At 41.8% G+C, this 1,144,752-nt stretch overlaps 1 protein-coding gene, 2 long non-coding RNA genes and 1 pseudogene across 6 annotated transcripts; 1 reads left to right on the top strand and 3 right to left on the bottom strand.

Moving 5' to 3' along the window:
• The first annotated feature begins 325,208 nt into the window (after positions 1 to 325,208).
• On the top strand, positions 325,209 to 956,465 carry MID1 (midline 1). Of its 4 annotated transcripts, none has more exons than XM_077480854.1 (10): positions 325,209 to 325,362; positions 779,877 to 780,595; positions 824,388 to 824,483; positions 856,852 to 856,959; positions 879,714 to 879,862; positions 884,796 to 884,923; positions 886,609 to 886,752; positions 918,113 to 918,274; positions 949,015 to 949,222; positions 950,656 to 956,465. In XM_077480854.1, exons 2-10 carry the CDS (start codon positions 779,933 to 779,935, stop codon positions 951,002 to 951,004), a joined length of 2,007 nt encoding a protein of 668 aa, XP_077336980.1. In that variant the 5' UTR covers positions 325,209 to 325,362; positions 779,877 to 779,932; the 3' UTR covers positions 951,005 to 956,465. The 4 variants fall into 4 exon arrangements, with proteins under 4 accessions (XP_077336980.1, XP_077336979.1, XP_077336977.1 ...); XM_077480853.1 differs by lacking the exon at positions 325,209 to 325,362 and adding an exon at positions 516,775 to 516,899; XM_077480851.1 differs by lacking the exon at positions 325,209 to 325,362 and adding an exon at positions 681,394 to 681,627.
• Positions 352,236 to 358,993, bottom strand: LOC143982276 (uncharacterized). Its single transcript, XR_013274425.1, has 2 exons — positions 358,814 to 358,993; positions 352,236 to 353,310 (listed from the first exon to the last, which is right to left on the bottom strand). It is a non-coding gene; the product is annotated as an uncharacterized LOC143982276 (long non-coding RNA).
• LOC143984297 (uncharacterized) lies at positions 584,140 to 584,842 on the bottom strand. The gene is made up of 2 exons (XR_013274780.1): positions 584,596 to 584,842; positions 584,140 to 584,495 (listed from the first exon to the last, which is right to left on the bottom strand). It is a non-coding gene; the product is annotated as an uncharacterized LOC143984297 (long non-coding RNA).
• A 135,824-nt stretch (positions 956,466 to 1,092,289) lies between the features above and the next one.
• On the bottom strand, positions 1,092,290 to 1,093,367 carry LOC143982273 (WASH complex subunit 3 pseudogene; annotated as a pseudogene).
• Between the last annotated feature and the right edge of the window lie 51,385 nt (positions 1,093,368 to 1,144,752).

Genomic DNA, 1,144,752 nt, shown 5'->3' with positions numbered 1-1,144,752 from the left:
AGCACCAGCCCTTCCCAGTTGTCTTTATCTAAACTACCAAATCACTCAGCCCTGCCCAGTTATCTTTATGGGTGTGAACACCCATGTGATCTGATTCATGTTCGAACTGACAGTTTGCAGTCCGATATGCGAACTGAAATGGGGGTGTCATTAACACTATATTGACACTCCCAGCAGTTCGCATATGGCAGTGTAAACTGCCATGCGAGTAAAGTGCAATGTGGGAGCCATCAGTGGATTCACAGGATTCCCGCATTGCACAAGTATGAACCAAGCCAGAAGGCCTCATTTACCATTGTGGTTCGACGTAGTAAAAAAAAAAAGGCAGTTGAACCATGTTTTTGTCACCTGCCACCCATGCCCCTAGGCTGCAAAGGCAGCTGTACAGAGGCATTGTGACGCTGCAAAAAGTGTCCCCCCCCCCCCATAAATACTGCCCTCTAAATGCTAGACCATATAAAGGGATTGGGCCATATTGCAACCACGTGTATTGCATGTACGGTGGTATTGGCTTTTAGGGGTTAAAACAGGCACTAAGGGCGTAACTTAACACCTCTTTGCTACCTGTTGAATGCCCCCTGAATAGTGATCCATCACAGATCGCTCTTCAGAGGGCAATGACAGTGTAAAGAAGCCCTAAATGCTTCAACAAAGCTGCTGAAAGCTCTGTAAAAAGTTGCAAAAGCTTGCTGTACACACAGCTTTATACAAGTCAAAGCCCATTTGAAAAGCTAATGCACAATTCATCCACAATTTGGGATTGGGTGATACATAGATCAAGTTAAAAAGTATAAAATGAAACATGTAAAATTACAAAGGGATATGGAAAAATGCAAAATGTGATTTTGTGCTAAACTTATACTAAAAAAACTGTGTTGTACGTGGATTTCAGCCTTGACCTTGTATTGTGATGCTCCATGAATAATTTATGCTATAAATAAAATGTATCTAAGCCTTATTTTTAGAAAGGAAGGAAAAAGTGTACACTAATGAAAGGAGTGTTATACTAAAGTAAGAAAAAGGTTGATGTTGCCAATGCATTTGTTACATCCATTAGAACAGGCATTTGTCAAAAGGAAACTGGTACATAATAAAAGATTTTACATTTGAGGTTTCATTTCTTGTAACAAATTATTGAATGAAAATGATAAAAATAGACCTAATTCATTAGTGTTTTCTAGGTTGTGCCTATGACCAGTACCAACATATACATACTTCACTTTGTGTCACTTCCCAATCTCCTCTAGCACTTTTTTGCCTTTTAGGAAGAAAATCTGTAAAGAGACAGACTAGTTGCTGGAACCTCTCTGCCAAATCATCAGCATCATTCCACAATTTTACATTGCCACCTAATGATGGCAAAAGAAGGCTGTAGGGGGTCTGAGATATCTACAGTGAAGAACTTATGCCTTGGCTAGGCATTTTGTCTATTGCACAGATGTATGCCTTTAAGTTAAAGTGCAGTTAGGTTTCAGCCACCATATTTAAGGACTAATAAACTGCAGTACATTACATATTTGTTTTTAGATATACTTTATTGGTTGTGAACAGTGGACATGCTATAGTGGACAAACTCTCACTCCTTATAAAACATGCCAAATATGGTGCAAAATGTTAGTCCCCAAAGTGCATTTAGGTAATGAAAGTGCTATATGTGAACAATAAGTCTGTGTCACATTCCATATATGGCCAAAATACTACATAATTTTATTTTAATCTTTGCCCAGGTGATATGCACTCCATCACGTGATCCTCAAAAACGTGCCCACTCATCAGAAGCCCAGAGACCTTTTTAGTTAATGAGCGCGTCAATGAGCGCTTGATGCCACCATAACTCCTTCCACTACTGTTTGGATATGCAGGAATACATCTCCTGTCATGTACCTGACTGGAGGCTCAGGTGACGAGAGGGCTTCCCCTGTGGCTAAGTGCAGAGTAATCCTAAAGGTGGTGACAGTGGGTGCTATGCCCAAAGATGCATGGGTTGCCTGAAGGTGAAGCTGCCTGATGATTCCAAATGTGAGGACACTCAAAAGCAGAGAAGTAGTCACAGCAGATGACTGTCTGGAGGTTCTGGCAGCTCTTGTCAGATGGTTAAGGTAGGAAGCAAGGTCAACAACCAGGCTGGGGGTCAAACACAGGAAGTTAGTCAGGATCAGAAGCACAGGATGTCAATCAGGAACAAGGCATAAGTAGGCCTGTGGGGCAAGCTGGGTTTAGAGCCAGAAGAGGAACCAGAGCAGGTCAGGGGTAAGCCGGGTCAGTAACATGTAATGAAGCAGAAGCATAAGGCACAGGATACAAGGCTGACGATACTCCAGCAATTTGTGAGAGGAGCTTCTGTACTTATATAGGCCGGTGCCAGCCCATGCACAAATTAGCATGGCCATATTGGATATTGGCATTTTTTGCCAGGTCTTCTCGGAATTCTTCCCTGACATCTCCTATCCTTAACATAAAAAGGAAGCATACAACAGCCTGGAGAAAGAATTCCTATACCAGGTCACTCCACATCTCCTCCAGATGAAATTAGGGACATACAATACCAGAAGAGAGGGCTGCATAGTGCAGTATATTTTATTAAAAGATAAGTGTAAAAAATGCCTCCTGTGTAAAGAAGTGAACAATAATGAAACAAAAAAGAATTTCATATTTTGGTATTTTAATGAGACACTTAATAATGTGCTTTGATTTTATTAAGACAAATTTTATTTTTTACTGTTAGGAAACAGCCAGAAAAAAAATTGACTCTTAATAATAAGATTATCTTGAGTAAAGGCCAGCAACACTCTATAGTTTATCAGGCTGTAATTAGAAAGGTACTATAACGTAAGGGTGTCAAGAGAGTCATCAACATTCATCACTGACAGCTTGCCAGTACCCTACACAAAAGGGCACCCATGTTGCTGAAAAGCAACACTCAGAATGTGATTCATGTCGTCTCGTTTGGCTTGCTGGCAGAAGTTAGATGTATGATGAAGTTACTTAACCTTTTCATTTGCACTCACTTATTTTTTACTGTGGAAAAACCATGCTGCAAATTAAAGGTTCTCTTTAAACAAGGGAGCACTTGATTGCCCTGATTTTTGAATGACTTGTTGAAATGTGCTAGCTGGTGCCAGCATGGTCTGTCAGGCATATTTTGTCAAATAACAGCATTTTACTCGGCTGTGATCACAATGAAAACTGATCCCGTACTTGCTTTTGACGATGGAATGTTAGAGACCTCTGAGAATTTTCAATCTGGAATGAGACAAATGAGAGTTTAAAGTCGCCCAGACCTTGTATCTGAGTGGGAAGATTGCATTAATCTTTACTGTCTCAGTGGCACTCAGCCATGAATTTTTGAACATGAGCCAAACCAGATTTAGACAAAAAAAAGGAGCAGTAACTGCTGCAACTATGTAATACAGGTGCCAAACAGTTGTGTGGTATATAAAGCACAGTTGAAAAAATGGTGTCATAAAACTATATGTGTCACATATTTCATGCTTGTGGAAGCATTAGCTGTCAGTGATGATTAAAAATGCATGTTATATTAAGAAAGAGACACTCCTTCCTCTAATTCTGCTCTAAGGGATCTTTTGTTTTTGCTTTGTCTACAGAAAACAAGTCTTCTGTCTAAATGTCACGTACCTGGTAGGAGAGCCCACAATGCAGGGAGCGGCTCCTCATAAGCCTCCGGCTCGAGAGCCCCTGGAAGTGGAGACAGGGGTTCAAGAGTTCGGAGGGCACAAGTGCCAAGCCGGGGTATGCAGCAGCAGAGATCCGCGAACAGCAGGCACAGGTGGTCAGGCTGGAACAGCGGGTAGCAGTCAGCGGGTACAGTAGGCACTGGCAATCAGGCAGGAACAGCGGGTACAGCAGGCACTGGCAGTCAGGCAGGAGCAGCGGGTAGCAGCAGACGAGATCGGGACCAAGCCAGGTCGGTATCAGACGGGCAGCAGAAGTACACAGGAGAAGGCAGAGACGTAGTCAGGCAGGCAGGAGGTCGGTGGCAGGCAGCAATCAAACGAAGTCGGGAACAGGCCGGGTACGGTAATCAGGAACAAGCAGACACAGATAGCAGAAGTCACAGGAAACGCTGTAGGCAGGACAGCAAGAAGGAACAGAAGCTGATTCCTTAAGTAGCCCTTTGGGCGCCAAGAACGGTCGCAGGACGAGTCTGCGTGCCCCCGCGGGTGACCGTGCTCCCGTTCATGACCCCGCGCACCCGCGTACGCCCGTTCACTTCGTTGGGCACCCGCGTGCGCTCGTTCGTGCCGACGCGCACCCGCGTGCGCCTGTTAGAATCTACATGCACTCGCGTGCGTTCGTTCGCGCTAACGCGCGTCTGAGGATACCGACGAGCTCTCCGTAAAGGAAACCTGCGGGCAGGTTTCCTATGTACGACCGGGACAACGGATCGACCGTGACATTGCCCCCCTCCAAGGGGCAGCCTCCGAATGCCCAACTGCGCCATCTTATCCGGATGAGACCTTTTGAAGACAAGGATTAGCCTCTTTGCATGTAAGTTAGATTCCGGTTCCCAGGAGTTTTCCTCAGGGCCATACCCCTTCCATTTGACTAGAAACTGAGTCTGATTCTGTCTTCTCCTGCAATCCAGAATGGATTCGACCTCGTATTCAATTTCTCCGTCGATCACCACAGGTTCCGGAGGGCTGGCATTCCAATTGGCAAAAGAGTCCGGGACTGTAGGTTTAAGTAAAGAAGCGTGAAAGACCGGGTGGATCCGGAATGACTCCGGAAGCTTCAATTCAAATGCCACGTCGTTCAGCTTTCTCACAATAGGGAATGGACCCACAAACTTTGGACCCAGCTTCTTGGATGGACAGGCCAACTTCAGGTTTAGGGTGGACAGCCAGACCTGATCCCCGACCTTGAGGTTGAGTTCCCCTCTTCTCTTCTTATCAAAGACCTCCTTGTTGTATTCCTGTGTCTTAGTCAAAGTCTCTTGTAGGAGTTTATTATTGGTTTCGAAGAAGTTGAGATCTTCCTGTACCGCCGGTACTGAACATTCAGGGAGGTTACTGGATAGAAAAAGCGGGTGAAAGCCAAAATTTGCGAAAAACGGAGATTGCTTAGTGGCGGAATGGATAGAGTTGTTATATGCAAATTTCGCTAGTGGTAAGAGCGAAGCCCAGTCATCTTGGGAAAAGGAAGAAAAGCAACATAGATATTGCTCCAGCGTTTGATTGGTTCTCTCAGTCTGGCCGTTGGTCTGAGGGTGGTAGGCCGAGGAAAAGCGAAGCTCAATTTTCAGGGCCCCACAGAGTGCTCTCCAGAACCTAGACGTAAACTGCACCCCCCTATCTGAAGTAATGCCGTGAAGTCTCACAACTTCCCTAATAAAAGTCTTAGCTGTCTCTGCGGCCGAAGGGGTGCCCTTCATAGGAAAAAAGTGGGCCATTTTGGTGAGCCTATCTACCACCACAAAGATCGTGGAGTAATCCTCAGAAGGTGGCAACTCCACGATAAAGTCCATGGAGATCATCCTCCATAGTCTATCCGGGACGGGCAGCGGTTTCAGCAGACCCCAAGCCTTTGATTTACTACCTTTATTCCGAATACACGTGGTGCATGCCTCCACATATTCCCTGCAATGCTTCTTCATCTGTGGCCACCAGAATGTACGTTGAAGCAAATCCATGGTTTTAAGTACCCCAAAGTGGCCGGCCAGCAGGTGGTCGTGGCAGGAGCTGAGGACCGAGACACGCACTTCTTGGGGGACGTAGATCCTGTCCTGGTGCCAAAGAAGACCATCTCTGGAAGTTAGTGGAGTGTCAGGTGGGAGGACCGGACCGCTGGAGGCTTGCTTAATTTGGGAGAGTAAATCTCCCTGAAGCAGGAGGAAGTTCCCTGAGGAGAGGATAGTGTCAGGAGATGAGGGACCCTCTGGTTCACTGTACATGCGGGATAGGGCATCGGGTTTAACATTCTTTGATCCCGGATGGTACGTGATATGAAACACGAATCTAGAGAAAAAGAGTGCCCACCTGGCCTGTCTTGGTTTCAGTCTTTTGGCAGTCTTAAGATACTCTAGATTTTTATGGTCGGTGTAGACCAGGATCGGGTGGGTGGCGCCCTCGAGGAGGTAGCGCCACTCCTAGAGTGCCGCCTTGATTGCCAGCAGTTCACGGTCACCGACATCGTAATTCCTCTCTGCCTCAGATAGTTTGCGGGAGAAGAAAGCGACCGGATGCAGGAGAGACTTAGGCCCCTGTCTCTGGGAAAGCACCGCCCCGACCGCAATTTCTGAGGCATCCACCTCCAGGATATAAGGCAGGGTCGAGTCGGGGTGCCTTAAGATCGAGGCTGATTTGAACAAGTCTTTCAGGGTCTTGAAAGCCTCTTGTGCCTTGGAAGTCCATTGAAACTTCTGACCCTGTTTGGTCAGTCCGGTGATGGGGGAAATGATGGAGGAGAATCCCTTGATTAATTTCCTGTAGAAATTGGCAAATCCTACGAATCATTGGACCCCTTTCTTATCAGAAGGAGCGGGCCAATCCAGGATAGCTGAAATTTTCTGGGGGTCCATCTCTATCCCCTTCACCGAAATAATCAGACCGAGGAATTGGATACTCTGCTGTTCAAAAATGCACTTCTCGGGCTTGGCCTACAGACCATGAAGACGGAGTCGGGTTAAGACATTCTTCACATGTTCCCGGTGCTCCGCTAAAGAAGAAGAAAAAATCAAGATATCGTCTAGATAAATTATCACAAACAAATCAAGGTAATCTCTGAAGATATCGTTTACAAAATGTTGGAATGTGGCAGGGGCATTGCACAAACCAAAGGGCATAACTAAATATTCGAAGTGCCCAAAACGAGTACGGAAGGCAGTCTTCCACTCATCGCCCCTACGTATGCGGACAAGGTTGTAGGCACCACGAAGGTCCAGTTTAGAGAATACTCCGGCTGACCCCAGTCTCTGAAATAGTTCGGGCACTAATGGTAAGGGATAGCGATTCTTTATTGTGACCTTGTTAAGTGCCCGGTAGTCCACACATGGGCGTAAGGAGTGGTCCTTTTTCTCGACGAAGAAGATCCCCGCGCCTGCCGAGGAGGTGGATGGTCGGATAAAACCCTTCTCCAAGTTATCGTCCAAATAGGTTTTCAGGGTCCCCAATTCAGTCTCAGATAAGGGAAAAATTCTTCCGAAGGGAATCTCTGCCCCAGGGAGCAATTCGATAGGGCAGTCATAAGGCCTATGTGGGGGTAGGGTCTCAGCGCCCTTCTTGCTAAATACGTCCAAGAAGTTATGGTAGTCCTTGGGCACAGCCTGTCGGACCTCAGCGTCCGTTTCTAAACAAAGCATCGAAGAAAAGTCCTTGTTGTCAACTGGGAAACAGTGCTGAAGACAGTAGGCAGAAGGGAACTCTATTCCTCCGGTGGACCAATTGATGTGTGGATTATGGGCCTTCAACCAGGGCATGCTGAGTATAACGGGGAAGAGAGGAGACTTAATGATGTCCAGACACAGAAGCTCCTGGTGAGTTCCAGCGACGATGGCAAGCAGTGGGGACATCTCCTGGGTCACTGGACCTGACTTAAGGATGGAACCATCGGCCAGATATATCGAAAGTCCTTTTACCCTAGGCCGAAGAGGGATGTCATTACTTAAGGCAAAGGACAAATCCATGAAGCCACTGCAAGCCCCGGAATCAATAATTGCGCTGGTTTTGACAGTCCTTCCTGAGAGCTGCAAAAGAAGAGGCACAGCCAGATGAGAGGTGTTACTAAGCAAGGCGGGGGAGGAAACAGGAGGAAGGAGAAGGCACTTACACAATTTGGCAGGGCAAGTGTGAACATAATGTCCCGGTTCTCCGCAATAAAGACAAAGATTGCCGGACCGGCGGCGTTGGCGTTCCTCAGGCATCAAAGATGGACGAAGTAGCCCCAGCTGCATGGGCTCTGAAGAATCTGGAGTGGGCGTAACAGGAGCAGGAGGAACCGGAGGGTTGGAACTTGGGACACGTGGCAACATCCAGACAGGGCGAGAAGTTGTGGAAGAACGCTCCAGGCGGCGTTCTCTTAGGCGTCTATCTATCTGGACAGAGAGGTCTATGAGTGCTTCTAGAGTTTCAGGGATGCCCACTCGAGCCAGTTCGTCTTTTAACGATTCAGAGAGGCCCATGCGAAACTGGTAGCGGAGGGCTGAGTTATTCCAGTCCGTGTCGGAGCTCCAGCGTCTGAACTCAGACACATAATCTTCCACGGGCCTGCGGCCTTGTTGGAGCGCATGCAGGGCTGCTTCTGCGGTGGCGGCAAGCTGGGGGTCCTCGTACAGCCGCGACATCGCTTGGAAGAAGGTATTCAAAGTATCCAGAGAGGGGGTCCTTCCGTTCCAGGAGACGATGCGCCCAGGCCTGGGGTTCATCTGTCAGTAGAGAAATGACGAACCCCACTTTGGTTGCCTCGAGAGAGAAAGTCCGTGGTTGTAGAGCAAAAAAGAGTTCGCAGGAGTTACGAAAGGCCCTGAATTTATTCCGGTTGCCGGAGAACCGTTCTGGAGTGGGGACCCTAGGTTCAGGCGGCATCATTACCACTGAAGGTGGAGCAGAGGGTCCGGAGACAGCTGGTGTTGAAGCAGATAGGGCCTGGACCTGTTCCTCCAGTCGGCCATAACCTTCCTGCAAGTTCTTCACGGCTTGGGTAAGGCCGGCTAAGTGGCGGCAAAGCTCGTCCATAGGGGAGGCTCCCTGCGTGGGCTCGGACATGGCTGTCCTGTACTGTCACGTACCTGGTAGGAGAGCCCAGAATGCAGGGAGCGGCTCCTCGTAAGCCTCCGGCTCGAGAGCCCCTGGAAGTGGAGACAGGGGTTCAAGAGTTCGGAGGGCACAAGTGCCAAGCCGGGGTATGCAGCAGCAGAGATCCGCGAACAGCAGGCACAGGTGGTCAGGCTGGAACAGCGGGTAGCAGTCAGCGGGTACAGCAGGCACTGGCAATCAGGCAGGAACAGCGGGTACAGCAGGCACTGGCAGTCAGGCAGGAGCAGCGGGTAGCAGCAGACGAGATCGGGAACAAGCCAGGTCGGTATCAGGCGGGCAGCAGAAGTACACAGGAGAAGGCAGAGACGTAGTCAGGCAGGCAGGAGGTCGGTGGCAGGCAGCAATCAAACGAAGTCGGGAACAGGCCAGGTACGGTAATCAGGAACAAGCAGACACAGATAGCAGAAGTCACAGGAAACGCTGTAGGCAGGACAGCAAGAAGGAACAGAAGCTGATTCCTTAAGTAGCCCTTTGGGCGCCAAGAACGGTCGCACGACGAGTCTGCATGCCCCCGCGGGTGACCGTGCTCCCGTTCGTGACCCCGCGCACCCGCGTACGCCCGTTCACTTCGTCGTGCACCCACGTGCGCCTGTTAGAATCGACATGCACTCGCGTGCGTTCGTTCGCGCGTCTGAGGATACCGACGAGCTCTCCGTAAAGGAAACCTGCGGGCAGGTTTCCTATGTACGACCGGGACAACGGATCGACCGTGACACTAAATCAGAATGTATCCAGGGGAATAAACAAAGAATCCTGTGCCATTATTAAACTGGCATTTTATGGCATGCACCAACATAACTAGGCAGATAGTCCTATTCCAGGTCTATCTGTGCCCCCGTGCCAATTTCTTTTACAGAACGAAATGGTCCAAATTAACAAAGGGACTGCTGAAGCATGCAGTAAAAAAACTACCACAGATCCCCACCAGGTCAAACCCGATGAATGGTATGCGAGTGTAAGCAGCTCCATTTTCTACGTTTAGAGGAGTGGTGCAAGCATTATGCATGCACCACTTTTTGGTAAATCCCCCCATAGTGTTTTAGTTTTTTTTTAGAACAAAATGTAAAATAAATCTGTTTAATGAAAATATTAATATCAATGTTTATTAAAGTAGTTGTAAAGTCTCAAGGTTTTTCATCTTAATGCATTCTATGCATTTAGATGTAAAACCTTCTGTGCTGCAGTTCCCTCCCACCAGACCCTCCTTTTTCTTACCTGAGCCTGATCCTTTTCAGCGATGTGCACGAGTACAGTGGCTCCAGCCGCTGTCTCTCTCCTCATTTGATGGAGTGATAGCAGCAGGAGCCATTGGTGCCCGCTGCTGTCAATCAAATCCAGTGACACGGGAGCCAGGGACGGGCCAATTTTCATATGACATCACAGCACACATCACAGACCTCTGACGAGGCATGCCCTGTACAACTAGCAGCTAGCTGATTGCAATGAGGAAACTTTCTCTGCACTTTAATTCCATCTTGCAGACATAAGAGGGCGCAGTAGCAGTATGTGTCATACACACTAGGAAAAAGGAAATGTATCCCATCCACCAGGAGAGGTTAAGTCCCAAGTCACCTGGTCAACTAAGTGATGCCAATTAGCAATAGAAGCGTGAAACAATACTGACAGCGATGATACTCAAACACAACGTCCCTACTGACATGGACGGCCTATCTTTGGATCCCATACAGAGATATCTCCTTAAGAAAGTGTGTGTCAGAAACCATGAAACAGACTGAGACAGAAGTACAATCAAATCACACTTGTTTATTAATAAAAATATAAAGGTAAATAGAAAAAAGCGTAGTCAAGCATAGCCAGAGTCCAGTAGCCAAATTGGGTAGTCAGTTAATCCAAAGTTCATTAACCAGATCGGGTAATCAGCCAGGCCAGAAGTCAGGGATCCAAGAAGAGCAACTGCAAGCAGGATAAGAAGCCAGGAGGGATGTCAGCAAGCCAGTCTTGAAACAAACAGCAGGAGATGGTTCCTTGTGATGTGACCAACACGAAGGCAAAGGGAAAAGTGATCTGGAAGGCTTTAAATAGGCAGGTCAGACGAGCATCACCTAGAACAGCTGGTAACTGTGGAAAGAGAAGAGAGCTGGCAATTAGCCGACAGCTGAACAGCCAGCCCAGAGGAGGAAGGGCTAAGCCAGCCCTGACAATGTGTTCTACTTCTGTGACACCACCACAAGGGATCCCCTCTTTTGTATGCAAACAATACACGGATGTGGAAACTTCTGTAAACACACAGCAATTCTCCTTCAGTGCACCCTTGTTTCCCATATGATGAACGCTAGCTACCACTAGGACTGTCACTAACAAGCCTTTTTATTTTGCACGTTAGGACTGTACCTCATTTGAGGCCAATAGCGGGTCTATCCCACATTCAGTCTATACAATAGTATCTTAAGTGCATATAGGGAGTGTGTATATTCCCAGGGGCACATAGGAAATACAGGTGTAGATGCTATAGATGAGAAACCATACTCGATATTACAAACCCATTTGGGCTATTGCATATACACCTGTATCCTATTAGCTTCTAATATGATCCGGATCTGTGTGCTATGACTTTGCTTTAATACTGGGGAAGGTTGTTACTCCATCACAGGATGGTACTGCGGGGGTCTTAAAGATAGAGCAGTGCCACATCCTATAGAACAATTTTAGATCAAAAAGCACATAAGGAGAAAAAATTGACTTTATAGGCACCAATTATAAAAATAACATAATTGTTTATTAAACGCAAGATACAAAAGGGAATTTTCATTAAAACTTTATTTTGCAAAGTCAATACATGCAAAACTGTGCTGTTGCTTTTACTCTCTAAAACAGCAGAAAAAATGATACCAAACATCATATTAATCCTGCAACAGTGTATGGAATGTAGTAACATGCTTGCTCTACATGTTTTGCATATGAATGCTTCATCTGGAGCTTAATAGCTGTTCTACAAAAGAGGAGGGGAGAGACATATAAGCATATACAAACACAAGAAACAATACATGATCTAACAAAGTACGTTGGTAGAGTGTTCCACATTTTTTAGCAGAATTCATTCAAAAGGTAAATATGCAGCTGATACCCATAAGTGTCAGGCAACCGGCGACTTAAGGTTGAACATGGGGGTGTGCCAGTTTCAAAAACAGAAAAAATAGGAAAAAGTAATAAATATTTGTAAAAAACAGCAAGGGTATATATCCCCATATCAAGGCGTCCATTATTTGAGAAAAGATAGTAAAGATAGCAGATTTAAAAAAAAAAAAAAAAAAAAAATAAACACAATTACTGCACAAAAGCATAAAAGCAGATGAGAGAAGATAGCAAATAGTATTATTGGCCAAAAGCCTACCTCTGCACATAGACCATACAGGAGCTATCTCATAGGTAGCCAGATAGTAGATAGTATTGATGTAATAATATAATGATGTAATAACTAACATAAACAGACCACACAGTGACCTAAAACACAGAAACATATGATAAAAAGGGATTAATATATAGTACCTAGTATTCATAATAAAAAGGACATAGAGGTGTTTGACACTTAGCTACTCTCACCTGTTAAATACATGAAAATGAATGAATCAAAGCCACCTGGTATCTTAGTTAAAGCAAAGAGACAGACAGTGTGTTGGGCTCCGGTAATTGGCCCTAACACGCACAGTTTTCTATCTAAAAACAATAAAGCTGAAACGAAACATGTATCCAATGACTGGGTCTGAAAGGCAAACAAACAGAGATATTGTAGCAATCTAGGAATTGGTAAGAACAAGTCCAAGAAGCAACAAAGTAGCTAAGATAGTCCTCATAGTAGATGAAGGGAATACACACCTTGACCTGCAGAAAATTTGTAAGCAACTGGAAGTAACAGACAACAACAAACCAACCAACTGCCTGTGAAGGATGCCATCTTGTATAACTAGACAGGGCTGCTCTATATATACACCCCAGACAGGTGTGTGACTGATTGCCACATCACCTGACTCAGCCATCACAAATGTGCACACCCACACCCCCTAGTGGCCAACAGCCAGAACTACCACTGATGGAAAAATCCCACTTAGAACAGATGTGAACCATCAAACACGGAGGGGACAACAAAAGGGGAGATAGTGGGGCAGAGGACAGTTGGCCTGTAAGATGACAAGAACAATTAGGGGGAGGAATGAAAGGAACCACAAGGGCTCCAACCACAATGCACCCCACCCCGCAATCACAGATTATATAAATACTGTATTGCCGCTTTCTGTCACAACCATCATACCACCATGTCACAGGGATCCGAAGCACAATACCAAGAGAATATCCAGTGCAGGCTTCTGGAACAAAAATCTATAAAATAAAAGTTAGATGTTATATATTCTAATATATAAAACATATATAAACCAGCAAGTAAATTACAAACTGCAATCAAATTGCGTGTTACAACAACAAACTCAATATAAATCTAAACCAGGCACATACAACTGCGGTAAGGCATTGGATGACACTCATATCATCAAAAATTGTATAATAAATCAAAGGTGGGGTACACCTATAACCAAAGATGATAAAAGGAAGGGGAAAAAAGGGGGGAATCGGGGACAAAAAAGAAAGAGGGGGGGGGAGAGAGGGACAGGAGGCATAGTAACAGCAAGAGACGTATATTCAAGTACCAAGATGGACACAAAAAAATATATAGTTGCCCCAGAGGTAGTACACTTAAAATAAGAGGAAAAATCTAGAAACGTCAAACTAGACCAAAATGAAATCAAGACAACAGTAATAAATCTTATACAAATGGGTTTGTATGATTGTACTTCATTGATGCCTGGCCAACAAGTGGCGTTCAGGCATTCAATCCATTTAGTCCCATGCTAAAGTATCCTCCCATCCCAGTCTCCCCCCTCCCCCGGATCCTGTGGGATAACTGCCAGGACAATGAACAAGGGCCATCATAGTGTCAAATCTGTGACATAAATCCAAATGCCTACTTATAGGGTTTAACATTTTTCCACTCCGGGGTAAAGTTGACAACATCAAGTCCTACGTGTGAAGGGTCGATGTGAAGGGCAGGGGAAAATTTGATGGTTGTGTCCCTAATACTGTCAAATGTGGATCAAGTGTACTTTTTTTACGTGGAACTCAGTGAAGGTGTAGGAGCATTAGGCTTCAAAAGTGTGGTGCTAGCTAAAGAACATGTGAAAGCTGAATCTTGTCAGGGCTGGCTTAGCCCTTCCTCCTCTGGGCTGGCCGCTCAGCTGTCGGCTAATTGCCAGCTCTCTTCTCTTTCCACAGTTACCAGCTGTTCCCGATGATACTCGTCTGACCTGCCTATTTAAAGCCTTCCTGTTCACTTTTTCATTTGCCTTTGCGTTGGTCACATCACAGGGAACCATCTCCTGCTGTTTGTTTCAAGACTGGCTAGCTGACATCCCTCCTGGCTTCTTATCCTGCTTGCTGTTGCTCTCCTTGGATCCCTGACTTCCGGCCTGGCTGATTACCCGATCTGGTTAATGAACTTTGGACTGACTGGCTACAGGACTCTGGCTATGCTTGACTATGCTTTTTTCTATTTACCTTTTTATTTTTATTAATGAACAAGTGTGATTTGGAATGGAGGGAAGATTGGGGGGGGGGGGGGAACAAAAGAAAAAAAGGGATTGATACATATAGTGGTATGGGATGTACGGCGCCAATTGCCACTAGTAGTTAAAGTAAAAAATATATACATTTATTTAATAATAAATAACCATCTAGTTACTTTTGATACATTGTATTTAATAAGAGCATTGGTTACTTTTTTCATACTACCAAACAAGCCATGTCTGCCTAATTAACTGTATGGATGCACCTGTTGGGCTTTCTCCAAGTGCACCCTTTCCTTTCCCTTTTTTTGTTATATGTGTATGGTTAGAGGGCAGACCACCTAACTGTGTTTTTGGCATTGGAGTTTTGTTACCCTTGCAAAACTTTACCCCCACACTTTTCGTATTGCACAGGTATGGAACTATACTCTTCTTAAATGCCCTAATGGAACTTTAAGTACCATAAAAGAGGCATTGCACAGGGTCATCCTTGATTAGAAGTATTGTTATTTTAGAGGTCAAATTCCTGAGCTCAGCTCAAAATGGCCTAATCTTAGGGCATTCCCACCAGATGTGGATAGCCTTGCTGCCCGCAGCAACATCTATTCAAGACTGAGGGGTATGCAATGGACCCTGTACCACCTAGACAGAAGTTTATAGTTTGTCTCCTGTATTTTAGTATTTATAGATGTATATACCAGTCTTAACATATTCAGTTTCTGTAAGTCTGTGAAGCCATGATCTAACACTCCCCAAAAAATCGAAGGCCTGTGGTGACACTACGTCTATTCAGCAATTTATAAGAGATAGAGAGCAAACCCCTATCCACTGGCTGTTTAGGCCATAGAGATTTAAAATGAGAGAGGTTCCGCCATTCTAATCCCCTGTAGGTGCAATGCAAAAATGCTGTAGTTGCTGATACTTCCAGATATCCATTGGAAACTCGCCATATTCCTCTCTAAGGATCCCCCATTACTCCTAAACTTGAGAAAACTCCATCAAATGAGCAGAGGGCACCATTGGCCTTCATCCTGGCTGAGGTTTTCCCATACAGGACCATGATCCAGCCTAGCATTTTGGTACCCTGGCCCACGGCGACCAGGATCTCCTCAAGAAATAATCAGTCTACTCTGTCAAATGCTTTCTCAGCATCTGTGGAAAGGAGTAGACTGGGCATTTGTATTTTTTGCCGGGTAACCCAGTGGATTAGATGCAGGGCTCTTATTGAGTTATCTCTGGCTTCCCGGCCCCTGATAAACCTGGTCTGATCAGGGCTTATCAAGGGACGGTAAATAAGGTTGCAACCTAGAAGCCAGTAATTTTGCTAGTATTTTAACCCCTTTCCAACTAGCCGCTGCAATTATACAGCGGCAGGATGGCTCCCCTGTGCGAGCTGTCATAGCTGTACATCGGCTCTTTAAGACGCTGTAGCAGGTGAACGTGTCCCAGGAGGCGCGATGATCACCGGGCACCTGCGTTCGCTCATGACAGAGCGAGAACCGGGATCTGTATGTGTAAACACACAAATCCCAGTTCTGTCAGGGTAGAGGAGAGAGATCGTGTGTTCCTACTGAGTAGGAACAATGATCTCTCTCCTCCCCTATTTAGCCACATTCCCCCCACAGTTAGCACACATGTAAGGAACACATTAAGCCCTTGATCGCCCCCTAGTGTTAACCCCTTCCCTACCAGTGATGTTCATACAGTAATCAGTGGCTATTTTTAGCTCTGATCGCTGTATAAATGTCACTGGTCCCAAAAAAGTGTCAAAAGTGTGCGATGTGTCCGTCACAATAAAAATCACAGATCACCGCCATTACTAGTAAAAAAATAATAATAAAAATGCTAAAAATCTATCCCCTTTTGTAGACGCTATAACTTTTGTGCAAACCAATCAATATACACTTATTGCGATTTTTTTTACCAATACATATCGGCCTAAACTGATGAAGACATTATTTTTTTAGTTTTTTTGGGGGGGGGGGGGGGTATTTATTATAGCAAAAAGTACAAAAGTGTTTTTTTTTTTCAAAATTGTCACTTTTTTTTTGTTTATAGCGTAAAAAATAAAAAACGCAGAGGTGATTAAATACAACCAAAAGAAAGCTCTATTTGTGGGGAAAAAAGGACATAAATTTTGTTTGGGTACAATGTCGCATGACTGCGCAATTGTCAGTTAAAACGACGCAGTGCCGTATCTCAAAAAATGGCCTGGTCAGGAAGGGGGTAAATTCTTCCAGGGTCTGATGTGGTTAATATCTAGATATTGGGTGGTAGCTTGTACATAATGTAGGGTCCTTACCCTCTTTGGGGATTACTGTTACATAAGCCATAAGAGCCTCTGGTAAAATATCATTATGTTTGGTCAGTGAATTGAAACAATCCCACACAGGCGGGAGTAGAAGCTGTGTAAATTTCCCATAGTATGTGCTATTAAATCCGTCTGTTCCAGGGCTATTCCCTTTAGGTAGGTTTTTAATAATATTCTCCAGTTCTTCCTGAGTTATTGGTTTCTCACAGGGAGCAACTAGGTCAGGAGATTTTGGATATGTTATCTCTGCCAAATACTGTATTTATTGGCGTATAACATGCACCTTTTCACCCTGAAAATCAGGTACAAATAGCGTGTGCGTGTTATACGCCAATATTTCAGTTTTAGCTGCCTCAGAGGGGACAGGGAGGGGCGGGACGTGTAGCGGCAGATTACATACAATGAGAATCTCCTGTTTACTTGTAGGGCTCTGTAATAGGAAGTCCCATCTCCTGGGCCGCCATTGGACCACTGTTCTGTCTATCATAGGAGATTCTAACTGTATGTAATCTGTTGGCGCTCATCCCGCCCCCCTCTCTGTCCCCTCTAGGCTGAAGATGGGCATCGATCAGGCTGCACTGATGGCAATGTTGAGGCTGCTGCTTTGAAGGCAATGGTGAGGTTACTGCATTGAAGGCAATGGTGAGGCTGCTGCATTGATGGCAATGGTGAGGCTGCTGCATTGATGGCAAGGGTGAGGCCGCTGCATTGAGGGCACTTGTGAGGCTGCATTGATGGGGACTGATGAGGCTTCATTGATGACACTTGTGAGGCTGCAGATGGGCATTAATCAGGCCGCATTGATGGCAATGGTGAGGCTGCAGATGGGCACTAACCTTTATTTTGCTTCAAAGTTTCTTATTTAAAACTTCCCTCTTAAAATAAATGTGCATGTTATACGCCCGTGTGTGTTATATGCTGATAAATACGGTAGCTTTAATCCTTTCCCTATGTTTTAAAGAAGCGTTTGGCGATCTATCTGGATTTAAGCAGTAAAGATTGCCCAGCTATTTTGGATGATTGAAAAACCTGTTGTCCATTCTGTAACACAAGCCAATGGACATGGCACTTCTCCTTTCTCTTTCTCAATACATTGGCCAACATTTTCCCAGGTTTGTTGCCACGTTCATAGAACCTATGAGCCCAGAACCTTAATCTTTTCTTAACCTGCTGGTCCAGGAACACCGACAATCTATTGCGTACCTCATCGAGGAGGCTCTCGATTTCAGAAGATTGGAAGCGTTTATGTACGTTTTCCATATATTGTATATCTGAAAGCAAACTGTATTTCCTCAGATTTTAGCTTCTTAAATCTCAAACCTTGTGAAAGCAGAACTCCTCTAATAACTGCTTTATGCCCTTTCCATATCACCCTTTGGGAAACCTTCTCTGTGTAGCTAATCTGAAAGTATGTTGTAATTGCTTCAGTGACTGCTCCCGAGGCCATAGGGTCATCCAAGATGTTGTCGTTCATGCGCCTGGTCCATTCCCTCTCCGTCCTATCGGGAGGTCTAATCATAATTGAGAACCGAGCATGACCCAACAACGTAATCTGTTCGATAGCTGCTCCTTCTAGCAGTACTAAATAAAACTGATCCAACCATAGCAAGCCAATTCTAGAATACATCTTGTGGACCTTAGAATAATAACTATAGTCTTTTGTAGACGTGTTAAGCAGCCTCCAGCAGTCAATTAAATGATTTGAATGCATAGCCTTGCGAAAACGGTTTAAGGCCATCTGGGATAGTGATGACCTTCCAGTCAATATATTCAGCTTTGGGTTGGGGCATAGGTTAAAGTCCCCTCAAGAAATCGTTGCTCCCGAAAAAACTGCAGTTTTTAAAACTTTTTTTTTGCATTGATGCATGTCCCCTGGGGCAGGACTCAGGTCCCCAAACACTTTTTATGACAATAACTTGCATATAAGCCTTTAAAATTAACACTTTTTATTTTTCATGTTAATGTCACACAGACTTTAATGGTGTTCCGGTGGCTTTCAAATTCACTCTGAACAACCAAAGTTCAGTCTGAACTTATGCTTGGGCCAAACCGTTCGGCCATACCTATAAAGGATTTTGGTATTATTATTCAAGCTTTACAGGTCTATGATTTAATATTTTGGACAGTCAGTGTATGTAATGTGTAGAAGAAAATATCTGTTGGGACCTTTTTATTTATCCAACCATTCACACCAAGGTATTGTGCTAAAGGGCCTTTTGAAAATTTCCTTCCCCAGCTAAGATACTCTATAGGCATTTTGATAAATACACTTAGGAAAATCAGTGTTTTTATCATAGCTGAGTTTTCCCTCTCTCCATAAGTGTTAGGCCTAGTCATAATTTATTTACTCACAGGGGCAATCTTAACATCCACCATTTCTCCAACAAAATCAATGAAGTAGGCTTTATATAACTCAGAGCTACAAACACAGACGCACATGATGAATCAAATGATTTAAGTCTCATAGGATTTATCTAAATCCTGTTACTTAAAGTGTCTGTATCTGTCTATAAAAATGTAATTACCGTGTACACAAAATCCATTGAACAGCAAGGAGCTGCCACTTAAAGACCATAAATGTGAGATGATCCTTTTCTCGCAGTTTTTTCAGTGTTTTATGGATGTTGGTAGGGGTGAAATCATGACATATGCACATATATTCAGTTAGTTTGGAACTGGGCCAGTTTTCAATTCTCACAGTAATATTTTGTTTTGCCATGACACCATTTAACAGGAAACCTGAGGGATGAAATCAGCCATACATCACCCCTTGCAGTGCTGTTATATTCACCCATGACAGTAAGCCACATAAAACAAACAAAACATTCATGGTGAAAACCAAAATCATGAGGTACTCACCTTCGAGGAGAACTGAGTAGCCAAGTTATGTTCATTTCATATTTATTTTAATTAAAGGGAGAGTGTACCTTCACTAAATATATATTTATCCACCCTACTTAGCCTTTCTGACTTAAACTACCTAGACCCTCTCAGCTTCTAACGTAATTGAATAGGATAGCCAGACCTAATGTTTACACCCTCAAAGACCTCAGTGAACCCTCATAAAATTGTATATGGCTGAGTTGGATCTATAAGTGAACCGTTCAATGTAGGGCAAAGGAAAAATTGTCATCTAATTAACTCTTCCCTCACCAGCAACATGTGCTCACCTTTTCTTTCTCCCATTTGCTGGGATCAAGGACAAAAAACTCTATGTAGGCTCCAAAGAAACTTATCAGAGCTTACACATAGCTATGGATTCTTTCCCTGATCCCACGTGACAGGACTGAGTCAATTATGTAGGCACCTAGCATTGTTACATGGAAGAGGGGTAGTGAGTCACATATTCACCTACAACTGGACGTGCCAGACATTTCTCCTCAGATTCAGTGGAAAAAAAAGAGAGATGCAAAAGCAAGAAGAGGGGAACATTTTGCTGGGGAGCGGGCTCATTAAAAGACCCTAGTTCCTGCATGGACAAAGAAAATAATCAATTTAACTTAAGCTTCAAGACCATGACTTATTTGCTACAAAGCACTTTGCTTAATTTACCAGTCATTTGAGAAATAACAGGATGGAGTTCAGAAGCTCTTAATATACACAGAAAACATTTTTAACATATTTGCAGCACCTATTGGTGCTCTTAATGGGTTTTATTCACTTATTTTTCTGTTTGACATCAAGTTTGTTTTTATTTTGTTTTAATTTCTATTTGGAAAAAAAAATCATACCATTTTGGAACATCTGGCAAACCAGCCCTTTTCTTGTGTTGTTTTTTATCCATTTAGCCAGTAACTATAATGAAGGTAATACTGTACTTTATTTGCTTGCTCTAATGAATGAAAATCCAGATCTTTCATTTTTAATAATTGCACAGCTAGATCATAATGTACAAAATCTTCATGATCATTGCCGATGAGGCAAAACAGGTATGTTTTGTCAGATAGGTGGCTTAACACCACTAATTTATCCTAATTTTATAAGACATACTGTAGGAGAAAAAACAATGAGTCTGTAACCAGAATATGTTTAATTTTGTAAGCATAATATACATTTCAAACAAAAGACATACGTAGATAGATAAGCTACACATAATCGGCTTAATAAACTTAATTTATTACTTAAGAGTAGATATTAGTAAAACGTTTTCCAGAAAATAGCAGCATATGACAGTAATATACCATCTGCTCAGAACAATGCACAGATAAGTAACTTGGCTTAAACAATGTATTTCAGCTTAAAAAAGAAAAAAATTACGCTAGGTGTGTGTGAAGAAAGTGAGTAAACAAAAAAAAGCAAAGGATATCCTGCAGCTAAGCACTATAACCCTGATATAGGGCACAAATAGATATAGATAAAGAAAAGAGTGCAGCGCTGGATAATTTGCTGATGAGCTAATGATACTAATATAACGGAATGAACATAAATGTGATATACAAAGTATACTATGTAAAGTGTCCTTAATATTCAAAAATACGAGTGAGAAAATATAAGTGAAAAAATATAAGTATGCAATAAAAATAGTCCATAAGTGATGGTGTTACTGCATAAAGCAGCAAAAAAAAGACGTGCCTTAAACACAAGGACAGTTCATGAGCGAAAGCATCCAAAACAAGGACATTTTCAAATGCAAAGCCCAGGCTATACATTACCACCACTTGTGCTGCCCATCACCTTACAGTAAACAATGGAGGCTTAGCAGAAAGCCAGAGACGGCCCTTATTTAGGGGGGTCAGACAAGGCTTAGTAGAACCGTAGGATCGCTGTTATGATCTCACGAACTTCCCACACAGGTGACCGGCCAACATCTGTGGAGAGGCTCATCCAAGGTGCACTTCCAAGGGCCATCAGTCAGTGTTCCCTTCCACAGATGGAGTGTGGACAAACGTTCCAGAGCCTTCCATGAGTGAGAAAAAATAAAAATGAGTTCGAACACGCAAACACCATTAAAGTATTTGGGACACGAACATGAATATTCAAAAATGCTAATTTTAAAGGCATACAGTGGTGTGAAAAAGTGTTTGCCCCCTTCCTCATTTCCTGTTCCTTTGCATGTTTGTCACACTTAAGTGTTTCGGAACATCAAACCAATTTAAACAATAGTCAAGGACAACACAAGTAAACACAAAATGCAATTTGTAAATGAAGGTGTTTATTATTAAAGGTGAAAAAAAATCCAAACCATCATGGCCCTGTGTGAAAAAGTGATTGCCCCCTAAACCTAATAACTGGTTGGGCCACCCTTAGCAGCAACAACTGCAACCAAGCGTTTGCGATACGTGCAATGAGGCTTTTACAGCGTCCTGGAGGAATTTTGGCCCACTCATCTTTGCAGAATTGTCCTAATTCAGTTACATTAGAGGGTTTTCGAGCATGAACGGCCTTTTTAAGGTCATACCACATCTCAATAGGATTCAGGTCAGGACTTTGGCTAGGCCACTCCAAAGTCTTCATTTTGTTCTTCTTCAGCCATTCGGTGGTGGACTTGCTGGTGTGTTTAGGATCATTGTCCTGCTGCAGCACCCAAGTTCGTTTCAGCTTGAGTACACGAACAGATGGTCGGACATTCTCCTTCAGGATCTCTTGGTAGACAGCAGAATTCATAGTTCCTTTTATCACGACAAGTCTTCCAGGTCCTGAAGCAGCAAAACAGCCCCAGACCATCACACTACCACCACCATATTTTACTGTTGGTATAATGTTCTTTTTATGAAATGCAGTGTTCCTTCTACGCCAGATATACTTGGACACACACCTTCCAAAGAGTTCCACTTTTGTCTCATCGGTCCACAGAATGTTGTCCCAAAAGTCTTGGGGATCATCAAGATGTATTGTGGAGAAATTGAGACGAGCTTTGATGTTCTTTTTGCTCAGCAGTGGTTTTCTCCTTGGAACTCTGCCATGCAGGCCATTTTTGCCCAGTCTTTTCCTGATGGTGGAGGCATGAACGCTGACCTTAACTGAGGCAAGTGAGGCCTGCAGTTCCTTGGACGTTGTTGTGGGGTCTTTTGTGACCTCTTCTACGCCAGATATACTTGGACACACACCTTCCAAAGAGTTCCACTTTTGTCTCATCGGTCCACAGAATGTTGTCCCAAAAGTCTTGGGGATCATCAAGATGTATTGTGGAGAAATTGAGACGAGCTTTGATGTTCTTTTTGCTCAGCAGTGGTTTTCTCCTTGGAACTCTGCCATGCAGGCCATTTTTGCCCAGTCTTTTCCTGATGGTGGAGGCATGAACACTGACCTTAACTGAGGCAAGTGAGGCCTGCAGTTCCTTGGACGTTGTTGTGGGGTCTTTGGGACCTCTTAGATGAGTCGTCGCTGCACTCTTGGGGTAATTTTGGGCGGCCGGCCACTCCTGGGAAGGTTCACCACTGTTCCATGTCTTCGCCATTTGTGGATAATGGCTCTCACTGTGGTTTGCTGGATTCCCAAAGCTTTGGAAATGGCTTTATAACCCTTTCCAGACTGATAGATCTCAATTACTTTCTTTCTCAATTGTTCCTGAATTTCTTTGGGTCTCGGCATGATGTGTAGCTTTTAAGGATCTTCTGGTGGACCTTACTGTGTCAAGCAGCTCCTATTTAAGTGATGCCTTGATTGTGAACAGGTGTGGCAATAATCAGGCCTGGGTGTGGCTATAGAAACTCAGGTGTGGACAACCACAGTTATAGTATGTTTTAACAAGGGGGGCAATCACTTTTTCACACAGGGCCATGATGGTTTGGATTTTTTTCACCTTTAATAATAAACACCTTCATTTACAAATTGCATTTTGTGTTTACTTGTGTTGTCCTTGACTATTGTTTAAATTGGTTTAATGTTCCGAAACACTTAAGTGTGACAAACATGCAAAGGAACAGGAAATGAGGAAGGGGGCAAACACTTTTTTCACACCACTGTATATGCAAGCTATTGTCATAAAAAGTGTTTGGGGACCTGGGTCCTGCCCCAGGGGACATGCATCAATGAAAAAAAAGTTTTAAAAACTGCAGTTTTTTTTCAGGAGCAGTGATTTTATTAATGCTTAAAGTGAAACAATAAAAGTGAAAAATTCCTTTAAATTTTGTATCTGGGGAGTGTCTATAGTATGCCTGTAAAGTGGAGCATGTTTCCCATGTTTAGAACAGTCCAAGAGCAAAATTATATTTCTAAAGGAAAAAATTTAATTTAAAACTACTCGCGGCTATAATAAATTGTCGGTCCCGGCAATATATATAAAACAGGGGAACCCCGAACCAAAATAAAAAAAATGCATGGGGCCCCCCCAAATTCCATACCAGGCCCTTCAGGTCTGGTATGGATATTAACAACTTACAGGCCGGACCATTTTGCTGGTCAAAGACCAGACCACTTTTTGCGATTCGGCACTGCGCTGCTTTAACTGACAATTGCGCGGTCGTTCGACGTGGCTCCCAAACAAAATTAACGTCCTTTTTTCCCCACAAATAGAGCTTTCTTTTGGTGGTATTTGATCACCCCTGCGGTTTTTATTTTTTGCACTATAAAGGTAAAAAGTCATTTAAAAGTACTCGTGGCTATAATGAATTGTCAGTCCCGTCAATACACATTAAAGTAATTGAAAAATGGCATGGAATTCCCCCACAGTCCATTACCAGACTCTTTAGGTCTGGTATGAATATTAAGAGGAACAACAAACCAAAATGTAAAAAAAAAATTGCATGGGGGTCCCCCAAATTCCATATCAGGCCCTTCAGGTCTGGTATGGATATTAAGGGAAACCCTGTGACAAAATTTAAAAAAAAAATGGGGTGTGGGGTCCACCTTAAAATCCATACCAGACCCTTATCTGAGCACGCAACCTGGCAGGCCACCGGAAAAGAGGGGTCGAGAGAGCGCCCCCCCTACTGAACCTTACCAGACCACATGCCCTCAACATGGGGAGGGTGCTTTGGGGTAGCCCCCCAAAACATTGTGTCCCCATGTTGATGTTGGACAAGAGCCTCATCCCCACAACTCTTGCCCGGTGGTTGTGGAGGTCTGCAGGGGGGCTTATCAGAATCTGGAAGCCCCCTTTAACAAGGGGACCCCCAGATCCTGGCCTCACCCCCATGTGAAATGGCAATGGGGTACAAATGTACCCCATTACCATTTCACAAAAAAAGTGTGAAAATGATAAAAATTACATGACAGCTTGGGATAAGTCCTTTATTAAAAAATAAAAATGTCCCACAAAGTCTTCTTCTTCTTTTGCTCCACCGACGGACCGAAAAAAAAAACGCGACTGACCTGCCTCCATGGGAGAATCCCGCTGTATGATGCATTTTCACTTTGACAATTCTTTTATAACTGAGGGCGGGGCCACACTGTGATGTTCCCAGGTGACCCCACCCCCTATGATGCACGGGGACTTCCCTATGGCTTCCCCGTAGTCAGAGGGGGCGGGGCCACCTGGTTACGTAAACAGGTGGCCCCTTTCCCCTCTGACGCCTGGGGAAGCCATTGGGAAGTCCTTGTGCATCAGAGGGGGCGGGGAGATTCGTTCCGTTAATGGGCAGGCTGAATGTAGCAAGTTGATCGATCAATCAACTTGGGTACAACATGCCTGCCAGCTTCTCTTGCGATTATACCAGCCGCTAGTGATAATCACTGTCTTTTCCTGCTGGGGATGGCTTCCCCTGCCCGCTCTGCCCAACCCCATGCCAATTAACTTATCCTTTCTCTCTTTTGAAGCTGTTATTTTTCTGATGATTTTGTTTTTATTCAAACTATTATTTTTTTAATTTTTCTAATTTTTATTTTGTTGCATTAAAAATGTGCAAAATTTAAGGAAAGGCCTTTAAAAAAAACTGCGTCTAGGAGTTGGGCTTTAACATTATAGTAACATATAGCTACAACAATATACCCCACATAAAGGGGTTAAAAAAATCCTAAAGAATTAGGTTGTAAATTATATAAGTGAAACTTTTTATCAGCAGTCTTAGCCCTTGTACACATGGTTGGACATTCCGATGGACAATGTCCGATAGGACCGTGTTGTCGGATAATCCGACAGTGTGTGGGCTCCATCGGACTGTTTCCGTCGGAGTATCCGACGGACCAAGTTTTCCAGCTGGGCTATAAAATTTTCCGACAACATGATCCGATCGGACTTTGTTCGATCATGTGTAGAGAATTGAATGAATGAATGAATGAAATACTTATATAGCGCACAATGCGAACTGAATGACCTCTAGGCGCTGTGGCGAGCTTTGATCGTCAGCTAAAAGAGGAAGGTCTTACGTTTTTTTCCTAAAAGCCAGGTGATTTTCTTCCAGACGGATGTCGATTGGTAGAGCATTCCATAGCCGGGGCCCTTGGACAGCGAATCTCCAATCTCCCTTGGATTTATACCGGGCTTTGGGCACGAGGAGGAGGTTTTTGTTAGCTGATCGAAGACTGCGGTTTGGTGTGTAATGATTTATTTTCTCCATAAGGTATTATGGAGCTTCTTTATGCACACATTTGTGGGTGAGGCAAAGGGTCTTGAACGTGATCCGATTTTTTACAGTTAGCCAAAGTAGGCTCCTCAGCGAAGGAGAGATGGATTCCCAGGGTTTTTTCCCTGTTATCAGCCTTGCCGCCATGTTTTGGATAAGTTGCAATCACGCAAGTTGATATTGAGGTAATCCTATGTAAAGCGAATTTGCGTAGTCCAATCGCGAATTGATGATTGTTCCAACTACCACTGCCTTGTCATTCTTTGGGATAAAAGGGATGAGCCTGCAAAGCATGTGCAGCAGATGGTGAGATCCCCTGACTACTGCTCCTATTTGCGCATCCATTGACATTTGTGCATCTAAAATAACCCCAAGACTCTTGGCTTTGGTTTTTGGGGGGATAGCCTGCCCAAAGACAGTTATTGGAGACCAGGGGGTTTTGGTTGCGGGTTTATGATTTGGGTGTAAGATAAGCAGCTCTGTTTTTGATTCGTTCAGTTGAAGGGAGTTGGTGGTCATCCAGTCCTCTATTGATTTGAGGCAATTTTCAAGTTGTTGTTGGTGATCTTTTTTTCCATTGATCCTTAAATAAAGTTGTTGTGTCGTCCGCGTAAGAGTGGAAGCAGAGGTCTTAGCATCTGATGATTTGGAGCAGTGGGCGGATGTAAATGTTAAAGAGAACGGGTGACAAAGAAGAGCCTTGAGGGACTCCGCAGGTGACTGCCCGAGATTTGGAAAAGTATTTTCCTAGTTTCAATGTCTGTGACCGAATTCCTAGGAAGGACGCGAACCATTGGAGATCTATGTCTTGGACTCCGGCTACTTCTGTGAGGCGGACGAGTAGAGTATTGTGATCTACTGTATCAAACGCTGCACTTAGGTCTAACAGTACGAGGAGACACGGATCGCCGTCATCTGCTGCTTCGAGGGCGTCATCCCAGATCTTCAGGAGTGCTGTTTCTGTTCCATGACCCAGGCGGAAGCCTGATTGCAGCGGGCCCAGGAGTTTGTTAGTATCCAGGTGGAGTTGTAGCTGATGTACTACTGCTTTCTCCATGATCTTGGAAATGGTATTGAGGCTTGTAATTGGCCTACGGTTGTTTGGGTCCTGAGGGTCCAGGTTTGGTTTTTTGAGTAGAGGTTTGACAATGCCTTGTTTGAGGATGCTGGGAACAATCCCTTCGATGAATGATCGGTTTATGAGGTGGGTTATGGTTGGAACCACAATGTTGGAGCATTCTTTCAGTAGTTTTGAGGGGATGATGTCAATAGGTGAGGTACTGTCACGCAGTTTATTAATGATGTTTTTTGTGGTGTCTGCGGTAATCGGGGATAGTGAAAATCTTGGCGGTTGCGGAGTGTTGGTGCAGACATCCTCTTTATGTGTTTGCTGGCTGAGGTCTGATGTTTTCTTCTGACAGATTGTTTCCCTGATGGATTTGACTTTATTGATGAAAAAATCCGACAGTTTGTCACAGTAATCCTGGGATTCACTTTCTGGGGGTTCTAGGCACACTGGATTCATTGATAGATTGACTAGATTAAACAGTTCCCGTGGTTGGTTTGCGTCCGTTGAGATTGTGTATGAGAAGTGGTCCTTTTTAGCTTTGAAGATTGATTTCCGATAATTCTCTGTGATACCTTTGTAGTTAAAGTGGTTTTCCTCGGTGGAATTTCTTCTCCATGTTCTTTCCGCTCTTCTGCATTCTTGCTTTAGTACGGAGAGGGAGCTATTAAACCATCCAGCATTTTTCTTCCTGATGAGTGCCCTGCGTTTTGGTGCTACAGAGTCTGCTGATTGCAGTAATGCCCTGTTCAGGGAGTTGAGTGTTTCCTCCGTAGAGTGGTTTAAGGTTATTGTAGATATCTTTTTGGACAGAGTGGTTTTGAAGGCTTCGGAGTACAGTTTTTTATGCGATCTGGTCCAGTGCATTGTTACAGGATTCCGTTTTGCGTTGGTGATGTTGGTAGCGATTTTGAATTTGATGGCGTGGTGATCCGTCCATGGCAGGGTTATGTTGTCAAGTATGTTGACGTCAATGTTCTGTTTGAAAATGAGGTCCAGGGTGTGTCCTGACCCATGCGTGGGAGTCTTTATCAGTTGCTGGAGACCCAGTTCTTCTAGTTGATTGATGCAGGCCGTCGCGATGGGGTCTTTGGGCTCGTTTGCCCAAAGGTTGAAATCTCCGAGTGCCAGGAAATTTTTGAATTTTAGGGTGTGCATTGCGAAGGATTCCGTGAGGGGTGAAAGAAGATTGGACTTTGGTCCCGATGGTCTGTAGCACAGTAGAATATGAATGGTGTCATGGGGAGTTGATTGAAGATGTAGCGTCAGGGTTTCCATAAAAGGCACTGGGTTCTGTGATGATGATTTAGTGAGATCCAGGTGAGCTTTAAAGATCACTGCTAGGCCTCCTCCTTTTTTCGTTATCCGGTGTTCGGTTAGGATCCTGTAGTTTTCTGGCACCAATTCGGTGAGGATGGTGTTGCAGTCAGAGGTTAACCAGCTTTCAGTGATGAAGAGGCAGTCTACATTGCTCTCAATGATGAAGTTGTGTACTTCCAGTCTATGTTTGACTGCAGACCTGGCGTTAATCAAGGCACACTCTAATTGTGGTGGTTGAGTAGATCTCTTCCTGCGGTCGGGAGTTGCTTGTCGTCCAGTTTTTAATAGTTGTTCTCTTTGAAGTATTTTTTGTATGGAAGAAGGCAATGTGGTGTTGAAGTTCCTTAGTCTGTGCAGAACTTCCGCTGAGTATTTGAAGTGGCACATGGTTTGTGGATGTGGTTGATGATACAATGGGCCTAAGGATGCTGATCCTGATCAGGGTCTTGACCCTGAGGAGGGGCTAGGTATCAGACTTGCCGCCGTGCTTGAGGCTATTAGCGCGCAAGTTGATCAGGGGATGCCTATATGAATGCGGAAGCAGTTGTTGTAATCGGTTGCTGGCTGTTCCGGCTACCTTTACTTGAGGTGAATATCCCTGCTCAGAAAATACGTCTGGCTGTGATCTGGAGTAGTCATCCTAGGGTAGAGTGAAAAAATGGAATGGAGGCCAGAGGTAGGGGTATGCTCACCTACGGTTGTTCCTGATTGTTCCAGAGGAAGGCGAAAAAAAACCCTGGCAGTAGCAGTCAATGTACCAGTGGGGCAAAAATTCCTTCCTGACCCCCGTAGGCGGTCAGACGGAGCCCCTGGAACAATCACTAGGGGGGGGAGTGGAGTGGAGGTGCGAGCTTACCTGGTCGCGGTGATCCCCGTTAACTGTCTGATTCCGGTGAATCTGGCTTGCTGTCAGCCTAACGTTTATGGAGAGTGGTCAGGTTGCCCTTTACAGTGGGATCTTTAAAATGGGGGGGGAGGATGGTGGTAGGATACATGTTTTTTGTTTTTTTGGTTCTTCCGCAGCCACCAGTCTAAGTGTGGCTAAATGCTTATCCCCTTTGGGTGGCTGCGGTGTGACACTTTAAGAGTTCTTGGAGATTTGCTGGAGAGCTGGGGAAATTAATGTTTTCCACTGAGAATGGGTGGACCAAGATGGCCGCCGACTAGGCCGGAACCCCGGGCTTTTCTAATTCCCGTCCCGGGGGCCCGGTCCTTATGACGGTAGGGGGCCGGGGGGGCCGCGCGGCGTGCGAGCCCCAAGTGCCGAGCTTCAGTACTGGTAAGGCGGCTGCCGGGTAATGACTGGGCCGGAGCCTCGGTGTAGCCTACCCGAGCGGGTGGCAGGCAGTCCGCAGTCTGCGGCCGCGGCGGAAGGTGAGGAGGTGGAAGGTGACTAGGGGGGTTGTTCCCAGCCCCCGTGTCCCTGTGCTGACTAGCCGGTGGGGTACTGGTAGAGTTGTGGTTGGTGGGCGCCCGGGGGAGAGCGGGGAGAGCCGAGGGAGGGGGAGAGAGGGGGGAGACTGGCTGAGCTGGCGCTGGGACGGAGCCTCTGGTGCATGTCTGCTCTGCTGCACGTCTGCTTTGCTCTCCGGTTCTGATCGGACAAAGTGCCACGCATGCTCAGATCAAATTCCTACACCAAAGCTATTGGCTACTAGCCTGAACGTAGCCCCGTCCTAACGAAATAACGTCATCACGTTAAGTACGATCGGATTTTCTAACAACTTTGTCCGACTGTGTGTATGCAACAGTTTCGGACAAAATCCATCAGACAAAATCCGACGGATTTGGTTGTCAGAATGTCCCACCGTGTGTACAAGGGCTTATTCAGTTCCTTAAACCAATGACAGGGCTGCATATGGCCCAAGAAAACATCAGTTGAGTATGCCTCATCAACAAACACTAACATATTACCTTTTGTATCTAATGACTAATGCATTTATCTACCCTCAAAACGGAACTGGATTTACTTTAAAGATATTCCCTAATATCCATGTTACTAATTATGTCCATGTTTATGAAATAGAATACTTTGAATATATATACAACGTTATCTCAGTAATCTTCTTGAAATATTTCAACAGCTTTTAATATTTTAAAGCTTCCATAAAACAGTTATAGCTGTTCTTGGCAGAGCATTAGATGGAGTAAGGCTGGCTATGCTGTTTTATTTACATTCGTTGCAGAGCTAGTTCCCCTTAAAGAAATTATTCATTAAAACTGTATATATGTCTGAACTAGATTTTCCTAAAATCTGTAAATTATTAATAATATTAAATGGATAAAGCTTGTGAGTCCTGGAATTTAACTTTGCAGACAAGGCCTCCCATGTGGAGCTGCATGATGCCAAGGTATGAATGACATCAGTATAAGTATGCAGTAGAATATTATATCTTTGTAAATATGTGTTCTTTTTAGTAAGAATACTTACACAACCTCTGAATGAAACATTAGTTACTGAATGACAAAATATTTTTTATGTAGGAGGAGAATATATGTAACATAATTCCTAGAACCTAAAGTGACCTTTTAGGCAAATTTAAAAACAAATTTAACTTTTATATTTGCCTGCAGACCAGAAAGGCAAACTTTATTTTAGTTTTGGATAGAGTGGGGATTTGTAAGTGGAAATTATACATTTTAGAGCTGTCATAAGAGCAAGAGGCATGTGGAAATCATCAATAATAAACAACAATAATAAACAAATATCAACTAGTAGAACTGTTCTGATGACTACTGTCTAAGATGAGAATTTCCCTCACTTTGGGAAGATTTCCTCTGGCCTCATCTGCAAGACAGGAAATATAGGGAAATCATCTGGTATGTAAGAGGAAAGGTTTGGAACTTTAGATGAGATGCATGATAACATGCACCACCATTCCTGAATCTACATGTATGGGGAGAGAGTTTGGGACTTTAAATGAAGAATAAAGTCAAGGGTAGCAGGCAGTCGGTGTAGAAAAAGTAAATTGTATTCTTCTACTACAGAAAATGTAGCAGTATTGCATACATAAAAGCATGGAGAAGCGTAGTATAGAAAACCCATGCTGGTATTCATTAATTCATGCTAAAAACAATTCTAGCACATTGCACATTACAATAATGGAAACTGTCCTTCACATCAAAGGATCACTTGGGATGACATGATGTAATATAGTCAGGAGTAAAATAATAAAACACGTTGAACAATCTGTGTAGTCATATAGCATCTGTGTATGCCCAATGCATTTCGTGGGTTAGTAACCATTCTTCAGGGGTGGATGCTTCAAGGGTCTATAATAAAATATAAATATACCAATGGTCTAATGATGTACCCAAAGAGAAGAACGATAGATGCAGAGGACAAAGGAAGCATTCCTTAAACACTCACGTTGGTTTGATGTGTGCGATCAGAGGGTGAGGGCTATTGAGAATGTCCATCATGGGAGCTGAGGTCACAAGACACATGGAAGAAGCAGAGAGCACTCTTGAAATCCCCAAGAAAATGTCCAAATGATAAAAAATGGGCGCCACATTCTGTGGATATAAATAAATTGTGTGAACTATTATGTAATAGTAGTAAAATAAATAGAACAAGCCTATTGCTCGGTAGAAAATAAACGGTGTATAGAAAGTGAGTGAGACCCAGAACTGTAATCATAAAGGTTATAAGCAGAGCTGGGAAATGAGTGGTGGTGTATTGTACATGTTTTTATTATTTTACTCTTGACTATATTACATCATGTCGTCCCAAGTGATCCTTTGGTGTGGAAGACAGTTTCAATTAATGTACTGTGCAATGTGCTATCATATTTTTTAACATGTATTAATGAATACCAGTATGGGTTTGCTATACTACACTTCTGATTTTGTATATGCAATACTGCTACATTTTCTGTTGTAGAAGAATACAATTTACTTTTTATATACCGGCTGCCTGCTAGCCTTGACTCCATTTCTCCCTATACATATCTTCTGGTATGTTACTGGCCTGGCTAGTAAAAACAGTCTTGTTCCAATTGTACTATTAGGAAAAAGACCGTAAAGCCAATTCTTTTTCCCTGGAAAAGGTAGCAACTAGGGATGAGTTTGGGTTGGTCTGAACTTGGAAGGACATTGTCACTCTCTGCTCCACATCTGCATAGTCACTCTCTGCTCCACATCTGCATATACACATAAGGCCAGTGATGCTCATGACATCATTGATCCATTAGGGTCACATGGCCATATTGGGTCAAAGTCAGTGTTCTAATATGGCCATATTAGGTACATAATATCACAAGCATCCTTGCCCCTTTGTGTAAGTGCAGCTGGAATTGAATGCCTTGGCTGTGGTTGACTGGATGGCAGTGGGTGGGAGTGACATCTTCTTTCAAGGTTCAGTCCAAGTTTGGACCAAACCCAAACTCATTCCCACTAGCAACCCTACAGGACACAGGCAACAAAAAAATTACCCGCTAGGAGTTTTACCAATTTCCTACTTTATGCAAAACTAAAAAAGTTTTGGTTAAACATACACTTTAATATTTAATACAGATTTGAATTAATTTAAGTGATTAAATGTACAGTTAATTATAACTGGTAGAAATAAATTAGGTTTCTATTTATAAGGTGCATTAATAGCCAACATAGAAAGACTTAAATTGATTATTTTAGGAGAGGTGAATGGCAGCACTTTGGGGCTTTAATGCTCTATAGCAGTGGTTCTCAACCTTTGTTCATTTGTATACCCCTTGGTATCCGTTTTACATAAACTCTACCTCTCGGCAACCCATTTTCTTAAACTGTACTCTTCATATTAGCAAAATGTTTATAGTTAACTCCTTCAAGTCCAGACTGTTTCACGCCCCTTCCAGTCCTTCAGATTTCAGTGCTGTCACACTGTTAATGACAATTACTCAGCCATGCAGCACTGTACCCAAATTCATTTTATTTAATTTGAGACAGATGGAGTTTTTTTTTTGGTGGCATTTAATCACCACTGGGTTTTTACATTTTTTGCTACATCAAGGAAAAAAGACCAAAACCGTTGATGAAAAACATGTATTTTTTGCTAATAATTCATCTTTCTTTATAAATTTAGCCCAAAATGTATTCGGCTACATTTCTTTGGTAAAAATAACCCGAATCCGTTTATAAGGGACCCAAAATCCAAAAAGCATCTTTGGGCTTTCAAGAAGCATTATTTAAGCTTCTAATTTCCTGACTACCTATTATATTTCTTGGGTCCCTAAAGTGTCAGGAAAGAAGAAACACCCACAAGATTAAAATTGAAATGTTTTGATATTTTACAGAAAATTTGTGGCAAATGTTTCACTCGGGCATGAAAACAGAAGTAAGTAATTTATTATGTGTGATGATGTATCTATGCTTCTTCTATATAGCCTTGAAATTACAAGTGGCAAATATACATTATTAGCGCAAACACCAGAGTTAAATGTTTAATGACAAACAAGGGAAAGAGGGAACGTTAGAATTATGCTTTCTGTCTGTATACTAGGTACTGTATACTAGGTACATGAAATACAATCAAATGGGGTTTTCTGGCATTGAGAGGCTTGATTACATTTTTATATGCTGCACTGTCTAAAATCTGCATTGGATGCTGTCTTAGCCCTTGTACACACGGTCGGACTTTCCGACGGAAAATGTCCGATCGGACCATGTTGTCGGATAATCCGACTGTGTGTGGGATCCATTGGACTGTTTCCGTCAGAATATCCGACGGACAAAGTTTTAGAGCTGGGCTATAAAACTTTCTGACAACATGATCTGATCGGACTTTGTCCGATTGTGTGTAGAGAATTTCGATCAGACAAAGTGCCACGCATGCTCAGATCAAATTCCTAGACCAAAGCTATTGGCTACTAGCCTGAACGTAGTCCCGTTGTAACGTAATAACGTCATCACGTTACGTACAATCGGATTTTCCGACAACTTTGTCCGACCGTGTGTATGCAACACAAGTTTCGGACAAAATCTGTTGGACAAAATCCGACGGATTTTGTTGTCAGAATGCCAGACCGTGTGTACAAGGGCTTAGAAAGAATGTATTTACATACAAGGACATAATTCATGTTGATATGAATATGAATTGTTGTGTGCCAGAGAACACAAAGGCTATTTTATGTAGATAAACTAAACCATGTCCACAATTTGCTGTGGCATCATGTAAGCTGGTACAAAAGAGCATTACAGCAGCATATTGAACAGATGTTCAGAATGTCAAGTACCCACTTAACGACTCATTTTCACTTCAAACATGCCAGACCTTACAGAGATAAGCTTGCCTTTTTATGGTCAGAGAATGTAAGATGAGCTATATCCCTTGCCATAGGTCTGCACATCCACATAATGCATCAGTCTCGGTTTTACATGAATAAGTAAGAAAGTATATGGGCTCCAGGAAGTTAAAAACACTAACATCATGGAGGTATTGTTCTTTTTAGGCCAATTCAGCATTTGGTACTATATACAGATCCCAGAGAATGTTTGCATTTTTTTTTACATCAGATAACTCTGTTAAACAAAACAGTTATACTTCAATGACTGAGGAAGAGTATGCATCCTGTCGAGATAACCCAGGGCTTTTAAAATTACATGCAAGAATATAATCCAATGCAGAACTTCATTCTGTATAAATTGCATATTGCAATAATCATTCCACTATGGCTCTGGTTTCTGTCTTGAAATGTAAATGGGTTTTAAAAATTCTGCTTTCACTGAGTACAATAAAAGAGCTCTCATATGTGATGTATTATGACAGCAAGGCTAGATTCACAGACAGTGTATATGTAGCAAATGTTTATAGTATATTTGGTGTTGCATCCACAATACTGCTTTTAGTATGTTAGTGTTGTATCTACAATACTGCAGGATTCAACCCAGATCCCACTAGGAATGGATATTCACAAAGTTTTGTCAGTGCGTGAAAAGTAATTTGTGCCAATTTCAGTAACGTGAATATTGGTGTGCTTTCTCGTGCAATCTTGCATGTCTATTTCAGATTGGTACAGATTGGCTACTACGCATATCAGCATGACACCTATGCAGCTGAGTTTAATGTCTTAGCGCTGCTTTGATATTCCAGGATGTCAGCTTGATTGTGCAGTTCCTGCTTCCTGTTTTTGAGTGTGATTGGCATTAGCTAAGATGGCTGTTAGTTCAATATTTCTTGCTGCACTCACCGTTACTGCTACAGTATTGCTTGAAGAAGAGGCTGAGGAAGAGAGGAGGAAGAGAAGATATTGGAATCATCCCATAATTGCTAATAGAGTACAGAGGGGTAAATTCTGGCTTATCTTCAATGACCACCGAGCCCATGAGGATATGTTTTTTCAGTACACCAGGATGTCTGTTAAAAGGTGAGTACATTAATTTTCTAAATTTTCCTACCTGTAATCCCCCCTCTACCATAACGCTGCAAACACCCAAAACGGTGCAAACATCCAAAATGCTGCAAACACTCAAACCGGTGCAAACGGACAAAACTGTTCAAATGTCCAAAATGCTGCAAATGCCCAAAACAGTGCAACCGCCCAAAACGGTGCAAATTGTCAAAACTATACAAATGACCAAAGTGCAGCAAATGTCAAAAACAGTGCAAACAACCCAAACGCAGCAAACGATCCAAACAGTGCAAATGGCAAAAACGGCGAAAATGGTTAAAACCATGCAAATGCCCAAAGCGCAAAAAACACCCAAAACAGTCAAAAGGATCAAAAACTATCCGAACGGTCAAAAACGGTCAAAACTATCCGATTTGCCAACATGGCCCAAATGGCCAAAACTGTCCAGATGTAAATTTTTGCAGAGATCACAATGTGTTGTTGTTTGTCTAATTTTGCTGTTGTTGCCCACGGAGTTTTGATGAATTGTTAGGCTTATTGAGCAGCAAGCTGCAGCACCAGAACACCTTCTTCAGGGTCAGTATCCCCCCAGTTGAACGCCTAATAATAACTTTAAGGTAAATGTATGTTTTTTGTTAATATGGCACCCCTTTTTTTGTTTTTGTTTGCTTTACTTCCTCCACACTGTACCAATTAAGTTCCTGAATTCTCTCTTGATCTGCCCTCCCCCCATCTTTATCCATGTTTGGTACCCATCTTTGGACTTTTAACTTTGCCCATCCTCATTTGAGCGATGCTGCTTTGGGTCCAGGAAGTTGTGTCTTTGTAAATGATTAAAGATCCTTCCTTCTTGAGCTCTTAAATGTTCCACGTGTTTAGGCATATTTTCCTTTTTTAGGTACAGTGAAACAACATGACATGTGAGGGGCCTTAATTAATTTCCTTATTTTCCCCTTTCAGATACTTTGCAACTGGCCATTCTCTGTAAAGTAAACATTTTGAATTCATGGTTGGTAAATCCACTGCCAGCTATATAGTCGAGGACACCTGTTCCATCATTTGGGATGTCCTGAAAAATATGGTCTTCAGGCAACCAACTTACGAAAATGGGCAAACTTTGTGGATGTGTTCTGGCAGCACTGTAGCTTCCCAAATTGTGTGGGTGCTCTGGATGGGAAATACATTTGTATTGTTAAGCCCGTTTCAAGTGGCAGTATTTTTGATAGTTATAAAAAAAAAATATTTTGTGTTGTTTGCTGTTGCCGATGCAAAATATCAGTTCATTTACATCAGGGGTCTCAAACTGGAGGCCCTCCAGCTGGTGCAATACTACAAGTCCCATCATGCCTCTGCCTGAGGGAGTCATGCTTGTAACTGTAAGCCTTACAATGCCTCATGGGACTTGTAGTTTCACAACAGCTGGAGGACCGCTAGTTTGAGACCCCTTATTTACATTGATATAGGGCAACCACACAGACTGGATCTACCAGACAGCAGTCCACTTTCCCTTTGTTTTTGTGGGCGATGAAGCCTTGGTATTTAATTATCGCCTCGCTAGGGCCAGGAAGGTGGTTGAATGTTCATTTGGCATCCTTGCCAACAAATGGTGTTTGCTACATGCACGAATACATCTGAACATGCAGCATGCAATCAATGCTGTCAAAGCAGCATGTGCTCTACATAATTTTATTAATTATTTATTAGCCTTTTTTTTTTTTACATTTTGGTTCAGGGTTCCCCTGTGGGGAAATTCCATGCCACTTTTATCAATGAACTTTTATGTGTATTGCCGGACTGACAATTCATTATAGCCGACGCTAGCAATGATACTTTTAAATTGCTTTTTTTCCTTTAGAAATGTCATTTTGCATTCAGACTGTTCTAAACACATGAAACATGCGCTACTTTACAGGCATACTATCCTTGGTCTTTTGGGAAAAGGAATCCCACTGAGAAAATATTTCGGCACTAATCCAATCTCGATCCAGCCAGCATTTTTCTTCCATTTGTCCTTGTAATCAGGATCATCATGGTTATAAAGATAAGTTCTGGGCCTGACCATATGGATAGGGACCTCGGTCTTTACCATTTCAACTCACTTGTTTGACCACTTCATGCTTTTTTCACACGGGGGAAGGTTTATATATTGACAGAGGGAGGGGTTGATTAGCAGACACAGGTCACTGGACCACTTCCTGATTTTAGGATGTGGGAAGGTTTGTGATTGATGAGAATAGGGAAGGTGTGGATTATCATACAGAGATGAGAAAACGCAAAGCACATCAAAAATGCACCACAAACTCATCAAAAATTCACCACTTGGGTTTCTGGCGCAGCTCCATTGAAGTCTATTACATGCAAAATGTAAACTGCAGTAGAAAGAAAAGTCCCCAACCCTTTCCAAAAAATGCAACAACGCAAAATGCACAGATGTGAACTAGTACCATAGAGAACAATGTTAAATGGACTGTAGTGTGTTTCTGCAAACTGCAAAATGCACTAAAAAAAGCATAGGTGTGAATGTAGGGTAAGTGAGATTTTTGGAGAGGCAGGCATGCTGATTGCATAGCTGTGGGCTGGATTCATGTTGGAGACGGCTCCACCCAACAAACAGGAGGTCTGTGCATGGGAGTCTCTAAGAGTCAGAGAGACTGCAGGGGGCAGCCAGAACGTGCATGTCTGCAGAAGGCAGATGTAGTCCATGACAGAGCAGCAAGGAGCTGATTGTGAGTAAGCTAAAAGAGAGCTTGATTGGAAGGAAACATTTGTGTGGAAACCCTGCTAGGGAAAATGCGAATGCACTTTATTGGGATTTTATGTAATAGACCACGTGTCACGGAGTGGCACAAAATTGTGAAGTGGAAGGAAAATGATAATTTTTTTTTACAAATAAATATGTGAAAAGTGTAGCACTATTTGTATTCAGCCCCCCTGAGTCAATACTTTGTAGAACCACCTTTCACTGCAATTACAGCTGCAAGTCATTTTGGGGATGTCTCTACCAGCTGCACATCTAGAGAGTGACATTTTTGCCCATTCTTCCTTGCAAAATCGATCAAGCTTTGTCAGACTGGATAGAGAGCGTCTATGAACAGCAATTTTCAAGTCTTTTTACAGATTCTCAATTGGATTTAGATCTGGACTTTGGCTGGGCCATTCTAACATATGAATATGCTTTGATCTAAACCATTCAATTATAGCACTGGCTGTATGTTTAGGGTCATTGTCCTGCTGGAAGGTCAACCTGGAAAAGGTTGGAAAAGAACCTGGGGGTCCTATTAGATGATAGGCTCAGGCCAAGCTGCTGCTAACAAAGCAAACAGAATATTGGCATGCATTAAAAAAGGGGAATTAATTTCAAAGATAGAACGATAATTCTCCCGCTCTACAAGACTCTGGTCCGGCCGCACCTAGAGTATGCTGTCCAATTCCGGACACCAGTCCTCAGGAAGGATGTACTGGAAATGGAGCGAGTACAAAGAAGGGCAACAAAGCTAATAAAGGGTCTAGAGGATATTAGAAAAAAAGGAAGAAAATCTGCGCTACAGTGAAAAAACCCCAAAATTGTATGTGATGCAGCAATTCAAATATATACCAAAAAATGCTATATACGTGTAAATTAGAATAAAAGAAAAAAGAGAACTGCGCAATCCCTAATATTTCATATTAGGATATAAATATCTCAACAGTGAAGCTCAAAAGTGCTCGATGTTACATAAAAAGTCAAAATTGAATACATTGACTACATGCAAAAAATAAACATATATGCAATGTCACCCATTAGTGTAAACATAGCCATATTAACATAAACACTAGATGTCAGTGATACTGGTGCCCAAAAAGGGACATACAGAAGGAAACTTTCAAAAGGAACAAATTACATAAATGATTGGTGCAACAATGTTATAAAGTCCTTGTGAATAAACTGAAAAAGCACCACGTGTCCAAGGTGATTGTCCAATCTCAAAACCTATGTTGACGTGAAGCAAATTGAGGTGCACCACCACCATACGGATAACAATGGCTCCTTACCAGATGCCCCAGTAAGGAGCGCTTTATCTTAAAATCAGGTCAGGGAATGCGTCAATCTTGAGTCATCCGAGACAGAAAACCCTTTGGAGCAGGACTCGAATATATTCCAACGGAAAAGCAAAAGGTCCACCGTAGGAAGGAAGAACACTCCAAATAGTGTAAAATCATTTATTAAAAGTAAACATAAAAAGAAGTGCACTTACAGAAGTAAATGGACACAGGGCATATCATCAATGGAAAAGCGTCGGCCGATCGCGAACTCCAAACAATATCCCGTTCTGTAGCAATTCTGTTGAGGCAAAAAGCGTGTCACGCCACCCAACGCGTTTCGTGAAAAGATCACGTCGTCCTGGGGGTCCGTATGGTGGTGGTGCACCTCAATTTGCTTCACGTCAACATAGGTTTTGAGATTGGACAATCACCTTGGACACGTGGTGCTTTTTCAGTTTATTCACAAGGACTTTATAACATTGTTGCACCAATCATTTATGTAATTTGTTCCCTTTGAAAATTTCCTTCTGTATGTCCCTTTTTGGGCACCAGTATCACTGACATCTAGTGTTTATGTTAATATGGCTATGTTTACACTAATGGGTGACATTGCATATATGTTTATTTTTTGCATGTAGTTAATGTATTCAATTTTGACTTTTTATGTAACATCGAGCACTTTTGAGCTTCACTGTTGAGATATTTATATCCTAATATGAAATATTAGGGATTGCGCAGTTCTCTTTTTTCTTTTATTCTAGAGGATATTAGTTATGAGGAAAGTTTGCGCACACTGAAGCTTGAGAGGGGATATGATTTCAATTTACAAATGCTGTACTGGTGACCCCACAATAGACATAAAACCTTTTCATGGAAGAGAGTTTAACAAGACTCATGGCCACTCATTAAAATGAGAAAAAATTAGGTTTAACCTTAAACTACGCAGATGGTTCTTTACTGTAAGAGCGGCAAGGATGTGGAATTCCCTTCCACAGGCAGTGGTCTCAGCGGGGGAGGGAGGGGGTCATCGATAGTTTCAAGAAACTATTAGATAAGCACCTAAACGACCACAACATACAGGGATATACAAGGTAATACTGACATCTAATCACACACATAGGTTGGACTTGATGGACTTTGATGTGTCTTTTTTTGACCTCACCTACTATGTAACCTCCACCCCAGTCTCAAGTCTTTTGCAGACTCTAAAGCCCCATACACACTATCGGATTTTCTGATGATTTTTTTTCCTTTAGATTTACCAAAACCATATAATATGAGGTCAAACCTTAGGAGTTTCAGTTTGTATGCAATCAGGCAGGCCCTTGCACTACATGGTTTTGGTAAATCTGAAGACAAAAATCAGCAGAAAATCTTATAGTGTGTATATGGGGCTTTACAGGTTTTCTTCTAAGATTGCCCTGTATTTGGCTCCATCCATCTTCCTATCAACTCTGACCAGCTTCCGTGTACCTGCTGAAGAAAAGCATCACCACAACATGATGCTGCCACCACCATGTTTTACGGTGGGGATGGTGTGTTCAGGGTGATGTGCAGTGTTAGTTTTCCACCACACATAGCGTTTTGCTTTTAGGCCAAAAAGTTCAATTTTAGTTTTATCTGACCAGAGTACCTTCTTCCACATGTTTGCTGAGTCCCCCACATGACTTCTCACGAAATGCAAACTGAACTTCTTATGGCGTTCTTTCAACAATGGCTTTCTTCTTGCCACTCCAAAAAAGGCCATATTTGTGGAGTGCACAACTAACAGTTGTCCTGTGGACACATTCTCCCACCTGAGCTGTGGATCTCTGCAGCTACTCTAGAGTTACCATGGGCCTCTTGGTTGCTTCTCTGATTAATGCTCCCCTTGCCTTGCCTGTAAGTTTAGGTTGACCACCATGTGTTGGTAGGTTTGAAGTTGTGCCATACTCCTTCCATTTTCGGAAGATAAATTGAACAGTGCTCTGTGAGATGTTGAAAGCTTGGGATATTTATTTATAACCTAACCCTGCTTTAAACTACTCCACAACTTTATCCCTGACCTGTCTGGTGTGTTTCTTGGCCTTCATAAAGCTGTTTATTCACTAAGGTTCTCTAACAAACCTCCTAGGACTTCACAGAACAGCTGTATTTATACTGAGATTAAATTATACACAGGTGGACACTGTGTACTTGTCAGGAAAGGTTCCCTCCGCTGGTAATATCAATCATTTGGCATGCAGTACTGCGATCCACCAGCAGGTGTCTCCTGCTGGAATCATGTCATCTTTGGTCCGCAGTACTGGTGTCCACCAGCGGAGGGATCCTGGCAGTATGGAGCAGGTATTGCCTTCTGCAGTCAGGCGTCACATGACTGACAGCAGCCATTATAAATACCCGGCAGGTGCACACACACTTCGCCTTGGTATTGTTCCTTGTGCCCTGACCTGCTGCTTGCGATCCTGATTCTGTACCTATTCCTGTGCCCTGAACCTGTGACCCGTGGTTCTTATCCTGTTTCCCTGTCCTGGTCCCTACCCTGTCCCACCTGTTACCAGTATCCCTGTCCTGCAGTCTGATCCGTCCATCCTCTCCCTGTCCTGTGTTTCTTACCCCATTTGCTGATCTCCCGTGTATGACCTTGGCCTGGCTTGTGACTCTGATTCTGGACTGCCCTTGTTTATCTGCTGATCTCCCTGTGTATGACCCTGGCCTGCCTATCGTTTACGGTCCTTGCATTTCCCATTTATTGTACATATCTGTCTGTTGTTGTTTGGGGGTCTTTGTTGGTTGGTTTATTGCACTGTGTGGTTGTATTTATATTATTCACTTTCTTTAATAAATCATATTTCACTTATACACGTTTGGGTTTCCTCTGTTGCAGTCCACACAGTTCTGGTCTTATCTGATACTTAACAGAATACCAAGGCCATCCCTGACCAGAAGTGGCTACACAGAGGAACCATCTTGGTTCAGGTTGCTTACAAAAATCAATTTAGAAGTGATTTGTTATTATGCTTTGTTGGCGTCTGAGAGTGGTGACTATCTCCGCCAGACATTGAAAGGGTGGACCAGTGATCAGCTGTGGGAAACCATTCGTTTAGCTCACTCCTGGGTTGATCAGGGCTGTATGTTTGGGGATGTTCAGCCGTTAATTCAAATCTGCACAGAGCTGGCCCTGCCCTGCATCCCAGGGGGCCAGGATGATTTTTCTCCCCCTTTCAGTATTAATCAAGTCACATCACTGGTATGGCTTCTGGAAGATGATTCCCCTTACTTTTTTGAGCATTACACAGCCTGTTCCCAACAGATGATAATAGAATGTGTTGATTCCGTACAATCCCTTGTCAGACAGGCAGTATGTAACCTGCAGTTTGTGCAACCACTACTTTTAGCATGGTCTGGTATTTTGCAATCAGCCACAGCCAGCCCACAACAAACCATCTCTGCTACCAAACACCTGCCTGCCCAAGAAACTCTTCCTCCATCACCTATGGCAACCTCAGTTTCAGCCCAGTATACTCTACTCCCCACCAAATATCAATACCCTGTTTCTTCCTGCTGCACATATCCTGCCTTTAATCCAACTGCCTCTTTCCCATGGCCCACTATCCCTCAAGAACTTCCCCCAGCCACTGTTACCTCTTCCCTGCCATATTCCAACCCTTCTCTCCAGTTTGCTTCATCCCCTACCTATAGATCTGCAGCTACCTACAGGCCTTCAGTAGCTAAATCTAAAAAGAGACGGAAGTTCTTTCCTACCCATTTGATCCTGCCAGTAACGCAACCTGCCTCCACATCAACCAACCTGCTCCAGCCAGACGCCTTGCAGCCTGATGTCCCGGCCTTCCAGCCAGACGCCTTGCAGCCTGATGTCCCGGCCTTCCAGCCAGACGCCTTGCAGCCTGATGTCCCGGCCTTCCAGCCAGACGCCTTGCAGCCTGATGTCCCGGCCTTCCAGCCAGACGCCTTGCAGCCTGATGTCCCGGCCTTCCAGCCAGACGCCTTGCAGCCTGATGTCCCGGCCTTCCAGCCAGACGCCTTGCAGCCTGATGTCCCGGCCTTCCAGCCAGACGCCTTGCAGCCTGATGTCCCGGCCTTCCAGCCAGACGCCTTGCAGCCTGATGTCCCGGCCTTCCAGCCAGACGCCTTGCAGCCTGATGTCCCGGCCTTCCAGCCGGCCTTCCAGTCTGATGTCTTGCAGTCTGATGTCCCGGCCTTCCAGTCTGATGTCTTGCAGTCTGATGTCCCGGCCTTCCAGTCTGATATCTTGCAGTCTGATGTCCCGGCCTTCCAGTCTGATGTCTTGCAGTCTGATGTCCCGGCCTTCCAGTCTGATATCTTGCAGTCTGATGTCCCGGCCTTCCAGTCTGATGTCTTGCAGTCTGATGTCCCGGCCTTCCAGTCTGATGTCTTGCAGTCTGATGCCCCGGCCTTCCAGTCTGATGTCTTGCAGTCTGATGTCCCGGCCTTCCAGTCTGATGTCTTGCAGTCTGATGTCCCGGCCTTCCGGGTCTGATGTCTTGCAGTCTGATGTCCCGGCCTTCCGGGTCTGATGTCTTGCAGTCTGATGTCCCGGCCTTCCAGTCTGATGTCTTGCAGTCTGATGTCCCGACCTTCCAGTCTGATGTCTTGCAGTCTGATATCCCGGCCTTCCAGTCTGATGTCTTGCAGTCTGATGTCCCGGCCTTTCAGTCCGATGCCTTCCAGTCTGATGCCCCGGCCTTCCAGTCTGATGCCTTCCAGTCTGATGCCCCGGCCTTCCAGTCTGATGCCTTCCAGTCTGATGTCCCGGCCTTCCAGTCTGATGCCTTCCAGTCTGATGTCCTGGGCTTCCAGTCTGATGCCTTCCAGTCTGATGTCCTGGCCTTCCAGTCTGATGCCTTCCAGTCTGATGTCCTGGCCTTCCAGTCTGATGTCCCGGCCTTGCAGTCTGATGCCTTGCAGTCTGATGTCCCGGCCTCGCAGTCTGATGTCCCGGCCTCGCAGTCTGATGTCCCGGCCTCGCAGTCTGATGTCCCGGCCTTGCAGTCCGATTCCTTCCAGTCTGATGTCCTGGCCTTGCAGTCCGATTCCTTCCAGTCTGATGTCCTGGCCTTGCAGTCCGATTCCTTCCAGTCTGATGTCCCGGCCTTGCAGTCCGATTCCTTCCAGTCTGATGTCCCGGCCTTGCAGTCCGATTCCTTCCAGCCTGATGTCCCGGCCTTGCAGTCCGATTCCTTCCAGCCTGATGTCCCGGCCTTGCAGTCCGACGCCTTCCAGTCTGATGTCCCGGCCTTGCAGTCCGACGCCTTCCAGTCTGATGTCCCGGCCTTGCAGTCCGACGCCTTCCAGTCTGATGTCCCGGCCTTGCAGTCCGACGCCTTCCAGTCTGATGTGCCTGCCTTCCAGCCTGACGTGCCGCTGCCCGCCTTCCAGCCTGACGTGCCGCTGCCCGCCTTCCAGCCTGACGTGCCGCTGCCCGCCTTCCAGCCTGACGTGCCGCTGCCCGCCTTCCAGCCTGACGTGTCATTGCCTGCCTTCCAGCCCGATGTGCCAGCTTCCCGGTCCGATGTGCTTCTGTCTGCTGCCCTGCTTGAAGTGCCCGTTACCCAACCTGATGTGACTTTGCTCATAGCCCAGCTTGACGCAATGGACTTTCCCCAGCAACTGCTAGTTGGAGCGTCCGGAGGTCGCTCCTTTGAGGGGGGGTACTGTCAGGAAAGGTTCCCTCCGCTGGTAATATCAATCATTTGGCATGCAGTACTGCGATCCACCAGCAGGTGTCTCCTGCTGGAATTATGTCATCTTTGGTCCGCAGTACTGGTGTCCACCAGCGGAGGGATCCTGGCAGTATGGAGCAGGTATTGCCTTCTGCAGTCAGGCGTCACATGACTGACAGCAGCCATTATAAATACCCAGCAGGTGCACACACACCTCGCCTTGGTATTGTTCCTTGTGCCCTGACCTGCTGCTTGTGATCCTGATTCTGTACCTATTCCTGTGCCCTGAACCTGTGACCCGTGGTTCTTATCCTGTTTCCCTGTCCTGGTCCCTACCCTGTCCCACCTGTTACCATTATCCCTGTCCTGCAGTCTGATCCGTCCATCCTCTCCCTGTCCTGTGTTTCTTACCCCATTTGCTGATCTCCCGTGTATGACCTTGGCCTGGCTTGTGACTCTGATTCTGGACTGCCCTTGTTTATCTGCTGATCTCCCTGTGTATGACCCTGGCCTGCCTATCGTTTACGGTCCTTGCATTTCCCATTTATTGTACATATCTGTCTGTTGTTGTTTGGGGGTCTTTGTTGGTTGGTTTATTGCACTGTGTGGTTGTATTTATATTATTCACTTTCTTTAATAAATCATATTTCACCTATACACGTTTGGGTTTCCTCTGTTGCAGTCCACACAGTTCTGGTCTTATCTGATATTTAACAGTACTAATTATGTGACTTCTCATGGCAATTGGTTCCACTGGATTTTAGTTAGGGGTATCAGAGTAAATAGATATTTATTTGTAAAAATAGGGAAAACCATTTATCATTTTCCTTCCACTTCACAATCATGTGCCACTTTTTGTTGGTCTATCACATAAAATCCCAATAAAATACATTCACGTTTTTGGTTGTACATGACAAGAGACAAAATGTGGAAAATTGCAATTGGTATGAATACTTTTTCAAGGCACTCTGTATGTGTGTGTGTGTGTGTGTGTGTGTGTGTGTATATATATTGACAGTAGGAGATGTTGTCACGGTAAAATTGGTAGTTTGGGGGACACAGGGTGTGCACATTTGCTTGGTGCAAGACTGCAGAGGATAGGTGTGGACTGGAGAAGACTGCTTTCACAGCTTTCTCCAGGTTTTGGTATTCTTTCACGGGGCTCTGTAGTTTGGAGGTTCCACAGTGTCTTGGGTGGGATGGAATCTCCAACTCTGTGTCCAGACATTGTAGATTACCAGCAGGGTGTTATAATGAGTGTATGAGAAGACCTCATGGCTCCCACACACATATACAGTGACTTGCAAAAGTATTCACCCCCTTGGCTTTTTACCTAGTTTGTTACATTACAGCCTTTAGTTCAATGTTTTTTTAAAAAAATCTAAATTATATGTTATGGATCAGAACACAATAGTCTAAGTTGGTGAAGTAAAATTTGAAAAATATATACGTAAAACTATTTTTCAAAAATAAAAAAATGATAATTGACATGTGCGTATGTATTCACCCCCTTTGTTATGAAGGCCATAAAAAGCTCTGGTGCAACTAATTACCTTCAGAAGTCACATAATTAATATACACACCTTTTTGAAAGGCCCCAGAGGCTGCAACATCTAAGCAAGAGGCACCACTGACCAAACACTGCCAGGAAGACCAAGGAACTCTCCAAACAAGTAAGGGACAATTTTATTGAAAAGTACAAGTACAAGGGTTAGGTTATAAAAAAATATCCAAATGTATGATGATCCATAGGAGCACCATCAAATCTATCATAACCAAATGTAAAGAACATGACACAACAGCAAACCTGCCAAGAGATGGCCACACAGCAAAAACTCACAGACCGGCAAGAAGGGCATTAATCAGAGAGGCAGCACAGAGACCTAAGGTAACCCTGTTGAAGCTGCAAATTCAATACAAAACCTGTGGTCAGACTTAACGATTGCTGTACACAAGTGCAAACCATCCAACTTAAAGGAGCTGGAGCAGTTTTGCAAGGAAGAATGGACAAAAATCCCAGTGGTAAGATGTGGCAAGCTCATAGAGACTTATAAAAAGGGGCTTGGAGTTGTGATAGCCACAAAAGGTGGATCTACAAAGTATTGACTTTAGGGGGGTGAATAGTTATGCACATTGACTTTTTCTGTTATTTTATCCTATTTTAAAAATGCCAAAGGGGTGAATTCTTTTGCAAGGCACTGTGTATGTTTATATGTATATATTATATAATATAAAAATACATATATACAGTATCTCACAAAAGTGAGTACACCCCTCACATTTTTGTAAATATTTTATTATATCTTTTCATGTGACAACACTGAAGAAATTACACTTTGCTACAATGTAAAGTAGTAAGTGTACAGCTTGTATAAATTAGCTGTCCCCTCAAAATAACTCAACACAGAGCCATTAATGTCTAACCCGCTGGCAAAAAAAGTGAGTACACCCCTAAGTGAAAATGGCCAAATTGGGCCCAATTAGCCATGTTCCCTCCCCGGTGTCATATGACTCATTAGTGTTACAAGGTCTCAGTTGTGAATGGGGAACAGGTGTGTTACATTTGGTGTTATCGCTCTCACTTTCTCATACTGGTCACTGTAAGTTCAAAATGGCATCTCATAGCAAAGAACTCTCTTAGGATCTGAAAACAATAATTGTTGCTCTACATAAAGTTGGCCTAGGCTATAAGATTGCCAAGACCCTGAAACTGAGATGCAGTACATGGCAAAGATCATACAGTGGTTTAACAGGGCAGGTTCCACTCAGAACAGGACTCGCCATTATCGACCAACTAAGTTGCATGCACGTGCTCAGCGTCATATCCAGAGGATGTCTTTGGGAAATAGACGTATGAGTGCTGCCAGCATTGCTGCAGAGGTTGAAGGTGTGGGGGGTCAGCATGTCAGTGCTCAGACCATATGCCGCACACTGCATCAAATTGGATGCTTGGCTGTTGTCCCAGAAGGAAGCCTCTTCTAAAGAGGATGCACAAGAAAGCCCGCAAACAGTTTGCTGTAGACAAGTAGACTAAGGACATGGATTACTGGAATAATGTCCTGTGGTCTGACTAGACCAAGATAAGCATATATGGTTCAGATGGTGTCAAGTGCGGGACAGCAACCAGGTGAGGAGTAGGGATGAGCTGAACACCCCCCTGTTCGGTTGGCACCAGAACATGTGAACAGGCAAAAAATTGGTTCGAACACCGTTAAAGTCTATGGGACACGAACATGAATAATCAAAAGTGCTATTTTTAAAGGCTTATATGCAAGTTATTGTCATAAAATGTGTTTGGGGACCTGGGTCCTGCCCCAGGGGACATGTATCAATGCAAAAAAAGTTTTAAAAATGTCATTTTTTTAGGGAGCAGTGATTTAAATAATGCTTAAAGTGAAACAATAAAAGTGTGATATTCCTTTAAATTTCGTACCTGGGGGTGTCTATAGTATGCCTGTAAAGGGACACATGTTTAACGTGTTTAGAACAGTCTGACAGCAAAATTACATTTCTAAAGGAAAAAAACGAATTTAAAACTACTCGCGGCTACAATGAATTGTTGGGTCCGACAATACACAGAACAGTGATAAAAACAGCATGGGGATTTCCCCACAGGGGAACCCCCAACCAAAATTTAGAAAAAAAATGTGTGAGAGTCCCCCAAAATTCCATACCAGGCCCTTCAGGTCTGGTATGGATATTAAGGGGAACCCTGCGCCAAAATAAAAAAAAATGGCGTGGGAGTCTTCCTCAAAATCCAAGGGTCTGGTATGGATTTTAAGGTGAACCTCGCACCAATTTTTTTTTTTTTAAATGGCGTGGGGTCCCCCCAAAAATCCATACCAGACCCTTATGTAAGCACGCAACCTGGCAGGCTGCAGGAGAAGAGGGACGAGGGCGTGCCCTCCCTCCTGAACCGTACCAGGCCACATGCCCTCAACATTGGGAGGGTGCTTTGAGGTAACCCCTCAAAGCACCTTGCCCCCCATGTTGATGGGGAGAAGGGCCTCATCCTCATAACCCTTTTCTGGTGGTTGTGGGGGTCTGCTGGCAGGGGGCTTATCGGAATCTGGAAGCCCCCTTTAATAAGGAGACCCCCAGATCCCGGCCTCTACCATTTCTCAAAAGTGTCAAAAATTTAAAAAATGACAAGAGCCAGTTTTTGACAATTCCTTTATTTAAAGTCTTCTTTCCATCTTCTTCAGGTCTTCTTCCTTCGTTGTTTCTTCCTCCATCTTCTTCTTCCTCCGATCCTCTGCTTCTTACTCCGGTGTTCTTGTCCGGCATATTCCTCCGCTGCGTCTTCTTCCCGGCTTTGTTTTTGGGCCGCTCTGCGTCCATGGGAGGATCCCACTGTGTGATGCTTCTCTTCTTCTGCCAGTTCTTATATAATGGAGGGTGGGGCCACCCGGTGATCCCGATCCCCTCTGACGCACGTGAACTTGACTGGGACTTCAATATGGCTTTCCCCGTGATGTCAGAGGGGACAGGGTCCCCCGTTACGTAACCCGTTAAAGGGGGCTTCCAGATTCTGATAAGTCCCCCGCCCGCAGACCCCACAACCACGGGCAAGGGTCGTGGGGATGAGGCCCTTCTCCCCATCAACATGGGGACCAGGTGCTTTGAGGGGCTACCTCAAAGCACCCTTCCAATGTTGAGGGCATGTGGCCTGGTATGGCTCAGGAGGGAGGGCGCTCTCTCGTCCCCTCCCTCTTCTCCTGTGGCCTGCCTTTAAAATGAGCACTTTTGATTTCTCCCATAGACTTTTAAAGGGTATTCCGGGACTTTCGAATTTGCCATGAACACCCAAAATTGTTGGCGAACTGGTGAACAGCCAATGTTTGACTAGAACATAAAGTTCATCCCTGGTGAGAAGTACAAAGACAAGTGTGTCTTGTCTACAGTCAAGCATGGTGGTGGGAGTGTCATGGTTTGGGGCTGCATGAGTGTTGCTGCCACTGGAGCGCTACAGTTCATTGAGGGAACCATGAATGCCAACATGTACTGTGACATACGGAAGCAGAGCATAATCCCCTCCCTTTGGAGACTGGGCCATAGGGCAGTATTCCAACATAACAACCTCAAACACACCTTCAAGATGACCACTGACTTGCTAAAGAAGCAAAGGGTAAAGGTAATGGACTGGCCAAGCATGCCTCCAGACCTAAACCCTATTGAGCAACTGTGGGGCACCCTTAAATGGAAGGTGGAGGAGCGCAAGGTCTCTAACATCCACCAGCCGCATGATGTCTTCATGTAGGAGTGGAAGAGGACTCCAGTGGCAACCTGTGAAGCTCTAATGAACTCCATGTCCAAGAGGGTTAAGGCAGTGCTGTAAAATAATGGTGGCCACACAAAATATTGACACTTTGGGCTTAATTTGGACACACTTTTGTTGACAGCAGTTTAGACATTAAACACTTCAACCCCAGAAGGATTTACCCCCTTCCTGACCAAGCCCTTTTTTTGCGATATGGCACTGTGTCACTTTAACTGACAATTGTGCGGTCGTGCGACGTACGCAAAATAGAGCTTTCTTTTGGTGGTATTTTAGTACCTCTGCGTTTTTTTATTTTTTGCACTATAAACATAAAAAGAGCGACAATAAGCGTATATTGATTGGTTTGCACAAAAGTAATCGCATCTACAAAATAGGGGATGGCATTTTTATTATTAACCGGTTCCCGACCAGCGCACGCCGATGTACGTCGGCAGAATGGCACGGGCAGGCATATTGGCGTACAGGTACTTCCAATCTTCAATGCCGCCCTGCCGGTCGTGACCCCCGTGAGTCCGGTTGCGGGTCCCGCAGACTCGATCGCCGCGGGCATACCCGCGATCGTCTCACGGGATGGCTGAATGGAGGAAATGCTGTGTAAACAGCATTTCAACAGCATTTCTCCATTCTGCCTAGCAACTAGTGACGCTGATCTCTGCTCCATGTGATTGGAGCAGAGATCAGCGTTCACTAAATGAAAGCCCAACCCCCCCACAGTTAGTAACACACCCCTAGGAACACTTAACCCGTACACTGCCACCCACTGGTTAACCCCTTCACTGCCAGTGTCATTTACACAGGAATCACTGCATTTATATAGCAGTGATTATTGTATAAATGATAATGGTTCCAAAAATGTGTCAAAAACGTCCGATGTGTCCGCCACAATGTCGCAGTCACAATAAAAATCGCTGATCGCCGCCATTACTAGTAAAAAAATAAATAATAAAAAATGATTAATAAAAATGCCATAAAACTATCCCTATTTTGTAAACGCTATAACTTTTGCGCAAACCAATCAATAATCGCTTATTGCGATTTTTTTTACCAAAAATATGTAGAAGAATACGTATCTGCCTAAACTGGGGAAAAAAATTTTTTTTATATATTTTTGGGGGATATTTATTATAACAAAAAGTAAAAAATAATGCGTTTTTTTTTAAATTGTCGCTCTATTTTTGTTTATAGCGCAAAAAATAAAAACCGCAGGGGTGATCAAATACCACCAAAAGAAAGCTCTATTTGTGGGAAAAAAAGGACATCAATTTTGTTTGGGAGCCACGTCACACGACCACGCAATTGTCAGTTAAAGCGACGCAGTGCCGAATCGCAAAAAGTGGTCTGGTCTTTGACCAGCAAAATGGTCCGGTCTGTAAGTGGTTAATTACATTTTTTTAATAATGGCGGCGATCTGTGATTTTTATCATGACTGTGAGTCCGCTAACCATCAATGAAAGAGTGAAGTCCGTCAAAGACGGAGTGAAGTACAGGTACGTGGTATTGCGCATCCGTGCCACTCAGCAAGTGGTTAATGGCTGTGTGTTGAGTTATTTTGAGGGGACAGCAAATTTAAACTATTATACAAGTTGTACACTTAATACTTTACATCGTAGCAAAGTGTATTTCTTCAGTGTTGTCACATGAAAAGATATAATAAAATATTTACAAAAATGTGAGGGGTGTACTCACTTTTGTGAGATACTGTATGTAGGTTTGAAGTTCTGTCCCTGAATTTTCTGATCAAGCATGCCTCTTCCAGGTTGGTGTGCCTCGGAGTATTAAAACCAGAAACAACTAAGTAACAAACATTTTCAGAGTTCAGCAATGGCAGTCTACATAATCTTCTTTGTATGTAGGTAAGGGTTAAAAGCCCTTCTGGGACATTTCACTTCACTTTGTGTGCCAGAGATGCAACAGGACATTAGAGGAAGTCTTCCAAAGTGAAGAAAATCCCCATGAAATTTCCCTTTACCTGTTCCGGGGACATCTTTAAACTGTTGAATTTCCTCATACTTTGTTTCTCGGCGACTATAGTCATCAGTATAAATACAGGAACTTACCTCCCCAATGGAGACACTGACAGCAATAAAAACTTGACAAAGTTTCCATTCCTTCCCCACTATATTTAAAACTAAAAAAAAAAAAAAGTTTTGCATAGATATATATTTTAATTTGCCCAGGTTCACACTATGAATTGCACAGGAACTCACTGACTATTCCTGTTCAATTCACATGCAATTTTGTGTGGTGCAATTTGAGCCCATTCATTGTGAATGGGCTCAAATCACACTAAAAGAAGTGCATGCACTATTATTGGAAATCCAGTGCAATCAGATTGAATGGTACTAAATTACTGGACTGGTGCGTTTGGAGTGTCGCTAACAATGACACCCACTGCAAATCGAACCTGCATTTTGAACGCATTCTGTGCGGGTTTTCTGTACTGCTTTCTAGTGTGAACTTAGCCTTATAGTAGGTGGTATGGGCTTTTTTTTTTACAGTATAAAGAGTGCTTAATTAAGGTGTTTTGGAATGGGACACATAGTCAGATTAAAACCAGAACTCTTTGGCCATTAGACTTTTGATATTACAATGTTTCCCTATCAGTTTCAAGAAGTGTGAAATCTGTGTGTAAGCGTTGCTGTAACAGTGCTGTCAGTATTAATATTCAGCAAACTCTGAAATATCTTTAAGATGAACTTACCACTATGCATTAGTTCACAGTCACCATATAGTGGAGTTACTAATTGTGACTGAGCCTTTGGTTTTTCAGGCCTACAATAAATCACACTACTTTTTCACAGTTGCGAAAGATACTGTCACAAGAATTAGTTTTAAATATATAACGCCAGTTAGAAGTCTTGTTAACTACTTAAGGATCAGCAAAGTTAAAGGATCAAAGCATTTTTTAGGTGTTGGAATTGTAACTGTGTATCTGACATTTACTTTTTTAATTTTTAGTTTATTTTTGTATTTTCAGAACAGACAGAGCTTTCTTTCAGTTTTATACAGCAAATACTAGTTTTTAAATTATGGTAAAAAAACACATGCATTTTGTGTGTTATTTCTGACCTGAAAAAAGGAGTATTTAATAGAACTGAATTGGAAGGTTCAACCGGAAGTAAGCGTAGTTTCCAGTTGACGTACTTGCCCCCGAAAATGAGAAAATGGCCGATTCCACTAAATAAACTATCAATCATAAATAAGTGTCATAGAAATAAGATAATTTATTATACCATCCGATATAAAGTGCTCAGTTCCATTCCGGTTACTGTGTATTACGAACGGGCACTACCAAGGAGTTTACATCCACGGTTACTAAACAGAAGTTCCTCATTAAACATTTTTGCACATGTGCAACTACCAATGTTGTATATTTAATCAACTGTCCATGCTCTAAACAGTGTGTCGGTCGTACTACGCGGTCCTTTTCTACCCGAGTGACTGAACATATTAACAAAATCAAAAGTGGTAGCATTAAACACACGGTTCCGAGACACTGCCGTCAATTTCACAACTGAGACCCTAGAGGTACTCAATTTCTGATTATAGACAAGTTTACTGCACCTTGGAGGGGAGGAACCAAAACGAGAGGTGGATCCAAACTTGAGACCTTCTGGATATACCAGTTACAGTCCCACCACCCATTCGGTATGAATGTTGAGTGGGACATAAACGCCTTCATAAATAGAGCATGATATAATACGAAAGATATGGACTAGGACCTCTGTAGATTGTTGACAGATAAAACTAAAGCGGATTAGTTATGGTCTATAGTTAGTGGTGAAGAAAGTTACATTTGTATACTTTTCATTATCTGTAGATAGTTCATGGATATGATAAAGAGGATTACTTATAGTTTAAAGCCAGTGGTGAATGAATCTTCATTTTATATACGTATTGTTTTAATACATATGTATTTTCATTTTTTTTTTTTTTTTCATTTTTTATCTATTCATATATTTCTATTTAAATATCAGAATTTTCTATGTATATGGATATTTTAGTTAGAGATAACTTATGATATTTGCGTTTTAATTAATACTGATGCTCTTTATAGTCATTGGAATTTATAATGATATGCATCTCTAACTTGTAATTTTCGCAATTTATTAACATATTTGAAAATGCCTCTGTTAGTGTATAAATGCGGGCGATATGACCCCAGTCTGAGTTGTTGACATCATAGTTGGAAATTACAGGCCGTGGTTTAGGCGTCCCCATTTTGTGCTCTTACGATGATGGCTTCCAGGTTCCCCTGGCTGAGTGTCAGCAAGGCGGGATCTTTATCTGTGTTGATAAAGTTCCTCCGGCGGAGACTTCCGGTTCCTTATGGTTGGTCCGGAAGTGACGTCGGGCTGAAAACAAAGCTTGGCTCCCCTTAGCGTTGCATCGGATGGAAGTGACGTCAGGACGCGATGCACTCTTGGTGTTTTGCTGATGCCCGTTCGTAATACACAGTAACCGGAGTGGAACTGAGCACTTTATATCGGATGGTATAATAAATTATCTTATTTCTATGACACTTATTTATGATTGATAGTTTATTTAGTGGAATCTTCCAATTTCTCATTTTCAGGGGCGAGTACGTCAACATTACATTTACATTTACTTCCGGTTGAACCTTACAATTCAGTTTGGGGTCACATTTAGTATTTAAGCGTGATACTGCGGTCGGTGGTCAATACCCCAGATGATGTCTTAGAGGATGAAATGCGTTGGGTCGACCTACCTACCGCATCAAGCTTGTCTCTGCGATTTAACTTTATGGCTAATTTTTATCTCCAAAAATTGTAGTGTTTTTAATCCCTTTTTTTATTAAATATTCCTTAATGTTATTACACTATGCAAGTTTTCGTATGATTTATTACATATGATCATATGGAGTTTTGATGAACATCCTGCTCCCGCCCACCACTCTGCCTTAAAGGGGAATACTGGTGAACCATTCGAAGTAGCAACCTGTCTGCATTACAAAGCTTTTGGTGACTTGTGAGGCGTATGCTTTTTCAGGTCTACCCATTTTGGTAAGCCTTACTCTTATGGGTGGTGGTACTGGCAAGGATTCGTTTGTGGCATTACAGAGTGTGAACACTTGAATATGTGGAATTATTCACTCTTTCACATGGACTTCTTTTTTCACAATCTATATGAATAATATATATGACTGTATATTACACTTTTGTGCACTTTATTATAATTTTGGCACTTTATTGAGTTTCTATTATTAAGTCGGTCTATGTTATACTAAATAAGTTAATAGGCACTGATGCACTTTATTGTGTTTAACGTATTATAGAGATTTTTCGTCGATAACTTGACACAAGTCACCGCAATGCCTGTTAGCGCAACATTTTTCCTTTTTCACCTTAATGCATTCTATTCATTAAGGTGAAAAACCTTCTGTGCTGCAGCTGACTCCCAGACCCCTCCCCTTTTCCTTACCTGAGCCCGATCCGAACCAGCGATGTGCATGAGCATCTCCCATTGCTGTCTCTATGCTCATTGGACAGATTGATAGCAGCAGGAGCGATTGGATGATAGCTGATTACCACCATTAGTAGTATAAACAAAACAAAAATTCCAATAGATATATACCATAGTTTGTAGATGCTATAACTTTCATGCAAACCAATCAATATACACTTATTGTGATTTTTTTTTTACCCGAAGACATGTATAAGAACATATTTTGACCTAAATCTATGAAGTAATTTGATTTTATTGGATATGTTTTATAACAGAAAGTAGAAAATATTGTTTCCTGGCAGACTCCATGGCAACAATGTGTGGTTAGCCCCACCTCCATAACTACCCTATAGTACACCTCTCCCATAAATCTTTGCTCTAGGCTGCTCCTTTTTTGTCCTCCTCCATAGGACCATCTTGTTGGTCCTCTACCTGAAGATGACTCCCCTACGATCAGGATCGGCAGAGCACCAGGCTATGTACCGTCGATAGGCCCTGACTGTTAAGCAGGGTATGGAGTGGATATGCGTAGTAGTAATGAAGATTTGAAGACCTGATTATCAGAGCGAGCACGGCCTGTTTGCCTATCGTCAGGGGCGTAACTACAGGGGGTGCAGCAGTCGCGACCGCAACTGGGCCCTGTGATGCAGGGGGCCCATACAGCCCCTTCTACATATGGCCGGCAGCAGCATAGGCAGCTAGGGGTACCAGTGCACCATGCACACGGGTGGCTGGAAGCCCAGCATGACATGTGTCCTCGGCCGGCTCCTCGGAGTACCCCCCTCCTGCTCCATGCATTGCCGCTCAGTCCGATGTCTGTGGGCAATCATAGCTCAGGCTGTGTAGTACACGCCCCACACTATATAAGGCCGGCAGCGAGGCGGCCTTGTGTAGTGTGTTGGCGTCTGAAGCAGTTAGTGGGTGTTCTGTGTACCTTCAACACAGTACACACTGATCGTTATCGGCCGATTTTCGATCTTGCTCTTCTGTAGTGGTTGTTGTCTGCTTGCCCTGACCGCAGTATACACCGCTATATTCACCTCACCTATATAGCTAGTGATCTATCTTTTATAATAGAGCTTGCAGTCAGTAGTGTTAGGAGCTTGTGCGTGTTGTCTGCGTGCTCTGTACCCAGTACACACCGCTATATCCACCTACATAGCTCTTCTCTATTTGAGCCCACTTGCCATCTGCAGGAGTTATTGGAAGTTGTGTGTGCCTCCAGTACAGCACAGTATACATCTGTATATACCCCTTTATCTCTGGTGTTCTATAATAAAGGCATCTGCAGGACTTAGTGGGTTTTTTGTGCCTCCAGCACAATATACACCTTTATCTACCCTTTATTACTGTTCTCTAATAGAGCCATCTGCAGGGCTTAGTGGGTGTTGTGTGACTCAATTACAGTATACCCCTTTATCTCTGGTGTTCTATAATAAAGGCATCTGCAGGAGTTAGTGGGTGTTGTGTGACTCCAGCACAATATACACCTGTATCTACCGTTTATTGCTGTTCTCTAATAGAGCCATCTGCAGGGCTTAGTGGGTGTTGTGTGACTCCATTACCCAACTCCCTTCAGGCCATTACCATGTCTGGAAGGCCAGCAAGGAGAGGCAGACAGGCGCGAGCCGATAAAAGAGGGCAAGCAGGCTCTGTGTCTAGAGACAACAGTGCTGGTCGTGGACGCGGTGCATTGTCATCAGCACATGGCCATGGGACACACTTGTCCTTCTTTTCGGCAGCTGGACATGTTCAACCGCAACATGCCAACGACTTGGTAGAGTGGATGACCAAGACCTCTTCATCCTCCTCATCCTCTCTCACCCAGTCTCAGGGTACTAGCAAAGCAGCTGCCAACGCATCGTCTTCCCTCCTCTCAATGTCATCATCAGTGACTCCTTCCCTAGACCCACCACGTCCTCCTGAGGAGTCTCCTGAACTCTTTGAGCACAGTGTTGGGTACATGCTCCAGGAGGATGCCCAGTGTTTTGTAGGCTCTGATGATGACACTCAGCTAGAGGAAGGCAATAGCGTGAGCGCAGAGAGAGGGGATGCCCAAGAAGGACAGCAATCTGGCAGTCATGTTCCACAAGCTGCAGCATACTACCAGGTTTGCTACAGCGATGAAAAGGGAAGGGATGATGAGGGCACTGACTCCACGTGGGTGCCTGGTAGGAGAGAGGAGGAGGAGGAGGAGGCACATGTCCAACGAGGCAGGATGCCCTCCGGGGGCCAGCTTAGGGGCAGCACACCGACTGAATCACACCGCAGAGCTCCGCCTGTGCAGGGCGCTGCCTCTGTGCGTTATTCTAAAAGTTCTTTGGTGTGGGCCTTTTTTGAGACGAGTGCATCAGATCGCACCGCTGCTATTTGCAACATATGTCTCAAGCGTATCTCACGTGGCCAAAACATCAGCCGCTTGGGCACCACATGCTTGACCAGACATATGTTGACCTGCCATGCAGCTCGTTGGCAAGCGTACCTCAAAGACCCACACCAAAGAACAAAGCGGACCTCTCCTTGCTCCTTATCAGCTGGCATCTCCAACCCCACTAGACCTTCAGTCCTCTCTGAAACCTGCTCTGAGAGGAATGAAGGTGTAGAATTAGGTGTCTCACAGCCAAGTGCTTCTGAGCACTCTGCTAGCAGTACACCCACGTCCGATTATAGCAGGCAAATGTCCCTGCCCCAGCTGCTGGACCGGCGAAAGAAGTTCACTCCCAGCCATCCACATGCCCAGCGGTTGAATGCTAGCTTGGCTAAATTGCTAGCACTTCAACTGCTGCCTTTTCAGTTGGTAGACTCAGCCCCCTTCCGTGAGTTTGTACAATGTGCGGTTCCTCAGTGGCAGGTCCCCAAACGCCACTTTTTCTCACGGAAGGCGATTCCGGCTCTCTACCGGCATGTGGAAGGCAATGTCCTTGCCTTGCTGGACAGGGTGGTCAGCGGTAAGGTGCATATTACTGCTGACTCATGGTCCAGCAGGCATGGACAGGGACGTTACCTGTCTTTCACGGCCCATTGGGTCACTCTTCTGGCAGCTGGGAAGGATGCAGGACAAGGTGCAGTAGTGTTGGAGGTTGTTCCGCCACCACGCCTCCAAAATGCTACTATTGGTTGTGACACACCTCTCTCCTCCACCCCCTCCTCTTCTCCTTCCTCCATGGCCTCTTCCAGTGCTCCGTAGGCGTTCCTGGGGCTACGCAAGTACGCAGGCAAAACGATGCCATGCCGTGCTTGCGCTGGTTTGTTTGGGGTGGATGTTTTGTCAGCTCTGCAGGGGCAGGCCGAGAGGTGGTTGACGCCATGCCAGCTTAAGCCAGGAATGGTGGTTTGTGACAATGGCACACACCTCCTCTCCGCCCTCCGACAGGGACAACTGACCCATGTGCCCTGTGTAGCTCACGTCCTTAACCTGGTGGTGCAGTGGTTCTTGGGCAGGTACCCCGGCTTACAGGATGTCCTGAAGCAGGCCAGGAAAGTCTGTGTGCATTTCCGCCGATCATTTAATGCCTGTGCTCGGCTGGCTGAGCTCCAAAAGGAGTTGAACCTGCCCAAGAACCGCCTTATATGTGACATGCCCACCAGGTGGAACTCAACGTTGGCCATGCTGCAGCGGCTGCACATGCAGCAGAGGGCCATCAATGAGTACCTGTGCGACTACGGCACCAGGACAGGGTCAGGGGAGCTCGGTTTTTTTCTCACCACGTCAGTGGGGCATGATCAGGGATGCATGCACTGTCCTGTCACCGTTTGAGGAGGCCACAAGGATGGTGAGCAGTGACAGTGCATGCATCAGTGACACTGTACCTCTTGTCCACCTCTTGGAGCATACGCCTCCTCGCCTCCTTGCCTCTCAAGGCCCCCTTTATCCAGACAGTGTTCCTGCTGTGCCACCCATCACACAGGAAGAGGATGAGGAGGGGGAAGAGGAGGAGGAGGATGATTGTGTCAGCATGGAGGTGGAGGCTGGCACTCAGCATCAGCAGCAGCAGTCTTGTAGGGATGATTTACAGTCCCAAGAAACACGTGGACTTGTACTTGGCTGGGAGGAGGTAGCTGCGGATCATGTTGCCCTTAGTGACCCAGAGGACTCCGGACCGAATGCCTCAGCTAACCTACGCTGCATGTCCTTCCTGATCCTGCAAAGCCTGCGGAAGGATCCTCGTATTCTTCGGATCAAGGAGAGGGACCATTACTGGCTGGCCACTCTCCTTGGTCCACGGTACAAGGGTAAGGTTGCCGACCTTATCTTGCCATCGCAGAGGGAGCAGAGGATGAGACATCTCCGGGAGGCCTTTCAGAAAGGTCTGTGCAACGCGTTCCCAGAGACTGGGAGGTTACAAACTCCTGGTCCTGGACAACGTGTTGCTGAGGCATCGGTCAGAAGTAGCGGTGGAGAAGGTGGCCGTCTGACTGATGCTTTCAGACAATTTTTTAGTCCGCAGCCCCAAGGTATGATCGGTTCCAGCAACCATCGCCAGCGTCTAATTTACATGGTGCAGGAATACCTAGGGGCAAGGTCAGACTTGGACACCTTTCCCACCGAAAATCCTCTGGCTTACTGGGTCTTGAGGATGGATCACTGGCCAGAGCTTGCACAGTATGCAATTGAGCTACTGGCCTGTCCTGCATCCAGCGTTCTTTCGGAACGCACCTTCAGTGCTGCTGGTGGCTTTGTTACCGATCACAGGGTGCGCCTGTCCACCGAATCAGTTGATCGACTGACCTTCATCAAGATGAATCAGTCTTGGATCACCCACAGCTACCAAGCACCTGAAGCTGATGTAACCGAATAATTTTTTTTGAAATATCACATCCCTTCAAGACTGCCTATGCTGATGCTGAGTGACTGTCCTGTTATGTTGATTGTCTATCCTCTTCCTCCTCCGCTGATATGTTGGAAGAACATTTCTGGTTCTGGGTGATGCCATCAGCCCCATTTTTAACAGGGGCGTTTAATTACAATTTTTGATGCAATGCTTTGCAGCAGGGCTAATTCCTGCAATAAAACTAGAGTATATGGGAGAGGTTGCAGTGTGGTGGCACCAGCACCAGTGCCTAAGGCCCAATTTTTCTGCCCCTGTTTAACAGGGGCGTTTAAGTACAATTTTTGATGCAATGCTTTGCAGCAGGGCTAATTCCTGCAATAAAACTAGAGTATATGGGAGAGGTTGCAGTGTGGTGGCACCAGTACCAGTGCCTAAGGCCCAATTTTTCTGCCCCTGTTTAACAGGGGCGTTTAAGTACAATTTTTGATGCAATGCTTTGCAGCAGGGCTAATTCCTGCAATAAAACTAGAGTATATGGGAGAGGTTACAGTGTGGTGGCACCAGCACCAGTGCCTAAGGCCCAATTTTTCTGCCCCTGTTTAACAGGGGCGTTTAAGCACAATTTTTGATGCAATGCTTTGCAGCAGGGCTAATTCCTGCAATAAAACTAGAGTATATGGGAGAGGTTGCAGTGTGGTGGCACCATCACCAGTGCCTAAAGCCCAATTTTTCTGCCCCTGTTTAACAGGGGCGTTTAATTACAATTTTTGATGCAATGCTTTGCAGCAGGGCTAATTCCTGCAATAAAACTAGAGTATATGGCAGAGGTTGCAGTGTCGTGGCACCAGCACCAGTGCCTAAGGCCCAATTTTTCTGCCCCTGTTTAACAGGGGCGTTTAAGTACAATTTTTGATGCAATGCTTTGCAGCAGGGCTAATTCCTGCAATAAAACTAGAGTATATGGGAGAGGTTGCAGTGTGGTGGCACCAGCACCAGTGCCTAAAGCCCAATTTTTCTGCCCCTGTTTAACAGGGGCGTTTAATTACAATTTTTGAGGCAATGCTTTTCAGCAGGGCTTATTCCTGCAATAAAACTAGAGTATATGGGAAAGGTTGCAGTGTCGTGGCACCAGCACCAGTGCCTAAGGCCCAATTTTTCTGCCCCTGTTTAACAGGGACATGTAATTACAATTCTTGATATAATATTTCACAGGAGGGCCCGTTCCTGTGCCCACCCAGAGTAACTGTGAGGACTTATAGTGTTGTGGCACCAGCACCACAACCACCAAAGGTCAATTTTTCTACCACTGTTCAACAATGACATGTAATTACAATTCTTGATATAATCGTTCACAGCAGGGTGCTCCAGCGCCCAGCAAGAGTCACTTTGAGGGCTTACAATGTTGTGGCAAAACCAACACCTTGTTCCGCTATTTCTGCAGCGCATATAGGGCAGGCCCCTACTTTCAAACATCCAACTTACAAACATCTCCTACTTGCAAACGGAAGGAGACAACAGCAAGTGAGATGAAAAAAGATGTACGACAAAACAAATTATACAGGGGTGATAACCCTTCCCTATGTTTTCCAAAAAGCTTAAAAATAGTTTTTTTGACTGGAGCTACACTTTAAAAATGTACCAGTTGAAAATTACAAACAGATTCAACTTAACACAACAAACCTACACAGTCCCTGTCTTGTTTGCACCGCCTGTATACTGCTGTTCTGAGTATATAGGGCCTGGGGGCCACACACATTTCCTTTTTTTAATATGGGTACGGGGTTCCCCTTAATATGCGTACAAGACCCAAAGGGGCTGATAATGGGCAGGGAGGGCTACCCATGCCATTTTTCTCAATGATTTTCAACCATATTGCAGGAACCAGATATAACATTAAAACCGCAAGCAGTTTTCAATGATGTTATTTCTGTTTAATGTCATTTTGTGCAGGGACTGTTCTAAACACGGGAAACACGTGGCACTTCACAGGCATACTACAGACACCCTCCAGGCACCATATTTAAAGGAATATTTCACTTTTTTTCACTTTAATCATCATTAAAATCAGTGCTCCCGCCAAAACGGCCATTTTTAAAAACATTTTAGGCATTGACCCATGTCCCCTGGGGCAGGAGCTAGGTCCCCAAACCCTTTTTAGGACAGTATCTTGCATATTAGCCGTTAAAATTAGCACTTTTAATTTCGAACGTTCGAGTCCCACAGACTTCAATGAGGTTATAAAGTTCGTTCGAATTTGGGGTCCGTTCGAAAGTTCTGGTGCGAACCGAACCGGGGGGTGTTCGGCTCATCCCTACTCCCGGGTAAACAAACTTTAAGCACACAGATGCAGTACAGCCCTGAGAGCTGGCTTTCCGGAAGACACTGCAGGCTTGTCTGCCAGCCCCCCTCCTCCCCCGTCATACACAGATGATGAAAGATCATGGGAGATATGATGATCGCCCGTCCAGCACACTGGATGGAGCCCAGGCCAACATGGATGAGTGCGAGCACCCCATCCCCCACACACCATTACATACCCCTCCATCTCTCCCTGGGGACAGGGACCCCTTCTCATGTGGGGACAGGGACCCCCACCTCCCCTGGGAACAGGGACCCCTTGTCACATGGGGACAGGGACCCCACCTCCCCTGGGAACAGGGACCCCTTCTCACCTGGGGGCAGTAACTTCATCTGCCCTGGAGAAAAGGACCTCATCTCTTCTGGGGACGGGGACCCCATCCTGCCTAGGGACAGTCCCCCAATGGGGCACCTAAAAATAAAATAAAAAAATAAAAAAAAAACTACTGATACCAGTGGTGGAACTACAGGGCTCACAAAGGTCATACCTGTGACCACGCCCTGGAGTTCCACCGTCGGACTCGGAGGGAAGGGCCATGGCTGGGGTTCAGGGGGGCCCTTCATGGTTTCTTGCATCGGGGCCCTGAAGGTTATAGTTACGCCACTGCCTATCGTTATCAGGTGGCCATTATCTGCTATAAAGTCTGATGCATGTATCTGTTCCTTCTGCCCTGATGATCGTAGGTATAGTGGTAAGATTTTAACCATATGCATGGCAGCAGTGTTTGTATGTTGTTTTGTACCTTGCTTTCCTTTTTTCCTCTACTGGTGTTCCTGTGCATGGTGCTGGTTCTTCCTGCGTTCCAGCTGCTACCCTCTCTCTTCTGGGTATCGGCGTGCGCTCTGCGCATGCGCGGACCTAAGACTAAGCCGAGGCTCGGTTCACACATGCGTGCGAATGTCTCATGTCTGACATGGTGGTGACACCATTCAGCACCACCTTTAAATTCTGGAGAGAGCCTACAGAGCCCCGGGAATGATTGTGGGCTCTGCAGTGACTTCCCTGGGCTTCTGGTGTGGCGTTCCAGGTGAGCACTGGCTCTATTGGGTGAGGGTAGGTTCCCTGCCAGGCAGCTGACTCCTATTTATCTCTGCAGTTTCCCCTGCTGATACCATGGATCCCTCATTGCCTCCTGGTGGCCAACCCTCTTGTAACAGGTATGTTTGTCGTTTATACCTTTCTGCCTGTTCAAGGGGGGAGAGAGTAGGGTATTAGGGCACCAGCTGATTCCTGTCTTCTCTTTTTCTGCTTTTCTTTTCTCACAGCCCTTCTAGGTCTGATCCACAACATAGTTCCCGTAAAGGGAGTGGGACTTCAAAGTCACACCACCAGCAATCTTCCTCCAGGTCCAGTCATCATAGATCTCCATCCAGATCCGAACAGCACAGTAGATATGAAGAGAAAGAGAGGGGCTAGGTGGGATTATTGGCGGTGCTATAGAAGTAGAAAAACTGTATAGTATAAAAATAGAGAAAGACTTTATTAAATATAATAGTAAAAAACAATAATAAAGGTAAATTCTAAATTTTGAAATCACAAATATCAATACCAGTACAGTAATAGAGAGTACAATGACCACAATCCGTCAATTAATTCAAATAAAAAATTCTTGGCTGTTCTGATGGAGTCCCGACATGTTTCGCCTAACAAAGGCTTCTTCAGGGGAGCCAGTAATTGACATGAGGTAGTTATAAAACAAGAAAAGAGATTCACTGTAAACAAAATACAACAAATTTAGTGAATTAGGTCTTGAGAAGGAAATGCAGCCCAGACTCTGAATGCGCTCACAAATTTCAAGAAATATTGTTAGGCTGAAAGAGCCAGTTATACATTAAAATGAGTAACTGTGCCTACCTATCTCCAAACAAGAGCCCCGCCCACACGATGCAATAGGGACGCCTTTAAAGCGTGGAGAGCGGACCAGTCCAAAAATCCCCAGATAGTGGCTGCAGGAGATAAATGGAACAGACAAATATCCACTATCATTAGAAATCATGGGGCCAAGAAGGGCTCCCGTAATCGATTTACCAAATTAAAGGAGATACCTGTGTAATTTATGGTTAAACGACAATGAAAGCCTACCTGAGCAAATTGGTATTTGGTGTGTCTCATGAGAGGAACAAATAACTGCAAGTAAGCAGGTCCAGAGTAGGATGTAATGTCAAGGTGTGGACCTAAATTATAATTCAATTAATAAGGAATTACCCTAGATAAGGCCAGTATATGCATGACAGAAGAAATAAATAAAATATATGGATGGATGAAATTATTCATAAAAAGATGGTTAAACTATGGTTTTAAGGTGGCATTATGCTCAAATTACTTAAATAGATTGCTAGAGAAACGCTTACCATGGACTGACAAAAGAGAGTAATTGCAGTGTTCCACTGGACTTAATACAAGCTCACACTGTGATTGAGGAGTTTGGCAATGGGCCGCAGCAAGCAGGTCAGTCAGCCAACGTGTGTAGAACCTATGGGTATCGATATGTAAAAAATAAGGAACAAAGGAACCCCAATAAAAAAAAGGGGAAAGAGGAATAGGTGTAGCTTAAGAGTAGGAAAAGAGCCATGGGCTGTGTGGATAGTCCATGTTCTTGTCAAAAAACCAACCTTTAAGACGAGATATCCACGCTGTAGTGTCTTGCAGGGCCGACACACCTGCAAAGTGGGTGTGCCTTTTATCTCCCAGACACTCGGCGTCAAATCAATGACGCCGGGTGAGAGCGGACGAAAATGCGCGACTGCGCATGCGTCCCGGGTGGTTGAGCCTACAATCCCCACAATGCACTGCGGCGGCGGCTCCGTAACCACGGAAACCCGAACGCCGCCATAGGCATATACAGAGATCGCGGAGATGGCAGCGTAGAGGTTCGCTATGCCTAGCAAACCGCTACCACTCAGTGACCACAACGGGACACAATGTTCTAACGAGGCAGCCTGCATTCAAACGGGTCGGGCTTCCACACAGCCCGACCCGTGCGTCCATGCAGGCACTAATACCGGAGATGAAGGAGACAGGTACGCTCCCACAAAAGGGTCCCTACCGGGAGGACGGGCTCAAAGAGGGAAGAAGTGTATGGCTAAAGAAACTAAAACAATTATAAAAAATTAAAACGCACTTATTGTTCAAAAGTAGATAGATGTTGGTAAAATAGGTAAGCGGGCAGGGTAATGGGCTGCATTTATAGACCAAATCCACAAGAATACAAAAACAAACAGTAGAAGGATAATGATATTGTGATCATATAATAAAGTATATAAGTAAAACTCTATGATACATATACAGAGGACAGTAAATTAATCATTTATAATAATAAATATAGCACAAAACTAAGTAGCAGAGAAATAGATAATAAACCACATTTAAAGGTATTTAAACATCCTTACAACAATGTAACACTATATAGTGGTCTTAAATAAACCAAATATTGATACAAGAATAAATGGACATGAATAATAAATGGACAAGAGGGTGAACCCATACACACATAAAAACATGCATTCACGCAATCGCACAATCAAACGAACAGACAGACACAAAAAATAAAAAAATAATAATAATTTTAAATATGGGGAATAGGGGAGAGGGATGCAGTCAATCATATAGCGTTTATGGAAAGCTGGTTCCAGAATTCATAGAGTGTGGATCAAATTCTAATGAAAATTCATTCTTGGGTTATGTAAATGCATAATTCTAAACACAGAGTAAAAAAACAGAGTTAATTAAAGAAAATGCTTATAGGTTATATATTCATTTAGGCCCGGGTTTTTTGTGGCCTCTAGAGTGTATATCCATTTTGTTTCGAGTTGCAGTAGGCGAGTATCGATTTCACCCCCTCGGGCATGAGGAGGTACATGCTCAAGGGCCGAAAAATATACAACATTGGGATCAAAGTTGTGAAAGATACCTATGTGTCTATTCAATGCTGTAGTACACAGTCGTTTAAGTAATGGTGACATATGGTCTCTGATCCGTTTAAAAAACGGACGCTTGGTTTTGCCAATATAGAAACATCCGCAGGAGCAGCTTGCAAGGTATACTATTCCTACGGTTTTGCATGTCACATTATATGTGATGGTGTGAAGAGACCCATCAGGTAATGTGGTATGTGATGATTTGGAGATGAACCGACAAACATCGCAGTGGCCACAAGGGTATGTGCCAGTGCGATTAGATTTAGTGGATTGCCGAATATCGAAGTGGCTTGTGACTAGTCGGTCTTTCATAGACTGGGACCTACGGTATGTAAGTTTGGGAAATGGTTTTATATATTTGTGGATTGTTTGATCCGCCAACAGTAAAGGCCAGTACTTAATAAGAATTTCTCTCATTTGGTTGTGTTGCCGGGAGTATTGCGTGATGATACGTAGGGGTGGATTGGAGGTAGACTTCGGTTTAGGATAAATTAGATCGTTTCTATTTAATTTAATCACTTGATTGTAAGTATGTTTAAGTAGTGATTTACTGTAACCACGTTGATTTAATCTAGTGGACAGATCCTTTGCAGCTAGTTGAAAATCAATATCTTGAGAGCAGTTTCGGCGAAGGCGTAAATATTGGCTGTAGGGAATGCTATTTAGAAGTGATCTGGGATGTGCACTTGCGGCGTGTAAGATGGTGTTGCCTGCTGAGGGCTTACGATAGAGAGATGAGTCAATTACACCCCTGTCATCTAATTTGATGCATAAGTCGAGGAAGTTAACCTGAGTCTGGCTGTACTCCATTGTAAATTTCAAATTAAATTGATTATTAGCCAAACCATCGAAGAACTCGTGTAGTTCGTCAAGGGTACCTATCCAAAGGATCAGGATATCATCAATATAGCGATGCCAACCCAGGATGAACTGACTCCAATCCTGGGGTTGGTCGCTAGAAAAAAATTTGTCGTTCCCACCCCCCCAGGTACAGATTGGCATAGGAAGGGGCACATTTGGTGCCCATTGCTACACCCTGTACCTGGAGGTAGTGGGAACGATCAAACATAAAAATATTATGAGTGAGGATGAACTCCAATAATTGGAGCACAAACCCATCATACGCTTCAGAGGTTGGTCCTCTTTCTCTCAGGAAAGAATGCATGACTTTAATGCCTGCAGTATGCGAAATAGAGTTGTAAAGACACTCCACATCTAGGGCAACCAGCCATGCATTCAGGGGAAGCTGTTTTCCATCCAAAATTCGTAGCAAGTCAATGGTGTCTTTTACATAGGAGGGCAAAGATAGTACATGCGGGAATAAATGTTTGTCGACTAATGCACTAGCGTTTTCGGTTAAACCCTGGCACCCCGACACAATGGGTCGACCTGGGGGGTTAACAAGAGATTTGTGCAGGTTTGGTAGCGAATAGAATGTAGGAATTTGTGGGTTTTTTACATTTAAATATTTCCACGTATTAAGGTCAATAATGCCCTGTCGATAGGCTCGAAAGATAAGTTGGTAATATTCCGTATTGAAGTTTTCAATGATGAGTTTAGATATCGAACGATACCATTCTTTATTGTTAAGGATGTCGAGGCACATTTTTTTGTATGCCTGGGCATCCATAACACACACATTACCCCCTTTGTCTGCAGGTTTTATAATCAAATCTGGATTACTCTGAAGATTTTGGAGTGCCTGACGATGTTTGAGAGAAAGATTATGAGGTTCTTGTACGTCTAGTTCAAGATTCTTAATCTCTGAGGTTAATTGGCTAACAAAGGCCCATATGTTGGGGTTACTTTGAAGCAGAGGGAAGGATTTGGATTTTAATTTAAATGTTGTTGAGGGAGGGAATAATACTCCCGGGACTAAAACTCGAGGTGTAGTTAAATCCAAAGACTGTTCATCCTCCGTGTTCCCCTCGTCCCACAGTGACATCAGGTCCTCCATGGCCTGAAGCTCACTGGACGAGAGTTCCACAGAGGAGATAATGGGGTTATTCGTTACTTGAGATTTGTCGTACATTACCTTAAACAAAAGGCGTCTAGCAAAAAGATGTATGTCCTTAACAAATTGAAACTTGTCTAAATTGGTTGATGGACAGAACGTAAGGCCTAATTTCAATATTTCAATCTGTTCCTTAGTTAGGGAGACCGAGGACAGGTTCACCACCTCGAGACCTAGTGCATTTGTGGATGAAGTAGTGAGGGTAGGTGTGATTTGGGTTCCGGGGTCTGAACTAAAAAAATAGGTGCGATACGAGGATCTGTGGATTGTGAATGGGGTGGAAACATGGAGGGGAGTGTCGGTTCACTCACTCTCCTAACTGAGGATCCAAGGTGAGTGATAGAAGGGTGTGAAATCGGTGCTGGAGTGCTCAGTGCAGGGTAAGTGGAAGGGTCTAAGGAAGTGCTGGGGCGTGACTGAATTATAGGCATAGGAGTAGAAACCTGTGTGCGGTGTGTTTTGGATGGAGCCGCGGTGAGTTGGTGTACCGTTCCCGTGGATCTGGGTGACGAGGTCGCGGACGTATCCAAACGGTCTCCCTTTCTTTTCTTAGGAATCCTGTCTTGGGTTAAATCTCTGTAAGATGTAGAAGTACTAGAAGAAAAAGAGACAACATTAGGAATAATAGTATCTGTTTGAGGAGCATTCGGAGTGTATGATCTTCTTTTAGAAGTAGTGTGATTGGGGTTTTGCCATTTATAGGCAAAATGATTTTCATAAGCTAATTTGTCCCTAAGGAATTTACGGTACCTTCCTTGACATTAATAATGTCCCGTGTATATTGTTCAAGATAAGAGCGTAAGTTATTCTCGCGCTGTGTGAAACGAATGGGGTTTTCTCATAAGCTGTTATCCTCATACCAAGAGGTGATCTGAAGATCAAGCTGTTCCAACTCCGATTCATATTGATCAATTAAGAGTGAAATCATTTGAAAGGAGCAAGATTGAAGATTGCTCTCCCAAGAATTTTTGAGTGAATCACTAGTTTTATTCATATTGGGGAAAATTTGGATTCTCAGACCCCAAGGAACAACTTGATGTTCTACATATTTTTCAAAATAGATTTTATGCCAATAAATCCTGGCTTTACGTTCTAAAAGGCGTTGTAATCTCAAGAAAGATCGATCCAGTTCCGCATCTGTAATATTTGCGTCTTTTCTAGAGGCCTGAACCTTTGTCATAAGACCATCCCATGCATTTCCACAAAAAGCTGCCATACCTTGACAAGACAAACAACACCTGCAGAGACGCAACAACACAATAGAAAAGAAGAGAGAGAAAAAAAAAAGAGAGAGTGAGTGAGTGAACCGACACTCCCCTCCATGTTTCCACCCCATTCACAATCCACAGATCCTCGTATCGCACCTATTTTTTTAGTTCAGACCCCGGAACCCAAATCACATCCACCCTCACTACTTCATCCACAAATGCACTAGGTCTCGAGGTGGTGAACCTGTCCTCGGTCTCCCTAACTAAGGAACAGATTGAAATATTGAAATTAGGCCTTACGTTCTGTCCATCAACCAATTTAGACAAGTTTCAATTTGTTAAGGACATACATCTTTTTGCTAGACGCCTTTTGTTTAAGGTAATGTACGACAAATCTCAAGTAACGAATAACCCCATTATCTCCTCTGTGGAACTCTCGTCCAGTGAGCTTCAGGCCATGGAGGACCTGATGTCACTGTGGGACGAGGGGAACACGGAGGATGAACAGTCTTTGGATTTAACTACACCTCGAGTTTTAGTCCCGGGAGTATTATTCCCTCCCTCAGCAACATTTAAATTAAAATCCAAATCCTTCCCTCTGCTTCAAAGTAACCCCAACATATGGGCCTTTGTTAGCCAATTAACCTCAGAGATTAAGAATCTTGAACTAGACGTACAAGAACCTCATAATCTTTCTCTCAAACATCGTCAGGCACTCCAAAATCTTCAGAGTAATCCAGATTTGATTATAAAACCTGCAGACAAAGGGGGTAATGTGTGTGTTATGGATGCCCAGGCATACAAAAAAATGTGCCTCGACATCCTTAACAATAAAGAATGGTATCGTTCGATATCTAAACTCATCATTGAAAACTTCAATACGGAATATTACCAACTTATCTTTCGAGCCTATCGACAGGGCATTATTGACCTTAATACGTGGAAATATTTAAATGTAAAAAACCCACAAATTCCTACATTCTATTCGCTACCAAAACTGCACAAATCTCTTGTTAACCCCCCAGGTCGACCCATTGTGTCGGGGTGCCAGGGTTTAACCGAAAACGCTAGTGCATTAGTCGACAAACATTTATTCCCGCATGTACTATCTTTGCCCTCCTATGTAAAAGACACCATTGACTTGCTACGAATTTTGGATGGAAAACAGCTTCCCCTGAATGCATGGCTGGTTGCCCTAGATGTGGAGTGTCTTTACAACTCTATTCCGCATACTGCGGGCATTAAAGTCATGCATTCTTTCCTGAGAGAAAGAGGACCAACCTCTGAAGCGTATGATGGGTTTGTGCTCCAATTATTGGAGTTCATCCTCACTCATAATATTTTTATGTTTGATCGTTCCCACTACCTCCAGGTACAGGGTGTAGCAATGGGCACCAAATGTGCCCCTTCCTATGCCAATCTGTACCTGGGGGGGTGGGAACGACAAATTTTTTTCTAGCGACCAACCCCAGGATTGGAGTCAGTTCATCCTGGGTTGGCATCGCTATATTGATTATATCCTGATCCGTTGGATAGGTACCCTTGACGAACTACACGAGTTCTTCGATGGTTTGGCTAATAATCAATTTAATTTGAAATTTACAATGGAGTACAGCCAGACTCAGGTTAACTTCCTCGACTTATGCATCAAATTAGACGACAGGGGTGTAATTGACTCATCTCTCTATCGTAAGCCCTCAGCAGGCAACACCATCTTACACGCTGCAAGTGCACATCCCAGATCACTTCTAAATAGCATTCCCTACAGCCAATATTTACGCCTTCGCCGAAACTGCTCTCAAGATATTGATTTTCAACTAGCTGCAAAGGATCTGTCCACTAGATTAAATCAACGTGGTTACAGTAAATCACTACTTAAACGTACTTACAATCAAGTGATTAAATTAAATAGAAACAATCTAATTTATCCTAAACCGAAGTCTACCTCCAATCCACCCCTATGTATCATCACGCAATACTCCCGTCAACACAACCAAATGAGAGAAATTCTTATTAAGTACTGGCCTTTACTGTTGGCGAATCAAACAATCCACAAATATATAAAACCATTTCCCCAACTTACATACCGTAGGTACCAGTCTATGAAAGACCGACTAGTCACAAGCTACTTCGATATTCGACAACCCACTAAATCTAATCGCACTGGCACATACCCTTGTGGCCACTGCGATGTTTGTCGGTTCATCTCCAAATCACCACATACCACATTACCTGATGGGTCTCTTCACACCATCACATATAATGTGACATGCAAAACCATAGAAATAGTATACCTTGCAAGCTGCTCCTGCGGATGTTTCTATATTGGCAAAACCAAGCGTCCGTTTTTTAAACGGATCAGAGACCATATGTCACCATTACTTAAACGACTGTGTACTACAGCATTGAATAGACACATAGGTATCTTTCACAACTTTGATCCCAATGTTGTATATTTTTCGGCCCTTGAGCATGTACCTCCTCATGCCCGAGGGGGTGAAATCGATACTCGCCTACTGCAACTCGAAACAAAATGGATATACACTCTAGAGGCCACAAAAAACCCGGGCCTAAATGAATATATAACCTATAAGCATTTTCTTTAATTAACTCTGTTTTTTTACTCTGTGTTTAGAATTATGCATTTACATAACCCAAGAATGAATTTTCATTAGAATTTGCACAAAGATCCACACTCTATGAATTCTGGAACCAGCTTTCCATAAACGCTATATGATTGACTGCATCCCTCTCCCCTATTCCCCATATTTAAAATTATTATTATTATTTTTTTTTGTGTCTGTCTGTTCGTTTGATTGTGCGATTGCGTGAATGCATGTTTTTATGTGTGTATGGGTTCACCCTCTTGTCCATTTATTATTCATGTCCATTTATTCTTGTATCAATATTTGGTTTATTTAAGACCACTATATAGTGTTACATTGTTGTAAGGATGTTTAAATATCTTTAAATGTGGTTTATTATCCATTTCTCTGCTACTTAGTTTTGTGCTATATTTATTATTATAAATGATTAATTTACTGTCCTCTGTATATGTATAATAGAGTTTTACTTATATACTTTATTATATGATCACAATATCATTATCCTTCTACTGTTTGTTTTTGTATTCTTGTGGATTTGGTCTATAAATGCAGCCCATTACCCTGCCCGCTTACCTATTTTACCAACATCTATCTACTTTTGAACAATAAGTGCGTTTTAATTTTTTATAATTGTTTTAGTTTCTTTAGCCATACACTTCTTCCCTCTTTGAGCCCGTCCTCCCGGTAGGGACCCTTTTGTGGGAGCGCACCTGTCTCCTTCATCTCCGGTATTAGTGCCTGCATGGACGCACGGGTCGGGCTGTGTGGAAGCCCGACCCGTTTGAATGCAGGCTGCCTCGTTAGAACATTGTGTCCCGTTGTGGTCACTGAGTGGTAGCGGTTTGCTAGGCATAGCGAACCTCTACGCTGCCATCTCCGCGATCTCCGTATATGCCTATGGCGGCATTCGGGTTTCCATGGTTACGGAGCCGCCGCCGCAGTGCATTGTGGGGATTGTAGGCTCAACCACCCGGGACGCATGCGCAGTCGTGCATTTTCGTCCGCTCTCACCCGGCGTCATTGATTTGACGCCGAGTGTCTGGGAGATAAAAGGCACACCCACTTTGCAGGTGTGTCGGCCCTGCAAGACACTACAGCGTGGATATCTCGTCTTAAAGGTTGGTTTTTTGACAAGAACATGGACTATCCACACAGCCCATGGCTCTTTTCCTACTCTTAAGCTACACCTATTCCTCTTTCCCCTTTTTTTATTGGGGTTCCTTTGTTCCTTATTTTTTACATATCGATACCCATAGGTTCTACACACGTTGGCTGACTGACCTGCTTGCTGCAGCCCATTGCCAAACTCCTCAATCACAGTGTGAGCTTGTATTAAGTCCAGTGGAACACTGCAATTACTCTCTTTTGTCAGTCCATGGTAAGCGTTTCTCTAGCGATCTATTTAAGTAATTTGAGCATAATGCCACCTTAAAACCATAGTTTAACCATCTTTTTATGAATAATTTCATCCATCCATATATTTTATTTATTTCTTCTGTCATGCATATACTGTCCTTATCTAGGGTAATTCCTTATTAATTTAATTATAATTTAGGTCCACACCTTGACATTACATCCTACTCTGGACCTGCTTACTTGCAGTTATTTGTTCCTCTCATGAGACACACCAAATACCAATTTGCTCAGGTAGGCTTTCATTGTCGTTTAACCATAAATTACACAGGTATCTCCTTTAATTTGGTAAATCGATTACGGGAGCCCTTCTTGGCCCCATGATTTCTAATGATAGTGGATATTTGTCTGTTCCATTTATCTCCTGCAGCCACTATCTGGGGATTTTTGGACTGGTCCGCTCTCCACGCTTTAAAGGCGTCCCTATTGCATCGTGTGGGCGGGGCTCTTGTTTGGAGATAGGTAGGCACAGTTACTCATTTTAATGTATAACTGGCTCTTTCAGCCTAACAATATTTCTTGAAATTTGTGAGCGCATTCAGAGTCTGGGCTGCATTTCCTTCTCAAGACCTAATTCACTAAATTTGTTGTATTTTGTTTACAGTGAATCTCTTTTCTTGTTTTATAACTACCTCATGTCAATTACTGGCTCCCCTGAAGAAGCCTTTGTTAGGCGAAACATGTCGGGACTCCATCAGAACAGCCAAGAATTTTTTATTTTAATTAATTGACGGATTGTGGTCATTGTACTCTCTATTACTGTACTGGTATTGATATTTGTGATTTCAAAATTTTGAATTTACCTTTATTATTGTTTTTTACTATTATATTTAATAAAGTCTTTTTCTATTTTTATACTATACAGTTTTTCTACTTCTATAGCACCGCAATAATCCCACCTAGCCCCTCTCTTTCTCTTCATTTGACATAATTGGGATGAGGTGCGCTGATACATTTTTGCCCGACCTGGCTCTCTCTCCTTTTCAGCACAGTAGATATCTTCCCCACCCACGCACATCTCGCTCTAGCAAGAGGCCAGAAAAATCATGTTGGGGGTGTAGGGCTCCTGTTCCAGTCCACAAATCCCTCTGTGATCACTGCTTCTCTAAAGCTGCAGATGAGAGGTATGGTATAGACCAGCTCCTTGAATCTATAGTAAGGCGAGTTGTGAGAGAATCTCTACAGGAGAGGGAGGCTCATCAGCCTTGCGATTCCCCACCAGAGCCATTATGCCCTACATTGGGAGAAGATCTGGCCCAAGAGACATGAGATTCTTCCCAGCCAAGTCATCCTTCCGCTCTTCTCTCAGACAGCGAATCAGATCTAGAAGATCCAGGAATGGGCTTTAAATATTCTTTGGTGAAAGCTGTGAGAGAAGTACTGAGTTGGGAAGACCCTGGTACTTCTCCTGAAAAGCAGAGAAAATGTTTCAAATGGCTCAATAAGCGTCAATATTTTCCCTTACTCTCTGAACTGGGTGGCATCATCTCTGATGAGTGGAGCAAGATGGATGAAAAGAGTTCCATGCAATCAAAAGTTCTGAAGTTTTTATCCTTTTAAGGAAGAAGATGTTAAACACCTTGAATCAGCTCCGTTGGTGGATGCAGCACTTATGAGATTAGTGAGATATGTAAATCTTCCTTTGGAATATACGGTTTCTTTTAACCACTTAAACCCCGGACCATTTGGCTGGCCAACGACCAGAGCTCTTTTCGCGATTTGGCACTGTGTCGCTTTAACCGAAAATTGTGCGGTCATGGGAAAACCATTCGTCTGTATGCTTTTCCGACGGACCAAAATCAATACAAGGGCAGCTATTGGCTACTGGCTATTGAACTTCTTTGCTAGTTCTGCCGCACGTCATTGCATTCTAAACGAATGGACTTTGGTGTGATCGTGTGTAGGCAAGTCCGTTTCAGTGGAACTCCGTCGGAAAGACCATCAGAGTTTATTCTGACAGAAAAAACGGTTGTGTGTATGCCGCATACACACGTAAGAGGTATCTCCAGTGAAGTGGCGAAAACTTCACCTATCCAGGAGATCAGGCTGGTGTCCGCCTTTCTTGGGGAGGCTTATATTGATGTTATTCTCCTGATGTTCCAGTTCATGTTGGTGGCTGTTTCAGCACGGCGTGCCTTATGGCTCTGTCCATGGTTGGCGGATCCAGCTTCCAAACAAGCTTAGTGCCGAATTCCCTGTGAGGGAAATTCTCTGTTTGGCAATAAGTTTGACAGTGCCATAACCTAGGCCACGGGTGGTAAATCAGGTTTCCTTCCGCAGGATCGGTGCTTACAGAACAAGAAACGCTCCTTTCCAAGGAGACAGAATTCTGATCACACCAGGGAAGAGTGCAGTTACAGGCCTGGTTGGGAGTTTAAGGTCTTGGAAATCCAGGCAGTCCTCCTTCAAAAAAACCCACAAAAGGTGGTTTCTCTGGCAAACAGGATTCCACTAAGTCCTTTTGAGATTGGGCCCGCTCAGCCATGCCAGGTGGGGGCTCATCTTCTCCACTTCTGGCATATCTGGGCGGCCTCAACCCAGGATTTCTGGACCGTCAAAATGGTCTCTTCCGGTCACACCTGGGTCTTCAACAGTACCCCAAGACTTAGATTCATTCCTACGACTTTTCCAGATTCAGAGAAGAAAAAGCAGGTCCTGTTAACTTACGTAAGCTGTTTATTGGATCAAGGCACATCCATCCCTGTTCTAGAGGGTTGGCGAGGCAGACATCTATTCTCCTCTGTTCATGATTCAGAAAAAAACAGGCACATGGAGACCAGTCATAGACTTGACCCATCTCAATTTCTTTATCCGAAAAGTTCAAAATGGAATCTCTGCTTACAATCCAACAGTCAGTGCATCCGGGAGATTGGTTGGTATCAGTTGATCTAAAATACGCCTACTTTCATGTTCCAGTGGCAGCGGACTTCCAGCAAATCCTCCGTTTTGCGGTAGGCAAACATCACCTTCAATTCACATGTCTCCCCTTCGGTCTAACAACGTCACCTCGTGTCTTTTCCAAGGTTCTACTATCTGTTGTTGCTCTTCTTTGGGTCAAAGGGGTTAGTCTCCACCACTATCTGGACAACCTTCTTCTCCTAGCTCAAGACAAAGATCAAATTTTAGAGCACAGAAGCCTAGTCATCTCCACCCTTCAAGAATTTTGGGGGCTCCTGAACAGCCACTATTCCCATGGTGAAGTGGGCACAATGGCACACACGGCCCTTCCAGAAAGGGTTCCTACATCAATGGAATTCTTTCAGCAAAAAAGCAAAAACCAGTGCACATACCTTACTCCAACCATGAAAGTTTCCCTCCTTTGGTGGCTTCAAGGGAAAAATCTGCGCAATTGCCTTTCAATCGTCCCTATCACATGGGTCATGATAACCTCAGATGCCAGCAATCGGGTCTGGGGCACACATTGATGGAAGTGGCTCCGGACAGAAGGAATTCCCCTTCTCTGGGGATTTTCTCCAACGTACTGCAACTGAGAGCCACCTTAGAAGCCCATGCCTTGCCTCCGGTACTGGTAATACTTCAATTTCTCCGGAGGCTCCGAACAGAGAGGGTGGAGATCATAGCAGTGATTTCTTTCTGGCTCAACAGGCCTTGGTTCCCTCTTTTAACACTCCTCAGTTATCGAGACCCAGTTCCACTACCTCTCAGGCCGGATCTACTATCTCAAGGCACAACTCTACACCCTTGTCCATCCTACCTACACCTCAAGGTTTGGTTTTTGAGAGGGGAAGGCTTGAAGCCCTAGGGTGCTTGGAAGAAGGCATTCTGACTCTTCTGAATGCCAGAAGAAAAAGCACTAATAGAGTATATGAACGGATATGGCCCAGGTTCACTGATCACACGTCTTCCAGATCGAATCCTTGTAACTCTCCAGCAGTCCAAGACATCCTGAGTTTTCTGCAAACAGGCTTGACCTGTCTCTAGCAGTAAGCTCTCTATGGGTGCAAGTATCAGCCATCTCGTCCTTCACAGGAGTTTCATGGGCAAATCATTCCCTTGTCTGGCAGTTCTTCAAGGGTGCTATCAGGCTTAGGCCTCAGAGGAAGCCAAGGTTTCCCAAATGGGACCTCCCACTTGTTCTGGATTTGCTCTCCAATCTTGGATCAGATCCTGACAAACCTCTTTCAGCAAAAGATCTCACACTCAAGTAGACTTTCCTGATAGCTGTGACTTCAGCCAAGAGGGATTCTGAAATTAGTAATTTAGGTTCAGAGAAGCTTTTTTTTTACTTTTTTTGCTGATAAAGCAGTGTTGATTCCCATGTTAGGGTCAAACCCTAAAGTGACCTCAGTCTTCCATGAAAATCAAGAGATTGTGCTTCCCACATTTAGGTCAACGGAAAATCAGGTTGTTCAGCCTCTTGATGTGGGCCACACTCTGAAGCAGTACCTGGAAGTCACTGCTCCCATCAGACAATCAGAGTTTCTTTTTATCCTCCTTCATGTAAAGGGATGCGGGCTTAAGTTAGAACCATCCCTGCTTGGATTATACAGACCATTCAAAGGGCTTACAGAGTAAAGGGCTTGGCTCCTCCCGAGGCAGTGACAGCTCACTCGACTTGGTGTATCTCGACCTCTTGGGCAGCTTCTTGGCATGTCGCTCCTGAAATCATCTGTGGAGCGGCCTCCTGGTCTTCTATTAACACATTTGTTTCTCACTACTGTGTTGAACCAGCTGCCTTGTCATCTATTAGTTTTGGTTTACAAATGTTGTCGATTGACAATGTTAAATAAATTTTGGTTTCTTTGCTCAACATTTTGCCCACCCGGGTGTGTATGGCGAGTTATTTCCCACACGTTGCTGCCATGGAGTCTGTCAGGAAAACTGAAAATTTCCTATCAAATACTTACCGTAATTTTCCTTTCCATGGCAGCAGGAGTTCCCTCCCAAATGACTGGAGTAGGCTAGTTACGGAACATGGATAGCAGCCTAGCACCAAAGATTTATGGGAGAGGTGTCCTTTAGGGTAGTTATGGGGGCGGGGCTAACCACGCGTTGCTGCCATGGAGTCTATCAGGAAAGTAAAAGTACGGTACGTAATTGATAAGAAATTTTCTGGGTTTTTTCCCCCAAATTTTCTGGCTTTTTTCGTTTTCTATAGCAAAAAATAAAAAACCCCAGTGGCCATTACCGTATTTTTCGGACTATAAGGCGCACCGGATTATAAGGCGCACTAGCAATGATCGGCTGCTAATGGGATATTTCCATATATAAGGCGCACCGGACTATAAGGCGCACTGGATTATAAGGTGCATTTAATGAAACAAAACTCTGATGCGGTACTGTAAGTCAAATTTTATTCAACTCTTTAGCAATAACCATAAAATGGTCTATAACAATAACTCTTAACACTGTTCAGTTAAATACAAAACCAGACACTCACTTTTTCACTTTATTCTTCAATAACTCTTAGCACTGTTCAGTTACCGGTGAATACCGTACAAAACCAGACACTCACTTTTTCACTTTATTCTTCTCCCGCAAATCCATCAAATTCTTCATCTTCAGTGTCTGAGTTTAACAATTGGGCGATTTCGGCATCAAGCACGCCCGTATCCCTCTCATCATTCTCATCAGTATCCGAGTCAGTCTCGTTGCTGTCATCGGTACCGGTACTTAGCTGTTCAGTGATAATTCCGGACTTCTTGAAAGCGCGGATTACACTGGTGACTGATACCTTCGCCCAGGCATCCACGATCCACTGGCAGATAGTGGCGTAACTCGCCCGGCGTTGCCTCCCTGTGTTGGTGAATGTGTGTTCGCCTTCTGTCATCCAATGCTCCCACGCAGCTCGCAATTTAACTTTAAATGACCTGTTGACACCTATATCTAGTGGCTGCAGTTCTTTGGTTAATCCACCCGGAATGATGGCAAGCACCGAATTAGTTTTCTTCACTTGGGCTTTGACAGTATCTGTCAGATGGGCGCGCATGGAGTCACAAACCAATAGGGATTAGGGTTCGTGGAAAAAGCCACCCGGTCTCTTGACATAAACCTCTCTCAGCCACTCACTCATCTTGTCCTCGTCCATCCAGCCCTTCGGGTTAGCCTTGATGATGATGCCAACCGGAAACTTTTCTTTTGGCAGAGTCCTCCTCTTGAAAATTACCATGGGTGGTAGTTTCTGGCCATTAGCCTGGCAACCGAGAACTACAGTGAAGGATGACTTCTCGTTTCCTGTAGTGCGTATAGATACCGTACTGGTCCCTGTTCTCTCGACAGTACGGTTTACAGGGATATCAAAGGTAAGGGGGACCTCGTCCATGTTGGTGATGTGCTCTGGCCGGATCTTCTGTTCATTGATCTTGTTCTTGCAGTAGGTATGGAAAATGGCCAGCTTTTCTTCGTAATCCTTTGGCAGTTGCTGTGACATAGTGGTTCTTGTACGGATAGAGAGATTCTGCCTTTTCATGAAACGGAAGCACCAAGAGGGACCTCCAAGAAAGTCGTTGATCTCCATGTCGCGTGCGATCGCTGTTGCTTTGAGTCGAATAGAGACAGTAGAGACACTTCTAACTGCGGTTCTCTGTTCAATAACCCACTGTTCAATTTTGTCCTCCAACTGTGGCCATCTTGCTTTGTTTCCTCGGAAACTCAGTTTGGTCTTCTTTACCTGGCGCAGGGCATCTTCTTGCTTCCTCCACTTCCGTACCATTGATTCATTAATGTTGAATTCTCTCGCAGCTACTCTATTTCCATGCTCTACTGCATGACTGATAGCCTTCAGTTTGAAATCCGCATCATAAGCATGTCTCTTAACAGGAGCCATTTTTGGGGCAGCGGGTATACCGTAGAAAATGAACGAATGAATGCGCACACCTCCTGACTAAGATGGCCGTAATGCCCAATCCAAGCAGTGCAGCTTCCTAGCTTTGGTAATCCCACGAAGCTGCACTGCTTGGATTGGGCATTACGGCCATCTTAGTCAGGAGGTGTGCGCATTCATTCGTTCATTTTCTACGGTATACCCGCTGCCCCAAAAATGGCTCCTGTTAAGAGACATGCTTACGAAGCGGATTTCAAACTCATCGCTATCAGTCACGCAGTAGAACAACCTGAGAGAGGTTTACGGTACGTCGGTTTACGGTAAGAGACCGGGTGGCTTTTTCCACAAATCTCCATCCCTATTGATCTGTGACTCCATGTGCGCCCATCTGACAGATACTGTCAAAGCCCAAGTGAAGAAAACTAATTCGGTGCTTGCCATCATTCCGGGTGCATTAACCAAAGAACTCCAGCGATGTCAACAGGTCATATATAAGGCGCACCGCATTATAAGGCGCACGGTCGATTTTGTGAGAAAATTTAGGCTTTTAAGTGCGCCTTATAGTCCGAAAAATACGGTAACTTTTTTTAAAAAAATGTGCAAAATGTTTTTAACAGTCTTTATTTCATTTGTAACTAACTTTGCAAAACTTTGCACCAGAAACAAAGGTATTGATATACAAACCCCTTTAGCAAAAAAAAAAAATTGTTCTGGTCCATAAGGGGTAGACATTTTCAAGAACTGAAAGTGGTTCTAAAGGCTCAAAGGTTTTTAAACATCATGCATTTTATGCATGAAGGTAAAAAACCTTCTCTGTACAGCATCCTCCCAGCCCCCCGTATAATACTTACCTATGCCCCATCTCCATTCAGCAATGGGCACAAGAGCCTCGGCTATCTGGGGACTCTCTCTCCTTATTGGTGGAGACATTGGCTACCGCTGCTGTCATTTACAGCCAGTGAGCAAATAACAAGAGAGGGGGCAAGGCCAAGCCATGGATGTGCATGTGAATGGACATGCAGAGCAGTGGCTCGAGAGTGCACCTGCTTGGGTGCCCCCATAGCAAAATGTTTCCTCTGGGGGCACTTGGCAGGAGGAAGGTTTTAGGAGCGCTGGCAGGGGATCCAAGAAGAGGAGGATCAGGCTGCTCTGTGCAAATCCAATGCACAGAGCAGGTAAGTATAACATGTTTGTTATTTTATTATTATTATTTTTTTTTTTTTTTACTGTAATATCACTGATTTCATTGGTGGCAACAGTAACAAAATTAAATCAAATTTTTAAGACAACGCTGTCCTTTTTGTGAGATGATTTGCACAAATAGTGTAAATGCACCCTATCATGTATTTAGTTATTTCTCGCATACATGATATTGCCATATATGTGTGCCTCATCCACTTGCTGCAAACATGGCAGGGGCACATAACCAAAGCATTGCATTCTTAAAGAAGCTTCAAAATTTCTGTCTGAAAATAGACCCCCTATACTGCCCAACACAAAGGTTTTATATTGTATTAGTTTAACCACTTTAAGATCAGGCCTATTTTTTCAAACTTGTTGTTTACAAGATAAAAATCATGTTTTTTTGCTAGAAAATTACTTAGAACCCCCAAACATTATATATATTTTTTCTAACACCCTAGAGAAAAAATGGCGGTGGTTGCAATATGTTTTGTCATACCACCACAGTGGTCTTACAAGCACACTTTTTAGGAAAAAATCACTTTTTTTAATTAAAAATTATGACAACGGTAAAGTTAGCCCAATGTTTTTTTTATATTGTGAAATATAATGTTACGCAGGTAAAATGAGACCTAGCTTGCCCGCTCGTGGAATGCCGACAAACTTTTAGCCTTAAAAATCTTCATATGCGAGATTTAAAAAAATCTACTGTTGCATGTTTTGAGTTACAGAGGAGGTCTAGGGCTAGGATTATTTTTACCGAGCTAACGATCGTGACGATACCTCACATGTGTGGTTTGAACACTGTTTTCACATGCAGGTGGTACTCACGTATGAGTCCGCTTCTGCACGTGAGCTCAGGCGGGTTTCATTTTTTTTTTCTTTTTTCTTTTACCTTTAATTTTTTTTTTTGTTTCACAAAACTTTTACCTTTAATTTTTACATTTTACACAGAAAAAAAAAAGTGTCACTTTTATTACTATTACAAGGAATGTAAACATCGACTTGTAATAGAAAAAAAAGCATGACAGGACCTCTTAAATATGAGATCTCCAATCTCGTATTTACACTATGCAATAAATGCAATGCAATAAAAAAAAAATAATGGAATTAACTATACATGGGGCGTGGCCAGCGCACAAGCTGAATGGAAGCTCTGTGAGAGAGCTCCATGACACAAACGGGCATATTAGCGACAATTCACAGCAAATATCGGTAAAAAAGATACGAACAGACGACGGAAGAGTTCCTGAATCCGAAGGTGATGTCGAAAAAGCGGAAAGACGAACGGAAAATGAAAAAACTAACGACATTCTCCTCTCAGTCAGCGGGAGGGAGAAAAAAAGATGGCGCAGATCCTCTCACAGCTGCTGTACCAGCAACTGCCTCCTCAGGGAGAGCGCACTGCACTGACATGCCTGATGCTGCTCTAGAAGAATCACCTCACAAAACACATCTGGAATCTCCTCATGAGGAAGATTGCCTCAGCCCTACATGTCGCAGCCCGGCTAAAACTCGTATCAAACTGGATTTCACAGGCCAGGAGGTAAGCCATAAAATACCTCATATTAGTCAAGATAACACAGTCATAACTCCTATAGCTTCGCCTATAGCCACATTCCCCACTAATAACCAGCCTATTCTGGACACCCAATTAAAATAAATGCTATTAACTTTACATACTTCGCTTCATACGGATATTTTACAACTCACAAATCAATTCTCCAAAGCAGTGAACTCCTTAGGTGAAAGAGTACACACTATTGAGAACTCTGGGAGACATGACCAATACTATTAATGACTTAATAGATGCTCATGAAGAAAATAAAGCTAAAAAAGAGTGCCTTAAATTTAAAATCGCAGAGTTAGAAGACCACTCAAGGAAGGACAATCTCAAAATCAGGGGTATCCCTGAAAATATACAGCAGTCTAATCTTAAAAAATATGCCACTGACTTATTCTCCAACTTGCTGCCAGCTATACCAGCCTTAGAGCTCACAATTGATCGTATCCATCGGATTCCGAAACCGTCATTTCTCCCTCCACAGATACCACGTGATGTACTACTTAGAGTACACTTCTACCATGTTAAAGAACAAATCCTATATAAAGTGCGACATCTAGGACAACTTCCACAACCATATAATACAATCCAGATTTATGCTGACTTGTCTAAACATACTCTAGATATGAGAAGACAACTTTCCACGATTACAAAAGCTCTGCGTAATCATAAAATTGAATACCGTTGGAAACAACCATCTAAACTACTGATACAGAAGAACGACACCTACCATACAATCACTTCTGTGGAACAAGGCATTAAGTTACTTCACGCATGGGGTATTATCCCCGAACCAACTCCACCTATCGGAGCTAAGAAGAATCCGGAGAAACTTACGCCACAATGGCATTAGCTTTCATTGACTAGATCCGGTCAAAATACAATCCTATCTATAGGAAACCGATCTATCAGCTTGCCCGCCGTGCTGTGCGATACTAAATCTTTGGAACAGCTGACCTTTGAACTAATTCCCCATTCTAATGTTGCAGTATAGATTGAAATGTTTACCACTGCAAGTTAAGTTTAATGTTTGGTTATATTTTTGTTTGTGCTTTTACTTTTATTTTTTTCTTCACAGTATCCTATACACAACTCATAGCATTCAAAGGGACAGGTATGTTGTGAACCTACAAAATTTGAATCAAAACTTTTCAGTCACTAAATTTTTGGACATTCATAGTCATTTCAGACTACAGATTGTTCACATGGAAGTAGAATTTAAAGCTATTATCAGGCTAGTATGTACTTACTTTTTCCATCTTATTAATATCCTTTTATGAGTATAAAGTTAATATCTTTAAATACTAATGGTCTTAACCATCCAGCAAAAAGAGCGTCGATGTGGCAAATGGCTAACACCCAGCGATGTCAAATATTGTGTATACAAGAAACCCATTTCAAAACAGGCGCTATTCCCACTTGCACCCATTAGAACTTTCCTCACATATTTACAGCATCAGGCCAACAGAAAAAAAGAGGAGTACTTATTGCCATACATCATTCAGTTAATTTTCAATTACATGAATCTATTGTAGATACCAATGGACGATACCTCATATTAAAATGTACCATTGATAATACACTTACTACATTGGTAAATGTGTATGCGCCTAATAAAAGGCAATCCCATTTTCTGAATGGCCTGATGAGAAAAATAGGTAAATGCCGAAAAGGTGCCTTAATAATTTGTGGAGACTTCAACACAATACATGAACAAGAACTAGACACTTCTAATCCCAAAACCAGAACCAACTGTGCACTTAAATGTTTTTTTGAATAAAAGCGATCTCTATGATGTATGGAGATGCCATCATCCTGGAGATCGTGAATACACATATCATTCCCTGGTACATAATACCTATACTCGTATCGATTATATTTTTACGGATAAGTGGTTATTGCAGCGGGTGAGGGAGTCTGACATTGCACCCATCACTTGGACTGATCATGCCCCAATTAGTATGACTATTCTACCTAAACACTCTCAAACGACCCATTTTCTATGGAGAACAAATGCATATCTTATCAAAATGCCTACCTATGCTACAGCTATACAAAACCAGATAACTGAATTCTTTAAATATAATGTGGGATCGGTGTCAGACTCCGCCACCCTATGGGGTGCTCATAAAGCATTTAGTAGGGGAATCCTAATGCAACTGAATGCTCAATTCAGGAAAAATAAAACGAAACTCATTGAAAAACTTACTGCTGACATTAAAGCATTGGATTCCCAAAACCAATCTCACCCATCACAACAACTGAAAACTAAACTACAAATATTACGACAGGAACTCAGAACGACTTTATTGGATACATTTGAAAAACATACTAGAAAACTTAAAGCTAAATATTACCATACTAGCAACAAAGCAGGAAAAAACATGGCACTTTGGATCAAAGGCAGATATTCCAAATCAAAGATTCCATATCTATACCACCCTATTACTAGAGAAAAATTGCAAGACCCCCAAGACATAGCGAATGCATTTAGCTGTTATTATAGTTCCCTTTACAATCTTAAAGATGATTCTCAAACTCCCACACCTACCCCAAAGATAATAAGTGATTTCTTAGATACTATTAGTCTCCCATCATTAACTACTGATCAAATCTCTGATCTCAACGTCCCATTTTCAGTGGAAGAAATTGCTAGAACTATAGACTCTCTGCCCAACAATAAATCTCCGGGCCCAGACAGAATGATAGGAGAATACTATAAATTACTTCGAGATATACTGGCTCCCCACTTATGCTCACTTTTTAACGAAGCGGCATCCAAATCAGAATTTCCGGCTGAGATGCTTCAGGCCTTGATCATAACACTGCCGAAACCAGGCAAAGATCCCAACGCTCCCCAAAATTTCAGACCGATTTCATTATTGAACACTGACATCAAAATATACGCCAAAGCAATTGCGAATCGACTGATGAACTACATACCAGACCTCATTCACAAAGATCAATCTGGCTTTACTAAAGGTCGACAATCTTCAGATGCAACAAGACGTCTGATTGATATTATACACTTCACTGAGAGACATCAAACGCCTTCTCTGCTCCTTTCTTTGGATGCAGAGAAGGCATTTGATAGGGTCCATTGGGGCTATTTACAGTCAGTGCTTTTAAAATTCGGCTTTCATGGAAATATTTTATCGGCAATTTTTGCACTGTATAAGGGCCCCTCAGCGAGAGTATACACAAATGATATGATGTCTAGGCCCTTTGCACCTCGAATGGAACACGACAAGGATGCCCCTTATCTCCTTTAATATTTAATTTAGCCATCGAACCTCTAGCAGAACGTATACGATCTGACACAAAATTATCTGGTATAAAAATTGGGCAAATAAATAATAAAATAAGTCTGTTCGCAGATGACATAGTGCTTATAGTGTCTGATCCTATTTCATCTCTCCCGAATCTCCAAAATATACTAACGACATTTGGAGCAGCATCATATTATAAAATAAATGAAACCAAGTCCCATATTTTAGACCTAGGATTAGATAACACAACCAGGCAGTTATTGTCTAATAAACCACTGGAAAGACGAGGGGATTTCTTACTTAGGAATCACTCTCACTAACAAAACAAAACAATTATTTAAAAAAAACTTTTTACCATTTAAGAAACATTTTGAAACAGATCTGACAACAGTAAGGCCGCGTACACACGCGCGGACTGTTCGCCCAACTTTGTCCGTCCAACAGTTTCGGCAAACAGTCCGCTCAAACTTAGCATGGACGGACATGGCCACACACGACGGACGAACAGTTTGCTGAAACCGTGCACGATGACGTGAACGGCACGTACGACGGGACGAAAAATACGACGTCATATACACTGCATTATAGCTTTCGGCGTGAAAATCCTTTCTGAGCATGCGCGCAACTTTGTTTGACGAACAAGCCTACACACGGGCGGACTGTTCGCTCAAACAAGGTTTCAGCGGACAGTTTTTCGGAAATTCCGAAAAACCTTGTCCGTCCAACTGTCCGCTGAAACTGTCCGCTGAAAGCCCACAGACGAGCGGACTGTCCGCCCAAACACTGTTCAGCGGACAAAGTTGGGCGAACAGTCCGCCCGTGTGTACGCGGCCTTAGTAAATTCGAATTTACATGGGCTGGTCGCCTGGCAGCTTTCAAAATGATGACCTTACCAAAATTATTATATCAACTCAGGTCCCTTCCAATATGTATCCCTAAATACTACTTGAAATCCTTACAAAGCAGTTTGGGAAAATATCTATGGAATGGCAAAAAATCCCGTTGCGCATACCATATACTAATTAAACATAGAAATATAGGTGGTGCGACCGTACCTGATCTACAGGATTATTATGACGCAACTCTTTTGACCCAATTCCAAGAATGGTTCTTGCCTACTCCTAAAACTTTATGGGGACAAATTGAGAAAGACATCACACGACTTAGTACTTAGTAGGAAAATTAAGTCCACAATTACAGCTCAATACCCACCAACGGTGAAAGCGACGCTACACTCTTGGCAGAGAATCATCACATACAAATGGGATAAAACTCCAATCACGGTGTTAAACCCTCCTCTAACAATCATACCAACATTAATTCCTGGCGTACAAATACATGACTGGAATTTGGGTCGGGATATCAAACTTGGTTCCTTCTTCCAACAGGGCTCATTAAAGTCTTTTTCTCAGTTAAGTAATGAATTACAGCTTCCGAATTCTGAGCGATCTACATATATTCAAATAGAAAAGTGTCTGCTACACAATCCACAACTCAGAGCTTCAATCCCGGTTAAAATATGGTCTTTCCTCAATAACCATGCCACCTCACAGAAAGGAGTAGCTACAATATACCCAATTCTAGGGGAAAAAAACATACCCAGCAAACTACCTTCCTTCCTTAAATGGGAACAAGATTTGGGGCAAGACTTTTCAATTAAACAATGAATGGCTTCCCTACGAAGCATATATAGGGCCACTGCATGTGTTACACTATGGGAATTGGCACAAAAAATTGTTCAAAGACAATACCTGACTCCACATATCCTAGCAAAATTCAAGGGGAACTCGTCACCTAATTGCTGGAGAAATTGTACCCAATTGCGGACCTTATTTCATATTATGTGGGACTGCCCAAGCTTACATAACTACTGGCAGGCAATCTCCCATTTACTCACTTCCGTAACAGGTATTGTCCTTCAACTTTCACCAGAACTAGCCATTCTGAATATGAATTTACATACGATTCCCAAACAATATCTTAAAGTAGTAACACATATACTTTTAGCTGCGAGACTATCCATAACTAGAAAATGGAAAACTGACTCTCTTCCTACTATGACAGAAGTTATAGAATTAACCCAACTCCACCACTCCTACGAATTGTTATTTCCTAATGACAAATCCCTATATATTAAGGAACAACAACTATGGGAACCTTGGAGTACATGGTACAAAAATTATACTTCCACAATTTAGATAATGCTGATTCTTTAATCATATAGAAGAAAGAACTCCTGTGCATTTTAATATTTTTTGGATGGCTTTAAAAATAATTTCATAACAAAGTGACAAATATATCACATGTCTGTTTATCTGAATTGAGCTGCGGAGTAAGAATAGATCTTTATTTTTCTTCATAAAAGATAACTACTGTGTTTGAATTTCCTTTAGGATGTTGGCCTAGGTACTCCAAGACACAGATAGATCCCTGTGAGGGGTGTCTTGGGGTCCAGAAGTGGCCATTATCCATATCGCTATTTATAAATCTTACAATAATTATATTACGGACTTTATTATACAAGTTCTAAGAGACTTACTCCTGTTCGAGTCCCTTTATGACTATGAATATTAGATACTTGGGAATACTACTTTATTCTTTATTGTGGACTATTTGTTTCTATGCTATATTGTGCTGAGAAAACCCTGTCACTACATTATACTGTGTTATGTTACTTTTATTACTATATATTATTTTTTTTTGGTTTTGTAACCCTTGTTGTAACTAACTCTGCTAAAAATCTCAATAAAAACATTTGAAAAGAGAAAAATAAATAAATAAATAAATAAATAATGAAATGTCATTTTGAAAAAATAAAATAAAAAATGTTGCTTTAAGAATTATGGGTGTAGGTGACGTTTTGACGTCGCTTCTGCCCTGCAATAATATAGAGACGGGTGGGGACCATCTTCCCCTCACTCATCTCCATACCTAACAGGAGACAGGACACGATCGCCTCCGCCGCTGCTGGCAGCTCCGGTAAGTGGCGGAGGGCATGGAGAGCGGTGGGAGGGAGACCACTTTTCTTTTTAAAGCGGACCGCCTGCTGAAGAAGTGGATACCGGAGTTATGGTAGCTAGCTGCTGCCATAACAACAATATCCCTCTTCAAATAGCCGATGTGTAACAACGGCAGGTGGTCTGTAAGTAGTTAAAATTCATCCTAATTTTACATATTTTTTTAAAAAAATGAACAAATCTGACATCTCAGAAGTTACAAGATGTTTACTGGTGTAAATTAGAAAAATTTATAACAAAATTGTAATTTAATAAAAAAAAAGAAGAATCTAACTACCCTGTAAAGGAAAGATGTATATATTTGCTTTATAAACCTTGAATAATAATAATAATAATATTTAACTGTTCTAAAAGCGCTTCGATCTAGTCATACAATCTGGTCCCAGCTTTGGCTTCAGCATAGAGGAGGGCCAGCCAACAATAGATTCCCCATAGTAAGGCAATAAGTGATGTCTCCACACAGGCTCTGTAGTTGTTTTTGGCAATCGCTCTTCTATATACACATCTTTCATTTACAGGGTAGTTATAATGGGGGTGGGAGTGGATTTAGTATTAGTTAGTTAGCTTTTGACCGAACCTCTACTTTAAGTTTTTTTTCTGCCAAACCTTAGTGTAGCTTCAATGACTATAATACAGAATAGAACACTGACATAATGGGCAGTAATAAAATAAAAAAGACAAATAAATGTATTGATAATACTGTTCTGTTGAAATGTGAAATGGGTCAAACTGACTCTCAACATGATCGGAAGGGTAAACCACTGAGGGTCACACAGAAGGGACAAGAATCTGACAACACACCAGTCTGGCATGCCTGGCTACGAGAATATCCATCACAATGATGGGCCAATAGAGAGGCGCAGGATGCTGGCTAAGAGTAAACTTTCCTAGCTCAAAGTTTGCATAAATTAGTTTTTCATTTTTTAGGGTTTTTTGTAGTTATTTGTCAGCACCTTTTACTCCCTCTAGTATAGGCATGATCAGTGGCGTAACTAGAACCTTCAGGGCCCCGATGCAAGAAACCATGAAGGGCCCCCCTGAACCCCAGCCATGGCCCTTCCCTCCGAGTCCGACGGTGGAACTCCAGGGCGTGGTCACAGGTATGACCTCTGTGAGCCCTGTAGTTCCACCACTGGTATCAGTAGTTTTTTTTTTATTTTTTTATTTTATTTTTAGGTGCCCCATTGGGGGACTGTCCCTAGGCAGGATGGGGTCCCCGTCCCCAGAAGAGATGAGGTCCCTTTCTCCAGGGCAGATGAAGTTACTGCCCCCAGGTGAGAAGGGGTCCCTGTTCCCAGGGGAGGTGGGGTCCCTGTCCCCATGTGACAAGGGGTCCCTGTTCCCAGGGGAGGTGGGGGTCCCTGTCCCCACGTGAGAAGGGGTCCCTGTTCCCAGGGAGAGATGGAGGGGTATGTAATGGTGTGTGGGGGATGGGGTGCTCGCACTCATCCATGTTGGCCTGGGCTCCATCCAGTGTGCTGGACGGGCGATCATCATATCTCCCATGATCTTTCATCATCTGTGTATGACGGGGGAGGAGGGGGGCTGGCAGACAAGCCTGCAGTGTCCTCCGGAAAGCCAGCTCTCATAGGGCTGCACTGCATCTGTGTGCTTAAAGTTTGTTTACCCGGGAGTAGGGATGAGCCGAACACCCCCCGGTTCGGTTCGCACCAGAACTTTCGAACGGACTCCAAATTCGAACGAACTTTATAACCTCATTGAAGTCTATGGGACTCGAACGTTCGAAATTAAAAGTGCTAATTTTAACGGCTAATATGCAAGATACTGTCCTAAAAAGGGTTTGGGGACCTGGCTCCTGCCCCAGGGGACATGGGTCAATGCCTAAAATGTTTTTAAAAATGGCCGTTTTGGCGGGAGCACTGATTTTAATGATGATTAAAGTGAAAAAAAAAAGTGAAATATTCCTTTAAATATGGTGCCTGGAGGGTGTCTGTAGTATGCCTGTGAAGTGCCAAGTGTTTCCCGTGTTTAGAACAGTCCCTGCACAAAATGACATTAAACAGAAATAACATCATTGAAAACTGCTTGCGGTTTTAATGTTATATCTGGTTCCTGCAATATGGTTGAAAATCATTGAGAAAAATGGCATGGGTAGCCCTCCCTGCCCATTATCAGCCCCTTTGGGTCTTGTACGCATATTAAGGGGAACCCCGTACCCATATTAAAAAAAGGAAATGTGTGTGGCCCCCAGGCCCTATATACTCAGAACAGCAGTATACAGGCGGTGCAAACAAGACAGGGACTGTGTAGGTTTGTTGTGTTAAGTTGAATCTGTTTGTAATTTTCAACTGGTAAATTTTTTTTTCAATACATTTTTATTAGTTTATAAAGGATATACAAAGGTGAGTGGTACAGGACATGTTGACATTTACAATTGTAATTAACAGTCAATGTAATAGAGGGAGGGAAGAGGGGAAAGGGAAAGAAAGGGTGAAAAAGAAACGGGTAAGTAGGTGGTTACATAAACAATAATGCAAATACTGGTTGCTACACAGGATACATCTTATCAGGGTTAAGATCTAGTTCACAGAATTCTTATATTTGTTGGTCCAAATTTTCCATTGCTTATCAAATAGATCGCACTTCAATGCATTTATGGCAAGAGCACGCTCTATAGTGTGGTGTTGGTTCACTATTCTAATCAGGTCAGAGATGTTTACCGTCATGGCAGTTTTCCAATCTTGTAATATCATGGATCTAGCAGAAAGAAGGATGTTGGAAATAACAATCCGCATATCATGCGGAAATTGTTCAATACCCATATGTAAAATTCCTAGGGATGGATTGGGGCGAGTGACAATACCCGTGAGCGATGTTATAAGTTGGAAAACTTGATTCCAGTAACTAACCAAGTTGGGACACTCCCAAAACATATGCAGTAGATGTCCTAGCTGTCCACAATTTCTCCAACATGTATTTTGGGCAGATGGAAAATTTTTTGCCAGTCTACACGGTGTGTATTGCCACCTGTTAATTATTCTAATAGTCATTGCCCAATGATTAATAGAACGGGAGGCTTTTTGGATTTCTCGAAATGTGGTTGTCCACTGATCATCTGTAAATGATTTCCCTAAATCCGTCTCCCATTTAGCAATCGGTTTTGTTTTCATAAAAGATTGTTTAGCATGTAGAAGGGAGTAAAAAAGCGAAATGCCTTTCCTGGTGGGGCGTTCTCGAGTTAAGAAGTTCCACGCACTGGATGGCATTGTTATAGTAGGGGGAGGGTTACGTTTTAGAAAATGTGCCACTTGGATACAAGTAAACTGGTACTTGTTGGGGAGATTGTATTGAGCCATAATCTGTGTGCTGGAAAGAGCTGTACCATTAGACAATAGGTCTTGGATGGCATGTATACCGTGGTTGGGGAACTGTTTTAGGGACAGCATAGGGATTTTATGCTCGAGCAGGCTAAGCGGAAATTTGTATTCCACAGCATTTTGAGAGTTATGGGTATGATGTATGAAGAACCTCCATGCTTGTAGGGAGGCTATAAGGGTGGGAGCCATGGAATGGAGAGCCCAGGGTTTCCAGACATCACTCGCGAGTAATGCCACTAGATCTGGTATTGGGGCTATATGCCTTTCCAGCTCAACCCAAGGTGGTGAATCTATAGTTTTGAACCAGTGTTGGAGTTGGTCCAGTCTAGATGCCCATAAATAATCAGAAACTTCAATCAGTCCTACTCCACCTACTCGGTTATGCGGAATCAGGTTGCTAGGAGAGCAGCAAGCTTTTTTACCATTCCATATGAATTTCCACAGAGTAGTAGACAAGGTTTTAAGGAAATGGGTTGGGATAGGTATAGGTATGGATCTGAACATATACAATATGAGAGGGAGAACTAACATCTTACATGCTGCCAATCTGCCAATCCAGGATAATTCGGTCTTGGCTATACATTTGAGCGTTTCATCTATCTTTAGAAGCAATGACTTAATATTGACGGAGACTAGAGTTTTCGTGGAATTAGTAATTGTTATACCTAAGTAGGGTATGCCATCTTCTTTCCATACATATGGAAGAGTGGTTTGAAGTTGGAGTTTGATACGTTTGTCAATTCCTAAATCTAGAATCAATGATTTGGCGAAGTTAACTTTATAGTACGAAATCTCACCAAAGTTTTTTAAAGTTTCATGGACTAAGGGGAGAGATCTGGTCGGGTTTGTCAGCATCAGTACAACGTCATCGGCAAACAGGTTAATAACGTGGTTACGAGATCCTAACACGTGTCCAGCAATATCGGCCTGGGATCTAATGGCCTCCGCCAGAGGCTCTATCATAAGGTTAAAAATGTTTGGAGATAATGGACACCCCTGACGAGTGCCATTAGAAATAGGGAAAGGTGTAGAAAGCATTCCAGCTGTTAAGACTTGGGCGGATGGATTGGAATATAAAGCCAACATTGCGTTAGAGATAAAACTTTGAAAGCCAAATTTTTGTAGAACTTCCTTCATATAACACCACTCCACCCTATCAAACGCCTTCTCTGCGTCTATGGAGAGCAGCAGAGAAGGAGTTTTAGTTAAATTAGCATAATGAACAATGTCAATAATACGTCTTGTAGCATCAGAAGTTTGTCTCCCCCTGATGAAGCCCATCTGGTCGCTTTTAATTAAAGAAGGCATAAACTCTGATAGTCTAAGGGCGATAAGTTTGGCGTAGATCTTTATATCTGTGTTCAGGAGAGAAATAGGTCTAAAATTACTAGGGGTAGTGGGATCTTTACCAGGTTTGGGTATAGTGGTCACGTATGCTTTTAACATTTCATTTGGAAAGGATGCTGAGTGTGCTGCCTGTGTGAACATCTTTTGGAGATATGTGGAAAGAATAGTGGAAAAGGTTTTAAAATATTCATTATTTAGTCCATCAGGACCTGGGGATTTCCCATGAGGGAGTGAAGTAATGACTGATGTTATTTCATGGTTTGTGAACGGTGAATTCAGCAATTCAAGCTGTGATTCGGAGAGTTTAGGGAGATCTAAATCTTTGAGAAAATGCTGTATTTTGGGAACAGTGGGTTGAGGAGTGTGGGGGTCGGTGTTAAGGTTGTAAAGCTCACTATAATATTGTGCAAATTGGTTTGCGATTTCTTGAGGATTGATTACTTTATGAAGGGATGTAGGGTGTATCAGATGGGAAATCCTAGTTTTGGTGCGTATTGCTCTAATCCTATTGGCAAGGTATTTACCTGCTCTATTCGCACAGGCATAGGTACGTAACTTCAAGCGTCTAAGGTAGAAATCATAGTTTTGGGCCAAGTGATCTCTCAATTTTTCTCTAAGAGAGGTTATTTGGGTAGTCCGCTGGTGAAAGGGAGATGCTTTGTTGAGGGTTTCTAAATTGTGGATATCGGAAGTAATGGAGTCTATGGTTGCAGTATACTTTTTTTTAGCTCTAGCTCCTAGCTGGATAAGGACGCCTCTAATAAACGCTTTGTGGGCGTTCCAGAGTGTGAAGGGACTCTCTACTGAATGTTCATTTTGTTGGAAATATGTTTTAAGGTTTTGAGAAATCAGTTCTTTGGTATCGGGGTCCTGTAGTAATCTAACACTGCAGCGCCAGATGGGTGAAGAGGGAGAGACACCCTTCTCATGAATAGAAAGTGATATGGCAGAATGGTCAGACCACGTAATATCATGTATCTCAGAGGATGAAACATTTTGTAAGGTCCATTGATCGGACAAAAAAAAAGTCTATTCTGGAATAAGACCCATGTACATGGGAAAAGAAGGTAAAGTCTTTTTCGTTGCCATGTGTGCATCGCCAGACGTCGTACAGTTTTTCAGAGTGCAGGATCGTATTTAGGCAGTTGTTGTTGTTGCGTTTAGCATTAGAAGTGTCAAGTTGTGGGTCGACAATTAGGTTAAAATCGCCACAAAGAATGAGACTGCCGTATTGGATAGGTTGTATTTTACGGAGTAGTCTATTTAAAAACCTAATCTGTCGGGTGTTTGGAGCATATAAAGATACAATGGTGTACGGTTTAGAATTAATATCACCCTGAAGAATAATATAGCGACCATTGTCGGCTGTGATGGATTTCTTGAGATGGAAGGAGACCGTGTCACGGATGGCAAGAAGGACACCTCCGCTTTTTTTATTCGGGTTATTTGCCAGGAATATATGTGGGTAGTTTTTATGTGTACATTTAGGATGGTTGTCCTGTTGAAAATGAGTTTCCTGTACACATAAAATATCCGCTTTTAATTTCTGAGCTTCTGTCCACAGCGAGTAGCGTTTCACAGGGTGGTTGAGGCCTTTGGCATTAATGGAAACAAAGGTAATGGTCATTTTTCAGGTAAGAAAAAAAGATGTGTAAGTGTACTCACAGAATCCTTCGAGAATTATTAGAGTCATCTGAGCTCCAGGAGATTGACAGAAGAGATGCCGCTATGGTATTTAGAGATGTAGTAGAACAGGGGATGAAGAGTCCATCACGTGTAGGTCCAGTGCTAATGGAACAAAGGGTGTAACCACAAAAATAAACAATAACATATAGAACAATAAAAATAGAATCATATAAGCGATCCATATGCAAACAAAGCTGCAAAAATGACAAATGTCAGGGGTAAGAACAAGGAAAGATGAAGAAATCCTTGTGCCCAGGGAGAGAACATATTTGTCAACGGTGTGTGATTATTTGCTGCCATCAGTGACATTTTTGGGGGCTCTTCTGTGTGAAACTACTTGCCACTCATCCGGAATAGGGCGTAGTTGTGTTGTAGGTGGTTCCAGAGGGTTTTGTTGTGGAAGTATGCCCCATTGACGCAGGAGTGCGATACCTTCAGCTAAAGTAGTAACTGTGTGCGTGGTACCATCATGTGAGATGGACAATTTCGCTGGATAACGCCATTTATGTGGTATATTGTGGTTGCGTAAGGCCTTAGTGATGGTTGCTAAGTTTCGGCGCAATTGCAGAGTATGTCTTGATAGGTCAGGGAGGAGGATCAATTCAGCATATTGAGATATGTTGTTGCCTCGAGTACGAAACGCAGTCATAATTTGTTCCTTGATATGATAGTAATGCATCTTGAGCAAAACATCCCGAGGGGTACCTTCAGGTAGAAATGCTGGCTTGGGGATTCTGTGAATCCTGTCAATGGTCAGTTCCTGAGGAGATAATGTGGGGATAATGGTGGAAAATAGCGTGTGTACATACTGCAGTAATTGGTTTGGAGGAATGGCTTCAGGAATACCTCTGATTTTAATATTGCACCTCCTAGAGCGGTCCTCAAGGTCTGCTACTTTACTCTTTAGCCATGTTATTTCTTCATCATGGGATTTGTGGGCCTCTACTAAAGTATTGAAAGAAGTTGTGCATTCCCCTATGTTACGTTCCATTTGGTCCACTCTATTACCTAGTGCCAATACTTCTCTATGGCAGTTAGTGATTTCTACAGTGAGGTCAGCTTGTATGGAGGCTTTGAGTGACATAAGCATCTCCTTAAGGACCGTATCTGAGACCGGTCGATCGGATGTGGGGTAGGCAGCAATCAGGTCAGATGCCGGTGGATGTATAGCGTGGCCTATGGGAGCGGATCCGTTTACCTCCATGTCCGCTCGGTTTACCTCAGGAGAAGATATCCGTTGCCTTTGTTTGGCTGGGCTTCTAGTCGTGGGGCTATTCGTTCCTGAGGAGGAGTCGCTGAGGGAAGTCGTTCGGAGGTGAGATTGTTGCGAGGCCTGCTCTTGATTTTCAGTCACGCACGAACCGGCGCCATTTTGTGAGATTCCGTGCGCCTTGAAAAGGTTCGGAAGTTTCCGCGGCGGTTGCTGACTCTTTCTATTTTTTGGCATCTTCGGTAGAAGCGAAGGTGTCTACTCTAGGTTATGGATAGGTTTATGTGGAAATATGTCACCAATGGAGTCGTTATAGAGTTGTTCTCTCCGGTGGTCGAACGGAGCTCTCAGCTCAAGCGTCCATCTTAGCGCTCGGTCGCCACGCCCCCCAACTGGTACATTTTTAAAGTGTAGCTCCAGTCAAAAAAACTATTTTTAAGCTTTTTGGAAAACATAGGGAAGGGTTATCACCCCTGTATAATTTGTTTTGTCGTACATCTTTTTTCATCTCACTTGCTGTTGTCTCCTTCCGTTTGCAAGTAGGAGATGTTTGTAAGTTGGATGTTTGAAAGTAGGGGCCTGCCCTATATGCGCTGCAGAAATAGCGGAACAAGGTGTTGGTTTTGCCACAAAATTGTAAGCCTCAAAGTGACTCTTGCTGGGCGCTGGAGCGCCCTGCTGTGAACGATTATATCAAGAATTGTAATTACATGTCATTGTTGAACAGTGGTAGAAAAATTGACCTTTGGTGGTTGTGGTGCTGGTGCCACAACACTATAAGTCCTCACAGTTACTCTGGGTGGGCACAGGAACGGGCCCTCCTGTGAAATATTATATCAAGAATTGTAATTACATGTCCCTGTTAAACAGGGGCAGAAAAATTGGGCCTTAGGCACTGGTGCTGGTGCCACGACACTGCAACCTCTCCCATATACTCTAGTTTTATTGCAGGAATAAGCCCTGCTGCAAAGCATTGCCTCAAAAATTGTAATTAAACGCCCCTGTTAAACAGGGGCAGAAAAATTGGGCTTTAGGCACTGGTGCTGGTGCCACCACACTGCAACCTCTCCCATATACTCTAGTTTTATTGCAGGAATTAGCCCTGCTGCAAAGCATTGCATCAAAAATTGTAATTAAACGCCCCTGTTAAACAGGGGCAGAAAAATTGGGCTTTAGGCACTGGTGATGGTGCCACCACACTGCAACCTCTCCCATATACTCTAGTTTTATTGCAGGAATTAGCCCTGCTGCAAAGCATTGCATCAAAAATTGTACTTAAACGCCCCTGTTAAACAGGGGCAGAAAAATTGGGCCTTAGGCACTGGTACTGGTGCCACCACACTGCAACCTCTCCCATATACTCTAGTTTTATTGCAGGAATTAGCCCTGCTGCAAAGCATTGCATCAAAAATTGTACTTAAACGCCCCTGTTAAACAGGGGCAGAAAAATTGGGCCTTAGGCACTGGTGCTGGTGCCACCACACTGCAACCTCTCCCATATACTCTAGTTTTATTGCAGGAATTAGCCCTGCTGCAAAGCATTGCATCAAAAATTGTACTTAAACGCCCCTGTTAAACAGGGGCAGAAAAATTGGGCCTTAGGCACTGGTGCTGGTGCCACCACACTGCAACCTCTCCCATATACTCTAGTTTTATTGCAGGAATTAGCCCTGCTGCAAAGCATTGCATCAAAAATTGTAATTAAACGCCCCTGTTAAACAGGGGCAGAAAAATGGGGCTGATGGCATCACCCAGAACCAGAAATGTTCTTCCAACATATCAGCGGAGGAGGAAGAGGATAGACAATCAACATAACAGGACAGTCACTCAGCATCAGCATAGGCAGTCTTGAAGGGATGTGATATTTCAAAAAAAATTATTCGGTTACATCAGCTTCAGGTGCTTGGTAGCTGTGGGTGATCCAAGACTGATTCATCTTGATGAAGGTCAGTCGATCAACTGATTCGGTGGACAGGCGCACCCTGTGATCGGTAACAAAGCCACCAGCAGCACTGAAGGTGCGTTCCGAAAGAACGCTGGATGCAGGACAGGCCAGTAGCTCAATTGCATACTGTGCAAGCTCTGGCCAGTGATCCATCCTCAAGACCCAGTAAGCCAGAGGATTTTCGGTGGGAAAGGTGTCCAAGTCTGACCTTGCCCCTAGGTATTCCTGCACCATGTAAATCAGACGTTGGCGATGGTTGCTGCGGGCTGCGGACTAAAAAATTGTCTGAAAGCATCAGTCAGACGGCCACCTTCTCCACCGCTCCTTCTGACCGATGCCTCAGCAACACGTTGTCCAGGACCAGGAGTTTGTAACCTCCCAGTCTCTGGGAACGCGTTGCACAGACCTTTCTGAAAGGCCTCCCGGAGATGTCTCATCCTCTGCTCCCTCTGCGATGGCAAGATAAGGTCGGCAACCTTACCCTTGTACCGTGGATCAAGGAGAGTGGCCAGCCAGTAATGGTCCCTCTCCTTGATCCGAAGAATACGAGGATCCTTCCGCAGGCTTTGCAGGATCAGGGAGGCCATGCAGCGTAGGTTAGCTGAGGCATTCGGTCCGGAGTCCTCTGGGTCACTAAGGGCAACATGATCCGCAGCTACCTCCTCCCAGCCAAGTACAAGTCCACGTGTTTCTTGGGACTGTAAATCATCCCTACAAGACTGCTGCTGCTGATGCTGAGTGCCAGCCTCCACCTCCATGCTGACACAATCATCCTCCTCCTCCTCTTCCCCCTCCTCATCCTCTTCCTGTGTGATGGGTGGCACAGCAGGAACACTGTCTGGATAAAGGGGGCCTTGAGAGGCAAGGAAGTCCTCCTCTTCCTGCCTCTGTTCTGCCTCAAGTGCCCTGTCCATTATTCCACGCAGCGTATGCTCCAAGAGGTGGACAAGAGGTACAGTGTCACTGATGCATGCACTGTCACTGCTCACCATCCTTGTGGCCTCCTCAAACGGTGACAGGACAGTGCATGCATCCCTGATCATGCCCCACTGACGTGGTGAGAAAAAAACCAAGCTCCCCTGACCCTGTCCTGGTGCCGTAGTCGCACAGGTACTCATTGATGGCCCTCTGCTGCATGTGCAGCCGCTGCAGCATGGCCAACGTTGAGTTCCACCTGGTGGGCATGTCACATATAAGGCGGTTCTTGGGCAGGTTCAACTCCTTTTGGAGCTCAGCCAGCCGAGCACAGGCATTAAATGATCGGTGGAAATGCACACAGACTTTCCTGGCCTGCTTCAGGACATCCTGTAAGCCGGGGTACCTGCCCAAGAACCGCTGCACCACCAGGTTAAGGACGTGAGCTACACAGGGCACATGGGTCAGTTGTCCCTGTCGGAGGGCGGAGAGGAGGTGTGTGCCATTGTCACAAACCACCATTCCTGGCTTAAGCTTTCATGGCGTCAACCACCTCTCGGCCTGCCCCTGCAGAGCTGACAAAACATCCACCCCAAACAAACCAGCGCAAGCACGGCATGGCATCGTTTTGCCTGCGTACTTGCGTAGCCCCAGGAACGCCTACGGAGCACTGGAAGAGGCCATGGAGGAAGGAAAAGAGGAGGGGGTGGAGGAGAGAGGTGTGTCACAACCAATAGTAGCATTTTGGAGGCGTGGTGGCGGAACAACCTCCAACACTACTGCACCTTGTCCTGCATCCTTCCCAGCTGCCAGAAGAGTGACCCAATGGGCCGTGAAAGACAGGTAACGTCCCTGTCCATGCCTGCTGGACCATGAGTCAGCAGTAATATGCACCTTACCGCTGACCACCCTGTCCAGCAAGGCAAGGACATTGCCTTCCACATGCCGGTAGAGAGCCGGAATCGCCTTCCGTGAGAAAAAGTGGCGTTTGGGGACCTGCCACTGAGGAACCGCACATTGTACAAACTCACGGAAGGGGGCTGAGTCTACCAACTGAAAAGGCAGCAGTTGAAGTGCTAGCAATTTAGCCAAGCTAGCATTCAACCGCTGGGCATGTGGATGGCTGGGAGTGAACTTCTTTCGCCGGTCCAGCAGCTGGGGCAGGGACATTTGCCTGCTATAATCGGACGTGGGTGTACTGCTAGCAGAGTGCTCGGAAGCACTTGGCTGTGAGACACCTAATTCTACACCTTCATTCCTCTCAGAGCAGGTTTCAGAGAGGACTGAAGGTCTAGTGGGGTTGGAGATGCCAGCTGATAAGGAGCAAGGAGAGGTCCGCTTTGTTCTTTGGTGTGGGTCTTTGAGGTACGCTTGCCAACGAGCTGCATGGCAGGTCAACATATGTCTGGTCAAGCATGTGGTGCCCAAGCGGCTGATGTTTTGGCCACGCGAGATACGCTTGAGACATATGTTGCAAATAGCAGCGGTGCGATCTGATGCACTCGTCTCAAAAAAGGCCCACACCAAAGAACTTTTAGAATAACGCACAGAGGCAGCGCCCTGCACAGGCGGAGCTCTGCGGTGTGATTCAGTCGGTGTGCTGCCCCTAAGCTGGCCCCCGGAGGGCATCCTGCCTCGTTGGACATGTGCCTCCTCCTCCTCTCTCCTACCAGGCACCCACGTGGAGTCAGTGCCCTCATCATCCCTTCCCTTTTCATCACTGTAGCAAACCTGGTAGTATGCTGCAGCTTGTGGAACATGACTGCCAGATTGCTGTCCTTCTTGGGCATCCCCTCTCTCTGCGCTCACGCTATTGCCTTCCTCTAGCTGAGTGTTATCATCAGAGCCTACAAAACACTGGGCATCCTCCTGGAGCATGTACCCAACACTGTGCTCAAAGAGTTCAGGAGACTCCTCAGGAGGACGTGGTGGGTCTAGGGAAGGAGTCACTGATGATGACATTGAGAGGAGGGAAGACGATGCGTTGGCAGCTGCTTTGCTAGTACCCTGAGACTGGGTGAGAGAGGATGAGGAGGATGAAGAGGGCTTGGTCATCCACTCTACCAAGTCATTGGCATGTTGCGGTTGAACATGTCCAGCTGCCGAAAAGAAGGACAAGTGTGTCCCATGGCCACGTGCTGATGACAATGCACCGCGTCCACGACCAGCACTGTTGTCTCTAGACACAGAGCCTGCTTGCCCTCTTTTATCGGCTTGCGCCTGTCTGCCTCTCCTTGCTGGCCTTCCAGACATGGTAATGGCCTGAAGGGAGTTGGGTAATGGAGTCACACAACACCCACTAAGCCCTGCAGATGGCTCTATTAGAGAACAGCAATAAACGGTAGATACAGGTGTATATTGTGCTGGAGTCACACAACACCCACTAACTCCTGCAGATGCCTTTATTATAGAACACCAGAGATAAAGGGGTATACTGTAATTGAGTCACACAACACCCACTAAGCCCTGCAGATGGCTCTATTAGAGAACAGTAATAAAGGGTAGATAAAGGTGTATATTGTGCTGGAGGCACAAAAAACCCACTAACTCCTGCAGATGCCTGTATTATAGAACACCAGAGATAAAGGGGTATATACAGATGTATACTGTGCTGTACTGGAGGCACACACAACTTCCAATAACTCCTGCAGATGGCAAGTGGGCTCAAATAGAGAAGAGCTATGTAGGTGGATATAGCGGTGTGTACTGGGTACAGAGCACGCAGACAGCACGCACAAGCTCCTAACACTACTGACTGCAAGCTCTATTATAAAAGATAGATCACTAGCTATATAGGTGAGGTGAATATAGCGGTGTATACTGCGGTCAGGGCAAGCAGACAACAACCACTACAGAAGAGCAAGATCGAAAATCGGCCGATAACGATCGGTGTGTACTGTGTTGAAGGTACACAGAACACCCACTAACTGCTTCAGACGCCAACACACTACACAAGGCCGCCTCGCTGGCGGCCTTATATAGTGTGGGGCGTGTACTACACAGCCTGAGCTATGATTGGCCACAGACATCGGACTGAGCGGCAATGCATGGAGCAGGAGGGGTGTACTCCGAGGAGCCGGCCGAGGACACATGTCATGCTGGGCTTCCAGCCACCCGTGTGCATGGTGCACTGGTACCCCTAGCTGCCTATGCTGCTGCCGGCCATATGTAGAAGGGGCTGCATGGGCCCCCTGCATCACAGGGCCCAGTTGCGGTCGCGACTGCTGCACCCCCTGTAGTTACGCCCCTGGGCATGATATCTAATTGCAACTATTCTCTGTTCGAAGTGTTTAGAAAGATGTATCTGTATAATTCAGTTTTTAAAAATAAACTGTTTTACTTTGACAGTAAAGTTCCTGTGTAAAAACGTAACTACTACTTTTTACCAAACAAAAATAAATTGAAAGTTGTTTTTTATATGTTCATAGGAGCCATTTTAGACTGTACTTATAAACTCTGTAGTTTGTGTCTGTGATTGCAAAGAAAGGGCTTCTAAATAAATAACAGCTTTGCTTGTTTTCTGCAATACTGAAGAACTAGAACTGCACACTTACTGTGTAAATGTAGTACAATGCCATTTAAGGGCCTTTTCCATCTCTGGTATTAAAACTTTATTTCTCTTCTATGAATTACATTTTCTAAAACTTGTTGCTGTAATGGAAGCCTATAATGCATGCTGTATATATTGCTTTTAGTACAAACATCTTTGCCAATCCAAGAATTTTAATTTAGGAAATTATATAGCAGTGGTTAGCAATGGGCAAATTGAATTCGATTTGCAGGCGCCTTCAGCAAACACGTCCAAAAATCTGAAACTTGCAAACTTTAATGCAAACCCCACTGAAGTCAATGGGAGGATAATCTTGAAAATAAATTCTCTTGATTTTTAAGGTTAATAGGCAAGGTAATGTCAAAAAAAGGTCATGGGGAGTGTGGAACTGCCCTGGGTGATATACACTAATGCAAAAATATCTGGTACCTTGAATATCTCCTAAACTTGCACCGTTTAGGAGCTATTTACTCTATCCACATGTGCCAACATCATCAGATGCACTGAAGAAATGGCTTGCCCGTGCCATTTCTTTAGCTGCTGAAGAAATGGCTCCCACGCGAATTAGTGGGAGTGACATCATTGCGGCTCCAGCCAATCACAGCGCCAGAGCCCTCAAACCCGGAAATAACTCCGAAGACTGAGATGTCGGCGTTCACAGCGGTGTACGGGGACCACTACACCAGCTTCGATCTAAGGTAAGTCTTTCACAATCAGCTAGTATGCGGAGCATACTAGCTCATCGTGCCTTTGTCTTGCAGTTTTTTTTTTTTTTTTATGGATTTACAACCACTTTAAAAACTTCAGAACTCCAGAAATCCTGTTCTCACCCCATGTGAAAGGATGAGTAGGACATAGTACATAGTACCCCTAGTTACTTATGAACCAAAATGAATCAAATTAAATACACACACTGTAATAAATTCCTTTAAACAAAAAACAAACACCCCCCCCCAAAAAAAAAAAACCAAAATTTAAATGTAAGTATTGGTACTGCATTGGAGTTAATGATGTCAGAGTGAGGACCTGTTGCATAGTAGAGTGGAAGACTGCCAGAATGTAGAAAAAAGGTAAGCATTGCAGCTTTTTACTCTAACTTTAAACTGAATGAGCAGTTAATCCTTGATATATAAATGTACAACTTACCAGTGCTTGGATTGTGAAACCAAAAATACTATATCTCCCTGTTAGAATGTAGTTGCTACTAGTAACAAACATCCACCAATTCACCCCGCTGACAGACTCCCAAACATCACTTACAGAGACAATGAACAGTCTTTTGCATTTTTTTTATTTTTTTTATTGGGGGTACAACTTGGTTGGGGAAAAGGGTATATGGGATGCCGACAGGATAGTTCATTTGCCATCATATTTTTAAGACTTCACACATTAGCACATAGTTAGAGCCAGAAGAGATGACGTGCATTTATTAACCACTTGCCGCCCGCCCTATAGGGAATTGACTGTGGCAAAGTGGTTTCAAAATCCTGATCGGACGTCATATGACGTGATCAGGATTATGAGCCGCTGCGCGCCCCCGGGGGCGCGCATCGCGGCGATCGTTGTTGCGGGGTGTCAGTCTGACACCTGGCAACTACGATCTCGGTAAAGAGTCTCCGACGGAGACTCTTTATCACGTGATCAGCCGTGTCCAATCACGGCTGATCACAGTGTAAATGGGAAGAGCCGGTGATCGGCTTTTCCTCACTCGCGTCTGTCAGACGCGAGTAGAGGAGAGCCGATCGGCTGCTCCTCTGACAGGGGGGTCTGTGCTGATCGATTATCAGCACAGCCCCCCCGAGGATGCCCACACTGGACCACCAGGGACGCCACCAGACCACAAGGGAAAAGGTAATCCTCCCTAGACCACCAGGGATGCCAGTCAGCACAATGGATGCCAATCAGTGCCCATAATAGATGCCAATCAGTGCCCACAATGGGCATCACTGATTGCCATGCATTATTATTTGGCACTGATTGGCATCCATTAGTACAGTATAACACCAATGCCGCCTATGAGTGCCCACCTGTGCCGCCTATGAGTGCCCACCTGTGCCGCCTATGAGTGCCCACCTGTGCAGCCTATCAGTGCCCACCCATGCCCATCTGTGCCTCCTATCCATGCCCATCTGTGCCGCCTATCCATGCCCCTCTGTGCCGCCTATCCATGCCCATCTGTGCCACCCATCCATGCCAATCCGTGCCGCCCATCCATGCCAATCCGTGCCAGCTATCAGTGCCAATTTGTGCCACCTATCAGTGTCCATCCGTGTCGCCCATCCATGTCGCCTATCAGTGCCGCCTATCAGTGCCACATATCAGTGTCCATCAATGCCACCTCATCAGTGCCACTTCATTGGTGCCACATCATTGGTGCCCATCAGTGCCGCCTTATCAGTGCCCATCAGTGTAGCCCCATCAGTGCCCATCAGTGAAGGAGAAAACATACTTATTTACAAAATTTTGAAACTGAAACAAAAAAAAAACATTTTTTTTTTCAAAATTTTCGGTATTTTTTTATTTGTAGCGCAAAAAATAAAAACCGTAGAGGTGATCAAATACCACCAAAAGAAAGCTCTATTTGTGGGAAAAAAATTATAAAAATTTCATTTGGGTACAGTGTAGCATGACCGCGCAATTGTCATTCAAAGTGCGATAGCGCTGAAAGCTTAAAATTGGTCTGGGCAGGAAGGTGTTTAAGTGCCCTGTATTGAAGTGGTTAATTGCTATGATCTTCCTCCTGCATCACCATGCAAACTGTTGCTCCTCCTCTGCTTAACTCCCGCAGACTATTGCTTCTATGCATTCCTCATCCATTACCATGTTCAGTGCTACTAGGCCAGAGGTCTGCAGCACCTCTCCCTGGAGGCCTAGTAGTTTAAAAGCACATGTTGTATGGTGGACTACTGTTCCCAGCCAGCCCAGCTTGCAAATCCTGTGCCCTCAGGTCACATCGATTTGACACATATGTCCATAATCTCTCCTCTGATCCAGGACTCCCCATCATTGACCGTGTAATGATGAAGACTTTGCTAATGACCGTGTAAAAGCAAAGTTCCCTCACAGACTTCCTGGCACATCCAGCCCTCCACTGTGGTACACCCACCGACCTTTCTCTGCCCTGAGTCCTTGATGGAGAACTTGACCGGACCATATGTTCTGACAGCTTCACGTGCCCCTCTGCTCCAGGAGTTATTTACCAATGACTATGTAATGGTAAAGATATTGCCAATTACCATGTAAAGTTCCTTCACAGCTCTCCCTGGGCCTCCTCCAGCGATCGGCGCACCCCCCCCCCCCCCCAGATGGGAGAGCCCTCCTGCTGCTGTCTAGTATTCCATCCTCCACTTCACTCAGCCAACAACTCCTCCCCAGTGGCAGGTTACCTCAGCTTATAGAGGAGGCCCACCCCCCCTCATTACCAGTTGGGGATTGGCCAGGGCTCCCACATGAACTACCTACCACTCCGGTCCCAGGTCCTGCCCTTCTTCCAGAACATTCTCCCTGGAAGCAGGAGAGGCACCTCTGAACTAAAGCAACTAAAGAACTGCTACACTAACCACTCCCAGCCCCCAGATCAAAATAGACAGGCCTAGTTTACAGCATAGGCCTGCCTTAATTTGCCTGTGCTGAGAGTCTCCTAGTAAAAATCCTATTACTAGCACCTACCTAATGGTAGATGGTGCTACATACACAAATACCAAAACAAATTGTGAAGAAAAATGTGTGCATAAACCACAATTAAAATATAATCATTCACAAAATGTGTGTAAAATAAGGCTGCTGCTTAGATAGGGTATATCCCCTTATATAAAACAAGATGCAATAGTTCAAAGTGCTGCCCTATTTAATTCATAGTATCTAAACGATATAAAAAAAAAGAAAGTTCAAACAATTGTGCAGTCTATAGTGAAGTTGTGCAAAGTTCTTCCAAAACAATAATTGTCACTGTACAGTACTCCCCTCCTCGCAGTTGTGGACTCTTAAATATGCTGTGAAGAGTCAAAATGTGACTGGGTGATGAATCTCTTGGGATTGCTGGGACTTGTATTCACTTTAATCTGTCGCTCCTCCATTGCATCGCCAGGAATCAGCAGGTTGTTGTATTCTCAAATAAAAGAAGGAATGTCAAGAGGGGCCCACATGTCCTAATTACATTTTATCGTGTGAATATTAAAATTTATTACACTTCAAATTAAAATTACTTAGGAAAGCACTAAAAAAAAACATGCCAGAAGTCGTGCGTGTGTTCCACTGGCCAGAAATGACGTTACGGGTTGTCTCCGTCCTCCCACAGAGCATCTTCAGGTCCCAAACAAACGCCCTGTGTTTGGGGTGTCCTTGACTGAACATTGACACCCGCTGCAGATTGCAACTGCAGTGCATTTTGAATGTGGTGCAGGAAATGCGCATGGAACAAAGATTTCCTGCACTGCATTCTGGTGGGAATCGGCACTCATTGCAGAATTCATCTTTAAGGAAGGCTCAGACAATGTGCTAGCATCTCTGTCTGTACTGTGTGTACAGAAATGCATATGTAATGTTGTTTTATTTTACAAAAATTATCCTTTAAGCTAAGGATTATGTGCATCTGTCAGACTACCACTTGTGGCACTGTAATTAAGAAATATTTTATGAGTAAAAGGACTGTGCATTTGTGTGCATTATACACTTCAAGTAGGCTCAAGTTCTGTTTAATCATTCCCCTTTAAGCCATTCCCACTGTAGAGTACAATCCGGTCAACTGTTTGCCACAGCAAGGCATTACCTTTCTATACCCCATGCTGCTCATAGTCCTTTACAATCCTAGCAACACTCCTGTACGGCTCTATTCACAATCAGAGCAAGGATAAAAGGATATTGACAGAGGCAGAGAACGCACAGGAAGGTTCCACAGTGTCATTGCATACTTCCTAGCCTATATAAAATGCAATTGGTGGATTCAGAGCTGCACAGTGGTGCTGAAACAACGTCTGGCATCTTCAGCACAGTGGCAATTGGATCCCAGCTGTATTAGACAATCTTGAAATCAATGGCTCATGTGCAAAAAACCTGGGGGGGGGGGGGGGGGCATTTGGCATCTTCACCCTGGTCACTGGGGTTGACCTGGCCGTAGAAATACTATACAGCCAGAAGTTTGGTTCTACAGGCAGAGTCTTTTATTTTTTGTCGGCCTGTCCAGCAGGTCCCCCAAAGGTCCATACCAGACCCTTATCTGAGCATGCAGCCCAGCCAGTCAGGAAAGGGAGTGGGTACGAGTGAGGGCCCCCCTCCTGAACTGTACCAGGCCGCGTGCCCTCAACATGGGGGGTGTGTGCTTTTGGGGAAGGCCCCCCCCACCCCAAAGCACCTTGTCTCCATGTTGATGAGGACAAGGACCTCTACCCGACAACCTTGGCCGTTGGTTGTCGGGGTCTGTGGGTGGGGGGCTTATCGGAATCAGGGAGCCCCCTTTAATAAGGGGCCCCCCAGATCCCGGCCCCCCACCCTATGTGAATGAGTATGGGGTACATAGTACCCCTACCCATTCACCTGGGGGAAAAAGTGTAAATAAAAAAACAGACAACACAGGTTTTTAAAGTAGTTTATTAGGCAGCTCCGGGGGTCTTCTTCTGACTTCGGGGGTCTTCTTGCCGGGCTCCTCTGCTATTTTCTGCTCTTTTGCTAGCGGAGGAGCCAGCTTTCTCCTTTGTCGTCGTCCGGGGGTCTTCTTCCAACTTCTGCTGGCTTTCCGACCTCTTCTCCCGCTCTTTGGTTCTTCCGTCGGGCTCCTCTGCTATCTTCTTCCAGCTCTTTTACTAGCGTTGGCCCAGTCTTCTTGTTTGTCGTCGCCGCCTTCTTCTTCCTTCTTCTCTTCTTCCGATGTTGACACGGCACTCTCTCCCGATGTGATGCCTGGGACACATTGCGTGGTGGCTTATATAGGCATAAGGGGCGGGGTTACCGGGTGATGTCACATGATGTCGCCGGGCAACGTGTCCCGGCATTACAGCCGGAGAGAGCATCTTGTCAATATCAGAAGAAGAGAAGAAGGAAGAAGACGGCTGCGACAAACGAGAAAACCGGGCCAATGCTAGTAAAAGAATAAAAAAAAATTAAATATTGAAAAATAATTTCTCAATTATTTACTGAATATCAGGTTACGGAAGACTTGCTTTTTTTCTATTACAATGTACACAAATCCCACTAGAGAGATATAAGAATTCAATGTTATGTCACTTGGTGAATGCAGCTAAAAGCTGCATCACCACCTGCTGGAAGGAGACAGGGGCACCTCGAATCTCGCAATGGCTAAATAAAGTAAGAAGAATTGGGATCATGGAAAAAACTGATCCCTATGTCTTCGGAGGAAAGGGAATCTATATCGCAAATTTGGGCTCTTTGGGAGTTATTTTTACAGTCAGATGAAGGGAAAAGATTGATTGGAGAGGAATTGGAGGAATAGACTAGTTGGTTAAGTGACGTGAGACTTATACTCCGGTGGGCTGGGGCGACGTACTTCCCTCCCCCTTTTTTTTTTTCTTTTTCTTTTTGGTTTTATAAGAACAAAAATAAGGGGCTCTGGAGTGGAGGGTTGCTATGGGGAATTGATAATGTTATTTGTTTGTCTATAAAATTGGCAGGAATGCATTATGTTTTTGTTTTCTAAAAGAATAAGTTTTGGTCAGAAAGTGGACTCTATGTAGTTTTATGTAAGCATTACTAATAACTCATGTTATGTATTCCTGCAAAGAAATAAAGAATATATAGTAAAAGAGCTGGAAGAAGATAGCGGAGGAGCCCGGCACAAGAACCGGAAAGCACAGAGAAGTCGGAAGAAGACCCCCAAAGTCGGAAGAAGGTCCCTGGAGGGCGATGACGATGAAGGAGAAAGTCGGACTCCTCCGCTAGCAAAAGAGTGGCAAAAGAGCGGAAGAGCCCAGCGAGAAGACCCCCGAAGTCAGAAGAAGACCCCCGGAGCTGCCTAATAAACTACTTTAAAAACCCGTGTTGTGTGTTTTTTTATTTACACTTTTTTTCCCAGGTGAATAGGTAGGGGTATGACATACCCCATGCTCATTCACATAGGGTGGGGGGCTGGGATCTGGGGGCCCCCTTATTAAAGGGGGCTCCCGGATTCCATTGGCCAGGGTTGTCGGGAAGAGGCCCTTGTCCTCATCAACATGGGGAGAAGGTGCTTTGGGGTGGGGGGGGCCGCAGGGCGCCGCCCTTCCCCAAAGCACCCACCCCCCCATCTTGAGGGTACGATTCAGGAAGGGGGCGCTCGCTCGTCCCCACCCCCTTTCCTGACCGGCCAGGCTGCGTGCTCAGATAAGGGTCTGGTATGGACTTTGGGGGGACCCCCCACACTGTTTTTTCTGCATTGGGGTTCCCCTTGAAATCCATACCAGGCAGCGGGGCTAGCAAGGTGTCAATCTCGCCGATGGAGGCGGCGACATTGACTTCCTTCGCTAGTCCCGTCATACCTGATGTCACTTTCAAAATGTGTGTGGGCAAGTCCGTTCATTTGGAAAGTCCAGCGGACCTCCGCCGGAAAGTCTGGTGGATTGTCCACCGGACAGCCTGATCATGTGTACGCAGCATTTAAGTGTACACAATGGGGTTCCGGGACTTAAGAGACCCCTATACCACAGCAAAGCCTGCATGGCCATTCTGGTTGCTATTGCTATAAAAAAAATGTGTTGCTGCATATAATATTGTAGTTTTGAAAATATTTGGATTTCTTAGCTGTAACACTATAAAACATGTGACTAATTTCTTACTTTAGCAGAACAGCATAATTAATTTCCTGTAACCTAAAACTCTCATTTTGATCTCAAACCTGATATGGGGATATTAGAGTTGAAATTTACTTTAGAACACTTATTTAAGTTTTTGTTTTAGATTAAAAAAAATAGAAACTCTTGCAATTTTTTAAAATATGGAACACGTTTTTTTCTCTAGTGAGAATAGCTCAAGATGGCATAAACTAAAATTATTCTCTTTACAACTAAAAGACTATACTGTATACAGTATATGTTATGAAACATATATAAAGCACAAGCAGAAAATGTAGCATTTAATAAACATTTCAATCTAGAGGCATGCATAGTCCTATTAGGCAACCAAAAAGCCAACTCAAAGAGGGCACACAAGATGGCATTGTTGCTTAGAATTGCATGGCAGCAGCTTAGCCTGGTCAGCCTGAAACAGAAAGTGCTGTTAAAAAAATGTTAAAGGTGATGTTTAAGTATGTCATTTTTTATATAGGTCCAGCTTGGACCAATGCAAGTATGTATGTGCCATACCTGTGGCATCCCCGTAGAAGCTGGAAATCACTGTAGTAGGCACAGCAACTATAGGGATCCCTACTAGATTACAGATCCTGTACTGGTTAGCTGCCCCACTGCTTACTCAATACAAGAGGTTACATTCCTTGCTTGACACGAGCACCAGTCAGAGAACACTTTGCATTTTCTCAATGCATGCAAAGTGTTCTCTTATTTGATGAAGTGAAGAGAGTGACATCGCCACCCCACCACTTCATCTCGTCCAAGCTGAGAATGTTTGACATTCATAGAGAAAATGCAAAGTGTTCCCTGAAGTGTCAATATGCAACAGGCAGCCACTCTGCACAAGGCCAGGGTCTAGCTGAGATCACTGTAGTAACGGTGCCTACTACATTGATTTCCAGCTTCCACGGTGATCAGCCAGGTATGGCACATAAATACTTACCTTGGTCCAAGCTGGGCCAATGTAACTGTGAAAAACCGCCATACCTAAATTTCAGCTTTAAGAAAAAGAATGAGGCATAAGATCAAACATACTGAACTTTGATTTCAGGTTTACTCTTTAACTAATGTGAAAGGAAAAACATGATTCTTCAAAACATTGGCAGATTCTTCTTGATTTTCAGCTCATTTGCTCATCTTGAGCTGTAACCCATAGCATACTGAGTTCATCCAAGTAACGAAATCCAGACAATTAAAGATTAGATGATTGTGAATTAGTTGGTGTTGGTTATTGCTCTCTACATGCTGTTATTTGCATTACCTTATATGCCTACTTAGATTTCAGGTTTAGTATTTATTGCTGAGGCTCATATAAACTGTATAAATGAAAGCTGGAAAATTCAAGTCTGTTGAAAAGCAGTATATTATTTCAATAGAAAAAAATGTTTAAAACCTTGCAATTAACCGCAAATCATATCAAAATACTTACCTTTTTTTACAGCATTTACTAGCAACTATTTAAAAAAAAAATGTATATGGAACAATTTAACAGCCGATAGAACGTGACTGTCACACTGAAATACTAATTTGAAAACACTGATGACATGATGATTTATTATTGCCTAAAGTGTAGTGTCTCGTGACAGATTTAACAGCCTATTACCGTTTTATATGTTTTCATGCCTTATTGTTTTTTAAGGAAATATAATTTCACAGGTGTGGTGATTTTGTGCACACACAAAGGACCTGTATACTTTATTATATGCTAGTGTGTTCTGAAAAAGAAAATTGCACATTATCATAATTCAAATATAACAAATGTTGATTCAGAGGGCAGTATAGCAGCAGTTGACAGACATTCAGAAAGCGCTATTGCTCTGTTTTTTTATTTTTAAATACTGTAGAAGTGTCTCCCATGGGACTTTCTGGCAGCCAACAAAATACATTTTTGCTGCCCAAAAAATTGGTAGTTAATCTACATTTTCATATGTATTAAAATAAAATTTTTGTACTTTTTGGTCACTCCCAGACAGTTGACCATCAGATTATCCTGTGTACAGTGTCTACGCCAGACATCTTTGGTGTATAGATGTCATTTTTAATCTTGTGTATGAAGAAAGCCTTTTTCCTTTTAATTATACTGTTCCAAAAATTATTCTTTTGGCTGCCAGAAAGTCCCATGGGAGACAATTCTAGTTCAAAGGGACGGAGCAGCCTGTGACTCACGAGACACTCACATCAACTCAATGTTTTTTATTTTTATACTTTTAAATTTCCAAAAATTGGAACATTATTAAACTGTGGGTCCGATCTGCAACTGCACACTCGGCTCTTGGTTGTGATGAGACCCTATTGAACTTGGTGGTCAAGCCTTTCAAACCTTGAGTTAAAAATGCTACAGCCCTGAAGTAAAGCATTGCATCTGCGGCAAGTGTATAGACCTGTCCAGCTGTAGTGTTACCATTTGGGTGGTCAGATGGGGGGGTGTAGGAGGGTAGGGTGTTGGGGTTGATAAAACCATAGCTCCGCTGCCTTTTTTTTACCACCTCTGGCTGCTCATTAAAAAAAAAAACTCTAATATTGTGTTTAATTTATGCAACGTACACACGACCGGACTTTCCTGCAGACTAGGTCCGATGGGATTAGTCCGTTGGACAATCCGATTGTGTGTGGGCTAGTCCGATGGTTTAAAAAAAGAAAATCAGACAGACCTAGAAATAGAACATGTTTCAAATCTATCCGATAGACTCAATTCTGACAAACTAAAAATCAGGAAACCGTTCGTCTTTGTGCTAGTCCGACGGACCAAATACGACGCAAGGGCAGCTATTGCCTACTGGCTATTAAACTTCCTTGTTTAGTCCCGTTTATGTCATCACGTTCAAAACAAACAGACTTTCGAACGGACTTAGTCCGTTTGTATGTGGCCAAGTCCTTTAGTTCGGAAAATCCGTCGGAACTCGGTGGAAAGCCCGTTGGGGAGACCGTCGGACCTAGTCTGCCGGAAAGTCTGGTTGTGTGTATGCGGTATTATAGCCATCTAAGGTTTAGACCATAACAAGGTTTTACTTTTATTTCATGGACAGGTCTAAAAGTTGTTATGATACAACAAAATTCAGTATTTCTGTGAGATTTTTACTTAGATAATATGTGCAGGCACTAACATTTTTTAGGATTCTTAAAGGAGAAGTAAGGTCAAAACTTTTTGGGGGGACTATGGAGTATGTACTAATCCAAAAATTTGTTTTTAAAATGTTCAGTTCAACAGGGATCAGTGAAAAATGAAAAATGTTAATTCTTCTAAACAGTCTGTCCAGGTGGTAGGTAAGCAACACTGACATTTTTCTGTACATGAAGACAATGCAATGACAGTTCGCCGCCAGGTTGTTTTTCTCTGTAAAAAACAACACTGAATTTACCTTAAACACATATCAGACCCTTACAGGTTTGGTAAGTATTTTGGGGGATATTTGAGGGCTCTTCATGGCATTTTTAACAAAAAAGAAGCCAGCAGTGAAATACCATAGCAGCAATTTAAAAGTGTTTGTTTTTATTTCTTTTTACGGTCCCTTTAGTACATGTACTAGCAATAAATCTTTCAGCAAGAATGTCAAAAAGAAAAAATGGCACGGTGCAACCCCCCAAATCCATACCAGACCCTTTGGATCTGGCACGGATTTTAACGTGAAATAAAACAAAGGTAAGCCCCCCCCCCCAAAAAAAAATTCCCTATTCTGAGCACACAGGGCTGAGCCACCCCTCCTGAACTTTGCTAGACCACATGCACTAAATATGAAAGGATGCCATGTTGATGAGCCTCTACCCCACAACCCTGACCCAGTGGTTGCGGGGACAACCCTGGCCCAGTGGTTGCGGGGACAACCCTGGGCCAGGGTTGTGGGGACAACCCTGGGCCAGGGTTGTGGGGATCTGTGGGCAGGGGGCTTCTCAAAATCTGGATGTTTCTTTTAACAAAAAGGGGCAACAAAATACTTCCACTCATGTCAATGAGTAAGGGGTACACAGTACCTCTACTCATTAAAAAAAAAGTAAACAGTAAATAAATTTGCTCAGTTGAAAGTGAAAGTAATGTAAATCCATGCTGACCCATTATGTAAGTCTATCATCAATGTCTGTTATCCATGTCATGTAGCCTCTTTTCAATTAAAAAGAATGGCATTGGCTGAAAGAAAAAACCCAACAACCCTTCATGACAATTGCCACTCATCGAATGACAGCTCTCCAAGCTGTATTTGGCAAAATAAGGGAAGGATGGAAATAGTGCCATGATGTCACCCCCTCATCCCTACTCCTTTGCTTACATGGCCAGGGACTCCCAGCAATGTAAGTGAATAGGCCAGGTGACATCAGTGGCTATAAGGGATGCGGCGGGTTCAGGCACATGCTGTTTCCTTCCCAACCATGGGCAGCAGGAAGCCCTAAACCTTTGGTGTTTGGACAATTATCCTAACAGCGAATGTACGTTAAACCTTACTGTTAAACAGACGTCAGAGCCAACCGAAGGAATGCACATTTCAACACCATTGCCACCTGCAAGGCAGTGGCTAAGCATTGTCAATCTGCAAGAGGAAGTCCTGTTACTAGATATAGACCATATATCTATTTATTTGACTCATATAGATATATTTTTTTGACTTGCCTTTTTTTTCTTATTCCTTTCAGCAGACCCTTATGGTTCAGGTTATTCTACCTTTTTCAGAAAATATAATTATTGGGGGTACCATTTCATCATCCATAGTAAGTAAAAATATTAGTCCCATGATGTATTCCCAAGAAAAGGATTTTACAGGTAAGCTGTATTCAAAAATCCTATTTTCTTGTTCATACATCACGGGACACAGAGCCTTCATTACATAGTGGGATGTCCCAAAGCAATGCTCAATTTGAGGGGAGGGAGACCCAAATCAGAAACATAGACCGCAAACGGACCAGAGGAACTAAACTGCAGCCTGCAGTACACTGCGCCCGAAGGCGGCATCCTCTTGAGCTCTTACATCCACCTGATAGAATCTAATGAATGTATGGACTGAAGAGCAAGTCACAGCCTTGCAGATCTGAGCCATGAAGGCCTGATGATGCACTGCCCAAGAAGCACTAACAGCCTGAAAAATAACCTGTCTAATCCATCTAGAAAGAGTGGATTTTGACGCTGCCTGGCCTTTTAGGGCCTTCTGGCAGGATGAATAAACAATCAGCCTTCCATATCTGAGCTGTTGCCTGCAGATAAATACTGACTGCTCTTACAACATTAAGAGTGTGTAAAGATTCTTCTTACGTGGACTGCGGATCTGGAAAAAAGAATGGTAGGATCACATCTTGATTCAAATGGAACCCTGAAACCACCTTGGGTAAGGACTGATGCTGACGCATCACTACTCTGTCGTTGTGAATAATCAAATATGGCTCTTTGCAAGAAAGAGCTGCTAACTCTGATACTCTCCTAGCAGAAGATATAGCTACCAAAAAGACCAACTTCTTAGTCAAAATAGCTAAAGAAGCATGGTGCAATGGTTCAAAAGGTTGTCCCTGTAATGCGGACAAAACCAAATTCAAATCCCATGGGCACACTAAGGTTTGACTGGCAGGTTTAAGCTCAGTGCCCCCTGAAAAAAGGCCCAGACAAGGGAATGTGAAGCAAGTGGCTTCTGAAAAAATACTGACAAAGCTAAAATTTGGACCTTGATAGTGCTCAAGGCCAATTTCATCTCTAGGCCTGACCAGAGAAAAGCCAGGATCCTGCCAATGACATACTTTCTAGGATGCCATCACACCAGGAAACATATGCCTTCCAGATTCTATAGTAAATAAGCCTGGAGGCTGGCTTTCTGGCATTAACCAGAGTGGAAAGAACTGAATCTGAGAGCCCACGTTTTTTTTAGAATGTGGGTCTCAGCAGCCAAACAGTCAAATTTAGACTTTGTAAAGCAGGATGGTATATTGGACCTTGTGAGTGTAGATCTGTCCGGAGTGAAAGGACCCAAGGTCCCCCTACTGCCATCTTTAAGATTTCTGCATACCAAGGTCATCTGGGCCAAGATGGAAATACTAAAGGGACCGATTTTGCTTCCCTTTTGACTCTCCTCAGGAAGGGGGGGGAAGGCATAGATTAGATTGTATGCGTATAATGAAGGTTGCACTAATTTTTGTTTGCTACAATGGTGTCTTATTTCCAAGGGCAAATAAAATACACCGATATGACTACCTTGCTAAAACTACAAACAACTAAAGCATTCCAACTCCAATGATCATATTAGAATTTATATGCAAAACTTGTGAAAAAAACATCCACAATAAATAAATAATTAAATAATTTCAATAGTGTGAAAAATATGTGAAAAAAAACCCTTGCTGCTTACTCTATAACATAAACAGTATATGTCACAATAGGTTCCAATATACCATCAATAATACAAGTGCTTAAAATATCTCCTGTAAGAAAAATTACAAGTGCTTAAATATCTCCTGTGGGAAAAAAAGTGTTGCGTGCATATAATACATAAATCTAAACAGTCTCCTCAGTGCTTAGAATTTTCTTGATAATGCTTCTATCTCCACTCAAAATGTCAGCTAGGGACAAAGACCAAGTGCTTCACCACCAACGGAAAGATTGGCCACTCACCAGACCTAGTCTGTGTTATCGCCTTTGGTTCATTTAAGGATAACCATTCCTTCACTGGTCACATCAATGGTTTCTCCCCAAGGAAAGTACTAATATGGCTCAAAAAGTCATGCAAAGGACCATCATAGTGTAGCAAGCAAATGCAAATTTATTTAAAATAACGTTTTAAAATCAATCAGATGTGCACTCACATGGACCAGTGCCCCAGCTGGCACTAAGCTTGTCCAGCAATGTACGTGGATGTGGGAAGCAACTTCTACCTCATCCTCCGTTCACAGGCTACAGTGGTGTCCCATGGATGCACAAATCTCTTCTTCCAAATCGCGGGGTTCAAACAGCCGCTACGCGTTTCACAAATAAATAATTGCGTCTTCAGGTGGCCACCTGAAGACGCAATTATTTATTTGTGAAACGTGTTTTTGCAACATCTGGAGGTCTGCTAATTGCATATCCCTGGCCTAGAGCTTGATGCTCCAGGGGATAGGGAAAGAGAATGTTTAAATGATGGCTGTTTACTCTTTTTAATTGGTAAAAGCATCGATTTACCACAGCAATCCTTTGGATGGATTTATCTAGATCCTCCCCAAATAAGCGCTCCCCTTTGAATGGGAATCCAGTTAAGTATTTCTTGCATGAAAGTTCAGCTGCCAATGCTTAAGCCACAGAGACCTGCGCATGTGCACTAACAGGAGAGACAAACGAGATGCTTTTTGGACTGAATCCAGAATGGCATCAATCATAAAACACAGAACTTGAGCAAGGTCTGCATAATTCTCTACTTTCTCACTGGGAAGGAGGTTAACTTGTTTCTTGAGGAATTGGCATAAACCTACAGCTCCAGCCATGGAAAAGGAGGCTTTTAATAAAGTTTCTAGCTTCTTATCAGTTGGATCCTTAAATACCTGAGCATTGCCCAGAGGACAGGTCATGTTTTATTCACACGAGAGACAGCCGCATCCATGGAGAAAACTGTTTATCGGGATGTCCCCAGTACTCATACAACAATTTATCCATTAAAGGTTGAATTGGAAAGGTAAAGGCAGTCTGTGGCATCTTTCTGACCCCAAGGAGGAAACAGAGGATGTGGAAGCCTCAGCAGAGGGCATCCTGAATGTAGTACGCACCAACTCAGTATAATACAGGACCTGCCTCTTGAGGTAAAAACTTTCTCCTTTTCCTCTGATTCATCTGACTGCTCTTGATCCCTATCCCTGGATAGGGATCTTTTCTCATAGCCAGAAGAATCATCTGAAAGAGAAACTGCAGCAGAGGGAGGGGATCTACCCCCTTTTATGCTATCTATTAAGGAAGCTGTAACAAAAATAATAATCCCTCATTCCAAACTTTCCAATGCAGCCTTAAGGGAGTCTTACTGCAATTACTGTTGTGCTAAAGTCTTGTAATATAAATATATGCTCAATACTGCACAACCTGATGTCGAGTAGGTGTCTTAGGTTTCTCTGGATCCGACCACTTTAGGATGCTTACTTCCTACAGCTCTGTGTCCATCTGCTTACAGGGCACTGGCGCTCTGGGCTTTTCAACATAGCCGCCTGGCACCTGTGCACTGGTGCCCCATGCACGATGCACATGCACGGCGCCGCAACCACGCTCCCTCTGTTCCCCTGCTAGAACTGTAAAAAGCACGCCCCCTGCATGAGCATGCGTAGGACCATCATGGAGGTGGCCGAGGATGAGGGGGAGAAAAGGACCACCATAGCAGACTGCGCAGGACCTTCAGGACTATGTGGAATCCCCCTTTATACATATTTGTGGCAGAGCCTGCAGCGGAGGAGGTGAGTGGCCCAGAGATCGGCTTCACTGAGTGTGTATCCTGGAAGGCATGTAAGTATATACCAGGTTTGCTCTTTACTCCCTCTAGTGGCAGAAACCATGTAAGACATACAACTACTCTCTGAAGAAATCCATAATATGCAATATATAGGATTAACTTCTCTTACCTGTCCCCGCCGCAGGAAATGCTGAGAACAGACAGTTTCCAGCCTGCATCCATCACAGCGGGTAGCGTTGTGCCAAACCTTCAGGGTTTTATGGGTTCCTACTCAGAGGAACCTCTTCCCTGGACCTGTAAAAGACTCTGCCAGAACTTTCGTGCCACTGTCTTAATAGTACAGCAAGCCTGGTTTTCCTAGTGCCCATTCTTCCAAGGTGAAACTTACAGGCAAAGCCTTGTTTCTTCGGATAACGAGGCCCGGGTACCATACCATCTTGGGAGTCAAAATATCGGCCCGAGATATGGATCCGGTCAGCATAGCCCCTAAGACCCCGTAGGGACCTGAAAAGAGCTTTTTTTATAGCACATGTTTTACGTGACCAACCACCTTAGACACTGGCGAAAAAACTGAGGTTCTCCCCAAATGGGAGGGGTTATATAGGGGAGGAATTCTCCTTAATTAGGGTTAACCAGTCTCCAACCACCGAAGATGCCTATCTAACCCACTATGTAATGAAGGCTCTGTGTCCCGTGATGTATGAACAAGAAATACTGTTATATTTGTTACTATCAGGTTCTCCAGGTAAAAACTGTGCAACGGATTCACAAAAAAATGATCTGCATAGGAAAGCTTTGTACAGCGAGACATTATGCCAACCATACTGAAAAAATAGATTTAAGGTTCACTTACACTTTAAGGAGTATCTGAGTTATGAATCAATTTGCTTATTTTTTTTAAGTTATAATTTTTGGTAAGATTGTTTATATAAATGACAGAAAGGCTACATATCGACTAAGACAAACGTAAAGTCTTTGTGACTTGGTCTAAAAGGCATTAATTTCAATAAATTTCCCATAAAAAGTGTGTTTGAAATTTACAAGAAAAATGTACCCATATCTTATTATTAACAGTAGTCCAAAATACACACTAGTAAATCTTTCATTTGACTCTCAGCGGTTTTAGAACATATTAGTAAGAAGGAACAGCTTAAGTATATTACATCAAATGCCTAGCTGAATATATTAATTTCATTTTTTTCAATAATGTATTTAGGCAGCAGCATTCACCCAGGAGTTTCATATTATGATGTTAATCAGCGACATTGGAATACTTGGAGATTTTACAGTATATGGCTTTGGAGAGTGTCAGGGGGCTCTCACTGCAACCAACTACCCACACATTATTCTTCCGCCTGTTGCTCTGTATATTATGCTTACCTAGTTTTATGTTGGGGGTCTATTTTTGGTAGGTATTGCATTTTACTAACCACAGGTTCCATTTTTTTCCCATTAAAGTTGAAATTCGGGTATGGCAAATTTTACATTGCTCCAGTCACATTGTTCCAACTTGGACCAATGTAGGTATGTATGTGCCATACCTGTGGAATTACCATGGAAGCTGGAAATCAGTGTAGTAGGCACCATTACTGCAGTGATTTCCAGTAGTTTCCAGGTCCTGCGGCAGCAATAGCATGTGATTTCTTTTTAGTTCTGCACTTGAAACTTAGCACTTAAAGTGGTTCTAAGGGCAAAAGTTTTTATTTTATTTTAATGTATTCCATGCATTAGGATAAAAAAACCTTCTGTGTGCAGCAGCCCCCCTCAGTCCCCATAATACTTACTTGAGCCCCATCTCAAACCAGCGATGTTGCACGATAGACTCGGCTTTCCGGAACTCTCCCTCCTCATTGGCTGTGAATGTAGCAGGCACCATTAGCTCCTGCTGCTCTCAATCAAAGTCAGTGAGCCAATGAGGAAAGAGAGGGAGCGGGGCCATGCTCCATGTCTGAATGCACACACAGAGCAGTGGCTCTGCTCGGGTGTCCCCATAACAAGCTACTTGCTGTGGAGGCAGGAGGAAGGGTCCAGGAGCACCAGTGAGGGACCTAAGAAGAGGAGAATCTGGGCTGATCTGTGCAAAACCACTGCACAGAGCAGGTAGGTATATCATATTTGTTCATTTTAAACAAAAAAACAAGACTTTAATATTACTTTAAGTGGACCTTAACAGAATGACTTTTTTTATTGTATTGATGTAAAGCATAAATATTTTTTTACATTTTTATTTTTTTTATTACTTGTTGCTGATGATCTTCTGCAGCCTCTGTGCACCCAATTTCTGTACACATGCATATACTCTAGTAATGGCTGTATTGCATTTCTCAGCGTGGGTTTCCTGTATGAACTTTGGCACTTACACAATGAGCTGTCCCCCCCTGGCTACTTTCACAAATTTATATTGAATTTAATTAAAGTGATTATTATTTTATCATTGTTCTGCAGCTATCTTATTCCAAACCCTCTGTTTTAGACTCCAGATCAAGAGGTGACAAGGTTACCAGGCAGAGACTGCAGCAGGCTGTTGTAGCTGGAAAAGCATTACTTATTTGCGATTGTATCCTCCTTTTATGGTAGGAAGAGCTGTCATCCATGGAACCAGTCCACATATATTTATCTTCATGACCTTTTCTTTCTCAGCAGTGCCACTAAAGCTGAACTTCAGGAAATGTAAAAACCCTCCTTTGCAGTGGGGCTGCACCCACACTACAATGGTTAACTGCTTGTTTATGTTTTGGCAACTTGGAAAAGCAATTCTGCTTACATCATCCTTCGCTCCTGCCGGCTTCTCTGGGGTGTTTGCCATAGCCTCTACTTCCCTGCATTCCAGCAAACGAATGTCCTCTGAAATCATTAAGATCAATGCAGGGAGCATAGCCCTTTATTGGACGTGAGGATCATGAGGAATTGTCTACCACATGAGCATGGGGTAGCGCCATCTGCCAATAGAGCAGATGATCAGGTAATTTAAAGAAATGCTATTCGGTCCCCTAGACACAAATAGGCAATTCATTCTTGTAGTGAGGGCACAACCCCACTGCAAGGGAGGATTTTTGGTTTTCTTAAGCTTTAAAATTGGCCATACATGGATTGAAATTTGGGCAGTTCAGCAGGGAGCAGATGGATGGATTTCGATACATGTGTGGACACCCTGATTGTACAGAAGTCGATCTATCAATCAACCTATACAACCTTCCTGTAGTTTTTTTTTCAAGATCAGTGCCACCAAATATAGCTAGCAACACTGATTATTGTGTTGTGATGGTGGGGAAAGCTCACTATTGTGAGAACACAATAGCACAATGGGAGTGATTCCCCCATCCACCTGGAATGTGTGGAAGGGGGAATCGGCACTTTTTTTTTTTACATTCAACCCACGGGATGAACGAAACAAAATGTATAATGTATGGCCTGCCTATACTGGATTTGGTGAAAAGCATGGCTTGCCTATATTGGACATGAGGATGGTGAGGAATTGTCTACCACATGAGCACGGGGGAACGCCGCATGGCTTGCCTATATTGGACATGAGGATGGTAAGGAATTGTCTACCACATGAGCATGGGGGAACACCGTCTGCCAGTAGAGCAGAGGATCAGGTAATTTAAAAAAAATGCTGTTCTGTCCCCTAGACATAAATGAGCAATTAACTCTTGTAGTGAGGGCACTGCAAGGGAGGATTTTTGGTTTCCTTGAGCTTTAAAACTGGCCAAGCATGGATTGAAATGTGGACGTTCAGCAGGGAGCAGACACATTTCAATCCCTGTGTGAGCACCCTGGTGATACAGAAGTTGATCTATCAATCAACCTATACAACCTTCCTCTAGGGTTTTTTCCAACAGATCAGTGCCACCAGATATAGCCAGCAACACTGATTATTATGTTTTGATGGTGGGGAAGACTCACCACCGTAAGAACACAATAGCACAATGGGAATGATTGCTCCATCCACCTCGAATGTGTGGAAGGGGGAATCGGCACATTTTTTTTACATTCAACCCACTAGTTGAACGAAAAAAAATGTATAATGTATGGCCTGCCTATACTGGATTTGGTAAAAAATACGGTTGTACATTGTATACAGTGTGCAATGTATGTCTTTTACATACTGTATACTATATAAAATTACATATTTATAACATTTAGAAAATGTAATTAGCAATTCAATTTACAATATAACCAGAAACAGTTTTGTAGACATTTTTTTATCATTTGAGCAGCATTTAAATTTGGTTAAAGGGTTCATTGAATTTAGAAACATGGTCTGAATTTTCCATTATATTGTGCACAGTTTTTCTTTTCAAAAATGGATAATATTGCTTTCTACAGTTCATGTCTCTTTGTAATGCTTCTATTTAGAAATATATTGTTCTTGAAAAGTGATGAAACACAGTTTTGTGACACACAGCATCGAGGGTTCTTGAGAACTATACTGCATCTTGACTATTAGGTTATCTTCAAATACTTGTGCTGTGTTCAATTAACATTCCTTATGGACGTTTAATGTTTATGTACTGCATACTGTTCAGATCCAAACTGTTTAGATCAAATGAATAGGAAATAATGACGAGTTCTGTATACTGGAACATTTCTGTGATAAAGTTTAACAACTGTGGTGTTGATGGACTCTTTTGGCACATGTAAGATGTGAACTGAGGATATATTTGTTATTTTAAAAAACAAGATGAAAGGATTGGCCTATACAACTAATTACTAATTGTATGGCACAGTTTTTCTCCATGAATCCAATACATCAGTGGCTGCATTATTGCTTGTAATTGTTATCTAAATAAATTAAGTCTGCAAATGCCACAATATATTACATAAATCATTTTTAATTGTTAAAGTATAACTCTAGCCAAGTCATTTTTGTTTGTTTCGGAAGTGAGAAAAGTTAGAATCTCTGTCAGGTATTTATTGCTGTATTGTATTGCTGTATTATTATTGTAGGAATGAGGTTCAGGCTTGCATTGTATTGTATTGCATTATTGTATTACATTTTATTGCTTATTATCATTGTAAGGATGATGTCAGGCTACCATATATTTTTGCTGAAACCCAAGGACTTGTGAAGTTTGAAAATAGCAAATTTTTGGCCAAAAACTTTCCAGGTTCACCGCTACCAGAAATAAGGAACAACCAATAATGCAGTGCATAGCCTTTGCTCCTGGTCAGGTGTGTCACGAAAAACATTATTTGTTGAAATGTATAACCCTTCCCCTTTCTATAAAAGGGTGGTCTCACAGCAGTGATATTGTCAGTGTGTGTTGGAACTGTTAGGGAGAGCTGTCAATTCTGTGCAGATGGTAGTGTAGCACTAACCCTCGAAGGAGCTGCTGCTAATTAATTGGGCCTGTACTCTATTTCCACCCCCCCAATGATTTGGCTCAACCCGCTTGACACAGCTGTGTAACAGTGTTGGTGTGAAACCCGATGATAAAAGACAATTGAATAGTCACAAATTATATGCACTTTACCTGTGTTGTCACCTGGGTATACACTGCTACACCTGTATGGAGAATGAACAAGCCTCACAACAGATTGTATCAAACCAAAAGATACGTTTACTAGAACAGGTTAAAACATCAAACACAAGAACCGTTATTGGTATACAATACAATAATAGTTATGAATGGCTATCACATGAGAGCTACCTGTATTTCTCCTGCAGGCGTGTCTCCAAGTGGGACTAATTCTCAGGAAAAAACCTCAGCACTGGGCACCTTCCCACTTCCAGTACACTGTGCAGACACTATGAGATCTGTAATGTGCTACATAGTATTTGACAGAATGATAAGACAGTATAATTAATCAATATTCCCCCTATGTCTCTAGTAGGTAATAACAACACTGTAAGGCCGTACAGTAAAGAATATAGTCTCTTATCTTCTTTTCTTCAGCTAGCCATTTATATTGCAGTACTTATAATCTGCAGGATTTCCCACCAGTAAAGCAGTGTAGAATAACATAAAGCAGTAACTTCAATTGTGCAAAGTATTTGTGATCTCCTTCCCTGGAAAGGAAGGAATGTACTTCCAGTGGCAGTTACGTGGCAATGAAATCAGCCTTGAGGCCTAGGTAAGTGTAACTCTATTGAACTGAACTGTTCCGTGGGACTACCGGTCTCAGCAATACCGTAAAGTTAGTCTAATTGTGTGTGAAGTGCAGTACAAAACTTCTGGGCAACAGCCCTCTCACCACACCAGGTTTGGATGCATGGATGCCTCCGCTCCACAAGATCTCAGTCCGTTTGCTGCAGCCACACCGTCATGCTGTTCTGTTTCACCAGATGACCGAGAGTCCTCAGTTACCTCCATCAAGGGTCTCTGTGAGATGTCTCTGAATCCTTTCTGATCCACAGAGCCCTGCAAGCAGGCCATGCGTTCCAGGAAAAAGAGAAAGAAAATGGCAGTGCGGGCCCTTTTATAGCCTACCCAGCATGCAGTTCAGCCACTCAGTATTCATGTGTAAGTGAGTGGGCCTTCTGGGTAAGTGAGTCCACTCTCAAGAAAAATGATTAAATCACTTCCTGTTAGGCTTTCCCTATGTTCTTGAAATAGAAAATAAACAATGCCTGTTTCACGTTTATACCACTAGAGGGAGCCAAATACAAATTTATAGCTATGTCCATTGTTTAGCATTACATAGCATTACAAGGCAAAAATACCAGTGCTACTGGTTTTCACTTAAAGGGTTACTTCACCTTTACCAAACAACTGCCTATGCAGGTAAAGGACATCTGTAGATACAAACAAACTGTGCAGTTTTGACCTGCCTTGTAGCTAGGATGATGCTAAGGCACTGCCAGCCAATTTAAACCCCCTCACATGCGTCCTCTCTCGCCTGTCTCAGTGGCTCTGAGTTCAGCGATGCTTCAATGGAGGAGCAAATGGACCACATATGTGCAGGGGTTTGAGAGCTTGCTCCTGTGATGATGAGGGGGAGCAGTAATGGCTGGGAGTGTCTTAACCATGTTCTAACCTATAGAAAAATCTAAGTCTTGCCATGCGCTCTTAACAGTACACTGGCTTCTTTTAGTGTTAAGCACTCTTCGGTACAACTATTTAAACCCTGTGGAAACTATGCCCGCTGTGTGTATGTCTATTCACAAATGCAGCACTATGGAAGTGGATACCAAATAGCCCCATTTAACTGAAAAAAACATTTAAAAAAAAGTCTTCTCCACCCTGATCTTCTATTTTGGTGTTTTATTTACTCAAAGGAGGTGGGGCCTTGCCAGTTATGTCCAGAATGAGTTCCAAAATGTAGAGAAATGCACAAACTAAAGTTGAACTCCTTTCAACATTAACCACTTGCCGACCGGTATAACGGTGGGAGGTTAGCTCTCCTGCAAGAGTTGCCATGAATCGCCATGCTGTATGGCGGCTCGCACAGGTGCAGTTGCAGGCGAGTATGCTCCGTCGTCGGTGTGCTCTCACTCCCGCTGCACACTGCAATGTCACAGCCCTGCTAAAAATTGCAGATCACCGCCTTTACTAGTAAAAACTATAAAAAATAAAAGTCCCTAAATCTATCCCATAGTTTTTAGCGCAAACCAATTAATATACACCTATTGTGATTTTTTTTAACCAAAAAATATGTAGAAGAATATATATCAGCCTAAACTGTTGAATAAATGTGTGTTTTTTATATATTTTTTGGCTATGAATTATAGCAAAAAGTTAAAAATGTATTTTTATTTTTTTCTAAATTGACGCTCTTTTTTTTGTTTATAGTGCAAAAAATAAACACCGCAGAGGAGATAAAATACCACCAAAAGAAAGCTCTGTTTGTGGGGAAAAAAGGACATAAATTTTGTTTGGGTACAACGTCGCCCAACCGTGCAATTGACAGTTAAAGCGATGCAGTGTCGTATTGCAAAAAATGGCCTGGTAATTAAGGGGGCAAATCCTTTTGGTCCTTAAGTAATTAAATCAGGTATGCCCAAAGTCCGGCTCGCGTTCTTTTTTCAAATGGCCCCACTGGTAATTTGGCTATATATATCTTTTGTGGCCCCCAACGAATCCCCGAGCGCTGCAGGGGCCACAAAAGATATATACCCATATTTATGTGTGTGTGTATGTGTGTGTGTGTATGTATGTATGTATATGTATGTTTGTGTGTGTGTGGGATGACAGAATACATACAATTAGAATTCTCTGTTTACACGGCGGCCTCTGTAATAGGAAGTCACATTTCCTGGGCTGCCATTGGACGACTGTTCTGTCTATCATAGGAGGCGGGACTTTGTATTAAAGCAGCAGCTGAGTAAACAGGAGAATCTCCTGTATGTAATCTGTTGGCACTCGTCCCACCCCCCTCCCTGTCCCCTTCGAGGCTGCAGATGGGCATCAATCAGGCTGCACTGATGGCAATGGTAAGGCTGCATTCATGTAATGGTGAGGCTGCATTCAAGGCTGCATTCATGCAATGGTGAGGCTGCATTTGAGGCTCCATTCATGCAATGGTGAGGCTACATTCATGCAATGGTGAGGCTGCATTTGAGGCTGCATTTATGCCAATGGTGAGGCTGCATTCATGGCACCTGTGAGGCTGCAGATGGGCACTGATTAGGCTGCATTGATGGGCACTGACCCTTATTTAGCTTCACAGTCCTTTATTTAAAATGTAGGTTGTTCCTGAAACTTCCCTCTTAAAGTGAAAAATACGGTATATCCAAACAACGCGCCCAAGCTCATCCTTGGTCCTGAGAGGTGCTCAGGGATTCGTCGGGGCCACAAAAGATACATATACATCCAAATAACTCATCTCTTCACCACACACAGCCACAAATGCAAGAGAATTTTAGTTGGACAGTGTATTAGTGCTCGGACGAACACACTTAAACTTTTTAATGGTTTAAAGAATGTCATCAAAATGGTCGGCCCTCATGCATGTTCACTTTATCAAATCTGTCCCTCTTTGAAAAAAGTTTGGACACCCCTGAGTTAATTTTATTCTAGCGCGACGACTTGCTACCACCATCTTCATTTGTTTGAATAATGTTGCTGAAGTAATCCAGACTCAAAGTTCCTATGAAGATTTGCTGAAGGGCAGCAGTTTCTGGTAAATAAGACCAATCACCAATGCTACCTCCCCTTAAATAGGGCAACTGGTCTTCTTACCACCCCCTTTAGTACTTAGACCTCAGTCTGTCTATCTTTCTCAAGGCCTCCTGCTCTCTAGCTCTCTCATTACCTCCTCCCATGCTCGTCTCCAGGACTTTTCCAGAGCCTCTCCAAGCCTATGGAACGCCTTACCCCAATCTGTCCATCTATCTCCTACTCGATTAGCTTTGAGACGATCCCTGAAAACCCTCCACTTTACAGAAGACTATCCTGCCCACACCTAACAACTGTATTTTCATTTTGTCCATCTGATCATCCCCCACAGCTACTACACTTTGTTCCACTTGACCCTCTTTTCTAGATTGTAAGCTCTAACAAGCAGAGCCCTCCTGTATTGTGTGTAATTGTACTATCTTCCCTGATGTTGTAAAGCATTGCGCAAACTGTTGCCGCTATATAAATCCTGTATAATTATAATAATAATCTTCTTAGTCTTTCCCCACCCAGAATCTTCCTACCAGTGGCAAAAGATTGCTGGAGATTAGATGAATCACAATGACCTCACAAGGAAATAAACAAGGAATTAAACTTGAAATTTCTAAATCACAGGAACTTTTAAAAGCTGAATTGTTGTTGCTGTACTTAAAGTGTTACTAAATTCATAACAGTAAAATCAGTCTGTATTTGCAGTTAAGCATGCTTGTTATTCTCTGTGGAACCTAAGGGGTTAATCCTCGAATTATGTAAAAAGGCTGTTTGATCCTGTCTTCTCTGATCCTCCCCCTCTTCCACTGACTCCTAATAATTTCCCTATAACACAGGGTCTATGGAGTCAGGCTGAACATGCTCAGTTTGGTGTGTATTGCTAGAGAAGTTTTTTTTTCTTGGGAGGATGCATGTGATCAACACAGGACCAATCAGCACTGTCCATTCAGAAGGTCAAGGGACTTGCGATCTCATAGCACAGTCAGAAATCTCCTCCTACAAGCTTTAACCAGTGCTTAACTGGACATTTATAGAAGTCACAAGACTGCTCTAACTTCTGATGAGCAAAAGGAAAATTGTATCATACTTACTGTAATTTTCCTTATCTGACAGGGTGGGTTCTACTTAACAAACCAAAATAATTATTTTATATATATTATATATATTTTATTAAATGGGACAGAAGACTGAACAGTCATTCCTCCGAAGCCCACTGATGACAAGGCACCAAGATCTATTCTGTAAAGGTTGAAAAGGTCTGCTGGGAAAAGCGTGCCACTTTCCTGTAGAATGAATCCATAGATGCTTTCAACTGGGCCGCCTAAGAAGCCTCAACCCCTCTGGAAGAGGATGCATCTTGCCACTGAAGGAGGCTCACGACCCATCTCCCATCTGCACAACCAATCTTGCTAAAGTCCAGGAGGCAACCTCTCTTCTTGGTGAATTCCAGCTGTAACAGTGAAAGACTTAACATATGAATCTGAAAAGAGCAATTGTGGACAGAAACTTCTTTCAAGCTCTGGGAATGACCAATTTGTGTGGTTTTCTTGCTTGAATGTCTGAAAAGTTAGGCAATGGACAGATGATTGATAGATGGCTGTCACTACCTCTGATATAAGCTGAACTACAGGATGCAGCTCTTCTGTAACAAAAGCAATATGCTTTCCTGAATCTCTAAGGGCTTGAAACTTAAACAGACTTCTGTTTGACGATTTGCGCCAAATACTGGTTAGTAAGCGGTGTCTTTAAACCGAACACTGCCCTGTTGATTTGAAATAAACCTCTACAGCATCAAAAGATTTTAATTGTGAAAGATTCTCTCTCATGGTTGATGAAACCTCCTGACTGTCTTCAAAATTGCAATCTAAAGAGCCTTCGGCCAAATTAACCCTTGTTATTGCTGACACCTGCAAAATCAAAAGAGTATAGGGTAAGGTTCATGTCCAAACTGACCTACAAGAAGACCAGAACAGCTGCCACCAGAGGTGCAGTAAGGATAATATCTTGCCATGCAAAATAGAAAAAAGACAAGCTTGTTCCAGATCTTGGCATAGAAGTTGTTAGTAGAGTGCCTTTTGCACCCCCAAAAGTAGCGCTCACTCTTGGAGTAACTCTGTAGAAAGCTAGGTTCTGCGGCTTCCCCTTCCTGCCATCATGCTTGACTCTCTGGACTGTGCACGTGTTAAGGTTAATCGACTTCTTTATTCTGAAGTAGATAGCCAGGAAGCACCAAGACTCCTATAGTCAGAATGGAGGGGTGGCCATGGCTACCATGCTCATTCTTGACAGCTTGAAGAAGAAATTCATTACGAGAGAAGTTGGGGAAAAACATATACTGTAGGCTTGATTGCAGTTTCATAGAGAAACTCAGCTTCTGTTCTCTCTGCTTTGGGGTGCGGAAACCAAGTCTGACCTTTTCTTAAATTGGCATTTGCTGTGATAAGCAAAGAAGTCTGTCTGTGGTAGGCCACCTGTTAACAAGCCTCCCCCTCATGCTCTGGCAAGCTTGTATGATGGACAGTATGTCTGTGTATTCCAATCCCCTAGGAGGTAAATTGCTAACAGAATTTGCTGGTGATCTTCCTACCCAGACATCCTGGGTTCTACCTCTCTCAATAAAATATTGCCGCAAGATCCTCCCTGGAACTGAAAATATGCAATTGCAAGCCTGTTGCTCACCGCAAGATGACTGGCCACCCTTGATTCTGTGTAGCAAGGTCAAAGTGATAAAAAAGGCTGCCTAACCTTCCAGCACTTTCGAGACTACCCTCCTTGTCTAGCAATCTCCACTTGCCTTGACCGACAGACCCTCGTAGTGTGCCTTTCAGGCTGTCTTGCCTATATGATTGATCACATTGACACTGACTATAGCTGCGCCGGATCCTGTTTCCTCCGTTGTAGTTGAAGCTGGCACAGGTGCCCATGCATCCAAGAAATCATCAGTATGAATGACATTATGTCTAGGAGGCTGAGACACCTAGAAGTCGTCCAGGAAGTAGAGGCATCTGACCTCAGAATTCTCCTCCTGACTGTCACCGTCCTTTTCTGATGGAAGCAACACAGAGGAACCAGTGGAGCCCCCACAGGCACTTTAACTGTTGAAAAGACAAAGTTGGCTTTTTTTTTTGTAGAAAGGAATGTCGCCCAGGTAGTGGCGAACCTGGAGACCCTGTTCTCCAAGAGGAACTGACACAGCACTAAAACCTCTGTGAACATTCTTGGAGATATTCATAGGCTAAAAGGTAGGCTGATAAAGCGGAGATGTGTCCACCAATCGCCAAATTTACTTTGGAATAAAAAAGAAAAGAAAACATTTTTGGGATGTAAAGATAAGAATCCTGATGATCTAGCGAAAGCCTCCAGCCATCTGCTGCAAGCGAATGCTCATCTCCAACCTCTGTGACCTACAAACAGGGGTGGGTAGGAAACCTACAATCTCTCCTGTGAGATGGGACCAGGACAGCCCCCCCCCCCCCGAATCTGAAGTGTCTAATGCCGTGTACATGTACACACAATCAGAATTATGGTCGGAAAAAGGTCTGATAGTTTCCCTGACGGAATTCCAATGGAATTCCGCTCAAGCTGTCTTGCATACACATGGTCACACCAAATTCTGATTGCCAAGAATGTGGTGGCATACAACATGTACGATGGGACTAGAAAAAGGAAGTTCAATACCAAGTAGCCAATAGCTTCCTTCTCGTAGTTGAATCTGAGCATGTGTGAGTTTTTGCACGTCGGAATTGCATACACACGATCGAAATTTTTTATTTTTTTGGAAGTTTTTCCATAGAGAAAATTGAGAACATGCTCTCATATTTTTGCTGGTGGGAATTCGGCCAGCTAAATTCCGATGAAGCATACACACAGTCGCATTTCACGATGAATAGCTCTCATCGGTCTTTTGCTGGCTAAAATTCCGATCGTGTGTATGCGTCAAAAGTATTGCAACCACCGTGGTTGCGGTGGATCTAGCAGCTCTGTGGGGGAGAAAAAGGTCCAGAGAAGGAATGATGAGGAATCCACCGAAGTGACTATGAGTGCCTATCCTCCAAGGATCTGCACAATACACTGTCCAGTAGCCCGTGAAGCGTGCCCACTGGGACTTACCTTAAAAGTCTGTGCATGCTCCCGGTAGAAGGGTTTTCATTTATGGACCTTATGAAAGGTTGCCCCTAGAGGAGCAGAACCTAGTGGGAGAAACTAATTTCTCCCTTTATTTATAATTTTTTAGTTTTTTTTACTTTCCTGCTTTTTGTTATGGGAGAAGAAAGGACCCCCTCCTGTCACTTCCGTCATGGCTGTCTCTGGTTTCATATCAGAGTTCTTGCACTATAAAGTGACTATTCCAATTTTGTTTCTAGGAAGCCAAACACAATCCCGGGTCTCAACCATAGCTACCCCTAGCCATAACTGAGTATAGCATTGACTTGGCCAGGCAACCTGAGAGAAGAACCCAAAGTACCCGTCACCCAGGTAAGGGCCACTGTTGAGTGGCAGGCCCTTCCTAGCCGCCACCCTAATGGACAACAGCTGATCCCACTGTAAATATGGATTTCATAGATGCTATATCCGCCTTGAATTAAACTAGTTTCCTAATGGAAAAGTGATTGCTCTTTGAAAGGGTAAATATGACTTTGTCTTTTAACCCATGTAATGGTCGTCATGACTGCCTGGATACACAGTTCTTTAAAAGGAAAACTGACACCAAGTAGCTCCAGATCTTCCTCTGGTGCAAGGGAGCTAAAATCCTTTGCAGGCTGCCCCGCCTCATCCAGAGAATTGAGAGGATGAGTGATCCATGTGGCAGGTTGTTCTGCTAGTGGCTAGACCTGCAACAAGGGGGCTGGCTAGCTAGAGTAATTACAGTGAGTTTAAAACAGAAGTTTTGTGCTACCTTATAAGTAATAAAGACATTGGGTATTACATGTCAGCTGCAAACTTCAACCAGGCTGACTTTACTCACCAGCCTCCTGACTGCACCACAGATCCTACTGGACTCTTGTTGGGGTGCTGGGTCTGGGAAAGAGGAGCTAAGATGTTTTCCTTGAAACCTCTGTCCTGAGTGGGAGCGGCATCTGAGCTATGCTTCTCTGAAGAACATCCGCCTTTCCCTGGCCTCTGGCGCTGGCCTTTCAAAGCGTGGCCACGCAGAGCTGAAGCAAATCAAAGAAATCCGCATGAGAGGGCATTCTTTTCATGAAAACTTACCGACACAGTGGCCCCCACCCTAACTGTTGAGGGTCTTTTGTATAGGTGGTGACTGATACCAAAACCATGGAGAAATGGGATGACCAGCTGAGAGACAGACAGCCGCAGAAAGCAGAGAAGAGGGAAGAATAGATAAGGCAATAGCGACTTTGCTTCTCTCTCTATTAATGTATATATATATATATATATATATATATATATATATATATATATATATATATATACACTCATATACATACTCTCTCCTTTCCTTTTTTTTTTAACAATATGCATGCATATATGAATACATGCACATACCACTCCATATAACACCCCCCCACATACATACATACATACATACATACATACATACATACATACTAACCAACATAAGAACACACACATATAGACACAAATAGGGATGAGCCGAACACCCCCCGGTTCGGTTCGCACCAGAACTTTCGAACGGACCGAAAATTTGTGCAAACTTTAGAACCCCATTGAAGTCTATGGGACTCTAACATTCAAAATAAGAAGTGCTAATTTTAATGGATATTATGCAAGATATTGTCCTAAAAAGGGTTTGGGGACCTGGCTCTTGCCCCAGGGGACATGGGTCAATGCCTAAAATGTTTTTAAAAAAGGCCATTTTTTCGGGAGCACTGATTTTAATGCCGATTAAAGTGAAAAAAAGTTAAATATTCCTTTAAATATCGTGCCTGGGGGTGTCTATAGTATGCCTGTGAAGTGCCACGTGTTTCCCGTTTTTAGAACAGTCCCTGCACAACAATACATTTAACGGAAAAAAAGTCATTTAAAACTGCTTGCGGTAATTTTATGTAATATCTGGTGCCGGCAATATGGATGAAAATCATTGAGAAAAATGGCATAGGTAACCCCCCCTGCCCATTACCAGCCCCTTTGGGTCTTGTACGGATATTAAGGGGAACCCCGTACCCATATTAAAAAAAGGAAAGTTGTGGGGCCCCCAGGCCCTATATACTCAGAAAAGCAGTATACAGGCGCTGCAAACAAGACAGGCACTGTGTAGGTTTGTTGTGTTAAGTAGAATCTGTTTGTAATTTTGAACTGGTACATTTTTAAAGTGTAGCTCCAGTCAAAAAATCTATTTTTAAGCTTTTTGAAAAACATAGGGAAGGGTTATCACCCCTGTATATTTTTTTTTGCCGTACGTTTTTTTTCATCTCACTTCCTGTTGTCTCCTTCCGTTTGCAAGTAGGAGACGTTTGTAAGTTGGATGTTTGAAAGCAGGGGCCTGCCCTATATGCTCTGCAGAAATGGCGGAAAAAGGTGTTGGTGTTGCCACAACACTGTAAGCCCTCAAAGCGACTCTTGGGGGGGCTGGAGCGCCCTGCTGTGAACGAGTATATCAAGATTTGTAATTACATGCCATTGTTGAATAGTGGTAGAAAAATTGGGCCTTTGGTGGTTGTGGTGGTGGTGCTGGTGCCACAACACTATATGTCCTCACAGTTAATCTCGGTGGGCACAGGAACGGGCCCTGCTGTGAAATATTATATCAAGAATTGTAATTACATGCCCCTGTTAAACAGGGGCTGAAAAATTGGGCCTCAGGCACTGCTTGCTGGTGCTACAACACTGCAACCTCTCCCAGATACTCTAGTTGGAGTGCAGGAATGAGCCCTGTTGCAAAGCATTGCATCAAGAATTGTATTACATGCCCCTGTTAAACAGGGGCTGAAAAATGTGCCCTATACACTGCAACCTCTACCATATACTCTAGTTGGAGTGCAGGAATGAGTCCTGCTGCAAAGCATTGCCTCAAAAATTGTAATTACACGCCCCTGTTAAACAGGGGCTGAAAAATTGGGCCTTAGGCACTGGTGCTGGTGCCATGACACTGCATCCTCTCCCATATACTCTAGTTGGAGTGCAGGAATGAGCCCTGCTGCAAAGCATTGCATCAAAAATTGTAATTACACGCCCCTGTTAAGCAGAGGCTGAAAAATTGGGCTGGTGGCATCACCCAGAACCAAAAATGTTCTTCCAAGATATCAGCGGAGGAGGAAGAGGATAGACAGTCAACATAACAGGACAGTCACTCAGCATCAGCATAGGCAGTCTTGAAGGGATGTGATATTTTTAAAAAAAAATATTCGGTTACATCAGTTTCAGGTGCTTGGTAGCTGGTGGTGATCCAAGACTGATTATCTTTATGAAGGTCAGTCGATCAACCGAGTCGGTGGACAGGCGCACCCTGTGATTGGTTACAAAGCCACCAGCAGCACTGAAGGTGCGTTCCGAAAGAACGCTGGATGCAGGACAGGCCAGTAGCTCAATTGCATACGGTGCAAGCTCTGGCCAGTGATCCATCCTCAAGACCCAGTAAGCCAGAGGATTTTCGGTGGGAAAGGTGTCCAAGTCTGACCTTGCCCCTAGGTATTCCTGCACCATGTAAATCAGACGCTGGCGATGGTTGCTGGAACCGATTATACCTTGGGGCTGCGGACTAAAAAATTGTCTGAACGCATTGGTCAGACGGCCACCTTCTCCACTGCTCCTTCTGACCGATGCCTCAGCAACACGTTGTCCAGGACCAGGAGTTTGCAACCTCCCAGTCTCTGGGAACGCGTTGCACAGACCTTTCTGCAAGGCCTCCCGGAGATGTCTCATCCTCTGCTCCCTCTGCGACAGCAAGATAAGGTCGGCAACCTTACCCTTGTACCGTGGATCAAGGAGAGTGGCCAGCCACTAATGGTCCCTCTCCTTGATCCGAAGAATACGAGGATCCTTCCGCAGGCTTTGCAGGATCAGGGAGGCCATGCAGTGTAGGTTAGCTGAGGCATTCGGTCCGGAGTCCTCTGGGTCACTAAGGACAACATGATCCACAGCTACCTCCTCCCAGCCACGTACAAGTCCACGGATTTCTTGGGACTGTAAATCATCCCTACAAGACTGCTGCTGCTGAGTGGCTCCACCTCCATGCTGACACAATCATCCTCCTCCTCCTCCTCCTCCTCCTCCTCTTCCTGTGTGATGGGTGGGACAGCAGGAACACTGTCTGGATAAAGGGGGCCTTGAGAGGCAAGGAAGTCCTCCTCTTCCTGCCTCTGTTCTGCCTCAAGTGCCCTGTCCATTATTCCATGCAGCGTATGCTCCGAAAGGTGGACAAGAGGTACAGTGTCACTGATGCATGCACTGTCACTGCTCACCATCCTTGTGGCCTCCTCAAACGGTGACAGGACAGTGCTTGCATCCCTGATCATGCCCCACTGGCGTGGTGAGAAAAAACCGAGCTCCCCTGACCCTGTCCTGGTGCCGTAGTTGCACAGGTACTGATTGATGGCCCTCTGCTGCATGTGCAGCCGCTGCAGCATGGCCAACGTTGAGTTTCCCCTGGTGGGCATGTCCCATATAAGGCGGTTCTTGGGCAGGTTCAACTCCTTTTGGAGCTCAGCCAGCTGAGCACTGGCATTAAATGATCGGCGGAAATGCACACAGACTTCCCTGGCCTGCTTCAGGACATCCTGTAAGCCTGGGTACCTGCCCAAGAACTGCTGCACCACCAGGTTAAGGACGTGAGCCACACAGGGCACATGGGTCAGTTGTCCCTGTCGGAGGGTGGAGAGGAGGTTGGTGCCATTGTCGCAAACCACCAATCCTGGCTTAAGCTGGTGTGGCGTCTACCACCTCTTGGCCTGCCCCTGCAGATCTGACAAAATATCTGCCCCAGTGTGGCTCCTGTCCCCCAAACAAACCAGCGCAAGCACGGCATGGCATTGTTTTTCCTGCGTACTTGCGTAGCCCCTGGAACGCCTACAGAGCACCGCTGGTTCCGAGGACAGAGCACTGGAAGAGGCCATGGAGGAAGAAGAAGAGGAGGGGGTGGAGGAGAGAGATGTGTCACAACCAGTAGTAGCATTTTGGAGGCGTGGTGGCGGAACAACCTCCAACACTACTGCACCTTGTCCTGCATCCTTCCCAGCTGCCAGAAGAGTGACCCAATGGGCCGTGAAAGACAGGTAACGTCCCTGTCCATGCCTGCTGGACCATGAATCAGCGGTAATATGCACCTTACCGTTGACCGCCCTGTCTAGCGAGGCAAAGAGATTGCCTTCCACATGCCGGTAGAGAGCCGGGCCTTCCGTGAGAAAAAGTGGCGTTTGGGCACCTGTCACTGAAGAACCACGTATTGCACAAACTCAAGGGAGGGGGACGAGTCTACCAACTGAAAAGGCAGCAGTTGAAGTGCTAGCAATTTAGCCAAGCTAACATTCAACCGCTGGGCATGTGGATGGCTGGGAGTGAACTTCTTTCTACGGTCCAGCAGCTTGGGCAAGGAAATTTGCCTGCTACAATCAGACATGGGTGTACTGCTAGCAGAGTGCCCGCAAGCACTTGGCTGTGAGACACCTAATTCTACACCTTCATTCCTCTCAGTGCAGGTTTCAGAGAGGACTAGTCTAGTGTGGTTGAAGATCCCAGCTGATGAGGAGCAAGGAGAGGTCCGCTTTGTTCTTTGGTGTGGGTCTTTGAGGTAAGTTTGCCAACGAGCTGCATGGCAGGTCAACATATGTCTGGTCAAGCATGTGGTGCCCAAGCGGCTGATGTTTTGGCCACGCGAGATACGCTTGAGACAGATGTTGAAAATAGCGGTGCGATCTGATGCACTCGTCTCAAAAAAGGCCCATACCAAAGAACTTTAAGAATAATGCGCAGAGGCAGCGCCCTGCACAGACGGAGCTCTGCGGTGTGATTCAGTGGGTGTGCTGCCCCTAATCTGGCCCCCGGAGGGCATCCTGCCTCATTTGAGATGTGCCTTCTCCTCCTCTCCTTCCAGGCACCCACGTGGAGTCAGTGCCCTCATCATCCCCTACCTCTTCATCACTGGAGCAAAACTGGTAGTATGCTGCCGCTTGTGGAACATGACTGCTAGATTGCTGTCTTTCTTGAGCATCCCCTCTCTCTGTGCTCACGCTACTGCCTTCCTCTAGCTGAGTATCATCATCAGAGCCTACAAAACACTGGGCATCCTCCTGGAGCATGTACCCATCACTGTGCTCAAAGAGTCCGGGGGACTCCTCAGGAGGACGTGGTGGGTCTAGGGAAGGAGTCACTAATGATGACATTGAGATGAGGGAAGAGGATGCGTTGGCAGCTGTTTTTCTAGTACCCTGAGCCTGGGTGAGAGAGGATAAGGAGGATGAAGAGGGCTTGGTCATCCACTCTACCAAGTCTTCGGCATGATGCGGCTCAACACGTCCAGCTGCCGAAAATAAGGACAAGCGTGTCCCATGGCCACGTGTTTATGACGATGCACCGCGTCCACGACCAGCACTGTCGTCTCTAGACACAGAGCTTGCTTGCCCTCTTTTATTGGCTCGCGCCTGTCTGCCTCTCCTTGTTGGCCTTCCAGACATGGTAATGGCCTGCAGGGAGATGGGAAAACCAGCAATTGAGTAGTGTATATTGTGCTGGCACACAACACCCACTAACTCCTGCAGATGTCTGTATGATAGAACACCAGCAATAACGGGTAGATACAGGTGTATACTGGGCTGGAGGCACACAACACCAACTAACGCCTGCAGATGCCTTTATTATAGAACACCAGCAATAAAGGTTAGATACAGGTGTATATTGTGCTGTGCTGGAGGCACACAACACCAAATAACTCCTGCAGATGCCTTTATTATAGAACACCAGAAATTAAAGGGTAGATACCGTTGTATACTGTGCTGTGCTGGAGGCACACAACACCAACAAATTCCTGCAGATGGCTAAATTAGAGAACAGCAATATAGATAGCTACAGGTGTATACTGCGCTGGAGGCACACAACACCAACTAACTCCTGCAGATGGCAGATGGCTCAATTAGAGAAGAGCAATATAGGAAGATACAGGTGTATACTGCTCTGAAGGCACACAGACAACGCCCACTAACTCCTGCAGATGGCAGATGGCTCAATTAGAGAAGAGCAATATAGGTAGATACAGGTGTATATTGCGCTGGAGGCACACAGCACCAACTAACTCCTGCAGATGGCAGATGGCTCAATTAGAGAACAGCAATAAAGGGTATATACAGGTATATACTGCGCTGAAGGCACACAGACAACACCCACTAACTCCTGCAGATGCCGGAACACTACACAAGGCCGCCGCGCTGGCGGCCTTATATAGTGTGGGGCGTGTACTACACAGCCTGAGCTATAATTGGCCACAGGCATCCTGCCTGTGGCCAATCATGGCTCTCCTCGCTGCCGGCGCTGTGATTGGCCAAGCATGTGGGGTCACAGTGCATGCTTGGCCAAACATGAGCCAGTAATGCACTGCGATGACGCAGTGCATTATGGGCTGTTCGCGCCAAATTCGTGTGGTGCTCACGGCCCACAGAGTTCTGGTTTCGCCAAACGGGCAAACAGCCGATGTTCGAGTCGAACATGTGTTCGACTCAAACACCAAGCTCATCCCTATACACAAACATATATATAGACATATATATATACACATAAATACATTCCCATAAATATATCCACACATCCCCACCTGCCCCAAACCTATACATACACAACCTACAAACATAAGCTATACCTAGAGACACATATCTCTGTGGACGATCCGAGAAAAAACAATAAATAAATAAATGCTGGAGCTATGGATAAGATCCTATTCACTGCCCGTTCACCTACACCTATCAGGGGCACCAAAACTATCTTCTTGAGAGAAAAGTCTCTTTCTTGGACCTTCCTCTCCATTAATAGCAAAAAGGCACAATTTGCCCCTAGTCAAAATGGCCGGCCAGTGCACATGTGCGAACCGGCGCGCTCTGACGATGTCACCGAGCCTGTCCCAGCATAGAAAAACAGAGCTGGACCTCCGCACTTGCTCTAAAGGGATGCTAGGACAGCAAGGAACAGAGAACCTGTTGAGGGGGAGTAATGTATCCAGAACAGTGTCACTGCAGTAGGAAAAGAACAGGAGGTGCAGAAAATGAGAAAAGACAGGAGACAAACAAAGGCTCCGAGGGCAAAGGTAAGAAGGATGCATAGTTGGCCTCCCCAAACCCAACAAGTGTTGCAGTCACCAACCTTAAATGCAGATTTCATTCCTAAAGAGGAAAAACTGCACAGCTCCATCAAAACCCATAGAAGGAGCTCCCAAGCTACTCTGGCGCCTTTAGCAGCCTGATACTGGGACTTCGCACTGGGAGAGACTTAACCCAGATGGCAGATGCCTGGAGGCAGAGGGGGGAACATAGTACTGCTTACTCTTCACTGGTATGTGGAGGTATGAGGACAAAAAGAAGAATGGGGCGGGACCTAACTAGCCTTTAATTTATGCTATTTCATTGGTCCTGAGGGAGGAGAGAAAGCCGGAGCCTATTATTAGTATGCTGCCATGGTGGCATCAGGAAAAGGTATTTATTTTTACTAAAATAATTGCATTTCCATGTTCTGTGTACTGTGGGAGACCAGATGTAGTGAATGCAGCGTCCTGAATGCGTCCTGAGTGTTTAGAACAATTTATGCAAAGTAGTTTAAGCAGACAGTTGATCCTGGAGTTCAGCTTTAATATTTCTTTAATTAGTGAACAAGTGTAGATGAAAAATACATTGTTTTCATGACTGAAGTGCTAACGATTTGTGAGTTTTAATTCTTACGCTGTGTTTAGTATTATTTAGTCATCCTTATTCCAAGTAACCTCAAAGTATGTTTATTTTACAATTTTCGACTTTGCTTTATATTTCTAGACTGACTGACATATTGTAATATAGGGAAAAATTAAAGCTGTCTCTAGACCCCTTGTCCAACAAATTAAACATAAAGAACATTTTGTTGAAGCATACAATTCAAGAACAAAAGGCTCATTTAAAAAGAGTCCTGGAAACTACCCAAACCAAAATGGCAGAGACCAGAGAGGTTAAGCAAAGTGCACAGTCAACCCTCAGAAGCCTTAATTAAAGTACCAACATCACCACATTAAAAACATGTAAATGTGTTACACATTTTTTTATTGGACAGATTTCTGGAACTATCAAAAGACTGTTGGTTCCAATTACATAGCTATACAATATTACCATTAGAAAAATATGTCTGACAGTCAGCCTTTATTATTATCTACTGTACATATCTGTCTGTCTGTATCATATATCTGCATTGTTCATTTTTCAGTCAGTCCGTCTCATTCCAAAACAAAAAGTTCACCTTCTGGAACTAAAATGTTAATATTGCTATTGCCGTGTATTTACCATTTTTATGTATAAATTGCCTTAAGTGAAGCTACATATTACAGACTGAACAAATTTTTTGTATTACACCATATTTTAAGTGTAAATGTAGATTTTAGTAAAATGTAATGAAATAAACTGAACTCAAGACTGTTAGAACCATAGAATGCTCTTTTACATTAGCATCAACTTTATCACAGAAGGAGTCATTATGGCCTGTACCTTGGTAACTAGTAATTGATATGAGGGCAACACTGGAAATACACATAGGTGTATGATAGCCAATTGGCTTTTAACTGCAGATTGTTCAATTAACCGCATGCCGACCAGCTGCCGCAGTTGCACTGCGGCAACATGGCTCGGCTGCACGAATCGCCGCCATGTTACGTCAGTAACATAGACGGCCACTAGGGGGCGCGCGTGTACCCCCTGCTCACCCACGGAGCCGATGCGAGTGCCCAGCGATCGCGATCACCGCCGGGCTGCCGCAAACGTTCGGACACACCGAGTACCGGGATCTGTGTCTGTAAACACACAGTTTCCGGTTCTCTGAGGGAACAAACAGATCGTCTGTTCATACAGAGTATGAACAGCGATCTGTCATCTTCCCTGCACAGTCCCACCCCCCCCCCTTCAGTTAGAACACACACTGGGACACAATTAACCCCTTCACTGCCCCCTATTAGTTAACCCCTTCACTGCCAGTGACATTTTTACAGTAATTAATGCGATTTTATAGCATTAATTGCTGTAAAAATGCCAATGGTCCCAAAAATGTGTCAAAATTGTCTGACATGTCTGCCATAATGTTGCAGTCCTGATAAAAATCGCAGATCACTGCCATTACTAGTTAAAAAAAAAAAATTAAATAAATAAGCCATAAAACTATCCCCTATTTTGCAGACGTTATAACTTTTGCACAAACCAATGAATATACGCTAATTGCGATTTTTTTTTTACAACTATGTAGAAGAATACATATCAGCCTCAACTAAGGAAAAAATTTTTTTTTATATATTTTTGGTGGATATTTATTACAGCAAAAAGTAAAAAATTTAGCTTTTTTTTCAAAATTGTCGCAATTTTTTAGTTTATAGCGCAAAAAATAAAAAACGCAGAGGCGATTAAATACCACCAAAAGAAAACTCTATTTGTGGGGAAAAAAGGACGTCAACTTTGTTTGGAAGCCACAATACACGACTACGCAATTATCAGTTAAAGCGACGCAGTGCCGAATCGCAAAAACTGCTCTGGTCTTTGGCCAGCCAAATGGTTCATGGCTGAAGTGGTTAAGCTGATTGGTTTCTATGCAGAGCTGCACCAGATTTTGCACTCTCCAGTTTTAGTAAATCAAGCTCATATATGACTTGTCTGGGGGATGCCAAAAAGTTGTACATGGTGTTAAAGAGCAGTGCAATTTTCAAGGACTGCTTCAGCAAAAGTGTATACTGGCAATGCATATTTGGCTGTGGAATTTATTTTTTTCTTGTACAATTAACTTGGGCTGCTGCTTACACATGACTATGGTAAGACAGATGCAAATTGAGCATTACCCTTAACCCTACCGTCTTTTCTGTACCAGACGACACCCTTTTTGGAGTAAAAATTGACCGTACCAGGCATTTGTTAACAATAACTAGGGATGAGCTTCGTGTTCGAGTCGAACGTACGTTCGACTCGAACATTGGCTGTTCGGGCGTTCGGCGAATTCCGAACATTTGGGCCGTTCGCGTCAAAATTCGAGTGACGCGCGCGCGGACCACAATGCACTGCGGTGGCGCAGTGCATTGCTGCCCCATGATTGGCCAAGCATGCACTGTGACCCCGCATGCTTGGCCAATCGCAGCGCCGGCAGCGAGGAGAGCCATGATTGGCCACAGGCATCCTGCCTGTGGCCAATCATAGCTCAGGCTGTGTAGTGCACGCCCCACACTATATAAGGCCGCCTTTGAGGCGGCTTCGTGTAGTGTGTTACTTAGCATCTGAAGCAGTGGGTGTTCTGTGTACCTTCAACACAGTACACACCAATCGTTTTTGGCTGATTTCCTATCTTGCTGCTGTGTAGTGGTTGTTGTCTGTGCCCTGACTGCAGTATACACCACTATATTCACCTCACCTATATAGCTAGTGATCTAGCTTTAACCACTTAACAACTGCCCATTGCCGATTAACGGCTTCAGGGGGGTTGTTTAACTCTGAGAGGCCGTTAATTAACGGCCTCCCAGAATTCTGCTCTCGCGTGCCCCGAGGTGTGCGCACTCGAGAGCATCCGTGACCGCCGGGTCGCATCACGGATCACGGTAAACGGCCGCTCATAGCGACCGTTTACCATGTGATTGCTCCGTCAAATGACGGAGTGATCACTTGGAAACAAACCGGCGTCATGTTATGACGCCTGTTCCTCCCTCCCCTCTCTGTACCGATCGGTACAGCGGAGGGGAAAGAGATCGGTGTCAGCAGCGATGTGGGCTGCATCTGCAGTGCCCACATCGCTGCTCACCGAATTTAACCCCTCAATTCCCTGCCAATACTCTGCAATACCAGTGCATACTCTGCAGTACCCTGCCATTACTCTGCAGTACCCCGCCATTACTCTGCAGTGCAGTACCCTGCCATTACTCTGCAGTGCAGTACCCTGCCATTACTCTGCAGTACCCCCATTACTCTGCAGTAACCCCCATTACTCTGCAGTACCCCCCAATACTCTGCAGTACCCGCCATTACTCTGCAGTACCCCCAATACTCTGCAGTACCCCCCAATACTCTGCAGTACCCGCCATTACTCTGCAGTACCCGCCATTACTCTGCAGTAACCCCCATTAACCTGCAGTACCCCCCAATACTCTGCAGTACCCGCCATTACTCTGCAGTACCCGCCATTACTCTGCAGTACCCCCAATACTCTGCAGTACCCTGCCATTACTCTGCAGTACCCCCCATTACTCTGCAGTAACCCCCATTACTCTGCAGTACCCCCCAATACTCTGCAGTACCCGCCATTACTCTGCAGTACCCGCCATTACTCTGCAGTACCCCCAATACTCTGCAGTACCCTGCCATTACTCTGTAGTACCCCCCAATACTCTGCAGTACCCTGCTATTAATCTGTAGTACCCCGCCAATACCCCGCCAATACTCTGTAATACCCTGCCATAAATTGCCATACCCAGCCATACTCAGAGATACCCAGCCATACTCGGTGATACCCTGAAATACCCAGCCATAGACGCCCCCCACCCCTCACCGCCCTCCGGTGCTTCTACCAACTCGCCAGTACGATCAAAGCCAGAATCTTTTTTTTATTTTTTATTTCAGGCTTCCCAGCCTAGAGGTGAGATGTGGGGTCATATTGACCCCCCAGATTTCACTGTAAAGAGGACCTGTCACCCCATATTCCTATTACAAGGGATGTTTACATTTCTTGTAATAGGAATAAAAGTGATCAAAAATATATTTTTGGGGAAAAAAATGTCAAACTAACATAAATAAAGTAAAATGAACAATAAAAAAATAAAATAAAAATTAAAGCGCCCATGTCCCCATGTGCTCGCATGTGCCACACATGTGAGGTATCGCCGAGAATGTTAGAGCGAGAGCAATAATTCTAGTCCTAGACCTCCTCTGCAACTCAAAACATGTAACCAGTAAAAAAAAAATTAAAGCGTCGCCTATGGGGATTTTTTAAGTAGCGACGTTTGGCGCCATTCCACGGGCATGTGCAATTTTGAAGAGTGACATGTTTGATATCTATTTACTCAGCATAACTTCATCTTTCACTTTATGCAAACATTGGGGTAACAAGTGGTTAATAATAGAGCTTGCAGTCAGTAGTGTTAGGAGATAGTGCGTGCTGTCTGCGTGCTCTGTACCCAGTACATACCGCTATAATATAGGGCAGGCCCCTACTTTCAAACATCCAACTTACAAACATCTCCTACTTGCAAACGCAAGGAGACAGCAGCAAGTAAGATGAAAAAAGATGGACGACAAAACAAATTATACAGGGGTGATAACCCTTCCCTATGTTTTCCAAAAAGCTTAAAGATAGTTTTTTTGACTGGAGCTACACTTTAAAAATGTACCGGTTGAAAATGACAAACAGATTCAACTTAACACAACAAACCTACACAGTCCCTGTCTTGTTTGCACCGCCTGTATACTGCTGTTCTGAGTATATAGGGCCTGGGGGCCACACGCATTTCCTTTTTTTAATATGGGTACGGGGGTTCCCCTTAATATGCGTACAAGACCCAAATAGGCTGGTAATGGGCAGGGAGGGCTACCCATGCCATGTTTCTCAATGATTTTCAACCATATTGCAGGAACCAGATATAACATTAAAACCGCAAGCAGTTTTAAATGGTGTTATTTCCGTTTAATGTCATTTTGTGCAGGGACTGTTCTAAACACGGGAAACACGTGGCACTTCACAGGCATACTACAGACACCCCCCAGGCACCATATTTAAAGGAATATTTCACTTTCTTTTTTTCACTTTAATCGTCATTAAAATCAGTGCTCCCGCCAAAACGGCAGTTTTTAAAACTTTTTTTTGCAGTGACCCATGTCCCCTGAGGCAGGAGGCAGGTCCCCAAACCCTTTTTAGGACACTATCTTGCATATTAGCCGTTAAAATTAGCACTTTCCAATTCGAACGTTCGAGTCCCATAGACTTCAATGGGGTTCTAACGTTCGTACCGAACGCGGGGGTCGTTCGGAAGTTCTGGTGCGAACCGAACCGGGGGGTGTTCGGCTCATCCCTAACAATAACCATAAACATTTTATTTATAAAAACAATAATCTCACAGATAGATATTAAACCAGGTTGCTAATCTTTGAAGGCACTGAAAGATCCCAATAGATTTTTAGTATCAGTGTGAACCCCAGTCGCAACACACCGACTCGAGGACAATACCAACTCTCCACCTTCCAATGCTGATTGCTAACTGGCATCTTATTAAGGACCCCATGCCATAGATGGTTCCCCACTATGCCATATCAGTATTCATTTTGCCGGGCTCCAAAGATCCCCAACTGCGATAGCACAAAGGTGGATGCCCCAAAAAAATACAGAGCTTTTTGTATTATATCCTGCAGGCCTAGAAACCAAAAATCAATGCCAAAAACCCCCCTCAAGTAATGACTAGTAACAACCTCCAAGTTCCAGTGCCTGACCACAAAACCACCACTATGTGCAATAAATCTGCCCACTTCCTGTTAGCCTTAATGCGGGCCTTGTTGATCTTCTCCACTGACCTAGCCCAGAGCCAGGAAGTACGGCTGACGATGTCTGACCATACAATGAGAGTATGGGGAAAATCCATGCGGATACAAAGGACAACACATTTAATGTCCCAAACCAATTACCACATAGACCAAACTCCTAAATCGTTGCCCCCAATGTGCAATACCAAGACATCAGGGGCTCTATCTAGACGGGTATATTTATGTATCTCAGGCAACATCCTGTTCCACAACATGTCGGGACCCCAATGGAACACACCACGGCCGCCTACCGAGGGACACCTAACTGGCGGCCGTTGGGCCGAACATGGGCCCGTTTAGCCCGGCCCAAAAAATAAAAGAATGTCACATGATCCACACGAGACCAGCCGCATCATCTGAAAAGAAAATACGGCAATATAGAAAGTAAAATAAAACAAACATGAAGAAAAGACACAGAAAAGACACAGAAAAAACAGCACATGACAAGCCCGACTGACCTAAACCAAATGAGAGCATATGTAAAGCTTGAATCGGTCAGATTACCATCGCCCAATGTGCTTTATAACTGAATTCTCAAATCCCCGCCGGGCAGCCTTAGTGGCAGCCCCAATGCATAAGGAATGAGAGGAATAAGCCAGGGGGTCATAACCCTCTGCCCCTAGACATCGGCTAAAAACCAAACCAAACTGAAACACAGATAAGGACAGCCCCTCTTGTGCACTAAAAGGGATGTCCCAACTGCTGGGCAAATGCCCAAATACACTTTAGCAGCAGCCACAGGGCAAATGGACGCCCCAGGAACCCTATATTCATGTACATACTTACCCTTCCCCAACCGGTCTATTTTCTACCGGTAAAGAAAGAGAGCCACCAAAGCACTTCCACAAAGAATGTCACCTACCAGAAGTCCCCCTTGAGCTGATCGAGAAGGGCTAACCAATTCCCCCTTCCTAAAAGCTCCATAGAAGGCCAATGTGAATGCCGCCCTAAACAAACAAACCTAGTAACTAGAATCACACACCAAACTCACCTGCAGAAGCAACTGCTGCAAAACGGAGCAAGTGACCGCCGCCCGCCCTGCTTCTAGGTCCCTTTTCTATACCCATTCAAGGCCTGCCTCACCATAAAAATGTTCATAAAATCTCAGGTCCCTGTTAACTTGAACCAAAAAGCTAATCCTGCTATCTTGTGATCCATCGCCAAAACTGACAAACCCTTCTCATGATTCAAGCAAATAAAATACAGCAACACTGTAACCACCCCCTCACCAGTTGCTTTACCTACCTGCTCCAACAGCCCAAACCACTACTGCCAAACCTTTTGTGACCCTGCTTTCTTAGAACAATTGCAGCTGCTGACCTCAACTGTTCTGTGTTTATAGTGTAGAGCAGCAATGGTGAACCTACAGCTGGCAAGCAGAGCCTTCTCTTTGGGCACGTGAGCCATAAGTCTCTGGATCGCTACCCCCGGCAGCTGAACTTCAGAAATGCTATTGCCAGTGCTCATGTTCGGAAATGCGTCGTGGCTCGTCCAATGATGCCATTGCACCCGACGCCGCACTCCAAGAGCGTTTCAGCCCTCTCTCCTGTATCTTTCTACACACACAGCTGGCTTCCAGACCTAGAAGAGCGGCGTCACCAGTGGCACAGTGCGCCATGTTGTTCCACAGGACCTTGGACTATATTATATGCCAATATCTGTCTACAAAAATGTAAGTTGCTCACCTATAATTATGTGTTTTACCACTTCAATACCAGGCACTTTCACCCCATTCCTGCCCAAGCCAATTTTCAGCTTTCAGCACTGTCACATTTTGAATAAAAATTGCACGGTCATGCAATGCTGTACCCAAACTACATTTTTATCATTTTGTTCCCACAAATAGAGCTTTCATTTGGTGGTATTTGATCACCACTGGGTTTTTTATTTTTTGCTAAACAAATAAAAATTTGGAAAATTGGAAATTCAGCAAAACATTTTATTCAAAATTTTGTAAATAAGTATGTTTTTTGCTTCATTGATGAGCAGTTGAGCACTGATGAGGCTGCACTGAGGAGGCAGTACTGATGGGCCCTGATGATGAGGCACTTCTAGGCAGCACTGATGGGCACTGATAGGTGGCACTGATATGTGGCACTGATGGGCACTGTTGGGAACTGATAGGTGGCACTGATGGGCACTCATGACCCCCTCTGTTAGGAGAGCAGCTGATCAACTCTCCTCTGCTCTCGCCTTGTCAGCACAAGTAAATAAGATTGTTTCAAGCATGTGATACTCCCTTAAACTTACCTGGGGAAATTAACAGGTGTGGGCAATATAAAAATCACACCTGAAAGCAGATAAAAAGGAGAGAAGTTCACTTAGTCTTTGCATTGTGTGTCTGCGTGTGCCCTTGAAACATGGACAACAGAAAGAGAAGAGAACTATCTGAGGACTTGAGAACCAAAATTGTGGAAAAATATCAACAATCTCAAGGTTACAAGTCCATTTTCAGAGATCTAGATTTGCCTTTGTCCACAGTGCGCAACGTTATCAAGAAATTTTCAACCCATGGCACTGTACCTAATCTCTCTGGGCGTGGACGGAAGAGAACAATTGATGAAAGGTTGCAATGCAGGATAGTGTGGATGGTGGATAAGCAGCCCCAAACAAGTTCCAAAGAAATTCAAGCTGTCCTGTAGGTTCAGGGAGCTTCAGTGTAGGCGTGAACTATCCATCAACATTTAAAATAAATTAAACGCTATCACAGGAGACCCAGGAGGACCCCACTGCTGATACAGAGACATAAAAAAACAAGACTACAGTTTGCCAAAATGTACTTGAATAAGCCAAAATCCTTCTGGGGAAATGTCTTGTGGACAGATGAGACCAAGATAGATCTTTTTGGTAAAGCACATCATTCTACTGTTTACCGAAAACAGAATGAGGCCTACAAAGAAAAGAACACAGTACCTACAGTTAAATATGGTGGAGGTTCAATGATGTTTTGGGGTTGTTTGGGTGCCTTGAATGTGTGCAAGGCATCATGAAATCTGAGGATTACCAAAGGATTTTGGGTCTCACTGTAAAGCTCAGTGAGAGAAAACTGGGTTTTCATCCGAGATCTTGCGTCTTCCAGCAGGACAATGACCCCAAACATACATCAAAAAGCACCCAGAAATGGTTGGCAACAAAGTGCTGGAGAGTTCTAAATTGGCCAGCAAGGAGTCCAGATCTAAATCCCATTGAACACCTGTGGAGAGATTTTAAAATTGCTGTTGGGAAAAGGTGCCATTCCAATATGAGAGACCTGGAGCAGTTTGCAAAGGAAGAGTGGTCCAAAATTGCAGGTGAGAGGTGTAAGAAGCTTATTGATAGTAATAGGAAGCGACTGATTTCAGTTATTTTTTCCAAAGCGTGTGCAACCAAATATTAAGTTAAGGGTGCCAACAATTTTGACCAACCCATTTTTGGACTTTTGTGTGACATTATGTCCAATTTGCTTTTTTCCCTCCTTTTTTTTGTGTTCCAATACACACAAAGGGAATAAACATGTGCATAGCAAAACATGTATTACTGCAATACTTTTCTGTGAGAAATACTTGATTTTCTGGAAACATTTCTGGGGTGCCAACAATTTCGCCATGACTGTATTTGTTTTTTTTAACTAAAGCCTCATTATTCATATTTAATTGCAGTGTTGGCACTTTGAAATAAATATATTAGTCTTGTGTTGCTGTTTGGGCACTCGGGCTCAAAAAGGTTTGCCATCACTGCTCTAGAGTATGTATTTCGCCAAGTTTCCAGAATGTTGCTTATTTTTGTGACTAAAAGCTTGGTCTGCTGAAGCTGTTTGTAAAAAAACATCTTCTACAAATGCCTTTTGATGGTGAATGCCTATTTTGGGAATCCTTTAAATAATAAATTAAATAAGTAATTGAGGAAGGGTACTCCAATGGCTGCTACCGCTACACAGCGAAAGTGAACTTTTCATTTCCCCCAGGCATCAATTTCAAAACCAATGCTTAGCATTTTCTTTCATTGCAAGCCCTTGACCCCTAAGCCCACCAAACCTGCCCAGATACCCTCCTTACAATAAAGGGGGCCCCCAACCCTCAGAGTTGGGGACAGCTTTTGGCATTCAAGTCAGTCTGGATCTGAAATATCTCAGAGCTGGGGGGAACTAAGTATAAGTAATTCACCTTATTCATCATCCCTTTGACAAAATTAGTATTTAACCTTTGCAGTGCGGAGTGGGGACTAAGGCGAGGGTTACTTTTTCTACAACCCAGAGTTCAGCTTTAATAATAATTACTTTTAGAATGCATGCAGTGTATATTCCTGAACTTGATTTGGCATCACAGGGCTAGATGGATAGAAATACAAATCCTCTCCAACAGTCCATGTCTTCTGATGCTCATGAGCTTGCCAAGCCAATGGTTGGTTCCTCTTTGGTCCCAAAAGCCTCCATTGTGTTTAGTTTTGCAGCATTAAATAACAACAGACTTCTAATCCAGACTGGTGCGCATGAGTTACCAAGCCGGTAACAGGTCTCTGTAGAACTGGACATCAATTAAATTATTACATATAATACATAGTATAATGTAAAACATCTGTGCAACTATTAGAAAATACATAAAAATAATACAATATATCATCAGCCATTATTGACATACTACACAAGTGTTTTCTGTGTTTTTTATTTGTAGAGAAGGCTGAAGAACAATATTTTAAAATAGATTTTAACTTTTCTAGGCTGCAAATGGCACAAAATGCCCCATGTTTGAAAGGTTTGTCAAAAAGAAGTGTACTTGTTTCTTCAAACACCCATATATTCTATAAGCTCAAGTATAGAGCATCTTAAAGTGGATGTAAACCCAGAAAAAATGTTTTAATGAAGGCTTGCACTTTGTATAGTATAGGATTTCATGTCATCTGTGTCCAGTCTTGCCATGAATAGTTAATCCAGCTCTGAGCAGTCATCTTATCTTTTTTCAGTGAGATAAAAATGGACAGACAGAGAAATAGGAGTCTGTTTCTCCCCCTTGCTGTGAGTGACAGGTGATTTACATATCTCATGCATGAGTCTGAGAGAGTCATTCTGTGTACTTCAGATCCCCTCCTCCTTTCTTCTCCAGCTCTCTCAGGATTGGTTGCTCCACACCTCAGCATGAGTGGGCATGCTGAAGTCATGTGGTGACTTTTCTGGATTTTGACTGGATGTGATCAGAGCAGAAGTTCAGTGTAAGAAATACACAGGAGAAAATGCATGTTGACAAGAGGAGTGTAGAGGTGGGCGGGGAGTCTACTGACATCACAACTACAACAGACCCACCCATGGAGTCTGCAGTTTTTCGGGTCTCATAACAGACAGAAGGGATACATTTGACAGCTAAGGATACATGCAGGAGGCATGTATATCCTTATAGATAACCACTATGGCAATAGTTTAGAAAGGATGAGAGTGGGTTTACATCTGCTTTAAGTGAAAGAGATTGATATATTTTTAAAGGAATATTTTCCTAGAGTTCAGGTATACTTCCTTGAGTTCAGGGTTCTTATAAATAAATAGATATTGATTTTTTTTTATATTCGCCTACGTGTCTTGGCTTAAATGTACCTCAGCTGTTACATTTCATTGGGGTCTTCCCAGTTCATCTGTCCCCATATTAGCCACATTTAGCTCGTCTCCCTATGTCTATCAACCTTATCATCTTTGCAGCTACAGGATATTATAATAGCCATTCCAATGATATGACACAAGTATAGACCTTTGATAAACAGAATGTAACATGATAGCACAAAAGATATTATTTTCATGTTATATTGTATTATTGGCTGCGGAATATGCCCATTCTGTTTTGTCCATTAACTGCTAACTGCTGCTTACTCATTTGACAGTGAAATGGTTACAATTGGACAATAGCTTTCACAGCGCTGGGCTATATTCACTGAGCAAAAAGAATGGAATGTAACCTCCATTAGAATTAGTTTCACTTAAAACTCACATCTTTTCATTCATCACAGTGGTTTGATTTATTGCATCTCTAGCCACAATTCCTGATATTTAAATACCTGCTAGTACTCATTCACATGCTCTGCTGTAAAAATGAGTAATGAATTCTAAAAAGAGCTTTTAGTGTCAGCCCCCAGATGAATTTTGTAATATATATTAACATTGTTGTCATACCTTTTAAACTAATTATTGAAACCACTTTTGTCCCCTGTTTCTACTATGGAATTGACTGTAAATTGCCTGCATATTTCCGTGCATTTGTCTAAACTTTGTAATGTTTTTTTTCTTTAATTACCATGACATGTAAATTGCTAACATTTGGCTTTTATTAACTTGTTTGCTAAATTTTGATCTGTATGGTGAGTACTGGGTAGTGCTGCAGTCAGAGCTGAATTTATACTTCCTATTCCCCTACAACAATTTTCTTGCACCCCCTTTCTACCCTAGTAAACCAGTTATCCTTAATATAACATATTCATAAATATTGAAATCACTACATTGCCACATCTGTAATTTTGAGGGCAGAAAAAGAACAACTCGAGATTCAGATTTTAAGGCCCCTTTCACACTGTCGGACCATTCAGGTCCACCTGTCAGTTTTGTCGGCGGACCTGAACGGGCGCTCCATGTTAGTCTATGGAGCGACGGATGTCAGTGGTGACATGTCCGCTGACATCCGACCTGGTCCGATCTGCTAAAATCAGATTGATGGCCCTACATTCGCATCTGTCCCTGGTGGATCCGGTGAGATCAGATGAAAATGGACATTGCAAGCAGCGGCACTCGACAAGCCCCTCCCCGCTCAGTGAGCAGAGAGGACCTGTCATCCGCCGGCTCAGTGGAGATCGGAGAGATCTCCCGCTGAACTGGCGGACTCTGGCGGACTCTGTGGCAGCTGACCCACCTGGTGTGAATGAGGCCTAAAGGCATTTTGGACCACATATATTTTATAAAAAAATATATTATATTTGTACATGCATAAAAACATGCAAAAACAAACCACAGAAACTAAAACATGTAATCACATATGCATAAGATTTAGGCCACAGCAGCCAAGTATTTTGTAGGATGTTTGTTACATTGTATCAAGTGAGTGAGCCCCTGTGCGTCAACGCATTTCCCTAGTTTGCTTCATCAGGACACATAAAGGGATAATGTAAATAAAGACAGTTCTCACTTGCCTGAATGTGAATACACATGCATACAAATTGGATCTCCCCAGACGGGCATCGGAGCAACAGGATAAGCCAGATGGTCTAAAACCCAACATAGTTTTATATGAGCATAAAGTTGGTATTCCAAAATTCTATATATATATATACACATATACTTCTCAAAACATCAGGGGAACAGCAAGCACTATAATAGATAAATATAAGTGGTGCTGCGCTTCTGCTGTGAAGGTGAAAGTTTTAGAGGGATCAAAAAAAAAAAATATATATATATATACCACTTCTAACGTAAATTAGAATTTGGTACCAAAATTACACAATACCTATAGTAACAATATAAATAATCCTAAAAATACCAGGAATCAATATATATATATATATATACAGTGCCTTGCGAAAGTATTCGGCCCCCTTGAACTTTTCAATCTTTTGCCACATTTCAGGCTTCAAACATAAAGATATAAAATTTTAATTTTTTGTGAAGAATCACCAACAAGTGGGACACAATTGTGAAGTGGAACGAAATCTATTAGATTTTTGAAACTTTTTAACTAATAAAAAAATGAAAAGTGGGGCGTGCAAAATTATTCGGCCCCCTTGCGTTAATACTTTGTAGAGCCACCTTTTGCTGCGATTACAGCTGCAAGTCGCTTGGGGTATGTCTCTATCAGTTTTGCACATCGAGAGACTGAAATTCTTGCCCATTCTTCCTTGCAAAACAGCTCGAGCTCAGTGAGGTTGGATGGAGAGCGTTTGTGAACAGCAGTTTTCAGCTCTTTCCACAGATTCTCGATTGGATTCAGGTCTGGACTTTGACTTGGCCATTCTAACACCTGGATACGTTTATTTGTGAACCATTCCTTTGTAGATTTTGCTGTATGTTTGGGATCATTGAAGATAAATATGCGTCCCAGTTTCAGGTCTTTTGCAGACTCCAACAGGTTTTCATCCAGAATGGTCCTGTATTTGGCTGCATCCATCTTTCCCTCAATTTTAACCATCTTCCCTGTCCCTGCTGAAGAAAAGCAGGCCCAAACCATGATGCTGCCACCACCATATTTGACAGTGGGGATGGTATGTTGAGTTGGATGAACTGTGTTGCTTTTACGCCAAACATATTGTTTTGCATTGTGGGCAAAAAGTTCGATTTTGGTTTCATCTGACCAGAGCACCTTCTTCCACATGTTTGGTGTGTCTCCCAGGTGGCTTGTGGCAAACTTTAGACGAGAATTTTTATTGATATCTTTGAGAAATGGCTTTCTTCTTGCCACTCTTCCATAAAGGCCAGATTTGTGCAGTGTACGACTGATTGTTGTCCTATGGACAGACTCTCCCACCTCAGCTGTAGTTCTCTGCAGTTCATCCAGAGTGATCATGGGCCTCTTGGCTGCATCTCTGATCAGTCTTCTCCTTGTCTGAGCTGAAAGTTTAGAGGGACGGCCAGGTCTTGGTAGATTTGCAGTGGTCTGATACTCCTTCCATTTCAAAATGATCGCTTGCACAGTGCTCCTTGGGATGTTTAAAGCTTGGGAAATCTTTTTGTATCCAAATCCAGCTTTAAACTTCTCCACAACAGTATTACGGACCTGCCTGGTGTGTTCCTTGGTCTTCATGATGCTCTCTGCGCTTTCAACAGAACCCAGAGACTATCACAGAGCAGGTGCATTTATACAGAGACTTGATTACACACAGGTGGATTCTATTTATCATCATCAGTCATTTAGGACAACATTGGATCATTCAGAGATCCTCGCTGAACTTCTGGAGTGAGTTTGCTGCACTGAAAGTAAAGGGGCCGAATAATTTTGCACGCACCACTTTTCAGTTTTTTATTTGCTAAAAAAGTTTAAATTATCCAATAGATTTCGTTCCACTTCACAATTGTGTCCCACTTGTTGGTGATTCTTCACAAAAAATTTAAATTTTATATCTTTATGTTTGAAGCCTGAAAAGTTCAAGGGGGCCGAATACTTTCGCAAGGCACTGTATCTCCCAATAAGTGCAAAGGAAACACAGTGTCACATAAAGTGCAAAAAGATTATATAGCAAACAATAAACAGTTATTGAGTTATTGCTAGAAGTTATTAATTCGTGCCAAGCCAAGTGCCAAAAACATCCAAGTGTTCACCAACCAGTGTGTGAATTCAACAATTACCTTACAGCTGTAAGGTTAAACAGCATGAATAGTAACTCCTGGAATGGATGGAGAGGAGGAGACACACAGACCACCGCCCAGTTCCTCTAATGGCAACCCACAATATCCGTGGTGGCTGGGGGAAGGTACTCAAAAAACAGACAGGGAGCCAGCCATAGTATAGTATTTTTTTTAAACCAGAATGATTTATTAAAAACACAGGCTACTCACAAATAAGAAGGAGGCAGTTGCAGATAAAAACAAACGCCGAGCGGTCCTCTCGTGCATGCTACGTCACTTCCGGTGTCCAATATCCCAGTTGAAGTCACGAGGTACGTGATGTAACGCGTAGGACAGCGGAAGTGACGTAGCACTCACGACAGGACCGTTCGGCGTTTGTTTTTATGTATTTGCTTTCTAATATTAAATGTTTTCAGTCTTTCAAGGTTAAATGACACCAAGCATTATTCAACCCAGGAGACTGGAAACATCCTGTGAGTGCTGAATGTCATTGAACCCACCCCCTGAGAGGGGGTGTCACAACAGAACACGGCATTCACATACAGTGATGTAGAGTGTGATACGGACACCATCATGCCTTCACCAATCTCTGCATTATTAAAGACTGCCCACCACTGAAGTAGGTCCAAAGAGGACCCTGGATGTCATCTGAGGCTGGGTTCAAATCTAAGCCATATGCGACAGACCAAAGAACGCACAGGGCTCCTCTGCAATTTGTACTGGAGTTGCTGCGGAGATGTGGGAACCGCCTCCATAGAGAACCAGTCACAATCTTCTGCTATGGAAAACCTGCATCCAATTCGCATAGGTGTGGACCCAGCCTGAAGCCATATAGAAAATGTAAGTATATAAAAACATAAAATATATCACCCGGGTTTCCAGGGTGTTTGGTGTTAGGGGAGCTCAGAGTTGGGATTTAAAGAGTAGGACAAACTGTGGCCAGACTATGTTAATATCTTGGTCCTGAGTATATTGATCCAAAGCGGGGAAACTTAAAAGGTAACTCCAACAAAACCTGGAAGCTGATTGGTTTCTATGCAGAGCTGAACCAGATTTTGCACACAGGACATGGTGAACCAAACAGCTAATACTTCACACCAGAAACAGGTGGTACTCTGCAACAAAGTTTGATAAAATCTCTGCAATGTATATAGAACACCCAGGGAGGATTGTTTTTCCTTTTTCTCAATAAAGTGGAGTTACTCTTTAAGTAACAAAAATGTGAAAACTGAAGGTGCAGTAAAAACAAGAACCCAACCAAGCTACCCCTGCAGGAATAGAAGCAGTCTGCAAGCTTCAGTTGTAGGGATGGGCCAAACACACCCCGGTTCAATTCGCCCTAGAACATACCGAACAGGCAAAATATTTGGCAGAACACACAAACACCATTAAAGTCTATGGGACATGAACATGAATAATCAAAAGTGCTCAAAAAGTATTTGGGGTATCAATGCAAAAAAAAAGTTTTAAAAATGTCAGTTTTTTTGAGAGCAGTGATTTTAACCACTTGCTTACTGGGCACTTAAACTCCCCTCCTGCCCAGACCAATTTTCAGCTTTCAGCGATCATGCTGTTTGAATGACGATTGCGCGGTCATATAACACTGTACCAAATGACATTTTTATCATTTTTTTCCCACAAATAGATGCAAAAAAATCATGTTTAATAGTTTGTTATAAAATTTTGTAAACAGGTAATTTTTCTCCTTCATTGAAATGCGCTGATGAGGCGGCCCTGGTGGGCACTGATAGGCTGCACTGGTGGGCATTGATAGGCACAGTTAAGGCGGCACTAATAGGCACAGATAAGGTGGCAACGATAGGCACAGATAAGGCAGTACTGATGGGCACAGATAAGGCGGCACTGATGGGCAAAGATAAGATGGCACTGATGGGTGGCACTGATGGGTGGCACAGATAGGCACTGATAGGTACCACTGATAGATGAGACTGATGGGCACTGATAGGTGGCACTGATAGGTGGCTCTGATAGGTGGCACTGCTGGGCACTGATGGGCATCACTAATAGGCACTGATGGGCATCACTAATAGGCACTGATGGGCACTGGTAGATGACACTGATGGGCACAGATATGTGGCACTGAGGTGGAGCACTGTTGAGGCAGATTGTGGGCACTGATAGGTGGCACTGTGGGCACTGATAGGTGGCACTGTGGGCACTGATGGGTGGCACGGATGGGTGTCACTATGGGCACTGATGGGTGTCACTATGGGCACTGATGGGTGGCACTTATGGGTGTATGGGCACTGGCAGGGGGCAGGTGGGCACTGATGCGCTGGCCCCAGCTCGCCATGATCGGGACTGAAGTCCCTCTCACGGCCGCCGGTGATTGGCTTTTTTTTCTCCTCGCGCTGTCAGCGTGAGGAGGAAAAATAGCTGATTACCGGCTCTGTTGTGTCACATGATCAGCTGTCATTGGCTGACAGCTGATCACGTGGTAAGGGGTCGGGGTCGACCCCTTTCTCCGATCTGTGATCAGGCGAGTCTCATAGACTCGCAGATCACAGGGCGCGCAGGCCGCTCGTGCACGGGACGATGTCAATAGACATAGACCGGCAAAGCAGGTCCGCGCTGTAGCCGTCATAGCGCGGATCTCAAGCGGCTAAGAATGCTTAAAGTGAAACAATAAAAGTGAAATATTTCTTTAAATTTCGTACCTGGGGGTGTCTATAGTATGCCTGTAAAGTGCCGCATTTTTCCCATGTTTAGAACAGTCCCTGCACAAAATGACATTTCTAAAGGAAAAAAAAGTCATTTAAAACTACTCTCGGCTATAATTAATTTTCTATGGGAGAAATCAAAAGTGCTAATTTTAAAGGCTTATATGCATGGTATTGTCATAAAAAGTGTAGTTTTAAATCATTTTTTTTCCTTTAGAAATTTCATTTTGTGCAGGGACTGTTCTAAACATGTGAAAAATTCGCCAATTTACAGGCATACTATAGACCAGTGTTTCTCAACTCCAGTCCTCAAGGCGCCCCAACAGGTCATGTTTTCAGGATTTCCCTCAGATGAAATGGCTGTGGTAATTACTAAGGCAGTGAAACTGATCAAATCACCTGTGCAAAATAATGGAAAGCCTCAAAAACATGAACTGTTGGGGTGCCTTGAGGACTGGAGTTGAGAAACACTGCTATTATTGTTTTACTTTAAGCATTATTAACCACTTCCCACCCGGCCAATGTATATATACGGCCGGGTGGGAGCCGCCTGCTCCTGATAGGACGTTCAGGAACGTCATTCAGGAGCAGCGGGATCGCGCGCGCGCGCGCGCGCCCGCGCAGCGGCGCGATCCCGATGTGCTCGTGTCACCCGGACACGGCACATCTCAGATCGGCAGGAGGGCTCTGTGATTGGCCCTCCTGATCACATGACGGCCGTGTCCAATCACGGCCGTCATGTGATGTAAACAAACAGCCGGTTGCTAGGCAATCGGCTCTCCTCTCCTCACACGGAAGTCACCGCTGAGAAGAGGAGAGCAGAACGCTGCAGCCGGCTGATGATCAGTGAGTATGGGCTGCTTTTCACAGCTTTTTACTCACTGATCATCAGTGTAGTGTAAACACACAACACACCACACAGTGAAAACACAGTCCCCACATATGTCCCCAAAACACACATGTCCCCAAAACATACATGTCCCCAAATAATAAAAACACATGTCCCTAAATAATAAAAACATGTCCCCCACATATGTCCCACTAAAATCACATGTCCCAATGATTATCTGCACACATATGTACGTGATCACCTGCACACATATGTACATGATCATTTGCGTACATATGTCCGTGATCACACAAACCAATTATTATACACTTAACGGAATTTTTTTTACCAAAAACATGTAGCAGAATACATTTTGGCTTAAATTTATGACAAAATTTGATTTTATTGGATTTCTTTTCAAATAGAAAAAAGAAAATATTGTTTTTTTCCCAAATTTCCGCTTTTTTTGCGCTTATATCGCAAAAAAAAAAAACGGAGTCGTGAATAAATAACACCAAAATAAAGCTCTATTTGTGCGAACAAAATGATAACAATTTCATTTGGGTACAGTGTAGCATGACCGCGCAATTGTCACTGAAAGCGCTAGAGCGCTGAAAGCTGAAAATTGGGCTGGGAAGGAAGGGGGTGAAAGTGCCCTGTATTGAAGTGGTTAAAATCACTGCTCCCAAAAAAACTGACGCTTTTAAAACTTTTTTTTTGCATTGATACCCCAAACACTTTTTATGACAGCATTATTAAAATCACTGGTCCCAAAAAAATGGCAGTTTTTAAAACTTTTTTTGCATTGATACATATTAACCCTTAAAATTATCACTTTTTATTTTTCATGTTAATGTCCCATAGACTTTAACGATGATCCGGCGGCTTTCGAATTTGCCCCGAACACAGTATATTGTTCGGTGTTCTGCAGAACACCCAAACAACCAAAGTTCGGCCCGAACTTATGCTCGGGCCGAACCGTTCCCCCATCCCTATTCAGTTGTACACATGAGTGTTTTACTGGCAGTAAGCAACACCCAATTATAGGTGTCTGTATAACACCCCTGGTAGCCCTAGTGCTACACACCTTTGCTGGCTATACAAAGTGGGTGTGGAGGAACTTGACTGGCTTGCAAAGAGTTCCGACCTCAACCCAATATAACACCTTTGGGATGAATTAGAGCAGATACTGAGAGCCAGGTCTTCTCGTCCAACATCAGTGCCTGACCTCACAAATGCGCTTCTGGAAGAATGGTCAAACATTCCCATAGACACACTCCTAAACCTTATGAACAGTCTTCTCAGAAGAGTTGAATCTGTTAGGCCGCGTACACACGCGCGGACTGTTCGCCCAACTTTGTCCGTCCAACAGTTTCGGCAAACAGTCCGCTCAAAATTAGCATGGACGGACATGGCCACACACGACGAACGAACAGTCCGCTGAAACCGTGCGCGATGACGTGAACGTGCCGTACGTCAAGACGAAAAATACGACGTCCTATACACTGCATTATAACTTTCGGCGTGTAAATCCTTTCTGAGCATGCGCGGAACTTAGTTTGTCGAACAAGCCTACACACGGGCGGACTGTTCGCTCAAACAAGGTTTCAGCGGACAGTTTTTCGGAATTTCCGAAAAACCTTGTCCGTCCAACTGTCCGCTGAAACTGTCCGCTGAAAGCCCACACACGAGCGGACTGTCCGCCCAAACACTGTTCAGCGGACAAGGTTGGGCGAACAGTCCGCCCGTGTGTACGCGGCCTTATAGCTGCAAAGGGTGGGTCAACTCAATATTGAACCCTAGGGACTAACACTGGGATGCCATTAAAATTCATGTGTGTGTAAGGGCAGGCATCCCAATAGTTTTTGTGATATAGTGTACATTGCAGTATTTGTATATTAAGATTTTCTTGATTTATGCAAAGTTTGTTAGAAAAGTGTAAGGCTTAATAGCAGTGCGTGGGTGGTTTTTGCCCAGTTGTGTCAAGTTATCCCACTGCATATATCTTTCCTCAGAAAAAGTTGTGAAATGTATGGCATGTCTATGGCTATTAATGGTGGCAGATTGATGTACAGTCTTGTCAGTTCAGGTCAGCACAAATTATAAATATATATGTTTAGTCATTGTAATGAGATTTTTTTTTTTTTTTAAATCTCTTAGGCCGCGTACACACGGGCGGACTGTCTGGCCAACTAAGTCCGTCAGACAATCCGACAGACAGTCCGTCCTACTTTTGAATGAACGGACTTCACCACACACGATGAACAGACAGTCCGCTGAAAGCTTGCCCGATGACGTGTACAGCACGTACGACGGGACTAGAAATACGACGTCCAATACACTGCAATGCAACCTTCGGCCGTGTAAATTCTTTCTGAGCATGCGCCATACTTAGTCCGTCCAACTAGCCTACTCACGAGCGGACTGTCCGCTGAAACCAAAGTTGGACGGACAATATTACGGAAATTCCGAAAGACTTAGTCCGCCAGACTGTCCGCTGAAAAAGTCCGCTGAAGCCCACACACGAGCGGACTGTCCGCTGAAACACGTTTCAGCGGACTAAGTTGGACAGACAGTCCGCCCGTGTGTACGCGGCCTTAATCTTTCAGATTCCTTTGTCACAACTTGCTGTTGCCCTCATGCAGAGCAGACAACAACTAGATAATTTTTTAAATACCTGCACTGGAATTTCCACAAATTACCTATCCTTGTGAAAAATTTCCAGCGTATAAACAGTTTAGTGTTCACCATTTTATTAACTAAAAACTTTATTGAGACAATATGAAAAATGCAAATGAAAAAGATAGTTGTATGACCTCCATGCTTATCCACTGGCTTTAATTCTTTCTAAGTAATCGCTTTGAACAAATATTCAGATTGGGAGTTCTGACTTTCTGATCTGTAAAGCTTTCTCTGTGACTTAAAGTAGTGAAGCCATAGAGAGCCAGGCAATTAACATTATCAAAAACAACAAGAGCAACAGCGGCAGCCTCCATACTTTTCTCAGTACAGGGTTCCCTTAAACAAAGAAACATAAACCATTCCGCAGTATCTTCCTTCTTGATCAATAAGATTAGATCATAAAAAAACCTTTTGGCAAGTGTATGGGTGAGCACATGATTGCACCATGACAGTTCCTGGCAAGGTATATAAAAATATCCCAATGATATTTTTCTTCTTAATTTATTCCTAAATGAAATTTTGCCTTTTTAAAACAATTTCATGCCAAATGTACTTTTTGCCTGTTTCTTTCATGCATATTCTGAAAAAAAAAATACACACTCTGTATTTAGTAGAAAAATAAGACAAGAAACACACCTTTATGTTCCCAGCTTAAACCAGACAGCATTGCTCCAAACCTCATTTACTTAGGCTTGAATGTGTTATGAACATCGACCAAGAATAATACAATTACAAGCAAAGCAGAGTATTTCTTAAGAATTTAAGATGTGCATGAATATTTTGCCTTCCACAAAAACATAACAAGTGCCAAAAGTGTAACATAAAAATACTACTTATATGGATTCATTTTACTGCTGTTAGAGTTCATGCTCCAAAGATGCCTGGTACTGGTTCCTGATGCTACATACTAAGGCGCAAATATATATGTTTATTTGCTGAGGAAATTCTCAATGAAAAAAATTCAATGTTTTACACTTAAAGTGATTGTATAGTCTTGCTTTGTTTCCTAAAAAAATAGCAAACATATTATACTTACCTGCTCTGGTTTTGCACAGAGCAACTCAAATCCTCCTCTTCTTGAGTCCCTCGTCTGTGGTCCTGGCCCCTCCCTCCTGTTCAGTGCCCCCACAGCAAGCAGCATGCTATGGGGCACCCAAGCCGAGTCACAGCTCTGTGAATCCATTCAGATATGGAGCCCTGACCTGGCCCCACCAACTCTCTCCCCTGTTTGGCTAGCTGACTTTCATAGTTTCATAGTTAGTAAGGTTGAATAAAGACACCAGTCCATCCAGTTCAACCTGAGTGAGTGTCTACAATTGTGCCTGTACATTGCACACTCACATTGGTCCCTACCCTCAAGGAGCCCACAATCCAAGGTCCCCATTCATATACTAGGGCCAATTTTGGACAGAAGTCAATTAACCTACCTGCATGTCTTTGGACTGTAGGAGGAAACCAGAGTACCTGGAGGAAGCCCACGCAGGCACAGGGAGAACATGCAAACTCCAGGCAGGTAGTGTCATGGTTAAGATTTGAACCAGCGACCCTTCTTACTGCTAGGTGAGAGTGCTAACCACTACACCACTGTGTCGCTCACTTTGATTGACAGCAGGAGCCAAAGGCGCCGCTACTGTGTCTCAGCCAATCAGAAAGGAGAATCTCAGATGGCTGAGACATTCGTAGACATTGCTGGACAGAGAGGAACCTCAGGTAAGTGTTAGGGGGGCTGCTGCACACAGAAAGCTTTTTAGCTTAATGCATAGAATGCATTAAAATAAAAAAACTTCTGCCTTTACAACCCCTTTAATAAGCAAGGCTGCTCAATAACTCTCAGTTGAGTATTACCTAGAAGTGGTGTAATTTGCTTGAAACAGGGCTGAGAAGCACATGGCATATGTTAAATTTCATATGAATATTTTATATGTATATTCCCAATCAACTCTAGACTTATTTTCACATGTTTACCACATTTACACATTTAACTATTTTGCTGGACAATATCCGTTGCTTACAGAGCTCAATAGCTAAGGCTCAGACTTACAATCACAATATATGTATTTGTTTAAAAAAAGAAAATGTATATGCTTCTTATACGGTAGTAGAAAAAAAAGAAAGCAACAGTTAAAAACCTTATTAACATAAACATTTTTTAAAAAACGGAAAATTTATGTCAAATACTTACCGTAATTTTCCTTTCCTGATGGACTCCATGGCAGCCTACGTGTGGGTTTAGTCCCGCCTCCATTACCCTATAGGACGACACTCCCATAAATCTTTGCTCCCTGCCACAGGCCGTGTTCGGTAACTAACCTACTCCAGCCATTTGGGAGGGAACTCCTGCTGCCATGGAGTCCATCAGGAAAGGAAAATTACGGTAAGTATTTGACATAAATTTTCCGTTTTCCTGACAGACTCCATGGCAGCCTACGTGTGGGAAATAACTCGCCAAGACACACCCGGGTGGGCAAAAATGCTGCTTAACAAAGATTTATTTGACACTGTCAACTGACAAAACTTTAACACCAAAATCAACTGAGGATAAGGCCGCTGGCTCAACACAATAATGAGACATAAAGGTGTGAATGGAAGACCACGAGGCTGCCCTGCATATCACGTCAGGGGCCACATGGCGAGAAGCCGCCCACGAGGTAGAAAGACTTCTGGTCGAGTGTGCCGTCACCGCCTGAGGAGGAGCCAAGCCCTTATCTCTGTATGCCCACTGGATTGCTTGAACTATCCATGCTGCGATTGCCCTGACTGATGCTCTAGTGCCCTTGTTCTTACCACAGAACAGAACGAACAGGAAGTCCGACTGCCGGAACGGAGCTGTAGCTTCCAAGTAGAGCTTTAAAGAGCTTCCAACGTCAAGAGGATGAATATCTGAGGAATCCGAGGATCTGAATAAGGGTAGAGAGATTTCTTGATTATTATGAAAGACTGAAGTGACCTTAGGGTTTGACCCTAACATTGGAACTAGGACCACTCTATCCGGAAAAAAGGTTAGAAAAGGCTCCTTGGCTCCCAGAGCTTGAATCTCCGAAACTCGTTTCGCTGAGGTGACCGCCACCAGGAACGTGGTTTTCAAGGTAAGTTCTCGGATGGAGAGATCCGTACTGAGCAGAGAAAAGAAGTCCAGGACTAGAGGAAGATCCCATTTGGGGAATCTGGGTTTCCTTTGGGGTCTCAATCTTACTGCACCCTTGAAAAACTGCTGAATGAGGGCGTGGCTGGCCCACTGAACCCCTGTAAAAGCGGAAATAGCTGAAACTTGAACCCGAAGGGAGCTAACTGATAAAGGTAAGTCCAAGCCAGATTGCAGGAACCCCAACACATCTTGAACTGTGGGTGAAACATAGGAACTGGTTCTGGAGGACACATAATAAACAAACTTGGCCCAGATTCGTTCATACACCTTATTAGTGCTTCTTCTCCTTGCACTTAGGAGAGTAGGAATGGCTTCCTTAGGACACCCTAGAGCTTCCAGCCTTCCCCTCTCAAGAACCAGACCTTCAACCGGAGCTGAGCCGGACATGGATGGAGAACCGACCCCTGGGAGAGAAGGTCCCGTCTGGACGGAAGAGGAACCGGGTCCCGAAAGCTGAGGAGGGATAGGAGAGGAAACCAGGGCCTGTTGGGCCAATACGGAATTATTGCCAATACTTCCACTCCTTCCCATCTGAGTCTCTTCAGAAATTGGAAGATGATTGGCGTTGGGGGAAAGGCATATGCCTTGTGGAATCGCCACTGCTCTGTTAGGGCATCTATCCCGTAGGCCTGCGGATCCTTGAACCTCGAATAGAACTTTGTTAGCTTCTTGTTGAAACGAGAGGCGAAAAGGTCCACTTCTGGAGACATCCCCAGGGATAGAACCCACTGAAACACCTCTTCGTGAAGGGTCCATTCGTTGTTGTCCAAGTGGACTCGTGATAGAAAGTCCGCCTGGACATTGAGGACTCCGGGTACATAGGCTGCTGTTAGGTTGGGCAGGTTCCTCTGAGCCCAATGCATTATTGGCTCCACTTCCTTCAGCAAAGACCGACTTCTGGTGCCCCCTTGCTTCCTCACGTATGCGACCGCAGTCGTATTGTCCAGCCTGAGGACTACGGATGCACCCACTATCAGATGTGGAAACGCCAACAGCGCTAGGAAGGCTGCTCGTAGTTCCAACACATTCGACACTATTCCCCGAGAGGGAAAGTCCCAAACGCCCTGGGCCACTTCCGAAAGACAATGTGCCCCCCAGCCTTTGTTGCTGGCATCTGATGTTACTGAGATCCATTTGATTGGCAGAAGAGAGTGACAATTCAGTAGATTCTCCCGACGAAGCCACCAAAGGAGGGAACCTCTCATGGTCTGAGTAACTACGATGGACTGAGCCTTTTCTCCCGACCATTGATGGAGAAACCCCACCTGAAAGGGGCGCATCCTCCATTGTGCCCACTTCACCATGGGTATAGTAGACACCATGGTGCCTATGATCTTTAGGCAATGAAGAGCACTGAGACGAGAAGAGGAGAGAGCTAGGTGGATCCTGTCTCGTATTACTGCAATTTTCTCCTCGGGCAGAGAGATGGTACCTCTTGCTGTGTTGAACAGGGCACCGAGGAACACGAGAGACTGCGTAGGAACCAACTGGCTCTTCTCTAAATTCAGGAGCCAACCGAATTCTTTGAGGGTTGCGATGACTTGATCCCTGTGGCTCAAGAGACAATCCTTGTCCTGAGCGAGAAGAAGCAGATTATCTAGATAATGATGAATCCGGATCTTTCTGATTCTCAACAAGGCTACGACTGCCAGAAGGACTTTCGAGAAAGTGCGAGGAGAGGTTGACAGACCGAAAGGAAGGCAAGTAAACTGTAAATGGAACTGGCCAATGGAAAAACGGAGAAACTGTTGGAACTCTGCAGCCACTGGGACGTGAAAATAGGCGTCTTTGAGGTCTATTGAGACAAGCCAGTCCCCTGGCTGCACTGATTGTTGGATCGTGGACAGCGTTTCCATTTTGAACTTCTCCTTTTTTATGTAGCGATTTAGACGCGTCAGGTCTATTACGGGTCTCCAAGTACCGTTCTTCTTCTGGACCAGGAAAAGAGGTGAATACATTCCCCTGCCGCGCTGGACATCTGGAACAGGAATAGCGGCGCCTTGATCCAACAAAGATTTTATGTAAGCTAGAAGAATTTGCCTTTTTTCTTCTGACTTTGGAATGGATGTGGGAACAAACTTGAGTTTGGGTACACTGCTGAATGTCCACGTGTGTCCGGAAGAAACCGTCTTGACGGTCCAAAAATCCTGGATCAAGGCCGCCCAAACGTGTCGAAAGTGGAACAAACGTGCTCCTACCCGGACCGCCTGGACGGGCTTGATCTCAAAAGGACTTAGTCGGCTCCTTTTCCCCCATTGAACTGCCTTTCGCAGACTTCTTGAGAGATGTCTGTCTGGACCTCCAAGATCTAGAAAATTCTCGTCCAGGCCTGTAAGTGCGCGCCTCCCTAGCACGATCTTGAACCTGCTTCCTAGGGAACGATCTTCTTTGACCCTGCAGGCGTCTATCCTGAGGAAGGAACCCCGACTTACCTCCAGTGGCTCGAGTTATGGCACTATCCAGCTTATTGCCAAAAAGGGAAGAACCATCAAAAGGAATACGGCACCAAACCTGCTTAGAAGCGGGATCGGCTAACCAAGGACGGAGCCAAAGGGCACGCTTGGCAGTTACAGAGGAGAGCATAACTCGAGCCACCAGACGGATAATGTCGATCGAGGCCTCTCCCAGGAAAGCTGAAGCCAGTCTCAATTCCTGAATGGGAGAACTCCTGGCCAGATCTTCAGAAACATTTCTGAGTGAATCGTCAACATTATTGGAACAAACTTCCATTGCTCTAGACAGAGCCGCTACAGCCAAAGCCGGCTTGCAGGCCATCCCGGCCGTAAGGTAGATCCGCTTTAGGTCAGAATCAATTCTTCTATCCAAAGCGTCCTTAAAAGAGACTGTGTCTTCCAGGGGAAGGGTAACATGTCTGCCCAATCGCATTACTGCTGCGTCCACTAGAGGAGGAGACTCCAAATTCTTAACTTCTTCTTCCTTGAAGGGATAAAGTCTCTGAATTTTAGATAGAAGAGAATTCTTTTTCTCTACCTTGCTCCACTCATCTGAAATCACTTCTCCCAGTTCTGAGAGGAAGGGGAAGCTAATACGCTCTTTCTTCAATTGTTTGAAAAATTTTCTTTGTTTTGCCGGGGCCACTACCGGCTCTTCCCAGCCCAGTGTTTCCTTAATGGCTTTGACCAAGGGAGGGAGCAGGGCAAAGTCAAAACCTGAACCAGACTCTTCCTCTTCAGATTCACTCTCTGAAAGGACAGCAGATGGATGGCTAGGCAGCGAGGAATCCCAAGTGTCCTGGGCCTGAGCATCCCTCCCTGGAGACCTTGGAGACTCTATGGGAGACAACTGGGGGGCTTCAAACTTCTTAAGACTGTCCTTAACCAATCTTTCCACCATAGACCTTAGCTGTTGGTCAGAGTCACTCCTTTCACCCGTCGCTTTGATATAACAGGCATCACAAAGGGACTTGTCAGCAGGAACCTGCGTCTTGCACCCCCAGCATACACCTTCAGCTACGTGACTTGGGTGAGCTGATGAAGGGCGGGAAGATTCCCGGCTACGGAGACTGGTTCTCGCAGGAGAATCATGTCGTCTGGACCTGGAAGAGGAATGCCGGCGGTGGGACTTAGACGAGTCACTTCCTCGGTGAGAACTTCGTCGTTGAGTAGACCTAGAAGGGCTGTAGAACAAACCAGCAGTGTTAGTGGAACATTCCCTAATGTTCCACTGCTTCCCTCCCCCCCCCCCCCGGTAGGTAACCCCAAAAGAAGTACCTTCTCCGAGAGGGCTGGCCACTAGCAGGCGGTGAGGCATCCCCAGGATCCATAGGGCTGGAGAAAGAAACAGCCTGATTTAAACACAGAAAAAACAGCTAAGGGGGCAGAGGAAAAACTGATCCCATAAAGACACATACCTTAACACTGAAGAAACAGAGCTCAGGAATGATGTTGCAGGCTTACAAAACATCCCAGGCATACTACCAGCTGTTTTCTGTTTTTAAATTCGCCGCCAAAGTGACGTCACGATTTTCGTCACTAAAACGCTAGTGCGCATGCGCGAAGCCCGCATCGCGCATGCGCGAACCAAGCCTCGTCCTCGCTCCGGTCTCGCGCATGCGCAGAACGACCGAAACAAGGAAGTAACTGGGCGGCTGGAACGCACGGAAACCAGCCGCCCAAACAGCCAGATACACCGCACGGCGCTGTATGGGGGAAACGAAGGGACACTGCAAACCTAAAAAGGAAAGCAACAACAAACAAATACAGGCTGCCATGGAAAGAAAACGGCTCACCACTCCAGAAGACGGACACCAGCCGAGGTAGGTCCCCACACACGCCGGACTTCAAGAGGAGGAGGGGGGGGGACGTTGGGGGCGAACAGTCACCTGCTAGTAGCAAGGTTCATGACTCAAACGCGGTTTCACCTGTCAGTGACTAGGCATACACCTCTTCAGCGCCTCTTCCATATGCCCCTTTTCCATACTCCGCTAGTAGCTAGAGCTTATCGGAAATGTGCGACTTCCAAGTCGCACGGCCGGTTCGTAACGTAGAAAAAAGTAAGTCTTCAGGGTAAAAAGACACATGTTAAGTCCTATGGAGGAGGACAAAAAAAGAACACGGCCTGTGGCAGGGAGCAAAGTTTTCAGTTCTCTGATTGGAGAATTGACAGATTCTCTGAGGGATCCTCAGAGTATGAACAGAGGATCTGTTAGCTTCCCTGCACAGTCCACATCCCCCTTCAGTTAGAAAACTTCCTAGGACACAAATTCACAGCCCCCTAGTGTTAACCCCTTCACTGCCAGTGGCAGTTTTACAGTAGTCAATGCATTTTTAATCGCAATGATCGCTGTATTAATGCCAATGGTCCCAAAAATGTGTCAAACTTGTCTGACGTGTCCGCCATAATGTCTCAGTCATGATAAAAATCTCTGATTGCTGCCATTACTAGTAAAAAAAAAAAAATGTAATAAAAATGCCATAAAACTATCCCCTATTTTGTAAACGCTATAACTTTTGCGCAAACAAATCAATAAACGCTTATTGCGATTTTTTTTACCAAAAATATGTAGAAGAATATGTATCGGCCTAAGCTGAGGAAAAAAATGTTTTTTTTATATATTTTTTGGGGATATTTATTATAGCAAAAAAGATATTTATTATAGAAAAAAATAATACGTTGTTTTTCAAAATTTACGCTCTTTTTTTGTTTATAGCGAAAAAAATAAAAACCGCAGAGGTGATCAAATACCACCAAAAGAAAGCTCTATTTGTGGGGAAAAATATACGTCAATTTTGTTTGGGAGCCATGTTGCACGACCACGCAATTGTCAGTTAAAACGACGCAGTGCCGAATCACAAAAAGTGCTCTGGTCTTTGGCCAGCCAAATGGTCCAGGGCTTGAGTGGTTAAAAAATTTGAAGGTTGCTTTTCCTTTATGAATAAGTAGTTACATTTCACTTTCAAGTGGTAGATCACTAGGTTTCTGTGGTAGCCAGTGTAGGCACTTTTTGCAGAGTAGGTGTGGTAGTATATCATTAAAGCGGAGGTCCACCCTAAAGTGGACCTTCCGCTCATCGGAACCCTCCCCCCCTCCGGTGCCACAATAGGCACCTTTCAGGGGGGAGGGGGGTGCCGTTACCTGGATAATCCAGGTAACTGCACCCACTTCCGGGATAGCTCTCTGCGGAAAGGGGCGTAACTTGATTCCCTCATCAACACTGACCGTGTTAATGGCGAAATCAAATGATTTCATCTATGGGCTGCCTTATGCCGTGTACACACGGTCGGACTTTCCGGCAGAAAAATTCAGACGGAATCTTTTCATCAGACATTCCGATCATGTGTGGGCCTCATCTGACTTTTTTTTTAAAAATTCTGACGAACCTAGAAATAAAACATATTTTAAATTAATTCCTATCGGGAAAACTGTTCGTCTGTATGCTGTTCCAACGGACCAAAAATGACTCATGGCCAGCTATGGGCTACTGGCTATTGAACTTCCTTTTTATAGTCCCATCATACGCGTTGTACATCACCATGTTCTAGACAATTGGACTTTGGTTTGATCGTGTGTAGGCAAGACCATTTCAGCGGAACTCCCTTGGAAAAACCGTCGTGTGTATGTGGCATTAACTGTAGTGGTGAGTCTGTACAGCCAATGCATATTCATTCATTTATATAGGCTGCCTGCATACAGCTAAGTGCAACGACAGAAAGTTAAACAAATGGCACTTCATGCTGTATGGGGCCGAGTGCCTGTGTGAATAAGCCCTTATACTATTTGTTCTGTGATCTCTGCTTCATGCTCAGTTCACCATCCATCCTATATTCTATAACACTAGATGTAACAGAAACTGTATGAAATCCAAAAACTAAAATGTATTTTTGTTCTTAGCTTTCCAATTTTTTTTATTTGGTGGCTGCATTTTTTTTTAAAAAAAGTCATGTGATCGTGACGCAACGCGTCAGGGAAGGAGCTGTGGTATTGCACTTGCTACTTCCGGTCGCGGCCGAGACCGGAAGTTCGGATTGTTGCTACATCTACTCGTTGTCATTTACTGAACTGTAAGTTACTATTGTTTGTTATTAAAATCGCTTTATTTGGATACTACACATGAGAGCCCCCTTGTCCTTCTGTTCTTTACTTATGTGAGAGGTGGAGAACCAGGGAAAGAAAAAGTCAGCTGGATACTAACCACTGGATGATTGTGGAGGAAATAGCTCTGGCTTTTAAATTGTGCTTCTGTATCAAGCATTGGAGGTGAGAGGCTGGGGAAACAGGTGGTGCACTGGCTTGGCACTGAATTGAATCACTGGATTAGTATACACTGCGGAAGGCACTTTTATGCATGGACTTTGTTTATAGCTCACAAAGCATCTGCACGAACGGGAATTTATGAACATTTATGATTTACAGATTCACTGTGTCTTTTAATATTGTTTTTTGCACATTGTTTATGCCCTCTGATTTTGCATTTTTCTTTTTGGGCATATATATATTATATGAGCACATTGATTATTGCAGCAATTACCTGAATTGTATTTATTTAATTGCATTTATTTAATTGCACTACTTGCACTTTGTGAGGTGATTCACACTCATTGCACTTTCTATATATATTTTTCAGTTTACTATTGATTAGTTATTTTTTTATGGTGAGCGCCGCAATTTATTTATTTATTGTTTCACTAGTAGTGTGGAGATCACTATTCTTGCAGGCTGCTTCCACACTTTAATATGATTTAAAATTTTTTTTTTTTTTTTTTTTCTTTTTGGTTTGTTACACTTAGATTAGTAAGGTGAAGCGCACTAGTACCCTCTAATATGCATTTTTTTTTATACTTTGTTTCCCTAATTTTCACCGGCTATTGCAAGTAAGTCTGTTATTTTTCAACATCCATTAATAGGCTGTCAGGCAAAATAGGCAGCTATGCCGTGTACAGAATGTACACACGAGCAGAATGTCCGACAGAAAAAGTCAGACGGAAGCTTTTCAGCCTATATCCTATCATGTGTATGCCTCATCAGACTTTTTTTTTTTTTTTTTTTTTCGAAAATTCTGACAGACCTAGCAATAGAACATGTTCTAAATATTTCCGACGGAACCAATTCTTATCTGGAAAACTGCTCGTCTGTATGCTGTTCCAACGGATCAAAAACGGCACATGCTCTGAAGCAAGTACGAGACGGAAGCTATTGGCTACTGGCTATTGAACTTCCTTTTTCTAGTCCCGGCATACGTGTTGTACTTCACTGCGTTCTTGACGATCGGACTTTGGTGTGATCGTGTGCACGCAAGACAGTTTCAGCTGAATTCCATCGGAGCACCTTCGGAAAAACCTTCAGAGTTTATTCCGACAGGAAAACTGATCATGTGTACAGGGCATAAGGGTGTTGAGACAACCATTTAACACTGACAGGGGTGCTTACAATGGGCATGTTGAATTAATTTATGTAAACCCTTTATGGCATGGGGAAATAATGTGTTTTCTCTAACTGCTTAAAAACGTTTTAGCTGGAGTTTGGCTTTAACCACATCAGCCCCGGAAGGATTTACCCCCTTAATGACAGGCCATTCTTTGCAATACGGCACTGCATTACTTTAATTAAGAATTGCATTTTCATGCGACACTGTACCCAAATAAAATCTGTGTCTACAAATAGAGCTTTCTTTTGGTGGTATTTGACCACCTCTGCACTTTTATTTTTGCGCTATAAACAAAAAAAATCTGCCAATTTTGAAAAAAAAAACAAGATTTTTTTACTTTTTGCTATAATACATATCCAATAAAAAAAAATGTATTCATCAGTTTAGGCCAGTATGTATTCTTCTACATATTTTTGGTAAAAAAAAAAAAAAAAGCAATAAGTGCATACCGATTGGTTTGCACAAAAGTTATATCCTCTATAAAATAGGGGATAGATTTATGGCATTTTTATTATTATTTTATTATTATTTTTTTTTACTAGTAATGACAGTGAGCAGCGATTTTTAGTGGGACTGCTACATTGTGGCAGACAGATCGGACACTTTTGGCACTTTTTTGGGACCAGTGGCAGATCCATGTTTATGCCTGCTTTTATCGTATTTTTTGTAAGTACTGATCCCCATGCGCAATAAATCGTTTTTATAACAGTACTTCACTATTAGTCCATCGTCTTCTTATTTTTGGGTGCCTGGTTATCTGGATGAGAGCCTCTATTTGGAAATCTGAAATCTGGAGTTTCGATGTTATCTGCCATTCCAGGATATCTCTTACAAGCCTGAAGTGACCCTCAGACTGAAAAGAAGGGAGTCGTTCCATTCCGGTGAGTGGGGACACTTAAGGGGGTGTTTTTGCACACCTGAAAGTCTATGAAGCAATTTGCACATTTTTCACTGTGGATTGATACTTTAGTCACATTCATTTGGACATGTATATTTATTTATTTTGTTTCACTTTTATTGTGTGTTGCGAGCGGTGTTAATCTTTATCCACATACCCACAATTAGGCTGAACTGGATGGACTGGCCTTTATTCAACCTTACCAACTACAGTATGTATTGTAACTATAAAAACCTGACAGGGGTTCTAACTTTTCCCTACAATATCAAAAAAAAAAAAATCATAGTGAATGTACTAAATGTTTGCAGGCCTCACATTAATAATCTACTAGCTCAGCTTACCTTGTATGTAACAATAGAAAAAGATGGTCATTTGAAATGTGTGCAGGCACGTATGCCCAAGTCAAAGGAGAGGAGAAGCTCCTTTAACGGTCCTCTCCATGAATGAAGTGGTCTGCATGTTCACTTTCTGTTTCAAATAGTTGTTGAAAGGTTAAATGTTTCAGTGCCACTTTTTGTTGGCTGTACAGATGGTCCCGTCTTGTGTTCTTTTGCCAAGAGGGAGGGGGAGGGGAAAGCCAAACCTGAGCTTATATATTTCTGTATCTGTGTTTACAATAAAGTTTCTTATGCTTTTTACCATCCTTTACTGTTTCCCGACTAGTGACTAGGTGGGCGATGGAACCTGGATAGCGGACAAGGGAAGCTGGCATGGCGGACATACTCTTTTGGGTCCATCACACATGGATCAGTGTCAGATAGCAACATTAGAACAATCAGTACCAGGGCTCTCTTAAAGCTGGGTTCAAAAGAATTGTAGTGGGCTACTATGGTAATAGTTCTACCACTGGTTAAAATCTAGGAAAAACTGAACTTTGATAGACAACATTAACACTAGTACTGTTTAGTTACACACGCTGCACAGCTAGCCTTTTCGAAATAAATCTGGGGCTCAGTGGAGTGTTTATTATTGTGACCAATTAAGCATCAAACTGAAAACTCCAGTTGTGGCTTTAATAATGAAGCCAACAAATTTCTATCTGTTTCTAATAGAAGTAAAAAAAAACATAAATTACACTAATCAGGCCTCTTTCCAAGGCAAATGTTACTGCCTCATTTTTCATCTGCTGGATGTTAAACACAGCAGTGCTGAATGTGCATAATGATGGATTTGGCCCAGATTATTTGGGTACACATGAATATTTTTCTTTATAATTTGCTGTGATTCATTAAATAAAGTAACATTGACTATCACATGGAAACATGTAATATAAATAGTAAAGTCTCACTAGCTTTGCAAAATCTTTAGAAAATATAAGTCTCTATGTGCAAATTTCACAGACAGGCTGAGCAATTGAACATTTTAACTAAAGAAATTTAATAAAATTCATACAGTGCTCATAACACATTGACGTATTAATCCTCAGGCAGATTACAGGTTCCTAATTACAATTACAACTGTAATAAAATGTACTTGATCCTGGAATACAAGCACTATGTAGGTAATACAAATGTAACAATACAAAGTGATTTACTTAAATTGTTGCAGATAGACTAAATTAGCATATCAGTTTAAAATGAAATCCATCTATAACCCTATAAATATATCAAATAGACTCCAGTTGAAAAGCATGTTTTAGTATGTGGGGGTATGTGTGTACAGGCAGGTGGGCTCTGCAAATTTATTGAAGTCTAACCCTTGTGACCTGATAGTAAAGACCTACCTGGGCAAGTTCGAACCTGAATATAGCAACAGTCGGGTGCAAAGTGAGTGCACTGCACACATATGGATATTTCCCAGAACAACACATTTGGGTTATATGTAGACATGTGCATTCGTTTTCGTCCGAATGCATTTTCGTCCGAATTTCAGCTATTTTCGTTTTCGTTTTGACAAACGATAACGAAAGCACAAAATCCAAAAAACGAAAGATCCGACATAAATAAATGCTTTATTTTCGTTTTCATTGTTACAACAGTTCGATATAGAATAGGAGATTCGACATGACTCTGACAATAACAATCTGTCTATAGAACCTGTGGTCGAATGTGCCTAACCTTACCTCTATTAGTCCAAGATTATATAGAGAAAATATTCAACAGAGAAAAAAGATTTGACAGAGAGAAAAGATTCTGCAAGTTACTGTCCTAAACAGTGTTTGGGGACCCGGGTCCTGCCCCAGGGGACATGTATCAATGCAAAAAAAAGTTTTAAAAACGGCCGTTTTTTCGGGAGCAGTGATTTTAATAATGATTAAAGTGAAACAATAAAAGTGTAATATCCCTTTAAATTTCGTAGGGGGGGGGGGTTGTCTATAGTATGCCTGTGAAGGGGCTCATGTTTCTGGTGCTTAGAACTGTCCCTGCACAAAGTGTCATTTATGCAGGAAAAAAGTCCTTTAAAATCACTCGCAGCTATTATGAATTGTCGGCTCCCATAATACAGAGAACACTCATTGAAAGTCATTGATAAAAAAATAAATAAATAAATAAATAAATAAATAAAAAAGTGTGGGGGTCCCCCAAATTCAATTACCGGGCCCTTCAGGTCTGGTATGGATATTAAGGGGAACCCTGCCTCAAATTTAAGAAAAAATTTGACGTGGGGTTCCCCCTAAATATCCATAACCAGACCCTTCAGGTCTGGTATAGATATTAAGGGGAACCCCGCGTCAAATAAAAAAAAAAATTGACGTGGGGTTCCCCCTAAAAATCCATACCAGACCCTTTATCCGAGCACGCAACCTGGCAGGCCGCAGGAAAAGAGGGGGGGACGAGAGCGGCCCCCCCTCCCTCCTGAACCGTACCAGGCCACATGCCCTCAACATTGGGAGGATGCTTTGGGGGTCTGTGACCCCTCAAAGCACCTTGAGGAATTTTTCAAAAGTGTGTTTGTTTTATTTAACAATTTTTTACACTTTCTTTGTGAAATGGTAGGGGTACTTTTGTACCCCCTTACCATTTCAAACAGGGGGGGCCGGGATCTGGGGGTCCCCTTGTTAAAGGGGGCTTCCAGATTCTGATAAGCCCCCCGCCCGCAGACCTCCACAACCACCGGCCACGGTTGTGGGGATGAGGCCCTTGTCCTCATCAACATGGGGACAAGGTGCTTTGAGGGGTCACAGACCCCCAAAGCATCCTCCCAATGTTGAGGGCATGTGGCCTGGTACGGTTCAGGAGGGAGGGGGGGCGCTCTCTCGTCCCCCCTCTTTTCCTGCGGCCTGCCAGGTTGCGTGCTCGGATAAAGGGTCTGGTATGGATTTTTAGGGGGAACCCCACGTCAATTTTTTTTTAATTTGACGCGGGGTTCCCCTTAATATCCATACCAGACCTGAAGGGTCTGGTTATGGATATTTAGGGGGAACCCCACGTCAAATTTTTTCTTAAATTTGACGCAGGGTTCCCCTTAATATCCATACCAGACCTGAAGGGCCTGGTAATTGAATTTGGGGGACCCCCACGCTTTTTTTTAATTTTTTTTTTTTTTTTTTTATCAATGACTTTCAATGAGTGTTCTCTGTATTACGGGAGCCGACAATTCATAATAGCTGCGAGAGATTTTAAAGGACTTTTTTCCTGCACAAATGACACTTTGTGCAGGGACAGTTCTAAGCACCAGAAACATGCGCCCCTTCACAGGCATACTATAGACAACCCCCCCCCCCCCCCCACGAAATTTAAAGGGATATTACACTTTTATTGTTTCACTTTAATCATTATTAAAATCACTGCTCCCAAAAAAACTGCCGTTTTTAAAACTTTTTTTTGCATTGATCCATGTCCCCTGGGGCAGGACCCGGGTCCCCAAACACTTTTTAGGACAGTAACTTGCAAATTAGGCTTTAAAATTAGCACTTTAGATTTTGAACGTTGGAGTCCCATAGACTTTAAGTATGCTATATACTAGCTCCGTCGAATCTTCTTTATACATTCGACAGACACCATAAGCCTTCAAAGACAGATTCGACCGTAATTCATGTGGATTTTCGGACGAATGCAATTTTTGAACGAAAAACGAAATAAATAAAAACGAATTTCGGGAGTAACTAAATAAATTAAGTTTTCGGACGAAAACGAAATTCCGAAACGAAATATTTTACTCTGCACATGTCTATTTATATGAGTCTATTGAGTGTTATTTGCCAGGACTCAAGTGCAGGGCTTACAACGCTCAAAAAAATAGAATTTAGGAATGCATATTCTTGCCCCCCCCCCCCCAAGTAGTACCTTTCACTTTTAATAACTTTAATATTCAACTTTTCCTCAAAAATTCCCCTTTTAACCTTAAACACCATAACAAATACATTTAACACCTAATGTAAAATTAAAGTGATAGTGAACTGAGGCTGTTGTAATAAAATAAAAAAAAACACCTGCAAGGCAATGGCATAATGTGCTATTGTGCATTACATACTAGCACATTTTGAAATATTCACCTGGAAACAAAGCCCTCCAGTACTGTGCTGTCACCGCTAAGAGGGCTGATATTTTCCCTCATTTTTCTTCCGGGATCGTATGCTCTGGCTTTGTGTTTGGCCAGAGCCGCAATGATGTCACTCCCGTGCATGTGCGAGGGAACTCTCGGTTCTGGCATGAACCTCTGAAGGTCAGGTAAGGTATGCTGGACTTTCAGAGTGCACGCGCCGGTGATGTAACTGTCTGCATCCAGGGTGAATATCTCTTAAACAATGTAGGAGATATTCATTTTACCTACAGGTAAGCCTTATTATAGTTTTTTTTTTACCTGTAGGTAAAAATGACGAAGTGAACGTTATGTCTAAACTGAATCGCACACAAGCACGACACTTCCAGATGAATGATTCTTGGCCATCCATAGAGACACTGTGTAATAAAACGGGCCCCTTTAAGCCAACCTTTTGGACTGCCGTTCAACTTAGACACTTTCTCCACTCTCTGCTGTCTCCACAGCAGTTTGATGAACCATTACCATTACAAACTCCTAACAAGGTGGTATCTAACCCCTCAAGCTTTACAGTCTTACTACCCGAACACTTCAGCACTTTGCTGGAGATTCCGGATGGAACAGGGCACACTGTTGCATGTATTTTGGTCATGTTCGAAGCTATCCTGTTTCTGGTCTACAGTTAGGACCATTACCCAATAGTTTACTGAGTACAATGTCCCTGATGATCCGGGCCTTCTTCCTTTTATATGTAAACACAATGTCCATTAAAAAGTACAAAAAATCTATTGTGTGTCATCTAGTAAATGCTGCCAGAGCCTGTATCCCACTCTGGTGGAAAAGCCAAACTCCACCATCGATAGCGTTGTGGATTCGTAAGGTGGGGGACGTTAGGAAAATGGAAGACCTGGTAATCACTGGGAGACAACAACAGGAAAAATTTCAAAAAACATGGTCTCTCTGGCACCAGTTCATCTTCACCCCCGAAGGTGTATCTCTTAGAACCTTGCAAGGTAACTAATGACCTGGCGTACGAAAAAGTTGGAGGCTGTCCTGAATCAACCAGAAGTTCCTTCCCTCTTCCCCCCCCCTTTTTTCCCTCATCCCTAAGAGTTCTTTCATTCCATTCTTGTTGGCCTCTAGCCTCGGGCGTTGGGATCTCACCCGGGGAAATGAGAAGCTGGTGTGAGAAGGAGACGAGAGGCAGAGGGGAATTAGGTTTGCAATGTTTACTCTGCTTTCAAACAGAGGATCCTCTACTTAAAAAGACTTTGGCCAACCAGCTATGGCTCAAGCTAGATCTTTCACTTGACTTATGTTAAGTATGTAATGTATAGAATATCTGCCTCTCCCTCAATTTGTATGACGAACTCACTATGTATTTCCCATCTTTCCCCCATTGTTTCCAACTTGTATGTCTATTGTTTTTTACACGCCTGTGTTGGGCACTGTTTAAATAAATAAAACTTATATTTGAAAAAAAAAATGATGAAGTGCGGTTTACTACCGCTTAAACATTGACCTACCCTAACATTTACCCTTTAACCTAACCCTCACAATTAAACTTCTAACATAGTATTCTAAGCAAACTCCTAACAGTTTACAGTTCTTAACCTTCCTTATTCTTAAGTGCAGTAGGGGAGAGTTGCATTTTTACTATCTTTGTCTCAACAGTAATGTCCTTTCCCCCTCACAGTAGATTCCTCTGCCCCTCTGCCGCCCCCCCCCCCCCCCCCCCCCCCCACAGTGTTGTCCTCTGCCCCCTTCACATCACCCTCCCAGTTTGTGTACTCTGCCTCTCTGCCCCCCAAAGCAGTGTCCTCTGCTTCCCCTCCTCCATGAAAGTAGTGTCATGTATCCCCCCAAAACAGTAGTGTCCTCTGCTCCCCTTCACACAGAAGTGTCCTTTGCCCCCCTCCATAGTGGACTTCTCTGCGCCTCTGCCTCCCTTCACTTCACCCTCCCAGTTTGTGTACTCGGCCTCTCTGCCCCCATAGCAGTGTCCACTGCCTCCCCTCCTCCATGAAAGTAGTGTCCTCTACCCCCTAACAGTAGTGTCCTCTGCTCCCTTTCACATAGAAGTGTCCTTTGCCCCCACAGTGGAGTCCTCTGCCCCTCTAACCCCCCCCCCCCCTACAGTAGTGTTTTCGCCCCCTTTACTTCACCCTTCCAGTTTGTGTGCCTCTCTTTCTCCCATCTCCCACGAAAGTAGTGTCCTTCATCCCCAAAACAGTAGTGTTCTCTCCCCCCTTCACATCACCCTCCCTGTAGTGTCCCCTGCCCCTCTATCCTCCATAGCAGTGCCTTCTGTCCCCATTCACATCACCCCCCACTGTAATGTCCTTGGTCCCCCAACAGCAGTGCCCCCCATAGTGTTCTCTACCCCTCTGCTCCCTGAAATCAGTGTTCTCTCCCCCCTCAAAGAAGTGTCCTTTCCCACCCAAAGCAGTGTCCTCTTTCTGTTTCACATCACCCCCCCCCCCCCCCCCCCCCACTATAGTGTCCTGCTCCTTCCAAAGCAGTGTCTTCTGTCCCCTTCACATCATTCTCCCCGTACACACAGTAGACATGTGCATTTGTTTTCGTCTGAATGCATTTTCGTCCGAATTTCAGGTATTTTCGTTTTCGTTTTGACAAACGATAACGAAAGCACAGAATCCGAAAAAACGAAAGATCCGAGATAAATAAATGCTTTATTTTCGTTTTCGTTGTTACAACAGTTCGATATAGAATAGGAGATTCGACGTGACTCTGACAATAACAATCTGTCTATAGAACCTGTGGTCGAATGTGCCTAACCTTACCTCTATTAGTCCAAGATTATATAGAGAAAATATTCGACAGAGAAAAAAGATTTGACAGAGATAAAAGATTCTGCAAGTTACTGTCCTAAAAAGTGTTTGGGGACCCAGGTCCTGCCCCAGGGGACATGTATCAATGCAAAAAAAAGTTTTTAAAAACTGAAGTTTTTTCAGGAGCAGTGATTTTAATAATGATTAAAGTGAAACAATAAAAGTGTAATATTCCTTTAAATTTAGTAGGGGGGGGGGGGGTGTCTATAGTATGCCTGTAAAGGGGTGCATGTTTCTGGTGCTTAGAACTGTCCCTGCACAAAGTGTCATTTATGCAGGAAAAAAAGTCCTTTAAAATCACTCGCAGCTATTATGAATTGTCGGCTCCCGTAATACAGAGAACACTCATTGAAAGTCATTGATAAAAAAATAAAAATAAATAAATAAATAAATAAAGCGTGGGGGTCCCCCAAATTCAATTACCAGGCCCTTCAGGTCTGGTATGGATATTAAGGGGAACCCTGCGTCAAATTTAAAAAAAATTGCTGTGGGATTCCCTCTAAATATCCATACCAGACCCTTCAGGTCTGGTATGGATATTAAGGGGAACCCCGCGTCAAAAAAAAAAATGTACGTGGGGGTCCCCCTAAAAATCCATACCAGACCCTTTATCCGAGCACGCAACCTGGCAGGCCGCAGGAAAAGAGGGGGGGATGAGAGAGCGACCCCTCCTCCCTCCTGAACCGTACCAGACCACATGCTAAACTAAATTATCACCTGATCTACCAAACCAGTACTGATTTTGTATGAAAAGTATTAACACATAAAATTATCAGTCCTGTGCTCAGAATTACCTGGGAATAAACAGGGTTACAATAAATAATGATCTGAGATAGCTCACACTGATGGGTCCTAGAATAGGTCTTCATGCACTGCATTGTTATGGTGTTATCCATTCATGAGATTAGTATGATGTTGACAAGCCATGTTCCTATTGGATACAGTGCAAAGAGGTTGTTTTTGCAGAGCTGAGACTTTTGCATTGTACATATAACGGCTGTGCTCATGTTTGTGTGCATGCTCATACTTTTAAGCATAGATGCTCATACTTGGAAGCATAGATGTATAACCAGGTATGCAGACATTTTCTGGTGCTTAGCAGCCTATTTAAACCAGAGGCCTGTCTAGTATAATTGCTGGACAGTCTTCAGCCTCAACTTGTGACTTATGTTTCTGTAAGCCTACTTGATCCTGTTACTGACCCAGCTCTGTATGACCACCTGCATAACTGTGTTATTCGTTCACAGCAATTAGCGAATGAACAAACTGCAAGTTCCATTTTGCACCAGGGCAGACGATTTGTTTAATTGACTACTAGGGTTCTGATGAGCAATCTCAAAGTTCATTCACACTTCCTTTAAAGGTGTTGTAAAGGCAGAAGTTTTTTTATCCTAATGCATCCCATGCATTTTTGTTGTTTGGGAAAGTCAAAAAAGCCAGCCGCATCTTTCTCAATTACAAGTTTATCAAACTCATCAGCAGTTTTGTCAACTCAAGCATCAATAAGTTGTCTAATAGCAAGTGAAATTTCAGGTCTGAAACCATACATTATCGTTTGAGTATATATCATACTACTCTCGGTGTGTGTGTGTGGTGAGTCCAGCTTCCTCTTTCCAAACCTTCCTAAAGAGTCTTATAAAAGTTTAGCAATCTTTATTACTTCCTTGTTTGCATAAAATTGCTGCAGATAATGATTTTTTTATCTTTCCACAACCGTCTTCCCACATTTTCTTTAATATTCCAGGGATAATTAGGTAAGGGATAATTAGCAGCTTTACCTGATAGGTCCCATGCAGAGGCGGACTGACAACACATGGGGCCCCCGGGCAATAGGAGATTATGGGGCCCCGGGCAATATGAGAAGATTATGGGGTCCCCGGGCAATAGGAGATTATGGGGACTCCAGGCAATAGATTATGGGGCCACACAGTATACACACACATACAGTATACACACACAGACACACAATATACACACACAGAATACACATACACACACTGAAAAGGTACTGGAGAGGCAGGGCAGCTATAATCTTGGGATTTTTTTTAAAAAACTGATTTTTACATACTGTCCCTGGTTTTATTGAGGCTGGAAACCCTGATGGGGCCCCTTAGTGGCATGGGGCCCTCGGGCAGTGGCCGAGTGCCCGAATGGTCAGTCCGCCCCTGGTCCCATGGTTTATCCAGAGTTTTAATATTTTTCCAATCCCAACCAACATCCAGGTCATAACCCAGTATGCCATCAATAATCGGCCTGTACTCTTCAATAGAACACTGTTTACCCATAGTCATTCTTTGCAGATAACTGACGGCAGCTGATGGGTTACAGAGCAGATCGGAACTGTGTCTGACTATATCATTTAGCTCCTGACCATCCATCCATTGGTTGTAATACAATGTCATTATCCATAACAATGTATGGGAACAAGCTTTTTGCAGCAGACGCAAGCATGGCCTGATCAGCCATGTCTGTGTGTATTGCTCTTCCTCCATCCCCAGACTGATCTCTCCTCTCAGCTCTGAGAGACCTGTCAGACTGAACTGGGAAATATGAACTTGCCCAGGGGTTCTCAATGCCGGTATTGATGTACGAATGCGCGCAGGATTGTGGCGCTGAGTGAGGCATGGTCATGACAACCTGTGACCTGGAGGCTCCATCCAGGACCAAGCAAAGCGGTTGATTACACGCAAGTAGTTGTATATTGTTGGCCAACCTATTTAAGTTACCGCTGTTTCTAAGCGGATGTCATGACCAGGCATGTACAAACGGCTTGATAATCTGTTAAGAGACTGTATTTCTCTGCCATCCATGTATGGGTCTATCCTATTGGAGATCTCCAAGTGATCACATAGCGGCATTGTTTATGACCCTCACAACCATACAAGCCCCAATGGCTATTGATTGGTCCATACTAATTGAGGATATCACCAGTATCACACGTGTGAATCCAGGACTATATTAGATATACATGGGGAGTGTGAGGTTCTTCTTTGTTGCATTGAATATTTTTCTGGCCAGGTTTCTATTCTATTCTATTCTTCACTTTTCCCTTTTTGGCTCGAGCTACTGGGGGGGGGGGGGGGGGGGGGGTTCGACACTGGCCCTAGATTGTAATATTAGTTTTATGCTCTTTTTCAGCTTTTTTGATGTGATCTTGGTATTCATACAGTTCACTAGCATTTTTGCAAGTTTGGGACCAGGGTCGGATCCCACTGCCATCCGGACGGTGTCTATATGTTATATGTTGTCTGTTAACACTATTTGTCTGTGTATTATATGTCCCCCCCCCCCCCCCCTTAGGCTAGTGCTTCGCCATGATTAATGAGAACCATTCATATATATATACATTTTTTGTAGGTTCTTTCAAGGTCGTCCTTTCACATAGTACATTTTACGTGTTTAGTGATATATTCATCAATCTGTATTTGGCAATGTTAGATAGCCAACATTTTTGTATAAAATAATTTTTGATATGGTTATATATTGGTGGTTGTTGTTCCTCAGTGATCCTCACTTTTCTTGGAGCTTACCCGCCTGTGGGAACCCACATTATTCTTTTTGTCAATGCTGTATTGGAGGTTAGAGGACAATTCCACCTATTTTCACTACACGACTACATCGACCATTCTTTCTTTCCCTTTTTTGTGTACAGACTGAACTGTAGTTCCTATTTTTATACTGTCTTCATGTCTGTGTGTTCTCACTGTGCGAACTGCTGTCTGCTGCTGAACTTTAGATAAATCTTCAGTATCATTTCTGTCCTGAATTTCTACCTGAGCTTGGAGTATACTGCATTTGGGAGTATAAAGTGTTTTGATCCTTTCTATCTCTTTCCTACAATCACGATACATTTCAGCCACTCTCCGCGACAAAGGAGACCCCATAGTGTGCAGAGAAAGAGCTGGAACCATGGCAACCCCTGACTGCACCAAAGAACGCGGGGTGGTAACTTGCAGCTCGATAAGTTCAGGAGTGGGGATCACAAGCTCTGAATCAACCTGTGAAGAGTCAGGTGACTGAACTTGATCAGGACTAGTCACCTGTCCTACTGGGGCTGGTGAAACCTCAGCTTTGGTAACCCGTTCCTCACCAGGGGGTGCTTGAGCCTGAGCAGCACACTGTGGTCTCTGCTGAAGCCTATGGCAGCAGTAACTTACCACTGCCATGGGGAACATATACCATATGGCTGGGGATCTGTCATTTTGCATGTTGTCGTGGTGGTAGAGCAACATCATCAAGCAGCAGATCACTATGGGGGAGGGGGGGGGGCGGGTCAGTTGTGTTTGATGCTGGATTTACAGTGCAATGCTGATGCTGGATGGTAAGGATTGTTTCCTGTTTAATTAGGATTTTTATTATAGTACTTTTTAATGTTTTTTTCCTATTTATCCCATATTCATTGTCCTGCGCAGGGCAGATATTTGGGGACTCCCTTATTGTAAATGGGGATTTAAGATTCCAGTAAGCCCACCCACCCGCAAAACCCCACACTGCATTTGGTGGACTGGATGTGTGGATGAGGCCCTTGTTACCTCAACATGGGGACAGGGTGCCTTGCCAGGTAGGGTAAGGTTAATCCACCCCCTTTCCCACTCCCTTTTTTGAAAGGTATGTGGCCTGCTGCAGTTCAGGGAGGGGAGGGGGAGTGTATGCATACTGCTCCTTTGCTGACCATCCAGACTGCATGATTTTTAAGGGGAAGTCCACAGTGGGGGGGGGGGGGGGGGGGGTTTAATGTGTACTGTTCATGTCCCTATTGTACACCGCTAGGGGCACATATACATACAGCAAATATGAGGACACATTTTGCAAGTATGCATTAATGTACTTTGTCCTAGAAAAATTGCAGAAATTAATGTTTAAATGGTGAGGCTATAATTTTGTTTTAAATAACCTATTGCATGTGAATGGCTTATGTACCATTCCATCTGTATTTATTTATTATGTCTTATATTTTGATACTTTTTTTTAAAGTTTGCATTCGGTAATTAATTTGCCATTAATATTTTAATTCTTTTTAATCCTTTATTCTCACCCAAGGTCTGAAGTTTACACTTTTGGTGCAGTGACATATTGGACTTAGCTTTTATTCCACTCAAAATGTATGTTTTATTATGTATTGCACCCATAGGATAGCAATTGTGTGGGATATTTGAGAAAATGGGAAGAGCATTACAGAAAGCACAAAGTATGCTTTAATAATGCTGATTCATGAGGATGTGGTTAGTTTTCAGTGTAAAAATGTAGAGGTAAGACAGGGCTGGCAAGCATATACAGTACATCGTATAAAGAAAGATGCAATATCCCATATCATCATATGTTCTGATGCTACTCTACTAAGGTCTGTTTCCTATAATAGTCATCTGTTTTACAGTTGTATAGGTCAATTTACTCAGCATCTTAAATAAGGCATTTAAGACTCTCCACCTTCATTAAAAGTGCATTAATTTAAATCAAATCATGTTCAGGCCCAGACTAGCTATTTGGCATCTCTGGTTTGCCCAGGAAGATTTGCATGTCTGAGAATAGTTGTGGACTGATGTGAGATGTGTGAACTGCTACTAATGATGCAACCTATTCTCTTCCTGCACCTGGATCTCTTTACTGTAGAGTGATGTTGGAAGGACAACAGCATGTAATGTAAAGTACTATATATATATATATATATATATATATATATATATATATATATATATATATATGTATATATATATATATATATATATATATATATATATATATATATATATATATGCATTATACCTATCTATACCAGTAGATGGCACTTTAGTATTATATTGTGTTACCTATGGTAAAGTAAATAGAGGAAGTACCATCTTTATTGTGTTATATGCATTTGTTTGTGTTCTCTTACTGTTCATGTTTCTAATGCTATAAGACATAATCTAACATCCTCCATAAAAGTAAAGCATACTGCTGTATCCAATAAGCTTCCAGTGCTTAATTAAAATACTCTGCATAATAGGTTATGGGCCCAGGCACAGCCAGCAAACCCAGAGCACCCAGTAGGCACTGTAGAGAATTCTGCAAGACAGTGAGTACAGTGCCCTGTACACTGTTCCCCTGTTTTCACTGTAAAAAGACCGGTCACTTAAAAAAGGACTGTTCTAGCTGGAAAACCAAGCAGTGAAAGCTAGAGCTAGCCACGAAAGAGTCAAAGCAATCACAAAGGAAATTTCAGACACATCACCGAATAGCACCTTTAAAGTGACACAGAGTGGCAAGCCACGCGACTGGTGCATAAACTCAAGAGCAAAAAGTCACATGACTAGTGATTAGACCTTCTTCACAAACAGTGTTAACAGTGCAAAAGACAATGTTTTCTTAGTAAATGGGAAAAGCATCACATCGGTAGGTAAGGGCCAGGGCTTTCTGAACTGCATTACACCACAAGGCAAGCAGAGTATTCTTGCAAAGAGTGTGCTGTATGTTCCAGAACTAGAATGCAGCCTTCTATCTGTGAAAGTCTTGCAAACAACGGTCTCACAGTTAAGTTCCAGGGTGATGAATGCACAATTCACAATGATAAGCGAATCCTCGCAAAAGGAAAATGGGATGATCATCTATATCATCTATACAGGCTCATCACCACAGACCAGCAAGCAAATATAGTATCTAATGACCTACACAACAAATGTATTGACTTATGGCACAGGAGGCTGAGGCACAGAAGAACAGAAGTTATACAGGACATTATAACGAGAGGCTTATCATTTGACAATAGCTCCTTGCAAAGTGCTCATGAAATGCAAGTGCTGTATTGAAGCAAAAGGCACACGTGCTCCCATTTCACAGGCTTCTCAAAGAAAAACTACCACCCCCTGTAGCTCATACACAGTGACGTATGTGGTCCAATGAAAACTCCCACGTCAGGCGGAAACATATATCTACTGAGTTTCATTGGCACACAACTACTTATCTGATGAAACACAAGGGATACCACCCCGCAAGCTGTCATGCACTGTCAAAAAACACAGCATACTTGAACCAACATCCTGGGAAGACGTATAAAAACTGCCAAAACATGATTCAATAACCTGCTAATAAATGGTGGTCAACTTAAAAATAACAGAGGGCTTCAAATGCAGTCCCTGACACTTCAAAAGGGCCACACAAATGTGTGTGTTGAGGTACAGTATATTGTGTGCAGTTAGGCAGCCTGTTCAAAATGAACAGGCAGTAATGCACCTCAACAACTGGAAATTTCAGTCCTGCTGCATTTTTTGAAGCATATCTCAATGCACACTAAAGAGGAAGTGAGCGTAAAATCAGTCCCATCATTGGTGCCATTGGCAGTAGTAGTAACCCAAGTATTGGTCAGTGGCTGCAATCACACCCATTAACTTTGGAGTCTGTTAAGGTAATATTTTTACCTAGCAATGGTGCCAGCGGAAGTAATAGTAACTCTTCACATTAGCAATTCAACTCTTCAATTGCAGCAATAATTAACCCCCAGCATGGATGTCAGTGGTCACAGTTAAACCACAAGTGTTGTTGTCAATGGACACAATAATATCCCGCAACAAGGGTGTCAGTGAATTCAGTAATAACCCCTAGTGTTTGTGTCAATGGATGCAATAATAATCCCCAGCATTGGTGTCAGTGGGAGCAATTATAACCACCAGCACTGATGACAGTGAACACAATACTAACCATCAGCATTGGTTTCAGTGGCAATAATAAAAAACCCTGGCTAGGGATGAGCCGAACACCCCCCCGGTTCGGTTCGCACCAGAACTTTCGAACGGACCGCAAATTCGTGCAAACTTTAGAACCCCATTGAAATCTATGGGACTCGAACGTTTGAAATAAAAAGTGCTAATTTTAATGGCTAATATGCAAGATGTTGTCCTAAAAAGGGATTGGGGACCTGGCTCCTGCCCCAGGGGACATGGGTCAATGCCTAAAATGTTTTTAAAAACTGACGTTTTTTTCGGGAGCACTGATTTTAATGACGATTAAAGTGAAAAAAAAGTGAAATATTCCTTTAAATATCGTGCCTGGGGGCGTCTATAGTATGCCTGTGAAGTGCCACATGTTTCCCGTGTTTAGAACAGTCCCTGCACAAAATTACATCTAACGAAAAAAAGCCATTTAAAACTGCTTGCGGTTTTAATGTAATATATAATGAAAATCATTGAGAAAAATGGCATGGGTAGCCCCCCTGCCCATTACCAGCCCCTTTGGGTCTTTTACGGATATTAAGGGGAACCCCGTAACCATATTAAATAAAGGAAAGACGTGGTGCCCCCAGGCCCTATATACTCAGAACAGCAGTATACAGGCAGTGCAAACAAGACAGGGACTGTGTAGGTTTGTTGTGTTAAGTAGAATCTGTTTGTAATTTTGAACTGGTACATTTTTAAAGTGTAGCTCCAGTCAAAAAATCTATTTTTAAGCTTTTTGGAAAACATAGATAAGGGTTATCACCCCTGTATAATTTGTTTTGCCTTCCGTCTTTTTTCATCTCACTTCCTGTTGCCTCCTTCCGTTTGCAAGTAGGAGACGTTTGTAAGTTGGATGTTTGAAAGTAGGGGCCTGCCCTATATGCTCTGCAGAAATGGCGGAACAAGGTTTTGGTGTTGCCACAACATTGTAAGCCCTCAAAGTGACTCTTGGTGGGCACTGGAGCGGCGTGCTGTGAATGATTATATCAAGAATTGTAATTACATGCCATTGTTGAACAGTGGTAGAAAAATTGGGCCTTTGGTGGTTGTGGTGCTGGTGCCACAACACTATAAGTCCTCACAGTTACTCTCGGTGGGCACAGGAATGGGCCCTGCTGTGAAATATTATATCAAGAATTGTAATTACATGCCCCTGTTGAACAGGGGCTGAAAAATTGGGCCTTAGGCACTGGTGCTGGTGCCACGACACTGCAACCTCTCCCATATACTCTACTTGTAGTGCAGGAATGAGCCTTGCTGCAAAGCATTGCATCAAAAATTGTAATTAAACGCCCCTGTTAAACAGGGGTTGAAAAATTGGGCTGGTGGCACTGGTGCTGGTGCCTCGACACTGCAACCTTTCCCATATACTCTAGTTGTAGTGCAGGAATGAGCCCTGCTGCAAAGCATTGCATCAAAAATTGTAATTAAACGCCCCTGTTAAACGGGCTGAAAAATTGGGCTGGTGGCACTGGTGCTGGTGCCACGACACTGCAACCTCTCCCATATACTCTAGTTGTAGTGCAAGAATGAGCCCTGCTGCAAAGCATTGCATCAAAACTTGTAATTAAACGCCCCTGTTAAACAGGGGTTGAAAAATTGGGCTGGTGGCACTGGTGACACGACACTGCAACCTCTCCCATATACTCTAGTTGTAGTGCAGGAATGAGCCCTGCCGCAAAGCATTGCATCAAAAGTTGTAATTACATGCCCCTGTTAAACAGGGGCTGAAAAATTGGGCCTTAGGCACCTCTCCCATATACTCTAGTTGTAGTGCAGGAATGAGCCCTGCTGCAAAGAATTGCATCAAAAATTGTAATTACATGCCCCTGTTAAACAGGGGCTGAAAAATTGGGCCTTAGGCACTGGTGCTGGTGCCACGACACTGCAACCTCTCCCATATACTCTAGTTGTAGTGCAGGAATGAGCCCTGCTGCAAAGCATTGCATCAAAACTTGTAATTGTAATTAAATGCCCCTGTTAAACAGGGGCAGAAAAATTGTGTTGTTGTGACAACGTGTTACTGAGGCATCGTCAGAAAGAGCGGTGGAGAAGGTGGCCGTCTGACCGATGCGTGGAGGCTGGCACTCAGCATCAGCAGCAGCAGCAGTCTTGTAGGGATGATTTACAGTCCCAAGAAACCCGTGGACTTGTACGTGGCTGGGAGGAGGTAGCTGCGGATCATGTTGTCCTGAGTGACCCAGAGGACTCCGAACCGAATGCCTCAGCTAATCTACGCTGCATGGCCTCCCTGATCCTGCAAAGCCTGCGGAAGGATCCTCATATTCTTCGGATCAAGGAGAGGGACCATTACTGGCTGGCCACTCTCCTTGATCCACGGTACAAGGGTAAGGTTGCCGACCTTATCTTGCCATCGCAGAGGGAGCAGAGGATGAGACATCTCCGGGAGGCCTTGCAGAAAGGTCTGTGCAACGCGTTCCCAGAGACTGGGAGGTTACAAACTCCTGGTCCTGGACAACGTGTTGCTGAGGCATTGGTCAGAAGGAGCGGTGGAGAAGGGGGCCGTCTGACTGATGCTTTCAGACAATTTTTTAGTCCGCAGCCCCAAGGTATGATAGGTTCCAGCAACCATCGCCAGCGTCTGATTTACATGGTGCAGGAATACCTTGGGGCAAGGTCAGACTTGGACACCTTTCCCACCGAAAATCCTCTGGCTTACTGGGTCTTGAGGATGGATCACTGGCTAGAGCTTGCACAGTATGCAATTGAGCTACTGGCCTGTCCTGCATCCAGCGTTCTTTCAGAACGCACCTTCAGTGCTGCTGGTGGCTTTGTTACTGATCACAGGGTGCGCCTGTCCACCGACTCGGTTGATCGACTGACCTTCATAAAGATGAATCAGTCTTGGATCACCCACAGCTACCAAGCACCTGAAGCTGATGTAACCGAATAATTTTTTTTTTTAAATATCACATCCCTTCAAGACTACCTATGCTGATGTTGAGTGACTGTCCTGTTATGTTGACTGTCTATCCTCTTCCTCCTCACAGACAACACCCACAAACTCCTGCAGATGGCTGAAAGCTCAATTACAGAAGAGCAATATAGCTATATAGGTGGATAATGGTGTATACTGCGCTCAGGACACACAGACAACACCCACAAAAATCTGCAGATGGCTGAAAGCTCAATTACAGAAGAGCAAGAATGCTAAATCGGTGGATAACGGACGGTGTATACTGCGTTGAAGGTACACAGAGAACACCCACTAACTCCTGCAGACACCAACACACTACACAAGGCTGCCGCGCTTGCGGCCTTATATAGTGTGGGGCGTGTACTACACAGCCTGAGCTATGATTGGCCACAGGCATCCTGCCTGTGGCCAATCATGGCTCTCCTCGCTGCCGGTGCTGTGATTGGCCAAGCATGCGGGGTCACAGTGCATGCTTGGCCAATCATGAGCCAGCAATGCACTGCGATGGCGCAGTGCATTGTGGGCCGTGAGTGCCACATGAATTTGGTGCGAACGGCCCACAGAGTTCTTGCTTCGCCGACTCGAACACCAAGCTCATCCCTATCCCTGGCAATGGGGTCAGTGGCAACAATAATAACCCTCGGCATTGGTGTCAGTGGACACAATAATATTCCCCAACAATGGTGTCAATGAATGCAGTAATAACCCTCAGCATTTATGTCAGTGGATGCAATAATAATCCCCAGCAGTGGTGTTGGTGGCGTTAATAAAAACCCTGGCATTGGGGTCAGTGGCAACAATAATAACCCTTTTGCATTGGTGTCATTGGTCATAATTAAAACCCCCGTCCAGTGGCAATAGTAATATCCCCCAACAATGCTGTCAGTGAATGCAGTATTAACCACCAGCATTTATGCCAGTGGATGCAATAATAATCCACAGCATTGGTGTCAGCAACTATAATAAAACCCCCTGACATCGGGGTCAGTGGCAACAATAATAATGTTGTGGGACATTTTTATTTTTTTATTTTTAATAAAGGACTTGTCCCAAAGTGTGTCTTGTGTTTTTTTTTAATTTTGACACTTTTTTGTGAAATGTTATGGGTACAATGTACCCGTTACCATTTAAAACAGGGCAAGGTTTGTGGGAATGAGGCCCTTGTCCCCATCAATATGGGGACAAGGTGCTTTGGGGGCTACCCCAAAGCACGCTCCCCATGTTGAGGGTATGTGGCCTGGTATGGTCCTGGAGGGGGGCTCTCTCGTCCCCCTCTCTTTTCCTGCGGCCTTCCAGTTTGCCTGCCCGGATAAGGGTCTGGTATGGATTTTTAGGGGGACCCATATGCCATTTTTGCCTATTTGGGGGTGTTCGGCCCATCCCAACTAATTAACACCCTTTTTCTTAAGAAAAGAAACAAATTAAAGACATTCTACCTGATGTTAACTTAAAATGTGTATTTGATATTCGCCTGTGTGCTAGTCTTTATAAGTAAACACATTATGTACATAGAAAGAAAAAAAAGAGCCCTATATCAGTTAATACTGAAAATTTGTCTGATTGGCCAGTAACCCATAACTAATACTAAAAAGATATGGCACGTTCAGATCGTCAAACATTACAAAACCCGTTTACAACGCACTCCTTGCACCTATGGGATAGGCTCAAAGGTCCGTTTAAACTAAACTCATCACACTACCCTTTATTATTGTTCATAGGCCATCCACTATTTCTCCCAGCCTGCATAAATCCTGATGCTTTTGCAACTTGGAAGCATCTTGGTTTGACCAGGCTAACCCCTTTGGTCTGGAGTAGAGAATTATTTCTCTACCTGCAGATATCTCACTTCTTTGCCTCACATTTACATGCCTCTACATGGTCATCTAGTATGACACTGCACAAAGTCTCTAATTCAGATCCCATACTCTATCATTTGTGGTAGTTGTAGTTGTACAACCACCTCATGACCATATCTTCCTGTCTCCTCACATATGCTACCTGCTGGACCAACAACCTGAATATCACTCTAGAGCAGGAAGATTGGGATGACATCTGGGCTACAAGGAATTCTTCGTCCCAAAACATGTTTGCTGTTGAGACTAACTATAAGGTACTCCTGTACTAGTATCTAGTTCCAAAAAGAATTGCTAAATACCTCCCGATCAACACTTCCACTTGCTTCTGGGGTTGTGATGAATGGGGCTCACATGTGCATATTTGGTGGACGTGCCCGGCCATGCAACAATTTTGGGCTGAAATCTTCAGAATTCTCTCCATCCTGATGAGTAGGCCAACCCCCCCCCCTGACCCTACTTTCGTCCTGCTAAATCCTTGGCCACTTGATCTCACAAATGTGCAATGGAAACTTGCTATCCACCTTTTTACAGCTCTTAAGCAGACCACAGTGAAGGAAATCTCCATCACTCTGCCCGGTAGAGACCAAAAATAGGGTCACCCAAGCTATGATCCACAGTAAGATCAAGGCAACTATTTTAGTTATGATCCCATGGTATTTAAAAATCTGGCAACCATGGGTAGACCATTTCCTCCCTTTGCATTTTGACTCTTTGCTCCTGGAACCCTAGGTTTGTGAAACCTGCTTCCAGAGCCGGATAAGCCCCATTCCCTGATGTGGAATAGACAGCCTCTTCTCTTCTCGTTCCCTTTCTCTGCTACTTCCCCTTTTTTTTATTCTCTTGCTGGCCTAAAGGCCCTTCTCCCCTTTCTATTTCTCACTTTTGACATTTATAATTTCTTCCTTTAATTTTATTCAGGACATGTGGTCAGGGTCCTATGTAGTACTCCTTTTGGGGTTCTCTCCACTGTTCACACTCTCTTTTTAATTTGTTATGTTATGGATATTTGTGCCACTTGTACTATGCGGAAAGCTTATTCTCCCCTCCATCCCTATTCTTCATCATCTACTGTTGTCACTTTTTATGCACCATTGCATTCAACGTATTACTTTGGCATCTGTACTGTCAATATGTATGAAGGCACTTTACGGTTGTATTACTTTACTATTGTGACTCTTGTCTAATGTTTGTTGTTACTTATTTTCAATAAAAAATATTGAACAAGAAAAGATATGGCTCATCTCCAGCTGTCAGGGCTGGGTTCAGTCCTTCATTCTCTGAGCTGGCCACTCAGCTGTCGGCTAATTGCCAACTCCCATCTATCCACAGTTACTCAGCTGTTGATGATATCCTGCTCATCAGTCCTGCCCACTTTAGCCGTTCAGTCCAGAGGAGCTCTGCCTTCCCCTTGGTCACATCACAGAAACTCTTGCGATCCTGTTCAAGACTTGCTTTTCTGACATCCCTTCTGGCTCCAGATCCTGCTTGGTGTTCCATTACATTGATCCCTGACTTCTGGCTTGGCTGACTATCCATTATGGTTACTGAACTTTGGCTATGTTTTGACTACGTTTGTTCTTTTTATTTTTATTATTAAACAAGTGTGATTTAACTGTACTATCTCGGCCTAATTTCATAGTTTCTGAAAGGATGTAGTAGTTATTTTTTGGCCAACTACAACCATTTACCATCACTTATATCTAATAACTAATCAGTGTTATTCACATATTGAGTGGATTAATAGGTGTTTTTTTACACATATACAGTGGTAAATTTCTAAAAGATTAGGTCTAAAATATCTAGTTGCTCTATCGTAAACCAGCTCTAGTATGTATGGGCATCTTAAAGCGGAGTCCCAGCCTGTACAAAAAAAAGGTCAGAATCTACAAATACTGTAGCTGTTAATGTTTAATATAAGAACACTTACCTGTCCAGGGTTCCAGTGATATGTCATCCATCGGCTTTGGGTGCAGGCGCCGGCATTGCAACTAATCGGTAGTAGTCCACGTGCAGGCCTGCATGAGTCTAAGCCTAGGAGTGGAGGAACCTACATTATAAGTGTAACCCACTGCACCAGACGTGCAGTTATACCTTAATGTGTGATCTCAGACAAACAAAACATGGTGTAGAAACAAATCCACTGTAGTGTTATTATACTATTGTCCCAGTTGCCACTGCCAGATACCACAGAATAGGGTTACCTGGGAAGCACATCAAAATGTTGACATGGGGTCCCCTGAGCTAAAGATATGCCCCTGCCCCTCTGTTTCCTCACTGGACAATGATTTAGGATAATCACCTCTACACAATGAGAAGAAGGATAACTCAGAAAGCAGTAAAGTACTTTTTAATGTATTTCTTGTCTTTTTTATGACTAACTTTATCCTGAGCATCATACAGAACACACAGATAAATTGTACAAGCATAGCCTTTTTTAAACAAGTATGGGATCTGTTGGTGGGTTGTGAAAGTACACCTTAAAGAAACATGTGAGACATCTTTCAGCATCTCAACATACTAATACAATGTGGGTGGACTGTGTAATACAAAAATGTTGTTCAGCAATTACCCAGAATGCCTTTCCACTGATCAAGGAATAATGTCTGCTCAAATATTCACTGTTCTGTGAAGTTTACAGCACCAGGAGAAAACAGATTAGAATAAAGAATATTTTCTCACAGATTTTACGTGCTGATCTGTGACAGATGCTAGGATATGTGCATGATTTTCTTTTTTTTGTTCCTCCCACGTTGTAAACACAATGTAGATAATTAAAAATGCAAGCTTTGAAAAAATAAAAGTTGACTTTATCCACAAACCAGGAACCACAATGCTTGCTTTGAGTCCATTGATATTACTTCCATATGAGAGTTAACAAACCACATACAAGTCTTAATAATGACTCACTTGAAGTTTTAGATCTTGATACATAAGTTATGTTTTTTTCCAGAGTAGGTTAAATATACAATTCTCTGTGCAGTTCTTCTCAAGTGCTACTCCACCAAAATGACAGGTTTATATTAGGGAGATTGATAAATAGGAGGCAGAATTACCACATAAATAAATCAAGTCATAAACTATGTGGGATCTACTCATTTAAACCACTCTGCAATTACTACTGAACACTTAATCAAGTTGCGATAATGCAAGAAGCATGGTCTATAAGCTTCGTGTCAAAGATGAATTATTTGGAGCCCTTTTTTGTAACGTAACTTCAGTTTGAAGCTTAAGAGGTTAACATCCTCAGTGTACTGATAATATAGAATCATGCCTAGAGTAAAGTACACACAATAAGAAAAACTGAGAAAAAAAAATGCTTTTGTAGCAATCATCCGATAATCTGATCATTAGTACACAGCTTTCAAGAGCCAATCACGACACCTAAATTATCCAAAGGGATCAGCACGAAAAATGTTCTTGCACAATAACAGAATAAGTGATTTTTGTGTAGTATTTGTACAAAAAATCATGTGACCTAGACCACACATGCTTGGAAACCCAAAAAAATATTACAATACAATAGGATACATTACATCACTTCCAAAGTTGTATTCTGCCATATCAGATTAAATAACCTTTTGGTTTTTCATATGAGACTGGCATGCAAAAAAAACACGATCTGATATTTTTATTGTGTTTACTAGGCTTTAAGGTAGCCCAAAATATGAAGTGTTTATTTGAATTAACATAGAATGGGGAATAGGATACTACTATTCCAAATTTACCAGCCTCCTCAAAGTGTATTGGCATTAATCTGTGCTTGACAAATGAAGGGCAAAGCAACAGATTTACCTTAATTCGGATCACCACAGATGTATATTCTTAGCTTCCTTTTGATCCATAGCTTAATTTCTTAGCCAACAGAAGTGAAATAAAACCACCATGTGGCCAAATGCTGTCACACGGAATGAGCCAGACGTTCCTCCATACCTCAAAGGAAAAGGTATATCTCTAGGCCCATAAAGCTAAATAGAGCCTTAGGTGATGGAAAGGTAGATTTGGGAAGGGTTAAAACTAAATCCAGGGATGAGCTTTGAGCTTGCTGTTACCATGGATTCAAGATGAATCCTGTGTGCTTAAAATGTATTTTCCCAAAAATGAATACAATCATTTAGCAGGCCAATTTTTTGTAAACATAATGGACTGCCTTGCCTTTGAAGTTAGGTCAACTGCCCTTGAAGGGCCAGTAATATGGGCTTTAGTACAGTATGTGTCAGCCTTCTCACTATAAATGGTGGGTTCACAGCAGGCATGTGCCTTAGAGTAGTTTTGGGAACTGACAGGGGAAGTGCAGGGGACGTTAGTTGCTATATAGTGTTAAATACCTGTGGAATTCTGTGTGGTGGGCTATATGTTCTTGTGTAACCCCCCCCCCCGTGTTCACACTTCAGAGACCCAATAGTCCTTTACAAGACTACCAACAAATGTAGTTGCTGGTTAGTTGCTGGGACCACTCTTGCAGTGTTACTTTTATTTTATTTTATTTCATGTTTATAATTTTCTTTACATTTTCTGCTAGATACAAAAAAAAAGTTGTGCTGGGGTTTATTTATATTCCATTTTTTGGCAGGGGGATATATTTTATTTTGCTAGGGTCTTATTTGTGTAGCCAGGAGCTGGCTATTGTGCCTGCAATTCAGGGACAGTATGCAGTGTTATTAATGTGGGGATGTCTCCCTTGTGGCAGTGGGACCCCATGCTACCTGGAAGATGGCTGGTTTATGCCAGATTTTGGAGAGAAAGGTACGCCAATTGTACAGCTGTGTGCTGGGCTATTTAGTTGTTACCTGACTATGGCTCAGGGCCCCACCCAACATACAGGAAGTCTGTGCATGGGAGTTAGGTGCACTCCCATTCCTCTGAAGGAGTCAGAGGCTGAATGGGGAAGCCAGAGCATGCATGTCTGCAGGAGGCAGATGTAGTTTGTGACAGAGCAGCAAGGAGCTGATCAAGAGTAAGCTAGGAGAGACCTTAACTCCAAGAAACTCTTTTGGTCTGAGGAGCAGACCTAAGGCCTAGCCTGGAGACCTGAAGCAGCTGTGTGTCAAGAAAGTAAGCTAGGAGGCTGGAAATTCTGATTGTGCAAGATACAGTAATGGTGGAACCCCCTGCGTGGGCTACTGATGTCTTTGTAAACTTTTTCGTTCATTTAAATAAAAGTGGGCTATCATGCCCTTAAAAATACAGTTTTGGACTGGCGCACTAATTGAAAATGCACCTACCACTTCAGTCTGATCACCCCAATCTTACATATGGCGGAGGATGTGGGCAGAGTTGGAAGAGTTCCAGATCCTCGCATACCAAAAACAGTGAGTAGCAAGAAACTGTAAGGAGCAGCTAATGTGAACACAGTGGAGCCTGGGTGTGAAAGTGTGCTGCTTGCAAGTCTTAAAGAGACAGTGCACCAAATTTGCCTGTGTTAAAATGATTGTGTTGAAAAAAGGTTGGGCGGGTTAGGACTCCTACTTCTTCATAGTTGGCAAAGAGGTGCCAAGTAGTGATGGGCCGAACGGACCCCTATTCGGTTCGCACCAGAACTTTCAAACACTGTGATAGTTCGGACCTGAATAACGAACCCCATTAAGGTCAATGGGACCTGAACAGCAAAAACCTGCCATTGTGGTATAGCACATTGTGCGAATTCACAGAAGGGAGTAGAATCCACCAGACTGAAAGGCAGAATTTGGAGAGCCAACAGCTTTGATAAGCTTGCATTCAGATGCTGGGTATGTCGGTGACAGGGATTTTTTTTCTGCTGCAGCAGATGGGGCAGAGATATTTGCTGGCTACAGTCTACAGCTGGTGGTGAGCTTCTGGCAGATGTGCTGCTAGGACCTGGGACACCCTGTGATATACCATCATCCCTGTTAGTGGAAGCTGCTGAAAGGTAAGGACTTGTTATTGCAGGGGCAGACTTAAATGGGTAAGGAGGAGGAGGGACAGGTTTGTGTCCATTTGGTGTGGCTTTTAGGTGCTCTTGCCAACGGCATTTAACCTCCTTAGGTTGGATTTTAAATGCCTTGTTAGGTAGGTGGTACCAAAATGGTTGGTGTTTTTGCCATGTTTGATGTGCCTAAGACATAATTTGCAGATAGCAACAGTGCGATCTGCTGCAGATGTGCTGAAAAAGGCCCAGACAGCTGAGCTCTGGGGAGTGGGCAGTGAGATAACAGCTGCAGAATGTTATGGAATAGGGTGGCTGGTACATATATATATATGTACATACACTGTATCCTGTGTTGCTAGATCTGACTGCAGGCCATTCCTGGTGTACATATTCAAATACACTTTCAGGCAGGCAGACCAGGCAGGTTATTCAGTGTTCTGCAGTGCATAAAATATATACACAGTCTCCAATATATATATATATATATATATATATATATATATATATATATATATATATACTGCATTCCAGTCTAGCCAAGCCTATATCTGACTGCAGGCCATTGCTGGTATACGTTTTCAAATACACTTTCAGGCAGGCGTCAAGTGGTTCAGTCATCTGCTGTGAATTAAATATATATACACAGTCTCCAACATATATATATATATATATATATATATATAACATATAACACACACACATATATATATATATATATATATATATATATAGTTTAGGCAAGCCTATATCTGACTGCAGGCCATTGCTGGTGTACGTTTTCAAATACACTTTCAGGCAGGCAAGTGCTTCAGTGATCTGCAGTGCATTAAATATATTTACAGTATCCAATATATATATATATATATATATATATATATATATATATATATATATATATATATATATATCCACTGCATTCTAGTCTAGCCAAGCCTATATCTGACTGCAGGCCATTGCTGGTGTACGTTTTCAAATACACTTTCAGGCAGGCAAGTGGTTCAGTGATCTGCAGTGCATTAAATATGTATACAGTTTCCAACATATATCCACTGCATTCCAGTTTAGATAAGCCTATATCTGACTGCAGGCCATTGTTGGTGTACGTTTTCAAATACACTTTCAGGCAGGCAGGCAGGAAAGTGATTCACTGATCTTCAGTGCATTGAATATATATACAGTCTCCAACATATATATATCCACTGCATTCCAATCTAGCCAAGCCTATATCTGACTGCAGGCCATTGCTGGTGTACATTTTCAAATACACTTTCAGGCAGGCAGGCAAGTGATTCAGTGATCTGCAGTGCATAAAGATATATATATATATATATATATATATATATATATATATATATATATATATATATATATATATATATATATATACACACACACAGTCTCCTACATATATATCCACTGCATTCTAGTCTAGTCAAGCCTATACCTGACTGCAGACCCTTCCTGGTGTAATTTTTATAGCAAACTTCAGGCGGTGATTTGCTAATCCATTTTTACAGCATGTCTGGAAGGCCACCAAGGAAAGTTAGACGCTCACAGGCCACTAAAAGAGGGCAAGCAGGCTCTGTGTCTACAGCCAACTGTGCTGGTCATGGACACGGTGCATCCTCAGCACGTGGGCATGGGGCACGCTTGTCCTTTTGTTCGACAGCTCACCGTGTTGAGCCACAACATGCAGAAGAGTTGGTGGAGTGGATCACAAAGCCGTCCTCATCCTCCTCATCCTCTGTCACCCAGGCTAAGAGAAGTTTGGCTGCCAATGCAGCTGAAAAAGCAGCCTATTCCATTGGCTCAATGGCATCAGTCACTCCTTCCCTGGCCCCACCATCCTATCCTGATAGAAGAGAGGAGAAGGAGGAGCCACATCTCCAATGAGGCAGGATGCCCTCCAGAAGCCAGCTTAAGGACAGCCATCCAATGCGTTTTTCCAAAAGTTCTTTGGTGTAGCCCTTTTATGAGATGTGGGCAGCAGATCTCACCAATGCTGTTTGCAACATATGTCTGAAGCGTATCAAGCGTGGCCAAAACAGCAGCCGCTTGGGCACCACATGCTTGACCAGACATATGTAAAGCTTGCATGCAGTCCGTTGGCAACAGTACTTAAAAGACCCACACCAAAGAACAAGGCGGACCTCCCCATGCTCCTCATCAGCTGGGATCTCCAACCCCACTATACCTTCGGTCCTCTCAGAGACCTGCACTAAGGGGAATGAAGGTGTAGAATTAGGTGTACCAAGCACTTGCGGACAATCTGCTAGTGGTGCACCTAAATCCGATTGTAGCAGGCAAATTTCCCTATCCCAGTTTCTAAACTGTCGAAAGAAATTCGGTCCCAGCCATCCACATGCTCAGCGGTTGAATGCTAGTTTGGCTAAATTGCTAGCACTCCAACTGCTGCCTTTTCAGCTGGTAGACTCTGCCCCTTTTGAGAACTTGTGGAATGTGCGGTACCTCAGTGGCAGGTTCCCAAACGCTATTTTTTTTTCTCGGAAGGCCATTCTGGCTCTCTACCGGCATGTGGATGTCTTAGCCTTGTTGGGCAGGGCAGTCAGGGGTAAGGTGCATATTACCGCTGACTCATGGTCCAGCAGGCATGGACAGGGACGTTACCTTTCTTTCATGGCGCACTGGATAACTCTACTGGCAGATGGGAAGGATGCAGGACAGGGTGTATTAATGTTGGAGCTTGTTCTGCCACCACGCCTCCAAAATTCTGGTAGTGGTGATTCTGCCACACCTCTCTACTCCACCCCTCCTCTTCTTTTTCCTCTATGGCCTCTTCCTGTGCAGATTTGTCCTCAGAACCATCGATGCTCCATAGATGTTCTAGGGGCTACGCAAGCACTCAGGCTAAGAGATGCCACGCAGTGCTTGAGTTGGTCTGCTTAGGGGACTGGAGCCACACTGGGGCAGATATTTTGGCAGCTCTGCAGGGGCAGGTTTAGAGGTGGTTGATGCCACGCCAGCTTCAGCCAGGAATGGTGGTTTGTGACAATGGCACCAACCTACTCTCTGCCCTCCGACAGGGACACTTGACCCATGTTCTCTGTTTGGCTCACGTCCTTAATTTGGTGGTGCAGCGGTTCTTGTGCAGGTACCCCAGGCTTACAGGATCTCCTGAGGCAGGCCAGGAAAGTCTGTGGGCATTTTCACCAGTCATATAATGCCAGTGCTCGGCTAGCTGACCTTCAAAAGGAACGCAACCTGCCCAAGAACCGCCTCATTTGTGACATGCCCACCAGGTGGAACTCAACGTTGGCAATGCTGCAGCATCTACACATGCAGCAGAGGGCCATCAATGACCTGTGTGAGTATGGCAGCAGGACAGGGTCAGGGGAGATTGGCTTTTTTGCCATGCCAGTGACTAATGATCAAGGATGCATGCACTGTCCTGTCACCATTTGAGGAGGCCACAAGGATGGTGGGCAGTGACAGTGCATGCAGTGATACTGTCCCTCTTGTCTTCCCTTTGGAGCACATGCTGCATGGAATAATGGACAGGGCACCTGAGGCAGAACAGAAGGAGGAAGAGGAGGACTTCCTTACCTCTCAAGGCCCCCTTTATCCAGACAGTATTCCTGCAGGCCCGCCTATGACACAGGAAGAGGAGGAGGTTGAGGATTGTATCAGCATGGAGGTGGAGCCTAGCACTCAGCATCAGCAGCAGTCTTCAAGGGACCGTTTTTAGTCCTCAGAAACCCATGGACTCATACATAGCTGGGAGGAGGCGACTGCGGATCATGTCGACCTTAGTGACCCAGAGGACTCCGGACTGAATGCCTCAGCAAACCTACACTGCATGGCCTCCCTGATCCTGCAAAGTCTGTGCAAGGACCCTCGGATTTGTGGTATCAAGGAGAGGGATCAGTATTGGCTGGCAATCCACGTTACAAGGGTAAGGTTGCGGAACTTATCCAGCCTTCGCAGAGGGAGCAGAGGATGAAACATCTTCGGGAGGCCTTGCAGAAAGGTTTGTGCAATGCGTTTCCAGGGCCTGGGAGGTTACAATTTCCTGGTCCTCCTGGACAACATGTTGCTGAGGCTTTGGCCAATCACAGAAGGAGCGGTGGAGAAGGTGGCCGTCTGACCGATGCGTTCAGACAATTTTTTAGTCCGCAGCCCAAAGGTCTGATTGGTTCCAGCAACCATCGACAGCGTCTGATTTACATGGTCCAGGAATACCTTGGGGCAAGATCAGACTTGGAGACCTTCCGAACCGAAAATCCACTGGGTTACTAGGTCTTGAGGATGGATCACTGGCCAGAGCTTGCACAGTATGCAATTAAGCTACTGGCCTGTCCTGCATCCAGCGTTCTATCTGAATGCACATTCAGTGATGCTGGAGGCTTTGTTACCGATCACAGAGTGTGCCTGTCCACAGACTCGGTTGATCGGCTCACCTTAATAAAAATGAATCAGTCTAGAACTATATGGCATTAAACTGGCAGTAATGCACAAAACTATATGATGTTAAACTGGAAGTAACGCACACAGAACTGTATGGCATTAAACTGGCAGTAACACACAAAACTATATGGCGTTAAACTGACAATAATGCATGCAAAACTATATGGCGTTAAACTGGCAGTAACGCACACAGAAGTAAATGGCAATAAACTGGCAGTAATGCACACAGAAGTAAATGGCGTTAAACTGGCAACGCAATCAAATAGACAGTGTTCAACCGTCACTGAACTGTCACTACTCTAGCTATGCAATAATATCAAGATTACTGACATGGTCTCACTACACTACACTAAAACTATATGAGCTCTCCCTACTCCACACTAATGTATGTATGAATGACACAGTCTCACTACACTACAATGAAACAATATGAGCTATCCCTACTCTAGTTGCATACTATGCAAAGCTAAATGATGGTCCTCCTCATTACACTTACACTATCCCTAGACTGACATTAAAATAATATCCTACACTGACAATTAAAGCAAAATAGCACAGTATAGCACACTAACTAACTGACAGCACTGAACAGAGCCCTGTTATATCTCTCTCCATGCCAAAATTAACCTGAAAATTGCTGCCATTGAAAGAATACCTTTATACTGCGGGGTATGAACCATGATTGGATAAAGTCATGATGACAGTGTCCAATCATGACTCAGACAGTGCTTTGTGCCCTGATTGGCTGAAGCTTTCACTACTTCAGCCAATCAGGGCTTGCAATGTACTGTTCAGCACCACAATGCATTGTGGTCGGTATCGGGGGGCAAACAAACCGTCGAATGACCCATTTGTTCGACTGTTTCCGAACAACTGAACAAAGAAGGTTCGCCCCCCAAACTTATGCTCGGCCCGAACCATTCACCCATCCCTAGTGCCAAGGTGAAGTGCTGGTGGAAACATACCCGGAAGAAGAAATGGGCCTACGCAGCTAATGGCTGGCACAGAGGTGTCCCATCCATGGTGACTGATTTATGTCTCCCTCTGGTTTGAAACAAGGGGGAGGAGGTATTTGCATGGTGGATATGACAAAGTTATCCATTGGTCCACATAATAGTAGTGGAAAGTTGGTGCACTTTAATTCTTATGAACTTGGAGTTTTTATAATTCTTTAGCCACAGAGGAGTGAGCCTCCCCACGTTGCAATTGATGAATTGAGCTTCTTGTTTTTACTAAAAATCTAAAATCTTATAATTTCCATATCTGTATACTCCAGGAAACCCAAAGAAGAAGAAGAGTTGAAGCTGTTATAGCTACAATGGGTGGGCCAACTCAATACTGAACCCTACGGACAAAGACTGGCATGCCATTAAAGTTCCTGTGTGTGTAAAGGCAGGTGTCTCAATACTTTTGATAATATAGATGTGACTAGGTAAATAGAATTTGCATGAATCCCAGCAGATATTTAAACAAGGTGGAAAATAGTTGCTTACTGGGCTGACTAGCTAAGGGGCAATCTGCTATGGTTATCATACCAAGAATAACCAACTCGGGAGCACTCTCTTAACTGACCCATTTCTATACATTTCCATTTTTCTTATACAATACAAAACTATATACTTTCAGGGCTAATCATATTACCAAAGATTTGCTTAACTACTTGATTTTTGTTGATTTCTCTACCCTGACCCCTACCATTTTTAGTTGCAGGCCCTTATTACCCTGGGAGAAATATGACATGTCATCACCTCCCTTCAATCCAGACAGCCCCCTGGGGCTGATGGCCTCCAAATGTAATTCTTTAAAGCCCCCCTTGATGTTTTCACACCTTAACTGCATGGCATTTATTAGCCTACCTTGAAGCAAGAATGTCTTGATCTTCCATGTCAGAGGTGATTATAAAAGTATTTATAAAGCCTACTAAGAACTCTGACCTGTGCTCTTTGTATAGTTCTCTTGTATAGGTATCTCACTTTTCAAATGTCAATGCTAGGATACTCTCAAAGATCCTGGCCATACAGCTGAACAAGGTTATCCTAAATCAGATCCATAATGACCAGTCTGGTTTTATGCCAAGTATGGGAACAGATATTAAAGCAGTTGTAAACCCTGGGAAAAAAAAAACAAACACAAAAAAACCCTGTAAGACAAAGGTATAATGAGCTAGTATGCATCACAAATTAGCTCATTATGAAATACTTACCTAAGGATGGATTTACACCTATGCATTTTTCTCGTTCAAAAGTTTTTATTTTATGTTAAAATAAATTACATGTACAGAATATAAGACAAATTATTTGATACCAGAAATAAAAAGACATATTGAAGTACGGATGATATAAAGCAAAGAAGAATTTCAAGATATTCTCGTGGGAATGACAATAAATGGCCTTATATATTTTAGAATTTGAAAACATTCTTATAGCTGAATTTTTAAACATTTTAATCCCAAGAAAATATAAATATGTCTAAAAGAAAATATATGATTTTAAAGTTTTGACCATAACTTCTAAAGTATGTTTATAGTAAGTATTATATAGTAAGGGAGGAACATAAAAGGTATATAGGAGGGGAAGGGGAGGGAATAATTCTCTGGAGGAGGTTTTATATATCAGCTAATGTTGTAATTCTATAAAAAATCTTAATCACCATAACAATAAAACTTGGTTATCAATATTATCTGACGTATAATATTTGATCCAGGGTTTCCATATGATATCAAACTTTGTCATCTGGTTTTTATCTATAGCGTCCATTTTAGCATGGATGAAAGATTGATTCATTCTAAGTTTGGTTTCTGCAATATTCACCACGTCTGTTTTCCACGCATTGGCTATAGTCTGCTTTGCGGCTATCAGGAGTGTAAGAACTAATTTGAATTGTTTCTGATTCAGAAAGGCTGGTTTTAAATTAAGGAGAGCTATAATTGGGTCTGGAAAAATTGGACGATCAAAAAATTTTGTAATTATCAGAAAGATCTTTTTCCAAAATGATTGTACAATTGGGCAATGCCACCAGGTATGTATATAGGCACCTTTTTCTGGACAGCCACGAAAGCAGAGGCCAGTGTTGTCTGTTGAGAATTTGGCGATTCTCGCAGGAACCAAATACCAGCGTGTGAGAACGTTATATGATGATTCAGACGCCAATATATTTATAGAGGAAGATTTTGTGAAAGACCATATGTTGGACCAAGACCTAGAATCGATCGTACAATCCAAATCTTTTTCCCACTTGGCCACATATTTGGGTATAACAGTATTAGAATTAGATATCAATTGTGTATACAATGATGTAATACGACCTTTAGCATGTGGTTCCTTGAGACAAAATCTTTAAAATTGAGAAATATTATTAAGTTTACATTTAAATTGAGAAGAGGAGTATAAAAAATTTTGATTTGGAGATATCTGAATATTTCTGATTGTGGAAGCTTATATAATTTACATAGATCTGTAAAAGATTTTATTGATGTAGTTGAAGTTAAATTATATAGACAAGTGATACCAGCCTTAGACCAAGCTTTAAAGGTTTTGGGATATTTCCAAGCTGGGTAAAAAGTCGGATTCTTGTGAAAAGATAATAGCGGATTTTGTGGAGATTGCAGACCATGTGAATTTCTATACCTATCCCATATAGATAGAGAGTGCTTAGAAATGGGGTTATTTATAGACCTACGATCCGCAGGTTGTAACTATAATATATTGTTTATAGGAAGAGGATCACAGTCTACTGCTTCAATGAGGACCCATAAAGGAATCTCTGTAGAAGAGTGATATTTTGTTAATTGAGATAATTGAGCTGCCTTATAATATATGTTAAAGTCTGGAAATCCCAAACCACCCAAAGCTTTGGGGAGAACAAGTGTTTTTTTTGTGAAGTCTGGGTTTTATTTTCCCCCAAGTAAATTTTGTTACTTTTTGTTGAATCAGCCTAAGAAAATATGCAGGAATATGAATCGGGAGAGTTCTGAATAAATATAAAAATTTCGGAAGAACAGACATTTTTATGATATTGATTTTCCCAAACCATGATATCGGCATTGATGACCAATTAGATAAGGGCCTTGTAATATTTTTTAATAGAGCTGGGTAGTTAGCTGCAAATAAATCGGAGGGGTTAGGAGTAAACTGCACACCCAGATATGGGAGGCTATGATCTACCCACTTAAAGGGTAGTGAATTTTGTAAAGATTGTTTATCTTTCTCGACAAGTGAAATGTTTAATGCTGAAGATTTTTGAATATTGACCTTAAGGCCCGAAATAAATGAGAATTCTTGTAGTACAACGATAAGATTTGGGGCCGAAACATGTGGAGAAGATAGAAAAAGGAGAATATCGTCTGCGAATAAACAGAGCTTATGATGAAAGCCACCCATTTCAATACCTGTTATAGTGGGTTCCATCCTAATTCTTTGTGCTAAAGGTTCAATGAGTAAAGCAAATAATAATGGCGAAAGTGGACATCCTTGACGAGTCCCCCTCAGTATATTAAACTTGTCCGATTTGTACCCTGCATATCTGATATAAGCTTTGGGATCTTGATACAAATTAGAGATCCATCGTAAAAAATTAGGGCCGAATCCCCATTTGGAAACGGTATAGTTCATATATGACCATGATACTGTGTCAAAAGCTTTCATAATATCTAAAGAAAGATAACAAGTGGGAATACGTCTTTTTATAGCGGCATGTGACAGGAGTATTGCCCGTCTAATATTATCTCCTGCTTGACGTAATGGAATGAAGCCCACTTGATCACAATGTATAAGATTGCCTATAATAGTGTTTAATCTGTTAGCTAGAATTTTGGCTAAAATTTTTATGTTCAAATTTAGTAACGAAATAGGGCGATAATTAGACCATATTGAATTGTCTGTGTGAGGTTTAGGGAGCATACAGATAATTGCAGTCAGGGTTTCTCTTCTAAAAGAATGACCTTCCAAAAGAAAATTAAAAGTGTTTGTCAAGACTGGAGATAGGGTGTCTACAAACGTTTTGTAATACAGCGCAGAAAAAGCATCAGGACCTGGCCTTTTATTTAGTTTCAGATTTTTGATAACTTCAGATACCTCTATAATTGACACTGGTTCCTCCATCATTTCCATTTGTGTTTTAGATAGTGTCAGTAGAGATATATGAGAGAAAAAATCATTCGCTCTAGAAGGGTCCAACTCATACACACCTATGCATTTTTAGTGCTTTTTTGTATTTTGCAGAATTGCACTACAGTCCATTTAACATGGTTTCCTATGGAACGTGTTCTGTAGTACAAATCTGCAAAATGCAAAAAGCACAAAAAATGCATAGGTATGAATCCAGCCTTAGGTAAGTATTTCATAATGAGCTAATTTGCAATGCATACTATCTCATTATACCTTTGTCTTACAGGTTTTTTTTTTGTTTGTTTTTTTGAAAGCCCTCCAAAGGTGCCGACACAGCACTGAGAAGCCTGAAATCTTCCCCAGGGTCTCTTCCAGGTTCGTGGGCTCCGGCGCTGTGAGTGGCTGAAACCATGATGACATCACTCCTGCGCATGCGCACGGTAAGCGATGATGTCATCAGCTGCACTCTGAATAGCTCCTAAACTGTAGCTACAGGTAAGCCTTATTATAGGCTAACCTGTAGGTACAAGTAAAAAATAAGACTTCTACTTTAACATAATTATTTACTGTTATTGGGAGAGTTATGGCCCGTACACATGATCTGAATATCTGAAAACTGTAGTCCGTGGAAGAATTGTACGATTTTCAGATCATGTGTACACTACTTTTGAGAGCTGATCATGACAGTTCATCCAATATTATTCGATTGGGCAAGCACGAAAATTTTCCCTCATACGATACCAGATCGTACGGTTTTCATTTAGTCAGTATAGTTGTCACCTGAAAACATAATACAAATACATTACAACACATGACATCACTTACAATTTTTTTTCTGTCGTACAAGAATTTTTGGGACTTTAGTTACCTATTCAATTTTTACCTCCGACTATTAAGCGAAAAAAGTCATACATTATTCGGATCGTGTGTATGGACCATTAGTCAGGTGGGAACCTCTGGGGTAGTGGTCTTCTTTGATGCTGAAAAGGCATTTTAATCAGTTAGCAGTTAGTTAGCAGTTAGTACTATAGTACTGACTCCCGAAGGAGCGACTGGTTTTAATGGGCTTACCTTCTCTCGCTCGCTCCTCGTGTCTAGAGGTTTCCCGTGGTAGATGCCCAGAAACTTTAGAGACTGACGACAGATCCTCTTAAAGGGATTTTTATTTGCTAAAACTTAGTTAACAACAGTCTCTCAGTATAGGATCAGAGTGTTAGGTGAAAAGTCCAGGTACTCTTAGTGTCAAATTCAGTAATAAAGAACTTTCTTACTTTGAATAAATCCAGAGAATAGCCATTCACAGCTGGATGTTCACTCTAGTTGGATAGTCCCTCTCTCACAAAGCCTAGCAGCCAAAAGAGTGTTTGAGTCATGAACAAGTCTCTGCCACAGACTTTGTTGTAGAACATGAACAAGGAAACTAGAAACTTGTAGAACACTCGAGTGGCACCAGTATCTTCCAGCCGGTCCGGCGATACCACGCAAGATTGGATTTACTTAGGTTCTTCAGCTTTTCCAGGCTCTTGCTAAGAAGCCATCCCTTGCAAGGCCTTCTTCTGAAGAGTCCTCCCCTGGATAACTACGAAGTTGCTGGGCCTCTCTACAACTTGAGATGGAATCGGACCACTTCCGAATCCCTTCCTTAGTTTCCTCGCCTCGGGCTAGCCTGCCCCGAGAGGTAAAGTCGGGTGGATCTGCACCCCAGGCCATAGGCGTCCTGGGGGCTGGTCAGAAGGACCAGGACCATGGAGTCAGAACATACTTCTGGACCAGAACCCCAAACCACGTGACATCTGCATCTTAAGTACCCTCTCCCAGAAAGCACAGCAAGAGTGACACTCCTACTGGGCTGGCTCAGAGAGAAAGTAACCTTAAAGCACCCAACCAGACTGTGTTTCCATGCCTTAAACAAAAATCAATCAGCGCTGAACACAATAGAATAAATATAAAATAGTGAAAAAAATAGTGAAAAAAATAGTGAAAAAAATATTAATGCAGCTAGAATACTATAGGTCAAAATACCAAATCCCACATTACAAAGTAAAAAGTAACAGTACAGCGCAAATAAACATAAAAATAAATATAAATGAAATCAATCCATCAATATAGTGCATATAATACAAAAGTCTATAAGTGAAAGAAGAAAACAGGTGAATTGTCAAGAAGAGTCCGCTTTTGCAGTGTGTCTTCAATCAACAAAACAGGTGATGATGTGATCCCTTCACCAAAGAGCAAGACTCTCACCTCAAATAATGGACCCCTGATAAATCAGACAGGTCAAAAACGCATGTTCCCATCAAGGGTTAATCACAGCAATCAGCAAACGTAACGGAAGTGCTCCAGAGATAAATCCTTTTTTATGTCCTCAAACCAATAGGATTCCACATAGAAGCATAAAAAAAAACAGAATCTAGTGCTCTCCGTTTGTAATGAATTTATTAAAAAAGAAGCAGGAATAAAAATGGTACACTCACATTTTTATGCACTGATCTCCAGTGCCGAGTAATAAGCATAAAAACAGATACAATCCAGCATCCATGCACGGATCAGTGTAACAGCTTGCGGATGGCGTCACGGCTTAGGTCACGTGGTCCGTACGCGTTGCGTCCCCGAAAGTAGGCGGGACTTCATCAGCGGCGACGGCGTGACGTCAGACAACCGCTTTTAAGCTAGCACACTGATAATTGGCCAATAGGAAAGAAAATTGTGTGCAAGTCAGCCAGCCAGGGACAGACACATCAAGCGTGACCCCGGAAGCCAGATACACGCACAATGAATTTCAAGAGAGAGAGGAACTATAAAATAACAAGAAAAACCTTATGTTGGAAAAAAACAGAGGGACACACTTGGATCATGATATTCAGTAGTGATAAACATACACTACACCTCCAGCTGCCCTCAAATGGAGCGATTTGAATACAAAAAATAGCATAAAATAGCAAAAATTATATATATAATAATTAAGAAATATTTCTAAAAATATTATATTGCTACAAACATAACCATGCAGTATTTAGTACTGAAATGGGGATATATATATATCTCTCAATTAATCAGTACAACCCTGCTAAGAATAAATATATAAAACCACATAGCCGCCGACGTCATCCACCAGCAACACCGATCTGTGCATGTGTTTCCATGCCTGGCAGAAGAGACAGCACCCCCTATGGCCAGGCCAAACACCCTATAGTCCAGTCAGACTGATACTGAGGTCAAAATTTAAAATAATTATACCCAAACCAAACTGCAGTTCAGGTGTAATGTTAAATTTCAAAAACACATAGCGCATGCTCTTTAGGAGCCGGCGCTACAGTACCTATGGACTGAATTGTGTAAATTTCATTTTGATCCAAATTTCATCTCTTGGATTTACTCAACACCCACAACTTGTGTGCTCACTAATGGGACCCTATTGCTGCAATTTACTTGCCATGTAAGAATGAGACAGGGATGCCGTGCATGCTTCGACCTTTTTACCCTGACATTCTGCTTTGGACTTCAAATTCAGTGCATGGTATTATGGTTGGCCTGTTGGAGGAGAAAGTTTCTTTATATGCTGATATATCCTAGGTATGTCACTACCCCGCTACCATTTGCCTTGCAGAATTTCAACACCTTCAGTTCTTTAAAAAGTACCAGAATACATTGGAAAAATTACCTGTTGTTTTTGCTGGACCCTTCTACCCCTTTGCTGGTCACAAAACACCCCCCCTTACATAAGTCTTATGCCGCATACACACGACCAGACTTTTCAACATCAAAAGTCTGACGGAATGATTCCGGCAGACTATTCGATCGTGTGTGGGCTGCAGCGGACTTTTGATTTGCAAAAGTCTGACAGACTTTAGAAATGGAACATGTTTCAAAATTTTCCACCAGAACTCCGCCGGACCCAGTTCCTACCGAGAAATCCGCTTGTGTGTGTGCTAGTCCGACGGACAAAAACCGATGCGAGGGCAGCTATTGGCTACTGGCTATGAACTTCCTTATTCTAGTCTGGTCGTATGTCATCACATTCGAATCAGTCGGACTTTGGTGTGATTGTGTGTGGCCAAGTCCGTTCATTCGGAAAGTCCGTCAGAACTCTGTCAGAACTCTGTCAGAACTCCGTCAAAAGTCTGTCGGACCTAAGTCTGGTCGTGTGTACGCGGCATTATACTTTGGAGTTGAAATGGAAGGTGACATCTCTTGATATGTAACTGACAATTTACACCCTGCTCTGCCAGTTAACTCTTAAATGTGAATCTAATGTCTATGCATTATTATGTATGTGCTCCAACTCAGGAGACTCACAATTATAGACTGAAGACTGCAGTACACTCGGGTCCATGACACCTGCTGCAGCTTACGCATTTTTGCAAATGTTTGCAATCTAAATTTTACCGTGAACTGTTAGACAAGGTCAATTTGGTTTGTTGCAGGCTGACTGGTAAGTGAGCTGGGAATTTGTGTTTGTTGTTTTTGCTGGACCCTCCTACCCCTTTGCTGGTCACAAACACCCCCAAACAAAAGTCTTGCACTTTAGATACCTTGAAGTTTAAATAAAAAGTGACATCTCTTGATATATATGTAACAATTTACACCCCGCTCTGCCATTTAACTCTTAAATAAGTAGCCCGGAAATTTTTATCACTGACCCTATTGGAAAATTTCCCCAAAATAACCCTCCCTCCAAATTTGTATTCTTTTTTGTACTCCTTTTACTCTTGTTCCTATTCCTAAAGTATTTTTTGACAAATCTGATAAATTTCTACCTTCAAACTGGCTGAGTGTACACCTAGACTTGCTAAGACGACTCTACAATTTCCCTCAACTAGGGGAGGTTTGGCGCTCCCCTGTTTTTGGAAATATTACTGGACAACCATGTTTATTACAGTCTTTTGAAGGTTCTCCCAGTCTACTAAAAACTCAGTAGGGATCCTTGAGATTTCAATACAGGGAACATACTCAAAACTGAGTAAACTGGTCTTCGATAGTCCCAATTCCAACCTGACAGTCAATACTCCTATGAACACTGCTTTTATAGTATGGAAAGGGCTAGGGGGCATTGCTGCATTATGAATACCCTCTCTCCACCTACTCCTCTGTGGGGTAACCTCCCCCTCCTACATCTACAGTCCATACTTGATCCTCGTTTCTAAGCCAGATTTGGTACTAAACCCTTAGAGCATATCATTCTGGGGGTTACTTGCTAGACTTTAAAAGTGGGTTTGTAGGATGTTTGTGTAGCGGCCTGCTCCTGATAAGCAAACGCTATTGTTTTCTTTTTTAAATGTAATTATCTGAAGCTTTTTTTTGCCTCAGATTAATTTCTCTAAAGTTCTGGTTTCTGTACCAGTTCAGCTGGGTTTCACTGATTCCCACCTGACCGTAGGTGTCACTGTCACCATCAGTGGGTGTAGAACAGCATGGATGTATTGAATACCGCCTCTTGCTCAGAAATGGTCCAGTGGGTGTGGTTTCCCTGCTGTGCATTCTGGGAGAGGGTATTTAAGGTAGCGATGCCATTTTTGGTTCGTTCATCCATTTTGCTTTCTGGGGTCCGTGATCCCAACCACAGGGCCCTCCTAGCCTGGGGTGTGTGTCGCATGGTCTTGTGCCTTGGGACCTGATGCCCCGAGGCTCTGCAACTGACGTGTAGGCCAAGGAATGTCTTGGGGCCTACTGATCCAGGGGTGGTCCTGTTCTGTCTCGCCTGCAGGCAGAAGCCGAGGAGAGCTGAAGGATGCAGGGGAGGACTTTTCCAGTGGAGGACCGAGCGCAAGGCTGGTGTCTCTGGAACTCAGTTTGAGGATCCGTCCTGGATCAATATCCTTACAGTATCGCCAGGTTGGCTGAAAGAATCTGGTACTGTATGGTAGTTCTTCCTAAAAACTCTCAAGAATCTCTAAGTTTAATTAACAAGTCTGTGGTAGAGACTTTGTTGCGCATCTACTTTCAAGAACCACTAAGTTAATTTAACAAATCTATGGCAGAGAGTTTGTTTGGCATATCATCGGCTGCTAGGTCAAGTGAGAGGGGCCTATCCGGTGACTGCTGGATCCAGTCTGTGGAGCTTTTTGTCCTCTGGATTTAATCGATACCTCTAACCTGCAATTACCAGGTGCCTGAACTCCTTATCCTTTAACCCTCTGTTGAAGGACTGTGTCTTGTGTCTTTCTTTAAAGTTATCCCTGAATAATTCTTAAAAAAAGGACCACGTGTCTTATACATCTTCATTTGGGCTACTTTGGGACGCCCCTTTGATGAAGAGGAAAGCAGAAGAGGTAACGGTAAGCCCGACCTGAATTCCATACCAGACCTGAAGGGCCTGGTATAGAATTTGGGGGGACCCCCCACACAATTTTTTTTTTATTTGGCTCGACGCCAATCCAGTGATACTATTCCTGTCATTATTGAGTCCCTAAAAATTAGATACAATGGCTTTGAAATTACAGAGCTCAATTCTTTTAGGATCCATGGGTGGATGCCATCTGGTCCAGGTGCTTTATCCATTTTTATTCTGTCTAAATCTTTTGAACCATATCCCTTTTGAGCCAGTGTGGATCATTTGGGGCTGTGTCACTACCACCCCCATTAAGTACATGAGCTCCCCCATGCTCCTTTCTATAAACAGAGCTGAAAAAAGTATTTAATAAATTTGCTTTCTCTTTGTCACCCACTCTAGATTATTTTGCAAAGGGCGTACATGTGCAGACCTGATCTTTTTACTATTCATACATTTGAAGAATATTTTGTGGTTTGTCCTACTATGTTTTGCAATCTCGTTCGTTTTGAGTTTTTCCATCCTCCCTTGAAGTAAATAAACACACACATTCATAGATTTTATTTATATAATTTGAATAAAGCTTAATCTCATTGGCCTTGGTGCATAGGGCAACGCACCCTTGTTCAGTAAAAAGTTATGGTTCTGTACATTTTATTTCTTCATATAAAATGCATTGTCTGTGAAATATAAGGTTGTGGTTTTGAAATATTTTTGCATTGACATTTTATTAATTGTTCTGCAGTGTGGTACTAAAAGAAGATTCCAAGTTATGCCATGAAACGTGTTTTTCCACTGTTTGGCAATTGTTAGAAAATTTGGGTATTTAGCTTTATTTTATTTTAATTTAAGTGTAAATCTGATCTGTTCTGTCGACTACTTCAACCACTTAATTGTGACATATTACAGTTAGATAAAAAAGCACACGTTGCAGCAAAAAGTATCTAAAAATACTTTTTTAAGTTAGGATTAACCAGACATGTTCACAATTTGTGAATTTTACATTGAGTTTGAGCAATGGCCCGAGAATTGAACTTAAGCACATTTGCCCATCACAACAAATACGTCTAATGTTTAGTTTATGATTAAAGGCTAAATTCACCTTTTTTTCTTTCAAAATTCCAGCTCCCCTATGTACCAATTCATGTAATTTTTTTGCAAAAATATCAAAGCTTTCCATAAAATCTACAGACACGTACTTACTGTCCTCCATCCATGATTCCAAATGTATCTATTGCTTCTGTCTTACGTCCTTACAGACTAGAGGTCATGACATAGAAAGGAGTTGATCAGCTGATCACATTAGCACACACCCTGCATCATCTACCCTCCCACTCCCAGCTGCACGTTTTTTTTTAAAGAAATGCAATCAATCAATGACCACCCTTCTCACTAAATACACAATCAGATTGCATAGTGTATGGCCATCTTTATACAAGTACATAGAAGGGAGTGGACAGAAACTCTCAGCTGTCAAAACCCATTCACATCTCTGCATAGTGGGAATTCGCGTTCCCACATGCGTTTTTTTTTTTGCGAGGTGGGGAGGTGTTTTGGAGCATTTTCACTAATCACACATAGGGCAGCCCATCCACCTGAATGTGCTGCCCTACACGCAGATATCGCACCAAAGAAGTTTCAGACCTTTTTTTTAGAGTGGAGCTTGGTGCGTTTTTAAGGCAATTTTTGGTGCAGAGCATTTCTGAAATGCAAGGAAAAGCACAGGTGTAAATGGAGCCTCATTGTTCTTGTGTTATCGAACCAATTTCACTTTTAGGCCCCATTCACATCTAGAATAGTTAGAGTGAAAGTTTTGTGGTTGGGTCTTTTCCTGTGACAGGCATAGGGCAGCCCATTGATTTAACCACTTGCCCACCAGCCGCCATCATTATACTGCGGCAGGTCGACACGATCCTGCGAACCATTGTAACTGTACGTTGGTTCCCCGGGATAGCAGGCACACGGCACTGCAGGGATGCCGATGCTTGTGACTGCTGCACACGATGACCAATGGCCATGAGCAATCACGGGCACAAGAGGCAGAACAGGGACATGTGTGTGTAAACACACAAATCATTGTTCTGTGAGGAGAGGAGATGCAGATTGTGAGTTCTTAATAGCTAGGAACCATGATCTGTCATCTCCCATAGTCAGCCCCCTTTTTCTACAGTTAGAACACACAGTCAGGAAACACAGTTAACCCCTTGATCACCCCCAAGTGTTAACCCCTTCTCTGCCAGGGACATTTATACAGTAATCAGTGCATTTGTATAGCACTTATCGCTGTATGATTGTCAATCGTCCCAAAAATGTGTCAAAAGTGTCCCATAATGTTGCAGTCATGATAAAAATTGCAGATCACTGCCATTACTAGTAAAAAAAATTATAAAAATGCCATAAATCTATCCCCCATTTTGTAGATGCTATAACTTTTGCGCAAATCAATCAATATACGCTTATTGAGAATTTTATTACCAAAAATATGTAGAAGAATACACTGAGAAAAAAATGTGCTTTTTTTAAAAAAAAAATTGGGGATATTTATTAATGTAAAATGTACAAAATACTGTGTTTTTTTCAAAATTGTCTGTTTTTTTTGTTTATAGTGCAAAAAATAAAAACCACTGAGATGATCAAATACCACGAAAAGAAAAATTTGTGGGGAAAAAAGGACATCAACTGTGTTTGGGTACAGCATCGAACAACCGCAAAACGGTTGGTTAAATCGATGCAGTGCCGTAAAAAATGGCCTGGTCATTGAGAAGCCAAATCTTCTGGGGCTGAAATGGTCAAATGGGCTGCGCTATATGTGGCTTATGGGACATGTTGGCATTTTGTGGGTTGCATGTTTTTTACTGTGCAATGTGTAGCATTTGCCACTCGTTTTTTTTCACATGACAAAATTTGTTTGCTTTTGTGTTTGGTGTGCCGTTACCAATTAATGGCACTGAAAGCGCAACTAGTAATTTTAGGTGTATAAAGGTGGTCATACACAATACACGCTGATTGTACAATCTGCTTTAGATTCACCAAATTTATATAATAGGAGGAAACACCTATCTAGCCAATCACTCTATATCCAATCAGGCAGGTCCGTGCACTACATAAGTGAAGGCAGATCTAAAGGAGATTCTACAATCAGATTGTATAGTGTATGGCCCCCTTTATACACCTAAAATTACTAGTTGCACTTTCAGTGCCATTAATTGGTAACAGCACACCAAACACAGAAGCAAACAAACATTTTGGCATGTAAAAATGCCAATAGAGACACAAAATGTGCATTCCCACTATGTTAGATTGAATGGGGCATGAAAGTGAAATTGGTGCGATAACACAAGAACAATGAGGCTCCATTATAAAAATGCAAGAAATGCGGCGCTACCTAGAATAAAATACAATACTCAAACACATGTGGTGCAACAGTGAATTCACCTCACTAAAAGTGATAAATGTGCAATATTCAACCGTGAATATTATAGTATCCTGATAAAATAAAGTGTATAAATCTTCAAAACATCATGCATGAAATATTAACAGAATATTAAATGTGAAAATTGCTGAATAAATACTCTTATGAAAACAGTCCGAGAAATGACGGATAATAATAAAATGACAAATAATAAATAAAAAGTGCTTCTCTAATGAAGTCCATGCAATTAAATAGTGAGCATGTATCTCAGTTCATGCAAAATTAATAAAGTGTTCTCCAGATCCGTGACTGTCCACCGATCAACTTCAGTGCCCAATTTCAGTGCCACAACTCCGTGCACCCACTGTTTCCCCCAGCCTCTCACCTCAGAAATCAAATGTATAAGCACTGCAACAAAACCGATATTCACTCGTCCTTAGCAGTCCAGCTTCAGCAGCATACCACTATATATATAGGAATAGTGTTTCTCCAATGTCTTCAAACAGGTGAAATTATCGTTCGTGGTACATAGGAAAGATAAGGGGAGGCTCTCATGGGTAGTAATCAATAGCAGCGTTTTAATAGATAAAATAAATCACTTACATTAAAGCAAATGACAGCAAAACTTCGCAAGTACGAACGGAGCAGATGACAACAAACTACGCAAATACGAACGGAACTTCCGGTCTCGGCCGTGAACGGAAGTGATGAATGCAACACCAAAAGCTCCCTCCCTGACGCGTTGCGTCACGACCTCGTGACTTTTTCTTCATTAGTGACTTCATTAGAGAAGCACTTTTTATTTATTATTTGTCATTTTATTATTATCCGTCATTTCTCGGACTGTTTTCATAAGAGTATTTATTCAGCAATTTTCACATTTAATATTCTGTTAATATTTCATGCATGATGTTTTGAAGATTTATACACTTTATTTTATCAGGATACTATAATATTCACGGTTGAATATTGCACATTTATCGCTTTTAGTGAGGTGAATTCACTGTTGCACTACATGTGTTTGAATATTGTATTTTATTCTAGGTAGCGCCGCATTTCTTGCATTTTTATATTTCTTTTGGTGTTGAAATCACTATTTTTTGCTGGCGGCTTCCTATATATGTACACGTATTTAGATATTTTTTAGGTTCACATATATATATTTTGTAGGTATTTTTTACACATTTAATATTAGCCAGGTGGAGCGCATTAGTTTCGTGCATTCAATGAGGCTCCATTCACATCTGTGCATTTCCTTGCATTTCAGAAATGTGCTGCACCAAAAATCGCAGTAAAATATGCACCAAACTCCGCTCTAAAAAAGTCATGAAGCTAGGCTAGGCTGCCCTATGTATGATGAGTAAAAATGCTCCAAAACACCTCCCCGCCTCGCTAAAAAAAAAGGAATGCGAGTTCCCGCTATGCAGAGATGTGAACGGGGCTTGACAGCTGAGTGTTTCTGTCTGTCCACTTCTTCCTATGTATTTGTATAAAGATGACCATACACTATGCAATCTGATTGTATTTTGTGTATTTAATGAGAAGGGTGAACTTAGCCTTTAAACCTGCCTTTATCTCCCTCTTATATTGCAGGCTGTACACTGTACAATTGTTGTGGCTATTATCTCTAAAATTATACATTCTAATTTTTATTTCAACATAAAACTTGCTGAATATATCCATTTATACTGTTACCTCAGTGAACTTCTTACATACAGTCCGGTCACTGGGTAATATTTGTGGCCATTATTTCTCAAATAATACACTCTAATGTTTATTTTAAACAAAACTGGCCTTATCTCTCTTATATTTCACTCTAATTAACCACTTGACCACTGGGCACTTAAACCCCCCAACTAGACCAATTTTCAGCTTTCGGTGCTCTCACATTTTGAATGGCAATTACTCAGTCATGCAGCACTGTACCTATATGAAAAATGTTGTCCTTTTTTTCACACAAATAGAGATTTCTTTTGGTGGTATTTAATCACCGCTGTTTTTTTTTATTTTTTGCGCTATAAAAGAAAAGAGACCAAAAATTCTGTAAAAAAATTAATTTTTCTTAGTTTCTGTTATAAAATTTAGCAAATTCATAAATTTTGTCCAAAATGTATACTGCTGCATATATTTGGTAACAATAAGCACAAATTGGTGTATATTATTTGGTCTTTGTGAAAGTTATAGAGTCCACAAGCTATGGTGCCAATATCTGAAAATTGATCACACCTAAAATACTGACAGCCTACTGTATCTCATTTCTTTAGACCCTAACTTGCCAGAAAAGTACAAATACCCCCCAAATGACCCCTTTTTGGAAAGAAGACATTCCAAGCTATTTAGAATGTTTTGAAGTTGTAATTTTTTCCTACAATTCTTTGCAACATCAAGATTTTCTTTTTTTTTCACAAAATTGTCATATTAGCAGGTCTCATATTAGCATTGTCATATTTCTCACACACAGCATATGCATACCACAAATTACACCCCAAAACACATTCTGCTATTACTCCCAAGTATGGCGATACCACATGTATGATACTTTTACACAATTGCCACATACAGAGGCCCAACATGCATGGAGCACCTTCAGGCGTTCGGGAGCATCCAGGACAATTCTGACATTTCTCTCCTACATGTACAAATCATTATTTATTTGCTAGAAAATTACATAGAATCATATATATTTTTTAGCAAAGACCCTAGAGAATGCAATGGCGGTCATTGCAACTTTTTTATCTTGCGCTGTATTTGCGCAGCAATTGTTTAAACGCTTTTATTTGGAAAAAACAGTTTTGTGCTTTAAAAAAAAACAAAAAACAGTAAAGTTAGCCCAATGTTGTGTAATGTGAAAGATGAAGTTATGCAGAGTAAATAGATACCTAACATGTTACCCTTCAAAATTGCACACACTCGTGGAATGGCGGCAAACTTTGCTACGTAAAAATAGGTGATGCTTTAAAATGTTTTGGGCCCCTTTCACATGGGACGGATCAGGAATGATTCGACCTGTGATGATCCGCTCGCTCAGCGGGGATCGCTCCGTTGTCCCCGCTGAGCCGGCGGTGGACAGGGTGGTCTCCGCACACTGTGCAGGGACCGCCCTGTCAGCTCTCTGCTCTCCTCTATGGGGATCGGATGAGCACGGACCGTCTGTCTGTGTTCATCCGATCCGCTCTGCAGATGGATAGAAAAATAGGATTTTCCTCCGTCTGCAGAATCGGACAATTGCGGAGGCGGACAATAGCGGGTGTCTGCGGATGTTCAACCGCAGACACCCGCTATCCCATAGGGATGCATGTATGTCCGTATTTCATCCACAAACAGATGGATGAAATACGGACATACTGTCCGCATGTGTGAAAGGGGCCTTACTGGTTACAAGTTTTGAGTTACAGAGGAAGTGCTGCCTCTCAGATAATTTCCCACTCACAACATTGATCTTTTTAGCTATCTGTAAGGAGGTAATTCTTCCCAATGACCACAAGTGTAAGGACCATTCTTCCCACTGACCATCACACTAATGTATCATGAGTTGTAGATTTCAAATTTTTAGAAGGTGTTCCCCGGGACCAGAGAACTATTTCAAGGGTTCCTCTGTGTTGATAAGGTTGAGAAAGGCTGAGCTAAAATATCACTTCTAGGTGGAGTTAGCATTAAAGGATTTTATTGGTAGTCACCAGGTGCCTAGTAATGGAACTGTTGGATTGACTAATCCCTACATGGAAATGTTAGAAAAAAACAGTAAACTTTTAGGGAAAATGGCTGCATATTTTCCCAGTGTCAGCATTTGTTTAACCGTTCATTGGGTGGATAAATGAATATAGATTAGAACATAATATAAACAAAGATGCCGATATAAATCTTGGGTTTATAAATGGTGCATTTGTTGCTGCTGTGCCATTGGTGCTTTATATGTCAATATAGAAATATGAAGGTTCTCTCCTTACATAAAAAAAGCTCAATAAGTACCAGGTTTGCTGTATTTTGTTATTCAATTGACTTTCGTCCAGCACAAATATTAAATGTCTAATTTTACCTTCCCCTGCTATATCTTGCAACACAAGTCCAGCAAGCATTATGCAATGTTGCAGTGCACATCCCATGTAACAGGAAATACACTGTTCTATTGTATACTTCTTGGATTACTCATTTGAATAACTCTCCTGCTGACTGACTTGTTTACACACACTTGTTATAAAAATTAATACATAGAGTATCAGTATTCAAAGAAACATACCTAGGAGTTTTTTTCTCAAGGCTTATTCCCTATAAAAAAACGAATATACAGTAGCAGTAAGGACAACTTTTTCATGCTGAGTAAAGAATTAACAGACAGTTTAAACGACTTCATCCATTAATTTGCATGATCGGCATTTCATATTTAACCTTTTTTCTTTTTTTTTTCAAACGTGTATTTTTCGCTTTTACAAAAAATGATTTACAGATCGTTATGAATTGCCTGATTGTCATTAATTTTTCTTAAACTGGGTGTGCATATATTAAAATTCAGCAGGAACTGGGCAAATGTGGGTACGTGTGTAGCCCTGTCTGTTCAACAGATACCAGTCATTAGACCAGCTTCTGTCGGACTGTTCTGCTTGAAAACTTTTCTGCATTTGATCAGCTGGGGAGATAAATATTGATCATTGTAAGCACCTCTGTCAGCGGTAAATGGTTTGTCTCAACACTCTAACTGATGCATTTGTAGGAGAGCTTGTTCTGTTGAAGAACAGCAGACTTACTGGACAGATCATGAGATGAAAATAAAAGAGAGAACGCCTAAAAGAAGAAAATTAATGCAGCCATCACAACTAAGAATTGGTAAGCTTCAATATAATAAAAGTTTCCTTTTGGATTTAATATCGCTTTAACCTGTTGCTGCCCGCGCTATAGCCGAATGACGGATACACTTACTTTGCCGGGAGGGCATCTATTGGCATTCTCCCTAATATCACTTCTCGTGCACGCGGGTGGTGCACTCTGTGATCTCTGAAGGACTCCGTTTCCATGTCCAATGACAGATGATTATGGATGTCAACTCAAGCTGGCTTTTTTCCCTCAAACTATCAGTGTGAGGAGAGAAGAAGAAAACTGATAGCCGGCTTGTCTTAAAGGGACATCGGCACTGATAATCAAAGCACAGATTATCAGTGCAGTCACAACAATGCCCACCAGTTCTGCCAATCAGTGCCCACTAGTGCTGCCAATTAGTGCTCATCAGTGACTCCTCATTAGTGTCACTGCCCATCAGTGCTGCCTATCAGTGCTCATTGGTGCCGCCTCATCAGTGCCCATCAGTGCCGCCTATCAGTGTTCATAGGTGCTGCCTCATCAGCTCCCATCAGTGTCGCCTCATCAGTGCCCATCAGTGCTGCCCCCATCAGTGCCCATGAGTGCAGCCTATCAGTGCAGCTTCATCAGTGAAGGAGAAAAATTACCTGTTTGCAAAATGTTTTATTTTTTTATTTTCTGCCTTATTTTGTTTGTTTAGCAAAAAATGAAAAACTCTGTGGTGATCAAATACCACCAAAAGATGCTCTATTTGTGTGAAAAAAAAAATTATAACAACTCTGGGTACAGTGTTGCATGACCGCGCAATTGTCATTCAAAATGGGACAGCGCTGAAAATTAGTCTGGACAGGAAGGGGGTAAAAGTGTCCAGTAGACAAGTGGTTAAAGCTGAACTCGTAGGCAAATACAGCAGTGAAGTACAAAAGGACCTTTACCTTCCAAATGATTTCTATTTCTGTCCATTCGGTCCTGAGATTTATACAGCATTGTCGCATAGCACTTTCTAATAGATGACACCACTTCAGTTCAGGCACACAGTGGTGCCATCTCTTTATCAACAGAAGTCTAACTGGAAAAATAAGCAGCAGCAGACTGATAAGGTGTTTCCTCTCCTCGCTCTCTCCTCCTATCATCATATTTCTTGTCAACAGCACATTTGAATGCAGAAAATCTTATAAGAGGTAGATAGCCAAGATTATTACAGCACACTTTCCTCAGTGCATTTCTCAGTATTTTGATGGAGTTACTCTTTAACTACTATGGCCAAAATAGTGGTCCAGTTTCCACTTGAAACTTTAAAAAGACACCATACTGAATATCTGCAAATGCTGTTACTAAGTGAAGAGATCTATATAGACATTTAGAACATCTTTTGTAATACTAGACTTTGACTAACAAAGACATACAAATAATTGATTTAATGTTTAGATAATGTACTTTTTCAATTCCTTGTAGAACAAAGCTTCCCAGACTTAAGACGAAAATTATCATCTGCGCTAGCCAAAAAGGTGTTATTTATATTAAACTTTCAGTCATTTTGTGAAGTTATAAATGTGTTTTACATTATATAGAACTATGTAACGTGATATGTTTGCTACTTACATTTAAATTTGCTTTACTCTGATATCTACCAACAATAACTGAATAGATAACTATGTAATAAAGGGAAATTACACCAGCAGATGTGCTGGCCTCTTCCATTTACATGTATATCAGTGATGAAAAGCAGTCTGCACGGAACTGAACTGTCTGAAAAATTCAGGTTCTACTTTTTAAGCTTTCAAAAGCTCATCATTTCAGTCAGGGGCTTAATGGGAAATTATTGGGCACCATAGCCAATGTTCCATGTTTTTCATCTTATGTTGCCATTTTATATTTCAGATAAACAGAAATCCATGAATGGTGCAAAAGCATACTAAATTTAAAATAAAAATGTGACTTTCATTAAAACAATAGTTGGAAAGCTTACATAAACAATTTCGTGACACCGAGAATAAAGAATTGTTTGTCTGAGAACTAAACTAGGCCAGCTGAGCTAAGGGAATGTCTCAGACTCAACAGAAAAACAAATCTGCAGGCTTGGAAAAAAATACTATTGGTTCCCAACCCTATAATCAGTTTTCAAAAATAGCACTGTTTAGGTGTCCCTGTGGTAAGAGGAAAATATCTCAGTCTTGCTCACGGTCTTGATTTTGTTAAGTTGTATTTATAGCTGACTGTGTATGGGACACCCCAAAACCTAAAACCTTCTTGCTTGTTTAATTGCCACTGCTTTTTTGGGGGGAGCTTGAGGAAAAATATCAGACAACCCTAGATTTGCTGCAGTGGGCCTTTAAAATTAATCTTGGTGATATACTAGCCAAAGGTGCTTCACATTTGCTGTAAATGGATACCAATAGGCATGTCACAGGCACAATTGCAGCTAGCTATTGAACCTTCATGCTTCTTGACACTCACCAATAGAACGTAGATCATCGTTTCTGTTGGGTAAAGCTGGCCTACAAGGAGTACACTTTGGCTGTTTTCTGAACTGCTCAAAATTCAATCAGTGGGTATGGGTGACCCTTTTAGCCCCTCTCTGTCCAATATAAGTGAATGTCTAATGTTTATAGCATACTGGAACTTGGGTAAGATGTGACAGATCACAGGTTTTTGAGCCAGGCTTTCATACTCTACCGTTAAGGCATTCAATTAAAGGGGTTGTAAAGGTTAGTTTTTTTATTTTCTAAATAGGTTCCTTTAAGCTAGTACATTACTGGTTCACTTACCTTTTCCTTCAATTTCCCTTCTAAATGTTTTTTTTTCTTTGTTTTCTTTGTCTGAATTTCTCACTTCCTGTTCTTCCTCAGTAAGCTGTTCAGTAAGCTGTTCTGGCTGACTAAACACCGCTCGGATGATGGTGTGAAGTTTACTGAGGAGAAACAGGAAGTTAGAAATTCAGACAAAGAAAAAAAACATTTAGAAGGGAAATCGAAGGAAAAGGTAAATGAACCAACAATGCACTAGCTTAAAGGAACCTATTTATAGACATGTGCACACTGAAATATTGTGTATGTTTTTGTCCGAAAAATACATTTATTTAGTTACTCCCGAAATTCGTTTTTATTCATTTAGTTTTTCGTTGAAAATTACATTAGTCCGAAAAGCCAAATTAATTAAGGTCAAATGTGTCATTGAAGGCTTATGGTGTCTGTTGAATGTTCAAAGAAGATTCGATGGAGCAGCTAAACTGTATGACTCCATATAGTTAAGCATAAGAGTTTATATGGTGCTGTGATTCTTCAATATTGCGAAGATTCCTTTAATGTGCCATCCGTGCCAAAAAAATCTTTAAAAAGTTCAATCCGTGCAGAAATATATGGCAATGGTGATGAAAGTGCTGTGCTCTCCTTTCTCTTGTGCCCTCACTCACCAGCTATCCATGTAAAGTTTGTCTGTACTGGTGAAATATATCTTTCATAGATGTGTATTTATCCTCTTCCACACGTCCCCAATAGTTACATGTACACATAGGAAAGAAATAAAGCATACATGGCGTGATATTGTTTAAAAAGGTTTTATTATAAAATAATATCCACTCACATGTTAGTCTTTCATGACAAGCATAAAAACACAGTGCACTCCACGGATTATGTTCCAAAATCCAGGAAATGGCATCACCGGAATTCTCTGTACTAATGCATTTCACTCCAGCCTGAGAGTGTCATCATAGACATAGGTAGAACATTCTGAGTTTGCAGGCAATAGTAAGGCCAGGAAATAAACCAAAGTTGGGGCAAAAATCTGCAGCAAATCAGCAATGGACTAGAAATTGAGAAAATATTTGTAGATGAAAAATAATTTACTGCACTTATGGTAAAGTTTAAAAGCCCTCTAAATTGTTTTGGTTTACCTTCTGTCTTGGAGAAGATACAGGAAGTGAAAGGACATCTATTCAAAGTAATGCCCACTTAGACAGTTGTCAACTAACCAAGTGTACCCATTGCAAAATGTATTGATTTCCCATCAGTTTCTGTCATTTGTCGCCAGGACACACAGAGCTGCGAATCTCCTCAGCTGGAGCATAAACAGCAATAAAAGTCTCACATTGTCCAAAAATACAAAAAAAGTGTTGGCTTTAAGAATCCATTTCAATTGGAATGAATTTCAGATTATATTTATGATAGTACAGATCCCAGAGAATTACAGTGCTATGGATAAACACAGACAAGCATGTTCCAATGTACTGTGTTTATCAACAAAGACATGCATGGTCAAACATGTCTATCAATAATACATGGATACATATGTTAAGATAAGAAGACATGATAGAAAACATAAACTTACAACAATACAATTTCAAAAAAGGGATCGTCAAAATACATTTAGACAGTTTTAATGTCCATACGTGCATCAAGTTTATTTCACATTGCAGCTCAAATTATGATAAACATGACTGTTATGGTCTTGGAAACAGAATGCATTATTAACTATAATTGGTAAAAATTGGATTTCTAATACATCTGAGTTTGATTATATAAATTTATACCATGAATTAGACAAAATTACCAAATAATGGATCTTAATGTAAAGCAGACAAGAACAAATATGTATATGATTTTTGCTCACATTTACAACAAATTCCCTTGTCCATTTAAATGCATTACTTAGCACTGTCCAATATAAAGTACCATATATACTCGAGTATAAGTCGGCCTGAATATAAGCAGAGGCACCTAATTTTACCACAAAAAACTGAGTATAAGCCTAGGGTAGGAAATGCAGCAGCTACTGGGTAAACAATATCCATCTGCAGCCTCACTGTGCCCATCTGCAGTTTCACTGTGCCCACCTGTATCATCAGTGCCCATCTGCAGCCTCATTGTGCCCATCTGCAGCCTCATTGCACCCATCTGCAGCCTCACTGTGCCCATTTGCAGCCTCACTGTCCCCATCTGAAGCTGTACCTTTGATAACCAAAACAGTGGATGTCTCGCGCTGTCCAATGCAGTCTGTCTGGCAGCCATCCACTGTAACAAAGCCCTGCCTCTTCCTCGTCCATGATAGACAGAACACGGATTCAGTTTCCCAGCATTGTATCTGTGTTCCGTCTATCACAGACAAGGAGGAGGTTGGGCTTTGTTACAGTGGATGGCCGCCGAACAATTAAGACTGCATGACACAGTGGGAGACACCCACTGTGGTTATCAAAGGTACAGCTGCAGATGGGCACAATGAGGCTGCACCCTCATTCGAGACTCTCACTGGAGTATGAGCTGGGGGGGCTTTTTCAGCATAAAAAATGTCCTTAAAAAGTTGGCTTATACTTGAGTATATACGTGTGTAGAAATCTATATGTACATTTCAATGGTTTGTAACAAAATGTTTTCTCCATTTTTAGTTCTTGATTTAATTTGACCAGTGGTCCCTTCTATGTCCCCTCATCTTTTCCTGTGCTTTCCTAGGCAAAAAGCTTATATACAGGAAGATGAGAGTGCACTGGAGCTGATTATTTCCTCTCGGGGCTGCTCTATGCTTTTATAGTCAAAATCACAGTGCAGTCAGGGAATACACTTACTTCCTAAAGTCATATTTTTCATAACAGTTGTGGGTATTGCATTTGTTATTTACCAATGTTCACTATTAGTTGTTAGTAATTAAGTTATAAAGAGTTATACAGAGTTAAGAGACACAAAGCTGATTCACTACTAGAGATGAGTCTCAGAATTGCCACTATTATGCTTTTGAAGTTTGCAGTCCTAGTAAATGTATGCCTGAATTCACCCAATTTACTCATGTTTACCCTTAATACACTGCACATTCATGGAGCCACGACCAGCAGGTTGGGCACGGCTAAAAAAGCCATCTTTTGAACAAAGGCAGATCCTCCATTATAAAAAAGAAGGGTGGGGGGGGGGGGGCAAACAGCAGCCATAGTGGCAGTGTATTGAAGCTACTGTATGGAAAGGATAGGGAAAGCTAAAAAACAGCATAGAGAGAAATAAGGGACATTTAGGAAACTGTAGTTTAATTCTAATTGGTAGCTGTTTGTTCAATTGCCCCCTTTTTGCTGCTTTCCGGTATTTTGAGGTTTTAATTACTTTTTGGGGTTTATTGTTTATTTTTTTTATTTTTTTTATTTAATGTTGATATTGTTATTTGTACAGTGCAATATCATCTACATCCTTAAATTCTTAATAAGAGTTTGATATAAATCAGCCAGTAAGAGCAGACACAGCCTCAGCGAACCACTGGCCAATTTCTATCCATAACTTAAAACAGGCATAACACGTTTGCTAAAAATGAATTAGTTGCTGATAAACTGCTTTTTTTCAAACTGAAATGCATAAAATTGAGATATGACTGCCGTATGTAAGCCAAGTTTATTGTAAAAGAGAATATCAACTCCACAGCCACAGTATTCTATCGTTGAAAGTCATACTGCTCTGTACAACCGTAAACAAACTGCACATGTGCCTAGATTATGGACATTTAATCATTTACATATTCATTACATGTAATAGAAGAGCTTTAAAACAAAGCTTTACCCACCTCTCTAGTTACAATAATAAATTGAATTAATTCTCAAAGATCCTCAAAGATCACAACAAATACTAAAGTTGGGTTTCAGTCAGTTTTGTTTTTTTGAGAGCCGTTCCTACTGACACTACAGAAGTCACTACAACTTCAGAAAAGGTTCCTGCACTACTTTGGTCCAACTTTTGATGCGACTTTAGTCAAGAGAATGTAAAGTCAGATCAAGGCTGCACCAAGAGCTGCATCAAAGTTGAGCTCCAAGATCACACTGGAAATTGTGGGACTTTGGAGACGCTCTAATGTAAAAAGAGATTTTACTGTTTGATCAAAATATATAAATACGTTTTTGTGCTAAATCTGGGCAAAGAATTACCTTAAGGGCATTGCCAAAGCCTGTAATTTAAATGGTACTTGTCCATGTAAGTGCCCAGCTTTTCCTTTTGTTTTTAGCATGCTAATTATCCTTACAAATGGCCAGAAATTGCTAACAAGATTTCTTCTAAGCTTTACTAACAAGATTTACTGTTAGCTCCATGAGACCGAACGTGGGTCCCGCTGACTCGATGTCCGCAAGGATACCCGCGATCGTCTCATGGAGAGGAAGAATGGGGAAATGCTGATGTAAACAAGCATTTTCCCGTTCTACAACTGTGAAAAAATTAATTGGTGTATACTGCGCTGTGACACAAACTTTGATTAAGCCGCCGACACAGCTCTAGACAAAAAGCATAGAAAATCTAAAAGAAAAAATATGTGTAGCGCTATACCAAAGTGTTAAATTCAAAATATACGTGTAAACATATATATATCTAAAAATCTAAAACATGTAGATATGAAACAGATTCACTGTGAACCCAAAAATTAGAATCAAACACTATTAAGTGAGAAAATTGTATAATCGATCACAACTTATTCTTAGAAAGTGCAAGTGCTTATGCAGTCCCAAAAAAGATAAAATTCGGTGCCCGATTATGTGAAAACTTCCAAGGTGTACTCTTCACACATGCAACACCACCACCAACGTGAAACTGGAGGAGGCTTACCGGAAGGCTTGGACTTAGCTAGGCATATGCCCCCCAAGTCATGTAGGCTTATATATGGAACTTGGTCCAATAGATATAGTTAGTCCACACATTCAGCTTGCACCGCAACATAAATTTGGCAGAAGCTCGTTATTATCCAATAGAAGGTGGAGTAGTGGTATCATACATAAAACCGTAAAGATAGAAATCCAACATAGCGTAATATTGTCATGCAAAATTGCTTTATTATAAAAGGCGAATAAAAAAACACTCACATTTTGAGGATATCAAAGCAGCGTGTGTTTTGAGGATATCAAAACAGCGTGTACATAACTGAATGCAAGCGATGTCTGCAAAAGAGTCCAACCAACGCGTTTAGACTACGGAGTCGTCATCTGGGGTCAACGATAAACGCAAAACTGTGTAGAGGGTTCTTTACTATAAGAGTGGCAAGGATGTGGAATTCCCTTCCACAGGAGGAGTTCTCAGTGAGGAGCATCGATAGTTTCAAGAAACTATTAGATAAGCACCTGAACAACCACAGCATACAGGGATATACAAGGTAATACTGACATATAATCACACATATGTTGGACTTGATGGACTAGTGTCTTTTTTCGACCTAACCTGCTACGTAAGTAGAACTCCTTGCCCAAAAGTTTTCCATTCCTTTTTTAGAATCACAGCTGCTTAAATCTGTCTTGTACCTCAGTCATCTCATAAGTAGCTGGCACGTATTACAATCCCTCAGGTGTCAGGCAGGTCTCTCAGATCTCAACCATGTCAAATATTACTGGGGTGACAATTTTTGGCAGCTCATGCCATGGACCAGTAGACTTTTAACATTTCTGCTAGTCACAAAATAAATTCTCAATGTTGTACCTAGTCTATCCCTCCAATTTTATTTGGTGCCCATCATCTTATACATATAAACCCCCTTTTCTTATAAGAATAACAATAAATATATGCAATTTTTGTACAAAACTCTTCAAAATAATGAATTTACTAATCTGTTTGAATGATTATAGCAAATAGAATTATAACCGATATAGCACTTACTTCAGTAAGAGCTGCTGAAAATTTGCCCAGGTTCTTACCCAGTGGATTGCCATGCAGCCAGGCACATGATCACAGTCACACTTTTCCTCAAAAAACAGTCTAGGGCTTGTTGCTTTTGTTGTTTTTATTTTTTGAAGAACTTGGATAGGGTTTAGGGAGTTAAGTGGATACTCCAAACAGAAACTATGTACAGGTTGAGGACAATAAAATCCTTCCAGTAAAGCTGAAGCAGTCAGCTCTCTGTAGCTTTAGCATCCAGACTCACAAGTGGCCCACCTGAGGACTCTCAAACAGCAAGCACATGGCGGTGTTGCTTTGCAGGGCAGCAGCCCTCCAGGCTGGACTAATTCTCTGCAGAAAAAGACCCAGAAGCCCAGTCTCTCAGAGTATTTATGCCCTTTCCCAGCAGCCTTTAGGGCCCTGTTCACTGGGATTGGCTAGGGCTGCATAAATATTCATACTGCCATCTGCATAACTACACACCTATGTTACAGAAAATTCTACCACTCTCTGGAAATCAGAGGGGCTAAACAGTCTAGTAGCAGCTGAGAACACTGAACTGACAAAATTAATTAGCTGCTCTGGTTACAGTGAGGCCAGCTAGATTTACCTAACACATCATATATACATGTCATATGAAATATATACATAAAAAATAGATAAAACTTCAAAGAGTCCACAGATTAAATATATATATATATAGCAGCGCTCAGTATGCAAAATCTTATTCAGATGTTTGTTCATATGTGCTCTTGAAAGAATGGTGATAGAGTCCAACATGTGAAAAGAAGAAAAGAAGTCGAGACCACTTTCCACCTGGCGTTTTTCCACCTTATGTGCTCTCCAAATACAAGCCCCCCAAGGGGATGCACTCACCAGAAAATCAAAGATATATGAGCCTTCAATATACCAAACCACTCAGTTCTTTGGTCGTGGGAAATCAAAGATATAGGAGCCTTCAAAACATTACGTTCTTTGGTCGCTTGATGTCACCATAGTGGGGTGGTCCAAAACTCATAAAGGAAACAAGATCATACTGACATAGTGTGATACTGTTTAAAATACCTTTATTATAGACCCCCCGTACAAAATAGGCGTACCAAATATATTAAAACAGATCGCATTAGATAAGTGTACTATGCCTTGTTTCTCGTGGTGAGCCCCTTCGGTTACCGCGAACGACCGCTCAGTATGTTCGGTTTACTTCCTGGTACCTTGGTTAGTTCACGATCGAGTAACTGGAACGCACACGTCACTTCCGGTGTGTGTTACGCCTTGACGCGTTTCGTAATTTCCGACTTCGTCTGAAGGCGTAACACACCACACCGGAAGATAGTAGATATACACACTGGGAACCAATGATAGCGGATATTTGCTGAGAGTGACAAGGGCTAGATCCTATCCAGATCCACATATTGTAATCTGGATCCCTCGTCATCCTGCAGTCACCGCAAAAGACAATCAATGGACCCAGTGCGTAGCCAAATAGCATGAAAGCAATGCAAACTCACGAATGTGTGTGTGTGCACAAAAATCACTTTACACACACTCCGCAAGCACAATAAAAGAAGTTACCAGAAACATGCCTATAAAAATAAACTAACAGATAAAACCATAACATATTATATGTAAAATTCCTTCACATCTAAATATAAATAAACCAAAGATTAAAAACATCCAGCAATGCTTAATAAAATGTATCGCAATAATATAAATACATACATATATATATATATATATATATATATATATATATGTGTGCTAATTAGTGTCCTATAACTCACGATCTAAGTGATCTTATCTGAATTTTGTTCAATATGGGGCATATTTAATCTTTAAGGTACAAAATAACCTTTAAAATAAAAATAAAAAATAAAAAAATAAAAAAATAAAAAAATAAAAAAAAATATATAAAAAAAATAAATAAAAATCAAAATAAATATAAATAAAAATAAAAATGAAAATGAAAATGAAAATGAAAATGAAAATAAATAAAAAATAATAAAAATAAAATAAAAATAAATATAAAAAGTAAATAATAAAAAGAGAAAAATAAGAAAAAAATACTAATAAGTAAAACTGATAATATCTAAAAAAGACATTCAGTCAGAAGCTTAAGTATCACTAATGAAACAATTTATATCCAGTTCAATGTTTAAACCTTTTGGATTTAAAACGTCTGTTAAAAATATCCACTGGGTTTCTTGTTTTGACAGTTCACGGACTCTATTAATTCCCCTCCAATAGGGTTTAACCTGTTCAACCCCCCAAAACCGCAATTCGGTTGGGTCTCTATTGTGTTGAAGATCAAAATGCAGGGATACGTTGTGATCTTTATAACCTATCTTAATATTATGTATGTGTTCTGCTATCCTAATCTTTAATTTCCTCTTTGTTCTCCCAATGTACATTAGGCCGCATGGGCACATGAGAGCATACACAACATGAGTGCTATTGCATGTAATGAACTGCTTCAGGGTAAATTCCCTTTTGTTCGAAGTTGAGGTGAATTTAACAAGGTTCCTAGTAGGGTTCCTGATTTCCCGACATGCTTTGCACTTACGGCAGGCAAAGAACCCGTTTTTTTCCCAGAATGTACGAGGAGGAGCCGGTGGATCTATAACTTTTTTTATAATTCTATCACCAAAGCTTGGCGCTTTCCGATAGATAAATTGTGGTCGAGTCGGTAGTGTTGGATTCAACTTTTTGTCTAACAAAAGAACGGGCCAATGTTTTTTAAAAATATTTTCCACTTCTTTATATTGTGTGTGGAAGTTAGAAATAAAACCCCATTCTTTATTATTTATAGGGTTTATTCTCTTATTATCTGCCGTTAATTTCCTTTATGAGTTTTGGACCACCCCACTATGGTGACATCAAGCGACCAAAGAACGTAATGTTTTGAAGGCTCCTATATCTTTGATTTCCCACGACCAAAGAACTGAGTGGTTTGGTATATTGAAGGCTCATATATCTTTGATTTTCTGGTGAGTGCATCCCCTTGGGGGGCTTGTATTTGGAGAGCACATAAGGTGGAAAAACACCAGGTGGAAAGTGGTCTCGACTTCTTTTCTTCTTTTCACATGTTGGACTCTATCACCATTCTTTCAAGAGCACATATGAACAAACATCTGAATAAGATTTTGCATACTGAGCGCTGCTATATATATATATATATATTTAATCTGTGGACTCTTTGAAGTTTTATCTATTTTTTATGTATATATTTCATATGACATGTATTTTAAATAAGCAGCAGCTATTATTCTTTTGATCTAATTGAATTGCTTAGTAATCATTAGGATTAGTCCAAAGATTGCTATAATTTTCTTTTAAATCTGAATCCTGAAGCACTGAGCAGCGTGCAACTTGCAGTTGGGGACGATAAATTTTCAGCACGCAGGCCTGAAACATCATATATACAGCCACACTGGTTACAGTGAGACAAGCTAAATTTACCTAACAAAAGTACACTTAACTCCACTGAACACAATGAGCCAGCACTAAATCTAAGGCTGGCCATACATTATAGAATTTCCTCATACAATTTTCCTTTAGATTTACCAAAACTATATGTGAGGTCAAACCTAAACACTTTCAATTTGTGTGCAATCACATACCTAACAACTTTTTGAGAGGGGAATGAGGGACACCTATCAGCAAAATTATGCAGGGCATAGGACACACCCCTTGCCACGCTCCGTTAAAGGATAATTGTCCAAAAAAACAAGATTGGTTAAACCCACAGGTGCTTTTTTTTTTACCACTACTACTCCATATTGGCTTTTGGAATTTACAAATGCTGCAATTTAGAAACTGGATGAAAGGTTTAGACCTGGAAAACACTTTTTGATAGATAAAAAGTGTATTTTATATACAACTATATAGATGAGACCAAAATGAGGGACAAATGAGGAGGAATAAGGGACAGAGGAACATTGCCCCAAATCAGGGACAGTCCCTTAAAATCAGGGACAGTTGGGAGCTATGCAATCAGGCCAGCTTTTGTACTACATAGTCGAAGGTAAATCTAAAAGAAATTGAATAAGAAAATTGTATATATGGCCAGCTTAACTAATCCTAGCACCTATCTAGGAGGGTGCTACACTGATAACAGTCATTACAAGTAGTGATGGACGAACTTCCGACGGGACGTTTCGCGAACGCGAAACGCGAACGGACACAAACGTTCGCGAAAACGACCGTTCGCCGCGGGCTCCATTGACTTCAATGGGAGGCGAATTTCGCAAACCTTTAGGTCGAATTTGCGGCCACGGGGTAATTATTAGGGGGTAGCACGTAGTCCCACCACCTGGACAATAGCATAATACATGTATGAGGTGAATTTGGGATCGATAACTACAAGCATTTTTTTTTTATTTGGGAAATTGTTCTGACAATTCAGGACTATGGAGCTAATGAAGGCAATGGAGGAGAGGGAAGGTCAGGGACCAGGGTAGGCAAACAAGAGGGTGCAGGAGATACAGAGCACTGACAGCAGCACCGTAATACAGAGCACTGACATCAGCACCGTGACATACAGCGCTGACAGCAGCTCCGTGACATACAGCGCTGACAGCAGCTCCGTGACATACAGCGCTGACAGCAGCTCCGTGACATACAGCGCTGACAGCAGCTCCGTGACATACAGCGCTGACAGCAGCTCCGTGACATACAGCGCTGACAGCAGCACCGTGACATACAGCGCTGACAGCAGCTCCGTGACATACAGCGCTGACAGCAGCTCCGTGACATACAGCGCTGACAGCAGCTCCGTGACATACAGCACTGACAGCAGCTCCGTGACATACAGCGCTGACAGCAGCTCCGTGACATACAGCGCTGACAGCAGCACCGTGACATACAGCGCTGACAGCAGCTCCGTGACATACAGCGCTGACAGCAGCTCCGTGACATACAGCGCTGACAGCAGCTCCGTGACATACAGCGCTGACAGCAGCTCCGTGACATACAGCGCTGACAGCAGCTCCGTGACATACAGCGCTGACAGCAGCTCCGTGACATACAGCGCTGACAGCAGCTCCGTGACATACAGCGCTGACAGCAGCTCCGTGACATACAGCGCTGACAGCAGCACCGTAAGCAGCCCCAGGAGGAAGTCAGCACAGCACAGGGATGGTGTGATCCCCTCATAATAAGAACCCCCAGGAGGAAGTCAGCACAGCACAGGGATGGTGGGAGCCCCTCATAATAAGAACACCCAGGAGGAAGTCAGCACAGCACAGGGATGGTGGGAACCCCTCATAATAAGCAGCCCCAGTAGAAATATGACACCGCTCAACCTCTTCAAAGAGGAGGGTAGGGGCATATAGTACGGTGTGCTTTTTTGGGTCAGGGAAGTGAGCCAAATGAATTAAGAAGGTCTGTGTGCTTGATTCCAAAAATTGTTTATAGACATATACATGGTCTACTGATCACATGTGTTGAATTCCTCCGAGATCCATGCCTCATTCATTTTTAGAAATGTGAGGTAGTTAACACTGTCGTGAGCTAGGCGAGTACGCTTATCGGTCACAATCCCCCCTGCTGCGCTGAACGTCCTTTCGGACAGGACACTGGATGAGGGGCAAGCCAACAGTTCGATTGCAAATTGGGCAAGCTCTGGCCAGAGGTCAAGCCTGCCCACCCAGTAGTCTAGGGGTTCATCACTCCTCAGAGCGTCCACATCGGCCGTTAACCCAATGTAGTCGGACACCTGACGGTCTAGGCGTTCCCTGATGCTGGATCCGGATGACACCTGTCGATGGGTCGGCTGAAAGAATGACCTCATATCCGAAGTCACCAACACATCTTCAAACCGGCCTCTTCTTGCAGGCGCTGTTGGATTGGTACCCGCAAATCCTTCTCTGGGAGTGGGAATTGCTCCTCTGCCAGCGCACGCAAAAGCAGAATGCAGCATTTCTCGAAGCAAGGCCTGGAAGTGCTGCATTCTGACAGCCCTCTGCGACGGCGGTAACATTTCCGCCATTTTGTGTTTGTACCGGGGATCTAAGTACGTTGCCACCCAGTACTGGTCCTTGACCCTCATGCTTTTTATACGGGGGTCCCTATTAAAACACTGGAGCATGAAGGCCCCCATTTGCACTCAAGCGGAAGGTATGTGGTGGTGGTGGTGTTGTTGGTGGTAGTGTCTTTGGGGGTGCACATAGCAGAGAGTGAAGAAGAGGGTGCAGATCGAGAGGATGAGGAGGGTGCAGAAGAATAAGGCTGAGTGAGCCACTCAACCAAGTCTGGTGCGTCCTTTAAAGTAATTGAACGCACCTTCTGCAACTTCCCACTTTGGCTCAAGGCTGTTGCTCCTGCCCTACCCCTACCACCCCTGCGGAAGGGCCTGCCTCTTCCTCTGCCTGTCATTTTTTAAATCACCCTGTGACAAAACTCTTAGTCCCTATACCGCTGAAGGACTGCTGCAGTATAGGGCAGCGGTCAGCAGTAGTGCACGTCAACCCTATGTATTGTGGACCGATAGCGGTCCTTACAGAACAGCAGACTGTACTGCACTCAGGCCTATGTACCGTAGCACCCTATACCAAGTTACCAGTCCTTATAAAAACTTTTGTGGACCAAGCAGGTTGTGTGTTAGTGTTTAGCAGACTGTGCGTCAGTCCCTATACCGCTGAAGGACTGCTGCAGTATAGGGCAGCGGTCAGCAGTAGTGCACGGCAACCCTATGTATTGTGGACCGATAGCGGTCCTTACAGAACAGCAGACTGTAACGCACTCAGGCCTATGTACCGTAGCACCCTATACCAAGTTACCAGTCCTTATAAGAACTTTTGTGGACCAAGCAGGTTGTGTGTTAGTGATTAGCAGACTGTACGTCAGTCCCTATACCAATGAAGGACTGCTGCAGTATAGGGCAGCGGTCAGCAGTAGTGCACGGCAACCCTATGTATTGTGGACCGATAGCGGTCCTTACAGAACAGCAGACTGTACTGCACTCAGGCCTATGTACCGTAGCACCCTATACCAAGTTACCAGTCCTTATAAAAACTTTTGTGGACCAAGCAGGTTGTGTGTTAGTGTTTAGCAGACTGTGCGTCAGTCCCTATACCGCTGAAGGACTGCTGCAGTATAGGGCAGCGGTCAGCAGTAGTGCACGGCAACCCTATGTATTGTGGACCGATAGCGGTCCTTACAGAACAGCAGACTGTAACGCACTCAGGCCTATGTACCGTAGCACCCTATACCAAGTTACCAGTCCTTATAAGAACTTTTGTGGACCAAGCAGGTTGTGTGTTAGTGATTAGCAGACTGTACGTCAGTCCCTATACCAATGAAGGACTGCTGCAGTATAGGGCAGCGGTCAGCAGTAGTGCACGGCAACCCTATGTATTGTGGACCGATAGCGGTCCTTACAGAACAGCAGACTGTACTGCACTCAGGCCTATGTACCGTAGCACCCTATACCAAGTTACCAGTCCTTATAAGAACTTTTGTGGACCAAGCAGGTTGTGTATTAGTGTTTAGCAGACTGTGCGTCAGTCCCTATACCGCTGAAGGACTGCTGCAGTATAGGGCAGCGGTCAGCAGTAGTGCACGGCAACCCTATGTATTGTGGACCGATAGCAGTCCTTACAGAACAGCAGACTGTACTGCACTCAGGCCTATGTACCGTAGCACCCTATACCAAGTTACCAGTCCTTATAAAAACTTTTGTGGACCAAGCAGGTTGTGTGTTAGTGTTTAGCAGACTGTGCGTCAGTCCCTATACCGCTGAAGGACTGCTGCAGTATAGGGCAGCGGTCAGCAGTAGTGCACGTCAACCCTATGTATTGTGGACCGATAGCGGTCCTTACAGAACAGCAGACTGTAACGCACTCAGGCCTATGTACCGTAGCACCCTATACCAAGTTACCAGTCCTTATAAGAACTTTTGTGGACCAAGCAGGTTGTGTATTAGTGTTTAGCAGACTGTGCGTCAGTCCCTATACCGCTGAAGGACTGCTGCAGTATAGGGCAGCGGTCAGCAGTAGTGCACGGCAACCCTATGTATTGTGGACCGATAGCGGTCCTTACAGAACAGCAGACTGTACCGCACCCAAGCCTATGTACCGTAGCACCCTAGACAGACCAAGTTACCAGTCCTGATAAAGAGCTTTGTGGAACAAGTGAGTTGTGAATGATTAGCAGACTGCAGCAGAAGGGCAGCAGTCAAGTATAATATTCTTTCTATATTTGGAAGAAAGAATATTATACGTGTACAAGCCTATTACCGTACCACTGATACCAGTCCTGAAAAGAACCTTTGTGGAACTAATAGTAACAGCAAGTCTTTAAAATTATCCTCACTGCCTGACACACTGCTTCCTGCCTGTCCCTATACAAATTGGCAAAAAAGAGTAGGCTGGAACGATTAGCTGGAATAGCTCTTTTGTGGACCTGATAGTAACAGCTAATGATGATGATGATGATGATGATGAAGAAAGACTAATCTGGCTGAGCTGTCCCTAAAATAGCAGCATACAGCGCTCTGTCCCTTTATCTAAACTGACAAAAGAAACTCAGGCTGCTGACCTAACACCTATACCAGTCCTGAAAAGAACTTTTGTGTACCAAATAGCTAGCGTTTTCTCTGTCCCTACTCCACACAGGATCCTTTCCCTACAGTGACAGAAGAAAGAATGTAAAATGGCCACCGGATCGGGTGTATTTATAGGTTAGGGGGAATGTCCAAGTGTCCATGAGCTGTCATGTCTCAATTGGTTGTCCTGTAACACATGATAAACGTGTCACGAAAGGTTAAAGTTCTTGTATACATTAAACACGTAAGTCCGCCGGGGCGAACGACGGAAAAAGGCGTTCGAACCCGCGGACGGCGAAAGTCGGAAATTCGCCGCGAAACGACCGCCGGGCGAAACGTTCGTCCATCACTAATTACAAGTGCAGGACCTTGGTCAGAATCGGTTTGTTGCTGACTCCTGGGAAAAAAAAAATTCCACTAATGCGCTCTTCCTGTCCTTTTGTTTTAAATATATTTTAACACGTCAATTTATTTTAATCAATAAAATGAGAAGTATAACAAGTTAGCACTAGTTGAAATATTATTTTTTGAGTATTTTTGTATTAAAGTACATTTTAGGAGCTAGACAATGTTTTGTAGACTTTCAGTCTGATTCTGTTAACAGCTGTTTGCTAAAGAAGAAATGTGCAAACCATACATACAGAAACAAACATAGTTCAGTTTATTCATCCTGGAGTTATTTAGTATAGAATGTTTGCTCAGCAGTAAATGTATATCTTGACCATAGGTCATTGGGTTAATTTTGTTTATAACTGCATATTTGCTAAATGCGAAGATCTTACTTTACTGAATCCTTCAGGGCCAATCCACATCTATCAATTGAGGTGTGTTGCATTAAAGCATGTGTTACCACTAAGCACCACACGTACATTAAGAAGTTATGGTGCCATTCATTTTCACAGGCGCCCTAGTGTACTTAGACAATGTACCTCCAACACACATGAATTGCAGCACACCACAATGCACAATAAAGTGCTACCATATGGCATTATAAAAAAAAATAGTGCATGTCCAATGTTTGGTCTGTTATGGGTCCTTAGCAGTCCATTCAAATACATAAGCTGTCACAATTTAGAGCATGTTAATATGCAGAAAAATGTTTGTTAAGGCAACCTAGTGTGGCTGGGTCCTAAATCATATATAGCAGTGGTCATCAAATCTGTCCTCAGGGCCCACTAACAGGTCAGGTTTTATGTATTATCTTCGGGAGATGCAGACTAGAATACTGCAATCCCTGAGCAGCAAATTATATCACTTGTGATGTATTTCATTTGAAAAGTGATCGAAATGGGACTTTGAATGAGGCATGTCACTGAATGGATACTTTAATTAAAATTGTTTAATTTTATATTTTATATAATTGTTAATGCAATGATATAAAATGTAATAATTGGACTACAGCAGGAGAGAATGTACAATATATACTCACTGTGGGTAAATATAGAGCAAAGTCACCGTATGGTGGTGAGCTGAAAGATGTAAATAAATCTTAGTTACTTTGTATATAATTATATAGCTGCAGACATGCCTGGAGTCCTGCTTATGTGGATGGTCAATGTGAAATGGTCAGCTGGCTAACACAGATAGCTTAAATCCACAGCAAACGGGCTGGTCCCCACCAACGTCATGAAGCTCCAATTGGTGGAAAAAAGGGAAAAACAGCTCCATGCTCAGGTGTGTGAACACACCAAGCAGAGCAAATAATCATAACGGCGATGCACAGGAGGCAGGACCCCGTCCCCACCTGTCAGGAAATGTTCCATCCGCTGATAATATGTCTTTTGGCGTGCAGTACTGTGGTCCACCAGCAGGTGTCTCCTGTCAGTTTTGAGCTGTCAGGAGAGCTTTTCCCTGCTGATGTTATATCATCTTTGGGCTGCAGTACTGGCGTCCACCAGCGGATGGATCCGGGCAGTATGGATCAGGCAGCACCTCCTGCAATCAGGTGTCACTTGAGGCCAATCACAGGCCTATAAATAGCTGGCAAGCACTCATATGCTTGCCTTGGTATTGTTCCTTGTGCCCTGACCTGCTGCTTGTAATCCTGAGCCTGATTCTGAACCTGTTCCTGTGCCCTGAACCTGTGACCCGTGGTTCTGATCCTGTTTCCCTGTCCTGGTCCCTACCCTGTATCACCTGTTACCATTATCCCTGTCCTGCAGTCTGATCCGTCCACCCTATCCCTGTCCTGTGTTCCTTACCCCATCTGCTGATCTCCCCGTGTATGACCTTGGCCTGGCTTGTATCTCGGATTCTGGACTGCCCTTGTTTATTTACTGATCCTCCGTGCATGACCCTGGCCTGCCTATCGTTTACGATCCTGGTATTTCCCATTTATTGTACATATCTGTCTGTTGTAGTTTGGGGGTCTCTGTTGGTTGATTTATTGCACTGTGTGGTTGTATTTATATTATTCACTTTCCTTAATAAATCATTATATTTCACTTATACACGTTTGGGTTTCCTCTGTTGCAGTCCACACAGTTCTGGTCTTATCTGATACGTGACACCACCCCTGTTAAGTGGGATAATGGGGGAAGGGGAGAGACTGCTGTTCCACCCCCCCCCCCAACCACCCAACAACAGATGGGCCCACCCATGGCCGATGGAAGTGCACTAATATATTACATCCCATATACTATGTCTAATAAACCTATATGTCAGCAATGAATGCCATGGTACAAGACTTTAGAGATATATATATAATGATTCAAAAAGTTCTAAAAACCGGTGGCTCATTATAAAAGGAATATGAAAATGTAGTTAATTATTAAAGTTGGGGTGTGGCAGGCCATGAGAAAATTGGGTGTCTTCTACCCTGTTTGGGGATTATATAATGTGACCTGACACAACCTTATATAGCCAAGAGGGGGGCGTTTGGGACTTTAAATGAAGCACAAAAAATGTGCCTCCATCCCGGGTTCAAGTACATAAGAAGGGAATGTGGGACTTTAAATGAGGCAATTGACTTGTGGAGGTAGAGTATTTAGTAAACATTTTTTATTTGTAACACTAGTAAAAAAGTATTTTCATATATAGATACATGCACACATGGTATAAACATAATAGATACATATATGTCAGCTTGGTAGCACATAAGAGATAGTAAACATTGATGAATGTAATGCAAGGTATTTCATATTAGCAGGCATTGGTACACCATTGTCAGGGCTGGCTTAGCCCTTCCCTCTCTAGGCTACACATACGCATTAATAGTTACATAGTACTCAATACATTTTTGAATGCATGAAAGATATATGGGCCAGTGAATAAGTAATAAGCCAGACTTGACTGAGCACCCCATGGAAACTCGACACGTTTCATGGCTATATGCCATTCATCAGAAGTTGGGTACAGAAGTAAACTTTAAATATAAATAGATGTAGAGTATTAGTAAAGATGTTCTACCCCTTTTAAAGGGAGAAAAGTCCTCATGGGGAAAAAGGAGATCTATACTACTCACAGGTCGGCTAGAGCACTGTGCTTGGCTAGCATCAAGGAAGATGGAACCCCAAATGGTTGCCTGGGTCGGAGCTGAGGCTAGGAACCCCACCCCAGCCAAGAAAACCTCCACATAGCATGCCCGGCTGCCACAACACATGTGATGTATTTCAGTTATCTTGCAAACCTGGCCTGTTAGTGGGCCCTGAGGACAGGGTCGATGACCATTGTTATATGTGCTTTTTCCATATTTACTGTAGACAGATATATGGAGTTATATGAGGCTTTAGCAATATGGAGAGCTTCAATGCAATAATGAGCCTGGGGTACTCATTCAACCATTATGGCTGTGCTACAATTACTGCATCACTGGAGTTTTATTAACACATGTGATGTATTTCAGTTATCTTGCAAACCTGGCCTGTTAGTGGGCCCTGAGGACAGGGTCGATGACCATTGTTATATGTGCTTTTTCCATATTTACTGTAGACAGATATATGGAGTTATATGAGGCTTTAGCAATATGGAGAGCTTCAATGCAATAATGAGCCTGGGGTACTCATTCAACCATTATGGCTGTGCTACAATTACTGCATCACTGGAGTTTTATGTCACAGTTGACATGGCCATGTCTCATCTTTTATATTTTATTATTATTATTATTATATTTTACAGAAAATGTGGCCATTGTATTGTGTTTGTGTGATCTAAAATGTATTTAGATTTGATAACAGTTGTGCGAATATCCTGTAAAATAAAATAATTGCAACTACCATGTTTTATTCTATGGTTTTTGAAAATATATACTGTATTTGGGGTTTTAAACTAATTGTTGTGTAAAAATAATTTGCATTTTTAACATGTGCGTTGAACACTGAGTACCAGAAAACTTTGCAAACTTAACTGCGTGTGAATAATGAATGAGATACAAGTTGGAAAGTAACCCATTAGATACAATTATCTTAGCTGCTTTCTATTTTGACTTGAATTCATGAGGCCAATTGCCTGTAGAGCGTTTAGCAACAAATAGACAACAGGTAACAAACCATGGAAAAAAATATGGTTACCAAAATTTTTTTTTCCTATTACACAACAGAAAAACAATGGAGTCACACATACTACTATTTTCCCCCAGTGGAAATATGCTGAAGATAGTCACAGACACATAAAGGATAGGCTAGAAGAACATGATGATGTATACACTATATTACCAAAAGTATTGGGACTCCTGCCTTTACATGAACATGAACTTTAATGGCATCCCAGTCTTAGTCTGTAGGGGTCAATATTGAGTTGGCCCACCCTTTGCAACTATACCAGCTTCAACTCTTCTGGGAAGGCTGTCCACAAGGTTTAGGAGTGTGTCTATGGGAATGTTTGACCATTCTTCCAGAAGCACATTTGTGAGGTGAGGCACTGCTGTGGATATAAAGGCCTGGTTTGCAGTCTCTGTTCTAATAGACACACTCCTAAACCCTGTGGACAGCCTTCCCAGAAGAGTTGAAACTGTTATAGCTGCAAAGGGTGGGCCAACTCATTATTGAACACTATGGACTATGACTGGGATGCCATTAACTTATGTGCATGTAAAGGGAGGCACCCCAATACTTTTGGTGATATAGTGTATGTCAGGTACCTTTTTGTGGACAGATTTCCTCCCAACATCAAACAGCCATGGTGTGTCGCTGACAAGCTTTAGCAGTTCTGTGAAAATAAGTAGTAGATTCATGCTGTGTACAGCAACTTGGTTATGTTGCACATTGTATGCTTTGTGAAATCTTTCATTGTCTTTTCAGTTCCATACAAAAGACACTAATTACTGTGATTGTCAACAGTTGATAATTTAGAGCTTTGTGATATATATGAGAAACAGCTGTAATTTCTATTTCAGCCAAAATTGGCTTCGGATGAGCTGGATTTCTGTCTGGAAGACTTCTCCATACAGAACATTTCCAAACAGAAGTTCTAATATTCAACAAAATAAGCACACTTTCTAATTTGATGGTTTGGAAGTGGACCATTTTCAAAACCAACAAGTAATGTCCTATTTCCGATGAGACATTCTTTATGAATAATTCCATCAGGACTTCAACTTGAATTATGCTCATTGCTTAAAAATAACATTCAAGGGAGCTATTAAACAAAAAGGCAATAGATATTAAAAAAAACAAAAAACGGCCATTTCTTAAAATACATCACCAATATAACTGAGATTAGCTTGACAAGTGTGTTTAAATGTGTCTCTGTCTAAATATTATCTCAGTGTCCTCATGGTTCTCCTGTGTTTGGAAGTCATCAGCTTAAGCCTTTTCTGAATGGAAAATGAGCACATGCTGTATGGTAACATGATCCGAATGAGTAAATCATGAAGATAACCGGTTAAGGAACAAGTTAAGGAACAAGCCTATTTTTCAAACTGGGTGTTTACAAGTTTAAATATTTTTTTTGCTAGAAAATTACTTTGAACCCAAAAACATTATATATTTTTTTCAGACACCCTATAGAATAAAATGGCGGCCATTAAAATACTTTATGTCTAAAACTACTACAAGTCTCTTCCGGGGGGCGTGGCTAAGCGGATGGCGGCGTGACGTGTACGCTAGCTCTCCCCCTCCTGCTCGTGAGATCGATGGCAGCTGATCCGTGATCCGTGACCCCCTGCTCCCGCTATACTGCCGCACCGCTATACCGCTGTACACCGCTATACCGCCGCACCGCCGAGACTCGATGTGTCTCTCCTGAGTCCCGCTGACTCCCGCTGTGTCTGCCGAACAGTGCTGCTGATTTCACCGGGCTGCTGCAATACTCCCTGCAACACTTTCGCTACTAGCTGGGTCCTTGTTGAGACAGTACCACTGGGCATCCGAGGAGTCTGCTGTGTCTTGCTGTGGTCTTGCTGTGTTGCTATTTGTGTCGTGATTCATTGGAAAAAAACAACTGGTCTGGTGGCAAGGTGGAGGAGCGAGTAAAGGAGACAAGGGAGACGGGAACGGAGGAGATAATTATGAGAGAGAGTGGAGATAAAGGTGGACGTAAGTGCTAATTAAACGTAAGAAACTAGCCTTGGGAGTAATAGGACTTGCTGTGCAGATATTATGCAATCATCAGGTCATCTCTCTGCCTAGATCCATCCGTCCATCCATCCATCCCCTCCTCCCATCCCTCCCTTCCTATTTATCTACTACTAATGGAAAAGACTTAAAAAAAAATGGAGATCCCTGAATCTTGAGATCTTTGAGAAATTAAGTGGACAGTTAGCACTTGTAATTCCTTTGCATGAAAGTATACGGCGAGGTGTGCCTTTTGTGCTTTTGTGCTTATGGTAATGATAAACTGCTAAACTGCTGGGGAACTGTTGAATCTACATTACTTTATTAAACTGAATTAAGATTGAGTGAAATTTACAGTGAGCTTCTGTTAAGAAACAACTGGAAAGTGAGAGGGGCCCTCTTTCCTTTTTCATTTTATTGATTTCTAAAAACCTGGAAGTTACCTCTTTAGTGGGATGCACTGCACTAGGAAAAGGAGAGAGGAAAAATCTACGCAAAAGGAGTCAGTCCAACAGGAGATTAAAAGTTTTTTCCCACACACAAGAGCAGCTACAGCCCGGGCATCTACATTAGAGACCAGGGAGACAGCAGGTATTGAGATCCCAATGGCAGCACCACGGATGAGCCTCCCATTATCGCCAAACGCAGCGATGGATATAGGTCAGGTGCAGGCCGGGCCTGTATCTGGGCCTGTATCTGGGCTAGAGGTGAGACCCCGGGAAATATTGGAAGAACCCATAGGTGATATGGATTTAAGATCAGTAATGCAAGCCCTCCCAACCCATCAAGAAATAGAAACCCTGAAAACAATTATGCAGGCTCTCCCAACACGCCAAGAAATGGAGGCCCTGGTGTCCCGGCTTGAGGAGGGACACAGAAAGGAGATGCAATCAATACGGTCTGAGGTACAAGCCTTAACAGCAAAGGTCAATGTGGAAACATCAGCCCTTAGTAGTATAGAGGAGAGGGTCTCTAATTTAGAAAGAGAGCAGATAGCTCAAACATCAAGTGTTCAATTAAAATTTGAAGCAGCAGAGGACCGAAGTAGAAGAAATAATCTCAGATTTAGAGGCATTCCGGAAAGTATTGAGGATGAACATTTATACAGTGCCGTAAATACTATATGTCATAACCTTGGGGTCAATATAGCTTCTGGAGAAATCGAATTTGACAGACTTCACAGAGCCCCAGGACCACGTGCGACAGATTTGTCCAGACCGAGGGATGTAATTGGGTGTTTACACAGATATGCCCACAGGGAGTTGATTAGTCGGAAAGCATGGGATGCAGGTCAGATAGTGTATGAAGGAGCGAAGATTAGCATTCTACCGGACTTATCAAAAGCTACTCTACAGCGAAGAGCTCAACTGCGGCCAATTTTGGAGAAAATAAAATCTGCAGGATGTACCTATCGTTGGGGATACCCAATTTCTCTAACGGTTAAAAGGGGATCAGTATCTTTTGTGATCTCGTCCCCACAGGACCTACCGGCATTATTTGCCTTTTTGAAAACCGATCACTGTGAAGTGCAAGATTGGCTTCAACCTATAAAGAAAAAACGATTAAAAGAAGGGGTCTTAAAAACTAGCGGTGAAAAAGTTTTGATGGGTAGTAAAGAGGGTACTGTACAGCAAATAGCTGATGCAGGCTCCATACCCTAGATTAAAAGGTTATAAGAGAATAAAGGTCACATATATATATTGGAGGATCCCCCCCCTAATTTTAATGGGCCAGGGTTCAATATGGTCCCTGGATAGTTTAATTTAGTATACTTTACATAGTATATAAATAAGATGATACAAATTAACATGTATAGGATTTATATGTTATTTTCCGCCACCCCAATTTTTTTTTTTTTTTCTCCCCCCCTCCCCTTTTTTTTTTTTTTTTTTTTTTTTTTTTTTTTTTTTTTCTCACAAATAATAGTTAATAAAATATATCTTGGTGTTATTATATCACATAATTAAAATAAGGAGACTGGATGTTATGGATTTGGGGTTCACATAGAGCTGAATTGTTATAAGATGGAGAGGTAATGAGGTAGGGGGGGTGGGGATACACAAGGGTAGAAAGATGGATGAGGGGTTGTTGTAAAAATTATAATTATTATCACGGTTTTAGGGTTCACATGAACCTGGTTTGTTATTGCTCCGGGGGGTAAAATGGTAGTTAAATGAGGGGAGGGATAAGATGGGGATTGTGGAGGGTGGGTGGAAAGGGGGTGAAATAGAGAATGTAATTATAATATTCACTATAAAGTACACGTTTAAAATATACACTTATTTCAGGGTTGAGGGTGGGTGGAAAGGGGGGGGGAAATAAAGATTGTAATTATAACACTCACTATATAAGTACACATTTAAAATATACACTTATTTTTGGGTTAAAGGAGGGAGGGTGGAAAGGGAGTGGAATAAAGACTGTAATTATAATATTTATAATATTTATTATAAAGCACATGTTTAAAATATACCCCCTTTTTTTTTATTTTTATTTTTTTTTTTTTTTTTTTGGGGCCTATAGACGGAATTCAATTAAAATACATGGAGAGGGTATGGGAGAGTTATGTATACTGTGTAATGTATAATAATGAATAGGAGAGGGAACCGAGGAAGAAAAGTTAGGACAAAATTATTACAGTTGCTGGAATAGATGTGAATATTAAGAGATTTTTTTTTCTTTTTTTGGAGGGGGAATAGCGTTATACGCGCCCCGTATTTGTTAGCTACCCGCCCATACCTTACACCTACGGGAAGCTAAGAACCCATAGGTAGGTGTGGGGGAAATTTTGATATCTACTCCTCGTAGGGGGTCCCCCGTACCCCCCTTTTTTTTTTTTTTTTTTTTTTTTTTTTTTTTTTCTTTTTTTCTTTTTCTCATGGACAAGATGGAGGGATTACGCATAACATCACTTAATACCAAGGGACTTAACATCCCCGAGAAACGTAAAATGTTATTAAATGATTTAAAACGCTCTAAAACTGATATTGGCATGGTACAGGAAACACATCTGAAGGAGGGAAAATTTCCTTACCTTCAAAATAGAAACTTTCCAAATGTCTATCATGCCATAAATCAAGAGGCTAAAACCAAGGGCGTGGCGATTTTAATATCCAATCGAATACCGTGGTTCCTACTGGATAAATGTGAAGAGCCAGGGGGGAGATATTTGTTCCTTAAGGGACTTATAGGACAGGTTAAAGTAACTCTTGCTACAGTTTATGCCCCAAACACATACCAAGATGGATTTTTGAATAAAGCTCTATCAAAATTAATGGAATTCAAGGAGGGAACTCTTATTATTGGGGGGGACTTTAACGTCCCTCTAGACCCAAAATTGGATACCTCTAATAGGACATCATCCGTTTCTGAAAAAATTAGGAAAAATATTCTTCGTAAATTAAATGAACTTCAACTGGTTGATGTATGGAGGGCCTTCCATGCTGAGGAGAGGGATTATACATTCTTTTCAAACCCCCATCAACGGTATTCACGCATCGATTTCTTTTTGCTATCTCAGCGAACATTATCATTAGTACAGGACATACGTATAGGAAATATAACATGGTCTGACCATGCGCCAGTAACGATTAATATCCTCTTGAAGGATGCTCTATATAAAACGGACTGGAACTGGAAAATGAATGAAAGCCTTTTACAACGTCCTGAAATCCAAGAAGAGATAATTAAAGAAATCGATTCGTATTTCAAAATTAATGATAATGGAGAGACTGAAATGGGGATAGTGTGGGAAGCCCATAAAGTAGTAATTAGAGGAATCCTAATAAAACATGGGTCCCGAATAAAAAGAGCTCGAGAAATGGAAACAGGCAGATTATTGGAAATGATAAGGAAGATAGAGATACAACATAAGAAGACAATGGAGAAGGATATGGGGACAGAATTAGCACATTTAAGAAGACAGTTATCAGATCTCCTCCGATATAAGGTAAGGGCTATTTTACAACAAGAAAGGGGAGTAATATATGAATCAGGTGATAAATGTGGCAAAGTGCTAGCAAGGAAATTAAAAAAACAACGACTCCGTTCATATATACCCTATATCAGGACAAAAGGAAATTCTAAATCCCTAGTACCAAAAGATATTGCAGAGGAATTCAGACAATATTATACTTCATTGTATAATCTTCCAGTTCCCCCCCATTCCTCTTCCTCTTCATCACTAGAGGAATATCTTGAATCCTCACACTTAGCGAAATTGTCATCCTCAGCACGAAGAAAACTTGAATTACCAATAACAACAGAAGAAGTAACCTCGGCAATAAAGATGTTGAGGCAAGGAAGGGCTCCTGGTCCAGATGGATTTTCTCTGCAATATTTTAAAAGTTTTCATTTGCAACTTGTCCCTCATATGGTTAAAACATTTAACATACAAGGGAAAATCAGGCCTCCACCTGTAGAAGCATTAAGGGCACATATCGTACTTATTCCAAAAGAAGGAAAGGATCAATCAATATGCAGTAGCTACCGTCCAATATCATTATTAAATACGGATTACAAAATATTTACAAAGATACTCGCAGCTCGCCTAGAACCGTTTATGACGCAGCTGGTTCATATGGACCAAGTGGGGTTCGTCCCCACACGTGAAGCTAGGGATAGCACAATTAAGGTCCTGAATTTAATTCAATATGTAAATCAGAGGAAGCTGCCGAGTATCTTTGTTAATACAGACGCAGAAAAGGCCTTTGATAGGGTCAGTTGGTCCTTTATGTTAGGAGTTTTAAAGCAGATGGGCCTTGGGGATCGAATGTTGGACTGGATAGCAGGAATATACTCAAAGCCACAGGCACTGGTAAAGGTTAATGGGATAAACTCTGAAAATTTTCTAATATCTAATGGGACACGTCAGGGATGCCCCCTGTCGCCTCTTTTATTTGCACTATCATTAGAACCTCTGTTAAATAGAATAAGATGGAACCCCGATATTAAAGGTATCTCTATAGCGGATCAGGAATATAAACTCTCAGCATATGCAGATGATTTATTATTTTCACTTTCTAATCCACAAATATCATTACCCAATTTATTGGGGGAAATTGAGCACTATGGTGTTCTATCTAATTTTAAAATAAATTATGGTAAGTCAGAGGCGATGGGGATATCACTGGGGAATCCCATTCAAAAAAATTTAGAGGATAACTTCAAGTTTAAATGGACAGCCACAGCGCTGAATTATCTAGGGATACAGATCCCACCTAACCTAATAGATGCATACGCATTGAATTTTCCACCCTTATTAAGGGAAATTATTACAAGGTTGAATGAGTGGAATAAATCCTCACATTCCTGGTTTGGAAGAAGTAATATTTTGAAAATGAATATCGTCCCTAAGTTTCTTTATCTGTTTCAGGCACTACCAATCCGGATTCCACTGGCTTTCTTTAGCAAAATTCGGACAATTTTTACAAAGTTCATATGGGCAAGTAAGCACCCTAGGATTAACAGGAAATTACTAACTATGCCTAAAGAAGCGGGTGGAATCGCAGCACCGGACTTATATAAATACTATCAAGCTACCCAGCTGGGTAGAATTGTGGATTGGTGCTGCCATAGAGACAGTAAAAGATGGGTTGCTATGGAACAACAAGTAAGTCCCATCCCTTTAGATAGAGCCTTGTGGTGCGGCACAGCTATACCTCTTATATTAAGAGCTCATCCCTTAGTAGGACCTACGCTCCAGATGGGAATAAAAGTAGTGCGGAATCCCAGAATCTCAACAGTTAAATCTCCTCTATTTCCTATTCTAGGGAACCCACTATTCCCGCCTGGCATGGAACTAGGTATATTTAGAAATTTAAGAGAGAAGGGTTGTTTCCAGGCATTACACTTTTTGAGATCTAAAAAATGGCCATCAATAGAAACGCTAATGCAACCAGGAGGACAATATGAATTACCCCTCTGGCAGGCGCTACAAGTTAAACATTTTCTGGACACCTTAGGACCGGCTAAGGATTTTGATCGTCCACTTACTAAGTTTGAAAAGTACTGTGAAAATAAGGAGCCCCTTTCCCATATTATCTCCAAAATATATGCATTACTAATTTCTCCTTTGGAGGATAATGACATAGTGAGCTTGGATAAATGGGAAAGAGATCTCGGACAAACTTTCACCCCGACTCAACGTCAGAAAATAATACACTTGACTTTGAAATCATCTAGGTGTGTTAAGATACAGGAACTAAATTACAAAGTACTAATGCGTTGGTATTATACTCCATCACGAATGCATACCTTTTTTCCAGAGACATCAGATAAATGTTGGAGATGTGGTAAGGAGAGAGGCACTATTGCCCATATTTTTTGGTATTGTCCAATGATTAGACAGTTCTGGGAAGAAGTTCAGAAAATCTCTCAATTGTTTACTGAGTATCATCTCGAGGAAGATCCGGCTTTCTTCCTATTACAATGTACACATATTCCATTAGAGAGATATAAGAATTCAATGTTATGCCATCTGGTGAATGCAGCTAAAAGCTGCATAACCATTTGTTGGAAAGAAAAGGGAGCACCGCGAATTTCACAATGGTTAAACAAAGTAAGGAAAATTGGGATCATGGAAAATTTGATCCCTATGCCCTCTGAGGAAAGGGAAGCCATAGCGCAAATCTGGGCTCCATGGGAGATTTTTTTACAGTCAGAGGAGGGGAAGAGGTTGATTGGAGAAGAAATTGAAGATTAGGTGAGCTGGTTGAGTAATGTAAACTAAACCCGCCGGTGGGTGGGATTGATCTCTCCCCCCCTCCCTCCTTTATCCCCCCTTTATTCCCCCTTTTTTTTTTTTTTTTTTTTTTTTTTTTTTTTTTTTGTTGGACCACTATGAGGAATAGATACTATATACTGTATTGGATATTGTACTGATACTGTCTTGTTTTTGTTTTGTTCATAAAAAGGGCAGGAATGCATTATGTTGTACTTCATTGATTAATGATGTTGTTTTGTATTCTTGCAAAGAAATAAAGAATTATAAAAAAAAATACTTTATGTCACACTGTATTTGTGCAGCAGTCTTAAAAACGCATTTTGTTTTGTAAAAAATACACTTTTTTAAAAATAAAAAATAAGACAAGAGAAAAGTTAGCCCAATTTTTTTATATTGTGAAAGATAATGTTATGCCGAGTAAATTGATACCCAACATGTCATGCTTCAAAATTGCACCGCTTGTGGAATGGCAATAAACATTGATCCTTAAAAATCTCCATAACCGACATTGAAAAATTTCTACAGGTTACCAATTTTGAGTTACAGAGTAGGTCTTTTGTTAGAAGTATTGCTCTCACTCTAACGATCGTGGTGATACCTCACATGTGTGGTCTTAGCACCATTTTCATATGTGGGCGTGACTTTTGTATGCTTCTGCGCACAGGCTCAGTGGGACGGGGTGCTTTAATTTTTTTTTCTTATTTATTTTACTTTTTATTTTTTATTTTTAAATTGTCCTTTAAAAAAAATAAAATTGGGTCACTTTTATTCCTATTACAAGGAATGTAAACATCCCTTGTAATAGAAAAAAAACATGACTGGACTTCTTAAATGTGATATCTGGTATCAAAAAGACCTCGGATCTCACATTTACACTTAAATTCAATGAAAAAAATAAAATATAAATGTTTTTTAAAAGAAAAATAAATTTCTCCTTTAACCACTTGCCGACCAGCGCACGCCGATGTACGTCGACAGAATGGCACGGGCAGACAAATGGGCGTACATGTACGTCCCTTTAAATTTGCCGCCCTGCCATCGGGAGCACGCCGGCGGCGGCGCGCTCCCGCGCTGGTCGGGACCCCCGTGAGTCCGGTCGCGGGACCCGCGGACTCGATCGCCGCGGGCATACCCGCGATCGTCTCACGGAGCGGCCAAATTAAGAAATGCCGTTGTAAACAGCATTTCTCCATTCTGCCTAGCAACTAGTGACGCTGATCTCTGCTCCATGTGATTGGAGCAGAGATCAGTGTTCACTAAATGAAAGCCCAACCCCCCCACAGTTAGTAACACACCCCTAGGAACACTTAACCCCTACACTGCCACCCACTGGTTAACCCATTCACTGCCAGTGTCATTTACACAGGAATCACTGCATTTATATAGCAGTGATTACTGTATAAATGACAATGGTCCCAAAAATGTGTCAAAAATGTCCGATGGGTCCCCCACAATGTCGCAGTCACAATAAAAATCGCTGATCGCCGCCATTACTAGTAAAAAAAAAGAATAAAAAATTATTAATAAAAATGCTATAAAACTATCCCTATTTTGTAAACGCTATAACTTTTGCACAAACCAATCAATAATCGCTTATTGCGATTTTTTTTACCAAAAATATGTAGAAGAATACGTATCGGCCTAAACTGAGGGAAAAAAATGTTTTTTTATATATTTTTGGGGGTTATTTATTATAACAAAAAGTAAAAAATAATGCGTTTTTTTCAAAATTGTCCCTCTATTTTTGTTTGTAGCGCAAAAAATAAAAACCGCAGGGGTGATCAAAGACCACCAAAAGAAAGCTCTATTTGTGGGAAAAAAAGGACATCAATTTTGTTTGGGAGCCACGTCGCACCACTGCGCAATTGTCAGTTAAAGCGACGCAGTGCCGAATCGCAAAAAGTGGTCTGGTCTTTGACCAGCAAATTGGTCCGGTCTGAAAGTGGTTAAGATCATTGAGCGGAAGTGACGTTTGATGTCGCTTCCATTATCCAATGTTATGGAGCCAAACATGTTATGTTTCCCTTACTTGGCTCCATGTCTCAGAGGGGAGGGGACCCGATTGGCTCCGCCGCTACCGATGGCTCCGGTAAGTGGCGAAGGCGATCGAAGCGTGGCTGGGAGGGGGCCCTCTCCCGCCCCCGATAATAGTGATCTTGCAGCAAATCTGCCGCATAGACCACTTTTATCAAGAAAGAGGACCGTCCACCGTTTCAGAATATACTGGGGTTATAGCAGCTTGCTCTTTTATGAGTAATTGAGTAACACAATAGCCCCTCCTGAGTAGAGTTAGTGGTACATTTGCACCTTAGTGAGGACCAGTTTTTGGATGTCATAGCCAACTGCTATAGGACTTGTTACTGCCTATTATGTGGTATGTGATAAACATTCCAGAACCGTTCTGCTGCATGGGAGATATCTGTCCTCCCTGAGCTCACCTTAGGAAGTGATTTATGTAAATAAACCACTTAGGTACTTCTCAGTAAAGTTCACAAAATCTACTCCTACAAAGCCTCATTACTGACTTTGAATGCAAGTATGTAAGGGAAAGGAATATTGTGAGGAGAACAGCCCATATCTTGAAGGTGTATATGCATACACTTTATACAGTGTATCTAGCAATAAGCACAGGTCAGGAGCAGGTGGTGGCCTGGGAATAGTTGTCTTGATAGTGGAGTGGTCATGGAAGATCCCTGTTGCACTTACGATGATGATAGAGCTACCAAAACATGGTCTTCTTTTGCATAGCAGGACTACGTTAGAGACCAGGCCTGAGACCACCAGGAAATGCAAGGCCTTGCTCTTGTGTACTAAAATAGTGTGGTATCTAATCATGCCTACAGGTAGAAGAGTGCTCCAAGCCTTTGGTCAATATGGTGCTGGTAGGAGAGCAAGGGCTTTAGTGCTTCTCTCCTGACAAGCTAACTAGGAGGCAGAGCCAGTACAAGGGGTGGGCGAGAGGGGCGGGTGCCCTGGGCTGAGTGTCAGAGGGGGCGGGTTGTTAGCAGGCATAATTAAATGGCAGTCCGCAGCCCACGTCTGGCCCGAGCTGCTGCTCTTTCTAAGCCCCCCGCAATGCTTTTGTCCCCAGTCTCCTCCACTATCATTAGCAGAGTAGAGAGGAGCGGACAGAGGGAGGCAGGACAATTCTGCACTGGGGGCAGGACCAGCACTGTATGGAGAGCGGTAGCTGCCTGTCACATTAATCTGGAGGTGATTGGCTGCTAGGAGGTGGTCCTAGCAGCCAATCATCAGTTCGCTATTATGAAAAGTCAGCCCGGCAGCTCCCCTGCCCCGCCCAGTGCTGCTGTGCCTTCAGTTTAGGATTGTCCTGCGGCTCCCACCTCCTGCTCTCCGCTCTGTGAAAGGTAAAAGGGAGGAGGAGGAAAATATATGGAACTGTGAAGGATGGGAAGCGGGGAAATGGGGGCAGTGCTGTGCTGTGTGGAGGGGTCATGTAAAGGGGGCAAATACTGTGTGGGGTGATATGTAAAGGGGCAATAAATACTGTGTGGGGTGATATGTAAAGGGGCAATACTGTGTGTGTAGTGATATGTAAAGGGGCAATACTGTGTGTGGGGTGATATGTAAAGGGGCAAATACTGTGTGGGGTGATATGTAAAGGGGCAAATACTGTGTGGGGTGATATGTAAAGGGGCAAATAATGTGTGGGGTGATATGTAAAGGGGCAATAAATATTGTGTGGGGTGATATGTAAAGGGGCAATACTGTGTGTGTAGTGATATGTAAAGGGACAATACTGTGTGTGGGGTGATATGTAAAGGGGTAAATGCTGTGTAGGGTGATATGTGAAGGGGGCAATACTGTGTGGGGTGATATTTGAAGGGACAATACTGTGTGGGGGGGGTCATGTAAAGGGTGAAATACTGTGTGGGGGGTGATACGTGAAGGAGGCAATACTGTGCGGGGTGATATGTGTGAGTGAACTCTGTTTCTATCGCATTAAACCTATGGTAATTGAATTTGTAAAGGGAAAAACTAGTGCGCTCCACCTAGAATGTCATAGGAGAAAAAAATGATGTACATAGGAAGCAGCCAGCATAAAAAAGTGATCTCTGCACCAAAAATTAGATATATAGATTAATAAGAATGCGGCGCTACCAAAAAAGTGCTAAACCAATCAGTGAATAATAATCTCAAAATGTAAATCAAATAATATCCACTAAGTGTAACATAAATACAATAGGAAATAAATCAATAAAAATAATCCAAAATTACGCGTGCAGACAATAAATGTGCAGCAATTGGTGAATAATAGTCCGTGAAGAATAAATCAAATACTTCAATAATCTGCATAAATAATCCAAATGTAAACAAACGTATAAAAATATATGTATAAAAATATATATAGAAAATCTATAAGGTGAAAATACGTGAAAAAACAAATATAGTGATTATTTAAACAATCAATATACACACGTGATAGTCCATAATTAAAGTGCACTAATGACTGATAAAATTGCAAAATATATGAATAAAGTTCATGCATAAAGATGTGAAAAAACGATTCCCAAGAGTGGCAAATCACTGCAAACTTCAGTGCTTAATGGGTGCACCATCTATTTCCCCCAGCCTCTCACCTCCAATATCTGGTAAATAGGCACTGTATAAAGGGATAACTGCTGGCTTCTTATTCATTCACACTGCTCCACCGCTGATTGTATTTCACTGTGAGGCTATATATTATATGCCCTCCCAATAGCTCCAGGATATCCAAGCCATAAAGAGTGGAAAAACACAGAGGGCTCTTATGTGTAGTAACTTCGCTATTTTATTATAATCAACAGTAAAATCCACACTTACATTGAAAAATACAGCAGAGTGTGCAGCAGACGCGGACTTCCGGTTTCGGCCGTAAACCGGAAGTGATAGGTCCGACACCAGATTCCTTCCCTGACGCGTTGCGTTACAGAACGTAACTTTTTCAAAGGGTCCTTTGAAAAAGTTACGTTCTGTAACGCAACGCGTCAGGGAAGGAATCTGGTGTCGGACCTATCACTTCCGGTTTACGACCGAAACCGGAAGTCCGCGTCTGCTGCACACTCTGCTGTATTTTTCAATGTAAGTGTGGATTTTACTGTTGATTATAATAAAATAGCGAAGTTACTACACATAAGAGCCCTCTGTGTTTTTCCACTCTTTATGGCTTGGATATCCTGGAGCTATTGGGAGGGCATATAATATATAGCCTCACAGTGAAATACAATCAGCGGTGGAGCAGTGTGAATGAATAAGAAGCCAGCAGTTATCCCTTTATACAGTGCCTATTTACCAGATATTGGAGGTGAGAGGCTGGGGGAAATAGATGGTGCACCCATTAAGCACTGAAGTTTGCAGTGATTTGCCACTCTTGGGAATCGTTTTTTCACATCTTTATGCATGAACTTTATTCATATATTTTGCAATTTTATCAGTCATTAGTGCACTTTAATTATGGACTATCACGTGTGTATATTGATTGTTTAAATAATCACTATATTTGTTTTTTCACGTATTTTCACCTTATAGATTTTCTATATATATTTTTATACATATATTTTTATACGTTTGTTTACATTTGGATTATTTATGCAGATTATTGAAGTATTTGATTTATTCTTCACGGACTATTATTCACCAATTGCTGCACATTTATTGACTGCACGCGTAATTTTGGATTATTTTTATTGATTTATTTTCTATTGTATTTATGTTACACTTAGTGGATATTATTTGATTTACAAATTGAATTTGTATTGTTTTTAGTATTTTCTTGTTTTGAAATGACATTGCTTCTTTCTTAAAAATGGCGGGGGGGGGGGGGTGGGCGCAGTTTGCCATCTTCGCCCTGGGCACCAAATGGCCTTGTCCCACCCAGCACTGCTAGGAGGCTGAGGTTGGAACTTGCTTAACAACCCCAGTGTCACCATCCTACACATGATGCAAGTATTTACTGTAAACCCCTAGCTGGAAGTAATTGGCCAATACACCCCCTGAAGCTGGGGGATGCTACATGCTGATCAGTAAAACAGTGCACACTTTATACATTGGTAGCCAGTGCCATGATACTCCTATCATACTCTGGTGGTCAGTGCAAACATGCCTTTTTCATACAATGGTATCCAGTGTATAAATTGGTAGTCATGGCACAAATGAGCTGTTTATTTACTGGTTGTCAGTGCAAAAATGCTCCCTTTATATATACTGGTACTCAGTGCTAAAATCTCCACTTTATACATTTGTGGTAAATACAAAAAAGTCACTTTAATTACCTTAGTAGTCAATGCAAAACGCCCCCTTTATACATTGGTAGTCAGTACAAAAATGACCTGTTTTACATTGGTGGTTAGTGCCTGCTGAATTGACTGGATTTACCTAAGCTGACAGTCTGCCTTTTAATAGATCACACGCACCCTTTCAGCTGGCAGACTCTGGCCTGTGCTATGTCATGACAGATCCAAGAGTAAGTAATGCTAAAAAACCCTTTACATTGTCCTATTATTGCCATGGCTGCTTAAATTGGTAACCATGTTATTGAAAATAGGTCTTGTGTGTCGGCTTTGTTCAGAAACTGGGCAAGGCAGAACAACTAAAATGTAATTAGTGGAAATGATACCATAGCACATAAATATATTTTAATAGTAGCATTATTTATGAAGGTTGGCTTTCCTAGTTTCCAAAACATTTTGCTAAACTTTAGGGATGATTTTAGCAACTCCTTTATATTACAGGAAATTTTGGATTCATTTGACAGCACTGTTAATCAAAGCTCTACAATGGGGCAATAAATAATAGACATTAGTGGACCCTGCTTTAGAACAACTTATTCTCACAGGGATTCTATTTCACTACAACAGAAGGGAAACATTTGAATAACAGACAAAACTTTTTTTTCCTTTGTAAATTCTGCTGTCTATAGTGCAAAACTCGAATCTCTTGTTATAAATAAAGAACATATGGACTGGACAAGTCTATTTATGTGTTAAAATCTAAAGGCTTCTTAAAGCTGAACTCTGCCCACAAAAATGCATTTAAATACATTCCTCAATAGCCACTGAGAATATAAATCCACTTTGGATGCATCTACGTATAATGCCCTGTATAATACCAAGGAACCAAAAGTAGCAGTGATATCATCACTGTGCTGCACATAGTCTGTGCAAAGAGAGGAGAGTTGTGGGAAGGACCCAGTAGGCCCACCCATTACAATCTGACTGCAGAAAACTACAGGGTGGGGGTGGGTGAATACAAGACCTTTCATTACCTTTCATAAGGATAAAAAGATAAAGAGCAACAGTGACTAGAGATGAACTTATGTTTGGTTGGAACCAGGATCTGGTCCAAATCCAGAAGTCAGCTATCATTCCTGTTCCAACAAACTGTGGCTGGCAGATTCCCTTTGTAACTTCAACTTTTCAGCAGGGAATTTGCCACATGATAACATTGACCTAATATGATCAAGCACAGGAAATCAATACACCTCAGCTTTTTTGTAGCCCATTGAGGCAGCCCTGATGAGTAAGGCCTTTTGCTGTATGCACCCTAAATATGGGTGGCAAAAGCTCTCCATCTCTGTTTTTCAAGGCCAGTAGAATCATTTTCTGACCTGGGTTGAAACTCCTCGCTGATCCTAGATGGCCATGTTCCTTATGTAAAACCGCTGGTACTGTATCCCTGTGTTTTCAGGAAGGAATAGCCACCACTTTGCGTTCATCAACAGGACCCTTCTGGAAATCAGTCTATTACAGAGTTGCAGCCATTTCATCTCTCTGGGAATCAACTTAACTTCTTCTGAAGATTAATTTCCAAGATGCTCTGACCTGTTACTTTTAATAACCTCCAAAGTTAGATTGCAGAGGAGGTCATCTGCTTGATCCTTCCTTAAATCCTTCCTACCGAGCGTGGGCAGACCGTCATCTATCACTTCAGGTTGCAAAACAGCTTAGGGAAATGTATGTCCATAACTCCAATGACCTCTGCATCTGTTCCATGGGCTTAATGCTCAAGCTTCTGACTAAGAGCTTAGATTCTCTCTGACATCAGTCAAGTCCACCCATCTTCTGAAGCTTCAGTATTGTGTGGACTTTTGGATAGAACATCAGTGTTTGTGTTCCCAGTTCTCAGTCAATCTTTCAGACTGAAATCCAGTGAAAGCTTCTATCAATGCCCTGTAGCATCCAGCTTGGCAGTTGTAAGGATGTACTGTAGGCATGCAGGTTTTTGTCCATCTTGACATTGAACTGTGCTCTGTACAAGTTATAGTTCAAGTTGTCTACAACCCCTCATTTGAGAGTCAAAAACTACAGATTTTGGATGGGAAAGGTCTTTTAGGTGGGATGAGACTCCAACTTACATAGGTAACAGATCTCAAATGTTCATTATGCTCTTGATACAACATTCTGCTCAGTCTCAACTAACATCCATATGGCATTCATAAGGTTGAGCAGGATCAACATAATCTAATAGAGGGTGTGAGATAATCTCTGTTTTAGTTGCTGGAAGGCCTGTTCCCATTGGTAAGACCACATACCCTTACTAGACATCAATACAGTTAGACCAAAAACAATGGGGCTGATTTACTAAGATGAATGCGCTGCGCCTGTTCATACCTCAATTTGTGCACCAGATAAATTATCAAGTGAGCATATGAACCGGCGCATGCATAAGCGCAACAGATAATATGCCGCCGCAATTGATAATAGTGCATGCCATATCACTAACAATCCATTCACACAGGGGCAACACGACTTCCAGCGCGACTTTGGGAGGCAACTTGGACACGACTTGAGTGTGAATCACAGCGCGACTTGGGTCGACTTACAATGCGACTTTAAGTCTCCCCCCAGGCCAGGCGACTTTAATTAAAAAAAAAATGGCATAGGTTCCCCTCCAAGAGCATACCAGGCCCTTCAGGTCTGGTAGGAATATTAAGGGGAACCCGTGCCAAAAAAAATGGCGTGGGGGTCCCCCTCAAAATCCATACCAGACCCTTCAGGTCTGGCATGGATTTTAAGGGGAACCTCGCACCAAAAAAATGGAGTGGGGGCCCCCCTCAAAATCCATACCAGACCCCCAAAGCACCTTGTCCCCATGTTGATGAGGACAAGGGCCTCATCCCCACAACCCTTGCCAGTGGTGGTGGGGGTCTGAGGGCGGGGGGCTTATCGTAATCTGGAAGCCCCTTCAACAAGGGGACCCCCAGATCCCGGCCTCCCCCGTGTGAACTGGTAATCGGGTACAAAAGTACCCCTACCATTTCACCAAAAAAGTGACAAAAGTGTTAAAAATGACAAGAGACAGTTTTTGACAATTCCTTTATTAAAGTCTTTTTCTTTCATCTTCTTTCTTCTGGTCTTCTTCCTTCTTCCTTTCTTCATACTTCGGTTTCTTCCTCCATCTTCTTCTTCCTCCGATCCTCTTCTTCTTGCTCCAGTGTTCTTGTCCGGCATCTTCCTCCACAGCATCTCTTCTTCATTCTCGGGCCGCTCCGCGCAATGGGAGGCTCCCGCTGTATGACGCTTTTCTTCTTCTGACATGTCTTATATAACGGAGGGCGGGGCCACCTGGTGACCCCGCCCCCTCTGCGGCACGGTTCTGTTATATAAGAAGTGTCAGAAGAAGAAAAGCATCACACAGCGGTTATGGCAATGAGAAGCACCACGTCTATGCAATCACTAGATTGCAGACGTGGCGCTTCATTTGCGGGCGTTTAGCTCGCCTTGAGGCTCTTTCTGAAGCGCTGAGTATCTTCCGCACGGCTGAGCAGTTTGATTGACATCTGAGTTTGATGTCACTTCCTGTTTTCTCTCTCCCATAGTGCCCAGGAGAAAGGAAACAGGAAGTATAAGAGGAACGGACCTCTCCATCGCCGCTGTAGAAGGAGACACCGCTGGAGAGGACAACACAGCAAGGTAAGTAACAGGGGGGAGAGGGGTTTGATGTGACACAGGCTGCTGCATTTGGTGGTGACAGAGGCTGCTGCATTTGGTGGTGACACAGGCTGCTGCATTTGGTTGGGACACAGGCTGCTGCATTTGATGGGGACACAGGCTGCTGCATTTGGTGGTGACACAGGCTGCTGAATTTGGTGGGGAAACAGGCTTCTGCATTTGGTGGGGACACAGGCTGCTGAATTTGGTGGGGCACAGGCTGCTACATTTGGTGGTGGCACAGGCTGCTGCATTTTGTGGGGACACAGGCTGCTGAATTTGGTGGGGACACAGGCTGCTACATTTGGTGGTGACACAGGCTGCTGCATTTGGTGGTGACACAGGCTGCTTTATTTGGTGGGACACAGGCTGCTGCATTTGGTGGTGACACAGGCTGCTTTATTTGGTGGGACACAGGCTGCTGCATTTGGTGGTGACACAGGCTGCTGCATTTGGTGGGGTCACATGCTGCTGCATTTGGTGATGACACAGGCTGCTTTATTTGGTGGTGACACGGGCTGCTGTATTTGGTGGTGACACAGAGTGCTTTATTTGGTGGTGACACAGGCTGCTTTATTTGGTGGGGACAGAGACTGCTGCATTTGGTGGGGACACAGGCTGTTTTATTTGGTGGTGACACAGACTGCTTTATTTGTTTGGACACAGGCTGCTCCATTTGGTGCGACACAGGCTGCTGCATTTGGTATCACACAGGCTGCTGCATTTGGTAGGACACAGGCTGCTGCATTTGGTGGGACACAAGCTGCTTAATTTGGTGGGACACAGGCAGGCTGTATTTGGTGGGACACAGGCTGTTGCATTTGGTGGGGCATAGGCTGCTGCATTTGGTGGGACACAGGCTGCTGCATTTGGTGGGACACAGGCTGCTGTATTTGGTGGGACACAGAGTGTATTTTGTGTGACACAGGCTGTATTTTATGTGACACGGGCTGCATGTAAGGAGGGACTCCACTGGGGGCACCTTATGTAAGGACGGACTCCACTGGGGACACCTGATGGCATCTGGTGGCAGGCGACGTGGCTAGAGACATGCTCAGGGCTCCCACTGATTCTGAATTATGGTGAGTTGAATGAATTTATTTTATATTACAATGTAATAATAGAAATAATGTGCTTCAATCATGCTGACACCATGCCAACCATGGTGACGGAATGATTGAAGTGCTAACATCAGGTGTTTGGAATATCGTTAGCTGCTGATTGTTAAACTTTCTAGATCACACATATTTCTATTGTTGTGTAGGATCTGGGCCTTCTGTCCCTCCATCCCTCGTTCATCTCAGACGCTAACCACACCACCTTAGAGCTGAAACCATGCCCATTTTCACCAAGTGGGAGGAGTCAAAAAGGAAGGCCGGGGTCTGGTGCCCCCCATCCTAAAGCTTCACCAGCCACCACTGGATGTTACCACACTTAACTCCAGTTGATTGTTCTGTTTTTCACACAACCATGCAGCAGTAACTGGGTCCATCCTTCTGGCTTGGTTTTTACTTCCACAGTCATTACTCTGCAAAGAGGGCTAGGAGAATCCTGGGCATTGCCTCCATGTAAAGGAGCTGCTGAAATGTTGATTTCTCTTATCATTTACAATAATGACCTGTCCTGTATCTGGACCTGATAAATACATTAACACACAAATGATAATAATTGGGCTTCATTAAAACTGCCATTAAGCCCAGAAGAAAAGAGATGATTAAACCAGCTTGACAATAGGCAAGTAGGAGCAACACTGAAAACAATAGGAAGCAACAAACAGTGCAAGTATCCCCCCAAAATGGAGTAAGAAGGCATATAACTAACTATGGGCCCTAACTGCAATTTACTAGATCCTAGCTAAACAATGACTAATAAGTAAATCTATCACAGAGTCTGCCTGAGGTGGAACCCTTTAGATTTAAGGGTGAAATTATTTGTAATTCATAGAGGTAAGAGGGTATCTTCACAAAGTGTTTGGACTATTCACGGTGAAATGGAGTAGAGACCTCCTTCAGGTTAGCTCCACCACAGGCAATAGTATCCCCAGTAGGTGTAAGCAAAGTTCAACACAATAATGGGGGACCTTTCAGATGTCTTACAAATGTCCTCCTGGATGCAGTTTGTCTCCTGAGTCCTGACTGCAGTCCCTGCAGGCAGATAAGGAGTAGGCTGCACTGTCCTGGCCGTATCATGGTAGAAAAGAGGTAGATTCTTCTGACTTGTGTGTCTCCAGGCTCTGTTGTGATTCCTGTCCTTTCAGCCAATTACACAATGGACCTAGTCCCGCTAAGTCTCTTTAGCCTTTCACTCCCACCACACAGTGGTAGCTAATCAGCCATTCCAAGACGTGCCCGCTACAGGGAACTCTGTGACACTAGAATGGAATCTGCATGCAAATCAGACAGGAGACACTCACTTGACAGGATAAATTAACTGTACAATACAGAACATACCTGCCAATATTAGTCTCCTTTACACTTCATCATCACAGTATATAGAACAATAATATATCTATCTATCTATATATATATATATATATATATATATATATATATATATCTATATATATATATATATATATATATATATATATCTATATATATATATATATATATATATATATATATATATATATATATATATATATATATATATATATATATATATATATATTTTTATATATATATATATATATATATATATATATATATATATATATCCTATTAAGAATGCATTTATTTTTTAGTAGTGCAGCACTGTTTGTCATTGATTTAATATTGGTTTAAGTGCAGTGAAAATACTTTTAAATGATAGCAGCTACTGTTTTGTATTTTATTTTACTTTACATCCTGTAAATATATATTGTTTTTTTTTCTGATGTTTATTTGATATACAAGTGGATTGCGCCAATACAAGTACAAGCACAAGTATATTAGCAAAGGATGTCTATAAGCCTGAGTGTTAAGATGCTGCTCAACCTATATTTATACTTTACACTAAAACAAGATTTCACCCAAGGGTTTTAATACAGCAAAAAAATCAAACCATTACGCAAAAAATGTAAAAATAATGATTTCTGTATTAATACAAATCCAAGCTCCAAAAGGAACACACTGTTTAAAATATGAGCTCTGGCTTTTGTGCCCCCACAAACATGGCATACCAAGCAATATATATTAGAATTTCCAATTCACCATTCCTGCTTAGAAAAACCCAACGTGTTTCAAATACAAATCTTCCTCAGGGGGATTAGGACACCTTTGAGATGGGGAAGCTGAACATTAGAGTAAACTAAGATTAAAAGCCAAGACTGTTTCCAACCTACTGAACCAGGTACCTTGAGCCTGACATGGGTTTTTTTTCTCTCTTACTTGCACCAGCAGTTATAAGGAGACCTTAGTGCCTTGAGTGATGCTGGGTTTATTTGTTCCTTTTGGAAACAGTTTTTTCTGGAAGTAGTCTTTAATAGCCACAGTGAGCGACTCCTGATACTGACATTATTTTTCAGTTGCAAACTTAACCTCATATTTTCAGCTGCCTCCACAACAATGTCCGCCAGGAAACAGTCTTACATTTAAATTTTTGTTTGCTCTGGCTAATGTTCAGTTTCCCCATCTCAAAGATGTCCTAATCCCCCTGAGAAAGATTTTGATTAACCACTTGCCGCCCACCCTATAGGCAATTGACGGTGGCAAAGTGGTTGCATAATCCTGTTCGGACGTCATATGACGTGATCAGGATTTCGAGCCGCTGCTCGCCCCTGGGGGAGCGCATCGCGGCGATCGTTGTTGCGGGGTGTCAGTCTGACACCCTGCAACTACGATCTTGGTAAAGAGTCTCCGACGGAGACTCTTTACCACGTGATCAGCCGTGTCCAATCACGGCTGATCACAGTGTAAATAGGAAGAGCTGGTGATTGGCTTTTCCTCACTCGCGTCTGTCAGACGCGAGTAGAGGAGAGCCGATCGGCTGCTCCTCTGACAGGGGGGGTCTGTGCTGATTATCAGCACAGCCCCCTTGAGGATGCCCACACTGGACCGCCAGGGATGCCACCAGACCACCAGGGATGCCCAGCAAAAGGTAATCCTCCCTAGACCACCAGGGATGCCAGTCAGTGTCACAATGGATGCCAATCAGTGCCCATAATGGATGCCAATCAGTGCCCACAATGGGCATCACTGATTGGCATGCATTATTGTTTGGCACTGATTGGCATCCATTAGTACAGTATAACATAATACAATGCCGCCTATGAGTGCCCACCTGTGCCGTCTATCAGTGCCCACCTGTGCCGCCTATCAGTGCCCATCCATGCCCATCTGGGCCACCTATCCATGCCCATCTGTGCCGCCTATCCATGCCCATCTGTGCCGCCCATCCATGCCAATCTGTGCCAGCTATCACTGCCAATTTGTGCCACCTATCAGTGCCCATCCGTGTCGCCCATCAGTGCCACCCATCAGTGCCGCCTATCAGTGCCCATCAGTGCCACCTATCAGTGCCATATATCAGTGTCCATCAAAGCTACCTCATTGGTGCCACATCATTGGTGCCCATCAGTGCCGCCTTATCAGTGCCCATCAGTGTAGCCCCATCAGTGCCCATCAGTGAAGGAGAAAACTTACTTATTTACAAAGTTTTGAAACTGAAACAAAAAAAACATATTTTTTTTCAAAATTTTCGGTATTTTTTTATTTGTAGCGCAAAAAATAAAAACCGTAGAGGTGATTAAATACCACCAAAAGAAAGCTCTATTTGTGGGAAAAAATGATAAAAATTTAATTTGGGTACAGTGTAGCATGACCGCGCAATTGTCATTCAAAGTACGACAGCGCTGAAAGCTCAAAATTGGTCTGGGCAGGAAGGTGTTTAAGTGCCCGGTATTGAAATGGTTAATGTTATCGAAACGTGTTGGGGTTTTCTAAGCAGGAATGGTGGATTGGAAAATTCCTATATATATATATATATATATATATATATATATATATATAAATGTGTGTATATTATTTGTACTAATAAATAAATTATTTTTACCTTATTTTGCGTAATGTTTTCATTTTTTTGCTGCATAAAAACCCTTGGGAGATATCTTGTTGTATTGTAAAATGTTGACACATTATTCCCAACTTCCACTGCCCCCTCTTTATACAATATTACGTGACTTACAGAATCCACTACAAGTGCCACAATGTCCTCCAATCCCATTTGCAATGTTGCTACAGCACATTCCACATCATTAGCAGTGCTTCCCAAACCCACTCCACAATTGCCACATCATAGCTTATTTTCTCCCTGGGACACCTATATACTGTAATATGAGTTGTAATACAACAGTGTAAACAAATAAAAAGCAATACATAAGAAACTTCTAAAGGAAAAATTCCAAATCTTGAAGTAAACATTATTTTACAATACAATTAAAATACTCTCAAATTAGACACAGTTCTTTTTTGTGGAATAGAAATATCAGTAATCATGTATTTTCCCATGGTTTATGATTTCAAAGCTACAGGTAATTTGTGTGTCTCATGCCGTGACCCAGAAATGACCTCACATCAATATTTAAATTCTTTTATGTAAAACTGTAATATGATATTTTTGCCTTTTTGAAGATAATACCTAGATGTAATTGCTTTGATATTTATAAAACGATCTTATCAAATTATACCAATGCACTATAGAATGAACTGCTTGCTACTAATTTCAGTTTTGTGAAAAGGAATCCATTTTTCATCTCACATTCCCTTTGTAAACTTCTGCCTGTGTATTTAGGACAAAGGTAAATAACAGGTGATGATAACCAGAACTCAAGTATATTTTGTTGTGTTGATATTAGAGTTGGGCCAAACACCCCGCGGTTCAGTTTGTGTCAGAAATCTCAAACATCGCAAAAGTTCAGACCCGAACCCCATTGAAGTCTATGGGACTCGAATTTGAAAAATCAAAAGTCCCCATTTTGAAGGCTTATATGCAAGTTATTGGCCATAAAAAGGGTATGGGGGCCCAGGTACAAAGAAAAAAATGACATTTAAATTACTGGCAATACAATACAATTGATGGCAATACAAAAAAAATAAAAAACTGGTATGGATTTTAAGGGAAACCCCACGCCAAAATAAAAAAAATGGGGTCCCCCACAAAATCCAGACCCTTATCTGAGCATGCAGCCCAGCAGGTCAGGGAAGGGGGGTGAGCAAAAGCTCCCCCCTCCTGAACCATACCAGCCCAACATGGGGGGGTGCTTTGAGGCGGAGAGGCTAAAATCCCCCTGCAAATTTGGGTGTTTGCAGAACAGGCGATGTTCAGGCTGAATTTTTGCTCGACTCGAACTGTTTGCCCAGCTCTAGTTGATATGTGCGAAGCAGTTGCCATTTTGCGCAAGCTTAAAGTAGAAATATAGGCAAAACTTTATTTTTATTTTGGATAGTAAGGAAGGGGTATAACCTCTGTAAGGTTTATTTTTGTCCACTTTGTTCCATTGGGGAGATTTACCATTACTTCCTGTCCCATAGCTAAAACAGGAAGTGAGAGGGAATCTCTTGGGGACCCTCGGGTCACCAGAACTAGTGTCCCCATTGGAAGATCCCCCCCCCATTCCTGATCTGGGGACAACCCAACATTTGGGATTTTCTTTTACTTTCACTTTAAATGGTAAACAGGACAAATAGAAAGGGTGAATCTCCCTAACAGGAGCACAGACAGCAATACAAACCACTCCATCCAAAACTAAAAAAAGTTTTGTCTTTAGTTTTACTTTAATTTAGGGTTGGTATCTACTTTCTGCACTTAGGTTTTCACTAAAGGATGAGACAATCATGTGCATTCTGGAGCCTGCATACTGGCCTTCGTGCAGGGCCATTTTTAAGGCAGGGCAAAAGGGGCAGCTGCCCTGGGCACTGTCATTGTTGTGGGGCCCAAAGCAGCTTCCTCATACTTGCCAACTATCCTGGTTTAAATTTCCTTGTCCCTTGAGGTTTTAGTCCTGCGCTGTGTCCCAATATCTCAGTGTGAAATGCTGCTACTAATACTGCCCAGCTCTGCCCTATTATTGTTTACAGATGACTCACTTGCAGACCCTGTGTTTACATGTAATTTACCGGCATTCATATGTAAATAGTGGTGGCGGGAGGCATTGATATGTATATAATGCCCCCCTGAGATCATATCCAAAGCAATAATCATGTGCTGCAACCTCTAGCAACTAATCAGTGAGCCATAATGTGTGCTGTAACCTCTAGCAACCAGTCAGTGAGCGGTAATGATAGACTGTAACCTCTGGCAAACAATTGCAATAATGCGATCTGATTCAGTAATCTGGTTTTAAGTCTAGCTGCTATTTATTGTATGTCTCAGAGCAGGTGGAGAGCAAAACTGCATGGAAGAGGGGGCCCAAGAAAAGTTTTGCCCAGGGTCCAATCAATATTAAAGATGGCCCTGCCTTCGTGTTTTTTTACCTCAAGGAACCTTTGAAATAACTAATTGTCTCAGGAAAACTCTGCTAAACTTTATTATATCTGCAACTTGTACAAAAAAATAGATTGGCAGGATAGGGGTTAAGGTTTGCCAGCTACTTATACCTACAGTTTATGTAAATCAATGCGCCATACTTCTTTCTGCTACTTTCAAATGCAAAGTTTTACTTTCAGACTTGGATTCGGACAATGACAACATTTTGCAAAGATATATTGGCCAACATTTTGAAAACAGTTATTTCCATAATAGCGTTTAGTACTGGACAATACCTGCCAGTCTGCTGAGGTAAAGGACTGTTATTTCCACTAATGCCTCAATTTGTTTTGGATCACAGCAGAATTTATAATCTGAAAAAGAACAACATAATCCACCTAAATGAAATACAGATATTCAGAAATTCTATATTTGATCATTTACATAAGATTGTTACCATATGAATAAAATTCCTCCAAGAATTGTCTCAGGATCACAAGAAAGCTTCCGGAATGTGGTCATCATTGTTTTTCTTTTCGATGATGCAAATTATTTGTGTGAAAATGATTTTTGTAATTTAAAAACTTTGATACTAAACACTATAATACAAAACAAGGAATAAACAGAGAACTGCTTGTATTTTATGGAATGATTTTTATAAATTTTTAGTCAAAATAATCATATTAGAGACTAGGTTTTAAAGCCAAGAGTCTACCCGTTCTAGGAAAAGCAAGCTGTACTTATATACCAATTTGCTATACTTCTGTTTACTTCAAACTTGATAAATGTGAGGTAGTTTTTGGCTTAACAAATGATTTTAAGTAAGTTTAACCACAAGAAATTGTATATCCTTTTTCTAGACACAAATCATGTGGTGGGCCACTTGTACTCTATAACCCAGACTTCATATATTGCCTTACTATGCAGATTTAAATGAACATCTTAAAGAAGATTTAAACTCATTTTTATTATGCAGTGAGGGAATGTAGGGTTTTTGGAGGTTTTTATTGCTGTCTGTATTATAAAACCCCACTGGAAAAATTAAACTTCAGTAAACCAGAAAAGAAAATTATGTAAAATCCAAACTTTTACCATTGTAATCATAACAAAAATATAAGGTCAATCTTTCCAGGTAGGGCATCTTCTCCAGTGACGATTTTCTTGAATGGGATTTTTTCACCATTTGGAAAGGCTTCCTCTAATGTCTTGTTGTGCTTCCAGGACAGGAAGTGAAGGGAAATCTCCCCAGTGGAATACAGGCATTAACAGGGGGATTCATCAATTCATACTGTGTACAAAAAAAGCAATTTTATTCTCAGTTTAGGCTGATATGTATTTTTCTACATATTTTTGGTAAAACAAATTCGCAATAAACGAATATTGATTGTTTTGTGCAAAAGTTATAGCGTCTACAAAATAGGGGATTTACACACACACTTCCATGTTCTGTCCCTCATGCTCGCCATTGCTTGTGGCTGGCGGTCATTGAGACCGTCTGGCATGAGCACCGGCTCCCCCGATGTTCAGGGGGCACGTTTGCGTGCCTGCTATCCCAATCCTGTGAGCCAACGTATAGCTACGACGGTTCGCGGGATCGTGCCGACCTGTCGCAGTATAATGATGGCGGCTGGTCGGCAAGTGGTTAAAGTGACCTTTTACATAAATAAAATGCAGAATTAATGATCTCTCTGCAAACAAGAAGCTAAATTCTTACTTTTCTTATTGCTTACCTCTCCAGACACTATTCTAACCAGGGCTTTTTTTCAGCAAGTATGTGGGGGAACGCAGCTCCGGCAACTCCAGCACTGACTTTATGTAATGGCAAGGAGTGTTAGGGTATGCTGCAGGATCTATTGGTGCTGGCTGCTGGGGGATCTATTCTAGCTGGAGGGGAACAATTTTTTCAAGCAGGTCTATTGTTGCTGAAGAACTCTATTCTTGCTGGGGGTGGGTCTTATATTGCTGGGGGATGAGTTGTTGCTCTGAGAGATTTACTGTTGAGGGAGGTGTCTATTGTTGCTAGCTGCCAAAAAGTGTATTGAGGCTGGCTGTGGGGAGATCTGTTGTTGCTGCCGGGAGTCTATTGTTGCTGGGGAGGACATTTTGTTGTGAGTGTTGCATTGTCATTAGGAAGATCTATTATTGCTGATGGGGGCTCTATTGTTACTATTGTTACTGGCTGCAGATGATATATTTTACTGATTTCCATACAAATTACTTAGTACCACAAAATGATACTTGGTTCTGTATTCTCTAAAAGGTCAATACCAGGAGGTGGATAGGGGATGGAACCAAGGAATGGGGCTTGGAGGTGGGTAGAGGTGGAAAAAAGGGATGACTCAGAAAAGGGGAGTACTTGCATCTATTCTCTTAGAAAAAAAGCCCAGATTCTAACAAATAGAAATTGGCCCTCAAAGTCACAACAGAAACCTACAATCCCATGTCAATCGCCTTTGTCTCCTGCTGCACTTAATGGTTCCTTCCACTGACCTCAACAACACTATTTTTTTCTGTTGTGATGAAGGAGTCTGCAGAGGGAATCGATGAGCACAGTAGGAAGTGGGAGAGGTCAATGTTTAGCTTCTTCCTTTCCATAAAACCATTTTATCTGTGACGCTTTAGAATACATATTTGCTAGAAATACAGCGGATCAACTCCAGAGATAAAACGATAATTCTCCCACTCTACAAGACTCCGGTCCGGCCACACCTAGAGTATGCTGTCCAGTTCTGGGCACCAGTTCTCAGGAAGGATGTACTGGAAATGGAGAGAGTACAAAGAAGGGTAGCTAAGCTAATAAAGGGTCTGGAGGATATTAGTTATGAGGAAAGGTTGCGAGCACTGAATTTATTTTCTCTGGAGAAGAGACGTTTGAGAGGGGATATGATTTCAATTTATAAATACTGTACTGGTGACCCCACAATAGGGATACAACTTTTTTGCGGAAAGGGAGCTTAACAAGACTTGTGGCCACTCATTAAAATTAGAAGAATAGAGGTTTAACCGTAAACTACGTAGATGGGTCTTTACTGTAAGTGCGGCAAAATGTGGAATTCCCTTCCACAGGTGGTGGTCTCAGCGGGGAGCATCGATAGTTTCAAAAAACGATTAGATAAGTACCTGAACGACCTCAACATACAGTGTAATACTGACATATAATCACACACATAGGTTGAACTTGATGAACTTGTGTCTTTTTTCAACCTCACCTACTATGTAACTATGCACAGTGCAACTATGTAAGTATAGTAAACAGATACAAAATACTTTTTTTTTTTAAATAAGTACTGTATATTAAATATTTTAAATGGAAACTATATTTTATATACATTTAATATTAAAACACATGACAATTTTCATTTAGCTCCATGTAGCGATTCATTAAAGTGGAATATTCATTCCAGTCATTGAGTAGCAGGATTTTCAAGGCTTTCACAGACATGCTTATCTTAGATGTACACGAGTCAATTTTAAGAACGGTCCCTGCTCTACTTATAGTCACATGATAGAAAACATGAAGTCCAGTAATGTAACCTGTGATATGCAATCTTAATATTTCTGGTAAGTGACACCTATGACAAAAATAAAATCTATACTTAAACTTTAGCTATTACATGGTTGTGGCATGATTTTCTTGTGTTATTGAGACTTCAGATTTAAATATGACATTATTCCATTAAACTACAGATGCACTGATCTCAAACATTTTCTTCTTGGATGTAAGAGAGATAGATGGTACAAATTGCAGTCTTCCCTGAAGTGAGATGTAAACCAATCAGTAAAATTTCAAATAATAATTAAGTTAATGCAGTTTCTAAAGTGATTCTCAATCTTTCAGTTAATCTGTACCCTTCACTAAAATAATACTTTGTATTCCAGAAAAGAAGTTTCTTCTCCATTATGTTGTGCTTTCTGTTACGATATGACAATGCTTCCAAACCAGATTGCTCTCCTATATTGTCACCCTGTCACACAATATGCCACACTGTTTCTGCACTGCCACCCTTCAGAGCTTCGTGCCGCATCCACGACTACCACGTGCATGCGCGTGAGTGACGTCATCACAGCATGGCCAGTCTGACGGCAAGAGCACTTGAACCCGGAAGGAAGAAGCCCTGTCAGCTGTGACAACACGCCACTGGAGGGCTTTGTTCTAAACTAAGTATTTCATAATGTGCTAATATGCGATGCATACTAGCACATTATGCCATTGTCTTGCCAGTTTTTATTTTTTTTAAAGGTACAATTTACTACCGCTTTAAGCTAAGTTAAGACATGCATCTAAACTTGCATCAAAACTGTCCATGCCTTTGCAAAGCGGTCCGTCATTTTCAGAAGCACTGCACATGCAGTGAGGAGGCAATATGATGCTGCCCCGTAATTGCTGCACACACATAACTATGTGTATTGTACATGATTGTGGGGTCATTGTGATGCTTCCCCACTGACTTTAATCAGTCATGCAACAAGAGCCATAGTTTGTGCCACAAGCCTTTGCAGCTTTAAAGCCCCAGAACTGCAAGTCTAAAAGTCCTTAGAGCCCTTTCACACTGAGCCATGCCAGGTGTTAGCGTTAAAGCTTTACCGTCATTTTAGTGGTGCTTTTCAGCTGCTAACAGGGTGCTTTTAACCCCCATTGGCAGGCCAAAAAAGGGTTAGATGCGCTCGAAAAGCGTCGCTGCCGAAGTGCTTTTTAGGCTCTTCGGCTGCGCTACCTATTCATTTCAGTAGGCACTGCCTCAAAGACGTTGCTTGCAGGACTTTTTCTAATGTCCTGCAAGCGCACCGCTCCAGTGTAAAGCACTTGGTCCTTCACACTGGGGCTGCAGGGAAAGCGTTTTTCAGGCACTTTACAGGCATTATTTTTAGCCCAAAAGCTCCTGAAAAACGCCCCAGTGTGAAAGGGGTCTTACAGTTCCATCTCATATAGTGAAGGATAGTGTCTCTACGCCTTCATCTCCCCTCATCTGTTTATTAATTATTTTGCATTCTTTTCACAAAATATAAGGCGTTCTGTGAATGAGCAAGTGGAGAAGAAAGGTGAATAACTGTCATTATAATGAAAATAACAGAAAATCGGGGGAAAGCGTAACGAAACATATCAGTGTTAGTAATCTCGCAAACCAAAGACGATATTAACCACTTCAGCCCCGGATGATTTTACCCCCTTCCTTACCAGAGCACTTTTTGCGATTCGGCACAGCGTCTCTTTAACTTACAATTGCGCGGTCGTGCGACGTTGCATCCAAACAAAATTGGTGTCCTTTTTTTTCCCACAAATAGAGCTTTCTTTTGGTGGTATTTGATCACCTCTGGGGTTTTTATTTTTTGCACTATAAACAAAAGAAAAGCGACAATTTTGAAAAAAACACAATATTTTTTACTTTTTGCTATAATAAATATCCCATTAAAAAAAAAAAAAATTCCCTCAGTTTAGGTCTATACGTATTCTTCTACATATTTTTGGTAAAAATAATCGCAATAAGCTTATATAGATTGGTTTGCGCAAAAGTTATAGCGTCTACAAAATAGGGGATATATTTATGGGATTTTTTTTTTTTACTAGTAATATCGGCGATTTGTGATTTTTTTTTTTTTCGTGACTGGGACACTGTGACGGACATAACGGGCACTTTTGACACATTTTTGGGACCATTCACATTTACACAGCGATCGGTTCTATAAAATTGCACTGATTACTGTGTAAATGTGACTGGCAGGGAAGGGGTTAACACCAGTGGGCGCTGCAGGGGTTAATATGTTCCCTATGGGAGTGATTCTAACTGTGGGGGGACGGGGCTCACAAGGGGAGGAGACCGATCAGTGTTCCTCTGTACTGGGAACACCATCGGTCTCCTCTCCACTGACAGGACGTGGATCTTTGTGTTTACATACACAGATTCACGGTTCTGCTGTGTTCCTGGGCAATCGCGGGTGCCCGGCGGACGACGCGGCCACCGGGCACGCGCACCGGGTCCCTAGACGGCCGGGAATGGGAGGACATCATATGACGCCCACCCAAGATGGGAGATCCCATCTGTGGGCGTCATATGTCTATGGGTGGGTAGGGAAGTGGTTAAACTTAACATTTTGAAATGAGCAAGCTTTATGCACATCATAAAGTGGTTTACTGAGGCAAAGGATTGGATGAACCATTGGCCCTAAATTTGATATTTTAGTCAGTCTATATATGCCAAACAAAGACCAAAGTTTATTGCAGTTCTAAATATTGATGTAGATACAATAAAACAATAAACCGCTGAATCTAAACCAGAATTGTATACCTATTTGCCATCTCCATATGTGTACATACTGTAAATCATTCACCTTAATCTGCTTTAAAAATGTCAGTGGACAGACAGGAGGTAAAATATTGATTTATTGGCAGGTATGACTTGTTTAAAACCTCAAACATCTTTGCTTTTCTTAGAATCTAGACAACCATATGGATATAATCACATTATATTAGGGATTTATATAGCAGAGTGGTTCATCTTGGAAAGAAGAACAAGGATTGTCATGAAGTTTGCTCAAACATTCTCAGGGACTGGCTATATAGTCAATTAAAGAATCTAGCTGGCTGTTCTTTGTGTGTATCCAAAATCATAAGTTTTAAAAATAGTACAAGAAATTTATGAAACAGCTAAGTTGTTGAATGAACATGTACCCAGTTTGATCTTGCTTGAAACTAAACCTTTAATAATAATGGAATTTTCTGACATACAACCCAGCCTTAGAGCTCCGGATCAAAATTATCTTCAACCCAAACTCCGCACTCCTGCTTTTTTTACACTCCAATGAGTTGCACGCCAGTCATCCCCGGTCCATGCAACACTCTACCTATATGAAAATGTTTTCATTTTTTGAGACAGAGCTTTCTTTTTTGTGGTATTTAATCACCACTGGGTTTTTTATTTTTGCAAAAGAAATGAAAAAAGAACGAAAATTGTGAAAAAACTGTTTTTCTTAATTTCTGTTATAAAATGTAGTAACTTTTCTTCTTCCCTGGCATGGGCTGATGGGGCTGCACTGATGGGCACTGATAGTCTGCACTGATGGGCGCTGATGATGCTGCATTAATGAAGCTGCACTGATGTGCACTAATGAAGCTGCACTGATGGGCGCTGATGAAGCTGCACTGATGAAGCTTCACTGATGGGCACTGATGAAGCTGCACTGATGAAGCTTCACTGATGGGCACTGATGAAGCTACACTGATGAAGCTGCACTAATGGGCACTGATGAGGCTACACTGATGAGCCATGGATGCCCTCCCAGAACTGGAGGACTGCTCTGTAGCCGAATTTGGCCAGAGCATGGTCGGGAAGTGGTTAAAGGGAATAAATATGCTGCTGTGCTTTCTTTACAATAATTTTTAAGTGCTGTTAACATTTTCACTTGCTATTTTTGTTATTCAATGAAAGTAGAGATTTGTAAATTAGCAACTAGAGGAAAGTTGGATTAGCTGCTAGTGTAATGTAAACCTCAACCTCAAAGTTCTTATTTGCTTCTTTTTGTTCTGTTAAATATATAAAAAAATTAAATCTGTTTGAAAAGGGCAGAAAATACCTGTTGATTTTGCCATTTATCCTGTCAGCTAATAGCTTCCTGTGCTCTTTGCTGTGCTGCACTTTTGCCAGTTATAGCATATTGTTCTGAGGACTACAGGACCCCACCCATCTGTTATAGACAAGAGGATAGGGGGAGTTCCCAGTAATCCTACCATGTTTATGTTGTCCTGATATAGTACAGGTGAGTGAGCGTTGCCATCCGAGACCTGGAAAGGTCTTACTGGTAGGATTGCCAAGTGAAAATAAAGAAGGAAAAAAAGCTTGACAAGAAAATGAATGCAACCGTTACATCTAAACCCAAAAACACTTTTTAGATACACTTTAACAGCTTTTAAGATGCAATATTATTTATCTGGGCCATAAAAGAGTAATATGGAAAATTGATTGGTTGAAGTTCTTTTTTCAGCACAATTTTTCCTTTATATTGGATTTTGGAAATAACACATGCAATAGCTAAAAGGTTTAATGAAAGGTTTAGTACAATATCGTTTTTAATAAACCAATGTTCCACCAACATTTACAGACATCAAACACAAATCCAAACAAATGTCATCATATGTACCTATTTGTGCTCATTAAATTCTTGATGTGAACTTAAACGAACTTAATTGTGCCACCCATCCACCTTCACTCTTGCGTGTACAACCAGTTGTGCTCTCACCTTATCAGCAAGACTTAAGATTATTATTAGATCGTATGTAATATTTTCCCCTTTAAACTGGGTCCCCAGATTAGCGTTCTCCTCCTCCCTCACCTCCAATCTTTCGGACCAATCGTGTGCCAAGAAAAAAATTCAATAATGTTTTACCATTTTAACTATTTTATTAAACTAAATTCAAGCTATAACACTTACATTAATTGGTGCACTTACAACCAAGCAGGTATAACCAGGGCATCCACTAGTTATGAAAAACAATACTGTGCCGTACCTCTAAATGCCTGTTGCTAGGGGGTCCCTTGTAGTCTGCCACCTTCGGTGCTGGGCTCCTGACGTCACTTCCCTCAGCGCAGGAAGGGAGATCACCTCTCCCTCCTCCCTCTTGTCAATCATCTGGGACATGTGACCGGTCCCAGATTGCACGGCCAGTGACAGCGTGCGGGACGGCTTGCGCATGTGCAGTGGGTGCTCGGCTGTGGCCCACAGTTAAAATTCCGGCACCACTGAGCGGAAGGGGGGACGAGCAGGGCTTCGATCCCCCGCATCGCTGGACCCTGGGACAGGTAAGTACCCAATTATTAAAAATCAGCAGCTGCAGTATTTGTAGCTGCTGATTTTTAATTATTTATTTTTTTAAGTGGGAACCCCGCTTTAACGAGGTCTATACATCATACCCAAAAGAACAATAAATTAGAAGGAAAGCAATGTATTTATAGCAAGCTGTTTTCTGTTTTTTTTTTAAGTTATCCCAAAGACCTGATTCCTAATTCCTAATTAAGTAGAGGAGCAAGAAAATGCTATTTGTTGTTGTGAGTTGGGTTGAAAGAAAGGGGAATTTTCAAGTCAAGGTGGACCATGTTTGTAGATAAGAACAATCATCTCAGTGCTTATTGCAAAAGATTATGTGAATGCAAAAGGAACCTCATTTTTGCCAGACAGAAATGTTACAACACAGTTTAAAACCGGGTGAACAGTTTCTGACAGATCTAGAGCCATCAACCAGAGGACAGAAAATGAGGAAATGATTTGTGGTAGAACTATATATTTATTTATATATTACTATTTATTGATTTAAGGTACTTACCGGTATATAGGGCTGTCAATTTATGCAGCTCTTTACACATACATTATACATTCTCATCGGTCCCTACCCTCAAGGAGCTTACAATCTAAGGTCCCTAACTCACATTTATATACAAGAGCAAATGCCCCCCCCCCAAAAAAAAGTACAAGAGAAATTCATAATTTAACCACTTAACAACCGGCCCATAGCCGATTAACAGCTTCAGGGCGGTTGTTTAACTCTGGGAGGCCGTTAATTAATGGCCTCCCAGAATTCTGCTCTCGCACGCCCCCTGGGGCGCACACATGAGAGCATCCGTGACCGCCAGGTCCACAGGACCCGGCGCATCACGGTAAACGGCCACTCATCGCGGAGATGACGGAAATGACAGAGTGATCACTTGTAAACAAACCGGCGTCATGTTATGACGCCGCTTCCTCTCTCCTCTCTCTGTACCGATCGGTACAGCGGAGGGGGAAGAGATCAGTGTCAGCAGCGCTGTGGGCTACATCTGCAGTGCCCACATCGCTGCTCACCGACAATTAACCCCTCAATACCCTGACAATACTCTGCAATACCAGCCAATACTCTGCAATACCAGCCAATACTCTCCTATACCCTGCCAATACTCTCCAATACCCTGCCAATACTCTGCAATACCAGCCAATACTCTCCTATACCCTGCCAATACTCTCCAATACCCTGCCAATGCTCTGCAATACCCTGCCAATACTCTACAATACCCCGCCAATATTCTGCAATACTAGCCAATACTCTGCAATACCCGCCAATACTCTGCAATACCCGCCAATACTTTGCAATACCCGCCAATACTCTGCAATACCAGCCAATACCCGCCAATACTCTGCAATACCCGCCAGTACTCTGCTATACCCGCCAGTACTCTGCAATACCAGCCATTACTCTGCAATACTAGCCAATACTCTGCAATACCCTGCCAATACTCTGCAATACCAGCCAATACCTGCCAATACTCTGCAATACCCGCCAATACTCTGCAATACCCTGCCAATACCCGCCAATACTCTGCAATACCCTGCCAATACTCTGCAATACCCTGCCATAAATTGCCATACCCAGCCATACTTGGAGATACCCTGCAATACCCAGCCATACTCGGAGATACCCAGCCATACTCGGTTATACCCTGCAATACCCAGCCATAGACGCCCCGCCCTCCGGTGCTTCTACCAACTTGCCAATACGATCAAAGCCAGAATCTTTTTTTTTTTTATTTCAGGTTTCCCAGCCTAGAGGTGAGATGTGGGGTCTTATTGACCCCATATCTCACTGTAAAGAGGACCTGTCATCCCATATTCCTATTACAAGGGATGTTTACATTCCTTGTAATAGGAATAAAAGTGATCAAAAATTTATTTTGGGGGAAAAAAATGTCAAACTAAAATAAATAAAGTAAAATGAACAATTAAAAATATATATATATATTTAAAGTGCCCCTGTCCCCAAGTGCTCGCATGCAGAAGCGAACGCATACGTAAGTCCCGCCCACATATGAAAACGGTGTTCAAACCACACATGTGAGGTATCGCCGTGAACGTTAGAGTGAGAGCAATAATTCTAGCCCTAGACCTCCTCTGTTACTCAAAACATGTAACCAGTAAAACAAATTTAAAGCGTCGCCTATGGGGATTTTTAAGTAGCGATGTTTGGCGCCATTCCACGGGCATGTGCAATTTTGAAGGGTGACATGTTAGATATCTATTTACTCAGCATAACTTCATCTTCACATTATGCAAAAAATGGGCTAACTATACTGTTTTTTTTTTAAGCACAAAACAGTTTTTTTCCCCAAAAAAACGCGTTCGAAAAATTGCTGCGCAAATACGAGATAAAAATTTGCAACGACCACCATTGTATTCTGTAGGGTCTTTGCTAAAAAAAAATATATAATGTTTTGGGGTTCTATGTAATTTTCTAGCAAATAAATTATGATTTTTACATGTAGGAGAGAAATGTCAGAATTTGCATGGGTGCTCCAGAACGCCTGATGGCGCTCCGTGCATGTTGGGCCTCTGTATGTGGACACGCTGTGTAAAAATCTCACACATGTGGTATTGCCATACTCGGGAGTAATAGCAGAATGTGTTTTGGTGTGTCATTTGTGGTATGCATATGCTGTGTGTGAGAAATAACCTGATAATATGACAATTTTGTGAAAAAAAAAAAGGAAAAAAAATCTTGATTTTGCAAAGAATTGTGGGAAAAAATGACAACTTCAAAAAACTCACCATGCCTCTTACTAAATACCTTGTAATGTCTTCTTTCCAAAAAGGGGTCATTTGGGGGGTATTTGTACTTTTCTGGAATGTTAGGGTCTCAAGAATTGAAATAGGCCGTCAGTACTTCAGGTGTGATCAATTTTCAGATATTGGCACCATAGCTTGTGGACTCTATAACTTTCACAAAGACCAAATAATATCCACCAATTTGTACTTATGTTTACCAAAGATATGTAGTAGTATAAATTTTGGCCAAAATTTATAAAGAAAAATTACTAAATTACTGCTAAATTTTATAACAGAAACGAAGAAAAATTTTTTTTTTACAGAATTTTTGGTCTTTTTTATTTTATAGCACAAAAAATTAAAAACCCAGCGGTGATTAAATACCACCAAAAGAAAGCTCTATTTGTGTAAAAAAAAGGACAAAAATTTCATATGGGTACAGTGTTGCATGACTGAGTAATTGTCATTCAAAATGTGAGAGCACCAAAAGCTGAAAATTGGTCTGTTATTAAGGGTGTTTAAGTGCCCAGTGGTCAAGTGGTTAATTTGCTTATCACTCTGATGGAGGTGATTGATATTGCATAATCCATGAAACAGTTTAGCAAATAAAGGCAAATAAAGTGCATAAAATAGTTTAAAAAAAACACGTGTCAGAACTGTCCTGATATTAGTAAGGTGTGTGTTTTATTAAAGGTCCATTGCGACAAGCTTAGGCAGTCCATAAAAATTTGATAAGCTTCAACAAATGTGCGCCGTGGTGTGCTGCAGTGTAGTGCAGTGAGGGTGAGTTGTGGAGGTATGTTGCGGGTGCAATTTACAATACTGTAAATAGCACTACACTGCACCAACATATGTATGGTGCATTACTGAATGTTGCAAACACACGTGTTTTAACATATGTTACTGCAAATTTATGTGTACATGGACTTTATCATTTTTTTCAAGGTAATAGCAACAGGTTTTAAAGCTTTTTTAAATTAGGTATGCTTAAGGCTAGAGCCTTACAGGACTTTTAGTAGCTCAACTGCCACTTAAATAACTAGCTTCTAGTTTAAATAACTGCCACTTCAATAAACAGATGGAACAAATGGCTTCCAGTAGAGAATCCTACAGAAGTATCAAGTAATAGATCAATTATGCATGACAGCACAATGTTCCAATCATGTGCAATTGATCTCTACAATTGATACTACAAGCTTACTCCAGGGAGCCATTTGTTCCATCAGCAATAAGGAGGGCAGAAAAAATCAGTCAAGCTATGGCAGCAGACTGGCTGAGTGGATGGGTATTAAAAAAAAATAAAAAGTCATGTGTTGCCTATTTCTCAGATTTCCACCTTTGACAATCACCAAAAAAAAAAGAGAAAAGAACATACAAACGGTATTAGATGATATCTGATTTCAGTGCTAGAAGTCATCAGTGTGACCCATGAACCTTTAGTCCTTCCATATGGATCTATGCATCTTTAAATGTTGGAAAAGGAATGTCTGGGTATAGAGGAAAGATGGACTAGGACAGGACAAAACATCTAATAAAAAAATATATAGTTATTAGGTCCTTTTACAATTTTTTGTATAGAAATAATTTGAAATGCTTTACATAGATTTTTTTTTGTACAGAAACAAGGTAAGGCAGTCTCACCTAAAAAACACACAGGTGTAGATTTATTAAAACTAGTGTACTCAGAATCCGGTGCAGCTGTGCATTGTAGCCAATCAGCTTCTATGTTTAGCTTGTTCTATTAAGCTTTTACTATAAAACATGGCAGCTGACTGATTACTATACGGAGCTGCACCAGCTATTGCACACTCCATTTTTAGTGAATAACCCCCACAGTTTTATTTGTTGTTTTAACACCCATGGCCCTTTCATTTATCACCTAAAGCCCCATACACAGATTTTCTGCTGGTTTTTGTCTTCAGATTTACCAAAACCATGTAGTGCAAGGGCCTGCCTGATTGCATACAAGCTCATGTTATATGATTTTGGTAAGTCTGGAGACAAAAATCAGCAGAAAATCTGATAGCATGTATGGGGCTTTAATCCTAACACTCACCATCGTTGTATCACATAACTTGCCTAAGACTACTTTTGCACTGAAAGCTCCAGGTGTTAGCGGTAAAGCACCGCTAGTCTTAGAGGCACCTTACCATCATCTTAGCTTTTTGGGCGCTAGCGGCCGAAGAAGAGGTTAAAAGCGCCGTGTTGCAGTGCTCCCAAATCGCTTTGCATGCGATTCGGCAGCGCTGCCCATTCATATAAATGGGCAGAGCATTTTGGGAGCAGTGTATACACCGCTCCCAAACTAGCCCAAAGCTGCTGCTTGCAGGACTTTTCAGAACGTCCCCCAAGCGCACCGCCCCCAGTGAGAAAAGTCACACTGAAATGAATGGGAAGCGGTTTTCAGGAGATAGTCAGAGGCTCTTTCTAGCACTAAAATGCCTGAAAACTGCCTCAGTGTGAAAGCAGCCTAAAGATCCTTTAAAGCATATCTAAATTCATTTTCACCTAGCAATCCTAAAAAAATAGCATATTTTCTGTCATAGGGTGGATATTCTCACTCTCTACTGTATCTATGGAGAGAATCATGTTTGTCACCCAGAATGGACTTCAAACAGATCTTCTCTCTTCATTTTTATTACGTATGCGCTGAAGGATTTGTAGTTTCCAGAACAAAGGTAACATTGTTTGTGCTTTCAGTATAGCTCATAGGAACAAGAACACTGCATTACTAGCAAGATTAACAGGTATTTTCTGTTTTTGCTTAAAATGTTCTTATCCAGGAAATGAAAACAAATGCTGCCATCAAACATAGTCATTGGTAAGCTGCAACGTATTACATTTTGATCTTGGGTTTTGATATCCTTTAATTTGGTAGCATCTACAGAAGGGATGAGCTTTATGTGCGATTCGAACATGAGTTAGACTCGAACATTGGCTGTTCGCCAGTTTGCCGAACAGCGAACAATTTTGGGTGTTCGCAGCAAATTTGAAAGCCCGGACCACGCTTTAAAAGTCTATGGGAGAAATCAAAAGTGCTAATTTTAAAGGCTTATATGCATGGTATTGTCATAAAAAGCATTTGGGGACCTGGGTCCTGCCCCAGGGGACATGTATCAATGCAAAAAAAAGTTTTAAAAACTGCAGCTTTTCCGGGAGCAGTGATTTTAATAATGCTTAACGTGAAACAATAAAAGTGTAATATTCCTTTAAATTTCGTACCTGGGGGGTGTCTATAGTATGCCTGTAAAGGGGCGCATGTCTCCCATGTTTAGAACAGTCTGACAGGAAAATGACATTTCTATAGGAAAAAAGTAATTTAAAACTACTCGCGGCTTGATAAAAATGGCATGGAATTTCCCCACAGGGGAACCCCGAAGTATAATGCAAAAAAATGCGTGGGGGTCCCCCTAAATTCCATACTAGACCCTTCATGGCTGGTATGGATATTAAGGAGAACCCCATGGCACAATGTAAAAAAATGGCGTGGGGTCCCCCCAAAAATCCATACCAGACCCTTATCCGAGCACGCAACCTGGCAGAAAAAGAGGGGGGACGAGAGAGCGCCCTCCACACGGGGAAAGCCATAGGGAAGTCCCCATGCTTCAGGGGGGGTCACCGGGTGGCCCCACCCGTTATATAACAAGTGTCAGAAGAACAGAAGCATCACACATCGGAAGACTCCCACAGAGGCGGATCATGCGGACGGAGCAGAGAAGAAGCCGGAGCAAGATGCGGGATGAGAAGAACGGAGGAAGAAGCAGATGAAGAAGATAGAGAAGAAGAAGATGGAGGAAGAAGAATACCGAAGGAAGACCAGAAGAAAGAAGATGAAAGAAAAAGAAATTAATAAAGGACTTGTCAAAAACGGTCTCTTGTGTTTTCTAACCCTTTTGACATTTTTTTTGTGAAATGGTAGGGGTACATTTGTACCATATTACCAATTCACACAGGGGGGGCAGGATCTGGGGGTCCCCTTGTTAAAGGGGGCTTCCAGATTCCGATCATCCCCCCACCCGCAGACCCCCACAACCACCGGGCTAGGGTTGTGGGGATGAGGCCCTTGACATCATCCCCAATATTGAGGGCATGTGGCCTAGTACGGTTCAGGAGGGGGGCGCTCTCTCATTCCCCTCTTTTCCTGCAGCCTGCCAGGTTGCGTGCTGGGATAAGGGGCTGGGATGGATTTTGATGGGGACCCCCACACCATTTTTTTTTCCAATTTTGGCACGGGGTTCCCCTTAACATGCATACCAGACCTGAAGGGCCTGGTATGGAATTTAGGGGGACCCCCACGCATTTTTTTTTTAAATTTTGGTTCGGAGTTCCCCTGTGGGGAAATTCCATGCCTTTTTTTATCAATGAACTCTTATGTGTATTGTCGGATCGACAATTCATTATAGCCACGAGTAGTTTTAAATTACTTCTTTTCCTTTAGAAATGTCAACACGCGAAACATGCTCCCCTTTACAGGCATATATAGTATTGATAAAAACGGCGAGGAATTTTCCCACAGGGGAACTCCAAACCAAAATGTAAAAAAAAATGCTTAGGGGTCCCCCTAAATTCCATACCAGGCCCCTCAGGTCTGGTATGGATATTAAGGGGAATCCTGCGGCAAAATTAAAAAAAAATGGCGTGGGGATCCCCCCAAAAATCCATACCAAACCCTTATCTGAACACGCAACCTGGCAGGCCACAGGAAAAGAGGGAGGGACGAGAGAGCACCCCCCCTCCTGAACCGTATAAGGCCACATGCCCTCAACATTGGGAGGGTGATTTGGGGTAGCGCCCCCACAAGCACCTTGTCCCCATGTTGATGGGGAGAAGGGCCTGATCCCCACAACCCTTGCTTGGTGGTTGTGGGGATCCGTGGGTGGGGGCTTATCGGAATCTGGAAGCCCCCTTTAACAAGGGGACCCCCAGATCCCACCCCCTTGTGTGAATTGGTAATGGGGTACAAATGTACCCCTACCATTTCACAAAAAAAGTCAAAAGGGTTAAAAAACACAAGAGACGGTTTTTGACAAGTCCTTTATTAATTTCTTCTTCTTTCCGCTTCTTCCATCTTCTTTCTTCTGGTCTTCCTTCGGTGTTCTTCTTCCTCCACCTTCTTCTTCTCCAACTTCTTCTCCATCTTCTTCTTCATCTTCTTCTTCCTCTCTTCTGCCGCTCTTCTCGTCCCGCATCTTGCTTCAGCTTCTTCTCCGCTCCGTCAGCAGGATCCGCCTCTGTGGGAGTCTTCCGCCGTGTGACGCTTCTGTTCTTCTGACACTTGTTATATAACGGTGGGCGGGGGCAACCCTCCATTATAGTGGGGGTGTTAAGGGGAAGAGCACATTTCCCCTTAACCCCCCACAATAGCTATTCCATCTTTTTTTAACTTGCCCCCTCCTCTTCTTGGTCACTCTGTCCCTGTCCTTTGTTCATCTACAGACCTCAGATCAGAACGAGCATGTAGATGTAATCAGCGGAGGAGGGAGGAGGGAGGCAGCTTCAGTCCCCTCTCCTGTGGGAGAAACCAGACAGTCCGCAAGAGTTGCGGATTGGTGGCAGTGCACCTGCTGACGGGTATCACCCTTCTGGAGGATGTCCCCCAGGTGCGGTCCACACCTCCCTGCATCCTCCTAGCAACGCCACTGGCAGTGATATCATTACTGTGCTGTGCCTAGCCTGTGCAGAAAGAAAAGCTGTGGGAGGGACCTAGGAGGTCCCACTCACTAAAAGCTGTCTGTATAAAAGAGCGATATGAAGAGCCCAAGAAGAGAGAGCAGCAGTGATTGGTCTTTATAACAGGAAGCTCTTATGCAGAAGCAAAGGGAAAAAATTTGTTTTATACCGCATTACTGCAGAGATCAGTAAGAAATACTCATCGTAGACCAGGATTCAAATAAGATACACTTGGTTCTTGTATTTAGACCATAATTGTTTAGCCTGGAGTTGAGCTTTAAAAAAGGATACATTTTTTGCAGTGCCAAAATAGCACCAAAAAAACGTGTTCAGCTACTTCTCAGTATGGTATATAGAAAAAATATTAAATTTCTTAAATGTTGTAATAAGCGGCAAGAATCATCCGTCTTATAGGATTCATAAAAATGTTCAATTAACAATCATATGTGTGGTCTACTTACTCCCTAGTTATATGTTTAGTCTGGGAGGTAGGAATGAACAAAAGCTGCCCAGGCCAATACTTAAGATTGTCAAATACAGCATATAAATGTTTCTCACAATGACTACACCAAGAAGGTTTATATAAAACTCTTTCTAGAAGTTATGCGTATGCTTTATATAGTCAGTTAAAACATTTTCAACTCATCTGACCTTATTGTTAGTCTACATATGTGCACCATATACAAGCATTTTTTTTTTATAGAGTTTAGATGATAAACAGGAAAAGCAGAAACAAGGTTTATATCTTGATTTCTTTCACCAACCAGAAAAGTGTTTTTTTTGGTTTACTTTGTCCATTACCAGAACACTACACATTATATTTTTCATTTTCAAGCCCAATGCAGGACAACACAATCGGTTAGCTTTATTGGCCTCCTCCCCAGCACATATTTACATTTCTTCGCTACTCCTGTTCTGTTGGGAATAAAGAGAAAATCTAGTACTTTGGGGTTTGGAGGAGCATGTAACTCACATTTTTTCCTCCTATGCAGGGGAGGGCTGGCAGCCTTAGGCCTGGGGAGGCAAGTCCAGCCAAGTGGCCCACTGACCCCCAGGCAAGCAGGACCCACAGGTCAGTGGCCAGCAGGAACAGGTCAGTGGCCAGCAGGACCCACAGGCCAGTGGCCTGTAGGACCCACAGGCCAGTGGCTTGCTCTCAGCAGGACCTACATGCCATGGTCATCTCCCAGGAGGAACTACAGACCAGCCACGGCCAGCAGGACTCACAGGCCATGGCCAGCTCCCAGCAGGACCCAAAGCCATTGGAGTTACTACCAAACTTCCACTGCTCCAAATCAATTGTACAGTGCAAAGCAATACACTTAAAACAAACAGTCCACCAGAGAGCAACTGCTCTTGTGCACATTGCTGGATGAAGATGGGGCTCAAGCAAGTGGCTGATAGAATCCTCCCTCCACACAAGTGGGTGGATGTGGGAATCCCCCCTCACTGGGACATTGTATTCTGACAGTAGGGGCTGTCCCCTGTCAGAATACACTGCTCAACACTGGTGTTTGGCTGTAAGCAGCTAATTGAGCAAGGATTTCCAGCAGAAGATGACATAACAATGGGTTTCTGCCTAACAGAGAGGAATACACACCAATCAAAATACAGCCTCTGCTGAACCTGATGAATTCTGATCTGTGTGTACCCAGCTTTACCATATGCCTTGCTTCAGTGGGCTCTCAGTTCTGTTACTGGTCCCCTGCAGCTCCTGTGTATGTTAGGACTGACATTGGTCACACTCCAGCCTCCACTTCATACCATACGCGGTTAATCTTCCTTTATATGTGATGTCTACGGAGGAGGAGAACACTGGAGCATAGACTCAGGTAAGTAAAAAAAGGCTATACCCCCTTCTCCCCTTCCCCCACATTGCAAGATTGGACTTCTGTACTTTCTTGGAGTTAGGCTAGGATATCATCACATTCTTTGCTGTGTATTGTTATATTCTTGAATAGGTTAGGAATTAGTGTGACATTTCAAGTGCTACATAGATGTAATCCACATACATATTATAGCTTATTAAAAATCATTTACATACACATACACATAATGTGTATGTGGATTACATGTATGTAGCACCTGAAATGTCACAATAATTCCTAACCTATTCAAGAATTTTACTTTCACTTTCAATAAAGCTGCACTGAAAAGTACAGAGCAGGTTCACATCACATTATGCAGGGCAGTGGAGACTTATGCCGCGTACACAAGATCGGAAATTCAGCCAGCAAAAGACAGATGAGAGCTTTTTGTCGGAAAATGTGATCGTGTGTATACTCCATCGGACTTTTGCTGGCCTAATTTCAGCCAGCAAAAGATTGAGAACATGTCCTCAGTTTTTCGGTCGGAGAAAGTTCCTATCCAAAAATGCATTCATGTGTGTGCAATTCCAACGTGCAAAAACTCACGCATGCTCAGATTCAATTATGAGATGGAAACTATTGGCTACCGGGCATTAAACTTCCTTTTTCTAGTCCCGTTGTAAGTGTTGTACGTCACTGCATTCTTGACCGTCAGAATTTGGTGTGACCGTGTATATGCAAGACAGTTTGAGCAAATTCCTGTCGGAATTCCATCGGGAAAACCATCAGAGCTTTTTTCATCCAAAATTCTGATCGTGTGTACGCGGCATTACAGTAGCAGAGGATCCAGCCTCCCACCCGTGCTGTACACATCTTCACTCTGCCCTGGAGGAGGTCTTTGCTGTGTGCTGGGCAGGACCCAATGATCGATGCTGTATTGTGAGGTTACATTATCTCAATGCCATTCTGTCCTCAAGTCTCTCGTTCTCTGCTAGGCCATAGTCTGTCAGTATAAGGACAGGCCACAGCCCCCTCCAAAACACACAGTGACAGTTCTGTCACAATTCTCCCCTTTTCAAAACAGACTAACCAGGTCCTTGACCCTCAAGTGGTCTGGACCTGCGTTAATCACAGACTCCTACCCCAGGCAGACAGAAAAAGGAACAGTACTACTCTGGTGCTGGGGCGCGAAATCATACATACGGTCTTCCGTGAATAAGAAAAGCTGCTGCAGCGGGATCAGCTGTCTGCACTCCCGTGACCCAGGGCTGGGTTGTAGGTATTGGGGAGAGGGGGGAGGTGAATAACCATCTGCCCCGATGCCAACTCTTCAACTGGTAGGGAACGTAGGCTGGTAGTGCTAAGCCGTTGGGGAGGAAGAAGTACTTGCTTTCCCCCCCGTGTAGTTATTAGCCACTGGGGAGGTATCTTGTGGGGATCTCCTGGACTCTCCATCTCTTTTTCTGATGCTGGGCAGAGACCAACAACGCTCTGCCCCGTAGCCAACGCTTCTGCTGGGGGGACAGACACAAAGGTTGAAATCAGTCACTGGAGAGGGGGAGGGGGTTTCTCCCCTCCCAGTTCTATGACCAGCCGCTGGGGCAGCTTCTGGCAGAGACTGTCTACCAAACCCTCCGAAAACATACTGAGGGCTGGGCGGATGCCAGCGGCACTCTGCCCCATAGCCAGCACTTCTGCTGGGGGGATGAATACTGGGGTAGTGTCCAATTGCTGGGGAGGGAGAATGGCTTTCTCCACTGGGGATATCTGCTTCTGGGGAAACAGCTCACGGAGGTCCCCCTCCGTACTCAGTGGCTCTAACTCTGGGGGTGGGCAGAGGCCAGCGGCACTCTGTCCGATAGCCAGCTCTTCTGCTGGGGGCATGAATACCGGGGTAGTGTCCAATTGCTGGGGAGAGAGAATGGCTTTCTCCACTCCCGGTGATCATCTTACGTACTCTCCAGATCCAACTCTGAGGGTGGGCAGAGGCCACTCTGCCCCATAGCCAGCAATTTGGCTGGGTCACTGGATGTGATACTCTGGGCTTGCCTCTGATCACCATCTAACAGCCTACCATTGCCCATCTCAACTCCCCCTTCTGAGACCTTTATGCTATCAGCTTGTCTCACTGCCTGGGGAAACTCTGGGTTTCTCTGGCATTCTAGTGGGTTCTGTCACAGTTTGTTAATAATTTTTTTTTAAAAAAACAAGGGTTTAGTAACCCTTTAATTCTACTCCCCACTGACTCTGGAGCATTTATTGCAGATGCTGAACACTGATCCTGGGGCATTTATTACTCCTAGTGACCACTGCTGCCAGATCATTTTTTTTATTCCTACATGCCACAGTCCAGTCTCAAACAGTCAGATGAACTGTGATTTGGACTTTTGATTAAAACATTTAGAATGTAATTTAAAAAACGAGAACTGATTAGATGCTTTGTTATTGTGATTAGAAGAAAAAAAGGATACTACTTTAAAATGTAATCTGAAAACAAGAACTGATTAGATGCTTTCTTATTGTGATTAGAAGAAAAAAGGGATACTACGTTAAATATTATAGGTCAGACACAATCATCTGATATATGACCACATTCCTGAAGAATGCATACAGATTAATTATGTTTTTGATGTCACATGGTTTTAAGATGCAGACAACATTGCTAGGTCATCATTACCAGCACTTTTTACAGCACTTGTTTTGTTTTACAATCATTATTATATTTTATTCTATTGTCACACCTATTACATTTTTACTCAGATTTTACTAGCCACTTGCTTCTTAAAGATGAATACTTAAGTGGATAAATTAAGATTTATTGTTCTGTTAACTAGACTGGAAATTTCTATGACTAGATTCCAATAAAACAGTATTTGCAGCTATCTTAAATGGCAACTACAGACAGTACGTTTAGTCAATTGTCAGCAATTAAAGTGTAATCAAAAATGTTGTTACTAGAGTGGGACAGGATTGGAACCCCGTCTGGGTTTTACTGCTGCTTGGGGCTCTTATACATCGATTTCTCCTCACTTTCTGTTAGAAAGCACCACCTTTTCAACCTTTAGCCTCCATGCACACTGGGCTTAAAAAACGTCTGCTCTCTTGGGAGTAAGGCTGGGTTCACACTGCAGCGGTGACGAGAATTGGATGTGATTTGCACCGCACTGCAGTGCAAATCACATCCGATCTCTGTGCGATGCGAGTTCAGCCATACAGATAGTATGGCTGAATTCGCATCGCACCCGGCCCAAACTCGCACAGGACCCATTTTTTGGTCTGCAGCAGAATCGGATCGCATGGGTGTTCACACCATGCAATCCGATTCCTGTCCGAGTTTGCAGATCGCACTGCTATATGCAAACTAATATGGGGGTGTCATTAACTTTTCACTGACACTCCCAGCAGTTCGCATAGGGCAGTGTGAACTGCCGCCGGGTGGCATGCGATGCGGGAACCCGCAGCGGATTCGCAGCGTTCCCGCATCGCTGCAATGTGAACCCAGCCTAAAAAACGCTCATATAGAGCAATTTTTGTACAAAGTTTAGAGGAGTTTAGGAGAGTTTTACTGCCTCCAAGCTCCAATCAGAAATGCGAACCAGAAGGTTTTTTTTTCTGCCTCTAAATGTTAAACTCAAAATATGCCTCTTAACCACTTGCCTATTGGGCACTTAAACACCCTTCCTGCCCAGACTAATTTTCAGCTTTCGGTGCTCTCACACTTTCAATGACAGTTACTCAGTCATGCAACACTGTACCCAAATTCATTTTTTGTCCTTTTTTCACACAAATAGAGCTTTCTTTTGGTGGTATTTGATCACCTCTGGGGTTTTTATTTTTTGCGCTATAAATGAAAAAAACGAAAATTTCGAAAAAAAACACATATTTCTTTGTTTCTGTGACAAAATTATGCAAATTATTAATTTTTCTTCCTAAATTTTGGCCACAATTTATACTGCTACATATCTTTGGTAAAAATAACCCAAATTAGTGGATATTATTTGGTCTTTGTGAAAGTTAGAGAGTCTACAAGCTGTGGTGCAAATCATACAAAATTGATCACATCTGATGTACTGGTGGTCTATCTCACTTCTTGTGACCCGAACAAGCCAGGAAAGTACAAATATCCCCCAAATGACCCCTTTTTGGAAAGTAGACATTCCAAGGTATTTAGTAAGAGGCATGGCGAGCTTTTTGATGTGGTCATTTTTTCCCACAATTCTTTGCAAAATTAAGATTTTTTATTTTTAAAAAATGTTTTCCACAAAATTGACATTGTAACAGGTTATTTCTCTCACATGGCATGTGTATACCACAAATAACACCCCCAAAATTTTTTTGCTACTCCTCCTGAGTATTACAATACCACATGTGTGAGAATTTTTCGCAGCCTGGCCACATAGAGAGGCCCAACATGCAGGGAGCGCCGTCACATGTTCTAGGAGCATAAATTACACATCTAACTTGTTGACTACCTATTACACTTTTGAAGGCCCTGGAGCACCAGGACAATGACACATGACACTGATCACAGATGGCACTGATACATGGTACTGATGACACTTATACGTGGCACTGATGACACGTGGCACTGATGACAGATGGCACTAATATGTGGCACTGATGACACATGGCACTAATACGTGGCACTGATGACACGTGGCACTAATACGTGGCACTGATGACACGTGGCACTAATACGTGGCACCAATGACAGATGGCACTAATACGTGGCACCGATGACGTGTGACACTGATGACAGATGGCACTGATAAGTGGCATTGATGACACGTGAAACTGACAACAGATGGCACGTGGCACTGATGACAAATGGCACTGATACGTGGCACTGATGACATATGGCACTAATATGTGGCACTGATAACAGATGGCACTATGTGGCACTGATGACACATGGCACTGATGACAGATGGCACTTATACGTGGCACTGATGACAGATGGCACTGGGGACAAATGGCACTGACAACAGGTGGCACTGGGGACAGATAGCACTAACAGGTGGCACTGGGGACAGATAGCACTAACAGGTGGCACTGGTGGCAGGTGGCACCGGGGAGGATGGCACTGGGGAGAATGGCACTGGGAGAGGATGGCACTGGGCGAGGATGGCACTGGGCGAGGATGGCACTGGGGTGGATGGCACTGGGGGAGGATGGCACTGGGGCGGATGGCACTGGGGGAGGATGGCACTGGGGCTGATGGCACTTTTTTCTTCTTTTTTTTACTTACGGCCGCTGCAGCCGTTGATCTCTCCCTTCTCACACACTGTCTGTGTGAGGAGGGAGAGCGGCGCTAAGAGATGATCTCATATGTTTACATATGAGATCATCTCTCATTGGACACGCCGATCGCGCTGTAAACGGCCGCTGGGATTGGCCGTTTACAGCGATCTGTGACTGGCTGTGTCTGGGGGACACGGCCAGCACTGAACTTCCCGATGCGCGCACGCGGCGGCGTGCAAGGGGGAAGTATACAGGAGGACATCCAGGGACGGCCTCCCGGCAGTTAGCGTCCACTCTGTAGCCGTCTTTCGGCTATAGGGCGGGCGCGAAGTGGTTAATGTCCTAATGTACATGGACACATAGGAAGTCATTGACTTGCTTCTACAGGCAGAACACAAAACTCCTGTAGAAGCAAAGTTTTTTAAACCAGTGTGCATGGAGCCTTAGTTTGATTTTCTTAAAATTTCCTGCACTCAAAACAATTAGGTTTTCTCTTGTACAAGAAGATGTGGGTGTCACTATTCTGGGCTCAGAGAGAGGATGGTTTCAAAACTCACTTGGGGTTGATTTACTAAAATTGGAGAGTGAAAAATCTGGTTCAGTTCTGCATAGAAACCAGCTTTCAGGTTTTTTTGTCAAAGCTTAATTGAGCCTAGATTGGCTACCACACACAGCTTTGCCAGATTTTTCACTCTCCAGTTTTAGTAAATCAACCGCTCTTGTCTGTATCCTCTTAGAACCCTTTCACACTGGGGCCATGTCCGCGTTGGCTTTTGTGCCGCTTTTTGGGCGCTTCCGGGCACTTTCAACCCCAAAGAAGGACTATGAGGATGGATTTGTCTATCTACATAAAAAATGCAAATTCCCTCGCTCTATTCTAAAGAAAAACAGATCTGGCTCCGCAGAGAAAAGGGTTAACTTTAGCTCCCAGAGACCTCTGATACTCAATCTGAATTTTCAGATGCAGCTGATTCAGGATCGCCAAACACCTCCCACAGTTCAGCCAGCTCTGTTGTTTCCAAACAGGATTTTCCTGCTGCTTTGTCAAAAAACATACAGGGCAACAATCAGAATTTGAAGCAAAAAAAGAAAAAGTAGAAAAATCTGGCAACAGAAAATATCCCAGGGGAACGGGTAAATCCAAGAAGTAGGTATAGTAAATGTGCTGAATTTATCATCTGTTACACTGACTGACAGAAAACTTTCCTTATTGTCAAAAGGCTTATCCTTTGCTCCTGTTTGCTAATTTGATGTCCTATCTACCGTTCTGGACATTATTCATTTTGTTAGGAATCTTTTGCTGAGAAAACACTTTGATCAGGGAGGCCTCGAGACTGAGATTGCACCAAGTGTGGCTCCAATTGATATGATTCGTTCTTTCTTATTTGATCATCTTATTATTATTTCCACTTTAGAAAGTTTATTATCTGATGTGGGGGGTCATGGGATTAAAAATAGTCTTGTCTCCACTGGAGATAGGTATCTCTATCCCATTCAGGCTAGGAGTGAAGTGGTAGATTCATTCCAGCAAGTAGTAGAGGTGGAGCTCAGCAAACTTAAGGAGCTGACAGAGTCTTAAACACATCACGTTAAACATAACTTAAGTAAAGGGGAACACGCGGCTCTGCAAAAACGTAAGGTTAGAAGTGATATAACAAACCGTCAAGCGGATAAGTGTGAAGTAAATGACATCAGCACCTACAGGCCACTGGATTCAGATCCCAAGGTAACCCATATAGAGAATTCATTGATTGGTATTGTTGCTTTTTAGATGATTTGATATTTGTATGGAAGGGGCCAGCCAATGTATTAGACTAATTTTTGGCTTATCTCAATACCAATCATCTGAATTTGGAGTTTACCCACACTTCAGATCCGGTTAGTATTGAGTATGTGGATTTGACTTTGATGGGATGTGTGGCTAGTGAAATAGTATCTACCAGAACCTAAAGGAAGCAGTGTGCAGGTAACTCACTTTTGTTGGCATTGAGTTGTCATCCAGCGCATACAGTGCGGGCCCTGCCAACGGGTGAGTTATCAGAGCAAGGAGAAATTGTTCTCTGATAGGGATTTTGTTAATGAATGTAACATTGTTTCCAGTAGATTGAGAGAGCGAGGATATAGCAGACATTTACTGTAATAGATAGAGACAGAAGATTGGCAGAAAATAGAGAATGTGGTGATCTGATTGGGAATTCCTCTTCTAACAGTAAGAAGGCACGATCCAGTGAGAGGAGAGGTGTTCACTTTGTGACCACTTACTCACAACAATACAATCAGATTGTTTCTATCATAAAACACTGCCTCCCTGTTCTATATGCGGATAAAATGTTGCATAATATTTTAAGACAGGGGTGCAGTTTTTCCAGTAGGAAAGCTCCTACTTTGGGTACTATGCTTTCGCCTTATCATGGTTGGGGACAATGGGCTCCTATCCATGTGGTTATAACACCTGTAAACAGTGTGAAAGACATAAAAAAAAGCAAGTCTGTTATTTATTTTTCAACAGGTAGCACATATTCAGCAAAAAGTTTTATAAATTGTAACTCAAAGATGATTGTCTACCTAATTGATTGCAGTACCTGTAAAGTACAGTATGTGGGATGCACTATCCACAATATACGTATTAGAATATCAGAACACTACAGTGACACTTTAAATAGCAATGCAAAAAAATATTTCAAATGTATCTAAACATTTTAGAACAGTTCATGGTGGTAATCTGAAGTAGGGATAGCCGAACTGTTCGCCCCGCAGTCGGTTCACGGCAAATTTTGCGTGTTCGCGATTTGCCCGATCGGCGGACTATTGCCTCTGTTCGCCCGGCAGACATATGTGTTTACAGTGTGAAAGGACTTTGACCCATGATGACACATCCATCAAGGGGATAGGACAGCCAATTGAGACATTTCAGCACATGGACAATTGGACATACCCCCTACCTTTATAAATAGACCTGATCTGGCGGCCATTTTAAATTCTGTCTTATGTCAGTGTAGGGAGAGGTTGCTGTGTGGAGCAGGAACAGACTGTAGTGACACAAATCGCTAGCTATTAGGTCCACAAAAGTCCTTTTAAGGACTGGTATAGGTGTAGTATAGTATATAGGGTTCAGTGCACTGCTGTGCTGGTGATTGCAGCAGCCTGTCTTTTGTCAGTGTAGGGACAGGACGCTGTGTGCCGCAGGGAGAGACTGTAGTGACACAAATCACTAGCTATTAGGTTCACAAAAGTCCTTTTAAGGACTGGTATAGGTGTAGTATATTATATAGGGTTCAGTGCACTGCTCTGCTGGTGATTGCAGCTGTCTTTTGTCAGTGTAGGGACAGGACGCTGTGTGCAGCAGGGACAGTCAGTTTAATCACTAGCTAGCTATTACTATTAGGTCCACAAAGGTCCTTTTAAGGACTGGTATAGGTGTACAATATATAGGGTGCTGGTGCATTGCTGTGCTGCAGATTACTGCTCATTTCTGCAGCTGTGTTTTATCAGTGTAGGGACTGAGGGACAGTCTGCAAATCACTAGCTACTAGGTCCACAAAGGTCCTTGTAAGGACTGGTATAGGTGTACAATATATAGGGTTGTGGTGCACTGCTGCTGACTGCTGCCCTATTCTGCAGCAGTCTTTTATCAGTGTAGAAACTGAGGGACAGTCTGCAATTCACTAGCTACTAGGTCCACAAAGGTCCTTTTAAGGACTGGTATAGGTGTACTATTTGGTGTACAGTATATAGGGGTGTAATACACATATAAAATACTTGCACATATAGAAAGCATAGTATAGTGCATTTCCACTGTGCAGTATTGTGACTGCTGAGCGGTTCTGCAGCCATACTACAAAGAGTGACAAACGCAATAAAAAAAAAGTATTATAACTGGTGTGATAGACCAGTGGCCCCCAAAAACGACAGATTGAAGCGGGGTGTTATATACCTTCTTCCACATACATACTGCACTTCTCTAGAGACTTTTGTCACAGGGTAATTTAAAAAATGACAGGCAGAGGAAGAGGCAGGCCCTTCCGCAGGGGTGGTAGGGGTAGGGCAGGAGCAACAGGCTTGAGCCAAAGTGGCAAATTGCAGAAGGTGCGTGCGATTACATCAAAGGACGCACCAGACTTGGTTGAGTGGCTCACTCAGCCTTACTCTTCTGCACCCTCCTCATCCTCTCGATCTGCACCCTCTTCTTCACTCTCTGCTGTGTGCACCCCCAAAGACACTACCACCAACACCACCACCATATACCTTCCGCTTGAGTCACAGGAATTATTTTCCGATCCATATCAAGACATTTCCGATGCGCAGCAACTCTTGGCATTGGATCAGGAAGAGGAGGTAGCAACAACCACCACTCAGCAGTCTGACGACAGTACCCAGATCAGCCCAAGGAGGAAGTTGGTCCCCGGTGTTGCTGCCTACTCCGAGATCTCTAATTATAGCGGTGGCGAAGGTGACGTCGATGATGACGTGTCTAGTGATGTCACGTGGGTGCCCACAAGAGAAGAAGAGGAGGGGAGTTCAGAGGGAGATATGGACCAGCAGATAGGGAGGAGAAGCAGGAAGAACTTACATTGAACAGGAGGGACAAAGCAGACTGCTAATGTATCAGGAGCGAGGCATCAACCATGTACGGTCACATCTGGCACTCCCAGGACGCGGGCACATGGCTCCGCAGTGTGGGCTTTTTTTAACGTGTCCGCTGCTGACAATAGTGTTGCCATCTGCAATCTTTGTAGTCAACGCATAAGTCGCGGTAAGCCCAACACTCATCTAGGGATGACCTCCTTAAGAAGGCACATGAGCTGCCATCACCGAGCCCAGTGGGAGCAACGGAACACACAAAGCCACACTCCAGGCTCTCACCGTCCAGCCTTGTCTTCTACTTCTCCTTCTCCTCTCTCCTCACAATTGTCCTCCACTCCACCTTCCATCACGCCATCCTCACGTTTTTCTGCAAAAAGGCAGGCTTCCGTGGGCCAAATGTTTGAGCATAAAAAAATTATGACACCGGATAACCCTCTTGCCCAACGGTTGATGGCTGGTTTGTCAGAACTGATAGCCCGCCAACTACTGCCATATAAACTGGTGGACTCGGAGGCCTTTCGAAAATTTGTGCCCATTGGAACACCACAATGGAAGGTCCCAGGAAGGAAGTATTTCTCACAGAAGAGCATCCCAGAGCTATATGGCCATGTTCAGTGGCAAGTGAATGTATCTCTGTCACACAGTGTTGGTGCCAAGATACATCTGACCACAGACACGTGGTCTAGCAAACATGGGCAGGGAAGGTATATCACTTTTACTGCCCACTGGGTGAACCTTCTGACGGCCGTCAAGCATATAACCTGTGGCACCCGTGTAGATTTGGTTTTACCGCCACGGATTGCATGCAGGCCTGGCTCTTCTTCTTCTCCTCCTACTCCATCCTCCTCCCTCTCCTCCTCGGCTGACTCCTCCTTTTCTGCTGCTGCGCCGCCCAAGCTCCCCAGAACCTATTCGACATGCCAGGTGAGACGTTGCCATGCTGTACTGCGTCTGTTGTGCCGCTCAATTTGACAGTTGGTAAAGTGGTGTGTGACAACGGTGCCAATCTGCTTAGCGCATTGAAACAGGGCAAAATTACGCACATGCCATGCATGGCACACGTCTTAAACTTGGTCGTGCAGCGATTCGTTGTCAAATACCCTGGGGTCCAGGATATCTTGCGGCATGCAAGGAAAATCTCGGCCCATTTCAGAAGATCTTACACGGCCATGGCTCGCCTTACTGACATTCAGCGGTGACACAATCTGCCGGTCAGACGTATTATTTGCGATTGCCTGACGCGATAGAACTCAACCTTCTATATGCTTGATAGGCTGCTCCAGCAGAAATGTGCAGTTAACGTCTACCTGTATGAACTCTGCGGCAGAACAGGTTCTGGGGAGCTTGGTTTTTTTCACCGCGCCAGTGGCTGCTCATGCGCGATGCATGCAGACTTCTGCGGCCATTTGATAAGATCACCTGGTCAGTCGCAGCCATGGCGCCATCAGTGACATGGTACCTTATGCCTTCTTTATGGAGCGTGCATTGCATCGTGTCATTGATCAAGCCATGGAGGAGCAGGAAGATGCGGAAGTCGCAATGCTGTATGAATTCCCGGGGGGCTACTCTATCTGAGACAAGTCAACAACAGGAGTCTGAAGAGGAGTCAGAGGAGGATGGTGCCGGGGTGGATGAGGAGGAGCAAGAAGAGCATGTTTTAAACCTTTCTGGGATCCTTGTTGTTGTGCGTGGATGGGGAGAGGAGGACGACATTATCCTGGATGATGAGCAGGAGCCAGGCTACCACACCGCTTCCAGTTTAGTGCAAATGGGGGCCTTCATGCTCCAGTGTTTTAACAGGGACCCCCGTATAAAAAGCATAAGGGTCATGGACCAGTACTGGGTGGCAACATACTTAGACCCCCGGTACAAACACAAAATGGCAGAAATGTTACCACCGTCACAGAGGGCTGTCAGAATGGAGCACTTCCAGGCCTTGCTTTGAGAAATTCTGCATTCTGCTTTTGCGTGCGCTAGCAGAGGAGGAATTCCCACTCCCAGAGAAGGAGTTGCGGGTACCAATCCAACAGCGCCTGCAAGAAGAGGCCGGTTTGAAGATGTGTTGGTGACTTCTGATATGAGGTCATTCTTTCAGCCGACCCATCGACAGGTCTCATCCGGATCTAGCATCAGGGAACGCCTAGACCGTCAGGTGTCCTACTACATCGGGTTAACGGCTGATGTGGATGCTCTGAGGAGTGATGAACCCCTGGACTACTGGGTGGGCAGGCTTGACCTCTGGCCAGAGCTTGCCCAATTTCCAATGGAACTGTTGGCTTGCCCCTCGTCCAGTGTCCTGTCCGAAAGGACGTTCAGCGCAGCAGGGGGGATCGTGACCAATAAGCGCACCCGCCTAGCTCACGACAGTGTGGACTACCTTGCATTTATAAAAATTAATGAGGCATGGATCCCGGAGGAATTCTACACATGTGACCAGTAGACCATGTATATCTCTATAAACAATTTATTTAATCGAGCACACAGACCTTTTTTCTATATTTGGCTCACTTCCTTGCACAAAAAAAGCACACCGTACTATATGCCCATACCCTCCTGTTTGAAGAGGTTGAGCGTTGTCATATTTTTGGTGCCCAGCAGCGAGTTGCTGGTATCAGTGCTGCTGTCAGTGCTCTCTATCTTGGTGCTGGTGTCAGTGCTCTCTCTATCTCAGTGCTGGTGTGGTCTCAGTGCTCTCTATCTCGGTGCTGGTGTCAGTGCTCTATATCTCGGTGCTGGTGTCAGTGCTCTATATCTCGGTGCTGGTGTCAGTGCTCTATATCACGGTGCTGGTGTCAGTGCTCTATATCACGGTGCTGGTGTCAGTGCTCTACATCACGGTGCTGGTGTCAGTGCTCTCGATCATGGTGCTGGTGATCATCTCCTGTACCCTCTTCATAGCCTACCCTGACCTTTCCTCTCCTCCATTGCCTTCATGCGCTCCTGAGTCCTGTATTGTCAAAATTTCACAGATAAAAAAAGAATGCTTGTAGTTGTCGATCCCAGATTCACTTCATACATGTGTTATGTCAGTGGCCATGTGGTGAGACTATGTGTGCACAGCTAGTAAGTATTTTGTGGCTGAAAATATGACCTGTAGGTTTTTAAGGTTCGCCTGCCATTGAAGTCAATGGGGCCCGCCGTGAACTTTGCGGGTCGCGAACTTTTGGCCGCGTTCGCGAAACGTCCCGTCGGAAGTTCGTCCATCTCTAATCTGGAGAATTTTTCTTCTTGAGGTCTGGAACAGGTGAGAAGATCTGTTAGGGGGGATACACACCATGCCCTACTTCAGCGGGAGGTGTGGTGGATACACAGATTGAATACTTGATTTCATAGTGGATGTGAATTTGTTTTTAAAATAATATAATCTGAATCCACAGGGGGTTAATAATTGTTTGCCCTAGAGTTTTCAGTCTGTGTTTACATTCTTTCGCTCCCCCCTTTTCTCTGGTTCTACCAACCTCACATGATTTTAATTGTTAATTGATTTTAAATTGGATTGTACCGCCCCCCCCCCTTTTTTTTGGGCAGGATGGACACCTTTTCATATATAAACTTGATTTTTTAATGTAAATCTGTATGCTAGGAGGAATGCTTTTGCCGAAACATGTTAGCGCTTTGATGTCTCACTACTGTTTGTGCTCAATAAAAAATGAAGAAGAAGCAATCGAGTTGCCGGCATTCTTTTTGCAATTTGAAAGCACCATGTTTGTGGCGCTTCCAAAGCACTTTTCAGGCGCTTTGGAAGTGCTGCCCATTCATTTCAATGAGCAGGGCATTTTGTGAGTGCTAAATACAGTGCTCCCAACCTGCCCCAAATATGCTGCTTGCAGGACTTTTCCTAACATGCCACAAGTGCACTGCCCCAGTGTGAAAAGTCACCCTGGAATGAATAGGTGGAGGTTTTCAGTCATTAAACAACAAAGATAAGCACCCTCTACAGAGGCAGTTAAAAAAAGTAGCATGTACCTTCCTTTGTTCAAGACACCAGGGATTTGTTTAGGATAAATGTTGAATTAAAGATGATAGATCCAACTTCTAGCAAGTGTCAACATGGAGTTTTTAGATACCTCCATTCCACATAGAACCAGATTATTTTTGGTTATGTAGAAAAAAAAAGGTATCATTTATGGTTCAGCACATCCTTGAACACACCATATTATATATTTTATGAGCTGTATGTCTAAAAAAAAGTAGCGTATAAGATCACGTCAAAGCACAAAATACTATTTGGGGAAAACCAAACATGAACTAAAAATCTTCTTTGGGATTTTCTCTTTTTTTTTACTAAGCGTTCCAAATGCAGACTCACAGAAAGTGATATTTATGCTTTAAAGTGGTTGTAAACCCTTACAACACACTTTGGTCTACAGGTAAGCCTAGATTAAGGCTTACCTGTAGGTCCAAGAAATATCTCCTAAACCTACACGGTTTAGGAGAATTTGCCGAAAAACAGGCATCGCTGTCTACGGAGCAATGACGAAGATGCCGCGCGTGGCGGCTCCCGTGCGCATGTGCGGGTGTGACGTCATCACGGGTTCGCCAAATGACAGCGGCGGAGCAGAGAGACCCACTGATAAGATGGATGTGCCGGACTACAGGGGACAGCGGTGACTTCGCTGGCTCCTGTGTCAGGTAAGGGACACATAATGGGCTACTATGCGATGCATAGTAGTCCATTATGCTTTGCCTTTGCAGGGAATGAAAGAGGAAGTAAACTCATCAGGGTTTACTTCCTCTTTAAAGCAGTGGTCATCAACCCTGTCCTCAGGGCCCACTAACAGGCCAGGTTTGCAAGATAACTGAAATACATCACAGGTGATATCATTTGCTGCTCAGTGATTGCAGTATTCTAGTCTGCATCTCCCCAAGGTAATACATAAAACCTGGCCTGTTCGTGGGCCCTGAGGACAGGGTTGATGACCACTGCTTTAAAGAATATTCCTGGATGGGTAGACTTTCATAATATCTTTCATCGGAAGGAGGTAAAATGGATTTACAATGTAGATGACACATACCTGTGCAACTCAAAATGAATAGTGGGCTTCTCTTGCACCTCTTGTCCAACACATACAGTATGGTAGTGTGACAGGACATGAGAGGACTCAGAGTGGCATGAGGACCAGTGTTGCAGGCAGCATCAGCTGCTGGAAGTGAGGGGCAGACAACTGAGGGCCACCAGGTAAAAAATAGATGCAGGAACACCTGCATCAGTACCTGATCAGCAGAGAGCAACCACCAGCTGGGGACAGCTATCAGCACTGACAAGGATTTATGTCGCCCGCACACTAAGAGTCCTTGGGATAGTGTCCAAAAGTTTCATTGAAGCCATCACATGACAGCATAAATAGCTATGCCTACAGAAAGATATGGCTATAAATTGTGGCTTATGCTGTGATGTGATTGCTTCAATAAAAACGTTTGGAAACTACCTCTAAGAACCTTTGTATGCTGGCAACATCTCTTAATCAGTGCTGATATTGAACTTCAGCCAATGGTTGCTGCAGCACCCAGTTGCTCTACATTTATTTCCAAGGTGCATTGGGAATATTTTACAGGAATGAATCCAGGACACAAGTCAAAGGTTGTCAACAGCTGGGCAGTAAGGTACTAAATCAGAAGGCAAGAGCAATGTCAGGATATCAGCTAAGGTCAGTGAGGTACAGAAATATAAGCCAGGGGCAGCATCAGGATATATGCCAAAGCCAGTTAACAGCTGGGCAGCATGGTACCATACCAGAAGGCAAGCTGCAGTGTCTGAAACACAAGGCAAGGTCACAATAGACAGACAAGAATCCAGGGACAAGTCAAAGGTCATATATGGGAAAGCAAAAGCAACAGGCCAGGTCACAAGTTATTTACCAAACTAGCTGAAGACCACTCAGCTATCTGTCGATGTCACACTCTGACATATATAGGTCCTTTGGCACCAATACTAGTGCAGAGCATGCGTATGCGCCCACACTGTTATATACACTGGTTTTCTTCTATGGGAATGAAGTGAAACTTTCTTGCAGTAGACATGTTGGTTTTCTTGTGGTTTTGTATTTGCCTTGTGGTTACAACTTTTTTTTATTTTTGTTTAAACTGCTTTAGTGCCCAATAAACTATTGACTGCTCAGTATATAGCAATGAAGTAGTCTGCCTGTCTGGAATTGTTGTCAGTGAAACTCTTGACTAACATAAAAGGAAATGGAATTTGTTGTACCATCCCACCTACCTTGATGAAGTTCACAGGATAGGGAATGAACGTATCAGTGTTTATTTTTGCAGCAGTAGCCAGAGTGAATAACAGTACCTTTACATGCCTAGTTTTTATCAAGTTACATATAATACATAGGAAATATGGACTAAGAGGAGAATATTTCAAAGTCTGGCAGGTAGTGATGTGCCAAACAAACCCCCCCCCCCCACCGCATTCGGTTCGCCACGGGAACAGGGAAAAACGTTGGACCCTAGCCACCAACTCTATTATCCCCTTAGATACCAAGTGCATGTAAATTTGCGGCCTCTTGGCAGCCAGACCTTGGGGCTGAGCAGCTGCATATTTGCATGCAATAGTGCAGATTGCGCTGGTATTGTTTTGTATGATATTCTAACACATATAAAATGTAAAAGTGAGCAGAAAACTGGTGGGCTTTTCAAGTAAATACTAAGTTATACCCCGGGTGATATGTGTCATTTAAGCCGTGCTATCATGTAGCACCACTATTAAAATTGAGTTGCTTGATGGATGGAAATTTATGGACAACACTTCAAAGATTTGTGATCTTTGTGATACATCTTTGCAGCTTTGAGTTAAGAATGGGTTCTCTGGTAAAAAGTTTCTGGTTGAAGTAACTTTTCAGAAAGTTAGGAAGTCTCAGGTTCCCATTAGTCACTTAATAAGAATAATTATGAGAGCCAGCATTTACAAGAATTTGTTTAAAAAAATGTGTATACTCATTTTGGTTGCTGAAATAATAGCAAAATATATCTAAGATTACAGTACAGGGATTCCAAAGGAAACAAAAATTACACAATAGCAGCATTATGATTGTATCTTTGGTGTAGCTTGAGTGAAAGGAAAGAACCATGGCAGTGTTGGCAAGTGTGGCCTTGATTGGTAGGTGTTGTATATAGCAATATGGGCTTCTTCATGCCTCTTTTTTTTGTAGTTTCATGATCCATTGGAACTCTTTCATTATTGTCACAGTTTTCTGAACCCAACCAAGGTCTGAATTACCAGAGGTTCTTTCTGATGAGCATGCACTATAAGGTTTATAAATGAAAACAAGCTGTTTCAATTCCTGATGCAAAAGCCTATTATGCATCAGTGCTTACAATCTATCAGCTCACTTAATGAGAACAGTTATTTTCTCATTAAACATTAATGTACTGTCGTTTTCCTGTCTGTTTTCTTTAACTGAACTTTCATTAAATGGATGGCCTAAAATTATAAATTTGTTTAGCTTTAAACTATTCCTCCTAGCCTATTTGAAATGTCAAATGCGATAGCATAAGTAACAATTAAAAGCTATAAACAGAACAAAAGTTTTAAATGTTAACACATACTGAAAATTAATTACATCTAACTAAACACATGCATACAAATCTAAAAAAAATCTAATAATTTAAATGAGTTTTAAATGTAACAATGTGCAATTTAAAAATATGATCACAAAGGCTGACTTATGCCGCGTACACACGGGCGGACTGTATGGCCTACTTAGTCCGTCGAAACACATTTCAGCGGACAGTCCGCTCGTGTGTGGGCTTCAGCGTGCAGTCTGGCGTACTAAGTATTTCAGATTTTTCGAAATTCTGTCCGTCATACTTTGGTTTCAGCGGACAATCCGCTCCTCAGTAGGCTAGTTCGACGGACCAAGAATGGCGCATGCTCAGAAAGGATTTACACGGTGGAAGGGTGCATTGCTGTGTATTGGACTTCCTATTTCTAGTCCCGTCGTACGTGCTGTACACGTCATCGCGCAAGCTTTCGACGGACTGTTTGTGCATCCGTGTGTGGTCAAGTCCGTTCATTCGAAAGTATGACGGACTGTCCATCGGATTGTATGACGGACTAAGTAGGCCATACAGTCCGCCCGTGTGTACGCGGCTTTACCTGCCCTTTACCTACCTGAGATGGGCTGATTATGGCTGTTAAAATGTGGAAGAGTCCTCTACAGGAGATGATTTTAACTGAATCAGTAGACAGTTAGAAAGGGATGGAATTGATGAAAATTGTACAAAATAAAACTTACAGCTCCCTGGAATATGCTAATTCAGGGAGTTGTTCAATTGCCTTGGGCATCAGAAAATAATTGTTTCCCTGCTTGAACAAATCTGATTACTCAGGGGCAATGAATATAACATTCATCAAGCATTCACTGCAGGTGAATAAATCACTGTATTTGAACTACTTGCCGACCGCTCACAGTATATTAACTGTGGGCAACCGGCACGGGCAAGTTCAGCCTGTTCTTGGTTAGCGGTGCAAATTTATGCTGTGATTGGCTCACAGCTATCACTTGGTACCTGGGCCAATTACAGCACTGTGTACCATATAATTAGCTGTAGCCAATCACAGATCACTAGTAATCACAGCTGTCATGAAAGTAACCCATTTGTGACAGTTAAAACCATTTCTATTACAATAATCATCATTATACCAGCAAAGTGTGTAAAAAAAAAAAATCCCTGATCACCCCTCCAGAGCAGTACAGTGTTACTATGGTGACACTGAACTACTCTGAGAGTATGTAAAAAAAAATGTAAAAATGAAAACAGTCAGTACAGGCAGTATGTAAAAAACAAAATGTGAAAAAAAGAAAAAAAGTCTTAATTTTCCAAAAAACTGTGACAAAAAATTGCAACTTTAAAAAACCTTGCCATGCCTCTAACTAAATGCCTCAGGCCGCGTACACACACGCGGACTGTTCGCCCAACTTTGTCCGTCCAACAGTTTCGGCAAACAGTCCGCTCAAACTTAGCATGGACGGACATGGCCACACACGACGGACGAACAGTTTGCTGAAACCGTGCGCGATGACGTGAACGGCACGTACGACGGGACGAAAAATACGACGTCCTATACACTGCATTATAGCTTTCGGCGTGAAAATCCTTTCTGAGCATGCGCGCAACTTTGTTTGACAAACAAGCCTACACACGAGCGGACTGTTCGCTGAAACAAGGTTTCAGCGGACAGTTTTACGGAATTTCCGAAAAACCTTGTCCGTCCAACTGTCCGCTGAAACTGTCCGCTGAAAGCCCACACACGAGCGGACTGTCCGCCCAAACACTGTTCAGCGGACAAAGTTGGACGAACAGTCCGCCCGTGTGTACGCGGCCTCAGACTTTCTACTTTCACAAAAGGGGGGATTTGAGGGGAATTTGTACTTTTATGGCATTTTAAGGTCTTCAGGTAAAATGGGATAGGCCATCAGTACATCAAGTTTTAATCAATTTTCATATATATATATATACACACACACTATATTACCAAAAGTATTGGGATGCTTGCCTTTACATGTACATGAATTTTAATGGCAGCTAGCCCACCTTTACATGTACATTAATTTTAATGGCAACTAGCCCACCCTTTACAGCTATAACAGCTTCAACTCTTCTGGGAAGGCTGTCCACCAGGTTTAGGAGTGTGTTTATGGGAATGTTTGACCATTCTTCTAGAAACCCATTTGTGAGGTCAGACATGTGGACATGAAGGCCTGGCCCACAGTCTCCACTCAGGAACAAGGAACAAGAGCACATACCATGAGCAGGTCTAAGCAGAGCAGGTCAGCTGGGAATTATAGTTCACTGCTGCAGATGAAGGTATGTAAATTTGGAGAAAAGAAACTGTGCTACGGTAAGTACACACACAGTGTACAGATAACTGGGAGTATAGGTCTTCTAAGAAGGCTTATCGGAAACTGCGACTCTGCTGCAAAACATAACTACAGTGAAAAAAGTAAATAAAAATAAAGAGATGCGCTAAACCAAATGATATATGTAACTAAACAGTATATGTGAATACTGTTCGATAAAACCATGGACCCATGTGTATATGTAATAAAATCATAATACAGGACAGCAATCCCTATGAAGGTAACACTAAATAGTTAAAATAGTGACCTTAAACAATATGTGAAACCATTTGACATAAACCCACATATATATGAGCTATACGAATCATAAAAAATAATCATATAACAGACCACATCCAAATAACAGTGAAATGAAAATGAAAAAAATAGAAAAATTTAATGACATGAAAAACAATTGATAAACTTTAGGTGTATCATCAAAAAATTTTTTTCCACCCGTGCAGAACTGAAAATTAAACACCATAGTTCATAAAAAGTCCATCCATAATCAAAAGAAATCTTCAAATAGTTAGCCGTTTGTGATCCACCACCAATATGAGAAGAATTTACTTCTTACCAGAAGTCTATGACATCCCGTTACAGGATGTCACAGAAAGCTTTAATGGATATATATCTCTCCTTAGCCCTCAGACACTCCTGCAGATATCTTTAGATGCACAGTCTCCAAAATCTAGATAGGTCACCCCACACTCTTCAGTCCACCTCCAATGCACTTAAGCTTGTTGGTATATGGTAATTGCATAGAAGAGATAAGAGGCTCCAATAGTGTAAAACCCACAGTTTATTAAAAATTTTTTAAAGCAATTGCACTTGCAACAGATGAAGAAAACACGAGCCTTGAGTCAAGTGCGCCAGTTGAACGCACTTAGACAAACCCGTCCTTCCTGGATCTCCAGCCACAGACAGGTGACATCAGCGCGTCGCTCCTTCCTACGCGTTTCATAATAGAATTACGTCATCCAGGGGCATGGGCGGCGCACTGCATCATCTCCCTTTATGTGATCGCTGTCTGACCAAGCCTCTGAGCTCCCAATCACAGGCAAAGGCCCATTATGCTAATACTATACTCGCGGGATCTACCAAGCAGCTCGCACAACGCTGTCAGTACTGGCTGTACACATATAGAAAATATATTTGACAAACACATTAAAGTGCTTTGCCATAATCCGGCTAAAATATATAATATTAAGTCCACAAAAGAAAATACATAAACTGTGAGTTAAAGGTATGTGTTGGCTGGACCTTGTAGTTCACTGCTGCAGATGAAGGTAGATGTTGGCTGGTGCTTGTAGTTCACCGCTGCAGATGAAGGTAGGTGTTGTCTGGCCCTTGTAGTTCACCGCTAAAGATGAAGGTACTACAGTAGAATTAGGCAAAGCGTAGTCAAGGCAAGCTGGGTCATACACAGGTAGATCAGAGTCTAAATGGTACTGAATCAGAAGCGAGCAAGCAGGGTCAAAATTAGCTGCGTCATACACAAAATACACAAAGCAGATATCAGCTGGGTCAAGCAGTAGCACTCAAAGGTAACAACTGTATCACGAGCACTGATTGTGTGCTGATGCAGGTGATTTAAAGGTGAGCTAGCCAATCACTGTTGTTCCGCCGACGGAAGGATGTTGACCCACTCCACCTCATCACTGGCCATCAGACAACGTACCATCTTCTCTAGAGTCGAATTAGTAATTTCTGTTTGCCCATTTGTCTCAGGGTGATATGCTGAAGAATACGATAACTTAATCCCCAGCTGAGAGCAAAGGGCCTTCCAAAACTGGGCTATAAACTGAGAGCCACGGTCTGGGACAATGTAATTGGTGGCCCATGGAGCCTTGAAACATGTTTAATGAATTAAGAAGTTCTTTAGACGATGGAAGTTTCAGAAGTGGAACAAAGTGGGCCATCTTACTGAACCTGTCTACCACCACCCAGATCGTGGAACATCCCTCTGATGGAGGCAAGTCAGTGATAAAGTCCATAGATAAAGGGGTCCAGGGACAGATAGGTATCGGAAGAGGATGTAGGAGATCAGAGGGCTTAGAGGTACTGCTCTTGCTTCTGGCACAAACTTCCAAGGCCTGGAGAAAGGCTAACACATCCTGCCTAATCGATGGCCACCAAAGGTTGTGAGAGATAATCTCAAAAGTCTGTCTAAATCCCGGATGTGCTGCAGGTTTCGATGCATGTACCCGCTGCAATACCTGCAAACAAAGAGCCAGGGGCACAAAATGCATACCAGAGGGAGTGGAGGGAAGGGCTTCAGCCTTTGCAGGTAACAAGGCTTCAGAGATGTCCGTCTAGGTGAAGGCCAAAATCCTATCCTCAGGGATAATGGGTGGAGGAGGAAGAGGAGGAGGAGACTCTGATAAAAAGCTTTGAGACAAGGCATCAACCTTAATGTTTTTTGGCCACAGTAGATAACAAATTGTGAAGTCAAATCTGGAGAAGAACAACAACAACCTGGCTTGACATGAGTTCAGTCTTTTAGCAGAATGGATGTATTCAAGGTTTTTGTGGTCAGTCAGAACGATGAATGGATAGCAAGCTCCCTCCAGCCAATGTCTCAATTCCTCCAAAGCTAGCTTTATGGCTAGAAGTTCTCTGATGCCTATATCATAATTGCGCTCTGCTGGGGAATATTTATGGGACAAGAAGGCACAGGGGTGGATGGCAGCATTTACAGGATCCTTTTGTGACAAAAGCACCCCCATCCCTACTTCAGATGCATCTACCTCCACAATAAAAGGCAGCTCAGAAACAGGATGGCATAGGATTGGTGCAGACGTAAAGGCTTTCTTTAACTGAGTGAACGCTGCCGGGGCTTCAGTAGTCCATTTAAACTTAGTCAGAGTCTTCCTGGTGAGAGAGGTGATGGAATGTGTAATAGTGGCAAAGTTCTTAATGAATTTTCTATAGAAATTTGCAAAGCCCAGGAAGTGCTGAATTGCCTTCAGGTCCGAAGGTGGTGCCCAGTCCAAAATGGCTTGAATCTTGGCTGGATCCATGGTGAGGCCTGTGTCAGAAATTAGGTAGCCCAGGAAAGGTATTTGTTTAACATGAAATTTAAAAAAAAAATTGAGCTTCACAAAAAGCGAGTGAGTCTTTAATCGGGCCAATACCAAGCAGACGTGCCTCTGATGTGTTTCAAGATTGGGAGAGTATATCAAAATATCTTCTAAGTATTCAAGCATGAAGCAACCTAACAAGTCACGGAAAATGTCATTCATAAAGTTCTGAAAGACAGCTAGGCATTCCTTAGACCGAAAGGCATGAGAAGATATTGGTGTTAAAGGCCGTCTTCCATTCATCTCCTGCACGGATGTGCACTAGACTATAGGCTCCCCCTTAAGTCCAGTTTGGAGAAGATTTTGGCTCCCTGCATTTGAGAGAACAACTCTGTGATGAGAGGAAGAGGATACCGATTGGTAACAGTTATCTTTTTTAGACCTCTTTAGTCAACACAAAGTCTCAGTCCCCCATCCTTCTTCGGAACAAAGAAGCGTCATGCGCCTGCTAGAGAAGTGGAGGGATGGATGAAACCCTTATGCCCTGTACAGACGATCAAAATTTTCCTTGGAAAAAAACTTGGATGTTTTTTCCGATGGAATTCCGCTCAAGCTTGGCTTGCATACACACGGTCACACAAAAGTTCTCTGAACATTCGCGGTGACGTAAAACACTACAATGAGCCAAGAAAATTAAGTTCAATGCTTCTGAGCATGCGTAGGAATTTTGCGCATCGCAATTGGTACAGACTATTGGAATTTCCGATAGGAACTTTTCCCATCTAAAAAATAGAGAACCTGACAGGAATTCCACCAGCAAAAGTCCGATGGAGCATACACATGGTCAGAATATCTGACCAAAAGCGCCCATCATGCTTTTTCCAACGGAAATTCCGCTTGTGTGGATGGGGCATTAGCTAGATTTTCCTGAATATACTCTTGCAAAGCAAGATTCTCTGGCTCACAGTGGAAAAACTCTCCCTCGAGGAGGTGTAGTGTCAGGCAAGAGGTCAATTGGACAATCGTAACCATGATGAGGAGGTAAAGCATCAGCAATCCCTTTAGAAAACACGTTCTGAAAGTCCTTATAACAAAGCGGAATCTGTTCCATTTCCACTTGACAGGCAGCAAATCGAACAGGGTGCTGGATGCAATTTTTTACACAGATTGGACCAAGCCAGAATATTTCCTGTTCGCCAGTCAATTACTGGATTGTGCTTCTGAAGCCAAGGAAGGCTTAGGATCAAAGGAGTGTATGGAGAGTCAACAACAAGGCATTAAATCTTCTCTCAATACAAGGCCCCCAATTGTAACTGGAAAGGATCAGTGAATTGGAGCACTAGATTTTGTGAGAGAGGCTGATTATCCACAGAAATCAGGCAGACTGGGCAATCTAGAGTATGAGTTTCCAGAACCAAAGAGGCAATCAGAGTCTTATCAATAAAATTCTCAGCAGCTCCAGAATCTACAAAGGCCAACAGTTCATGAGCCCTTGTCCCAAAGAGGATAACAGTGGGTAAAAGCATACGATTTTCCTCCTGGGGTGATGAAAGCAGACCTAAGGTGACCTTACCACAATCAGTCCCATGTTACGCCGGCGTGTGTGTTCCTGGACAGATAAATGGGTGGAGCCTAACTGCATTGGTTCTTCCTCAGATCTGGCACTGGAAGTGGAATAATCAGGTGGTAAGGGAGGTATATAATCTGCCACAGCTGTAGGGAGTTCTCGCCTTCACTACCACTGGCGGCGGTCAATTCTTCAATTCTAATGGCTAGACACATAGCCTCTTCTAGTGAGGCTGGGTAGGAAAAGTTGACCAGCAACCCGAGGGCTTCAAAGAAGGCATCTACTGTTAGCAGGGCTGGATGGTTTAGTTCCAGGTTAAAGACCCAAGCCTGGGGTCACCCTGAAGTAATGAAATAATGATCTGAATCCTCTGAGTTTCAGAACGAGATGAATATGGCTTTAACTTGAAATATAATTTGCAGCTGTTTTTAGAGTTGCAAAACCTTTTACGATCACCAGAAAACCGGTCAGGCAAAGTAATTTTCAGTTCAGATGATGGAGTTTTTGTAGTGGTGGTAGGAGATTGCACCTTGGTGAGCTCTGTGGCCCTTTTCCTGGACTTGATGAGATAAACGGAAAAGTTGCTGTGCAAACAACTGAGCCTGCTCAGGATCCATGATAGTCTTTCCTTTTTATGTATGGCTCGTGATAATGTCAGGCTAGGAGCAGATAACAGGTAACAGTTCAGGTGTGCTGATTATGCAAAAAGTTCAAGGAACAAGAGCACATACCATGAGCAGGTCTAAGCAGAGCAAGTCAGCTGGTCTTTGTAGTTCACTGCTGCAGATTAAGGCACTACAGTAGAATCAGGCAAAGTATAATCTAGGCAAGCTGGGTCATACACAGGTAGATCAGAGTCCAAATGGTACCGAATCAAAAGCAAGCAAGCAGGGTCAAAACTAGCCGGGTCATACACAAAATATACAGAGCAGATATCAGCTGAGTCAAGCAGTAGCACTCAAAGGTAGCAACTGTATCACAAGCACTGATTGCGTGCTGATACAGGTGATTTAAAGGTGAGCCGGCCAATCATTGTTGTTTCCCAGGCAAAGGCTGTGTCAGGTGAGTTCTGCTGGGTCTTAGAGGGATCATAGTACTGACACCATGGAGGCAGAGCTTTTTTTCTTTTTTTTTGTATTCCTAGGTTCTGTCTGTGATTGACGATGGATGTACACTGTGGGACACTTTTTTTTCTTATTTCATAAAGGAATTGTCAACTGTCTATTGTGGTTTTTCTTTTTGACACTTTTTTTTGGTGAATGGGTAGGGAAACAATGTACCCAATACCCATTCACATATGGAAGACTGGGATCTGGGGCCTGCCTTGTTAAAGGGGGCTTCCAGATTCCGATAAGCCCCCCTCCCGCAGACCCCGACAACCAATAGCCAGTGTTGTCAGAAAGAGGTCCTTGACCTCATCAACATGGGGACAAGGTTCTTTTGGGAGGATCCCCAAAGCACTCTCCCCATGTTGAGGGCATGTGGCCTGGTATGGTTCAGGCTGCATGCACAGATAAGGGTCTGGTATAAATTTTAGTGGGAGACCCACGTCAATTTTGTTTTTAATTTTGACGTGGAGTTCCCCTTAAAATCCATGTCAGACCCGAAGGACCTGGTATGGACTGAGAGGAGGAAACCCATGCCATTTTTTTCCTTGATTTTTTTTTTTCTATATTGCCGGGAGTCAGCAAAATATTACAACGGTGAGCTTGTTTAAATTACCTTTTTTCCTTTTAGAAATAAAATTTTGCTGCAGCACTGTTCTACACATCACACCGATTCGCCACTTTACAAGCAGACAAAGAAGACCCCCCCCAGGCACGATATTTAAAGGAATATTTCATTTTTATTGTTTCACTTTAAGCATTATTAAAATCACTGCTCCTGAAAAACACAATACATGTCCCCTAGGGCAGTACCCGGCTCCCTATACACTTTTTATGGCAATAACTTGCATGTAAGCCTGTAAGCCTTTCATGTTCGTGTCCCATAGACTTTAACCACTTCAGCCCCGGAAGATCTGGCTGCTGAATGACTGGGTCATTTTTTGCGATTCAGCACTACGGCAAAGCACCGCAGTGCCGAACTGACACCGAACTGACACCGAACAACCAAGCTGACAATTGCGCAGTCAGGCGACGCTGTACCCAAACAAAATTGATGTTCTTTTTTTCCCCACAAATAGAGCTTTCTTTTGGTGGTATTTAATCGCCTCTATGGTTTTTATTTTTTGCGCTATAAACAAAAAAAGAGCAACAATTTTGAAAAAAATATTTTTTACTTTTTGCTATAATAAATATCCCCCAAAAATTCCACATATTTTTGGGTAAAAATTTGAAATAAGTGTATATTGATTGGTTTGCGCAAAAGTTATAGCATCCACAAAATAGGGCATTTTTTTTCACTAGTAATGGCGGTGATCTGAGATTTTTATCGGGTCTGCGACATTATAGTGGACACATCGGACACTTTTGACACATTTTAGGGACCTTTAGCATTTATACAGCGATTTGTGCTATAAAAATGCACTGATTACTGTAAAAATGTCACTGGCAGGGAAGGGGTTAATACTAGGAGGCAATCAAGGGGTTAACTGTGTTCCCTGTTTGTGTTTCTAACTGTAGGGGGAGGGGACTGACCTAGAGGAATTGACAGATCATGGTTCCTAGCTAATAGGAAGTCACGATCTGTCACGCCTCTCAGAACAGGGATATATGTGTTTACACACAATTGTTCCTGTTCTGCCTTTTGTGCCTGCGTTCACTCATGGCCAGCAGTCATCATGACCGTCGGCCATGAGCATCCGCAGCGGGCGCGTGCGTGCACGACTGCTATCCCGATCCCGCGAGCCAACATATAACTACGATGGCTCGCGGGATTGTGCTGACCTGCCACAGTAAAATGATGAAGGCTGGTCAGCAAGCGGTTAATAGGATTCACACCCCAAAGCACTCTCCCCATGTTGGGGGCATGTGGCCTTGTACGGTTCAGCGCTCTCTCGCCCCCCTTTTCCTGCGGCCTGCCAGGTTGCGGGCTTGGATAAAGGTCTGGTATGGATTTTGGGGGCACCCCCCACACCATTTTTTTATTTTGGCATGGGTTTCCCCTTAAAAATCCATACCAGACCTGAAGGGCCTGGTATGGATTTCAGGGGGGACCCCCACACCATTTTTTTTTTTACATTTTGGTGCAGGGTTCCCCTTAATATCCATACCAGACTCAAAGGGCCTGGTAATGGACTGGGGGGGGGGACTTGCATCTTTTTTGTTCAATTATTTGTTAGACATGTGCACACTGAAATATTTTGTTTCGGAATTTTGTTTTCGTCCGAAAAATTTATTTAGTTACTCCCAAAATGTGTTTTTATTTATTTAGTTTAGTTAAAAAATGCATTTGCCCCAAAATCCAAAATAATTAAGGTCGAATCTGTCATTGAAGGCTTATGGTATCTGTCGAATGTTCTAAGAAGATTCGACGGAGCAGCTAAACTTTACGATACCAGGAATGTACATTTCCGGTCTAATGTTCCGGCTACAAGCTATAGTAGAATCCTAATGTTGTATGACACTAGTAATAATTATGTTTATTAATTATTATTACTAGTCAACCAACATTAGAATTCTTCTATAGCCTACGGGCGGAGCATTTGACCATAAATGTCCACTCGTGGTGACTGCTTCGTCGAATCTTCATGTCAGATCTTTTCTCTCTATCTTGGACTAATAGAGTTAGGTTAGGCACATTCGACCTTTTTTGCTATTGTCTCTATAATGTTTAATCTTTTCTCTCTATGTAGATTAATCTTGGACTAGTAGAGCTAAGGTTAAGCACATTTGACCACAGGTTCGATGGACACAGATTGCTATTGTCAGCGTCATGTCGAATCTCCTATCTATATCGAACTGCTGTCCCAACGAAAACGAAAATAAAGCATTTGTTTATGTCGGATCTTTCGGTTTTCGGATTCTGCATGTTCGTTATCGTTTGTTAAAACAATAATGAAAATACCCGAAATTCGGACGAAAATGCATTTGGACGAAAACAAATGCACATGTCTATTATTTGTATGTATATTGCCGGAATTCGGCAATACATTACAGCCGTGAGCAATTTTAAATGACATTTCTTTCTTTAGAACTGTCATTTTGCTGCTTTCATTCATTTCACTATGTACGGCCACATGATTGGCCAGGGGGCCCTGACCCTGCCTGTGTCCAATCACAGCGCACTCTGCTGCGAGAGCCACGATTGGCCAAAGCATGCAGGTCAGGTGCATGCTTTGTCCAATGAACAGCCGTAAATGCATTGCGTCTATGATCTCACAGTGCACAGTTGCTCACATTTCCCATGAATGCCCCATAATGTTCTAAATTCGGCGAGTGGTCGAACACCTGATGTTCGAGTCGAACATCGGGCTCATCCCTATGTATCAACTGCAAATTTAAATTTCCAAGGATATTTTTCTCAATAGACATTTTTTCAACCTATCTAACAAGGAAGTGATAATGGAAGTGCTCACTCTACCTCAAAGGGATATTTTCAAGTTTTCAAGTCTGTGCAGATGGGCAGATGTATGCATCTGCTTCGTCTGTCAGTATGTGAGTCATGAGAGAAAAAGCAGTGGGTACTAGTGCTGCAGATGTCTGTCCACTTGACATTCTCAGGGAGATGTCTGCCTGCCTAAGTAATTAAAAGCATCTACTGTATGTATGAATTATGCAAGCCGTAGGCATGAAATTGCAGTCGGCAAATTCAACCATGGAATGGTATTTCATCAGTCTTATTGTGTGGAAAATACAGTAATTATTTTTCTCCCAAAGTGCAATGTGGCAGAGGGTGGCTACAGAGTATGCAATAAGTCAATTTGCATATGATCATTTCCTGACCCCAAATGTATTGGCCAATGGCCACATTTGATTAACATGTAATGTCGTCTAACAATAGCTTGGAAATGCACTGGTCCCTCTTTGTCTGGTGCTTGCTGACTCAATAAGGCCAGTCTGTGCCATACAGACGCAGACTGTTCCAGCCTGCTATTATTGGTGTTAAAGTGATATTATAGGTATTTATTTTATTTTTTTTAAATAAAAAACGTTATACTTACCCACTTTGTGTAATAGTTTTGCACAGAGCAGCCATGATCCTCCTCCTCTCGAGTCACCCACCAGAGTTCCTAGCCCTTCCTCTTCTCCCAGTGCCCCCATAGCAAGCTGTTATCTATGGGGCATTTGTATGTGCTTGCTCCAAAGCCCTGCTCTATGTGTCCATAAGACACTCAGAACAGAGCTCACCCCTACCGCCTGCTCCCTCCTCACTGGCTGTGAGTTATAATTGAGCCAATGGCTCTCACTAATGTTTCTCAGCTACTCAAGAGGCATAGATACAGGAGAGCAGCCACTTTCATGCACATGGCTGGATAATGATCAGGCTCAGGTAAGTATTAAGGGGTCCTTGGGGGAGCTGCACACTGATGGTTTGCTACTTTCATGTATAGAATGCATGAATATAAAAACCTTCTGCCTATAGAACCACTTTAAATAATCTGTGGTCCCACTCGCCAGCTATGAGTTAAAGACTGTGCTGCTGTTACTAAGAGAGAAGCATCTTCTGCTAATTGTGCTCAAGCATTTTGGAGCACCACATACACTGCTGCCCTCCCCTTTTGCACGTTTCTACAAGCAAAAAACACTAAAAAAAAAAACCCTAGACTGTTCAATTAGCCTGTGTGAGTGGACTGTTGTTGTGTGTCTGGCTACCTCTGCACTAATTTGGGAAATAACCTGTTGAACTACAGCAGTTCCTGCGGGGTACACTTCCTTCTAAATTGTCTTAATCACTGAAGTTATGCATTCCTTACACCATTCTGAGCTCTTTAATCACTCTTCACTTAAACCTAAAGCTCTTAATGCTCAGAACCCAAACAAAATATAATTAAAGATGTTCATCAGAGACAAAGCATTCAAATCATCTGTGCAGTGTTAAAAGTCACCTGGAGCCTTTTTCAGCTCAAATGGCCATAATGCCCGAAATTCTACAAAAATTTACTCTTGAAGGGAGTAGTTGGGCAACACACTGAGTGATGCAAGCTTGCCTGAGGTGCTCAATGCACCATTAATATTCTACTCAGCCCACCTAGCACAATTCCAAGTCACCCCCCCCCCCCCCCCAAATGTTTACACGGATGAGGTGTAGCACAATACTACACATCTGGTGGACAGACTAAAGTGCAAAATGCCTTTGGTTTAGGATCTACATACTTACATGCATTATTTTGTGCCATAATATCCTTTCACCCCATTGTAAGTGGTGAAACCATCTCAGGCTTCATTAGCAAACAATAACATTTAGTTGCCTAAATTTTTAAAGCTACCAAGTAAACAATACTCTGCTCCGAGAAGTCATCTTCTTGGAGCACCATAAATATTTGTAAAATAAAAGCAATACTCAATGACACTTATAAAAGTTTTTAAAAAAGTGCTCTTGCTGATTGGATATTGGCACCACATTGATCTTGACATGGCCCTTGTGTCCATAAAGGATGAAATTAACCAGAGTTTTTTTTTTTATTTCCAGAGAATAGGAGCATGTACTAACCCCTAAAGGTGCTCCTAAACACCCAACCTTCACCTTTAATATCAGACCTAAAACTCTATAACTAATTATCACTGTTTTTTATAGCAGGCATCTTCTTTGGAGGATTCTAGCATGTCTACCTGGTCTAACTGTGAGATTGTCAGTTGCTGTTTTAGAAATATATGTCAAATATTGTCAATTGGTATCTGCTTTTGTACAGCTTTGTGATCACATCTTTTCTGCTCTCCACCTATTTCTTCAGCCGTGGTCCGCAGGCCCGCACCTGCGCCTCTGGACCCGGTTGGAAGACAAATAGTGGCGGCTTCGGCTCATTACCTTATGCCAGCCATAGTCCACAGGTATATGGACAGGCTGGGGTAGTATATAGACAGGCTAAGGTAGTATATAGACAGGCTAGGGTAGTATATAGACAGGCTAGGGTAGTATATAGACAGGCTAGGGTAGTATATAGACAGGCTAGGGTAGTTTATAGACAGGCTAGGGTAGTATATAGACAGGCTAGGGTAGTTTATAGACAGGCTAGGGTAGTATATAGACAGGCTAGGGTAGTATATAGACAGTATATAGACAGGCTAGGGTAGTATATAAACAGGCTAGGGTAGTATATAAACAGGCTAGGGTAGTAAATAGACAGACAGGTTAGGGTAGTATATAGCCAGGTTAGGGTAGTATATAGACAGGCCAGGGTAGTGTGTGTGTGTGTGTATATATATATATATATATATATATATATATATATATATATATATATATATATATATATATATATATATATAGGCTAGGGTAGTATATGGACAGGGTATGGCAGTATTAAAACAAGATAGGATAGTATATAGACAGGCTAGGGCAGTATTAAAACAAGATAGGATAGTATATAGACAGGCTAGGGCAGTCTATGGACAGGCTAGGGTAGCATATGGAAAGGCTTGGATAGTATATGGACAAGCTAGGGTAGTAAATACAGGCTAGGGTAGTAAATGGACATGTGGGACTGTCACAACAGACAGTCAGGTGACTTCTTCCATCAATCAGGTCCCCTCTGCCTTATGACCCCCCAGTACAGAGCCGAGGTACTTCTCCCCTCTGCCCCATCACCCCCCCCCCAGCCTAATCCCCCCCAGACAGATCCCACTCACTTTTCCGCTCTGTCCAGCGCTGACAGCACAAGGTAGCAGCTGAATAGAACTTGCATCACCTCTCTGCCAGCTCTCTCCGCCCAATCACTCACAGCCACACCATCGAACCCCACCTCCCGGAGTGGTCCTGGCAGAGTTTTGAAAAGGCAGTGGTCGGGCTGGGAGCTGTGTGCCCCAGGAAAGAGCGCCAACAGCCTGCACACATCACCCTGCACTCAGCATTCCTTCTGCCTGGGGGGGCAGCAACCCCGACTGATGTGCTCTGTAGGCTGGCGCCTACCTTGCCTATAGGTAGTGCCGACCCTGAAAACATGGTTACTTGGTAAGACTTCTAATATTATCTTGATAAAACTTGTGTTACAAGGTGCAAGGAGTAGTAGGGACACCTTTAGTGGCCACACTTATAGTGGATAAATATTAAGCAGTACTTTTCCAACTGTAGTAAAGCCTTTTGGGTATAACTTCATGAACTTTCAGGGACTTTGTAAACATTACAATCCAATATTTTTTATGGTCAGTATTATAGGGCTTAAACAAATAAATTTTGCTTGCAAAGAAAACATTTTTCCTTTTACTGGATAACTTTGTGTACAAGTGTTTTCTCTGGCTCTAAGCTTGAACTGAATTAAGGAAAGGATTTCACTTTTGTACAGTAATCTGCATTCCAAAGCTTCGGCTCCTGAAACCAATGAACATTTTAAAAGTCTAATCAGTGTATTAAAAGGTGTATATGACTGTCTGGTTCTGGTTGCGGAGAACAAAGGGGTCTAACGTTTTATAATGATCATAAAAGATTTCACTTTTTAATACTTTCTGCAGCCAGCCACCTTTAGAATCACACCACATCCTGCTGCAATAACTTTTATCATGCAAATACTATGCCAGGTCTCAAGAGGCACTCGTAAAGAAAAGTGTAAGTCTTATTTTACATACTCTCACCTAGAGTTGTGTTAAATCATGTCCCAAAGGCATCGTTCTGTTAACATCTTGTGCACCCGTTGGCACTTGTTGAACTATTCACAGCTAACGTTTTCTCAAGGAGCACATTCCAGGTTTACCTATATATGGAAACCTGGGAGAATGGAGGCAGCTTAAGTAGATTTAAACTGAATGAAACAGACAAGCTAGCACACCCTCCCAAAAGGGAGTGGTTACTGGGCTGGATAGAGTACAGCATTCTGAATCAAACTGTCTTCAGCACAGCTTATTCCTGAAAAACAGGTTCAAGATTTCCAAAAGAGACCTCAAGGATTTTGGGGGGGACCATTAAGCTTGTTCATTTCTCCTTCGCTTCTCTAGACAGAAAACAGCTGAACTATGAAAATGGAGACTAAGGTAAGATGCTGATTACAAGCAAGTGTTTCTGATGAATGATTTTGGATGAGATGTAGCAGAAGTTTTATTTAAGATGAACGTACTGTGTGTATTATTTATAAATGACTGTAGCATCACCCCTTCTGACTACAGTGTATGAAAAGGACATCTTTGTTATCTGACACGCCAGGCTGATAACACTGACTGCTGATGGCTTTTTCTAAAAATGTACTTATGAAAGTCTGGTTTATGTCATTGAGCTAGAACTAAATCTATGCCAGTCACGTTTCAGTGTGTAAACAGAAATCTTTATTTTTTTAATTATATATATATATATATATATATATATATATATATATATATATATATAAAATTTCATTGCACAAGATTTTTTGCTGTTTAATGTTTAGTTCATACAACGTTTACTGGGCATGCAGATAACTGATCACTTGCACAGCTGTAGCACTACAAATAGAAGACACTTGGAAGAACTGTCATTGATCTCTTTGGCTACGACAGGTATTCATAGTGTTTTGTGCAATTTGATTCTAGAATATCCAAAGTCCAAAGAGTAGCATGCACTTGTCTTTGTCACAGGGAACTAGAATAGTGCATACTCAATAAATTAGTATGATTTTCGAAAATGCAGTGAAGTTTGTCCCAAGCACCCTATTATCTGCAGGCAAACAAAAAATAGGAACTTATCTATGATTGGATGCTTGTAGCATCACTTAAATAAATCCTAATGAATGGAGAAAGGTGTATTTTTGCAAGGGGTTTGCATTATGTAAACCTTAGTGCATTAATAATGTAAATATGTGATGATTTTGTAAGCAAAATTTAATTGTCTATATACTGTATGTGCTTTTCTTTACATTTGGGTGGTCCTTTACAATAAAAGTTTGGATTTACCCACCCTGCCCCTTTATGTTGCAAAACTCCAGACAGATTTGAATTTTTTTTTCTATCCCATTGAAACTAATTGAGTGCAATAAATGAACCCACAGTCCCAGGCTAACATAAATGTTACCTCTTCAGGTACGCTTCCGGTACTGAATATGTTCAAAACGAAACAATGGTAATAGCTTCATCATACAGAAATGATTTTGAAGGATTTTTCAATATATTTATCAAATGAGGTGTTAAATATATCTATTTCTAACAGAGTTAAAATCCAAATGTTGATATTTTTTTTAATTTGCAAAAATACTGCTGCAAAGTTTTTCTTATCTTGGGAGTACGATGTTTAAAAGGATTTCCAACTTTTGAATAACTCAGTGATAACTTATTAAATTGCGATTAGAAATTTATGATTTGGCAGCCCAGTGGATAATTAAGAAAGCAAATGTGTGAGTGCAACTACTTGATAAATTCTCAAGAGACATGAACAAAATCTGAAGGAACTGAGCTTAGCCTTTAGTAACTGACATGACCTGAATTCATGTTTTACAGATTTAAGGATTTAGCCAAAATGTTTGTAAGTTAAGCTTAACTCTGCAAACTATTTTAACAGCATCGGCCCTTTCAGGAACTGACTGCTTAATGTAAAGCTCCTTTCAGATATAACATTTATTATAGCTTTAGTGTACCTAGTTTATTATTTTTAAAGTGCTACTGTATAGTCTGGTGGTTATTTAAAGGGCCAAGAAGCTTAACATATAGGTTAGCTCCCGTAAATAAATGACTACTATATTTCCAAGAAATATAAGTAAAGGTTTTTAATATTGCAGACCATAAATTATTTAACATTGTTTTAGCATTTACTATGGAGCTCAGGGTCAATGACGGCTCTATCAGTGCTATCAGTCATTTGAGGCTGGAGATAGGCTGCAGCAACCTTCGGTGGGATTAGCAATCTCAACGTTTGTAGCATGCATTCAAACACTGTTGGAAATTTTTATTTTATTTATTTTTTAACTTTTTTTTTGTGTTATAAACAATTTCATTTTTGTGTTCACTGGAATACCTAATTTTTTAAAATATTACATTTTGTTAACCCTTTAAAATACATAAGCGGTAACGCTTCTTATTTTTAAATTGGAGTTGCATGGGAAAGGCATTTTGGTAGATGGAATCGTCAAACCACAGTCTCCCAGAGTTAAGAAAAATAAAAGAGTAATATGGATCGTCATACTGTAGAATAACCAGGGCATAGGAAAACTGACAAGTCATTCAAAACAGCAGTAGTAGAAATGATTGATGAGCCTGTACTTAGAACTGGGTTCCACTGAAACCTTAGCAACTCCTTCAGCTATAGATTAATGTTTTATTTCATTAATTGTTCCGCTAACTCATGTGAGGTATATCCTGCAGGCTTCAGCAAGTCAATCAATTGTTCTTTCAGAATCTCTAATTAGATTGTAATTCTTTTGTGATTCCTTTAACCCAAAGAAAAATATGTTAAAGTTTGTATTACTGACTTCAATGTTATGTGAATATCTGTACTTGGCATCAGGCTCTATTGTGAAAATTACAACCATATGGTACTGTGCAACTCCTATATGATGGAGGTGAATGTTAATTGGAATATTTAAGTGAAAACATTTGATTGTTAGGTGCTTTCATTTTAAATGTGTTTTTATATTGCAAATATGAATAGAAAAACAAATCTGAAATGAATTAAAAAAAGTTGTGTAGCAAATGTAAAGTTAAAATATTGAATGTAGGATACAAGGAAACCGTTGCTTAAATATAATCTGGTCTTCAGCAGAAGATATATTGTATTGCAAAGTTGATTATTGTAAATGTGCTATTCATTCAAACAGTACTATTTAATGCCTTTCCTAAGGCAGTTCCAGATTTCTAGTGTGTTGTAGTGCTAGAAAGTCTTCCAAGAAATTTTCAGACATTTTCATGTACACTTGATTGTAGCTGTTGTGGTGTGTTCATTTCAGAAAAGTTAACTGTATGAAGCATAATGTTTACCTGGATGTTTATTGCCTCAACACTTGTTGGTTTAAAAGCAGTTCCCAATAATTTTAATGAAATTTGAAATTCTTGCTTTAGGTAGGATCCTCTCTAAATAATGAAAGATTTTTATATTTTTTAATTTGTGCTAACATTTATATGTGTAGTTGAGACCTTTACTTGTGGCACAGACACACGGCATATTCTTAGTCTACCCCGTAGAGCCATTTACACTGGCAGGCCTAATCTGGCCATGTCCAGTTGCTTTTCCGAATGTGCCCCAGTGTTTGCAGCTGTAGTCACTAAAAACCTCTATAAGCAAAATCAAAGCAAATCAAACAGAGATTCACAGATTCACATATACAGTGCTACGTAAATGTATTTTATTGGGGTTTTATTGAGATAGACCAACAAAGTGGCGTATCATTTTGAAGTGGAAGGAAAACGATAAATGGTTTTCACATTTTTTTTTAACAGATAAATATCTGAAAAGTGTGGCGTGCATTTGTATTCAGGCCCCTTTACCCTGATACCCCAACTAAAATCTAGTGGAGCCAATTGCCTTCATAAGTCACCTAATTAGTGAATAGAGGCCACCTGTGTGTAATTTAATCTCCGTATAAATACAGCTGTTCTGTGAAGCCCACAGATGTTTGTTAGAGAACCTTAGTTAACAAACAGCGTCATGAAGGCCAAGAAACACACCAGATAGGTCAGAGATAAAGTTGTAGAGAAGTTTAAGGCAGGGTTAGGTTATAAAAAAAATATCCCAAGCTTTGAACATTTCATGGAGCACTGTTCATTCCATCACCAGAAGATGGAAAGAGTATATGACAACTGCATACCTACCAAGACATGGTCGTCTACCTAAACTGACAGGCTGAGCAATGAAAACATTAATCAGAGAAGCAGCCAAGAGGCCCATGGTAACTCTGGAGGAGCTGCAGAGATCCACAGCTCAGGTGGGAGAATTTGTCCACAGGAAAACTATTAGTCATGCACTCCACAAATCTGGCTTTTATAGAAGAGTAGCAAGAAAAAAGCCACTGTTGAAAGAAAGCTATAAGTCCCGTTTGCGAGAAGCCATGTGGGGGACACAGCAGGAATGGGAAAGAAGGTGCTCTCATCAGATGAGAACAAAATTAACATTTTTGGCCTAAAAGCAAAACGCTATGTGTGACAGAAATCTAACACTCCACATGACCCTGAACACACCATCCCAACCGTGAAACATGGTGGCAGCATCATGTTGTGGGAATGCTTTTCTTCAGCAGGGACCGAGAAGCTGGTCAGAGCTGATGGGAAGATTAATAGAGCCAAATACAGGGCAATCGTAGAAGAAAACCTGTTTGAGTCTGAAAAAGACTTGAGACTGGGACGGTGGTTTACCTTCCAGCAGGACAACGACCCAGGGCTACAATTGAATGGTTTAGATCAAAGCATATTAATGTGTTAGAATTGTCCAGTCAAAGTGCAGACCTAAATCTAATTGAGAATCTGTGACAAGACTTGAAAATTGCTGTTCACAGACACTCTCCATTCAATCTGACAGAGCTTGAGCTATTTTGCAAAGAAGAATGGGCAAAAATGTCACTCTCTAGAATATGCAAAGCTGGTAGAGACATACCCGAAAAGACTTGCAGCTGTAATTGCAGCGAAAAGGTTATTCTACAAAAAATTGACTAAGGGGTGCATAATAAAAATTCACACTTCTCAGATATTTATTTGTAAATTATTTGGAAAACCATTTATAATTTTCCTTCCACTTCACAATTATGTGCCACTTTGTGTTGGTCTATCACATAAAATCCCAATAAAATAAATTTAAAATTGTTGGTTGTAACATGAAAAAATGTGAAAATTTGAAGGGGTAAGAGTACTTTTTCAAGGCCATATCACAAAGTAGTGATTCAAAATCATCAAACTGTTTATGCATTGACATTAAATATTTCAGGGCATGTTTAGATACACTTTTAAAGTCTACTGCACTGCATACAATATATCTATGTCCTGATGGCATGCTTCAGTACAAAACATAGAATTTCTATGAGACTTTATAATAATAGAATGACAAACTGAGACTCACTACTTCCTCATAGACAATTTTTCCTCACATTAAAGTCCAGGGTAGCTTTGGTAACAAATGTGAACATCTCCTAAGCCCAAGGGCAAAGCACTGGAAATTAGGTACTCTAATAACAATCACAGTAGCACCTCACAGTAGCTGGGTCTTTTGGAGAAACAGTTGCGATTAGGCACAGCTGCCCACACATCATTTCTGACACTGGTGGACTTGGCTTTAGAGCACTTGACCACTGCCTCATCAGGTATGGCTTCTATGAGCTTCTGAGGGGGCCAAGCAGAGAAGCGTATCATTACTGGGTATATTCAAGAAACCAGCGAGTTGTGAAAAAATGAGGTAAAGGGGTTTTTGCCCGCATCTGAGCAGTCAGGAGTGGGCTGGGATAGGTTTTAGTATAGTATTGCTCCCTGGGCAAATACCAATATTGGGCTTGTGGCCCTGAGTGGAGATACCTCACTATTCAGACAGCTTTTAGAACAGAATCCATAGTTAGTGAAATACCGTATGCTTGGAAAGCATAGCTACCAGTTCCCTATTCAGGCTGGTGATTCTAGCATAGGGAAATCTTTTAGCACCAATTTCCTTTGTGGCTCTGACCAAATGCTTAGGGTCATAATAGATGCTAATGATGGAATATGTGAAACATGTTTCATAATAAACCATGCCCTTTAGGAACACTTACCTTTCACCATTCTCATCAGTCAAGATGGCACCAAGTCACACTTTGCATGATGCCTTTCTTTCCGGCACAGAGATCTGTCTATACAATGAAAGGGCCGTTTGGCTGCATTTTCCTCCCAGAAAAGGGTTCCCAATCCTCCCCCAATGACAGGGAATTGGGCTCAGTGTTAGGAGTGGTGTTAGTGCAGAATTGGACAGAGGTCCTGTATAAAGCTAGAGTAAAGGATCCAGAGATTCTACACAGATACAGAAATGTATATTAATATTCAGGAAAAAGTAAAAGGTAACATCCGCAGCATGTGACCATTACCTCTTTCAGAATGCAGTGCTTGCTCAAGTTTCAGTAAACAATCAGCAGTCCCAAACACACTGACATGGGAGTTTGGAGTAGGTCTTTAACTTCCTGGCACAGAACTTAGGATAAATTGGACACAGTGTCTCCACAGGTGAACAACATAGCAGAGGAGCATGGGAAGTAGGCTATCAAGAGAATCTATCCTTTGACCATAAATGATAAGTGGGTGCTGCTTAATTGAGGAGTTCTGTGAGGCCAGGATGTTTGATGATGCAATATAGCTATCCAAAATAGCACTGGCCCACAAGAAGTGGGTTGGATGGTGCTGTAAGACAAGCAGCATTAGACCTGAGGACTTTCTGCAATGAACAGTGCTGGAGAGTATTGCATAGAGAGCATAGTTTACAATATCTGGCAATGCAAATTTATTGTTTTATACTGTATATACTTTAAGCATGAGTTCATCTTCAAGTCCCTGATAGCTTTTCTAGTGTTATTAGTCCATTAATGACTGCAATCACAGCAGCAGATATAAGAGCCTTGGATGTACTGGTAATTCATCTATTAAGAGCTTGTAATTGCCATGAATTCCAAGTAAAGTATCACTGATCTTACTAAATTTTCTTGAAGTAATTTTTCTTGAAGTAATATTAGGGTTTGAAGAATTTGTTGAACATTTGATTTAATCTTAACCACTTGCCGCCCAGAGTTTTTTTGGCACTTTTTGTCTACAACTTTAAATCAGTACTTTTTGCTAGAAAATTACTTATAGCCCCCATAAATTATATATATATTATATATTATTTATTTCAATAGCGAAGACCCTAGGGACTAAAATGGGAATTATTGCAATTTCTTACGGCAACAAGGTATTTGCGCAGCGGTTTTGAAATTTTCTGGAAAAAAACCCCCCAATAGTTACCCCAATTTTTTTTGTATAATGTGATAGATAATGTTACACTGAGTAAATAGATACCTAACATGTCACACTTTAAAATTGTGCAAGCTCATGGAATTGCGACAAGCAACATTACTTAAAACTCTCCATAGGCGATGCTTTAAATGCCTATGTCGATGCTCTAAATGCTCTAACATTCGTGGCAATACCTCACATGTGTGGTTCGAATACCGTTTACATATGCATGTGCAACTTACATATGTGTTTGCTTCTCTTTTAATTTTTAATTTTATTTTTTTATCACTTTTTTCCTATTACAAGGAATGTCAACATGACAGGCTGTTCTTATGGAGAGATCTGGGGTCAAAAAGAACCCAAATCCTTTCTTTACATCCCTTGTGTTTAACATTCTAAATACTGTTTGTCCTTCCTTCCTTCCCAGTAAGTACCATTATGCAAAGATGGTTAATTTGCTCTTGCATTTGTGAAAATAACTCTACCATTGTCTGAGCAGTTCTAAGATGTTGGGAATAAATATTTTATTGATACTTAACAAGGCTTATTAACCACTTCAGCTCCGGACCAATAAACACCTTAAGGACCAGAGGTCTTTTTGCAATTTCGCACTGCGCTGCTTTAACTGGTAATTGCGCGGTCATGCAATATTGCACCCAAACGAAATTTGCGTCCTTTTCTTCCCACAAATAGAGCTTTCTTTTGATGGTATTTGATTGCCTCTGCGATTTTTTTTTTTTTGCGATATAAATGGAAAAAGAGCAAAAATTTTGAAAAAAAAAGATATTTTCTTCTTTTTGTTATAAGAAAAATCGAATAAACTAAATTTTAGTCATACATTGAGGGCAAAATTTATTCAGCCACATGTCTTTAGTAAAAAAAATGTCAATAAGCGTATATTTTTTGGTTTGCGCAAAAGTTATAGCGTCTACAAACTAGAGTACATTTTCTGGAATTTACACAGCTTTTAATTTATGACTGCCGATCTCATTTCTTGAGGTGCTAAAATGGCAGGGCAGTACAAATCCCCCCCAAATGACCCCATTTTGGAAAGTAGACACCCCAAGGAAATTGCTGATGGGTATGTTGAGCCCATTGAATATTTATTTTTTTTGTCCTAAGGGATTGAATAATGACAAAAAAAAATAAAAAAATTTTTTTTACAAAAAGTTGTCACTAAATGATATATTGCTCACACATGCCATGGTTATATGTGGAATTGCACCCCAAAATATATTCCGCTACTTCTCCCGAGTATGGCGATACCACGTGTGTGGGACTTTTTGGGAGTCTAGTCGCGCACGGCACCCCGAAAACCAATCACCACCTTCAGGATTTCTAAGGGTGCAAATTTTTGATTTAACTCCTCACTACCTATCACAGTTTCGAAGGCCATAAAATGCCAAAATAGCACAAAACCCCCCCAAATGACCCCATTTTGGAAAGTAGACACCCCAAGCTATTTACTGAGAGGTATGTTGAGTCCATGGAATATTTTATATTTTGCCAAAAGTTGCGGGAATATTACAAACTTTTTTTTTTTTTGCACAAAGTTGTCACTAAATGATATATTGCTCACACATGCTATGGGCAGAAGTCAAATTACACCCCAAAATAAATTCTGCTGCTTCTCCCGAGTACGGGGATACCACATGTGGGGGACTTTTTGGGAGCCTAGCCACGTACGGGACCCCGAAAACCAAGCACTGCCTTCCGGATTTGAATATAAAATGCTATAAAAAACAAACTAACCAGAGTCACCCGTAACACTTATACGGTGATCAGTGGTGAAAGGGTTAACTAGGGGCAATCAGGGGGTTCAAATTTTTATTAGGTAGTATATGGGGGTCCCTGGCGCTATATAAAAACCTGACGGGGAACCTAAATAACTAACTGGCTAACCAGCGTCACCAGTGACACTTATACTGTGATCGCTGGTGAAAGGGGGTGAAAGGGTTAACTAGCAGCAATCAGGGGGTTAAAACCATTATTGGGTAGTATATCGGGGTACCTAGCGCTATAAAAACCTGGCGGTGAACCTAAAAAAATAACTAGCTACCTAGCGACACTAGCGACACTGATGCAGCGTTCAGAAAAATTATCGCTTAGTGACACTGGCAAAAGGGGGTGAAAGGGTTAACTAGCGGAAATCAGGGGGTTAAAACCATTATTGGGTAGTATATCGGGGTACCTAGCGCTATAAAAACCTGGCGGTGAACCTAAAAAAATAACTAGCTACCTAGCGACTGTAGCGACACTAATGCAGCGATCAGAAAAACGATCGCTTAGTGACACTGGCAAAAGGGGGTGAAAGGGTTAACTAGCGGCAATCAGGGGGTTAAAACCATTATTGGGTAGTATATCGGGGTACCTAGCGATATAAAAACCTGGCGGTGAACCTAAAAAAATAACTAGCTACCTAGCGACACATGCAGCGATCAGAAAAATGATCGCTTAGTGACACTGGCAAAAGGGGGTGAAAGGGTTAACTAGCGGCAATCAGGGGGTTAAAAACATTATTGGGTAGTATATCGGGGTACCTAGCGCTATAAAAACCTGGCAGTGAATCGGGGGGGGTTTGTGTGCCTGTGTGTACCTACATGTCAGTGTAGTGTTGGTGCACACTTACTTTTACTCTTCTCCTCGTAGTCCGGTCAAAAAGACCGCCCCGAGGAGAATGACATCACTTCCTCCTTCCTGTGTAAACAATACACAGGGGAGGAAGCTTCTCATTGGCCAGGAGCGATCCAGAGGGGGTGGCCGAAAACCAACGGCCATCCCCTCATCACGGAGCGCTCCTGGACCGAATCGGACCTCCGTAAACAGCGGGAGGGGGTCCGATCGGACCCCCCACCCGCTGGAAGGCAATCACGTAGATGTACGTGATTGTGCCTGCCTGTGCCATTGTGCTGACGTACAATGGCAATACGGCGGTCCTCAAGTGGTTAAAGTGTTACAATAAAACCTGAGCGAACAGCCATACCTTTCTATAAAGCAGAATACATAATTGCCTAATCAACCTATGGGCCTAAATAATTATCATGTCAGTCTTCAGTCCTAAAACAAAAAGATTTTTTAAAACAACTTAAATTGTCTGCAAGTTTTAATACATACTAAGGTTAGTCAGAGCTTTGTCCCTTAGAAACTGGAGAAGGAGGAGATAGAGCACCTTAACCTAAGGCTTTGGCATATTATATATATTTAGATTGGTCCAGCTTGGACTGATGTAGCTTTGTATATGGCATACCTGGCCGATGCTGCTGGAAGCTGGAAATCACTGAAGTAGACTCCAGTGATCTCCACTAGCTTCTAAATTTTGCATGGTATTGCCATAAAAAGTGTTTGAGGACCTGGATCCTGCCCCAAGGGAACATGTATCAATGCAAAAAAAAGTCGGGAGCAGTGATTTTAATAATGCTTAAAGTGAAACAATAAAAGTGAAATATTCTTTTACTTTTCGGGCCTGGAGGGCACATGTTTCCTGTGTTTAGAACAGTCCGAGAGCAAAATGACAATTCTAAAAGAAAAAAAGTAATTTAAAAGTACTCGCGGCTATATTGAATTGTCGGTCCCAAGTCATTGAAAAAAAAAACAGCATGGGATTCCCCCACAGTCCATTACCAGGTCCTTTGGGTCTGGTATGAATATTAAGGGGAAACCTGAACCAAAATTGGAAAAATAAATTGCATGGGGGTCCCCCCAAATTCCATACTGGGCCCTTCAGGTCTCGTATGGATATTAAGGGGAACCCTGTGCCAAAATGTAAAAAAAAACGCTGTGGGGGTCCCCCACAAAATTCATACCAGACCCTTTAGGTCTCGTATGGATATTAAGGGGAACCCTGTGCCAAAATAAAAAAAAAATGGTGCGAGGGTCCCCCCAAAAATCCATACCAGACCCTTATCTGAGGGTCGCAGGAAAAGGGGGCGGATGAGAGAGTACCTCCCTGAACCATACCAGGCCACATGCCCTCAACATGGGGAGGTGGGGAGGGTGCTTTGAGGTAGCCCCCAAAACACTGTGTCCCCCATGCCTCATCTTCACAACCCTTGCCCGGTGGTTTGGGGGTCTGTGGGCTAGGGGCTCATTGGAATCTGGAAGCCCCCTTTAACAAGGGGACCCCCAGATCCCGGCCTCCCCATGTGTGAAATGGTTACGGGGTACCCCTACCATTTCACAAAGAAAGTGTGAAAATGGTAAAAATGACATGACACGGCTTGGGATAAGTCCTTTATTTAAAAAAATAAAATAAAATGTCAGATAAAGTCTTCTTCTTATTCTCTTGCTGATGGACTGAAAAAGAAAGAAAAAAAACATGACCGACCCGCCTCCATGGGAGGCTCCCACTGTATGACGCATCTTCGCTTTGACAGTTCTTTTATAACTGAGGGCGGGGCCACACAGTGACATTCCCGGGTGACCCCGTCCCCTCCGATGCACAGAGACTTCCCAATCGCTTCTTCTAGGGGGTTATCTGAAGTGAGGAGGAGCCGCGAGAGTAGCTGGGAGACCACCGAAGTTGAGGATCAGGGCCACTCTGTGCAAAATGAACTGCACAGTGGAGGTAAGTATGACATGTTTGTTATTTAAAAAGAAAAAAAAAAGAGCCTTTACAATCACTTTCAAACACATCAAGTTTGAAGTCAAAAGCATATCAATGGAAAATGTGATCACGTAGGAAACCCAAAAGGCGTAATGACATGGCGCAGGCTCAATACGATCTGACATATTTCATCCTCACAGACATCATCTGGGGCATGGTATATACATAGTTATATTGGTCCAAGCTGGACCCATGTAACCACGTATACCCTGCCGGTGCCTTGAATTGTTCTTTAAGTATTATTGCTTGCTTTGCAGGAAGGCATTTGTGTTATGCTTTAAAATAGTAACTTCAGTTATATGTACATTGTTATCAGGCTTGTTATTTTAGGCTGAGGGACATCACTCATATATTTAGTTACTGTTGTTTGTCTGTCTACTACAAAGGTAGGCAAAGCAGCACGCAAAGCCTCTTTTGCTAGCATGAGACTCCCTCCCCCAACAGCAGAGTAGTGCAGGGAAGTGACAGTAAGACGCGGCTTCTGCCGCACTAATGCAGAATTCTCCATGCTGCACCTGCACTGAGGAGGAGGCACTGTACCCCACACATTGTAAAAGGTGGGAAACATTGTTTGGTTCTCTAATTTTGCTATAGCTGCAATCATCAGCTCTTGTGATGGGAAAGAGATTGGGTTCAGTTGGGTGCAGTTCTGCTGAGGGGGGTGATCCCTGTTTCCAGGAGGAGATGGACTGTGATTGGCCACTGCTAAAGTCAATCACAATCCTGCTAGCCCCACCCACCATCTGGAGGAAAATGACTCGCTTGGTTGCCACTGACAATCTCAGAAAGAAGAGATTTCACTGATTGTGGTTTCTCAATCAGGTGACAGGTTGTGGAATTACTGTTGAGCTTCTGAGGACTTTGTTGAAATATATATACTACTACTACCAACCTGTGAACTCTGCATCACTTACACCTGACCCCTGAACTTTGCATCACTTATTTCTGAACCTTTGCTTCCCTTACTACTAAACCCATTCACTCTGTGTCACTTTAAGCCACAGCCAGTATTCAGTGCAATGAAAATTACGCCCAATGTTTGCTGCGGCTCCGACACTTTTCCTCAGCTGTGGGACCCCAACTTATGATGTTGCACACAGGCCCCCTGCTTTCAGAAAATTCCCCTGACCTGAGCTCCTCATTGTGCATCCATTCCAGATGCTTGTATGTGATGTCACATACAAGCACGTGAGCTGGATGTGAGAGACAGTGGGGATGAATGTGCCAGGACAGGTAGATGTGTCTCATCTCTGCTTCCTTGCACCAATATGTATATTGTGCAAATCATAAATGAGAAGAGGTAACAGTGGTGGAGCAGATGAACAGGAGGGTACAGTGGTAAGGCAGATGAGCAGGGTGGGGGGGGGGTTCAGTGGTGGAACAGAAGAGCAGAAGGGTACAGCGGTGGGGCAGATGTGAAGGGGGGTGCAGTGGTGAAAAAGATGAGAAGGGGGTTCAGCAGAATGACAGATAAGCAGGAAGTTACAGTGGTAGAACAGATGAGCGGGGGGGTTCAGTGTTGGGCAAAATAAGAAGAGGGTTACATTGTTGGGACAAATGAGCAGAGGGTTCAGAGTTGAGGCAGATGAGAAGGGGGTTCAGCGGTGAGACAGAAGAGCAGGGGGGTACAGCAGTGGGGCAAATGTGAAAGAAGGTTCATTGGTGGGAGAGATGAGCAGGTAGATTCAGTGGTGGAGCAGAAAAGCCGGCAGGTAAAGAGATGGGGCAGATGTGCAAGGGGTACAGCGGCGGGGCAGAAGAGAAAGGAGATATATTGGTGGGACAGATGAGCAGGGAGTTTCAGTTTAACGGGCAGAAGAGCAGGGGGAACAGGGTTGGGGCAGAAGAGCAGGGGGGTATACAGGTGGGACAGAAAAGCAGGGGGTACAGAGGTGAGACAGATGTCCAGGGGGTACAGTGGTAGGGCAGATGAGAAAGGGGGTTACAATGGTGGGGCAGATGAACAGATGGGTTCAGTGTTAGGACAGATGAAAAGGTGTTTTAGCAGGGCACAGAAGAGCATGGGGCTACGGCGGTGGAGCAGATGTGCAGGGAGGTACAGTGGTGGGATAGATGAGCAGGCTAGTATAGTACAGTGTTGGGATAGATGAACAGGGTAGTATAGAACAGTGGTGGGGCAGATGTGCAGGGTACTACAGTGGTGGGGCAGATGTACAGAGACTTACAGTGATGGGGCAGATGTGCAGGGGGGCACAGTGGTAAAACAGATTTGCAGGGGGGTACAATGATCTGAGGTGTGAAGGTGCAGGAATTAGGGCTGATCTGAGGACAGGAGGTGCAGGATGTTAATGTGTCACTATTACTCAAGTAGTTTACAGCATTTACTTTATAAACATTTACTTTATAAACTTTTTTTATTATAAAATCGGCACGCTCAATTTCTTTGAAAACATTTTTCGGCACACTGTGCTCAAAAGGTTACCTACACCTGGTCTACTACAATCTATTTATTGTTACAGTTGCCATCTGTGATCCAATTAAACATTCAAAACAATGTAATTATTTTGCAGTTATAAATGACAGCCAATTAAATTCCCTCTCCTTGTTTAAATGACTGCAGGATTTGCATTGTGTATCAAAATGCAAACATTTTATACATTTTGGATTTATTGCTGGAGAAATTTACCCTCCCTATTTGTCCTGGCTAACACAAATCTGTGGGATCCAAGTTCTGAGATTTAGTAAGTAATAAAACTACTGAAAGGTTAAAGCCAATTTGCTATTTAAAGAAGTCCAGCCAATGCTTTTTTGGCCATACTTCTCCTTTGGATCACAGGAGTGCAGTTCGTTCTGCATTCCTGTGACTCGTTTTCAGCTAACATCACTCAGCTGGTCCAGGCTCAGGAAAGATCCTATCCATATGGTCAGGATGCCCCCAGAAGTCTGAACTGGCACCTGGCTCAGTCAAGGATCCACAAAAGCCTGAGCCAGACCCTCCTGCCCCCTCTCCCCCCCCCCCCCCCCCACAGCCCAGTGCTTCAGTGAGTGCTGGAGGGGAGAGCAGCGACGTCACGGCTCTTCGCTCAGAGTGGATTGGTAGAACTGAGTGATCAGTGGTGTTTGACTGCTCAGTTTTCACTGCAGAGTCAGCGGGGGACAGATGCAGCATTTGATCAGTGCTACATCCACCTAGGTGAGTATAAATGTTTTTGATTTTTTTTTAATCCCAAACTTCTCTTTTAAACAGATACCTAAAATAAAGGATTAGATGTAAGAAGGTAGATCATCACCTCTCCTGCTGCCCATGCTGCTGATCTCTGCAGGACTAAGAAGAAATTGCCCACATAAGTATCTTCAGAAACTGACCCTTCTTGGACTGTGGTATTCCTATTCCCTCTCTGCTCTTAGTGGGTCTATGTCCTATATTGATGCAGGGGTCAATGGGAGGAATCAAAGAGTGCAGACTGACATTCCCAAGAATGTTGACTTTTGAAGAATCTTCAGCAGGCCAATTATTTTTGTGCCCATCAGTAGCTTGGACAGTAGCAATACACAGCATCCCATCTGAATCTATCCTCTACCAGTCTTATTTCAGCAGAGTCGTTTTTGATTATTTCAGGTTACTTTCTACATGTTAAAATATTAACTTTTTATTGAATAAAGCCGATAATGTTTATTGTATATTCAAGTAAAGAAGAATAGATATACCATGAAAGAACATTCCTGTTCAAAAATGAAAATATTATTGGACAACAGCCATTACATTCCTGAGGTATTCCAATGAAGAATGTTCATTTCTGGGGTTAAACTATTTCTTATGAAACCAAAAGTAGAATTGTAGGTTATTTGTTTCAATGATTGATCTTTTTTTATTATAAAACAATTACTGTATTAAAAGTGATGTTAATATAAGCCTGAACCCACACAATTTCTCTGTCTTTGAAATAAATATGTACAATATGCGGACTTGAAAGCAGACAATGATAATTATCACTACAATTCTGGCTGGCAGAGAAGCCACAACCCTTTTTAAATAGGAAATTAAAATTAGAAACATATTTGTAGCAGTATGGCCTGTGGTGTAACGTAGTTCTTTGCGCACTTGGTGACAATATTTTATTGATAAATGAAATGAAAGCTCATGTATTTTAGCCATATTGCTTCGGTCATAACTCTCAAACACTTCGAAAAGATGACCGATATTCTGCAATGATGGAAATGCTCTGAGTTTTTGCCAAGTTTTTTTGTCGTGGGGCCTGGATTCATTTTTTTTCTACAGAAAACTATTTCCAAAAGTCCAAATGTATTAGTGAAATTTAAAGTGAAATTTTAAAATACACTGGGAATCCTATGCAAACATGTTGTGTCTCAACAGGCTTGTAGTATGTGTGTGCGTACTTTAAAAATCACATCTAATTAGTGAGACCTGAAACAAAACAGAACAAGTTCGGGAGAATAGCTTCAATTTTAACACATGACTGAACTGGAATGTATAGTAGAAACTGTATAAAAGTATATGGAGCCCAAGTGTGGGGTAGAGGAGTACTCCCCAAGATGTCTGAAGGTACTTCTATGTTATTACTACGAATGGTCCCTTAAGAAAGGTTTCATTGTCTATGCCAATTAGCAATGCACACATTTGTGTCAACCAACTTAGGGACGGGTCAATCTAGCTAAGGAATGTCTTCTATCACAGCAATGTTTTCGTTGTTGTCCTCAGTATCAGAAATGGCACATGGTTCTATGGCACAAATTCTTTACAACGCTGCTGGAGTCCAACCCCACAGTCTGCAGTAGTACAACTATATCAGAATTGCAACATTGGTCTGTTGAGGAGCTCCTTTAAAAACATATTGGGGTTGACAAAAACACTTTTTACTTTGTAAGAAAATTTGCCCTAAAGCTTAGTGAATGTGATGAAACTTCACTTTTCAATGTGAGATAAAAAAAAAAAAAGATGACGGAAGTCAGTAGTGTCACCTCGTTCACTAAGCTCTGGGGAAAATTAACAAGCAGGGTGTAATTTCCTTTGCAAAGTAAGCAGCTTATTTATCTTTAGTAAATCAACTCAAGTGTTTCTAACAGAAGATCTCACATTTTCAAATCAATGCGAATGAAATCAAGACACTAATGTCAGGTTAGAATAATGCAATTGGGTAAATGACCACGGTTGTGAATAAAATAAGCCACAGGAAAACAAAAAAAACGTGTGAAATTAGAATATTTTGCCAATGTATTTATCTCTATATTTTCAAACTGAGAATCCTATGCAGAGTCGGGACAAGGGGTGGGCAGCTTCCCCTGGGCATGGTGGAGATTTGGGGGGTTGCGCTAGAAGGGGTGATTTGGGGGGGGGATTTGTACTAGGATGGTGTTTTTTCTGTTAGGAAGGGGGATTTTGGAAGGAAGGGGGCAGACATTGTGTTAGTAGGGATGTTTGTGGAATTTGTGCTAGGAGGGGAAATTTAGGAGGGGGAGAAGCTGATTGGTTTCTTTGCAGAGCTGCACCAGATTTTGCACTCTCCAATTTTAGTAAATCAACTCTTTTGTTCCTAAAGCTCACAAATTCCACCTCATACAGAAACACACAACAGTGTTTATTCAACACTAAATGGGTTGCCTATTGAGAGACAGGGATCTAAATACAAGTACAGTGAGTTTCCAATAAATGCTGATTTACACATTTCCTTAATATCCTGACAGTAACAGACTGAGACAGGTCTCTTTTTTTAATTATAAGGTCTCTTATAATTAAAATTAATTAATTATAAGGTATCATAAGGTCTCTTTTTCTAATTAGTCTTATGTACTGGGGGGGGGGGGGACGTCGATGGCAAAATGCTGATAGTTTTAGTGGCGCTTTACTATCATTTAGCTTTTTGGCGCTTGTTCTAGTGGGGTTCTTTTAACCCCCACTAGCGTTCAAATAAAGGGTTAAATGTGCCCATGTAGTGTCACTGCCGAACTGCTTTGCAGGCACTTCGGCAGCGGTGCCCATTCATTTCAATGGGTAGGAGCTGCGGAGAAGTGGCTCCTCCACTGCCCCAAAGAAGCTGCTTGCAGGACTTTTTTTAACGTCCTGCCAGCGCAGAGCCCCAATGGGAAAGCACTCTGGCTTTAACACTGGGACTGCAGGGGAGGCATTTTTCAGGCGCTTTACAGGCGTATTTTTAGCCCAAAAGAGCCTGAAAAAACGCCTAAGTGTGAAAAAGGTCTAACTCTTCTACTCTACTATATGTACTTCTCCTCCTCTACTCTTCAGGGACCCCACCCAGCTATTAAGTAGAATCCAAGACAGGTGAAAAAGAGGAGACATTTTTCTTGATGTCCTTACATTGTGCCTGGGTCAGATATCCAAATTGTCACTCACATTGAGCCCCTCTGTCACTCTTTGGCAAATCGTCACTGGGACAAGAACAAGTCTTTATTTTTATTTGGTTCCATTGTACAATGAGGCAATTTGTACTATTTATAAAAATGGCACCCCAATGCAGTGAAACAACACAACCTTTTATGAACCTGCATTGCAGCACACCACAATGCATGGCAAAGCACTGCTATGTGTCGTGATGTGCTGCCTCAGCATAAATGGGTTTTATGGCTTAAATTAGTTTCTTAGGTCTGTTGTGATGCATTGACCTACATTTTAACACTCTGCAATCAACCATTCAAGTGTAAATAAGACTTAAGGTAAAACATATACTTTTAAAGGATTGGCTTTTGTTAAAATATAACAGCCCCCTCCTTAACCCCCCCATGTAGTTTGCAGCTTGCGCTGCTTGTCCCTGCACAGTTACTTTCCATAGAAAGATTCAGTGGGTCTTACCTGTACCATTGGATTAGGGCTCAAGTCTATATGGAATTACTGCACAGATGCCAATGCTGGCTGAGATTTCTGCAATAAGACTGTAAACACAATGTAAGGCCACCCTTATTGGAAAGAGGTAAGTAAGCACCTGTGTAGGGGCTGTTTAGCCTAGAATAGTTTAGGGGTCTTCAAGTGATATGATAAAAATACTATAGTTTCTCTAGGTTTATAAATTATAGAAATCTTTATCATTATTTGGGTTTTGGTCAGCTTTGTCTATTTTTGTCACCTCCATAGCACAATAAGGTGCAACAGTTGTTAAAAAATTGTCATGGAATAGAAACAGCTGTAGGATACAACTTGCATTTCATTTTATTACATTTGTTGTTTCAGCTGTTGTGATTAACCGCAGGGTCAGATTAGAATGTATTGTGATTTCATGATGCATGAATTATAAAATATGAAAGAGAACCAGTTAAGCTGGTTCTTATGCAACAATCTTTAGTCTTAAATTGTTATAATTTTCAAGGATTATGTATGAAAGATGAATTATTTGTTTCATCATTTAGTTTTACATATTTATTCTGTTCCACAACATGTGTCAGAGGTTGGAGGTCATCTAAAGTCTGACAGTACTATGTCAACTGCCTGGCTTCAAACACTGGAGATTGATTTACTAAAGGCAAATAGGCCGTTCAATTTGCACGGGATTTTTGCAGTTTTGCACAGAATACCCAATCATGTGCATGGGAAAAAAAAAAATTTTTGCTTGCACGTGGACGGATGATAGAAGTCAGCAGAACTTTACCTTTTTCCTGAAGTTCTGGGGCAATTTCCTTGTAAAGCAAACAGTCTTTTTGCACTTTCAAAGATTTAGTGTACTGTGTGTAGGTTCAGACAGAAACTGATGCAACCTGAGATGTCAAGCAGAATAAGTAAAGTTAAAGTGAAAGTCCATGCAAAAACTAAAATCCCTGCATCTATAGACACCGTGGATCTGACACTAACCTCTCTATCCCTGTAAAGAATAAACAAGTATACATACCTTTTTTGAAGACGATCTGACCCGTTCTGACTGCGTTGTCAGCCCCGGCTTCACTGTAGAGGCGGGTGCAGAAGAGACGAACGACAACAGAATCCCCATAATAACTCTGGGTTATGTCACTTCCCATTCATTTCACAGCCGTTGTCAACCGTGTCCTCTGCAAAGCTTTGGCCTCTGCAGATCAGGTCAGATCAACTTCCAAAAAGGTATGCATACTCATTTAGATCCCTGGTGTCTATAGATGTAGATATTTTAGTTTTTGCTTGACAATGACTTCCAATTTAAATACATGTGAAAATATAAATCTAATAAGAAGCCTGCACAAATACAAAAAATGGAAAGTGCATGTGATAGCAAAACATTTTTAAGTTCTGGATAGAGTAAGAAATGGTTAGAAAAATTTTTATTTATTTTTTAATTAAGTTTTTATTGGTCTCTGTGTCCCTGCTGGGGAGATTCACCTGTTAGCTTGTCCTAATAACCAGACAGAATGTGAGGGGAAATTCAACATCTTACAGTTGTCAGCAGAGGGGTGAAGAAAAATCTTACAAGGGACAAACGTTCTGATGACAACTGTCTAAGATGGAAATTCCCTTCACTGTTCTAATGACGTTTGTCTAGGATGGAATTTCCCTAGTTGCTCTGACGACAATTGTCTAGGATGGAAAGTGAAGGGAAAGCAGTCTGGCATTCTGATAGATCTTCAATTTAGCTGGAATGTGGAGGACCTTCCGACACCTCTTGCAGCCATGTCCTCTCCAACCTGTCTCTGTAAACACAAAAGCTGATAGAGGAAGTTTTCTACACTACTCACATCCCTCACTGGCTTCAGTGCTTACCAGTGAAATCCTGCCTCTTTGAGCAGCTCAGGCATGCTAATGAGCCATCAGAATCACTGCTCAACCCGAGGACTTTTTTCTGGCACTCTCATGTGAGTGGTGGGAGTGTTCTGTACTGTGTGGGTGTGTGGGTTAAAGCTTGGAATTGTGTTTGGGGGTGAGCTCTGTACTGGGGGGGGGGGGTTCAATGAGATTTAGTGGTGGGGAGAGAAGGGTTGTGAGTACATGCACCTACTCTCTGAGAAAAAAAAGCCTGCCAACCACTATATATCATTGCTATCCCAGATTCATTTTTACAAAGCTCCTAGCCATATCTTGTTCACATCTGTGTTTTCTGAACTATAGAAAGCAAACGAAATGGACAATGAAGCACCCTAACTCATACTATTGAACTTGTCCTCATATACAGCCATACATGAGTAGGGAAAACTCAAGTTCATTATATTAAAAAGTTACTCCTGACCAGATCCCCAAATTATTTTGCCACTAGGTGGCTTCGTTAGGGCAAAACATAGTGATACATCCCTTTGCCTGGCTGGACAGAAATACAAATTATTTTGGATATAAACAACTGCCCCATATGTACAATATTTCAACCATGTATTTATGTTTTGAGACAGACTTAATTTTCCGATATCAGCTCATCAGCTCAAGCCTTTATGTAACAATACTGTCCAAAAACAAAACATAGACACTAGTTGAATACATTTCAGTTAGTATACGGTATATGTATTTTTATTTTTTGTATAGCCTGAAGTTGTCGTTAAGCTCTGTATGTTTTTTTTAAATTAATTTCACTGATATGTTTTACAAGTGCATGAGTTTATAAACTGTTTTACCATCTTGGACTAAACGTTTATATACATTTTCTTCACAATATATACAGGATATTTACATAAGCTTCTATAACGTTAGCATTGTTTGTAAGTGGTCTGTCAGCTTTCACAAATCAAATTTATATACATTTCTAGAAATGTCAAGACATTTAACAAGGAAATAGACCACACAAAAGGAAACAAGCTAATGTCTAATACAGGGTGATATAGTAGTGCAATTTAAAAAATATTGAAGTAAAATTAACTAAACTTTTTGAATTTTGAGAATTCTACATTAATTACTTATTCCATGGTAGGTATGACATTGATTAAAATATGCTGTAAGTCGTTAAGTCTGAGCATTTTTCAGCTTTTAAAACGTTCATCTCTGAAGCGCCAAAACGCCCAACAAGCAAAATCTCAATCATTTCAATGGCCACTGTTCACATCTGAGCGTTCTGTTGCCTGAAGCTCAAAAAAGTGCGTGGGCTTCTTTTTGGCAGATTACAAGCGGTTTTAGCCCCACAGACTTCAATAGAAACGCCTAACTTGAGCAAAGACAATGTTTGTAAAACGCTCAAGTAGCAGCTCTCCATCTCTACTTTTCTCTCCCTCCCCTCCCCCTAGTGCTTTCTATTGGCTAAACAAAAACACATGAAGCTGTAAAACGTTTGTAACACACTTCTGAAACGCTTTAAAAAAGCTTGTAAAAGCTGCAAAAAAAAAAGCTTAAAAAATGCACAAAAAACACCAGTAAATCGATACACTCAGGTGTGAATGGAGCCTAAAATCTGATTGGCACAGCTATCCCAGATTTTGCACTCTCCAGTCTCAGTAAGGCTTGGTTCATACACATCCAGTGCGAATCTCCTCTCGGTTTTTACTGCCTCTGCCCCCCATCCCAAAGCACCTTGTCCCTATGTTGATGAGGACAGGGGCCTGTTCCCCACAACCCTGGCCAGTGGTCAGGGGGCTTATTTGCAATAAAGTTACCTACCTGCTTGTCTGCTCTTGTACAGTGAGATGTGTATGCGCAGCTCACTGTAGAAATTGGGCAATGTCCAAGCTGTGCACTCCTGCTCATGCATGGGAGTGATGTCAGATCACCCCGGCCAATGAAAGGGGCTTGCAAATAATACTCAGTTGTCAGCAGCTGGTGGGGAGCTTCAGGACACAGCATCGCTGGAGTCAAGGTGAGTATAGTTCCACCTTAACCGACTTCAATGACAATCACTTTCAGTCTGCTGGCTTTTAGATTGTTGGTCTTTGAACTGAAAAATCTCTGGCCAATGTGAGACTGAGAGTGCATTTTATCAACTCCCCCCTCCCCATTCTATGATTCCTAAAATAGCCAATGAAACCAATAAAGCCTGCAGATATCTGGTAATGAAAGCTGCATGTTATCAGGAAGTGTCATGGCACCTGAATGTTACCACTGATGGGCAGAATACATAATTGTTTTGCTGCAGACACACCATATTTGCTCAGGTGCCACTGTAATTAAATGTGGACATGGGCCGACTGGGTTGGGAGGTATGGGGGTGTGTGGAGGCTTTAAGTAGTGGTTGATTATGGGAATGCTGATTTGGGCATGGGTAGATTTTATTTTTCTGTTTGTAAAATATGGTTGCTAATTAGTTGTTACTGGACTTTCCATTTTTGCCTTACCAATTAGGTTTATTTGTGCAATTTCACATTGGCTTTGCCTAAAAGGGTCAGCATGGTTATTTAGAACAATGCCTGAGTGCAGAGAAAGCAAATGTATACACACCCGTACAATAACAATATTATGCCCTAAAGCTTATTAAACCATTGTGATTGGTGTAAATTATGCTATTATTCATTTTCAAATACCATGCATATAAGCATTATTGACTATACACTATTACACATTAGCCATTTCCGGGAAACAACACGCACCAACATAATAGCCAACAGGACCACATTCTGTTTTGATATGTTTTGCACAAGGCACAATTTTTTTTAATGAGGTGCCTAGTGCATGTGTGTTCCTGTGAGATGGTAAAAATGAACGCTTCAAGTACATAGATGTGAGTATGAATGTAGAATGTAATTTCACCTGGAGCAGTATGTGGAAAGTTTAGCATTAGATAAATACACTGTTGAAACCATTTCATTCGACTAAAACAGTCATATATATACACTATATTACCAAAAGTATTATAATGCCTGCCTTTACAAGCACATGTTCACAGCATGCTGTTTCCTTGTTTGAAAGAAAAAAAAAAACGAAGTGGAAGAACAGTGCATACCTAAAGCACCTCACATTATATGACCAACATTCACCGCACGCCTCATTGATAAAAAAAAAAAAGTTAGGCCTACACCTGTTATACCTAATATCCCTTATTAAAATTGTGCTACCAGCAGCCAAGTCCTCACTGCAGTATACTCTGCAGAATCTTTGTTCCTAGTAAGTTTGGGTTTAGCCTTATTCCTTAGAATCATCCTACTGTAACAACTTTTACACTGCTGTGTCATCAGTGGTCTCCTAAAGAGTTGGTTCACCTTTATTGACATTTCCCCAAGCTTTACAACACCATCAGTACAGTAACATGAAGTGCCTGGTTTTGCAAAAGAATGAATATTTTTTAGATGCATTTTCTGGGGGGGCTCTCTTTAGATAACTCTTTCTCATCCAGAAGAAACAAAATGTGATTGCACACATTTGCTTATAATATTACCTCCCCCACATGCCACTTCACCTGACTTCTCTGACAAGATCAGTGGAAACTATGGCCACCCACCCCTACTGAAGAACACACACCTATTGATGTAACATGTATAGGGGCAGAGCTTTGTTTACAGATGTCACCCTGCGGCCATCTTGCAGCTCACAGGAACTTGTTCATTACCTGTACAGCCCACGCTGCTTGAGTGCTATACTTGTGAGTACCTTGCATTTGTTTTAATGGGGACATTAAAAGTTTTAAACCAAGAGCATTAGATCTTGCTATGTTTGTTCCTTTCTATATCCAACATCTTGGAGAGCGATCCAAGGCTCAGGGAGCCGACAGACTGGCGTGAGAGACACAGAGGAGCAGTATACCAGCAGCACGTCACATAGCACCTTTGATTATCCCCAGTGGGGACCTGCTGATTTTGACCTGCTGGTGAAACAGGGGTCAAAGTATGGGGTGAGTGGCCAGAGGACACTGGTAGTGGCAAGCACTTGCACATTTATGGGATCCTTTTGCACATTGTTGTGGAGCAACATATTTGGATAATTGGAACTTGGAATTGGAATTCTTTCAATAATTTCTTTTCAATAATTTTTTTAAACTAATTTTAATATGTTTATGGACTATTGTATGATCACTGTATCACAATATTTTCAGCCACTGCATTTTGGATATATATATCCTCTTATTTTTGAGTTATAATTTATTTATATGATTATTATTTTTAATAGGATAATTTAGATATGCACTGGTAGCGCAGCACTGGTTTTGGGTTCATAAATGGACAACTATCAGTCCGTCCCCACATGCCAGGGTGCTAGGGCTAACACTGGACCCTGAACTTTTCTTTCAGACCCACATCCAATCCCTGTCCAAATCATGCCGATTCAACCTCCACAACATCTCCAGAAAATGCCCTTTTTTAACCATTGACCACTGTGCTTCTAGTTCACTTCCTGGTTATCTCTTGACTACTGCAACTCCCTCTTCATTGGATTACCTTTACATAGGCTATCCCCCTTTAGTCCATCATGAATGCTGCTGCCAGACATCCACCTTATCAGTGATTCAGTGTCTGGTACCCCACTCTGCCAATTCCTTCTCTGTCTTCCGCTGTGGAAATACTAACAACAACCTACAAAGCCATCCGTAACTCTTCCCCCAGCTACATCACTAACCTGGTTTCAAAAAATATCAACTGAACTGATCTCTCCAGTCCTCCCAAGACCTCCTTCCCTCTAGCTCCCTTGTCACCTCCTCCCAATGCTCGCCTCATGGACTTCTCCAAAGCTTCTTCATCCCTTAGAGCTCCCTACCCCTATCGGTCTGACTATCTCTTAATCTATACATTTTTAGATGATCCCTGAAAACTTTTCTCTTTAAAGAAGCCTATCCTGCTTATAACTAACTTTCAGGAAAATGCTACATGTCCCAACCATTTTTATGGTGGAGCTTATAACAAGTTCTCGATCCTGCAGCAGCTTCCTGATCCCCACACTCCCTGTGATAGCAGGCCAGTGATCTTCTCCCTGTACCTGCAGTCACTATTTGAAAAGAGTGGCCATGTGGGGCTCCACCTACACTAATGCAGTATTCATTCACAGAGATCTGTGAATGAATGAACTGCAAGTACTGGTAGACCTTGCGGCTGTAGGCTTGTAGTTCTCAATAAACTGCCAGGGCGCTGTTTAGAGCTGTAGTAGTTCATTTATTCTTCCTGCCAGTATGAAACTGCTGACCTGAATGATGTACAGGCAAACAGTTTACACCAACAGTCTGTAGGAGTCCTGCATAACAGAGGTGATCTGCTGATTGCGGGTGCAATGCTTTCCAGGCTCCTACAAAAAACTAAAACTAAAAATGCATTTGTATTTTTTTTTTTTAAAGTGAACTTATCCTTTAATCACTTCCGGACCGCCGCACGCCGATGTACGTCCCTACTTTGGGAACAGATATTGTTGTTATGGCAGCAGCTAGCTGCCATAACCCCAGTATCCCTGCGTTTGGCTGGCGGTCCGGTACAAGATAAAAGTGGTCTCCATAGCGGATTCCCTGGGAGTTCACTTTTATTGGTGGCGGGAGAGGGGCCCCCCTCCTGCCACGATCCGGTGCCCTCCGCCACTTACTGGAGCCGTCAGCAATGGTGGAGGTGATCGCGCCTGTCACCTGGGCTGACATGGAGACGAGTGAGGAGAAGATGGCCCCCACCCATCTCCATGACACTGCAGGGCAGAAACAACGTCATAATGTCACTTCCGCCCATAGCTTTTAAAGGAGCATTTTATTTTTAATTTTTTTTTTATTACAACATTTTTTTTTATAATTGCATTTTAGTGTAAATATGAGATCGGAGGTCTTTTTGACTCCAGATCTCAAATTTGAGAGGTCCTGTCATGCTTTTGTTCTATTACAAGGGATGTTTACATGCCTTGTAATAGGAATAAAAGTAACAGATTTTTTTTTAAACAATGTAAAAATAAAAAGTAAAAGGTAAAATAAATAATTTTTTTTTTTAAAACACACCCCGTCCCGCTGAGCTCGCATGCAGAAGCTAATACACACCTGAGTAGCACCCGCATATGAAAATGGTGTTCAAACCATGCATGTGAGGTATTTCCACGATCGGTAGAGCGAGAGCAATAATTCTAGCCCTAGACCTCCTCTGTGGCACAAAACATGCAACTGGTATAATTTTTTAAATGTCGCCTATGGAGATTTTTAAGGGTAAAAGTTTGTCGCCATTCCACGAGCAGGTGCAATTTTGAAGCGTGACATGTTGGGTATCAATTTACTCGGAGTGACATTATCTTTCACAATATAAAAAAATCCTGATAACTTTACTGTTGGCTTATTCTTTAATTCAAAATTTTATCTTTTAAAAAAAAAGGGTGCTTGTAAGACTGCTGCGCAAATATGGTGTGACAGAAAGTATTGCAACGACCGCCATTTTATTCTCTAGGATATTGGAACCCCCAAATATTATACATTTTTTTTCTAAGTAATTTTCTAGCAAAAAAAATGTTTTTAACACCACATCTAAAAAAGAGGCCCGGCCTTTAAGTGGTTAATGAAAGTTCAGAGGCACACAGTGAGGAGAGGAAGGGGATACAATGAAAGAGTAATATAGTTTTTAACCAAATACCAAAGACAGAAATAGATGAGATGGAAAAATGTGAAGCTGGAGTTCGGCTTTACCTTCTCAGCAACAACATACACAAAACATAATCTGACCAGAGCCAAACAACAGTACAACTTTTTTATTACCCCTTATTATTATCACCCTGTTACAAACAAAGGCATTCAAAATACCCATTTACATTGTTTCAGTACTTTTACAATTTGATGTTAGTTCCTGAGCCAGTAATAGATTTTATTGATAACACATGAGAAGTGCAGAAAAAGATAAATAGCCCACATCCTTTTAGAAGAAGATTGTTGATGGTTTCCTCTTTACTTTGAAAAATATGTATTTTAGTGTGCTGAGTGACTGAACTGCAAAAGCAATCAAAGCACTTTGCACTTTTCTCACTTGGAAAGAGATTATGTTTCATAAATTTCCATTTTTCAGGATCCTCTTCATTTTTAACATTACTTTATCCTCGGAGGTACGGACAGCACAGAGTGAAATCGGCATGTGCTGACCTTGAAATCATGGCCTTGAACCCATAAAAAGAGCTGATGTTGGTGTGAAAAGTCTTGGAAATTAAAAAAAAAAGCATTTAATGTGAAATAAGAATGTCATGGCTCACGCTGCATATCTTTATTGTTGTTTTTATTGGAACAGCTCTCTTGATTATGAACAGTAGTTAGAATTGTTTTATAGGACGCATAATTAGCAGGGGCCGTTCAGGTAATTAGCACTTCTTTAAGAAGAAATTGCCAAATGACAGACACTCTTTTTATTTGTACTTTAAATGATGGATCATGCATGTATAATCAGTGTAGTAGAAATTCATACAAAATGTCTACTGCCTTTCCTTTACATGCTGTAAAAGGTAATCCTGTTCATAAAACATAAGTTTGTTCCATTCCAAATGTCCTTCCAGTTGGCGTAATTCCTGCTTTTTTTTTCCATCAGAGGTATGGAGTCAAAAACATTTCAGCACAGACACCATGAACTGATCCACTGTAGATCTTGAAATACAGATACATCAAATCTAAGAAAGCTTTTCCATCTGTTGTGAGGTTTTATGCCAGAAGAAAAATATCTTGTACGTTCACACCAAAAAGACTAAAATGGCTATAAATAATTATGATGTGAAATATGACACATTTCATCAGTATTTTATATTAAGTATCCATATTCGGTGTTCTTCCCTGGAAGACAAAGACCAGAAGATGACAAAAGCATACAGTATATAAATATGCAAGAATGGTTCAGAAATGAATGTAGAGTCTTAGCTATCACATTCTGTTCTGATCTGTTTGAACACCATAAAGGAAGCTGTCACAAAGAAAAATAATTACTCAAGTAGTCTCTGATGAGTTTCCATTGTCTGATTCCCAACATTGATTCCAGAGCTTGAGCTTATCTGGCTTTGCATCAAATCACCGCTGTGCAAAATAGTATGTGGCAGAGGAGGCAAAGACAATCAGCTTTTATCTAAACATTAACAAATATCTTAAATCCCAATTCTCATTTCCACTAAAGGCCCCCGCTATAATTTTTTAAATATTTTTTCCTGAGACACCTTTTTTTTCTGATGCCTTTGGTCCAATCGCATGACATGCAGAGTCCCCTGTCTGTCCCTGGTGGTGAATGCGGGTTCTGAATACTAAAGAGAAAGATGGCCACGTAATGCTGCGGTGATGCTATCTTTAGCATTCTCCCGTAAACTTAGGAGAACTTGATGACACACCTTCAGGGTACGTGTTCTTGAGGACCTGTGCTCACAGCAAGTGGTTTCAATGATACTGGGTGTCATTCAACCCAGAGGATTGTCCCTAGACAATGGACACTGAAGACAGGCCCTAGACACTGAAGGAGGACTCAGAAGGCAGGGTTGGAACATGGAGATTATTGCTTGACAATTTTTGTTATCCTAGGGATTGTGTGGAATAAAAAAAAAGTTTGAATGGATTTTGATTGTGGATTTACTTTAAAGTATAGCTTCATGTATGCTAAACAACTGTTTGTTGTCAATGCATTTCTCTGAAATGGTTGTTTGTAAGTTGGAAACTGATATCTAATTTCTTCTGTACACAGTTAGTGATTTTGAGCCGAGACTGTGACAGTGGTGATCATGCTCACTGAATTTATCCAGCATTTAACGAATATTAAATATTTAACAACTATTTGTTGAATCTTCCAAAAATGTTATTATTATTATTATTTTAGCGATATGATTGTCCCCAAAATAAGCGGTTCTTGTCATTGGTGTGCGCAGCCTATTGCATTAGGGTGTGCATCTCAGAGCACAAACACACATGTGTGTATATCCGCAGAGCAGTGGATAGTGTCAGTAGAGTAGAGACTGGTGTCAGTAGGGCAGTGGACGGTGTCAGTAGTTTTTTATATGTATTATTTTTGTATTATTTTTTGCAATATTATTTTTTGGTTATTTGTTTACAATTGCTTTAGGAGCTCCATTGGGTGGCTTTGATGAAATATCAAGGGTCTAAACAGACCACTGATGTCTCACTGTTGAGACAGAGAAAGGGACTGAGGACAGAGCTCCCTTAGCCACTTTATCTGCAGCCTCAGCTGCACTAGACAGTGAACAAATGGTAAGTGCTCTGTGCTGAGCAGCATAGTTTACTATGCTTTCGTTAACAATGAACAGAGGTGCAATCTGTACAAATCACTGACTGTGTTCATTCAGAAAAGGAACAGGCCTGTAAAATAAAGCTGGCAGCACTGCAGGGGTGAGACAGGGGGCACCAGGAAGCAGGGGGAATTGGTATTGCATTTGGTATGCGCACGATTTGGTTCTTGTCAATGGTTCAGTATCTTAGCTACTGCATAGAACTGCGAAACCGGTAATGTTCAGGATGCTCAGAAATTGCCTCCTTTTTTTTACAGTGTTGCTTGCAATGTTAGACTTCTGGAGTGTCTGGTGCAGACACTCATTTTTGCTTAGGGTCAGGTTCTGGCCTAAATCTTTCCTCTATGAAATCTTTCCCCTATGGAACACCAAAACAGATCAAAGTACAGCTTAAGAACCGCTGTTACTGTTGGGTGTCACAGTGGGTGCTGATACTGCGACAACTATATATAGACAGCTATGTATCGTCTCTCACATGGTTCAAATACATACAGTTTATGACCTCTTACTTGACAAAATTGCAATTCTGTACAGCTTGTTTTCTAATTCACATTTGAGGACTGGTATTCTGCAATATAATGTACATTTGTTTCCTCGAATTTAGATACGCTTTAGGTCTTTTTCATTAAAACACACGTGGATTAAATAGGAATAATCTGCTTGCACTTTAAATCTATTTTATCGAGCATCAAGACTTGGTTTATGAAAATGTGAAAGTGTATGACATTAAAGATATTCAAGCAACCGTCTCATAAAAAGTGTCATAAGAGAAGACCAGATAAATGTTTTATTGCAGAGATTTATTTTACTACTTCAGCCTCCCCATCTTCAGAATGCTAACTTCTGCTAACTGTATAGGTTTTGGTTAATGATTGATTTGCTTTGGCATTTCCAAAATGCTAAAAGTACAGTTGTTGGCATTTGATTGCCAGAAATGGGTACTGGACTGATAGAAAACAAAGGCAAAGGGGGATTCTGGCAATCTGGCTTTACATACACTATATACACACCACAGCCAATTTGAAGAATATAAAGGTATTCACAATTGTCACACAATCCCTAATGATCTTGTCACATTCAGCATGAAAGGAAACATCTGTAATTGATTAGTATACAGTGATATTACTTTGATCAGAGTGGAAGGAAAATATGGGATCTGACCATTCTGGTCGCAAAGGTCATATAACCTCATTTATGGCAAGCAATTTGAAAAAAAATTATACTGGAATAATATAGATACAGATTCAATTGTTTCAATTTGCCTTAAAAAAAAACCGTAAAAAAACCTGGTAGGTACTTCTTTACTCATTAATGTAGGTACCCTGTATTAAGCTGGAGTGTCCCAAATTATTCTGTGTCTGATTTAGCAGCTGGGCTGCAGTCAGTCTTAGACTGGGTTCACATATACGTGAATTGGATGGGGGTTTCACATGACACACTCGTTGCATGACAGACGAGTGTGACCGGTTCTCAATGGAGACTGTTCACACAGGTCTACAGCAGCAGTGGTCCACATTCAAAAAGGGTCCTGTGCGTGTTTTGGGTTTGATTTGAATTCAGGCAAAAATTCAGACCTGAATTACACCTGAAACGGTGGGCAGACACACACCAGACTCTAGACATGAACCCGCAGCTGCATGTATGTGAACCCGGCCTAAGCTTTGACCACTTTTTTGTGTTCTGGGATCCGTGTATTGATTGCTTCTGACTGTTACTGTTGAGGAGGCTCCAGTAGTAACAATGAAAAGTAACAATACCTGGGTTATGAATAGTTATTCTCTGCAGACAATCTCTCAAGTGTTTGTTCAGATATGTGGGCTGAGGCAAGGTCATAAATGTTTGAAGCAACCTTGCGGAACGTATTATCTCCTCTTGCCCTGCTCCATCTGAAGCCAATGTGAAAGCTCTATGGATTACAGCTGCATTGGTGGGAGACCTTTCTAGGGTAAACTGTGCATTAGATGTCTGCTGGACTGTCAAGAATGATTCACTGCTTACAAAAATAAGGAACATCTGGCTGCTCTGAAAGGGTCAATGGCCTAAAAGAGAAAGAGAGAGATCCTTTCCAGCTTAAGAAAGTGACTGTGACTGCTCTTGTGGAGTCATATACCCTATTTGTGGCTGCTTGTAAATGGCCATATTATCAAGAAACAAGAGCAGACAAACACAAGCTACACTATATTGAGATTCACCTTTCTATATGTGTAGGCCAAATATGCTGCCATCTTTTTTGGGTATCTTGTACCCCTAACCCCCTTTCCTAATTTAATATACAATAAAAAATACCAAAAAATTGAAGTGACTGGCACCCAACTGTGTTACCTCACCACACTCCAAAGTTTCTGCCCTAAGTGTTGAGTGGATACCCCCAGGAATGTAAGTACTAGGCCTGTCAAAGATGTCACTCTGCTATACCATTTTGGGTGTCATTCCACACCATCCAGAAAGGACCTTTGCTACATTTGTTTTTGCTGAACGTACAAATTTCCTCTCACTTCCTGTGTAGCATCCTCTTAGCATAGGATGCTAAGTAGATTTCGTTTTTGGCTGCTTCTTCAAACAAGGGATCAGCCATTGTTTTTTTCTAGCCTGATCAGGATCTCACAGGGTGGGTGTTTGATTGCTTCCTCTTGCCTCTGGAAAAAATTTCCAGAGATTAGGCTCTGAGATTCAAATCAATCAGCCTTAATATTTAGCGGGTTCCAGCCAATCATTGGAGAGGAGTGTCCAGTAGGGGGCTCAAATGGAGATAGTCACTGAAGAGCAGGGTTTCTTGTCCCCAGGAGAGTTCCAGAGGTGCAGGGTTGCTGCTGTCAATCAGCCCATGGACCATACAGCTGCTCTAAGAGGCTCCAGAAATCACAGGATCAGATGAACTTTGCTTAGAACAGACTGAAGGAGCACCACCCGGGATCTGGTCCTGAGAGGTGCCATCTCACTCTTGGTTGTGTCTGTAGGAAGCTGGAAGTCAGCAGCTGTCCTGGGACATGTGAGCAATGACCCTAAATTTATCCTTGAGACTGTGTGTTGGAAAACTGCATTGGCTATCAGTCAGTGCTCCTTGTGTAAGGTAACTAGACTCAAAAATATTTCCCCCATGGCCTTCAGCTGTGATGTCCTAGACTGTTCAGTATTCACAAATACTTATGTTTTTCAGCTGGGAGGACTTACTGTCAAATTCTCCACAACTGCTGTGGAGAAGACTATATATGTCAAAGAGTCTTGCTTCATGGTCCTCAGCAGTGAGATCTTAGCCTGAGAAAGTCACCTCATGGTCTTCAGCTGTGGGTAATTCAGACTCAGCGAAAAGACTGTCCTACAACTGTCATGTGCTAAACATTTTGGAGTATTTCATGCCCCTAATCCCTTTCCTGTTACAAGTTCCCTCAAACAATAAATATCAAAAAGACAGCCTCTAGACTGCTTATTGAAACTGATGAGAAAGGACAGTTGTTTGGGTCATTGGTGGCATCTGCACTGTTTGGGAAATAACCAGTAAAAATCAGCAGCTCCTACAGGGGTAGCGCTACCCTTGACTTGACTATGAGACAAGAAGTGAAGGGAAACTTCCACGGAAGAGGCAAGGTGAATTAAACAAAAAGTGTTAAGACATACGTTATTTAAAATTTGTTTTACCTGGAGCAGTTACTGAGAGCAGCCAATCAGTTTTAAATTTTCAACTTCTACCATTTTCATTGTGTGGAAAAAATAGATGGTAGGTGCTGATTGGTTGTTATGGGCAAGGGCAACAGCTGAAACAGAACTTGTCCCAGGCACTTTTTTTTCATTTACACTTGCAAAGTGATTACATGTGATCAGCTATGAACAGCTGTGGGAGCTGCTAGCCTCCTATTGCTTTTAACTGAGCTTCCTCTATGCAGCTAATCCCTGCTGGGTCTCCTGTAACTTAAAGCAAAAGGCCCTTTAAATCAGACAAGCATATAGGAATAAAACCTTTTTTTCAACATTATAAGAGGCAAAAAGTGATGGCTGAATGCAGGTATACATTATTCAAGGAATACATTACTACATAAATCTCTTTGCTAATAGCTTACCTATGGCAGCCATTCAGCAGGGAGTTTGATTACCTCTGATATGCAGGTAGGCACTAGAAGGATAATTTACCAATCTGTATATACAACACAAGTAAAAAATACATTTACATAAGTAAAAAATCTTAAAGTCACAAAAAGAATTACTTTCAGGTAAATGTTACAATAATTACTCAAAAATATGAACTCACTGAAAATATTCTATAATTATCTTTAAATAAACACTTTAGAATCCAGATAGTTGAATACATACACAATAAAACTGCTCTTCATCAATGCCATGCACAGTTAATTTTAGATTCACATATTATCCAATAGAGGAGAAGGAATAGCTTACCCCTTAAATGCGGCTGAAGTTTGGCTAAACTGAGAAAGTTCCATTTAAACACGTTTTTATCCTTTAGCCAGTTATGCATTGAAGTAAATATTTACTCTCCTTCTGTATTCCTTTATTTTCTAAAGGTATTGAATATGTGCACAATCACAGTGATGACAAGGATTTCAAACAACAAAGAGCATGAAACTCCATCCACAGCCTGGTTTGGCTTTTTTAGATAAACCGTGAATATATTACCAGCTGTGAAATATGTTCCTGGTCTTTCTTATGCTCTGCAGATTATTTGGACATATACAGACCTATATTAATACATTGGGCAACTGTCCCATTGATAAACTAAATTTTATGAATATTTAGTCATTTGTTCTGTAAATCAGCAGAGAGACGGGTTCAGATTTGCATCAAGAGATTCATATATCCAGCCACATCTTTGGAAAGTCTTTGAAAATGATGATAATAACAAAATAAGGATCTTGCTCGTTTGGTTGTTAACTCCTGTAATACTGTGTAATGTTGGTTGCAAATATTGGATACATTCTTTGCAAATGTTGGATATATTTGGGCTGTTAAACACTACGGTGCAGAACAGAACATAATTTAAAGGTTTACGCTTTGTATATCTACAGAAAGAAAAATTCCAGATTTGTTAATAATATTAATACAGTATAACATATATAATTGTTACAATAAAGTGTTACTAAACCCAGAACCCTGCATTCACTATATCTGATCTCCCACAGTACACATAACATGTAAATGCAATTATTTTAGTAAATATAAACTGCTAAATACCTTTTCTCATCAGCAGTACATAGCAGTCTTGGGACATCTATCAATGTATGGCCGAGCACTGGTTAAAGCTTGTAAGAGAATTTTGCATGACCCCTGACCCCCTGTCTGGACAGTCCTGATTGACCCTGTACTGATCACATGCACCCTCCAAAAACCAACTCTCTAGCAATACACACCAAATTGAGCATGTGCAGAGTACCCCCTAGGGCTCTGTACTATCAGGAGATGGATTGGGGACTGTGTAAGTAGGGGACGATCAGAGAAGCCCGGATCAAACAGCCTTTTTACACATGCAGAGGATTAGGTTTCACAGTGAGTATAGAAAAGCATGATTTACTGCATATACAGACTGTTTTTACAGTTGTGGGTTTAAAAACACTTTAAGTGTAAGGGTTATTTATAATTGTTCCTACTAACACGCTGGGTTATGAGACATTCTTGGACTTACTCCCTATTGGACCCCTCTTTAATATGGGATTCCAATTCAACTACTAACCAAATACAAACATTAGTCACTGTGTATATAAAGATAAGGTGATATGGAGCACCCAAGAAGTAAATATTCTTTACTTGTTTCCCAAAACGAATACAAATAGTTTTCTTCAGCACAACAATGGCAAACAGTTCATAGTCTTGGTATAATAACTACCACACAAAATGCACACCACTGGTACCTTCGTCCCACACTTGGGTTAAGAGCTTCTGTCTGTTTTGGTGTGCAAGACAAAGTCACAGGAGCTAAGCAAACAAAGTCTCCATCGCCAGACAGCCCATACTATCTCACAACTGTGGACTATTCCACTTAAATACCCGCTGACTCCTTCCTGCTGCTTTTCAAGACTCCCTTGCAGGTGGGTTAAACTTTGCAGGACAAAAGTTAGTGTAATAAGGTTTTGGAGGCTCTTTCCAACCAACCAAGTTTCTCTGAGCCTCTAAATTCTGGATCTCAAATGAGGACTTACCAATCCAAAGAGTACTGTAAATCATTCCTCTCCTTCCCTCTCTGAGTGGACTTTCTTGGGCGAGCTGTATGGGTGAGAACCTCCAAGTACTAATAAAACTCTTCCTTAAAGGGACCACAACTTAAATATTGGGGAAATATATCTCCTGTCCAGGACCCATCCCTGACATTGAGATAGATGGATAGATAGATACTTTCCTTTCCGGTGACCGGCTCTCTTTCCAGCAGCTGCATGTATGCCACACTTATGGGTGTGTATAATACCTGCGCACCATTGCATGCTGTAGAATGTTGTACATCACTAGCAGCTGTTTGACCTATTTAAAGTGTAGAATACCTGCAGTGGCTGGGGAGCCACTAAGCAGTGGCTTGTGAACGCATGGGACACCAGAAAGGTATTTTTCCTCTTATTTTATTGGCTGTGCAAGTGACCCTCTGGTGACATGGTAACTTTAATAGAGTTTTTTTTTTACAGTTTACAAAATGAAAACAATATGAAACTGTGGTCAGCCAATGAACACTTCTAATCTAAATGGGGTCAAGATGAAATATTGGAAAAATTGACAATATATCGGGTCCTTTGCCATTAAATTTATTTTTATTTTTTTTAATTTTGTTTCAACTTTATGCTAGCAATTTTTATAGACAATATTTTCCATCATCCTCATCCCTACTTATGGATGTGACCTACTGCCTGTCCCAAAGGTCTACATGAATTTAATGTAGCCTGATGCATGGAATACAGCAAAGATGGCAATTTTCTGAGGGTTATTATACTTTTACACTTGAGAAGTCTTGTTCCCTAGTTCTAAATGCTTCAATACTGTTATTTAGTTCTAGATCATCTAGCCAGTACTGGGTGACACTGCTAGCATATATCAAAGACTATATCTGGATTTTTATTGGGGATTTATTTTGAAGTGTTATTTTCCTTCATCAATATGTACTTAGGGTTACCTAGGTCTCTGCACTGGGAAATTCATCTACTTAGAATTTGCCCATCTAAAGCAATGCCAAGAATGCCATAAAACACAAAAATAGATCATATGAATATACTAAAGAAAGAAAGAAATAAACTTACATTGAATGATGGTCTATGCCAACATTTACAGAATACAAGAAGGTAAGGATCTGCTCTTAAGTTTGCTAAATAAAATGAAGGGTAATTTAGGCCTTCCTACACAGAAGGTAGAACAAAGTCAGTCTTTGGGAAACAATACAACCTATTTTTACATGTAAATGTTAACATTGTGTAGAATTGTGCTCGTGACTGAGTCAGGCAACACACCAGGTCCTACATCATCTTTCTTCTGCACTGGCAGTGGCATGGATGCTTCTTGTTGACTGTTTTTTGGCATTGTCCAAATGAAGTGGGGCTCAATATTTACAGGGTCCTGAAGATTTCAGGCTGTCCCTCTCTGTCTGAGTACTGATGTATAGTGGATGACAAAGTCTGATATTAGGATAGATTAAAGCACTTACTGTATGCTGGTCCTCAACACCATTAAGTATTTTTTTTTGGGCAACAGAATTGCTTGCTTTTTATATACAGTAGTTGAAATTACATACAGTAACAATAGTTAGCGTTTCTCTATCCTGCCTTCTCAGTAAATAAAATTGCCAGCTAAATATATTTTTCTGCCAGTTATATTTTTTTCTAGCCTGCGTGCCATTCTTGTACTTTATTTAAATGTCATGTATATAGTCTGTTTAGTCGTTTGGAAATAAATGATAACTGATAGATGCCATTTTCCAAAGTGTATTTCTTTCATGTAGTCTTATACAGCATTTTATGGCTGCCAACTGTGAAGACTTCAGCACTTGTACATCAGTACTTAAGCCAAAGCCTACAAAGAGTCATTTTGCAAAGTGTTACAAGCCCCTCTTACATCAAAGGATTTGATCAGCAGATGTGCAGGACAGGAATCCAACACATGTGTCCCTGGTGCCCAAATATGTATCTTGAATTACCATATTTAGAACTGATTCTTCTCTTTAAATCACATAAGAGTTTGACAGCTGACTGCTTTGACAGCTGATATGAGTTCAATAGCTCCCTGGTCTCCTCTCCTTTGGTCCCTGATGATAATGATTACTGTCCTCATCACCAGGTTCTCCTTGTCAACACTTGAAAAGTCAAAAACGCACATGGACAAATGAAGAATCAAGGGTCTTTCTGGGTGACACATGGATGAAAATATCTTGTCAGATATATGTTTTAGAAACCAATGCTACCAAAAGGTTTCTATGTTCGCCTCAAAGTTTTTATTGTTATCCTTATAGTTTGCAAGTGAAAAAATAAAATTTTAGGATGGTGAAATTACTGTCCATTAAAATATACATTTCAATAATCAGCTTTCTAGAAATTGAGGTAAAGATGTTAAGGTAAATTGAATTTTAGTGTTTTTACATTTATACCCTTTCAAGTGATGATTCATTTTATTTGTTTAGTAGTGACAATGCCTTAAAAAAAAGTATTCATACCCCTGGCAGTTTTCCACATTTTGTCATGCTACAACCAAAAACATAAATGTATTTTATTGGGATTTTATGTGATAGACCAACACAAAGTAGCACATAATAGTGAAGTGGAAAGAAAATGATAAATGGTTTTTAAAATGTTCTAAAAATAAATATCTAAAAAGTGTGGAGTGCTTCAACCCACTTTATTCTGATACTCTGATAAAGTTGGGGGGACTGGGATGTTGTGTTCCTCTGACTTGTTTTTTTTTGTGTTTGCAGTCTGAGCTTATAACTATTGAGTTCTACAAACAACAGGCAATTTTTAATGATTACTGTACATAAAATGGACCTTACAGATGGCTAGGAATAACTAAATATAAAATATTCACATGTAATATTTGTTATTTCCCTTACTGAAAATTAAAAACTTATTTCCTCAAAAAAGTAGTCCTACATTTAATTAAAAAAAAAAGGAAAACTATGTAAAAATAATGTACACTCCCTTAATAAATGTATTTCAGCTATTTGATATGTTGTAATATATCACATTTTCTAAACTTCCTCAAACTAAAGGTTTAATGCAGAAGCTTAAAAAGATAAACAAATATAAATATGTATGCTGTTTTTGCTGGATGTCATGTGCATTCTAACACCAACCACCTTTTCAGAATAAAATATAATGAAATGCAGAGTCCCTTGATAAGAGACCTCCACATATCATTTACTTTCCTCTTCTGCCAAACCGAAAACATACAAAAAGAACATCAGTGACAATACTGCTTGGCTTAAATATAGGTGATAATGGTGTATCTGGGTCAGTGGTAAGGAACCACCCCTAACCTTGTAAGGGTTAATTGGTAGAGTGTAGTCATGTATACATTTCGCACTCTTGAATGTGTAGTTGTTTTGCATACTTTTTTTTATATATTGGTGCTCCTGTCTTTTTATTCCCTTTATTCCGCATGTACAAAATGGCACTTTCTGTTGAAATTTATGTTGCTTAACAGGCAAACGTGACTGGCCCATGTGATCAATAGGAGCCTCAGGTGACCTAAAAAGTTAACGTGAGAATGCAACCCACTAGTGTTGAGTGTAGAATGCAATTTGTTTAATTGCCCAGCCTAATTCATCTTGACTGTGCAGTTGAGTGAAGATAATGAGAAATAATAATGAATCCAGTGGGCACGGGCAGATTGGTAAACTTGTGTGATCCTCATTCACTTGAAAAGTTTGGCTAGTGAAGCTCACTAGTGAAACAAGAATTTGTGCACAGAAAAGAGGAGAGATAGCTCTGTCCAACTATCTTGTTTAAAAAGAAAGACCTTTCTAAGTAGGTTGCACAGTTTGTCTTCTGTCCACATGAAAGGTCAAGTAATGTAAAAATGCTTGGTCAATGCTTCAGTAATTCAACGACTCATCATCTGAAACATTCATTGTTCATCATGAGTGACAATGATTGTGGTTATTGTGAAGAGAGGTCCTAGTTGGCAAGATCTCATGAGGCTTGAACTGAAAAAGTACCTAAAGGTATCAGAGAATCTGGATCAAAGAGCCATGTTTTGGTTAACAATGCTGTTTGACCTCTGACAGGCAAAATGCAAGTTCCTGTTAAAATAAATATAGATTGCAGTCCTTGCTAACTGTTACTTTAGGAAAGAAAAGCACTACAACTCTGATAAGGGAAATGTTAGGAGTGCCACTTATTTCTAAAAGTCACATATAGAAAATATCAGCTGAAATATGAAAATGTTCTTGCTATTTAAAGTCTTCACAATAAAGACATTTGATTTCAAAAAGAAGTATTGCCACTGTATCGAATCTTGCTCCCAGCCTACAAGTTCACCTTTCTAGTAGTTCACCATTGAACATCCTGTCATACACAGGACATTAACCACTCGCTGACTGGCTCACGCCGATATACGTCAGCAGAATGGCACTCCAGTGCAAACTGACTTAACTGTACGTCAGTCCGCAAAAGCAGGAAAGCGTGCCACAGGAGTGTGCCCATGGGTCCCACAGGCTCGATGTCCACCGGCAGCCCATGATCATGGCGAGGAGAGACAGAGCGGGGAACTGCCTATGTAAACAAGGCATTTCCCTGTTTTGCCTAGTGACATGACAGGGATCTTCTGTTCCCTGTCATCGGGAACATCGATCTCTGTCATGTCAGTGGTAGCCCATTCCCCCTACAGTTAGAACATGCATAGATAACACACTTAACCCCTTGATCGCCCCCTAGTGTTTAACCCTTTCCCTGCCAGTGACATTTATACAGTAATCGTGGCTAGTTTAAGCTCTGATCACTGTATAAATGCCAATGGTCCCAAAATAGTGTCAAAAGTGTCTGATCTGTCCGCCACAATGTTGCAGTCCCGATAAAAATCGCAGATCACCGCCATTATTAATAAAAAAATTAAAAAATAATACTAAAAATGCCATAAATCTATCCCCTATTTTGTAGATGCTATAACTTTTGTGCAAACCAATCAATATACACATATTGTGTTTTTATTTTACCAAAAATATGTAAAGGAATACATATCAGTCTAAACTGAGGAAGACATTTTTTATATATATATATATATATATATATATATATATATATATATATATATATATATATATATATATATATATGTGTATATATATATGTATATATATATATAATATTTTTGGGGGGGGGGATATTTATTATAGCAGAAAGTAATAGAAAGTGTTTTTTTTTTCAAAATTGGCAGCCATTTTTTGTTTATAGCGCAAAAAATAAAAACCACAGAGGTGATCAAATACCACCAAAAGAAATCTCTATTTGTGGGAAGAAAACTAAGCAAATTTAATTTGGGTACATGACCGCCCAATTGTCAATTAAAGTGACGCAGTGCCAAATTGTAAAAAGTGCTCTGGTCTCGAAGGGGATAAAACCTTCCGTGGCTGAAGTGGTTAAGTAATTAATTTTGGGTGCTTATTTCATGGATATAATTCTACCAGGCCAGCTTTATAATACAACTGCTCCACAAAATGTTAAGTCATGGGTAAATGTGAATGATAACAAACAATGTAGCGCTATAATGTCAAAAAATGTAAAAAACCTAAATATAAATCTGATCTGGTAGTGAAATCAAACTTAAAAAGCCAGCACACATATCACATGTTGTGCAGTCCAATAAGGAATACAAAAAATGTGCTACAGTGAACTAACAATATGAACATAAAAAAGTCCAGCTATGACAAAATAATGTGAAACGTGAGTCCAGATATTCCGTTGGTATGAACTATGTATAGCCTTCAGTTCACAGCCAGAAATTATTATAGAAAACGGTGGATACCCTTACCGAAAGTGATGGACACAAACTACTATATAGTAAATGTGTCATGCAGGCTTATGTGCGTCACACACGATTCGTATACATCAGGTCATAGATCACCATCCGAATAGTCGCTGCCCACTTCAGGATCGATATACCTCAGATCTCCAGGGGTTCTCAACTCTCTCTCGAAGGTTCTGGTCAGCTAGGAGCTTGGAGCGGGTTCACCATAAACAAAAAGTAAGGACACAATGCCTCTCATAGTGAAATTCCACCATTGAAGGTTTTATTTGAAAAAAAAAATTCAAATGACATATAAAAAATAACATAAAAATTATCCAAAAAGAATCACGTGATCCAATAAAAATGAACGATAAAAAGAGCAATATGGGGAGCAGGAAACGCTAGCCTCCTTGTTTTTTGTCACTTATATAGGGAGCGCAGTGTTTTCCCCCTCTTTTTCATGAGTAAATGTGACCATATATTGGCTAATCCAAGCTGGCAGTCCATTTAGTTAAAACTATTGACCAACCAGACACAGTTTATAGCAGAGAGTAATGCCCCATACACACGGTTGGAAATTCCGATGGAAAAAGTCAGATCTGATTTTTTTGTCAGAAAATCCAATCGTGTGTGGGCTCTATCGGACTTTTTCTGTCGGAATTTCTGATGGAAAAAGTTTGAGAGCTAGATCTAAAATTTTCCGACGCACAAAGTGCCACGCATGCTCAGAATAAATTTGGAGACGAAAGCTATTGGCTACTGGCCTCTACGTAGTCCCGTCGTATGTGTATAACATCACCTCAATTCCGAGATGATTTTCCGACAACTTTGTGCGATCATGTGTATGCAAGACAAATTTCGGCCAAAATCCATCTGAAAAAATCAGATGGATTTTGTGGTCGGAATATCTGACCGTGTGTATGGGGCATAACTCAAAGAGTAATAACTTTAAAAAGCTGCCAATATTTATTCATATACATCATCTTAAATGCAACAAAGCTGGCTAGAATGCTATACCCAATCAAAGCTCTGGGATGAGTTATGAAATTATTAAAACTGCAGTTCAGACTGCCTTAGCTCTAATTTAATTAATATTGTTGTTTGTTATTTTTTCAGCTTCCATGAATTTACATTTAGACTGCGCTATCCTTAATGCTAATCCACAATATGGGTGATGGCGTTTATAAAATAAGACCAAGCCCAATAATGTACTATACAAATAGGTTATATTCTCTAGCCTCATAGCCATCATTGGATTTTGGTGTAAATACTTTGATGTGAGTTACCCTGATAACACATGCCATAATATAATACCCTACTATGCAACGTATCTCAACAGTAATATCAAAATCATCTAATCAGTTTTCGGTATTTGGATCAGGGCAATTTTTGTTTTTTACAGGTTCAAGCAAGGTTAGGTTTAGTTTTAGAATTTAGAGGTTTTGTAGAGATTAGGGCCAATAAGAGACTATACGTATTCTGGATGCGATAAGTTAAATTTTTAGGGTCGTGAAATTACTTTTCAGGAATGATAAGTGTATAAAACATGCAGTAGGAATTATTCACAAAAGTGTGTGGTGAGATTTTTGGCACTGGACTTTGTGCCAGCATTGACATACAAGTCACTTGACCTGCCATTTGCACCTGCTACAGTTATATTTTGCATCACAACTGAGATCTCTGGGAGCCACAATAGCCTGTCTAAAAATTCATCTGTCAGTTATCACTTTGCTAATGTGCCTACTCATGCTTGGCATGTTCTCTAAATAACTGTGGAACTTAACTGCAGTTCTCAAAGTTATTGAATACTGATGCTCTTAATTCTGAAGCAGGCATCAAAGGTTTGTGAGGCTCAAGATTCAATGACTTTGCTATTCTTTACCATGAATTTTGGGGTAATATTACAATGAAAGCATTAAAATATTATTATACATGACTTGTTGGACCAAAGATAGATTAACATGGTAGACTGGTATGCAGAGAAGCAGCACAAGGAGCCAGTCAGCATCTTCTATGTTCACTAATGCTGGGAACATGCTGAAAGTAAGAGAGAGCAGAGTGAACAGAGATGAGCTCAGTAGAGTGTTGTTTCTCCTTCATTATCTACCCAGCAGACTTTGTATGGCAAATTATTTGCAGTTTTTAATAAGCTGCATCACTCACAACATAATAAAGACAAATTTCGTGACTTTGCACATCTTTTGCTTTGATGTCCCTGGAACGTATTTAGCTTAAAGTGGAGTAAAAGTCTAAGGTTAACTATGCTTAGAAATCTTTCCTCTCCCTTCTCCTACCTATCCTGCCTAACCTGTACAAAAAAAATAAAAATCTGTATCCTTACTTATTTTTAATCCGGTCCAGTTATGTGATACAGCAGCTCAGGCTCTGTACAAGGAGTAAGAAACAAAAAGGGGCGCCTCTAAGTGCAATATGTTTAAAATGACGATTTATTAATAGTATCATCAGCCAAATGGCTACTCACATGACAAGAGTGAGAAACAAGCATGGGTGTATCAATATGGGGTGTGCGTCCTGAGTGTGGTCCCAGTGCGCTGAACTGATCCTGGATGATGCGGGGGAACCAGAAGTTGAAGACAGCTGGCCTACACTCTGCTGGCCAGCAATGAGAGTGTCAGCCGGCCTTGGATGGATCCTGCAGGCCTGTGTCTTGCTCAGCGGCGGCGTGCGTGTCAGCCTGGAACGCACTCGGTGCAATCCAGAACCGGAAATGATGTTGGGGCGTGTCAGATGACGTTTCAAAGCTTCCACTTTTTCTTCAGTTCTAATTGGTAGGAGGGACTGTCAATCTCATATAGGCTCCCCGGGACAGAGCACAGCAAATATCTGGCAATTGTGTGTATGCATCTGGGACTCATTGGTCTACCAGATGAACCACAACACAGGAGTCAAAGAGATCAGATAACTGCAAGTACGTACACGCAGGAGCACACAACTAAGTGGGCATGCACACACGTGGAGGCCCCCTATTCATGCACATGTAGGCCTGCACATATAGGCACAAAAACACATGGAGACACATGCAACATAACATGTATACATGCATGCATAGGGCACATAAACATTTTTTTAGGGATGGACCATGCGAGTTCTATACATGTATTTATACTTTGGTTACTTACCACCCTGTGGAGGGAGGTGATGTGTTCCCCCATGGAAAGTGGTGGAAGAAGTGGAGATTTAGAAAAGGGGGGAGGGTAAGGTTAGTGAAGGGAAAAGGAGAAAGAGAGAATGAAAGAAGGAGTAGTGGGCCTTGGGTATATGGAGTGACCCAGATACCTGAAATGATGCAAAAGAACATGTTGAATATATACTGTAAATATAGCTGTAAATATGGACTTCTTGTTTTACACCGGGACTGTTCTTTTAAATTGATCTATATTACATTATATTTTGTATATAGCCCATTATTTAAAAACGTGTTCCTTTATTGTGATTAGTTCCATAACGCAGTGTTTGTACTCGTCTTTGCGCCATTCCTTCCTTTCCATCTGTACAAGGAGTGCTTGACAACGGCTTGGAATTATGTGAACTCAGACGTCACCTTAAGGCTCTTATGGCCCAACCGCTTTTGGCACTCCCTTCTCTCCCCTGCAGCAGCTGCTCACTGACACTCAAGGGCCGATCATTACGTTACTGGACTGGAGTGGAAAATAGGTAAGTAAACACTTTTTTTTATACAAGTTACACCAGTTTGGTAAAAGGCAGGGTGAGAGAAATTAAGGAAAAACTTTTTATTAGAGAGGGATTACAACCCCTCCCTGTAAGGGAGATTCACCTTCTCTATTGTTCCTGTTTACTGTTATTATTGAAAGGGAAAGTAAAACAAAATCCAAATTGTGGGTTGGCATCAGAACAGGAAATGAACAGGTGAAACCTTCCAATAGGGAAACTAGTTCTGGTGACCTTGGTGACACCCCGAAATGTCTTCACTTTGTAAGGAGTTTTCTCTCACTTCCTGTTTTGGCTATGGGGCTGGAAGTGCAGGGACATTTTCCCTATGGAACGGAGAAAAAAATGTTCCTCTATGGAACAGAAATGGCAAAAAAAAATTTGACAGGGGTTTAAACCTCCATTACTCTATCCAAAATGAAAGAAAACAGAAAGTTTTACCTTTAGTGAAACTTTAAGAATGGTGATAGGTTTTTCTTTAATTTTAATTGAAACATTTAATTTGGGCTTTAAAGTGGAACTAAAGGCAAAACTTTTCTTTAATTTTGGTTAGCGTAAAGGAGAGTTATAATTTCTTTTGTTTTTTCCCATCCGTGTCTCATTGGGAAGATTCCCCTCACTTTCTGTCTCATAGCTATAACAGGAAGTAAGAAGAAATCCCTTGGAAGTGAGCAAGATCACCAGAACTAGTGATTCAAGTCACCAGAAATAATGTACACATTGGAAGATCCCCCCTCTAATCCTGTTCTGGTGACCACTCAAATTTGGGGGTTTTCTTTCACTCTCGGTGATGATGATTCTAGGACAAATAAACAGGGTGAATCTCTCTAACAGTGACACAGATGGCAATAAAAAGCTGACAGTAGTTCTAATCTCACTACACTTAAAAAATAGCTCTTACTTATACCTTATGAAGGTTCCCTATTGAAATCTTTATGCATCACATTCTGTACTAACAAGAGCAGTGATTGGAAGGGATTGGTAGTGGGACTTGATGGTGGTAGACCCTAAATTTTTGCCAAAAATGTAAGTGTAAGTTTATGCACAAGTTGATCCTTTAACTTTCATCAAAAGCAAAATAAATAGCTTCCAGTAGAAGTTAAATGAAGAAATTATGTTAAATGCAAAACCACAATGGTTACTAAATGGACTGTAACATGTCTTCCAATTACACAAGAAAGCACAGCTTTATAAATAAAGCCCTTAATTTAAATCTGGATTCACATATGCAAGTACGCATAATTCATAATTCAAATATTTTTCATCTTGTGATGTATCCCTTTACAGGAACCTCTCTTCAAGTTAGCATAAAGCAATAACAAATATAGCAGTCACCATCAAAAGAGAAAGATAAGATTCCAAAAACGGGGGCACTGGCACACTTTATAAACATTGCCATTTCAAAGATTTTAATGACACCCAGATCTAAGAGAGCAAGCATGTGTTACCCATTGAATGTGCTACCTACAGTATATGATTGAATAAATTATGACTATTCAAAGTGTTTCAGTGTTAACAAAATAATTTAATGTATGTTTCTTTGATCAACACATTGCAAATGTAAGAGTACACTATTCATGGTTAGTCGTATGCAGGAATCTCAATGTTTAGTCTTCAAATTATATATATAGGAGTTGATTTACTAAAGGCAAACAGGCTGTACACTTTGCAAAGGACTTTTCCCTTGAATTTGGTAAAAATGACCTTTGCAAAGAATACCCAATCACGTGTTAGGAAAAAAAAAAAACATTTTTGTTTGCACATGATTTGATTATGGAAGTCAGCATAGCTTCACTTTATTAGCTAAGCTAGGGAAAGATTATCTTGCAAAGCAAACAGCCTAATTTCCTTTGGTAATTAAACACCATAAATTAAAAACATCCAATGCGACCAAAAAAAAATTAAATACTGGTGTACATAAAGTGATATAAAATAAATAAATAGGCAGCTGCAGTGAATAGAAACTTTGCAAATGCAAAATAATAACAAAAAAAGAAAATAAATGAACTGCGCTGTGCCACAAATATTGAATATATCACACTGAAATTGATGCGACCTGGAATGAAAAATTGCTAAAAAGTCCCACGCAATATATTTTAGCAAACAACAAAAAACTTTAAGCAGTAAGGTTCCAAGTCCCAAATAAAGTGCTTGTGTGCTAATCTGCCCATAGGCAGTAATGTGCCACCACCGCAGTATACTGGTTGATTTCCGGGACCGGAAGTGTGTCGCGTTGACGCGGATCAAACAAACCATCTTCAGGATGTTGTGGACAAGCTGTGGGCTGATTTCTTGGGAACTTACCTGCTATTTACACCAGGTGCCAGGGTTTTAGGCACCCTTACATGTGAGTTTATTTACCATGTCTTTTTTTCTAGAATAAACCTTTTAAACATTATTGCGCAATGAGATTTCTCTGTCATATCTATTTACATGAGGAATATCTCTCCCAAACAACGCCAGTCTATAGAGGAATGAGTTTGTCTCTGTTACATCTAATTATATGAGGAACATTTATTCCAAACAATGCCAGCTTATAGAGGACCCACGGGGGCTGCCCCATATGTGTGATTGACCAAACAAAAAATAGTTGGTCCATTTTAAGATGTGAGTTCTCATCTATGTGGGGATACTGTCTTGTGAGCACTTATCAAGCACAAATTCACATCCATTTTGTAGAGCACAAGCACTTTATTTGGGACTTGGAACTTTACTAATCAAAGTTTTTTGTTGTTTGCTAAAATATTTTGCATGAGACTTTTTAGCAAATTTTCATTCCAGGTCACATCAAATTCAATGTGATATATTAAATGAAACACCATAGTCTTTATATATTTAGATATACTCGTAAAATAGATTGGCTAGATATAATTTTGTTTTTCATCCTTACTATGCCCCTGTTTTGTTGTCTTTGCCATTGACATAGAAATTTATAGATAGGCAACTCCTATCCTCATATTGATACGTGGGGCCATTAAAAATTAAATATTTGACCAAAATAATGTTTGTAACTTTGTCTAATAGCACCTTTGCATAAAGCTACAGTTCTGATATATCAGGTGAACCCTTCATTACTGGGTCCAGTTTGCATAAATATATTACAATGGCTTGTTTTCTATCATGCTATTTGTGTAATAACTCCAGTTTCATGTTTCAAAAAGACAACTTTTTCCTGGCAATATTATAATTTCTCATTTCATGCTCTGTTGTTAGTTTTAGCTAGATAACACAAGTCCTTAGTTTCCATCTGACATTATTTTTCTGATGTCATAACATAATAAATGATAACAATACCCTTTGGTCATGCAGAGATGTCCATAAATCCAAAATATTCTTCTGCTTATACCACTGCACTTACAAGGAAAGGGGCACATCATTTCATAATCCACACATTCAGCTTTGGATTTCAAAAATAAATAAAAACAAAAGGACCAACAATCTGTATATGACAGAACAGAAAGCTCTCAGTCACATCAAAAACGATACAATGGCTGCAGGTGGCATCTATCCTAACAGGGTGTGTGGACGTGATGTGATGGGTCTGTTATATTTAAATTGTATTTATTATTGCTCTCACATCATGGACCACACAACAAGTTATTATCAGACCTTTAGATTTCATTTTTGTAGAAAAACTTCTTAGGTATCCCATCCATCTTGGCTTTGTTAAATATTATGGCAGCTGTATTTAAATTAACAACCTCATCTTAATCTTTTTTTTCTCTCAATAAAGGTTTATTGTATGAATGCAAAATTACAAAATTGTTATCTTAATCTAAACTAATCCCATTTTACAAATTTCTCCAATAACCTGGATTTCATTTCCAACCAAAGGTTGTCTAAATCCATTACAATATATCTACTATATTATTAATAAAATTGTTAAACTCATATCAGAAATGAATACTCAAGTGATAATCTCAATATCACATCTTAATTCTAATATATATCCACAGATATATTTCCTTAAAGGAGGACATTTTACTTAAATTCCTAGTTTTAAATGCACTGTTTCCACTATCAAAGGATATTCAATTTGTGTAATACATGGTTAGATGTAACCTTAATTTTACCTTGTTTGAAAAACAGATTCAAAATAATCGTGATCACATTGTTTATCATTAGATTAATTAAGCCGGCACATTTTGTTATAAATGTTTTGTCTAAAAAACAAAAATTGTCATGGTGTCCTTCCAGCTTATCACTGATCTCTCATCCCAGCTACATTCTTTCATGAGAGCGCAAAGGAGGGGGTCACATCTGCATACATCACACACACAAGAGATAGAACTAAAGGTTCCAGCATTCACACACATACACGATTATCTCTCTAAAAATTGCTTACATTTTTCCTATTTGTACACAACACATGCATATCATTTTCTCCCTTTCTTTTAACTCTTTATATTTTATAATATTTTATATTTCCCTGCCTAAATTCTGCTTTCCTTATTTTGTTCTGATATCCATTGCATCCCATGTATTATAATCCCACACTTCACATACTCTAGCTTCTATGATTCTATGATCAGACGGGCAACCATAGTGCTCATCCAATCTTCTTTCTCTGACACCATATAAAGTATTCTGTTTTAACTTTACTAGTTGTAGCGTCTGACCCCAAATTCATCCCACAACTTAACATGTCCCTTTCTGTCTAGTGTAAATTGCCACCCTTGATCCATCCTGCTCACATAGATAGCTGTTTCTCTAGCTGTTTAGTCTGCATGATTCATAGTCCCTTTGGTAACTTTGGTAACCCAGTTACCCACTGTGGATCCCTGTCATTTATCTAGGGGGTCACTATAGGCGGAACCACAGCTTCAGTTCATATATTTTATAGCTCTCCTCTTGTGCTGAGCATTTTTTACCCTTCCTCACCTTACTTAAATTAATGCCCATAATGACTGGCCAGTCTTCTCTCTTCTCTACTTGTGCCTATACCCTCTTGCCTCTAAACGACTTTTTCTAGCAGATGTGTACTACATATAACTATTCTTCCCTTTCTTATCTATAACACTCCAATGGATAGTAGACAGTGACAACCTATTATATAACCACCAATCAATACAGTTTGATTAAGGAGAGTAAAATAGGTCCCTTTTGTCCCAAAAATGCCTTACCGATCAAGGAAGTCTGATAACTCAAATGTAAGCAAAAGGCTTACCTCAGACGGCTGATTTATCAGAAATTCCTTTATCATCTCAAGCTCCTCGTTTCTGATTCTCAGGGCCACCTGAAAATCCCCTCCTAGTCAAAGCTCGCCAGCTGACATGGTAATTTATAGATAGGCAAATCCTATCCTCATATTGATTAGTGGTTCCAAATTAATAATAACTACTGCAGTAGGGAACAGACACAAAAGATACACTTTCCAAATAACTGTTCTGCTTTATTGTAACACAATTGAAGGTTTTTATACACATGATTATGTGGGTATCACATTTATATTACAATTGTATGTTTATGGTAACAAGGGGCATAACATAGGCAGACTAATTCTAATCAGGACTCGAAAGAATGCAAGCATGTAATGAAAACCTTCGATTGCGTCATAATAAAGTAGAACAGTTATTTGGAAAGATGCAGAGTGTATCATTTGTGTCTGTTCCCTACAGCAGTAGCTATTATTAATTTGGAACCACTAATCAATATGAGGATAGGCGTTGCCTAGCTATAAATTTCCATGCAAAATATTCATAAATACCTTGTGATACCATGAGTCTTCTTGCTTCATCCTCCAATTTCTTCTGCGTGCTGTCAATAGTATGCACACAAGACTGACATGACTATAGTGCTGCCTACATTAAGTGACAATGGCTATTGAGTACCATGGAGTAAAAGAGCTTCATATTGATTAGATTTTGGTTGAAGCTGCTGACAAAAGACGTCCCCCACCACCCTGGCCTTACTAGCTGTGGACAGTCTAATGAATAGTTGTCATATTTATGGAAATAATCTTAAAATGACTTTAATATGGATGTTAACATTGGTCCTACACTAGTAGAATTTTATTTGAAATGTTTTGTATTAAGAACAATCTTTTTATTTTATAATGGTTAGAGAAGTCAAATCAATGTTCATTTTCGACTGCAGTGATGAGAAAATTTGAAAAGAGCAAAATGGAACAAACTAAGTGTGTGTGATTTTCATTTGAGAAAGTTCATTCATTCCAAATTCAAATATTAAAAGTACTTTTGAATGTCATTCGTCAAGTCATCATGTGCTGAGAATTTTTGTATGAATAGTCGTACAAATGTTCATTCAAAAGAAAAAAAAATTGGACTTTAGATATATAGTATTTTTATTAGTAAAGAAGTGCTAAGGGCCATGTAAATAGTATTGTCTTGCTGTATATCTGTTAGAAGATTTATGATTACTAATGCCAACTGAAAGATAAATACTGATTGGACATTGTAGGCAGCCACACCTACAACGTTTAGCTTCACCTTAATAGGCCCACTTGTTAACATTGAATAAAAAGGTGTTTTCTTGAGAACCAATATCAAAGGAGTTCTAATCATTGTTTCCATATACATACAATGTACGATTGAGGACTGTTTGTTAAAAAATAAAAAGTATTCTTGTGAAAGCGGCCAGTAAAATCTTGGAAGGTTTGAGATTCCTATAGAACAGAGTATTCGTGCCTCTGGTTTTGATACAGAAAAGCATGTTTACATTACTTTGCCAACATATCTGTTCTATTTATGCAACAGTCTTTAACTAACATTCCATATGATTTTCTTTTCAACACATTTAGTAAAGAAAAAAGAAATGTTATGTGTTTAAAAAGGTGATCTTTGTGCCAGACTACTATACATTAAAATTAAGTTTGGTAGACGTTTGCTAAAGAGGGATTCCACCAAAAAATAAAAAATATTAAAAGCCAGCAGCTATAAATACTACAGCTGCTGACTTTTAATAAATGGACACTCACCTGTCCCGGGTTCCAGCGATGCCGGCAGCCGAGGCCGATCGATCGCTCTGCTCTCAGCTGCTGTCGCCACCATTCTGGGTGAGGGAATCAGGAAGTGAAGCGAATCAGCTTCACTTCCCGGTTCCCTACTGCGCATGCGCGAGCCGCGCCGCGCAATAGGAAATCTCTGCGCTGTCACTGGGACCCGTGTGTGTCCCAGCAGACAGCGCGGCAGGGCAGGAAATGGCGTAGACTCCCACGGGAGTCTATGCCCAGAAGTGGGTGAAAATACCTGTCTTTGACAGGTATCTCCACCCCCCTCCCCCCTGAAAGGTGTCAATTGTGACACCGGAGGGGGGGAGGGATCCGATCAGCGGAGGTTCCACTTTAGGGTGGAATCCCGCTTTAACAATATCTCTAGTCAGAGGCGTAACTAGAACCTTCAGGGTCCCCGATGCAAGAAACCCCCCCCCCCCCCCCCCCGACAGGGTTCTTTTCTCCGAGCCCAGTGGAGGAACAGGACCCGGTCGCAAGTGGGTGACTGCATATAAAGGAATCAATTTCTCCATTTCCCCCTGCTTCTCCTCCTCTTCCTCCCACAGGCATTCAGCAGCTGCAGCGGATGGTTTTCCTCGCCTCAACCACCCTGCAACTGTGTGGATTGCATGCAGTTGCAGCATAATTATGATGCATTTAAGGGTTTAAAACAGGCGGTCAGTGGGCAACATATTGCCCCTTTACCAGCTGTCAAATGCCTCTGAAAAGCGATCTGAGCATGGATCGCTTTTCGGAGGAAAAGCATTATTTTGCTGGTACTATGAAGAAGCAAAGAAAAAAAAATAGGTTCTGATTGTACACATATAGGGGGGTCAGGATTAAAAGCGCATACATAAAATGGGCATACATACAGGTAAATACACACATAATACACACACATATACTGTATGTATATATATATATATATATATATATATATATATATATATATATATATATATATATATATACACACATAATATATATAAATGCACATATACACACACATATAAACCAGTGGGGGCTGGTGCTCAAAATTTTTAGGGGGTGTAAGCAAACTGAAAAATTTGGGAAAAAAACATCAATTGCAGCCACTGTGCTCATCAGTTGCAGCCACCGTGCCTATCAAACGCTGTCACTGTGCCCAAAAAAAGCTGCCAATGTGTCCATCAAATGCTGCCACTGTGCCCATCAAAAGCCACTGCTTTTCCTATCAAACGCCACCACTGTGCCATCAAATGCCACCACTGCGCCATCAAATGCCACCACTGTGCCCATCAAACTCTGCCACTGTGTCATCAAATGCCGCCAGTGTGCCATCAAATGCTGCCACTGTGCCCATCAAATGCTGCCACTGTGCCCAAACGCTGCAACTGTGCCATCAAATGCTGCCGCTGTGCCATCAAATCTCGCCACTGTGCCAATCAAATGCTGCCACTTTACCCATCAAATGCCACCAGTGTACCCATAAAATGCTGCCGGTGTGCCCATTAAATGCTGCCAGTGTGCCCATTAAATGCTGCCAATGTGCCATCAAATGCTGCAACTGTGCCATCGAATGGCGCCACTGTAAATCCCCCCCGCTCATTTGCCTCCTGCCCCCCTCGTACTTCCCAGTACTTACCCAGTCTCGGAGGGGCAGAGGGTGATGGCCACGAGCAGGGTCCTCCATGCGTCTCCTGCCATCCTCATGTCTCATCCTCTCCTCCTGATAGGCGTCCAATAGCCACGCCTATCATTTTAGCCAATCAGGTGATGGGTAAAAGACCCACACACCTGATTGGCGGAAAGGTGGTTCAGGGTTAGGAAAGTGAATATTAATTTGCTTTTCTAACACACCTGGGTAGATTGTGAACATCAAGCATGGCACTCGCAGTTCACCTATTTTGAAGCATATTAGAGCCTATGCTCTAATCAGGTGCTTCAAAAACACCCTGTTGCTGTAATTCAGATGCCTGGCACCCAAAACGGGGCCGGACACCTAAATATATCTAATATATATATAATAATATAACCGATCTCCAATCAGGGTCAGCTTTGAGAAGATGTGTTATCATTTGGGTATTCTACCCCTCCCTGTTCCCGCTGTTTCTATAATAATCCTATTTGAGACATAGATAGACTTGACTGCTATTACTGCAAAAGATACAGCAGAGTGGCTACTGTGCTTGAAAAGGTTAATCTGAACTGGGGGTCATGCTTATACTACACATGACTGAGTGGAGGTGTCACCAGAAGTTGTACTATGGTCCAATGCTCCCACCTTGTGGGGGGGTGGGGCAGTCTTTGACTTATTACACAGGTGCATTCTGTCCAAGTAGCCTGAGGAGATAAAACAGCAGGGCTACACCAGATGTTCTTTGTTAAATAAATACTAGCAGAGGGCTGCTGCTTTTGGTTGTATGACTAGAGGCATCATGGATCAAAATCCAAGCCTTCGCTGGTAATAACCTCTGTTAGATTTGTATTTCTGCCACATGTTGGGGGGATTTATCTTCACTTCCTGTTGTGTCATTAAACCAGAAAGTGAGGAGAATCTCTCCCATAGTAACACAGACAGTTAGAAAACCTTTTTCTTAGTCGAATAGGGAAGAGTTAATATGCCTCGGGTTTTTCTTGATGTCTGTGTTCACAATGGGATCTCCATAGTCTTTGCTGTGTCCCTTGGACAGGAAATAGATGGAAATTTCTTCAACAAAGACCATAAACTTTCACAGTGATCATAATCCTACTCTACCCAATCCAAAACTAAAAAAAAGTTCTGGGGTTTTCCTTAAACATTAATATGAAGAGATCCTCAACTTTATCTTTTAGTGCTGGCATAATTTTAGTTATATGGGAAGATCAGTGTTGCTTTATGAGAAGAGTTTTGTGTGTGTGTTGGGCTGGGGTGTTGGGCCGGGGGGGGGGGGGATAAGGGTTTTCTTTTTGGAAAAAATAAAATTTCCTTTAATCATTATAATTTTTCCAGTGCACATAGTTTTTGTACTTTGAGTCATTAGCATTTAGTATTTGGCATTTGGAAGGTCACGTATCTTTACCTCCACAAGGAACATTAAAATGATAAAATATGTAAATTTCTTTGATGCGAACATCAAAGATAATAGCCTACAAGTTACCCTATTGTTACATTCCTGCTAGATACGTAATCATTTGCTTGCCAGATCAGAGTTCATCTGCTCAGTATTGATTTTAAACACTTTATTTCTTTCCTCTCACATACACGCCTGATTAGCGTTTCGCATTCCAGAACCAGTTTTGGTTTTCTCAATCACTGCTGGAGAAGAGACTGCATTTTACTTGGCACGCGATGCAGTGTTTTGTGTGGCAGTTATTTTCCTAAGAGGGCGAGACTGCGTTTCATTTGGATTTACCCATATATTTGGCAGATCTCCCCAACTGTGATGACAAGCAGAATTAAAGTCATTCTTTCCTGATTATAAACCTGTCTAATGTGTTGAGTGAATAGGAGGAGAGCACCTGACATGCTCCGTATGTATTTTTCATTGACTTATGTTGAGAACCATCTCTTAGATTGGCAGAGTTTAAGGCGTATCACCTCTTTGACATATGTTTGTTGAATATTTACATTGTGAAATGTCTTGGATATCAAAATAATGTACACTGTTACTTTAAGAACGTTGTTTTATGTAATATCAAGAAGATAAGAAAAACTTGAAAAAAGTTGATTAGCTTTGATTACCAATACAATATAGTAAATTAAAACTAGCCTTTAGATTTAAATATATTTTAATACATTTTATAATGTTTGGCTGAACATAGCTACAAATATTTATTTCGAGGGTAACTCCACTTTTGTGGGGAAAAAAAATTACAAATAAAAAAAAATTAGCATAGAAAAATTGCTGCAGAAGTCACGTTGTTATTTAATGCTGGTAAAAGTTAACCTCTCCATTTCAATCTGCAGTCTCTGTAATTTTCATAAAATGCAATGCACTATGGCAACCTGGAGGCATTCTGTACACCACTGGTGTAAATAACACTCTTTGAAATGTAATTCCCTGCATATGTGATTGGCTTACTGATACCTAAGCATCACCTGCAGAAGGAATTTCAATTTTGGTGAAATTCTCCCCAAGACTTAAAAAACTCTAAAGTGATGCTGACACTGCAACATTTCTCACCAGAACACTGAGAGTGGACCAGGTGATTATAATGAACATGTACCCAACTATTCAGATCCAGTCTGCAAAGGACATACACAACTTTTTCTTCAAAACAACAAAATGTAGAAATCTGCTACAAAGTTTGTTAAAATCTTTGATCAAAAAAAGTGAAGTTCATCTCTGGTTGCTGCAGCATATATTAAGCCTCTTACTTTCATCCAGCCTGCACTCTCCTGTCAGCATTCAGTGCTGAGATTTCCAATTGCAGCTGTAGTATACCATCCATTCCTTTCACAAAATGCAAGGTATTATGTGATTGGAGGAGGGGCAATTGTGATGTTTTTTTTATTATCCTTTCCAATCACCTGAAAAGAATGCAAGTTTTTTTTTTCTGAATGGGGTAAAGCAAGTGATGTGCTATGATCAGTGTAGTAAGGCGGGTAAGGTGGGTGTTGGCATGAGAGTATGGGATGAATGCTGCAGCAGGCAGAGATGGGGCAGACCTCATTAGTGGTAAATTATTTTTAGCTTAGCTATGATTAAGCACTACTGCTAGTGCAAAACTGCAGCCTTCTCTGTCTGCTGTGTTTTTTGGATTTTTGATGTGATTTTTTAATAAATAAAGGCGTTTTTCCCGAAGAGTGCGGCAGTCCAGAGTCTACTTCCGTTTATTACCATGCTCAGTTTACATGCCTCTGTCATCCGCAGCCCTGCTCTCTGTCTTCAGTGTCCTCTCCCCCTTCCCTGCCTGTCTGCTTGTGTTTAGTGTTTAGTATGCTGGTAACTGATATAAGTGTGTAACTGATATAAGTGTGTATTGTTGGCCTTCTGCTATTATTTGGATTTTTTAAGTAAAATATACTGAAAATTTCCTTTTTTGCACATTACACCATCAATAACTGACTGCCATTAGAGTAGAAATCTGAGAATACAGTGCCTTGAAAAAGTATTCATACTCCTTGAAATTTTCCACATTTTGTTATGTTACAACAAAAAATGTAAATGTATTTTATTGTGATTTTATGTGATAGACCAACACAAAGTGCCACATAATTGTGAAGTAGAAGGAAAATGATAAATGATTTTAAATTTTTTTACAAGTAAATATCTGAAAAGTGTGGCGTGCATTTGTATTCAGCCTATCTTAGTCAATATTTTGTAGAACTACCTTTCGTTGCAATTACAGTTGCAAGTATTTTTGGATATGTCTCTACCAGCTTTGCACACATCTAGACAGTTTAATTGTTGACCATTCTTCTTTTCAAAATAGCTCAGGCTCTGTCAGAATCAGTGGTAGAATTATAGGGGTCGCCAAGATCGCCATGGCGACCAGGCCCCTTGCTGCAGGGGGCCCTTGAGGGCCCCCTGTACTCTTCCATAGGAGGGGAGGCTGAGAGGAGCTCCCCGATCATCAGCCAAACTGAAATCGGTACTGTGCGGGAGCTCCTCACATTAGGGTAAAGTGTGTGCTCTTTGTCTCCCCCTACAGTGCAGTACCCGGCAGGAAGAGCCAAGGTACTGTAAATGTCTACCGTTTTTTTTTTTATAACACTAGCTAATAGTGATGGACGAACTTCCGACGGGACGTTTCGCGAACGCGAAATGCGAACGGACCCAAACGTTCGCGAAACCGACCGTTCGCCGCGGGCCCCATTGACTTCAATGGGAGGCGAACTTTGCAAACCTTCATGTCGAATTTGCGGCCACGTGGTAATTATTAGGGGGTAAAACGTAGTCCCACCATCTGGACAATGACATAATACATGTATGAGGTGAATTTGGGATCGATAACTACAAGCATTTTTATTTTATTTGGGAAATTGTTCTAACAATTCAGGACTATGGAGTTAATGAAGGCAATGGAGGAGAGGGAAGGTCAGGGACCAGGGTAGGCAAAGAAGAGGGTGCAGGAGATGATCACCAGCAGCGTGACATACCGGAATGACACATGCACCGTGATAGAGGCATCTGACAGCAGCACCGTAATACAGAGCACTGACAGCAGCACCGTGACATACAGCGCTGACAGCAGCACCGTGACATACAGCGCTGACAGCAGCACCGTGACATACAGCGCTGACAGCAGCACCGTGACATACAGCGCTGACAGCAGCACCGTGACATACAGCGCTGACAGCAGCACCGTGACATACAGCGCTGACAGCAGCACCGTGACATACAGCGCTGACAGCAGCACCGTGACATACAGCGCTGACAGCAGCACCGTGACATACAGCGCTGACAGCAGCACCGTGACATACAGCGCTGACAGCAGCACCGTGACATACAGCACTGACAGCAGCACCGTAAGCAGCCCCAGGAGGAAGTCAGCACAGCACAGGGATGGTGTGATCCCCTCATAATAAGAACCCCCAGGAGGAAGTCAGCACAGCACAGGGATAGTGTGATCCCTTCATAATAAGAACCCCCAGGAGGAAGTCAGCACAGCACAGGGATATCATAAGCAGCCCCAGTAGAAATATGACACCGCTCAACCTCTTCAAAGAGGAGGGTAGGGGCATATAGTACGGTGTGCTTTTTTGGGTCAAGGAAGTGAGCCAAATGAATTAAGAAGGTCTGTGTGCTTGATTAAAAAAATAGTTTATAGACATATACATGGTCTACTGGTCACATGTGTTGAATTCCTCCGAGATCCATGCCTCATTCATTTTTAGAAATGTGAGGTAGTTAACACTGTGGTGAGCTAGGCGAGTACGCTTATCGGTCACAATCCCCCCTGCTGCGCTGAACGTCCTTTCGGACAGGACACTGGATGAGGGGCAAGCCAACAGTTCGATTGCAAATTGGGCAAGCTCTGGCCAGAGGTCAAGCCTGCCCACCCAGTAGTCTAGGGGTTCATCACTCCTCAGAGCGTCCACATCGGCCGTTAACCCAATGTAGTCGGACACCTGACGGTCTAGGCGTTCCCTGATGCTGGATCCGGATGACACCTGTCGATGGGTCGGCTGAAAGAATGACCTCATATCCGAAGTCACCAACACATCTTCAAACCGGCCTCTTCTTGCAGGCGCTGTTGGATTGGTACCCGCAAATCCTTCTCTGGGAGTGGGAATTGCTCCTCTGCCAGCGCACGCAAAAGCAGAATGCAGCATTTCTCGAAGCAAGGCCTGGAAGTGCTGCATTCTGACAGCCCTCTGCGACGGCGGTAACATTTCCGCCATTTTGTGTTTGTACCGGGGGTCTAAGTACGTTGCCACCCAGTACTGGTCCTTGACCCTCATGCTTTTTATACGGGGGTCCCTATTAAAACACTGGAGCATGAAGGCCCCCATTTGCACTAAAGTGGAAGCGGTGTGGTGGCCTGGCTCCTGCTCATCATCCAGGATAATGTCGTCCTCTTCATTCTCCTCTCCCCATCCTCGCACAACAGGGATCCCAGAAAGGTTTAAAGCATGCTCTTCTTGCTCCTGCTCATCCGCCCCGGCACCATCCTCCTCTGACTCCTCATCAGACTCCTGTTGTTGACTTGTCTCAGATAGAGTAGCCCCCCCTGGGAATTCATCCAGCATTGCGACTTCCTCATCTTCCCGCTCCTGCTCCTCCACAGCCTGATCAATGACACGACGCAATGCACGCTCCAGAAAGAAGGCATAAGGTACCATGTCACTGATGGCGCCATGGCTGCGACTGACCAGTTTGGTGATCTCCTCAAATGGCCGCAGAAGTCTGCATGTGTCGCGCATGAGCAGCCACTGGCGCGGTGAAAAAAAACCCAGCTCCCCAGAACCGTTTCTTTCGCAGAGTTCATACAGGTAGACGTTAACTGCACGTTTCTGCTGGAGCAGCCTATCAAGCATATAGAAGGTTGAGTTCCATCGCGTCGGGCAATCGCAAATAAGACGTCTGACCGGCAGATGGTGTCGCCGCTGAATGTCAGCAAGGCGAGCCATGGCCGTGTAAGATCTTCTGAAATGGGCCGAGATTTTCCTTGCCTGCCGCAAGATGTCCTGGACCCCAGGGTATTTGACAAGGAATCGCTGCACGACCAAGTTTAAGACGTGTGCCATGCACGGCACGTGCGTGATTTTGCCCTGTTTCAATGCGCTAAGCAGATTGGCACCGTTGTCACACACCACTTTACCAACTGTCAAATTGAGCGGTGTTAGCCACTCATCTGCCTGTGAACGCAAAGCTGAAAGGAGTGCCGGGCCAGTGTGGCTCTTTGCTTCCAGGCACAACAGACGCAGCACGGCATGGCAACGTCTCACCTGGCATGTGGAATAGGTTCTGGGGAGCTTGGGCGGTGCAGTGGAAGAGACGCTAGCAGCGGAAAAGGAGGAGGCAGCTGAGGAGGAGAGGGAGGAGGATGGAGTAGGAGGAGGAGAAGAAGAGTCAGGCCTGCATGCAATCCGTGGCGGTAAAACCAAATCTACACGGGTGCCACGGGTTACATGCTTGACGGCCGTCAGAAGGTTCACCCAGTGGGCAGTAAAACTGATATACCTTCCCTGCCCGTGTTTGCTAGACCACGTGTCTGTGGTCAGATGTATCTTGGCACCGACACTGTGTGCCAGAGATACATTCACTTGCCGCTGAACATGGCCATATAGCTCTGGGATGCCCTTCTCTGAGAAATACTTCCTTCCTGGGACCTTCCATTGTGGTGTTCCAATGGCCACAAATTTGCGAAAGGCCTCCGAGTCCACCAGTTTATATGGCAGTAGTTGGCGGGCTATGAGTTCTGACAAGCCAGCCGCCAACCGTTGGGCAAGAGGGTTATCCGGCATCATCATTTTTTTACGCTCAAACATTAGGCCCACGGAAGCCTGCCTTTTTGCAGAAAAATGTGAGCTTGGCGTGATGGAAGGTGGAGTGGAGGACAATTGTGAGGAGAGAGGAGAAGGAGAAGTAGAAGACGAGGCTGGACGGTGAGAGCCTGCAGTGTGGCTTTGTGTGTTCCGTTGCTCCCACTGGGCTCGGTGATGGCTGCTCATGTGCCTTCTTAAGGCGGTCGTCCCTAGGTGAGTATTGGGCTTACCGCGACTAACGCGTTGACTGCAAAGATTGCAGATGGCAACGCTATTGTCAGCAGCGGACACGTTAAAAAAAGCCCACACTGCGGAGCCATGTGCCGGTGTCCTGGGAGCGCCAGATGTGACCGTACATGGTCGATGACTCGCTCCTGATACATTTGCAGTCTGCTTTGTCCCTGCTGTGCAATGTAAGTCATTGCTGCTTCTCCTCCCTATCTGCTGGTCCATATCTCCCTCTGAACTCCCCTCCTCTTCCTCTCTTGTGGGCACCCACGTGACATCACTAGACACGTCATCATCAACGTCACCTTCCCCACCGCTATAAGTAGAGATCTCGGAGTAGGCAGCAACACCGGGGACCAACCTCCTCCTTGGGCTGATCTGGGTACTGGCGTCAGACTGCTGAGTAGCGCTTGTTGCTACCTCCTCTTCCTGATCCAATACCAAGAGTGGCTGCGCATCAGAAATGTCCTCTTGATATGGATCGGAAAATAATTCCAGTGACTCAAGCGGAAGGTATGTGGTGGTGGTGGTGGTGGTCGTGTTGTTGGTGGTAGTGTCTTTGGGGGTGCACATAGCAGAGAGTGAAGAAGAGGGTGCAGATCGAGAGGATGAGGAGGGTGCAGAAGAGTAAGGCTGAGCGAGCCACTCAACCAAGTCTGGTGCATCCTTTAAAGTAATTGAACGCACCTTCTGCAACTTCCCACTTTGGCTCAAGCCTGTTGCTCCTGCCCTACCCCTACCACCCCTGCGGAAGGGCCTGCCTCTTCCTCTGCATGTCATTTTTTAAATGACCCTGTGACAAAACTCTTAGTCCCTATACCGCTGAAGGACTGCTGCAGTATAGGTGAGCGGTCAGCAGTGGTGCACGTCAACCCTATCTATTGTGGACCTATAGCGGTCCTTACAGAACAGCAGACTGTACCGCACTCAAGCCTATGTACCGTAGCACCCTATACCAAGTTACCAGTCCTTATAAGAACTTTTGTGGACCAAGCAGGTTGTGTATTAGTGTTTAGCAGACTGTACGTCAGTCCCTATACCGCTGAAGGACTGCTGCAGTATAGGTGAGCGGTCAGCAGTGGTGCACGTCAACCCTATCTATTGTGGACCGATAGCGGTCCTTACAGAACAGCAGACTGTATCGCACTCAAGCCTATGTACCGTAGCACCCTATACCAAGTTACCAGTCCTTATAAGAACTTTTGTGGACCAAGCAGGTTGTGTATTAGTGTTTAGCAGACTGTACGTCAGTCCCTATACCGCTGAAGGACTGCTGCAGTATAGGGCAGCGGTCAGCAGTGGTGCACGTCAACCCTATCTATTGTGGACCGATAGCGGTCCTTACAGAACAGCAGACTGTACCGCACTCAAGCCTATGTACCGTAGCACCCTATACCAAGTTACCAGTCCTTATAAGAACTTTTGTGGAACAAGCAGGTTGTGTGTTAGTGATTAGCAGACTGTACGTCAGTCCCTATACCGCTGAAGGACTGCTGCAGTATAGGTGAGCGGTCAGCAGTGGTGCACGTCAACCCTATCTATTGTGGACCGATAGCGGTCCTTACAGAACAGCAGACTGTACCGCACTCAAGCCTATGTACCGTAGCACCCTATACCAAGTTACCAGTCCTTATAAGAACTTTTGTGGAACAAGCAGGTTGTGTGTTAGTGATTAGCAGACTGTACGTCAGTCCCTATACCGCTGAAGGACTGCTGCAGTATAGGTGAGCGGTCAGCAGTGGTGCACGTCAACCCTATCTATTGTGGACCTATAGCGGTCCTTACAGAACAGCAGACTGTACCGCACTCAAGCCTATGTACCGTAGCACCCTATACCAAGTTACCAGTCCTTATAAGAACTTTTGTGGACCAAGCAGGTTGTGTATTAGTGTTTAGCAGACTGTACGTCAGTCCCTATACCGCTGAAGGACTGCTGCAGTATAGGTGAGCGGTCAGCAGTGGTGCACGTCAACCCTATCTATTGTGGACCGATAGCGGTCCTTACAGAACAGCAGACTGTATCGCACTCAAGCCTATGTACCGTAGCACCCTATACCAAGTTACCAGTCCTTATAAGAACTTTTGTGGACCAAGCAGGTTGTGTATTAGTGTTTAGCAGACTGTACGTCAGTCCCTATACCGCTGAAGGACTGCTGCAGTATAGGGCAGCGGTCAGCAGTGGTGCACGTCAACCCTATCTATTGTGGACCGATAGCGGTCCTTACAGAACAGCAGACTGTACCGCACTCAAGCCTATGTACCGTAGCACCCTATACCAAGTTACCAGTCCTTATAAGAACTTTTGTGGAACAAGCAGGTTGTGTGTTAGTGATTAGCAGACTGTACGTCAGTCCCTATACCGCTGAAGGACTGCTGCAGTATAGGTGAGCGGTCAGCAGTGGTGCACGTCAACCCTATCTATTGTGGACCTATAGCGGTCCTTACAGAACAGCAGACTGTACCGCACTCAAGCCTATGTACCGTAGCACCCTATACCAAGTTACCAGTCCTTATAAGAACTTTTGTGGACCAAGCAGGTTGTGTATTAGTGTTTAGCAGACTGTACGTCAGTCCCTATACCGCTGAAGGACTGCTGCAGTATAGGTGAGCGGTCAGCAGTGGTGCACGTCAACCCTATCTATTGTGGACCGATAGCGGTCCTTACAGAACAGCAGACTGTACCGCACTCAAGCCTATGTACCGTAGCACCCTATACCAAGTTACCAGTCCTTATAAGAACTTTTGTGGACCAAGCAGGTTGTGTATTAGTGTTTAGCAGACTGTACGTCAGTCCCTATACCGCTGAAGGACTGCTGCAGTATAGGGCAGCGGTCAGCAGTGGTGCACGTCAACCCTATCTATTGTGGACCGATAGCGGTCCTTACAGAACAGCAGACTGTACCGCACTCAAGCCTATGTACCGTAGCACCCTATACCAAGTTACCAGTCCTTATAAGAACTTTTGTGGACCAAGCAGGTTGTGTATTAGTGTTTAGCAGACTGTACGTCAGTCCCTATACCGCTGAAGGACTGCTGCAGTATAGGGCAGCGGTCAGCAGTGGTGCACGTCAACCCTATCTATTGTGGACCGATAGCGGTCCTTACAGAACAGCAGACTGTACCGCACTCAAGCCTATGTACCGTAGCACCCTATACCAAGTTACCAGTCCTTATAAGAACTTTTGTGGAACAAGCAGGTTGTGTGTTAGTGATTAGCAGACTGTACGTCAGTCCCTATACCGCTGAAGGACTGCTGCAGTATAGGGCAGCGGTCAGCAGTGGTGCACGTCAACCCTATCTATTGTGGACCGATAGCGGTCCTTACAGAACAGCAGACTGTACCGCACTCAAGCCTATGTACCGTAGCACCCTATACCAAGTTACCAGTCCTTATAAGAACTTTTGTGGAACAAGTGAGTTGTGAATGTTTAGCAGACTGCAGCAGAAGGGCAGCAGTCAAGTATAATATCCTTTCTATATTTGGAAGAAAGAATATTATACATGTACAAGCCTATTACTGTACCACTGATACCAGTCCTGAAAAGAACCTTTGTGGAACTAATAATAACAGCAAGTCTTTAAAATTACCCTCACTGCCTGACAACACTGCTTCCTTCCTGTCCCTATACAAATTGGCAAAAAAAGAGAACGATTAGTGGTTACTGGAACAGCTCTTTTGTGGACCTTGATAGTAACAGCTAATGATGATGATGATGATGATGATGATGAAAGACTAATCTGGCTGTCCCTGTAGCATACACCGTCCTTTCCCTTTCTCTAAACTAACAAAAGACACTCAGGCTGCTGCAAGAATCAGCAGCACAGCAAACCTATCAACACCTAACACCTATACCAGTCCTGAAAAGAACTTTTGTGTACCAAATAGCTAGTGGTTTATCTCTCCCTACTCCACACAGGAACCTGTCCCTATCTTAACAGAAGAAAGAATGTAAAATGGCCACCGGATCGGGTGTATTTATAGGTTAGGGGGAATGTACAAGTGTCCATGTGCTGTCATGTCTCAATTGGCTGTCCTGTATCACATGATAAACGTGTCACCAAAGGTTAAAGTTCTTGTATACATTAAACACGTAAGTCCGCCGCGGCGAACGACGGAAAAAGGCGTTCGAACGTGCGGACCGCGAATGTCGGAAATTCGCCGCGAAACGACCGCCGGGCGAACCGTTCGGCCATCACTACTAGCTAAAGCATTTGTGTTTATATCTGTGTGTGTGAGCATGCTTGTATGTATGTGTGTGTGTGTGTGAGCATGCTTGTATGTGCGTGTGTGTTTGAGCATGCTTGTATGTGTGTGTGTGAGCATGCTTGTATGTATGTGTGTGTGAGTGTGAGCATGCTTGTATGTATGTGTGTGTGTGCATGTGAGCATGCTTGTATGTATGTGTGTGTGTGCATGTGAGCATGCTTGTATGTATGTGTGTGTGTGCATGTGAGCATGCTTGTATGTATGTGTGTGTGTGCATGTGAGCATGCTTGTATGTGTGTGTGTGAGCATGCATGTGTGTGTGTGTGTGTGTGTGTGTGTGTGTGTGTGTGTGTGTGTGTGTGTGTGTGTGTGTGCATGTGAGCATGCTTGTATATGTGTGTGAGAGCATGCTTGTATGTGTGTGTGTGTGTGTGAGAGAGCATGCTTGTATGTGCATGTGTGTGAGCATGCATGTATGTGTGTGTGTGTGAGCATGCTTGTATGTGTGTGTGTGTGTGTGTGTGTGTGAGCATGTATGTGTGTGTGTGAGCATGCTTGTATGTGTGTGTGTGTGTGTGTGTGTGTGTGTGTGTGTGAGCATGCATGTATGTGTGTGTGTGTGAGCATGCATGTATGTGTGTGTGTGTGTGAGCATGCTTGTATGTGTGTGTGTGTGTGTGTGTGAGCATGCATGTATGTGTGTGTGTGTGTGTGAGCATGCTTGTATGTGTGTGTGTGTGAGCATGCATGTGTGTGTGTGTGTGTGAGCATGCATGTATGTGTGTGAGTGTGAGCATGCATGTATGTGTGTGTGTGTGTGTGTGTGTGTGTGTGTGTGTGTGTGAGCATGCATGTGTGTGCACAGTGGCGGCATTTGATGGGCACAGTGGCAGCATTTGATGGGTACACTGGCAGAGTTTGGGCACAGTGGTGACATTTTATGGGCACAGCGGTGGCATTTGATGGGCACAGCGGCAGAGTTTTATGGGCACAGCGGTGGCATTTGATGGGCACAGCGGTAGAGTTTGATGGGCACAGTGGCAGAGTTTGATGGCACAGCGGCAGAGTTTGATGGGCACAGTGGTGACATTTGATGGGCACAGTGGTGACATTTGATGGTACAGTGGTGGCGTTTGATGGTACAGTGGTGGTGTTTGATGGGCACAGTGGCTGTAATTGATGTTTTTTAAAACCGGTTCCTTTATATGCGGCCACCCACTTGGGACTGGGCCCTGGTGTTCCACCATCGGGCTCCGAGAAAAGAGCCCTGTCCGGAGGTTGGGGGGGGGGCCCTCCAAGGTTTCCTGCATCGGGGCCCTGAAGGTTCTAGTTACGCCACTGGTCAGAATGGATGGAGAGCATCTGTGAACAGCAATTTTCAAGTCTTGACACATTTTAACACATGAATATGCTTTGATCTAAACCATTCCATTGTAGCTCTGGCTGTATGTTTAGGGTCATTGTCCTGCTGAAAGGTGAGACTCCGCCCCAATCTTATGTCTTTTGCAGACTCTAACAAGTTTTCTTCTAAGATTGCTCTGTATTTGGCTGAATCAATTTTTCCATCAAATCTGACCAGCTTCCCTGTCCCTGCTAAAGAAAAGCATCCCCACAACATGATGCTGTCACCACCATGTTTCACGGCAGGGATGGTGTGTTCAGGGTGATTTGCAGTGTTAGTTTTCCACCACACATAGTGTTTTGCTTTTAGGCCAAAACATTACATTTTTGTCTCATCTAACTAGAGCTCCTTCTTCCACATGTTTGCTGTGTCCCCCACATGGCTTCTCGCAAACTGCAAATGGGACTTCTTCTGGCTTTCTTTCAACAATGGCTTTCTTCTTGCCACTCTTCCATAAAGGCCAGATTTGTGGAGTGCACAACTAATAGTTGTCCTGTGAGCAGATTATCCCCCTGAGCTGTGAACCTCTGCAGCCCCTACAGAGTTACCATGGGCCTATTGGCTGCTTCTCTGATTAATGCTCTCCTTGCCTGGCCTGTCAGTTTAAGTGGACGCCCATGTCTTGGTAGGTTTGCAGTTGTGTATACTCTCACTTTACATTTTCAGATGATGGATTGAACAGTGCTCTGTGAGATGTTCAAAACTTGGGATATTTTTTTATAACCTATTGAATTTACTCTTCTCCTCAGTCTTCACAAGGAAATCGGGGGCCTTTAGTAACCAAAACTGCCATGTTTATCCTCATGACATGTCACAGGAAGCACCCTCATGGCTAACAGAGGACAGAATTAGCATTAGACTTGAAAAACGTAACATTAATTAATCACCGGGACCAGATGGCTTGCACCCAAGGGTCTTTAAGGAACTCAGTCAAGTAATTGCCAGACCATTGTTCCAATTTTTACTGACTGGAATGGTACAATTGATTGTAGAAAAGCCACTGTAGCACCAATATTTAAAAGAGGACAAAGATACATCCCTGGGAATTACAGACCAATTAGCCTAACATCAATTGTATGCAAGCTCTTGGAGGGAATGATAAGGGACTATATACAAGATTTTAGTAATGACAACGGTATCATTAGTAGTAATCAACATGGATTCATGAAAAATCGTTTTTTGCCAAACCAATCTATTAACCTTCTATGAGGAGGTGAGCTGCCATCTGGATAAAGGAAAGGCCACAGATGGGGTGTATCTGGATTTTGCAAAAAACATTTAATACAGTTCCCCATAAACGTTTACTGTACAAAGTAAGGTCCGTTGGCATGGACTATAGGATGAGTACATAGATTGATAACTGGCTGCAGGGGCGAGTTCAGTGGGTAGTGATAAATGGGGAGTACTCTGAATGGTCCGGGGTGGAAAGTGGGGTCCCCCAGGGTTCTGTCCTGGGACCAATTTAATTTATTCATAAACGACCTGGAGGATGGGATAAACAGCTCAATCGCTGTATTTGCGGACGATACTAAGCTAAGCAGGGCAATAACTTCTCCGCAGGATGGGGAAACCTTGCAAGAAGATCTGAAGAAATTAATGAGGTGGGCAACTACATGGCAAAATGTTGGCAAAAATATGAATGCAATAAATACACTGGGGGGAGAACCTCTGGGGGAATCTTGGTTGGAAAAGGACCTGGGGGTCCTAGTAATAATATAAAATAATAGGCTCAGCAATGGCATGCAATGCCAAGCTTCTGCAAACAAAGAAAACAGAATATTGGCATGCATTAAAAAGGTAATTAACTCTCGAGATAAAACAATAATTTTCCCACTCTACAAGACTCTGGTCCAGCCACACCTGGAGTATGCTGTCCATATCTGGGCACCAGTCCTCAGGAAGGATGTGCTAGAACTGGAGAGAGTCCAGAGAAGGGCAACAAAACTAATAAAGCGACTGGAAGGACCATGGTTATGCGGAAAGATTACAAGCACTGAACTTGTTCTCTCTGTAGAGGAGACACAACCACAACATTCAGGGATATACAATGCATTACAGAAATAAAATCACAAAGGTTGGACTTGATGGACCTGTGTATTTTTTCAACCTCTCCAATTTGGACACTTTGTAACCCTGCTTTAAACCTCTCCACAACTTCATCCCTGACCTGTCTGGTGTGTTCCTTGGCCTTCATGATGCTGTTTGTTCACTAAGGTTCTCTAACAATCCTCTGAGGGCTTTAAAGAACAACTGTATTTATATTGAGATTAAATTGCACACAGCTGGACTCTATTTACTAATTAGGTTACTTCTGAAGGCAATTGGTTCCACTAGATTTTAATTAGAGGTATCAGAAAAAAAGGGGGCTGAATACGCATGCAAGCCATACATTTCACATATTTTTAAAGAAAATTTGAAAACCATTTATCATTTTCTTTCCACTCTTCAATTATGTGCCACTTTGTGTCGGTCTATCACATAAAATCCCAATGAAATACATTTATGTTTTTGGTTGTAACATGGCAAAATGTGTAAAATTTCAAGAGGTATGAATACTTTTTCAAGACACTGTATTTCTTATTGTTAGACCCGCTCACGCCTGATTTGGAGAGTGTTTCCAGAAGTACTTCAAAATTCAACACTAGTTTTCCATGTTATTCTTGTGTGCCCATTTACATTTGAATGATTTGCTGTTGCTCAGCATTCAAAAAAAGTACAGAAGCTTATTTGGGGAATTATTGCACATTTTTGGATAATCCTGAAAAACACATGTAACATGCATTGTTTGAGCACTTTCACATTGAACAACTGTAGCAATACTCCGTGTTTGTAGTAATACACGATTGTGGGTTCTTTTTTTTTCCTTTGCATATCCGCATATGTTGGAATGATCTGCAGTTAAATCGGAAGGAAAATATGCATAGTGATCAAGAGACCAGGGTATGATGTTATGAAGTTTTAAAGAGACTGTTGTATAACATAACAAACTGGAGATGATTGCAGGAAACAGCGGTTTTTAATGATATTAATGATCTTGCTCTGACTGGCATTGTACAGTTTTTCTATGTATAAAGGCACCTTATCAAGATATATGCAAATAGTCAGGAGGATTGTTTCTTCATCACCCTGTAGCACCTAGAGCACTTTTTTGTATATTTGGGGTAGTATTTTATACTGCTTAGAGCATTTGATTTTTGTGTGAAGTTCATACACATATAGCATAAGGATTAATGTGGATTACACACACTTATGCACACAAGCACTTTATTGAGCATTTAGTATTTTGCTTGTATAATTAAATTAGAAGAATTAGGTTTTTCGGGGTATTTAATATACCATCTTTATAGCACTTATAGCAATTTATATGAAGATTTGGGATAGTTGTTCCATTCAGAGCACTTTATTTTGAAGTTTACATAATCCAGCACAAACGAGGATTGCACTTCATATGCACATTAGGCACTTTATTGATGAATTGTTTTGCACGTATATATGCACTGGAGCACTTTATATGGATATCATAGTATGATAAATTACTGTGAGTCTATGTAAAGTATAGATACAGTATTATTTTGTTATATATCTTTTTGACCACATTATTGATTTTAGTGCACTAACATTTAATCATTTATATAGCTTATTGAGGGATCATTTTTTTGTGCAGCTTTTTTCAGTACATTTAGTAGTTTTTTGGGGTCAAAATTAATTCCATCTGTATCAGCGCTCGAGTACTTTATATCAAATGTCTGGTAACTAGCTTTGCTTGCGCATAAGCAAAAAAGTCTCAAGCCTACCTGATACTAAAATATACGATAAGAGTAAGAAAAAAGTCACGTAAACAGGCTCATGCTCAAATGTAAATCTAGGTTTAGGACTGAGGATATAAAGCAGATTGCAACCTACTTCACTTGGAGGTTTTTTTTTTGTTTTTTTTTAATCTCTTTGCAAATTGCAAAAATCAAGATATGTATTTTATGTTTTATGCTGATTTTAAAGTACACAATTTTCTTTTGTACATTTAGATTTATTTTAATTATATTTTTACAATAAAAGTTATAAGGACTTAAGGACTTTTCATTTTATACCTACATTAGTAAAGAAAAAAGATCCCCTTTTATTGAGGCTTATGCTTTTCAGACAATCAATTTTTATTTATAGCTGTATTATTTAACACTAAGAATGTTATTATCTGAAATACATAAACTTGTTTTCAATGTTCTCAACAATCTAGACCTTTTATGGAGGACTGGAGGCGCTGGCATGTTTTTTTCTGTTAACATTTTAGTTGGAGTATGTTTAGGAGCATAGCCATGTACTTCAAGCATCATTTAGTGATTAAAATCATTATGGTGAAGGAGCTAAGAATATTTTCTTATACATTAATATAGCAACATATATATGTCTATTCATTGAATTTGTATGGTAATTACTTATACTGCATGTATATACAGTATGCATGAATAATATGTGCTTATTAGCCACATTCTACACTTGCTTTTAGTGAGCTACCTATAAGTCATATTTTTTATTTCTAAAGGAGAATTTTTGACTTAAAGCACTGTAATTTTTTCCGCACTGTGAGGCCTTAGTTCATTTATTTTCTTTCATTCTTGGAATGTCATAATTAGCCCTTCTTATTTCCAGTTGTTTAATTTATTTAACTCTTCCGTTGCTTGTGTTCTTCTGGCATTCTTCTGGACATTGTATTTTATTAACTGACGCTTGCAGACTCACACTGCAAAATGGTTGTCCCCACATTGTGTGTTCATTTCGATTTGATCAAAGTTATGCATTTAATCTGAAAAAAGTGACAGGGCTATAAAGGCAGTGGTGAAAAGTGTGAGTGGCTAACCAGTTGTGTTGAAATGGGTTCATTAAAATGAGAGAGCTTCACTTTACCTCTGTCATGGCCCAAAGTTACAACACACTGCTCTTCGCTTTTCATACTACCAAACATTGTCAGTCTTATGGGCGAGAGGGTTAGGGCACAGGACACCCAAAGAACATGGCAGACTGCAAGAAAAATCATACCCAGGGTCTTCACAGATAAAGAACCTTAAAACCCCAATGGCATCCTGTGACTCTGGAGTATATTACTTGGTTTGTGTGAAAGTTATAGTGTCTACAAACTATGATATATATATATACTGGAATTTACACAATTTTGATGCTATAAAGGTAATGGCAGTGATTTGTGGGACTGTGATAGTGTGGAGGACAATCTGGTGCTAACAGACACTCACTGGGAGATACACTATCTAACAATACATAATACATAAGTGGCTATCTCTGTAAAGCTATTTTGCAACTATCTTGTATATATATATATATATATATTGTAATATTTGGGGGTTATTTTAGCTTAAAGGTAGAGCTTACCAGTGAGCGGAGTCCACGCCAGATATGCAGTTTTAAGGGCTTGTAGGCCCACTTTTATTAAAGAAAGAAAAGTCCGATAACAAAATAGTTGCCCACACAGGGGTTTCAGCTTTCCACAGCAATAATGTACGTAGAACCAAAAATACCAAGCCACCTGGCTCTCTTTAGCAGCACTGCTGCTCAGACTTCTGCTGCAGCCCTCTTGGCTCTTTAACAGAGTTCCTGTACACCCAGTACCTCAGCACTCTTTACTAGCTTCTTTTTCAGCCCACAAGCTTGGACCCTCTGTCTGCTCTGACAGACCTACCTGTGCAGACATGCACACTTCTTCTCCCTTACTCGCCTGGACTCCTCGGGAGGGTGGAGCCCAGAACCATGGTGTTAGCTTTGTTTTAAGCCCAAGACCCACCTGTGCAATCATGCAGCCAGACTTCTGGCTGTTCCCAAAACCCGGTCCCAGGATTGGAGATTCCGTACTACCACATATCCCCCCCCTTTGTTTCGACCCCGAGGGCGGAACACCCAAGTTACTTTTGGCACCTCTGTGCCAGATACCATTTACAGAAGTACCCTCCTGTCCAACCTCGCTTCTCCTAACGGGGAACTTCACCCAATGCCTCCTTTGGGGTCTCCCTCTAAGCCTTACTGTCACTCTGCTATGAGCTTTGATGCGACCTTCCCAACTTTTCTTCCGAGTGCATTTCCACAAGCACTTCCTCTCCTGAAATCTTAATGGGTTCCCGTTGGTCTTCCTACCAACCCTTCTGCCTCCACGCTTCAGGTTCCCCGGTTTCCCCAAAACTCTCTCAGCAGTACTGTTCTGAGACTGTAGGGGGCCTATTTCTATAGTGTTTAGAACGGAAACCCACCTCTTATTTCTGGTACCTGACTCAGCAGTCACTAATTGATTATCAGGTTTACCTGTACCTTTGGACACCACATTATCATGTACCATTAACACATTATTTGGTTCATCATTGACAGACATATTCAAACCAACATTAGACCTCTCAATGTTGCACATGTCACCAATGCCTTTTTTTCCAACATTTGCTAGGGCAGAGTCCACAGAGGGCACACATACCGGAGGGCCGCCATCACCCACAGGAACCTCACAGGACGCCACCTCCCCTGGGTTCACCCACTCTGCAGGCAGCTGTCCTACCACTTGACCCGTTCTGATGCTACCTGTATTTTTATCCACCGGAACAGGCAAGCTCTCGTCTGATCCACATACAAATTTTACCATGCTCCTTGTCCATTCCCCTGTCCCGGGAACCTTATTAGGTTTTTCACCTAAACCAACCACTGGACTGGGGACCCCAGTCTCTTTAACCACCTTTGTTTGAGCCCTGGTCAGGATCTCTGCTGCTTTCAGGTCCACACATGGCCCTTCCACCTCATGTGGTTTTTCTACTGGTGCAGTATACACGCCCTTCACCAACTGACCAGCACCACACTGGACCATAGCAGCAGAAATGCTTCCCATCTGGCTGTTAGGAGGTGAAACCACAGACATTTTAGGCTTATTTACCATTTCTCCAAAGTCTGTCTCAAGTATTTCTTCTGGACGTAATCCAGCAGCATACGTAGCGGCAACTTTTAACAAAAGTAGCAGATTTAGGAATAAACCATTCCTGTCCTGTTTTGCTTTGCTCTGTACAGCCTGCCATACAGTGCTCCACCTAGTGGTACTCCGCAGTACCAGACCATCAGACTGTGGAGGAGACACACTAGTATAGATTGGCTGTACATCCCAAAGTTCAAGCATCTCTTTTAATGCTTCGGTTATAAACCAGGCCCTTGACTCCAGACCCAAGTCCTTCCTGGGGATTTTCATGACACTGGGGATGCAGAGAGACTCACTTGCTAAGACTTGAAAAGTTGCAACGGTTAACGGAACCTTCTCCCGGCTGGAGGTAAACACAGCCTGGTGCTCCACCAGAGCGCTGCCAGGTGCTGGACTTATACACAACTTCTCAGGCTCAGCATCAGTGAACTGCTCCAGAACATTACCAGTGACGTCACGTTGACACTCCATGTCAACCTCAGTTTTGTGGGTCACCGACAATGTCTCTGCTGTGCCCTTATTTGCTTCATCCTGCTCACCAGGGTTAACCCCTGCAGCAGCCACCGCGCCCTCAGGTACAGGCTGTTCTGCAGCCCCTCTTGCTGGCCCAGCAGAAACCGTGTCCACCTTATCTTTGTGCATAAAAGCCTTATCTATCAGGGAGATAAGATTTTTGCTCCAACTATCCCAATCTGTTGTATGTGAGCTCCCTTCTGCGGTACTCCTCAGCACCAATCCATCTGCCCAAGGAGAGACATAAGAACAGACTGGCTTAGTTGCAGACTCATAACACCAGTCATTGTAAATCATGTCAGACTGTGGTAGCACAGGTTGCAATACACCATATTCACCACCTTTCTCAGCTTGCACTAACACATTACCATTACACGGTACAGTTCCATTCTGTCCCACCAGAGTGACATCGCAGTTGTCCAGGGCAACCTCTGACTCCAACACATGAAGTTCCCTGGAGATTCCTGTGGACAACTGTGCTGTCTTACCACCAGTTGCTACAGGCAACGGCCCATTTTTGATAACCTCAGGTTCTTTCAGAGCAAAAGTTTTCCCAACAGCATTAAACTTTTCATTAACAGTAACACTTATAGCATTTTTCGCATTTGTAGGCTGTCCTAGCCCATGGTCAACTTGAGCCTGATAGTCAATAGACACAACACTTTTAGTCATCAACACAGGTTCTATTTGGATTTTAACCCTTGCATTCCCACTATATAGGGAAAAGTCATTCTCAAGTGCACATTCAGTGGCCCCACTAACTGGGGTCACTCTCACATCATCATGGACAGTCTCGTAACCAGTCCTTTTATACATGAAATCAGCAGTTCCAGCCATCATTTCATTAAAGACAGTCTTACCCACCGCAGTAGTTGGGGTCACCATCTTCATTTGAGTACGTCGTCTTATGCACCAGTCCTCTGCTGCACTTTTACTGGCCAACTCCTTCTGGGGGCCGTGGGATGAAACTACAGCAGGCATCTCCCACCGTTTAGCACCCCCTGCAGGCACAACAGGAAACTTTTTGTTGCTAGGGGTGACTGCAAACATATTTTCACCGGAATCTGGGCCTACAGACAAAACTTTCTCAGCAACATTATCTCCAGCCGTATTCCACAACCTAGGGCAAGAAAACATGCCATGCCCCAGCTGGCCACATTCCAGGCATGGTACTGGACGATTTTTTCCCAAAGCGATTCTCTCCTGGTGATTCCCAGCTGGCCGGAATGCACAGGCCTCTTTGTGGGGACGCTGAACCAAACCTCTACTGCAGCTCCTTTCAGGCATAAATTTCACTCCGGTTGCCATGGGAGACCGCACTCTCCCAGCAGAACTTTGCTGGCTCTCTCCAACATGAAAAATTGGCTCCTCCTTAAGCTGCTTTCCACGATCCTTATTAGACATAGCCCATGGTACAGCGACAGCCCGACTGGCTTCCTCTGCGTTGCTATGGGCAACCACTCTCATCCTTAGCCTTTGATCAGCCTCTCTCCTTGCATATCGCATGGGCTTCTCTCTGCTGGATCCCTTCTCATGCTGTGACACATTCACATCTTTCACAATAGCTGTTTTAACTGCATCAGCTTTGCCAGGGGCAACAACAGCCCTCTTCCAGTTATGGACATCCAGCGGCTTTCCCCTTGCACTGAGGGTTGGCTTCCTTTCCTCTGTAGCTTGGTTCAGTGCTGCTAAATGCCGCTTGCACCAATCCACTGCAGATTCAAATGCTGGTGGACTCTCCATAACAGCAGTCACCTGTGCAGTCATTGCACCAGTGTTGCTAGGGACAACCCCAGCCCTTTTTCTCCTTGATACACTCTGATCAGGTATGTATGGGGCTCGTTCGGGCGGTAACATCCCCTCCAACCACAGAGTTCTGTCTCTCATTTCAGCAAACCTGGCTTCTTTTAAGAGCTTTGACCGCCCCATACTTAGAGACTCCAGAACAACTTTAAACAGTCCAAGAAAATGAAAGTGTCTCTTTTAAAGCAAGTTGCTTTTCTCTTCATGCAAGCTTTTCTCACCTGCACATTGCACACACTGATTATGCTGTCTCATGCACACAAACACAGTTCATAGCAAGAGAAAAAAAAAAAATATTTGACTTTTCATTCACAGGTACACCACCTGCAACACGCAATGCCTTTTGCCTGGCTGCACTTCCACACACAGCCAATAGTTCCTGACTTGAACTTACTGTAGAGCAAGGACCCGGATTCCACCGTCTTCTGCCCGCATTCGAACACCACTTGTAATATTTGGGGGTTATTTTAGCTTAAAGGTAGAGCTTACCAGTGAGCGGAGTCCACGCCAGATATGCAGTTTTAAGGGCTTGTAGGCCCACTTTTATTAAAGAAAGAAAAGTCCGATAACAAAATAGTTGCCCACACAGGGGTTTCAGCTTTCCACAGCAATAATGTACGTAGAACCAAAAATACCAAGCCACCTGGCTCTCTTTAGCAGCACTGCTGCTCAGACTTCTGCTGCAGCCCTCTTGGCTCTTTAACAGAGTTCCTGTACACCCAGTACCTCAGCACTCTTTACTAGCTTCTTTTTCAGCCCACAAGCTTGGACCCTCTGTCTGCTCTGACAGACCTACCTGTGCAGACATGCACACTTCTTCTCCCTTACTCGCCTGGACTCCTCGGGAGGGTGGAGCCCAGAACCATGGTGTTAGCTTTGTTTTAAGCCCAAGACCCACCTGTGCAATCATGCAGCCAGACTTCTGGCTGTTCCCAAAACCCGGTCCCAGGATTGGAGATTCCGTACTACCACAATATATATATATATAATATATATAGCACTTACCCCCGAAGGGGCGGCTGAATTTTTCTGGGCTTACCGATTACCTCCACTAGCTCGTAACTCATTGTTCTTGTCTAGGGTTCCCAGGGTTAATGACACAGTAACTGTAGAGACCAACACTTGAATTCCTTTTTAGGCTTTTTTATTTTTCATAAAACGGTTGAACAAACTCAGTCTCTAAGTTGGGAATAGAGTGTATAAGGATAAAGTCTAGCTCAGGTGCTTAGAACTGCTGACTTCAATGAAAGTCTCTCTGTACATAATCCAGGGAATAGCCACGCGCAACTGGATTCTTTAACTGTTGGATAAATCCTTGACCTTGGATCTAGCAGCCAACAAGTAATTCTAGCTTTGCAAAGTCTCTCACACAGACTTGGTTGAAAAACTTAGTTGTAACTGGAAGGATAGCGGTAGGAACTTTTCTTACTGTACCAGAATCTTTTAGCCGGTCCACCAATACCATAAGAATTGTGGATTCAATCAATGTCCATGGCAGCTCAGCTTCCAGGCTCTTACCGAGCAGCCAGCCCCCCTCCCTTACTGAAGAGTCCTCCCCTGGTTGCATGTAGACTTGCTGGGCCTCTCCAAACTCGAGATGGCACCGGAACACCTTAGAATCCTCCCTTCAGTTACCGTGCCTCAAACTAGCCAGTTGTGGCTCAGAAACGGATGGATCCGCACCCCAGGCCATGAGGGCCCCTGGGGGCTGGTCAGGAGGACCAGGACCACGGAGTCAGCAACAACTTCTGGACCGGAAACGCAGAACCACGTGACTTCAGCACCTTAAGTACCCTCTCCCGGAATACACAGCGAGACAAACGTGTCCACTGATTGGCTCCGAGAAGAGATTGGTACCCAATGCGTCCAACCAGACTGCGTTCTAAGGCCCCTCACGGGTGCAAACCCCACCTATGAACAGGCAGAACCTCAATACAGCCCAGCCAAACTGATGCCAAAGCATAATTTAGAACAATTAACCCCAAAACTCAACTACAGTCTTGGGCAAAAGCTAGATATAAAGACATACATCAGGAGTACCGGTGCTATATATATATATAGATATATATATATATATATATATATATATATATATATATATATATATATATAGATATATAGATATATATAATATAAATAAGAGATTTATTGCACATTAAGATATTTCATAACCTGTAAAATCATTTGGCAAACACACACACTCACATTTATCTTAACTGCTAATTGTTATATCAAATCCACATGTAATACAAACATTCACTAGTACTTGAATAGTTAGCAGTATGTATTTCACCTGCTGAAATTGGTTTGGTTGTTTTGGCACAAGAGTATCAGTGCTAAATGTTATGGCATATGGACATTTATAACTATAAAACTGTACAAGAGAGCATTTTCATTACCTATATATAGTTGGCATGAATACAACATGTGATCAAAGAACATTTACCACCTAAAAAAAAAATGTATTACACCTGCACGACTTTTCTTTTAACACTCAAAAAAGTAATGCTGTAATAAGTGAGTTGTTTTCTCTTAACCTCAGCCTAATCCAAGACCTCAAAACAAAATCCTAACCTAACCTCTAAAGATGGCCTTTACACAAAATGGAGATGGTACGGCTGGTGCGTATTGACACCTCACAAGCTACAGATTTAGAGAGGTGCAACTGACTCCCTTTCTAATGGGCATTATATGTTTGCTAGCAAGAGGACAGAAACATTTTACTGGTTTATCTAGTAAGGGACTGATACCATAGGTAAATGATCACCAAGCGACTAATTATTAACAGAAGGTGGACATCACTATCCACTCTTTATTATACACCACAGAGCTATGCACACTGCAGCCTATGCACACTGCAGCCCTGTTCTGCCCAGCCAGGTCATGGTGTGCAAGGGGCCAGCAATAAGTTGCTACATGGGTTGAGGCCACATGGACTGTTAGGGCCGGTGCACACAGCGATGCGCGGCGAGGCGTCTCCGACTTGCCTCGCCGCGACCTGCACGGACCTCAGCGGCGACTTGCAGAGGACTTCTGTATAGAAGTCAATGCAAGTCGCCCCCGAAGTCGCCCCAAAGTAGTACAGGAACCTTTTTTCTGAGTCGGAGCGACTCGAGTCGCTCCTCTCAGAACGGTTCCATTGTACAGAATGGGGGCGACTTGCGGGAGCGAGGCGAGGCGAGCCGTGTCGCCTCGCCTCGCGTCGCAGTGTGAACCGGCCCTTAATCAAAAGTTTCTGCTTTTTTGGGTATCCTGTTCCCTCACCCTCCCACCCATGAGTATCTCAGAAATAAAATGTGAAAACCTACTAAAGTGACCACTTGCCGACTGCCTAACTGGGAAAATACATCATTACTTTTATGTTAAACACCGAGGTTATAGCTGTAGCTAGATGCCAAAACCCCAGTATTTTCTTTTCCTTTAGGCGATTCTCTTTCAGATAAAAGTGAACCATGCAGCAGATTTGCCACAAGACACTACTAGAAGTGGCAGGATAGGTGCCCCCCATGCTTCCTGTTGGTTCTGGGGCTTATATTGGCAATCACTGAGCTCAGAAACAATCTGGCACCAGCAGTGTACTCCTACAGAGATAAGCGATGGCAAGCTGGCCATCGTTCTTCTCTATGCCCTTGGAAGACCAGAGTGATGCCATGACGTCACTTCCTGTTCTCAGGCCATGTAAGCATCTTATGGATCTCTCCATAAAGAGGACCAGTATTGTATATATCTTTATCACAAGGGATGTTTACATTCCTTGCAATATGATTAAAAAATGTTTTAAATGGACAGTGTAAAAAATTTCAAACATATAAAAATGTTTTTAAAAAAAATAATAATTTCACCACATGCTATTGCTTGCATCAATGGATGAGTCCAGTAGCAATGAACTCTGGTTCTCTCACGCAATTGTCTATGTCTTCGGAGCCTCAGCAACATCAACAGCATTTCCACACACATGCCCATGATGGGATCTATAGTGAAAACACAAAGAAATAAGACAGCTATCTAAAAGCACACTGCTGCTGTTGCTCTGTCTTCTCTCACAGAATGGCTGAAATAGTTAATAAATTACTTGTTTTTCATGCATTGTGGGCATTTGGGAGGGTCTCTTAAAGGTTATGTTTGAAAACGCTTATAACCTCAAATGCTAAATTAAAAGTGATTCTAAAGGCAGAAGGTTTTAAAGGTAGCTGCTCTCCTGGGTCTCTCTCTCCTGATTGGCTCACACAGCAGCGGGGAGCCATTAGCTCTTGCTGCTGTCAATCACAGCCTTTGAGCCAATGGGGTGGGAGGGGGCAGAGCCAAGCCGTGCTCTGTGAGTTAATGGAAAATGTTAATTTACTGGAGCGTAACTCGGGAGTGCCCCCATAGCAAGAAGCTTGTTATTGGGGGGCACTTGGCAGGAGAGAGGAGCCAGGACCACCAGCAGGGGACCCAAAAATTTGAGGATCGGGGCTGCTCTGTGCAAAACTATTGCACAGAGCAGGCACATATAACATGTTTGTTTTTTGTTTTTGTTTTTTTAAATCACAACCTTTAGAATCAATTTAGACCCCGTTCACACTGGGGTGGTTTTCAGGAGCTTTAGCACTAAAAATAGCACTTGTAAAGCACCTGAAAACTGCCTCCCTGCAGCCCCAGTGTGAAAGCCAGAGTGGTGGTGCGCTTATAGGATGGGGAAAAAAGTCCTGCAAGCAGCATCTTTGAGGCAGTGCGGGAGCAATGTATACACTGCTCCCACACCGCTCTGTCCATTGAAATCAATAGGCAGTGTTTCCAAAAAACACCTGCAGAGCTCTTTGACAGTGGTGCTTTTTGGGTGCTTTTTGACCCCCTCTGGGGGGTTAAAAGCACCCTTCTAGTGGCGGTAAAGCCTTGCTAAAACTAGCAGCGCTTTACCGCTGAAGCTTCACTGCCAGTGTGAAAGTAGCCATAAAGAGACAATCCTGCTTATAGCAGGATAGAGCAGACTGAGCAGGAGAATAATCTCATCAACGTGCTGTTACTACTTCAAAGTGCGCAAACCGAGGCTGTGTTCTAACTCAGTATTCTCTACCAAGCTCTATTGCCACTACAAAGTAGGTCAAGAATCTGGCTATGCTGTCTGGTAAGGGTGTTTGGATCACAAAACTATCTTGATGATCAGAGGAAGATGAGGGTCCTGCTCTTCACATGACCTGCCTGATGACATCAATGAGAGGTGAATTTGAAATAAAGCTTAGAGAAGCATAACTGCTGTGATTGCAGATCTCCATTAAAAATGCTAGTTGTCTGGCTTTCTGGCTTCAGTACTAAGCCTCATACAAGCGTGCAACAAATTAATAACTCCTGAAAATGAGACATATTGCTGATAATAGCTGCAAAGAAAATTCAACTGACACCAATGCTGACAATACTCTAATGCTGAAGGTTTCATATTCCTATGTGCAAACATTGGCACTAACATACAAGTCCTATTTATCTGATGAATGTACCTATTCATAGTATACCTGTATATGAAGTTGTGTTCACAGTTACGCAGCTAACCGTGAGAAATCTGATTCACACCAAAGAAGGGATTTGAGTGGTTCTAGTCTAAATAACAGTCTTAAGTTGCTTGCCATCTTCCAGAGTGCCATCACAACTCCCCCAATATAACCGTGCCAAAACAAAGAAAAGCTATCTATACTGAGCAGGTGTCAACCTTTACGTTCACTCCAAAATCTCCAGATGGAATTTATTGCCTTGGATCAAAGCAACATTTCTCACTAAGACATTGTTATCTGTTCAAAACGATCCTAATTGCTTCTCTGGAATATGGACAACTATTTTTTTTCCATAAGAAAGAGTATAAAAGCAAAATTGGATTACTAGCCAAAGACATAAATGGGATTTGGAATGTATATGGAAAACAGTTTTAAAAGTCGTCCTCTATTGTCCTATGTGAAAAGTAAGACTGGTACCACTTCATTTAGTGTGAGGTCATCAGACATGAAAACACAATGATTTTATACAATTTTTCTAAGGAAAGTTGTAAATTACTTGCCCTAAGGGCTCTTAAAAACTGCAATTCCACTTTGAGTGTGCAGTTTTATATGCCTGTTTACATGCATTTTTTTATTTTTTGCATGTTTGCAGTGTGTTCACTGTGCATTTTTCAGCCATTGTTTATTATTATTATGTTTATTATTTTTATCTTAGTGACATGTACTCACTTTTGATGTGCATTCATGTGCGTTGGTAGGTTTACATGCAAAAAATGTAGCACGTAGTGTTAATTTTAGCATCAACATTTAATTTACTTTTAGTTAGAGTCTTTATATGTAGATCCTTAATGAGGTAAAGTCCTCCTTCAGACCTGGACTCTGAAACAGTGTCCTTCAGCAGGTCTCCCCTTTTTCAGCTGTCCTCCTTGGGCCCTTAACACAGCAAATGCTGAGGCCCAAATGGTAGTCTCTTGTTTTATTTATACTTCTCCTAGGTTCAATAGCCCCAGGAGTAATGGAACCTTCCCTGATGAGGAAATAACAAATCTGCCTAGGCCTCCTTATCACTTCACAGCCACCCTCTTGGGTGCCCACTTCCAGGAATTGGTTAGGGTATGATAAACATTCAGCTGATCATTTGAATTTCCTTCGCTATGCTCTGTAACCTTCTTCCAGTGGCAGAGGGAGCAATCAAACTCTCTGCTCAGGAACCCGTAAGAATAACAAAAGAATTAACAACCACTCCATTTGTGGTAGGGCACCACATATAGAAGCATTATAACTGTTTCTTTTTTGAAGATCTGTTTATAGCTCGAAAAGTGACAGCATGCTAACCGATTGGTGGAAGATCTGTAGTGGGTACACTGTGTTGTACACAACATAACTCAGACATTCTGTACATTGTGCTGTATGTTACGTACTCCTTCCCACTCCACTCTGATTACTGTGCTCTATGTAATATCTTCCATATCACTTATCATCATAGTACAGTCATATAAAAAATGTGAAGTCAACACCATTCCAAATTGATGCATTTGACGTGTTTATTGTGAAGACAGTGTCACATAAGCCATGGGAAACCTGGTTCTTATGCCTTATGGCTCTCTGCATGTTTGGCTCAAAACTCCCATTCACTTACATGGGAGACTTTGACAAGCTGTGCCTCCTGTCAAAATCTGCATTTTATATTAAAATTGCTAAAGCAAGGTGTACTCAACTGAGCAGTACTATTTCTTCTTGTAGGTGGGGATTAGGAGGTGGTAAAAATGTGGAACAACCACCTGTTTTTACTCCCCCCTGACCGCCACCTTGAAAGGAGCCAAAAGGCAGGGATATGCAATTAGTGGACCTCCAGCTGTTGCAAAACTACCTATCATGCCTCTGCCTCTGGGTGTCATGCTTGTGGCTGTCAGAGTCTTGTTATGCCTCATGGGACTTGTAGTTCTGCAACAGCTGGAGGTCCGCTAATTGCATATCCCTGCCATAAGGTATAAAAAAAAATATTTCTACAAGAAAAGCATACTATAAATCGTTGGCCATGCACATGGTAAACGCTGCTAGACTCTGTATCCCAATACTTTGGCGTTCGACTCGCGTACCCACAATTGGTGAATGGCTTAGGAAGGTCTCCACCATTAGAGAAATGGAAGAACTAATACACACCTCACAAGACAGGATACACAAATTCTCCTTCACCTGGGCGTGTTGGGTTCATTTCACGACCACTGGGCGGTATCGAAAGCTGACGGGTTAGAGCGGATTTCTGCTTGGGGGCCCTGTGGGGGGGGGGTGGGCTCCGCCGGATCTGGCTGACATGCAGCATCCCCCAGACCCCCTTTTCCTTGTTCTGTCTGTTTCGTTCCTTCTTTTCTCCCTTTTGTCTGTCCTGACCCTCTTCCCTTTCCCATTTCGTCGGAATGTCCGACGTTTACCTACAGGTAGTAGGCCTCCTTTGTGCCCTACCCAGTTATCCCGGAGTGTACTCTTTGCGATCTATTGGAACCGGGTCCACTTGATTGACTCCCCCCTCTCATGGGCCGCATTTTGCCGCCTGGGGAGGGGGGAGGTAGGGGATACGGATTGAAGATCCTCCCTCCACGTGCTATGATTTATATTCTCGCGATTGTGCTGCCGGTTCAGTGTGTTCAATGTGCTATGCATAAGATGTACCCTGTGTATTCTTTGCTTATACATCCTGCTGATTGACCTGCTTCTTTTGTTCAAACAACGATCTTTGTTACATGTTTTCTTTTTGAAAAATAATAAAATCTTTGTGGAAAAAATAAAATAAATATTTCTTATGCTTTATGTGATGCTATCCTCACAATATACATGTGAAATGCATTCATTTGGAGTGGTATTGACGTTGCATCGTTGTATCTGGTTCTGGTATAGCACCATCTATGGCTTTCACTTTGAGCGCCCATCCTTAAAGGTCAAGTACTGTGAGGAGTGTAGCTTCTATTTGGACTTTATACTGTCATATTAAAAGATAAAGGTTATATATCCCACTGAGGCTATCAAAAGCCACCATTTTAATGAATAGGTACACTTTTGCTAGTCCCTAATAAAGGTTAAGTCTCCATTTATTCCTTTTTGTATGTTTTTCTAGTGCAATTGCAGTTTTTGCCAGTATTATTGTTGTGGAGCTGAAACTATTCAATTACATCATTGTCTCAAAGTCTATCTTGCATGTTCTTTATTTCACACGTCTAAAACAAAAATGTCCCGAGCGTCTTAAGAGACATTTTTCAGGAAATGAAGCAATCGAAGTCGAGTAGAAAAGAGATGACACAGTCATACAGGGAGTGCTCCAAACACCCTCTGCAACCCATTATATGTGTTTCTAATTTATATATCAGTGGGACTGCTTAGCAAGAGGCTCTTTATCTACCACATAACAGATTGCTAATAAAAATAAGATGAGATTCTACTTTTGTTGTGTCTCGGGATCATTTCATTGTGTTACAACTTTCTGCAAATAAGGAAGATTCCAAAAAAGTTAAAGCTGAACTAAACCCATCGATTTAAAGGTTTCTCAAAATAGTTACCTTCACGGCACGCCATGAATGATAGCTATCACAGTTGCTTGTGCTCTCAACTGAACTGTCAAGCCATCAAATGGCTGGTGTCATAACTGATCACATGTGCTGCACCATGGCAACTGCAGATCAAATAGGGACTAAGATGGCAGCTTCCTTAACAAAAAAGGATAAGAGGGTTCAGTGCTGCTTTAAGCAAGATAATTTTTTCCATGTAGGTAAAAAGCACTTATGTTTCTGGTTGTTGGTAATATGCCAGCTTTTAAAGGGAAGTTCCAGTTTTATTAGAGAAATAAATAAGCATCTTCAGGACATCTCAATACATTAATAAGGGGAATTGGCACAGCATAAAGTATACGACTTACAATTCATGTTAAATAGTCTGTGCAAAATAAAGAAATGGACTGCTGCAGTTGTAAAGGTATCAGTGCAAAATACAGCTCAATAATAAAACAAAAAGCAACCACACTTGTCTCCTGAATACATAAAAATGCCAAATGAAACAAAAATTGATATGAATAAAGTGCTTGACAATTTATAATCATCACATTAAAAACTACAGAGACACAAACTGTTATCCACATTCAGTGATGTCTCTTATAATTGTCATCCAATCAACAAAGTCCCATGTGGGTTGAAAGCCCCTTTGAAAGTGCAGGGGCTCTGTGACAAAAAATACTTTTAGTGCTTGATCCTCGGAGTGCATGTAGTGCCCCACATGAAATTGCACTCACCAGAATTTATTGATCAACTATCTCGTGTTTGGTCAAACTCACTTGTGGGGCATGTCCCCTTTAAGTATGTTGTCTAATGTGCTAGGTTCATCTAATGATAGAGATCCAATGGAACCTGAAAAAGGGAAATGATTAAAGGCAGCCTATAGTGTAAAACCGTTATAACAAATTTATTAAAAAGAAGATACGCATTACATGTACTTTTTGTGGTGCCGGTTATGACCTGGCACCCGGTGGTCTAAAGCATTGGTTATTTGCAGGGCTCGCCATGGCACTCCTGCATTTGGAAGGGTGTCTCGGTTCCACAGTCAAAGATGGCGCCTGGTGGAGGTTACGTCATGAGGACGCAGGCAAAGCTCCTATGCATTTCCACCTGATTGGTCATCTTCAGGGAGAGCTTCCTGAAGATGACCAATCAAGTGGAAATGCATAGGAGCTTTGCCTGGGTCATTATGCGTCAACCAATGATGTAGACACCGTCTTCCATATAATCCCAATATAATTGTTATCCAACCAACAAAGTCCCAGGTAAGTTGAAAGCCCACTTTGCAAGTGCAGGTGCTCTGTGAAAGGAATACTTTTAATTTAGTGCTTGATCCACTCAGTGCATGTAGTGCCCCAATTGCACTCACCAGAATTTATTGACCAACTGTCTCTAGTAAAACTCGCTTGTGTGTTATGTCCACTTTATTGATGATAGAGATCCATTCATGGGGAAGTGATAAAAGGAAGCCCATAGTGTAAAAATCATTCTAACAAATGTATTAAAAAGAAGGTAAGTACCACACTCACTTTTTTTGGTGTCAGTTAGGACCTGGAAGAAGGTGTCTACATCATTGTTTGATGCATGATGACACAGGCAAAGCTCTCCCTGAAGATGAAAAATCAGGTGGAAATGCATAGGAGCTTTGCCTGTGTCATCATGACGTAACCTCCACCAGGCACTATCTTTGACCGTGGAACCGAGACGCCCTTCCAAATGTGGGATTATCATGGCGAGCCCCGCAAATAACCAATGCTTTAGACCATCGGGTACCAGGTCATAACCGTCACCAAAAAAAGTGAGTGTGATACTTACCTTCTTTTTAATACATTTGTTATAATGGTTTTTACACTATGGGCTTCCTTTTATCACTTTCCTATGAATGGATCTCTATCATCAATAAAGGGGACATAACAAACAAGCGAGTTTTACTAGAAACAGTTGGTCAATAAATTCTGGTGAGTGCAATTTCATGTGGGGCACTACATGCACTGAGTGGATCAAGCACTAAATTAAAAGTATCCTTTTCACAGAGCACCTTCACTTGCACAGTGGGCTTTCAATTTACCTGGGACTTTGTTGGTTGACCTGGCCGGCCGGGTAGCGTGCTCGGACAAGGGTCTGATGTGGACTTGGGGGGACCCCCACGCTGATTTTTTTCGGTGTTGGGGTTCCCCTTTAAGTCCATACCAGGCGACGGGGCCAGCGACGTCTCCTTCGCGGGCCCCGCCTACCTGGAGACGCGCTCAAAATGAGCAGACTTTCCTCCGCGTGTGTGGGCGAGTCCGTTCATTTCAAAAGTAGGGCGGATAGTACGGCGGACTTAGTACGCCGTATTAGTCCGCTGAAAAAGTGCCGTGTGTGTGCAAGTAGCCCGTTCGGAAAGTCCAACGGACAGTCTGGCGGGAAGTCCGCCAGGCTAAGTCCGTCGGACAGATGGCTACGTGTGTACGCGGCTTTAATGTAGATAACAATTTGCGTCTCTGTACTTTTTAATGTGATGGTTATAAATTGGCAAGCAATTTATTAATATAAATTTTTGTTTAAGTTGACATTTTTATGTATTTATGAGACAAGCGCTGTAGGTTTTTTGTTTTATCACCTCAATACATTACTTGTATGTTACAAGTAAACATTTTATTGGTATTAAAAGTGGAGAACAGAGCATACAAAAAGTTCAAATAGGTCAATGGGCTCCATTTACAAAATTAACTCACATAAGATATTTAGGTGTCAGGACACATTTTGCCTAAATATCTCATGCGATCCTGAAATTGTCAATTGACTAGACCTTTTGTGCGGTATTTACTGAAAAATGCTGAAAACACTCTGTAAATATCACATGAACAGGCATTATAATCCATTCACAGAAGGAAATAAATAATTAAATGCATGTGGAAATTAAGTAGTGGTCCAGGCATGCGGTATTTGTGGAATGTATTTGTATTTGTTAAGGAGTAGACCTGTAAACATCATGGTTGTTAAGGAGTGGGTGACCGCTGCGTCCTTAACAACTGATGAGTCATCAGCTGTCAGCGGGGTTCCTCTGCTGACAGCTGAATCTAAAATATAGAATTGGCAGCAATCAAAAAATCAGGGGGGGGGAAACGGCGCTGCCCCCCTTCCCCCCCTTTTTAAAAAAAAATGTGGTGGGTCACCCCCAAAATTCATACCAGGCCCTTATCTGAGAACTTACAGCCCAGCAGGTCAGGAAAGGCAGGGGATGAGTGAACGCCCCCTCCTGAACCACACCAGGCCACATGCCCCTAACAAGGCGTCGGTGCTTTGGCGTAGGGGTGTTTTGCCCCCCCAAGCACCTTGTCCCCCGATGTAGATCCATTGTCATTCACGAAGCCCGCTGCCACCACTGACCCGAAAAAAAAAAACATGAACGTACACCATACTCATTCACACAGGGGGATCTGAGGGCTTGTTAAACCCCTCCCTTGCAGACCCCCACAACCATCAGCCAGTGTTGTGGGGAAGGGGCCCTTGTGGGGACATGGGGCTTTTTGGGGAGCCCCCCATTCCAAATCATCCCCCCATTTTGAGGGCATGTGGCCTGATATGGTTCAAGGGGGGCGATCATGACAGCTGATGATTCATTGGTTGTTAAGGACGCTGCAACAACTATGTTGTTTAGTGGTTGTTAAGGACACGCCTTACCAATTATTTATTAATGTTAATAAATACCCCAGCTACTGCATGTTTTCACTACTAAAAGTAATAAAAATCGAAAATCTAATCTAAAATCAGAAAAGATGGTTAGTGAGGGAAGAAGCAGTCTCCCAAAAGCATACATATTATCTAGGCATTTAGAGTTGCGCAACCTTGTGAAAAGTTGGTAAGGTATATAAAACATTAAAGGGATGACTAGAATCATATGTCCTGAACATATAGGAAAGAAAAAGAGGAAAAGATGAGAAAAAGAGAGAGCGGGAAGGACAACAAGAAATAGGAGGAGAGAAAAAGAGGAAGGGGTGAGGCCTCAGGCTTGTCAGGGGTCAGAGGGTTATCCTGTCCGTTATATCGGAAATAGGAAAATTATGGTTCCGAGAGCAACAGAGTTTGATGGGGAAAAAAGTGATTCCCTCAGGGCTGCAAAATTTTTAAGTGCAGTGGAATCTTATCTAATTTGATTTGTTGTAGATCTTTACATTCTTCTGTAAATGCCCAGATAGTTTATGCCAGTCCACTTGTTAAGATCATTTTAAATGAGTGCCATACTATAATAAAATTAATAAACATATTAGACATACTATAGTAATAGTAAATATTTTACCACAGTCATCTTTTTAACAAGCAGCATTTTTACAAGTATTTAACCTAAGATGAAATTCTCAGTCCAGTCAACCAAAACATAGTTGCAATGGATGCCATGCTTCACAACAGGCTGCCTTCAATTTTGCATCAAGCTCTGTGTAGACTTCTGGGATTGATATACTATAGTTGTAATAATTTCATAATGACAATCAGTGTAGACAAGGAAAGGAGAGCAGAAACTCATAATGAGGTAGAAAGAAATTGTATTATACAAAATGGTTTCCAAAAAAAATAGCAAAAATAGCAACAATACAAACAATGGCCATACGATGGCAGGATCACAGTAATTCAATGAAAAAACACAAAAAATAAACACAAATGCAATTCCATTGCCCATATACCCACTTGAGGTAGTACAGGAATGATGATTCTGCGAAGTCCTTCTAACCAACTCTAAGCCATAGTCATAGTTTCAGGAAATGGGCTTTCAGATTTTTTTCAGGAAACTATTAATAGATGATACAGTAAAATGGAAATTAAACTATAAAATGACTTTACTATCAATCACACTTGTTAAGTCATTTTTTATGATTGCATAATTCAACAGGAGTTTCATTTTAAGGGCAGTTTTTAAAGGTGTACAAATTTTAGTAATAGTTTACTAGACAGTTATTTAACCTGATACACTGCTAGCCAACATTTCACATTTTTGCATACAGTATCTACATTATTTTTATATATTGTAGTAGGACCTTTGATAGCCATTTGATAAGTTGACAGGTGGGTGGAGAGCACAAGCAACTGTGCTAGTTATCAATTGCAAAAGAGAATGAACAAACAAATTCAACATATCAATTCATGGGCAGCTAATCTAATAGATTGTCTGATGTCTCCACCATCTACAGCAGTGATTCTCAACCAGGGTTCCTCCAGATGTTGCTAGGGGTTCCTTTAGCATTGGGCAATTTCTGCCTCTCAGATAAGTTCCCACTCACACCATTGATATTTTTAGCTATCTGTAAGGAGGTAATTCTTTCCAATGATCACAAGTGTAATGCCCCGTACACACGATCGGAATTCCGGCCACAAATAGACCGATGAGAGCTTTTCATCGGAAAATGCGACTGTGTGTATGCTCCATCGGAATTTAGCTGTCCGAATTTCCACCAGCCAAAAATTGATAGCATGTTCTCAATTTTCCAGACGGAAAAACTTTCTGTTGGAAATTCCGATTGTGTGTATGCAATTGCGACACGCCAAAAATCACACATGCTCAGATTCAACTACGAGATGGAAGCTATTGGCTACTGGCTATTGAACTTCCTTTTTCTAGTCCCGTCGTATGTGTTGTACGTCACTGCGTTCTAAATGATCGGAATTTGGTGTGACCGTGTGTAGGCAAGACAGCTTGAGCGGAATTCTGTTGAGAAAACCATCAGAGCTTTTTCCGACGAGAATTCCGATCATGTGTACGCGGCATGAGGACCATTTTTCCCACTAATCATCACGTTAATGTAGCATGAGTTGAAAATTTCTAATTTTTAAAAGGGGTTCCCCCAGACCAGAGACCTATTTCAAGGGTTCCTCTGTGTTGAAAAGGTTGCGAAAGGCTGATCTACAGTATGTTTACGTAAAAAGGGGTTAAATTTGAGTACAGGCCAGCCAGTTTTCTCATCCCTACTGGTCTCTTTCTTCTGATAAACAAAATGAATCAGATTTTATTTTGTCACGTATGCATGTCTACAGATGTACATTAAACACATTACTTTATCTGTACTTTAAACCATATGTTTTTATTATCAATGTATATTATGAATTTTACTTTTGTTGCCCAGAGATAAGAGTGTGCTCTTTCTATCTATCTTACATTACATTTTGTGGCTGGAGGGAATTTTGTCTTGAGCCCTGGGAAAAATAAAGTATACAATCTTATCCTCACTAAGCTCAGCAGGATGCTAGTAGGATACAAAATGTGTTAACTACAGTTATGGCATATTGGGCCCGCAGCTAAATATGTAAGTCATTTTTATTATATACCATAAGTAAAAACAAAGGCACCAGTAATAAGGTTGCCACCTTTTCTTCAAGCCAAACCCGAACACTTTAGCGGCACAGGGAAAAATAGTTTTTTTTTTTTTCGCACTAAATACTATAGGATTATAAAAGACCTGGGATATATTTGGGTGCCCCAAGGAGAGGAGTAATGCGGCAAATAGTGGGTGTGACCAAATTGCTCTTGCCGACATACCTTCAGTGATGCCAAACCTGCCCCCAGGCAGCCACCAGCAGCTCCCAGCAGGCAACAGATTTATGTGTGACTATCTCAGTTACTTGGGGAGCCACAGCCCAGTCTGAATAATGTGTCCAGGTTTCACACGTCCTTAAACCCGGACACATAATTCAAAACCTGGACTGTCTGGGTAAATTCTGGACAGATGGCAACCCTAACCAGTAAGGAGATTTAATGCTGAACAGAAAGATTAGACAAACTGGATATGTTTACTTAAGAAATGTCAAAGGAGATTAAATTGACATGCTTAAAGGAAAAGTAGAAGTCATTATTGCAGTATTTACTTTAAAGCTTATTAAAAATTCATGTATTCCTTAGAAAATAAGGAAATCTTTTTTTCAAATAGTGCAAGCACCCAAATATGATTTGGGGTCAGCCTATTATAATACTTTTTCCAGCACATGGCAGTAGGGGACAGTCAGGTGAGCTTCAGTGCACATGTCATGTCTATTGTTGAGGTTCGAATTTGCTGTGGTGCAGGGCAGTGTTGCCAACAATTTATGCACAGTTTATAAAAATCTGTGATTTTGTACAACTGTTAGTATCAGGGGCTGATAATTTATCATGCTGTGTTGACTTTTTAAATGCATAATTAGGCAAATTACTTGTTAGCGGTATTGCCAGCCTTTCCATATTGTGTTTATATGGTTTAAATATTGATTGTCTTCATTTTCAATAGGAGTTCTGTCATTTTTCTGCTTGTCAGTATAAAATGGGCCCTGTCAGTAAGTTGGCCATGTTTTGTCATTAAAAAATGCCATCAGTGGTTGGCAGCCCTGGTGCAGGGTTCACAGCTAATTTTACCAAACCAGTGAACTAAATGGTCAGACTTGGCCTGTTCCTCTACACAAACCAGATGTTATTCATTTGGTGTTACTATCTCCACTGACTGACAATGTCCTGTTGTGTGGGCTGCAGTTGTTTTGGTTGCTGGGGTGCAAGTGGCTACACAGCATTTTTGGTTGCTAAGATACTGGCTGACTCCTGCATCCTTGCAACCAAGGGCGCTCTGAGAGCCAGCCACCCACCTGCATCCTAGCAACCAATGATGCCACTGGTTGCCAGGATGCTGTTGGCCACACAGTCACTGGTTGTTATGTTCCAGTATGAAAAAGTCACCACACTTTGCCTTATTGTCAGCAAATCCATAACAGCTCGCTAATGATAGGACCACTATAGAAGGCACTCACCAATATGTACAGCATTACTCTCCCACTAGGCAGATGAGCTACCCATCACTCACTCACTGGTGGAGGAGATTATGCAGCACTTCCTTCAGCGAGGGGGTGATACTGTACAAAGGGGTAAGTATTTTCTCTTACCTATCTAGCAATCAATCCTGTCAGTGGCAAGTTGTAGCCAGAGACAAAATCACAAGTTTGACTTGGTCCTAGGGGTAAGCAACCAGTTTCCTTCCCTAATTCAATAGCCTAGCACAACAATTGCACAAGCATCCAGCTGTTTAGGACTACGCTAGGAAGCAATAATGAGCAACGAAGAGGAAAATGTGAATAATAAATATTGTTTTAATTGTACAGTATGTAATATGAACACATTAGACAAGATTTTTTTTTTAAGACAGTTATTCTTGTCACCCCAAGCATTAGTGCCAGGAAGAGTTCCCTATTTGTACTCCCTGTAGTAGCACCCAAGCGTTATTCTGATGAAGGCAGTGTGCCCCCTGTGACATTGTCTCTTCAAAACTATATAAGCATATTATGCACAAAATTGTGCTGTTTATGCCTACATACAGTATGAATAAGAGCTGCCAAAACCAATCAAAAACCCAACACATACCTTCTAGAAAGGTGCACATGGTATTCTCGCTGATAGTAGAGAAAATCTAGAGAGCTATAATTACAAGCATTACGGCATTTAAAATTTTGGTCCTGGGGAACATCTTTCAGGAAAAATATTCCCAGTACTCAGTAATGAAGCACTTTAATATATACACTATATTACCAAAAGTATTGGGACACCTGCCTTAACACACACACACATGAACTTTAATGGCATCCCAGTCTTAGTCTGTAGGGTTCAATATTGAGTTAGCCCACTCTTTGCAGCTAAAACAGCTTCAACTCTTCTGGGAAGGCTGTCCACATGGTTTAGGAGTGTGTCTATGGGAATGTTTGACCATTCTTCCAGAAGCGTTTCTGTGAGGTCAGGCACTGATGTTGAATGAGAAGGCCTGGCTCACAGTCTCCACTCTAATTCATCCCAAAGGTGTTCTGTCGGGTTGAGGTGAGGACACTGTGCAGGCCAGTCACGTTCCTGCACCCCAAACTCGTTAATCCATGTCTTTATGGACCTATCATACAAGTCAAGGGTGGAGTCCAATGGGGACTGATGTAAGGGGAACTTTGATGGGGACCCTGATGTAAGGGGGAATTTTGATGTAAAAGTGGACCTTCATGAGGGCCCTGATGTAGCGGGGACTCTGATGGGCTCACTTTTGTTTGGAATTTTTTTTTTGCTTTATTTTACTGAAGTTCTTCCACTGTTCTGAAACATATTATGCTGATTAAAAATACCTCAAAGAAAAATGTATTTATTCGTCTAAATGTTATTAGTTAATTTATATATTTAAAAAAAAAAAATTTAGTCTGTGTATACTTGTAAAACGAGATGTACAGTTGGCCATGGGGGCAATAAGAAATTATATTCACGGCCCCACCCACAATCCTAAAATAAGGAATAAAGCCCTTATTATTTGGATCTGTGATGGAATTGAGACCTGTAAACACTTTCTGTTTTAAGAAAAATCTACTATGCTTCTGTTATGTGTATATATTATATATATATATATATATATATATATATATATATATATATATATATATATATATATATATATATATATATTGTGCACAGCGCAAATGAACATTTAAGGTTTGAAATGCATAAAAATTTAACATGTAACAAAAATGTGTAATGTAAAAGCAAGAATAATTATTATGGGCTATATAATTCTGAAATATGTAAAAGTTTGTACATAGAAATTTATTGAGAAGGCACATGCATTTCACACAGTTACTGCTAGATGGCACTAAAAGCATCTGTCAAACACTTACTGATAAAATGCTTTATACCAACGTCTTATTTTGTTCCATCTTATTCATCAGCTACAGTATCTTGTATTTAGTAATGCGGAATAAATTATCTGTACTTCAGACCTGCGTTTTTTTTAATATAAAGTTTTTAGTTTTTTTAAACTTGCAGTTTTATATATAGATTTTTGTTATTATTCAGACCTTCAGTTTTAAATGTTTTATTTTTTATTATTTGGAAACTCGTGCTTGCCCTAAAACTATACATCGCATGTATCCTTAGCCTCGCACAGACAGTTGCATGTATAACACATATCCCGATGGGTTGATTTTCCTAAAGAATATTACTAGTCACCTAACAAAGTGAATGCTCACTTTGGAAAATGTATGCTCACTTAGCAAATAAAAGTTAGTGAATATGGTAAAGGTGTGTTCACTATAAAGCGGAAGTTTCGTGATTTTTATTTCTAAATCAACACCAAAGTCAGTATTTACATGCATGACAAGTGTTCCATGTGCTGGTGGCTGATCTTAAAAACGTCAGTCCTCTGCTACCCCCCCCCCCCCCCCCATTTGCACCTGCAGTCGTGATCTTCTGGTGTTGTGGGGGTTATTATGAGCCCTTTCACCTCTGACAGACACTCCTCAAAAGTGCTAACCCTACCAACCCATTCCACCACCCTCCTCCCTTCTCCATTCACAAGCCATAAATTCCAGCAATGAAAATTGCTCTATGAATGGAGGAGGTGGGTCTTATTCACTCATCCTCCAATCAGAGATCACATTTTATTGTGGGGCGTGGTAGTACAGCTTCTATGAAAGGAGGAGGGGGAAGTGCCTATCACAAATGAAGCTTCTCACATTAATCCCCACAGCACCAGAAGGTCACTGCTGCAGGGGTAACTGGGGGCAGAGGATGGAAGAATTCAAAGAAAAGAGCAGCCACCAGCACAAAAGACACTTGTCAATCATGTAAGTCCCGCCCCTGTTGCCTATAAAAGAAAAAATGAATCACTAAGCTTTAAAGTGGTTGTAAAGCCCCCCCCCCCCTTTTTTTTTATTATAATAAAAGTGTTATACTTACTTGGCAGAACTCACGCTCCTCATCTTCCCCTATTGCCCCCATAGCAAACTGTGTGCTGTGGGGGCGCTTGTGCAGGCATGCTTGCATAGCTAAACTACATGCTTGCATAGATGTACACAGTGCTGCTCGGCCCTGCCCCACCCCCCACTTCCTCCTTATATGATGGCTCATATATGATACAATGGCTATATGATACAATGGCTCCCGCTGCTGTCTGTGTACTGTGAGAAGAGGGAGAGAGAACAGTGCAGCTAAGTATTTGAGTGGGGGGAGCAGGGAATGGATTAAGGTAAAAAATGTTTTGCCTTTAGAACCACTTTCAACATAGCTCCCAACTGTCCCTGATTCTTGATTTGGAACAAAGTCTCTCTGTCCCTCCTCCCTCCTCATTTGTCCCTCATTTTAGTCTGATCTATAAAGTTGTTAATAAAATGCACTTTTTATCTTTCAAAATGTGTTTCACGGTGCTAAACCTTTTATTACAATTTTAAATTGCTGCATTTGTAAATTTCAAAAGCCAGTATAAATGAATAGTAGTGGTAAAAAAAAGGGGGATTGTGCAGTTAACTAATATTTTTTTTGCTTGATTCTCCTTTAAGAGGACGTGGCAGAGGGTGTGTCCTATGCCAACATACTTTTGCTAATAGTTGTTCCTCGCTTCCATCTCAAAAAGTTGGGAGGTATGCTTTAAATCTCTTTTCAGATGCTAACTAAAATCCTGTTTTTAATTTCCCTTGTACATGATTTGGTATTCAAAGTTGAACACAGGCTAATGTTATTCACTAACACTGACTTTGCAAAGCGAGCCTACTCTTTCCAAAGTCAATGTTCACTTTAGGTATATAAGCAACACATATTGAACAGACCAACATGGCATCAGGAGAGAACTAGGCTGGGGGCAGGGGGAACATTTGGTCCCCACACCAGTACTTGTAAGATATGTTGGCCTGGTTGCCCTGTGTGGAGATATTCTACCATTTTGACACTGATCAGAGTAGGACCTGTAGTCAGTGACACATTATGGGCATATAATGACTTGTTCCCCATGATCACAGCACAAGGGATAATGAAGTGGACCTTCAGGCCTTCTTTGTAGCCGCACTGCCACCACCCTTCCCCTTTCCCACCACTGTTAGAGTACGAGCATAGATGTGCCGAAGGGCCCTGTCCTGTTATCAGGTCCTGGTGGAGGCCTTTGACACATCTGTTCACATGCAGGTGATTTATCATGCATGCTCATAGATGGGGACGTTTTGGGACTTCCCTTATGGGAATACCATCCTGTGCATGTGCACAGATAGTCAGAGAAACCCATGTGTGGGCAGATGTACTGCAGGACTCACTCTGGACTCGAAGCCTTGCGGCACATCTGCACATGCACTAGTTGAAAAATAAGGAAGAGATACTTTTCAGCAGAAATAAATGTCCAACTGTAAGAGAGGGAGGAGGGACTTATGGTATATTTTAGGGTGAAGGTCCACTTTGGGGCTACCGTAGATGGATGTCACTTCAGCCGATTACCACACAATCAAAATTCGAAAGCCATGGTTGCCACTGACAACACCACTTGGCTTGACAATAGTCAATTTTAAATTAACGTTTGTTGAAGGAACTGGGTGGAAACGTGTTGGCTGAACAGTGACTGCATACAATCAGAGGCAGTTTTGGTATTAATACCATGGCCAGCAGGGGAGATTCATCCATGTATGCTGTTTATAATGGATGTATGAATCTATTAGATTTCTATTGTTCACCTCTTCATTTTTCTTGTATGACATGACTTAAATTAGAGAGCAAAGGAAATTATTGTTTGAGTTTTGTGTCTGTTGCTGATGAGTCAGTCTGACATTTTACAACTCTGGGATATTCCAAATGTAACACTGCACAGTGGCAATGATTGCACATTGCCTCATGATTAAATGTGGCTTCAAAATGATTTCTAATGTTTTTACATTTTAAATTGTCTTTCAGACAAACTTTAGCAATGAATCATTGGGTCCAGTCATCAGGTAGTCCTTTTTTTCCATAATACAGCACTTTTTATCCTTTAAAAAGGGCCTAAATAAAGACCCATTTCTTGCTGGCAATCTTCCACTGCATTCCTGAGCTGCCAATTCATCTTTTGAAGTTGTGACACTCATATGCTACAGATGTCATGGCTGAAAAAGTTTTGTAATTGTACTGTATACCTTGCGGTTTACAATGTTATCTCTTTATCATTCCAAACAGCATTTCTTTACTCATAGCGGACTGTATATTCCTAACTTCCTGTAATCAATGTGCTTTAAAGGAAATAGATGATTACACAAGAGTCTTTTTTTTTTATTACATGGGGCTCAGCTCACTTGGAGAATTCATTTTATTTGTCATAGTACTTCATAATAATTAAAAATATAAAATTTTCAAACATAAATATCATATTGATGTGAAATCATTGTATTTTTCACACAAAATGGGTATTTATTTGGTGAAAACCTTTTTTTTTTTTTGTCATTATTTTATCCCATGAGTTGTTTATCACCTCCTTTTTCTGCTCTCCCCAATAGTCACCTCATTAAAATTCAGATGTATTATCAGCCTGAAATTATGTTTATTTTGAATCTGAACTTCATGTAAAACAGTTAATCACACATTTGAAAAAACTGATTTGTATTTCTATCAATCCAGTCTTGAGATGTATGCCCCCTCAGACAGTGTAGCCACACTTAAGAAACACAGTGGTGTCCTCTCTCTACCACCAGCTGTCTGCCTGCACAGTGAATGAGCAGCAGAAGAGTGGCTGGGTCACCCTTTTGATTGCTCATCTCTTTCTTTCTATTAACTCGTTCCTTGTCAATACAGTTGATGCAGTACACCTGATTGGTTCCCAGTACTACCCCTCCCTATGCCAGTATGAATGTTACTTTATACTGTAGGAGATTGCAAAAGACTTATACCAAGTCAAATTCAGATAGCTACACCAATTGTCTATTAAACAAAAATAAGTCTAATCATTTATTAAGTAATACATATATACATGAATGTGTGTCTCTTATACCTGACTGGAACTCAGTGTTGAAGAATAATAACTAAAAAAAATTTTTGTGCATTTACTGTTATAGTCAAAATACCTAAAAAATATATAAAATAAAGCAGGGAGTAAATTCTTCTTATACTTGTGGAAAATCAAAAATTCTATTTTCAGTGACATAAAAACAAATTGTGAGAAAAAAATCACATGAATTATCCTTTTATGAAATGAGCCTTTTGAAGGATAGTTAAGGTGGATGTAATAAGAAAGATAGATTAAATATAGGTCTAATCAATCCCAAAAGAACTGTATGTTAGATGTAGAGTTGTGGTTATTCATAGTTGAGTAATCCTGTGAATTTTCTACTCATTTTCCACTCCAAAGTATGCCCTTCTATACTCAAGCAACTAAAGGACGCATTATTCAAATACATTCCTGGTGAATTGGTGATTCTTTGTTGCCTTGCGTACATTAAGCTGATTAACCTGGTGTGTGACCTTGGAAAGCATGTCTCAAATAATCCTACAGGACCACCAGGGTTGCAGCTCTTTAGTAAATGTGAATACCCTTCCAGGCCTGATGTGCATATCACACAAAACGCCAGCTTGTTTTTGCTCAAAGTGACAGTTCAGTGTGAATGTTAATGCTGATACAAAACTCTATAGCCCATCCAGTGTATATCAGTAAGAGCACATCGTGTGTATTCTGGTCTGATTCTTCACTGTGGACTTTCACTTGAGTCTCAAGAGGCTGTTTAAATAAACTTTAGTAGTTGCAAAGTCAATTTTTAGCAGACTTGCATTTCTCTGTTGAATGTTAACAGCTTTCTCCCCTTTATGTAGCAATCCTGGCAGGTTGTTCTGTGGAATGATATTTATTTTTCCAGTAAGTTTCTGGAGATATAACATTTATTTTGTTATCCGCTGTATTGTAGCCTTAGTCTGGTATTACTTAATTTGCCTCTTTTAAGATCAGTGTACTTAGTATATTTATTAGGTTTGTTTAGTTGGGACGTTTTGTGTAGCTGGTTTAGGAAAATGGATCAAAGATGAAGTCACAATTGGTGATGATAAAATCAGCAATTTTTTTTATTATGAAGATCTGTCCAATCATAAACCAAAATGGCCAAGATTGCTGAAATGTGTGATTCTCAGATCATACAAATTGACATGGAAATATTCAGGTAAATCAAAAATTGATGCATCAACAACGCTGCTCATTAGATCATTGCTAGTCACATTTATGTTACAGTGTCAAAAGATTTAAAGTGTTCAACTTTCATGGTCAAACTTGAGAAAACCCTACTATGTGTTTGTTGTGTGTTCCCATTCATGAAGCATCCCTTAAAACAATTAAAAAAATGTTACCCTATAGATGTTTGTTTGGAGAAAGCCTTTGAGTAGGCTGCAAGTTACTCTGAACAATTATAAAAAGCCCTCTGTAGTCCAGGTTGTTAAGCCAGTTCCCAGACATGGGAATCTAGAATCAGAGCAACTTTTCAGGGTCGATTGGCCAAAGTACCAAACTCGTCCAGCTGGTTCCACATATTGAATTATCTTTATGCTGGACCCCTTAGTCCACATAGGAGTGTTTAATTTACTTCAACAAAAAGGCCTCTGCTGATCCTGTGGTTTCAGGGGCCTGGAGCCTGTGATACAGGGGTGCCCAGGCGACATGGCCAGTGCAAGCTGATCTTTCCCAACTGTCTGCCAACAGTCCTATCCCAGATCAGCTGCTTTCAGAGCATTCCATGGGTATTGGCTGAGAAAAAGTTCCACTAAATATTCCATTCACTTCAGCATATTGTAAGGATTACTGCTATTGCCTGACTTTCTACAGCCATATAGCAAATACACTTTACAAAGTACACACGGCCATCTTCCACACACATTACTCAAAGGCAAGTTCTCTGTTTCTTATAAAGGGGAAGTAAACCATTCTATTCTCTACAGCCAAGGAAGCTTCCATCTTAGCCTCTGTTCGATCGGCAGTTGCTTGGGTGCTGCACATGTTTGATGGTTTGATAGTTATGTTGAGAGTACAAACATCTGTCACAGTTATCAGTCACGACATGCCTTGAATATAACTGTTTTGGAAAACCATTAAATTGATGGATTTAGCTCTGCTTTAACTGTTAACTGCAGCATAACTCTGTTACAAACACTAATCCATCAAGACTGACAATTTACAGTCCCATTACATGGCAGCAAATTTCTCCAAACTGTGGCAAAAGTCCCAAACGTGGTAAGCACTTACACAATGTCTCAGTTTGTGGTGCCTCTGTCTCCTCACAGAACTACATCTCATTTATTTTCCTCTGGACCTCAGGCTTGGACCACTTAGAAGCTCCTTTCTCCCTCTATATAAGCAAGGGGAAGGACTTCCACACCAGATGGGAAGGACAAACCCAAGATTCTTTATAACTGATAATGAGGTCTTCCAGCACAGCATAGAAAGGGTAAATTATGTTAAATGTTAACTTCCCACCCCCCCTCTATAACATTGCTAGCAGAAGAAAACTTCATTTTTTTTTTCAGATAAGAGCAAGTAACATGTGAGCAATAAGTAGAACAAGTAAAATGTAAGCAGCAAAATCTATAGTCATAGTAGCCTCTAGCAGGGGCGTACCTAGAGCATTTGGCACCCGGGGCGGATCCTATATCTGGCCTCCCCCCACCATAAAATGAAAAAACACCCACTGTGTCCCCTGCATACCTCTGCATCCTTCAATATCTTTTTGTCAATACTGTGTCCCCCCCCTCTCCACAACTGCACCTCTGGACCCCTTTAAATTACACAGCACCCTGCACCTAAGGACCTCTTTACATTACACAGCACCCTGCACCTCTGGACCCCTTTACATTACACAGCGCCCTGCACCTCTGGACCCCTTTACATTACACAGGACCTTGCGCCTAAGGACCTCTTTACATTACACAGCAGCCTACACCTATGGACCCCTTTACATTACACAGCAGCCTGCACCTCTGGACCCCTTTACATTACACAGCTCTTGTACCTCTGGACCCCTTTACATAACACAGCACCCTGAACCTCCTGACCCCTTTACATTACACAGCCCTTGTACCTCTGGACCCCTTTACATTACACAGCACCCTGCACCTCTGCATCCCTTTACATTACACAGCCCCTCACAGCTCTGGACCTCCTGCATGTTACACAGACCCCCTACAGTGCAGACCCCCCTCCCTACCATGCAGACCCCCATCTACAGTGTAGACCCCCCTACAGTACAGAATCCTCCCCTACAGTGCAGACCCTCCTACAGTACAGGCCCCTCCACCCTACAGCGCAGACCCCCCTACAGTACAGACTCCCCTACAGTGCAGAATCCTCACCTACAGTACAGACCCCCCTACAGTGCCGAATCTTCCCCTACAGTACAGACCCCTCCCCCTACAGTGCAGGACCCCTTCTACAGTGCAGGACCCCCCCTACAGTGCAGGACCCCTTCTACAGTGCAGGGGCCCCCTACAGTGCAGGACACCCCTACAGTGCAGGACACCCCCTACAGTGCAGACCCCCCCACAGTAAAGAACCCCCCTACAGTGCACAGACCCCCCACAGTAAAGAACCCCCCTACAGTGCACAGACTCCCCTAAGGACCCATAATGTACCTCGATCCCAAGGCAGCGGCATTGCAGGGGGGAGGTGCGAGCAGCACCCGAGTGGAGTGACACCTGTCGGCTCAGTGATCCGGGACCCAGCGCAATAATCCCCTTCTCTCTGTGGTCACGAGACTCACGTCGCGCCGTTCTGATCAGTCTCGGCAGCGGCTGTCACTCACAGCCGAGCAGAGTGAAGCCGCCTCCCCCTCTTCCTTTATGTCTACACAGTGCTGTGCATGCAGGAGGGGGAGGCGGCTTCACTCTGCTCGGCTGTGAGTGACAGCCGCTGCCGAGACTGATCAGAACTGCGCGACGTGAGTCACGTGACCACAGAGACAAGGGAATTATTGCGCCGGGTCCCGGATCACTGAGCCGGCAGATGTCACTCCACTTGGGTGCTGCTCGCACCTCCCCCCTGCAATGCTGCCCACTGCCAGTGCCTCGGGCTCTCTCTGTGTGGGCTGCAAACCCGAGGCGCGGCGCTGTCTCCTTTACAGTTGCGGAGGGGGGCGCTGGCCTGACACCCCCCCAGTGTGTGGCACCCGGGGCAGCACGCCCCCCGCCCCCCCCACTTAGTACGCCACTGGCCTCTAGCCTTCTAGTGCATCATGGAATGAATGGAGCGTAGTCCACATGGAAACTAGGACCTGGCTGGTACATTTTTCTTGCACAGGAGATGCAGTGACAGAATTGTTTTTAACCCTCCACCCATGGCAGTACTTGTAAAATAGGCGTAAAGGTGGTAATAGCCAAGAGTATGGGTGCATTTAAATGTGGGCTGGATGTCTTTTTGATGTAGCAATTGCATCAGTAGCTATTATAAAACAGGGTTACCCAGGAGAGTGATTGATTCAGGGACTTATTCTGAGTTCTACTGATGGGGCAAAGGATGCTATTTTGCACTAGTAACTGATAAACTGACTGCAGTCTTAAAGTAGCATTCCATTCAAATACTAACTATACCTAAACCTGCTTCAACCACCATTCTAAGCCTATTCTAACTACCCTGTAAAAGAAAGACATCTATACTGACCCATTCTGAGGGCACTCCAGTCTGGAGTGACACTCACAATGTAACGTTTCTACTAGTTCTGGACCAATAACTTTTACTGTATGGCAAAGGTGTTGTTGTCTTCGGTATAGTTATGAATTATGAACCTTTCAGTATGAATCAACATCTGTAGGCCGCACATTCACTAAAAGTCAACGCCTAAAGTCTGGATTGTATATAAGCTGTGAATCACAAGTGACCTTAAGAACTAAAAATATCAAAGGACCACATAACATATGTCACCACTAGACACATTTATCATATAATCTCGAAGGTCTCCAGAATCCTCTACAGCCCTGAGTGGTAACCATAAATATAAATTTTTTAGGATATCAGAATCACTTCTATGCTGTGTATATTGCTTCCTTCTAAATGGTAATAGTACATGCAGTACTACAGAGAAGACATGGCTAAGAGGAGGTTTCTTTCATGTAGACAACATCTGTATGTTATCATTTATACACACTGAAACCCTTATTCATGGTTTGTCATGGTGCTGTTTGTTTTTTTAACATGGTCTACTATAAATTTAGTGTTAAAATATTATCTTTGTAAGCAGTGACCTTTATTTGTCCATTTTTTTTTAACTTTCCAGGAGGTCTTGTAGCATGTGGAACCCAACATTTCATTTCTAATACCCAGAACGAGAATTAATGGCCCTTTTTACAGTTTTGTGCTGCTATTTGGTGAAGTTTCCAAGGATTTAGGAACAGTAGTCTAAAGCTGGCCATAGATGTATCAAAATTCAGCTGGTTCAGCGGCGACCGTATGAATTTCAATCCATGTGTGGCCATGCCTGTGCAACAGAAGTTGACTGTTAAATCGACTTATGCCAAACATGCTTGTTGGAAAATTTTGCTCAATCAGCTGGCTTTAGCCACTGGTCATTGCATTCTGAGAGTGCAGAATCCCGTTGCCAGAATACATTGGGAGCCAATGGCTCCCGCTGCTGTCTCCGCCAATGAGGAGAGGGAGTCCAGAGACATCCGAGACTTTCACGCACATCACTGGATTGAGGGGGGTTAAGGAGCGTACTGGGGGGAGGGGGTCTGTGGAGGAGTAAAAAAAAACCTTCATCCTTTACAACCACTTTTATTTTTATAATTGAACCTACATGAAATGTACCTCTCCCCACTGTACAGATTTGTTATTTTTTTTTGCATTGGTACAAAGACACTGCCCAGCTTCCCATGCCTCTTTGATATTAGTATACCACCCCATTCCTCACGCCAAACCGCATAGACTTCAATAGAATTTGCCTCTAAATTCTTTTTTTTTCCAATCCTTGGTGAATCAAACAGATTTGCTCATCATTGATTTAAAATAAGAAAATTTTATTACAAAAGGTAAATCTCACATAAGCACAACAACTAAACCAAACCTTCAGTCTCCTGGTCAGCTCTGTATTGAGTCTTTACCTGACTGGCTGACCATAGTTTTATAGTCTGTCTCTTAGCACTAGCCTACCATTTCTATTCATTCCACAGACAAGTGTGAAGACCCTCTGCGTTTTTCTTTCCTTCTGTACCTCCTCAGGCAGGACCATCTTTAGACAGCTTCCTCCTCTTTATAGCACAATTACAGCTGTACCCGATATGTGAGATAGGGGTAGCCTCTATAGTAATAAAATGAATAAAGAAAAAGTAAACAATTTGTACCATCATCCAGGAACTTAGAGATAACGTGATCGGATGCTTGGTCCCCAACCAAGCCCCCTAGGAGAACACAGGAAATTGGACTATCTCGGTACAGTATAGGAGGCTAAATTCAGATGTATAGACAAATATGTGAAACATTGATATAAAAGTTTATTAATACAGAATTAATAACACATAATGAATAATCAAAATACAAATTAAAAGCCTGGTAACATTCCATGTGTATCACCAAGATAATGATCCCCAAACAGGGAAGATCACAGTGGGATAGTTGATCACGGATAGCATCTCAACTAGTTTCACGGTCAATTGCCACTTCGTCAGGCGGATATCTGTAATTTAATTGACAAGTGATCAATAACAATACACTTGACCAAACTGATAACAACATTAAATACAGTAGTATCAATGACAATGTTATATAAAAGAGAGGGGGGAGAGAGAGAGTAGAGCTGCTTACCCAGAACACTGGCATGCACAAGGTGCAGGAGGTCCCCCGCGGCGACTAGGGGGAGATTTACAAGATATTGGACTGGTATCTAATAATATAGGGTGAAGCAGATGGTATGGGTAAACTATGTATTTGGGGGAAAGAACTAGGAGTGAAGGGTTGTGACTGGAATGGGTGTGTTGGGGACATCTCCTTACTAATTTTTACCCTCTCCAACACACCATTTTGGTCAAGCATATTATTATTGATCACTTGTCAATCAAATGACACATATCCTCCTGACAAAGTGGCATTAGAGAGCAAAACTAGTTGACATGCTAACCGTGATGTCATTTGTTTGCCTTACCTTGTAATGATGGGCTCTTATGTTGTCTGTATGTTGTTTGTAGTGCCATGGTTGATCGATTCCCCTTTGTCCACATATTCATTTACCTATCTTATCCCAATCCACCACAGGAAACTTCTTGTTTTAAGTCACACGTGTCCAATTAATGGCTTGACATTTTTCTGTGTTGCATCAGAAAGGTGGGAGTGCACATCTCTTCTCTTCATTGCTCTGCCTAAGTCTAAGTTAACACCTTCAGAACACCACACATAGAGACTCAGTGATTGTGTAATATATCGTTTTTCAGAGGAAGTGTCAGTTCTTAGACTACAGACAGAAGCCATGCATTAATCTATGCTAGGCCATGCTGATCGCCTTAGGTTTGAACACAAACTGAAAATGTTGACAAAGAAAGGTGAAGATTTACTATAATATAGACTGTGCATACAGTATAACAAATGACACCATAAAACTACATTATCAATGCACATCTTATGCAGGAAAAAAAACACAGTGTACGTAGGAAGGTTTATAATGACTTTAAGTAATGCACTGTTCTATTGCACTACGTTGTACTGGTTTCAGAGACCCTCTATTAAATTACATAGTTGGAAGTTGGAGGTTTTTTCTCTGGTGATTTGACTACAATATTCATAATGTCAGAATGGATCAGCACAATTTATTATAGAAATCTGCATTCCTCATAGGCGATTGAAATGCAGTGCTAGTTAAAGAAGTAAAATGTCAGGTATTTGGAGAGCTTTATTAGCAGATGACGAATATAAGACAATTGACATGGCAAACCCCCCATCAAGGGGATTCTTAAAAAACACTTTGCTATTTATAGTTTAGGTTTTACAATATGCAGGATACTGTATTTTTATTTATAAAATATAACCATGCGTTTTGTAGTTGCAAATACATAAAATGTTTATTGGGTAGTATTTGTAAATGTTAAGAAAAAATAGCAGAGAACTGTTAAAGGTGTGGCGATTTTATGTCTAAGGTCAGCATCCCAGCCAACAAATCTAGAGGGAAATATGGACCTTTTACTTGGCCGTAGACACCAGGGAGAAGTCTGATGTTGTGGCCTGACCCAACCACCATCGGGCATCTTTGTATTTAATACTTTTATATTAGTCTTGGCGTATTAACCCCCCTGACGGTATTCCCGAGTCTGGCTCGGGGTGGAATTTTTATACCAAGAGCGGTAACCCCGAGCCAGACTCGGGACTGCATCGCTGGATCCAGGAGGAGGTTTACTTACCTTCTCCCTCGGATCCAGCGTTGTCTCCCCGCTGTACGAGTGAGCCGTGTCTCGCTCGATCTATCACATCGCCGATCTCCGTTCCCTGCGAGCGTTGCGACGCACGGGGACGGAGATCGGCGCCAAATTCAAAAAGTGAAACACACAGTATACATACAGTATAATGTAATCTTACAGATTACATTGCTGTATGTAAATATTTCACATCCCCTTTGTCCCTAGTGGTTTGTCCAGTGCTCTGCATGCAGTTTTATATAATAAAAACTGTTCTTTATGCCTGGAAACTGGAGATTGTTCATAGCAACCAAACTGTCATTTTACATCAAAAATGGTTTTAGACCAGCTAGAAAACAGCGATAATAAATTGTAATCACTCGCAGAATTGAGCGATAACGATTTGTGGGGAGATCCGTCATCAAATACTGAAAAGTAATGACAGTGACAATTCTGCAACTGAGCAAATTTCAGTGTTTTTGATTTGATTACATTATTGAATAATTTTTATTATTGTCATATTATTATTTGGTACAATTATTTATAGTTATTTATTATATTATAATTTATGATTTCATTTTTCAAACTTTATCATACCCGGGATGTCTGCTAGACTCTGGTTTGGACAGATTTAAGAGAGTTATTCCTAAGAATTACAGGACTACAATATAAAACGCCAAATTTTCATGCAAAATAATTGTACAGCTTTTAGCACCTAAAATCCAAAATAATCATACCGCCAGGGAGGTTAAGCAGATGTCTATGATGTCAGATATACTGTAGATGAGTCTTGCCTTGGCCAACTGTATTTGGTAGTTTGTTGATATTAGGTATGTAAAGGTAAAGATGGGGCGACTGTCCTTTATTGTCAATAGGCACCTTATGTATCAACTCTCACATCCATTAAATAAACAAACACACAAGGGATGTCCAAGCTTACATATGTTTGGATCCAATAAAATATTTAGGCATGCATGCTGTGATGTAAGGGGTAATGCTATGGACTCTGATGTAAAAGGTTCTCTGGTCACTATAGCCCCCTTACTTACATCAGAGTTCTCAGAGTTCCTCTTTACCTCAAAGTTCACAAAGTTTCCCCTTGCACTGTAAGGGTGAACTCTGCTGACTCTGATATAAGGAGCAATGCTGGGAACTCTGATGTAGGGGGAATCTCCGGTGACCAGAGACCACCTATCAGAATTCTGCTTTACACCAGAGTTTGCAGAGTGAATACAGTAAGGTAATGGAGTTTACTGATGTAGAAGGGAAGTGAGGACACTGAAATAAAGGGTGCTTTATATCAGTGTCCTCCTTACCTTAGGGTCTCCACTCCCCCTTTACATGAGTGATCCCCCACAGAGTGACCGACTGTCCCACAGACTATGTGTGTTCTGGACCTGTCGCACACTTATTTCCTGTAATTGCCTGCGGGCTTATTCTTATGGCTCTCCTCTTCCCCAGTGGCTCCTCCTTGCAGTCCCTCTCAAATTTGTGTGAAAGGCGCCAAGTACACCTGACCATCGGTTCGCCCCTCCCTGCCCAAGCTGGTCCCAGCCCAGCTGAGACAGAGCACGAGCCCAAGCCAACCTCATCTGGCTTCAGAACTGCACAGTCCTGTAGCTGGCCAACTATTAATCAGCTGAGCTTGGCTCAGGAGGAGGGAAGTCTATTGGTCAGGGGCGTCGTGACATTGTGGGGCTTGGCGCTTTTTCCCCACAAATTTGAAAGTGACTGCAAGGAGGCTCAGGGACAAGCAGCCGAGCTGGGGGCATGTAATCTGCTGACCAGATTGGGACAAGTGGCGTTTTAAACTGACCCACTCTGCTGTTTAAAGTGCCCTTTTTTAGAAACAGTCGGTAAATGTAGGGACGTTGGCAACACTGCTTGGGAACCCCCATGGTGGTAGAATGCCAGGGCCCGGTCGCAAATGATACCCACTGCCAGAACACTCCGATCATTGCTCTCAGCAATTGGCTGAGAATGCTGATCGGGAGCTGGACGGCTGCTGATTTCCCAGCATACAGAAGAAGGCCAAACAGTTGGGCCAGCGGCCATACATATGGGTTGAATGTTCAATCAAAACCTGTGTGTATGGGGCTTTAGAAGAAGAAGAAAATAAATATTTAGCAGGTGACCTCCAAAGTGCAAAGGTTTTCATTATTTTAAGTGATTTTCCATCTTAAGTCTACCATTTTACTGATCATAGACTTTAAATTGTCCTACTGCAGTGTAATTTCAGCTGACATTTGTTCCTGATTATAGCATAAGTTAGTAGTTGCCACTTATCTCCTACAGTTATTTTTTATCCAATCTTTGGGTTATTGTAAGAGTTGGAATCATTCAGATCATGCAAAAAGCATGGCAATGTTTTTAATGATAATCCATTTCAAGCGCACCTGTTTGCCTATCGTTGACTTTCTATTGTGTATGGTGTCCTTGTTGCTGAACAGAGGAGCAGTTTCATTGTTTCTGTAGTCAGCCATGTAATTCAAGCAACATTTCTCAATGCCTCCACTATAGAACTAAAAATGAAAGTGAAGGCTGACCCCATGAACTGTGTACACTGTAGTGTGACAGTTTGCTAAATCAGCACCTGTCTGTTCATATGGTGTGCTAATTTGCTATCTTGGCAGGCTGTTGTTTTATGATGATAAGATTGCTGGACTGTATCACCTCCTGACTCATGATATGTCTTAACAGAAATAAAATCATAAAGTACCATATTCTTTCACCAAATTAATTGCTGTAGTAGAAATTATTATATTATTATTATTATGTACTATATATTTTTAATTGTTAATTTATTGTAAAATCTTGTTTTAAAGGCATAAAGTATATTATATCACCTAATACAGTCATGTAATAACACATTATTGTACAAGCTTATTGTCCCTATTTTGGCTTAGCCGAAAGATACTGCTGTGTGTTCTAAAGAACGGGTATTAGTTATAGTACCTAGTTCTTGTTGTATACTCAAATCAGGACTGTAATGCTAAGATTTCACTTTACAGAAATAGTATATATAAGAATATTGCTTGAAATTGCCATGTAAAATATACAAAAGATTAGTATGTATGCTGGGCATATAAAGAATCTTTTTTATACTAAGCTTACTAAGCAATGTCCACATTAACAAATGTCCCAAATGTTTATTCCTGCTGTGGTTAGAAAATTACACTATAAAACAGCAAGGCATGTCAGCCTTAAACCTGCATCTCATTAGCTCTGAAACCAGTCTTATAACTGTACATACGCAAAAACAAATGGGGTACTGGATTCTGATTTTTAAAGGTCAATGAAATTGTCACCAGGCACACTGGCTCTGGTTCAGCACCAGTCCACAAAACAGGGAAAACCCTTCAGTGGTGGCTGGTGTATGTTTTTGGGAGGGTGGCCAATCAGGTGACGGGTCTCAGGTCCTGATTGGCCGGGAGGAGAATCAGTGTTACAGTGTTATATTTATTCACTATTGTCACACAACTGAGTGGGCTTCGGGCACAGTGCTCTGTGCCCCGAGCCCTCCCTTCTTTGAAGCCTATTAGAGCCTTTGGCTCTAATCACATGTTTAAAAAAAAACAACAACCCCCGATTGGCATTCCATGCCTCCCGCACCCTGCATGTAGATCAGGGGGCTGGACACATGGATAGGGAGGGTGGCACCCGTGCACCCCCTATGGACAGGCTGCCACTGCAACCCTTAGAAACAGGGTAAAAACCCAGAGTTGGCAATAAACATACAATAAGCATGCCAAACAAACGCCCAAGAGTCCATGATTTTTAATAATAAAAATGAGTCAAAAAATCCAACATGTAGCCAATTTGTGCTTAAACTGACAAAGGGGCAGTTCCCACCAGCCCTTCGTGCCGCAATATGCAGCGAGTGTTAGTGTTAACATAACAACTCACCACATGCAGGTTGCAAATGCAGTGCGCTTGCCTTCACCAGATGGCGTGGTACAGTAATACTATCCGATCCAGTTGTTGTGTATGCACTAGTTTTGGTTGGGTCCAGTGCAATATCAACCCATTCAAATGAATGGGATGAAGTCGCACTGCACCCAGATCGCATGTTAATTGCACAGGATTACACAGTGCGTTCCTTTGCAAATCATGTTGTGAACTAGCCCTTAAGTAAGCAAACACCAAGATTTACACTGTGATTGACTGCTTGGAACAGTTCTGCAGTTGTAAAGAAAGTTAAAAAACAATTATAAGGCACACTCTAGGGGAAATAAAAATAAGTCTAAAAAATAAAAGAGGGGTCATTTAAATGGATGGAGATGGAAGGAAGGAGGTGCTCTATCCGTTTGAGGAATGGCAGCAGGAAAAAAAGCTTGCTGGGGATCTGAGAATCAAGGAAGGAAGGAAAGAGCTTGGTTTATACAGGGGGTACAAAACAGCAGGAAGAGGCCATGAGATAACGATCCGCAACACATATGCTACATGAGACTCCAAGTATCTGTGTGGTAAAACAGCAATGACAATATTTCCTTTGTTTATAATGTGTTGAAGTTTCCATCAGAACAAAGAATACCTCTGATGCATTGCTCATAATGGAACTATAACTTCTCAATTTAGTATTATAAAATGTACAAAAAAATTATCTTGGTGCAGGGATCTTAACACTGTTATTTTTTGATTCAGTAAGTTAGCTAAATATTTCTGATGCATCCATCTACATTTGAGCCATGGGTGGCCCTGTGAGCGCCAACCAGCTCAACAAAATTTGACTAAATAAAAATGGCTGTCTGAATACAATAATAGGCAGTGCAGATTACTCCGTCCATGTTGTTTATAGTAGATGGAGGAATTCAATAATGGGTTTATGGTTACATTAGATTTAGGTTTGGGGCTACAGGGAGGGTTAGTGCAAGGGGGGCTTTAAATTAGGACAATATACTCGGCACCAGGAGCTCTTGCTGATCATTATAACTGAGCTCTTCATGTTGAAAGCTGATCTATCATAAAAAAAATAATGGGGTTGATTTACAAAACTGGAGAGTGCAAAATCTGGTGCAGCTCTGCAAAGAAAACCAATCAGCTTCCAGGTTTTGTTTTTCAAAGCTTAATTGATGAAGTTAGAAGCTGATTGGCTACCATGCACGGCTGCACCAGATTTTACATTCTTTAAGTCATCCAAATTGTCTTATCTGGTTATCTGAGCTTAGTCTTAGACTGAATCCATGAAACACTTTAATTGCTGCAGCAAATATACTAAGTACAGATGAGGAACTTAGTTGCATTTTTCTCAAGCACAGTCTCCTAGTGCAACCTGTGCTATTGATTTAAAGGGGTTGTAAACCCTCGTGTTTTTTCACCTTCATGCATAGGAACACCTGGCAGTCACCGGCCCCCAGCCCCCCCCTCCCGTTTTACTTACCTGTGCAACTTCATCTCTTCGGCTGGGACATACTGTCCCTCTCTCCACGGGATCCCGACTCTTAATTGGATAGATTGATATCAGTGCAGCCATTGGCTCCCACTGCTGGCAATCAAATCCAATGATGCGGGTGCTGGGGGCGGGGCCAAGTCCAGCATTCATGTCTGTGGATGCAAATGCTGGACTCAGAAGTGTGCCCGCAAGGTAACCCCCTCGGGAGAGCACTTCTCCTAGGGGTTTATCTGATGCCAGGAGAAGCCGCGAGAGCCAACAGGGCACCCCAGAAGAGGATGTTCAGGGCCACTCTGTGCATAACGAGCTGCACAGTGGAGGTAAGTATGATGTGTTTGTTATTTTAAATTTTTTTTAAAATGATCCTTTACAATCACTTTAAGTAGGTGGATGGTAATGAGCCAATGAGCCAAATTACCAAAAAATGCAGGAGTCATGAAGTTTTAATTTGTGTTTTATTCAAATGATGTAAGCTTACTGCCTAAAACAATGGCCTTTATGTATACTGACTTAAATAGTAGGACGTATGCCATGTACACACGATCAGATTATCAGGTGGACAATCCGCCTGTTTGGGCTCAATACTCATTCATATAGGGTGGGGGGTCGGTATCTGGGCCCCCCTTATTTAAGATTATGATAAGCCCCCCGGCCGCAGACAACCAACGGCCAGGGTTGTCGGGAAGAGGCCTTTGTCCTCATTAACATGGGGAATTCAAGGGAAAAAAAACTTACATTTAAATTCCCATCAATGCAGCCTTATCAGTGTCCATCTGAAGCCTTGTTAGTGTAATTTGCAGCCTTGTCATTGCAGCCTTGTCATTATAGCAGACACATCGGACATTTTTAACACATTTTTGTGACCATTTTTATTTATACAGCAATCAGTGCTATACAAATGCACTGATTCCTGTGTAAATGACACTGGCAGTGAAGGGATTAACCAGGAGGTGCCAGTGTAGGGGTTAGGTGTGTCCTAAGGGTGTGTTGCTAACTGTGGGGGGCTTGGCTGTGATTTACAGATCACTGATCTCTGATCCAATCCAATCTGCTGAGATCAGTGTCACTTGTTGCCAGGCAGAACGGGGAGATGCTGTTTACATCGGCATCTCCCCGTTCTTCCTCCCTGTGAGATGATCGCGGGAATCCCCGCGGTGATTGAGTCGGGACCTACGATCGGACTCACGGAGGTCCCAACCGGCGCTCACGCAATGGCACGGCGGCAAATTCAAAGGGACGTACCTGTACACCCATTTGCCTGTCCGTGTCATTCTGCCAACGTACATCGTCGTGCGCTGGTCGGGAAGCGGTTAAATAAACACAGACATGAACAAAGTCAAAAGTAAATAGCCATTACTGCGTGGCTGTGCTAATGTAATCCATTTGGTCTTTATTTCATTATTATTTCATTGGTAAAGAAGTTCCTATTCTTTGCATTTTAAGGGCAGATTGGCAAGTTGAAAGTTGTGAGGATTGCCTTTTTTAAAGGGTAAATAAAGTCAGGTGCAAACTTTTAAATGTATTACAGCTTACCACTTATGCTCGCAACCAACTTTGGTCATCATTGACACCTGAGCCTAGTGATCCAATACTAAGAGTCTTGTTGTTTTTCTTTGCCTTACGGTTTCGTTCTTGGTGTCAGAGGGCCTCCTGGGTCTCACCCAGGGCAGATTGGCAAGTTGTGCGAATTGCTTTTAAAGGGTAAATAAAGTCAAGTACAACATATTAATGCATTGCAGCATTTAGTGGCAGCATTAGTTTTCTGTGTTTCCAGGTTATGTTGCAGGTACAGATAATACCAGCTGATCTTGCCAGAAATGCAGTATTCCTGCCATTTCCTGTGATTGAAATGAAGGCAAAATTATCTTACTTCTGTAAACTACTAATCTTCCAACCCCCATATCATTGAGATGAACAGAGACAGACATTTTTGAAGTCCAATTTGGGTGAAACCATAACTTTCTTCATAGTACATAGCTCAATCCAAACAAAGGAAATGGGTGGAAAAAGAAAATGTTTGGGAGCACAAAGTGGCCCTTTAAATGGATTACAGGGCCATTAAGGCAGGCCATACACAGGGTGAATTTCTTTCCTGCAAATACAGGAAACAAATTTGCATGATTCCCCCATCAACACAGACAGTGCTGACAGGGGAATCCCTCCTGCTGAGCAATTGTCTGCTCCTGGCAGGGGGGCATGGACGGGAGGGGAAAGCTGTCCCAGCTGGGAGAAGGCAGTGATTATTGCTAGTGGCTCTAGCAGCCGCTAGCAAAAATTTCAAGAGAATCTGGCAGGCTGGTTGTACCCAAGTTGGTCGATTGATCCGCCCAAGATTTGAACTGTGTATGGTCAGCCTAAGTAGTGGATGTGTATGAAGTATTTGTAGAGTATATGGAGATCATTTAGAGTCTCTATAAGGACTGGAAAGCTGCAATACTGTATTTTAAATTTGTTATGGAATTTAGAATGCAACTAATCACCATTTGTATATAGAATGGTCAATTATCATAAACATGCTACATTAAAAATTGCCTTTTTTGGCTTCCTCTGTGTTCTTAGCCACAATAAAAATGAATTTAGTATCCACTGCTAAAGTGTGTGGCCACTCTTCTTCCTTAGCATGTCAGGTCTAAACTAGGAAATGCATGCTGTTATGTAAGTATGTGTATCAGGTATACTATACAAATATGCATATGAATTCAACTAAAAGTACATATAATATAATAAATAGATTTATAAATCACGAATTGATTAAGCAAGTGCTTTACAGTAACGTCATAGAGCGTACATGTTAATAAGTGCATTCACTAGATCTCACAAAATGAATAAAACTATTACTGGCATATCATGATTTTACCTATGAGTGTAGCTTGCCTCTTTGGTAATTTGTGGAGTAGCAGATGCTGATCCTTCACTTCCCGAGTTCACTGATCCACTAATGCAGATTAACATACCACAGATGGGAGAAAATGTGCAAAAAAAAAATGTGCTTTACAAGGGCATGCACTGGGGAATACAGCTGGATTATGTAAATGGATTTTTCACAAAGATGAAGCTCGGATCCTGTTGCTTCGGAATATGGGAGGGAAATGCTGACAGTTCTAGTAAACCAGCAGAAGATGCTCAATATGCATAACCTGATTATAAAATGCCTAGCAGCAGGAGGACCGTCTCTTGCCACTCCCGTGTGTTTATTTGGCTTTTTATCAAACCTTTCAAGAACTACTTTTAATTTCTTCTGGCTAGAGCAGTAACTATCTCATGTTTGCCACAATTTCACTCTTAAAGTTGACACTTTCAATATGGCAGTACTTAATTGATATTGACTTTGGAGTCAGCTAGAATTTAATGATCACTGATGCTTATTAAACTTTGACACTATTAGCGTTACTACAGTTTGAAGCCCAGATATTAGACTTTTAAATAATGTTAAGAACACCATGACAGAGGAAAATTAACTTGGCATGGTTAAGTGAACACTCTTTAGAAGTTTTCCCATGATCTCTGGTAAAGCTTTTTTTCTCACTTTAAATATGATGTTTTCCTGGAAAAATTAAGCATTTTGTGTATAATAGGGAACAGTGTTCCACAAGTCACTTTACTGCTGCCCAAAGATCTCAATTATTAAAGGGTATGTAACTCAAAACCTATTTTATTGTATGTTTTGGCATCATGCCTCACTGCACACAGTTTTATTAGGCAAATAATGTTTGTGACTCTTTTGCAAGCTTATGCAGTAGGCATGCACAGAACTAAACAGCCAGCTAAAGGAGGAGGCATAACAGGCTGACAACGTTACTAGTAATTGTACATGCATAGATAAGTGTTGTCAGTTTGAAACAGGAAGTTCTGATGCTGGCAGGATCTCCAGTGACCTTTGTCATAGATTCACAGAACATATTTGGGTTAAGAAATAGTGGCCATTGCAATGGCCTGGTGGTTAACACTACTGTCATGCAGCACTGGGGCCCTCGGATTGAATACCAGCCAGGACACTGGGGTTGATCTACTAAAGGCAAATAGACTGTGCACTTTGCAAAGTGTAGTTGCACTCTGCAAGTGTAATTGCTCCAGAGCTTAGTAAATGAGGTAATGCTTCACTTTGAAAAGAATACCCAATCACACGCAAGGAAATTTAAAGAAAATAGCATTTTTGCTTGCACATGATTAGGTAATTGGAAGTCAGCAGAGCTTCTGCTCATTTACTAAGTTCGGGAGCAACTGCACTTGCAGAGTGCAAAGTCTATTTGCCTTTACTAAATCAACCACACTATCTGCATGGAGTTTGAATGTTCACTCTATGCCTCCTAGGTTTTTCTCTGGCTACACTAGTTTCCTCCTCAACGCCACAGACATGACGGTAAGATTACTGGCCCTAGTATATATGTGAGATAGGGTACTTAGAATGTAAGCAACAATTGATGAGAATGTACAATATGTAAAAGTACTATATAAGTTTGTAATAAATAAAATATCAAATTAATAAGATGAAAAACATACAAAAAATGTATGTAAATTAACAATAATCTCTGGCAATTAAACTATACAATTGAAAGCAATTTATTATATCGGTTCAATAAGCGCAAAAGACAATTTTGCTGTTTGTCCAGCCAGAAATCTTGTGAGCTGATAACTTCTTGTGCTATCTTCCTCTGAAATGTTATCAGTTTGAATGTTTCCTGCTATCTCCGTGGATTACAAACCCCCCTGTTATGGAGACGAGTGGGAGGTATTATGTAGTCCCAACCAGTGGTGGCTGGTGCTCCATTTTTTTAGGGGGCGGCAAACAAACCCCTCTGTGCCGGCGGTTCCGCACTTACCCCACCAATGATTGTGGCTTCCCCTCCTTCTCAGCACAGGAGATGGACGAAGCAGTAGGAGAGCAGCCAGGTGGACAGAGTCAGGCCGCGGCACACTCCAATGACAGAAATCGCCATCTTTCTTCTACCAGCTCAAGCTGCAGGGCAACTCTGCTTCTGCACATCACCCCCTGAGACTGCATGCTCATTGGCTGCCACCAGCTTCCCCATCTTCTCCTGCCTTCCTCTATTCCTTCTCTCCAATCACAATCGCACACATCACACAAGTGGGCGGGCTCAGGGCACAGTGCTCACCTTTTTATAAGCCAATTAGAGTCTAAGGCTCGAATCATGTGGTCAAAAAAACAAAAACATTAAAATCCATGCGTCCGGTGCCCTGCATGTACATTAGGAGCCGGGCGCATGGATCGAGGGGTGGCGCCCCTAATGGACAGGCCGCCACTGGTCCTAATGCTCTCCCTGTCCTAGGGTGCCAATGCTGCTCTTACCCGGTTGTCACCCTAGGGCAGAAAGTGAGTTCATGAAAAAAATACCAGGTTAAAATAAAGGAAAAAAAGCGTACAGAAATGAATGCAGCCACTACATCTAAAAGACAAGTAAACTTCAATACTATTCACTTTTGTTCTCGAGTCTAGCTACACTTAAAAAAAAAATTTGGGGTCCACGTACACTTTTATGTTAATTGTATTCTACTTTGTAAATGTAATCAAGCTAAAAGCCAGTGCAATGTTAGCAATTTTATATTGGTTTATGAGAATGACTATATGGTTTCATCCTACATGAAAGGGGGAATAAACAGCAAAAACAAGCACTGTCTTCTTGATTATTAATTGTGCAAATGCAGTCGTTTAAAGGTTAATTATGATGGAAATCACATGCTTCTGGGTTTGTTTGTCATTTATATGTATTTGTAGTCTAATTACAAAGAAGTCACCTTGATTTAGAATAAATAATCCGAGCATTCCTCTACTAAACCTTTATGTTGTCATTATTTTTGAATTATCATTGAAAAATGTCATAGGATAAATTTCAACTGACAAACATGAGGGATGGTGAGATAGAATGGAAGTGGATTAAATTGTTTGGCATCCATTATTACATTAAAAAATTAAACCAAGGCCTGGGGGATTAGAAATGGGGTTTATTGTGGAAAAACATATTACGATGTTAAGCTTGATAGGTAGTAATGGCGTTTTGATGAGAGGGTTTATATATGAAGTTTATACATTTTTATTGGAAGCGATGCTTTTTTATTCTTGTCTTTTATCCTATCACTTCTCATTTATGTAACAATATGCAGAACAGTCTTTTCATGGAATCGGTGGGGGTCTTAGAGCTGTGAAAATGGAGGGGGACATGGATTTGTCATGTGTCAGATGCAGAAGTCTGATGTTTATTGATAGCGTATTAACACTTGTTAATTCTGTGCAGTGTAGCTTTAACAAAAGCAGTGCTCATCTACATTAGAGGTATTAATCACAACATATTAATCAGCGCTGTGTGTGCATGTGGAAAGTCATAGTCCTTTAAATAGTTTTAGATGTATTGTATGTGTGAATATGATCCTAATGTAAATACATATATCAATGCATGTTAATGATTTAAAAATCTTCTTTGTATGCGGGAGGGGTGGAGATTTAATAAAACTGGTACACACAGAATCTGGTGCTGTTTTGCATAGTAACCACCAATCAGCTTCCAGGTTTTATTGCCAAAGCTTAATTGAACAAGCTGAAATTAGATGCTGATTTGTTACTATGCACAGCTGCATAATATACTGTGAGTACCAGTTTTAGTAAATCTCTCCTATAGTTTCTAATGATATATGTGCACGGGGAGCCTATTTTAACTTGTTACACAACCTAGATTTCCTGCTTAGAAACGCTTTACGAATTATTGTATTGGTTGTTTTTATAAAATAAGCATATAGAGTATTTCGCAAATGTGAATACACATCTAGCATTTTTGTAAATATTTTATAACATCTTTTCATGTGACAACACTTAAGAAATTACACTTTGCTACCATGTAAAATAGTGAGTGTACAGCTTGTATAACAGTGTAAATTTGCTATCCCCTCAAATTAACTCAACACACAGCCATTAATATCCAAACCGCTGGTAACAAAAGTGAAAATGTCCAAATTGCAAAGAACTCTGAGGATCTGAAAAAAAGAATGGTTGCTTTACATAAAGATGGCCTAGTCTATAAGAAGATTGCCAAGACCCTGAAACTGAACTGTAGCATGGGGGCCAAGACCATACAGTGGTTTAACAGGACAGGTTCCACTCAGAACAGGCCTCCCATGGTTGAGCAAAGAAGTTGAGTGCACATGCTCAGCGTCATATCCAGAGGTGGTCTTTGGGGAATAGATGTATGAGTGCTTCCAGCATTGCAGTGATCAGACCATGCGTCGCACACTGCATCAAATTGGTATTCATGTGTGCTGTCCCAGAAAGAAGCCTCTTCTAAAGATGATGCACAAGAAAGCCCGTAAACCATTTTGCTGAAGACAAGCAGACTAAGGACATGGATTACTGGAACCATGTCCCGTCGTATGATGAGACCAAGATAAACCAATTTGGTTCAGATGGTGTCAAACGTGTGTTGTGGCAACTAGGTGAGGAGTACAAAGACAAATGTGTCTTGCCTACAGTCAAGCATGGTGGTGGGAGTACCAACATGTACTGTGACATACTGAAGCAGAGTATGATCACCTCCCTTCGTAGGGCCGCAGGGCAATATTCCAACATGATAATGACCCCAAACACACCTCCATGACGGCCACTGCATTGCTAAAGAAGCTGAGGGTAAAAGTGATGGACTGACCAAGCCTGTCTCCAGACCTAAACCCTATTGAGCATCTGTGGGGCATCTTCAAACAGAAGGTGGAGGAGCTCAAGGTCTCTAACATCTACCAGCTCCATGATGTTGTCATGGAGGAGTGGAAGAGGACTCCAGTGGCAACCTGTGAAGTTCTGGTGAACTCCATGCCCAAGACGGTTAAGGCAGTGCTGTAAAATAATGGTGGCCACACAAAATATTGGCACTTCGGGCCCAATTTAGACATTTCCACTGAGGGGTGTACTCACTTTTGTTGCCAGTGGTTTATACATTATTGGCTGTTTGTTGAGTTGTTTTGAGGGGCAGCAGCAAATGTAAACTGTTATACAAGCTGTACGCTCACTACTTTACATTGTAGCAAAGTGTCATTTCTTCAGTGTTGTCACATGTGAGGGGTGTACTCACGTTTGTGAGATACTGTAGCTGTTCATTCATCAAAAACTGTATGTAAATGTTTTGTGTGAATGGGGCAAAATCAAATGTTTGCCGGTGTTCTGTCAAAAGGTGTCCGGCCATCAAATAGTGTCCGCCCCTTACTGCGCAGGCGCAGCACTTGCGCAGTACGGAGGAGAAGGAGACTCCGAAAGTCTCCGAAGAAGAACGGCGCCTGCGCACTGAGTCTAGGTGCAAGCCCCACTATCCAAGTGGACATACGGTTGCACATATTAACAGGGCCCCTTGCAGGCTCGCTTCGCTTGGCACGCTTCGGGCACAGCCTCACTTCGCTTGGCTATTTTTTATTCTAACTCTATGTCCGCTTGGATGGTGGGGCTTGAACCTGGACGCACGGTGCACGTGCCGTTCATCTTCAGAGACTTTCGGAATGTCCTTGTCCTCCGCAAGCGCAGTACAGGTCGGACACTATGTGATGGAGGACACTATTAGACACATCACCTGCTATATTCTCTGCAATCTGAATGTGGAAAATATTTCATTATGGGCACTAGATGGTGCTGAGTACTATAGGAAATAAGTATGCTCCACAATGCCATCTGTTTTTTTTTCTGCATCCACACTTTCAAATTGCAGAGAATTTAGCCTGGGAACATTACATTTTTCCCCATTTGCACAGAACAAATTTACATACAGTTTAGATGGGTGAACAGCTATTTTATTTTTATTTTTAATATATTGGGGTTTATTTACTAAAACTGGAGAGTGCATAATCTGGTGTGACTGTGCATGGTAGCCAATCAGTTTCTAACCTCAGCTGGTTCAATTAGGCTTTAAAAAAAAAACATGAAAGCTTATTGGTTTATATGCAGAGCTTTCTAGTTTTAGTAAATCAACCCCATTGCTTACCAGTCCTGTAGTTATTTAAGTTATCTTTCTAAAGGTCTAATCAGTTTGTGTATTTTACTCTTTAGATTTTATGTTTTATATTCCTTATCTGAAAATATCGATATGTCACTGAGTTTTCATATACTATCCACAATCGTATATATTTTTATACAATCTATTGTCCACCAAATTTTATGCAAGTATTACACAATGAGGGGGGTTTACTAAAGGCAAACAGACTACTTTGCCAGTGCAGGTGCACATCTGCAAGTGCAAATGCTCCACAGCTTAGTAAATGAGGCAAAGCTTTACTTTGCAAAGAATACTCAATCACATGCAAGGAAAATACATTTTAAAAATAAAAAATTAAAGTATTGACACACATGCCTTACAATTTGATTCTAAGATATGAACATTTACCAATCACTTGGAGCAAATACTTTTTTATCGCTTCATGCAAGTCTGTACTTATAACAATAAAAAAGGGGGTACCTGTATTTGTACTGCATGGAACCTACTACATGGCTAATATCTAAATTGCTAGTTTGTACCATCAAGGATTATTATAGATAATGGCTACCTTTAACAACTTGTAACAAGGTGTACCTGCCACCACGTTGATCAAAAAGACCATGTAATTCAACAAATGTCTATGACTATCATGGGTTCCTGCTACCAGAATAGCAAGTGGTAATAGCTGTCATTTCTGCAAAGATTGCGATCAATATCAGGTCAGTCGTTTCTGGTTTAGAGCCACTAAAAACTGTGATTAAAATTATAATATAAGCTGTGCTTGCAGCTGAATGAAGAAGAGGAAAAAGCAGCTAGTCTTGTATCCTGATAAGCAACATAAAAATCTCTGTGTGTATAGAGGTGGCATTAAATGTCTCTCTAAAACAGTGAAATTCAAATGTCAAAACATTAACATGTACATCAAAAAAACATGTACAGTTCAAAACCAATGTAGTGAGAAAAAAAAATAGAATTATTGCATTACAAACATATGCAATTGTTATAAATTCAAATAATGCCCCTCATGTGCATATGGAAACAATAAGAACGGTGCAGCAAACCCCTAGTGGAGTTAAAAAAAAAGTGAAATAAGTGCTTAAGTGACAAAAAAATAAAAGTAAAAGTCCAAGTGACAGTCTTTACTGCAACCAAATCCACAAAAAAAAATGTTTATCATAGTAGATCCCAGCCATGTTTCGTGATTGGTTTGTAATTTCAGCTGCAGTAAACATGAACGTGTCATGGCATTTGACTTCAGTACCTATACCTTTCAGACTTAGGCTGGCCATACATAGGTCGATTTCTGAAAAAAAATGATTTTGAAAAGCTTCACTAAGAATTTTCTTTCAAATTTCGCACCATTAGTGGACCGCAGCAATGGCTGATCTTCATGCGACCTTGGAATTTGAGTGATTGGGCATTTTGGAAATTTTTTGAACAAGGAACAATTTTTTAATCAATGGGAGAATCGTGTGAGAAATATAATAGAAAAAGAAATGCACATAAACGCAAGAGAAGAAAGTTCCAGCAAAGAAAAGAAGATTACCGGCTATGAAAATTATTTTCAGTAGCAAAATGAGGCGAAATGAAAGGCTTCGGTGGTTGAATTTTGAAATCAATGGTGGCACCATCAGATCACAAAATGCAAGAAATTTCTGATTTTCGAAAGAAAATTTGTTTGGAATTCGACACATGTATGGCCTGCATTAGCCATGCAAGTTTTATATGGGGTACAGATTACATCCTTGGACATTGTCTGAGATCAATAAAAACATGTAACAAAAAATATAAATCAGTCACAACATTTTCAGAAAAACGCTCCACTATTTTCAAGGATCAATGCAAAGAAAAGTTAATTGAGGATGCATAGTTATGAGAACTCTCTCAGATTTTATAATATTTCCTAATGACTAAACACCATTAATGTCTATAAATAATATGAGTTTCTAATTTAGATAATATATGCATTATGTACATTACACCTTGGCATTCCTTTTAAACGTGTTACATTCTAAGTATTCTCTTCATCATATGCAAGCGTAATGCCATCATAAGAACCACTTTTCAGAATTTGAAAGCATTTATTATTCTCTATATCCTTCTTGCAGGTCTTTAGTAAAAAATGCACTTCAACACAGTAAGTTAATGTAATAGGATATGGCACTAATGTAAGCATTTGAAATCCGTAAAAGCTCACAAACTATTTTATATTATACTGTTCAGACCATTATCATGAACTATCTCTGGCATTAAAATCTTTTTAGCATAATCGTCTCCTAAAAAATGGAAAAGGAGAGGCATTTTGTTGTTTTTATCAGTTTTTAGACTTACCAAACAAAATCTATTTTGTTGTTGTTTTTATCAGTTTTTAGACTTATCAAACAAAATCTAACTCTATCTATATTTTTGTTAGATGTCAATCATTCACCAACCTCTGAACACAGGTAGGTAGGTAGGCTGTAAATGAAACGTCCTCCTCCTCCAATAAGATCAGGAATAGCCACAGAAATCACACCATGTCTTTGGGTGAAGAGGCTAATTGGGATAGTTTGGCCATTCAGCATCAGTGTACCTAAAATGGCTGAATAGTAGAGTAGGCAATCTGTCACCCTACTATGCTAGAAGTTTGATTGTAAATTTAGTATAAGTGCAGATGAACTGTAAGTAGAACAGATGAATTGTAAGTACACAGCATGCTATTCCACCCATACAAATGCATAAACTGTGCAGAAATAGCAACAATGAGGATCCAATGCCATCCAACATGGGTCTTTATATGGTTAGGACTGCAGAGGAAAAAAGCAGCAGGAGAAAGTAGAGAAGGGGAGTATAAGGGTATGCGGTCCGGCCTGTTCATTGCAGTGCTCATGCGTTAATCTTGGCTGATTGCACTATTCCCCTTTTCTTTTTTTTTATGAACTTTATGTAGATGTCACACAGACATCTCAAAAAGTTAAACTGTCGGCCATGTGGAATGAAGCAGTAGATTGCCTCACACTCTGTTGCGTTGGAAAAAAGTACTGGAGCCAGTACTTTTTTCAGTGCCCACTGCCCACACACCACTGCAATGCCATGGTGTGAACTGGACAGAGAGGGAGACAAGGCATTTTGCCTTGTCATGCGGTGACAATGCACTGGAATAGCCAACCAACACAGTCCCACCACTTTTGGTGTGAATGAGCCATAAGTGTATAGGGTGGGTGCTTAAAATATTATTTTACTTTGTCTTGAAGGGACAAAGTGACAAAGTTTATTTAAAGTGTATGCTACCCCAAAAGGGAAAATTATTCCTTTTATGTGTTGACTTATTTATTTTTTTACACTTGATAAATACAGCCCGTAAATTTCTGTTATTGTGAATTACTTGGTGATCATGCCAGTTTCCCCTGGTTCTCTTATCAAACTGACTAAATCAATCATGGAAGCTGGCATGGACAATTAGCCTCCCTGTAATCACTGTTAGGAGATGCAGGATGACCTACTCATGACTTTGTGTCCTGTAGTCAGTTCTGTGGCCAAGCCCCTGCCCAGCGCTGCTGTGTTGCAGCTGTAGGCCGTACGATCAATGGATCTGCCTTCTGGAATGGGTTATGATTAAGTGATTTGGTTTGTGAAACATGTTAACCTTGCTGCTTCAGTTGAATCGTGGCCTATTGATGTTATGCGTGGATTTTAGCAATTAAAGCATTTATATTTCTGAAGATTGGAGTGCGGTGACCTCTTTTGCAGATACTTGGAAAGTTTTCCAGTTCACAGACTGGACCAGCAGCGGTTCTTCAGTACAGCTATTGTATCACCTGGAGTGGTGATGGAGCCTCTTGACCGCAAGATAAAAAAATAAAATAGGAGGTACATACTAACTATTTTGGGTGAAAGTTAAAGTCAATTAAGTTAATCATTTGAGTCTGCTGTCATATGTTTTAGCTGCTGCCAGAGGACACAGGTGCATTGTCCAGCCCCACTGCAGGAAGCCTGGCAAACTTTATAAGCGTGCATCTAGAGGTACTAATGTTTAGAGCAGTATACATCCAGGGACAAATGCCTGGAACATAGAAGATGTCTTGTGCAGCAGCTGTCGGACTCTTTGAGTTTGACAGGCTGCTGAGGCAGCTAAATGCCAGAGCCCCATGTACTGGGGCTAAATGCCCATTGTGCATGGGGCCTTACTATTGACTTTTAAACTACTGTGTTTACAGATACAATAACAGGGAGTTTAAATCGTTAAAAAATAAATCAATCAAAATGCAAAACACTGAGCTATTGACAAGATATACTCATTCTCTTGTTGTTGTGGTTGGTTGTTTTTATGAGTTCTGGAGTTGATTCAACCTTTGCTTTCCCCACCCAAGGCAGCGCCTTCTCTTCACTCCCCCACCAATCTGTTTGAAGGAAAGAAAACATCAGAGAATTTGCTCACAATGTTTTCGCCACAGCTTCTACCATACACAACAATAGTCACGATTAGGCTATAGCGTAGGATGGTGGGATCCTGACCTTACTCGGTGCAGACAATCTCATTGACTCAATGGTTTTCATCACCAAGATCCCGGTGTTGTGGGATCTCATTGCAGGTGTGGTATGAGCTGGCATCTCCTGTCAGAAGGTTTCAGTTTTCCAGCAGTCCCAATAGGTTGCATCAATGGCACAGTCAAATGATCAGAATCCTGGAAGAATAAATCCTACTCTGAAGACTAGTTACCATCTGTTTAGAAATATATTCAGTTATATTTTATGTGTCTGGAATAACAGATCGGATTATAATTTTTGCACAAGTGTTTTGTATTTAAACAGGGCATTAGTGAACACTCTGAACAGGCAAAGATTTGTATTTCTTACCAGATAGAAGTTATATAATGTCTACAATGCTGTGAACTCTATTTTTGCAAGTAGACTAGGGCTGAAAACCTCCAGGTGAGTGGGTCCAATCCTTTCTCCGCTATGGGGCTTTAAAAAATATTAGCGTACCAAGTGTACATCTTTGTCTCCATTGGGCAGCTGGTACCAAAGCATAGAGGACTAAAAGATATCTCTCAGCCTGTCATACTTGGGGAAATGCAGTCCAAACTAAAGATTTGGCAAAATAATAACTCATAAAGGCCTACCCCTGGATAATAACTGAAACCTATTTAGCCAGTTCTAATTTAAGCCTCAAAGGAACACACAAGTAAGTATGCCTATAGTTGGAGGTTTACAGTCTACCAGCTCTTTTACACCTGTGTCTCTAGTTGCATAAATATTCATGTCTAATCCAGAATGAAGAGGTTGAGCAGTGGAGGTGAATTTTTCTTTCTAAACATATATTTTTGAAGGGAGGACAATAGCAAATAGGTTCCCTCAACTTGGCACTAGTCAGTAATCAGGCAGTGGGCCTATTCATTGACTAATGGACCTTAGGTAACCAGCTCTGGTCAAAAATGGCTGCTTCGGATAACTCTCCTCTCATGTATATGGACAAATTAAAGGTGGGCAAACACAAGAAGTTGCCTTCATTGCTTCCCAGGAATTAATATGGAACACAATATCATCTCTATTTAACGTTGACTTTTGAGTGATAATAATTAGAATATATATCACTGTTTTTTCTGTTCCTCCTAATCAACTTTTTTTCATTAAAAATATATGATCTTGTTAACCTGATATTATTTGAGATTACTTCATATGACTTCATGTACACTTCATATACACAGTGCATCAAACAAACAAGTTGGAAGTATTCATTTTCTATGACATTTTGTCTACTTTGTTTACCTGGGATAGGTGATCTCTGGTTTTACTATACTTTCTCATATTTTTTATTTTTTTTATTTCTCTGATTCCCCTTCTCCTGTATTTATTATCCTCTTCTATCCTTTTTCAACAACTTTTCACATTAATTATAGTTCAAATTTGTATAATGATCAAGACACCTAACCTAAATACCATGTCATTTCCAGCGAAAAGGATAATGCATCAATTGCTGTAGGGGCAGCCCCCTTGGACTTTTGAGGCAGAAAATGGAAGTAGAGAAGTAGATAAAAGGCAAATATAGTGCCACTTTTATTGGGTATACTCTATATTCTCTACTTCCCTACTCCCATTTTCTGCCTCAAAAGTCCAAGGGGGCTGCCCCTACTGCATTTGATGCATTATCCTTTTCGCAGTATTTATGATGTTGGCAGTTTCACACATTCAATTCCCATAAACTATTTTCCATGTAATCTCCAGCTACTCAAAAATTCTATTTTACACTTTCTCTACAGTAACCTTTTTTACCTTGCTGTTGTCCCAGATCTTATTTTCACCATATTATATTCACTGACCCTCAATAATCCTAAATGCTACTAGGAGACACTTTACATGCTCATCAATTAAACATCATGGATGTCCAATTTCACTGTAACATTCTTTGTATGATTACATAACCAGAACTCTTGTTCCCCACACATTGCCTTTGAAAAGATGGGGAACCCAACAAAATGTCAGGCATTTCAATGAGCGTGATTTATGGGTGTCATGTAACATTGACCTTTGCACAGTACAGGGGATGCATGAAAAAAGAAAAGTCTCTTTAAAAAAAAGATCATGCATGTGCTTAACACGGATGAATACTCATGTCCTTGGAAACTGATGAAATAATAATGAACAAGAGTCACCACTTGGTTTTTAAATACATGGAACTATTATTTAGCTTACCTTATTATGGATGGATGATCTGTACAGGAATGGACTTCATATTTCCTAATAGATACTGGGCCCCTGTTCACATACAGGGATCAGTGAGCAGACAGAAGATCTGGCAGATATGGAGAGAGGATTTAAAACACGTTCTGATAGACGTTTTACAGAGACTCAATGGATTCTCACAAGTTAATTATAAATTCACAATTATATATTTTTTACTGAAATCCAATTCTGAGCGAGCTAATTATATATTTAACAATAGACTCCTAATGAGGGTTAAATAGGGGATGTAGCATAAGGCTTGTTGTTACGTGTATTTTTTTAATAAGTTAATCTGTAATTCAATATCTTTTTTTAAAAAAATATTAACAGTAAATACATGGATTTGGTTACTCGATTTTAAGTTATACTAAGAATTTGCTTTTAAAGCATTTTAAAAAAAAAACAGAAAGTACTGTTTCTAGATGTCTAACTTGCATTAAAAAAATCTCCAAAAATAAAAGGTTTATACATTACTGTAACTAATTTCTTTATGCTCCTGAGTCAGCTGTGCATCCAGTTTATAGTTCCAAAACAACCTAATATTTTGGAGCCAGTCATTCCAAACTGCATAGAAGTTATTTCAAACAATAAAATGTTGACTGTGCTAACCCTTATATTATAACCTTAATAATACACCACTAAAGTTATCCAGAAAAATGTAAATTATTCCAAAACAAATCAAATAAATATTATAGTGCAATAAACCTTCATTATATGCAGTATACCAGTGCCTATATTACTTAGGTGAATTATTAATTAGTGTGCCAAAATTCTAATAACAATCCTCCAAATTTATAGAAAGATATAACAAACAATAAATAGCACACAAAAAACTTTTTAAAATTACATATAAGTGTCCAATGTTGCTGCTGGTTTAAATATGCCAACAGTTAGTGCAACTGCAAAATTCTCCACTGCGTGTGAAATTACTCCTATGCATATTTCTCTTGCATCCGTGATTCCATGTGCTTTATCCACCAGTATAGTGACTACACCACCACCAAAGGGATTGGCCACTCACCAGATATTAGTATAGAAATTGCCGTTGGTTCATTAACAGGAGTAACCACTCCACTTAGGTCTATGCTGCTCCCAGTAGTTGGATATAGGGAATATTCGTCCTCAAAAAAATGGACAAAAATCATTGCGCAATATATATATATATATATATATATATATATATATATATATATATATATATATATATATAATTTATTATAAAAAAGTTAAAAAGAAGGCTGTTTCACTCACATTATAATGTGCCCATATGTCGGCACCAAATGTTTCCATCGGTTTAGGTGGAGCTATCACCATTTATTCCTATTATCATCACAGCGCCGTATGATCCTATTGCGGCTTCCTGATGACGCAATTGTATTTGCGAAACTACGAGGCTTGAGATGCACGCAGCAATAGTATGGCTTCCCAAAACAACCGCTCTCGCTCCCCCTGTAGGGGGCACACAGCACGGCGATGGTGGCCGTGCCATGTCGCTAGGACATGGCGCGACCACGATCTCTGTAAGGAGTCGCGGCCGCCGCTCTTTAACCATGTAATTAGCTGTGTCCAATCACAGACGGTCACATGTAAATACGGAGATGCCAGTAATCGGCACTCCTCGCCTCACACTGATAGAGTGTGAGGAGAGGAGAGCAGATCAGCGGCATTTCTTCGCAGAGGACATCTAGGAATGTAATCAGTGTTCTGATTACTAAAAAGGCCCACAGTGCCAGCAATCAGTGCCGCCTATCAGTGTCCACCAGTGCTGCCTATCAGTGCCCACTAGTGCCACCCATCAGTCCCCACCAGTGCCACCCATCAGTCCCCACCAGTGCTCATCAGTGCCACCTACCAGTGCCCATAAGTGCTGCATATTCGTGCCTCATCAGTGCCACCTAATCAGTGCCCATAAGTGCAGACTATTAGTGCCCATCAGTGAAGGAGAAAAATGACTTATTTACAAAACCTTACTGACAGAAACTAAGAAAAACTTATTTTTTTTCAAAAATTTTTTTTTTTTTTTTTTTAATATTTAGGGGAAAAAAAGTAATTTAATACCATCAAAAGAAAGCTCTATTTGTGTGACAAAAATGATAAAAGTTTCACGTGGTTACAGTGTAGCATGATCGTGCATTTGTCATTCAAAGTGTGACAGCACTGACAGCTGAAAAATGGCCTGGGCAGGAAGGGGTTGAAAGTGCCCCGGATGTAGGTGGTTAAATACCACCAAAATAAAAGCTCTATCTTTCTGACAAAAAAAAATTTTTTTAAATGTTTTTAGGTACATCATTTCATAACCAAGTAATTGTCAGTTAAAATATCACAGTGTAAGTATCTCTCAATGAAAGCTGAAAAATGGCCCAAATAGGGGGTCATCAAGTAATTAAATGATATGTATGCATTACACTTACCAGTTAATAGTGGTCACCTAATTCTATTCAGCATTTCATTTCATTTTTTTTTCTTACTTTGAAAAAAAAAACCCAAGGCAAACCGTTTCAGCAATTTAAGCCTTGGGTGAGCATCTGTGGCCATTAGAGGGCAGGAATGGCCTACTTAAAGAAGTCACAAAGGTCAATCTGGGCAGGTGACCAATTTAAAGGGGACTAATTGGCTTTATCCTTTACTGCACACATCCTTATTTATTTTTATTTGTTTCTTTGTCTGTTTATATAGCGTCAACATATTCTACACAGCTTTACAAAGTACATAGAACCATTCAAATCATGCCTTGCCTTAGGGGTGCTCAACACCTAATGGCTCTCCCACAGTCATTCAGACACACGTATACACACTGCAGGGCAAACTAAATCAGAGGCTTGTTAACCTATGGTTAGGTTTTTAGGTTGTGGAGGAAACTGAGCTTTTAAAGGCACCCCCCCCCCCCCCTTTACACACAAGCACCAAGGATTAACAAAACAATACAACACAAACCTTATATTCATTGTCACTGGAAAGTTGCTACCATAATTGTGCATCCGGTATGTAAAAGAAAATATTCTATTACTGCTGTTAAGCTTGAACGTATGTTCACCATCCTATATAAAAGCTGTGTCTCTTCCAAAACCTTAGATTGTATATGCAATAAAATATTAAGCAATATAACCCATGTAAAACCAAGGATATTTAATGAGCTGATGATTATAGGTCTTTTTTTTTCCTGGTATATAATATAAAAATAAGAAAATAATTATAAAATGAAAATAAGAAAAAAAATATGATAGGTTGCTATGGGCAATACAGGTCTTGCAGACAGCTTTTATACTAGGGTAACTCTTTTGCAGTCATTTGAGTGTCTTATAGTCTTATAGTATTGCCGATTTTGCGAGATTGATATTGGCTGGTATCATAAAATAAGAGCATGAGAACTGTATATATAGATAATAATATATAATCATTCTTCCAAGCCATGTTAAGATTCTCAAAAAAGACATTTTTCTGAACTAACAGCTGAAAATTACTTTTAATCTCATATATGTCAAGTTGGATTATTTATGCAATAAAATTATAGGCTGTATAGTCCACATTGTATTTAACCCTAAGGCCTGGTTCACACCTGTGTGTTTTTTGGTGCTTTTTACAATTTTCAGAAACGCACTACAGTTCATTTAACATAGTTTCCTATAGAGGAAAATGTTATACTTACCTGGCGGCAATTTTCCTTTCCTGATGCAAAGTATGACAGCATATACATATGGGTATGCTCCGCACCCTTCCCTATTCCAGGACTGGTTATACTATGTACAGTAAGTAAGTATCCTCCCTGCAGGCAGAATTCTCATAACTTAGTATCACTGCAAAGCCCTTTCGGGCTATATGCTGTCATGCTTTGCATCAGGAAAGTAAAATTACTGTCAGTTAAGTATACAATTTTCCTCTTTCCTGACACAGCATGACAGCATATACGTATGGGATGTACCAAATCACCAGACAACAAGAGTGGGTAATGCTGAAGTGTTTAAGTCGAGGATTTGATTTATCCCCACTAACGACTGAAATGTATTGTAGCTAAGGCCGCTGGGTCCACTTTAAAATTAGCGTTTTGAATGTAGACCAGGTTGTAGTTTACATATTAGTTCTGGAGGGATTCCTTTGGAGTTCCATCTATGTATGCCCAATCTGTCTGGGAAAGTGGTCTCTGCCCTTGATTTATGGATTTGTCCTAGCCATCTAAGCCTCTTGAATAAATTGATCCACACCACTGCTATTGTCTAATGGAGAGCTACTGTCTTCTTCTGATGCCGTTAGGCCTGAAGAGCCTATTGTTTGCTCCTTGAAGAAGGGCCAATTCTGTGTCTCTCTTCAACCTTGAATCTATTTCCAATGCTTGTGGCACTTCAAACACTTTAGTTTGGATATGCCAGAAGAATGATGTTCTAACCAAGATGCAAATATGCAGACCTCTGTATAGTGCTGATGAAGAGACTAGAGCCATTTTGCCTGATAATTTAAGCAACAAGGTAGCTTATGGCTTGACACATAGATATCTGAGGTCCTTATAGACCTATTAGCCATACAAAATACTTCTTCGGTGTTACTGGCCATATTGAGGATGTCTTATCCCTCTGAATGGAGAATGAGGCAATGGGGGTTATTTACTAAAGGAAAATCCACTTTGCACTGCAAGTGCACTTGAAAGAGCACTGAAAATGCACTTGGAAGTAAAGTCACTGTAAATCCAAGGGGGATATGCAAGGAAAATAAAAAACAGCATTTTAGCTTGCACACGATTGGATGATAAAATCAGCATAGCTTCCACTCATGTCAGATCTACACATTAGATTTAGAGCAACTGCACTTCCAAGTGCACTTTCATTTGCCTTTCGTAAATAACCCCCACTGTGTCCCACACTATTTGGAATACCCCAGGGGGGAAAGAACAATCTGCCCAGGTCTTTCAGAATTGGTTGCCAAGATATGCAACAGTTACTGGACAGTGAGGACATAGCTGAGCCTCATCTAACCCTTAATGCCGTCTCTAGGCTTCCTTGTATACAATTCAATCCTTACAACAGGGAACAGAGAGAGGATTCCATCCTTTAAATTCTGTAGGGTTTCCTGTGATCTAATGTACTTGAAGTTTGGAGTAGATGCCCTGACCTCCATAGAATTTCAAACACTAAAAGGTGAGGCCTCTAGACGAGCCTTCACTTCTTGGTCTCCAGCATCTAGATATAACGTGTCTGAATTTGGAAGATACCGTTGTCCATGCTGTATGAGGTGTTGGAACTCAGGAAGAAGAATAGGAGGTTCTTGGATCTGCGACTGTACCCACGGATATCAATTGTCGATTGGCAACCTTCCATTGGGCCCTTCAGACCACATGGGTTATTGCAGGCTACTTCTTTACCCTTTTGCGACCGTGGTATGCAACCAATGGGAAAGAGCTATAATTTGTTCAAGTGAGATACTTATACTGTTGATCTCTCTAAGGGTAGCTCTACTGTATTCTTCAGAGATTCAAAACTGCTTCCAGGCAGGTCATTGTTGTAATGAGACTAGTTGGTCTCTCGATGATGGCTCCTCCCAATTCGATCAGAGTCTAAACTAGAACTTCTTTCCAGGATCTGGAAGACATTGCGCCAGGCTGTTGTCCAAACAAGGCTCATCAAAACTCCTTGCTCCCCCAAGGTGGCCACCACTGGATCTAATATCCTGGGAAATGCCCAGAGTTTGTGAAAAGGCCAAAGTCTGCCAGATGAACTCGTAGTGAACTCTTGAACGGCTGTCTCAAAGTGTGTATACAGTATACACACACACACACTAGGCTAGGTCTAAAGACAATCTACAATCCTAGCCTAGGTTTCCACTATTGCGACCTAAAAGTCATGCAATTTTACTGTGACTTTTATGAGACTTAAAGCAATGCCTGTGTCCATGGCCCGAGTTGTATCAAAGTGGGATCAAAGTAGTGCAGGGGCTACTTTGATGTCGCTGCGATTTGAAGTTGCACCGCTATGAACGGTACTCCTTGGAAATCATGGGGTACGATTTGTGGAAGCCAAGCCTTACTGATGGCTGGAGAGATTGATTGCAACAATGCCATATGCAGTTTTGGATAATAAACCTTCAACTTGTTGATCACGTCTTACTTTTGACTAAAGAACATACAGTCATAACCCTTCTGTTTTAATGCGTCTTCATCTCTGGATCCATTCACTGCCCCAGGGCCTCTGCAAAGGATATTGCTTTTCTGCTGGCAAAATGGCCCCCCTGGCTAATCCGATGAGGCCTGTTTGGCTGGCTGCTTTTGAGGTAGAGGTACCCTTTAAATTACTTAGTTATTTGATTAGCTTAATACCTGAGCATTATTGAATAGAGATCCACACAGTCAGTTTGGACAGAGTTAAAACTGCTTCTGTTATGCCAACTTGCCATAGCAACTTCCTAAAAGCAAGCTAAGGCTGACCCACCTGGCCAATCTGATAAAGACTCCCTGGCCAACTGTTTCTGAGGCAGAGGTTGCCTTTAAATAAATGCAGCTGTTAGGCTTGGTATGGAACCATGACTATAGGCCTTCTCAGTCTCTAACCATTTGCCACTGCCTTTGACCTTCAACTTGGCTTGCATTTTGGTCGACACACCAGCTACCACTAGTCCTCTACTGCCCAATGATTATTGTAGAGATTTCCTTGGTCTGCCCCTTCTGACAGTTAAATACATAGTGGTTCCTTGGGGGGTAAAGAGGACCTGTCCCTGTTGCAGAGGCAGGTTGACTTTCCTCTTCCTGAGAAGTGGTGTTGATGTTGAGAGTTTGGAGACATTTACAATCCATTATGCCAATAATGTGCACTCTTTTAGGATATAGAATATACCTACCTGCCTTCACCTTAATGAACGTTGCTGGTCTCTAGGAAGGCTGATTGCTACTGGCCCATGGATGAGCTTAAAACTGGAGCCATGCCTGGGAGTATTTGTTAAAAAAAACATCAGTAGTAACCACTACAAGCAGCAAACCTCATATCCCTCTGTGGTGTACCAATAATAACAAAAGCAATTAAACATTGCTAACAGGTAAAGGACTAAGGAAATGCAACTAAGCAGATCCTGACTTTGATTTTAGCATCAAGGTCAGCATGTAAATGCATAGTAATAAACGCACAGCAGTCATTAATACTGTAAAGTCAATGTAATCACAGGCAAGCAGCACAGGTTAATAGTCATCAGACAATTAGCACTAGTAGGTTAAACCTACCTTAGACACATGTACCGCAAAAGGTCCATACCACAACCAAGCATTAATACACACTAAGCCCAGCCTGCAGCAGATCCAGGCCCTGCATTAATAAGAAAGGCTCAGCACCACCTGAAACCAGCCTAACCATTAGCAATTCTGCAGACACAGACCACAACCTGTGAAGCATTAGACCCCTTTCACACTGGGCCATTTGGCAGGCGCTATAATGTTAAAAATAGCTCCTGCAAACTGCCTTAAAACAGCTGCTCCATTCCAGCTTTCACACTGGAGCGGTGAGCTGGCAGGGCATCAGAAAAAATCCTGCCAGCAGCTTCTTTGGAGCGGTGAAGGAGCGGGGAACTCACCGCTCCTATCCATTGAAATCAATGGGGTAGAGCTGCTATACCACCGCAAAATGCAGCTGCGGCGGATTTAACCCCTCTTCAGCCGCTAGTTAAAACCACCCCCACTAGCAGCCGAATAGCACCGCTAAAAATAGCACCGCTTTACCTCTGACGCCTGGCATGGCACAGTGTGAAAGGGGTCTTAGTAAACAGAGTGGCTCTATGGACAGCCAGTAAGATTCATTTGTGTGATCTATGCTTTCAGTGGTGCAAGCTAACAGCATACCTGCAGACAATAAGTCAAGCCTGTAGGGCCAGGCCTTGCTGAGTTAATAGGAAAGCTTCAGCCCAGCACAGCACACCTGCTATCAGCATTAGCAGTATTGCAGACACAAACCACAATCTGTGAGGCAATAGTAAACAGACAAACTATGGACAAGCCAGAAAAATGCACATGTGTGACATATGCTTTCAGTGGTGAAAATACTTGCAACAGTAACTGGATACTATGGATTTGTGCACCTTGTGGTGCCTTACCACCTGCACGTTTCATGGTCAAACAGGAAGTCCAATGAAAGTCCATCCATGGAGTCATGATGAAGGAGCAATCCCTAGAGACCAGATGCCATCACCCACCTCATCCTAGATCCTGAGGGGAGGGGGGGTCTTTATTGTATAGCATTGTTGATTTTGCCAGATTGATTTTGGCTGGTACCATAAAATGATAAGAGTAAAGCCTAGTACACACTAACATAAAATCAGACAAAATAAATAACACTTTCAAAGCGATTGTACGATAATCTGATTGTTAGTACACAGCTTTCGAGAGCCAATCACAACAGCTCGTCTGAAATTATCCGAAGGAACAAACACAAAAATGTGTCTCGTGAAGTACCAGATCCTACGATTTTCATTTCATCAGCAAAGTTTTTGTCCAAAAATACAATACAAATACAATGCAATATATTACATCACTTAAGAATTTTTATTCTGTCTTACGAGAATTTTCATAACTTTGGTAACCTCTTCATTTTCGAGATGAAGACTAGCTTGCAAAAAAAAAGGATGATAATTTGTCTGATAATCGCATGATGTGTACCAGGTTTTATAGAACTATATGTATATATTGATAATCATTTTTTTTTTTAAACTTACAGAAGTTATCTTCAGAAAATTCCTGCTAGAGCTCAAGCCCCTGCTGAGTAAATAGCCATTAGAATTGACATGTGAAAACACTGGGAAGACAAAACACAAAGCATTTGTTGATCAATTAGTTTGACGAGTTAACTCATGAACAAGTGGGCAGGTATTCATGTTGTTCTAAGCTGACTGCAGGGGGCTTGCAGCTGTGCCAAATGGCTTCACACAAAGAACTGTACATACCCTTCCGGCATAGTTATATTCTTGGCTCTGTCTTCAGCACAGCATGATCACAGAAACTCAATCATCCATTTGAAAAATTAAAGTACTGCTATGTAATACCTTTTTGTCAAGATGTTTTTTAACATGCTTCCAGCAAAAGATCATATTAATTATATTATGAATAATGAAAAAAGCCATTGGTAAGAAAATGGGTATTAAAATGATTATCTATGTTTTCATGCTCCTAACACCTAAAATGGTACTAAAAGCAAAAAATAATTAATATATTGTGGGTTACTATCATTAAATGTGGTGGCTGCATTTGTTTTCTTTATTAGGCTTTTTTCCTTTATTTCACCCGGTGATCCATCCAGGAACTGTCTTAGGTTGTCTCCACTCTGAATAGAAAAGCAGTACAGCACCCTCTAGTGGTAGGGGTAGTTTTTTAGTTAGTGTAGGTAGTGTGTTTGGTTTGGCTGGCAGCAAACCCTGTGTTTGAATCTGGGTCATGGTGAGTGACTCAGGGAGGCTGGCATGACTCAGCAGGGAGCATCTCAGGTACCTCCCCCTACTTCTGAAATTTGTGAGAAATTTCCAGAAGAATGGGAGGGAGGTTAGGAAGAGTAGCCTGTGGTATTCACCAGGGCCCTGACCAATCACCAACAGATGGGTTGGCAGGGGGCAGACCACCTCATAAATACTCAGGGTCAGCACAGCAGGACAGGAGAGTTTGGGTGGAAGCTGGAGATGGAGTGCTAGGAGGCTTTTTGGAGACCCTTGAGGGTAGCCCCCTAGTCTGGGGGGAGTTTGACCTCGGGTGCTGGAAGGACCCTCTACAACACACAGAGGAATCCTTCCTGGATGCATTGGAACAGGTGTGAGGACAGCAGGAGCCAGTGAGCATGTCCGGGAGATCTCCAGGGCACCCGCAATCACTCCTGAGAGAGACAGAATGGAGGTCTGTCAATGTAAACAGACAGATCTCCGTTCTGTCAGGTAAGAGGAGACAGATCTGCTGTTCATACTGATTATAAACAGGGATCGGTCTCCTCCCCCCAGTCAGCCCCATTCCCTCACAGTTAGAACACACGCTGTTCCCTGGCCCCTGTGAAGGGATGGGGATGAACTTTTATGTGTATTGCGGGCCGACAATTCATTATAGCCGAGAGTAATTTTAAATGACTTTTTTTTCCTTTAGAAATGTCATTTTGCTGTCAGACTGTTCTAAACATGGGAAACATGCGCCCCTTTACAGGCATTCTATAGACACCCCCCAGGTACGAAATTTAAAGGAATATTACACTTTTATTGTTTCACTTTAACCACTTCAATACCGGGCACTTAAACACCTTCCTGCCCAGACCAATTTTGAGCTTTCAGCGCTGTTGCACTTTGAATGACAATTGCGCGGTCATGCTACACTGTACCCAAATGACATTTTTATCATTTTTTTCCCCACAAATAGAGCTTTCTTTTTGTGGTATTTGATCACCTCTACGGTTTTTATTAATAAAAAAATATCGAAAATTTTGAAAAAATTATTTTTTTTTGTTTCAGTTTCAAAACTTTGTAAATAAATAAGTTTTCCCCTTCACTGATGGGCACTGATAAGGTGGCACTGATGGGCACCAATGATGTGGCACCAATGAAGTGGCACCGATGAGGTGGCATTTATGGACACTGATATGTGGCACTGATGGTTGGCACGGATTGGCATGGATGGGCGGCACAGATGGGCATGGATAGGCGGCACAGATGGGCATGGATAGGCGGGACAGATGGGCATGGATAGGCGGCACATATGGGCACAGGTGGGCACTGATAGGCAGCACAGGTGGGCACTGATAGGTGGCATTGTATTATGTTGTACTGTACTAATGGATGTCAATCAATGCCAAACAATAATGCATGCCAATCAATGATGCCCATTGTGGGCACTGATTGGCATTATGGGCACTGATTGGCATCCATTGTGGGCGCTGACTGACATCCCTGGTGGTCTAGGGAGGATTACCTTGTCCTGGGCATCCCTGGTGGTCTGGTGGCATCCCTGGTGGTCCAGTGTGGGCATCCTCGGGGGGGGCTGCGCTGATAATCGATCAGCACAGACCCCCCCCCATCAGAGGAGCAGCCGATCGGCTCTCCTCTACTCGCGTCTAACAGACGCGAGTGAGGAAAAACCGATCACCGGCTTTTCCTATTTACACTGTGATCAGCCGTGATTGGACACGGCTGATCACGTGGTAAAGAGTCTCCGTCGGAGACTCTTTACCGAGATCGTAGTTGCAGGGTGTCAGAGTGACACCCCGCAACAACGATCGCCGCGATGCGCGCCCCCGGGGTCGCGCAGCGGCTCAAAATCCTGATCACGTCATATGACGTCCGATCAGGATTATGAAACCACTTTGCAGCCGTCAATTGCCTATCGGGCGGGCGGCAAATGGTTAAGAATTATTAAAATCACTGCTTCTGAAAAAGGCAGTTTTTACAACTTTTTTTTGCATTGATACGTATCCCCTTGGGCAGGACCCAGGTCCCCAAACACTTTTTATGACAATATCATGCATATAAGCCTTTAATATTAGCACTTTTGATTTCTCCCATAGACAATAAGGTAAGATAAGATAAGATAAGGGCAGGCGCGGACTGACAACTCATGGGGCCCCCGGGCAATAGGAGATTATAGGGCCCCCAGGAAATCAGAGATTATGGGACCACACAGTATACAAGCAGTATACAATCACACAGTATATGCATACATGTACACACAGTATACACAGACATGTTTCTATTGGCTGAGAAGGCACTGGAGAGGTGGGGCAGCTATAATCTCTGAATTTTTAGACCAAAAGGATGTCGGTAAGGGACACTTCAGAGACATATGTAAAAAAAACACACATTTTTACATACTGTCCCTGGTTTTACTGAGGCTGGCAACCCTGATGGGCTCGGGGCCTTCGGCAGTGCCTGAGTGGCCAAATGGTCAGTCCGCCCCTGGATAAGCCTTTTCCGCGGCTTTCGAATTTGCCGCAAACACCCAAAATTTTTCGCTGTTCAGCGAACTGGCGAACAGCCAATTTTTCGAGTCAAACATGAGTTCGACTCGAACATAAAGCTCATCCCTTACCACTAGCATTGCTGTTAGCCAATGTATAATTGGAATTTGACCTATATGTTGTTAGATTTCAACCAGATGACCCCACCATTGAGCTTCACCCCCGACTTGATCAAACATAGTTGCATGAAATTTAGGGTTAGGGTTAGTGTTTCCTATTAGGGTTAGGGGGTTATGGTTTGGGTTTTCCCCTTGAAGAACAAGTTTAGGGTCATGGTAAGGGTTTTGGTTTCCCGTTAGGGTTTCTGGTTAGGGTTATGGTTTTCTCTTGTAGAACAAGTTTAGGGTTATGGAAGGTGTTATGGTTTCTGGTTAGGGTTAGGTTGTTATGGTTAGGGTTTTCCCCTTGAAGAACCAGTTTAGGGTTATGGTAAGTGTTATGGTTTCCCGTCAGGGTTAGGGTTTCTGGTTAGGGTTAGAGTTTCCCATTGGGGTTAGGGGGTTATGGTTAGAGTTTTCCCCTTGAAGAACAAGTTAGGATTAGGGTTTCTGGTCAGGGTTAGGGTTTCTGGCCAGGGTTAGGGTTAGGGTTTCCCATTAGGGTTAGGGGATTATGGTTGGGGTTAAGCCCCATACACACTATCAGTTTTTCTGCTGAGTTTTTCCTTCAAATTTACCAAAAACATATAATATGAGGTCAAACCTTAAGAGTTTCAATTTGTATGAAATCAGGCAGGCCCTTGCACTACAAGGTTTCGGTAAACCTGAAGGAAAAACTGATAGTGTGTATGGGGCTTTAGGGTTTTCCTGTTGAAGAGCAAGTTAGGGTTTCTGGTTAGGGTTAGGGTTAATTAAAAATATTTAAAAACTTGTAATTAAAATTTGCATAAAAAAAAACAAAATAAATGCTAAAAAAAGAATTATAAAAAGAATTCAAAAAAATTAAATTACACATACAGCTTTTAAAAAAAAAATACTAATCAATTGCAATTAAAAAATGAAATATATTAAAACATTTGCATTTTTCCTCACATATGGTGGGATTCATAGTAAAAGCACCAAAATTGAGGTAGATACAAGTACATTGCTGCTCTCTCAGCTGCTGCTACTCACTCTGGTCTCACAGAATGGCTGAAATAGTTAAATAATACTGTTTTTTGGGCTTGGGAGGGTCCTATAATGTTATCTTAAATAAACCCTCCTAGACGTGAACGTGGCAAAACGCGCATTTTTAAACACCGGTTTGAAGCTGTCAAAAAATGTGTTCAGAGAGGGTTGCCTCAGCGTCCCGTGTAAATTAAGCCTAACTGTTACTTTTACAATGTAAAATGACTATTTAGGCTTTTGTTTGGTTTTTTAATCCATTTGTTGTTTAGCTAAATTTGTAAAATTTACAAGACAGGTACTGTATAGTTGATATTGCTATTTGCACTAAATGCCTTGGGGGGGGGGGGGGGGGGGGGGGGTAGAAACAAGGATTTCTGATCTGTGTTGTATGCCAGAGTTTCTCATCCAGAGATAAACATATTTTTACTGGTACTTTTAATACTTTCGAGACGATTATGCTTCTTACATTAAATGCAGAAAGACAGTTTAAACGTTTCACAAATTATAGAAAATGTATTACCAAACCAGCTTCAGTAGGTATATAAAAAGGAATAAGTGGTTTCTTGTAAATATATATATATGTATATTTGGAAGTAATATTAAACTCTTATTTATAATGAAATCTTTATTAAACCCAAAACCAAAAACACAATGTAATGCCTACCAATCTGATTTGATGGCTGCATACGTTTTCTTTTTTTTATGCCCTTTTTCCATTAAAAATGCCCCTTAAATGCCTATGTACAAGATACAATAGACAGCACACAGTGCTGTTCACATTATGAAAACATGAAGCCTCATGTCAAGTCAGGAGGTGTTTGAAGCCTTTCAACGCCTCCCATTCTCTAGTAATGCATTCAAATGTTCTGGCAGGTAGTTGCGGTGTGGTTGCAGGATGTTAAGATTAGATCATTTACTGTAATAGAATAAGCATTTGTGGAGCGGGTTTAACACAACTTAATGTTTATCAAAAGCTTTAAAATTGCCCATAGGGCATTTGGAGAGCATTTTTAACTCTTCATTAGTGCTTGTAAAATGCCAGTCTAACCCCCATACTAAAATTCATTAACAAAAATCTAACACCCATACTAATGCTATTGAGCATTTGTTAGCCTCCCTGGCGGTATGATTATGTCAGATTTTTGATGGTACATTGTTTCACATGAAAATTTGACATTTTATATTGTAGGCCTGTAATTCTAATGCCGCGTACACACGAGCGGAATGTCAGTCAGAAAAAGTCAGACAGAAGCTTTTCATCGTATATTCCGATCGTGTGTATGCCTCATCTGACTTTTTTAATTTTTTATTCTGATGGACCTAGAAATAGAACATGTTCTAAATATTTCCAATGGAACCAATTCCTATGGGGAAAACCGCTTGTCTGTATGTTGTTCTGATGGACCAGAAACAACAAGGTAAGTAACTTTCCCTGGAAGGTTAAGCGTTAGAAATTTAGTCAAGTGATCAGCCCCTAAGGGCTCATGTAGGTTTGTTTCCTACAGTTTGCATGTGTCCTGAATAACTACGCAGAGACACAAATATAAATTTGTCTGTACAAATACTGTATAATATATAATCTATAAAGTGCATGGAAAATATAAATGAACCAGTCTTTCTTTAAAGCATATCTAAACCCGGAAACAAACGTTTTAGAAATGGCAGCTTACCAATTCTTAATGTGTCACTAAACCCACACCTTAAAAAAACTATTAACCGGTTCCCGACCAGCGCACGCCGATGTACGTCAGCAGAATGGCATGGGCAGGCATATTGGCGTACAGGTACGTCCAATCTCTAATGCCGCCCTGCCATCGCGAGCATGCCGCCGGCTGGTGGGGTCCCCCGTGAGTCCGGTCACGGGTCCCGCAGACTCGATCACCGCGGGCATACCCGCGATCGTCTCACGGGGCGGCTGAACGGAGAGATGCCATTGTAAACAGCATCTCCCCATTCTGCCTAGCAACTAGTGACGCTGATCTCTGCTCCATGTGATTGGAGCAGAGATCAGAGTTCACTAAATGAAAGCCCAGCCCCCAACAGTTAGTAACATACCCCTAGGAACACTTAACCCCTACACTGCCACCCACTGGTTAACCCCTTCATTGCCAGTGTCATTTACACAGGAATCACTGCATTTATATAGCAGTGATTGCTGTATAAATGACAATGGTCCCAAAAATGTGTCAAAAATGTCTGATGTGTCCGCCATAATGTCACAATAAAAATCGCTGATCGCCGCCATTACTAGTAAAAAAAAAATATTAATAAAAATGCCATAAAACTATCCCCTGATTTGTAAATGCTACAACTTTTGTGCAAACCAATCAATAATCGCTTATTGGAATTTTTTTTACCAAAAACATGTAGAAGAATACGGATCGGCCTAAACTAAGGGAAACATTTTTTTTTTATATATCTTTGGGGGATATTTATTATAACAAAAAGTAAAAAATAATGCGTTTTTTTCAAAATTGTTGCTCTATTTTTGTTTATAGCGCAAAAAATAAAAACCGCAGGGGTGATCAAATACCACCAAAAGAAAGCTCTATTTGTGGGAAAAAAAGGACATCAATTTTGTTTGGGAGCCACATCGCATGACCGCGCAATTGTCAGTTAAAGGGATGCAGTGCCGAATCGCAAAAAGTGGTCTGGTCTTTGACCAGCAAAATGGTCCAGGGCTGAAGAGGTTAATAAATGCTGTATTACAGGCTGTTCATACTCACTCAGTCACTATGAGATTCATTTTCTGTAGTCTGCAAAAAGCCTGGTTTATCCTGCTGCTCTCTAGCTCGACCTTCTGTTCTTGTCCCCAAAATGCTCAGTTTTCTGTGAGTTTCCATGCTGAGCATTTCCTCCCAATCACATCTGAGAAGTTTATGTGACTATAGAGTCACACATGTTGGCATATACACATTGGTAATCGATAGCACACTCTCTCCCTTTTCCCCTATGCCCACTAACCGGCTAAACACAATGGGGGGTGGGATATTACATGTAGATTAATGGAGGCTTCACCTCCCTCTTATTCCAAGACATTGGCAGCTTTAAAAACTTTCCTCCCTGAGGGAATTGCAGCTCCCACTGCCTGTTTTTCAGAGCTGAGAGATCCTATGTACATTCTGCACTTTAAAGTGATGCAGGGTTCAGACAGCTGCAGATAGAAAGGTACAACGTATGTAGCAGGATTTGTTTCAACTTTGTGTATCACCTGAGGCCAGGCACTGCACTGTGTAATGTATGGGTTTACAACTACTTTAATGCATAAATATATTTTTTCCCCAGCAAAACAGTGGTGCTGTCTTGGCTCTCAAAAGCCTTCCAACATCATGTGTAGGGAAAGATCTCTTGAGAGATGTAGTTCAGGGGATGTGCTTATGTCAGTAGGAACTGATCTCCAGCAGCTAACTATGCCAGATGTTGAACTAATGGGGGGGGGGGGGGGTAGTAAAAGTTGTATCAGGCTACAGAAACAAGGTAAAATAAAATAAAAAATGCTGAGAAATGATCTAGAGCAGTGTTTCTCAACTCCAGTCCTCCGCGCCCCAACAGGTCATGTTTTCAGGCTTTCCATCATTTTGAACAGGTGATTTGATCAGTTTCACTGCCTTAGTAATTACCACAGCTGGTTCATTTGAGGGAAATCCTGAAAATATGACCTGTTGGGGCGCCTTGAGCACAGTATATACATTGTGGTGTATTGTGCTGTACCGTGCAACATGTTGGGGTGCCAATCACATTTATGTTGTCATGCGTTGTGCCAACATGTGCATGTTAGCAGCTCTGCTCACAATGTGAGTGAATGGGTCCTCAACATTCTTATAACAATAGTCATCAGGACCAAAAGTGAAAATGATAATCCCCAAAAGGAAGACATATAGCAATAAAACTCTACAGAAGTTCTAACAGAAGATCCACTCTGGCCAAAAAACAGAGAATTAAATTAAGAGAATTAAATGTGCCCAGAGCTCCACTTTAAGTTGGTAGTATTAGCAATTGTGTGCAGTCACACGGAATTCAATGAACTATTTTCCAGGTGACATAGCTCAAGTGACACAGTCCCTAACAAAGCTACTTGGTAGGTCTGTAAGAGGTTTACAAAATATTGTGTTCCATCGAAATACCACATATATCAGCTACGAAAGTTTTCCTTTCTGTAACAGAACGTGAATTAGGATCTTATTTCACAAGGGGATTTATTCCACTTTCTTAGGCTTTACTATAGTTTGACTGAGCAAAACAACTGTGTTCTCTTCATAGCCTAAACCAACTGGAAGTAATCACTGTACCTGGCTCTGCGGAGAGGTCAGAAACCCATTAAATCTTTTATACTGTGGTTCACACATATCCACGGTTGGGTGTACAGTTATGAGATACTATATACGCTATTCCTGTTTCAACTTCATCCCTTCCTTCCTGGATGGAGTGGGGCTGCTATATTTGAAAGACATGCTTGTGGCATTTTACTGCAGTTTAAATAGTGACTGCCTCCAGATGTATGTGTGGAATTCTGTCTGGTGAGAGATTGTGCTATTTATCTGTAATTTCTTTACCTCCTCATAAAAATATGTTCAAAGATAACATATTGCACCCAGACTACTGAATGATGCAAACACAATCGTTTAGATATGATATGGTATAGTACTAGAATAACGTGGGAAAGTTTGACCAAAACTTAGATGAACAATATCAAAAGACACATTTATATGTAGCACTAACCTCCGAAGGAGCTGCTGGTTTTATTTGGGCTTAGCGTTACCTCACCTGCTCGCCACTCCGTCACAGGGGTCCCGTTGGAAAGTAGCCCAAATGATGTTGAATCCGACACTTAGTCCCTTTTTAACATTTATTCAGGATAAACACAAAAACGTCCTTCAATAGAGGGTCAGAGGATAAAGGGGGAGTTCAGGCACCTAGTAATGGCGGGTTAGAGGTATTGGTCAGATCCAGAGGACAAACAGCTCCACAGACTAGATCCAGCAACCATCGGATAGGCCCTTCTCACTTGACCTAGCAGCCGATGAGATGCTCAACAAAGTCACTGCCACAGACTTGTCAATTAAACTTAAGGAATCCTGAGAATTTAGAAGAATTACCATACAGTACCAGTTTCTTTCAGCCGACCCGGCAATACTGTATGGATGTCGATCTGGGTTGCGTCCTCTAACTGAGTTTCCAGGCTCCTCCAGAGACACCAGCCTTGCGCTCGGTCCTCTACTAGAAAATTCCTTCCCTGGATCCTGCAGTTTCCTTGGCTTCTCCCCGCAGGCGAGACAGCACAGAACCACCCCTGGATCAGTAGGCCCCAAGACTTTTCTGAGCCCATCCTCTCAGTTGCATAGCCTCGGGCCAGCTGGCCCCGTGGTGCAGGAACATGCGACACAGACCCCAGGCCAGGAGGCCCATGAGGTTGGGATAGCGAACCTCGGAAAAGAACCTTAAATACCCCCTCCCAGAATGCACAGCAGGGAAGACACTCCCACTGAGCTAGAGCAAGCTGAGCAAGAGTTAGTATTCAATTCTTCCAGCCTGCTGCATTTACACACCTACTGGTGGTGACAGCGACACCTACGGTCAAGTGGGAACCAGTGCAACCCAGCTGGACTGGCGCAGAAACCAGAACTTTTAGAAAAAATTCGCTTGAGCCCAACTGCGGCTTCAGACAACTAAATTTGAAGAATAATTGCATCTGCCCATCAGGAGCAGGGCGTAGCATATATATATAGTGGCATCTACTGGCTCATAGGACCAAGACAGCAAGCATGGGAAAGTAAAGGGGCATATACAGCACGTTTCAGAGGTACTGCCTCTTTTATCAAGTATACTATTAGCTTCCAGGTTTTCTTGTCAAAGGTTAGTTAAACAAGCTAAACTTAGAAACTGATTGACTACCATACACAGCTGCACCAGATTTTACACTCTCCAGTTTTAGTAATTGAACCCCTAAAAAGAATCCACTCTACTACTTCCCCCCCCCCCCCCTCACTCATTCCTGCACTGTTCCTTCTGAACAGTGCATAAAACATACTTAGCGTACTTTTTCTCTACCCAGAAGTTTGTGGATGCTGGCTTGGATTTTATTATGCAATACTAGATTGTTGGCCAGACATTTAGCAATTTTGTATAGGGAAAATGTAATACATGCTAAACAGCATAGTATTTAAAAAAATAATACAGTAATAAAAAAAAGAGAGAGAGTTTTGTAGCTGATTTGTAGCTTTTATTTGGCATGTTCTAAAGGTACACTCCATTAAAATATGAACATTTACCCTGAACCTCACACAGAGCTCATTTACACTTGCTTTGGCTTCAACACACATTATCGGCTAGTTTACACTTGCTTCAAAACAAGGCTTTGGACAGGCTTTGTTAAAGCTCTCTGAACATTAGTCAAAGCTCCTGTCACTAAATAAAATGGTTAGCTTACAGTCCTGTTTACACCTTGCTTTTGCTTTGCTTTGCTTCGGCTTTGCTTCAAAAATGATACCCAATGTAGCTTAAGCAGTGCTTCAAAGCGTCTTCAAAGCCACCATAGAAGTCTATGGCAAAGCTCGCTTGAAGCCCCACGGAAACCTCATCGAAGCCCCAGGAAGCCTCACCGAAGACCCACCAAAGCCCCACCAACGCCTCATCGAAGCCCCATCAACGCCCCACCAAAGCCTCATCGAAGCCCCATCAACGCCCCACCAAAGGCTCATCGAAGCCCCATCAAAGCTCCACCAAAGCCTCATCAAAGCCCCACCAAAGCCTCACCGAAGCCTCATCAAAGCAAGGTGTCAGCAGGACTGTAAGCTAACCATTTTATTTAGTGACAGGGGCTTTGACTGGCATTCAGAGAGCTTTAACAAAGTGTGTCTGAAGGCAGGTTTTGAAGCAAGTGTAAACTGGGCCCCATTGTGCTGAGTTGGTCTAAAAAAAATGTCCTGGCATCTGTCTTGTGTGGTCTGTTTTCCTGGATTCTGTGGACCACCCATAGTAATTTCTCATAGAGTGAGGATGCCCAGTATATAACCACATGACGGGAGGTAGACCGGAAATACTGTATGAAAATAAGCATTACATTTGCAATGGAGATAACAAACCATGAGCACTTACCAAAAGCTGAATAAAAAAACATTTTTTTAGAATAGAGAGTAGTAGGTTAGAACAAATGTCAAATTTGTATTGCTGTCTGTATACCTACTGGAAAGATTGTCCCCTCTTTTTGTACTGGTAACCATTATAATTGAGACAGAAACCACTGGAAAAAACTAAATTTTACAATCCCAAATAAGATATCGACAAAAAACTAACAGGTGTTAAAAAATTGAATAGTTTCTAAGTTAATGAAGCACATATAGTTTTTTATAGGCAGAACATAAATGTTTATTTTTAATATAAAAGCTATATTTCCAAGAAAAGCTTTCTGGGAAGTATTCATAGTTTAAAATAAACACTTTAAATTTACAAAATGCTATACTGGCATTTAATCACACAATGGGTTTGTCACTAAAAATAAAACTGGCAAGGACTAAACAGCTTGGTATATATCACAAAGACATGTTAATGAAGAAGAATTCAAGATGATGTTTATAAGTGGTTATACTGAATGACCCTACATCACCCTCCAAAAGTAAAGGATAATGTTTTCGTGGAAAAAAGACTTTAAAATGCAATTCCAACATTTTTGTTTAATTTAGTTTGCATGTTTAAAAAGTCATATGACATGCCCAAAGGCACTGTTTAAAGGTCCACACTCGTCTACACCAAAACAAAATGAAATGTAATTTATTGCAACTCACTTGTCCTTACGTGTGGTGGCTACATGTGTTTTCTTTTTTTCTGTTTTTTTTTGTTTATTTTCACCTCGTAATCCAAAGTACAACAATTGTCTTGTTCTAGAGTAGCTACATTAACCCCTCCACTGTATCTGTGGGAGGGGCCACAGTTGCAATCCAGGGGGGACTTCAAACATGTTTGCCTTTTTCATCTCTGTTACTTTGGGCTGAGGGGATTAGTAGTTCACAGAAGGAAGATAACATTGTTTGTGCTTTCAGTTCAGCTCACAGAAACTGTAAAGGGCACTAGCAAAGTGAACATGTATTTTCTGTACTTACTGAAAATTTAATTAATGCAACCACCACATCTAAGGACTGTTAAACTCATATACAATAGAATAATGTATTTCTTTTGGTTCTTGGGTTTGGTAATGCTTTAAGGCTTAACTCAGGATCAGATTTGAACACGATATTTAACATGTATAACTTTATGCACAGAGTTCCTTTCTCTTACCTACTAAGTTGCAGGTTCCTCTTTGAGGAATTGTAATTTACTATTTACTGTCCGGGGGACTTTTTATTTCACCCTCTCATTAATTCTTTGGGGATCTGTCCCTTCACCTCCCAAATGCGTCTGAAACGATCTTAAAGCACTAGAAGTACTTTTTCTTAGCTGACCCTCTGCTCCCCCAGCAGATGGCATTCCCCCATGCTCTGACAGTAGACTGTTCCTCTGCATCCACATATTCAAAGCAGGGCAATGGACCTCTCATCAGTCTTGATGATGTCAGGACCCTAGACCACGGCCCACAGGGGAGAAGACACGGCAGGGAGGGATTTTAGTGCAGAGGAGTGGAACATCTGGTGAGTAGATCTGCTACCATGCCCCCTAGACAATAATAAGCAGTTAAACCTTGCAGTGTGGATGCAGTACCAAGGGAGACAAGTCTTCAGGAGTTCATCTTTAAGAAAAACCCAACACACTGTGCATATACTGTATGTAGCCTTTGCATTGCTCTTGCATAACTGCAGATGCCTTTCAAGAAACACTGTACCTTTCCTAAGGTTTTTATGTAATCCATTACAGCCAGATTCACCAAGGGCTGGCATGTGCTACTGAGTGTCACTGAAGCATCTTGTTTCATTATTCGTTGTGTACTACAATTTGCTGAGTCAGCATAAGTGAAAATTCATGGCCTACTAATTTCAAGCTCAGGACATTGTTGACAACACTTTTTTTAAGAACCCATTCACCCCTCTTGGTATACTGGTGTTTTGGTGGGCTGCAAACCATTGCAGCAGCGCTGCTGTTGATCGTTAACACGTGTTGCACTCTGAATGTCCATAGCCTGGCCAGGGTCCTACTTTAATCTTGGAAATACTTGGTCTGCTCTAATCATGTCTGAATAAGAATCTGAAAGAATGAACAGATTATGAAACCTTTATGCAGTTCAAGTCTTCATTTTCAGTTTTCACTTTCAATAAGTTTTTATTGGGGTTTTGTAAGATAGATAATTGACCATATCTTCAATCATGGAATACAGCCAAGCATTACAATACAGTGTTGTCTTTCTTGCTTGTATTGTAATGCTTGGCTTGTATTGTAATGCTTGGTATGTGCAGTATATGGGAAAAAGGGATTATGTCTAGCAATAATCCAACAAAAAAAATGAACAATAAGTATTTAATATCTCCATACACAAGCTAAATGGTATTGTAGGGAAGGCGCACATATACAGTATGTATATATATATATATATATATATATAATATATATATATATATATATATATATATATATATATACATACATACATATATAGTTATATGTTTGTATCATACAAAAAAGATGAAGAAAATCCACAGTCTCTCACATTTAATTTCCTGACTATCTTTCTCTCTAGATCACTAACTAAGAAACAAACTGGAGAACAAAAAGAAGGCAACAATTTGATCTTCATAAATTAAATGACCCTTACAAATTATCACCTGACCTAATTTGTATTTTTTTCATCACTTCCACACTTCAGAAATTAGCTCAGTTCATAAGCAAATCTTAGACAAGTCTCCAAAGTGCAAAAACAGTTGTAATTCATCAGTTGATGGCAGTGTTCATAGCAGTATTATACAAAATATACCTAGTGGTGCTTATGGAGATTTCAGTCCAGTTCATAAACATGTCTCCACAGTGATGTAGTCATTGTAATGAATTCATATACATTAATGTCAGTGTTGGTAGCAGTATTGCCAACCTACCAGATTGAAATTTACTGACACGACACCCAAAACTTACTGGCATTGTCAAGTTTTTACTGGCGTATCTAAAAGTTACAAAATTTAATTTTTAAATGCACTATTCAATATTTAGGCTACAAACAAGTACAATATGCAATTAGCAAAGTGATTTAAGGTAGATATTAAGGCAAAAACATATTTCTTATTTTATTTCCGATAGAGTAAATAAGTAGCTCAGGGACAGGAATCGAGAGGGCAAGAAATTAGAATGGGCAGCACATACACATGAAATTGACTCTTACAGTGACACTGACAGCAGTGTGCAGCAGCACAGATGATGATGGCACCTCAACAACATGACATGTACCCTCCTGGCATGGAGAGTCACAGTGACCCTCTCTCTCCATGCCAGGTGGTCCCTTCAGTCCACTACCGGCTTGCCTTCCTCCTGTTCTGCAGATCTGCACAAGAGGCTCCAGCTGCTCCATTCCCTTGCATCATGACTTCACACACTGCCGGCACAGTCTGAACACACTGTAGCAAGCACTTGGATGGTTTCGACCAAGCGTCACAGCCATATTTTTTACTGGCAACCTTTTTGTTTCACTGGCATTTACTGGCAGGAGAAAAATGACAGTTTTTTACTGGCTGCCAGTAAAAATACTGGCGGTTGGCAACACTGATTGATTGGTAGAAAATTTGCACTTGCAATTCCTTCTAGTGTCACCCTGGGATCCCAAATACACTGCAGAATCTCATTGTTGCAGCATCCATGATTGGGGATGTAACATATTCCATGGGTGGCAGTATTTCCAACTGTAAAGTAGCATGTGATCTGCTTTTTTTATACAATGATTCAACTACATGAGCAGTAGTGCATTGCTGCACATTGTAACACACTGCATTGCAATAAGATGTATGCTTGCATTATTTTATCGAATTGCACAGATGACTGGCATTACCACAATGCATAGGTGGGAGACTAAGCTCCATATTTATAGCATAAAGCTGGTCTTACAATGATTGTTTTTTTTTCTCAGCCTGCAGTTATAAAGAGTGGATGAACAAATTTAACGCTGTGCCTATTGTATTTTGACAGCCAGCCCCACTGCCTGTCAAAATGCCTATGCAGCAGCTGCATCTGATTGGATTTCCCACTTGGTTCCTCTGATTTTTCAATCAAGGGATATCAGGTGGACGAGGCGGTCATCCACTGAATGCAAAGCCTTCTCTGAATGGATGAGGTGGAGATGCAAGGTACTGACATCATAATTTCCACCTGGTCCATTTAGAGTATGCTTTGCATTTATTAAGCAAGTGATCTCCCGTATTCAGTAAGAAACAGGGCAGCCATTAGGCAAAGGATCCAAAAGCTAGCCTTGATCATTGTAGTAGGGGTGGCATTGTAGTAGGATCTCCAGCTTCCATGGGGATTAGCACATGCATACCTATATTGGTCCAAGCTGGATCATTGTAATTATGCAAAAATAGCCATACCTGGAATTCAGCTTGAATAACTCAAGATTTTATTTTTGAGAATTAGAAGGAATATTGTAAGTTATGTTATATTTTCATGCATTACTAATGATGTTAGTGTATTTTTATCAAAAGTATTATTTTGATTAACTTTCCTGTAACTATCACAGGGCCTCCAAAATCAGTAGCGCCATATTTTCATTCTATCCGTCCTGTGCTTTTAGAAAATGCATAGTTTTGTTTTTTGCTTTTGTTGTTACTGGATTTTTTCTAACTCCTAAACCTGTAAAAATATTAAAAAAGTGAAAAATTGCAACAAGGGTCTGACCACCAGAAGTTAGAGTAGAAGTACAGCACATGGCAGCTAAAGGATTAATAAAAATATTGGGGCATTATAAACACTTAGGGGGGCATTATAAACACTTACGGGCATATTTCTAAGGCAGAAATAAATATATTAATATGATTGGGTGATCCGGGTTTTAGCCACCTCCCTGACTGCTCCCCCTTAAAGTGGAAGTTCACCCTAAAACTAAAATCTCTAAATCTATTTGCATCCACAATCTAAGACTAACCTATCTAACCCTGTAAAGCAATAATTGCTATACATGCCTTTTCTGCAGCCACTCTGGTACGGTCCCCCGTGGCGGAAGCTGTGTGTAGGAGACAGCCGATAATGGCTGTGAAATGCCAGGGAAGTGATGTAACCCATAGCGCTACTATGGGGCTTTCACTGTTGGCTGCCTCCTTTGCAACCACCTCCACAGAGACAGTTTAGCGTGGGAATGGACCGGAGCAGCTGCAGAAAAGGTATGTATAGCAATTACTTCTTTATAGGGCTAGATAGGTTAGTCTTAGATACTGGATGCGAGTAGATTTAGAGATTTTAGTTTTAGCCTGAACTTCCACTTTAAGCTGCAAAGGCAGCAAAGGGAGTTGTACATACTGTATGCAAAAATGTTCCATGCTGTCAAGTTCCCTGGATAGTCCCAACCACTGAAATCAACCCATTCAACTGAGGGGTTAAAACAGGTGGTGAGAAGTGATATAACATCTCTTCGCAGCCTGTCAAATGCCCTTTTCAAGTTTCACATCACATTGGAGAGGGCAACACAAGTATAAAAATGGCCTAAGGCAGTCATTGTGACTTTTACCAAAAATTCACAGGTGATTAATCAAATAACACATTCACCTGGTAAATTCATCTGATGTGAATGTTTGGTAAATGTCAGATTCACTATTTTATTGATAGGCCCCTTAGCTTTTTTTATGTCTGCATCAAAGCAACCGGTTCAGTTTTATGCCCCAGTCACTAGCACTAGCAGCACCTTCTGTTTAGATACCAGAGTGAAGAAAATACTGAGCACTTCTAGGTATGGAGGAGCAATACACAATGGTGTTGCTTTGCCCTTCGTGGACAAAGCACAGGTTTGTCCACAAGCAATGCTTGTAGAACAAGACCTACATTTTATTTAGAATACACTTTTATACACATATTGAAATATATTATTTCATTAAATCATAAAATAAAACACGCCAGTCTGTCCTCTTTTAGTAATTTACAGATTAACATTTCCATGCCACAAAATTTATGAAGCAAAATAAAAGTTGTGGAGATGAAAAAGAGACAGTAATTACAGCCAGGTTTATAACTAGTTACGGGTACGTTTGGGTGTGCATATCTTTTCTTTCAGATAATATCGACATTTTAAATCCTAGCAATTTGCTTCAGAAATATCAAACAAAGAAGTCAGCTTACGTTCCCCAAATCCATTGATGTGATTATTTTGAGGTTTAGTGACCTTAGAACTGGAATATTTAACTATGTTTCAAAATATGGCCTAAGTACTTTGGTATGGATACTGTTTCAGATCCTGTATTCCTGCACTGTGGCTTTTCTATAAGGAATTTAAATAACTAGTTTGGTAATTGCTAAATTTCCTCTGAGCTTAAAGAAGATTTATTGTAAAGGGAAAAAAAAAAAAAGTTATTTTGGATAAACGTTTTTGGCCAAAGTATAGTAGAAGTTATCTGCTGGTTGAGTTTAATGTGAAAATAGCCCTGTGTTGAGAACACCTAAGCTATAGAGAAGTTAAGTACCCAGCTATAGGTTCCAGATGTTCAGGACTGTAGTCTAAGGCAGGTTTGGAAACACACCAATAGAACTAAACTGGAACAATCAGCACTATTGGAAATGGTAGTTTATAGCCCGGGCTGGTTTAATGACTTTGGTGGAGGTGCTGACAGACAGGAATAGATAACCAAGACAACTTTTTTTTTCTTCACAGGGTTAAACTATGTCACTCTACGTAGGTTCATTGAACTTCTTTAATATGAGTGTTTTTATTTCCATGAACTGCATATCAGGTCACCATGATCAGTAAAAAAGAGCGAGAGAAATCAAATATCGTCTGAAAATGTAGTAATTATTTCATTTTAATACATTTTTCATGGATTAGGTTCATAAGAGTGAACAAATACGTGCACCCCATAAAGCACTCTCCAAAGCCCTAAAATTTAATAGATCAGTGGAAATGTACACATAATAGTAGGTCTGTGTGGAAAAGTGGAGCTCTACAGTTTATTATAGAAGATGGTTTTTATGCCAAAAGGTCTAATTGCCACGACTAAAGGACATTTACTTTGGTAGTCACTGCTTCTGAATTCTGAGTAATTTCGTGGTAAGTTCACTGACTTTTAAATGAAACTAAATACAAGCATAGCAACGTGCACAGGATTCTAGAACATGGTTTCAAGTGATTCCACATATGTGTTGGGATGTGTGCATGAATTCACCCTTCAGTGTACACTAATCTCATACTACAATGGATAACGCCCAAGAAGAAAGTATATTATTTTACTAAAGGAATTGGTTTAAATAGCAAGGATGTATACATCTTCTGTATACATGCATGCAATATAGTTTGAAGTCTGCAGGGACTGATGATATTTATTAATAATGATTCCGTGAATTGCGTGAATTGCCAGTTGCCTGTGTGAAGTTTGGGGATACTAGCTCCGCGGGATTAAGTGCATAAACCGTTATCAGGTGAAACCAAAATATATTTATTTATAATTAAATCAAAAATAAAGCTTTTCTTCAGCATATAAAAAAACGTAAATTAAAGTCCGCTTATCTTCAGCACAATTAATACAAAAAAGAAAAGCACCTACAGTTCTGTAGACAGGTCTGCACCAAAAAGTTTCTTTAGAGTCCTTGCAGAGATCTTTTTGCAGCCTCCAAAACAGCAAAACAGCAAAACAGCAAATACACCAACACAGCCAGATAGCCAGACAGCTCCTCAGACAGGTGTTCATCTCCTTTTCCTCCTCACCACCACCTCTCTACTACTTCCTGTCTTATAGGCTGTCTGTCTTCCTGGAGGCCGTTAACCCCCTGTGGGCCGAATCCCTGTGGTCAGGGAGGGAGGCTCTTTCCCACCCAAATGTCACTTCAGAGCCTCCCAAATTCCGGGTCCCAGCTATCTCTCTTAAAATATAGAGAGGACCGCGAATCAGTCTTCTCCCAAAAACTATCCCCGGAATTTGTCACCCATTTTTGGGTGACCTCCTGAGGCCTACCATGATTCCCTTAAAGGGACCACATCCCGAATATAGGCGCCACATAGTACCCGTCCAGGACCCAACCTTGGCGTCTTGTACATATCCCCCCCCTCTGCCTCAACACGGAGGTGTTGGAGGCACCATTTGACACCATACAGTGGACTCGGGAGAGGGCATCGGCATTCTGATGTAGTCTCCCGGGTCTGTGCTCCACCACAAACTTGAACTCCTGGAGAGACAGGAACCACCTCGTTACTCTGGCATTCGTGTGTTTATTTTGCCTCATCCAGGTCAGCGGGGCGTGGTTGGATACCAGGCGAAACCTTCTGCCTAGGAGGAAATACCGCAAGGAGTCCAAGGCCCACTTAATGGCAAGACACTCCCTCTCCACCACCGCGTAGTTTTTCTCCACTGCCGTCAGCTTTCTACTCAGGAAAACTACGGGGTGCTCTTCCCCGTTGATTACCTGCGACAGGACTGCTCCTAACCCCTCATTTGAAGCATCTGTCTGTACTACAAAATCCTTATTAAAGTCTGGAGCAACAAGCACCGGATCCTGGCACAATGCCGTCTTAAGCTTCTGAAAAGCTTTTTCGGCCTCGTTATTCCATTTTATCATCACCGACTTTCTGCCTTTGGTCAGGTCCATCAAGGGTGCAGCAATGGTGGCAAAGTTGGGGATAAACCTCCGATAGTAGCCAACTATGCCCAAAAACGCTCTGACCTGCTTCTTGGTTAGGGGACAGGGCCAGTCCTGTATGGCTTTCACCTTATTCATTTGGGGCTTTACCAACCCTCTACCCACAATGTACCCTAGATGCTCGGCTTCCTCCACCCCAAAAGCACCTACAGTTCTGTAGACAGGTCTTCACCAAAAAGTTTCTTTAGAGTCCTTGCAGAGATCTTTTTGCAGCCTCCAAAACAGCAAAACAGCAAAACAGCAAATACACCAACACAGCCAGACAGCCAGACAGCCAGACAGCTCCTCAGACAGGTGTTCATCTCCTTCTCCTCCTCACCACCACCTCTCTACTACTTCCTGTCTTATAGGCTGTCTGTCTTCCTGGAGGCCGTTAACCCCCTGTGGGCTGAATCCCTGTGGTCAGGGAGGGAGGCTCTTTCCCACCCAAATGTCACTTCAGAGCCTCCCAAATTCCGGGTCCCAGCTATCTCTCTTAAAATATAGAGAGGACCGCGAATCAGTCTTCTCCCAAAAACTATCCCCGGAATTTGTCACCCATTTTTGGGTGACCCCCTGAGGCCTACCATGATTCCCTTAAAGGGACCACATCCCGAATATAGGCGCCACATAGTACCCGTCCAGGACCCAACCTTGGCGTCCTGTACACCTGTAAAAGATTAGGTCTATCACCATTCACTAGACAATATGATCCCTAGTAAATAGCTTCATAGAACCCCCGTGTTGGAGAGCTGTATAGAGGGATCGGGCTCTGTTCCAGGATCATAGCTTTTTTTGAGGGCATTGATTTTCAACTTTTGGATAAAGGCCCGAACCGGGTATTGGTCGCAAGCTTAATCAGCTTGCCATTTAGTAAGCAGGCATTTCTTAAGGTGGTGACAATTTGGTTGCGGTGGTGGATTAGTCACATATTTGAGGATTTGCATAAGGACTGGGATTAATTTCCGTTGATGAGTTTCCAATCACCATTTCCATTATTCACTGGACTTTTTTATTTATATATTATTCACTGCTATCTCTATCATTTGTTCGGAGTGTATATATGTCTGGTTCACATATGTATATTACCGTATATACTCGAGTATAAGCCGAGATTTTCAGCCTCTTTTTTGAGGCTGAAAGTGCCCCCCTCGGCTTATACTCGAGTCATCGCTGTCTGCCCGCTCGATCAGCGTGTCGAGCAGACAGACAGCGGCCATTCTATGATTCAAAAGCCGCGCCTCCGGCTCCGCCTTCGCCTGTGATAGGCGGAACACTGAATTTCCCAGCAGCCTGTGTTCCGCCTATCACGGGCGTCGTCTCATCCTCGTACTACGGACGAGGATGATACGACGTCCGTGATAGGAGGAACACAGGCTGCTGGGAAATTCAGTGTTCCGCCTATCACAGGCGAAGGAGGAGGCGCGGCTTTTGAATTTTACAATGGCCGCCGACGAAGAGGGCACGGGACGGAGGCAAGGCAAGGCACGGCACGGCACGGCACGGGACGGGACGGGACGGGACGGGACGAAGGCAAGGCACGACGGCAAGGCACGACACGGGACGGAGGCTCGGGACAAAGGCTCGGGACACAGGTAGGCTGGACACACACACACACACACACACACACACACACACACACACACACACACACACACACGGATGGAGACACACACACACGGATGGATGGATGGATGGATGGAGACACACACACACACAGGGATGGATGGATACACACACACACAGGGATGGATGGATGGATGGAGACACACACACACAGGGATGGATGGATGGATGGATGGAGACACACACACACAGGGATGGATGGATGGATGGATGGAGACACACACACACAGGGATGGATGGATGGATGGATGGAGACACACACACACAGGGATGGATGGATGGATGGACACACACACACACAGGGATGGATGGACGGACACACAGGGATGGACGGACACACAGGGATGGACGGACACACAGGGATGGACGGACACACACACAGGGATGGACAGGCATGTCTCACCCTCGGCTTATACACGAGTCAATAAGTTTGCCAGTTTTTTTGGGGGTAAATTGGGGGCCTCGGCTTATATTCGGGTCGGCCTATACTCGAGTATATACGGTACATCATAGTTTATATGTATGAAGGATTTATTTATATATCTATATGTATTAATTTTGCTCAAATTTTTTCACAACGTTGATTTATTTATTGTGGGCGTTTTTTTTTCATTTTTGTGTTTTGATTAATAATTAATTGGGTGAACAATTCACATATTTAGCGCTGCTACAATTTTTTCTACTTTACCTACCAATATATCTTTTGAGCGTGGGGGGAAATCCACGCAGGCACAGGAAGAACATGCAAACTCCAGGCAAGTAGTGCCATGGATGGGATTTGAACCAATGATCCTTGTGCTGCTAGGTGGAAGTGCTAACCATTTAACCACTGCCCATCACACAAGTTCCACAAAATGTACTAATTAGGTCCCATGCACACTGGGGACTTAGCCCCAGTGCATGAAGCTCTAGTGTTTATCTGTGCATGCAGGGCAAAGGTGTGCCACCCAGCCCCAATTCAAGCAGCCTGTCAAACTCTATGAGAAACTGACAATTGCGACACTAAAATGCCAGGATTGAATGCACACAGGCTAAACACCAAGTCTGTATGTGGCCTAAAATTGAATCTTTATAGTTACCTTCTCTTTGACAGGCGCAAAGTAAAAAAACTCCTGGGGAGAATGTTGGGACACTGGATATTTGAGCAGCCAATTACTAGTACTATCACATGGGGCCACTGAGAAAGTCTGAAGACCTGTATAAAGGATGCCATTTACAACTGAAATTTCAGCCACTTTGTTAGGAATCTGATGAAATTCGAGCCCTAAGTGCCTCTACCACCTGGCTTGCCAAAATCAATTGTTTAATAAACTTTTGTCGAAGGAGCCAGGTAGAAAATCCAATCATATGTAGGCACTGTTCGGGAATTCTGACAACCACAGGTGCTGGCTTTTGGAATACAATAGTTGGCAGGGGCGATTTGTCTATCCACATTGTTTAGCATGGATCGAGGAATCTGTGTATGGAGCTGGCCATGTCAACTTATGTTTAGGCTGGGTTTACACTATTACAAATTAGATGTGGGTTCCTTTCATCCAATTCGCAATGGCAGGAGATTTTGACAGGCCCCTATGGAGCCGGTTCACATATCTCCACTGCGGCTCCAGTGCAAATTCGCTTCTTTTGATCCATTTTAGGTCCAAATTAGGCCAAGAATTTGGGCTGAAATCATGCCTGAATCGGTGAACAGGGATGCCCTGGATCCCTTCTGTGAGCCGCATGCGGGGATAGTGTGAACTCAGCCTCACACATGGTTTATTCTCTTTGGTCCTGTGATTGAACAGAGCAGCATGGGAGCAAAGTAAGGGGAAGTATAAGCAACATGCAGGACTGATGGTTTGGCAAACTTTTTGGTTGACCCTGCATGGGTAAGACCCAGGTTCACTGTAAACTTTTGTTATAAATTTGCTTTTAATCACACATAAAAGTTATGGTATTTTAAGATGATTGAGGGAATGCATTCCCTGGACCTATTAATGTCATAAAAATTATAAGGTTAGCGTCTGGGTTTTTGACTTTACAGGGATTATAGAGGAAGAGAAAGAGGAGAACAGAGTATGCAACAAAAAAGAAATCTGTATTTGGTTGTTTGTATCACAAAAGAACTGTTCTTCTGCTAACAGAAGAGCGGATAGATCTAATACACACAAAGCAGCAGATTGTTTTAAGGATGAATGTCAGCATTTTACCCACCATTGTTTCTGGATAAAGCCAAAAGCAAATGTTTGAAGCTTAGAAAATATTATTTTAAAGATATTGCAGAGTTTTCCCATGCCTCATTTTCTTTTTGGAGTTTTCAGTTGTATTATTCTCATGGGGACCACAATGACGTATGCAGGACACAGTCTTAAAAAATATCTATTACACAAGATCCTTTTTTAAATTATTAGTATGTGATTTTTTTTTTCTTTTTAAGTTCAGTAGTAGAGCAAATGTTTAGCAATTCAGCAATAGAGCCTTTCTTCCCATGTTCATTATACAGCATAAATATATATACTGTATATATATATATATATATATATATATATATATATATATATACAAGGAGACATTTATAAATAAAGATGCAGCTGTTTATTTACTAAAACTGAAAAGTGCAAAATCTGGTGCACCTCTGTTTCCACATTTTATTGCCAAAGGTAAGTTGAACAAGCTGAAGTTAGAAGCTGATTGGCTATTATTCACAGCTCCACCGGTTTTAGTAAATCTCCCCCATTGCATTCATTAATGTGCCAAAGATGTCTAGTCTCTTTTAGAAATGCAGCAGATTTATCATAATGTCACACTTTATGTAATAAATGTGTTGTATCAATTTGGAACCAATGTTTTGGCCGATTGCAGGGAAATGAGGCATATTTTCTACACTGTCACATTAGGCATTAAAGTAGAACTTTGGGGCTGCTAAAAAAAAACAAAAAAAAAAACATTAATACACAACTTCATGCCATAAAGCTGGCTAAAGCTAAAACTGGCCATACAATGGTAGATTTTCGATTGAACGTTCATATAAACATTCATAAGGAAATTCTCATCAGTGTATTTGTTAACATGACAAATTTCCTTTGAAAGTACATCAAAAAAAGTTTGCTTTTAACATTCGAATTTTGGAGTAATTGGACTCCCCTGAATGAAAGCCACATTCATTGGAAATTTGTTTGCTGAAGAAAAATTCTCCATTGTTCGAATTTTCTCATTACTGTGGTTAAAAATGAATGTCACATCCAGCCCACCCATGATTAGAAAATCAAACAAATGTTCTCAAAATGAAATTTTTATATGAATTACTACTGGTGTACAGCCAACTTAAGGCTGAGAACTTAACAATGATGTGACCACTGAACTGACCATTTTGTTTGCATGGCACTCAAAACTTTCAACCACAAAATAGGAGCTGTGAATGATTTGCACACATTGACATGATGCGACACTAGGAAATAGAGCACAACTGCATTCATAAATGTGCCTACGAGTATTCCTGAGCAATGGGCCTTGAAGTATTAGAGAGCTGTTAAAGAATAGCATACATTACAAGAGGTGGAGGGGGAAGCAACGAGGAATTGGTTTCCACTTTCAAGCTCTTGTCCAAGCATATCATCCATTGAATGGCAGATTATATCTCCTATGACTTTTCCTAGCAATAAACTACACTTACATACATATTACATACATACCATGTACTTTTTCTAAAATGTATAGTACATTCTTCTACCAGCAAATAGTCACCAGGTTCTCCCTGGTCTGTAGTTAAGTTGGATGTATTTTATTGTTTAATGTTTGCACCTAGATGTTACTCCAGGACTTCTCAACCAGGGTTCCATAGCACCCTAGGATTTCAGTGGTACTCGGAGGTGCTTCCAGAGGTTGATAAGAGTTTCTTGAGCAGTAGGTAATGGCAGATCTCCCACCTGAAAGTGACTGCATAATTCCAGGACACTCTCCTGGCAAAGCCAGCAGCATGGGTCCAGTCTGTTCTCTCATCTTACCGGCAATTAACTACTGCAACCTGTTATGTTTTTAGCTGTTTTTAAGAGGGCACTTCTCTACTGACCACCAATTTAAGAGGGCACTTCACAATTCACAAAAGTACACTGTCTGTTTTTCTAATCTGGTCATTATTATGATTCTATCCACGCTGAAAATAATTGTGCTGTTGGATGTAAAAAGTAATCCATCTTGGGTGTCAAATATGCTAGGTATAGCACATTCTTTCTTCTTTTATTTATTATTTCAACAACTCATGCTACTGTAACATAAGTTATAGCTATAATCATATTTGGCAGGGGGTTACCTGAGACTTGAAAAGTATTTCAGGGGTTCCTCTGGGGCAAGAAGATTGAGAAAGGCTTGTCTATGGTCATCAAAAGGCAGTCCACCAGTGATACTTTGGCACCTCCTGGGATTATGGTTGATCTCTTTTTTTCTATATTATACTTTTGCTTAACAGGCAGATTTTTTCTGAGCAGTTGTTTGATGATTTGCAGACACTTGCAGGGGAACTTAGATATATTCACCTGCAAGTCCCATCGGCATGCCTCAGGATAAATATGCAATCAATGAGGACTTAATTTGGTAAATAAAATAACTTGGTAAAGCGCTGGTCTCCTTAGCATCCCAATGCCCACATAATGGAAGTGTTCTGATGTTCTTGCGGGGGGTTTCATGCAATCAAACTGCCCCACTGTGGTTGTCAATAGGTTGCCACCCTAGTAAGCTGGTACAGGGTTCCTTAGGGAATACAAATAAAAATAAGTCCTTTTTAAAAGGATTATGTATGTCATTGTCTGCACACAATTTTTTTTTTTTTCATTTATATTTTCTTCTAGTCTGGTAAATATGAAATATCATATGAACAATATGTGTAATCCTATATCCAGCCACATTGAAGCTCTCATTCATCCACACCTTATTCCACTGTACTAAAAAGCCTTCTATTTACAGGGCTCTGTAGCCCAAGCTATAATTTTAATACATTAAATTGTATGTAAATCTTAACCACTTCAATACCAGGCACTTTCGCCCCTTCCTGCCCAGGACAATTTTAAGCTTTCAGCGCTGTTGTCATTTGAATGACAATTGCGTGGTCATCCAACACTGTACCCAAACTACATTTTTATAATTTTCTTTTCTCAAATAGAGCTTTCTTTTGGTAGTATTTTATCACCTCTGGTGTTTTTATTTTTTGCTAAACAAACTAAAAAAGACCGTAATTTTTGAAAAAAAATGTTTTCTTCGTTTCTGTTATAAAATTTTGTTTACTCCTTCACTGATGGGCACTTATAAGTTGGCACTGATGAGGCAGCAATGATGGACACTGATGAGTTGGCACTGATGGGCACCGATGAGGAGGCACTGATATGTAGAATTGATGGGGACTGATAGACGGCACTGATATGCAGCACTGATGGGCACCTATAGGTGGCACTGATATGCAGCACTGATGGGCACTGACGGGCGGCACCAATGGGCACTGACAATCGGCATCAATGGGCACTGAAAGGCGGCATTGATGGGCACTGACAGGCAGCCTGCAAGGAGAAAGTAGGGACGGAGCTGAATCATGACCTGTGTGTCAATGGTTTTGATAGCAGACCTGCACGATTACCCCCATAGCAAACAGTTTTCTCTGGGGGTATTTAGCAGGGGGCGGAGCCAGGAGTGCTGACAGTAAAACCATTTCACAGTGCAGGTAAATATGAAATGTTTGTTATAAAAAGAAATGTAGGTTTATAATCACTTTTAAGGGCTCGCAAGGCTCAATATATGAAATGACTGTTCTTGGATTTAGAGTGATTGATCCATCATAGGAGAGTTCAGTCAGACAAAGATATTTCTGTTACGTAAGCGATGGCAGCCTACTGATTTTCTTAGTACACCCTTTTGTTGAGTAAAAAACATACCCCTTTGGATGATCTATTTACTTTGCAGGGATCGCAAATGCCTAAAATCTGACTTGCATCTTAGTACAGACTTCTGGGAAAATCAGTGAGCCAATTACACAAGCAGGAAATTACATTTCTGGGGGAGTTCAGTACTAGTGATGGACGAACGTTTCGCCCGGCGGTCGTTTCGCGGCGAATTTCCGACTTTCGCCGTCCGCGGGTTCGAACGCCTTTTTCCGTCGTTCGCCCCGGCGGACTTACGTGTTTAATGTATACAAGAACTTTAACCTTTCGTGACACGTTTATCATGTGTTACAGGACAACCAATTGAGACATGACAGCTCATGGACACTTGGACATTCCCCCTAACCTATAAATACACCCGATCCGGTGGCCATTTTACATTCTTTCTTCTGTCACTGTAGGGAAAGGATCCTGTGTGGAGTAGGGACAGAGAAAACGCTAGCTATTTGGTACACAAAAGTTCTTTTCAGGACTGGTATAGGTGTTAGGTCAGCAGCCTGAGTTTCTTTTGTCAGTTTAGATAAAGGGACAGAGCGCTGTATGCTGCTATTTTAGGGACAGCTCAGCCAGATTAGTCTTTCTTCATCATCATCATCATCATCATCATTAGCTGTTACTATCAGGTCCACAAAAGAGCTATTCCAGCTAATCGTTCCAGCCTACTCTTTTTTGCCAATTTGTATAGGGACAGGCAGGAAGCAGTGTGTCAGGCAGTGAGGATAATTTTAAAGACTTGCTGTTACTATTAGTTCCACAAAGGTTCTTTTCAGGACTGGTATCAGTGGTACGGTAATAGGCTTGTACACGTATAATATTCTTTCTTCCAAATATAGAAAGAATATTATACTTGACTGCTGCCCTTCTGCTGCAGTCTGCTAATCATTCACAACTCACTTGTTCCACAAAGCTCTTTATCAGGACTGGTAACTTGGTCTGTCTAGGGTGCTACGGTACATAGGCTTGGGTGCGGTACAGTCTGCTGTTCTGTAAGGACCGCTATCGGTCCACAATACATAGGGTTGCCGTGCACTACTGCTGACCGCTGCCCTATACTGCAGCAGTCCTTCAGCGGTATAGGGACTGACGCACAGTCTGCTAAACACTAATACACAACCTGCTTGGTCCACAAAAGTTCTTATAAGGACTGGTAACTTGGTATAGGGTGCTACGGTACATAGGCCTGAGTGCGTTACAGTCTGCTGTTCTGTAAGGACCGCTATCGGTCCACAATACATAGGGTTGACGTGCACTACTGCTGACCGCTGCCCTATACTGCAGCAGTCCTTCAGCGGTATAGGGACTGACGCACAGTCTGCTAAACACTAACACACAACCTGCTTGGTCCACAAAAGTTTTTATAAGGACTGGTAACTTGGTATAGGGTGCTACGGTACATAGGCCTGAGTGCAGTACAGTCTGCTGTTCTGTAAGGACTGCTATCGGTCCACAATACATAGGGTTGCCGTGCACTACTGCTGACCGCTGCCCTATACTGCAGCAGTCCTTCAGCGGTATAGGGACTGACGCACAGTCTGCTAAACACTAATACACAACCTGCTTGGTCCACAAAAGTTCTTATAAGGACTGGTAACTTGGTATAGGGTGCTACGGTACATAGGCCTGAGTGCGTTACAGTCTGCTGTTCTGTAAGGACCGCTATCGGTCCACAATACATAGGGTTGACGTGCACTACTGCTGACCGCTGCCCTATACTGCAGCAGTCCTTCAGCGGTATAGGGACTGACGCACAGTCTGCTAAACACTAACACACAACCTGCTTGGTCCACAAAAGTTTTTATAAGGACTGGTAACTTGGTATAGGGTGCTACGGTACATAGGCCTGAGTGCAGTACAGTCTGCTGTTCTGTAAGGACTGCTATCGGTCCACAATACATAGGGTTGACGTGCACTACTGCTGACCGCTGCCCTATACTGCAGCAGTCCTTCAGCGGTATAGGGACTGACGCACAGTCTGCTAAACACTAATACACAACCTGCTTGGTCCACAAAAGTTCTTATAAGGACTGGTAACTTGGTATAGGGTGCTACGGTACATAGGCCTGAGTGCGTTACAGTCTGCTGTTCTGTAAGGACCGCTATCGGTCCACAATACATAGGGTTGACGTGCACTACTGCTGACCGCTGCCCTATACTGCAGCAGTCCTTCAGCGGTATAGGGACTGACGCACAGTCTGCTAAACACTAACACACAACCTGCTTGGTCCACAAAAGTTTTTATAAGGACTGGTAACTTGGTATAGGGTGCTACGGTACATAGGCCTGAGTGCAGTACAGTCTGCTGTTCTGTAAGGACTGCTATCGGTCCACAATACATAGGGTTGACGTGCACTACTGCTGACCGCTGCCCTATACTGCAGCAGTCCTTCAGCGGTATAGGGACTGACGCACAGTCTGCTAAACACTAACACACAACCTGCTTGGTCCACAAAAGTTTTTATAAGGACTGGTAACTTGGTATAGGGTGCTACGGTACATAGGCCTGAGTGCAGTACAGTCTGCTGTTCTGTAAGGACCGCTATCGGTCCACAATACATAGGGTTGACGTGCACTACTGCTGACCGCTGCCCTATACTGCAGCAGTCCTTCAGCGGTATAGGGACTAAGAGTTTTGTCACAGGGTGATTTAAAAAATGACAGGCAGAGGAAGAGGCAGGCCCTTCCGCAGGGGTGGTAGGGGTAGGGCAGGAGCAACAGCCTTGAGCCAAAGTGGGAAGTTGCAGAAGGTGCGTTCAATTACTTTAAAGGACGCACCAGACTTGGTTGAGTGGCTCACTCAGCCTTATTCTTCTGCACCCTCCTCATCCTCTCGATCTGCACCCTCTTCTTCACTCTCTGCTATGTGCACCCCCAAAGACACTACCACCAACAACACCACCACCACCACATACCTTCCGCTTGAGTGCAAATGGGGGCCTTCATGCTCCAGTGTTTTAATAGGGACCCCCGTATAAAAAGCATGAGGGTCAAGGACCAGTACTGGGTGGCAACGTACTTAGATCCCCGGTACAAACACAAAATGGCGGAAATGTTACCGCCGTCGCAGAGGGCTGTCAGAATGCAGCACTTCCAGGCCTTGCTTCGAGAAATGCTGCATTCTGCTTTTGCGTGCGCTGGCAGAGGAGCAATTCCCACTCCCAGAGAAGGATTTGCGGGTACCAATCCAACAGCGCCTGCAAGAAGAGGCCGGTTTGAAGATGTGTTGGTGACTTCGGATATGAGGTCATTCTTTCAGCCGACCCATCGACAGGTGTCATCCGGATCCAGCATCAGGGAACGCCTAGACCGTCAGGTGTCCGACTACATTGGGTTAACGGCCGATGTGGACGCTCTGAGGAGTGATGAACCCCTAGACTACTGGGTGGGCAGGCTTGACCTCTGGCCAGAGCTTGCCCAATTTGCAATCGAACTGTTGGCTTGCCCCTCATCCAGTGTCCTGTCCGAAAGGACGTTCAGCGCAGCAGGGGGGATTGTGACCGATAAGCGTACTCGCCTAGCTCACGACAGTGTTAACTACCTCACATTTCTAAAAATGAATGAGGCATGGATCTCGGAGGAATTCAACACATGTGATCAGTAGACCATGTATATGTCTATAAACAATTTTTGGAATCAAGCACACAGACCTTCTTAATTCATTTGGCTCACTTCCCTGACCCAAAAAAGCACACCGTACTATATGCCCCTACCCTCCTCTTTGAAGAGGTTGAGCGGTGTCATATTTCTACTGGGGCTGCTTATTATGAGGGGTTCCCACCATCCCTGTGCTGTGCTGACTTCCTCCTGGGGGTTCTTATTATGAGGGGCTCCCACCATCCCTGTGCTGTGCTGACTTCCTCCTGGGGGTTCTTATTATGAGGGGATCACACCATCCCTGTGCTGTGCTGACTTCCTCCTGGGGCTGCTTACGGTGCTGCTGTCAGCGCTGTATGTCACGGAGCTGCTGTCAGCGCTGTATGTCACGGAGCTGCTGTCAGCGCTGTATGTCACGGAGCTGCTGTCAGCGCTGTATGTCACGGAGCTGCTGTCAGCGCTGTATGTCACGGAGCTGCTGTCAGCGCTGTATGTCACGGAGCTGCTGTCAGCGCTGTATGTCACGGAGCTGCTGTCAGCGCTGTATGTCACGGAGCTGCTGTCAGCGCTGTATGTCACGGTGCTGCTGTCAGCGCTGTATGTCACGGAGCTGCTGTCAGCGCTGTATGTCACGGAGCTGCTGTCAGTGCTGTATGTCACGGAGCTGCTGTCAGCGCTGTATGTCACGGAGCTGCTGTCAGCGCTGTATGTCACGGTGCTGCTGTCAGCGCTGTATGTCACGGAGCTGCTGTCAGCGCTGTATGTCACGGAGCTGCTGTCAGTGCTGTATGTCACGGAGCTGCTGTCAGCGCTGTATGTCACGGAGCTGCTGTCAGCGCTGTATGTCACGGAGCTGCTGTCAGCGCTGTATGTCACGGAGCTGCTGTCAGTGCTGTATGTCACGGAGCTGCTGTCAGCGCTGTATGTCACGGAGCTGCTGTCAGCGCTGTATGTCACGGAGCTGCTGTCAGCGCTGTATGTCACGGAGCTGCTGTCAGCGCTGTATGTCACGGAGCTGCTGTCAGCGCTGTATGTCACGGAGCTGCTGTCAGCGCTGTATGTCACGGAGCTGCTGTCAGCGCTGTATGTCACGGTGCTGCTGTCAGCGCTGTATGTCACGGAGCTGCTGTCAGCGCTGTATGTCACGGAGCTGCTGTCAGTGCTGTATGTCACGGAGCTGCTGTCAGCGCTGTATGTCACGGAGCTGCTGTCAGCGCTGTATGTCACGGAGCTGCTGTCAGCGCTGTATGTCACGGAGCTGCTGTCAGTGCTGTATGTCACGGAGCTGCTGTCAGCGCTGTATGTCACGGAGCTGCTGTCAGCGCTGTATGTCACGGAGCTGCTGTCAGCGCTGTATGTCACGGTGCTGCTGTCAGCGCTGTATGTCACGGAGCTGCTGTCAGCGCTGTATGTCACGGAGCTGCTGTCAGCGCTGTATGTCACGGAGCTGCTGTCAGCGCTGTATGTCACGGAGCTGCTGTCAGCGCTGTATGTCACGGAGCTGCTGTCAGCGCTGTATGTCACGGTGCTGATGTCAGTGCTCTGTATTACGGTGCTGCTGTCAGTGCTCTGTATCTCCTGCACCCTCTTGTTTGCCTACCCTGGTCCCTGACCTTCCCTCTCCTCCATTGCCTTCATTAGCTCCATAGTCCTGAATTGTCAGAACAATTTCCCAAATAAAAAAAAAATGCTTGTAGTTATCGATCCCAAATTCACCTCATACATGTATTATGCTATTGTCCAGGTGGTGGGACTACGTGCTACCCCCTAATAATTACCCCGTGGCCGCAAATTCGACCTAAAGGTTTGCGAAATTCGCCTCCCATTGAAGTCAATGGAGCCCGCGGCGAACGGTCGTTTTCGCGAACGTTTGTGTCCGTTCGCGTTTCGCGTTCGCGAAACGTCCCGTCGGAAGTTCGTCCATCACTATTCAGTACACCAACTGTGTACAGAATAGCTCCAGGTCACCATATTGCACTGAATTTTATAGAAAATTACAACACTGAAGAATGAAAAGGAAAGGTAATGTTTGATAACATTCAGTTACAGTATGGCTTGTATAGTAATTGTATACGCTATATTATTACTTTTTATTTGCTAGATTTTTTCCACAAAAATGGAGCTACCCTTTAAGGCTTCTTGCAAACTGGTTTCCGGAGCAGCCTGTACAAGGCCATGGTTGAGCTGTGTGGGCTTTCCAATGAAACACTTTTATTTTATTGTGACACATAATAATAAACACAGTATATCTACAGTTATGTATATAAAAGGAATTATTCTTTTGTTATATCGGTCTACACAGTACATTGAAAATTGACAGACTAAGTTTGGTTTCATGTTCCGTTAATGTTTTATTTCAGATAGCAAGTCATTTATACTAAATCCTGCCTGTATAGATACAGTCTTATTTGATCAGGCAGCTTATGATAAGAAGAGGCTTTGAATCCTTTGCAAAAAAAACAGCCTGTCAGTTGGCTGTGATCTTTTACATTGTACGTATTTGGCACTGGGGAACGGAGGACCACACTCAGAGCTAATGCTGTCATAAGATGTGTGGATTGCCGCCAAGCAGTTTCCTTAGAATTGCCTAAAACATGACAAATTCTGAGAACATGTGTAGGTCAGTACAGCTTAATGATGACACTGAATCACAGAAATACCAACCTTGATATACGTCTGACCTTCCATACGTCTGACACTATCCCACAGAGCATTGTTTAAAAGATTAGGGTTCCTGTAATTTTACAGAAAGGAGACATGCATCATTATTTTTTAAAGGTAATATGTGAAGGTAATTTTCATTTCTGTTATATACCGGGTCCCAATTCATCAAGCTACAATAGCATTCAAGGCACCATAAAGCATATTTACGGTCATGACAACATGAAGTAGACATGAAGTGTGCCCTGGTCTGCTGGACGGTATACCAAGACAAGGGGGCATACCCAAGATAAGTGAGTGGATGGTTTTGTAAGAAAGTGTTTTAAGAGAAGTGCCCTAAGAAGGGGAATGGGTGGGTGGGTACCGCGCACTGGAACCGACAAAGACCAGTGTGGGTCGTCTGCTTAAATACCCCCTGGGCTCCTCCCATAATTTCAGGCCACCATACTGGCCTTCCTATTTATGGTCAGAGCCCTATGTCTGGGAGAGATGTGAACCACATAAACATGTCACAAGACTAACAACATAAAGTAGACCTGAAGTGTGCCCTGGTCTGCTGGGTGCCAAGAGAAGGGGGCAAAACACTTGGTTAGGGAGTTAATTTTTTTTGAGCTGATAACATACTACTAGGCAAGCTTGTTCAAGGCTTGTAACTTTTCTTCTTGCACATTTGGAATGTATCAGGCAAAGCAAGAGGAATTTTCACTTGACCATTCTCTTGATCACATGGTCCGGTACCCTGTGTTGTGATGCTGCTGACAATCCGGAAGGAATATCCAGATTATTAAAGTTAAGGGGAAAACACTGCGCTAAAGTTAGACATATATAACAGAACGGCCTCAATAGCCAAAAATAGCAGCTAACACTAAAAACAAACAAAGTTCAGCATACAAAGGGAAAAAAATTTGTGTAGCGCTTCAATAGTAATAAGTGTAATCAACATAGATTATAAAATAATCAAATACCAAAAATCATATAATTAATAATTTGAGAAAAGAGTCCATGAGATGGGCACCAATTTCACAATGAAGCTGGTATGGAGATGACTGGACCGTCATAAGGCAAAAACAGGTCACTAAGCAGATTTATTCATGTAGGCCAGCTTGTCTGTAAACGTCAAAGAGGGTAGATAAATACTTCTTACCGACTCTGTTGGACTCACAAAGTCATATGACAGTTGAGTCTGAAAAGGCTTGAGGTCTCACTCTGGGACCAGGGAGTATATGGAGGGAGGTCCGTTAGACTGGTGGAGGAACTTCAAACGGCTGTGTGCTCAATGGCGTGTTTCACAGATGGAACATCGAGGTAGTTTGGAATCCAGCTCAGACACGGTCCATTACACCAATACTCCAATCACCCCAAGTGGGGAGGGAAATGTTTGGGGGTTTAGACCACAAAGAAAAGAAAAAAGAAAAAAGAGCTCCACATGGTGCGGGTCAAACGGTATAAAATGCGAATTTATTGAAGTCAAAAAGTTATTAATGACTTGGTGATCACAAAAATAGAATAAAATGAAGTTAAAAGCAATGTAGGGTGCCAACAGCTAGCCCAACGCGTTTCGACATAAATGTCTTCGACCTATATCCAGATTATTGGCTGGGTCAAGGCCTAAGTTAAGCAAGAGGATCCTAATGTGTCTGGTGAACTGGCTACCTCTCAGACGGTTGGTAAGGAAAGTTAATAATGGGCTAGATTCTGACAGGTCAGGCAGATGAGATAAGGACTGGTCTAGAATTTACACTGGGCACCAGGTCTTGTTAGTCTGGAATAGCTTGAAATCTAGCATGGGACCAGACTGTTGCCTTTTTGGACACTATGAGGTGTGTCAGATGGTGTCTGTGTAGTACCTGACAGCCGGGGCCGGTGACAGTGAACTTGCTCAGACATAGAAAACCATTAAAGACCAGGTAGATGGCTGCTTGGGGGACAAGGCTGGGCAGTAACCCAAAGGGGGAACGTGACAGGATGGTAGACATGTTTCTGAAGATTGCGCTAGTGCCCGGCAGGTGCTTGCTACTAGTTTTGGGGTTGCTGCCTGTGGATACCGTGTAGGATGATTTTGACTGTGTGGGCAGAGAACAAGGATGGCTTGGTAGGGTCTTGTAAGGAGACAAAATGCTGGATGCCAGCTAAATAGAGTCTGATGGTATTATATGATAGAGCCAGCTGCGTGTGGCAGTACAATATGAAAGCCAGGATGTGTTTAAGATCTCCTGACACTGCCCCGGTATTTGGGGATAGGAACCTGCCATAGGAATTCCAGGCTGTACGATAGGCCTACAGGGTGTTGCAGGATAACGACTGATTTACAAGGCGGATCGCATCGCGTAGGTATTGCTTTAGTCCAGTGTCAGCTGTGACCAAGGTGGGATAAGAGATGTGGTCGGGTCAGTTCCAGGTTCCTGCAAGAAGAATGACACAAAGTTAAAGCGGGATAGTGTGTCAGCCGAGTCTTTGCACTTGCCCGGGATATAGATGCAGTGCACTCAGGGGCGCCTATGGTGAAAGGGGCCTTAGTAAATCAACCTCTGTGTGGCAGACTATCAATGACTCACACACAGTGTTAACATTGTGCCCCTTGACTTTTTTACTGAACCCCCAGAAAATATAGGTAGATACGGGCCTGCATGCACCTCCAATAGTGCATTTCTGCATGGGGATCACAGGTGTGTGCAGTCAACTGCTGACTAGAAGCCTGTTCAGGTCAAGGACAGGCTGTCAAGCCCTGTGGCTGTACACATCTAACCGCATATTTGAGCTGTAACATGCGATTAGAGACAGATAAGCATTCCTGGATGCAAACTGCCTGCATCCTGGGATGCTCATCTGTCCCCAACAGTAATTATTGTGTGATTGCATGTGAACAGCCTCGGATAGCATCAGCGCCTGTCATTGATTTATACAAGCTGAGCAGCCGCAGTTGAAAAGATGAAAAGTATATTGCACTGGGATGTACAAGAAGGGGAACTAGTGCTTTGATAAAAGAGATATACAGTATACTCATCTCTATATAAAATGTAGTTCCTCTTTCAGCATGTCATATACATATATTTGGAGAACAATGCTATACCAATTTATAGGACACATATTTCATTATTACACGACAGCGTCTAAATTATTACAGCTTTCTAGGTCTGTATGTTGAGCACCTAAACTAAAAACATATCTTAAATATCAGTAGCAAAAAAAAAGCGAAAAATTCTTCAGTTTAGTGTTGGCTTAACCTTTGAAGGTAACGATCTGGTTTTCACACCTAAACAATGAGTCAACACAAAGATATTCCTACATTTACATTAGTTATGTCTTCATGCTGATTGGCTTTATTTATATAACACTTTGCAAAGGTTAAGGAATTTGCATCTAGTTTATGCTTCAGTCTCGTCTTATAAGAAAGCACATTCGTAGGTGTAAAATGGTATATATTGTCTGCATGATTGTGTGCATGACTGTGTATGTGGGTGTAATATATTTTTCAACTGACAATGTACATGTACAGTTTCTACTTTAAAGTAAAAAGATATAAGCAGTAACTGAACGATAACGATGTTTAGTTTGCTAAAGTAATACGTCCTATTTTTAAGATATAATATATATTGTAGTCTTTTTTGGCCTTTGTTTCATCTTAGTACTGTTGATCTTATGCAGCCATTTACGGTCTACCTCCATGTACTTTATATGTGGTGAACACTGATTTTATACGTATTTTATATGCCTAGTGAAATTTCATGGTGCTTTCCATCATTCAGAAAGTCACATGTGCCTTGTACAGCCTGCCATACAAGTGAATGGTAAATGCTGATGCTTCTTTGGATCGACATTTACATATGCACACGCTTCTGACATATTTTACAAACACTGATGTTTTGCATTATAGGCATATAAAATCTCCATGTGCATGGACTCTTGCAATCTACATCGAAAGCCTGTATGACAGGGTGACAATGCAGGCACACAACTGGGAGACAGCATCTGATTGTTGTCAGACCATAACAGGAAGTTCCTGAACTAAGACTTTTGTGATGGGATCACCAAGTATTGATTTAATGAAAGCAGCAGATTTAAAAACATTGCAAATTACTGTTAAAAATGAACATGTTTAAGATAATATGAGATTCTAGTGATTGGGTTTAACATCTACCAAGGATTAAGCCTGGCACACATGGGCCGAATGTCGGGAGACATCGGCTGGTTAAAAAAAAATGGCTGACATTCGGCCCTTGTGTATGTCAATCTGTCAGGTGAGCATGCTGGAAAACCAGCAGCCAACTGCCTTCCGATCAGTGCTCTCCGCCAATGGTGGAGAGCACTGCTCAGAGTGTTCTGGTGGGAGTCTCATCCCCCTGTCAGAACACAATAGCTTTGAGGGGGAGATTGCTATACCAGCTTCTCATAGGGAGTACAGCGATTCTGCCCAGAGCTGACAGAGGTTTTTCGTTCAACCCGCTCATAATGTGTACCAGGCTTTATACGGCTAATTCCAGAAAATATTTATGATAGTTTGCTGTAAGGTTTATCTCAATAACTAATTCACATCATAATTTTTTGTTTACTACAGTACATGTCTATTTCAGTTGTTGTTTTTTTTTTCATGTTACACTAGTCCCTATTTACACAGTGGCTGCACCCTTGATTTTTAAGGTTATAATCATCAACTGAATGTAAACCTTTATAAAACATATTACTTTCATGAGATCTTTATTCTCCAAAAGTCAGAAGAAATAAAATAAAAAAATCAGAAGAAATAAAATAAATACATTTTAGCAGCAATTGTGTAACCACTACATTCCCTCTTCCTCCTTGAGCTCTGATGGTAAAGGGATGGGAGAAAGAGATTTCTAATGATGAGTGAAGGAGGCACTGTCAATCAGGTTCTGTAGGGTGAGAACCTAAAGTTTCACAAATTGACTACTGGGTTATAGGCACAGACAGTCGGAGGTCACCTGAAGGCCTGTACACACGATAAGAAAATTGTCTGAAATGATCAGTCAGATTTTTGGTTGTTATTATGGTGCTTTTGACAGTGTAGGTGCATTTAATTAGTACAATTTTCGCCAAAAATTGGAAAAGAGCAAGACTACGCATACTTGACAAAAGAATACATTGCAATACAATACAACACATTACATTACTTCCGAAGTTGTATTGTCGTACGAGAATTTATGTAAGTTTAGTAACCTCTGCCTTATTGATATGAGACTAGCAGGCAAAAAAAAAATGGACTGTCATTTGTCCAATATTCTCATCACATGTCTGAGTCTTATCAATGAAACCATGGATCTGTTTCTGTGGTTATCAAGATCAGAATTAAACAGAAGCTAAGGATTGTGTAGGAGAGTGGGCTTCTTCCCAGGTATTTAATCTGTGTTTTAGTTTGTAAATAAATAAATGCAAACATTATATTTATTGCGAAGGACAGATAAATGTACGACTAAACTTTTTAGTTTAAGGATTACAAACACTTTAAAATCTATTGGACAGAGTCTTGGTTATGACTCCCAAAACAGACATCGAGAAAGTGAAAGCTGGGAAAAAGTCATAAACCCATATCTCTATGCTTCCTTCTAAAACCTAGCATTTTCAGACTTTCAGGAGATATCTACTGTAGCATCCCACCTTCCAGATCTTGGGTGACATTTAGTTTGACTTTCTATCAATAGGCACCTGCTACTATTAGCTTTGCTTCATTGCTCAGATTTGTGTCACGAGAAATGAGCCCATGGGATTCCTCTGGGGCATGATGTCTAAACACCAGAGTTTTTGATGGTGGAAATAGATTCAAGTCATCTTGGTACCAGGTCATATTCTTAGGTTCCTCCTGCTCAAATGTATGGAGGCTAACCGATATGAGCAAGAGATGATGGGCGTGGAACAGTATCCGGGCCGAGGTTGGTGTGCAGAAAATCAATCCAAGGGAATAAACAGCGGGCAGTGGGGTCACTGAAGGGAGCATGGAGGCAAACAATAAACATTTCTTTGGCACCAAAAGATATGAGGTTTAAATGGTTCTTTTAAGATCACACCAATGACTACACCAGCTTAGAAAACTCTGTGGGCTGAGTAGGGGAGGAAGCCTGGTGGCACGGGGCATGGAAGGTAAGTAACAGATCAGCTTCCAGACAGTGCAAAATTAGAAGATGCCTGCACACTATGTGCCCACACAACCCCCTGTAACCTTTATCAAGGGTGTATGGGACAGGGTGACAATGTAGGTGCACAACTGGGGGAGAGTTGTCACCCTAAACCAGGAAGTGCCTGCACAAGCCTCTTCATAGCAAGGTCACTCAATATTCTTAAAAAAATAATAAATAAATAAATTAATTAAATAAATAATTAAAAAATCATTTCTGAATCTTTAAAAAGCTTGACCATTTTTTAAAATATATTAACATGTTAAAACATATTGCAGATTTAAATGACTTTTTAGAGTTTAGATCTGCTTTAAGTCACCTCACATTTGCTGTTTTTTCTGCTCGGCAAGTTTCAGGAAATTCCTGAGACTGCACAGACATCCACACAAAAAAACAGGTCTTTAACTTGGCCTCTAAAAATCTGGATACAATGCTCCCATGATACTAGAACCACATCCAGCCTCAGCATCCCAGTTACTAAATTATCGCTGTTCAAATAGCCTGTATTGACATCTCGGGATGAGCAGCAGAAGGGGAAGTGGTGTGATGTCATATTGTGTATTGTGTCAAGGCAGACCCATCCATCAAGCCGTCACGTCAGGTTTCCTATCAGGGTCACTGAGTAATAGATTGGCTTGTGTTGGGTATAGTAATACTGTATGTCTATCAGCTGATGGTTGGGATGCAGCGGTGTTCCTGCTGGCAGGATGATAAATGTTCATCAATAAATGAGTACACATGAAGCAGAGTAAAGCAGGATAGCAACTGTGTGCAGGCTGCTTCAAGCAACACTTTCACAGCAGACTATTCCAATGCTGTGAACTTTACTCGGCCACTCTGCTTCCTAATAACATGAAAAGGTAAGATTTAGTTTCTCCATACAGGGTGTTTATATTATAGGATAGAAATCATGACTGCATGCTAAACATAACACCTCATTCCTATTCATATTTCCTTCTTGTGGGGGAGTGAGACAAGTTTGGTTTTGTAGCCAAATACATAAACACTTACGTATACTTTAGTGGCAAATTTTTGACGTCTGACAAATACATTATTTTTTATATTGCATCCTTTACGGTTACTACACTTTACAATGCTTGAGGAGACTGTGGAGTTGATTTACTAAAAGAAAATAGGCTGTTTGCTTTGCAAGGGAATTTTCCCCAGAGCCTCTTGAATGAGATGAAGCTATGCTGCCTTCCATCATCCAGTTGTGTGCAAGCACAAATGCTGTCTTTTGCACGTAATTGGATATTCTTTGCAAAGTAAAATTTCCATAAATTCACTAAGTTCTGGGGAAATATCTGTTTCAAAGTGCAACTTCACTTGTAAATTGAACAGCCTTTTTTGTCTTTGTAAAGCAACCTCCAAATCTTTAAGATGGCAAAATGAAAACCTTATTTTCTACAACGTTGTCAAGAGCATCAATGATGTTAAAAGTGCAGTGACCTATGGCAACCAATTAGATTTCACATTTCATCTATCTATAATGAACACATGAAATGTGATTGCTTATTGGCGTTATTACTGGTATTTGCATGTAAAACATGTAAAACATTGTTCTTTAAATGAGAGCACGAAGATCGACCAGTTAAAGGGCACTTTTTTATTTGCTTTTTCTATTAAAGGGGAAGTCCACCGTAACACTAAAATCTCTAAATCTACAGGCATCCACGATCTAAAGTCCCATACACACAATACGAAAATCGGATGGAAAAATTCGTAAGAGCTGTCTGCCAATTTTCAGATCGTTAGTACTGTGGTTTCAACAGCCGATTTTGCTTTTTCGTCAGACAAAAGCTGGATGTGCAGACTATAACATTTTTGTCGGTTGTGAATTCAAAGTCCGATTTTTGTTTCATTAGTACAGTTTTCTACGAAAAAAAATCGTAAGAGCAAGACTACGCATGCTCAGAAATGAAAGAATACATACAATACTATTCAACACATTATGTCACTTCTGACGTTTTCTGTCGAAAATGTTCATAATGTGAGTAACCTCTTCACTTTCGACATGAGACTAGCATGAAACAAAAAACGGACGTTCGGTCATTCAAAAATCTAAGCGTGTGTAAGAGGCTTTAGACTAACCTATCTAGCCCTGTAAAGAAGAAATCGCTATACAAGCCTTTTCTGAAGTCACTCCGGTCTGATCCCATGTTGAGCTGTCAGCAGCAGCTTCACTGTGGGGGCGGGTGTAGAAAAGGCAGCTGACAACGGAAGCCCCATAATAACTTTATAGGTGACGTCAATTCCCATTCATTTCCCAGCTGTTGTCGGCTGTCTCCTCTGCAGAATTTCCACTGCTGGAAACTGGAGCGGCTTCAGAAAAGGTATGTATAGCCATTTCTTCTTTACAGGGCTAGATAGGTTAGTCTTAGATCGTGGATGTTGTAGATTTAAAGATCTTAGTGTTAGGGTGGACTTCCACTTTAAGATTGTTGAATGCTGATTGTTGATTAGCTGCTAAAGGTTTTTAGAAACCAGTTCTTTTTCCATGTTATAAAATAAATTAGCCAAATTAATCATCTTCTCTATAAATTAAGTTGATAAATGTTGTTTTCTTACATTTTTAATTAAACCTTCCAGAAGCTCTCTTGTTATGTCCCCTTGGGAACAAATATCTAGGCATAAAAATTCCTTATCACAAATTATTCCAACTTATCACCAAGGCTGACAAAAATCATATAGATATAATATGGAAATAACCAACGACCTTCTTAGATATGGCAATGTCCAGATCAGCTTGATTATGATTGCTGGAAACATTCCATTGTGGTGGACTACAGTGATAAAGTGAGTGTGGTTGCCATGGTTTGACTATGGCTGTGCCCTCAGATTGTAGCACTCTCTACAGATTTATACAAGTCCTTTTGGCTTGTGTAATGTATGTAAGAAAGTGCCTCTAGCCAAACCAATACACGTGCTGCCCTGACTCAGCGCAATAATTACTTCTGCAATAAAAAAAAAAAAACATTTAGTAAAAACAAATACAGATAATTGACACATAAGGCAATATGCAAAGGCTAAATGAAACCTGCACTGAGAAATAATAGAGGGTTTCCCAGATGACCTCTACTTCTAAAAATACTAATTCCCTAGCTGTCATGTTTCTTCAGTGGCTACTTGACTTTAAGGTGGGTACTAGATTATGCAATTTTCTTTCCTTCCACCACGGGTAGAAGAAAATACATTTTTTCGATTCCTCCATCAACACAGTTAGTGTTGATGGGGGAAGCCCTCCCGCAGTGCTATTAAGTTCTGCCAGGGGGAGCATGGGGAGCCTTCCTTCTCAGCAGAAAGCAACAATTAGGGTTGCTGGCTATATCTAGTGGCATTAGTCCTTGGGAAAAAACTCGACAGGCAGGTTCTACACAAGTTGATCGATAGACTAACTTGAGTACAACCAGAGTTCCCATAAATGGAACGAAATTTGGTTGGTTCAGCAGGGGAATTTTGGTGTATGGCTGGCTTAAGTCCTGACTTGGAAGTCTGCACAATAGAAGTTCTGTCTTTCCATTGAATTTCTTGATCTCTTTGTCGAAATCTGTTGATTATAAGCACATTGTCAGTGAAGTTAGATTATAGTTTCATAGTTGGTAAGGTTGAATAAAGACACCAGTCAATCCAGTTCAACCTGAGTGAGTGTCTACAATTGTCCCTATCCCTGTACATTACACGCTCACATCTGTCCCTACCCTCAAGGAGCCCACATTCCAAGGTCCCCATTCATTCATATACTAGGGCCAATTTTGGACAGAAGACAATTAACCTACCTGCATGTCTTTGGAGTGTGGGAGAAAACTGGAGTACCTGGAGGAAACCCACACAGGCACAGGGAGAACATGCAAACTCCAGGCAGGTAGTGTCGTGGTTAGGATTCGAGCCAGCGACCCTTCTTACTGCTAGGTGAGAGTGCTAACCACTATACCACTGTGCTGCCCAAACTATAATGGTTGAAGAATATCCTTTAAGACTGGGTTCACACTGGTGCAATCACTGACATCGTATGTATGGCTGAAATCAGATCGCATTCGCACCAAAATGGTGCAGGACCCTTTTTTTGGTCCGCACTGTAATCGGATTGCGTGGGTAGTCGCACCCATGCCACCCGATTCTTTTACCATTTAACAGTTCGCACTGTAATCTGCAAACCATTTAGGGGTGTCATTAACCTTACATTGACACCCACAGTGGTTCACAAATATCAATGTAAACTGTCTGTGATTCAGGTGCAATGTGTGAATCTGCACAGGGCTTCCTGCATCGCACAAGTGTGAACCCAGCCAAACCCAGGTCTGCAAGGTAAAATGTGCTAGTATGCATCACATACTAGCACATTATGAAATGTTTACCATAACATATAAGGCCATTCACAACATCGTCCCCATCTACATCACCAACCTCATCTGCAGATATCGCCCAAATCCTCCCCTCCCCTCCTCCCAGGACCTTCTGCTCTCTAGCTCCCTTGTTAAATCCTCCCATGCTCACCTTCAGGACTTCTCCAGAGCCTCTCCCATCCTCTGGAACTCCCTGCCCTGGTATATCGGATCAGTCCCTACCCTGTCCATCTTTAGGAAATCCCTGAAAACTCATTTATTCAGGGAAGCCTATCCCACACCCACCTAACAACTGTCCCCGAGCCACCCCCATCAAATCATTTTCCCTGCAGCTATTACCTTTCGTACCTCCACCGCCTCCCTTTAGAATGTAAGTTCTACGAGCAGGGCCCTCCTGTACCTTTTGTATTGAACTGTACTGTAATTGTGTTTCCCCCTATACATTGTAAAGCACTGCGTAAACTGTGTAAATCATGTATAATAATAATAATGATAATGTTTACCTTAGAACAAAGCCCTCCAGTGGCGCGCTGTCACCGCTGACATGGCTTCCATCTTCACCCAGTCTTCCTTATGGGTTTGCATCCCCTGGCCATCTTATTGGGAGTCAAAGCTCTGAAGGGATGGCACGGGTAGGCCTTCCCTTGAGAGCGCATGCGCCAGTGATGTCACCAGCTGCAGGCCTTGTGAATATCTCCTAAACAGTGCAAGTTTACGTTTAGGAGATATTTACTGTACCTACAGATAGGCCTTATCATGGGCTGTAGGTACAGTAACTTGTAACTGTAGGTACAAGATTTTAAAAAGACTTCACTTCAACTTTGGTATATATATATATATATACACACAAGGTGTGTCTATTAAATAAGGAGAGTGATTAAATTACTCAATAACGCACCTTTATTTATATATATTACAAATGTAATTCTTGTCCCCTTCAATATATTCCCCATTTGAACTACTACATTGCTGTAGTCTAGTTTTCCACTGGTCGAAGGCATGAAGAAAATCAATTTCTGTCAGCTGTGTCAACACATCTGTTGTTTTCTTGTTTACAGCATCGAATGACTCAAAATGTGTCCCTTTAAGTACTGATTTAGCTTTTGGGAAAAGATAAAAGTCACATGGTGCTAAATCAGGTTGAATATTGAGGATGTTCAAGTGTAGTAATGTGCTTGTCAGTCAAAAACTGCTTCACAGAAAGTATTGCGTGAGCAGGCGCATTGTCCTGGTGTAGAATGAAACCGTTTTCCCACAGTTGCGCCCGTTTTTTTCTCTCGGCTTCATCAAAACGTTCTTATAATAATGCTGGTTAACTGTTGTGCCTTCTGGAACCCATTCTTTCAAAATTACACCCTTGATATTGAGTAAGCATTTGAAAAAATTCTGTTGGTGTTTTGTGCAATTTTACTAAAAACCTCAAATTGAAATGTTGTTCATCTTTTAAACTTAACATTTTTTCGGCTCACTACAGAAAACACAACCAAACTAAATAGCAACTCACAATCAACTGAACGTCATGGAGTGTTGTTGCTTGTCATGCAGGTTCAAACATGTTCAAGTTCACTACGCATACAGTTATAACCGGTTCTGACTACTTTGTTTACTAGGTGGGATCACAGACTCGTTATTCAATAGACATACCTCGTATATACTACAAAACGTGAAAAATCAGTGCTGTCAGTATTAAACATGGTATCAGCTATGGACGACCTCATCAATGTCCTTCTGCAAATACCCTTTGAGTAGTGTTATCACACTGCTAGTATATTTTTAACCACTTGCCGACCTCCTCACGCCGATTTAAGTCTGCAGTGGGGCTCGTACAGGCAGAATCACATACCTGTATGTTGCTTTTTAAGAGGTGACCAGTTGAGCTCCATGAAGCAGGTTGCCGTTCCTGTGGACTCGATCACCACAGGGATACTCGCTATCGCCTCATGGGGAGGAAGAATGGGGAGATGCTAATGTAAACAAGCATCTCCCCATTCTGCCTAATGACAGTGTCACTGATCTCGGCTCCCTGTAATCGGGAGCAGAGATCAGTGACATGTCACATGTAGCCACACACCCCAAAAGTTAGAAACACTCCCCAGGCCACACTTAACCCCTACACTGCCCCCTAGGGGTTAACCCCTTCACTGCCAGTGTCATTTTCACAGGAATATAGCACTGATTGCTGTATAAATGACAATGGTCCCAAAAATGTGTCAAAAATGTCTGACGTGTTCACCATAATGTCGCAGTCACCATAAAAAAATCGCTGATCGCCGCCATTACTAGTAAAAAATTAATTAATTAATAAAATGAATAAAAATGCCATAAAACTATGCCCTACTTTCCAGGAGAATGAACACAGGGGTACTTTAGTAACCCTTATTCATTCGCACAAAGATTTAGAAGCAAATAAAGACAAAAACACAGTAAAACTGTCCTTTCATTGAAATAAAACAAAAAGACATACAAAATAAATGTTAAAATATAATAAAGGGAAATGTTTTTTTTACATTTTGGATAGAGTGGAGAGGGATTAGAACATCTGTCAGCTTTTATTGCTGTCTGTGCCCTCTTTAAGGAGAGTCACCTTCTCTTTTTGTCCTGCTTACCATTATCATTGAAAGTGAACGTAAAATAAATATCTGCAGAAAAGTAATAGAGGTGAAATATTTCAAAAGATATGGTGACCTGGGGGTCCCCAAGGAATTCCCTTGATTTACAGGGATTTCCTCTCACTTCCTTTGGCTAAGAGACAGAAAGTGAAGGGAAATCTCCCCAATGGGGCACAGATGGTAAAAAAAAATTAACACGAGTTATAACCCTCCCTTACTCTATCCAAAATGCAAATAAACTGCAAATAGACTGTAAGTCCATTATCAGTTACAACATCCACCAATGTAAATCCTCATCTGTCACAAAGACCTAATGCCTGCTGACTCACATCACAAAATTAGAGACCCTAGGTGATGTCATTGACCCAATATGCCCTCCTTTTTCTGGCAACACAGGTTGGATTCCTGGATACGGGTCCATTTGGAATTTTAACTGTAACCTCTTGCTGTTTTTCTTAGTCTCTAAAAATACAAAAGCAGGCAAGAAATGGTACTGAGTGTACAGACCCCCTTCTAGCCCAGGCAATATGCCTTTCCACATTGAGGGGGTACGTTGCAAATGGGGGAAGCTTTACCATTTTTGAGGAACAGGGGCTTCTTCATTATGGCCATTGACCACACTTATATCTTGTCAAGGATAGCACCAACACTAGAAAAATCCACAAGTAAACCAAAGGGAAACAAAGGGTGTAAAGGTAAAAAGCATGTGCCGCAATCTATATGTAGCACTGACCCCCAAAGGAGCGGCTGGTTTTGTTGGGCTTATCGTTTACCTTCTCCACCTTGTTCTTGTCTAGGGGTTCCCGAGGTTGATAGCACACTAAACTGAAGAGACCGACACTTGAATCCCTTTTAGGAATTTTTATTTGCATAAAACGTTGACAAGAACACAGTCTCTCAGTTGGGAATAGAAGGTATGGGTAGGAAAGCTCAGGTACTTTTGGAACTGCTGACACTTGAAATGTCTCTCTCTAAATGATCCAGGGAATTGCCATTCGCAACTGGATATTTCAACTACTGGATAAATCCCTGTTTGTGGATTTAGCAGCCGGCAGGTAAGTTAAGCTTAGCAAAGTCTCTGCCACAGACTTGGTTGTAGAACTTTAAATGAGAAAAGTCTCTGCCACAGACTTGATTGCAGAACTTTAAATTTGCTCAGAAACTTAGGTGTAACTGAAGGATGAAATTAGGAACTTTCTTACAGTACCAGTATCTTGCAGCCGGTCCAGCGATACCGTAAGAATGCGGATTTACTTGGTGTCCTTTCAGCTTAGCTTCCAGGCTCTTACCGAGCAGCCAGCCTCGTGCATGGCCCTCTTCTGAAGAGTCCTCCTTCCAGTTACTGTGCCTCGGACTAGCCAGTCCCGAGACTCGGAAACTGATGGATCCGCACCCCAGGCCATGAGGGCCTCTGGGGGCTGGACAGGAGGACCAGGACCATGGATTCAGAACATACTTCTGGCCCGGAAACCCAGAACCACGTGACCTCAGCACCTTAAGTACCCTCTCCCTGAATACACAGCGAGACAACGCTCAGAGAGAGAGAGATTGGTACCCAATGCGTCCAACCAGACTGCGTTCCAATGCCTGTCAAAGGTGATACCTACACCTATGACCAGGCAGAACATAGTACAGCCCAGCCAAACTGATGCCAAGACCACAATTTACTGAAATTAACCCTAAGACCCAACTATGGTCTTAGGAAAAAACTAAATTTACAAAACATAGCGCATGCTCTTCAGGAGCCCGGCGCTACATATATTTCCTTAACTCTGACTCATATATGTTTTTTATTTTACCCTGCACATACACTTTAACTGTCTAATCAGTCATCAGATGGGTGAATACCATTACCATTCAGAGAAGAGAAGAGAAGAGATTTCAGAGAAAGTTGTTAATTGAACTGTCATGTATTGGCTGTTTTGGTATATTCACAAGGCACACCCATAAAAAGACTGATATGCTGCTAAGGGATAGACCATCTGTTCAGGACTTTTACCACTGGATGAAATGAGAGGGATTAAATAAGCTCAATTATGTATGATGCAGCAAATAGCATAACTGCAAAGTCAGTGGCTTGATTGACTCTGCCTCCAGGCTTTCGCAGTTGCACTGCTCTGTCAAACATAATTATACTTCTCAACAGCCCTGATTTCGCTTTTAATTTTCATGAGAGGATTGTCAAACATGGGCATTGGGTCATCCAAATGTGGTCAAGTCTATGGCCAAAAAGCTTGAGGTGGGTTGGAAAAGTGTCAGGTTTGATAAACTACCCTTTCACTATACAGACCCTCTACAACATTCAGATATATATTAAGTGCCCCGCAGAGGCAAATATAATGGAACTTCCAGAATTTATCTTACATTATCTTTCACTATCTGCATTTGTGCCCACTTTCTCCGAATCAAATCAAATTCACAGATTTTCATCCTTCATATGAATTTACCTTTTTCAATGAAAAAGAAGGTCGCAATAACTTGTAAATGTGCCTGGATTTTACCATCTGTTTGTGTACATATTACCATACATTTTGATTGATATATAATGGATGTTGGAGATTTGTGGACTCCTAATGGTAATGGAGTCCTGTGTGTGGAGAATTGCATAAACTCTCGTTCTTGTAGGCAGAAAGGTGGAGAAAAAAGTTCATACATGAACTTCTGTTCCTAGTACTGTCTTCTACACCGACAGGACAGGCCTGGAACAGACACCAGACCACAACTACCAATATCAACAAATCTTGAATTTGAACATAAAATGTATATTCGAAAGAGGAAAAAGAGGATTTTAGGCGATGTTACTATTAATTAAATTTCCTTTTACATATATACACCCCTGCATAATATATACATACATTATTGAAATACCTTTAAGGCAATTTACTTTAAGTTGACAAAATACTAGACAAAGTTAACCAGAAAGTCTACACTAAACATTACCATGATTCAGTACAGTGAATCTTTCTAAGAGAAGGAATAGTTTGTAGAGTTTCTATTAGCTTCTGTTCTCTAGCCATTATTAGCATTCATCTAGTGTTACTTTTATTGTGAGCGTAGTGTCTATATTGTGACACACCGGTCTCCGGCATGGCACACAAACAAGTGGTAAAACGCAACCTTACTATAACTCTATGTCTACTGGCTAAGGTAGAGAGTGAAAGTAGTTCTCTAATAATATGGAACAGGGTTTAGTGTTTCAGGAAACCTGCAAGCTAATTTATTTCTTCAGTATTATAGTATGCCCTAAGCAGCACTGATTCTTTTAAAGCAGTAGTAAACTAAATTTTTATTTTTTTATCTGGGGCCCTGAAGCTTTATATCATAATGTGCTAGTATGCAAAGACCTGTTACCTGTCAAAAGAAGATATACAGCGACGTGCTCTCAGTGCAGGGGTGCTTCCATCTTCACCAGGCCTTTCTTCCTGGTTCACTCTAATTGACTACTTGAATAGTCGGGCTGTGATGTCGCCACTCTTGTGCATACACACCGGAGTCACGTCCCCACAGCACAAAGTGGGTGCCATAATGTACTTTGAGCAGTGTATGTGCAGCTCAATGTACATTCCTGCTGTCCGGCAGAAGGAATCATTTATGGCAGAAAAACCCTGACTTTCAGCTATTTCTTTTTCTTAGTACCACTTTAATTAAAACAAGTAATAAAGGATCGGGCTATTGAATATGGAAATCATTTTTATCATTATTACCATTTTTACTTTTACCTCACTATAAGAAAATGAGCAACTGGGATATAGCTGTCTGCTAAACCCTTTTTTATTCTTTTTAATTAGTCCATAGCTATATTATTCCTATGTTGTTTATAATGTGTTAAACTTACAATGTAATGTATATTCAAATAAAAAAAAAAGAAAGAAAAGCATAAAAATGTGGACACTTGGTTAGCGTGACAAGTTATTTGAATGTAGATATTATTCTAAAGATTTATTTAGCTTTCACGATCTTTGTCCTGAGTCCTGAGGATCTCTGGGGAGAATTTTTTTTTACTCCATCTGTTTAAAGAATGGCTGGTCATTGGTTTCATTGTATTTTTTATTTTATTTTTTGCATATTTCTCACACTTAAATCATTCAGGTCATCAAACACATTTTAATATTACACAAAGATAACCCGAGTAAATCCAAGATGCAGTTTTTAAATTAATTAATTTATTAAGGGAAAAAAGCTATTCAAAACTGCCTGGCCCTATGTGAAAAAGTAATTGCCCCCTCCCATGCTGAATCATGAATGAAATATGATTAACTTGATTAATCAAACTATGATACATTTTTTTTTGAAAGATGAGTTAAATTTCACTTGCCATACCAAGGCCTAATTACTGCCAGACCTGTTGAATCAAGAAATCACATAAATAGAAGCTGCCTGACAAAGTGAAGCACGCTAACAGATCACAAAAAGCCACACATCATGCTACAATCTAAAAAATTCAAGAACAGATTACAAACAAATATGTATCAGTCTAGGAAGGGTTTCAAAGCCATTTCTCAGAATTTGGAACTCCAGTGAACCACGGGGAGAGCCATTATCCACAAATGGAGATAACTTTGTGAACATTCCCAGGAGTGGCTGGCCTACAAAAATTACTCCAAGAGCATGACTACGACTCATCTAGGAGGTCATAAAAGAACCCAGAACAACATCTAAAGAACTGCAGGCCTCACTTGCCTCTGGTAAGATCGGTGTTCATGATTCAACAATAAGAAAGAGACTGGGCAAAAATGGCATCCATGGAAGAGTTCCAAGACCAAAGACACTTCTGGCCAAAATGAACACAAAGGCTCATCTCACATTTACCAAAAAACATCTTGATTATCCCCAAGACTTTTAGGCAAATATTCTGTGGACTGATGAGACAAAGAATTTAATTTTTGGAAGGTGTGCGTCTGTTACCTGGCATAAAACTAATACAGCATTTCATAACAAGAATATCATACCAACAGTCAGACATAGTTTGTGGTAGCGTCATGTTCTGGGGCTGCTTTGCAACTTAGGGACCTGGACGACTGCACTTTGGACTTTTTATTGTTTATGTTTGATGAATCAGCAAACTGTGCTGTCTGCTGTTGTTTTTGTTTTTGTTTTAGTTAGTGCAGATATTTGTTCACCCAGACTTAGCATAATTGATAGAGCCATGAGTTCTACCAGAAAATCCTAAAGGAGAATGTCCGGGCCATCAGTTTGTGACCTCAAGCTCAAGTGCACTTGGGTTATGCACCAGGACAGTGATCCAAAACACAACAGCAGGGTTGGTTTAAACAAAGCAAAATTTATTGCAGTTGTTGCCACTAAGGGTGGCACAACCAGTTATTAGGTTTAGGGTGGAATTACTTTTCACATAAAGCCAGGCAGGTTTGGACAGCTTGTCTTAATAAATGAAACCATCATTTAAAAACTACATTTTGTATTTACTCAGGTTATCTTTGTGTATTAATAAAATTAGTTTGATGATCTAAATCATTTAAGTGAGACAAATATGCAAAAAAATTAAAAATCAGAAAGGGGCCAATACTTTTTCACAGCATTGTATAAACGTTGTCATATTTACTGGCCCTTTCCTTTCCTGAATTAACACAATGGGGTTGATTTACTAAAACAGGAGAGTGCAAAATCTTCTGATACAATGAAGCCAGCTACTCGGTAACATCCAGTGCAACAATTCTTTATTGGCTACATATAATAATAACAGTCCTTATGAAGCCTTACTCAGTAAATGAACATAGTGAGCGATCATTCATTGGGGTTGATATGCCATAACTGGAGAGTGCAAAATCTGGTGCAGCTGTTCATGGTAGCCAATCAGATTCTAACTTCAGTTTGTTCATTTAGGCTTTCACAAAAAAAAAACTGCAAGCTGAATGGTTTCTTCGCAGATTTAGCATTCTCTAGTTTTAGTAAATAAACCCCAATAAGTGATCGCTCACTGTGTTCATTCATAACGAAAGCATAAAAACGGTAAACGGTGTTTACTATGCCTTGGTTTATGAATGAACAGGAGTTTCAGTGCTTTCTGTTCATTCACTGTCCAGGGCAGCTGGGGCTGCAGAGCAAGGAACTGGAGAATCTACATACAAAATTGAGACATCAGGGGTCTCTCCAGATCCCTGATTTCCCACCAAAGCCCCCCCCCCCCCCCCACAACAGTGTTGTGAAAAAAATAATAATGTAAAAAATTGTAAAAAAATAATAATAATAAAAATGTTTGCAAGTAATTAAAAATTAAGGGCTCATTCACACAGGTTTTCTGACCCATACAGTGTGAATGAGTGGTTTATTTGTGCGGCTGGAGCCACCTGTTGCTCTATAAGGATGCAACGGCTATACAGTACAAACACAACAGCAGGTCCTAATTTGGCAGGTGTTCAGTCGAGTGGCCCCAAATGCACACTGTCCATGTTCGGGGCTGTACGCCTACATCCACATACCTGTCAAATTAGGGCCTGTGGCTGTGTTCATACAACTGCTGAGTCCCTATAGCATAACATAGCCTGCCTACGCACAGCTCCAGCCACATAAAAAAAAAACACTGATTTACACTGTACAGGTCACAGCACCCATTTGAATGAGACCCAAGATCATTCACACAAACAGCCTTATTTATCAACTCAGTACAGTTTTATCTTTTAGATTTAACAGGAATTTTATAAATTATGTTGTGTTTGTGATTTTAATGCATTTTTAGTGAAAATATTGTTTTGATGTTTTGGGGGGGGGTGGGGGGGGGGCTTGCAGGTAGGCTGTATGGGGCCGCCTGATTTCTAACAGCAGCCCCCGATTTATAGTAAACTAAATTATATGTATGCCCAATGGCAATAATCTCATAAAGCTTAACACGTTAATGTACTTTCATTAGTCATTTTCTATCTTTCTAAATCTGTAAGTTTTGTAAAATGAATACCTAGTAGTCCTAACACAAAAGCCCTTATTCAAACATCTTGTCTGTTATTAGAGAACAATGCTCTGGCCTATTCTCTGCAGAGTTTCAGCAGAGACTACAAGTGACCGCAATGAACAAATTGCACAGACATGTTGTGCCCATTGTCACCATTAGGAATCATCCCCAAAGAACTGACTGACAGAGACTGCATGTATGTGGGAAGTGGCTGCGAAGAGTCTGCAGGTGATCAGCAGCACTGAGAGGAAACAACAAGATTCAAGAGTATTTTCTGATTTTAAAAAAATACATAATATTCTAAATGTATGAATGTGTGAGATATACTCTATCTATTTATCTATCTATCTATCTATCTATCTATCTATCTATCTATCTATCTATCTATCTATGTATATATATATATATATATAGAGAGAGAGAGAGAGAGAGAGAGAGAGAGATCTATCTATCTATCTATCTATCTATCTATCTATCTATCTATCTATCTATCTATATATACATATATATATATATATATACACACATATATATATATATATATATATATATATATATATATATATATATATTCGGTATGTACATATAGACAAAGTTCCCTTGGGACACAGTGGTTGTTTAATGTTTATTCCACACACATACTGTAGGTTCTCTCTTCCTTTGCATTTAATGGATTTACATGTCCTAATGGATGAATACATTGAGCAGATACTGGGACAGGCCCCAGAGACTTGTTTGTCTGCTCAAGTCTTTTGGTGTGCCAGTGTGTACTCCGGTTTCCTAGCAAGGGATTAGGGACAGTGTCTTTGTTGGTTGAATGGGAGAGGAACTAGTGGAGATGAACTAGATGACAACGACAAGTAAAAGCAGACTCTTAGTATTTCACTTGAAGAAAACTATCAGCTCTGGCCCATTTATTGAATATTCCGAGATAAAACTGGTAAGATCATTTACCTTACTATCTTGTGCCGGTAATACTGATTCCTTGTCAGAGTATTTATCAGGGAAGGAAGGAAATGAACTCATCTTTCTAGGCAGCTGGCTCCTCTGTATTGTCTCTTAGAACAGATGGCTTCTTTTCAGTGTATGGTTCTTTCTATAGTCACTCAGCAAGAAAGGACCAGCACTGTATACCTGAGTCATTTTGCATTCAATAGCCCAGATACCTTTACTTAAGGCTATTCTTATCTAAGTTGTGTTTTCTTGCATCTGTCATTAAGCATGTCTTACTGTAATATGTTAATAAAATAATAAAAAAATAATATTCATTATTATTTATAATATTAACACTGGTATATGTTATAACAACAAAAGCTTTATAATTTTCTGTTTTAAATATTACATGAATCCTAATTTTATTTTCATAATTATTAATCAGAATAATTTACAATAGCAAAGGAGTGATTGGTTTTAAACATTTATATATAGCACTACATAATCTAGAAATAATGTAGAAAATATGTTGCCCGCAACACTGAGCTTTTGCAAACTAACAAATTGTCTTGTGATAATTAACACTGTAGTAAATAATAGTGTTGTGAGATTTTATTTTTATTTAATTAATGGCTTAGTGAAGTCTTTAATTTTATAGATCCAGTTATTGATGAGACAGAGTCAGGCAGGACTGTGGGTATAATTTTAAAGAAATGTCCAAGCCTAGAGTCAGCCAGGATCGTAGGGTACATTTTTTAAGAAATACCAAAGCCTTGAGTCAAGCAGGATTGTTGGGTGTAACTTCCAAAAAGTGCCCAAAACTAGAGTCAGACAGTATTGTTAGGTATAATTGCCCACACAGTCCCAAGCTTAGAGTCAGGCAGGATTGTGGGGTATAATTTCCAAGAAGTTGAGTTAGGCAGGATTGCCTAACCCAATACTTGAGTTAGGCAGGATTGTTACATTTAATTTCCAAAAAGGGCCCAAGACTAGAGTCAAGCAGAAATGTTGTGTATAATTTCCAAAACGTGCCCAAGCTTAGAGTCAGACAGGACTGTAAAATATAATTTCCAAGGAGTGACCAAGACTAGAGTTAGGCAGGATTGTTAGGTATAATTTCCCAGAAGTGCCCAAGCCTAGATTTAGGTGGGATTGGGTATAATTCAGAAAAAAAGATGTCCTTGACTAACCAAAAATGACCAAAACTTTTCTCAAAAGCTGGTCAAAGGTGAAAAACTTTTCAGATGAAAAACTGTACCGAAAGCTAACAAAACTTGAAACACTGAGGTCAGGTAATTAAAAACTTTGAGGCTTTCCTAACTGCTAGTTACAGTGTTAAAAAGACAAAAAATACTTGCACTACGTTTGGATACTATTATGGGTTCATCATCAGGAGCAAACAGAAACATTCCTCAATAGTGGCTTCACCTGGCTCTTTTATTTGTTTAGAATTCATCCTTGTAATTAGCCTGTACTCAAGCCACGTATATGATGAGATTGCCCAAGGCAATCTGTGCAAGTGAGGCAAGGTGCTGTTGAGCCTACTGGAAAAAATGCACTTTTAATTTTTAAATGAATTCATGTGAATGTTGTGTAATTAGCAGTGAAAAATATTGCAAGTGTTCTTTGCATCTTTTATCATGCTGCAAATATTCAAATGTGTCCCTCCCCAACTGTATTTACTACATTACATCATATCAAGACATTCACTGAAGGTACACTTCAAGATAGGTAGATGATCTCATGTGTATAGGCAGCTTCAGAGATCATAAGAGATGAGAGATCTCAGTAGAAAGCCATGTCCAATCATTTCCACCAGGAAAAGCCAAAACTGAAATTGTCTAAAGCATGTCAACCATATGTCTCCCATCCATCCTGTTAGACCAAACAACAACTATATTGCAACCTAAGCATACCTGTTTCTTTCAAAGTTGGACATTATTTTTATGCTATTCAATACTTTATTGCATTATGATTTTCACCTGAAAATATTCACTTTATGACTATGAACACAAACTTTGTTTTTTTCCCTCCAAGAAGCTTTTTTCCACTGAAAGCTTTATTTGTACATTAAGTATTTTATTTTTTGCTGGGTTCATTTATCACCACCCTAAACGGGTCCTTTTCCTTTTCTCCTCAGCAAGCACCTTATTTAAAATTCTCAGTTGTACCCAGCCTGAAGCTAGTCATGTTTTAAGGAGTGATAAGCCATTTGATAATCTTTGTAAATTGACTTAGAAACCTCAAGAAACAATAAAATAGCATATGTGATATAATTAGAACATGTCTGTTGTTAATTCATCTGTGCAGTAATGCTATAGTGAACTGAAAAATCGATGTCTAGTTGTAAAAAAAAAATATGGTAGGCTATTAGAGGAAGTTTTTTAATAAAACGATCAATTTAAAAATGTATAAATATCACAACAAATTTCAGTTAACCACATTGCCATTTTGGGTTTATCTATATGTGCTGTTTACATGGCATTTTGGCTTTGTTGTATTACAGATTGCTAGTTCTGCATTGCTAAAGGGGATATGGGTAGAAAAATCTCTTCCTATTTCCAACAAACATACAGGGGAATAAGATTTTTTCCTCCAAGGCCTTTCATACGGCAGCTATAATACCGTGTGCCCCTGGGGTACAGAAGATAATAATGCTTCAAGTGTCCACTGAAAGAGAACAAAGAAAGTCATCATTTATCATGCAGTTTCTGAGACAGATAATTTGACAGGAGCTATTTTATTTTGACTGGAGGCTATGAAGTAGAGGGGATAATTTGGAAATATACTATAATCATGAAGAAATGCAATTTGCATTTGGAAGTCAGACAAGAAAATGTTGTGGTCTTTGCAGGATGAGTAAAAAAGACATTACCTTTTTGTGTAGAGGTTGTGTACTGTTTTCTCTATCGCTGTTCAAAGAATATTTTAAGGTGCAATTTCTGGAAATGAGCAATGATAATCTTCATCTTTACTGTGTAACGTTTCTTTCAAACTGGTCTATTTCATAAGGCAAAAAATGGAGTATGTAAGACACATATGTCAAGAGGCAGGCGTTGTCTACTTTTGTAAAATCGAAATTGATAAATGATTGTTAGTGCAAGTGACCTTGCGTCATTGAGAGTTAAGTTAAATAAGTCATTGTGCATTATTCATTGTTAACAGATATTCTCCCATCAGACTGTATTATGGCTGAATATTCTCTTTAGTTTCTGCTACTTAGCACAGAGTGCTCTGTCTAGTTGATTTGATTACTTCTGCCGTTGTGATACCACTGCAGACATAAGTATAGACAGCATGCTTAGATAGTCAGCTTTTGCTATGTCGCACAGTGTATCATCCTTCGAGGGAAGGGGGCGCCCAAAGCTGGAATTTTAACACTTTACCATGTATTAATATTCGTCATAATATACAGTGCCCTGAAAAAGTATTCACGCCCCTTGAAAATTTTCCATGCCCCTTGAAAATTTTCCACATTTTGTCATGTTACGACCAAAAACGTAAATTTATTTTTTGGGGAAATTATGTCATAGACCAACACAAAAGTGGCACATAATTGTGAAGTGGAAGGAAAATGATAAATGGTTTTCCAAATTTTTTACAATTAAATATCCGAAAAGTGTGGCATGCATTTATATTCAGCCTCCTTTACTCTGATACCCCTAACAAAAATCTAGCTGAGCCATTTCCCTTCAGAAGTCACCTGATTAGTAAATAGAGTCCACCAGTGTGTAATTTAATCTCAGTATAAATACAGCTGTTCTGTGAAGCCCTCATAGGTTTGTTAGATAACCGTAGTGAACAAACAACATCACGAAGGCCAAGGAACACACAAGAGAGGCCAGGGATAAAGTGGAGAAGTTTAAAGCAGAGTTAGGTTATAAAAAATATCCCAAGCTTTGAACATCTCATGGGGCACTGTTCAATCCATCACTTCCGAAAATGGAAAGAGTATGGCATAACTGCAAACTTACCAAGACATGGCCATTCACCTAAACTGATAGGCCAGATGAGGAGAGCAGTAAACAGAGTAGCAGCTTTAGTAACTCTGGAGAAGCTGCAGAGATCCACAGCTCAGGTGGGAAAATCTGTTCACAGGACAACTGATAGTCGTGCACTTCGCTAACCTGGCCTTTATGAAAAAGTGGCAAGAAGAAAGCCATTGTTGAAAGAAAGCCACAAGAAGTCCGGTTTGCAGTTTGGGAGAAGCCATGTGGGGGACACAGTAAACATGTGGAAGAAGATGTTCTGCTCAGATGAGACCAAAATTGAACTTTTTGGCCCAAAAGCAAAATGATATGTGTGGCGGAAAACTAACACTGCACATCATCCTAAACACCCCAATCCTCACTGTGAAACATGGTGGTGGCAGCATCATGTTGTGGGGGTGCTTTTCTTTAGCAGGGACAGGGAAGCCAAATACAAGGAAATCTTAGAAGAAAACCTGTTAGTGTCCGCAATAGACTTGAGCCCGGGCAGAGGTTCACCTTCCAGCAGGACAACGACGCTAAACATACAGTAAGAGCTACAATGGAATGGTTAAATCAAAGCATATTCATGTGATAGAAAGACCCAATTAAAGACGAGGCCTAAATCCAATTGAGAATCTGTGACAAGACTTGAAAAGGGGTATAAATACTTTTTCAAGTATTGAATAATTCTAGTGGATCTCTCCAGTTATTTTTTATTTTTTTAGTGGGGCATCTCTTCCCAACTAGATTCTCCCCCACTCCCATCCAATCTGCTTTATTAAATACAGTAATCCCTGTCTAGTTCTTGAACTTTTTTAATTCACCTTCACAGAATTATATAAAGGTGAAGTAACACTGGATACTCTCCCCACCCCTCTCAGTCCCCACTGTACTTACCTCCAGGGATGCTGAGCAGTCAGCACCCCCAGCAGTCCATCCAGTGGTCCAAGCATTTGAAGTCCCCGCTCTTCTCCCTAGTAGCGCTTCCTGGACAGATAAGATGGATTCTGATTGTCCAGTGCTGTCACAGTGCATTGTTCTTGGTCGCCCCAGAAGCACTGCATAAGAGAAAAGGGAGAAGAGTGGGGATTTAAATTCCCTGGACCACTGGACCAGCTGCAGGGGTGTTGACAGCTCAGTAACCCAGAAGGGTAAGTATAGTAGGGGCCAGGAGGGTGGAGTTAGTTCACCTTTACATTTTTTCTGTAATGGTGAGGTAACCTTTTAAAGCAAACTAGTGCTACCATGCTAAGACAAGCCACTTAAAGTCCGCAATGCTCACCTCCCCTTCAACAATGTGATGTCCCTGATCTCTCGTACCAGCACTGACTTCTTCTTCTGGTCTTGGTATGGCACCATTTCGATCGGCCAACCCAGAATGACATAACTTCTGGGCATTTACAAGGGAGCTGATTCTCATCATTTTGCGAATGTACTCTCAGCTGCACATTTGCATTCTAAAGAAGGTGAGATGCTTTTATTGCAGAAGAAGTAATGGATTTGATTTAATAAAGGCATGCAAAAATACTGTTGTTTTTATTTTCCTTAAACATGATTGGGTATTCTTTGAAAAGTGAATTTTCACCTCATTCACAAAGCTCGAGGAAATTTTCGCTTGCAAAATGAACTTTTCCTTACTTTTCCTTACAACAGCCTTTTCGCCTTTAGTAAATGAACCCCATAGTAAGGCTCTTCTGCGATAAAAACCTTCCTGCTAGCCAAATTCCATTTTAGTGCCCCCCTTTCCAGCAGTACATACTCACATTATTTAATTCTCCTGCATAGAAATTTTCTTCGATACTGAAAGCAGCAGCAGGGAATGAAGAAAAGAATGTACTGTTGGGGAGGGGGGCATTAAAGGGAACATGCTGCTTTTCTCTCCTGTTCAAAGCCTCTATACCCAGTACTTCCTGGTATAGAACCATTGGCGGCTGTTTTTTTTTTCCTCTATTTGAGGGGGCGGCACACACACACTCGCTGTCTGCCAGTCAGTCTGGCACTTACCCCATCTAGGTGGCAGGTGATGGGCTGCGGGCACTGACTCTGGTGTCTTCCAGAACAGCAGGTCCCATCTAAGTGGTAGGCTGTGGGAAGTGGCTTCGGTGTCCTCTCCTCCAGCATGGCGGTTTTCGTGGTGCATCTCCTCTCTCCCCCTCCTAGGCACTAGGTGTCCAATAGGATCGTGTGACATTTTGGTCAATCGGAAAACGGTTCTCACGACCGCTTCCTGATTGGCAGGAGGAGATTTAGTGTGAAAATAGCAAATATTAATTCGCTATCATCACACAACTGGGTGGGATCAACGTGGTATCAGATCACTGTGCCCCGAGCCCACCCTTCTTTGAAGCCTATTAGAGCCAGAGGCTTGTGCTTCAAGAAAACACACATCCCTTATTGGAATCCATAGTTCGTGCCCTGTATGTAGATCAAGGGGCCGGATGCAAGGATGGGGGTCAGCGCCCCGAATGAAAAGGCCACCAATGAGAAGAACGTGTGACTTACTCCCCTTCATCTCATATGACAGCGCTTGAAACCTGTGCATGGCCCAGTGCTGGCACATACACAGGGCTTTTCTTGTTCCTGGTGCCTGGATGAAAAAAGGGCCATTCCATGTGGCTGATCGGAGCAGCAAGTGTACAAAGGGAAGTACAAAACAGTTGTTTTTCCTCACATTGGCAAAGCACATGTTTGTTTTATGTAGAAGGGCCAAGACTTTTCTATCAAATCTCATTTCCCTGTTCGGGGTGAAGAAGAACTCACAAAATGCAATGTGTATCGCACATTATTGACTTTTACTTGATATACTGTCTAGCAAAGTCCTTTAGAGCCATATCAAATTTAAAGCAGCAAAAAAAAAAACACTTTCTAGCCTGCTCAACAAAGCAGTAACAGAGAAATGGCGAGGCTTCCTTGGAATTAACAAACCCTTTGTGCAGGAAAGGATTCTGTTTCTCTGTTTGTGGAGCCCTTTATCTGATAGCCAGCAGACGCAGATCAGACTCCAGCAGTGTTGCAGATCACATTGCTTATTGTGATACACCAACCCAGCAGTGTGGCTTCCCTGGCTTTGGTACCCTGGTATCACTAAGGCTGATATCAGATGTTCTAAGAAGATGGGAGCTGACAGAGAAGTTCCATCCACAAGGTTTATCCACAATGACATTATGAATGGCAGTAGTCTGAGCAAGAGTGAGAAAAGTAGCTTTTTACCTGTGCTACGGAAGAAGGATTACTAACTGGCTGTGGTCATACCAGATGCCTATGATTCTCCCAATGGCATGCATCTTGGAACAGCATTGGACCTCTCAATATTGAGCAACAGAAGGTTGTAACTTAGTGCCAAGGGTGAGTTGCATTGCAACATGTAAAAAAATAAATAATAATAATTAGTGACCCCACTCTACTTCAGGTGCTGGTTACCCAGGGCTCACCTCTAACCATGTCCTTGAAGGGAGAAGCTTGTGCAGTTTCTGCTTTAAAGAGACCCTGTCACTTGACTATTCATTTCAACAACAATTTTCCCCTAAGATTATATGTGCAGGTAACATATTTTATATATGTTATTTACCTGTAAAAGACTTGTTTGTGTAGAGATCCAAAAGCAATGATACTTCTGAAGGGTGCCACCATCTTGAATATGATCTCAATAACCCAAGCAGACTCCGAGCAGTGACTCAAGGAAGGTGAGAAGCTTTTATTGGAGAAGAGACATGTCTCTTCTGCAGAAAAAAAACTTCCTGATAGTGCTTCTTTTAAAAAAAAAAAAAAAAATTCTGCTTTAATGCCCCCTATCCAGCGATACATACTTGTTTTATTCAGATATTAAGTTGATATATTTTCTTCACTCCTAGAGGCTGAATGCGGCAGCAGTTGGGGAGTGGTGCAGTGAAGTGAACTTGAGGCTTTTCTTTCATGTTCAAGGCCTTTATACACAGTACTTCCTGGTATACAGGAGCATGGGGCTCACTTCCCTTTATCTCATGTAACAGAATTGTAATGAATGAATGGCCCAGTGCTGTCACATGCACATGGCTACTTTTCTCCATGGATGAATGGAGTGTCTGGGAGAAAAAGGGGCCACTCCTGGAAGCTGAATGAAGCACCATGGGAGCAAAGGAAAGAAGGAAAGTAATTATAGGCTGCGGATGAGACTTCAACAGAGAAAAACTGTTGTTTTACCCCTCATCAGCAAAGTGCCCGTTTGCTTTATAGAGAAGGGTTGGCAAGAATTCATAGCTCACTACCCTATTCAAGAAAAACCCATTAGGCTGGGTTCACACTTCAGCGATGCGGGAACGCCGCGAATCTGCGGCGGGTTCCCGCATCGCATGCCTCCCGGCGGCAGTTCACACTGCCCTATGCGAACTGCTGGGAGTGTCAGTGAAATGTTAATGACACCCCCAGATCAGTTCACATATCGCAGTGCGATCTGCAAACTAGGACAGGAATCGGATTGCATGGTGTGAACACCCATGCCATCTGATTCTGCTGCGGACCAAAAAAAGGGTCCTGTGCAAGTTTGGGGCGGGTGTGATGCGAATTCAGCCATACTATATGTATGGCTGAACTCGCATCGCACAGAGATCGGATGTGATTTGCACTGCAGTGCGGTACGAATCACATCCGGTTCTCGTAGCCGCAGCAGTGTGAACCCAGCCTTAAATGCAAAGTATATTGCACACGGCTGTCGTTTACTTGATATACTGTATAAACAAAGTCCTTTAGAGTCATATACAATTCAAAAGCCCAGAGACTGCTGCAGGGCGCCACCATCTTAAGTGCAAAGTCACTAGCCCCAGCAGACTCAGAGCTATCGCACCCCTTTGCTCCTCCTCAGCAGTTACACAATAATTTATGGAAAGTAAAAATGCTACAAGTAAGCATTTAAGTTACTTAACTTTTCTGTGCTTCTACTTGTATTTCATAAGTTGGTGACAGGTTTTCCTTAACCAACAAGGAGCGTGTTTCTGCCATTCTTGCATTCTCTAAAGTTTGACCACTACATGTGCAGCCGCCGCACAGCAGACTCACTTATGTGATGTGGTGTGACTGATGAAGGATAAAGGAAGTACATAATAGAAAAGAGTAGGTATGTTATTACAATAATTTAACAGTCTTGTAAAACTGATTCAGTGGATTGAATAATTGACAAGGTGGGATGAGTGATATAATGCAGAATATTCACTGTGCAATAAAATAAATTAAATCTCTGGTTTTACAATACCATTATTAAGCTGTGACTAACACTTTACAATGTGAGCAGTAATGATTGGAAAAACAGCTTTTCTTTCTTCTCTCAGAAATAGTAAAAAAAAAAAAGAAAAAAAAAATGCATTCTATATACTATATATAATATGCAGAATTTTTACCTTGTCATGGCATACCACAGAGCAGGGGTAGGCAACCCCCGGCACTAGTGCTGCAACGGCACGCAAAGCCTCTTTTGCCGGCACCTGACTCCCTCCCCAACAGCAGAGCAACACAGGGAAGTGTCAGTGAGACGCTAATGCATTCCAATCTCACAATTCCCTATGCCGCACCTGCACTGAGGGGGAGGCACTGCGCCCCCATACATTATAAACAATGGGAAACATTGATTGGTTATCTAGTTTTGTTGTAGCTGCGATCTTCAGCTCTTGTGATGGGAAAGAGATTGGGTTCTGCTAGGGGGGTGGTCCCTGTTTCCAGGAGGAGGAGGACTGTGATTGGCCACTGCCAAAGCCAATCACAGTCCTGCTAGCCCCACCCACCATCTGGAGGAAGATGACTCGCTTGGTTGCCACTACCAATCACAGAAAGAAGGGATTTCATTGTGATCGTGAAAACCACAATCAGGTGACAGTTTGTGTAATTACTGTTGAGCTTTTGGGAACGTTGTTGAAAAAAAAACATATATATATATATATATATATATATATATATATATATATATATATATATATATGTATATGTATATGTATATATGTATGTGTTTGTGTCACTTACTACTGACCCCTCAGCTCTGCATCATCTACTATGACCAACCTCTACATCACCTACTCCCAACCTCTGAACTTTGCATCATTTACACCTGACCCCTGAACTTTGCGTCACTTACTACTGAACTCCTGAACTGTGTGTACCTTTAAGCCACAGCCAGTATTTAGCGCAATGAAAATCACACCCGATCTTGCTGAGACGCTTGTCACCTCACTTTTTCTCTGCTGCAGGGGCTCAATCTTGCATACAGGCCCACTGCTTTAAAAAAATGCCCCTCACCTTAGTTCATCATTGCTCATCTATTCCAGATGCTTGTATGTGACATCACATACAAGCACGTGGGCTACATGCAAAAGGTGGATTAGTGGGGATGAGTGTGCCAGGTAGATGTGTCTCATCTCTGCTTCCATTCACCACTCTGCATATCGCGCATATCATAGATAAAAAGAGGGTACAGCAGGGGAGCAGATGAGTAGGAGGGTACAGTGGTGGGGCAGATGAGAAGGGGGGGTTTAGCATTCGGACAGAAGAGCAGGAGGGTACGATGGTGGGGCAGATGTACAGGGGGTACAGTGGTGGAAGCGATGAGAATGGGGTACAGTGGTGGAAGAGATGAGTAGGGGGTTCAGCAGTGGGGCGGAAGAGCAAGTGGGTACAGTGATGGGGCAGAGAAGCAAGGGGGTCAGGGCTTTGCCAGATGATTAGGGGGATACAGTGGTAGGACAGAGGAGAGGGGGGGGTTCATTGATGGGCCAGATGAGAAGGGGGTTATAGTGGTAGTACAGATGAGCAGGGGGTTATACTGGTGGGGCAAAAGAGCAGGGGTGCAGAGGTGGAGCAGTTGTGCAGGGGGGTACAGTGGCAGGGCAGAGGAGAAAGGAGGTACATTGGTGGGACAGATGAGCAAAGGGATACAGTGGTGGGGCAGAAGAGCGGGGGGTACAGAGGTGAGACAGATGTGCGGGAGGTACAGTGGTGGGGCAGATGAGCAGGGGGTTACAGTGGTGGCACAGATGAGCAGGGGGTTCAGTGTTGTGGCAGATGAGAAGGGAGTTACAGTGGGAGAAAAGATAAGTGGGAGGATTCAGTGTTGGGGCAGATGTGAAAGGGAGGTGCATTAGTGGGACAGATGAGCAGGGGGTTACAGTGGTGGGGCAGAAGAGCAGGGGGTACAGGGGGCATAATAGCAGGGGGTAAAGAGGTGGGACAGAAGAGCAGGGGGTACAGAGGTGGGGTAGAAGAGCAGGGGGTATAGAGGTGGGGCAGAAGAGCAGGAGGGTACAGAGGTGGGGCAGAAGAGCAGGGGAGTACAGAGGTAGGGCAGATGTGCAGGGGGTAGAGTGGCAGGGAAGAGGAGAAAGGATGTACATTGGTGGAACAGATGGGCAGGGGGTTACAGTGGTGAGACAGAAGAGCAGGGGGAACAGTGGTGGGGCAGAAGAGCAGATGGGTTCAGTGTTAGGAAAGGTGAGAAGTTGGTTCAGTGATGAGACAGAGGCCGTGGGGGTACAGAGATGGAGCAGATGTGCAGGGAGATACAGTGGTGGGGCAGATGAGCAGGGGGGTTACAGTGGTGGCACAGATGAGCAGGGGGTACAGAGGTGGGGCAGATGTGCAGGGTAGTACAGTGAGGGGACAGATGAGTAGTGCGGTACAGTGGGGGGGGGGGGGACAGATTTGCAGGGGGTACAGTGATCTGAGGTCTGAAGCTGCAGGAATTGGGGCTGATCTGAGGACTGAAGGTACATGACTTGGGGCTGATCTAAGGCATGAGAGGGCAGGATGTTAATTATTCACTATTACTCAAGTAGTTTACAGCATTTACTTTATAAAATAATGCTTTTCATGATTGAGAGTGTGAAGTTAACATTTTTTTGTTATAAAATTGGCACGCTCAATTTCACTCTGTGCTCAAAAGTTTGCCTACTCCTGCCACAGAGCTGTACATTTTAAAATTTTTATTTTTGCGGATAATTGTGATTTTGACATAAAATCATTAGGTATTGATTATGTTTTGATACACAGACCTAAATAGACAGATACAGCAAATAGAACACAATGCAGAGCAGTGGCGGACCATCCATAGAGGGTGCACGGGAGCCGCCTCCCCTATCCATGCGTCTGGCCACCTGATCTACATATCATGGCACTGGACTATGGATTCCAATGCGGGGTGGGTGTTTTTTTGAAACACCTGATTAGGGCCACCCTGTTGTGTGACGATAGCAAATACATTTTTGCTATTTTCACACTAACATTCCTCCCCGCCAATCAAGGGGGCAGGTCATGAGACATGTTTCCCAATTGGCCAAAGTGTCAGGTGATCCTATTGGATGCCTAGCGGTTTGGTGGAAGAGGAGACACATGGCAGAGGAAGCTTGAGGAGCAGACACCGGAGCCGCTGCTGCCCGCACTCCAGGAGAGGAGGAGAGGACACCCCAGCCCTGCCACAGGAGCGGGTAAGCACCGGATTGCCCGTGGGGGGTGCTGTCAGTGCCATGCCACCGGGTGGGGTGTTGTTTGTTTGCCACCCCCCCCAAAGAAGAACCCACCAGCCGCCACTGATGCAGAGTGCATGTAGGACATATCCAGTTTGAACATGTATTGCAATAGATGTGAACTGCAAATCCCTAATTTTAATTTTAATTCAAAGTTTCCTATGAATATGGAAGGGTTAAAAATAAGATTATGCCTCTTTAGTATCTCGTACGATGTGTATATGGAAGCCATTTAGTACCTGAGCACAGATATATCTCCTTTTCTACTGTATAGTTCAGGCCAGTTAATAAAAGGACTCTCTGTGCTTTAACCCCCTTGTATTATGTGTATTTTGGTGTTTTTTGAGGATTCACTTAAAATAGATTTCTATTTTTACCCAATGGTGTTTTCCACCCTCTAAAATGTCAGCAATTGAGAATTATGTGAGGATTGCTATTGATTGATTATCAGTGGTGGGGGCAGGAGGGGAAGCTGCCTGGGACAAGATGCATCATCTACACTGCTGTAGCATTCCTATTGACCAATGAGGTTGTCCAGTGAAGCTGCCCTTCATAGTGATGTGCCAATATAAATTGGGAGTGATGCATGTGCACAGGGATACTGAAAAAAGGGGACCACCAGGTCTCCTGTAGGGGGTCTGAGCACAAAGGGGGGCCCAGACAGCAGGGGGATTGGTGTGGCAGGATGAGAGGACCATTACAGAACAATGCACTGTGTCTGGGTCTCTCCCTCCAGCAGGTGAAAGCTGTTTTCTCCCCCTCTTTCAGCTGCTGAAGGGAGAGACACAGACAGTGCAATTGTTCTGTAATTGTCCTCCTTGCTGCTGCACCAATTCCCATTCTTGTGCTGCCAACATCTGACTCCCCCTTGTGTGTCCAAGGCCAAAAACCCCAGTGCACGTGCTCAGGCCCAACGGCTTCCCTCTCCCATCAGCTGCTATAGGCACACAGACAGATAGAGAGTGGGGGAAGGGGCCAGTAACTATGTCATTTAACAGCTCCTTCTTTTTCTGAATTGGACACAGTGAGCAATCAGTACGGATCGCTCCTGTGTCTATTTATAACTGAGCATAGAAAACCATGTTTACTATGCTTCAGTTTATGGATAAACAGAAGCTTCTGCCTCCTATTCATTCATCTTCAATGCAGGTGAGGCTACAGAGAAAAGAATTGAAGAATCTGGGGCTGATTTCCTAAAGGCAAATAGACAATGCACTTTGTAAAGTGCAGTTGCTCCAGGGCTTAGTAAATAAGTAGAAGCTCTGCTGACTTCCATCATCTAATCGCGTGCAAGCAAAAATTTTTTATTTTTTTTTCCCTTGCATGTGATTAGGTACTCTTTGCAATGTAAAGATTTACCTCATTTACTGAGCTATGGAGCAACTGAACTTGCAGAGTGCAACTGCACTTTTTGTCAAAGCGCACAGTCTATTTGCCTTTAGTAAATCAACCCCTCTGTGTCTTCATTTCCTTTCTCTGTTTCAAGATTGAGATGTTAGGGGTCTGTTTAGACCCCTGATATTTCATCCAAACCCATACCCCCCACCCAACAGCATTATAAAATAAAAATAAAAATTAAATTTGCAAGGGGGGGGGGCATGCTGTCAGGCAGGCTGTATAGCGCCCGCGATTTCTAACTGCTGCCCTGAAAATTCAGAAATATACTGTATATTTTTTAATGGCAGAATCTGTTTATGAAAGTAGTCAGATTAAAATAAAATAAAAAAACATTGGTGAAAAAGGTCACCTTTTATATGAAGGTTAAGCGAACCTTCTGGGATGCCTTGAGCATCTTCAAAATTCAGTCAGGTCCTTGACTCTGATCACTTTGAATTGTCACAGATGTGCTTCCTCTACAGTATATATTATTCTAGAAGCATGACTGTTTTCACTTGGGTTCTACATTTTAAATGGTTCAATCATTATGTTTTATTTGTTTTTATGAGGTTTGTGCACAAAGAAATTTAGCAGAGCTCTGCAGGGGATAGACTGAAAAAAATGGAATAAATAAATGTTACAGTATACAAAAAATGTGAACAAATACCTGTACATTGACGAGCTGTAGTAACAGTAACACAAGTTTTTTTTTTGTTACATTATTTCTCCTATTATCAACACATATTAATGAACAGAACAGTTTTAGGAAATAGAGAACCTGTTTTGAGAAAAATACATCAGATGCCTTGCCATGGCAAAAATTGGGTGTGATTTTTATTACGCTGAATATTGGTGGTGGCTAAGAAGGAAGCAGATGGCAGGACTACAATAGTAAGTGACACAGAGTTCACAGGTCAGTAGTAAGTGGGGATGAGCTCGCGTTCGATTCGAACGCATGTTCGACTCGAACATTGGCCGTTCATCTGTTTGGCAAATTCAGAACTTTGTGGACCGTTCGCACCAAATTCGTGTGGCACGAATGGCCCACAATGCACTACGCCATCGCAGTGCATTGCTGGCTCATGATTGGCCAAGCATGCACTGTGACCCCGCATGCTATAGCTCAGGGGGTTTAGTACATGCCCCACACTATGTAAGGCCGCCAGCACGGCGGCCTTGTGTAGTGTTTTCCGGCGTGCAGGGAAAGAGCTAGATAGGCAGGGACAGTGTGTTCTTTTCTCAGGCATTTTAATGTTAAAGTGGTGTTGTGTGCCTCCAGCACAGTATACACCTGTATCTACCCTTTATTGCTGGTGTTCTCTAATACAGGCATCTGCAGGAGTTAGTGGGTGTTGTGTGCCTCCAGCACAATATACATCTGAAAATACCCCTTATTGCTGGTGTTGTCTGTTGCATATCATGCATATTAGCCTTTAAAATTAGCACTTTTGATTTCCCGTAGACTGTAATAGGGTTCTAAAGTTCGTAAGAATTTTCAGTCAGTTCGAAGGTTCTGGTGCGAACCGAACCAGGGGGTGTTCGGGTCATCCATAGTAGTAAGTGAGGCAGAGCTCTCAGGTCAATAGTAAGTGATGCCAAGTACACAGGTCAGTAGTAGTTGAAGCAGAGGTCAGTAGTAAGTGATGTAGAGTACACAGGTCAGTAGTAGATGAAGTAGAGGTCAGTAGTAAGTGATGCAGAGTTCATAGGTCAGTAGAAGTGATGCAAAGTTCAGAGGTCAGTAGTAAGTGATGCAGAGTTCACAGGTCCATAGTAAGTGAAGCAAGGTTCACATGTCCGTAGTAAGTGAAGCAAGGTTCACAGGTCAGAAGTAAGTGATGCAAAGTGCACAGGTCCGTAGTAAGTGATGCAAGATTCACAGGTCCGTAGTAAGTGATGCAAGGTTCACAGGTCAGTATTAAGTGATGCAGAGTCCACAGGTCAATAGTAAGTGAGGCAGAGTTCACAGGTCAGTAGAAGTACTGCAGAGTTCAGAGATCAGTAGTAAGTGATGCAGAGTTAAGAGATCAGTAGTAAGGGATGCAGAGTTCACAGGTCAGTAGAAGTGATGCAAAGTTCAGAGGTCAGTAGTAAGTGATGCAGAGTTCACAGGTCAGTAGTAAGTGATGCAGAGTTCACATGTCCATAGTAAGTGAAGCAAGGTTCACAGGTCCGTAGTAAGTGATGCAAAGTGCACAGGTCCGTAGTAAGTGATGCAAGGTTCACAGGTCAGTATTAAGTGATGCAGTGTTCACAGGTCAATAGTAAGTGAGGCAGAGTTCACAGGTCAGTAGAAGTACTGCAGAGTTCAGAGATCAGTAGTAAGTGATGCAGAGTTAAGAGATCAGTACTAAGTGATGCAGAGTTCAGAGATCAGTACTGAGTGATGCAGAGTTCAGAGCCTAATTAGAGCACAACAAACTGCCAAAACATTCTACGCATAAGGCCCTTTTCACACATGCGGACCATATGTCCGTATTTCATCCATCCGTTTGTGGATGAAATAAGGACATACATGCATTCCTATGGGATAGCGGGTGTCTGCGGATGACATCCACAGACACCCGATATCGTCCGTCTCCGCTATGGTCCGATTCTGCAGATGGAGGAAAATCCTATTTTTCTATCCGTCTGCAGAGCGGATCGGATGAACACGGACAGATGGTCCATGTTCATTCGATCCCCCATAGAGGAGAGCACAGTGTGCAGGGACCGCTCTGTCTTTCGCCGGCTCAGCGGGGATAAACGCAGCGATCCCCGCTGAGCAAGTGGATCATCACGGGGTGGATCATTACGGATCGCCCCGTGTGAAAGGGGCCTAACACGTAAAATTTAAAGAATGAAGAAAGGGAGGATGAGGCTGCTGTATCTATTGAAATATAGCATATACACTTTATTAATACACAAATTCCCCAAAACACACCATGGTGAAATCAAAAGCCCTCAACTATGGGTTTGATTTACTAAAGGTATGTAGACTGTGCACATTGCAAGTGCAGTTGCTACAGAGCTTAGTAAATGGGCTAAAGCATAACTTTACAAAGAATACCCAATCATATGCATGGAAAATAAAAGAAATGCATTTTTGCTTGCACATGATTGGATAATGGAAGCTTGCAGAATGTCCTCTCATTTTTCTAACCTCTGGAGCAATTACAGAGTGCAAGGTTTATTTCCCCTTAGTAAATCAACACCTATATCTGCAAAATGTATAAGAATCATATTCTTCTATAAATTCATACAAATCAAGAAGCAATATACAGTAAACATGAAATTACATTTCATTACAGGTAAAACAGTAAATATGTATGTATATTTAACTTGAATCTAGATCCTTGCCTGGAGTTCCACTGTAATGCAGCAGTTGCTTTTACATGTATTTTGTTGGCATACTGTATGGTAATATGTTTATATAAGTGTATACAAAATAAATATATAATATCATAGCATTAGCTATATGTAGACATGTATCAGTATTTTGCATTTCTATTTTATATCGTGGAATTGAAAGTGTCCATCCATATGTAATCCAAACTTTATGCCTAATGCCTATACTTTGTACCTGAGCCTCAAGACACATACAATGGACATCTAACTAAATGTATAAGTGTGTATATGCTACTGTATGAGAGATTCATTATATGTATGGTAACTTTTTAGTTCTAAAAGGAGACTAGTATAAAAAAAAAATATGCATCCATTCTATATTTCTCTTCCTGTACTGGTATAAAATGTATTATGTTTTCCTATCTTTTTTCTTTATCTGAAAGAAAAGGTGGTATACAACTTAGTAAACAATCATACGGTATTAGCATATTCTATACAATTTCTCTGAATAACAGTCATACTTTATTAGCACTTTCACTGGGAAAATAAGAGGAAATCGTCTGTAGCTTTAATACACATTGACATTTATTATGATGTATGAGTTTAAAGTTTAAACTACAAGCATGACTGCCTACATGAAATTTGGTTCAGCATCATTAAAAGCCACAATTACTAAACATAGTGCTTTACAGTGACTTGTTCTTCTATTATAAAAATACACATACAGCTAGTAACCAACTGAAGAAAACATGGTTTTGCATCTTGTAAAAATAATAATATTAATAATATGCTTAATGCCATGTGTAATAAACTTTACTAATATTAGTTATATATGGTTCTTTATATTTTGTATGCCTGTTACCAAGCTAAATTACATGCCGGTTCATTATAGCTCTCTGTAACTCCGGTGACAAATAAGTTCCACCAATATTCACAATTTTAACCATTTTCCACAACTGTGGTGTTGTGTTTAGAAGTAGATTCTCTCTAATAAAATAAGTAAGTGAATAATTGTTTGAGCACTCCAGCTGTATAAAGGAAACACTTTAAAGTGGACTTATCAATAGCATTAGAGGTCTGCATAATTAAAATACAAATATTTCACAAAATAGCAAAACAATATTATTATTAAATGTTGTAGCTATTATAAATCAAAAAGCGTTCCCTAGTTCCAGAGTTATTGTGCCCAGGCTGAGAGGAGAATGATGTCATCAGTCTGCTGCAGTCAGGAGGAAGTCTTTTCTCAGTCTTCCCTCCCACACTGACCAGTCCCTGGGATTGTAGTGACATTGTAGCTTTTACAATGAGAGGCAGAATCAGTGTGTGAGACAACACATGTACTGTACATATAGCCCAACATTTCAGGACCCATTTCCACTTGTGTGTTGCAGCAATGCACACTAAAATGTGGTAGTTAATGTGTATTTCTTCAAAACATGGCAATGCTCCTGCTCAGCTTCATTGGGAATGGCACTGTATTACATTGTATAGTAGGGCCCAATGCACCACAGTGCACCTCAGTGCATATACTGTGCGTTTTGATGTGCTTCTTGGCTAAAAAAAAGCCATGTATGTTTTTTCATTTGTTGTGGTATACTGGCTGTCCCCTAACAATTAATCGGATACCTTAAAGCAACATAAATTACCAGCACCTTAACACACATTAACGCACTGAAACAGAACCCTTAATGACCAGCAACTCCAAAAAAACTACCCTTGTAGGCTTTTCTATAAGACTCTCCAAGCATCTCCTAGCATCATCAAGTACAAAGCAGAAGCAACAGCCCTGCATTCTAAGTTCATTCTAAGTGAGGAGGGCTCAAGACCACCCACAACCCAAAGCGAAGGCAAGAGCTGGAGCGAAGGGTAAGGTCATTATTATATCCTACTCTTCATCACCTAGAGCAGGGGTCTCAAAATTATGGCCTTCCAGTTGTTCAGGAACTACAATTCCCATCATGCTTAGTCATGTCTGTGAATGTCAGAGTTTTACAATGTCCCAGTTCTGCAACAGCTGGAGGGCCATAGTTTGGCGATCCCTAGAGTTAACAAGCATTTAAGCCTTGGAGCACAAGGGGGCCCCACTGCACAGGAAGTTTTTTGTAACTTTTTGTAACTTGTGTCTAAGCAGTACCCTGTAAAATTAACTTTTTGTCCTAAATTCTTTCTAAAAAAATAACAGAACTTCCTGTTTGAGACAGCTGTCAGCAGTGACATACTTAAATACTTTATGGGTCAAATCAAAACATAATTAGGTATACCAAGTTTGAGGGACTGTATACCTCCCAACTATCCTCATTTTAGAGGAACTATCCTTCTTTTTGAACAAAATTCCTTTGTTCCCTTTTAGACCTTAGTTGGCCCTTCTTTTTTAGTCTCATGTACAGATATCTATCAAAATGTACTATTTAATTATGGAAATGGAGGAACGTCAGCTTGATTTTTACTGTAATTGCTGGGATCCAGTGCTGTCTTTTCATAGCCGGTCCTCCTTACTGCTACTCGTCACCGGCGCCACTGTCTTGGATATGGCAAACAGCTCTGGCTTCTGCCGGAACCACAGCCAGCTTTCCACTGTGCATGTATAAGTCCTGGAGCCTCCTGGGACAAATGATGTGTCCCAGAAGGCTGTGGGAGAGGGCAGGGCAAGGGACACCATTCCTGCAAAGGCAAGGATTGTAGAAGTGGGAGCTGGTACCATTAAAAATTAGTACTCGCTCTCTCACTTCCTTCAAAGAAAAGAACGGTAAGTCAGTTACAGGGGAAAGGGAGGAGTAAACCAGCAGGACTTCACTTTATGAGTAAACTTTCAGTTTATTCAGTCCTACTATTCTGCTAATCTATTCTTTTAAAAACCCATATAAAAGAAAATTATTGTTAGAAAAAAAAATCTTGGTTTTGTGAATAGTCTTTGGCATATCATTTTTTAATAGTTTGCATAATTGGGAGAAGGGCAAAGGTGTTTCCATTGCCTAAATACATTGTGCTTGAAGGTATCATTTTTTCTCATTTCAAAAAGGTGAGAGGTAAGGGATTTCAATGTAAAGTCCCCTCTTTTATAATTCTACTGCAAACTTTATAGAGTTCCTGTTTGGTGGTATAGTTTTGTGTGCAGGTTTTGCACTTGGCACAATATTCTGTTTGCTTATTTCTGTTAAATAATTGATAATAGGTCTTCAAGGTGCAGAGCATCTAATCTACCCTGACCAGTATTTCCTGTGTTACCAGAATGACCTTCTTGTATTGCTCATTTTTATGTTATTGCTGAGTGCACTATCCATGTTGATATTTCAGTCGATAATCTGCTAAGTGGTGCAGTGTGACCACCAGAGCATGTAGAAATAGCTTTATCAAGGGGCTCTGCTGTATTTAGTTACATTGTTCCAGAGAATAAGGCTTTTCATTTGTACGTAAGTGGAAGTACAGTAAGAAATATTGATCTCAAAGTGACAGAACAATATGTCTAATTAGAATTGCCTATGCTGAACATATAGTATCAAAGATTAGTGATCCACTGAATGAGCTTTCTGTTGAAAAAACAATTTGTCAGTTTTACATCACATCTGCCTAGCAGAAAGTTATTTATGCACTCAGGCTACCTTGATGTATTAAACGTTGTAATAGTACAGGCTCCTCCATGTTTCAGGAACCAACATATTACAGCTTATTAGAAAACATAATTGTATAGGCACCGTGGTCAATATGACATATATGGTATTGCAATGCATTCTTTAATTGGAGGAGGGGAGTTGGTAATGTTAATCCACTCCTTCTCCAATCACAGAATGCCTTGAATTGATTGAAAAGAACACAATAGGTTTTCAGAATTGATGAGCTATAGAGCAAGTAACCCACTGTGATCTGTGTACTCCAGTGGGAACCTTAAGTTGGGATGGGGAGTTGAAAAAGAAAACAAAAAAAAATCAAAGTGTTCCCCCAAAATTAAAATATTTAGTAGCTAACCAAGCTTAGGTAAGGCTAGTCTGTTGCCTCCTCTAGGGGCTCCACGAGTGAAGCACCAAACATAAAAAATGCAGGGGTGGGTGGTGCTGCCTATCACCCGGAATGTGGCCTCTAGTGATAACGACTAACCACGTAAAAATGCAAGTGCTAATTGAACCAAAGTGTAATATGCACCTCTAAAACTTAACCAATCCTTTAAAATATAATGTATGCCTAGATTTAACTCCCTAACCCTTGACCCTAACTCTAATCTAAACTAAGATTAAATTTAAAGGTTTTGCAGAATAATTATTTGAAGTACAATATCAAACCTATCAAGGAATGGCTCATAATGAATAAATGGAGGGTTATGGACAAACCAAGCTAAAGCCTGGATTTGAATTGCATTGAAATGTTGTGGGGTGATTTCAGTCTGGCAGTTAATGCAAGGAAACCCACAAACATCTTGCAACTGAAGGAATTTTACATGTATGAGAGGTCAAACATTTAACAAAGATTGATGTGGGAGACCGGTGGGAAGTTATGCAAAACACCAACAAAACATCAATTTTGCTAAAGGGGACAATGCCAGCTTCTAAAGCCAAGGATGTACTTACCCTTTCCATAGTACACCATTACATGTATTGATATTTTTGTTGAATAAATTAGTGAAAAGGCAAACAGTACTTGTGTTTTTATTAAACTACATCTCCTTTATCTGCAGGCACTGGCACTAGCCCAATATAGAGTAATGTTAGAGTAATAAAGTAATGTTTGCCTGTTCAACCTGATTTGTTCGACACCAATTATCTTGAAGCATACAAATCGTTTTATTTATTTTTTTACATGGAGGGGGAGGGAAGTCTTGCAGATCTTTTTGCTGTAGTAGAGGAAAATGCAATAGTCCCCGACCCCGGACTGTTACTGGTCCGTCGCCTGGTAGGAACCAGAGCACACAGCAGGAGGTCTGCAGAAGGCAAGCGAGAGAAACTTCATCTGTATTCATTACCACCTGAGCTGTGCCTCCTGTCAGATAGGCAGCGACATTAGATTCTCATAGGAGCACGAACCTTACTGTAAACTGTGCATGCAAGGGATTTAGGTTGCAAGCTCCATATGAGAATCTAATGACTGATGATCTGAGATGGAGCTGAGGAGGTGATGCTAGTGCCAGGGAGCAGCTGCTAATACAGATTATTACTTGTAAATAAGCCAGGTGAACTGACTTTGTCCATGCTTGAAAAGGATTAACTGCTTTAGATAAAAAATGATGGTGGCCTTAAAAGTATATTTGAGACAACAGCAAATCAAGGAGGAATATCCTGAGATTGCCACAAAAGCACTGGAAAGCCTGCTTCCATTTCCAACATGCTATCCTTGTGAAGCACGATTTTATACAGTGACAGCAACCAAAACAAGATTACGGAGTAGACTGCACATAAGCACTACACTTAAGCCTAGTACACAAGGGCCCGAATGTCCACCAGCAATAGAAACCATCTAAAATTCAGCCCATGTGTATGGCAGCCAGTCTGGCAGATGCCAGCCTTCTATTGAAGGCTCATGCTGAAAAAGGTCTGCCGACTGGGTCCCTCTACCACTGACTGGAGTGTTCTGGTGCGGTGGCATCCCCCGGGCAGGGTTGCCAATCACCAGTAAATTTACTGAGATTTTTTTACAACTACCAGAAAATATCAGGGGCTGATAATTTCATGCTGTGTTGACTTGTTAAGGGTAAATCAAGCAAATTACTTTGTTATAGGTAAATGTGCTGCACCAGTAGATTTTCCATGTTTTGCCAGTAAAAAATGATGTGGGAGGTTGGAAACCCTGCCCCGAGGGTGGTCCCCCCATCAGAACGCAAAAGCCCAGCAGGAGAGATCACTGTACTAACATTGGACGAAACAAAAATAGTAGTGTGTACTAGATTTTAGGGTGTTATTTTCTCCCATCACCCCTAAGTGGGACTGTCTAATTGCAGGAAAACAAGCTCAGGGCTCCCACTGATTCTACAATATGGTGAGTTGTATAATTATTTCATTACATATTACACTGCAATAATATTAGAATTAAAGTGCACAATAAATGTAATGCACTTGAATCATGCCGAAACCATTTCACTTGCCTGGTCAATGGAAAAAATGTCTTCCACAAAACTAGTCCCTGGTGCCAAAAAGTTTGGGGACCGCTGGTATAGGACTCTAGTTTCTGTAAATGACTGCACTTGGCTCTTTAAGTAGGCTTGATAAGAAATTATATATCTTCCTAATATATAGCCAGAGTTATACACTGCTAAAAAAAAGAACACTTTTAAAACACATAAGATCTCAATGGGGAAAAATATCATGGTGGATATCTATACTGATATGGACTGAGTAATGTGTTAGGAATGAAAGGATGCCACATCGTTTGATGGAAATGAAAATGATTCACCTACAGAAGGCTGAATTCAAAGACACCCCAAAAATCAAAGTGAAAAAAGATGATGCAGCAGGCTTGTCCATTTTGCTGAAATTTCATTGCAGCAACTCAAAATGGTACTCAGTAGTTTGTATGGCCCCCACATGTGTGTATGCATGCTTGACAATGTCAGGGCATGCTCCTAATGAGGCGACGGATGGTGTCCTGGGGTATTTCTTCCCAGATCTGGACAATGGCATTGCTGAGCTTCTGAACAGAGCGAGGTGCTACCTGGCGGCGTAGGATGGACTGAAACATATTGCCCCAGAGGGGTTCTACTGGATATAGGTCAGGCGAGCATGGGGCCATTCAATGGTATCAATTCCTTCATCCTCCAGAAACTGGCTACATACTCTCGCTACATGAGGCCAGACATTGTCGTGCATCAGGAGGAACCCAGGACCCACTGCACCAGCATAGGTTCTGACAATGTGTCCAAGGATTTCATCCCAATACCTAATGGCAGTCAGGGTGCCATTGTCTAGCCTGTAGAGGTCTGTGCATCTGTCCATAGATATGCCACTCCAGACCATCATCCACCCACCACCAAACCAGCCATGCTGAACAATCTTACAGGCATCATACATGCTCCACGGTTTCTCCAGAGCCTTTCACATCTGTCACATGTGCTCAGGGTGAACATGCCCTCATCGGTGAAAAGCACAAGGTGCCAGTGCCGGACTTGCCAATTTTGGTGTTCAATGGCAAATGCCAATCAAGCTCCACTATGCCAGGCAGTGAGCACAGGGCTCACTAAAGGCCCTCAGGCCACCCTCATGAAGTCTGTTTCTGATTGGTCAGAGACATTCACACCAGTAGCCTGCTAGAGATCATTTTGTAGGGCTCTGGCAGTGCTCATCTGGTTCCTCCTTAGACAAAGGAGAAGATACCGGTCCTGCCAATGGGTTTAGGACCTTCTATGGCCTTGTCCAGCTCGCCTAGAGTAACTGACTGTCTCCTGAATCTCCTCCATGCTCTTGAGACTGTGCTGGGAGACACAGCAAACTTTCTGGCAATGGCACGTATTGATGTGCCATCCTGGAGGAGTTGGACTGCCTGTGCAACCTCTATAGAGTTCAGGTAATGCCTCATGCCACCAGTAGTGACACTGACCCAGTAATGACACTTCAAAACTAGTGAAAAACTGTCGGAAAAGATGAGTAGAGAAATGTCAGTGGCCTCCACCTGTAAAACCATTCCTGTTTTGGAGGCTCATTGTTGCCCATCTAGTGCACCTGTTAATAATTTCATTAATACCAAAGCAGCTGAAACTGATTAACAACTCCCACTGCTACTTATCTGACCAAATCCATATCCCAGGAGTTTAATTTACTTGATGCTATACTCAAAAGTGTTCCTTTAACCACTTCAGCCCTGGAAGGTTTACCCCCTTAATGACCAGTACATTTAAGGGGCGGCACTGCATTATTTTAAATGACAATTGCGCGGTCATGCGCCACTGTGTCCAAATAAAATTTATGTTCTTTTTACCACAAATAGAGCTTTCTTTTGGTGGTATTTGATCACCTCTGCAGTTTTTATTTTTTTGCCCTAGAAACAAAAAAATGACTGACAATTTTGAAATGAAAAAACAATATTTTTTACTTTCTGCTATAAAACACATAAAACACCAATAAAAAAATGTAAAAAATCTAATTTCTTCATCAATTTAGGCCAAAATGTATTCTGTTACATATTTTTGGTTAAAAAAATAAGTGTATATAGATTGGTTTTCACAGAAGTTATAGCGTCTACAAACTAGGGGATAGAGCTATGGCATTTTTATTTATTTATTTTGTTTTACTAATAATGGCGGTGATCAGCAATTTTTAGCTGGGCTGCGACATTGCGGCAGACAGATCGGACAGCTAACTGACACTTTTGACCCTTTTTTGGGAACCAGTGACATTACTACAAAAATCAGTGCTAAAAATATGCACTGTTACTGTACTAATGACACTGGCAGGGAAGGGGTTAACACCAGGGGTGATCAAAGGGTAAAGTGTGTCCCTAGGGGGTGCTTACTAACTGTGTGGGGGATGGACTCAGTAAATGAACACAGAGATCCAGGTTTCTGATTAGCATGAACACAAGATCACTGTGTTCATTCCTGTCAGAGCGGTGGTCTGCCTGGTTTACATCGGTAGACCGCCGTTCTATCTCTCTGGAGAGCGATCGCAAGTGGCCGGCAGACATTGTGTCCGCCAGATCCACTCATTGGCTACCTCTCTGGCTATTGCAGGAAATGACGTACAGGTATGTAGTTTCGAGCAATAGAGCCGGCCTGCTGCAGTATATGTACTGGTTGGCAAGTGATTCATTTTTTTGAGCAGTGTATAACGAATATTCATTTGATACCTTTCACATTTATGGATATACAGGGTACATTTATCATAAAATATATGCTATATGTTGGTATACATATTTAATATTTCCAGAAATATTTTTCATTCCTATTATTAAATATAGTTAACAGTTTATACCTTAGTAAAGGAACAATTAGTACACCCAGCAAGTTGGTAAGACAATATTCTTGAAGTTGGATTGAAAGCTTTGTTGTGAGAAATGGGCTTAATTATCACCTGTTGTGCACCGGTGCTGTCCTGTTTCATCAATCCTATTATAATAAGTAATATCACACTTATTCTTACAAAAATGTCACATTCTCTCTGCCAAAAAACAAAGCAAATTGACAGCTTTTTAAACCTGCAAGCAAAGTGTTTATTAGGTCATAATTTTGTCTCAAATGAAACATTCCATAGTAAACTAACCTGAAAATAGATTTCCAACAATTTATATATGTGAATTATTTCTATTGTCATGGAAGGCTGTGAAAAGCTTCAGCACAAAAGGAAATTTCTGAAAATAAGAGATATTACAGCTGGAGTTCATTAAATGTTTTTAGAGATTATCTGTTGGTGAACAAGAGATTTGTGCGTACTGATGTACCATTATATTCTGTAGATTGTCATTGTCATACGAGTGATATCAGAGCTCAATTTACTCGCTTAAGCTAGTTGAGCTCTATATATACTGTATAACATTAGACTTGAAACACTACTATTTTATACTATACTATAATATGTATATTATGATAAAGATTTACTAAAACCAACCATAAATAAAAGCAGAGCTGTTAATCTCTGGTCCTTAAGGGCTGTCCTGGGATCAGGGATGGGATAAGGGGGGGCTGCCCTGGGCACAATGGTTTATTGCAGGGATGTGGGCGCCCTGACCCTAACCCTAAGGAAAAGGGGGCAGCGCAGTTTGGCATCTTTGCCCTGTGTGCTGGATGGTCTTGTCCCGGCACTGCCTGGAATCCTCACAGAGTCTTAGGTTTAACAACAGGTTTAACATCAGCTATAATGAATTAAGTAAGTAGTGGATGACTGTGTAAAAATATTGTGCCGGCCAGAAAATACTCCTGGTTTGTATTCAGTACGTAAGGATAACAATTGTTGACCTTGCACCAAGGCTTGTTATTATTCTTACAAATGATCAAGGCACTTGACAATTAGCTATGTACAGGCATACCCTACTTTTAAGTACACAATGGGGTTTATTTACTAAAGCTGGAAAGTGCAAAATCAGGCTAATTTCTGCATAGAAACCAATGAGCTTTCATGTTTTATTACCAAAGCTTAATTGAACAAGCCGAGGTTGGAAGCTCATTGGTTTCTATGCAGAAGTGACCCTGATTTTGCACTTTCCAGCTTTAGTAAATAAACCCCATTGCGTAGTTAAAAGTGGGGTATACCTGTATATAATGTAAGGATCCTATTGCCTTCATATCATCTTTCCTTGTAGTGTCAGTTTCCTCAGATTATATCTAAGCCTAGGTTCACATTGGAGCGATGTGTCATGCGATTTGATTTCTCAACAAGTCACAGCCTATTGGAGGCAATGACACTGTTCCAATCGGTGCGACACCGATTTTGCAGAGCCGCACCAATCTGTAAAAGTAGTTCCTGCACTACTTTTGCCTATTTCAGGGGTGACTTCAATAGACATCTGTGCCTGAAGCCACACAGATGTCTATCAAGTAACACCTGAAATCTCGCTGACCTTGCTACTTTGAAATTGCACTACTTCAAGTGAAGTGGGCACGATTTCAAAGTAGCATCAATGTAAACCAGAACTTAGTGTTTTTAGCACCTTTCACACAATGTAATTGCTGTATGTCAGTGAAAATTTGTATTGTTCACCTTCTCAACGTATGTGAATGTGAAGTAATGTGGTTGCCACCATTAAATATATAGATGAAAATACACACTGTATAAACAATGTTTTTTCCACCATAAACAAGAAATGGAAAAAACATTTCCCTTGTTTTTGACAGTGAAAACAACCCTTAAAAGGAAATTAGAGGGATATGGAGGCTAGAATACCATAGTCCTGGAAAGGCACAGCTGTTCCAAGCACTACATCAGCCTCAGTACTGCTTTTACAGGGCCAATAAAAGCTGATTAGTTGGAGCCTGAGTTGGACATCTACTGCAACTTGACATCTGTCCACAATTGAAAGAATTTTCCATTTTGCTGTATTCCTCAGGAATACTGTATAATGTGTTATGCTGACGATGTTACAGTCTTTTATTACATAGTTTTATTTGCTATTTGCTAATGTATTAAACTGTATTATGGAACCATTTGATTATGTGACATACCATGTAAGTTTCAATACTGCCATATTTCCTTCACTTTTTTTCACCATTTTAAAATAACCTTCCAATGTATTGGATATTTCTTTGGAGATCACCAGTAGTATTTCACAAACAAAAATTCATTTAACATCAAGCACATTTTACCATGTAACATACATAGTACATGGAACTAAATTAACAGAAATTAAGGTAAAGTTACATCTCTGTACTTAACTTTCAATATATTATTCATATCTAAAACGTCTTTAATCTTGAAATATGTTTTTGTATTGCGGTGCCATTTGTTTTTTTTTTAAATGTGATGTATATTAAAAATTGTATTTGTTTATATGGGGTTGTTAGCTTTGACTCTTATGCCCTGTGCACACGGTCAGATTTTCAGACGGAAAATGTGCGATCAGATCTTGTTGTCAGAAAATCCGATCGTATGTGGGCTCCATCAGACTTTTTCTGTCGGAATTTCCGACACCAAAATCCGATCGTTTAAATTCCGATCGTGTGTAGACAAAGCATGCTCAGACTAAATTACGAGACGAAAGCTATTGGCTACTGCCTACTTTATAGTCCTGCTGTACGTGTTCTAGGTCACCGCGTTCAGAATGATTAGATTTCCGGACAACTTTGTGCGACCGTGTGTATGCAAGACAAGTTTGGGCCAAAATCCGTCAGAAAAAATCAGACAGATTTTGTAGTCGGAATGTCCGACCGTGTGTACAGGGCATAAGTGTCAATACTATTTTGATATAATTGGACGTATGAATTAGTTGGCATGTCAGCAAGTTGTACTTTAAAATGTCTAAATATTTTAAAATTGTATAAATAAACCTTTTGATATTTTTTTACCCATTTGGTACTGTCAAAGTCCTTCAAATCTAGTAGGTTAAGGTTATTTGTGTTGTACTTTAAAAACCTACTGGATTCCTAGTCAGCGTTGATATGCAGTAATACAATAATAATAAAAAAATAATGGTACTAAAAGAAGAACTAGCATATTATGCAAGCAGTAGTACAGTAGATAAATGTAGATTTTAACAGCACATCAGTGGACTAGTGTTAAGACTATATGCTTCTATACAAAAAATATGTTTTAAATGTAGCGAGGCCAACCCAGGGTCATAAGATTGATGATGTGCAATGAGCCTCTCTGAGTAGCCATTGTTCTACAAAAACTGTCTGGACCTGAGGTTTAGGGGAGTTTGGAATATCTTACCTAGTACTCGGCAAACTCATTCTTTTGACCCACCTAACCCAACATGTCCACATTTCTGAGGAGAACCAAGAGCAGTTGGTTTGATATTCACAAATTCAGGCTGGGACTGGGTAGGGGGAAGGAGGGGCAGCTGCCCAAGATTTAGTGTCTTCATGTGGAAGGAGGGACACCACTTCACATGCATGTACTTTACTAGTAGCACATGCAGAAGGTGAGGGAAGTACCGATGGGTCTCATCCCCAATCTGGCACTGCTAATTCTGCTCCTCACAGAGTTTAATGCCATTAAAGCCGCCACTCTCCCCTGCAGCATTAATTATTGTCATTGGTTAGCCTGGACCAGCATTATGCTGTCTGCTGTGTAAGGCACTTCGTGCATTGTACAGCTGAAGTGTGGGATACACGTTCACTGTGCCTGATGTTTAGTTCCGGGGGCCTGCTGCTAGCAAACTCCATGAAGATGTGCTGACAACTCTGCTATCATGCCAGCACCCCTCAGATCAGGAGCTAGTACAGTGTCACCAGCCCCAGAACCTAAACATCTGAAAATACATAAAGTAGAACCCCAATCCCACACTGCTAGTGTGCAGGGAGTGAATGCACTGCAGGCAGCAGGTTGTGGGATGAACTCTCAGTGTCAGGCGTCAGGTGAGCAGAATATGCTTCTGCTGCCTGTACATGCAAATTAAAAAAGCTTAATGGCCCGCTGGTCACAACACCGTCTTCTTGTCCCCCTCCATCACACTGAACACGTCATCCACTGATCTAGTTGCAGTGACTCCCTGTCACCTTAACTCCCCCATTTCACCTCACATTCTTTCATCCAGACACAACACCTCCCTGGTTGATCACTGTGTTTCCCTACCAACTAGTTTACCTCCCAGGACCTTCAAATTCAAACGCCACTTCTTCTTTTATCCCCTCAATTCTACCCACCCCCTCTCTTTCTGGTCATGTACATTACCCCCTGATCAGAGATGCTCCCTTGTTCCTCCCCCGTGCCCCTGTTTCATTACACTGCCTTAATGCCATGTACACCCCCCAAGGTCAGAGCACCTGCTTGAAACCAGAAACCTCACAGTGGTTTTCATTTTATTTTTTATTTTTTTTAAACTGATCAACAGAAATAGATAATTTTCTAAATGTGAAAAGAGCATCTGAAATGGTGAATACAAATTTTATTATAGTAAATGTACCTTCCGACAACAGAGAACTTTCTCTTTCTCATTATGTAGTCATTTCAAGCACTGTTGAGAACCTGTTAGTCTTCTATAGAGAGTATGTCAGGAAACAAAACACCTGTGTGAGAAGGCTCCAGTTGAGGCAGCTATTCCTCAACTCATGCATTAAATACCAATTACTGGAAAGTGAAACTGAACCCCTAACCTGTAATTTCTACTGAGAACACTTTGGAACATTTGTTTAATTCAGTAAAACAAGTGCCAGCTGAGAATTTTTATGTACTTCTTAAACAAGTCCCACAGGTAACCAATAGGTCAAAATATTGTGAGCCCCTAAGCACTGGCTGTAAAACAACCCATAAGCCATGACTGTTATAATAGCCAGACAGGCAGACGTTCTCTAGGCCCCAGCATTATCTTGTTCACAATTTGCGTTGGCTGGTGTGTCTCATCAGTTGTATCACTTGCTTTCTATAAGGCTCTGTAGATGAGTCAAGTCTCTATAATAACGTAATGAACAAAATTATATATTTTAAATTGTTGGTCATCTGTGGCTGATGCAAACAGGTGCTGCATTATGTAAAAGTAGGGCAACCTAAAGGTATTATTAATCCTATTGCAAAGACTCGAGGTTACAAACTTTCCAAAATGCATGTATTAAATTAAATGTTTTTTTAAGTCTTTTATATCTAGGTATATATGTGTTTTGTATCTCAAAAAAATTAATTTATGATCATATCAATGTCACTTTTCTCTTTATAAAACAGAATAAGAGAATTTAACAGGGAGTTGAAATATTACATTATGTACAGTACATCCTCATTAATTTAGTTTATATGAATTTAAATTCTTGTGGCATATCCAATGTATTGAGGGGCCTGGGGAAAATGCCTTTTCAACCCTTTTAGTAAAGCATTTTTGTACAAATCTATTTTGATCGTACTGACCTTTATTTGAAAATAGAACCTATTTATCTTCAAACAAGTGTTAGAAGGTTCTAGTTTAGACAGAAATTCTGAAAGATCACCTTTGTACTTAACTTAGATAAATGTTAATATTCTCAAATTCAGGTTTCTTTTTTCATATATGTCCCTTGTCAAAGAAGACTGCAAATATTTATATAAGAGTTTAGAAACTCTGCCATAGGCAGAAGTGTATCTATCTTAAATGTAGTGTTTTTGTTAGGCTGTAGTCAGTCTGAGTTCCCAATTGTTATAGTATTGCTGTCTCTGGATTTTCCCTAAATCCAGATTAGTGTTTGCTTCAGCCTGCTGTTGAAAGTTTTCTCAGCAATAAAGCAAGAAAATACCATAATTATGAGTTATGAAAATGTTTCCCTGGCCAAGCACTAGGAGATTTTATGCCAGTGTTGCATTATGGAACAAGATATTAATATTTGGGTGACCTCCAAGAAAGGTCTTTTGTCCTTGCCTCCTGGGCTGTTGTCAGGAGAGAAGGCTATACGGGAGACCTCTGCCTCCCATCCTGCTGCCTATGGAGATTGAAGATGAAGGTAGGCCTGAGTCTGGGGCGTGGAGGGCTTCCATTGCTTTGCTGGAGGGTACATCTAGAGGAGTGAAGCCGGAGCCTTGTTAAAACATCACAGAAAAGGAATCTTGCTGCTGAAGAATATAATGGAGAGCTGTGTAGAAGCTGCTTTTAATGAACATTACAGGAATCCTGGTGGTTCATCTGAAAATGTATTTGTGCTGCCTGAAGTTTCTCAACAGTGTTAAGAGTACAGATTGCTGGCCCCAGCTTAAAGATTCTTATAGATTATTGCAGGCAGAAATACCTAGAATCAATCCCTCTCTCCTTGAGTTTTTGAGCCCTAATAAACTCTATAAACAGTCTAAAGTGACCTCCAACTAATTTTTTTAACCCCACAAAGTCAAAAGGTAGCCCACTGAGACATCTGGAAAACCAGGTGTAGGTGGGTGTTATACAGATATACATGATACCAAAGCTGAACATGTTTTCTACTATCCAAAAAAAGGAAAATCCGCTAACAAGATGTAACCAATATTATAGGCAATAATCTGTCTTCCAATCAATAGGAATATTTGTGTAGGGCATTTGTAAGTGTGAATCTTTATCACCTGGAACTGTAGCCAGAGAAGGCCATTTCATATAATATGAATGTATATGTATTGGATAGGCTACCCAATTGTGTACTGACACATTTGAACATGATCATGAAATGTTCATTGTAACTTCAGAATCTATGATTGGGGACAGTTGGTGGTCAAATATACTTTACTTATTAAGCTAGAAACTAGTCCACTGATCTATGATTTATGCTTTAAAGTAGAGATTCAGATGAAATGTTAAATATACAGATTAAATACATCTCAAGTAGCTATTTTACCTGCCAAATTCTTATCAATCCTGTTCTAATATATAACTGTGCCACATAACACAGCTCTGTCTGGCAAGGCAGTAGACCTATTTTTCCAATGCTTTAGTTAATTAGCACTTCATGGTTTTGTTCCTCCCCAGTCTTTTGACTGAACAGTGAAAGGAGAAGCAGCAGGCTGATAAACTCATCTTTCTGCTCTCTTCTGCTATCAGCATGCTCCTTGTTGACTCAGGAGCACTATAGCGCCACTGACTCCCTCTCTCAGTCTGAGATCTTCTTTATTGACAGTTGTAAGAGACTGATACCAAGTTAAATTACAGGTACTTGGATTTCTTGCACTAAGACAATACATTTAATGGTGCATTAATAAATAGGGAACTGAATTAACGTGATTTCTTTTGATATTTTTTGCCTGCCTGTCTACAATTCAGCTTTAAATAGTTTAGGATGGTTTATTGTCAAACTTGATGAACTTGTGTCTTTTCTCAACCTGTGTACCTGTGTATGCATTACTGTACTGGTTTATCTATTGCCCTTGCAAGTTTGTTTTAGACTCTCCATTCTATATATGCTGTATACTGTATAAAATTAAATAATTTCCAATAATAGAAAAAAAAATATAGGCCTGGAAAACATATAAACCACCCAAATTTATGTTTCCCTGTTACATGTGATGGATACATTGATTTAAAGCTATGTTAACAAAAGGGTAACAGAAACAACTGGTTAGGCAACTTCCAGCAATCAAAGTGTGTATGTAAGTGTGATGCCTGGAGACACCTCACAAAAATGGCTGCATGTCTAAAATGTATTGTAAAATGACAGCAGTGATGAAAAGATGCTGTCAGAGTGAGATGTGTTTGTACATTTGTTACTTACTGTTTATATTGCTCAAGGACATCCTGAATGGGAAGGGCTCTGATTTTGCTATTATACCGTGCATGCTTTATATTGCATTGCCCAATACCCCCTAGGGCCATGAATATGGAAAATGGATAAAAGAAATGAGGAATACCATACACAAGAAGATTTCCGAGCTGACACAGCTTGCTTTGTATTAAACTTATTCAGATTCATCAGTTTAAGTAGCTAGTGCATTTGAAATATATAGCATGTCATCAGGAGATTGAATTAACTATACTGAAGAGACTATTTTTTGCAGGCTTCATGTTTCTGACACACAGATTAGGCAGTAGTGATAGATTAGGACATCCCTGGTGGAAAAACAATCAATGGGATAAAAAAATACAGTTTCTCAGCAGCTGAGCTGCAAAAATTAAATGGAAGAAGAAATGATTAGGTATTTTACAAGAATGAATCACAAGCACAGAAGCATGTAGGTAAAGCATTAGGATGAGATTTTCTTTTTAATGACCTGGCATCACATTTCTGAGATAGTTGCATTAATTTTTTGCAAAGTGATGTACAGTACAATGCTACATCAATAAACCAGCCAAAGAGTGAAGTTCCAGATATAAACTTCACTTACCTATATAGTGAACAACCAAAGTTAGATCAGTACAAGATTAAAGTGGAAGTAAACTCCCCTATCGTTTTCAGCCAAGGAAGCTGCCATCTTTGCCTCTGTTTAATCTTCAACTGCTATGGTGCTGCACATGTGATTCGTTATGACACCAGCCATTGGATGGTTTGATAGTTTGGCTGAGAGCACAGCCAATGTGCAGTTAGCATTCCCGGCATGCCTTTTTGTTTTAACTGTTTAAATCGATGGGTTTACTTCCACTTTAATCCCCACTGGTTGGCATGGATAGAAATAGTGGTGAGAAGTATCCACTACAACCCAGGTATGGCGTTAGGGCCTCATTTAGCTTAAAGCCCAACTTTGGACATTTTATATTACTAAAATAAGCAGAAAAAAATCATTCTGGAGGTATCCCCATCTCTGTGTCATTAGAGGATGACCCAGGGCCAGAGATGGGGAAAAAGACCTAGTCCTTCACATGTGTCTATCCTGAAGGCATCTGTTAAAATTAAGTATAAAAAAATACATGTTGGGAATTGTTGCAGGGGGTTGAGTCAGGGGTTGGGCTGAGGTAGTGATTGATGCATCAGAGAAGGATGCAACAATAAATCACTTATTTACAACTTTACAACTTTCTATTTTATTTTGTAGTGGTTGCCAACCTTTAAGCACTTGGGCTAAATTAAGTAACATAAAGGAAGAGTAAGTGGGACATGTGTTTCATAGTGGAGAGGAGTCCCTATAATCTATGTTGTTTAAGTAATGTGAAGCCATCCGTTTCCTATCAGATGTTTATTTTTAGTGTAATGAGGTGTTACAAAGCAGGCAGCATGCCATTTCCATTAGTCCTTTCGCCTTTCTCATTAATAATATAATGTGGTTGGTAACAAAAAGGATGATGTCTTACAGAGGAAAAAGGTCTTTCACATGTGCCTATGACATCATGACCTCTTGTAGCACTGAATGCAGCCTGTGGGTTGGAAAACCAAAGGGGGTCTCAAAAAAAGATTTTTGGCTTCCAACATTGTTTGGCATTATGGTTAGTCACTTTGAATCTATTAGGAGAAATCATGAGCCATTTTACACTTGTAAACATTCTGTATAAACCAAACAGGGTTCCTTATCTTCCTTAGGTCGTTTCCTTATCTTTATTTTCCTCTTTTCACATGACCATTCCAGTCAGATCTGCATTCGGGTAGACCTGGATGGAAGCTCCGTCTTAATCTATGGGCAGGCTGATATAAACAGACATGCACCTGTTTATATCCAGTTACTTCCAAGTCTGTCTAGATCTAAAAAAGGCAAAAGTTTGCATCCTTTGTAGTTTTTTCAGACCTAAACATGATGGATCCGAGGCAAAAGGATCTATACAGATACACGTTTGTTTACATTCCCTTTCCCATAGATCTAACATGGGTACATTAAACTTTATTTTTAATCTCCACCACAAGATGGAGAAAGAAACTGAATGGACATGGATGTCACCAAAATGACATCCTGTTTGTGGATCCTCAGCTGATTGGAATGGATGTGAAAAGACCCTTATGCCCCGTACACACGAGAGGGATTAAGTCTGACAGACCTCCAAAGGAGTTCCGCCGGAGTTCCGACGGAGTTCTGGCGGACTTTTCGACCGAACGGACTTGACCACACACCATCACACCAAACTCCGACGGAGTCGAACGTGATGACGTACGACTGGATTCGACGTAGGAAGTTCCTAGACAGTAGCCAATAGCTGCCCTAGCGTCGGTTTTAGTCCGTCGGAGTAGCACACACACGAGCGGATTTTTCAAAGGGGACCGGGTCCGGCGGAGTTCCGTCGGGAAAATTTAAAGCATGCTTCATTTCTAAAGTCCGTCAGACTTTAGCTTCGCTAAAGTCCGTTGCAGCCCACACACGATCGGATAGTCCGCCGGACTCAGTCCGTCGGAGTTTGGATGTCGAAAAGTCCGCTCGTGTGTACGGGGCATAAGCCAGAAAACCCTCCCCTGTACAACCCCCTAAACAGATTTTACTTTATTATAAAGGCATTGGTTTCCCTGCCTTCAGGAACAATTCCAGTGACAGAATCCATTAATCCCCTAGACCAGTGGTGGCGAACCTTGGCACCCCAGATGTTTTGGAACTACATGTCGCATGATTCTCAATTACACTGCAGAGTGCATGAGCATCATGGGAAATGTAGTTCCAAAACATCTGGGGTGCCAAGGTTCGCAATCACTGACCTAGACTCTATGTTTGCACAGAGGACTAAAAGCGAGTGAGATTAGCCGTAAAGTGGGGTGCCCCTTAAAAAAAAAAGTCAGCAGCTACAAATACTGCGGCTGCTGACTTTTAATAATCGGACACTTACCTGTCCCAGGCTTCACTCGTCCCAGTCCCCCCTCCGTTCGGCAGGGCTGGCATTCTTACTGTGGACACCCGGCTGTGAATTCACAGCCGGGCACCCCCTGCGCATGCATCTGGGACCTGTCACGTGTCCCAGATGACTGACTGCACCGAGGGGAAGTGACGTCAGGTGCCCAGGCACTGAAGGAGGCAGACTACGAGGGAACTCCTAGCAACAGGCATTTCGAGGTGAGTTAAAAAAAAATTCTAATTATTTTTTTTTTTACTCATATTTTTTTTTTGGGGGGCGGAAACACCACTTTAAATTCACAGAAGATAATCTCTCTCTGACAAAATGAAAACAGCTTCAAGCTGACATATGAAAGTTTTTTCTGGTTAACAAAGATAATAGCAGGAACCTACTGGTGGCTTGCATTGGACAAGACTTTTATAAGTCTGAAATGTCTGACAGGGTTTTTAATGCTAGTGACATTTAGAACCGTTTTAAGGAAATGTATAAAGCCTAACAAAGGTATTCAATGTATCCAGATTGCATTTTAGGCCACCATTCACATTTACGTTTAGAGGCAGACTGAATTCTTGCAACAAAATCACACAGCCACTGAGCTCTTCACATTTGTCTATTTTTAGATTAAGTTCCCTTTTTAAAAGATTTAACCAGTCCTTACAGGAACCCTAGCCCAAGTACTGATGAAGGGGGATTCTATGGTCCCCAAAATACACTGGCTACTGCATTTTTACTGGTTGTCAACATACTGTCAAGAATTAAAATATATAGGGGGTTATTTACGAAAGGCGATTCCATTTTACACTACAAGTGCCAACTACAAGTGCAAAGTGCACTTGAAATTGCACTGAAGTGCAGTCACTGTAAATCTGAGGGGTAGATCTGAAATGAGGGGAAGCTCTGCTGATTTTATTATCCAATCATGTGCAAGCTAAAATGCTGTTTTTTTAATTTTCCTTGAAATGCCTCCCTCGGATCTACAGCGACTGCACTTCCAAGTGCACTTTCAGTGCAATTTCAAGTGCACTTTGCACTTGTAGTTTGCACTTGTAGTGCAAAGTGGATTTGCCTTTAGTAAATAACCCCCATAGAATTTTGAGATGATTATATTGCACTCTCTTCTTTCTGTTCACCCAAAACTTCTAATGTTGAGAGGTTTCCATCCAGTAGGCTCATCCGCTACTTTCTGCTCTCTGAGCAGCCGAGGCAGATCTTCTGTCAACTTGCATATGAGGATAGATGTGTAGATGTGCCAAAAGCTGTATGAGTGCAGTCTTATATGTGCGCTTGAATGGGAGGTTGATGTGCATTTTCAGACACGCTGTGGGCCTTTGCCAGGTCCCATAGACCCACAGAACGTCTGTAGATATGCCAGATTTCCTGTCAAGATGGTAGAACTAATTACCTTCACCTGCAAGAAGACAACGCTGCATTCCATGGACTAGTGAGTGTGTTTTTGTTTTAAATTTTCATACAGAGATCATTTATATATATTAAAAATTTCATTTATGATGCCTAGAGTAGAGTTCCTCTTTAAGTTAGCCAATAAAATGTATCCTAGCACAATGTTTTTCAACTTTTGTCAAGGCACCTTTTGAAATTATGCACAATCTTGAAGCACCCCATTAAACAATGTAAAAAAATGAAACAAATAGATTTACATAATGCAACGACATCCACATGCAGTATGTAGGACACAACGTCAGAGGACACTCAACATACAAATCAAATACACCATTGCACACTGATACTGACTGGTATTCCAATGTTTCTCTTCTCTCTCGGTTTCTGTTCATCGCTCAGCTAAGGTGACCCCAGTGCTGAAAGAGAGGGGAGAAGCAAACAAGAATGCTGTATAAAAGCCTGATATCCTCTCTATCAACCGATGACATAATTAGTTGCTAGGACACCAGTGGCTGGAAGGTTCTAATGGTGCATAATGAAAACCTGTGGCTTTGTGTAACTGTGCAGCACAATAGCTAAGTGGTTAGGACTACCACCTAATAGCACTAGGGTCCTTGGTTCAAATCCCAACCATGGCGCCACCTGCCTGGAGTTTGCATGTTCTCCCTGTCCCTGCGTGGGTTTCCTCCTGCACTCCAAAGACATCCTGTTAGGTTAATTGGCCTCTGTCTAAATTGGCCCTAGTATGTGTATGTGAGTTGGGGACCTTAAGTTGTAAGCTCCTTGAGGGCAGGGGCTGATAAGGATGTACAATATATATGTAAAGTGCTGTGAAAACTGGCAATGCTATATAAGTACCTGTAATAAATAAAAAGCCAGCTTCATCCATCTGCTGGCTGGTATACAAGTTTTGGGCAATTTTTAGGCATTTTCCCTTAGGAAACCTGAAGGCACTGCTCAGCCTGATTGAAAATGGCTGTTCTATCATACAAATGCCAAAGCCACTTGCGCATCACAAAAATAATAACATCATTATACAGGGCCGTCTTTAGGCAGTGCAAAAGGGGAAGCTGCCCTGGGTCCTGTCATTGTTGTGGGGCCCAAAGCAGCTGCCTCATACTTACCAATTATCCCAGTTTAAATTCCCTTGTCTCTTGAAGTTTTAATCCTGTGCGGTGTCCCGATATCTCAGTGTGAAGTGATGGTACTAATGCTGCCCAGCTCTGCCCTATTGTTGTGTACAGATGACTCACCTGCAGATCTTGTGTTTACATGTAAATAACCGGCATTCATATGTAAATAGCGGCAGCATTATTTAGTAAATAGCTGTGACCGGCGGCATTGATATGTAAATAAAGGCGGCATTCATATGTATATCATGCTCCCCTGCAGTGAGGAGATGATGTAACCTCTAGCAATAATCAGTGAACTCTAATGTGTGCTGTAACCTCTAGCAACCAGTCAGTTAAGTCTAGCTGCTATTTATTGTATGTCTCAGAACAGGTGGAGAGTGAAATTGCATGGGGGGCCCGAAGAGAATTTTTGCCCAGGGTCCAATCAATATTAAAGACGGCCCTGGCATTATAGGTAATCTAGGTCATGTGTCTTTACCAGGCTTGTGTTTATTCTGTAATTACATCACTCCCTTTATCCATCCAATTTATAACTGGACCTCAGCTGGTATGATAATTTACAAATAGACTTTTATCATTTACACAGGCATCCACCAGAGTCAGCCTTTATGGACTCAGTCAACATCTCAATTAGCTGTAACTCCATCGCCACTGTCTGCGAAGCAGACCCCTGAGATTTTTTCATTGCACTAATCTATTATTTTAAGATATTATAGCTGAATCCATGGGCTTAACTATATGGGTAATTTAAAATGCATGCTTCTAGCAATTTAACTCCTTATTACAATAGCCTCATTAGGTGGTGGTCAGCAAGAAGTTAAATCGCTCAGAAGCATAGAAATAAAATCATCCACGTAGTTTAGATTTAGGATAAAGATCCTCGTGTCAAATCTGATTAGAGGAGAAATTTATTGAAAGGCTGAAAACAAATAGCTGGCTTGTATTAATCTGCAGCCAGAAACCTCAAAAAGGTTACATTTTATTTGAACAAACCTGACGCTTTGTTTTATTATGCAATCAATAGAAGAGTGTAATTTGAATAGTGAAAAGCAAGGTCAGATGTCAGAATGAAAATTGTAGTAATTGTTTGGATTTTAAAGTACCAAGGATGTTAAAAGCTTCTTTTTTAGAGTTTCTATTGTGTGTAAGAGCTTTACTCTATTAGCAGCATACGCTTTTTTTACTATTTTGTTAGAACTGAATGTCTTTCAATTAAATGTTCTTAAAATAAAGGGCAATTCATAAACCTTAATGTTTTTGCTTATAAAAGTATTATAAGCGAAAAAAATATTATAAAAGTATTATAAGTGTATTATTTGTGTCTCAAATAATTTGTGTACGCATTGAAAACTCTTTTTAACTGCTTATATCTGGTTGTTGCCTAATGGATATCAATGCTTAAGTTTATGGAGGTTTTCTTGTTTTTCTTTTCTTTTTTTCTTTTTTTAATAGACAAACAAAGATTTGGGGGGTACACCCCATTAAAGATGGTGCAGCCATAAGACCATACAACAGAACAAAATATTACAGCGCACACATGCAAAAAAAATTACATTTACCTCCTACAAAAAATATGGGGATTTGGTCACACATGTGGCTGGCTATTATAGCCATATGGTGTGACCAAATCCCCATATTTTTTGAAAATGTTCAGGTGTTTTAAATAGCCTTGCAAGAGTTAAATGTAATTTTTTGCATGTGTGTGCTGTAATATTTTGTACTTTTTTTTTTTTTATGTCACAAGGGATAGTAACTACACTCAGTGAGAAGTGTCCCTTATGCTGGTGGCTTCTGTATTGGTAGAGGTCCAAAGTCCTCTGCCCACCCACCATCATGTATGAAAAGCGCTTTATAAATGGAGGATGGGCAGATGAATGACAGTTCTGTCCCTCCCATTCATAAAATGCTTTTCAATAACGAAAGCTTCTATGAATTGCGGGGGGAGTGGAAAAGGTGGGCACAGTCGGCACTGTTGACAAGCGCCTATGACAAGCACCTATAACCCCTGCAGCACCTGAAGATAACTTCTGGTGGAGGGGGTGGAAGAGGAGCCAGAGGACTTCAGGTTTCAACTAAGACATTAGCCACCTACACAGGGAACACTTTGCACTGAATATAGGTACCATCCCTTGTGCTAATTTGAAAAAAATAAAATAAAACTTAGGTTTTAGGTGGCAACAAAAGCCCTCTTTTGTTCCATATTTGGGGCAGTACATTGTAAATAGATTTAAACTGTTATGAACCTGATGAGCCTATGTATCAACAATTTAAAGCGTACCTATTGCCACATTTTTGGGGATAATGTAGGAAAAGGTTAGAAGTTATAGCAGTAAAGTGAGAGAAAAACTTCCAAAAGTAAGGCTGGTCGCTGCATTTCCCCTGTTAACAAGGAGAACACAGTGATTATTGCTAGAAGCTATAAAAGCTGCCAGCGATAATCGCATGTAAAATCTGGCAGACTGGTTGTACCCAAGTTGATTGATCGATCACCTTGGGTACATTCAGCCTGCCCATACATGGTTTGAATCTTGGCCAGTTCCAGTTGAACTGGCCGAGATTAGAATCATCTATGGCCAGCTTAAGGCACATTCCCCTCTTAGACAGTTGTCACTGGAACAGGGGTCCCTATTGGAGGATTTCCCCTGTACTTTCAATAACAGATTAAATATTTTTTCTATCCCTTTAACATTGGTCATCAGGACAATTGAAGAGGGTGACTCTACCCAGACAGCAATAAAAACAGAGATTCTAACCCTTCTATAATCTATCCAAAACAAATAAATGTAATGATGTTTTGGGGATGCATTCATTTTATTCAATTACACTACGTCTAGCAGAGACTATAGCTGTAAGGTCTTATTTAATAATTTGTCACACAATCCCAATTATTCTTCAACATATGTGACATTGAAGTCATGCATATGGATTAAATGACGGTACCAGGTAGGTGTAGGCCAATAGAAAGACATTATGAAACGAAGGGATCGTTCATAATTGTTCACTGTTGTATAATTATAGATAAGCTGGTACCAACCGTACTGCCCTGTGAGGTACATTCACTCAACATGCACTCTAGATCCCTGATGCCTGCAACCTGTGGCCTATTATTATGCTGCCCTCAGACCACAGCAGTAAATAGATAGTGTATTCCATTCCTAGATGCTTACTCAGTTCCAGTGAAGAAAAATATTAATTAGAATGGCTGCCTCTAGGGCATCAGAACACAATAAACCCTCAGCGCTCACTCCGTCTTACATCCAATTGTACATTTGTAATGGTTAAAGTGATGCTGAACTCCTCAAATAGGGAAACTTCAAACACTTTTTTATTATTATTATTATTATTATTATACAGGATTTATATAGCGCCGACAGTTTACGCAGCGCTTTACAACATTGGGGTAGACATTACAATACAATACAATTCAAGACAAGGGGAATCAGAGGGCCCTGGTCATGAGAGCTTACAATCTAGGAGGGAGGGTCAAGTTATACAAAAGGGTAATAGCTGTGGGGGATGAGCTAATGGAGACAATAGTGAAGTTGTTAGATGGAGGCAGGATAGGCTTCTCTGAAGAGTAAAGTTTTCAGGGATCGCCTAAAAGTGGATAAATTTGGAGACAGTCTGACAGATTGGGGTAGTGAGTTCCAGAGGATGGGCGAGGCTCGGGAGAAGTCCTGTGGGCGCATATGGGAGGAGATGATGAGGGAGCTAGAGAGCAGGAGGTCTTGGGAGGAACGAAGTGGGCGATTAGGTTGGTATTTTGAGACAAGGCTAGTGATGTAGATGGGGGCAGAGTTGTGGATGGCTTTGTAAGTAAGTATTAGTATTTTGAATTTACTTCATTGGGCAAGTGGCAGCCAATGGAGGGATTGGCAGAGAGGGGTAGCAGACACTGTGCGGTTTGTAAGGTGTATGAGTCTGGCAGCAGCATTCACGAGGGACTGAAGGGGGGATAGTCTATTTAAAGGTGAACCAACGAGGAGGGAGTTGCAGTAGTTAAGGTGAGAGATATCCAGGGAGTGAATCAGGAGCTTTGTGGTTTCATTGGTTAGAAAGGGACGTAGTTTAGAGATGTTGAGGCGGAGGTTGAGGCGGCAAGCTTTGGAAAGTGATTGGATGTGGGGCTGAAAGGAGAGTTCAGAGTCCCAGATAACACCTAGCACCCTGACACGTGGGGATGGGTGGGTGGTTGTGCCATTACTCTTGACAGAGAAGTCAGGGGAAGAGGCGTGTGGGGGAGGAAATATTATAAGTTCGGTTTTGGACAAGTTGAGTTTAAGGAAGTGTTGTGACATCCATACAGATATGTCTGTTAGTAAGTTGGTGATGCGTGATTGGGTGAGTTGAGGGGTGGAGAGATAGATTTGAGTGTCGTCAGCATAGAAATTATATTGAAAGCCGTGAGAGGCTATCAGCTGGCCCAGGGAAGAGGTGTAGATTGAAAATAAAAGAGGTCCAAGAACAGAAACTTGGGGGACTCCGACAGAGAAGGGAAGAGGAGTGGAGGAAGTAGAATTGTAAGTGACACTGAAGGTGCGTTGGGATGGGTAGGATGAGAGCCACTGAAGAGCACAGTCACAGAGACCAAGGGAGTAACGTTTTTTGAGGAGGAGAGGGTGGTCAACCGTGTCAAAGGCAGCTGAAAGGTCCAGAAGTAGGAGTACAGAATAGTGTCCGTTGGTTTTTGCAGTTAGTAGGTTATTTGTGAGTTTTAAAAGAGCAGTTTCTGTTTAGTGTTGAGGGCGAAATCCAGATTGAAGGGGATCAAGAAGGTTGTTTTTAATGAGGTAGTCACTCAGTTGGTTGTAAACCAGGCGCTCAAGGAGTTTAGAGGAAAATGGGAGCAAGGAGCAAGGAGATAGGGCGTAGGTTGTTAGGATTGGTAGGGTCCAAGGATGGCTTTTTAAGTATGGGGGTGACCAGTGCATGTGGGGAAAATGCCAGAGGTGAGGGAGAGATTGAAGATGTGGGTTAGAGGGTGTAGTATAGAGTCAGATGGCGACCGTAGTGTTTGAGAGGGAATAGGGTCCAGGGGGCAGGTGGTTAGGTGGGTGTTAGATAGGAGTTTAGCAACTTCATCTGTAGTAGCAGTTTTGAATAAGGGGAGTGTTGAGAGTACCTGTTGTAGTGGGGTCTTAACTGGGGGAGATACCTGTAGAGTGGAGATTTCATCACGGATTGTATCAATCTTGTTTTTGAAGTGATTAGCACTTTAACAAAACACAGAAGGGGCAAATGCCTAGTGTGTTATCACCAACACTATTTTTATTAAGGCCAAACATACTCACAAACAAAAGAAGATAAAAGCATATCAAGTCACAAACCTAAATATAGGTGATGCATAAATCACTGTGGTTGGAAAGCTGCCATGTTTCGGGAGACAAGCCCCCTCCTCAGAGCTCTGTTTTTTTAAACACTTTCTTACTTTTTGGTACTGTCTATGTCTCTTTCTCTTTTTATGTATTTTTTTCTTTAATCTTTTACAATGGATTTAGCTGAGAGTAATAACAAATATGGGAGCATTCCTTATGTGGGAGCATTGCTTTTTAAAGGGACTGTAAAGCAGTGATCTTTAGGAGTCCCCTGTAACATGTCCCCAGTCTCCAATCATTTCTGTAACATAGGAGTAGAGGAGGAGATGTTTTTCTTGGGTAGAGACACTAGCAGAGCCTGATATGTCAAGGAAAGACTCTCTTACACCTCTGACTCGGGCCCCTAATAGTGTAGAGAGGAGGCGCAGGAGTACAGAATGGCACAAGTGCCTATAAATCTTGCTAGCAGCAAGGTCGGTGTCCACGGTGGGCAGGAGAAGCCATCGATGGCTTCAGCAAGCAGGCAGGCCGCTGGCACTGGCAACAACAGGCATTGTAGCAAAGTAAGGCAGGCCGGGTCATACACAGATGGGATAGCAGGGGGACAGGGCACAGACAGGAGCATGGTCAGAAACTAGCCGGTGTCTGGAACTGATCAGTGAAATAGGAGCCATAGGAGTAGACAGAAGTGGAGGTCAGGGGACAAGCTGATGAGTTTAGAAAATGGTCAAGGCAAGCTGGGTCAGCAGGATACAGACTCATGGGATCACAGGTACACAGGAGGCTGAAGACAAAGCAGCACTGATCCTGAGCACTGGCAGAGTTTAAATAGCCCATCTGATCAGATCCCCCTGAGGAAGACACGTGATTGCCATGTGTAGCCACACATAGGGGAGGGGCCTGGATGGTGGTGGAGACTGTCACTTGCTCTCTGAGCTAGCTGCTGATTCACACAAGCCTGCAAACCATTTGGAGAGGATTTTAACATTGTATGTTTTCTATAGCCTGGTGTGCTGCAAGCACTATAAAGTGTGAGTACTCTGATGTTTACCTACAATATATTTCTATATTTAAACGATAATGCACTATCTGGCCTCTTTTGTATTTTAAATTGAGGATACAAGCTTTAAATTACACCTGGGGGAGCCTGTAAATCAGGGATATGCAATTAGCGGACCTCCAGCTGTTACAAAACTACAAGTCCCATCATGCCTCTGTCTCTGGGTGTCATGCTTGTGGCTGTCAGAGTCTTGCTATGCTTCATGAGACTTGTAGTTCTGCAACAGCTGGGGGTCCGCTAATTGCATATCCCTGCTGTAAATCCTGCTACTTAGAGCCCAGAGGTGGTTCAGCTGATGTTGTGGATCAAACTTAATTGTATAGTCACACAATTGGAGGTGAGCGCAGTCACACGGGGGGGGGGGAGCACTTGTGTGAAGTCGCGGTTAATATTATTTGGATCATCATCACAGAGTCACTTTATGGAACATTATATTATATGTGGACTTGCTGAAAATAAGTTTTGAATATATATATTTATTGCACTGTTCACTTGCGGAAATAAAGAATGTTTGATATTTCCATGATTACTTCAATTTTTTTTAATATATTTTTTCACTGTGCACTTGCTTGACAACAAGTATTTAATTTACATATTTTTTACTATATACGCTAAATATATATATATTATTTATATATATATATATATATATATATATATATATATATATATATATATATATATATATATTCACCTAAATGAGTGATAGCACTGCATTTGTTATTTTTAACACATATATTACAGCTTGGGCTACTATTTTTTAGGTCTGTTACCCCATAGAATTTGTAACCAACAGATGGAGAAAGTAGGTTACTGCTAAATTGTTTTTATAGCTCTTTTATAGGTTTTACAGCTTTTTATTTTCTTTGTTAAGGTGCAATGTTGTAAGCATTCTGCTGAGCAGCCAGAGAAAAAGGCTCACTCAGTGACATACCTGCCTTGCAAGTGTAAGATAGCTAGAAAGCTCAAATCCCCGAAGTGTCATGTCTATGTAAAGCCCCCTGTGTGTTATATTTATAGCAATCCCTTAGCATTCCCTAAAATGTGAATATGGATTTACTTAGCTCTAGCTATAAAGCTGTAATGATGAGCCATGTGAACTGTTGACTCACATGTGGGAAGTCCTAGAATTGACATGGTTTTGTCAGTGCCTTATATCAAGTGTATTTTTTAATACCCCTCTCTTGCCATTTTAGTGAATGACTAGGGATTGAAATAAGCATTTTATATCAGGGATCTACATAAATATAGCACATTAGGGATTTGAACTGGTGACCTTATATTTAGAAGCCAGATGTGTTGTTGATGGAGCTACAACAGCATCACCCATTACAACAGAAAGCCATAATACAGCATCTCTACGAAGGAAAGAACTGTCTGTTAGACTGTCACATGCAAAGTAAATCCTTTGTTTTTTTTTGTTTTTGTTTTTTTTTGTTTCAAGTCACTGTAGCTTCCTTGTGGTATTCTGGCAGAAAAAGTGTATTTACTAAAAAAAAAAAAAAAAAAATGCACAGCAATTCGCCCAGTGGAAGTGCATGTTCGTTCATTCTTGGGAATGGTAGTAGGCTATTTTCTTGGTTAGATGAATGTTTTTCATTGATTTAAAACAGAAGATTTCACATTTGGCCACTGGATGGAGCTAAGTTTCTTAAGAAATTCCTATTATACTTAGCACCATCTAATGGTCAAATGCAGAAGATTCCACTTTAAATCAATAAAAAAGGCAATCCATCCAGCACAGGAAATATTGTAATAACATCAGTTTGCCCCATTCGCACAAAACAAATGTATATGCAAAGCGATATGCCCTTAAGAGTGTTGTGTTGTGCTTTGCTTGCCTGCCTATCTGCCTATATGAAACAACACTCTATATGATTAATGCCCATTTCATTATATTATGGGCATACAGTGCCTCAAAATTCCTTCCTCCCCGGCATTCCAGCTCACTGTCACTTACATATGTACAGTATTATATGTAGCAATACTGACGTTTAAGGGCCTGATGTGCTGCCACTGCTGGTCTTCAGGTGAGTAAAAAAAAAAAAAAAACAGCATAAAAGGGAAGTATAAAGAAATGGGGCCATGTTGTACTAGAGAAAGTAAGTAACTCTAGCAGTCAACGGTGCTCAGGGCAGTTGGAAATCTGTGTAGCATGCCACCTGGTCACTGAAAATGGTAAATATGATTTTTTTTTTTTTAAAGATTTTTATTGCGCACATGAGTATTATACAGGCAGTATATCCGACATGGGTTACATCCAGATCAATGAAAAGACCAACATTCATTATGATTGAATAGTACCATTGTACATATCAATGGTTTCATAACTGAACAAATACGAAATATTTTTATATAATATTATTTATTTTGCAGCTTTCAAAAAAAACATTAAAAAACAATTTATTTGTATTTAAGTCAAGAAATCTAATTCAATAAAATACCATAAATTCTCCTTAGGCCGCATACACACGCGGGGACTGTTCGCCCAACTTTGTCCGCTGAACAGTGTTTCGGCAAACAGTCCGCTCGTGTGTGGGCTTTCAGCGGACAGTTTCAGCGAACAGTCCGCTGAACAAGGTTTTTCGGAAATTCCGAAAAACTGTCCGCTGAAACTTTGTTTCAGTGAACAGTCCCCTCGTGTGTAGGCTTGTTCGTTAAACTAAGTTCCGCGCATGCTCAGAAAGGATTTACACGCCGAAAGTTATAATGCAGTGTATAGGACGTCGTATTTTTTCGTCCCGTCGTACGTGCCGTTCACGTCATCGCGCACGGTTTCAGCAAACTGTTCGTTCGCCGTGTGTGGCCATGTCCGTCCATGCTAATTTTGAGCGGACTGTTTGCCGAAACTGTTTGACGGACAAAGTTGGGCGAACAGTCCCCGCGTGTGTACGCGGCCTTAGAGTGGATCTTAGATGGCATTTGATGATGTTTTGCTCACAGAACAAGATGATGTTATACTATGCCAGCATGGTGTATTTTTTATTTTTTTTTACTGGTCTCCAGGTCAATTGTAATACATAAGTGAAGTGAGTTTAGATATTTCACCTGCGTGAAGGAAAACAGAAGCTGAGATGAATCCAAAGCTATCTTTTGCAATGCTTGTGCTGTTTTGAAGGATCTTACTTTTCTGTGTAATGAAGATTAACATTAATGTAAAATGTTAAAGCAAGGGAATAATTGTTTTTTCATTGTGATATGCTGTCTGCTTTATTCATTATAACAAATCATGTCGATAGTATTGAAAACGGAGATTGATCAAGAGCAAATCCTGCACAGGGGATTTAGCTAATAAACCTAATATATGCAGTTAAATATACCTACTGTATATCTTGCATTAGGATAAACTGTCCTAGATTAAAATAGGTTAAAATAGAATCTGGGGTCGATTTACTAAATAATGCCCTGTACACACGGTCAGACTTTCCGACGGAAAATGTGCGGATCTTGTTGTCTGAAAATCCAATTGTGTGTGGGCTCCATCTGACTTTTTCCGTCGGAATTTCCGACACATAAAGTTTGAGAGCAGGATCTAAAATTTTTCGACAACAAAATCCAATCTTTCAAATTCCGATCGTGTGTAGACAATGCTGACGGACAAAGTGCCACGCATGCTCAGAATAAATTACGAGATGAAAGCTATTGGCTACTGCCCTCTTTATAGTCCCTTCGTATGTGTTCTACGTCACCGCGTTCTGAACGATCGGATTTTCCGACAACTTTGTGCGACCGTGTGTATGTAAGACAAGTTTGAAATGTCCGACCGTGTGTACAGGGCATAAGTGGTGTTCAACTAGCTTATATTTACTTCCAAAAACCCAATTGAATTCAAGGTATTTTTCAATGAAATCACTCATATCTGAATGGCATGAACCTAATTGGATTTTTAAATTGAGGTTATTGTGAAATACGTGGAAAGTCTATCACGTCTCCAACTAATCTCTTACCACTTCCATCGGCTCATTCCCCACAGTTACAAACTTTTGTATATCACCTGCCTCACCGTATCAGATTGTAAGCTCTTCTGAGCAGGACCCTCTTAATCCTCTTGTATTTTATTATATTGTAACCGTATTGTCTCATTTTATATTGTAAAACGCTGTGTAAACAGTTGGCGCTATATAAATCCTGTATAATAATAATAATACACACCATTTATGGCAAAGCACTGAGGCTGGATTCACACTTATGCATTTTAGTGCTTTTTTTCATTTTGCAGATTTGCATTACAGTCCATTTAACATTGTTTCCTATGGAATACGTTCTGTAGTGCAAATCTGCAAAATGAAAAAAGCACTAAAAATGCATAGGTGTGAATCCAGCCTTAGGTCCAGTTCACACCAGATGCAGTTCCGTGCGCTTTTTTTCTGCACTAAAAATGCATGCACAGTGTTTTCCATGTATTCCAATGGCTCTAGTTCACACCAATACAGTCAGTTCCAGGTTAGTTTCCGGTGCAGAAACTGACCGGAAACTGACTGCACGGGTGTGAACTAGAGCCATTGGAATACATGGAAAACACTGTGCATGCATTTTTGGGGCCAGTTCACACCACAAAAATGCACTCCGGATACATTTCAGATAATTTTTTTGCTTACCGTTCACACCACACACACACAGTTCCAACGCAGTTGCATTTTTGATATAATTTCCTATGTTTGGCTAGATTCACATCTATGCATTTTTGGTGATTTTTGCATTTTGCAGATTTGCACTACAGTCAATCTAACATGGTTTCCTATGGAACTCGTTCTCTAGTGCAAATCTGCAAAATGCAAAAAGCACTAAAAATGCATAGGTGTGCATCCAGCCTTCCGGTACAGTTGTGTGCAGCATACTCTACTTTTTTTTTTCTGCACCGGAAACTGACTGGAACTGACTGCACTGGTGTGAACTAGAGCCATTGGAACACATGAAAAAACACTGTGAATGCATTTTTAGTGCAGAAAAAAAGCACAAAAGATAACTTAACCTAAAAAAAATAAAATAAAAAAAAATGTTTTTGCAGGTAAAAAAAAATGTGCATTTACTATTTTTTTATGAAGGAGCCTTAAAAGCTTTGCACCAACAATCAGCAGATGGCGGATGCAATGCAGGGCTCCTGTAGACTGTCAGTGTAAGCTGTCTGTTCATTCCTTGTACAGGCAGGCAGTTACACAATGGCAGGAAGAATCAATGAACTACCTAGAGCACTCTCAGTCCCCTGGTAGTTCATTGAGAAATACAAGCTGTCGGCCATAAAGGCTGTTAGTACTTGCACTTCATTCATTCCAAGAAGTCTGGGAATTAATGACGCGTTTGTGTGGGCAGAGCCTTGTATGGCTGCAGTCTTTTAAAACAGTGACAGTGGGTGCAGGAAGAAGATCCCCAAACCACTGTCATAGGAGAGGGGGGATTGGGAAGCAGCTGCAGTAGTGCAGACATATTACATGCTCCACCCTAAAAATGGTTGGAACATGTAAAGCAGTGATGTCGAACCTTGGCACCCCAGATGTTTTGGAACTACATTTCCCATGATGCTCAACTACACTGCAGAGTGCATGAGGATTATGGGAAATGTAGTTCCAAAACATCTGGGGTGCCAAGGTTCGCCATCACTGATGTAAAGTGTTCCCGAAGGTGAATTTATCTTTTAAAGAGCCCTTGTTCAAGACTATTAATTTGAGCAAAAATCTTTCCAAAATATTATTTACATTTATTATTATTATTTAAATTACCTGTAAAAGATCCCCTCCCCTTTGCGTAGACACAAAAAAAACTGAGATTGCTGTTAGGCACCGCCATCTTGAATGTGATGTCAGCAGACTCAGAACTGTCAATCTATGGAATTTTCCTCCGCCCCTCCAAAAGATGGTCAGGGAGGGATGACAATGGGGGTTCAGCACAGAAAATAATTTGTTCCAGAAGTGGAGAGGGCTATGATGTGCATGAAAGGAGGGGGCTCCTAGAGTAGTTACATATTTTAGCAAGTTCAAAAGCATATTACAAGTGAGTACAAAAATATTTAATGGAATAGAATAAAACTACGAGTAAGCATTTCAAATATTTGATTTTTATGTGTTTTTACTTACATTTTTTTAAGTTGGTAGTCTCTTTAAGGAAAACCTAGTATTTCTTGGCATGGAGAAGTATGTGACTCACTTTATGTGCCAATCCTAGGGCAAATCAGTACTGTCAGATCCTTAGCCCTATGTAAGCTATGACTCTAGTAACTCCTAGCACACATAGGGATTTCCTTTCATTCCTGAAGGCAAAATTGAGCAAACAAGGAGAGCAATAGGAAATCCATCCAATGGGTAGGGCATTCATAAGATATAGCATAGCCTAGGAGTTCTGTCTTGGTCTGCGGAGGGTGTTTATTTGGATATGCCTTAGATTCCTTTTTACTCAAGGAGACATTTTCTCAAAATTCAGACTAATTAATCTCTGAATTATCTTAGAATTCTTAGAAAAATAGCTATACCCAATTGAACAACGCATCATTGGTTCACCATGTTCCTTTACCCTCAAACCTACCTTCATATCACTACAGTATATGAAAGCGATGTAATCACTGAGTGCTGTGGGGGACACAGGAGATTGGCACTCCCAGAAGATTTTGGGGGGGGGATTTCTCATTACTAGTGCGGCCATCAGAGATAGAACAGGTAAGTATTTACACTCTTCTTTTGCCAATGTAGTTTTTCTGGGACCTTTTAGCTTAACCACAGGTTGCTTCATATTTCAGTATTGATTGGGCTGTATCGGTAAATATAATTGACTTGAAATATTGTTTTAGTATGAATAAAGGCCAACTGATTCTCTTCTCCCTATAGCTGATATCTGTCTGTTGGCATAGTTTCCTTCCTTATGTTGTTAACTGCACATTGGCTGTGCTCTCAGCCAAACTATCAAGCCATCCAATGGCTGGTGTCATAACGAATCACATGTGCAGCACCATAGCAGTTGAAGATTAAACAGAGGCAAAGATGGCAGCTTCCTTGGCTGAAAACAATAGGGTAGTTTACTTCCACTTTAAATGCCTGTTTTACTGCACAGTGTGTGGTAACCCATTTGTGTCATTCCCTTAGAATGGCATCCTAAAGCACAACAGTAGTGAGCAAATGACACACCTTTTGTCATGGTGCTCTGAGTTCAAAAAGGGTCAAGTCCATTTTTTCATGTATTAAGGTGCAATGCTATGCTGTAGTATGCCTTAACACATGATAAGGCATTGCATTAATGCAAGTGTAAATGATCTGGATTATGGCCATTGCAGTAAAATAAAAGGTACAGCGCTTAATTGTTCTGTAAATAAACATTGTCCTAAAGCTGTTCTTTAATACTAAAGGTAGGCTTACACTGCTAGCATAGGCAAGTAGTGTTTACTCTGCTGCTCTTCGATTTCTAAAAAAAAAAAAAAAGCTCTTCTCACAACATTTAGTTTACACCTAGTTATATGAATGCTGATTATTATTATTATACAGGATTTTTATGGCTCCAACAGTTTGCGCAGTGCTTTACAACATGAGTGCAGACAGTACAGTTACAATACAATTCAATACAGGAGGGATCAGAGGGCCCTGCTCATTAGAGCTTCCAATCTAGAAGGGAAGGTCAAGTGATACAAAAGGTAATAACTGTGGGGGATGAGCTGATGAATTACAGTTGTTAGGTGGAGGCAGGATAGGCTTCTCTGAAGAGAAAAGTTTTTAAGGATCGCTCAAAAGTGGATAGAGTAGGAGAAATTGGGGTATGGAATTCCAAAGGATGGGAGAGGCTCGGGAGAAGTCCTGGAGGCCAGTATGGGAGGAGGTGACAAGGGAACTAGAGAGCAGGAGGTCTTGGGAGGAACGAAGAGAATGATTTGGTTGGTATTTTGAGACTAGGTTAGTTATGTAGCTGGGATATTTTAGTAAATGATCAGACCACATGCTTGAACACATTTTCTGAAAATAGTTTCACTGGAAGTTTCTTTCGTACTGTACATGATCACATGTCACATGTCTCATGCAATTAAACCAGTGAAAAAAATGCAACTTTATTTTAAAAAAAATATATAGCATATTAAAGTGGAACTAAACACTCTCATTCAATAGTAACTATTTTTAATCCCTATGCTGTTAACATTAGTAAATAAATAGGAAGATATTTTATACTGTATTTACTTGTTTTAACCTTCTCTTACATTTCTTCAGTTACTTCCTGGTTTCTGGCCTAGGCTAAAATACATCCCAGGAGTCTTCATGGGCCTTTTTTGTTGTTGACATCTGGAGGAGGAGAGATGGGGCTTTCTCAGCGAAACACACCCTCCTTGCTGGATGAATGAGCTAATGCCCTGTACACACGATCAGAAATTTTGGTCGGAAAAAGCTCTGATGGTTTTCCCAACGGGATTTCGCTCCAGCTGTCTTGCATACACACGGTCACACCAAATTTCGACCGTCAATGCGATGACATACAACACGTTCAAATGGACTAGAAAAAGGAAGTTCACTAGCCAGTAACCAATTGCTTCTGTCTCGTAGTTGAATCTGAGCATGCGTGAGTTTTTGCACGTCGGAATTGCATACACACGATCAGAATTTCCGATAGAAACTTTTTCCGTCTGAAAAATTGAGAACATGCTCTCAATCTTTTGCTGGGGAGAAATTCGGCCACCAGAATTCAGATGGAGCATACACATGGTCACATTTTACGGCGAAAAGCTCTCATCTGTCTTTTGCTGGCCGAAATTCCAACCGCGTGTACGCGGCATAAGAGCAGATGGATTCCAGGAAGTAAATAATACATGAATCATCTGCCCTTTCTCAGGATGGCCATGGCTAGAAATGCTAGGGGAGGGATGTTTTAAAATGATTTCTCAAGAAAATAAAGCACAGAGACATGGCTGGATGGGTGAGTTTGTTTTGAACATTAAAAATGAATGAAACAGTGTTTTCAGTTTGTGGTGCTCAGATACAGCTAAGTTCCACTTAGGGTCCTGTTACGCAGGCATTCCATTTGTTTCATCAGTTCAGCCACTTTTTTCAAAGAAATAACTGATCCAATTTACTTCAATTTTACATCCACTACCAATGCAAACACAGGTACGAAAACAGACAGTGGGGATTATTTACTAGAGGCAAACCCACTTTGCATTACAAGCGCACTGCAAATGCACTTGGAAGTGCAGTCGCTGTAGATCTGAGGGGAACATGCAAGGAAAATAAAAAAACAGCATTTTAGCTTGCACATGATTGGATGATAACATCAGCAGAGCTTCCTCTCATTTCAGATCTACCCCTTAAATTTACAGCGACTGCACTTCCAAGTGCACTTTCAGGGCACTTGTAGTGCAAAATGAATTTGCCTTTAGTAAATAACCGCCATGGTGTCCATTTACATCCGTTTTTCCTTGTCAAATTTTTGAATAAAATAAAGGAAAAAAAATGAATTTTACAAAGATTTCTTTTTTTTAACGAAGCAAAAATAGGGGTTTGATACGTTTAAAAAAAATGGATGTTGACGGATTCAGATGTAAATGGATGTAAAAGGATGATCATTTGTTTACATCCATTTTTTCAGTGAGATACATTGATGTCGTTTTTCCTCCGTCAACGGATAGAAGAAAAACGGACAAATGGAACATCCATGTGAAAGGGGCCTTAGGCGTTCTTTTTCTCTGTTAAAGTTGATGTAATCTTTCTTGAACTTCTGAAGCTGTGTACCTGTTGCTTCATAAAAGAAAACAAACCTTTTATAAACTTTACCTTCTATGCTCAATATGTAATCCATTTTAAACAGTACAAAGAGTAAGACATTTTAATGTTATTGTAATTGTCTTTCAGTCAACTAACACTTAGTTTTACACAGAAAACGCTTCTTTTTAATTTTTCAAAAATAGTTTTTTAATGTTTTATTTTTTTTAACAAATATATAATTAACAGCACATGATCCATATCAAATGCCTGGTTGTAAGATATTAATCGATGTTCTGTATAATATATGTTTTGTCATGTTGTGTTTTATCTATGGCATTGTGAATCTGTCATTTGGCTCTCTATTTCACTTACCAAGATGATACTTTTACAGTACAGGGCAGATTTATAATATCATTTAACTACTCCCTGAACTATTTTCATATTTCTTGTAGAAAATGAAATATAGAAATTAAAAACAGCACAGACGTATAAAATGGGGGACTTGAATGGAGGGGAGCAAAATAAAGCTATGTAATCCGGACAGGGAAAGGAAAAGCAATATGAGGAGGAAGAAGCAAAACAGCAGGATAGGAAAAGACTTGTAAAATCTGCTATATGTCATATTGGCTAAGTGCTGAATTTTAATTATTACCATCCTTTTTCTTTATGGTTAGTCATAACCTTCTACTCTCTGCTGCTTAGAGGGCAGTTTATGTAAAAGGAATCAGTCCAATTCATCATTTCAACATTGGTTTTGTGCATGATTTCTAAAGTGCATGCCAATATAGAAGGAATGGTTAAAATGATGAATGTGGGAGACTATCGTCTGCTTTACAAATTATCTCAGTAGGGCTCAAGTTGTTTTTACTTAAACTGCACTCTTTTCCACCGTGGAACCTTCAGGTTATTCAAGGTTATTAAAACAAGAAAAAAGGAATTTATATGTTTATTTTGCCAAGTTATTTTACAATAATAAGTCATTAAAAGTGACAGTTGTGAGGCTAATTTCTTTATTTATGTAGTACCCAAATTGAATTTGTTTCATCAAGTGGATTAGCACATTATTTCATCCAATTATTTTCTGTGTTTTATTTTGCTGCCATTCTGCTTTACTGCTTTTTATATTGAATGATATTGTTCATTTTGTTAATATGCTGTTTGCTATTGACTACTGAAATTCTGAAAGTCATTATTGTAGCACATTTTTATTGTTATGATAATGAATTCTTCTTTTCAAAATATTGGATATAAAGTTTATTTTTTAATTCATATTACAAAAACAAATAGAATATACAAATATATTTTCATACATTATTTTGTATGTAGAGATGGGCTTGAAGTTTTGCAGGATTTGAGCACTGACTATATCCCTGTTGGAATGGCCCCCAATAGAGGTTGGTCCTATGTTGTATCCAGTGGCTACTGGTGCTCCATCGGTCGGGGGGGGGGGTGGCAGACAGACCTGACCGCAGAAATCCCCCCATTGCTCCAGCCCGCCAGCCCTTCATTTGAGCTCACTACTGCACAACATACCTACACACCCCCCTGATCGCCGGCTTTCTTGCTCACCCTCTGGCCCGCCAGGCCCCCATCAGCCCTGCATTTACCCTATGCAGGTCACAGTTTCAGTGGTGGCTTCCCCCCTCTGTCTCTCCATGTCCCAGCCATTGCTTCCCCTCCCAGCCAATCTGGACTTAAGACTCCCATCCAATCAGGTAAAAAAAATCCCATTGGAATCCATGCGTCTGGCAACCTAAATGTAGATTAGGGGCTGGGCGAATGGATTGGGGGGCCCCTAATGAGCAGCCACCACTGGATGTGTCCTTAGGGCAGGAGTAGGGCCAAAGCTTTTCAATAGGAGGACAGATAACAAACAAAACATTTTTTAGTAGGAAGGGTTAAAGGAATAATTTGGCAACCATGCTTATAGGACCCAAATAACCAAAGGCTGGATGAAAAAGTATAACCGATTCCTGGAATTTCAGTTCTGTTCCCGTTTGTCCTTCCAGGGAGTGACAAGGGTATTGGCATCAAGTGCATGTAGATAGATACTGCAAGTCATACTGGGCATCATTCATCCCAGAAGACTGAAAACATTTGGTGGCATAAAAGAAGTACTGAGGGGAACAGCTCAGGATTTAAATTGAGCATCACAAAAAAAAATATTTTTAATTTTCTTTTAATGAGCTGGCCTTTTTTTCTTCTTTAAGCATACAGGGCAAACATAATATAAAAGATATATGCTACTATTTAAAGTGTAGATGGTCAGACACGGCAACTAATCACCCTAAAATTGTTTGAGTTATATATAATAATCCAAATGTATGTTACAATGGTTTGTCCACTTACAATCATTTCTCTAAAGAAAATTTGCTAAATATTCAAGACTCCTAGTCCATTTTTTCATATGTTAATCCATGCATGGCCAACCAAATATTCTGTCAATGTCAATGTGAAGACTGTGCGTGCAAATTCTTTATCTCTTTTTGTACTTTATGTTAGGATAGATGTTGAGATTTTATCTTAATATTAGGTTGTTTTGGCTGTTTGTTTTACTTCATTTTTGTAACATGAAAACACCTCTAAATAACAGAAGACATTTTGGTACAAAAGGAAACAATTAACATGCAGACTGAACTGTTCCAACGCAGGTAGCCTCTTGGCAAATTCACAGCGCGTCTGTTGACTGACACGTAGGTTGACAGGCTTAACAACAGAGCCTCAGTTGTGCACGACCCTCAATGTAAATTCCATATTTTGTTACTCAATACCATGATAAAATCACCTAAGGGAAATCATACAATCTTCCCGTGATAAAGTACAGGAAGAAGGGGAACTCACAACATCTGTTTTTAGTAATAACACTGGTATTTTTTCATTTCTAGCACATCAGCAAATATTACAAGCCACGTGTTTTGTTGAAATATTTACATTACCCAAAAACAATTTTGAGATTTTTTTTTTAAACTGGCCAAATGGAATCAGAAAATGATTGAAGCAAGTTCTGCCAGTTTTTTTGATTAACAATCAATACAAATATACAGTAGAATTCTGCAATCTATGGTTTCCATTTTTTTAGGAAGACCTCAGTCCCCAAAATGATAACTGTAAAAAAATGCAACACAAAGAGCCCATCATTTGTGCCGAATTTCTCAAGCAATATGCTGACTGCAGCAAATAAAAATCAAGTCTACTGTCATGCCAGAGAGGGCCTTGCTGTGTAAACCTTAGGACCGGATGGACAGATATATATGGAATTTGTTATACCTTACAAAGAATTTCATTGTACTAGGCTGTTTGCCTGGAGTTCAGCTTTAGGTTATGCAGGGTATTAATTGAGACAGCAGAGGAAGGGCATGGCAAATTGCTTTAGTTACTGCAGTAGGCGCTGTGTGGTTAAAAATGGGAGCAAAGGTTTAAGGTGTGCCTTTTACCTAAGTTAGAAAAATTATATTGAAACATGTTTACTGATGGCTATAAAAAACAAACAAAAAAGAAAAGCTTAAATATTGTAACTGAAAATGTAACAGTGACCTAAAAATGCTCAGAAAATCTATCCATCATAATTAGCCGCTGACAGCTTGAAATAACACCCCATACAATCGTTTGATACAAACATGGCCAGTGTGACATTCTGTTATATTTTTTTAGATTTTTTTGTATATAAATCTCCACTGAAATGATGATGTTACTATTCTGCCATCATTAAACATTCTATTTGCTATAGAGATTAGTGACCCCATCTCTTCTGGGTCACAAGACATTAATATAAAATTGAATCAGCTTGGGGTCGCGTGAAATCCAGAAGCCCCTAACAATATCTCACATTTTATGACCCGAGTCTATTGTCAGAAAATGTATTTCACATGTGAATAACATTTAGTAATAAGAGCTTTAATGCTGTAAAATATCTCTTCAGAACAAAAAAGATGATAACCTCTACAATGGAAAATCATACATTAAACAGATAACTCTACCATGACAGCATTGTTAAGTAAAGTACAATTGTGTGCATCCTAGCCTTGTACTCTATTATTATTAAAGCATAAAATTGAATATAAGAAGAAATGTATTTGAACAACCCAACATTATCACCATTGTGCTTATGACAGAATTTGAAGACTATTTCAAGCGCCTTGTGTGCATTCTATTTTCTTTTGCAGGTTTGTTTTTAATAATTACATTTATAGCTTGTTATTCCAGTACTGTAAAGGGAAATCTGTGCTGAGAAAAATATGTTTAATGCCATTCTGACCTCTTTTAAAAATTGTAGTTTTTGGTCACTCCTTTTGTTATCTTCATTAAGTTGGCAGTAATGTTCAACTGCTGGTTTTATCACCTAATCAACCTTATACTGCATTGATTTCTAATACTCATGGTATATTGCTCTGGAATGTGTTTTTTTCTTTTCTTATTCACTTTATTCTTGTTTGTACAATGTGAAAAATGTCTTTAAATAAACAGTTATACAAAAAAAAATGTAGTTTCTAGGCTGTAATACCGGTCCAATAGTTTCAATAAGTAACTGACCTATACCAAGTATGCAGAATAGAATTCCTAAGTTCACTCTTATACTACTTGCGTCATGCTTGTCTTGGGTCAGTAAATAAAGAAGAGATCAGTAGTTATTGTGTTTTAGTGAGCTCACAGTGCTATTTCTGAGCTTTTAGATTGCCTCTGGCCATGACCACAGCTTCTGCCATTAATTTCATGATGAACTTTCAACATGCAGCTTTCCTCCCTCAGAACTACATTACCCTGCACACAATGCAAGAGTGGGGACAAATTAGGGGTATGAACTGATTTTTTCTCTTTAGGATGTTTCTTTACTTATCCTGTCCCTTCAATCATTGGTGTAGAGACACAGTAGTAGAGATCTTTTGAAAACCCTTTAAGCTTAACACATGTACAATTCAACCTGTACAATCTCCTATAGATCTGCTAACAAGTATATATAGTACAAGGGCCTGCATGATTGGATACAAATAGTTTAGGTAGGGCCTCATATTGCATAGTTTTGGTAAATCTAAGGTTGATAGTGCAAAGATTGTACTGTACATTCAGATTATAACATGTATGGTGACCCATAGATACATTTTGTGAATCTCCCAGCCCTTTCTATAGCAGAGATAATGGTCACTAGAATTCATAGAGGGTGACAAAGCAACACAAACCTGACAGAAGCTCTAAGCTTTCCACATTTTACCTGAAACTAAAAAAAGTTCTGTCTCTACATATACTTTATTTGCATGCCCAAAAACAGGCATTATTGAGGTAGGCTTTATCCCCTGCATGTGTCTAAAAGATACGTTTTTACATAAGACCAAAGTTTGTCTTTAAAAATATCTTAAATATGTAAATAATCACGTGATTTTATTTATAAATTTTTTTTTTTATATTATTATATTTTAATATTATATTCTAATATTAACGTTTCTATTGTTAATAGAAAACCCTTTAAAATGAATACCTGATAAAGTAAAGTATCCAAAAATGAGGCAGCTTAGTAGAAAAATAATTGTTTACTGCATGTAAAGCATCTTTTCTTAACAAGCCTAAATGACACTATTATTAGTTTTATGTTAGGTTGGGGACAAGTAAAAATAATGACACTATTATTGGGCTAAAGTGGGGATCCTGAATGGTTTTCACCAAAAACAAAACAAAAAAAACAGTCATCAATGACATGATCAAGCTTTTCAGGTTGCCTCATGCATGATTAATTTGTCTTTTGTCCCAAGGAACATAATTAGAGAACTCGATACTCTTTCCACATGAGCACTATACATGCTTTGCAGCATTTCAATAGGACAGAAGCTGGCTTCGAACAGGCCACTTCTGTGGGATTGCTCATCTCTGTTCTCCATCATTTATTCTTTGGATACCTCCCACTTAGATATGGAACCTCCTGTGGTCATAAATTGGAACCTGATACCTTGCACCTGACTCCATCTGAGACTTTAAATTAGTTACGGGCCAGTAGGATGCAATTCTATATTTCTCTCTTTCTCTCATTTTTTTTTTACAACAAAACAGGAGTCTTAAGGATCACCAGGCAATGAAAGACTAATAAAAACTCCAGAATTTCATGGAAGGATATATTCATTTTTTTTCTTGTGATTACTAAAATGCCTTTAGTAAATTATAAAAAGTTCAACTAAGCCAAATTACAGGGCCACTAAAACTAGCATAGAAGCATTGTTAAAACATTGTTGAAAATATTCACAGATATATATTAAGCAATTGCTAAATTTTAAAACAAACATGCAATTAGGGGTAAGCTACCCAGCTGCCATAATTGTGTAACATTAGACAAATCAAGGCTCTCGTACATATTTTGTTTGATAAGTGGATTCTGCATATCCAATAAAACCAGGTGTATGCTGTATTCAAATTCTGAATTGCAAAGAAGTTAGATCTCTGATTACATGAACCCCTCTCTTTAGGCCTGGGAAGCATGTACATTGCATTGTGACATTCATTTGGAACGTGCCATATTATTACAGCATGTGGTTGGCATTGAGTATGACCTGGGACACTGGAGATATTTACAGAAGAAAACAATATAAGTGTTATGTGATGTTTGCTATTAAGACTTTACAACGGTAGAGAAACTCATGAGGATTGAGTTATTTCAGCCTCCATCCTCTTCCGCAATGGGAAGGAGGTCAATCTTGGTCTGTTCCTCAACTCCTGAACCTGCAGGGTTCTGATGGACTGATAAGGAACTGTCTGGAGCAGAGCACCATCTAACAAATAAGGAGCTGTGCTCTTTATTTTTTACTAGTAAAAAAATAACGGCAACCAAACTTTTTAGTCAATAAAAAAAGAAGGAAATCTTATATGGTTTCCCAAGCGAAAGGGTGGCAGATAGAAGCTTAGAGTGGATCTCAGAGAAAGATGGCTGATTCTACAAATTATTTTATTCTACTTTGTTAGAATTTTATGTGGCTAGTTGTAAGCCCGGTGTCTCATTTTTAGAATTCACAAAGGGAAGAATTATGCCCCGTCCACACGACCAGACTTTTCAACATCAAAAGTCTGACGGAATGATTCCGGCAGACTATTCGAACGTGTGTGGGCTGCAGCGGACTTTTGATTTGCAAAAGTCTGACAGACTTTAGAAATGGAACATGTTTCGAACTCTGCCGGACCCAGAAATCCGCTCGTGTGTGTGCTAGTCTGACGGACTAAAACTGACGCTAGGGCAGCTATTTGCTACTGTCTATGAACTTCCTTATTCTAGTCCAGTCATACGTCATCACGTTCGAATCCGTCGGACTTTGGTGTGATTGTGTGTGGCCAAGTCCGTTCATTCGGAAAGTCCATCAGAACTCTGTCAGAACTCCGTCGAAAGTCTGCCGGACTTAAGTCCTGTCGTGTGTACGGGGCATTAATCATTATAATTAATGAATTATATTTTTGTGCCCAAAAATTTTAAGAAACTGCTACTTTTAAGGGCTGCACCCTTATTTTTAACAGCATAGTGCATTTTTAGAATGTTTTAAAACATTAGCTCAATAGTACCTTCAAGTAAGCTGTGCTTTACAGTATAGTTGGCCAAAATATGTTAGATGTTAAAGACGAGAAGCTTTAAAGTCTTTTAGGCAAACAATAGGATATTATATCACATTAAAGTTAGGTTCAGATCAGCCAAACATACACTCCAGTGAATATTCAAACATGAAATACTCTAACAAACAGCATTCAATTTTTCAAACAGTTTACAATAATATCTGAGCTGGCAGGGCAGTTTATAACATAATTGGCTTCATGTTATGTTGGATTTCAGGAAAACCATGTTTGTATTAAAACAACTTTTTTATGGTCTTATGACCTTGCCAATTCTAAAGCAGAAGAAAAACAAAATATTATAAGAGGGTACGGTAGACGTAATAGTTGAAGGCATTGGAACCCTATGTAATCCAATACTTTTATAGGCCTATGTGACTAGTCATAATTAATAGACATATTATAGTCTCAGGTTATGCATTGCTAGGAGCTGGAAGGTGCTGAGAAAATGTTGGTAGGTTCTCGTGTTCAACATTCTTAACATTTCTCATTAGTCAGAATAAAATTCTAGATAACATTTTTTTAAATAAGCTGATGATAAAAAGGCACAACGCAGAAAGCTATAACAAAAAAATAAATAAATACATGGAACATCAGTTATTGTCCTTTTCTATGGACTATGGAATTAAAGATATAAAATAATCTGGTGATAAAAAAGCATAGCATAAAAAGCTTTGCATAGGTACTTTTAGTATGATCAGATTTTCCCTTTAGGATTGTCTGTTAGCTGATTTATTGTGTTTAATCCCTAGCAAATGCATCACTTTATGCACTCTACTAGACTCCAATAAGTGGAGCTTAGCTGGCCATTGACACATTTATTGACATTTCAGCTGCAAGTGGTTCAATCTGCAAAGATTTTACTGTTCATGACAATAGCCAAACCAGAGTTAGAAGCCTAGTTCTTGGTGTAGGTTAAAGGCTTTCCTGAGCATCCCTATCATTATGTGCCCCTAATATTTTTTCATTATCCACTTCTTGGACTGCCCAACGCACTTATACAGTACACGATCTGACATTTCCGGGCAGTCTGTGCTGTCATTCGCTACAGCACAGGTCGGTTAGGAGGCGATGATTTATGGCCGGGATTTGCTGGTCAGCTTAACGAATTACAGTCCAGAGTCCTGTGTTTACTAACAACGCAGGGCTCAGTACATGGAGCAGAAATGTGTCTTTTTCCCTAGATGTTAACCCCTTATCAGCCTGTCATTAGTACAGTGATACTGTATAGTATTAGTACTGATCATTGTATTAGTGTCACTGGTGATGTCAACGTCAGTTAGACAGTTCCCACCCAGTGTCAGTTAGTGTCAGATTGCTTGCCGCACTATCACAGTCTCACTAAAAGTTGCTGATTATCACCATTGCTATTAAATAAAATGTAAAAAATAAATGAAAATTCCAGTATACACAGTATACTATAATTTGTAGACTATATCTTTCAAACAAACCAATCAATTTACACTTATACCAAAGACAGGTAGCAGATACAATTTTGCCCTAAATTTATAAAAAAAATGTATATAAATTCTATTGTTTGTTTTATATTAGAAAGGAAAAAATATTGGGTTTAAAAAAAAAAATCTGTCTCTTAACCACTTGCTGATCAGCCGCTGTCATTATGCTGCTGCAGGTCAACAAGATCCCATGAACCGTTGTATCTCTACATCAGTCCCTTTAAGCGGGATAACAGGCGCACGGCGGGGGTGCCGATGCTCGTGACCGGCGGTCACGGTGACAGCTGGCCACGAGCGATCGTGAGCACGAGAGGTACACATCCCATTTCTCTGAGAAGAGGAGAGAGAGATTGTGAGTTCCAACAAGCTGGGAACCATGATCTCTCATCTCCTATAGTCAGTCCCATCCCCCACAGTTAGAACACACACATAGGGAACACAGTTAACCCCTTGATTGCCCCCTAGTGTTAACCCCTTCCCTGCCAGGGACATTTATACAGAGATCAATGCAATTTCTTTAGCACTGATCGCTGTATAATTGTCAATCGACCCAAAAATTTGTAAAAAGTGTCAAAAGTGTCCGATGTGTCTGCCATAATGTCGCAGTCTTGATAAAAATCGCAAATCGACGCCATTACTAATAAAAAAAATAATAATAAAAATGCCATAAATCTATCCCCCATTTTGTAGACGCTATAACGTTTGCGCAAACCAATCAATATACACTTTTTGTGATTTTTTATTACCAAAAATATGTAGAAGAATACATATCAGCCTAAACTGAGGAAAAAATGTGCTTTTTTAAAAAAAAATTGGGGCTATTTATTACAGCAAAAAGTACAAATTATTGTGTTTTTTTCAAAATTGTTGCTCTTTTTTGTTTATAGCGCAAAAAAATAAAAATCGCAGAGATGAATCAAATACCACCAAAAGAAAGCTCTTTGTGGGGTAAAAAAGGACATCAATTTTGTTTGGGTACAATGTTGCACATCCACGCACTTGTCAGTTAAATTAATGCAGTGCCGAATCGCAAAAAATTGCCTGGTCATTGAGCAGCCAATTCTTCCGGGGCTGAAGTGGTTAAAAAAATTAAAAACCCAGAGGTAATGAAATACCACAAAAAGAAAGCTTTATTTGTGTGAAAAAATTATATTAATTTCATTTGTGTACAGTGCTGCTTAACTGCACAATTGGCAGTTAAAGTAGCACAGTGCTGAATAGCAGACAATGGTCTGGTCATGAAGGGGGTAAAGTGGTTAACTTGCTCAAACCCTCACAATGTAACACCTAAAATAATGCCTTAATTCTATGCCATTCTCTAATGCAGCCTTTTTTAAACCAGGGTGCCTTCTGGGTTCTTCAGGGGTGCCTGGGCAAAATGCCTAAAAATTGCCCAAAAATTGTGTACAAGCCAGCCGGTGGATCAAGCCTCTTTTTTTTTTTTTTTTTTACACAAAGTCACAGGTTTTCATTTTGCAACCCATGCAGGCCAGCTGCCAGAATCCTAGCAACTGCTGATGTCATTGGTTGATAAGAAGGACATCAGGCACCTGAACATCATCCTTGTTTGAGCCCCTGACTCTCTCTGTCAGCACTGGAGTCACATCAGCTGTGGGGTGGAGGGGGGGAGAAACTGAGGGAGAAGAAATGTTGGAATACTAGTCAGTACCAGACTGCAAAAGTTTATTTGCTTTGGAAAAATAAATCACCTTCAATGTTGGGTGTCTCGCGTATATGGATGTTATGTTCTGTAAAATTATTACAGTGGAACCTTGGATTATGAGCATAATCCGTTCCAGTAGAATGCTTGTAATCCAAAGCACTCGCATATCAAAGCGAGTTTCCCCATAGGAGTCAATAGAAACTAAGATAATTCGTTCCACATTGACTTCTATTACATGCAATATCGCATGTGGCCAGAGGTGGAGGGGCGCCAGAGAGCCTTGGAAATACTCAGGGACAGCTCGGCTGAACTTGGAAAGCATTGGAAAGGCTCAGAAACACTCTGGAGTATTTCTGAGTGTTTCTGAGTATTTCCGAGTCATTCCGAGTATTTCCGAACGGCTCCAAACTGTTCCGAGTGTCCCCGGTGCCCCCGCACCTCTGGAAAGGCTCAGAAACACTCTGGAACTGAGTATTTCTGAGTGTTTCTGAGTATTTTCGAGTCATTCCGAGTATTTCCAAACGGCTTCAAACTGTTCTGAGTGTCCCCAGCGCCCCCCCCACCTCTGGCCAAATGCAGTACAGCACCGCCCATTAGCTTGAATTCTGCTCCTTTGGGATTGCTTGTCTTTCAAAACGCTTGTTAACTGCGTTACCTGTAAACCAAGGTTCCACTGTAGTTTAGTTTCTTACATTTTAGAATCAAGATTTGCGCAGAATTTTAAAGGGTGTCTTGACTTATAAAAAGGTTGGTAAACACTGCTCTAAAGGCCCCTGTTTGACAGTGTAAACATGGTTTTAGATCAGCCCCAATTCCTGCACCTTCAAGCCTCAGATCAGCCCCAATTCCTGCACCTTAAGGCTGGGCTCAACCTATTGCAAAATGGATGAGGCTTACACTGCATCCAATTCTCAGAACATTTGCAAACATGTAATTTTCAATGGGAGTAGTTCACATATGTGCGTTGCATCTGCACTCCACATTTCAAAAAGACTGTGTGCGTTTTCAAATGGGAAAGCATCTGATTCGCAGATTAAAAGATAAGTGACCTGCTGCAGTACCAAGTAGCAATGGCATGCTTCCATCCCGGGTACATTATGTAAAAAGAAAAGGGGAACAAGTGGGACTTTAAACGAAGCATGTCGATTGAAAATAACAATGTATGAACACATGTGAATAAAATGATTTAGATTTAATTTATAATCAATAGCCACTAGGGGTTGTCCAAGATCGGAATGCATACAATAGTAGTACAGTAATATAAATATGGATATACACTCAATGTATCTTCATAATAGTAATCAGAGAATCTAGAAGTATAGACAAATCAATGGACATACATGGATGCAGTTCATAACAGAAATGCATAAATCAAAAATCATAAAATCACATGAACGAGTGCAAACTCAATAAGACAAAAGTTGATATTATCAAGGATTAAAATAAGCTTAGGTAGGCATCCTTAGTTTGAGAACCCGATGCGTTTCTTGGCTTCTTGCCAGTCATCAGGGGTGGGATGCATGTTTTTACTAAAAAAGCAAATAAATATGACAAATGTTAATATAGGCGGAACCTCAGTTAAATAGAGAAAATATCAAATTGGTCCACTTGATTGAAAAAGTGACTTACAAAATAGCCCAAAGATTGGGCAGAACTTCCAGCAATGGGAACTGTTAGAGCTGGGATAAAACCGTCTCATCCGGGGTTGAGGCAGGGTTCAGACCATCCCCCAACAATGTCAGGGGGCAGGCCAGGGGGAACCGAAACAGACATCCTCAACACAGGTCCACTAGGTACTAAATGTATATGTGTGTTACCCAAATCTGCGAAAGAGAAAAAAGAAAAGAAAAGAAGAAAAGTGTGATGGGTCACAAAAAAAAAACAAAAAAAAAAAAAACCCAAAAGCAGGACACTGAGTGTTGGATTGAACGTGTTGAATGAGTATAGCTGATGGCTGAAAAGTGTGTGTGAATGAGATATACATGAATGATTGGGAAATAGGAGAAGACTAAATGTGTGTTAAATAGGTGGGAATGGATGATGGGGAAGTACACAATCATCCAATTCAAATGTGTAAAAAAGTCTGTGCAGTGCTCTGAATGAAACAATGTATGTGCAAAAAGGAGAGAGGAAAATCGAAACAAAAACAAAAAAAAAAAACCAAAACATGCATAAAACTATTACCCATATGTAGAGTTAAGGAGTGATCTCTTCCTAGTGGAGCACAGTGGAGGAGTGAACTGTCTGTCTGTCCCAGCTCATATACCCCAGGCTCTGGGCGGATCCCCGCCAGCGTCATGCATGATGTCTTTTGCAGCTGTGAAAAGATGAGGGAACACTCACAGCTGAGGATAATCCATACCTCAGTGGGTGCCCCTCCATCTTAGCTGCAGCATCAGGTGGAAAGACAGAAGGAAAAAAAAAAACACAAAAACAAACAATAGACTCCCACCTTGCAGTGTCTATTGACACCACTCGAGGGGCCCCTTTATGCATGGCGCCGATGCGCTGAGATCGAACCCCACCACCCCCTGTGATCCACAAAGGGAGGTAGGGAGGGAGCTGAGCGCATCGCAACCCCGAAAAAATGACTGCAACATACCCAGCAAAAACAGCCCATATGTTCAATTGATTGATAAATAAATTCCAGGAAAAACAAAAACTGGAAAAAATAATATTAAAAAAGTTCTCAATAACTGATGGAAACACATATATAAATAATTTCAAACCGCAGGTTTATAAACCCGAAACTGGGATTATAAATGAATAGGGATATACATACAGACGAATATTAACTAAGGATAAGGATAATGAGTAATTGTGCAGCATGGTCACCAAAGGAGCAGGTGTCTTCCACCCAAATTATATAGTTTAAAAGATAAGTGACCTGCTGCAGTACCAAGTAGCAATGGCATGCTTCCATCCCGGGTACATTATGTAAAAAGAAAAGGGGAACAAGTGGGACTTTAAACGAAGCATGTCGATTGAAAATAACAATGTATGAACACATGTGAATAAAATGATTTAGATTTAATTTATAATCAATAGCCACTAGGGGTTGTCCAAGATCGGAATGCATACAATAGTAGTACAGTAATATAAATATGGATATACACTCAATGTATCTTCATAATAGTAATCAGAGAATCTAGAAGTATAGACAAATCAATGGACATACATGGATGCAGTTCATAACAGAAATGCATAAATCAAAAATCATAAAATCACATGAACGAGTGCAAACTCAATAAGACAAAAGTTGATATTATCAAGGATTAAAATAAGCTTAGGTAGGCATCCTTAGTTTGCGAACCCGACGCGTTTCTTGGCTTCTTGCCAGTCATCAGGGGTGGGATGCCTGTTTTTACTAAAAAAGCAAATAAATATGACAAATGTTAATATAGGCGGAACCTCAGTTAAATAGAGAAAATATCAAATTGGTCCACTTGATTGATAAAGTGACTTACAAAATAGCCCAAAGATTGGGCAGAACTTCCAGCAATGGGAACTGTTAGAGCTGGGATAAAACCGTCTCATCCGGGGTTGAGGCAGGGTTCAGACCATCCCCCAACAATGTCAGGGGGCAGGCCAGGGGGAACCGAAACAGACATCCTCAACACAGGTCCACTAGGTACTATTTCCCAATCATTCATGTATATCTCATTCACACACACTTTTCAGCCATCAGCTATACTCATTCAACACGTTCAATCCAACACTCAGTGTCCTGCTTTTGGGTTTTTTTTTTTTTTTTTTTTTTTTTTTTGTGACCCATCACACTTTTCTTCTTTTCTTTTCTTTTTTCTCTTTCGCAGATTTGGGTAACACACATATACATTTAGTACCTAGTGGACCTGTGTTGAGGATGTCTGTTTCGGTTTCCCCTGGCCTGCCCCCTGACATTGTTGGGGGATGGTCTGAACCCTGCCTCAACCCCGGATGAGACGGTTTTATCCCAGCTCTAACAGTTCCCATTGCTGGAAGTTCTGCCCAATCTTTGGGCTATTTTGTAAGTCACTTTATCAATCAAGTGGACCAATTTGATATTTTCTCTATTTAACTGAGGTTCCGCCTATATTAACATTTGTCATATTTATTAGCTTTTTTAGTAAAAACATGCATCCCACCCCTGATGACTGGCAAGAAGCCAAGAAACGCGTCGGGTTCTCAAACTAAGGATGCCTACCTAAGCTTATTTTAATCCTTGATAATATCAACTTTTGTCTTATTGAGTTTGCACTCGTTCATGTGATTTTATGATTTTTGATTTATGCATTTCTGTTATGAACTGCATCCATGTACGTCCATTGATTTGTCTATACTTCTAGATTCTCTGATTACTATTATGAAGATACATTGAGTGTATATCCATATTTATATTACTGTACTACTATTGTATGCATTCCGATCTTGGACAACCCCTAGTGGCTATTGATTATAAATTAAATCTAAATCATTTTATTCACATGTGTTCATACATTGTTATTTTCAATCGACATGCTTCGTTTAAAGTCCCACTTGTTCCCCTTTTCTTTTTACATAATGTACCCGGGATGGAAGCATGCCATTGCTACTTGGTACTGCAGCAGGTCACTTATCTTTTAAACTATATAATTTGGGTGGAAGACACCTGCTCCTTTGGTGACCATGCTGCACAATTACTCATTATCCTTATCCTTAGTTAATATTCGTCTGTATGTATATCCCTACTCATTTATAATCCCAGTTTCGGGTTTATAAACCTGCGGTTTGAAATTATTTATATATGTGTTTCCATCAGTTATTGAGAACTTTTTTAATATTATTTTTTCCAGTTTTTGTTTTTCCTGGAATTTATTTATCAATCAATTGAACATATGGGCTGTTTTTGCTGGGTATGTTGCAGTCATTTTTTCGGGGTTGTGACGCGCTCAGCTCCCTCCCTACCTCCCTTTGTGGATCACAGGGGGTGGTGGGGTTCGATCTCAGTGCATCGGCGCCATGCATAAAGGGGCCCCTCGAGTGGTGTCAATAGACACTGCAAGGTGGGAGTCTATTGTTTGTTTTTGTGTTTTTTTTTTTTTTTTTTTTTTTTTTCCTTCTGTCTTTCCACCTGATGCTGCAGCTAAGATGGAGGGGCACCCACTGAGGTATGGATTATCCTCAGCTGTGAGTGTTCCCTCATCTTTTCACAGCTGCAAAAGACATCATGCATGACGCTGGCGGGGATCCGCCCAGAGCCTGGGGTATATGAGCTGGGACAGACAGACAGTTCACTCCTCCACTGTGCTCCACTAGGAAGAGATCACTCCTTAACTCTACATATGGGTAATAGTTTTATGCATGTTTTGTTTTGTTTTTTTTGTTTTTGTTTCGTTTTTCCTCTCTCCTTTTTGCACATACATTGTTTCATTCAGAGCACTGCACAGACTTTTTTACACATTTGAATTGGATGATTGTGTACTTCCCCATCATCCATTCCCACCTATTTAACACACATTTAGTCTTCTCCTATTTCCCAATCATTCATGTATATCTCATTCACACACACTTTTCAGCCATCAGCTATACTCATTCAACACGTTCAATCCAACACTCAGTGTCCTGCTTTTGGGTTTTTTTTTTTTTTTTTTTTTTTTTTTGTGACCCATCACACTTTTCTTCTTTTCTTTTCTTTTTTCTCTTTCGCAGATTTGGGTAACACACATATACATTTAGTACCTAGTGGACCTGTGTTGAGGATGTCTGTTTCGGTTCCCCCTGGCCTGCCCCCTGACATTGTTGGGGGATGGTCTGAACCCTGCCTCAACCCCGGATGAGACGGTTTTATCCCAGCTCTAACAGTTCCCATTGCTGGAAGTTCTGCCCAATCTTTGGGCTATTTTGTAAGTCACTTTTTCAATCAAGTGGACCAATTTGATATTTTCTCTATTTAACTGAGGTTCCGCCTATATTAACATTTGTCATATTTATTTGCTTTTTTAGTAAAAACATGCATCCCACCCCTGATGACTGGCAAGAAGCCAAGAAACGCGTCGGGTTCTCAAACTAAGGATGCCTACCTAAGCTTATTTTAATCCTTGATAATATCAACTTTTGTCTTATTGAGTTTGCACTCGTTCATGTGATTTTATGATTTTTGATTTATGCATTTCTGTTATGAACTGCATCCATGTACGTCCATTGATTTGTCTATACTTCTAGATTCTCTGATTACTATTATGAAGATACATTGAGTGTATATCCATATTTATATTACTGTACTACTATTGTATGCATTCCGATCTTGGACAACCCCTAGTGGCTATTGATTATAAATTAAATCTAAATCATTTTATTCACATGTGTTCATACATTGTTATTTTCAATCGACATGCTTCGTTTAAAGTCCCACTTGTTCCCCTTTTCTTTTTACATAATGTACCCGGGATGGAAGCATGCCATTGCTACTTGGTACTGCAGCAGGTCACTTATCTTTTAAACTATATAATTTGGGTGGAAGACACCTGCTCCTTTGGTGACCATGCTGCACAATTACTCATTATCCTTATCCTTAGTTAATATTCGTCTGTATGTATATCCCTACTCATTTATAATCCCAGTTTCGGGTTTATAAACCTGCGGTTTGAAATTATTTATATATGTGTTTCCATCAGTTATTGAGAACTTTTTTAATATTATTTTTTCCAGTTTTTGTTTTTCCTGGAATTTATTTATCAATCAATTGAACATATGGGCTGTTTTTGCTGGGTATGTTGCAGTCATTTTTTCGGGGTTGTGACGCGCTCAGCTCCCTCCCTACCTCCCTTTGTGGATCACAGGGGGTGGTGGGGTTCGATCTCAGCGCATCGGCGCCATGCATAAAGGGGCCCCTCGAGTGGTGTCAATAGACACTGCAAGGTGGGAGTCTATTGTTTGTTTTTGTGTTTTTTTTTTTTTTTTTTTTTTTTCCTTCTGTCTTTCCACCTGATGCTGCAGCTAAGATGGAGGGGCACCCACTGAGGTATGGATTATCCTCAGCTGTGAGTGTTCCCTCATCTTTTCACAGCTGCAAAAGACATCATGCATGACGCTGGCGGGGATCCGCCCAGAGCCTGGGGTATATGAGCTGGGACAGACAGACAGTTCACTCCTCCACTGTGCTCCACTAGGAAGAGATCACTCCTTAACTCTACATATGGGTAATAGTTTTATGCATGTTTTGGTTTTTTTTTTTTGTTTTTGTTTCGTTTTTCCTCTCTCCTTTTTGCACATACATTGTTTCATTCAGAGCACTGCACAGACTTTTTTACACATTTGAATTGGATGATTGTGTACTTCCCCATCATCCATTCCCACCTATTTAACACACATTTAGTCTTCTCCTATTTCCCAATCATTCATGTATATCTCATTCACACACACTTTTCAGCCATCAGCTATACTCATTCAACACGTTCAATCCAACACTCAGTGTCCTGCTTTTGGGTTTTTTTTTTTTTTTTTTTTTTTTTTGTGACCCATCACACTTTTCTTCTTTTCTTTTCTTTTTTCTCTTTCGCAGATTTGGGTAACACACATATACATTTAGTACCTAGTGGACCTGTGTTGAGGATGTCTGTTTCGGTTCCCCCTGGCCTGCCCCCTGACATTGTTGGGGGATGGTCTGAACCCTGCCTCAACCCCGGATGAGACGGTTTTATCCCAGCTCTAACAGTTCCCATTGCTGGAAGTTCTGCCCAATCTTTGGGCTATTTTGTAAGTCACTTTATCAATCAAGTGGACCAATTTGATATTTTCTCTATTTAACTGAGGTTCCGCCTATATTAACATTTGTCATATTTATTTGCTTTTTTAGTAAAAACATGCATCCCACCCCTGATGACTGGCAAGAAGCCAAGAAACGCGTCGGGTTCTCAAACTAAGGATGCCTACCTAAGCTTATTTTAATCCTTGATAATATCAACTTTTGTCTTATTGAGTTTGCACTCGTTCATGTGATTTTATGATTTTTGATTTATGCATTTCTGTTATGAACTGCATCCATGTACGTCCATTGATTTGTCTATACTTCTAGATTCTCTGATTACTATTATGAAGATACATTGAGTGTATATCCATATTTATATTACTGTACTACTATTGTATGCATTCCGATCTTGGACAACCCCTAGTGGCTATTGATTATAAATTAAATCTAAATCATTTTATTCACATGTGTTCATACATTGTTATTTTCAATCGACATGCTTCGTTTAAAGTCCCACTTGTTCCCCTTTTCTTTTTACATCTGATTCACAGATGTCTTCCGCTCTCAGATGTCTTACGCTGATCTGCAGCTATAATGGAGAGGAACCGCTGAAAGAATCGTTTTTAGCTTTGCACCTAAAACTGAGCTGCAATTCGCACCCGACTAATGTGAACCAGCCTTAGACCTCAAATCACCTCCAATTCCAGCACTTTTAGATTTTATGTTAGCTCAAAATTCTGCATCTTTAGACCTCAGATCAGCCCCAATTCCTACACCTTAAAGGGGCCCCAATTCTTGCACCTTCAGATCTCAGATAAGCCACAATTCCTCCACCTTTAGATTTCAGATCACCCCCAGTTCCTGTACCCTTAGGTATAAGATCAGCCCCAATTACTGCACCTAAGACCTCAGATAAGTCCCAATAACGCAAATTAAAACCTCAGATCAGCCCCTATTCCTGGACATTTAAACCTCAGATCAGCCCCAATTCATATACTTTTAGATGTCAGATCAGCCCCAATTCCTGCACCTTAGGACCTTAAATTATCCCTACTTCCTGTACCTTCAAACCTCAGTTCAGCCCTAATTCTTGCACCTTCAGACCTCAGATCCGCCCCAATTCCTCCACCTTTAGATTTCAGATCACCCCCAGTTTGTGTACCCTTAGATCTTAGATCAGCCCAAATTCCTGTACCTAAGACCTCAGATGAATCCCAATTACGCAAATTGAAACCTCAGGTCAGCCCCTATTCCTGGACATGGAAACCTCAAATCAGCCCCAATTCATACACTTTAGATGTCAGATCAGCCCCAATTCCTGCACCTTAGAACCTCAAATTAGCCCTACTTCCTGTACCTTGAAACCTCAGATCAGCCCCAATTCATACACTTTTAGATGTCAGATCAGCCTCAATTCCTGCACCTTAGGACCTCAAATTAGCCCTACTTCCTGTACCTTCAAACCTCAGTTCAGCCCCAATTCTTTCACATTCAGACCTCAGATCAGTTCCAATTCCTCCACCTTTAGATTTCAGATCACCCCCAGTTCATGTACCCTTAGATCTTAGATCAGCCCCAATTCCTGTACCTTAGGACCTCAGATCATCCCTACTTGTTGCACCTTCAGAACTCAGATCAGCCCCAATTTCTGCACTTTGGGGTGGTGGGTGCCACAGGAAAAGGCATTTTTTGCAAGCTTGGGCACATGTGTCAGGGGTTGCCAACCCCTGCAATAGGGTGTCATTTGAGTGACAACTCTGAGTCTGTTAATGCTGCTAACATCACATCCAAGATGGCAGCACCCAACAGCAGCCTCAGGGCTTTTGATGTCTACACAAGGAAAGCGTTTACAGTTGAATAATATGTATAATATATGTTAAATGTGCATATAATCATACAGAAAGCTAGAAATAATGATCTGCCAAAAGGGTCTCTTTAAAGAATCTAAAGTATTTTAAAACACCTTGGAAAATACAGTTTGACGAAAAATCACATGGAACTAATAAGTGATATGGTATAAAAATAATATGATGGGATGTGTAGCAATAGAAAACGTGAGGTATCACATCATTTTGTACACATTTCTGCCATACTGGTTTCAAATTTATAGAGGGTTTTATTACTCTTATCTAATCTTTCTTTCATTATGTAATGTTTTAGTGGAGACATTATAGGCATAGTGTGTACTGACACAAAAATGTGATGGAGCGGAGATTGCTGAATAGTTATGATGAAATCCTGTACAGGGACAAAGCCTCAGTCATCATGGCTCAGATAACAGGTACAGTTATATCAGGCTAACATCATTCATCTGGTAAATATTCAGTAGAAGGGGGCTGTTATTATAAGCAATTGTAGACTTTTAAATGCTTTGACATCAGGGATTATACAAGTGGATGAAGAAGAATGAGATAAGTATGCATTTCCCACATCCCTCTGTTTATACTGTCATTCCAATTCATTGGTGGTTGGGAAAGATCATAATAAGGCTTACAGGAAATTATTCGGTCAAATGTAGATGGGACATCTAGAACAACCGACGCTTATATCCTGCCTATAACCCCTACCCCAAACCATGTAGCACTAGTCTTTATATTGACGCAAAGAAACAATTTTGTGCTACCAAATAGCCACTTGCCGACCGGCCTAAAGTAAAAATTTGACATTAAATACCAGGTTTATGGCAGCATCCAGCTGCCATAACCCCAGTATTTTTTGTACTATAGCCGGTCCTCTTTCAGATAAATGTGGTTCTGCATCCCCTTCTTTCTGCCACTAACTGGTCGTTCATGGGCCTACCTGACTGATCAGTGAAGCCCAGGAGCAATCTGACACTGGCGGTAGCTAGGTATGGAGAAGAGTGAGACCAAGATGGCTGCCACTCATCTCTACGCCCCTGGAGGACCGGAGCTGCGTGACGTCACTTCTGGTTCCTGGACCATAGTTTTTTTTTTTAAGAAAAAGTTTAAAAATGTATGGTTTTTTTTTACCTTTTGCTTTTAAAGGTAAATGAAAGATTTGGGGTCTTTTTGACCCCAGATCTCTCAATAAAGTGGACCTGTCACCCTTATTTCCATTACAAGGGATTTTTACATTCCTTGTAATAGGAAAAAAGTAATAAAAATGAAAATAAATAAAGGGACAGTGTAAAAATATAAAAAATCAAAAGTAAAATAAATAAGAACAAAAAAATGAAATCGCCCCATCTCTCAATGCTCATGCGCAGAAGTGAACACATATGTAAGTTGCGCAAGCATGTGTAAACGGTGTTTAAATGTCACATGTGAGATATCATCATGAACATTAGAATAATTCCAGTGCATGACCTCCTCTGTAACTCTAAACAGGTAACCTGTAAAAAAAATTGTGTCGCCTATGGAGATTTTTAGTACCGTAGTTTGTCGCCATTTCACGAGCATGCTCAATTTTAAAGCATGGAATATTAGGTATCTATTTACTCGGCACAACATCATTGTTTATATTTTACAAAACAATCGGGTTATCTATGGTGTTTTATTTTTTTTTGTAATTAAACTTCATTAAAGTGTATTTTCCCCCCTAAAAAATTGTGTTTGAAAGACCACTGCGCAAATACTGTGTGACATAAATATTACAACGATCACCATTTCATTCTCTAAGGTCTCTGCTAAAAAAAAAATTATATAATGTTTGGGAGTTCTAAGATATTTGGTGTGGTGCGGAAAAATGCACACATGCTGCTTTTTTCCTGCAGCACCATATATCACCACATATGTGAATGGCACCATATATCACCACACTGTAGAGCAACACACTGAGCTGATGTGCGGAGATTTGATAAAAGTGTCACTTGGTGACTCTTTAAATGAATAAAACAAAACAAACAAAAAATAGTGCCATAAGCTGAGACACGCATTTCACAGCTTCCTGCCAGACCTTACACTGACAGCTGCCTGCAAGGGAAAACCCTGCGTTTTACCATGCAGGTTAGTGTGAACAAGCCCTTAGGGGAATATAAGATACATTATTGCAGTTCTGTATTCATTAATTCATAATTCTATTTATTTTTTAATGCAAGAAGTTAAAGTAACTGAATTTGACTTGATATCAGCCTCTTCCAGCCTCTGTACAGCAAAGCTCAAGCTGGGAATGAGCATAAGCACAAGAAGTTGTGCTGTAATGCTCAGCTGACAAGGAACATGCATAGAGTGACAGAGAGATTATCTGATCATGGTCCTGCATATCCTTCCCTGTCCAGTCACAGGCTGGAGATAGGTCCATGATAGGCTGGGCTCAGAAGATGTAGGTTGAATGATATTGGCTGTCATTCAACCCAGAAGAAGATATCTAGTGGTGCAGGTACAGCACAGATTAAAGGTAAGTAATACAGAAAATACAGAAAAAAACAGTTTTTTAATCTTTTATTGGGCTATTTATTCACTTTTTTTACAGGCATACCCCACTTTTAAGTAAACAATGGGGTTTATTTACTAAAGCTGGAAAGTGCAAAATCAGGCTCACTTCTGCATAGAAACCAATGAGCTTCTAACCCCAGCTTGTCCAATTAAGCTTTGGTAATAAAACCTGGAAGCTCATTGGTTTCTAAGCAGAAGTGAGTCTGATTTGGCATTTTCCAGCTTTAGTAAATAAACTCCATTGCGTACTTAAAAGTGGGGTATGCCTGTATTTGGAGTTCTGTTTTAACAAAAAAATGCCAACAGTGCAGTAGGTGGGCCCATGCTTAACAATCAATTTTAAGTAATTATTGATAAATGTGTACAGCGGTTTATACAATCATCAGGCAATCATGTTCAAACAATATATCATTTCCCCTGACCATGATTGGATATTCAAATTTAATACAGTTTCACTGTATTCACTAACCTACCTGAACATACATCGGCTACTCCTTTAGTAGGACAACTCAATGTTATGGCACTTTTCAGCAAGTTTAATATAAAAATATATCCTGCCAGGATATTTTTATTCTTTACTCATTGCTATCATATCCAAAAACGTATCTCGCCTATTATGTTATGCCAAATATTTCATGATGTAATCAATCTTATGGAATAAGGTAGCATTTCTCAGCTACAGTCCTTAAGTACCCCCAACAGATCATATTTTCAGGTTTTCCATTGATTTACACAGGGGATTTAATCAGTATCTCTGACACAGTAATTGCTCCAGCTGTGTTTAATGTTTAAAATCCAGAAAACATGACCTTTTCCAGCGTTACTTGAAAACTGGATTTGAGAAATACTGAAAAAAAGGCAATGTGAAAATTGTAGTTCCGAATAGCAACCCGCCATCAATAATCTCTTTTGCCCTGTACACGCGGTCGGACATTCCGATAACAAAACCCGTCTGATTTTTTCCGATGGATTTTGGCCCAAACTTGTCTTGCATACACACGGTCGCACAAAGTTGTTGGAAAATCTGATCATTCAGAACGCGGTGACGTAGAACACGTACGATGGGACTTTCTAGTAGTCAGTAGCTTTTGTCTCGTAATTTATTCTGAGCATGCGTGGCACTTTGTCCGTCAGAATTGTCTAAACATCGGAATTTAAACAATCGGATTTTGTTGTCGGAAAATTTTAGATCTTGCTCTCAAACTTTGTGTGTTGGAAATTCTGACGGAAAAAGTCTGATGGTGCCCACACACGATTGGATTTTCTGACAACAAGATCCGATCGCACATTTTCCATCGGAAAGTCCGACTGTGTTTACAGGACATTATTCTTCTCAATGCTTTTCACTGATAAACTATAAAAGTAAATTTACTATGAATGTAGTGCACTTTACTTATTCTATATAATCACCTTATTAAATATAGGCCTGTTTTTATCAAAGGCCCATTGCTGAGAAAGAAGATGGTAAAAGGTACCATCGCGCTGTGCCGATATCGAACGTCCTCCATTACATTAAACTGATGTACAGCGCAGCTTCTACAGTGCGGGATACATGGAAGATCCCTCTATCTATTTTACTGGTTCAGACATGCTCAGCTATGACATGCTGGGTTGCAATCATGGTGACCACATAAAAGTAAATTTGTTTTCACATGAAAGGTTGTGGTTTTCTGAAATGTTAACAGGAATTATAGATATAAATAGTGCTTAGTGAAGCTTTTCAGATAAGGCCCACAATAGCTATTAAAAGGCCAGGCACACATTTACAGTGTATGTAAAACAAATAATAAAAACCTCAAATAATCTTTACCATATTAATATTCAATATCCTAAATCTACCGCTTTCATTAAAGTAATGCTTAGTAATCCTGTAGTGATCTTCCTTGTTCAGAAACCTCTATTTATAGCGTGACAACATTCCATCCCTTTTCCACAATTGCGTTTCTGTGTAATCACGATGTCATGTGCATTTCTGAGGACACTATAAACACTCATGCTGCACATAAATAGTCCACTAATGGAGATGCTGTAAGACTAGTCCCTTATCAGGTCCATCTACCCTGTGATTGACAGCGGAAAGCAGTAGGTGGATTCCAAAACTGTTATGCCGCGTACACACGATCGTATTTTCCAACAACAAATGTTGGATGTGAGCTTGTTGGCGGAAAGTCTGACTGTGTGCATGCTCCATTGAACATTTGTTGTCGGACTTTCCGCCAACAAATGTTGGCTAGCAGGTTATCAAATTTTCCGCCAACAAATTTTGTCTGACTTTCTGATCATGTCTATCGCACAAAAGTCCACACATGCTCGGAATCAATGCTCACCAAACACAACATTAGCAGAAGGAGCCCAAAGGGTGGTGCATAACTACTGAACTTCCTTTTTATCGGCTTGACGTACGTCTTATACGTTACTATGCTCGTAATTGTTGGCCAACATTTGTGTGACTGTGTGTATGCAAGACAAGTTGGAGCCAACAACCTTCGAACAAAATTCCACGATTTTGTTGTCGGACAATCCAATCGTGTGTACGGGGCATTAGAAGCAATGAGATAAACTACATCTGCTCTCAATCACAAATCACTATATTGTCAAAAGTATTGGTCCCACCCTTTGCAGCTATAACAGCTTCAACTCTTTTGGCTGTCCATAAGGTTTAGGAGTGTGTCTATGGGAATGTTTGACTAGTCTTCCAGAAGGGAATTTGAGAGGTCAGGCCCTGATGGGGACGAGAATACCTGGCTCACAGTCTCTGCTCTGATTCACCCCAAAGGTGTTCTATCAGGTTGAGGTCAGGACTTTGTGCAGGCCAGTCTAAATCATTTGGTTAAGGGGGGGTTATGGTGTGGGGTTCTTTTTCAGGAGTTGGGCTTGACAATATAGTATATATATATATAGATAGATATAGATATATATATATATATTGGCACATTCTATCATATGCAGATATTTAAAATGTTCCTAAATGTGATAAAGGTGCACTTACAGAAAACAACATCCTTTTAAAGAGAGACATAGCGAGCACTTTTATACCATGCCTGAAAAACCGAAATTAATTGCTACCAACTGTTTTAAATTACAAGTACTTAGCATTTTTCCTAACCCTATCATTAAATATTTTATAGGCTGCATGTGAAAACACCAGAGCAATTCCCATTTATTAAAGTGAACCTTTCCATTCCTCCAGTATGTAAAGACATAATAATGTCATCATAATCTGCTCTATCAGCTTTTTCAAATGCATCCTTCTTTCCTTGTAATGATCAGCAATCTAATGGCCCATACACACGATCCGAATATCGTATGAAACCTGTCGTCTGAGGAAGATCGTCCTGTCGTCCGAGTTTTGGATCGTGTGTACACTACTTTCGAGAGTCGTTCATCACAGTTCATCCGCTATCATTTGATCGAACAACAACGAAAATTTTCCTTGTACGATACCAGATCATACGATTTTCGTTTAGTCAGTATAGTTGTCGCCCGAAAATACAATACAAATACATTATAACACATAACATCGCTTCCATTTTTTTTTTCTGTTGTATGAGAATTTCTGGGACTTTAGTTATCTATTCAATTTCTACTTGCGACTATTAAGCGAAAAAGGTTGTACGGTCTGTTGTACAATATTCAGGTCGTGTGTAAGGGCCATAAGCAGACTAAACAGAAGAGTTACTGATATGCAAAATTTTTACATTTAGCCAAAAGTCAGCAGCTCCTTTTATTATTATTTATGAACACCCCCTTGCCATTGACATACACACAGAGCAGTAGTAGGATATGAATATCACAAGAGAGGCTGAAGTATATTGGATTAGCGATTGAGAGCCTAGATTCACCTTCTCTTGGCTGTGCGATAGGCAAGATGGCTGCACCCAATAGGGCCTTAGATTACATTCACATAGGTGACAAGGCAATTCACTTTGTTTACAATTAGGTCAGTTTACACCACTGTGCTAAAAATTATGGCATGCTTGTAAGGGAGGCCCTGATTCATCACCAACAATGACCGTGCTGGCCAGAGGTCCCTCCAATCGTCCTCACGCTCAGGGACGAGGTACACATCAGTACCAGTGAGAAACTCTGCCATCTTTGATTACTCACATTCTCTTTGTGGAGGCCTACCTCCACAAATAAGGAATGTCTGCATGTTCAACCTTTCAAAAGTGTTACTGTGGTAGAAGTATAATGAACAGTTCTTTACGACATAACGTTCACCTCTACTCCTCCAAACCCAACATATACTGTATATTTCCCACAGTGCAAGTCCAACATAAAAACAGGATAACCACTCAACTCTTCCACTGTCCTCACTGCAGGTCCTATAGGTGGGTTCTCCAACCAAGTCTGTTACGGGCTTACCTCAAAGGGTCCTCTTCCTAAGGCTACAGGCTTACATATCAGTATGCCAGGGCTAGCCTATTCCCATCACCCTCTGCCCCTGGCTCTTCCAGCTCAAGATTATATAATACAGACTAGCCCTATCTACTTTGTCCGCACAGGTGAGGCATTTCCCTAAAGGGGGTTCTAACCCCTGCTTATGTTTTTCAAACAGCAACAGGTTGCCACACAGTGCACGGTGGTGATTAGAATTGAATGAAATGTCAAGGTGGGATGCACTATTTTCCATGCCTTATTACCGCTCCCTACATGGTACACACCAGTGGCTGCTTTTTAACATAGCTGATGGTGTGAATAAGCCCCACGCATAATTGGGTCTCTAGGGAAAGATCCTTACACTGACCATGCACTGGTGAGTTGTTTATTAGCTAAATAGTTCATCTGTCACATGGGCAGCCAGGGAGGCAGCAATAAAAACAGGCAGTTGAGCCACGATTTTATCGCTGCCTGGCTGCCCATGTAAATTGTAACATTACAACATGACATCGCTGTACACATGCCGTGGCCGCAGTGCTTTGCTTCACGAGCGTGCCATTTTAGTCCAGGCTACGAATTTTGGCAGGTGGCACTGCCTGTCATGATATCAATGAGGCTGCACTGCAACTGCGAGCCAAATTTTTTGTTCACATTTGTGGTGCGGTCCCACAATGTAAAATTGCTATATTTTTAAAAAAAAGTAAAGCACAAAAAAATAGGCATTAGGAGACAGCAGTAGCATATCTTGGACGTCTGCAAGCTGCTGCTATGTTGCCCACTGAGAAGCAATTCACTGCCCTTTTCAGAGGGCGGTAAGTTGGCCATCTGTCTAAAAGAACCCTTACAAGCAGTTCCTGGCAAAGAGCTGTTTTTACATCATATGGCAGCATTAAAAAAAAAAAAAAAAAACATAGCTGTGTGCCAGATTGTTGGTGAGTCCAATCCTTTCCACTCTACCACAATTATGCCAAAAATCCAGCCAGTATTGATGTGGAGCTATAAATGCCCATTGATATTCTGCTCAGTAAATGTCAGATTCATTTTCTTCTTTTTTTTTTTTTATCGTATTCGGGAACACCTGTAGAAACCGTTTTCAAGCAATTTCTTATTTCATGGGATTTTTTTGCGCAGAGTAAAAAAAAAAAAACTCCCCCTGATGAGAGAATTCTTTATTCTTTTTAAAGCAGTGGAAAATGTGATTTCTTTTGAGGAATTTCTAATGAAAAGGAAAATAGTGAGACGTTATAATCAGCCGCGTTGTGCATGCCATGACATATTGTGCTTATGTGTAACTGCTGGGAAGAAAAATGCAGCCTGTTTATCAAATTGAAAGATCATATTAAGTACCATAGTTACTGTACCCAACAGAACTACACAGAAGTATAGGGTAATGCCAGGAGGAATGCGTTTAAAACATTGCTGTGAGCGGTGGCGGAATACCAACTAAACTTTCAAAGATTCTGGAAGAGGAGGACACTGTAGTGAAGTACACACAGGATTTGGACGCTTTTGTAAAGTATTCCACATTCCAACCAATAAAATATATTTTCCACACTTGCAGACAGAGTCATAGTGGTAGAAAGCCAACTAAGTAAATACTGGCATACTGCGACTTGATAATAAAGTTTTGTCAAAGGAATGAAGGTTTGTATCAGCTCCATAATATTAAGAATTAAAATTACGTCAGTTGTGTGGAAAAATAAAAGGGGTTTAATAAATGTAGAGTTTAATTATAGGCATAACTGTGCTGGTGATGGGCCAAGGTTACTGTCTGAAAGCTTCAAAATCTTTAACCTCCTCTCACCGGCGTAATGTGTGTATATATAAATAAATGCTGCAGCAGCAGCACATTGGGTGGACTTTAAAGCCCAGTCATAGAATTTTTGGGGAAGATTTACTAAAACTGATGGATACAGTAACTGGTGCAGCTGTGCATGGTAGCCAATCAGCTTCTAACTTCAACGTTAGAAGCTGATTGGTTTCTATGTACAGCTGCACCAGTTTCTAAATGATCCAGCTTCAGAGCCGGTTCACACAGGGGCGACTCAGATCCGACTTCAGGTAGCCCCTAGTCGCCTTAAGTCGCGCTACACGTAAAAATCAATGTAAGTGAATGAGAGCCGTCTTAATGCACACTACTGAAGTTGCTCCGACTTCAGAAAAGGTTCCTGTACTACTTCTATCCGACTTATAGGCGACTGGTACCCATTGATTTCAATGGAGGTCGCCTCCAACTCGGATCTCCGTCTATACGGAGGCGACTCTCACAGAATTATCAGCTCTCAAAAGGGAACTCCACGCCAAATTTATTAAAAAAAATTGGCGTGAGTTCCCCCTCCAAGAGCATAACAGGCCCTAAGGTCTGGTATGGATTTTAAGGGGAACCCCTACACCGAAAAAACAGCGTGGGGGTCCCAACCAGATCCAAACCAGACCCTTATCCAAGCACGCTACCCGGCCGGCCAGGAAAGGGGGTGGGGACGAGCGAGCGCCCCCCCCCCCTCCTGAGCCGTACCAGGCTGCGTGCCCTCAACATGGGGGGGTGCCACCCCAAAGCACCTTGTCCCCATGTTGATGAGGACAAGGGCCTCTTCCCGACAACCCTCCATCCCAACCCACCATCGCTCGGCTCTCGGCTGCTGCCGCTGCCATTTTAGGTGAGGGAATCAGGAAGTGAAGCGTTGCAGCTTCACTTCCCGGTTCCCAACTGCGCATGCGCGAGTCGCCCAGCGCAATAGGAATGCTCCGCGCTGTCTCTGGGACCTGTGTGTGTCCCAGCAGACAGCGCACCGGGACAGGAAGAGGCATAGACTCCCGTGGGAGTAATTGTCATTCAAAGTGCAAGAGCGCGGAAAGCTGAAAATTGGTCTGGACGGGAAGGGGGTAAAAGTGCTCTGTATTAAAGTGGTTAATACACTGTCTCACCCTGCTCTACACATGCTTAGTTACATTGTGCTGAGGCCGATTTGCTGACAGTCTAAAGATTTACTGCTGTTTAGGGACTCTGGGCTTCAGCAAAATGGCAGCCTCCACCAAGAAAAAACAGGAGCAATGCCGGAGGCAATTTACAGCACACACTAATTTTGGTAGTATAATTATAATGTGCAAAGTATGTGCCTTGCTAAAGAACATTATTTGTTATCAGTTGTTATGGGTAAAGTTCCGCTTTAATCATTTGGTCCCTGGGCAACTACCAGAAGGAGCCCAAAGTGCTGATTTCTCCAGGAAAAGTTACGCTCTCAGAGTCTCTGTTACTAGCTATTACTTTCATGGGTCATGATTGTCAGAACCAGTAAAGGTTATAATTTGAGTATAGTTCTGCAATAAAGTGCGTACTACATGTTTATCACATTAAAAACACTACAAGTACAGGAAAATATCTGATGATCTGCCAGAAGTTCAGTGTGCTCATAACTTCATGTTTAAGCTGTCAACACAGTGCCTTTGTTGGACTGAAACTTCTACCAACATTTTCAGCACTGCCTGTTATGGCATGTTCACACCATGCATTCTGAATGGCACCCCAGCACATGGACTTGTGTTTCAGCGCATTATTTTTTGACAGTGCACCGCATCAGAACACACAGTAATATGTTGTTTCACCTTGTGCTCCATTACAATGCAAATACAATCCAACAGCAGAACAAATTCAGAATGAATGGCACCACGTCATATTGATGCACTTACTGTGCATTATGTGTGTTGCTGTAATGCATGTGTTAACATACAGGCCTTTAGGCTGGTAAACCTCATCTCCACTGTTCTCTGTCCCACTTCAGATGAATTCATTGATTTATTTCCCAGCACAGTAGGGTTGATTTACTAAAATTGGAGAGTAGAAAAACCAGTGCAACTCTACATAGAAACCAGTCAACTTCCATTTTTTTTTTTTTAATGTTAACTGAAGTTAGAAGCTGGTTGGCTACCATGCAACATGCATAGCTGCACCAAATTTAGCACTCTCCAGTTTTAGTAAATCAACCCTACTGCTAACTTGACTGCCCACAGCCTGTCCACCAACTGTGTGTATGGAAAGGGTCCTTGGGAGATGTAGTTCTGGGGGCATGCCTATAAACTGAGCGCCCAGCAAATATCCCCTGCAAGAATTTTACAAGCCAGATGCTGAAAAACAGGTTCATACTACAGGAACAAAGTTTAAAAAATAACAAGGCTGGGGCATACTATAGAGGGTAAGGAGGATGTTTGGGGGGTTAATTTGAGTAATGCCTGAACATACACTTGGGGAGTGATAAACACATAGGGAGCTATTTACTAAAGGAAAATCCAGTTTGCACTGCAAGGGCACTTGGAAGTAAAGTCACTGTAGATCTGAGGGGGACATGCAAGGAAAATAAAAAACAGCATTTTAGCTTGCACGTGATTGGATGATAAAATCAGCAGAGCTTCCGCTCATTTCAGATCTACCTCTTAGATTTAGAGTGACTGCACTTCCAAGTCCACTTGCAGTACAAAGTGGATTTGCCTTTCGTAAATAACCCCCATAGACTGCCATTGCGGAACAACTTCAGGAAATAGCATTTTTTCATAGGTATTGACTGACTTGTTCACTTTTTTTATATTAAACCATTGGATTTTACCTATGGCGGTATCCTTTCGTCTTTTTTCCATGGTTATCCTTATGTGATGTGACCATTCACTTACACCAACTTTCCACTCGCTGGATTAAGTGCTTACTATTAACCGCTGAGTTTGCCAACTGATATCGCCATACCGAGACGGCAGGATTCCCATAACCGGAAGTCAATGAGCACGTCAGGTTTGTGAATTGCTCACAAGGGTGGGAGACAGCAATTGGAGATCCGTATCACCCAGGAGTGGGTAACATGCCTATTGTATAGGCCAGTGATGGTGAACCTTGGCCCCCCAGATGTTTTGGAACTACATTTCCCATGATGTTCAACTAAACTGCAGAGTGCATGAGCATCATGGGAAATGTAGTTCCAAAACATCTGGGGTGCCAAGGTTCGCCATCACTGGTATAGGCTGTCTGGTAAGCCTGCACTTCTTGCGGTGGTGGAATCACATTATAGCACAACTCATGAAAATTTATCGCAGGGTGTTGTAGTAGCATCAACCTGTTGATCATCAGCACTATAGACTTTGTGTTTCTCTGTGTTTGTGCACAGTTTTTTGCATTTCAACATTTTTAAGAAGTATGTCTGGTGTTATATAAAAAAAATACTATGGCAAATTTGGTATAACACATATGTATTTTTGTGCATTCATTTGTATATTTATATCACATTTTTTTAGCACAGCTTGTTTTGTTTTCCTTATTTTGTTGGTGTTGTATATCACTTTGAGTTGCAGCTCTATTTTTATTTTTCATTTAATAGGGCAGTTTTCCTTTTACCACATCACTAACCTAGTCTCAAAATACCAACCAAGCCGCTCTCTTGGGTCCTCCTAAGACCTCCTGCTCTCTAGCTCCCTTGTCACCTCCTCCCATGCTTGCCTACAGGATTTCTCCAGAGCTTCTCCCTTCCTTTGGAACATCCTACCCCAATCTGTCCAACTGTCCCCTAATCTATCCCTCTTTAGACGATCCCTGAAAACCCTTCTCTTTAAAGAAGCTTATCCTGCTTCTAACTAATACACTGTTTTACTTTCTCCATCAGCTCATCCCCCACAGCTATTACCTTTTGTATCAACCGACCTTCCCTCCTAGATTGTAAGTTCTAACGAGCAGGGCCCTCTGATTCCTCTTCTACCAAATTGTAATGTAACTGTAATGTCTGCCTTCATTTTGTTAAGTGCGGTGCAAACTGTTGGCGCTATATAAATCCTGTATAATAATAATAGGATACAGTTAATGACTAGAGTTTTTAGTAAGAGACCTTTCCATGGCCATCTTAAAGCCTCGTACACACGGTGAGATTATCGGATGAATGATCGTCTGTTTTTTTTTTTGGATGCTAGTCTCAATATCGAAAATGAAGGGTTACTAAAGTGCGAAAAGTGTACTGATTAAACAAAAATCGTACAATCTGGTAATGTACGAGAAACATTTTCGTGTTTGTTCCTTCAGAAAATTTTTGTACGACAGCTGTGTACTAACGATCATATTATCGCACGATTGATTCGAACGCAGAATTTTTTGTACGATATTCTGATTGTGTGTATGGGGCTTTAGGATTTATATTTTCATTGAACTAAAGAAACCTGCGATGTTATTCTTTTTAAAAGTTAATCTTTCATTGCTTACCCCATTAGTGGTAGACAAAAGGACTTCATCCATAAAAAACACAACATTTCAATGCATAGCCCTTTATCAGATGCACCTAAGAATCAAGTTCTCCTAATATATATATATATATATATATATATATATATATATACTGTATATGTATATATATATATATATATATATATATATATATATATTGGGAGAATAAGCCATGAAAAAAAGCCTGGAGTGATCCCAGTGTGTATCACCAATGAGTATCACACTGTGCAGTTATAGCCTTCTTCTAGCATCCCCCGGGGAGCACCCTTTTCCCCCGTTTACATAAAAATGTAAAAAGCGTTAATACAGTGTTAAGTGGCTGCTGACATTTTGCAAATGCTGGCTGCCCAGTACAATGTGTGTTTTGTTGCCTTTTGAGATTAGCTCAGTTTGCAATGAATTAGCAAAATTCAAAATGAAGCAAAGATTTTTGGCCTTGCGACTTGTGTGTTTGCACCTTGCAAATATATAGCTATTAATTCTACTGTGCATTATTTTATATGTAAACCCTAATAATGAACTTCTCTTATTTGCTCCTACTTAGCCTGTTATGTATACTATTGAATTGTCATATTTGTTTAGTTACTGCAAAAGCATACTTGTTGATCCTGCCAGAAATGTAGGGTTATAATGCTGCTCAAACATAGATACAATGCAGTGAGTGAGCGTTCATCGAAAGACTTCTCTGGGCAAGTAAACATATTTGCCAGGCAATTGTAGATCATTATTGTTTTTTTTTTATTTGTAAACAGCTGTGAAAGGTTTTTAGAATACACATAATTCTGTATCGGTTCTTGCATCGCATCTCTCCTGCAGGCAGTTCACCCTCCCCCCTGCAAACCGTTGTGGGTGTCAATACATTGTTAATGACACCCCCAGATCGGTTCACAGATCGCAGTGCGAACTGTGAACACGCACATGAATCAGCACCCAATGCGATCCGATACTAGTGCGGGAAAAAAAGTCCCTGCACTATTTCCATGCAAATCCAATGCGAGTTCAGCCATACAAATGTATGGCTGAACTCGCACTGCACAGACATCGCAATGTGATCGGGACATGCAGGGCAGGTGCGAATCACATGTGTTGTCTGAGGTCGCACATATGTGAACCTAGGCTAACGCTAAAGTTTAGGTATGCCGTTTTTTACATAGTTACATTGGTAAAGTATGCTTGTGTATGAGGGATCCCCATGGAAGCTGGAAATCTCTGTAGTAGGCACCGCTACTCTAGTGATAGCCACTAACTACAAGGTCACATAGTTACATAGTTACATAGTAGGTGAGGTTGAAAAAAGACACAAGTCCATCAAGTCCAACCCATGTGTGTGATTATATGTCAGTATTACATTGTATATCCCTGTATGTTGCGGTCGTTCAGGTGCTTATCTAATAGTTTCAAGAAACTATTGATGCTTCCCGCTGAGACCACCACTTGTGGAAGGGAATTCCACATCCTTGCTGCTCTTACAGTAAAGAACCCTCTATGTAGTTTAAGGTTAAACCTCTTTTCTTCTAATTTTAATGAGTGGCCACGTGTCTTGTTAAACTCCCTTCTGCGAAAAAGTTTTATCCCTATTGTGGGGTCACCAGTACGGTATTTGTATATTGAAATGATATCCCTTCTCAAGCATCTCTTCTCCAGAGAGAATAAGTTCAGTGCTCGCAACCTTTCCTCATAACTAATATCCTCCAGACCCTTTATTAGCTTTGTTGCCCTTCTTTGTGCTCTTTCCATTTCCAGTGCATCCTTCTTGAGGACCAGTGCCCAGAACTGGACAGCATACTCCAGGTGCGACAGGACCAGAGTCTTGTAAGTCCTGTGCTAAGAAGCTGCCCTGCTGGACACCATTCAGGGAACACTTGACAATCTTGGCCTCATCCAATCAGAGAACGCTTTGATTTCATTGAAAAAGATGCAAAGGTTTCTCTGAATGGTGCCCATTCCGAGTTTCAGACCTCCTGTATTCAGTAAGCGGAAGGGCAGTCGCTTGGGACAGGAACCCAGAAGCTGTTGCGGTATCAGTAGTGATTTCCAGCTTCCATGGGGATCCAGCTGGACCGATTTAACTATGTCAAAATTGCCATTCCTAGACTTCAACTTTAAAGGATAGGTTTATCTTTGTACAAAAAATAATAAATGCACATCTTTTTGCAGGTAATAAAATGTGTATTTATTATTTTTGTAGTAGGAGCCTATAAAGTATTGCATGAGAAATCAGCAGATCGCTGATGCCATGCAGATCTCCTGCACACTGTCAGTGGATCTGCTTGCCTGTACATCCCATAAGGGTAAACCGATACTCCCTGACATAAAGTCTCAATGAACTACCACCGCGCTCCACTGTGCTGTGGTAGTTCATTGAGAACTACAAGCCGACAGCTGTTAAGTATGTTGGGGCTTGTAGTTCATTCATACACACATTGAGTTTCTTTCAAAAAATGACAGCTAGCACAGGGAACTTCTCCCCATACTGCTGTCACAGGGATGGGGGGCAGCAGCCAGCAGCTTCACCCTAAAATCAGGGGAAACATGTAACATGTTCCCAAAGGTGAACTTATCCTTTAAGATTTTAAAGCTAGTTTCCTTTCCATTCCTATTTTAACCCATTTACCACTTCTTTAAAGCGGAACTATATTCACCACCACTCCAACAATCCGATATCCAGAAGCTCCCTACCAGCTGCTAACATCTTCAGACAGTTTTCTTCTGGGTTCCAATCTTCAGCCATTTTAATTGGCTAGGCCAAGATTACAACACTTTTTTCACACATGGGAAGCAATGCATTCATATCGGCAGATGCAAAAATTGTACAATGACCCGTTGGAGTGCAAGCTCGGTTACACTGTGAACAGGCAGGTAAGAAAACTTTAATGGTAGTAAGAAGAAGCAGCAAAACTGTAATTCTTGAAATGTTTTTTATTGGTACATCAGTGTGACAATAAAACAAAAACTGACGCGTTTCAGCAATAGCCTTAGTCGTAGCTGCGACTAAGGCTATTGCCGAAACGTGTCAGTTTTTGTTTTATTGTCACACTGATGTACCAATAACACTTTAAGGATTACAGTTTTGCTGGCTCTTCTTACTACTGTTGCGTTAGAGTGTGTTGGAACACATTGAGCCTCGGCACCTGTGAGTGGACTTGGTGTATGGATTGAGTTGTCCCTGCAGAGAGCGCCACTACCTTTATTTTTGTACATGCAAGAAAACTTTAATGCAGAAGAAGCATAATGGGGTTGATTTACTAAAGGCAAATAGACTGCATGGTTTGCAAAGGGCAGTTGCCTTCTGCAAGTGCAGTTGCTGCAGAGCTTAGTAAATGAGGTAAGGCTTCGCTTTGCAAAGAATACTCAATCACAGTCAAGGAAAAAATAAAAGAGCATTTTTGTTTTTTACAATATTGGATGATGGAAGTCAGCAGAGCTTCTGCTCATTTACTATGCTTTGGAGCAACTACTCCTGCAGAGTGCAACTGCACTTTGCAAAGTGCACAGCCTATTTGCCTTAACCACTTGCTTACTGGGCACTTAAACCGCCCCTCCTGCCCAGACCAATTTTCAGCTTTCAGCGCTGATGCACTTTGAATGACAATTGCGCGGCCATACAACACTGTACCCAAATGAAATTTTTATCATTTTTTTCCCACAAATAGAGCTTTCTTTTGGTGGTATTTATTTACAGATGGGAGTTTTACTTTTTGCTAAACAAACAAAAAAAGATGCAAAAAAAAAAAATTTCTTAGTTTGTTATAAAATTTTGCAAGCAGGTCATTTTTCTCCTTCATTGAAATGCGCTGATGAGGCAGCATTGGTGGGCACTGATAGGCTGCACTGGTGGGCACTGATAGGCACAGTTAAGGCGGCACTAATAGGCACAGATAAGGTGGCACCGATAGGCACAGCTAAGGCAGTACTGATGGGCACAGATAAGGCGGCACTGATGGGCAAAGATGGGCACAGATAAGATGGCACTGATGGGTGGCATGGATGGGTGGCACGGATGGGTGGCAAAGATGGGTGGCACTAAGGGGCACTGATAGGTACCACTGATAGATGGGACTGATGGGCACTGATAGGTGGTACTGATAGGTGGCTCTGATAGGTGGCTCTGATAGGTGGCACTGCTGGGCAATGATGGGCGGCACTGATGGGCAGTGGTAGATGACACTGATGGGCACGGATATGTGGCACTGGGGTGCAGCACTGTTGTTGAGGCAGATTTTGGGCACTGATGGATGGCACTGTGGGCACTGATGGGTGGCACTGTGGGCACTGATGGGTGGCACTATGGGCACTGATGGGTGGCACTGATGGGGGCACTTTTTTATTGGTTAGGTGGCACTGGCAGGGGGCAGGTGGGCACTGATAAGCTGGCCACCGATTACGGCTCTGTTTTGTCACATGATCAGCTGTCATTGGCTGACAGCTGATCACATGGTAAGGGGTCGGGATGGACCCCTTGCTCTGATCCGTGATCAGGCGAGTCTCAGGGGGCGCGCAGGCCGCTCGTGCAGGGGACGACGTCAATAGACGTAATCCCGGCAAAGCAGGTCCGAATGACGGCTACAGCGTGGATCCCTAGTGGTTAAAGTGGAAGTAAACCCATCGATTTAAACAGTTTAAAAAAACGGCATGCCGGGAATGCTAACTGCACATTGGCTGTGCTCTCAACCAAACTGTCAAACCACTCAATGGCTGGTGTCATAACGAATCACATGTGCAGCACCGTGGCAGCTGAAGATTAAACAGAGGTAAAGATGGCAGCTTCCGTGGATGAAAACGATAGGGGAGTTTACTTCCACTTTAAGTAAATCAACCGTAATATGTCTCTTCTCAATTAAAATGCCTGACCATTTGCAATTTTTTTTTTTCCAAATCAAAATTTCACTTAAAATGTGATTTCCCTGCCTGCCTATTGATGAAGCCTTCATCCAGGGTCATCATAAAACATCATCAAAAGTGGACTCTTCTGTCTTCAGCACACTTTTCCATATACATAATGAAATAACAGTACCTTTCAATAGTCCTGACTCCCTAGTGTATAGTCTGCCAATTTAGATGTATATAGACATGTGCAAAGACCACACACTATGATAATAGGGCCTTTTCATTTAGCTGGTATATTTGTGTTCCCCTGAACAAAGATTTCATGTTTGTCTAAATTGTGTCTCAGTGAAAAATGCTTTTATCTTATTTAATTCTTCTGAAAGACACAGTTCAATTAGACCCTCACAACTAATATATTGTCACTATAAACCAAGCATGACACATCAACATAAACTCTGGATAATCATGTATCTGTTCTCTCATATGGAAACTATAACTGCTCAAAACAAAACACGCTTATGTTAAAACTATGCACGCTATGTGACAGTGCTGTTGTAGGGCCTATTCTGTCACTCAGCTGGCAAATGGTTAATGGAGTTAGGCTTGAAAAGCCAGAGGAAATGGAACTAGGCAAAGCACAGGCTAAAAGGCCTCCTATTTGTTCTTTGCAAACCGTATCATTTCCCATTGCATTTCCATCACTTGGCATTTCCACTATATATGACATTTCAATCTGATGATAATAAAGACTTTGATGGTAAACAAACCACTAGGAGTAAATATTCATGCCCTGACATTTTATTGCCTATTTTCCTCTGAATACACAAGTACCAGATTCACTAAGCAGCAGTCTGTAATTTAAAGGCACCGGATAGATAAATACCATTTTTATCAGTGTATAACGCGCACAGGCGTATAACACGCACCCCAATTTTAGGAGGGAAGTTTAACCTCCCTAGCGGTAACCCCGAGTGTGGCTCGGGCTGCAATTTCAGTACCACGAGCGGTAACCCCAAGCCAGACTCGGGATCGCATCACTGGATACAGGAAGATGTTACTTACCTTGTCCCCTGGATCCAGCGATGTCCTCCACGCTGTGTGTGCGAGCTGTCCTCCGCTCGATTCACACAGTGCCCAAGTGCCGCTGAGCTCCGTTCCCTGCGACGTTACGGCGCACGGGATCAGAGATCGACGCCAAATTCAAAAAAGTTAAAATACACAAAACACACACAGTACTGTAATTTTACAGATTACAGTACTGTATAAAAAAATTACACACCCCCTTTGTCCCTAGTGGTCTGTCCAGTGCCCTGCATACACTTTTATATTATAAATACTGTTTTTTTCTGCCTGGAATTTGGAGATTGTCCATTGCAACCAAAAAGTGTCCCTTTATGTCAAAAGTGATTTTAGACCAACTAGAAAACAGCGATAATAAATTAGAATCACTTGCAGAATTGAGTGATAGCGATTTTTTGGGGAAATTCGTCATCAAACACTAAATCTAATGACAGCGACAATTCTGCAAATTAGCTAATTTCAGTGTTTTTTGGATTTGATTACATTAATAAATAATTTTTGTTATTATTTATTATCATTATTTATTATATTATAAACTTTATCATATCCGGGATGTCTACTAGACTCTTGTTTGAACAGATTTAAGAGAGTTATTCCTAAGAATTGCAGGCATACAATATAAAACGCCAAATTTCCATGCAAAATAATTGTACCGCTTTCAGCACCTAAAATCAGAAATAATCATACCGCCAGGGAGGTTAAGGAAAAAAATTGACATTTTAAATAAAGAACCTTTAAGCAAAATTAGGGTCACGGCTCATCAATGCACCCTGCTCAGTGCCCATCTGCAGCCTCTAAATTGTCCATCAATGCCCCCTGCATTGTGCCCATCTGCGGCCATTAAATTGACCAATAATGTAGCCTGTTCAGTGTCCAGCTGCAGCCTCACCTTTCCCATCATTGCAGCCTAGCCAGTGTTGGATTATACCTGCTGTCTCCGAAGCAAGAGGAGGAGCGAGCGCAGCTAAATTACACAGAGCCACGATCTCCGGTGTACCCGGCACTCTGTCACACATAGCCAGGCCTCCTGGCCCTGCTCATATTATAGACATATCAGTGACCCAATGTGGGGCCAGGAGGCGTAGCTGTGAGTGACGGAGCGCCTGTTACACAGGTTAATTCAGCGGCGCTTGCTCCTCTTCCCTCAGAGACAGCAGGGATCGGTGTATAACACCCACCCACAATTTTTCCCTGATTTTAAGGGGAAAAAAGTGCATGTTATGGTGCGTACACATGACCGGACTTTCCGGCAAATCATGTGTGGGCTTCATCTGACTTTTTTCTTCAAAAATTCAGATGGACCTAGAAATAGAACATGTTTCAAATCTGTCCAACGGAATCAATTTCTATCGGGAAAACCGTTCGCCTGTATGCTGGTCCGACCAATACGACGCTAGTGCAGCTATTGCCTACTGGCTATTGAACTTCCTTTTCTAGACCAGTCGTACATCATCACGTTCAAAGCAAATGGACTTTAGTCCGTTCGCATGTGGGCAAGTTCGTTCAGTCAGAAGTCCATTGAAAGTCCGTCAAAACTCCGCCGGGAAGACCGTCTGACCTTTTATGCCGGAAAGTCTGGTCGTGTGTATGCGGCATTATACACCAATAAATACGGTAGATAGATAGATAAATATAGATGGATAGATGGAGATAAATAGATGTAAATAAATTGATATAGATAAGTTGATAGATATATAGTTAGGTACTGGTGGATAGATAGATATTAAAAAACAAACAGTGAAGCGCAAATGTACATATGATAATTAGGCATCAGCATATTATTTTTAAAACAGTCCAAAGCCCAATAGAAAATGTCCTTGTAAAAACAGAGGAGAAAAATTGTGAGACAATAAATGAGGGATGTCACTGCAGACAGATATTGCATATAGTGTAAATATATATTTTGTTATTTATATATAGGTACATTGGAACGTTTCATAGCAGGGAGATACATAATGCGTTTATAGCTGTGACAAACCTCCATCCCTCTTTGTTTATGGGACTTCAATTGAGGGTTGTTACTACAGACAAATATTGCATAAATATAAATATATTTATTTATATATAAATATATATTTTATTGATCAAATACAGGTACATTTAAACATTCCATATTCAAGAGATACATAATGCATTTATAGCTGTTGATAAACCATATTATACAGGATTTATATAGCGTCAACAGTTTGCACAGCACTTTACAATGTAAGGAAACACTACACCAACAGTACAATTCAAAACAAGAGGGTTAGAGGAGCCCTACTCCTGCGAGCTTACAATCTAAGAGGGAAGGGCTGGTGAAACAAAAGGTAGGGACTGTGAGGGATGAACTAATGAGGGGAGTAGAAGTTGTTAGCTGGAGGCAGGATAGGCCACCCTGAAGAGATGAGTTTTCAGGGATCGCCTAAAAGTGGACAGAGTAGGAGATAGCCAGACATATTGGTGTAGTGAGTTCCAGAGGATGGGAGAAGCTCTAGAGAAGTCCTGGATAAGAGCATGGGAGGAGGAGACAAGGGAGCTAGAGAGCAGAAGGTCTTGGGAGGAGCAGAGAGGATGGTTTGGGTGATATTTGGAGATAAGATTGGTGATGTAGCTCAGGGCAGAATTGTGGATGGCTTTGTATGTTATTGTTAGTGTTTTGAATTTTCTTCATTGGGCAATGGGAAGCCAGTGGAAAGATTGGCAGAGAGTGGCAGACACTGAATGGTTGGTAAGGTGGATGAGTCTGGCAGCGGCATTCATGATAGACTGAAGAGGGGATAGCTTACCGAGAGGTAGGCCAAATAGGAGGGATAGTGATTGGATTTGGGGTTTAAAGGTAAGGTCAGAGTCTAGAATGACACCAAGTACCTTGGCATGAGGGCAGGGACTGATGGTTTTATTATTGATCTAGAAATCGGGGGGAGGGGCACAGACTGGAGGAAAAATCATGAGCTTGTTTTTAGAAAGATTGAGTTCGAAGAAGTGGTGTGACATCCATGTTGATATATCAGATAGAGGATTAGTAATGCGAGAGGAGACTGAAGGAGTGAGGTGTGGAGTAAACAGATATATTTGTATGTCATCAGCATAGAGGTGGTACTGGAAGCCATGGGAGTTTATTAACAGACCAAGGGAGGAGGTGTAAATGGAGAAGAAAAAGGGTCAGAGGACAGAACCTTGACGTACCCCTAGAGAAAGACAAAGTGGGTGAGCAGGAAATAGAGTTATAGGTCACACTGAAGGAGCGCTGTGATAGGTAGGAGAAGAGCCAGGAAAGAGCAGGGTCTTGAAGGCCAAGAGAGTGGGGGAGGGGATGGGCAACAGCATCACAGGCTGCAGAGAGATTGAGTAGTATGAGTATGGAGTAGTGGCCATTGGTTTTAGCGGTTAGTAGGTCATTAGTGAGTTTCAGTAGGGCATTTTCAGTGCAGTGTAGCAAGCGGAAGCAAGACTGTAAGATGTCAAGAAGGTTGTTCTCATCAAGGTAGGAACTAAGACAGTTGCAGACTAAACTTTCTAAAAGTTTTGACGCAAACGTGAACAAGGAGATGGGTCTTAAGTTGTTCAAGTTGGTGGGATCCAGTGAGGGCTTTTTAAGTATGGGGGTGATCAGGGCATGTTTTAGAGGAAGGTGCTAGTAGGAAGGTAGAGTTTGAAGATGTGAGTGAAGGAGCATAACATAGAAGAAGATGGTGACTGTAGTAGATGTGAGGGAACAGGATCCAGTGCACAGTTGGTAAGGCGGGCTTCTGAGAAAACATTATAAACCTATTCAGTAGTAGCAAGGTCAAAAGAGCAGAGTGTCCAGAGTGGATTAGTACAGGGTATGTTAACCTCCCTGGCGGTGATCCCGAGTCTGGCTCGGGTTGGGATTTCAATACCATAAGCGGTAACCCTGAGCCAGACTCGGGATCGCATCGCTGGATACAGGGAGAAGTTACTTACCTTGTCCCCTGGATCCAGCGATGTCCTCCGCGCTGTGTGATCGAGCTGTCCTCCGCTCGATTCACACAGTGCCCAAGTGCCGCCAAGCTCCGTTCCCTGCTACATTACGGCGCTCGGGAGCGGAGATCGGAGCCAAATTCAAAAAAGTAAAAACAAACAAAACACACACAGTACTGTGATCTTACAGATTACAGTACTGTATAAAAAAATTACACACCCCCTTTGTCCCTAGTGGTCTGTGCAGTGCCCTGCATGCACTTTTATATTATAAATAAAAAAATGTCTGCCTGGAATTTGGAGATTGCCCATAGCAACCAGAAACTGTCCCTTTATGTCAAAAGTGATTTTAGACCAACTAGAAAACAGCGATAATAAATTATAATCACTTGCAGAATTGAGCAATAGCGATTTGTGGGGAAATTCGCCATCAAACACTAAATCTAATGACAGCGACAATTCTGCAAATGAGCTAATTTCAGTGTTTTTGGATTTGATTACATTATTGAATAATTTTTATTATTATTTATTATCATTATTTATTATATTATAAACTTTATCATACCCGGGATATCTGCTAGACTCTGGTTGGAACAGTTTTAAGAGAGTTATTCCTAAGAATTGCAGGCCTACAATATAAAACGCCAAATTTCCATGCAAAATAATTGTACCGCTTTCAGTGCCTAAAATCAGAACTAATCATACCACCAGGGGGGTTAAGTGTATTAGATGTCTGTGCAGCGCAGATGCCCCCACGAACTGCATCAATCTTGTTTTTGAAGTGACTGGCAATCTCGTGAGCAGTGAGTGAGTTACTGGGTGGAAATGGTGGTGGAGAAAGTAGAGATTTAAAAGTAGAGAAACCATATACAAAAGAGCTGCTATGTACACACACAAGAATACACATACACTTACATAACATTGTACTTAATAAAATCTAGGTAATAATCTAGGTAATAAGTAGTATATACAGGCCAATATAATTAGATAGATGATACACCGACCCTGTCAGGGCCCAATAAAAAACTATGCGTTTCATGGCTCTTTACCATTCGCCAGGAGTTAGGTGCAAGATCAAGTTATGAATGCAAATGATTTAAGTTAATTGCTACCCTTTAAAGAGGGGGGGGGGAGCTGTTAGGGTGCAAGTAGTCTGTACTCACAAGTCGGCTGTGAACTGTGCCCAGCTGATATCAAGGGAGGAGGGGCTTTTTTTCCCTCTTTAACCACTTGCCGACCAGCGCACGACGATGTACGTCGACAGAATGGTAAGGGCAGGCAAATGGGCGTACATGTACGTCCCTTTAAATTTGCCGCCCTGTCATCGGGAGCACGCCACCGGCGGCGAGCTCCCGCGCTGGTCGGGACCCCGTGAGTCCGGTCGCGGGACCCGCGGACTCGATCGCCGCGGGCATCCCCGCGATCGTCTCACGAAGCGGCCGAATGGAGAAGTGCCGTTGTAAACAACATTTCTCCATTCTGCCTAGCAACTAGTGACGCTGATCTCTGCTCCATGTGATTGGAGCAGAGATCAGTGTTCACTAAATGAAAGCCCAACCCCCCCACAGTTAGTAACACACCCCTAGGAACACTTAACCCCTACACTGCCACCCACTGGTTAACCCCTTCACTGCCAGTGTCATTTACACAGGAATCACTGCATTTATATAGCAGTGATTACTGTATAAATGACAATGGTCCCAAAAATGTGTCAAAAATGTCCGATGGGTCCCCCACAATGTCGCAGTCACAATAAAAATCGCTGATCGCCGCCATTACTAGTAAAAAAAAAAAATTATTAATAAAAATGCTATAAAACTATCCCTATTTTGTAAACGCTATAACTTTTGCGCAAACCAATCAATAATCGCTTATTGAGATTTTTTTTACCAAAAATATGTAGAAGAATACGTATCGGCCTAAACTGAGGGAAAAAAATGTTTTTTTATATATTTTTGGGGGATATTTATTATAACAAAAAGTAAAAAATAATGCGTTTTTTTCAAAATTGTCGCTCTATTTTTGTTTATAGTGCAAAAATTAAAACTGCAGGGGTGATCAAATACTACCAAAAGAAAGCTCTATTTGTGGGAAAAAAAGGACGTCAATTTTGTTTGGGAGCCACGTCGCACGACCGCGCAATTGTCAGTTAAAGCGACGCAGTGCCGAATCGCAAAAAGTGGTCTGGTCTTTGACCAGCAAATTGGTCCGGTCTGAAAGTGGTTAAAGGGTAGCATTTTTTAACTTAAGTCTTTTGCATTTATAGCTTCATCTTCATCTTTGCACCTAACTCCTGACGAATAGTAAAGAGCCATGAAATGCATCGTTTTTTCGGGTGCCCTGACAGGGTCGGCATATCATCTATCTAATTATATTGGCCTGTACATATTAATTATTACCTAGATTTTATTAAGTAGAGTTTTGTAGGGGGCACTGACAGGGTCGGCGTATCATCTATCTAATTTTATTGGCCTGTATATACTACTTATTATCTAGATTTTATTAAGTCCTATGTTATGTATGTGAATGTGTATTCTTGTGTGTGTACATGGCAGCTCTATTGCATATGGTTTATCACCAGCTTTTAAATGCATTATAAATCTCTTGAATATGGAATGCTCAAATGTACCTGTATTTCATCAATAAAATATATATTTATACTTTATGAAATATTTGTATGTAGTGACATCCCTCAATTAGTCCCATAAACAAAGAGGGATGGATAAACGCATCATGTATCTCCTGTTATGGAATGTTCCAATGTACCTATATATAATTAACAAAATATATATACACTATATGCAATATCCATCTGCAGTGACATTCCTCTATTTTTCTCCTGTTTTTATATGTATACCAGGGATGGAGGTTTGTCATTGTGGTGGTGGTCTGGTTGCACCCCTCTTTTGTTTATAAAATGTCCTTGGATAGTAATATGTTCCCCTTGAGAGAGTATCAGGTGCAATGACACCTTAGGTGAATGAACCCACCACCGGCACACAGAATGCGTGCACTCCTTAAGATATTGAACCCTGGTCAATAAACACTCCCCTGAACCAACAGGATGGTCAATAAACACTTGCTCCCACTAGCAGGGGATAAGTAATGCTGAAAATAAATGGTCCCAATGGTCTCGATGTTCACATCCGACCCAATCAGGATGAAAAAATAAAAGAATCGAAGTGCTCTCCGTAAGGTAATAAAATGATGCTTTAATACATTAAAGTACTTACAAGAAATTAATCTTGATCCCAGCATAAAAGTGGTATACAACACCGAACGCCATATCGGCTCATTCAGATAGCAGTGAGTGATGTCACAGATCGCGTCTCCCCCTCATGTACGCGTTACATCCTGGGACTTCGTCAATGGTACGGGCTCGTCCTGCTACTAAGTGTCCTATTGTTCAATTGGTTAAACATGCAATAAGGCACATGGAATATAAAAATAAAAATTAGGCTCCTCCTTCACATATATGTATGCTCTGTTCACTTTTCTATATTTTAGCAAATCGGCCCCTGGTTCATTAAATTCATTAAAGAGAAACGTTAGCCCTCCCCAGTTAATTTAGATTAAATGAGTGAACAGGTAAGGGTTAAAACCTAAGTCATAGTTTATTTATGGGGTAATTTGTCCTCACTTCCTCTCCCAGTACATACTGTAACATTTTTAGGGTGACAGGAAGTGAGGGATATCACCAGCATACCATTTTTAGATTAAATGAGAAGTATGGGAATCCGTTTTTCCCCCCATAAAGCCCCATACACACTATCAGTTTTTCTGCTGATTTTTGTCTTCAGATTTACCAAAACCATGTAGTGAAAGGGCCTGTCTGATTGTATATAAATTGAAACTCCTAAGGTTTGACCTCATATTATATGGTTTTGGTAAATTTGAAGGAAAAAATCTGAAGAAAATCTGATAGTGTGTATGGGGCTTTATACTTACCTAGGTGGATGAAGCATTGGTCCCCCAGCGTCTCTGCACTGAGAACCGAGCCATCGAACACCACCGATGGCTCCATTCTTTTGGCTCCCTGAGGGGAGAGCTGCTGACTGTCAATCATCAGCTCTCCTGCTCTGCTCCTCCACACTCACTAGAGCGCTGAGCTGTGGAGGGGCGGGGAGCGGCCATCTCAGCATTTCTGCGGCTCACTGAGAGGCTGACAGCCATCAGTCAAGGCACCTGGTAGATCCAGACTTCATTGTCGTGATGGCGCGGTGCCTGGACTGATCTGTTTTACATCAGAAGACAGCAGACATCAGCTTTCTGCTGAAAACGGGTCACAGAAGGGCAAAACTAATTGCACTTCTGTGACCCTTAGGAGAAGCCCAGCCAAACAAGCTCAGTCTGGACTTCTCCTTTAAGAGACGAGATACTTTATTGTCACCAACAGAAAGAAGCAGTGTTTTGAGGCCACTAAGGGCTTCTTACGCAAACAGCAGTGGTCACTGCTGCCTGAGGGAAAGGCCCTTGGTGGCCTTGAAACTTAATTTCTATCTGTTGGTGGTATTAAAGTGTCCTGTCTGTTTATCTAAACATGGTGTGCTGGTGATATTTTGGATTTGACTTACTGTAAGCTGGCCATACACTAGTAGAATTAAGTCTTCACTTTATGAAAAAAAATTTTACTTCCTAATTTTTAGTGGGGTCAAATCGTATTCAACCGCAGTGGTGAGAAAATGATGAAGGAGCAGAGTGGAATATTTTTCTTGAGCGAACAGATTTCTAACAGTAAATATGGTGTTCTGTTTGGCAGATTATATTAATTCCAAAATGTTATGTTAAAAACAAATACAATTTTGAAGTGCTTTGGAGCAACAGTTGTCAAGTCATCAAATGTACTAAGAATTTTCATTTGACTGTTCTTCTTTTACTAGTTTACTATCTACTATCTAGTAGCATATGGCTAGCTTTATGCTTTGGCAGTGACATTTGCCATTGCACCATAACAACCTCCTATGACTGGGTCATCTCATTAGTGGGGACCCAAAATCCCATGACATTGTCACAGAGATTCTAATCCCTTTCTGGTCAACTTGAAAAGCTGTGTGTCTCTTTTGGAGAGTTTTTCTTTCACTTGTTGTCCCAGACAGGAACACTTAATTACATGGCACAAGGAGTTGGGGGAAATCTTTCCAGTGAGGACAATAAAAGCTGTAAGAAGTTCTAACTCTTATTTGCTGCACTCCGATGTATGCCTTTGCTGGAAAATGTTCCTCACACTTGTTGGCCCAGAAAGGGACACCCAGTTGGGGATATAGGCAACAAACACAGCAGAGATACTAACTTTTTATAGTTTGTTAAGTGCCTTTAAAAAATGTTACAGTGTACACTAAATAGAATTAGTGACTATAGTCAAGAACGATATAGCTTACATACATACAGTATGGAATCAGATAGGTAGTGTGATAATGGTATCTACTCTCATGAACTGTGACAAATAGCATTCTACTTCAATTGAACTTGCAACTTGACATACAGTATGAACTGAATTTTGTTTAGCCATGCCCTAATTAGAGCATTTTTCAATCTTGATTAGAGTGGGAAGGAGTTATACCCTCTGTTTCATACCCATAGCCTGGACATGAAGTACAGGGAAAACTCCTCAATGGTGAATAATAAAGTAATAAAGATACTCTACTGCTCTTTGAAAGTTATAGGGTCTGCTTAAAGTGATTTGGACATGTTACAAATTACCCTTTGAAACCGTATGCTAAAGTTGTTCTAATCAAGGCCACCTGGAGGCATTCTAAAGATTTATAACAAATTGTCAAGATCACAGTGGCCTTAAGCAGGCAGATAGTTACAGTGATACTTGCGATTGACCTGTTTTGACCACCTAAATAGAAAAAAAAAGAGCACCACAAGAAGTTCTTATTTTTGTAATCCCTCTGCCCACAGGCACAATCTTTTATTTACGTATCGAGCAGAGGATGGGAAGACAAGGTAGGAAAACAATTGGGAGAGATGGACCAAGTGTTCTCACACCAAACAGGACATTATTGAACAAGGATCTTTAGGGAATGGTCATCAGGCATTATTTTAATAAAAGCTGTAAATTTAAAAATATTGCCATTTTCTTTTGAAATTACTTTATCAAATGTCAAAACCTCCATATACTTTCCCTGTGGTTTCATAGTTTGCCAGGGTCACTGTGGAGATGGTCATAAACATGGCATTTCACATTGTAGGGTTGATTTACTAAAACTGGAGAGCGAAAAATCTGGTGCAGTTGTGCATGGTAGCCAATCAGCTTCTAACTTATTCAACTTGTTCCATTAAACTTAAACTACCCTATATGAATTAGGCATAGAAGTCTAGGCATTTTCAAAGACACTGCTGTTGTTTTCCTTTTGATCTATCCAGAAATTGTAATAAATCTGTCAATTTATTGCCTAGTTTTGGCCCAATCAGTCTGGTGATCAGTTGAACCCATGGTAACTGTTGAATCTGTGATCGTGTTTGCAATATTTGTTTAAATGTGAATTGGTGGAAATTGACTGAAAATCTGTAAGTATATGGCCAGATTTAGGTAAACGTCCTCAACCTTTTTTACTGTATGTCCTAGGAGATGGAGAATAGTAGCTGATGCAAATGCATCAATGATGACTGAGCCTTTGAAGGATCATATCTATTATCTTTCATATATTATCTTTATGTATTATATTCAGTACTTGAACACTTAAAAATATGAATATATACCTTTTTATTTTTTAAAGGTAAAATGCAAATATTATATATGAATATCCTGTATTTACTATTTAAACCTAACAAACCTAACAAACCTAACAAGGGACAAATTCCAAACAGGAGGTCCAGCATGCTGCTGTTTAAAAAAACAGACCTTAACATGAAGAGAGATCTATTGCACACAGAGCTGAAGGACATAGATGAGATTTGGGATCTTCTAGATAAGTCTGTTTTACGCAGGATGCCAGCAAGCATGTAAGAAATTCTGATCCTATTTACAAGAAAGCCCAATGTGCATTCAAAACTAAAGCTAGCTATACATGCTAAACAGCATGGATGGACAAATCATCCACTTTTTTTTAATGGAAGACAAATCATCCATTTTTGGTTATTGTATTATGGCAGCTAATTGGTTGCTCCTGCTTCTTAAGAAGTAGCGTGATAACCCAAACGTGGAACTCACGGTGCATCATTACCAGTCTCAGTTGAATGCATGCGAATTGTTTGATGGCTTCATAATTTGAGCAGATCAGGTTAATGTTAACCTGCTTTTTTTGGAATCAAATTAGAATCAAATTAAAATAATTCAACGGTTTTACACACTATGGGAGAATCCCTCTTCTCTGTTTTGAACTTTTTGGTCCCTGCCATTCGAGTCCATAGAATACTGATCCATTTGCCAGCAGGAAGAGGACACCCACTCCAGGCACCAATTCAGTGATATGATCTGGCCTTGAGTGACCACAAAATGTAGCTGACCTCTCTTGTATAACAAGGAGGTCAATACTATCTGGTGAGTGTGGACTGATTTACGTGAGCATGTGGTGATACAGCATACCAATGGGTGATTTTCTGGTGTCAAGACATTAGTGTTCTTCTAAGGACTGTCTATCTTTACTTGTGTAAATTTGCACACAGATACAATATTGTTATGGGATGAGCACTTGAATATTAATTTACAGTATATTGTTTGTGGTAGTATTTATTATATCTGTTATTTGTTTTATTGCAAGCCCTATATAGCACTTGTATGGTGTTCACTTACTATTTATTTTTGTTATTTTGAGAAAGTAGCTTCACAGTAGGTGTAAGATTGGTGCGAAAGATGATATTTACACATTTAAAATACATGCTAAACAGCATTGATGGGCAAATTGTCTACTTTTGGTTATTGTATTATGACAGCTGATTGGCTGCAGTTATTGTTTGGCCAAATGTTTTCGATCCAGCGCCTTCAATCTCTCATTTGAATTTTTTTGAGATAGCAGGACCTCCCCTTTAAATTTAGGCAGTTTTAGAGGACTCTGCCAAAATGTAAGCCTTGTTTGTCATGAATCCAATGTATTTTCTAAAGTCTACTCTTGTCTGCGTTACAAAAAATATGACCATTTGACTGTTGTAAATGTCAGAACCTTACTCCTTGACCTGAAACAGGTATTCAGATCAGATGTTGAGTTCAGACTTTACTTGCCATGTGATTTTCCCAGCCTATGACATCAGAAAGCATTAAAACCCAAAACGGTCAGGCAATTCGCTTTTGTGTAAGAAAGCCAGCAATTTCAGGCCATGTATTTCTTCTTTGACATGTGTTCTTTAAAGAGGAAGTAAACCCTGATGAGTTTACTTCCTCTTTGATTCCCTGCAAAGGTAAAGCATAATGCATGCATACTATGCATGCATTCGGCGAAGCCGCGATGACATCACTTCTGCGCATGCGCACGGGAGCCGCCACTCGCGGTATATCGCCGTTGACCGCGGCGCACTCAGTGCGCCTGCGCGTCGCTGTCTACGGCGCATGCGCCATAGACAGCGGTGCCAGTCTTTCGGCAAATATCTCCTAAACCGTGTAGGTTTAGGAGATATTTCTTGGACCTACAGGTAAGCCTAAATCTAGGCTTTCCTGTAGGTCAAAGTTGGTTGTAAGGGTTTAGAACCACTTTAAGCCTGGGTAAATTTACATGAACCTGACCTCTGATCTATAAAATCATACCTAAATGTCTAGAAAGCCATACCCATCTGACATTGTAAATAATACACAGATTCACAACTATTGTGTAATAAGTGCATCATATTTCATATTCACATTTAAATTTTTCTAGTGCTTTATGATTTTAACAAACGTGAACTTCTAGGTGTGTTTAAAAATGTGTATATATGAAACCCGAATCCGCTGTTAGGTGTGATAAGGCAAGAAGTAGTAGATTGTATAGTTTACACAAATATATTAGTGTAGCCAACAAAAAATGCGTATTATGTACATACATGTGTTATTACTTTATTTTTACCTTATTTTATTGTTATATGCTATGCTTTTAATATTGCAAACAGATGATACTATTTTGAAAGGCTTCAAAGGCCATTGATGCATATCTTCATAATTCTTTTACACCAGCTCAGATTTAGTTTCTTAGAAATGCCTGCTCGTCAGGACCAAATGGGCCCTTCTGAAGGAAACGTGGCCCATCTTGGTAATATCAATAGCATAATAATATACTCCATGTAATCCTCACACCGTGTCCAAAATCTAAAGATTTTACTATTTATTTGTACCATGTGTGTTTAACGTCAATGAGCCAAGCTTTTGTGTACTCATAATATGGTGTACCAATATTTCAAGCCAGTGCATAAATAAGCTACACCACAGCAGAAAAAAGAATAAAATCTTTATATAACAAAGATAAAGTGGAACTCCTTTTTAGATTTGGGTAGAATGGGGAATGGTTAGCACTCTTATTGGTATTTGAGGTAGTACAGTGGATGTTTAGGGGTTAAATAGCCCAGTTACACCTGCTAAAATCAGGTATTGTTTAGCTTCTTGCAAGAAAGAAGGGGCCTTCGTGGAAGTTGAGAATGAGTCTTGGTGCCCATGTTAAATGAATTAGTAATTAAAATGTGTCTGTATTCTCATAAATATATATTAACTTATTAAATAATTATAGGGTGTGGTGTATTTTATGAGGCCCATTTTAAGTAATGTAGGCTATGCAACATGAATTTATTTTTTTTATTTCAATTTTTTTTTACCTTCTTAATTTTTTTCTCTTCATAGCTGATTTACAAAAGAGCATTCTACTTTATGTGATTTGGCTTATTTGGTGGGTAATGCAGGATGTCCAATAACATAGCTCCTGAAACTTGTTTTGCATCACTAAAATGTCAGTTATCGCTCCTCGCTTTTACAGTATCACTTTACCCTATACTCAGGTGCGGCACGTCCATTAAGGGCGCACAGGCACCAACCCCCTCTGTCCACGCTACCCCTATACGGTTAATGGATAGATTCATGCATAGCACAAATCTTTCCCCGGCAGCTGTGGCTACCCCCTATTTATGCATCTGACCCCTTTTAGGACATCGCGCACATTAATTAAAGCAGCGGGAGTATTTTTTGAAGCACCTGATTAGAGCCATAGACTCGAATAGGCTTCAAAATAGGGTGGACTCAGAGCACAGAGCTTTGTGCTTGGAGCCCACCCAGGTGTGTTAGAAAAGCAAATGAATAATTGCTTTTCTAATGCTGAATCGCCTCTCCACCAATCAGGAAGCGCGAGTCTGATACCCTTTTCCCAATTAGCTAAAAGGTCAGGCGATCCTATTGAACGCCTAGGAGGAGGGGAGGAGACACACGGCGGAAGCCGCCGTGTTCTCAGAAGAGAAGAGGACACAGGAGATGCTGCCAGATGCCCACCGCAGCCTGATCCCTGCTGATGCGTGCCCACGATCCCTGCCGATGTGTGCCCACCGATCCCCGATGCTGTGTGCCCACCGATCACCGATGTGCCTATCGATCCCCATCGCCAGTGGGGTAAGTGTCGGTGGACCGCTTTGAGATGCCAGGGGGGGTGGTTGTTAGCCGCCCCCCCAAACAAAAAAAACACCAGCCACCACTGTCTACACTCTTTCTGCCAGTTGAGCAAGTGCATGCAAATGTGTGTGATTCAAGCACAAAAGCATGTGCAAAGTTGAGTGATATTCTTTTTTTACATGTGAAAGTTTAAACTTCTGGTTTAATTAATTAGTTCAATCAAATCTTAAAGCTTATAACTAAGCATATCCATACTCCTTAAGAGTATAACAAAGAAGGATTAAAGCAGAATGGAGCCCTAAGCAATGTTAAGCTCCATACACATGGGCCCGATGTCACGTCCAGCCAGTTCAAAAAAACAAACATCTCAAATTCGGGCTGTATGTATGTTGGTCTGTCTGACAGTCGACTGACTTTCAATCAGCACTCTGAGCCAATGTCAGAGATTGCTGATCAGAGTGTCCTCCTGTCAGAACACAATAGCTCAGCAGAGGAGATCGTACTAATTTCGGATGGTTAGTACAGCGGCTCTGAACGGAGTTGACAGTTTTTTTTGTTTAACCCATGGGGTTTAACAAAAAAACCTCATAGTGTGTACAATGCTTTACAGCTTCCAACACCCCCCCCCCCCCCCCCAGCCAACCTAATTTGCATTATCTGTACTGGTAGGGCTGCATTGGACTGCATACAGGTGCCTCCTCTTTTGTGAAGGCAGGTGCACAACTTTGACCAATTCACTTTTCCAATGGTTTATCGCACAATTGTGAAGGTTGTAGCATGTCTTCTGGACATGCACTAGGTTCAAGGTCCCTGTCTAGGTTGAGATGGTTGGGCTCTGGAGGTATGGGACTAGATATCTGAATTCGCGAAATTAAGATTTCTTTGCTTTCCAAAAAGACCTAAGACTTAATGAGGTTGATTCACTACAATTAGAGAGTGCAAAATGTGTGCAGCTGTTCATGGTAGCCAATCAGCTTTTAACTTCAGCTTGTTCAAGTAAGCTTTGTCAAAAAAAACAAAAAACTAAAAGCTGATTGGTTTTCTACACAGAGCTTCACTAGATTTTGCGCTCTCCAGTTTTAGTAAATCAACCCCAAAATGTCAGATAAAACAGGAACAACATTGTCGGTATCTGTACCTCTATTAAATGTTTTGAAATCTGATTAGTGGTAGCTATCTGGTGCAGCTGTAACTCAAAATTGATGGAATCAAAATTACCCCAATCATGCCTGATGAAAAAAATTGATTGCTATGAAAGATAGTTTTTTCTGTTTTAATTTCAATATTTGAATGAACTCTATAAAAGCTTTGATTTAAAAAAACAACTGAATTCTGATAGTCGATGGAACTTGTGGGTGGTAAATTGCTTTGATTCTGGAAAGTAGTTGAAATTGTCTAAAATTTGCCACATACATGGCCAACTTAAAATATGACTTATGTTGACAATTCTTAGCAAACCGGGAAACCATCTCCGACTTCACAAGCTGTTTGCACTCTGGACCAATGTATGCTGAAAGACCCTCTAAGATCAAAACAAAGACTTTAAAGTTGGCTTTTCGCATTAGCAGGCTGGCAGGCTGTCAAGATTCTGCTTTCATAAAAAAATGTAAAAAGAAAAGAAGCTGTGATTTCAGTACCTTTGTTATTATATAGTTACATAGTTACATATTAGGTAAGGCTGAAAAAAGACACCAGTCCATTCAGTTCAACCTGTGGTGTGTGTATGTGTTTATATCAATAATAAATCTTATATCTCTTTATGTTGTGATCATTAAGATGGCCATCTAATAGTTTTTTGAAACTATCAACGGTCCCGGCTGACACCACTGCCTGTGGAAGAGAATTCCACGCCCTTACCGTTCTGACAGTGTCTTTTTAAACTCTCTTTCACTGAAATTTTTTCCCTATGCTAGGGTCACCAGTAAGACATTTGTATATCGCTATCATGTCCCCTCTCAAGAGTTTGAGAATAAGTTCAATGCTTGTAGTCTTTCCCCATAGCTGAGATCCTCTAGTCTCTTTATTGAGGAAAAAAGGAAAATGACGCAATTACCGACCAGACATTTAGAGCAACAATCAAAAAAAAAATCAAAAAATAATAAGATTACATGATGGTATCTTAAGCAATAGACGCTGGGACGCTCCACTGTGAACAACCGCGGATTTCCATAATGGACATTATACTTGTGTCTACATGCCTAAGTCTCATTGAGAAATTGTGAGTAGCCTTTTGGCTATGTTTTACATATTCCTATAAGTTGTTCTTGATACTGCACTTAGATTGGCGCACCTTGTCTCCTTTTCCCAAAGGGAGGGGAGGCTCTTTGGTGACCCTGATTTAAAAGAGGGCTCTCTGAGGACCCTAATGTAAGGGGGGCTCTCTGGGAACCCTGATGTAATTTGAGGGCTCTCTGGGGATCCTGATGCAAGGGAGAGGCTCTCTGGGGACTCTAATGTAAGGGGGGATTCTCTGGGGACCCTGATGTAAGGGGGAGGGCTCACTGGGGACGCTGATGTAAGTGGGGGGCTCTCTGGGGATATGTACACACACACACACACACGTATATTACTGTATATACATGTGTATACCCACCCAAGCGTATGACCTTCTTTAATACGCTGCTATGGGCTCTAGCCCCAGATCTTTTGTAGATCTAGCAATGCCCCTGGTTCACCCCATTACTTTATTTAGGTCTTCTTGTTGTGAACTTTGACAATTCACTTCTCCACAAAGTCCATAACTTCAGAGTCGAATGAGGGCTTTTTTAGGGCCCACTGCTACCAGTGTGCGGCAATAATGCCCCCTCCGAGCACATTTGTGGTGCAGCACACTGCAACACATGTTAGGCTCCTTTCACACTGGGGCACTTTGCAGGCGCTACAGTGCTAAAAATAGCGCCTGCAAAGCACCCTGAAACAGCCGATGCTGTCTTTCCAGTGTGAAAGCCCGTAGGCTTTCACACTGGAGCGGTGCTCTTGCAGGACGGTCAACAAAAATCCTGCAAGCCACATCTTTAGAGTGCTGTTGGAGTGGTGTATTTAAGCTCCTAAAGCACCCCTTCCCATAGAAGACAACGGGGCAGCGCTGCAAACCCACCTGCAAAGCGCTGCTGCAGTGGTGCTTTGCGGAGCGGTTTTAACCCTTTTTTGGCCACTAGCGAAGGTTAAAACTGCCTCGCTAGTGGCCGAATAGCGCCGTTAAGAAGACGGTAAAGCACCGCTAAATATAGCTCTGCTTTACCGCCAGCGTCCGCAACACCCCAGTGTGAAAGTAGCTTTACTGTACTGCAGCATACCAGCCTGCTATGAATGGACACTAATGCCGTGTACACACGATCAAACAAGCGGGTGGAAAAGTCCGGCAAACTGAAGTCCGCCAAACAATCCCCCCCGTGTGTAGCCTCCGGCATACTTTTTTGACCCGAAAGTACGGCGGACTTAGAAAGTAGTTTTACACTCCAATCTTCCCGCCGGACTCGCATTTCGGCGGACAATCCGGTCGTGTGTGTGCCAGTCCGCCGTACTTTTGAAATGAGCGGACTTTTCCCGCCCGGAGAAAAGTCTGCTCATTTCGAGCGGGTCTCCAGGTAGGCGGGGCCCGCGAAGGAGACGTCGCTGGCCCCGCCGCCTGGTATGGACTTAAAGGGGAACCCCAACGCCGAAAAAAAATCGGCGTGAGGGTCCCCCTAGGTCCACATCAGACCCTTGTCCGAGCACGCTACCCAGCCGGCCAGGAAAGGGGGGACGAGCGAGCGCCCCCCCCCCCTCCTGAGCCGTACCAGGCCGCGTGCCCTCAACATGGGGGGTGCCTTGGGGAAGGGGGGCTGCGCGGCGCCCCCCCCAAAGCACCTTGTCCCCATGTTCATGAGGACAAGGGCCTCTTCCCGACAACCCTGGCCGTTGGTTGTCGGGGTCTGCGGGCGGGGGGCTTATCGGAATCCGGGAGTCCCCTTTAATAAGGGGGCCCCGGATACCGGCCCCCCACCCTATGTGAATGAGTATGGGGTACAATGTACCCCTATCCATTCACCTGTAAAATAAAGTACAAAAAAAACACAACACACAAGATAAAATAGTTTATTGCACAGCTCCGGGGGTCTTCCGTCTTCGGGGGTCTTCTCGCCGGACTCCTCCGCTATCTTCTTGTAGCTCTTTTACTAGCGGAGGAGCCCGGCTTTCTTCCTCGCCGCCGGCCTCTTCTTCCGACTTCGGGGGTCTTGTCCCCCTCTTCGGTTCTTCTGCCGGGCCACCACGCCTTCTTCTAGCTCTTTTACAGGCGGTGGCCCGGTCTTCTGTCGCCGCCGCCGCCTTCCGTTCTCCTGTTCTTCTCTTCTTCTTCTTCAGATGTTGCCTCGCCGAGTCCTCCGCTCACAATGACGGGGACCGGGCACGCAGCGACTTATATAGGGACAAGGGGCGGGGTCTTCGGTGGATGTCACATGGGTTGATGTCACATGGTGACAGTCCCAGCATCCTCCGGGACTGTGACATCGTAAGGGGGCGGGGTCACCATGTGACATCAACCCATGTGAAATCCACCGAAGACCCCGCCCCTTGTCCCTATATAAGTCGCCACGTGCCCGGTCCCCGTCATTGTGAGCGGAGGACTCGGCGAGGCAACATCTGAAGAAGAAGAAGGTGAAGAGAAGAACAGAAGAACGGAAGGCGGCGCCTGTAAAAGAGCTAGAAGAAGGCGCGGTGGCCCGGCAGAAGAACCGAAGAGGGGGACAAGACCCCCGAAGTCGGAAGAAGAGGCCGGCGGCGAGGAAGAAAGCCGGGCTCCTCCGCTAGTAAAAGAGCTACAAGAAGATAGCGGAGGAGTCCGGCGAGAAGACCCCCGAAGACGGAAGACCCCCGGAGCTGTGCAATAAACGATTTTATCTTGTGTGTTGTGTTTTTTTTTGTACTTTATTTTACAGGTGAATGGGTAGGGGTACATTGTACCCCATACTCACTCACATAGGGTGGGGGGCCGGTATCCGGGGCCCCCTTATTAAAGGGGGCTCCCGGATTCCGATAAGCCCCCCGCCCGCAGACCCCGACAACCAACGGCCAGGGTTGTTGGGAAGAGGCCCTTGTCCTCATCAACATGGGGACAAGGTGCTTTGGGGTGGGGGGGCCACGCGGCCCCCCTTCCCCAAGACACCCCCCATGTTGAGGGCACGTGGCCTGGTACGGCTCAGGAGGGGGGCCGCTCGCTCGTCCCCCTTTCCTGGCCGGCTGGGTAGCGTGCTAAGACAAGGGTCTGATGTGGACCTTGGGGGACCCCCACGCCGATTTTTTTTCGGCGTTGGGTTCCCCTTTAAGTCCATACCAGGCGGCGTGGCCAGCGACGTATCCTTCGCGGGCCCCGCCTACCTGGAGACGCGCTCGAAATGAGCGGACTTTCCTCCGCGTGTGTGGGCGAGTCCGTTCATTTCAAAAGTAGTCCGCCGTATTAGTCCGCTGAAAAAGTGCCGTGTGTGGCAAGTAGCCCGTTCGGAAAGTCCCACGTACAGTCTGGCGGGAAGTCCGGCTACGTGTGTACGCGGCTTTAAAGTGCTTTTAGTGCTTGTTCAGGATATGTAAATATTTTAGTGTGCCTAGTCTGGACACTTACAGTCCACAAATCACATGTCTTTTGTCAACTTTTCATAAAGGTCTTGGTGATCTGTCTGGTTTATCACATATTAACAAATCACAGACCCATCACAATCAGTATCTAGCAGTAATGACAGTTAGATATGGAGAATAATCTGATACGAAATTCCTAATTTTTTTTTTTGTTTTAAAGATTTGTGTTAACTAATTTCTGGTACATACTTACGTAACCTGCCCTGTGTTCCATGGACATACTGTCATATATAACAGACAGCAACCCTCTAAAGATCCCAGTGTCAATCTCCTATTGTAAGGAATACGTATTACTTAACATGCAATATAACCTTGGCCATAATAGGAAACACATTACATTGGGGTCTGCTGTGAGCCTTTTTTCCAACTCCCTTTGGTCCTTATCAGCCAGATAAAAGCCTCTGATATGGAGTTCTTTATTGCTTTTGGAAAAGTCCCAACAAGAGCTGAAATTAATGAAATGCCATAAAAATGTGTTTCATCCTAAATGTGTGCGACTTTGCCCTGAACAGCAGGAATGAATTTTGTGAGGCTAAGTCAGATTACTGTCTTTATGTTACACCATGACTTCAAGGGAGGGGAGTTACCCATCTGTTGTCTACATATGCGGTATTACCAGTATATATGGCAAAAAAATGTCTGTTTTCAGCATAAACCATTTTATGATCTTGTTATTTTATGTTTAAATGAGGCTCACCTCAAGCAGATATATATGGAGGTGGGGAGAATAAAACATGTAATATAACCATAATAGAGTCAATTCATTATGTTATATGAGTGATATTATTTTACCTTTTCTTCGCATTATAAAATTGCATACACTTGGAATCAATATTTTGCATGAAATGGATTTTTAACTATTAAGGACCTCATGATTCATGAAACAGTATACCATTGAACTTTACTGAAGATAATGTTTAGTATTTCTTGAACTTTTGTGAACTGTTACCTCATTTTGTTAAGTAAAATTAGGATTGTAACGTGCAACTCTTTGGAAGTACCAGATCCCATTTGAAAGACAACTAAAATCTAGCTATTTAGATGTATATAGATATTTAAGACACAGTGTGATTTATTTAAATATTATTTTATTGGAGAGTGAAAAATCAGGTGCAGCTCTGCATTGTAACCAATCAGCTTCCAGGTTTGTTTTTTTGTCAAAGCTTAAAGCGGAGCTCTACTCAAAAACAGAAGCTTCACTTGTTCACACCCTTCCCCCCTCCACTGACACATTTGTCACTTTTTGGAGGGGAGCGGGTACCAGGTTTTGTCAAATACCCCCTCCCACTCTCGGGTATCATCGCCTATCAGTGATCTACGAGAATTTTCGGGCCCTCCTCCTTCCCCTCACTGCCTTCTGAGACACACACTGGTCCCAGAAGACAGCGGGGCCATTCAGAAAGTGCAGTGCAACTCATGCATGCAAAGTAGGAAACTGGCAGTGACTTACAATCCCGGTGCCTGCACCCGCCTGCACCCAAAGCTGATTGACAAATTCGCTCTGTATGTTGACCCCCTTCTTGACCAGAGCACTTTTTACAATTTGGCACTGCGCAAGAGCTATAGCGTCTACAAACTAGGGTACATTTTTTGGTATTTACGTAGCTTTTAGTTTATGACTGCCTATCTCATTTCTTGAGGTGCTAAAATGGCAGGGCAGTACAAAACCCCCCTAATGACCACATTTTGAAAAGTAGACACCCCAAGGAATTTGCTGAGAGGCATGTTGAGCACATTAAATATTTTATTTTTTGGTCATAAATGATTGAAAAATGGCAAAAAATAAATACAATTTACACAAAGTTGTCATTGAAATGATATATTGCTCAAACATGCCATGGGTATATGTGAAATGACACCCCAAAATACATTTTGCTGCTTCTCCTGAGTATGGGGATACCAGATGTGTAGGACTTTTTGGGAGCATAGCTGCGTACAGGACCCCGAAACCAAGCACTGTCTTCAGGCTTTCTAAGGGCGTAAATTTTTGATTTCACTCTTCACTACCTTACACAGTTTCGGAGGCCATGAAATGCCCATATAGCACAACCCCCCCCCATGACCCAACTTTGGACAGTAGAGACCCCAAGCTATTTGCTGAGAGACATGTTCAATTAAATATTCTATATTTCGCCACAAGTTTCGGGAAGGTGAGGTGAGCAGCTAGGATACTGAGGTGGAGGAGAGCACTTGAATTTTCAATATTTATGCACTGGTGGTGTGTTGTGTGTTTTTGTGCAGAAGACTCTGAGGATTATATTTGTGCATTTGGACTTATTTCTATTCAATTCATTTTTTTGAGTTTGTTGTCTTTATCTTCATTGTCTATTGTTCACTATTCCCGTGTAGGGAACACGTATATTTCATTATTGTGTATTTTTCACTATTCCCAGTCAGGGAACACGAATATCTGATTGTGCACTTGGTATCTTGCTACATTGCAAATTAATCATTTATTCTTATTTAAGGATTTAATGGTAGTTATTTAGGAAGCGCAACACTGTTTTGTTATGTAAAATCAACTTTTCCCGGGTTGGCCAGTGAATGGGGAAAGTACGGGTGCTGCAGAAGTGGTGGGCTCCCAATTCGGATTGGCAAATGCAGCAGGAAGGGCATTATGGGCTCGACAAGCCTGTGTTTGCCTTTTTGGTGGCAGCGGGACACTAGTTGTATCTGGGCTGATCCCGCTAACACTGTGTTTTTGGGATCCCTAAACTACTGGGGACGTTAGTATAGATCTGATCAGATCAACTATTGGTCCGTTCAGGCACTATCACCGCTGGGTGATCAGGGGGTTATACCTTTATTTAGGTACTATACGGCTGGTACCTTGATGCTATAAAAAAATAACCAGCATCACCCGTAACACTAATATTGTGATCACTGGTGATGGGGTGATCAAAGGGTTAAACTTTTATTAGGTGGGTTAGGGGAGTACCCTAAAGCTACCTAAGCCTACCACAACAGTGATCAGTGAAAAATCTGACAGCTACATTGGGTGACACTGGGACACGGAGTGAAGGATTTAACTGGGGGGAGGGAATAGGGGGATTCGGGGGTGACAAGTGTACCTACATGCACTCACTGCAAGATGTTCTCTCTCCTCTCTTTGGAACGAAAAGGATTCCACAAGGGGAGATGACATCCCTTCCCCTGCCTGTGTTTGCACTTACATGCAGGGGAAGGATTTAATTTGCCAGAACCGATCAGCAGGTCCAGGCCATAAATCATTGGCCTGGACCTGTAGATTGATAGGTTCTGAAACGAATCCGATGGCCCCCTGCCGGCAAGAGCGTGCCCCGTACAAGTTTGCGCAGCGGTACCATTGTGCCGCAGTAAATGTATGCAACGCAGTCGGCAAGTGGTTAACCTGCACTTGTAGATATCCATGCAAATGTCTAAACAAAGCCTAGGCTTACAGTACTATACATATATTATATAACCTACTATATATGTTTTGTTACATTATTCAAAAGTTTACATGCAAAGTAGACTTACAGCCACGGGATGCAGTTTTAAGAGCTTTAAAATTAAACTGTGTGGTCTGCAGAAAATGCACAGAAATGGTAACCAACACTGCCTCCATCACTACCTTGACTCCATACATTTGTGACCAATATAGTTTCCCTTTACCATAATTCCCAACTCTCTGAGATGACAAAGAGCGACATCTTTTAGCAAAACGTATGTATGCAAAGGACATACATCTGCCATGCACCATGAAAAATGTATTATTATTAATATCATTATTATCATTACAGACACGTATATGGCGCTGTCAATTTAAGCAGCACTTTACATATATATTGTAGATTTAGACCATATACAAACATATGCAAAAATATTTGTTATAGAGGTCTATAAGAGTGTTAATAAGGATTAACAAAGGGATCTGGTTTCAAAAGAGAACAGGGGGACATGTCCTCCAAATAAAGGACAGTTACTGGAAGCTAAGCCTTTATCTAAAATGCCACATACAAACAGTTCTAAATGACCATGTTAACACAAGCGTACAATTTATCTTAAATCTGCTTAGTTTTTTTATAACTAGGATTTATCAGATAATTCCTGTAAAGCTTTTTGAAATCCATAATTCATTTTAAAGTAATAGATTTTTTGATTACTTTGTATGCATAGATTCTATAAGCTAATGTCACTGTTCATAAAAAATAATGAGTAAAAGTAATTCATTCACAAAGGATGCTGATTGTTTAATGTGAATAAACAAACCTTACTGTATTATAAATCTTTGGTATGCATTCAAATACATAAATGTAAACATTTGTAGACACAGGGTGTACTTTCAAGCATTGCACCACATTTTGCAGTATAGTCAAAATGCATATAGAAAAAAATCCTGGAAAAGGGGATATACTGAATGGGTTAATTTACAATATTGATAAAAAACTAGTTAAATGTGTTTAAGATGTGTGGATTAAAGTGTTACTAAACCCGGGACCCTGCATTCACTCTATCTGGTCTCCCACAGTACACAGAATATGGAAATGCATTATTTTAGTAAATATAAACTGCTAAATACCTTTTCTCCTCAGCAGTATATAGCAGTCTTGTGACTTCTATCAGTGTCTGCTTAAAGAATGTAGGTGTTTTTATTTTACTCTGACTGTCCTATGAGGCTTCATGACCCCTGGCCCTCTGTCTGGAGAGGGCTGACTGGCCCTGTGCCGATCACATTCACCCTCCCAAGGGAAAAAAAAAACTCTCTTGCAATATACACCAAACTGAACATGTGCAGTGTGACTCCAAAGGCTGTATTATCAGGAGATGGATTGGGGACAGTGAAAGAAGGGGAGGATCTGAGAAGGCAGGATCAAACAGCCTTTTTACACAATGTGCAGGATTAGGTAGGAAAGGGTAAAATCCATATCAGGTTATTTTTTGCAGTTTGTGTCCTACTAGTGAAATTTCCCTTCACTTCCTGTCTTGGAGAAACAACAGAAAGTAATAGAACATTTCTTTATCACCTCAATATCAGGCACTTAAACACCTTCCTGCCCAAACCAATTTTGAGCTTTCAGCGCTGTCGCACTTTGAATGACAATTGTGCGGTCATGCTACACTGTACCCAAATGAATTTTTTATAATTTTTTCCCCACAAATAGAGCTTCCTTTTGGGGGTATTTGATCACCTCTACAGTTTTTATTTTTTGCTAAACAAACAAAAAAAGACCGGAAATTTTGAAAAAAAATATGTTTTTTTTTGTTTCAGTTTCAAAACTTTGTAAATAAGTATGTTTTCTCCTTCACTGATGAGCACTGATGGGGCTGCACTGACGAGCACTGATAAGGCAGCACTAATGGGCACTGATGAGGTGGCACCAATGAAGTGGCACTGATGAGGTGGCATTGATGGGCACTGATATGTAGCACTGATAAATATAAATATAGGTCATATATTGTTTCTGCCATAAAGAACCTTTGGTCTCTTTTATTCTGGTCTCTTTTTTTTTTTTTCTGGACTGATACATACTATATCATACACATTCTTGTATTTTCCTGGTTTTCTGGACATTGGACATTTGGTGTTGATAAGAATTCTTCTAAAAAGGTTCACACAGACCTTTTGTATTGTATTGTTATGGAGGTTGTTTATGGCAGAAACAATATATGACCAATATTTATATTTATCACTATTGTTACTTCTAATAGGGGGGAGTTGGCTGTCACTGAGTTGTTTGGTGGGACCATTTCACACTTTTGTTACTCCCAATTGAGATAATATATAGGTGTCTCTTATCCTTAGACCCCTGGCCATACATAATAACTAATTTATATGCTCACGCTATAGGTAGCGCCACTGACCCCACATTTCACATTTTCGAAATTCCATCAGTGGTTGGCCTTGTCTGCCCTCTCCTTCCTGACATCCCTCGACAGAAAAACCATTGGGCAAACAGCTCCGGCATCCAATTAGACATTTTGAAACCTGGTGGGGTATGCTGTCAAATTACAACAGTTGTAGCAGGGGATTCATCCATCCTTGCTGTATAGCATGGCTGGAAGAATCTGTTAGATTTTTTCCAATCAGCCCGTAGAGATAATGGAAAAAAATCTACATGTGTATGGCTAGCCTGTGATGGCGGTGCATAGATACACCATCCCTGTGCTTGAGCTGTAGCCTTAATATTTTTGGTTGCGTATACACACCACACATGGACCAGCTTCTGTTGCTACCTCTCACTTTGTGAGCCCCACCAAAGTTACAATGTATAGTCTAAATGATCATGTAGATAAAGGAAAGCCAGCATCTTGATCTTCTGCAATGAATACATTTATTAATCCAGGTGTGGTAGGTACAAAATAATACATGGCTTACGCATTTCGGCATGTAGCTTTAGTCATAGCCAGGTCAAAGCCATCATAGTCTGAGTGATCACAGGGAGAGATTGAGGAAATCATTTTAGCAGTAGACTGAATACATGATTTTTCCAGATTCCACCTCTTGACGGACATTGAAAGATTGCCTAGGTACAGTTACTTAGCTGAAGCTCAGGAACTGCTTTTTCATGAAAAATTATATACTGTAGCTTTATACTGTGAAATGTCAGGAATGCATTCATGCTCACTTGAAAAATAGCAATAATACTAAAAATAATAATACCATTATGTGTTATGATACAAAATTATGCGGTATGTATTGATTGTGGAGATGCTGACCAGCTCCTGTAGATATACGTCGGCTGGGCAAAGTAACGCACCCGTACGTTACTTTAAATTTCTCGCTCTGCGACCGTGCCCGCAGGACTCAATGTCCGTCGGGATACCTGCGATCATGTCACAGAGCTGAAGAACAGGGAGATGCCGATTTAAACACAGCCTCTCCCCATTCTGCCTAGTGACAGGACACCGAACGTCTGCTCCCTGTCATCGGGAGCAGCGATCAGTGTCGTGTCACTGCTAGCCCATCCCCCAGACAGTTAGAAACACTCCCTAGGACACACTTAATCCCTCCCCGCCCCCTAGTGGTTAACCCCTTCACTGGCAGTGACATTTTTACAGCAATCAATACAATTCTATAGCATTGTATCGCTGTATTAATGCCAATGGTCCCAAAAATGTGTCAAAATTGTCTGATGTGTCCGCTATTATGTCGCAGTCATGATAAAAATTGCTGATCGCCACCATTACTAGTAAAAAAAAATATTAATAAAAATGCCATAAATCTATCCCCTATTTTGTAGATGCTATAACTTTTGCGCAAACCAATCAATAAACGCTTATTGCGATTTCTTTTTTACCAAAAATATGTTGAAGAATATGTATTGGCCTAAACTGAGGAAAAAAAAAATTTCTTTTATATATTTTTGGGGGTTATTTATTATAGCAAAAAGTAATGCGTTTTTTCAAAATTGTTACTCTTTTTTTGTTTATAGCACAAAAAATAAAAACCGCAGAGGTAATCAAATACCCCCAAAAGAAAGCTCTATTTGTGGGAAAAAAAGGACGTCAAATTTGTTTGGGTACAACATCGCACGATGGCGCAATTGTCAGTTAAAGCGATACAGTGCCAAATCGCAAAAAAGTACTCTGGGCAGGAAAGGGGTAAATCCTTCCGGGGGGTAAAGTGGTTAATCCCAGTGTTTAATTATACACATTTTTCATATTAACATTTGATACACATTTGATCTTATTTATCAGACGGCCCATAAAAGCTATTAATATTTTTTCTTTGATTTCCAGTGGAGCTATAAAAGAGGATGGATAGTTGGCTGCTTTATGCCTTATTAAAATAATGGATGTTTTTTTATTATTATTATTAATTGGATTTTTCTGGGTGAGTCATTGGTAAATAATCTGTAAAAATGTACCTTGCATCCATCAGCCAGGACAGCTTTTGTCTGTTTTAGATGTACAAACCAGACCTAGGGCATATGGCTGCTTTACTTATATGGTGTTTACTTGACCTGTGAACTGACTTCATACTTTAATCCAAGGAACAGGCCCATGGCCTAACGTTCTTCCATCATGGTTGACTGACCAAAGATGAATATAGCAGGATCAGTGGAAAATAGCATTAACTGCTGTTGAATTGCATGACATATACTGGTACTCTTTAGAATTTTATGAAGCATTTGAGCATACCTTTTAATGTTGTTGCTTAAGTTATCATTGTAATCAGTCATGTGTAGACAGAGTTGTGAGACGTGCAGTCAGACGTCTTTTCATTATGATGGAGACGATGATGCCATGCGTTCAAAACTAAAATGATCACTGTACGTTTATTAGGAAAAACAGCAACAACAATCAGACATTCATCTGAGAACACTCCTGCAGTACGTATCATTAGCAGTAGATCAAAATACTTTGTGGGGATCATTTCCAGGAGTTTATGCAATACCATGACCTCTTTGTTGCTTATCAATTTTTTAGTGATTCAATGTGCTTATGTAGCTGATGGGAGACTTAGGGTAGAGGAAAGTAAATCTCTTTCATTCAACCCCCTGACAAAGCAACATGTCATTTTGATCTGCAAATCCTCTTACAAATTAATTCTATGCTAACTCCAGGGAAATTCACGTGACACAAAGGGAAGGGGGACCAGGAAAATTCCTCTAGCCATTCCTCTAGCCACAGTGACATCATTTCTATTGTTTTTAAAACACTGAAACTTGGTTGGCTTAAAATAGAACTATAGACACAACTTTTTTTTTGGATAGAGCAAAAGAGAGTTATAACCTCTGTCAGATTTTTTTTGACCATCTGGGTCCCATTGCAGAGATTTCCCTTCTGTCCCATAGCCAAACAGGAAGTGAGGGGAAATACCTGCAAATTAAGGGAGTTCCTTGGGGGCTCTTCGATTGCCAGAGCTAACGTCACTATTGGAAGATTATTCCTCTATTACTTTTCTGGGGAAAATTAAAAATTTGGGATTTTCTTCAACTTTCACTTTCCATGATAATGGTAAACAGGACAAATAGAAAGGGTGAATCTCCTTAACGGAGACACAGACAGCAATAAAAACTGACAAACATTCTAATCTCTCTCCACTCTATTAAACTAAAAAAAAAAAAAAAAAAAAAGTTAGCCCACCAAAGAGTACTAGATTATTAATAGGTGGAACATTAAATCCTATCTGCCCCTGGCTACTAATATGTCTTGGAAACTCAAACAATGAGATCTCCCTTCCTCATTTCCAAACTCTGTTTCTGGATGTTCCCACATTTCAGTCTATCTTGCTGTATTCTCCATAAGTAAAACAATCACTAGGGAGATGGGACTCCCACATAATGGCCATAGCAAGTGTGCAAACCCAGGAAATGCACGGAACACTTACCAGAAGATATATAGAAACCAACTGAGATATAAGAATCTTATCTACGGTTTAATTCTCCAGCATCTGCCATATATGAAATGTCTACTGTTGGGTTGACTGATCCTTTGAAGTCATTATGTTTATGTTTTTTGTGAAAGTGTTTTAGTAGGACCATGTGAGAAACGAATTAGAAAAGCCTCCACTAAATGGGAGATTGGGAATCGTCTTGTCTTTTTTTCCACTTAGAAAGGCCTTACAAGCGAGACTTCCTTCTAAGAACATCTTGTCCCCAAGCAGGTTAATTCATTGAACTTTCAATAAATGCAGGTGCAGTCCTTGAAAACGAATAAATGCCAAGCTTGAGGATAGAGAGTACGGGTGATGGTGGAATACCCTAATCCATTTCAAGGCTTTTACAGCTTCCCTGGCTTACAGTTGCTGGTTGGGTTCCTGCATCCAGGAGCACACAGCCAGACCCTCTAGGCCCAGACACCAGCCCTGGCGTCTCACAATGGGCATACCTAGTTTGCAAACTGCAAGCCCAGTCCAGTGTCTGGTTCTTTTAGGAAAATACTTCAGCAGACTGCTCTTTTTGCCACGTTTTTAAGGCCACTAAAACATTTTGTTTTGTTTCTTTATCCTGAACACTTACACATTCCTGTCATTATAATAGCTCAAATTTTCCAGATACAATGACACCTTAAACGCTTGCATTTGATCAAGTATAGCTAAAGTATAGCTATAGTATACCTAAATAAAAGTAAACTGACAGAAGCAGTTGAATCTAAGTGCCTGTATATACCTTTATGTAATATTGACTGCAGGAAATTAGGTTGAGGTTGTCTCATCTTACCTGATGTTCTCAGACAGTCTCACTGGCCAATAACAAAAAGTGGAAGATGGGAGAAAGAGGGTCCAAGCTTGAAGTCAGTATTTTCATCATAGATTTTTTTGAGTTCAATGTTACTGAGATGTTCTAAAAAACGCAAGTTCTTCGACAAAGCTGTATTTAAAGCCAACTTCAGTGAATATTTAGGGATTCATTTACTAAAGGCAAATAGACTGTGCACTTTACAAAGTGCAGTTGGACTGAGCAGAAGCTCTGCTGACTCCATTATCAAATCATGTGCAAGCAAAAAAACAGTTTTTTTTTATTTTCCTTGCATTTGATTGGGTATTTTTTGCAAAGCGACGCTTCATCTTACTTACAAACTTCTATAGAAACTGTCCTTGCAAAGTGCACAGTCTATTTGCCTTTAGTAAATCAACCCCTAAAGCCCTATGCACACCAGTATTTTTTTCATCAACCCAGCAGTGCTGAATGAAAAAAAACATACAAAAACATATCCAACGTTATTACATCGACTCCCCTGCTGTTCTATTGTGTTCTGACAGGGGGACGCCCTCTAACCTCCCCCGCCAGAACACTCTGAGCTAATCGTCAGACCTTTTTTGGCCATACCCCTTCGACCGACTCACTTACACACTGGCCGAATGTCGGCTGGTTTCTATTGAACCATTCAGCCCGTGTGTACTAGGCTTAAAGGGGTTGTAAAGGTTCGTTTTTTATTTTCTAAATAGGTTCCTATAAGCTAGTGCATTGTTGGTTCACTTACCTTTTCCTTTGATTTCCCTTCTAAATGTTTTTTTTCTTTGTTTTCTTTGTCTGAATTTCTCACTTCCTGTTCCTCCTCAGTAAGCTGTTCAGTAAGCTGTTCTGGCTGACTAACCACCAGCTCAGATGATGGTGAGAAGTTTACTGAGGAGAAACAGGAAGTGAGATATTCAGACAAAGAAAAAAAACATTTAGAAGGGAAATCGAAGGAAAAGGTAAGTGAACCAACAATGCACTAGCTTAGAGGAACCTATGTAGAAAATAAAAAACGAACCTTTACAACCCCTTTAAGCCTGTGTCCCAGGTCAGAAGATTTACCCCACCTCTGCCCCTTGTTACTGGGGAAGGTGATTCCAATAGACTGACATTTGTGGCATATTCATCCGATAATTGTTTAATACATTTTTTCCAAATCTTTCCTAGTTTCTTAAAGTGGTTGTAAACTCAGAAAGAAAAAAACCTGCAACACAAAGACATAATGAGCTAGTATGCATCGCACACTAGCTCATTATGAAATACTTATCTTAGAGCGAAGCTATTGCAGGGGTCCTTGCACACTGCTGTGACCAGCGACATGTCACCTGGAGTTCGTGGGCTCTGGCGCTGTGATTGGCTGGAGCCGCAATGACATCACACACGCACATGCAGGCGGGAGCTGCCGGTCACAGCACAGCTACTGAAGAAACATCACGAGCCAGCCGTTTCTTCAGTGCTTATGTCCCGATGACATCAGCACATGCGGATACAGTGAATATATCCTGAACTGTGCAAGTTTAGGAGATATTCACAGAGCCTACAGGTAAGCCTTATTTTAGGCTTACCTGTAGGTAAAAGTAGTATAACAAGGTTTAAAACCACTTTAAAATAAATGTTTGATTCTGATTAGCAACAGTCCTCTGACCAGTAAATACTGAAGTAAATATAAATGTTTTTTTCTACTGACTCCCTCTTCTGAAAATGCTGGTTACCTGGTTGTCAAGCTGATCCAATGCCTTCAAATTCTTGTAGTCCATGTCCTACAAAGACGCCCAGGCAGATCTTACATTTTTACTTCATTCTTACTTTCTAACCTGCATGCTTTTCCCAGGTTGGTGCCTCGGGAAGTACTGAAGACAGAGACAGCCAGGCAATTAGTATTCCCAGATCTAGGCAGTGATGGCAGCTCCCGTATTGCTTTCAGTGCAGGTTTCCTTTAATAGCAGGACAAAAAAAAAGATTTGCAGTTAGTTCAGTTATTGTAGCCTTGCAAATGTCACTTGTTCCTGATGCAGTCGGACCAGGAAAAATAATGTATGATTCATCACCATTAGTAATTGAAATGTGAACATTGCTCTGTACCTTGTGATGTCAAGGTCACTGTGTGAAGTTAAAATAAAGGCTGTGTATCATGTAGATATTTCACTAGCAAAGAATACAAATTTGCTTTTACCTAAGGTAACTTATTTAGCAGTCTAGACAATGTTATCTGGCTTACTGTGGCTCAGAATTTTTTTTTTATAAACAGTCTCCTTCAATCTAGTATTTTTTGTGGCTATTTGTAGCAAAAGATAGACTAAAGCTGGCCATACACTGGTAGATTTTCGTACATTCATAGGAAAAATCTTAACATCAAGAGAGATCTGAAAAATGTTATTAAAAAGTTCTTCAAAATTTCATTTGCTTTCAACATCCAGTCTTGGTATGAATGGAATTTTCCAAATTTAATCACTTAAGGACCGCCTCATGCCGATGTACGTCGGCAGAATGGCACGGCTGGGCACAAGCACGTACCTTACGTTGCTTTTTAAGTGCCCAGCCATGGTCCTGTGCTCCGTGACCGTGGCCGCGGGACCAGCGATCGCCGCTGGTGTCCCGCGAACGGGTCTCAGAGCTGAAGAACGAGGAGAGGTCTGTGTAAACAAACCTCTTCCCGTGCTTCCCTGTGTGGCTGTCACCGATCGTCTCTTCCCTTTTATAGGGAAGGACGATCTGTGATGTCACATGTCAGGCCACGCCCCCTACAATAAAAAAAAACACATAACGTCATACATAACACCTACACTGCCCCCTAGTTGTAACTCCTTCACTGCCAGTGTCATTTACACAGGAATCAGTGCAAATAATGACAATGGTTCCAAAAATGTGTCAAAAATGTCCGATGTGTCCACCATAATGTCGCAGTCACAATAAAAATCGCTGATTGCCGTCATTACTAGTAAAAAAAAATATATTAATAAAAATGCTATAAAACTCTCCCCTATTTTGTAAACGCTATAACTTTTGCGCAAACCAAACAATAATCCCTAATTGTGATTTTTTTTACCAAGAATATGTAGAAGAATACGTATCGGCCTAAACTGAGGAAAAAAATGTTTTTTATATATTTTTTGGGGATATTTATTATAGCAAAAAGTAAAAAATATTGCATTTTTTTCAAAATTGTCCCTCTATTTTTGTTTATAGCGCAAAAAATAAAAACCGCAGAGGTGATCAAATACCACCAAAAGAAATCTCTATTTGTGGGAAAAAAAGGACGCCAATTTTGTTTGGGAGCCAGGTCGCAGGACCGCGCAGTTGTCAGTTAACCTCCCTGGTGGTAATCCCGAGTCTGGCTCGGGTTAGGATTTTACTATCATAAGCGGTAACCCCGAGCCAGACTGGATACAGGGAGAGGTTACTTACCTTGTCCCCTGGATCCAGCGATGTCCTCCACGCTGTGTGATCGAGCCGTCCTCTGCTCGATTCACACAGTGCCCGAATGCCGCCGAGCTCCGTTCCCTGCGACGTTACGGCGCACGGGAGCAGAGAACGGCACCAAATTCAATAAAGTTAAAATACACAAAACACACACAGTACTGTAATCTTACAGATTACAGTACTTTATAAAAAAAATTACACACCCCCTTCGTCCCTAGTGGTCTGTGCAGTGCCCTGCATGCACTTTTATATTATAAATACTGTTTTTTTTCTGCCTGGAATTTGGAGATTGTCCATAGCAACCAAAAAGTGTCCCTTTATGTCAAAAGTGATTTTAGACCAACTAGAAAACAGCGATAATAAATTATAATCACTTGCAGAATTGAGCAATAGTGATTTGTGCGGAAATTCGTCATCAAACACTAAATCTAATGATAGCAACAATTCTGCAAATGAGCAAATTTCAGTGTTTTTGGATTTTATTACATTATTGAATAAGTTTTATTATTATTTATTATATTATAAACTTTATCATACCCGGGATGTCTGCTACACTCTGGTTTGAACAGATTTAAGAGAGTTATTTCTAAGAATTACAGGACTACAATATAAAACGCCAAATTTCCATGTAAAATAATTGTACCGCTTTCAGCACCTAAAACCAGAATGAATCATACCGCCAGGGAGGTTAAAGCGACGCAGTGCCGAATCGCAAAAAGGGGCTGGTCCTTTGGCTGCAAAATGGTCCAGGGCTTAAGTGGTTAAAATCTCGCTAGCTTTATAACATTTGATTTTGGTATGAATTAAATTTCCCAGATGAAAAACTATATACACTGTTGTAATTTTTTTTGTTTTAAAAAAAATGCCATTGTCACTGGGGTCGAAATGGCATCATTTGAAACCACTAACCATTAGGAAATTGAAAGAAAATTCCTAAAATGAACATTTTTAAAACAAAATTCTGCTAGTGTACTAGTGTATTGCCAGCCTAATTGAAGTCAATCAATAAATAAACCCACAATTTCCATAAGAGAATGCCAGTCAAAACTTTTTTTAAACATTTTGGATAAAGTAGGGAATTGGGTTCTTGTTTCCTGTACCTGGGACCATTTAAAAACAATGATAAAAAGTGATCTTACGCAGTGTTATAACCACTCAGATAATGAACTAAAATCACAGAAAAATTACTAAAGTGCAGAATATAAAATCTTCTCAGGAAGTGAAAACATATTAAAAGTGCAAAATACAATATGCAAAAATATTCCAAAAATTATAAAAATTAAAAAAATAAACAAAGTGAAAAAAAATTATAGCAAAATAGGGAGATCATAAGAGTCAATCAATAAATAACGTCCTAATGGCGAAATTAAAATGAAAAAAAATGGATGAAAAATTAAGTAAAAGATGAGTCGACAAGCTAATGACAATTGCCACCTGTAAGGATAGTCTCACAGAACTCTCACCTCATAAAAATGAAGAAATTTGCATCAATGAGTACACGTCTTTCCACAGCCACCTATTGGAACCTTTTCCTGTTCCCAAACGGTAATTCAGATGTCCTGGACTATTCTTCAGATAGTGTATACCCTCCACAGAGCCATCCTAATTTCCCCCCGGTATTGGACAGTAAAGCAGAATGGGGGAAAAGAGAAAGAATGCCTTCAATGGTGTAGTATGTTAAAAAAAGCACAGGGCAGATTAAGGTGCTAATAGGTGGACTCTTACATTAAAAACATTAAACACAGGCAAAAACAGATAAAATGGCGTTCTCATCGCCTTCTCACATCACTTCTGGTGTGCGTCTGATTCCGGCCACTCTATACGCATTACATCACGGCACGTGACTTCATCAGGGGACCTTAATAAATCTGTCCTGTACTTTTTTATGTCGACCACCAGCAACATACATCGGCACCCTGCAGTGCAGCGGGCGCAGGCGTGCACCTCCTATCCCCGCTTAAAGGGCCGATGTACAGCTACGACAGTTTGTGGCAACGTGCCAACCTGCAGCAATATAATGAAGGTGGCTGGTCGGAAAGCAGTTAAAACAAGCCTGCATTGACTTCTGTAGCTGCCTGTACTGACCTTTGAATCGTGAAATGGGGAAATATATCAGAGAAGTAATAGCATTATGGGGAAAAGGAGTGATAAGAAGGGGTTGATGATACGAGAGGAGTTTGAAGTATGAAGCCCAGGAGAAATGTTCAAAACACTAAATGTTGTTTGCTAATTTTTAAGTAACCTTGAAGAAACCTTTTTTTAAATAGCATGTGTTCGGACTACAGAAAGTTTTTCATTGATTATTGTCCAAGTTAAACAGATTTTAAAAACTGTGAACTCAAGTATTAAAGATTTCTATGCTGTTGTCTGTTTTGCAGCAGACAGTGAACATAAGACATTGTGATTTCAGTGTCTGTATAGTGAACTTTGAAAATTAAGTCTTCCACAATGTATATAACTAGATGGGTGAGTAAGGACTTGTTTTAAAGTGCATGTACTATTGCTTGCTAAGACTATGTTGATAGTGTGTATATTCTGGGTACAAGTTCACTTTAGGAAGAGACAAACAGGTTAATTTACTAAAGGCAAAGTGCAGTTGCTCCAGGGCTTTGTAAATGAGCAGAAGCTTTGCTAACTTCTATCATCCAATCATGTGCAAGCAAAAATGCTGTTTTTTTACATTTTCCTCACACGTGATTGGGTACTCTTTGCAAAGTGAAGCTTTACCTCATTTACTAAGCTCTGGACCAACTGCACTTGCAGGGGACAGCTGCATGTTGCAAAGTGCACAGTCTTTTGGTCTTTAGTAAATCAACCTCTTAGTTCTAACTCTTACTTAAGAGACCAAAAGTTAATCCGACATAAACAGTGACTCAGAAATGAGCAAACTCAGACAGTACAGAATAAACATTGTCATGTGAACGTCATCACAATAGAGTTCTTTCACATGAATGTATACGGGCTGCAGTACTACTTCATTAGTATTTTTCTTTAAATCACATAATTGCCATCCTTGCTTCATTTCTATGACTTCACCCAGGATTAGAGAACTGATTTGTAATTCTATAATTAGCAAGAGTGAGTTGAAGACATCAGGCTACAATAATTCAATGCAATCAATGTTGCCTTGACAGCGCCAGTATCTTTTCTCTGTTCCATGTGCTTATCCATTCAAATCGAATCAATGGTATCCTAAAAAGCACCAAACGGAATCATAGTGCTGAGTGCTTGTCTTTAGACATTTCCTTCCTATCCTTCCTTTTCATTTTATTACAGAGTTAGCAAAATGGAATGCTATTTATTTTACTACTGTTCAATATCTAATACATATTTAATAAGAGTCAAATTGTGTACTGCAAGCTACAATTCTAATTCTCATTGTATTCCTTTCTCATTGCATTGCATTCCCTTAACAAAAAAACAATAATAGTACAAAAAACATTTTGTCTGGATTTCCCTGCTACAGGATAAAAAACAAATCATGATATATAAAATATATAAAGGATGACTATGATTTGTACTAAATGCAGCAGATAGCAATGTATATCTACAAACATCAACACCAGGGGCATTGCTAGGTCTACAAAAGATCTTAAAGCCCATAGCAGCATAGTAAAGAAAGGCATATGCATCATCATAACACATCAGGGTCCTCAGAGAGCCCCCCTTACATCAGCGTCCCCAGAGAGCCTCCTCCTTACATCAGAGTCCCCAGAGAGCCTCCCCCTTGCATCAGGGTCCCCAGAGTGCCCCCGCTTACATTAGGGTTCCCAGAGAGCCCCCCCATACATTAGGGTCCCCAGAGAGCCTCCCCCTTAAATCAGTGTCCCCAGAGAGCCTCCCCCTTAAAATCACAGTCCCCAGAGAGCCTCCCCCTTGCTTCAGGGTCTCCAGAGAGCCCCCCACTTACATCAGGTTCCCCAGAGAACCTCCCCTTCCCTTGGGGACCCCTGCAAAAACTCGGGGCTATGGGCCCCAGATTCAGAGCTGTAGCCCCAAAAGCCACCCCCTAGCGACGCCACTGATCAACACTATACTCTGCTCACCATCCATATCCTGTGCTTTGCCTAAGTATGCTTTTTTTAATGGTTATTTTATCCAAAAAATGATTTTTATATTTCTATAATTCATACATAATGTGAACATGAGCTTTCCCTATACAGAGCAACAGCAGGTTCACTTTCATGGTAACCCCACCGCCAGCTTGTGTTGTGTACGAAAAACACTTTTTTTTTTAATGTTTGGATAAAGTAGAAAAAAGTAGAAAGATTTGGGACTTTGAGTGAGGCACAGGGGATATGTGTCTCCATCCCTAATTCATTGTACAAAAAATGGGAAAATCGTGACTTTGAATGAGTTCATGGACAGCGTGTGAGTTTCTAAGTTGAATATTTATTGAAACTATCAAAATGCATAAAAATGCCATTTGCACAACCACATAGAGGAAGAACATTGTAATTAATGCTGTTCCATAAATGCATACATCGCATAAATATATAAAGTAGAAAAGACCCCATCAGCTTTTTTGTGATTTGTCTCTCAAGGAAATATTACTTTCTCTACCAGAGACACAACAAGAAATAAGAGGAAATCTCCAAAACCATGGGACATCCCCTCTTCAACATTTTTCACCAATGTATGTGTCCCTTCACCTCTGGTTCCTATGTCAGTTTGAAGTGGTTGTAAAGGCTGAAGGTAAAAACTGAAGGTAAAAACTTTTTGTGCCAGAGAATCCCCAAGCCCCCCTTATACATACCTGAGCCCGATCTCATTCCAGCGATGTGCACAAGAGCAAAAGCTCTCTACACTCTTTCCTACTCACTGTGTAGATTGATGACAGTGGGAGCCATTGGCTCCCACTGCTGTCAATCAAATTCTGTGACAAGGGAGCAGGGGGTGTGGCCGAGCCACCCTGTCTGTGTCTATAGATGCAGACAGTGAGGCTCAGGAGTGAGCCAGCAAGAGTGCCTCAGTAGAAAGTGGCTTTGTATGGGGGCACTTGCTGAAGAGGTGGAGCCAGGAGTGCCAGCAGGGGACCCAGGAAGAGGAAGTTTGGAGCTGCTCTGTGCAATACCAGTGCACAGAGCAGGTAAATATTACATGTTTATTATATACTTTACAAAAATCAAAGCTTTAGTATCACTTCCAATATTTTAGGCTTTGCATTATTTTCTCTACCCCCGCACAGGTCAGAGGCCTGCCTGATACAAATTGATTGGATAGCTTAGGAATGTCCTTATATTATCATTGTTTTCATAAGTTTCAAGTTGATTATACAGTCAGATTGTGAAATGTATGGTGACCATAAGAATAATGGAAAGGGTAAATATTATTAGTAGGGACAAAGACATTCATTAATCAATCTGTCCCACACTGGCGCCCACAGTCAGTAGAGATGGGCACATGGCCAACAGTGGCACCTTACAATTCCAAAATTAATAATAGCCAGCGTTCGACGTGTGTCTTAAAAACAGAGGTGCTAGTTGCATACATTTGCAAATATATGTGGAAACCACACTGCCTCTTCAAGGTTCCTATGTGAAGTGTGGTCCCTACTCTAATCTTGTAGACCTCATTTTATAAATTGAAGGCAGGTATGCCTGAGGGTAGTCCAGAATTCCTTTACTTGCTTCCGGATTGTCCACCACATATATACTGCAGCAGGGCATCCCGGCTGTGCGAAATCACATACCTGTATGCGATCTCATGCACGAGGTCTGGGGTGTGCGCACGAGCCGCCGGTGATGCGCTCTCACTGTGATTGTATTGTATTTTTAAAAAATAATTTATTGGATGTGTTTTATAGCAGAAAGTAAAAAATATATTTTTTTCAAAATTATTTGCCTTTTTTTATTTAAAGTGCAAAAAATTAAAACCACAGAGGTGACCAAATACCGCTAAAAGAAAGCTCTGGGAAAAAAGGACATCAAATTTATTTGGGTACATCGTCACAAGACCGCGCAATTTTCTGTTAAAGCAATGCAGTGCATATCACAAAATAAAAAATGGCCTAGTCAGGAAGGGGGTGAAACAATTGTTTCATGAAAAGATCTGGCACCACTTGTTTGTTTAGTTATGCATATGTTTGTCTTCCCCAGTTTTAGAAAAATAATGACTTATGACTTTATTTATCAAGGCTAGTTTCCAAAACATATATATTAAGTGGTGCTTGATAAATCCTGAATTGTCTTTTTTCTGTCTGGGAGACATTTTCTCCTTGCTGTCGAATGAAAAGCTCTCCTGGAGGCATTTAGTAATATGCCAGCTTCATACAATGTGTTTTGACAACAGCACAGTAAATTTGCAGAGGCAGAGAGGCGCCCTTTATGCCCATAGTGTTGCTGGATGGCACTGGAAAAAGCTTGCAGCATATTGCTGGGCGCTGGCATTTGTCATGGCAAATTTGCTGTAAGCTCTGTGGCTATGCAGAACAGATCACAGAGCATGCAGAGTAAGGAAATTCATTCCTGAAAATCCCAACAATCCATAAATCTTTTTTCTAGAGGCTCTACCCCATTTCATCACAATGACTGTGGCAGTGAGATTCAAGCTGTTTGGGAAAAAATGTGAGATTGTTACATCTTAATGTTGTGTTTTGTATATAAAATGTTCATGTTTCATCATGTTGATATGAAAAATAGCTTTTACCACATATGGATTTATTTAATTATGTAGCTGGAGATGGGCTTTAAAGAGCAAAGCAGGAGAGTCCAATTGCATAAAGTTTGGTTAAAGCTGAACATCAGCCAGATTTAAAAAAGACAAAAGAATGCAGTTATGTATCAATTAACCACTTCAGCCACGGACCATTTGGCTGGCCAAAGACCAGAGCGTTTTTTGCGATTCGGCACTGCGTCGCTTTAACTGACGAGTGTACGGTCATGCAACGTGGCTCTCAAACAAAATTGATGTCCTTTTTTCCCCACAAATAGAGCTTTCTTTTGGTGGTATTTGCTAATCTCTGTGGTTTTTATTTTTTGCACTATAAACAAAAGAAGAGTGACAATTTTGCAAAAAACACATTATTTTTTACTTTTTGCTATAATAAATATCCCCAAAAAATATATAAAAAAACATTTTTTTTCCTCAGTTTAGGCTGATACATATTCTTCTACATATTTTTGTTAAAAAAAATCGCAATAAGCGTTTATTGATTGGTTTGTGCAAAAGTTACAAAATAGGGGATAGTTTTATGGCCTTTTTATTAATATTTTTTTTTACTAGTAATGTCGGTGATCTGGCGCAATTTTGGCACCATTCACATTTATACAGCAATCAGTGCGATTACTGTGTACATGTGACTGCCAGTGAATGGGTTAACCAGTAGGGGCGCTGCAGGGGTTAAGTGTGTCCTGGGGATGTGTGGGGGGATGGGCTACGTGTGACACAACACTGATCACCACTCCCGATCACAGGGAGCTGTGATCAGTGTCCTATCAGTAGGAAGAATGGGGAAATGCTTGTTTACATCAGCATTTCCCCGTTCTTCCTCTCCGTGAGATGATCGCGGGTATCCCGCAGACATCGAGTCCACGGGACCAGCGATCACACTCACAGAGCTTGCGGAGGGCCCACAATGCCGCTTCTTAAAGGGCCACGTACAAGTACGTCAATATGCCTGTACGTGCCATTCTGCTGATGTATATAAATATGGGCAGCACAGTGGTGTAGTGGTTAGCACTCTCATTTTGCAGTAAAAAGGGTCGCTGGTTCATATACGAACCACGACACTACCTGCCTGGAGTTTGCATGTTCTCCCTGTGCCTGCATGGGTTTCCTCCGGGGACTCCGGTTTCCTCCCACACTCCAAAGACATGCAGGTAGGTTAATTGGCTTCTGTCCAAAATTGGTCCTAGTATATGAATGGGGACCTTGGATTGTGGGCTCCTTGAGGGTAGAGACTAATGTGAGTGTGCAATGTACAGGGACAGGGACAATTGTAGACACTCACTCAGGTTGAACTGGATGGACTGGTGTCTTTATCAACCTTACTGACTACTACTGTATGTAACTATATTGGCGTAAGCCAGTCGGCAAGGGGTTAATAAATCAATAAAGTTGCCTATATTTTGCCTTCCCTGGTTCCTCTGCCCCTCATCAACATGCTCATTTTTTTTCACTATACAGTATATCTTATTTTGGACCCAGTGACACAAACCGAGGTTCACTGGATGTACCAAACACTTGAAAGAAAAAAAAAAATCTAGAACATACAGGCACCTCAACCCTATCGATGTCTAAGGGGGCCGAATCTTGCTATTTTTGCAAGCTTTTTGGAGAAAAGGACATCAGGGACAGATACCAATGCAAAAAAAATAAAAAATTCAGTGTGGAGTAGATTTTGAAATATAGCTTAAAGGGCGACATTAAAACACACAATTCCTTTAACCCCTTTGATGCTGGAGCCATTTTTGCATTTTTTGTGCACATGTACAAAAAATTATTTTCGGCCTGAATATTAGGTAAAAACCTAGGGTTGGGTTCACACTATCTTCGCATGCGGCTCACAGCAGGGGTCCGGTGCATCCCCGTTCACCATTTCAGGTCCGATTTCAGCCCAAATTTTGAAGTGCTAAAACATTTATTTTCTCAACGAAGACTAGAGAACAGTTCCAATTTTTTATGTCACATGATATTAACACAAGGGTTTCTGAAAAGATCAGTAAAAAAATACATCAAGTAAATTTTAGGGCACTTTTTTTGTAAAGTATAAAAGATAAAGTTGTGCCGAGTAAATAGATCAATGATTCTCAACCAGGGTTCTGTGGAACCCTAGGGTCCCTCCAGAGGTTGCTAGGGGTTCCTTCAGCATTGGGCAATTTCTGCCTCTCAGATAAGTTCCCACTGACACCATTGATCTTTTTAGCTATCTGTAAGGAGGTAATTCTTCCCAATGACCACAAGTGTAAGGACCATTCTTCCCACTGACCATCACACTAATGTATCACGAGGTGTAAATTTCTCATTTTTAGCAGTTCTCCAAGACCGGAGAACTATTTCAAGGGTTCCTCTGTGTTGAAAAGGTTGAGAAAGGCTGAAATAGATGCTCAACATGGCAAGTCTTAACCCATGCGTGTGCCCATGAAACAGTGACAAGCTTCAGTAGACTATGGGGTTGATTTACTAAAGGCAAATATACTGTGCACTTTGCAAAGTGCAGTTGTACACTGCAAAAGCAATAGCCCCAGAGCTAAATAAATTAATTAAAGCTTCATTTTGCAAAGAATACCCAATTGTGCAAGGAAAATTTAAAAAAATGCATTTTTGCTTGCACATGATTGGATGATGGAAGTCAGAAAAGCTTCTGTTCATTTACTAAGCTCTTGAACAGCTGCACTTGCAGAGTGCAACTTCACTTTGCAAAGTGCACAGTCTATTTGCCTTTAGTAAATCAACCACATTTGTTTCATACAATTTAAAAGCCCCTACATGTCATCAGTATAGTGTCTTTTGATATGTAACATGTGTAGAGCAAACAAAGGTTTTGTGTGTAGGAGCCCCCAACGCATGGAATTACGTACATACGTGCATGTATGTGGGGGTGCACAAAAAAAAAATTACGCCAAGGCGGGGGGGGGGGGGTATTAAGTGCTTGGGTACAACTTTAATTTTTCCACACTTTTTTCAAAATGTGATGCATTTTTGGTGACAGAATCTCTTTAAATGAGACATCAGCAGTAAACAGATAACAACAAAGCCTGGGGAATGCCCAGGAAAAAACCCATGCCTACTTTCCAACCAACTCGCAAACAACCGAATTAACCTGTCTAACAGTATGCGTTAAAAACAGGGGTTTAGTCTGCACGCATTTGCAAATGCCACAGAAACTCATCACGGCACCCTTGTATCTGTGGTCCTAACACTAAAATATGAGTGTCCCCACAGTGGAGGCGCATGCATTCTGATGGATAAATGAGGACAGGTGGCTGAAGGAGAGCCTATCCCTTCTTAAAGGTGCAGGAGCACACTGAACACCCAGCGGGGGGTTCTAGTTAAAATCTAAACCAGATCCTTATAATGGTATGTCTGGTGTGGACTACAAGGGGGACCCTACAGAAAGAAAAAAAAACTTACAGTGCCCCCTAAAGTCCATACTGGATCCTTATGCTTGAAAAAAATCAGATATGCATTTTAAGGGGGAACCTCACCCAAAAAAAAGAAGACCCTTTGGGTGCCATGATTGTGATGACATAATGTGCATACTTGTGCATATAATATGTGCTAGGCCTAGCCCTGGCAGGGTCTATAGAAAATGTTTCAGCAAACCCTGCACTTTTGTTGCGTTCTGCTACTCAATGGAAATAACCACCTTCCACACATATGTGGTTACTAGTGGCCTTCAATCCACAGATTTAAAAACACTGATTTAGACAATTTATAATCATATTTGCAAATATTATATACATATTACAAAGTTTAATCAAAGTCGTTATTTTTCTTTTATTATCTATAAAATTAGATTGACTTACCTTAGTTTTAAGATACGTAAACAGTAAATATGTTTATTGGTTAAGGTGATTGTTCTTTTAACACATGCAAAGAGAAGGGTTTTTTAATGAAGGTAACCTAGTGTGTGATTGTATTGGTATACCTAGACATAAGTATGCATAGCAGAAAGTAACACGACAGATCTCTTTTTAATAATTTATCACTTGTATAAGATTAATTTTCTTCTCCGCTACAAGGTTAAGGTCTGATGTAGACATGGGATTGTAGGCTTAATGTTGAACCTTTCTGTTATACTTCCCCACATACTTTATGGCTTTCACATAAAGAAAATGATCCTATCGGATTATCTGAAATTCATGTCTGCAGTGGTTTTCATTCTAACACCTGGCCACCAGTGAAAATGACTGAAAGGTAATTTGCTAAAGTGCTTACATGGTGAGCTGAATTCTTTCTGTTCTTTTCTTGCATGGAGCTATTATCTCAAGACAGTTCGAGGCAAGTGTTGCCTCCAGAAAAGAAGCACAATTATCAGGTATTCAAAACAAACACACATGCTAATACCACACCGCAAAAGTGGTATTTCTGCTTACTATATAAACCACGACTAGATGAAACTAAGGTCGCTCTCAGCTACTGTTATAACAACATACTATTTACATGTATGTGGTAAAAGGAAAACCATTTTTTTTTAATTTACAGTTTGTTTTCCTTTTATCTTTTTGCATTTTTTTCCAACATTCCATTTTTCCCTACAGAGGTTCATTTCAAAGGTTTCTTGTCTCAAAGTTTCTTTGAAACAATGCCATTATAATTTTCCAGCCTGAGAATGGCATCTTCAGATTCACCTATCCTACAAAGGTTGCCGCAGATAGCGTGGGTCTTGTACCGGCCAGTGCCTCAGTCTGTTGTCTTTTTGACGTCTGCAATATTAATCTGGTATATTGCAAAAAATAAAGTATAATCTGAGTCTTCTGTTTTCGTTTATTTTACAATATAATTTTTCCAGCAATTGTTCAGCCTGAAGTTCGTCAAAGATATTGCCTATCAAGCCATGTTATTAATCAGTCTATCATTCACAGGAAAATAGCAAATCTCATAGAGTATCCAGTTGGTAGCAAAAGCTGCAGTTTGCATTGATCTTCAGCTACTCATTTCACCATCTTTGCAAATTCTAAAGCTAAATCTACTCCTACCCCCATTCTAAGACTATTCTTTCTAACCCTGTAAAGGAAAGAAGGAGAAATAAAGATCTGTATACTTACCTATTCTGAAGCCACTTTGGTCCAGTCCCATTATCAGCTTTTAGCGGCGGCTTCAGTGGAGAGGATGGAAAGCCGACATCGAATGCCCCATAGTAAGCCTATTGGTGACGTCACTGCACAGGCATTTGCAACCATTGTCAGCAATCTCTTCTCTACACAGAAAACATCACTGGAAAGATCATGCGACCAGACTGGAATGGCTTCAGAATAGGTGTAACAGAATAGAATAGTTAAAGGGTAAGTTCTCCTTTACAGAAAAATCTTTAAGATGAACTTACACAGGACCCTCTCCTTGCCCCCCCCCCAACCGATCCCGCTGACCTGGACCACGGAAATCTCCCATTCTAAGCCCTGGCATTTCCGCGTCAGAAGTCTGGGGCTTAGAAATTCCCTGAGCTGAATGTCTAAAACGTACCTCATCAGGAGGGACATTTTGGAGCATTCTAATCGGTCAGCACTGTCAAATGGGTGGCGCCAACCAATTAGCAGCCACATAGTCTATCCTAGTCATCATAGTCAGCTATGGAGAAGACGCGTGGATGCCGAGGGGACTTCTAAGCCCCGGACTCCTGACGTAGATATACCGGGGCTTAGAATGGGAGATTTCTGCGGTCCAGGTCAGCAGGATCGGGGGAGGGGCGTGGAGGAGGTCCTGTGTAAGTTCACCTTACAGATTTTTCTGTAAATGTGAACTTACACTTTAAGTATAAACATCTTTTCTTTACAGGGTTAGATAGAATAGACATAGAATGTGGTTGGGTGTATGTTTAGCTTTAGTTAGAATTTGCCTGAACTTCCACTTTAAGGTATACCTGTATTGAGAAAAAAACATCAGTGCTGGGTAGTATGTACGATAAGGTGATCTATTCATTTTCTGCTAAATAAATTTGATGGGGTAGTCCTGAGGGCCACAGTCTCAGTACCACAACAAGAAACATGTCTCAAGGTTGCCATTGTTGAGCCCATTCTAATGATACTAGAGGCTTGGCTGTTGTCATAATACATGGAAATCACTGTACAATGATGACAGGCTAGGGAGGTCAGAAATAGTGGCTTTCATATTCTCTCTAACTAAAGGCCCCCGCCCCCTGCCTTTTTTTTCCATTTTGTATATATTGGTCTTTAATCTCGCTATTGCACATCATGGGTCCTCTTTCTCCTCCAATCAAGGATGAGTTCGGAATTCTGAAGAGAATGTTATTGTAGAGGGCAGGGGACTGTCATTGCCATGCTTGTGGACAATTTATACAATAAATTAAGAATTTGTTGATACATCCAGAGTACAATGGCTTCTTCATTTGCTTCTGGTTGACACAGACAGCCCAGCTTGCCTCTAGAACCTGGGGTTCAAGTGGCAGCGGACAAAAGCTGCGTGGAGCAGAGAGTGTTTGATACAATGAGATAGGGTTCTAGTTCCTCACTACTCTAGCCAACAACTAAGAAAAAAGCTATAAATACACTGAAAGAACTGTATATGCATACAAAGTATTTGAAGATTTCCTCCTATTGCTCGATCCACTGACAATGGTAACATTTTGGATTTCTCACCACTTTCTGTTCTAGTACTAATAGGAACCACCACAAATAAACAGGTTGAATCTTGCAATCAGGAACAAATACAACACTAAAACCTATAGAGAGTTTCTAACCATTCCATACTCTATTCCATTTTTTTTTTTACCTATTGGCTACAGTATTTTTTTCTTTCAAAATTGGTCTATTACATCTGATATTCCTTCCAAGCATTAATGTGCAAAACGCGTCAAGGGGGTGTTCCTTTTCCTACTATATAATTCATAATAGATAGAATAGTATATTTACTGTATTTCTTTAGGATAGCCTAAATGTTTGACAATCTGAGAGAACATTGGTGATAATAGGACACCTGAATATAAGGGGCATATACAATGTTATATCATAAATGTATTCTTTATATGAGCTGTAGCTAATACTTTTAATGTATACAGCACATGCGATTTTTAACCAATCTATCAAAATAACCAAAATATAAATTTTACATTTTTATTTTAATTGTGTGATCTCAATTACACCTAAAAAGTTCCTTCTTCTTGTAATGTTTTGGGTTTTCCATAACATTTTAAGATGTGTGCTTTGATATTTAGTGCTGGACCCTTATGCCTTCTCATTTCTATATATATATATATTTTATTTATATTTTTATATATATATATATATATATATATATATATATATATATATATATATCTTTTTTTTTTTATGTTTGTAAAATTACATCTAATCCCTATATAAAAATGAGCATTGCATATTTTATACCATAATTGTGTAATAACATATGCCTGTAGCACTTTTAGCAGAAAAAATATGTCAGCTATGGCAGTTGTGAAAAGAGTTCAGCTTATACTGTAACCTTACACTAAAAATGCAAATAAGGCTGTTGTGTGGGTGTTAAATCTCTAAGATTTTCCACACATGGAGGAAAGGTTTCAATGTTAACTGTAAAGTACAGTCAAAGAAAGAATAACGATGCACATCCCCATTATTATCTGCTATATTATAAGTGACTTTTCCATTTCCACATATTGTGTAACATGGTGACAGATCCTTTCCCACTTTGTCTGCCAGCAGGTACATCCGTGAGAGGAAATAATATAACATTTTATGAATTACTCTGTGAATTTTTCTTTTTACATCGCTGGAAAATAATGCACACATAACATTACAAAACAAATATCGTTTTGTGGCCAAAGTTGTGGCAGACTCGTGACATAGAATTAAAAAGAGGTCATCATTCACGCCAAACTAGGAAATGATCACAGTGTGCATAACAACGTTTCATACCAAATAAACTGATGCTCAGGAACAATAGACACATTCACTTGTGAAAAAAAAAATATATATATATATATATATTTATTTGTAGAGAGTGTTAACCACTTCATCTCTTGCACCAAAGCAATTTATGTATTTCTATTATGGGCCTGTTTTAGCAGTAACATTGTCATTACCTCAAATAACAAATACTATATATTGTTTCAGTCATGACAAGCAATGCTTTTATTTGAAGATGTTATTTTGCAAAAAAAAAAAAATTTTGTTTTCTATGCAATCTGCAGACAAAAAGGCTTTAAAACACACCTTTTGTACCTTGATCATTGTAAATTCTTACAAAATGTGTGTTACTGTAGATAAAAGTTTAAATTTTTTACCGTAACTTGTCTAATTTTTAATGGCACTAAAATTTCATTTCTAGTACAAAGCATTGCAAAGCTATTTACAAATTGTGTTTTGTTAAGTTTTTCAATAAGGTGCATTTTTAAATGAGCAAAATAAAAGTAAAAAACTTTAAATAATAATTTTGAAAACATGGAAATAAAAATAGCACAAAAGTAACAACCAAATGGAGGGAAATTAGTTATTTAGGGTTGATTAGAGTTAGGTCAGGGTTAATAACAGATAATAATGAATGAATGTAACACCAATTACAAAGTAACAGTAATGGTACATTGTAATTATTCAGTGAGCTTCAGAACAGTCTTCTAAACACAGTTAAGAACCTTTGTTTGTAATATGGAAGTGGCTGTAGCTGTGGTAGCAATCAAAAGTCCTGGCTGTCGTTTTGACAGCCGGAATTTGCCAACAATGAGTGGCGAAGGGTGCACAAGCTAAGAAAGTGGGACAGTGCATTCTTTGTACACCTTGTGTTCTTGAAATAACTTTTTGGGTGTATATAGCACACTCAAAGTCCTCAAACAACAAGAAAGAACATGTGCTGTGCACATGGTTTAAAATTATGCACTGCAGGGCCCTAAAATGCAAATGTTTGGTGCACTGGCTAGGGGCGTTAGGATGCAATTTTAAGCAAGGGGCACCACAACACACAACACATAGCTTGGTGTGTTAACATGAGATGAGATGAAGTAATGCACATTTTACCATGTGTTACCACAATAAAACAGTCCAAATGGGCTTTTATTCATCCAGAGAGATTCTTTAAAATTGTGGGTATTCTCAATCACTTTTAGGTGTTCCCAGCCATTCTTTTACTTTATCTATAATATATTTTAAAAACCAAGCAAGATAAGTCAGACCCCTAAACAGTACTGAGCTCTTTACAGAACTGGGATCAGTTTGGGTGGAAAGACCCTTTAAAAATATAAGGAAATATTTCTAAATGAATCAATAAATATTTAATACTACGGAACTCTGTTTAAAAGGGGCCTATTAAATATAGAATAAAAACATCCAGGTTTTCTGTAAGGCATTGTTTATGGTTTATATTAGGTACTCCAAGAAAAGAAGCATAGAAGTCAAATATTTCAACTTGCAAACTTTTTCATTTTCTTATTGAACATACAGAACAGAGAACACCCATAATGTATATACAAAATATGTGTGCCAAAAATGACATGATTTACTTAATATGCATTAATATGTGTATAATTCTAAGATAGATGTTTAGTCTCACATTAAGTATGACAGCGTAAAATGTTATAATAACAGAAGAAAGAGAAAAAAAATGTGATTTGCAAAATAAAAAGGCATCTCACTGCTTTACATAATAAGGGACGTCTTGAAGTTGAATTCCTAGCACAATATGTAACTGTAAAGTTTATTTAAATTAATATTAATAAAAAAATAATATTAATGGGTTTGAGTTGTTTTTCTTTTTCTTTGTTTTGGGGGGTATCCTTTTTTAAACAGATTTTTTTTTTTTAACAGTTATTGATTTCAAATTCTTATCTTACAAATCAACATATATTACAAGATGCATCCACTGGAGCCATAGACTATAATGAGAGGGCAAGGCAGAAACTGATTGCCTTCAAACTGTCCCTTTTAAAAACTCCATTAGTACCCTTTCTGTACAACGCAGATAAGGAAGGGGCTGAATCACTCCACTAAATCATTTGACTTGGTAAATTTTGAATGAAAATATTCAGCATTGTTAACAAATTGTCAAATGAGCAGCTGAAAATTAGGACCACCAACAGAGAGGTCCAGCAGTGTTCCTTTACCATGCCCAGGCCCCTACAGGTCACCGGGAAAACATGGTTTAGGCTTGAAAGCAGAATGAGTCCCTGTGTAGATGAGGTCTGTGAGTGGCCGCCCTATTCTCACCATGGGTGTTGATAGCGCCAAGCACCTTGGGCACATGCCCAGGCCCAATGATAAGGCCCAATGATAAGGCAGTAAATGGGTCCTGTTGTACTGGGTTCATACCTCATCAGCTAAGCGGGGAGGTCCAAGGCAACTTTATTGTTCATTTCTTCCATATTGAAAAAATAGATTTTACCAGACCCGCTCTTACTTGTTTACCAGGGCTTAAATTACATTTCCCCGCGCTGTAATGTTGGAACAAGAAAGGGCCATCCCCAAACTGTTCCCACAATTTTGGGAGCATGAAATTGTCCAAAATGTCTTGGTATGCTGACACCTTAAAAGTTCCCTTTACTGGAACCAAGGGACTAAGCTCAACCCTTGAGAAAACATAGTGCTTAATCCTTCAAAACCATTGATCTTTATTAAAAACATCAAATATTAGAGCACTCACATGTTGATGGTGCTGCCAGTGCACTATACACAGCATGAAACAATAGCAATATAGCTTTATTTAATGCTCCCGGGTAGTGTAATTACCTCACTTTCTCATGTAACAGACACTATGTAACGTCCGCAAGCCCCTCCCATATACGTTAACCACTTCAATACCAGGCACTTAAACACCTTCCTGCCCAGACCAATTTTGAGCTTTCAGCGCTGTCGCACTTTGAATGACAATTCCGCGGTCATGCTACACTGTACCCAAATGAAATTTTTATCATTTTTTTCCCACAAATAGAGCTTTCTTTTGGTGGTATTTGATCACCTCTGCGGTTTTTATTTTTTGCTAAACAAATAAAAAAATACCGAAATTTTTTTAAAAAAAAAAATGTTTTTTTTGTTTCAGTTTCAAAACTTTGCAAATAAGTAAGTCCTTCACTGATGGGCACTGATGGGGTTACACTGATGGGCAATGATAAGGCGGCACCGATGAGGTGGCACCAATGAAGTGGCACTGATGAGGTGGCATTGATGGACACCGATATGTGGCACTGATGGGTGGCACTGATGGGCGACACGGATGGGCACTGATAGGTGGCACAAATTGGCACTGATAGCTGGCACGGATTGGCATGGATGGGCATGGATAGGTGGCACAGGTGGGCATGGGTTAGTCAGCACAGGTGGGCATGGGTAGGCGGCACAGGTGGGCATGGGTAGGCAGCACAGGTGGGCATGGATGGGCACTGATAGGTGGCATGGATGGGCACTGATAGGCGGCACAGATGGGAACTGATAGGCAGCATTGTATTCTAATATATTGTACTAATGGATGGCAATCAGTGCCAATCAATAATGCATGCCAATCAGTGATGCCCATTGTGGGCACTGATTGGCATCCATTATGGGCACTGATTGGCATCCATTGTGGCACTGACTGGAATCCCTGGTGGTCTAGGGTGGCATACCTTTTCCTGGGCATCCCTGGTGGTCTGGTGGCGTCCCTGGTGGTCCAGTGTGGGCATCCTCGGGGGGGCTGTGCTGATAATCGATCAGCACAGACCCCCCCTGTCAGAGGAGCAGCCGATCGGCTCTCCTCTACTCGCGTCTGACAGACGGGAGTGAGGAAAAGCCGATCACTGGCTTTTCCTATTTACACTGTGATCAGCCGTGATTGGACACGGCTGATCACGTGATAAAGAGTCTCTGTCAGAGACTCTTTACCGAGATCGTAGTTGCCGGGTGTCAGACTGACACCCCGCAACAACGATCGCCACGATGCGCGCCCCTGGGGGCGCGCAGCGGCTCATAATCCTGATCACGTCATATGACGTCCGGTCAGGATTATGCAACCACTTTGCCACCGTCTATTTGTTATAGGGCGGGCGGCAAGTGGTTAAAGATAAAAAAATAAAAATGTCCATTGATGTCCATTCATCTTCTTCTATCATGCCGCCGATGAGCCGAAAAAAGAAAAAAAAACTCCACGGGAGGCTCCTGCCGAGTGACACTTCCCATTGGTGACAGTTCTTATATAGCTGAGGACAGGGCCACCCGGTGATGTAAACAGGTGACCACGCCCCCCTCTGATGCCATGGGAAGCCATGGGGAAGCCCCCATGAGGAAGCCCCCGTGGCGTCAGAGGGGTGGGATCACCCGTTTATGTCACTGGGTGGCCCCACTCTCAGCTTTATAAGAAATTCTGACAAGCCCCCTGCCCGTATACCGCCACAACCACCGTACAAAGGTTATGGGGATGAGGCCCTTGTCTCCATCAACATGGGGACAAGGTGCTTTATGGTCAGACCCCAAAGCACCCTCCCCATGTTGAGAGCATGTGGCCTGGTACGTTTCAGGAGGGGAGCTGTATGGCGTATGGGGCTGTGTGTGACATAACATTGATCACTGTTCCCGATTACAGGGAGCTGTGATCAGTGACTGTGTCACTAGGCAGAATGGGGAAATGCGAGCACCCCTCACCATAAACCTTCACCAACTGGTTTAAACCAGTGCAAAAAGCAAGGTCCATAAAGATATGGATGCGCTAGTTTGAAGTGGAGGAACTTGTCTGGCCTGCACAGTCCTGACCTCAGACCGATAACACACCATTGGGATGAATTAGAAAGAAGACTGCAAGTTGGGCCTTCTTGTCCAACATCAGTGCCTGACCTCACAAATGCACTTCTGAAAGAATGGCCAAACATTCCCATAGACACACTCCTAAACCTTGTAGACAGCCTTCCCAGAAGAGTTGAAGTTGTTATAGCTGCAAAGGCTGGGCCAACTCAATAATGAACCCTACTGACAAAGACTGGGATGCTTTTTGGTAATATAGTGTATATATATATATATATATATATATATATATATATATATATATATATATATATATTTAATGTATATACAGTAGTAGGAATAAACCAGCCATCATTGACCTATCAACTGAACCCCAGCCATTTGCACTGTAAAAATGAATGCTGCTGTGTTTGTGCTGCTTAGTTTTATTCCCCTTGCAGTACAGCCAGCGCTAATGTTGCAAGGAAATCTGTGATTGGAGGAGGGAAAAATTACGTTTATCCACACCTCCTCCAAGCACAGAATGCCTTGCACTTATTTAAAAAATGCTAAATATTTAAAGAATGGACAAGCTGTAGAGCAAGCAGCCTAATGTGATCTTTCTAATCCAGATGAAACTGTATGTTGTCAGATGTCTGGTGCTGATTACACAGCGGGAATGAAAGTAAAATAATTATATAATGCAACGGTGGTCACATGTTGCACACATTTCATTAATGTTTAATCTTTTCTTAATTAATTTTTTTGAGTGCAAATGGCAAAAAAAGTGTTCAGCTTAAAAAAATAAAAAATAAATACAACAGATTGAAACTATTATAGTTTCCCTTTAAGAAATAAAACTGACTAGACCCAACTTGTTCATTTCTGTGATTTCTAGGCTTAATATATCAAATAAATTTTCACTAATTGGTGGTTGCAAACATGAATTTTCCTTTGTTGTAATTATATAAATAGTAAGCTATCAAGTAATACAGACAGTGCACAGAACAATTCAACCCCCAGATAAGGGAGCTTTGCTCATTTCTCTTATGGGTGCGGCTAGTTACAGTGTATAAAAATCTGGAATTGTGTAAATCTCACCCGTATTAAATATCAGAAATATTATTCTCATAAGGCTTCAACAATACCGTGCACATCTTGTCTTGATGAAAAATATTAGCCAGCAAAAACCGAGTATGCATTTTAAAGAGAGATGATTAAAAAAAACTACTAAGCGTTGTACATCTGAATAAATTACATAACCCAACTACAATATCAGAACATCAGAGTCTTCAGAAAAGACTACATATGGGATCCTCATTCTTCTAAATATCAAGCACATGTGGAAAAATTTGAGTCTATGAAAACCCCTGACAATTAACTTTTATTGATTGCTTTCTTTTGTTCTTCATCAATATGGTTGAAAGTGATTTGTTATATATGTTCGATAAGCGTAGGCAAAAAAACTAACAAATACTTTTTGATTATGTCAGAAATTCAGAGCTGCCCCGTGCATACTTCCTGTGTTATTTCAAGGAGACTAATGAGCTCTCTCAGTTTTTATCTTGGGACTACAGAATAATTAGCCTTTATGTTATGGAAAAGAAGTTAGGGGGAGAGTTTGAGTAGTTTTGGTAGTTGAGCGAAAAATAACTGGGCAGGGCTGACACCACTCAGTCAGCAAAAATGCTGTGTAGGAGCTTACTGCATTTCTTGCTGATCAACAGGTATTTTCTGTACTTGCCGGGTCCGATAGAGCAATAAAACCTGGAGATGTTTGTTTGTTTTTTCATTTTGCCCTGGCATACACTTGGTTTATATCAGGAGAGATTTCTCCTAGTCAACAGGTCTCAGATGAATAAGTATGAGCAGGAAAAAAATTCTACTATGGTGCAATTTGAGGTTCTTCTATTATGCACAATTAGCATAATACAATATAGCAGATGGGTTGGGCATAGGTATAATATCCCAGTAGCTGTGCTTTATAAATGTTTGGATTTTTAAAAGCAGTGGTATGGCAGCAATAAAGCCATACTGGTGCTTTTAAGTTTTTTGCCCTTCATAATAACAGCACTAGGTTTACAACTATTTTAGGGTTAATTATCTTAAAAATAAGGCTAGGGCTTGGATAAGGAACAAGGATAGGCTTTAAGGTTGGGTAAAGGGCGAGGGTTAGGCTTTAGGTTTGGGTAAAGAATCAGGGTCAGGCTTTAAGGTTGGGTAAAGGGTCAGCGTTAGGCTTTAGGTTTGGGTAGAGGGTAAGAGTTAGTCTTTAGGTTTGGGTAAAGGGTCAGGGTTGGGCTTTAGGTTTGGATAGAGGTTAAGAATTAGACTTTGAGATTGGCCAAAGAGTCAGGGTTGAACTTTAAGTTTGGGTAGAGGGTACGGGTTGGGCTTTAAGGTTGGGTAAAGGGTCACGGTTAGGCTTTAACTTTGGGTAGAGGGTAAGGGTTAGGCCTTAAGGTTGGGTAAAGGGTCAGGTTAGTCTTTAGGTTTGGGTAGAGGATTTGAATAAAGGGTCGGGATTAGCCTTTATAGAAAGAAAGAAATGTTGGGACTTTGTGTGAGACCAGGACTATCCAGTACCCAGGTCTCCATCCCTGATAATGTGGAATATGAAAGGGAAAAATTGGGGCAATTGGGAATTGGGACTTTATATGAAACACACAATTCGGGTAGGATGAGGCATGCACTATGATATATAAGATATTAATTGGTGACGACAATGGACATAATACAATAATTGATATACATTTAATTTGATCAATAAATATGATACAAATTGGTAAAGCATGATTAATACATCATATCGTAATACAATTGGTAACATAATAAACAATGTATCATGTGATAAAATTAATATCAGCAGTACATCCAAAATAGTCACAGGCACAATGAACCTATTGTATTAGATAAATTGATGACTCATCCGAAATAAACCCATGGTATAGACTTGGTTGCTGTGACATGACATCAAATACGAAAGCTCTACGCGTTTTGTGGATTTGTATCCACTCATCAGAAGCAGCTAATTGGGGATGCCTAAAATGAATAGTAAATAAGTAATTAATGTTCATTGATTAACACAGGAAGAGAGGGAACAGTAACTACGGTCCTATCACTCTTACCTGTGGAAATAAAGTAGAATTGTAAACTATTGATGATGAAAGGCACCAGGGGATGAAGAAACCATCCACCCGGGAGCTGAGGTGGTGACACAGCGGCAGCAGGTCAGAGCCAACCAGGGAACAAATAAAGTGCAAATATGGAGACCCCCTTCCAATGCTGTAATAGTCAACGAGAACCCCAACAATATACTGTAATGAATATTAATATATATAATAATCAGGTGGGCATTATACAGGAACTATAGGAAAGGAGAATGGAGTAGTGAAGATTAGTAGTTATTAGTAGACATGTGCATTCGTTTTCGTCCGAATGCATTTTCATCCGAATTTCAGGTATTTTCATTATCATTTTAACAAACAATAACGAAAGTGCAGAATCCGAAAAACAAAAGATCCAACATAAACAAATGCTTTGTTTTCGTTTTTGTTGTTCGATATAGAATAGGAGATTCGACATAACAATCTGTGTCTATGGAACCTGCGGTCGAATGTGCCTAACCTTAACTCTATTAGTCCAGGATTATTCTACATAGAGAGAAAAGATTCTACATAGAGAGAAAAGATTCTACATAGAGAGAAAAGATCGCTGCTGGAATTGGGTTGGGGAAGTAAAATAAAAATAATGATGATGATGAATGTTATTGGCTGATTGTAACCAAAGAGGAGGAGCAGTAAAATAGCTAGAACTAAGTACACACGTACAGCCAACTTACTTTCACTTACGATTTCTAGCAGAGAGAGACACACACACTGAATTATTTCAGAAGACAGTGAATCTTAGCTGGTCAGAGAACCAAATTTAATTTTGGTAATTTTGATCAGAGAACCAAAATTATTTAGCAATTAAGCATAAGCACAGCAGCAGAACAATAGTGAAGCAAGCTAAAGTTCAACTTAACTTTTTCATAATAATCTGCTGCTATTGTGTTAGTATTGTGAACCTGATTCGACAAAGCAGGGAAAAACATACAAACGTTGAATCTTTGGCTTATGGTGTGTGTCGAAAGTTCTAGGAAGATTCGACGGAGCAGCTAAACTATACGGAGTCATACAGTTTAGCTGCTCCATCGAATCTTCTTTGAACCTTCGGCAGACACCATAAGCCTTCAATGACAGATTCAACCTTAATTCATTTGGATTTTCGTAACGAATGCAATTTTTTACGAAAAACGAAATAAATAAGAACGAATTTCGGGAGTAACTAAATAAATTTATTTTTTGGACGAAAATTTAATTCCAAAACAAAATATTTCAGTGTGCATATGTCTAGTTATTAGTAGTGAACACTTCACTACTCCATTCTAGGAGTTTGAGTAAGTGCCTTGGTTTTATTTTTTTTTCAGTATCATGATTACCACACCAGATATCATACACCCTAAGGCCCCTTTCACACATGCGGACAGTATGTCTGTATTTCATCCATCCGTTTGCGGATGAAATACGGACATACATGCATCCCTATGGGATAGCGGGTGTCTGCGGATGAACATCTGCAGACACCCGCTATTGTCCGCCTCCGCTACTGTCCGATTCTGCAGATGGAGGAAAATCCTATTTTTCTATCCGTCTGCAGAGCGGATCTGATGAACATGGACAGACGGTCCATGCTCACCCGATCCCCCATAGAGGGGAGCGGAGATCTGAAAGGGCGGTCCCTGCACAGTGTGCAGAGACCGCCCTGTCTGCCGTCGGCTCAGCGGGGACGGAGCGATCCCCGCTGAGCGAGCAGATCATCACGGGGCGGATCATTACTGATCTGCCCCATGTTAAAGGGGCCTAAAAGTGTCAGTGCCAAATACTGTACGTAGCAGCAGGGAATATTTACTCACAGGGGTTTATTGGTACTAAAAATGTATGTGCACCAATACGACCTAGCCAAAAACAATTGTGGCAGTTTGTATAAGCTGAATATCAGCATACTGCCCAAAAAAATGTATTTATGCAATATGAAGAAAACCCATTGTAGTTGATTTCCTTTGCATAGCCTATTATACTCACTTTACAGACGATATGTTATTTTTCCAATAATGACTTATCTTAGCTGTGCTCAGCGTTCCCATTTATTTATACACACATTTTCTTTTAAATCCCATGATAATTTCCTACTATGGATCTCATTCCCCTTTAAAGGTTAATTCAATAGCTATAGTCTAATAACTAAAGTCACATCAAGTGTGAAAGCCTGTTGCAGGACATCTTTAGTCATTGAACTGTCACTCACTCTAAGCATAATTTAGTAAAGCACGGTCAGCTTTTTATGTACGGCTAGGAACTGGCAATGGTTGCGCTGTGGCAGGCAGTCATGTTGGCTTTCTTTAGTAATAATTCATTCTTGTTTGGCTGTGGGAATATAAAAATGATGTATAACCGACGCTATTGCCATACAAACTCAACTCTCTTTTTAAAGAAGAGATATATGGATATACTACGTGTTGGCTAATGGACTTACTACAACAGTTAATTGAACTTTGTGGTCATGTAGGGGAAAGGCTAACAAAGCTACAGTCTCAGCATTTTGAGGAAGTGAACCAGAAGTACAGAAAGAAAACACTGTCAAACATGTTCTGACCTTTCCTGACCCCCCCTTAACCATGATAAACTATGAGGATTCTCATGAATCTCTACTTAAAGGCTAGCCATTCTTACCTCTGGTTCTCTTATTCAGTCCCCACCCGCACTACTGTAGAATTCCCCTGCCAACTATTGTATTCTGACAGCTGCAGTCTGAATGCGCAAACAGTGACCGCGTCTGAGTGAATGCAGTCACTGTCCAGCCAACAACTTTTCACCCGACTCCTTAAATTTTTTGTTCGGACCGGGTGGTACCAACAGAGCCACCCACAGTTAGAATTTTAGCTAATTCATTACGGGTTGGTCAAATTTGGAGTCAAGTATGGACCTTGTTCTTTTCACCTAATGGTGTACTATCCTTTCAAGTGGTTCTAAAGGCTGAAGGTAAAAAAAGCTTCTGTATACAGCACCCCCACAAAGCCCTCCCTTATGCTTACCCAAAGAAATCTCGATCCAGTGATGTGCATGAGAGCAGTTCCGAGTCTCTCCTCCTCATTGGCTGAGACACAGCAGCAGGAGCCATAGCCAATCCCTCCAATCCTATGTGTGCCAGTTTTGGGGAAACATGAGAGTGTGTGTGACATCACCGCTTGTCCTGGAGGGGGTGAGAGACCGTGGCTGGCTAGTTTTGAAGTGGAGCCTGTTATTCACTGCCTAAATGTAAGTGGATATAACCATTTTTAATAAAACATTTCCTGCTGTATTACGCTATGAGTCTCTCCCTGCTTGGTTTCTGTATGTGACTTGTTGTTGAGTGATATAAGGATGGTATAAAAGCTTATCCTATGTGATTCGATCCTATATGGAGCAATTTTCCAATTCTGATATGGGTCTCACCTATTGCTGGATGGATAACATGCACTTTTGATCCCTGTAATTTGGGATCTACACCGTTTGGGGGCTTCTTTAATCGGTTCCCGACCATGTCACTGTGGCACAATGGCTCTCCTGGGTGAAATCCTGTACGTGTATGTTCTACCTTTTTTAGGCCACCTGAGGGCACATGCATGCCTGCTGCATGGCAGAAGACCCGATGCGCATGGCTGGCGGGCACGATCGCTAGCTGGTCACGTGCGTTTGCGTGCATGAGTGTCAGCATGGGGATTTTTGTGTGTAAACACATAAATCCCTGTGCTGTCAGAGGAGAGGAGCCATATCGTTTGTTCCTACTAAGTAGGAAAAACGATATTTCTCCTCTCCTAGTCAATCCTATCCCCATACAGTTAGAACACACTGAGGGAACACACAATTAACCCCTTGATCGCCCCCTAGTGTTAACCCCTTAGCCGTCAGTGACATTTACACAGTAATCAGTGCATTTTTATAGCACTGATCACTGTATAAATGGCCCCAAAAAAAAAAATGATAAAAATTGCATAAATCTTTCCCATAGTTTGCAGACGCTATAACTTTTGTGCAAACCAATCAATATACACTTATTGAGATTTTTTTTATCAAAAATATGTAGAAGAATATATATTGACCTAAACTGATGAAGAAACAATTTTTTTTTAAATGTTGGGAATATTTAATATAGCAAAAAAGTTAAAAAATATTGTTTTTTTTTTCAAAACTGTTGCTCTTTTTTTGTTTATAGCGAAAAAAAATAAAAATCGCAGATTGATCAAGTACCACCAAAAGAAAGCTCTATTTATGGGCAAAAAAGGACGGAAGTTTTGTTTGGGTACAGCGTCGAACGACCGCGCAATTGTCAGTTAAAGCGACACAGTGCCAAATTGTAAAAAGTGCTCTGGTCAGAAAGGGGGTCAAATCTTCCGGGGCTGAAGCGGTTAAAAGAGCACCTTTGAGCACTTCAGCACTTTGAGATTATACAGCACATCGAGCACCTTTCGCATATATGGACTATTATTTGATATTTTGATATACCGTATATACTCGAGTATAAGCCGAGATTTTCAGCCTCTTTTTTGAGGCTGAAAGTGCCCCCCTCGGCTTATACTCGAGTCATCGCTGTCTGCCTGCTCGATCAGCGTGTCGAGCAGACAGACAGCGGACATTCTACCCTTCAAACGCCGCGCCTCCGCCTTCGCCTGTGATAGGCGGAACACTGAATTTCCCAGCAGCCTGTGTTCCGCCTATCACGGACATCGTCTCATCCTCGTACTACGAGGATGAGACGATGTCCGTGATAGGCGGAACACAGGCTGCTGGGAAATTCAGTGTTCCGCCTATCACAGGCGAAGGCGGAGGCGCGGCTTTTGAATTTTAGAATGGCCGCCGAGGCGCCGACGAAGAGCGGCGATCCTGGCAAGGCACGGGACGGAGGCAAGGCAAGGCACGGCACGGGACGGGACGGAGGCAAGGCACGACACGGGACGGAGGCAAGGCACGGCACGGGACGGAGGCAAGGAGGCAAGGCACGGCACGGGACGGAGGCAAGGAGGCAAGGCACGGGACGGAGGCTCGGGACACAGGCTCGGGACACAGGTAGGCTGGACACACACACACACACACACACACACACACACACACACACACGGACACACACACACAGGGATGGATGGATGGATGGAGACACACACACACAGGGATGGATGGATGGAGACACACACACACAGGGATGGATGGATGGATGGAGACACACACACACAGGGATGGATGGATGGATGGACACACACACACACAGGGATGGATGGATGGATGGACACACACACACACAGGGATGGATGGATGGATGGACACACACACACACAGGGATGGATGGACAGACACACAGGGATGGACGGACACACAGGGATGGACGGACACACAGGGATGGACGGACACACACACAGGGATGGACAGGCATGTCTCACCCTCGGCTTATACACGAGTCAATAAGTTTGCCAGTTTTTTGGGGGGTAAATTGGGGGCCTCGGCTTATATACGGGTCGGCCTATACTCGAGTATATACGGTAATACTATAATGCAAATAATTGCTCATAAGCTTTTATAGGGGACATTCAAGGTCCATATAAGGCTGCTTTCACACTGGGGCGGTATTCAGGCGTTACAGCGCTAAAAATAGCGCCTACCCATTGAAATCAATGGGACAGCGCGGCAATACCGCCGGCAAAGCGCCGCTGCAGCGGCGCTTTGCGGGCGGGTTTAACCCTTTTTCGGCCGCTAGCGGGGGTTAAAACCACCCCGCTAGCGCCCGCAGACCGCCGCTAAAATGACGGTAAAGCGCCGCTATAAATAGCGGCGCTTTACCGCCGACGCCCGCACCGCCCCAGTGTGAAAGCAGCCTTACTGTTCATTTTCACATTGTTTATTTGCACATTGTCCTTATTTGCACTTTATCATTTGGGAAGGAGACATTAAAGGTCCATATTGTTGTTTATTTTGTGCATTGTTTATTTGCACATTGTTTTTCTCTTTCCCAGTATCGGGCATATAGGTTGCAGCAGTTCCATCTGGTTTATATATTTAAATCTTGAATTTGGGTACACTGAGCACAAGAATTTTCTTTATATTGCTGTCAATCATAGCCAGTGAGGAGGGAGCGGGGGGCGGGGCCAAGTGCCACTGTCTGTGTCTATGGATGCAGAAAGTGGGGTTCGGGAGCGAACCCACATGAGTGGCCCCATAGGAAGCGGCTCCTATGGGGGCACTGGCTGAAGAGGAGGAGTCAGGAGCTTCAGCCTGGGATCCAAAAAGAGCAGGATTGGGGCTGCTCAGAGCAGGTAAATAATATGTCTGTTATTTTTATTTTTTTTAACATTTTTAACTTTAGAATCACTTGCAGTACGTGTTATTTGTAAAAGAAAGACAGTGTAGAAAAATATGACCTCTCTAGTTTCTTGTCTAATATGTTCAGGCTTCAATTTTTTCCTTGGTCATTGACCTAGAATTTGTATTAAGATGTACTAAGACAATGCTGCTGTTCCATAAGTACAGTGAGTGAGCGTTGTTATCTTATGATTGGAAGTGTGTTGCTGGGAGGATCACTAGATGAAAATAAAGGTATAAAGCCTGAAAACAGTAAACTCACACAGCCACCACATCTAAGGACTGGTACGGTACAACCTATTCAATTATTGTTCTTGGATTTAGATACACTTTAAATGTTCCCAACTGTACACACCCTAAAGTTCAAATAGACTTCATATGTCTTCAATCAGAAATTGGTATTGTTATTACTTTTTTTAAATGTGCTGCCTTATATATTATACTGTCTAAAGATATAGATGTACATTGTCACAAAGAACAATGCAAACAATTGTGAAACAGATTTGAGGCAATCTTTGCAGACATTACAAGCACCACCCGTGTGGACATCAGTCAGATGGGTTGGTAAACTAACACTATGAGTGCCAACTAAGTAGAGATTAGTTAGCATTCAGACATAACAGTCATACACTTACCAATACCTATATATAGGGATATAGGGGTTGAAAGTGCCTGGTATTGAAATGGGGGCTGTTGAAAGTACCCATTAAGCCTCATGCACATGATGAGAATATCAGATGAATGCTAGTCTCATATCGAAAATGAAGCAGTTACTAAAGTTTTGAAAATCCTGGTACTTTGGAAGTGATGTGATATGTTATATTGCATTGTAATGTATTCTTTGTTTTATGAGCATGCGTAGTCTTACTCTTCTGATATTTTCAGATGAATCCTGTACTGATTAAACGAAAATTGTATGTTCTGGTATCGTATGAGAAAAATCTTCGTGTTTGTCCCTTTCGGATAATTTCGCATGAACTGTTGTGATCAGCTCCCGAAAAGCTGTGTACCAACCATCAGATTATCGCATGATTGATCCGAAAGCAGCATTTTTTTTCCCATTTTCTGAACAAGTGTACTGGGCTTTAAAGTGGTTGTAAACCCATTACAACCACTTTAACCTACAGTTAAGCCTAGATTAAGGCTTACCCGTAGGTGCAAGAAATATCTATTTTGCAGAAATAGCAGCACCGTAGACATTGGGCACAGGCGCACTGAGCGTGTAGTTTCTAACGGCGATCATGCCATTAGTGGCAGCATGAGTGACGTCATCGCTGCTCCGGCAAGTCACAGCACCGGAGCAACGATACCCAGAAGACATGCCGAGTCAACATGTCAGCGATGGAGGAGGTGAACAAGGGTCGCTTCGGGGGCTTCAATCTCAGGTAAGTAATTCATAATAAGCTAGTATGCTATGCATACTAGATCATTATGCCTTTGTCCTGCAGGGTGTGTTTTTTTTTTTTTTTTAAGAGAGGGTTTACTTCTTCTTTAATGGGAACATGCAACAAAAAAAGTAGGTGTTAGCCCAATTTGGCTGCAAAAGTGGAAATACATTTTTAGGCACTTTAAAGATGACTATAGATATTACTGTAGGTGACAGACTCCTGGCTCTGGCCATTTTAAGAAGGATAAAATTACAATCTAATGCCTATAGGGCATCCTGAAACAGCCCTGCTATAAAGTCGTTGGAAAGGTAATATATTGTCTGTTTAGCGTTGTTTACCCCAAAATAAGATCATGCTGGGCTATCTACTCCCCTCTATGATGTAAACAAGTATGCTAATGCAACCAGTGCGTTTCTGTAAAAACTACTCAGAGATTTAGGATAAAGGTTGGACATGCAACTACAATCTAACCTTCCTCAGGCAAAGGCCACAGAAACCTACAACCTTGGCTCTCCTGATCTAGATATGTGTATTGTCAATGGAGCAAGGAGGGGGGCAGAATGTGGTACCAGCATGTAATAATAGTGATTGGAGCAGATTTTCTAAGATTAGAACATTGTCTTAAAGTGATTGCAAAGGTAAATTATATATTTTTTTAAATAACAAACATATCATACTTACCTCCACTGTGCAGCTCGTTTTGCACAGAGTGGTCCCGAACCTGCTCTTCTGGGGTCCCCCATCAGCTCTCGCGGCTCCTCCCCATATCTGCTAACCACCTTGGAGAATCGCTTCCCCTAGGGGGTTACCTGAGTCCAGCATTCGGCATCCATATAGGCCATATGCATCACTTGACCCGCCTCCCAGGCGCTCGCGTCATTGGGTTTGATTGACAGCAGCGGGAACCAATGGCTGTGCTGCTATCAATATAGCCAATCAAGAGCTGAGAACCCCAGGCAGAGAGACAGCGTGTCCCACCGTGTCAAGTCCGAAGGTTCAGGTAAGTAAAACGAGGGGGCTGGGGGGGGGGGGGGGGGGGCGGTCACTGACAGGTGTTTTTTTACCTTAATGAATAGGATGCATTAAGGTGAAAAAACTTGAAGGTTTACAACCCCTTTAACAAAGAGATATGAAAATGACTGTATAGTAAATCATTTAAAGTGCATAAAACAAATAGAAATCATGCAGAAAATCAATTTTAAATATACATAAATTATTAGTATTGTTCAAGACAGCCTTTATGAATATCGAATATACAGTTATACATTGGATTACAAGCATAATTAGTTCCAGAAGAATGCTTGTAATCCAAAGCACTCGCATATCAAACCAAGTTTTCCCATAGGAATTAATGGAAATTCAGATAAAGCCACTGATTTTCTATGCAGTACCGCATTTGGCCAGAGGTGCGGGGGCACTGGAGACAATTGGAAACACTCGGAGATGCTCGGCGGCACTCGGGGACGGAGTGTTTGCGAATGTCTCCGAGCGTCTCCGAGTGTCTCCAAGCATCACCAGCGCCTGCGCACCTCTGGCCAAATGCGGTACTGCACACCCCAGTGGCTTGAATCTTGCTCGTCTTGCGAGACAATGCTTGCAAAGCGAGTCAGGATTTTTTTTTTAAGTAGATCATATTGCGAAATGCTCATAAATCGTGTTACTTGCAATCTGAGGTTCCACTGTACTGTATTACATCATGCTGAAATCATCTACAGCTACACTATGTAAATAACATACTGTATATATTATGGATAACCTATAAACCCACCAAGATTCAAATGGAGATCGCATGTTATATAAAGTCAAGGGCTTAGCTACAGAATTATGGGCAAAATAAAAATGACATATACTGTATGCTGAAGCCTGACAGAAGCATTTAAGGGACTTAAGCCTGATACACACTAAAGCCTCATACACACGATCGGACTTTGTACAAACTTTCCCATGGATTTTTGTACAAAGGGCGTCGGCTGTGAACTTGTATTGCATACACACGGCAGGACTTTTCAGCCAACTTTCACTAAATCATGTGGTTTTTCTGCTCTTTACCGCTACCTTTGGTCAACTTCTGTATTGTTGTCTGATCTTTTGCATTGGTTCTGGGCATGCGTGTTTGTACATTGTACAAAAGTCCTATAGTTTTCTGTACACACAATCGGAGTTTGTCCGATGGAGCGTAGACACGGTCGAATGATGCCTTAAAAAAGCTAATTTGCATGTTTGTTGTCAAAAAGTCAGATCGTGTGTATGGGCCTTAACAGATCTGACCTTAGTACAGTGATTGCCCCCTGCTAAGCTATTGTGTTCTGACAGGGGGACGCTCCCGCCCGCCCCCCTCGCCAGAACACTCCAATCAGAGCCAGAGAAAACAACCAGAGAAAGTTGCAGCTTCTAAAATCGCTGTTACATAGCTGCTAGTGTGACATGTTCCTGACACAGCAGGTTTGGTTGATGTGAGTCCCCCATAACATACTTTCCTGACTTGTTGATCCTGCCAGTAGATCTGTTGATTTTGCCACTTCCTGTAACACTGTGACTAAGCTTGGATCAATGTAGGCATGCATACTTTATATCTAATGGACTGCTGTAGAAGCTGACAATCACTGTAGTAGTCGGTGCTACTCATTGGCTGTGATTTACCGGGTCCTGTGTTGCACATTGACCACAGTGGGTGGCGTGCCCAGCACTGCCATCATTCACAGAACATCATATATTTTTGCAGTGAATATTAGGTGTTCTTTGATTGAATAAGGTGGAGATTGTGACATCACAGAAATTCCACTCTATCTTGTCCATTCATTCATTGAAAAAACTCCCCACAAAGTTCTCTGTGAATGATGGGAGTGCCAAGAAAGTGACTGTTGTCAGTATGCAGTGGAGCAGGACCTGGACGATTGTGGCAATCACTGTAGTAGTGATTGAACACACGTTTGTGATGTGTTTTGCCTTATTTTTTTATGACTGATAGGAAAGTATGACAGTTATGCCACTTTGAAGCAACTTTAGCCATTGGCTGCCTCTGCTGTCAATCAAATCTAGTGTTGCCGAGGGCGGGGCTGAGTCCCGCTGTCTGTGTCAATGAATCCAGCAGTAGGACTCGGAAGTGTGCCCGCAAAGGTGCCTCCAGGGAAAGCGGCTTTCCGCGGGGGCACCCGATAAAGAGGAGGAGCCAGGAGCGCCAGCGGGGGACCACAGAAAAAGAGGATCAGAACTGGTCTGTGCATAACCCTGGCACAGAGCAGGTAAGTATGACACTTTGGGTATTTTTATAAGAGAAACAAAAAACAAAGGTTTACAAACACTGTAACCACTTAAGGACCGAGCCTCTTTCTGAGATTTGTTGTTTACAAGTCAAAACCGTTTTTGTTTTTTTCTAGAAAATTACTTAGAACCCCCAAACATTATACATTTTTTTTTCTAACACACTCGAGAAAATGGCGGTCATTGCAATACTTTCTGTCACACCGTATTTGTGCAGCGGTCTTACAAGCGCACTTTTTTTTTGGAAAAAATACACTTTTTTAAATAGAAAAATAAGACAACAGTAAAGTTAGCCCAATTTTTTTTTATATTGTGAAAGATAATGTTACGTCGAGTAAATTGATACCCAACATGTCACGCTTCAAAATTGCGCCCGCTCGTGGAATGGCGACAAACTTTTACCCTCAAAAATCTCCATCGGCGACGTTTAAAAAATTCTACAGGTTGCATGTTTTCAGTTACAGAGGAGGGCTTTACCGACCACGACGATACCTCACATGTGTAGTTTGAACACCATTTTCATATGCGGGAGCTACTCGCGTATGCGTTCACTTCTGCACTCAAGCTCGGCGGGAGGGGGCGCGGTTACATTTCTTTCTTATTTATTTCACCTTTTATTTTTTTATTTTTACACTATTCTTTAAAAAATAAAAAAATAAATGGGGGCTTGGGCTGGGGGCTGCAGCACCACAGAAGATTTTTCACCTTAATGAAAAAACTATGAGGGTTTACAACCCCTGTAAGGTTTAATTTTTAACATTTAACCCTAAGCCTAGCGCTTAACTCCGTCACTAAGGCCTGGTTCACACCTATGTATTTTTTAGTGCGTTTTCAGTTTTGCACAAACACACTTCCCATCGGTGAGTCGGAGACAGGAAAATTAACAATAAAAAGTGATCAAATTTTTTGGTTTTTTTTTTAAGTAAGTAAAATTAACCCAAAAAAATTAAAACATTTTAAGCACCCCTGTCCCCATGTGCTCGCATGCAGAAGCAAACGCATGTGTAAGTCCCGCCCACATATAAAAACGGTGTTCAAATTACACATGTGAGACCTAGACCTCCTCTGTAACTCAAAACATGTAACCAGTAAAAAAAAATTTAATTGTCAGCTATGGAGATTTTTAACTACTGAAGTTTGGCGCCATTCCACGAGCGTGTGCAATTTTGGAGCGTGACATGTTAGGTATCTATTTACTCGGCGTAACTTCATCTTTCACATTTTGCAAAAAAAAATTGGGCAAACATTACTGTTTTTTTTTTAACCACTTGCTTACTGGGCACTTAAACCCCTCTCCTATCCAGACCAATTGCGTGGTCATACACTGTACCCAGATGAAATTGTTATAATTTTTTTTCCCACAAATAGAGCTTTCTTTTGCTGGTATTTGATCACCTCTGCGGTTTTTATTTTTTGTTAAAAAAATGTAAAAAGCGAATTTTTAAAAAAAAAAAATTTTTTTTTTAATATTTTGTTATAAAATCTTGCAAACGGGTCATTTTTCTCCTTCATTGATGTACGCTGATGAGGCGGCACTGATGGGCACCGATAGGTGGCAGTGATGGGCACTGATGGGCGGCAGTGATGGGCATTGATTGGGTGGCAATAATGGGCACTGATGGGTTACACTGATAGGCAGCACTGCTAGGTGGCACTGATTGACACGACTGGTGGTCTTTGATAGGCGGGTGGCACTCATGGGTATTGATAGGTGGCACTCATGGGTATTGATAGGCGGCACTCATGGGTATTGATAGGCGGCACTCATGGGTATTGATAGGTGGCACTGGTGGGCACTGGCAGGTGGCAATGGCAGGGGGTACTGGTAGGCACAGATGAGGCATAATTGCCTCTTCCTCTTTGGGACCGATGTCCCTTGCAGATAAGCCGGTGATCTTCTTTTTTTTCTCCTCACACTATTAGGGTGAGGAGGAAAAAACCCTGATTACCAAGCTTTTGGTTACATCATGTGATCAGCTGCCGTTGGCTGACAGCTGATCACGTGGTAAGGGGCCCGACCGAGCCCTTACTCGGATCTATGATCACCCGAGTCTCAGTGACTCAGTGAATCCTGCAGGGAGCATGCAAAGGGGAGGCCGTCATTTCAGGTCCGCGCTGTGGCCGCCATTCGGCTGTAGCGCAGACGCCAAGTGGTTAAAGCATGAAAATGTTTGTTTTTTTCCCCAAAAAAATTGCTGCGCAAATACCGTGTGAGATAAAAAGTTGCCGCTATTGTATTCTCTGGGGTCTTTGCTAAAAAAAACTGATATGTTTGGGAGTTCCATGTAATTTTTTTGCAAAAAAATGATGAATTTTACATGTAGGAGAGAAATGTCAGAATTGGCCTGGATGGGAAGTGGTTAATGTAACGTGGTGCTGTATTGCAAAATGGCCTAGTCATGAAGGGGGGTAAAAGCTTCCAGAGGACAAGAGGTTAATTGAACTCCCCAGAGTTATAGGAAGCTGCTTTGTAAGTAACTGCAGCCAGCCAATCAGCAGGGAGTACTAGCAACAATGAAATGTCAGCTCTTGTGGTGAAGTGCTTTATGAGATAAGCAGAGACTTGTTTGCTAATAAGGTGCCCTCCCCCTGCCATGGTGCCATGGTGCCATGGTGTCAGCTCTCACTCTGTGTCTTCTCCTCCCATGACGTCACTCTTGCCTGCCTGATAACAGCGCTGAGCTCTTCTCTTCCAGCACCCAGCCGGTTAATCCCTCTGATCTGCCTCCATGCAGTCGCAGCCACGCCCCCCCAGGCCCCCGATTGGCCGAGCCGCCCGCTGGCCGAGACTCACACGGTGACTCCGCACAGCTTTGAATTGAAGTGGAGGCGTTCGGCTGCCTCTCCCCGCTCCTTGTCACTTCTCATAGGCTGAGCGGAGGGAGGGGGTGGGGGCACAGGATCGTACACAAGTTCTACTGTCCCGGCCACAAAGTGTGCCAGTGTGGGGGGAAGGTTCCTTTAAGTGATGGATTGCTGATCGCCGTGTTCCCGGGAGGAGAAGACTCTTGTATTGGATGGCTTGGATGGATTATGGGATTCTAGCCATGACTCAGGTAAGGGACATGTGCCGATTATAGGCCGATCTTTATCGATCAGTGCTTGGCTTTGTTCGGATTCGATGTGTGGAGGGAAGAGGGGCTCGTTGTGTGACGCCGGACTGACACTGGAAATGATCCTTGGTGTGGGATTATCGCTCATCTGTGATCTCATTCTCACTACGCTCAAATGGAAACGATATATGGCCGCCATACACGCGTCAATTTTATCATCCGATCGTCCAAAACCATTATACACGACTCCGTTATATCCCATCCATTTACAGTATATGGTTCTGAATGCACATTTATAATGCGTTTGCGGTGCTTTTTTTTTTAACGCACGTGTGAACTAGGCTGATTGAAATATGTTCATTCTGTACTGCGCGGAAAAAACGCGTTCAGCTGACTTGATTTAGACCACATTTGATCTGCCAGTATGGAAAACTATTGATCATGTCGCAACGATTGTCTTAAATCTCATCGATCTGTCTATGAGATTGTATGGTGAAAGCAGCAAAAGCGATCAATAATTTACGATCGTCTCATCCAACTATCAATTCAAATTTACTTCCCCCTCTCCCTACGTGTGTCATCAGTCACATGGTTTGTCCGACTATCAATGGATTATTCCTATCAGAAAAGAAATCAATCATTTACCAAAGCAGGGGTGCCCACCGATACCCCATTTTCATTAACTACAGATATTGATCTAAGATACGATTGATCGATCCATATGTTGCCTTAGTGCTGCTCAACACATAGAAACCACACCAAAGAAGTTTTTTTTTTTTTTTTTTTTTTTTAATGTGGACAGATTTTATATTCGATCGGTATGATGGATTCTATGTCACATACACAGATATTGGGAGTTTCAAAGCCATAATCAATATTCTGCTGTGATCAGTTGGTGGAGGAGATGAAATCAAAGGGGAGCTTTACAATAGAGTCAGGCTTTGTTACAGAGCTTCAAATCAATGTGATTTCATTATGATACAATTATATATTAGTGACATCTAAATACAGTATATATCTATAGTGACATCTATATACAGTGTAATATAGTGACATCTAAATACAGTAAATACAGTGACATCTATATACCATTAATATATTCACACCTATATACAGTATATATGTGTAATATAGTGACATCTATATACAGTATATATGTACAGTGATATCTATATACATTGTAATATAGTGACATCTATATACAGTATATATAGTGACATCTATATACAGTATATATGTACAGTGACATCTGTATACAGTATATATGTATAGTGGCATATACAGTGTAATATAGTGACATCTATATACAGTATATATATGCAGTGATATCTATATACAGTGTAATATAGTGACATCTATATACAGTATATATGTACGGTGACATCTATATACAGTGTAATATAGTGACATCTATATACAGTATATATGTATAGTGGCGCACATATATATATATATATATATATATATATATATATATATACACCATGTAATATTGTGAAATATATATACATTATATATAATGACATCTTTATACAGTGTATATATAGTGACATGTTTACAGTATATATAAAGTGACAGCTATGTACAGTATATACAGTGTGTGTATATATATATATATATATATATATATATATATATATATATATATATATATATATATAATATATATTTTGACATCTGTATATAGTGACATCTATATACTGTGTAAAATATAGTGACATCCATATACAGTGTAAAATATAGTGACATCTATATACACTATATATGTACAGTGATATCTATATAAAGTATATAGTGACCTCTATATACAGTATATATGTACAGTGACATCTATATACAGTTAATATATTCACACCTATATACAGTATATATGTATAGTAACGTATACAGTGTAATATAGTAACTTCTATGTACAGTATGTATAGTGCCATGTATATACAGTATGTGTGTGTGTGTGTGTGTGTGTATATATATATATATATATATATATATATATATATATATATATATATATATATATTGCCATGTATATACTAGGAGTGTGTGAAATGGTAAAATCAGGTGAAGTTTGAATCCTGAGGATAGGTTTTGAGGCTGATCTTTGTCTTTGCATGTTCCCTATGATGGAACGATCGATCGTACGGACACGTGTGTGGCCACTGTAATAAAGCGATGGCGTCTTGTTACTCTTGACCAATCCAGTGCCTGTAGATGGAGACAAAGGTCCTAGCTGAGGTTGGAGTCCTCGGTGTTTCTAGTGTCATTGTCTTCCATTGTTCGATGGTCTGTCCTCTCCAGCAGACTTCCCCGGCTGCCCCTTGTAGAGTCCCCCCCGGGCACCCCTTGTAGAGTCCCCCCCCCCCCCCCCGGGCACCCCTTGTAGAGTCCCCCCCGGGCACCCCGGGGACGGAGATGTTGTAGAAGGCAGTGGATCAGAGGCTCCCATAGATAGAAGTCTATTAGTGAATCAGTTGCCGGGTATTGGAAGCTTGGCAGGGCTCATTGTGTGCGTGGCTTCGATGGCTTAGGTGGTAAATAGGCAAGCGGGTAACTATGGGAACCTCGGCTGTAGGTTTGTGGGAACAGAATGGACAATGGGCAGTTTGTGAACATATTTGTGCTTATGAAGGGCATTAGAGACGAGTAAACGGCCCATTTGGAGGAGAGTTGGCAGCGATCGCTTTGCTCTTTCTGTATCAGTCCACTTGACAGCGGAAAAAAAACAAAAAAAAAGCAACTTTCCCGAGCCGGGGAGCTGAACCTTCACAGGACATATTGGACTGATTTGCTCTTTTGTCAGCAAAGTTGCGAGCGATTAATAACCCCCTTTTTTTTTTTTTTTTGTTGCAAGAATGTAATGTAATAAAACCGCAAAGTGTTTCTGTCTTCAGGCGGGGAGAGAAATATTTGACTGGATTCCTCTTGGCTGTTCACATTGCTGCCTTTGAAGCTGCTATTTGTTTAGCATTCTTTCAATTATATGAAGGCGTCTTTTTTTTTTTTATAAACTATGCAGTGCGTTGGTGAGATACAGTCAGCCAATCACGGTGGACTATATACAGTGCTGATTGGTGACAGATGAGGAGGGGCAGACTTACTCATAGTGGTTGTAATCCTCACACATGGACAAATCATATCCCTCTATAGTGTGTCTCAATCAAGTGTCATTTCTCTGTGATGCCCGCTTCCTCTGTTGTCAGCTACTGACGACAAGTTTTCCTGACACTGAGAGAAAAATGGTGACAGAGGAGGGACCTCCAGATGATTGACAGTCTCAGCTCTGCTCCTGTGTGCTGTGTAAAGGGGGTGTGTCCCTCCCCTCCAATCAACTCTCACAGCTCTCCACACTGAGCTCTGCAGAGTGTAACAGCTCTCCGCCCCCTTTTTTTTCTGACAGCTCAGATAAGCTTTATAAATGCTGGACTTTGAAAGGGTGTAGAGAGGAGAAAACTGCAGATAAACAGATACAACTTATGTAGGTGGATTTGTTTCATCTCTGTGTATTACCAGAGGCCAGTCACTTCACTGGGTATATGTGAGTGTTTATAACCACTTTAACCACTTCCCGTCTGCGGCTACAGCGCCAACCTACTTTGCTGGGAGGGCGTCCATAGACGTCATCCTGTGCTCGAACGGCCTGCACGCCCCCTGCAGGGCACGCTCTGTGGTCAGCAAGTCTATGCGGCTCAGCTGATCGGAGTAAGGGGTTGATCCCGACCCCTTACCATGTGATCAGCTGTCAGCCAATGACAGCTAATCACGTGATGTAAACAGAGTCACCAGTAATCAGCAATTTTTTTCTCCTCACACTGAGTGTGAGGAGAAAAAATAAAAGTCGATAACCGACAGCTGTCAGAGGGACATCGGTCCCGATCGTGGAGAACCTCTGCAGAGGCTTCTGAGCCCACCAGCGCCACCTACCAGTGCCCACCAGCGCCACCTACCAGTGCCCACAGTGTCACCTATCAGTACCTACAGTGTTACCTATCAGTGCTCACAGTGCCATCTATAAATGTCACCAATCAGGGCCTCATCACCATTGCTACCTATCAATACCACCTACCAGTGTCTATCCGTGCCCATCAGTGACATCTATCAGTGCAGCCCACGAGTGCCCATCAGTGCAGCCCACAAGTGCCCATCAGTGCAGCCCACGAGTGCCCATCAGTGCAGCCCATCAGCGCCCATCAGTGCAGCCCATCAGCGCCCATCAGTGCAGCCCATCAGCGCCCATCAGTGCAGCCCATCAGCGCCCATCAGTGCAGCCCATCAGCGCCCATCAGTGCAGCCCATCAGCGCCCATCAGTGCAGCCCATCAGTGACCATCAGTGCAGCCTCATCAGCGAATATCAATGAAGGAGAAAAATGACCCATTTGCAAAATTTTATACCGAACTATGAAACATGTTTTTTTTTGTTTTTGTTTTTTTATTTCTGGCATTTTTGTTTGTTTAGTAATAAATAAAAACCCAAATGGTGATGAAATACCACCAAAAGAAAGATCCATTTGTGTGAAAAAAATGATAAAAATGTAATTTGGGTACAGTGTTGCATGACTGAGTAATTGTCATTCTAAGTGTGCCAGGGCTGAAAGCTGAAAATTGGTCTGGGCAGGAAGGGGGGTTTAAATGCCCGGTAAGCAAGTGGTTAAAGTCCAACTCCGCTGTTTAGAGCCTCTCTACTGCTTGGATTAAATGCTTGTCAAAGCACAGGCTTGTAGTAGTTACCTAACGCCCTGCTCTGGCCACCTCCCACACCCTACTCCTCTGCCAGGGGCTCTGGCCTATGGGAGCAGCCCCAGGGCCATCATGTACTATATCTACATCTTTAACCGCATTCCAATTCGCATAACACAAATCGGACTGACCTTCAATGGAGCCGGTTCACACATGGGCGGGGGCGGCTGCGGTGCGGCTTTAAAAAGGGTCCTGTGCTTTTTTGGGTCCGGTGCTATTTTAGGTACAAGAATTGCACCTGAACCGGTGAACAGAACCAGACTGCCGCCCTGATCCCAGCCTAAAGGTTATTGTAAACCTCAGACAAGAACAAAGCATATCCTTCTATAGTGTGCTCTTGGCTCAGTTCAGAGCGCTACGTGCCATTTCTGTCTGCTGCTTTGTTCCATTGCTATCAGCATGAGTCACTTCTGACATGTTTTCCTGACACCAAGAGAAAAAAGGTGACAGGGGAAGGCACCTCCAGCTGATTGACAGCCTCAGCTCTGTTCCTGTGTACTGTGTGAGGGAGGGTGGGGGTGTGTCCCTCCCCTCCAATCAGCTCGGAGGGCTCCCCTCACTGATAGCTGATTGGAGGGAAGGGACACACCCTGATGTAACTTCAGCTCTCTGCCCCCTGCTTTTCAGAGTGGAGAGATCCTGTTTAAATTCTGTACTTTGAATGGATGTAGGGGAAAGATGGCTGTAGACAGACAGGTACAACTTATGTAGGAGGAGAGGCCAGTCACTTCATTGGGTACATATAACAGTTTACAGCCACTTTAAGGAATCCCTAATAATGATTCCTATATCTACAGCTCTCTGATTGTTGGAAGAATACTCCTTACATCTGTGGTCATTAGGAGACATCAGCCCGTATGTACTAGGCATTAATGTTGGCTGTACAAAGACAGGGATTGCATGTTTGCCATAGTGAGGAGGTCTGTTTTTACTTGGGCCCAACAAGCCCCCCCTTCATCAAATAATCTTTTTATCCTATTGTTGAAGAATAGGGACCTTTACAGCCCCTGTGGATTGGTTAGCCATTCAAGATGGTTAGATTGCTCTGACCAATGTTATCATAGTCACTGATTAGCAATGTCAATAATAGGTCAACGAGCATGTGGAATCACAGTGATAGGAAACTCCTCTCTGTATGCTGTGCTTTATGTGACATATTCCAGTGTAGTATTTATTATGCTGTTTATATGCTGTACATAACATATTCTATACCACTTCACTCTCTACACTGTGCTGTATGTTATATACTCCACTCTGCTCTGTACACTGCTGCATGTTATATACTCCACTCCGCTCTGTACACTGTGCTGTATGTTATATACTCCACTCCACACTGTACACTGTGCTGTATGTTATACACTCCACTCCACACTGTACACTGTGCTGTATGTTATACACTCCACTCCACACTGTACACTGTGCTGTATGTTATATACTCCACACTGTACACTGTGCTGTATGTTATATACTCCACTCCGTACTGTATGTTATATACTCCACACTGTACGCTGTGCTGTATGTTATATACTCCACTCCGCTCTGTACACGTGCTGTATGTTATATACTCCACTTCACACTGTACACTGTGCTGTATGTTATATACTCCACTCCGTACACTGTGCTGTATGTTATATATTCCACTCCGCTCTGTACACTGTGCTGTATGTTATATACTCCGCTCTGTACTCTGTGCTGTATGTTATATACTGTACACTGTGCTGTATGTTATATACTCCACTCCTCTCTGTACACTGTGCTGTATGTTATATACTCCACTCTGTACACTGTGCTGTATGTTATATACTCCACTCTGTACACTGTGCTGTATGTTTATATACTCCACTCCGCTCTGTACTCTGTAATTGCACTGCACTCTGTGTTCTATATTTAACACCACCCAGCTATGTGGACTGTGCTGTATGTTATATACTCCACACCACTGTATGTTATATACTCCACTCTGTACAATGTGCTGTATGTGTTACTCCACATCATCCCAGTCTGTATGTTGTCCTGCATGTCATATACTCCCTCTCATCATCACTCCACTCTGTACACTGTGCTGTATATTTTATATCTCACACCACTCCACTCTGTACACTGTGCTGTATATTATATAACTCGCACCACTCCACTCTGTACACTGTGCTGTATATTATATACCTCGCACCATTCCACTCTGTACATTGTGCTGTATGATATATACTCCACACTGCACTGTACACTGTGCTGTATAGTATATACACCACTCCAGTCTGGACTTTGAGTTGTAAGTTCTGTATTAAACACCAGACTCTTGTGATATACATTGAACATTTTTTTTGCGCCACTAAATATTTAAATTTTTAAAACATTTTTTTACAATTTTTTAGGCTGTAGTAATTCTACCCTACTGAACAATCTGTCTGATCTTTGCTGGTATTAATAATCTTATGGAGTATAACAAGTTTGTACAAAATATGAAATGAGATGAGTCGATGGCGCTCAGGATGGACAATGGTTACAGGGTCACCTTAGTGATAAATTGGTATAAGGTCTGGGGGGGGGGGGGGATTGGCTCTGTGTCATTTCTAGGGGGGTGGGGGGGTGGAGAGATGAGCTCCTTGTAGATGATATGTCCATAGAAGTGAGGAACGAGGAGCCCATCCTTGTCTAAGGTGACCTTCCTCTCCCTGAGTTTACCCAGACCACAAGAATTGGATTGGGAGATAGCAGTGTAGAATGATGGCCTTGTTTGGTCTAGTCCACAGACCGTGCCGTCCAGCATTGATGTCGATTGATTGCAATGATCGGCCTGTAGAGGTCACACTTGAAGTTTGGATCACACAGGGAAGGTAGAGCGAGGAGCTGGGAGTATATACAGTATATGTCAGTATATACCTTCTCTGTGCTGGGTTACAATTTCCATGAAAGATTTCTTTTCACAGCTCATAATTCAAAATGTATAATTCTTTAAGAAAAATACTTCTATATTTATATCATAGAGACGGATTATTTACAGAATATTTCCATTTATGGAAACGGTGTACTTATTTTTTTTTTTGTTTAGCATCATTTCAGAAGTAGCTCTACTCTTATAATATGATGTGTGATCGCAATGCATCACAAAAGTGTGACACCTAACCTTAGAAGTCTAAGATAATAATAATAAGAAGAAGACAATAAGGTAATAATAATAGATAACAAGATAATAATAATAAGGTAATAATAATATAAGAGAATAATAATAAGAAAATAAGGTAATAATAATAAAATAACAAGACAATAATAAGATAATAAGGTAATATTATTATTATTATTATTATATTATGATAATAATAATAACAATAAGATAATAAGGTAATAATAATAATAATAATAATAATACAATAAGATAATAATAATATTAATAATAAGATAATGAGGTAATAATAAGTTAACAAGACAATAATAATAATAATAATAAGATAACAAGATAATAATAAGATAATAAGGTAATAATAATAAAATAACAAGACAGTACTAATGATAATAAGGTAATAATAATATTATTATTATTAATAAGATAATAATAACAATAAGGTAATAATAAGATACGATAATAAGACAATAAGGTAATAATAATAAGATAAGAAAATAATAATAATAAGATAAGAAGGTAATAATAATAATAAAATAACAAGACTATAATAATAATAAGATAATAAGGTAATAATAGTAATAATAAGATAAGAAGATAATGATAAGAAGATGATAATAATAGAAAGATAATAAGGTAATAATAAAATAACAAGACAATAATAATAATAGATAATAAGGTAATATTATCATTATTATTAAGGTAATAATAATAATAATAATAATAATAAGATCATAAGGTAATAATGATGATAATAATAATAAGGTATTAATAAGGTAATAATAATAATAAGCTCGGCTAATCACTATTTACATATAATCGTGGAAATCGCTGATTAGGATCGTGATGGGGTGGAATCAAGATCGCAATTTTTTTATCGATTTAATGCAGCTCTAGCATATTATGAAATACCTTACAACAAAGATCTCCAGCGCCTTGTTGTCACCACTGAGAGGTCTAACATCTTCTCCCAGTCTTTCTTCCGGGTTTGCGTGATTCAGCTATGTGATTGGCAGGAGTCGCAATGACGTCATTCCACGCATGCGTGCGGGAGCCCTCTGTTCCAGCACAAAGCTCTGAATTTCCGGCTAGGTATGCCGAATCCTCAGAGCACATTCGCCAGTGATGTCACTGGCTGCACCCAGTGCGAATATCTCCTAAACGGTGCTTGTTTAGGAGATATTCATTCTACCTACCAGTAAGCCTTAAGCCCCATACACACTATCGTTTTTTTTGCAGATTTTTTTTACTTTAGGTTTACGAAAACCATGTAGTGCAAGGGCCTGCCAGATTGCATACAAATTGAAACTCCCAAGGTTTGACCTCATATTATATGGTTTTGGTAAATCTGAAGGAAAAAAAATCAGCAGAAAAACTGATAGTGTGTATGGGGCTTTATAGGCCAGTTCCTGCTGAACCAGCTGAAGTCCAACGCAGATTTGTCCATAGACATTGTTATTGCAATAACAAGCTTCCACGCATGCGCGGTAATGTGCGCGAAAATTGCACGAAGGTATATGCACGAAAAAACATTTAAAAAGAAAAAAGTCTAAAAAAGTAGATGCTCAAACAGAAGTGTGTAAGAGGCCTTGGCCTCTGGGTGATCTTCAACTGCCATGACGCTGCACATATGATCGGTTATGACACCCGCCATTTGATGGTTTGACAGTTGAGAGCGCAAGTAATGTGACAGTTAATTTTGAAAAGGAGGTGACAGCAGATAGATTATTATACAGGATTTATATGGCACCAACAGTTTCGCAGTGCTTTACAACATAAGGGCAGACAGTACAGTTGCAATACACTTCAATACCGGAGGAATTAGAAGGCCCTGCTCATTAGAGCTTACAATCTAGGATGTCTTATGCCGCATACATACGACCTGACTTTTCAACGGACTTGGTCAGGTGGACTGGAATCCGTCAGATAATTCGATCGTGTGTGGGCTCCAGCGGACTTTTTCTTCCCAAAAGTCTGGCAGACCTAGAAATAAAACTTGCTTCAAATTTTTCTGACGGACTCGGGTCCGGTCGAAAAATCCAGTTGTCTGTGTGCTAGTCCGATGGATTAAAACCGACGCTAGGGCAGCTACTGGCTACTACCCATGAACTTCCTTATTCTACGTCATCACGTTCGAATCCGCCAGACTTTTGGAGTGATTGTGTGTGGCCAAGTCCGTTCGTTTGAAAGTCCGGCGGACCTCAGCTGCAAAGTCCGTCGGATTGTCCGCTGGACCAAGTCCATCGAAAAGACCTGTCGCGTGTACGCGGCATTAGTAGTATGAGATTTGGGATCGTACATAGGCCCATAGACATAAGAGTGCTTCCCAGACTTGTGAGTCGTTAATAGAACCAAACTGACCTGGAACTAGTATGTACATTAGACCCATCGGTGAAAGGTTGCATGTTCTTCTCCTAATTTGGCCAGACCAGGCATGTTCAGAAGCAGATCTCACCTATAGTAGCGTCTTCCTCTCTCTGCCAATCCCTCCACTGCCTTCCGATTGCCTAGCGAATTAAATTTAAATACTAACAACATAGAAGAAGCCATCGACAACTCTGGTCTGAGATACATCACCAGTCTTTTCTCCAAGTATCACCCAAACCGTCCTCTCCACTCCTCCCAAGATCTGCTCTCATGCTCCCTTGTCACCTCCTCCCATGCTCATCTCCAGGACTTCTCCGAAGCCTCTCCCAACCTCTGGAACTCTCTACCTCAATCTGTCTCTTTATCTCCTACTCTGCATGCCTTTTGGTGATCCCTGAAAATGTCATCTCTCCAGGGAAGCCTATCCTGCTTCCAACTAACAACTGAACTTTTAACTCTTCCATCATCTCATTCCCGACAGTTATTACCGTTTTTGCCCCACTCTATTAGATTGTAAGCTCTTGTGAGCAGGGTCTTTGTAACCCCCCTGTATTTTATTGTATTGTAACCGTACTATCTCCCTTTTTTTATATTGTAAAGTACTATGCAAACTGTTGACACAGTATATATAAATACTGAACAATAATAATATTTCTTTCATGAGTGTTTTTCCCTTTTTAGGTTGGCTTTCCATCTACAGATGGCGGCAATGTACCTACACTGCAGCGCTGTATGTTTTTTGGTGCCCTGCGTTAAAAAAAAATACTACAGGAAAAAAATTTTGGACTCTTGCTGTGCGTTGTCAGCCCATTTTAAATAAATGGTCTGCCTTATTGCAGTGCACATAAACACACAAAATATGCTCCTACAGCACAACAGAGCAGAAAAGTGTGAAGAGACCCCTAAGTATTGCTTTGGACTCCTCGGTGAGGGACACGCCATTGTTTCTTGGTCTTCTACCCATAAGCTTTAATCCTGCTATTTGTCTCTCTGAAGTTAATCCTCACAATACAACAGCTTGGGGGTCTAGCCTAGTAACTATGGGTGGGCCTAAGACTTAGTAAAAAAATATACACTATGTGTGTGTGTGATAGATTTTTTTAAATTGTATATAAAAACATATATAATGTTAAGATTGTTCCTAACTGCAATGTGTTTTTCATATGGAATAAGTCATAGAAAAGTATTTTTATTTTATTTTTTATATATATATATATATATATATATTTTTTAGAAAAGTATTTTTCATACATCAATTTTTAAAAAGGGAAGAAGATGGCGATTCTATATACAGTGTGGAAGTCTTCAGGCAGTAAAGGATCATTTTACTTGATTGGGAATAAAATCCTCCAACTCCGAATAATATATGAGGGGCTTTTTAGAAGAAATAACACTTTCATGTTGATTCAGGGTGTCAAATTTTACACAATCATAAAATCTTTTGTTTCCTGCCTTTTGATTTCACTGCTAAACTGCACCCAGCGGCACTGAAATCCTGCCGAACGTTCTTATTTAACTATTTCAGGAAACATTTTTTTTCTCCAACCTTTTAAAATGGGATGATGCTGTTAACTTCAGAACCTATTTAAATAGAAATTTCACATACAGTGTGTTTAGTAACAGGCGGCTGTGTTTTTTTTTTATTTATTTATTTATTTATTTTTTTACTTATAAATCTTGCTTGCTGCTTATTCGTCAAACTGCACCAAAAATGCACCTCACCATTGAAATGAATTGAAAATACAGGCAAGAACGCATCAAAAATGCACCTGTGTTGTGTTTTTAATGCATTTTTTGAGTCACATGACTGAATGAAAAATGCACCATAAGCAAGGTAAAAACGCAGCCTTTTTTTTGGCAGCCATTATCGACACTTTATTATTCTTTCAGCAAAACGCTGAAAACCCTATTTTCGGGCCGATAGTTTTCAGTGGCTGAAATTTCGATGCATCACTATTCTGTACACCAACTGTGTAAAGAAGGCCTCCAGGGTGCCATATTGCATTGAATTTTACAGAAAATGTCAGCACTGCGGGTTGTAAAGGAAAGGTAACTTTTAGTAATAATCATTTACAATGTGACCTGTGTTGCAATTTATATGCTATATTATTTTTTTATTTCCCTTTCTTTTTTTTTCTGCAAAAGTGGAGCTACCCTTTAACCACTTCCCGCCTGGCATATAGCAGAATGATGGCTGGGTGGTGGTTCAGTTATCCTGGCTGGGCGTCATATGATGCTCTGCAGGATAACAGCCACTGCGCGCCCGTTCTGGCGTGCATTACGCCGATCGGTGGTGAATTGAGTCAGTCAGACACGCCGATACACCGATCTTGGGAAAAGAGCCCCCAACGGAGGCTCTTTACCATGTGATCAGCCGTGTCCAATCACGGCTGATCACAATGTAAACAGGAAGAGCCATTGATCGGCTTTTCCTCACTCGCGCCTGACAGACGTGAGTAGAGGAGAGCCGATCTGTGGCTCTCCTGATAGGGGGGGGTCTGTGCTGATTGTTTATCAGTGCAGCCCCCCCTCGGATCCCGCCTAGAACCACCATCATGCCGCCCAGGACCACCAGGACAGCCATCCGCACTGGACCACCAGGTATGCCCCCCCAGACCACCAGAGAAATGCCAATCAGTGTCAAGGCAGCTGCCAATCATTGCCCAGGCAGCTACCAACCAATGCCTACCAGTGCAAGTGCCACCAGGGATGCCTATCAGTGCCGCATATCAATGCTGCGTATCAGTACCATGTATCAATGCCCGTCTTTGCAGCCTATCAGTGTCACCCATGAGTGCCCATCAGTGCCCATCATCGGTGCCCATCAGTGCCCGCTCACTGGTGCCACCTTATCGGTGCGGCCTTATCAGTGCCCATCAGTGAAGGAGACATTTTTTTATAGAAGAAACAAGCAAAACTTTTATTTTTTCTAAATTTTTGGTATTTTTTTATTTGTTTAGCAAAAAATAAAACCTGCAGAGGTGATCAAATACCACCAAAAGAAAGATCTATATGTGGGAATAAAATGATACAAATTCTGTTGGGTATAGAGTAGCGTGACCGCGCATTTGTCATTTTAAAGTGGTTGTAAACCCTTACAAACCACTTTGACCTACAGGTAAGCCTAGATTAAGGCTTACCTGTAGGTCCAAGAAATATCTCCTAAACCTACACGGTTTAGGAGATATTTGCCAAAAGACAGGCACCACTGTTTACGGCGCATGCGCCGTAGACAGCGGTGCGCAGGTGCACTAAGCGCGCCGCTGTCAACGGCGATATGCCACGAGTGGCGGCTCCCGTGCGCATGCGCGGGAGTGACGTCATTGCGGCTTCGTCGAACCCACCGAGAAGATGGATGCTCCAGACTACAGGGGACAGCGGTGACTTCGCTGGCTCCTGTGTCAGGTAAGTGACACATAATGGACTACTATGCGATGCATAGTAGTCCATTATGCTTTATCTTTGCAGGGAATCAAAGAGGAAGTAAACCCATCAGGGTTTACTTCCTCTTTAAACGGCAACAGCGCAGAAAGCTGAAAATTGGCCTGGGCAGGAAGGTGCCTGGTATTGAAGTGGTTAAACGACTGCATTACTTTCTTTAGCCCACACTAACATATGTATAGATAAATGCTTTCTATATTCCTTGTTTATATAACGTTTTACCTGCCCGTCTGGCATATCTGGTCTTTTTTCAGAGATGCTGGCATGTGTGATTTTCAAATCAAGGCACAGTTAAAACTTTTCTTGCTTGCAATGTATACAACGTCTATCCTATGGGCGTCTTCTGTAGTGTCTGTGACTTGCTCTTCCAGCTCTGCTCCTTCTCTATCTAGGCCATGCCTCCCATTGTATCACACTAATGTCACACAATGCTACAAGGTCACCACCGCAAACAATTACAATACTGTGAGATTTATCACCCGGGAAAGATAGCGAGAACTGTGAAACAATGCGAAAATGATGACTTTTCATAACATGAGAATTAACACCTTAAAAATGCAGAGGGAAAAAAAATAACCTTGTTTTGTTTTTTTTTACACAAAAATAGAGGTGTTGGCTTCTTAAATTTGGTGCTGCAAGTGTACATTCTACACTAAACCATGGGTGGTGTTCTGAAAAATCGGCATTGTTCTAATTAGCAAAGCTAGGTAACAGTCAAATGTAGGTTAGTAGACTAGGACTGCGCCAAAGCCCTAGTCCATCACTGCTCTGTATAATGACTTCATGGTGACCGCTCTTGGAATAGGTGCCTTTTTCACTGACAGTACGTTATTTACTTACTCTATTAGCAGGGATATGCAATTAGCGGACAAAAAAAGTGAAAAAATAAAACAGCCTTTATAACCACTTTATTGAAGGATCCAGATTTAAAGTGAAAGAAAATGACTTCTAAAGCTATATTAAAACTTATACTAAATGATTGAGATAGAGATCTCTTTTTATTATACAGGAATATTTGAAGGATAGGTTATTATAAAAATATTAATAAAATAAAAACCACTATGCAATAGAGCAGGGATATGCAATTAGCATTCCTCTAGCTGTTGCAAAACTACAAGTCCCATCATGCCTCTGCCTCTGGGTGTCATGCTTGTTGATGTCAGAGTCTTGCTATGCCTCATGGGAATTGTAGTTCCACAACAGCTGGGAGGCCCGCCAATTGCATATCCCTGCTCTATTGCATAGTTGTATTTTATTTTATTAACATTTTAATAATAACCTATCCTTCAAAAAATTCCTGTATAATAAAAATAGACATAATCTCAATCATTTAGTATAAGTTTTAATATAGCTTTAGAAGTCATTTTCTTTCACTTTAAATCCGGATCTTGCAATTAAGTGGTTATAAAGGCTGTTGTGTTTTTTATATATATATATATATATATATATATATATATATATATATATATATATATATACATGCTACACAGGCATACCCCACTTTTAAGTACACAATGAGGTTTATTTACTAAAGCTGAAATGTGCAGAATCAGGCTCACTTCTGTATAGAAACCAATGAGCTTCTAACCCCAGCTTGGTCAATTAATCTCTGGTAATAAAACCTGAAAGCTCATTGGTTTCTATGCAGAACCCAATTATGTACTTAAAAGTGGGGTATGCCTGTACTGTATGTGTGCCTGTATGCCTGTACTTACCTGCTCTGTGCAATAGAATTACATAGAGCTGCCCCAAACCTCCCGTTTTTTCTTTTTTCGATAGTCCCCAGCCTGCGCTCTCAATGCCTCCACTTCTTTGACTGCCATTCTGGCAAGCTTCTTGCTAAGGGGGCAGACCTGTGGGCTTGTTTCTGAGCTGGACAATGTGTATTTATAGGCACACACAGCGCAGGTCAGCCTTGCGCCCCCCTTTCTGCTCACAGGATTTGAGTGACAGTGGCAGGAGCCAATGGCATGTAGTTTTGCATGCAGCTGTGCACTAGTGTATGGGCGCATTCACACAGCTGCATATGGACAGAACTGCGGACAAGGCAGTAATGTGGGCAGTGTTTTATGCCGTGTGCATGTAAACATTTGTGCCAAGTAGCATATAGAGTCCTGATTGGCTGCCGCTGCTACTCCTGGCTGACATGCCTGTGCCGCTGATGACACATAGACTGAATGAATCACTGATGTGCAGAAGCAGTGCATGCGCAGAATGGTCTCCGGTAGCCAATTATGAATGACTGCTCAAGGTCATTCTGTGTGTGCACCGCAGGTCAATAACTAATTCAGATTGACAGTATGTAATCAGCTGTGCAGGCATCGCTGATTACACATGTTTAGTATTGACATGTTGCACATAGCAGTGTTGGCGGCCAATAGAGTCCTTGTACTCTGTAAGTATGTTACACTCCATGGATACAGCAAATACCCAGGATCTTTCTGCCAGCAAGATACTGCATATAATGTGCATGTATTTTGGTTTATGTTGATTAAAATGCCTGAGGATCCTGCCATGAAGCTCATCATTCAGGCATATCCTGGTATAGGGTGACGACACTCTCTACCTATCTACTGGTTGCGTTCTAACTTTGTCATTATGTCACAGAGGCCTTTGATCGAGATGGTGCATAAAGTGGTTGTAAACTCAGTTATACCACTTGTACCTACAGGCAAGCCTATAATGAGGCTTACCTGTGGGAACTGTGAATATCTCCTAAACTTGCACTGTTTAGAAGCTATTCAGAGTGCGTACAGCCGATGACACCAGAGTGCCTGTAGTGCCGGACCTTCAGAGCCCGTCCTGGAAACGGTGGCTCCCAGGCACACGCGAGGGAGTGATGTCATTGCGCCCCTGGCCACTCATTCTCTGGAATGCTTCGTTTTAAGGTAAGTCTCTCATGATGTGCTAGTATGCTATGCATACTGGCACATTATGACATTGCCTTGCAGGATTTTTTTTTCTTTCTTTATCACCAGTGCTTTACAGCCGCTTTTAAGGTTTTCCATCTACAACATAGTATTTTAAGTCAACAAGCTGCAATATATGCAGAGATCTATCTATCTATCTATCTATCTATCTATATATATATATATATATATATATATATATATATATATATATATATATATATATATATATATATATATATATATATAAATATATATATATAATATTTTTTTTTTTTTTTGCAGTGGCGATCTTATGGACTTGTTCTCATGGGAAATTGTGATTGTTCCATACACAGGTTTCTGCTTACAAAGCTGTTTGTATCCTCAGCAAACAAGTTACCACCCTCTCTAAATAGTGTTTGAGGAAGGTTAGCACCTCACATATCCTTGTAATTCATACATTTGCCCCAGGCTGAGAAGTGGTGTATGTGCTTAGAGCCTGCAGTATTTATTTAGGCAATCACCCTTGTAATTAAAAGCTAAGCAATGACCATTTTCTCCAGGATTATTCTGTCAGAATTTGCATGTATACATGTTTAGGGAAGGAAAGCATGATTAATGACTATTTGGACCAGTGGCTCTAATACTATTCTGCCTCGTACACACGATGGGACTTTCCATCAACAAAACCGTGAAATTTTGTCTGAAGGGTGTTGGCTCAAACTTGTCTTGCATTCACACGGTCACATAAATGTTGGCCAACAATTACAAACGTAGTGACGTACTACGTGTTTTTTCAGCTCTTTAGCGCCACCCTTTGGGCTCCTTTTGCTAATTTCGTGTTAGTAGACGTTTGGTGAGTGTTGATTCGCGCTTTTCTTTTTTGTGTTTTTCATTTAGCGCTTTTCAGTTTTCGCTTTTCAGTTTGTTTCTGAACGGCCTTTCGTCAACCAGACATGTTGCAGAATCGGAGGAGATGACGTGTTATTTATTATTGGCCTTGCAGTTATTGCTTTGACATTATTTTTTTGGTTGAATAATGATTTGATTTGGTATATTTTCTATATTTTTTGAGTCATAGAATGACCTTTTTGGTTAAGTTCTCTTGGCAGATAGCATGTCTAATTTTTTTTTTTAATGCACAATAAAAAAATTGTGGAGAATAATACTTGACTATGTGTTTTACTTCCAATGAGAGTTTGGGAGTAGGCAGTTACATTTAAAAAAATACAATGTAAAATTGACAAGGGGCACCAACATAGTTGTATCTTTGATCTTATAAATTAGGGATTAATGGTGTTGTGGTACACAAATAAAAAAAAAAATATATATATCATAAATATAATATAATATTCTTGATATCACCAGAAAAAAAAAGCCTTTGAAAATGAATTTGCAATAACTCATCAGTATCACTAGCAAAGCAGCTTCATTATTATCCCATTAAAGAAGAAGAGAATGTGCGCTGCATTTGGAGACTTCATAATGTGCCACGTCACGAATGTTAATTCTCCATTCCAAATGATAGTTTACAAGACCGACCGCTTCCAAGCATGTGTGTTTGGACTTTTGTCCGACGGACTTGTGTACACAAGATCGGAAAATCCGACAACACACATTTGTTGACGGAAAATTTGAAAACATGCTAGCCAACATTTGTTGGCGGAAAGTCCAACAACAATTGTTCGATGGAGCGTACACACGGTCGGATTTTCCACCAACAGACTGACATCCAACATTTCCCGTCGGAAAGTCCGATCGTGTGTACGGGGCTTTAGGGTTCCTCTTCCAAGTATGGGCTAATTACCTCTTTTTTCTCTACATGGTGGCTGTATGGAAGCTATAAATACATAATGGCATGGATGATACAATAAAGAGATAGTAGGAGTATACAGTTCAAATTTAGATGTTTGATCAACTTTGATGCATGTACAGATGAAAAAGATTTTCAAGGAAAATGCTGGTATTTTACTACTATGTAGATGTGTGCCAGTGAAGGATAATTCTGTCTGATCACAGAACCTGCAGAACAGGTTTATACAGACTGACTTGTAGCATGTGTCTGGGACCATAGACATCCACTGCTGGTGATCAGTGTTGGTTGACTGTAATGACTTCAAACGGGGAATTGCAAAGCAAGCAGCCAAATGTACTGGTTTGTGTGCTCAACACAGTGTAGAAAACAAAAAAGGCGTTAAAACTGCTATAAAAACAATAAGGCAGTTTGGACAATGCAAAATAGGTGTGGAAAGGTTTCGATAAATGAGTTGACAGTTGGGTGCTAGGCCACCTAACCTCTAAATGCTGTGAAGAACAAATAAGCATAGGTAGCTATGTTTTAAACTGCTATATTGGCCTTTTATTTCTAAAGCGGTGTGTTGAAGATATCTGTTGTGGTTGTTTTTGCCATAATGCACTACACAGTGATCGACAAGCATTGAATAACAAGCATGATATCTGTATCGGTATCATAGAAGTCTTCAAAGATACTGTCTTACTAAAGTAAGAAGGTATCTTTGAAGAATCCTACGATACCAATGGCATCGTGACAGGATCTCCTGAAAGGACAACTCCGAATCTATGGTTACGTACACACTTTCCCCATGCTCTCCTGTTGTTCCATTACTCCTTCTGATCTAGAAGTCCATGGCAGGTGCTGTTGGAGGGAATGCCATGTTATGCCATTTCGTTCAGGTCATATTTTGGCTGACAAGGTGGAGAAGGTCACTTGCTCTCGGAGGCTCTGGGAATTATGGATCTGTTAGCAGGGGGAGGACATAAAATGTGAGTATCAGCAGGTGGAGGTGGACTTTTAATGGAACCTTCAACCTAAAAGTGTTTATTTAGAAAAGCTAGAGCTACTTTAGTGAATTTTAGTAGCTAAAAGTAGCCATACCTGAGCCATTTTTCTTTGTTCAACCAGTGGGCTGCATAATAGAAAATTATTCTATTCCCCTATCCACATTTTGAGGTGGATGGGGGAATCCACCTCAATATACCTCGGGAGCACATTTTGAGGTGGATGGGGGAATCCTCCCGCTTAAGTTGACAGAATGTTTTAGAATACACTGATCAGCACTGCTGGTTATAGCTGGCAGTGCTGATCGAGAGAATATCAACTTGTGTACAACCAGCTTGCCAGTACATGGATGGAAATTTGGTTGATTTTCTGCTGAACTGGCTGAATATTGATCCAATGTATCCACGTATGGCCGGCTTTAGTCAGGTTACCAAAATTGTTAGTTGATTCCTACATTGATGGGGGAAAAATGGCCTATGGAATGAACTATACAAGTATCATGTAGAAGTGTTTATACTATTTTCCACACATATTTAAAGTATTGTGTAATTAATCCCCAATACATGCTGCTTTTGTAGCTTACACCGTAATGTTGCATACACACGACCGGACTTTCCGTCAGACTAGGTCCGACGGGGTCAGTCCGTCAGACAATCCGATCATGTGTGGTCTAGTCCGATCGTTTTTCAAAGAAAAAAACAGATGGACCTAGAAATAGAACATGTTTCAATTCTATCCGACGGACTCAAAATCGGGAAAACCGTTCATCTGTGTGCTAGTCCAACGGACCAAATACGATGCAAGGGCAGCTATTGAGCTTCCTTGTTTTGTCCCGTTTACATCATCACGTTCCAAACAAACGGTCTTTCGAACAGACTTAGTCCATTCGTGTGTGGCCAAGTCCATTCGTTTCAGAAAGTCCGTTGGGAAGACCATCGGACCTAGTCTGCCGGAAAGTCCGGTCGTGTGTACACGGCAAAAGTGTTAGGCCAGCCATGCATGGTTAGAATCTTGGAGATTCAAAATGTTAATGGGCAGGTTGAATGTACCAAGTTGTTTGATCGATCAACTTGGGTACAACCAGCCTGCTGGATTCTCTTACGATTATCGCTAGCGGCTGCTATGGCCGCTAGTAAATAATTACTGTCTTCTCCTGGCGTGTGCGTCTAAACCACCCCGGGAGCAGACAAATGCATGACAGGAGGGATTCCCCTGTCAGCACTGCCTGTGTTGATGGGGGAATTGTGCAAATTTCTTTCCTGCAACCCGTGGTTGCAGGTAAGAAATGTGCTCTGTGTATGGCCTGACTAAGGAGCCATTTGTTCCATCTATTTAGTGACCAACTGCTACTCATACCAATTAATAACTATCAGCTTGTGTAGTGGGATTAAGCTACTAAAACTCGCCCATGTAGTTCTATCCTTAACAGTTTGGTATGATAAAGTAGAGGTATGCTTCTTCTTTTCTTCCCTTTTATAAATTGTGGCAGAATTTAAATAAATATCTACTGCTTTTTAGAATAATTTCTCTACTCACAAAAAGCTATAAAAAAATCACCATTTCAGTCCTTCCACTAATTAAGGACAAAGTCTAGTTTTTTCTAAGGGCAAACTCCAGCCCAAAATCCTAATTTATTTAAAAGGTCCCCAACCTTTGTGCTGATATTTGTCTGTATGAACTGCAAGTGCTAAGGGCGAAGATGACCTTTGCGAAATGCTTATGTCTACCTCCAATTCCATGCTGGGAGTTCCAATTTTTATACTATTATTTCTTTGGGTAAATACAAGCAAGTAACATATTAACGGCTCAATCACACCAAGCACATTAACATGTATTTTGACTGCACAGGCAGGCAAATTACATGGACTATTTAAAAAGTATTATTACTTTTTAAAGACTCGTTATGCATTCTGCATTTCCCATGCTTTGCCCAGTGTGGTCTCCTTCATGTCAGTTAAATGGCATTCTTCAAAAGCACAACATGTGAAAATAATTGGCTTTCTTTCCAGTGTGAACAAGCCATGCAAAGGATTATTACTGTATCAAGGTTTTGATCAGTAATTGTAAGGACTGGATTTATCATTTAAGTGTATTTCCACTTTTGCAGTCAGATTTTAGAAAATACCACTAAATGGTTGTAATGTATTTTATCATTCACACAGCAGGGATCACGGCCCCCTTTAAGAATCTGATGAAAGCTTTCGACCCCCCTCCCCAGAAATATTCATATAAGCATACACTATATTACCAAAAATATTGGGATATACACGCACATGAGCTTTAATGACATCCCAGTCTTAGCCTGTAGGGTTCAGCTTCAACTCTTCTGGGAAGGCTGTCTACAAGGTTTAGGAGTGTGTCTATAGGAATGTTTGACCAATCTTCCAGAAGTACATTTGCTAGGTCAGGCACTGATGTGTAAGAGAAGGCCTGGTTTGCAGCCTCTAATTCATCCCAAAGGTGTTCTATCTGGCTTAGATCAGGGCTCTGTGTGAGCCAGTCAAGCTCCTCCAACCCAAACTCTCTCATCCGTGCCTTTATGGACCTTGCTTTGTGCACTGGTGCGCAATAATGTTGGAACAGAAAGGGGCCATCCCCAAACTGTTCCCACAAACTTGGAAGTCTGAAATTGTCCAAAATGTCTTGGTATGCTGACACCTTAAGTGTTCCCTTCACTAGAACTAAGCCAAGTCCAAACCCTGAAAAACAACCCTACACCATAATCCCTCCTCCACCAAATGATTTGGACCAGAAGACAAAGCAAACTCCATAAAGACATGAGCGAGTTTGGGGTGGAGGAACTTGACAGTCCTAACCTCAACCCGGTAGAACACCTTTGGGATAAATTAGAGCAGAGAGCACGAGCCAGGCCTGACCTCACAAATGTGCTTCTGGAAGAATGGTCAAAAATTCCCATAGACACACTCCTAAACCTTGTGGACAACCTTCCCAGAAGAGTTGAAGCTGTTATAGCTGCAATTAAATATTGAACCCTACGGACTAAGACTGGGATGCCATTAAAGTGCGTGTAAAGGCAGGTGTCCCAATACTTGGTAATATAGTGTACCTTTGCATGCAATAAATATATATATACTTTATTTGATTGATATTTGATTGCATCATAAATATGGCATACACAAAGTTTGAATGAAGTAGACAATCTTAAAAAAAGACTTCACTTTTCTGCAAAAAGTAATGGCCACTCATTACAAAAATTAAACAAATTAAACTAAATAATTTAAATTCTGCTCAAAACAACTACTACTACTTCTACTACTAGAAAATGAGAATTAGCACTTGCTATTACAGAGTGGCAGAAGATGGGGATTGTGCAGAGAACGATGATACAAAAATAAATGGTAAACCTGAGCCAACAAGTCAAGAGGCTTAGTGGTTGGTGCTATAAACAGTGACACTGTGTATTTTCTTTAATTTCTTTCAATTTGAAACCACTGATTAGGACAAAGGGGAGGGCTGTATAGTGAATGTAAATTGTTAAATTTTATCTGACCCACACGGAACCCCTGTAACCCACCCATGGACCACTTAGGCCGCGTACACACGGGCGGACTGTTCGCCCAACTTTGTTCGTCAAAGGCCGCGTACACACGGGTTGGACTGTTCGCCCAACTTTGTCCGCTGAACAGTGTTTCAGCGGACAGTCCGCTCGTGTGTGGGCTTCAGCGGACAGTTTCAGCGGACAGTCTGACGAACAAAGTTTTTCGGAAATCCTGTAAAACTGTCCGCTGAAACTTGGTTTGAGCGGACAGTCCGCCCGTGTGTAGGCTTGTTCGTCAAACTAAGTTCCGCGCATGCTCAGAAAGGATTTACACGGCGAAGGTTGCATTGCAGTGTATTGGACGTCTTATTTCTCGTGCCGTTCACGTCATCGCGCAAGTTTCAGTGGACTGTTCGTTCGTCGTGTGTGGTCAAGTCCGTCCATGCTAATTTTGAGCGGACTGTCCGCTCAAACTGTTTGACGAACAAAGTTGGGCGAACAGTCCGCCCATGTGTACGCGGCCAAACAGTTTGAGCGGACAGTCCGCTCAAAATTAGCATGGACGGACTTGACCACACACGACGAACGAACAGTCCGCTGAAACTTGCGCGATGACGTCAACGGCACGTACGACGGGACGAGAAATACGACGTCCAATACACTGCAATGCAACCTTCGCCGTGTAAATCCTTTCTGAGCATGCGCGGAACTTAGTTTGACGAACAAGCCTACACACGGGCGGACTGTCCGCTCAAACCAAGTTTCAGCGGACAGTTTTACGGGATTTCCGAAAAACTTTGTTCGTCAGACTGTCCGCTGAAACTGTCCGCTGAAGCCCACACATGAGCGGACTGTCCGCTGAAACACTGTTCAGCGGACAAAGTTGGGCGAACAGTCCGCCCGTGTGTACGCGGCCTTAGAGGTCCATGGACCCCAAGTTTAAGAGCTCCTGTTCTACATAGAGGAGGTGGTTTCAGTAGAGCGGTGATCCTTTTGCCTCAAAGGTTGTATGCCCTCAGACCCGGTGATAGAAATCCAGCCTTGGTCCTAGAGGCATGCATTTATTAAGATTGGGCTAAATAACAATACCACAGGTACCATTTTATGTCACTGTTGGTTCATATGTATAAGCAGCTACCAATCTCATTTGGGACAATAAATACTCAACATAAATTTTCAGTACACTTTGTAAAATAATGAACCAAACGATTCCTGCCATTCTGATAATTCATGTGCATGTTAACGATTGCTGGTTTTCATCACAAAATGCTTATTCAAACATGAAAGGCACACAATCCTCTTAACTTTAACGGAGAACATAAATTGTACAAGCTGCATAAAGCTTTAGTAGAACCTTAAGTTGCAGAATGATTAAATATTGGTGAGAGAAAACATTTCTGTATTTTTTTCTTTGGTGAAATGTGGTCCCTCTTTGATGAATGTCACGATACTGCTACACTTTTTTTTTTTCTACGTTTTAATTTCCTTGCAAAATGCAACTAGCATAAAGTGTCAGATTTGGCGCCAGGATTGTGTTTTGTGTTATCCATACAGTGACTTGGAGCAAATGGGAAATACCCGAAAATTATGTGTCGTGTTTGGAAGGTGACCAAGACACACATATGATCTACTGAAAATGAGTCATCTACATTCCTTTATAGACTAGCTCTTCATATCTTGGGATAGTAAACATGTTTGATTGTCTTTTGATCTATAACAAATCCCAAGAAACAGCAACCCAGTGCGCCAAAAACATTATCCTGTGTCTACCTTTTTTCTTTTCATGGAAGCACAGGTGCCAAGCTACTTCATTGGTAATTATAGTGCATGTTGGGTAGAAGTTGACCTTTAGAAAGAGTAAAACTAAAAGACCTCCCTTGCAACTGGTCATTTTTGTTTAAGGTACCAGGTGAAGCAGTGCTACTTACCTGATTCTCCACTACTGAAGGTTCCTCTGTCCTCCAAGACCGGTCCTTCCAGCCTCTACTCCCTGTACCCCGTGGTCTAAGGTCCTCTGCCATCATCAAGACTATAGCCCTGCATTGGGCGGAGGGTTGACTAGGGACAGTACTCTGCCGGAACATGGGGAAGCACCATTTGCTGGAGGTGGAGGAACAGGTAAATAAAATGGATTTTATTCTTAACCCTTGCAGTGTGAGTGTAGCCCATATTTTACCTGGAGTTTGGCTTTAACTATAACTTTAACCACTTGCTTACTGGGCACTTAAACCCCCCTCAGTCCCAGACCAATTTTCAGCTTTCAGCGCTGATGCACTTTGAATGACAATTGCGCGGGCATACAACACTGTACCCAAATGAAATTTTTATCATTTTTTTCCCACAAATAGAGCTTTCTTTTGGTGGTATTTAGTTACAGCTCGGAGTTTTATTTTTTGCTAAACAAACAAAAAAAGATGCAAAAAAAAAAAAAAATCATGTTTTAATAGTTTGTTATAAAATTTTGCAAACGGGTCATTTTTCTCCTTCATTGAAGTGCGCTGATTAGGCGGCACTGATAGGCTGCATTGGTGGGCACTGATGGGCTGCATTGGTGGGCACTGATGGGCTGCATTGGTGGGCACTGATAGGCTGCACTGGTGGGCACTGATAGGCATAGTTAAGGCGGCACTAATAGGCACAGATAAGGCGGCACCGATGGGCACAGATAAGGCGGCACTGATGGGCAAAGATGGGCACAGATAAGATGGCACGGATGGGTGGCACGGATAAGTGGCACGGATGGGTGGCACGGATGGGCACTGATAGGTACCACAGATAGATGGGACTGATGGGCACTGATAGGTGGCACTGATAGGTGGCTCTGATAGGTGGCACTGCTTGGCACTGATGGGCGGCACTGCTGGGCACTGATGGGCGGCACTGCTGGGCACTGATGGGCGGCACTGGGGTGCAGCACCTTTGAGGCAGATTTTGGGTGGCACTGTGGGTGGCACTGCTGGGTGGCACTGTGGGTGGCACTGTGGGCACTGCTGGGTGGCACTGTGGGCACTGCTGGGTGGCACTGTGGGCACTATGGGCACTGCTGGGTGGCACTGACAGGGGGGCACTTACTTTATTTCAGGATGGCACTGCGGGTGGCAGGTGGGCACTGGCAGGGGGCAGGTGTCCGTTTAAATTGCTGGCCGTGATCGGGACTGATGTCCCGAACACGGCCGCCGGCGATCGGCTTTTTTTTTTTCTCCTCGCGCTGTCAGCGCGAGGAGGAATACTAGCCGATTACCGGCTCCGTTTTATCACATGATCAGCTGTCATTGGCTGACAGCTGATCACGTGATAAGGGGTCGGGATCGACCCCTTACACGGATCGGTGATCAGGCGAGTCTCACGGACTCGCCGATCACAGAGCGCGCCGCGCGCGCCCCTCAGGGGGCGCGCAGGCCGCTCGTATCCGGGATGACGTCAATAGACGTAGTCCCGGAAATGTGGCTCCGCGCTATTGCCGTCATTTTGCAATAGCGCGGTACCCAAGTGGTTAAAAAGACCTAACTGGTGTTTCCATTCATTTTAGTAGAAGGCCTGGCTAGAAAGGTTGCCTTTCTTCTTTGTTTTTAAATAGACTTCTCTATATGCTGTTTGACCATTGATCCATTTCCCTTGCTTTGATGTTCTTTTTTCCAGGCGCAGCTAGACCGTTTTCAAAAGGGGCCATATGTAAATGTCTAAACATATAAGTATATCATAATTCAATTAAGAGTTGTATTGATTTAAAATATATAGCCAAAACTTTTTTTTTTCCTATGGAGGAAAGGTTAGGACCCCTATTGCTGTCTGTTTTTCCGCTGTAGAGTCACCTTCAGTGACAACTGTATAAGGGAACTTCCACTTATTTTGGAAAGATTTACAGTCATTTCCTATTTATGAGTGCAGGACAGAACATTAATCACCTGACATCCGCCCTATAACCGAATGACGGCCACAGCGCGGATGTGAATTCATATCATAGGGCCTCCCCTGTGCACGCTCCCTGCGCTGTGATCACCGAGTCACTGAGTTTCGGGTGATCACTGATCTGAGTAAGGGGCCAGTCCTGGCCCCTTACCATGTGATCAGCTGTCAGCCAATGACAGCTGATCACATGTTCAAAACAAAAGCTCGGTGATCGTTTTTCTTCTCCTCACGTTGACAGCGGAGGAGAAAAAAAAAAGCCGATCACCGGCTCACCTTAAAGGGACATCGGTCCCGAAATTATGCCTCATAATTGCCACCTATCTATGCCCACAAGTGCTACCTATCAATGCCCACCAGTGGTACCAAGCAGTGCCACATAGAAGTGCTGCCTATCAGTGTAACCGATCAGTGCCCATCACTGCCACCCATCAGTGCCCATCACTGCCACCTATTGGTGCCCATCACTGCCGCCTCATTAGCGTACATCAATGATGGACAAAAATTACCCGTTTTAAAATTTTATAACAAAAAAATAAAAAAAAATCGGTCATTTTTTTTTTTAACAAAAAATAAAAATTGCACAGGTGATCAAAGCCACCAAAAGAAAGCTCTATTTGGGGGTAAAAATTATAAAAATTTCATTTGGGTACAGTGTTGTATGGCCGCGCAATTGTCATTCAAAGTGCATCAGCGCTGAAAACTGAAAATTGGTCTGGATAGGAGGGGGTTTAAGTGCCTAGTAAGCAAGTGGTTAAAGTAGAACTACAGGCAAAACTTTTTTTTTTTCATTTTAGATAGAGCAAGGGAGGGTTATAACCCCTGTCAGATTTTTGTTCACCATCTTTGTCACTTTTCAGAGATTTCTCTTCACTTCCTATGCTAAACAGGAAGTGAGAGGAAATCTATGCAAAATAAGGGAATTACTTAGGGACTCCATGGTTAACAGAACTTGTGTCCCCATTGGAAGACTTCCCCTCTATTACGTTTCTGGGCACAACCCAAAATTTGGGATTCACTTTCAATGATAATAGTAAACAAGACAAAACGAGAGGGTGAATCGTTCTAACAGGGGCCCAGACAGCAATAAGAACTGACAGGGGGTCTAATCCCTTTCCACTCTATCCAAAAAAAAAAAAAAGTTTTGCCTTTAATTATACTTCAAGGGAAATTTCTCCAAAAGAACACAGATAGCAATAAAATCATAAAAGAGGCACTAACTCTAACGCTATAAAAAATAGCTATATATATATATATATATATATATATATATATATATATATACATTTTAAGTTTTTGTATTTAGATTCTTGCATAACCCAAGTTGGTTCTCTTTAGGTTAGTGAAGCAACACAGTCCACTTAGCAAATTCTTATTAAGTGCTTATTTTACTAAGTTTCATGAAATTTCCCTCTATGTTCTCATGGCGAGCAATTGCTTGGAATTAGCCACCTCTAAAATTCTTCTGTCGGCAGAAATACAGGCTCACTCATCACTTGACTATTCCAACAATCTGTAATGTGAATTTTGGATTCAGAAAAATACAGGTGAATAATAAACGATATGCCTTAAGCTTTATGAATAATACAAATTCTCAGACATTTATTTTAGCTAATAATTACTGAACTGTGAACTGAAATGTCTTTCACACTCTGTGGATTCTTGGAAAATTCCTCTATATGCTTCATAGATTTATTTTTTCATACTTATCAACAAAGAAAATACCACTTTCACCGAAGAGAGATGTGATTATTGTAGGAATTGTGGTACTTTGCTTTATTGAAAGCTTTGGGATCGGATATTTTTAGCCCCCTATTCACACGTAAGCATGATCGTAGCCGCGTGATTTAAAGGCGACTTGTAATATGGGAGCAGAATTGCTCATAATTGTCTCTATGACCTTAAAATTTAACTTAAAATGATGTATAAATATGTATTTTTGAAGCCTTTTTTATGTGCTTAGAACACCCATCATGTGGTAAGGATGTGCGTTCCTGTAGCCCACACCAAGAGCTGTCTGTGACCGCTTCGTCTTTATGACGGCCACCCATATGTGCAGGTGTAAAAGCCCACTGTTTTGCAGCCGGTTCACACTAGAAAATGCGTGTTTTTGGGTGTTACAGTTTTGACTGCTCATTGAATTCAATGGGCTGGCAAACGCACGGGCGTGCATAAAAAGTGAGGCAGGCTCTACTTTTTAAGATCGTGCTGCACCAAACTGCAGTGGGCACCAACACTGTGTTTGCTAGAGGCATTTGGGGTGCCATTTACAACTAATGGCAACCACGTAGGTTTAGCAAGGGCGGCATGTTCCTGTGCGGTGCAGGAACGCACTACCCTTGCTGGATGGGCGTGGGTGCATTCTAGTGTGAACAGGCCTTAAAGAGGAAGTAAACCCTCACTAAAAAAAATAAAATAAAATAAAAAAACCCTGCAGGACAAAAGCATAAGGATTTATCTTCTGTACAAATAAAGGGATGGTGCCACTGCTATTCGTTACTGCTACTCATCTGAGCAGACATGCGAATAGAGCCTCTGACTGACCCTGGACACATCCAGCGCGTTTGGCTAGAGGCTCACTCAAGCCCGGTTCAGAAACACACTACAGTCCATTTAAAGTGGTTGTAAAGTCATTTTGGGGACTTTTACCTACAGGAAAGCCTATAAGGCTTACCTGTAGGTAAACAAAAATATCTCCTAAACCGTATGGTTTAGGAGATATTCCCCTCACAATGCGCCGCTGACTGCAGCAGCGCATGCGCACAGGGGATTCCCAGCTGGAAGCCCGGGAGACGCCGGACCCTGCCGGGAAGAAATCTCCTGCGCGCATGCGCGGGAGTGACGATATCGCAGCCCTGGACACTCACAGAGCCGGAGCCGCGATACCCGGATGAAACGCTGAGGGAACATGTCAGCTCCCTCGGCGTGGATCGGGCCAGATGTCGGGGCCTCGTTCTAAGGTAAGTATTTCATAATGAGCTAGTATGAGGTGCATACTAGCTCATTATGCCTTTTCCTTTGCAGGTGGGAAAAAAACAAAAACACAACAGTGGGTTTACAACCGCTTTAACATGGTTTCCTATGGATGTAGTTTACATCTGTGCATTTTATGGAAAGGGCCAGGGACTTTTTTCTGGTTTTTGGTTCTATAAACTTTAATGGATCAAAAACGTGTATTGAAAAATGCAAACTACACCTGCAATACGCAAACTGCAACCTGCATAGGTGTGAATTAGGCCTTAAAGAGGAAGTAAACCCTGATGGGTTTACTTCCTCTTTGTTTCCCTGCAAAGGCAAAGCATAATGGGCTACTATGCATTGCATGCATTGCATAGTAGTCCATTATGTGTCACTTACCTGACACAGGAGCCAGCTATTTCACCGCTGTCCCCTCTTCGACGGAGCGTCCATCTTCCTTCTGGGTATCGTGGCTCCGGCGCTGTGATTGGCCGGAGCCGCGATGATGTCACTCCCCTGTGTGCGCACGGGAGCCGCCACTAATGGCATATTGCCGCTAGCAGCGGCATGCTCAGTGCCCCTGCATGCTGCTGTCTATGGTGCATGCGCTGTAGACATCGGTGCCTGTCTTTTTGCAAATATCTCCTAAACCATGTATGTTTAGGAGATATTTCTTGGACCTACAGGTAAGCCTTAATCTAGGCTTACATGTAGGTAAAAGTGGGCTGTAAGGGTTTACAACCACTTTAAAATCCTTCTAAAAATCATAGATACTAGTTATTGGAGGAGCCTAACTACAAATGTTGTAAAACCTTTGGGTATATACAGTAGATGAAGATTTTGCCACAATCAAACAGGACTAAAGCAGGCCACAAATTCAACTCTTCCACAATATGCTAAATCTTTTATTCCTAAAGGGACTCTTTTTTTTTATTTTTTTCCCAACCCATTTCACTTTTTTTTTTCAATGGTCATCATTATGCAACAAGTAGTTAACTATAATAGCCACTTAAAAAAGTTTAGTTTGCATGTAAGCCAGGTGCGTAATTAGAGTGGTTACCCATTTTATTGTAAAAGGTGACCTCTGCCGAATCAGCATTCCCACAACCTTCTTGATCTCTCAAGTCTTTGAGCCCCATTCTCATATTTCACCTACAATACCACTGTAACCACATGCCGTTTTGCTAAACCATGGCCTTTCTGAGACTGAAAACTTGGAATGGACCCAACAACTGGGACAGCAATGGGGTATGAATGTCTGTGGGAGGTGTTTTCATCGAATGTACCAGCTGGCTAAGTCTATGATAGCTTTATCTACAAAAATAATGACTGTTGCGTGCCACTTTTGTTGAAAGAGTATAACCGTGAGTACAATTTACCACTGAACTCGTCTCGAAAATAATCCCATTGCAGCATTTGAAGAACGAAAAAAACATTTCAGTGAAAAAACAGTATGTTTATTATATCTCTACGCCAGCCTTTCTCAACCTTTTCAACACAGAGGAACCCTTGAAATAGTTCTCTGGTCTCGGGGAACCCCTTCTATAAATTAGAAATCTACAACTCATGATACATTAGTGTGATGATCAGTGAGAAGAATGGTCCTAAAGCCCCATACACACTATCAGATTTTCTGAAGATTTTTTCCTTCGGATTTACCAAAACCATATAATATGAGGTCAAACCTTAGGAGTTTCAATGTGTATGCAATCAGGCAGGCCCTTGCACTACATGGTTTTGGTAAATCTGAAGACAAAAATCCGCAGAAAATCTGATAGTGTGTATGGGGCTTTACACTTGTGGTCATTGGGAAGAATTACCTCCTTACAGATAGCTAAAAAGATCAATGGTGGGAGTGGGAACTTATCGGAGAGGCAGAAATTGGCCAATGCTGAAGGAATCCCTAGCAACCTCTGGAGGAACCCTGGTTGAGAATCACTGGACTACACTGTATAAGTCACACACATGTAAAAAAAAAAATAATAATAATAAGGAGCAATATGCAACCATTCTTCTTCTTCAGCATGTAATAACTAAGCAGTTCTTAATCAGGAATAAAAAATTCTGTACTAGCATTCATTACTTTTCTAAAAAATCAGCTAACGCTAATGATGTGACAGCACATCTTCCCCTTTTTCAGTTAATTTTAAATGTTTTTGTGCCATTGAATATAGAAATAAAGAAAAAAAAGTTTATTTTTGAAGTTAGATAATTTGCCTTACTCCATCACGCTCCATAAGGTTCATAATTTTTTTTAAGAGAAATCATGCATCATGTTGAACAACTGGCTCTTCTCCTTATCTTACGTTAAGTGGCTTCTTAAGCCTCCATATTTTTTACCTTAATGCATTCTATCTATTCTATGCATTGTGTAAAAGGTTCTGTGCTGCAGTTCCCCCACAGACACCAATCCCCCCCTCCCCTCCTGTTTTCTTATCTGAGCCTATACGTGCACGAGAGCAGCGGCTCCAGCCGCCGTCTCTCTCCTCATTGATAACAGCAGGGGTCATTGGCTCCCGTTGCTATAAATCAAATTCTGTGATGTGGGAGGTGGGGCTAATTGTCTGTGTCAATGGATGCAGCAGCGGGACTCGGGAGCAAGCACGCACGGGTGACCCCAGGGAAAGTGTCTTTTTTCGTAGGGGCTTCCAATGAAGAGGAGGGGCCTGGAGCATTGGTGGGGGACCCCAGAAGAAGAGGATCAGTGCTGCTCTGTGCAAAACCATTGCACAGAGCAGGTAAGTATAGGCATGTTTATTATTTTTATTAAAAAAAAAAACAATCAAAGGTTTAAAAACACTTTAAATGACCCAGAGAGTTCTGTGACTCCTTTCTCATGTATTATATCAACCATTTGCCTCTCCAACATGTACAGAAAGGTCTTCAAAATATGATCCGTTTATAAACAACTCACCAGTGCATAATTGGTAAACCAATAAAGCGTAGCAAACTTTAACCCTTTAAAGTCCACATTTTTCAATGAGTTAGCGTGACTCAAAATGTGCTCTACCAAACAGTGGAGCAGAATGTTAAAGGGTTAAAATGAAATTGACTCCAAACTATTATAGTTTCCCTTTCAAACACCACACCTGGCTATTTATTTCAGGAGGTTGCATTATAGCAGCCATCCCAGTTTCATAGTCTGAGAAAAAAAAAAAACGTTAAAGTGGAAGTTCAGTCACAATCTAACCAAAGCCTGGTACACACGATCGGATTTTCGGCAGGACATTGTGGGATGACAGACTGTCGGCCTAAAATCTGACTCTTAGTACGGTCCATCAGACAATTGTTGTCCAAATTTCTGCCGACAAATGTTGGCTGGCAGGCTAGTAAATTTTCAGCGAACTATGTTGTCAGATTTTCGTATCGTCTGTACACAAGTCTGTCACACAAAAGTCCAAAGTACAAACACGCATGCTCGGAATCAATTCTCAACAAACACGACATTAGCAGAAGGTGCCCAAAGGTTGGCGCTCAAGAGCTGAAATTCCATGTAGTACGTCACTATGATCGTGTTTGTTGGCTGACAATTGTGTGCCATTAGTATGCAAGACAAAATCTAGGCACGCGCCCTTCGAACAAAAGTCTGACACTCTGCTGGCCAACAAATCCGATCGTGTGTACGAGGCTTAAGGTTAAACCTATTCCCACCCCCATTCTAAGCCTTGTCCTTCCATCCTGTGAAAAAGATTGCTATACTTGCCTATTCTGAAGCTTCTCCGGTCCAGTCACATGTTCTCTCCAGCGGCAGCTTCAGTGTAGATGACAGATCACCAACAGTGGCTGCAAATGCCTGTGACGTCAAATGGCTGCAAATGCTGCCCCTCCTCTACACTGAAGCTGGCCCTGGGACCCAGTCATGTGACCGGACCAAAGTGGCTTCAGAATAATTAAGCATAGGCATCTTCTTTTTCGCAGGGTAGATAGAATAGACCTAAATTGGGAGTGGGACTACGTTTAACCTTATGCCTTGTACACGCGGTCGGAAATTCCGACAGAAAAAATCAGATCGGATTATATTGTCTGAAAATCCGATCGTGTGTTGGCTCGATCAGACTTTTTCCGTTGGAAATTCCGACAGAAAAAATTTGGGAGCAGAATCTCAAATTTTCCATCCAAAAAATCAGATCAGACTTTTTCTGATCGTTTTGTAGAGAATTCCGATCGGACAAAGTGCCACACATGCTCAGATCAAATTACAAGACCAAAGCTATTGGCTACTAGCCTCAACGTAGCCCTTTCGTAACGAACGAACGTCATCACGTTCCGAACTATCGGATTTTCCAACAACTTTGTCCGACCGTGTGTATGCAACACCAGTTTAGGACAAAATCCGTCTGCAAAAATTCAACGGATTTTGTGGTCAGAATGTCCGACCGTGTGTACAAGGCATTAGACTTTGACTGAACTTTCACTTTAAAAAGTTATAGGCCTCTACAGTCCCCCCTTTTCCACCACCACAGCTTATGAAGAATCTGAAGCCTATTTATTTCTAGGATAAGGCAAGCAGGGGCAGACTGACCATTGGGCCACTCGGCCACTGCCCGAGGGCCCCATGCCACTAGGGGGCCCCATCAGGGTTGCCAGCCTCAGTAAAACCAGGGACAGTATGTAAAAATGTGTGTTTTTTATTTTTATTTTTTTACATCTGTCTCTGAAATGTCCCTTACCGACATCCTTTTGGTCTAAAAATCCGAGATTATAGCTGCCCCACCTCTCCAGTACCTTCTCAGCCAATAGAAATATGTCTGTGTTTACTGTGTGATTGTATACTGTGTGTGTGTGTGTGTGTGTGTGTTTGTGTATACTGTGTGGCCTCATAATCTCTGATTGCCCGGGGGCCCCATGAGTTGTCAGTCCACCCCTGAAGGCAAGTGCACATTAATACTTAATGGTCCTGGGATCTTCCCCTCCGCAGGTTGTGATAACTATGTCAAAGCCACTGTCTGATCCTGTTGCCACCCCCGTCACTGTAATCCGTGGAGGACCAGTGACCATGTCATCATGATTAATGGTAAGATTGCCCATCCACATCTAAGCTCTGAGAAGTAGAAGACCAAACTGGCTGTGGCCAAACAGTGGAGCAGGGTATTCTTGTATGCTAGCCCTTGCTAAAATTCGTAATACACCCTTCAATAACACATGGAAGGTTAAGAGCAATTTTGAATATTATTAATGTGGCTGTAGTTAAGGTTTTAAAAATCTGAACAACTTTGGCCAAAGAAACCAAGTAAGAAGTTCTGACCAAAGTTCTCCTCCATAGAGTACAGGGCATTTTTTTTAAATAGCCTGGTTTCGGGATGTCTGGGGGTGAATAGAGTAAAATATAATCTAGCCTTGCTTTCCATGGCTTACACATTAGAATAGTTATGAACGTCTTTTGAGTTAAATATATGCATGGCACTGTTCTAAATGATGGAATCGGCCACATCTGGCCCAGTATTTTATTTCCCATATTTATGTAGCGCCAATCAGATCACATTAGGAGGCTGTACTCCCCTACCCTCTTGATTACAGAAGCACACATTCTTATGACCTTCAGTGCATCAAAAATGATTCTACCATTCCCACCATTCTGTTTTCTTAAGGAGAAGTCGCATTGAATTGTGATGAAGCATGCAGCATAATATTAGTTTAAGTTGCGGGAAAACATTCAACATTCTGTGCCCTTGTGAAACAAATTAATGTGTTTATGTTTTAGGCAGCTGTCGTCAAGTAAGCATCGTGTCCGTATTGCGGTGTATTTATTTGGACTTTTGATTTTTTTTTTTTTTTTTTTTTTTCATCCTCGATCCCACATATATAGACAGAATGCTCACATTTCCTTGTAAAAGCCAAACACCAATATCCTATTATGTTCCACAAGTCCTCTCCTGTATGCTATTGACTATTAAATTACAGCCAGTGCATAAGACCTCCAATTCTGTGCAAGCCTGGATGAGAAGTCCGCGAATGCAGAGTATGACATTTCCAAGCGAAGGTTCTGTGTTTTCTTAGCATCCAATGGCTCTTTTCTATGCTGGGAGGCTTGTAGTGTTTCAGCATAGCAGAATGGCCTTTTTGTTTGCCTAATTCACTAGACTATTAGAATGCAATAACCATTATAAATGCATAGACACACGGTAAATCCATAGCCAGCGGAGGCTAGATCCCACACACATTTCAATGATTCCTTTTGACAGCAGAGGTCAAAAAGGCTTTTTTGTGAGGTTTATAATACACAGTACTTCACAGGTAAGTGATGGCTTGACAGCTGTCATTATGATGAATAGACTCATGTTATGAGGAGTGAATGGACTGGAACCTTGGCTCTCCAGCTGTTTTAAAACTACAAGTCCCATGAGACATTGCAAGACCCTAACAATCACAGGCATGACTCCTAGAGGCAGAGGCATGATGGGATTTGTAGTTTCAAAACAGCTGGGGAGCCAAGGTTCCCTACCCCTGGTTCAGAGGGATACGTTAATGTGGTTAGTGTGGATATTGACATTAAGTTGGAAAACTTGTATGAAGTTCTTGGTGCCTATTCTGGTCTATTTGTCATTCTGGACCTTACAGATGGCTAACAAGCCTTCAAGGATGAAGAAGGTTCCAAGGAACTTCCAGTTTGAAATATTCCATCTGACTATGTTGCCTTTAGTATAGTAAAAAAGAAAAGAAAAAGGTGAATTAGGGGCTCCCTGCATCTCCCAGAAATCACACTGGATTGAGCTACCTGTTAGCCCTTGTACACACGGTCGGAGATTCCGACAACCAAATCCGTCGGATTTTGTCCAACGGATCTTGTCCGAAACTGTTGCATACACACAGTCGGACAAAGTTGTCGGAAAATCTGATCTTTCAGAATGTGATGATGTAATTTAGTTACGATGGGACTACGTTCAGGCTAGTAGCCAATAGCTTTGATGTAGGAATTTGATCTGAGCGTGCGTGGCACTTTGTCCGATCAGAATTCTCTACACATGATCGGAGTATGTCCGATCGGTGCATTTTGTCGGAAAATATTTCCGGCAAGTTGGAAAATTTTGTCCGACGGATATTCAGACGGAAACAGTCCGATGCAGACCACACACAGTCGGAATATCCGACAAAACGCTCCGATCGGACACATTCCGTCGGAATCTCCGATCGTGTGTACAAGGGTTTAGGGCAGATTTTGCGGGATTTCCATAAAATGTAATGATGGTCCATTAAAGCCTGGTACACACAATGAGAATATCGGATGAATGATCGTCCACTTATTTATTTTTTTGCATGCTAGTCTCATTACGAAAATTCTTGTACGACAGAATACAAGTGATGTATTATATTGTAATGTATTCTTTCATTTATGAGCATGTATGGTCTTGGTCTTTCGTTTTTTTTTTTTTACGGACGAACTCTGTTCTGATTATATGAAAATCATACATTCTGTTATGGTATGAGAATAAAGGTTGTGTTTATCCCTTTGGCTGTTTTCTTATAAACTGTCATGATCGGCCCTCAAAAGCTGTGCACGAACGATTAGATTATCGGAATAATCGCTTAGAAAGTGGTATTTTTCATCCAATTTTCTCATCGTGTGTACTAGGCAAAAGTCTGGACTTTGGCAATGGTATGTTTCATTGTTAGAAGGGCTTTTCTTCAGCACAGACCCACCACCAGAGATTATTATTATACAGGGTTTATATAGCGCCAATAGTTTGCTCAGCGCTTTACAACATAAGGTGAAACAGTACAGTTACAATACAATACAATTCCATACAGGTGGAATCAGAGAGTCCTACTCACTAGAGCTTAAAATCTAGAAGGGAGGGTCAATTGAAACAAAAGGTAATCACTGTGGGGGATCAGCTGATGGAGAAAATGAAAATACAGTTGGTAGGTGTGAGTAGGAAAGGCTTCTCTGAAGAGGAGGTTTTTCAGGGATCGGCAAAAAGCTAATAGAGTAGGAGATAATCGGACAGATTGGGGTAAGGTGTTCCATAGGATTGAAGAGGCTCTGGAAACGTCCTGGAGGCGAGCATGGGAAGAGGCGACGAGGAAGCTAGAGAGCAGGAGGTCTTTAGAGGAAAGAAGAGAACGATTAGGTTGGTATTTTGGGGCTAGGGTAGATATATGCAAATAAGAGGTTAGGTTCATGTAAAGGATAATTATCCATGACAACTACCTGAATGGCCAAATGGAGGGACAAAGGTCAAGAGTTATTGGAGGCAAGGACCTTTCTGTGTTGCCAAATGGAATGTTCCCAGTTTCAATTGCTTTTTAAAACAAACGCAGTATACATGTACCCTAGTAGTTCAGATGGTTTCAAAATTGTCACTACATGCAAGCCCTTGTAACAATGTAGGTTTATCAAATACCCATGGAGTTGCAGCATAGATCTGATGAGCTTGTGAAAAGCCGTTTTCATCTTGGATTTTACAGCAGGGTTTGTTTAAGTAAATGTTTTACTCTCTTGAATCGCATAAAAGGACATTATTGTCAATAGTGATTAATGGGCAGCTAAAGTCAAAACACAGATTGTCTCACAAGAACCTTTTTAATGTCTACATTGCTTTTCTGTTTTTTCACAAATTGACATAATGAATTCTTCAAAATCTTTGCTAATCAGGACTTAAAGGGCCAGATTTAAAGTGTTCAAAGTTATTTCAGCAGCAGGAGGGGAAGGGGCTGACACAGGAGCTGACAGGCGGGGCGGGGGGGGGGGCAGGAGACCTGTGGATGGCAAAGACACACGTAAACTGAACATGGTGTCAGGGCTCAGCCAAATTAGGCCGCACAAGCACTGTGCTGTATAACCTGCTTTAAGGTAAGAGGGTCCACATTTTTTTTTTTTGGTTAACAAATGTTTCAAGGGTAGACTTTCCTGTTGACCACAAATGTTTGGGGGCACTTCCACCACTGCCAATGTAAGGGGGAACTATACTGGCCACCAATTGATCCTATTGATCTTCAGTGTAAGGTGGCACTTTTCCACAATTGTAAAGAAGGGAGCACTTCACCAGTTACCAATGTAAAGGGGCACTACATCACTTAATGTAAGGGGATACTGATTTACTGATCACCAGTGTGAGGAGGCACTTTTTCACTGATCGTACATGTAAAGGGGCCTACTCTAGCCACCGTAGTAAAGGGGCCTATACTAACCACCATAGTAAAGGGGCCTACGCTGACCACCATAGTAAAGGGGCCTACGCTGACCACCATAGTAAAGGGGCCTACGCTGACCACCATAGTAAAGGGGCCTACGCTGACCACCATAGTAAAGGGGCCTACGCTGACCACCATAGTAAAGGGCTACGCCTACGCTGACCACAAATGTTCAGGAGCATTTCTCCAATGACCACCAATCTATGGGAGCTTTTCTCAATGGAACCCTAGTTGCTGGTCATGGTGTTGTACTGTTAAGGTTTCTCTAAGACCTAAAAATGTTTCTAGGGTTCCACTAGAGTAAAATGGTTGGGAAAGGTTTTACACTGTGGCTGTTTGTGATGATGGTAATGCTATTATCCTTAAGGTATTCTTTACGCTGGGCAACATTGGAATGAAGTATACAAATAAAAAAAAAATCTGTAAACGTATATTGTCTGTCACACACTGGCAGCAATAATAACGAAGATGGAAAAAGTAATCAGCAATTATAGCAAACAAACATTGAGACAACTTAATTACAATGCCAGAGCTGTTGACCGAACATAAAATATCAGTTGTGAAATGTGTTTCCTCAGAAGAATTTAAAATGCTGAAAATGCTGACAGAATCTTTCTCCGGCAGCCAGTCTGCAGCCTCCCACGTAATCTGTTTTGATGAGTGAAGCCCGGCTTTTTTCTGCACCTTTCCTCTTGATTGACATAAACATGGAGTTTTTTGGCTCAGAATTGTTTTGTTTAAATATTTTAAAGTGCCTCAAGTAAGGGTATTTAACACTTTTACAGCATTGTGGTAATTGATTCCCTCCCACTCTATCCCATCTCAAAAGGTTAAGCCGAACTCTAGACACATACAGTATAAATTGACATCAAGTAACGCAGTTGCATATTTATAAAAAAAAAAAATGAAAATGATTATTTAACCACTTCAGCCCCGAAGGATATTACCCCCTTCCTGACCAGAGCACTTTTTGCAATTCGGCACTGCGTCGCTTTAACTGACAGTTGAGTGGTCGTGCGACGTTGTACCCAAACAAAATTGACATTCTTTTTTTTCCCCACAAATAGAGCTTTCTTTTGGTGGTATTTGATCACCTCTGCGGTTTTTATTTTTTGCACTATAAACAACAAAAGAGCGTAAATTTTGAGAAAAACACAATATTTTTTACTATTTGCTATAATAACTATCCCCCAAAAATATATAAAAAAACTATTTTTTTTTTTTCCTCAGTTTAGGCCGATATGTATTCGTCTACATATTTTTGGTAAAAAAATCGCAATAACCATATTTTGATGGATTACGCAAAAGTTATAGCGTCTACAGAATAGAGGATAGTTTTTATGGCATTTTTATTATAAATATTTTTTTTTTTATTAGTATTGGTGGCGATCTGCAATTTCTTTTTAATTTTTTATCAGGACTGCGACATTATGGCGGACACATCAGACATTTTTGACACTATTTTGGGACCATTGTCATTTTATACAGCGATCAATGCTATAAAAATGCACTGATTACTGTGTAAATGACACTGGCAGTGAAGGGGTTAACCACTAGGGGGCAGTGAAGGGGTTAAGTGTGTCCTAGGGAGTGATTCTAACTGTTAGGGTGATGGGCTACAACACACAGGACAGTGATCACTGCTCTTGATGTTTACAAAAGCATCTCCCCGTTCTTCCTCTCCGTGACACGATTGCGTGCACCTGGCAGACATAGAGCCTGTGAGACCCGCGGTCGCAGAGACCGCGGCGGTTGCGCCCGCGACACCGCTTCCTAAAGGGGACGTACCCTATGCCCATTTGCCCACCAGCGCCATTCTGCCGACATACATCGGCGTGTGCTGGTCGGCAAGCGGTTAATCATCCACTGTAAGTATTTGAATTTTGACTTAAGTTATCCTCTTTGTAGCAGCAGTCAGACTGGAACAAGGTGAGGCAATACAATAACAGGGCCCTCTGATTCCTTCTGTATTGAATTGTGTGTTGTAACTGCACTGTCCTGTATAATAATAATGTTAATAATAAGATACCGTATATACTCGAGTATAAGCCGAGATTTTCAGCCTCTTTTTTGAGGCTGAAAGTGCCCCCCTCGGCTTATACTCGAGTCATCGCCGTCTGACTGCTCGATCAGCGTATCGAGCAGACAGACGGCGGACATACTACAATTTGAAAGCCGCGCCTCCGCCTCCGCCTCCGCCTGTGATAGGCGGAACACTGAATTTCCCAGCAGCCTGTGTTCCGCCTATCACGCACATCGTCTCATCCTCGTACTACGGACGAGGATGAGACGATGTCCGTGATAGGCGGAACACAGGCTGCTGGGAAATTCAGTGTTCCGCCTATCACAGGCGGAGGCGGAGGCGCGGCTTTCGAATTGTAGTATGGCCGCCGAGGCGCCGACGAAGAGCGGCGATCCTGGCAAGGCACGGGACGGGACGGAGGCAAGGCACGGCACGGGACGGGACGGAGGCAAGGCAAGGCACGACACGGGACGGAGGCAAGGAGGCAAGGCACGGGACGGAGGCTCGGGACACAGGTAGGCTGGACACACACACACACACACACACACACACACACACACACACAGGGATGGATGGATGGAGACACACACACACAGGGATGGATGGATGGATGGAGACACACACACACACAGGGATGGATGGATGGAGACACACACACACAGGGATGGATGGATGGATGGACACACACACACACAGGGATGGATGGATGGATGGACACACACACACACAGGGATGGATGGATGGATGGACACACACACACACAGGGATGGACGGACACACAGGGATGGACGGACACACAGGGATGGACGGACACACAGGGACGGACACACACACAGGGATGGACGGACACACAGGGACGGACACACACACAGGGATGGACAGGCATGTCTCACCCTCGGCTTATACACGAGTCAATAAGTTTGCCAGTTTTTTTGGGGGTAAATTGGGGGCCTCGGCTTATATTCGGGTCGGCCTATACTCGAGTATATACGGTAGATAGAATGATTTATGTATGTTAAAAGTAATAATACAATTAAACATATCATTTTACCATGAAAAATCACATCATTGTGTTTGAAGAAGAAATGTATTTATGGGTCCGATGGATATTGGTCTGTTAAGAATCATACTTCCCTAGGTGGATGCAGCATCGATCTCCTGCCGGCTTTAATGCTGAGAACCGAGCAATCAAACACCACTGATTGCTCAGACCTCCCTGAGCATTCCCATTCACTGCTCTCTGCTCTGTGCTGGGCTTTAGAGGGGGTGGGAGCAGCCTGCTCAGGCTCTAAGTGGCTCTCTGAGAGGCTGAGCCGGGTGCCGGTCCAGGCATGTGGGCGGATCCTGACCTTATTGTCACGGTACTTACCTGAGCCTGGACCGGCTCTGTGATGTGGCACTTTGTCCGATCGGAATTCTCTACAAACGATCGGAAAGCTCTAAAACTTTGTCGGTCAGATATTTCGACGGAAACAGTCCGATGGAGCCCACACACGGTCGGATTATCCGACAACATGGTCCAATCGGACATTTTCCGTCGGAATGTCCGACCGTGTGTACAAGGGCTTAGACAGATGTCACTGCATGCCACTACTTTAGCACAAGGGTCTAGCTTTGTCTTGATGCCATTTGGTGTCCTACAATATGTGCTAATGGCCTTGCTTTTCAATTTCTTTTTTTTTTTTTTTTTTCCCCTGCCTGCATATTTTTCCCATGAACACACCTAACAGACTTGGAATCTGTGCCCAGCATATAATGTTACCTGTGGCATGGCCACAGATTTTCCATGAAAAGTGTTTTGTTTTGTCTGAATGCCATTTGTCTGCCTATCGACTTTCCAGTTTATGTTCTGAATGAGTATGCAGCATTCCTCTGTCTAAAGCAACTGGCAGTGTAAGTGAGGTTGAACCATTTATGGGCCTGTGCCAAAACATTTCATGCTTGCTTGGACATGCTTGAGATGCCTTTGTGCCTCTATTTGAGGATTTTACCTGCTCTTGCCATATGTTACTTTAGCCATTAGAAATGCTGAATATTCATTGTATATGTGCATTTGAATTTGGCGTTTTTCCCACACTCTTGTTTTATGGACAATATAAATAAAATGTAAAGCTAATTTAGTGTTGGATTTTAATCTGACCTTGGGAATGCATGTTCGATCATATAAGAATAGCTGTGAATTTCCTAAAGATGCCTATTGCTGAACAGTTGTAATATCGGTTTTTAAATTATTAATATTATTTTTATTATATTTTTTACATGCAATTTCAGCACAATTTGAGGCTCGGTTCACACAGGGGGCGACACGACTTGCCGTGCCGCGACCTGCCGCGACCTCAGCGGCGACTTGCAAATGACTTCTGTATAGAAGTCAATGCAAGTCGCCCGAGGTCACCCAAAAGTAGTACAGGAACCTTTTTTCTAAGTCGGAGCGACTCGAGTCGCTCCTCTTAGAACGGTTCCGTAGTACAGAACGGGGGCGACTTGTCAGGTCGCAGCACGGCAAGTCGTGTCGCCTCGTGTCGCCCCCTGTGTGAACCGAGCCTTACAGTAAAATCCTGAATCCTGGATAATTCTACAACCATGGGTTGTATAGCCTATTCCAACAATAATCTACGGCCTCTTATGAGGTTTGGGTATGGTGAAGTCATACAGGATAACTGGACAGTTGGTAGTACTTGCTATTGCTCAAAGAGCTTTTTTTTTAAATGTATTCATCAATTTAACATCCCCATGTGACCAAGCCAATACATGTTTGGAATAGAACAGGAGGAGCTGGAACACATAAAGATGATCAGGAGCACATAAACAAACCTGTTACGTGGTTGGAAAATATGGCGAAGAGGTATATGTCCAAGACATATACAATCACGTTATTAGGTACACCTGTTCAATTGCATGGTAACACAAATCGCTAATCAGCCAATCACATGGCAACAACTCAATGAATTTAGGCATCTAGATGTGATGAAGATGACTTGCTAAAGTTCAAACCGAGCATCAGAATGGAGAATTAGGGAGGGAGATTAAGGTGACTTTGAATGTGGCATGGTTGTGTGTGTGTATAGATTTTTTGGACACTTTTGGGTTTTTAGTTTGTGTACCACGGATTAAAAAACAAAAAAAAAAACCTGTTAGATTTCTTACATTTAGCCCACAGGCTGAACAAAAATAAAATGTGTGTGTGTGTGTGTGTGTGTGTGTGTGTACATATGTGTGTGTGTGTGTGTCTGTGTGTATGGGCAGATTTACTCAGATATTCATCATTTCAAGTGCTTGTCATTCCTCACATCTTCACTGCCTGATTATCACAGTAAGATCTATGGTATACAAACATCTTAACAAGCGTGACCACCATGTGAAATCCATTCCGAATTGTTTAATGAGTAAAAGAGCAAAGTGCAGTAACCCATAGCAACTGATCCGCAGGCTTTTCTCCTCCTCCTGTCTGCTCTACTGCTCTCCTAAAAGGTGAAGTCAGAATGGCTATGGAAGGCTGCACTTTACATATCATCACTGCTCTTATTAAATAAGCACGTATTTGATGTAGACCCTGGCTGAGCTCCCTTGGCATTTGTTCCACTACACAATCTCCAGCAGACCATGGTTCACACACAGGCTGTTCTCTACACACGTACACTGTATGTTACATTAAACAGTCTCAGCAGGATCATTTTCTTCTCACTTGACTGATCACCACGGCTCTTCCTGGTACATATGTATCATGAATGCTGCAGGTGTAGACATGGTCTCTGCCTACAGTCATTTTTCTTCCCTTGTCAGTGACTGATGTTCCTAGGTTTCTTCTAGCGATGCTTCCATAATTCCATAATTATGTTTTTTTGCTAGTGCTTAACATATTATTCTGTTGACCAATTTTATTGGTTTTTGCTAGTCAGTTGTCCCGAACGACACATATTTTATTAAGATGGATTGTAATTTCTTTGGCATGCCTATTTTGCTGCGGGAACTTCTTCGCTGTTCCACACAGATGCTTTCAATGTTGATGAGAGATTTTTTTTAGGTTTTTGTCTTGGTAAGGGTTAATTTTAAGGCCTAGGTTAAGAGTTAGGTAGTTAATTTTGCACAATTAGGTTAAAGCTTAAACCCTAAAATAAAAAAATATGTATGTGTGTGTGTATGTATGTGTATGTGTGTGTGTGTGTGTGTGTGTGTGTGTGTGTGTGTGTGTGTGTGTGTGTGTGTGTGTGTGTGTGTATATATATATATATATATATATATATATATATATATATATATATATATATATATATATATATATATATATATATATATATATATATATATAATCTATTATTGGACCTCACCACTCCTTAAAGTGGGAGCAAACTCCCATGGGCAGTCTTTGCCTATAAGTCAGCCTATAGTAAGGCGTTCTTATAGGTACAATAAATATCTCCTAAACATGCACAATTTTTGGATGCCGGTGTTCTGCTAAAACAGCCAATTCACCAAAATATTAAAATCTCCAACCATGTCACTTCCAGTGACTCTCCAGCAGCAATAATTGCCGAACGTCGAGAACACCGGCAGCGTATACACTATGGTACACTATATAATGAGTGGACATTGTTAGTCCGCCCACTAGTAACCAACAACATGGCCACCTCCAAGGCGGCAACACCTTTTTTTTAGCCAGTGTTCTGTCAAAATAGCCAACTCTTCGTGTACCGCAGTGCAATGCTTCTCAACTCCAGTCCTCGATTACTCCCAACAGGTCATGTTTTCAGGCTTTCCGTTATTTTGCACAGGTGATTTGATCAATTTCACTGCCTTAGTAATTACCAAAGCAGTTTCATCTGAGGGAAATCCTGAAAACATGAGGAATACATGTTGGGGGTACTTGAGGATAGGAGTTGAGAAACTTTGCCGTAGTGTATACGCTGCCGGTGTTCTGTGAAAACAGCCAAGTCGTTGAAATCTGCAATTACTGCTGCTGGATAGTCACTAGAAGTGACGTGGTTGGAGAGTCGGCTGTTTTGGCACAACACCGCCACCCAACAGCAGAGGGAGGAGTCACCAGATGATTTAAATCTGGTGCTGGCGCCACAAGCATTAATTCTTGCTACCCCCTTTAGCTAGTGAGGCAGCAGCCAGGGGTGTACACATGCTAAGGCAGGTGTGCTGATGCAGGCTTCAAAGGTTTAAAGGAGGTAGCGAGGAGGCAATACAAAGCCACTTCACCGCATGTCAAATGCTCGGTGATCTGAATGCAGATTGCAGGTGTTTCCCCCCTGGATGGAGGAGCAGCGGGGACACCCTTGGACAGCAACATTGTAAGGCCCCTTTCACACTGAGCTTTTTCAGGCGCTACAGCGCTAAAAATAGCGCCTGAAAAATCCCGGCCCCTTTCACTCTAGTGTGAAAGCCAGAGGGCCTTCACACTGGAGCGGTGCGCTAGCAGGATGGTAAAAAAAAGTCCTGCTAGCAGCATCTTTGGAGCGGTGAAGGAGCGTTTTTTTTAAACCACTCCTACCCATTGAAATCAATGGGGCAGCGCGGCTATACCGCTGGCATAGCTCCGCTGCAGCAGCGCTTTGCGGGTGGTTTTAACACGCTAGCGGCAGAATACTTTCCCACTAACACATTTAAGAGCTTATTTACACAGACAGAAAGAACATTGTGTTTAGATGCATACAGCAGATAGTTTTGTACACAGCTAAGTGCAGCACTGTAGTAAGCAATGAACTCAAGCTCACAGCTGTGTCTACATAAAAAAAAAAAAAAGAAAAAAAAAGTGCATTGCACCTAAAGATTTTTTTTTCACGCACGCACATAAACGTGCGTATTTTACGTATCATCTTCTAGTTCTGCCAGCATGAACCTTTCATTCAGAAAATATTCGTAATACCCTTGTGAATGATCTCTTAAGCAGTCGCAGTAATGCCGCGTACACACGACCGGACTTTCCGACAGATTAGGTCCGACAGACTTTCGGCGGACCTTCTGAACGAACGGACTTGCCTACACATGAACGGACTAAGTCCGTTCCTTTTGAACGTGATGACGTAAGACGGGACTTAAAAGGAAGTTCAATAGTCATCGGACAGATTTGAAACGTTCTATTTCTAGGTCCGTCTGATTTTTTTAATGAAAAACGATCGGATTAGCCCACACATGATCGGATTGTCCGACGGACTGATTCCATCTGACCAAGTCTGCCAGGAAGTCCGGTCGTGTGTACGCGGCATAACAGTTGTTTTCATTTTGGGATAAAGGTTTTACATAAATTAAACAATAATGATCACTATATATACTGTTAGAAATTTCTTTGTTTGAGAAAAAATTTCCATCCTGCTCCTTTGAATTTTTTGCCACTGTAGTTGAAAAACGAACATCGATTTGACCCCACTAATGATTAGAAAAACAAACTTCCTAGGATTTTTCATTCAAAATTCCACCCATCTATGGGCAGCTTTAGTTTGACTTTAGCAAAAGTGAAAGGATATTGCATATTGATAGAAAAATACAAATTCCTTATATTCTAAACTGTCATACAAGATACCCTTACTTTTTTTAATTCATAAGATTTAACCACTTCCTGCATGTTGGTCAGGCGGTGGTTTAATTGTTCTAACTGGACGTCACTTCAGAACATGCAGCTCGTGCATGCCCCTGGGGTGTGGAGATCGGTGATGGGGTGTGTCGCTCAGACACACTACCTTTCCTATCACAGTAAAGAGCCTATGACGTAGGCTCTTTACCATGTGATCAACTGTGTCCAATCACAGCCGATCACAGTGTAAACAGGAAGTTTCGGTTATCGGCATTCTTCTCTTCACGTTGACAGCGCGTAAGTAGAGGAGAGCCGATGAGCAGCTTTCCTGACGGGGAAGGGGGGGGGGATCTGCACTGATAATCAGTGCAGCCCCATCAGCGATGTCTGCCAGTGCCCACCAGTGATGCTCATCAGTGCTGCCTTTCAGTGCCCATCATTGCCACCTAGCAGTGCCCATAGAGAATTCCCATCAGTGCCCATCATTGCTGCCTATCAGTACCCATAAAGGTTGCCCATCGGTGCCGCCTATTAGTGCCCCTCAGTGCTGTCTATCAGTGCTGCATATCTTTGCCGATATCAGTGTCCATCATTGTCGCCTATCAGTGCCTATAAAGGATGCCCATCAGTACCCACCAGTGCTGCCTCTCAGTGCCACTCATCAGTGGCCATCAGCGCCCATAAAGGCTGCCCATCAGCCGCCTATCAGTGTTGCATATTAGTGCCTCTTTATCAGTGCCACCACAATAGTGCCCATCAGTGCAGCCACAACAGCACACATTAGTGGAGAAGAAAAAATACTTAATTACAAAATAACAGAAAACCTTTTTTTTCTTTTTTTGTGTTTAGCAAAAATCCAGTGGTGAATAAATACCACCAAAAGAAAGCTCTATCTGTCTCAAAAAAGTTATAAAAATGTTGCTTGGGTACATCATTACGTGACCGCGCAATTGTCCATTAAGACCGGGTTCACACTATAGCACGCTGCGGATCGCACAGGAGCGTTGTGCGTCCCTGTTTCAGGGATGAATCAGGGTAGATTCTATGCCTTAATTCGGCCCTGAAACGGAGCCAAAGACGCACAGCGTGTTTGTGCAGTGCGCTCCGCACCCGCCCCGGAGATATGTGAACCGGCTCCATAGGGAGCCAGTCACATTCTCCTGCTATGCGAATTAGATGCGAAGAAACCCACATCTAATTCGCATTGGTGTGAACGGGGGCTTAAAGTGTGACAGCCCTGAAAGCTAAAAAATTGGCCTTGGCAGGAAGGGGGTGAAAGTGCCTAGTAGGCAAGTGGGTAGGCAAACCAGACACATTTTAATAGTGTGCCCCCTTTAAATACATATAACCATATTCCTATGACCTGTAAATATATCTATACTACTCAGTAGCTTTTTCTCTTAGAAAGAAAAAAATCAGGCGTGCCAGTCTCCTGGCAGGAATGTACGTCTGCCATGCCACTGTGCCGCTTGGAGCGTTTTGAGTCCAGAGTCATAAAACATAACGAAGTCAGACTAACAGCAGATGGGCCACTGCAGTAATGTAGCGTGCAAAGAAACGAAGATCCAGATTTTTCAAATATTTTGAACACATGTCTATTTCGGAGCTGTCAAAAGTATTAAATATGACTTAATGTGATATCCAGAAAGCTTTTGTGGAAAAGTTCTTTCAGCATCAGTAAAGGCTAAATGAAAAAAAAAATTCCAGGATGTTACTATTGAGAATTATACAGAGGTGCAATGCTGTGTACAAATCGCTCGGCCGCAATAAAGGCAGGGAGGTGTTTTACAGCAGCACCTGGCGGGGTGTAGATTTGAAATGAACGATTCTGCTGTTACGGTTGTAAATGCCTTTGCCCCAAACAGGTTTTTCATTGCAGGTTGCAGCTTCCCTGGCACAGAATAAGTTACACCTGAGGCGGAGAATGTATGCCTGAAAAGTGTGAAATAACAATTGGCAGCTTTGACGAGCTTTCAATCTTCCGCTGCTTCTGCAATATCATTCATTTTGGTTTTGTTTTAGTGAACCTAATGTATTGAAGTAACCTCAGCATAGAAAAGTTCGTACTTTTTTGGTTACGTTAACTTATGCATGTTAATGCGCATTGTGTTAAAGTGATTGTAAAGGCATTTTATGCATTAAAGTGAAGGGGCACCCAAAAAAAAATAAAAAAATGCATTAATAATCTTAAAAAAAAATAAAAAATGTATTTTTTTAAACTCACCTGAAACCTTTGTTGCTAGGCAGTCTTCCTAATCTGCCTCTTCCGATTCCACGGCGCTTCCTTCTCTTCGGTGAGTGGCCCCGTTGCCTTCTGCGACATGTGTGTCCCCCCTGAAAACAACGGGGCCATTCACAAAGCATTGCGTAACTTGCGCATGCACAGTAGGAAACGGGCAGTGAAGCCGCAAGGCTCCACTGCCTGTTTCCCTTTGTTAAGATGGAGTCGCTGGCAGCCGATCCGATGGACGGATTGGCCCGGGGCGGCCGAAATCACGGGATCGCTGGACAGGTAAGTGTCCTTATTAAAAGTCAGCAGCTACAGTGTTTGTAGCTGCTGACTTTAATGCCTTGTACACGCGGTCGGAAATTTTGACGGAAAATGTCCGATTGGATTATATTGTCAGAAAATCCAATCGTGTGTGGGCTCTATCGGACTTTTTCTGTTGGAAATTCCGATGGAAAAAATTTGAGAGCAGTATCTCAAATTTTCCGACCGTTTGTAGAGAATTCTGATCGGACAAAGTGCCACGCATGCTCAGATCAAATACGAGACCAAAGCTGTTGGCTACTAGCCGCAACGTAGTCCCGTCGTAATGAACGAACATCACGACGCTCCGATCGTCAGTCAGCCAGTTTAAGACACCAGTTTAGGAAAAAATCCGACAGGTTTTTGTTGTCGGAATGTCTGACCGTGTGTACATGGCATAAAAAAAAATCGAGCCTCTTTCTGAGATTTGTTGTTTACAAATGAAACATTTTTTTTTCCTAGAAAATTACTTGGAACCCCCAAACATTATACATTTTTTTTAACACCCTCGAGAATAAAATGGCGGTCGTTGCAATACTTTCTGTCACACCATAATTGCGCAGCGGTCTTACAAGCTCACTTTTTTTGAAAAGAATACACTTTTTTTAATTAAAAAATAAGACAACAGTAAACTTAGCCCAATTTTTTTTATATTGTGAAAGATATTGTTAGGCTGAGTAAATTGATACCCATCATGTCACGCTTCAAAATTGCACCCTCTCGTGGAAGGGCGACAAACTTTTATTCTTAAAAATCTCCATAGGTGACGTTTAACCGGTTGCATGTTTTGAGTTACAGAGGAAGTCTACGGCTAGAATTATTGCTCTTGCTCTACCAATAGCGACGATACCTCATGCGTGTGGTTTGAACACCGTTTTCCATATACGGGCACTACTCACGTATGCGTTTGGTTCTGCACGTGAGCTCGGCAGTACAGGGCGCATTTAAAAAAAAAAAAATTCTTATTTATTTTACCTTTTTATTTATGCACTGTTATTTAAAAAAAAAAAGGTGTCACTTTTATTCCTATTACAAGGAATGTAAACATCCCTTGTAATGGAAAAAAAAGCATGACAGGACCTCTTAAATATGAGATGTGGGGTCAAAAAGCCTCAGATCTCATATTTACACTAAAATGCAATAGAAAAAAATAAGTGTAATTTGAAAAATTTGTAATTTGAAAAAATGTCCCTCTAACAGCTATGGGTGTAAGTACCGTAAGTGGTAAGCTGCAGGGGGCCCTTCTCCTGCCACTTTTATGGGAAAGCAGACTGCCGGCCAAAGAAGAGGATACCAAGGTTATGACAGCTAGCTGCTGCCCTAACAAAGATATCCCTCTTCAAAGTTAGGATGTATATCGTGCGCTATGGGGCACCCATGTGGGCATGCTCCAGATCTGGACCATGTGAATCCATTGATGCACACAGTGCTGATAAGCCATGCCCCCTGCTTCCCCCTGCATAGGAGTTTGCCTGGCAGCTGCAGGAGCCATTGGTTTCTACTGTTCTCTAGGGTCTCCTGTGAGATCAGAAAGAGAGGAGAGCAGTGCTGGCAGTTAGGACAGCGCTGGGTCGGTGAGGGTATTCAGTTTCTGGGGGGGGGTTACCTTAATGCAGCAAATGCATTAAAGTGATTGTAAAGCCCGAAGGTTTTATACCTTCATGCATCTATGCAGCCCCCCTAATACTTACCCGAGTCCCATCTCAATCCATGTGCATGATAGCATAGGCTCTCCTGGGTTTCTTTCTCCTCATTGGCTGAGCAAAAAGCAAGAACCAATAGCTCCCACTACTATCACAGCCAGTGAGCCAATAAAAGAGTGGGGGTGGGGCCCGAGCCGTGCTCTGTGTGTGAATGGACAGCTGCCCATTATGGAAGCACTCTGCAGGAGGGAGGGGCCAGGAGCAGTGAGGGAGGAGTATCGGGGCTGCTCTGTGCAAAACCACTGCACAGAGCAGGTAAGTATGACATGTTTGTTATTTAAAAAAAAAAAAATGGCCTTTAATATAGCTTTAAGGTTAAAAATAGACTTTAGAACCATTTTAAGTCACTTCTCTGCAACAAGCTAAACTGACAAATTCCTCGGGGTAACAGGTCAAATAAATTCCTCCATGTTTGTTTATATCACGTGTACTTGTCCCTTTTGTGCATTAGGAAGATCATCCCACTCATACGATAATGCCTTATATTGGCTGTTATAGCCAAACTAGATTGTGATTCTGTCTGATTATTTTCCAGTGCCTTTGTTGCAGTTTGTTTCATTGCATATTTGAGCTGTTAGTAATCTGCTTTTAATTTATTGGTGAACTAAAGACCGGGCATATTGCAGCAACCTGTTCAAGCTACAGTTAACAGCAGTTCATGGTTCATAGATGGGGAGCAGATTGGCAAGTGAGTTGTCAAAAACGCTGGTCAGAGCACACTACTGTGTACTGCACTATGTACCCGATACCCATTCACATGGGGAGGGGGGATCTGGGGGTCACAAGGGGGCTTCCATATTCCGATAACCCCCCCGCTCGCAGATTCGACAACCACTTGCCATGGTTGTTGGGAAGAGGCCCTTGTCCCCATCAACATTTGGGGTGGGGGGGGGGGTGCAGAGCCTGGTATGGTTCATTGGGGGGGGGGGGGCGCTTGATTGTCCCCTCCCTTTCCTGACCTACCGGGCTGCATGCTCAGATAAGGGTCTGGTATGGATCTATACTAGACCAAAAGGCCCCACGCCGTTCTTTTCATGAATCTGGCTCCCAGGCCCGCTCCTTAGCAACCGCTATATATACAGTGAATGTAAAAAAAACAAAAACAAATACCGGTAAAAACGCAGTACTTGCGTTTTGGATGAGGGTCCATTGAAGTCTACTACATGCAAAACGCTGCATTTTGCAGGGAAAAAAGTCCCAGAGCCTGTCCAAAAACGCAGAGGCACAAAAATGTATTGATGTGAATGTTTTCCATAGGAACCCATGTTAAAAAAAATTCCCTGCATTTCTGCAAAAAGCATCAAAAAACACATTCATTTAAATCAAGCCTAAATCTGATAAAGTGGTTAAAAAAAAAAAATCCTAAAAATGCAATGTTTTGGTCCCTGTGTGCAAGAGCTTTAGCCTGCCAGTGATTTTTTTAATGTGTAGAAAGAAATGTAGATGAGACCACATATGGCCAGGCAGTGCCGTTGCTAGGGGGTGACTTTTAGGGCTACAGCCCCGAATCTGGGGCTCATAGCCCCAAGTCTCTCAGAGATGGTCGTGGCCTCTCTGCAGCTGGGCCACAAGTGTGGCGAGCAGCACCGAAGAGCAGGCAGGCAGCACGGGAGAGTCAGACGGGCAAGAGAGTGATGACATCATCTCTCACCGGGGGGACTCTTATGTAAGTGAGGGGCACTCTGGGGACCCTGACGTAAGTGGGGACTCTCTGGAGGCCCTGATGTAAGGGAGGCTCTCTGGGGACCCTGATGTAAGGAAGGGGCTCTCTGGGAACCCTGATGTAAGGAAGGGGCTCTATGGGGACCCTGATGTAAGGGGGAGGCTCTCTGGGGACCCTGATGTAAAGGGGAGGCTCTCTGGGGACCCTGATGTAAGGGGGAGGCTCTCTGGGCACCCTGATGTAAGGGGGAGGCTCTCTGGGGACCCTGATGTAAGGGGGAGGCTCTCTGGGCACCCTGATGTAAGGGGGAGGCTCTCTGGGGACCCTGATGTAAAGGGGAGGCTCTCTGGGGACCCTGATGTAAGGGGGAGGCTCTCTGGGCACCCTGATGTAAGGGGGAGGCTCTCTGGGGACTCTGATGTAAGGGGGAGGCTCTCTGGGGACCCTGATGCAAGTGGGGGTCTCTCTGGGGACCCTGATGCAAGGGGGGTCTCTCTGGGGACTCTGAGGTAAGGAGGGTCTCTCTGGGGACCCTGATGTAAGGGAGTGTCTCTCTGGGGACCCTGATGTAAAGAAGGGGCTCTCTTGGGACCCTGATGTAAGGAAGGGGCTCTCTGGGGACCATGATGTAAGGGGGAGGCTCTCTGGGAACCCTAATGTAAGTGGGGGCTCTCTGGAGACCCTGATTCAAGGGGGGTTCCCTGGGGACTCTGAGGTAAAGAGGGGCTTTCTGGAGACCCTGATGTAAGTGGGGAAGGCTTTCTGGGGACCCTGATGCAAGGGGAAGGTTCCATGGGGACCCTGATGTAAGTAGGGGCTCTCAGAGGACCCTGATGTAATGATAATATATATATGTGTATGCCCGCCCAAGCATATGACTTTCTTTACTTTACTGCTATGGGATCTAGCCCCAGATCTTTTGTAGACCTAGCAACACCCCTGTGGCCAGGTTTCACTTGAGTTTTAATGCTAAATTGATGCTTTGTTCAAAATAATTCCCACGCACAGATTCGAAGGACGATGGTAGGTTCCCTATAGTTAGCATTCTAATGAATTTAGAATTCTTCAATATATATAATAGGTTTAAATAAGAAAAGGAGGACATCCCACCTTCGGGTAATTAATGGTTAATTGAGCTAATGGTCAAAGCAGTGCATGGAAGGAAACTTCTTATTAGTATCAATAGGATTACGTGGTTTGTTTGGGGTTTCCAACAGGAAATGTAAAATAAATCTGTTTGAGACCATTTAAAGAATTCCACGACGGGTGTGATTTCTCCCACCTTTTCCTTCCTTGATTATGGTGTGAGAGGAGCAGTTAAAGGGCTACAAAATACAGCCTGTTACGGCATGTTAACTTCTGCTTGTGTTCATTTCACGGCCAGTGAAAGAAGCCGAGTGTTGGGGAGGCATTTATTTTATAGGGAAGTTCTAGTTATAAATCCTGAGCTCTACTATGCCCAAGCCTTATAATACACAGATAGATCTTATATTGCTGAGCATACACTTATTTTACTCTTGTAGGATTGCTTAGCCAAGAGCTGCATGTGATGGGGGTAAAAATTACTTTTACCAAATATTTGGGCAGGTTTCAATTTTGCAATGTTGACCAGTATTAGATTTTTTTTTTTTTTTGTTTAGGAATTTTTTTAATTTTATTAGCCATATATCCAAATATAGTCATAACATCGGAGCATACAGAGTATAAAAGTATCATAGTAAGCAGTATTGGTACATCAAGGACATCGCATGAGCATAACAATAGACTTGATAATGATATTATTATCAGTAATAAAGACATCTTGAGAAGCGATGGTACGCATATCATTGAATTTATGGCAGAGTTCAATTAAAATAGAGACCATCAATAGCTTTCAGCATGTAATTGACAATTTATGCATTTCCCTTTCACCAGATCAATCAACCGTGGAATTTTACAATAAACTAGCTCTCAAGATACCCTATCAGCATCTTTAAAAAAATACAGGAAAATCAAGTATTTTAAATGGTTACTTGCATTGCTTTTACTTTTCATAAGAAACAAACAATATATAAATATATATATATATATATATATATATATATATATATATATATAACAGACAGTGGCAAAGAGCGCGGGAAGGAGGGAGGTGAGGGGTATAGGAGGAGAGCAGAGCAGCGTATGACGGAGGGACGCACTTTGACCACGGTGATCAGAGCAGAGCAGCCCTGGTTACCGTGGTCTGTTTAGAGAGGGCATACAGGAAGTGGCAGATTAGGGTTTTTTTTGTATACAGTTTAGAGGGGGACAGATTACACAGCACAAGCACTGTGCTGTTTAGTCTGCTTTAACTGACCAGGATCTGTATTTTTTTTTTGGGTTAACAAACACTTTAAGTACTAAGTGTTTCAAAAGCAAGCAAATATTATAGTCAGCATAAGTGTGAAGTATTGAAAACTGACCAACACGTCATGCCTGTAAAAGCAATGGCAAAACCAAAACTGGTTGACTGCCATCTCATACATATGGTCCATGCAAGACCAAGCAAAACCGACCTTGACTTCCCTCCAAATAACCTCATACCAGGTAGTTTTTTTTACACGTTTTCTTAATAACCCTCTCCTCATTTACAAATAACAGTGCTGCAGCCTGGCGATTAGTTACCTATGCACCCAAACTTTACATTGTGGGAGGAAGCGTAGAGTCATAATCTTCCCATACCTTGGAATGCTGGGCATTTCACTTTTCTCCTAGCTACTAAACTGAGTATTAGTGAATAGAAACTATACGTATATGCAACTCGGGTAGAAACAGTAGTTAAACTGGTTTTAAAGTCTTTTATTTCTCCTCTTTTGGGTCGCCCGCTGTCACTCCAGGCTCCTCCTCTTCTGAATACGCCACTGTAGCAAGTCGCATGCTATGGGGCACAGGTGCAGGCTCGCTCCTAAGCTGGGCTGTGTGCGTCCCTGCTCTATACTCACAGGATTTGATTGCCAGTGGCTCTCCCTGCTGCCTCTGAGTCCTGCAAATGCAGAAAGAGAGGAGAGAGCCATTACAGACAGGCACAGCACTGGATTGAGAGAGGGCCCAGGTAAGTATTTAGGGGGAGGGGGTGTGAGGGGGCAATACAAGTACTGGGACATTTTTTATTTTTTATTTTTTACATTAATGTAGGGAATGCATTTAGGTAAAAAATATCTTTGTTTGACAACCACTTTTAATGGGTTTCATGGAAGGTAATTCTGGCAATAATGCCGTGTACACATGACCAGACTTTCCAGCAGACTAGATCCGATGGGATCAGTCTGTTGGACAATCCGATCGTGTGTGGGCTAGTCCGGCTGTTAAAAAAAAAAAATCAGACGGACCTAGAAATAGAACATGTTTCAAATCTATCCGACGGACTCAAGTCCAACGGACTAAAAATCGGGATAACCGTTCGTCTGTGTGCTGGTCCGACGGACCAAATACAATGCAATGGCAGCTATTGGCTACTAGCTATTGAACTTCCTTGTTTAGTCCCGTCTTACGTCATCACGCTCAAAACAAACAGACTTTCAAATGAACTTAGTATGTTTGTGTGTGGGCAAGTCCGTTCGTTCACAAAGTCAATCAGACCTTCACCGAAAGTCCATCGGGAAGACCGTTGGACCTAGTCCATCGAAAAGTCAGTTTGTGTGTATGTGGCATAAGTGTTCTACCCTTTTTTATTAGTCTCGGTTCACATCAGTGAGGCTTTAAAGTCATGCAACTTTGACAGCCGACATCCTGCAAGACTTCATTGCAGCTTGCTTGAGACTTCACTGAATGACCAGTGTAAATGATCTATCTAGCGTTTGATGTTCTGTATGTAATTTTGGTGATAAATTAAAGAAAAATAATAAATAGAATAAAAAAAAAAAAAGGAAGCAGGGATGATGTTTTTTTTTTTTTTTTGGGGAATTAAAACTCCCCTGTTGTCATTGGCCTGCTGTGAGTCGTCATTTGTCCTTAGCTAAGTGGCGTCTTGCTCTCCTTCAGGATTGATGCTTTGTACAAATCAAGATTTCAAAGTCTTGTTTATTCTTGCTGTAATATAACCCCTGCTAAGAGAACAATTTTTATTACGTCCTGTCCTTTCTATCCATTATTAGAAGGAAATGTGTTTTCAAGTTTATTTTCATAACTAATGGGCCCTCTGTTTTTTGTATGCATTCTTTGCAGCCGCAAATGTCAAACGCTTTCCCACTTTTAATTTTCATTTTTATTAAGTGCAAGCCTTTTGGTAGTTTCAGAGGAGAAATTTCTTTTCTTTTCAGTCTCAAAATGGTGTAAGCTAATTACTGTCATTATGTATTTCCTGTTTGTGAAAGAGTATTCTCTTATCATCATTTCAGGTAGCTCTTTAGTTTGCAAGGTCACCCTGGCAGCTCACAAAAATGGAGAAAAAAAAAAAAGTTATCGTATTATATATGCTGATATAGTTTGTTCAGATACGTGCTTCCGTTACAATGCATCCTATCCTTCTTTTCAATTTTTTCAATTATGTTTAGATAAAGCGTATAAATGTCCTTGATGAAGTTATCCTGTTGGTCTGAATTAAACCTGCCAGAAACTTTGGCAAATCAAACTGAGCAAATAACAAAAAAATATTCTATTGATCATTCTGACCTTCAGCAAGAATTAAGGTCAGAATGAACAATAGATTTAGAGATGCAGTACAGGCAGAGGACGTTCTGTAAATCTCTACCACCCTTCCCCATCCCCTGAGATACTAAAGCCTCGTGCACACTCTGTGAATATCGAATGAATGATCGTCCATTTTTTTATTTTTTATGATAGTCTCATTTTAAAAATAAAGTTACGAAAATTCTCGTAAGACAGAATACAGTTTCTGAAGTGATGTAATGCGTTGTTTTGTATTATAATGCATTCTTTCATTTCCAAGCATGCGTGGTCTTGGTCTTCAAATAATTTTCGATTGAATACTGCACTGATTAAATGAAAATCGTACATTCTGGTATCAAACGAGAACATTTTTCGTGCTTGTCCCTTCAGGTAATTTCGCATGAACTGTCGTGATCTGCTCTCGAAAGCTGTGTTCTAATGATCAGATTTATTGTATTATTGCTTCCAAAGCGGTATTTTGTTTTGTCCAATTTTCTGATCGTGTGTACTAGGCATAATGTGATTGGCCAATATGGAGGCCTGGGAGGTGGCAGAGCCAAGCTAAACTTTTATTACAAAAGTCAAGATTTGATTATCTGCTTGGTTTGCTTACTAGGCCACAACTACAAGTGATGTGTGGAGGCACTCCACCACTTCTTTTAAACATTTTAAAGGAAATTAGAGTCCCAAGTCCCTTCATATCCTTCTACTCTTCCAGCTGCAGGGAATTTTTGGGTGGTGCTATGGCTGCACCTTGCTCCATCGTAAGAATTCTGAAAATTTAGTCCTCCACACTGTCCGGTGGTTCAGATGAGGTGTTATAGAAGAAAGGGTGACAATACTAGAGTGGACTCTTCAGCTTTCATACATCATTGAGTATGTCGAAATTGGATAAGCCCTATCTGTTATATTTCTGGTGTAGGTTCTTCCCATTCTAATCTTGGCTCTTCCTATTCATTTTTCTATTCACCTCGGCCATTGCAAACCCAATAATATAGCCTACATCCTGCAGGTCATGTGATATAGGATCTCCAAAACAATGTACACAAAGAGGCACTGCAAACTTTCACACTTGCAAGAGTAGCCAGATGAAGGAAAACTTCAAATAACCTCAAAAGCTCTGGTGAGCCGTCTCCCACACGGGAAGGCTTGCATTGATGGGCGCTCAACAGTAGCTCAACCATAGAAATACAGAAAGGAGTGCCAGACCAAAACCAGATGAAAGATTCCAAATTAAATTTTACTGTTGATAAAAAAAGTTATACAAAAACAGCCAGTGTGTTTCAGGGGCAACATCACTCCTCCTTTATCATGGCTATGACAGAAACAGTATTGAACTTTCCTCCTGAAGGATCAACTCGAGAGTGGCTGCTGAGCAGCAGTGGAGGTATTTGTTGTGATATATGATGTCAGCTATCTTGCTTCCCCTGATTAGTGTATGACTGTATGTGTCTTATGAGTTAGCAAATTGAGACACTTCAGCCACTTTCACATGGGCGGACCGATCAAACCATTCATTGCCCTCTATGGAGCACCCGATCTTGGTGTGAAACATGTAAGCTGATACTTGTAGTTCACCTTTGTATCCGGAACTTGAATAAAGAAATTGCATTAGAGTGCCTTCCAGCCTTCTTTTCTTGTAAGTATCTGTTTGCATACAGGGCTCACACCCTCCACGTGGGATAGAGGCTTTTTGGAGCAGCAGGGTAACAGAAACTGCCTTAGAGCTATGTACATGTACATACCTCCTATGGAACGACGGATGCCAATGGACATGTGTATATTGATACCCACGACATCCCATCTGGTGGATCAGATGACATTCAAATGTAAACAGACAGGTGGTCTGTTTACATCTGACCGCTGATAGAGGAAAGTGGGCTATGTTCGTGTCTACCTCGCTTATGCAGAGTGGACATGGACATAGCCCACTTTCCTCTATCGGCGGTTGAATGTAAACGGACGTCTGTTCACATCCGAATGTCATCCGATCCGCCACATCGGATGTCGACGGGTGTGTACATACATGTGTTTGATGACATCCATTGCTCCATAGAAGGCAAATGATGGTCTAATCGGTCTGCCCAGAGAGGTGGAGAGATCCTTGGCTGAGCAGGCAGATCCGCTGGTGGAGTTTGCCAGTGTTAAAGGGGTCTTCCCATTCTATATATTTAGCCCTAAAAATCCAGATGGATGTGACTGGACTGCCTGTCTGTTTACATCCGAATGTCATCCAATTTGATCCGCCACTTCAGATGTTGGCGGGTGCGAACATACACATGTCCGTTGACATCGGCCGCTCCATAGAATGCAATGGATGGTCCAATTGGTCTGCCCAGAGAGGCGGAGAGATCCCCCACCAAGCACGCGGATCCGCTGGTGGAGTCTGCCAGTGTCAAAGAAGGCTTCCTGTTCTATATTTAGCCCTAAAAAGCTGAACTCCTAGTATGATAGTTTTTGCATACCTACATTTGTCCAGCTTGTAAGCATGCATATCTTATACCCAAGTTGCTGCTGGGGTAGCTAGCTATCACTGTAGTAGTCGGAGCTACTACAGTGATAGCCACAATCTTCCTGGTCCTGTGCAAACAGCTTCTCTCCACTTCATCTCCTGTTTACTTCATCCAATCAGAGAATGTCTTGTATTCAATGCAAAATACAAGGTGCTCTATTAGGCACTTTTCACATGGGCATTCCGGTCAGGTTCACCTGTCATTTTATCATACACGTGGCTATCACTGTAGTAGCACCAACTACTACAGTGATGGTCCTGTGCAAGCAGCTTCTCTCCACTTCATCTCCTCCTCTTTACTTCATCCATCCATTCTTTGACATTCCAATCAGGTTCACCTATCAGTTTCGTTTTTTACATGGACCTGATTGAAAGGTTCATTCATCCTTACGGACAGGCAGGTATAAAAAAATGGGATAGGACTCCTTCCTCTTCCATTAAGGCAGAGCAGATCAGAGGTAGCTGGGTATAAATGGACAGCAGAATCCGTTTACTCTCGGCCACCCACTCGGCCACTTTACTAAAGGCAAATCCACTCTGCACTACAAGTGCATTGCATGTGCACTTGTAAGTGCAGTCACTGTAAATCTTAGGGGAAGATCTAAAATGAGGGGAAGCTCTGCTGATTTTATCAACCAGTCATGCACAAGCAAAAATTCAGTTTTTTATTTTCCTTGCATGTCCTCCTCAGGTCTACATCCGATTTTGGTGCGGACCAAAAAAAAGGGTCCTGTGCGAGTTTGGTCCAATTGCGATGCGATATCAGCCATACTATCTGTATGGCCGAAATTGCATTGCACGGGCATCGCATTTGATTTTACATGCGATCTCGCAAAGCACACATATGTGAACCGGCACTGAAGTGGGTGTTTCACAGTATTTTTAATGAATCTGTGATCATAACAATAATGCTTTGCTGGTTTTATTCCTCCCATTACCAATACACTATAAAATAAGTAACTTATTTTAAGTAATATGCTCAACTAAGTCCATGCAAAAAAAAAGAAAAAAAAAAGAAAAGAAAGGGCCTGTTGGCCAATGCTACTAGTTTTTGGTACTTTGCAACTTCTATAACTGCTTATAAAAGTAATGGTGAAATATGTGTATATAGTCGCCTAGGGGAACAAACAAGGGGATGTTGCCAGACTCCATAATTAAGGTTTGCTTGTGAGTAGACAATGTCTACAATTACTAAAATGAAGGATGTACGTCTGTAAGGATTAGCTCGGGAATGTCCATAGAGAGCCTATTCAGCAGCAAAGCTCCCTAGATCGCTTAACAACATTACTCACATGTCAACATGTAGGGGAGATAACCATACAATGGGAATATTTAGCAGACCAGTGCAGCTGCAGAAGTGTTTGTTTTTGTCTTTTTCACTGAATGGCTTTGCTGATTTCTTAAGCAGCTGTGAAACTTAATAAATCACTAATTAAGACAGTGAATTATTGTGTAAAATGTAATTGATTATATCCACTGCAAATCTAGTGTTACAACTCCAATCCGGTTAGTATGGCAGGGTTAGGGGTGCGCCTCTAGTGGAGGATTATTTTACTACAGCTTACCCGCGGCAGGCTAGGCTTCTATTAAAGTGAATAAGCTCTTAGTTTGCTGCCTTTTGGTTCTTGCATAGTTGCCAACACTTAAAACATTTTTCCAGGCCCCCCCCCCCCTTTTTTTTGGTGTCCATCTAGCAAGTTATTGTATGCTGAAAATGTACTTTAATTGGGAGGTGGGAGGACATTCAATCACATTGGGCATGGTTCTACAAGAGGCATATCCTTCACCTATTGTACTAACTAATATTTAAAACACTATAGTGTACTGCCTACCTGGAGTTTGCATGCTCTCCCTGTGTCTGCGTAGGTTTCCTCCGGGTACTCTGGCTTCCTTCTACACTCCAAAGACTGGTAGGTTAATTGTCCCTAGTATGTGTATGTATGAATGTGAGTTGGGGACCTTAGACTGAAGACTCCTTGAGGGCAGGGACTGATGTTAATGTACAATATACCGTATAACATGCACCTTTTCCCCCTGAAAGTAGGGGCAAATCACAGGTGCGTGTTATACGCCGATAGTGTATCTCGGAGGAGAAGGAGGTTGATGAGCGCCGCCGGAATTCACTGAGCCGTCATCTCCTGTTTACTCGTCTCTCTCTTTCAACTCTGAAGTCACACACACACAGTCCCGCCTCAACCACCGACATTGGTCCATTGTCCTGTCTATCAAAGTAGCTGGTCCAATGCCGATGGCGGAGGCGGGACTGTGTGTGTGACTGCCGACTGAAAGCCGAGTAAACAGGAGATGACGGCTCTGTGATTTCCTGCACTGTTCAGGCTGCATTGATGGGAGATGGGCTGCAGATGGGCATTGAACAGGCTGCATTGAGGCTGCAGATGGGCATTGATCATGCTGCATTGATGGGAAATGGGCATTGATCAAGCTGCATTGATGGGGGATGGGCGTTGATCAGGCTGCATTGATGGGAGATGGGCTGCAGATGGGCATTGATCAGGCTGCATTGAGGCTGCAGATGGGCATTGATCAGACGGCATTGGTGGGAGATGGGCTGCAGATGGACACTAATCAGGCAGCATTGATGGGCACTGACCCTTTTTTTAAAGGGGTTGTAAACCCTCCTGGTGCATTCTATGCATTATGGTGAAAAACCTTCTGTGGTGCTGAAAGTTTTACTTACCTGACCCCAATCCTTCTTCGGCCGGGAATGAGCACACCAGCTCTACCTGGTGTCTCGTGTCCTGGTTGGATAGATTGATAGCAACGCAGTCGTTGGCTCTTGCTGCTGTGAATCAAATCCAATGACACGGGGGCTGGCCAAGTCCTGCATTCTATGTGAATGGACACAGATGTGGGACTCGAGTGTGCGTCCGCTCGTGTGTCCACCAAGGGGAGTGCTTCTCCAGCGTGGACACTCGATGCGGGGAGGAGCCACCAGCGCTGAGGGACCCCAGAAGAGGAGGACTGGGCCAATCTGTGCAAAACTAACTGCACAGTGGAGGTAAGTATATCATGTTTGGGTTTTTTGTTTTTTTTAAAACGAGGGCTTACAACCCCTTTGTTTCAAAATTGTTTATTGAAAAAATATTTTTTTTTTCACTGAAAATTCCCTCTTAAAATGAAGGTGCGTGTTAAATACGGTATATGTAAATTGTCGGTGCTATATAAATACGTGTAATAAATAAATTAAATAAACCTTGTATATACAGAAAGATTTATCATGGTTAGAACAGAAACACAGCCAAAATGGTATTATTCATAAATAAAATTGGGGCCTTATATAAAATAATTATTTTATATTTTACATATATTTTATATTTCATATATATATATTATTTTGATGCTTTCGGGGGCAATGGTTGGGGCCCTTTGAAGCCACCACTGGTTTATGCTTTGTGGGGGTTATTGATCTGAGAAGGAGAAGATGGAAGTAGATGTGTTACCTTGCCTAAAATGTTCACACAAACGTGTAGCCGTTTGTTGGTGACAGACAATAGTGATGGTAAAATTTGGGAGGTCATTGCCAGAGGTTTTAATTGTATAACTCACGTGTTCTGACCCTGTTATCTGAGGGACACGCCTGTATATTGTGTAGACACCTGGGATGTATTGAATTGCACATTTCCATAACCTCTGACCTCACTGACTTCCTGTTTACCTTTTGATTGTCTAATGTAAATATGAAGGTGTTTGTATTGTATACATTTTTATTTTTATGAAGCAACAACATCCTCTGCTGTGTTCTACAGAAGGGAAGAGGTGGAAATACTTTAGGGTGGATACAGACAGGCGTATAAATCTACCTTTCCTCTGAAGCATGACTCGCACTGGGATCGCGCTTTAGAAGTGATTGACAGGTGGTGAGAAGGCAATGTGACGTCTCCTCACAGCCTATTTTAACCCCATTTTTTCTGACAAATGTGGGGCGTCCCTGTTCAGCTAAATATGTTGTGGTCGGCAGCCTTGCTGCCCGCTGATTGTTGCATGTCTGGCAGATTTTGCCATGTAAACATCCCTCCATTTAACTTGGTATGAGTCTCTTTCAATCCCTGTAGAGCAGAGCTTATACTCACAGAGGAAGAAGCAGCACAATAAGCCAATCATATGTGCTGCAGTACTTGTGCTAACAAAATGCATGTTGATGGCAGAAGAAGGTGGATTGACAGGCAAATGATCTCATAAGTCTGCTGCTTTTCTTTTCTCTGCCAATCACATTCTAGGGGAGGTACAAGACCTGTAATGCCGTGTACACACGACTGGACAGATTGGGTCCGACGATCTTCCTGACGGACTTTTAGCGGAGTTCCGACGGACTTACGTCCTAACAAACGGACTTGGCCACAGACGTACGGACTAAGTCAGTTCGAAAGTCCATTCGTTTTGAACGTGATGACGTAAATGGGACTAAACAAGGAAGTTCAATAGCCAGTAGCCAATAGCTTCCCTTGCGTCGTATGTAGTCCGTCGGACCAGCACACAGGCAAACGTTTTCCTGGTTTTAGTTCGTCGGATAGATTTGAAACATGTTCTATTTCTAGGTCCGTCGGATTTATTTTACGAAAAATGATCGGACTAGCCCACGGATTGTCTGACGGACTAATCCCTAATCCTCCGGTGTCACATTTGGCACCTTTCAGGGGGAGGGGGGAGCAGAAACATGTCTAATACAGGTATTTTGCTCCCACTTCCGGGCATAGATAACCGAGCCACCCGCGGGTACGCCACTTCTGGCACCTTCTGCACCCCCTGCTGTCTTCTGGGAAACACAGGTCCCAGAAGACAGCATGGATCAGTGGGATTGCGCAGCGCGAGTTATGCATGTGCAGTAAGGAATCAGGAAGTGAAGCCGCAAGGTGGCGGGGCCTCCACCCGAGAGCCGAGGGACGGGTCGGCTTTGGGTTACGACATCACGGGTGCCATGGACAGGTAAAGAATACAAATTAGGCGGAACTCCACTTTAAAGAATTCCAGGCATAGTATATTTTTAAACTTGGACCATTGTAAATATATATATATATATATATATATATATATATACCAAACCTGGCTGATACCCATGAGCATGAAGAGAGCATCTGAGTAGCATTGTCTGCTTCAGTGATTTCCAGCTTCCAGGAGCATTGGCCAAGTATAGTATATACATAGTTGCATTGATCCAGCTTGGGCCGTTGTAACTATGTAAAAATATACCATCCCTGGAATCCTTCTTTGAAGGAGGACCTTACATGAAAGTGGAAGCCCATTTTCACGCCCGTTAAATGAAATAATGTTACTAGTATGTATTTTATAATTGGTCTTCTATGAATGTATGCGTATATACTATGTGCATACGAATTTACATTCTTTTATGTTTGTATCTAGCCCTGATGAAGGGGGAATGTGTTGGCCCCTCAAATGCGTTGGCTGTTTTATGTGAGCACATTATAAATTATTAAAGTGATTGGACTCTTTCATTTGGTTTGGCATTCCTGTTGTCCTTTGATGCTTTGAGTCACATTAGTCGACATTATTGGTGGGATCCCAGCAGAGCCTGCATCGGCTCTGTGATTTGGGTGGCAGGAATGCAGAACTAAGTGCACTCCTGTGATGCACAGAAGTAGGGCCAAAAGAGCTTTTGGCCATATCTCCTTTAATTGCAAGTCCCATCAAAGATTAGTGTCACTTCTGAAGCCAGATAAAAGCTGTCTGTGTCAACTGAAACCAGAATGTCCACTTAGTGGGATGTAAACTACTTGGTCAAATGGGACTATGGGGCTATCGGAAGAACCTTGAATTTTTAAAAGTCTAACTCCACTTTTGTTTGCAAAAAAACATTCCCCTCTGGGTGATTAATGTGCTTTGCAAGGGTTTTAACAAACTTTGTTGCAGATTCCTACCTTTTGTTATTGTGAAGTGGCATGGTCTGCATCCCTTTAGATGTGATTTCCCTTTGATAGTATGTCACCAAAATGACATTTTTGTTGCAGGAGATGCTCAAAAGTTTGACTTGTATCTTAGTGTAGACTGCTGGGAAAATCAGTGAGCAAATCACACAAGCAGAAAATGACATTTCTGGGGGGGGGGGGGGCATTGTAAGCACCATCTGTGTACAGAACACCTCCAGGTAGCCATATTGCATTGTATTTTACAGAAAATGACAGAGCTGCAGATTGAAAGGGAAATGTCATTTTTAATAACCTTCAATAATGTCTTGTATCGCAATTGTATACGCTATATAATTTTTTTATTTGCTATTTTTTTTTCCTACAAAAGTGGAGTTACCCTTTAGGTATCAAACACTTATGCCGCGTACATACGATCAGATTTTCCGACATTTTCCAACATCCGATGTTCGATATGAACTTGTTGGCGGTAAGTCGGACATTTGTCCATCGGACATTTGTTGTTGGACTTTCCGCCAACAAATGTTGGCTAGCAGGTTCTCAAATTTTCCGCCAACAAATGTTTATTGCTGGACTTTCCAATTGTGTGTACGCACAAAAGTCCAAAGTCAGAATCAAGTACGAGCCGGATGCGCTCGGTCTTGTAAAACTAGCGGTTGTAATTACGTATGTCTTGTACGTCACTACGTTCGTAATTGTTGGCCAACATTTGTGTGACCGTGTGTATGCAAGACAAGTCGGAGCCAACGCCCTTCGCACAAAAATCCGATCGTGTATACGCGGAATTAGGCTGCATTCACAGCTGAGCGTGTCTTTTTTAGTTTTTTTTTTTTTTGCCTTTTTTCTGCCATTTTTTCAGGTGTTTTTGCAATGTTTTTGTACAGACATTTTAAGGTCCAATGGCCACCAATGTAAAAAGCTGTAAAATGCCTGTAACTTGCCTAAAAAGAAGCTCATGTACTTTTTTGAGCTTCAGGCATTTTGCTTCAGGTGACAGAACGCTCAGATGTGAACAAGGGCCTTCAAAATGAATGGGATTTTGCTTGTTGGGCGTTTTGGAACTTTTGAGATGAGTGTTTTACGAGATAAAAAACGCTCAGGGAGTTTTTCGGGCTGTGCTAATAACATACTTCTTCTGTTTTACAATGTGAAAGACAAAGCTCTTGGTTTTCAGTGAGGAAACTTGAGTTTGAAGGTCTGTATTTGGAAAAGGGTGTGTGACCTGAACAAATGGAGGTTCCCTTTGAGTTGATATTCTTGACCACTGGCAGAAAATGGATCCCACAAGGGATGTTATTCTGCTTCCCAGTGTTAGACTTAATTTGGAAGAATAAGCAAGTAGTGGTAGTAAATGTGATTATGCCTCTGGGAAAATGCCTTTCTATCAAAATACATGGTGATTTGTTTCAGATGCTGAAGAGTTTGAGACTTTTAAATATAGAATCACTACAGAAGGGGATCCTGGGTCGTGTGCGCTTTTCCAGTGTTTTGAGCCAAGAAAAGTATGGGATATATATATATATATATATATATATATATATATATATATATATATATATATATATATATATATATATATATATATACCGTATATACTCGAGTATAGGCCGACCCGAGTATAAGCCGAGGCCCCCAATTTACCCCCAAAAAACTGGGAAACCTATTGACTCGTGTATAAGCCGAGGGTGAGATATGCCTGTCCATCCCTGTGTGTGTGTCCATCCATCCATCCCTGTGTGTGTGTGTGTCCATCCATCCCTGTGTGTGTGTGTCCATCCATCCATCCATCCCTGTGTGTGTGTCCATCCATCCATCCATCCCTGTGTGTGTGTGTGTCCATCCATCCATCCATCCCTGTGTGTGTGTGTGTCCATCCGTGTGTGTGTGTGTGTGTGTGTGTGTGTGTGTGTGTGTGTGGCCTTGTGTGTCCAGCCTACCTGTGTCCTGAGCCTCCGTCCGGTCCCGAGCCTCCGTCCGGTCCCGTCCCGTCCCGAGCCTCCGTCCGGTCCCGTCCCGTCCCGAGCCTCCGTCCGGTCCCGTCCCGAGCCTCCGTCCGGTCCCGTCCCGTCCCGTCCCGAGACTCCGTCCGGTCCCGTCCCGTCCCGAGCCGAGACTCCGTCCGGTCCCGTCCCGTCCCGAGCCGAGCCTCCGTCCGGTCCCGTCCCAGGATCACCGCTCTTCGTCGGCGCCCATTCCCCTGTTCAAATGCCGCGCCTCCCTGTCTGTGATAGGCGGAACACAATTTCCCAGCAGCCTGTGTTCCGCCTATCACGGACATCGTCTCATCCTCGTCCGTAGTACGAGGATGAGACGATGTCGGTGATAGGCGGAACACAGGCTGCTGGGAAATTCAGTGTTCCGCCTATCACAGGCGAAGGCGGAGCCGGAGGCGCGGCTTTTGAATTATAGAATGGCCGCTGTCTGTCTGCTCGACACGCTGATCGAGCAGGCAGACAGCGATGACTCGAGTATAAGCCGAGGGGGGCACTTTCAGCCTCAAAAAAGAGGCTGAAAATCTCGGCTTATACTCGAGTATATACGGTATATATATATATATAATATTAATCTTTTATAGAACAAGAAGTGTTTAGAACTATGAATATATGTATTGCCTGGTGAAAGTATGACATAACCCTCACCTACATCGACATCAGAATGTGTAATTGGTGTTCTGGCATCCACATATTAAAAGATGTCCGGTGCTTCTCCAGGCTCTCCCGTGCCATCGGGGACTCGGAGAATGAATCCACCACCGCTGGATGAAGAGCATAGAGATTTCCTGTGACCAGATAGTCACAAGTCATCTCTATGACCAACGGAGGACCCGGGCATGACGTTATGACTTCATGTCTGGGCTGCAGATGACGACAAAGCGGCGATTTCAGGTGGAAAGCAGCAGATCTGTCATTTTTTTGTTTTCTGATCTGATGCTTTCCAGCCTGGAGAAGAGATGTAGGGTCTTGTAGACCCCATATCTCTTCATAAAGAGGACCTGTCACACACTATTCCTATTACAAGGGATTCCTATATAATAATATAGGATAATAAATTTTTTTTAAAAGAAAGTGTAAAAATAAAATAAAAATTACAAAAATGAATCATTTTTTTTAAAGCGCCCACATCCCCGTGTGCTCGGGCACAGAAGCGAACGCACGCGTAAGTCTCCCCCACATATGTAAACGCTGTTCAAACCACACATGTGAGGTATCGCCGCGTGCGTTAGAGCGAGAGAAACAATTCCAGCACTGTAACTCTAAACATGTAACCTGTAAAAAAAAAAAAATGTAAAGCGTCGCCTATGGCTATTTGTAAGTACCGAAATTTGACGCCATTCCACGACTGTGCACAGTTTTAAAGCGTGACATGTTGGCTATCTTTTTACTCGGCGTAACATCATCTTTCACATTATACAAAAAAATTGGGCTAAATTTACAGTTTTTTGTTATTTTCTAATTCATGAAACTGTTTTTTTTTCCCCCCAAAAAAAATTTTTTAAAATTTGTTGCGCAAACACTGCGTGATATAAAAAGTTGTAACAACTGCCATTTTATTCCCTAGGGCAGGTATATGCAATTAGCGGACCTCCAGTTGTTGCAGAACTACAAGTCCCATGAGGCATATCAAGACTCTGATAGCCACAAGCATGACACCCAGACATTATATATGTTTTTTTTTTTTTTTTTAGCAGACACCCTAGGGCAGGGATATGCAATTAGTGGACCTCCGGCTGTTGCAAAACTACAAGTCCCATCATGCCTCTGCTTCTGGGTGTCATGCTTGTGGCTATAAGTGTCTTGATATGCCTAATGGGCCTTGTAGTTGGAGGTCTGCGAATTGCATATCCCTGCCCTATGGTGTCTGCTAAAAAAAAACATATAACGTTTGGGGGTCCTGAGTCATTTTCTAGCAAAAAATGTTTACATGTAGAAGAGAAGTGCTAAAATAGGCCCGGTATGGAAGTGGTCAAAGAAGTTGAGAAAGGCTGATATACAAACTCTATCAAATACTGCACACCATTTTTGTGCCATATGAATACATAGATATGAATATGAATAGATGCATGTTTAATGTGCCATTGAAATTGTATCGCTGTCTATGTGAGCACATTTTACACACATACACATTGAGCCCTCCACTACCTCCAGAATGCACTGTGGCTCCCTCGGACATAGTTTGGCTTTGCAGTTCTCATTATAAAGGAATCATTATTTGCAGGGCTAGAGGCTTTTTTTCTCCCGCCTTGAGCTTTACAGGCCATATTTTGTGACCTACCTTCCCTGAATGAACGATTCCCTGACCTACCAAACATTCTTCTAGGGGGAGTATTAGTGCTGCACAGGAAACATTATTATCCTTAGGCCTTGTGGGATGGTACAGTATTTTTTCTGGCTGGCAGTGGCAGCACTTTTCCTGGACGTGCCAACCCCCTTTGAGAAGAAGGCATTGTGCTGTAACATCTGATCCAGACTTTTCTGTTTCATATCCATTCAGTTGATAGGATTCGTCTCAGCCCTCTTTGTACGTGTTTTGTATGGGCCTGATCTCCTCTTTCACTGAACCAAGCACGGGATACAAAGAGAGTATTGGCAGCCGTTGGGACCATACAATAACCAGTCACTTAAAGGGGTAGTGTTAGTCTTTAACCATTTGTGTTGAAATGCAGCTCAATGTCTTGTGATATTAGGAGTTTAATAATCCTTGGCAAAATGTAATTATCTGCCATTCTGCTTCTATAAATTTAAAGAAAGCGCTTGGAAACATTAAAAGGACTGAACTAACAGCTTTGAGGGGTCGCTGACTGTATAAGCTGCCAGAAGATACTCTTTTGATTTTGATCCTCCAGTACTTTTAGGAGCACCTCTGAATAGTCTTGACTTTAGATTAGGCACATTCCAAATGCAGTGTCTGGTGGCTGAGCAACCCAATTTAATCCATGCTAGTGTTCTGTGGAGGATGGAGGTGTCTTTAGCTATGCTTTTGGAAAAATCTGTATTTGCATAGACACTTTAGAAGGGCTTCTGGCAGATCTTCAGGGGTAAAACCTGAAGCAATAGGTATGCGCTGGCTTCTAATCCTGTTGGCTACCCATTTAGGGTTGCCACCTGTCCAAGATTCACCCGGACAGTCCTGGTTTTGAATCATGTGTCCAGATTTCAGTCTTCCTGAATCCCGGACACATTATTCAGACAGGAATGCAGCTCAGAACAGGGCCTGACAGGAGGGTGAGAGGGCACTATGTGTGCCGCATTACTATTCTCTTTGGAATGCCAAACGGTGTCCCACGTCTATTACTATCCTATATTGCAGGGATCTTCAAAATACGGCCCTCCAGCTGTTGCGGAACTACACATCCCATGAGGCATTGTAAAACTGACATTCACAGACATGCCTAGGCATGATGGGAATTGTAGTTCCTGAACAACTGGAGGGCCGTAGTTTGAAGAGCCCTGCTATAGTGTATATTAATTTTTATTTTTATTTTTTGCTGTGCACTGCTAAAGTGTTAGGGTTTGGCTTGAAGAAAAAGTGTCAACCCTATACCCATTGCAGCTGTTCATTTAGTAGCCTATATGCTACCATAGGTTCACAAATGTAGACCTCTTTATTTTTATTATGCCAGTGTATCGGGTCCTGATTGGATGAATTGATTGATGCGCAGCCATTGGCTCCCACTGCTGTCAATCAAATCCAATGACCCGGGGGTGGAGCTGAGTCATACATTCGGCTTCTATGGACGCCGAAGGAATGACTCTGGAGCATACCCGCAAGGTAACCCCACAGGAGAGTGCTTCTCCCAGGGGGGTTATCTAATGCAGGGAGGAGCTGCGAGAGCCGCCGAGGGACCCCAGAAGACTATGTTCGGGGGCCACTCTGTGCAAAACGAGCTGCACAGTGGAGGTAAGTAAGACATGTTTGTTATTTAAAAAAACAAAAAACAAAGCTTTAGTGTCACTTTAAAGTATTACTAAACACACAATATTTTATTTCTATTGCCCCCTGTCTTTCTGCATATGGATGATGGCACTGAAATTTTATTTAAAAAACCTTTTACCTTTTTTCCTAATTGATTGTACAGCTGTCACATGACCCAGCCTGTCTGCAGGGAAATATAAGCAGGAGGAGCTTCTAGTCCTCTGCTGCTGGTCACATGTTCAAAATAAAAAAAAATAACATCCTTTGGAACACAGAGTAAAAATAAATAATTAATATAAATAAACTGTTTTAAATTGTTGTACAAATATATATATTTAAGCAAATCTGTACTATTTTTTTTTTTAGCAATCACATGGTGTGGGCGGATTTCTGCCAGTCACAGGCTGTGTCACACCCCTCCAGCCTGTGTCGTAGAATGACAGGGAGGTGATTCCTCCATCATTCTACATATGCCATCCCCATTGTGTTTAGAGGGCATAGAGGAGGAGGAGGGAGGGAGTGGGCTGTCATTTACCACTGTGTATATACCCACATGTGTGATTCTATAGTCACATGGGCTGCTCAGATGTGATATGGAGAAAATGCTCAGCATAGAAACTCACTGAAAACTGAGCATGTGCGGATCTGCCACCACTGCTCTGCAAAATCCATAGCTGAATTGAGGACATGGACAGAATGGGGAGATGGAGAACAGCAGGATCAACCAAGTTTTTTTTTTTTTGCAGAATACAGAAAATAAATGTAATAGTGTCTGAGTGAGTATGAACAGCATGTAATCTACCATTTATTGATCGTTTTTATGATGTGGGATTAGTGACTCTACTGCCGCGTACATGCGACCGGATTTTTTGACGGGGTGAATCCGTCGGATTTTAGGATCGTGTATAGGCTCCAGCGAACATTTTTACCCCAAAGGTCAGATGGACCTAAAAATAAAACATGTTTCAAATCTTTCTGACGGACTCGAGTCCGGTCGAAAAATCAGTTTATCTGTATGCTAGTCCGACGAATGAAAACTAACGCTAGGGCAGCTATTGGCTACTGACTATGAACTTCCTTATTTTAGTGCGTCATCACGTTCGAATCCGTCACACTTTGGTGTGATTGTGTGTGGCCAAGTCCGCTCATTCGGAAAGTCCGTCGTAACTCCGCCGAAAGTCCGTCGGGAAGACCGTCGGACCTAGTCCGTCGAAAAGTCTGGTCGTGTGTACATAGCATAAGCTAGCCATAAAATTATCAGCCAAACACTGACTGTTTGGGTACTCAGACCGCAGTGAGTGATGTGGAGTCCTGAAATACACTAGCTGTCAGTGGAGAGACCTCCATCTGCGCTTTTTAGCATGGGTAGGGAAATTGACAAAACCTGTATGGACAATTTTTTAAACCAGGATGATGCACCATCTTTACATTCATGCAGCTAAATAAAGTTTAAGCTGCCCATAGGTGGATCGGATGTTCGTACAGCGATCTCCCCTGCTGACCTATTGTGTTCTGACTTCTGATCTCCCCCCGCCAGAACATTGTGGTCTGAGAGCGCTGATCGGGAGCCAGTCAGGCGCTGGTTTTCCAGCATGCACGTCCGACTGTTGGACCAGCTGCCATACACACAGGCCGAACGTCGGCTGTTTTTTTTGAACAAGCCGATGTCGCCCGACATTTGGCCCATGTGTACTAGGCTTTAGATAACTGCTCAGCTCAATATAGCCTATAGATGTGAACTTTTGGAAATCACTGAATGATCACATTATCCGTATGGTGATCCAAAACATGCAAAAAAAAAAAAAGTAGTACTAAAAACCACAGTATAAAGGAGTGATAGACTTTGCCCTTTTTGTTTTTTTTTCCCCATAATAAAGTGGCCGCCATGTAAATATAATCTCAGAAGAAAGAGCAACCAGCACCAAAAGAAGAGTTCATGGAGTTTCAAGTATTTTATAGATCCATTATTCATCGTGGGAAAGTGCCAATGCCTGTCCAGGGTCAGACATGCCCGCCTCTTCTTGAGTGATATGCAAACACAGGAACTGGATGGGCTGAAAATGTATTGCCTAAGAATTCCAACATTCTTGGGCAATGTCAATGGGCTGTTTGAAAGGAAGTAAAATGGTGCAGCGTGCATGTACAGATAGTTGACAAAAGATGAGCTATTTCTAGAACAAGTTAAAAAATAAATTATGAAGTCTTTTGGATTTGACAAATAATGTGTCGTCCCCAAACACACTGGTTTGGGGATAATAATAATAATAATTTTAAAAAAAACAGGCGTTGGAATAAATTGGTCAACCTCAGCTACCTTTTTAAAGTAGTTGTAAAACTATATATATATATATATATATATATATATATATATATATAATATATATAAAATATAAAAAAAAACAACCTGTAAGACAAAGGCATAATGAGCTAATATGCATACTAGCTTATTGTGAAATACTTACCTTAGATTGAAGCTGTTGCAGCGGCCCCAGCACACCGCTGTGTCCGCCGACATGTCTCCCGGAGTTGTTTGCAGGCTCCGGCGCTGTGATAGGTCACAGCCGGTTGGCGGTCACAACACAAGCCCTTTAGAAACGTCACGATGGAGCCGTTTCTTCAGTGCGCATGCGCTAATGAGGCTGGCGCAAACGTATATGGTAAATATCTCCTAAACCGAGCAGGTTTATTATAGGCTTACTTGTAGGTACAAGTGGTGTAACAGGGTTTACAACCACTTTAAGGCTCCATGCAAACTGAAACTTGTAAACGCCCGTTTTTGGGTGCTTGGGCATTTTTTTTAACAGCCCATAAACTCCCCTCTATGTTATCCTATGTGTCCATGCACACATGGACGTTTTTTAGTTGAGTTGCATCTTTATATTGCGCGGCCATTGTGATCGTGATCCCATGGGATCTCAACGCGCTTCTGGATATTTATCAGCAGTGGCGTTTATGGGCTGTTTTCTGAACGCAATAAAATCGCGTTCCGGAGTCGTTTTTATGACGACCAAAAATGGAAACGCACATAAACGCTGATCAACATCGATAAACGCTCAAAAAAATGGCTCACCAGCGATTTTAAACGTTTTTGATTCATTGAAAAAAAATAAAATGAAATAAAAACCGATAACGTGGAAAAACGCTTCTGCAAAAACATTAAAAAACTTTGAAAGACTCACTGCAAAGCTACTTTTTATAACGTTATTTTAACGTCCAGTGTGCAAGAAGCATAAGGATTTGATTGCTCCCCCAATGTCTCAACACAATCCCTGAAAGACCAACAATGAGCCATACATACTAGAAGGCCTCATGCACACTGATTTATTGTAAAACTCTTTTTCTACTGACAGGAGAAAATCTGCGTTTAAAAACTCCCCTAAGCTGCATTCTTTCAAACCAGTTTAGCAGCGTTTGGTGTTTGGGGCGTTTGTTTAGTTCATTGGCCAGAATTTTATTTTATTTTCGCTGTTGAAATGAATAAACGCAAGTGTTTGCGGGCAGGGGACGCTGTCCCCGCTAGGAGAAGACAGCGAGTACTAGCGGTTATGGCAGGTGCTAGCAATAATCGCAAGTGAATCCGGCAGGCTGGATGTACCCATGTTGATCGATCAATCTGGTACATTCGGCCTGCCCACACACACAGTTTGAATCTCGGACTGTTTAGCAAGAACCAGCTGAGGAACCGGCCGTTTCGAACCGTCTGTGGCCGGCCTTAATTGTTTGCATTCAAGGACTGTAACTCTATTTTAAAATTTGACAAGTGTGGGGGTGTTGGGATGCTGAAAGTACACTACATTAAGCCCTGCGGGTCGTTTTGACATGCGATTTGACATGTCAAATTGCCGGCAGCGGCGCTGTCCGTATCGGTGCGACGCCAACTACTTTTGGCGACTTCGGGGGCGATTGAATAGACATCTGTGCAGGAACCCACATAGATGTCTGTCAAATCGCTCCTGAAGTCGGACTGCATTGCAATCAGCTGAACTCGCACAATTTCAAACTCGCCCTCAATGTGAACCTGGGCTTACTGATGATTATTTCTGATAATTATTTAGACATGTCTGTGCTCAGAAAAGTCAGGAGATTGAATTTTTCTTTGTTTCAGTAAAGGCTGGGCCTCATTGCAGTTTTGCACTGTGGCTGTGCATTCATTTTAGTGATGCATGGTAATGCACTTTATGCATGTCGGTGTGATGCAATGGTATTTATTCTGAATGGCACCACCAATGCAACTTACCGATGACCATGTGTTTCTGCGCAGTGATATAGGTTGCCATGTGGTATGCTATTAAAAATCTACTTGCACACTTTTTAAAGGAGAAGTAGGGGCTGTACTTCTGCTGTGGATCACAAGAGTATAGAACGTTCTGCACTCCTGTGATCCATTTTCAGCTGATGTCACAGAGCCGGTCCAGGCTCTGGAAAGATTGCGACAATATAGCTGCGACCTGCCCACATGCCTGGACTGGCACCTGGCAAGACACAAAGCCTGAGCTTCAGTGAGCATGGGGGGCAGAGCAGAGAAAGCGGTGACCAACAGTCACCAGCTTTCTGCTCAGGGAGCACTGTGGGAACTGCGCGATCAGCGGTGTTTGATCGCTCGGTTTCTCAGCTTTAGAACCAGCGGTGGACAGATGCAGCATCGGACCGATGCTGTATCCACCTGGATACGTATCATTTAAAATAAAAATAAAAAATCCCATTCTTAGGCCCCTTTTACACAGACGGCTGTTCTGCCGCAGTTAAAAGCATATCATTTGTTCTGTGAAATTCAAGACTCCAGGCACTGCGATCAGCTGCATTTGTACAGTGTGATTACATGCGGCTGCGTTTAGCCGCGGTAGTAATTCCCATAGCAACCCTTTTTTATTTATTGTTTTTCTTGGGTCCCTTGAGTCTACCCATGATGCATTTCGGTCCTCTGCATTTCAAACCATCTATATCTTTTTTTTTTTCTCACGCTACTATCCACAGGTGAAATAGTATACTGCGATTACCTGCGGTTATGCGCACATAGCTGCGCTAAATCGCTCCTGGACGCAGTCCATTCTATTTTTTTCTATCCGCACCAAACCGCATGTAACTAAATCGCAGCTAAATGCGGTGTGTGAATGGGGCCATGGGAAAGCATTGTGTGCTTTTTGCTGCGGTAGAAAACTATAAAATCCGCAGCTAAAAGCATAATTCTATCCGCCCGTGTGAAAGGGGCCTTATATTTTAACTCAATGCAAAAAAAGGCAGTGCAATAGTATAAGTGGGTCCTAACACTAAGGCCGCGTACACACGCGGGGACTGTTCGCCCAACTTTGTCCGTCAAACAGTTTCGGCAAACAGTCCGCTCAAAATTAGCATGGACGGACATGGCCACACACGACGAACGAACAGTTTGCTGAAACCGTGCGCGATAACGTGAACGGCACGTACGACGGGACGAAAAATACGACGTCCTATACACTGCATTATAACTTTCGGCGTGTAAATCCTTTCTGAGCATGCGCGGAACTTAGTTTGACGAACAAGCCTACACACGAGGGGACTGTTCGCTGAAACAAAGTTTCAGCGGACAGTTTTTCGGAATTTCCGAAAAACCTTGTTCAGCGGACTGTTCGCTGAAACTGTCCGCTGAAAGCCCACACACAAGCGGACTGTTTGCCGAAACACTGTTCAGCGGACAAAGTTGGGCGAACAGTCCCCGCGTGTGTACGCGGCCTTACAGGTTATGTATCTCCCCCAGCCTGCGACTGAACTGTGAATGGAGAAGTAGCAGACTGAGGAACTCATCTCTTTGTCATTTTCTTCCTTCCTTCGACATGTTCTTTTTTAACAGCTGACTGGTTTCATGTGCTGCTCCCCTCCTCTCCCAGTCTGAGCTTTGCTGTATAGGGCATTGCAAGTGGATGATACCTTTATCGAATTCAAGTACTTACACTAACTGTGTTTAAAAATAAATGTAAGAATGTATAAATGGATACAGAGCTGCTTTGATCTGTGGTCTTTTATAATTGCCTGGAGTTTAGCTTTAGAAGTAAATGCTGACAAAGTCTACACATTTATATTCTATTGCAGCTAACGACGTTATACCATTAGCAGCTCCTTTTTTTTATTGCTTAGAACTCTTTTTTTTATTATGTGTGTGTAGGTGTGTGGACGTTGCTAGACCTGCGTTGCTTAATACATAAAGTACTGTGCCAATGGCAGGTTGGCTTCCTGCTACATTCAATTCATGGGAACCGTGGAGGATCATTCAGCTATGGATTAATTACAGAGAAAGCTGAGCTTATCCTACTTTCCACATCTCCATTACTAGATCTTGCCTGCAAACAGGTTAGAGATGTCCTGAAAGAAGCTTATCCTGTGCTTGCCTTTCATTCTGTTTCTGCAGCCGTACGTTAGAAAAGGCCTCTCTCTATCTTTAGCTGACGCGAGGCTGCTAGAACTTTTGGCGGAGGTGATTGGGTGGAGCTGGCTTTCCTGGCATTGTAACACAGATTTTCCTGTTGTGATCCAATGTCAGCATTCTCGCATTAGCTATCCCGGCTTAGCAAAAGGATTCGTTGTGTTCCAGTAGCAGCGACCATCAGGACCCCTGACCCGTCAGCCCTTGGTTGGTTGGTTGGTTGGTTCCCTTCTTGCACAATGCTCCAGCTAAAAGAAGTTTGGCGAGATCCATCGGTGAGTATTCAAGCTGAGATATCCACTTCAAAGGGCCTTCTCAGATAACCGATACTGTGCTCTTTTAAGGCTTGGGCTTCCTAATGCCCCATTATAATTACAGTGCATGTTCTCTTTGATTTAAAGGTTATTTTTTTTTCTTGTTGGATTATTATTAATTACAGCAGAGTGTGGGAGACTAGAGTAGGACAAGGCGGTAGGAACAGGTGGCCGTACTTGAGTAGGGTCTGGTATACAAAGTACATGGTGGAGCCAACATTCGACCTTTATCAGTCATTCCAGCTGGCACTTTCATTAAATGTGATTCATGTACATCTATGATGTATGGCTCAGTAGAGCTTATTGTACATATATTTCAGGGATATGCAATTAGCGGACCTCCAGCTGTTGCAGAACTACAAGTCCCATGAGGCATAGCAAGAATCTGATGGCCACAAGCATGACACCCAGAGGCATGTTGGGACTTGTAGTTTTGAAACAGCTGGAGGTCCACTAATTGCATATCCCTGATATATTTCCTGACTTATTCATATAGCTAGTTTTTTTTTCATGTGTTAATGTTTGTTTTAGTGAATTACTGTAATTTTGTATGGCAATTATCTGTTGCATGAGATGACAATGTAGTTAAATATATACTGGGGCACAGAACTGCCTACATACCAAGTTCCCAGGGCTGGGCTTTAATTATTTGGCTCATAACAAGTGTATCCCCTTCCCCTTGTCGGATTTTTCATTTATTTTATAATGAACACGGCAGAGTGTGGGAATATTCCAGGTGTAACAAGAAAGATGGGTCTCCAAGGTGGGAACTGTCAAGAGCTGTGGTTGAAGGATTATGACTTTCAAGTCCACAAGAGCTTAAAAAACAATCCAGACTCCTATCACCAGATTAGAGCTGTTGTGTGGAGTGGCCCTTTAGATAACGGTGATTTTTACCCATATATTTCATAAGGCATTAATGAAAAGTCTATTGTTTTTCTTAAACGATATACTTGGAAAAGTTAAAAACTATGACTTAGTAAGTATCATGCATCTGGAGTCCACAAGAGATTACCGGTAAATAAAAATCCCAGAATTACATCAACAGACTACAGCTATTGTGTGGAGTGGTCCTTTTAAATGACAGTGCTTTTACCTACATATTTTATAAGACACCTATAAAAATGTATTGTTTTCTTGAACCAAAACTATACTTTCAATACTCAAGAAATATGATCGCGGGATCATGCCTTTAAAGTCCACCATCTTTAGAAGTTAGATAGAGGAGATGCTCCTCCATCTCCTCTATTTGCTACTATGGCCTGGTTATAGTAGCAACTATGATTGAGGGATCATGCCTTTAAAGTCCACCATCTTTAGAAGATAGATAGAGGATATGCTCCTCCATCTCCTCTATTTGCTACTATGGCCTGGTTATAGTAGCAATATGATCGAGGGATCATGCCTTTAAAGTCCACCATCTTTAGAAGATAGATAGAGGAGATGCTCCTCCATCTCCTCTATTTGCTACTATGGCCTGGTTATAGTAGCAACTATGATTGAGGGATCATGCCTTTAAAGTCCACCATCTTTAATGGTCAGATAGAGGAGATGCTCCTCCATCTCCTCTATTTGCTACTATGGCCTGGTTATAGTAGCAACTATGATTGAGGGATTATGCCTTTTAAAGTCCACCATCTTTAGAAGTCAGATGGAGGAGATGCTCCTCCATCACCTCTATTTGCTACTATAGCCTGGTTATAGTAGCAACTATGATTGAGAGATCATGCCTTTAAAGTCCACCATCTTTAAAGGTCAGATAGAGGAGATGCACCTCCATCTCCTCTATTTGCTACTACAGCCTGGTTGTAGTAGCAACTATGACTAAGGGATCATGCCACTGGAGTCAACACATAAAAATCTAGGCTTGTATCACTAGTCTGTAGCTATTGTTTGAAGTGGCCCTTTAAATAACAATGATTTTGACTATTTTGGTGTTAAATCTATAAAATATATAGTTTTTGTTAAACTATACAGTACTTGGTACAGTACAGCCATGCTCCTCAATCTCCTCTGCTACTACAGCCTGGTTCTTTCAAGTACAGAGAAACATGTGACATTTCCCACCTAACTTACTAAAATGAGTTTAAAGAGCCAATCATCCATGTCAAGCCCAACTATTTTCATATGATTTTTATGGCCCTACTGCTTTCGAAAGCAGTAGGTAAAGCAAGAACCATAATGGGACCCCATTAGTAACCTAAAAAACAATAAAAAAGCTATTATACTAACCTCTCCGGAGGCCTATGTCTCCTACCCCCGCCCTGTCTTTTAGCTTTGCAGCTTCCATTAGACTTTTTAGAATTGAAAACTTCTGGGGGCGTTGGATACCCATGTTTTATCCTCCAACACCAATATTACTACAGGGCTCAGCAGTAACATAGAGGTTGGAGTATAGAACCAGAGCATGCGGTGGGGGATTCAGACAAAAAATAATGTTGAATTTTGAAGAATCTGATGGAGCCTGGATCACTGGAAAAGAGAAAGGGTAGAAGACATGAGCTGATAAAAAGGTGAGTATAATACCATTTCTATTGCAGGGAACCTCTATGTGGATTTTGTTAGGTGACCAGCAGGTGTTTGCTACAAAGCCTGAGTTAAAACCCCAGTTAAAACAGAATTGTCCTCACTTTAGGAAATTTCCTCTAACTTCCTGTTGCACCTCTGACACAGGAAGTAAAGGTGAGTTAGATTTCCTAATGGTACACAAACCGGAATAACCTGATAGGTGGAAACCCTGTGCTGCTTTATCTACAACTTAAAAAAAAAATGTTTTATATATACCGTATTTTTCGCTCCATAAGACACACCTGACCATAAGATGCACCTAGGTTTTAGAGGTTGAAAACAAGAAAAAAAAATATTCTCAACCAAGTGGTGTACTAAAATATTTTCCAGTGCCCGTGAAATGCAGAGTGACCATTACCATAGAAAATGCAGAGTGACCATTACCATAGAAAGTATTGGCAGAGTATTGGCAGAGTATTGGCAGGGTATAGCAGAATATTGGCAGGGAATTGAGGGATGGCTGTGACTGCACTTGTCACAAAGCAGCGCTGTGGGCACTACAGATGCAGCCCACAGCGCTGCTGCCATCCGATCTCTCCCCTCCACTGCACAGATCTGTACACAGTGGGGAGAGAGGAACCGGCGTCATCATGACACCGGTTCGTTTACAAGTGATCGCTCTGTCATTTGACGGAGCGATCATGTTGCAAACGTGGGTGCACCAAGATGCCCGCCACTCTGGAGCTAGGCCGAAGCCGCGGCCAAGGCTGCGGAGCTCTGCGGAGCGCGCCGGGGGGGCGGTGCCAAACGTATATTCGCACCATAAGACGCAGGCACATTTTCCCCCATATTTCTGGGGGGAAAAGTGTGTCTTATGGTCCGAAAAATACGGTATATATTTTAGGGGTGCAACGAATGGGCTTTTTGGTGCTGAAACTGATACTGAAAATTAAAAATACACTAGGCTGAAAACTGATACCGAAAATGACCGATACCGAAATGTATTTAAAAAAAAATATTTTTATACAGGAGATGGTCCGAGACTGGGGACATGTTACAGGAGATGGTCAGAGACTACAGACATGGTACAGGAGATGGTCAGAGACTGCAGACATGATACAAGAGATCAATGCAGCCTCACCAGTGCCTGTCAAATGCAGCCAACCTGTGTCCCCAGTGGTGCAGCCGGCCTGTGTCCCCAGTGGTGCAGCCGGCCTGTGTCCCCAGTGGTGCAGCCGGCCTGTGTCCCCAGTGGTGCAGCCGGCCTGTGTCCCCAGTGGTGCAGCCGGCCTGTGTCCCCAGTGGTGCAGCCGGCCTGTGTCCCCAGTGGTGCAGCCGGCCTGTGTCCCCAGTGGTGCAGCCGGCCTGTGTCCCCAGTAGTGCAGCCGGCCTGTGTCCCCAGTAGTGCAGCCGGCCTGTGTCCCCAGTAGTGCAGCCGGCCTGTGTCCCCAGTAGTGCAGCCAGCCTGTGTCCCCAGTAGTGCAGCCAGCCTGTGTCCCCAGTAGTGCAGCCAGCCTGTGTCCCCAGTAGTGCAGCCAGCCTGTGTCCCCAGTAGTGCAGCCAGCCACTGTGCAGGGGAAGAGAGAGGAGAGCCACTGCCTGGTTGAGTGCCGGGAACATCATAGCTCTCATTTCAATAGCTGTGTGTTCACTGCCACACGCCGTCACATACAGCCCCTCCCCCTTGCCCGGGCACTTTTATAGACAGCTCACCCATCCAATCCTGGGACGGGTGATCTGCCTATCAAAGTTTCCCTGGCAAGGGGGAGGGGCTGTATGTGACGGCACGTGGCAGGGAACACACAGCTATTGAAATGAAAGCTGTCATTTTCCCGACGCTCTAATTAACCAGGCGGCGGCAGCTGCGCTATAGGACACCCCCGTGATGGGCAGCACCAGGGGCGCCCCATTTTCGGCCATTTTTCTCTTTCAGCAAATTGCCGATAAGGGACAGGCAATTCTGTTTAAAGAATATGCTACCCCAACATTTCATATTTGTGTTAAAAAAAGTATCCCGTTCTCTTTGTATTGTTTTCTTTGTGGGAAATACTTGGTGAGCCTGCGCCAGTCCCCCTGCTTTCCTATTTCAAACTGACAACGCTAAGCTCGAGAGCACATCCATCCCAGCGCAATCCGTTTTCTGGCTGGAAAATCTTTTTATGCAGAATAGAGATTATGGTCTTGACCTATTATCAAGGTCTTTTCTAACAGTGTTACAGGTGAAATGTAGCATAGTTTGCCCATCCATGCAAACATAACGATGAGCTCTATCTGCATGGACAGGTCTAGTAGTTGGAATTCATGCAAAGACTGCAAAATGAGAGTTCTATATTTATTAATGAGGAATTCTAGGCAAGAGATAAAAGAAATTGACAGACTACTAATGCTGTGCAATTATGTCCCTGACAGACACACCTACTTGATGTCAGAAAAAAAGATGATAGAACTTTAGTACTTAACATTATAGGAACAATTGCAATAGAGAACATTTTGTTCCAGAGAACGGAATCCTAAACATCTACTTAAAGCCTGCATTTAATTAAAAATACGTACAAGGGACATTACTTACCATCAATGTGATGTATCCCTTGAACTGCTGTCTTACCCATTTGGGTGAAATCTTCCTGCTCTGATTCCACCCCACCGCTTTAATCTTCTGGGGGGTTAATAGAATTAAGAGAGCTGTGACAGGCCCTCATCAACAGTGCTCGTCTGTATCTGCCCCCCTTCTTCATTCATTCAAGGCAATACTACGAATGAAACAGGATCTATGAATGGAGGACCGGCAGATGACTGATAGGTCTGCCCCCTTCATTCATATATTGCATTTCTTCCATAGAAGCTGCTATACGTTTTCTATGAATGGAGGGAGGGGGCTTAAAGGGTGGGCATAGTCAGGCACCAGATCCTCCTCTTCTTGGGTCCCTGGCTGGAGCTCCTGGCTCCTCCCTCCTGTCGAATGCCCCCACAGCAAGCAGCTTGCGATGGGGGCACCTGAGCCGGCCTGCAGCTCTGTGTGTCCATTCAGACCTGCCCCTCTCTCTCCCGATTGGCTAACTGATTTTGACAGCTGCGGGAGCCAATGGTGCTGCTGCTGTGTCTCAGCCAATCAGGAGGGAGAATCTCGGACGGCTGAAGGACTAGTGGACAGCGCTGGACAGAAGTGGGGCTCAGGTAAGTGTTAGGGGCGCTGGGGTGGCTGCTGCACACAGAAGGCTTTTTATTTTAATGGATAGAATGCATTAAAGTGGTTGTACACCCTGTACATCCACTTTTACCTACAGGTAAGCTTATATTAGAGCTTAAGGGTCCTTTCACACGGGGCAGATCAGTTCTGATCCGCCCCGTGGATATCCGTTTAGCTTTTTCCTCTGTTACACTTTTTCGGATCGGAGCGGGTCGGATGTCAGCGGACATGTCACCGCTGACATCCGACGCTCCATGGAGCTCTATGGAGCACCCGTTCAGGTCCGCCTGAAAAACTGACAGGCGGGTCTGAACGGAACGTCAGTGTGAAAGGGGCCTAACTGTAGGTACTAGAAATATCTCCTAAACCTGTACGGTTTAGGAAATATTTATCATATGCGCTTACGCCGATGTGATTGGCGCATGCACACGGAAGAAAGGGCACGAGCATGCCGTTTCTAAAGGGCTTGTGCTGTGACTGGCGGCTCCCGCACACATGCCAGTCAGAGAGTCGGAGTCCACAGCCCCCCCCCCTGGAAGGAAGAGGGGTGAAGATGGATGCTTCCACACAGCAGGGACAGCGGTGACATTTCATCGGCAGTGGTGGAGGTGATCGGATGTTACCCCTTGCTGGGTAGAGAGACGAGTGAGGGGAAGATAGCCCCCATATTTTTAAATGACCTTTTTTTTATTGTATATTAGTGTATATATGAGATGTGAGGTCTTTTTGACCCCAGATCTCATATTTAAGAGGTCCTGTCATGCTTTTTTCTATTACAAGGGATGTTTACATTCCTTGTAATAGGAATAAAAGTGACACCATTTTTTTTTTTAAAAACAGTGTAAAAATAAAACAATGGTAAAATAAATAATTAACATATTTTTTTCTTAAATGTGCCCTATCCCATCGAGCTCACGCACAGAAGCGAAAGCATATATGAGTATCGCCCGCATATAAAAACGGTGTTCAAACCACACGTGTGAGAGATTTTTTAAGGGTAAAAGTTTGTTGCCATTCAAGAGCGAGCGCAATTTTGAAGCGTGACATGTTGGGTATCAATTTACTCGGCATTATCTTTCAGAATGTTAAAAGAAAATTGGCCTAACTTTACTGGTGTGTTATTTTTTAATTCAAAAAAGTTTATTTTTTCCAAAAAAGTGCGCTTGTAAGACCGCTGCGCAAATACGGTGTGACAGAAAGTATTGCAATGACCGCCATTTTATTCTCTAGGGTGTTAGAATAAAAATGTATAATGTTTGGGGGTTCTAAGTAATTTTCTAGCATAAAACCTGTTTTTAACATGTAAACAACAAATCTCAAAAAGAGGCTTGGCCCTTAAGTGGTTAACCGCTTTAGCTATTCCAACTTTTGCCATGCCTCTGGTATGCTAGCGTCTGAATAATCTCAAGTAACTCAATCAACTGGTACTAATTCTTATGCCATGTACACACTGTCGGACTTTCCGACGGAAAATGTGTGATCGGATCTTGTTGTCGGAAAATCCGATCGTGTGTGGGCTCCATCTGACTTTTTTTCGGTCTGAATTTCCGACACACAAAATTTGATAGCAAGATCTAAAATCTTCTGACAACAAAATCCGATCGTTTAAATTATGATCTTGTGTAGACAATTGCGATGGACTAAGTGCCATGCATGCTCAGAATAAATTACGAGACGAAAGCTATTGGCTACTGCCCTCTTTATAGTCCCGTTGTACGTGTTCTACGTCACTGCGTTCAGAACGATCAGATTTTCAGACAACTCTGTGCGACCGTGTGTATGCAAGACAAGTTTGGGCCAAAATCCGTCAGAAAAAAATCAGACGGATTTTGTAGTCGGAATGTCCGATCGTGTGTACAGGGCATTTTGGTCAAAAGCAAAGAATATCGTAATAATATGTGCTACATAAAGATGAAAAGGTAACACATGTCTATATACAGATCACTGTGGGGTCTGGGCCATTATACAATTATCAGGGCAAATAAACGTCTGCACCTAAACTAAGAAAATTGTTAATCTGTTTGGTATTTGGTTGGATTTATTTTTGTTTGGAAAAATGTGATGCTGAATTAGGATAAAATAGATCTTTTCCTTTTTTTTCCCTTTTGCACAGCTGTGTTTATATCATTATATCCATTAAAATAATTGCGGTCGGAAAGGTCGTATTCACCAACGGGGACGCTGCACTATCACTTTAACCGTGTGGCATAATCAAGTTTCGAGTAAAGAATATATTTATTATTTATACATAAAATCGTTCGATCATTCAAACATGAAATGATCATTAAAAAGACATATAAAAAAAAAACGCATATTTTCAAAAAGAAGACGGAGAACATGACAGATTACATAGTTTGCATGTCCTGGGTACCGGAGTCATTTTTTATGACATGCAAACTATGTAATCTGCCATGTTCTCTGTCTTTTCTTTTTTGGTTTTTGAAATATGTGTTTTTTGATATGTCTTTTTAATGATCATTTCATGTTTGAATGATCAAATGATTTTATGTATAAATAATAAATATATTCTTTAAAGCGGAGGTTCACACAAAAATCCGCTTTTCGGGAACCCCCCCCCCTCCGGTGTCACAGTTGGCACCTTTCAGGGGGGAGAGGGGGTGCAGATGCCCCCTCCCCTGTGTGTTTCCCAGGAGATAGCGGGGACCAGTTAGAACATGCAGCGCAACTTGCGCATGCGCAGTAGGGAACCGGGAAGTGAAGCCACAACATTTCACTTCCTGAAAGAGGATGGCATCGGCAGCTGCCGAGAGCCGAGCAATTGATCGGCTTCGACTGCCAACACTGCTGGACCTTGGGACAGGTAAGTGTCCATTTACTAAAAGTCAGCAGCTGCAGTATTTGTAGCTGCTGGCTTTTAATATATATATATATATATATATATATATAGATTTTTTTTTTTTTTAGGTGGACCTCCCCTTTAATCTACAGTAAACCCCCCTCCATCGCGAGGGTTACGTTCCGGACCCATCTGCGAAAAGTGAAAAAAATGCGAAATAGAAAGACCCTATTTAAATACACCCTAGGCATGTTGCCCCTCCCCCCCCTCTAACATCACCACGCTCGGTGCGGTCCACGAGCGTATGTTACCGCCCCCTCTAACGTCACCACGCTCGGCGTGGTCCACGAGCGAGGCATGCGTTCCACCGCAGCCTCACTCTGATTCACTGCTACATAACCGTGAAATGGCGAAATATTACCGCAATATCAGAATAAAAGGTCCTAATTAAAATAGCGCAATATACCGGGACTGCAAAAACTGAACCGCGAAAGAGCGGGGGTTTACTGTAGTCATGTGTGGTTGTTGCTACAAAGTCCCAATGAAGGGGGATCCTCTTTTTTTGCTATATACCGTATATACTCGAGTATAAGCCGAGATTTTCAGCCTCTTTTTTGAGGCTGAAAGTGCCCCCCTCGGCTTATACTCGAGTCATCGCTGTCTGCCCGCTCGATCAGCGTGTCGAGCAGACAGACAGCGGCCATTCTATAATTCAAAAGCCGCGCCTCCGGCTCCGCCTTCGCCTGTGATAGGCGGAACACTGAATTTCCCAGCAGCCTGTGTTCCGCCTATCACGGACATCGTATCATCCTCGTACTACGGACGAGGATGATACGATGTCCGTGATAGGCGGAACACAGGCTGCTGGGAAATTCAGTGTTCCGCCTATCACAGGCGAAGGCGGCGGCGCAGCTTTTGAATTTTACAATGGCCGCCGAGGCGCCGACGAAGAGGGCACGGGACGGAGGCAAGGCAAGGCACGGCACGGGACGGGACGGGACGGAGGCAAGGCACGGCGGCAAGGCACGGCACGGGACGGAGACAAGGAGGCAAGGCACGGGACGGAGGCTCGGGACAAAGGCTCGGGACACAGGTAGGCTGGACACACACACACACACACACACACACACACACACACACACACACACACACACACGGATGGATGGATACACACACACACAGGGATGGATGGATGGATGGAGACACACACACACAGGGATGGATGGATGGAGACACACACACACAGGGATGGATGGATGGAGACACACACACACAGGGATGGATGGATGGACACACACACACACAGGGATGGATGGACGGACACACAGGGATGGACGGACACACAGGGATGGACGGACACACACACAGGGATGGACAGGCATGTCTCACCCTCGGCTTATACACGAGTCAATAAGTTTGCCAGTTTTTTTGGGGGTAAATTGGGGGCCTCGGCTTATATTCGGGTCGGCCTATACTCGAGTATATACGGTAATAGGGATGTGGCGACAACACACTTTTCTGGCATGGTGAAATCCCCTTTTTTGCCAAAATAAAGTTTTAGATTCAATCTTGAAATATTTTATTCTGCATTTAATCACTTTTGTTGAAACTGTCAATAGACAAGTATATCTACCCTGTGATTATGGAATCTCCCCACAGATATTTTGTATGTTCTGCCTGTGTTTATATGGGTTGTCTCAATGTGCTCCGCAACCCATAAGAATATTGATGGTTTACCTGGCTTCTGACCAGATTGCCCCTTTATTGTACAAGCCTGTGTTTTTTGCATTTGTATGTACGTTCCTTGGAGGAGTTTGTGTATATTGGATTATTTTTTTTTCTTTTTACATAAAACCAAAAATGTGATCTATTGCAGCGTACTCATTGGCCATTAACACACCTCCTGTATGATGCCGCGTACACACAATCGAATTGTCCAGCGTACTTAGTCCGCCGGACCGCATTTCACCGGACAATCCGATCGTGTGTGGGCTTCAGCGGACTTTTTCAGCATAAAGTCTGGCGGACTTAGAAAGTAGTTTTGCAGCCCAATCTTTCCACCGGACTTGGGTTTCAGCGGGCAGTACGTTCGTGAGTATGCTAGTCCGGACTAAGAATGACACATGCTCAGAAGCAAGTACGAGAAGGAAGCTATTGGCTACTGGCTATTGAACTTCCTTTTTCTAGTCCCGTCGTACGTGCTGTACGTCATCGCGCTAGCAATCGCTGGACTTTCCGTGTGTGGCCAAGTCCGTTCGGCAGAAAGTCTGCTGGACTATCCGCCGGATTAAGTACGCCGGACAATTCGATAGTGTGTACAAGGCTTTAGAGTTCCTCAACTCTGGGTGAAGGAGCACAGATGCACATCTGGACAGCAGCAGTGTCCATCTAGGGCAGTGATGGTGAACCTTGGCACCCCAGATGTTTTGGAACTACTTTTCCCATGATGCTCAAATACACTGCAGAGTGCATAAGCATTATGGGAATTGTAGTTCCAAAACATCTGGGGTGCCAAGGTTTGCCATCACTGGTCTAGGGGGAGGTGATTGTTAGATGCACTAGCAGATTTGCATACAGTAACACTTTGAAGCCAGCTAATACTTTATAAGCAGCCCCAGCAAACGTTTTTTTTTCCTTTTGGGATAAAGGTTTTACATAAATAAAAGTTATCATTGTAAGCACCCTTGTCAGTGGTAAATGGTCTATTTCATCCCTATAATGGATACATCTGCAAGAGAGCTTGTTCTTTTGAAAAACAACAGACATGCTAGCTGGATCACCAAATGAAAATAAAAGAAATGCAGCCATCACACCTAAGAATTGGTAAGCTGCAATATAATAAACACTTTTGGGGAGGAAAAACTATATACAATTCTACTTTAATGTTGTGCTAAGCTTGGCTAATAAGCATATGGAAGGCATCCAAAGGTGCCAGGCCTTACTTTTCAGGAATTGGCTATCTCTTTCATTGCAATGCAGCAGACTTCCAATGCTCTGAAAGTCAGTATTTGTATAGGCTTATTCACACCTCCATCCCTGAGTGTTTGGACCTGGGCACTGTCCAAAGGATTATTGTAATGAGGACCCTGTGATGCCTACTAGCTTAGTTGGGACATCACTTTATTTTTTCCAGATGTACTTTAAAATGTATTCCCACTTTAGCAGTCAAATTTGAGAAAACAACATATTTATGTGTTCCCATTCACACAGCATATCTAAAAATATTTAAAAAAAATCTTTCTTGCCTATGAGATGTTTCTTAGAAGCAGGCCTTTGGGCAGTTTGTAGGCTATTCGGAACAATTTCAAAGTGAATCTGTCCTTAACCACTTCAATACAGGGCACTTTCACCCCCTTCCTTCCCAGCCCAATTTTCAGCTTTCATCGCTCTAGCGCTTTCAGTGACAATTGCGCGGTCATGCTACACTGTGCCCAAATGAAATTGTTATCATTTTGTTCGCACAAATAGAGCTTTATTTTGGTGTTATTTATTCACGACTCCGTTTTTTTTTTTTTTGCGATATAAGCGCAAAAAAAGCGGAAATTTGGAAAAAAAACAATATTTTCTTTTTTCTATTTGAAAAGAAATCCAATAAAATCAAATTTTGTCATAAATTTAAGCCAAAATGTATTCTGCTACATGTTTTTGGTAAAAAAAATTCTGTTAAGTGTATAATAATTGGTTTGTGTGATCACGGACATATGTACGCAAATGATCATGTACATATGTGTGCAGGTGATCACGTACATATGTGTGCAGATAATCATTGGGACATGTGATTTTAGTGGGACATATGTGGGGAACATGTTTTTATTATTAGGGACATGTGTTTTTATTATTTGGGGACATGTATGTTTTGGGGACATGTGTGTTTTGGGGACATATGTGGGGACTGTGTTTGTACTGTGTGGTGTGTTGTGTGTTTACACTACACTGATGATCAGTGAGTAAAAAGCTGTAAAAAGCAGCCCATACTCACTGATCATCAGCCGGCTGCAGCGTTCTGCTCTCCTCTCCTCAGCGGTGACTTCCATGTGAGGAGAGGAGAGCCGATTGCCTAGCAACCGGCTGTTTGTTTACATCACATGACGGCCGTGATTGGACACGGCCGTCATGTGATCAGGAGGGCCAATCACAGAGCCCTCCTGCCGATCTGAGATGTGCCGTGTCCGGGTGACACGAGCACATCGGGATCGCGCCGCTGCGCGGGCACGCGCCGCTGCGCGGGCACGCGCGCGCGCGATCCCGCTACTCCTGAAGGACGTTCCTGAACTTCCTATCAGGAGTAGACGGCTCCCACCCGGCCGTATATATGCATTGGCCGGGTGGGAAGTGGTTAAAGTAGGAACAGACTGACTTTCCTTCATTAACGTACAATTCATAATTCAAGTGTCTATATATTTAACCCTTTGTTAGGTACAGTGTATAAAGCTAAAATCTAGTTTACAACTGGTAATGAGATCTTCCAGCACTGTATAAAAAGTTATAGTTTAAAGCTGAAGTTTAGTGATTTTTTTTTTTATATTAAAGGTGTTGTAAAGGTTTGTGTTTTTTCACCTTAATGCATTCTATGCATTAAGGTGAAAAAACCTGGCAGTGACCAGCCCCCTAGCGCCCCCCCCCCCCGCTTTACTTACCTGGACCCCTTCATTCAGTCGACAGGGACTCTCTCTCCATGGGCTCCCGGCTCTTGATTGGATAGGTTGATAGCAGCGCAGCCATTGGCTCCCGCTGCTGTCAATCAAATCCAATGGCATGGGCATCGGGGGGGGGGGGCGGGCCTAGTCCGGCACTCTGTGTCTATAGACACAAATGTTGGACTCAAAAGCGCGCCCGTAAGGTAACACCCTCGGGGAAGCGCTTCTCCGAAGGGGGTTATCAGATGTGGTGAAGAGCCGCCAGGGGACCCCAGAAGAGCAGGTTCGGGGCCACTCTGTGCAAAACGAGCTGCACAGTGGAGGTAAGTATATGTTTGTTATTTCGAAAAAAAAAAAAATTTACCCGGACATTCCGACGGAAAAAGTCTGATGGAGCCCACACGTGGTCGGATTATCCGGCAACGCGGTCCGATCGGACATTTTCCGTCGGAATTTCCTACCGTGTGTACAAGGGCTTAGTCCTTTGCCCCTGGATACCCCCACAGTGGTGATTTTCTGGTACTACAGGGCTTAAAATCGTCCTGTTGAATACTGCCTCCCATCAGATAATGCCTCCGACAGGAGGCAGTATTCAACAGAACACAGGCTCTGGTGCTGTTTAAATCACTAAAATTCAGCTTTAATTTTGGTAGACATTAAAGAGGAAGTAAACCCTGATGAGTTTACTTCCTCTTTCATTCCCTGCAAAGGCAAAGCATAATGGACTACTACGCATCGCATAGTAGCCCATTATGTGTCACTTACCTGACACAGGAGCCAGCGAAGTCGCCGCTGTCCCTTGTAGTCCGCCGCATCCATCTTGCTGGTGGCGTCTCGCAGCTCCGCCGCTGTCATTCGGCGAAGCCGCGATGACGTCACTCCCACGCATGCGCACGGGAGTCGACACGCACGGCAGCTCCATTTTTGGAAATGCCGCGCTCAGTGCGCCTGACCATGCGCCGTAGACAGCGGTGCCCGTTTTCGGGCAAATATCTCCTAAACCATATAGGTTTAGGAGATATTGCTTGGACCTACAGGTAAGTCTTAATCTAGGCTTACCTGTAGGTCAAAGTGGTTTGTAAGGGTTTACAACCACTTTAAATCCCCAGCCTCCTCCTTAACACTGTATAACAGGAAAACCTCCGTTTTGGAGTTTTCAGGAAAAAAGCAAAAAATGTAAGCAGCATTTTATCCTTTTTTATTTTATTTTTTATTTTTTTCACATATGCTCAGTAAATAGGAACATGCAAAAAATATAAACTAGGTAATTTGGCTGACAAAGTGGAAATACACTTCTTCGCTTCAGTTCTCTTTTACCATACATGCAACATTATTTTCTCTTTTTTCTTCTTTCCTTTGTGCCTCATTGGTAGAAAAGGTCTTCTGATGATTATTATATTTTTAGCTCTGTCTTCTAACAAGATTGTGTTTTGATCTATGTGAAAATCCCAGAGTAACTACAGATTTAGGTCATCCAGTCTTATTTGATGGTATATTTATGCTACTTTTTTTTTTTTTTTTTTTACATTTCTTGGCAAACGGAATTTTATCGCATTAGTATTTTATAGCCAGGTTTTGTTCAAAGTAATTTGTGCTTTTATAATCATTTACCATTATGTGTTAGAATTAAATTTTACTCCTCGCAGACTATACAGTAAATAGTAAATACATGTTTCTACATACTTATGCCTTATGCACACGATCGGACATTGATCGGACATTCTGACAACAAAATCCATGGATCTTTTCCGACGGATGTTGGCTCAAACTTGTCTTGCATACACACGGTCACACAAAGTTGGCACGAGGAGCCGAGAAAAATTAAGTTCAATAGCCAGTGCGGCTCTTCTGCTTGATTCCGAGCATGTGTGCGTCGGAATTGTGTACACACGATCGGAATTTCCGACACCGGATTTTGTTGTCGGAAATTTGAGATCCAAATCTTACATTTTGTGTGCTGGAAATTCCAATGGAAAATGTCCGATGGAGACTACACACTGTCGGAATTTCCAACAAAAAGCTTCCATCAAACATTTTCCGTCGGAAAATCCGGCCGTGTGTACGGGGCATTAGAGTGCATTCACACTGGTGTCCAGCATCGTGGGTGCAGTGCAGTTACCTGCGGTTTTCGTGCGGGTTAGCTACATTTTGCCCTAAACATTTATTATATCCCACGCTGTTGGTGCAGAATTTTATTTTGGCAAAACGTGTCTAAAAGGAAACCTGGCGCACTCTATTAGGCAAACTGGTGAACCCCTTTAGGCACCCTACTGTTGGTCAATTGGGCTGCCCATTGCAGTGATGCAAGGTAGCAGGGCAGCATTTTATTTTACAAGAAAAACTTGTTTTATAGGGTACCCTTTAAAATGAACAAAAACACAAAGGGTGATGGCACCCTTGTATACAGTATACTGCCTGTTATCTTCTATATCGTCGTCTGATATTACTTACATTTTTAATGGAGAATCCAAGCACATGGCGTACCTTAGATAGACGTATTAACTGCTGTTCTTACCAGTTGTTGGCAGGAATGCAAGTTCATACTCTAGCCCTGGATGTCTGTTGTGGCAGAACAGCCTTTCTATTGTCCGTGACACCACGGTTAACAAAGTACGAGGCTTAGGGGTATGACAACATCCGTATTCATGAAAATTTTGTTTGACATTTCATATGTTCTTAGGACTTTAGGCCAAGGTTGTAGTGGGGCTGAGCAGATGAACTGCCATAAAAAGAGTTTTGTATGATAATTCAAGTCTGTGAGTTGGCAGAGGCCCTGAGTAGTAAGATTAGATCGGAAGATCCAGGACATCTTACATTATAGCCATAACGGATGTTCTTTATAAAATGAATAATCAAATCTAATGAATCATTTGACCTCCAGACAAATGTAAAAAAAAAAACAATTTAAAGAGTAACTCAATATTTGTTGAGAAAAAACATCCCTCTCTGGGTGATAAATGTATTGCAGGGATTTCGGCAAAGTTTTTTTTACCTTTTTGTTTTATTGAAGAAATAGCTGTTTTCCAATCCTTTTGGTGGAAAAGACAGTTCACATATGTGTTTTTTGCATGTATATTTAAAGAGGAACTTCACTTCCACCACCCCTTATGTTTTTGAGGTGTAATCCACAAATGCCATACTCACATGCCCAGCAATCCAGTGGTGTTCTGTAGGAAGCCACCCTGTTGCTGTACACCAGGTCCCACTCTGCCATCCTCTTCTGTGAGGTCATAAGGAAGCTGGCTGATTGCCGCCAGCCTCATGATGATGGGAATGTGTCATGGTGCACCATCAGAAGGCTTCCTACAAGTACCAGGCAGAGGAAGAGTGCCTTCCTGATGATGTGGCATGATACATGTGCAAGGAAATAACCATCAGCCTCTTGGGATCCTTGACATGGGTATCCCAGGAGGCTGTAGGCAAATGAAACCTCAAAAAGTAAAGAGTAAAATACATTTTAGCGATTTTGAGAGAAGAGGCGGCATGGGATTAAATGAGATGGCAGCAGGTGGCAGGGAAAGATAGAGGTCCACTTTAGCTGTTGCTTGGTGCTCAGCTTAGGCTGCTTTCCCACCTACGCAGAGCGGCTTTTCAGCCATTTTAATTTGAGAGTTTTTAAGTGGTTTACAGGCGTATTATGTATTGCAAGCATTTTAGAAGCATATTAACCACTTCAGCCCCGGAAGGATTTACCCCCTTCCTGACCAGAGCACTTTTTACAATTTGGCACTGCACTGCTTTAACTGGTAATTGCGTGGTCATGCAATGCTGTACCCAAACGAAATTTACATCCTTTTTTTTCGCCACAAATAGAGCTTTCTTTTGGTGGTATTTGATCACCTCTGCCGATTTAATTTTTTGCAATATAAACGAAAAAAAACAAAATTTTTTAACAAAATAAATTATATTTTCTATTTTTGCTATAAAAAATGCAATAAACTCAATTTTAGTCATATCTTTAGGCCAAAAAGCATTCTGCCACATGTCTCTGGTAATTTTTTTTTAAATAAACGTATATTTATTGGTTTGCGCAAAAGATATAGCGCCTACAAACTAGGGTACATTTTCTGGAATTTACGCAGCTTTTAGTTTATGACTACCTATTTAATTTCTTGAGGTACTAAAATGACAGGGCAGTACAATATTCCCCAAATTAAACCCATTTTGGAAAGTAGACACCCCAAGGAATTTGCTGAGAGGCTTGTTGAGCAGATTGAATATTATTATTTTTATTATTATTCAGGATTTATATAGCACCAACAGTTTGCGCAGCGCTTTACACTTACAATACAAATCAATACAGGAGGCACTAGAGGGCCCTGCTCATTAGAGCTTACATATTTTATTTTTGATTCAAAAATTTCTAAGGGTGTAAATTCTTGATTTCACTCCTCACTACCTTTCAGTTTTGGAGTCCATGAAATGCCCGGATAGCACAACCCCCCCCCCCCCCCCCCATGACCCCATAGCTCGGGTGTCTACTTTCCAAAATGGGGTCATTGGGGGGGGGGGAGCGGTTTGACCTGACCTGGTATTTTATGCACAACATTAGAAGCTTATGCCACACATCGCCCAGCTTCAGGTGTTTTTGTTTCACCAACAGAAAGCACTAGGAGGAGGAGAGGTGGAGGAGATTAGGGGTAGAGAGCTGCTGTTTGAGCAGAAAATGCATTTTCAGGCATTCCCATTAAAGTTAATGGGGCCCAGTCTGCCTCAGATCTGCCCAAAAAAAAAGCTCATGTACTTTGAGCGTCATTTTACTTCAGGCGACAGAATGCTCAGATGTGAACAGGGGCCATTGAAATGAATGGGATTTGACTTGTTGAGCGTTTTGGAGCTACAAGCTTCAAGCAGAAAATTGGTCAGGTGTGAATGGGGCCTTAGCGTTTTTATACAAATCTTGAACTGTGCGGTTTCAAACTACGTGCTTCTGGCTTTTGCATTATCAACAACCTTTAGTTAAAATAAAGAAAACTGTTCCCCGTGCTACATAGAGCTGCCTCCTTACATTTTTAAATGAATAAACATATGCTAGGCCGTGATTTATTGTAATGTTTCTTCGCCCAAGGCTTATGGAAGACTGTGAAAATAAAATCTGTTTCTATAAAAAAAAAAAACACACTAATTGAATTGTACTGAAGTCATTCGGTAGACGGGGTTTGATTCCCAAGCTACTGCTAATGAGTAGAAGCCCTAATGACCCATAGATTTGTTGCATCCTCAATTTTTGTTTTGTGTTCTCCATGATTCACTGCACATGCAAAGAGAGTTCACGGATTTCACAGCGTACAGTGTTGCAGCTGTGCTGGCTAAAACTGTCCATGGCCCTGGACAACAAAGCCTGAGTATGTGGTACATCTCAGCCAGTGTGAAGCATCATTTTTGCTTCTGCTTCACCGACCTGTCTACCCGAGGCAGCAGTGAGCCCTTGACAAGAGTAGAGGCAGGGAGAGCAGCGTAGGGCGACTCGACAAAGCCATTCCTCTCGCTCGGACTGGAAAATGGAGCAGGAATTGCAGCATCAGTAATTCCAAGTTACGCTTGTGAGACAGCTTTTCACAGCAAGTTAGACTTCTTAAGTGTTCACATTAGACTGGAGATGACTGAAGACGATCCAGGTGTAACTCGGACAGATAGCAATTCTTTTTATAGGGGTATTTTCCTGCATAACATAGCTGATATTTTTCCATCCACCATTGCTTTTCTTGTGTCTGACAAACGAGATATGTCAGTTCTGTCTTTAGTTTGCGTTACTAGACAAATCTATGTGGAAGAATACATACAACATCCCTTTTTAACCTGATGGTGTCTAAAATCAGCCCTAGTAGTCTAAAATCAGCTTTCCGGATCTGTACAAAGTTTGCATGTGACAATAAATGATTTGGTTATACCCCTCCCACTTTTTTCAAGTATTTTTTTTTAATATGCCCTAACTCCTTAATTAAAAGTAACAGTGCTTTTACAACAACTTGGGGCCATTGTTTATTCCCAATTAGTTTGAGGAAAATGTGTGTGTGAACAATAAGAAAGTTAATTGCCAGCGGAGGGAGTATCTACATCGGGTATCTTGCAGACCTAATCAAAACAAATGTCATTGTATCGCTAATATTCAAGTTGACAACCCCCCATGGTTGATCCCTCCCGCCTAATCAAACTTTGCGTTTTTTGCTTCTAGATAGCTGATCAGCTTCCCTGGATTTCGCTGACGACACAGGAAAGCTTTGCCTGAAGATGGAAACACTGGAGTCTGAACTGACCTGCCCTATCTGTCTGGAGCTGTTTGAGGACCCACTGCTGCTGCCTTGCGCTCACAGCCTCTGTTTCAACTGTGCGCATCGCATCCTGGTCTCCCACTGTGCCAACAACGAATCCGTAGAATCTATTAACGCCTTCCAGTGCCCCACCTGCCGTTATGTCATCACACTCAGCAAGCGTGGCTTAGAAGGACTCAAGCGGAACGTGACTCTGCAGAACATCATCGACAGATTTCAGAAAGCATCTGTGAGCGGGCCTAATTCCCCTAGCGAGACACGCCGTGAGCGGGCATACGATACCAACAACAGTATGACATCTTGCGAGAAAGTACTCTGCCAGTTCTGTGACCAGGACCAGGCACGAGAGGCCATAAAAACATGTGTGACCTGTGAAGTGTCCTACTGTGATGACTGCTTGAAGGCAACTCACCCTAATAAGAAACCTTTTACAGGTCATCGTTTGATCGAACCTATCCCTGACTCACACATCAGAGGATTAATGTGTCTGGAGCATGAGGATGAAAAAGTGAACATGTACTGTGTGACAGATGACCAACTAATATGTGCCTTGTGTAAACTGGTTGGCCGGCATCGGGATCATCAAGTGGCTGCTCTTGCTGACCGATACGACAAGTTGAAGGTAAGCACATCATCTACTGATGTCTGTTGGTCACTTTATAATCGTACAATGGACATTATACACATACGGGTTTGAAAGGTAAAAATCAACAGCAGTAGTTGTAAGTACCTTCAGAAGCCAAAACCAATCAGAACTCGGCTTTTCTTAATCTGCCCACTCTAAACTGACGAAAACTGATTTCTCATTGGTTGCCTTGTGGTTTTATAGAATTTATTTGACTGTTTTGTTTAATAATCCCATTCAAGTGTCAATACCATCCAATGTAATGTAGAAATTTCGTACAGTACTGTACTGGCATGTTTTATAACATAAGATCTAACCAAATTCATTTTCATTTGGCTTGTGCATTTCATAAAGATTAACATTTTAAGCTGGCTTTCAACAAAATAAATGAATGCAAAGTAGAAAATAATGATAAGGTCACATCAGTCCAGCGTTCTCTTGAACTGTAGAGGTAATTAGCATGGACTTTGTCAGTATTTATTATAGGAATTAAAATAACAGATTACCATTATGTCCCCGTATAATTTTCAAGTTCAAAAAACAGTTTACAAAGAACATAGCATTTTTTTTATGTCTTTTTGATGGACATACATGACTTCTACATTTCCACAAGTACATTTTTCTTTGTTGTATTAGCAGAACACACGTATTGCTTTTTTTTTTTTTTTTTTTTTTTTTTACTGTACTCAATCATTTCATCATTCCTGCACATACAGTTGGAACCATATAATCACACCATCAAAAATGTTAACGTCTACCATTTCTTTATATTTAAAATAAAGCCATATTTTTTTCAGAGCTATAACCAGAAATTACAGAAACACGTCTTTTGTTCCATAAATAATCCCCGGGATATTGTTGGTTTTTTGGCGCCAAGCTCTGTTAATTACTTACTTTCTAGTGTTGCTAATTATTTTAATAGTAGATCATCCTTCACTAGGCGGGAAACAAAGAGAGCCTGTGTAATCTCCTTATTTTAGCAGAGATGGAAAGTAAACTCTTTGGTTTCTTTATTTTTAGTTTAAATACCATGGCACTCAGCTGATTGGAATATGCAGCACGGGCGGAATGTATGCGCTATTTGCTGGCAAGTCCTCATTCTAACAAGTTCTAATCCATTCTGTACATGGACGCAACTGTTGTCATAAATTATACATTCACACCCATCAAGAGTAGAATTAGTTGAAGTGTACATAGTCTCATTTACATCGGTTCATATAGGAAAAAACATATGTAAAACATATGTTGCTCATTTTTTAGAATGCCAATGTCCTCCCACGCCTTGGCATAAATAAATGTAGTAATTATGTAGATTTATTTTTTTAACTTTTAACTGTTGGTGAGAGTACTGCAGTTTATTTTTTCGCATTGAAACATTGTCAAATCTCCTTGACCCGGTAGGAGGCCACTATGTGACACCTATGTAGGGGGGTAGAGGAATGGATAGTAAAAAAATGTTGCAGCTTTCCAACTATCTCAAACTCCTGATAGCCATTTAGTATCCCAAACCATTACAGTCTTGCCCTAAGCTAGTGATTCTCAACCAGGGTTCCGTGGAACCCTAGGGTTCCTCCAGAGGTTTCTAGGGGTTCCTTCAGCATTGGGCCATTTCTGCCTCTCGGATAAGTTCCCACTGACACCATTGATCTTTTTAGCTATCTGTAAGGAGGTAATTCTTCCCAATGGCCACAGATATAAGGATCATTCTTCCCACTGACCATCACACTAATGTATCATGAGTTGTAGATTTATACATTTTTCGCAGGGGTTCCCCGAGACTGGAGAAATATATCAAGGGTTCCTCTGGGTTGAAAAGGTTGAGAAAGGCTGCCCTAAGCAGAAATATGCCAGGTTTGGGCCATCATAATGCCGGTTCCATTGGGAGGGCAACAAATGCTAATCATCTGCTATTTCTGCACCGAAAAAAAACAAACTAATTGGGGCTTAAAACTACATAACAAATGGTTTATCTCTACGAGTGAAATAAAAAAGGAGTTTTAAGTTTAATAAGTTCCAGTGTCACACATATTCAGTTCATATTGATTACAGGACAGAAAACCTTCCAATTACATATATCGGTACTCATAAAGCACTGCTATCTAAATGGCCCGCTGCAGCGGATTCCACCAGCAGGATGTTGCTAAAATCCAAAAATGCATTTCCCAATTATTGTACAAACGAGTATTGGTGGAGAGAACTTTAAGTAAATAATAGGCTCAGACACAGATGGAGGATGTCAATTTAAGCTTTAAACTTTTTTATTTTTTTTTAATTCACATTATTTAAGTTTCTTTATCCAGACTAAATTTGGGAAACATTGAAGTTGACATACTAAAGGCAAGTAGGCTGTTCACTTTGCAAGGGAAGTAGCATTTTACATCGGGATTTGCACCAGAGCTTAGTGAATGAAAGCAAAGCTCTGCTGACTGTCACCATGCAATCATGTGCAAGCAAAAATGCTGTTTTTAAAAAAAATTTTTGCTTGCACATGATTTGGGTATTCTTTGCAAAGTGAAATGTCACCACATTTACTAAGCTGTGTTGCACATTTTATTGCAAAGTGAACAGGCTATTGTGTTTCGAAAACCATCCCTATGATGTCACCTTGGAAGTGCTTTTGTTGTGCAAAGTTCCTGCAGTTTTTACCTTTAATTATTCTTATAATAAATTCTTATAGGCATGGGTGCAAATGAATAAAGTAAATTCTTTAGACACAAGGTATTTTTAAAAATCAATGATAACACTGAGTTAAAAAATACATACACTCAGAACTTAAAACCCTTTTCTTAAAAATGAAATCTAAGGCATAATTAGAAATGATTAGTAGCGACAATCTACAAACAGATACTTAGAGATAATTACAGGCCTTTTATTCTTTGCATACCTTATTTTTCTTTTTCTCCACATTCTTCTCATGGTTGCTATTTTTACTATAAGCAGATGAATCCATCTTCATTTACTTTCTGAAACTTTGGGTCTGCCTCCTGGAACATGGGATAGTACAAATCATCTGAGGGTGAAGGCACTGATGATATAGCCTTCCCAGGATGCATCTCTGATGCCCTGGTTACATCACCAGTGCCTCACTCTACCAGAAAATGGTATAACAGTATTTCTAAGTGAAAGCAAAATATGTTTGTTTAACCAGTGAATTTAAAGCGGAGGTCCACCCTCAAATGGACCTTCCGCTCATCGGAATCCTCCCCCGCTCCGGCGCCACAATTGGCACCTTTCAGGGGGGAGGGGGGTGCAGTTACCTGGATAATCCAGGTAAATGCACCCACTTCCGGGATAGCTCTCTGCGGAAAGGGGCGTAGATTACGCCCCTTTCCGCAAGTGCCCCGCTGCCTGCTGGGAAAACACACAGATCCCAGAGGCAGCGGGGACCGTCCTTATTGCGCAGCGTGGCTCGCGCATGCGCAGTAGGGAACCGGGAAATGAAGCCGAAAGGCTCCATTTCCTGATTCCCATACCCAAGATGGCGGCGGCAGCACCCGAGAAACGATCTACAGATCGGCTTCGGGTGCCGACATCGCGGGCGCGCTGGACAGGTAAGTGTCACTATTTTAAAAGTCAGCAGCTGCAGTATTTGTAGCTGCTGGCTTTTAAAAAAAAAAAAACGTGGAGTCCCGGCGGAGTCCCGGCGGACTCTCGCTTTAAGAGCTATAGCTGATGTGATGTTTTGTGAAAGGGGAGAATGTCTGCTTTACCTATTTGGTCCGTTATTAAAGTAAATAAAAAGTCAACAGTTATTTTTTTCATTTTGAATAGGACAGGAAATGGATAAGGCCCCTGTCTTGTTTTCTTTTTGCCATCTGTGTCCCATTAAGGAGATTCCATTTCTTTCTTGACCAGTACTTCTTCTCCCTCGAATGTCCTCTTAGACCAGCCTTTAGCAACCTTTTCAACTCAGAGGAACCCTTGAAATAGTTCTGCAATCTCGGGGAACCCCTGCTAAAAATTTGAGATCTACAACTCATGATACATTAGTGTGATGGTCAGTGGGAAGAATGGTCCTTACACTTGTGGTCATTGGGATGAATTATCTCCTTACAAATAGCTAAAAAGATCAATGGTGTCAGTGGGAACTTATCTGAGAGGCAGAAATGGCCCAATGCTGAAGGAACGGAACCCCTAGCAACCTCTGGAGGAACCCTGGTTGAGAATCACTGTCTTAGACCATTGCAACTGTAACAGGTGTCCCTCTTTGAAGATGTTCGTGCTATTGCTGCTCAGGTGGCAACTTAATGTAGGTGGCAACTTAATGTTTTATATTTGATCTCGCTTTCTGTCCTGGTAAAACAAATTGTCACCAGGACAGGTGAATCACCCCAGTAAGAGGACAGACAATAATAAAAAGACACTTAACAGTCTAGGGATCCAAGGCTGTCCTCACCTGGGACGGTTCTTCTCCAGTCTTCGGGTCCCTGGCATCGGCATCCTTAGCGTGGGAAGCCAGCTGTGACTCCTTGCAACTCATAGCCGGGTACCCACTGTGCATGCGTGAGCTGCACTGCCCTTTGTGAATTGTCTCGCAGCCTTTTGTGACCTGCAGACTTCTTCGTGTCCCAAGAGCCTGTGGACAGGGAGGGAGGGGGGCGAACTTCCGCTCGGATCACCTAGGCGATCACCTGTGACTGGGTACCAGACAAAACCCGGTACCCTACCCCCAAAAAAATAATGTGGCAACTGCTGAAAGAGGAAAGAGGAAAATTGAAGGTATTGCTGCAAATCTAGAAGTCATTAGTAAAATGTCATAAAAAGCATAATAATTATGGGTAGAAGTCTATTTTAATAGAACTTGCAAACAGATTTTACATTCCCAGTGTTTATATCCACGAGAAACATGGCTTTTAGACCTGACGTGCCAAGCTGAAATCAGACAGATTGTCAATCCTAAACAAGTTTGTAGATGTATAAATCAATAGATCCTGTCTGTCATTCGTTTTTCTGTTAGAGCTGATCAATTGGATATGGGAATGCATCTACTTTAGCTGTGATACCAAAGGGGAAGGATGCCCCATACTATATACAGAGTTAACGTGATATTAACCCCAAAAGCAAACATTTTATATTGTTAGCTTACCAGTTCTTAGATGTGATGGCTACATTCATTTTCTTCTATTTTCATCTGGTGATCCAGCCAGAAAATCTCAAAAGAACAAGCTCTCATGCAGATGTTACAGGGATGAGACAAACCATTTAACACTGGCAGTGGTGCTTATAATGATTGGCTTTTATTTATTGATCTGAAACCTTTATCCCATAAAGGGAAACATTTTGTGTGCTGTAACTGCTTATAAAGTATTATCTGGGGCTTGGCTTCAAATTGTTAATGTGATCTAAATCTGCTAGTACATCTAACACTCCCTTCCACCCAAACTGACAATGCTGCTGTCCAAAGGTGCCTCCTGTGCTCGTTCATCTGGAGGGGGGCACTCTTGGTGTGTCACAGGCAAGATCACCAAGTGAAAACAGAGGGGAAAAAGCCTAAGAAAAAAAACAAATGCAGCCACCACATCTAATGATTGGTAAGCTGCAATATGTTTTATTTTTGGTATTAGGTTTAATACAGCTTTAATACAACTCCTCTCAGACAGTGAAGATTGCTATGTTATAGCTTCTTACCCATTCCTGCCTCTATAAGACTCCTAGGACAGACAACTGTCTGGGTGCCTCCTGCCTAGGGGAATAAGGATATCGTTAAGTAACAGAATTGACGGTACATGTACGGCTTCAGCAAAAGCTAGTTAAATTTTCTGGCATGCCTGTCGAGTGGATATTCTTGTAACCTCTCACTGGGTATCTGTCAGCTGGATGGCACAGATGTCTAGAGAGGTGGAAACATACAGCTTCCACCGAGTGCAAACCACAAAATGAGTGTTCCTAGATGAAACCGCTTATCGGGAACACATTCTATTTTTACCTTATGCAAACATTCAATTACATGAATACTTAAAGGGAAACTCCAACCAAACCGCTCACACCAGTTAAAATTGCATATATGAATATGTGTGTGTGTGTATGTATGTATGTATGTGTGTGTATATGTATATGTATATGTATATATATATATATATATATATATATATATATATATATATATATATATATATATATATATATATATATATATACATATTCACATATGCAATTTTAACTGGTGTGAGCGGTTTGGTTGGAGTTCCCCTTTAATTATATATATATATATATATATATATATATATATATATATATATATATATATATATATATATATATATATATATATATATAATTAAAGGGGAACTCCAACCAAACCGCTCACACCAGTTAAAATTGCATATGTGAATATATATATATATATATATATATATATATATATATATATATATATATATATATATATATGTATGTATGTGTGTGTGTGTGTGTGTGTGTGTAGAACAGGGCAGAACTGATTACAATATTTGGAATTTTTATTAATATAGGCGACCCCCTAGTTACAAACACCCGACTTACAAACAGAGGTAGGAAACAGGAAGTGAGAGGAAATCTACCCCTAGGAAGGAAAATCACTCCTGGAAGAGTTAATATGTCAAAAAGGTGTCTCCACTGATGCTTAATTACCAAGGCTTATTTCCACAACAACTCAAAATTTTCAAAATCCAATTGTCATTGGGACAGAAAGTGAGGTGAAATCTTCTGAACAGGGACACAGACAGCAAAACAAATGCTACAGGGGTGTTAACCCTTCCATATGCTACCAAAAAGCTTAAAAATAGTTGTTTTGGCTGGAGTTACACTTAAAAAAATGTACCTGTTCCGACTTACAAACAGATTCAACGTAAGAACAAACCTACAGACCCTATCTTGTTTCTAACCCGGGGACCGCCTGTAATCATTCCAACACATGCAATCAACAGTTAGATGGTTGTCAATGGTGGTCAAGAACAGAACAGAAATTTTTTTTTTTTTACATGTAGTAAGGATCCAAAAACTACTGGAGGGAGGGATTGGCAGAGAGGGGTGGTGGACGCTGAATGGTTGGTAAGGTGGATGAGTCTGGCAGCAGCATTCATGATAGACTGAGGAGGGGATAGCCTGTGTAGAGGTGGGCCTACGAGGAAGGAGTTACAATAGTCAAGATGAGAGATAACAAGGGAATGAATGAGTAGCTTAGTCATTGTTAAGCTGATGTTGTTAAAGTGACCTTAGTTTAAAAAAAAAAAAAAACATTTCATACTTACCTCCACTGTGCAGTTCGTTTTGCACAATGTGGCTCCGAACCTCGTCTTCTGGGATTCGCTGGCGCGCTCGTGGCTCCCCCTCGCATCGGTAAACCCCCTGGGAGAAGCGATCACCCGGGGGTGTTACCTTACGGGCGTCCTCCCGAGTCCAGCATTTGCATCTTTAGACACAGAATGCTGGACTCGGCCCTGCACCCCCAGCGCTCGCATCATTAGATTTGATTGACAGCAGCAGGGGCCAATGGCTCCACTGATATCAATCTATCAAATCAAGAGCTGAGAACCCTGGGCAGAGAGGAAGAGCGTGTCTCTGCCGAGGGATCGAAGGGCTCAGGTGAGTAAAACGAGGAGGCTGGGGGGCCAGTCAGTGTCAGAAGTTTTTTCACCTCAATGCATCCTATGAAAACATAAGGGTTTACAGTGGGGATCGAAAGTTTGGGCACCCCAGGTAAAAATGTGTATTAATGTGCATAATGAAGCCAAGGAAAGATGGAAAAATCTCCAAATGGCATCAAATTACAGATTAGACATTCTTATAATATGTCAAAAAAAGTTAGATTTTATTTCCATTATTTACACTTTCAAAATGACAGAAAACAAAAAATGCCGTCTATAGCATGCACTGCCCCCTTTACAAAGCTGAGACTTGCCAGTGTCATGGCTTGTTCTCAATCATCGTCTGGGAAGACCAGGTGATGTCAATCTCAAAGGTTTTAAATGGCCAGACTCATCTGACCTTGCCCCAACAATCAGCACCATGACGTTAAAATAGAACTTTTTGGCCAGAATGAGCAAAGGTACGTTTGGGGAAGAAAGGGCACAGAATTTAATGAAAAGAACCTCTGTCCAACTGTTAAGCATGGGGGTGGATCAATCATGCTTTGGGGTTGTATTGCAGCCAGTGGCACAGGGAATATTTCATGAGTAGAAGGAAAAATGGATTCAATAAAATTTCAGCAAATTTTGGATGGTAACTTGATGCCATCTGTGAAAAAGCTGAAGTTAAAGAGAAGATGGCTTCTACAAATGGATAATGATCCTAAACACACCTCAAAATCCACGGGGGATTACATCAAGAGGCGTAAACTGAAGGTTTTGCCATGGCCTTCACAATCTCGTGACCTCAATATTATTGAAAATCTATGGATAGACCTTAAAAGAGCAGTGCGTGACAGACAGCCCAGGAATCTCAAAGAACTGGAACACTTTTGTAAGGAAGAATGGGCAAAGATACCTCAAACAAGAATTGAAAGACTCTTGGCTGGCTACAAAAAGCGTTTACAAGCTGTGATACTTGCCAAAGGGGGCAGTACAAGATATTAACTCTGCAGGGTGCCCAAACTTTTGCAGACGCCATTTTTTTGTTTTCTGTAATTTTGGAAGTGTAAATGATGGAAATAAAATCTAACTTTTTTTGACATATAAGAATGTCTAATCTGTAATTTGATGACATTTGGAGATTTTTCCATCTTTCCTTGGCTTCATTATGCACATTAACCACTTGCCGACCGCCGCACGACGATATACGTCGGCAGAATGGCACGGGCAGGCATATTGGCGTATATATAAGTCCATGCCTGCCCGCGGGTGGGGGGCCCGATCGGGCCCCCCCCCGGTGCCTGCGGCGGTCGGCATTCGTTCGGGAGAGATCAGGGATGAGGGGACGGCCATTCATTCATGGCCACCCCCTCGCGATCGCTCTCGACGAATGGAAATCCCCCGTGACATCACTTCCTCTCCTGTAATGTAAACACAGGAGAGGAAGTGATGTATTCTCTCCTCCGTGTCGGTATTTTCCGTTCCGACACGGAGGAGAGCGGATCGGTGAGTTGCACCAACACTCTACACACACAGTAGAACATGCCAGGCACACTCACACCCCCCCTTTACCCCCCGATCACCCCCCCAATTACCCCTGCCCCCCAGTCACAGTGACACCAATGTCATTTTTTTTTTTTTTTTTTTTTTTTTTGCATTGGTGTCATTTGTGACTGTAATAACTGTTAGGGCAGTTAGAGTTAGCCCCCTTTAGTTCTAATGTACCCCCCTAACCCCCCCAATAAAGGTTTAACCCCGTGATCACCCCCCGTCGCCAGTGTCACTAAGGCTGGGTTCACATTGCAGCGGTTTATGAGAACGAATGTGATTCGCACTGCAGTGCAAATCACATCCGATCTCTGTGCGATTCGAGTTCAGCCATTCGCCGCACCCGCCACACCCGCCGCACCCGCCGCAAATTCGCACGGGACCCTTTTTTTGGCCCGCAGCAGAATCGGATCGCATGGGTGTTCACACCATGCGATCCGAGTTTGCAGATCGCACTGCGATATGCGAACTGATCTGGGGGTGTCAGTAACATTTCACTGACACTCCCAGCAGTTCGCATAGGGCAGTGTGAACTGCCGCCGGGAGGCATGCGATGCGGGAACCCGCCGCGGATTCGCGGCGTTTCCGCATCGCTCCAGTGTGAACCCAGCCTAATAAGCGATCATTTTTCTGATCGCCGTATTAGTGTCACAGGTGACGCTAGTTAGGCAGGTAGGTATTTAGGTTCGCCGCAGCTTTTTATAGCGCCAGGGACCCCCATATACTACCGCATAAAGCCCCCTGATTGCCCCCTAGTTAACCCTTTCACCAGTGATCACCATATAACTGTTACAGGTGACGCTGGTTGGTTAGTTATTTTTTTATAGTTTCAGGGCACCCGCCATTTATTACCTAATAAAGGTTTAACCCCCTGATCACCCGGCGGGTGTCATTTGTGACTAATAACTGTTAGGGCAGTTAGGGTTAGCCCCCTTTAGTTCTAAGGTACCCCCCTAACCCCCCCAATAAAGGTTTAACCCCGTGATCACCCCCCGTCGCCAGTGTCACTAAGGCTGGGTTCAGATTGCAGCGGTTTGAGAACGGATGTGATTCGCACCGCACTGCAGTGCAAATCACATCCGATCTCTGTGCGATTCGAGTTCAGCCATTCGCCGCACCCGCCGCACCCGCCGCAAATTCGCACGGGACCCTTTTTTTGGCCCGCAGCAGAATCGGATCGCATGGGTGTTCACACCATGCGATCCGAGTTTTCAGATCGCACTGCGATATGCGAACTGATCTGGGGGTGTCAGTAACATTTCACTGACACTCCCAGCAGTTCGCATAGGGCAGTGTGAACTGCCGCCGGGAGGCATGCGATGCGGGAACCCGCCGCGCATTCGTGGCGTTCCCGCATCGCTCCAGTGTGAACCCAGCCTAATAAGCGATCGTTTTTCTGATCGCTGTATTAGTGTCACAGGTGACGCTAGTTAGGCAAGTAGGTATTTAGGTTCGCCGCAGCTTTTTATAGCGCCAGGGACCCCCATATACTACCGCATAAAGCCCCCTGATTGCCCCCTAGTTAACCCTTTCACCAGTGATCACCATATAACTGTTACAGGTGACGCTGGTTGGTTAGTTATTTTTTTATAGTTTCAGGGCACCCGCCATTTATTACCTAGTCTCACTAGTGTACCCCTAAATTTAGGGGTGTCTACTTTCCAAAATGGGGTCCTTTGGGGGGGGTTTGTGCCATCTTGGCATTTTATGGCCTTCAAAACTGTAACGCCCTTAGAAAGCCTGAAGGCGGTGCTTGGTTTTCGGGGCCCCGTACGCGGCTAGGCTCCCAAAAAGTCCCACATATGTGGTATCCCCGTACTCAGGAGAAGCAGCAGAATTTATTTTGGGGTGTCATTTCACATATGCCCATGGCATGCGTGAGCAATATATCATTTAGTGACAACTTTGTGAAAAAAAAAAAAAAAAAAAAAAAGTTTGTAATTTTCCCGCAACTTGTGGCAAAATATAAAATATTCCATGGACTCAACATGCCTCTCAGCAAATAGCTTGGGGTGTCTACTTTCTAAAATGGGGTCATTTGTGGGGGTTTTGTGCCATCTTGGCATTTTATGGCCTTCAAAACTGTAATAGGTAGTGAGGAGTGAAGTCAAATATTTACGCCCTTAGAAAGCCTGAAGGCGGTGCTTGGTTTTCGGGGCCCCGTACGCGGCTAGGCTCCCAAAAAGTCCCACATATGTGGTATCCCCGTACTCAGGAGAAGCAGCAGAATTTATTTTGGGGTGTCATTTCACATATGCCCATGGCATGTGTGAGCAATATATCATTTAGTGACAACTTTGTGAAAAAAAAAAAAAAAAAAAAAAGTTTGTAATTTTCCCGCAACTTGTGGCAAAATATAAAATATTCCATGAACTCAACATGCCTCTCAGCAAATAGCTTGGGGTGTCTACTTTCTAAAATGGGGTCATTTGTGGGGGTTTTGTGCCATCTTGGCATTTTATGGCCTTCAAAACTGTAATAGGTAGTGAGAAGTGAACTCAAAAATTTACGCCCTTAGAAAGCCTGAAGGCGGTGCTTGGTTTTCGGGGCCCCGTACGCGGCTAGGCTCCCAAAAAGTCCCACATATGTGGTATCCCCGTACTCAGGAGAAGCAGCAGAATTTATTTTGGGGTGTCATTTCACATACGCCCATAGCATGTGTGAGCAATATATCATTTAGTGACAACTTTGTGTAAAAAAAAAAAAAAATTTTTTTTTTGTCATTATTCAATCGCTTGAGGCAAAAAAATAAAATATTCAATGGGCTCAACATGCCTCTTATCAATTTCCTTAGGGGGTCTACTTTCCAAAATGGGGTCATTTGGGGGGGTTTTGTACTGCCCTGCCATTTTAGCACCTCAAGAAATGAGATAGGCAGTCGTAAACTAAAAGCTGCGTAAATTCCAGAAAACGTACCTTAGTTTGTAGATGTGACAACTTTTGCGCAAACCAATAAATATACAATTATTGACTTTTTTTTTACCAAAGACATGTGGCTGAATACATTTTGGCCTAAATGTATGACTAAAATTGAGTTTATTGGATTTTTCTAATAACAAAAAGTAGAAAATATAATTTTTTTTCAAAATTTGCGGTCTTTTTACGTTTATATCGCAAAAAATAAAAATCGCAGAGGCAATCAAATACCATCAAAAGAAAGCTCTATTTGTGGGAAGAAAAGGACGCAAATTTTGTTTGGGTACAACATTGCATGACCGCGCAATTACCAGTTAAAGCAGCGCAGTGCCAAAGTGTAAAAAGACCTCTGGTCATTTACCAGCAAAATGGTCCGGTCTTAAAGTGGTTAATACACATTTTTACCTGGGGTGCCCAAACTTTCGATCCCCACTGTATAGCCCCTTTAAGAAATGACATTGACTAACCTAAATAAAACAGTTAAGTAAATACTATGCCTGCGTAACACCAATCCTAATTATTTAAGGAAAGCTATCACTAAAGGAATGTAGAGGTCGACCGATATATCGGCCGATATTTGCCGTTTTTTAATTCATCGGCATCGGCCGATTGTACTGATAAAAAGGCCGATTTAGAACTACAACGCGACTTGCAAATGACTTTTGTAATAGAAGTCAATGCAAGTTGCCTGAGTCTTCATAGAAGTGACTTTCCGCCTCTCTGGGCAGGCTGCCAAGAAAAGAGCAAAAAGATAAAATGTTTACACTTGAATGAATGAACTCAACTCAGTGTGCAGAGTTCTCAGTTTAACCATTTAAAGACCAAATCTTTTCTGACACTTGTTGCTTACAAGTAAAAATCCTGTATTTTCTGCCAGAAAATAACTTAGACCCCCCAAAAATTATATATATTTTTTAGCAGAGATCCTAGGGGTTGTAATATTTTATGTCACACGGCATTTGCGCAGCGGTCTTTCAGATGCAATTTTTTGGGGAAAAAAATACACTAATGTTTAAAAAGAACAAAAAAACGAAAACAGCAAAGTTAGCCCATTTTTTATTTCGTCCAAAAGTTTTGACTACCTGCTTTTATTTGATATATAGTTTTTTTTTTTTTTTTTTTATCTAAATCATACATACAAGTAAACTGATTGGAGGTTTGTTTTGTTAAATAAATGTTTAAATGTAAGAAATTTTCTGCATCACTTATGAAGGCTGCTTTCACACTGGAGCGGGCAGGCGTTGATGGTAAAACGCTGCTAGTTTTAGGGGGCGCTTTACCATCATTTTAGCGGTGCTATTCGGCTGCTAGTGGAGCACATATAACCCAGCTAGCGGCCGAGGAAGAGGTTAAATGCGCCCGTGAAGCACCGCTGCCAAATCACATTGCATGCGCTTCGGCAGTGTTGCCCATTCATATCAATGGGCAGGAGTGGTGGAGGAGCGGTATACATCACTCCAAACGTGCTGCTTGCAGGACTTTTTTTTTTTTAACATCCTGCCAGCGCATTGCCTCTGTGTGAAAGCACTCTGTCTTTCACACAGACTGCAGGGGAGCCATTTTGCAGGCAATTTACAGGCGCTATTTTTAGCCCAAAAGTGCCTTAAAAACGCCCCAGTGGGAAAGGTGTGTTAGATTTTATTAGATGAAGGGGGATTAAAAAAAAAGGAAAAAACAAAATAAATCGGCCCAAAAAAATCGGCATCCTATATCGCCCATCGGCCACCATGATTTCTAAATATCTGCATCGGCCAGAGAAAAACCCATATCGGTCGACCTCTAAAGGAATGTTAAGGCATTAACGATTGACCACCTTGTAAAAATGCTAATTGTCTGGCCTTCACATTGACCTCTCACTTTAAGAGGATCTTCTCAATCTCACTACTTAGCAGATGGCATTCTGCACTCTACCATTATCTATGCTCCTATTTTCCTGGCATGTTGTGAGTTCTATGTTCTTGAGACCAAACATTTTTGCCTATAATCTGAGTTTTGCTGTTGATATCCCCCTTGGTATATTTTTGTGCTCACATCTAGTGGTTTTGTACCTGTGAACCTAAGCCTCTAGTGCTTTTGTCTCCTGTAGTCTTCACTGGATGTTGCGCTTGTATCCTATGTTTAGTATTTATGCTGCATGACCATGGGCATTTTTTATTACAATATAGTTCAAATTATTGGTACAGTCATCAACGAAAATGAAAATAACTATCATGTTATTATGCAGACTTTCTGCTTGGCTAGAATTTTTTTATTGTTGGCCTTAGTCATTTACCATCTTCTATCTGTTCTTACATATTTCCCTGATAGCAGCGGGTTTCCTTCCTTCCTCAATAGGTCAGGCAAATGGCAGAATTTAATGGAGACATCATTCTGATTACCCTGTGCTGTGGGAGTGACAAACGGGCCATAGGAACACCTTGTTTGTGTATTTATTGGCTGACTCATTTTTCCTAATCAGCTCAGTCTGACGGTCACTTGCACATTAATTAATGAATCTGTGCTTGTACTTCCTTTCCATTCGACTTATTTATGTTCTTGTGTAGGAGGTGTTTTACATCTGGTTATCTGATGTGGCCTCATTTCTCCACGGCCCTTTACATTTTACCCTTTCGTGTCAGATACACGCTATAATAATCTCTTGACACGCTTACACACATTACTGATTATATATTTTTGCTATAAGCTTGTACTAAGCCATTAGATAACAGTTTGGTGATCTTTTCATTTTTTTGGTATGATTGGGCGATGATCTACTATCCATGGAGCACTTGCAGACATTGATGGCCATGGCTCAACGAGGAAATAGTGGTTGGACATTGTGTAAAAGTAATCTCCCCCTCCTCCTAAACTGATATGTGCCGATTTCCCCCTCCATCTTTCTTTAGAAATAAATGTAAGCGGTAGCCCAATGTGACCATTTGTGTTTAGGGAAACACTGGCCAAGAATGATTCTTGGCGGCGTTTAGGTCCTACACATCCAGCTTCTTCTTGGTGGCCAGTTTTATTCTGACACATAAAATATAACTAACAAAGTTTTGGACAGGGTGGAGATGGATTAGAATAACTATTATGTTTTAATTGCTGTCGTTGTGCCTGTTAGGGAGATTCACCTACTAGTCCTGTTTACCATTATTATTAAAGTGGTTGTAAACCCTTGACCTACAAGTTCAAGAAATATCTCTTAAACCTACGCGGTTTAGGAGATATTTGCCGAAAGACAGGCACCGCTGTCTACGACAGCGGCGTGCAGGCGCACTAAGCGCGCCACAGTTAACGACGATATGCCGCGAGTGACAGCTCCCGCGCGCACGTGTGGGAGTGACGCCATCGCAGCTCCGACAAATGACAGCGCCGGAGCAGCGAGACCCACCATGAAGATGGAGACTCCAGACTACAGGGGACAGCAATGACTTCGCTGGCTCCTGTGTCAGGTAAGTGACCCTAGAAAAGTTATAAAGGGGAAATTTTACAATCGGAACACTAGTCTTAGTTACCTGGGGGTCCCCAAGGGATTCCCTTAATTTGCAGGGATTTCCTCTCACGTCCTGTTTTGACTATGGGACAGGCAGTGAAGTTAGATCTCCCCAGTGGGACACAGACACTAGAAAAAGATCAGTCGTGCAAACACTTAGTAGCCATGACACGGGTACATTTTTTGCTGCCAGTTGTCATCTTCGGGGAGAGATTGATTTGGTAGGCACCTGAGGGTTCCACTTTCAGTGCACTCTCAGAGCAATGGTAGCATGTTGTATTGCAGTGCCATCCGGATATCCATTACTCAAATTGGGAATGGGATATAGTGTTTGGCATATCAAAAATGCTGGGTGCAGAGCTTTATTGTAAATGTTGAGTCATATTAAAGCAACCCTGTCGAGTAAATAAAATTGGCCACAAGCTATCAATCTCCTGTGTTTAATTCTAGGCTTAATTCTAGGCTCGGTGGTTCCTCCAGCTGACCTCTATGTCAGTACTGTGCTCAGTAGTGAGAAGCACACATAGCTGAAAGAGCTTGATGTGTGACACATTACTCCACTGTTGTTGCTGCATTCAGACCATCGGTTATTCCTCTTGCACACTGCTGCCTAAAAAAAAAATCTGCGTTTTTTTATTTTTTTGTCATACAGTTTTTTTTAGTTTTTTTTTCTCAATATGCCTGTACACATAGGCCAGCCTTTTTCAGCCAGGGTATCTTGGCAAAATACCTAAAAAATGGCAAAAAAAATCTGTATAAAGGCAAGTGGTTGGATCAAGTCTGTTTTTAGTTACACAAAGTCGCATGTTTTTATTGTGCATCATTACGAACTTCTAGCTTCCGGCATCCTAACAACCAATAATGTCATTGGTTAATAAGGAGGACATCGGGCACCCCCCTGAGGGAGAAAAGAAACCTTGAAATACTAGTCAGTACCAGTGAGCCAAGGTGTATTTGCTTTGGAAGAACAAATCACCTCTGGGTGTCCTACATGTGTGGATGTAAAACTATTAGTTTTGTTTTTTAAATTTAGAATGGGGTGCCTTGAGTTTGTGCCTTACTTTAAAGCAGGGATATGCAATTAACAGACCTCCAGCTGTTGCAGAACTACAAGTCCCATGAGGCATAGCAAGAATCTGACAGCCACAAGCATGACACCCAGAGGTAGAGGCATGATGGGACTTGTAGTTTTGCAACAGCTGGAGGTCCGCTAATTGCATATCCCTGCTTTAAAGAGTGCCTTGACTGAGAAAAGGTTGAGAAACCCTTCCTTAGGCACATAAACATGCACTGCATAACGAATATACAAAAATCTGTTGTAGATCAGTATTTTACACGTGTACACGAAAATCATTCCGAGGGCTAGAATTAATTTCACTTGCGTAAATACACACAAATAGGTGCATAATAAACACAAGAAATTTTGGACAGGAATACTGATGTTCAAACATGTACCATGTGCAAGCACTCTTATGCCCTGTAAACACGATAGGATTTTCCAACAACAAATGTTGGATGTGAGTTTGTTGTCGAAAAGTCTGACTGTGTGTATGCTCCATAGAACATTTGTTGTTGGAATTTCCGCCAACAAATGTTTGAGAGCAGGTTCTCAAATTTTCCGACAACAAGACTTGTTGGAAATTCTGAGCGTGTGTACACAATTCTGACGCACAAAAGTCCATGCATGCTCGGAATCAAGCAGAAGAGCCATACTGGCTATTGAACTTAAAGCGGGAGTCCGCCGGGACTCCGCGTTTTTTTTTTTTTTAAAGCCAGCAGCTACAAATACTGCAGCTGCTGACTTTTAAAATAGTGACACTTACCTGTCCAGCGCGCCCACAATGTCGGCACCCGAAGCCGATCATAGCCGATGTAGATCGTTTCTCGGGTGCTGCCGCCGCCATTTTGGGTATGGGAATCAGGAAATGGAGCCTTTCGGCTTCATTTCCCGGTTTACTACTGCGCATGCGCGAGCCGCGCTGCGCAATAAGGACGGTCCCCGCTGCCTCTGGGATCTGTGTGTTTTCCCAGCAGGCAGCGGGGCACTTGCGGAAAGGGGCGGGACTTGCGGAAAGGGGCGTAATATACGCCCCTTTCCGCAGAGAGCTATCCCGGAAGTGGGTGCAGATACCTGTACTGTACAGGTATCTGTACCCCCCTCCCCCCTGAAAGGTGCCAATTGTGGCGCCGGAGGGGGGGAGGGTTCCGATGAGCGGAAGGTCCACTTTAGGGTGGACCTCCGCTTTAATTTTTCTCAGCTCGTCGTACATGTTGTACGTGACCGCGTTCTTGATGTTCGGAATTTCCGACAACATTTGTGTGACCGTGTGTACGCAAGACAAGTTTGAGCCAACATCCTTCGGGAAAAAATCCACGGTTTTGTTGTCGGAAAATCCTATTGTGTGTACATAGCGTAAAACCCCATACACACTCTTCGATTTTCTGCAGATTTTTGTCTTCAGATTTACCAAAACCATGTAGTGCAAGGGCCTGCCTGATTGCATACAAATTGAAACTCCTAAGGTTTGACCTCATATTATATGATTTTGGTAAATCTGAAGGAAAACAATCAGCAGAAAATCTGATAGTGTGTATGGGGCTTTAGAGAGAAAGTCTAAAAGGAAAAAAAAACTACTACTGTACACGGTATTTAGAATGTCCATAATGCTTCACAAAACCAGTATCACAGGTGTACCCTGTAACATGTAAATGTTCATTTATAAAAATTAGATTTTATATTATTAATAAAAACTATATTAACCGCTTGCCAACCACTGCACGACGACATACGTCGGCACAATGACACAGCTGCGCAAATGGGCGTACAGGTACGTCCCTTTTAAGATGTGGCATTGTGGGCACACGCGCACCCGCCGCATGCTCCGCGACTGTGCCGCGGGACCCACGGACTCAATGTCCATCTGTGTCCTGCAATTGTGTCAAGGAGCGACAGAACGGGGAGATGCCTATGTAAATAAGGCATTTCCCCATTCTGCCTAGTGACATGACAGAGATCTTACTGCTCCCTGTCATCGGAGCAGTGATCTCTATCATGTCGGTAGCCCACCCCCCCACCCACAGTTAGACTCACTCCCTAGGACACACTTAACCCCTTGATTGCCCCCTAGTGTTTAACCCCTTCCCTGCCAGTGTCTCAGTGCATTTATAGCACTGATTGCTATATAAATGACAATGGTCCCGAAATAGTGTCAAAAGTGTCCTATGTGTTCGCCATAATGTCATAGTCACGATAAAAAAACACAGATCGCTGCCATTACTAACAAAAAAAAATATTAATAAAATGCCATAAATCTATCCCCTATTTTGTAGACACTATAACTTTTGCGCAAACCGATAAATATACGCTTATTGCATTTTTTTTTTTTTTTTTTTACCAAAAATATGTAGAAGAATACATATCGGCCTAAACTGAGGAAAAAAAAATTTTTTTTGTTTTTTTTTATATATTTTTTGGAGATATTTATTATAGCAAAAAGTAAAAAATATTGCTTTTCTTTCAAAATTGTCGCTCTTTTTTGTTTATAGCGCAAAAAATAAAAATCGCTGAGGTGATCAAATACCACCAAAAGAAAGCTCTCTTTGTTGGAAAAAAGGACGTTAATTTCGTTTGGGTGCAACTTCGCACGACCGCACAATTATCAGTTAAAGCGACGCAGTACCATATCACAAACAGTGCTCTGGTCAGGAAGGGGGTAAATCCTTCCAGGGCTGAAGTGGTTAAAATAGAATCAAAACATATTAAAAAAAAAAAACTTAAATGACCCAAAACCATTACAGTTTCCCTTTTGCCTATCATTAAAATATGCTGACACAAAATGCTTAATCTAAGTATACTGCTTGTGGTATAACATCTAATTATGGTAAGTAAGTTAATGGCTGACCTGCGGTTAAAATGTTAACCTTCTCTTAAATATGTTAGTTGAGTTAAGCTATGAGCAACAATATTGTTGCCATTTTAAGTAGTTAGTAACTGGCTGTAATTACGGTACATAACATATAAGCCTAGAGGAAACCTTTCCCCTTCTTGCTGTGCAAATTAGTACTTTTTAGCGGAAATGCATGCTTAACTCGTTCTAAATATGCACAATGCTGAACCTCCATTTACCATTAAGCTCATATTAGGCATTAGAAAATGTTGAGTGCTATGTGCTAAATCTTACGTTGTGACTATATACAAAAGTATATCTAAACAGTTGGTCAAAACTCATTGTTTTTTTTTTTTGCCATTTGTGTTCCATTGAGTCATTCCTTAATTTCTTGTCCTTTAGCTACAACAGAAGTATCAGAGGGAAAATATTTTATACCCTTTAAAGAGTTGTCATCGAAACAAATTCTCACATTGGAAGAATTTTTCAAAAAATAAAGTTGTATTAAATATTTTATACAAAAAATGAATAGACATAAATAAGATGTCATATAGAGGGCAAGAAGAAATAAATGATAATATATGCCATTGTAAATGATAGAAATACAGATACAATGTTCATTCAATAATAGGCAAAATGGTTAAAAACTCTCGATGTATAGAACGTAAAGCAGGAAAGAAGTAGTAGAAATAAAGGGGTAAAGAGAAAAGGAAAAGAGCAGGAAGTATCCAGTTTGGAGGTCAACCACCACAATATGTCTCTTACAAAGATTTCTTGAGACAACTAAGCTCAAAGAAAGGACTGAAGGTCATCCAAGTCTTGGAAAATTATCCAAGTAGACCAAAGTTCCACAAATTTAGAGTGATGTTCTTGTAAGCTCACTGTTGGTTCTTCCATCCTCTTTATATGGTTAAGTTCAGCAACCCATTCCTAGATACTGGAAGCGATGCCTCCAGTCTGAGGTCCAGAGTGCTCTGCACCAGGTTTTCATCAAGGTCTCTGTACATTGCTGTATTCATCTTCCCCTTGATCCTGATTAGTCTCCCAGTTCCTGCTGCTGAAAAACATCCCCACAGCATGATGCTGCCACCACCATACTTCACTGCAGGGATGGTATTGGCCAGGTGATGAGTGTTGCCTGGTTTCCTCCAAACATGACGCTTGCCATTCAGGCAAAAGAGTTCAATCTTTGTTTCATCAGACCAGAGATTTTTGTTTCTCATGGTCTGAGAGGCCTTCAGGTGCCTTTTGGAAAACTCTAGGTGAGCTGTCATGTGTCTTATACTGAGGAGTGGCCTCTGTCTGGGCACTCTACCATACAGGGTTGATTAGTGGAGGGCTGCAGAGATGGTTGTACTTCTGGAAAGTTCTTCTCTCTCCACAGAGAAATGTTGGAGCTCTGTCAGAGTGACCATCGGGTTCTTGGTCACCTCCCTGACTAAGGCCCTTCTCCCCCGATTGCTCAGTTTAGTTGGGCGGCCCGCTCTAGGAATAGTCCTGGTGGTTCCAAATTTCTTCCATTTACGGATGATAAGGGCCACTGTGCTCATTGGGACCTTCAATGCTTCAGAAATTTTTCTGTGCCCTTCCCCAGATCTGTGCACTCGATACAATCCTGTCTCGAAGGTGTACAGACAAGTCCTTGGACTTCATGGCTTGGTTTGTGCTCTGACATACACTGTTAACTGTGGGACCTTTATATAGACAGGTGTGTGCCTTCCCAAATCTTGTCCAATCAACTGAATTTAGCACAGGTGGACTCCAATCAAGTTGAAGAAACATCTCAAGGATGGTCAGTGAAAACAGGATGCACCTGAGCTCAATTTTGAGTATCATGGCAAAGGCTGTGAATACTTATGTACATGGGATTTTTTTTTTTTTTAATACATTTGCAAAGATTTCAAACAAACTTCTTTCATACTGTCATTATGGGGTATTGTTTGTAGAATTTTGAGGAAAATAATGAATTTAATCCATTTTGGAATAAGGCTGTAACAAAATGTGGAAAAAGTGAAGCGCTATGTATATATAAAGTGAAGCAGACCCTTTTTAGCAGTCACAACTGAGTCAGGAAAAACAGAAATAGGTTGTCCGGGCAGACAATTCCCAAGACCTGATGGCATAGTTTAAAGATGGTAGGGGGGCAGGACCCCATTAAAAGAGTTATATTGTTTTTAATGGCCGCTAAAAATTTTGGATTCTCCCCTTGTATTTCTGTCCCATTGACAGTGGTCAAGAAGCCCAATAGATTAATCTCCCTAACGGGAACACAGACAACAATAAAAATTTGACCCAAAACTAAAAAAAAATATATATATATTTGGCTTTAAATACATCTTATTGTAAAGCTATGTTAAAGCCACGAATGTTTTTCCTCTTGTTATCCCATCTAACAGTGCTCGTGCATAGAGATTGTTGTAAGCTCCTTATTGCTCCATCTGTGATGTCCAAACTCTCTAGCAATTTCTAGACAGCAGCTGTGAACCTGTGTAAAAATCGACTTTAAAAGTCAGATGTGAATATCCTCTGTAGAGTCGGGGAGATCAGTTAAGAATTTTATTCCTAAAAGTCAAATGATAATATAGGAATCATTTTTGTTAATGGGTGCCAGTTGTGCATTTCATGGTATTTTAGTGGAGGTATTTTTGGTTATGTTTGGTCTTTTAAATTACGATTTTAATCAGTTTGAATCAAACATTCTATTTAAACAGAGATTGAATCATTGACGCATCCTCTTTAAAGGCATCTTTTATGTTCGAAATTTTATGAGGACTGAATTTGCTGGAGTTATTGGCATACAAGTATCTGGATGTCTTTTTGATCTGCACCTGTTAGTTCTTAAAGCTTCAGTTGGTCATGACAAATACAAATGAGTTCTAGGCTAAGCTCTTCAATGACGATCACTAAACATGAATTATACAAGAGATTGCCTGGCCTGAAGCTGGGATATGTAACCATGTAAACATATTTCAACAGCAAAATGAAGTCTTGGGATTGTCTGCCAGAGAGCAATGACAAACAGTTCCGCATCTTTTTTAGGTCACTGGTAAATTATGTTTTGACAGACCTCCCAGTTATGTCTCATAAGTCCAATCCCTTGCTCTTTCATTTAATAAATATCCTTATTCATTTTTCTATACTGTATGTTCTTTCTGTTGGTGTAGATATTGATTTACTTGAAACTGTTGATTTAATATACCCCACTTAGTGTCATTTTCCACATTTCTAGGCCTAATTACTTTGCCGTCACTGCAGCTATTATGAAATATGATTTTTTTCAAGGATATCATGTTGGATGTATACTCCAGGCAAATATTTTACATTAAAAAGACACAGGCAGTCTACTTGTTGCATATTTCTTATTTTCATCATGGTCTGAGTCTTCTGAAAGTAGCTGAATTTCTAGCTATATCTATACCCTATAGTTGCCAGGATCATTTCTTTACAAAAAGGCCTGAATTTGAGCCTGAAAAAAGGCTGTGTTTTTATGGTTCCAGACCTGACTGTGTTTGTGTGTTTTGAAAAAAAGCTACTTGACATTGTTAAAGTGCCAAAAACATACATTTTAGAAATTCAAAGCATTAAAAAACACAAATTACATACAGTATATGCTCTACGTTTCAATTCTCAATTATTTCCTTCAATTATTTTAATCCACCATAAATCATTAATATTGTCATGACTCCCTTCTAGATTGTAAGCTATAACGAGCAGGGCCCTCTAGTCCCTCATGTATTGATTTGTATTGTAAGTGTACTGTCTGCCCTCATGTCGTAAAGCGCTGCTCAAACTGTTGGCGCTATATAAATCCTGAATAATAATAATAATTATTTTTATTTTATTATTATACAGGATTTATATAGCACAGTGGTCATCAACCCTGTCCTCGGGACCCACTAACAGGCCAGGTTTTATGCATTACCTTGGAGAGATGCAGACTAGAATACTGCAATCCCTGAGCAGCAAATGATATCACCTGTGATGTATTTCAGTTATCTTGCAAACCTGGCCTGTTAGTGGGCCCTGAGGACAGGGTTGATGACCACTGATATAGCGTCCACACTTTACAAAGTGAGGGCAGACAGTACAGTTTCAATACAATTCAAGAGGAATCAGATGACCCTGCTTGTTAGAGCTAAAGCTGGTTATACCAGGGCTCGACAAAACCCGGGCGCCAGGTCGCATTTGCGACTATAATTAGCGACCTGGCGCCTGGGGCAGCACAGCTGGGGGTATCCTGTCTCTGTGGACCCCCCCGGCTCGATGGCGTCGGGCCGCGCCGCTGGCGGCCAGCAATTGAGCCCCCGGCTTTGAGGCCTTCTGTGATCCTATGGTTCCTTCTGGAATCTGGCACCCTCTTGTGGTGGCCGTTGGAATTACAACCAGCAATGCTAATGGAGCTATCTCCTTCCCTTTACTTAGAACCCCTAAACATTATATTTTATATATATATATATATATATATATATATACATATATATATATTTTTTTATTATTATTATTATTTTTTTTTTATTATTCTAACACCCTAGAGAGTAAAATGGTGGTCGTTGCAATACTGTCTGTCACACCATATTTGCACAGCAGACTTACAAGCGCACTTTTTTTTGGGGAATAATAATTTATTTAATAAAAAAAAATAAGACAACAGTAAAGTTAGCCCAATTTTTTTTTATATTGTGAAAGATAATGTTACGCCGAGTAAATCGATACCCAACATGTCATGCTTCAAAATTGCGCCCGCTCATGGAATGGCGACAAACTTTTACCCTTTAAAATCTCCATAGGCGACGTTTAAAAAATTCTACAGGTTGCACGTTTTGAGTTACAGAGAAGGTCTAGGGCTAGAATTATTGCTCTTACTCTACCGATCGCAGCGATACCTCACATGTATGGTTTGAACATCGCTTTCATATATGCGTTCGCTTCTGCATGCAAGCTTGGCGGGACAGGGCGCATTTAAAAAAAATTTTTTCTTATTTTAACTTTTTATTTTTATTTTTTTCACTGTTCTTTTAAAAAAAAAATGTGTGTCACTTTTATTCCTATTACAAGGAATGTAAAAATCCCTTGTAATAGAAAAAAGCATGACAGGTCCTCTTATATATGAGACCTGGGGTCAGAGAGACCTCACATCTCATATTTACACTAAAATGCAATTTAAAAAAAAATCGTCATTTGAAAGAAATAAAACAAATAAAATGTCCCTCTAAGAGCTATGGGCAATGACTTGGAGACGGGGGGGGGGGGGGGGGGGGCACTATCTTCCCCTCACTCGTCTCCATGTCAGGCCAGGGACAGGTCCAGATCGCTGTCACGGACCTGGCTCCTAACATTTTTAGCTGGCTCCTAGATTCCAAGCAAATTTGTCAACCCCTGGGTTATACACATATAGAATTTCAGGCTTTTGTAGTGCGAATGACTACTCGATGGGGACTTGTCCACTAACTGATGATAGAAAGTGATTGGTCAAAAACAATAACAACATATATAATTCTGGTTTAATTCTATTGCAAGGACATGTGCAATTGAAGACAGCGTTTTTTTTTTTTTTTTGTTTGTTTTTTCATTCCAGATCTAACATACACATATACACTTTGGTTGAAATGGTAAAAGTTTTCTCCTCCAATCCATTGAAATTAGCCGGGCCTACTGTCGAAATCGACGGTAAAGTTGAGTCCACTAACTGTACGAATGTCGAACGATCTTTCTGAAAACGACCAGTTAGTTTTTAGAATCCTATAGCAATATCCTGGGGGTAATTGGAAGAACATACTATATCCACTCATGTTACTAGACACTTTACTTCAAAAGGAAAGTTTTCAATCTCTTATTACACTGAAATATTTGTACAATATTTATATAAAGAGGTAATGAAAAAAATCCATGAATCAGAGGTTTTGATAAAAATTCTACATCCCAGTCAAGTATGAATATAGATGAGTTCAGATTAAACTAAGTGCCCTTACAAGGTAAAGCAACAGGGCCGTATTCTGTTTGCTCAAGTCCAAAAACGATTTAGGCTGGCCATACACAGTCGAATTTAGAAAGAATTTTCTTTTGAAAATCAGAAAATGTGTGCGTTTTGTGATCCGATAGTGCCACCACTGGTTTTGAAATTCGGCCAACCAAGCCTTCAATTTCACCTCATGTTGCTACAGATAATTTTCGTGGCTGGGGATCGTCTTTTCTTTCCGGGAACTTTCTTTTCTTGCACCCTTGCATTTCTTTTTCGATTACATTTCTTGCTCGATTCTCCCATGATTGATTAGAAAATCGATTACTCACATTCGATGGCCACACGAAAATCTGCTGTTGCTGCAGGCCACTAATGGTGCAAAATACAAACGAAAATTCTTATGCCGCGTACACGCGACTGGACTTTTTCGAGGGACTAGGTCCGACGGTCTTTCTGATGGACTTTCGGCGGAGTTCCGACGGACTTTCCAAATGAACGGACTTGGCCACACACAATCACACCAAAGTCTGATGGATTCGAACGTGATGATGTACGACCGAACTAGAATAAGTCAGTCGGACCAGCATACACACGAACGGATTTCTCGGTCCGGTGGGAAAATGTACAACATGCTCTATTTCTAAAGTCCGCTGGATTTTTGGCAAGCAAAAGTCCGATGGAGCCCACACACGATCGAATTGTCTGAAGGACTCGTTCCGTCAGACCTTTGCTGTCAAAAAGTCCGGTCGTGTGCACGCGGCATTAGATAAGATTTTTGAAAGAAAATTCTTTCGAAATTCGACCCATGTAATTGGATCCTTAATTTTTCAAATGGATATAAACAGACTTTAGATAGTGCTGTACAACTGTCTGGCCCCAGTTTTATCTATAGTGCAGATTTAACACCTAAAACAAATATCCCTCCAGCCTCTAGTACTGTTAAATGCCATTAAAGCTCTTATGTTTTGGTTGTCTATTTAGTGTACAAAGTTCCCTTTTCAGTCATAAGAAACCTGAGACGGACCCTCAGGGAAGACACTTGTCTACTGAGTTTTAACTATTTTTATGTTTAAGTGTAAAATGTAACCTAGTAGGTGCGCATTTATTGAAGAGCGTTGTGCATCTTGAGTGTTGTAAATATTGGTTTATCTTGTCGTGTCATGGTTTTTAAAAGTCTACGGGGCCAAAAAACACACAATTCTGCTTCTGTACTAGAAGTCGTGGAAGGAAAATAAAAACCTACGAATTGCATGGCTACACTCACACTAAAGGGAAATGTAAAAGCAACTCAGGCAGTATCCGTGATTACATGAATGTGAATCTGATCTGGCCTTAAAGCCCAACTCCAGGCAAAAAAAACTGTTTTCCCATGCAGTAGGGCTGTGTTTGCACTGCACGGGTTAACTGCTCATTTTTGTCTAGGGGATTGGAGAACACAGCTACCTCAATTCTCTGACCATATTGAGCAACAGTTAAAAGGTAAATATTTGCTCTGATAATTTATTTTAACAATTCAATTAATTATAAAAATACAGAAAAGACTGTTACAGTACCAGTAGAACAACTTTAATTCATAAACAATAATTAACACAACGTGCCAATGTTTCCATGGTTTATTTGCGTGATGGTAGGTTCTGTCTCACACAAGGTGGACAAGTCATGGTCCTGAAGCTGAAAAATGTCAGTTTTTTGAAGAAGGGAACATTTGGGCATGGGGCTTTCCCCAGCATGCTGATATAGCTATTGCTGGGGGGGGGGGAGACTGAAATGCTGAGGCTGTCATTAGATATACTGTAGCTGACACATGCTGGAAGGACTTACCTCAGTCTGTCAATACAGCAACATTAGCTGCTACGATTTCATGCACAGCTTGCATTACCTAACAATAGTCCTAACATTTCAGCACTGGTAATAGCTCTCAATGACCTTTTTTCAGTCCTCATGATGACTAGCAATGGTCTAGTCCTGCCTTACCCCCAGATTTGAGAATACTGAAATACTGACTGACCTTCCCCCCCAGATGTGAGAATACCGATCTTCCCCCCAGATGTGAGAATACTGATCTCCCCCCCCCCCCCCGATGTGAGAATACCGATCTCCCCCCCCCCCCCCCCCAGATGTGAGTATACCAATCTCTCCCCCCCCAGATGTGAGAATACCGATCTTCCCCACCCCAGATGTAAGAATACTGATCTTCCCACCCAGATGTGAGAATACCAACCTTCCCCTTCCCCCCCAATATCTGAGAATACCGGCCTTTCTGCCCAGATGTGAGAATACTGACTTTCCCCCCCAGATGTGAGGATAACGGCTCCCCCCCCCCCCCAGATGTGAGAATATAGATCTAGCCCCCCCCCATATGAGAATATAGACCTAGCCCCCCGATATGAGAATATACTGTAGACTTAGCCTCCAGATGTGAAAATATCTACCATTTTCCCAGATGTGGGAATATACACCTCCCCCCAGATGTGAAAATTATAGACCCTCTTCCCCAGATGTGAGAGTGTAGACCCCCCCCCCCCCCCCCAACATGAGAATACAGACCTTCCTTCCAGATGTGAGAATATATGCCTTCCTTCCAGATGTGAGAATATAAACCTTCCTCCCAGATGTGAGAATACAGTCCCTCCTCCCAGATGTGAGACTATAGACCCCCCCCCCCCCCCAATGTCAGAATATAGATCTTCCTCCCTGATGGGAGAATACAGACCTTCCACCAATGTGAAAATACAGACCTTACGCCCAGATGTGAGATTACAGACTTCCCCCCAGATGTGAGATTACAGACCCCCCCCCCCCCATGTGTGTGAATATAGGCCTTCCCCCCAGATGTGGAAATACAGACCTTACACCTAGATGTGAGATTACAGACCACACTCCCATCTGTGGGAATTTAATTTGCACTCCCCAATTTTTGAGACTGCAATCTTTCCCCAGTTCCTCCTTAGGTCTCTTTCCTGTACGCTGTCTCCAGTTGTCATCCTTCTCCCAAAGGTGTTCCCCCTGTGCTCTATCCCCAGATGTACCCCTCTGTACATTCTCCCCAAGTGTACCCCTCTGTGCACTGTCCCCAGTTCTTACCTTCCTCTCCAGGTGTCCCCTCTCTGTACACTGTAGGCAGTTGTCATCCTCCTCCCCACAGAGGTCACCTGCTTCTTGACTGCCAGTCTAAATGTTCCTCCATGCTGGGAGTGTGGGGTGGGTGGTGGCGGGTCACCAGGGAAAGTGCGAGGCGGTGGAGCACTTCAGGCCACACTCTATCATAAAATCCCCCCTGAGCCCACTTTTACAAAGAGACATTGCATGACTGTTGGCTTGGGAGAGGAGGAATCTTTGAGGCAGCCATCTTATTACCTAACACTAACCCTGACATTTCTGTGCCCACCTTACCACCAACAATAGCTATCAATGACCCAGTCACCAGAGCAGTGATTCTCAACCAGGGTTCCTCCAGAGGTTGCTAGGGGTTCCTTCAGCATTGGGCCATTTCTGCCTCTCGCATAAGTTCCCACCCTCACCATTGATCTTTTTAGCTATCTGTAAAGGAGGTAATTCTTCCCAATGACCACAAGTGTAAGGACCATTCTTCCCATTGACCATCACACTAATGTATCATGAGTTGTAGATTTCTAATTTTTTGCAGGGGTTCCTCGAGAATGAAGAACTTTTTCAAGGGTTCCTCTGTGTTGAAAAGGTTGAGAAAGGCTGCACCAGAGAGTTTTTGGCGTCATGGCTTCTTTGTGACTAGGAATTGTCTATCCTTGGGTTGGAGTATTATATTGTAACCTTCATTGGGACGGGCACTGTAAATTATCTATGTACTGTAATGCAGACATTTTTTAACAGGATATTAAAAATAAAAACCTAATACATTTTTGCTTCAAGTTGACTTGTTAGTACCGCGTGAGTTAAATATTATATGAACAGAGAAGTACAAGCAGCTCTTATTCCTTTGGCCATCATTGTAATTGAGCTGCATTGTGCCAAGATAGATGAAAGATTTTAGGGGTCTTTGTGAAGAGCAAGCCATTCCACAGGTAGCTAACAGGACATCATTATCTTCACACATGGCTTCCAACAAGGACTCCAGTGTGCCTGAAACTAAAGCTGTTGAGTAGAGTTACTGAGGCAAGTTAGTGTAACGGAAAGGTTTTTCTCCTTTCAATCCTCTTTCAGCCTTTCAGACTTGTGTCCAGAGGATGGCTACATTTCCCCAAGCCCCCATTCAATGCTATACCTTTGAAACAGTAAGCTATTTTGTGTAACCATAGCACTATTCATAGCGCTGTTCAGAGTGACTGGTTCTGCTCTGTGCTACAATTTGTTCTCTGCTTCTTTTATCCAAATTAGACTTTAAAAAATCTGAATCTTTGAATCAAAACTCTCGTAGATGGTCTAATATTGGTTCCCTGCCTTTGCCTCTCTACACCCAAGGCAGGCCCCATTCACATTATATCAGGCGTTGTGCATATGCACATTTTTTATTGCGCATTGTTGCACTACACACATAGGGAAGCCCATTAGTTTCAATGGGCTGCCTTAGGCTGGCCGTGCATTATACAATTTTCTTGTCCAATTTTCCTTTAGATTCACCAAAACTAGTGGTGAACCAAAATTAAAATTCTGGTGCTGAAACCCAAAATGCAGGATGCTTTTGGCCGAAACCGAAATTGGCATGTAAAAAAATGTGTGTGTGTGTGTGTGTGTATATATATATATATATATATATATATATAAAATAAAATTTTATTATATTTTTGACTTTTTAATTAATATTAATTTGTTGGCGATTATCAGTGCATCAATAACCACATAATCGAAAGGTCAAACCTAAACACTTTCAATTTGTATACAATTGGGCAGGCTCTTTCACTACTTAGTTGTAGGTACCGTAAATCTAAAGGAAATTTAACAAGAAACTGTATAAAATAAACATGCAACATACACTTCTAAATGACACACGCCTGTAAACAGGAGCATGTTTTATGCCTGATTTTTCTGCCAGCTCCTGCAAAAAGGACCAATGCAGATAGGAGTATTTTAATATGCCCATGTACATGACACTTAAGTAACAAAGTGTACAATTTCAGAAATAAAAAGGCATTAGTGTAAGGAGAAATAACAAACCCTTTCAAATCAAACCACCCCACCCTCCAGTATAAACTGCATTAATTCTCGTTACCATACAACAGAATTTCTCAACCTTTTCAACACAGAGGGACCCTTGAAATAGTTTGTCGGTCTCGGGGAACCCCAGCTAAAAATTAGAAATCGATAACTCATGATACATTAGTGTGATGGTCAGTGGGAAGAATGGTCCTTACACTTGTGGTCATTGGGAAGAATTACCTCTTTACAGATAGCTAAAAAGATCAATGGTGTCGGTGGGAACTTATCTGAGAGGCAGAAATTGCCCAATGCTGAAGGAACCCCTAGCAACCTTTGGAGGAACCCTAGGGTTCCAGGGAACCCTGGTTGAGAATCACTGCAATACAAGGCCCCATATGGTAAGAAGAATCAACAGAGTTTACTCTGGAGCACTTTTAAGGCCTCTTGCACACTGGTTGTTTTTGGACATTTTTACAGCTGCTGTTTTTGGCTATAGACGTTTTTGTTCTACAGTCAAACTCTCCAGCATGTTACCCTATGTGTCCATGCACACAAGCTGTTATCAGCTGTTTTTGGCTGTAAAAAAACACCAAAACTACTAGGTTCTGATGGGAGCTTTTGAGCTGTAAAAACTCTCTAACGTCAAAAAACACTGATAAACGCTCAAAAATGCGGCTTATCAGCATTTTTTTTTTATGTTTTTGATCTCATTGATAAATAAAAAATAAAAAGTTTAAAAATGCTGAAAATTTTTGAAAAAGTCATTGCAAAGCTACTGACATTTTTTAACGTTATTATAACATCCAGTGTGCATGAGGCCTTATAAGAGAAGTGCAGTGTTGTTTTTGTGTTGTATAGTTTTATTTAGCTGCATGTAGGTAATAGGTCCTTTTTTGGGAGTTATGAATTTATTATTCTCCAAAAATGCAAACTATTTAGTAGTACAGGGCTTCTGATCATTTTATTTGCCTGGTGTCTGATTATTTTTATCATTTATTCTATTTTATCTTCAGTATCCTCCTATGCACTTTTATAGCAAAAGATCACTTGTAAAATTTTACGAGCAGGGCCCTCTGATTCCTCTTGTATTAACCACTTACCGACCAGCCAACATCATTATTCTGCGGCAGGTCAGCATGATCCCACGAACCATCATAGCTGTACATCGGCTCCTTTAAGTGGGCAGATAGCAAACGCATGCACACTGCACTGTGGGGGGTGCCAATGCTCGTGGTCAACAATCGCGATAACCGCCAGCCACGCACAATCGCATGCACGAGAGGAAGAACAGGGCGTGTGTGTGTAAACACACAAATCCCTGCTCTTACAGGAGAGGAGATGCAGATTGTGAGGAACCACAATCTGTCATCTCCTAAAGTCAGTCCCCTCCCCCTACAGTTAGAACACACACATAGGGAAAACAGTTAACCCCTTGATCGCCCCCTAGTGTTAACCCCTTCCCTGCAGGTGACATTTATACAGTAATCAGTGCATTTTTATAGCTGTATAATTGTCAATCATCCCAAAAATGTGTCAGAAGTGTCCGATGTGTCCACCATAATGTTGCAGTCTCGATTAAAAATCACATTACTAGTAAAAAAAAATTAAAAAATGCCATAAATATATCCCCTGTTTTGTAGACACTATAACTTTTGCGCAAAGCAAACAATAAACGCTTATTGCGATTTTTATTACCAAAAATATGTAGAAGAAAATTGGGGATATTTATTATAGCAAAACGTTTTTTCCAAAATTGACGCTGTTTTTTTATATATAGCGCAAAGGGGCTGAAGTAGTTAAATTGTATTTATTGTATGTATTGTAACTGTACTGTTTGCCCTCATGTTGTAAAATGCTGCACAAACTGTTGGCGCTATATAAATCCTGTATAATAATAGTAGTGATTTCCTTTTGTAATAACAAAAGATCACCCTTAGTGTATTTTTAAAAAGTATTGAATATCTGTTGGCACATTCATTCTGTGCGAATGGGGCAAAATCAAAGGTTCTCCTATTTTCTCTACAAGTCTAATGTTATTCACTAAAAAAAAAAAAAATTGTAGTGCAGGAAAATACTGCATTATGGCCACTAGATGGAACTGAGAATCATAAGAAAAAGATAGTGAGCCTCAATTCCATCTAGTGGCCATAATACAGATATATTCTATCTATCTATCTATCTATCTATCTATCTATCTATCTATCTATCTATCTATCTATCTATCTATCTATCTATCTATAGATTATATAGATAGATAGATAGAGAGATATGTAGATAGATATAGATAGATATAGATAGAAAGTTTTATATATATATATATATATATATATATATATATATATATATATATATATATAAATAGAGAGAGAGAGAGCTATATCAAGGAGAAAGCTGAAGAGCAGAACACTTCTGCCCTGTACACACGGTCGGACTTTCCGACGGAAAATGTGCAATTGGATTGTGTGTGTGGAATTTCCGACACATAAAGTTTGAGATCTTCTTCTAAAATTTTCCCACAACAAATCCGATCGTTTAAATTCCGATTGCGTGTAGACAATTTCTACGCACAAAGTGCCACGCATGCTTAGAATAAATTACGAGACGAAAGCTATAGGCTACTGGCCTCTTTATAGTCCCGTCGTACATGTTGTACGTCACCTCGTTCTGAACGATCAGATTTTCCGACAACTTTGTGTATGCAAGACAAGTTTGAGCCAAAATCCGTCGGAAAAAATCAGATGGATTTTGTCGTCGAAATGTCCGACCGTGTGTACAGGGCATTCAGGAAACAGCATATTCCTTAATGGCAGTATAATCCTGGAGACAGGTGCCCTTGGTTTTACAAAGCATCAGGAAGTGAAAATTACAGCCAGAAGCACAATTTTCTGTACACCGCCAGATGATAGAACATTTCTGGTATTTATGACATTCCTCCCTCAGGCTGAATGTTATGACAGCATTAGTCTGCACCAGCTCCAGGAACGTTTTCCTTACATTTACTGTCGCTGTGAGCAAGTGAATTGATTCTCCCTCAAATAAGACTATTTACTGTTATTGGTTGCTGAGCTCTAATATATATATTGTGTAATGCAATCTGTTTAGGTGTGCAGAGGTTGTGATATCCTGGAGAGCGATTTCTGTAGTAGTAAGATAAATGTTGGCTTGCTGATGTGGACCTGTCACCATACTGTAGTTTCTATATCCTGAAAATGTTACGAGACTTCTCATGGCGTTACTAGAGTTTAATAATTTACACCCTTTTCATCAAACTGCCTGGCTAAATAAGTGTATAATTTCGAAGCTGGCCAAACATAGGCCCATTGGAAGAAAAACCTGAAGTTCCTATTTGCTAGTTAAAGGCCTTGTGTTAAAAATGTAAAAGTATGCCAGCTAGCACTATGGCTCGGGGCAAGTGGTTCTTTAGTGCCTGTCTTTCTAGATTTTACTGATCTCCACCCATTAATCAATGGGTTCAAATCCTGTTATCCTTGCCTGAGTTGGTGATATATAACATAACCACAGGAAGAAAAGAATGATTATGCAAGATATTACCGTATTTATCAGCATATAACACACACCTTTTTCCCTTTAAAATGAGGGGGAAATTGCGGGTGCGTGTTATACGCCAATCCCCGCTGTCTGTGGGGACAACAGGAGCGCCGCTGACAATGGCTGAGCCGAGTGTACTGTGTACTCAGCTAGACTCGGCTCCACTCGCAGTGATGCCCAGTCCCGCCTCCTAGCCTTTAAGTCCCGCGATTGGCCCAGTGTTGTATCCATCATAGGAGGCGGGCCAGGGGGTGGGGCGGGGCGTGACTGTGAGCAGAGCTGAGTAGCTGAGTACACAGTACACTTGGCTTGGTCTATGTCATTGCAAGAGGAGCCGAATATCTCAGCGGTGGTGGCGGCAAATTCAAAACCCAAACATGCTGCAATTTTGGGCAAGGCTGCAGACGGGCACTAGGAAAGGCTACAGATGGACACTGCAAGGCTGCAGACGGACACTGGGGAAGGCTACAGATGGTCACTGCAAGGCTGCAGATGGACACTGGGGAAGGCTGCAGATGGTCACTGCAAAGCTGCAGATGGACACTGGGGAAGGCTGCAGATGGATGCTGATAAGGCTGCATTGATGGGCATTTAAAATGTACATTTTTTTTCTTTAAACTTCCCTCCTAAACTTGGGGTGCGTGTTATAAACCGATGCGTGTTACACGCCGATTAAATACGGTAGTCATAAATGGCACCTTTCAGTTTCTTTAGTGAAGAAGTATCATCATAAATTTGAAATCCTTATAGAATTCCCCAGGAGACCAAAGGTAAGTAAGTTATGTTCTGTTTTTGCTGGCTGTCAGCTCCACCCCAGGCTGAAGCCCAAATTATGGGTGTTCCAAGGGAGAGCTACAGCACAGTACTGTAGCCTCAGACCCCTCTCTCTGTAGAGCAATACGTTGGCTTCAATTTAGATTACGTTATTTTACACACAAATATAAGTATGGGGTTCGTTTCTATGCACAGGGCTGGGTGGGAGTGGATTGTGACTGAATTTACAATATACACAGTGTGGTGGGATGGGTTTGATCAGACTCTCCTCTCATTCATGCTGCTTGTTGCTGGCATAAACATATTGGTAATACTTATCTACAGTAAAAGTCCAATAATTTTTTTTTTAGCATACCCAAATAAGTTTTCTATAATGATAACTATCCCTATGCCTGTATTGCTGCTGTTTCTGTAATTAGAGATGCATCGAAATTTCAACCCCCAAAATATTTCAGCCGAAAATGGTGTTATTACATTCAGCAGATAAGAGAAAAAAAGTTGACGATAATCTGTGGCGATTTTGCAGTGAATTTATGGCGGTGTTGCAGCAATTTTACCGTGATTTTGGGCCGATTTTTACCATGATTTACTGTGCTTATAGTGTATTTTTCATAGGTCATGTGACTCAAAAAACACATAAAAAGGTAACACACGTACTGAATAAACAAAATTATTAATGTATCATAAATAGAAAACTATCTTTAGATAGATTTTCACTCCAAAAGCATTTTATTAAAATAAATTTGCCCCTATTTGTAGTAAAATGTGTTTTCTGTCCACTGCACTATCCAGTCTGAAAGCGGAACTTTACCCTACCCTCTTTTTATTCTCCCCTGACCCTCTGTCTGGCCAGTGCTGATTGGCCTTGTGCTGATCACGTGCACTCTTCCAAAAAAAAAAAAACTCTCTAAGCCCTTGTACACACATTCAGACATTAAGACGGAAGGTGTCCAATCAGACCGTGTTGTCGGATAATCCGACTGTGTGTGGTCTCCATCGGACTGCTTTTCCAACTTTTCCAACTTGTCTATAAAATTTTCCGACAACATGATCCGATCGGACTTTGTCCGATCATGTGTAGAGAATTCCGATTGGACAAAGTGCCACGCATGCTCAGATCAAATTCCTAAACCAGAGCTATTGGCTACTAGCCTGAACGTAGTCCCGTCCTAACGAAATAACGTCATCACGTTAAGTACGATCGGATTTTCTGACAACTTTGTCCGACTGTGTGTATGCAACAGTTTCGGACAAAATCCATCAGACAAAATCCGATGAATTTGGTTGTCGGAATGTCCGACCGTGTGTACAAGGGCTAAGAATACACAGTAAACTGAACATGTGCAACCTGACTCCTAATGCTCTGTTCTATCACGAGATGGATTGGAGTCAGTTAAAGAAGGGGAGGATCAGAGAGATAGGATCACACAGCCTTTATACACAATGCAGAGGATTAACCTCTTAGGTTCCACAGTGAGTTTAAAGCCCCATACACACTATCAGATTTTATGCTGATTTTTGTCTTCAGATTTACCAAAACCATATAATATGAGGTCAAACCTTAGGAGTTTCAATGTGTATGCAATCAGGCAGGCCCTTGCACTGCATGGTTTTGGTAAATCTGAAGACAAAAATCTGCAGAAAATCTGTTAGTGTGTATGGGGCTTTACAAGCATGTTTTACTGCATATACAGACTCGTTTTACTGTGTTAACAGGTAAAAATTACAAATTTTGACATCTAAATCACACAATCCATTTGACAAACATCTTATTTTATGATATACTGCATCAACTAGCAAGGTTACGTTGGGGTCAACATAAAGTAATGGTCTTTATTCTTGGTATCAAGACCTTTGTATGTCCGCCTAAATTCATATAACCTTTTAAATCTTATATGTATATTCCCATAATGCTTAGCTGTTTAGTGCCTATATATTTATTTTACTTGCACTTTTATTCTTGGGAATGTTGTGCGGTTGTTCGACTTCAATAAACAGCATAGACCACAACACCATGTTCCCATGGGACGTTCTTTCTGGTTTATAAAACGCATGATGGTTTATTCACATTGACTTTAATATATCACAGGAGAGTTAACCTTTAAATACTGGGTAAATCATAGGCACACTCTGGAATGCTTTTTAGTTCCAATAATGTACATGTAAATCCTGGAACAAAATATATAATGAAAGAAGAATAGACCAGCATTGCAATCATCTACAGATTTCTGCGTTTAGTAAAATTATTTAGATTTCTATACCTCTTAAAACCAGCTACATATTGAATGTGTTATTATTTCATGTGTATTTTAATCTTTTTCTTTATGTAGTAGTAATGTATTTCTCAAATCTTAAGATTGTTAACATTGAACCGTTCACATCAGTCTTTGATCTATTAAAAACTTAGTTTAGAATGTTTAAGCATGCTAATGCATGCTTGAGGACTCGCCCTAACGATTCAAAGCCAAAGTGCTAACTGCTTAGTCACTAAGTGTATTTTAATGCGGACTTAGGTAGAATGTTCAGCTATATCACATGCTGAATACAGGCATAGCAAACTGCATTGGCATTTAAAGTGCCCCTGTGATCTAGGTTATGGTCATGTAAGTACTTAAATATAAAAAAAAAAACATTAATTAAAGCGATATTAAACCGCTGGCAATTTTTTAATTTATGTTTGAACCTGCAAGGCTAAGTTATAATGTGCTAGTATGTACGCATACTAGCACATTATGTGCAATTTACCTTAGAAGGAAGCCCTTCCAGTGACAAACTGTTTCCGCTGACACGGTTTCCACCCGGTTTTCCTTCTGGGTTTGCAGACCTAGGCTGTGTGAGGGGCCGGAGCTGCAATGATGTCACCAATGGCTCCTGCTGCTGTCTCTGAACCAATGAGGAGGCAGAGAGTCGGGACAGCAGCTGCTCTCATGCACATCACTGTATCAGGTAGGTATTAGAGGGACGGGTGCATGCTGAAGGTTTTTTTTACCTTTATGAATTGAATGCATGCAATTATAAAAAACAAAAAAAACCTTCAGCCTTTGCAGCTAGTTTTAGACTTGAATTCTTCTGTTTACAAAATTTGAGTATTAATTGTTCCAGCTATAGCGCTCGCTGTTAAAGCGGAACTTCACCTTAAAGGGGATATTTTGCTTTATGTAATTTCCCTCAGCCCTGCCCCCTCCAGCATTCCACATTTGGCACAAAATATTTTTTTAAGGGGAGTGAGTACCTGGTTTTTACAGGCTCCCACTTCCACCCAGATCGGCCGATCCAAGCAGAATTCCCCCTTGCCCACAGCCTTCTGGGACACATCACAGGTCCCAGAAAGCTGCGGGACCAGAAAGCTGGCTGGGAAACCACAAGAAATGACAACCAGCTTCCCTTAGTTAACCAGTTCCCGACCAGCGCACGACGATGTACGCCGGTAGAATGGCACCAGCAGGCATATTGGCGTACAGGTACGTCCATTTTTATATGCCGCCTTGCCATCGCGCTGGCGGCGCGCTCGCGTGATGGTGGGGACCCCCGTGAGTCTGGTCGCGGGCCCTGCGGCCTCGATCGCCGTGGAGATGCCCGTGATTGTCTCACGGGTTGGCTGAACGGGGAGATGCTGTTGTAAACAGCATCTCCCCATTCTGCCTAGCAACAAGTGATGCTTATCTCTGCTCCATGTGATTTGGAACAGAGATCAGTGTTCACTAAAACAAAGCCCAGCCCCCCACAGTTAGTAACATGCCCCTAGGAACAGGGGCGTGTTACTAAAATTCAGCAGCTGCAGTATTTGTAACTGCTGACTTTAATTTTTATTTTTATTTTTCTACGGGGAAGAACCTCTTTAAGCTAATGTCCAAAGCCTGGCCACGGGTTGATCTTATAGTTGTGGCAGCAGAATCTGATTTTGACTCTTTTGGGTTTTGTGTGTGTCTTCCAACTAGGAACCCCTTGCTATGTGCTGATGGTAACTTTCCCTATAGTACACTCCCAAAATCCACACATAGATAAGTGACTCTTTTTAACTCTGGCTTTGAGTATGCAGGGGTTATCCGATCCAAACGTAACCCCTGCAGGTGAGCACAACAGAAAAACAGTTCCCATGATTGAGGACTGAAGCTAATGTCCATTCAATGGCCATATTGAAACTCTTTCTTTAAACAGGCACTGCAATGAGTTTAGTAGCAGGTACTGCCCTACCTCTGAGAAATGTGGACAAACATATTCATATTTCTTTGTTGGACGTTGTCTTATCCCTCATAAAAAGGTCAAGATGAAAGCAGGAGGCAGTTGCTTGTTTGCATTGTTGGTTGATACCCCTGTCCTGGTCATAAAAGCGACATGGTATTTTATGTATTCCTGTGATGAGATCAATAAGCCTTGTGTAAACTCATAGCATGTATTACTGGGAGTCTCATTTTATTTTATGACCTGTCTGGGAGATATTAAAAAGAAATACGTCAAAATGTCCTGCATACTGAACATTCCAAAAGTAATTTGCTGCTTGGCTTATGTGGGGGTTCTTCTTTTGTCTTTTGAGATGTGAAGACTTCAAAAAGAAATGAGTTATTTTGTATTGGTATTGGGTTAAGAACGCAGTATAGATGAGTTTAAAGAGGATCTAAATTTAAATGACACTCTATCAACTCCCTAAAAAAGCTCCAGAAAATCTTATTTTTCTTGGGGAAAAACACAAGGTTCCCATGTGAGGTGGTCAAGTAACCAAGTGTATCTAAAGTAAAGATGTAATACATTTTATTATAACACTCTCTAGATTACCCGTTCACAGATATGATGGCTCCATTTCCCCCCCTTCTTTATATTTTACAGAACACAGGACACCTCCCTAATTCCTCATTCCCCTATCATAGGACAGGGGGCAGGGCCGATAGCATAGTTTGAGATAATAATTCAGAGTGCGCAGAACAAAAGACAGCACTAGATTTCCGGCAGGATCAACAGGTATTTTTTGCACTTATCGAACATATATACAGTAACAAAAAGCTTTTAGTGGTATGTTTAACATACCAAAGGGGAGCAACCAAGTTAAAGGAAAAGTATAGCCAAAGCTTGTTTGCTGTACTTCTCCTATGGATCACAGGGGTGCTTCTGTCGGCTGATGTCACAGAGCCAGTCCAGGCTAGGCCAATATTGCGACAATGAAGTCAGGCTCTGCCCACATGCCTGGACCAGCACCTGGCTCAGCCTCTCAGTGAGCCACTGAGAGCCTGAGCCGGAAGCTCCCACCCCCTCCACAACCCAGCACAGTGAGCGAGGAGAGGACAGAGCAGACAGTGGTGATTGACAGTTAACAGCTTTCAGCTCGGGGAACCCTGAGAACCGAGCGACCTGAGTGTGTGGGCTCCATCGACTTTTTCCGTCGGAATTTCCGACACACAAAGTTTGAGAGCTGGATCTAAAATTTTCCGACAACAAAATCAGTTTGTTTAAATTACGATTGTGTGTAGACCATTCTGACAGACAAAGTGCCACGCATGCTCAGAATAAATTATGAGACGAAAGCTATTGGCTACTGGCCGGTTTATTGTCCCGTCATACGTGTTCTATAGGACCGCGTTCAGAATGATTTTCTGACAACTTTGTTTGCTAGACAAGTTTGGGCCGAAATCCGTTGGAAAAAATCTGACGGATTTTGTCGTCGGAAAGTCCGACCTTTGAATTTCTAGCAATTATAGATTTTTTTCTTGTCAAAGATTTTATTGGTTTTAACATAAGACAGAGATATACATAGAAATGAGGGAAACCATCTCAAAATGCATATATATACTGAAGCATAGGGGCAACCAATCAAAACAATACCGAGATTACAGGTAAACAAAGGAAAACAAAGATGGATGCTGGGTAGGATCGTCAGCTAATATATCACATTAAGTATGCACTGAGGGAGCTGACATAGGTGGTTGCAGTCAAACATGGTAACAAGTTGAGACCGGGCCCCGTATGAAGTGGGAAGGAAGGATAGGAAAGAGGGGGAGGGAGGAAGAGGGCGAGAGGGTGAGTATGAAGGAAAGTAGAAATGGGTAGTAAGAGAAAGACCTTCACCAATTAAGCACGCCCAGGGGGACAGAGAGAGGAAGGAAAAGTGCAGGTGCAGGAGGGCTCTGGGAACGGTAGCGCAGTTCTAGTACAGGAGATAGTGAAGCGGGACAGGAAACAGATGCGTTTTCCAAGGCATTAATAAAGAGTTGTCAAAGTCTGGGGGTAAGCAATGCTTAATCCATGGTTTCCATATTTTCTCAAAGTTGCGGATCTTATAGTTTTCTGTGGCTTCCATTTTAGCATGGATAAGGGCCTTAATCATTCTGGTTTTAACTTTGGCCACAACCAAGGTGGGGGATTTCCACACTTTGGCAATAGTTTGGCAGCTGTGACAAGCTGTAGAAGTAGTTGGAACTGAATGCAGGTCAGCTCAGCTGGTTTTAGATTTAAGAGAGCTGTTGTAGGATCTGGCTGGATGTTGGTTTCTAGGGCTTAAATGCCATTGTGAAAATGCTCTTCCAAAACTCTTGGGCTACAGGACAGTCCCACCACACATGAAAATGTGCGCCTTGGTGTAAGCAGCCACGAAAACACATCACTGAATATAAGGGGACATATTTTGCAATCCTAGCTAGGTACCAGCGTGCTAGGACCTTATAGTTTGTTTCGATTGCTAAGACATTAGGTGAAAAAGATTTAGTAGTGGTCCAGATACTAGACCAATCTGCAATTTCAAGTGTGCACCCCAAATCCTGTGCCGATTTATTGACATATGACAGTGATGTATTATTTGGTTTGACACTTAACTGTTTGTAGAGAATCGATATGAGTCCTCTTATGTGGGAGTCACTTTTACACATTCCTTCAAATTGTGACATCTGGGTTAGTTAGGAACCTGTTTTGAGGTATGGCATGTAGAAGTTTATGATTTGCAGGTAGCAGAACAGCTCCGATCTAGGGAGTCCATAGGATTTGCAAAGTGTAGGGAATGGGTGGATAGAATTTGGTGAAACAAGTTTGTGCAGTCTGAGAAGTTTGGCATTGGACCATGCTTTAAATGAACCAGGGGCTTCCCAGGCTGGTTAAAATGAGGGGTTTCTGAGGAAAGAGAGAAGGGGGTTATGGGGTGATTGAAGGCTATGGGGACTTTGAATCTGTCCCAGATGATAAATAAGGAATGCTTTGTAATAGGATTGAGAATTGAAGCTCGGTCCACCGAACAAAGCCATAACATGTTAGCCACAGAGATAGGATCACACTCAGCGGATTCAACAGGAACCCAAAGTGGTGTTTCTTTAACAGCATCATACTTGGGGAGATGTGCAAGTTGCGCTGCATAGTAGTGAGTTGAAAGTTTTGGTAGCCCTAAAACCGCCATTGAGTTTTGGGAGATAGAGGGTGGGCTAGGGAATACGAGGTTTGATATTGCCCCAACCGTAGGCCATTACTCTACGCTGCAAGAGGCGCAGGAAGTAAGATGGGATGGGTAGTACTTTAAAAAGATATAGGAATGTAGGTAATATCGACATTTTAATTACATTGATTCTACCCATCCATGAGAGGGGGAGAGATGACCATTGGGTCATGAGTTTGGTAACTTGTTTCAGTAAGGGTGGACAATTAGCTGCAAAGAGATTGGCTATGGAAGCAGTGGGTTATACCCCTAAGTAGGGGAGGAGATGTGATACCCAGGTAAAGGGTAATTATGACATGGCTTGTCGGAGTTCTGAGTGTGCTCGTGCGATGTTTAGGGTGGCTGATTTTTGGAGGTTGACACCAATTGCAATTATAGATACTTTAAAGCGGATCTTCGCTGCTTCTGAGCACCACAAACCAAAAACGCTATTTAATTCATTTTTAATATTTAAAGCTCCCTCACCCATCCATGTCTCCATGCTTTATTTTGCTGACAAATCACTTTGAAAAACAACCCCGTGATAGAATGTATGATAGAATCTGCTAAATTTCTTTCATTGAGTTTTTAGGCTGAACTAGACAACAAGAGGCTGACTCAGCCCAATGAACTCTACCTATATCTAGAAAATAATGGTCCTTAAAAAGAAGAGTGTTCAGGGGGATGTGAATTCTTGTTTTGCCTTAGGTCTGCTTAGAACACACTCATTAATCTAAAGATGATTAGGCATAGTCAATTCTCGCATATATATTTTATTACATTTTAGAACTTAATTTTTTTTTTACCCTTTTGTGTAGGATGTGTCAGGGGGTTCACTCCAAGTGGAGCGCTTTAAGGACACCACCACTCGCTTTTATCCATTTCAAGGCTGGTTTTGTGAAGTGAAGATTCCCTCTCAGGGGTATTCAGTATTTCAATCCTGCTACCAAAGTAAACTATTTGCCGCCCTCCTGGCTTGTAAATGCAGCTCTCCAGCTCCGGCCTTACATTTTAGGGCCTTGGTCTGTCTCCCACAGACCGGACACTCAGCACCTCTGTGCGTACAACAAGTAGCCTCGTGCTACACTGGCTCCCACCTCTCTCTCCTAGGTGAAGCCCTACTAACTCCCATGCCCAGACCTCCTGTCTGCAGGGTGGAGTTGTCTCCAATTTGGAGCCTAGAGCCTTGGTCTGGTGATTACTTAAAGCCCAGAACACAGCTGACTCGTTAGTGAACTGGCTGTTTATTAGACCTGGATCCTGGCAAGATGCTATTGACATAAGGGCTATGATTGAGTGTAGGATGTTACTAAACTGTCAAACATCTTGTGAGTTCTCCTTGTATGTAAAGAATCTCTAATGCAATGATAATGTTCCATGTAATATTAAATAATGATGCAGAAAAAGTATTACTGCCTTGGTATAAATGGAGCCTTTAACAACTTCACTAATAATACAGAATTTATTGGTTTTACAATGTTTTTTTCTCTCCAGACGTGAACTGTGCAATTATTGTCCGGGCTCATTTCCTATCCCCGTATTCTAGAGATATATTTTCTTGGTGTATGCTCACTTGATGTATTATGTCTTTATTCCAACATGTCAACGGTCTCTCTGTTCTGCTTCTGTCTTCTGCAGCAAAGCTTGGAATGCAACCTCACCAGCCTCATCAAAAGAAACACAGAAATGGAAATGCTGCTAGCCAAGCTTATTCAGACCTGCCAACATGTCGAGGTGAGTACGAATCTCTAATCACTTGTATTGCACTGTCGTGTCATCTGTAGTAAGACGATCTACACCCTGGATTACCCAAGTCTTGCTTTTTGAAGAATTGTTTAGATCTTTGGAAACAAAAGGGGATTTTACTTGTTGACTCATGAAAGTGAACCCTTGTGAAAGGGTAATACCATAACAGTAATTGTTTGGGAAGGAGGTTTGTGTTTAGGAAGGGGCTGAGTGTAATGTTTATCTTGGTTGGTGAGCTCTCATGTTTTTTGCAGTCTGTTTTCAAAGGAAGTATTCATTCCAAAATACTTTAGCTTTGTGCTGGACTCTAAGCAGATTTAAAAGACCACTGTTTACCGCAGATATGCATTATTTAAAAAAGTTTTTTTTTTTTTTTTTTTTTTTTTTTTACATACAGCTATTATTAAGTACTGTTGTCTACTACATAGTAATGTTCAGACTAGGAAAGCTAGAAGAGATAAACCAATCAAACGTTGTTGTGCTGCTCAGTGAGCTTTCAAGTGGCTGTACAGTAAACTTGCAGACAGGAGGAAAGAACACAGTAAACATAGTGATTATATCATCAGTATTGTAAGGCCAATCAGTCCCAGGCCACATAGCAGACTGTGGGTGGTCCATGACCAACCTGATTTGCTTAAAGTGACTCCCCTTCCCAAAAGCATATACTTACCTTTGTATTAGCCCCCAACCCCCTGAAAATATCAAATACCAAATACCAATTGCCCAAAAATGTATATTTTCTAACCCTCCCACGATTGTGGAGTAAAAAAAAAAAAAAAAAAAAAGTTAATATTTATTTTCCCAGAAAAACGTAAATATCAGCACAGGAATTGCACCCGTAAATTTGATAGATTATGGACCCTGTGGTTGGCAGTACCTGGTCTAGCCCTATTTCACCTTATCTCAGACAGGCTATTGTCCCTCTTAAGCCCCATACACTCTATCAGTTTTTCTGCTGAGTTTTTCCTTAAGGTTTACCAAAACCATGTAGTGCAAGGGCCTAGCTGCATACAAATTGAAAGGTTTGACCTCATATTATATGGTTTTGGTAAATCTGAAGGAAAAACTCTGCATAAAAACTGATATGCCACGTACACACAATTGGAATTCTCGTTGGAAAAAGCTCTGATGGTTTTTCAGACGGAATTCTGACGGAATTCGGCTCAAGCTGTTTTGCCTACACACGGTCTCACCAAATTTTGATTGTTTATAACGCAGTGACGTACAACACGTACAAGGCGACTAGAATAAGGAAGTTCAATAGCCAGTAGCCAATAGCTTTTGTCTCGTAGTTGAATCTGAGCATGCGTGACCGATAGAAAGTTTTTCCGTCGGGAAAATTTTGAACATGCTATCAATTTTTGGCTGGTGAGAATTCGGACAGCTAAATTCCGATGGAGCATACACACGTTTGCATTTTCCGATGAAAAGCTCTCATCTGTCTTTTTCTGGCCGGAATTCCAATTGTGTGTACATGGCATCAGTGTGTATGGGGCTATCACACTGACAGCGTGACCACGTCGGTGGTAAAGCGGCGCTATTTTTTTAGCTGCTTTTCAGGCCAATAGCGGGGCTCTTTTAACCCCCGAATAAAGGGTTAAAAGCCCCCGCAAAGCACCACTGCTGAAGTGCTTTCCAGGCGCTTCACCTGCGCTGCCCATTGATTTCAATAGGTAGGGGCACTTTAGGAACGGACACTAAAGCGCCCCAAAGATGCTGCTTGCAGGACTTTTTTTAAACGTTCTGCCAGCACAGCGCCCCAATGAAAAAGCACTCAGGCTTTGACACTGGGACTACAGGGGAGGCATTTTTCAGGCGCTTTACAGACGATATTTTTAGCGCTAAAGCGCCTGAAAAATGCCTCCAGTGTGAAAGGGGACTTACTCTAAGCGAGAAACGCTGCGGGGGACAGGGCACACAAGGGGACCTGGACAGCATAGGGGTGGGGATGAACAGAGTTCGGGTGGGGGGACAGAAACTGCCAGATGGAGGGAGAAGAGGAGAAGCCAGCAGTGCTTTACATGCAATTATTGCCAGCAGCAATAACTGCTAACAATACCCACTGTGTTCTCCCTGCAGTGACGGCTTCCTGCTGCTTGGTGCCAAGGCGCACCTGTCGAGAGGCCCCATATTTGCATGCGGCTGGTGCCAAGGGGTTAAACGAGAAATATGGCCAAACCTTACTTTTGCCCTCCTGTAAACCAGAGTCAGATAATAGCAGGCTATTGCCCGCTACCGGCTGATGCGGCAGAGCAGCTCCAGGCTCTGCAAAAGTCCCAATAATATTGTTGGGATCCACCCGGTTGCCTGATTGGCAGCTGGCTCTGCTTCTCAGCATGCGACTGAGAGCCAGAGGCAGCTGCCCTCACCCTCCTCCCTGCCTGGTGCTCCATTGAGCGCTGCAGGGGCAGAGTGGAGAGCAGTAAATGAAAGTCACTGCTCTCGTCTCTGAACAGACCAAGAACTGAGTGATCAGCGATCATGTGATCGCTCAGTTTTCTTTTTTCAAATACTTTATTGAGAACAATGCAAATAAAAGAATCATACAATAAGTTTGTAGTTAAGCAAGATGAACAAAAGTATGAAATTAGGCTTCTCAGTATATTAATCGCTCAGTTTTTTCAGACATAGAGGCTACGTGGGCAGCTGCAGCATTACTGTTCTCGTCTCTGAACAGACCAAGAACTGAGTAATCAGCGATCATGTGATCGCTCAGTTTTCAGTTTTCAAATATTTTATTGAGAACAATACAAATAAAAGAATCATACAATAAGTTTGTAGTTAAGCAAGATGAACAAAAGTATGAAATTAGGCTTCTCAGTATATTAATCACTCCGTTTTCAGACATAGAGGCTACGTGGGCAGCTGCAGCATTACTGCTCTCGTCTCTGAACAGACCAAGAACTGAGTAATCAGCGATCATGTGATCGCTCAGTTTTCTCTTTTCAAATATTTTATTGAGAACAATACAAATAAAATAATCATACAATAAATTTGTAGTTAAGCAAGATGAACAAAAGTATGAAATTAGGCTTCTCAGTATATTAATCGCTCAGTTTTCAGACATAGAGGCTACGTGGGCAGCTGCAGCATTACTGCTCTCGTCTCTGAACAGACCAAGAACTGAGTAATCAGCGATCATGTGATCGCTCAGTTTTCAGACATAGAGGCTACGCGGGCAGCTGCAGCATTACTGCTCTCGTCTCTGAACAGACCAAGAACTGAGTAATCAGCGATCATGTGATCGCTCAGTTTTCAGACATAGAGGCTACGTGGGCAGCTGCAGCATTACTCTAAAGTCCACACTTTTCATGTATTCAATCTAGAAAGGGTACAAAGCACAATAAATCTTGACAGAGGTTCTGATATTTCATTACACAAACAGTATCAATCTATTGCATCTATCAGCCAGGTATAGGATGTGGAAGAGGTAACTATTGTTTTTACAGAAGTAATATACGTATAAAAACTTAATATGAGAATATCCAATCCAATAAAGTCCGGTGTTCATATTTGCTTGTGTCACAGTACATTCCATCTCAGTACACAGATTGAGAGTTGAGTTTGTTGAACGGAATGTTTTGTAGCATGTCAAAGCTTTCCGGTTCATTGTAATTGCAGAGATTTTTAAAACTTTTCAACATAATCAAGTTCCCCAAGCATGTTTCTTAAATTTAATATACAAAGTATACATGTTGCTAGTTGCGGAAATTGGTTCCTTCTTGGGATTACTTTCATCAGCTTGGCTCTTTAATGATTTTTATTCTGGACGCTTAGACTTTTTACGCGTACGAGGCACTTGGCTTCTTATACATCTGCTTTTACTTTCCCGATAAACTGTCACAGGAATATGAACCGAACATGAAAATCTGAGAAAATCACTTTTCCCCCGCTGCAAAGTGTTTAGAGGCACAGCTTTGAAGTAGCCGCTTTTCTTTTCTTTTTTTTTTTTCTTTAGCATCCTTAGAAAATTTGACAGATACTGTCTAATTAGAAGTTTGACAGAACCTGATCAAAGTGTAGGCTCAGAGCGCTTGTGTTACCTGACATATGTGGAAGTGCTGACAATTTAATAGAAAGCCATGATGTGATTAGAAACAAAAGCTTATTTTTATTTCACAACTAAACTTCCTTTGTGTGGATGGAGAGAGGTTTGCATGGCAGAGCTGTTTGGAAATAGACTTCATATTTGAATCATCTCTGCAAAAATCGTATCCAGTCACCTGTCAAAACAGGTATGTATAAATGGAAGTGTATTTGCATTTTGAAGTAAACATATTACAAACCTGGATGATATAAACTAGGGATGCACCGATACCATTTTTATTACGAGTACCAGTACCGATACTTTTTTTTTTAGTACTCCCCGATACCAATTACCAATACCTACCGCAACTGTTTTGTTTACACTCCAGCTATCAGCAATGGTACAAAGTAGAGCTGCACGATTCTGGCTAAAATGAGAATCACAATTTTTTTGCTTAGAAGATAGATCACGATTCTCTCACGATTCTCGCGGCCTATCATCTTTCACATTAAAACAAAAAAAATTGTGCTAACTGTTTCGTTTTTTTTTTTATATATATTGAAGTGTATTTTTTCCCAAAATTTGCATTTGAAAGACTGCTGGGCAAATACAATGTGACATAAAATATTGCAGCAATTGCCATTTTATTCCCTAGGGTCTCTGATTTATATATATATATATATATAAAATGTTTAGGGGTTCCAAGTAATTTTCTAGCAAAAAATATTGATTTTTAACTCAAAGTGGCGTTGTCACCAAAAAATAAAGTGTTTAAAAATCTTTAAAAAAAATAAAAATAAAATAATTGGAAAAAAAAATTTTTTTACTCACCTCTAAATACCTGTTGCTAGGGGGTCCTTCGTAGTCTGCCTTCTTCATTGCCCGGGCTGGTGACATCACTTCTCCTCGCGCCGCACAGTCATCTAGGACCTGTCACGTGTCCCAGATGACTGTGCAGTGTATCACGGCGCCCTGCGCCGCTCGCGCATGCGCAGTGGGTGCCCGGCTGTGAAGCCACAGCCGGGTGCCCAGAGTAGGAATGACGGCGCCGCGAGCGGAGTGGGGAACAAGAGGGGGGCTTCGTTCCCCCACATCGCTGGACCCTGGGACAGGTAAGTGTCCCATTATTAAAAGTCAGCAGCTGCAGTATTTGTAGCTGCTGATTTTTTTTTTTTTTTTAGGGGCACCCCACTTTAAGAAAGAAGTGTCAGAAAAAGATTTAGACTTTGAGTGGTTACACTTCCTGCATTTATGTGGTTGAAAGCTTGGCAGACTGCCCAGATTATTTGTTTACACAAGAAGTTCTATTCCTTTAATCTAAGAAGCATTAGTTCCAATGTTTCAAGTTCTACACTTGGTAGATTGCCGGGGATGCTTTCTTTATTTATTGAAGTGTATTTTTTCCCAAAAAATTGAATTTGAAAGACTTCTGGGCAAATACAGTGTGACATAAAATATTGCAGCAATTGCCATTTTATTCCCTAGGGCCTCTGAATAGATATATATATATATATATATAAAATCTTTGGGGGTTCCAAGTAATTTTCTAGCAAAAAATATTGATTTTAACTTAAGAAAGAAGTATCAGAAAAAGATTTAGACTTTAAGTGGTTAAACTTCCTGCATTTACGCACAGACTGCACAGATTATTTGTTTACACAAGAAGTTCTATTCCTTTGATCTAAGAAGTAAGCCTTAGTTGCAATGTTTCAAGTTCTAAACTTGGCAGATTGCCCGGGATGTTTTCTTTTGACAGCTGAGTGAGCAGGTAATCTCTCCACTTGTTTATGTGAAAGAATCGCCTACTCTCAGCGGAAGAGATCGTCAAGGGGGCTGAATCGAGATCGTGGATTAATCGAACGATTAATTGTGCAGCTCTAGTACAAACCATTGAAAAGTTATTTACAAATGAAATAAAAAATTTTTTTTTTAATTTTTCGCTTTTTTAATGTGAAATGTGTAAATGTATGTTAATATATATGTGTGAAAATATTGCAATGCAAATCAAAAAAAGTTTTGTTTATCGTTTATAAAATAGACGTGGAAAAAAAAAAAACAACAGGAAAATAATAATTACATGGAGTAGAATAGGGAGTTAATTAAGGCTGATTAGAGTAAATTGAGGGTTAATAAGGGGTTAAAAAGAGGAACATTGGTTCATCCCCACTGACAGCTCAAAGAACCGAGTCTGAAGGTGTATCTGTTTCAGGTATCGGTGCATTTGCAGGAGTACCGATACTTCTGCAAATACTTGGTATTGGCACCTATACTAGTACCGGTGCAACCCTAATATAAACTGAGCATAAAATCAATAAATACACATGAAGAGGTTTATTATAGCAAAGTAAAGTTCATACCATTTCTATCAAACCTCTCTGTTGGTAATCATATTAAGGTACCAATGTTAAGGCTGGCATTGAAAGCAGGCGTTTGAGAGGCTTTTTTAACGCTCATCGAAAACCTATGCAAATTTTACTATGGAAAGCACACACTGCTGTTCACATTGTGAAAACATGGTGCATTCGCATCAATTCACTTCAATATTGAAGCCGCGTGTCAAGTTTGGAGGAGTTTGAAGCCTTTCAATGCATTCACTCAAGTCTGTGGTAATGCTCCACAAATGCACTGGCGGGCATTTGCCAAGGCGAGTTAAAATTAGTTTTAAAAAAAAATCATGCCTATACTAAAGAGCATTAATGCTATAAGGGTGTAGAAATTAGGCTTGGGAGGTGGAATGGATAGGGTTAACGCTTATGCATTATATTTTTTATATTTTTAGTTTAAATTGCCAGGTTTGTGACATAACATTGATAGTCATTCAACACGGATACATTCAATGTCATATTATGTACAGTATATGTAGTCTACAGCAGAGGTCCCCAACCCTTCTTGGCTCATGAGACACATTCAGTAGATACAGCTAGTAAACAATTTTACTTAAACTGGCAATACACTGAGCACATTTTGGCTGGTTTGGCTGATGAACAGGCTTAAATTCACAGCAGCTGTAACCAGTCAGATGCAGCTGCTGGTCGGGCATTCTGACAGCCTTTAGAATACAAAAGGTGGCACTGCAGATTCATCCATCTACGCTGTGTGATATTTTTTTTTTCTCCGTAGGCTGAACCTCCGTAGGCTCCATAGGCTGAACCATATGTCAGTCAAAAGCCCCTGTCACTAAATAAAATGGTTAGCTTACAGTCGTGTTTACATCTTGCTTTTGCTTTGCTTTGCTTCGGTTCAAAAATTATACTCCATGTAGCATTAGTGGTGCTTCAAAGCGTCTTCAAAGCCTCCATAGAAGTCTATTGTGCATAAAAAAAGTGCACACACATAAAGAGTGAAACACTAAAAAGTACAGACGGGTGTCTGACGTCCTCCGTAAAGAAGGACTGATCCCCCGGGGCTCCATAGAAGTCTATTACAAAGCTTGCTTGAAACCTCACCGAAGCCTCATTGAAGCACCAAGCAAAAGTAAGGTGTAAACAGGACTGTAAGCTAACCTCTTTATTTAGTGACAGGAGCTTTGACTGGCGTTCAGAGCTTTGACAAAGCGTGTCTGAAGCCATGTTTTGAAGCAAGTGTAAACTAGCCCTTACAGACATTCCTATATTTAAGGAGGCTTCAAGTTGTAGCTGCATCTACCCTCTAGGGTGAAACATCACTACACCCTGTGTAGTCTTCGTAGTATTTTAGCTGGATTTGCATATGAATAATCTAATTTCAATATTTAATTTTAATATAAAGCCTATGTATAGCAAAACATTTTTTTTAAAAGCAGCACAAAGGATGGATAAATGAATGAAAGGTCCACCACCTTCATTCATAGATAGCTTTTCATTCATGGAAGCTATAGAACAGCTTTTGTGAATGGAGATGGGGCGTGGAGAAAGTGGGCATAGTCAGCACGCTAGATGAGTGCCTGTCACGGGTTCCTCAGCTCTGTTACCTCTGCAGCACTGGAATATTTTCTCTGTGGTTGTAGGGGGGTTTCAAAGGACTTTGGATTTCTTTTTCAATATAAATCAACTGCATAAACCTGAAAGTGCTATAAAAGTACCTGTAATAAATAAATAAATAAACATTTATTTATTTATAGCTTTATAAGGCAGCTCCAGACAAACTACTGTACATGCAGTTGTAATATATATATATATATATATATATATATATATATATATATATATATATATATATGTGTGTGTGTATGTATGTATATATATATATATATATATATATATATATATATATATATATATATATATATATATACAGTAGGGACCAGCCTAAAGATTTGTAAAGTGATAAAATATTTTGTTCCCTTTTTACAGTACTGTGTTATATGGCTGCATATCACAAGCTATATTACAATTATTCTGCTTCCATAGCACTGTTTGCTTTGTGTCTACTCTTTGGACTACTGTACTGTCTCTTCCTGCAGTCCCACCTAAGAACCTCAACTTCGTATCTGCTTGCAGAGGAAGCTTCCCCTTCAAACGCAAAACATATGTTGGCATAGATTCCATGTAGTTAAACCTACAGTTAGGAAATAATTGTATAAATAATGAGAGTGTTTCCCATATTATGTAAATATATTCACGTAGTTACATATTCTTACCATATTCTACATGTTCTTACCAAAAACTAGATGTACTAGCTCTTACCTCTGCAGCTTCAGGTACATCGGAGCAATTCATCTTCAGAGATAACAGCAAGAAGATAAGCCTCTTAGCTTCCTTAGGTTGTCTTCCTGTCAGGGACTTAGCAGCCTTCGGAAGTCTAGGGTGAGGAAACAGGAGTTGCAGAGAGAAAAACGTAAATTACCTCACTGCTGCTGCTGTGAAATTTGAGTATAAATTGCTCCACTGTGCCTGCAGCTTCAGAGGTGAGTGGGGACTTTTTTTAAAAGCTAATTTACTGCTAGTTATGAATGTGTAAACACTTTAATGTCCACAGCCTAGCCACCAGTTCACTTTAAGGATCGTTAAAGAGCAGCAACAAAAACAATCAGGGATCTGCTAATGATAGTTAGTAGACAGTATATTGCAGCTACAGCTGCAAGTCTCAAGCTTAATTTTTTTTACCTTAAACTGATTTTTATGTAATCCAATGGTACTAGATTCCAGAAAAATCCCACACATGCTTCTTTGAGGTTTGTAGCCTCTGTTCACTTGATTCTTTGTTGCAATATTATTTATATCACCATCTAGGAAGCAGAAAGTGATACGCAGTGAGTGGTATGCAAAAAAGTATAGTATGGTTTGTAACTGTTGGTCTTACAATACCAGGCTATGGCACTATGGTAATTTTAAGTAGCAGGGTAGCCTGGAGCTATACCTAGATGAAAAACAGAGACCCTTGCAGGTGTGGAATTTAGAGTATATCATTAATCATGAAAAATAACTAGTACCATTCATACCAAATCACAAGGGCCTACTGCACATTTATTAGCACCATTTGCTTTAAAATACTACTAAGATCAGTCATTTAAAATATGGTTAACAGTAATGTTGGCAGCATGGGGAGCATTGGGGTTTGGCTCCCTATTTTCTGGCACTGGTATTTCGTTATAGATGAATTTCTATTTAATGATTCAGTTCTTTAATTCCATGAGTTTACAAAGGTTTTTTTAAGTTGTGTAACAAAAAACATTATGACTATGTTATGTGTGGCCAGGGTTGGACTTTTTGTGCCATAGGGTTTGTTTTTTTTTGGGAGAAAGTTTTTCGTTCTCACATGGTATATTGGGCAGCAGCCAAAAATACATGAGAAATATGCGTTAAATATTTTAATGGCCCATTATAGAATTCTCAAATTATGGCTTTGTTTGGCTTCTTGGCATTTTTCCCAGAAATAGGGATCCAGAGCCACCGGCACTCTGGACCTACCGGAACTCCCAAGTCTGCCACCCAAGTCTCTTATTAAGTAGTTTGTCAATGATATGGTTCCAGGTCACCAGCAATGGTCGTCTTTATTAGCTCATTGGATTTAGACCTAACAGTCTATGAAAAAATAAATATACCACAAATTGGAACGACCTTTGGAATAAAATATGTAATTTCAGTCTGTGTCAGCTTTTAAGAGTATATTTGATTCAACACTGTAAGATTTCTGCCTGTTTTCATATGGTGCGCTTAAGTGTTTAGTCCCTAATAAGGTAACCTCCACTGTAAAAGTATATAAACACCTCTTGACCTCCCCAATAATTGTCCTCTTATGGTAATATTCACTTGCCAAAATGGATTAAATTTGCTCAAACATGCCTTGGAGTCATCACAAGCACACGGATACTGTATGATGATTGAGTTACACCAGAGAAATGAATTAAATTATATTTCAGCCAAACCAGCAGAACAAAGGGGAATTTGTTTTAGGTGAAATATCATTATTAAATGCATAGAGATTGTAATTTTTCTTTCAGTTCTTAAAATTCTAAATTTTAAGCTGTTTCCTTGTTCAATCTTTCTTATTAAAAGTTTTCAGAAAGTACAGAGGTTTCACAATACAATAATGTGAGCATTAGACATCACAAAGAAGATGAAGATTGATGGTAATGACGTATAGTGCAAGAAGTTTAGAAGAAATAGAAAAGGAGAACGTAAAGGGGTCCAGATGTAACGGGATAACATGGAGATGGGGAGGGGAGATGTTGGGGATGTTGTTTGCCTGGGAAGAATTTTCCGTGATTGTGTGTAATAAAAGAGATTAATGATTTATATCATATTTCAAGATGGTGGCAGTCATAGTTGACTGGCAGGAAATGTATGACCCATGATTTCTAGACTTTATAGAATTCGCACATTGTGCCTTGAAATTTTCCTCTTAGCATCTCATTGAGTAAAGTTCAATTTAGCCTAGATAACCTTAGGCTTTTTAAACATATTAATATCAAACATTATAAAAAAAATGCCATTTTGCATAGTACATATTTTGTTTTTGCATATTTGCTTGTTCTCAAATTTGGATCCTATGCGCAGACTGTATAAAAGGTCTCAACTTTTCTTTATGTCTAGTAAGCCTTACCCCTTCCAAAGTTTTGCCTCTCATAATTTAGATGAGTTGGGTAGAAGGTGGCCCTGGATCTGAATTTGTTTCAATCTTTTGATGAAGTAGGTGATAGATAAGTCAATACCTTGTGTACAGCATGGTTATAGTATCAAGACTTCTTCCCCAAGGTGAAGTTGACTGCACTTTACTAGTATGCCAGTTTATACTCCTTAGTTGGTATGCATAGTTTAATATGACTTAATAGTGCATTATGGGTGCACCAGTGCCAGCCTGATTATTTTTACTTTGCCATTTTATCCCTGAGAGTGTTTTCACATTATATTTCAGTCAATAGTTAGCAATAAAACTGGACTGTAAAGGGGCATGCATGGCCTAAATTCAGACATTCATTACACAACTCGCTTTTTGTGAGCCGAAACTGTCACTGAAGTTGGGCGAGAGTTGGGTTTAAACAGCCCAAAGCAAAGCAATGTTTGTATTCGCTATAGAACAGGAACAGGTAGACATTTGTAGTACCTTGGTTTAAATGTAGCTTAATGGTATACAAAATGTTATACAACCACTTGCCAATCGCAATACACGCACACACACACGCACACACACACACACACACACACACACACACACACATATATATATATATATATATATATATATATATATATATATATATATATATACATTGCAGTTTGCAAGTGGTTTACCAGGGTTATGGCTAACGCTATTAGCCAAAACCCTGGTTTTTTTTTTCTTTTTTCAGCTTACTCATGAAAGTGTTCTGGATTGCTTTCAGAAACGGCTGGAGGGGATATCTCCCTCTGCTCGCTGGTGTTTTTTCGAGCTTGCGGTTTTTACTGGCGCACCCGAGAAACGATCCGACATCTCCATGCCACCATTCTCACGTGCAGAAGCAAATGCATACGTAAGTCATGCACGCATATGTAAACAGTGTTTGCACCTCACATGTGAGATATCGCTGCGAACAGTAGAGCAAGAGAAATATTTCAAGAGAAATATTTCTACTGCTAGACCTCCTCTGTAACTCTAAACAGATAACCTGTAAAAAGATTTGAAAGCGTCGCTTATGGAGATTTTTAAATACCGTAGTTTATCACCATTCCACGATCATGTGCAATTTTAAAGCGTGACATGTTGAGTATCTATTTACTTGGCATAACATCATCTTTCATATTGTACAAAAATAATATATATATATATTATATATATATATATATATATAAAATAAAAATAATATTTTATTCAAGTGTATTTTTTCCCAAAAAAATTGCATTTGAAAAACTGCTGCATGAATACCATGTGACATAAAAAAACGGTCACCATTTTATTACGTAGGGTCTCTGCTATATGATGTTTGGGAGTTATAGGTAAAATATAATAAATACTGAGCTTAACTTGTACACAATAGTGCCAAAAAGGCTTGGTCTTCAAGTGGGTAAGCTAAAGCCTTCAAAAATGTACATAATTTTTTTAGAGATTTTCCATTCCGTAGACCTTAAAATTATGCCTTCACCATATACTGTATGTCCTGGCCAAACGTAGGCTTATAAAAACATAGTTGTGGACCTGGAAGTGAAAAAACTTAGTTGTGGACCTGGAAGTGCAAAAACATAGTTGTGGACCTGAAAGTACAAACAAAACAAGAAGAAACAAATATGACCTCCAGTGTAGTCAGCGAGAGATCAGTACATAGGTAGATGATCTCAGTCGCTCCTCTGTTGAGCTTTGATGCCTTTTATGTGGTTTGTTCCATGGACGCAAAGTCCACACCTTATTCTAGAAAATGATACAATTTGTTCTCCCTTTTCTTTTCATCCTAGACAAAACATAGACAGTAAGGAGCTTATCCTGAGTGAAACGCTCTTGGCAAAGTGAAGTCTGCTGCAAGAAACACTGCCATGTTGAGGCTTTGGCTGACAAATATGGAAGTCATAAGTCAGTGTAACTCATAGTTAAGGTTCAGAGACCCACTAATTTATTTTTACAAGTATATGTTTCTGATTCAAGGTCTGTGTGGAACTAACACTCTTTGTTGTGTGAGTAAAATCTGCTCTGAATATATTGTTATTATCAAGTCGCAATAGTTCAAGATTCCTCTTTGATGTCTTATAGTAGAGCAGAGCAATTCCTGCTCAGTTTTATGTTACAGAAATAAACACGCCAGTTTGTTCTGACATGTGGCTACCCCAAGGACATAGTCCATTTTGTAACAATTTCCTGAAATTCTGCTTTACATTCGGGCTTCTTTGATAAGGAATAAAAGGAAAATCAGAAACATGATTGCATCAATCGCTGCTGTTGTCCTGGTTCGAGTTAGTTTGTGCATCCTGCTATACTAGCCATTGCTTGTGTTTGTTAGGGACAGATATCTACGATTAATTGTCAGTAAGAGGATGCAGTTTTTATACTTGGGGCACATTTCACTGTGTGCTGTCTTGCACCAAGTGTAGTACACACAATGAGATTATTGGATGAACGATCGTCTTTTTTTTTTTAATAATATTTTTTTGCATGCTAGTCTCCATATCGAAAACGAACAGGTTACTAAAGTACAAAAATTCTCGTACGACAGAATACAAATTCAGAAGTGATGTAATGTATTTGTATTGCGTTTTCGGCCAAAAACTGTACTGACTAAACGAAAATTTTATGTACGAGAAAATTTTTTGTGTTTGTCCCTTCAGATCATTTTGGACAAAAGCTGTGTAAAAACGATCATAGCTTTTGTAGCTATCGCTTCAAAAGTGGTATTTTTTATACAATATTATGATCGTGTGTACAGGCCTTGAGACCTATTTATTAAAGTGACTGACAAAATAACTGTCTGCATTGCCAAAACAGTTTTATTTTCTTCCCTTTCTAAGGGAAAAAATCTCAGGGGACTGTCAGAAACCATAAAACAGACTGAGACAGAAGTACAATCAAATCACACTTGTTTATTAATAAAAATAAAAAGGTAAATAGAAAAAAGCGTAGTCAAGCATAGCCAGAGTCCAGTAGCCAGATCGGGTAGTCAGCCAGTCCAAAGTTCATTCACCAGATCATCACCCAGGCCGGAAGTCAGGGATCCAAGGAGAGCAACTGCAAGCAGGATAAGAAGCCAGGTGGGATATCAGCAAGCCAGTCTTGAAAACAAACAGCAGAAGATGGTTCCTTGTGATGTGACCAACGCGAAGGCAAATGAAAAAGTGAGCTGGAAGGCTTTAAATAGGCAGGTCAGACGAGCATCATCAGGAACAGCTGGTAACTGTGGAAAGAGAAGAGAGCTGGCAATTAGCCGACAGCTGAGCGGCCATCCCAGAGGAGGAAGGGCTAAGCCAGCCCTGACAGGGGCTCATATCTGCTATATTTACCTATTATTATTATTGTACAGGATTTACTGTATTTATTGGCGTATAACACTCACTTTTTCACCATGAAAATTGGGTGCAAATAGTGTGTGCGTGTTCTACACCAATGCAAACATTTTAGATGCCTCGGAGGGGACAGGGAGGGGGGCAGGTCGAGCGCCGTCAGATTACATACAGTGAGAATCTCCTGTTTACTTGGCGGCCTCTCAAATAGGAAGTCCCGTCTCCTGGGCCACCATTGGACCACTGTTCTGCCTATCAAAGGAGATTCTCACTGTATGCAATCTGTCGGCGCTCGTCCCCGCCCCCCTCCCTGTCCGCTCTAGGCTGCAGATGGGCATTGATTAGACTGCACTGATGGCAATGGTGAGGCTGTTGCATTGATGGCGATGGTGAGGCTGCATTGATGGCAATGATGAGGCTACATTGATGGCGCTTGTGAGGCTGCAGGTGGCCATTGATCAGGCCGCATTGATGGCAATTGTGAGGCTGCCGATGAGCACTGACTTTTATTTTGCTTTAAAGTCCCTTATTTAAAATGTAAGTTTTTTTCCTGAAACTTTCCTCTTAAAATGAATGTGCATGTTATACTCCTGTGCGTGTTATAAGCCGATAAATACGGTATATAGCGCTAACAGTTTCTGCAGCACTTTACAACATGAGGGCAGATAGTACAGATACAATTCAATACAGGAGGAATCAGAGGGCTCTGCTTGTTAGAGCTTACTATCCAAAAGGGAGGGTCAAGTGATACAAAAGGTAATAACTGTGGGGAAATGGGCTGATGGAGAAAATAAAAGTACAGTTGTTAGGTGAAGGCAGGATAGGCTTCTCTAAGGAGAAGGGTTTTCAGGGATCACCTAAAAGTGGAGAGTAGGAAATCTTGGCTAGAATTTTGCTTTTGCTCTAACGCATGCGGCGATACCTCACGTGTGATTTGAATTCCATTTACATATGTGGGCGTAACTGATGTGTGCGTTCACTTCTGAGCACACTGGGATGGGGCTGATTTAATTTAATTTTTTTTTAACTTTTATTTATTTTTTACACTTTAAAAAAAAAATATTGATCACTATTACAAGGACACATCCCCTAGGAATAGTGTGTGACAGTTCCTCTTTATGTAGAGATGTCAATAAGACCCCGCATCTCTCCTCCAGGCTGGAAAAAAAATTCTCGGCCTTTCCAGCCACATCCTCAGCTTTGTTTACTTGCACTGGCCCGGACATGATGTAATAACATCACACCTGGGCTTACGAGAGTCATAGAGATGACTGGCAACTATCTGGTCACCAGAAATCTCTTTGGTAAACTTCCGGAGGCGACCGATTAGTTCTCCGGCTCACTAATCGCGCGGGTGAGCCAGGAGAAGCAGCAGAGGGCAACTGTGGGGGGAGGGGGGACGTCCCCTCCCACTGCCTGTAACAATCAACCGACTGAACTGTCGCTATGATTGTTCTTTCAGTGCATGGGAAAAAAAATGATGTCTGCAGGCATCATTCAGATATCACCACTCAAAGTCCATGATGTCATATGATGTACCTTGGGCGGGAAGCAGTTAACGCCAGAAAATATCCACAGTTGCTTTAATGAATTCCCCCCATAGTTTTTAGTGCAATACATTTTTGTTGAGTTTTTAACAATTTTTTTTACAAACATCTTGAAGTGGCTGTAAAGGTAATTTTTTTTTACCTTAAAGTGGTTATAAAGCTTACATTTTTTTACATTTATTGCATTTCTTGCATTAAGGTAGAAAATGTTTAGTTGTCAGCATTCCTCCTCGTTCTCCCTTTTACTTTCCTGAGTCCCCATTCTATCCAGCACTGTGTCCCTCTGCAGCTCCCCCCCCCCCCACTCCTGGGTCTCCCTGGCTTTGCTGCGGCATCGGGAGCCGTTGGCTCCCAGTGCTGTCAATCAAAGCCAGTGGTGAGGGGGCAGTGCGGAGTCCTGCAGTCTGTCAATTGACACGGCAGCGGGGCTCGGGAGCAAGCAAACGCCAGTGCCTCCATGGGAAGAGGCTTCCCATGGGGGTACTGGACAGAGGGAAGGGGCCAGGAACATTGGCGGGGGGACCCGAAAAGACAAGGTTCGCAGCCGCTCTGTGCAATGGAATTGCACAGAGCAGGTAAGTATAGATATGTTTGTTATTATTTTTTTTTATTTACATTTACAATCACTTCAATGAATTTTACACGTTAAGGTAAAAAACAAAACAAAAAAACCCTTCCAGTTACTGTTCCCCTACCCCCTTCCCCACATCCTTTTAACTGAGTGTCCAGCTTCAGTTCTTCTTTCTCCTCTCCCTGCATTCAAAATCTAAGTTAAGAGCAGCAGGAGCCATTTGCAATCAAATTCTGTAAATAAGAGCAAGCCCAGATGTCTGCCTCCCTAGCAAGCGGCTTGCTATTGGAGCATTCTCAAAAAAAGAGGACCCAGAAGAGGAGGTTCAGGGCTGTCTCTGTGCAATAGCCATGCACATAGAAGGTTAGTATAACGTTTATTTTAAGAAAAAAAAAGAGCTCTTAGAACCCTTTTAAAGTTCAAGATCATAACTGTTATTGTGCATAGGGATACCGTTTTGACCAATTGGATATAGAGTCCGAAGTAGACAATAATCTAGGGTGATACTAGAACAAAATATAACTCATTGACAGAGTGGTCCAGATCCTCTCTATTAGCCCTTGTACACACGGTCAGACATTCCGACAACAAAATCCGTCAGATTTTTTCTGACGGATTTTGTCCGAAACTGGTGTTGCATACACACGGTCGGACAAAGTTGCCGGAAAATCCGATCGTTCGGAACGTGATGACGTTCGTTCGTTACGACGGGACTACGTCCAGGCGAGTAGCCAATAGCTTTGGTCTCGCAATTTGATCTGAGCGTGAGTGCCACTTTGTCGGAACGGAATTCTCTACAAACGATCGGACATAGTCCGGTCAGATCATGTTGTCTGCAAATTTTTATATCCAGCTCTCAAACTTTGTTGGTCAGACAAGTCAGATGACGCCCACACACGGTCGGATTATCCGACAACACGGTCCGATCGGACATTTTCCGTCTGGATGTCCGACCGTGTGTACAAGGGCTAAGACTCTGTTGATGGATTTCATAGAAACTGAGGAAAAGAGAAGAGAAGGAGGGAAGGGTGGATATATGGGGGGAAAAGGGTCATCAAACCGGACCTAAGGACCCAGAAAGCCCACATAAATTCCAAAAAGAAGGACATTTGTGAACCAGGGGACCAGATAGTGGAGTTGGACATTCTGTATACTTAGCAAATTTTGCAATTCTTTGACTGAAAGGTTCTATACTTGTGGGCGAATGGAGGGGTGTTCCTTTTATGGGACTTTAAATGGGAAAAAAGCTACTTTGGAGTAATAATGTGTGTGTGTTTTATTTTGAAAAAAGTGTAAATAAAACAAAAATGTAAAATACATAGGCACAGTTATAAAAAGGAGAAATTATACAGGATGCAACATATACCAAAAAATGCAATACAATATGAAAAGGTCACAATCATTGGCTCCGTTAGACATGTAAACTACATAGACGGAGACTATCCAATGCTTTTCGAGTAAGGTAACAAGTAAGTAGCTCTTCTTCAGGGCTACTGATTGTAAACAGCACGATAGAGATGTGTCTGCAATTGAGGGAATAGTTTGTGAACAAATAAAAGAAGCAGTAAAAAAAACTACAAAATATTCACATAATAGAGGCAATGTCATTCATTATGAAACGTTTATTGTGTAAGAATCAGTACTGACCATAGAGTATTGCTTGAGAGCATCATAGGTTCCTGCATCCATGTAAGAAACATATTAAAAAAACACAAGGAAAAGGAGAAGCCGTAGTGACCGCTGGCCACTAATCCAAGTGCCTGCTCCTGGACCGGGTTGAGGAGGGCCGTATGCGTCAGGCCAGGAGAGGCCCGGAGGGGAGAGAGGGAGAATTCTCCACAAAGGGCGCCATGACACCCGATAGAAGTGGCGCTTCTTGGAGGTTTGACCTCACCGCCCTAAAAAGGGGAGAGGGATATGAGAAACAATAAAAAATAGCTGGATCTTGAGAGGCCATGGGTGTCCTGAACCCAAAAGTACATAGATCCTCTAAGTAATAAGTTGTATTCGTACCTGGGAACATCCTAGAGAGGGGTATCAGATCCTGTTGGACAACGATCCAAATTATGGGCAACACTCGCTCCACTCAACACCAGTATGGTGACTTCCGGTGCGGGGGAAGAAGGGAGAGAGAGAAGGGGGACACAGGGAAATATAAGGAATAGTCCCTGTGTGTGGAGGCTAGTTAAGTGTGCCTCACTCCCTATGTACCCCAACTGCCGAGATGAGGATAAAAGGTGGACCGGGCACAAGGTCCGGTGAGGGACTATACTTGTGGGAGCTGTGCCTATCTACCTCAATGGAAAGTGGGCAATTGATATCACAGCATTAACTGCTTCATCACTTTGTGAAAATGTGTTTCTAACATTTATTCTGGACCCTTCAAGTATCTGTTTATGGAGGTTGTGGGGCAGCCATGGTGACAGTTACCGTAGATACTATAATTTCCCTCAGTATATTTTACGTGTTATTTCATGTGATTCAAACTCTTTTAGCTCTTCATTAAGCTTGGATGTGACGTTTATGTGTAGAGCTCTGTCAAAAGAAGTACTTTGTTTCCCTATTGTTTTTCTTGCCAAATCTCCCCGTCATTACTGTCAAACTACGCACCAGCTGATCCCGAACTTGCAGGAAAGTGCAGGTGTTGAGATCTGGTTTGAACACTATGCTGGGAACCAGGAAGCTTGTTATTGTCCATAAGGACAATGAGGGGAATTCATCAAAGCTTTTCCCTCATCCCATTTTTATTCACATTCCTACTATAGCTTTATGTAAAATATGCCTTTTACAACTGAACAATCTGTGGCAACTTTTAGGTTGACATTTGTATTTTGTGGGAAACCACCACAGCATTAAAGTAGAACTCCAAGAATGCATTTTTATTTTTAGATTCTCTTTCCTCCTTCTGTATAAGGAAACTAAGATTGCACAGATACCGTTTTTTTTTCCAGCAAGTATGAGTACCAATACTTTCGGTCAAGTGCTCACTGATACCGATACTTTGCAAAGAATCGCGTGCGATTAGAACAGGAATGCGGTGCGATTCCTGTCCAAATTGAATGCGATTTCCCCCACTGCTCCTGTGTGTGGGTGCGGGTGTATAGGAAGGGGCAGTTTATTAAAAATGTTAGAACTCGCAGTACATATCTGGCCAAATTCAAAATCTTCATAGGTGTCCTGGTCCTGCCGATGGTAGCAAATCACACAGGTATTCACAGAGCTGGAGGAAAGTTCTGGCACCCCGTGGGTATAGGGCAGAATTTATGTCAGCTTGCCTTCACATCTCCTCCCGGCCTGTGAGCACCTCCAGCGGTTGTGATTTGTTATCATTGGCGGGACCGAGACACCTATGAAGATTTTGCATTTGGCCAGGTATGTACTTTGAGTTATAAAATTTTTATAAATTTTTATAAAATTTTTAATAAACTGCCCACTAGATGGCACTTTTCCCTTTCTATACATATATAGCCATCACATTTGATTCTTTGCAGTGCAGTTTGCACCCATTAATTTTGTATTGACGCAAATGGCACCGCAAAGTATCAGTTTTGGTATCGAGTACTGATACCAGCGCAAATGCTTGGTATTAGCACCGACACCAATACCGGTATCAGTGCATCCCTAAAGAGAACAATTGCCTTTTCTACTTACCCTCTCCACAGTCCAGTACTGTCCCCAACATACTCATTCATCCACAACCTGCAAGTCCTCTATGGGCAAAATGACACTCACATCACATAACTGACAGTTCACTCACTTGCAGAATGGCGAGCTGTTAGAGCAGACTATGCAGACGTTGATCGAAAACAAAGCCAATTCTCATTTCAGACTTTCTGGGTCTGTGCGTCCAACATTCAGTTTGTCCTGCCATCTGCAGGGTGGAGGGGCAGTGAAATTAACAAATTAAAAAGTAAGCTGTCTTTCCTAAACGGTGCACTGCCTGTTAATGTATTGAGGATGCTATAATGCGTGGGGATGTTTTTGGCAAAAGTAAATAGGAGTGAACTGACCCGTTATTTAACTTCTATTTCACATTTTCTGGTTCTTACCTCAGTGTAATTCTAATTATATGTTTAAATAAAACTATTGTATTTAACATTACATACTTATTTTTAGATCCAGCAAGGTTATCTCCATGTCTCTGTGCATCGCTATGCAATGCAGGCAGATCATATCCGGTAGGAGGGGCTAGCAAGGTGGTGTACTTCCTGATAACATCACAGCTCCCTGCCTAAGTACCCTTCCCAAAATCCCTTAGCCCTATTGTAATGAGTGGGATGGCTCTTGGGATGAGTTAGGTCTCTTTTTACATAGGGTGGATCCTGCTCTGATTACAGGTGATCAGCTCACTCAACCCCTGTTGATCACAGCAGAGTGAGAGGATGACATATTTTCTGCAGAGTGGATGCAGACAGAGCCCACTCCGCTCTATAGGCACTCGGGAGTAAATTGACTCTTTTTACACCTATTTACACCTGACTACCTCTGATCCACTCCAGCTCAATAGATGATGAGGGGGTCACCTTCCCTTTTTTTTTTTTTTGCACGCTCGATCGGACCCAAAGGTAGGTGGGTGTAAAGAAACACAAGTCTGTTTACACCTGCTTGTCCAAAGAGATGAATGGACCTTCCGATAAAGTCCACCTGAAAAACTGACTGGCAAACCTGATCGGAATGGCCGTGTGAAACAAAAACAAGAATAAGTAAAATTTAACAATATTTATTATACACCGTTAAAATCTAGAGAACATTCTTTTTTGGCTAAAAGCATGTAGTAAATGCTACCAAGCTTATTATACAAACAGAAAAGCACTTGAAGGTAAACAGAGGGTGGTGGAATCTACACATTTCATCCAGAATGGGCTTCTTCAGGATCCACTTTGTATTTACAGCTGTTGCTGTCTATATTTTTTTTTAGTAAATCTTTTTTTATTGAGTCTTCATAGGAATACAAATTGCCCACGCAGGGGCCATCCTCCAAATGCAGCATCCGGCCACATAAGGACACATTCTCATAACATACAATCTGTTCCCGATGCAGCAACAGGCCGCAGCAGGGCAACTTAAAACAACCACAACCTTAACTAGCTATACCCCAATGTGGGGAGAGGGTATTACAGGAGGTATTCATGCTACATGTTATATATACAGGACAGAATATCATAGTAACATTTGGGTCAACCTATCGTCCCACTATGGTTGCTGTCTATATTTACTCAGATTCTCACATACTACCGGATATTTCTTCCCACAAGCATTCTCCTTTGTATAAATATTGGGGTGAGTATCCCACAAGGTTTTTGTGCTCTGTTGCTTTTTGCCCTTGCCTCCCCCAGTCTGTGTGTCCCAATGTGACTCGTTTTATAGCCGGGTGGTTCCCCCCTTTTTTTTTCTCCCCTTCCTGCGGGTGGTATATTGATGTATTGCAGTACTTTTTTTTTTCTCTCTATTCTGTATTGGTGTTAGTATAATGCACTGTTTGTATTACTCTCCAGTGTTAAAGCTGTAAATACAAAGTGGATCCGGAAGAAGCCCATTGTGGGTGAAACGCGTACCCTCTGTTTACATTTAACCTACCTTTGCTGGTTGTATAACAAGCTTGGTAGTGTTTGCTACGTGCTTTTAGACCAAAAAAATGTCTCTAGATATTAACGTTGTATAATATTGTTAATTTTAGTTATCCTTGTTTTTGTACATGATTGTAATTTTTTTGGCATGCTAAAATCCCCTATATCCCATATCTCTCTTTCTGGTAGATCGAGGATGACCACATAGCCATACTTTAACAGTTAGCCAGACTTCTAGACTGATTGGAGAGATGTGAATTCTGGCTAGACATGGGTTTCTGTACTTTGCACAGTGTTTCTAACCATATTCAATAGGCCCAATGAGCTTGCACATTGAATTGAGAATTGCATTGCAAGACTTTTCAGTCCCACAATGTTTCAACGTAGTTCCTTTTGTAGTGGACCGCCCTCCCCCTCCTTCCCATAGATGATGTTTCCTAATCCTTGGGATAAATCTGGCATTTCCCTAAATCCTTCCGTGACCTGTTGCTATTTTAAGAATGTTGGAATGTTTTTTGGAGGAAGAGATCAGTTAAATATACACAAAGCAAAATAAGCTATATATGTTGCGCATGTCCTGTTTAAAAAAAAAAAAACACAATAGAATGTAAAAGGTAAAAAGAAGACACCAGAGTATTTAATTTTCAAGTCTCGAGCCTCAATTAAAGGGAGGTGATCTATAAAGGCTTGGTTTACCTTTATAATAAAATTTGCAGTGCAGTCATGGGGCCCAGTAGGTTAGAAGTCATGGTGCATTTTAGTGAAATGCCATACCAACTGAAGCTTCTGCAAAGCCTGACCTAAAAAAGTGTTGTTCTTATTGATTGGCTCCATTCTGCATATAAGCTAGGATGGATGGTATTCTGAGTGTGCCTTCATCATCACAGGATAGAGTGCAGCTACTGTATTTCTCATCCATAAATCTGCACATGCGCAGTGTGCTCTCCCTACCGTTGTCACAGCTTTGCTACATGTAAGCTAGGAAATACCATAGACCAACCGTCCTAGTTTATATGCCGTATGGCTCCAGTCAATGAGAATGTCTTTTTTTTTGGTCAAGCCACTAGTGAAAGGCTACATGCGCACAGACATAAATATGGACATTTGGCTACACAGTATAATAATAAGCCTATATTTGCAAAACCAAGGAGTCCCAACTACAGCATATTTCTGTCCATTTTACTAGATTACAAAATACGCTGTGCGCCTGTAATCTTGTGTAAGCGCTGTTGCTTGTGAGCGCATGTGCATATAGGTATTTTCTCTAATGATTTGAATTCCAGGATGTAAGGGAAGATCTTCATCATCCTTTGCTCTTAGTGCAAATAACTTCTGGGATATGAACAGTGCATATAAAAACTTTAACGTATACACAGAAACTAAGCATGCCACTCACAGTAAATATCTCATTTTAATTTGCCATTTCACAACAGTTTTATTGGTTCCCCTATTTTAAAATTTGTTGATTTTGGTGAAGTTTCTCTTTAAATGCTGATGAACCCAATAATGGAATTTACCATATTAGTGAGCTGGTAAACATTTGCGCAAAGCATGCCACTCACAGTAAATATCTCATTTTAATTTGCCATTTCACAACAGTTTTATTGGTTCCACTATTTTTGTTTTTGGTGACTTTGGTGACGTTGCCCTTTAAATGCTGATTAACCCAATAATGGAATTTACCATATTAGTGAGATGGTAAACATTGGCGCAAAGTACACTTATGATTTTAGTGAGCAGAGGGGGCGTGGGCTCCCCCCAACAGGAAGCTCATGCAGTAATGGTGATCCCAATTATAGGACCACTGCTTATAGCTAGAAAATAATAGCTATAATTGTATTATAATGTGTGATCATTTGACTGAGGAATGGTTTGCTCAATTAATATAGTAACGTGTTGACTGCTGATGAAATGAAGTGCCTTTTCCCACCATACCCCAAATTATAGCAAACCGGTCTGTTTGAGTTCTGTCCCACACAATTACTGTATCTGTTCAGCTCTACCCAAGAATATATGCTCCATTTGCTTTGTATCATTTACTTGCAAGCCTCACGAAGGCTTTCATTGTTATATTTTTTGGCTTTTGTTGGATTTTTCTCCAGTATGTCTGGTATCTGATTTTACAAGTGTTTGTATTCTTTAGAACTTTTCTGCTTCAGGTCACCCAAGGCTTCAAAAGCTTCGGCACATTTGAAATATGGATGTAGATGTAAACATGTCACATTCGATGCCATGTCATCATGACCAGGGACTCAGAGTGGCACTTACAAGTGAGAATTTTGCAGCTGAATTTGTTTACTGGCAAAGAAAATATTCGGAAAGCCATGACAATATACAGAATTATCTGGTTCATTTCATGTGGACACACCTACATTCTACATTTTCTTTTTGGGTGGTATAAAGGTCCTGAAGTATTAAGGTAATAAATGAGAAAGGAATCGTACGCAGACGCTTATATGACATAACCTGTTAAAGGCACACTCCATTGGATATGAATGCTTGACGTGCATATGGGGGTACAGGCCTACCTGATCAATATTTCTTTCCGTCCATGCAATACTGCTCTGCACTAGTCACTAAATCTACTGTTTCAAGAGAGGAATCATCAAGAGCAATGAATGCTGTTTGCTTTCCTTCTCATACAGAACGCTTTAGGGTGAAAAAATTGGCAGTGGAAGTGAAGGAGAGTCAGTCATGCAGCATGCGCAAGATTGAAAGAGGTTAAATAAGAGCACTTGTATAAATAGTGTGATATTGCAGGGTTTCGCTCAACGTGTAGTGTTTTTCGTGAGTTCAAACCAGCCAGTTCAAAAGTAACTTTGGCGTTAACCTCACAGGGGTTCCCAACACCATATCAAATCATAAAAGCAAATTGTTATTATGAGCAGCGGTCCTGCAAGAAGAAACCTCCTGGCTTCTTCTTGCAGTACCACTGCTCATGCCTCAAGCTTAGGTATTTTGTCTGGACCATCTTACAACTTCGCCGTGCTCATGTACAACACTGTACCCATGTTTGCTCTCTCTTTCTTGCAGCTCCCTGCTGATCTTCTGACCTGCCCCTCACTCTGACCTCTGGGCAGAGGACTCGCCTTGTCTCCTGTGTGGACGCGCTAATAACTGCTAGGTTCTTGACTATAACAGCTGTGCACACTCAGCTTCCTTGTCTCCAGAAAGACCTAGACACAGGGTTAGAAGCTTCTTCCCTCCCAAAGCTCTTCAAAGCCTTTGAACTCCAAACCCAATTCGGGAGTGTGACAGACCTAGCCAGGGCAGAGGCTTTTGGAAGGGACTGAATGTTAGCCTCTTGCCCACTGATCATGGGCCCTGGCATTTGGGGGAATGGTGCTTTTTGTTGTTGTTTGTGTTAATTAACTCTGCTACTGTGAGGTTTTCTTGGATTTGCCCAAAGACTATTCTTGGTTGTTAATTCTGAACAATACATGATCATTGCAAGACCTGATCACATTGACCTCTGGAGACAGACTGTCTGGTCACCTAGGCTGCCTTAAGGGCTGTGTTAATTAACATGTTAATTATGTAATTCTGTCATTCCACTATAAAAAGGCCACGTACCACTCCAGGGGATACTCAGCCAAATTTGACAAAATATGGAATTTTTGGTTTGAATCGCACACAATTCCACGTAATAATTACTATGATGCCAGTTAGCTTCTTGCTCGTTTCTACTAGTATGTGCCTAAAAGCCTTCTAGCCATTTTTCTTCATTATTATTCTTTAGTGTTATAGACCCAGTACACATACCACCCATTTACCATGCCATATCTTCCATTTATTGTCCTAAGAATGGTGTTTGTTGAATTTGATATGCTATACTACTTATTCTACTTATCTGGTGGATACGAGCAGTGTAAAGTGTAATGCCGCGTACACACGACAAGACTTTTCAACATCAAAAGTCCGACGGAATGATTCCGGCAGACCATTCGATCGTGTGTGGGCTGCAGCGGACTTTTGATTTTGATTTGATTTCCGCCAGAACTCCGCCGGACCCAGTTCCTACCGAGAAATCCGCTCGTGTGTATGCTAGTCCGACAGACAAAAACTGACGCTAGGGCAGCTATTGGCTACTGGCTATGAACTTCCTTATTCTAGTCCAGTCGTACGTCATCACGTTCCAATCCGTCGGACTTTGGTGTGATTGTGTGTGGCCAAGTCCGTTCATTCGGGAAGTCCGTCAGAACTCCGTCGAAAGTCTGTCGGACCTAAGTCCGGTCGTGTGTACGCGGCATAAACTTTGTTTATAGTGTTTCTGATCTGAGGTCATGACTATGTTAGTGTTATTTTTCGAGCCGGTATATGCTCAGAGGCTCTGTTTTGTGCACCAATCTTTACCTCTGAAAAAAACAATAAAAATAATTTACAAAAAAAAAAAATATTCTGGAGCTCCTCCATCTGTATCTGCGGGACCTCCTATGAGCCGTTTACCTTTTCTAACACCATTGCAGGGGCTAGCACTGTCACAACAATAGATAAGAGAAAATTCAGAGTGTTTCTGATATAAAGTGTATCTATGAGCAAAATGTAAAATCATGTATTCATTTCTATATTGTATTTCACGTATTTCTAACATGCTACTATTATCTGAACTATCTTGACATATGTAAACTTACTTTGTGAAGATCCCCATACATGCATGTCCAGGAATTCTGTGACACATATTTACTATGCCCTAGGACAGGATTCTCCAAACTGTGGCCCAGTGACCGGATGTGGTCCTTTGATTACCATTATCTGGCCATTAGGGCACTGCTCCCCTCAATGACAATAAGGGTACTTTCACCCTGAAGGCGTTTTAGCGCTAAAAATAGCATCTGTAAAGCGCCTGAAAACTGCCTCCCTGCCACCCTAGTGTGAAAGCCTGAGTGCTTTTACACTTGGGGCGGTGCACTTGCGGGAAGGGAAAAAAAGTCCTGCAAGCAGCATCTTTAGGGCAGTTTTGAGGCGCTGTATACAGCACTCCTAAACTGCCCCTGCCCATTGGAATGTATGGGCAGCGCTTCTGAAGCACTTCAAAAGCACCGCAACACAGGCGGTTTTAACCCTTTTCTTTTCTTTCTTTCCCCCCCCCCCCCCCCCATACCAAGGATAGGGCATGGATTACCCCCACTGATCTTAGAACATTTTCTACTACCAGTGTCCACACTCTGGCCCCCTGAAGTCTGAAGAACAGTAAACTAATCCTTTGCTTAGAACGTTTGGAGACCTCCGTCCTAGGAGTATGGGGGCTACTTTTGTTCCACATAGTCCCACTATATATAGCCGTCCTCTCTTATACATACTAGACCTCTGAATATCTAATATAAGTTGCAGTTTTACATTCTGAGCAGTGTTACAGATACATAAATAAATTTAATATTTTAGCAAAATATCCAATACTAAATATGTTATACATGTAGTAATGTGTCCTTGAATCAAACCTGATGTAACTATGGAATAATAAATCGGAGAGGTTATTTACTTATTTCTTTTACAGTCTATATGTTATTGCATAAACATTTTTGACATTTACCGTGCATGCCTGTTTTGAGTAATTATGACATATTTATACTGGGTCCTCGATTTGCGGTCATAAACAGTTTTGTAACCTTTTTCCCTGCTTGTGATAACTGTGCAGGGAAATGCTTGAGGATGGGCGCAGCTCAGGATGTAGACAGAAGCTGGAATCTGGACCTTTGCACTGTAAATATACTAAGTAAATCAACTGACCTTCCCAATCATAACTTCGTCTAGACGAGGCATTGGTATTCTCTCTAAGAGAGTTTCATAAAGGTAGAAATCCTTTGGTCGAGACAATGAGATGTTTTCAGTAGTAGTATAAACAAATGAAATGTGCTTTAGAAACACACACTTAAATATATATCATGTCAACACATTATACATGAAAAATGATTAATCTATTGCCCTCTTAGGCATATATTACCATAGCAGCCTTAAAGCAAACTCATCCCAAAAATTAAAACTCACGTCCCCTACAAATGCCTATATTTACACAGCTCTCTGATCCCCTAGGCCACTCAGCCAAATTCCCCATAATTCTGGGTTTGCTAGAGGGACCATGTGATAGACCCCTTGCCTACCCACAAATCAGTAATCAGGTCTTGAAAGGCCAATTGCCAGGTCCCAGTGCTGTCACTTGGCTATCAGGGGGCATACCATTGAGTGTATCACATGGTTTGTTGTCATTGAATCAAAAAGGTCAGACGTCATATGACATCCTACACTTTGAATGGAGATATCTGAATGATGCCTGCAGCTACAGACTTCATCCAGATATATATCTATATTTTTTTAGCTGGCGATTCCCTTACATATAAAATCCATCTTAGTGGCTGTTTAGCACTTGATTGCTTTTTTCAGGTGGTGAAAGGGGACGCCCCCCCCCCCCTCCCCCTTGCCGCACTCTGGTTCTTTTCTGGGCTCGCTCATATGATCAGGTAGCCAGAGAATGAATCCGCCGGTGGTGGCGGTTTACCATAGAGCTGACCGTGGAGCAGATGGTTCCTGGCCATCTCTTTGACCCTCGGAAGCCAGAAGTGATGCCATGACGTCACTTCTGGCACTGGCAGATGTAAACATCTCTCCAGCCTAGAGGAGAGATGTGGGGACTTATAGACCCCAGATCTCTCTGTAAAGATTACCTGTCATGCCCTTTTCCTATTACAAGGGATGTTTACATTCCTTGTAATAGGAATAAAAGTGATCAAAAAATAAAATATTAAATGCAAAGTGTAAAAATAAAATGAAAATATACTGCGGCACAATGGCTCTCCTGTGAAATCAAATACGGTACGTCCTACCCTTTTTCGGCCACCAAAGGGCACAGGCGCACCCGCGGCACAGTGGGGGAGCCGATGCGCATGGCCAGCAGGTACAACCAATGTCGGCAACGCACGCACACGCGCGCCAGCACGGGGATTTGTGTGTGTAAACACACAAATCCCTGTGCTGTCAGAGGAGAGGAGCCATATCGATTGTACCTACAAAATAGGAAAAACTATATGTCTCCTCTCCTAGTCAGTCCTATCCCCATACAATTAGAACACACTGCGGGAACACACAATTAACCCCTTGATCGCCCCCTAGTGTTAACCCCTTCCCTGCCAGTGACATTTCCACAGTAATGAGTGCATTTTTATAGCACTGATCGCTGTATAAATGCCAATGGTCCCAAAAAAGTGTCAAACGTCTACGATCTGTTGCAATACTGCAGTGCCGCTAAAAATCACAGATCACCGGCATTACTAGTAAAAAAATAAATAAAAATGCCATAAATCTTTCCCATAGAGTACAGACAATATAACTTTTGTGCAAACCAATCAATATACGCTTATTGCGATTTTTTTTTTTAACCAAAAATATGTAGAATATATATTGGCCTAAACTGATGAAGAATTGTTGTTGTTTTTTTAATTTTTGGCAATATTTATTATAGCAAAAAGTAAAAAATATTTATATTTTTTCAAAATTGACGCTTTTTTTTGTTTATAGAGCAAAAAATAAAAACTGCAGCTGATCAAATTCCACCAAAAGAAAGCTCTATTTGTGGAAAAAAAGGACACAAATTTAGTTAGAGTACAGCGTCGAACGACTATGCAATTGTCAGTTAAAGTGCCAAATTGTAAAAAGTGCTCTGGTCAGGAAGGTGGCTGAAGTGGTTAAAGTGCCCCCATCCCCTTGTGCTTGCAAACCCATATGTAGGTTGTGCCCACATATGTAAATGGCGTTCAAACCACACATGTGAGGTATCACCGCAAATGTTGGAGCGAGAGCAATAATTCCAGCGCAAGACCTCTTCTGTAACTCTAAACTGGTAACCAGTAAAAAAATTTAAATCATGGCCTTTGGAGATTTTAAGGTGCCAAAGTTTGGCACCATTCTAAGAGGGTGTGCAATTTTAAAGAGTGACACGTTAGGTATCTATTTACCAGGTGTAACATCATCTTTTACATTATACAAAAACATTGGTGGTAAATATTGTGTTTTGTTTTGTTTTTGTTTTGTTTTTTTAATCCATGAAACTGTTTTTTTCCGCCAAAAAAGTGCATTTGAAAAATTGCTGTGCAAATACCATGTGTCATAAAAAAAATGACAACAACCGCCATTTTATCCCGTAGGGTCTCTGCTAAAAATATATATAATGTTTGGGAGTAATTTTCTAGCAAAAAAAATGATGATTTCTACATGCAGAAAAGGAATGCCAAAATTGGCCCGGTATGGAAGTGGATAATTACAAAATATAAATAGAAGTAACATTTTATTAAATTAAATAACTCACATTGAAAAGATTGCTCGCATTAAGATGATCTTCATTAAAGTAAAGGTAAAAACCTTTAAGAGATTGCAATGCACAGAGATAATGCCCTAAATGCAGGTAGGAAGCGTTTGAAGCATGTCTGTGCGCGTGTGCTACTTTGCAATAACAGCGGTGCATGGCCGTGTACAGCTGCCTTCGCCTATTCATGTCTATCGCCAGCTGTGCACAGCTTCAGGACATCCTGGGTAACAGAAATAACACTGCTCGGGCAAATGCACCCATTAAGCAATATACTGAATAACTGCTACATTTTTGCTGAGTATTATTATTAGTCATCCTTGTACTTCTTTTTACTATATACTAATTGTTTTTTATTATCAATATATGTTTTTTTAGATGTGTTACTGCTCATTCACTTGGGCGCTGCAGCTAAAGCTCTCATGTGAATAAGGCCTTAGCCCTTGTACACACGGTCGGACATTCCGACGGAAAATGTCCGATCGGACCGTGTTGTCGGATAATCCGACCGTGTGTGGGCTCCATCGGACTGTTTCCGTCTGAATATCCGACCGACAAAGTTTTAGAGCTGGGCTATAAAATTTTCCGACAACATAATCCGATCAGACTTTGTCTGATCGTTAGTAGAGAATTCTGATCAAGACCAAAGCTATTGGCTACTAGCCTGAACGTAGCCCCGTCGTAACGAAATAACTTCATCACGCTCTGAACGATCGGATTTTCCGACAACTTTGTCCGACCGTTTGTATGCAGCACCAGTTTCGGACAAAATCCGACGGACTTTGTTGTCAGAATGTCCGACCATGTGTACAAGGGCTAAGTGTGTGTTTTGTCTAGATTTTGTTGTTGTTGTTACTAGTGGGACTTGAGTATCTTATATTAGGTTCATGTACAACTTGTTCCGGAATTATAAGTTCTGCTGTCAACACTTGCGGTGTATATGCGGATTCAACACTTTTCGGCTTGTTTAAAAAAGGCCCAATAAGTAATTTAATCTCTGATGGCTTTTGTTGATCTCTAATGGCCCATACACACGATTCGAAAAGGTCGTCTGACTTTTTTCGCTTAATAATCGCAAGTAGGATTTGAATAGGTTACTAAAGTCACGAAAATGCTCATACAACAGAAAAAAAAAACAGAAGTGATGTCATGTGTTGTAATGTAATTGTATTTTCGAACGACAACTGTACTGACTAAACTAAAATTGTACAGTCTGATATTATACAAGGAAAATTTTCGCACTTGTCCGATTGAATAATATCTGATGAATTGTCCTAATCGGCTCTCGGTAACTCTGTACTAACGATCGCGTCGAAGGCAGTATTTTTCATACGATTTTCAGATTGTGTGTACGGGCCATAAGTGTGGCTGTCCTAAGGCCGCGTACACACGGGCGGACTGTCTGACAGACTTGGTCCGCTAAAACGTGTTTCAGTGGACAATCCGCTCGTGTGTGGGCTTCAGCGGACTTTTTCAGTGGACAGTCTGGTGGACTAAGTCTTTCGGAATTTCCGTAATATTGTCCGTCCAAACTTGGTTTCAGCGGACAGTCCGCTCGTGAGTAGGCTAGTTCGACGGACTAAGTATGGGGCATGCTCAGAAAGGATTTACACGGCCGAAGGTTGCATTGCAGTGTATTGGACGTCGTATTTCTAGTCCCGTCGTACGTGCTGTACACGTCATCGTGCAAGCTTTCGGCGGACTGTCTGTTCATCGTGTGTGGTCAAGTCCGTTCATTCGAAAGTAGGACGGACTGTCTGTCGGATTGTCTGAGTCTAGTTGGACGGATAGTCCGCCCGTGTGTACGCGGCCTAAGTATCCATCTGTGCACTGATAGGTGTTACTGAAGCCATGACTATCCCAGGTGGAAATAAGGAAATAATAATGTACCAGCTCTTTGATCAAATTAGTTGCACAGCTAATGTTCTGATATTGTGGCAGTGTGACATTTTCCCTTTATTTTCTTATTCAGGTGAATGCATCACGTCAAGAAGGCAAACTCATGGAGGAGAGTGATCAATTAATTGAAATTATCCAACAGAGAAGACAACTTATTGGAACAAAAATTAAGGAAGGAAAGGTAAATGTAAACTCTTAAGCAATGAAATGTATGTCCTATGCAAGTGCAGTAACAAATGTGATTTATGTAATACACTGTAATTGCATATATATGGATATATAATGTATACAATGTGTATGTATGTATATGTATGTATGTATATGTATATATATATATATATATATATATATATATATATATATATATATATATATATATATATATATATATACATATATATATATATATACAATGCTGTGAAAAAGTATTTGCTCCCTTTCTGATTTGAAATTTTTATTGCATATTTGTCACACTTAAATGACTCAGATCCTCAAACAAATTGTATTATTACACAAAGATAACCCGAGTAAATACAAAATGCAGTTTTTATTATTATTTATATAGCGCCAACAGTTTGCGCAGCGATTTGCAATATGAGGCAGACAGTACACTTACAATACAAATCAATACAGGAGGGATCAGAGGGCCCTGCTCCTTAGAGCTTACAATCTAGAAGGGAGGGTCAAGTTGAAACAAAAGGTAATAACTATGGGGGATGAACTGATGGAGAAAAATATAATACAGTTGTTAGGTGTGGGTAGGGTAGGCTCCTCTGAAGAGAAGGGTTTTCAGGGATCGTCTAAAAGCTAATAAAGTAGGAGATAGGCGGAGAGATTGGGGTAGGGCATTCCATAGGATTGGAGAGGCTTTGGAAAAGTAAAAAAAAGTTTTTAAATGATGGTTTCATTTATTAAGGCAAAAAAGCTGTCCACCCTGTATGGTTTTATGTGAAAAAGTAACTGCCCCCTGAGCCTAATAACTGGTTGTGTCAACCTTGGCGGCAACAACCGCAATCAAGCGTTTCCGATAACTGGCAATGAGTCTTTCACTTTGCTGTGGAGCAATTTTGGCCCACTCTTCTTTGTAGAATTGTTTTAATTCAGCGCCACATTGGAGAGTTTTCCAGCATGAACAGCCTGTGTAAGGTCATGATACAGCATCTCAATTGGATTTAAGTCTGGGCTTTGACTAGGCCACTAGCAAACCTAAATTTTGCTTTGTTTGAACCATTTGGTGGTGGACTTGCTGTTGTGTTTTAGATCATTGTCCTGTTGCATAACCCAAGTGCACATGAGCTTGAGGTCACAAACTGATGGCCAGACACTCTCCTTTAGGATTTTCTGGTAGAGCTCAGAATTCATGGTTCCATCAAATTAGGTAAGTCGTCCAGGTCCTGAAGCTGCAAAGCAGCCCCAGACCATCACGCTACCACCACCATGTTTGACAGTTCGTATGATGTCCTTGTTATGAAATGCTGTATTCTTTTTATGCCAGATGTAATGGGAGGCACACCTTAAAAAAAGTTAAATTCACTGGAGTTTCAAACCTTTAGAAATGGCTTTGAAACCCTTCCTAGACCGATACATGTACATTACTTTGTTTCTAATCCGTTCTTGAATTTTTATAGATTGTGGTATGATGTGTGGCTTTTTGTGATCTGTTAGCATGCTTCACTTTGTCAGACAGCTTCTGTTTATGTGATTTCTTGATTCAACAGGTCTGGCAGTAATCAGGCCTGGGTGAAGCAAGTGAAATTTAACTCCGCTTTTAAAAAAATTGTTGTAACCACAGTTCATTCATGATTCAGTATAGGAGGGGGCAATTACTTTTTCACATAGGGCCAGGCAGGTTTGAACAGCTTTTTTCCCTTAATACATGAAATAATAATTTAAAAACTGCATCTTGAATTTACTGGAGTTATCTTTGTGTAATATTAACATTTGTTTGATCTGAATCATTTAAGTGTGAGAAATGCACAAAAAAAATCAGAAAGGGGGAAAATACTTTTTCACAGCACTGTATATTATAAAGGGAAAACTGGTAATGGCAATGGTAACCTATCCATGAGACCGGGACAATGTGGAACCATCCAAGTAGGTTTGTCCTGCACTTATATTCAGAGAATGTTTTGCAATGCAGGAGGTTTTTTTTACAGTAAGTCCAAAAACAAACAGAATATCTGCATGTCTGAGCCACTAACTAAACTACACTAAAATATCTTACTAACAGGCAGCACTTGTACCTTTTTAGCATTATGTGAGAAGTCAACTTTTTTACCCAGCTGCAGGGTCTCACAGCAGAGAGACCGCCTTGAGCATCAATCAGCTCACATATATACTGTATAAAGGCCTATGGACAGCTGAGACTAATTATGGAGGTCTGACTAATGGGTAAAATGTGAACCCAGGGATGAAGGTCTCATTCCACCCAAAACTCTGCAAAGCCTCTGGGCTCCAGAACCTAGCTCAGAAATATTTAGGATCTGAGAAAATAAAAAAAGTTTGCTTTCTAATTAATGAACACAATCAATGTTATCATATGTGTATTTTAAATGATAGAGACAGAATATCAACCAAAATCCAGAAAAAAAACAGTATGTGCTCATGTGGTACACATACTAATCCTGTAAATTTAACAAGGTGCTCCTAACAATAACTTGTTATGTGTATAAAAGACACCTGTCCACAGAATCTCTTTCTTCTATTCAAACCTCACCATCATGGGCAAGACCAGAGAGCTGCCAAAGGATGTCAGGGACAGAATTGTAGACCTGCACAAGGCTGAAATAGGCTACAAGACCATCAGCAAGAAGCTTGGTGAGAAGGAGACAACTGTTGGAGCATTATTACAAAGAAATACAAAATAACCATCAATCGCCACTTGGTCTGGAGCTCCATGCAAGAAATCACCTCATGGGATAAGGATGATCATGAGAAAAGTAAGGGATCTGCCCAGAACTACATGGGAGGAGCTTGTGAGTGATCTCAAGGCAATTGGGACCACAGTCACCAAACAAACCATTGATAACACAATATGTCGCCATGGATTGAAATTCTGCAGTGCCCGTAAGGTCCCACTCCTCCAGAAGGCATATGTACAGGCCCGTATGAAGTTTGCCAATGAACATCTAAGTGATTCATAGAAGCATTGAGAGAAAGTGCTGTGGTCAGATGAGACTAAAATTGAGCTCTTTGGCATTAACTCGACTTTCCGTGTTTAGAGGAAGAAATATGCTGAGTTTGACCCTAAGATCACCATCCCTGCAGTCAAGCACGGAAGTGGAAACAACATACTTTGGGGCTATTTCTCTTCTAAAGGTGCAGGCCAACTTTGCCGCATTGAGGGGCCAATGGACGGGGCCACATATTGTAAAATCTTGGATGAGAACCTTCTTCCCTCAGCCAGAACACTGAAGATGGGTCGTGGATGGGTCTTCCAGCATGACAATGACCCAAAACACCGCCAAGGTAACAAAAGAGTGGCCATGTGTTTTTTCTCAATTTCTGGTTGATATTCTGCCCCTATCATTTAAAATACACCAATGATAAAAACAATAGACCCTTCACTTCTTTGCAAGTGGGCAAATTTGCAAAATCTGCAGGGGGTCAAATAATTATTTTCCTGTGTCTGCGTGTATGTATGTATGTGTGTGTGTGTGTGTGTATATATTAGGGATGCACCGAATGGGTTTTTTGGTGCCGAAACCGATACCGAAAATGAAAAATACACTAGGCCGAAAACCGATACCGAAACAGCACCGATACTGAAAATGACTGTTTTTAAAAAATATTTTTATACAGGAGATGGTCAGAGACTGGGGACATGGTACAGGAGATGGTCAGAGACTAGGGAAATTGGTACAGGAGATGGTCAGAGACTGGGGACATGGTACAGGAGATGGTCAGAGACTGGGGACATGGTACAGGAGATGGTCAGAGACTGGGGACATGGCACAGGAGATGGTCAGAGACTGGGGACATGGTACAGGAGATGGTCAGAGACTGGGGACATGGTACAGGAGATGGTCAGAGACTGGGGACATGGTACAGGAGATGGTCAGAGACTGGGGACATGGTACAGGAGATGGTCAGAGACTGGGGACATGGTACAGGAGATGGTCAGAGACTGGGGACATGGCACAGGAGATGGTCAGAGACTGGGGACATGGCACAGGGGATGGTCAGAGACTGGGGACATGGTACAGGGGATGGTCAGAGACTGGGGACATGGTACAGGAGATGGTCAGAGACTGGGGACATGGTACAGGAGATGGTCAGAGACTGGGGACATGGTACAGGAGATGGTCAGAGACTGGGGACATGGTACAGGAGATGGTCAGAGACTGGGGACATGGTACAGGAGATGGTCAGAGACTGGGGACATGGTACAGGAGATGGTCAGAGACTGGGGACATGGTACAGGAGATGGTCAGAGACTGGGGACATGGTACAGGAGATGGTCAGAGACTGGGGACATGGTACAGGAGATGGTCAGAGACTGGGGACATGGTACAGGAGATGGTCAGAGACTGGGGACATGGTACAGGAGATGGTCAGAGACTGGGGACGTGGTACAGGAGATGGTCAGAGACTGGGGACGTGGTACAGGAGATGGTCAGAGACAGGGGACGTGGTACAGGAGATGGTCAGAGACAGGGGACGTGGTACAGGAGATGGTCAGAGACAGGGGACGTGGTACAGGAGATGGTCAGAGACTGCGGACGTGGTACAAGAGATGGTCAGAAATTGCACACATGATACATGACACATGATACAATTGATACAATGCAGCCAGCCAGTGTCCCCTCACAGCAGCCAGCCAGTGTGTCCCCTCACAGCAGCCAGCCAGTGTGTCCCCTCACAGCAGCCAGCCAGTGTGTCCCCTCACAGCAGCCAGCCAGTGTGTCCCCTCTAATAGCAGCCAGCCAGTGTGTCCCCTCTAATAGCAGCCACCCAGTGTGTCCCCTCTAATAGCAGCCAGCCAGTGTGTCCCCTCTAATAGCAGCCAGCCAGTGTGTCCCCTCTAATAGCAGCCAGCCAGTGTGTCCCCTCTAATAGCAACCAGCCAGTGTGTCCCCTCTAATAGCAGCCAGCCAGTGTGTCCCCTCTAATAGCAGCCAGCCAGTGTGTCCCCTCTAATAGCAGCCAGCCAGTGTGTCCCCTCTAATAGCAGCTAACCTGTGAAGAGAAGAGGAGGAGAGTCGCCTCCGTCGCCTGTTTGATCACAGCAGGGGAACATCACAGCTTGCAGTTCAATAGCTGTGTGTTCCCCGCCGCGCGCCGTCACGTACAGCCCCTCCCCCTTGTCAGGGCACTTTGATAGACAGATCATCCGTCCAATCCTACGGGTGATCTGTCTATCAAAGTGCCCTGACAAGGGGGAGGGGCTGTACGTGATGGCGCGCGGCCGGGAACACACAGCTATTGAACTGAAAGCTGTGATGTTCCCGCGCTGTGATCAAACAGGTGGCAGAGACGGCTCTCCCGCACTATATAGATATAGCTTTTCATGATGGGTGCACCAGGAGCGGGGGGCGGAGCCCCGCCCCCTACCCTGGCCCCGCCCCATTTTCGGCTCCATTATCGGCCGTTTTTCTCTTTCGGCAAATTGCCGAAAAGGGCATTTTCGGCCGATATGTTTCGGCGGCCGAAATTTCGGTGCATCCCTAGTATATATGTGTGTGTGTGTGTGTGTGTGTGTGTGTGTGTGTGTGTGTGTGTGTGTGTGTATATATATATATATATATATATATATATATTTGTAGTATGAGATTATAAAACACTTTACAGTATTCAAAGGTCTGGGAAATGTAACCTGTGTCACAGTATGTAGTGTTTATGAAAGTGTACATATTCCATTGATCCAGAGCATGTATCATACATCGTAGCATGCAGAATTCCAAACCAGGTATCATAAAGCAAAACATGCAGTGCTCACCTGTTCACTGCTTGCAACAAAGCATGTCATGTAGAGCGTGATACAGTCATCCAGATTATGTAACTTGCAGCACAGGGCACAGAACACTGGTTTGGAATGCAATGTGCAGGACAGTGTACAGTGGTTCGTAGTGTGTAATGTACAGCAACCAGAAGTCAGTATTTGCATACAGTATTTGATTCAAGTCAGTATCTCAATGATTTGAAGCCAGAGGAAAGGAATTGTATTGGTAGCTAAAAATCCAAGCATTGACATTTTGATATATTAGGGTTTTTGAATGTGGGGGACACCAAAGAGACTACAATTAATTACAAGGTATGTGTAAGAGATTGACACAGATTACCCAATTTCCAACAATAGGGTTTGACTGGTGTAATACGGCTACCCTAGATTATAAAAAATGAAGCATGAGGTGGAAGGTTGTTTTCCATCTATGCATTTCAAAATTTAAATTTCGGTTTTGATTGTACTGGGCCTTTTGTACAAGACGTTTTAGAGAACGGTAACATTGTTGGAACCTTGCTTAAATAAACCTGTGCATTTCCCAAGAGAAGGCAGCCAACAGGACCAAGAAATCCATGTACTTTCGGTGATGTATCAAATAGTGTCCCCCATCACATAGCGTCCGCCCTGTACTGAACATCTCCGAAGATAAACGGCACCTGCGCAGTGAGTCCAGGTTTAAGCCTCACCATCCAAGTGGACATAGAGATAGAATAAAAAATAGCCGAGCGAAGCGAGGCCGTGCCCGAAGCGTTGCGAGCGAAGCAAGCCCGCGAGGTGTCCTGTTACTATGAGCAGCCTTATGTCCACTTGGATGGTGGGGCTTCAACCTGGACTCAGTGCGCAGGCGCCGTTCTTCCGCCGACTTTCAGAGTCTACTTGTCCTCTGTAGTGCGCAAGCACTGTGCCTGCGCAGTACAGGGCGGACACTATTCGATAGGTGGATACTTTTTGTCAGAACACCGGGTTTAATGATCATGTGACTTACTCCCCCTCGTCTCATGAAAAAGCATGGGTGGGGGGTGTTTTTGGTCACTCAGGTACCCAGCACTGTTATAGGGGACAAAGAAGAAGAGTCCTTAGCCTTGTGTAAGCTTTTAATCATAACTTAGAGCTTACACAGTTCATCTTTTTTTTGTTCCCAATAGCCAAATGGAGCCACAGAGCAACAAATGATAGATAAGTATGTGCAGCTGAGGGGGCCAGTAGTAAACTGAGCCTGTTGCTCTGCACTGCTTTGCTTTGCCTGAGGTTCAGCTTTCAGAAACAAGACATACAACATTTTTTGCAGGTTTCTGGTCCAAAACCATTAAAGTGTTGTTAACCCCACAGCCGTAAAATCAGTCTGTATATGGAGTAAAGCATGGTTGCTATACTCACTGTGGAGCCTAAGAGGCTAATCCTCTGCATTGTGGAGGGTAGAGGACAAGCTACACGTGCTCAATCAGTACTGTCCAGACAGAGGATCAGGGGTCCTGCATCCTCATATGGACATCTAGAGCAGTATGAAAACTCCTCCTACAAGTTTTAACCAGACACTGATAGAAGTCACAAGACTGCTATATACTGCTGATGAGAAAAGGGATTTAGCAGTTTATATTTACTAAAACCATTGCATTGCCATGTTCTGTGTACTGTGGGAGACCAGATATAGTGAATGCAGGGTCCTGGGTTTAGTAACCTCATACATTTTTTGGAGGGAGGTTACTAAACCCAGGACCCTGCATTCACTATATCTGGTCTCCCAGGAAGGTGCTGCCATGCTAATGATGCTAGTTGCCTGGCACAGATGTGCAGTACCTGCAGTAGTGTCTATTAGCACAGTGGTTCTCAACTCAGCCCTCGCGTACCCCCAACAGGCCATGTTTTGGGAACTTCCCTTAGATAAAATGGCCCTTATCAATACCACGTCATGGATATTGATTTAAAGCAGCTGTGTAAATTAAAGGAAAACCTGAAAACATGGCCTGTTGGGGGTACTTGAGGACTGAATTTGAGAACTACTGTATTAGCATACATCGCCACACTAGAAGTAAATTGGCCCTCATAAATCTAGTGACCAGACTAAAAGTGACAATGTATGGTCCATCCAACCCTTCTTTTTACAATACTGTTCTTTGGTCTTAATTGCTTTTGTAGGAAATTTTAACCCCTGGTAAGTGAGCAATTTTTTACCCTTAGAAGAGAGACTTTATTGTGTAACAATTTGCTTGCCTAGCTGAGCCCTCCTGGTATGTGGTATTCTGTAACTTCCAAAATGAACTTTAAATGTCAAGCATGGTGGAGCTTTTGTGAGAAAGCTGCCTTCTAAGAATAAAAGTCCTTTGCAGGTTTTAATGGTTCACTAGGCTGTCATGCATCTTTAATTAACTTCAAATAAAAGGCTTGTCGGCCAATAACCGAGGTAAAGCTGTTTGAAGAGCAGTCTTCCGAGAGGTGAAACTGTGAGGGCTTTAATGGAAAAGAAAGAAAAAATTATTTTGCTGTTTTAGGAAGGTTTCTTGGTCACTGACTTAAGCTCTTAAATCCTTTTAACAAGCAGTATTGATAAACGATGTGAAACGGGAAGTTTAGTTTTAAAATTGACCTATTGAAAGTCAGATTTACTATTAAAGAACAGCGTCAGACACCAAGCCAACGTCTGCTAAATAGGAAATATTGAAGGCGAAATGTCAGCAGGCATTTCAAAGTGCTTCTAAATGGAAGTGCAAGCTTTTGTCACATGGTTCTATATTGAGCAACCTCCTTCTGTGTGATCTACAGGAGACCAGGGAACACTAGGGGGTCTGTTTATAAAAGAAATTTGCTGGGCGAATGTCTCAAGCATTTACACAGCAGTCACTAATAATCCCTGTAAATTGCCGGATACCTTTCCAGTGAATGTCAGCTCCATCTAGTGGCCATAATGCAGTATTTTGCTGATTGAGGGGTTTCAGGAATATACCTCATTATGGCCGCTAGATGGAGTTCATGATCATAGGAAATACATGTATTAGGCATATAACAGGGATTATTTGTGACAGTTGTTAGACCTGCACAATTAATCGTTAAAAGATCGTGATCTCGATTCAACCCTCCTGACAATCTCTATTGCAGTTTGCCAATTCTTTCATATAACAAGTGGAGAGAGTTTTCTGCTCACTCAGCTGTCAAAAGGAAACATCCAGGCAGTCTGCCAAGTTTTTAAAATGAAACATTGTAATTAACTCTTCCTTCTTAGATCAAAGGGAAACTTCTGTGTGTAAAGAAAAAAAATCCAGGCAGTCTGCCAAGTTTTTAAACAAAGTGTAAATGCAGGAAGTTTAACCACTTAAAGTCTAAATCTTTTTCTGACACTTGTTTCTTAAGTTAAAATCAATATTTTTTGCTATAAAATTACTTGGAACCCCCAAACATTATATATATTTTAGCAGAGAGTCTAGAGAATACAATGTTATTTACTGCAATATTTTATGTCACACTGTATTTGCCCATCGGTCTTTCAAACGCAATTTTTGGGGGAAAAATACACTTCAATTAATTAAAAAAAAAAAAAACAGTAACATTAGCCACATTTTTTTTATATATTAATGTGAAAGATGATATTACGCCACGAGAATTGTGATCTAGCTTCTAAGCAAAAAAATTGTGATTCTCATTTTAGCCAGAATCGTGCAGCTCAAAGCTCTTGCACACACGGTCCGACATTCTGACAACCAAATCCGTTGGATTTTGTCCGACGGATTTTGTCCGAAACTGTTGCATACACACGATCGGACAAAGTTGTTGGAAAATCCGATTGTACATAACGTGATAACGTTATTTCGTTACGATGGGTTTACGTTCAGGCTAGTAGACAATAGCTTTGGTCTAGTCCGATGGAGACCACACACAGTCGGAATATCCGACAAAATGGTCCGATAGGACACATTCCGTCGGAATCTCCGACTGTGTGTACAAGGGCTAACAGCTGTGCAAATGTTTTATAAATAAACCCCTTAACATGCTTGTAAACCCATACATATACCCACTGAAGTGACTAGCCTGAAGTGATACACAGAGATGAAACAAATCCTCTTAAATAAATTGTACCTGTTTAACCACGGCCCTCTCTCCTCTACAGCCTACTAAAACATTCAGCTCAAAGGCTTTTTCTCAGCTCTCAGCAGACAGGAGTGGGATCTGACATCACACACTGCACAGCATAGAGAGGAGAGCTGAGTGTAATCTGAGACCTGAATGGGCGGAAAGGACACCCCTCCACCTCCTACACATTTTCATAGGGAAACATGCATAGGAGAGACTGTCAATCACCTTCAGTGTGCTAGAGAGGTGACAGGGCCATCTCCCGAGGTTCTGTTGTGTCTGCATGGGCTGTTAGAAGTGAATCAGGCAGATAGCAGTAGCAGATCAATTAGAGAGCATACCTTTCATCAGAATTGTCAGCTACAGTATATCACTCTGCCCTTGTTTTCATGTGTATGAAATGCCATGACAAATTACCATTACATTTCATGGCAAGAGAAGTGAGATTTCCAGGAAGATCTCAATAGCACAGTGAGCATGTTTTGTAACATAAATGGACTGTTCAAACTCACATGAATATTTATATCTGTCAAAATGATTCATTCATTTGTGAAATATTCAGGTAAATATTCTTAGAACATACAGATGCAATTCAATTCAATATATTGATATTAATTAAACCATTTTGATTTTGTAGCAGTTTTTTTTTTTAAGTTAAAATCTGCCTTTTTGGATAAAAAATTAAAAACCTACAATATTATATATTTTGTCAACATGGAGGCCCTGTATAAAAAAAAATATGGTAGTTGCAGTTTTTTATATTCACGTGACCAAGATTTACCCCCCTTCATGACCAGACCACTTTGTTTTTTTATGGCACTGCATTACTTTAACAATTGTACGGTCATGCAACGCTGTACCCCAATAAAATGTATCATATTTTTCCACAAATAGATTTTTCTTTTTGTGATATTTCATCACCACTGCGTTTTTTTATTTTTTGCCCTATAAGCAAAAAAAAAAACACCGTACATTTTGAAAAAAAAAAAACTAAACAATATTTTTTACTTTCTGCTATAAAACATATCCAATAATAGAATAAAAAAATCTAATTTCTTCATAAATTTAGGCCAATGAGTATTCTGCTACATATTCTTGGTAAAAAAAAAATCCCAATAAGTGTATATCGATTGGTTTACGCAAGTTATAGCGACTTATAGCAGGACTGCGATATTGCAGCAGGCAATCGGACACTGGCGCTTTTGGCACTTTTTGGGAGCCAGTAACACTAATACAGTGTTTAGTGCTAAAAATATGCACTGTCACTGGCTGGGAAGGGGTTAAACATCTAGGGCAATCAAAGGGTTAAATGTGTACCTAGCCAGTGTTTATGTGTACTGTGTGTGGTGCTTTTACTAAGGTAAGTGATGGATTTTATTCCTTGTTTTGCAGGAAAAGAAAATTCATTACTTCCCCCTGTCAGGACGGAGCTCTGCCTTGTCTTGTTTACATAGGCAGAGCTCTGTCCAGCCTCTGTTCCCAATGATCTGTAGGTGCCAGCGGACATCTGTTGGCTGGCACCCGCTGATTGGCTTCTGCTGTTACAAATCAAGCTGTTTAATACTTTTTTTTTAATGGAAAATAAATATTTATTAAAGTGGTTGTAAACCCTTACAAACCACTTTGACCTACAGGTAAGCCTAGATTAAGGCTTACCTGTAGGTCCAAGAAATATCTCCCAAACCTATACGGTTTAGGAGATATTTGCCCGAAGACGGGCACGGCTATCTAGGGCAACAGCGACAGCGGCGCGCAGGCGCACTGAGCGGGGCATCGTCGATGACGGCAATGCCGCGAGTCTCGGCTCCCGTGCGCATGAGCGGGAGTGACGTCTTCGCTGCTCCGGCGAATCACAGCGCCGGAGCAGCGAGACCCACCAAGAAGATGGACGCTCGGAACTACAGGGGACAGCGGTGACTTCGCTGGCTCCTGTGTCAGGTAAGTGACCCATAATGGACTACTATGCGATGCATAGTAGTCCATTATGCTTTGCCTTTACAGGGAATGAAAGAGGAAGTAAACTCATCAGGGTTTACTTCCTCTTTAAAATAAATGTTAGTGCAACAAGCACTATTTGTTCTGCAGAAGTAAATAGATTTTTCGTCAACAGAGCATGGCTTTATATATATATAATCAATACATGAAACTTTGAATGCCTACAGGTCATTCGTTTTGAGTTAAAGGATAATTAAACCCAAAACAAAATGCATTTCAGCTTACAGGCCTTAAATGTGGTGGATGTGGCTGTCGTAAAGTAGTTTTTTTTTTTTTTCAAGCCAAGAACATTTTCAGCAAACACAGACAATACATGTTGATACTGCCAGAAATGCAGTGTGCTTGTCGCTTCCTGCTACTTGTACCATTAAATATCTTCCTTTTATAACAGGGGTCTCAAACTGGTGGCCCTCCAGCTGTTGTGAAACTACAAGTCCCATGAGGCATTGCAAGGCTGGCAGTTACAAGCATGACTCCCACAGGCAGAGGCATGATGGGACTTGTAGTTTCACAACAGCTAAAAGGCCACCAGTTTGACACCCCTGCTTTGTAGCAATTGTCTATAAACTATGCACACACACTGCAAACACACTGCAAAATATATTCCCATGGGCAAGAAGTTTAAAAGTATAAAAATAAAACCTACGTGGCTCACGTCCAAAGATAAAAACGCTATAAATAACAAGAAAAGAGCTTTTAAAAAATATAAAATAAAGGAACACTATCATCATTTAAATGTTACAGGGAATATAAAGGAATTTGTAAAAAGGACATCAAGGATGCATACAATTCTAAACGAACTACAGATTGCAAAAGATAGTAGGACAAACCCTAAATTGTTTTTAAAATATATTAATAGTAAAAAGGTCAGGACTTAGCATGTAGGCCCTTTACAAAATAATCTGGAGCGGGTGACTGGGGACAAAGAGAAGGCAAATGTATTAGGTTTATTAAATACCTTCAGCTCTGTGTATACAAAGGAGCTTGGCTAAGTTTATGTCCATAATGGCAATTATTTTGCCATAGCCCCAAATGGTTGCTTGAGCTGGATGGACTGGATGTCTTTTTTCAACCAGATTAACTATGTATGTTGCAGGCAATTTCCCTGCCCCCAATGTATTGGAGATTCTTGTATTTAATACCAGGAGATCAGGCTAGGGTGACAGCCATGGGTCTCTTCATAGATACAGTGGAGGAGTGACATAGCCACACAGGAATGATGGACCTATTTGAGAACAAATGTGTCTCAATGGATGTACTCTAGTAAATCAAGAGAATTTGACTACTATGGTAGTTGGGGACCTCACTGTATTGCTATGTATGGGTATCCCAATCGTTTAATGTGTATCAAAAGTATAAAATTTTTATCTTAATGCATTCTCTTTATTAAGGTAAAAAGCACCCTACTATCTGTCCTAGCCCCCCCATGCCCTTAATCGCCTACCTGTCTCCTGTCACCAGTCCGGGGCTGTCTCCAGCTCCAACACGACTCCCCCACTTCCTGTTTTCACAGGAGAAGCTGAGGACAGTAGAGCCATGGGCTCTTGCTGCTGTCAGTCAAACTCCTGTGAGGAGACAGCAGGAGCGTGGCTTGCTGACGCTGTATAAGTCGATTGATGCACACAGCCCAGCCCAAAAGTGTGCACATACAGGTGCCTGCTTAGCACCTGGAGTGCTAAAGAGGAACTGGGAGCAGGGAGGAGCTGATAGCACTGTCAGGAGACTACCAGAATTGTAGAAGAGAGTGCTTTCTGTACAATATTGTTGCACAAAGCAGGAAAGTATAATATATATGTATGTGTGTGTGTGCGTTTTTTATTTTTTTTATTGGACTTTAGCATTCCATTTTTCTAAAAATTGGATTTCCATTTTTCTTGAAATATCGTACAGATATGTAGGTGGATCCACTATGCAGCAGGGTTAAAATAAGGAAAAATGGAGCAAAGTGGAGGCTGTGTGACCTTTCCATGAGGCTCGTTCTGCATAGAAGAAATAAATATTCCATTTTTAGCTGGGTCCAGGAAGTGTGACACACATATCCAGCTGTGCTGCCCATTTATAAAGAATGTTTAGTTGGATCCTTAATTCAGACACAGCACATTATGAGCCATTCACTCGTTCATCCGCAGCTGACCCAGGATACTGGTTGTGGTTTTGCAGAATAAGGTCTTTCGGGGTTGAACTTGCAAGCCTATGAAATATTTGACTTATGAGGCACTGTAAGATTTGCCTGAGTCTGCCAGATGGATCATTTGTTCTAAAAGAAACTCTGTCAGGCTTTGGCAGGAATGGAGTCTGTAGGCCCAAGAACCAGGGTGGGAATGAATAAATGCAGCATATTTATACGAGTGACAGGTTTAATCGGTTAAGTCCTGGTGATTGATTTCTCTTTTCTTCCCCCTCCATAAAGTAAGCAATGAGTAAGTGGTTTAAATTTTGAAGAAAAGTGTTTCTACCTCTCCACGCTCAGTCACATTGCGATAATATTTGTTTTCTGCCTGTGTCACAGCAACGGCATGAAGTCAGCTAGAGGGCAAGGCTGGTCTTACTGTGAAGCTCGAGGAATTAGGCACAGCTTCGCGAGCCACCCAGAAATGCTACACAACCGTCATACATATATCAGTTATATTGGGCATGACATTTTACTTCAACTGTTCTATTCTTTCTGTTTTTCCATCCTACAGTTCGCTAACGCTTACAGTTCTCCTCCCCACCTCCAACCTAGGACTGCACAGTCAAAAGAGCAGCAAGAGACTGATGAGCTTTCTCTGCCACTCTGATTTCTCCTCCTATGAGCACACTACAGCACAACTGATTGGCTCCTTGTGCTGCTTTACACACCAGCAAAATTCTGGCTTAGTTCATTCCCTAGCACAGGGGTGGCCAACCAGACAAAGACCAAGAGCCACATTTTTTACCGAGTTACCGCAAAGAGCCACATCATACGCATGGGCACACATGAACACATGAACATCACCCCATCCCTTCCTCATACACACATACTTTTGCTCAGCTGGATTTATTGTAAATGTCACACACTGTTTTAACCACAGGTCAGTAATCTTCCTTTGAAAGTACATCCATGTGACAGAAGACAGCAGCTCATCTAATTTCCAAAATACAAATTGTCTTACAAACAGTGAACTGGTCAGGATAAAAATAAACAGTTAATGGGTCTTCTAGCCTGAACTAGCAGTAAATTCTTCCAAAAAACATCACAGAAAGCATGCAGCACACACAGAGCTCTGGATAAATAAGTGAAAAGAAGCTGAAATGGTTAACAGCCAGCAGTGTGTCACACTATCAACAGACAGAGAATGTGCTGAGCAGATCTTATCAGTATTCAGGTGAAACGTTATTAAAAAAAAAAAAAAGTACAAAGCAAGACAGAGGGAGAAGGGAGGACAGATCAGTAACCTGCACACTTGTGGCCATACCTTTTTGTATCTCATCGGCTTCAGATACAGCATGTTTCTCCTTCCTCTGCCCCCCTTCAGCCTCACTCCAGCGCCTATGTATTCAAATGTGGCAGGCTGGGGACACTACACGCTGATTGGCTGTTGATGTGTGGGAGGAGCGGAGGAGTGCAGAGACTCGGGCTGCCTGTCACCGCAATGAAACAGCCCGAACCAGCCCGAAAAGCCGCAAGGAAACCGATCAAAGAGCCGCATGCGGCTCGAGAGCCGCGGGTTGGCCACCCCTGCCCTAGCATATTTTTTGTTTTGCATATGGTAGCGAGATTCCCCCTCCCAATTAATTCTATTAAAATCCAACATTTTTAGTTCTAAACAAAGAAGAAATGGAAATGGCTACAACCAGGGTGGATAAAAATCTATGTTTAAAAAAAAAAAAAAATAATAATTTTTATTTAAATAATATTTTTTAGGTTTTTATCAAATTTATTTTAATAAAATGCTTTTGGAGTAAAAATCGATCTAAAGATAGTTTTCTATTAAAACACACACATGCAAAAAGATAGTGTGAGACTCAGCGCTAAAAAACCTAATGGTTGCAAGAGTGGTGAAAAACCAACTCACTCTTGAGTATAATTAGTAATAAAAAAAAGGATATTAAAAGGAATAGAAGATGTTGAATAAAAAAATTGAAAATATAGATGCAAATAAAAAAATGCAAGAAAGCCAATCTTGATAAGAAAGTCAATCTTGATGCAAAATTCTAGGGGGGTGAACCCCTTTAAATATGTCTTCGGTGTGAATGCTGCAGATTGTTACGAGGCTGCTTCAGGCTTGGGTTGGGAACCCTAAACTGAGAAATAGGAAGAATGAGAAAGAAAAAGAAGCGCCAGGGCAGTGCTATTGCCGCATTGAATAGTTTTATTAAGAAGCAAAGTTTGTAACAAAGTAATATGCACTCACATAGTGCTCAGTAGGTTGGGGGCTTACCCCGTCCAGTATAGGAACAGAAGTGTATGTTATGCCATGAGCGCCTTGTGTCAGTGGGGAGCTGAAGCCTCAAGGGATCTCGGGAGGACGCCGGCTGAATTGCTCAGCGTGGAGGTGATCCAGAGATGTCACACTGAGGAGCCGCGCATCGCTGTGTTGGGCAATCAGAGCGTATTTCGGTAGCTAAGCCACACCTCCTTCATTGGCTGATGAAGGAGGCATGGCTTAGCTTCCGAAAGCCCCCCTCCAACAGGGCTGATAAAAAAAGAAAAATAATAGTAAAAAAAGAAAGAATTGTAATAAATATGTAAAAGTTAAAATTGTAAAAAAAAACACTTGACACACCCCCCCCCCCCCCAAAGAAAGCATTGTAAAAAATAATAAAAATAACAAATTATAAGAAATAAAATTGTAATAAAAAATAAAATGCTACTGACACAGTGCCACTGACATTTAAAAAAAGTATCGATGATCAGTATTGGCGAGTACTTGAAAAAATATATCGGTACTAGTACTCGGTCTTAAAAGAGTGGTATCGGTGCAACCCTAGTTTTACCCCCTTTATGACCAGGTAATTTTTTGCGATACAGCACTGCATTGCTTTAACAATCATGATATGCTGTACCCAGATAAAATCAATGTCCTTTTTTTTCCCACTAAAATAGAGCTTTCTTTTGCTGGTATTTGATCACCTCTGCGTTTTTTTGATTTCTTGCACTATAAACAAAAATAAACGCTAATATTGAAAAAAAAACAATATTTTTTACTTTCTTCTAAAAAACATAGCCAATAAAAAAAAATGTTGAAAATCTAATTTCTTCATCAGTTTAGGCCAATATGTATTCTTCTACATATTTTTGGGAAAAAAAATCACAATAAGCGCATATTGGTTTGCGCAAAAGTTAGTGTCTACAAACTTTAGGATATATTTATGGAATTTCTATTTATTTATAGCCATAGGACTACTTTGTTAATGCTTGTGACAAACTGCAATAATTATGCAATTTTTAATTTTGTATGTTAGAACTACTTTAAAGTGATACTAAAGTCCTGTTTTGTTTTTTTCTATAAAAATAACGAACATGTCTATACTTATCTGCTCTGTGCAGTGGATTTGTAAAGAGCAGCCCAGATCCTCCTCTTCTCCGGCCCCTCTTCTGTGCTCCTGGCCCCTCCCTCCTGTCGAGGGAGCAGCTTGCTATGGGTGCACCCGAGCTGAGTCACAGCTGCCTGTGTCCATTCAGGCAGGGATCTGTTGCCCCGCACCATCCTCTCTCTCTCCTGATTGTCTGACTGACTTTGATTGACAGCAGTGGAAGCCAATGGCACTGCTGCTGTGTCTTAGCCAATCAGGAGGGAGAGTCTCGGACAGCCGAGGCACTTGTGGACATCACTGGACTGAGATGGAGATCAGGTAAGTATTAGGGGAGCTGAAGAGGGCTGCTGCACACAGAAAGCTTTTTATCTTAATGCATAGAATGCATTAAAATAAAAACAAACTTCTGACTTTACAACCCTTTTAAGGTTGGATTGTTTACTACATGTACTGAAAATATACTTTATACCATTTATATATTCTTATTGTTAATGGTATTCCCATGTAAGCTTAATACATACAAAAAGTCAAATAGTAAAGTAAAAATATTTTTTTATATCTACTTAGACCAGAATAACTGATGGACTAACAAATAAAACACTTTCACATGTGCTCCCAGCAGTACTAGTTATCAAACTTTTTGTTATCTCATCAGTCAGGAAATGATGTGAATTGCAGAGGGTAATGGGCCAGCTGTGCTTGTTTTGGCTCTTATGTTTTTGGCAAGATTGGCAGATTATAGACAAATCTTTCCGCTTAACAGTGAAATTATAATTGCTGTTATGTATTTGAGAAATGTTTCTCTGCTTCGAAAGAGGCCTGCGAGACTGTCAGCCTCTTATTTTTGCTGTCATAGAAATCTAAGAAATATTAATAATGTGAATGTTAATGTCTGAAAAGGCATTACTGCCAAAACGACACTTAAACACAAACTCGCACACAGCCCAGAGTACCATGCTGTGGGGCCGTTTTGTGCATGACTTCCTACGTAACAAGCTAGCTTCAAATTATATAAACAGATTATGTAATACCCAGTGGTGTATTAGAATTTTAATGTGAGTGACTTGTAAATCACACATTTAACCGAGCTTAGAAGTGCTATCCAGACATATATTGTCTTACATTTCATTAATGGCCTGTTCCTTCCACATATACAATGGACATTGAAAAGAATCACACCCCTTTTAAAATAATCACGTTTTGTTGCTTTTCAACCTGAAATGAAGACAGACACACATTTTTTGTTTTATCCAGCTGTATTTATTATAACATCCAAGTGAAAAATATAACACCAACATGTCCCCAAAAAAATATCAAAAACAGAATCACTGAGTTGGAAAAAGCATCACCCCCCTCCTAACATGTACTTGTATACTCAATCAGGTGTAGCTAATCACCTTTTCAATGGCACACACAGCCATTTGACTTTCAACTGGGATTAGCTGTGGTCATTTTGATTAGCTCAGCATGGAAAGAAGTTTCCTGGATCATTTCAGTCCCTGGTAGTGCAACTGAAGCAAACAATCAACTTTGGGTGGCAAGGTACTGTCAAAAGATCTCCGGGATAAAGTTATGGAGAGCCACAGGTTAGGAGATGGATAGAAAAAATATTAAAAGGCTTTATCAATGCCTAGAAGCACAGTGAAGTCTATTATTAGGCAGTGGAAGGCATTTGGTACAACACCGACCCTGCTTGGATCAGGACATCGCTGCAGACTGGATGAAAGAGCCAAGAGGAAACTGGCCAGAGAGGCTATCAAGAGGCCTACAGCAACTCTGAAGCAGTTGCAGAAATTTATGACAATGAGTGGTGCAATTGTGTGCATGTGACAACAATTTCACAAATTCTCCACAAATGTGGCTTGTATGGAAGGGTTGCAAAAAAAAAAGAAAAAAGGCACTCAAGAAAGGCCACATCCAGTCACGACTGAGCTTTGCCAAAACGCACCTTGAAGATTCTGAGACCACATGGAAAAAGGTGTTATGGTCAGATGAGACTAAAATGTAATTATTTGGCATCAACACCAAACAATATGTATGGTGGAAATCCAATACAGCTCACCACCCAAATAGAACCGTCCCCATAGTAAAGTTTGGAGGGGGTAATATTCTGGTATGGAGGTGTTTCTCTGTAGCAGGGACTGGGGCACTTGTCAGGATAGAAAAAAAGATGGATGGGGCAAAATACTGTCAGATTCTTGAGGAGAATCTGCTGCCCTCTGCTGAAAGTTGTCAATGGGAAGAAGGTTTACCTTCCAACATGACAATGACCCAAAGCACACAGCAAAAATGACTACATAGTGGTTGAAAGAGGAAAGGGTGAATGTCCTTGCATGGCCTAGTCAGAGCCCAAAATCTATGGAATGACTTGAAGACTGCAGTCCACAAATGGTCGCCATCAAATTCAACTGAATTTGAGCAGTTCTGCAAAGAAGAGTGGGAAAATATTGTAAAGTCTAGATGTGCAAAGTTAGTTATCCCAACAGACTAAAGGCTGTTATTAAAACAAAAAGTGGTTCAACAAAATACTGACACAAGGTGGTGATCCTTTTTCCAACTCAGTGATTCTGCTTTTGAATTATTTTTCCTTATTTCTGACATGTTGGTTTTATATCTTTCACTTGGATGTTATAAGTTGTACTGAGTAAATACAGCTAGAGAAAACAAAAACTGTGACTGTTTTCATTTCAGGCTGTAAAGCAACAAAATTTGATTATTTTAAAGAGTGAATTATTTTCTATATAAATCAGTTTTGCTGTTGTCCATCTTTTCACTTTACCAACTGCATTCAGACAAGGGCTTTTTTTAACAAAATGGCCAGTGGCTTACGTGTTTCTAAATCCAAAGCTTTTTATTTTGTTTATTTTGAATAGAGTAGGAAGTAGCTGAAAGCCCTGCTGAGTTTTTATTTAATCGATATCCCTTTTGAAATATTTCCCTTCACTTCCCGTCCTGAAGACACAACAGGAAATTTGTAAGTATCTCCACAGTGAGGGAATTCCTTAGGCCCCTTTCACACGGGACGGATCAGTAATGATCCGCCCCGTGATGATCCGCTTGCTCATCGGGGATCGCTCCATTGTCCCCGCTGAGCCGGCAGATAACAGGGCGGTCCCTGCACACTGTGCAGGGACTGCCCTGTCAGCTCTCCGCTCTCCTCTATGGGGATCGGATGAGCACGGACCATCTGTCCGTGTTCTTCCGATCCGCTCTGCAGACGGATAGAAAAATTGGATTTTCCTCCGTCTGCAGAATCAAACAATTGCGGAGGGGGGCGATATCGGGTGTCTGCGGATGTTCATCCGCAGACACCCGCTATCCCATAGGAATGCATGTATCCGCAAACAGATGGATGAAATACGGACATAATGTCCGCATGTGTGAAAGGGGCCTTAAACACTTGTCACCATGACAAGTGCCCATATTGGTAAATTTCCACTCTATTCTTGTTATGGTAAAGACTCAAAACATTGCATTTTCCCTTATTTTCAGCCCCATTAACAATGATCTCCACAGGAAGAGAGTGTATCTTTCTAGTCTGGACTCCGATGGTGATATAAACTGGATAGAGGTTTTCAATTGCTATGCACTCTATCCAAATCAAAAAAAAAAATTTTGGTCTTAAATACTTTTAAGTTGAACTCCAGGAAATGTTTTTTTTTGGTTTGTAAGACCCCCACCCTGTATAAAAAGAAAAATAATACCAATCTGTTCTCAGCCTCACCATGCTCCAGCTCTTTCCCCAATTTCATCCTCCGTTCAGCACCAGCAGTCCTCTTTGGGCAGAACAGTCCTGTCATCCCATTTTCTGTGAGCCCAACCTGTTTACAACCTCCCTCTCCTCGGAAAGCATGTCATCACTCAGACGGGGCTCACAGTGCTTCAGCATTGAGCGGTTTTCACGTCTTTATGTGAGCGGCGCTCATTCGCAGAAGAATGCCTTTTGGGGGTCATGTGTCAAGTAGTGTTGAAATCCTGGAGTTTGCTTTAAGTTCACTTTCACTGAGATTTTAATAATTTTTTGGGGGGGGTTGAGGTTTTCTTGCTTTTTTTTAGCAATGGTTAAAAAGTACTCCTGGTAAAGTACTTTCAGATTTTAGTAAGAATAAGATGATCTACAGGAAATATTCATGCAGAAAATTTAGATTATAGCTTCTGTAAATTAAAACCTTTAAAATTCAATTGAATTGTTGTGGTTTAATCAATTAAACTGGTAGCAGCTACTGTTTGTCACACTGGTAGCTGACTGCTCTAATGCCCACCCCCTGGTAATTTTTTAGTCCAGGCATAGAGTGATGGTGCCAAGGTTTGGAAGTGGGTGTTCCCTATTAGGCCCGTTGCTGTTCCCAAACCCTCCAACTTCTGCCTGAGTGTTATAAATGACAGTACAAGCTGTCTGAGTGTAATTTAGCTCCACATGAGATCCCTTCTTCTGGCAGGATTAATTACTTGAAAGGTGCTTTTGGCACATTGCAGCAAGGCAAAAAGCTGTGTACGTAGAATCGGGTACTTTTAGTGTGTGAATTCCAGTTATGTTGTTCCTGCATTGTTGGTGGCACGTTATAAGCAAAATGGATTACTGTAACACATTCTAACCAGTATTGTTTAAGTAAATAAAGAAAACTGATCAAAAACATGGTTGTGTTTCATAGATGTGGTTTGAACGCATTGAAGTGCAAGTCAAGGCAAACAGCTACATGTCTGCAACAAATCAGTTTACCCATCCAGGCTTTATACAAAGTCCCCCTGACTATTTACCTTATGCCACTGCAGTCAAAGTAATACACCTTGTTCAGAACTGTGATTAGATTATAGTGCTTCCCCTTCCTATGCTAATGGGTAGGGCAGTGTTCTCCAAATTTTGAATTGCACAATTCCTCCCAATGCCACCAATGATGAGGCACAAGTCCTACAAATGACATCAACGATAGGACACAGTTCCTTCCAATGACACTAACAATGGGGCCCAATGACATCAATAATGGGGGATTGTTTACTTATTTCGATGCTGGGATATTTTTTACATCTGATGATCACAGTCTGGTCCTCCTAAAGTCTATAGCAGTGGTCATCAACCCTGTCCTCAGAGCCCACTAACAGGCCAGGTTTGCAATATAATTGAAATACATCACGAGTGATATAATTTGCTGCTCAGTGATTGCAGTATTCTAGTCTGCATCTCCCCAAGGTAATACATAAAACCTGGCCTGTTAGTTGGCCCTGAGGACAGTGTTGATGACCACTGGTCTATATTAAATTGGCCCTTTGTTTTGAGACCCCTAGTGTGGGGGATTACACAAGGCTAGCAGACTTATGTACTTTTAAATACATAAAAATATTTTTTTTTTAATAGGCAAATCACTGATTTTAATAGGGATCATTTTTATGTAACCTAAACTTGCATTTTTATCTTTTTTTTATTTTTTTCATTGTAGGTGGTCAGGCTGCGAAAGTTAGCACAGCAGATTGCAAACTGCAAGCAGTGCATAGAACGATCCACGTCCCTGATATCTCAGGCGGAGCAGTCTTTGAAAGAGGCGGACCATGCTCGTTTCCTCCAGTCAGCCAAGAGCATTACAGAAAGGTACCTTACTTCTGAAAATGTTTTTAGGAATGTAACGTCATGTTTTTGGTCCCCTTAAAGAGAACCTGTTACTTAACTTTTTACAAGGTGACAGTTTCTCCTAATAGCACCCTTCCCTCTTATGGTGCTAATATATGAATGCTGCTGTGCTGCTCCATTTATCTGGCATGGCCCTCAGAAATACCCAGTATTTCTGTGTATGGGAGAGCATTTGACCTTCCCGCTTAGGGAATTAGACTCAGGGCTCCCAACGGAGGTAAGTGTCAGTAGGTTGATGTGCTTGCCTATTAAGAGAACCTGTTGCTTGCATGGAAAAGAAGAAAGGTAGCGGCGCTCTCTGCAGGGACATCTCAATCCATACACGAGGTCCACTCACAGGCGCCAAGGCTCAATGTGTCCCAACACACGCCAATGCAACAGTAGTAAGAAGAGCCAGCAACACTGTAATCCTTGAAGTGTCGTTTATTGGTACATCAGAGTGACAGTAAAACAATAACTGACGCATTTTGGCAATAGCCTTAGTTGTAGCTGTTGCTTACCCTGAATGGGTAAAACAATGCATTTGCTTAGACCCCTTTCACACTGAGGAGCTCAACAGGCGCTAAAAATAACACCTTCAAAGCGCCTGTAAAAGAAAAACATTTTTCCTTAAGGCAAGCCCGTTAGTGAGACTTGCATAGCAGTAGACAGATCAGGTGGGCTTATTATTGATCTACATTATATAAACTATAGATCATCAATAACTAAAGTTCAGCAGTTGTCCTGTGCTTGATGCATATGACCTACTGACCTTCATTTTGTTTTAGCTCCAAAGCAAAATACCATAGTCTATTGCAATACATTATAGTGCTTATCATGTTATTAGATACCATTGTAAAGTTTGATTTAAAAAAAATAAAAAAACTCCATTCTCAATACGTAGTGATTTAGAAGACAATAGCTTCAGTATAATATGTTGTTATATAATATCGTGTCTTGTTTATTAGATGTTGAAAGGTACTTACTTAGATTTTATATAGTCTGTTCTTTCAGTATAATTATTTTGTGTACCATTTTACCCTATACCTCTCCCCTTCTATTTTCTAGTCTGCAATAAAAACAAAATCTGATTTGTATAAGGCAGTAACTTTTATGTAGCCAAGATATTTTGGAGAGAAAAACTGCATATGTGTATAATTTATCAAGAAGGTTTCCCAGAAATACTAAAGTTGGCTTTCATAATCACCAGACTTGGCTCTTCATCCTTTAATTTTTTAGCATGTGAAAGAGATATTAACAGGGAGGAGATCTCAAACACATTGTTTAGTTATAGGAAACATGGAAAATACTTGCTAATTTAACCTGATTTAACCACAGTTGCGGGAGGTGGGTACATTTAAAGGGGGGCCTTCAGAGAGGAAGCTATCCAACCGGTGCCTCTTCCTGACCACAATCCCACCCTTTGACAGGGTGGACATGTCACTCCATGCTGTGCTTGGGTTTCAAGATTATCAGTTGGAGGGATCGCAGAGCTTCTGACAGGTATTGGAGGTATAAGCAGTAGCAATGTTAGACATACTATTTGTGCACAATGGCTCTCCCACGTAGCGTAGACTCAGTGATCCATTTATACAAGGGTTGGTTAGATGAGCACTGTAAAACTCTCCATCTTATTTTATGGACCTGGGACACTGCATATTTCCAGGGCAGTTGAGAAGCAGTGAACTTACTGCTCTCCTAGCTCTCCTAGTTTGTAAATGTAGTTTAGCAGTGAGCACCTTCTTCCCTACTTGACCAGCAAGGCACAGAACCAGGCAGAGAGTTGAAGAGAACCATTGCTCTCTGACCTTCATTTGCATTTTATGAACTATGAGATTGTTCAGAGTGCTGCATAGGCTGTCTATACAAAGTAAATAAGTGTACTTTGGTGGCTCTGTGGACCACTGAGCACACATTTAAGTTTTACAATAGTTAGGGCTTAAGAATATCTTCGTAAAAGGGTCTGGTTCTGCTTTGGGACCATGATACCTCCATGAGGTTGAGCTCTGGGATACCTGTCATTAAAAATCCCAGGATTAGCAGGAAGAATCCCTTTTAAATTACCAGTATTTCACATTCTGGATACTGACCAGGCAGGCGATATCTATTTCCTAATTGGTTCTGTAAGGGTTCAGGGTGCTTTATTAATAAATAGTAATATTGTGCATTGAAAAATTAGCTTTATCCATGGAAATTTTATAAAAGTTGCTAGCACTCCAAATATTCAAGTGCAGCTTAGGTTTTAATAGCATGTCCATCAGCTGTTTTCAAGTTACACAGGATATGTCACTGTCCTGCACCATGATAAGGAGATTGTGAAGGACCTTGAAAGAGTAACTCACAAATGGGCTGATAAAGCTTCCACTTCACTGGAACTTTTGGAGTGCTGGGATTTTTTTCTGTTTCAGTAATTTTTATTTCAGTTTAACAAGTAGCTAACATGCTATTCTTCCGCCCACGCAGGGGCTAGCATTGACAGTGCTAACAAAGGTCAGCTTACAAAAGTAGACAAAATGCAGCAGTATGAAACAAGAACTGATATAATAACAGGAGATAGGCCTTTTCATAACACCATGAGGGCAAACGTGTCCTGGGAAGGTTCCCTACAACAACAGGGTATCCACTAGGCCCACCATTATCCATACAATGGTGCAATTTATAGTCTATACAGATCTAAGAAGAATAAATCAGAAACCAGTAGGAAGGTAGGCAGAAAGGTGACACAAAAGAGAGAATGTGCATCTGATGAGTAGGGAGCCAGGGAAAGAATGGAGTGCTGAGATTTTTTTAACAGCAAAGAAACCAAAGAGAAGCCAAGATATCTTGATTTCACCTTTTAGGCTATATGCCCAAGGGCATTTTAAAAAATGAGCTGCAAAGCTAGTACCAACGCCAGGAAAAAAGCAGCGTTAAAAACTTGATCTGGTTCCCATTTTGCATTGGCATCAATGGCCGTTTAGCCACGCTAGCTTTCAGCCGCATTTCTTTGTCTATTCAAAATCAATGGTTCCCTATGGGAGCCCATTGATTTGAATAGAAGTCTCACCAGAAGTCAGATCAAGATGATCCAACTTACGATGCTCTTTTGCTGAGTCTTCTCCCTCTGTTCTTCTTCCAATGTTGACTCAACGTAATCTCCAGGTGTAATGCTGGGACCGCCGTGTGCAATTACTTATATTGGCATGGGGCCACCCGATGACATAGTTAGAAGACATGCCCCTTGTGATGTCATCACCCCATAATGCACACGGCGGACCCAGCATTACAACGGGAGATTGCGTTGAGTCAACATCAGAAGAAGAACAGAGGGAGAAGACCCAGCAAAAGAGCAGAAGACCCAGCAAAAGAGCAGAAGATAGCAGAGAAGGACCGGAGAGGGGAGAAGACCCAGCAATAGAGCAGAAGATAGCGGAGAAGACCCAGCAAAAAAGCTTGCTCGCTCCCCCCTTCCTGACCTGCCAGTCTGCGTGCTCGGATAAGGATCTGGTATGGATTTTAGGGGGAACCTCACGCACAATTTTGTCAGGGTTCCCCTTCAAGATTCTCAGCACACAAGTCATACCGCAAGTAGGATCATCTTGATCCGACTTCTGGTGAGACTTCTATTCAAATCAATGGCCTCCCATAGGGAACCATTGATTTTGAATAGAGACAGAAAAACGTGAGGCGGTGCATAACGCTCTGTATACAGCAATAAGCCCCGTTAAATTTAACACCTTTTACCGGCTCCTGGCGTTTTTACAGCTCTAGCGCTGGAGCCTCAGAACGCACTGGTCCTGAGTTGTTTTTGGAGCTTAAAAACGCCTATGCCCCTTACAGCTCAAAAACGCCATGGTGTGCATGAGGCCATAGGCTAACATGGAGAGGCTTTTTTAAGCTGCAAAAAACACTCAAAAAAGTGGCTGTAAAAATGTCCGTGGGCATGAGGCCTTATGTATGTAGGACGTGTGAGTTGTGATCTTCTCTTGGGCTGGTCATTCCTGCCAAAACAATCAGATTTTATTTGTGGGCAGTCATCAGCCAGCTTTAGCATGCAGAACGCAGCAGCACTCACTATATAAATGAGTTAATTTTGCTAAACTAATTTGAGCAGTCATATTTATGAATTGATGTTCAAGTGCTGAAATGTTAATGTTGCGATGGTTATAGTGTTTTGAAAGCCAAAATTTGCTGTCGCCACAACAGAAGTAGAGGTAAATCCTTTCAATGTGTTTCAGTGACAACCGTCAGAGCAAATTTATTTCACTTTACAAAGATTTCCTTTTCCCTCTTTTTATGTCTGTAGGACAGGAAGTGATGGGAAATCTATTGAATGGGACACAGAAACTAATGCGGGTTTTATCCAAAATGAAAGAAACCATTGGCTTTAGATAACACTATGAAGCAAGACAGCTCTTTAGCCCAAAGATGTTAGTAATCGCAAGCAGCCCTTCTGGCATATCCCAGGGCTGCCAGAATAGCAGTTATTCTCTCCACTCTACCTCTATTGAAAATACCAAATAAGATCTTTACAAAAAAAATAAAAAAAATGAACGTGTCTTGTTAATAGTCTAGCAAAGGTCATAGTGAAAGCTAATACAGTTCTACATGTTTAAAGTGTAATAGGCGTATACTTACCATCTGGTGCGTTACTTTGTATATACGTTATAAGTGCAGATGTTTCATGCTGTGATTTGCGATAGCAGATTAATAGCGAGTTTACGTTTACATGTGGTTTGCTAAGAAAAAGTTCTACAATATAAATTACCTTACGGTAGTGTTCTGTGTTTTCAGCTAATATAAGTTTCCTGACCCAGAGTATATAAGCCAGATATAAAGAAAATGTTTCCTTAAACAATGGAACATTACATCACCATTATTCTGTGTATAGGTAACATTATTTTTACGTATTAATCATTTTGTTTTGTCGTTTTAGAGTTTCAATGGCAACAGCATCGTCTCAAGTGCTAATCCCAGAGATCAACCTGAATGACACGTTTGACACATTTGCTTTAGATTTTTCCAGGGAGAAGAAGATGCTAGAATGTCTTGATTATCTCACAGGTAAACTGGCGGTCAGCTGTTATTAATTTAATCATTCAAATGATGTAAGCTAATCATGATTCACTTCACTGGGCTGCACTTTGTCACGAGGACAGGATAAGAGATGTTGCCTAATCCAAGGGTACATTCAAATGAGAAGATCTGTGTATCTCATTACTAACTGATTACAGTTACACCTACATTACCTTACAAGAAAGATATTAAAATAGAACCAAAGCCAAAACTTTTTTTTTTTCATTTTGGATAGAAGAGAAGATAATAACTCCTATTTTTTTTCCATCTGTGTCCCATTGGGGAGATTTCCATTCACTTCCTGTTCCATAGCCACAACAGGAAGTTGTCTCCCAAGTGAGGGCAATTCCCTCTTAGTTATCACCAGCACCAGTGTCCCCATTGGGAGATTTTCACTCTATTCCTGTTCTGGTCACCAGGACAAATACAGAGAGGATGACTCTCACTATTGGAAGCACAGACAGTAATAAAACCCTGACATGTGTTCTAATCCTTCTCCATTCAAAAAAATAAAAAATTCTGGATGCAGTTGCACTTTAACCGTTTCCAGACCGCCAACCACATATACTGTGGCAGGGCAGCCCAGCTGCACAAAATCGAGTACCTGTACATGATTTTGTGCAGGCCATCTGGGGGGACCCACCAATCATTCGGAGGAAAGGCAGAATGGGGCCTGCCTTTGTTAACAAGGCAGACTGCTGTTCTGTCAGGAAGGAGAAAAGAGAGATCTTGTGTTTCTAAGCAGAAACACGGATCTCTATTTTCATCCAGTGCATCCACTCTCCCCACAGATAGAAAGCACTCCCTAGGAGCACACTTTACCCCTTGATCGCCCCTGGTGTTAACTCCTTCCCTACCAGTGTCATTTATACAGTGACCATGCATTTTTTTTAGCACTGTTAACTGTATTGGTGTCACTGGTCCCCACTTTTAGCACTAGTCCTGCTAAAAATAGCTAATTGTCGCCGATACTAGTAAAAACAAAAAAAATAAAAGTCCTTAAATATATCCCATACTTTGTAGACACTATAACTTTTCAATAACCAGTCAATATACGCTTGATGGGATTTTTTTTTTACCATAAATATGTAGCAGACTACATATTGGTCTAAATTGATGAAGAAATTCGATTTTTAAATTTTTTTTTATTGGGTATGTTTTAAGGCAGAAAGTAAAAAATATAGTTTTTTTTTCTTTTCAACATTTTTTTACATCAATTTTATTTGGGTACAGCGTCTCGCGGCCACACAATTGTCAGTTAAAGCAACACTGTACCATATCGCAAAAAATGCCCTGATCAGGAAGGGAGTAAAACGCCATTAAAAGTGACCACAGGTCCAATACAATGTAACAAGTGGATAAAAAGGTTCTCACATAAATATCTGCAGATGAGTGGTATCGCTGGACATAAACTCTGCCTTACTAGTTTCATAATACATGATCATGATGTAATCAGGGGCATCTGACTTTACTTGATGCATACTTGTTCCAGGTCAGTTAATAAAGGCATTAAAGCCAGAGGTGGCCAGGTAGTTATTATTTTCAGATGGAGGTCAGTAATGTAATCTGTAGTTCTCCCAGTACATGTGTACAAGTTTCCATTACTGTTCTTATTATTATGTTAATAGAGCTATGTAAATGGTAATGTTTGTTATTGTTATGTCTTCTGACAGCTCCCAGTCCTCCAATCATCAGGGAAGAACTCTGCACAGCATCCTACGACACAATTACTGTTCACTGGACATCTGATGATGAATTCAGTGTTGTTTCCTATGAACTTCAATATACCATATTTACAGGACAAGCCAATGTTGTCAGTAAGTATGTCTATGTTCATGTATTGCTTCACTGTTAGGACTAATGCCGCGTACACACGAGAAAAAAATGAAGTTCAATAGCCAGTGCGTCGGAATTGTGTACACACGATCAGAATTTGCACAAATGGATTTTGTTGTCGGAAATTTTGAAAACCAGATCTCAAATTTTGTGTGATGTAAATTCTGATGGAAAATGGTCAAATTTGTGTCATGGCACAAGTTTAAACTAAATCTGAACTATGGGCTCCTTTAAGATCTCAGTTTACTCCTACTTCAATTTCAAAGCTTGTTCCAGTTTAAAGTGATTGTAAAGCTTCAAATATAAAAAAAAAAAATAACAAACATGTCATACTTACCTCCATTGTACAGTTCGTTTTGCACAGAGTGGCCCCGAACACCAACGTCTGGGGTCCCTCGGCAACTCTCTCGGCTCCTTCCAGCATCAGATAACCCCCTAGGAGAGGCGATCTCCCGGGGGGGTTTACCGTGCGGGCACGATCCCGAGTCCAGCATTCAGCGTCCATAGCTGCTGAATGTATGACTCTGCGCCGCCTCCGGCGCCCGCATCATTGGATTTGATTGACAGCAGCGGGAGCCAATGGCTGCGCTGCTATCAATCTATCCAATGAAGTGCCGAGAACCCCGGGAAAAGTGACAGCGCGTCCTTCCTGTTGGATAGGATGCATTAAGGTGAAAAAAACAGAGGGTTTACAACCCCTTTAAGCTTTTCCAGATTGTTGAAATCTTCCTCCCATTCACCTCCACAATATGCTTTGAATGATACCACTGAATGGGAGGTCTATGAATGGGAGCTATATTAGATCACAGGGCTACACATCCCAGATTTTAGGGGCATTACATGTATGCTTGCTCCATGGGTGCTGATAAAACTACTGACAAGCATCTAGAGAAATTCCCTTTCACCATGCTAAATTTCTTTACCTGAGAGATAACAGCTCTTTTCTTCAGGAGATTAGAGCCAGGGGTGGGCAGAGATTCAGTGTTTGACATTAAAGTTAGCCATGGCTCAATACTGTGCAGTTGCATTCTGATAGCATGGGACTCTTCCACTGTCAGAATATACAGATCAGCCCTGCAGCCACTGATCAAGCGACTTCTATCCAACAGGGCGGTTGAAGAGAAATCAATCTGTAGATGCCAAACATGGATCAAAATTCATCTGGTCCCTGCTAACCTGGCTGAATTTCATTCCATCTTTGCCACCTCTGTCATGAGCTATGGGCTTTAGGTAGTTTTGTCGTTACTGCTTTGCATGGAATTGAAGTTTAGGCATCTAAGGGTTATTTCTTAGAATAACAGCAGTTAATAATAGCAATCAGTCAAGTGCCAATTTCTATCCTTAGTTTAGGCTACCCTTAGACGGGCTGATGTTCCCATGGCAGTGCCAGGATCCACTCCTATTTTCTAAAAGCCTGACTGCCATAGTGTAATGTTCTCCTGACAAGATAAATTTTGGGAAGGTTGGGCAGATGTTCCAAAAAGTTGTAAACCATACAAAGTACTTATTATAACATCCCAAGGTGACATTTTCCAGTATGATTGATATTGAGCACCCCCTATTCACTTAATGCAGTGCTGTCTATGAAGAGACCCCAATTGAACTTTTTGGTTTGTGTACCCTGAGACTCTTCAATGCTGAGGTGCTTTATTTTTGATTTATATAATATATAGCTATTATCTTCAAAACTACTTTTTTTGCATGTAAGAGGGTTAATTCTGTCATGATTTTGCATTTTACTTTTAATTTTCAGATGCAAGCTAAAGACTAATTGCTTAATTATTGAATGATAAATGAAACGCGTGTAGACAAGTACTCCTGATATTCAAAGTATGTGTTAATAAGATTTTCTTGTTGGGATGTGCTAATTGCTATACTTTGAGGATTGCACAGTAGGAGGCTGTCACCCACCACTCTCCACTTTAATTACTGCACTGTGTATCATCTTTTGAAATAGAAGATAATTAAGGAGATGGAAGGATAATTAAATGGAAGTTGACATTTCTCATACAGGCGTTAAACAAATAGATGGCAAAATCAAATAAAGATCAAGCAGAAATTATATTTCTAGAAAAAGCCGTATGTTTTTGCTGCAGTTTTTATTAGCAGGAGTGAATTATAGCAAATGTACAATTTACATGACAACTTAAGCTTTCTTGGTTCTTCACTTACACCCTTAAATTAAAATGTAGTTTTGTTCAAATTGAATGTCTGAGCATAAAATTCGCAGTATTATTTAATTCTAACCTGCTTGTCCTGTGATGCTACTCCTCATAGTCCATAAATGCCATCTTCTTTTCTCCTTAAAAAGCGGTGGGGTTGTTTGTCAATGACCCTCTCATATTAAATCACTATCCCTATTAAATGCACTCTATGCACTTTATGGTACAGATAATAAAAATAATACATGGTATTTTTTAAGAAAACCAGTGGAAATCTACTTTAATATCGCTTATTGTTATTACCAAATGCCTCATTTATAGCTATAGTTTTTTTTTAATTTATACAACCAGTGTAATTGTGCCAATAGTGTATAGGTGGTTCAGCTTAGTGTTAGAACTTCGGTAAGATTCTTATTGCTATCTGTGTGTGTTATTTGTCTTTGGGGACCATTAAAGTTAGGAGGAATCCAAAAATTTACAGACGCCACCAGAAAATCTTGCAAAAAGGGACAGTTCTTCCAGTTCTAACAGTCATAGGTGGAATTTCTGCTCAGTTTTGAATTATTATTATTATTATTATACAGGATTTATATAGCGCGGACAGTTTATGCAGCGCTTTACAACGTTGGGGTAGACATTACAATACAATACAATACAATTTAAGACAGAGGGAATCAGAGGGCCCACTTCCTATGGTGTCCACTAGACAGGAAGCTCTTCTGGCGATCTTTTTTTCCCAGTGAGGCCAAATCCATTCTGGCTGACAGGAATAGGACTAAGAGGAAAAGATCACTGCAAAAAAAAGTTTGGTTAAAGCGTTCTTCACTCTAGAAACAAATTAAAAGTCAGCAGCTACACATACTGTAGGCGATGACTTTTAATAGGACAGCTACCTGTCCAGGGATCCAGCACAGTCCACACCCAAACTGTCTTTGTGTCCAGGCATCGGCATGTTCACTTTGGAAAGCTGGCTCTGATTGCTTGCAGTTTCAAAGTCTTTCCCTAAAAAAAAAAAAAAAATAAGTGTTTAAACTTAAAGAGGAGGAGGAAGAGGGAGGGTGGGGGTGGGGGTATTCAGACAAGTAGAACTTGCCCTTTTGGGTGAAGTTCCGCTTTAAGTAGTGAAATTTACATTTTTATGTTTTTCCACACAAATTTTAGGAAACATTTTTAGGAAATATATTTTTTGTTTAACCTGTATTAACACAATAGGAGGATTCCACAACCATAATTAGTAAAACTGTAACGTTTTTTACATCCTCCACGCAGTCCAATGAAAACATGCAGTTATTTAGATGATTGCAACATTCATTCTATGGCATTCTCAGCAGCATTCTCAGCTTTTTATTCCATGCATGATCAAAGATAAAAGTAGTGTTGTATCGTGTCCAGTTTAAATATTAGGACAGGGGTGTTCACTACTTTCTGTGCTGTGTGCACAAGTATCTGTATATTAAATATTAAATGTAAAAGAAATATTAAAAATATATACCATATTTGCCAGTGTATAAGGCTGCTGGGCAGATAAGACGACCCCCTAATCTTCCATTTTAAATGTTGGATTGTGGTATACTTGCCGTATAAGACGACCCCCTTCCGATCAGTCTGTCAGCCTGCTGGATGTGCGGTAATGCTGTATGTTCAGTAGCGCTAAGCCAATCACAGCGAGCAATGTATTCTATTAAAGAATACAAAGCCTGCTCGGATTGGCAGGGGCTGTAACATCATCAGCCCGCGCCTCTGACTCTCAAAGCCAATCAGAGCAGGCTACCGTATGTAGCCTGCTCGGATTGGCAGAGGTGGTTACTCCAATCCGAGCAGGCTTTGTATTCTCGAATAGAATACATCACTTGCCAGGATTGGCTCAGCGGTGTATACAGTATTACCACACATTCAGTAAGCATCCAGAGGGATGCTATGCAGCGGGCGGCTTGCATACAAGACGGCTTTGCTTTATACCCGGCGTATAAGACGACCCCCACTTTTTGGCTGTTTGCTTTTAGTGTAAAAAGTCGTCTTATACGCCGGAAAATACGGTATATATTTTTTTCCAATAATATAGTTCTTACTTTATAGCTTTTATTATATTATGATTTCTCGTCTCTCCAATTGGGACCCCTGTTCCGATGACAACTACCCTGTTTCTCTGAAAATAAGGCCTACCCCGAAAAAAAAGGCCTAGCCTCATCATCCAGAAGGGCTGCAATATAAGCCCTACCCCAAAAATAAGTTCCCGGAAAAAAAGTTCATACATTTTTTTGTAAAACTGGTATAAGGTCTCTTTGCAACTGTATTTAAAAGTCCCATATTTACAGCAGCCGCTGACCTTCCCAGAGGTCTTCTTCTCTCCTACCGGCTGACATCTGTGGCCCCTTCCTCGTCAGAGCTCGGAGCAGGCTGACATCAGCGGGGATCTCGGCTTTTCTCTCCTTCCGGCTGATGTCTGCGGTCCCTCCCTCTTCAGAGCTTGGAGCGGGCTGAGGTCAGCAGGGATCTCAGAGTAGAGAAGAAGAGAAGATCATGTGAGGGCCCAGTAGACCTGTTATAAAAATATTTTACCACTTTAAGATCGTCTTTGTACATACCGTAAATAATTAGGACATCCCATGAAAATAAACCCTAGTGTGTTTTTTGTAGACAAAATTAATATAAGACCTAGTCTTATTTTCGGGGAAAACGTATAAGATGACATTTCTTCTTACTCTGGAGAGATTTGTTCTCTCAACCTTTTCTGTCTGTAGGACAGGATGGGAAATCGCCTCACAATTACCCAGTATCAAAAAATATCTGACAGGTGTTTTAATCACTCCTGGCTCGAACAATAAAACAAATATTTGAGGCTTTAAATATACTTGAATAAACATGCTGGATCCCTGGTTTTACTACTTTCTAAGGCAGACACTACATGATAAATTTTTTTTCCTTCAACCAGAAGGTTGAACCAAAAAAAAAATGACAATTCCCCCATCAACACACTCTGTACTGCTGGGGGAATCCTTCCCGCAGCGCTATTGTGTTCTGTTGTTGGGGAACCTTTCATGCCGGCAGAATACAATAATCAATGTTTCCGACTAGACGGCAGCATTAAATGTTTGGAAAAAAACCTGACAAGTTGTTCAGTAAACAACCAGCCATTCTATATATGGATCAAAATTTATCCAGTCCCTGCTGAACTGGCAGAATTTCGATGCACGTATGGCCGACTTAAGTTAGAGATCCTTGTGTACACCATTGCTTCCTGATAGTGATTCAAAGTATTGAAACACAAAGATCAGCAGGACAGTCAGCAACTAGAATTTTCTGAAGAAGATGTCAACAGTGGCATCTTTTTATATTTCCTGATGATAGGTTTCTTATAATTATTTATTATTAATCATACATTATTATATTTAAATGATTTTAAACCTGGAGATTTTTTCCTTTTTAAAAATACATAATATTGTTGCTTTACTGGTTGTGTATAATGAGCACAGCCTTCTCTGGCCCGCAGAGCAAATACTAGCTATTTATACAATTTTCTTTGCTACTTAAACTCCTTCACACCAGCTGTTAATGACTCTTTAGAAAAATAACACTAATTATTTAATAAGACAAACAGCAGCAGTAATATGTATTTAGAAAATTGCCTTGTGTTTACAGGATTATTTCCGCTATACCATTTCCAATATACTAAAGTAAAATTGTAGTACCTTTTCCACACCTTCGTTTCCCTATTAATGCATTGGAGAGATGGAATGTGACTGCCTGTACCTTTTAGGCCGCGTACACACGGGCGGACTGTTCGCCCAACCTTGTCCGCTGAACAGTGTTTGGGCGGACAGTCCGCCCGTGTGTGGGCTTTCAGCGGACAGTTTCAGCGGACAGTTGGACGGACAAAGTCTTTCGGAAATTCCGAAAAACTGTCCGCTGAAACTGTGTTTGAGCGAACAGTCCGCCCGTGTGTGGGCCTGTCCGCTGTACTTTCGAAATGAGCGGACTGTTCCCGCTCGGAAAGTCCGCCCATTTCGAGCGCGTGTACAGGTAGGCGGGGCCCGCGAAGGAGACGTCGCGGGCTCCGCCGCCTGGAATGGGCTTAAAGGGGAACCCCAACGCCGAAAAAAATCGGCGTGGGGGTTCCCCCCAAGTCCACACCAGACCCTTGTCCGAGCACGCTACCCGGCCGGCCAGGAAAGGGGGGCGAGCGAGCGCGCCCCCCCTCCTGAGCCGTACCAGGCCGCGTGCCCTCAACATGGGGGGGTGCCTTGGGGAAGGGGGGGGCCGCGCGGCCCCCCCACCCCAAAGCACCTTGTCCCCATGTTGATGAGGACAAGGGCCTCTTCCCGACAACCCTGGCCGTTGGTTGTCGGGGTCTGCGGGCGGGGGGCTTATCGGAATCCGGGAGCCCCCTTTAAGAAGGGGGCCCCCGGATACCGGCCCCCCACCCTATGTGAATGAGTATGGGGTACAATGTACCCCTACCCATTCACCTGTGAAATAAAGTACAAATAAAAACACAACACAGGGGGAAAAAATATTTTATTGCACAGCCGGGGGTCTTCCGTCTTCGGGGGTCTTCTCGCCGGACTCCTCCGCTATGTGTGTGTAGCTCTTTTGCCAGCGGAGGAGTCCGGCTTTCTTCCTCCCCGCCGCCGGCCTCTTCTCCCGACTTCGGGGGTCTTGTCCCCCTCTTCGGTTCTTCTGCCGGGCCACCGCGCCTGGTCCGGTGGCCCGGTCTTCTGTCGCCGTCTTCCGTTCTTCTGTCGCCGCCTTCGGTTCTTCTGCCGGGCCACCGCGCCTTCTTGTAGCTCTTTTACAGGCGGTGGCCCGGTCTTCTGTCGCCGTCGCCGCCTTCCGTTCGTGTTCTTCTTCTTGTTCTTCTTGTTCTTCTCCAGGCGATGTTGACACGTCGCTCCCTCCGGCCGGAATGCCAGAGCCGCCCTGCGCTGTGACTTATATAGTGACAATGGGGCGGGGTCACATGGTATATGTCACATGGGTTGGTCACATGGGTTGATGTCACATGGGGACTATGACATCGTAAGGGGGCGGGGTCACCATGTGACATCAACCCATGTGACATATACCATGTGACCCCGCCCCATTGTCACTATATAAGTCACAGCGCAGGGCGGCTCTGGCATTCCGGCCGGAGGGAGCGACGTGTCAACATCGCCTGGAGAAGAACAAGAAGAACAAGAAGAAGAACACGAACGGAAGGCGGCGACGGCGACAGAAGACCGGGCCACCGCCTGTAAAAGAGCTACAAGAAGGCGCGGTGGCCCGGCAGAAGAACCGAAGGCGGCGACAGAAGAACGGAAGACGGCGACAGAAGACCGGGCCACCGGACCAGGCGCGGTGGCCCGGCAGAAGAACCGAAGAGGGGGACAAGACCCCCGAAGTCGGGAGAAGAGGCCGGCGGCGGGGAGGAAGAAAGCCGGACTCCTCCGCTGGCAAAAGAGCTACACACACATAGCGGAGGAGTCCGGCGAGAAGACCCCCGAAGACGGAAGACCCCCGGCTGTGCAATAAAATATTTTTTCCCCCTGTGTTGTGTTTTTATTTGTACTTTATTTCACAGGTGAATGGGTAGGGGTACATTGTACCCCATACTCATTCACATAGGGTGGGGGGCCGGTATCCGGGGGCCCCCTTCTTAAAGGGGGCTCCCGGATTCCGATAAGCCCCCCGCCCGCAGACCCCGACAACCAACGGCCAGGGTTGTCGGGAAGAGGCCCTTGTCCTCATCAACATGGGGACAAGGTGCTTTGGGGTGGGGGGGCCGCGCGGCCCCCCCCTTCCCCAAGGCACCCCCCCATGTTGAGGGCACGCGGCCTGGTACGGCTCAGGAGGGGGGGCGCGCTCGCTCGCCCCCCTTTCCTGGCCGGCCGGGTAGCGTGCTCGGACAAGGGTCTGGTGTGGACTTGGGGGGAACCCCCACGCCGATTTTTTTCGGCGTTGGGGTTCCCCTTTAAGCCCATTCCAGGCGGCGGAGCCCGCGACGTCTCCTTCGCGGGCCCCGCCTACCTGTACACGCGCTCGAAATGGGCGGATTTGCCTCCTCCTCACGTGGGCGAGTCCGTTCATTTCAAAAGTTGAGCGAACTGTTTGCCCAACCTTGTTCGTCAAACAGTCCGCTCGTGTGTGGGCAAGTCCGCTCATGCAAATTTTGAGCGGACTGTTTGACAAACTGTTTGCCGAACAAGGTTGGGCGAACAGTCCGCGCGTGTGTACGCGGCCTTACAGTTCATAGCAAAATAGTATGCTACAAGGTGGGGATTTTTTTTTTTTTTATGTTGGTGGAAGGTGTAATAAATAATAAATATAAATACCATTTACATGTATAGTTCTTATATATTAGTAGATTATTCATACGTATTTTGTACACTTACCTTTAACCACTTGCTTACTGGGCACTTAAACCCCTTTCCTGCCCAGGCCAATTTTCAGCTTTGAATGAAATTAAATCTTTATCTTTTTTTTTTTAACACAAATAGAGATTTCTTTTGGTGGTATTTAATCACCGCTGGATTTTTTATTTTTTGCCAAAAAAAAATTTAAAAGACGAAAACGTTTTAAGAAGAAAAAAACCCCCCAAAAAAACAGTTTAATAGTTTGTTATAACATTTTGAAAACAGGTTCATTTTCTTCTTCATTGATGTGCGCTGATGAGGTAGCACTGATGGGCACTGATGGGCATTGATAGTCTGCACTGATGGGCACTGTTTGGCAGCACTGATGAGCAAAGATAGGTGGCACTGGTAGGCATTGATAGGTGGCACTGATGGGCACTTGTAGGCGATATTGATAGGCGGCATTGATAGGTGGTACTGATGATGAGGCACTAATGGGCACTGATAGGTGGCACTGGTGGGCATTGATAGGTGGCACTGGTATACACCTGTAGGTGGCACTACATAGCAGCAGTGCCTCCCTGTTCGAGACTGATGTCCCTCTGTCAGAATCCGGTGATCAGATCACCGATCTTCTGTTTACATCACGTGATCAGCTATCATTGGCTGATAGCTGATCATGTGCTAAGGGGCCGGGATCGGCCCCTTACTCCGATCTGTGATCAGCGAAGTCTCTTTGAATCTGTGATCATAGAGCATGCCCTGCGGGGGCGCGTAGGCAGTTCATGCACAGGAGGACATCTGTTGACGCCCTCCCAGCAGTTAAGGCTCGCGCTGTAGCCGTAATTTGGTTATAGCGTGGGCAGTGGATAAAGCAAAACTCTGAGCAGATACGATAAATGCATATTAATGCAGTTATGTATATACAAATGCAGTTATCAAATGTATTTTTATTGTGAACACTGCAGGTGCATGTTTTTTCAAAATATTAACCATCTGTAATCTCATGCACATCATCACTTGCAATGGAAGTGGAAAGGGAAACAGTAGGAACTGGTCAAAAAGGGCCGAGATATATACCTGGAAGCTACAAGCCAGTCAGCCTAACATCAATATTATGTAAACTATTGGAGCAGATGATAAGGGACTTAAATCCAAAATTTTGCTGATGAATACAGTAACATTATTAGTAATCTGCATGGCTTTACGAAAGGTAGTTTTTGCCAAATCAACTTATTAACAGGAGGAAGTGAGTTGCCATCTAGATAAAGGAAGACCTGTGGATGGGGGTGTACCTGGATTTTGCAAGAAACATTTGATACAGTCCCCCACAAATGCTTAATTTACAAGCTGAGGTCTGTAGGCATAGACCATAGGGTTAGTACATGGATAGAAACCTGGTTAGAGGAGCACGTCCAAAGAGTGGTGATAAATAGCATGTACTCAGACTGGTCTGGAGTAATACGTGGGTACCCCAGTGCTTTTCCCTGGGACCGATTCTGTTTGTTGTTCATAAATGATATAAAAGACGGGATAAATAGCTCAATCTCGTTGTTTGCTAACGATACAAAGCTAAGCAGGGCTATCATTTCACAACAGGATATAGAAACTTTACAAGAATATCAATAAATATTGCACTTTTAGATAGGCATCTTAGCGAGCACAGTAAACAGGGATATGGGATATCATCTGAAGTGATGTAATGTATAGTAATGTATTCTTTCATTTTTAAGCATCCACAGTCTTGTTCTTCCAATTTTTTTTCAGACGAAAACTATACTGATTAAAGGAAAATCTTACGATCTGGTACGGGAAATTTTTTTTGTATTTGTTCCTTCAGATAATTTTGGACGTACTGTCGTGATCAGTTCTCAAAAGCTTTGTACTAATGATAAGATTATCGTACGATCGCTTTGAAAGCTGTATTTTTTTGCCCGGTTTTCTGATCGTGCTACTAGGCTTTATTTAGAGAGGGGATCTAGCTTTATTACTTAACCGCGGAAGCGAAAATAACATCATTAACTAGCTGTGATTTGTGGCAGAAGTGTTTAAACCCTAATTCCGACAAAAACCTCACCTATATACTTTATATATTTTAGCTACATTTTTAGCTGTTTACCTGAAGTTCAGTTTAAACTGTAGTAGCTTGATTTTTTTAAGGAAACACTTTTATTTAGAAGGCACTTATTGACATGGTCCCCCCACCTCCAACCCCCTTTGAACCTTCCCCACTCAAAGCAAGTTGGGTAGGACTTCTGTATACATTCCAGTGACTTAAACCAATTTTACTGCTGATCTTTATTTCACTATGTGCTGTAGATACTGATGTAGATCATTACAACATGCTTACTGTTTTTTGCTGAAAGAATGCTTAGTTGGAGAGTTTTACTATAGATACATGATGAATTGCAGCATTGAAATAGGAAAGAATGCACTGGACTCAATGCACAAAGCTAACACTGGGAGAAAAATATTTATTTTAAAAAAAAGTGTGTTATTTTTAGTCCAATAATATCTGAAAGTTAGGCACATGTCTAAATTATGCTTCTGTTAAAGCTCAATAAAGTGAGCCTATTTTGTTTAATCTTTAGTCCTGCAGTAACAAAAAGCTAAGATGACAATTATATCAGTAATTTGACTTTAAAATCTATGAAGATTTCTGATAAGAGTATTGAGCTCATTAAAAGAATAGGGTGATAGGGGTTATGCAAAATCCTGTGTACAGACTGAGGACTGCTGCAAAAAAAGTGGAAATGTGAGTTTTTCTGCAGTTATAGAAAATGATGGAAGGCCTCAGGTTAAAATGAAAAGCACATATTAAATTACAAATGTATCCATTTGTAAAGTTGACACTAACCACTTCAAATGTTGTATTATTAATATTTTTTTGTTTGCTCATCTTTAGTGAGCATTCAGTGTAACTGCAAAGGTTAAACTGTTTTAGTCTTGCTCAGGGCTGTGGATAACAGAGTACCACCAGCCCACCTATACAGGGCCCAGGTCAGCAGGGGGGCCCAGGCATCTGGTTGAATCGGATGTGGGCAGGGGGGGGCTGATTGGCACAACGGGGGGCAATTACTGAAATCGATTGATTTATGGCTCCCTCTGCAGCAGATGAAAGCTGGCTTCTACTCCTCTCCCTCCTGCTGGCTTTCAGCTGCTGCAGAGAGAGCCATATAGAGGATTGGTTCCAGTAATTGCCCTCTGCCCTACCGATAATTTCCTCTACATTTTCTTTTGCTGCCCAGGCCCCCCTGTGTGCCCCCCACCCCTGCAGTGCTGCCGGCTTTCCCCCTCTCCTTCCCAATTGTAGCTGCAAGCACACAATAAGATCCTTCAGGATGGAGAGTGGGGAAGGGTCCAGTAAATAGCCCCTTCCTTTCCTGAATGAACTTTCTTGTCTTCATTCATAACTGAAGCATAGTTAACTGTGTTTATTTGGGGGTTGTCTGTACAGGGCCCAGTTGTTTCTAACAGCAGCCCTGGTCTTGCTAGTACAGATAATGTGTAAATTATACTTTTTATTATATACATTGACTTCTTTTTAACCCCTAGGTTGTTTTTTAACCACACCTCCAGGATGGAAAAGGACCTGGGGGTCCTAGTAGATGATAAGCTCAGCAATGGCATGCAATGCCAAGCTTCTGCTAACAAAGCAAACCGAATATTGGCATGCATTAAAAAGGGGATTAATTCCAGAGATAAAACAATAATTCTCCTGCTCTACAAGACTCTGGTTCAGCCGCACCTAGAGTATGCTGTCCAGTTCTGGGCACCAGTCCTCAGGAAGGATGTGCTGGAGATGGAGTGAGTACAAAGAAAGGCAACAAAGCTAGTAAAGGGTATGGAGGATATTAGTTATGAGGAAAGGTTGTGAGCACTGAACTTATTCTCTCTGGAGAAGAGACGCTTGAGAGGGGATAAGATTTCAATATACAAATACCATACTGGTGACCCCACAATAGGGATAAAACTTTTTCGCAGAAGGGAGTTTAACAAGACTCATCGCCACTCATTAAAATGAGAAGAAAAGAGGTTTAACCTTAAACTATGTAGAGGGTTCTTAACTGTAAGAGTGGAAAGGATGTGGAATTCCCTTCCACAGGTGGTGGTCCCAGTGGGGGGGGGCATTGATAGTTTCAAGAAACTATTAGATAAGCACCTGAACCTACAGGCATACCCCACTTTTAAGTACACAATGAGGTTTATTTACTAAAGCTGGAAAGTGCAAAATCCAGCTCACTTCTGCATAGAAACCAATGAGCATCCAGGTTTTATTACCAAAGCTTAATTGAACAAGCTAGGGATAGAAGCTCATTGTTTTCTATGCAGAAGTGAGCCTGATTTTGCACTTTCCATATTTAGTAAATAAACCCCATTGCGTACTTAAAAGTGGGGTATACCTGTACTATGTAACTAGGGATGCACCGAATGGGTTTTTTGGTGCCGAAACCGATACCGAAAATGAAAAATACACTAGGCCGAAAACCGAAACCGATACCGAAAATGACTGTTTTTAAAAAATATTTTTATACAGGAGGTGGTCAGAGACTGGGGACATGGTACAGGAGGTGGTCAGAGACTGGGGACATGGTACAGGAGGTGGTCAGAGACTGGGGACATGGTACAGGAGGTGGTCAGAGACTGGGGACATGGTACAGAAGGTGGTCAGAGACTGGGGACATGGTACAGAAGGTGGTCAGAGACTGGGGACATGGTACAGAAGGTGGTCAGAGACTGGGGACATGGTACAGAAGGTGGTCAGAGACTGGGGACATGGTACAGGAGGTGGTCAGAGACTGGGGACATGGTACAGGAGGTGGTCAGAGACTGGGGACATGGTACAGGAGGTGGTCAGAGACTGGGGACATGGCACAGGAGGTGGTCAGAGACTGGGGACATGGTACAGGAGGTGGTCAGAGACTGGGGACATGGTACAGGAGGTGGTCAGAGACTGGGGACATGGTACAGGAGGTGGTCAGAGACTGGGGACATGGTACAGGAGGTGGTCAGAGACTGGCGACATGGTACAGGAGGTGGTCAGAGACTGGGGACATGGTACAGGAGGTGGTCAGAGACTGGGGACATGGTACAGGAGGTGGTCAGAGACTGGGGACATGGTACAGGAGATGGTCAGAGACTGGGGACATGGTACAGGAGGTGGTCAGAGACTGCATGCATGGTACAGGAGGTGGTCAGAGACTGGGGACACGGTACAGGAGATGGTCAGAGACTGGGGACACGGTTCAGGAGATGGTCAGAGACTGGGGACACGGTACAGGAGGTGGTCAGAGACTGGGGACACGGTACAGGAGATGGTCAGACTGGGGACACGGTACAGGAGATGGTCAGACTGGGGACATGGTACAGGAGATGGTCAGACTGGGGACACGGTACAGGAGATGGTCAGACTGGGGACACGGTACAGGAGATGGTCAGACTGGGGACACGGTACAGGAGATGGTCAGACTGGGGACACGGTACAGGAGATGGTCAGACTGGGGACACGGTACAGGAGATGGTCAGACTGGGGACACGGTACAGGAGATGGTCAGACTGGGGACACGGTACAGGAGATGGTCAGACTGGGGACACGGTACAGGAGATGGTCAGACTGGGGACACGGTACAGGAGATGGTCAGACTGGGGACACGGTACAGGAGATGGTCAGACTGGGGACACGGTACAGGAGATGGTCAGACTGGGGACACGGTACAGGAGATGGTCAGACTGGGGACACGGTACAGGAGATGGTCAGACTGGGGACACGGTACAGGAGATGGTCAGACTGGGGACACGGTACAGGAGATGGTCAGACTGGGGACACGGTATAGGAGATGGTCAGAGACTGGGGACGTGGTACAGAAGATGGTCAGCCAATTGCAGCCAGTGTGTCCCATTGCAGCCTGTGTGCCATTTTGCAGCCAGCCTGTGCACTGTGTGCAGGGAAGAGAGCCGCCTCCGCCGCCTGTTTGATAACAGCGCCGGGAACATCACAGCTTTCATTTCAATTGCTGTGTGTTCCCGGCCGTGCGCCGTCACACGCAGCCCCTCCCCCTTGTCCGGGCACTTTGATAGACAGATCATCCGTCCAATCCTGCGGATGATCTGTCTATCTAAGTGCCCGGACAAGGGGGAGGGGCTGCGTGTGACGGCGCACGGCCGGGAACACACAGCAATTGAAATGAAAGCTGTGATGTTCCCGGCGCTGTTATCAAAAAGGCGGCGGAGGTGGCTCTCCTGCGCTATGATGGGCGTCACCAGGGCGTCACGTCACCCAGGCCACGCCCCATTTTCGACTCCATTATCGGCCGTTTTTCTCTTTCGGAAAATTGCCGAAAAGGGCATTTTCGGCCGATATGTTTTGACGGCCGAAATTTCGGTGCATCACTATATGTAACTATATGTAACCTTGCTGTGGTTATATATTTATGCTTGATAAAAGGCAAGGATGCCAGAAAGGTTAGTATAGCTTACTTATGAGCAATAAACTAAGCTCCCCTCTGATTTTTGTTTATTTTGGTGGTCTCCGGGAACACACTTGCCTGCCTATTTGTGTATAAGCGTTTTCATTAATGTACGTCTTTGTGCTACATTTTTTGGGTTGTGCTGTGTCAAAAAAAGTATAAAAGGAATAAAGATTTTTTTCCCCCCACATAAAAATAGCTTCACACTGCCAGAAATGTAATTTTAGTTTTGTAAGACCTTATTATTTTTCAAAGATTTTTAGGCTGATTTACTAAAGAAGTTGAGAATCTTTACACAAGAAATTATGTGAATATTCTAGTTATCCAGTCATATGAAATGCAAATCCCTGCTTATTTTATTTGCACATAATTTATTAATTGAAGTGAATAACTACACAATTGTGTGATGATTCTTAACTTCTTTCGTAAAATAAAAATAGGAATAGGGGGCTGTTCTCTTAGTAAATAAGATGAAACTTTGTTAGCTTCAATCATCTAGTCAGGCGCTAGCAAAAATCCAGTTTTTTATATTCCTTTGCACCTGTTTGGGTACCGATACTGAACACAGCTTCACCTTCTCACTATATTAAAGCGGTTGTATACCCTTTTTTTTTATTTTTACCTACAGGTGAGCCTATAATAAGGCTTACCTGTAGGTAAAATGAATATCTCCTAAACCTGTACGGTTTAGGAGATAGTCACTTTGCATGCAGCCACTGACGTCAGCGGCACATGCGCTGTGAAGGCCTGGCTGAAGGTCCGGGAGAACCTTGCCAGAAAGAATATTCCCGCTCACATGCCATGATGTCATCGCAGCTCCGGCCACTCACAGCACTGGAGCCATGAACCCGTAAGAAACACAGAGAGCAAAATGTCGTCAGCTCCCTCAGCGTGGACCTGGATGCGATACGGGGACCTCATTCTAAGGTGAGCATTTCATAAAGAGCTAGTATTCGTTGCATACTAGCTCATTATGCCTTTGCCTTACAGGGTTTTTTTTCCCCATATATACAACTGCTTTAATAATACAGTTTCCAAAATGAACTGTTCATTTTGCTTAGGGAATAGTCTGTAGTTCTTTAGTAAATCAAGCCCAATATCAACAAAAGAGAGTCTTTTTTTTCTCTCTCACTCCCCAAACAAACATATTGCTTCGGTATTATATATAAAAAAAAAAAAAGCGAAGTTCTCCCCAAATCAAATAGGTATGTTATCTTAAATTAAAAAAATAAAAATGTGGTCTTTTAGAAAATTACAATCGCTGGTGCAGAAGTGGTTAACTAAACTTGATGGTCTTATTGCAGTAAAACTCATGGCCATATAAGTCCTACTGGAGCCTTGCAGTTCCTAACTTATTCATGCTCGCTTCCCTCCATGGATTATTCTTTTCCATTATACTTTGTTTTCTGCCTCACTTCACTTACAGTTTAAATCCTAATTTAAGATTGCCTGTTGATATAGTAGATCTGGGTGTTAAGGGAAACCACAATATTGTAGTTTCAGCATTTCCTCACCCTATACGACAAAACCTGCAGCCATATGTGGTTAACCTTGAGCATTTTTTTGTGTGCGTCTGTTACAGTAGAAGTGCACCTGTGCCAGATATCACTACATGAACATTAAAAGACTCATGTAAAAAATGTTACCTCAGTATTTGAAATAGAGTTGAACAATAAAATATGATGGTTTTTGCCTAAAAAATTCTGTATCAGATGAATATCAATTCATGAAACCAAGATATGTGAGATTTTGACACCAAATCCAAAATATAGCAGGGAATAGATTTTTACAAAGTCAATTTAACATGTTTTTCAACAGCAACTCAAAGGCCGACCCACCATATTGAGGGGATTCTGGCTGGTTGAAACACCTTCTTGTCTCCACTTTCCAATTCCTCAAGTCTGAAGAGTCACACTCACCTGATTGACTCTGCGACTTATTTTCAGCAAACATTGATGCAAACAGAGAGCCTGGTCATACTGCTACAAACAGGATCTAGTTTAATAAAGGAAATCCATTATGCTGACATATTTCAGAGGCTGCAAAATGAGTACAAGTGCATAATTTTATTAATACTTTACTCATACTTTAATAAAATCTATCCTTATTTTAAATCAATCAAATTCAAAATAGAATATTTTTATAATGACAAACTGGTGGGATTCTGTAGGGCGTAAGCAGAAATCCTAAGTTCTGGGCAACTATGGTTTATGACTTCTGAGCTGAGCAACAACACGTTATGGCCAAATTTAGATTTGCCACAACAAATGATACATGGTAAAAAGTTAAGTGGGATCACTCTTCCTTGATTATGTCGGAAGCGGAGTTTCCATTAATAGAAAAACACTATGGGGTTGAGTTACTAAAACTGTAGAGTGCAAAATCTGGTGAAGCTTTGCACTGAAACCAGCTCCAGCTTCCAGGTTTTATTGTCAAAGCTTAAAGTGGTTGTTAACCCTTTATAATATAATCATGCCATCCTTTGTTATATAATCTCTGTGCCTGTGCTGTATAAAAAAAATGCCCATTATATCATATATCAGAGTGGCTCCCGGTGCTCACCTGACTCCTCGGCTCTCTCCTGCTGACAGCTGAGCACTCCCGCTGATGTCAACTGGGAGGAGAGAGATATGAGGAGATACGTGAGCACCAGGAGCCGCTCTGATATACATTATAATCTGCATTTTTCTTTTATACAGCACAAGCATAGGGGCACATAGCATGTTTAACAGAGGGGGTGGCATGATCATAGTATAGATTTGATTGCACCAGAAAGGGAGGATTGTGGAGTGGACAGAGCTGACAGGAAGGGAGGGGGATGAGGACAGAGGAGAGCAGGGAGCAGGGCTGCAGCTGACAGAGGCACACAGCCTGATCACGGTGTCAAGGCTCAGCAGCCATGATATACCATGGTCAGTTTACAGACGATAGGGGATAGCTTTGGCTGTACTTCTCCTTTAATTCTCCCCTTATGTGTAGATTTTTTTTTAGATGGGGCTGCTCTATACAGTGAGGTGGTTATGGTGAGAATGGCATGCAAAATGTGTCTTTCATCACCAAATTGACTGGGATGATATTTTCATACTGTATACATTGTGGTGGATAACAATAAATTGCTTATCAATTGATTTGCCATTAGCGGAAGATCTAAGATCAAGAAATTAACCATCCACCCACACCACTGCTCCCTTACCTAAGCTATCACCAAAACTTTTGTAACACTCAGCTTGTCGCGTATTTTGTCTTTCAGATACCAGCAGGAAGGAGTCATAGTGTGGGGTGGGATCTATGTGCAGGGAAGGACACTGATTGGCTGCCCCTGCCTTAGCTGCCAGTGCTTGTGCATCCCACTCCTCTGTCCCAGGAGCACCTTGAATCTGCCACAGTCTTCTTTCTTTAGTTTATTTTAAGGAACTGTGGTGGGGGGATGGTTATATTTTGGCAAAGGTTTGAGTCTTCTTTAAAGCCAAAGCTTCAGACAAACATCTAGATATACAGTTGAAATACATTTATTGGAAAATGTTACCTGCCAATGTTGACCTCACTTTTCTCTGCGTTGTTCAGGCAGTACGGCCAATTTACCTCCCTACCCCCAGCTGTGATTAGAGAATGAGACAGTATCAGAATAACCTCCTTCTGATTCCTCTATAAACTTTGTCAGCACATGTTAATGCAGCAAGATCCCATTGACCTCTAGTGTTGACCCTTGTTCTCTGTGTCAGACTGCTGCTGTATAGAAGCTGTAGGAAATTGATAAGAAGTCAAGTGTTAAATGTTAGTACTCATAAAGGTTTATTTACTAAAACTGGAGAGTGAAGCTGTGCATTTTAGCCATTCAGCTTCTAACATCAGTTTGTTTAATTAGGCTTTAAAAAAGCTTGGAAGCTGATTGGTTTCTATTTAGAGCTACCCCGGATTTTTCACCCTCTGGTTTTAGTTAACCAACCCCATAGTAGATGTATTTTAAATATTTTTATTAGTTAATGCATTCATTTGTGCTTCCTTTATATCTGTCTGGAGCTTTGTTTCAAAAAATGTCTGTCCATGAATATGAACCTGATTTTAATTATTAAGAGCGTTCATGATAAATTAATTCTCCCCTCCCCTTTATACTTACTTGAGCTCGATCTTGATCCAGAGATGCTCTCTCGCTCATTCCTTACTGGACTTAGTGAGAGCAACATACGTCCATTGGCTGTGTGTGTCAATGGATACACAGAGCATGGCTTGAGATCAAGCCTGCATGTGTTCCACCATAGGAAATGGCTTCCTATGGTGGCACACGGAGAAGAGAAGGAGCCAGGAGCACCAGTGAGGGTATGGAGAAGAGGAGGATCAGGGCTGCTTTGTGCAATATTGCACAGAGCAGGTAAGTGTGACATGTTTAAAAAATAAAATCACTTTGCACTTTAATATTCCAAAGAGGAGTATTTACAAGCAATAAAAAACATTAGTACATAGATTGTGGTGGGATTATAGTGCAGCGTTCCACAAACATTGTTGACTGTCTATTGAGCATGGATATGTTTTTTAGATATTATTTAAACTTGTTGCCAAATAAGCAGTAGAGCTGTAGAATGGTAACCTCATAATAATGTTCGTTTTGAAGAAATATGCTCAGAAGTCAATGTGTCAGATTTTGGGAGAGATTATACAAGATAATTATTGTAGCTAAAATAAATCTGTTGCTATTTCAGCTAAAGAAGGGTTGGTTAAGTGTCTATGATTGAGATTTGCCCACAGGCTAATTTATTCCCTGTACTGACTGCTTGCTTTGAACCCTTGCTCGGCTTAATGTAAAGTGTAGTAGTTACACACAGCTCCTCTGAATATACTGTCCAAATGGATAGTTCAGCCAAGTTTTATAACTTTAAATTGAAGTTGTGAATTTTACTCCTAATGATGATTTTTGAAGCCAATTTAAAGTAATATATTGCATAAAAAAACACAGAGAGCTATAAAATGTGGTTACTGACACACAGTAATAAGACATTAAAAATATTGGCACTGTTTGCACTATCTAGATGAATTATTGCTTTGAAAACATTTGTAACATTTATACTGTTTAATTTAATAAACCTTAAAAATAGTACAGCACTGGTTGATAATTTTTCAATTACAGTAGTTTGCAGTTTGAGATCCAATAATCCACATTTTTGCTTTTTTTCCACTTAAATTACAACATTATGTACCAAAAGTATCTCAATAAATTTGGGGAGGCAGCCACTGATACTATTAACATAAGCGCGGCTTTGTGCATTAGTAAAAGTATCTCAATACTTTTCATTTAAGCTTTTCTTCTGTATGCTGCAGTGAAATATGTCACACACACTTGCAAGTCATGGCTTATTAAAACTATCTTGTCAAACACTGGGGACTACTATGCATTGGTAAGAAGGAGTTGGCCATGGATGAGATGTGAATTCAGGGGCTTACAGTTAAGTAACTATTATGCCTTTTAGCATATATCCTCGCCCTTCTGATGGCAAACTAAAAGTCTATTTCTTACATATGTTCCACTTATGTTCCAAGATCTTAGGAGATATGATGATAAAAAAATTGCAAATGGGGCAGCAATCAAACTTAACAATGTGTTTGTTATGCTCAAAATATGGATTTGGTTGCAGCAGATTCCACAATGATGAGTCTTTGAAAAAGACAAAGCGACATGCCAATTTAGGCAGAAATAAACCTACTAGGGTACATTTGGTTTGGGAAAAGTAAGCACCCAAAGGAGCTAAATCATGTCAAGAGAATGTATAAACTCCATGTATCGTGTTTTGGGCATCACAAATCTGATATTTTAAAGTATTAATACTAAACAAATTGTGCTCCTAGAGACTCAACATATTTGTGTAAATGTACATTATATGCTAGAAAACAGAAATGTAACCTTTGCTACTCAATACCATAGTTATGCATAGAGTCTTAAGTATACATGTACATTATTTAGCACCCAATGCATTCAGATTGTTGCAGTCAGAACTGGAGAAGCAGTAGGGCTTACCATACCCCTGTCAGTGAATTAAAGTTCATGCAAACAGTCCCACTTTAAAGTCAATAAAATAAGGGGGTCCTATTGACTTGTGCCTATGTTTGTGTGTTTCTTTAGTGTGGTTGAGTGAACCATACCAGCCATACCAGCTCAACTCATGCTTTACTGATTGCAAAAATGTATGAGCAAACAATATGTAGCCATGTACCCTAACCTTTTACTAATCCGTGCTGTATTACTCCAGTACACCCATTTTCATCTCTGATAGGTTTATAATAAGACAGCACATTAAGCATAAGCATCCTATTTAAGGAAAGTGATAAAAAGAAACATACCGTAGAGACCGGGCAAAAACATATATTTGGTTACCATATAGATAAAACTATGTAGGGATATGCCCAGAAACAATATTATCCTGCCTGCATAACAAATAATATAACAATACTCAAGTCCTCTGTTCACATTGTATTGTATCCACCATCCCTACCATTTTCCAGTCTTTCCATTTCATCATTTAAGCAGGTTTCCTTTCTGCTTCTTACGGCTTACAGACAGGATCCAGGACTAGATCCAGATCTCCGGGGAGGCAGACAGACTTGGCTTCAGGATTGTGATATATTCCTGCAAAATGGGATCAGATGGTGCAGATGGAACCGAGATATTTTTCTTTAGCTGTCATTGATGAATTTGGGATTGGTCCCATCCGGTGTGCAGAGTATGTCAGTATCAAGCCCAGAGGAAATAACTTTCTACATTATTACATCCAGATTGTATAGGCTGCACATTGTCAGTTGGGAAGCCATACATCCTGTACTCATTTGCATTTTACAGCTGCAGTATTCCATATTTTATCAAAAGAAGCAGCCTATAATAAATGCAGCTTGTCTAAACCTAAAGTTAGGCTGTTGGTAGATCCTGTTGTTTATGTCTTAAATTTAGTTATACTTTGTAAAGATACATTATCAACATATTTTTCCAAAGCATACCTTGGATTCAGGTAGTCTTTAGCACAGAGGTCTCAAACGGGTGGCACTCCAGCTGTTGAAAAACTACAACTCCCATGAGGCATTGCAAGGCGGACAGTTACAAGCATGACTCCCTCAGGCAGAGGCATGATGGGACTTATAGTTCTGCAACAGCTGGAGGGCCACCAGTTTGAGACCCTTGCTTTAGCATATTTGATGCTGCGTTGGTTTGTTTCAACACTTCCTTTAGTAACTTGCATAATTAAGTAGCATTTTTGTTTTAATGCTACCCCTTATACTATAGTAGTTCCCTCTTGTTTTAGTTACATGGGTTGAAAAAACACGTTCACAAAAATCAGTTAAAAACGCTGAATCCTTAGAGCCCTAGCCCACAGTTGGTCTAAAGGAAGGTGCAATTTGCTTCAACAGAAAAAAAAAGATTCTTGTTCCCTTAAGGCAATTGGATACTCAACAGATTTATTCTCTGCTTCTCAGTGAGGAATAAATTCAGTTCCTTTGCATTTTTTTCCATAGCTGATGTCTTACTAGCAGTTACTGTTTTACTGGCAGATTAGAATTCCCTCAGTGTGAAAGGGACCTAAAAATCAGAGAAAAGCAGGCAACTGGCATTTTCAGATGATAGTCAGTAGTGACAGCCCTCCATATTGCTCTCTGTACAGGCTTCCTTTACTAACAAGTTCCAATGATTCGCTTTGAAAATTTGATTCTTTACATTTGGGTGCTGTGGTAATTGCTTGTCAGATGTTAACAAACCATGAATCTAAGCAGCTTTCTATCCTTGAGCCTGTGTGCTTTTAAAAAATTATATCTGAGAGCTTAGTCGAAGCCTTCTGCTGCTCATAAACAGCAAAGCACTAAAGTGAAAACTCATAATGCAGGCCATTTGCATCTAAGTAGGTTATAGCAGCAAAAAAGCACCGCAAGTTGATTGCTACATATTTAACATGTGCAAGTACTCAGCTTTTGCTTCAATATTTTCAGGAGGAAATAGCTGTCTTATCCTAAAGGTTTTCTTATTCGTTTTAAAAGATTATTTTTTTTTTTTTTTTTTTGTAATAACAGAATGCCTCTGCAAACAGATGAGCTAAACACACAGTACCTTTCATTTTAGACACTAAAACTTTAAATGCTAGAAAAATAAAAACCTCTGCAGAATGTTTCTACATGCCTCCTGTAAATGTATTGTTGGTTGAAGATTGTGTATTAACCTCCCTGGCGGTACGATTATTTCAGATTTTAGGTGCTCAAAGTGGTACAATTATTTTGCATGAAAATTTGGCGTTTTATATTGTAGGCCTGTAATTCTTAGGAATAACTCACTTAAATCTGTCCAAACCAGAGTCTAGCAGACATTCCGGGTATGATAAAGTTTGAAAAATGAAATCATAAATTATAATATAATAAATAACTATAAATAATTATACCAAATAATAATATAACAATAATAAAAATTATTCAATAATGTAATCAAATCAAAAACACTGAAATTTTGCTCAGTTTCAGAATTGTCACTGTCATTAATTTTCAGTATTTGATGACGGATCTCCCCACAAATCGTCATCGCTCAATTCTGCGAGTGATTCTAATTTATTGTCGCTGTTTTCTAGCTGGTCTAAAACCATTTTTGATGTAAAGGGACAGTTTTGGTTGCTATTTGACAATCTCCAGTTTCCAGGCATAAAGAACAGTTTTTATATTATAAAACTGCATGCAGGACACTGGACAGAACACTAGGGACAAAGGGGATGTGAAATAATTACATACAGCAATGTAATCTGTAAGATTACATTACACTGTGTGTTTCACTTTTTGAATTTGGCGCCGTTCTCCGTCCCCGTGCGTCGTAACGCTCGCAGGGAACAGGGATCGGCTCCATGATAGATCGAGCGGAGCACGGCTTGCTCGTACAGCGGGGGGACATCGCTGGATCCAGGGGAAAGGGTAAGTAACCTCTCCCTGCATTCAGCAATGTGGTCCCGAGTCTGGCTCGGGTTACCGCTTTTGGTATAAAATCTCCACCCCGAGCCAGACTCGGGAATACCGCCAGGGGGGTTAAAAAGGGAACATGAGGTTCAGATGTTTTAAAGTTGTGTTAACATAGAGACTAAAATATTCATTGTAAGCTTATGGGTTCCTTTCATACACATGACATGGAAAAAAGCATAATACGTAATACATAGCAACCAATTGTAATTTACTTTAATTTACACACCAGAACAAAATTGTATTGCATCCTTTGGCAGCACCGAGATGCTTTGGTCATGAATTTGATCATATTTTGATCAATCAATGTTTGCATGGTGGAAAAAGAGATGTGATAGATAATTTTACAATAATCTTCCAATTATCAGTCGACATCTACTTCCCTGGCATGTGTGACATAGCAATCAACTGGGTTGTTAATTATAGATTAATTAAACTTATTAGGAAATATCGATTGGAAGGCCATTAATATTTATCAAAGCATGTATGGCTACCAGAAGTCTTATAAAGAACAGTGATTAGAGTGATGCAATTCCATTTATTTAGCTAGGGCCAGGTAATAAATTGTATTTTAATGTATGCATTAAAATAAAATTAACTTGTTCTTCCCTCTTGGCGAGTGGAGGATTTGGGTTTTACATGTTGGTCCCTCTTTTTTTTTCTGTCATTGGGACAACCGCATGTGCATGACTATAATCTGATAGTAATCTTCTTAATGACTTGCAGAGAACCAAGTGTGGTACTTTAAGGCAATTGAAGGAAAAAGCAGAATGAAGGTATTCTCATGCATTGAAGAATAAATAAGCCACCTTTGGTAGAAAAATTACAACGGTTCTTAGGCTCCACGTTTTTAGTCTTTCCATATCCACTGCACCAGCTATATATCTGTCTTAAGCCCAGTACACATAGGCCGAAAATCATCCGGTTCAGCAGGAACCATCTCATTTTCAGTCCATGTGTACAGTTGAATCTTCCAACGTCCAGCTTCAAATGGCCATGCTGGAGAGCCAGCATTCGATCAATGTGTGCAGCCATTGGTTGCACAAAAAAAAACTAGCAGGTGTGGTCAGAGCCACTGTACAAACCAGCCGGCATTAGTACAGTGATCTCCCCTGCTGAGCTGTTGTGTTCTTACAGGGGGCAGCCCTGGCTGAGAGCTCTGATTGAGAGTCGGTCGGCTGCTGGTTTTATGGACAGACCAACGTGCACAAGGGATATTCGGCCTGTGTGTACCCGCCATTAGTCTTATGAACTAGTTTCTTTGGCTAGAATTAATGGATATGTTGGAGCTGTAGGGTTTTGGTGTCTGATTATAACAACTTTTATCAGCATTTTAAATAGCTTGTTTTCCAGAATTTTTATCTTTGGAGGAGTCATAAACCAATGTCTGGTTCAGTTTTTAGGTAGCAAAGGGCTCCTTAGAGAACCAGAAACATAGGATTTGAATCTTACATTTTTTTGCACTACTTGATGCTTATTGAAACTTTGAATATGTTTCAGTTAGAAAAAGTATATAATTTATCTTCATGCATATGATATGTCTATAAGGACAAACTGTTGGTTTAATTATTATGCAATTCTTTTTTTTGCAGCTACAACACCAGTAACACATTTTATGTTCTGATCGTATCCTGTTTTTTGTTTTTTATATGGACTCTTTCAAAGACTCAATGTCTGTGCACAACGGGAATTTCCAAATAACAGTTCTAGACTTTATCAAATAACTTTGGGGATGTTTAGGCACTGTATGCAAATCTTTGTCTGAAGGACGTTCTTTGGTTTTGGATACTTTTTCTGCTTTATCTACAAGGTCAACAAATTCATAACTGAACCTTTCATTTTGAAAGGTTACTTAGATATGGCCCTGGCTCAAGTGGAATATGTTTAACCTCAGATCCTGTTATGTACTTAGCTATCTCTGTTCCATGAAATATTTACAGTACTTTTGTCAAATAGCATGAAGACAAAAAGTCTGAAAAGTGTGTCTATTTCTAATTTACAGAAGCATACTGTGCAGAGTGTAAAGCAGAAACATAATCAATAAAAACATCAAGTGCAAAATCCTTAATAACTATAATTTGTGAAAATATGATACCATTGTCTTCTAAAATAAGGTCATGTGATCTAGCTGTCCTGCTTCTTTTTTAGAAGATGCTGGTAAAAAGAAAATAAAAATGCCTGTGTTACATTTGGGAGGGTTGATTGATCATGTTTATAAACGTATCATTGGTATAGCTACTAAGGGATTCTAATTTTTCAAATGTTGGACGCAAAGGGGTTAAATACTTACGTATCATGATTATCTATATATAAAGTGATGTGGAATTCAGTCAAGACCATTTATGGTCAGGTTTATTATCACATATGGGCATGGACATTCTCCAGAATGAGAATGTTCAGTGGATGTTTTGTGACGAGTGTGCTTTTGCACTGTAGAAAGCAAATACTTGATTGGTCAGCAGTATTTAAAGACATTAGAACCCTTTGACAGCATAACTAATTTGAACAGGTTGTCAAATATGGGATGTCACAAGAAGCAAGGTACAGACTAACCCTTGTCAAATGCTACCAGATGGTCACGGTCATAAAACATTCACACTTTCCTGTTTTAGCTACCCCAAAAGGTCTTGGAGAGTTAATGACACAAAATTAAACCATTGATTGACTCAGGCCTATTTTATATTTTATTTGATAATCAGGTTAATTTGTTTATCAAATAATATGTGCTATCACAGGACGCGAGGCATATTTATAAAGTAGTGATTTATATTTTTAGCAAACAGTTGAATCGTATAGGTCTTTGTGTTTTAACCACTTTGGGACTGCCTTCCACACATTTACTGTGGCAAGGCAGCCTGGCTGCGTGAAGCGATGTACCTGTACATTGCTTTGTGCAGTAACCTCTGGGGGCACGCTGATTGGACAGAGGGGGAGCCCATCAGCGGGTCTGGTGGACGTGATGTCCGCCGGCCACCTGCGATCGTTCCCCAGAGAGGCTGAATGGTGATCTGTCTATGTAAACAAGGCAGGTCGCCAGTCTGACAGGATAGAACGTAGAGATCTTGTGTTCCTGCTAAGCTGGAACACGGATCTCTGTGTTCTCCCAGTCAGAGCAATCCCCACACAATAAGCACCCCCCTAGGGACACACTTAACCCTTTGATCGCCCCTGGTGTTAACCCTTTCCCTGCCAGTGTCATTAGTACAGTAACAGTGCCAGTACAGTAACATGCATATTTTTGACACTGATCACTGTATTAGTGTCACTGGTTCCCAAAAAAGTGTCAGGTGTCCGATTTGTCGGCCATGATGTCGCAGTCCCTCTAAAAACCGCTGATCGACCGCAAAATTGTCTGTTAAAATAATACAGTGCAATATCGCAAAAAATGGCCTGGTCATTAAGTTGGTAGAACCTTCCGGGGCTTAAGCCGTTAAATGCAGGTAATTGAGTCACCAACAGAGAGGGGGAGATTTACTAAAACTGGAGCGCTCAGAATCTGGTGCGTTTGTGCATGGCAGCCAGTCAGCTTCTTACATCATCTTGTTTAATTAAGCTTCGACAATAAAACCTGGAAGCCGATTTCTAGGCTCGGTTTTATATAGAGCTGCATCAGATTTTGCACTCTCCAGTCTAGTAAATTTCCCCCAGAATGTTTGGTGAAAGTGACATGCTTTATGAATAGACCCCAAAAGGTGTATTTATAAGGTTATTTAAGTTGTGTGATGCAGCTAGTGACTGTATATGTTATAGAACCAATGGTAATTTAACGTTATATTTTATTTATTACTGATATTAGAGTAATAATAAGAATGAAAAATAAATATTTAAAAATATGTAGATATTAAAGTATATGTCTGGGCAAAATAAAAGATATTCAATATACAGTCTGTACAATATAAAAAAAATATCTGTCAAGTGTCCCAGTCTCATCTGTCCAGGACCTCCATGCCAGGTGTCAGGATAGAGAGCAGCAGGAGATCAGTGAAGAACCATTCACGGATCACCCCTGTGAAAAATCAACTGTCAGATCTGTGTATCTCCGGCCTCTCTAGACAGGGAAGAAGCTTCTTTATCAGCCTTAATAGAGTGCAGTGATTATATTAGGGGTCTAATAGACCCCCAAAGTTTCTTTGAAGGGACCTTGTTACCATGCTCTCACATAGGTGCGTATCAGATAAATTTATAAAGAGGTAAAAAAAAAAAAGTTTAATTAAATGATATAAGAAAATTGAAAAACCCTGCCCCTATATACACACATATGAACACAAACACATGCATTGGATGCTCATTTATACAAAATCAATGATTGTGACACATATTAGGTATCACCATGCATGCTGGTGTGGGAAAATAATTTGAGGGTCATCATTTACTGTTACCAATAACATTATTAGCTGTAAAAGCTTTAAAAGCATCCCCTATTGAAATATTTGGTATCTAATTATCCAACACAACCTCATCTTTTTATAGCTTATCAAAAATGTGTGTACTTTATTTTGTTTGTATGCCTTAAAATAACTACCGTATTTTTCGGACTATAAGGCGCACGTAAAAGCCTAAATTTTCTCACAAAATCGACCGTGCGCCTTATAATCCGGTGCGCCTTATATATGACCTGTTGACATCGCTGGAGTTCTTTGGTTAATGCACCCGGAATGATGGCAAGCACCGAATTCGTTTTCTTCACTTGGGCTTTAACAGTATCTGTCAGATGGGCGCGCATGGAGTCACAGATCAATAGGGATGGAGATTCGTGGAAAAAGCCACCCGGTCTCTTACCGTAAACCGACGTACCGTAAACCTCTCTCAGGTTGTTCTACTGCGTGACTGATAGCGATGAGTTTGAAATCCGCTTCGTAAGCATGTCTCTTAACAGGAGCCATTTTTGGGGCAGCGGGTATACCGTAGAAAATGAACGAATGAATGCGCACACCTCCTGACTAAGATGGCCGTAATGCCCAATCCAAGCAGTGCAGCTTCGTGGGCATTACGGCCATCTTAGTCAGGAGGTGTGCGCATTCATTCGTTCATTTTCTATGGTATACCCGCTGCCCCAAAAATGGCTCCTGTTAAGAGACATGCTTATGATGCGGATTTCAAACTGAAGGCTATCAGTCATGCAGTAGAGCATGGAAATAGAGTAGCTGCGAGAGAATTCAACATTAATGAATCAATGGTACGGAAGTGGAGGAAGCAAGAAGATGCCCTGCGCCAGGTAAAGAAGACCAAACTGAGTTTCCGAGGAAACAAAGCAAGATGGCCACAGTTGGAGGACAAAATTGAACAGTGGGTTATTGAACAGAGAACCGCAGGTAGAAGTGTCTCTACTGTCTCTATTCGACTCAAAGCAACAGCGATCGCACGCGACATGGAGATCAACGACTTTCGAGGAGGTCCCTCTTGGTGCTTCCGTTTCATGAAAAGGCGGAATCTCTCTATCCGCACAAGAACCACTATGTCACAGCAACTGCCAAAGGATTACGAAGAAAAGCTGGCCATTTTCCATACCTACTGCAAGAACAAGATCAATGAACAGAAAATCCGACCAGAGCACATCACCAACATGGACGAGGTCCCCCTTACCTTTGATATCCCTGTAAACCGTACTGTCGAGAGAACAGGGACCAGTACGGTATCTATACGCACTACAGGAAACGAGAAGTCATCCTTCACTGTAGTTCTCGGTTGCCAGGCTAATGGCCAGAAACTACCACCCATGGTAATTTTCAAGAGGAAGACTCTGCCAAAAGAAAAGTTTCCGGTTGGCATCATCATCAAGGCTAACCCGAAGGGCTGGATGGACGAGGAGAAGATGAGTGAGTGGCTGAGAGAGGTTTACGTCAAGAGACCGGGTGGCTTTTTCCACGAATCTCCATCCCTATTGGTCTGTGACTCCATGCGCGCCCATCTGACAGATACTGTCAAAGCCCAAGTGAAGAAAACTAATTCGGTGCTTGCCATCATTCCGGGTGGATTAACCAAAGAACTGCAGCCACTAGATATAGGTGTCAACAGGTCATTTAAAGTTAAATTGCGAGCTGCGTGGGAGCATTGGATGACAGAAGGCGAACACACATTCACCAACACAGGGAGGCAACGCCGGGCGAGTTACGCCACTATCTGCCAGTGGATCGTGGATGCCTGGGCGAAGGTATCAGTCACCAGTGTAATCCGAGCTTTCAAGAAGTCCAGAATTATCACTGAACAGCTAAGTACCGGTACCGATGACAGCAACGAGACTGACTCGGAAACTGATGAGAATGATGAGAGGGATACGGGCGTGCTTGATGCCGAAATCGCCCAATTGTTAAACTCAGACACTGAAGATGAAGAATTTGATGGATTTGCGGGAGAAGAATAAAGTGAAAAAGTGAGTGTCTGGTTTTGTACGGTATTCACCGGTAACTGAACAGTGTTAAGAGTTATTGAAGAATAAAGTGAAAAAGTGAGTGTCTGGTTTTGTATTTAATTGAACAGTGTTAAGAGTTATTGTTATAGACCATTTTATGGTTATTGCTAAAGAGTTGAATAAAATTTGACTTACAGTACCGCATCCGAGTTGTGTTTCATTAAATGCGCCTTATAATCCAGTGCGCCTTATAGTCCGATGCGCCTTATATATGGAAATATCCATTATATCAGCCGGTCGTTGCTAGTGCGCCTTATAATCCAGTGCGCCTTATAGTCCGATGCGCCTTATATATGGAAATATCCATTATATCAGCCGGTCATTGCTAGTGCGCCTTATAATCCGGTGCGCCTTATCGTCCGAAAAATACGGTAAGTATATTTATTTCACTGCAAAGACAGATTTGATAAACAGTGGTGCAAGTATTATGTGAAATAAAAATTGAAACTGCCATTTTTTATTCTACAGGGTCTCTGTCTTCAGAAAAACATGTTTTAGCCCAGGTTCACACAGACAGCGGGAATGAAATTGTGCGAGTTTAGCTGAATTCGCACAATTTCATTCCTGCATGTCTATCCTGACTTCGGGGGCGATTTCAGAGACATCCGTGTGGGTTTCTGCACAGAAGTTGCCAAAAGTAGTACAAAAACTACTTTTGGGGATCGGTGTGACGCAGCAAATGTGGCGTCGCACCGATTCGGATGCCATTGCCACCTATTTGACATCTGATTTGACATGCCAAATCGCTCCAATGTGAACCTAAGCTTAAGGGTTTTAAGTAATCTTCAGACTTAAAAAAAAAAAAAAATGGCTCCAGCAGCAAAAAGATTGAAGTTAGTTAGGTGACTTGTAGATTAATGTTGTGTATGATCTAATGTTTACTAATCCATTCAAACACGCTATATAAACACTCAGATTTTGCTTTTTTGGCTCATATGTCTTCAGATTACAGTGCTTAATTTGACTGTGATGTTTTGAAAATTGACCAATGTATATAATTATATCTTCAGGTTTGTGTAACTCTGCCGACAGCTGGATGATTGTTCCAAATATCAAACAGAACCACTATACAGTACATGGCCTGCAAAGCGGCACCAAGTATATCTTCATTGTCAAGGCCATCAATCAGGCTGGCAGTCGGAACAGCGACCCTGGAAAACTAAAGACAAACAGTAAGTGATCAGAAAAGTAGCTACTCTTGTCTCATTTCTCTCTTTTGCTCCTCCTCCGATAATGTCGCCGAAAATGTACGTGATTTTGCCACGATTTTACTGTGCTCCTGGTGTGTTTTTCATAGGTCATGTGACTCAAAAACCAAATCAAAAATGTAACAGGTGTGTTACTGATGTGTTTTTGCTGCGTTTTCAATGCATTTCAAGGGGAAGGTGCATTTTTGGTGCGTTTTTTTAACTGACCAAAAATGCAGCAAGCCAGATTTTTAACACTTGCGTTAAAGGTGCTGATATCGGCCAACAATAAATTCATATTTTTTTCAATTCATGATATTAATTAAAAAGTCAAATTTAATACAATTATATATAACAAAATTTTTTTTTTTTAAACTTTAGGTTTTGACCAAGTGCATCCTGAATTGTTGGATTCTGTACAAAAATTTCCATTTGGTTCACCTCTACATAGAGCTTGTGTCAGGCTTTTACTGCAGTCTGTACCCCCATTGGGGAGATTTTCTCTCACTTCCTGTTGGTGCAGGATTGAAAATCTCTTTGTAGACACAGATCGCAGCATTTGTAATTAAAAAGAGAGAAAGCTTAGAACGTCTGTCAGATTTAATATTACTGCCTCTTCTTTGCGTGTTGTGACTATGTGCTCCTCTTCTTTTCTTGCTGTCACAGGTTGTCAGCGGGACTAGAAGTGAGGTGAAATCTCATTGTTAGGAGCAGGATAAGACAGACTGGGTTGGCAGAACTGTTAATTTTAGGCCTGATGTACACTGACATTTTGCCATCTCTCCTTGATGCCTTTCCTCCTGGCAGTAGCATTTTGGCAGAAAAAAAAATATGCTTGCCGCTTGTAAACGTGCTTAGGCAAGTCAAGCACTTGGGCGTTCATTAATTTCATTGGGCAAATTATAAATTCATTCTGGCCACTGAAATTAATTAATTCTCAAGTGTTAATGTACCTAGCGTTAAGACCTGTTTCCACGCATCAATTGTTTTTTTCTGCCAAAACGCAGCATCTCCTGCCTCTAAACACCCCAGCCTGTAAACTCCTCTAAACACGTACAGTACTATGAAAAGGTGTGAAAAAATGCTGCAAATTAAGAATGCTTTCAGAAGTAGAATTGTTTGTAGTTTATTTTTATGAAATAAAGAACAGGTCCAGCCTGGGTGAAAAAAATTGAAAGTCAGTGGCTACAAATACTGTTGCTGCTGACTTTTAATATTAGGACACTTAGCTGTCCAGGGAGCCCGCGATGTCCGCACCCCAGCTGATCTTCAGATCGCTCCTGGGTGCTGCCTTCACCATTCCTGATAGGGGAACCAGGCAGTGAAGACTTTCTAATTGGCCTGGCAGTGGGGTAAGGAGCAGGGGGCCGAAGTTCAGGGAGATCAGGCCACGGCCCGTCAACGGAAGTGGGGAAGGGAACCTGTCCAAAACAGGTCCCCCGTTCCCCACCCCTAAAAGGTGCCAAAGTTGGGGGAGGAAGCATATAAGCAAGAGCTCCAATTTTGGGTGGAACTCCACTTTAACAACATGGAAAGTAATTAAGCAGAGAAATCCAAATCAAATCATTATATGGTGTGACCACTTTTTGCATTCAAAACACCATCAATTCTTCTAGGTACACTTGCACACAGTTTTTGAAGGAACTCAGCTGGTAGGTTGTTGCAAATATCTTGGATAACTAGCCACAGTTCTTCTGTGGATGTAGGCTGCCTCAAATCCTTCTGTCTCTTCATGTAAACCCAGACCGAAGTGATGATGTTGAGATCAGAGTTCTGTGGGGGCCAGACCATCACTTCCAGGACTTGTTCTTCTTTACACTGAAGATAGTTCCTGATGACATTGGCTGTATGTTTGAGGGTCGTTGCCTTGCTGCAGAACACATTTGGGGCCAGTCACACGTCTTCCTGATGTAATGGCATGATGGATAAGTATCTGCCTGTATTTCCCAGCATTGAGGACACTATTGATCTTGACCAAATGTCCAATTCCATTTGCAGAAATGCAGCAACAAATGTGCAAGGAACCTCCACCATGCTTCATTGTTGCCTGCAGGCACTCATTATTGTACCACTCTCCAGCCCTTCGCAAACAAACTGCCTTTTGCTACAGCCAAATATTTCAAATTTTGACTCATCAGTCCAAAGCACCTGCTGACATTTTTGTGCACCCCCAGTTTCTATGTTTTCATGCATAGTTGAGTTGCTTAGCCTTGTTTTTATGTCCTATCAGCATAATTTTCTCACTTTGCTGTGATGTGCATATTAATAATTTGCATGTACGCCAGAAATAAATGCAACCTGTAAACACAGACATTTGCATCTGTCAGAAGATTTATGCTTATGCAGTAACAGTCATAAAGGTCATATTTTAATATCAGTACAGTTACACTCGAATGCTATCACTTTTTGCACAAGCTCCAACCATTGCATTATGTGACTAGTTTAGTAGAAGCTGCTGCTAGAATAAGCTGTTGGCGGCACCATGGGCTCCAGAGCTACATTTCAACTCTACAGACCACTAAGCATGAGAAAGACGAGAAGGTTTCATGTTTCCTGAGCATTACAGAGCCTTTGGACTCCCTTCATTAGCCCCTGAGCCCCTGCCCCCTGCAGTCCTCTTGCCTAATTTAGCCACAAACATCCAGAGGTGGTGAGAAGGGAAAAATTAAATAAGGAAAAGGTTTCTGCAATTGGTTCATCTTAAGGCTAGAGGCTGTCTCTGCTAACCAGACTGCCCTAGGCAAGTTCCACTTGGTAAAAAGAGTTCAGCCAGGCAAAAACATAAATCTATGCAGATACCATACCGACATCTGTCTATCTTGTTACTGGGAAATAGTTTGTGATCTCATCCTAGAATATAAAAATAATAATCCCAATATAATAGTAAATAATATAAAATTTGTTTGACAGTGCATCGTTAAAATCCTTGATTCGCTGCAAATCAGTTTAACAAATGTGCTTCGGAGTATTTCTGAGGTCTGCATCTTAATGTAAAATTAAAAGTCACAAGTTTCAGGTTTCATGTGCTCTATGCCAAAGAGAACATTGTATAAATCCTGGAAACCGATTAGCAAAACAAAGCAGCCAAAGGGATGGTGTTAAGTTAAAGAAGATAAAACGGGAAGATTTTTCAAAATTTGCTCCAATTTTAAATGGCAACAATTTGTATCTGGCACACATCGTGGCTTATTCAGGAAAACCCACCCACGTAATCTTTAGAAGTTCATATTTTTATATCCTTTTCAGAACGTTGTGCAAGCTGTTACAGCCTAGTTATACGTGTCAAGCATTAAGGTGCACAGGTGTAATCTAATAGCTTGGCTGAAAGTTATATATGGTAGTATATATAATTTTTATAGGTTGGGTGGAAATTGTAGTTGTAATATGATTTCTTCATATGAAAGCTGGTATTTCACATATGGTATTTCACTTGAAGTAGAAATCAGTCTTGGGTATGATTTAAAGCCCAACTCCAACTTTCTTGTTTCACATAATAATGCGGGACTTCAGTTTTTTTACTTATAAAAGTTTGTCCGTCATTTTGATAGGCACCTGCAAAATATGGATTTTATTGTTTCCTAAATGTACTTATTTAATTGTTACCCCTATTTCTGCTTTTACTTGTTTTAAGCAAGTACAACTGTTACCAAGCCTTCTGTATTATAGGGCCTTAGATTAGATGTATACCCTAACTGAATGACATTTAGGTTGCCAAAGTACTGTATCATAAACCATTGGTCTATTTTAGAAATACACATACTTGTTCTCATATTTTTTTCATCCTTTCTTGCATGTCAATGCCTATTTCACCGTTTATTCCTGTCTGTATGGAAGCACTCCAGCATTGGCTCCATAGCAGGTTTTCTGATAGTGCCAACAATGGCCACTTGTGGTCCCCTTAGGAAGCCATGTGACAGGGTGACAACACAGTATCATAGCTGAAATACAGAGTATGTCACCCTATAACCAAAAGTGCGTGAAGAAGGATCCTCTTGGCAGGATAAAAATTTTTTAATAGCTCTGCAAGTTTGAAAAATTTAAAATTACATTACCATGTTAAAGCTGATATGAGATTTTGTGCTTGGTTTCCTTTATACATTAAAGCTAAATGCTGGGCACAAAAACGTTAATTTCAAATATTCCTCAACAGCTAAAAAGGATATAAATCCACTTTGTTTGCACAAACTGCCTCTGCAAACCCAGGTATTACCTGGTACTAAAGTGTATCATCATTGTGTCTTACATAGCTTGTGTAGAGAGCAGAGGTCTGGGAGGGACACGGCTAGTCCAACCTCTACAGGCTGCCTGCAGGCAACTACAGGAGGGGACAGATAAAAGACCACTCGCCCTGCAAAAGGAAAGAGAGCAGCAGTGGTCTGCATTACAGGAAAAACCTGCACAGAGGAAAAGATACATGCTGGGTTACGGCACAGGTCTAGAAGAAATGCACAAAGCACACCAAGATTCAATCATATGCCTCTTGTATTTAGACAATATGGAGGCAATTAACAAAGAAGTGTGCAATATAATGCTTGCAAAACTCTTCTAAACTGTCGGCCATAGACAGTTTGAATTTTGACCGGTTCATCAGAAACCAGCCTAGATTCAAACCATGTGTGGGCAGACTAAATGCACCCAGATTGATCGATCAATCGACTTGGATACAACCAGCCTTTCCGGATTATACATGTAATTATCTCTAACAACTGTTATAGCCGCTAGCAATAATCACTATGTTCCAGCTTTTCCCCAGTGTGGGCTTATCCCAGAGAGCTTTAAGGGCCTGTTCACACCAGCATGTTTTAGGTTTGATGCAACAAATGAAATCCTACTTGCGCCATCTTTGGTGTACAAGATGAGAACTAGGATGCTGCAAGTTTCAGGAGATTCGGAATGTAACATATCGCTACTGATTTTGCAGGCTTCTAAATATACCCCTTGAATTAAAAATACTTATAGTTGAACTCCAAGCAAACTGCTAAACACACCTCCTTGTAAGATAAACACATGAGACTACTAAAGATTTTGTATCTCTTTCTGTGTAGTCCTGAGAACATTTTTCAGCCCTGCTAGACAGTACATACATCCTAATGACCAATAAGGCCATCTCTTTTTTTTTCTCTCCCCTTCCTGTAAGCATTGTTAACAGATGTGAATGAGGAGCACCTAATTGGCCTCAGTGCAGGCCTTCTCAGTGTAAATGTTGCTTTGCTAATATTTCAAGAGGATGAAACCATGTTAAATTCAGGAACTTATACGAGTTGTGTATAAAATGCATTTGATTTGTTTTTTAACACTGCAAATATATAATTGCATGTATTGATTATTATTATTATTTTCTAATCTGTCTGGTGTTCAGCTTGAAAGCGCAGCTCTCGGCACCTTGATTTTTACACTTTTACACCAGTGATATTTTCTACAACTGCCTTTTAACCTTGCTTAAGGCCTGGTTCACACCTATGCATTTTTTAGTGCATTTTCAGTTTTGCAGAAACACACTACAGTCAATTTAACATGGTTTCCTATGGATCACGTTCACATCTGTGCATTTTATGGAAAGGACCAGGGACTATTTTCTGGTTTTTGGTTCCATAGATGTCAATGGATCAAAAATGTGTATTGAAAAACGCAAAATGTAAATGGAGTAATGCCCACTGCAACCTGCATAGGTGTAAACCAGGCCTAATAGTTGTATTTGAGCTGCATTGAGATGTTCTTGAAAACGACACCAGAGGCACTTTTTCGATGTGGCAAAGAGCTGAAGGGCAGCTCCCACTCTAGTTTCTGAGAACATCTCCTTGCGGATTATAAACCACTGTTCAAGTAAGCAAACACTTACTGACTAAGGCCTGATTCACAGCTATGCATTTTTAGTGCTTTTTGCTATTTTGCAGATTTGTTCTGCAGAACGTGTTCCATAGCAAACCATTTTAAATGAAGTGTAGTGCAAATCTGCAAAATGCATAAAGCACTAAAAATGCATAGGTATGAATCAGGCCTTAAGGGCAGTTGTAGAACATATAACAGGGATAAAAAGTATGAAAAAAATCAAGGTGTCGGGAGTTGGGCTTTAAGTTTTACTTGCTGTTTCTGCCTTGGGGATGTTTTAATATGCTATGCAGTGCCTATTCTAACACTCATTATAAATGCTAATTGGTCCTGCCTGTATTTCATGGCTACAAACCAAAGGGAAAGTTTTTATGTAGTAAATTTAGCATATGATACAGCAAACAAGAATTAATTTTTCTTTTTTTTTTGTTCGCCATGGTTTCTAATATGAAAACACATAGGCAGGAATACTAGGTCAAGTGTGTAATTTGCTTGGCTGTATTTAGAATTCTTGCAGAAATAGGCTTCTGTAGTGTCTTATTACTAAATGACTTTCTGTATCTGTAAACTATCTCCTTTTTGCTTTCTGATATTGGCACTAAACAGCTAAGTTTTGAATGTGCATTCAGAAACATTTCTGTAACCTACATAGAAAACAAAGTACTAATTTAAATGTTCCCCAGGCATTTAAGTAAAAAAAAAGGTAAAATGAGGCCATGATTCTTCATTTACAAATTCTTGATGGTTGTGATTTGTTGTTGTTTTTTACCTTTTTTTTTTTTTTACTTTGGAAAGCAACGCTATTTTATTAGAATCTGGATGGCGAGAATACGTCTGGCACATCTACAAGAGTTAGAGGCCTCTGGGCTTTGCTGACCCCAGTTCATCTGTTCTGTAGCCTCAAAAAATTTGTTGAGCATGAACGTGCATAATTGGGACCCAGTTTTATTTTCCTTTGGCGTCATTTGGGCCTAAGCATTTCCTGGACAAGTACAGGTTTCTGGAAAGCGTATAATATGGATACCTTTTATAGCAACAATATAAAGACAGTATATACAGTATAATATAATGACAGTATATACCGTGTGCCCACTTTTTTTTTAGTGAGCTAATTTGTTTATCACTGGTGTTGTATTTAAATGTCCAGAGTAGTTTTGCGGTTGATGGCATGATTTCTGTTTCGTTTTAGAGTGCCAAGGGCACTTTAAGGCCCCGATCACATTAAGCGATTCAGAGTTTTGAATTTAGATTTCAAATTACGACAAAATGTGTGACACATGTTTGGGTGCCATTTTTCTTAATTCATAATTCTTCTTTTTGTGAGCCAGAATCCTGGCATGGCAAAGCACGTTTGAAAAAAACTTGATTTTAAAAAGAGCAGGAGCTTCTCTTGGGTGACAAACACACATAGGGAAGCCCATTGATGGTTATGCTCTATGCGTGACACTCAGAAACACGTGCAAAATAACGTTTTCAGAATTTGCAAACAGAAACGCTCATTCCCACAACACAATATCTAAATGGAGTCTAATGCTTAGCTATCTCATTAATTAATAACATTTATATATGTGATGTTCTCAAAGTTTAACAGTCTCATTGTTAATATTTTATATAATAAGCAGTATTGCTTATATATGGTTTTTGATTGCACACATGCTGAAAGTGCTATAGTGAAAGCATAGTGGTCAGACAATGCATGTGTACTAAATGTATCTGTTTAAGAAATGTGGTAATATGTGTGCAATATATATATATATATATATATATATAGAACATTTTGTAGGAAAAACAAAAGTGGGGATAAGATAAGATAATTATAAAAAATCTTGTGAGTCACTCGGTCAATGTTAGTTGTATCCTACAAGACCTAAGGAAAATGTTAATTCTCTTTTTTATCTTATGATTTATAATTAACCGTTCATCGCTCTTAGATCCATTTTTAACAGAATTGTAAGCTTTAATTTTGGAATTCTCCATTTAGGGTTGATTAACTAAGAACGTAGAGCCTGTTTAAATAAAGTATATCTAAAACAAAACAAAAAAAAAACATTATAATATATTGCAAATCCAATTTGTAGATATGGTATCTGCATTCAGGTATTTTATTTAACATGTTTAACATTTTCTTACTTTAAAGTGGTTCTAAAGGCTCAAGGTTTTTTACCTTCATGTATTTTTTGCATCTAATACTTACCTAAGCCCCATCTCAATCCAGCGATGTGCACGAGAGCCTTGGCTCTCTGGGAACTTTCCCTCCTGTCTCCCGCTGCTGTCAATCACAGCCAGTGAGGCAATGAGAGAGAGGGGACGGTGCCGAGCTGTGGCTCTGTGTGCCGCAGCTCAGGAATGACCCAATGGCCTGGGTACCCCCATTGCAAGCTGTTTGCTGTGGGGGAACTTGGCAGGAGGGAGGGACCATGAGCACCCTGCGAGGGACCTGTGAAGAGAAGGAACAGGGCTGCTCTTTGCAAAACCACTGCAAGAGCAGGTGAGTATGACATGTGTGTAATTTTTATAAAAGAAAGCCTTTAATATCACTTTAATGTTTTCCTGGTAATCCTGGAAAAATACACTTTCTGTCTCTGAGAGGCTAAGTATACCGCAATGTGTTTATGAAAGGAGCCAAGCTTGCCACCCAGACTGGAATTTTTCTATCTTTTTTCATCTCACTTCCATGGTAGAGAATACAATTTGAAGTTTACGTAAGAAAAAAAATTACAAAAAAACTGTAATTGTGTCAAGGGGTGTTTTCCATACTTGCTGAAAATATACTTAGCCTGATTAATGAAAACTATTGCAACCACTTTAATTTAAGGATTGATCAGCTGCAATACATTTTTGTTTTTATGCTTTTTATGAGGGGGAGTACTGAGACTCTGAAACCTGTTGGCTGGCTAAGGCTATTTTTCCTGTAGTCATTTGCGGAATCAATGAAATACCACTTAGAATTCTAGAAACTTTGTCTGGTGCCCTTTTTGGTTCACATGCTTATGAACATCCCAAATTGGGCGACTCTGTCTCTTGAAGGGGACCGCTGTTTTGTGGAGAGCTGCCGAACACAAAGTCATCGGCTTTATAGGGACTTCTCCTATTGTATATTGGGTATCTAGTGCCTCATCTTTGTCTCTCCTTAGAAAATTCTTTAGCTAGGTGTCTGCAAAGGAGACAACCATTCTAGCATTTCCCTTGCTAAGACTGTGTGCGTCTATTCAAGCACACAGCCCTAGCAAGCCATGCCTGTGCTCCCTCCTCACAGACAGCTGCAGGAGCCAGTCTCTCCCCTGCTCGGACTCAGACTCGGTGGCAGCAATGAGGACAGCAGGCTTTGGAACTTGGAGTTGGAACTGAACTGAAGCTTTTGTACCTTTTTTAAATAGAAGCTTCAGTCTCCACTGTAAGAATTAAAAGTCAGCAGCTACAAAAAAAAATGGAGCTGCTGACTTTTAATAGACAGTCACTCACCTGTCCCAAGATCTAGCGATGGGCTCACCCCAGCCTTTCTCCCCTCCTGTAATTCCTGTAATCTGTCCCCAGCACTAGCATGTTAACTGTGGGCACCCGGCTGTGGCAGCTTCCGGCTTCACAGCTGGGTGCCCACTGCAAATGCATGAGCGACGCTGTGACATGTGATTAGTCCTATCATCTTCTGGGACCTGTCACATGTCTCAGAAGACTGCGGAGAGGGAGGGGGGAGGAGAAATTGCGAGTCAGGTATCTCTCAAAATCAGATAATCACTCCCCAACAGTGCCATTTCTTTACTAGGTATGGAAGAGCAGGCCTTAAAGCAGAACTTCCCTATTTGGGTGGTGCTCTGCTTTAATGCTGGGAATGCCATAAGAAAAAAAATGCTATGGATTTAATGCTACTATACTTTAAAGAGGAAGTAAACCCTGATGGGTTTACTTCCTCTTTCATTCCCTGCAAAGGTAAAGCATAATGGACTACTATGCATCGCATAGTAGTCCATTATGTGTCACTTACCTGACACAGGAGCCAGCAAAGTCACCGCTGTCCCCTGTAGTACGGCGCATCCATCTTCTCGGTGGGTCTCGCCGCCCCACCACTGTCATTCGGCGAAGCCGCAATGACGTCACTCCCGCGCTTGCGCACGGGAGCCGCCACTCGCGGCATATCGCCGTTGACCGCGGCGCTCTCAGTGCGCCTGCATGCCGCTGTCTACGGCCCATGCGCCGTAGACAGCGGTGCCTGTCTTTTGGCAAATATCTCCTAAACAGTGTAGGTTTAGGAGATATTTCTTGGACCTACAGGTAAGCCTTAATCTAGGCTTACCTGTAGGTCAAAGTTGGTTGTAAGGGTTTACAACCACTTTAAAAGTAAGACTAATGCAGCCAACTCATCCAAGGACTAATGATCTGCAATAGGTTATATTTTTGTTGGTTTTAAATATACTTTAAGCTTTCTTACCTATTGGCAAGATTTTTTTGTACACCTGTTGGACTCAACATCTGTGAGCCAAAATTTAATTCGCTGGAAAATCTCAAAAGCTCTAATACGTGTTTTCATGTTCCTGTATATTGATCTTAATTTTCCCTCTATCAATAAGCATATCCCCAGATAATAACTACTTAAAGTGAGTTTAGACATTTATACAGCTGTGCAAATCTGTAAAATGGTAAAAGTTGTGAGCAAAGTCTCATAGGAAGTGTGCATTATTAGCAGCAATTGTTAAACTGCTCTTGAATCATGTTTAATTTCCCATACAAAACACGAACATGAGCCTACAAGCGTAGGAAGCCAGATATTATCTGCAGTGAGCTGACCCATGCTGCAGCTAAGATCGGGGGTAAGTGGGCTGCTGCATGATTTTCTGCGCAGAAAGCAGTTTACGTCTGATTTAACAAGCACACAGTCGTAAAATGCACGTCCCTGAAGTAACATTCCATTTAGATTGAAACCAAATTCAGCAGCAGCTGTAAGGGAAACCTTTCAATCACAGAATATCACCTTTCTGTGTGATAAATAGAATCTCATGTGCTGCCTATAGGATATGTCAACTTTTAATAAAGGGTCCATATATCCTCCAAACATTTGTGTGTGGACTAAGTTGGCAAAATAATTTTTTGTTGCTAATCTGATATTTAATTTGACGGTACTTTCTTTTGACCATTTGCCTTGTACAGACAGTTGCACAAATAAAAAAATAAAAATAAAATGAGACTTTCATGGTACTATACCCAATCATATACCTATACAAAGAGAGAATTTTTTATAAAAAGAAATAAACTCAGGATGTCTACACATATACTAAAAGTAGAACATATACCTCCCAGCCTATACCCAACATTCTTCTCTTAGCCCTTGTACACACAGTCGGAAATTTCGACCACAAAATCCGTCTGATTTTTTTCCGACAGATTCTGTCCGAAACTGGTGTTGCATACACACGGTCGGACAAAGTTGTCGGAAAATCCGATGGTTCGGAGCGTGATGACGTTCGTTTGTTACAACGGGAATACGTTCAGGCAAGTAGCCAATAGCTTTGGTCTTGTAATTTGATCTGAGCATGCGTGGCACTTTGATTGGAATTCTCTACAAACGATCGAACAAAGTCCGATCGGATCATGTTGTCGGAAAATTTAATATCCAGCTCTCAAACTTTGGTCGGACATTCCGACTGAAAAAGTCAGATGGAGCCCACACATGGTCGGATTATCCGACAACGTGGTCCGATCGGTCATTTTCCGTCGGCTTAGAGTGAATATCAAAACACAGTGAGGTGGATTTGTTAAAGGCAAATAGACTGTGCATTGTCCAAGTGCAGTTGCCCTCATTTTCCCTAGAGCTTAGAAAATGCGGTACATTTCTGCTGATTTGCATGATCCAATCATGTGCAAGCAAAAATGTGTATTTTTATTTTTATTTTACTTGCACCTGGTTGGGTTTTCTTCACAAAATTAAGCCTTACCACACTTACATTTAAGGAAAACAAGTGCAACTGCACTTGCAAAGTGCACTGGTCCATTTGCCTTTAGTAAACCTACTCCATGTATATATGTTGATGGGACCAAAAGTCAAACGGAGGAGGTAGGGAAGACTGTAATCTCTATGGGGTTCATTGATCAATAGGCACTTCTTCACGAGGTGGGAGTTTAATCGAAGAAATCATATATTCCTCACAGTGTCAGCATTCAGGCTGGCTGACTGCTATCTGGGAAGGTGTTGAGGACAATGTAAGTAGATTACTCCCATCATTTCTGTGGGACTATGTATACATGATGATGCTTGTCTCTCTTCTGGTCCCCTGCTGCCCCCCTGTCATGTCCTTGTGGGTTGTCTCAAGCAGAGGTTACATGTTTTGTTTTTTTAATGTATAAAGGTCTTTGTGCTTTGATGTCCATATTTCTTAGATTCATTTCCCATCTACTGAAGACGTGGACATTGATCCATGAAATGCGTAGAGCTTATTGCCTTCCCTACCTTCTTTGTTGAACTTTTGGACCTATCAACATGTGTATGTGTGTGTGTGTGTGTATATATATATATATATATATATATAATATAGTATATATTGTATATCACAGACAATGGGGTTGGTTTACTAGACCTGGAGAGTGAAAAATCTGGTGCAGATGTGCATGATAGCCAATAAGCTTTTAACCTCAGCTTGTTCAATTAAGCTTTAACAAAAAACCTGGAAGCTGATTGGCTTCTGTGCAGAGCTGCACCAGTTTTATCAAATCAACCCCAGTGTGGGGAGAATTTGAGGTATAGGCTGTGAAGTATGTGTATTCTATTTTTTGTATGTGTGTATGTAGTGTATATCTTGGTTTTATTACTTTATTCGTAATAAAAAACAATTGCTTTATAATAAAATAAATATCTGCGCTCAGTAATCTAGCCACCCTGTGATGCATTACAATGTTTGTAGTGGCAGTTGAAGCTTCTCTTTTACATACCATAGCATCATCATTGGACGTGATACATAAAACTCTGGATGTGGTATTTACAAAAGTAGTGAGCCAAGGTCCAGATGAAAGCCACAAATCTTGCGTTTTACCCAAATCTTCAGTGGCAGTCTCCATGTTTCCCCCAGTATTTGCATTAAAGTGCATTTTTCTTATAGAAAACTCAAGTTTTGTCCATGCAGGGAAATCAATGGGTTCAATTTCATAGCAGCCCCAGCAGCAGCACATAGTCACCTTCCTCTCACTCTCTCTACACTCCCTCGTTCCTATGGGTATGGTAGAGCTTGTGACTCACTCTTCCTTCTTCATCCCATACAGTATCTAACAAAAGTGAGTACACCCCTCACATTTTTTGTAAATATTTTATTATATCATTTCATGTGACAACACTGAAGAAATGACACTTTGCTACAATGTAAAGTAGTGAGTGTACAGCTTGTATAACAGTGTAAACTTGCTGTCCCCTCAAAATAACTCAACACACAGCCATTAATGTCTAAACCGCTGGTAACAAAAGTGAGTACACCCCTAAGTGAAAATGTCCAAATTGGGCACAAAGTTATTTTGTGTGGCCACCATTATTTTCCACCACTGCCTTAACCCTCTTTAGCATGGAGTGCACCAGAGTGTCACAGGTTGCCACTGGAGTCCTCTTCTACTCCTCCATGATGACATCGTGAAGCTGGTGGATGCTAGAGACCTTGTGCTCCTCCACCTTCCATTTGAGGATGCCCCACAGATGCTCAATAGGGTTTAGGTCCGGAGAAATGCTTGGCCAGTCCATCAGCTTTACCCTCAGCTTCTTTAGCAAGGCAGTGGTCGTCTTGGAGGTGTGTTTGGGGTCGTTATGTTGGAATACTGCCCTGCGGCCTAGTTTCCGAAGGGAGGGGATCATGCTCTGCTTCAGTATGTCACAGTACATGTTGGCATTCATGGTTCCCTCAATGAACTGTAGCTCTCCAGTCCCGACAGCACTCATGCAGCCCCAGACCATGACACTCCCACCACAATTCTTGACTGTAGGTAAGACACACTTGTCTTTGTACTCCCCATCTGGTTGCCGCCACACACGCTTGACACCATCTGAACCAAATAAGTTTATCTTGGTCTCATCAGACCACAGGACATGGTTCCAGTAATCCATGTCCTTAGTCTGCTTGTCTTCGGCAAACTTTTGAGGGCTTTGTTGTGCATGATCTTTAGAAGAGGTTTCCTTCTGGGATGACAGCCACGCAGACCAGTTTGATGCAGTGTGTGGCGTATGGTCTGAGCACTGACAGGCTGACCCTCCAACCTCTGCAGCAATGCTGGCAGCACTCATATGTCTATTTCCCAAAGACAACCTCTGGCTATGATGCTGAGCATGTGCGCTCAACTTCTTTGGTCGACCATGACGAGGCTTGTTCTGTGTGGAACCTGTCCTGCTAAACCGCCACATGGTCTTGGCCACTGTGCTGCAGTTCAGTTTCAGGGTCTTGGCAATCTTCTTATAGTTAGGCCATATTCATGTAGAGCAACAATTATTTTTTTGCCATGAGGTGCCATGTTGGGAGAGTGAGAGAGCAATAACACTAAATTTAACACACCTGCTCCCAATTCACACCTGAGACCTTGTAACACTAACGAGTCACGCGACACCAAGGAGGGAAAATGGCTAATTATGCCCAATTTGGAAATTTTCACTTAGGAGTGTACTCAGTTTAAACATTAATGGCTGTGTGTTTAGTTATGTTGAGAGGATGGCAAATTTTCACTGTATACAAGCTGTACACTCACTACTTTACATTGTAACAAAGTGCAATTTCTTCAGTGTTTTCACATGAAAAGATATAATAAAATATTTACAAAAAATGTGAAGGGTGTACTCACTTTTGTGAGATACTGTATATCAGAGGTGGTGCTTAGCAATCAGCTGCTCAGACACCTAGCATTGTTACATGAGGGCAAGAGATAACCCCCAGGTTAATTCTCTTTGCCCCCACCAGCCAAACAGAGCAACAAAAAAGGTAAATAATGTGCAGTTAGCGGAGCTGGCAGTAACGTGAACCTGTTGCTCTGCCCTGCAGGGAACCCCAAGTTCACATTAGGGTAATAGACCACTATTTTATTATATAGTACATTAAAGAGTATTATCCATTAGTGCAAGGCCTAAAGCCAACCCTTAAGGCTGGGTTCACACTGAAGCGATGCGGGAACGCCGCAAATCCGTGGCGGGTTCCTGCATCGCATGCCTCCCGGCGGCAGTTCACACTGCCCTATGCGAACTGCTGGGAGTGTCAGTGAAACGTTAATGACACCCCCAGATCAGTTCGCATATCGCAGTGCGATCTGCAAACTCGGACAGGAATCGGATCGCATGGTGGGAACACCCATGTGATCTGATTCTGCTGCGGACCAAAAAAAGGGTCCTGTGCGAGTTTGGAGCGTGTGCGATGCGAATTCAGCCATACTATCTGTATGGCTGAACTCGCATCGCACAGAGATCGGATGTGATTTGCACTGCAGTGCGGTGCGAATCACATCCGGTCTCCTAGCTGCAGCAGTGTGAACCCAGCCTAAAACAAGTTTAGGAACCACCAGGACACAATTATTGAAATATAATTATGTACTGGATTACTAAGAGACCAGAAAGAATGCACCAGCGTGTGTATTATTGCAAACATATTATTTTAAATTTAAGTGTTTAAAAACACTTTCAACTGATTGCTATTAAATTTGTTAAAAAAAGGGTTAGTTTAGCTGACCTATCACAGCATATTTACAATAAAATTTAGAGTAAATATATATTATAATAATGGTGACCCAAAACTTTTAGTGTTTCCCTGTAAAGTGCAGTGGGTTGTGTATGAGTAAATCAAATTTTCATACAAAAGGATAAAATCACAAAGCTAACACAGCAAGGTGAGGATTCTTATTTTCCATAAATTACCATTCTTTTTAGGTAAGTTCAATGACATTTACAAATTACATGAATTAAATAAAAATCCTTATTAATGTGTTATAGCTTTGTGAATTGAACCTCAGGTATTGAAAAGCACTATACCATAGATGCCTATTTCTCTGCATTTCATGCATGTCCTACAAGTTTCCCTTTTGTACTATAGAAAATATTTTTCTTAGCACGGTATTTGTTGTTGAGGATGATTTTTTTTAATGCAGAAAGTGGTAAAGCATTTTTGGCAGTGACTATATTGCTCTTTCCTTTGTTTATATCTTGGCATGGTATGTGGCAGGCCGTCCCTTGTGCCATCGTTTGTTGACACTGAACTGCAGCCAGGAACATTTTATGTTGAGAATTCTCTAACAAAATATCCATATGTAGTTCATCTTCCTGTGTCACAAACCCTTGTGAACATTCAGAAACTTGGGATCAATAAAGCAAAATGATACAATTGGCGGTTAATATGGAACATTTAGTAAATGGAGATTGATGTCATGTTTTTCTCCTTTGTGCATATTTAGAGCTTTAAATGAGTGGCGTTCCTGTTGAATTGCCAGACTTTTTCTCTGAACGTTTAAATATTGACAAGTTGGGCAGTTTATATTCTTTCAGGCTTTCGAGGTTTGTGGCCAAAGATGTAAAATCCTGATGTCATAGGGAATAAATGATGCCTCATCTTTGGTGTAAGTGGGAGGAATAGTGTCCCACACTGGTGTCAGTGGGAGGAATTGTGTCCTATTGTTGGTGTCAGTGGAAGCCATTTTGCTCCATCATTGGTGTCATTGGAAGGAATTGTGTCCCATCATTGATGTCCCATCATTGATGTCAATGGAAAGGATTGTGCCCTATCGTTAGTGTCAGTGAATGAAACAGTGCCCCAAGGGCAAGATAAAGGAAAGCAAAGGGCCAACCTTTGGAGACGACTGGTGTAAAGTGAAACTTCACTTTACACCAGTCGAGTTTAAACTTCAGTCAGCTAATCATATCTGCTCATCTTAATCGTATTGTACAGGACACATGATCGGTAGTCATAGACCTTGGCTGCTACCTTCATTGGACAATGGCAAAAGAGCCTGGGGACACCCTCCAGTGTTAGAGCCTGGGAACACCCTCCGGTGCACCCTTATGTAACCCCACCTACTTCTTGGGATTCCAGTTACTTGTCGTTTTTTAAAGTGCATGTCACCGCAAATCAAAACAAATTAAAAATGTATTTCTGTATTGTATGCCCATCTCCTTATATTCTGTCTCTATAAAACTAGCGGCAAGTACAGAAAAATACCTGTGGATCTGCTAGAATTCCAGTAAACTCCTAACTGTGTGTGCTGATCTGGCGGCACATGCCTCTACAATGCTAATTTCCAAAGAAGCATTATCAGCCCTGCCCAGTTCTCCTCTGAACTACAAAGTACATTGTCCTTATGTCTTGGAGATTAGAAAAAGGGATTGATTTTAAGCCCAAAAGGGAAGATTTCAGGCAAGGCTGACAACACTTTTTTTGAGATTTTAATGCAGAAAAGGCAGGCTTATCAGCTAAAATAGGATATTAGACATCTACTGGATTTCTGTAAAATCAATGGATTTTGTTCTTTGCACTTGACCAGGCACTTAAAGTGGCACTAAATTATATTTAGGTATGTATTCTTAACTTTAAAAAGCACCTAATGCTCTCAGCCTCATTTAAATCTCCAAATTCTTTTTTTCCCTTTTTGTGCTGTGATCTGACTTCCTGTTAGGAAATCCTGTTAGTTAGCTACCTTCATTCTTCATGGTCCCACTGTATGTAGCACACTTTCTTGCTCGCCCCTGAGATGGACTATGGGATTTGTACTGTGCAAGGTCGTGTGGTAGAAACGCATTGGGCGGAGTCAAGGCTTGTGACTTCATTTTGGTTTCTGCATACTGCGACTTTCCCATTTTCCTCATGTGAGTGGATTACTGCAATATATTTTTTATGAATTTAAAAGTTGCTGCACTATGAGTTTGTCCTATTTTCTGTCTTTACCGCATATGCCATATGAATGGAGCCATAGCATACCTGTGTAGCTGTTGGAGATATCATGGCTGAGTCACTATGAGGCCCATTTGATCTGTATAAGTTTTTCCATCTGTCTGGAGCCATATCAAACCCGAATTGCTGCTGGGAATATTGTGGCTGTATCACAGCAAAGTGCAATTGATCTCTGTTTATTGAGATGTTGAGAAGGACTTTTTATTGATCTTGGATTGTTTTTATTCTTCTTTTTCTTCATATTTTCACCGTAATTTCATTGCTATTGCATTCGTATGAATAGCACCTTAAAGTGACAGCACACCTATTTAGTTAGAAGTATACAATGTTTTAGAGCCAATAAGTAGTGGATGTGTATGAATTATTTTTGGAAAATAAGGTAATTGTTTAGTGAATTTTACACTTCATTCCAATTGTACGGCTTGTACAAAATGGTTAAACAATGCAATCTAATTGTGTAAGTTGTAAAAGGGGCATATTCAACCACCAAACAAACTATAATTAGTGCAAATTGAGAAGTGGAAACCACTTGGGGGAAATGGCAATCTAACCAGTTAGAGCCTTAATAAATAGACCACAGTGTTTTCTAGACCTAACCACACACAGTAATAGTAGCACGCCATAACTATTCAACAACATTACATAAGGCCTCAATTCCCAGGCTGACCACATATAGCAGGTTATTCCAAAACTGTAATCACTTTTTTTTAAGGGTATGTAAATCCTAATAATGAATGTATCTTATTTGTTCCCCTTTGGTCTGTTAAAGAGGAAGTAAACTCTCCCACTCTTTTGCTTCTTTTCATTTAGTCCATTATAATAAGTAATTATCAAAGTATAGCCACTGTAATCCAGCCCAAATTGCATATTACTTACTGTTTAAAGAAACTTTAAAAAACTTGTTTCCAGGGGTTAGGCAGCACCATCTTAAGTATTGTTTTCTGAGTCCACAGTGGAGTGTATTTCCACCCTTACATTGAGCACCTGTACTGTTAACCAAGCCTCCTTCTCAATCCAACGTTTCTATGGCAACCCTGCTTCCCTGTTCATAGCTGACTTGTTTTATTTCATAGTATTTACTTGTGCTGATTACCTAATGTTTGCCGGTATGAGTCCTCTCAGCTTCAGCTGATAAGACTGCAGTACTGCTGTCCCATTCCCTGGTTTACACTGTATGCCATGTCACATGGTCACATGGTGTGTAGGAGGAAGCTCTGAGTGATTAGCAGCCTCCTGGGATATCAGTGGTGTGCTGTAGGAAGTCCTGATAACAGATAGATAAGACATAGAGAGTGTGTCGTAAATCAGGGGAGATCTGGGCATGCTCAGTGACATTTTTCTAAAGAACAAAAAGGATTACAACAATACTAAGCAAGCAAGGAGATATCTACAAGCAGTGTTCATTAGGGTTTTTTATGCTGATTTACATGGGACAAAGTTGTGGGGGAGGGTTTACAACCACTTTAAACATGCTTATGAAAATGTTATGTTAAATTTGACAGGAAAAAAGGCATGTTGATCCTTTCAGAAATCATGTAAACTAGTAGCTAGCTTCCTGTGCTCTCAGCTGCACTGCTATCAGTAACATTGGTCCTAGCTATCTCTAAGGACTACAGAACACCTCACTATGTTATGGAGAAGGGGAGAAGGAGTGGTATTGTAGTCATGTGCTAGGGTAACAACACCACTTCTCCATAGATATTGTGGGTGTTGTCACCCTATGACAGGAAGTGTGTTACTGGTGGGATCCCCAAGTGAAAATAAAGATGAAAATACTAAAAACAAGTCCAGCCACCACATCTTAGGACTGGTGTAATGCAATATATTATATATATATATATATTTTTGGATTTGTTTTGTGGGTTCAGACTGATATTAAAACAAGGTTAAAAAATAAATAACAAACATATCATACTTACCTGTTCTGTGCAGTGGTTAGCTCCAGTCCTCCTCTTCACAGGTTCCTTGACAGCACTTCTGCACCCTCCCTCCTGCCAAGTACCCCCGCAGCAAACAGCTTGCTGTGAGGGCACCCATGCAGGTTCGCTCCCAAGCCACTACTCTGCGTGTCCATTCAGACACAGAGACTCGGCCCCCGCCCCCTCTCTCTCCTCATTTACTGTGATTGACAGCCCGCTGCTCTCAGCCAATGAGGAGGGAGAGTCCATGGAAAGCCAAGGCTCTTGTGTTTGTGCACATTGCTGGATCATGATGGTACTCAGGTAAATATTGGGATTGTGGGGGGCTCGGACACAGAAGAATGCATGAAGGTAACAAACCTTGAGCCTTTAGAACCACTTTAATTACACTGTAATTGCATTATTTTTAAGAACAATTTGTGGGATTGATGTACTGTGCATTTTCCAGGTGCAGTTGCTCCAGAGTTTACACAGAATACCCAATCACATGCAAGGAAATAGAAAAATAACATTTTTGATTGCATCGGATTGGATGCAGGAAGTCAGCAGAGCGTTCCCTCATTTACTAAGCACTAAAGCAAATGCCCTTGCAAAATCACACAGTCTATTTCCCTTTAGTAAATCAACCTGTTTGTCAGATGATATGTACACATACAAAACAATCCAGATTTATAATCTTCATGACCTCAGTGTTTGTACAAATGATAGCTATTCATTTTAGTGTTTTGTCTGCCCCCAAACATCCTGTTTAGTGGGTTGGAGTAAGACCATCGGCACCTTCTAGCTTTTCTCTGTGAGTTGTCTTATGCTGGCAAGCTACTGCCTGTCATTTAGAACCTCTATATATGCAAAGGGGTGGAATTACTAAAGGAGTAGTGAATAATATGCACAGTTTAATGAATAATGTATAGCTGTTTTCACTTAAATCAATTCAGTCATGTATAACAAAAAAAAGTAGCACATGGCCAAATGTTTGCAGTAAACATAACTTCAACACTCTTTCTATTAGATCAACTCCGATTAGCTGATTTAGGGCTTGTACAGACAAGGTTTATATATATATAGATATATATATATATATATATATCTATAGATATCTAGATATATATATCTATATCTATCTATCTATCTATCTATATATATATATATATATATATATATATATATATATATATATATATATATATATATATATATATATATATATATATGCTGTTGTTCATGTTTGTTTGATGCAGGGGTTGGGTTTGACCTGCTTTTGGCTGCAACATGATCTATCTCCATAGGACTGGCTGTGTCCAGAAGCAGATTGAATGCAGCTTCAGAACGGAAATATACAGATGTGCAATTTCAGGGGTCTCAAACTGGCGGCCCTCTAGCTGTTGTAAAACTACAAGTCCCATTGCATTGCAAGGCTGACAGTTAAAAACATGACTCCCACAGGCAGAGGCATTATGGGACTTGTAGTTTTCCAACAGCTGGAGGGCCGCAAGTTTGAGACCCCTGCTTTAGATGCCTAAAGATAAAAAAAACCTTCTGTGTGCAGCAGCCCGCCAACACTTACCTGAGCCCATCTTTATCCAGCGATGTTGCAGGAGTTTTTCAGTTGCCCTGGGCTCCCCTCCTCATTGGCTGAGACAGCAGCATGCCATGATTGGCTCCTGCTGCTGTCAATCAGGAGAGAGAGAGGGGGTGGGCTGGGTCACAGCTCCGTGCCTGAATAGACACAGGGAGCTTTGACTTGACTCGGGTGCTCCCATAGCAAGCTACTTGCTGTGGGGGAACTCAACAGGAGGGAAGGGCCAAGAGCGCAGAAGCCAGGACCCGAGAAGAGGAGGATCCGGGCCACTCTGTGCAAAATCAACTGCACAGAGCAGCAGGTAAGTATGACATGTTTGTTATTTTTATTTTTATTTTTTTAAACAAGACTTTACAATAACTGTAATGAGCATTACAGTGCAGGGGGTTGGGGCATAGCATGTTTTTTTTTCCCATCCTGGAGTTGAGCTTTAAAGGTACTGTGTCACTTGACAGGACGGGGGGAACTGCTGAAGGTTCCCAGCTTCTGTGGCAGCCTCCCAAAACTTCATGTCATGACACTTGGCTCCTTTGACAGGCAAAGCCCCACACATTCCTATTAGTTCATTACTATGCTGGTCAGACTCCCTGGCCAGAAGGAAAGCATAGGAGGCAAGAAGGGCAGGCAAGCTTCGGCTTAATCAAGAAATGTCAAAGCTTTTTTTGTCTTTATATTTATATAAAAACAGATAATACTTGTTGGATACATGAAAACAAAATGGAGAAAAAAAAGTGTGGGGTTCCCCTTAGTATTATGCCTAGACCCTTATCCAGGCCTGCCATCTTGGTGACTAATAAAGAGAGGGTAGAGAAAACACACACTCTTCTGTGCCAGACCAGGTCACTTGCCTTTCATGTGCTTGCATCCTTGTCCTAATGTTAAGGGGCAAGGATCTCCACACCTCCAGTACCCAGAGGTGGGTTGTAATATGGGGAGAACTTATTGTGGAATATGGAAGACCTCTTTACAATAAGTTATCTCCAGATTGCTGCCCCCTTCCAGGTTGATGAGTACAGCGGTACATTAGTCCCCCTTACTAATTCCCACAAAGAGTTTAAAGTAAATAAACACACACCTTTAAATGGTCTGTAAATTGAAAAAAAAATACACATACACAATACAAAATAAATTTTATTAATGTTCCACAAAGTAAATCCATAACAATCACGGCATCCTGTGACGTACTTCTGATGAATCACGATGACCCTTTCCTGTCGATGTTTACTCGCCAGGATCCTAGTGCTAATTCACATATTCCTTTCTGCAGTAAAGAAGATTGACAGGTGGGAATTCTGGGTGACCTCATAGTTTTTTGGGGTTTTTTTAATGCTAAATTGCAACATTTAATTTGCAATAAAACAGATTGGGTCCTGCTGTATGTAAGTCAAGCTAATTGTAATTGATACATCTGCCATAGACTTTATTGGAGTTATTGGATTCTAATGCCACGTACACACGACTGGACTTTTGGACAGCAAAGGTCAGACGGAACGAATCCGCTGAACAATTCGATCATGTGTGGGCTTCATCAGACCTTTGCTGTCTAAAAATCAGACGGACTTTAGATTTAAAACCTGTTTCAAATCTTTCCGACGGACTCGAGTCCGATCGAAAAATTACGTTCATCTGTATGCTAGTCGGAGAAACGAAAACCGACGCTAGGGTAGCTATTGGCTACTTGCTGTTAACTTCCTTATTCAAGTCCGGTCGTACGTCATCACGTTTGACTCCATCGGACTTTGGTGTGCTTGTGTGTGGCCATTAGTTCGGAAAGTCCGTCGGAACGCCACCGAAAGTCCGTCTGGAAGACCGTTGGACCTAGTCTGCCGGAAAGTCCAGTGGTGTGAACGCGGCATAAGTCTGCGTTTTTTTTTGGCTTTATGGGGAATTCAACACCTCCTCCTCAAATCAAACACAGCAGATTTACTCTAATGCTTACAGAATGAATGCTCAGTAACTATTTTCACAGCTTAGATTCCACAGAACTCTTCTAAATATTTTCTAGCTGGGTGAAATGTTTTACTTTCATTCATTCAGCTGTCTTCCATAAGCATGGTTTTCTATGCAAATGAAAAGCAGTTATTTCATTTTACATGCGTTTGCCATTAAACGGGGAGTAAAATATGGATAAGATCTAAAATCTGTGAGGTAGGGCCTTTTAAGTAAAAATATTGTTTTAAACAGAACAGCCTCACTAAAAAAGACAAGTCAGCGGGAAAAAAGGCACTATTTCTGTGTTAGTATCCAATGCTTACGTGAACATTCTGAGCATGGGCAATTGGTCTAATCATTATTGGGCACTTATTTTTAAACCTTTCAACCAACATGATCGGACTAAAATAAAATTTAAGTAGAGACCCTACCTACAGCGGGGAAAGGGTTGTGATGCCTTTTTTTATCAGTTTAACTGTTATCAAAAGCTACAGCTCTTACTTATTCTACTTAAAGTGTTATTCATGTGTCCTTATTTGGGAAATGTCCATTAATGTGCTGCCCTGGTGGCACCAGTCACCAAAATAAGAAATAATGAAAGGTTTGTCAAGTTGGGCATAGACAGACAAAAAAAGCAAGTTTTAACTTTAAAAACAAGTTTAACTTTTTTAAAACAAGTTTTAAGTTTTAAGGGGTTAAAACAGGCAGTGAGGAGGAGATCAACGTTTCCTCACCGCCTGTTAAATACTCTCTGAAAATAAATTTTAACACAATTTGTGCTGCAAAGAGCAACACTAGTGTAAACTAGCCGAGTGCCCCTGGTTAGTGGATAATTATTATCCTTACAATAGGGATGTCAAACTAAATTTCATCAAGGGCCACATCAGCATTATGGTTGCCCTCAAAGGCACAGTTGTATCTGTAAGACTATGTATGCAGGATACAGGCGTGGGTTAGGTACAGAGTGTAGAGTTCAGGAATGCATTAGTACAGAGTATAGAGTTCAGGAGTGCGTTAGGTACAGAGTGCAGGGTTTATAGGGGTGCAGGATTCAGCTCTCTTTCACAGGCTGTCCACATATCATTTCCACCCCTCCTCATCGATTCTGACTTCTGCAGCACTCTTCCCCTTCCCCCCACTTCTGCACACATCTCCCTCTACACCCCTACGTTTCGGCAGTGTAGGTGGCTTTTCCTCTCTCTTCCTCTCTCACTTGCAGGGAGATCATTGGTCAGCATCTGTCTCCGCATTGAGTGAATGCAGGGCAGGCAGGGATATGTGAGAGATGCCGAGAGGAAAGCTGTCCTTCTAAAAACAGAGGGCGAGGGCCAGAAGTGACGAAATCAAGTTCTGCCGCGTTCCAGTTGAAAAAATACCCTGGCTGCATGAGGGCCACATGAAATGACCTGGAGGGCCGAATTCAGGGCATGGGCCTGGTGCTTGCCACACGTGTCTTAAAACATAGAGGTTGTTCACCTTGCAAAGTGTTTGTTCACTTTTAATACCCAATCAAGGGAAATGTAAGCATCTGAATTTTTGCTAGCATGTTTTATTAAACACAGCTAAACCTTTTTCTGTAACATACACTTGGCAGATGACCTTATTTCCTTAACTTCCCACTGTCTCACTGGGAAGGGCAACCATGCAGATTTGGGATTTGCCTCAATCAATTCTGCAACTCAGCAAACAGGTGCTGTTGAATTCCACTTAATAAAAAAAATCTGACAAGGGTAGTAGGACATTGTTGTAATTGCCACTGCTTTTCCTAGTTACCACTCCAGCATCTACAAAAAATGAAATATAAGTTTTAAGTGGGCTCTGATCAGAGTTTATTTTCCAAGGCCTGTTTTATCTGACTGGTAGACCCGCTGATCTTGTTATGACAGGTAGATAGTTACATCAGTTAATCAAGTTGAAAAAAAGACACAAGTCCATCTAGTATACTTTGATACGACTTTGAATTGACTTTGATAAGATGTTTACACGCTCTGGCATCAGTCATGTCAAAAGTTGGATCAAAGTAGTGCAGGAGTATTTTCTGAAGTTGCAGTAGTATCAATTGGAATGGCTCTCATAGAGATACATGGCATTTCACATGTCCTGCGGCTTGAGGTCTATGTCAGATCCCAAGTCGCACAAGTGTTAAAGAAGCCTAAAGGTAAGATTCAAATGCTCATTCAACAATAAATAATTCAATTAAAATTAAATTTTCAAGTTGAAGATATACTTAGCTATGTTCTAGTAAACAATCCAACTGTCTTCTTCTGTTGCAACATTGTTGTGAATAATTGTTGCTTACAATGCTGTGGGTGCACACGTTGCTAGAGATGGACATATCTTTTAAGCTGGGTTGGTGGAGGAAGTTTTTACTTTCCCTTGAGAATACTTTTGTTCTTTTTAAATAGTTGAGCAGGACATTGAAATTAATGAAATCTCCTCAGTAAGCCACTCACCCAACTAGTTGTAGGTCTTGAGTAAAACTCCTTTAAGGTATACAATTATGGGCTAAACGGATGTTTTCTAAAGCCCTCTACCCTTTACATGTAATGACAGTAATTATGCTAATTATTGACGTTCCCTTCTTAATCATTTTACTGTTAGTTGACCATACTTGGCCAATTTTTATTATGGCGTAATCCCAAAATGTAACCCAGAGCTAATAACTAAGTGACTTCCCTTAGATTAAACTGTTATCACTAATACAAAGGCTTGTACCGGTAAGTCAGTACTGAACATACAGTATATGCAAACGTATCTTCTGTAGCTAAAGATTTCCTTTCTCTTAGCGTGTTCTTTTATTATCCCAGGGTGATAGCCAAGTATAATCCTGGATTTAAATTCTAAAGTATTAAATACAAAACCGGAATGTTGTTTTGCTATTTACAAGTCCTCAGAGAGTTCTTTTGATCTGCAAAAGCTTAGAGACGTGTCTCCTTTAAGCTCCTTTAATTTCCTATAGTAGTTTAAGGTCTAGAATGTCTACAGTCATATTTTTACACTCTTTTATGGGCAGCTAGCTCAGTGGAAATTATATATGTGGTGCTGTCGTAGCCTTTTTTCAGTACAAATAAATAGACATGTAGGATGAAAGTTCCGCAATCAGTTAAAATGATCAATCAAAAAGTTATTTTCCTTACCAGTTGGATTTCTATCTTTACTGTTTCTAGATCTTATGACTGCATTCTTGTTAAAAGTAAAATTATAATAAAAAATGTATTGAAAGATATTTAAAAGATAATTTTAATAACCAGCAATGTTCTATAGACCTCCTTACTCTGGGTAATTGCACATACAGTATATGCATTTAATTTATTTGTGGGATTTGGGAATTGGGATTTTTATTATATTTTTACTAGAAATGGCAGCGATCAGAAACTTACAGCGGGACATGCGATATTGCAGCGGACATTCTGACACTTTTTGGGGACCAGTAACACAGTAATCCAGAGATCAGTGCTAAAAAAAATGCACTGTCACTATATGACACTGGCAGGGAAGGTGTTAACACTGGGGTGATCAAAGGGTTAACTGTGTGACTAACCAGTGTTTATGTGAACTGTGTGAGCTGCTTTTACTAGAGGAAGAGGAATTTTCGCAGGAACACAAATTCCATCCCTTCCCTCCTGCCAGAACAGGGATCTGCCTTGTTTACATAGGCAGATCGCTGTTCGGTCTCCCTGCCTAATGATCAGCGGATGCCAGCGGACATCGGTACCGCGCACCCGCCGATTGGCTTCCGCTGTGTGTAATCACAGCAGAAGTGAGCCACCGGCGATGCACATACGCACCCCCTACCCAGAAGAGTCGGATTGCGTATATTCTGTATGATCAGAAAAACAGCTATAGGGCAGACCTTAAATGGTTAAAGTGAACCTTTAAGTTTGCTTAAGCATTAAGTTGACATTAAGACATGTTTGGGTGGCTATATCCTATCACGTAGAAAGGCAAAAAAGTACTATTTTGGTTTAACCTGACCTGGGGCCTATTATTAAACTGAAAAATGTATATGTAAAATAGTGATGGGTAGCAGGTTTACTAAAAAGATGGCTATGATCGTATTGATCCATCACTGTTATAGGATGCCAGTTTGGCCAAAAGGAATCTGTGTGAGGCTAGGGAGGGTAAGGGGGGATTATGTGTTGGGGAGGCGCGGGGATGGGGGAACAGCTATCCGGAAGCGTCAGAACTCTGCGCTATTCAGGTACCATAGCAACAATGAAGAGCTTCTGCAGGCATATACATTCACCTCTAGGTGCTTGCAATCTGTACCTTATATCAGCTTTTTTTTAAGTTACCGTATATACTCGAGTATAGGCCGACCCGAATATAAGCCGAGGCCCCCAATTTACCCCCAAAAAAACTGGCAAACTTATTGACTCGTGTATAAGCCGAGGGTGAGACATGCCTGTCCATCCCTGTGTGTGTGTCCGTCCATCCCTGTGTGTCCGTCCATCCCTGTGTGTCCGTCCATCCCTGTGTGTCCGTCCATCCATCCCTGTGTGTGTGTGTGTCCATCCATCCATCCATCCCTGTGTGTGTGTGTCTCCATCCATCCATCCCTGTGTGTGTGTGTCTCCATCCATCCATCCATCCATCCCTGTGTGTGTGTGTCCAGCCTACCTGTGTCCCGAGCCTCCGTCCCGTGCCTTGCCTCCTTGCCTCCGTGCCGTGCCGTGCCTTGCCTCTGTCCCGTGTCGTGCCTTGCCTTGCCTCCGTCCCGTCCCGTCCCGTGCCGTGCCTTGCCTTGCCTCCGTCCCGTGCCCTCTTCGTCGGCGCCTCGGCGGCCATTGTAAAATTCAAAAGCTGCGCCTCCGCCTTCGCCTGTGATAGGCGGAACACTGAATTTCCCAGCAGCCTGTGTTCCGCCTATCACGGACATCGTATCATCCTCGTCCGTAGTACGAGGATGATACGATGTCCGTGATAGGCGGAACACAGGCTGCTGGGAAATTCAGTGTTCCGCCTATCACAGGCGAAGGCGGAGCCGGAGGCGCGGCTTTTGAATTATAGAATGGCCGCTGTCTGTCTGCTCGACACGCTGATCGAGCGGGCAGACAGCGATGACTCGAGTATAAGCCGAGGGGGGCACTTTCAGCCTCAAAAAAGAGGCTGAAAATCTCGGCTTATACTCGAGTATATACGGTAGTCATTTCAAGTTTGCTGTCTTGTACATATATCAAATGGATAGTCAAAATGGACCTAATATCTAGATTTGTAAAGGTACTTTAGTAACAGTTTGGATCAAGACAATGCACATCTCTTTACCTATACTTAACTGAATCATTTTAAATTGAGATATTGCCAAATCTGTGTGTGATACTTTGTATTTTTAAGTCTGTAGTTGTTATTATTATACAGGATTTATATAGCGCCAGTATTTGATCACTTCCACAATTTATCATAGTTTCTTCCGGTTTAATTATGCATCATTTTGTTCTAATCCTTTTTTCAAGGAGAAGCTCAGTTTGCATGAGCTTGCACAATAGCTATCAACTCTCCCAGAAATTTCCCAAGTTATTTCCTGTTGTTGTAGTTAATGCCGTTTCAAAAACCGAGCATGCCAGCACAAAACAGAGCTTGTAGCCATCCTAACACCTTAATGTTTTGACAGAACGGTAATGTATTTGTCACTTTTGTCCAATAATTTTATTTCTCTGTAGAGTTTACATGCTCAAGTTACTGCATGTAGTGCTAATCCATTATGAAAACACAAAAAAGCTAGCAGATGAATAGGTAAAATATAGGCAAGCGATAGGTACACCATACTAAATGGTCCAGGTTGTGTATTCTAACCCATACTGAGAAAATGCATAGTCATGTGAAGTTTCCCAAGAATACCCAATCACCTGTGAGGAAAAAACTGCATTTTAGATTTCACATGATTGGGTGATGATAGTCAGCAGAGCCTCACTGCATTTACTAAGCTGTGGGAATAATTTGCTTGAAAACAGCCTATTTAATTTTAGTAATTCAACCCCTATAGCTCTAACATTCATATACTATAACTCTTACTACCCTTTTCCAGTATGTCTCCAAATGTTTATCTTATATTGTTATAAGCCTACGTATATTGCTGGTGTACTTCAACATATGACCTGGAAAAAGTATTGAGCCAGTTAGACAAGCAGACTGATTAGAATTCTGGAAAGTGTTGCACTCAGAACAGTTGCATGTTTTTTGCATGGTAGAATTTTCTGCTAGTTTTATAAAGTCATAGGTTTATTTACAAAGCTAACACATAAGGATAAAGATACTTTTATTCAAAAAAGTGACAGTTTATTTCAGTCCAATGAGATTTGAAAATGACAGTCACATGGCTAAAATAAAGGTACTTACACTTGTGCAGAAGCTTTGTGAATGGAGCCTCACAGTGAGTTGCAGAAATGAACAGGTAGTTTCTAATAATAGTAAATAACAAAATGGATGTGAACCTTTTTTGTTTTCACAAAAGTGGGATTTTCATTTAAAGTGGAGTTGCACCCAAAAAAAAATTCATGAATGTTCCTAATAAAACATTTGGAAAACAATTTTTTTTTTAGTCCCCTCTAAATGGCTGTTGCAAGGGGGTCCCTCGTAGTCTGCCTCCTTCAGTGCCTGGGCTCATGACATCACTTCCCCTTGGTGCAGGAAGGGCTCAGCTCTGCCCCCTCCCTCTTGTCAATCATCTGGGACACGTGACAGGTCACAGATGATTGCACTGCCAATCGCAGCGCCACTCGTGCATTCGCAGTGGGTCCCCGGCTGTGAAGCCACAGCCGGGCACCCACAGTCACAGTGCCGGCACCGACGAACGGAGGGGGACATGAGTGGGGCTTTGATCCCCCGCATCGCTGGACCCTGGAACGGGTAAGTGTCCAATTATTAAAAGTCAGCAGCTGCAGTATTTGTAGCTGCTGACTTTTAATTTTTTTTTTTTTTTAATGGCAACCCCACTTTAAGGAAATATTGTCACTAAATGGGTCAGCAGTCTTTATTATTGTGCAATCATTTTAGAAATATTTAAAGGAAATCATGGCTTTGGTTTAGTTACAAGATTCTTTTTTTCTTCCAGTGAAGCATGTACTTTCTTATAATTGCATGTGTGTCTATAAATGTGCTTTCCTCATTGCTGATTGTATGGTTGCATATTTTGTTTGGCTAAACGAAAGTTATATCTATTTTATCATTATTTGTATATATGTATAGATATATCGTCTATGTGTGTGTGTGTGTGTATGTGTATATGTATATATATATATATATATATATATATATATATATATATATATATGTTGTCCTGACCAAGGACTGAGTAGTGGGCAGTATTCTTGCTTATAATTATAGAAACAGTTTGAACTTTATTTAGCCTTTGTAGTGCACAGCTGTGTACTATGACCGTCAGCTCATATCTGCATCAGTGACAAATCTGGTCTCAATATGCCACTAACCATATTTTAGGTCTACTTGCTGCAGGAGCACTGTTTTTGACACATGCTGCAAATTCTATGAGGTTTTATCTGTTGCTGTTTTTTTTTTTTTTTTTTTTTTTTTTTTTTTTTTTTAGCTTTGTTGCCAAAAAACATTTACTATATTAAATTTTTTCCCCAGGTCAGCCATTTAAGCTAGACCCCAAATCTGCACACCGGAAGCTAAAAGTTTCACATGACAACCTAACTGTAGAAAGAGACGAAACTTCTTCGAAAAAGAGCCACACACCAGAGCGTTTCACAAGCCAAGGAAGTTATGGCGTAGCTGGCAACGTGTTTCTTGACAGTGGCCGCCATTACTGGGAAGTGGTTATAAGTGGAAGCACCTGGTACGTATTAAGTATCGGTCCCTGAGCTTGTATGCTTTGGTTTTTTTTCTTTCTTTTATATGAAGCCTATACCATCATGAAGAAGAAATAATATTTGAACAGTAACACAAGCAGGGCTGGGTTTCCCTGAACTATTTTACGTACCTACATATCAATGTTTAGAGGAAATTGAAGACTAACCTTCTCTGTAAAAACTTGCTCCTTTGGGTCTTTTACTTTTATTGTCAACTGTACCAAGTTTCTCCTCTTTAAAAAGGGCTTAGGGCTAGTGGTAGTGATTTGAATCTGTCCGGGACTGAAAGCCAGTGATGTTTTTAAATTGTATAAACTGCCTACACACAGAATGTGAAGCCATTCTGTGCCTGCACGTAAATCCAGCATATAATATTGTGGCTACATAAAAGTGGGTCAGCCATCTCAGCTGTTCTTGAGAATGGAGTCTTGCAATATACATAGATGTAGCTTGTAACTTCACCATGTTTTTTGATGGATATGTTTGTATTACCAGATCTGAGAAATGCTGTTGTATGAACTTTGCTTTCAAGTCATACAAATACCAAACTCAAAGGTTTATTTTTACCACTTAAACCAGAATTCCCATCCTGCTCCGTATTAGAGCTGGGCTGGTCATAGAGAAGTTGATGCTTCTGTTTGACAGTAGATTGCCTGGTCTTTAACAGATATGCATCATCCACTTGCCTATTGTGACTTTTCCTACCAACTGAAATTATTTTCTTTTTTGACCTGCACTCTTCTCTTAATGGTAACACAGCAAGGTGCATAAGTGGTCAGCATTCGTGGCTTGATTTTTTCAGGCCCTGGGTTTTACACCCATCTTGGAAAAAATCGACGGTATGTACAGTGGGTGTTTGTAAGTTCTTCTTGTATCCTTGTATTTTTGTGGACCTCCACGAGTGCAGCAACTAATGCAATGTTTTTTGTAAAGTGTGATATTTCGGTGCCGAGTAAATGATGGAATCCCCTACCAATATTATACCTTCAGAACAAAAAACTCTAAATAGAGCAGGTATTGTAACATTATAAAATATCATACCCAAGCATCATGAAACATTAGTCATATTCAGTTATACCTTCAGGCCGCTGGGCCCATGTAATTTCTGTTTTTAATGACTATCCTTAATAAAAGTATTATGGAAACAAAAGATTAGTCATAATCGAGTACAAAAGTGTCAAATATTCTGATATAATGTTAAATGCATTGAAGTATAAGAAGTATGCGATTCACTAAATATAGGATTTGTAGAAAAATAAAAAATCTGTCCAGTAGAGGGCAAAGGCGTCAAGCCTAAAGAAAGACTGTATATAAAATTGTATAGATAAATAATCACTAATTTATGTAACTGTGAGTTGCTGTAGTGTTCCAGTATATATAGAATATGTTCTAAAATATGTTTTATAATTTTTTCTTTTAGGTACGCTGTTGGCATTGCATACAAGTCGGCACCAAAACATGAGTGGATAGGAAAAAATTCTGCCTCTTGGGTATTCTGTCGCTGCAACAACAACTGGGCAGTAAGACATAACAATAAAGAGATTCCAATTGAGCCCTCACCACACCTCCGCCGCATTGGAATTTTGTTAGACTATGATAATGGCTCTCTGTCATTTTATGATGCATTGAACTCTATGCATCTCTACACTTATGATATTGCTTTTGCACAGCCTGTGTGTCCAACTCTCACTGTATGGAACAAATGTCTGACAATATTAACAGGCCTTCCTATACCAGATCACCTGGACTGCATTGAGCAGCTGCAATGATTCATCTTTGTGCAATCAGAACTTCTATTGAGTGCATTGTTGCTTCGAAGATTTTACTTTTCTTGGTTGAAGTTAAAAACAGGAATGTTTTATTGGTTATTTATGGATTTTTGACTATTAGAATTTTTTTCTGTTTTGCACATTGACTTATTTGTCGATCTGCCCCATCCTGCTTGTGGAGCTCACAATAGAATGTGATTGACTAAGTCTGCAGGTCTTGGATTTTTCCCCTTTGCTTTTCAGTAAAATGCCACTCCAGGTGCCGATACCATGATGGATATTTCTGGAGATTTGTAATATTGTTTTATTTTAGTTACAAATACAAATACAACCAGAAATTGAGTTTTAAAAAAATCTAATTTTTGGAGCATATAATATTGGATCATTATTGGTGCATTAAAAAAGTATGGCTTAAACATACTGTATTTTCATGTGTTATAGGAACCAGCTATGTGGTTTAGACTTGTATAGGAATGTTTTGATTAAATCCGAACTGTTATGGAATAGTTGGGAGAAAATCACTGGTAATGGAGCAGAACAATATTGAAAGACTTAGACTGAATGTACAAGGTATGCCTTTCCCATTTTGTCACTGGAGGAATCAGAAAAGTTGCTCATCTACAATGCTAAGTCCGTAAAAAAGCATCAAGCCCCCACCTCAATAATAGTCGGCTAAAAATCAGCTTGAGGTTTATGATACAAGGTGAGAAGTTTAGGTCATATCATGTGAAAAGTGGCCACAAACACAACATGGTAGTCAGAGCATGCATGGTACAGACACCATTATGGGACTCATCTGTCAGTGTGCTGAACACTCTATTGACTTGTATGCTTGGTTCTGCCACACTGCCAAGACACACTTATAGAGGGCAGCTGATGACAGCTTATCATTGGATAAAGATTGCAATAAGTATAGGTTTTCTAACCTATCTACTGTTCCCATGGCAGTGGTGACGAGCTAGCACAGAGGACACCTGCAGGCATACAATCCTATCCTGCTCCAGTTTACAACATGAGACTTGTGTTGATGGCTACCTTCACAGGGTGAGACCTGAGACTAGTTTACTTTTTCTGCAAAGTAGAAGCCTTTCGGCAATTAAAAATAAATGTGTATACTGATGCCTCTTGACCACTGATATGCAGTCTTTACTTAGCATTCTACTGAATGTCCACCAGAGTGGTTTCATCCATTTCATGTTAATGGTAGAAACTGTTTTATGTACCCCAGACCACAAAGAATCACTGAGATTACTGAAATGTGCTAGTGCTAAACCGTTCAGTTTTTTCAGACACCACCACAAACATCAAAGTGAATTTTATACTAATCTTTATATGGATGGCAGAGCAAATGATCACTTTTTTTTTAGTAATGTAAAACCTGTGTCAGTAAAGAGCTATTTTAAGATGATTGGAAAGGTCTGTCCTGTCTGCCTGTGGGTGAAGAAATCTTATGCAAGGTGTTTAGGTCATGTTGCTTAGGCCAGTGGTTCTCAACATTTTTTAAATGAGGGCTTTGTAAATTCTTCCAAAAACCTTCCCATGCCCCTACAGTTAAGAGTATGGGAATGCAAAACATGTATTGAAATGTTGGAATGATCTGGATGGGGAGTGTTACTATGGTAGAATGTGAGGGGGGGAGGGGGGTTGTGTAGTGGGTTATGGAACTGTGCAGCAGACTTTGTGGCTCTGTAATGTGGATGAGGTTTCTGGAGGGGGCTTGAGGGCACTGTGGGAGCCTGGAAGTTCTGCAGTAGATTGTGAGGCACTGTGGGAAAATGGAGGGGGGGACTGAGGAGGCTGAGTCCCCCCCCCTCAGTTAAGGGGCACCGTGGGCCGCTATAAAGATTTATGGGGCACTACAGTAGCTGCAGAGCACTGTGGGAGATTAAGATATGTGCAGTTGGCTGGAGGCCTGGAAGAAGGGGAGGCCACAACCCAGCAGTGGGTCACTATGGAGGCAGAGGGCTCTCAGGGGGGCTGGGGCACTGTAGGCCACTGTAAACGTGTGGGGGGGCACTCTGGGAGCTTGGAGGCACTATGGACAGTTAATGGATCTACAGCTGGCTGGAGGCTTGGGAGAGGGGGCAGTTGCATTTTGATTGTGGAACACGCCCGATGGTTGAGAACCACTAGCTTAGGCCCTGTGCACACAGCTATTAAATTGGAGTAAGTACATGATACCAGTCCCTGACACCAGTACTATACACAGAAGCAATTAACAAAGTGCTAAACTGCTTAAATGTACAATAGTTGCAACTGTCTGTGATTCTGCATCATTTATTGTCCTTGGTGTCCTGCCAACAAATGGGAGTCGTAATGCATTGGTGACGAAGAGTTCAAAAATGAGAATCAAGTGCCTTTTGCATATTTGGTTTTTGATTCAACAGTGTGAACCACTGTAAAGTCCAGCTAATTTTGTAACATTATTTATTTTACCATTAGTGTACTTTTATTATTTTTATTTTTTATTTTTTTTGTAACTGAAAATGTACTTGGTGTAGGCAACTTTAATACAGAACATTGCAATTACTGGAATTTAATGTGTACACCATCTATAAATGTGGTAACATTTTAAACTTGCCTCCTTCAAAGACAGTGTACATGTTTACATTTACATTTAAGAAACGTCTTTTTAATAGTCTATTTCTGCTCATTACCAAAAATTGCTGCATGAAAAAGTTTTAAGTACTACAGATAAAAGGTTTAGGAGATTAACAGTGTTCTAAACAATAGAAGTGATACATCAGCTCTCAGACAGATATGAAGCAGACATACCACACCTGGCTAGTTATCTCAAAAATAGATTGCAGAGGCTTATTCCTGCATAATAATGATAAAAAAAAAAAAATCAAGTTTCTTTGCCAATGAAGGTTGTGGTTTTATACTTTATTTTTCAAGTTCCTAATATTCATATTCCAAATTAAAAGAGTTTGAACTTATTTTTGGATGGTTTTTCCGATGGAATTCCACTCAAGCATGCCTTGCATTCACACGGTCACACAAAAGTTCTCTGAACTTTTGACCGTCAAGAATGCAGTGACGTACAACACTACAACGAACCGAGAAAATTAAGTTCAATGCTTCCGAGCATGCGTTGAATTGTTTCCTAGCATGCGTGATTTTTTTGAGCGTCCGAATTGCATAAAGACTAATGCATTTTTGGATAGGAACTTTTTCCGACTGAAAAATAGAGAACCTGCTCTCAATCTTTTGCTGGCTGGAATTCTGCCAGCAAAAGTCAGATGGAGCATACACACGGTCGGAATTTCTGCTCACATTTGCTGGCAGAATTTCTGATCGTGTGTATGGGGCATAAAGCTACTTTCATACTGAGGCGCTTTGCAGTCGATACAGCGCTAAAAATAGTGCCTGCATAGCGCCTGTAAAGTGCCTCTCCTGTCACTCCAATGTGAAAGCCCGAGTGCTTTCACATTAGAGCAATGCGCTCGCAAAGCGGTCAAAATAGTCCTGCAAGCAGCATCTTTGCAGCGCTGTAAACACCGCTCCTAAAGTGCCCCTGCCCATTGAAATCAATGGGGCAGCGCCCACCAAACGCTTTTTTTTTTTAAACGCAGCGGTCAGTTTTAACCCTTTTTCGGCCATTAGTGGGGGTTAAAACAGCCCCGCTAGCGGCCGAATAGCGCTACTAAAACAATGGTAAAGCGGCACTAAAAATAGCGACCTCCCGCCCCAGACTGAAAGTAACCTAAGGGAAACTAAAAGTGGCATTGGAGAGCCAGAAATAAACTGTTGTATCCAACTGTGAAAAGCGTATACATATTATATCTCTGTTTTGTTGAGGATATGAATACATTGCCTTTATTACCAATGCATTACGAATCCATGCAAACACCGCTGTACGTAGCATAATTTACCATATAGCAGGGGAAATTAAGATTTATTATTATAACTCTTAGTAACTTTACCAGCTGTTTTCATGGCTCAGTATTCCACATGAATTTGTCAGGTTTTCACTGTTATATATTTGCACTGACTTCATGCTTAAGCTCAGTGCGGTTGATGAAGTCAGTAGTTGTTCAAGTGGAGACTTTTGTGAAAAAAAAATATTTTTATGTATATTCCAAAAATACCTTTAGGTATTTAAGATACTATGATAAACCCTGTTTATTGCATATTCATCATTAAATTTTTTATTTCTATGAAAGTACAAATTCAAACCTGATGTTAATAGGTAAGTTTCAGTGTAATTCACATAAATATGTATACCTACAGATAGATGTAAATTATTTGGGGATTTTTTCAGAAAAATGTAAAAGTGATTCAGACCGATTTTTTATTTTTTTTTCCTTTAGAAGATCTATAAAAAGGGAGCTTGCGTTTGATGCTAGACATTTTTAAAGCCTTTGTTTTATTATTATTTTAAATAAGTTTGGAATGAATATTGGCTTTCTGAACTTGGAGCCTCGGCTGTAGTAAATCAATTTTGAGTGTCTGTGGAAAGAGCAGTTTAATGCACTTTGTTAACAAATCCGTATTAGGTTAAAGGGTAACTACTTCAGAATTCTTAGCAGTTGACTATGAAGGCACCAGTAAGTACTCGCTTTGCCTTATTTATATTGCCGCTATTAAAGGAAGCCCAAAAGCAGGATGTTTCTTATTTTATAGCGTACCGTTTAGTCACTGTACTTTTTTTCCAATGTTCTCATCCTCAACTGCTGTTATCCATTTGGGGGAATGCATCTCTGGTTACATTGTTTTATGTGGGACTTTAATTTCTTGGCAATTCACAGTCAATGCATATTAGTCTGTGTCTATTTTCCAGTCATCAGTCTTGTACTAAATGCATTTCTTTATATCATGCATTATTTCTAATGTATTCCTCAAGTTGTGGAACAAGATCATGGAGTTCCTTTAGGAATACCAACAATTCTGTGCTTGAAACTCGGGAAGACCACAAGATTACAGAAAGAAGTTGTGTATTGGCGGCTAAATGTTATATGTTACCAGTCAACAGCTCCAAATCTCTTTTGTTATGAAGCAAAATGGCACCCCGGCCTACTGTTACTAAGGACTTTGAGTACCATAAAAATACTAATCAAATAAACTTTGTTTAAAGGACGTTTTTTTCCCCCCGATAAGGGAAAAAGCTCTTCTAAGAAATCTACTCTTTACTGGATTATAAAGCAAAACTAAGACTACGACCTAATTGCAGGCCTGTATACTTTATTCACAGCACATTAAATGATCTGGTATAAAACTCCTATAACCTTGGGCTCAGTGTCAACAACCAGCATTGGTGGAATGAACTTTGCTTCTCTCCATGTCTCCGTTTTCTTGCTGTCGTGAGAAATTTGGAATAACACGGGTGTTGACTTGTTTTACATAATTCAATGTTGGGTTTATCTGTAAACAGTTTAGTTTTACAACTGTCTCTTTTACTATTTTGTATTTTAAAGAAAACAAACCTGTATATTAAAATCAAAGTTTTATTTTAAAGTCATTTATCTCTTTGTGGTGTCTCATTTTATTTTTATTTTTTAAGTAAGGTTTACTGGTTACCAAATAAGCGACAGACAGCATTCACTCCCCTTTCTTGTTTTAAAGCTGCTTTCCAGGCAAGTGTAAAAGACAAAAATTATGCAGCTTTGTATTTATTACTACATCATAAATGTATTATTTTTTAAATAACTGTGTAACTACCTATTTTTTGACCCGATATCAGCCTCCTGTAATTCACTTGCACTGTAGTGCTCATGTATTAACAAGGAAAATGCTTATAGGAGGAGAGAAGCAAGGGAGATGAGTTCATCAGTGTGGTGCTTCTCCTTTTACTGTCTAGTCACAGGCTTAAGTAGGGACGCTGTACCCAAATAAGATTTTTATAATTTTGTTCCCACAAATAGGGATTTTTTTTGGTGGCATTTGATCAGCACTGGGGTTTTTATTTTTTGCTAAACAAATTTGTTTGCTAAACAAATAAAAAAAAAAAGTTTGAATATTTAGAAAAAAACATGTTTTTTTGTTGCTGTACATTTCTGAAATTTTGTAAATAAGTTTTCTCCTTCACTGATGGGCACCGATAAGGCTGCACCAATGGGCACTGATAAGGTGGCACTGATGGGCACTGATATTGAGGCATTAATATGCAGAAGTGATGCAGCACTGATATGCAGCACTGATGGACATTGAAAGGTGGTACTGATGGGCGACACTGATGAGGAGGCACTGGCAGGCATTACTGGTGGGCACTGATTGGCACCTATAATGGGCACGGATTGGCATTCCTGGTGGTCATAGATGGACATCCCTGGAAGTCATGGGTTGGCATCCCTGGTGGCATGGATGGGCATCCTCGGTGGGTCTGCACTAGAGCTGCACGATTATTCACTAAATAATCAAGATCGGGGCTCTACCCCCCCCTTAATTCAATGCAGAGGGTTTACTGCTAAAGCTGACAGATGTAAAAAAAAAAGGCAGTCTGCCAAGTTTCTCACATCACTAAAGAGAAACATTGTAACATATAGTTCTTTTAGATCAAAGGGTTGAACGTTGGTCTGTAAGTGAGGTTAGTTTAACCACTTAAAGACTAAACCTTTTTTGACACTTGTTGCTTACAAGTTAAAATCAGTATTTTGTGCAAGAAAATTACGTAGAACCCCAAACGTTATTTTTTTTAGCAGACCCTACAGCATAAAATGGTGGTTGTTGCAATATTTTATCTCGCACTATATTTGCACATATATTTGTCTTTCAAATACAATTTTTTGGGGGAAAAAATACACTCTAATGAATAAAAAAATAAAATAAACAGTAAAGTTAGCCCAATTTTTTTGTATAATGTCAAAGATGATGTTACGCCACGAGAATCGTGATCTTTATTCTAAACAAAAAAATCGTGATTCTCATTTTAGAATCGGAAAGCTGATTGGTTTCTATGCAGAGCTGCACCAGATGTTGCACTCCCCAGTTTTAGTAAATCAACACCTTACAATTCCAGTCCCTACACAAGAGACACTCCCTATGTGTTACTTAACTGCAGCAGTAAAAATCAAGTCTTCCGCCTTAACAGACAGTTTTGGATAGATTAGGTAAGTGTTTGAACTAGGGACAGTGTTGTAAATAAGGTCGGCCACACGGAGTGAATTTCTTTCCTGCAACCACGGGTTGCTGGAAAATGCAGCAGGCTGGTTGTACCCAAGTTGATCGATTGATCTCGGCCAGTTTCTGCTGAACCAGCTGAGAGTCGAACCATGTATGGCCGGTCGGTCTTAGGCAGGAAGTTGTGTAAAATCCCCACCAATACCTCAGTCAGCAATAAAAAAAACACAAATTCTGTCACCAGGTAGAGGATGAGGGAAAATTTGCAGTGGGCAAACGGATGGCATGGGGCTCTAGCTGTCCCTTACTATAAGAAAAGTGCTTATTTTGTTGACTGTGTACCTGCAGAAGCCCTGGTGAGCAGTTAAAACCTGACAGATTCTAACCCTTCCCCAGTTGATCCGGAAAAAAAATGTTTTGGCTGGAAATCCTTTTTGATTCAAAACACAGTTAAAATGGTATACACTATCTGTAATCTAAAACAAAGTTCTGCATCCATTTTATGACCTGGAAAAATACCACCCAACAATAGCTGACCCAAATCCTACAGAATGGATCTATATCAGCCCTCTGTCATCTTGTGATAAAACGCATCGGGAGGATCGAGGTGCTGATGTCACTGCGCTATATGTGATCCCACAAGGACAGGCATTCGTTTAGCCAGCCAGCTTGTTTTATATGCCGTTTTTAAACTACATTGATGTAAGTGCTTTACCCTTTAGTTTTATATTCAAATTGAGAATTCATACTATGGCAAGTTTATCTCTTTTTGGGGAATTGCACTCAGAGTGGAACTCATCATTTCAAGTGGTGTGGAGTGCCATGGACCTTGTCTCCTTATCCAAGTTCAGCTGTGCCCTGGTCCCTGGTATATAGACTTGATGAGAGATGACATTTTAAATATCCCCTCACTGGATAAAGGCCCTGGCTGAGTATTAGCCACAAGTGTCTATGACCTTCGGTAATAGGAGGTCCCCATCAGCTGGTAAGCAAGCATCCCTTGTGGTGGATACTAATGCCCTGTACACACGGTCGGACATTCTGACGAAAAAGTTTTGGCCCAAACTTGTCTTGCATGCACACGGTCACACAAAGTTGTGAGTAAATCCAATCGTTCAGAATGAGGTGACGTACAACAAGTACAACTGGTCTATAAAGAGGCCAGTAGCCAATAGCTTTTGTCTCGTAATTTATTCTGAGCATGCGTGGCACTTTGTGCATCGGAATGGTATACACACTAAGGAATTTAAACGGATTTTGTTGTGGGAAAATTTTAGATCCAGATCTTAAACTTTGTGTGTCGGAAATTCCAACAGAAAAAGTTCTGATGGAGCCCACACATGATTGGAATTTCCAACACAGTTCGATTGTACATTTTCCGTCGGAAAGTCTGACCGTGTGTACAGGACATAACACTTTGGAACAACACTTTACAAATCTGGAAGTATAATCCTTTGCTATTTGGACAGTTTTTTTTACTATATACATTGTTTCACTAATTTAATGATTTTTGTTCTTGCACGATTAATAAGTATTTTTACTTTATTTTCATTAGCGCTACCTAAATAATTGTCATTAGCACAGCCTTATTTACTATTTTCTTCAGTCTATCATACCTCAAGCCCCCTATCTTTGTTGCAGTACTTCACATGCCAAGTTCTTTCATTAATTCAGCCTCACATCTGGTAGCCCTGGGACATTTTTCACCACATATACTCCAGAACCACTGGCATCATTATCCCCAACACTCTTTAAACTGTTCTGGTTTGCATGCACCCATGACCTAATAAAGCTGATAAAAGGAAAAACCTTCAACAATTCGTGGTGGCATCTAGAGCTGTAATCTAAAGACACTGGCACTTCCAGTACACTGCCACCCTAGTGTAATGGATCATAGAATTTGATCGTACTATGCAGATACTTGTATTATACAAATAGAGCATCTTGTGTCCAAAAAGATGGCACACAAGAAACCTTTATCAAAACTTGGACTACATGGAATGTGTATCGAGACTCACAATTCCGCAATTTCTTAATAATCAGAGGAATTCCTACCTCCACGTGATGGTTACAAAACTGCCCCTGCCCCCACTCCAGCTCTGCCCTACCCAACCTTTTTTTTTTCTCTTGTATTTCTTTTGTATTTTCATTTTCTTTTCCCATCCTCCTACCCCATACCATATTCCTCTAGTCCCCTTCCTTCTGCACTACTCCTCTAACCATACACACTGGCAGCTAGACTTAGCAACTAAACTTATTTTGATTAATATCCTAACCTGGATTCATAAAGGATTCCACCACATAGTATTTCATAGTTTTCATAGTTAGTAAGGTTGAATAAAGACACCAGTCCATCCAGTTCAACCTGAGTGAGTGTCTACCCCTATCCCTGTACATTGCACTCACATTGGTCCCTACCCTCAAGGAGCCCACAATCTAAGGTCCATTCATATACTAAGGCCAATTATGGACAGAAGCCAATTAACCTACCTGCATGTCTTTGGAGTGTGGGAGGAAACCGGAGGAAACCCACGCAGGCACAGGGAGAACATGCAAACTCCAGGCAGGTAGTGTCATGGTTGGGATTCGAACCAGCAACCCTTTTTTACTGCTAGGTGAGAGTGCTAACCACTACACCACTGCGCCGCCACATGCCCAAGCTTATTTGCATTTAAGTATCCTCATATTTATATATGTTTAAAGCACCCAATAATTCTCATTGAATGATCTCATAGCTAACTTTTCATTGTACGTCCAATTTGATATATAACAGGAACAAACAACATTCGGTGCCTAGGCTTGCTCAACTGTCCCCAACCACAGGTAACCACTGGATGGGCTCGCCTTTTAGGCTGGATTCACACCTATGCATTTTTAGTGCTTTTTGCATTTTGCAGATTTGCACTACAGTTCATTTAACAGGGTTTCCTATGGAACATGTTCTGTAGTGCAAATGCAAAAAGCACTAAAAATGCATAGGTGTGAATCCAGCCTTACAGCTCCCCACATTGCTTTTATCCTTGTGATCAGATTTTTTTTATTATAATAATAATAAGATACTATGAAGGTAATATATGGTTATGAAGGTGGAATGGTTGGATGCAATCTCTTCAAAAACACAGCTGACTTCCTGATCAAGTAACCTTACAAAAGAAAGTTACAAACTGTCTTTTTATGCTACCTTATGCCAAAAATTCTAATTAATAGAGAATTTTAGGCTGCACAACAAAGTTTTATATTTGCTGACAACTGTAAGAAATATATTACTTGTATTACTTATTTTGTTACAAATGTTGGATAACAGGTTTTAACATTTTCCGCCGACAAATGTCTTGTCGGATTTTCCGAGCGTGTGTACACAAGTCCATCAGACAAAAGTCCAAAGTACAAGCACGCATGCTCAGAAGCAAGAACGAGCCAAAAGCGGTCGCTCTTGTAAACTAGCGTTCGTAATGGAGAATTAACATTCATGCCGTGGCAAATTATGAAATCTCGGAATGCAGCACACATTCTTTTCTTCTTTAATGGGATACTGATTTTCAAAGGCTTTTTTTTTTCTAGTGATATCATCAAGAATAATATTATTATGCTTTTTTTTTTATTAGGGCAAGTTACCACAATACCATTATCCCCTAGTTTTTAAGATCAAAGATACAACTATGTTGGTGTCCCTTGTCAATCTTTTTTTTTTAAATGTAACTGCCTACTCCCAAACTGTCATTTGAAGTAAAACACATACCCAAGTATTATTTCACACATTTTTTTATTGTGCATACAAAAAAGAAAACAAATAAAATTAGACATGCTATCTGCCAATAGAACTTAACCAAAAAGTGAATTATATGTATCCAAAAATATAGAAAATATACCAAATCAAATCATTATCAATATACCAAAAAATAAAATAAAAGCCTCATGCATGTGGACTGCTTCTTAATATAGGGGATCAACAATGCCAAGAGATGGTGAAAGCAGGGGTCCGCCATCCGGAGATAAACATCTGGATTATTCTCCTGGAGCTCCTGCAGCAAAGGTATATGACATAATTGGCTGTGATTAATAAAGCAAGCAATTTTTGGTCCAAGAACTCCTCCTCCTCCTGTTCCTGGATTGGACTTGAGTCAAAGCAATAACTCCAAGGCCAATAATAAATATCACGTTATCTCCTCCGATTCCGCAACATGTCTGATTGACGAATGGAAGTTCAGAAATGAACTGTAAAACGGAAACTGAAAAGCTCAAAATGAAAAGGGCGAATCAACACTGATCAATCTTCTACTAACACGAAATTAGCATAAGGAACCCAAAGGCTGGCGCTAAAGAGCTGAAAAGCAACGTTGTACGTCACTATGTTCGTATTTGTTGGCCGACAATTCCTTGCCATTTGTATGCAAGACAAGTTTGGGCCAACGCCCTAAGGAACAAAAGTCCACGGTTTTGTTGGCCAACAATCCGATCGTGTGTACAAGGCTTTAGTGTTCTTTTAGTAGGTCATATCTTTGTAACCTGTAACAGCATATACTACCTTAGCCGACATAAAGGATTTGGTCCTGCCAATACTGAATTTAAGATGACTATTACAGCACTAATTATGGCCTCTTGGTCCATTGATAATCAACTAGTATATAATCAACTAGTTTCAACATGTCCTTCCAGCCAACCAGTGTAAAACCAGGCGGGCTTCTGGCAGCGTAGCCCGAGACGCCGAGCTCTACAGTAGTTGGAGGTCAATTAGCTGCATACTATGTTGGGCCAAACATCCAAAATTTCACAATAAAAATTCAGCTATACAATCCAATTGTGTGAATATTCACTTGACTTATTCAATCATGTGCAGATGAAATAAGTATACAGGGATTTTCTTTTTGCACAATTTAATAATTGAAGTGACTCTTCACACATTTTATTGCGTGAACATTCTCAAACCCTTTAGTAACTGAATATGTCAAGGTGTTAAAGACCAGTAACATTTTACTAGTGGCAACATCCTAGTGCAAGGTGGCTTTTCTGGTATAATTAACAGTTTTTACCAGAGTTATGTCACAAAGCTGTGTCATCATACACATTTTTATGTTAGTTGGAGTTCCAGTAAAAAATCTTAAAGTGATTATTTTATCGTGATATTTAATCCTGATACTTTTAATTAAGATTTCATTTCCAGTTTCAAAATTCTTTATAGGTTCCCTTTGTAGTCTACATCATGAAAATGTGTGTGAAGTGTTTTTTTTTTACTTTACCTAAAGATCTGACAGGTTTACTCTTTATTGTCTTGAAGGATAAGATGCTAATTCTTGCAGGATTCGTTTTTTTTACACTGTCACTGTTTCATGCATGTGAATGAGTTGCTGCCCGTGATCATGGATTCTTTCCAAACTGCACACCTATTAAGAGACAGAGATACAGTACCTTGAAAATGTATTCATATTTTGTCATGTTACAACCAAAAACATAAATGTATTTTATTGGGATTTTATGTGATAGACCAACACAAAGTGGCATTAAAATTGTGAAGTGGAAGGAAAATGATAAATGGTTTTCAATTTTGTTTTACAAATAAATATGTGAAAAGTGTGGCGTGCATTTGTATTCAGCCCCTCTGAGTCAATACTTTGTAGAACCAACTTTTTCTGCAATTAAAGCTGCAAGTCTTTTTGGGGATGTCTCTACCAGCTTTGCACATTTAGAGAGTGAACTTTTCCCATTCTTCTTTGCAAAATAGATCAAGCTCTGTCAGATTGGATGGAGAGCGTCTGTGAACAGCAATTTTCAAGCCTTTCCACAGATTCTCAAATGGATTTAGGTCTGGTCTTTGATTGGGCCATTTTAACACTTGAATATGCTTTGATCTAAACCATTCCATTGTAGCTCTGGCTGTATGTTTAGGGTCGTTGTCCTGCTGGAAGGTGAATCTCCGCCTCAGTCTCAAGTCTTTTGCAGACTCTAACAGATTTGGCTCCGTCCATCTTCCCATCAACTCTGACCAGCTTCCCTGTCCCTGCAGAGGAAAAGCATCCCCACAACATGATGCTGCCACCACCATGTGGGGATGGCGTGTTCAGGGTGATGTGCAGTGTTAGTTTTCCGCCACACATGACTTTTTGCTTTTAGTCCAAAAAGTTAATTTTTGTCCCGTCTGACCAGAGCACCTTCTTCCGCATGTTTGCTCTGTCCCCCACATGGCTTTGCGCAAACTGCAAAAGGGACTTCTTATGGCTTTCTTGTGACAATGGCTTTCTTCTTGCCACTCTTCCATAAAGGCCAGATTTGTGGAGTGCACACCTAATAGTTGTCCTGTGGATCTCTGCAGCTCCTCCAGAGTTACCATGGGCCCTTTTGGCTGCCTCTCTGATTAATGCTTTTCTTGCCCGGCCTGTCAGTTTAGGTGGACAGACATATTTTTGTAGGTTTGTAGTTGTACCATACTTTTCCCATTTTTGGATGATGGATTAAACAGTGCTCCGTAAAATATTCAAAGCTTAGCATATTTTTTTGTTTATAAAACCTAACCCTGCTAACTTCTCCACAACTTTATCCTTGACCTGTCTGGTGTGTTCCTTGACCTTCACGATGCTGTATGTGCCACTTTGTGTTGGGCTAGCACATAAAATCCCAATAAAATACATTAATGTTTTTGGTTGTAACATGACAAAATGTGGAACATTTCAAGGCGTATGAATACTTTTTCAAGGCACTGTACATTGATTTCAACGTTGGAATTTCATTTCTAACCAACCACCAATCAAGCCAGCATCCTGGCCTGGAGTAATCTTTTAAAGTTTAGAACAATAGTTTAGTTCACCTTCTAAAGAGAGATGTCCCCAAAAGGCAGTCAACCAACTGATGTTGGTTCTAAAGCCAAATATCGGGCGGTTCAACAGAAACCAGACGACCTTCAGCCCATGTGTACGGCAACCGATCCGAAAAAAGCCAGCCGAATGTCCGGTCAAAGGGGCACGACAGGAAAACATTTGGCGATCGGCGCTCTCAGACACTGACTGGTGTGTTCTGGCGGGGAGGCAGTCCCCCTTTCAGAACACAATAGCTTAGCGGGAAGATCGCTGTACTAACATCAGATAGTACAATGGCTCCTCCCAAGCTCCTCAGTTTTTTTTTTTCATTCAGCCCACTGTTTTGAAAGAAAAATAAATCATAGTGTGTACCTAGCTTGAGGCTGCAGATAACAACCACAATGGGATTGTGTGGTGTCGTTTTTTTATCACAACAAACAATTTATGTTACATTAGCTCTAGCACTTTTTATACTTCTTTCAGATCTTAAATAATCTTGACTTCCCATTTGAATATGTTTATTTTTTTAATGCAGAACTCCAGGTGAAAATTTCAAGCTAAGAAGTAGCCCATTTAAAAAAAAAAGTAACTAAACGAATTTTCTCTTATATTCACTGACCGACACAGCTCCTCTCTGTAACTAAATGGTTTGTTAGCCTGCCATTAGGAGAACTAGGCAAAAATTGTAACACAATACACAGAACTTTAGTCCCGCCCCGGGGCGGACCCTGTGCTAACAACCCTCCCTGCTGCCCAGGCAGAACTCAATTTTATTCTGCCTAGATAAGGAGAATGACCTAGGAACCCTGCGGGCCCTTTGGTCCATTTTTTTGATGCAGGTTTCGATGTTTTTGCGCAAGATGAAAGATCCTTCTATCAACTGCCGGCTGGGTGACAGGCTGGTTAAGTTATCCTTGTAGTCTCCCCAGTCCGGCCATCGAGCGTGTGCAGGCCGCAGCTAAGGCTCGGCAGGCCACGACATACCTCAGCTCCAGAGGTGGTCGGTGAGCTTCAATGCTCCGGAGTATACATATGACCGGGCAACTGATGTCTGGATCACAGTATACCGGGCCAACAGCTACCTTGTAACTGCGCAGGAGTAGGTCTGTGATGGAATGTCTCCCAGCTCTTCAGCACTGGTAAGTACGGCTCTCCCTGCTTCGGTGGGCTGAGCAGCTGGGCATTCCCTGGGAGGTCGATTCGGGGGGCCACCTCACCTCCTTCTCTTCTCTCCCACATCCCCATCTCCCCTCTTTTCCCCCTCCGGGGGGGTGGCTGCATGTGCTGCAGGCGGTGTGTATGTGGGGTTCGCTGGGTCTCTCACCTGTAGGGGGCTCTGTGTGGCTAGTGTTGGTCCTGGTCCCGGTCTGGGGGGTCCCAAAAGGTGTCTGTGGGGGTGTTCTTGCTGAATGCAGGCAGCGCTATTCTGTGATTTTTCCTGTCACTTCATGGCGCTGTCCGGCAGCCATTTTGACTGTGGGCAAAGCAGGTTCCCCTTGTGAGCCTCAGCAGCCATTTTCTATAGGATTTTCCTATTAGTTGCATTGGCAGCCATTTTTTTGAAGCCCGAGTGCTCTTTTCACCGCAGTTCTCTTGTGACAGCATTACATGTGCTCTCATGTGCTGTTTCCTGTGTCCACTGTGTGTACAGGACGCTGGATGGCAATTTCCTGAACGCTGGTGCAAGCTCTGCAGATCGTTTCACTGCTATTTTCTACAGCTGCTGCCGGACAGGAAGGCTGAGGCGGTGGCTCGTTCCTTGTTTACGGTTGTGGGGTCAGCTGTGCGACCAGTACTGGCATCCGCACTGGTGTCGCAGACACTGACTGAGTGGGCAAAACGTTTGCACCGCGAATTGGGTGAGCAAAACGTCTCCCCTGTCTGCGTGGAATTAGCAGACCAACTAGTGCAAGGCCTCAAGTATGTTTGTGACGTGCCCCTGGATACTCTTCCCCTGTTATCCAGGGCTTCAGTGTCAGCTGTGGTACTGAGGCGCCTGATTTGGCTTAAATGCTGGTCTGCTGACCAGGCATCCAAAAAAGCCCTGGCAGATCTTCCCTTCCTTGGCGACCGGCTCTTTGGAGCTTCATTAGATGACATTATTAAAAATGCCACGGGTGGTAAGAGTACACTACTCCCACAGGCCAGGAAGGCTAAGGAGCCACACTGCAGGCAAGGGCCCTCTTTTTCCACTCCCAATCGGCTTTTTCGTCTGCCCGGTGCTTCGACAAAACGCTCCCAGCCCGACAGGACGTCCACGGACGATCAAAAGCATCCCTGGAACCGCAAGCCTAACAAGCCTGCGAACAAAAGTGCTACTGCATGAAGGTTTGCCCCCACCCGCGTATCGGGTGGGGGGGTCGCCTTCAGGAGTTTGCAGCCTGGTGGACCTCCCAGTTATCCAACCAATGGGTCTGCGACCTGATTTCCACAGGCTACAAGATAGAGTTTCTCTCTTGGCCACCAAACAGATTCTTCCTCTCCAGCATACCCACGTCCCCGGTTCGCCAGAAGGCCCTTCTAGGGGCAGTAAGGGACTTGCTGAATCAGGGGGTGATTGTACCAGTTCCGGAATCGGAACGCTTCCAGGGGTTCTACTCAAATCTGTTTGTGGTTCCAAAGAAGGAAGGGGTACGTCCAATCTTGGACTTAAAAGCCCTCAATCACTTTGTAAAAGTGCAGAGGTTCAGAATGGAATCAGTTCATTCAGTAGTCGCTGCACTCCATCAAGGGGACTCCCTGGCATCTTTGGACATTCAGGATGCGTTCCTGCGCATACCCATATGCCATTCGGCATCAAAAATGTCTGCGTTTGGCAGTCGGGGAAGCCCATTACCAGTTTGTGGCTCTTCCCTTTGGCCTGGCATCAGCCCCCCAAGTCTTTACCAAAGTACTGGCTCCAATATTGGCATTGCTGCGACAACGCGGGATTGCGATCATGGGTTACCTAGACGATCTCCTCCCGAGAGCATCTTCCGCCTCAGAATTAGAGGAGGATGTGACTATCACCATGCAGACTCTGCGAGAATTTGGGTGGCTGTTGAACCTAAAGAAGTTGGTGGTTGTGCCAACCCAGCGTCTGGAGTACCTGGGTTTACTATTGGACTCCAGGGAAGCGAGGGTCTTTCTCCCCTCGGACAAGTTGCAGACTCTCAGATCTGCGATCAAGCTATTGATGAACCGCAAGTGGTTGTCGCTCCGCTTTTGCATGCGAGTACTGGGACTCATGGTAGCCTCCTTCGAGGCAGTACCTTATGCCCAGTTTCACACCAGAGTCCCGCAGAAGGAGATTTTGACAAAATAGGACAAATCTCCATTGTCCCTGGATCGACAGGTCCAGATGAGCCAGCCAGTCAGGGACTCTCTGATCTGGTGGTTTTGGTCCCCGGTGATTCAGTCCGGAAAATCATTCCTTCCTCTGAAATGGACAGTGATCACTACAGACGCCAGTCTCTCAGGCTGGGGTGGAGTGATGGGGATTCAGTCGGCTCAGGGCCTCTGGTCGACAGACGAATCCAGGTTGCGATCAGTCTGCTTGAATTGAGAGCGATCAGGCTGTGCCTCCACACGTGGTCGACGTGTCTTCAAGGACGTCCGACCAGGATACAGTCAGACAACGCCACGGCTGTGGTGTACATAAATCACCAAGGGGGAACAAGAAGCTCAGCCGCTGCTCGGGAGGTTGCTCACATACTTCGGTGGGCAGAGCGACACGTTCCGGCCCTGTCAGCCATTTACATCCCGGGGGTGGAAAATTGGCAGGCGGACTATCTGAGTCGTCAGATGCTGGACCCAGGAGAATGGGCATTGCATCCGGAGATATTCAGGCTGCTGTGCCTGAAATGGGGCACACCAGATGTGGATCTATTGGCCTCCTGTCTCAATCGGAAGATGCCAAGTATCATGTCCAGGACAAGAGATCCATGGGAAGACGCATCAAACGCGCTGGTGGCTCCGTGGGATCAGTACCAGCTGATCTACGCCTTTCCTCCACTAAAACTGTTGCCACGTCTGCTTCGCAGAGTGGAAGCCGAGAGGATTCCAGTAATCCTGCTTTCCCCAGATTGGCCTCAGTGGCCCTTGTACGCAGACCTGGTGCATCTGGTGGCAGACGCTCCCTGGCGACTGCTGCTGCGAGAGGACCTCCTATCTCAAGGTCCAATCTTTCACCCTGCTTTACCATCGCTGGCTTAAAGGCATGGCTATTGAGAGCCAGGTGCTGAGGAACCAGTGTCTGTCGGACTCAGTAATTCCCACTATGCTGAGGGCGTGGAAATCTTCTTCACGGAAGATATACCATCGTACCTGGAAGGCCTACATCTCCATGTGTGAGGAGAAAGAGTGCGGATGCCACCCTTTCTCTATATCCAGGATCCTGCTGTTTCTTCAGCAAGGTGTAGACCAGAAGTTGGCGTTGAGCACCATCAAGGGGCAAATTTCAGCTCTGGCTGTCTTTTTCCAGAGACCCCTGGCGTCTCACTCGTTAGTGAGTAGCTTTGTTCAGGGGGTGTGACCTGTAGTCCCTCCGGTGCGTCCTCCGTTACCTCCGTGGTATTTGAACCTGGTGTTGTCGGCGCTTCAGAAGCCGCCGTTTGAGAATATCAGGGAGATTCCCTTGTTGACCCTTTCACAGAAAGTGGTCTTTCTAGTGGCCATCACATCGGCTAGGAGGGTTTCGGAATTGGCTGCCTGGTCATCCACAGGGATAAGGTGGTGTTGCGTCTGCAACCGTCCTTTCTACCAAAGGTGGTTTCAGCTTTTCATATCAATGAAGACATTGTATTACCATCGTTGTGTCCTAAACCGAAGCACCCCAAGGAGGTGGCCCTTCACTCTCTCGATGTGGTTAGGGCTCTGAAGGTGTACTTGTCTGCCACGGCCCCCTTTCGGATGTCAGACTCACTGTTTGTTTCGGTGACTGGTCCTAAGAAAGGCATGGCGGTCTCGTCGGCCACCATTTCCAGGTGGATCAGACAGGTACAAGCCTACACCTTGAAGGGACAGGTGCCCCCCTTTCCAGTTAAGGCCCACTCTACAAGAGCAATCGGAACGTCTTGGGCCTTCCGACACCAAGCGTCTGTCGCTCAGGTGTGTAAGGCGGCGACCTGGTCGTCTGTCCATACGTTTACCAAGTTCTACAAGGTAGACGTCAGTGCATCGGCTGATGCCTGTTTTGCAGGTGGCCGTGTAGTTGCAATTGAGTTTTTTGCTGTTTTTTTGATAAAAACGCAGTACTGTTTTGTTAATGCACTGTTGCATTACTTCCGCAATGTTGCTGTCTTGGGGATCACTCCTGTTGAGGATGCCCGGTTATATGGTGGAGTTTTTACACATACTCCTGTTTTTTTTGTGGGTTTAGTTTCACTAGTTCCCACTTGCCATGGTGGATGAAGTTTTTATGCTGTTTTCTCCCACCCCTCGTTTGGCACTGCTTGAGGACGTCCCATTTAGATACAGAGAGGAGCTGTGTTGGTCGGTGAATATTAGAGAAAATAGGATTTTTATACTCACCGTAAAATCCTTTTCTCTGTAATTCACCGACCGACACAGCACCCACCCCTCCTTTTCTCTACGTTATGCTGCTTGTTGATGTACTGAAGGTGCTGGGAGCAGTGAGGAGGGTTGATAGCACAGGGTCCGCGGGATTAAAAGTTCTGTGTATTGTGTAACAATTTTGTCTAGTTCTCCTAATGGGAGGCTATACAAGCCATTTAGTTACAGAGAGGAGCTGTGTCGGTTGATGAATTACAGAGAAAAGGATTTTACGGTGAGTACAAAAATCCTATTTTTTCCTGGTTTTTTGATAAAAACGCAGTGCTGTTTGTTAATACACAGTTGCATTACTTCCGCAAAAAGGCTGCAGTGTTGGGGGATCTCTCCTGTTGAGAATGCCCGGTTAGGGTGGTGTGTTTTTCCGTACACTGCTGTTTTTTTGTGGGTTTAGTTTCACTAGTTTCCACTTGCCATGGCGGATGAAGTTTTAATGCTGTTGTTTTCCACCCCTCGTTTGGCACTGCTTGGAGACGTCCCATTCAGTTACAGAGAGGAGCTGTATCGGTCGGTGAATATAAGAGAAAATAGGATTTTTGTACTCACCATAAAATCCTTTTCTCTGTAATTCACTGACCGACACAGCACCCACCCCTCCTTTTCTCTACGTTGTACTGCTTGTTGATGTACTGAGTTCTGCCTGGGCAGCAGGGAGGGTTGTTAGCACAGGGTCAGCCCCCCCGGGGCGGGACTAAAGTTCTGTGTATTGTGTTACAATTTTTGCCTAGTTCTCCTAATGGCAGGCTAACAAACCATTTAGTTACAGAGAGGGAGAGAGAATTACAGAGAAAAGGATTTTACGGTGAGTACAAAAATCCTATTTTTGCTGCAATATTAATTGAGAGCTTTCATTGAGAGATTTCCCTTGCATTATTTTTTCTGCCACTAATTTTCTTCAGTCTGCTGCAGTTTGCTATCAGCATGCTTCTCGTCATTATTCATAGAGAGGCACATAAGGGATGAGAAGAGTCCTCACCTGCAGCCAAATTGAATCTCAGAACAGTATAATGGACTCTAGGAATGGCAGTAGAGTAAGTCAATTAAATGCCACTGAATTGCTGTGCATCTAAATCTGAGGGGAAGACAGAGAAAAGTAATGATTGCATCATTGTCCAGTATAGGCTGGGGTAGGTTCTATACCAGGAGTCTCAAAACTTTTTAAACAAAAGGGCTGGTTTACTTTAGGGGGGGCTAGATTGTGGCCATGAACTGATTGGTTGTTAATTCTTCTTTTGTCCCCCTATTGTACAGGGGCTGCTGATATGAAAATGGGGATTAGAAACCTTGTATTTAATAAGCTTAAAAGAGATGTATGAGTGTTTGTTTTTTCAGAATCATACTTACCTAGGTAGATGCAGCATCGGTTCGTCGGCTCTAGCACTGGGAACTGAGCAATCAAACACAGCTGATCGCTCGGTTCTCTGGGCTCTGTGATCAGAGAGCTGGTGACTGTCAATAGGCAGCTCTTTGCACTGGGCTGTGTAGGGGACAGGAGGGCCGGCTCAGGCTCTCAGCGACTCGCTGAGAGGCTGAGCTGAGTGCCTTTGACCCAGCCTGGACCAGCTCTGTGACATTAGCAGACAGTGGACTTCAACTCGCTGTCTGCTGAAAATGGGTCACAGGAGTGCAGCACAGGAGAAGTACAGCCAAAGCTTGTTTACTTCTCCTTTAATGATGCATGAATAAGTACAGAACTATATTTCTGTGTGCCTTTATACCTGCCTAGAGATCAGTTTACATATACATATCCAGAAACCTATGATTATTGTTTGATGAATTGATTGATTGTATGAAAAGCTGAGCTTCAGGTAATAATCCACATTTTATCCAGGTATGTATTTATCAACAAATCATTAGATGTACTTTTATATACAGCTGGCAAAAGTACCTGCATCTGTTTTAGCATCACCCTCCTGCTATCTTTTGTACAGCACTATCACATGAGTCAGACGTTTGGTACATCTTTATTGATCCAAGTGGCACTGACACACTGCCAAATTCCTTAACCACTTCAATACTGCCACTTTTACCCCCTTCCTGCCCAGGCCAATTTTCAGCTTTCAGCGCTGTCACACTTTGAATAACAACTGCGCGGTCATGCTACACTGTACCCAATTTAAATTTTTAGAATTTTTTACACAGATGAAGCTTTCTTTTGGTGGTATTTAATCACCACTGGGGTTTTTATTTTTTACTAAACAAAAAGACTGAAAACTTTCAAAGAAAAAGTTTTAGTTTGTTATGTGGCCTGATAGGTAGTGATGGGAACTGATAGGCTGCATGGATGAGGCTGTAGTGATAGGCAGGACTGATAGCCAGTGTTAGGCACTGATAGGCTATACTGATAATTAGGGCACTGATGATCAGTGCCCTGATTATCAGTGTAAACAATGTACTGACAGGCTTGCTGGTTGATGGCTTTCCTTTCCTCACACAGACACAGCGTGGGAGGAAAGGACTGTCAATACCCATCAAGTCTGTTTACATGTAATCAGCTGTGGTTGGACACAGCTGATCACATGGTGTCTTTTGGTCGAAGTTAAACTCCTTCATTGGAGCGCAATCCACATCCTTTACAAAAATCCTTTGCAAATACCTTTTTTCTAGGTGTTCAGTGACATTACAGTTAATCTTCCCCTGGCAATGGATCCATCTAATGACATGGCGCCATACTTTACAGCATTCTCTTGTGAGTTTAGGGTGGGTTAGTCCCTTGACGCTGGTTTTCACACAACCCAGAAGAGCACTGGTTGTGGACTAGAGGTGTGGAGGATTCATTCATTTATTTTTGACCCAATTAGGAATTGGGCTTTATTCATAGAGAGAAACATAAGGGATGAGAAGAGTCCTCACCTGCAGCCAAATTGAATCTCAGAACAGTATAATGGACTCTAGGAATGGCAGTAGAGTAAGTCAATTAAATGCCACTGAATTGCTGTGCATCTAAATCTGAGAGGAAGACAGAGAAAACTAATGATTGCATCATTGTCCAGTATAGGCTGGGGTAGGTTCTATACCAGGAATCTCAAAACTTTTTAAACAAAAGGGCTGGTTTACTTTAGGGGGGTTAGATTGTGGCCAGTAAGAGTTGAAAATTCTCCCAGCATCAGTGGGAGTAAATAATTGGGGTCAATTTACTAAAACTGGAGAGTGCAAAATTTGGTGCAGCTGTGCATGGTAGCCAATCAGCTTCTAACTTTAATTTTCTTTTCACTATTTGACCTTTGGTTATACTACAAGCTACTCTATATTTGGCTATATTGATAATTGTGGTGTCCAGGGTACGCAGCTTAGAGGTTTTCACCTTTAGTTTACACAGCTTATAACTTTAGCTTGTTCAATTAAGCTTTGACAAAAACACCTGGAAACTGATTCAGTGCAGAGTTGTACCAGATTTTTCACGCTCGAGTTTTAGTATATCAACCCCAATGACACCTTACTCAGCATGCTGCACTGAATATGAAAAATATATCTGATGCCAAGTCTACTTTGATGCATATTTAAATATAATGGGGTTAATTTACTAAAACTGGACCACTATGGTACAGCTGTGCATGGTAGCCAAATCCACTTCTAACTTCAACTTGCTGAGTTACACTGCAGGCGCTCAGGTGTCTGCGGTAAAGCGGCGGTATTTTTAGTGCCGCTTTACTGTCGTTTTAGTGGCGCTATTCGGCCACGAGTGGGGCGGCTTTAACCCCCGCCAATGACCGAAAAAGGGTTAGAACTGCCTGCAAAATGCTGCTGCGGTTTGTCGGTGGTACAGTGGCACTGCCCATTGATTTCAATGGGCAGGGGTGCTATAAGAGCGGTGTATTGTAACACCCTGCCAGCGCAGCGCCCCAGTATGAAAGCACTGGGTTTGCAGCTGAGGCTTTTTTCAGGCGTTTTACAGGAGCTATTTTTAGCGCTAAAGCTCCTGTAAAACGGCTCCAGTGTGAAAGGGATCTTAGGCTCCTTTCACACATGCAGCCAGTTTTTCATCTATCCGTTGATGGATGAAAAAGGGACATCGATGCATCTCTATGGAAAAATGGATTTAAATGGATGATCATCCATTTACATCAGTTTACATCCACCTCCATCAACATCCTTTTTTTTAAACGGCTCAAAGCTCTATTCTTCTTTATATAAAAAAAAAAAAAAATGGACAAAAGGTCTGTTTTTGGATTAGTAGTGGGTGAAAATAAACTGGTGAGAAACGGATGAAAAACTAAGCAGCTCATGAAAAACAGATTAAAACTTCATCCGTTTTTTTTCTTTGAAGAGACATTACTGAACTGATGAAGTGAACGGTCCGCATGTGTGAAAGGGGCCTTAGGCTTTGACAATAAAACTTAGAAGCTGATTTGTTTTTATGCAGAGCTGCACCCGATTTTGCACACTCCAGTTTTAGTTTGCCACCTCATCCCTTTAAACCTGAACACCTATGAATTATACACTTTGAGGCTAATTAAATGCAGATAAGGCACCAAGTGAGTTTAATTACCACCTTAATCAGTCACAGAACCTGTGTAATTAACATGTGTTTGGGTTTAAAAGGATGAGATGGCAACCATAGTTTTAGGTCTGGTTCACACTGAGGCAGCACGACTTACAGCGCGGCTGCCTCAGGCGACCTGGACGCGACCACTGGGGCGACTGGCAAAATGACTTCTGTATAGAAATCAATGCAAGTCACCTCAAGTCACCCCAAAAGTCGTACAGGAACCTTTTTCTAAGTCGGAGCGACTTGAGTCGTTCCGATTAGAATGGTTCCATTGCACAGAGCAGGACGTGACTTGTCAGGCGGCTAAGTCGCCTGACGAGTCGCCCCCTGTGCTTTTTTTCATTTTGCAGATTTGCACTACAGCCCATTTATCATGGTTTCCTGTGGAACACGTTCTGTAGTGCAAATCTGCAAAATGCAAAAAGCACTAAAAATGCATAGGCGTGAATCCATCCATCAATACATGCTTAATTCCATTGAAGTCTATGGAACCAAAAACCAGAAAAAAGTCCCTGGCCCTTTCCATAAAATGCATAGATGTGAACTACATCCATAGGAAACCATGTTAAATGGACTGTAGTGTGTTTCTGAAAAACTGACAACGTGCTAAAAAATGCATAGGTGTGAACCAGGCCTTCGTAAATATCTCCCAATGTCTCAGGCTTGGTGGTCAGTGACAGTAAATCAATTACATAGTGCCTGTGGTCAGTAGGAGGTGGAATATTACCCAATTGTTGCGGTCAGTAGGAGAAATAGTGCCCAATCATTGGTACTAGTGGGAACAATCATGCCCCACTGTTGGTGCCAGTGGAAAGTATGGCGCCTCGTCATTGGTGTCAGTGGGAGGAACAGTGCCCCAAGGACCGAACAAAGGCAAGTAAAGGTCCGCATTTTGGAGACAACTGTTCTAGACCAAACTTACTGGAATTGAAATATATTGTACAGAAGGAACCCAAGGAGGCCCAGCACCTGGCTATGATGTGCTTCACTACAAGACTGGATTCACAAGATTAAAAATGTTTTAACAGATAAAACAGATCTCATATATGTATTTTTTGAACCATGTATTTATCTGACTTCCCCTTGTTCAGTTACAAACCGTGGGCCTCTCTTTCACATAGCACTATTCTAACAGCCAAATATAACACTGCTCCTTTCATTTATAAACAAATAGCACATTTACAAGATTGGCCCCTAAATCACCTCGATCTGATTTCCATCTGAGAATGCACCTTTAAGAATGAGACCTTTTCACCGCAGAACAACATTTCGGCATGTCCGCATTGGCTTGTTTTAATTCTGTTTGACATACAATTTGAGTATTCAGCAGAAAAAAAACACACTTAAAGAGTTAAACCATATAAACACCAGATGGAAGAGTAAACATTATAAAAAGTAATCCCAGGCTTGAAAAGCTTAGGATATAATTGGCGTTGCAGAAGACATCTATCATTAGTGGCACAGGAATGGAGGCCGATCAAGTGTTAAAGTCATTGGTGGTTTCAAGGTTACATATATACTTCCGTGGAACATGGAGTTTCAATTCAGTATTCAGAAGAGGAGTTTGGCAGAGGTTGAAGGAAAGGGCGGCCCGGGCTGCTAACACTAACAGGAAAAGATGTACATAAACGTACAGGGCACTGCTTAAATAAACAGCTCCGTTCATGGAATCACAGGAACAAAGTGTTGGCTTAATTCATTTTTCATACTTATTAAAACAAGGTCACTACAACCTTCCTTCACATGGCACAGAAGTGTGCATAATGTTAACTGCGTATTTGTAGCACTACATTTTATTGCAAATGCATCAGCCATCTCTGACTATTGCCTGTGGCATAGCTAACAGTTCATCACTTTCATGTAGAATTTCGCAGAGCGCCAAGCCTTTTTAAATGAGCCAAAGGACGATATGCAATGTGTGCAGCAAACAACCAGAGGAAATTCTTCAAGATTTTTTTTTTATACCTAAAAAAATGTTTCTAGAAAGAGTGAAAAAGGATTATAACCCCTGTCAAGTTTTTATTACTGTCTTTGTTCCTGTTTGTAGATTTATGCCGCGTACACGCGACCGTTTTTTCTGTCGGAATAAACTCTGGCGGTTTTTCTGATGGAGTTCTGCTGAAACTGTCTTGCCTACATACGATCACACCAAAGTCCGATCGTTAAGAACACGGTGACCTACAACACATAGGATGGAACTAGAAAAAGGAAGTTCAATAGCCAGTAGCCAATAGCTTCCATCTTGTACTTGCTTCAGAGCATGCGTCATTTTTGGTCCATCGGAACAGCATACAGACGAGCGGTTTTACCAATAGGAATTGATTCCGCCGCAAAGATTTAAATAATGTTCTAGTTATAGGTCCTTCAGAATTTTACAATTCTGATGGGGGCCCCCACATGATCGGAATATCCGATATCTGAATATTTCTGCCGGAAAGTCCAACCGTGTGTACGCGGCATTAGTCTCTTTATTTGTTCTGGTTACCATAACCACTTGACCCTCCAGAAGATTTACCTCCCTCCTTTCTGACCAGGACATTTGTTGTGATATTTTAAAGGCCAATTGCGCAGTTGTGCAACGCTGTACCGAAATAAAATGTATGTCTTTTTTTTCCCCACAAATCGAGCTTTCTTTTGTAGGTATTTGATCACCTCTGCAGTTTTTATGTTATTTTTTGCGCTATAAACAAGAACGGCCTACAATTTTGAAAAAAAAAACAATATTTTTTACTTTCTGCTCTAAGGTTGGGTTCACACCTATGCGAATTGGATGCAGTTTTCCCCGCAGGAGAATGTGACCGGCTCTCTATGGAGCCGGTCCACATATCTCCAGGGTGGCTGTGGAGCACACGGCACAGAAACGCTGTGCGTCTTTAGCACCATTGCAGGGCCGAAAGCAAAGATTTAGCCCTGATTCTTCCCTGAACCAGAGAATGGGGACTCACAGCATTCCTGTGCGATCCACAGCCAGTTCTAGTGTGAACCAAGCCTAAAACACAGATTCTAATTTCTTCATAAATTTAGGCCAATATGTATTCTGCTACATATTTTTGGTAAACAAAAAAACCCATAGCGTATATTGATTGGTTTGCACAAAAATTATCTGCAAATTATGGGATTTTTTTTTTCCCTTTACTAGCAATGGCAGCGATCAGCCACTTATAGCGGGACTGCGATATAGTGCCGGACAAATGGGACACCTGACACTTTTGACACTTTTTTGGGAACCAGTGACACTAATACAGGGACAATGACACTGGCTGGGAAAGGGTTAACATCAGGGAAGATCAAAGGGTTAACTGTGTGCCTAGCTAATGTTTCAGTGTAGTGGATAGGTGCTTTTACTAGTGTAAGCCATGGATTGGTGTTTCTGCTTTACAGAAACACAGGATCCATGCCTTCTGTACTGACAGAATGCTGGACCTGCTGTGTAAAATCACAGTGGGAGTGAGCGGCCGGGGGCGCACATTCGTGGATGCTACCTGGAAGTGCAGGATCATATATATACGTGATCCTGTGCAGCACGGCTGCCCTGTAGCAGTAAACCTGCTATAGGGCGGTTAGCAAGTGATGTAAAATCCAAAATTTCACTGCCACCAGCAGAACAAAAGGTGAGGGAGACCTGTTCCTGTAAAAACTTTATATAGATTTTTTTTCACTTCCTGTTGTGTTGTTGGCACAGGAAAAGAAGGGAAAATTCTCCAATGGGACACCAAAAAATGGTGTTAATCTTTCTCTATTGTGTAGAAAACTAAAGAAAAATTGTCTATAGAATTTTTTGTATTTTTTTTGACAATTAATGACACCCCTAAGTAAAAATGTCCAAATTGGGGCCAAAATGTCAATATTTTGTGTGCCACCATTATTTTCCAGCACTGCCTTAACCCAGGTTGCTACCGGAGTCCTCCTCCATGATGACATCACAGAGCTGGTGGATGTTAGAGACCTTGAGCTCTTCCACCTCCCATTTGAGGATGTCCCACAATGTTCAATAGGGTTTAGGTCTGGAGACATGCTTGGCCAGTCCCTCACCTTTATCTCCAGATTCTTTAGCAAGGCAGTGGTTGTCTTGGAGGTGTGTTTGGGGTCATTATCATATTGGAATACTGCCCTGTGACCCAGTCTCCAAAGGAAGGAGATGACGCTGAGCAAGTGCACTCAACTTCTTTGGTCGACCATGGCAAGGCCTGTTCTGAGTGGAACCTATTCTGTTAAACCTCTATATGGTCTTGGCTACTGTGCTGCAGCTCAGTTTCAGGGTCTTGGCAATCTTCTTATAGCCTAGGCCAACAATTCTTTTTTTCAGAGCCTCAGACAGTTCTTTGCCATGAGGTGCGATGTTGAACTTCCGGTGACCAGTATGAGAGAGTGCGAGTGATAACGCCAAATTTAAAACACCTGCTCCCCATTCACACCTGAGACCTTGTAACATTAACCAATCCCAATTGGACATTTTTACTTAAGGGTATAGTCACTTTTGTTGCCAGCGGTTTAGACACTAATGGTTGTGTGTTGAGTTATTTTGAGGGGACAGCAAATTTACACTGTTATAAAAGCTGTACACTCACTACTTTACATTGTAGCAAAGAGTAATTTCTTCAGTGTTTTCACATGAAAAGATATAATATAATATTTACAACAATGTGAGGGGTGTACTCAATTTTGTGAGATACTGTATATGCCTATGTAGTCGGCAATAGGTTAAAGCAGGGCTCAAAATTTCAAGTCCTGAGCTACTAGCCAGGTCTCAAGGGTTACTCACCACCAGTTGCCCAGTCCAAGCCCTACTCTGCCCCGCCCCTAATTCCGCCCCTAAACACTCCCTCAGAAATGATCTCATGAAATTACACTTAAATATTTTATGCAGAATTCAGTTCTAAAAATAAATATTAACAACAACTTTATCCGAGTCCAACAATGCAGCCTGCCCGTGTCCACTAATGCAGCCTGCGTCCCCCCAGTGTAGCCTGTGTCACCAATGCAGCCTGTGTCACCAAAGCAGCCTGTGCCTGCCAGTGCAGACAAAGAGGAGGGGCTGTATGTGACATCGCGCGGCGGGTAACACACAGCGTTACCAAGGCAGCCTTTGTCGCCAATGCAGCCTGTGTCCCCAATGCAGCCTGTGTCCCCAATGCAACCTGTGCCTGCCAGTGCAGCCTGTGCCTGCCAGTGCAGCCTTTGTCACCAATGCAGCCTGTGCCACCAAAGCATTTCAATAGCTGTGTGTTCCCCGCTGCACTGTGTCATATACATCCCCTCCCCCTTGTCCGGGGAACTCTGATAGACAGATCACCCATCCAATCCTGGGACAGGTGATCTGTCTGTCTATCAAAGTGCCTGTACAAAGAGGAGGGGCTGTATGTGACAGCGTGCGGCGGGGAAAACACAGCTATTGAAATGAGGCAGCCTTTCTTCTCCAGCCCTCAAAATCCACTTGAAAAATGCGAGCAGGCAAGCTGAATTTTTGAGGGCTGGGTTAAAGTAATAATAAGGGCTCAATTAAAAAAAAAAAAAAAAACATGTTATACTTACCTGCTCTGTGCAATGATTTTGCACAGAGCAGCCCTGATCCTGCTTTTCTCTGGTCCCCTGCTGGTGTTCCTGCCCTGGAGTATTTCCCCTAGCAAGATGCTCCCATGCGGCTCCCAAGCTCCATTCACATAATCTATAGTGAAACTTTGTGTAGGAGCTTCCTGTAATAAAGACTGTCCACTACTGTTTTCTCGCCTTGTACAGGGTGACTGGTCTAGTCTCCACCCCCTCCTGTAGTTTTCAGGACGCAACCTGTAGTGGGTGGGGCCAGCTGGGTCCATTCAGCAGCTCTTCTCTCTGCACAGGCTATGTACAGCACAGTGATGATGTCATTGCTACTTTTACCAGGTAATACCTGAGTTGGCATAGGCATTCAGTGCACACAAAATAGATTTATATCCCCTGTGTTTTGAGGAATATATATATAAATAAATAAAAGTGCTGGTGCACCGAGTTCAGCTTTAAGCTCAAAAGTATAACATCCCTGAAAAATAATCAAAATTCCGGCATTTATGAAAGGGACAAGACTGCCTTTGTATATGAATCCGTTAACATTTTTCAGACCTGCCAAAATATAAAAAAGTGCACACTACACCTATTATAAACCTGAAACAAAATGCCCACCAGAAAGCTCCAAATGCTACAAAGGATAAAGCTATACAGCTAATGAATAAAACATTCTGTGCTCAGTATGCTTAAACAACAAATATTTGCCAGGTCCTTCTTGATCTTGTAAGTGGATCCAGACTGTCTTTTGACACTTTCCCATTTCTGACAGTCTCAGCGCCTCGGGAGCTGGAAGAAAATAACTGTTTTTTATATACCGTTCAATCAATACTTATAAAAGGCTCGATAACCCCCAGCCCCATAATCATCACCACCGGCATCAACATATCTCAGACAACCTCAAGGTCACAAAATAGATACAATCCAAGCTTGGAAAATTGAACTGCCCAAATGACTGGAGTTAGAAAATTATTTCCAATACCACTTAATGAGTGTATTGATCGAACATTTAATACTTACAAAATGATCATGGACAAGGACAATAGATGCAGGGGACTGGATAATAGAGATAACGCTTCTGTTCTTTAAGTGTATGTGCTAATTCTGTAAAAAAAAAAATCATTATTAGCACTTCTAACACCTGCCCTAAATCCCCAACATATCTTAAAGAGCAATTCCACTTTAATGGAAAAAAAATACAGCAATTAAAAAAATAATATAAAATTTACAAATGCCTCACAAACCAAATTGAAATGGAAAGGTAATTTTTAATAACTTTAAATTTCAATCTGTAGTGCTGTAATTTTCTGTAAAATTTAATGTAGTATAGCAACCTGGAGGCATTCTGTACACCATTGTTGTACAGAAAGCCCCCAAAAATATCATTTCCTGCTTATGTGATTGGCTTACTGATATTCCATGGGGTATTCATTAGGATACAATCAGGCACGCTCTGCAACTTACATTTCTTATTTTGTGAGATTTTTCCTAAAGGTTAAAGTGATTGTAAAGGCAGAAGGTATTTTTTTTTTATCTTTAATGCATTCTATGCATTAAGATAAAAACCTTCTGTGTGCAGCAGCCCCCCCTTATGCCCCATACACACGATCGGACATTGATCGGACATTCCGAAAACAAAATCCATGGATTTTTTTTCTGAGGGATGTTGGCTCAAACTTGTCTTGCTTACACATGATCACACAAAGTTGGTCGTAAATTGCGAACGTCAAGAACGCGGTGACGTACAACACGTACGATGAGCCGAGAAAAATGAAGTTCAATAGCTAGTGCGGCTCTTCTGCTTGACTCCGAGCATGCGTGGAACTTTGTGCGTCGGAATTGTGTACACACGATCAGATTTTGTTATTGGAAAATTTAAGAACCAGATGTCACATTTTTGCAATGGAAATTCTGATGGAAAATGTCCGATGGAGCCTACACACGGTCGGAATTTCCAACAAAAAGCTGCCATCGAACATTTTCCATCAGAATATCTGACCGTGTGTATGGGGCATAAGACTTACCTGAGCCAATCTCGATCCAACGATGTTGTACAAGGGGCTTGGCTGTCCCAGCCTCCCCCTCCTGATTGGCTGAGACACGCAGCAGGTGCCGTTGGCGCCCGCTGCTGTCAATCAAAGTGAGTGAGCCAATCAACCAAGAGAGTGGGGCAGAGCAGGGCCATGGCTCCATGTCTGAATGGGCTCAGAGAGCAGAGGCTTGGCTCAGGAGCCCCCATAGCAAGCTGCTTGCTGTGGGGGCACTTGACAGGAGGGAGGGGCTGGGAGTTCCGGTGAGGGGCCCGAGAAGAGGAGGATCTGGGCTGCTCTGTGCAAAACCATTACACAGAGCAAGTAAGTATAACATGTTTGTTATTTTTAAGCAAAAGAAATATAAAAAAAAATTAGACTTCAGTGTCACTTTAATTACTTCTACAGGGATGCAGACACTGCAACTTTTCTCAATAGACCACAGAGAGTGAACCAGTTGATTATAATGAACCATACCTGTTTCTTCAGAGTAAAAACAGTTAACACTATGGAACAAATTTTGTTAAAATACATGTAATGTCCATCTCTGTGGTGCGGTGACGCACAGGACATGCCCCCCTTTACCCTTGTGTGTCCCTGTTCCCTATGCCGGCGCCTAGTGGAGCTGTGTGGTGAGTGTGCCTTGTCCTTCCTGTCTGGATCCTCAGCAGCTCTCAGTGTTCAGCTCTCAGCTCAGCCATGTTCGGGGCCTCTCTTCTACGGCTATGTGTGTCCTTCAGCGTCCGCAGCCTGGCCCGCTGCCGGCGGCAGCCTCAGCTCGCTGCTTCCCAAGTTGCAATAGCTTCTCGGTGCTATTCTAATGCCAAACACGAATCTGATTAGGGATGAGCCGAACACCCCCCGGTTCGGTACGTACCAGAACCTTTGAACGGACCTAAAATTCGTACGAACTTTAGAACCCTGTTAAAGTATATGTGACTCGAACGTTTGAAATCAAAAGTGCTAATTTTAAAGGCTAATATGCAAGCTATGCAACAGACAACACCAGCAATAAGGGGTATCTTCAGGTGTATACTGTGCTGGAGGCACACAACACCCACTAACTCCTGCAGACAGCTGAGAAAAGAACACACTGTCCCTGCCTATATAGCACTTTCCCTGCACGCCAACACACTACACAAGGCTGCCACGCTGGCGGCCTTATATAGTGTGGGGCGTGTACTAAACCCCCTGAGCTATAATTGGCCACAGGCATCCTGCCTGTGGCCAATTATGGCTCTCCTCGCTGCTGGCGCTGTGATTGGCCAAACATTTGGGGGTCACAGTGCATGCTTGGCCAATCATGAGCCAGCAATGCACTGCGATGGCATAGTGCATTGTGGACCGTTCGTGCCACACGAATTCGTTGCGAACTGTCCACAAATTTCTGAATTAGCCGAACAGACGAAAGGCCGATGTTCGAGTCGAACGTGCGTTCGAATTGAACACCAAGCTCATCCCTAAATCTGATGAGGAATTTACTTACTTCAGCAAACCAGACATTGATGCATGGGAGCTTAGGAAAGGTATAAACACACTCATCGGTTTCGATTTAGTTCCTGAACCATAAATCATTGATGCTGCCTTGCGTGCTTGCAGACAGTTAAATGACTTTGCAAGTTCTGTTCTTATTTTGGAAGCAGTGAAGAACAAGGCTGGACCTCACAAGGAAGTCTACCCCTCTGCTATCAAGGAGCTCAGACCGACTTTAGATGAGCTTGGTACAAGGCAAGATCATTACAGGTTTCCATTCAAAAGTTTTATGAACATCTACTTGATTGTAAAGAACCATCCACAAATACAAGCTAAGCAGGAACACAGATCTTTACCTTCCCCCAGTCAAATCAGACCGACCAATCCCCCCCCCCCCCCCCCACAGTTAGCAAGCACTCCCTAGGAGCACATTTAACCATTTGTTTGCCCCTGATGTTAACCACTTCCCTGCCAGTGTCAGAGCAGTGACAGTGGATATTTTTTAGCACTAATCACTGTATTAGTGTCACTGGTCTGCAAAAGGTGTGAGTTAGATGTCCAATTTGTCCGCCTCAATATCACAGTTCTGTTATAAGTCGCCAATCGCTGCCATTACCATAAAAATTTAAAATCCAGAAAAATATCCCATAGTTTGTAGACGCTATAACTTTTGTGCAAACCAATCAATATACAAATGGAGATTTTTTTTTTTACATGTAGCAGAATACATATTGGCCTAACTTGATGAAGAAATGTGATTTCTTTAAAAAAATTTATTGGATCTTCATTATTAATTATAACTAGATTTGAACACTGTCCTAGAAAAAGGGTTAAAGGTGTAGAGCCTGGACTTCTTGTACTGTATGCTAATGAGGACAGATTAGGGACAGGCTCACTCTAACATTGTTAAAAAAAACTAAAAAATTATTGCAGTTAAGTTTTTGACACCTCATCCGGAGAAATATCAAAAATAGGTAAGGTTTTTTTTTTTAATTAAGGTATTCTGTGTGAATGGGAACACATAACAAACATTAATGCCGTGTACATACGACTGGACTTTTTGACGGACTAGGTCCGACGGTCTTCTCGACGGACTTTCGTCAGATTTCTGACAGACTTTCCAAATGAACCACACACAAGCACACCAAAGTCCGACGGATTTGAACGTGATGGCGTATGACTGGACTAGAATAAGGAAGTTCATAGCCAGTAGCCAATAGCTGCCCTAGTGTTGGTTTTCATCCATCGGACTAGCATACAGATGAATGGATTTTTCAACCAGACTTGAGTTCGTCGGAAAGATTTGAAACACGTTTTAAATCTAAAGTGATTTTTAGACAGCAAAGGTCCAATGAAGCCCACACACGATCGAGTTGTCCGGCGGATTCGTTCCGTCGGACCTAGGCCGTCAAAAAGTCCAGTTGTGTGTACGCAGCATTAGTGTGGTTTTCTCAAATTTGACTGCAAAAGTGAAACTAGCTCTTTCGCGTTGCCCTAAATTACCCTATATGCGCAAAGAGTCTATTTTTTATTGTGTTTTTTTTAAGTATCGCTGTTTTATACTGCATTTTGATATGGTATACTTTGTTTTAATAAGTCTTGTAGGTTCCAATCTTTGTTTAAAAACAGCAAAGCACACGCTAAAACACAGTAAAAACACTGCAATTTCTATAGACCCCAAACCAGAACATTTTTATAACACTACAGGGCGAACCACATTTTAGAGTCATTACACCTTACACTTAGGAACATGTTTCTAAAGTCACGTACATTTGCTATACTATATTCTCTGTGCTTTTACTAACGCGTGCTGGCCATGATCTCAGTACTTATAATGTAGCCAATGGGCTGTCAGGGAGAATATAAAACATGGAAGAGGCATTTTTTGGATAAAAACTGCAGTATATCTGCTATGATAAAAAAGCATAATAATAATAATAATAATAATAATAATAATAATCTTGAAACCTTAGTTAGGCTAAATGTTTAAAAAGGTAAAATAAAGAACTATAAAAAAAATGAGAGAAAATAGGAGCAAAGTATAAAAGGCAGCTATGTGCCCGGCTCATGTGGACCTCGCTTTATTGGTCAGATGTGGAAATGCAGATTGTCTACTAATTGGCAGCATGTGAATACCGTCATGACTTTAACAAGTCTCTCACTGTATAACAAGCACCTTCAAAATACCTTCAATCTTACTTTCAAATTTCGGGAGACCTGACGTAAATTGAGACACAAAAACATTCCCCAAGGAAGGTAATGTTAAAGGAAATACTAATTCTTTATAAGAACAATGTTTTCCAGATGCGAACCTGAAAAATAAAGCATGCAGAAAATATCTAATGAACTTATACGCAATACTTGAATATTAATGAGCTCTCAGCTCTGTGAATAACCCATAGAAAAGCAGGACGTCTATTCTTTCGCTACCGAGGCAAACAAAATACTAAACATAATAGGAGCACTTGGTATGTAGATTGCCCCAGAGATGAGTCATGTGCTGAAAAGTCTATTATTCTGGTTTACAGTGAAAAACATTGTTGCTTTGCTTCTCTTTTGTAAGATGGTTAATTTACCGTTCACTGAAGTTCACCGATTTTGTTATAAGAATTTTTATCCGCGAGATGTCTTGAAAATATACTATTACTAATTTGTAGCCATTTGGTCACGTGATCTCACAAAAAGGACAAAATCATAATTTAGACTAGTTGTTCCTCCCATTTAGCAGCAATTTTTTGTCTGAAATACCTAAACTGTTGGTCATGAGAACAGCACTGGAAAAAGCCTAAAGTAATTATTTCAGCCATTCTATACCTCTTTATGTATTTGCCACAGCAAGCAGTGGCGGTGCGTCCATAAGGGTGCTGCCCCCTCTCTCCTGCCACCCCCTCTAGCACCAATAGATAGATTCATACATTGCATGAATCTATCTATGGCCATTTTTGAAGCACCTGATTAGAGGTTCTAATAGACATCAGAAAAGGTGACCTGTGAGCACTATGTGTTAGAAAAGCGAATGAATATTCGCTTTCCTAACACTAAACCACCTCTCTGCCAATCAGGTGCTCGGATCTGTTACCCATCACCTAGTTGGCTGAAACAACAGGCGCTGTGATTGGACGCCTATCAAGCGTCCAGTCATAGCAGAGGATGGTAGAAGACATCGAGGAGCATCAAGGAACTTTCCCACCGTGACAGGGTAAGTGCAGACGGCGAGCGAGGGGCACACTGGCAGCTTTTTATACGACACACTGGCAGCATTTGATATGGCGCAGTGGGAGCATTTGATGGGGAACAGTGGCAGCATTTGATGGCACAGTGGAAACATTGATAGGGCACAGTGGCAGCATTAGATGGCACAGTGGGAGCATTGATAGGGCACAGTGGCTGCGTTTGATGGGCACAGTGGCTGCGTTTGATGGGCACAGTGGCTGCGTTTGATGGCACAGTGGTGACAATTGATGGGCACAGTGGCTGCGTTTGATGGTACAGTAGTGGCAGTGTTTGATGGCACAGTGGCGGCAACTGATGGGCACAGTGGCTGCGTTTGATGGCACAGTGGTGACAATTGATGGGCACAGTGGGAGCATTGATATGGAACAGTGGCTGCATTTGATGGGCACAGTGGCTGCGTTTGATGGCACAGTGGCGGCAACTGATGGGCACAGTGGCTGCGTTTGATGGCACAGTGGCTGCGTTTGATGGGCACAGTGGCCGTGTTTGATGGCACAGTGGTGGCAATTGATGGGCACAGCGCCTGCGTTTGATGGCCCAGTGGCGGAAATTGATGGGCACAGTGGCTGCATTTGATGACACCGTGGTTGCGTTTGATGGCACAGTGGGTGTGTTTGATGGCAGTGTGGCAGCAATTGATGGGCACAGTGGATGTGTTTGATGGTACAGTGGCTGCATTCGATGGCACAGTGGCAGCATTTGATGGCACAGTGGGAGCATTGATATGGCACAGTGGCTGTGTTTGATGGGCACAGTGGCTGCATTTGATGGCACAGTGGTGGCAATTGATGGGCACAGTGGCTGTGTTTGATGGTACAGTAGTGGCAATTGATGGGCACAGTGGCTGCGTTTGATGGCACAGTGGCTGCGTTTGATGGCACAGTGGCGGCAATTGATGAGCACAGTGCCTGCGTTTGATGGGACGGTGACGGAAATACTCACCATGCCTCTTACCAACTACCTTGGACTTTCCAAAACGGGGTAATTTGGGAGATAGTTGTACTGTCCGGGCATTTTCAGGTCTCAAGAAATTTGTGGACTCAAAAATGTCATATAAAACCTCCTCAAAGTCATACACTCATCTGTCCACACTTATGCAAGGTCCATACTGTTACTCTTGCTATTACCTTACTTCTTCTGTGCAAGCATAGTGAAAATGAACTTCCTTCCTATGAAGAGGCTATCTATAATGTGTCTCAAAGATAGATGTTCTCTACATGGGAAAGAATGGGATTCTTCCTAACATGCACACTTGCACAGAAGAAACGATTGGCTGGGAGGGTTTGCGTTCCAGTGGGCCTCACAGGGTATGGGTATAAGGTTTGGGGGGAAGAAGCTGGGGAGGACTGGAGTGGGTGGCTACTTAAAGGATAGTTACATAAAAGTATTGTTATCCTTTACATGTAGATCTGCTTGTTTCAGTGTCCCATCTGAGTATAGGTTTATTTTAATGCTTTTAGTAGTCCTATTAAAAATGAACTGCAATCATCCCACAGGTGGTAGCCATATGCTGATGCACAAAATAACTGGTGACAACTTAGCAGTTTGTGAAATCACCAAGTGGCTTACACATCTGCTTCAGGATTACATTTCCCAGTATTAGCATCACATTTAATATTTATATGTGCCAGTTTCATTGTTAAATAACTTAAAAGAAATATGTTCACTTTTAATGCTCAGTATGAAAAATGTTGCCATGTGCAGAAAATTGAGCAAACTAGAGGGGCTGTCTCACATTTCTAAAGGTCGCAACATAATGTATGAAAAGATATTATTGATAGACGTTACTGCATTTTATTATGGCACAGAATTGTAGCACCGCCTAAAAGTATATATTTGATTTCATCCACTATTTAAAGAGTAACTGCACTTTTGTTAAGAAAAAAAAAATCCACTCTGGGTGATCAATGTACATTGCAAGGATTTGAAAAGTTGTTCTAAAAGCTAATTTATTTTCTAAAATAAAAAATAGGTTTATACTTAGCTGTTCTGTGAAACAATATTGCACAGAGTGGTCTTTTAGCTCTTCTTTAGTAGTCCACCACCAGTGCTGTCCGGTTCTCCAAGTTCCTCCACAGCAAGCCGTGTGCCATGGGGGTACCTGTTTGGACGCACTCCTGAGCCAGTTGTGGCTCTGATGGCTCCAGCTGCTCTCAGTCTGTCCTGTGAGAACAGGGAGAGAGACCAGGGCTTTTGCAGATGGGGACAATGCTGGACGGAGAAAGAACTTGGGTGTTTGGGGATGGTCGATGGCTGACAAGTAGTGGGAACATTTTTTACCTAAATGCAGGGAATGCATAAAGGTAACAAATTGTATGACTTTTGAACCACTATAAAAAAAATTTTGCTGAAGATTTCTATCTGTTTCTGATTTTAGGGGATACCTCTTTCTTTGATGTCAATGTGCAAAGTGAATCTGAATTGGAGTGACTTTTTCCATTATCAATCAGCTGACACACTTGCAGTGTTCTAAGACTACTACACATGTATGGATGGTTTGCCCCAGTGCAAATGGCAGTGGCAGGAATCTACTGATTCCTGCTGTGATTGGAGGCTAGCTGTGGCCGCCGAGCCTGCACACCAATGACAGGTTGTCATGGTCATTCATCCAGCAGCAATCATCAGTGGTGATTGCAGCTGGATGTACATTGTGTGCGTCCAGCAGCAATCAACACAGGTAAACCCTGACTGCACGAATAGCCAAGAATAGCTGCGACCACTGACAACCTGTCATTGAAGTATATGGGCTTGGTGACCTCAGTTAGCCATTCAATGTAGCAGCCGGAATTAGTGGATTCCTGCCACTGCCATTCACACAGGGGCAAACTGGGTTCCAGATACCATAGCAGATCATTACATACTCTCCAGCTTGTTGGAACCTTTAAGACAAACCGGCAAAACTATAAACACATTCCCAAATTTCAATGTGTCCTCCAAGTGAGTCACCAGGCTGTACAATAAATCAGCCTTCTTCCTGTCTTTCTTAAACAAGGAGCCTCCCCTTGATCTTCTCAATGGCAAGTCTTCCTCCACACCAGGTAGGGCCACTCCAAGACTACCTCAGCACACTTTATGCCTCAACCAGGCTATTAGACCCAACAACAGAACTCCATCTAGTGCCACCTCCCCAGGCCTGGGGAAGAGAACAAGCATATGGCCTGTCCCAAATATTTATATTCTCACCCAGTATGCACCAGTGGCCTAAACCTCCTACTAGATTAGATGGAGAAAATAAAAATATTCATAATTCAGTCCTGTTTATTAAAAATTATACTATGGCCAGTGAGTGGGTCAGTTATTAGAAGGGAAACCCTTATATAAGTGGGCAGTGTGAGATGACCCCCTTACATAAGTTGTAAGTAGGAGAAAGTAAACCTTTACATTAATGGTCAGTGGGAGAAGGAGAACAGTTACATTAGTGGTCAGTAGGAAAGGGCTCCCTTATATAAGTGGTCATTGTGAGGAGGGCCCCCTTACATAAGTGGTCAGTAGGAGAAGGGGGAACCCTTACATTAGTGTTCAGTGGGAGAAGAGCCCCCTTTGCATTGGTGGTCAGTGTGAAAAAGAGCCCCGTACATTGGTGGTTAGTGGTAAAAGAATAACTTTATGCAGACGGTTATGTATATGTTAATATTGGTTTAATGATTTGTAAGAAAACTGAATTTTAGCAAGAATTCTTTAGTATTCCTTAATTTTTCTCAAAGAACAATTAAGAAAGTTAAGATTTTAGAAATAACTATAAGCAATAATAAAATGTAATCATATTAAAGGACATTTTCTAGAAAAAATCGTAGCTTTTTAAAAGAAAATCAAAAGGGAATTTGTGTGTTATTTTAGGTTGCCATGGACAAAATGCAGATTTAATGTGTGATAAGGCATGTTGAAGTGGAAAGTCTACTGCAGCAGCTGCTGGAGAACGAGATCCAGAAAGTGGTAATCATTAGGGACTCACAGCTTTTAATGAAACAGATGTAGTAGGAAAAATGTATTGCACTGTACTAAAAAACCTACTCACTGTATAAAAGTATTATTTTTCAATGCAATGTTAGCATTGGCACTGTCCTCCTGTGGGCGTCTCGGAGATTGCTTGCAATGACTGCAGCAGATCCTGTGGGAAGATTCCTCTGGGCAATGTGTCATTCCTGATAAATTCAATGGTTAACTATGTAATTCATTGTTATTTTCTGGCACGTGTTTAATAAAAAATGCTAGTATGTTAAAATCATCCAGTGTTTAAATGTTATTCCAAGTCTTTTTCACGTAGGGTTGCTAAAACATCCCTAACGTGAACCTGGTCTTTGTTCCCAAAAGGCAAAGCAGTAGGTTCACCTTATTTTAGCCCTCTTTCCAGCAGCATGTGCCTACCTTTGCTTAATTCTCCCGCTACTCAAGTAAAACTACCAGGAGTGAAGAAAAGCATTATGTTTACTACAAGTTGCCAGAGTCATAGCTTAGGCAGGGTCTTAGACTCCCCATTTGTTAGCACTGATTGCCCAAACACTGTCACATTAGTCACATTTTTCTCTATATCCAGAAATACAAGGTATTTCCACCACCTCCTGGTTACATATAGTTACATAGTAGGTGAGGTTAAAAAAAGACACAAGTCCATCAAGTCCAACCTATGTGTGTGATTGTATATCCCTGTATGTTGTGGTCGTTCAGGTGCTTATCTAATATTTTTTGAAATTTTCGCTGCTCCCAGCTAATACCACCGCCTGTGGAAGGGAATTCCACATCCTTGCCACTCTTACAGTAAAGAACCCTCTACGTAGTGTAAGGTTAAACCTCTTTTCTTCTAATTTTAATGAGTGGCCACATGATGTCTTGATAAACTCCCTTCTGCAAAAAAGTTTTATCCCTATTGTGGGCTCACCAGTATGGTATTTGTTAAGGATGAGCCGAACACCCCTCCGGTTCGGTTCGCACCAGAACCTACGAACAGACCTAAACTTCGGGTGAACTTTAGAACCCTATTAAAGTCTATGGGATTCGAATGTTCAAAATCTAAAGTGCTAATTTTAAAGGCTAATATGCAAGTTACTGTCCAATATGCCCCTGTTGAAGACCTATGCTGTCGAAACACGCCAGGCTTGCATTTGGCACCCCACATTGCTTTTTTAACATTTTTTGGTGATCACATGTCATAATTTTGTTATAGTTTTTATGACTGTTTTAAAAAATGAACCCAATGGTTACCATCTGATCTGCACTATTTGGAGCCTTTTTTTCCCTTCTTTTCCCTACTTACGGACCATCCCCTACATTTGGGGTTGGCACCCCAACGCGACTAATTGGATCCTGTCGCCCTGAGAGACGTATACCACAGCCTTTCAATATTGGAAGTCCTCCCAATCTGGAGACAGCTGAGCCACCTGCTTGGACTACTATCAACTTACTATTGGTTCCATTTCTGGACCTCAAGCGCTGTTGACTCAACCGTCGTATGGCAGATGAGTCCATCCTCTCTGGTAAGAGTATTTAACCATTTTTTGAAGCCACTTCAGACAAGCCGTCATTTCTGGTTTTATCTGACTTATAGATTGCCTGAACTCCTCGTTGGGAAGATTAACCACAACATTTGTTTACCATTTAATATATGTGGACTATTTCACTGGGACTCACATTCTAGTTACCGATACTTTTCAGTATCGACACACTTTTATATTTATGTTGTATTTTTAGTGAACTAATATTTGACTTCTTTCACGTAACTGCATATTTTATTATTTATGTGCGGTATATTGTCAGCTTTATTGCTGACACTCTCTCACTTATTTAGCGCTACACTATTTGTTACTTTATATTCACTGAACTTTGTTGGTTTGAGTGTTAGCTGCTGTCCCTTATTTATCTTTAGCTTTTCTCTATCACAGCGCAGTGTTTTCTTTTTAAAATTGTCCTAAAAAGTGTTTGGGGACCTGGTTCCTGCCCCAGGGGACATGGATCAATGGAAAAAAAAGTTTTAAAAACGCCTGATGTAACGGAAACCTGTGTTACATCAGAGGAGGGCGGGATCACCCATACGTCACTGGGGAAGCCCGGCTTCCCCCACTAGCGTCAGAGGGGGGCGGGGTCAGGTGACGGGTAGCCCCATCCTCCTCATATAAGAAACGTCAGGCGGCCGGCATCCCACAGTGTCTCTGACAGTGGAGACAGAGGATGCATGGATCGACTGCACTGAAAGGAGAGGTCACCCGTCGCTGGATCAGATCAGCCATCGCTGGACCCCAGAGAGATGATCATCCGTCGCTGGATAGCAAGAGTGGATTACCACTGCTGGAATCTTTTTTTATTTTTTTATTTTTAATAAAGAAATTTTTCAAAAGTGTGGTTGTCTTATTTAACAATTTTTTACACTTTCTTTGTGAAATGGTAGGGGTACATTTGTACCCCCTTACCATTTCAAACAGGGGGGGCGGGATCTGGGGGTCTCCTTGTTAAAGGGGGCTTCCAGATTCTGATAAGTCCCCCGCCCGCAGACCTTTGTCCCCATCAACATGGGGACATGGTGCTTTGAGGGGGACCCCAAAGCATCCTCCCAATGTTGAGGGCATGTGGCCTGGTACAGTTCAGGAGGGGGGGCGCTCTCTCGTCCCCCCCTCTTTTCCTGCGGCCTGCCAGGTTGCGTGCTCGGATAAAGGGTCTGGTATGGATTTTTAGGGGGACCCCCACATCAATTTTTTTTTTAATTTGACGAGGGGTTCCCCTTAAAATCCATACCAGACCTGAAGGGCCTGGTAATTGAATTTGGGGGAACCCCATGCTTTTTTTTTATCAATGACTTTCAATGAGTATTCTCTGTATTACGGGAGCCGACAATTCATTATAGCCGCGAGTGATTTTAAATGATTTTTTTTTCTGCAGAAATTACACTTTGTGCAGGGACAGTTCTAAGCACGGGAAACATGCGCCCCTTCACAGGCATACCATAGACACCCCCCAAGTACGAAATTTAAAGGAATATTACACTTTCATTGTTTCACTTTAATCATTATTAAAATCACTGCTCCCAAAAAAACGGCAGTTTTTAAAACTTTTTTTTGCATTGACCCATGTCCCCTGGGGCAGGACCCAGGTCCCCAAACACTTTTTAGGACACTAACTTGCGTATTAGCCTTTAAAATTAGCACTTTAGATTTATCCCATAGACTTGTACAGGGTGTTCCGCGGCTTTTTGAATTTGCCGCGAACACCCCGAATTGTTCACTGTTCACCGAACAGGCGAACAGGCAATGTTCGAGTCGAACATGAGTTCGACTCGAACTCGAAGCTTATCTCTAGTATTTGTAAATTGACATCATATCCTGTCTCAAGCGTCTCTTCTCTTCTGTGTAACATTAACAGAATCCAAGCCTTCTGCTGAGGATCTTGCATAGAATGGTGGAAAAGCAGGAGACAGTGTCTGGATCTTCTGCAGAAGCTGTATGCTATTGGACTCCTGCCCAGCTGCCCACACTCCTGGACTAATAGTAGAGGACTGTATATCTGGCAGATCACATGCCCCCTGCCACTTCTGCCTCATCGGGTGTGGTCTGAGGATCTGAGGAATGGAAGAATGGAAATGTCCAGAAGCCCAGAGGTATGTGGAAACCCAGGGTATTGTAGGAATAGTAGTGAATGGTGCCCACACCTGCCTCTGAGCATGGTAAATAAAGGGGCACTCCACTACAGTGTCATCTCTCAAGCATTACTTGAAGAAATTGGTCCACATCACAGTTATCAAACCACAACACCAAGCATTTCTCTTGACCAGAAACATTCATTACGACGTACATTCCCAAATAGATTGTAAAATCTTTTCATGACTCAGTTACACTGAATGCAGCTTTGAAATCCTGCTACATTGGGGCAATTTCAAAGCCGCTGGTCAGTGTAATTTCATGTGCGGCTTGCCAACATCTGTGAAACTACATACGCAGGTGTCAATGCAAATCACACATGAAATTTCCAAAAATAGTGTAGGAACCTTTTCAAAATCTGTGCAAGTTGGAGTCGCACCAATATGAACGGTTCCATAGACAGAAATAGAATGCGACTTGTAATGTGACTTTGATCTGTCAAACTGCATGACAAGTCACAATGGTGTGAGTGGGGAGCTTAGTTCTGATTATTCCCTCCTCTACAATGAAGTAGAAACAAGTTTTTCACCTAACATGTACTTAATAATGGGTCCCCATTGATTAACCACTTGCAACCGCTGCACACCGGTATACGTCGGCACAATGGCAACAGTGGGCAAATGGGTATACCTCTACGTCCCCTTTAATTGGCGGGGCTAGCAGGCTCACGTGCCCAAAGAGTACAGCGTGACCATGCCCGCGGGACCCTCGAACTTGATATCCACCGGTATCCCAGCGATCGTGTCACGGACCCGCAGAGTGGGGAAGTTCTGCCTTGTGACATGACAGAGATGACTGCTCCCTGTCATCGGAGTGGAAGCCCATCCCCCCACAGTTACAATCACTTCTAGGACACACTTAAACCCTTGATCGCCTCCCTAGTGTTTAACCCCTTCCCTGCCAGCGCAAAGAATAAAAACTGCAGAGGTGATCAAATACCACCAAAAGAAAGCTTTATTTGTGTGGAAAAAAGGACGTAAATTTTGTTTGAGTGCAACGTCGCACAACCGTGCAATTGTCAGTTAAAATGACGCAGTGCTGAATCGCAAAAAGGGGTCTGGTCAGAAATGGGGTAAAATCTTCCGGGGGGGGGGGCTGAAGCGGTTAAAGTAAAGGCATTGGTGGGTAATCCTCCTAGTCAGGCTCACTCCCTCAGTGCACATGAACTGCCTGCACTGCCGGTAGCTCTGACATTTGTCTAGCACGGGCATACTGGCATGCTTAAAATATTCTAAAAAATAACTACAAATTAAACGATTAGGGACATTGCTTGCTATTTCACAGCAATTACGTACATAGTTACGACCATTATTTGAATTGAATTGAATTTGAATATTTTTTATGCCCTGATATTCTGTAACTTTTTACTATAAACCAGAGGCTTTTTTTATTTTCAATGTAAAATGTTCAGGCAGTGATGTAATGTACTGAAAGTTCACTGATGCATAATTCACATTATTTCAATTGCAGCAAAGGGCTTCACATGATACAGTGACTGCAAGATCTCTGCAGACCTATCTAGAGGCTGTTTTTCTAGTTATCGCCCTCCAACATTATATGACCTTTTTGAAAGAGCCAGATACATTTTTACTTATTTTCCTACAGCTAGACTCCCGCAAGCATCTTGTGCCTTCCCTGATAGTTTAATCCCATTAGAAAACAAATATTTTTGATAAGGCGGGACTTCAAGTAGCCTTCTTAAAACATTTTTATATTATATTATATAATAATAATAATAATAATATTATAATATATATATACATATATACATATATATATATATATATATAATAATAATAATAATATATTATTTATATTATATTATATTATACTAGTAGTATATTATAATCTGACATTGAGTCATACTCACTTTACAGGAAACATTAACGTGAAAATTCCTTTTACAGAACCGTATCATTTTTGCCCAAATTCCACTGAAGTTGAGAATAGGACAGTCTGATTTATTTAGAACTGGGTTCGATAAAAATTTGGTGGGAATCATTTTAACCTTGTGGTTGAATTTCCCAGTACTGTGCGTTATAATAAAAAACAAAACAAAAAAACAAACAAAAAAAACCCAGAGACTAACACATGTTCAAAAGCCACAATTCAATTAAATTGTGGTCAAGACAAAAGATTTTACATGTTTATGCATTGTATTTCTAGTGATTTTGACAGTTTACGTTAAGTCTGATAATGTTCACAAAAGATGTATAAACACTGTAAACATTTTTGCATTCCGTGTGGCTCCAATATGATTTGCGGCCTCAACTGTCGATAAATTCAATGGAGGCAATTAGAAAGGTTAACTGGGGTAAAGATAAGTGTAGATAAGCAGATCCTGGCATTTAGCACCAGCATTGAGTGACAGGAATGACCCCTACATGACCAGCAGCATTGTGTGCCTACAGGAGAGCACTGGGAAGGCACACAAAGGAGTATACAAACAACAGACATTAGAATGCCACACAGATACTATCAAATATTAACGGTTAAACAGAATATTTCCTAACATGTTGATAATATACTATAATATATATACAAAAGCCTATGATATTGATAACACTTAACTGTGGCCAAAACAAACTAGAACTAGACAAGGGAGCGCTTCCCTACGCACCAAAAGGTCACTTAATTAAAACATAACCATTATTGTGAATCATAAAAGGTATGTAGATGACCATAACAGGTATACCTATAGGATGAGGTCAATGTCATTATATATGAACCAACGTTCTATCTCTATATGGTAATGGTATTAACATCTACCAAGTTTAAATTGTGAAACTTCTCTTGGTATATACATATAGACAATATGAAAGTAATAATCTCTAGGGCCGAAACAACTAATCGATTAATATTTGCAACTAATGGATTATGAAAATACCTTATTTATCGGCGTATAACACGCACCTTTTCCCCCTTAAAATGAGGGGGAAATTGAGGGTGTGCGTGTTTTACGCCGATCCCGCCGATCTCCGCTGATTATGAGCGGAGTGGAACGATCGCCGCTGAGACACACATAGTGAGTGTACTCGACTCGGCTCCGCTCACAGTCACGACCAGTCCCGCCATTGGACCTGTTTTATGTCCATCATAGGGCTGGAGAGGGTGTGACTGTGAGCCAAGAGGAGCCGAGTACACTCGGCTATGTGTATCTCGGCAGCACTCGCTCTGCTCGGCCCAGTCCCTGCGATTACGGCGACGCTCGCTCCAATCCGCCCAGTCCCTGCGATCTCGGCGGCGTCAATTTTAAATTCATCCAGTAACAATGACAAGGCTGCAATGGACACTGGGGCAAGGCTGCACTGGGGCAAGGCTGCACTGACAAGGCTGCACTGACAAGGCTGCAATGGACACTGGGGCAAGGCTGCACTGGGGCAAGGCTGCACTGACAAGGCTGCACTGACAAGACTGCAATGGACACTGGGGCAAGGCTGTACTGGGGCAAGGCTGCACTGACAAGGCTGCAATGAACACTGGGGCAATTCTGCACTGACAAGGCTGCACTGACAAGGCTGCAATGAACACTGGGGCAAGGCTGCACTGACAAGGCTGCACTGACAAGGCTGCAATGGACACTGGGGCAAGGCTGCACTGACAAGGCTGCAATGGACACTGGGGCAAGGCTGCATTGATGGGCATTTAAATGTAAGTTTTTTAACTTAAACTTCCTTCCTAAAAGTTTATTTCCTTAAAATTCCCTCCTAAACTTGGGGTGCGTGTTATACACTGATAAATACGGTAGTTGTAAGTGCAGCACACATATAGTTCAGTACACCATCCATACATGTCAGTAAGTGCCTGAGAACTTGTGAATGTGTGAGGAGCAATGCATCATGGGACATGTAGTCCAAGGCAGGAAGACAGACTGTTTTTACCTTGCTATTGGGACACTCTATACTATAATTTGCAGCTTGCAATTGGGGCACTCTGAAGGCAGGAGGAACCAGAAGCTTTGGTGGGGGACCCTAGAAGAGGAGAATCAGGGCTGCTTTGTGCAAAACCATTACAGAGCATGTAAGTATAACAACGCCACTTCCGGTTTACTTGGCTGCCAAAGGCTGCGTTTAAAAAAATGACAGTATTCAGAATTGCCGTTTTTGGTGATTTGAATACTTTGAAATGCAAAGGATCATTCCAGGCTTGCTCTAGCTGGCGGAAGTGCCGGATTATGGCTCGGGTTTCCTGGTGGGATGGGAGGCCTGGGAAGAATGGCCAGAAAGGACATCCCCTCTTGGCTTTTAGCCGCATCAGTTGTTGTCTCTGAAGAGCTGACCGCCTGCTCTAAAAAACTTTATTTTTTTTTCTGCTAAATAAAAAATGTGTTTTGAGTCTGATGATATTTACCAAATTCAACCTCTAATCGTACATCTCTTCTAATATTATATACAGTATATATATTCTGTCTGTTATTCTCAGAGTGGATTAGAGATTTTGCTACTTAACCATATAGTTGGATATTTATAGTTACCACTGCATAGAAATATTTAATAATAAATTGCCTTCATTTTATACTTTACATATTAACCACTTAAGAACCAGCTGCTGCAGTTATACTGGGGCAGGTTGGCTCCCCTGGGGGAATCACTGTCATGGTACGTTGGCCGTTTTAACAGCTGTAGGGGGCGCGAGCGCAGCCGGGGGCAATTGCTCCTGCCAGAGGTAGAATGGAGATCTGTCAATGTAAATAGACAGATCTCCATTCTGTCAGGGGAGGAGAGAGAGATCTGCTGTTCCTACTGATTAGGAGCAATGAAGACTTCTGCCCTATGAAATGATCTATCTCTCAGATATGTATTACGGGTACACTCATCCATGTGGACACAAATAACCACTGATGGATGAGCCCTGTAAATCACCATATCAACAAAAATCTTCTCTCCTAATCAAGACTGCATTGACACAAGGCATATCTCACCCCACAAAAACTAAAAATGGGGGCAGGGGGGAATGGGGTTGGAAAGAAGGTGTCAAGGCAAAAATGTAATCACGTGAACCTAAATTAAAATAAAGTCAGAAGGTGCTCCCAAAATCAAATCACCCAAACCTAACATGTTTCACTGTTCAGATAGAGCTTCACTGATGACACAGAATTTCGAAATGCATTGAAGCTTGGTTCCCGGTCCATTGGAACGCATGCTGGCAAGTGGCGGAGATTAGATTGAAGGCTGTCTGTGTTAAAGCTATATTAATATACTACACCATGATACTTTTCATCTTCTCTGGGTGTTTTCTGTGATATTATGAGAGTGAGCTATCTAGACAGTCAGGGTTGGTGAACCCTCTTTACTACTACAAGATCTCTTGGCTCTAGGGTCACAACTTTTACTTCAAGCCAAACCCAAACACCTTAGTGGCCCACAGTAACATTTAAAAAAATAAATAAATTAGATTGTAACAGACCTGGTACACCTTTGGGTGCTCCAAAGAGACTAGTAATGCAGAACACATAGTGACCACTAACCCTTCTGTCAAGCCCTGTTCCGAGCCACATACCTGTCTGAATAATGTGTCCTGGTTTCAGGCAAACTGAAACCTGGACATATGAGTCACAACCTGGACTGTCCGATTGAATCCCAGACAGGTGGCAACCCTATTTGGCCCCAGTGCATTGTTGTAGAAGCAGGAGCTGACAAAATCTAAAGGCTGGTTTTCTATTGATGGTTGGTGAGTGTGCATTTTACACACATGGCTGATGGAGAAGTATAAGAAGGAGTTGATGAATTGATGAATAGTGCACAAATACTTTCATCACGGTGATTGGATTTCTCTCAAGGTTTTTTTTTGTTTAATCTGATGGGACCTATTATGTTTCATATAATTTTTTTTTTTTTGGTTTATTGTGTTTTTTCTATTGTTTATATGGACTAATTTATGGTGCATTATTGAGCACATGTTAGCACCTTACTTTGGACTATGTGCATGAGGCCTAAAAAAAAATTAATTTGGGAGAGTTGACCGGGGGGGGTGAATTTCCAATGGAGCGGAAAAAAGGCCTGCCTAATGTTTTAAAGAGAAAATATTGCAGCACATTCATAGAGCTCAGAGTTGTGCTTTATAAATATGATCTCTTCTTCACTTACCTTGAGGCATTGTAGCAAGCGATTCATTTAAGTATACATTCACAGTTGCATATTGGGACAACACACAGCGTGTAGATGGAAGAACCCAGCGGGAGGTTCCAGCAATAAGATCCAGAAGACAGTCCCATTAAAAGCCAATGGGAGGCTGCAGGCTCCTGCAGCTAATTGCAGGTGCTTGCACATAATCCCTATGCAATGTTCATGTGCAAGAGATTGGCCTTGGACACAGACTGAATGAATGAATGAGAGGGGAGAAATAAATTGTTGGGAGGAAGAGAAAAACAGTTGACTTGACCAGATTCTATAGTGTTGCCCACATCATCATTATGCAGAGAACATTCCAATGCACACCACATGCTCCATACTCTGTATTTTATGATTGACACATAAAATACAGGCACAGTGTGAAGTAAGCACTGTGAAATCTGGCAAGAGCAGATGATGGTATTCACTTTATAAATGTCCTCTATGAGTTATATGTATTTAGTGCAGTTGTCTTCATGTGTATTCTAGAAACAAATCGCTTTAATTTAGCCACCCTTCATTTTTACAAAAGAATATAGCTGTTTAAAAAAAAGGAAACCAAAATTATAGCAGTGGACAGCAGAGTGTGTTCACATACATAAGCACACACATAATGTGCTATACTGTTTTGTGTAAACGAGCCTTCAATAATTAGTTTCAGAACCGAATATTGATCCATCTATGGCTGTTCCTGTTCCTGTTCCAGAGGAATTGATCTAATGATCAACTTCTCTCAAACGGGGCTGTTGGCAAATTTTCATTCAATCAGCACTAATCTAACCGAAGATTTGCCCAAATTTAAACCTGTTGGAGCTGAACTGTAGACAAACATAAAACCACAATAATACATTGAATAAATATTATCTAGTGCCACCCTCTAAGGAGCTGCTGGATATATTGGTCCTCCTGCCACCACCATTGGGGACCTACCCAGTACCTGGACCCAACAAATACTGACACGCCAGCAACAGTGGAATGGGCTTTATTGAAATGGGAATGGGAGTAGGGGGAGCATACTAGCGCCCCCTACATATGGGAATAGGGACAAGGGAATTTCAGTTATATATTACATATCAGTAATTAATTGGTTACTTACCTGGTCACCTGATCAATCTTCCAGAATATTCTTCAGTTACATCAGATGATCCAACGAACCTATGAAAATAAACAGAAGGTTATAAAAGGAAAATAACCAACAAACTTTATCAGAACAACGGTTACAGCAGAATAAAAAGGCACCCCTACGTTGTTCCCTTACCTGCCTTGAATTCTCTGCTGCACCAGCTGATTGAGAGGGCCTCTGCTCCGGATGGTGATGCTTGGATGAGATTCTGCTTGTCCTCAGGCCAGTCTTCGGCTTCTTCTCTGGCGTTGCCTCCACCTTTTCATGCTGTAATTCCGGGCCTTTCTCCGGCTTCCTCCGCTCTGCCCTCCGCCGTTCCGCCGCCATCTATTTCGGTTTTGGGGGATACAATTAATGAATGTTATTCCTCCCTCCGGAAACTCTGAAGTTGGCTTCTTGGTTCCTCAGCAAATGAGTGGTTCCTCCACTGCAGCGTCATCTGTTACTAGGTAGACTTCGGAAAGCGGTGCTGGAGCATGTGCAGTAGTGACTGGACATCCACAGAGGAATAGGCAGAGGCCGTTTCGCTGGATCGAATCCAGGTGCCAGCCTGTGAAGAAAAAAGCTAAACTTAAGGGTAAAAATAATAGCAATCTTTTTCATTGTAATTCTACTTTTAAAAATGATTTAAATATGAATCCTTTGAGTGTCAGCGGGCAAGTTAATGAAGGAATGGAAAATATTATCTCATCGGCTGTTCCAATTATTGCTAGTTCATTCGATAATGCTGATACTTTGTTACCAAATACAGATTTGATTGATTCAACACCTTTGCCGAGTAATTCTGAAAATACTGTTCCATCTCCTTCAGTTTGCAATATATTGCCTACTGTTTTTTTACCGTATACTAACCCTTTGTCTGCTGTTTCTAATTCCTCTCCTTCCGTTACAGAATCGCAAACCTTGTCGGCACATTCTGCATCTTTTGCAGATGTACAGACTGGAAATTCAGCACAAGTTTCGTCTTTGTCGACTGCATCTTCTCAGGCTGGTGTACAACCTGTGGAAAAAGGTGAGTCTGATCAATTACGATCGTTGTTATCTTCATTTAATTCCTTTACTGATTATTTTAAGCGTTGCATTAGCAATTTATCGGTTAATTCTGATTCTTCATTGTTGCAAGCTTGGAAAGATGTTGCTCAATCTATTCCACCTGTGGCGCTTTTCGGACATGTTGCCTTCAGCGTTTTCTGCACCAGCTATTGCTCAGATGTCAGTTCCTTCGATCCCTGAGAGTTGCTTTAAAGAAGCATTAGTTTGTGAAATATCGCCTCTTGGCTTTCATTTGCCAGCATCTATTAAAGAAAAAATCTGGAGGGGTGATTATGTAGATATTCTTTCTCTTCTCCCTTCATTTAAGGAGAACCGTTTAGATAAAAAAGAATCTGAAGATGACAGACGCAAATCTGCGCCTCGTTTGTTTAATAATTGGCTTTAAGCCTTTTGCATTTTTGCAAGCGCTATGGGTGAAAAACGCCCTGAATTGTGTTGTGGCATGTTTCAACATGTTGAGATTATTCTTGAGGCTTTTAAGACTTTTTCAGGACTTGCATGGTTCTATTATGATGAATCGTTCTGACAGAAGTTGGCAATCCATAAAACTTTAAAACCCTTGGATCACCTTAAAATCAGAATTAATAATATTAATCTGATGGAAAAGATATTCCATATCACACAGAATTCCACACATTTATATAGTAAGAAATGGGATCCCTGGTTTAACCACTCTACCTCCTTTTTTAATACTCCCTGAAATTGGGTCTCCTATACATGATTGTCTACGGTTTACTGCACTATTATGGTTCTAGCCCATCACCTTACCAAATGAAAACACAAACTATTGCAATATATATGCACTGTATCTTGTACAAAATTTTGTATCTATGGTGATTTTCTATGTTTGTCTTGATATACATTGCATTTTTTATATTATATCTATGCTTACTCTGTACTTTCTCTATGTACCAAATAAAAATCGTTTGTAAACAAAAAAATGGGGTTCTAAGGATGTTGGTTTGTGGCTCAATTTCTTAATTCCTAAGAAACAATTGCTTCCTTCTCCATCTTTGCAGCCGGCTCCTTTCCGGAAAGGTCTCTGTTTCGGATTTAATGAGGGACAATGTAAATAGCCTAATTCTTGTCATTACAAACCCGAATGCGCCACATGTTCTGGTAATCATCCGGCTATTCGTTGTTTTAAAAAATCATCTACTAATGTCCCATCTAATGTGCGGGATAATTTTCGTCCTAGCAGCAACTCCAGTGAAGCTTGCCGAAATGTTGCCATTTCTACAAATTTGGCCAGATCATCTGACAGCGGATCTCATAATTAATGGTTTCTCCCACGGTTTTCGATTGCCAATTTTTGATGGTTCGGGTTGCATTTGTCACGATAACCTTCCTTTTGTCAAACGATTTCAAAGGGTGGTTGCTGAAAAAATAAGTTCGCGAAGGCCGTGTTGTAGGGCCATTTTCTTCACCACCTTTTCAGAATTTTAGAGTGTCCCCTCTTGGTTTGATACATAAAAAAGACAAAGGTAGTTTTCGTTTAATAGCTCATCTGTCCTACCCTTTGGGCTCTTCGTTAAATGATTGTATTAATCCTCTTGATAGTTTGGTTACATATTCTTCATTTGACGATGCAGTTTCCAAAATTCGTCTGTTTGGTCAATCCGCTTTACTAGTGAAGGCCGACATCAAATCAGCTTTTCGTTTACTGCCTATTCATCGCTCTGCTTACAACTCCTTGGGTTTTTATTTTGCTGGTGCGTTTTATTACGATACAAGCCTTCCAATGGGTTGTTCATTATCTTGTAAATATTTTGAAGCTTTTGCATCTTTCCTTGAATGGGCGGTTTCATATCAAGCTAATTCGAATAATGTTATTCATTATTTAGACGATTTTTTATTTTTTGGCCCCACTGATTCTTTACATTGTCTTTATTTGTTTAGTGAATTCCGTGTTTTATGTGCGCGTTTTGGTGTCCCCCTGGCGATTGAAAAAACTGTGTGGCCCACTACCTGTCTGGAATTTTTGGGGATTACTATAGATACTTCTTTGGTGGAATGTCGCCTCCCTTCAGAGAAAGTTGTTAGATTGAGTCATTTGGTCTCCTTTGTTGTATCTAAACGAAAATTCACGGTGAAAACATTTCAATCTCTATTAGGCATGCTTGCCTTCGCTACTCGCATAATACCTATGGGTCGTGTTTTTTCAAAAAGACTCTACAATGTCTTAGCTGATTATAAGTCGCCATTTCATTTTGTTCGTCTCTCCTCTGAACTAATCTCAGATCTATTAGTTTGGGATCAATTTTTATCTACTTATAATGGTTGTTCCATTTGGCAAGCCCCCTTTTGTGATTCTTCAGCTATTTCATTATATACTGACGTGGCGGGTTCGGTTGGTTACGGCGCATTTTGACAGGGTCACTGGTCTATGGCTTTTTGGCCTACTTCTAGGATCGAGGTCTCATGAAAAATATAGTTTTGCTTGAAATTTTTCCTATTTTGGTGGCCCTTGATCTTTGGGGCGATCGACTTAGGAATGCTCGCATTCTCTTCCACTCTGATAACAAAGGCGTTGAATATGCAGTAAATTGTTTAACATCTAAATCATTACCAGTATTAACAGTATTAAGGAAGTTAGTTTTTTTTTGTTTGAAATTGAATTTGTGGATTAAGGTCAAGTATATTCCAGGTAACATTAATTTAATTGCTGATTCTTTGTCACGCTTTTAGCTCGATCGATTTCGCAGTTTGGTACCTGAAGCGGATCAAATTGGTTGTCCTTGCCCGGAAGCGTTGTGGTCAGTGGTTTGCCCTCCGTAATTTCATCCATTACCAATTCTTTGGCAACGTCCACGCAGGCGCAATATAAAGCCGCGTGGTCGCTTTGGTGTTCCTTTTTAAATTCTAACCTCGTTGATGTGAATCAATTTTCAGAAGCATTGGTTTTAGTCTTTGTTGATTTTATGATGATGAATTCTTATTCGTATTCTCATATCGTTAAGATATTGGCAGGTGTTTCCTTTTTTAATAAAATGAGAGGACTGCATCCTTGCAACCAGTATTTTTCAGTTGTTCAAGCACTTAAAGGATACCGCAAATTACACTTCCAGGTTGATGATTGAGTACCTATTACCTCGGTTATTTTAGTCTTTTGGTTGTGTCCTCTGATGTTTGTTATTCGGATTATGAATCCATTCTTATGCGCATTTCCTTTTGCCTTTGTTTTTTCGGTGCATTTCGCATCTCTGAATTGTTGCCTAAATCTTCTTCAGCTTCTGGAGGTCTGATGTTGTCCGATGTTTTCATGCAGAAGGATCACGTTAAAATTTTATTGCGCTTCAGCAAAACTGACCAGTTGGGGAAAGGTCGCTGGATTGTAATTCATAAAATGAATGATTCCCCTCTTTGCGTTTTTTCTTTGTTATCAAAATTCTTATTGTTACGTCCACTGAACAGCAGCCATCTTTTGGTGCATGCTTCAGGTATCCCGCTTACACAATACCAATTCAGAGTTATTTTAAAAAAATGCCTGATATTGTTAGGATTACATCATTTGAAAATCACCACCCATTCTTTTCGCATTGGAGCAGCAACTGAAGCAGCTGCGCTGGGTTTATCTTCCACTGCGATTAAAAGTTTTGGTGGTTGGCAATCTAACTGTTTCAGATCTTATGTGAGACCTAATTTATGTTTCTCTGCTTTATAGGGACACCTTATGTGGTGTGAATAATCGAACATTTAGACATTTATTTGTTTTTTGGGCTGAAAACAGAGCTTCATTACGCTACTACAGCCTCAACCTAGGTCTAGATGATTCCTCCTATAACGTATTTTGGTTCGGATACAGAGGAATGTCGTGATTCGACCTTCATTCATCGCTTCGTGCTCTGCTTTCATCTCACACTCCACCATCAATTATTATTTTTCATGTAGCTGGTAACGATTTAGGTTCTGTTAAAACTTTGGATTTGGTTGCACTAATGAAAACGGATCTTATTCATCTTCACGATATTTTACCATCAACTGTTTTAGTTTTTTCAGAAATTATCCCTCGATTAAAATGGTTGGTTGATCCAACGCATTTCTTTTTAGAAAAAAATCGTAGACATGTAAATAGATTTCTTGAAAAATGTATGCCTAAATGGACGGTCCTTCCGTCATGTCGATTTGGAAGGTGGTTTGCCTGGCTTATATCGTTCAGACCTGGTGCATTTATCTGATAATTGGCAATGATATTTTAAATTTAGATTTTCTTGCTTGTATTGCATTGGCCGTGGCCCGGGTGGGGTGCCAGGCTCCTTCATTTTAATGAGCCTGGCGTGTGGTATGGTTTTTTGTCATTACTTTATGGGTTCGAGCTTTTAAAGCTGAACCTTTTTTGGTATTTTATAATCTAAAGATGATTATAAAGGTTATGTCATCAATGTGTGTATATTATTTAATGTTAAGTTGGTTAATATATATATTGTCATGCCAATAAAATAAAGGGCCGCGGCCATTCATACCACAGAAGTAAGTTATCAGTTTTATTTTATTTAAAGTTCATTAAGAAATTAAATTTGTCATCTAGTCCCATAAACCTTACAATGCAGAGGTCCCCGACCCTCAGACCGTGGACTGGTACAGGTCCGTGGCCTGTTAGGCATCGGGCTGCACAGCAGAGGGCTTAATCTGTGTTCCCATGGAAATGGAAAGGACTCCAGAACTGAAAAAGTCAAAGTTCTATTTATATCCCCTCACTGCCATTCTAAAACCAGCTCTCAGGTCTCCTTATTCCTGGCACCAACCATGTTCATGAATTTGCAAGATGTATCTACAGTGCGGAGGACACACAGCTGGGACAAGACACATCTGCTCTACTGAGGACAGCAGTCTATGCGCCTAGTTCGTCACAGCGGCAGTGTTGGGGGTGTGTGGCAGATTCCTGCCCTGCAGTGATGGGAGTTCCTCACCTGGCTGGAGTACAGGAACTCCACCCCGCCATGTGTGTCACCCCAGGGTTCCTGAGCAAGTTCCTGGGACCTTGTACATGCTTACTAACTTTGCCCAACAGGGTACAAGGCATGATAATTACATAGCACTTACCTGGGTTCAAGGAGCAGTGAATACACAGCACATAGCTGGGAACCTTGAGCTGTAAGTGAGCTGCCCGTGTGTGCTGTCCTGTCATGCAAGGGCTGTGGGGGTATCGGGTAACCAGTGACATGTGATCTCCCTATTGCCTGTGTAATCTGTATACATATATACTGTATATCTATTTACCATTCCTTGGTATCACAACCCCCCCCCCCCCACAAACCCACCAACTCTTCCTAGTGCCCTACCCATCACCATTGCGTTCCAACACAACGGTCCTTGGTACTAAAAAGGTTGAGGACTGCTCCTATAATGGAAGTTCAGTTAAAGTAGTTCTAAAGGCAGTCGTTTTTTCACCTTAATGCATTCTATTCATTAACATAAAAAATTTATTGGGTACAGCGCCCTTTTCTTCTTTTTTTCCCCCTCAAACGATCAACTGGTTATAACTGTGAATCAATGAAGATTTTTATTTTTGCCTTCATCTTGCCAGCCGTACAGGTTCAGCCTCTTTCCTGTGACGAAGCCCCTCTGTTCGGTTATAAAACTTCCATACGAGGGAGACCCCACAGGTCCAGATACTGGGGGGCTGGGATACTGGTCTCTGGATGCAGGTAAAACAGTTCTGTCTTGTGGTTAGTTGGGACTGATCCAGTCGCTCCTCCCTGGGGAGCTGTGGCCCCACACACACATTTTGTTAGTCTGGATATGTTGGTTTCCCTTGCAAAGATGCTGGAAGTTTTTTTTTTCTTGGTCAGGACTGCCCCCTTCCAAGATGGCTCCTTGTCTATTTCCTGTGGCTGGATGTGGCTTTCAGGGAGCAGCGAAATGATATTGGGGTAACTTCTTACCCACTGTAGCAGTGGCCAGGAGTTCCAGGCAGCTGCCAGGGAATGGATTGGTGTGCACCTGTCAGGTATGGAGCATCTCCCATCCCCCCTTTGGAGCCAGTCAGGGAGGGGTGTTGCACAGAACAACTAATCTTTCCATGGGCTGTCATGTTGTTAATATACAAGCTGCTGTGCAGAGTTCTGTCTGTTTCATTTGCTTCAAGGGTTTTGTTTGTCTATAGGACTACTAATGCATGAATGTAACTAGAATGAAATGCAAACTTGATTCAGTGTAAGGAGAGGACACACAGGTGCTCCAGTGGATACTAGGGGTGTCTTCAGCTTGGAACTCTGCCAAAACAGACAATTGTATGACACTTCAAGCAATGTTTCATATTCCTATTTCTTGCCTCAAATATCTGTGTGCTAAGTATACCCTTTTTTTATTCACATGGGGGAGAAATGACTTGAGACATCAGAGGACATAAGGGACCCCTAACCTCGTAAACAAGGGGAAGTCACCGCACCACAACCTGAGTATGTGGAGGGAGGAGAGGTTCATGACGTGGTTGAAACAGTGACCACAACAGGTGAGTATCTGATACCACAGCTTCAGGTAATAGATGTATGCCTGCATATTTATAATACATAGTGTTTTTTTTATTTTTAGGCGATGTGGAGGTTGTGGAAGAAGAAACTCATTTCAAAGTGCAAGTGCACACATCCTCATCAGGGAGATCCTGGTGTGCAATCCTGACTTAGAAAAGATAAAGGAAAACATCAATGATGTTCAACTAAAAATGAAGAACATCATTGATGTTTTAGGCAAACAAACAAAAATTGTACCGTTTTGTCAAGGACTTTTTTATTTTAATTCAAGTTTAAAAGGTTTTTAAAAGCCAAATTTTGAAGATGCACACAGTGTGTCAACATGTGTTATCTGCCATCACAGGATATCAAGGTACGCGTTTTGGGGGTGCAACCCCCTTCCTCGCAACTCAAGTAGGTGAGAGGAAGGGGTTGCACCCCGAAACACATCCATTGATGCTCCATGATGGGAGCTAGCACATGTTGACATTAGGCATGGGATCAGGAGGAAAATCCACATTTTCACTCCCAGTTTGTGTGCATCTTCAAAATTTGTTTTTTACAGGGGTGACATCACCCCATCTGATGAAGGCAATATGAACACAGTTTTGACATACTAATGTCTGATATTGCCTTCACTTTTTCAAAGTTGAACTTGGTAAATTCAAGAGTTGTGTATGTTATGGTTTGAAATATGCCTGTTTAACCAAAAAAATGCTATTTCTAATGTCAAACATAAAAACAAAGATGTTGGTTGGTTCAAAAACCCTTTTCTAATGCACATGTGAATGTGCACAGAGTAAAATGTTTTATACTCAACAATGTGTGGCTTCTTCTTTCAATGCGCAATACCAGTTTTTGGAGTAAGTTGGCATTTACAGTGGCAATGGGGGTTATTTACTAAAGACAAATCCACTCTGCACTACAAGTGCAATTCCAGTGCAGTTTCAGTGCACTTTCAAGTGCACTTGCAGTGTAAAGTGTATTTGCTTTTAGTAAATAACCCACACACAGTGCTCTAAAATTGGCCTCAATCAGGCCATTTTAGACACCCAAAACAATGAATTCATAGTGCTGAAAAAGAATGATTATTTATAACATTAATGCATTACATACATTAACAACAACAAACAATGTGTGTGTGTGTGTGTGTGTGTGTGTATAGCAGACCCACAACAGAATAGTTAGCTGAAGAAGAGATTGTCACCTCATGTATCAAATAAATTACATTTGCACTATTTAAGAAAATGGGCAAAAAGAAAAGCCCATTGGAGAACCTAGGAGACAGCTAAAAGAAACACAAGCAGTAAATCAAATGAAATATTATTTCAGTTTAAAATAAAAACGTATTTTAAAAATGTTTCTCAAACATTTGCTGGCATATCAATGGCCCCCCTACCTGGCTTTGGGGGGGGGGAGGCAAGCCAGGGTGGCCAGCTTCAAGTGCCGTCAGAGTTGGTTGATCTCCAAAGCCGGCCTCAGGCCCAACTGAGACAACATAGTTCGTAGCATTTTTCATTCGAAAATTGCATATAATGCAGCTGGCAAAGACTTTATGGTTGAGTCTATATTGTGGATTGGCGTCAGGAATAGGCGGAACCGGCTGACCATTATGCCGAAAGCATTCTCCACCACTCTTCTGGCTCTTGCCAGCCGGTAGTTAAAAACCCTCTGGGCCTGGGTGAGGCTCCTCATGGGAAATAGCCTCATCAGGTGTTCACCAAGTCCAAATGCTTCATCAGCGACAAACCTGAAGGGAAGAACAGCTACATTGTCTTCCGCAGGTGGAAAGCCCAAGCTACCATTCTGGAGCCATCTGTAAAACTCTGTCTGGGTGATGACTCCACCATCCGACATCCGACCATTCTTCTCCACGTCCACATACAAAAACTCTTATGTCACCGACACCACTGCCAAATTACAATACTATTAAACCCCTTGTAATTAAAATATTACGACTCCGTGAATATAAATATTGACAGGGAGAAGGGGGAGTAAGGAAGAAAAATAAAAAAAAGAAACGAAAGAACCTTCACATAAAAAGACCTCAGAAAAAATGTGGGTTCAATTGGACTTTTTAGGCATAAAGAAAGTTGTGAACACAACCAGTATATTCAAAAATAATTATTTCTATTTATTTTTTTTAAAAAAAGAAAGACAATTTAAAAAGAACAGGGAAAAGTTCAATTTCCTTTTTACACAAAAAAAAGGGAAAATGTTTCCTCCTTAAAACTACACATTTAAGACCTAATTGACATCCTATCAAACATAGTAAAATCCATTTCAAATTTCCAAAAGGGAAAGAGAAAAACAAAATATATATCTATACAAATGAGGGATCAAGGATATCAATCATACAGTCAACGATTACATATATTTTTGGTGCTCTACATGTTTCGTGTCTACGATGACACTTCTTCAGGAGCTGATAATAATGTTCTAGATTCTAAGGAGAGAATATAAATAAGTAAAAGAAGAAAAACATATATGTGTATAAAATACTAGAAAGAAAAAAACATACATCTATAAACATTCGTATAAATAAAATACATATATCCAAGTATATATAACATATTTCGTTATATCCCCCATCAAGGTACTAAGGTGTAAAAAAAAAAAAAAAAAAAAAAAAAAAGGGGGGGAGGGGGATTTTTCCTGAGACCACAATGTGGGGGCGGATATAACATTCCTATTTAATACCATATAGTATCAACCACTCGATACTTACATTCCTTCGTAAAAGTGTGTCCCAAATAGGGAGATCACCGTTTCCAAAGGAGGAAATTGGTACGGTTGATTACACAAAACTTTTCTCCACAGAGGGAAACAAAAAAGGAAGAGAAAGAGGGGGAGAGGAAGAAAAAAGAAAAACAATTGTTGAGCAAGTATATAAACAAAAATTGAATAAAGAAATATATTTTTTGAACTTAGTGGAATCACTATAAAGGTGTATTCACCTCATAAAGTTTAAATCTTCAGTGTTTTTAGTAAAAATTCTTGAGGCGTAAGTGAACACAAGTAAATCCGTGATGGATACTCTTTAGTATCCCCTGAGCTGTATAATTAGGAAATAAAGAAAAAAAACATAAAAAAGTGGGGATTTTTAGAATATATAGATAATATCCAAAAACATAAAGAAATATATCCATAAGGATAAGAAAAAATATATATATGGACTCACTATATAGGTGAGACATCAATTATTTAAACAGCAAAGAAAGAAAGAGAGCCAACAAAGAAGAATTGTGCAGTGTATGCTAAAGCTAAGCTATTGATAGTGCCTACACCATAATGGATTTAAAAGAGATGAAAAAAATATATCAAATAAAAGCATATATAAAATTGTGTAGACCAATTACCTCAGGTTGCAAAAAACGGATCAAGTTCCCAATGGGTAAAGAAGGAAAGTAAAGGGGGAATCAAAGAGGCAGACTAATCGGCCCATTCACCCCTATCATATTGTTTTTTGTGTGTAAAAGATGGCCGCCATTCATGGACATCAGCCACGTGTGTCCTTTTATATACATCCGTCCCGGTAGTGACGCCACTCCGCACTCGACGGAAGTGACGTTCATCTACCCGACCAACGTCTCCTACGATGCGTTCGGTTGATACCGACGCTACACACGAACGTGCAACGTCCTTGCATAGAGCACGTGTGTACGTTCGTAAGGCCAAAGAAAACACTTACGTCTGGCCACCATAACGAACAGACGTGCACCAGATAGGGGAGGAGCACCTCAAAGGTTCCTCCCCGATCTGCGGAGGTAGAATGAGGGGCCTCGTTCCGATGCAGCGAATGGGGACAGTACCAGAAGGGACTGTGAGAACAACCCACAAGTCCCTATGGTGGAGCGCCAAACCCCATATCCCAAATGGGGTAATTAGGGGTCGCGCTCGCGTGGTCGCACATTGTGGTCAAGGAAATTTCTAAACATTCTAAACATTCTCAATGGAGGATATGAACAAGCCTTATAGATCAGGATACGTATAAATATCTTAATAATGTACATCCACGAGAAGCAACTTTTTACGCTCTCCCAAAAGTACATAAAGGAGTCACACCCCCCCCCGGGCGTCCCATCATTTCAGGGATTGGGTCTCTAACTGAAAACACCAGCAGACTCATAGATGCTACCTTAATGCCACACGTCATAAGTCTATCCTCATACACTAGGGACACTCTTGATCTTCTGAAAAAATTGGAGGGTTTGGTGGTTCCTCCCGACGCCCTTCTCGTGACTCTTGATGTGGAAGCTCTATATTCCAGCATCCCTCACGAGAAGGGCGTCGAGACGATACGCACCTTCCTCCATGAGGAACCACACACCAATTGGAAATATAATGATTTCATCCTCACCCTTCTTGATTTTGTCTTGACGCACAATTGGTTTAGTTTTAACGGGTCCCACTACCTCCAGGTGCAGGGTGTCGCCATGGGTACGTGCTGTGCACCGTCCTATGCGAACCTGTACCTGGGGGGGTGGGAGCGGGAAATTTTCTCAAATGAATCTTTGTCAATATTTACCGATTGTGTGATGTCGTGGATGCGTTATATCGACGATATTTTTGTAATCTGGACGGGAACAACTAGGAGTCTGATAGACTTCATTAAATCCCTTAACATCAACACATACAATTTGAAATTTACCCTAAATATGGATCTTCAAAAAATAACGTTCCTAGACTTAACAATCTTTAAAGACAAAAACAACTGTCTAGCTACAAAATTATATCGCAAGGAAACTGCAGGAAATACTTTACTTCACGCAGCAAGTGCTCACCCCAGTTCATTGGTAAAAAATATTCCTTATGCACAATATGTCAGAATACGTAGAAATTGCACTCATGATAATGACTTTCATAAAGAAGCAGATCTCCTCCGTATACGGCTACTAGCTAGAGGGTATAGTAAATCTCAACTACCAAGGGCGTACAATCGTGCGTACAGAAAACCTAGGAACACTCTATTATACTCAAAGAAAGAATGTAACCCTGAAATACAAACCAATACAAGATTGATAACACGCTTTTCATCTCAACATGAAGAGGTCCGTAATATTCTTACAAACCATTGGCATATTTTACACCAAGATTCGGTAATCAAAAAATACATAGGGAAAAGACCCCAATTGACATTTAGACGCACTACCTCGCTGAGAGATCATTTGGTATCAAGCTTTTATTTACCTAAAGGACGAGATATCAAAAATGGCAGGGGTTTGTACAAATGTGGAACCTGCGATTTCTGCCCCTGGGTCAAACAAGGTGCAGAAGTCGCACTTCCTAATGGTGAATTTGTCTATTTAAAATCTAGGGCAGACTGCAAAACACAGGGTGTCATTTATTTAATGACATGCACATGCGGAGCTTTCTATGTCGGAAAGACTATGAGATGTCTTTGGCAACGCATCAAGGACCATGTATATGTATCCTCTAATGGGAAAATGTTAACAACAGTGAGTAGACACATTGATTTATGTCATGCTTTTGATGCAACATGTGTCCTTTTCAGTATTTTAGAGATTATTCCAAAGGATCCACGTGGAGGAAATTGGGACAAACGCATTTTACAACGTGAAACGATTTGGATTGAGAAACTCAATGCTACCCAAGCCCCTGGCCTAAATGAGACTCAATCATACAAGTCTTTTTTGTAGAGTACATTTGTCCCCCCTCCTCCCTTTCCCCCCCCCCCCTTTTTTTTTTTTTTTCCTTTCCCGTCTCTCGCTTATATACACAATAACCCAATGCGGAATGTAAATACTTTTTGAATATATGGATGTTTTTTTGTTTGTTTTGAATTTTATACATACCGCATTTGGATGTAATTAATAATTAATGATCTGGCTGATCAACCCAAATTTGATCTGCCTCTTTGTAACAGTCTAATTTGCTTATAAAGAATTATGTATATTTAGAGTTCACTGTAATTATTACTCCATCAACGCTTAGGTGTTTTTTTTTTTTTTTTTTTCCTTGACCACAATGTGCGACCACGCGAGCGCGACCCCTAATTACCCCATTTGGGATATGGGGTTTGGCGCTCCACCATAGGGACTTGTGGGTTGTTCTCACAGTCCCTTCTGGTACTGTCCCCATTCGCTGCATCGGAACGAGGCCCCTCATTCTACCTCCGCAGATCGGGGAGGAACCTTTGAGGTGCTCCTCCCCTATCTGGTGCACGTCTGTTCGTTATGGTGTCCAGACGTAAGTGTTTTCTTTGGCCTTACGAACGTACACACGTGCTCTATGCGAGGACGTTGCACGTTCGTGTGTAGCGTCGGTATCAACCGAACGCATCGTAGGAGACGTTGGTCGGGTAGATGAACGTCACTTCCGTCGAGTGCGGAGTGGCGTCACTACCGGGACGGATGTATATAAAAGGACACACGTGGCTGGTGTCCATGAATGGCGGCCATCTTTTACACACAAAAAACAATATGATAGGGGTGAATGGGCCGATTAGTCTGCCTCTTTGATTCCCCCTTTACTTTCCTTCTTTACCCATTGGGAACTTGATCCGTTTTTTGCAACCTGAGGTAATTGGTCTACACAATTTTATATATGCTTTTATTTGATATATTTTTTTCATCTCTTTTAAATCCATTATGGTGTAGGCACTATCAATAGCTTAGCTTTAGCATACACTGCACAATTCTTCTTTGTTGGCTCTCTTTCTTTCTTTGCTGTTTAAATAATTGATGTCTCACCTATATAGTGAGTCCATATATATATTTTTTCTTATCCTTATGGATATATTTCTTTATGTTTTTGGATATTATCTATATATTCTAAAAATCCCCACTTTTTTATGTTTTTTTCTTTATTTCCTAATTATACAGCTCAGGGGATACTAAAGAGTATCCATCACGGATTTACTTGTGTTCACTTACGTCTCAAGAATTTTTACTAAAAACACTGAAGATTTAAACTTTATGAGGTGAATACACCTTTATAGTGATTCCACTAAGTTCAAAAAATATATTTCTTTATTCAATTTTTGTTTATATACTTGCTCAACAATTGTTTTTCTTTTTTCTTCCTCTCCCCCTCTTTCTCTTCCTTTTTTGTTTCCCTCTGTGGAGAAAAGTTTTGTGTAATCAACCGTACCAATTTCCTCCTTTGGAAACGGTGATCTCCCTATTTGGGACACACTTTTACGAAGGAATGTAAGTATCGAGTGGTTGATACTATATGGTATTAAATAGGAATGTTATATCCGCCCCCACATTGTGGTCTCAGGAAAAATCCCCCTCCCCCCTTTTTTTTTTTTTTTTTTTTTTTTTTTTTTACACCTTAGTACCTTGATGGGTGATATAACGAAATATGTTATATATACTTGGATATATTTATTTTATTTATACGAATGTTTATAGATGTATGTTTTTTTCTTTCTAGTATTTTATACACATATATGTTTTTCTTCTTTTACTTATTTATATTCTCTCCTTAGAATTTAGAACATTATTATCAGCTCCTGAAGAAGTGTCATCGTAGACACGAAACATGTAGAGCACCAAAAATATATGTAATCGTTGACTGTATGATTGATATCCTTGATCCCTCATATGTATAGATATATATTTTGTTTTTCTCTTTCCCTTTTGGAAATTTGAAATGGATTTTACTATGTTTGATAGGATGTCAATTAGGTCTTAAATGTGTAGTTTTAAGGAGGAAACATATTCCCTTTTTTTTGTGTAAAAAGGAAATTGAACTTTTCCCTGTTCTTTTTAAATTGTCTTTCTTTTTTTTAAAAAAAATAAATAGAAATAATTCTTTTTGAATATACTGGTTGTGTTCACAACTTTCTTTATGCCTAAAAAGTCCAATTGAACCCACATTTTTTCTGAGGTCTTTTTATGTGAAGGTTCTTTTATTTCTTTTTTTTATTTTTCTTCCTTACTCCCCCTTCTCCCTGTCAATATTTATATTCACAAAGTGATAACTAGGACGCGGCATTTTTTCTATCAGTGTATCCACAGACACCACCCTGTGATAGATACACACTTGTTCAATTTTTAAAAATCAATGATTGTAGGGTGGAAGCACCCCGTGTATATAAATATATACACAAAAAGACCTCTAGGTGGAGTTTTTTCTAGATATGAAATAATTGTTTAGGATATTGTTCCCTCAAATTTTTCTTTTATATTGAATATTGTTTGTAAGTAAACTATGTATAAAAATTAGTAAGTAAATAAGCGAGAGACTACTTGGAGAGAATTCCAAGATAATAATATATATATATATATATATTTTTTTTTTCTTTCCCCCTTACTATGGATTTCATAGGAACAGCGTGGACAGGATATATGAATGAAATTCAAACCAATGTAAATGTAGATACAGAACCTGAGATTAATATTAATCAATACATGAACAAAATGAAAAGGCTTTTAAAAAAGAAATCTAACCTATACTGGCATGTTGATTTTTTGCAACAATATATAAGAGAAAACATTAGTCCAATTGGTCTTCGAACCCATGTATATCCAAGTTTCCAAAATCCCATGATGGAATTTAAAAAAACATGGGAAAAAATTCTTACACAGTGTAGTGTGGAACTCATGAAATTACTCATTGCACAATATCAAGCAGAGTTGAATAGTTTGGACCAAGACATACTAATGTTACAATCAACAAATGAAGCAATAAAAAATCATGCTCAGTATACGAAACGATGGCAAGAATTGAAAGAATATATTACAAAAATTACTAAAGATATAATTTTTAAGAAACAAAACAAAATGTCAAAGGATAGGTTAGCGTTCCTAGAAGGGTTTGCATATAAATGGCAGACCTCCCAACAAATGAGAGGCCCTAGGCCGAATTCACAGTTTAGAAATGTTACTAATGATTTTGATTTTACAGAGGAAGATACTGAATCTGATTCATCCGCATCAACTACTCCATCACTACCTAATACGAAACGATCAACATCAACATATACTAACACCAACTCAGGACCACGTAAGCGGGGTCATGGTGGGGGACATCATACACCATATGCAAAACGGTCAATTAATGATGAGAATAAGCAGAGATTTCAAAATCATAATGTACCTCACAATGAAAGTCAGGAAGGGACGAAACCACATAATACCTATATGGGGGGATTGGCACAACAAGCAGTACAGATTATGAATAGTCAACCTACACCTCGAAGGACATCTCCATCTAGATCTGAAAAAGTTTCCCCTGGAACTAATAAACAAGCTATGATAAATGGACGAACACGTTTTCCTCCTTCGACACCATTACCAACTAGGTTTCCTTCTATAAATCCGTCTCTGATTGGTGGTCAAAATGGACAATATGCCCCTTTGGGCCCTATGTATACCTCTACAAACATGACCCAAACGGGCACTAAACAAACAACGTTAGACCCCCATCTAACACAGGCAGGATCTATGGCATCAAATTTTCACTTGGCCGAACCAATGATACAACCGACTTAAAGCTGGATATAATAAATCTAACCCCCTATCAGTTCTCAAATATTGAATTGGAGGTTCTGGGTTTGGGCCTGGGCTTTTGCCCCTCCACCAATCTTGACAAATATGAGCTTATAAAAGATATTTATTTATTTGCACGAAGCCTTACCTATAGATACAGTGGTGTGAAAAAGTGTTTGCCCCCTTCCTCATTTCCTGTTCCTTTGCATGTTTGTCACACTTAAGTGTTTCGGAACATCAAACCAATTTAAACAATAGTCAAGGACAACACAAGTAAACACAAAATGCAATTTGTAAATGAAGGTGTTTATTATTAAAGGTGAAAAAAAATCCAAACCATCATGGCCCTGTGTGAAAAAGTGATTGCCCCCTAAACCTAATAACTGGTTGGGCCACCTTTAGCAGCAACAACTGCAACCAAGCATTTCCGATAACGTGCAATGAGGCTTTTACAGCGTCCTGGAGGAATTTTGTCCCACTCATCTTTGCAGAATTGTCCTAATTCAGTTACATTAGAGGGTTTTCGAGCATGAACGGCCTTTTTAAGGTCATACCACAACATCTCAATAGGATTCAGGTCAGGACTTTGGCTAGGCCACTCCAAAGTCTTCATTTTGTTTTTCTTCAGCCATTCGGTGGTGGACTTGCTGGTGTGTTTAGGATCATTGTCCTGCCGCAGAACCCAAGTTCGTTTCAGCTTGAGTACACGAACAGATGGTCGGACATTCTCCTTCAGGATCTCTTGGTAGACAGCAGAATTCATAGTTCCTTTTATCACGGCAATTCTTCCAGGTCCTGAAGCAGCAAAACAGCCCCAGACCATCACACTACCACCACCATATTTTACTGTTGGTATAATGTTCTTTTTATGAAATGCAGTGTTCCTTCTACGCCAGATATACTTGGACACACACCTTCCAAAGAGTTCCACTTTTGTCTCATCGGTCCACAGAATGTTGTCCCAAAAGTCTTGGGGATCATCAAGATGTGTTGTGGAGAAATTGAGACGAGCTTTGATGTTCTTTTTGCTCAGCAGTGGTTTTCTCCTTGGAACTCTGCCATGCAGGCCATTTTTGCCCAGTCTTTTCCTGATGGTGGAGGCATGAACGCTGACCTTAACTGAGGCAAGTGAGGCCTGCAGTTCCTTGGACGTTGTTGTGGGGTCTTTTGTGACCTCTTGGATGAGTCGTCGCTGCGCTCTTGGGGTAATTTTGGGCGGCCGGCCACTCCTGGGAAGGTTCACCACTGTTCCATGTCTTCGCCATTTGTGGATAATGGCTCTCACTGTGGTTCGCTGGATTCCCAAAGCTTTGGAAATGGCTTTATAACCCTTTCCAGACTGATAGATCTCAATTACTTTCTTTCTCAATTGTTCCTGAATTTCTTTGGGTCTCGGCATGATGTGTAGCTTTTAAGGATCTTCTGGTGGACCTTACTGTGTCAAGCAGCTCCTATTTAAGTGATGCCTTGATTGTGAACAGGTGTGGCAATAATCAGGCCTGGGTGTGGCTAGAGAAATTGAACTCAGGTGTGGACAACCACAGTTATAGTATATTTTAACAAGGGGGGCAATCACTTTTTCACACAGGGCCATGATGGTTTGGATTTTTTTTCACCTTTAATAATAAACACCTTCATTTACAAATTGCATTTTGTGTTTACTTGTGTTGTCCTTGACTATTGTTTAAATTGGTTTGATGTTCCGAAACACTTAAGTGTGACAAACATGCAAAGGAACTGGAAATGAGGAAGGGGGCAAACACTTTTTCACACCACTGTACATCTATGACTCGGAAGTCATTAGGAACAGACAGGAACGTGACCTTGCTGAGAGTATAAAACACTACTCAATGGCTGAGTTTAGAGCCCTCCGGGATTTAATTTTTCTCCTGGAAGAGAATGAAGGAAAGGAAACTAACTTTAAAACTACGCAAGCAATTCCTGAAAAACAATCATGCTCAGTGGTAAATGGAGGAAGGGGCCCCCTCAGGCCTAGATCTCAAAACTTCCCTGACTTAACTACAAATGCGTTCATTTGGACCTTTCTAATTAGTGTAGTAAGCGATATCAAACAAATGCAAATCACACCACAGGGGTCCAATATAAACAACTCCCAAAAACGAGCTATAAAAAATTTGAAGAAACATCCTGATCTAGTCATTAAAGCATCAGATAAAGGAGGTAACATCGTCCTGTTGACGAAATTACAATATGAAAAAATGTGCTATGATATATTGACTAATGAGAATTGGTATAAAAAGATCCCACCTTCAAGTATAACTCGCTACAAAATCCAATTTCTAAACATTCTCAATGGAGGATATGAACAAGGCCTGATAGATCAGGATACGTATAAATATCTTAATAATGTACATCCACGAGAAGCAACTTTTTACGCTCTCCCAAAAGTACATAAAGGAGTCACACCCCCCCCCGGACGTCCCATCATTTCAGGGATTGGGTCTCTAACTGAAAACACCAGCAGACTCATAGATGCTACCTTAATGCCACACGTCATAAGTCTATCCTCATACACTAGGGACACTCTTGATCTTCTGAAAAAATTGGAGGGTTTGGTGGTTCCTCCCGACGCCCTTCTCGTGACTCTTGATGTGGAAGCTCTATATTCCAGCATCCCTCACGAGAAGGGCGTCGAGACGATACGCACCTTCCTCCATGAGGAACCACACACCAATTGGAAATATAATGATTTCATCCTCACCCTTCTTGATTTTGTCTTGACGCACAATTGGTTTAGTTTCAACGGGTCCCACTACCTCCAGGTGCAGGGTGTCGCCATGGGTACGTGCTGTGCACCGTCCTATGCGAACCTGTACCTGGGGGGGGTGGGAGCGGGAAATTTTCTCAAATGAATCTTTGTCAATATTTACCGATTGTGTGATGTCGTGGATGCGTTATATCGACGATATTTTTGTAATCTGGACGGGAACAACTAGGAGTCTGATAGACTTCATTAAATCCCTTAACATCAACACATACAATTTGAAATTTACCCTAAATATGGATCTTCAAAAAATAACGTTCCTAGACTTAACAATCTTTAAAGACAAAAACAACTGTCTAGCTACAAAATTATATCGCAAGGAAACTGCAGGAAATACTTTACTTCACGCAGCAAGTGCTCACCCCAGTTCATTGGTAAAAAATATTCCTTATGCACAATATGTCAGAATACGTAGAAATTGCACTCATGATAATGACTTTCATAAAGAAGCAGATCTCCTCCGTATACGGCTACTAGCTAGAGGGTATAGTAAATCTCAACTACGAAGGGCGTACAATCGTGCGTACAGAAAACCTAGGAACACTCTATTATACTCAAAGAAAGAATGTAACCCTGAAATACAAACCAATACAAGATTGATAACACGCTTTTCATCTCAACATGAAGAGGTCCGTAATATTCTTACAAACCATTGGCATATTTTATACCAAGATTCGGTAATCAAAAAATACATAGGGAAAAGACCCCAATTGACATTTAGACGCACTACCTCGCTGAGAGATCATTTGGTATCAAGCTTTTATTTACCTAAAGGACGAGATATCAAAAATGGCAGGGGTTTGTACAAATGTGGAACCTGCGATTTCTGCCCCTGGGTCAAACAAGGTGCAGAAGTCGCACTTCCTAATGGTGAATTTGTCTATTTAAAATCTAGGGCAGACTGCAAAACACAGGGTGTCATTTATTTAATGACATGCACATGCGGAGCTTTCTATGTCGGAAAGACTATGAGATGTCTTTGGCAACGCATCAAGGACCATGTATATGTATCCTCTAATGGGAAAATGTTAACAACAGTGAGTAGACACATTGATTTATGTCATGCTTTTGATGCAACATGTGTCCTTTTCAGTATTTTAGAGATTATTCCAAAGGATCCACGTGGAGGAAATTGGGACAAACGCATTTTACAACGTGAAACGATTTGGATTGAGAAACTCAATGCTACCCAAGCCCCTGGCCTAAATGAGACTCAATCAAGTCTTTTTTGTAGAGTACATTTGTCCCCCCTCCTCCCTTTCCCCCCCCCTTTTTTTTTTTTTTTTCCTTTCCCGTCTCTCGCTTATATACACAATAACCCAATGCGGAATGTAAATACTTTTTGAATATATGGATTTTTTTTGTTTGTTTTGAATTTTATACATACCGCATTTGGATGTAATTAATAATTAATGATCTGGCTGATCAACCCAAATTTGACCTGCCTCTTTGTAACAGTCTAATTTGCTTATAAAGAATTATGTATATTTAGAGTTCACTGTAATTATTACTCCATCAACGCTTAGGTGGTTTTTTTTTTATTTTATTTTTTTTTTTCCTTGACCACAATGTGCGACCACGCGAGCGCGACCCCTAATTACCCCATTTGGGATATGGGGTTTGGCGCTCCACCATAGGGACTTGTGGGTTGTTCTCACAGTCCCTTCTGGTACTGTCCCCATTCGCTGCATCGGAACGAGGCCCCTCATTCTACCTCCGCAGATCGGGGAGGAACCTTTGAGGTGCTCCTTCCCTATCTGGTGCACGTCTGTTCGTTATGGTGGCCAGACGTAAGTGTTTTCTTTGGCCTTACGAACGTACACACGTGCTCTATGCGAGGACGTTGCACGTTCGTGTGTAGCGTCGGTATCAACCGAACGCATCGTAGGAGACGTTGGTCGGGTAGATGAACGTCACTTCCGTCGAGTGCGGAGTGGCGTCACTACCGGGACGGATGTATATAAAAGGACACACGTGGCTGGTGTCCATGAATGGCGGCCATCTTTTACACACAAAAAACAATATGATAGGGGTGAATGGGCCGATTAGTCTGCCTCTTTGATTCCCCCTTTACTTTCCTTCTTTACCCATTGGGAACTTGATCCGTTTTTTGCAACCTGAGGTAATTGGTCTACACAATTTTATATATGCTTTTATTTGATATATTTTTTTCATCTCTTTTAAATCCATTATGGTGTAGGCACTATCAATAGCTTAGCTTTAGCATACACTGCACAATTCTTCTTTGTTGGCTCTCTTTCTTTCTTTGCTGTTTAAATAATTGATGTCTCACCTATATAGTGAGTCCATATATATATTTTTTCTTATCCTTATGGATATATTTCTTTATGTTTTTGGATATTATCTATATATTCTAAAAATCCCCCCTTTTTTATGTTTTTTTCTTTATTTCCTAATTATACAGCTCAGGGGATACTAAAGAGTATCCATCACGGATTTACTTGTGTTCACTTACGCCTCAAGAATTTTTACTAAAAACACTGAAGATTTAAACTTTATGAGGTGAATACACCTTTATAGTGATTCCACTAAGTTCAAAAAATATATTTCTTTATTCAATTTTTGTTTATATACTTGCTCAACAATTGTTTTTCTTTTTTCTTCCTCTCCCCCTCTTTCTCTTCCTTTTTTGTTTCCCTCTGTGGAGAAAAGTTTTGTGTAATCAACCGTACCAATTTCCTCCTTTGGAAACGGTGATCTCCCTATTTGGGACACACTTTTACGAAGGAATGTAAGTATCGAGTGGTTGATACTATATGGTATTAAATAGGAATGTTATATCCGCCCCCACATTGTGGTCTCAGGAAAAATCCCCCTCCCCCCCCCTTTTTTTTTTTTTTTTTTTTTTTTTTTTTACACCTTAGTACCTTGATGGGTGATATAACGAAATATGTTATATATACTTGGATATATGTATTTTATTTATACGAATGTTTATAGATGTATGTTTTTTTCTTTCTAGTATTTTATACACATATATGTTTTTCTTCTTTTACTTATTTATATTCTCTCCTTAGAATTTAGAACATTATTATCAGCTCCTGAAGAAGTGTCATCGTAGACACGAAACATGTAGAGCACCAAAAATATATGTAATCGTTGACTGTATGATTGATATCCTTGATCCCTCATTTGTATAGATATATATTTTGTTTTTCTCTTTCCCTTTTGGAAATTTGAAATGGATTTTACTATGTTTGATAGGATGTCAATTAGGTCTTAAATGTGTAGTTTTAAGGAGGAAACATTTTCCCTTTTTTTTGTGTAAAAAGGAAATTGAACTTTTCCCTGTTCTTTTTAAATTGTCTTTCTTTTTTTAAAAAAAATAAATAGAAATAATTCTTTTTGAATATACTGGTTGTGTTCACAACTTTCTTTATGCCTAAAAAGTCCAATTGAACCCACATTTTTTCTGAGGTCTTTTTATGTGAAGGTTCTTTTATTTATTTTTTTTATTTTTCTTCCTTACTCCCCCTTCTCCCTGTCAATATTTATATTCACAAAGTGATAACTAGGACGCAGCATTTTTTCTATCAGTGTATCCACAGACACCACCCTGTGATAGATACACACTTGTTCAATTTTTAAAAATCAATGATTGTAGGGTGGAAGCACCCCGTGTATATAAATATATACACAAAAAGACCTCTAGGTGGAGTTTTTTCTAGATATGAAATAATTGTTTAGGATATTGTTCCCTCAAATTTTTCTTTTATATTGAATATTGTTTGTAAGTAAACTATGTATAAAAATTAGTAAGTAAATAAGCGAGAGACTACTTGGAGAGAATTCCAAGATAATAATATATATATATATATTTTTTTTTTCTTTCCCCCTTACTATGGATTTCATAGGAACAGCGTGGACAGGATATATGAATGAAATTCAAACCAATGTAAATGTAGATACAGAACCTGAGATTAATATTAATCAATACATGAACAAAATGAAAAGGCTTTTAAAAAAGAAATCTAACCTATACTGGCATGTTGATTTTTTGCAACAATATATAAGAGAAAACATTAGTCCAATTGGTCTTCGAACCCATGTATATCCAAGTTTCCAAAATCCCATGATGGAATTTAAAAAAACATGGGAAAAAATTCTTACACAGTGTAGTGTGGAACTCATGAAATTACTCATTGCACAATATCAAGCAGAGTTGAATAGTTTGGACCAAGACATACTAATGTTACAATCAACAAATGAAGCAATAAAAAATCATGCTCAGTATACGAAACGATGGCAAGAATTGAAAGAATATATTACAAAAATTACTAAAGATATAATTTTTAAGAAACAAAACAAAATGTCAAAGGATAGGTTAGCGTTCCTAGAAGGGTTTGCATATAAATGGCAGACCTCCCAACAAATGAGAGGCCCTAGGCCGAATTCACAGTTTAGAAATGTTACTAATGATTTTGATTTTACAGAGGAAGATACTGAATCTGATTCATCCGCATCAACTACTCCATCACTACCTAATACGAAACGATCAACATCAACATATACTAACACCAACTCAGGACCACGTAAGCGGGGTCATGGTGGGGGACATCATACACCATATGCAAAACGGTCAATTAATGATGAGAATAAGCAGAGATTTCAAAATCATAATGTACCTCACAATGAAAGTCAGGAAGGGACGAAACCACATAATACCTATATGGGGGGATTGGCACAACAAGCAGTACAGATTATGAATAGTCAACCTACACCTCGAAGGACATCTCCATCTAGATCTGAAAAAGTTTCCCCTGGAACTAATAAACAAGCTATGATAAATGGACGAACACGTTTTCCTCCTTCGACACCATTACCAACTGGGTTTCCTTCTATAAATCCGTCTCTGATTGGTGGTCAAAATGGACAATATGCCCCTTTGGGCCCTATGTATACCTCTACAAACATGACCCAAACGGGCACTAAACAAACAACGTTAGACCCCCATCTAACACAGGCAGGATCTATGGCATCAAATTTTCACTTGGCCGAACCAATGATACAACCGACTTAAAGCTGGATATAATAAATCTAACCCCCTATCAGTTCTCAAATATTGAATTGGAGGTTCTGGGTTTGGGCCTGGGCTTTTGCCCCTCCACCAATCTTGACAAATATGAGCTTATAAAAGATATTTATTTATTTGCACGAAGCCTTACCTATAGATACATCTATGACTCGGAAGTCATTAGGAACAGACAGGAACGTGACCTTGCTGAGAGTATAAAACACTACTCAATGGCTGAGTTTAGAGCCCTCCGGGATTTAATTTTTCTCCTGGAAGAGAATGAAGGAAAGGAAACTAACTTTAAAACTACGCAAGCAATTCCTGAAAAACAATCATGCTCAATGGTAAATGGAGGAAGGGGCCCCCTCAGGCCTAGATCTCAAAACTTCCCTGACTTAACTACAAATGCGTTCATTTGGACCTTTCTAATTAGTGTAGTAAGCGATATCAAACAAATGCAAATCACACCACAGGGGTCCAATATAAACAACTCCCAAAAACGAGCTATAAAAAATTTGAAGAAACATCCTGATCTAGTCATTAAAGCATCAGATAAAGGAGGTAACATCGTCCTGTTGACAAAATTACAATATGAAAAAATGTGCTATGATATATTGACTAATGAGAATTGGTATAAAAAGATCCCACCTTCAAGTATAACTCGCTACAAAATCCAATTTCTAAACATTCTCAATGGAGGATATGAACAAGGCCTGATAGATCAGGATACGTATAAATATCTTAATAATGTACATCCACGAGAAGCAACTTTTTACGCTCTCCCAAAAGTACATAAAGGAGTCACACCCCCCCCCCCCCCGGACGTCCCATCATTTCAGGGATTGGGTCTCTAACTGAAAACACCAGCAGACTCATAGATGCTACCTTAATGCCACACGTCATAAGTCTATCCTCATACACTAGGGACACTCTTGATCTTCTGAAAAAATTGGAGGGTTTGGTGGTTCCTCCCGACGCCCTTCTCGTGACTCTTGATGTGGAAGCTCTATATTCCAGCATCCCTCACGAGAAGGGCGTCGAGACGATACACACCTTCCTCCATGAGGAACCACACACCAATTGGAAATATAATGATTTCATCCTCACCCTTCTTGATTTTGTCTTGACGCACAATTGGTTTAGTTTCAACGGGTCCCACTACCTCCAGGTGCAGGGTGTCGCCATGGGTACGTGCTGTGCACCGTCCTATGCGAACCTGTACCTGGGGGGGTGGGAGCGGGAAATTTTCTCAAATGAATCTTTGTCAATATTTACCGATTGTGTGATGTCGTGGATGCGTTATATCGACGATATTTTTGTAATCTGGACGGGAACAACTAGGAGTCTGATAGACTTCATTAAATCCCTTAACATCAACACATACAATTTGAAATTTACCCTAAATATGGATCTTCAAAAAATAACGTTCCTAGACTTAACAATCTTTAAAGACAAAAACAACTGTCTAGCTACAAAATTATATCGCAAGGAAACTGCAGGAAATACTTTACTTCACGCAGCAAGTGCTCACCCCAGTTCATTGGTAAAAAATATTCCTTATGCACAATATGTCAGAATACGTAGAAATTGCACTCATGATAATGACTTTCATAAAGAAGCAGATCTCCTCCGTATACGGCTACTAGCTAGAGGGTATAGTAAATCTCAACTACCAAGGGCGTACAATCGTGCGTACAGAAAACCTAGGAACACTCTATTATACTCAAAGAAAGAATGTAACCCTGAAATACAAACCAATACAAGATTGATAACACGCTTTTCATCTCAACATGAAGAGGTCCGTAATATTCTTACAAACCATTGGCATATTTTACACCAAGATTCGGTAATCAAAAAATACATAGGGAAAAGACCCCAATTGACATTTAGACGCACTACCTCGCTGAGAGATCATTTGGTATCAAGCTTTTATTTACCTAAAGGACGAGATATCAAAAATGGCAGGGGTTTGTACAAATGTGGAACCTGCGATTTCTGCCCCTGGGTCAAACAAGGTGCAGAAGTCGCACTTCCTAATGGTGAATTTGTCTATTTAAAATCTAGGGCAGACTGCAAAACACAGGGTGTCATTTATTTAATGACATGCACATGCAGAGCTTTCTATGTCGGAAAGACTATGAGATGTCTTTGGCAACGCATCAAGGACCATGTATATGTATCCTCTAATGGGAAAATGTTAACAACAGTGAGTAGACACATTGATTTATGTCATGCTTTTGATGCAACATGTGTCCTTTTCAGTATTTTAGAGATTATTCCAAAGGATCCACGTGGAGGAAATTGGGACAAATGCATTTTACAACGTGAAACGATTTGGATTGAGAAACTCAATGCTACCCAAGCCCCTGGCCTAAATGAGACTCAATCATACAAGTCTTTTTTGTAGAGTACATTTGTCCCCCCTCCTCCCTTTCCCCCCCCCCCTTTTTTTTTTTTTTTTTCCCTTTCCCGTCTCTCGCTTATATACACAATAACCCAATGCGGAATGTAAATACTTTTTGAATATATGGATGTTTTTTTGTTTGTTTTGAATTTTATACATACCGCATTTGGATGTAATTAATAATTAATGATCTGGCTGATCAACCCAAATTTGATCTGCCTCTTTGTAACAGTCTAATTTGCTTATAAAGAATTATGTATATTTAGAGTTCACTGTAATTATTACTCCATCAACGCTTAGGTGGTTTTTTTTTTTTTCCTTGACCACAATGTGCGACCACGCGAGCGCGACCCCTAATTACCCCATTTGGGATATGGGGTTTGGCGCTCCACCATAGGGACTTGTGGGTTGTTCTCACAGTCCCTTCTGGTACTGTCCCCATTCGCTGCATCGGAACGAGGCCCCTCATTCTACCTCCGCAGATCGGGGAGGAACCTTTGAGGTGCTCCTCCCCTATCTGGTGCACATCTGTTCGTTATGGTGGCCAGACGTAAGTGTTTTCTTTGGCCTTACGAACGTACACACGTGCTCTATGCGAGGACGTTGCACGTTCGTGTGTAGCGTCGGTATCAACCGAACGCATCGTAGGAGACGTTGGTCGGGTAGATGAACGTCACTTCCGTCGAGTGCGGAGTGGCGTCACTATCGGGACGGATGTATATAAAAGGACACACGTGGCTGGTGTCCATGAATGGCGGCCATCTTTTACACACAAAAAACAATATGATAGGGGTGAATGGGCCGATTAGTCTGCCTCTTTGATTCCCCCTTTACTTTCCTTCTTTACCCATTGGGAACTTGATCCGTTTTTTGCAACCTGAGGTAATTGGTCTACACAATTTTATATATGCTTTTATTTGATATATTTTTTTTCATCTCTTTTAAATCCATTATGGTGTAGGCACTATCAATAGCTTAGCTTTAGCATACACTGCACAATTCTTCTTTGTTGGCCCTCTTTCTTTCTTTGCTGTTTAAATAATTGATGTCTCACCTATATAGTGAGTCCATATATATATTTTTTCTTATCCTTATGGATATATTTCTTTATGTTTTTGGATATTATCTATATATTCTAAAAATCCCCACTTTTTTATGTTTTTTTCTTTATTTCCTAATTATACAGCTCAGGGGATACTAAAGAGTATCCATCACGGATTTACTTGTGTTCACTTACGCCTCAAGAATTTTTACTAAAACACTGAAGATTTAAACTTTATGAGGTGAATACACCTTTATAGTGATTCCACTAAGTTCAAAAAATATATTTCTTTATTCAATTTTTGTTTATATACTTGCTCAACAATTGTTTTTCTTTTTTCTTCCTCTCCCCCTCTTTCTCTTCCTTTTTTGTTTCCCTCTGTGGAGAAAAGTTTTGTGTAATCAACCGTACCAATTTCCTCCTTTGGAAACGGTGATCTCCCTATTTGGGACACACTTTTACGAAGGAATGTAAGTATCGAGTGGTTGATACTATATGGTATTAAATAGGAATGTTATGTCCGCCCCCACATTGTGGTCTCAGGAAAAATCCCCCTCCCCCCTTTTTTTTTTTTTTTTTTTTTTTTTACACCTTAGTACCTTGATGGGTGATATAACGAAATATGTTATATATACTTGGATATATGTATTTTATTTATACGAATGTTTATAGATGTATGTTTTTTTCTTTCTAGTATTTTATACACATATATGTTTTTCTTCTTTTACTTATTTATATTCTCTCCTTAGAATTTAGAACATTATTATCAGCTCCTGAAGAAGTGTCATCGTAGACACGAAACATGTAGAGCACCAAAAATATATGTAATCGTTGACTGTATGATTGATATCCTTGATCCCTCATTTGTATAGATATATATTTTGTTTTTCTCTTTCCCTTTTGGAAATTTGAAATGGATTTTACTATGTTTGATAGGATGTCAATTAGGTCTTAAATGTGTAGTTTTAAGGAGGAAATATTTTCCCTTTTTTTTGTGTAAAAAGGAAATTGAACTTTTCCCTGTTCTTTTTAAATTGTCTTTCTTTTTTTTTAAAAATAAATAGAAATAATTCTTTTTGAATATACTGGTTGTGTTCACAACTTTCTTTATGCCTAAAAAGTCCAATTGAACCCACATTTTTTCTGAGGTCTTTTTATGTGAAGGTTCTTTTATTTCTTTTTTTTATTTTTCTTCCTTACTCCCCCTTCTCCCTGTCAATATTTATATTCACAAAGTGATAACTAGGACGCGGCATTTTTTCTATCAGTGTATCCACAGACACCACCCTGTGATAGATACACACTTGTTCAATTTTTAAAAATATTATGACTCCGAGTTGGTGGGTGGGGCGATGTGCACGTGTTTCCTATTGATTGCCCCTCCGCAGTTGGGAAACTCCCACCACTGGGCAAAGTCGAATGCCACAGTCTGCCATTCCTGTGGGGGTGAAGGAAACTGTGGAGTCAAACAAGAAAAAATAAATGAGCACTTTTGCACATAACATTACAGACAGATTAGACATAAACATTCTTCGCCAACATAACATTTATTTTAAGAAGTATTTAAAGACAAAAGCATAAGGTCCACTTATCAGATTCCTCACCCCCTGGGATGGCCCATTGTAAACATTTTGGGGGGGGGGGCAGAAGAGATGTTTTGGACAGGTAACCCTCTCCACTTCATTGAGAGCTAAATGCCTGTTACTTTGGCCAGCTCCTCCTTACTTACACTATTGGCAGCCCACTGGACAGGTGTCATAATACAAAAACATGAATACACACTGTCCAAATTGAAGCACATTTTTACATTCTGCAATTACATATCAGGACAAAAAGGAGAACAGTATTTTAAACAGCAGCATTTGAAAGTATTCAGGCAGGCCCTTGCACTACATGCTTTGGTGAATTCATCCATAAATATGAACACAAAAGGGGTAGCTATAGTGTGTAGGGGTTTGGCTAAGTCAGCAGATAGAGGATTGGTATTGGTTAATTTAGCGCTTGTGGGGGGGGTTCCAAATGAGTTTGGGCCCCCCAAAAAAAGCCTCTTGCATTATGCATGAATTTAAGGATAAAGTTAACACTTGTACACATTTTAGAGGGTGTTTAGGGTAAAGCACTACAATGAAGCTGACAAAATACATTGTTAACCACTTGCCGACCGCCGCACGCCGATGTACGTCGGCAGAATGGCACGGGCAGGCATAAGCACGTACATGTACGTGATTTGCCTCCCGCGGGTCGGGGGCCCGATCGGGCCCCCGCCCGGTGCCTGCGGCGGTCGGTTTTCGTTCGGGAGCGATCCCGGACGAGGGGACGGCCATTCATTCATGGCCACCCCCTCGCGATCGCTCCCGACGAATGGAAATCCCCGGTGACATCACTTCCTCTCCTGTAATGTAAACACAGGAGAGGAAGTGATGTATTCTCTCCTCCGTGTCGGTATTTTTCGTTCCGACACGGAGGAGAGCGGATCAGTGAGTTGCACCAACACATCCCACACACAGTAGAACATGCCAGGCACACTCACACCCCCCCTTTACCCCCCGATCACCCCCCCAATTACCCCTGCCCCCCCAGTCACAGTGACACCAATGTCATTTTTTTTTTTTTTTTTTTTTTTTTGCATTGGTGTCATTTGTGACTGTAATAACTGTTAGGGCAGTTAGGGTTAGCCCCCTTTAGTTCTAATGTACCCCCCTAACCCCCCCAATAAAGGTTTAACCCCGTGATCACCCCCCGTCGCCAGTGTCACTAAGGCTGGGTTCACATTGCAGCGGTTTATGAGAACGAATGTGATTCGCACCGCACTGCAGTGCAAATCACATCCGATCTCTGTGCGATTCGAGTTCAGCCATTCGCCGCACCCGCCGCACCCGCCACACCCGCCGCACCCGCCGCAAATTCGCACGGGACCCTTTTTTTGGCCCGCAGCAGAATCGGATCGCATGGGTGTTCACACCATGCGATCCGAGTTTGCAGATCGCACTGCGATATGCGAACTGATCTGGGGGTGTCAGTAACATTTCACTGACACTCCCAGCAGTTCGCATAGGGCAGTGTGAACTGCCGCCGGGAGGCATGCGATGCGGGAACCCGCCGCGGATTCGCGGCGTTTCCGCATCGCTCCAGTGTGAACCCAGCCTAATAAGCGATCATTTTTCTGATCGCCGTATTAGTGTCACAGGTGACGCTAGTTAGGCAGGTAGGTATTTAGGTTCGCCGCAGCTTTTTATAGCGCTAGGGACCCCCATATACTACCGCATAAAGCCCCCTGATTGCCCCCTAGTTAACCCTTTCACCAGTGATCACCATATAACTGTTACAGGTGACGCTGGTTGGTTAGTTATTTTTTTATAGTTTCAGGGCACCCGCCATTTATTACCTAATAAAGGTTTAACCCCCTGATCACCCGGCAGGTGTCATTTGTGACTAATAACTGTTAGGGCAGTTAGGGTTAGCCCCCTTTAGTTCTAAGGTACCCCCCTAACCCCCCCAATAAAGGTTTAACCCCGTGATCACCCCCCGTCGCCAGTGTCACTAAGGCTGGGTTCACATTGCAGCGGTTTATGAGAACGGATGTGATTCGCACCGCACTGCAGTGCAAATCACATCCGATCTCTGTGCGATTCGAGTTCAGCTATACAGATAGTATGGCTGAATTCGTGTCGCACCCGCCGCACCCGCCGCAAACTCGCACGGGACCCTTTTTTTGGTCCGCAGCAGAATCGGATCGCATGGGTGTTCACACCATGCGATCCAAGTTTGCAGATCGCACTGCGATATGCGAACTGATCTGGGGGTGTCATTAACATTTCACTGACACTCCCAGCAGTTCGCATAGGGCAGTGTGAACTGCCGCCGGGAGGCATGCGATGCGGGAACCCGCCGCGCATTCGTGGCGTTCCCGCATCGCTCCAGTGTGAACCCAGCCTAATAAGCGATCGTTTTTCTGATCGCTGTATTAGTGTCACAGGTGACGCTAGTTAGGCAGGTAGGTATTTAGGTTCGCCGCAGCTTTTTATAGCGCCAGGGACCCCCATATACTACCGCATAAAGCCCCCTGATTGCCCCCTAGTTAACCCTTTCACCAGTGATCACCATATAACTGTTACAGGTGACGCTGGTTGGTTAGTTATTTTTTTATAGTTTCAGGGCACCCGCCATTTATTACCTAGTCTCACTAGTGTACCCCTAAATTTAGGGGTGTCTACTTTCTAAAATGGGGTCATTTGGGGGGGGGGGTTTGTGCCATCTTGGCATTTTATGGCCTTCAAAACTGTAACGCCCTTAGAAAGCCTGAAGGCGGTGCTTGGTTTTTGGGGCCCCGTACGCGGCTAGGCTCCCAAAAAGTCCCACATATGTGGTATCCCCGTACTCAGGAGAAGCAGCAGAATTTATTTTGGGGTGTCATTTCACATATGCCCATGGCATGCGTGAGCAATATATCATTTAGTGACAACTTTGTGAAAAAAAAAAAAAGTTTGTAATTTTCCCGCAACTTGTGGCAAAATATAAAATATTCCATGGACTCAACATGCCTCTCAGCAAATAGCTTGGGGTGTCTACTTTCTAAAATGGGGTCATTTGTGGGGGTTTTGTGCCATCTTGGCATTTTATGGCCTTCAAAACTGTAATAGGTAGTGAGAAGTGAACTCAAAAAATTACGCCCTTAGAAAGCCTGAAGGCGGTGCTTGGTTTTCGGGGCCCCGTACGCGGCTAGGCTCCCAAAAAGTCCCACATATGTGGTATCCCCGTACTCAGGAGAAGCAGCAGAATTTATTTTGGGGTGTCATTTCACATATGCCCATGGCATGCATGAGCAATATATCATTTAGTGACAACTTTGTGAAAAAAAAAAAAAAAAAAAAAAAGTTTGTAATTTTCCCGCAACTTGTGGCAAAATATAAAATATTCCATGGACTCAACATGCCTCTCAGCAAATAGCTTGGGGTGTCTACTTTCTAAAATGGGGTCATTTGTGGGGGTTTTGTGCCATCTTGGCATTTTATGGCCTTCAAAACTGTAATAGGTAGTGAGGCGTGAAATCAAAAATTTACGCCCTTAGAAAGCCTGAAGGCGGTGCTTGGTTTTCGGGGGCCCTGTACGCGGCTAGGCTCCCAAAAAGTCCCACATATGTGGTATCCCCGTACTCAGGAGAAGCAGCAGAATTTATTTTGGGGTGTCATTTCACATACGCCCATAGCATGTGTGAGCAATATATCATTTAGTGACAACTTTGTGTAAAAAAAAAAAAAAAATTTTTTTTTTGTCATTATTCAATCGCTTGAGGCAAAAAAATAAAATATTCAATGGGCTCAACATGCCTCTTATCAATTTCCTTAGGGGGTCTACTTTCCAAAATGGGGTCATTTGGGGGGGTTTTGTACTGCCCTGTCATTTTAGCACCTCAAGAAATGAGATAGGCAGTCGTAAACTAAAAGCTGCGTAAATTCCAGAAAACGTACCTTAGTTTGTAGATGTGACAACTTTTGCGCAAACCAATAAATATACAATTATTGACTTTTTTTTTACCAAAGACATGTGGCTGAATACATTTTGGCCTAAATGTATGACTAAAATTGAGTTTATTGGATTTTTCTAATAACAAAAAGTAGAAAATATCATTTTTTTTCAAAATTTGCGGTCTTTTTACGTTTATATCGCAAAAAATAAAAATCGCAGAGGCAATCAAATACCATCAAAAGAAAGCTCTATTTGTGGGAAGAAAAGGACGCAAATTTTGTTTGGGTACAACATTGCATGACCGCGCAATTACCAGTTAAAGCAGCGCAGTGCCAAAGTGTAAAAAGACCTCTGGTCATTTACCAGCAAAATGGTCCGGTCTGAAAGTGGTTAAGTGACTAGGCTAGGTGTGTTTGGGCCCAGAATAGCATGCTGGGGAGGTTAGTGAATGAAAATGTGCACGAAGGACAAAAAAGGAGCATTAAAAGCTTCCAGCATGCATGAGGACAAAGAGGACATTCACAGCATATTACAATCATGGTATTTAGGGAATGATGAAATGAATCCAATACATTAGCAAACATTAAATGCATATAATGCGATGTTAAAGGATAAAACTTACCTTAATACAATATAGTCCTTCTGCAGGGCCTGTATGATGGTATAACAGGTCTCTGGAATAATGATTCCCAGAACCTGGGGGGAGATGCCTGTCGAGAACTTGATGTTCTGCAGACTTTTCCCCATTGCCATGGCAAGGTGGCAACTAGCCTTTGTTCCGGAGTGATGGCTTGCCGCATGCAGGTGTCCTACTTGGTAATATAGGTGGACAGCAAAGTCAACAGATGGTGAAAAACGGGGTCCTTCATCTGGTGATAATTCCTGAAATTATTAGGATTTTTCCCCATTGATCTCCCGCAACAAAGGCTTGTGTGAGAATTGATCACGCTGGTGCAATCCAATTCTTGGCCCATGAACTCCTTCTGCCCCTGTTCATGGGCTGGGCTTGGGTCAAAGTAAGAACCCATACACCAAGCCCCTGCATAGCACGAATTCTATGACTGGTAAGTAAAAGCAACATGACTTCAAAATGGTGGGCTGTTCAGAACGAACTAGCAGAAGGCACTGAAAATCAGAAAGGCCTGAGAAGAGAGAGCTGAAAATCAGAAAAGAGCGGACAAGAACTCACTCAAAAAACAGATACGAACTGACTACACGCACTGAAAAACAGATACAAACACACAAGCACAAACTGAAGAGCAGTAACGAACTGAAAAGCACAAGGCTGAAAAGCGCAAATCATCTCTCACCAAACTTCTATTAACACGAGATTAGCAGATGGAGTCCAAAGGGTGGCACACTGGCTATTGAACTTCCTTTTTCTAGTGCAGTCATATACGTTGTATGTCAGCGCATTCTTGCCGACTGGAATTTCCAACAACATTTGTGCGACCATGTGCATGCAACACAAGTTTCAGCCAACATCCATCGGAAATAAATCCACAGTTTGGTTGTCAGAAATTCCAATCGTCTGTACGCTGCATTAGCCTTAAAAAATGTCTATATCCCTTACTGCCATGCTCAGACAGAAATGTAACATATTTTACACTAAGGTAGTTTCTTCAGAGAGGCTTCAGAATTTTTAGTTTCTTGTTAGAGCATTCAGAGATTCAGCTTAACAATTTTAAATATTGCTTTGATAACAAATAAAAGAAAAACAGAACAAAATGGATATTACAAAACAGACATAAGCAGTAGTAAAACAAAAGGGTTTAAAATTGAAAAAATACTTAAACTGGTAGAACAGTTTCATTAAGTGATCAAAAAAATGTGCCCCATGCAGGTTTAAGTCATAGTGTACTAGCATGCCCCACATACCTGTAAGTACATGTTTATTGTTTTAAATACATTTTTTGGTGGGATTACACTGTGTGACCTTTATTTTCCTCCATGCGTGTGGATGTGGCCTGATTTGACAGGCGGATCCTTGGAATCACTGAAACTGGAAGTTGGTATCCTGATATTGCAATTGATGAATGTCTGCAGATCTGTTAATTACATGCCTGGTTGATCTCTGTGGTGAGGATCTTTCTTATTTGGTAAGAGGTTAACCTTATTTGTGGTAAAAGGCACACGTGTCTTGGTCGTCTCTTCAAGATACATTCATGGAGTCGTGGATAATTGAATGTTTTCACGTGTTCCTGGACTTGTATGTGTATATAGGAAACACTGGAAAGCAGGGCTCCTTCTCCCAAGGAGAGTTTAAAAGTCAGAGGGGGTGCTGTCCTCAGGTAGTCCATGGGCTGTGCAGCTGTTCTGGAGGCCTCAGCTTTGTCAAGGCTGAGTGCCTGGATGAACTTTGCTAGAAACTATTTGTGACTGTGTAGTGTTCTGGAAACTGCACTGGCTACCAGCAGTTATGTATCAGTGCTATCAGTAACCAGATCTCAAAAAGACTTGCCCCGTGGTCTTCAGCTGTAAGGTCTTGGACTATTCTACACCCCTTATTACTGAAGAAAAAGATTGTTCGCCCACTAATCACCACATGCCATAACCCCTCCCTCTCCTGTTAAAATTCCCAAAGCATTAAAAAAAAAAAACCCCTAGACCAGGGATATGCAATTAGCGGACCTCCAGCTGTTGCTAAACTACAAGTCCCATCATGCCTCTGCCTCTGGCTGCCATGCTTGTGGCACTAGGAGTCGTGCTATGCCTCATGGGAATTGTAGTTCTGCAACAGCTGGAGGTCTGCTAATTGCATATCCCTGCCCTAGACTGATTCATTGGAGCCAGAGTGTATGGACTGGTGCTTGGGTGACGGAAAGCTTTTTTACTGTTAGCGAAGATCCAGCTAGTTACCAGCAGTCCCTACGGGGGTAGTGCCACACACCAATCATAGTGATCATGTGATCAAGGATGCCAGGGCTGATCATGAAGGGATTATAAAAAAACAAAAACTCTAGTATCACTCCAATAATAAGGCCAACACTTTCCAAACAAATTCTATTTCTGGAGTGTGTTAGGCTAAATACTTTTGAAATCAAAAGGCTGGTAACCAAATTACTGCATTTAAAATGACAAAACTGGTGATTTCCTAGTGTTAATAATTTGGCAATGATGATATCAGTTTAAAGAGTAAAACCACTGTTATGGTGTCTTTCCGCACTTAGGATTTATCGCTTTCAGGATGGCAAGTTTTGTATTTGTATAGCCATTAGCCAACATTGCTGCAGACGGCAAGGCAAGCTAGGAAAGCTACTCTGCACTAGGAATTCCCCCAGCAATAGTGGTCTGTTAAGAGCAATAATAAAATACCACTGACTGTGTTCTGATAGCCACAATTTTCAAAATGACATATGTATATTATTCTCTGCTGCATGCTAAATGGAGCTACATCAAGGAATTTAATCTGACGCACAAGGATTTATTTAATCCATTCAGATAGCATCAGCACATAAGGAAATGTTTTACGAAGTATATCAAACACATATCAATCCCTTCCCCGTGAGAGAGCTTGCAATCTAAAGTCCCTCCTGCCATAGTCATATATGTTTGAGCCAAGCTTTGGGCAGAAACAAATTATCCCAGCAGTATGTTTTTGGACCTTGCACATTAACCAAAGCACCTGGAGGAAAATTCCCGGGACAGGAAACTGGAGCAAATCTCCCCAGTGGGGACACAGATAACAATAAACCCCGACAGATGTTCCATACCTTTTCTTATTATATCCAAAAAGAAAAAAAAATGGGAGTAGCAAGGCTTTAAATCAGTAGTGTAGGAAAACATTTACATTTAGTTACTGTACATTTAAATTGGAAGTTTATGAATATGTATTATCTTTCCAGCCAAAGCACTTCAAATTGTGTTTATCTAGTTGTCTAATCCAGACATCCCTGGTAGCTAACAAAGCCAGATTCTGACCTCACTTTTCTCTACAACAGTTAAATAAAGCTTGGACAAGGATCAGCCCAGCCTGAGACTGGATAGTGAAGGAGCCCTGTGTACTGTAGAATGCGGTATATAGACTATTTGGCCTAGGGCCCATTCATACTGGTTTAGTGTCATTCATTCTTCATGGAACCCCAATGCACCCGTGTTGCAGTGCATTGTATCATATGATAAACATAAATATATAATATATCACAATTGCAAAGGTAAGATGCACTGGACGATCCTTGAAGTGCAAGCAATCTAGTCCTTCCCACGGACAGATATGTAGAAACAACGATGCGGATTGCTGCACAAAATTCTTTTATTTCCAAAAAGAATTATATCAGATAGAAATATCAAAAAAGTACCAGGTACAACTGGCAGTCGATGTTTCGGGCTATGAAGCTAGCGCCCTTTCTCACAATCTCATGTCTGTAACTGGTAACACACTTCACGTAACATTTATCAGAATCACAGACTCCTTAATCACAATAATATATTCAGCTGGAATCAGTTAAACCACATTTAACTCTATATTTCTTAATCCTACTATTAATCACTTTCAAGTGGTATCGGAGCGATTTTATAGGTCATGGGTACATCTGATTTCTCACTAGATAAAAAAGAATACATTATTAATCGATCGAATGTTCGATAACAATCATAAGTCAGTAAAATAAGCAATTCATTAACCACCATAGATATCAGCACCATCTTAACATACACTAAGGCCGCGTACACACGGGCGGACTGTTCGCCCAACTTTGTCCGCTGAACAGTGTTTGGGCGGACAGTCCGCTCGTGTGTGGGCTTTCAGCGGACAGTTTCAGCGGACAGTTTGACGAACAAGGTTTTTCGGAATTTCCGAAAAACTGTCCGCTGAAACCTTGTTTCAGCGAACAGTCCGCTCGTGTGTAGGCTTGTTCGTCAAACTAAGTTCCGCGCATGCTCAGAAAGGATTTACAGGCCGAAAGTTATAATGCAGTGTATAGGACGTCGTATTTTTCGTCCCGTCGTACGTGCCGTTCACGTCATCGCGCACGGTTTCAGCAAACTGTTCGTCCGTCGTGTGTGGCCATGTCCGTCCATGCTAAGTTTGAGCGGACTGTTTGCCGAAACTGTTTGACGGACAAAGTTGGGCGAACAGTCCCCGCGTGTGTACGCGGCCTTACTATTCATTTTGACATACACTCATTAAAGAAACAGGTACAGGTCAAATTCAGGGTTTAACCCTTTTGGCTGAAGCGCGTCCAAACGATCGATCCAATAAACTTCTCGATTTTTTTAAATCAATTCCCTGTCTCCTCCTCGCCTATTTACGGATACTCCATCAATAACCATATATCTTAATTGAGATACAGTGTGTTTGGACACGCTTCAGCCGAAAGTGATTGATAGTAGGATTAAGAAATATAGAGTTAAATGTGGTTTAACTGATTCCAGCTGAATCTATTATTGTGATTAAGGAGTCTGTGATTCTGATAAATGTTATGTGAAGTGTGTTACCAGTTGCAGACATGAGATTGTGAGAAAGGGAGCTAGCTTCATAGCCCAGAACGTTGACTGCCAGTTATACCTGGTACTTTTTTGATATTTCTATCTGATGTAATCCTTTTTGGAAATAAAAGAATTTTGTGCAGCAATCCGCATCGTTGTTATATAGCCAGGGTTCGCCATCACTTCCCTAGTTTTACATTCTTTCTACCAGATAGAATTTGTATATATATTGTGTGATATTTATATACCAAATTATATTAACTGCAGCTGCTCCTTTAAGTCTGAACATCTAATAATGAAAACCAAATAGAAATATTATGGCGCTCACACTTATTGCAACACATTACAAGTAAGAATAAACCTTATATACTCCATGAATATAAGTGAAAAAAAGTCAAGAAACGTCCAAGTAGCAGACTTGGGCCCAACACCACTAAATAGTATGTTTTCAAATGAGCCTCTTCTGTTTACCGTATATACTCGAGTATAAGCCGAGATTTTCAGCCTCTTTTTTGAGGCTGAAAGTGCCCCCCTCGGCTTATACTCGAGTCATTGCCGTCTGACTGCTCGATCAGCGTATCGAGCAGACAGACGGCGGACATACTACAATTCGAAAGCCGCGCCTCCGCCTCCGCCTGTGATAGGCGGAACACTGAATTTCCCAGCAGCCTGTGTTCCGCCTATCACGGACATCGTCTCATCCTCGTCCGTAGTACGAGGATGAGACGATGTCCGTGATAGGCGGAACACAGGCTGCTGGGAAATTCAGTGTTCCGCCTATCACAGGCGAAGGCGGAGGCGTGGCTTTTGAATTTTAGAATGGCCGCCGAGGCGCCGACGAAGAGCGGCGATCCTGGCAAGGCACGGGACGGAGGCAAGGCAAGGCACGGCACGGGACGGGACGGAGGCAAGGCACGACACGGGACGGAGGCAAGGAGGCAAGGCACGGCACGGGACGGAGGCAAGGAGGCAAGGCACGGCACGGGACGGAGGCAAGGAGGCAAGGCACGGGACGGAGGCTCGGGACACAGGCTCGGGACACAGGTAGGCTGGACACACACACACACACACACACACACACACACACACACACACATGGACACACACACACAGGGATGGATGGATGGAGACACACACACACAGGGATGGATGGATGGATGGAGACACACACACACAGGGATGGATGGATGGATGGAGACACACACACACAGGGATGGATGGATGGATGGAGACACACACACACAGGGATGGATGGATGGATGGAGACACACACACACAGGGATGGATGGATGGATGGACACACACACACACAGGGATGGATGGATGGATGGAGACACACACACACAGGGATGGATGGATGGATGGACACACACACACACAGGGATGGATGGATGGATGGACACACACACACACAGGGATGGATGGATGGATGGACACACACACACACAGGGATGGACGGACACACAGGGATGGACGGACACACAGGGACGGACACACACACAGGGATGGACAGGCATGTCTCACCCTCGGCTTATACACGAGTCAATAAGTTTGCCAGTTTTTTTGGGGGTAAATTGGGGGCCTCGTCTTATATTCGGGTCGGCCTATACTCGAGTATATACGGTAATTCCTTCCACCATATACTTCACCACATGTGCTAAAAATGTGCATTCACCGCAGAGATATGACCCCTAGTTGAAGGAAAGTCAAAGGCCCTTGTTTCTCCATGAAAGCCTTGTGCCAGAACTAATTTAGGGTCTTCCTCCACTTTCCATAAATGCTTCCCACTCTCTCCAGTCACGTAGCCACTAACAGGAAAATGACAAAGAAGCTACATCATTGTATAGTATTTATTAGTTAAAAATGGTTTCCCATAAAGTATAATAAAATCACACTGACATTTAATAGTGCCCTTAGACCAGCACCAGTGTATACAGCTGTGTTACTAAAGGCCACTTCATCGCTCTGTTTACATGAGTCGGCGTGTGTTCCTATTACAGGAAGTCTAGAACTTAATGTGACATTACACAGGAAATGGAAATGACAGCAACATGAGCTTCAATGTGTTCCACCAAACATGGCATCTTCCGGACGTCTGGTGCTGCCATTTTAACTGGAACTTATATAGTGCTGATTGTTGTCTAATTGGTGAAGAACATGGCTGCTAATTCAACTGTGTACTCTGTTAAGGTTTCTGGCTATATATTTATAAATCTAACTTCCGTCTATTTACAAAGAAATATTAAAATAATACATTTGTAGATAATAATAACGAGTCTACTTAATAAACCAGTTTTTAAAAACACACTTTGAATTACCTACATGTAAGCAATGGTACGTCCCACTCTACATATAATCTAGTAACCACCCCAACATCTAGTCAACCAAGGACCACCACAAGTGCACAAAAAGGATGATGTGGGCAGCCCAAAGACAGCTGCAAAAAGAATGTTTATGTCAGACATAGGAATAATAGGACTATAAACATAGCATGGTTATGACATACAGTTGTGCTTATAAGTTTACATACCCTGGCAGAATTTATGATTTTGGTAATTTTTCAGAGAATATGAATGATAATACAAAAACTTGTCTTTCACTCATGGTTAGTGTTAGGCTGAATCCATTTATTATCAATCAACTGTGTTTACTCTTTTTAAACAGACAACAGAAACTACCCAAATGACCCTGATCAAAAGTTTACATACACCAGTCCTTGATACCATGTATTGTCTCCTTTAACGTCAAAGACAGCTTGACGTCTTTTATGGTATTTGTGGATGAGGCTCTTTATCTTCCCAGATGGTAAAGCTGCCCATTGCTCTTGGTAAAAAGCCTCCAGTTTCCGTAAATTCTTGGGCTGTCTTGCATGAACTGCACGTTTGAGATCTCCCCAGAATGGCTCAATGATATTGAGGTCAGGAGACTGAGATGGCCACTCCAGAACCTTCACTTTATTCTACTGTAGCCAATGACAGGTCGACTTGGCCTTGTGTTTTAGGTCATTGTCATGTTTGAATGTCCAAGTACGTCCCATCCGCAGCTTCCTGGCTGATGAATGCAAATGTTCCTCCAGTATTTTTTGATAACATACTGCATTCATCTTGCCATCAAGTTTGACCAAATTTCCTGTGCCGTTGTAGCTCACACATCCCCAAAACATCAGCGATCCACCTCCATGGTTTTACGGTAGTAATGTACCTTTCATCGTAGACCTTGTTGACTCCTCACCAAATGTAGCGTTTATGGTTGTGGCCAAAAAGCTCAATTTTTGGTCTTATCATTCCAAGTGACTTTGTGCAGAAGTTTTAAAGCTTGTCTCTGCAGTATGGCGTATTGAAGCGGGATAATTTGTGGCATTTGCGTAGTAATGGCTTTCTTCTGGCCACTGAACCATGCAGCCCATCTTTCCTCAAGTGTCATCTTATTGTGCATCTTGAAACAGCCACCACACATGTTTTCAGAGTGTACTGTATTTCACCTGAAGTTAGTTGTGTTTTTTTCTTTGCATCTTGAACAATTTTCCTAGCAGCTGTGGCAGAAACTTTAGTTGGTCTACCTGACCGTGGTTTGGTTTCAACAGAACCCCTCATTTTCCACTTTTTGATTAGAGTTTGAACACTGCTAATTGGCATTCTTAATTCCTTGGATATATTTTTATATCCCTTTCCTGTTTTATACAGTTCAACTACCTTTTCCCGCAGATCCTTTGAGAATTCTTTTGCTTTCCCCATGACTCAGAATCCAGAAACATCAGCGCAGCAATGGATGAAAGATGCAAGTGTCTGTCTGTCTGTCAGGAGTCAAGAAACTCATTGAACTTTTATACACACACACACACACACGCAAACAGATCACAGGTGAGGATGGTTACCTTTAATAGCCATTCAAACCCCTTTGTGTCAACTTGTGTGCATGTTATCAGGCCAAAATCACCAGGGTATGTAAACTTTTGATCAGGGTCATTTGGATAGTTTCTGTTGTCATTATGATTTAAAACAAGTAAACACAGTTGATTGATAATAAATGGCTTCAGCCAAACATTAACCATGAGTGAAATAAATGTTTTTGTGTTATTCATATTCTCTGAAAAATGGGCAAGTATTTGAAACGTGCTGGATAATTCTGGGTTATGGGACAAATACCGTAACATCAATAATATAATACATTAACTGTGGCCTTTTCCGAGTCAATATGGGTATTTAAAATGATGTATGATTGAAAGTTGTTATGTTGTAAAATTATGTCAGCGCTGATGTGGTTCTAATTGGGTTAACACATTTATGATGTATTAATAAACATACTACATTTTATGTAGATATATTGTCAATATTGGTTGCCTGAAAAGTCCCATGGAATTGGCAACAAATGTGTTCTTGTTCTGTGTTTCACGCTTTAAGAGTTAATTATTGCCACTTATAAAGGGGAGGTCACTTAGTGCATTGCACTCAACATACCAGTGTGAATGGGCCTAATCTCTATCCACTCTATCCAAGTTGAAATCCTTCTGTGCAAAGAATTACGAACATAGGTGTGCACAGCCTGTTGGATTACGATGTGCTCCCCAAAGCTCAAACACATATGCCTGTCTGTGTATATATACTGATGGTGTCAGTAGAGCGGTGGATGGTGTCAGTAGGTCAGAGATTGGTATCAGTAGGGCAGTGGATGGTATAAGTAGTTTTTATTATTTTATTTTTTTTATTTTATTTTTTTACAATTTTTTTAGGAGCCCCATTAGGGGGCTTTGGTGAAATATCTGGGGGCTAAACAAGGGGAATCTGCGCCACATGGGGTGATTAGGGTGTGCTAAGGAACACCCTGTGTGCACAACTATGATGAACAAAGGCAATTTTTACAGGTAGGGATTTTTGGTAAATAATACATAACATGGGACAATTATATGCCTACGCTTCTATTTTAATGTGGAATAAAAAAAACAACATGGGACAATTATTTGTCCCATGTTTTAATGTGGAATAAAAAAAAAACCTATGTGAGAAGGCTCTGAAGGAAGCAGCTGTTCCTCAACTCATGGGCTGCACTCAAATGCTTTGCTACATCACAGAAACCCTTTGGGATTTAATGTATTATGTATGTCTCTTCTTGTTGTTGGTTACTGTTTTCTTTTCTTTTTTTTTTTTTTTTTAATATAGGCGTAAAGGATCATCTTCCATGACTCTACAATGGTTATTCTACATGAATAAACAAGAAACAGATACTCCCTTGTATTTTTTTCTGTACTGTATGGTGATAAAGCCAACAGGGTAAACACAACCCAGCAACAAAGCACATGACAGCAATCATCTTTCACTTTTTACTAGTATGGTCTGATTTCATGTGGTTGAGGCAGAAGAGACCCTGCAGGAAGGCTGTAGTCAGTTATCCAGTTACTGGGACCAATTAAGTTCTTAAGAAACTTCCTTTTAAACAATTTTTGTTGATTTTGGTCTTGGATCACTTGTAATTTGTAGCTTACTTTCTTCCTCTGTGTTTTATTTCTGTCAAACTTTACATTGTGTTTATATACATATTATAAAATATTGCATTATATTTTTGCCATTGCTGCAGGGGTTATTGCTGTAAGTTTCAAGGAGAAATCACACAATTATCTGGACTAGATTGGTTATCGGTGGATCTAACTTTGCTCTCTGTCATGCCATTTAATAAAAGTTTTGTTTTAAATGAAAGCCCCTACATTGATCGTTTTAATTATCTGTAGAACATGGCAAAATAAATCTGATGCTTTCAATTATCTGACTTAAAATAGAACTAAAAGCAAAGCTTTTTTTTTTTCATTTTGGATAGAATAAGGGAGGGTTATATCATCTGTCAGTTTTTCCCTTTCTATGTACCATTGAGGAGATCTCCCTTCACTTCCTGTCCCATACACAACAGGAAGTGGAGAAATTAGTGTCCCTATCAGAAGATTTTTCCTCTATTTCAGTTCTGGTAACAATCCAATATTTGTGATTTATATTCACTTTCATTTGTATTGATAACAGTAAAATGGTCAAATAGAAACGGTGAATCTCACAATAAAAATACAAAAACCTGACAGATGTACTAATCCCTCTACACTCTATTTAAAGTGATTCTAAAGGTTGTAATTTTTTTTTTTTAAACAAACCTGTTATACTAACCTGTTCTGTGCAAAGGTTGTGCACAAAGCAGCCCTGATCCTCTTCTTTTTGCCCCCCCCCACCACCGGCGGTCCTGGCTTTGGTCCTGCCGAGTGCACCCAATATCAAGGCTCTGGGGGCACTTAATAGGCACGTGCGTGAGCCACACTCCTATGAATGGACATTGTCTATTCACACACACAGAGCATTGCTCAACCCTGCTGTGCAAGAGCCAAAGAGTGAATGAGGAGAAAACTGAAAATTTGCAAAGCATGACAGCATACATGAATGGGATAGGCTCCGCCTCTCACCCAATCAGGACTGGTTATACTATATTTAAATAAGTCGCCTCCCCCTAGGTGGCATTCTCGTAACTATTCTCAAATGCGAAACGCACAAGGGAGGGACCTGTATGCTGTCGCGCTTTGCATCAGGAAAGGAAAATTACCGTCAGGTAAGTATAACATTTTCTGTTTTCCTGACACAAAGCATGACAGCATACACGAATAGGATGTAGCACGCCCACAAAACCTATAAGGGAGGGCCATGCTGAAGCATTTGAATATCATTAGATTAGAACTGAAGTCAATTCTCCTGATTCCAATGTTGCCTGCTTGACTTTGCAATAGGCAAAAAAATGGTTTGTAGTATATGAACCTGGTTGGTATCATGTAAAATTCTGTAAAAAGGAAAAATAACACAATGAGGTTGTGTATGTAAAATTCTGGACCTGGAAAGTGATGAATTTATCTTCCTTCTATAAGCCCCTTAGGCTACTCTGACCCGAGATAATGCTATTGTCTTAGCGGACAGTGAAAGTCTTCTTCTGATACTGCCAGGCCTGAAGAGGCCACTGTCTGACCTCCTACAGAAGGACCACTTCCATGTATTTCTTCCACATAGAGTCCATTACTCCAGCTTGTGGTGATGCTGACATTTTAGTTTGGGCATGCCGAAAGGGTGATGTATTGACCCAGAAGCAAAGATGCAGACCCTCGTCTGGTGCTGGTGAAGAAGAAACCAAAGTCACTTTATTTGACTACGATAGCAATAAGGTAGTTTACTGCTTGATGCTTGGATCTCTGAAAGAATTCTCAAAGACGTGATATCCTTAAGAAATACTACTTTAGTGCCACTGAACCTACTAAGGTAGTCTTGTTCAGAAGAATGACCCTAGTTGCAGTCGGAAGCAGAGGATTCATCCTGAAATTCTGCAAGATTTTCCATGTTCTAGTATACCTGGAGTTTGCCGCAGGTTCCCCCAGTTTCCCCAAGGTTTCAAGCAGGGAAGGTGAGATCCCGCAATAAGCCTTTCTAACTTGGTCTCCCAGTTGCTAGATGTAACGTGGCTGAATTTGGATACACTTGGGTCTGCTGTGTAACTGAGGGGGCAGTAAAATAAGTTTGATAGGAGGATTGGCAGGGGGCCTGCATATAGAGGAAATTATCTTTCTATATTCCTCCATGCATCCGCTGAATGCTCAGTTCTCTTCCTTTCACTCCTGCAAGCATTCAGCGGCTGCATGGAGGAATATAGAAGGCTCACTTCCTCTATATGCCGATCCTCCTATCCAGGCACTGTGGCACACAGGGTGGGCTGTATGGGCGGCATCTCCTCCTATGGATCACAGCGCTGGCTGGCTCTGTGTTCGGCGGCCGTGCTGTAACACAGTCCCGTCCCCGTAGACCAGCTCGTGGGATAGGCGGAAATTTCATTCTATCTACTATCACACGAGCCGGTCTGAGGGGACAGGACTGTGTTACAGCGCGGCCGCCGAACACAGAGCCAGCCAGTCATGTGATCCATAGGAGGAGAGAGCAGAGCAATGTAGCCGCTACTAAAAGTGGCCCCAGGGCAGACGGCCTACCAGGAAGTCTCCCGGTATCCCAGTAGGCCAGTCCGGCCCTGTCCTCCTCCACCTCCTGCCGCAACTCCAACACCACAGCCTGGAAGAAAGCATAGAAGTAAGGCCGCGTACACACGCGGGGACTGTTCGCCCAACTTTGTCCGCTGAACAGTGTTTCGGCGGACAGTCCGCCCGTGTGTGGGCTTTCAGCGGACAGTTTCAGCGAACAGTCTGCTGAACAAAGTTTTTCGGAAATTCCGAAAAACTGTCCGCTGAAACTTGGTTTCAGCGAACAGTCCCCTCGTGTGTAGGCTTGTTCGTCAAACTAAGTTCCGCGCATGCTCAGAAAGGATTTACACGCCGAAAGTTGTAATGCAGTGTATATGACGTCGTATTTTCCGTCCCGTCGTACGTGCCGTTCACGTCATCGCGCACGGTTTCAGCAAACTGTTCGTTCGTCGTGTGTGGGCAAGTCCGTCCATGCTAATTTTGAGCGGACTGTTCGCTGAAACTGTTTGACGGACAAAGTTGAGCGAACAGTCCCCGCGTGTGTACGCGGCCTAAGACAAGAGTGTGATGGCCTGGTTTCGGTCTGGTCTGGCAAAAGATACAGGCTGTTGTAAGACCACAGCCTTAGGACATGTCATCTGCTGCTCCTCCCGATCTCTCGGAGTCCTGGACCGTATTGTGCTCCCTATTAAATGGACTCCTCAGGCTACCAATTTGGCCTGTCAAATAATTGATGTCTGCCCTGGGGTACAAAGGCTTTGCCAATTTCAACAGTTTATCCAGCGTTGCCTTCCTCTTTATTTTGTTATGACCCTTAATATATGTCTATTTTAGTTTCACAAATAGCAGGCAGGTACATTTCAAAAATACAATGTCAAATTAACAAGGGACACCAGCCAATCTCCTTGAGGTTAAAGGGGTTGTAAAGGGAATCAAAAAAAAACAAACATGTTATACTTACCTCCACTGTGCAGCTCGTTTTGCACAGAGTGGTCCCACAACCTGGTCTTCTATGGTCCCTCGGTGGCTGTCTCTGCTTCCCCCCGCAAGTACTTCTCACATTCATGCAAGCTTCCTCGCATGGTGAGAAGTACTTGCGGGCGCGCTCCCGTGATACAGCCGTCGGCTATAGCCGCTCACTGTATCACTCGGCTCCGCCCCCCGGCATGCTGCGTCATTGAATGCGATTTACAGCAGTGCGAGCCAGTGGCTGCGCTGCTTTCAATCCATCCACTCTAGCCAATCAACGGCCAGGCTGAGCAGCGAAGAGGATGTCGGAGGCGAGCGTGGGACTTTCGAGGGGTCAGGTAAGTAAAACAGGGGGGCTGGGGGGGCCTGCACTGTCAGATGTTTTTTCACCGTAATGCATAGAATGCATTAAGGTGAAAAATGTTTACCTTTACAACCCCTTTAAAATATATAAGATAATAATGGTGTTGTGGTAACTTGACACACCAAATTACAAAAAATATTATGGAGATCACCAGAAAAACAAAATGTAAAAAAATAATAAGGAGAACTTGATAAAAAAAAAGAAAAAAAAAGATCACTATAAAAAAAGAAACATTATTCTGCAGATCTGGCAAAAAAATAAATAAAGATTATTCAGGAGATCACGAGAAATAATAAAGAAATAAGTTTGTCAGAACTCTGTGTGAATATCAGCAGCAAAACAACTTCATTATTCTAGCATTATAAAGAATAAGAGAATGCACAGCATTAAAAAATTAAAAAATTAGCAGCGTGACGAATGTGCTATCTCCATTATGAACACTAGTTTTACCAGACCGAGTCTTGTACTTGATTCAGAGCATGCGTGGAATTTTCTGCGTCGGAATTGTCTACATACGCTTGGAAGTTATGACAATGTATTTTGTTGTCGGAAAATTTAAGATCCATCTCTCAAACATCTGTTGCCCAGAAATTCCGACACAAAATGTCTGATGGAGCCTACACAAGGTGGAAACTTCCGACAACATGCTCACATCTAACATTTGGGGTTGCAAATTCCAATAGTGTGTACGCAGCATAAGAGTTGCTAAAGTCGATTATGAATCCAGGTAGTGGCTACCTGCCTCCAAGACAATCGTTCTTATGCCGTGTACACACGACCGGACTTTCTGGCAGACTAGGTCCGACGGACTTTCGCCAAACTTCCGCCAGACTTTCCGAACGGCCTTGGCCACACACAATCACACCAAAGTCTGATGGATTCGACTGTGATGACGTACGACCGGACTAGAATAAGGAAGTTCATAGCCAGTAGCCAATAGCTGCCCTAGTGTCGGTTTTTGTCTGCCAGACTAGCATACAGACAAACTGATTTTTTGACTGGACTTGAGTCCGTCGTAAAAATTTTAAATATGCTCTAATGCCGCGTACACAGGACCGGACTTTCTGGCAGACTAGGTCCAACGGTCTTCCCGACGGACTTTCGGCAGATTTCTGACAGACTTTGCTAGCGAACGGACTTGGCCACACACAATCACAGCAAAGTCCGACAGATTTGAACGAACGATTCGATTGAACGACTGGACTAGAATAAGGAAGTTCTTAGCCAGTAGCCAATAGCTGCCCTAGTGTTGGTTTTTGTCTGTTGGACTAGCATACACACAAATGGATTTCTCTATAGGAACTGCTTCCAGTGGAAAAATTTGAAACATGTTCTATTTCTAAAGTCCGTCTGATTTTTAGACAGCAAAGATCCAATGAAGCGGCGGATTTGTTCTGTCGGACCTTTGCTGTCGAAAAGTCAGATCGTGTGTACACGGCTGGTGTTTAGATTGTTTCCTGCAAGTTTAAAATTCTCTGGGCAGGTTGAGGCTGGGAGTAAGTACACCACACCAATGACTTTCAGTATTCAATATAGTATTATGTATTATTTAAAAAACCTTCAGTCAAGGAGTGAAACTAATGAATTTTTTTAATTTTGTATTTACAGATAATGAAAAAATTGTTTTTTTTTTACTTGCATGCTAAGAGCAGTCACAAGACTCTTTGTAGTATGAGTAACATTATGCTATATTACTCCTGCTTCTACCCAACCCCAACATATTTCATAGTTACTACAAAACAAGAGAAAGAGGGTTCCATTAGGTTTTGTTTCTGTTAACGCCCCACCTACTTGCTATCATATGACAGGGTTCTGTCTGAATAGAATTTTCATGTAAGTACAGATTCTTGTCATCCTCTGTTTTGGCACTAATTCTCTGCTTGCTAATGTCTAAGGCCTCTTTCACACTGGGGCGGGAGCGGCGTTGGCGGTAAAGCAGCGCTATTTTTAGCGGCGGTATGCGGCCGCTAGCAGGGCAGTTTTAACCCCCACTAGCGGCTGAAAAAGGGTTAAAACTGACCGCAAAGCGACGCTGCAGCGGCACTTTGCCGGCGGTATAGCCACACTGCCCCATTGATTTCAATGGGTAGGAGTGGTTTAGGAGCAGTGAATACACCGCTCCTTCACCGCTCCAAAGATGCAGCTAGCAGGACTTTTTTCACCGTCCTGCTAGCGCACCGCTCCAGTGAAAGGGGCCAGATTTTTTCAGGCGCTATACAGGCGCTATTTTTAGCGCTGTAGCGCCTCAAAAAATGTCCCAGTGTGAAAGGGGCCTTATGCTAATGTCTGCTTCCTGTTGCCTCCCTGTAGGCTCCTAGTCCCCCAACTTTGTAGTTGAATAACATGCATGCTACTTTTCTTGCTTGGTTTGCTATTACTGTATTCAGTACTCATAAGTGGCAGCCCATCAATGGGGGGCACAGAGGCGTAGCCCCCCTAAAGCTACTTATTCATTTTTTTTTTTAATAAATAAAAAAGAGCCCCTTTAAGTGTGTATGTTAAGGGCGCCAGACAAAGGGGTGCTATTGGAGGCATGACGCATGTGTAAACACGTGATTGGGGCTAAGAAGCTCTATTGGCATAGTTTACAGTGTCCTTGGGGCTATGAGCTCTGCGCCCCAACACTCCATCTCTAGCAATTAGGTTTCATGTGATTGTTTTTGATTGGCAGGTCCTTAGGGCAGGGCTTTTATCGGACCTGCAGCAGCATTGGCTCACATGCTGCCTGTCTCCTTTAGCAAGTGAGGGGAACCAGCAGCAGAAGAATGATGGCAGACTCAGGGCAGACAGGCAGCTATAGGTCCGTGTAGAGGCAGAAGCAGCAGTCCATTCATCTCTCTGTAACAACAAGGACTCGGCAACCAGAAGTGCACACAGAGGGATCACAGAGAAATCTCCAGGTACAGTACATGCTGTAGGGCCAGGACTGGAGGAGGGCAGAAGGGGCACCTGCTATTCTACTTGCACTGTGTCCTGAGTGAAACTACAGAAGCATATTTAACCCCCAACTTTGCTTTCCCTCTCTCCCTGCAATGCACATCTGTACACCTTCCCTATCACACCAATCCTTCTCCCCCCTTCACTATCTCCTGTTTGCTCTCCCCTGGAATATACTGTATCTTCACTACTCACATCCAGCAGCCTCCGGTCTCAGATCTGACCATTTCAATCACTGCCTGACTTCATTTCCATCTCAGATTACTTTTTATCTCTTCTAAACTATTCAGCAGCTCAGTACATTCCCTGCACTTATTGAAGGTGGCCGTAGTACGAATTAAATTAAAAAGGAATCATCTATTCCAGTGATGGCAGACCTTGGCACTCCAGATGTTTTGGAACTACATTTCCCATGATGCTAATGCACTCTGCAGTGTAATTGAGCATCATAGGAAATGTAGTTCCGTAACATCTGGAGTGCCAAGGTTCACCATCACTGATCTATTCTATGGCCACCTTAAATGAGTGTAGAGAATGTACTGAACTGCCGAACAGTTTGGAAGAGATAAAAAGTAAAGTAATGTGGGATGGAAAGGGTGTCAGGGAGACAGTTAGTGATTGGACCCCTAGAGAGGAATGCCCAGACCTGAGACCACACTTGTAAAGAAGAACTTAGCACAGGGATGGTGGGACCTCTCATAATGGGGAACAGCTGGTGTACAGACCTTGGAACTCAGCACAGGGATAATTAGAACACCTCATAATAGGCACAGCAGGTGTACAGACCCGGGAACTTGGCACAGGATGATGGGAACATGTGGTGTTGTAATACTCAAGGGGAGTAGCAGAATGTATTTTGGGGCGTCATTTGTGGTATACACATGCAGGGCCGCTGATAGGCCAGTACAACTGGCCCTGTTGTACCGGGCCCGGCCAGCAGGGGGGCCCCGGGCAACCTGAACCTGATTAGTCATTAAAAAAAAAAATCCTCCAGCAATGACCGATCAGAGTCCTCTTTACTGATAGCTATGTGGAGAAAAGGTGGCGGCAGGGGAGGGACTATTTTTTCTATCTCGGGCACGGAAGAATCTCTACCGCGCCCACGCCTCATCTCCTCATGCTGGCTCAGCTGGCTAGTGCCGTCCCCCTGGCGCTGCTGAGCTATTCCTCTTTTCACGTGAGAGAAGTATCAGTGAGGCGGCGACTCAGACGAGCAGCGGCAGCAGAGGACAAAAAAGAAGCAGCTGGCATCGGCATCCCACCTGACTGTAGTTGTTTGTGCACACTCCGGTTCAGGCAGCAGCAGGATCAGGGAAGAAGTGACTCCTTGGGCCCAGCTAACAATGACAAAGGTGTGTGCTTGCTTGGGGGGGGGGGGGGGGGGGCTTCAAGATCTACTACTACTGCAGAAGCACCAATACATTATGGCATTAATGGCATGGGTGGCACTGTCTGCAGGTAGCACATGCGTTATGGGCTGCCTGCAGAGACAGTTCCACCCATGCCACCAATTCCGTAATGTGCTGCAGACAGTGCCACCCATGACGTTAACGCATTTGCTGCCGGCAGAGACAGTGTCACCCATGCTGCCAATGGCATTATGTCATTGGCTGCATGGGTGGCACTGTCTGCAGCACAATATGGCATTGGCAGCATGGGTGGCACTGTCAGCGGGTAGCACATGCTTTATGGCATTGGCGTTATGGGTGGCACTGTCTGCAGCACAGTAAGGCATTGGCGGCATGGGTGGCACTGTCTGCAGGTAGCACATGTTTTATGGCCCATAACGCATGTGCTGCCTGCAGAGACAGTGCCACCCATGACGCTGATCTCGTAATGTGCTTCAGACAGTGCCACCTGTGCCTCCAATGCCGTAATGTGCTGCAGACGGTGCCACCCATGCTGCCAATGCCATAATGTGCTGCAGACAGTGCCACCCATGCTGCCAATGGCATTATGGAGGGGCCAAGGTGGGGCTAAAGGAGGGACCAGGGGAGGGGCCAGGGGTGGAGCTGAAGGGGGCCCCGTCAGGTAGGCTGTATGGGGCCCCATGATTTCTATCAGCGGCCCTGTACACATGCCATGTGAGAGAAATAACCTATTAAATTGACAATTTTGTGGGAAAAAAAAAATCTTAATTTTGCAAAGAATTGTGGGGAAAAAATTACAACATCAAAAACCTCACCATGCATCTTACTAAATACTACTGTCTATTTTCCAAAAAGGGGTCATTTGGGGGGTATTTGTACTTTCCTGGCTTGTTCGGGTCACAAGAATGAGATCACCAGTACATCAGATGTGATCAATTTTGTATGATTCGCAGCACAGCTTGTAGACTCTCTAACTTTCACAAAGACCAAATAATATCCACTAATTTGGGTTATTTTTACCAAAGATATGTAGCAGTATAAATTGTGGCCAAAATTTACGAAGAAAAATTAATAATTTGCAAAATGTTATCACATCATTGAGAAAAATGTGTTTTTTTTTCTCAATTTTTGGTCTTTTTTCATTTATAGCGCAAAAAATAAAAACCCAGAGGTGATCAAATGCAACCAAAAGAAAGCTCTATTTGTATGAAAAAAAGGACAAAAAAATGATTTTGGGTACAGTGTTACATGACTGAGTAATTGTCATTCAAAGTGTGAGAGCACCGAAAGCTGAAAATTGGTCTGGTCACGAGGGGGGTTTAAATGCCCAGTTGTCATGTGGTTAAACTTATTGGCTTCTGAAAATGTTCCCTAACTGGCTGCTATAGCTTCAATACTTTCCAAGTCACTGACCTGAGAAAAGCTTGCAGCAAAAAAGTGAAGAGTGAAGTCAAACCTCCCAATCTGGATTACTGTTCTACATCAGTGATTCAGCAAGTATTAAAGTAATATAAACAACATGACAGATAAGCGACTTGCATTTTAAAAATCATGGCCGCAATGGTAGTTTACATATTTCTCTCAGTACAGGTTTATTTTAATGAAACCATCTAAAATAGGGATGAGCTTCGTGTTCGAGTCGAACATACGTTCGACTCGAAAACATCGGCTGTTCGCCCGTTCAGCGAATTCCGAACGTTATGGGCCGTTCGCGCCAAATTCGTGTGGCGCTCACGGCCCACAATGCACTGCGTCATCGCAGTGCATTGCTGGCTCATGATTGGCCAAGCATGCACTGTGACCCTGCATGCTTGGCCAATCACAGCGCCAGCAGTGAGGAGAGCCATGATTGGCCACAGGCAGGATGCCTGTGGCCAATCATAGCTCAGGCTGTGTAGTACACGCCCCACACTATATAAGGCCGCCAGCGTGGCGGCCTTGTGTAGTGTGTTGCGTCTGAAGCAGTTAGTGGGTGTTCTGTGTACCTTCAACACAGTACACACCGATCGTTATCGGCCGATTTTCGATCTTGCTGTTGTGTAGTGGTTGTTGTCTGCGTGCCCTGACCGCAGTATACACCGTTATATTCACCTCACCTATATAGCTAGTGATCTATCTTTTATAATAGAGCTTGCAGTCAGTAGTGTTAGGAGCTTGTGCGTGCTATCTGCGTGCTCTGTACCCAGTACACACCGTATCCACCTACATAGCTCTTCTCTATTTGAGCCCACTTGCCATCTGCAGGAGTTATTGGAAGTTGTGTGTGCCTCCAGCACAGCACAGTATACATCTGTATATACCCCTTTATCTCTGGTGTTCTATAATAAAGGCATCTGCAGGAGTTAGTGGGTGTTTTGTGCCTCCAGCACAATATACACCTGTATCTACCCTTTATTGCTGTTCTCTAATAGAGCCATCTGCAGGGCTTAGTGGGTGTTGTGTGACTCCATTACAGTATACCCCTTTATCTCTGGTGTTCTATAATAAAGGCATCTGCAGGAGTTAGTGGGTGTTGTGTGCCTCCAGCACAATATACACTACCCAACTGCTGTTTTACCCAACTCCCTTCAGGCCATCACCATGTCTGGAAGGCCAGCAAGGAGAGGCAGACAGGCGCGAGCCGATAAAAGAGGGCAAGCAGGCTCTGTGTCTAGAGACAACAGTGCTGGTCGTGGAAGCGGTGCATTGTCCTTCTTTTCGGCAGCTGGACATGTTGAACCGCAACATGCCAATGACTTGGTAGAGTGGATGACCAAGCCCTCTTCATCCTCCTCATCCTCTCTCACCTAGTCTCAGGGTACTAGCAAAGCAGCTGCCAACGCATCGTCTTCCCTCGTCTCAATGTCATCATCAGTGACTCCTTCCCTAGACCCACCACGTCCTCCTGAGGAGTCTCCTGAACTCTTTGAGCACAGTGTTGGGTACATGCTCCAGGAGGATGTCCAGTGTTTTGTAGCCTCTGATGATGACACTCAGCTAGAGGAAGGCAGTAGCGTGAATGCAGAGAGAGGGGATGCTCAAGAAGGACAGCAATATGGCAGTCATGTTCCACAAGCTGCAGCATATTGCCAGGTTTGCTACAGCGATGAAGAGGGAGGGGATGATGAGGGCACTGACTCCACGTGGGTGCCTGGTAGGAAAGAGGAGGAGGAGGCACATGTCCAACGAGGCAGGATGCCCTCCGGGGGCCAGCTTGGGGGCAGCACACCGACTGAATCACACCGCAGAGCTCCGCCTGTGCAGGGCACTGCCTCTGCGCGTTATTCTAAAAGTTCTTTGGTGTGGGCCTTTTTTGAGACGAGTGCATCAGATCGCACCGCTGCTATTTGCAACATATGTCTCAAGCGTATCTCGCGTGGCCAAAACATCAGCCGCTTGGGCACCACATGCTTGACCAGACATATGTTGACCTGCCATGCAGCTCGTTGGCAAGCGTACCTCAAAGACCCACACCAAAGAACAAAGTGGACCTCTCCTTGCTCCTCATCAGCTGGCATCTCCAACCCCACTAGACCTTCAGTCCTCTCTGAAACCTGCTCTGAGAGGAATGAAGGTGTAGAATTAGGTGTGTCACAGCCAAGTGCTTCCGGGCACTCTGCTAGCAGTACACCCACGTCCGATTATAGCAGGCAAATGTCCCTGCCCCAGCTGCTGGACAGGCGAAAGAAGTTCACTCCCAGCCATCCACATGCCCAGCGGTTGAATGCTAGCTTGGCTAAATTGTTAGCACTTCAACTGCTGCCTTTTCAGTTGGCAGACTCGGCCCCCTTCCGTGAGTTTGTACAATGTGCGGTTCCTCAGTGGCAGGTCCCCAAACGCCACTTTTTCTCACGGAAGGCGATTCCGGCTCTCTACCGGCATGTGGAAGGCAATGTCCTTGCCTCGCTGGACAGGGCGGTCAGCGGTAAGGTGCATATGACCGCTGACTCATGGTCCAGCAGGCATGGACAGGCACGTTACCTGTCTTTCACGGCCCATTGGGTCACTCTTCTGGCAGCTGGGAAGGATGCAGGACAAGGTGCAGTAGTGTTGGAGGTTGTTCCGCCACCACGCCTCCAAAATGCTACTATTGGTTGTGACACACCTCTCTCCTCCACCCCCTCCTCTTCTTCTTCCTCCATGGCCTCTTCCAGTGCTCTGTCCTCAGAACCAGCGGTGCTCCGTAGGCATTCCAGGGGCTATGCAAGTACGCAGGCAAAACGATGCCATGCCGTGCTTGCGCTGGTTTGTTTGGGGGACAGGAGCCACACTGGGGCGGATGTTTTGTCAGCTCTGCAGGGGCAGGCCGAGAGGTGGTTGACGCCACGCCAGCTTAAGCCAGGAATGGTGGTTTGCGACAATGGCACCAACCTCCTCTCCGCCCTCCGACAGGGACAACTGACCCATGTGCCCTGTGTAGCTCACGTCCTTAACCTGGTGGTGCAGCGGTTCTTGGGCAGGTACCCCGGCTTACAGGATGTCCTGAAGCAGGCCAGGAAAGTCTGTGTGTATTTCCGCCGATCATTTAATGCCTGTGTTCGGCTGGCTGAGCTCCAAAAGGAGTTGAACCTGCCCAAGAACCGCCTTATATGTGACATGCTCACCAGGTGGAACTCAACGTTGGCCATGCTGCAGCGGCTGCACACGCAGCAGAGGGCCATCAATGAGTACCTGTGCGACTACGGCACCAGGACAGGGTCAGGGGAGCTCGGTTTTTTCTCACCACGCCAGTGGGGCATGATCAGGGATGCATGCACTGTCCTGTCACCGTTTGAGGAGGCCACAAGGATGGTGAGCAGTGACAGTGCATGCATCAGTGACACTGTACCTCTTGTCCACCTCTTGGAGCATACGCTGCGTGGAATAATGGACAGGGCACTTGAGGCAGAACAGAGGCAGGAAGAGGAGGACTTCCTTGCCTCTCAAGGCCCCCTTTATCCAGACAGTGTTCCTGCTGTGCCATCCATCACACAGGAAGAGGATGAGGAGGAGGAAGAGGAGGGGGAGGATGATTGTGTCAGCATGGAGGTGGAGGCTGGCACTCAGCATCAGCAGCAGCAGCAGCAGTCTTGTAGGGATGATTTACAGTCCCAAGAAACACGTGGACTTGTACGTGGCTGGGAGGAGGTAGCTGCGGATCATGTTGTCCTTAGTGACCCAGAGGACTCCAGACCGAATGCCTCAGCTAACCTACGCTGCATGGCCTCCCTGATCCTGCAAAGCCTGCGGAAGGATCCTCGTATTCTTCGGATCAAGGAGAGGGACCATTACTGGCTGGCCACTCTCCTTGATCCACGGTACAAGGGTAAGGTTGCCGACCTTATCTTGCTATCGCAGAGGGAGCAGAGGATGAGACATCTCAGGGAGGCCTTGCAGAAAGGTCTGTGCAACGCGTTCCCAGAGACTGGGAGGTTACAAACTCCTGGTCCTGGACAACGTGTTGCTGAGGCATCGGTCAGAAGGAGCGGTGGAGAAGGTGGCCGTCTGACTGATGCTTTCAGACAATTTTTTAGTCCGCAGCCCCAAGGTATGATCGGTTCCAGCAACCATCGCCAGCGTCTGATTTACATGGTGCAGGAATACCTAGGGGCAAGGTCAGACTTGGACACCTTTCCCACCGAAAATCCTCTGGCTTACTGGGTCTTGAGGATGGATCACTGGCCAGAGCTTGCACAGTATGCAATTGAGCTACTGGCCTGTCCTACATCCAGCGTTCTTTCGGAACGCACCTTCAATGCTGCTGGTGGCTTTGTTACTGATCACAGGGTGCGCCTGTCCACCGAATCAGTTGATCGACTGACCTTCATCAAGATGAATCAGTCTTGGATCAACCACAGCTACCAAGCACCTGAAGGTGATGTAACCGAATAATTTTTTTTGAAATATCACATGCCTTCAAGACTGCCTATGCTGATGCTGAGTGACTGTCCTGTTATGTTGATTGTCTATCCTCTTCCTCCTCCGCTGATATGTTGGAAGAACATTTCTGGTTCTGGGTGATGCCATCAGCCCAATTTTTCTGCCCCTGTTTAACAAGGGCATTTAATTAAAATTTTTGATGCAATGCTTTGCAGCAGGGCTAATTCCTGCAATAAAAATAGAGTATATGGGAAAGGTTGCAGTGTGGTGGCACCAGCACCAGTGCCTAAGGCCCAATTTTTCTTCCCCTGTTTAACAGGGGCGTTCAATTACAATTTTTGATGCAATGCTTTGCAGCAGGGCTAATTCCTGCAATAAAAATAGAGTATATGGGAGAGGTTGCAGTGTCGTGGCACCAGCACCAGTGCCTAAGGCCCAATTTTTCTGCCCCTGTTTAACAGGGGCGTTTAATTACAATTTTTGATATAATATTTCACAGGAGGGCCCGTTCCTGTGCCCACCCAGAGTAACTGTGAGGACTTATAGTGTTGTGGCACCAGCACCACAACCACCAAAGGTCAATTTTTCTACCACTGTTCAACAATAGCATGTTATTACAATTCTTGATATAATTGTTCACAGCAGGGCGCTCCAGCGCCCACCAAGAGTCACTTTCAGGGCTTACAATGTTGTGGCAAAACCAACACCTTGTTCCGCCATTTCTGCAGAGCATATAAGGCAGGCCCCTACTTTCAAACATCCAACTTACAAACATCTCCTACTTGCAAATGGAAGGAGACAACAGCAAGTGACATGAAGAAAGATGTACGACAAAACAAATTATACAGGGGTGATAACCCTTCCCTATGTTTTCCAAAAAGCTTAAAAATAGTTCTTTTGACTGGAGCTACACTTTAAAAATGTACCAGTTGAAAATTACAAACAGATTCAACTTAACACAACAAACCTACACAGTCCCTGTCTTGTTTGCACCGCCTGTATACTGCTGTTCTGAGTATATGGGGCCTGGGGGCCACACGCATTTCCTTTTTTTAATATGGGTACGGGGTTCCCCTTAATATGCGTACAAGACCCAAAGGGGCTGGTAATGGGCAGGGAGGGCTACCCATGCCATTTTTCTCAATGATTTTCAACCATACTGCAGGAACCAGATATAACATTAAAACTGCAAGCAGCTTTGTGCAGGGACTGTTCTAAACACGGGAAACACGTGGTACTTCACAGGCATACTACAGACACCCCCCAGGCACCATATTAAAGGAATATTTCACTTTTTTTCCACTTTAATCTTCATTAAAATCAGTGCTCCCGCCAAAACGGCCATTTTTAAAAACATTTTAGGCATTGACCCATGTCCCCTGGGGCAGGAGCCAGGTCCCCAAACCCTTTTTAGGACAGTATCTTGCATATTAGCCGTTAAAATTAGCACTTTTAATTTTGAACGTTCGAGTCCCATAGACTTCAATGGGGATCTAACGTTCGTACGAATTTGGGGTCCGTTCGAAAGTTCTGGTGCGAACCGAACTCGGGGGTGTTCGGCTCATCCCTAATCTAAAAGCTTAAACCTTAAAAAGAAAAATCCACCCAAAGAAAAATATAGAATCAATGGATCATATCCAAGTTCATGATCAACAACCATGATCATTTCAAATTGGACAATAAATCGGCTTGTTATACCCGTTGTCTGTATTCCCTCTTCTGTGGTGTGTACAAAGCAAATTGCATTGCACTCTTCCAAGGGTCACAGTATAATCCATTTGGCTTTGTTTTTGGAGATAGTTGCTCGATGAATCGATTTATAGTTTATTGTATTTCATAATATAATTAACCACTAGGTGTCACTATTGTGATATCAGCAGAAGCTAATCAATCACCATTAGCCCCTGTACACACGGTCGGAGATTTCCACAAACAAATCCGTCGGATTTTGCCCATCGGATTTTGTCCGTCGGATCTTGTCCGAAACTGTTGCATACACACGGTCGGACAAAGTTGGCGAAAAATCCGATCTTTCAGAACGTGATGACGTAATTTCGGGGGACTACATTTTGGGACTACATTCAGGCTAGTAGCCAATAGCTTTGATGTAGGAATTTGATCTGAGCATGCGTGGCACTTGGTCCGATCAAAATTCTCTACACATGATCGGAGTATGTCCGATCGGCCCAGTTGGTCGGGAAATATTTCCAACATGTTGGAAAATTGGGTCCGACGGATATTCTGATGGAATCAGTCCGATGCATACCACACACAGTTGGATTATCCTACGACACGGTCCGATAGGACACATTCCGACGGATTCTCCGACCGTGTATACAAGGGCTTAGTCTTTTGTGTTGCGTATCTTTTGACGCAGCATATCCTGTTGAGTTGCGTTTATCCACGCGCAAGGCTGGTCATAATAAGCCTTTTCTTTTCAAATGTAGATGCATGTGTTTGAATGTAAAACCCCGAATTTGGCCAGAACGCCCATCGATATGAACCTTAATAATATGTATATGTCAGAACACCAACTGCATTGGATATTTCCTATATATTCATGTGGGTAAGGTTTACCCCTTAGGCCGCGTACACACGCGGGGACTGTTCGCTCAACTTTGTCCGCTGAACAGTGTTTCGGCGGACAGTCCGCTCGTGTGTGGGCTTTCAGCGGACAGTTTCAGCGGACAGTCTGCTGAACAAAGTTTTTCGGAAATTCCGAAAAACTGTCCGCTGAAACTCTGTTTCAGCGAACAGTCCCCTCGTGTGTAGGCTTGTTCGTCAAACTAAGTTCCGCGCATGCTCAGAAAGGATTTACATGCCGAAGTTTGCATTGCAGTGTATAGGACGTCGTATTTTTCGTCCCGTCGTACGTGCCGTTCACGTCATCGCGCACGGTTTCAGCGGACTGTTCGTTCGTCGTGTGTGGGCAAGTCCGTCCATGCTAATTTTGAGCGGACTGTCCGCTGAAACTGTTTGACGGACAAAGTTGAGCGAACAGTCCCCGCGTGTGTACGCGGCCTTACTTTTACCATGCATTCAAGTTCGAATAGCAAGCACAGAGTTTGATAAGAGCACCCATCGACATGAACCCTAACATTTCTGCAAGTATTGTATTAAATACTTGTTGAGAAAACCTAGACACAAAATGAGTATTGATCTCTTATGCCCTGTACACGTGTTCGGTCTTTCCGATGGAAAATGTACAGTCAGATCTTGTTGTCGGAAAATCCAATCGTGTGTGGGCTTTATCTGACTTTTTCCGTCAGAATTTCCGACACAAAGTTTGAGAGCCGGATGTAATATGTTCTACAACAAAATCCGATCGTTTAAATTACAATCGTGTGTAGACAATTCCGATGGACAAAGTGCTACGCATGCTCAGAATAAATTGCGAGGCGAAAGCTATTGGCTACTGGCCCGTTTATAGCCCTGTCGTACATGTTTTACATCACCGCGTTCAGAACGATTGGATTTTCTGACAACTTTGTGAGACTGTGTGTATGCAAGACAAGTTTGGGCCAAAATCCTTCGGAAAAAATACTACAGATTTTGTCGTTGGAAAGTCAGACCATCTATAAAGGGCATTAGAGTATAAAGGTTTATTCACACCACAATGCATGCATTAACGGATGTGTGTTGTGTTGCATTGTGTTTTTTGTAAAGTGTTGTAATGCGTTGGTGTGTGTTTTACAAGCGTCTTACAAGCTCTATGCCTAGTACACACAGGCCAAATGTTTGGTTTCGTGTGTGTGTATGGCACCCAGTCCAACAGAAGCACAGGCAAAACCTGGAGATCCTGCCAGCCACAATATTTCCTGTTTCAGACTAAGCCACAGTCCCTGATTGGCAGCAGTGTTGTCAGCCTGTAGTGTTCACTTCTTCAGTTATCTAATAGCTCTAGCAATTAGGAAGCCCAAAGGAGCTGGTACAGCAGACTGACAACATTGCTGATAATTGTAAGGCAGTGCCTTACTGCTGTCAGCCTAAGGGTACATTCACCCCAACTGCTGCATTAAAACCCAGCATCTGGTGTTTGGTGCGGTCCAACCAGATTAGTGCAGTGTTGATGCGCCGATCTCAGCACATTGCACTGTACACTTTTTTTAATCAAATGTTATTGAAATGTCACACAGACATCTCATAAAGTTCAATTGGCCGCTACGCGGTGAAAGGCATTGGCTTCTCATTGCGTTACGCTGAAAAAAAGCATGGCTGCCATACTTTTTTTCAGCATACAATGCCTACAAAACCACCGTAACACAATGGTGTGAACTGGGCACCTCAGGAGACAAGATATTTAGCCAAGTCATGCAGTTGGACTGCGCTGGAATAGCCACTCAACACAGCCACTTCTGGTGTGAATATAAGCAAATTTCGTCCAACAGCGATCACCGCAGGTAACCACTGGCTGTGCAGAGAGCAACAAACAGCTGAGGCCAGTGGTGGGACAAGGCCATCTGGTGCCCAGGGCGAAGATGGCAAACTGCGCCCCCCCCCCCCCCCCCCCCCCACGGTATAAAGAAAGATTCAGTGTCCTTTCAAAACCAGAAAACACTTACAACAAAACTTAAAACAATACAACACTACAATACAACAATACAATACTGTAGCTGCAGCCCCGTCACAGTATATGTACTGCGGCGGGTCAGCAAATGGTTAAATTGTAAGTTCACTTTACAGAAAATCTGTAAGGGGAATTTACATTGGACCCTCCCCCCCCAGTCCTGCTAACCTGGAGTCCAGCGATTCCCCGCACTGACCTTTTTACATTACACATCATCCTGCATCTCTGGACCCCTTTACATTACACATCATCCTGCATCTCTGGACCCCTTTACATTACACATCATCCTGCATCTCTGGACCCCTTTACATTACACATCAGCCTGCATCTCTGGACCCTTTTACATTACACAGCACCCTGCACCTCTGGCCCCCTTTACATTACACAGCACCCTGCACCACTGGCCCCCTTTACATTACACAGCACCCTGCACCACTGGACCCCCTGCATGTTACACAGACCCCCCCTCAGTGCAGAGCCCCGCTTCAGTGTAGCCCCTATTCAGTGCAGACACCCCTTCAGTGTAGCCCCTCGTTTAGTGCAGACACCCCTTCAGTGTAGCCCCTGTTCAGTGCAGACCCCCCTCAGTGTAGCCCCCATTCAGTGCAGACCCCCCTCAGTGTAGCCCCCCGTTCAGTGCAGACTCCCCTCAGTGTAGCCCCCCGTTCAGTGCAGACCCCCCTCAGTGTAGCCCTCCGTTCAGTGCAGACCCCCCTCAGTGTAGCCCCCCGTTCAGTGCAGACCCCCCTCAGTGTAGCCCCCCGTTCAGTGCAGACCCGCTCAGTGCAGACCCCCCTTCAGTACAGATGCCCCCTTCAGTGTAGCCCTCCAGGATCACACAGACAGCCCGCGGCCGCAAGTGGAGGGGTGGGTAAGTGCAGTGGTGTCACCCTGCACCCCCCTCCCCTTGCATCACAATATAGCGTGCCTTTCCATGCCTGTCACTGTGCTGCTGCCTAAACCCAGTGCTGCCACCGCTTCAATCGCGGAGGGGGTGCAAGCTTGACACCCCCCCAGTGTGTGATACCCATGGCGGCACGCCCCCCACTTAGTACGCGTCTGCACATCTTTGCAAGCAGGCGCAGCACTGTAGTGTTGTAGGGGCGGCCGGCGGTGCCCAGAAAGTTTAACAGCACACCCCTTGTACTGGCCCTGGCTGCTGGCAACATTATATTATGTTAAATGCACCTAGCCGTTCAGGGCATCAGCAAGAACCAGAAGATTCCTGCAGCTGCAGTTCGCCATGGCCTAAATTGCTGGTGTGAATGTATCCTAAATCTGCTAGTCTAGCATTACCCTCGCCCAAGACTGACAATACTGCTGTCTGAAGGTGTCTACATTGCTCCTCTATCTAGAGTGCAGATATCCTAAGAAGTATGTTACTGGCTGGATCACCAGGTGAACATAATGGAGAAAAAAAGTCTAAAAAAAAAAAGCGAAAGGAAAACAAATGCTTTGTTTAAGAGCCGGTTCACACAGGGGCGACACGACTTCCAGGACGACTTTGTGAGACGACTTGAACACGACTTAGACACGACCTGGGGCGACTTACAACAAGACTTTAAGTTGCCCCAGGCCAGGCGACTTTTGCCGTGGCCAATCAGAGAATGAGCTCTGAAGGGGGAAATCCACGGCAAATTTACAAAAAAAATTTGGCGTGGGTTCCCCCTCCGAGAGCATACCAGGCCCTTAGAGCTGGTATGGATTCTAAGGGGAACTCCCTACGCTGAAAAAACGGCGTGGGGGTCCCCCCCAGATCCATACCAGACCCTTATCCGAGCTATGCAATAAACTATTTTAACGCTTGTGTGTTGTGTTTTTTTTTTACTTTTTTTACAGGTGAATGGGTAGGGGTACATTGTACTGGGGGGCCAGTATCCGGGGCCCCCTTATTAAAGGGGGCTCCAGGATTCCAATAAGCCCCCCGCCCACAGACCATGACAACCAACGGCCAGGGTTGTCGGGAAGAGGCCCTTGTCCTCATCAACATGGGGACAAGGTGCTTTGGGGTGGGGGGGCCGCGCGGTCCCCCTTCCCCAAGGCACCCCCCATGTTGAGGGTATGCGGTCTGATACGGCTCAGGAGGGGGGCGCTCGCTTGTCCCCACCCCCTTTCCTGGCCTTCCGGGTAGCGTGCTCGGATAAGGGTCTGGTATGGATCCCTAAGGGCCTGGTATGCTCTCGGAGGGGGAACCCACGCAATTTTTTTTCATAAATTTGGCGTGGAGTTCCCCCTTCAGAGCTGATAATTCCGTGAGAGTCGCCTCCGTATAGACGGAGATCCGATTTGTAGGTGACCTCCATTGAAATCAACGGGTACCAGTCGCCTACAAGTCGGATTGAAGTAGTACAGGAACCTTTTCTGAAGTCGGAGCGACTTCAGTAGTGTGCATTAAGACAGCTCTCATTCACTTACATTGATTTTTACATGTTGTCCGACCTGAGGTGACTAGGGGCGACCTGAAGTCGGATCTGAGTCGCCCATGTGTGAACCGGCTCTTAGGGTTTAATACTGCTCTAATAAAACTGTATTGAGGCATACTACCAAGCACACTGAAAATAGATTATTATAGATATATCTTTTAAGTTTATATTTAAATTTACACGCAAATCAAAAAAAAAAAAACCTGTAAGGCAAAGGCATAATGAGCTAGTATGCATCACACACTAGCTTATTATGAAATACTTACCTTAGAACGAGGTCCCCACATCGCATCCCGGTCAACGCCGAGGGAGCTGACATTTTACCCTCTGTGTGTCTTCTTCGCAGCTCCAGCCACTCACAGCATGGGTGTGGGAGTCCTCAGTTCCGCCAAGGTCCGACACGATACACCAGACCTTCACCAGACCTTCACAGCGCATGCACCGCTGATGTCAGCAGCTGCATTCAGGGTGAATAGCCCCTAAAACTTGTAGGTTTAGGAGATATTCATTTTACCCGGGGGCGGACTGACAACTCATGGGGCCCCTGGGCAATAGGAGAAGATTATGGGGCCCCCAGGCAATTGGACATTATGGGCCCCCCAGGCAATAGATTATGGGGCCACACAGTATACACACACACACACACACACACACACACACATGCAGTATACACACACAGACACACAATACACACACACACACAATATACACATACACACACTGAAAAGGTACTGGAGAGACGGGGCAGCTATAATCTTGGGATTTAAAAAAAACACAGAATTGTACATACTGTCCCTGGCTTTATTGAGACTGTCAACCCTGATGGGGCCCCTTAATGGTATGGGGCCCTTGGGTAGTGCCCGAGTGACCCAATGGTCAGTCCGCCCCTGATTTTACCTACAGGTAAGCCTTATTATAGGCTTACCTGTAGGTAAAAATGTCAAAAGAGGGTATACAAGCACTTAAAACAATATATATAATTTTGTATTTTATAGTAACAGCATGCTAAGATTATCTTTAGGCCATAAGAAAGCCAATCAGAAGTTTTCAGCATGCAACAGATATGCTAAAGTCTGATCTGTACACTACATTTCTCCTAAGGTGAAACTTTTCATATAGAGGGCTTGATTTACTAAAGTGTGAAGATGGGTAACTGGACAGTTGAGGCTTACATAGGCACACTTCACTTTTCCTAGCTTCACACTTAAGTAAATCAGACCCAGTGTGTGAGGTTGTGAAAGGTGGTCTAATGATCATTGTGTAAATAATCCTAACCACGCAAAAGAATTCGCTAAAACCATTTTACATGTTTTATGAATATAGCTGGCAGTTTTACAGGGAATATAATATTTAGCTGTAAAATGTGTTTATATAGTTTACATTTCACCAAAATGTGCCTGGTTATCAAATTCTTCATGCTTTAATAATTTCCTGTCTTAAGAGGGAACACATTTGAAAAGTTATTTGCTGCTTACTGTCGGTATCCATGACTTCAGCCATATTACAATAGGCCCAAACCTCAGAAGCTGACTCATGTGCTGTCCCAAGGCTCTAGCAGCATTGTTAACATTCTTCACTATGATTCAGGTTTTGATAAGAGAACCATAACATTAGAAATATACAGTATGTATTTACTTAAAGCAGTTGTATGCCCTGAGCAAAAAAAAAACAAAAACATGTAAGGCAAAGGCATAATGAGCTAGTATGTACCGCATGCTAGCTCATTATGAAATACTTACCTTAGAAAAAAAAAGCCGCACCGTCTTCCGATCACCGCTGAGGGAGCAGACATGTTGCCTCGGCGCTTCTTCTGGGTTCGCAGCTCCAGTGCTGTGAGTGGCCAGAGCCGCGGTGACATCACTCCTGTGCATGCGCAGGGAGTCTTCTGTTCCGGCAAGGGGCTCTGATTTTCCAGCAGCATCTGCCAGACCTTCAGAGTGCATGCACTGCTGACATCAGCAGCTGCATGCAAGGTGAATATCTCCTAAATCGTACAGGTTTAGGAGATATTCATTTTACTTACCGGTAAGCCTGATTGTAGGTAGAATAAAACGACTTTAATAACACACGATAACCACTAAACTAAAAAGAGAGGATGATAGGAAATATTTACTTTTCAGATGAAGCCTGTTCATTCAGTTTAACTAGCTGGTTGGCTGGGTTTGCTGCTACCTTCATATGCCTGATGAAGGGGGACTGTGTGGATTCCCCAAAGGGTGCAGTTTACTGTTGTGATGTGATCACTTAAAAAAATCCTTGGATGCTATTTTGAAGAGCTATGGTGTTATAGTATATGGGGATACAGTTACATAGTTAGGTTGAAAAATACAGTCTATCCACTTCAACCAATAGAAATAAAACAAATAAATGAGAAACTTCCATATACACAATCCTATGCAAACTCTTAATCCAGAAGGCCCAAAAATGCCCTATAAAGCAAGGTCTAATGTGGAGCAGGGGAAAAAAAAAAATCCTGCCTTATCTCCAAGTGGCAATATGTATGTTTTTGGCTGGTGCCCCCCATGGGTTTGAGACGAAACCTGTAGGCTCAGGATTCACAGCCCCAGTGAATGTTTGTGCAGATTCGCCAAGGAGATTTTTTTTCAAACAGTCATATACTGCATGGCTTTTGAACTACGGCCATTAGGCTTAGAAGATCCAATGTTTTTTTTTGGATAACCCGGCCCCCTCACTATAAAGGGGAGGGGGGTAAAAAGCAGCCACAGTTTCAGGAAATTGGAAGCTGTTGTAAGGAACGCAAAGAATAAGTGGACATTAGATTAGAATTAAGTAGGAAATTGTACTTTAATTCATTGCTATTGCTTTAAGCAGTTACCAACACATCCTCTGCTTTTTATGGTTCCTTTTATTAATTTTGTTGCTTTTTGTTTTATTTTGTGGTTGATTTAAGGTCAAGGGACACTTTTATCTGTTGTCCCATACATAGCAAACCTTTTTTTCTTCCTGCAAGGCTTCTTTTACAAAAAAAAACAGAGGGTGGTGCTTTAGGGGTTTAGGTTTAAAGTACTTAACTGGTTCCTAATCATAATGCGGCTCTCTATTTCTGAGAGGATGTTCATGGTCCACAGATCGCGGTAAAGGGCCAATCACAGCATGTGATCAGCTGTGTCCAATCACATGTAAACAGACTTGCCGGTTATCAGCATATCAGCATTTTTTTCTTTCTGTATGAGGAAATGAGAGCCGATAACTGGCAAGTCTGACAGGGCACAGTGAGTACATAGTTTACAATGCTAAACAGGGCACCAAATAATCATGCGGACCAATCACTGCCCATCAGTGCAACTTATCAGTGCCCATAATTGCAGCTTATCAGTGCCCATCAGTGCAGCTTATCAGTCGCCATCAGTGCTGTTTCATTAGTGCAGCCTCATCAATGCTCATCCGTGTGCATCAGTGCAGCCTCATTAGTCTACATCAGTGCAGCCTCATCAATGCAGACCCATCAGTGTAGCCTCATCAGTGAAGAAGAAAAATTACGTATTTTTCAAAAATTTATAAAAGAAACTAAGAAAACACTTTGTTTTTCAAAATGTTCTGTCTTTTTTTTTTTATTGTTTAGAAAAAAATGATAAACCCAGTGGTGATTAAATACCACCAAAAGAAAGCTCTATCTGTCTTAAAAAAACGAATACAAATTTCATATGTGTACAGTGTAGCATGACCGTATAATTGTCATTCAAATTGTGACAGCACTGAAAGCTGAAAATTGGTCTGGGCAGGATGGGAGTAAAGTGCCGGTATTGAAGTTAAATTAAAAGGTTAAAGTAGAACAGTCAGCTGTTACTGACCATCTTTTAAAGTATAATTAAAGGCATCAGGTCTTTATTGCTGTCTGTGTCCCCATTAGGAAGATTCACCCTCTCTGTTCTATTTACCATTATCACAGAGAGTGAAAGTGAAAGAAATCTTAGAAAAGGAGTAGAAGGGAAATATTCAAATGGGGTGTGGTAAAATTTCCTGCGACTCATAAAAATTCCTCACCCCGCCACTTCCGGTGCGGCTCCGTCACTGTAACAGCTGACGGCGGGCCTTTACTGCGCATGCGCCAAGTCCGTGATATTAACGGCGCATGCACAAGATCTTGATTTCAGCGGTGGTTAAAAATTATACACGGAGACTTGCGGGTGGGCGGGCGGAGCTGAACAGATGCTTAGGACGTCAGCAGCAGCCCCGCCCACCCCACTAACATGCCCCTGAATCTTAAGCGGTGGTTAAAAATTATACACTCAAGTGGGCGGAGCTTATGGTGAAGAAAAATTATGGCTTCAGCTGCTATTAACAGCAATGCGCGGGATCTTTGCTTATGGTGAAGAAAATGTATGCACTCAAACACATTCTTATTGGTGATGAAAATTAATAGACTCGGACGGGGGATGGCTTTATTATATCATCGGCAGCACCAATATGTATAGTATTTTTTTAACCACTTGCTTACTGGGCACTTAAACCCCCCTCAGTCCCAGACCAATTTTCAGCTTTCAGCGCTGATGCACTTTGAATGACAATTGCGCGGGCATACAACACTGTACCCAAATGAAATTTTTATCATTTTTTTCCCACAAATAGAGCTTTCTTTTGGTGGTATTTAATCACAGCTCGGAGTTTTATTTTTTGCTAAACAAACAAAAAAAGATGCAAAAAAAATAAAAAAATCATGTTTAATAGTTTGTTATAAAATTTTGCAAACGGGTCATTTTTCTCCTTCATTGAAGTGCGCTGATGAGGCGGCACTGATAGGCTGCACTGGTGGGCACTGATGGGCTGCATTGGTGGGCACTGATAGGCTGCATTGGTGGGCACTGATAGGCTGCACTGATAGGCATAGTTAAGGCGGGACTAATAGGCACAGATAAGGCGGCACCGATGGGCACAGATAAGGCGGCACTGATGGGCAAAGATGGGCACAGATAAGATGGCACAGATGGGTGGCACAGATGGGTGGCACGGATGGGCACTGATAGGCACTGATAGGTACCACTGATAGATGGGACTGATGGGCACTGATAGGTGGCACTGATAGGTGGCTCTGATAGGTGGCACTGCTGGGCACTGATGGGCGGCACTGCTTGGCACTGGTAGATGACACTGATGGGCACGGATATGTGGCACTGGGGTGCAGCACCTTTGTTGAGGCAGATTGTGGGCACTGCTGGGTGGCACTGTGGGCACTGCTGGGTGGCACTGATGGGGGGCACTTACTTTTTATTAATGTGGCACTGGCAGGGGGCAGGTGGGCACTGATGTCCCGATCACGGCCGCCGGTGATCGGCTTTTTTTTTTCTCCTCGCGCTGTCAGCGCGAGGAGGAATAATAGCTGATTACCGGCTCCGTTATATCACATGATCAGCTGTCATTGGCTGACAGCTGATCACGTGATAAGGGGTCGGGATCGACCCCTTGCACGGATCAGTGATCAGTCTCATAGACTCGCCGATCACAGAGCGCGCCGCACGCGCCCCTCAGGGGGCGCGCAGGCCGCTCGTGCACGGGACTACGTCTATTGACGTCGTCCCGGAAAAGGAGATCCGCGCTGTAGCCGTCATTCGGCTATAGCGCGGGTCTCAAGTGGTTAATCAGAATATACAGTGTATTTATTAAATCAGCAGAATATGGGCACAATGTCTGCGTTTGGGGCACAATGCCTGTGTTTGGGGACAGTGTGTGCATTTGGGGCACAATGCCTGCGTTTGCGGACAGTGTGTGCGTTTGGGGCACAATGCCTGCGTTTGGGGACAGTGTGTGCGTTTGGGGCACAATGCCTGCGTTTGGGGACAGTGTGTGCGCTTGGGGCACAATGCCTGTGTTTGGGGACAGTGTGTGCGCTTGGGGCACAATGCGGCAAACACCACCTCACTGTGACTAGAAATCTCCACCTCACTGTGCCCAGCAAACACCCCGCTGTGCCCAGCGAACAGCGCCTCACCGTGCCCAGCAAACCCTGGCTCACTGTGCCCTTCAAACGCAACCACTGTGCCCATAAATTGCCGCCACTGTGCTATCAAACACAGCCACTGTACCCATCAATTGCTGCCAGATTGTCAAGCCGTAGCTGTGCTCCCTGGGGATATGCTGATCACCCATCTGTGCTGCTGGAGGGAGCCCAGACGGGCATAAATGAGGGACCTGCATGTCATGGTAAGTGAGACCATCCCATATCCCACTCCATCTTTCCCCAGAACAGAGGCCCCCTTCCAACCCCCCCCCCCCAGGAGAGGGAACACCTCCCCCCCTCTGAGGACCCCCTCCCCCCAAGACAGAGACTCCCTTCTTCCCCCTGAGTACAGGGAAACCTTCTCCCCCCTGAGGACAGGGACCCCCTTCTCTCCTGAGGACAGGGACCCCCTTCTCTCCTGGGGACAGGGACCCCCTTCTCTCCTGGGGACAGGGACCCCCTTCTCTCCTGGGGACAGGGACCCCCTTCTCTCCTGGGGACAGGAACTCCATCTCCCCTGGGAACGGGGACTTCATCTCACCTAGGGACCCCATCTGCCCTGGGGATCAGGACCCCACCTCCCCTAAGAACAGGAACCTGATCACCCTGTGTGCACCAACCTCACTGCCCTGCCGGCCATGTGTCCTGTGTGAGGGCCCTCCTGTGACAGCTCATATAAGGACTCATGGCTCTCCTCGCTGCCGGCGCTGTGATTGCCCAAGCATGTGGGGTCACAGTGCATGCTTGGCCAATCATGAGCCAGCAATGCACTGCGCCATCACAGTGCATTGTGGGCCGTGAGCGCCACACGAATTTGGTGCGCACGGCCCATAACGTTCGGAATTCGCCGAACACGAAGCTCATCCCTACTCTGGACATGTCTCTGGGCCTTCATCCCTTCTAATCTATCCCATGTATCCTCTGTGTTCTCTGGACATGTCTCTGGGCCTCCATCCCTTCTAATCTATCCCATGTATCCTCTGTGTACTCTGGACATGTCCCTGGGTCTCCATCCCTTCTAATCTATCCCATGCATCATCTGTGTACTTTGGACATGTCTCTGGGCCTCCATCCCTTCTAATCTAACAGGGGGAACTCTGCGAACCGTGATGCAAAGGTCAATGCTGCAGACCCTGATGTAAGTGGGAACTCTGATGTAAATGGGAATGCAGTGGACTCTGATATAAGGTGGTCTCTGGTGACCAGAGCACCCCTTACATCAGAGTTCCTCCTTAGATCATGCTCTATAGCATTTTCCTTTGAAAACTCTGATGTAAAGGGGAATGCCGAGAAATGTTATGTGGGGGGGGGGGGGGGGAAACTCTGGTGACCAGAGACCACCTTCCGCAGAGTGAATACACTGGGGGGGGGGGGGGTGTTACTGAGATGATGGGAAGCCTTTATATCAATGCCCTCTTGTCACTGACCTCCTCTCCAGTGCAGCGTGCAGGGCTCAGTTAGACGGCTCCAGGTTGGTGGTTCTGGTTTTTATTCTATAGTCTCTTCTCCACAGTCCATACACATCTGACTCCTCGCGTAATCCCAATCCTGGCGGTGCTCTCACTCTTGATTCCTCTCCAGACTCCCCCTAAGAGACTGCAGACACGTTAAAAGACAAGAGATAGTCAGAGATTGCAGACAGGACACAGGAGGTGGCTAGAGGCTACAGACATGGTACAAGAGGGAGTCGGAACATGTGCACAGGATACAGGAGGCAGTCAGTGGATGTGGAGATGGTACAGGGGGTGGTCAGAGTATGCAGACTTGTAGGGGGAGCAAACAGAGGGGTTCCCCGTGTAAGTTTTGGACACAGAGGGATCAGTCATGTAGGGGGATCACACAGTGGGGTGAAGTCCTTATATGAGCTGTCACAGGAGGGCCCTCACACAGGACACATGGCCGGCAGGGCAGTGAGGTTGGTGCACACAGGGTGATCAGGTTCCTGTTCTTAGGGGAGGTGGGGTGCTGATCCCCAGGGCAGATGGGGTCCCTAGGTGAGATGAAGTCCCCGTTCCCAGGGGAGATGGAGTTCCTGTCCCCAGGAGAGAAGGGGGTCCCTGTCCCCAGGAGAGAAGGGGGTCCCTGTCCCCAGGAGAGAAGGGGGTCCCTGTCCCCAGGAGAGAAGGGGGTCCCTGTCACCAGGAGAGAAGGGGGTCCCTGTCCCCAGGAGAGAAGGGGTCCCTGTCCTCAGGAGAGAAGGGGGTCCCTGTCCTCAGGAGAGAAGGGGGTCCCTGTCCTCAGGGGGGGAGAAGGTTTCCCTGTACTCAGGGGGGAGAAGGGAGTCTCTGTCTTGGGGGGAGGGGGTCCTCAGAGGGGGGGTTCCCTCTCCTGGGGGGGGGGGTTGGAAGGGGGTCCCTGTTCTGGGGAAAGATGGAGTGGGATATGGGATGGTCTCACTTACCATGACATGCAGGTCCCTCATTTATGCCCATCTGGGCTCCCTCCAGCAGCACAGATGGGTGATCAGCATAACCCCAGGGAGCACAGCTACGGCTTGACAATCTGGCAGCAACTGATGGGTACAGTGGCTGTGTTTGATAGCACAGTGGCGGCAATTTATGGGCACAGTGGTTGCGTTTGAAGGGCACAGTGAGCCAGGGTTTGCTGGGCACGGTGAGGCGCTGTTCGCTGGGCACAGCGGGGTGTTTGCTGGGCACAGTGAGGCGGAGATTTCTAGTCACAGTGAGGTGGTGTTTGCCGCATTGTGCCCCAAGCGCACACTGTCCCCAAACGCAGGCATTGTGCCCCAAGCGCACACACTGTACCCAAACGCAGGCATTGTGCCCCAAACGCACACACTGTCCCCAAACGCAGGCATTGTGCCCCAAACGCACACACTGTCCCCAAACGCAGGCATTTTGCCCCAAACGCACACACTGTCCCCAAACACAGGCATTGTGCCCCAAATGCAGACATTGTGCCCATATTCTGCTGATTTAATAAATACACTGCATATTCTGATTAACCACTTGAGACCCGCGCTATAGCCGAATGACGGCTACAGCGCAGATCTCCTTTTCCGGGACGACGTCAATAGACGTAGTCCCGTGCACGAGCGGCCTGCGCGCCCCCTGAGGGGCGCGTGTGGCGCGCTCTGTGATCGGCGAGTCTATGAGACTGATCACCGATCCGTGCAAGGGGTCGATCCTGACCCCTTATCACGTGATCAGCTGTCAGCCAATGACAGCTGATCATGTGATATAACGGAGCCGGTAATCAGCTATTATTCCTCCTCGCGCTGACAGCGCGAGGAGAAAAAAAAAAGCCGATCACCGGCGGCCGTGATCGGGACATCAGTCCCGATCACGGCCAGCCCCACTAGTGCCCACCTGCCCCCTGCCAGTGCCACATTAATAAAAAGTAAGTGCCCCCCGTCAGTGCCACCCAGCAGTGCCCACAGTGCCACCCAGCAGTGCCCACAATCTGCCTCAACAAAGGTGCTGCACCCCAGTGCCACATATCCGTGCCCATCAGTGTCATCTACCAGTGCCCAGCAGTGCTGCCCATCAGTCCCCAGCAGTGCCACCTATCAGAGCCACCTATCAGTGCCACCTATCAGTGCCACCTATCAGTGCCCATCAGTCCCATCTATCAGTGGTACCTATCAGTGCCTATCAGTGCCCATCCGTGCCACCCATCTGTGCCACCCATCCGTGCCATCTTATCTGTGCCCATCTTTGCCCATCAGTGCCGCCTTATCTGTGCCCATCGGTGCCGCCTTATCTGTGCCTATTAGTCCCGCCTTAACTATGCCTATCAGTGCAGCCTATCAGTGCCCACCAATGCAGCCTATCAGTGCCCACCAATGCAGCCCATCAGTGCCCACCAGTGCAGCCTATCAGTGCCGCCTCATCAGCGCACTTCAATGAAGGAGAAAAATGACCCGTTTGCAAAATTTTAAACTATTAAACATGATTTTTTTATTTTTTTTGCATCTTTTTTTGTTTGTTTAGCAAAAAATAAAACTCCGAGCTGTGATTAAATACCACCAAAAGAAAGCTCTATTTGTGGGAAAAAAATGATAAAAATTTCATTTGGGTACAGTGTTGTATGCCCGCGCAATTGTCATTCAAAGTGCATCAGCGCTGAAAGCTGAAAATTGGTCTGGGACTGAGGGGGGTTTATGTGCCCAGTAAGCAAGTGGTTAAAAAAATACTATACATATTGGTGCTGCCGATGATATAATAAAGCCATCCCCCGTCCGAGTCTATTAATTTTCATCACCAATAAGAATGTGCTTGAGTGCATACATTTTCTTCACCATAAGCAAAGATCCCGCGCATTGCTGTTAATAGCAGCTGAATCCATAATTTTTCGTCACCATAAGCTCCGCCCACTTGAGTGTATAATTTTTAACCACCGCTTAAGATTCAGGGGCATGTTAGTGGGGTGGGCGGGGCTGCTGCTGACGTCCTAAGCATCTGTTCAGCTCCGCCCGCCCACCCGCAAGTCTCCGTGTATAATTTTTAACCACCGCTGAAATAAAGGTGCAGCTCCGTCACTGTAACAGCTGACGGCGGCCCTTTACTGCGCATGCGCCGTTAATATCACGGACTTGGCGCATGCGCAGTAAAGGGCCGCCGTCAGCTGTTACAGTGACGGAGCTGCACCGGAAGTGATGGGGTGAGGAATTTTTATGAGTCGCAGGAAATTTTACCACAGGGGCACTAGTTTTGGTGACCCTGGTGTCAACCAGGGATTCCCTGACAATGGAGGGACCCCCTCTCACTATCTGTTTTGGCTGTGGGATAGGAAGTGAAGGGAGATCTCCCAAAGAGCACACGGGTGGCAAAAACAGAAGGAGTTATTCCTGTTCTTTACTCTATCCAACATAAGAATATGTATTTAGCTGTACTTTAACTCACCTTTTGTTTGCAGGCTGCTACTGCATAGTTTGCAATTAAAAAACAAAATAAACAACAGAACACACCTGAACCACCTCCCTTTATATCATTCTTGTTCAACGCATCCCCCCCCCCAACCACATAGATAAACTAAAAGTTAGGCATGTACCAGTTAGGCCTATTATCTCTGGGTAAAACTATCCTGCTACTTATTACTTTTACAATGCTGTATCCCCTGCAGTATCTTAAAGGGTAATTCTGCTTTTGTGGAAAAACATATAGCGAGTAAAACAAAAAATGTATATAGCATATACAATTGCTTCACAAGACATTTTGTAATTTAATGTTAATAAATAATAATAACTTTTCCTTTTCAAATGGCAGATGCTGTAATTTTCGAAAAAGTCAATGCAACATGGCTCCTGGAGCCATTCCGTCACAGTTGGTATAGAGACGCCTTCGGAAACGTCATTTCCTGCTTGTGCGAACAACTCTGCACTAAGATACAGTTCAGGCTTTAGGCATCCTCTGCAGCAAATTACACCATGTCATTTTTGGTGATATGCTCCCTAAGGCAGGAGGAGGCAACCTTAAAGAGGTGGAGATCTACTTGAACAACATGGGAGAAGTCAAAGATCACTGGGCACAGTATTGCCTCCTCACACCTGAGTTTAACCTCTAATTGCTGTTTTACCATGTCCCAATTGCATGCATTGCATGGCAATCATGAGTTTAAATCAGGTGGTGAGGAGGCAACATATCACCTCCTCACTGCCTGTCAAACAAACTCTGATTGCTTTTCAGAGGAGCAGCAGTGCCTGCTACACTTGTGAATGAGCCCATAGTTGCATTCGTTGGAGACACACTTAGGGCTCGGTCACACATAAAGTTGGGGGTGGTAAAACCCTGCGGTTGAGTCATGGTTTTACCACCCTGAATCACTACCCCCTTTAGCTGCTGGGGCAGCAGCCAAAGGTGTACACATGCCGCAACAGGAATTAATCCCCCTGTTACTTTTGGTGGGTGCTACTGCTTGCCAGTCACAACCAATTAAATGGGACCACTTTGCAAGTGCCCGCAACTGCACACTTCTGTGGGGTACAAGGGGTTAAAGCACATCTTCCCACCCCCCAAACTGCAAATGCAAATGAACCCTTACTGTTCTGAGCCCCCTATAAGTCTGCTTTCACACTGGTGTGCTGCCGTTTACCTGTAGCCCGGGTGCAGCGCAGTGCATCTTCATCTTTCCTGAGTTAGCTGGGCCTTACCATAGATTTCTATTATATCGTGCAGGTGTGGTGACCTTTCTAAAAGAGCACCGAAAACTTCTGCATTCAGAAAGTGCATTAAATCCGCAGGATATAATAGCGGTCTATGGGTAAGCGCAGCAAACCTGCAGAAAAGCTCCTGGAACACTGCACTGCACCCATGGTGTGGGTAAATCACAGCACATCCATGAGAAAGCAGCCCTATATTATTATGCCCAGTGTATTGCTTTGCACTGACCTGAAGATCTCCTCTTTCCTGCTGCTGGCACCATTGTGGAGGCCGCTAGCTGGGATAAAAGGTGGAGAGCAGTTGGTATTACTCCGCACGGAACAGGAGCCAGCACTACAGAGGAGGCTTATGTGGTTCTTGCTCCCTACTACAGCTCCAACTTTACAAGTAGTCCCTCTACATTGCACTCTGTTTGATGCTTAGGAATGGTGAATCAGCAAACCCAGACCTTGATCTGCTGGTTGCTGACCCCCGCACTAAGGGTTAACCATACATCTAAAGTGATACAGACACAGCAGGTTTTCTCATCAGAGCACCAGCTGAATACAATTAATTAGTCGTAAATAGATTACCCAGAGGGGAATGTTTTTTTTCAACAAACAAGGAGTTACTCTTTAAGACCCCTTTCACACCGAGGGCATTTTGAAGGTGCTATAACGTTAGACATAGCGCCTGCCATCAGCCCTCAAACTGCTGCACCATTGCGCTGGCAGGACGTCAGGAAAAGTCTTGCCAACAGCTTCTTTGGATCGGTGAAGGAGCGGTGTGTTTACCGCTCTGCCACCGCTGCTCCCCATTGAAATCAATGGGGCAGCGCTGCAATACCACTGGCAAAACACTGCTATTGCGGCATATTGTGGGCGGTTTTAACCCTTTCTCTGCCACTAGCAGGGGGTAAAAGCGCACCAAATGAGCCGCAAATCCGACGATAAAACGATGCTAAAAATAGCGTGTTTTTTTTTACCGCCGACGCTATGGGCGGCGCAGTGTGAAAGCCTTCTAAATCTTATAGTAAATCCCCAGCCTCTGTTCCTTGTCTCTGGTAATTTTGGAACTAGCACTTGCTGACCATTCCATAGTAAAAATACGTCATTTGTTTGACATTAAATACCGGGGTTATGGCAGCAGGTAGCTAGCAGTCCATCCAGTTCAACCTGAGTGAATGCCTACAATTGTCCCTATCCCTGTATATTGCACACTCACATCGGTCCCTACCCTCAAGGAGCCCACAATCCAAGGTCTCGATTCATATACTATTGCCAATTTTGGACAGAAGCCAATTAACCTACCTGCATGTCTTTGGAGTGTGGGAGGAAACCCACAAGGGCACAGGCAGAACATGCAAACTCCAGGCAGGTAGTGTCATGGTTGGGATTCAAACCAGTGACCCTTTTTACTGCTAGGTGATAGTGCTAACCACAACACCACTGTGCCACTAATGACCATGTGAATTTTCTAAAACCAAGTAATTACATATCAAGCAACAAAATGTGTGAATTAACAACCCAATACCGTATACAATGGCAAAAATATGGCACAAGCAATTATTGCAGAAATTGCACATATAGGGGGGTGATACAGTAATGAGTGAAACTAAAACGAATTGGCTATGGAAGATAGTTGTTTTCTAGACCACCTGCCTCTGAGGCCTGGATGTACTCTATCAAGTATTAGGAATTTGATGCATGGGAAAGAACCTCCATGGAATTAAGTGACATGTTGTCCAAGTGGAAAATCTGGATTGCATGATTGCATGCTAAGAATATGAACATGCTAGAATTCCATTTTGGTCTTTCCCACATAAAAACAGGAGCACTCACACTGTAGTAGGTAAACAACACCTTGTGTTTGGCAATTGGCATACTGCCTAGATGTTAATTTAACCTGATTGGGAAGATCTGGGTGCATGGAGGTGTTCATATCATGGCAGTAGCCATACCCCCCGCATCTAAAGGTGCCCAGTCTTTTACAGGATCCCTACTGCCACCTCTAAACTCACTCGAGACCAGTTTGTCTCTGAGATCTAGCTCTCTGGAATGTAAAAGCTCGATATTTAGGAACACAAGATCTGGCTATCAGGTCAAGTGATAGGATGTGCCAATATTTCTTTATGAAAAGTTCCTGCTGGTTAGAAAACCGAGTGATACTCCTAAGATGGTTAGTGTCAAGTTTCTGGGTTTTGTTTTTATATAGTAGTTCCTGTCTAGTTTTTAAAGTAGCTTTTTTAAAAGCTCGCTTTAGACATTTATTACAATACCCACGGACTAGCAGTCTCACCCACAGTTTGCCTGCTTCCTCTTTAAATGTATTTTCGTTTGAACAGTTTTGTCTGATCCAAAGATGCTGATCAAAGAGAATGAATTTAACCAAACTACTGGGATGAAAACTAGTGGCATGTAGAATGCCATTACCAGCAGTTGATTTACGGTAGAGACTGCTGGACAGAAAACCGTCTTGATCAATATGAATATAAACATCTAGAAACTCAATTTTGACTGGATCACAGGACATGGTGAAACTGAGGTTGAAAGTATTAGTGTTGAGACACTGCACAAAAGTATGTAGCAACTCTTTGGAGCGGCTGCCGACCATGAAAATGCCGTCGATGTAACGAAACCAAAGAACGACATGATCAAGGAATGAAGCAAGGCCATCAGAGGTATTGATCATACATTTCCACTCCCCCAGGTACATATTGGAATAGGGTGGGGCACAACACATCCCTATCACTACGCCCTGTACCTGGAAGAAGTGGGTACCATTGAAAGTAAAAAAATGATGATGCAAGATGAAGTCATTCGCACCGCACTGCCTAGAAAACACACACTTTTTTGTGCAATGTGCGGATGCAATGCACATATGTGAACCAGCCCCATTGAAAAGAACATATTTTCAAATGTCCTGCAAATTGGATTTGCATATGTGTGAACCCAGCCTTAAACAAAAAGTACCAGAAAAGGCCTGGTCAGACAGCGGTTAAATTCCCCTGATGCTGCCAAATTTTACACTGCTGTCATTTACAGTCTCTTAATAATGTTGTAACACACATGCCTCTACTCTTTTTCCCTCTAGTACATTTCAAGAAATGATCCCTAATTAAAAATATCCTGCTGCTGGACAATTTTACACTACTGTATCATCTGCAGCCTCTTAATTCCTAATAAAAGCTTGATAGTTTTGCACAGACAACACAAGCACAGTCAGAGTGAACCAATTTTATCTGTCAGTCAGAGCAGGTCTATTGGCATTGAATGAAAATGCATGTGTCACTGCTCACTAAAAACAAAAGTATTTTTTATCAAACTGAAATGAAACAAATTGGGTGCTGCTGTTGTATGTTAACCACACAAATTGTTTAAAAAAAAAAAAAAAAGGTGTTATCCTGGACTCTCCTTTCGGCCCCACATAACATTTCAAAGCCTGCCACCTCAACCTCCGCAACACCTCCAAAATACGTCCCTTCCTAACCAATGAAACCACAAAGCTCCTAATTCACTCCGTGGTTATCTCTCACCTCGAATACTACAACTCCCTTCTCATTGGCTTACCTTTAAATAGGTTATCCCAAACTTAGTCCATGATGAATGCTGCTGCCAGACTTATCCACCTTACAAACTGCTCAGCATCTGCCACACCTCTTTGCCAATCCTTCCATTGGCTACCACTCACCCAACAAATTAAATTCAAAATAATAACAATAACTTACAAAGCCATCCATAACTTGGCCCCCAGTTACATCACTAACCTAGTCTCAAAATACCAACCAAATCATTCTCTACGTTCCTCTCAAGACCTCTTGCTCTCTAGCTCCCTTGTCACCTTCTCCCATACTCGCCTCCAGGACTTCTCCCGAGCCTCCTTTGGAATTCCCTACCGCAATCTGCCTGACTATCTCCAATTCTATCCACTTTTAGGCAATCCCTGAAAATTATTCTCTTCAGAGAAACCTATCCTGCCTCCACGTAACAACTGTACTTAAATTTTCTTCATCAGTTCATCCCCCACAGTTATTACATTTTGTATCACTTGACCCTCCCTTCTAGATTGCAAGCTCTAACAAGCAGGGCCCTGATTCCTACCTGTAATGAATTGTATTCTAACTGTAATGTTTGCCCTAACATTTTCTAAAGCGATGCACATAATAATGATCTCTGCCTGTGCTGCACTTAAATTGCTCCCAGTTACTTTGAGAAGTTCAGAACCCACCCCCTCTATGGTATGAAGAAGAGGACAGGAGATGGTGTCCTCAATTAATGAAATCAATAAAAAGCATTCAATTAATAAATGAGACGAACCTTTCATTCTTCCACTCGTCCTCCATTCATTGGGCCTGTTTCATTGATGGAAGCTATAATACTGCTTCTATGAATGAAGGAGGGGGATGCAAAGGATGGGCATAGTTGACATTCTTGATGAGTGCCTGTGACAGGTCCGGCGGCCATATTAACCCATATACCCCCAGAAGATAACTGCTGTAGGGGTATAGGGGCAGATGATAGAAGACATCAACTAAGACAGCAGCCACCAGCACAAGGGACACTTCTCATTGAATGTCAATACTGTCCCTCGGGCTAATTTAACCACTTGCTGACTGCCTACTGCATATTTATTGCAGCAGGTCGACTCTATTACGCGAAATCACATACCTGTGTACCATTTTGTGCAATAACCACTGGGTGGCGCGTGCGGGCCACCAGAGGCATGATCACACGCTGATTGAACACAGGGGATGCCAATCAGTGGGTCCAGCGGATCCGATGTCCGCCAGCCACCCGCGATTATTCCCCAGAGAGGCAGAATGGCTATCTGCCTATGTAAACAAGGCAGATCGCCATTCTGACAGGGATGAAGATGAAGGTCTTGTGTTCCTGTTAAGCAGAAACATCAATCTCTGTCTTCATCCAGTTAGATCCTCCCCCACACAGTTAGCAAGCACCCCCTAGGGACACACCTAACCCTTTGATCACCCCTGATGTTAGCCCCTTCCCTGCCAGTGTCATTAGTACAATAACTGCATTTTTAGCACGGATCACTGTAATAATGTCACTGGTCCCCAAAAAAGTGTCGAAAGTGTCAGGTGTCTGATTTGTCCGCAGTAATGTCGCAGTCCTGCTAAAAATCAATGATTGCCGCCATTACTAGTAAAATAAACAAATAAAAATAACATAAACATATCTCATAGTTTAGTTTGTAGACGGGATACCTTTTGCACAAACCAATCAATATACACTTATTGGGATTTTTCTTTACCAAAAATATGTAAAAGAATACATATTGGCCTAAATTGATGAAGAAATTTGATTATTTACATTTTTTTGAATATGTTTTATAGTAAGAAAGTAAAGGATATTGTTTTTTTTTTTTTTTTCAAAATTGCCACTGCTTTTTTGTTTATAGTCCAAAAAATAAAAACCACAGAGGTCATCCAATAGCACCAAAAGAAAGCTCTATTTGTGGGAAAAAAAATACATCAATTTTATTTGGGCACAACGTCACACAACCGCGCAATTGGCAGTTACAATAACGCAGTGTCGTATTGCAAAAAATGGCCTGGTCATTAAGGGTGTAAAACTTCCGGGGTTGAAGTAGTTAAAAACAATACTTAGGTTTTAAAACTCCATTTTATTTAGTAGCCTAATTTTTTTACACACATATTACAAAATTTGTATCTACCAGAAGGAATGTATTTAAAACGCAGATGAGCAAATTATCTATCATTTCTCTGTGTTGTCAAAATATCAAGTAATCATGCAGATAAAAATAACTGAGTATAAGATCACTGAACCCAAAATAATTCAGTTTATGATACAGAACAGCTAAAACAGATTTAATTCTCCTTGAAAATACACATATTGCATTACAATTTAATGAAGGGTGGGACTTAGTTTGCACACCAGGCTTCCTGTAATTATAATAGCAGAATTACATTGTAGCAAAAAACTAAGAATGCACGCATGCTATGGAATTTAATAAAATCTTGCAAACCTAAACTGAAAGAATTAGATTAATCATAATCCAAGTTAAGTAATGATTGTGTATCCTTTTTTGGACAAGCACCAGTTCAAGGAGGACAAACTGCGTTATTTAAACCTATCAAGCAGGTTCAGTTAACACTACTAGAGGGCTTGTCTGATGCATATTGTAACCTGCTAATTAAATGGGGTGCACATAGTGTGAAAACCAACATTGTGCCAACAGGAACCTTAACAAGGTGTTAATGTATTACTAAAACTGCTTTTACTTTTTTAATTTGTTCTGATACTCTCCAATCTTTATAAGAGAATAATATACAGTAAAATGCATATTCATATGGAAATTCAAAAAAAAATCACACATTGGAACATTCTTTCTTGCCATCAATTAGTCAGTTAACTAAGCCCTCAAAATTGTGTCCAGACCTGCTATTTAAATTATTTCAATTCTCCACCCGCCAACACACGTAATAAAGGGCTGACGATTGTGGAAAATATCATTGTCAATAATATAAACAATATCAACAACAATTATATAAACAATACTGTAAACAATATTAACATATTATTGACAATATTATAAACAATATCATTGTCAATAATCCGGACATTGTCATTGATCAAATATTGCCATATGGCAATGTTAGGTCAGTGATGTCTGTAGCCTTTCCACCCCTTTGCTAGCAGCAGCTATGGTGCAGGAAACGCCCTGGCTACAGGTGACAAGGGCAGATAAGGGAGTAGCTATAGCTTCCTTCTGGGTTAAGTCAAAACTTAACCTCTTCACACCAGCGATACGTATTAAAGCAGCCTCTCCGTGGGTGGGCCTTAACACCGAGAGGCCACATATACGTGCACCAAAGTATAAACAATGCTGTGCTAAGAGAGCTCAATCTGTGTGCTGCCGGGTAACGGAAAGCTCCCAATCGCTACTTGTGATCGGGAGCTTTCTGGTCATGTGAGCGCTGTGATAGCCAAACCTGGTGGGTACATGACCAAAATGCCTGCCTCTGTCTCCGGCCTGGCGGGCACATGACCAAAATGCCTGCCTCTGTCTCCCGCCTTCTGAAAGCCATTAAAGGGCAGGAAGGTGCCCGCACTAAGGGGTTATGTTTGGACCCATAGCAATTTAAACCTCCAAATATAAACAAGAATCATATAAAGCGGAAGAATAGACCATATAGTGCTTTCTGTATTTATTTTATTACAATCACAAACAGTTAAAGCAACTTATGAACATCAAAAGATAAAAGTGCATATCAGACGTCCCATCTCCCTAATTCATAGCAGACGAGCCCAGTACACAGGTATCTCTCACTCCTTTGAGAATGACACACAGATCAACCTAGCCCGATGATGGATTTAGTATCAGGACCACCCATATACACATTGCATCCAATTTGCAAAAAAGGAGGGGAATTTTGGGACTTTAAATGAAGCACAAGTATGTGCCTCCATTCCGGTAATCGGTACGTAATAGAGGAAGTTTGGGACTTTAAAATGAAGCACTTGGATAATGGAGGTAGGTTTTAACCATATTAAAAAAGAAAAAAAATGTTTTTATTGATTGTTCAGTAACAGATCATAAAAAATAATAAAGATCAAATTCATAAAGTATATAGGCGTAAGTACAGTAGAAGCATGATATATAGTATTCACATATAGCAGCACATAGTAGTAATAAATAAAATAATTGGGTAGTATGGCATGGTAGTGCCTATGACAGCAAAACCGACATCAGCAAGTACATCCACATAATAGATATGCATCCGCTAGATGTAAAACAAAAATAAATTTAGTATATAGTTAAAAAAGTAAATTCATAATAAAATAAATATAGTTCCGTATAAAGTATAGCTGGGACATCATTTCAAAAGCTCGACGCGTTTCGTGGGTGTCTCCCCACTCATCAGGAGCTGATGCGACCAAAAAATTCCTATGGAATAGAATAAAAAATAATATAATATACTAACCATATAAATAAAAATAAATTAATGGGGATTTAATGCGTGTAAATGGTTAGCCAGGGCAGACTCACCAATCCGGATGGAAAGTGCAGTGTGCGGCAGTGGGCGTAGGGTGGGCCATGGGCAAGATCCCTCCCCGGGAACTGAGGCGGCATAGACATGGATGCGATATCAGGCAAAACCAAAAAGATACAGCAGTGTTGAAGAGTATCAGATATGGAGTGTGTGGCAATTGTTGAAAACAACATATCTAAAAACAAAATGTTAATAGTATGTATGATTAATGAAAATAATGTGATGCGAAAGTAATTTAAAATTGATAGTGACCCTCAAAGGGTACAGAGAGAGTGCTGGCCATAAGGCAAGTATATACTATGTAGTAAGTATATGCAGATGAATGTAAACAGTGAATGGTGTGCAAAATTAAAAATAATGTAATAGTGTGAAAGAAAGTATGAGTGTGCAGGTTAACAAAAAGTGAAGAAAATTGATGAAGGGGTGTACATAGACCATGATAGACAAGGAGAGTGACAGAATTACCAGAATTACCAAAAGTTCTGCAAGCTGCATCTTTGAGGCGCCGTAGTAGCCCATTGAAATCAATGGGCAGCGCCGCTGAAGTCCTGGCAAAGCTCTGCTTTGCGGCGCTTTGCGGGCGCATTTAACCTTTTTTCGGCCATTAGCAGGGGTTAAAAGTGTCCCGCTAGTGGCCAAAAAGGGCTGCAAAAATGACAGTAAATTGCCGCTAAAAATAGCAGCTCTTTACCGCCAACGCCCGAATGCCCCAGTGTGAAAGTAGCCTAAGTGGTTAAAAATTGAAAATTCCTATCAAAATACTTACCGTAATTTTCCTTTCCTGATGGACTCCATGGCAGCAATGTGTGGGTTAAGTCCCGCCTCCACTACCCTATAGGACACTACTCCCATAAATCTTTGCTCCCTGCCCATGGCCGTGTTCGGTAACTAGCCTACTCCAGCCATTTTGGGAGGGAACTGCTGCTGCCATGGAGTCCATCAGGAAAGGAAAATTACGGTAAGTATTTTGATGGGAATTTTCCATTTTCCTGACAGACTCCATGGCAGCAACATGTGGGAAATAACTCGCCAAACACACTCGGGTGGGCAAAAATGCTGAACAAAAATGTATTTAACACTGTCGACCGACAGCACCTTTAAACCAAAATCAACGGAAGATAAACTGGCAGGTTCAACACAATAATGAGCCATAAATGTATGAATGGATGACCAGGAAGCAGCTTTGCAGATAACCTCAGGAGCCACATGACGTGAAGCTGCCCAAGAAGTAGAGAGACTTCTCATGGAATGTGCTGTAACCGCCTCAGGAGGAGCCAAGCCCTTCTCTTCATAAGCTCACTGGATCGCCTGAACCACCCACGTGGAGATGGATCTAACCAAAGCCCTAAGGCCTTTGCCTTTACCGTGGAAAAGAACAAAAAGATAATCCGATTGCTGGAAAGAAGCTGACGTCTCCAAGTATCGTTTCAGAATAACTCCCATGTCGAGAGGATGAAGATCCTGACTCCCATCAGAATTAAAGGTAGGAAGAGTAATATCCTGATTTTCCTGGAAGACTGAAGTAACCTTGGGATTCGACCCCAGCATTGGCACTAGGACCACTCTGTCAGGGAAGAACATGAGGAAAGGTTCCTTTGACCCTAGAGACTGTATCTCAGAGATTCTCTTTGCCGAAGATATTGGCTACCAAAAAAGATGTCATTAGGGACAATTCTTTGATTGAAAGTGGTCTGTCCAGTTGTGAGAAGAAGTCAAGAACCAGCGGTAAATCCCACTTGGGGAATCTAGGTTTCCTCTGTGGTCTAAGTCTAATTGCTCCTTTAAAGAATTGCTGAACCAAGGGATGTTTAGCCCAAGAAACTCCAGAAAAAGCCGAAATTGACGAGATTTGTACACAAAGAGCTCTGACAGATAAGGAGATGTCTAATCCGGATTGTAAGAAACCCAAAACATCCTGAACCGTCAGATTACTGTCAGAGCAAGACCTGGAGGACATGTGTCTTGTGAATCTAGACCAAATCCTCTCATACACCTGGTTGGTACTTTTCCTCCTTGCATGAGCGTAGGAATGACCTCCCTTGGGGCAACCCAGAGCCTCTAACCTTCCCCTCTCAAAAACCAGATCCTCAGACATAGATGGGCCGGACAAGGATGTAGCTTCGAGCCCTGGGATAGAAGATCGGGCCTGAGAAGTAAGGGAATCGGGTCTCTGACACTGAGGAGCATTAGTAGTGGAAACCATGGCCTGTTGGGCCAATAAGGTACTACAGCTATCACTTCTACTGCTTCTGATCTGGGTCTGTAGAATAAATAGGAGTTGGAGTAAAGGCGTAAGCTCTGTTGAACCACCATGGTTCCGTCAGTGCATCCACCCTGTAAGCCTGAGGATCCCGAAACCTGGAATAATACCTTGCCAGTTTCTTGTTGCAAGGGGAGGCAAACAGGTCGACCTCTGGGGAGTACCCCAACGTTAGAATCCAACTGAAAACTTCCTCATGAAGGGACCATTCGTTGTTGTCTAGACATGTGCATTTCGTTTCGTTCCGAATCGAAATTCGGACGAATTCTCATTATTTGGACATTTGGGATGCATCCGAATTACCGAAATGCAATGCTAACGAATTCAAACGAAATTCGAATCAAATTCGAAAAATGACATTTTGCGACCCGAATTTGGGGCCATGTATCTCGGGGCCACTTATAGCTAGGAACCCCAAATTTGGTATGCAAACACAGTAGAACTAGCACTACAACATATCCAAATGGGGGTTCTAGCACCAAGTGACCCCGAGTTACAGGGCCCCAAAGTCGGGTCGCAAAATATCATTCTCTGCTTCAGAAAAGTGCTTGACATTTTGCGTCCCGACTTTGGGGCCCCATAACTCGGGGTCACTTGGAGCTAGAAACCCCAAATTTTGATATGTTGTAGTGCTAGTTCTACTGTTGGGGTTGCTAGCTATAAGTGGCCCTGTGATACATGGCCCCAAAGTCGGGTCGCAAAATGTCATTTTTTCTGCAGAAAAGTAATATAAATGCAATAAGATGTGTGTGTTTTTTTGCACTGGTACACTGCAAGTATGAGAAGTTGATGTTACAGATGTATATAAGTAAGTAACTAACCATCTTCCAAAATTTCTAATTCAAATAGAAAAGATTAGAAAAAAAATATAATTTAATAGAATAAAATAGAAAGAATATACAACCATCTTCTGAAATTCAAATTTCAAATGGAATAAATTTGAATTTTCGAATAATATGAATTCAAAATTTTTAATTAATTAACTTTAAATTTGGATAGAAAAGATTATAATAAAATAGAAAATAGACTAGAAAAATGATAGAACAGAACAGAACAGAATAGAATATATTATATTTTATTCTGTTCTGTTCTATTGTTTTTCTAGTCTATTCTTTTATATTCTATTAAAATCTTTTCTATTAAAATCGAAATCATTATATACTAAATTCGAATTTCGGAAGATGGTGGTTTTATCATATTTATATATTTCTTTCCGACATTCGAGTTTCGTATAGAATGAATTCGAATTTGAATAGAAAAGATTAGAATGGAAATAGAGAATAGACTAGAAAAACAATAGAACAGAATAGAATATAGATACTATCTATTTCATTTTTAATTTATTTTGGCGATTACTATTTGTTTCCATAAGATCTCCTGCAGACTATTAGCATCTATTGAAATTTTTTGCAGATCTCCTGCAGACTATTAGTATTTATTTTGTTTTCTAACCAGATCTCCTGCAGACCATTAGCATCTATTTTTTAGCAGATCTCCTGTAGACTATTAACAGCCATTTCACTTCTTTTTTTTTCGCAGATCTCCTGCAGACTGTTAGAATCAATTTCATATTTTTTTTGGAGATTACTATTTATTTCCATTAGATTTCCTTCAGTATAATAACATATATTTCATTGTTTGCAGATCTCCTGCAGACTATTAGCATCTATATCTAAAGGAAATGGCTGTTCTAATGCAAAACAATAAAAATAAAAATTAAATAGATGCTAATAGTCTGCAGGAGATCTGCAAAAAATGAAATAGATGTTAATATACTGCAGGAGATCTGATGGAAATAAATAGTAATCTGCAAAAAAAAAAAAATGAAATAGATTCTAACAGTCTGCAGGAGATCTGCAAAAAAAGAAGTGAAATATATGCTAATAGTCTACTGGAGATCTGGTGAAAAAAACAAAATAGATACTAATAGTCTGCAGGAGATCTTATTAAAACAAATGGTAATCTGCAAAAAAAATAAAAATGAGATAGATAGTATCTATATTCTATTCTGTTCTATTGTTCTAGTCTATTCTCTATTTCTATTCTAATATTTTCTATTCAAATTCGAATTCATTGTATACGAAATTCAAATGTCGTAAAAAAAAAAAAAAATATATATATATATATATATATATATATATATATATATATATATATATATAAAACCATCTTCCGAAATTCGAATTTAGTATATAATGATTTTGATTTTAATAGAAAAGATTTTTTTTTGTTTTGTTTTTTAACGGTAAACTGATTTATTATCCAGACGACACCAAACTTTTTATACAACTGGTTGAACTTTGATTTGTTGTTAAACTAACATTTTCAACTTATATTCAAAGAGTATTATCAAATATTATTTTATACTGTATATACACATTTTGAAGAAATAAGTGCCCTTTCCTGAACCAGGTTACAGCAAACAACTGCTATGCAGTTTACCGAACATATCTCAGGGTTTTCCCTCCTACAATGCATTTTCAAACACTTGTGCTTGGAAACTGCTAACCCTATGGCAACACATTGAGCCTTTAAGAAATACTTCTGAGAGAATAGTTGTAAACCTTTGTAGACTTCAACATGCAGTCCTTCTGCAAACAATATTTCCATCATGGGCGCAATCACCAGCTTGTTTCCTACAGTTCACGAGGATTATTCAGTATCTGGTAAACATACGTTGCAGGATATTTTTATGCGCTACAATTCACCAAGATACCTTTACATTTTAGTAAATATCAGTGGCATAGCCAAACAGGGCTCACTCATATAGTCCAGAAGCTTTAGAATCCTTAGTCACTAAAGGAAGATTCACTGTCAGAGCTGTCTTCTGGTGCAAGTTCTTCATCAGGAACTGGGGCATTGGGAGTTTCTAAAAGATCTGGATTAAGTCCTTCTGAAATCATTTTGTTTCTGATGGCCATCACAGGTACACCCACTTGGACCATCTTCAGATATCTGGCATATCTAGGATCTTTAGCCACGGTTGCAACACTGTTTGTGTGTACTTCTTCCTTTTGTGATGCGTTATCATTTATGGAATTCTGCTGCACCACAACTGACTGGGGTGAAACTGTAAGGGATTCTGTATCAGCTTGCAATGATGGCACATGTCCATTGGTAAGACTGGTAGGCAGAAGTGGTGTTTCAGCTTTCACATCTTCTAAGCCAGGGATGGAAGAAAGCTTTGCTTCTAAAATATTGAGAGTTGTTTCAATCTGTTGAATACGCAGAGAAAGGCCTGATAGTTTCTCTTCACACACAGTTGAGAAGCGATTGAGGAACTGCACTGTGTGCAGCACAAACTGATTCAGAAAAGCGACAGTCCTCTTCTGTTGGATGGCTGGGACCTTAGTAAGGTCTGTGCCAGAGCCAACTATTGGAAGCCCATCTTCATCCATCTCTGCAGCTCCACTTCACAAACACTTCGTACATAATAGAAAAGATTTTAATAGAATATAAAAGAATAGACTAGAAAAACAATAGAACAGAACAGAATAAAATATAATATATTCTATTCTGTTCTGTTCTATCGTTTTTCTACTCTATTTTCTATTTTATTATAATCTTTTCTATCCAAATTTAAAATGAATTCATTTAAAAATTTGAATTCATACTACCGTATATACTCGAGTATAGGCCGACCCGAGTATAAGCCGAGGCCCCCAATTTACCCCCAAAAAACTGGGAAACCTATTGACTCGTGTATAAGCCGAGGGTGAGATATGCCTGTCCATCCCTGTGTGTGTGTCCATCCATCCATCCATCCCTGTGTGTGTGTGTGTCCATCCATCCCTGTGTGTGTGTGTGTCCATCCATCCATCCATCCATCCCTGTGTGTGTGTCCATCCATCCATCCATCCCTGTGTGTGTGTGTGTCCATCCATCCATCCATCCCTGTGTGTGTGTGTGTCCATCCGTGTGTGTGTGTGTGTGTGTGTGTGTGTGTGTGTGTGTGTGTGTGTGTGGCCTTGTGTGTCCAGCCTACCTGTGTCCCGAGCCTCCGTCCGGTCCCGAGCCTCCGTCCGGTCCCGTCCCGTCCCGAGCCTCCGTCCGGTCCCGTCCCGTCCCGAGCCTCCGTCCGGTCCCGTCCCGAGCCTCCGTCCGGTCCCGTCCCGTCCCGAGACTCCGTCCGGTCCCGTCCCGTCCCGAGCCGAGCCTCCGTCCGGTCCCGTCCCAGGATCACCGCTCTTCGTCGGCGCCCATTCCCCTGTTCAAATGCCGCGCCTCCCTGTCTGTGATAGGCGGAACACAATTTCCCAGCAGCCTGTGTTCCGCCTATCACGGACATCGTCTCATCCTCGTCCGTAGTACGAGGATGAGACGATGTCCGTGATAGGCGGAACACAGGCTGCTGGGAAATTCAGTGTTCCGCCTATCACAGGCGAAGGCGGAGCCGGAGGCGCGGCTTTTGAATTATAGAATGGCCGCTGTCTGTCTGCTCGACACGCTGATCGAGCAGGCAGACAGCGATGACTCGAGTATAAGCCGAGGGGGGCACTTTCAGCCTCAAAAAAGAGGCTGAAAATCTCGGCTTATACTCGAGTATATACGGTATTCGAAATTCTAATTTATTCTATTCAAATTTCAGAAGATGGTTGTATATTCTTTCTAGTTTATTCTATTAAATTATTTTTTTTCTATTCTGTTCTAATCTTTTCTATTTGAATTAGAAATTTTGGAAGATGGTTAGTTACTTATACTTACTTATATATATCTGTCACATCAACTTTTCATACTTGCAGTGTACCAGTGCAAAAAAACACACACATCTTATTTAATTTATATTTATGGTATCAATGAAGTTGTCAGCATGCCTGATTGAAGAAGTCACAGATGTCGATCGCAAGGCAAGTGCATATGCTGTATGTCATTGTCCACTTGCCAAAAGTTGTGTATTGTATTTGTCCACTTGCCACATCACCTGCCACAAGTTGTGTATTGTCCACTTGCCACGTCACCTGCCACAAGTTGTGTATTGTCCACTTGCCACGACACCTGCCAGGAGTGCCACGTGGCCTGCCAGGAGGGCCACGTGGCCTGACACGAGTGCCACGGGACCGGCCACGAGTGCCACATGACTGGCCACGAGTGCCACGTGGCGGCCACGAGTGCCACATGGCGGCCACGAGTGCCACATGGCCTGACATGAGTGCCAAGTGACCTGACATGAGTGCCACGTGACCGACCATGAGTGCCACGTGACTTAACACGAGTGCCATGGGACCAAGTTGTGGATTGTCCACTTGCCATGTCACCTGCCACCAAGCGACCCCAGATATGGGCAATATGAAAGTACTTTTCTGCAGCAGAGAATGACATTTTGCGACCCGAATTTGGGGCCACATATCTCGGGGTCACTTATAGCTTACAACATATCCAAATTTGGGGTTTCTAGCACCAAGTGACCCCGAGATACATGGCCCTAAAATCGGGTCGCAAAATATTTTTCAAATCCAGTTGAAATAGTTTCGAATGCAGTTGAAATAATTTTGAATCATGTTGAAATCATTTAGAATTCGGTAGAAATATTTTCAAATTTGGTTGAAATATTATCGAATGTGACCGATTTTTCGAATTCGGTAGAAAAGTAAACGAAATACGAAAACGAATTTAAGGAATTTAACGAATATAACTAAACGAAATAAATTAAATAATTTTTCCTTTTGCACATGTCTATTGTTGTCCAGACTGACTCGAGACAGGAAGTCCGCCTGAACATTCTGCGTCCCTGGAACATAAGTTGCTGTAATGTTGACCAGGTTCTTCTGAGCCCAAGACATAATTGACTCTACCTTCTGACGTAGGGACAGACTCCGAGTACCTCCTTGTCTCCTTATATATGCCACTGCCGTCGTGTTGTCTAGTCTGAGTAGAACCGAGGTTCCTGAGATCAGATGATGAAAAGCTAGGAGCGCCCGGAAGGCTGCCCTTAATTCTAGAATGTTCGACACCATCCTCCCGGAAGGGAAGTCCCAGGTGCCTTGTGCTACTTTCATCAAACAGTGGGCGCCCCAGCCCCTGTTGCTGGCATCCGAAGTTATTGCTATCCATGAGATGGGGAGAATGGAATGACAATTGAACAGATTCTCCTTCTGAAGCCACCAGGGCAGAGAGTTTCTCATTGAGGATGTTATCCGGATAAGCTGAGTTTTGTCGCCTAGCCATTGGTGAAGAAACCCTTTTTGGAAAGGTCTCATCTTCCATTGGGCCCACTTTACCATTGGAATCGTGGCCACCATAGTGCCGATAATCCTCAGACACTGAAGAGCCTGGAGATGGGAGGCTGAGAGGGCCGGACGAATTCTGTCCCGAATTACCGACACCTTCTCTTCGGGTAATGAGACGGTACCCTTTACTGTGTTGAAGAGTGCTCCTAGGAATACAAGAGACTGAGAAGGGATTAACTGACTCTTCTCTAGATTCAGGATCCAACCGAATTCTTGAAGAGTGGAGATAACCTGACCCTTGTGTAATAACAGACGGTCTCTGTCCTGGGCTAGCAGCAGAAGATCGTCCAAATAGTGGTGAAGACGAATTCCTTTGGTTCTCAATAGAGCCACTACAGCTAACAACACCTTTGAGAAAACTCGGGGGGATGTTGAAAGCCCGAACGGGAGACATACGAACTGAAGATGTAGTTTGCCCATGGAAAATCGCAGAAACTGTTGAAAATCTTCTGCCACAGGGACTTGAAAATAAGCGTCCTTTAGATCTATTGAAATCATCCAATCGCCTGACTGGACTGACTGTTGTATTGTTGACAACCTTTCCATCTTGAACCTCTCCCTTTTGATAGAACGATTCAGATGTGTAAGGTCTATGGCTGGCCTCCAAGATCCGTTTTTCTTTTGGACCATAAAAAGACCATAAAAAGAGGAGAATAAATTCCCCACCCTCGTTGATCGTCTGGCACGGGAACGGCAGCGCCTTGAGCCAATAAAGATTTAATGTAAGCCAACAGGATCTGCCTTTTTTCTTCTGAGGCCGGAAGGGAGGTGGGAACATACCTGAGTCTTGGGGACCTGCTGAAGGTCCAAGAATGGCCTGAAGAGACCGTTCTGACGGTCCAGAAGTCCTGGATTGAGGCCGTCCAGACATGCCGAAAACGTAGAAGACGAGCCCCCACCTGGCCTATCTGAGCGGGCCCAATCTCAAAAAGATTTAGCTGGTTCCCTCTCTCCTGTCACACTGCTCTTGGCGGATTTCTTAAAGGAAGACTGCCTTGACTTCCATGACCTGGAATATTCCCGACCAGGTCTATAGCTACGGGCCTCCCTGGCCTGCTCTTGATATTGCTTCTTAGGAAAAAATCTTCTCTGGCTTTTTAAACGTCTATCCTGAGGAAAAAACCCAGACTTCCCGCCAGTGGCCCGGGTTATGGCATTATCCAATTTATTACCAAAAAGGGAAGAACCCTCAAAAGGGATACGGCTCCACACCTGTTTTGACGCTGGATCAAAGAGCCTGTTTGGCAGTGACAGCTGAAAGCATAACCCGAGACACTAAGCGGATGATGTCAATCGAAGCCTCCCCCAGAAAAGCCGATGCAAGTTGTAACTCCTGGATAGGAGAGTTTTTTGCGATCTCATCCGAAATGTTCCTGAGGGTATCAAAACCGTCCGTCCATACTTCCATGGCCTTGGACATTGCTGCTAAAGCCAACGCTGGCTTGTATGCCATACCAGCAGTGAGGTAAATTCTCTTTAAATCGGAATCAATCCGCCTATCTAAGGCATCCTTGAATGAAACTGTATCTTCCAGTGGAAGAGTCACATGCTTTACTAGTCTCATCACCGCTGCATCCACTAGTGGAGCTGATTCTAGATACTTGACTTCATCCTCCTTAAAGGGATATAACTTTAAGACTTTTGAAAGCATACTATTCTTTTTCTCAACTTTACTCCATTCATCCGTAATGACCTCACCAAGTTCAGACAGGAATGGAAAGTTGAGACGCTCCTTTTTAAGTTGTTTAAAATACTTCTTCTGTTTGGAAGGATTAGCCACCTCATCTTCCCAGTTCAAAGCCTCTCTGATAGCCTTCACCAAGGGGGAGAGTAAGGCAAAGTCAAACCCCACACAGGGACTATCTTCCTCAGATTCACTGTCTGAAGCAGCAGCTGAAGGGTGGCTTGGTAGAGAGGACTCCCAGATCTCTTGAACATGCGACTCCCTCACTGGTGACTGAGGTGACTCTGACTGAGGCACAAGGGTCTGACTGGCCCCAATCCCTTTGAGGGATTCTTTCACCACCTTTTCCACAAGGGATCTTAGTTGCTGGTCCGTAACCCCCTCTCTCACTAGAGGCTTTGGAAAAGCAGAGGTCACACAGGGATTTCCCAGAAGGAACTTGCACCTGCATCCCCAGCAGGTACTGACAACTGAACGGCTGGAATGAGCCTTGGAGGAGCGAGATCGATCCTCGCTACAGCGCCCAGATCTTGAGGGTGAGCCGTGATGTTTAGATTTATAGTACGAATGCCGGGGGTAAGACTTTGAAGAATCACTTCCTCTGTGCGTTGAGCTGCGTTGCTGTTCTGATCTAGATGGGCTAGCGCAAGACAGAGATAGAAGAGACATACAGATAAGGAAAGATAACAGACTGACTAATACCGCCCCCCCCCCCAGACAGTACCTATTATAAGAGGGCTGGCCACATACAGGCGGAGGAGAGTCCATATCTCTAGAGGTTTCCATAATTGCTGCAAAGATATACAAGTAAGGCTGAGAGCAGCAGACACACACATGACGACATCACTGAGCTGTTGGATGTTAGAGATATTGCACCTTGCATAGGGTTTAGGTCTGGAGACATGCTTGGCCAGTCCATCACATTTACCCTCAGATTCTTTAGCAAGGCATTGGTCGTCTTGGAAGTGTGTTTGGGGTTGTTATCATGTTGGAATACTGCCCTGCAGCCCAGTCTCCGAAGAGAGGGGATCATGCTCTGCTTCAGTATGTCACAGTACATGTTGGCATTCATGGTTCCCTCAATGAACTATACCTCCCCAGTGCCAGCAGCACTCATGCAGCCCCAGACCATGACCCTCCCACCACCATGCTTGACTGTAGGCAAGGCACACTTGTCTTTGTACTCTAGTCCTCACCTGGTTGCCACCACACACGTTTGACACCATCTGAACCAAATAAGTTTATCTTGATCTCATCAGACCACAGGACATGGTTCCAGTAATCCATGTCCCTAGTCTGCTTGCCTTCAGCAAACTGTTTGCAGACTTTCTTGTCCATCATCTTTAGAAGAGGCTTCGTTCTGGAACGACAGCCATGCAGACCAATTTGATGCAGAGTGCGGCATATGGTCTGAGCACTGACAGGCTGACCCCCCACCCCTTCAACCTCTGCAGCAATGCTGGCAGCACTCATACATCTATTTCCCAAAGACAACCTCTGGATATGACACTGAGCATGTGCACTCAACTTCTTTGGTCGACCATGGTGAGGCCTGTGCTGAGTGGAACCTATCCTGTTAAGCGGCTGTATGGTCTTGGCCACCGTACTGCAGCTAATTTTTAAGGTCTTGGCAATCTTTATTCAGGTGAGCCTTTCCATATAACTGAGCTACTTTGTATCCAATTCTTACATTTAGAAGTGTTTTATCCTATTCAACAGCAATATCACTGCTGCCTGTAGAAGATCTCTTGACGGCAAATTTAGGAAGAGGTAAATTTGTCCTTAATTCCCATCACTGGATATATTTTTTTACAAGCTTATTTGCCACGATTACACATTTTTATTCTCTCAGACACAAGAGACAGTAAGCACTATTCACTTCGGGATGTAAAAAGCTTGACTATATCAATGCTCTTAGAGGCGCCCCTGTCTTCTTTTTTTGTAAAAAAATGAGATGTATATTATTTTTTCCAACATATTCTAACCTTAATGCTGGGGAGTGTCTATGGGATTTTCTATTGTACCTCTCATTGTTCATCAACAGGCAACACATTAAATGTATATATCTCATGAAAAGACATTTTAACGTGTATTTCCACTGGATCAAGTTTTACTTGATTAATTGGCTGATAACATTTGAAAAGGATCATGTTAATGACACTTAGTTGGCGCACATAAAGAGAAGGCATATTTACTATTAGAGAAGCAATGTCTGAGAATCCCCAGGTGATTTTTTTTATCATCAAACATCACATCATAAGTATTTCTATTTCACGTTTTTCTTTTTTTTTAATATACCAAACCCAGTAGACATGTATATCATAGCTATACCATGATTTTATGCTATTAATTGAAAACGGATAAAAATAAACCCTGCAGTTAGGTGTGGCATGTTAGCCATTCTTTCCTTCGTTACTGCTTGCTGATGTTACTTTTCACCTTGTCAAATTTTCATATAAGTATCAGTGAACCATTCACCTGTCAACTGCTGTTTCAAAACGCATCTGGGATGTATGTTGTTGTTATGTATCACCATGGCAACATCACATTTACTCCTATATTATGAAAAGGTTTACATTGTACTTTTGTTTCAGCAGGAACTTTTAACAATTTAAAGACTAAGTTCACTTTTTCCAAACAATAGCCTGTGCAGTCAAGGCCCTCTCTATAGATATTAAAACACTGTGCAGCTTTGTATAATGTGCATTTTATTGTCATATCTGTAATATATTTGGGTCCCCCCAGAAGCCTGGCTTAAAAACTCCCAGTTAGCAATCCCCACATCCTGTCTTGTTTTTGTGAAGTGAAAAATATTGGATGCTCACTTCCAGAATTACATGAGTGAAAACCAAAGCGTTTCAGTGCAAGGATTTTGCTAGATGTCCAGCAACAAAGCAGAATGTGGGGGTTGCTAACTGGGAGTATTTCAGCCAGTTGTCCAGGGGTACCCACATGGCCACGAGTATGGCAATCAAATGAACATTTTACGAAGCTGAATATTTCTTAAAAATTACTGGAGCCCCTTAACTACAAATGCCATTTTTTTTCCTGGAACAGGTAAACGTAGCCTTTCTTTTTGTATTTTCCTTCAAATGTCTTAGATCGCACAGATATGAAAGTATAGTTTGCATTTGCATGTTCACGCTAAAAGCAGGCATCAAATCAACAGAAATCTGTTTAAAGATCTGCCTGATAGGGCAATGCCCTGTTCAAACTTATGCATTTTATGTGATTTTATGTGCTTCAAGGAGCATCAGCCAGGTAGTGTATATGCATAGTTACATTGGTCTAAGCTGGACCAATGTAACTAAGCATAACATATCCATTCCTGGAACCAGTGGCGAAACTACCAGGGTCGCAACAGTCACACTTGCAACTGGGTCCCGGCATTCTGCCACTGTTCGGGGGGGGGGGGGGGGACCCAGCCCCTCACATGGCTCTGAGCTGAGAGAATCTCTCTCATACAGCTCAGAGCTGGGGTTCTATGGAATACTGCCTCCTGTCCTCTCTCCCTCCTCCATCCTCTCTCACATGGGATGAGAGAGTAGACAGCCGGTCTGCTCATTCTTCACTTTCGGGAAGTCAAGTGTGAAGCTAACGAGTTCACACTTCCTGCAGAGCACAAACACAGGAGGAGAGGGTCAGGGGGAGAATGAGCAGACCAGCTGTCTCCTCTCCTATCCCGTGTGAGAGAGGAGGGAGGAGGGAGGGAGGGAGGATGGGAGGCAGTATTGCATAGAACACCGGCTCTGAGCTGTATGAGAGAGACGGTCTAAGCTCAGAGCCATGCTGAGACAGGCGGCAGTCATGAGCACTGTTAGGTGGGATTGATAAGCACTGGTGGGCACTAATAGGTGTGATTGATGAGCAATGGTGAGCACTGATAGGTATGATTGATGAGCACTGGTGGGTACCCATAGGTGGGATTAATGAGCACTGGTGGGCACTGATAGTTGGGATTGATGAGTACTGGTGGGAACTGATAGTTTGGATTGATGAGCACTGGTGAGCACTGATAGGTGGGATTGATGAGTGCTGGTGGGCACTGATAGGTGGGATTGATGAGCACTGATAGGTGGCACTGATAAATGGGACTGGTGAGCATTGGTGGACACTGATAGGTGACATTGATGAGCACTGATAGGGGGCACTGATAGGCAGCACTGATCAGCACTCATAGGTGGCACTGATAAGTGAGATTGATGAGCACTGATAGGTGGCACTGATGGGCACTGATAGGCTAAATTGATGAGCACTGATAGGTGCCACTGATGGCACTGATAGGCAGCCCTGATGAGCACTCAATGCACCATCAATGGTGCATTGGTGGGCACTGATAGGTGAGATTGATGAGCACTGATAGGTGGTACAGATGGGCACTGATAGGCAACACTGACGGGCACTGATAGGTGGGATTGATGAGCACTGATAGGTGGCACTGATAGGCTGAATTGATGAGCACTGATAGGCACTGATGGGCATTGAGCACTAATAGGCAGCATTGATGGCCACTGATAGGCTGCACTGATGAGGAGGCACTGATAGGCAGCATTGATCAACACTGATAGACGGCACTGATAGACAGCACTGATAAGCAGCACTGGTAGGTGACACAGATAGGTGGCATTGATGAGCACTGATAGGCAGCACTGATGGGCATTGAGCACCGATAGGCAGCAGTGATTGCCACTGATGACGATGCACTGATAGGCAGCACTGATGAGCACTGATAGGCAGCACTGATAAGCTTCACTGGTATTGATGAGCAATTATAAATGGCACTGATAGGCGGCATTGATGAGCACTGATAGGCAGCATTCATAGGCTGTACTGATGGGCACTGATAGGCAGCATTGATGAGCACTGATAGGTGACACTGATGGGCAGCACTGATGAGCACTAATAGGTGACACTGATAGGCAACACTGACGAGCACAGATAGGAGGTAATGATAGTTGGCATTGATGAACATTGATAGGCAGTACTGATGAGGATTGAGCACTGATAGACACCATTCAGGTGGCACTGATGGGCACTGATAGGTGGCATTGATGGGCACTGATAGGCAGCATTGATAAGCGATGGTAGGTGGCACTGATAAGCGGAATTGATGGGCACTGATGGGTGGCAATGATGAGCACTGATAGGTGACACTGATAGGCAAAATTGATGGGCACTGATAGGCAGCACTGATAGCCAGCATTGATGAGCACTAATAGGCAGCATTGATGAGCACTGATAGGTGACACTGATAGGCTGCACTGATGATCAGGGCGCTAATTTCAATTTAAACAATTTACTAACAATGTTGCCTCTCCTTTACTCACACAGACACAGCGTGGGAGGAAAGGGCTGCCGATAACCAGCAAGTCTGTTTACATGTGATGAGCTGATCACATGGTAAAGAGCAGTTGCGATTGTGCTGGATGAACGTCCCAGGGGACACATGGGAGGTAGGGTTCTGAGAGGATGTCCATGGACACCCTTCCAAAATTGGAAACCTGGGGCTCGGATGGAAGGAGGTGGGGGGTCAGTTGGACCCATTATGTTTTTTTGCACTGGAGCCCCAAGGGTTCTAGTGATGCCTCCACCTGGAATTCTTTACATTTTGCCACCTGGACATTTTTCATGTGCCCTCATTTAATTGACGTTAGTGACAAACATTTTCTCTGCTGCGTATACTGTAAGCCTTATAAAACACAAGACAAGTGGCAGATTATGTGAACTAGAGATTATATTGTCTAAAGAGCTCATACACATTAGACACCTAGTGGACATCTTGCGTAACTACAGATACCTTTGTATTACATCAGTGGAACAGTTTACTCCAACATCCTTCAACACACTTCAATAGTAACAACATAGAGTTGTAGATCTTAGTGCAACCTGATATATCTCTTTTTCCTTACTTCAGAATTACAGCAATATTAGGGCCATTGTTCTTAAGAACAAGCATTTTCTGACATATCTACATGTAACAAGCTGGAATCCAGATGTGAAGTTAAATCAGCCAAAATTAACAGCTGTATAACTTATATATATATATATATATATATATATATATATATATATATATATATATATATATATATATGAAAAATAGATTTGGAATGTAGCACTGTCACTACGAGTTAAAAGGTTTCTTCTACTTACCTGTTTTCTCAATTTTCTAAATTTATAGCTAATGCTATCTCAAGACAATTGTTTCTAAATTTATAAAACCTATTAATCTTTGCAGCTTTTCATCAGTCAATATGTAAACATAAATTAACTCATGTAAAATCTTAACCATTCCAAGAATGCGATTCCAATAAAGCTTTCAATTTGTAAAGGAAAATCCAGCAAGAGGATCTCAGCAGATAAAAAGGAAAAGTTATGAGTAATTGCCGAGTGAGGAGTCATGTTTTATAGTCACTTTGCCCTTTATCAGCTCGTCAGTCAGTGCAAAGCATTCCAAACGCAACACACATCACATACTGTTTCATGTACTACAATACCTGTAGTCTGATAATGACTCTAATGAAGACAATAGACTTCTGTACTGCCACAGTGAAGTCAGTATCACCACCAGCTATAATGATTGATGAGTCCTATCTAAAAACACTTTCAAATGTCAGGAGTGAGAATATTGTTACATAACTGTTATTAATTTAGTAAGTACCAGATAACTATTAAAAGTTATATTCAAGTCAAACAAGCTTTTCAACTCTTGAATGGGACACAGACTGCTTGAATTGAATTAAAACTCATTTTAATTTCATCCTGACTTTTATCTTCTGCAAATGACTTCCCCATTTGTTAAAACTGAAGTATTAAAGTATTTTTAATTTTACTATTTAAATTCGCACCAAAGATGGTAGACGCATGAATGGTAAGTTTCCCGTTTGCTGATGGCCACTCTATTCCTGGAAATCTTTTTTCCTCTTCCCCTTGGATACCCTCGCAGCTGTGATCTTTCACCTGTAATAATCACTGGTCAAAATTGGTGACTATACTTGCCCTTTCTATCCCCCTTCTCCATTCACAGAAGCTGTACTATCAGTTCCTGCTATGGAAAGTGCTCTATATGGATGGACAGGAGGATAAATTAAAGGTCCACCTCTTCCAGCACTGCAGCCAGGGGTGTCTTTAATATTGATTGGTCCCTGGGCAAACATTTTCTTGCCCCCCCCCCCCCTCCATGCAATTTCGCTCTCCACCTGCCTGCACACCATGGACTGGGGTGGTGAGGGGACCTATCAAGAGACAGAAAGCTCCTAGGGAACCTAGGACTCCTGGGATCAGTGGCAGTGCTGTGGGGGGGGGGGGGGGGGGGAGGGTGTGATCAATGGCAATGCAGATTTTTTTACCGACTACCAATATAAAGAGGAGTTTCAACACTGGCCGCCAATGTAATAGGGGTTAACACTGACCACTAATATATGTAATATAAGCATTTACAGTAACCACCAATGTAAGGAGGGGGACTTTCTCATTGGCCACTAATGTGAATAAAAGGATTGTACACCAAGCCCCAATGTAATGAGAAGATGTATAATGACCACCAATGTAAAGCCGATGTACACTGACCACTAATGTAATAGGAGCATTCACAGTAACCACCATTGTAAGGAGGGTTTTACACTGACCACTGATGTAAAGGGGACCTTCATACTGGCTACTAGTAGTAAAAACAAAAAATGTTTTTATATATTTTTGGGGGATATTTATTATAGCAAAAAGTTAAAAATACTGCCTTTTTTCAAAATTGCTGCTCTTTTTTTGTTTATAGTGCAAAAAATAAAAAACACAGAGGTGATCAAATACCACCAAAAGAAACTCTATTTGTGGGAAAAAGAGGACGTCAATTTTGTTTGGGTGCAATGTCGTATGACCGCGCAATTGTCAGTTAAAGCTACGCAGTGCCGAATCGCAAAAAGTGCTCTAGTCAGGAAGGGGGTGAAATCTTCCGGGGCTGAATCGGTTAATGACCACAGTTGCAGGCCAGACTTTCAAGCATGCCCCTTTATCTCCCCAGTGGGCAGCATTAAGTATAGGTGATGGTGGATATGAGCTCAGGGAGTATGATATAAATATGAATGCTGCCTCTATTTACATATGAATGCCGCCGTGCCGTGGCTATTTACTTATGAGTGCCGCCGCTATTTACATATCAATGCCAGTTTTTTCATGTAAACACTGGGTGTGCAGGTGAGTCATCTGTACACAGAAATATCAGGACATAGCATGGGACTAAAACGTCAAGGGACCATGTAACTGCTTTTGGCACCACAACAATAACAGGGCCCAGTGTAGCTGCACCTTTTGCCTTGCCTTAAAGACGGCCCTGACTGCAGTACCAGAACATCACAGTTGTGGGTTATCCAAGAGACAGAGGAAAGAAAATTTTAAGTAAGAGCAACCACCAACACACGAGACACTTCGTCATTCATGTAAGTACCATTCTTGATGCTAATTTCTGAAAAAATAAATAAACCGTTAAAAACTTGAGCCTTAAATAACTATGGTTATCATTATCTTCTGCTTCTGAATGGCTCACATTATTAGACATGACAAAAAGAGTAAGTCTACCTTTTAACAGAGTCTTTATTTTTGCAAAATTTTATATAATTACTTTTGCCTTGGGTTTTTAAAACAGAATGATATTTATCAATCTGTGTTTGGTGGTAGAACTGCCATGGGAACTTAGGGTCCACTGCGAGCAGAGGGACTATTGCGGTGCACATCAAACATATAGAAACATTAAGAAGGACAGATGTGTAAAAATATTATCTCAATTTATTTAAATATAAAAACACTTAACAATACAAATCATCAAGGGCTAATATAGGAGGTGAAGTATTTCGACTAGTTTCGCTTTTCAGCTTCTTCAGGAAATACATACATCTAGAAGTGTATACATGAAACACAATTCGATCAACAATAACAAGGTAAGATAACATCAAAGAACAAAAATGTAGAAAGGAACAAATTTACAATATAGATAAACATCTTCAGGGTCTTACCGAGCGCCTATGCCCCCAGGATAGCTCAGGCAAACCCCCGGTTTGCCTGACCTATCCTGGGGGCGTAGGCGCTCGGGTAAAACCCTGAAGATGTTTATCTATATTGTAAATTTGTTCCTTTCTCCATTCCTGTCTCCTTTCTCTAATTGTGTTTCATGTATACACTTCTTTTATATTTAAATAAATTGAGATAATATTTTTACACATCTGTCCTTCTTAATGTTTCTATATGTTTGATGTGCACCGCAATAGTCCCTCTGCTCACACTTTTCTGTTGACATTTCTGGCTGGGGACCAGATTTTTCAAATACCTATTCCATATTAACTTGGGATGATGGTGCACTATGTAAGGTTTTATCTGTAACCTAATCTATCATGTTGTGAGGCCATCCATAATTTTCATAAAAGCAAGCAATAGGTCATCCATGGGTGTATTTATGAAGGATTTATTGGGAAATTTGCCTAGTGAATTATTTATTGAAATTCACCCAAGTGAGATTCAATAGCAGTTGCCTGGCAATTTACAGGTCCGTTATTCCATTTTATAATAGGATAAATGTGCAACAGCCATTGGACGTCTTTGCTCCTGGCAGGAAAAAAGTAGCTTAAAGAATGTGCCTAAAGCCAGTATGAAGTTCATAGGACAGGAGGAAGTGATCCAATAAGAATGGGGAGATCTTAGTACATAGTGTCCAACCACTAGGGAAAGTTTATTTGAAGGAGCAGAAGCTGGCCCTAAATGACAGGCAGGAGTGAGAAGAATAATAGCCTTTAACTGCAGACAGATTACAGGTTTATTAGGTGCAATAAAATATAAGGGGCAATTCACATGGAGTGAAGTATGACAAGCTCTTCAGGAAGGAGAGTCGGGGATGTCAGCGCTGGATGTCCACAATGTGGACCGCCAGGGTCCGCTGCTACATGAGGGAGGCCAGGTGGAAGTCCTCAGGTGGAAAGCCAAGAGGAGTAGATCACAGTACATGCAGATGATGTCACCGGAGAAGGGAAGGTCATGCTGTGTTTTCAAGTCTGCATGATGCCAGTCCTGGGCATGAGCACTCCTTCGTCGGGTTCAACGACCAGCATCCCAGGTATGCCTGCATGCCCAGGACCGGCATTATGTAGACTCGGAAATGCGTTGCTACCCCCCTCCATTGACATTATCCGCATGTGCTGTGGTCCAGCTTCATCCCCTCTGCTCGGCTTTCCACCTGAGGACTTCCGCCTGGCCTCCTCTATGCAGCAGTGGATCCTGGTGGTCCACATGGCAGACATCCAGTGCTGACATCCTGGACTTCCCTTCCTAATGAGCATGCCATACTTCACTCAGTGTGAGTTGCCCCTTGTATTTTATTTCACCTAATAAACCTGCATGTTTTCTTCTCTCTCCTGCCATTAATTCCATTGGCCATGTTTTTTTTTTCAGCCGTTAAAGACTCCTCTTCTAATATGCCTGTAAATACCAATGTGTGCATGGTCACATATGCTAACATAGAGGGGTATTTACAGGCTGAAAACAAAAAATGTCAAATGCCTCTTATGCCGCGTACACACGATCGAATTGTCTGGCATACTTAGTCCGACATACAATCCGGCGGATAGTCTGGCGGACTTTCTACCGAACGGACTTGGCCACACACGGACACACAGAAAGTCCGACGTTCGCTTGCGCGATGACGTACAGCACGTACGACGGGACTAGAAAAGCCAGTATCCAATAGCTTCCTTTTTCGTACTTGCTTTGAGCATGCGTCATTCTTAGTCCACTGTACTAGCATACTGACGAACGTATTGTCCGCTGAAACCTAAGTCTGACGGGAAGATTGGAGTGCAAAAATACTTTCTTATCCCGCCGGACTTCACGCTGGAAAAGTCCGCTGAAGCCCACACACGATCGAATTGTCCACTGAAATGCGTTTCGGCGGACTAAGTACGCCGGACAATCTGATCGTGTGTATGCGGCATAAAAGCAGCATTCTCCTTCATGCATGAGGCCTGACCTACAGGCAAATCTGCCCACATAAGCTCTCCATGGTGCTGAAACTGTGCTTCTTCACTGTTTCTGCACCAGGAATCTAAATGTAGTTTTACATTTTTTTATATAAACAAATACAAAAACAGCATGCACCCTTCCCTTCTGAAACTAACCAAAAAGCACACAAGGCACGTAAACTGGGAGCAGTGAATATACAGACTCTCTTCTATGCTGATACCAGTCCGCAAGACCTTCACGAAATGGGTTGAGGGAAAGTCACGTAACAAAGAAACAAAGGATAAAAAAGAAAGGATTATTGAAAATTATTTTAGTCAGATTAAATTACGAGTTTAAAAATGTAACAAAAAAAAAGCAAAGTTCTGAACAAACACATTGGATGCTTTGCAGGTGACATTTGTGTTTTTTGAGTGTCAAAAACTTGAACACAAATCTACACAAAAAGTGCAATCACACTAGTTCCCTTATGCCTAAATCCAACTGATTCTTATTGCTGCGCTAACAATTTATGGAAACAGAATACAAAAAAATATATATATATTTTGACTTTGGACCACTCTGCTATGTCTTGAAAATAGTACATGTATGCAATATGCTTGTAGTCAGAAAGCTTTGTTGATCATATTTTGGGATAAATATCTGGGGCTGTGATATACTTACAAAAATAAAAAAAAAACAATACTGGAAGATGTACTTTTTCTCATATTTTTTATTCTTGTTTCATCTGTCATCCTAATTATAACCCTTTAAATTAATAATAAACATTCAATTTTTCTAGCAAATCAAAGCCCAATCTGCCCTTCCTCATCAAAAAATGTATAAAATGTTTGAAAGACTACAAATAAAAGTAAAATCAGCACATGAAAAAAAACAAAAAAGCTCTAAAATGACTGATGTAAAGTATCCAGCAGTCAATCAAAATTTAATTTGGTTTAATTGCATCTGTTCAGAGAGTGAGCTTTGAGTTCCTGTTTCTCGTAAAAATAAAAATAAAAAAATGAAAACCATGTTTTAGGCTGGCCATATATACAGTGGGGATCGAAAGTTTGGGCACCCCAGGTAACAATGTGTATTAATGTGCATAATGAAGCCAAGGAAATATAATGTAAAAAATCGTAAATGTAAATGTAAAATGTAAATGTAAAAAAATGGATGTAAAAATCTCCAAATGGCATCAAATTACAGATTAGACATTCTTATAATATGTCAAAAAAAGTTAGATTTTATTTCCATCATTTACACTTTCAAAATTACAGAAAACAAAAAAATGGTGTCTGCAAAAGTTTGGGCACCCTGCAGAGTTAATATCTTGTACTGCCCCCTTTGGCAAGTATCACAGCTTGTAAACGCTTTTTGTAGCCAGCCAAGAGTCTTTCAATTCTTGTTTGAGGTATCTTTGCCCATTCTTCCTTACAAAAGTGTTCCAGTTCTTCGAGATTTCTGGGCTGTCTGTCACTCACTGCTCTTTTAAGGTCTATCCATAGATTTTCAATAATGTTGAGGTCAGGAGATTGTGAAGGCCATGGCAAAACCTTCAGTTTACGCCTCTTGATGTAATCCCCCGTGGATTTTGAGGTGTGTTTGAGGTGTGTTTAGGATAATTATCCATTTGTAGAAGCCATCCTCTCTTTAACTTCAGCTTTTTCACAGATGGCATCAAGATGGCATCAAGTTACCATCCAAAATTTGCTGAAATTTTATTGAATCCATTTTTCCTTCTACTCATGAAATGTTCCCTGTGCCACTGGCTGCAATACAACCCCAAAGCATGATTGATCCACCCCCATGCTTAACAGTTGGACAGAGGTTCTTTTCATTAAATTCTGTGCCCTTTCTTCTCCAAACGTACCTTTGCTCATTCTGGCCAAAAAGTTCTATTTTAACCTCATCGGTCCACAGAACTTGTTTCCAAAATGCCTCAGGCTTGTCTATATGTTCATTTGCAAAGTTCAAACGCTGATTTTTGTGGTGAGGACATAGAAGAGGTTTTCTTCTGGTGACTCTTCCATGAAGACCATATTTGTACAAGTATCTCTTTATAGTGGAATAGTGTACCACAACTCCAGTGTCTGCCAGATCTTTCTGGAGGGATCGTGCAGTCAAACGTGGGTTTTAAATTGCTTTTCTCACAATCCTGCGAGCTGTTCTGTCTGATATTTTTCTTGGTCTTCCAGATCTTGCTTTAACTTCCACTGTTCCTGATGACTGCCATTTCTTAATTACATTCCGAACAGAGGATATTGACATCTGGAAATGCTTTGCTATCTTCCTATAGCCTTCTACAGCTTTGTGAGCGTCAACTATTTTCAGTTTCAGTGTTCTAGACAACTGCTTGGTGCTGATTGTTGGGGCAAGGTCAGATGAGTCTGGCCATTTAAAACCTTTGAGATTGACATCACCTGGTCTTCCCAGACGATGATTGAGAACAATTCATGACACTGGCAGGTCTCAGCTTTGTAAAGGGGGCAGTGCATGCTATAAATTCTGCAGGGTGCCCAAACTTTTGCAGACACCATTTTTTTGTTTTCTGTAATTTTGAAAGTGTAAATGATGGAAATAAAATCTAACTTTTTTTGACATATTATAAGAATGTATAATCTGTAATTTGATGCCATTTGGAGATTTTTCCATCTTTCCTTGGCTTCATTATGCACATTAATACACATTTTTACCTGGGGTGCCCAAACTTTCGATCCCCACTGTATACATGTTTTTTATTGATCAATCATTAGGTTGAGTGAAAAAAGATTACCGTATTCACGGTGTATAACACGCACTTTTTCCCCCTTAAAATCGGGGGAAAGTCGTGGGTGCGTGTTATACGCCGATCCCCACTGTCTGTGAGGCAAAAAGACCGAGCGCCGCCGGAAAATACAGAGTGGCGCCGAAAAAGATACTGGGCGGGACTGCGAGCCGAGCCAAGCCGAATACACAGTAGAGTCGGCTCTGTCTTTTTCGGCAGCGCTCGCTCCAGAAACAGCAGGGAGGCGGGACTACGAGTGGAGCCGAGCAGACGGCTCGGTCTTTTTTCGGCGCCGCTCTGTCTTTTTCGGCGGCACTCGCTCGGTCTGTCTTGGCGGTGGGATATTTAAACATGGAAGGCTGAAAACGGCACTGGGTGAGCTGAAAATGACACTGCAAAGCTGCAAATGACACTGCAAAGCTGCAAACAGCGGTGGGCAAGCTGCAAATGACACTGATCATTCTGCAATAATGGACAAGGCTGCAGATGCACACTGATAAGGCTGCATTGACGGGCATTTAAATGTAAGTTTTTTTTCCCTTAAACTTCCCTCCTAAAACTTTTTTCCTTAAAATGCCCTCTTAAACTTGGGGTGCGTGTTATACGCCGGTGCATGTTATACCCCGATAAATACGGTACCTATTACCCAATGAACACACTCGGTGTTGATGTGGAAATCCTTCCCACAGTGCTATTGTGTTCCTTCCCCATCAGCAGGATACAATTATCAGTGTTGCTATCTATAGCAACCAATACTGGTGCGGACAAACCCGTCCTTCCTGGATATCCAATACTCCACACGAGGTGACGTCAGCGCGTCTGGAGTATTGGATATCCAGGAAGGACAGGGTTTCTCTGCGTGTGTCCAGCCGGCGCACCGGACTTAAGGCTGATGTTTTGTCCTGTATATTGTAAGTGCAATTTATATTTTATTGGCATGAAATAAAAAAAAGGTTTTTATACTATTGGAGCTTTACCTTTTTTTCATGAAACTGATGTGCATCCACGAGTTATAATTACATGGGAGATATACCGAAGAGGCCCGTTTTAACAATCTATCTGGTGGAGAGGGTGGCCTAAGAAGAGCAGCAGGATCTGTTTCGGATTAGGTGAAAAAATATAAATCTACACGTTTTTTGTGACCCTCTGTAGTGGGGGGTCATAAACTTCTGGTAAGAAGTAAATCTTTACACTTTGGTGGCGGATTGTGCACTATCCATAAGCGGAAGAAATTGTTCCTTCATGGATATTCATGTTTATTTGAAAGACATTTTTTTTTTCTTCATGTTTATATTTTCTAATAATTGTATACTGGGGTGTTAATTACACTGATGCATTTTGGTCAGTAATTTATGATTATTTATCACTTTTTATTTTACATATTATATATATGTAAGGAGTTTTGGTCAAGCATATGTGGCATTATATCACTGCTTATGTTAAGTATATACACGTGAGCGGTCTTTCACGGTATGGTTTGGGTATAGTGCAGCTTATTTATTTATTTTTATTTTTATATACTGCATCTAGCTGAGCACTGTACTTGCAGATATTCAAGCTCTATCCATCTCAGCTTAGGGGTGCACTTAGCCTTAACCTGGCACTTCATATAAAGACTTTTCTCTGACTTTCCTGATATGCATACTCATTGCACATCCTGGCAAAACAGCAAGACCACTGGTATTTTCAGGAGAAGGTCATCAATGGTAGCCACCATAATGTTCTCATGTCTGGATTACTGTAAAACTGTTCATAAACAGCAAAGTAAGCAAATTTCCAAAGAGCAAATTGAAATGTGTGCATCTGTATTGTTTTCACTGACTACACAAAGTCACCCAGACAGACTGAAGAGGTGTGGGTGATGTATTGAGGGAAGACTTTTTGTGCTTTCCAGCTGTGTTTCTTTAGGATCCAGATAGTCATTGATTGATTCACTGTTATTTCTAATTGTATTAAACTGTTGATGTTTCTTTGGCTTTAAAAAGCAGTTCTCATTGTTTAATGTCAAGCAAAATCGACATTTTATCATAGAATATTAAGCAATTTTCCAGTCAGACATTCCAAGTCGCTTTACATAGGCATTTTTTAAATAGCTGATAAAAATCAATTGACAGAAGAGGAATCAGAGATTGTGATAAAGTTCTAAAATATTTAAAACCTTGAGTGGTAGCAACATTCTTATGGTTTTATACACATAATAAACCAGTAATAAACCAAAAGGCAAATCTTTATTATATTGCAACTTACTAATTTTTAGATGCAGTGGCTGCATTCGTTTTCTTTTTACGCTGTGTTTACTTTATTTTTATCTGTTCATCTGGCCACTAAGTCTGTTTTTCGACAAAGCAAGCTCTCATGCAAATGCAACAGTTCAAGTATTAAGACAAATGATTTACCATGGACAGGGATACTTACAGTGATCAACTTTTATTTATTTATATAAAACCTTTATCCCAAAAGAAAAAAAAAAAGTTGCTGTTACTGCTTGGTACACAATTTCAAGGTTTTTTTTTTGTTCAACCAATGTGTTGAACAAAAAAAAACCTGATAGATTTCTGCATCAACACAAACAATGCCGATGCAGTGATTTCCCCTGCTGAGACATTGTGTTCTGACAGGGGAATCCTCGCCGCCAAAATACACTTATCAATGCTCTCAACCATAGGCTGCGAGCGCTGATCAAATGCTGATTTTCCAGCAAGACCGTTCAACAGATGGCAGTTAAACCTGCTTCTGTAGAACAGACAGCTGTACACACAAACCGAAAGTCAACCGGTTCCTGCAACTCAATTTTCAGCTCATGTGTACAGAGCTTAAGTGTATCTAAATCTGCTAGTACAGAAGGAAAAAAGTAAAAAAATAAAATACAGCCACCATATTTAATGCTCTAATGGTAAGCTGCAATATATTACATTTTTGGTTTCAAAGGTTTTGGTTCTAAGGTTCTACCATTGAGCCTATTTGAACTGTTTACTATACAATTGTGGGCCAAGTTGAGCCCTCCTCAATGCAGCTTGGAATATTGTGCTGCTCTAATTCACAGTGCGATTATCTTTGGCAGTACCATGCAACCATGCAAGCATTAACATTTGTTTTCCTAACAGAACCAGCTGGTTCACTTTCTATATAGCTTTGACAAGGAGCCCCCTCTAGACCACCGCAACTGTATATACAATCTATCCATATCGGCTTTCATCACAGAGTCAATTCTAACAACACCTAAGTTTGGACCATTCTAGTTTCTTCAATCTTATATGGCGGATCTATCAAATGTGATTAACAATAATATGTAATTACTCAATTTATGAGCTATAGCATCCAATGTTTCCTTGAACCTTAGGGCTCATTAGGTTATTCAACCCCTAATAGTTGTACAATTTAATCCTTGTATTATGATTCATAACCATTGGCTTATATAGCTGGATTGTGTGTGAGGTGGATGTTTTGGTTTTAATTATATTAGTGAGATTGTAAAATATGGTACCAATGTTTTAAATATGTAGGTTTTTGCAGCTAATAAACTGTTTCCAGTGAGTTCAGTGAGTTGAATCAATCTCTTTTTGATACCCATTTGAGGGTTGGTTGAGGACAGCAGGATTTTATTCTCAGCGTTCGCTACATTATCTTACTGATAGCTCCCACCTCTATTTATGGGGAACATTATTCCAGATCCAGAACTTTTCCTCCCTAGTCTGCAGTCCTTGGTGTGGCTTGTTTTGTGAGAGTAGTTACGAATGATATTGGAAAACTTAGATGGGACCATCTCTCCCAAAACAATTCGACAAATGAGGAGAGAAATAAATACGCCTAAATACGGATTTGATTTTGATTTAACGACAGATATCATTGCCAGGCCCAAGGCACCGCCATGCTTCTATCCAAGGACTTTGGTTAAAAATATTCCTGTCGGTTAATACCTAAGGGCATGCCGCAATTGTACGGATATGGAAAATTTTGAGCAGGAAGCTAAAACGTTAAGGAATTGCAACAAGAAATGGCTCACTAAGGCCTACAATAGGGCTAGAGATAGTGACCAGGAATCCCTTATCTTTAAACGTAATGGTTAACAGGAGAGAGAATCAGGACCCACTAGACTAAGTCTACAGTACACACAGAAGAGATTTTCTCCTCACATTGGCATGGGAGGACAACTCTGGGAGCAAATTTATTGCGAAAAATCCACAAATAGTGTACAAAAGGGCTATATTTTGTGAAACCCCCCCAAAACATTCTAAAAGGGTAGGTATGACCTGCTGTGCATGCTGTGAATTTTAAAACTACATGATAGAGGGGGACTCCCCACAACTTCCCACAGCAGGCTCTTAAAGTTAATTGCAGTACTATGGGGGTGATTTATGTGATCATTTGTTATTGTCATTCATTTTATATTGGTAAAACGATTAGATCAATACGCAAACGGTTACAGCAACATATCCGCGAGATCGCGACCTATTATCTCAAGGCCCCCATAGCAAGGCATGTCTGCTTACAACATAATAGAGACCTCAGCTGTCTGCTGGGTTTTGGAGGTAGTCCCTCAAGATGGTAGAGGAGAGAATTTTGACCAGCTAGTCTTGCAACATGAGGCCAAGTGGATATGGGAGCTAGAGGCTACCAAACCACCTGGCCTGAATGGCAGCCTTAGTTTTGTTCCCTTTCATAAAAACACATAATGCAGCAACTTGAAAACAATTGAGACATGATTGCCGATGCATCCTATACAGAAATACTTTTTTTTAATATTTATTAATTTTTTGCAGTATTTTAAAATATTTTTATTTTTTAAATACTTGTTTATATATTGTTTTTCAACTTGCTGAAGCACTGGATAAAATAACCAAGGATAATATGGAGATTAGCATTTAGTGTATCCATACTCTAGCCAAGTATAATAATAAATATAAATATATATATATATATATATATATATATATATATATATTTGAAGGGGTGGTGTGTTCTGTCACCATGTGTGAGCATTAGTATCTTTATGGTTGAGTGCCATCATTCCACTTCCTCATCTATGACCATTCAGTGACCTATTTGGAACAGGATCTTTGAAATGGATGATTTATCAATACATCCAATATGGAGAACACTTTGGACATCTGTATTTGATAAGTATCACATACACGTATACTTGAATTTATTTAGGGTGTTGAAGCATTGACTAATGTTCTAACATGGAGCCTGGACTGTTTACTATGTCATTGTGGGCATCCAAGTTGAGCCCTCCACAGTGCAACTTGGAATATCGCGTTGCTCTAAATGTACATAGCACTAGGGGGCTGTCAAAGCGTGTATTGACGATCTTTGGTAGTACCATGCAACCATGCAAGCATGAACATTTGTTTTCCTAGCAGAACCAGTTGCTTCACTTTCTATATAGCTTTGACAAGGAATCCCCTCTAGACCACCGCAACTGTAGGTACAATCTATCCATATCGGCTTTCATCACAGAATCAATTCCATCTAACATCACAAGTTTTAACCATTCTAGTTTCTTCAATCTTATATGGCGGATCTATCAAATGTGATTATCCATAAAATGAGATTACTCAATTAAGGTACTCAACCCCTAATAGCTGTACAATTTAATCATTGGATTATGGTTATACATGGCCATTGGCTTATATAGCCGGATTGTGTGTGAGGTGGATGTTTGGGTTTTAATGGTATGAGTGAGTTTGTGAGATATGGTACCAATGTTTTATACATGTATATTTTTGCAACTAATAAACTTTTTTCAGTGAGTTCAGTGCGTTGAATCAATCTCTTTTTGATACCCGTTTGAGGGTTGGTTGAGCACAATCAGGCTTTTATTCTCAGTGTTCACTACATGATTTTACCAATGTCTCCCATCTCTATTTATAGGGAATTTTGTTGTTTCCCCTGTTTTTATTTTTATTTTCGTTTTTCCTGTTCTACTTAAAACTTTTAAATTTTTTATTTAGGGGCAGTATCTTGATGATCCAAATTTCTAGTTTAGTGACAAGGGTTTTTACCCTTCTTTACTCTGTCCAAAACTAATGTAACACCCTCCTCTAGTTAGGCTGCTAGGTTACATTTTGTTTTTGGCTTCACTGTAGTGAGTGGAGCAGTGAATGATTGTTTTTCTCTGTTCATGGTTTCCTGAACTGGGTGTTTTATTTCTCTCACTTACTTCTGGAAAAAGCTTCAAGAATATAGGGCAGAGGAATTCACATAGCCAGCATAAATATTTATCATGACCCAGACAATCCCTGGAGGGTTTCCCTGGGAGAGAGCTTTTGAGACAAGACATTGAAGTTTGTACCTCAGTAGGAGCAGAGCTGAGGGCCTGGAGAAGATTGCTGATGGATTTTGCTGAAGGGCACTGTCCTGAGGTCTTGGTCTGGAAAAGGATCTTTTAACTCTTTCACTGAGGATATATATATATATATATATATATATATATATATATATATATATATATATCATACCTGTGGATGCTGGGTGGCAGACAGTTCTTGGGACATCGCGAGTAGGACCTTAAAGGACTCTTCTGCTAAAAAATGGGTCCTCCTATTGATTGTTATTACTTGCAAATTTTCTGCTGGCTGTGTTGGGGCCCTTGAAGATGTTAGCGCAAGTGAATGAGGTATGTTATTGAGGTCAATAGTTGCAATCTTGCATCAGGTCAGGCTGAATGGGTTTGGGTTTTTTAAGAGATGATTTAAGCAGAGCGAAAAGCAGACAAAAGTGGCCAAGTTGGGTCTAATTCAGTAGCGGCAGCAGAATGCTAAGATATATATATATATCTTTATATATATATATATATATATATATATATATATATATATATATATATATATATATATATATACATATACATATATATATATATAATGTTGATTATTTTACCTTTTTTTCTATAGTCATGTTTTTTACAGATATTGTGTATTGGTATTTTTATATATGCATAATTTGCACATGTGACGATTTGTGTACATTATTTTAACAAAAGTTTATTTATATCGGTCTATCACTGTGAATTTGATTATATCAATTATGATTAGCGCGGCATACTGATTTTTTTTTTTTATGCTTCTAGCACATCTATGGGAATGTGAGAAGTGCTTGTGCTGACAGTGAAATTTATGTATATTTTTTTGATGGTTGCTCGCAAGATTCTTGTTTTATTTGTGCAGTGTTTTTACTGCATGAGCAGAGATAGGGGTGCAAAGTGCCTGCTGACAGCTTACATCTTGTACACGAGGACCAACTTGATGGGGATCTGCAGCAGTTTTCTATATTGAAGACTGCTGCATTCCTTTTGTTAACTAGACCCTGCACCTGTTTCTATTTCACTCTATAATAGAAACTGGCATGGGTGGTGCAGAAACACCTAAAACAGGCTTATCTGCCTAGTTGATATGGCTTTTACCACAAACACCAGTTTCCTGGTGATTTTACAAATTACTTGGTGCATATGCATTTGCCTGGCTAGCCTGTATTTCAAAATCATTTCTTTATACACATATAGCTTTTTAGCCGAGTGTTGGTGTCTGAACTATCATCTCAAGCTATAGTCATAGTAATCAAGTTATAATATGTTCATTAATCTATCTATCTATCTATCTATCTATCTATCTATCTATATATATATATATATATATATATATATATATATATATATATATATATATATACACATACAGTATATATACAGTATATATACAGTATATATATTGTAAATCACAAATTGGCTAAAGAACAATGAAGAAGAAAAGAAACATCTAATAAATTCAATTTAAAGGTCATCATGGAATATAAAGGACATCACAGTGCTGAGGGGAAAGTATGTTCTTAACAGAAGTAATGGATAACATCAACTAAGATAAAATGCAACCTTATTTTACACACATATGTTTCCAATTTGAAATATTTTAAAATTAGTATAAATCCAAGCCTCACAGATTAAAAACAGTTGTTCTGTGACTTAAAGGCCATGAGGCATTCTGGAAGACTGAACTTTGTTTCCCAACTTTGTACAAGGACCTTGGCTTGGAATATGTAAAAGGACATTAGTCAGTCCTGCAAAACAAGATTGTAATGTTCCTTGTGTTGTGCTTATTGGTTTGGTATCATATTTTCTACACATAATAATGGGAGTACACTGTGTAACATCTGGCAACAGGGGACATGGTTTAACATATCATATATCCATGAACACATATATGAGATCATTTTTTCATTTGGCATTTTTAAGTGCACCTGTGTTTTAGCAGTAGACAGATTGCTATAAAGGATTGAAATAGGGAAGGCAGACATTTTACTTAGTTCAGGGTTGCTAACTTATCCCTTTATTTACTGATATATATAGTATATAGGTTAGTAAATATCATTCATATCATTTAGAGCCATATAAAAAATACTTACACCCCATGAGAATTGTTGACTTTTTAAACATATTTAAACAAACATTAGCTCTTAATTCAAATAGTGCCTACAGATAAAGGTGATATATTTGCAGATGGAACCTATCTTACCTAAAGATGAACTATATACTCACCCTCACTCAATACAGTGTCCCAGTGCTCCCTGCTGGCTGCACACATCTTCCACTGGTCTTCTTCCAGGTACCAATCTTTGGGTGTTTTCATTGGCTGATCCATGTTAACATAACTCCCACACATGCCTGAGAGTTCATTAACCACAGCATTGCCAAAATTGTACAATGATCTGCATGTGTACATCTCAGTGTACATGGTAGAGAGGCAGGTAAGAAACTGAAATTCAAAAGAGATATAGTATAACAGTTCTGCATTTATAATCCTACAATGTTTCTGTTGCTCAAGCTTCTACTTTAAACCCCAGATATTGATGCGTGGCCAGGTAGCCGATGTAGCCAGATGCACCTTCAGTTCTCTATGCCGAAAATCTGCTCTGATATCCTGAAGACACAATATACAAGTTGGCCATATCACAACGACTATCGTAAGACGTGCTGAGCATGGCGTTATCCTTGTTCACCCTTTACAAAACTGATGGCATCCACAAAACGACTGAATGCGGGCCTGGTCCATGGACCTCATGGCCCAAAATGGTGCCCTGTCCCAAAGATCTGCTAAGGACAGACACAGAGAGGCTGCAGATAAGCTATTCTCTATGCCACTATCCACGGACTTCCCAGTCTCTGCCAGCAATCCGGAGGATTCCTCAGGGGGAATATCTGAAGCAGATATGACAAAAGCCAAGGGAAAGAACGTTGGCTCTAGAGGGGAGCTTGAGCTCCATAGAGGTTCCCATGCAATGGGACCTCACATACAACACTCATCTCACCACACAGCACATCTTTCGCTTTGAAGAGTTAGAGAACAGTATGACATGCAGCAATGTGAGAGCCACAGGACTACCTGAGAGAGTAGAAGGCAAAACCCCAGTTGATTTTATTGGAAAGTGGCTCATTAACATCTTTGGTAGAGAGGTGTTCTCCCCTATGTTTTCAGTGGAGAAAGTGCACAGAGTTCTGTCTAGGCCCCCACAACCAGGGGCTCCACCGCGGCCATTTTGTTCAAGTTCCTTAATTATAAGGATAGAGATGCAATCCTCTATAATGCCAGAATCTGACCTGCAGCCCTGAAGATTGATAATGCCAAAGTATCTCTTTTTCCAGACTTTTCTGAAGACCTGCAGGAAACAAAGAGCTATATTCACTGATGTGAAACAGCACCTCAAGGATCTAGAATTAAAGTATGCTATATCTGGCTCGCCTGCTGGTGGAGGCTTTGGGTTTGATTCAATTATTTGATACACAGACAAGACCAGAGAGGAAGGAAATGCCTATCTTTGTAAAAACAACTTTAAAAATCTGGGATGATATGATAAAGAAAAAACAACTATCATCATTAATAGGCCCTATGACCCCTTTATTTGGTAATCCCGAATTTAAACCAGCTATAAAGGATAATACATTTTTGAAATGGAATATAAATGAACATGACCGGATAATACAAATCCTAAATGATGGAAATATTCCAACGTTTCAGGAATTGGGGCAAGAGTATAAAAACAAATGGTTTCAGTACTTACAGCTGAGGGCATTTATTGACCCAATAAAGACAATGATTAATAGACCTCCAACCATATTTGAACAAATAGCAATGAATAAGGATAAAGCAAATAAGAAATTAGCTAAGATATATAACCTATTACTTCCTGGTGGGGATATTAAAAAAATAGCAGGAATAAAAAAATGGGAGGAAGAAATAAGGCAGGAGTTGACAGAGAAAGAGTGGAGAGAGATATTTGAAGGAATATATAAAACACCCTTAGCTATTAAATATCAAGAAAAAAATTATAAAATTCTATTAAGATGGTATAGAAGTTCAGTGATCATGAATAAAATAAATAAACGGAACTCTGAATTATGTTGGAGATGTAAGAAGGAGAAGGGTACTCTAGAACATATTTGGTACAGTTGTTGGAAGATAAAAATATTTTGGGGTAAGATAATAAAAATATATCAGGAACTGACAGGTATAAGAATAAATCTTGATATAAAGACAATACTATTCTCCCATACACCTGAAAAACTAAAACGAAAAGAGATGGAATTTTTTTATCAAATAACTACAATAGCTAAAACTGTAATAGCACAGAAATGGAAAAAGGAAGTAGCCCCAACAATAATAGAGTGGAATTATGAGATGAGCGAGGTGTGTTTCATGGAGAAACAGATTAGACAAGAGGGATATGTAGAAAAACCGATGTCGGACTATTGGAAGAAATGGGAGGAATTGAGTACCTCAGGAAAATTGTGGGAATTTATGTAAGGGTGGGGGACTGAATGGATCAGTAATGACAATTTTTTTTTTTTTTTTTTTTTTTTTTTTGTGTTGTTATGTTTTTGTTGTGTATGGGGAATGTTTTATAATGATGTGAAAATTGAATGGAAAATTTTTGAATGTATGTTTCATAATATAAATAAAGATAAATTTGAAACAATTATTTGATACACAGTCTGCCACTGCACAATGGCTAGACAGAGAAAAACACTTGTGTCATGAGGCTTGCAACAGACGTCCTGCTGCATCCTGAATGATAATCTACTCGTGCTAAATTCAAGCTCTATCTTGTCCACTGACATCCATGTCAAGGCGGAGTCCTCCATTTTTACAATGGTTTCTGTTTAAAGGCTATGGCTATTGTTGAGAAGTTGTGTGACACTAGAGTACGCTTCCATTGTTGTCCCCTAAATGGTTTGGCGCAGGCCTCCAGCCAACTTATGTCAAGATTCTATGACCCTGTTGGCCAGGTACTTCATGATTTGTTTTTTTTTTACCATGGACCCTCTCATTTTTTTCCCTCTACTTTGATGCTTTACTTACTGCTCCAACAGATCATTATTTGAACTCGGGGGTGGCTTCTTCACATCTGTACCGTCTCTTGACTGTGTGTCATTCCATTGCCCTGGAACTGGGCCGTGTGCCAATTAAGGGCACCACTTTTCTTTTTTCTATAATACTACTAAAATGCCTAAACTAACCAGAGTTATATCCTGGAATGTCTGGGGCTTAAACAACCCGGTTAAACGACTGGCTGTGTTCAGCACAATCAAGCATTTAAATGCAGTTGTGATTTGTTTACAGGAGACTCATCTCCCCCGACCTCTACTTCTTTATTTGCCCAAAGGCAGTTTTGTAACCAAGAGAATACTTATGTATCAAAAAGGGCCCAGGCGCTACCTATAGTGGCTAAAGAGAGATGTGTGCATATATGTGTACAGACATAAATATATAGATACACATACAGCACCACTGACTTTTTAAAAAGTTCAATGAGCCGTCCTCACGCAACGTATGGTTAATCATGGGGAGGCGGGTCTCCTATGTCAGTTGGCCTATTACATACCCCCTTTAGTCTATGGGCGGCTCTCCTCTTGAATACTTAAGATGTGGGTGTGTGGGTGCGTGATACCGTCGCTGAAGACGTCCTAAGACGAAACGCGTCTGACGCAATCACACACACCACTTCCGGATTGTTTGAGCTTGGGTGGAATGCAGGGTGGAGCGCACGCTAGTTCCCCGTACGCGTGTTCGCTTATTGTTCCGGTCGTGCACTGCCAGTCTCAGTCCGCTATGGAGGGCATAATCCCCCGTGAGGATTAGCGGTGAATGACCCTTCTCTAGGTCGTCACGTTTGGGAGTCGCTTCACTGTGACCCCACGGCAGAGACAGCTGCACCTAGGACTCCCCCCTGCTTATATTTGTTTACCTAGGACTACCTCTGCTCATAAGTGTTTCAGCTAGAGGAGGTGTGCAAACACAATTCCTTTTTACCTTATTTTTATTTTTATTTTTATTCTAATTTTTATGTTTTACATTTTTTATATTGCTATCTTTTTCACTATTTTGTAAAAAGATCCTGTTCATCTATTTATAGTCATCCCGGGACTGTAACCTTTTTTGTACACTATCCCCTTTCAGGGGTTATGTCATTTGAATTAAAAAAAAACTTTTTTCTCTGGTGTGTTAACCAATAAAGCTTATGGTTTAAAATTAACCTTTGAGACCTGGAATTACTACACTATGAGCCCCCTTTTTTCTCTCTGAGGATATTCCGATCTACCAGCATCAGCTCACAAAACCCTCTCTATACACCAAGAAAGGAGAAAAGAGTGGAAAATTGCCTCCTTTGGACTTTCCTTCCGTGGACCAGTCCCTGCTGCTTGAGACTTACAGGCCTGATTGCCCTTCGTGGGTATAAAGTTCCGGTGAGTGGGGAGCTGAGGGGGTGAGCACGGAAGTCACCTGAATTATATATATTTGAGCACCAGTCACTTTAACCTGCACCTACTTGAAGATTTTGAGCATACATATCTCTTTTTTGCCTTGGACTGCACCCTCTAGGACATTATTTGTTTCATTTGTTTCATGTATGAATTTATCTATGGACTTTATGCACTAATTAAGTTTGCTCTGATTTTTATTTTTTTATTCTTATTTTTTATTTTGCTTTTTTCCTTGTCACAATAATATTAGTTTTCTATGTGATTAATTATTGTACAACATTTGCACCTTTTGCACATTTTTGCATTCTTTGCACATCTGCGTTTTTTTTTTAATTTTTTTGTGTATTTTAGCACTTTTTGTATATTTTTAGCACCTTATGTGTCTGCACAGTCACATTTTATCATTAATACCTATTTAGGTTTATATATATCTCCGCTGTGACTAGCCTGCTCATTGGGCATATGGCTATATGAGTTAGATTTAGTGTTTTACATATGCACTTATGGGATTGGTATGATATTTATAGTCTGTACTACTTTTAGTATACTATAGGCAGTAGCGTATATCATAATAACTAGTACTGAATCTATATTATTTACCCTTGGGGTAAAATTATATGGTCTGTTTGCCATTTGCCTTGCCTACTCCACTCTCCTGTATTCAATTAGTGGATGTTGGGGGGGTCTTATCATCAACAATCATCTGGATTTTCTAGTCGGTGGTGCTGTATGTGTATCTATATATTTATGTCTGTACACATATATGCACACATCTCTCTTTAGCCACTATAGGTAGCACCTGGGCCCTTTTTAATACATAAGTATTCTCTGATATCTGTTACAACTCACGATCCTTCTTAGGACTGCGAGGTATAGGGGCGGCGACACCGTTTTTAGTGTTCTGTCGGTTTGTGCCGTGTTTTGCTATTACCACTATAGCGCGGTCTGGTCCTGTGTTACCTGTGTTTATCACAGTTTTGTAACCAATTCCACACCATGTATTCGGTGTACTTGAGGGGAGAGAGTGTCCTGAACCAAAGGGGTACCCAATTCTCCTGCATGGAAGTTATAACTGACCAAAATGGTTGCTATGTATTTGTATTGTGCTCTCTTTATGGGACAAAGCATATCATTGCAGGGATGTACATTCCTCCACCATTCTCAACCCGTCTCCTTAACATATTAGCTGACTTTATAACATTATTTTCTTGCATACCGGCCCTGGTCCCAGGGGACTTCAGTAACTATATAGACCATGAGAAAGACAAATTCTCTGCTTATGCCAGAGGTGGTTTAATACAGCATAAAGGGCCCACAGCCTTTGCACAACTTCTCTTTAAGATGGGCCTTATAGATGTGTGGAGAATGCACAACACAGACACCCGGGTATACTCATGTCAATCTGCCTCAATTGGGGGGCTGTCTCAGATTGACTTGGGCTTGGGGAATGAGCTCATGTTGCCCATGGTAATCTCCTTGCGGTACTCAGCTAGACATATATCTGGCCACTCCCCTCTTTTAATAGACATATGCGCAGGGGCTGATCGGAGTAGAATGCTATGGATGTTAAACCCTTTCTGGTTGTCTCTCTTACCTGATCCAATACCAGACCTATTGACCTCCATGTTTTAGACATAACATAGGAACAACAGATATAGCCAATGTATGGGATACAGCTAAGCCCTACTTACGTAGGCAGTTTATTCGATTAATATCTCACATTAACACTAAGACCAAAGAGTGGGAAATGTTGGATATATCAGAGGCATAAAGAACAGAAGCAACATATGTTGCTGACCCCACTGATAATTATAAGAGAGCACGGTTAGCTTTACATTCGATGCTCAGGCAATTGTCAGTGCACTTAAAAGGTTCTTTTTTACAACAGAAGCACTTTGAAGAGGGAGAAAATACTGGTCATATGCTAGCTTTTCTAGCCAAAACACAGCAACCCCGCTCCCATATAGCTGCAGTGGCAGATGCCCAGGGCATACCTTGCTATACCACTCAAGCTATTATGAACATATTTATGAATTTCTTTAAGGATGTCTATAGGTCCAAAGCCCAACCCTTCTCTGATAATCTCCATTCTTTTCTGGATAGATATCCTATACCAAGTTTGTCCACTTCGGATTCACGCTTGCTCAATGCCCCATTGACTGAAGACAATATCCTCGCAGCCTTAGCCCACATACCTAATGGGCTGGCACCTGGAGCCGATGGTTTGCATCCAAAGTCTACAAACGATACACCTCACAATTAATTCCGACCCGTCTACAATACTGCATATGAAACAGTGAAACTTCCCCTCTTTATGAATGAGGAGATTATAGTTGTCCTCTTAAAACCAGGAAAGGAGACCCTCTTACCAGACTCTTATAGACCTATCTTGCTACTTACATTTGACGTTAAACTTCTGGCTAGGGTACTGGCCAATAGTTTAGCCAAATGCATCCAAAAAGTGATTCATAAAGACCAGTCTGGTTTCATACCAACAAGGTCCATGTCAGAAAACCTACACAGACTATTTTTAAATTTACAATTACCTACTGACAACCCCGGTAATGGGGCCATCTTCTCTTTAGATGCAGCTAAAGTGTTCAAAAGCATTTACCACCCACTTGGAGGCTGCACAAAAGCTACCCACAATATTTTTTAAACATTTTATGAAAATATATTAGGATCATTTTGCATGTCCAGGGATTCATTTACCCCCATATGGCAGAATATATATTACAAAGAATTGTTACAACTTAAGGATTTCTATTTCTGGGACATGGCAGGCGTTCAATATATCGGCCGACTATTCAATGCCACCACATTCAAATCTTTTATAGAGCTACAAACAGAGTTTGCCCTCCCCAGAACTCAATTTTACAAGTACCTACAGCTTAGGCACGCTATTCAGAGTGAGACAAGAACTTCTTTGCTTGCACTAACGACCCATCCCCTAATGTCTGATGTGTTGTTGATGGAGGACAAGAAGGGAATGATCTTGAGAGTTTATTCTAGGCTGTTACACATATTGCTTCCAAATCCCCCTGTAGAAGGGGATGGGAAAAGGATCTGTGACATATAGATGGGGAAACCTGGGATCTATGCCTGACCTCCGCCCCTTTGGTGTCCATTTTGGCATCACATAAATGATCTAACCTATTCTTACTGCACAGATCGCCTGCCCAACTTCATAAGTGGGGATTCAGAGACACGCTACTCTGCCCAAAATGTAGCAGAAATAATGGTGATTTGTTACATATGATATGGAAATGCCCGAAACGGTTTTGTTACTGGCACTATTTCCTTTCTACTATCACACAAGTATTTAAATTTCCATTGGCGCGTGATCCAGTTATTTGCTTGTTCTGAACCTTGGAGATAACCTCACTTTCTCCGAACGGTCATACTGCAGTAATGCGTCTATTGTACATAGCTCGCAAAATGATCACTCGGCACTGGATATCTCCATAGGTACCTATGGGGAAGCAATGGGTTGATGCAGTAAACAGTACACTGATACGCAAAAAACTCACTTACCAATATAGGAATGTTCTTAAAAAATTCTACTCCTTGTGGCAACCATGGCTAGACATACCTGGACTAGGTCCAATTCAATTGGTGAAGGACAGACTACTACAAGTGTGAACTGGTAGATGGTGGGGCAAAACTATAACTTCCTGAGAAGCAGGTCGGTTCCCATTTCAGAAATTGCTTACAGGGCCATGGTAGTCAATCTCGAGTGCAATTAGATGTTTCTACTTTACCTTGTTATAGGATGTTTTTCCCCTTTCCCTTTTCCATTTTCTTTCATACATGAGTTAAAGTTATGGGCATATAGATCTGAATAGTTGCGTATTGTTGATGGTAATGCTATGCGGCATCGGTATAAACATGATTTAATGGAGGTACCCAGAATGTTTATATCCTCTAATCATTGTTGACCTATTTATGATATGTCCGCCTCTGTACTTTAATTATTGCTGCACATAAGATCTGTATGGATGCATTTCTGTTTTGTTCTTCAATAAACCTTTTTTCTGATTTAAAAAAAAAAAACTCAGATATCTTGGACCCGATATTTTGTTTCTATAGTGTCATCATGCCAAGATCAATACAGCTCTTTAAGGAAAAGAAAGAAAGTTGTGGATGCCTATGAGCCTGGCAAAGGATCTAAAAAGATCAGACACATCATTACCTGCTGCACAGAATATATTAGAATATTTCAGCATAGTGTCCTACTATAAAATCAATCAAAACAAATGGCTACCTAACTACTGACCAAATCAAGAATATGCATGAAAAAAATTGTTTTAACTGGGATGAAACTTCTCTATCATATCTAGGGATTAAACTCAGTTACTCCCCCTCCAAATTATATGAAAATAACTTCCCCGCACTTATAGAAATAATACAAAAAGATCTCCAAAATATACAGAAAACACAACTCACATGGGTAGGGAAAATAGCAGCCTTTAAAATGCAAACACTACTCAAAATATTATATTATTTTCGCTCCCTCCCTATTGTTATTCCCAACAAATGTTTCACTCAAATGAATAGGAAACTTAAAAACTTCATATGGAATGGGAAAAAAAACTAGAGTAGCATTTTCTATTCTGACTTCTAATAAAATGGTAGGAGGAATGGGGTTACCAGACGTAAAAAACTATTATTACGCCTCACTGCTAGACCAAATGAAACACTGGTTTTCCTCTTTGGAAGATAAATTATGGACTAATATTGAAAGAGAAGAAACACTAGGACTAGCTACCTACTTAAAAAATCAACATACCCAATCTAATCAGTATTAAAGCCACCCTGATAGCATGGAAACACATCTTATCCAAAACAAATGATACATTACAAATACCAGTAAAAATAATAGACTACTGCCAAATCCGCCTTTCGTCAAAAGAATGGGTTACACATGGATTCAACTTCTTTAATGAACTGCCTTTGAGATTTAAAGAATTAGTAGCAGGTAAAATAGAAAAATGCTTTAGAATAAAGAACTTCAATCCCCATAACAATATAAGGATCCCTACCACCATTTGGCAGTATCTAACAAACTACAAAGATCAGAGAATAAGAGGTATCTCATTATTTTATGACCTCTTTATCACATACCCCATAGAATACAAAAACCCCCATATGATTAAATGGGAAAAAGATCTATCGCAGACTTTCACAGGTGCCCAATGGAGGAAAGCAATATCAATATTCAGGAAAGCTTACTCTTGTACTGACCACTGGGATAACTCACAAAAAATCTTAAATAGATGATATTTGACACCATATAGGTTATCAAAGATATATCCCTCAGCTTCACCGGTTTGTTGGAGATGTAATGATCAAATTGGAAATCTTCACCATACCCTATGGAGCTGTAAAAATATACATAGTTTCTGGAATACTGTCTCAGCTTTTATAGCTGATCTCACTGGCAATCTGATTGATCTCACTCCCACCATGGCCCTTCCAGGAATAAACCTTGATACATACCCTATAATGTATAGAACAATTGTAGTGCATACACTTATAGCAGCCAGAATCACAATTTCCAGTCTTTGGAAATCCTCTGAGGTTCCAAACTTATCCAAGGTTATTGCTAGACTGAATATTCAGGCACAATATGAACTAATATTGGCATATAAAAACTTCTCTACAACTAATAAAAAAAAAAAATGGCAAGCATGGGTGGACCACCATAGAGCATCTAATTACCTAAAAAACAGTAACTTGTAACTCTATTATTACTTACCTCAAACTATAGTTAAGTAGAAAATGTATCTTATATAATGAAAATAACAACAGGTTGACTGGTATATGCCTACAGTATGATCTCAATCGGGGTGGGCGTGACCTGCCAACTTGACTTTGAATTTTGTTAATTGATTACCTATACACATTTATGTACCACCGTAAGATATTCGTATTCAGATAACATATGTTAATGAAGAAATATGTGATGTGTAAATGATTGTCTTGAACAATTGCTCTTTTTGTTAAAAATAATTTATAAATAAAACAATTAAAAAACAGATCACCAAATATCTACCAGTACCAGAAAAATCTACTGGTCATCACTCACATGAAGCCAGCCATACGCATGTAACAGGTAGTGGTGTGGACTTCTGACGCAAGTATATGTGATTGTATACTACTGCTGAATAATGGCATTCAAATATGTAAGTGGATTTTTATCTATGGTTTATGGGTGTTTTTTAAAGAATTTTGCCAAATGAGCCTCTATGGCTTATCCTCTTCTATGACATTTGGGATAGAGTGCTAAATGTGAGGAGTGGTCACTGGTCACTGGCAGGTAAGGAGGACTCTTTTTTTATTTAAATTTTTTTATTGAAATGTTACCAAGCCAGAAAATACATCAAGAAAAATGAACACATGGTCAGCCACATGAAATCACCAACATAGTATCCAGTACTAACTAAACAGTAGGCATAAACCACTGGAAGCCATCATGTTTCTCACAGTAGATGGCACAGTACTTGCTAAATAAGGGTAAAAATAACAGCTATGCAAAGATAGGAGGGTCATCTTTATACTGCACTGTTCAAACCATCTTATGAATTTAAGTGGTCAGATGTGTTAAAGTATCATTAAACTCAAACAATGAAAAACTCTCATTACATACTCACAAAGCCACTAAAGCATTTGTTTTGTGAAATGTGTGAAATATACCTGGTTGATCCTGCCTTCAGCTGTCCTCTCATCTTCTCTGTGTCCCCATTGCAGGCTGAGAGTGTGTAGACCAGCTAGCGTCCTCTTCTTAGCATGCTTATATATCAGTTGCCTTCTAAGCTCTTAATTTTCTCCTTTTTTTCTTTTACAAAGATTTTTAATAATGTTAAATCAAATAAACAGAGCCAATAGTTGGTCAGCTACAATGCAAAGTAATCATGTGTAGCCTAGAAAGACATACATAACCAAGGCACAAAGCAATTCTATCTTTTTTTTTCATATCTGTGCAGCCCACATGACTATAGAGTCACACATGTGGGTGTATACACAGTGGTAATTTGCACTCACCTTTCTCCCTTCTCCTCCATGTCCTCCTCTTGCTAAGCACTATTGGGTGGGATATAGTAAATTGATTGCTTACATTCACTAAGAAACTCACAAAACAGCTTAGTGTAAATCAGTATTAAATGCATCAGAGACATAGAACCTTTAGGGCCCTGGTGCAGGAAACCCTTTCCTATGGGCCCTGGGCCCTTCCCTCAGACCCTGGCGCCAGGGCCCGGTCACAAGTGCAAAATTTGTGACTCTAGTAATTCCACCACTGGTGTCAGTAGATTTTTATTTTGGTAATTTTATTGTTTTATTATTTTTAACCATTTTTAATCTTTTTTTAGAACATTATTTCTTATTATTTTTGTTTAAGGACCTGTTTGGGGGGGGGGATTGAAATATTAGGGATCTAAACAAACCTCCGATGTTCACTTTGAGACAGAGAAAGAAAATTGCAGACACAGCTCTCAATCTCCATCTCTGCAGCCTCTGCAAAGAATGAATGGTCAGGAATAGCTTTGTACAGATTCACAGAAACAGTTTACAGTTTACTCTGCTTCAGGTTTGAATGAACAGAGTCAGTGTTCAGTAAGAAGGGAGAGGAGGAGAAGCGGTCAGTCAGTGGATGCAGGAGGAAATTGGAGGGATTGGTTCCTTTATATGCTGTCCCCACCTCCCCTTCTATCCAGATGTTCAGGGGAGCAGCATGAGCCTCTGAAGCATGGGTCCAGGTCACAACTGACCCCTGTAGTTATGCCCCTGGTGGCAGTGCTGTGTGGGGATGGGGGCAGTGGCAGTGCTGGGGGGATGGGAGATGGGATAAATGGCAGTGCTGGTGGGGGGGTGGGAATGGGATCAGTGGCAGTGCTGTGGGGGATGGGATCAGTGGTAGTGCTGGGGATGAGGGGGAGAAAGAATCAGTGACAGTGCTGGGGGGGGGGGGGCTAGAATGGGATAGAATGGGATCAGTAGCAAGGCTGGTGGAGGCATGGGAGCTGTGGAAGTGCTGTTTGGGGGAATGGGGGAAGTGGAAAGTGGAGAGTGATGGGATCGGTGGCACTCACTTGCTCTCAGCGTCAGCTTGGGACTTTATGCTCACTATCTCTCTGGTTCCCTCTACATGTCTCCAGGTCACTATCCCGAGATGTGGTCTCCTCACACAGCGGAGGCTTCTCCAGCTGCTGCCCATTCACTCTACTGGGTCAGTTGCTAAAAGAAACCAGTTTCCGCTCCCCATTACCATGGGAGCCTGCAGCTGCAAATTCAATGGCTCTGGGTGAGCTGTCTGCGGTTTCTATGGCAGTGACAGTACACAATGCAGCTGCCAAATCAATGGGCAAAAAGGCTGGGTGAGCGGTTTGTTCTGCAGTGATGGTACACTCTCCCATCATCGCCTCTGTGTAACTTAAAAAAGAGCCTTCAGACAGCGGGCTCCCCCACAGTGGCAGAACGCCAGGGCCTGGTCTCCAGTGCAACCAGTGCGACCCTGATAGTTATGCCACTGAAATATATCAAAATGTAATTGCTAATACCTGTAAAATAAATAAAGAGCCTGTTCAGACTGCAGATGCAGTCTGAACAAAATGAAAGCTGGTGACAATCATCTCTCACTTTACCTACACCATATTATTGCACAAAAAATACACATATGATGTTCAATAAAGATTTATAGGGAGCTGTAAAACAGTTGTTTGATGTTTACAATCCAATTTGAATTGGTCTTCTGAAACAGGTTTTTTTTTAGTCATGGGACTGGCACAGCACCAATCAGGACTGGCCAGACACAGACTCATACCGTAGAGAACAAACATCAGCAGAGCAGATGCCCAAGGACAGCGAAAGGTCATGTGATTACGCAACAGTGTTGCAGGAATAAGTGACAAAATACAGTGGCATGATATATATAATTTATGTGAATGAGATATGGCAATTAGCATTTCTCTGTTTAGTATCACTTTAAAGTGGTTGTAAACCCTTACAACACACTTTGACCTTCAGGTAAGCCTAGATTAAGGCTGACCTGTAGGTCCAAGAAATATCTCCTAAACCTATACGGTTTAGGAGATATTTGCCCGAAGACAGGCACCGCTGTCTACGACGCAAGCGCCGTAGACAGCGGCGCGCAGGCGCACTGAGCGCGGCATTTTCAGCGACGGAGCTGGCGCGCGTGTCGGCTCCCGTACGCATGCGTGGGAGTGACGTCATCTGGGCTTCGCCGAATGACAGCGGCGGAGCTGCGAGACCCCACCAAGAAGATGGATGCGCCGGACTACAGGTGACAGCAGTGACTTTGCTGGCTCCTGTGTCAGGTAAGTGACACATAATGGACTACTATGTGATGCATAGTAGTCCATTATGCTTTGCCTTTGCAGGGAATGAAAGAGGAAGTAAACTCATCAGGGTTTACTTCCTCTTTAAGGTGAGTTTATTTCCATTGGGATGTCCCTCATTGGATGAATCAAAATGGAAATACCTCCTCTCTGGTCAGGACTGTGTGGTGGATTTCAGCACTTAATACCATAATGTATTTTAACACTGTGAACCTATCATGATTTAATCGGGCGATTATTTATGAGGATTACATCAGTGAACATTGTGACTGATGTGGCGACATAAATAACATTTATTTTAAGTGTGTTTTATTTCAATTAAAGGATTTTTCCAAGGTGAGTGAGTTTATTTACTTTTAATCCTTTCAGGCAATGGGTAAGGGACTTTATTGTATCCCTGTAGTCATTTCCCAGGAGGGTATAAATGCATTCCTCAAAATGATCTTCATCAGCTATTTCAGTCACAATTACTTTCATAATATGTGCTGCCTAAATAGACTAAATACACAGTTTCCCATATGCAAAATTTGACTTTTTGCCAATAGTCCTTAGCTAAACTCTCATCTCCATCTCAAACCAATCCCCCTAGAATAATCGAGAGCAATAACACATGACAATCACAGGAAGTGAAGAGGGGTCTTTGACATGTGAACTCTGAGTGACAGCCTGACTTCATCTTCTCAATACTGTATGGAAAGGCAAGTGTTTCTCAACCCTGTCCTCAAGTACCCCCAATGGGCCATGTTTTGGGAATTTCTCTTAGCTAAAATAGCTGTTCAAAATACCAAGAAATTGACTGGGCAAGATAAGGAAAACCTGCAAACATGGCCTGTTGGGGGTACTTGAGGACAGGGTTGAGATCCACTGTTTTATAGTGTTGGAATATGTTGTTCATGTATTTTTGTACAACTACAGATATATTCTTCAACCAGTAGATGGCAGTGTTTGTAAGTCTTTAGCTGCATCTATGGTCAAACGCTATGTCTTTTCGCTATAATAACGTTCCTTTTTCCTGTATGCAGTTAAGCAGCAAAGCCCATGTGGACTGTGCAAAGTGGGATTGATTTACTTTATTATCAGTTACAGCAAAACGTTTTGTCCCTTTTAGGATAAAAGTTTTACATAAATGAATAAAAGCTGACCATTGTAAGCATCCCTGTTAGTGGTGATTTGTCTCATCTTTTTAAACTGATAAATATGGAAGAGAGCTGGTTCTTTTGAAATACAACAGACTTACTGGTCAGATCACCATATAAAGAAAAAAGAAAGAAAGCCCAAAAAAAAAAAAAAATGCAGCCAACATATCTAAAAACTGGTAAGCTGCAATATAATAAAAGCTTGCTTTTGGGTTAAATGCTTATTTAAATGTCTCTCCAGTGCTGTTAGATATGTCTATCAAGTCACTTGAATGTGAAGATTCTCCACAAGAATACATTAATACTAGGATGTGCCAGGAAATTACCAGAGTATAATACCAGAGTATAATACAGGAACTAATTATACTGCTATTGTCCTAAAATGTTCAGTCTCATTCATTTAATGTATGTCTAGGGTCCTTTTAGGAAAGAAATTAAATAGAAACTGATTACCAAGAGCAACAAGCAGCTACAAAATGTAAAATACAATAACCTTTATCTATTTTCTAGACAATGGATAATAAAGAAGGTAAAGAAGGTATTGGTTGAGTGAGAGAAAAATAAATTAGAAGCCTATTTTTATGAACAGCAGACACCCTCTTTTTTGATGACAATCCGTCTGTATAACTGTACCCCCCCCTCCTTATAGATTCTAGTGAACTGCAATAAATAAAAATCTCTTCTGGACTGCCAATTACAAAGGAACCTTGGATTACGAGCATAATCCGTTCCAGGAGAATGCTTTTAATCCAAAGCACTTGCATATCAAAGTGAGTTTGACCATAGAAGTCAATGGAAACAAAGATAATTTGTTCTGCATTGACTTCTATTGCATGCAATACCGCATGTGGCCAGAGTTGGGGGGTACCGGAGAGCTTTGGAAATACTTGGGGACAGCTCAGCTTAACTCAAAAACCCTCGGAAACACTCAGGAACAGAGTATTTCTGAGTGTTTCCGGATATTTCCGAGTGATTCAGAGTATTTCTAAAACGGCTCTGAACCATTCCAGAGTGTCACCGGCACCCCCGCACCTCTGGCCAAATGCGGTACTGCACACCACATTAGCTTGAATTCTGCTCGTTTTGCGAGACAACACTCGCAAACTGAGTCAGGATTTAAAAAAAAAAACGTTTCTTGTCTTTCAAAATGCTCGTTACTCGTTAACCAAGGTTCCACTGTACCCATATACTATAATATGTGATTTCAACTGTAAAAAGATACCTTCTATCATCTACTAAAAGTGAAAGCTCAATAATCAAATTCAAAACGCCACCCCCAGTCTGCCCAAACTGATAAAGGCTGATGGGCATTATCACCCTGAGAAGAAATCTCATCCACTGTCACACCTCCACAAAATGCAAAACACTGCATTAATCATTACTCCATCCCAAAATTCCCAGTATATACTGGGCATAGGGGTAGGCGCCTACAGGGGGGTGCTAGGCTTTACCTTAAATTAAAGGGCTTGCATCTTGTGGACCATATGTTGTATAAATAGAGAATTTTTTCTCCTTATCCCCTACATGCAGGCACCAGGTGTTACCACAACTAACTAACTAACTAAATTGTTGCCAGGTATGTATACTATTATTACTAAATATATATATATATATATATATATATATATATATATATAATTTTTTTTTTTTTTAGAACTTGTACACTAATATTGGTATATAGCTGTAGATATGCACATTTTTAGAGAGGGCTCCACTTGCGGCTAAGTGTAGTACACTCCTGAAGATAGTACAGAAGGTGTAGTGCCCAAAGAACCACAGGTTACCAGATGGGTACAGGAGGGTAGAGTCGGTGGTCTCCGGATAATGCCTATTACACAGCTGTGCCAAAGTCTCTAGGGATCCTCAGTAACACTTGGCAAAGGTGTGTGCAGGACATGGTAATGAACAGGAGGAGGAGGCAGGTAGCAAAGTCTGTGATGCAAGACACTGGAGACAGCAGCGAAGTCGGTAAAGCAAGCCCGGGGGTCAAACCAGGAGAGCAGATCAGACAGGTCAGTAGCAAGCCGGGTCACAACAGGAAATCCAATTATAGTATGCACAGAGGCTCAGGAACATGGGAAGGCTGACGACAATCCAGCAATGTGATGGGCTCAGCAGCAGTCTCATATAGGCCAGTAAGTGGCCGCATCTGTGCACCTATTGACATATTTGAATGTGCCAATTAGCTTAGTCGCACATGTGCGTTTGCACATTAGCACCATCGCTAACCCGCGTATGTCCGTATGTTCTTCTTGCACCAGTGCATATGACAATGCGCTGGAAACCTCCATTACCAGTACTGGCACTATTACCAGTTCTCCTACGGCCATTTCCCTGACAGGTATGTGCCAAAACACTGCTCTTCAGACACACTGGACAATTTAAATGGTCCTTTAATGATTTATATATGGTTACTTGGTAGTTATTCATCTCTATATATCACCTAAAGAAGTAGGTTTGGTGATCTGAGAAAACAATTGAGACCTCCTATCAGTAAAATAATCCAAAATTCATAATTTAGTTTATGATTTTATGGGCTGTTATGGTGGAATGTAGTGGTTTTGTTTGATATTACATATATATTTAAACATAATGGGAACTGCAGTGCATGATATTTTAATCACAGAGGATGTTTTATAAAGTTAACACAATTAAAAAAATATATTTAAAAAAAATATGATTATGTAGTAACATGGATTATTCAGTACAGTACTCCTTATGCCGCGTACACACGGTCGAACTGTTTGACGTACTTAGTCCGTTGAAACACATTTCAGCGGACAATCCGCTCATGTGTGGGCTTCAGCTGACTTTTTCAGCGTGCAGTCCGGAGTACTAAGATTTTCGTTTTTTCCAAAAATCTTTCCGTCGTACTTTGGTTTCAGCGGACAATACGGTCGTCAGTATGCTAGTCCGACGGACTAAGAATGGCGCATGCCCAGAAAGGATTTACAGGGCGGAAGCGCTCTGTCTTGTAAAACTAGTGTTCGTATTGAAGCTAGCATATTCGTCATGCTGCTAATTTTGTGTTTTTTTAATATAGCACATTCTTTTCTTCTTCATAATGCAAGAAAAGTGAAGTTGCTTTGCTGCTTATATTCACACAGAGTTATCACAAATGTTTTTATTCATCCTCATCCTATGATTAATATTCCAATTCGAGAATAAATAAAAATAAAAGCGCGAATCGTCTCTAACCAAACTTCCACTAATGCAAAGTCAGCAGAAGGAGCCCAAAGGGTGCTTTGCTGTGTCTTGGACTTCCTATTTCTAGTCCCGTCGTACGTGCTGTACATCATCGTGTAAGCTTTCGTCGGACTGTTTGGGTATCCGTGTGTGGTCAAGTCCGTTCAGTGGAAAGTACGACGGATTGTCCGTCGGATTGTATGACGGACTAAGTACGTCAAACAGTTCGACCGTGTGTACGCGGCATTAGAGTTCCACTTTTGACCCATCAAAGGGTTTTCTGGTGTTGTATTGGCATTTATGGGATTTGGAACCATTTATGTATAGAAACATTATGTAAAATGTAGGTATGCTCTCTGTTTATACTTGCCATTGATTTATCAGTTGCTTGGTGATATAAATGGTTTTCCAATACAGCATTTTGTTTGGAGACCAACCTGAATTGTATTTACTTTTAGCATGTCATAGTGATCTAAGTTTCTTTCATTGGTAAAACGTTTTCTCATTTTGTCATATGCATTATTTAAAAAAGGATCAAGATATATACCTGGGAACTACAGACCAGTTATCCTAAGGTCAATAGTTTGCAAGCTTTTGGAAGAGCTATAAGGTATTATATACAAGATTTTAGTCATGAAAATTATATCATTAACAGTAATCAGCATGGATTCATGAAAAGTCGTTCTTGCCAAACCAATCTATTAGCTGCCATCTAGATAAAGGAAGGTGTGTAGATGTGGTGTGTCTGGATTTTGCAAAGGCATTTGTTACAGGTCCCCTTAAACGTTTACTGTACAAACTAAGGTCTGTCGGCATGGACCATGGGGTGATTACATGGATTGAAAAGTGGCTACAGGGGGCGAGTTCAGAGGGTAGTGATAAATGGGCAGTACTCTGAATGGTCTGCTGTGGAAAAAAGGGTCCCCCGGTTTTTGTCTATGGGACCAATCCTATTTAATTTATTCATAAACAACCTGGAGGATGGAATAAATAGCTCAATCTCGGTATTTGTAGATGATACTAAGCTAAGTAGGGCAATCATGTCTCTGCAGGATGTGGAAACCTTGCAAGAAGATCTGAACAAATTACCGTATATACTCGAGTATAAGCCGAGATTTTCAGCCTCTTTTTTGAGGCTGAAAGTGCCCCCCTCGGCTTATACTCGAGTCATCGCTGTCTGCCCGCTCGATCAGCGTGTCGAGCAGACAGACAGCGGCCATTCTATCATTCAAAAGCCGCGCCTCCGGCTCCGCCTTCGCCTGTGATAGGCGGAACACTGAATTTCCCAGCAGCCTGTGTTCCGCCTATCACGGACATCGTATCATCCTCGTACTACGGACGAGGATGATACGATGTCCGTGATAGGCGGAACACAGGCTGCTGGGAAATTCAGTGTTCCGCCTATCACAGGCGAAGGCGGAGGCTTTTGAATTTTACAATGGCCGCCGAGGCGCCGACGAAGAGGGCACGGGACGGAGGCAAGGCAAGGCACGGCACGGGACGGGACGGAGGCAAGGCAAGGCACGACACGGGACGGAGGCAAGGCACGGCGGCACGGCGGCAAGGCACGGCACGGGACGGAGGCAAGGAGGCAAGGCACGGGACGGAGGCTCGGGACAAAGGCTCGGGACACAGGTAGGCTGGACACACACACACACACACACACACACACACACACACACACACACACACACACACACACGGATGGATGGATGGATGGAGACACACACACACAGGGATGGATGGATGGAGACACACACACACAGGGATGGATGGATGGATGGATGGAGACACACACACACAGGGATGGATGGATGGATGGACACACACACACACAGGGATGGATGGACGGACACACAGGGATGGACGGACACACAGGGATGGACGGACACACAGGGATGGACGGACACACACACAGGGATGGACAGGCATGTCTCACCCTCGGCTTATACACGAGTCAATAAGTTTGCCAGTTTTTTTGGGGGTAAATTGGGGGCCTCGGCTTATATTCGGGTCGGCCTATACTCGAGTATATACGGTAATGGGGTGGGCAACTACATGGCAAATGAGATTTAAAGTAGAAAAAATTTAAATAATGCTTATGGGTGGCAAAAATATGAATGCAATCTTCCTTTTAAGGGGGAGGACATCTGGCGGAATCTAGGATGGAAAGGACCTTGGGGTCCTAGTAGATGACCGGCTCAGCAATGGCATGCAGGCTGCCTCATGCAAAGCCAACAGAATATCGGCATGCATTAGAAAGCGAATTAACTCCAGAGATAAAACGATAATTCACCCACTCTACAAGACTCTGGTCTGGCCTCAACTGGAGTATGCTGTTCAGTTCTGGGTACCAACCCTCAGGAATGATGTGCTGGAACTGGAGGGTGTCCAGGGAAGGACAACAAAGCTAATAAAGGGACTGGAGGACCTTAGTTATGAGGAAAGACTACAAGCATTGAACTTAACATGATTTAAATTTACAAATACCGTACTGATGATCCCACAATAGGGATAAAACGTTTCCGCAAAAGGGAAATTAAAAAGACACGCGGCCATTCACTAAAATTAATAGAGAAGCAGGGTTCCTTACTGTAGGAGTGGTAAAAATGTGGAATTCTTTTCCACAAGCTGTGGTTTTAGCAGGGTGCATAGATAATTTAAAAAAACTATTAGATAGGCACCTAAACAACCTTAACATACAGGGACATACAATGTGATACTGACATAAAAGCACACACATACGTTGGACTTGATGGACTTGTGTCTTTTTTCAACCTCACCTACTATATAATTATGTAACTGTTACTCTTGGAGATCGATTATGACTACCGCTCATACTAAACTATAACGCTCATATCAGAGTGATTCAGATATTTTTACATACTCTATCTTATCCTATTCTATTTTTATATATATTCTATTCCCTTTTTTTTTTAATCAGTCTATGTTTTTAGTGTTACTCTTGGAGATCGATTATGACTCCCGTTAGGACCATCTATGATGGCCGTTATGTATATGAGATCAACAATATATTGGACTAGGATGCGCTAATGAGAAGGGTTGCTCTGGTATTACCTTCGGGGCTGCGCCAATAAGAATAATGTTTCCTGGGTATTTCCCAGCGGGCTATAACAGTTAATGATCATCTACAATAAAAAATACCCCCACAAAATGATCGCAAGTGAGGCTTGCACATTTCCTGTCATTGTCACGTCCGTTGACCATTACTCTATATATATTAGCCCACGAGAAAATGGCCGTAGATGGGGCCACAATGGACTTCACAAAAATGGCTGCTAATTACTGACACTATTTATACGTTCGCCCTTACCCCAGTTGTTATTCCCTGATGAAGTCATTTGACGATACGCGTAGGAACACAATTGGCCAGTAAGGACACCGGAAGTGACGTCCGGAAGCGCGAACGTGACACGCGTTCGTTTAAGTTGTGCTTTTATTATTGTTTTAAATGTGAGTACCTATATCTTCGTTTTATACCCAATAAATTGTGAATACGTACTTCACTATTGGAGTGTTCCCCTTGCTTTCTCTGCATGTTACAACGTGCCCATGGTGAATGAGAGTCCAGGATCACATCACCTACTGAACCTACATTGGACAACAAGCGTCACTTTGGAAATGCTGTTTACCTTACAGCAGTAAGGTAAGGTAATTACTGCACCTAGTGTGAGGATATTATACGCATAGGAGCACTGGTGGAATCCACCCCCTGCTTTTGGAGCACGCAGGACACTGCTTTGTTGATCACCAAATGGACGCATTTTATCACTAAATGGATATGCTCTCTATATAACTATAGTTCACCTTATTTTTGTTTTTGGAATTTTTGCTCAAACACACATTTCACTGCTTATGGACTATTAGTATTTTGTTCAGACACGTGATACACTACACATGGATTATTAGTATTTTGTGTATTCTTTGATCTGTTTTGCACTTTTATAACGACACTCAGTTGTTTTTTTTTTTTTTTTTTTTTTTTTTTTTTTTGTCATATCATCTATATATTTGGATATATACTTAATATTATCTCACTGTCATCTATAGAGGATTTCTCATATCAAGTTTTTTGTCAAGCGCACAATGTGACCTGGTTTATTGCACTTTAATATTTATGCACATTGTCTGAGCTTATTTAAACATACAGTTCCACACTTTAGTTTATTTCTGTTTTGGTTGTCACTTGAGTACATGTTAATTTAATTAGATTTATGTAGTCGGAGCGCAACACCATTTCTTAACTACTATCACTTAATCTGGGGAGGGTGTATACCCCTGCCGGTGTTTTGCTGCAACCCCACTAGTTTTAGGACACATTGGTAGGCGCGAGAATACTTTTACTCTCATTTCTGATTTAAATACCCATTCATTCTTGCTGCCACAATGGAAGTCTTTTCCTTTATGGAAAAAAGGAAAATCAATTTAGAGCAGGTTTTTAACAGCTCAGACCCAAATGGCACTAAAAGTGGTGGCCTGGAGAGCCTAATACGCAGGTTAGCCCATAACATGGAAAAGAAGGTGAGCCTTTGGTGGGATATAACCACCTTCGAGCAATACCAGAAGGACAAGATAGTCCCTAGACGTCTAAGATGGGACGTCACACCAAATGACGGTCTTACGGACCAAGAATCGATTGATGAATGGTTCGCCTTTTTTAATGGGAAAGGGTTGGAATTACTAGACTTCCTAATCAAAAGGAAGCAAAGAAAACTAAATAGAATAGATCAAACGATAGGAGAAATAAAGGGAGAACTGGAGACACATAAGGATAAGTTGGAACTCACAACTATGATGACACAACTAAATAAAGACCTTGTGAAGAAAGACAGGGAAGTGCAAGCAAGGAAAAGTAAGAAATATATTAGAGATATTAATGATTTTAAAAATGAAGATGTTTTTAAATGGCAAAGACAAGGAGGGAGCTCTGATCCTATTTCTACATTTTCCACGCCTGAGAAGAACATGTCACAAATAAACAGGCTAGAGGGACCACAACAAAATGATCAACAATATATAAACAAAATGGAGGTATCTAGATATCCGAGACAAGAAGAGAGCCGAAATGACTATAATTATTCGACTCCACAGAGGAGTGATAGGAGACCACCTCACCCCAATCAGACCCCACAAAATGGAGGTAAAAAACCATACTGGAAAAACAATAACAATTCTAATAGGAGGGGACAAAATAATAACTACAACAGACCGGGCTATGACCAAAGAGATAACAGAGGCCCACCGCAAGGAGCATATGGACAACGAGGAAGGAGCCCACCACAGAACTATGGAAATGGCCATAGAGACAGTTGGGGCCCACCTCAGGGCCATACCCAATCTCATGACCAATATTCGGTACCGACGTACAATCACTATGCCCCATTAAGGGACCACTATGAGGAGAATAGAGACGGGAGAAGCCAAAATTATTATCAGGACGCCTATCAGAATAGGCCTTTTTTAGGGAGAGGTATGGAGACTCACCCACAGAGACGTCCAAACGATACCAGGGACATAAGGAGAAGTCCACCAAGAAGAGAGGAAAGAGGGCCGGAAAAAGATTACAGGCAAAGAAGAGACTGAAAGGGGAGGGGATCTTCAACCTGAGTGGGCAGCCCTTATCTCAAGAGGAAATAGGTGTACTCGATAAAGGGCTAAAATACGCTCCCACTAAGAATATGGACAAATTTGAGACGTATCTAGGAGTACAAAAATATGTTAGGACATTAAACATTAAAAAATATCTAGCGAGCAATCCCATCAAAAAACGCATCCAGGTAGCGGATCAGGATGTGACACATAGTGAATTAAGGAATAGATCGGTGTTCAACCCAACGGTCTCCAATAATAAACATGTTGAAGTATTCAAAAAGGTAGTGCTACAAGATCTCAAGGACCTAAAAATCAAGAAGCGTGAGGATCCCAAGTTTATGAAAAACGGGATTAAGAAACTATCAAAACGGAAAGATATCGTTATCCGACCCGCCGACAAGGGCGGAGGAATTGTCATCCTCTCAAAAGTACAGTACTGCGATAATATGAAGAAGCTACTAGGAGATAACACTACATATACAAAACTAACCAAGAACCCCATGTTTAAATGTAGGAAAGAACTTGAGCAGGTAGTTCACCTTGGGCTGAAAAAGGATATCCTGAGTAAAAAAGAAGCCAAATACCTGATTCCAGAGGCATGCAGGACTCCGATTATTTACGCCTTACCAAAAATACACAAGGATAAAATTGATCCCCCGTTTAGGCCCATAGTGAATGGGATTGACTCCCTCACCTCTAGAATGGGGGAATACATAGATAAATTCTTACAACCTGTGGTCACAAAAACCGAAGCCTACCTGAGAGACACGAAGCAGGTATTGCAAATATTAGAAGAACTACCTGAAGAGGAAGGACCCTGGATTATGGCATCAGTTGATGTCTCTTCATTGTACACGGTGATTCAACACTATCAAGCCTGTGAGGCTGTAAAATGGGGCCTAAGAAAGTACAGCACGTTGTCGTGCTCCCAGCGTAAATATTTGGTCAAATGTCTGGACTTTTGCCTTAAAAACAGTTATTTTTGGCATAACCGTGAGTACTTCCATCAAAGAACTGGAGTGGCGATGGGAGCCAAATTTGCTCCCAGTGTGGCATGTTTATTCATGGCCCAATGGGAAGAGGAAGCGGTATACACTAACAGACCCAGAGAA

Source organism: Lithobates pipiens, unplaced genomic scaffold, assembly GCF_037356315.1.
Source record: "Lithobates pipiens isolate NorthernLeopardFrog02 unplaced genomic scaffold, aLitPip1_a1.2 Scaffold_16, whole genome shotgun sequence".
NCBI lineage: Eukaryota > Metazoa > Chordata > Amphibia > Anura > Ranidae > Lithobates > Lithobates pipiens.
Note: the sequence above shows the minus strand (reverse complement) of the source record. Positions and strands in the feature narration are given on the sequence as shown.

Coding starts and splice junctions, on each gene's coding strand:
- MID1 (XM_077480854.1), top strand. CDS start 779,933: ATGGAAACACTGGAGTCTGAACTGACCTGCCCTATCTGTCTGGAGCTG. Junction 879,863..884,795: donor GCCAAGAGCATTACAGAAAG/GTACCTTACTTC, acceptor TTGTCGTTTTAG/AGTTTCAATGGCAACAGCAT. Junction 884,924..886,608: donor ATGTCTTGATTATCTCACAG/GTAAACTGGCGG, acceptor GTCTTCTGACAG/CTCCCAGTCCTCCAATCATC.